The 1,153,433-nt window shown below is 36.6% G+C and overlaps 1 protein-coding gene and 1 pseudogene across 3 annotated transcripts; one reads left to right on the plus strand and one right to left on the minus strand.

Annotated features, from left to right (window-relative positions):
* Positions 1-83,378: 83,378 nt before the first annotated feature.
* FSTL5 (follistatin like 5) lies at positions 83,379-948,763 on the minus strand. Of its 3 annotated transcripts, none has more exons than XM_010598135.3 (15): positions 948,638-948,763; positions 852,534-852,564; positions 699,088-699,336; positions 552,204-552,400; positions 528,828-528,948; positions 433,678-433,844; positions 357,261-357,381; positions 294,480-294,641; positions 289,923-290,057; positions 243,381-243,407; positions 232,308-232,426; positions 208,814-208,963; positions 179,602-179,709; positions 170,493-170,617; positions 83,379-84,168 (listed from the first exon to the last, which is right to left on the minus strand). In XM_010598135.3, the coding sequence occupies exons 1-15, from the start codon at positions 948,761-948,763 to the stop codon at positions 83,466-83,468; spliced, it is 2,541 nt and encodes an 846-aa protein (XP_010596437.2). In that variant the 3' UTR covers positions 83,379-83,465. The 3 variants fall into 3 exon arrangements, with proteins under 3 accessions (XP_010596437.2, XP_003418537.2, XP_003418538.2); XM_003418489.3 differs by having other exon boundaries at positions 852,534-852,567; XM_003418490.3 differs by lacking the exon at positions 243,381-243,407.
* LOC111752952 (non-structural maintenance of chromosomes element 4 homolog A-like) lies at positions 108,755-109,797 on the plus strand (annotated as a pseudogene).
* Positions 948,764-1,153,433: the final 204,670 nt, after the last annotated feature.

Genomic DNA, 1,153,433 nt, shown 5'->3' on the forward strand with positions numbered 1-1,153,433 from the left:
CAATGAACATGAGATGTCTTTGAATTTCCAATCAATGAACATGAGATGTCTTCAAATTTTTTTAGATATCCTTTCATTTTTTTCAACACCGTTGTGTAGTTTTTAGTGTAAAAGCCTTTCATCTCCTTTAGAAATTTATTCATAGATTTTTTTTAGATGATATTGTAAAAGAAATGCTTCCTTAGTTTCTTTTTCAGATTGTTCATTACTGGTGTTCACAACTGATTTCTGTGTGTTGAGATTGTACCCTGCATCTTTGCTGAGTTCATTTGTTAACTGTTGTAGATTTTTCGTGGATCTTTGGGATTTCCTATAGACATTATGATGCCATCTGAGAATATAGTATGTCACTTTCTTTTCTACTTTGGATGCCATTTATTTATTTTTCTTGCCTAATTGCTCTGGCTAGGACTTTCAGTACAATGTTGAGTAGTAGTGGTAAAACCAGGCATCCTTGTCTTGTTCCTTATCCTAGTTGGAAAACTTTTTGTCTTTCACCAATGAGAATGATGCTCATAGTGGGTATTTCACACTCTTTATCATGTTAAGTTATTTCTATTCTATTCCTAGTATGCTGAGTACTTTCACAATTAAAGGGTGTTGGATTTTGTCAATGCCTTAAATGCCTTCTCTGCGTCAACTGAGATTTTTTTCCCCCATCATTCTATTAATGGGTTTATTACATTGATTGATTTTCTCATGTTGAATCATCCTTTCATTCCTGGGATTAATGTTATTTGGTCACTGTGTGTAGTCCATTAAAATGTGCTGTTGAATGTGGTTTGCCAGTATTTTGTTGAGGATGTTTACAGGTATATCAATATGGGATATTGGTCTGTGCTTTTCTGGTGGTGTCTCTATCTGACTTTGGTATCAGGGTAATGTTGGCCTCATAGAATAAGTTAGGAAGCATTCTCACCTCTACTTTTGAAGGAATTTGAGAAGAATTTGTGCTAATTATTTTTTAAATATTTGGTAGAAGTCACCAGTAAAGACATCTGGTCTGGGATGCTTTCGTGTTGAGAGGTTTTTGATTAATGATTCAATCTCTTTCTTTGTTATAGGTTCATTGAGATTTTCCATTTCTTCTTAAGCCAATTTAGATGCAGTTCATTTGTTCCTAGAATTTATCAATTCCATCTAGGTTATTTTAGTTTGTTGGCATATAATTGTTCATAGTATTTGCTATAATGTTTTTTTTTTAATTTCTCTAAGTTTGGCAGTAACACTGCTGTATTCATTACTGATTTAGTTACTGGCATCTTTTTTTCTTTTTTTAATCTAGTTAGTGATTCGTCAGTTTTGTTTCTATTTTCAAGGAACTAACTTTTGGATCCCTCGATTCTCCATGTATATATATATATATTTTATTTTCTATTTCACTTATTTCTGCTTAAATTTTTTATTAGTTCATCTCTTCCTGTTTCTTTGGGCTTCATTAGTTCTTCCTTTTCTAGCTTCTCAAGGTGAAAATTAGGTTATCGATTTGGAACCTTTCTTATTTTTTTAATGTAGCCATTTACAGCTATAAATGCCTCTGTGCGTACTGCCTTTGGGGCATCCCATAGGTTTTGGTATGTTGTGTTTTCATTTTCATTTGTCTCTGGGAATTCTATAATTTCTCTTGTGATTTCTTTTTGATTCATTGGTAGCTTAATAATATGTTGTTTAAATCCAGCATTTTTGTGAGATCATTTACTTATTTCAAATTTCATTCTACTGTTCTCGGAGAAAGGGCATTATATGATTTCAATATTTTTAAACTTATTGAGGTATTTTGATGACCTAAGATATGATCTATTCTGGGGAATGATCCATGTGCACTGAAGGAGAATATATATCCTGCCTTAATTGGATGGAAGATTCTATAAATGTCTGTTAGGTCGGTTTGCTTTATAGTGTTGTATAGGTCCTCTATTTTCTTGATCATTCTTAAAAGTGGTGTGTTGAAATCTCCACCTATTATTGTAGAACTGTCTGTTGTTCCCTTCAGTAGTTACGTTGGTGTTTGTTTCACATATCTGGGTACTCTGCTCGTAGGTGGATATATATTTATAATTATTATTCCTTCTTGATGAATTGACCCTTTTATCATTAAAAGTATCCTTTGTTGAGTCTTATAAGAATTTTTGACTTAGGGTCTGTTTGGTGTGATATTAGCATAGCCAACCAGCTCTGTTTTAGATTCTATTTACATGGGAAATATGCATATGTATAAGTATTTCTCATCGTTTCACTTTCAGCCTATTTGTATCTTTATGTTTAAAGTGTGTTTCTTTAGACGACCTATATTTGAGCCATGTTTATTAGCCACTTTTCTAATATGTGCCTTTTGGTTGGAGAGTTCAATCCATTCTCATTTAAAATAACTACTGATAAGAACTTGCTGCTCTCATTTTGTTTTTGTTTTCTGTGTTTCTTATACTGTTCCTGTCCCTCATTTCATTGTTTACTGCCCTTTTTTGTGTTTTTATTTTATTTTGTGTATGCATATGTGCCATCAATCATTTTAGTTCTTTTCTCACTTACTTTTCTGTATATATCTTTTCATATAGGGTCACTATTATTCAGAATCAACTCAACAGCACACAACGACAAATTTTTTTTTTTTAGAAATTTTCTTTTTGGCCCATGGGGATTATGTTTATCGTTCTAAATACGTGCAACCTAGTGTGAATTGATACCAACTTAATTTAAATATAATACAAAAATTCTGTCCCTATACCACTCTTTCCTCCCCTTTTATGTTGTTGATGTCACAAATTACATCTTTATTCATTATGTGCCCAGTATCATATAGCTATAATACTATGATTATATAGTTATCAAATAGTAATATAAGCACAGAGACAGGAGTCCATTCCCTCATCTAGAGTCCAAGAAACCCAGATCTAGAGAGATCAAGGGACAGGCACATGACAACATGGGGAGAAAAGGACTTCCCCACCTTCCCCAAAATTCTGAAGTTGGGGAGAGAACAGAGGTGACCTCCAACCTCTGCCACAGAACCAGGGCTGTTGCCCTGCCCCAACTCCCCTAATCCAGACCTTTCCAAGGAAGATGGCACCAACTCTCTGCATGCCTTTACTAAGAACAGGGAAGTCCTTCCTGTAGTCTAGCCTACAAACCACTCAGGGTTCTCTGGAGCCAATAGTGGTGTGCAACAGGGGCTGTTGGGCCTCAACCCGCGAGCCCCAGAGGGATCCCTCTCCCTGTGATCTGTCCTACTGAACAATTCATTCCTCAACATTGACTGAGCACCTACTCTCTGCCAGGCACTGTGCTGGAAGCACTCAGCCAGATGGGAAATGAAAGGATGTATTGTTCCCTCCACACTGCCCTCCTACCATGTACCAGGTCTGCACCAGGTCAGGAGGTCCAGTGGTGTACAGGGACGACCCTGTCCCTGGGTTCCACAGAGCTTACAGGTCACTACTCCACAACCTTGCTGAGTGTTGTGTGGGGAAAGTCTGTTCGGGTATGGTGAGGCATACAGACCGCTCTGGGTCTGGAGAAACCTGTCCTCCTGCAGAGCTGGGGACTCTTCAGTCCACTCCTAAATGGGAGGAAGCCAGCCGGCCCTAGTGCTGATCAGGAGTCACCCCCGTAGTCTAATTTATAGTTATCATATAGTTATAATATTATTTATACTTTTGTCATTTATATCATGTAGAATATAACAAATATAGTTACAAACCAAAATTACAGCAAAACTGGCATTTATATTTGCCCTTAAAATTACCTTTACTGAAGGTCTTTATTTCTTCGTATAGCTTCAAGTTACTGTCTAGTGTCCTCAGTCTTCAAACTGGAGCAATCTGTTTAGTGTTTATTTTAGGATATTTCTGATACTAACAAACTCCCTCAGCTTTTATTTATCCAGGAATATCAATTTCACCCTCATTTTTTAAAGACACTTTTAAGGATTCTTGGTACAGGACTCTTGCATAACAATGTTTTTGTTTTATTTTCTTTCAGCACTTTGATTATATCTTCCTACTGAAGAGAAATTCACTTAGTATTTTTTTTTATTCTTCTTGTGCTTTAAGTGAAAGTTTAAAATCAAGTTGGACTCTCATATAAAAATTTATAAACATCTTGCTATATAATCCTAATTGCTCTCCCCCTAATATGACAGCACATTCCTTCCCTCCACTCTCTCTTTTCGTCTCCATTCAGCCAGCTCTGACCCCCTCTAACTTCTCATCTCCTGTTCAGACAGGAGATGCCAACATAGTCTTATGTGTCTGCTTGATCCAAAAAGCTCATTCTTCCCCAGTATCATTTTCTAACCCATAGTCCAGTCCAATCCCTGTCTGAAGAGTTGGCTTTGGGAATAGTTCCTGCCTTGGGCTAACAGAAGGTCTGAAGACCATGAGCTCTGGGGTCCTTCTAGTCTCAGTCAGACCATTAAGTCTGGTCTTTTTACGAGAATTTGGGTTCTGCATCCCACTGCTCTCCTGCTCCCTTAGAGGTTCTCTGTTGTGTTCCCTGTCAGGGCAGTCATCAGTTGTAGCCGAGCACCATCTAGTTCTTCTGGTCTCAGGCTGATGTAGTCTTTGGCTTATGTGGCCCTTTCTGTATCTTGGGATCATAATTACTTTGTGTCTTTGGTGTTCTTCCTTCTCCTTTACTTGAGGTGGAGTGGTACGAATTGATGCATCTTAGATGGCTGCTTGCTAGCACTTAAGACCCCAGATGCCACTCTCCGAAGTGGGTGCAGAATGTTTTCTTAACAGATTTTATTATACCAATTGACTTAGGTGTCCCCTGAAACCATGGTCCCCAAACCCCTGCCCCTGGTATGCAGGCCTTTGAAGTGTTCAGTTTATTCAGTAAACTTCTTAGCTTTTGGTTTAGTCCACTTGTGCTGACCTCTCCTGTATTGCGTATTGTCTTTCCCTTCACCTAAAATAGTTCTTATCTACTCTCCAATTACTGAAAACCCTCTCCCTCCCTGCCTCCCTCCCTCCCCTCTCTGGTACCCATCAAAGAATATTCTCATCTCTGTTTAAACTATTTTTGAGTTCTTATAATAGTGGTCTTATGAAATATTTGTCCTTTTGCAACTGACTAATTTCACTCAGCATAATGCCTTCTAGATTCCTCCATGCTATGAAATGTTTCACGGATTCATCATTGTTCTTTACCGATGCATAGTATTCCATTGTGTAAATATACCATTATTTATTTATCCATTCATTCGTTGATAGGCACCTTGGTTTCTTCCATCTTTTTGCTATTGTGGACAGTGGTGCAGTGAACAAGAGCGTGCATATATCTGTTCATGTGAAGTCTCTTATTTCTCTAGGATATATTCCAAGGAGTGGGATTACTGGATCTTATGGTAGTTCTGTTTCCAGCTTTTTAAGAAAGAGCCAAATCGATTTCCAAAGTGGTTGTAACATTTTACATCCCCAACAGCAGGGTATAAGTGTTGCAGTCTTTCCACAACCTCTCCAACATTTATTACTTGGTGTTTTTTGGATTAATGCCAGCCTTGTTGGAGTGAGATGGTATCTCATTGTAGTTTTGAGTTGCATTTCTCTAATGGCTAATAATCGTGAGCATTTCCTCATGTATCTGTTAGCTATTGAATGTCTTCTTTGGTGAATTGTCTGTTCATATCCTTTGCCCATTTTTTAATTGGGTTATATGTCTTTTTGTGATTGAGTTTTTTGCAGTACCATGTAGATTTTAGAGATCAGACACTGATCAGAAATGTCATAGCTAAAGACTTTTTCCCAGTCTGTAGGTCATGTTTTTACTCTTTTGATGAAGTCTTTGGATGAGCATAGGTGTTTAATTTTTAGGAGCTCCCAGTTATCTGGTTTCTCTTCTGCATTGTTAATAATGTTTTGTATACTGTTTATGCCATGTATTAGGGCTCCTAACATTGTCCCTATTTTTTCTTCCATGATCTTTAACATTTTAGATTTTATATTTAGGTCTTTGATCCATTTTGAGTTCAGTTTTGTGCATGGTGTGAGGTATGGGTCTTGTTTCATTTTTTTGCAGGTGGATATCCAGTTATGCCAGCACCATTTGTTCCGAAGACTGTCTTTTCTCCATTTAACTGACTTTGGGCCTTTGTCAAATATCAGCTGTTCATATGTGGATGGATTTATGCCTGGATTCTCAATTCTGTTCCATTGGTATGTATCTGTTGTTGTACCAGTACTAGGCTGTTTTGACTACTGTGGTGGTATAATAGGTTCTAAAATCAGGTAGTGTGAGGTCTCCACTTTGTTCTTCTTTTTCAGTAATGCTTTACTTATTTGGGGCCTCTTTCCCTTCCATATGAAATTGGTGATGTGTTTCTCCATTTCATTAAAAAACGTCGTTGAAATTTGGATCACAATTGCATTGTATCTATAGATCGCTTTTGGTAGAATAGTCAGTTTTGCAATGTTGAGTCTTCCTATCCATGTGCAAGGTATGTTTTTCCACTTATGTAGGTCTCTTGTTTTCTTGTAGTAGTGTCTTGTAGTTTTCTATGTATAGGTCTTTTACATTTCTGATAAGATTTATTCCTAACTATTAACTTCTTGGGGGCTACTGTAAATGGGATTGACTAGGTGATTTCCTCTTCGATGTTCTTTTTGTTGATGTAGAGGAATCCAACTGAATTTTGTATGTTTATCTTATATCCGGATACTCTGTTGAACTCTTCTATTAGTTTCAGTACTTTTGTTGAGGACTCTTTAAGGTTTTCTGTGTATAAGATCATTTTATCTGCAAATAGAAATACTTTTACTTCTTCCTTGCCAATCTGGATGCCCTTTATTTCTTTATTTAGCCTAATAGTTCTGGCTAGGACCTCCAGCACAATGTTAAATAAGAGTAGTAATAAAGGGCATCCTTGTCTAGTTCCTGATCTCAAGGGGAAAGTTTTTAGACTCTCACCATTTAGGATGATGTTGCCTGTCAGCTTTGGATAAATGCCCTTTATTATATTGAGGAATTTCCCTCCTGTTCCTATTTTGCTGAGAGTTTTTCTCATAAATGGGTGTTAAACATTGTAAAATGCCTTTGCTTCATCAACTGATAAAAATCATGTGGTTCTTGCCTTTTATTTGTATGATTAATTGTTTTTCTAATGATGAATCATTCCTACATAGCTGGTATGAATCCCACTGGGTCATGGTGAATTATTTTTTTGATATGTTGTTGAATTCTATTGGCTGGAATTTGTTGAGGATTTTTATGTCTAAAGTTCATAAGGAATATAGATCTTTAATTTTATTTTTTGTGTGCCTTTACCTGGTTTTGGTATCAAGGTTATGCTGGCTTCATAGAATGTATTTGGGAGTATTCTGTCCTTTTCTATGCTCTGAAATACCTTTAGTAGTAGTGGTGTTAACTCTTAAAGTTTGGCAGAACTGTGCAATGAAGGCTTCCGGGCCAGGGCTTTTTTTCTTGGGAGTTTTATGATTAACTTTTCAATCAATTCTTTTGTTATGGGTCTATTTAGTTGTTCTACCTTTGTTTGTGTTAGTTTAGGTAGGTAGTGTGTTTCTAGGAATTCATCCATTTCTTCTAGATTTTCAAACTTGTTAGAGTAGAATTTTTCCTAGTACTCTGATATGATTCTTTTAATTTAGATGGGTCTGTTGTAATATCACCTATCTCATTTCTTATTCGGGTTATTTCCTTTCTCTCCTGTTTTCCTTTTGTCAGTTTGGCCAATGGCTTATTAATTTTGTTCCTTTTTTCAAAGAATCAGCTTTTGGTCTTGTTAACTCAATTTTTTTTCTGTTTTCTGTTTCATTTAGTTCTGCTCTAATTTTTATTATTTCCTTTCTTCTAGTGCCTGAGGGTTTCTTTTGTTGCTTTCTTTCTGTTCAAGTTGCAAAGATAATTCTTGGATTTTGGCCCTTTCTTCTTTTTGTATGTGTACATTTATTGGTATAAATTGACCTCTCAGCACTGCTTTTGCTGTGTCCCAAAGATTCCAACAGGAAGTGTTTTTCAATCTCAATGGAGTCTATGAATTTCTTTATTCCATCCTTAATGTCTTCTATAACCGAGTCTTTTTTGAGCAGGGTATTGTTCAGTTTCCAAGTGTATAATTTCTTTTCCCCGATTTTTCTTTTATTTATTTCTACTTTTATGTCCTTCTGGTCAGAGAAGATGCTTTGTAATATTTCAATGTCTTGGATTCTGCTAAGGCTTGCTTTATGACCTAATATGTGGTCTATTCTAGAGAATGTTCCATGTGCACTAGAAAAGAAAGTATACTTGACTTCTGTTGGTTAGAGTGTTCTGTATATGTCTATAACATCAAGTTGGTTGATTGTGGCATTTAGATCATCCGTGTCTTTATTGAGCTTCTTTCTGAATGTCCTGTCCTTCACCGAAAGTGTTGTGTTGAAGACTCCTAGTATAATTGTGGAGCTGTCTATCTCACTTTTCAGTGCTGTTAGAGTTTGTTTTATATATCTTGCAGCCCTGTCTTTGGGTGCATATATATTTAATATGGTTATATCCTCCTGGCATATTTAATCATTATGTAGTGTCCTTCTTTATCCTTTGTGGTGGATTTAACTTTAAATTCTATTTTGTCAGAAATTAATATTGCCACTCCTGCTCTTTTTCGATTGTTGTTTGCTCCTATGTTTTTTTCCATCCTTTAAGTTTTAGTTTGTTTGTGTCTCTAAGTCTAGGGTGTGTCTCTAAGTCTAATGCAGCACAGAGATGGATTAGTTTTTTTTTTTTTTTTAATCCATTCTGCCGCTTTCTGTATCTTTATCATTTCATTTAGTCCATTTACATTCAGCATAATTATGGACAGGGATGAGTTTAGTGCTGTAGTTTTGATGCTTTTTTTGTATGTGTTGTTGACAGTTTCTTTTTCCCACTTAACTTTTTGTGCTGAGTACTTTATCTTTTTATATTGTCTTTTCCTCTTATTCGTTCATGTTGATTTTGTTTCTACTGAGTCTCTATTTTTTTCTTGTATTTTGATGAGTAGGATAGTTATTCTCCTTTGTGGTTACCTTGAAATTTACCCCTACATTTCTAAGTTTAAACTTAAGTTTTCTTTCTTCATATCGCCTTGCATTCCTCTCCATATGGAAGATCTATGACTGCATTTCTTAGTCCCTCTTTATTATTTTAATGTTTTCTTCTTTTATGTAATGACATTGCTGTTTCCCTGTTTTGAGCATTTTTTTTTTATCTTGATTTATTTTTGTGGTTAAATATCTGATTGCTCTGTCCAGTGTTCTAGTTTTCGGTTGATACCTGATATTAGTGATGTTCTTACCGAAGAACTCCCTTTAGTGTTTCTTGTAGTTTTGGTTTGGTTTTCATGAATTCCCTAAACTTCTGTTTACCTGGAAATATCCTAATTTCACCTTCATATTTGAGAGACAGTTTTGTTGGATATATAATTCATGGCTGGCAATTTTTTTTCCTTCAATGCTTGATAAAGGTCATCCCATTGCGTTCTTGCCTGTATGGTTTCTACCGAGTTGTCCGAGCTTATTCTTATTGACTTTCCTTTGTAGGTGACTTTTTGTTTAACCCTCACAGCTCTTAAAATTCCTCTTTATCTTTGGTTTTGGCAAGTTTGATTATAATACGTCTTGGTGACTTTCTTTTGAGGTCTACCTTATGTGGATAGATATCTTCTCATCTTTCACTATATCAGGGATGTTTTCTGCCAACAAATCTTCAACAATTATCTCTGTGTTGTCTGTTATCCCTCCCTGTTCTAGTACTCCAATCACTCGTAGGTTATTTCTATTGATATAATCCCCCTTGATTCTTCAGGTTTCTTCATTTTTTTTAATTCTTTTTTTCTGATTTTTCTTCAAATATATTGCTGCCAAGTGCTTTATCTTCAAGGTCACTAATTCTGCCTTCCACTTGCTCAATTCTGCTCCTCTGACTCTGTTGAGTTGTCTACTTCTGTAATTTTATTGTTAATCTTCTGAATTTCTGATTGCTGTCTCCCTATGGATTCTTGCAGCTTATTAAATTTTTCCTTATGGTTTTGAATAACCTTTTTAATTTCTTCAACTGTTTTATCTGTGTTTCTTGGCTTGTTCTGCATACTGCCTTATCTCCTTTCTGATGTCTTGAAGAGTTCTGTATATTAATCTTTTGTATTCTGCATCTGGTAGTTCAAGGAAGACACCTTCATCCAGAAGATCCTTTGATTCTCTGTGTTGAGAGCTTTTTGAAATGATCATTGTCAGTTTCTTTATGTGGTTTGATATTGACAGTTTTCTCCAAGCCATTTTTAAAGTTTATTTTATGTTTGCTTACTGAATCCTAGTTTCTTGCTTTGTTTTGTTTTGATTACCCAAACGTGTTTCTTGAGTGAGCTAGCTTGATTATTTTCACCTTTGGAGCTCTGACACCTGTCACCAGATGCCTAGAGCTCTTATCAGGTGTATGAGCTTATGAGTTCATTCACTTTTCTTGTGTGGTTTCAGCTCCAGTGTCCAGGAAGCTGGTCATTAAGTGTGTGATACAGTCTCTGTCATACAGTCTTAGTGGGGCAGGGACATTTGGTATAGGTACCAGTAACTAATTGCTGCAGGGTTCATGCTCTGAACAGGGCAGGGAGCTGAGAACCATCCTCTGAGTGTCTCTGAGGAAAGCATGTCCCTGTCCCCTAGAGTGTACAGATGGGTGGGTCCTGCAGACCAACTGTGGGAACCGAATGTTTTGGCTGTAACGACTGGGAGGTACCACTTATCCTTGGACCCCTGTCATGGGTGCCTGGGTTACCTGAATGGAGCCACCAGTCTTTAGGCCCCTGATGTGAGGTGAGAACCCTGTTTAATAGGCAAAGCAGTGTCAAATATCAAATGCCCACCTCTCCACCATACAGCTTAAACAATTGCAGTCTGCCAGCAAGGGCCTATTCTTCTGAAATAGGCCCACACAGTTCCATGCAGAGGGGAAAGGTATTCAAAGTCCATGGACCATTCATGCCCGGACAGGAGCCGCTTCTGTCATGAGCTCCCCTGGTTTTGGAGCTGGCAAATTATCTTTTCCTCCTGATGTGAATTTACTCCTTCTCCAAGCCTTGGGGCATGACTCAGGGCACTCAAATTGGCCTATCTCAGGCCCAGGGAAATCAATAGCCACTGAAGCCAGCTGGGAGTGGGGGGCACGGTAAAATATACGCAAGTACTTTAGCTTTTGCCAAAAGCTCTGTTCTTCTCTGGTTCCAGAGGTGTGAGTAGGCTGTGCAATTGGCTACTTCTCCCAGCGGAAACTGCAGCTAAATGCTACTACTGGCCTGCTGCAGCCACTTCTGGAAATGGTGCCTGAGGGATTCCAGTGATTCAGGTCTGGCAACTACTCTCTTTTTCTGAACCACCTCTCTCTCCCCCTGCCACTCAGTGTGTTTTCTAACTTTGCCTTTGGTGTTCAGGGCTCCTAGCTTGTAATAAATATAATCGTAATTGTTTCACTTGATTTTTCACGTCTTTGTTGTAAGAGGGATGGCTGGAAGGATCTGGCTATTCCTCCATCTTGGCCCTGCCCTCGACACTTAGTCTTAATGGGGCTCCTTTGCACATGACCGCCATGGATTATGAGGAGAAATCAACACTTAATCCTATTGGGGCTTTCTTGCACATGACCTTTCACTTTTCTTTCGGTGCTTTAAAGATTATCTCTCTACCTTTGGTTTTTAAAAGTTTGATTATAATGTGGCTCAGCATGGATCTCCTTGAGATTATCCTATCTGAAGTTTTTTGACCTTCTTGCATGTGCAAATTCAGGTATTTTTCAAATTTGGAATATTTTGAGGCATTATTATTTCAAATATTTTCTCTACCCTTTTCTACTTCTCCTCTTCTGGGACTCCCATAATGTGTATGTTGGTCCACTTTCTAGGGGTTTTCTGAGTGTGTTCACCATGGGAGTGTACTGAGGACTTTGGCTCCAGACCAAGATTCTATATGCGAACTTTCAGTCTAGACTATAGACAATTACAGTGCTTGAGAGACTGGCTTCATGGGGGAGCTGGACTCTCCACATCAAATTTAACATACAACCAGTGTGTTGCAATTCTCTGGAAGAAGTTGCAATCTAGGACTCAGACCCTCATTCCCTTGATAGCCATGGCCATATGCATGTCTGCATTTTTAGTACAGACAACTCCAGTCAGAGGTTACCATATCAGGGGCCTCAGCTGCAGCACTTTCAGGTAACGTCTCCAAGATTTCCTTGTTGGGAACCTTGATTGATGTACTTTTCTCCTCTGTGACTCAGCACCTTTCCACTCTTTACTTTTCCCTCTGTCTCCCACTGGATCACAGGTCCAAAAAGTTGTTGTTGTTAGGTGCCATTAAGTTGGTTTTGACTCATAGTGGCCCTGTGTACCACAGAATGAAATACTGCCCAGTCCTGTGCCATGCTCACAATTGTTGTTATGCTTGAGCCCATTGTTGCAGCCACTGTGTCAATCCACCTCGTTAAGGGTCCTCCTCTTTTCTGCTGACCCTGTACTTTGCCGAGCATGATGTCCTCCAGAGACTGATCCTTCCTGACAACATGTTCAAAGTATGTAAGAAGCAGTCTCGGCATCCTTGCTTCTAAGGAGCATTCTGGTTGTACTTCCTCCAAGACAAATTCATTCGTCCTTTTGGCAGTCCATGGTATATTCAGTATTCTTCTCCAGCACCACAATTCAAAGGTGTCAATTCTTCTTTGGTCTTCCTTATTCACTGTCTAGCTTTCACATGCATATGAAGTGACTGAAAATACCGTGGAGTAATTTGGTAAGGGCTCCTTGTCAGTGAGATAATCCCCCTCTCCTGTGCAATTCTACCTGACACTTGCCCATTGCTGTTCATGGAGAAAACTGAAACACTGGGGAGCTAACACCACATTTTGTCTCTTACTTATACTGTTGCAGTAAATGAATATAGATTTGATTGTTACTCTTTGTCTTAATTGACCACTGTCACCTAATTGTTGAACATATTTGAAGCTCTTTGCATGCACATGGCTTTCTAGATTCTTAGGAATATATAACAGATGTTTAAAGCTCACTGTGGACATCTGGGTTTTCATCTCTATATTTTAAATATTTTGTTTAATCTCTTGTCCACTACTTTAGACAGCTGTAATATTCAACAGTTGTCTCTGATTGTTTTCAGGAAAGATCCCTGGGAAAGAAGCTCTAAACAGTAGGCAAGCTCTTAGTCATGTTGCCTAAAGACAGCTGTGGGAATGGGGTCTTTATGGAAAAGTTAGACAATTCTATATGAATAGGTTTTGTTGGGGGCTCTCACCCTTGTTTTCTACCTTTACTGGATGCCAGGCTGCTGGTTTCCACTGGGGTTGTGAATCAGCGAGTTTCACAGCAACTGCAGAACTGGGGAAGAGAAGAGGGAAATGGGAATAGGGAAAGTTAACATTGTGTTTTCCAAAGTTCCACTGTTTTTCCTGAATGAAAGCTTCCCAGATTGTCGAAAGCTTGTGGTTAATTTGAGATATCTGAAAAAGTTCATTCTGACCATGGTTTTGCAAGTGATCTTGTTGCTATTATGGAGAAGACAATGTTTGGAAGTCCTTACTTTTCTATTTTCACTGATGTCAGTCCTCTGCTTTAATTTTTACAAGAGTGGTCACTACCCGACCAGAAGAAAGCCTGTGGCGGTCAACAATTCTGTAAATAAGTGAATAAATACATCTACTGCAGATTTAGAATTTCATAGTCCCTTTTTTTTTTAACAACTCTGTTGGTACACAAACTGTATTATCTCTACATGCATATTTCTTATTTCCCACCTCTCAGTTGGTTCAGAAGTTATGCAAGGAACATATGAGTCATATATTAGCCCCCCATGCCTCAGAAGAATTTATGAAAAACCTTATGATAATGTGCCAGACTAAGGGAAAGAATCCCTGATCATACCTCACTAGATTTTGTTATAAATAAATTAACAAGAACTCATTGGGAGCTCATTTCTTTAATGTATCCCAAATGCTATGCATACTTCATAGTTTAATTCAAGTTTTACTTTGTATGCACGTTACTTACAAAGAGATTTTAGTACACACAAATCTCTAGATAATTTGATAATATACTATATTTTAGATCTACATGAATACATCAGATGGTACATCATTGTCAAAAGAGAAAAGCGTCTTCCAGAGAAAGGATAATGCTTTTTTTAGTACATTAATTCAGAATCGACTTGATTGCAACAGTTTTTTTTTTTTTTTTAAGTTAATATTTATTGTTCAGGAATGTATAAGATATACTGAAGTTTGATCTAACTGAAACAAGTTGGTAAATTAGAAAAATAATTGATTTTGGTTAGAATGTTTTTGCCACTTAAGAATAATTGCCTTGAGAAAGTTTCACAAATTATTTTCTGATCTATAATATGAAATAACACTTATTTTATAAAATTGTTGTGTTAATTAAGTTCAGTAATTTATATAAGTGTAAGGCTTACTGGATATCAGTTACCTGCCTGCTTGTTCTAGGTTCACTAAATAAGTACTTTAAAATAAATATGAGGTAATACCAAAATACAAGAACCCACTGCCGTTGAGTCAATTCCGACTCATAGCCACAGCGTAGAACTGCCCCATACAGTTTCCAAGGAGTGCTTTGCAGATTCGAACTGCTGGCTTCTTGGTTAGCAGCCGTAGTACTTAACACTACACCACGAGGGTTTCCAATGGCATAATGCATTTAATAAAACCACTTGAATAATTTGCTTATAAGTTGTGGCTTATCAAATTTATAGCCCACATGTTTATTCCAAAAATATGTGACAGTAAAGCAGATACCATTGTTTTGTTTTGTTTTTCTCCATTACCTTAGTGTAGGCCATCAAAGATAAATATTATAAAATACTATTTTTCTAATGAGAATCTAGGAGGCATTTGAAATCAGTGTTGAGACTAACTTTAGACAACAGGAATATTCAGTGGGACAGGACAGATTGGTGAATTGTCTGTTGGATAGGAATGCTAGATAAGCAGTCTTCTGTAGTTTAGCAGAATCTTCAGGAATGAATAATGCCTTAGATGTCTACTCAACACATTTCATATATTTTATTTGTCTGCTGGATTGGCTTACTACTCACATATAAGGAAGAAGGCTTTTTACCACACTATAGGCATTGTCAGTTTGCAGTTACTTTTTGAGTTTCTTAGACTGTTAATGTTGATTTATTAATTCTCCTACAGTATACCTTTCTAAAAAATGTTTCCTTCATTTTTCTTAATTGTCGTGCTTTCACATATTTTAAAGAAGTTCATGAATAATATTTGTTTTCATAACTAAAATTTATTGAGTACCAGTTATTATCCTAAGGTATATATATTTATGCACAGAGACATATTTGTTTCCTTGTTTATGTATGTATGTATGTAAACCCAGACCCATATGTATGTATGCATGTATTATTCACAAAAGCACTTTGAGTTGGATACTACTATATATAAAGTACAAAAATGAGAAAACTGACTCATGAAGAGGATAAATATCTACTAGTCCATTTTCCAAGTTGTTAAGCCATTGTCTTTGCTATTAAGTCATGTCTTGACACCAAGTCTAACCTCATAATATTTATGATGCTGAGTTTGAAAGTCTACAAACTAAATTTGTCATTGCTACCTGCCTTCTCATTATGTTGTGACAATAAGAGCATCACAAGAAGGAAATTTTAAAGCAAACAAAAGGAAGAAGTAACTTTATTCTCTTTGTGTGCTTGCTGTCTTCATCAGCATCACCTCAACAACCACATTTCACCACAGCGGCAGCAGTTGGTTCCATCCTCCAGATTCTGCTTGCTCTCTGATCACTAAAACAAACAAACGAACAAAAAACCTGTTGCCCTTAAGTCACTTCCAACTCATCAACTCATAACCACCCTATAGAACAGAGTACAGCTGTCCCTTAGGGTTTTCAAGGAGCTGCTGGTGGATTGGAACTGCCAACCTTTTGGTTAGCAGCCATAGTACACCATAGCTCTTAAGCACTGTGCCACCAAGGAAACTCCTGCTAGCATGAGCAGCAGCATGCTCACACCCTCTTCTTAGACCTCTAAATTCTACTCCCCAGAATCATTCTTTCAATGTGTAGTTTGTGATAACCCCATCGTCTTCCTTGAAGTCCCTCAGATTTAAGATGATCAATTCCTTTTGCAGTTATTATCTCTGGTTTACCTCAGTGTTCCCTTTTTCACTCATTCAGCTCCCCACTAGCTGTAAAACTACTCATCTCCCAAATTTCCTCAGTTCAAAGACCTAGGATGGTTTTTTTTTTGAGTTCTTCCAACTATTATTATTATTTTTTATTAACTTTTATTGAGCTTCAAGTGAACGTTTACAAATCAAGTCAGACTGTCACATATAAGTTTATATACACCTTACTCCGTACTCCCACTTGCTCTCCTCCTAATGAGTCAGCCCTTCCAGTCTCTCCTTTCGTGACAATTTTGCCAGCTTCCAACTCTCTCTATCCTCCCATCCCCCCTCCAGACAGGAGATGCCAACACAGTCTCAAGTGTCCACCTGATATAATTAGCTCACTGTTCATCAGCATCTCTCACCTACCCACTGTCCAGTCCCTTTCATGTCTGATGAGTTGTCTTCGGGAATGGTTCCTGTCCAGGGCCAACAGAAGGTTTGGGGACCATGACCGCCGGGATTCCTCTAGTCTCAGTCAGACCATTAAGTATGGTCTTTTTGTGAGAATTTGGGGTCTGCATCCCACTGATCTCCTGCTCCCTCAGGGGTTCTCTGTTGTGCTCCCTGTCAGGGCAGTCATCGGTTGTGGCCGGGCACCAACTAGTTCTTCTGGTCTCAGGATGATGTAGGTCTCTGGTTCATGTGGCCCTTTCTGTCTCTTGGGCTCTTAGTTGTCATGTGACCTTGGTGTTCTTCATTCTCCTTTGCTCCAGGTGGGTTGAGACCAATTGATGCATCTTAGATGGCCGCTCGTTAGCATTTAAGACCTCAGATGCCACATTTCAAAGTGGGATGCAGAATGTTTTCATAATAGAATTATTTTGCCAATTGACTTAGAAGTCCCCTTAAATCATGGTCCCCGAACCCCCGCCCTTGCTCCACTGACCTTTGAAGCATTCATTTTATCCTGGAAACTTCTTTGCTTTTGGTCCAGTCCAATTGAGCTGACCTTCCATGTATTGAGTATTGTCCTTCCCTTCACCTAAAGTAGTTCTTATCTACTAATTAATCAGTAAAAAACCCTCTCCCACCATCCTTCCCTCCCCCCTCGTAACCACAAAAGTATGTGTTCTTCTCAGTTTATACTATTTCTCAAGACCTTATAATAGTGGTCTTATACAATATTTGTCCTTTTGCCTCTGACTAATTTCGCTCAACATAATGCCTTCCAGGTTCCTCCATGTTATGAAATGTTTCATAGATTCGTCACTGTTCTTTATCGATGCGTAGTATTCCATTGTGTGAATATACCACAATTTATTTACCCATTCATCCATTGATGGACACCTTGGTTGCTTCCAGCTTTTTGCTATCGTAAACAGAGCTACAATAAACATGGGTGTGCATATATCTGTTTGTGTGAAGGCTCTTATTTCTCTAGGGTATATTCCGAGGAGTGGGATTTCTGGGTTGCATGGTAGTTCTATTTCTAACTGTTTAAGATAACGCCAGATAGATTTCCAAAGTGGTTGTACCATTTTACATTCCCACCAGCAGTGTATAAGAGTTCCAATCTCTCCGCAGCCTCTCCAACATTTATTATTTTGTGTTTTTTGGATTAATGCCAGCCTTGTTGGTGTGAGATGGAATCTCATCGTAGTTTTAATTTGCATTTCTCTAATGGCTAATGGTCGAGAGCATTTTCTCATGTATCCATTAGCTGCCGGAATATCTTCTTTAGTGAAATGTGTGTTCATATCCTTTGCTCACTTCTTGATTGGGTTGTTTGTCTTTTTGTGGTTGAGTTTTGACAGAATCATATAGATTTTAGAGATCAGGTGCTGGTCAGAGATGTCATAGCTGAAAATTCTTTCCCCGTCTGTAGGTGGTCTTTTTACTCTTTTGGTGAAGTCTTTAGATGAGCATAGGTGTTTGATTTTTAGGAGCTCCCAGTTATCTGGTTTCTCTTCGTCATTTTTGGTAATGTTTTGTATTCTGTTTATGCCTTGTATTAGGGCTCCTAACATCGTCCCTATTTTTTCTTCCATGATCTTTATTGTTTTAGTTTTTATGTTTAGGTCTTTGATCCACTTGGAGTTAGTTTTTGTGCTTGGTGTGAGGTATGGGTCCTGTTTCATTTTTTTGCAAATGGATATCCAGTTATGCCAGCATCATTTGTTAAAAAGACTGTCTTTTTCTCAATTAAATGACACACTGGGCCTTTGTCAAATATCAGCTGCTCATATGTGGATGGATTTATATCTGGGTTCTCAATTCTGTTCCACTGGTCTATGTGCCTGTTGTTGTACCAGTACCAGGCTGTTTTGACTACTGTGGCTGTATAATAGGTTCTGAAATCAGGTAGAGTGAGGCCTCCCACTTTCTTCTTCTTTTTCAGTAATGCTTTGCTTATCCGAGGCTTCTTTCCCTTCCATCTGAAGTTGGTGATTTGTTTCTCTATCACCTTAAAAAATGACATTGGAAATTGGATCGGAAGTGCATTGTATGTATAGATGGCTTTTGGTAGAATAGACATTTTTACTATGTTAAGTCTTCCTATCCATGAGCAAGGTATGTTTTTCCACCTAAGTATGTCCTTTTGAATTTCTTGTAGTAGAGCTTTGTAGTTTTCTTTGCATAGGTGTTTTACATCCTTGTTCAGATTTATTCCTAAGTATTTTATCTTCTTGGGGGCTACTGTGAATGGTATTGATTTGGTTATTTCCTCTTCGATGTTCTTTTTGTTGATGTAGAGGAATCCAAGTGATTTTTGTATGTTTATCTTATAACCTGAGACTCTGCCAAAGTCTTCTATTAGTTTCAGTAGTTTTCTGGTGGATTCGTTGGGATCTTCTGTGTATAAGATCATGTCATCTGCAAATAGAGATAATTTTACTTCCTCTTTGCCAGTCCGGATGCCCTTTATTTCTTTGTCTAGCCTAATTGCTCTGGCTAGCACTTCGAGCACAATGTTGAATAAGAGCGGTGATAAAGGGCATCCTTGTCTGGTTCCCGTTCTCAAGGGAAATGCTTTCAGGTTCTCTCCATTTAGAGTGAGGTTGGCTTTTGCTTTGCATAGATACCCTTTATTATGTTGAGGAATTTTCCTTCAATTCCTATTTTGGTGAGAGTTTTTATCATAAATGGGTATTGGACTTTGTCAAATGCCTTTTCTGCATCAATTGATAAGATCATGTGGTTTTTGTCTTTTGTTTTATTTATGTGGTGGATTACATTAATGGTTTTTCTAATATTAAACCAGTCTTGCATACCTGGTATAAATCCCACTTGGTCGTGGTGAATTATTTTTTTGATATGTTGTTGAATTCTATTGGCTAGAATTTTGTTGAGGATTTTTGCATCTATGTTCATGAGGGATATAGGTCTATAATTTTCTTTTTCTGTAATGTCTTTACCTGGTTTTGGTATCAGGGAGATGGTGGCTTCATAGAATGAGTTGGGTAATATACCGTCATTTTCTATGCTTTGAGTACCTTTAGTAGTAGTGGTGTTAACTCTTCTCTGAAAGTCTGATAGAACTCTGCAGTGAAGCCATCCGGGCCAGGGCTTTTTTTTGTTGGGAGTTTTTGATTACCGTTTCAATCTCTTTTTTTGTTATGGGTCTATTTAGTTGTTCTACTTCTGAATGTGTTAGTTTAGGTAGGTAGTGTTTTTCCAGGAATTCATCCATTTCTTCTAGGTTTGCAAATTTGTTAGAGTACAATTTTTCATAATAATCTGATATGATTCTTTTAATTTCAGTTGGATCTGTTGTGATGTGGCCCATCTCGTTTCTTATTCGGGTTATGTGTTTCCTTTCCTGTATTTCTTTAGTCAGTCTAGCCAATGGTTTATCAATTTTGTTAATTTTTTCAAAGAACCAGCTTTCAGTTTTGTTAATTCTTTCAATTGTTTTTCTGTTCTCTAATTCATTTAGTTCAGCTCTAATTTTTATTTTTTGTTTTCTTCTGGTGCCTGATGGATTCTTTTGTTGCTCACTTTTTATTTGTTCAAGTTGTAGGGACAGTTCTCTGATTTGGGCTCTTTCTTCTTTTTGTATGTGTGCATTTATCGATATAAATTGGCCTCTGAGCACTGCTTTTGCTGTGTCCCAGAGGTTTTGATTAGAAGTATTTTCATTCTCGTTGCATTCTATGAATTTCCTTATTCCCTCCTTGATGTCTTCTATAACCCAGTCTTTTTTCAGGAAGGTATTGTTCATTTTCCAAGTATTTGATTTCTTTGCCCTAGTTTTTCTGTTATTGATTTCCACTTTTATGGCCTTGTGGTCTGAGAAGATGCTTTGTAATATTTCGATGTTTTGGACCCTGCAAAGGTTTGTTTTATGACCTAATATGTGGTCTATTCTAGAGAATGTTCCATGTGCACTAGAAAAAAAAGTATATTTTGCAGCAGTTGGGTGGAGAGCTCTGTAGAAGTCAATGAGGTCAAGTTGGTTGATTGTTGTAATTAGGGCTTCTGTGTCTCTATTGAGCTTCTTACTGGATGTCCTGTCCTTCTCCGAAAGTGGTGTGTTGAAGTCTCCTACTATAATTGTGGAGGTGTCTATCTCACTTTTCAATTCTGTTAAAGAGCCCAAATCAGAGAACTGTCCCTACAACTTGAACAAATAAAAAGTGAGCAACAAAAGAATCCATCAGGCACCAGAAGAAAACAAAAAATAAAAATTAGAGCTGAACTAAATGAATTAGAGAACAAATTTGATTTATTTATCTTGCAGCCCTGTCATTGGGTACATAAATATTTAATGTGGTTATGTCTTCCTGATCAATTGTCCCTTTTATCATTATGTAGTGTCCTTCTTTATCGTGGTGGATTTAAGTCTAAAGTCTATTTTGTCAGAAATTAATACTGCTACTCTTCTTCTTTTTTGCTTATTGTTTGTTTGATATATTTTTTTCCATGCTTTGAGTTTTAGTTTGTTTGTGTCTCTAAGTCTAAGGTGTGTCTCTTGTAGGCAGCATATAGTTGGATCGTGTTTCTTTATTCAGTCCGAGACTCTCTGTCTCTTTATTGGTGCATTTAGTCCATTTACATTCAGCGTAATTATAGATAAATAAGTGTTTAGTGTTGTCATTTTGATGCCTTTTTATGTGTGTTGTTGACAATTTCATTTTTTCACTTTCTTTTTTGTGCTGAGACGTTTTTCTTAGTAAATTGTGAGATCCTTATTTTCATAGTGTTTGACCTTATGTTTGTTGAGTCATTAACTTTTTTCTTCGCTTTTATCTTGAGTTATGGAGTTGTTATACCTCTTTGTGGTTACCTTAATATTTACCCCTATTTTTCTAAGTAAAAACCTAACTTGTATTATCCTATATCGCCTTGTATCAGTCTCCATATGGCAGTTCTATGCCACCTGTATTTAGTCCCTCTTTTTGATTATTGCGATCTTTTACGTATTGACTTCAATGATTCCCTATTATGAGCATTTTTTTTTTAATTAATCTTTATTTGTTTTTGTTATTTCCCTATTTGAGTTGATATCAGGATGTTCTGTTTTGTGACCTTGTGTTGTGCTGGTATCTGATATTTTTGGTTTTCTCACCAATTTCCTTTAGTGTTACTTATAGCTTTGTTTTGGTTTTTGCAAATTCTCTAAGCTTGTGTTTATCTGTAAAGATCTTAATTTCGCCTTCATTTTTCAGAGAGAGTTTTGCTGGATATATGATCCTTGGCTGGCAGTTTTTCTCCTTCAGTGATCTGTATATGTCATCCCATTCCCTTCTTGCCTGCATGGTTTCTGCTGAGTAGTCTGAACTTATTCTTATTGATTCTCCCTTGAAGGAGACCTTTCTTTTCTCCCTGGCTGCTTTTAAAATTTTCTCTTTCTCTTTGGTTTTGGCAAGTTTGATGATAATATGTCTTGGTGTTTTTCTTTTTGGATCAATCTTAAATGGGGTTCGATGAGCATCTTGGAGAGATATCCTTTCGTCTTTCATGATGTCAGGGAAGTTTTCTGTCAGCAGATCTTCAACTATTTTCTTTGTGTTTTCTGTCCTCCCTCCCTGTTCTGGGACTCCAATCACATGCAAGTTATCTTTCTTGATAGAGTCTCACATGATTCTTAGTGTTTCTTCATTTTTTTTTAATTCTTTTATCTGATTTTTTTTCAGCTATGTTGGTGTTGATTCCCTGGTCCTCCAGATTTCCCAGTCTGCATTCTAATTGCTCGAGTCTGCTCCTCTGATTTCCCATTGCGTTGTCTAATTCTGTAATTTTATTGTTAATCTTTTTGATTTCTACATGCTGTCTCTCTATGGATTCTTGCAACTTATTAATTTTTCCACTATGTTCTTGAATAATCTTTTTGAGTTCTTTAACTGTTTTATCAGTGTGTTCCTTGGCTTTTTCTGCAGTTTCCCTTATTTCGTTTCTGAGGTCATCCCTGATGTCTTAAAGCATTCTGTAAATTAGTTTTTTATATTCTGTATCTGATAATTCCAGGATTGTATCTTCATTAGGGAAAGATTTTGATTCTTTTGTTCGGGGGGTTGTAGAAGCTGTCATGGTCTGCTTCTTTATGTGGTTTGATATCGACTGCTGTCTCCGAGCCATCACTAAGATATAAAAAAATATGTAGTAGTGGTTTATTCTGTAATTGCTCACTGAGTCTTATCTTGTTTTGTTTTCTTTCAATATACGTGGATGGGCTACGAGATTGTGCTGTCTTGTTTGTTGTAGCCCTTGACTTACTTATGACCTATTACCAGCTGGTTTGGGCTGTTGCCAGATATATGCCTGAGTCTATTCACTATTCTTGAGTAGAATCTGATTTTGGGTCATCAAGTGTGCTGCACCCTAACACCTATCCACCTCGAGAAGTAGTGGTGATAATTGTGTGCACCAGATTCTATTAGCAGCTGGGGTTCACCCTCCAGGGGGGCAGGATGCTGACAGGCTTCCCCCAAGTGTCAGTGAGGTAGGTGTGTCTCTATTCCTAAAGCACCTTGGTGGGAGGGCACTGCAGCTGTGCCTTAGGCCCCCAATGCAAGTACCTCTACTGATTGGTAGGTGTCACCCTCCTTAGACCCCTAAGGCAAGAGGCTAGGTGGTTTGGGGGGGAGCTTCAGCCCTCAGTTCCTTGTTGTGGGTCAGTTAGGGCTCTGTTGAATAAGCAGAGATATCAGACCTGGGAAACTTGTTTTTCCAGAAAATCCGCTAAAAAAAAATGCAGTCAGATCCCTATCAGAACTGCCTTTGGATTATAACTGCCACCTTGTTCCCTGTGAGGATGAAAGTCCGAGATTTGGATCATATATGCTTGGCTGTAGCTGTTTCTGTGTTTTTAGTCCAATTAGGGATGGATTTTTGGTCCCTGGGTTTTTTGTGGTTCCTTCTCTCAGGCCAGAAGAATGGGTTAGGAAAAGACCAAAAAATTTTAAAAAAAGGGAAAAGCAAAGCCACCACAGAGCCGGAGCCGTTCTCCCTCTGGCTCAGGAAATTCCAATGTTAATGAAGCTGCCTGGGAAGGGTGGGGGAGGGTTCAGAGAAACAGGAGAGTAGCACCCCAGAATATAGCCAAAGTTGCTTATCTAGCTTGGAGTGACTATTTTATCTGAGATTCCCGAGGGGCGTGTCGCCTACGTGTGCTGGCTGTGTGGAGATTGCCCCCGAGGGTCTGGCCCTCTGAAGCTGCGGTCCAATCCTCCGCTGCCAGTCCAAAGCCCAGCGTCAAGGTTCCCCTGCTGGGACGCTGCACTCATGGCTCCAAAATCAGTCGCTGCCTCCCGGGGACTTCTCGTCCCGCCAGCTGTGTCGCTGTGCCACCTCTGCTGACTGGCTGGGCCCCCTCCCGGGGTTAGTTCAGGGGAGTAGAGCTGCGCCCCGTGCTTGTGCCGTGACAGCGCCTAGTCAAAAGCCCAGCGCCAAGGTTCCCCGGCTGGGACGCTGCACTCCTGGCTCCAAAACCAGTCACTGCCTCCTGGGGACTTCTCCCAGCAGCCGCGTTGCCACGCCGCCTGTGCAGACGGGCTGGGCCCCTTCCCGGGGTCAGTTCAGGGGGTAGGGCTGCACCCCTTGTTTGTGCCCTTACAAGATTTTGAGTTCAGCTCTCCTGGGCCCAGACCTAAGCCCAGCCCCAAGGTTACCTGACTGGGACATTGGCTCCAGGCTCTGAAACCAGTCGCTGCTTCCCCGTATTTGCTCGTTCTCTGTCTCTAAATCTGTGTTTGTTTTTCAGGGTTCGTAGATTGTTATGTATGTGATCGATTCACTTGTTTTTCCGAGTCTTTGTTGCAAGAGGGATCCGAGGTAGCGTCTACCTAGTCCGCCGTCTTGGCCCCCAACCCCCCAGGATGGTTTTTGATATTCCTGTCGAGTCCATGACTCATAAACTTTCTTGGTTCATTTCTTTGCAATGTTGGATCTGTTAGTTTAGGTGCCTTGTTTGATGAAAATGAAATTTTATGGATTATAATGTATTTAATTAAATGTTCAACTGAGTAAAACTTTCATTTGCTTGGGGTTCTTCTGAGAAGTCAGAGCACCAAGGCAATGCTAGCTAGAACTGCTAGTCAGAGTGCACCTATCCTCGTATCTGTATGGTCCTTGGTCTCCTAGGCTCTGAATCAACACTGCTTGTGCCCATAACCTTCCATTATATTTCAAAAGTACAGTTCTCCATTAGGTCAAATCCATGTCAAATCTCCGTTTCTCTCATCAACTACTTGCCATTTTACCCCATTCCATTTTTTAAATATCTGAAGCCATGTCAAAGATTTAAAAAAAAAAAAAAAGGCATTATGACACATATTAACTTATGTGAATAAATACAGAGAGAGAGAGGCAGTTGTGTGTGTGAGCATTGTGCATGTGTGTATATGGTAAAGAGTGTGATAGGGTTTCACATGCCTGGTAATCTTTCAATTTTAACTCCAGTCCAGGTGAATCTTCTGACTTAACAACATTGGACAGGAGAGCGATTAACAGAGTACGAGCTGGATTTCAAATCTTGGCTTTGGGATTTTAGATAAGTTATTCTACTTCTTTGTGACTCAGCTTCCTCACTCAACTCTAAAATAAGGATTCTAAAAGTATCCAACTCAAGGGTTATTGTGAAGTTAAGTGAGTTAGTAAATATAAGATGCTTAGAATAACACCATCTAATGGCAATTGCAAAAGCAGTGTTAACTAGTTTTATTGCTATTATTCCTACTATATCCCAGAGCAATGCAGCCTGGGGAAATACTTAGTAGGGGAAAAAAAATGTGTTCTAAATCCTGTATATACAAAATTTATACAAGCTAGAAATAGTTTGCTTAGGTATGTAAAAAATACTAATTCATTATACAATTTCTCCCCTATACTTGGTTTATTAACACAGTGGAACTGGCCAATGCATTACTGTTTCTCACCTCTGGAGAAGAGAACATCTCAGGTAAAAGGAAGCGTGAAAACAGTTCTCTCACCTTACCCATATGTTCTTGGAACAGATGTGAAGGCAGTTGCCAATGGCATGGATAGTTTTGGTATTACTTATAGAGAACAACTACAGATTAAATAAAGTTGCTACATCTTTTGTTTCATTTAGACAAATTGCCTCGATCCTGTAAAGTGTGTTTTTCTAGAACTTTAGTAAGAAAATGAGCACTGGCCCCTACTTTCAGCTTCTGTTCCAACACAGTTACCATTGGCCAGCTCTTTCTTGTCTTAGATTTCTCTGACACTGTGGTTTGATACATATAAATTTCTTTTATTTTGAAATAGTTTTTATGTATTTTATTCAAAGTTATCTTGATTATCCTTCCCCTTTATGAGAAATAGAGTTGAATCCCTGAAACAAAATGCCTAAGGCTATGGGATCCTTTTTCCTAGTCTGTCTTAGTCTGGAAGCTAAACTGAAAACTGTCCTCCATGGGTGACCCTATTGGTACTTGAATACCGGTAGCATAGCTTCCAGTATCACAGCAACACACAATCCCCCACAGTACAACAAACTGACAGACATGTATTCAAGTACCAGCAGGGTCACCCATGGAGGACAGGTTTCAGCTGAGCTTCTAGACTAAGACAGACTAGGAAGGAGGACCTGGCAGCCTACTTCTGGAAGAAGTAGCCAGTAAAAACCTTACAAATACCAGTGGAACATTGTCTCCTATAGTGCCAGAAGATGAGACCCTCGGGTTGGAAGATACTCAAAATATGCCTGGGGAAGAGTTGCCTCCTCAAAGTAAAGTTGACCTTAATAATGTGAATGGAGTCAAGCTTTTGGGACCTTCATTTGCTGCTATGGCACAATTTAAAATGAGAAGAAACAGCTGCAAACATCCATTAATAATTGGAAAGTGGACTGTAGGAAGCATGAATCTAGGAAAATTGGGAATCATCAAAAGTGAAATGGTACACATAAACATTGATATACTAGGCACTAGTGTGCTGAAATGGACTGGTATTGGCCATTTTGAATCCAACAATCATATGATCTACTATGTTGGGAATAATAACTTGAAAAGGAATGGCGCTGCAGTCATTGTCAAAAAGAACATTTCAAGGTCTATCTGAAGAACAACACTGTCAGGGATAGGATAATATCCATATGCCTACAAGGAAGACCAGTTAATAAGACTACTATTCAAATTTATGCACCAACCACTAAGGACAAAGAGGAAGAAATTAAAGATTTTTATCAACTTCTGCAGTCTGAAATTGATTGAACATGAAACAGGAAGCATTGATAATTACTGGTAATTGGAATGTGAAAGGTGGAAGCAAAGAAGGACTGGTAGTTGGAAAATATAGTCATGGTGATAGAAACGACACCAGAGATGGAATGACAGGATTTTGCAAGACCAATGACTTCTTCATAGCAAATACCTTTTTGCACCAACAGAACTGGTGATTATATGATAGACCTTGCCAGATGGAATACACAGGAAACAAATTGATTACATCTGTGGAAAGAGACGATGGATAATCTCAATATCATCAGTCAGAACAAAGCAAACTGAAGATTGTGGAACAGACCACCAATTGCTCATATACAAGTTCAAGGTGAAACTGAAGAAAATTAGAATAAGTCCACCAGAGCCAAAGTATGACCTTGAGTATGTCCCACCTGAATTTAAAGACCATCTCAAGAAGAGATTTGATGCATTGAACACTCATGACCAAAGACCAGATGAGTTGTAGAATGACATCATACATGAAGAAAAAGGAAGAGGTCATTAAAAGGACAGGAAAGAAGGAAAAGACCAAATGGATGTCAGAATAGACTCTGAAACTTGCACTTGAACTTCGAGTAGCTAAAGCAAAAGGAAGAAATGATCAAGTAAAAGAGCTAAACATAAGATTTCAAAGGGCAACTGGAGGAGACAAAGTATTGTAATGACATGTGCAAAGACCTGGAATTAGGAAACCAAAAAGGAAGAACATGCTTGACATTTCTCCAGCTGGAAGAACTGAAGAAAAAATTCAAGCCTCGATTTGCAATATTGTAGGATTCTGGGGGAGAAATATTAAACGATGCAGGAAGCATCAAAGGAAGTTGGAAGGAACACACAGAGACACTGTACCAAAAAAATTGGTTGACGTTCTACCATTTCAGGAGGTACCATATGATCAGGAACTGATGGTACTAAAGGAAGAAGCCCAAGCTGCACTGAAGCAATTGATGAAGAACAAGGCTTCAGGAATTGATGGAATACTAACTGAGATGTTTTAACAAACTGATGCAGCACTGGAAGTGCTCACTTGTCTGTGCCAAGAAATTTGGAAGACAGCTACCTGGCCAACTGACAGAAAAAGATCCATATTTATGCCTATTCCCAAGAAGGGTGAGCCAACTGAATGCAGAAACTATCAAACAATATCATTAATATCACACATTAATAAAATTTTGCTGAAGATCATTCAAAAGCAGCTGAAGCAGTATATTGAGAGGGAACTACCAGAAATTCAAGCCAGATTTAGAAGAGGATGTGAAACCAGGGATGTAATTGCTGATGTCAGATAGATCCTGGCTGAAAGCAGAGAATACCAGAAGGATGTTTACCTGTGTTTTATTGACTATGCAAAAGCATTTGACTGTGTGGATCATAACAAATTATGGATAACACTGCGAAGAATGGGAATTTCAGAACACTTAATTGTGCTCATGAGGAACCTGTACATAGATCAAGAGGCAGTCTTTCGAACGGAACAATGGGATACTATGTGGTTTAAAGTCAGGAAAGGTGTGCCTCAGGGTCGTATCCTTTTACCATACCTAATCAATCTGTATGCTGAGCAAATAATGAGAGAAGCTGGACTATATGAAGAAGAACTAGCCTCAGGACTGGACAAAGACTCATTAACAACCTGCGATATGCAGATGACACAACCTTGCTTGCTGAAAGTGAAGAGGACTTGAAGCATCTACTGGCGAAGATCAGAGACCACAGCCTTAAGTATGGATTACACCTCAACATAAAGAAAACAAAAATCCTCGCAAACTGGATCAGTAAGCAACATCATGATAAACGGAGAAAAGATTGAAGTTGTCAAGGATTTCATTATACTTGGAACCACAATCAGCCATGGGAGCAGCAGTCAGGAAATCAAAAGACGCGTTGCATTGGGAAAATCTTCTGCAAAACACGTATTTAAAGTATTGAAAAGCAAGGCTGTAACCTTGAAGACTAAGGTGCGCCTGACTCAAGACATGGTGTTTTCAATTGCCTTATATGCACGTGAAACTGGACAATGAATAAGGAAGACCAAAGAAGAATCGATGCCTTTTAATTGTAGTGTTGGCAAAGAATATTGAATATACTATGGACTGCCAAAAGAATGAATAAATCTATCTTGGAAGAAGTACAACCAGAATGCTCCTTGGAAGCAAAGATGGTAAGATTATGCTTCACATACTTTGGACATTATCAGGAGGGATCGGTCCCTGGAAAAGGACATCATGCTTGGCAAAGTAGAGGGCCATAAAAAGGAGGAAGACCCTTGAGGAGATGGATTGGCACAGTGGCTGCAACAATGGGTTTAAGCATATCGAGAATTGTGAGGATGGCACAGGACTAGGCAGTGTTTCGTTCTGTTGTACATAGGGTTATTATGAGTCAGAACCGACTCAATGGCACCTAACAAGAACACCAAGGTTAGGGGTAGACCAAAGTCTAACTGTTGGCCTATCATCTGTCCATTAATGTCTAACAAAAACAACAACAGCAAAATTGCTGTTGAGTTGATTCTGACTCATAGGGTCACTATAGGACAGAATAGAACTGCCCCATAGGGTTTCCAAGGAGCAGCTGGTGGATTCAAATTGCAGACATTTAGGTTAGCAGCAGAGCTCTTAACCACCACACACAGTTTGTTGTTTCCTAGGGCAGGGATTCACAGCTTTATCAGATTCATATAAGGGTCTATGACCAAAGATTGAAGATAATCAGATGTTTACATATTGACGAGAAGCAGAGTGCAGGTCTGTGAAAATTGTTGGGTCCTTTATCTTTCACTATAATCCTATAGGTGTGTCGAACATATTCCAGTCCTGCTACAACAATATCATTGTTTACCGGTAGGTGGGAAGGATCCAAATAAGTCAAATTAAAGAGAGCTTTGTTCATTTTTCCCCATCTTCTGTGCTGATCCTGTTTAGCTGAATCTTCTCTGAGAATGAAAGAACTTAATATTTAGTTGAGGCGGTGAGAAAAGGCTGGAGAGAAGTCGTAACACCTCAGTGGTTTTGAATCTGGTTCTAATCATATGATGCAGTGATTTTGTTTTAATTAAAACATTTTTTTTGGTGAAAAAGTATGAAAGCTAGTTATCTGAATGTGCTACATTTTCCTCTCACACTAACATATAACAGATGGATATAAAACATTAAAGCATTAGGTCCGCCAATATCTGGCCTTGTAGCCCTGCTATTTCAGAAGAAAGGTTCTCCCTGGAGTAGTACATGAAGGGGAAACAACCAAACTGATTTGTCTGACTACTCCCTTATTTCCCAAGAAAACATAAGTGCAAAAGAGGTGTGGAGTCCACTTACATAGTCTCACAATGTGAGACATTCATAACTGCGATTCCCGCATTTTTCATCTAGTGTGAAACGTAATCATCACTGGAGTTACTATGCCTTCCCATCTGCTTGTTGAAATCAGTTACTGTGGTCCTTTCCTTTATCTCTTCTCTCTCTTTCACTTAATCCTCCTGTCCCAGTGTCTACATGTCTAAAATTTTCCCTATAATTTAAGAGCATTTCTGCACTTTAATTGATAAAACAGCATGCTCTCTCAAGTCACAAAAATTTTATTTGCTATGTGTTCCTTAAGAACAGGAATCAATATCCTCAAAAGAAAAACAAACAAACAAAAAACATAGTGAGAAGCGGAAGTTAGAGGGAAGCTACTATCCTAAAAGATACTGGAACGAATGTTTGTTCCTAATCCCTGAATGTGCCCCGAACCATTCCTATTGAATTCCTACTTCTAGCAATGTAAGATGAAAACTTCTGCTCCTGTAAAGGCTTACATACATTAAAACCAAAGAAACTCAAAAATCCAGGTTAATAAAAACAGAAGAAATTTCCCTGCTTCATTCTGTTGCATTTTCTTGTATTTTTTAAACAAAGCCTAATTTATCAATTCAAGACGGGGTAGAACATAAAAGTAAAGGATGTTGCCATAAAAGTTGGAAATATATTCTCTATAGCAGCTTCTGGGGCCTATCTGCATAGCAGGCTCTGGGTTATTTATTCAGTGTGAAAGCCAATAAGTCTATTTGTGAAAACTCCTAAAAGGCAATCATTTTCAGAAAGAGCGAATTCTGGCAAAAGACATTGTTTCAGCTAATCCAAATGACAAGTGCTTTAATATGACAACATTTGCAGTTCTGGGGGCACAGTACATTTTGGAATCATAAAAGTAGCAACACAGTCTGTGTGGTGAGACATACTGTGTTTAAATCTCTCCTACTGAAATGTGCAGCTAATGGTTATGAACAATGAATTAAGAAGAGCGGGAATGACAAATTCTAATTCAACACAGATCTAGTCATTTTGAAATAAAATCTTTATTTTTCTTGTTTAGCTTTTCAACCATCTGTTTTAGTTACACATATTTTCCAAATTCAGTGTGGAAAATCTGTGTCTGGAGCACTTTGTCATTCTAGGCTTATACTTTTCTGTAGAAGGTATGCACTGTTGTGTTGCTGTTGTTAGGAGCCATAGAGTCATTTCCATCTCATACCGATCCTATGTAAAAATGTACAACAGAACAAAACATTGCCGGGGCTTGGCTGACCTACACAAGCGTTGCTATGTTTGAACTCAGTCTTGCAGCCACTGTGTCAATTCATCTCCTTGAGGGTCTTCCTCTTTTCCACTGACTCTCTACTTTATGAAGCATGATGTCTTTCTCCAGGGACTGGTCCCTCATGAAAATATGTCCAAAGTGCATGAAACAAACTCTCACCATTGATACCTACATTTTAGCCAGTGTAATATTAATCTTGTTTCAATTTAAAATAGTGAGTAGTGAAATACACTAAATTTTGTAACATTCAAACTTACAAATAACAGAAAATGATCCAAGGCAACCATTCAGTCCAGGGAGAGTCAGGGAGCCCCAGATGCATGGCATCCTACAAACTGCTCAGTGAAATTTTACAGAAAAGAAAATCTGAACATAGAGTCTCCAGAAGGACGATTAGAAAATGATCTATGCTGTATACTTTCAACATTTGCCTGCCTGAAGGTAAGGAGCTAGAACAGGGGATCCCCTCAGCTCCTTTCTAGCTTGTCCTATTATTCCTTTTCCCCTGGTACCTGGATCAAGCCTTAGAAGTTTATTCAGCATCAAGAAAAGTGATTTATTTTGAGCCACTTGGGGCCTGTTTAGGGCATTATATGCACTGCAGGTGCTAATGTTCTTCTCTAAGTGCCTAATTCACTCTCAGGCAGGGACTCGAGTCCAGGCAAGAACCAACTTACTAAGTGTAACTAAAACCTTTTAGATTCATTCTTACTAATGGAGTGACTGTGTATATGTTTTATATGAAAAACCAAAAGCTAAAAGGGATCTGTGCAAATTAATAGAAGTGGACAGAGTGAAATGTATTAACAAAAAGTTTACAATTTTCACTATAATAAAGAACTTTTTAAAAGTGGTGATGAAACAGTAAAGGTACATCATGTTCAGAGTAAAAAGGGAAAATGAATGTGGGAAACTCGCATGCACTCTCAGAGTTCTTTTACATGTGTAAGCTTCCTGGAGAGAACAGTAGTTACAAACCACTAAGAAAACAAAGGAAAAGCTTTAAGAAGAAAACATAAGGAAGTTTTAGAGAAACATTTTAACATAAAGGGTAAAAAATTAAGATGAAAATTCATAAATTTTAGGGAGTATTTGAGTAGCATTTGAATGGTTTAAGCAAAGTTATTGAGAAAAAAAGTTTTAATTCAAATTGTGGTATGGCCCAGATTTTTGAATTGGAACTGGGCTGTTTAAGGGCACTTTAAACTGAGGCCACTGACATGACTAAGTGACTGACACGGGTCTGAATCAAACTCTCTCTTTTGCCCTACATCCCTGTTTCTGTTCTTAGAATATGTGTACATCCCCTTGAATAAACAACTATGTATTCACGTTTACTTAAAACATGATTAAAATATTCTGTTCTCAGAAAGAATACTTATAGACAAAATTATAGCTTGTGGGTTAAACAAATGATAAAAGTGTCCCCCAAAAAAGAGTGGTGAGAATATCCCCCAAAAGATGTTCATGTAAGATTGTTTAAAAAAAAATGGCCTACGGAGTTTCCCCCGGAAAGTCTCTGATTAATTGACATAATGAAAGGTTTACTTGTGTCTTCTTTAAACTCCATCCGTCCTGTATAAAAATCTCTTTCCTTTCAGACTTCAGAGAGCCTGGTATTTTACCAAGTGTTACCCCAGCTTCGCTGTAATGAAAACCAACAATAAAACCCCATTTCTCTTCTTATAGAGTTCTTGTTATTTTCCACTCTTTGACATATTTGGTGTCAGAAGTAGAATTTTAAAGGTGCGTTATCTTTCATGACCCCCAGATTTCAAGGACCCAGGCCCTAGTCTCTGCTTTTGTGATTTATCAGAGTTGTGTTAAGGTAATTAAGCCTCGATTTCGGGAACTGCTTTCTTAGGTCAAAGTTTTTTAGTTTTATTGTTAGTTTTAATCTGTGAGTTTTCTTTTGCACTTTCATCTTCAGTTCACTCTCTGAACCTTTTGATGAGATTGTTCCCAAATTTAGTTTGGTGTGGCTGTTACCACGGTTCTCTCAAGTCTTATGAGCACTTTTTGACGGTGGGAGGATCTAGGTTCCAGCACTTTAAAATTAATCGCACACTTTCTTCTTCTTCTTGAGTACATTTTACGTTTCATTGCACATTAAAGTTATAATACACATTGACATTTAGTATATATTCAAGTTTTTTATAGCACATGCAGGTTAATAATTCTACAAGTATGCTTATTTTAATTAGTTTCCCTGTTTGTAAACAATTTAATACTGTTTAAATAAAAATATCAGATATGATTAAAAATTTAAAATCTTTGTTAAAGCTTGCTAGGCTAGACTTCCTAAATTATACCAATCATTCTATATGATAATCAGGCAAAGGGACATCCCTCTAATTTAAAAAAAATAAAAGATCTGATTCAAGGCATAAAGTATAAATAAATAAAGGGCTCGTGATACTAAAAAAATTAGGCTCCCAGATAACAACTCTCTAAAGAACCCAAAACAAAAAACACCCAAAGTAAAACAAAAGGAAAAAACAAACAAACAAAAAATAAATAAAAAGCCTTCGAGATAGCTTATGTTGAGCAGTCTTAAAGACTATGCTGATAACGGCACTTTTAAAACATTCCTTATAAATAAGCCTAGTTTTCCACCCCCCCACTAGTGAGCTAATTTAAGGTTCATGTTCAAAAATCACTATAAGTTGAATATACCAAAAGTAATTTAGAATTTTAACGATCACTTTGAGAAAATAAATTTCCATCTTCTTTTTTTCTTTCTGCTTTGGGAAAATGAGTTCTCATTTACTTTGTCCTTCTTAGAGAATTTTGTTTAGTGCTCTGCATTAGTCAAAAAGTCTAAATAAAATGTCTTTATTCGAGACTATAGTAATTTAACAAGCTTATCTAGGATCTCTTTTTCTGTTAAATTAAACATTTTTCTTTTGTTGTTATTTTTTACTGTTAACAGGTTCAAAAGAAAAAAATAGTACTTAGAACTCAAAAGAGCTGTATTCAGATCCACAGGATATATGAAATATGATCACTATATTATAAGATCTAGGACAGGGATTTTTTGTTTGTTTGTTTTTATCACCGATACATACCAAATGTCTTGAACTGGGATATATTACGAAGTGATTTAGGATAAGAATTCCAAATCTTTAAAGTAAATATTTTGTTATATAGGTAAGTTAAGTTTGCACATTAAGAAAAAGCAAATTCAGTATTCCAAATAGAAGGAAGAAAGGAAAAAAAAAATGAAAACAGCTAATTTATTAAATTCATTAATACAAGGAAAGTTAAGAAAAGATAAGGTAATTATATACAAAGCTTTTAATGTTAAAATGAGGATTAAAAGTAAATAAATGCAGTATCACAACTATTTCAGGAAAGGAAATTCCAACTCATAGTGACCCTACGTACAACAGAATGAAACCCTGCCTATTCCTGTACCATCCTCACAATCATTGCTGTCCTTGACCCCATTGTTGAAGCCACTTTGTCATCATTTTATTTAGGGTCTTCCTCTTTTTCGCTGACTCTGCACTTTACTAAGTGTGATGTGCTTTTCTAGGGACTGGTCCCTTCTAATAGCATGTCCAACTATGTGAGACTGAGTCTCGCCGTCTTTACTCCTACAGAGCATGCTGGTTGTACTTCTTCCAAGACAGATTTGTTCCGTCTTCTGGCAGTTCATGTTATATTTAATATTCTTTGCCAACACCATAATTCAAAGGCATCAATTATTCTTTGGTCTTCCTTATTCATTGTCCAGCTTTCACATGCATATGAGGCTATTGAAAACACTGTGGCTTGGGTCAGGGACCCCTTAGCCCTAAAAGTGACATTTGCTTTTTAACACTTTAAAAAGGTCTTTTACAGCAGATTTGCTAATTCAGTAGTTCATTTAATTGCTTGACCGCTGCTTCCATGGGTGCTGATTGTGGACCCAAGTAAAATGAAATACTTTACAACTTCAATCTTTTTTCTATTTAACATGATGTTGCTCATTGGTTCAGTTGTGAGGTTTTTTTTTTTTTATGTTGAAGTGTAATCCACACTGAAGGCTACAGCCTTTGATCTTCATTAGTAAATGATTCAAATCTTCTTCACTTTCAGCAAGCAAAGTTGTGTCATCTTCATATTGCAGGTTTTAATGAGTCTAACTCCAATCCTGATGCCATGTTCTTCTTCATGTTGAACAGCTTCTTGAACTATTTACTCAGTAAACACATAATTTATTTTATAATGATCAGCACAAAGCTGGTTTCTATGAGGCAGAAGTTAACAACGTCCTAAATGTCCAACTTTTCCAAGCTGCCATACTACTCCATCATCTCTAAAAACTACTCCTTCTCCACTCAGCACTCTTCCTCCTGTCTTTGGGTTCCTTAATTTGGTGCAAGGTCTCACAGAACTCACGAATCCTATGAAGAAAATGGCTCACGTGGTTGTGGAGGCGGGCAAGTGCAAATCAGGCGTAGGCTTCTCTTGACCCGTGTTGCTGCAGGAGCTGCTGAACCCAAACGAGCAGTTCAGACCACAGGCTGCTGTCTCACAAGGCTGCAGAAACTGGCAAATCAAGTCACACAATAGGCCGCCGGCCCAAGAGGGTGTGGAGGCCAGTGAATTCCCAGAATTGGCAGGTCAGGTAGCGGCACCCTGGGGAAGTCAATTGATGATGAACTGGACACAGGATCCAGATGCAGAGAGAGAGCGCCTCCCCAAGACACACATATATATCCTAGATGCAGGCCACACCACAGGGAAGGGAGGAACTTTAGTAAGGGTGGGGCTTGAATCACACCCTCCTGCGAGGCTGTGACCCAAGACGCACCTTACACTGATCAACATGAGAGGTTAGGAACCACAACACACAAAATGGAGGACAACCACACAATACTGGGAACCATGACCTGGCCAAGTCGATACAAAACCCCAATGATCACAGGTTCCATATTCATTATTTGTGTAGTGCCACTCAGTCATTGTGTGTGTGTCACAAAGACCATGTCTAAAAGGGCCATATTAAGTAATTCATTGCACTGCACTCAGCATACACATTGAGTAAGTATGATGAAAGAATACAACCCTGATGCACACCTTTCCTACTTTTGAAACATGCAGCATCCCCTTGTCCTGTTTGAATAACTGCCTCTTGGTCTGTGTGCAGGCTCTGCATGAGCGTAATTAAGTGTTCTGGGACTCCCATTCTTCCCAAAGTTATACATAATTTGTTACGATCCACACAGTCAAATGCCTTTGCAGTGTCAGTAAAACACAGGTAAACATCCTTCTGGTGTTTTCTGCCTTCAGCTAAGATCCATCTGACATCAGCAATGATATCGTCCTCTTCTGAATCCAGGTTGAATTTCTGGCAGTTCCCTGTTGATGTACTGTTGAAATCATTTTTTGACTTACACATGATATTAATGATATTGTTCGATAATTTCTGCATTCTGTTGGATCATTTTCTTTGGAATGAGTATGTATATGGATCTCTTCCAGGCATTTGGCCAGGTAGCTGCCTTCCAAATGTTGTGACATAGACAAGTAAGCACTTCTAGCATTGCACCCATTTGTTGAAACATCTCAGTTGGTATTCTGTCAATTTCTCCATCTTTGTCTATCACCAATGCCTTCAGTGCAGCTTAGACTTCTTCCTTCAATATCTTTAGTTCTTGATCATATGCTACCTCCTGAAATGGTTGAACATCAACAGTGTTTTTTTGGTACAGTGACTCTGTGTATTCCTTCCATCTTTTTTTGATGCTTCCTGTGTCATTCGGTATTGCGCCCATAAAATACAACAACTCAAGTCTTGAATGTATTCTTCAATTCTTTCATCTTGAGAAATGTTGTGTCTGTTCTTCTCTTTAGGTTTTCTATCTCCAGGTCTTTGCACATTTGATTATAATACTTTATAAATAATTACAATGCCACCACTCATGTCAACTTTTTGTACTGTGGCTGCAAATTGCTGTAATAGTGGAAGCTATGCCACTTGTATTTCAAATACCAGCAAGGTTTCTCATTGTGGACAGGCTTCAGTGGAACTCCAGACCAAGACAGATTAGGAAGAAGGACCTGGCTATGAACTTCTAAAAAAAAAAAAAAGAAAATTGACCAATGAAACCTTACAAATAGCAGCAGAACACTATCTGACGTAGTGCCAGAAGATGAACCTTTCAGATTGGAAGGGACTCAAAATAAGACTGGGAAAGTGTTGCCTCCTCAAAGTAGAGTCAACCTTAATGACATGGATGGAGTAAAGCTTTCAGGACCTTCATTTGTTGATATGGCACAGCTCAAAATGAAAAGAAACAGACGAAAACATCCATTAACAGTCAAAAGGTGGAATGCACAAAGTGTGAATCTTGGAAAATTAGACCAAGGGGGAAAAACAAAACAAACAAATAACCATTGCCATCAAGTGTATTCCAACCTATAGCAGTGCTATAGTACAGAGTACAACTGCCCCAGAGGGTTTCAGAGGAGAAGTTAGTGGATTCCAACTGCCAACCTGTTGGTTAATAGCCGAAATTGTCAAAAATGAAATGTAATGGTAGTGAACTGAAATGAATTGGATTGGCCAGTGGTCTACTGTATTGGGAAGACAAATTGAAGAGGAACAGTGTGGCATTCATTGTCAAAAAGGACATTTCAAGATCTATCCTGAAGTACAATGCTGTCAGCGGTAGGGAAATATCTATACATCTACAAGGAAAACCAGTTAATATGACCAGGTATGCATTAGATTGCCCAGTTATAACTCTCTACTTTATTGGTAATAGCAAATAAAAACAAAAATCACTGTTATCAAGTCAATTTCAACTCACAGAGACCGTACAGGACAGAATAGAACTTCCGCATAGGGTGCCCATGGCTGAACATATTTAAGGAAGCAAACTGCCACATCTTTCTTCCACAGAGTGGCTGTTGGGTTCGAATCACTGGACTTTAGGTTAGCAGCCCATGTTAAATTAGTGAATTAAAATAAATAAATATTTTTGATATGTGTGGAAAGTAATCGTTTGTGATGTTTTGGAAGGCAGTATTCAGTTGTCATTTAATTTACTCCCTGGTTTCTATTTTCTGTTTGTCATTGGCATACAGTGCACTCAATGTCATGGAAGATAAAATGTTGATAGTCTTTGCCTTGAAGCTTACAATCTGAGAATGAAAACTTAAGACAGAATCAAAATAGGAAATCTGTAGCAAAGCAAATTAAACATTTTTAGAAGTAAGGCAATAAGAAGAGAAATGCTAAACTGTAAACTTGGAAGTGGAGACAAACATTGTGTATATGAATTCACCAGCCTCTTGAGGTACATGCTTCGAGATGACTACTAAAAAATAATAATGGGCTAAAATTTTTTTCTGATACATTTTTAGAGGTATGTTCTTGTCCGGACTCTCTGATTCCTGCCTCAATCCATACTATGTAGCATTGCCAGGAGAAAACACACAAAAGCTTTGCTAAGTCATTTCTTCAAACATTTTAATCTGACACCTTCTTTTCTGTCACATTTCACCAAACCTATCAACTAACCTTTTGAAGTTCCTTACTATCTGGATCCATTGTTCCTCGTGGGTCTACCCTTCCCAGTCAATATTCAGGCTGTACTCTCTGTGTCCCACTTTCTTGACCCAAAGTGCTGAGCTTTCTCCACCCAAATCCTTACTATCACTGAAGTCCCAGGTTAACACTCACTTTTTTCACCATCCTGATACTTTGAACTCTTTTGCAAATCTTCATTACTAAGGTACACAATGATTTGTCTTGTAGATTGTCAGCGCCTGTTTTTGTTTCTTGCTCAATTAGAGAATGTGCAATTTGAAGGAACATATGATGACTTACATGCCCATCTCTCCCGTAATGCCCAGAGTAGAATGCCTATGCTAGACTCTCAAAACCACTCCTGTATAATTAAATGAGAAATGAAAATAACCATGTTTCCTATTCAAGTTCTTCATTACTAAATGTATTATTAACATACTTATTGTATTACCATCACCACCCACCACGCTGTAACCAACTGAGCTGTATGGGCCATAGGTTTTGGAAACCATGGTGGCATAGCGGTTAACAGTGTGGCTGCAAACCCAAAGGTCGGCAGTTCCAGTCCACCAGGCACTCCTTGGAAACCCTATGGGGCAGTTCTTTGTCCAAGAGGGTTGTTGTGAGTTGGAATCAACTGGACGGCAACGGATTTGTTTTTTGTTTTTTGTTTTTTTTTGGTTTATTATATTATGTATGGAAACCTGGGTGGTGTAGTGGTTAAGAGCTACATCTGTTAACCAAAAAAATTGGCAGTTTGAATCCATCGGGTGCTCCGTGGAAACTCTATGGGGCAGTTCTACTTTGTCTTATAGGCTCACTATGAGTTGGAATCAACTTGATGGTAATGGGTTTTGTTTTTTGTTTTTTTTTTTTTATATTAAGTATAAGTGTTAAGTTAACAAAAGAAATGATGACTTTTTTAAAACTTTAAAATTTTATTCTTAGGAAAAGTGTTTGAAATATAACATTTGACTCTTAGATTTCCATCATAACGTTCTTCCTAATTTTTATCCATTCCAATTCATACTAATTACTCTCAGTGAAAGCTGGGAGGGATTCTTCTTTTATAATTTTCAGTAGAAATAATGCAGTTGAGAATAATGTTCATTCTTTTGAATACACACTCAACAACACACATGAATCTATTGAATTCAGTTAAAATGTTTTATTTTTTGACCGTTATTGCATTATAATTAGTACTGTAACAAGATCATCACACCATTTTTCTTCATAAGTGACTATCATGAAAGTAATCGTATTTGTGTTTTATCAACTTAAAATATTGCAAGAAATCTTTGCCTTGATTTTGGCTTAAATTCAATAATTAAAAAAAAAAAAAGTTGCCCTAGAGATGATTCCTACTCATAATGGCCCCTTGTGTGTCGCAGTAGAACTGTGCTCTATGGAGTTTTCAATGGTTGGTTGCACCCAAACTTCTAACCCACCCAGGGACTCCAATTTAGTAATATCACTTGGTAAATAAAGACACCATAGCTTAATGAAATATATTGTGAAGTAATTATACTAGTATAACCTGTGTTCATGCAAACACTTTTTTTGCAATATCAAAGGAAATATTTGAAATTTCCCTAGCTATGTCTAGAACAGGAGCTATTGTGAGATGGGCTGTGATTCAAGCCCTCCACTCTTTTTCCAATGCCTATCATTTGCTCACTTGGCAATTTACCTTTCTGTTCTTATGCTGAAAAATGGCAACATGAAAGTAAGGGCTATCTCATGGATACAGAGGAAATCCTTATGTGCAAATCAAACATGCATTAGGTTAGAATTTTTTTTTTTTCTTGCAGTGGATCGACATTAGGTAATGAATAACATTGTTTAGCTGTCTCTAGATCATAGGAATTTAAAACATATACATTAAACAGACTCATTTTTTAAGTATATTCTTATAATTCCTCACGTCACTTAAAATTCAGACTCATCAGCACAATCCAAAAAGCTGTTCATGATTTAGTTTTGCCTTTTATCCAATTTACCTATTGGTGTTCTTCTAGGAACCTTGTAAGGGATCCAGCTCAAATTTTTTGCACTTTTCCAAATATGACCCAGTCTTTCTCAGCAATCTCTTCATGTGAACTCCTCTATCTGCCTGGAATTCTTTTTATTATCCTCCTATTTGTAACTCCAGCGCTCTCCTCAAGAGTTATTTTCTACTTGGCACTGTCTTGATATCCTCCTCAGCCTGATTTTCATTTCCTGCTCTGAGAGTCCTGGAATCCCTGAGCCTTTCTCTAACACTGCACTTCACAGCTTATGCTGTGGGCTATTTGAGCATGATTGTAATTATTTGTGTGACTCAAATATTAAAGGCAGTGCTTGAGCAACAATGGGTCTTAGTAAAATATTGCTTCTGTTGTTGAATATAAGCCATGTAAGTTTTTGAAGAGAAGCTTAGTTAATAAGTTTCAGATGCTTCAATTCTGAGAAGAAAAAAAAAATGGTATCAAGGTGATTATAACTCCTAGGGATCCTGTAGGACAGAGTAGGGTTTCCATAGGGTTTCCAAGGCTGTAATCTTTACCAAAGCAAACTGCCACATCTTTCTTCCGCAAAACTTTTTGGTTAGCAACTGAGTGCTTAAACACTCCACCACCAGGGTTCCTTTGAAAAATATAGAACTCAGAAAACATCCATTGAAATAATTATAATAGGGTTTTTGGGAATGATGACAGATCATTTCCCTGGACTGATAGTCTCCAAAGGAAGCTTTAGAGAATATTATAGAAGAAACCCAGGAGCCAAATCACAGACTTTATGTTTAGCTCTAAAAACACATAAGGGAGCCTCAGTGTGGCTGCTAGCCAAAACGTTGGCAATTTGAACCCATCATCCACTCCATGGGAGAAAGATATGACTGTCAGCTTCCATAAAGATTTACAGCCTTGGAAACCTTATGGGACAGTTCTACTCTGTCCTCAAGGGTCACTATGAGTTGAAATTGACTCGAGGGCAATGGGTAAAAACATGGAGTTTTGTGTGTGTTCATGTTGTTGATGTGTGTCGTGGAGTTGATTACAATACATACTGACCCCAACTGACAGAGTAGAACTACTCCATAGCATTTTCTAGGCTGTAATCTGCAGTAGATCACCATGTCTTTTATTCTGCAGAGAGGCTGGTGGATACGAACTGCTGATCTTTAGGTTAGCAGCTTAGCACTTAACCATTGCTCCACCAGGGCTCTTTTATTGGTGGCTAAAAAAACCTGTTGCCCTCATGTCAATCTGACTTATAGTGACTCTAAAGGACAAAGACAAATACATCATAGGATTTCAAAGGAGTGGCTGGTGGACTCAAACTACCACCTTTTGGTTATCAGCCAAGTTTTTAACCTCTGCCACCAAGGCTCTTTATTGGTGGCTAAGAGATTATAATTAGGATGAGATTTATCAACTGGAAACCCTGGTGGTGTTAGTGGTTAAGTGCTACAGCTGCTAACCAAAAGGTTAGCAGTTTAAATCTACCAAGCGCACCTTCGAAACTATGGGGGTAGTTCTACACTGTCCTATATGAAAAACCAAATCCATTGCTGTTGAGTCGATTCTGACACATAGCAACCCTACAGGACACAGTAGAATTGCCCCATAGGGTTTCCGAGGAGCACCTGGTAGATTTGAACTGCCGACCTTTTGGTTAGCAGCCATAGCTCTTGAACACTATGCCACCAGGCTTTCCCTGTCCTATGTACTCCCCCTTTAATACCTACTACCCTGCCTCTTTATCCAACAGTGGGCTTAGTATAATAATAATATATGTTGCTGTTGTTGTTAGATGCCATCAAGTCAGTTCTGACTCATGGCAATCCTGTGTACAGCAGAATGAAACACTGCCCAGTCCCGTGCCATCCTCACATTTCTTGTTATGCTTACGCTGACTGTTACAGCCACTGCATCAATCTACTTCGCTGAGGACCTTCCTCTTTTTCAATGATCCTACACCTTACCAAGCATGATTTCCTTCTCCAGGGACTGATCCTTCCTGAAAACGTGTCCAAAATTAGTGACACTTTGTCTTGCTATCCTTACTTCTAAGGAGCCTTTTGGTTGTACTTCTTCCAAGACAGATTCGTTCATTCTTTTTGCAGTCCTTGGCTTATTCAATATTCTTCACCAACGCCACAATTCAAAGGCATCAATTCTCCTTTTTTCTTCCTTATTCACTGTCCAGCTTTCACATGCAAATGACGCAATTGAAAACATTATGGCTTGGGTCAGGTTCATCTTAGTCTTTGCTTTTCAACACTTTTAAGAAAACTTTTGCAGCAGATTCGCTCAATCCAATGCATCCTTTGATTTCCTGACTGCTGCTTCCATGGTTGTTGATTGTAGATCCAAGTAAAATGAAATCCTTGACAACTTCAAACTTTTCTCCATTTATCGTGATGTTGCTTATTGGTCCAGTTGTGAGGATTTTGTTTTCTTTACATTGAGGTGTAATCCATCCTGAAGGCTGTGGTCCTTGATCTTCATCAGTAAATGCTTCAAGTCCTCTTCTCTTTCAGCAAACAAGATTGTCTCATCTGAATATTTCTGGTTGTTAATGAGTTTCCCTTCAATCCTTATATCCCATGCTTCTTTATATAGTCAAGCTTCTTGGATTATTTGCTTAGCTTACAGGTTGAATAGATATAGTGAAAAGTAAAACGCTGACGGACACCTTTCCGACTTTAAACTACGCACTACCCCTTGTTCTGCTCAAATGACTGCCTCTTGATCTATGTACAAGTTCTTCACAAGCACAATTAAGTGTTCTGTAGACAATGCTAGGGCCTTAATACATGGCATAAACAGAATACAAGCCATAACTAACAATACACAAACACCAAGAGAAAAACTAGGTAACTGGGAGCTCCTAAAAATCAAGCACCTATGCTAATCAAAAGGCTTTACCAAAAGAGTAAAAAGACAACCTACAGAATAGTAAAAAAATTTGGATATTACATATCCAATCAGAGTCTAATCTCTAAAATCTATAAGATACTACAAACCTCAACAACAAAAAGACAACCCAATTAAAATGGGCAAAGTATATGAACAGACACTCCACCAAAAAAGACATTCACAGGCTAACAGATACATGAGGAAATGCTCACGATCATTAGCCATTAAAGAAATGCAAATCAAAACTACAATGAGATACCATCCCACCCCAACAAGGCTGACACTAATCCAAAAAAACACAAAATAATAAATTTGGAGAGGTTGTGGAGAGATTGGAACACTTATACACTGCTGGTGGGAATGTAAAATGGTACAACTACCTTGAAGGTCAATTTGATGCTTCCTTAAAAAGGTAATATTGAAGTACTATAAGATCCAGCAATCCCACTCCTTGGAATACATCCTAGAGATATAAGAGCTGTCACACGAATGGATATATGCCCACTCATGTTCATTGCAGCACTGTTCACAATAGCAAAAAGACGGAAACAACCTAGGTGCCTATCAATGGATAAATGGATAAACAAATTATGGTATATACACACAATGGTATACTACACAACAATAAAGAATAGTGGTGAATCCACAAAACATCTCACAACATGGATGAATCTGAAGGGCATTATGCTGAGTGAAATTAATTAGTCACAAAAAAATATTGTATGAGACCACTATTATAAGAACTCAAGAAAAGGTTTAAACACAGAAAAAAACATTCTTTGGTGGTTACAAGGGTAGGGAGGAAGGAGGAGGGGAATTCATTAACTAGGTAGTAAACAAGGATAAACTTGGTGAAGGGAAGGAAAACACAGAATCCAGGGGAAGTCAGCACAATTGTACTAAACCAAAAGGAACAAGTTTTCTGAACACAACCAAATACTTTGAGGGACAGAGTAGCAGGGGCTGGGGTCTGGGGACCATGGTTTCACGGGACATATAGGTCAATTTGCATAATGACGTATATTAAGAAAACGTTCTGAATCCCACTTTGGTGAGTGGTGTCTGAAGTCTTAAAAGCTTGCTAGTGGCCATTTAAGGTGCATCAATTGTTCCTAACCCACCTGGGGCAAAAGAGAATGAAGAAAACCAAAGACACAAGGAAAATATTAGACCAAGAGACAAAAGAGCCACACAAACCAGAGACTCCATCAGCCTGAGACCAGAAGAAGTAGATGGTGCTCAACTACCACCAAAGACTGCCCTGAAATGAAACAAAACAGCTAGTCCTTGATGGAGCAGGAGAAAAGTGTGGTGCAAAACTCAAATTCAGGTAAAAAGACCAGACTTAATGATCTGACTGAGACTAAAGGAAGCCCTGAAGGCATAGCTCTTGGACTCTGTTAACCCAGAACTAAAACCATTCCAGAAGCTAACTCTTAAGATGATGATTAGACTGGACTGTAAAACATAAAATAATACTTGTGAAAAGTATGAGTCTTAGTATAAGCAGATACAGGAGACTAAATGGGCAGCTCCTGCCCTATGGCAGGATGAGAAGGCAGAAAGGGACAGGAGCTAGTTGAATAGACATGGGAAACATGAGGTGGAAAGGAAGACTGTGCTGTCACATTATAGGGATTGGGACTAGTGTCACATAAGAATATGTTTATAAATTTTTGTATGAGAAATTAACTTGAGCTATAAACTTTCACCTAAAGCACAAAAAAAAAGAAGAAAAAAAGTGTTCTAGAATTCCCATTCTTTGCAATGTTATACATGATTTTTGTGATCCACACAGTGGGAAGACTTTGCATAGTCAATAAAACACAGGTAAACATCTTTCTGATATTCTCTTCTTTCAGCCAAAATCCACCTGACATCAGCAATGATATCCCTTGTTCCACATCCTCTTCTGAATCCAACTTGAATTTCTGGCAGTTCCATGTCTACATATTTCTGCAGCCACTTTTGAATGATCTTCAGCAAAATTTTGCTAGCTTGTCATATTAATGATATTGTTTGATAATTTCTACATTTGGTTGGATCACCTTTCTTGGGAATAGGCATAAATATGGATCTCAGTTGGCCAGGTAGCTGTCTTCCAAATTTCTTGGCATAGACAAGCAAGCACTTCCAGTGCTGTATCTGTTTGCTGAAACATCTCAATTGGTATTCCCTCAATTCCTGGGGCCTCGTTTTTTTTCCAGCACCTTCAGTGCAGCTTGGGCTTCTTCTTTCAGTGCCATCGGTTCCTAATCATATGCTACCTCCTGAAATGGTTGAACGTTGAGCAATTCTTTTTGGTTCAGTGGCTATGTATATTCCTTTTATCTTCTTTTGATGCTTTCTGCATCATTTAATATTTTCCCTGTAGAATCCTTCAGTATTGCAACTCAGGCTTTAATTTTTTCTTCAGTTCTTTCGGCTTGAGAAATGCCAAGCATATTCTTGCTTTTTCGTTTTCTATCTCCAGGTCTTTGCACGTGTCATTATAATACTTTGTCTTCTAACCTGCCCTTTGAAATCTTCTGTTTAGCTGTTTTACTTAATCAATTCTTCCTTTTGCTTTAGCTACTCGGCGTTCAAGAGCGAGTTTCAGGCTTTTCTGACAACCATTATGGTCCTTTTCTTTCTTTCCTGTCCTTTTAATGACCTCTTGCTTTCTTCACGTATGATTCCCTTGATGTCATTCCACAACTCATCTGATCTTCAGTCATTAGTGTTAAGTGCATCAATTCTCTTCTTGAGATGGTCTCTAAATTCAGGTGGAATATCTCAAGGTTGTTCTTTGTCTCTCATGGACTGGTTCTAATTTTCTTCACTTTCAACTTGAACTTACATATGAGTAATTGATGGTATGTTCTGTGGTCAGCCCCTGGCCTTTTTTCTGACTGATAATATTGAGCTTCTCCATTATCTCTTTCCACAGATGTAGTCAGTTGGATTCCTGTGCGTTCCATCTGGCGAGGTCCATGTGTATGTAGTTGTGGTTTATATTGGTGACAAAAGGAATTTGCATTGAAGAAGTCATTGGTCTTGCAAAAATCTATCATGGGATCTCCAGAATTGTTTCTGTCACCAAGGCCATGTTTTCCAACTATGAGTTCTTCTTGGTTTCCAAATTTTGCATTCCAATTATAGGTAATTATCAATACATCTTGATTGCATGCTTGATCAATATCAGAGTCCAGAACTTCATAAAAACCTTCAATTTCTTCATCTTTGGCCTTATTAGTTGGTGTGTAAATTTGAATAATAGTCATATGAACTTGTCTCCTTTGCAGGCATATGGATACTATCCTATCACTAACAGTGTTGTACTTCAAGATAGGTCTTAAAATGTTCTTTTTGAGGTCAGGCCAACAGGAGCCAGCTGCAGGATCTAGAACAAGCAATAGCCCTGGCAAGGCAAGCAGGAATAAACTAGGCAGAGAAAGGCAGAAGATGAAAGCTGAGGGGGTGATGAGCTGCAAGAGGCCCCACCCCACCGTTACCACTCAGCAGATTCCATCATGCGGTTGATCATGTATCAAATTTCAACAGGGAAGTGATCACATTATACAACTGCCAAAAAACTGAGACTCATGATCCGGCGAAGTTGACACACAATCTTAATCATCACAGTGACAAGTCAGAAATTGATATCTCCAGCTTAGGCATACTTGTAGAACAATTAACATGCACGTGCTAGCAAAAACTTGAATATGTACTAAAAGTCAATGTGTATTAAAATCTTAATGTGTGCTGAAACCTAAAAGTGTATTAACAAGAAAGTGTAAATTTGATTTCAATGTGCTGGAACCTAGATCCTTCCAGAATCAGCAAGTGTTCATAAGACTTGGGAGAACTGTGGTAACAGTCACACCAAACTAAATTTGGCAAAAAAAAAAAATTTGGCAACAAGCTCATCAAAAAACAGAGTGAACTGAAAATGAAAGTGCAAAAAGAAAACAAATGAAAACCAACATTAAAACTGAAAAAACTTTGACTGGAGTTCAAATTTGAGAGGTTATTTACCTTAAAAACCACTCAAGAAATTGCAAAAAGGGGAGAATAGGGCTTGGGTCCTGAAAATTCCAGAGTCATGAAAGATAATGCTCCTTCAAAATCCCACTTCTGACACCAAATGTGTACAAGAGTGAAAAATAATAAGAGCTCTGTAAGGAGAAAAATAATAGAGTTTTCTTTACAACCAAAGTTGTGAGAACACTTAGTAAAATATCAGGTGCTCCGAAGACCAAAAGAAAAGAGAAATTTTTATATAGGAGGGTTGGAGTTTATATATGAGACACAAGTAAACCTTCCATTATGTCAATTAATCATAGACTTTCTGAGGGCAAACTGTGTAAGCTATTTTTTGAAAACAATCTTACATAATCATCTTTCGGGGGACATTCTCTTCATTCTTTTCTTTTGGAATATTTTTGTCATTTGTTAAAACACACAGTATAATTTTGTTTATAAGCATCATTTCTGAGAACAGAACATTTTTATCAAAGTTTAAGTAAACATGAATACATAGTTGTTTATTCAAGGGGATGTACACATATTCTAAGAACAGAAACAGGGATGTAGGGCAAAAGAGAGAGTTTGATTCAGACCCGTGTCAGTCACTTAGTCATGTCAGTGGCTTCAGTTTTAAAATGCCCTTAAACAGCCCAGTTCCAATTCAAAAATCTGGGCCATACCACAATTTGAATTAAAACTTTTTTTCTCAATAACTTTGCTTAAACCATTCAAATGCTACTCAAATACTCCCTAAAATTTATGAATTTTCATCTTAATTTTTTACCCTTTATGTTAAAATGTTTCTCTAAAACTTCCTTATGTTTTCTTCTTAAAGCTTTTCCTTTGTTTTCTTAGTGGTTTGTAACTACTGTTCTCTCCAGGAAGCTTACACATGTAAAAGAACTCTGAAAGTGCATGGGAGTTTTCCATATTCATTTTCCCTTTTTACTCTGAACATGATGTACCTTTACTGTTTCATCACCACTTTTAAAAAGTTCTTTATTATAGTGAAAATTGTAAACTTTTTGTTAATCCATTTCACTCTGTCCACTTCTATTAATTTGCACAGATCCCTTTTAGCTTTTGGTTTTTCATATAAAACATATACACAGTCACTCCATTAGTAAGAATGAATCTAAAAGGTTTTAGTTACACTTAGTAAGTTGGTTCTTGCCTGGACTCGAGTCCCTGCCTGAGAGTGAATTAGGCACTTAGAGAAGAACATTAGCACCTGCAGTGCATATAATGCCCTAAACAGGCCCCAAGTGGCTCAAAATAAATCACTCTTCCTGATGCCGAATAAACTTCCAAGGCTTGATCTAGGTACCAGGGGAAAAGGAATAATAGGACAAGCTAGAAAGGAGCTGAGGGGATCATCTGTTCTAGCTTCTTACCTTCAGGCAGGCAAATGTTGAAAGTATACAGCATAGATCATTTTCTAATCGTCCTTCTGGAGACTCTATGTTCAGATTTTCTTTTCTGTAAAATTTCACTGAGCAGTTTGTAGGATGCCATGCATCTGGTGCTCCCTGACTCTCCCTGGACTGAATGGTTTCCTTGAATCATTTTCTGTTATTTGTAAGTTCGAATGTAACAAAATTTAGTATATATCACTACTCATTACTTTAAATTGAAACAAGATTAATATTACACTGGCTAAAGTGTAGGTATCAATCATAAACTAATACAGGTAATATAAAAGTAGAAACTAATCCTTTATTAGGAATCAGAAACTATTTCTCAATATGGGTCTGCCATTGGAGGCATGTTACCTTGGGAACAACTTTTGTATCACTTGTAAATTGTTACAAATAATATCTGCATTAACTGCCTCATAAGGTTGTTGTAAGGATTAAATTAAGTGATGCATGTGACAGTTCCATGAAATATACAGGATGCTATTCAATAATTAAGCCTTTAATTCAGTTCCTCTTCTATGCCCTTCACGGAATTTTGTTTACATAGCTTTTATAGTACCCAGGACTTTCTTACTTTGTATTAAATATCTCTCTTCTGTTTCCCACCACCAAGACTGTCAACTACTAGAAAGCAGAAACCCTAATTTATTGTTATATTCCCTGAAGGTAACGAAATGAAGTGTCATGGCATAATAGGCACTAGAAAATTTTGAAATACATCAATGAATGAAATTCACAGGTTTCATTACTGATGATTTGGAAAATTAATACGAGTAGCTACTTTAAGTCAGAACTGGAAAATAAAAGCACAGCAAAGACATTTTAAGTTGTACATTGCCAGTTTTCAAGGGTAAAAAAGAACAATCTGGTAATGTAATTCTGTACCTCAAATATTACCGGTAGAAATTTTGACACAAAATATTCATGCTTTAAAAACTAGTGGATAATGATAATTCATTTCAAAGAAATATAAATATAAATCAATATCACCATTTGTGATTATGTGCACTTCTATGATAAAAGTTCAAAGTACTATACTCTAAGTAAAAGCAGCGATGCTGGCACAGTGGTTAAAGTGTTTGACTCTTAACCGAAAGTTCAGTGGTACAAAACCACCAGTGGCTCCATGGGAGAATGATGTGGCAGTCTGCTTCTCTAAAGATTTGCAGCCTCGGAAAACCTATGGGGTCACTATGAATAGGAATCAACTCAACCGTAATGTGTTCATTTTTTTAGTTTTGGATACTATAAGCGATGGACACCCATACTCAAAGACTAAACTGTTTATATGGTTATATTTTAACCAGTTTTTCTTATGCAAGTTGAACAAAAAGAAGTGTCTACAGTTGGAAAATATGGTCTTGTCGATAATAAGGATGCCAGAGGTCATATGATAGAATTTTGCAAGACCTGTGACCTCTTTATTACAAATACCATTTTACAACAACATAAATGACTACTACATACACAGACCTCTCTGTATGGCATACCCAGGAATCAAATTGACTATATCTGTGGAAAGAGACAATGGAAAAGCTCAACATCATCAGTCAGAATAAGGTCGGGGGCCAACTACAGATTGGACCATCAATTCCTCATTTGCAAGTTCAAGTTGAAGCTTAAGAAAATTAGAACAAGTCAAGTACAGTCAAAGTATGACCTGGAGTACACCCCATATGAATTTAGAGACCCTCTCAGAATAGATTTTACGCATTAAGTGCTAAAGTCTGAAGATCAGAAGAGTTGTAGAATGACATCAAGGACATCATATATGGAGAAGTCAAGAGGTCATTAAAAAGACAGAAAAGGAAAAGACCAAAATAGATGTCAGAAAAGACTCTGAAACTTGTCTGGAATGTAGAACTGCTATAGTGAATAGAAGAAACGATGCAGTAAAAGATCTGAACAGGAGATTTCAAAGGGCAGCTCAAGAAGACAAAGTAAAATATCATAATGAAATGTGCAAAGACCTGGAATTAGAAAACCGAAAGGGAAGAACACACTCAGCATTTCTTAAGCTGAAAGATCTGAAGAGAAAATTCAAGCCTCAAGTTGCAATAATGAAGGATTCTATGGGCAAAATACAGGACACATCAAAAGAAAATGGAAGGAATACACACAGAGCCACTATACAAAAAAAAAAAAAAGAATCGGTCAATGATCAAACACATGATCAAGAACCCATGGTATTGACTGAAGAAGTACATGCTGCACTGAAGGCACTGGCGAAAAACAAGTCTCCAGGAATTGACAGAATACCATTTAAGATGTTTCAACAAATGGATGTGATACTGAAATTCCTCACTTATCTATGCCAAGATATTTGGAAGAGAGCTACTTGGTGAACCAATAGGAAAAGATCCATATTTGTGCCCATTCCATAGAAAGTGACCCACTAGAATGCAGAAATTATCAAACGATAGCATTAATATCATGTGCAAGTAAAATTTTGCTGAAGATTATTCAAAAACTAGTGCAGCAGTACATCAACAGGGAATTGCCAGAAATTCAAGCTGGATGCTGATGAGGACTTGGAACAAGTGGTATCATTGTTGATGCCAGTTGAATCTTACCTGAAAGCAGAGATTACCAGAAAGATGTTTACCTGTGTTTTATAGACTATGCAAAATCATTTGACTGTGTAAGTCATGACAAATTACGTAGTACATTGGGAAGAATGGGAATTCCAGAACACTTATTTGTACTCATGCAGAACCTGGATATAGGCCAAGATGCAATCGTTCAAACAGGACAAGGGGATATTAGGTGGTTGAAATTCAGGAAAGGCGTGTGTCAGGGTTGTTTTGTTTTACCATACATTTTCAGTGTGCATGCTCAGCAAATAATCTGAGAAGCTGGATTGTGTAAAGAAGAACACAGCATAAGGACTGGAGGAAGACTTACTAAAATCTGTGATATGCAGATGACACAGCCTTGCTTGTTGAAAGAGAAGAGGACTTGAAGCAATTACTGATGAAGATCAAAGACCAGTAATAGATTACACCTCAACATAAAACAAACATCCTCACAACTAGGAAAATAAGCAGCATCACGATACACACACAAAAAAATATTGAAGTTGTCAAGGATTTCATTTTACTTGGGTCCACAGTCAATGCCCATGAAAGCAGCAGTCAAGGAATCCAATGACATACTTCATTAGCAAATCTGTTGCAAAAGACTTCTTTAAAATGTTAAAAAACAAAGATGTCACCTTGAGTGCTAAGGTGTGCCTGGCCCAAGTTGTGATATTTTTGATCGCCTCATATGCATGAGTAAGCTGGACAACGAATAAGGAAGACAGAAGAAGAATTGATGTCTTTGAATTATGGTATTAGCAAAGAATATTGCATATACCATGACTGCAGAAAGAACGAACAAATCTGTTTTGGAAGAAGTACAGCCAGAATGCTCCTTAGAAGCAAGTATGGTGAGACTTCCTCTCATATACTTTGGACATGTTATCAGGAGGGACCGATTCCTGGAGAAAAACACCAAAAAACCAGGTTTGGTAAATTAGAAGGTCAGCAAAAAAGAGGAAGATGCTCCAGGAGATAGATGTCACAGTGGCTGCAGCAATGGGCTCAAACATAGCAATGATTTTTTGAATGGAGCAACGTTTAGTTCTGTTGTGCATAGGGTTGCTATGAGTCAGGACCAAATCAATAGTACCTAACAACAACAACAACAAAGACCAGTGTGTCTACTATTTAATGTAATATTGTGAAGTGTTTTTATGCTTAGCAATCATCACAACCCATTGTGTTAAAACTTTAGTCAACTCGGTGTTGGGGAACATCTAGCTCAATTGGCATAATATAGTTGATAAAGAAAACGTTCTACATTCTACTTTGGTGAGTAGCATCTGGGGTCTTTAAAGCCTGTGAGCAGCCATCTAGGATACTCCACTGGTCTCACCCCTTAGGGAGCAAGTAAAAATAAAGAAAACTAAAGATACAAGGGAAACATTAGTCCAATGGACTAATGTACCACATCTACCACGGCCTCCACCAGACTGAGTCCAGTACAATGACATGACGCCTGGCCACCACCACTGACTGCTCTGAAAAGGATCACAATAGGGGTTCCTGGACAGAGCTGGAGAAAAAGATAGAACAAAGTTTTAACTCAAAAAGAAAGACCAGACTTGCTGGCCTGACAGAGACTGGAGAAACACTGAGAGTATGGCCCCCGGACACCCTCTCAGCTCAGCAATAAAATCACTCCTGAGGTTCACCCTTCAGCCAAAGATTGGGCAGGCCCATAAAACAAAACAAGACTAACGGGGCACACAAGCCCCAGGGCAAGGACTAGAAGGCAGGAGAGAACAGGAAAGATGGTAATAGGGAGCCTATGGTTGAGAAGGGAGAGTGTTAACATGTCATGGGGTTGTTAACCAATGTCATAAAACAATATGCATACTAACTGTTTAATGAGAAACTAGTTTGTTCTGTAAACCTTCATGAAAAGTACAATTAAAAAAAAAAACTTTAGTCAAGCATGCTCAATCATTGCTTGAACCAATGGTAATTTAGGAAATTAGAAGTAGAGAATTCAGCAAAAGCAACTATATATAGTCTGGTGTTAGTAAAAAAAAAAAACATAAAAACCCCAAGGATGACCTAATATGTTGGCATCCTGAGTTTTTTCACCTTACAGAAGGAATATTTACACGAATATTACTTTAATCTTAATAAAGGGGAAAAAAGGCTATGTTTAGAAGGCTTGAGGTATTGAGAAGGGGAGATATTCAGATGCTGACATCACTGTCATATGTAAAAGAGAACTAATCAGAACATGACTGACTTACAAAGAAACGACCTTTTTTTTTTTTTTTTTAACTTGATAAAGCTTTTCACCGTGATAAAGATAAAAGGCTTGAGTTTTTCTGGAAATATTTATTGGGCTCCAAAATCCATAATTCACAAGTGTTTACCTCTCATTTGGTGAACCTGTATTAAAATTAGGAGTCAGGATTCTGAATTTAATGATAACCGCATTGCTGTCAAGTTGATTCTGACTCATTGTGACCCCACAGGACAGAGTGGAACTGCCCCATAGGGTTTCCAAGGAGTGTCTGGTAGCCTGTAACTGACCACCTTTAGGTTAGCGGCCAAGCTCTTAACCCTGTTCCACCATGGCTCTTCATTTAATGATATCATTATAAAAACAGAACCAGAAATGTATGCACTGAGAAAATTATTCCCTTTTTTTCCTTTTGTAATATGCCCTTTGTCTACCATTCACCAAAGGAAACAGTATAAGGTAAGAGATAAGACACTGAAGAGCCTCTTAATTCTTAATCAAGTAATAGTCTGAATCAGTTAAAATCTTGAGAAATAGTTTAAACTAAGAAGAAAACGTTCTTTTGTGGTTATGAGAGGGGGGAAGGCGGGAGGGAGGGTGGGAAAGAGGTTTTCTCTAATTAGTAGATACAAACTACTTTAGGTGGAGGGAAAGACAGCACACAATACAGGGGAGGTCAGCACAATTGGACTAAACCAAAAGCAAAGAAGTTTCCTGAATAAACTGAATGCTTCGAAGGCCAGCGTAGCAGGGGCAGGGGCCTGGGGACCATAGTTTCAGGGGACATCTAAGTCAATTGGCATAAAAAAATCTAGTAACAAAACATTCTGCATCCCACTTTGAAGAGTTGCGTCTGGGGTCTTAAATGCTAGCAAGCAGCCATCTAAGATGCATCGATGGGTCTCAGCCCATCTGGATCAAAGGAGAATGAAGAACACCAAGGACACAAGACAATTATGAGCCCAAGAGACAGAAATGGCCACATGAACCAGAGACTACATCATCCTGAGACCAGAAGAACTAGATGGTGCCCGGCTACAACCGAAGACTGCCCTGACAGGGAATACAACAGAGAGCCCCTGAGGGAGCAGGAGAACAGTGGGATGCAGACCACAAATTCTTATAATACAGACTTAATGGTCCGACTGAGACTAGAAGGACCCCAGTGATCATGGCCCCCAGACCTTCTGTTGGCCCAGGACAGGAACCATTCCCGAAGCCAACTCTTCAGACATGGATTGGACTGGACAATGGGTTGGAGAGGGATGCTGGTGAGGAGTGAGCTTCTTGGATCAGGTGGACACTTGAGACTATGTTGGCAACTCCTGCCTGGAGGAGAGATGAGAGGGTGGAGGGGGTTAGAAGCTGATGAAATGGACAAGAAAAGAGAGAGTGGAGGGAGAGAGCGGGCTGTCTCATTAAAAAAAAAAAAAAAATTTTTTTTTTTTTTATTAGGGGGAGAGTAATTGGGAGTGTGTAGCAAGGTGTATATGGGTTTTTGTGTGAGAGACTGACATGATTGTAAACTTTCACTTAAAGCACAATAAAAATTATATAAAAAAATATCTGGGAGTTTTTTATACCAATGGACTAGAAGAATGCTAGTGTTGAAAAGAAACGGAAGTTAGAGGAAAATAAGGCTCAGGTCTGTAGGGACCACTGACTTACTGTCTGACTACTCACAGCTTCTTTTACCCAATGTGACGTTATATCACTGCTGATAAAGTTAACAAAAAATTGTACAATTTTCTTTTCTCCTTAGGTTTTAATAAATAGCTAACTTTATGACATTTTCATTAACACATTTACACTTCTCAGTCAAATATTTGCAAGAATTTATTAACATTGTTTTCGAGAAAAAGTAACTGAAAGTTTCGTATCATTATCAGGATGACTTTTGTTATTCTAAAATTCAGATTCTTCAGTGAGGGAGAAAAATGAAACACCAAACCTGTTGCCGTCGAGTTGATTCCATATCATAGCGACCCTATAGGACAGAGTACAACTGCCCCATAGGGTTTCCAAGGAGCGCCTGGTGGTTTTTAACTGCTGACCTTTTGGTTAGTAGCCATAACTTTTAACCACTACACCACCAGGGTTTCCCAGTGAGGGAGAGAGAAGAGAAAAATGCCATTTACAGGAAAAGTTTTGGCTGAAGTGAGCAACAACATATATACATAATTCTAAGTCAGTAAATAGCCAAAAGATTAAACAATTACAAATATGTAGGCGACGTAGTGATATGTGCAATCCCCCACATATATAAAGAAGAAAATATATGTGAGAAGATGGAAGACCCTTCAAGCTAAAATAAACCGTGCTGCCGACTTCCTCATTTTATACTCTAAAATGATGCAACTTGCACAAGGTCACAAACCTAAATTTCCTGATACTCAAGATGGACTGGCACCACTGTTAGACCTGGATGATCAGAAAGGCTGAGCTTGTTTCTACCGCCTTTGTCATTAGACACAGTATAATGCAGGGGTTAAGATTGTGAGAGCTCTGAGACTAAGCTGCCTGAGTTCGAATCTCATTTCTATGACTTACCAGCTGTGTAACATTTTTATTTAACGTTTCTATGTCTTTTTCCCCCTTATTTGTAAAATGAGTACTAGCAATAGCACATACCTCATAGAGCTGTTGTACCTGGGTTAATGCAAAAACAGTGTAGAAAGCAGTAATTAACACATAATAAGGACTTTAAAAATGTTGGTGTTCATAGAATTTCTAGGCTTTTGGATGCTTCTATTGTATGACTCAGTTTATCAATCATTTACCAAAATAGTCTCATTATGTATTTAAGCACTAGATATACCCAAAAAATCAAACCTGTTGCTGTTGAATCAATTCTGTCTCATAGCGACTGGCTCAAGGAGGCAGTCTCAGGGCTACCACCCATTCCGGATGAATAAGGGAGAAATGAAGAAAAGGTTTTTAAAAAATGGTAAACTCTAAGAAAGAAAAGAAATTCCCGTACAATAAAACAAAATTATTAAATGGACTTATTAGAATCATGATTCTCAAACTGGTACACAATGATTTTAGTAATAAAGCTGAAGTATGAAACACCATGAAATATATATTATTTATCTTCTTGAGGTAACTATTTGGTAATTTGAGTAAAAGAAACTTGTTGACAATAAAACCAACTAATGTTTTGTGGAGTACCCAGTACATACAAGAATTCCATTAGTTCCATTAAGATGAGGGAAACCAAGCCTAGAATTTCATTTTGAGTTTCTATTTCCTCTGGACAGTTCTATTTCCAATTGCTGTATTAATCAGCACTCTGGCAGGAAACAGAGATTCTTTGTGTAGTTTGAAGAAAGTCTGAACCATTATTAAAAGTTTCTTCCTGTAAATAGCAGGAAGGGATGCTGCAATATTCAAGGTTGGCAACATCAGAGAGCAACCATCCCTGGGCCTGAAGCATCCAGGCTCGGGGAGCATATCGTGGAACCTGAGAGAGCTGAAGGAGAAGGCTTTCTGACTCAAGCTGTGTTCTTGGACAAAGTAATACAGTTATCTCATTGTGATGTAGTAAATAGGGAGGCAGGGAAATAATCATTCAGGTACCTCACTGTGGGCACCAGAGAACAAGGGAGCTCACTGATCTGGTCCACGCAGGCCATCATCCCAGGACACAGGGAACAAGGAGAGTGGGGTGATGAGCTCAGATGGAATCATCCCATTTATTTTAGAAACTTTGGGTCCCTCCTGTGCTCTCTTTGTCATATTACTAAATGTTCTCTTTCAATGTAAACAATAGCTTCATTGAACAACAATCATCTTGTTTAAATGGATTTACATTACCGGATATTACTGAGACCTCTGTTCATAAAGGTATTTGATAATCTTCAGTACTGGGAACAGAATTAACCATGGGTTTTTTTTTTTTTTTTTTAAGGAGCAAACTAGTAACTATCTTTGAAAAATGAAGCAAAGTAAACTGGTTCAAGAGTCATTATGCCCATAAAAGTATGGACAATGTAGAGTGCCTTGTGATATTTTTTCCAGAGGCTCCAATTTTTGTATGAGTCTCTATTGTTGAAACTTTAAATATCATAGGGCAAATAGGTGTAGTTTTATTAACCTTAGTGGTGTGGAAATTATGACTAAATGGTAGACCTTGCTGATGTAGGTGGTGCCTGCCCTTTAAGGAGCGTGTCCATTACACATTCCCTTTTGGAATAACCTGATTTTAAACCTCATTTTTGTTCCATGCCATTGCTTAATGGTCCTTTTGCACAAAAGTTCCTCAGAAGGATGGAGGAAAAAAAAAAAACTTTTTGAAAAGAGAACAAGACATTTCATAAAAGGGCAACATAAAGTTAAAATGGAACAGACTCAAGAGACCTAGATTACACCTTCCTAAATTTCAGTTTCCTCTTCTGTAAAATAGTAGTGCAGTGGCTAAAATGCTCAACGGCTAACCAAAAGGTCAGTGGTTCGAAACCACCAGTGGCTCACAGGAGAAAGATGTGGCAGTAGGCTTGAATTGGAATCGACTAGATGGCACTGGATTTAGTTTTTTGGTTTATATTATAATAACCACCATGTCTCTCAGCATGGATCTCATGCTAAATGTTTTTTACTTTTACTTCGTTTTTGACATTTCACCACCACAGCCCCATATCTGCCCAAGATTACAGAAAGCCCCTTGTCTCAGTGTTTAGAAATTACTACTTAAGACTCAGGATCCAGAAGTCTCCTCTATGGTATTTCTGGAAACTCTGTTCCTTCAACTTTCTCCAGAGAACTTGACAGTAACCATGGCAATGCAATAATTCTTTGTTTTTTAAAATTCTTCTGCAATATAATGGTCCACACCTTTAAGGGTATGGTCTCCATACCCTACTGGGAACTCTATCTGCCAACATCTACCTTAGTGTCTGAGTCACAAGAGATGATCTGTTCACTCAAGCATTACATTATTCCTTTTACCTGCTCCCACACCATTTATCACCCTGGTATTTTTTCACTGAGATTTGCCCTATATGGTCTATAGTTTTCATAGCAATTTTTCTAAAGGATATACAAGTCAGCATGGCTTAGTCTGTATGATGAAGACTTTATAAGAGACAGTAGTACAAGGTTCTAAAACTTAGAAATCTTCATCTTCTACAGGAAGTAATAAGATGACAGAGTGTCATATCAGATCTCCAGGATGCTGAAGTAAACCACTTCAAATTCAGCCTTATACCCACGAGGATAGAGCAGATGCAGATCAGGTGAAGTGTGCTTGTGCACCTCCTCGTCTCAGGGTAGTTCTATATCCAGTATGGGTGAGGGAAGGGCACCCAGGCATGAATACATTCCTTGTTTTCATCTGTAGTCTCTCCAGGCTAATAAAGCATAGCACAAGTGTGTTCTTTTAACTTACAGCTGTGTAACCAGAACAAGGATCACAAACCAACATGTCTCTGAGTGTCTTGCTAACAGACTCTTAAACAACATATATGGACTATTTTTAACACTCAACAACTTTTTAAAAATTAACTTATTAAATATCAAAATTTGAACCCATCAAAAGAGAATGATTAGTCCAAAGGGCTAATAGACCACAACTACCACGGCCTCCACCAGACCAAGTCCAGTACAACTAGGTGGTACCCGGCTACCAACACTGATTGCTCTGAAAGGGATCACAATAGAGGGTCCTGAACAGAGCTGGAGAAAAATGTAGAACAAAATTCTAGCTCACAAAAAAAGATCAGACTTACTGGCCTGACAGAGACTGAAGAAACCTTGAGAGTATGGCCCCGAACACACTTGTAGCTCAGTAATGAAGTTCGCCCTTCATACAAAGATTAGAAAGGCCCTTAAAGCAAAATGAAACTAAAGGAGCACACCAGCTGAGGGACAAGGACTGGAAAGCAGGAGGGGGCGGGAAAGCTAGTAATAGGAAACCCAAGGTCAAGAAGGGAGAGTATTGACATGTCATGAGGTTGTTAACCAATGTCATAAAACATTATGTGTACTAAGTGCTTAATGAGAAGCTAGTTTGTTCTGTAAACCTTCATCTACAGTACAATAAAAAAAATTGAACTTATCATCAAATTTTTGTAGTGATTCATTTGTGCTGTGACTTCTAAAAATTAAGTGTGTTGTGGAGATTCATAGTGTTGTTTAGTAATGATTTTAAAAACTAGAAGAAAATGGTATTTGTGCTTAGAAGATGCTCAGTGACGCTAAGTTGCATCTTGGTAACAAGGGCATTGGTAACTGGATAAAATTGCTCAGGCTAGCTTTTTTAAACTTGATACCTCCTCTTACTGTATTTTAACTTTACATCAGTATGTTTGTGTACTGGTGCCTCTCTCTATTGCTATCCCTCTCCCCAGAGAGTCTTGTATCTGTGCCTAAAATAGAGGAAGGATGATAGAATCACCTGGAAAAGGGTCAACAACAAAGCACAAAATATAAAAGCTGGAACTGACTGAAGCATAACTATTGACCATCAAAAATAGCAGCAATGGAGGGGAGCAGAGTCAAAGTGAAAAGGTTAGAAGAGAAGAGTAAGAGAAAGTTGGTCTACATTTTCTCCCATTCCTCTCCATGCTAGAAAAGTAAGCCCGGTGTGAGCAGGGTCTTAGCCTGATTTGCTCCTCGCTATTTTTTTTATTATATATAACCAGCACCTAGAGCACAGAGTGGCAATAGTTGGTATTTAGTAAATATTTCAAGAATGAATGGAGTAGAGAACAAAATTAACGCAAAGAAAGCAAAATTTGAAGGTTAGGGGACCAAAGTACCTCGGAAAACAGCTCTTCTGCTAAAAAAGTTAGGTTGCTAATATAGGCAAATCCTAGTTGTTGTTATTTATTTGGGGAAAACTATGTTACTAGCATTCCCTGGGTGGAGGAAACAGTTAAGCTCTTAACTACTAACCAAAAGGTTGGTGTTTCAAATCCACCCAGAAAGTACCTAGGGAGAAGGAAAGGCCTGGTGATCTGAAAAATCACAGCATTGAGAGCCCTAGGGAGTACAATTCTACTATGACATCTGTTGTGTCACCATTGGTAGGAATCGACTCAATGGCAACTAGTTTCGATTTTTCTTCTTCTTCTCCTTTCATCACTATTAAAACACGTTAACAACATACTCATAAAATGTCTTATTAACAAGAGTCCAAACTAGCAGTGCTGCAAAACACAAATGAAAATGTTTACACTGGTAGTTAAAAAGCCATCTAACAACAATATAAAAATACTTATTTTATTTTGTTTATTCCTCATTGGATTGAAAAATTCTTAAGGAGAGCTATAGTATTTCATTCATTTTTGTTCCCAGGTAGTAACAACATCTGATTTAGAGCAGGCATGCATTTATTTATTTTGTTGAACTCAGTCTCAGGAAGCTTTCTCAAAAAAGCAGACATCCTGCCACATCAAATAAATCTGGTCCTAATCTCTGAAAGCAAAGAATGCCAGTGATGTTGTTCAATCTTCTGTAAAATAAGTAACTTTAGGAAATTCCTCCTCTAGTTTTAAAGAACCATAGCATTTGCACTAATTTGATTTGTTAAAATGCTTTACTTTATATAATCCTATCATTTGGTGTATGAACAACAAAACTGTCTCGTCAGGTAGCTTATTGCCACCCACTGCCTGTCAGCCTCTTCACTGATGATGGAGGCTCAGAAAGAATCAGCATTTAAACCTCTGATAATTCAAGCAACTGCTTTAGAAAGGCACCTGTCTATGAGAACACAGTTTCCACACAATGAGAGAGCTTTGTTCTGCAGTCCCTTGAAATAAAATTTGATTTGTGTTGAAAAGTATTATCTGTATGAACCAACTGAGCCTGGAAGAAATGGTGCACTAGGCAATACAGTCAGATATAAATAATTTAGATGAAACAGTAAGACTGGGATGTAAGATAATATATAAGAACAAGAAACTTTAAAGTGTTCTAATTCTTTCATCTCAAAGATAAACAATTCTGAAAAGATTATGACATAATCAAGATTACATAGAGAAGTGGTAAAAATGAGATGCTAAGTAGAAGTCATATCTCCTATGTGCTAGGATAAAAGCATTCTGTCCACTAAATTAATGATTTTCTGACTAGACGTTTTAGTGATCTAATGCTATTCAGAAGGCTGTGCAGTGGTTAAGCATTTGGTTGCTAACCAAAAAGTCAGCAGTTCAAACCCACCAGCTGCTTCATAGGAGAAAGATGTGAACATGTGACAGTCTGCTTCCATAAAAATTACAGCCTTGGAACCAACGTTATGGGACAATAATAACTTTATATAAAGAGAAAAAGTGGCTTTAAAAAGTAATATAAACGCTAATTAGATAATAGACAAGAATTATTTTAGGTGAAGGAAAAGTCAACACACAATACAGGGGAAGTCAGCACAACTGGACTAAACCAAAAGCTAAGAAGTTTCTTGAACACAACCAAACACTTCGAGGGATAAAGTAGCGGGGGCAGGGGTCTGGGGACCATGGTTTCAGGGGACATCTGGGTCAACTGGTATAACAAAATGTATTAAGAAAACATTCCACATCCCACTTTGGTGAGTCTGGGGTCTTAAAAGCTGGCAAGCAGCCATCTAAGATGCATCAATTGGTCTCAACCCACCTGGGGCAAAGGAGAATGAAGAACACCAAAGACACAAGGAAAATAAGAGCCCATGAAACAGAAAGGATCACATAAACCAGAAACTTGATCAGCCTGAGGCCTGAAGTACTAGATGGTACTTGGCTACCACCAGTGACCACCTGACAGGGAACACAACAGAGAATGTGCAGGATAAAAGTGGGGTGCAGAACTCAAATTCTAGTAAAAAGACCAGACTTAAATGTTCTGACTGAGACTGGAGGGATGCCAGAGGACATGGCCCCCGGACTCTCTGTTAGCCCAAAACTAAAACCATTCCCGAAGCCAACTCTTCAGACAAAGATTAGACTGGACTATAAGACATAAAGTGATACTGGTGAGGAGTGTACTTCTTAACTCAAGTAGACACATGAGACTATGTGGGTAGCTCTTGTCTGGAGGGAAGATGAAAAGGCAGAGGGGGACAGGAGCTGGTTGGATGGACATGGGAAATACAGGGTGGAGAGAGAGAGTGTGCTGTCACATTGTAGGGAGAGCAACTAGGGTCACATAAGAATGTGTGTACAAGTTTTTGTGTGAGAGACTGACTTGAATTGTAAGCTTTCACTTAAAGTACAATAAAAAAAAAAAAAGAGGGAAAAAAAGTGGTGTAAATGTCACAGCCACTTCTTGATTTCCTTTCTGTGCTACTCAAGTTAATCCTATAGTCCTGCTTTTAAATTATCTACCCTGTATTGCTTGGTACATTAGGATATGTTGCTTTCAAAATCTCCTCTACTCTTTATCTATCTGTCTGTCTGTCTATCTATCTGTCGTCTATCTACGTATCTACAGTCATATGCCACGTAATGTCTATTCAAACAACTTCCGACCACATATACGTCCATTTTCCCAAGCTGGTAAAGCCTGCTATATTAAAACTTTGAGGTAAATTCAATGGCCTGTAACAACAAATGACATTAATATAAATATACTGATATATATTAACAGAAGTTCGATTTTCTAAAGCTTTTTATTTGCAGAAAGTTACAGGACTATACTCAGGTAGGCTCCATGCACCCTTCATCCATTCTCCACTTATGCTAACATTTCCCATAACTATAGTACAATATCAAAACCAATAAATTGCCCTTGATAGAAAACATATCATAGAGCTTATTCAGATTTCACTGGTTGTACATCCAGTCTTGTGTATGTGTGCGTGTAGTTCTATGCAATTTTATCACCATGTATAACTGTGTTCTGCTGCTATCCATGAGGTTTTCACTGAACAATTTTTTTCAGGAGTAGATTGCTAGATGGTTTCCAGTCCAGAAGATCCACTGAAATCTGTCCACCATAGGTGACCCTGCTGCTATTTGAAATACTGGTGGGATAGCTTCCAGCATTGCAGCAACAAAGAAGGACCACAATGCGACAACTGACAGAAAAGTGATGGCACTTACTGATGAAGATCAAAGGCTACAGTCTCCAGTATGGATTGAATCTTAACATAAAGAAACAAAAACCCTCAGAACTAGACCAATAAGCAACATCATAACAAATGGAGAAAATACTGAAGTTGTCAAGGATTTCATTTTACTGGGATCCACAATCAACGCCCACGGAAGCTGCGGTCAAGAAATCAAACATATTGCATTGGGCAAATCTTCCACAAGATACCCCTTTAAAGTGTTAAAAAGCAAAGATGTCACCTTGAGGACTAAAGTGTGACTGACCCAAGCCATGATATTTTCAATCACATCATATGCATGTGAATGCTGGACAATGAATAAGGAAGACTGGAGAAGAATTGATGCATTTGAATTACGGTGTTGGAGAAGAATATTGAATATTCTGCCAAAAGAATGGACAAATCTGTCTTGGAAGAAGTACAGCCAGTATGTGTCCTAGAAGCGAGGATAGTGGGGCTTTGTCTTGCTTACTTTGGACATGCTATCAGGTGGGACCAGTCCCTGAAAAAAAAGAAGGGGATAATGCTGGTAAAGTGCAGGGTCAGTGAAATGAGGAAGACCTTCAATGAGATGGATTGACACAGTGGCTGCAACAATGGGCTCAAACAGAACAACGACTGTGAGTTCGTAGCAGGATCAGGCAGCATTTTCATCTGTTTCTCACGGGGTTTCTATGAGTCGGATTCAACTCGAGGGTACCAAACAACACCATAACTTGTACTTAACTGTACCATCTCCGTAAAACTCCTTTGTGTTAACCCTTAATCGACACATCCACTCTACCCTTCTCCCTCTGGCGACTACTAATCTGTTCTCCATCCCTATAATTATGTTATTTCACAAATGCTAGACTAAAGAACAACCATATGATCATATTAATTGACGAAGAAAGAGCATTAGATAAAACGTAGCATGCGAAATCTATCCTTTCCTGATTGGCTTTTTTTTTTTTTCCTCAGCATAATTTTCTTGAAGTTCATCTAAGTTGTGTGTGGTTCTTTTTTATTGCTAAGGAATGTTCAATAATATTGATGTATCAGAGTTTAACTATTCACCCATTGAAGGACACAAAAATTTTCCAGTTTTGGCAATTATGAATTAAGCTGCCATGAAAACTCATGTACAGGTTTATTCAAGTGAATAAATTTTACATTCTCTGGGATATATTTACTCAAAAATACAATTTCTGGGTCATATGGTAAGTCCATTTTTAGGTTTAAAATAAGTACCATTTTATATCCCCACCAGCAATGTATGAGTCATCCAGTCTTTACACATCCTAGCCAGCGTTTGGTGTTACGACTAGTTTTTAATTTAGCATTCTGATAGTCATGGAGTGTTATCACATTGTGACTTTAAGTGTATTTCTAAAGATGGCACTGGGGACTGGGGTTCTAAAGACATGATTTTGGACATCTTTTCATGTGCTTAGTTATCATCTGCACAGCCTTCTTGGTGAAATGCTGTTCATATCTTGCCTATCTTTTAATTGCATTTGTTTGGTTTGGTTTTGTGTTTGTTTTTCTTAATATTGAGTTTTGAGAGTTCTTTATATATTCAACATATAAGTCATTTGTCAGATATGAGATTTACAAATATTTTTTTTCCATAGCATAATCTGCATTTTTATTTTAACAGGGTCTTTCCCAGACCAGATTTTATATTTTGATGACATTCAACTTATCAACTTATCCTTTTATGGACCATGTTTCTCCAAGTACTTAAAAATTCTTTCATTTCTTCCTTATTTTGTGCTTTTCATGATTTAAATCCTCTACATGTTTTGTTAGATTTATGCCTAATATCTCGTTTTCTTTGGAGCAATTATATGTAGTGTTGCATTTTTTTTTTTTTTTTAATTTCGGTGTCCACTTGTTTATTTTCAGTTTATAGAAATCTATTTGAAATGTGTATTGATTTTGTATCCTAAGACCATACTGAACTCACTTATTAATTCTAGGATTTTTTTTTTTTAATTTCTTTGAAATTTTCTACATAGGACATTATGTCATCTGCAAGTAAGTTTTTATTTATTTATTTTTTATTTTGTAAGTCTTTTATTTATTGTTATTGCCTAATTGCCCTGGCTAAAACTTCTAATACTATGTTGACTAAGAAGGTAAGAGCAAACATTTTCTGCTACTTCCCAATTTTAAAAAGTATTCAGTCTTTCACCATCGGCAAGATATTAGCTGCAAATTTTTGAAGATGTTCTTTCTGAGGTTGAGGAGGTTCCCCTCAATCCCTAGTGTGCTGAGAGCTTTTATTGTGAATGGAAGTTAAGCTTTATCTAATGTTCTTTCTTCATCAATATGATCATATGGATGCTCTTCTTTAGCCTATTAATGTCATAGAATATGTTGATTGATTTTCAAACGTAAACCAGCCTTGACTACCTGAAATAAATCCCACTTAGTCATAGTGTATTTTTTTATACATTCTTGAGTTGATTTGCAAAAAAAAAAAAAAAATTCTCAAGGTTGAAGTTCATGTGATATATTGGTCTGTAATTTTTTTTTTTCCTGCCTTTGTTTCATTGTTGTCAAGGTAATTCTGGCCCCATAAAATTAGTTGGAAAGTGTCCTTTCCTCTTCTATTTTTTGGAAGAGATTTTCTAAAATCGATGTCAATTATTTTTGAATGTTGCCTTTCCTGGCAATCTGTGAGTAACTTGAGGAAAAGCTGATCAAAGGCCAAGTATTCTCTGCCTCTCAACCCTAGGTTAGAATGTCCTATCAGTGAGATGTTATGGATATCCATTTTTTATGGTTTAACAAATCAGATAATACTCATTTCATGATGTATAGTTCAAGTCAGACAGTAACTTGTTTGATACCAGTATCCAGTAGCAAACAAGAAACAACTTTTTAATTAAAGAGTTCCTGCTGACAGAAGAAGACACAGCTATACTTCTGTAACCTGACCCTGCAAATGCCGGTAAATTTCCATTAGTCCTTAAACTAGCCAATGCCAAATTTGGCCCACCCCACATGTACAGAAGGGCCAGCTGTGACTGCTAATTGACCTCAACAGAGGACGCACCAACAGGTGGAATGAATCAGAAGGGAAATCATCACCCAAATCCCATTCTGAAAGGAGAGGTCTGAAAAGAACCACTTACCTCCTGTTTCCTGGCCACAATAATTGCTGCAACTCCTTCTTCTAGAATTTTCCCTTTTTTTTAGTATGCCTGCGCGCCCACCATCTTGCTACCCAAATCACATATAAGCCCTGCTTCCCCATAGCTCGGGAAGTTGGATCTGAGGAACTTCCACCTGGCTTCATGCTCTGTGAATTGCAATAAAGTTATTTCCTCTTTTTCAAAGGCCTGTGTCCAGATTATTGGCAGATCTGAGCATGCTGAACAGAAACCATACTTCAGAACTCAGTGGGGCTTGCTAGAGGCTCCATTGACTATCTGCCAGAGATTCTTTCAGTATCACCGGGCTTTAATAAGGGCCATGTGGCAGGGTCCCTCATATGTCATTCTAGACCTTTTATTAATCAAATTGGTACCTTATAATTTGATTAAGAGCTATGGTTGCTAAGCAAAAGGTCAGCAGTTCAAACCCACCAGGTGCTCTTTAGAAATCCTATGGGGCAGATTTACTCTGTCTTTTAGTGTAGCTATGAGTTGGAATCGACTCGACCACAGCGGGTTTGTTTTTTTTTGTTTGTTTGTTTTTTAACCATTACCAACAATACTTATTTTAAAACTTATATAATATCAGCTCTGAACTTTAAAATTTCTTCCCTTAGAGTCTGTAGGTCCATATTCTCTCATACCTTAATAAGTAGGTGAATTATACCCATTTCCCTTTGTGTCTCTCCTCCACATTTTTCTGTGTTATGTATGTTTTTCCTAGACTTGTACTATTAACCATTCTGGACTTGAATTTTATGTGTGTGTGTGTATACATATATATATGCTGCCTGCACTCTGTCCAAATCATTATAGTTAATCATAATAACAAAAATAGAACCTGAACTAATAAAGGAATGAGAGCTTGGATATATTTGAATAATCCAACCTGTTGCCATCGAGTTTATTCCAACTCTTAGAGACCCTATAGGATAGAGTAGAGCTGCTCCACAGGGTTTCCAAGGAGAGGCTGGTGAATTTGAACTACAAACCTTTTGTTAACAGCTGAGCTCTTAACCGCTGCACCACCAGGGCTCCTTTTGAATAATAGCAGTGTAAAATATATGCTCAGAAAATCCTGGTTGAAGCAAATGATTAAGCTCTGGGCTACTAACCAAAAGGTAGGCAGTTCAAACCCACCAAGGTATCCCTTGGACTAGAGATCTGATCTGCTTCTGAAAGGCCATAGCCATGAAAATCTATGGACTGCGGTTCTACTCTGAAGTACATAGGGTCACCGTGAGACAGAATTTACTCAAAAACATTTGGTAAAATGTATGCACAATACATTAGAGTTTTAAAAAAAAAAAAGGACTTCTAGTCGACTTGGGCTCATAGTAACCCTATAGGACAGAGTAGAACTGTCCCAGATGGTTTCCAAATATTTATGGAAGAAGACTGCAACATCTTTTGAATAGGAGTGACTGGGTTCAAAATGCTGACCTTTCGGTTAGCAGCTGAATGCTTTAAATGGTTCGCCATCAGGGCTCCTACATTACAGTTAAGGATTTCAAATGTAAACTTCAGCACATTAGATGTTGTGAGAAGCAGAAATTGATAAAATAATTCAAAGCAATTTAAATGATATTGTAGAGATTTACTACATGGAATGGCCTAGTTTTGATTTGGTAAATTAAATTCAAGAAAGAAATGTAAAGCATGTCCCAAAATCTACTGATACTTTTACAGGATAGTATATGCAACATTGTTTACCTATTTCATATAAGCATGTCTCTCGTGGTAAGGCTAATATATAAAGGACAATCTGCCTCTATAAATAACTGAAAATATAATTTATATTAGAAAAGGAATGATCTTTAATATAGCAAACATCATGTTAACATAACCAATTACATTTAAACTGAAATGGTAAATGTTTTTAAAAAAATCACATATCTAAATGGTCATTATGTCTATTAAAGCTAACACCTCATAGAATTAGATAATATTAATTAGAAAACTACTGTCTGAATCTTTTTGCTTTTAATTATCACAGTTTAATAGCATAAAAAGCATACCTGCTTACTATAATTATTTGAGATTCTCAAAAAATTAAACATAATTCTATAGAGACCAAGAAATAGAGAGTAAAACTCTAATCAACACAGTAACTCAATCATCCTACATTTTTTTTTTTTATTATGTACCTACAACTATGGTTGCCCTGGTGGTTAGCGCTTGGCTGCTAACTGAAAGGTGGGTGGTTTGAACTCACCAGCTACTCCATGGGAGAAAGATGTGGCAGTCTGCTTGTGTAAAGATTACAGCCTTGGAAACCCAGTTGGGCAGTTCTACTATGAGTTCACTATGAGTCCAAATCGACTTGTTGGCCGTGGGTTTGGTTTTGGTTTTTATGGTCTCCATGAGTCAGAATCGACTCAACAGCAACTAGCAACAACAATTACAATTACCAAATCCTATTCTGAATGTGGCATAAATCAAACACAAAAATCCCTGCCCTCATGTAGGTTGCCTTATGTGTATGTATTGGGGTGGGTAATACAGGTGATGAACAAACAAAAAAAATAAGAAATGTGAGAGCATGTTAGTTGCCTACAAGATTACTAAAATGAATAAAGCATGAGAGGTGGATAGGCAAATTCAGGAGGATTATTTCTAATTTGATAAGGGTAATCAGGATGATCTCACTAGTAAGCAGACACCTGAAGAAGGTGAAGGAACCATCTGGAGAATATGTGCTCCAGGTGGAATAAACAACAAGTGCAAAAGCCCAAGTCAGAAGTATGTCTGCTCTTTCCAAGAGACAGGGAGGCGATAGTATGACTGAAGAGGAATGAGTGTGGAGGAGGGTGCTGGGGGAGGTGATCAGGTGACGAGATAGTGCGGTGCTGCATTGTGTAGACAATTTTTTTTGAGGTCTCACAGTGGGACAGTCCAGCCTAGGACAGCACAGGCTACCATTCCTCACCCAGTGCCCTACTGATAAAGCTGGAGAGTCTCTCCAAAAATAGAAGGCAACTGTTCCAAACCCCAGCTACAGAGCAGTGGTGCAGATATTTTGCCTACAGGGAGAGGTAAGCCATAAAGACTGATAACAGAAAAGCTGCTCTTAATGTAACTTCCTTTATTTGAAACTGAGCGTGATGAAATTTAAACCTAAGGTTGATCTTTAAAACAGGAGATTTTGGTCATGATCAGTTAAGAGGAGGCTGGTAGCTCCATGAGATAGACAAGCTAAATCACAGATCAACTAGTTTACTGCAGATAATCAGGAGAGAGATAGCTAAAAAGATCCTTCCTCCGGTCAGCACAAACCTCAAAGATAGACCTCCAAATCAAACCTACAGAGGGGTCCAATTTAATGGGAGCAGATTGTGGATCAATTGGTGCCCTAGAACATTATTAAAAACAATAATCAGCCAACAATTATGAGATGGGAAAATACTGCTGGAACATCCAGATGGCAGGATAGTTAATGTTCACGGGAGCTGATGAAGCCCCGTGAGCTATAGCATGCCTTGCGGTTCTTTTCTCTCTGATTGTTCTCTCGTAACATTGTAAAGGTTTAAGATTAACCTATGTTTTCTCTCTAAAGATGAAAAACAAGTGATAGGATCTGGGAACTGTGGAGTCAGGAGATGGTGATAGCAGAAGACCAAACTTCGATGACTCCAGAAAGGACCCTAAGAATACCTTGAAAAGATCATCACGTCTGGGTGGTTTGCAAGACCACCTCAAAGGGGAATTAAAAATTCTCCAGATTCCTCAGACTTAGCTTTTCTTTCCCTATAAAACCCTCTAGCTGGCCCTTTTGGGGCAGACAGAATTTGGGAGGAATTTATCCCCTCTGTCTCTTGGATACCGGTATTCAATAAAGCCCGCTTGTTGCTTACTTCCCTCCTGTCTCAGTATTGGCTTTGCGACGGGCGGCTCGAATCTGCGATTTGTGATAACAATTATGGGCCTTACCACTTGGGTGAGATACAAATAAGGACAGACACTTTATAGAGATATCAGAGAAAGAAACAGTCAGAGAGTATTCTGCAAATATCACTGTCATCTAGGGTAAAAGTACACATGCCAAAAGCTGCACTCTCTGAGGACTGGCAACAAAGGCTTAACAGGACAATTGTATGTTATTACAATCTTCCAGATAAGTCACTAAATAAACAACTACCAAGTAAATAAACAAGTAAACAACAGTAAGACCAGAGAGGGAGGAAGATAATACTAAAAACAACAACAACAAAAAAGACCAAATCCATTGCCATTGGGTCAACTCCAACTCATAGTGCCCTGTAGGACAGAGTAGAACTGCCCCATAGGGTTTCTAAGGAGTGGCTGAACTCTTAGCTCTAAAATATTCTGTTTTCAATAAAAAATATGGTAAATGCAAAAACAAAAAATGAAATCAAACAGAAAACTATGACTCATACAAAGAAAATTAAAAAAAGCAGTCAACAGAAACTTCTTTTGAGAGTGTCCAGGTCATGCATTTAAAAGACAAAAATTCAAAGCAGCTTTTACAAATATGTTCAAAGAAGTAAAGGGAATTAAACCTAAAAAGGAAGGGAAGACACGATGACAATGTCTTATTAAATTAAGATTATTAATAAAAAGATAGAATGATAAAAAGAAATACATAAACATACTGGAGTTGAAAAATAAAATAACTGAAAAGAAAAATTAACTAAAGGGGCTTAATAGTACATTTGAACTGGAAGAAGAAACAATCAAGAATTGAAGATCGATGGATAAAGATTATACAATGTTAAGAAAGAGAAAAGAGTAATAAAAGCAACGTGCAGTATACTTCGAAAAATGCAGGACACCATTAAATGCACCAGTATGCACATAATGGGTATGGCAGAAAGAGAAAGCAGCAGAAAAATTATGAAAAATTATAATGGCTAAATAGTTCCACAAACTAGATGAAAAACAGTAACCTACACATCCAAAATGCTCAGTGATCTCCAAGATGTATGAATACAAAGAGATCTACTCTCAAACATATCCAAGAATTAACAAAACCCAAAGTGTTGTGCCTCTTTGAAAAGATCAATGAAACTGACAAACTTTATCTAGACTGGTCAAGAGAAAGATAAGACTCAAATAGCAAAAATTAAGACTTAAAGAAGGGAGATTACTACTGAAATTTCAGAAATAAAGATAATTTATAAGTGAAAACTATGAACAACTGTATGCCAACAAACTAGATGAATTAGACAAACTGGGGAAAGTCCTAGTAAGACACAAAAACTATTAAAACTGACTCAATAAGAAATAGAAAATGCTGAATACATTATAACATGAAAATAAATTGAATTTATAATTAAATTCCCACAAAGAAAAGTAAAAACTCAGATGACTTCTCTGGCAAATTCTATTTAACATTTAAAGAATTAATACAAATTCCTCAAACTCTTCCCAGAAATAAGAGTAGGAAACACTTCCAACTCATTCTAAGAGACAAATGTTAATCCAATGCCAAAATCAGGCAAAGATATAGCATAAAAAATAAACTATAGACCACAAATCCTTGTAAATGTAGATGTAAAATCATCAAAAAAACATACATCTAGTTATAAATTAACAAAGGTAGAAGAAATCAATGATATTTAAAACAGAAAAATTATAGAGAAAACAATTGATAAAAGTGCCAGCTTTTTGAAAAAATCAATAAAGTTGACAAATCTCTAGCAAAATTGACAAAATTAAATAAAGACACAAATCATCAATATGAGGAATGAAACAAGTGATATCACAGAAGATCCTGCAGCCATTAAAAGTATATTAAAGGAGTAACACAAAATGTTTTATGTGCATAAATTTGACAGCTGAGAAGAAATTGATCTTTTTTTTTTTAAACTGCAAAAACTCATACGAAATGAAATGTATAATCTAAATAATCTTATATCTACTTAAAAATATATATATTTTTAAAAAAGCTCCTCAGAAAGTGGTGTCCACACATAGATGGTTTTACTGGGGAATTCCACTAATCATTCAAAGAAATAATTCAAATTTTATACAATTTCTTTCAGAAAGTGTAAGAGGAAGGACCCTTCACAAGTCATTTTGAGACCAGAATTACCTTGATATGAAAGCCAGACAAAGGTGGCCAAAAGAAAAGAAATATCCAGACCAATATCACTCATGAAATTAAACACGAAATTCCTCAACAAAATCAATCTAACAATACATTAAAAGAATAACCTCTACTGATATTTATTCCAGGTATCCAAATCTGGCTCAATACTTTAATACAACCCACCATATTAATACTGTAAGGAAGAAAAATCGCATAATCGTGTTAATTAATACAGAAAAAGCATTTCATAAGAAGGATTTATACACATTAAGTGGGCAAATCGTGTGGCAAGTAAATCAGCAAAACTAAACAGGGTGCAATAAATAAGCTCTTGAGAATTTATCAGTAACGTGAAATGGTGACGAAAACATGGAACTCCATAGAATCTATTATTCTTTTGTTTTTCCAATTATATCTTGAAGTTAGAAGAAATGAGTAATAATAATAGGGATTTTACAGTTTGGGGCATTTCATTAGGTCTTCTGCCCACTTTATTCTTGCACATTCAAGCACATTCCTCAAAACCAGCAACTTAGCATCACTCCAACCCTTCTTCTACTGTCACATCTTTCTCCGACCACAGCCTAGAAGGCTTCCTTACTTTCCACAGCTCATGTAATTAGACTGGGTCAGTCCAGATGATCTAGGAAAACCTACCTATTTTAAAAAAAAACCTACCTATTTTAAGATCCTCAAATTTAGTCACATCGGCAAAGTCCCTTTTGACTTGTAACATATGCACATGTTCTGGTAATTAGAAAGTTTGGTTAGCAGCCCAGCTCTTAACTGCTGTGCCACCAGGGCTCCCGAGCGGCAAAGGAAGAAGTGGGGAGGGCCTGTCTCCCTGCAGCAACTAATTACCTCTGTAACACCATGCCACTAAGGGAGCTGTCTCTGGTCTCCTGCCCCGTTCTAAATTTTTTTGTGTGCACTAATTTTTTGTGTGGAAAACATGTTAAGAGTGAGTATGAACTTCTCGTGTTTCCGGGGCATCCAATTATTCCAAGCTGAAGGTTTAGCCTATGCTTAGGGTCGCTATGAATCCACTCGACGACACTGGGCACTGGGTTAGCCTTTAAGAGTTTGTTAAAATTTTAACTGATTTCTTCTTATGTGAATTTATGTGAATTTATTTCTCCTGTGCTCTGGAAATCAGTTTTCATGGTGAACTTGCAACCCTAGCTTTCTGATAGGCTAACGTAAAGTTATGATTTTTATAGATTTTTCAGCTTTTTCTGTTAGGGTGGTGATGACTTTCTTTGCTGCTTTCTAAACAAAGTCACAATCTGCACAATATTTTTTAAGTCTGTTGTTTTCATTTTCACTATTATATAGAGAATCTGCAAATTGTATATATCTCAATTGATTTGCTCTCTGAAGTGCTGTTTGTGAATACTTTTTTTTTTAAATGTATGCATTTCTTTATTCATGTGTAGGTACATGTCACCTCTAAGTGACTAATATTTTCTTAGTTTATTCCAGTGGATTGAACATTTTTCTATACAATTTCTTCTTTAGTAATTTTTTTAAATTTATTTAAAATCTTCATTAGTATCTGTGAAAAATTATCAGGGAGTTGATTTTAATGTAGTGTGTGTGTGTAAATATTTATTAGATCTTAGTATTAAATTATCCATATTCTATACATGTTACCGGAATAAGGTTCTTGCCTCTCACTGGTCAAGAATGAGCAGGTAAGTCACGTAGGTTTCCACACAAGCAAAGCTTTATTGAAGAGGCTTGCAAGCAGAGACGAGGAGGGCCTAGAGCAACGCTTACCCTTATCTCACAGAACAGAAGACAGGCCTGAGTTTTTAAAAGTTCTTAGGCAGGAAAAGATTCACGTTTATTCGTAGACACAGGCAGGGGTATGTTAACTAAAGTGCACACGCAGAAGCTTTCCGAGGTGGCTCCTGTCCTGGAGGCCTCTGGGATTCGTAACAGGACTTATTATGGGGTGTTGCGCTTGTGCACTCTTCCGCCCCCAGTTCAATTCCCCAGCTGGTGCTGTAGCCCTTCACTGCCCCTGATGGAAGGTCACACAGTGGTCACAGGTGGATGTTCTGTGCATGTTCCTGGGCCTGGCCTTCTCCAACTGCTTCTGAAAGGCAACTTTAAAGAAGTTTGCAGGCTATTTTTAGAGACCCTGCCCCATTGTTCTGAGGAATGACTTTGTTTCTGTGCCCTGGCCCATTTCTTGTTATTTTGTTCACAGATATGGGGTGCCCTCTGTTCCTTATCTTACTGTCTCTAGGTCCACACTCAACCCCCTATTACCTCCCTGATAGTATAGTCTATTTCTCTTTTACTTGTTTCTCCTCTAACCACAGCAGTCTCTTTGCTATTTCTCAAACAGGCACCCTCTGTTCTCAGGGCCTTTGCTCCCTGTCTTATACATACTCACGTATCTTTGGAAACCCTGGTGGCGTAGTGGTTAAGTGCTATGGCTGCTAATCCAAAGGTTGGCAGTTCGAACCCGCCAGGCGTTCCTTGGAATTCTACGGGACTTACTTGATATAATACAGCCTCAAAGAGTCAAGCCCCATTACTATTTTGTTTCTTTGGTTTTCCTTACCTCTCTTTGATTTATATTTTTATATATCTGAATTATATAATACGTGTTACATAAATATTTTTTACAATTATGTCCTCACTGTAAATTCTGCTCAGTATCATTATAAGGCACACACACACAAAGGTGTGTACAGGACAGAGTTTCTGTGATCCAGAATCACTCTTGTAAACTTACATCAGGATCTTATGTACCAATGTATTTTTAAAAACCAATTGTATCCTTCTAGAATTAACAGGCATTGGAAAATACTTACTGAATGTGTTTTAATATTAAAATTTAATTATCTAATACTAGCAAATATGTTTCCATTTTTTTGTACATGCCCAAATTAGAAAAAAGCAAGGTCAGTGAGGTGTTTAATTGTGAAAATACCTAAATCTCAGTGGCATATCTGCACAAAAATAGACAAAATAAAATGATGTTTTATCTCTGTCAACAATCTCACTGAAAAAGCTATATAAGGTTAACATACTGTGATATATCCTTAATCTAATAGGTTCACTTTTGTTCAACTTATAATACAGTTTTTTAAAGGATGATTAAAGTATCAAAATGATGTATATTGATCTTGAGAAAGAGAATAATTATAATTTTTTACAAGATAAAATGTTAATTGCTTTGATATTCTTTAACAAGCTAATAGCTCCTAACAAAGAACAGAAAACTGAATTAGGATCGAAACTGGTTTGAAAATAGGTGAGTAAGAACATGCAAAGTAGTTTGATTTAATGCTTATCTTTTTTTAATTGTACTTCAGATGAAGATTTACAGAGCAAATTAGTTTCTCATTAACAATTAATATACATATAGTTTTGTGACATTGATTGCCAGCCCCATGAAATGTCAACACTCCCCCTTCTCGACCTTGAGCTCCACATTAGCATCTTTCCTGTCTCCTCCTGGTTTCTAGTCCTTGCCCCTGAGCTGGTGTGCCCATTTAGTCTTGTTTTGTTTTATGGGCCTGCCTAATCTTTGGTTGAAGAGTGAACCTCAGGAGTGACTTCATTACTCAGTTCAAAGGGTGTCCAGGGGCCACGCTCTCAGGGTTTCTCAAGTTTCTGTCAGACCGGTAAGCCTGGTCTTTTTCTGTGAGTTCGATTTTTGTTCTATATTTTTCTCTCATTCTATTGTGACCCCTGTCAGAGCAGTCGTTGGTGGTAGCTGGGCACCACCTAGTTGTGCAGGACTCAGTCTGGTGGGGTCTGTGGTAGTTGTGGTTCATTAGTCCTTTAGACTAATCTTTCCCATGTGTCTTTGGTTTTCTTCATTCTCCCTTGCTTCAGACAGGGTTGCTTATCCATTTTTAACTGTCACATATTTTTTTTGTAGAGTTCCTGTCTTAACTCTCATGAGAGCTTCCACTTAGATGTTGTAACTTGAAACACATTTGTAGATATATATAGTAAAAAATTATATTTTTCTTAAAAATAGAAACATAATTTTTACACATGAATGAAATGGACATTTCTTCAACTAAAGTACCAATATATTCTTTTGACAATGAGGTAATTTTGATTCTCCTTCAAAGAGTGGAAAAATTTATTCTTAGAGATAATCTTCCTAAACATCTGTCAAACATTAAACAGAATATGTTTGTTATTTTAATGTGCACTTTCTCAATTTCAGGAAAATTATAATACTTAAAAATTAATTAGAGTCTTGAACACAGGTTCCAAAACATTGGGAATTTTATCATTGATTAAGCCCTAGCAGACAAAGAACAGCTATTAAAACTTTCCCCATCCACAAACTGTAGCTGTAAATCGCTGTAAAATGGCTGTGCAGAGCCCATTAAACACCATAGAGATAGATGCACCTTGCTGCTGATTGTTACTATATAGCTAAGTCCTCTTCCATTTACTAATACAACTATGTAATTTATTAAAAGCAAACAGATGAACAATAGCAACAACAATCTGCTCATATGCGCTGGTTAAGACTTATTCTTCTAGAAAGTTGAGAAAAGTTATCATTACTTAATACAGCAGATGACAATTTCTATGGCATGACTTTCAGAACATATTTCTGCCTATAACGTTTCCCAGAGGAGGTGAATAATATTAATGAGTGTGGTTGGAAGAAAACGGAAAGTAGACTCTTGATAGATGCTGCTTTTGTTCTCTTTTTCCACTCATAAAAAAAAAAAGGATCAGACTAAATGGTAGACAAGTGGACAAGTGACATTAGGAGGGGTCGGTCCCTTATGAATTCACATGGCTGTGACACTGGGTTGAACATTTTCATTTTATTTTAGAGCTGTACTTATAGCAATATTGTTCTTAAAATTTTTCTCACTTGAAAATTTACATAATGTGATAAGTTGTCAGATATGATTAAACATTGTTTCAGCCTGTAAAATCTTAACTAGTGAATGTTAAATCCGGTGAAATTAATTTATTTTGTAAAAGAAAACTCTCTGTGAATAGCTTTTGAGTGGGAGTCTGAAAGGTGATAAAGTTATAATCTGGAAAATTAAAAAAGAAAAAAGCTTCAACTTTAAGCAGAGGATGGAATGACTCCTAAAAATTCTGTTGATACAGGAAGACATGGCTCTGGGAGTATGCCTCATTGCCCTATATTTTCACTTGGTTTGCCTTTTATCTAAATTCCCTTTCAGCCAAACCTGGTTCTCCTTCATGGATTTCTTATTTCTATAAATGATGTCATCTTTGAGATCCGGCATTTTTGTCTCTTTTTATGATCCATATTTATTTAGTTTCCATTTCATTTTACCATTTCCTAGTTTTTCACATTGACTTTAAATGTAATTATCCTTCACAGCATAACATTTACCTGTGTGTTAAGGACCATAAACTTCCATTTTTACAATAACCTCCTAAATGACACCTCTTCTCCAAATTTCCCTTTCCTCAGTCAAACTCCATATATTTTTATATATAAAAAAATATATATTAAAATTGTTTTTGCTATCATTCTTCCTAAAAAAAACAAAATCTAGGTTAAGTCCAAACTCTTTAAATTGGTTTCAATCCCCACCTCCCTCACTCACTCCCAAATCTGATCATGACCTACTTTTCCTGCCTTATCTATATTACCTTCTTTAAATATTTACTTCTTTCAATCTATTTTGGTCAATGAACCCTCCTATCATACTCCCTTTTTTTCTTTCTGACCTTTACTCATTTTCTAACCTCCATTGCTATCTTTTTAATTGATAAGATTATTATTTGACATACATTGTTATCAGGATGTGCATAGAATAATGTTGGTTTATGTACCAGTTATTCAAAATGTTCTACACGCTTATACTTGCTCTATGTTTTTCTCTATTGTACAAGAGAAGATTATCTACTTCAAAAAAAAAAAATTAGTAATCTTATACCTCCTCTTCTAAAGAACCAGAAATGTCAATATTTTAACTATTCCAAGGTTCAAAAAGGTGTTTCACTATTTGTTAGGTTAAGAGCATGTGGATGAAACTTAACAACAAAAAGTCAAAAAACCCAATCAAAAAGTGGGTGAGGGGTCTGAACAGACATTTCATCAAAAAAGATATTCACATCACCATGAAAAGATGTTCAACATCCTTAGCCATTGTTGTCGTGTGTGGTACAGTCCATTCCAACTTGTAGTGACCTTACAGGACAGGGTAGAATTATCCTATAGGGTTTCCTAGGCTGTAATCTTTACAGGATCAGATAGCCAGGTCTTTTCTCCTGTGGAAACACTAGGTTTGAACTGCAGACATTTTGGTTAGCAGCCAAGTGCTTAACCATTGCATCACAAAGGCTCCTTATAGAGATGCAAATCAAAACCACAATAAATACTACCTCATGGTGTAGTATGAGGCACTACTGGAGCCCTGGTGGTGTAGCAGTTAAGAGCTCAGCTGCTAACCAAAACGTTGGCAGTTCATACACCAGCCACTTCTTGGAAAGTGGGGCAGTTCTACTCTGTCCTATAGGGTCGCTATGAGTTGGAATCAACTGGATGGCAACAGATTTGTTTTTTTGTTTGTTTGTTTGTTTTGTTTGTTACATTAAGTATGGAAACCCTGGTGGTGTAGTGGTTAAGAGCTACACCTGCTAACCAAAAAGTTGGCAGGTCAAATCCACCAGGTGGTTCTTGGAAACTCTACTTTGTCTTATAGGGTCACTATGAGTTGGAATCAACTCAACAGCAATGGGTTTGTTTGTTTGTTTGCTTGTTTTTGGTTTTATATGATATTAAATGTGAGTGTTAACAAAAGTGGCTATGAGTTGGAACGGACTTGAAGGCAAGGTTTTTTTTTTGTTTGTTTTCACCCTCCATTACAATGACAATGCTAAGAAATAGAACAAAGCAAAACAAAACAGAAAACTACAGGTGTTGGTGAGTTTGTGGAGAAACTGGAACCTTCATCCATTGCTAGGGGGCATGTAAAATGGTATAGCTGCTGTGGAAAACTGTTTGGTGGTTCCTCAAAAAATTGAACATAGAACTACCATGTCCCAGCAATCGCAATTATAGGTCTATTCCCAGAAATGAAAGAAGAAATACAAACAGAAACCTGTACACTGGTGTTCATTGCAGTTCTTTTCACAGTAGCCAAAATATGGAATCAACTGAAATATCCATCAATGGCAGGACAGATAAATAAAATGTGTTATATCCATACAATAGAATGGAGCCATAAAGAGAAATGAAGTCCTAATTCATGCCAGAACTGGATGAAACTTGAAACCACGCTGAGTGAAATAGGTTAGTCGCAAAAAGACGATTGCTGTATGATCTCACTGTCTTACATCATCTAGTGCTGTTATAACAGAAATACCACGAGTGGATGGTTTTAAGAAAGTGAATTTTATTTTCTCATAGTAAAGTAGGCTAAATTCCGGGTGTCAGCTCCAGGGGAAGGCTTTCTTTCTCTGTTGGCTCTGGAGGAAGTTCGTTCTCATCAATTTTGCCCTGGACTAGGAGTTTCTCTGCGCAGGAACTCTGTGTCTAAAACGCGCTCTGTTCCTGGTGCTTCTTTCTTGGTAGCATGAGGTCCTCAACTCTCAGCTTGCTTCCCTTTCCTTATAACTCTTCAGAGATAAAAGCTTCGCCAACCCAGGGAAGCTCAGGAACAGGGAGGTGGCCTGAGTAAAGGAGGTGTTACAATCCCACCCTAATCCTCTTAACATAAAATTACAATCACAAAATGGAAGACAACCACACAATACTGGGAATCTGGCCTAACCAAGTTGACACATATTTTTTGTGGGACACAATTCAATGCATGACACTCACTTATATGAAATAAGATTATTAGGGGTTACCAGGGGTGGGAATGATGGGGAAAGAGGGAATTTTTGCTTAGGAGGCATTGAGTTTATGTTAATGATGGTGGGATCATTTGGAAAAGGATAGCGATAGATAATCATTGCAGAATGTGAAAATTGTAATCAATGTCACTGAATTATACATGTGGAAGTTGTAGAGCTGGCTAATTTTTTTGTGTATATTTTCACAATAATTAAAAAAAAGAGTGACTGGATGTGGAAAGAAAAGCACTTTTCTTTTGCCTTCAGTATATTTATTACATTCCATTCTGTTATCTATTCCTTTAAAAATTGCTTTAAACTCTTGCTTTAAACATTGAATAATGACGTGATATACCAACTTAAATTTAGTACAAAAAGACAAACCAAATTCTTTCCTCAACTGATGTTCTCTGACTTGCCCTCAAACTCTACCCTGTCCCATCACTTCCAAATTAGTGCAGAGCCCCAGACTGTTTGAAGCATTAGCAGAAAAGAAAACTAATGTGGTATGCACATTAAAACATTAACTGAACTCTCAAAGGTTAAAATGTTTAAGAGGTTTATTCTTTTGTCAAGCAATTTCTACAGACAGAACATCCACATGGTGTAAGCTACCAAAGAAGAATGGATGAGACAGATGTATATTAAATCATTAAGTCACAGACACTTTATAATGGTTCACGTTCACAAGGGAGAAAATGCTAAAAAGGAAAGCTGATTCAGTAACTAGAAACATAAGCTGGTTTTTGTTGTTTATTAAATTTACCACCCATAATGTTCCCTCAAGGTAAGAAGAAATCTACTGTATCACATAGCTCAGGATGCTATATACACATAAGATATTACACGCTATAAAATTTTAGGTTTCTAAGTAGTTTTACACAATTTAAACTTGAATAAAATTTGTATTTAAAAAAGACCTTAGTGGATTGCCTTCAGTACATGGAGCTCATTTCAACAGTCCATTAGCATTTTTTAGCAATATACAGACAAAAAAAAAGGTAAAAAGATTCTCAAAACATGTAAGTTATTACTTTAAGCCTGGATAATTATCTGCTTATTGCAATCAACCAACTCTCCAGTTGTAACCTACTTATACTGTTTTTTTTTTTTTGCCCATAAAATAAAGCAGTAAGTTTTACTTCTATGTAGTGTCTCAAATAAGAGGATTGGTTAGGTCTCAAACTACAGCACACAGTTAGTAAGAAGATAATTTAAGGATTATATAGGAGTGGAATGGAAGAAGTCACTTAAGAAAATTATCAAGGAATGAAGTTCTTTGATAGGTCATATTTAAATAGCAAAGGCAATGGAGAGAGACATCTTTACTCACTGCTGTGGGGCTATCCCCTCATTCCCTGTTTCTATTACTAATTCTCCTAACTAACCAATATCTCCTGCCAGTTTTTTTTCTCCCTGGAGTCAATTTCCCTATATGTGATACATCTAAGCAGATACAAGTACTGTTTCATTTCCTTTTAGAACCGAAATTTCCCGCTGATGCCACACTGGGTTATGAGAAAAGAAAGAACCTATTCTGCTAATAAGAAAGCAAACATTTTGTAAGCACCTGACACTCAGACAAATCTGCATTAGAAATATTACATACTCCAGACAAGGAAAGCAAACTAAATAGAGGAACCATTGGAAACGTTTTTACTATATTTTCCTCCCTTCCTCCTCAGATTCCATAGCATGCTGCAGATTACACAGCAAACGTCAAGTAGAGTTTGTCACTTTTACACAACCTAAGGCCAACGTATGCCTTCAAATAGCATTTCACTGAGAGTAAAACAAATGACTGAAGGCAGGATTTGATGCCAGAGATGTCTATGTCTCCTCTTTTAATGACAAGCAGCTTGTAGCTGTGAGGGTGTTTGGGCTGGGCTTTTAGCCTTCTTTTTCCTCATGTGACACTCCCTTCAAGGCACAAAATATTATAAACAATAGAGAGGACATAATATTTTGAATTAAGAATTTTAAGGTTCCACATCTTTTATGTCCAGTTTAAACATACCAAAAGGACAAAGAAAAAAATGGACACATTACCCTCAAAATGAAGTAGTTTTTATGTTACCTGAAATTCCCTGCAGTTTACTTATTTGTTGGTTTTAAGATAATTATAGATTTGATTCCTTTTATTGATGTAGTTTCTCATTAAATATTATACTAAATATTTCTAATCAATCCATATTACTAGGAAGGTATTTTTTTTTTTTTTTCAAAAAAGAAAAATCTATTTTATTTGGGCCAACCAACTAACTTATGTTTCACTAGTATATAAACTTTAAAAGTTAAGCTGCAAATTTAAACAATGGATTAAGTGCAATGTACTGTAAAACTCTTTTTCAGTAATTATCTAATAGGGCCCTAGGCATCTCCAACCCAAATAATTGTATTTCCTTTCTCAACTTCAGTGATCTCACAGTTTAGCTTATTGAGTCGCCCATCTAGGATAAAGAGAGAGTTCTTGGAAGGTGTCATCAGGTACTGACCAAACAAGCCACTGTCCTGGATTTGCCTGTTCTTCCGGTTCCAAAGCCAGTCTTCTGCCTTGAGTGGTTCCTTAAGGCTCTTTATCATCTTAACCTTTCCAGAGGCGAGCTCCACAAAGAGCACATCAGTTTGCATGCTAGAACTACCATAGATGTTGTACTGATTGGCTTCAGTAAAGGATGGCTGAAATGCCACATCGGATATGTGCAGATTGGTGTGAATATCAAATGCCTCCTGTATTTCTCCTCTGATGGTGATGTACTGGACTCTCACAATACCTTTCATGTCATTAATGCTGACAAGATAGTGCCCGTCTGGGGAGACATAGGGAGTGCCTGTGACATCGCTGTTGAATCCAATGACTGAGTCAGTGACACCATCCACCACCAGCTGTGGCGGAATTGCTCCAGTGCTGTCAGGTTTGCAGCCAATGAAGTAGTATCCTCCCAAGTGTGTATAGGCCAGCGACTGAGGAATGCACTGATAGTCCTTCAAGTTAATTGTCTTCATGTACGACATGGTTTCAAGATCAATTTTTTGTAGTGCAGCTTCATCTTTATGAAGAATAAATCCAAACCTGCAAAGATGAACACCAAAGTTAGACAGGAAACTAGAGTGCTTACTACAGAAAATGTATGTAGACAGGTGGAAAGGGCCCTCAAAGTCCAGGGAATCATTGTCAGACTGGGCAGCAATATGTGTCGCAAGCGTGTTAGAATTAAACTCTAAATTGCACTGCCCTCCTCCTTTCTCTAGGTCATTCTTTCATTACTTCCAAACAATTATAGCTCATGCTGTAGAAAGCAGAATAATTAAAAGCAATGTATCTAGTTAATTGGAACAACAAATTTTGCTTTTAAAACAGAAGAGGAAAAAGAAAACATTATTTTGTATATCTATAAATCTTCTGAGACTGAAAAATCTTAGTTAACTGATACTAAACCCAGCAAGGATAAAAGGCTTGAATCTATTTCACTCACTTTATTTACTTTTTATATTGTTTCAAGACCATCAAATTAATCTGACATGCATTGCTATTTACATAATCATCCAAATGTTCTCATTTTAATTTGATCAAAGCACTACCTTAATAGATAGAGTTTTTTTTAATACATATAACTACTATGTTTCTCTTTATTACCTTTTAGATCACCTTAAGTAATTATTTTTATGATTTAAACTTTTATTTAATTATACATTTTAAGCACAAGTTACATTTTTCAACCTTGCCATATTATTATCATTTTTAACCATATAGCTATATTGCACTGATTATCTTACACTGAGTAATGAAGAATGACCATTTATAGTATTATTCTATTAAAGCCAAATTAAAAATAAATATTATCTTTTTTTTTTTTTTAATGTTTGTCATTGTTGTAGGTCTCTATAATTACTTCAGTGCTTTTCAAAGCATTGTCTCTAAATGCTGGCCACAAATTAAAAGCTCCTGGAGAAAGTATAAATATATTTTACAACTTTGGCCCATAATATCAGTGATTTCTTAGCAATAATAAGTCAAATAAGAGAAAGCAAGAGCAGAAGTTCTGAGTGAAATTGTGTCAGAATTGGATGTTGATTAATAGCACTTGAAGGACTTTTTAGATTTAGTGATTAAAAAGCCTTCTAATATTTCTAAAAGTTCCATAAAAATATCTGATTCCATTGACTGTGCTCATAAAAGAATAAATAAAATTACCTTATTTTTTTTTGTTTCAATAAAGCAAAAGGAACAAACAAAAACCTTAAAGATAGCCAATTATGTTACCATTTGAGGTCAGTTTTAGTTTCTAGGAGCTGGAAACCCTGGTGGAGTAGTGGTTAAGTGCTAGGGCTGCTAACCAAAGGGTCAGCAATTTGAATCCATCAGGTGCTCCTTGGAAACTCTATGGGGCAGTTCTACTCTGTCCTACAGGGTCACTATGAGTCGGAATCAACTCGATGGCACTGGGTTTGGTCTGGTTTTTTCTGGCAGCGCAGGGGTTAAGAGTTCAGGCTGCTAACCAGAAGGTCAGCAGTTCAATTCACCATCAGCTCTTTGGAAACCTTATGGAGGAGTTCTACTCTGTCCTGTAGGGTAGCTGTGACTTGGAATCTACTTGCAGCAAAACAGTTTAGTTTTTGTTTTTGGAATTCCTACACAAAGAATTATTTATGCAAATAAATTACCATTTCTGTACATAATTCAAAGATATGCTGCATTCAGGTTAATATCTGTTTAAAACACAAAATATATTGTATGTGAAACTCAAAAACAAAGATAAACTCATGTCTTTAATATTAAAGAAAATAGAATTAAATAAATGTTCTAAAAAATTAGCCTTGTGTTTTAATTGGTAATTGTGGAAGGCAGGGAGTGCATAAGCACATATATTTTATTAAAATAAATAGATAAAAATTCCTTTAAGACATATATTGTCAAACATAATGCATAGGTGATTTATAATATGTATATAAAAATTGTCACTGCTTCCATTTATCACTTTACATATATATGAGAAATTGCATTAGAATTTTAGCTATATTTAAACATTTTTAAGAGCTTGTTTGTTATCATTGAAGACAGTACAAATTCTTTCATTTAAAAATCTTTCACAAATGTTTGTTGAACAGCTACTAAATGCAGGGCACTGGGAATACAGTAGAGAACATACATTCCTCTGTCTTTAATAAGCTTAGAAATTTTTAGTGATAATAAACTGAAAGAATGTTACTCATGAATGCTTACTTACCATACCTGTGGGCTATATATTAACATGTGTGTTCTGCTGTACTTGTCCTTAATTTAGTAACTATAATTTTTTCCATAGATTTACTTGAGATGTCATAATATAATAACTTTGGAAATAATATTTCTGGTGTATCTTAAAAATGACACCCACAGTTTCTAGCTTATTTCCTTTTCCTATGTCCTAACACATGTGTTTGTATCCTTCCAGAAAACAAAGCACCTATCACACCTACTCAGGATAAAAATGTAGTGCTCATTACAATGGTAGGAAGAAGCATTCATATTCTTAGAAATCACTTCTAAATATTCCCAGTTAAAATATTAATGCCTGGAGCAGGAAGGTACTGCAAGTTTTAAATACTATCTGAACACTAAAGAATTAAAAAACCAAGCTGTCAATTGTGTCCTATGCTACTGTGTGTCAGCATCAAAAGTATCAAACAAATCTTAGGCATTCCTGTCAGACTTGTCCTAATAACTAATTGACTCCATCGGTTGTAAAGGCCTGCTTTTTCACTAGTACAGAATCAATAAGATACATAGGTAATGCAGATATAAATGTCTACTAGTGTCTAATATACTTTTGAAATTGTAAATTACCATGGCAGATATTGTCCTTTTTTCTGCTATACATTTTACATGTGCTCAGAGGCAAAGCAGCAACAGGAACATTTAATAAAGGCAATAAGCCAATCAGCATTTGGCATTTCAGCTCTCCTCTCAACCTTGAGCCTTCGGGTCCCTTGGGCAATGGTTATTGAATGTTAATGAGGAAGAATGAGACAAGCTGTCTCTAACTACTCATGAACTATTTTAACTCTGATACTAAAGAAAGTACTCAAGTTTTTTTGTGATAAAATCCAGCCCCTTTCAAAAGTAATTAAAATAAAAAAAAAATGGTCTAGTTAAAAATGCAGCAACTCTGGGTGTGGTGATAAAATTACAACTATTTTGGCATCCATGCTGTACGCTCCTTTAGGACTAGAGATCTAGCTACATAAGCAGACGCCTGAGAACGCCTTCAATTTTTCACCACTGATTTATTGAGTAGGCAGCAGTGTCTCTAATTCGAAATTTCCCTCTAGTACAGATTGATATCCAGAAGTCTCACTGTTCATTAGTCTCTGATTAATATTTACGAGGCTCTCAACTTTCATGCTTGCTTAGTATAATAAAATCCCGCACAGTACTAGGCCTAAATTAGTTTCCCTAATATTTGTCAGAATGTGTATAGGAAGATGCAAACTATGAGAAATGAGAAAGTTAAAACTTACTATCAGAATAAATTTCAGTAAGAAATTAAATCAACAAGGAAAATGTGGTCTCTAGGCATGTGTTGTGTGAATTTTTCAGATTTCGTTAGTGGAATAAGCATTTTTTTTTTCCAAATTACTTTTTTCTTTTGAATACATCATCGTTCTAGGTCATTATAAAGTTTCTCAAGAGGTCCAACTTTAATTGTTGTTCTTATGCTATAACGTGAGGTCATGAAATGACTTATACCTAGAAAACTTGTTGTTTTGGATGAAGTAAGGGCTTTTAATCCAGGCAAATTTAATTTCATAATCCAGTTTTTCAAGGTAGTAGATATGTGACTTTATGTAAAGTCTTCAACTTCCATAAATTTCAATTTCCTCATCAGCAAAGAGGACAAAACTATCATCTTGCTTCGAGGGTGACAGCTAATGTTTGTATATTACCAGGCACGCAGTAGATTCTTAATAAATAGAAATCGTTAGTTCTTTACACCTGAAGTAGCATCATTTTCCCACTGTGGATCACTTAAAATATTTCCTATAGGACCACAGATTATTATTATACTCCATGAACCAAATAAATCCACGTATGGTCAGCTGGTCATTGACATAGGGTCAAACTCCATTAAATGGGGAAAAGACAGTTTTTTTTTTCTTTTTAACAAAAGGAACTGGCAAAACTAGATATCCATCTGTAAAAAAAAAAAAAAAAATAGGATCCATGCCTCATAAAACATATACAAAAACTAACTCAAAATGGATCAAAGACCTAAATATAAAACCTAAAATGATAAAAATCACGGAAGAAAAAAATAGGGACAAGGCTTAGAGCCATAATACATCGCATAAATAGAATCGAACCATAATTAACAATGCACAAATGCCAGAAGATAAACTAGATAACTGGGATTTCCTAAAAATTAAACACTTATGCTTGTCAAAAGATTTTGAAAGAATAAAAAGAGAACCTACAGGACTGGGGAAAAAAAAAATTTGTTAGGACATATCCAACAAGGGTCTAATCTCTAAAATCTGTAGAAAACTTCAACACCTCCACAACAGAAAGACAAATAATCCAATTAAAAAATGAGCAAAGTATATGACCAGACACTTCATCAAAGAAGACATTCGGGCAGCTAACAGACACATGAGGAAATGCCTGCAATCATTAGGCACCAGAGAAATGCAAATCAAAACTACAACAAGATACCATCTCATTACTGGCACTAAAAAAAAAAAAAAAGAAAAGAAAATAACAAATGTTGGAGAGGCTGCAGGGAGATTGGAACACTTATGCACTGCTGATAGAAATGTAAAATGGTACAACCACTATGGAAAACAATATGGCGCCTCCTTAAAAATCTAGAAATACCATATGATCCAGCAATCCCACTCCTAGGTATATATCCTGGAGAAATAAAAGCCATCACACAAATAGATGTATGCACACCCATGTTCATCGCAACATTATTTACAATAGCAAAAACATGGAAAAAACCTAAGTGTCTCTCAACAGATGAGTGGATAAACAAATTATGGTAAATACACACAATGAAATACTAATCAATGATAAAGAATAATGATGACTCTTTGAAACATCTCACAACATGGATGAATCTGGAGGGCATTATGCTGAGTGAAGTAAGTCAATCACAAAAGGACAAATATTGAATGAGACCACTATTATAAAAGCAAAAACAAGAAAAGACTTACACACAGAAAAAAACTATCTTTGATAGTCACGAGGGAGGAGAGGGCTGGGGAGGAGAAATCACTAACTAGACAGTAGACAAGTGGTAACTTTGGTGACAACACATAATATAGGGGAATTCAGCACAACATGACCAAGGGAAAGCCATAGAAGCTTCCTTATCACATCCTAACAGCTTGAGGGGCCGAGTTACTGGGGCTGAGGGTTGCGGACCATTGTCTCGGGGGACATCTAGGTCAATAGGCATCACATAGTTTATAAAGAAAATGTTCTACAACCTACTTTAGTGAGTAGCATCTGGGCTCTCAAAAGCTTTCAAGTGGCCATCTAAGCTATATCTACTGGTCCCATCTTGTCCAGAGCAAAGAAGAATGAAGAAAATGAAAGACACGAGGAAAATATTAGTCCAAAGGCCTAATGGACTACATGAACCACAGTCTCCACCAGCCTGAACATAGAAGAACTAGATGGTACCCAGCTACCACCACCAACTACTCTGACCAACCAACAAACCAACCCATTGCCATCAAGTCCATTCTGAGTAGAACTACCCCATAGGGTTTCCAAGGAGCTGCTGGTGGAATCGAACTGCCGACATTTTGGTTAGCAGCCATTGCGCTTAACGACCAAGCCACCAAGGCCCCCTAACTGGTGTAATAGGAATCACCATAAAGGGCCCCAGACACAGCGAGAGAAAAATGTAGGACAAAATTCAAATTCACAAAAAAGAAAAAAAGACCAGACTTACTGGTCTAACAGAGACTGGAGGAACCCCTGAGTCTATGGCTCCCAGACATGCTGCTAATTTCAAACTGAAGTCACTCCCTAAGTCAACCTCCCAGCCAAAGATTAGACAGTCCTATAAAGCAAACAATAACACAAGTGAGGAACGTGCTTCCTAGTTTGAGCAAGTATATGAGAACAAATGGGCAACACTTGTCAAAAAGCAAAGGTGGGAAGGCAGGAAGCTACAGGAAACCTGGACAAATGGACATGGGGAACTCATGGTGGAGAGAGAAATGCGTAGAGTGCTGACATAATGCAGGGATTGCAGCCAATGTCACAAAACAATTTGTGTATAAATTTTTGAATGAGAAACTAATTTACACTGTAAACTTTCATCTAATGCACAATAAAATAAAAAATTATCAATTTTTCTGTGGCACTAATATCTCCACACTGTTAGAAATAACCATGTGTTATAGTGTTACAAGTGTTTTTAGACTTTCCCACCTGTGAACCACCTGTGAATACAAGACAAATCACATTAACAACAGAAATTCACGTTGTGTTTACTCTTACTCTCACCTGTACCCGTAGGATCTATGTCCATCCACACATCATCCAGTCACCCAGCCTTTCACATTGTTAAGAATAAAAACAGTCTAGCTTACTTTATTCCTTGAGAGATGCTGCTTCAGTCCATAATGTAGGCATGGATCAGGTGGCAGTTGTGTACTGGAGGAACCTATACTCTGCACAGATCGTATAGCTTGAAATAGATACCTGGTTTACTCAATAATTTTCACTAAAAGTCAAAGAAAATTTCACAGGTGACTTCAGGACCTGGACATGTTGAGAGCTACAGACAAAGTTTATGCCAGCACAATTTAAAAGCCTTGCAAAGAAAAATATCTGGCAAAGAGAAGACGAAAACAGATACGTACAAAGAAGCATGGCTGTGACACCATGAAGCCTGATGAAGGGTAACTGCCTGAAGAGCTCTGAGTCCTCTGAGGCCAGTTTGCATTTCCTGCATTAAGGGATGAATGACTTCCCCATATACCTTGCTCAGACAATCTCTAAATGTCACACAGAGTCCCACAAAGCAGTTTCCCGGACACTGTCATCTCTTAGCATCTGCTATCATTCACCTCCTGTTCTAGTTTCAAATTCATTACCTTAGACATAACTGAAGGATTTTCATGATTGAAATCAGTTCTCCCTATAAATTTGTCATGGTCGGTACCAAGAGCAATGTCCTCATATGATACCAGATATCCCAAATTTTGGAGTGAATGAACCCTGTTGAATTTGGAAAATAACAATTGTTTATCATCTTTTCTTAAGGCATCACTGCCTGTCCCCAGGGTCCTCAGCTTCTCAGCTCGGCAGTTTTCCTTATTGCTGACCTTTGATGTTTACCACTGAAGTTCAATTTCCATACTATGAGCTGAGAAGGGGGCAGATGCTTCCTCTCCATTCTGAATGATCATCTCCCTCAACCCCTATCATCTAAAAACCTGTTGCCTTTGAGTTGATTCCAACTCATAGTGACCACACGAGACAGAGTAGAACTGCACCAAGGGGTTTTCAAGGCTGTAATCTTTAATCTTTATGGAAGCAGACTGCCACATCTTTCTCCTGTGGAGCAGTTTGAGGGTTTGAACCGCTGACCTTTCAGTTAGCAGCTGAGCACTTAACCACTGTGCCACCAGGGCTCCTTCTATCATCTACACCTCCCAAAGTTTAAAAATAAGTTTCTCCATACCCACCAATGGATGCAAATAGAGAGTAGTAAGTGGAGATTTGATGTATACAAGCATTTGATTAGCCAGACACTATGCCTTGTTATAAAAACCAAGCCTGCTACAACCCACTTCTAAAACTGCAATTCACTTCTAAAACAAGAAACATTTCCCAAAGCTTTTCTGGTGTCCCATTTTTTGAAACTGTATTGAAATAAAATCTCAAAACACAAGAATTTGAACAGCCCTCAGAATTAGTAATGGGATTTTACTTGTGAAAATCTATGCCTAAAATATATGGCAAAGTAGCACTTCATAAATAATTACACACAAGATTATTAGTATCTTGTTTTTCAAATCAGATTATAAATTTCTTGGATTTCTTTTTTTTTTCTAATAAATAGACCCATACAAACAATATGTTATTGCAATAACATCTTCCACCGTATTACAGCTGTCACAGAGTTTTCATGGAGAAAAGCTATATATCTGACAGAGCCATCATTCACTAGTTTATGAATTCCTTTATATTTAACTATCATCCCAGACTGAGTCTTATAAGAACGGATTGAATGTTCTTTCTATTCAAGTACCTGAGGTTTTGGTTTCTAACTGAACTCCACATAAACAGCTTGGTGAAGCATGCCTGTTCATAAACAGTGATCACACTCATATTTGGAGAGGGCAGCACTGAGGGACAGAATTGCCACATTTAGTAAAGATTTATAACTAGAACAAGGACACATTTTGAAGAGTTTTAATGCTCAGAGTTGTTTGAGAAATGATAGTACTTTGAAGAGTCTGTTTTCAAAACATAGGCTTAAAAAGCTAAGGTAAACCAAGGGATGTCCTTCTGACTTTTATATGTGAATTAAAGAAATTCTAATTAAACATTTTAGGTACATTAATTTTTCCCTACTTACAATTTTAGAATTATTATTTTTCTTAAAAAGATAGGATCTGTTTCTGAATACTAAACTGTCTGTTTTCTTCCTTCTCTGGCATCCTATTTTTCTGACAAGTAGGAAGTTGGATTCTTCTAGGGAAAATCAAGAAATTCATGCATAATCAAATTACAGTAGATTCAGGATATCTACTTGTTTGATAGCACTAGGACAGTAATCTAAAGTCTATCACTTCTGTTGAGTAACCAGGACAAAAGAAATCAGATTGTTTTGTGCATACCACATATACTAGAGGCTAACTATATTTCAAATATTGAAGTCCGCCAACGTTTTCTGAAGAGAATAAGAGCTTGAGACACAAAACTCACAACTATGCTTTAAACTATGCTACACACGTATGCCTCCCTGATCTTATGGATATTTTTTATTAAACCTAGAATTAATAAAAAATATGGGTAAGATCAGGGAGGATATATTTTATGCAGGAGTACAAATACAGATCAGAAGTGACATAGCAGAAATGGAGCAAGCAATTAGAAGACTAAGAAATAGTTTTTGAGTAAAGATGTGGAGGTAAGACAGGAATGTAAAACAAAACAAGTTAAAATTCACTAATTAATAAAAAAAAATTACCAAAACGTCTTTTTATGCCTGTAAGATAAAAATACTAGAAGAAAAAGTTCTTTGAGGAACCAAGTTTGACATGAGTTAAGTTCTACAAACTGTGTGACCAAATGTAATAATTATTCATAACTTGTTATGTGCTGTAAAAAAACTACCACATAAAACATTATGAATAAAATGCTGAGGAAATAAATGGCCCCATCCTCATTTTTTTTTTTTTATCCTCATAACTGAAATCTAATGGCACAGAGCTTAAAAGCTATGACTGTTAACTAAAAGGTCAGCAGTTTGAATCCACCAAGTAGCTCCATGAAAACTCTACAGAGCAGTTCTCCTCTGTCCTTTAGGGTCACTATGAGTCAGAATGACTCCAGGGCAATGGGACCCTTATAACTAATTATGGATAACATTGCTAAGAATGGGAATTTCAGAGCACTTAATTGTGCTCACGAGGTACTTAGACTAAGCAGCAGTGGTTCAAACAGAACAAGAAGGTTCTGGGTGGCTTAAAGTTAAGAAAGGTGTGTACCTCAGGGTTGAATCTTTTCACCATATTTATTTAACTGGTATTCTGAGCAAATAATCTGAGATGCTGGACTATATAAAGAAGAACGCAGCATCAGGATTGGAGGAGAATCATCGCAATCTGTGATATGCAGATGACACAACCCTGCTTACTGAAAGTGAAGACGAGTTGAAGCACTTACTGATGAAGATCAAAGACCACAGCCTTCAGTCTGGATCACACCTCAACATCAAGAAAACAAAAATCCTCACCAACTGGACCAATGAGCAACATCATGATAAATGGAGAAAAGACTGAGGTTGTCAAGGATTTCATTCTACTTGGATCTACAAGGAAACCCTGGTGGCGTAGTGGCTAAGTGCTATGGCTGTGAACCACAGGGTCGGCAGTTCGAATCTGCCTGGTGCTCCTTGGAAACTATGGGGCAGTTCTACTCTGTCCTATAGGGTCACTATGAGTTGGAATAAACTCGATGGCACGGGGTTTGGTTTTGGTTTTGGATCTACAATCAACACCCATAGAAGCAGCAGTCAATAGATCAAGTGACACACTGCATTAGGCAAATCTGCAGCAAAAGACCTCTTTAAAGTGTTAAAAAGCAAAGATTTCACTAAGGGCTAATGCGCGCCTGACCCAAGCCATGTCGTTTTCAGTTGCCGCATATGCATGTGAAAACTAGACAATGAATAAGGAGGACCTAAGAAGAATTGATGCCTTTGAAATATGGTGTTGGCAAAGAATATTGAATATACCATAGACGGCCAGAAGAATGAACAAATCTGTCTTGGAAGAAGTACAGCCAGAATGCTCCTTAGAAACGAGGATATTGAGACTTTTTCTCACATACGTCTGACATGATATCAGGAGGGACCAGTCCCTGGAGAAGGGCATCATGCTTGGTAAAATAAAAGGTCAGTGAAAAAGAGGAAGACCCTAAATGAGATGGATTGACATAAGGGCTGCAACAATGGGCTGAAGCATAATGATTGTGAGGATGGCACAGGACCAGGCAGTGTTTAGTTCTGTTGTACATGGGCTCACTATGAGTCGGAACCAACTTGAGGGCACCTAAAAACAACAACAGTCCTCAAAATAGGAAGCTATGTGTTAGAATCAACTTGAGGGCACACATAACAACATCCTTAAAGTAACTGCAGTCAAAATAATTGCAGCCATGACTTTCAAACAGTGTAAAGGGAACCTCTTGAAATGTGGGTAAACTAATGGGTGTAGCTACACTCTTGTTTCTATAAATGGCAGCTACTAATTTACATTTTCTCCATGTTAGGCCATTCGAATAGTTTATATCAGCCTGGATCCCTTAAGGGAAAGGGCAAATGCTAATTAGGATAAATCAAGGAGGATGCAGAGGAATATAAATTTACTACAAGAGATAGAGCAAAAACATGAGGAAAGAAACAAAACTGTTACCAGTTTTAGGCCCTGGGAGGAGGAACTTATAGGGAGAGATGTGTCTGGTGAGGCGTTTGATCCGAAAAACAAAACAAAATAAAATAGGAAATGAGATAGCACACTCCTCTCCACCCGGTGTTTCCCTGTCCATTCAGCCAGCTTCTGTCGCTCTCGGCCTTCACATCTCCCCTCTAGACAGGAGCTGCCCAGAGAGTCTCCTGTGTCTACTTGATCCAAGAAGCCTGCTCCTCACCAGTATCATTTTCTGTCTTGTAGTCCAGTCTAGTCCCTTTCTGAATAGTTGGCTTCAAGAATGGTTCCTGTCTTGGACTAACAGAAGGTCTGGGGACCATGACCTCCGGGACCCCTCTGGTCTCAGTCAGACCATTAAGGCTGGTCTTTTTACGAGAATTTGGGGTCTGCATCCCACTGCTCTCTGGCTCCCTCAGGGATTCTCTGTTGTGCTCCCTGTCATGGCAGTCATGGGTTGTAGCTGGGCACCATCTAGTTCTTCTGGTCTCAGGCTAATGCAGTCTTTGATTTATGTGGCCCATTCTGCCTCTTGGGCTCATACTTACCTTGTGTCTTTGGTGTTCTTCATTCTCCTTTGCTCCAGGTGGGTTGAGACCAATTGTTGCATGTTAGATGGCCACTTGCTAGCATTTAAGACTCCAGACACCACTCTCCAAAATGGGATGCAGAATGTTTTCTTAGGAGTTTTTATTATGCCAATTGACCTAGATATCCCCTGAAACCATGGTCACCAAACCCCCACCCCTGCTACTCTGGTCTTCAAAGAGTTCCGTTTATTCAGGAAACTTTTTTTGTTTTTGGTATAGCCCAATTGTGCTGACCTCTCCTGTATTGTGTGTTGTCCATCCCTTCACCTAAATTAGTTCTTGTCTACTATCTAATTAGTGAATCCTCCTCTCTTTCCCTCTCCTCTCCTCCTCTCGTAACCATCAAAGAGTATTTTCTTCTGTTTAGACTGTTCCTTGAGTTCTTATAATAGTGGTCTCGTACAATTTTTGTCCTTTTGCAACTGACTAATTTCACTCAGCATAATACCTTCCAGGTTCCTCCATGTTATGAAATGCTTCACAGATCCACCATTGTTCTTTATTGATGCACAATATTCCATTGTGTGAATATACCATAATTCATTTATCCATTCATCCTTTGATGGGCACCTTGGTTGCTTTCATCTTTTTGCTATTGTAAACAGTGCTGCAATGAACATGGGTATGCATATATCTATTTGTGTAAAGGCTCTTACTTCTCTAGGATACGTTCCAAGGACTGGGATTGCGGGATCATATGGCAGTTCTATTTCTAGCTTTTTGAGGAAATGCCAAACCGATTTCCAAAGTGGTTGTGCCATTTTACATTCCCACCAGCAGTGAATAAGTTTTCCAATCTCTCCACAACCTATTCAACATTTATTATTTTGTGTTTTTTGGATTAATGCCAGCATTGTTGAAGTCAGATGAAATCTCATTGTAGTTTTGATTTGCATTTCTCTAACACTATGAGTCGGAATCGACTCGATGGCAGTGGGTTTGGGTTTTTAATGGCTAATGAATGTGAGCATTTCCTTATGTATCTGTTAGCTACCTGAATGTCTTCTTTAGTGAAGTGCCTGTTCATATCCTTTACTCATTTTTTAATTGGGTTATATGTCTTTTTGTTGTTGAGTTTTTGCAGTAACATGTAGATTTTAGAGATCAGCCACTGATAGAAGATGTCATAGCTAAAAACTTTTCCCAGTCTATTGGTAATCTTTTTACTCTTTTGGTGAAGTCTTTGGGAGAGCATAGGTGTTTGACTTTTAGGAACTCCCAGTTATCTAATTTCTCTTTTGCTGTTTTTGCAGTTCTAGTGACGTTTTGTATACTGTTTATGCCATGTATTAGGGCTCCTAGCATTGTTCCTATTTTTTCTTCCATGATCTTTAACGTTTTAGATTTTATATTTAGGCTTTTGATCCATTCTTTTGTGTGCATGGTGTGAGGTATGGGTCTTGTTTCATTTTTTTTGCAGATGGATATCCAGTTATGCCAGCACCATTTGTTAAAAAGACTGTCTTTTCCCCATTTAACAGACTTTGGGCCTTTGCCAAATATCAGTTGCTCATATGTGGATTGATTTATGTCTGGATTCTCAATTCTGTTCCATTGGTTTATGTATCTGTTGTTGTACCAGCACCAGGCTGTTTTGACTACCATGGCGATATAATATGTTCTAAAGTCCAGTAGTGTGAGGCCTCCCACCTTGTTCTTCTTTATCAGTAATGCTTTACTTATCTGGCACCTCTTTCCCTTCTATATGAAGTTGGTGATTTGTTTCTCCATCTCATTAAAAAATGTCACTGGTATTTGGATCAGGATTGCATGGTATCTACAGATTGCTTTGGGGTGAATAGACATTTTTACAATGTTGAGTCTTCCTATCCACAAACAAGGTAAAATACAGAAATTTTTAATCACCAGTGATACAAGTTACATGTGATTAATATTAGTTGCTGTATTACTATATTTCCACTACTTTTTATATTTTTTCAGATTAGACTGAAGCTGCATAAGTAATTATTATTTAACAGGTTAAGGGTTTGTAATACATGTATAAATTTATCTGAACTTGATACATTTATTTTATTTTGCTTTATTTTGTTTCCAGTTTGTGTGTTTTCATGTTCTTGGGTATGTGAGGGTGAGGGAAAGGGAAGGCAAGGTTATGTTTTGCTTTTAGATTCTTTATAATTATTCTAAATAACCATTTGGAAGCTCTTTAGCCTTTGCATCCTCATGATTTACTTGGACTATTAGTGTTTATATTTACTTGACTATTATTGATATAAAAATAGATAGCCTGTTTATAAATGTTAAATTTAAATCAGGGGAAGAGGGGAATCCTGAGGGAATTTAAATAGGTAAAATGATGATTCTTGAAGCAGATATTCTGAAAGCTTCACAGTGAACAAACTCTTCAGATCAAAGTCATTATTAAAATATATTTTAATAATAAAAACGAAGTGGTAGCCAATAAGATTATAGAAGAAAAATTTAACAGGTTAGAAACTGCAAAGGGGAAGAAAAACTATCCATCTTTAAAGCTGACGTGATTGAATATAAGGCAACAAAAAAAACTTACTATAAAATAGAATTCAGAATATTGGAGGGCACAAAAGTAATATCCAGAATTTTGAATATATTTTATACAAAATAACGAAATCGATTAGAATATATACCAAAAGAAAATGATGCATTAACAGCAGCAGGAAAAAAGGTAAAATATCTATGAATACACTTAGGGGACAAAGAAAATAACTAAAATGAAAAGTTGGCAAACCAAACAAATGGGTATTCCTCAAAGGGTGGGGAAAAGCATCAATGGTTTATAAACATCAAAAGATGTATAACCTTAGAATAATTAGGTGAATGTAAATTAAACCAAACATTAGATAGATATTTATTTTCACCAACCCGATTGACAGCAATAATAAAGTTTGTTACTATCCAACACTGGTAATGATGTGAATAAATAAGTTCTCTCGTGCACTGTTGGTAGAAACATAATTACTTTAGGCTTTTTGGAGATAATTCAGCATTCTCTAAAAAAATTAAAATAGGACCCTGCTTTCAGTATTTTCCTTCAATAAATACTTATAAATGACCACAAAGCACCATATACAGCGACATTCATTGCAGAACTGGTTGCAATAAGGAAGTTTAGAAATAATCTAAATATCAAACAATAGAGGAACAGTTAAAGAAATTGAACCATCAACCAAATGCTGCAGTTATAAAATTGGAATTGTATTAGTTTTGACATAGAGAAAAATGTTCATTTTTTAAACAAGTACATACCAGATTAAGGAGAATGCTATCATTTAAATGCATATAAAATAATTGCTTCTATGAATGATCTGAAAGATTACTCGGTGATCTATTCTTCTAAAGAGAAAAGTGCTACGGGATTTATAAAAGGAGACTTATTTATTTACATATATTTCTGCATGGCTTCAATATTGTAAATATGCATGAAAATACATAATTGGAATAATAATCAACCTCATTATTTTCAACTAAATAAAATTAGAGCAGTAAGATATTAGCTTCATCTCACAAATAAGGAAAAAAATACTATGAAGAATGTTCAGTGCAAGTTGCGCTTTCTTATATCGCTAACGGCAGTGTAACCTGCATGTAGAAAACGATTGTAAAAAGACCAGACGTAAGTGAACATTTACGTAAATGATGACATAGCTACTTGATGCAATCGAATACACACGTTATAAACATTTTTTATAAAACACTAAATTAGGGTTAATGCTTATGCGATAAAAATTATATGAAAATAACATGATAAAAATTATATGAATGGTACTATTTAACCATTAAAAATAAAAGAAGTGAAGCACATGCATGGGTGGGAGATATCTGCTCAAAAGCTAACTGTCATCATGTTGGAGACTGGATTAAGCTTTGTCTGTTTCTTTTTCTTTTTTTAAGTTTAAAATGTTCATTCAATTAGCGCTGTTTATTTTTTTAATAAGAAAAAATATATTAAAAGCTAATTAATATCAAGATAAAATCTAAGATAGCTCTCATGATAACGGTTGACTATATTTATTCTTGCATATGTGCGTGCTAAGAGTTCAGTTGTATGTACAGACTGTACTTGGTTCTTCAATAGAAGAGTCCATCACATAAGGACTGGTCTTCAGAGAACTACGGGTTCGAGATGGACATGCTGAAAAGATTACTAAAATGCTAGCATATGTTTCCATATCAAATCCAATATAAAAGATTTGTAAACCCAAAGATAATTTGTATATAAATGAAACAACCAAGGAGATGATGGGACAATAAATAGTACATGTAAAAAAGGATATAGTAACTGAATATTAGACAAAGGGCCAGTGAGAAATGCTATTATCTGTAACATCAACAAAGACATTTTTGCACCAGAATAAAACTAAGAATCTGCAGCTGTGATTTCGGTAGGTACAAGGGTGCATCAGGAAACAATTCAGTGAAAAATTTGGACGCAGGAATGCTTTCTTCTTTCAAGACATCATTCCCTCACATTAATCAGAGATTATTTCTGATATTTCTCTAAATTAGTCTCTTTTGAAATCTGCTTTGAAATCCAAACTACCATTAACTATTTTTTTCAAAACTTCCATACTCAAAATAAAGACTTTTGACTCTCATTTTCAAAAATATTGAAGATTTTCCATTTTTAAGTCTGTAATGTTTTAATTTGGTGACTGAACATCAGAATTTGAAACTAAACGTGATTCTTTTAGATAGATAAAAAAAGGCTTATTTATTTCAGATATTAAACTAAATATACATAGTACTGATCTGAAGAAGAATAACGCTGAAGTAGGGGAATTTGTATAAGCAATTCATCAATTCTGCTTCAAAACTTAATCTTATTAAATTTAGTAGACTTTCCCAAGTGACTTCTTTTTCATTGTCTTTAAAATGATGCAACTGAAGAAATATGCTGTGAAATTTTGTGAGAAAGAAAATAGAAATAGAAAAACTAAAGTGAGACTAATGCTACCCAAATATTGCAATTTCATCAGTTTTATTTCTGCTCGTGTAACGGTGATTATGCTGGTGAATTCCCAAAATACTATGAGAATAAATTAGTTATAAGAAGTTCAGTGTTTTAAATTGTGAAAATCCTGTGAAGGGCAAAGTAGTTATAACTGGGACATTAATAATCACACACTGACATTTGGTCGTATTTCATTGAGACGGAGAGTATTTTGTAGCACCATTTTTAAAATATACAAAAATGCTAATTAATTTAGACCTTAATACTGATTTTTTAAATTTTCTACATTGATTTTAAGTATCTTATAATTTCTTCATTTATTCTTACTTTGCACTCAGTCCTTACAAGATTTTTAAAAGATATTTTCATACCTCCACTAGATTATCAGTAAATTAAGAGGAGATAAAAAACTCAAAGGAAGAGTTACTTGAAATTGACAGCCTGATAAAATAGGAAACAAAACACACATACCCATACATACACAACACTCACACACAATTCACAAATAATAACATATTTGCAATATAAAGGAACAATTTTGCAAATTATGTGAAAAATAATCAACATATTTTAAGAGTTTTTTAACAAAATTATTGTTTTATATGGTAATCTGATCATCAATAATTATCCGAACAGTTAAAAATCTAAATTATTTGACTCATTACCCTGATCCCTTCCTTGAAGGATCTAGATGGCTGTGATTTACTGTGTAACACCCTAAAATATGAAACTAAGCAATGTATTTTGGAAAGAGGGCCACATTGTGTTTCGTTCCATTCTGAAGGTGTTCCTAATTTGTGTGTGTTATATAACTTCTTCTGCTTTGGGTAATAGTGGGATCCAGTTACAGTTTGTTTCTGTGAGGAAAGGACTTCCATCATGTTAGCTTTACATACACTGCACACTTACACCCCTTTGTAGCAGCTGGTACCTACTTTTAGGGAAATTTGAAGATATAAATTAAATCTCACTTATGCCATCTACTGTGAAATCTTAGGCAAGTTATGTAGTCCTTCTTAGAATCCCCTTTCTTCTTCTGAAAAATCAAAGTCACTACTACTTCCCAGAGCTAGTAATAATTAATGATTATAAGTGAAAATCAAAATATAGGGTTGATGCAACAAAAGTTTTAAAGACTCTTCAATACCGTAAAATAATAATGTTGTTCTTAATTTTACGCATAGAATTTTCTTAAATTCAGTGTTTTGGGCAGTAGGTTTTCTTCCTGTTTTCAATAAACTCACAAGAATTCTCTCTTTTATGAAAAAAAGAAAATAATAAATAAAAATAATAAATCTGATGTGGTTTCAAAAATTTAAAGAATTGTTAGTTATTCTAGTAGATCTCTTAGTAGACCTAGTAGATCACTCAGTCTATCAGTATTAAAATGTATCAGAAGGAGGCCTGTTTCTTGCACTTCCTTCCCTGGATATTCCCAGTAAGTTTTTCTACTTTTATTCTATTACTGATCTGTATTCAAAAGTAGAATTTAATCAACATTTCTCTTTTTGAGAAAAAAAAAAAAAAATTACACAACAGGAAATTACGTATACTTTTTCAGCAATAGAATTATATATACTTTATATTTGAAATAAACATTTTTATTGTTCTGTTGTTTTCTTTGGAAACCCTGGTGGTGTAGTGGTTAAGAGCTATGGTTGATAACCAAAAGGTCGGCAGTTCGAATCCACCAGGTGCTCCTTGGAAACTCTATGAAGCAGTTCTACTCTGTCCTACAGGGTCGCTATAGTCAGAATTGACTCCACGGCAGTGGGTTTTTTGTTGTTGTTGTTGTTAGGTGCTTTCCATTTGGTTCTGACTCATAGCGACCCTATGAACAACAGAACGAAACACTGTCCGGTCCTGCACCATCCTCATAATTGTTATTCTTGAGCCCATTGCTGCAGCCACTGTGTCAGTCCATCTTGTTGAGGGTCTTCCTCCTTTTTGCTGACACTCTACTACTAAGTATGATGTCCTTCTCCAGGGACTGATCCCTCCTGATAACACGTCCCAAGTGTGAGACGAAGTCTCGCCATCCTTGATTCTAAGGAGCATTCTGGCTGTACTTCTTCCAAGACAGATTTGTTCCTTCTGGTACCAGTTATCCGTTGCCATTGAGTGGATTCCGACTCATAGTGACCCTTCTTCTGGTAGGCCATGGTGTATTCGATATTCTTCACCAGCACCATAATTCAAAGGTATCAATTCTTCTTTGGTCTTCCTTATTCATTGTCCAGCTTTCACACACATATGAGGCGACTGAAAACACAGTGGCTTGGCTCAGGCTCACTTTAGTCCTTAAAGACACCTTTGTTTTTTAACGCATTAAAGAGGTCTTTTTCTGCAGATTTGTTCAATGCAGTATGTTGTTTGATTTCTTGACTGCTGCTTCCATGGGCATTGACTGTGGATCCAAGTAAAATGAAATCTTTGACAACTTTAAGGCAGAACCTCAAGCAGCTTTGCATTAAAAATTCTGCTTTCTTTGCTGGGCTTCCCCACCCCCGCCCCACAACTTTCATTAAAATCCTGCTTTCTTTGATTGGAAGTTATATGTAAACCCTGTTGCACCTGTGTGGTATGATTAACAATGTTGCTGACATAACTTGTAAAGTCCCTACTTGTAAACCCCTTAAAGGTAACTTTACCTCTGGCCTTTGGGGAGCAGTCTTGGCAGCAGCAGCTCTGACTCCTTTTCCTTGCACTACAATATTAGGGTGCTCTTCTGCCATCCCACCTCAGTCTCACATTTATTGGCCAATATGAGTCATGCCAAGCAAAAACCTGGGGTTTCCACCCAGTAGCAACTTCAAAATTTTCTCCATTTATCATGACGTTGCTTCTTGGTCCAGTTGTGAGGATTTTTGTTTCCTTTATTGGTCTAGGTATTGGAAAATCATACACCAAAAACATGATTAAAGAAAAGGACATCACCCCATATTCCACTTTAAAAATTAAATCTATAGGATGCTGGCAAAAATGGGGTGCAAGTAACTCCAAGGTCCTCCACAAGACGGAACATGTGAGAATGAACTTAATCAGATCTCTGGAAAATAGGCTAAATTTTTAGCAACCAAGCAAATGCTGAATCCATGAAAAAGATGACAACACAGTAGGAAAACTTTGTGGTGTTTTAATTTAACCTCACCCCAAGCACCTCCCCAAAGCAGTGGCCATCTAGAAGATAGTAGTCTGTGTTCCTGGTGTGAGTACATGATTCCAGAAGGAGCAGAGTGGACCTTGCTCCCATGTAATCTTGTTTGTTTGTTTGATTAGTCTGGGCTGTTTTGCCTAACTCAAAACTCTCATTTCAGAGAGTCAGCTAAGCAAAGATTGTTCTTTAAAATCATTGACAGGCAAATGAAAAAGCTCTGACACCATGGGACAAAAGATTACAATTGGGCCAAAAAATAGATACAACAAAAGTCTGGGGAGAAAAACTGGGGAAAGAATTACCTTGAGGATTAAGGGTTTTGAAAAGTGCCCAGTGTATACTGGTGACTCTAGAAAGCCATATGTGTACCCAGGGCAAGACACCTGCTCAAAGACACCTGAGAACGCCCTATTCGTTCATCTCTGACTGATCTTCAGGATCAACACAAACAGAAAGTAAAGGCTAAGCCAGAGATGTAAATACCTTGACTAAGCATTGAAGGAGTGTGCCTACCACAGCCAAACTGCAAAGACAGACAGGCATTTTTTTTTTTTTTTCCTTTAATTTTCTGGATCCAAGCATTTAAGGACACCTCTGTCAAACCATTAGCTGACCACAAGCTAAAAGAAGTGACTTCAGAGAAAACACACAAAAAGAATACAGGCTGTCAAGGATTGAATTGTGTCCCCCCAAAAATATGTGTCAACTTTGCTAGGCCATGATTCCCAGTATTGTGTGATTGTCTACCGTTTTGTTACCTGATATGATTTTCCTATGTGTTGTAAATCCTACCTCTATGATGTTAATGAGGTGGGATTAGAGGCAGTTATGTTAATGAGGCAGGACTCACTCCATAAGATTAGGTTGTGTTTTAAGTCAATCTCTTTTGAGATGTAAAAGACAGAAGCCAGCTGAGAAACAGGGGTACCTCATTCAACCAAGAAAGCACCACCAGGGGCAGAGTGAGCCCTTTGCACCTGGGGTTCCTGCCTGGAGAAGCTCCTAGAAGAAGGGGAGATTGATGACAAAGTCCTTCCCCCAGGGCCAACAGAGAAAGAAAGGCTTCTCCTAGAGCTGGCACCCTGAATTTGGACTTCTAGCCTCCTAAACTGTGAGAGAATAAACTTCTGTTTGTTAAAGCCATCCATTTTTGACATGTCTGTTACAGCAGCACTAAAAAACTAAGACACAGGCTTTACCAAATTAGTTTAGAAAGATCAGTGAACAAACAAATATAACCCACCACAAGCAAATACAACAAACCCTGAGGTGCAGAGTCTGATTATCAGAGTTACCACATTATAATATTCAAAATGCCCAGTTGACAACAAAAAATTACGCTAGCAATGAAATTTTTTTTTTAAAGTATGCACATTTGCAGATCTTCTCAGTTTATGACAGGTCCAAGATCATGCTTTTACAATTGCTGATGCAATTGTAGAATTTAGTTCATAGGGACCATGTGTTAATCATGAGAATATTTTTCAGGTGTCTTAAATCTTTATATCCCTCAGATTTCATACAGAAATGTCAACATGGATTCAATCAAGATATTTGTCTAATGTTCATTAGTTAAAATCAACAAAAAAGTAAGGAAAAATGCTAAAGACAACAAAAGCAAGAAATAACTTAGAAAAGCAGATGACAGAGAAGAATTAACAACAAACCAATCTAGCAATCCCAGAAACATATTGCCAACAGAAATTTTATTTATTTCTTTTCTTTATCTGGAAAAAAAATTGATAGTGCTTTAAATATTTTCTTTAAGTTTTGATAAGAATTCCAATATAAAGAAAAAAATATATACTCTGATTCATGTTCCTAACGATTGTATAGTGAAAAGGTATGTTTTGGGGTCAGGTCTGGCTTTGAGTCTTGGTTCTCTCATGTACTAGTGTTGGCATTTTGAGTAAGTTACTTTAGTTTGGAAACCCTCGTCACATAGTGGTTAAGTGTTATGGCTGCTATCCAAAAGGCTGGCAGTTCGAATCCACCAGGCACTCCTTGGAAACTCTATGGGGCAGTTCTACTCTGTCCTATAGGGTTACTATGAGTCACAATCAACTTGATGGCAATGGGTTTGGTTCCTCTGAGATTTGTTCTTCTCTTTGTTATATGTGCTAATAACGTATAACCAATGAAGATTAACGAAAAGTACATTTGAATTCTGATGTACTGTAAGTCCTTAGTAAATTATAGCTATTATCATGAATAGTAATTTTAAGTTACCAAGAAAGTATATTCAAATTAAAAAGAATAAAAATATCTGACACGAATTTATTCTTATAAATATATTTAAGAGTTACATAATGATTTTTTTTTTTTTCTGCTTCAGTAGGTTTTCTTGTCAGTTAACTTATTTTGAGTTAAAAAAATCACTTAACTATTTTGGCTTTAAAATAATTTCTCATCTTTAAGCTACTCAAAAAGATACATGCTCATTACGGGGGTTACGTATCTAGCTTTTCAGGATATCAACTGTTAATTTGTTTTAATGTTGTTCTTTAATCTATGTCTACAATGGGTGGGTTTGTGATAGATGGCCTACAGAAACCATTTCTTTATTTGGCAAACTAAGCACTCATCTACTTTAAAATTCCATATGGAGAAATATTTCTGCTTAGCACAATGAAGTGTATGAAATGATATTTACTTTAGTTTTGACTCTACGTTTTTATTTATTGATGAGCTTTTATATGTCGCTCTGTCAGCATTAAAGTATGGACTAGCAAATTATTATTCCTAAAGTACGATGACCTAGTGCAATATGCAATTTTATTATTCTTTTTTGAAGAAAAAAACTAAAAATTTTTATTAGATGATGAGAGTAAATATTGTTCTTTTATTCTGGTGACTTCAAAAGGATTGCCATGGCTCATCAGCAATTTAATTTACAGAATTGATAGAACCAGTGAACTTTCATTTAAATCCCGTAATATTTTTATGCCATTGACAATTTTTATTTTGTCATATTTCTCAGAAGCTTTTCCTGTTTGTTTTGTTTGTTTCTACTGAATATTTTATTTTCCTATTATGTGGCCATTTTATTTTAAAATATGACTGAAATTGTTACCTGTTCTCTCTCCACATCATAGCTTTGGTTATGTACAAAATGTTAATTCACAGTACTTTTTTTCTGAATTAATTTCTGCAATTTTTAAAAATTTTCTGCATGAAAACATGAACCAATATTGGAGCCTCTTTAAGTCTGTGTCAGTTGCCCATTTTCCTATAGTCTCATGCCTACTTTTAACATTCAGGACATTGTACTAAAATTTGTGTATTCAACATCATCTCTTTTTAAATTATTTAACAAACATACATAAAACTGACTATTTTAAATTTCAATAGAAGCCTAATTGAACTGGGTTTATTTGTTAAATCCACTAATTTTTTTTTCCATAATTTTGCTTGACAACCAATAACTTTTTTTTTCCCTACATTTTACCCAAGGCCATTCATAAAATGATTCCTGTGCCAAAATTTTTACAAATTTTCAATAACACCATCCTACTTTCTAACAAATATATATTTACTGTTTTCTCTAATATGTTCCTTCCCTTCTTTTTTCATAATTTTCTCCACTAATGGTGTTCTGTTCAACAGCTAGCTTACCAAGAAAAAAAAAACCGTCTCTGTCTAGTCAGTTCTGACTCATAGTAACCCGATTTGACAGAGTAGAACTGCCACAGAGTTTCTGAGGAGTGCCTGGTGGATTCGAACTGCCAACCTTTTGGTTAGCAGCTGTAGCACTTAAGCACTGTGCCACCAGGGTTTCCACAACTATTTAGAAATTCATCATTGCATGTAGAACAGCTTTTGTATTTGAGGAGTTTATAGAGTTAAGAACAGCCAGCTATCTGAGTCCAGATATCACCACATATTATCTGTGTGGCTCTTGGTGATATAGTTTCCTCATTTGTGAAATGGGGATCGTAACAGCATCTACTCATAGGCTTTTTGTAAGGATTAAATAAATTAATTCATGTAATGCCAATGAAACAGTGTCTAGCACACATTCACTGTCTTACATGCTTGTTAAATAAATATTAAAAGAGACATTGATGGATACACAAATTACTACACAGTGATAGTCATAATTAGTTGTAAAATCTTTTTGGAAAATGGATAATGAACATAATCTGATGGAAATTATAAAAGTTTTTTTTTTGGAGGAAATAACGTAAGTGTTGGAAAGTGGTCAGATGAAGAAGTGGAAAAACACATTTCAAATGTAGGCACAAAACAAGCAGCCATGATCTGTAAGGTCCGGGGTCCCTAGGTGGTGAAAATGATTAATGTGTTGGGGTACTAAACAAAAAGCTGTTTGCTTGAGTATATTCAGAGGTGCTTCATAAGAAAGGCCTGGTGATCTATTTCTGAAAAATCAGGCACTGGAAACCTTGTGCAGCACAGTTCTATTCTGACACGCATGGGGTCACTATGAACTGGAATCAAATCAAAGGTGACTGTTGGTAGTTCCTGTAATGGCAAGTACAAGCAGCCTGGCATTACACAAGCAAAATATGTAAAGCAGGGATACTTATGTCACCCGTGTATCTAAGCTCCTTGAGAGGTGAGACGTGGGCTAGCATCTCTGTGGTTCTTGTAGTCTCCAACACAGAACTTTACACATAAGAGTCACTCATCATCTCATGCAGTATTCTTGTAATAGCTTCCTAAGCTTTTTCTCAACCACTTTTCTCAACTACATTTCCATCTATTTCATAGTGAGTTTTCAAAATAACTTTCAGTACACACATAATACCTCAAAGGAAGAGAGGACTGAAGAACTGACAAATTAATGGAGGTCCTTGAAGAGGCTGACACTGTGTTTAATGGAATGTCCCAAGCAAGAGAAACAGTCCTAGGTGCTCAGTTGTTTTGGCTTTCAGTATGGGAAAAGAGAAAGCAAAGCAGCTGTGCTCTGATCTGAACTCCTTTGATATGTTAAGGTATGTTGAGACTCTACTGACACATATGGGTGTAAATTCGCTAGAAGCTGCAGAGCTCATCCACGATGAAGATAGCTCTGGTTCTGATAGCCTATGACTCCTGAAAAAATATCACACAAAACAGCAGAAAACATCTTTAATAAAACCCATACATTCCACTTTCTGTTGGGTTCAGTACACGGAGAGCTCCCTGTGCCAAAGCTAGGAGCTGATCATCCAAGAAACGTTTGTATGATAGAAGAGCAGAGGGCAATTCCTGCCTGTTTAAAAACAATGGAAGAATCTTACCAAGAAATAACAGAAAAAGAGGTAGAAAGAATCTTGGGATTGTTTCAAACATATTTTCAAGAAGATCCTGATACACCTATGTCCTTCTTTGACTTTGTGGTTGATCTACATTCTTTTTCCCATGAGAGAGAAATCATCTTTCATGTTTCCTTCATTATAAGGGATGGTTTTGTAAGAATAAGACTTGATGAAGATTGACTACAAATAATGAAGCCTATTAATATCAACCAGGAAAATGAGGGAGTTGACCCTAACACCCAAATTAGGCATCAAGGATTTATAGTTTTGAGTTACTGGGACTGGGAAGAGATTGGAAGACCTTCAAGATTTCAGTGCCTGTGATTGCTTCAGGTCAGGGCCAGCAGAGGCTGAGTGCTGGATGCCAACACAGGGACTCAAATGGACAGTGAAAGGCAAACAGAGAAGCAATATATATTGTATATACTGTACGATTAAACATTTCCTTTTTTGTTTGTTTTTGGTCTTAGCTCTCCAAATTCATCTCCTACCTCTTGAGCCACAGCTCCAAGCCACTCCTTAAACATGCTAGGATCATTTCTGTTTAGTAACACTGCACTTGCTAGTGCCTCTACCTAAAATATTATTTTCTTAGATCTTGGCTTGATTGGTCTCTTGCTTTTATTTCTAATAAATTTCATCTTTTTTTGGAGGTGCAGCCAACATGGCAGTATAGACAGAAGCACCATGCTATCTCTCTGCAGCAAAGACTTGAAAAACTAAGTAAAACAAATAAAAAGATCAATCTTAAAACCTTTGGCATCAAATGAAGGGATAAAGAACTAGACCAAACACTGAATGGAAGAAGAAACTGACAGAGAACAGAGAATGGAGAGAGATACAGAGTAGAAGTAAACTGCCAGCTAACATGGCACGGCTTTGCCATCTTGGAGAACAGACAGCAACGACCTTGGATAGGGAATATAGGAAGGCAATTTCATGGAGCTTCCAACAGGAGATAGAACAGGTAACCAGAGAAACACACTTTCCTACCCCTTGCCCTTCTGCCCTGTACACTACCTTCACAACTTCTTGACAGGCCATGGTTGCTTGGCCAGAGAGACACTGGCTCACTGCAACCCCAGGTCTGCCCCACTCCCACCAACCAGCTCCCTCAGCACCATTTTATTTTCTTTCCCTTACCTCCTTTTCCTTCTCCCTCCCACCTAGTCCTCTGCAGTGCTTCCTGATGGACCATGCTGTACTGCATGGTGAGAAAGACACCAGCTCACTGCCACACTGGTTCTACCCTGCTCCCAGTGGCCAGCTCCCTCAGAGCCATTTTTTTCTCTCTCTTTCCCTTCCTTCCTTTCCTTTTTCCCACCTACCTAGCCCTGTGCACTACCTCCACCCCTTCTCAACAGACTGTGCCACACCACTCAGCTAGAGAGCCACCAGCACCTGGGCTCCCTGGGTCTGCCGAGCAGCCAACCACCAGCTTCTGCTGTGATACCATTTTTTTTTTTTAATTTCTTTTTACGTTTATTTGTCCCTCTTCTTCCTTTTCTTTCTCACTCCCACCTAGCTATGCACAGCACATCCCTTCCCTTCCAACTGCCCTCGGGTCTGCCCTGCCCCCACTGGCTGGCTCTGGCTGAGCCATTTCTTTTCTTTTTTTTTTTTTTTCTGTTTCCCTTTTCTTTCTCTCACTCATCTAGCCCAGTATACCACCTTTTCCCATTCTTGATGGGCTGTGCCATGTGGTTTGGCGAGAGAGACACCAGCTAGCCACCACTCCCAACCCACCCCACCCCTACGTGCTGGCTCCTTCAGTGCCATTTTTTTCTTTTGTTTTTGTTTCTCTGTCTTCTTTCTTCTTCCCACCTAGCTCTGCACAACACATTCCCCTGCCTTCCAAGCAGCCCTTATTTCTACCCTATCCCCACTCACCAGTACCCATGGCACTGTCAGGTTTTTTTTTTTTTTTCATTTTTTTTTTTATTGTATTGCATTTTTTCTTTTCTCTCTCTTCCTTTTCTTTTTCCCTAGGGCCTAGCCCCATATGACATCTTCCCTCTGCCTCTGGACCCTTCTGCACCACTGCAGCTGGATAGCCAAGGGACTACCACTGTCCTGGGTCCACACCAAGACCACTGCACCATCATTTATTTTATTTTTACTTTATTCTTTTCTTTCTTCCTCCCATCTATCCTTGTACACCACCTCCCTGATCATCTTTCCCCCGAGGCCACAAGTCCACCCAGACCCCACCTGCCAGCTAATTAAAAAAAAAAAAAAAAAAAAAAAAAAAAAAACCTTTATCTCTTTTCTTCTCTTTTACTTCCTGACCTAGCCCTGTATCCCACTCCACCTTCCAAACATCCCCAACGTGCCACCAAGTCAAAGGCACACCTGATGCTCAGGGCAGCTGCCACACCAGGCCCACACTGCCCCCTCCCCCAGTGCATGACTAGCTGCTGAATGGTGGAAAGTGAACCCATCCTATATGGCTAGGGGCTGTGAAAACTTCATACCACTGAACCAACATCAGGAGATAGACAGCACTTGCCCTGTACACCCTCAGCCAGCTTGCCAAACCAGTATAAAATGAAGCAGGCTCACCTCCAGGCTTACCTGTTGGTGCTCTGTTCACCCTGAGAAGTTGGTGACAGCTATTATGCCCATAGATGAGCAAGCAGAAAAACATGCCTGGCCTGCCTGCACTGACAAATCAAAACGAAACAAGAAAGAAGGACAAAACAAATGAAAATACAATCAACAAATAAAGAAAATAATATCTTAATGTCTCAGAAACAGCAGACAGTATCAAAACATAAAAAAAGGTAAGTTGGCTCCAACAAATGACAAAAATAAAGAATCAGATGACCTTCTTGTGGTAGAAAAGGCAGTGGAACTACCTGATATGGAATTCGAACATTAATATTTAAGACTTTCCAAGAGATAAGGAAAACACAGATAAAAACAATGAAAACATAGCCATAAAAAAAAAAAAAGCATTCAGGAAAATAATACAAGAACAAAATGTCAAAATAAATACACAATTAGAAGTCATACAAAACAGCAACTAGAAATCCAGGAGATAAACAACAAAATTTCAGAAATGGACAACTCAATAGAAAGTTTTTGGAGCAAATTTGAAGCAATGGAAGACAGAATCAGTGAGATTGAAGAAAATCCATGGTTACCACTTTGTTTAAAGAAAAATCAGTGAAAAGAATGAATAAAAATGAACAAAATCTAAGAATTACATAAAACACATTAAGAACAAAAATTAGCATGTGACTGGAGTTTCAAAACAGGAGGAGAAAATGGAAGACAGAGAAAACTGTTGCAAATTTCCTGGCAAAAAACATCCCAAATATCAAGAGAGATGAAAAGCTGACCATCCAAGAATCTCAACATACCCCATATAAGATAGACCGCAGAGAAAGTCACCAAGACACATCATAATCACACTGTCAAAACCAAAGACAAAGGAAGAATCCTGAGAGTAGACTGACAAAAATGAAACATCACTTTAAATGAGAAAACAATAAGACAAAACTCTGATTACTCAGCAGAAACTATGCAAACAAGAAGGCAATGGGATGACATATAGAACGTTGAAAGAAAAGAACTGCTGCTACTCGACGGCACTGGGTTTGTTTTTGGTTACCCAAGAATAATATATCCTGAAAAACTCTTTCTCAAATATATTGACAAATATAGGACATTTCCAGATAAACATAAATTAAGGAAATTTGCAAAAATTAAACCACATTTACAAGAAATGTTAAAGGAGTCCTCTGTTTAGAGAACCAACAGCATCAGACAACAACCTAAGTCTAAGACACAGAATGGCATCAGCCAAATGCCAATCTAGATTTAAAAATCTCAATAATAAAACAAAGGTAAAAGACTTAAAACAGGGAACAAAGACATCAATCTATAAAGAATGACACCATCAAAACAATAAAAGGGTAAAGGAGTAGGTATAGAACTTTCAAATGGAGAGGAAGTTAAGGCAATATCAGGTAATAAAAGACTGGTTCAAACTTAGGAAGCTAAGTGTAAATTTCAAGAACACTGCAAAGAAAGTTAAACTCATCAGATTAAAAAAGAAGAAAAACAAAGATTCAGTAAATAGAAAATTTACAATAAGGAAAGAAAAGAAAATTCACAAGTAAAAGGAACTCAGCACAGAGAGTTAGAGAAACAAAGAAAACGTCAGCACCACACAAAAAAAGCCCAACAATATGACAGCAATAAACGCATACCTATTGATAATCACACTGAATGCAAATGGTTTAAATGTGCCTGTAAAGAGACACAAAGTGGCAGAATGGATTAAAAAAACAAAAAACACAAGCCACCAATATGCTGTCTATAAGAGACATGTCTTAGATACAAGGCATAAACTTATGACAAATTAAATGGCGAAAAAATACATCAAGCAAATGGTAACCATAAAATGGCAGGGGTAGAAATACTAATCTCAGATAAAACAGATTTTAATGCAAAATGTACAATAAAAGGCAAGAAAGGACTTTATATAATGATTAAATGAACAATCCACCAAGAAGACAAAACCTTAATAAATATATACAAACCCAATGACAGTGCCCCAAAATACATAAAACAAACTCTTACAGCATTGAAAAGAGAAAAAGAGAGTTCTACCGTAATAATAAGCGACTTCAACACACCACTCTTGGTAGAGGATTGAGAAAATGTAGAAAGAAAGTCAACAAAGATACAGAAGATCTGAAGGCCAAAATTGAACCACTGGACCTCATAGTCATATACAGAACACTCCACTCAACAGCAGCAAAGTATACATTCTTTTCCAATGCACACAGAACATTCTCCAGAACAGACCACATTTTAGGTCACAAAGCAACCCTCGATAAAATCCAAAAATAATACAAAGCATTCTCTCTGATCACAATGCCATAAAAGGAGAAATTGATAACAGGACGAGCAAGGAAAAAAACCAAATACATGAAAACTAAATAATACCATACTTAAAAACAACTGAGTAATAGAAGAAATCAAAAAGGAAAAAAAAAAAAAAAAACCCTAGAGTCAAAATGAAAACACATCATACTAAAACCTTCGGGATACAGCAAAGGCAGTGCTTAGAGTCCAATTTACAGCATTAAACACACACATCAAAAAAGAATTGGTCAAAACCACAAAGTTACCCCATAACTATACAAATAGAAAGAGAACAGCAAAAAGAAGCTTCAGCCACAAGAAGAAAGGAAATTATATAGATCAGACCAGAAACAAATGAAATAGAGGACAGAAAAACAATAGAAAGAACAAGACCAAAAGTTCTTCTTTGAAAAGATCAACAAAATCAACAAACCACTGGCCAAAATGACAAAAGGAAAACAAGACAGAATGCAAATAACTCAAGTAAGAATGATATGGAGGACATTACAAGAGACCCAACTGAAACAAAAAGGATGATTACAAAATAGTATGAAAAACTATACTACGACAAATCTGAAAACCTAGATGAAATGAACGAATTTCTAGATTAACGCTACAAACGTAAACTAACACAAACTGAATTAGAAAATCTGAATAGACCCATAATAAGAGAAGAGATTGACAAGGTAATTTAAAAAAAAAAAAGTTTCCAACAACGACAAAAAAGCCCTGGCTTTTTTCACTGGAGAATTCTACCAAATTTTCACACCAGTACTCTACAAAATATTTCAGAACATAGAAAAGAAAGGAATACTCCCAAATTCATTCTATGAAGCCAGCATAACCCTGATATCAAAGCCACACAAAGACACCACAAAAAAAGAAAATTACAAACCAATATCTCTGATGAATATAGATGCAAAAATTCTTAACAAAATTCTAGCCAATAGAATTCAGCATCATATTAAAAAAATAATACACAGGACCAAGTGGGATTAACACCAGGTATACATAACAAGAAAAAAAAAATTTATGTAAGAATAATTCAACATTAGAAAATCAATCAACACAATCCACCAAAGAAAAGACATTTGAAAATGTCCTATGCCTGTTCTTGATAAAAACTCTCAGTGAAATAGAAACAGTGGGAAATTCCTCAACGAAATAAAGCATGTCTATACAAAACCCTGGTGGTGGTAGTTAAGAGCTATGGCTGCTAACCAAGAGGTCAGTAGTTCGAATCTGCCAGGCACTCCTTGAAAACTCTATTGGGCAGTTCTACTCTGTCCTATAGGGTCACAATGAGTTGGAATCCACTAGATGGCAATGGGTTTGGTTTGGTTTTGGTGTACAAAGCTAGGAAACCCTGGTAGTGTAGTGGTTAAGTGATATGGCTGCTAACCAAAAGGTCGGCAGTTCAAATTCACCAGGCGTTCCTTGGAAACTCTATGGGCACTTCTATTCTCTTCTATAGGGTCACTATGAGTTGGAATTGAAACGACGGCAATGTTTTTTTAATACAAAACTAACAGCAAACATCATTGTCAATGGCGAGAAGCTGAAAGCATTCCCCCTGCAAACAGCAACAATACAAGGATACACATTACTACCACTCCTGTTTAACACTGTGCTGGAAGTCCTAGCTAGAGCAATGAGGCAAGAAAAAGAAATAAAGGTCAACCAGGTAATGAAGAAGTGCAACTATCTCTATCTGCTGATGATATTATATTATGCAAAGAGAACTCTAAAGATTTCACAAGAAAACTACTGGAACTAACAGAAAGATTTAGCAGAGTGCCAGGATACAAGACACACATACAAAAATCAGTTGGATACCTATACACCAAGAGTATTTTAAAAAGGAAATCAAGAAAATAATACCATTTATGATTGCCGCTAAAAAAATAAAATACTTAGGAATAAATCTGATCTGGGATGTAAAAGATGTATACAAAGAAAACTAAAAAACACTACTGCAAGAAACCAAAAGAGATGTACATAAATGGGAAAACATATCATGCTCATGGATAAAAAGACTCAACATTGTAAAAATGTCAATTCTACGCAAAGCGATCTACAGATAAAATGCAATCCCGATCCAAATACAAACAGAATTCTTTAACGAGGTAGAAAAACTATTCACTAACTTCATATGGGAAGGAAAGAGGGCCCGGATAAGTAAAGCATTATTGAAGAAGAACAAAGTAGGAGGCCTTACACTACCTAATCTGAGAACCTACTCTATAGTCACAAAAGTCAAATAGGCTGGTACTGTCACAATGACAGACACATGGACCAATGGAGCAGAATTAAGAACCCAGAGGTAAATCCATTCACCTATGGTCAGCTGTTAAATAGGGAAAAGATAGTTTCTTTAATAAAAGGTGCTGGCAAAACTGGATGTCCACCTGTAAAAAAATGAAACAGGAGGGATACCTCACAAATTTTTTTTTTTTTACATGATACGTAAAAGTTAATTCAAAATGGATCAAAAGCCTAAATATAAAACCTAAAATGATAAAGATCATTGAAGAAAAAATAAGGACAAGTTTGGGGTCCCTAATATACCACAAAAGTAGGATACGAACCATAACTAACAATGCACAAGTACCAGAAGATAAACTAGATAACTAGGAGCTTCTAAAAATTAAACACTTATGCTCATCAAAAATGTCACTAAAGGAGTAAAAAGAGAGCCTATGGAAAGGAAAAATTTTTTGGATACAACGTATCTGACAAGGGCCTAATCTCTAAAATCTATAAGATACTGCAACACCTCAACAACAAAAAGACAAATAATCCAATTAAAAAATGGGCAAAGCATATGAACAGACACTTCACCAATGAAGACTTTCAGGAGGCTAACAGACACATGAGGAAATGCTCATGATCATTAGCCATTAGAGAAATGCAAACGAAACTACATTGAAATACCATCTTGCCTGACATTACTGACACTAATTGAAAAAAAAAGAAAATAACGAGTGTTAGAGAGGTTGTGGGGAGATTAGAACTCCTATGCAATGCTGATGTAAATGCAAAATGGTACAACAATTTTGGAAAACAATATGGTGCTTCCTTAAAAAGCTAGAAATATAGAGGTGGAGACAAGATGGCAGAATAGTCGACGCTTCCAGTGAGCCCTCTTTACAACAAAGACCTGAAAAAGCAAGTGAAATGAGTATATTTGTGACAAACTGGGAGCCCTGAGTTTCAAAGGCAAGCTTAGAAAATGAACTGAGGGGCAGGGGGAGGGAGAGATCGTTCAAAAGCGGAGAGGAGTTACCGGACCTGAATCATGGGGAGCCCTCAGGCACCATTCCTGGAGCAGCGGCAGCAGGCTGGTTCTAGCATTCGGCTGCAGTTTCCTTGGGGGGAAGCAACCAGCCACAGAGCATACTCGCACCTCCAGAACCTGAGGAGAAAGGCGCTCTCGGCAAAAGCTAAGTACTCGTGTATATTTTAACGTCTGCCCCCCCACCCGCAAACTGGCTTCAGCAGCTGAATTCCCTGGGCCTGAGATAGGCATTGTTGAGCACCTAGAGCCATCCTCCCAGCCTTGGGGAAGGAAAAAAAATTCCATCTGGGTGAAAAGATAATTTGCTAGCTCCACTAACCAGGGGAACTCAGGACAAAAGCAGCTTGTGTCCAGACATAAACCATCCGTGGACCCTGAGCACCTTTCCCTTCTGCATGGACCTGTGTGGGGCTATTTCTGTAGAATAGGCCCTTGTTGGCAGAATCCAACCATTTCACCTGTGTGGTGGAGAGGTGGGTGTTTGATGTTTGCCATTGCTTTGCCTATTAAACAAGGTCCTCACCTACCCACATCAGAGACCTAAGGACTGGTAGCTCCACTCAGGTCACCCAGCCACCAGTGACAGGGGCCCAAAGATAACTGGTACCTCCCAGTCCTTACAACCAAAAACTTTGGGTGCCCATGGTCTATCTGCAGAACCCACCCACCTGCATGCTTTAGGAAACAGGGACGTGCTTTCCTCAGAGACACTCAGGGGTTCGTTCTCAGCCCCCTGCTTTGTTCAGAGTGTGACACCCTGCTGCAATCGGATACTGGTATATACGCCAATCACCCCTGCCCCTCTAAGACTGTAGGACAGAGCCCTTACCACACACTTGATGATTAGCTACCTAGAAACCTGAGCTGAATTCATACAAGAAAACTGCATGGACTCCTAGACTGATACACCTGATAACAGCTCTAACCACCTGGGGACAGGACGTCAGAGCTCCAAAGGTGAAAATAATCAAGCTAGCTCACTAAAACAACCCATAGGGGTACACCAAAACAAACAAACAAAAAAAAGCAAGCAGCTACTACACAGTAACCAAGCATAAAATAATACAATACCTTATTGATGGCTCGGAGAGAACAGTCAATATCAAGTAACACAAAGAAACAGACCACGATCACCTCAACAGGCTTTCAAAGAATCCAGGAATCTTCTAGATGAAAGCGCATTCCTGGAATTACCAGATGCAGAATACAAAAGTTTAATATACAGAACCCTTCAAGACATCAGGAAGGAAATGAGGCGATATGCAGAATAAGCCAAGGAACACACAGATAAAGCAACTGAAGAATTTAGAAATATTATTCAAGAACATAATGGGAAGTTTAATAAGCTGGAAAAATCCATAGACAGGCAGCAATCAGAAATTCAGAAGATTAACAATAAAATTACAGAAGTAGACAACTCAATAGAAAGTCAGAGGAGGAGAATTGAGCAAGTAGAAGCTAGACTTTCTGAACTCAAAGCTAAATCACTTGGCACTAATATACTTGAAGAAAACTCAGGTAAAAGAAATAAAAATTGAAGAAACCTTAAGAACCATGTGGGCCTCTATCAAGAGAAATAACCTATGAGTGAATGGAGTACCAGAACAGGGAGGGATAACAGAAAATCAGAGAGAATTGTTGAAGATTTGTTGGCAGAAAACTTTCCTGATATCGTGAAAGATGAGAAGATATCTATCCAAGATGCTCATGGAACTCCACATGAGGTAGATCTTAAAAGAAAGTCACCAAGACATATTATAATCTAGCTTTCCAAAACCAAAGATAAAGAGACAATTACAAGCTCAGCGAGGGATAAAAGAAAAGTCACCTACACAAGAGAGTCAATAAGAATAAGCTCAGACTACTCGGCAGAAACCATGCAGGCAAGAAGGCAATGGGATGACATATTTAAAAAACTGAAGGAAAAAAATTGCCTGCCAAGAATTGTATATCCAGCAAAACTGTCTCTTAAATACGAGGTGAAATTAAGACATTTCCAGAAAAACACCGTTTTAGGGAATTCGTAAAAACCAAACCAAAACTACAAGAAATACTAAAGGGAGTTCTTTCATTAGAAAATCAATAATATCAGGTATCAACCAAAGATTAGAACACTGGGTGGAGCAAACAGAAGTCAACCCAGACAGGGAAATCCAAAAAAGCAAAGCAAGGTTGTACATATAAAAAAAAAAAGCTCAAAACAGCATAACAGTGATGTTATTATATAAAAGAAGACAACATTAGAATAATAAAGAGGGACTAAGAAATGTAATCATACACCTTCCATATGGAGAGGAAGATACGGCGATACAAAGAAATAAAAGTTAAGTTTAAATTTAGAAAATTAGGGGTAAATAATAAGGTAACAACAAAGAAGACAAACTATCCTACTCATCAAAATAAAATACAAGAAAAAAATAGAGACTCAGCAGAAACAAAATCAACAACAACAAATATGACGAAAGCACGATATATAAAGATAATCTACTCAGCACATAAAATCAAGTGGGAAAAAGAAAATGTCAACAACACACAAAAAAAGACATCAAAATGATAGCACTAAATTCATACCTATCCATAACTACCCTGAATGTAAATGGACTAAATGCACCAATAAAGAGACAGAGAGTGGCAGAATGGATTGAAAAACAAGATCCGTCTATATGCTGCCTACAAGAGACACACCTTAGACTTAGAGACACAAACAAACTAAAACTCAAAGGATGGAAAAAAATATATCAAGCAAACAACAATCAAATAAAAAGCAGGAGTGGCAATATTAATTTCTGACAAAATAGAGTTTAAAGTTAAATCCATCATAAAGGATAAGGAAGGACACTATATAATGATTAAAGGGACAATACACCAAGAAAACATAACAATATTAAATATTTATGCACCCAATAACAGGGCTTCAAGATACATAAAACAAACACTATCTGCATTGAAAAGTGAGATAGACAGCTCCACAATAATAGTAGGAGACTTCAGCTCACCACTTTCAGTGAAGGGCAGGACATCCAGAAAGAAGCTCAATAAAGACATGGAAGATCTAAATGCCACAGTCAATCAACTTGACCTCATAGACATATACAGAACACTCCACCCAACAGCAACCAAGTGTACTTTCTTTTCTAGCTCACATGGAACATTCTCTAGAATAGACCACATATTAGGTCATAAATCAAGCCTTAGCAGAATCCAAAGCATTGAAATATTACAAAGCATCTTCTCTGACCATAAGGCCATAAAAGTGGAAATCAATAACAGAAAAATTAGGGAAAAAAAATCAAACACTTGGAAACTGAAAAATACCCTGCTGAAAATAGACCGGCTTATAGAAGACATTAAGGATGGAATAAAGAAATTCAGCTAGGCTACACAGAGAAATAAAGGGCATCCGGATTGGCAAGGAAGAAGTAAAATTATCTCTATTTACAGATGACATGATCTCATACGTAGAAAATCCTAAGGAATCCTCAAGAAAACTACTGAAACTAATAGAAGAGTTCAGCAGAGTATCGGGATATGAGATAAACATACAAAAATCAGTTGGATTCCTCTACATCAACAAAAAGAACATTGAAGAAGAAATCACCAAATCAATGCCATTTACAGTAGCCCCCAAGAAGATAAAATACTTAGGAATAAACCTTACCAGAGATGTAAAAGACTTATACAAAGAAAATTACAGTACACTTCTGCAAGAAACCAAAACAGACTTACATAAGTAGAAAAACATACCTCGCTCACGGATAGGAAGGCTTAACATCATAAAAATGTCTGTTCTACCAAAAGCAATCTATACATTTAATGCAATTCTGATCCAAATCCCAACGACATTCTTTAACGAGATGGAGAAACAAATCTGCAACTTCATATGGATGGGAAAGAGGCCCCAGATAAATAAGGCATTACTGAAAACGAAGAACAAAGTGGGAGGCCTTACTTTACCTGATTTTAGAACCTATTATACCGCCACAGTACTCAAAACAGCCTGGTACTGGTACAACAACAGATGCATAGTACAATGGAACAGAATTGAGAATCCAGACATAAAGCCATCCACATATGAGCAGTTGATATTTGACAAAGGCCCCAAAACAGCTAATGGGGAAAAGACAGTTTTTTAATGAATGGTGCTGGCATAACTGCATATCCATCTGCAAAAAAATGAAACAAGACCCATACCTCACTCCATGCATAAAAATGAGCTTAAAATGGATCAAAGACCTAAATATAAAATCTAAAACAATAAAGATCGTGGAAGAAAAAATAGGGACAACGTTAGGAGCCCTAACACATGGCATAAACAGTATACGAAACATTATTAAGAATGCAGAAGAAAAACTAGATAACTGGGAGCTCCTAAAAATCAAACACCTATGCTCATCCAAAGACTTCACCAAAAGAGTAAAAAGACTACCTACAGACTGGGAAAAAGTTTTCAGATATGACATTTCCAATCAGCGTCTCATCTCCAAAATCTACATGATACTGCAAAAACTCAACAACAAAAAACAATAACCCTATCAAAAAACAGGCAAAAGATATGAATAGACACTTCACTAAAGAAGGCATTCAGGTAGCTAACAGATACATAAGGAAATGTTCACGATCATTAGCCATTAGAGAAATGGCAGATCAAAACTAAAATGAGGTTTAATCTCACTCCAACAAGGCTGGCATTAATCCCAAAAACACAAAATAATAAATGTTGGAGAGGCTGTGGAGAGATTGAAACACTTGTACACTGCTGGAGGGAATGTACAACTACTTTGGAAATCAATTTGGCACTTCCTTAAAAAGCTAGAAATAGACCTAACATACGATGCAGCAATCCCGCTCCTCAGAATATATCCTAGAGAAATAAAGAAATAAGAGCCTTTACATGAACAGATATATGCACACCCATATTTATTGCAGCATTGTTTACAATAGCAAGAAGATGGAAGCAACCAAGGTGCCCATCAATGGACGAATGGTTAAATAAATTATAGTATATTCACACAATGGAATACTACACATCGATAAAGAACAGTGAGGAATCGGTGAAACATTTCATAACATGGAGGAACCTGGAAGGCATTATGCTGAGTGAAATTAGTCAGTTGCAAAAGGACAAATATTGTATAAGACCACTATTATAAGAACTTGAGAAACAGTTTAAACTGAGAAGAAAACATTCTTTTGTGGTTATGAAAGGAGGGAGGGAGGGAAGGTGGGAGGGTGGTATTCACTAATTAGATGGTAGATAAGAACTACTTTAGGTGAAGGGAAAGACAAAACACAATACAGGGGAGGTCAGCACAACTGGACTAAACCAAAAGCAAAGAAGTTTTCTGAATAAACTGAATGCTTCCAAGGCCAGTGTAGCAGGGGCAGGGGTTTGGGGACCATGATTTCAGGGACATCTAAGTCAACTGAAATAATAAAATCTATTAAGAAAACATTCTGCATCCCATTTTGGAGAGTGGCATCTGGGGTCTTAAACACTAGCAAGCAGCCATCTAAGATGCATCGATTGGTCTCAACCCACCTGAATCAAAGGAGAATGAAGAATGCTAAGGACACAAGGTAATTATGAGCCCGAGAGACAGAAAGGGCCACATGAACCAGAGAGTACATCATCCTGAGACCAGAAGAACTGGATTGTGCCCGGCTACAACTGATGACTGCCCTGACAGGGAACACAACAGAGAACCCCTGAGGGATCAGGAAAGCAGTGGTATGCAGACCCCAAATTCTCATAAAAAGACCAGACTTATGGTCTGACTGAGACTGGAAGGACCCTGGTGGTCATGGCCCTCAGACCTTCTGTTGGCCCAGGACAGGAACCATTCCCAAAGTCAACTCTTCAGAAATGGATGGGATTGGACACTGGATGGAGAGAGATGCTGGTGAGGAGTGAGCTTCTTGGATCAGGTGGACACTGGAGACTATGTTGGCCTCACCTGCCTGGAGGATAGACGAGAGGGTAGAGGGGATTAGAAGGTGGTAAAATGGACATGAAAAGAGAGAGTGGAGGGAGAGAGCGGGCTGTCTCATTAGGGGGAGTGTAATTGGGAGTACGTAGCAAGGTGTATATAATGTTTTTATGTGAAAGACTTGATTTTTTTTTTCAGGAATTTTCTTTTTTTAATTTTATTAACTTTTATTGAGCTTCAAGTGAACGTTTAAAAATCAAGTCAGACTGTCACATATAAGTTTATATACACCTTACTCCGTACTCCCACTTGCTCTCCCCCTAATGAGTCAGCCCTTCCAGTCTCCCCTTTCGTGACAATTTTGCCAGCTTCCAACTCTTTCTATCCTCCCATCCCCCCTCCAGACAGGAGATGACAACACAGTCTCAAGTGTCCACCTGATATAATTAGCTCACTGTTCATCAGCATCTCTCTCCTACCCACTGTCCAGTCCGTTTCATGTCTGATGAGTTGTCTTCGGGAATGGTTCCTGTCCAGGGCCAACAGAAGGTTTGGGGACCATGACCGCCGGGATTCCTCTAGTCTCAGTCAGACCATTAAGTATGGTCTTTTTGTGAGAATTTGGGGTCTGCATCCCACTGATCTCCCGCTCCCTCAGGGGTTCTCTGTTGTGCTCCCTGTCAGGGCAGTCATCGATTGTGGCCGGGCACCAACTAGTTCTTCTGGTCTCAGGATGATGTAGGTCTCTGGTTCATGTGGCCCTTTCTGTCTCTTGGGCTCTTAGTTATCATGTGACCTTGGTGTTCTTCATTCTTCTCTGCTCCAGGTGGGTTGAGACCAGATGATGCATCTTAGATGGCCGCTTGTTAGCATTTAAGACCCCAGACGCCACATTTCAAAGTGGGATGCAGAATGTTTTCATAATAGAATTATTTTGCCAATTGACTTAGAAGTCCCCTTAAACCATGGTCCCCAAACCCCCTGCCTTGCTCCGCTGACCTTTGAAGCATTCAGTTTATCCCAGAAACTTCTTTGCTTTTGGTCCAGTCCAGTTGAGCTGACCTTCCATGTATTGAGTACTGTCCCTCCCTTCACCTAAAGCAGTTCTTATCTACTAATTAACCACTAAAAAACCCTCTCCCACCCTCCCTCCCTCTCCCCCTCGTAACCACAAAAGTATGTGTTCTTCTCAGTTTATACTATTTCTCAAGATCTTATAATAGTGGACTTATACAATATTTGTCCTTTTGCCTCTGACTAATTTCACTCAGCATAATGCCTTCCAGGTTCCTCCATGTTATGAAATGTTTCACAGATTCGTCACTGTTCTTTAACGAAGCGTAGTATCCCATTGTATGGATATACCACAATTTATTTAACCATTCATCCGTTGATGGACACCCTGGTTGCTTCCAGCTTTTTGCTATTGTAAACAGAGCTGCAATAAACATGGGTGTGCATATATCTGTTTGTGTGAAGGCTCTTATTTCTCTAGGGTATATTCTGAGGAGTGGGATTTCTGGGTTGTATGGTAGTTCTATTTCTAACTGTTTAAGATAACGCCAGATAGATTTCCAAAGTGGTTGTACCATTTTACATTCCCACCAGCAACGTATAAGAGTTCCAATCTTTCCACAGCCTCTCCAACATTTATTATTTTGTGTTTTTTGGATTAATGCCAGCCTTGCTGGTGTGAGATGGAATCTCATCGTAGTTTTAATTTGCATTTCTCTAATGGCTAATGATCGAGAGCATTTTCTCATATATCTGTTAGCTGCCTGAATATCTTCTTTAGTGAAGTACCTGTTCATATCCTTTGCCCACTTCTTGATTGGGTTGTTTGTCTTTTTGTGGTTGAGTTTTGACAGAATCATATAGATTTTAGAGATCAGGAGCTGGTCGGAGATGTCATAGTCGAAAATTCTTTCCCAATCTGTAGGTGGTCTTTTTACTCTTTTGGTGAAGTCTTTGGATGAGCATAGGTGTTTGATTTTTAGGAGCTCCCAGTTATCTGGTTTCTCTTTGTCATTTTTGGTAATGTTTTGTATTCTGTTTATGCCTTGTATTAGGGCTCCTAAGGTTGTCCCTATTTTTTCTTCCATGATCTTTATCGTTTTAGTCTTTATGTTTAGGTCTTTGATCCACTTGGAGTTAGTTTTTGTGCTTGGTGTGAGGTATGGGTCTTGTTTCATTTTTTTGCAAATGAATATCCAGTTATGCCAGCACCATTTGTTAAAAAGACTATCTTTTCCCCAATTAACTGACACTCGGCCTTTGTCAAATATCAGCTGCTCATATGTGGATGGATTTATATCTGGGTTCTCAATTCTGTTCCACTGGTCTATGTGTCTGTTGTTGTACCAGTACCAGGCTGTTTTGACTACTGTGGCTGTATAATAGGTTCTCAAATCAGGTAGAGTGAGGCCTCCCACTTTCTTCTTCTTTTTCAGTAGTGCTTTGCTTATCCGAGGCTTCTTTCCCTTCCATATGAAGTTGGTGATTCGTTTCTCTATCACATTAAAAAATGTCATTGAAAGTTGGATTGGAAGTGCATTGTATGTATAGATAGCTTTTGGTAGAACAGACATTTTTACTATGTTAAGTCTTCCTATCCATGAGCAAGGTATGTTTTTCCACTTAAGTATGTCCTTTTTAATTTCGTGTAGTAGAGCTTTGTAGTTTTCTTTGTATAGGTCTTTTACATCCATGGTAAGATTTATTCCTAAGTATTTTATCTTCTTGGGGGCTACTGTGAATGGTATTGATTTGGCGATTTCCTCTTCGATGTTCTTTTTGTTGATGTAGAGGAATCCAAGTGATTTTTGTATGTTTATCTTATAACCTGAGACTCTGCCAAAGTCTTCTATTAGTTTCAGTAGTTTTCTGGAGGATTCCTTAGGGTTTTCTGTGTATAAGATCATGTCATCTGCAAATAGAGATAATTTGACTTCCTCTTTGCCAATCCAGATGCCCTTTATTTCTTTGTCTAGCCTAATTGCTCTGGCTAGGACTTGTAGCACAATTTTGAATAAGAGCGGTGATAAAGGCATCCTTGTCTGGTTCCCATTCTCAAGGGAAATGCTTTCAGGCTCTCTCCATTTAGAGTGATGTTGGCTGTTGGCTTTGCATAGATGCCCTTTATTATGTTGAGGAATTTTCCTTCAATTCCTATTTTGGTGAGAGTTTTTATCATAAATGGGTGTTGAACTTTGTCAAATGCCTTTTCTGCATCAATTGATAAGATCATGTGGTTTTTGTCTTTTGTTTTATTTATGTGGTGGATTACATTAATGGTTTTTCTAATATTAAACCAGCCTTGCATAAAAAAAAAATTTTGCATACCTGGTATAAATCCCACTTGGTCGTGGTGAATTATTTTTTTGATATGTTGTTGAATTGTATTGGCTAGAATTTTGTTGAGGATTTTTGCATCTATGTTCATGAGGGATATAGGTCTGTAATTTTCTTTTTTTGTGATGTCTTTACCTGGTTTTGGTATCAGGGAGATGTTGGCTTGATAGAATGAGTTAGGTAGTATTCCATCATTTTCTATGCTTTGAAATACCTTTAGGAGCAGTGGTGTTATCTCTTCTCTGAAAGTTTGGTAGAACTCTGCAGTATAGCCATCTGGGCCAGGGCTTTTTTTGTTGGGATTTTTTGATTACTGTTTCAATCCCTTTTTTTGTTATAGGTCTATTTAGTTGTTCTACTTCTGATTGTGTTAGTTTAGGTAGGTAGTGTTTTTCCAGGAATTCATCCATTTCTTCTAGGTTTGCAAATTTGTTAGAGTACAATTTTTCGCAATAATCTGATATAATTTCTGTTGGGTCTGTTGTGATGTGGCCCTTCTCGTTTCTTATTCGGGTTATTTGTTTCCTTTCCTGTATTTCTTTAGTCAGTCTAGCCAATGGTTTATCAATTTTGTTAATTTTTTCAAAGAACCAGCTTTTGGCTTTGTTAATTCTTTCAATTGTTTTTCTGTTCTCTAATTCATTTAGTTCAGCTCTAATTTTTATTATTTGGTTTCTTCTGGTGCCTGATGGATTCTTTTGTTGCTCACTTTCTATTTGTTCAAGTTGTCGGGACAGTTCTCTGATTTTGGCTCTTTCTTCTTTTTGTATGTGTGCATTTATCGATATAAATTGGCCTCTGAGCACTGCTTTTGCTGTGTCCCAGAGGTTTTGATAGGAATTATTTTCATTCTCGTTGCATTCTATGAATTTCCTTATTCCCTTCTTAATGTCTTCTATAACCAAGTCTTTTTTCAGCAGGGTATTGTTCAGTTTCCAAGTATTTGATTTCTTTTCCCTAGTTTTTCTGTTATTGATTTCTACTTTTATGGCCTTGTGGTCTGAGAAGATGCTTTGTAATATTTTGATGTTTTGGATTCTGCAAAGGTTTGTTTTATGACCTAGTATGTGGTCTATTGTAGAGAATGTTCCATGTGCACTAGAAAAAAAAGTATACTTTGCAGCAGTTGGGTGGAGAGTTCTGTATAAGTCAATGAGGTCAAGTTGGTTGATTGTTGTAGTTAGGTCTTCCGTGTCTCTGTTGAGCTTCTTACTGGATGTCCTGTCCTTCTCCGAAAGTGGTGTGTTGAAGTCTCCTACTATAATTGTGGAGGTGTCTATCTCACTTTTCATTTCTGTTAAAATTTGATTTATGTATCTTGCAGCCCTGTCATTGGGTGCATAAATATTTAATATGGTTATATCTTCCTGATCAATTGTCCCTTTTATCATTATGTACTGTCCTTCGTAGTGTCCTTCTTTATCCTTTGTGGTGGATTTAAGTTTAAAGTCTATTTTGTCAGAAATTAATATTGCTACTCCTCTTCTTTTTTGCTTATTGTTTGCTTGATATATTTTTTTTCCATCCTTTGAGTTTTAGTTTGTTTGTGTCTCTAAGTCTAAGGTGTGTCTCTTGTAGGCAGCATATAGACGGATCGTGTTTCTTTATCCAGTCTGAGACTCTCTGTCTCTTTATTGGTGCATTTAGTCCATTTACACTGAGTGTAATTATAGATAAATAGGTGCTCAGTGTTGCCATTTTGATGCCTTTTTATGTGTGTTGTTGACACTTTCATTTTTCCACTTACTTTTTTGTGCTGAGATGTTTTTCTTTGTAAATTGTGAGATCCTCATTTTCATAGTATTTGACCTTATGTGTGCTGAGTCATTATGTTTTTCTTGGTTTTTATTTTGAGTTATGGAGTTGTTATACCTCTTTGTGGTTACCTTAATATTTACCCCTATTTTTCTAAGTAAAAACCTAACTTGAATTGTCCTATATCGCCTTGTGTCACTCTCCATATGGCAGTTCTGTGCCACCTATTTAGTCCCTTTTTTTGATTATTGTGATCTTTTACATATTGACTTCAATCATTCCCTGTTTTGAGCTTTTTTTTTTTTTTTTAAGTAATCTTAATTTGTTTTTGTGATTTCCCTATTTGAATTGATATCAGGATGTTCTGTTTTGTGACCTTGTGTTGTGCTGGTATCTGATATTTTTGGTTTTCTCACCAAACAATTTCCTTTAGTATTTCTTGTAGCTTTTGTTTGATTTTTGCAAATTCTCTAAGCTTGTGTTTATCTGTAAATATCTTAATTTCGCTTTCATATTTCAGAGAGAGTTTTGCTGGATATATGATCCTTGGCTGGCAGTTTTTCTCCTTCAGTGCTGTGTATATGTCATCCCATTGCCTTCTTGACTGCATGGTTTCTGCTGAGTAGTCTGAATTTATTGATTCTCCCTTGAAGGAGACCTTTCTTTTCTCCCTGGTTGCTTTTAAAATTTTCTCTTTATTTTTGGTTTTGGCAAGTTTGATGATAATATGTCTTGGTGTTTTTCTTTTTGGATCAATCTTAAATGGGGTTCGATGAGCATGTTGGATAGATATCCTTTCATCTTTCATGATATGAGGGAAGTTTTCTGTCAGCAGATCTTCCACTCCTGTTCTGGGACTCCAATCACATGCAAGTATCCTTCTTGACAGAGTCCCACATGATTCTTAGGGTTTCTTCATTTTTTTTAATTCTTTTATCTGATTTTTTTTTCAGCTATGTTGGTGTTAATTCCCTGGTCCTCCAGATTTCCCAGTCTGCATTCTAATTGCTTGAGTCTGCTCCTCTGACTTCCTATTGTGTTGTCTAATGCTGTAATTTTATTGTTAATCTTTTGGATTTCTGCATGCTCTCTCTTTATGGATTCTTGCAACTTATTAATTTTTCCACTATGTTCTTGAATAATCTTTTTGAGTTCTTCAACTGTTTTATCAGTGTGTTCCTTGGCTTTTTCTGCGGTTTGCCTTATTTCATTTCTGAGGTCATCCCTGATGTCTTGAAGCATTCTGTAAATTAGTTTTTTATATTCTGTATCTGATAATTCCAGGATTGTATCTTCATGTGGGATAGATTTTGATTCTTTTGTTTGGGGGTTTGTAGAAGCTGTCATGGTCTGCTTCTTTATGTGGTTTGATATCGACTGCTGTCTCCAAGCCATTACTAAGATATTGTAGTGATTTATTCTATATTTGCTCACTGAGTCTTATCTTGTTTTGTTTTCTTTCAATATACGTGGATGGGCTACTAGATTGTGCTGTTTGGATTGTTGTAGCCCTTGACTTACTTATGACCTATTACCAGCTGGTTTGGGCTGTTGCCAGATGTATATGCCTGAGTCTATTCACTATTCTTGAGTAGAATCTGATTTTGGGTCATCAAGTGTGTGCTGCACCCTAACACCTATCCATCTTGAGAAGTAGTGGTGATAGGTGTGTGCATCAGATTCTATTCGCAGCTGGGGGGGCAGGATGCTGACAGGCTTCCCCCAAGTGTCAGTGAGATAGGTGTGTCTCTATTCCTAAAGCACCTTGGTGGGAGGGCTCTGCAGCTGTACCTTAGGCCCCCAATGTAAGTACCTCTACAGATTGGTAGGTGTCACCCTCCTTGGACCCCTAAGGCAAGAGGCTAGGTGGTCTGGGTGGAGCTTCAGCCCTCAGTTCCCTGTTGTGGGTCAGTTAGGGCTCTGTTGAATAAGCAGAGATATTGGACCTGGGAAACTTGTTTTTCCAGTAAATCCACTAAAAAAAAAATGCAGTCACATCCCTATCTGAAATGCTTTTGCATTATAATAGCCACCTTGTTCCCTGTAGGGATGAAAGCCCGAGATATGGATCATACATGCTTGGCTGGAGCTGGTTCTGTGTTTTTAGTCCAATTAGGCAAGGATTTTTGGTCCCTGGGTTTTCGTGGTTGCTTCTCTCAGGCCGGAAGAATGGGTTAGGAAAAGACCAAAAAAAAAAAAAAAAAAAGGGAAAAGAAAAGCCGCGGAGCTTGAGCCATTCTCCCTCTGGCTCAGGAAATTCCAATGTTAATGAAGCCGCCTGGGAAGGGGAGGGGAGGGTTCAGAAAAACAGGAGAGAGTAGCACCCCGGAATATAGCCAAAGTTGCTTATCTTGCTTGGGATCACTATTTTATCTGAGATTCCTGAGGGGCGTGTCACCTATGTGTGCTGGCTGTGTAGAGATTGCCCCCGAGGGTCAGGCCCGCAGAAGCTGTGGTCAGTTCCTCCGCTGCCAATCCAAAGCCCAGCGTCAAGTTTCCCCAGCTGGGACGCTGCACTCCCGGCTCCAGAACCAGTCGCTGCCTCCCGGGGACTTCTCCTCCCACCAGCTGCATGGCCGTGCCACCTGCGCGGACCAGCTGGGCCCCTCCTGTGGTCAGTTCAGGGGTGTAGGGCTGCGCCCTGTGTTTGCGCCATCCCAGGATGTTGTGTTCAGCTCCCCTGCGCCAGTCCTAAGCCCAGCGCCAAGGTTACCTGACTGGGACGCTGGCTCCAGGCTCCGAAAACAGTCGCTGTTTCCCTGTAGTTGTTTGTTCTCTGTCTCTGTCACTCAGGTCAACTCTTTAAATCTGTGTTTGATGGTCAGGGTTCGTAGATTGTCATGTATGTGATCGATTCACTTGTTTTTCTGAGTCTTTGTTGCAAGAGGGATCCGAGGTAGTGTCTACCTAGTCAGCCATCTTGGCCCCCTCGCCCTGACTTGATTTTTAAACTTCCACTTAAAGCACAATGAAAAGTATAAAAAAAAAAAAAGCTAGAAATATAAATACCATATGATCCAGCAATCCCACTCCTAGGAACATATCCTAGAGAAATAAGATCCATCGTATGAATAGACATATGCACACCCATATTCACTGCAACATTATTCACAATAGCAAAAAGGTGGAAACAACACAAATGTCCATCAACAGATGAATGGATAAAAAAATTATGGTACATATACACAATGGAATCTGGAGAGCATTATACTGAGTGAAATATGTCAATCACAAAACGAAAAATATTTTATGAGATCACTATTATAAAAACTCGAGAAAAGGTTTGCACACAGAAAGAAATAATCTTTGATTGGGAAGGTTGGGAAGGAGAAATCGTTAACTAGGTAGTCCACAATATAATGGAAGTCAGCACAACTTGACCAAGGCAAAGCCATAGAAGTGTCATAGACCAAACATCCTGAGGGATTGAGTTACTGGGTCTGAGGGCTGGGGACTATGGCCTTGGGGATCATCTACATCAACTGGAATTACAATGTTCGTAAAGAAAATATTCTACATTCAACTTTGGTGAGTAGCGTCAGGGGTCATAAAAGCTTGACAGTAGCCCTCTAAGATACTTCTACTGGTTCCACCCTGTCTATAGCAAGGGAGAATGAAGAAAACCAAAGAAATAAGGGAAATAATAGTCCAAAGGACTAATAGCTTACAAGGACCACAGCCTCCACCAGCCTGAGCCCAGAACTAGATAGTACCCCGCTACCACCACCAACTGCTTTGACAGGGACCACAATAGAGTGTTTTGGGCAGAGTGGGAGAAAAATGTAGAACAAAACTCAAATTCACACCAAATAGACCAGACTTAGTGGTCTGACAGATTCTGGAAGAACCCCCAATACTATGGCCCCTGGACACCCTTTGAACTGAGAACGGGATCCACTCCTGAAGTTTCCCTTCAGCCAAAGGTTAGATGGGGCTCTAAACAAGCACTAACACACAAGAACACTTTTCTTAGTTTGATCGTATAGATGAGACCAAAAGAGCCACACCTACACAAAAGAAATGACAAGAAGGCAGGAAGGGACAGGAAAAATGGACAGATGGGAATGGGGAATTAGGATCATGAAAGGGGAGAGTGTTGACACATTGAAGGAATTACAACCAATGTCACAAAACACTTTGTGTATAAATTATTGAATGAGAAACTAGTTTGCTCTGTAAAGTTTCACCTAAAGCACAATGAAAAAAAAAAAAAAGGTCATCTTTTCACAAAACAAAACCAGACCAAATCCATTGCTCTTGAGTTGATTCCGAATCATAATGACCCTATGAGACAGAGCAATATTGCCATATAGGGTTTCCAAGGCTGTAAACTTTATGGAAGCAAACTGCCACATCTTTTTCCTGTGGATCAGCTGGTGGGTTTGAACCACCAAACTTTCTGTTAGCAGTGGAGCTCTTAACCACTTCACCACCATGGCTCCTTTTTGTTCCACAAACACTCTAATTCTCATTGTCAATAAATTTGCATTCTCGTATCTCCTAAGGCATTTACTCTTTCATACATTTCCATTGATTGTATTTTGTTCATGGCTGGGTACTTCTATTTGTACATATTGGTGTTTAGGCCTTGCAATTAGAGACATCCTGAACTCTGATCTAAACCAAGAACTACTTGGTCAGGTATTGTTCAGCTCCAGGAGGACATCCTTTGGCTGATATTATATAATTTCCATTTCTAGTCAAGTCTATAAATTCCTGTTCTGAAGGATTATTGAGAACATTGTAAATGTTATATATAAAGTACCTAGCTATTTGGCACAAAGCTACTATTAATACTGTTGTTCTTCTAATGAGATTCATGAGATTTCTGAACAGGAAACCTGAGTGTTTCCTCCTGAGCTAATGAGAATGTTGTTAAAAGCCTGGAGTAAATTCCCTTATTGAATCTCCTTTGGATATCCTAGAATCCAGACAGGTTTGCAACTACCCCAGAAAAAGTGAAGGTTGAGGTAGAAGGGGTAAAAGAAAATTCTGAAGGAACTAGCGTAGCGCAGAGAACCTGCGCACCTAGGCTGGATCTTACCCACATCGCCAGTGATCTGACTCGTTGTGACCCCATGTGTGTAGAATAGAACTGTGCTCACTGAGGTTTCAATGGCTATTTTTTTGGAAATAGATTACCAGGCCTTTTTTTGAGGCACCTTTGGGTAGACCTGAACCTCCAAACTTTTGGTTAGCAGCCTAGTATGCTAATTGTTTGCACCAAGGCTGGGCCTCAGGCCTGCCTGTATTTCTTGTCCTTGCTTTCCTCTAGCTGACTGTGCAATGGAAAGAAAAAAAAAAAAAAAGGCAAGTGATTTGAGCATTCCCTGCAGGATGCCTAAATGCTGCTCTTCAAAATGCCCCAGGGAGTGTGTTTTATTTTTCTGAGATAAATCATACCACGATGCAACACATTTCTTCCTTAGAAATAAGGCTATGAAGGAAGCCTAGTGTCGCCTTGGAATAGGCATATAGACTGAATACATTACAGCATATTGCAGTCCCATCAGAGCTTCACTCATCTATTTGCAAAGGCATTTACATTATACATCTTACCTGGTACCTTTTTTAAAGCAGTTTATGGAGATCACAAGGAATAAATAACTTTTATGCTCCTTTTAGTTTCCTATAAATTTAGAAATAATTTTGCTTGAACAGCTGATCTGTGAATTAATAATGAGAGGCTATAACTTTTTTTCACTACAGTACGTCAAGTACTTCCTTTGTATTTAAAAATTGATGAGGCTCAAAACTCTATTTCTTTACATGAAACAGGTTTCAAAGGCATATGGGGCAATCACTACTTTCTTCATAAGGAAAGTTGTTACCAAGTTCTTATCCTGGCTAATAAAAAATAAGTAAATAAACAAATAAATAAAATAGCTTAGCTTAGCATTGAATTCAGTATGACATGAAATATTAATTTTTATTAAATAAATATTATTAGATATCTCTGTAAGTACTTCCAGAAAAACATTCTCCTGAAAAATTATGTGAAGAATAATTTCTAGTAAAATACACCACATTTTATCTCAGAAACTTCAGTTACCTAAAAATCCACTTACAAGAGCCTTTTCATAAAGTGCATAATTCTCTAGATTGCTTCTATGTGTTTGGATTTTTATATTGACTGTTTTTAAAGTGGGGTAATTAAGTTTTCATTCACTGGTAGCTTGAATCTATCAAGACAATGACATTAGGGAGATGAACATTCCCTCATAGGAATAATTGAACAAATACAGGCCACGATGAAAATATCCTTTACATGAGGTGTGTTGCATTGGCCCTGCCCATGAACATACAAGCAGCTGAACCAAAGTCAGTCTGAAGATGGCCTGAGGCAACAGACAAGCTTGATGTTTTTTAGTATTTTATATTTCTTACTCTTAGATTAAAAAAAAAAAAAGTCGACTCCAACTTCTGGCAACCCAACGTTTGAGAGTAGAACTGTGCTCATAGGGTTTTCAGTGGCTGTGCTCCTTCATAAGTAGATCATTAGACCTTTGTTCTAAGGTGCTTCTGGGTGAACTGGAACCACTAACCTTTCAGTTAGTAGCACGGGCTTAACAGTTTATACCACTCAGGGACTCCAAAAACCCACAGTCATTGAGTTGATTCCAACTCATGGTGACCTCATGTGTTTCAGAGTAGAATTGCTCCTGAGGATTGTGTTGGCCATAATCTTTACTGAAGCAGATGGCCAGACCTTTCTACTGTGGTGCCACTGGGTGGGTTTGAACCCTAACCTTTAGGTCAGCAGCCAATCACAAACCACTTGTACCACTCAAGGACTCTAGTTATCGTATCACAAACCTAAACCCTTTGCTATCCAGTCAATTCTGAGTCATAGCAGCCTTATAGGACAGAATAAAACTATTGGACAGGATTTCCAAGGCCGTAATCTTTCTCCATTGAGTGGTTGGTGGGTTCGAGCAGGCAAATTTTCAGTAATTTACAGCCAAGTGCATTAACTACTCTGCCACCAGGGCTCCTATACTATTACATACTCATTGCCATCGAGTCGATTCTGACTCATAATAACCCTATAGGACAGAGTAGAGCAGCCCCATAGAGTTTCCAAGGAGTGCCTGGTGGATTCAAACTGCCAACATTTTGGATAGCAGCGTGGCTCTTAACCACTACTCCATCAGGTTTTATAGTAAGAGTAAAATGCTTATACTGAACTTGAAAGATTTTCTAGATTTTTTTTTTTTTAAGAGTAGTTCTGGAGTATCTGGGTGGTGCAAATGATTAACATACTCGGCTGCTAACGTAAAGGCTGGTAGTTCAAGTCCACCCAGAGGCACATCATAAGAAAGGCCGGGCAATCTACTTCTGAAGAACCAGCCACTGAGAACCCTAGGAAGCACAGTTGTAATCTGACAGACATTGGGTTGCCATGGGTCAGAATTGTGTCAACAGCAACTGGAACTGGTTTTAAAAGTAATTCTGAAAGTAGTTTCAGTGAAATTATTTTGTCTTTGGAAGTAGATTTTTTTTTTATTTATTTAAAGAATAAATTTACAGTTGAATGGAAAAAAAAATAAGGCATAGTGGTGAATTATATGAAGTCCTGAAGGCAACTAGTCTCCTCTTTTTAAGGTTTTATATTTTGAGGGGTAAGTTAAAAGCTTCCCATAGTTTTGGTATAAAGTTTGCGATTCGCTTTATTTAAAGAAAAGTTTATACTTCCCATTCCTGAGTCTCCATTTTTTAACATTTTTGTCACTCTTTTTCTTGTATAATTTTCCCATTCTATTCCTTTCTTCATTTTTTTTTTCTTTATAAAGGAAATATTACTTCTCGCCTATTTTTCTCCAGGGCTCAGTATGTAGGTAGATACGGCTCTGAAAGCAATCCCACCTCTGGTTGCAGAGACTGGAAGTAAGTCAGAAAGCGGCGGAACATTTTTTGGATTTTTTAAGATACTCTAAAAACCAGTTTCAATTTTAAGAAATTTAAAAACACAATAAAACAATAAAAATTTGTTGGGACCTTTTTAGAGGCAGACACCGAAGTTGGAAACTGGGAAGCCAGGAAAGTATAACTTTTATATAAGAAAATATCACTATTTTGTTTTAAAATTCAAGTTTCCTGTATTTAGGTATTAGATATCTCAGTGTGTGTCAAATACCAGATGCAAAGAGTCGCGGGTGTGTCTGAGGCTGCCAGAATAGCAATAGGACAGGTTGAGCCCAGGATTTATTCGTAATTAAGTGGACAGTTGGCAGTATGGTGAACTGAGCTGCATTATAGGTATTGTATTATAGATCTGTGAGTGGTTATGCATTGTGATTTAATACCTATTCATTACCTATGAAGTTTCTATTCCAAAGAATGTTTATCTCCCATAAGAGAAATATTAGCACTTGATAGTTGTTATATAACACCCCAAGGCATTTCAGAAAAGAAGAGCACAGAGAGCCAGATGTTCTGGTCTGAGACAATCTTAAGACCTTAGAGTTTTCTTTAGAGCTGGAGGGACTTTGGAGATGATCTGGTTCAATCCCTTCATTTTACAGAAGAAGATCATAAAACCCAGCAAGATTAAGGGATATACCTGAAGTCACTAAGCTAACTGATTGAAGAGCTTGTATGCTTGGATTCTTAGCTTCTTTCTATCTCTCGCAGGAGTGAGGCGGTCAATACTAGAGTTTAAAACTCTGTGGGAAATGATATTTTAATTTTAAATTTTGTACATAGAGAAAAACAAAGGTGTACCGTTTAGGAGTTGATTGAAAATTCCAATACCTACAAAAATGCTAGAGAAAAAATCATACATAAAGAAAAAAATATACCATTTCTTAGCTAATATCTCAATCCATACTGTTTACTTAATCCTGTTTGTGTTCTGTAACTTGTATTTATGTTTGTAGCTGTATATTCTCCACTATGTCCAGTGATTAGATTCACTGTATTTAACTATATGTATTAATTCTATTCAAGTAACATTTATTAAACACCCATTTTCTGTTCGGTTCTGCACAGACAAGCAGTGTAACGAACTCTAATTGCTTACCTCCAGAATCTCAATATATAGACAACTGAAAAGATAAACAACATCCTCTGTAATAAAGCATAACATGATAAATGTTTCAATAGGTGTAATCACAATAAGCTTTGAGAACACACTAAATGGAAAGAATAATATAGATGCAACTAAGGGATGGTATATGAAAAATCTGGAAAGACACCTTACAAGTAATAGACACAATTTGGGATGGGCTTTAAATGAAGCGCAGAACCCTGAAGGCAAATATGAGGATGAGTATTTTCAGCACAGAAATTATTCTGAGTCTATTCTCACCACATGAACACCGCCTTCCAAGGTCCAGGACACAAATTTTCTAATAGGAAAAAACCTAGTGCCGTCGAGTGATTCTGACTCATAGTGATCCTATGGGACAGAGTAGAACTGCCCCATAGAGTTTCCAAGGAGTGCCTGGCAGATTCGAACTGCCGACCCTTTGGTTGGCAGCCGTAGCACCTAACCACTGCGCCACCAGGGTTTCCTTTCTAATAGGAGAAAGTAAAATTTTATTTCAATTATGAAGAAGAGTAAAACAACCCTATTTTTCTTCTGATTCTTAGCTATGAGTGGTTTAAAATATTTTTTATAATACTAGTGGTTTTTAGTTTATTTATTCAAAATGAATGTATGCCAACTATCTAAGAGAATTGATCAAAAAATTGTTTTGAATGGGCTTATTATATGCTTTACCAAAAAAAAAAAGTTTTTTTTTTTTTTTTTAAATATGTTGTTGTTGTTAGGTGCCATCAAGTTGGTTCTGACTCATAGTGACCCATGTACAATAAAACAAAACATTGCCCGGTATTACACCATCTTCACAATTGTTGCTACCTTTGAGCCCATTATAGCAGCCACTAAGTCAGTACATCTCATTGAGGATCTTCCTCTCCTTTGCTGAGCCTCTACTTTACCAAGACTGATGTCCTTCTCCAGGCATGGGTCCCTCTTGATAACATGTCCAAAGTATGTGAGACAAAGTTTTGCCATCCTAGCTTCCAAGAAGCACTCTAGCTGTACTTCCTCCAAAACAGATTTGTTGGCTCTTCTGGCAGTCTATGGTATAGTCAATATCCTTTGCCAAAACCATATTTCAAAGGCACCAATTCTTCTTCTGTCTTCCTTATTCATAGCCAAACTTTTCCATGCGTATGAGATGATTGAAGCCATCAAGGGTTGGGTCAGAAGCACCTTAGTCCTCAAAGTGACGCCTTTGCTTTTTAACATTTTAAAGGGGTCTTTTGCATCAGATTTACCCAATGTGATACATCTTTTGATTTCCTGACTGCTGTTCTATGGGTGTTTTTTGTGAATTGAAGTAAAATGAAAACCTTGACAACTTCGATATTTTCTCCATTTATCATGATGCTGCTTATTGGTCCATTTGTGAGGATTCTTTTTTCTATTCTGTTCTCTGATTCAGTGTTTCAGCAACATCTTTCTGACCTCCAAAATGTTTGCATCATTTACTTCTGCATTAGATATCTTAACACTACTTCTATTAAAACACTTCTTTTAGTACATTAAAATGTATTTATATTAACCTAGTTTACCAGGTTATGAAGTTCATCAGGGACACTCTTCATTCAGATATACATGTTAATAGTTTCTCTGTCAAAACAGTCCATTTATTTATATGTATGTTTACATGCAGATGGTAAATTTGAGTCTGCAAGGATTGAGAACTTTCAGATCCTTCAAAATAATTACAGCTGTTAGCTCTTATTTGAGATGTTGTTGTTGTTGTTAGGTGCCGTCGAGTCGGCTCCGACTCATAGTGACCCTATGCACAACAGAACGAAACACTGCCCGGTCCAGCACCATCCTCAAAATCGTTGTTATGCTTGAGCTCATTGTTGCAGCCACTGTGTCAATCCACCTTGTTGAGGGTCTTCCTCTTTTCCACTGACCCTGTACTCTGCCAAGCATGATGTCCTTCTCCAGAGACTGATCCCTCCTGACAACATGTCCAAAGTATGTAAGACACAGTCTTGCCATCCTTGCTTCTAAGGAACATTCTGGCCACACTTCTTCCAAGACAGACTTGTTCATTCTTTTGGCAGTCCATGGTATATTCAATATTCTTCGCCAACACCACAATTTAAAGGTGTCAACTCTTCTTTGGTCTTCCTTATTCATTGTCCAACTTTCACATGCATATGATGCAGTTGAAAATACCATGGCTTGGGTCAGGTGCACCTCAGTCTTCAGGGTGACATCTTTGCTCTTCAACACTTTGAAGAGGTCCTTTGCAGCAGATTTACCCAATGCAATGTATCTTTTGATTTCTTGACTGCTGCTTCCATGGCTGTTGATTGTGGATCCAAGTAAAATGAAATCCTTGACAACTTCAATCTTTTCTCTGTTTACCATGATGCTGCTCATTGGTCCAGTTGTGAGGATTTTTGTTTTATGTTGAGGTGCAATCCATACTGAAGGCTGTGGTCTTTGATCTTCATTAGTAAGTGCTTCAAGTCCTCTACACTTTCAGCAAGCAAGGTTGTGTCATCTGCATAACACAGGTTGTTAATGGGTCTTCCTCCAATCCTGATGCCCCATTCTTCTTCATAAAGTCCAGCTTCTCGTATTATGTGTGCAACATACAGATTAAACAGGTATGGTAAAAGAATACAACCCTGCTGCACACAGGGTTGTATTTAAAGTCAGGAAACTGACTTTAAACCCATCAGTATCCCCTTGTTCTGTCTGTACAACTGCCTCTTGATCAATGTAAAGGTTCCTCATGAGCACAAATAAGTGGTCTGGAATTCTGTTATGCAATGTTACCCATAGTTTGTTATGGTCCACACAGTCGAATGCCTTTGCATGGTCAATAAAACACAGGTAAACATCCTTCTGGTATTCTCTGCTTTCAACCAGGATCCATCTGACATCAGCAACGATATCCCTGGTTCCACGTCCTCCTCTGAAACTGGCCTGAATTTCTGGCAGTTCCCTGTCGATACACTGCTGCAGCCGTTTTTGAATGATCTTCAGTAAAATTTTGCTTGCATGTGATATTAGTGATATTGTTCTATAATTTCCACATTCGGTTGGATCACCTTTCTTGGGAATAGGCATAAATACAGATCTCTTCCAGTCAGTTGGCTGGGAAGTTGGCTTCCATATTTCTTGGCATAGACGAGGGAGCACCTCCAGTGCTGCATCTGTCTGTTGAAACACCTCAATTGATATTCCATCAATTCCTGGAGCCTTGTTTTTCACCAATGCGTTCAGAGCGGTTTGGACTTCTTCCTTCAGTACCATCAGTTCCTGATCATATGCCACCTCTTGAAATGGTTGAATATCGACTAATTATTTTTGGTATAATGACTCTGTGTATTCCTTCCATCTTCTTTTGATGCTTCCTGTGTCGTTTAATATTTTCCCCATGGAATTCTTCACGGTTGCAACTTGAAGCTTGAATTTTTTCTTCAGTTCTCGCAGCTTGAGGAATGCCGAGCTCGTTCTTCCCTTTTGGTTTTCCATCTCCAGCTCTTTGCACATGTCATTATAATACTTTACTTTGTCTTCTTGAGAGGCCCTCCAAAAGCTTCTGTTCAGTTCTTTTACTTCATCAATTCTTCCTTTTGCTTTAGCTGCTCGACACTCAAGAGCAAGTTTCAGAGTCTCCTCTGACATCCATCTTGGTCTTTTCTTTCTTTCCTGTCTTTTCAATGACCTCTTGCTTTCTTCATGGATGATGTCCTTGATGTCATTCCACAACTCATCTGGTCTTGGGTCGCTAGTATTCAATGTGTCAAATCTATTCTTCAGATGTTTCCTAAATTCAGGTGGGATATATTCAAGGTCATATTTTGGCTCTCGTGAACTTGCTTGGATTTTCTTCAGTTTCAGCTTGAACTTGCATATGAGCAATTGATGGTCTGTTCTACAGTCGGCCCCTGGCCTTGTTCTGACAGATGATATTGAACTTTTCCGTCTTCTCTTTCCACAGACGTAGTCAATTTGATTTCTGTGTGTTCCATCTGGCGAGGTCCATGTGTATAGTCACTGTTTATGTTGGTGAAAGAAGGTATTTGCAATGAAGTCATTGGTCTTACAAAACTCTATCATTCGATCTCCGGCATTGTTTCTATCACCAAGGCCATATTTTCCAACTACTGATCCTTCTTCTTTGTTTCCAACTTTCGCATTCCAATTGCCAGTAATTATCAATGCATCTTGATTGCATGTTCGATCAATTTCAGACTGCAGCAGCTGATAAAAATCTTCTATTTCTTCATCTTTGGCCCTAGTGGTTGGTGCATAAATTTGAATAATATTCGTCTTAACTGGTCTTCCTTGTAGCCGTATGGATATTATCCTATCACTGACAGCGTTGTAATTCAGGATAGATTTTGAAATGTTCTTTTTGACGATGAATGCAAAACCATTCCTCTTCAAGTTGTCATTCCCAGCATAGTAGACTATATGATTGTCTGATTCAAAATGGCCAATACCAGTCCATTTCAGGTCACTAATGCCTAGGATATTGATGTTTGTGCATTCCATTTCATTTTTGATGATTTCCAATTTTCCTAGATTCATACTTCATACATTCCAGGTTCCAATTATTAATGGATATTTGCAGCTGTTTTCTTCTCATTTTGTCATGCCACCTCAGCAAATGAAGGTCCCAAAACCTTTACTCCATCCACGTCATTAAGGTCGACTCTATTTTGAGAAGGCAGCTCTTCCCCAGTCATCTTTTGAGTGTCTTCCAATCTGGGGGGGCTCATCTTCCAGCAGTGTCAGACAATGTTCCACTGCTATTCCTAAGGTATTCACTGGCTAACGCTTTTCAGAAGTAGACTGCTGGGTCCTTCTTCCTAGTCTGTCTTAGTCTGGAAGCTGAGCTGAAACCTGTCCTCCATGGGTGACCCTGCTGGTATCTGAATACCAGTGGCATAGCTTCCAGCATCACAGCAACATGCAAGCCCCCACAGTATGACAAACTGACAGACACGTGGGGGTTATTTGAGATAGAGAACAGTAAAATATTTTCCTAAGTAGTTTTAAGACTTTGGAAGGTTTTGAAATATTTGCAATTAAGTTCTACGGCATATATTTAGTAATTTTCTTATTCAAAATTATGATTTCTACCATGTGGTGGGCAATGACCTATGTGTTGGGGATAATGACTCAAGGATTATGGTTCTGTTAATAAGGCCTTATTTTTTATGATGAAGACAAATATGTGAACAAATACAGTAAAACTTGCCAAAGCTGAAAACTATGTAAAGCGGAAATCAATCAGAGAAGGAAAACTCAAATATTTTCCACTAATAGAGAATGACAGAAAAATGGTAAGACTGTACCCTGTCAAAGGCAGAAAACTTGTGAGACCCAGAAAAACAAGGTTGTCCCATCCAGCTCTCACAGGTTTCACTGAACTTTTATTTATTTATTTTTAATGAGTTCTGCTATCATAGAGGCTGACATAGAAGTCAATGAACCTACAGGTTGGTTGTGCTGGAAGAGATTCAAGGGAGGAAGCCACAATAAGAACAGAGACGTTGGTGCTTGAGGAAGCATGGCATGGTAGGAGCACTATGAGTAATTTGGCTGAAGCACAGAGTGAATATTAGGAAGCAGCAGCTTATGAAGATTGAAAAATAGAAAAAGACTAGGGCACAAATGATGTTAAATTCCATGAAAATTATTCTGCTCTTTCTTCTAAAGATGATGAATACTATTGGCATATTTGAGGTAATGACTTGATCCTAAATGCAATATAAGCAATAGAAACAATTAGGCAGATTCAAAATATATTCTGGTGATAGAATCAACAGCATTTGGTGATCTCTTGGGGGTAGGGAGTGAGGTGTTGGATGAGTTGTCCATATGGGAGCAAAGTCACTTGGCAAGACTTGGCATGGAAAGGAAGGTAGTAACAGAGATTGTCAACACATATTTGTTGACAAAAGTGGCTTAGATAATTACTAGATGACAATAAATAAGAAGTGGAAGTAATATAGTTGAAATGGAGGATTATATATTTCTAAAGAAGATATATATATATATGTATGCACACGTATATACATATATACACACATATATTTATTTCACGTTGGGGAAGGACCAATGGTCTGTAAATGAGCATGTGGAATGAGGACAAAAGCAGGGAGGTGCAACAATTTCCTCCCCCACCGTCACACTTACTTAAAGGATGTTTATAAGGAGAAAACTAGGTCCACGTACAAAAGACACCTTCAGGAGGGATAATGGAGTTTCATTAAATGCAAGGAGGACAAATAAAAATGCTGGAAAAAGTCTGTGGATACCGGGGAATTTCAGTTAAATAGCTTTTCCACAAAAGTGAGATAATGTTGAGCTATCTGAAACGATTCTCTGCCTATGAGCCCATCTAGCCATTTGTGGTTTTACACATTTATCTACAAATGTGCCAAAGCATTTTTTTCTTTTATGTACATAACATACCAGAGAAAAAACTGTTACTTAGAAATAAGTGAGAAGTTCTTTGTACTAGATACATGGATAGTGTAAATTAATATCGCACTCAACAAAAGAATTTTATCTAAAACATTTTATATGTTGCTTTTTAATTCCCCCTTTAATCTCTTGCAGATGATTAAAAAAAAAAGATGCTAGATTAGCTTCTACTATGGCTACAGAATGGTGTCTTTTACAATGCCCATGAAAACATATTTATAAAAGCCTAAAGAACACCAGGGTTTATTTTTCAGTCATACAGTTCATAACATCTAAATGAACAAATGATAACTGGGTTAAAGTATATCATTACTATATAAGTTTGCAAAGTAAAATTAAATCTAAGAATCCAATGTATTGAATTAACTACTATACTCCGGAAGCTTGGATTTTTTCAAAGAATATTTAAGTCTGAAGCAACATTTTGAAATAGACAAGCAATCTACTTTGGTGAAATAGATTACAAATGAATATCTACTTTATAGTTATTCTTTCCTCTGATATAAGCTGAAATAGAAGTACAAGATGTTTCCTTTCTATATCCTATGCTGGTATTATTTGATGCTGAGTAAAGATGTTATTGATCACAAAAGGTTTTAACACACCAAAAGCTGTAAAGGAGATGCTTAGGTGAAGATGGAAATAATGAACCTGCATTTTTATTTTCTACTGGGAGTAATTTGAACATTGAAAATACCAGAACATAGTTAATTACCTAATAATTTTAAAACATATAGTATAATCAATTACTGATTTCGTTGATTCATTGTTTTGTAACATGATATTTATTGCACATTAACAATGACCATCTCTCTAAAGACTGCCCATAAAACAAGTTCCAGAACTATTACTAAATCAGTTTCAACATCCTTCCACAAAACAAACAAAGGCAGGTAAATTAACTGTTAGCGCATAAACCCAGAAAATGCAAACTTGAAATGGAGGTAAGTGTGTAAGTGTACATGTGTGTGCAAGTGGTGTGGGGTGTATCAGGGCATGGAGGCTGACAGTAAAGCAGAGTAATTAAGGGACCATAACACTCTAACCACACGGGGAGTTAAAACCCAGATTCACAAATTAGAAACTATACGACCTTGAACAAGCCTTTTAATCTCTCTGTGGTTCTATTTTCTAATTCATAAAATGAGACCAGTATGATTGTTATGATTAATAATAGGCAAAACATGTAAAGGCTAAAACAGCCTTCCCAGATTAAGCATTTGATAAAGATCAGTTATTTGTGAAGTGACATTAAAAATATTCACCAGCCTATGGGCAACAACCAAACAGAATGCCTTTCACCCTGCTGTATATCTGCAGAATACCCCGAAACGAATCAGTTCCCATCCAGTCTATTCCAACTAATGGTGATACCATGTGTGTCAGAGAAAAGCTGTGCTCCATAGAGTTTCAATCGCAGTGATTTTCAGAAAAGATGGCCAGGCCATTCTTCTCTGGTACCTCTGAGTAGATTCCAACTGCCAAACTTTTAGTTAGTAGTTGAGTAATTGTTTGCTCACAAGCCCTGATTATTTGATACACTCATACCTGTGAATATGTATAAATATATATGTATATACAGGGCAATTTAAAACAAATGGATACTTCCAAATTTTAGTTACTCAAAAGTCATATTATATATGCACCAAGGAGTCGAGGTACCATTTTGTGCATCTAAGGATGAAGTCAGTACTCAGTGAATGGCTAAAGTGAGCTGGCTGTGAGATAAGCATTTCCTCATCCCATAGTCTGGCACATTTTCTGTAAGTGATTGAAGACGGATTATTACCACTTTCAGGAGCTTCATATCCTGACAGAGGCAGATAATACCAAACAATACAATTTCTAAAGTTATTGAGGAGAATATCTCAACTTTATAGTCACAACACAACGGCAAGGCTGATGTTTGTTTGTTTTAGGCAGAAAAGAGTACAGCCATAATGTTTACAAGAGGCGCTGAAAATGAACACAAGCATGCAAGAGATTCTGCAGCATACTTGTCTTTGTTTCATCGTTTCTCCCGCCTACACAAGGGGAGGAATCGAATATCTGGAGTCACTGATGAAGTGTTTGCTTTTTCTTCCCTAACTACAGAGTGTCTCTGACAACCTCATTTTCCATGAGAAACTGATGCTGTCTTGTTTTCCTCATTCTATTCTGAGTTTCCAAAGGAGTATCTGCCATGCTGCTGATTTGGTCGTTCTGTTCGAAACACTGACCTGTTTCAAGACATGCCAGGTATTACATCTTTTTATTTTAGGGTTTTCTGTTTCTACCAACTTTTCCTTTCAGCCTTCAGGAAACAAAGGCCTCCACCATGATTGTGATTTCAATCACTAATGGAGCTATATACTTCAAAGTGACTGATGAATTGCACTACATGATTGATGTTTCCAGTAGTAGATCAGGGATATATATTGAGGGTAACTGATATAATTGTGAGAGGTTATTTACTAAAATGTTTTTGAATATATATTTACATGTCACCTACTTAACTGAATAATATATTTTGAGGCTGTTCAAACATTTGCCTGCCTGGCTAACAGAAACATGAGGAAATATTCATGATCACTAGCCCATTAGAGAAATGTGAATCAAAACTACAATGAGATACCATCTCGCCCTAACATTATGGGCACGAATCAAAACAAAAACAAAAACAAAAGATGAAAAATGTTGGAGCAGCTGCAGGGAGATTGGAATTCTTGTACACTCCTGGTGTTACTGTTGTTGTTAGGTGCCATCGAGTCAGTTCTGACTCAAAGAGACCTTATGTACAACAGAACGAAACACTGCCCAGTTCTGTGCCATACCCACAATCATTGTTACACTTGAGCCCATTGTTGAAGCCACTGTGTCAATCCATCTTGTTGAGGATCTTCCTCTTTTTCGTTGACCCTGTATTTTACCAATCACGATGTATTTCTCCAGGGGCTGATCTCTCCTTACTGTCCAAAGTTTGTAAGACATAGTCTTGCTCTCCTAGCTTCTAAGGAGCATTCTGGTTGTACTTATTCCAAGACAGATTTGTTCGTTCTTTTGGCAATCCATGGTAGATTCAATATTCTTTGCCAACACCACAATTCAAAGGTATCAATTCCTCTGCCTTCCTCATTTTCCAGATTTCACATGCATATAATGTGATTGAAAATACCATGGCTTGGTCAAGCTCACCTTAGTCTTCAAGGTGACATCTTTGCTTTTCAACACTTTAAAGAGGCTTTTGCAGCAGATTTGCCCAACACAATGCATGTCTTTTGATTATTTGACTGCTGCTTCCATGGTTGTTGACTGTGGATCCAAGTAAAACGAAATCATTGACAACTTCAATCTTTTTTCTCCATTTATCATGATGTTGCTTATTGGTCCAACTGCGAGGATTTTTGTTTTATGTTAAGGTGTAATTCATAATGAAGGCTGTGGTCTTCTTTCTTCATCAGTAAGTGCTTTAAGTCCTCTTCACTTTCAGCAAGCAAGGTTGTGTCATCTGTATAACAAGCTGTTAATGAGTCTTTCACCAAACCTGATGCCCCATTCTTCTTCACGTAGTCCAGCTTCTTGGATTATTTGCTCAGCGTACAGACTTAATAGCTATGGTGAAAGGATACAACCCTGATGCACACCTTTCCTGACCCTAAACCACTCACTATCCCCTTGTTCTGTCCGAATAACTGCCTCTTGATCTATGTACAGGTTCCTCATGAGCACAATTAAGTGTTCTGGAATTCGTATTCTTTGCAATATTATCCATAATTTGTTATGATCCACACACTTGAATGCCTTTGCATTGTCAATAAAACACAGGTAAACGTCCTTCTGGTATTCTCTGGTTTCAGCCAGGATCCATCTGACATCAGCAGTAATATCCCTGGTTCCACATCCTTTTCTGAATCCAGCCTGGCAGTTCTCTGTTGATACAGTGCTGCAGCTGCTTTTGAATGATCTTCAGAAAAATTTTACTAGCAAGTGATATTAATGATATTGCTCGATAATTTCTGCATTTGGTTGGATCACTTTTCTTGGGAATAGGCATAAATATGGATCTCTCCCAGTCAGTTGGCTAGGTAACCGTCCTCCAATTTTCTTGGCATCAACGAGTGAGCACTTCCAGTGCTGCATCCATTTGATGAAACATCTCAGTTGGTATCCTGTCAATTCGTGGAGCAGTGTTTTTCGCCAATGCCTTCGGTGCAGCTTGAATTTCTTCTTTCAGTGCCATCCGTTCCTGACCATACGCTACTTCCTGAAATGGCTGAACATTGACCAATTCTTTTTGGTATAATGGCTCTGTCTATTCCTTCCATCTTCTTTCAATGCTTCTTGCCTCGTTTGATATTTTCTCCATAGAATCCTTCAATATTGCAACTCAAGGCTTGAATTTTTTCTTCAGATCTTTCAGCTTGAGAAATGCTAAGCATGTTCTTCCCTTTTGGTTTTCTATCTCCAGTTCTTTGCACATGTCATCATAATGCTTTACTTTGTCTTCTTGAGCCACCCTTTGAAATCCATTCAGTTCTTTTACGTCATCATTTTTTCCTTTTGCTTTAACTACTCAATGTTCAAGAGCAAGTTTCACAGTCTCTTCTGACATCCATTTTGGTCTTTTCTTCCTTTCTTGTCTTTCTAATGATGTCTTGCCTTCTTCATGTATGATGTCCTTGATGTCATTCCACAACTCATCTTGTCTTTGGTCATTAGTGTTTAACACATCAAATCTATTCTTGAGAAGGTCTCTAAATTCAGGTGGGACATACTCAAGGCCATACTTTGGCTCTGGTGGACTTGTTCTAATTTTCTTCAGTTTTAACTTGAACTTGCAGGTGAGCAATTGATCGTCTGCTCTGCGGTCAGCCCCTGGCCTTGTTCTGATTGATGAATGTGAGTTTTTCCCTTGTCTGTTTCTTTATGAATAGCAGCACTTCTGGTGGGAATGCAAAATTGTACAGCCATTTTGGAAAATGATATGGCGCTTCCTGAAAAAGCTAGAAATAGACATACCATAAAATCCAGCAATCCCACTCCTAGGAATATATCCTAGAAAAATAAGAGCCATCACACGAATAGACATATGCATACCCATGTTCACTGCAGCATTATTCACAACGGCAAAAAATGGAAACAACCTAAGTGCCCATCAAAAGTTGAATGAATAAACAATGGCTCTTATATGGAATACTATGCAATTAATAATAAAGAACAAGGATGAATCTGGGAAACAGCTCACAATATGGGTGAATTTGGAGGGCATTATGCTGAGTGAAATAAATCAATCACAAAGAGACAAATACTGTATGAGACCACTATCATAAAAACTCATGAAAAGATTTGCACACTGAGAAATACAATCTTTGATGGTTATTACGGAGCAGAGGGGTAAGGAGGGAAAAAGCACTAACTAGACAATGGATAAGTGGTAATTTTGGTGAAGAGTAAGACAGTACAAAATACTAGGGAAGTCAGCAGAATTTGACCAATGCAGAGTGATAGAAGCTTCATAGACATCTCCAGACTCCTGTAGGGACTGAATTACTGAAATGAGGGATGGGGTCATGGTCGGGGCAACATCTAGCTCAAATGCTGTGGAAGAGATCACAATAGAGGGTCCTGAACAGAGCTGGAGAAAAATGCAGAACAAAATTGAAACTGACACACACACAGAAAGACCAGGCTTACAATTCTGACAGAGGCTGGAGAAACCCCAAGAGTGTGGTCTCTGAACACCCTTTTAACTCAGTACTGAAATCACTCCTGAGGTTCATCCTTCATCCAAAGATTAGACAGGCCTATGAAACAAACAATAATACACATAGCTCAACCATGTATACAAGGCTAAATAGACACACCAGCCCAGGGACAAGGAAGAGGAGGCAGGAAGGGACAGGAAAGCTTGATGAATGGAAATGGGGAACCCAAGGTTGAGAAGGGGAGAGTGTTGACATGTTGTAGGGTTGGCAGCCAACGTCCCAAAACAATATGTGTATTAGCTGTTTAATGAGAAACTAATTTGCTCTATAAATCTTCATCTAACTCACAATAATAAAAAAAAATGAGGAAAAGTAAAAAAAGAAATGGAGGGAAAAAAAATTCGCCTGCCTGATACTACTGTTGTTGTTAGTTGCTGTCCAGTCAATTTCAACCCATAGGGACCCCCTGTGGATAATAATAATACAAGTTTACTATTTGAATTTTTTGATACTGATATTTAAAAACAAAGACAAAGTCCTACAATATTCCATTTGATAGGATTTACTTGGAATTCTTCCATGTCATCTGTGGTGTACAAAATTATTGCTCTTTTTAGTTATAAAACACTCAATAGTGCTAATTTCAGGAATTTGTGACCAACGAGTGTTTGTGTTTGACAAAGATTTTGACCTCTTCCCATATTTTGTTAAAGTAAGAGCATGATTTGTTTTTTCCACAGCACCAATACTGCAATTTCAATTTAAAATGAATAAATAAGCAAGAATTCTTTTTTTTATGCTTTAGGTAAAAGTTTAGAAAGCAAATTAGGTCTCATTAAACCATTTATACACAAATTATTAGTGTTCCTACCCCTTCCTGGCTTCTTGTCTTTGTTTTTGGACATATGTGCACATTTGTCTCACACATATGAGTAAACTATAAAGCACGGTCCTCACATGTGTTATTGTTCACTCTATAGACCTGTCTAATCTTTGGCTAAAGGGTGAACCTTGTGAGTGATTTCAGAACTGATTTAAACGGGTAGCCAGGGACCAACTCTTGGAGTTTCTCCAATCTCTGTCGGACCAGCAAGTCTGGTCTTTGTGTGTGTGTGTGTGTGTATGCACATGCACGTGTGTGTGTGTGTGAATTTGATTTTTGTTCTACGCTTTTCTCCTGCTTTGTCTGGGAACCTCTATTGTGATCCCTGTCAAGGCAGTTGGTGGTGGGAGCCAGGGACCATCTCATTGTCCAGTGCTCAATCTGCCAGAGGGTGTGGTAGCTGTGGTCCATTAGTCCTTTGGACTAATCTTTCCCTTGTGCCTTTGGTTTTCTTCATTGCTTTTTGCTCCAGCCAGGATGGGAACAGTAGATGTATTTTACAAAGCTGCTGACAGGCTTTTAAGACTTCAGTCACCACAGGCAGATTTAGAACATTTTCCTTATAAACTATGCTATGTCAACTGAGCTAAATGTCCCTCAAGACCATGGTCCCCAGCCCTCAGCCCAGTAACTTGTTCCCTCAGGGAGTTTGGAAGTATCTGTGAAGCTTCTATGACTTTGCCTTGGTTAGGTTGGGGTGACTTCCCTAGTATTGTGTATTGTCTTACCCTTCACCAAAGTTACTACTTATCTACTGTCTAGTTAGTATTTTGCCTTCCCCAACCCCTGCTGTAATCATCAAAGATTGTTTCTTTATGTGTGTAAACCTGTTCTTGAGTTTATAGAACAGCGGTGCACACAGTACTCAAAACATTAGCTGTCCAACTCCAACAAATAGAAAGAGAACAACAAAAGAAGCTTACAGCCATAAGAAGAAAGGAAATGACAAAGATCAGAGCAGAAATAAATGAAATAGAGAATAGAAAACCAATAGAAGGAATCAATAAAACCAAAACTTGGTTCTTTGAAATGATCAACAAAATTGACAAGCCATTGGCAAGTTGACAAAAGAATAACAGGAGAGGAAGTAAATAACCCATATAAGAAATGTAATGGGGGACGTTACAACAGATCCAACTGAAATAAAAAGGATAGCAAGAGAGTACTATGAAAAAAGATGCTACAACAAATTTGAAAACCTAGAGGAAATGGAAAAATTTCTAGGAACACATTACCTACCCAAACTAACACAAAATGATGTTGAAAATCTGAACAGACACATAACAAGAGAAGAGATTAAAAAGGTAATAAAAAAAACTCCCAACAAAAAAGCTGTGGCCTAGATGACTTCACTGGAGAATTCTACCAAACATTCAGAGAAGAGTTCACACCAGTACTACTCAAACTATTTCAGAACATGGAAAAGGAAGGGATATTTCCAAATTCAGTCTATGAAACCAGCATAACCCTAATATGAAAACAATTCAAAGATAAAAGAAAATTACAGACCAATATCTCTCATGAATATAGATGCAAAAATACTCAAGAAAATTCCACCTAATATAATTCAGCATCATATCAAAAAAATAATACACAACAACCAAGTAGCATTCGTGCCAGGTATGCAATGATGGTTCAGCATCAGAAAATCAACCAATGTAATTCACCACATGAATAAAACAAAAGAAACACATAATCATCTCAATAGATGCAGAAAAGGCATCTGATAAAGTCCAACACCTAATCTTGATAAAAACACTCAATAAAATAGGAATCCAAAGAAACCAAAAAAAGAGAAATTTTTCAGTGTGAGTCAGAATTGACTTGATAGAAAAGGGTTTTATACAAAACCAACAGCCAACACAATTCTTAATGGAGAGAGGCTGAAAACATTCCCCCTGAGAATGGGAACAAGACAAGGATTCCCTTTATTGCTACTTCTATTTAACATTATGTTGGAAGTCCTAGCTAGAGCAATAAGGCAAGGAAAAGAAATAAAGGGTATCCAAACTGGTAAGGAAGAAGTAAAACTATCCCTATTCACAGATGATATGATACTATAAATAGAGAACCCTATCAAGACGCCACAAGAAAACTACTGGAACTAATAGAAAGATTAAGCAGATTAGCAGGATACAAGATAAACATATATAAATCAGTTGGACTCCTATACACCAATAAAGAGAAATATGAAAAGGAAATAAGAAAAACAATATCATTTATAACAGCCCTGAATGATATAAAACACTTAGGAATAAAGCTAACGGGATACACAAAAGACCTGTACAAAGAAAACTACAAAACACTACTGCAAGAAACCAAAACGGACCTACATAAATGGAAAAACATACTACGCTCATGGATAGGTAGGTCCAACATTGTGAAAATGTCAATTCTACCCAAAGTAATCTCCAAATGCAATGTAATCCTGATTAAATACCAATAATATTTCTTAAAGAGAAAGAAAAACTAATCTTTAACTTTATATGGAAAGGAAAGAGGCCTCAGATAAATAAAGCATTATTGAAGAAGAACAAAGTAGGAGGCCTTGCACTATCTGACCTGACAACCTACTACTATACAGCTATGGTAGTCAAAACAGCCTGGTACTGGTACAGTGACAGACACATTGAACAATGGAACAGAACTGAGAACCCAGATGTAAATCCATCTACACTGGCCACCTGATCTTTGTCAAAGGCCCAAAGTCTATGAAATGGAGAAAAGACAGTCTTTTTAACAAATGGTGCTGGCAAAACTGGATGTCCATCTGTTAAAAAATGAAACAGGACCCACACCTCACATCATACATAAAAACTAATTCAAAATGGATTAAAGACCTAAATATAAAACCCAAAATTTCAAATATCATGGCAGAAAAAATAAAGTCAACACCAGAGGCCCTAACACATGGCATTAACAGGATACAAACTATAAGTAACAACACACAAACTCCAGAAGATAAGCTAGATAACTGAGATCTTCTAAAACTTAAACAATTCATTCATCAAAAAGCTTCAACAAATGGATAAAAAGACAACCTACAGACTGGGAAAAAAAAAAAATTGGCTATGACATATCTGACAAAGGTTTAATTTCTAAAATCTATAGGAAAATCTAACACCTCTTCATCAAAAAGACAAATAATCCAATTAAAAAATGGGCAAAGAATATGAACAGACACTTCACCAAAGAAGACATTCAGGCAGCTAAAAGACACATGAGGAAATGCTTGAGATCACTAGTCATCAGAGAAATGCAAATCAAAACTACAATATCATATCACCTGACATTACTGGTACCAAGAGTAATAAAAATAAATGAATAAGTAAATAAAACAGAAAAAAAAAAAGTTGGAGAGTTTGCAGGAAGATTGGAACTCTTATGCGCTGCTGGTGGGAATGCAAACTGCTATAAGCATTTTGGAAAATTACGTTGTGCTAACTTAAAAATCTAGAAAGAGAAATTCCATATTATCCACTTGTCCCACTCCCGGGAATATATCCTAGAGCCATCACACAAACAGACATACGCACATCCATGTTCCTTGTATTATTCACAATAGTAAAAAGTGGAAATGACATTAGGGCCCTTCAAAGGTTGAATGGATAAACAAATTCTAGTACATACACTCAATGGAATCCTACGCAATGATAAAGAACAATGATGAATCTGCAAAACACCTCACAACATGGATGAATCTGGAGGGCTTTATGCTGATGTAAATAAGTCAACCACAAAAGGACAAATCTTTATAAATCACTTAATAAATACACCCAATGTCAACTTCATAAGGTATTGTTCTTCCCTGTATTTAAATTTAATAAATTCCATTAAAAATATTACCCTGTTTGCACAAATAATAGCCATGTGTTGAGGCTTTCGACTTGCTTATAAACCCAATTACCCAATACTGTTGTAAACTTGGCTGATGTTAAATTAAAACTGAGAACTCAGACAAGGCAGCCACTCAAATATACACTGCGAAATTTTCACTGAGTAAGTGTCTCCGGGGCATTTTCAGGATTTCACGAAAGACATAAACATCAAACAAGCAATCTCGGGGATTCATGATGAAATTTACCTGATAGAAAAAAAAAAAAAAGATTTTCTAAACCTTAGAAAAATTATAATAGTCCCAAGGCTCAAGGCTTTATTCAGTCATGTTTCAATCAAATCCTAAATGAAATAAAAAAAGTTTTCTTTTGAGAAGACATGCCCTTTTGAGTTTTCTCTACTTCTTGGGACTTAGAGAAAATGTGGACTTACGCAAACCACAGGGCTAGATGGCCCCAGTGAACCCTCAGTTATTCACCCCTCTGAAAACTACTGTGATTTAAAGGACTCTAAGAAAACTTGGGAAACCCTGGTGGTGTAGTGGTTCAGAGCTACAGCTGCGACGCAAAAGGTGAGCAGTTCAAATCCACCAGGCGCTCCTTGGAAACCCTATGGGGCAGTTCTACTCTGTCCTATGGGGTCGCTATGAGTTGGAATCGACTCGATGGCAACGAGTTTTCTTTAAGGAAACTTGTACTGGTGACAATTCTATAAAGAATTGGTGTTACCCTCGAGCTAACTCAAGTGGCCCAAATTTCTTCAAATTGAACTGTCTCCATATGGTGGTATGCAGGTGGCTGATAACTGGCAACAACCTGTTTCTTCAGCTCCTTAAGGCTGTAGAGAAGGTTTCAGTGAGCTACAAACTGGAACTAAGCTCCCTGCACTTATTTTTCTTTAGAAATATCCATGCCAGCCAGATACTCAGAGAACTACTCCTAAGTGCATTATTTCTCAAAAATTTTTACTAAATGCTAATTACAACCACCGTCCCCAAACCCACTGCCATCAAGTCGATTCTGACTCATAGCGACCCTATAGGACAGAGTAGAACTGCCCCACAGAGTTTCCAAGGAGCGCCTGGTGGATTTGAACTGCCAGCCTTTTGGTTAGCAGCTGTAGCTCTTAACCACTAGGCCACCAGGGTTTCTATAACCACCATAGGCAATATTACAAACAATTCAACATCCCAAGGGAAAAGAACAGCACCGGGTAATCACTATATTGTCCCAGGAACTGTGCAAGATGCTGAAATCAACTCAAAATACTAAGTGGATAATAAGAATGTTTTACATATAAGGAAATTTAATCTTAGATCCTTTAACTTGTAAATAACAGGAAATTCAAACCAAACTTGTTTTTAAACCACAAGGAATACCAATGAGAATTCCGGGGTTAGGACTAGCTCAATCATAGCTGGATTTTAGTATACAATAATGCCATCAAAACTCATTTTTCTTCATCTATGACGTCTGATTTCCTGAAAATCTCAGCAAAGTTTCCTTGCAACATATGGGCTCTGGCTGAGCTACAGAAAGAATCTGGGGACCTATCTACCTAAAGCCTTTGTGTTCAACTCTCATCAGAATGTAGTCATTTTTAAGGACATTCAACCTTATATCAATTAAATCATTGTTATTTATTTATTTAGCTCCCAACTGAGAGTTGATCCTCGTAGCTAAACTAAGAAAGAAGAATTTAGGAGTTCTTTGTTTGGAGAATTTTAAGTGTGGACAAAATGGAAAGTATGAAACAACAGTAAGGCATTAATTGCATTAGCACGGTGAGAGGTTAAGGAAGCTCAATTTAGGGTGGTCTGTGAGACTGAAGAGGAGCAGCTTAACCAATAGGCTTTGTGAAGTTAGACAGCAAAAAATTTGCAGAGACTGCAGATACCTCACCATGTACATATATATTTTTTCCTTTGTCCTTTCTGAAATTACTTACCTTTGGAAGAGAAAAATCAAACTGATCTAATAGATATTAAATACTGTGTTCGAGGTGCCAGTAGAGCTAAAGAACTGGTTTCTAACACAGGTATGTGTCAGTCCCAGCTCCTCACTTCTGCCTGTGTGTCATAAAAATGAAAAATAGTGAATATTCGAAATGTCAAGAGTATGTCAATCAGGGAAATTATAACAACTTTTTAGAAAATGAAGCTTTGAAATTAGTAAGCCTTGAAGGCTACAGTGCAGTTGTGTGTCATTGAGTCAATTCTGACTCAGCAATTCTAGCCACGGTAGCACTTCGGAGCCCTGGTTAAGAGTGATTAAGAGCTCAGTCTGCTAACCAAAAGTCGGCAGTTCAAATCCACCAACTGCTCCTCGGAAACCCTATGGGGCAGTTCTACTCTGTCTTACAGAGTCCCTATGAGTCGGAATGAACTTGAGGTCACTGGGTTTGGTTTTCTTTTTTTTGAGGATACAGTAGAACTGCCCCATAGGGTTTCCTAGGCTATAATCTTTACAGTGCAGATTATCAGGTCTTTTTTTTTTTTCTGGTGGAGCCCCTGGGTGAGTTTAAACCACAGACCTTTTGGTTAGCAGCCTAGTCTTTAACTGTGCCACCAGGGGTACTTGAAGGATAAAAACCCAGTGCTGTCTAGTCGATTCTGACTCATAGCGACCCTATAGGACAGAGTAGAACTGCCCCATAGAGTTTCAAAGGAGCGCCTGGAGGATCTGAACTTCCGACCCTTTGCTTAGCAGCCTTAGCACTTAACCACTAAGCCACCAACCAGGGTTTCCGAAGGATATATTAGGCAGTCAATAAAGAAACATGGAATTCTGAACATAAATTCAGCTAGGCAAGAATGTATGGCATAGGTCTGGAGCAAGGAGATTAACTTGTTGTTGCATTGGCAGAACGCTAATGTGAGATCCTGGCTGAAAGCAGAGAATACCAGAAAAATATTTACCTGTGTTTTATTAACTGTGCAAAGGCATTTGACTGCGTGGGTCATAACAAATTGTGGATAACATTTTTTTGTTTGTTTTTTGGTTTTTTATTGCAAAGAATGGGAATTCCAGAACATTTAATTGTGCTCATGAGGAATCTATATGTAGATCAAGAGGCAGCCATTCGGACAGAACAAGGGGATACTGATTGGTTTAAAGTCAGGACAGGTGTGTGTCAAGGTTTTATCCTTTCATCACACCTATCCAATCTGTATGCTGAACAGATAATCCAAGAAACTGGACTACATGAAGAAGAATGGGGCATGAGGATTGCAGGGAGACTTATTAACAACCTGTGTTATACAGATGCAACAATCCTGCTTGCTGAAAGTGAAGAGTACTTGAAGCACTTACTGATGAAGATCAAAGACCACAGCCTTCAGTATGAATTAAATAAACCTCAACATAAAGAAAACAAAAATCCTTACAACTGGACCAATAAGCAACTTATGATAAATGGAGAAAACATTGAAGTTGTCAAGAATTTCATTTTACTTGGACCCACAATCAACACCCACAGAAGCACCAGTCAAGAAATCAAAAGATGCATTGCATTGGGAAAATCTGCTGCAAAAAGACCCCTCTAAAGTGTTGAAAACCAAAGATGTCACCTTGAAAACTAAGGTGTGCCTGATCCAAGCCTGGCATTTTCAATCACCTCCTATGCCTAGGAAAGCTGGACAATGAATGACAAAGACCAAAGAATTGATGCTTTGAATTGTGGTGTTGGAGAAGAATATTAAACATACCGTGGAGTGCCGAAAGAATGAACAAATCTGTCTTAGAAGAAGTACAACAAGAATGCTCCTTTGAAGCAAGAATGGTAAGACTACGTCTCACATAGTTCAGACATATTATCAAGAGAGCTCAGTCCCTGGAAAAAGACATGATGCTTGGCAAAGTAGAGGGTCAGCAAAAAAGAGGAAGATCCTCAATGAGATGGATTGACACAATGGCTGCAACAATGGGATTAAGTAAAATAACTATGATTGTGAGCATGGCGTAGGACCAGGCAGTGTATCCTCGGCACCTAACAACAACATAGGTACGTAACAGGCAGGGAAGGGAAGATCTCTAATTTTTAGATGGTATCAGTTTTTCTCTGAAAGTGAAAAAGGGACTTGAAAAATGTTTTAAGTGTTAAGACTCTGAATTTAGACAAAACTGAGTTTGTAGCTGGCTACGACACTTGTTAAGTGATTCACTATACATTAAATAGGAATAAGAATCTATGTAGCTAATAGTTTTAAATGAGACAACACATCAAAATGATTTAGCTCCATCTTTGATGTTGAGTAAATACTCAGTATTTGTTAATTATTATTACTATCTTATATAATAAACATAAATCTACAACTAAGCAATACAACCTGAAGGAATAAATAATATGGTAAACTCAGACTTGACCTTAAAAACTCAGACTTTAGCCTCTACATTAATATAAAAAAAAAATTATAGGGAATCATTTTAGATTACTATTGCAAGTACAAAAAGAGCAAAGTTAGAAACTACTGATGAAACTATATTAGAAAATAAAAATAAATGGTAGTATATTACCTATATTTCTACCAAATTTCTTGTATACCCAGTACAATTTTCTTTAATATTTTTATTCATTTATTTCGTGCTAAAATTCAAACTCTTAATTTATTTTTATACATAACTTAGGGAATAACTCTAAGTTTATTATGATAAAAAATGAATCTGTTTAAATTATTTCCATCATAAACAGTTCGAATTTCAGGTTAGTGTTTATTCATCACTTGCATAAAAATACAGTGTGGAAGAATTCCACTAATGAAGTTACATACTTATATGTTTTGTTTGTTTTATGAAACAAGCAAAATTAGTATAATGTATCTCCCATATGTAAACCCAAATCTTGTGGTAGCCCAAAATGATCGCACCTATTTTAAAATATTTAGGAAATTAATTTAAAATATTAAGCAAAACAGACCAATTTAAAATTCTATTAGTGTAGAAGTATAAAAAAATATTATCAGCACATCTTAGTTTTAAGTTGGCAGGGCACTGGTCAGTGTCAGGAAAAAATGACTGTAGTAAGTAGTTTCATGTAACCTCTATTTCTTAAGTCTTCTGATAGTAATTATGCCCACACAATACCATCTTTTGAAAATTTAAAAAATATCAAATATTAAACTATCAAAATAATGTGCATTTCAAATGACCATTGGGAAATGGTTTCTATTCTACTTAGTTTTAAAAAGTCGTTTATGTCCAACAAATTCTCCTTGAATTAGATTCCATGATTTCTCACTGTTGAACAATAATTTGGATAGAGGTAGATGTTGGACGTAAAGAGTACCAAGCGAATTAAGGCTGTGTGCGAGAAACGGAGAAGGCGTGTTTAGTCAACGTAAAGATACACCTGAGATTTATAAAATATATTTACACCACCAAGTTTTATACAAAAAATTAACCAATATATATTTTACCTAATTTAAAATATAATTCGGTTTCCCATGTCTCAACATCGATGAATACATTTGAAATGTTATGCACTTACATGAATAAAAAACAATTTGTTATTTTTGGATTTTCTTGAGTTCAGTTGCTTAAATTAGCCACTACTCGACGGCAGGGGGTTTTTTCATAGCATATGGAAACTCTGATTATTTTTTGTTTTAAAATTGCCATATCAAAGAAAGAGAATCTGAAAGCTACATTTATGAGTTGAAAATCACATAAGCCATAAGAATAAGCTTCCACACCACGACGTGAAAATGAATTACTGCAATTTCTCTACTGTTATTTTTCTGAACATAAATTTTCAATATATATACATACATAAAAAAAAATCTATAGTTTCTCATCTCCTATACCCCTCTTCTCCAAAAAAATGTTTGGTAAGGAAGGAAAAGACATTTTTTTTATTATGGGGATGGGGGAAAGGCAAGTAACCTCAGTCTAAACAAATACAGAGGAACACGTAACTAACCCAACTGATAGTTCTAAGAATCGCTTAAGGCAACTGTCATTTTTATTTCCCCTGAAGCTATCTGCTTCTATTCATTTTGTGAAACATACTCCATGCTTGTGTATACATCAAAAGTTAATTCCCTGGAAGTATTACATTTCCTGTCTAATGTTCTTAATATATTTGTGTGGTTATGTTGAGTATTTTTATTTATGCATTTTATTCATGACAGATGACAGACTAGACTTAATAGACAGCTTCTCCATACATATACTAATTAGATGGCTTTCCTTGTTGCAGTTCCTTTTAAAGGCTCCTTAACATTCTTACCAGGTACTTTATTTTTAGTCGAACCAAATCTTAAAGAACTTTACAACCTAATATCTTGAAGCATGATTTCTTTTTTAAGAAGAAAAGCAAGCCATAAGAAGTAATATAACAAGTGAATGTTAAATAACATAATAAGTAAAAAAGGAATGTGTTTGCCTAAATATTCTTTGATTAACATAATAACCAATGATTTATTTTCCTACACGGATAGCTATAATGAGACTACATCTACAGATTTACAAGTCAATTAAAATGGTACAAAATATTAACTAATTGGGCTCACAATAAATTCATTTTACAGCATTAGATCATTGTAAGGTGGGGAAACACAATGTCGCCAATGTTGACCATCCAACGAGCTTCCCTCACTCTACTCATTTTACGTCTAAATTAACTTTGCTTTTGTGATCAAACAAAATTGAAACAAGATGTATATATAAATTAAGCATTTAGCCACAGTCACAAAAATTTCCAAAATGTTGCATTGAATGATGCCATTGATTTATACATGTGTCCACGAAGATTAAATTATTTATTTAACACCATCGTTCTGCTGAGCCACAGTATTAGACCTTCCTTCTAAAGAAAGTTTTTCTTATGCTATTCTGTTTCTTTATTTAAAGTTTTAACATTTTAGTAAAAAATTACATTCAGGAAAATGTCATGAATTTATGAAATAACACTATGGTAAAATACACCATGTACCCTCCTTCTTCAATAGAAAAGAATATATTCAGTTTAAAATTGGAAAGATTATATCTCAATAGACAATTCTTTTTGTGACACAAATTTTATAAGAACTAGTCAGTGGTTTATACGCTTTATTAAAAATATACTCTATGTGCAGTAAAATTCAGTACTTATTCTGCAATGCATACATTAAATTCATATAAGAAATTGCTTAAATGGTCATAAGGAATCAATTGTGCCCCTCTGTTGTGGTGTGTTAGATTGTATCCTAACTTCTGGTATATTTCTTTATAAAACCGAGTGCTGTCGAGTCGATTCCAACTCATAGCGACCCTATAGGACAGAGTAGAACTGCCCTATGGAGTTTCCTTACACATTATCTGAGTACATTGTTAATACTGAGTAAATGGAGAAAAGGCATCTGTGCAACCATATCATTTACTTGTTTAGGGTAAAATAAGCTGGATTTACCATTTCCAGAAAAACTCAAAAGTATATGTGACAAGGTTAAAAAAAAAAAAAAACCTTAAAAATTTGCTAAGTGTATATACCACAGCCGTCTTGTAAGAAAAATAACAGTTCCTGTTAAATGGGAGGCTCTGTGCTTTACGGAACATCTTGAATTAGCGTGAGGACCTCTGAGAGAAGAACAAGAGCCCTTTTACTTTGCATAATAAAACTCAAGAGTCATATTTGCAATGTAGAGTGTTTCTAAATTATGTGTTATTAGTGCTCCATTGATTTCTTCCCTAAGAAATGGTGTAGAATGGAGCTATTTAGAGGCTTTATTATTGCATCTATTTAGAGCTTTATTACATTCTTGAGCTTAGAGTGTACTAATAATAACACCTGTACAAAATGTTCCTGTTTTTAAATGAAATTCTCATATTTTAAATATAGCTTGCTCTTTAAATCCAACCTTGTTGCCCCATACGACAAAGATGTTACTTAAATGCAGGCCACAGTCCAACTGGGTAAACATTCTGCAGAGAGAGGGGCTTGCTTATTTGGGTCATGAACTTTGGACACAAGACTCTTTCTTAAAAGGCTCCGGTAGTGCAGAGTCCTGCAATCCACATCAGATGAAGTGTGGGAGAGGACTCATATCTCAAGAATTAATGGAGATAACAATATGAGTTCACATTTTTTTATATTACGTATGCTATTTGGCCACAAGTAGTGATTTTCTGCCTAAGCATTTTACACTCGTTGTGTGGACTGCACTAATAGGCTAAGGAAGGTTAAAAGTATTATTTTAAATAAAAACAAATTGAGCAACCACAACAAAAGAAGAGGGAGAAGGCATTGATCAAAGCTTGAAGGGTATATACTGTGTTTAGTTTTTCAGAAATAAGATGATAAAAATAATTGAGCGCTTATCTAGAAGAAGTCTTGACCCCATACAACATTGGTGGCAGGTTTGCCAATCATTATTTTTGTGTGGAAACTTTGTTTAATAAAATAATTTTAAATATCTCCTGTGTTCCAGTGCACTAGGATTTGAGCCTATTAGGTGCCCATGATAACAACAGTCCTGACATTTTAGGGTTTATGTTTGTGTGTCTGTGTGTGTGTCCATGTGGAGAGGGCAGTTATTAAGAGGAACTAGGGAAAGGGAAGGTAATAGTTTCAGATGTTTCAGTGTTCAGATATTCACATTTTGAGAGCATATAGACAGAGAGCTCTGATTTCTGAGATATTAGGAAGTTTTTATTTGTTTATATTTCTTCGGTGGGGGGAATTAACCATAGGGATTGCTGTGGTTGTTATTGTGACCCTACAGAACAGAACAGGAACTGCCCCATAGGGTTTCCTATGCTGTAAACTTTATGAAAGCAGACAGCCTCATCTTTCTTCCATGGAACAGTTGGTGGGTTTGGACCTCAGGGTTAGCAGTTGAATGCCAACCAAGGCTCCTTATAAGGAATGGTGGTGGTAAAATTAAAAAAAACTAAAAACATTGAATTATGACCTTTAGTGAGATCTGTATCTAAGAACCATGTCTTGAAAACAATTTTAATTATTGTTTGCCATTCTGAGATTATATGTTTCCTAAAATGCCCTTGAACGATGGATATTTTCCATTTCTGATGTGCTAGGATTGCAGTGTAACTAGAAAAACTTTGTGCTAAAATTGTATCTCCATGCACGTGGCCTGTGCATGAATCAAGTCACAAGTGTAGAATTTTCTTGATATACGGCCAGCCATATATGTAACTTCACTTTAACAGATTTGATAAAATACAGGGGCGAATGATATACTTTCACTTTCACAGAATGTTTATTTTTCCCTTGGAGGAACTTTTAGGATGCATACATCAAAACCAGTCCCTTCTTAATCATTTCTTCGCTGTAATTTGTAACAGAATGGGAGCGCTACAGACCTCTCTCCAGGCCGCAGGGGCGGTGCTCGCTACGTGTTATTTCAGTTTACCTAGTTGCTTTCGTTAGAGCCATGGCCATTGTCCGTACAGGGGTTACGGCCAGGCTGAATCAGAAGCACCCCTTAGCGCCTTACTGTCCCGTTTGGCAGCAAGCATTCTTAGGCTCCTAGCTTTTGAGAGCTGTCTGAAGGAGCGCCTTCCCGCTGGCCTTTCAGCGCTCACAAACTGAAGAGTACCACCGAGGTCCACTCTGCACGGAACACCCCGCTTATGCCATCTGAGTTATTAAGTCAAGGCCAAGGTCTTCTTCAGCGTTTGTGGTGTGAAAGGGAGGAGCGTAACAAGGAGCCTTTTGGGACACTGTCAATTTTTTTGTTTGTTGTTTTTGTTTAGCTGGTGAAGTTCAGAGGAGGAAAAAGTGTGGGAACTCACATTTTCAAGTTTTTATACAAATACTCGCTGCTTTCAACGTCTCACTGTAACTGTGATTTACAGACTTAACTCTATTCACCTTACTGCTTAGCAGATAATCATTGATTGAAGTAAACGTACGTGCACACACGCACACACACACAACCCGCTCAAGTACGAACATTAATTTTCAGAGACAGGATAATCAACTAATCAATCTGTAAAGAAAAAAATGACAATAATAAAGATAACAATTTTCTAAATGATCCAGTTCCTGTTCAAGAAATAGGAGGATGGTAAAGGTAGATTTCTAGATAAGTGTTGTCTAGATAAATAGAAAAAATTTATTTAAGTGGCTTATAATTCTAGGCCATATGAGCAAATTGGGGGGATTTTTACAGGTAGGCAATTTCTCAATTCATCTCAAATAGTATCACCTATTTGCTCACCTAGTTGCTACTTTCCTTGTTTGCTTACAGGACTAGTCCTGGAGGAGACGTAAACCAGGAAGATCCCTCTTCCTCCAGTTACTGGTAGTGCCCTCTGTGCTAACGGGCAGTTATATGCTTGTGCTAGATGGGGTGAGCCTTGTCTCTACTTGGAGAGGAAGGAGAAGATACGAAAAGGTTTGCTTTGCAGGTGCTACAAGGGAGAGGATGTAAATATATCTATAATAGACCAAAGGAATTTCTATTTTGTTTCTCTTTCCGGAAAGTAAAATATTCTTTTCATCAAGTGACACCTGTTTTCAATTATATCAAAGGCACTTATTCAGTCAGTGAAAATCCATAAGAATTTCCACTTATAACTACAAATAGCCCAATTTGTAGCTGTGCTTTCGTAATCTAGGTGTAATTACCTTGCTTTTATCCTACTCTTTACCTTCACACATATTCTCATTCATGAGAAGTCAAAAGCTCCAAGGAAGATTTTTGCTAACTCTTGGCTTTTGCATAGATTATACTCTGACATTCTTGGTGCCTGGACTAAGCTTTATCAAATCATTATGTTCTATACCTATTGGTGCCCATGTAATTCTCACTTAAAAAAAAAAAATCATTTTTGAGAATTATTAATGATTTTTTTCAGGAAGTCCTGTGTAAAAGTTTCATCATTCACTGTCTGAATTTCTGTTACTTATTGACATTTGTATGTCTTCAGATTGGTAAAAAAAGTAAAATAAAATTACGTAAATGCCTGTTCTCTATGAGGTTTAGTTGTTTTGAAGTTTGATGTAATCATTGAAAGTACTGACTGCTACAAATAATATAGCGTATTTTTTAACTGCTTTCTAATTTATTGACTAATTTCAATAAAAAAAATCAATAAAAGATAGATAATAACCAAATAATCATTTAATCTTCCACAGATAAGCCATGTCATGAAAAATTAAGAGTAGTATAAAGACAATATTATTCAAATATATTTATTAACATGTAATGATATCATCATTTCAACTTAACTTGACAATGTAGTTGTATTATATCTTACTTATCTGGATAAAAACTATGAGTAGACTACTGAACCATTTTGCTTTATATTTGTGGAGTACTTCTTATTAAAAAATATAATGAGTTAACCTTTGAATTTTTATAACATTAAATAGAAACTTGATTCTCCTTGGGATTATATGCATCTTCATTTTTAAAAGTAGATAAAAATCCACATTGAAATTCTTCCTGTAGCAAATTTATATCTCTCATGTCATTTTGAAAATATACTCATTTTTCACTCTTCAATTTTATAACTTGATTCATGATTTATTAACTTTTTGCTGAAATTTAAGGATGTTAGAGAAAATTCTGTATTAATTGCAAGTCTGAAAAATCACTGTTTACTATGCACACATTGCTGGTTAACCGAAATGTAAAACAAATTGCTAATGTAAAAATACATCTGTATTAAATAGTCAATGAAGTTATTTTTATAGAAATGTAAGAACAAAATTTTTTTAAAGCAATACAGTATAAAATGATGCAGTGATTTAATTCAATACACTTTCAATAAACATGCAGATAAGTATCCCTGTGTTATTAACTAAATTTCAAGTTACTAAAATTTTTCCTAAACAATTGGGTAAGGGAATTAACCAATTCACACTCATGTGTATTGAAAATTGTTTATTAATGTATTTTATTGACCTTTTACAAATTGGTTAAAAAAGAATATTATCAACATCTAAAGAATTTAAAAGGTATAAAAAACTTTGTAAAACTCATTTATGAAGAGAATATTCTTAAAGAACAATTAGAAAATACAACATTCCCTTATAATCAGATAACGTTAAGAAATATATTCAATAAATTATAGGTATAAGTATCTTTACATTGACTGAACATGCCTTCTCCATTTCTTGAATACAGCTTTAATTTGCTTGACAAATTTTTACATCAAATACCTCTACTTCCATCCAAATCATTGCACTGTCAGTCCCTTTTGGAAACTCATAATGGAAAAGAAACTATTTGGAAGACACCAGTAAAAGAAACGCTTCTCATCTTCCAGCAACTCTGGTTTAGATTAAACAGTATTCACACTTGGGCTGACATGCCCATGTGTTAAAAGAATGGTTATATGCCGATTTGGAATTTTTTGGCCTTATCTCCTGGACAAGCACTCATATGCAAGAAACAAAAGGGCAGAGGACTCACGGTTGAACCAATAACCAGAACTGAACAATTCTGGGAAAGTTTTGGTTTAGATCTACTGTATCATGTGGCATTGATGTATCTGGCTTAACCCTAGCATAGAGCTCAAATGGTCTTCAGAATTCTCACACACAAAGAGATTATTTCACTAATAAGCACTTCTTCTTTAGAAAAAAATGCCAAAATTTGTGCATGACATTGGCTGTATTGCTCAGGGAATGCAATAAGATTCAGGTGAGAAAAAACTAGGTTGTGCCAGGTCCTCATATATTTCAAAAATGATAATTAGTTCCCTGAAATTCAAATCGCTAAGGCAATTAAAAAGGGGACCCTAATTAATCTCTCAATAAATTTTAAAGTGCTGAGGATTTCAAACCATTTGAGCAAGTGAACAACTTAATTTTGTGAAGATTGATTAGATTTTTTTTAATCTACAAGTTTTATCTCTTAATAAGGTTTCTATAAAGTTATTTTGGTATTCTTAAATTCCTCAGTCCTGATTTACCTTACAAAATTGATTAACAAAAATAAATAAAGGCACAGAGATAGAAATTTTTACTAAATTGTGACTAATCACTGCATTGCAGGTGTATCGATGCTGATTATACATAGTCTGGACAATATCTATTATTAGGAAAATTACTCCTCAAACACTGTCTTATTCCAGTCCTTAGGAAGAAATAAAGTAAATTGGCTAAGGTCACAAAAGCCGATGGTGAAAGGCAATGCTGGGCATTCAGACTTAGTCTGTTTGTTAGACAGGAGCTGGAAGTTCCTACTACTGCTGCTTACTATTTCCACACAAGTCACCTGTCTGTAACATGGCACTTGCTACTTGACTGGCACTGTAGTAGATGCTGAGAAACCCAGTGCACAGGAAATACGCTGTGTCCCTCAATACTATGTAATCTGGTTTAGGATATAATGGAGCACTTTCTTCTTTCTGTACTTCCATTCCTATGAGAAATTAATTATTTAAGCGCCTACCACTTTATAGGCTCTGAGGATACAAAATCCTGAAACTTGTCCGAGGACTTTTCAGACATGAGAGATATAACTGACTGGAAATAAAGGGTAGCAATCTGGAAGAGAGGCAGATTCATGTGATGTGGGCAGAGGAAGGAAGCTAATATTAAGTAAGCACATGCAATGTGTCTTTCAGACCCTCTGCCCGCGTAGAAATATCTACTGCGCGTGACAGTCAGAAAGTCGTCACAAATTCTGAAAATCACATAAAAAGATTCAGTGTCAGCAACATATGTTTCAACACATACCAAATATAGTTAGAACTATGTTATAGGACACTACTAAGAGAAAAAAAAACACATTCATCCCTCAAGTTCTCCCTGATGTGAATAAACTCTCATTAATTTTGAATACATACTTAATGTATTTTTGGAAATGCATGTTAATTCTTATCCTTACCTTTAACTGTAGCAATAGGAATAGTTATTCTAAGACACAATTTAGGGAATTTGAAGATCGTTCATGTTCATTAAAATGAAAATTTGCACGTGAGTGGTATTGGTATAATTTACTTTAGTACTTTTAGAAGTTTTGTCAAAATATCCTTCATTCATTTCACTATAAATGCCTACCAAAAAACCCAAACCCATTACCATACTATCTATTCAGACTCATAGTGACCATATAAGACAGTAGAATTGCCCCATAGGGTTTCTGAAGCCGTAAACCTTTACAGAGGCAGACTGTCACATCTTTCTCCAGTGGAGCAGTTGGTGAGTTCAAACTGCCAGACTTTCCGTTAGCAGTTGAGCACTTAACCACTGTGCCACCATGGCTCCCAGGGGATAAAAATGTCTAAAAATTTCCTCAAGTATATTTTTAGTCTTTCTCATAATATATATAACAAATTATAAATATTTGTTGTTCACAATATTTGGATGTTGTTATTACTAGCTCCAAGTCCATCTACATAGCCTAAAAAAGATGCTATTTCATAAAAGTATACAAATTATGTAGGAACACAGAATTATACACAGAACTTATGGCATCAGTATATAGTTTTCCTCTGGTAGCTATTTTAACATAATGATAATGTACACGGCATGGGAAAAATAAACAATTATACACTATTAACACTGGTAGTGTCATATTGTTGTTGGTAGTGATTGTCATCGAATTGATTCAGACTTTTTTTTTCATGGCAACCCCGAGTGTGCAGAGTAGGACTGCGCCATGGGGTTTTCAAGGCTGTGACCATTCAGAAGCAGATCACAAGATCTTACTTCTGAGGTGCCCGTGGATCATTTTGAACTGCCAACCTTTCGGTTAGTAGTCCAGTGCCTAACCATTAGCGCCACCCAGGGACTAACAGTGTCAGAGAAACTGGAATTAAGAAAATATATACAATAATATCATATTTTCATAAAACAATAAACAAACATAATAAATAATACAGTAAACAGTAATAGGCAATAAAAGAATGTGAAAAAATAAAACCTAGTATCGCATATACAATCATTGATTAGTAATAATTTGTCAACAACTTTAAAATAATCCTTGAAAATTACAAAAGAATATTCATTAATTATAAACCCAATGACAATTATGTGAAAGTCTATCCTCATGAGACAAGCACACACGTTTTATCTAATTTCCACCTCAAGTGGTACCATCTCCAGCTCCCGCAGTGGTGTCTTCAGTCTTTGAGCTATCAGGGCACTTGCAGTCAGGACCTCAGAATCATTACTTTGATGTAAACAGTTTTCAAACATTCTGCAGTTTCAAGTGCTACTCATTTACTATAAGAACATGTAATGATTTTGAAAGTATGTTCTATTTTTAATCATTTTATCGCTGAGCATATTATAGACATTCCTAAAATAATAGTCAAATACGTGAAAATCTTGACTGAACAAGGAATATTTTATGGCATCCTTGACTGTGAATTACAATTCTGGTTTATCAATCTCTATTTTTATTTTTGTAAATCACATTGCTCAATTCAGAATTCTGTTGAAGTCAACAGAATTCCAAATTCTCAACTCCCTTTTTTTTAGATGATATAATTTTGATTTTAGTATAAGAAAAATACAGACAAGAATCAAATAATTGCTCCTGTCACATATCCAGAGAGTACTGTCTCCTCAGGATTCACTTGAGGAACAGGATAAAATATTAGTTTGTTTCAAATTGCTTTTTATCATTGCAAAGAAAACATTTTAAAATCATTTCAATAAATTAAAATATATATATAGTAGTAGACATTGTGTTATATCAATGTTGTTCTCCCTTTCATCATGTTTAAAAAGCTTCTAAGAAACTTTAGATTGCCATTACTAGAAGGTATTATTACCTGTCACTTTTCACATGTATGGAGATATTGAAAACATTAACAAAATGCACACAAAATGCAAACCCAAAACACTTCTTTTGTATGTATGATACTTCTTAATAAAATTTCATATTAGTTTCGATATGGGCAAAGTGGATTTAGGATTTTATAATAATACATAGGTGAAATTTATATGCCATAATCATGTGAACATCCTCCCATTTTAAGCAGTCATTCAGGAAACACCAGTATTTTAAAGAGCCTAGGATGAAGAACTCCAGTGGGAATTCACGCCAATATTAACTATTAAATTGATATCAAACACAACTGCATCTTTAGAAATTCCCTTCTGTTTTTGGCATATGAAGAAATATGTGATGGGAAACTCATCAGTAAGAAAGCTAGTCATATACACCAGTATGTCTGCACTTGTTTTATAACTGAAATAATAATTTTATGATTTCATGTACTTATTAAAATTAGAGGCAAATTGAAACTCTGATCAATCATCTTAGCACTTACCTCATGTGTGTAATGAGGAGCGTTGTGGTGGGAATGAAGAAATCATCCACTCTGTCAAATTGCTTTCCCACTGGCTGTGTGTGGATGGTGTGGTGAGCCACGTTCCCGCCGGCCAGAGTGATCACCTAAACAGAATGGCTGTGTTAGAGACCGCTACAGTCATTGCCTTAGCTAAATAGTGTGAGCTTAATTTATTTACAGATAAAATTAATTTATTTCTGGCATTTTTTTCCCCAAAAACTCTCTACTACCATCCTCAAAATTTGTATGTTATTAACCACGTTGAAATTCTGTATTTTGCTTATTTTCAACATAGAAACTTGTTTCCATAAAGAAATTTAAAAAATTTAAATATTTTTCTGATTAAAATATAAAACCTATATACAACTTCTGTACTATAAAAATGTAAACTTTGCTGTAATAATAATTTTACAAAAGTTAAGGTGATGTCGTGAGAAAAAACTTCTAATAAAACAGATCTGTTTTTTTTTTTTTTTTGTCAACATAGGGGTGAAAACTCCAAAACAAATCGTAGGAAATATTTTAGCATTTAAGAATCTTAGAATAGATAAAACCATACTTTTAAATGTTTTCCTTCTATAAGATTTAACATAACTCATTTATAGGTTTTGATTAAAAAAAAATTTATCATCCAATTTTCCAACATTAGTTGCTTTTTACAGTTTTATAGTCAACTGAAGAAAAGATCACTACATTTAAACTTTTTTTCCTCTATCCCATTGTTGACCAAATCCATCAGTTATTCTTTCAAATTTCTCCTACCTGCCTGTTCCTTTCTAGTCTCCCTGAAGCACACAACCATTATTCTGCTTTAACCTTAAAAAGGCCTTCCCATCTTTTTTTTCCCTTTTTAATACTTTCTATATTTGCCACCAAACTGTACTTCCTAAACTATTCTTCAAGTTAAACAGCTTTGTTATTTACAGCTATATTCTTTTCCTTTGGTTTTTATGACAGAAGTAGATAAATCAAGTTTACTTTCATTTTTTTTTTTCCTGAAAAGGGATTTTTTTCTTCACTGAAACAAGTTTACTTCTATTGAGTTCCATTGAAAATTGCCACATTATTTCAAAATAGATTAATTATTGCAGAAGGGAGGATAGGCTATATTTTGTCCCAGTTAAAATAAAACAGGACAACAATGAAACAAATCTTAAAGTCTTAGTGGCTTAAAATAGAATTTTTCTGCTTTGCACATGTTACCTTCCCAAAGTGATTTGGTCGGACCTCTACTTCTTATTTGCAGGTGTCTGAAAGAGTAGCTATCCATTTACATGTTTTAATTTGCATCACAATCTTTGACCAGAACTGATCACGTGGCCCCACATAATGAATATGGGCCCACATCAAGTGCCAGAAAAAAAAAAAAAAAATTCATAAAAAGCTTTAACAACACCATACTAATTTTATTAATTAAGAATATAACTTGAAATTGGTCACTAGATTTTAACCATTCTACAAGATGCTATTCTACAGTAATGACTACAAGAATTTAATAAAGAACAAGTCACAAGGTGGAAACTTTTCAGATTTTCTTTTCTTTTTATTGTATGTTGTTGTAGTTGTGAGCTGCTGTCCAGTGGGTTCTGACCCATGGAAACCCCATGTATTAAAGAGTACAGTTGTGCTCCATAGGATTTTCTTGGCTATAATCTTTACGGATTTTAAAAATCAAAGATGTCACTTTAAGGACTAAGGTGTGCCTGACACAAGCCATGGTGTTTTCAATACTCTCAAATAAATGTGAAAGCTGAACAATAATTAAGGAAGACTGAAGAACTGATGCATTTAAATTATGATGTTGGCAAAGAATATTGAATATACCATGAACTGCCAGAAAAAATGAACAAATCTGTCTTGGAAGAGGTACAGCCAAAATGCTCCTTAGAAGTGAGGATGGCAAGACTTCATCTCACTACTTAGGACGTAGTATCAGAAGGGACCAGTCCCTGGATAAGGATATTATCCTTGGTAAAGTAAAGGGTCAGAGAAAAAAAGGAAGCCCCTCAACAAGATGGACTGACACAGTGGCTATGTCTTGGTCACCTAGTGCCACTATAACAAAAATATCACAAGTGGATGTCGTCAACAAAGAGAATTTTATTCTCTCACAGTCCACTAGGCTAGAAGGCTGAATTCAGGTCACTGGCTCCAGGGGAAGGGTTTCTCTCTCTGTCAGCTCTGGAGGAAGGTCTTTGTCATCAGTCTTCCCTTGGTCTGGGAACATCTCAGTGCAGGAACCTCAGGTCCAAAGGACGCCCTGTGCTCCCAGTGCTGCTTTCTTGGTGGTATGAGGTCCTCCTGTCTTTCTGCTCACTTCTCTATTTTATATCTCGGAAGAGACTGACTGAAGACACTATCTAATCTTATAGACCTCATCAATGTAGCTGCCACTAATCCGTCTTATTACATCATAGTGATAGTATTTATAACACATAGGGAAATCACATCAGAAGATAAAGCAGTAGACAATCATACAATCATACAAGGGAATCATGATCTAGCCAAGTTGACAGATATTTTGGGGGGACAAAATTCAATCCATGACAGGCTGCAACAATGGGCTCAAACATAGCAAGGTCTGTGCGGATAACCCAGGACCAGGCAGTGTTTCATTCTGTTGTACATAAGGTTGCTATGAGTCAGAATTGAACGACAGCACCTAGCAACAACAACAATCTTTATGGAAGCAGATTGCCAGGGCTTTCTTTCAATATGTTTCTGGGTGGGTTCAAAATGCCAACCTTTCTGTAACCAACAGGGCTAAACTGTTTCCCCTCCTGAAATGTAACCAACAGTGTTAAAGTATCCCCTTTCATTCTCCCATCACACCCAGACTCCTATTCCACTGCTTGGACTCAATTTGCTATTAGAACTAAATGCTCAGAACAGCTTTTCAGAAGGAAGACTGAGCCAGCAGGTCCCACCTGAACATAGATGGAAGCTCCAGGCCTCCCCGTTAGCTTTATCCCCTAGCCTAGTGGATTCCTCCCCCGAAATACTGGAAGAAATTACAAATGATTTTTACCCACTAGTCTGAGCTAAAGGGGAGCCAGGCTCGGCTTGAAATGCAGATCCAGTCCAAGTAAAGCTTAAACCTGGAACCATATCCCCTAACCTTAAACAAAACCCTTTAAAGTTAGAAGCTAGGCTCGGTCTACAATGACAAATTAAGAGACTTCTAAAAGCAGGGCTCATCTGCCATTGTAAATCTGCTTTCAATACCCCAGTTCTCCCAGTAAATAAGCCCAAAACAGGAAATATTGGGTGGTAGTGAGTGCAAACCATTTGTCCACTTTATTGTACAAAAATGTATAGCTCTTAAAATATACTTCCATGTATTTTAAATTAGTAATAACAACTACTAAAATTATTATTAGTAATAATAATAACTAATATCAGTAACAATAATATTTACTAAAAGCTTGCTATGAGCCATTAAGTGTTCTATGTAATTTACAGGTATTCTTGTATTTAACATTGAAATAATGCTATAATGGAGGTATTATAATCTCCACTTTACTGACAGAGAGACCACCATTATAAAAAGTGAAGTAAACTAGCAGTGAAGGTTATCCAAAAATATTTCATTTAACTAAAGGAATATTTATTTATTTATTTTTATTTTTTATTGTACTTTAGATGAAGGTATACAGAACTAGTTTCTCATTAAACAGTCAACCCATATTGTTTTATGACATTGGTTAACCACACCACGACATGTCAGCCCTTTTGTTTCTCAACCATAGGTTCCCTATTACAGTTTTCCTGTCCCCTCCTGCCTTCTAGTCCTTGCCCCAGGGCTGGTGTGCCCCTTTAGTCTTGTTTTGTTTTATGGGCCTGTCCAATCTTTGGGTGAAGGATGAACCTCAGGAACGACTTCATTACTGAGCTGATAAGGTGTACCATGGTCAGGCTCTCTGTTTCTCCAGTTTCTGTCAGGCCAGCAGGTCTGGTCTTTCTTTTGGAGTTAGAATTTTGTTCTATATTTTTCTCCAGCTCTGTCCAGGATCTCTGTGAAAGCAGTCAGTGGTGGTAGTTGGGCATCATCTAGTTCTACTGGACTCAATCTGGTGGAGGCAGTGGTAGATGTGGTCCATTAGTCCTTAGGACTAATCTTTCCCTTGTATCTTTAGTTTTCTTCATTCTTCCTTGCTCCCAAAGGGGTAAGACTGGTGGAGGATCTTAGATGGCCGCTTACAGGCTTTTAAGATCCCAGGCACTACTCACCACAGTAGAATGTAAAACATTTTCTTTATAAACCATGTTATACCAATTGAGCTAGATGTTCCTTGAGACCATGGTCCCCACACCCCTCAGCCCAGCAATTCAGTCCCTCAGGGAGTTTGGATGTATCTATGGAGCTTCCATGACCTTGCTTAGTACAAGTTGTGCTGGCTTTCCCAGTATCATGTACTGTCTTACCCTTCACCAAAGTTACCACTTATTTATTGTCTATTTAGTTTTTTTTTTTTTTTTTTTTTCATCACTAACCTTCCCCTTCTTTGTAACCACCAAAGATTGTTTCTTTTTGTGTGTAAACCTTTTTATGAGTTTTTGCAGTAGTGGTCTCATATGATATTTGTCCTTTTGTGATTGACTTATTTCACTCAGCATAATGCCCTCCAGATTCATCCATGTTATGAGAAGCTTCACAGATTCATAGTCATTCTTTATCTTCGTATAATACTCCACTGAGTGTACGTACCACAGTTTGTTTATCAGTTCACCTGTTGATGGGCAACTAGGCTGTTTCCATCTTTTTGCTATTGTGAACAATGCTGCAATGAACATGGGTGTGCATATGTGTATTCATGTGACGACACTTTTTTCTCTAGGATATATTGGTAGGAGTGGGATTGATGGATCATATGGTATTTCAAGCTTTTTTGAAATACCATATCATTTTCCAAAATGGTTGTATCATTTTGGATTCCCACAAGCAGTGCATAAAAGTTCCAATCTCCCCAGAGCCTCTCCAACATTTGTTATTTCCTGTTTTCTTTTGATTCGTGCCAATAATGCTGGGGCGAGATGGTATATCATTGTGGTTTTGATTTGCGGTTCTATAATGGCTAGTAATCTTGAGCATTTCCTCATGTGTCTATTAGCTGCTTGAATGTCTTCTCTGGTGACGTGTCTGTTCATTTCCTTTACCCATTTTTTAAGTGGATTATTTGTCTTTTTGTTGTAGAGGTGTTGGATTTTCTTGTAGATTTTAGAAATAAGACCTTTGTCTGATTTGTAATAGCCAAAAAATTTTTTCCTAGTCTGTAGTTTCTCTTTTTCACTCTTTTGGTGAAGTCTTTTGATCAGCATAAATGTTTAATTTTTAGAAGGTCCCAGTTATCTAGCTTATCCTCTGGAGCTTGTATGTTGTTGATTGTGGTTCGTACCTTGCTAATGCCATGTATTAGGGCCTCTGGTGTTGATCCTTTTTTTTCTTCTATGAACTTCATAGTTTTTGGCTTTATATTTAGGTCTTTGATCCATTTTGAATTAGTTTTTATATATGGTGTGATGTATAGGCCCTGCTTCTTCTTTTTTTTTTTTTTTGCATATGGACATCCAGTTTTACCAGTACCATTTGTTAGAAAGATGCTTGTTTCTAAAGGGATATTTATTGAATATCTCTTTTGTGCTTGGCACAATCTTAGGTTAGAAAAAATATAATACCACTTCCGTAGCTCTCCTCAATCTGGACCTTGTTCCTGGATGATTCCAGGTTTTTCTCTGCCTCTGGAGTTGAGCAGATCATGTCAGATAGCCAGGGTCAGGTTAAAGTTCACTGACTGCAAGGACACACAGATTGATCTGACTGATCTAATAGTCCATAATTCTGATCTCACAACAACCTTTGGTTCATTCCTAGTGGCACCCTGGTGGTGGTCTCTCCATGTCTTATGGCTTCCAACAACCCACAGCACCTGCCTCATACTGCCCCCCCATCAGTCCAGAGCCATTTTCAAAGACATCTTAAATCCCATTTCTTTTTTGAGATATTTTCTGATAATCCTTCTGTGAGATAATAATCCATGAGTATTTTCACATTTCTGCACAGTCTGGATTTTCTGAGCAATAGCACTGACAAACTTTGTTAAATGATAGTGTATAGCCAACAGTCCTTGGAAGTTAGAGATGGTGTGTTGCTTCTGAGAGACTGAGAAATTCATCTCTACCTGTGCTATTTGCTTACATTTCAGAGTAATTCCTGAGAGAATTACTGAATTTCAGAGTAACTCCCTGGAGATAACTGCAAAAACTTTAGAGTAAAAATCTCTCTCCCTCTTTCTCTCCAGAAAGGAAGATCAGCCTATATGCCAGCAAACTATATAAATTTGTTGTTGATAGGTTCTGTTAAGTTGGTTCCTACTCAGCAACCCTATGTACAACAGAAGGAAACATGGCCTGGCCCTGTGCCATCCTCACAATCGTTGATATGTTTGGGCCCATTATTGCAGCCACTGTGTCAATCCATCTCGTTTGAGGTCCTCCTCTTTTTTACCAATCTTCTACTTCACCAAGCTTGATGTCCCTATCCAGGGACCAGTCCCTCTTGATAACATGTAAACTACATGAGACAAAGTCTCACCATTCTTGCTTCTAAGGAGCATCCTGGCTGTACTTTTTCCAAGACAGATTTGTTTGTTCTTCTGGGAGTCCATGGAATAGTCAATATTCTTCACCAATACCATAATTCAAATATATCAACTCTTTGTTGGTCTCCCTTATCCACTGTCCAACTTTCACAAGAATATAAGGTGATTGAAAATACCATGGTTTAGGAGCATCTTAGTCCTCAAAGAGACATCTTTGCTTTTTACACTTTAAAGAGGTCTTTTGCAGCATATTTGCCCAATGCATTTTTTGACTGCTGCTTCCATGGGTTTTGATTATGGATCCAAGTAAAATTAAATCCTTTACAATGCCAATATTTTCTAAATATCCAAATTCAGAGATTATAATATCAAGGTCTCTCACCACATCACTCCATGGAGGCTTTGGCTGGGGATGTGTACACTAACATGTTCCTTGAATATTAATGTATTTTACTGTATTTTTCCTGTCAAGATCAATCTTCTCTCTTTCTTTCCTTTCTCTCTTTCTGTTATAAAAACCATACATGAACAATTCTTCTTTCATGTACCATTTTAAGGGTACTTCTCAATTCTTGCATTGTATTTTATATTTTCAGGTGCACGACTTACCAGTCAGTCCCACCTATCAAATATTTTTAAAAGTTCACCAAATTTTATTTTTTTTTTCTTATTAGACATTCAGAAAAAAAAATATAAAGAAAGAACCCATTTTTGGAGGGCTGGATAATGTGTGGGAAGTCACTCTCCATCACTAGATTTTTTTTTTTTTTAATTCTATATTATACCAAGAGTTTGTCTAAACTACTTTCTGGAAATAATGAAAAACTAGAAAAGTTATTAATCTATCCAGATAGCATGTACCACAGGAAGTTGAGGGTTGGAGGATAGAATCTATAAGGAAGAATTTGTTAAAATGAAAATATATATAACTTAAAAAATTCATTTTCTAAACTTTGTAAACATTTTATTTTAAAGTTAATAGTATTAAAATAATTCCTGGGAATCAAATGTTTTAAAAATTTGTAATGTTCGACTATTTTATCTTGCCAAGATTATGCTTTGTACACAAAATGTCAGATAACTAGACCCAGTTACAATATTGTGTAGATCATTATATTACCCAAGATGTGGAGATTTTGCTTCTACCATTAAGACACTGAGTCTGTTACTCTACCCTCTTGAATCTCCTTTGCAGGTGTGGTTTGCTTTGATAATAGGTAGTGGCAGAACTGACCTCGTGTGAGTTCTGTAGCAGAAGCTTAATTGGTCTTGCAGCTTCCACTCTCAATTCCTTGAAACCTGAAACCACCATGCTGTGAAGATGCCAATCTAGATTATGAGCAGTCACATGCAGGAAACCCAGGGCACCAAAGTGACCACCACTACTATGTGTCGAACATGAGAGGAAGGGCCTTTTTGGACCTTCTGGCTCCAGCTGAGTTATGACTACAGTCACATGAGTGATCCTAGATGAGACTAACAGAAGAACCCGATTGCCAAGCCACAGACAGGTGAGTAATAATAAGTTATTATTATTATTATTTTTTATTCTTAGGACATCAAGTTTTGGGGTGATTAGGTTTGCAGCAATAAATAACTTACATACCATATTATATTTTAGATGTTTCAAATAACACACATTTCTAGTGAAATATAAAATGTGCCATCATTTGGATAGCTCTCTTAAAATATTTCATTAAAATAGACTTGTCACTTATGAGCTAAATATCTCAGTGCTGAAATTACCTCACAAATATTAAAAGTATTGATACTGAAAACTTATTTAAACAAAACAAAAACATTGCATTCAACAGACTTTATTGAAAAATGGCCAGGGGTTAATGATTTAGGACTTGATAAGCAGAATCATAGCCAAAACAGTAAAAAAAAAAAAAATCACCAGGTGATTATAACAACAGTATAAACTACATTTATAGGGGCAACATTTTCTTCCTATTCCCTCTCTGATTTCTGACTTGTAACTCCAAAAATCTCCATTGTGCCAAAGAGTCCTTGTTAAAATCCATGTATTCTTTTCTTTGCCTACCAAATTCTCACTTAACCAACTTCAAAACCAAACCAAAGCAAACTCATTGATTTGATGATTCAATTCCGGGTAAAACAGTGACCCTATAGAACAGAGTAGAACTGCCCATTGCATTTCCCAGGAGTGGCTGGTGAATTGGAACTGCTGCCTTTTTGTTAGCAGTCAAGCTCTTAACCACTCTGCCACCAGGTCAAAGGAGAAGCAAATTCCACAAAACTGACACCACAGATGACCCTATTAGAAACGAGGATGTGATCAGATAATGAAATGCTATCTGTTTGTGAAAACACGATACCTGCTTTGAAGCTAGATTCTAACTCTTACGGTTGTATGCTACTTGCTCCACCCCACATTCCTCACTGTTAAATAGTCATAAATAGGCAACAAGATATGCAATGGTTTAAAGACCGTTGTTTTCTCACATGTGCTCAGATGTACGTACCTGTAGTGTCGGTGAGGTCTTGTCCATAGTACCCCAGCTGAGCACCCAGACCTGGTCGTGTGATTTATCATAGTGCAATTTCACTGGGACAGGGTCTGTGCTTACTGCCTGTAATAAGTAACAATAAAGGAAATATTTTCAGAATAATATATTAGTTTAAAGATTGTCCAAAAAATGTGGATGAATCAGAGTTTAGTTGTCAGATTTAAAATTTATGTTGCCAATTATCTGATTTTCTAAAGTGCCATTTGAACTGCCATCATTGGAAATACCCCCTTTCCTCACACACTCTTGTTGTTCATCCTATGCACACTTCTATATCATCTTATGTTCACTCAGCACCTGCGCAAACTGCGAGCCATGTCGCTATTTAGAAACTCAAGATAGATGTTATTAATAGGTGCGTTTTAAACAATTATTGAATACAAGTGAGAACCACGTTTACGGCACTAGGTTTTTTTCCCATTTGAATGCTGATTATGGAATTTGATCATCTGTAATGCTAAGAAGCCGAAAATCTGATATACGTTTGCAGTTCTACTAACGGATTACGTAATTTACTTTCCTTAACGAGAAACTCACAATAACACACAGAAGGAAAAGCAGGTTTTTTTGTTTGTTTGCTTTTGTACCATGCTGGATATGTTAAATGTGTTTTTTTCTGCTAAAATTTATAATATTTAGCCTTAACTTAAAAATCCCAGAAAATAAATAGTTGCCAGGAAAGGATTTTTTTTAATTTCAAGCTATTTATATATTGTAGGTTCCCACTTTTTTAAAGTAATTTCCTATCATAGTAACTTTAATCTCTTTTCTAATTTTATAACTAAAAAAAAAAAATTGTATCCAATTCAACGACCTTTATCTAATTATAAAAGCATTTCTTTCCAAAGCACTGGTGAATATACTTAAAGAATTTTCCAAGACCTGATTCATAATATAATGCTTTCCTCAGTGGGTTAGTAAAAAGTAAACTGCAGGGAGCCAAGATGGCTGACTAGGTAGAAGCTACCTCGGATCCCTCTTGCAACAAAGACTCGGAAAAACAAGTGAATAGATCACATACATGACAATCTAGGAACCCTGACCATCAAACACAGATCTAAAGAGTTGACCTGAGTGACAGAGACTGAAAACGAACAACCACGGGGAAGCGGTGACTATTTTCAGAGCCTGGAGCCAGTGTCCCAGTCAGAAAACCTTGGCGCCGGGCTTTGGACTGGGCGCAGGGGAGCTGAGCATGGCATCCTGAGATGGTGCAAATACGGGGTGCAGCCCTAGCCCCTGAGGTGACCTCGGGGGAAGCCCAGCCAGTGCACGCAGGCAGTGCAGTGATGCGGCTGACAGGAACAGAAGTCACCGGGAGGCAGACTGGTTTTGGAGCCAGGAGCGCGGCGTCCCAGCCAGGTCACCTTGGCGCTGGGCTTTGGACTGGGAGCAGAGGAACTGACCACGGCTTCTGAGACAGTGCAAGCACGGGACGCAGGCCTGACCCTCGGGGGCAATCTCTACCCAGCCAGCGCACACAGTCGATGCGCCCCTCGGGAATCTCAGATAAAACAGTCATCCCAAGCAAGATAAGTAACTTTGTCTATATTCTGGGGTGCTACTCTCTCCTATTTATCTGAACCCTCCCCTCCCCTTCCCAGGCGGCTTCATTAACATTGGAATTTCCTGAGCCAGAGAGTGAACCGCATTGCGGTTTTTCTTTCTTTTCTTTTCTTTTTTTTTTGGTCTTTTCCTAACTCATTCTCCTGACCTGAGAGAAGCAGCTACAAAAAAACCCAGGTACCAAAAATCCTTCCCTAATTGGACTAAAAACACAGAACCAGCTCCAGCCAAGCATATGTGATCCACAGTCTTGGGCTTTCATCCCTACAGGGAACAAGGTGGCTATTATAATGCAAAGGCATTTCTGATAGGGATCTGACTGTAATTGTTTTAGCAGATTACTGGAAACACAAGTTTCCCAGGTCTGATGTCTCTGCTTTTTCAACAGAGTCCTCGCTGACCCACAACAGGGAACTGAGGGCTGAAGCTCCCCCCAGACCACCTAGCCTCTGGCCTTAGGGGTCTAAGGAGGGTAAGACCTACCAATCTGTAGAGGTACTTGCATTAGAGGCCTAAGGTACAGCTGCAGAGCCCACCCACCAAAGTGCTTTAGGAATAGAGACACACCTACCTCCCTGGCACTTGGGGGAAGCCTGTCAGCATCCTGCCCCCCCTGGAGTGTGAACCCCTGCTGCTACTAGAATCTGGTGCACACAACTATCACCACTACTTCTCTAGGTGGATAGGTGACAGTCTGCACCACACGCTTGGTGACCCAAAATCAGATTCTACTCAAGAATAGTGAATGGACTCTTAGGCTTATATTTCTGGTAACAGCCCAAACCAGCTGGTACTATGAAGGTGAAATTAAAACATTTACAAATAAACACAAGCTTAGAGAATTTGCAAAAACCAAACCAAAAAAAAAAAAAAACAACAACAAATACTAAAGGAAATTGTTTGGTCAGAAAACCAATAATATCAGATACCAGCACAACACAAGGTCACAGAACAGAACATCCTGATATCAACTCAAATAGGGAAATCACAAAAACAAATTAAGATTAATTTTAAAAACAGAAAAATGCTCAAAACAGGGCATCATTGAAGTCAATATGTAAAAGATCACAATAATCAAAAAGAGGGACTAAATACAGGTGGCATAGAACTGCCATATGGAGAGTGATACAAGGCGATATAGGACAACACAAGTTAGGTTTTTACTTAGAAAAATAGGGGTAAATATTAAGGTAACCACAAAGAGGTATAACAACTCCATAACTCAAAATAAAAACCAAGAAAAACATAACGACTCAGCAAACATAAAGTCAAATACTATGAAAATGAGGAATACACAATTTACAAAGAAAAACGTCTCAGCACAAAAAAATAAGTGGAAAAATGAAAGTGTCAACAACACACATAAAAAGGCATCAAAATGACAGCACTAAACACATACTTATCTATAATTACGCTGAATGTAAATGGACTAAATGCACCAGTAAAGAGACAGAGAGTCTCAGACTGGATAAAGAAACACGATGCGCCTATATGCTGCCTACAAGAGACACACCTTAGACTTAGAGACACAAACAAACTAAAACTCAAAGCATGGAAAAAAAATATATCAAGCAAACAATAAGCAAAAAAGAAGAGGAGTAGCAATATTAATTTCTGACAAAATAGACTTTAAACTTAAATCCACCACAAAGGATAAAGAAGGACACTACATGATGATAAAAGGGACAATTGATCAGGAAGATATAACCATATTAAATATTTATGCACCCAGTGACAGGGCTGCAAGATACATAAATCAAATTTTAACAGAAATGAAAAGTGAGATAGACACCTCCATAATTGCAGCAGAAAACTTCAACACACCACTTTCGGAGGACAGGATATCCAGAAGGAAGCTCAATAGAGACACGGAAGTCCTAATTACAACCATCAACCAACTTGACCTCATTGACTTATACAGAACACTCCACCCAACTGCTGCAAAGTATACTTTTTTTCTAGTGCACATGGAACATTCTCTAGAATAGACCACATATTAGGTCATAAAACAAAGCTTTGCAGAATCCAGACGTCAAAATATTACAAAGCATCTTCTCAGACTATAAGGCCATAAAAGTAGAAATCAATAACAGAAAAATGAGGGAAAAGAAATCAAATACTTGGAAACTGAACAACACTCTGCTCAAAAAAGACTGGGTTATAGAAGACATTAAGGAGGGAATAAAGAAATTCATAGAATGCAATAAGAATGAAAACACTTCCTATCAAAACCTCTGGGACACAGCAAAAGCAGTGCTCAGAGGTCAATTTCTATCGATAAATGCACACATACAAAAAGAAGAAAGAGCCAAAATCAGAGAGCTGTCTCTACAACTTGAGCAAATAGAAAATGAGCAACAAAAGAATCCATCAGGCACCAGAAGAAAACAAATAATAAAAATTAGAGCTGAACTAAATGAATTAGAGAACAGAAAAACAATTGAAAGAATTAACAAGGCCAAAAGCTGGTTCTTTGAAAAAATTAGCAAAATTGATAAACCATTGGCTAGACTGACTAAAGAAATACAGGAAAGGAAACAAATAACCCAAATAAGAAAAGAGATGGGCCACATCACAACAGACCCAACTGAAATTAAAAGAATCATATCAGATTATTATGAAAAATTGTACTCTAACAAATTTGCAAACCTAGAAGAAATGGATGAATTCCTAGAAAAACACTACCTACCTAAACTAACACAATCAGAAGCAGAACAACTAAATAGACCCATAACAAAAAAAGAGATTGAACCGGTAATCAAAAAACTCCCAACAGAAAAAAAGCCATGGCCTGGATGGCTTTCCTGCAGAGTTCTACCAAACTTTCAGAGAAGAGTTAACACTACTACTACTAAAGGTATTTCAAAGCTTAGAAAATGATTGAATACTACCTAACTCATTCTATGAATCCACCATATCCCTGACTACTACTACTAAAGGTATTTCAAAGCTTAGAAAATGATTGAATACTACCTAACTCATTCTATGAATCCACCATATCCCTGATACCAAAACTAGGTAAAGACATCAGAAAAAAAGAAAATTACAGACCTATATCCCTCATGAACATAGATGCAAAAATCCTCAACAAAATTCTAGCCAATACAATTCAACAACATATCAAAAAAATAATTCACCACGACCAAGTGGGATTTATACCAGCTATGCAAAATTTTTTTTTTATGCAAGGCTGGTTTAATATTAGAAAAACCATTAATGTAATCCACCACATAAATAAAACAAAAGACAAAAACCACATGATCTTATCAATTGATGCAGAAAAGGCATTTGACAAAGTCCAACACCCATTTATGATAAAAACTCTCACCAAAATAGGAATTGAAGGAAAATTCCTCAACATAATAAAGGGCATCTATGCAAAGCCAACAGCCAACATCACTCTAAATGGAGAGAGCCTGAAAGCATTTCCCTTGAGAATGGGAACCAGACAAGGATGCCTTTATCACCGCTCTTATTCAACATCGTGCTACAAGTCCTAGCCAGAGCAATTAGGCTAGACAAAGAAATAAAGGGCATCTGGATTGGCAAAGAGGAAGTCAAATTATCTCTATTTGCAGATGACATGATCTTATACACAGAAAACCCTAAGGAATCCTCCAGAAAACTACTGAAACTAATAGAAGACTTTGGCAGAGTCTCAGGTTATAAGATAAACATACAAAAATCACTTGGATTCCTCTACATCAACAAAAAGAACATCGAAGAGGAAATCACCAAATCAATACCATTCACAGTAGCCCCCAAGAAGATAAAATACTTAGGAATAAATCTTACCAAAGGTGTAAAAGACCTATACAAAGAAAACTACAAAGTACTACTGCAAGAAACTAAAAAGGACCTACTTAAGTGGAAAAACATACCTTGCTCATGGATAGGAAGACTTAACATAGTAAAAATGTCTATTCTACCAAAAGCCATCTATACATACAATGCACTTCTGATCCAAATTCCAATGACATTTTTTAATGTGATGGAGAAACAAATCACCAACTTCATATGGAAGGGAAAGAAGCCTTGGATAAGTAAAGCATTACTGAAAAAGAATAAGAAAGTGGGAGGCCTCACTCCACCTTATTTTAGAACCTATTATACAGCCACAGTAGTCAAAACAGCCTGGTACTGGTACAACAACAGACACATAGACCAGTGGAACAGAATTGAGAACCCAGATATAAATCCATCCACATATGAGCAGCTGATATTTGACAAAGGCCCAGTGTGTCATTTAATTGGGAAAAAGACAGTCTTTTTAACAAATGGTGCTGGCATAACTAGATATCCATTTGCAAAAAAATGAAACAGGCCCCATACCTCACACCATGCACAAAAACTAACTCCAAGTGGATCAAAGACCTAAACATAAAGACTAAAATGATAAACATCATGGAAGAAAAAATAGGGACAATGTTAGAAGCCCTAATACAAGGCATAAACAGAATACAAAACATTACCAAAAATGACAAAGAGAAACCAGATAACTGGAAGCTCCTAAAAATCAAATACCTATGCTCACCTAAAGACTTCACCAAAAGAGTAAAAAGACCACCTACAGACTGGGAAAGAATTTTCAGCTATGACATCTCCGACCAGCGCCTGATCTCTAAAACCTATGTGATTCTGTTAAAACTCAACCACAAAAAGACAAACAACCCAATCAAGAAGTGGGCAAAGGATATGAACAGGTACTTCACTAAAGAAGATATTCAGGCAGCTAACAGATATATGAGAAAATGCTCTCGATCATTAGCCATTAGAGAAATGCAAATTAAAACTACGATGAGATTCCATCTCACTCCAACAAGGCTGGCATTAATCCAAAAAACACAAAATAATAAATGTTGGAGAGGCTGCGGAGAGATTGGAACTCTTATACACTGCTGGTGGGAATGTAAAATGGTACAACCACTTTGGAAATCTATCTGGCATTTTCTTAAAAAGTTAGAAATAGAACTACCATACAACCCAGAAATCCCACTCCTCAGAATATACCCTAGAGAAATAAGAGCCTTCACACAAACAGATATATGCACTCCCATGTTTATTGCAGCTCTGTTTACAACAGCAAAAAGCTGGAAGCAAACAAGGCGTCCATCAACGGATGAATGGATAAATAAATTGTGGTATATTCACACAATGGAATACTACGCATCGATAAAGAACAGTGACGAATCTGTGAAACATTTCATAACATGGAGGAACCTGGAAGGCATTATGCTGAGTGAAATTAGTCAGAGGCAAAAGGACAAATATTGTATAAGACCACTATTATAAGATCTTGAGAAATAGTATAAACTGAGAAGAACACATACTTTTGTGGTTACGAGGGGGGGAGGGAGGGATGGTGGGAGAGGGCTATTTACTGATTAGTTAGTAGATAAGAACTACTTTAGGTGAAGGGAAGGGCAATAGTCAATACACGGAAGGTCAGCTCAACCGGACTGGACCAAAAGCAAAGAAGTTTCCGGGATAAACTGAATGCTTCAAACGTCAGCGGAGCAAGGGCGGGGGTTTGGGAACTATGGCTTAAGGGGACTTGTAGGTCAATTGGCAAAATAATACTATTATGAAAACATTCTGCATCCCCCTTTGAAATGTGGCGTCTGGGGTCTTAAATGCTAACAAGCGGCCATCTAAGATGCATCAATTGTTCTCAAACCACCTGGATCAAAGGAGAATGAAGAACACCAAGGTCACAGGATAACTAAGAGCCCAAGAGACAGAAAGGGCCACATGAACCAGAGGCTTACATCATCCTGAGACCAGAAGAACTAGATGGTGCCGGGCCACAACCGATGACTGCCCTGACAGGGAGCACAACAGAGAACCCCCGAAGGAGCAGGAGAATAGTGGGATGCAGACCCCAAATTCTCATAAAAAGACCAGACTTAATGGTCTGACTGAGACTAGAGGAATCCCAGCGTTCATGGTCCCCAAACCTTCTGTTGGCCCAGGACAGGAACCATTCCCGAAGACAACTCATCAGACATTGAAGGGACTGGACAATGGGTTGGAGAGAGATGCTGATGAAGAGTGAGCTACTTGTATGAGGTGGACACTTGAGACTGTGTTGGCATCTCCTGTCTGGAGGGGAGACAGGAGGGTAGAGAGGGTTAGAAACTGGCAAAATTGTCACGATAGGAGAGACTGGAAGGGCTGACTCATTAGGGGGAGAGTAAGTGGGAGTATGGAGTAAGGTCTATATAAGCTTATATGTGACAGACTGACTTGATTTGTAAACGTTCACTTAAAGCTCAATAAAAATTATTAAAAAAAAAAAGTAAACTGCAGTTGTGGCTTGATAAAAAGAAATACATATTTTGACTTAAATGTTGGCCAATTCAGCCTTACTAATGCATCGGTCTTTTAACGTTTTGCCCTGTATTCCACCTACTTAAATTTTAAATATTCTTGGATTACTGAAATCATTCTTTGATCTCTGAAAATGCACAATTTAAAAGTTTTCTGTATCAGGGTCCTGACCTTTTCTTCCTGGCTAACAGAACCATGATACTGGTCTAGGATCAGGAGATCAGTAGTGTCCTCAGGGAAGGTAGACCCCTTGGCCAGCACTGGGGATCTAATCAATGAGTAATTCCATCCCTTTTGGCAAATACTAAGTTTCCGAACTTCTCTAACAGCTTGGAGTAGTTATGTAGCATATTCCAGCAAATGTGTTGTAAAGACTAATTTGAAGGATGATTTCTGAGACATGTTGCATTCTGTCAACAGACAAGCACAGGAGGAGCCTTCCTTGACCCACGTTTTTCTTTCCTCTTGCTTTAATGCTGTCATGTGAGAATGTCAAGCCTGGAGTTTCCAAAGCCAAAGCCATTTTGAGGCCATGAAGGGGTAAGCTTAAAGAGTAAAGCCAGCATTATGAAGATGTAGGAGGAGAAAAATAAAAAGAAACTGAATTCTTGATAATAACCTTGAGCAACTACACAAACTTAGAACACGTGTTCCTCAACTTTGTGTTATTTGGGATAAATGAATGGTTTTGATGCTTAAGAAATAGGCTAGTATTCTGTTAATTGTAATCAAATGATTGCCAGCTGTTTCATTTAAATTTCTTTATGTACTGATCAATGATTTCAATACCTATATGGAAAAGGGCCATTATTAATCACTAAACTAATAACAAAGCAATAAGCTTTCCTTGGTTTTTCATATTCCCCCCTTTGTACACTAACCTTGATCTATCATGCAGCTTAAGATGCAATAACTTTAGGTTTTAAAAAGTGTTAAAGATAAAATAGCTCAATAGAAACAACATAAACAACAATAACAAAACCTGATTGTTATTCAATTCTTAAAATAAATTACAAAGGAGCGAAGGTCTTTAGATAACCTCAAATACAGAGAAGGAACAATTCGGATGAAAATTTCCAAGTTGCTGGCTCTCATAAGGTGCTTTTGTTTTCTTTAGCAGCTCTTATACATATTTTTGTAATATGAGCATACCACATCCCATGTTGTTGTGTACTGTCAAGTCCATTCATACTCATAACGACCCTACGGGACAGAGTAGAACTACTAATAGGGTTCCTGAAGCTGTGATCTTTATGGGAGCAGATCTAAGAGTCTTTCTCCCTTGGAGCATATGGTGGGTTCTAACCACAGACCTTTTGGTTAGCAGCTGAGCACTTAACCATTGAGCCACCAGAACTCCTTACTACAATCCACAGTTTATGCTAGTATGAGTCAGAATCACCTGGACAGCAATGGGTTTGGATTAAAAAAAAAAAACACTGTCAAGTTGATTCCAACTCACAGGACATAGGTTGTATTATTTATCCAGATAAGGAAGCTAGGTCAGACTTGCCAGTGGTCATTCAGCCAGCAAACAGCAGGGCTGGAATTTGATAAACCAGTTGCTGCAGAGTTGATTCCAACTCAGGGTGACCCCACGTTTTCAATGGCTGGAAGTAGATCAGCAGGCCTTTCTTCTAACACATCACTGCATGGACTCAAACCTCCAGACTTTCCATTAGTAGCTGACTAAGTTAACTGTTGACAACATCCAAAGACTCCTGGAATTGGACAGTCTTTGCTTTTCCAACGTGAGAAGCTCTCTGCTCATGAAAGGACCTCTTGCCTTCCAGTTGATTGACAGTTAATTCCTGAGAATGTGTGGCTATGTTGTTTTCTTATTTCTAGCTCAGATATAAGTAATTGTTTTTTTTGTTTTTTTCTATCTCTCTTTTATAAGAACCCACAGGGTCCAAATGTATGTAGTATCATCTCTAAAAACTGTACTACCCTAGTGCATTATCACTGAGAGGCAGTGTATGTCATGCTAAGGAGCATGGGTTCTGAAGCCAAACTTCAAATCTTAGCTTCTTCACTTAAAAATAAGATGGAGATACTAACAACACTTGAAAGAATTATTGTAAATATTAGATGAGGTAGTAAACATAAAGAGCTTAGGGTGTCCCTGGAAAATACTAAAGCAGTTGTCATCAAGTCATTTCTGACTCATGATGACTCGTGTGTCAGAGTAGAACTGTGCTCCACACGCTTTCAAATGACTTCATTTTTCGGAAGCAGATTGCCAGGCCTTTTTTGGAGGCACCCTGGAGCAAATCCTAAGCACTAAATAAACACCACTACTGCTACCCCTACTAGAACTAACACTAACATCACTGCAATGAGAAAGGCTGCTTGAATTGGAAGCAGCTTCATGACTGCTGATATCATCTTGCTTTAAGGTTAGAGATGCTCTTCATTTAGCAAATGGAGAAACTGATATCTAGCAGAGAGAAAAAAATAAACACAGCCTGTCTATGCCCAGGAAGTATTTACAGACTAGAGGCTGGGAGAAGCCTTTAAAACTATTTGATATGTGTTAGGAAATAAAACTAAAGACCAACTGCTATGAAAGCTTAGTGGAAAAAGTGTAATGCAGGACGAGGGAGAAGGGGAGGAGGTGGAACTTCAAGTAAGACTTAAAGTGTGAATATTTTTTGATATGGGAAGACAGGGACTATTTCTTTTTTAAATTAACTCATGAGAATATATTACAGGAGGCATAAGAAAGCAGTCCATGATTAATTGCCTGAAAATGAACTCAGATTTATGTATTTAAACCAAAAAACCAAACGAGTTGCTGTTCAGTTGTTTCCGGCTCATTGTGACCCCATGGGTTTCAGAGTAGACTTGTGCACCACGGGGTGCTCAATGGGCAGGATCTTTCAGAAGTAGATCAGCAGGCCTTTCTTCTGAGGAATCACTGGGTGGATTAGAACCACCAATCTCTTGGTTAGCAGCTAAGTGCTTAACTGTTTGCACCACCCAGGGACTCCTTATATGTATTTAAAGGAGAAAAATACAAATTTTCAGAAGAACCCTAGAATTTTACAAATATCTCATCAATGGTCTCCAAAATTTTTGATAGCACATGCATTGGTAGTATTAACGATACCACCAAATATGTATATTTATGCACTTAAATATTATACATTGTACTATTGTACCAACACATTACATATACAATATAAAATTGTAATAGAATGAGATAAAAATTAAATTATATGAGATTAAAATTGCCTTTTAGCCTTATTTATTACTAGTGCAAAATGCTTCATTCCCTAATTTTAATATTTATCATTATACTCAATAATTACAAAAATTATTGCCAATTTAAAAAATATTCATTCTTCAAAAGAAATTCACCTAGCACTTTGCCTTTAAGCATTTCAAAATTTGTTCCTAAACTCAGGTTTTCTTTTGGTGTTTTGTTCTAAAAGTTCAACCAAACTGAAAAAAGGCATGCAGATAAAAATGTGGATAAAAACACATCTGAGACACTTGATTTGGAAAAATTTTAACTCATTAGGGAAATTTGTTTACAACTTTTGCAAGTGTGCATATATAACAGATTTCACAGGGGGGATAATTTACGTAGTTTTCAGCAACAAAATCACTTAGCAATGACAGAAATATTTTCAAACATCCATTTTCAGAATAACCTCTTTATAATCCAACTTTCAATCAAAAAGCAGTTATTTCCCTACCCATTTTTGCACCATCAATTTTTGTGAAGGGATAAATTACATGTGTTTGCTTTTCTAAAACATCAGTTAGTATAATCTTGAAATCTCCACATCTTCCTTCAGCACATTTAGATCATTGGTGTTTCGTAAAATAAAACAACACTAGTTCTCACAACTTTTTATAGTTATCTGCCACAGGAAAACCTGGGAATCTTTGTTTCATAAAAAATCGTTTAAGTATTTCTCTAAAATAAGGATTGTAAGTATTCTATCTATCTTATCCTTGGCTTCTCTTTTTCCTCGATGCCACACATCCTCAGGAAATACTGTTGGCTCTACCTTCCAGATACAACCTCAGGGCAACACCTTCTCTGTGAGCATCATGAACAGCCTCTGTCATCTATAACTTAAATTGCTGTAATAGCTTCTTCAACGATTTCTGAATTCTGAACTTACACTCCTCGGTCTTTCTCTATAGGATATTCAGGGTGATTTTTTTAAGGCATTAGATTGATAACACCCTAATATGTTCAAAACAGTACAGTATATTCCCATTTTCCCCAGAGTAAAAGCCAAAGTCCTTACAATAACTACAAGACCATGTATGATCTGATACTGCTAGCTTTCTCTCTTTGATCTCTTCACTTTTTACTCTCCCCTGGATGTCTCCAATCCAGACACTCCCTTTCGGCCTTCTACAGTTCATCTACTAGTCCAGGCATACTTCTGTTTTTTGGTCTCAGGGCCTTTGCCTAGGGAATTCTTCCCCAGAATTCCAAATGGCTGCCTTCTTCAACTGTTCCTTGCTTAGATCACCTTCTCAGCAAGGCATAGTCAGGTTACCTGTTTAATACCACAACTGGCCCTCCCTTACTGTACTCTCTTAATCCTCAGCTCTCCCCATCCCACCTGGTCTTGCTCTACTGTTTTACTCTATGCCACAACATTGTTGATTTACATAATGTATACTTTTCATATTTAGCATTTTTATTTTTTATTGTCTATTTCCATCCAATTGATTCTAGGCTCCAAGAAAAGCAGGATATTTCTTTTTGTTGTTAAGATCACTTGACACAACTTGACACTTGATACAACTCATATGTTTAGAATAATTCCTAGTAAATCGTGGTTGTTGTTGTGAACTGTGGCGTCAATTCCAACTCATAGCGACCCTATATGACAGAGTAGCACTTCCCCATAAGGTTTTCTAGGCTGTAATCTTTATGAAGGAGCCCTGGTGGAGAAATGGTTAAGAGTTACAGGTGCTAAACAAAAGGTCAGCAGTTCGAATCCACCAGCTGCTTCTTGGAAACCCTGTGGCATGATTCTACTCTGTTGTATAGGGTCTCTATGAGTTGGAATCAACTCGATGGCAATTGGTTGGTTGGTTGGAATTGCTATGCAAGCAGATAGCCAGATCTTTTCTCCTGTGGAGCAGCTGGTGAGTTTGAAGTAAATAGTAATAATACATATTGCTTAATGAATTAATTTGTTATGAACCTCTAAATCTACCTATTTGGGACAGGTAAACTTCAAAATTATTCAAGATGCCAAAACATTATTACCATTATTATTATTTTATTTAACAAAAATAATTATATTATGAATGAGGCTTGTTATGTACCAGGCTTTGTTCTAAGAATTTTACTATTACTGATAATTTTAATTTAATCTTCATGTCAATCTTTTTGTTCAGATATGTACTATTATTTTCCCCTCTGTCATAGTGGTTAAGTGCTACAGCTGCTAGCCAAAAGTTTGGTAGTACGAATCCACCAGGCACTTCTTGGAAGCTCCGTGGGGCAGTTCTACTCTGTCATATAGAGTCGCTATGAGTAGGTATCAACCCAACGGCAAAGGATTCTTTTTTGTAAATACAAAGGTGATTGAAAGATAAGAGAATACCAACGTTAATCTCTCCAGATTGTGAAACTTTCATTTTCCCCACAGGACAGCTCATGTCCACTATGTGATATGTGCTCATCCCACATATTGGTCCATGTATTAAACATATATAACACGTAAAAAGATAGTTTTTGAAGGTAAATATACAAACAGATGTCTTGATATTCTGTCACTCCCCTTGAGTTACACTCACTCCATTTTGGAGATATTTTTTGCATCTGCAGCCACCATCCATTTAATTCAAGAAAAATGGATAAATTATAACCCATTAGTCCTGAGAAAGAGCCTTTCCAAGAGGTTTCTTGGGATGACTGGAATTTCTGGCTAAGGTCCGAGCCCAGTCCTCTCTTGACCTAAGCACTCCATCTTACAGTTCTACTCTGTCGTATAACGCAGCTTGTCATCTCTGCCAGGCCTTCCACTTTACCTTGACCTAGATAAATGCAGTTTTGCTGCTACAGAAAGAGCCTGTGGTGAGAAACGGCCAACGTAAAGAGAAGATTATTACAGGTGTTAAACATGTGACTTTAACAGTCCACCAATTCTCAGAAAATGCACTCTTCGTTTCCCCTAAAAAAATGTTTTTTAGCCTGTGACTTTTCCATAACCTTGTTCTAACATCCCCTCTAAGCCCTGTAAATGTCAACCAATCACAAACGTTTTAGCTGTATCCTTCTGCTTGTCTTTATAAAGTCTCTGCATCACTGCAGCCCCTTGAAGCATGACATTCAGATTATTCTGACACTGTGTTCTCCTTTTGCAAAATGCTTTTATTGCAGTAATAAAATTCATTGTTTTTAAACCGAAACAGACGTGTGGTTTGATCCATTACAACGATCTTAAAGGAGTACATTAAAAGACAATGTTCAGGCATATATTAATGGGGAAATGTGTTAGGAATGTGGTCATTCTTCACCTTAAATCAACCTACATACAATGCTCATTTGATATTTAATATTAATTTACATTTGACTACCAATATTATTTTGTTAGAAAAATTGTTTTCAATCTCTGCCTTGAGAAGCCTATGGAAATGAAGCTCCCTTTTAGCTGGTGATTTTGACTCCCACCCTAATATAAAAACTGGATCAGTTTTGATTTATTGGATGCCTCTGAGATTTTTTTTTTTTCTGAGATTTTAATAAGAGATTCTGATACTGTAGGCTGAAAATTTCTCTCTCAGACAATGGACACTACCCGTTTCATCAAATATTACATTGTGCTTTGTTCTTGTGTTATTCAAATGGTTGAGGCATGCTCCTTTCTTCTCACCATTCATTAAATTATTCAAATAGCATTTTCAGAAATGATGCCTTTCAAATGACTTATTATTATAATGATTTAATAATAATTATCTACATATTCAGGTCCTATAATTAATATCTCTTGATTGCCCATGTATATGCTGTTTTTAGAGTGCTATTATATCATAGTTGGAAACCCTGGTGGCATAGTGGTTAAGTCCTACAGCTGCTAATCTAAAGGTCGGCAGTTCGAATCCACCAGGTGCTCCTTGGAAACACTATGGGGCAGTTCTACTCTGTCCTATAGGGTCTTTCTGAGTCAGAATTGACTAGATGGCAACGTTTTTTTTTTTTTTTTAAGTATCACAGTTAATTAACTTTTTATTGTATCCTTTTTTAATATATGTTTAAAATATACTGTATTGTATAATACAATTAATTTTCTATTTGCTATAGCTTTATAAAGACATTTATATAAGCCATTTTTCTTTATTTTTAAACATCTTTTAAGGATATAATTTACTTATGCTATAAGTGTTTTCCCTTTGTTGATGTGTAAACTTTAACTCATGATCACTAAGTATCTAGTGTTACACAAATTCGTCAATACTCCTTGAGGGGAAAACAACAACAACAACAAATTTAAAATGCATGTCACATTGGGCATGGACCAGTTGTATCAAAAACTTCTATAAAGACGGCTTATTTTGTAAAGGTTAAATACTGAGAATGTCAACAGTGATACACAGAACTTGGGGCTTAGTCTTGACATGAAGGAGCAGGGAAGCACAGCTTGTTTATCAGTCTGACAAGGAGAGTGCCAGCTGGCTAATTAAGTGAACCTAATTTAAACTAATGATGTAGATTCTCGAGATAATGCGCTAATGGCTGGAGGAGACTGCTGATGACACTTAAGAATACTCCCGAGATGTTACTAGAAGCCACTTCTGCATCCAGGCAGAAACTGATCTGGCTCTGCAGAAGACAAAATGAGGTCAGCTGTTTACGAGTTAATCTTCCACACAGCAAAACGGCACCTCTATGTCATTTTTACAAAATTTTTAATAGTAAGAAAAGCAATAAGTGAAACCGTTTGATGTTTGGGGCCACAGTAAGGTTATTTATTCCATTAAAAAATTGTGACCTTTTACTTTTTTTCTGATTTCAACATATCTTGAAAACAAATATACCAGTATTCTCCTAATATTAATAATTTGTCACAAATTTGCAAAATCTTACAGACGAGAAAATAATTTGTTATTTTAATAATAAAAATGTAACAAGTTCAGCTCAAATTTTAAAACGGTGCAGTCCCAAAATGCACATTAACTACCAGTCCATACAAACACATGAAAAAGAAAAGGTCAGAATTATTTTTTTCTTAGTTGAAGCAGTATAAAATACGAAGAACTCACTTTTATGAGACTAAAAAGAGCAAGCGTAAGAGATTAAATTTAAATAAGTGCAATGTTTTTTCTTTCCTTTTTTTTTTCCAGGAAAAAAGCACTTTGATTTTGGACTGCACCTAAACTCTCTTTCATATTTTGTGTAATGTTTAGGGGATGAACAGCTCAGTTTAGACTGTAAGTAGCATTCTCAGCTGTCTCTGCATCACATTCCCAGGTTGGAAAGCAACAAGTAGACAGATGACACAGAACACAGGAAGCGTGGCTTCATTTGGATACAGAGAAGGCTATCTTTGATTCTGGCGTTAGCTGAGTAAAGACAACAAACTGAGAAAGGATTCCTTACTTCTGACAAAACAAACTTTGCACTTCACATTTTACGATGAATACAGTGTGTTCTCTTCTTGAGTATCAACAAAGGTTTAAAGTACAAGTAAAAAAAAAAATTTATTTTGGTTAGTTTTGAAGTAGGTTGAAATACTCTACTATTTTTCCACTGTTTTCTAACTCAAGTTACTAGGATTATTAATTTATTATAATACAAAGTTCTGTAAATTCTATCATTTACATGATGTTTTAAAATTAAGAAAAATCTTAGGGGAATTTGAAGTTGTAAGATCTGAAGTATTTTTGAGTATAAAAATAGAGTCATTAGGATATTCATAATTCACCTTCAAGCATGTAATTCTGTGGACTAAAATTCACATAATACCAGGGTAATATTAAGACACGTTAGGATGTGTTATTTCACCCAGCAGGTACTAGACTTCAAAAAACCAAACCAAATCCAGTGCCGTCAAGTTGATTCCGACTTACAGCGACCCTGTAGGACAGAGTAGGACCACCCCATAGAGTTTCCAAGAAGTGCCTGGCAGATTCGAACTGCCAACCCTTTGGTTAGCAGCCATAGCACTTAATCACTACGCCACCAGGGTTGCTTATTAAATTCATTATACAAAGAAGTACACAGGCTGAATTGCACACAGATGCAAGGAAAGAGTTTAGATGTATTCAAAAATAGCAAATTTTATTTTATTTTATTCATTTTAGTGAATATATCTGACATTTGATGTTGCTGTTTACAGTCAACCATAGACCTCAAGACTGAATGTACCAAGTCAATTTTTATAGAATAGACTATCACAAAATAGGCCAAATCCTTGCAGCTGCTCTTCCACTCTCCTTCATTTCATCAAGGGGTTCAGCAGCCTCCATAATTCAAAGCCCTTTCTTTTCATTGACCTTTCCAGTTACAGGAGGAGCCCCTATAGAACATCGCTGTCTCTCCCTTTTTGTTCCCAGGATTAAGTCCCTAAGAATCTATCTGATCTTTTTTTTTTTTTTTTTTGTGGGGGGCGCTTCCTGTTCTTCAAATAGAGGGCATCAACAGACAGTTGGGCAGTAAGACTGATAAATGGTGGCATGGAGCAGGGTGTATCAAGAGAGGGTTAGGACTTGTCTTTACAGTAGAATGTCTGGGAATATACAGAGACTATGAGAAAAACCTGAATCATTATTGCAGGTCTACACTGGCTTCTTAGGTTGCTGTCAGTGAGCCTTACCCCTCAGGACACTGGGGAATACAGCCTCACCTCCAGAGCAGGTAATCCACTGACCTGTTGCCATCAAGTCTACTCTAATAGTGACCCTATAGAACAAGGGTCCTTGGTGGCACAGTGTTTAAGTGCTAGGCTTCTAACGGAAAGGTCAGTGATTCAAATTCTGCAGGAGAAAGATGTAAAGATGTGGTATTCTGCTTCAGTAGATTCCAAAACCCTTTGCCGTCGAGTCAGTTTTGACTCACAGCAACCCTAGAGGACAGAGCACAGCTGCCACACAGGGTTTTCAAGGCTGTGTTTTTATCTTTACTGAAGCAGACTGCTACACCTTCCTCCCCGGAGCAGTGAGTGGGTGTCAACGGCGGACTGTTTAGTTAGCAGCCGAGCACTTTAACCACTGAAACAAGGGCTCCTTCCCAAACCAAAACTAAACCAGTTGTCATGGAGTCAGTTCCTACTCACAGTGACCCTTAGTGGGAGCAGAACAAGACATCAATTACCAAGTCAATGAAAATACAGATGTTTAGTTTACTATGTCTTGTCAAATTGTTAAAATGTTGCTTTAATGTTTGATAGAACTTTTACCTCTAAAACCAACTGGGACAGAATATCTTGTTTCTGTCTTCGTAAACCAGTTTATTTAATTAGCATGAAGCTACTTCTTTTTAATTTCTTCTTGGCATGTTGTTAACTTATACTATCCTGTTAATTTATCCTTTTCAACTATGTTTTCAAATTTATTACCATGACTATTTCCTTAATATTTTCTTGGTCACTTTTTATTTTCTGATAAAAAAGTGAACCAAACCCATTGCTGATGAGTTGATTCTAACTCATAGCGACCCTATAGGACAGAGCAGAACTGCCCCATAGGGTTTTCAAAGAGTGGTTGGTGGATTCAAACTGCCAACCTTTTGGTCAGCAGCCGAGCTCTTAACCACTGTGCCACCAGGGCTCCTACTTCCTGGTAGACTGTATTTATATGTTCTTTTTTAAAATTCTAATAGTACTAATTGTGACCTTTGCCAAAATTCCTAGAGCTTCATTTATTTTATTAGCCTATTTAATAAATCAATTTTTAGTTTCTGTAGATGATTCCACTGTATATTTATATTATTTCTTTTTGATCATCCTGATTTTTTTCAACTAAATTCTAAAGTTGGCTGGTTAAATATTTTTAGTATTTTATTGTTCAACTTAAGCTAAGAAAATTCCATCAAAACACAGTCTTGCCTGGGTCCAATATATTTAATCATGATTTTCAATGACATTTAAACTCTCTTTGGTGTTCCCCATAGCTTATTAATGTTATGATATGAGGATCAGAACCATTAATATTTCTTGCTCATTTTTATTAAATGTCATATTTTTTTGCTTATGTATTTTGCAGTATGTATTTACTAGTTAGTGGATGCAAGATTTTCTGTATCTAATCTCGACGGCACTGGGGTTTTTGAATCCATTTGTTCAGGCACATTAATGGTGTTGTTCAAACTGTATACATTATTAATTTTGTCTGTTGATTTATCAAGTACAGAGTAGCAAATAAATCCCAGTATGATCATATGTCAACTTCTTCTAATAGTCCTAGCAATAATCACTTTATAATGTTGTAAGCAATATTATTAGATGCATATATGATTTTATTCATAGATATTCCTAATAACATAAACCGCTTATTGTTGTTAGTAACCGTGGTGTCAGTGCCGACTCACGGCAACTTCATCATTATCACATAACTTGCTTTAAACTTAATGCTTTTTAAAAGTCTTCAAGTCCCTTTTAAAGTCTGATGTTAACAGCTGTATCAGCTTGTTTTGTTTTCAACATTTGCTTGCATTATCTGTTACTGGACTTTAATTTCACATTTTGTGTTTAATTTCTTATCTTTTTAGGTGTATCTCATAATTTGTGTATATGTAGATTTTCACTTATCCAGTCTGACCTTTTTTTCTTTTTGTCTTTCAGTTAGTTATTTCACTCCATTCTCATTTACTGTAATTATGGGCATATTTGGTTCTAGTCTACAGTTTTGTTCTAATTTTTTGTATTTGTCATGAATTTTCCACTCTTATTTTGTCTTTTTTATATCTTCTTTTCCCACTGTACTTGTTTGTAAATTGTTCATTTGATTTTTATTCTTGCCCTGGACACCCTTGAAATGTTAACGAACATAATTAACATATGTATGGGTCATCAGTGTGTCCTTCCCACTCCCAAAACATACAGGAAACCTTAACACGTGACAAAGCAAATCATATCTTTTCCTGCTTACATGCTATGACTGTACAATTTTTAGACAGATTTGCTATTTTTGTCCTTTGTTTTCCCTTTTCAAAAAATTTCAACCTTATAGTGTAGGCATTACCTTCATTATTATTGACAATCTTTTATTAGATCATATTTTTACCAATTTCATTGTCCACTAGTAGACCAAAATCACTGCTCAGTTAATTTTCCTTATTCCTGAAGTAAACAATTTTCCATTTGCTTTCTGTTTCCACTTGTGTTGGAGTAATGTCTATGTTTCTGTGTCTCTGCAACAAGAAATTATGCTCTGGTTTTAGAATCATTTTTTTCACTGGCCATTCAATTTTAGAATGTCTTATTTCTACTTGCCATTTGATATTATTTCACTCTGTCCTGACGGCCATTTTGTCTATTGAGAAATTTGTTGCCACCTTCTCATTACTTTAAAATCTTCCTTTTGATACTTGGTCGTGTCACTTCAGCGCATTTAGGTATGACCTGTTTCTTTCTCTTTTTAGTTTTCATTGTCTTTCCTAAATCTAAGGTGTGAAAATTCAAGTGATTATATGAAATTTTCACTTATTGTAACCGAAATATTAACTTTCCCATTTATTTCTATCATCTCCTTCTAGATTGATTATTATGAACATGTTAGTCATGCCTTATCTCTTAAGTTCTCGTTTGTATATTCGTTTGTACTCTGCATGCTGAGTATTTACTTCAGATCTATCCTTCATTTCACTTAATCTTCCTTCATCTTTGTTTAAATTGTTGTTTAGTACATCTAATGACATTTTAATTTCAATAATAAACTTTTAATTTTTAGAAGATATATCTACTCTATGGCACTGGGATATTTGAGCTTTTTTTTTTTTTTTTTAATACACATGTTTATTCCAGGAATACAAGGGTAGTGTAATATTTGAAAGTAAAATCATAAATGACAAGATGATCAATGAAGAAATATAGAAAAAAGACTCAAAATTGTAAACATGTCACATCTCCCTAATCTAATCAGTAGATTAAGTGAAATCCTATTAAAAATTTCAGCAGCTTATTTATAGAAGTTGGTAACTCATATACACTCTTTTCAGATGTATAAAATAATGCAACCAGTTTAAAAAATTATTTATCTAGAAAAGCTAAACACACACACATTTGCAAACAATATTATGTCCCTTGTTTCCACTCCTACATACGTAACCAATAAAAGTGCGTAAGTATGCACACCAGAAGTAAGTGTATAAAAATGTTCATAGTAACAATATTTATAATAGTCCCAGTTTGGAGCCATCGTAAAAGTCTATCTACAATAGAAAGGATAAAAACTCTAGTATATTCAAATAATCTATTTCTCTATATTAATGAAGAAAAACACTACCAATAGCTACATGTAAATAAAATGACATCATGATCATAATTCATAGCAAAAGAAGCCAGATACCAATATATATTTTCACTTATGGAATGTTGAGGAACAGAAGTTCTTGCTTATGGAAGTAGAAATGTACATAATGATTACCTTTGGGTATGTAATGACTAGGAAGAGTAATAAAAATTATTATTTTAAAACAAGGTCATAAGGAGAGTCGTTTGGACCAAGGATCCGTGTCCTAGCCTATGAAATGTAAGTATTGGATTCTAGCCTCCACAATTGTGATTATACAATGACATGATTTTTAACATTTTAAAATTATATAAGTTCTTTTACATTCTCCTCGTATTTTATAGTAATAATTGCACTTTGAAAATAGTATCTTATGTCATTATTACCATAGGATTTGCAAATTTCACTATTGATATTCTCTATTAATTTCAGGTTTGACATCATTGTCTGAAGATGGAAGTCATATGAATAATAAGTGATGTTAGATTCCCTCACTTTTGAATATTTAATAGGAAATATATATTCACTGAGTGTAGGTCTCCATTTTGAAAACTGAATTTAAAAACTAGCATGATTATCCCTAAAATATGCTTCTAACTCTCGCCTTCTGGCAAAAGAGTCTTGGATAATCCTAAACTGAAGGCCTGAAATTTTTTGACCTATGTTGCATCTGAAATAAAAATAAAACAACCTGGTCAAAATCCAGAATTCTCAAATATAGAAGATGTGAGGTAAAGAATTTAACTTTCCTCAAAGTAATTTGGTATTTGCCCTTATTTGCTGAAAGATGCTCTAAATTCTTGGAATTTTCTGGGTAATTGAGTCATCTTTGTTATCTATACCATACATAAGGGTTTGTGCTAATGAGTAGGGGGCTGGCAAGCTAGAAAGACCACCATGTACCTGCTATCAGCTGACCTCAGGAGGAGTATGATTCAATCAACCAGGTCTATACAATAAGGCCACAGTCATGCCTAGGCAATGAACCGCCAATATGGAATCTGGACACAGAAGTTACTTGGGCTTTCTAGTTGGTGAAAGCCATTCATGCATATGGATGGATAATGCGTCCCTTTTTTGTGGTATGGAAGCTCCTCTTTGGGAACCATTGCAGACCTCATCCTATGGGTCCCTACATTTATATCCTTTTTTTTTTTTTTTTCTACAATAGAACTGTAATTGCAAGTATAAACTTTTCCATGAATTCTATGAGCCATTCCAGTGAATTATTAAACCCAAAAGTGTAGTGGGAGCCAGCAGATCAGAAGTGAGGGAGTGCCGGAGGGACTCCCAAGATTGTGGCTGGCATCCTGACACTCAAATTTGTAGCCAGCTGGTCAGAAGTGAGGGTGTTGTGGACAACTGAACTTGAAGCTGATAACTGCCTATTTGGCAGCCTGAGGGACAATTTCCTTTTAGCTTTGGAGGTCTGACATATCTCTGGGTGGCTAGGAGCAGAGAAAGAAGTGGTGCATGGTGTTACGGATTGAATAGTGTCCCCTCAAAATATGTGTTGTAAATCCTAGCCTATATGCGTGTGTAGTTATAATCCCACTTGGGATGGGTCGTCTTTCTTGTGTTAATGAGGCGGGATTAGTGTAGTATGTGTCTTGAGTCAATCTCTTTGGAGATGTGATAGAGATTTAAAAACCAAGCAACAGAACCAGAGATGGGAGAACAGAAATGCTAAGTCACATGAAGATCACCCAGGAACAGAAGCTCAAGGAGGTAAGGACATTTCTCTAGAGCCGACAGAGAGAGAAAGCCTTCCCCTAGAGAGGGTGCCCTGAGTTCAGACTCCTCGCCTCCTAAACTGTGAGAAAATAAATTCCTGTTTTTTAAAGCCAACAACTTGTGGTATTTCTGTTATAGCAGCACTAGATCACTAAGGCAGAATTTGGTACCAAGAAGTGGGAGTGCTGCTCTAACAAATACCTAAAATGTGGAAGTGTTTTGGAATTGAGTAATTAGAAGAGGCTGGATGAATTTTAAGGTGCCTAAAATTTTTTTTTTTTTTTTTTTAATAGTAAAAGCCAAGATTGCCTTAAAGAGACTGTTGATAGAATTATGGACATTAAAGTGATTCCGGTGAGTGCTCAGATGGAAGTGCAGAGGGCTACAGGGAAAGTTTCTGTTATCTCAGAGGAGACGTGTGGCGCCATCAACAGGATGCTGCCAGAAACATGGATGTTAAATGTGCTTCCAGTGAGGCTTTAAAAGAAAACGGTGAACATGTGATTGGACAGTGGAGGAAGTAAAATGCTTTTTATGCAAAGAACTTGTCTGTTCCAATGCTCGGTGGAGGGTAGAACTTGTAAATGATGAACTCGGGTATCTGGCTGAGGAGATTTCTAAGCAAGATCTTAAAGAGGCCATAGTTTCTTCTCGCCACTTATAAAATCCAAGAGGGAAAAGATGGACTTAAAAATGAAGAGTACAAAATGGAAACAGAAATTAAAGATTTAGAAAATTCTGTCGTACGAACTAAGGACACATGTCCTAGAATTTTTACCAAGAATGTGGCTAAAGAGATTAAGCCTGTGACTGATGGCTCTAACTCACCATCACAGCAGAAAATCCAACAGCTTAGACTGAAGGTGTCAGTCACAAGAGGAAAGGAGAGAATACTGTCTGCCTCTTGGAATTCTACAGGCAAGAAATAGACCAAAGGGGCTACATCCATTGTCCTCAAAGAAAAGAAAAGGATCATTCCTGGCACAGTTTGGAGATTAACAGAACTGTTGAAGGGGGTGCAGGAAGCAGGACCTTCTTGATTTCAAGGTGTGAGGCCATAGTCCCCTGGATCTCAAAGGGTGAGGTCAAAACCTCCTAGGTTTCAAAGGTTGAATCTTCACCAATTCACTTCTGGAGTGTGAGACTGACATTAAGATGAGCCGGGGGATGGGGCCACTGCACAAAGCTCAGGAGGTGGGGCTGCCATGCCCAAGGGACAGAAGAATAGGGCATATTGGGGCTGAAGGGGCGGGGTTACTATTTAGATGGACTAGGAGAAGGAGGCCACCCAAAGCCAAGAGAGCATGTTTGCTGTGTCTGTAGATCTGGAAGGCAAAGCTGGAACTCTGGGTCAAAGGGCCTCTACTCAGAATCCAGAGAGAATGGCCGACACCCAGAGTCTGGAGTTCGGGGCCACTACCCAGATTGTCCTAAAGAACAGAGGGTTATGTTCAAGCCTTGAGAGCTAATGTAAATTTTTCTGCTGAGTTTTAGACTTTGCTTCGTGCCCATTATCCTTTCTCTTGTCCCAATTTATCCCATTTGTAATGAAATGTATACCTTGTGCCTCTTTTACCATTGTATCTTGGAAGCAGATAACCTGTATTCTAGATTTCACAGTTTCTCAGATGAAGAGGAATTTTGTCCCAGAATGGAATATACCTAACATATCGCCCATATTTGATTTAGATGATTCAAAGGATGAGATTTTGAAGTTGGAGCTGATTTACGACTTCTGAGATGATGTGATGGGGTGAGTGTGTTTTACATGTGGCAAAGACGGGGTTTTTGGGGGTCAGATGGTACGATGTTATAGATTGAATAGTGTCACCCAAAAATAGGTGTTGTAAATCCTAGCCTCTATGCCTGTGGTTTGGAGCCATGGTGGCACAGTGGTTAAGTGGTCTACTGCCAACCAGAAGGTCAGCAGTTTGAATCCACCATTCGCTCCTTGGAAACCCTATGGGGCAGTTCTACTCTGTCCAATAGGGTCACTATGAGTTAGCATTGACTCAATACCAGAGAGTTTTTGATTTTTTATGGCTGTGGTTATAATCCCACTTGGGAATGTATTGCTTTTGTTATGTTAATGAGGCAGGATTAGTGTAAGGTGTGTCTCCAGTCAATCTCTTTTGAAATATAAAAGAGATTAAACAAGTAAGCAAGAGAAGCAGAGATCAGGAAGAGATGTGAAGCCACATGAATATTGTCCAGCAGCAGAAGGTCAAACAGACAAAGACCTTGCTCCAGAGCTGGCAGAGAGAGAAAGCCTTCCACTAGAGCTGGCAACCTGAATTTAGACTACTAGTCTCCTAACCTATGAAAAAATACATTTCTGTTTATTAAATCCACCCATTTGTGGTATTTCTGTTATAGCAGCACTAGATAACTAAGACACATGGGCAGTGTTGTCACTAGGGTTGGTGTCTCCCATTGGGGTAATTAACGGTGTCATTGCCCCTATGGACCATCTCCAGTGCCAGACCATACAGAATCCTTAGTAGTGTTTTTTGTACTAATGTTACTTGTAAGTCGTAATTCCTGCATATTACTCTTTCTTTTCCTTTAATTACTACTCATTCTCAAAAATGTTATTGATATAGGTTCACAAATACTAATTACCACAATATTGTAACCAAAACACTAGAAAACTTGACAAAATCAGCAACTATATAAACACTCACAGCAACAGTGCATGATGTTTGTATCAAGGACAGACAAAAACCACGTGACCTGAAGCATCATTGTAACTGGGTAACAATGATAGCTCTAACCAGAGTGCATTGGAAGGTTCATTAAGTAAATTAGCATAAAGTTTTAGCATTGTTTTGTTGTTAAAACTAACTACAGGGATATTTTTACAAAAAATAATAAATTTCTACCTAAGTGCCCACAGATAGATGAATGGATAGGCAAATTATGGTACATACACAGAGTGGAATACTACACAATGAAAAAGAACTATGATGAATCTGCAAAACATCTAACAACATGGATTAATGTCATGATGGCATTCTACTAAGTGAAATAAGTCAATCACAAAAGGACAATTATTGTATGAGACCACTATTATAAAAACTCAAGAAAAGTTTACACACAGAAAAAAAAATCTTTGATGGCTACAAGGGAGAGGAGGGGTGAATAGGGGAAATCACCAACTAGGTAGAAGGCAAATGTTAACTTTGGCAACAGGAAATACAACACACACTATAGGGAAAGTCAGCACAACTTGACCAAGGCAAAGCCACAGAAGCTTCCTAGACGTATCCAAACACCTTAAGGGACCAAGTTACTGGGGCTTAGGGGTAGGGACTATGGTCTCGGGGGACATCCAGGTCAATTGGGATAACATAGTTCATAAAGAAAATGTTCTACATCCTATTTTGGTGAACAGCGTCTTGGGTCTTAAAAGCTTGCTTGGAATCAGTCATCTAAAACACATCTATTGGTCTCATCATGTTCCAAAGAGAGAATGAAGAAAACCAAAGACTCAGAGAAAATATCAGTCCAATGGACTAATGGACCACAGGAACCACAGCCTGCACCAGCCTGGACCGAGAAGAAATAGATGATCCCCACTGACTGTTATGACAGGGATCACAACAGAAGGTTCCAGACAGAGCAGGAGAAAAATGTAGAACAAAATTCAAATGCACACACACAAAAAAGACCAGGCTTACTGGTCTGACAGAGGCTGTAGGGACACCTGAACTATGGCCCCTGGACACCCTGCTAACTTAGAATTTAAGTCATTCTTGAAGTCTACCTTTCAACCAAAAGTTAGACAGTCCTATAAGACAAACAATAACGCATGTGAGGAGTGTGCTTCTTAGTTCAATCAAGCATATAGGACCTAATGGGCAATGCTTGCCCAAAAGCAAAGACAAGCAGGCAGGAAGGGGCAGGAAACCTAGAGGAATGGACACAGGGAATCCCGGGTGTAAAGGGAGAGAGGGAGAGTACTGACACATTGTGGAAATTGCAACAAAAGTTGCAAAACAGTTTGTGTATCAATTTTTGAAGGAGAATCTATTTGTGCTATAAATTTTTACCTAAAACACATTAAAAAAAATAACTTTCTGCTGAAATACTGCACAAAAATTTTATACACAGTCATTTTGGTGTCACCCCCTCTGATAGTGTCACCCAGTATTGGTCTATATCCCCTGTACCCCTCTAGTGATACCACTGCATATGGGCTACAGGTATCAAACCTGAACAGAGAAGTAGAAGTGGTGATTTGTTATATCCTCATTTTTTCATAGTTAGTGTCTGAGAAAGGTGGGTATCTGATTTATCCACACAGAAGCATATGAAATGAAACATATAGTACAACTGAGTCTTTTGTTACACACGGGACCATCAGACTGGGTATCTACAGTAATGTGTAACCCTGGAGGCACTGGAGTTCTCTAGTAGAAAGGCCATTCATCCTCATATTCATGATCGTACTATTCATTCTCATATTAGAAATTGAACCATTAGACGGATCATCCACTGTGAATTTGTAACCCTGCAGGTTCCAGTGCTTTCTAGTAGAAAGACTTTTCATTCTTTGATTTGTGATGCCAAACACATCTCATAACAGGCACTCAACAATTTATACAGGATAGATAGATGGATGGATGGGTGGATGAATTCACATGAAGCTGTTAAGGGCTATTGGGATGGGGAGCTCTTACTTTAAACTACTTGGTAAAACTTTGTGTTTCTTTTCAGTAATCAAAATTAGAAGGACTAACAATGGCTTCAAGAGTCTATTTCAAACCTATATTGACAAAAAACACATTGCATGTGTAAATATAAGCAATAGTTAGATTCCAGTGTCCCTCAGAAATTGTATAGCAAACAAGTATATAGCACTTCTATATATGAAGCTCTGTTATAAATGCTTTATTTCCTTTAAATCATATAATCCTTAACTTCATAACCAACCACCGCCATTGAGTCCATTCCAACTGATAGCAACCTCAGAGGGTTTCCAAGGCTGTAAATCTTTACAGAAGCAGGTTGCCACATCATTCTTTCTTGGACTGGCTAGTGGTAGAATCACTGACCTTTTGGTTAGCAGCTGATTGCTTTTAACCACTGCACAACTAAGGGCTCCTTTAACTTTGTAAGATCATTTAATTATTGCCCCCATTTAACAGATCATACATATCTCATGAAACCATGTTGAATGTATTTACTCTGAGATGAGAAGGAATATACCACAGTAGCCTAGGGCTCAGACGCTGAAGCCAGACTGCGTAGGCACACCTTCTGCTCTGACAGTTGGTAATTGTGCAGCTGGGTTTGAGTGAATCACACAGGCTGCAGACTTGAATTTGGCAGGAACTGAAAGAGGTAGTGGCTCAGATCATAAGTATTAAGTCAGGGGATCATGAAAATATGACCATGGCAATGTTTCCTAGAGATATTTTCTTATTGACCTGTGTAAATATGACTTGTTTTAATACTTTCTAGTGAAGGCTGGAGCCGTGGTGGGGCAGTGGTTAAGAGCTAGGCTGCTAACCAAAAGGTTGGCAGTTTAAATCCACAAGCTGTCCTTGGAAAACCTACGAGGCAGCTCTACTCCATCCTGCAGGGTTGCTATGCGTCGGATTCGACTGTAACAGGTTTGGTCTTTTTTTTTTTTTTTTTTAGTAAAGGCTACTGAGCTGAAAATATTTAGTGAAGCCTTTTATTGTTTTCTACATTGTTAGGAACTAGATGGGAAAGATTTAACCCTTACTTTTACATGATAGCTTAAAATATCTTCACTTACCTCTAACTGAGCTTCTCGCTCTAGACAGAGCAAGCAACCATGGTGGTGAATTGTGTGGAGCTACTCAATTTAATATTGCCATGTGCTGATAAATTTAATTTTTGAAAGCAAAATTACTTAAATTACTTCTTTAATTCTTAAAGCTCAGGGAACAAAATGAGAGTAGAGCGAGCAAAAAAAGTACAAATTTTCTAGTTCTCCAAGTAATAAAATTAGTTATCAATGATATTCAAAGGACAGACCATATAGTAGCTACCAGGTAAGAACTATTGCATTAACCTAATTTTTTTTTTTTTCTTTTTAAGATTTATTTTTAAAAGTAAAAATCATTAGTACCTGAACAACTTTTTGGGACTGCACATCAACAATAAGAACTCTGTCCAAAGTTGGCTGTGCAACGTAAATGAACTTGTCTTTGACGTTGACAGCCGAGGCCCACACACACCTCTGAACTTCATCTCCCTCAGCTTTGGGACAGACTTCCTCCTGTAATTTAAGAAACCAAAGATGAATGAAAATTTTTAATTAAAACACAGATATCACTATTATGGATAAAATCAATGATTGATGCTTCACTCCTTTGAGCACTAAAAATAAAAGTAAAATATAAAGGGTTTAATTAAATAAACTGATATATGGAGTATATTTTGAGCCATTAAATGTGATTAGAACTCAATTTGATTGAGATCAGTTTAAATTCCATTTCATCAAGCTTTCATTTATTTTTCTTGTGGAATACAGGCCTTCATTACTGTTTATATATCATTAATTGTTTACAATTCAGTAACTTCAGAAATAAATAAGAAATCCAGTGTTATTGCTAAAATCTCTCAGACCGCTTAGCTTCTTTTACAGAAAATGAATTTCACACTGAAGTAGACGCAGAGCTTCCCAAAACATTGATGACTGCCCTCCTGGCGTATCCACTCGACGGCTACGGGTTTGGTTTGGTTTTATGGACATCTTAATATTTTGTCAAAGCCTACCAAATCCACAGTAAGACTATTAAATGAAACTGCTATTTTGTGCTGAATCAGAAGTTTAGAGAAATTATAACTAGGTAGTTATTCACAATGGATATTTTTTCTTCCAGGTTGATACCCATTCTCAATTTCTTATCATATGCAAAATTAACAAAATCCTTTAATCTGCCCAAGACTTGTTACCAGGCTCTTTTACCTGAGAATTGCCTTCTAGCTGAAGATTGTATAGTTTGTGCCAGATGATCATAAATTGGGCAAAAATACCCCCTATTTCCTCTTTTTCTTGCAATCACAAGGCCAGAATCGTGAGGATGGCGCAGGACCGGGCAGTGTATCGTTCTGTTGTAGTAGAGTCACTAGGAGTGGGAACCAACTGGAAGGCACCTAACAACAACGTTTTCCTCCTTTGTTGCACTTTATGAATAAATCAACGTTGACAGGACACGTAAGCCTTTGGGATTTATGCTGGGAGACATATCACATGTGGAAGTAAATGAGAAATGTCACTTAGCTCAATATTATTTTTTTTCAGATTTATCTCCCCCCCACAACATACTGGTTTCTTAATTCACTCAATTTGCTCACAGTTAGAAAATCCTCTACAAATTGGGAGGTTTGTTAAATTTCACATAAAGTATATGTATAATGATAAATATTTAAATAATGATAATGATACAATGGTAAAAAAAGTATTTCAATTTTTCACTGTCTGATAATTGATAGCTGATGTCTAATTTCATGGATTTGTATATGCCAGTCACTACCTGCTAAGGTAAATTAGAATACTCTCTTTGTTCTCTACCCATAGCTGTCAAGTGATTCCAACTCATAGGTACCCTATAGGACAGAGTAGAACTGTCCCGTAAGGTTTCCAAGGAGGGGCTGGTGGATTGGAACTGCTGACGTTTTGGTTATTAGCCTGAGCTCTTAACCACTGTGCCACCAGGGTTTCTCTAGTTATGTAAGAACATACTTTCTTCAGCATAGATCCCATTCTCCATTTTAGTTAATAAACATGAAACAAAATCAACAACACATATGTTATCAACACTACTGTGAGTTTATTTTTATTTGAAGATAATATTTGACAGTAAATAAAATACATTTGGCATTTAGTCACTAAACTGAATACCTAAATAATGTAATTCTTTTTATGTGTGACAGTACAGATACAATAGATGCTATTTCTGTTTATATCAAATATGGAAAATGATGTAAAAATCAGAGCACTTTGGAATGAGATGCTTAGTGAATAGCCAGGTGCTCATGTTCTCCAAGCCTTCGGTATAATTAAGGGAGGGCCTGGAGTGCCCATTAATGTTTAAGGTTCAGTCCAAGAGCTGCCAGGTTCAACCAAAGACAGAGACGTGTAATGAGAGTGTCATCTTCTGAACAGAACAAGTTATTACAGGAAAACCAAACACCCAATATATGGATGTCTCAGGTACTTTGAGAGTTATGAAATTAACTTTATTTCATAGAATGTATAAAAAAAATTATATATGATAACTACCAATGGAGTCAACCTGTGTATTATCCATAGCACCTGAAGGCAGAAATCTCTCCTCAGCACAGCCCCAGAATACAGTGTTGTGATTTCGTTCACCAGTTCCTAGTAAACACTATATTCTATGTCCAAATTCTTTCTTCAGTAGTATGGTATATATCTTTGACAAGAACCTGTTTTGTGAGAAACAAACAGTACCATGTTTTTACATAAATAACACAGGCCATCTGTGTGTTTGCCAACCATGCCCTCCCCTCATGAGGTATTTTTGTAAGCGCTGCTATGGCAACTTCTTAATATGTTGCTGTAAAAAAATTTGTATAGTACACTTATATAAATATGTCCTGGAGGGAGGGCATGGTTGGCAAACAAACGTAGAAGGCTTGTGTTTTTTGAGTAAAAGTACGGTATACGAAATACATACTTAAGAGGCATAAAGAGGTGGGACTTGAGCTTGATGAAAGTCTCTGAGTACAGGAAAACTGTTTATGAAATCTTTGCAATTGTGTAAAAGCTACCAACAAAATCTGCCAAAATAATGGAAAGTGTGAGTGACCTGACACAGAACTGTCAGCCAAACAACTGCTGAACCAGGAGCCATTTCCACCCTTTTGTTTGTTGCAAAACTATTCAACAGGAAAAGAAACAGCTCTGTTGGGAATTATTTCCTATTTCTATGCTGTCCCCATAAGACACCTCTGTCCAGATTTACAATCATTTTTACAAAGCCATTAAAAGTTTCCTGACAGTCGCCCTGAGGTTTCTTCACTTCACTTTATGTCATTATTTCTGATTATAGTCTATTAGGTCACATTTTGTTATGGTACTCTTATTTTTTTAGATTACATAAATTAATATTTATTTCTGTGCATGGGAGTCATGGACGGATGTTTTATACATGCATTAGGCATTTAATGGGATAAAAGAGAAGGTAAAATATGTCAGAGATGCAAAATAAGATTAAGATAATACATTCTGATGAGGAAAATTTCCAGAGATGTATCAAAGAGTTTCATTAAATCAATTTTTATAGAAATGTATACTAGCATTTAGAGTGAGTGGAATTAATAACATATTAGAACTAATGAGGATAAGAGTCAATAGGAAAAAGACAATTCTAGTTCGTAATTAGAATTTATCTAATTTCCTTTGGGTAATTTACATACTTAATCACATATTTTATGAGCTCTCTTTCAAATTTTTAAAGTAGTGCAAGATATTACTATGATGGTGCAAGTTTTGAGCTAGTGTTGATGGTACCTGATTTACTAAACATAATTAAGTCTAACAGATGACTTTATTCATTTGTCTTCTAATAGAACTTTTTGAATTTTATATATTTTAATACTTACCTATCAGAACTACTTAGCCCTCAAAGCTCAAAATTCCCATCTTTCCTTCATCTTTCTCTTCATACCCCATTCTCAGTATACCCTGTGTCATTCACAGAGACTCCTAATGGTACTTGGCATAAGCATGTCCATCTTCTTTGCATCCAATTCAACAAATTTCTGTCCCTACCCTACCTTCTCATCCTTATCTCTGACCCTCGAAGATTCATCTTCTCTCCTTTGCCTTCAGAAAACCCTGCCCTATATTTCATTTATAACTTTAATTATTCTCCAAGAATTCAAACACACATATTCTCACCCAAATTTAAAAGTAATCCAAAAAATGAACAAAAAAAGTCAAAGACAAAATACACACGGATACATAGATAAATATATATAGTTTTTTATATAGCGTCGCTATGAATCGGAATTGACTCGACGGCAGTGGGTTATATACATATACAGTAAGGCTCCATTTATATTAAATTAGTGGAGTTAAAAAAAATGAGTTCTCTAAAATAACAGAATGACAAGATAGCATGATAATAAAGAGTGGAAGTGAAAAATAAAACATAATTTATAAACCTCTGTGTTGAACAAGAGGAGTTGATATGTAAAATATTGTTATTATTATTATTGTTATTTAAAGTAGACTTCGTTATCTAAGGCACTCCAGAACAAAAACATTAAAAATACAAGCTGATTAAATGCCAGTGGGGCAGGGTTCTCTAAGATTTACAGAAAAGTAAATATCTGATTCTTTGCATAATTTGTGTTACAAAAGCATTATGTAATTTATACAGCTTTAGATGAAAACAAAGTGGCATTAGTATTGTCAAGGACTCAGAATTGCTAAGGCAGCAGAAGAGGTGATCTGTTATTGTTGTTAGGTGCCCTCGAGTTGATTCCCATACACAGCAGCCCTATGTACAACAGAAGGAAACACTGCACGGTCCTGTGCATTCCTCACAGCTGTTGCTAAGGTGAGCCCTTTGTTGCAGCCCCCGTGTCAGTCTATTTCCTCAAAGGCCTTCCTCTCTTTTGCTGACCTTCTACTTTACCAAGCATGATGTCCTTCTCCAGGGACTGATCCCTCCTGATAACATGTCCAAGGTGACATAGAGCACTAAATTAGGAGGTGTGTGGATTTACCTGAGCCCCTGGGTGGAGCAATAGGTTAAGCACTCAGTCCCTGAACTGAATGCCAGCAGTTTAAACCCACCCAGAGGTGCCTCAGAAGAAAGGCCTGATGATCAAAAGGTGCCAGCCTTGAAAACCCTATGGAGCGCAGTTTTAATCTAACAGACATGGGGTCAGCACGAGTCAGGATCGATTGGACGGCAGCTGGTCTGGCTTGGTTGGTGGCTCTGCCCTCGGGCTGCTGTATAGATGCTTCTAAAGAGGCACTGAGTGAGAACTTGGGTTGAGTCAAAAAACGGAAGACAGGCTTCAGTGTTTTGATAAATATGTAAATTATATACCTTGGAGAGCTTTAGAGATATTACAGAACTTATTCTCTCACTAATCTGGTCACTTGTTATTAAAAATAAATTGGCTTTAGTAGTTTTGCATTGTTTAGCCTTCTGCTTCTCTGCCAATCAAAAAACAACCAAACCAGACCCACTGCTGTCAAGTCGATTCCAACTCATAGCGACCCGATAGAACAGAGTAGAACTGCCCCACAGAGTTTCCAAGGAGCATCTGGTGGATTCAAACTGCCGACCTCTTGGTTAGCAGCCATAGTACTTAACCACTATACCATGGTTCCTAAAATTGTCAAGAGTTGTCTGTTTTTACAGTGTTTGTGAGCTAAATTGGGATAGTTGTGTTCTTTACTAGCAACTGTGCCTTTGGAGTGCCTCATAGGAAAGAGGTAGGTTACCAACACAATCCTTTTATTGTCTACATACTTCATTTGATTTTTCCTAATGCCTCTCTTAGGAAACCCTGATGGTGTAGTGGTTAAGAGCTTTGTCTGCCAACCGAAAGGTCAGCAGTTCAAATCCACCTAGGTGCTCCTTGGAAACTCTACTGTGTACTAGAGGGTTGCTATGAGTTGGAATCCACTCAATGGCATCAGTTTTTTATTTTTTAGTGACTTGTAAATATAAATATTAACAAAAATAAAACATCTTACTCAAAATGCATAACCATAATCTCTATCGTTCTCCAATAAGAGTCTTCCTTCTAGCTAGAACATTTTCCTCAATATTTTATTAAAAAAGAAAAACAACACTTGTATAAATAAAAAAAGAGTGAAGAAATGTATATTCTGCAATCATGAAGCTAAATATCAGGCCAAGTCATCCAGAGTCACTGAGAAACTGAATTTTAGAGCAGCGGTACTCAAAATGTGATCTTTGGACTGTTGCCTGTCTGCATACTGTTTCCTACCAAGCTGTGGTAAGTACAGAAATTGAGAATAATAATTTAGAAACTTTTATAGCAACTTGGCATTGCTACAATATCCACGTGCATGATCAGCGGATCTATCCTTTTGAACAGGATTTAGGCCGATTTTGGATGTTGTCAAACTTGCCTAGGGCTTGGTGTACAGTGAACATTACCTACAAGTTAAACAAAAAACAGATTGAGAAAAAAACAGATACTTTTCCACTGATAGTTTAAGAACACTGATTTTGAGCATTCCTTTCTGTTATAGGTGTAGTTCTCTGTCTCTTTTTTCTTTTCTTTTTCATAGTTTTTGTATCTAATGCTGTCATTAGAGTCTATTGCGTCTATTGAGGGCCATAGAAAAGTGAATACTGTAAGACCTGAAAAAATAGTGTTCACTTTATCAAATCCAATAAAATGTGAATAATTGCTCTCAATAAGGATTTGTACAATTTGTCATAAATCAAGGCTAATAACGCAAGGTCAGGATATTTAGGGTGGGATTCCTAAGATACTTTTTATAACCACGTAGAAATATAAACAACCAAGGCCAACCTGTTTTTGAACACACTAGATATGATGTGGAAACCCTGGTGGAGCAGTGGTTAAGAGCTATGACTGCTAACCAAAAGGTCAGCAGTTCAAATCTACCAGGTGCTCCTTGGAAACCCTATGGGGCAGTTGTACTCTTTCCTTTGGGGTTGCTATGAGTCGGAACTGACTCAACAGCAATGGATTTGGTTTCTTACAGGTTTAGATATTATGTATCCTCTTAACTTGCTTTAGATTATTAATAAAAAATAGATAAATCTTACAGGAATGCTTTAAACACTTTAATATCAATGAGTGTCTCCCTTATTTGGCAATTAACAACAAAAACAAAAAAATACCTGAAGTTAGAATATTTTTATCAATTTTTAATTGAAATTACTGCTTATAAAAATCAATACTTTTTTTTCTAAAATTGAGCATATTAGCTTTGTCATACTCAATTTACCAATTTATCTAGTAATATGTTCATAAACAACCTGCCTCAGATGAGTCAAATCATAGGTAGCTATGGCAATATAGAGTCTACTTTTACTTTAATTTGGGTTATATTGGATCAGTTTCTTATAACATGATTTTGATTCTAGGACTTCGAGGTGGAAAGACCGCATAAGGAAATTCCACCCTTCCCTTTCTCTGACTGTAATACAATTGTAATCATGTCTTTCAGTAATAGAATGGAAATGTGGCTAATGGCACTACAATAAAAGCTGGAGACTGGTTTCTCTATAGAGACAACGTATCGTAGAGGTCATCGAAATAGACTTTGGAGTCAAACAGACCTAGATGTAAAGCCCAAATTGACACTTACATTAACTGTACAAATATGCTTTCTAAGCCTTGTTCATCTTATCAATAAAATGGGTATAATAATTACCTATCTCATGGGATTATTGTGAGGCTTAAATAAAATAACATTTGAAAAGGGCACATGATCAGTAAATGGTACCCATTATTTTCACATAGACACTACTCCATGAGTTACAGCCCATGAAAATTCAATAGTCTGCATATTGTTGATACCATAGGTTTTTCCAATTTTCCAAAACACTTTAGGGAGAATCTCTCTGAGGAGATTTGAAAGTTTTAGAAATTTACTGTAGGTGTGGCATAATTTTTGCATATTTGACCAAAAGAAATTATTTTACTGTTATTAATATTTTTCTCTTCTATCATTTGCCGATTCAGTGATGCTGTGATATAGAGCAAAAAACTGAAGTATTCTGGTTTGGGGTTTTTAAATTGGGGGTTAAATTAGAATTTTGTCAATAGCTTTCATAAAAAGATAAAAAAATAAACACATAAAGCTATCTGAATTATGTCTACCCTCCTTAAATGGAAATAGTAGGCATTTAAAAAAATGTATTGAATTACATGGGAATAGCCAATTTAAAAAGTAAATTTTGGAAATGTTAAATTTTAAATGCCTACAGAACATAAGAGAAGAAAACACCTGGTATTTTGTAAATGCAAGATAGAACAGTTGGTATCTTGGTTGTCCTATCTTTTGGAAACAAGCCCAGTTCCTGACTAGAGGTTGGTCCGGGGCCAGTGGGCACTAAGAATCCAAGACGGGTGCTTGAAGTCTCTCGGGAAAGTATAAAGTTGAGGAGTGAGGCAGCCACATTAAACGTCAAGATAAAAGGTCTCAAGTAGGGTTTTTTAAGGCTGGAGAATCAGTAAATAGAGCATGGTTTTGGCATTGAAAGCAGACAATGAAGTACTAAGAACAATCAAAAAATATCCCATTGCCGTCGAGTCAATTCTGACTCACAGCAACCCTACAGTGCAGAGTAGAATTGCCCCACGGGATTACAAAGGAGTGGCTGGTGGATTCGAGCTGCTCACCTTTTGGCTAGCAGCGAAACTCTTAACCACTGTGCCACCAGAACTCCGAAGTACTAAAGGCATTGGACAATCATAGTCAATATCAGGAAATGTAACATGTATGGAGGAAACCCTGGAATCACAAAGTTCATGGTGTATCAACCTGACTAAAAGCTGGTGTGGATAGTTGAAAGTTAATACTGCAGAATTAAGTGTGCTTAAATTTGTTCCCCAAAGTAATGATGATCTGACTTTTATAACACTAGTGTGTTTTCCAAAGCCCGATTAGTAAGTAGGTTAGTTAAGAAAAAAATAAAAAAAGTATTTGATTACCTCATAACTGATGAAGTTAGTTGACCACAAAAAACTGCCACTGTCATGTGTAAAGGTTTCTTCAAAATGTTGAGAAATTCATTGTAATTATGGTATCACAATAAATACTGAGTATTGTGATCATCCTGGGAATATGGAGCTTATACCTTTCAAATACATTCTATTCTCTATCTTAAGCTGAAGTAGGGAACGCCTGCTCAAACAATCCATTCCAACTACTGATTAATATAGCGACCTTTAGGGTCGCTGAGTCGGAATGGACTCGATGGCAGTGGGTATCATTAAAAAGAGAAGTGCATTTATTTTAAGGAACACCAAGTATATATGCCCTTTCTACAATTTGTCTGACAGCTGGTCATCCAACCTTTTCTTAAACTTTGAAAACAGGGAGCCTTCTGCTTTACAAGGCAGTCCATTTCACATTTGGACTTGAATCTGCCTCCTGACAGTTTCCACTCATTGGTTCTGTCTCTGTCTTCTAAAACAACATGTTCTCTCCAGCTTTCACTTTGGAAATAGTTAAGGGTAGTTTCTTAGTGCAGCTTTTAAAATAAGGCCCTAAGAACAGAACTTTAGGTTTTTTACTTCCTCAATTCAAAGGAATTTTCCTTTGCCTGACTGATTCACTTCATAGGTATTATTTATTTCAAAAATCTATATTTACTATATTAATATGGTCAGAAAACATGAAGTTGAGTCTGTAGAAATAAAATTGCTAGTTTGCAAAAGACAATTTACCTTAATGCTTTGAATTCCCCAAACTATAATGGAGCAAATTAAATAGTTTTTCATTTTTACAAAACCATAGGATAAAGTGGAGACAAAACTAAACTTTCAAGGGCAAAAAAAGTCAAACCATGTGATGGACCATTAGACAAGATATAACATCCCTCTCACAGCTTTCAAGGTTTGTCTCTCCTTTCGTAGTGATACGTGAGCTCTGATGATGCACATTTGTCTTTTGGGGGCATGAATTGAGAAGTCAGACAGGTTTTGACAATAACCTTTATAGATATACAGAGTCCTTCCCTATGAACTTCTTAGTAGGTCTTGTAGCTATGAAAAAATATTGACATAAGCCTATAAGTTAATATTCTGATTTGAGGATTTTATAAATTTGGTTCAATACAGTATAACATCATTTAGGCAGTGGAACTTTTTTGGTTGCACGTAAATCTCACAGTGCAAACGGTGCCGTGTCATTGTGACTGAGTCCTTCTACCTCCTCACATTGTACAGCACAGACGTGCCTCATATGGGAGACGGGCTTAAGAGTTGTTGTCAGATGACTAGTGACTCAAAAAAAAAAAAATACAGTTTAACATATTTATTTCCTAAAAAATATACATATGTGTATATATATATGTGTGTGTTTACAGAGTTAATTACATGCATTTCTATTTCTAAACTTTTTTTATAATTTACACATAAATTTGTTACATATAAGAATGATTAAAATGCATAACATTGTACTTAACCTTAAACGTTCCATTCTTTAAAAATAATTTTAATGCACTTTAAATTATTTAGTGTAAATTATTATTGTAAATGACCTTACACTGGATATTTTATAGTTATATTATGAAAGGATACTCAGCAATTAATTTATATGTATACATATTTTGCTATTTTTTATTCAATTATATAAAAACCAAGAAAAGAAACATTTATTTTTTAATTATCTTCTATAAATCTTTGTAAATAAGCATTATTTTAAAAGAATAATTTTGCTCCCACCTGCTTTCTTTTTAGTTAGGAAGATAGAGATAAAAGGCACATTTCTTTGTCCATTACATTTAAACCTATATCCTTATCAATAGATCATTCTTTATGCCTCTTTCTTACTAACAAATTAGAAAGGTGTCCTGCTACACAATCAAATTCCCCAGAGTAAAAATGTGAAAACAATATCAGGTGAGAATTTACAAACTGTCTCTGTGATTTAGTTCAACGTAAGTCCTTAAAACGTATACTGATTACATAATCAGATATTTTATTTCATCTTTAAGCTTTCACATAAGTTCAAGAGTGTGCTAGAAGATATAATTTTTGTGAAATTAAGTTAGTAAATAATGGTATGTTCAGTGTTATAAAGATTTGCTTTTTAATGAAAATGAAACTAGGCATATAGACTTTTAAATATGCTTATCTCTTTGTCCTCTGCTCATATCATCGGTAACACATTAGTCATCTAAAAATAGAAGTGAGATAGGACAGCTTGTTGCTGTCTTTTCCAGGATGGAAGGAAGAGCGTGTAAGAGAGAACCAGCAAACAGATTTAGTCTCTGGGATGAGAAATACCCCGGTGGTGTTCTTAAGCAGCTTAGCTTTGCTGCCAGTAGTGGTGTCACACATTACATTGTCTTTAAAGCCGTACAGAGGAGGTTTGGAACGAGATGGTGCACGTGCAAGACATTCATCTGTAGCTCATGCATATCTCTAAGACACCCTGGTATCCTGATCTTTAGAAAGATAGATTTTTAAGTTAGAAGAGATTCAGTAGTAGTATTTCTCATCTGCGCCCTCATTGCGCACACACACACATACACATGAGCAAACATTACACTTGAGTATGCTTACAATTTACAGATTTCTTACGCTCATCTTATATTTGTCTCCCCAGTGACTGCCCAGCTACCAAAATGCCTGATATAAAGTGGAGGCCCAAGGAAGAATTCTGGGCCAATAAATAAACAGACCTCATTTAAAGAGGGCTTATTAGTTTTTATGGGATAATATGGAATTCATTATTAAGTCGGTCAAATTTAGAGCCCATCCATAAACTACTATAGAGACATCATTAGGAGATTAAAATACAGCCAAGAAACATAAATTTCATGTATCCTATGATTATTAAATTTTAGTAAAACTTCATGTTGTGTATATATATGCACTCATATATATCATGTATTTATATGAAAACAGTAGCTGCTACAGTTCTATTGCTTTTAAAGATTTAGCAATGATTATTCAGTATTGTTCATGGGTAAACTTCTTCATTTCGTAAGTCCTAGAAAAACTTTATTTTGCCATTAATTAGCTGAATAATCCATAATATGTCCTCTAAAAATGCTTCAACAAAATATTGGGGAAAATTACTGAAATAGAAACAAATACAATTACTAACAGGCAATGCATTGAGAATTAAGTGTATTAAGAGATAAACAATAATTTGAGATGAATTTTGCGGTCATTGTAATTTTTATTATATGGTTGTATTTTAAATTTTCATGAAAATGTATAGAGAAAGGTAAACGTCTTTTTAAACATTAAACAGTATTTTTTTTAATATTTAGCAATTCAAGCATCTAATAAAATGAACTGCCATTTTATTAAACTATGTTTTTCTTCTCCTGCCACCTTTCTTGACAACAAAACCCTGGTGGCGCAGTGGTTAAGTGCTACGGCTGCTAACCAAAGCGTCAGTAGTTCAAATCCACCAGGCACTCGTTGGAAGTTCTAAGGGGCAGTTCTACTCTGTCCTATAGGGTTGCTATGAGTTGGAATCGACTCGGTGGTAACGAGTGTATGAGTTTCCAGCCACCTCTCAAATTATTCAAACTAATGTTTGTGTTCTATATTTAACATTAAAAAGAAATCAAAGGAATAAATAGGCATTGGTGTTAAATAGAAACTTTGCCAAACATTTTGATCAAGGATTCTCCAGAAGAATCCTGATCAAAAGGAGGAAAATGCGGAAGAGAATTTCAAATTCTCATAGAATCTAGACTTTTTGGAACCACGTAGGCTGCCTGAACCCCTGAAACTTTGCCTTGAGATATTCTTTAAACTTTAAAGCAAACATATCCTTGAAGTCTTCTTAAAACCAAAAAATAGTTTAGCTTAATTAGAAAAGAATGTCTGCCTTAAGCATTGCCTTCTTTTAAGATCTATTGATATGGAATCAAATTGACAACAGCAACTCAAAAGATTAGATAGGAAACATAGAGGGCAGTGAGTTTATGTTAATGGGGAAGGAACAACTAGGAAAAGGAGGGTGAGAATGGTTACACAACTCAAAGGATGTAATCATCACTGAATGTGTGTGTACAAATTATAGAATTGGTCTATGTTCTGTTGTGTATATTCTTGACAACAAAACACAAATAGAATAAATTATAACAAAAAAGAAACTCTTGGTGAGATATAAAAAGGAAACAATGGTAAATCAAATGAGAGTTCAGAAAATTAATGTTAATTGGAACTTTTGAGAAAAAAATAAGGAGTAAACGTTTATGTAACTCACTAAAATTATAAATCTAACCCTTAAAACTATAAAAATAATTATATAATTTTCAATATATATAGAAAGAAGCAAAGTTAGGAATTGTGTAAGTGAAGTCCTTATCTTCCAAAGAGGAACAATAATAGAAAATATCTAAGATTGAAAATTCAGTAATTACCAGTAATGGGCATGTTATTTAAAATGGTTAATTTTATTTTATGAAGTTAGACTGGAGGGAGGGAGGCATGAAATAAGGAATGATTTCTTTTTTGTCATAAGCTCTTTTCTGCTATTTATGCCATGCAAATCTATTGATTTGAAAAATGAAATAAACCAAAAAACCAAACCCATTGCCCTCGAGTTGATTCCAACGCACGGCAACCCTGTAGGACAGAGTAGAACTGTCCCATAGTGTTTCCAAAGAGCAGCTGGTAGATTCAAATTGCCGACCTTTCAGTTGGCAGCCGAGCTCTTAACCATTGCATCACCAGGGCTCCAATTTGAAAAAAGAAATAAGTACATTTTTTTTCACAAATACAACTTAATCTTATACCAGAATACTGTATTTTAAGACCTGTATTCTGTGTGTGCTTTTGTAAATATCATGTAAAATTTTTTTCGTGTTTAAAGACAACAATTTTTCTATCATTCTCCACAATGCTACCCATCAAAAATTTCTACTGAAAAATCGACATTACCCTAAACACAATTCTTTCAAAGTGCATGGAAAATACATGTATTCCACAGACCAGCTGCCATCAAGTTGATACTGACTCGCGGCAAGCCGGAGTCCCATGGGTGTCAGCGTAGAACTGTTCCAACAGGGTTTTTGATGGCTGAAGTAGGTTACCAGGCCATTCTTCCAAGATGCCTCTGGGTAGACTCTACCCACCAACATTTTGGTTAGCAGCTGAGCAGATTTACCATTTGCACCTCCAGGGACTTCCAAATCCTGATTACTCATAATAAAATACTTTTAAAATGATGCTGATAGATTGTCTGAGACACAAATATCAATCCAGTCACATTCATCCAAATAACCTGACTTTTTCTTATAAATAATCTCTTTAAGAGGATTTGATACGATAATTATAAAGTGACTTGATCTAATTAACCATGATGTACAATTCCATTACAATGCAATCGCACAATGTAGAAACTCCCCACTGCTGCTCCCCGTCATGTTAAGATTACACACTTAAAGTCTAACAGAGACACAGTGTGAGCGTTGGGAAACAGTATGATTTTTAATGAAAGATTAGAAGACCTATTTAAGTCTGGGCTTCAGAGACCAATTTCATAAATTTATTTCTTTTATAATCTATAGAGGGAACTTCTGAGAATAATTAGAGCTAGTTCACATTACTCTCTTTGGGAAGCTCTTTGTAAAATATCACTGTAACCACAAAGGGACAAAAGTTTACATTTTTATCATTCTATAACTTTTTGTAAGCTAAGCCATGTTTGACTAAAGACCTATTGAGAATAAGAAAAGTGAGGAAACATTTTGATTATCTCTTTGAAATATAATCATATCTGAATTCAAAATATTGCTCAACAGCTTCATGGGGAAAGTATATCCTGTAGAGAGGCTGGTGTTCTATCAGGTATTTTGGGGGACAGGGTTTGGAGACATAGTGGTAGATGAGAAGTAGAATAAAATACTGAGAAGGGAACTGATGAACACTTTGAAATCTGTACTGCTTGACATGAAGGTGAACACTGGAAAAGAAAGAACTGTGGGCTACTTTGTTTCTCCATTTTTAATTTTAATTTTAAGAAAACATTTTTGCATACTATGGAAAACCATGCCCTATTTACTCATTGGCACAGGACTGGGCAGTGTTTTATTCTGTGGTACACAGGGTCACTAGGAGTCAGAACCAATTCAGTGGCACCTGACAACAATACAACATTTACTCATAGTTTTCTCATACAGTACTAAGAACATTTATTCATAAAGGCAGAGTAACTGACATATAGAAAATCTGAACCTAGAAAACATACATTTTGGAGGAGATTCACATTAGGTTCCTGTAGAAAGTATGTTCCTGTACTGTCCCATATCATTTAAGCTGCTGCAAAACCACAAATAGAACCTTCCTTTTTCATGATATAGGACCCACGCATATCCAACAAATAATTTTCTCCTAAGTTCTCCTTACCGTTGCCCTCAAGTCTATTTGGACTCACAGAGACCTCTAGGACTGAGCAGAACTGCCCCAAAGGGTTTCCAAGGTTGTAATCTTGATGGAAGCAGACTGCTACGTCTTTCACCAGTGAGCAGATAGTGGGTTGGAATTGCCAGCCTTTCAGTTAGCAGCTGAGAGCTTAACCATTGCACCACTTGGGCTCCTTAAGCTCTTCTTAAGTACCCATTAAAGAGTAAGAGCAGAGTGTGTGTAAAGGACTTCAGCTTGGTCTAAAATAATCAAGGTGATTGAATTAAAAAGTATTAAAGAGTAAAAGAATGGCAGATAAGAATGATACAATAGATAAACCTCAGAAGAGTGAAAAAGTCCTTAATTTTGTATAGTCTTTCATCTTTGAGGCAGTAGATTTAAACATCTTTTCCAAACTCATTTCAGTTTGAGCTTTGAATTCATATGCTGAAAATGGAATTCTATTTACTTGAGGTTCATACCCTAGGTGACAGGATGAAATCATGTTTACAACTAGAATAAATAGAGCAAAAATCCTACCAGTAAGGCTACAAAATAAAGGGAAAAAAAAGGAGATGAAAGAATAACTTAAAGCTTGCCATATGAATTCTCACCAACTCACTATCAAGTGCTGAATCCTGATGTAATTTGATATTGCACCAAAACTGGGTTTTTATTTACAGCAAGACAACAACATCTTCTGAGAGGTTTGAAGGAGATTCTATATTCTAAAATTTTATCTAAAATTTACTGGTCAATGAATTATATGAAGAATTATGCTGCTACTCTATTTCAACAGTGATTCTGAAAAATATCGTATCCACGTTTAATTCTTTTTCAAGAGGAAAAAAAATGATTCCAAAAGACTCATATCCACTCCAGCGATTTCTTTTCTAAAAACCAGATGAAGCAGCTTTTTTTCGCTAATAGAGCGGGAAACTACCTTATGCAGTGTATTCACAAAGGACATTTTGACTACCTGAACCAGGATCAATAGATCCATGAGGTTATATTTACCCTGAAGGAATTCTTCACTAGCACATTAAAAGAACACTGTATAGATCTTTTAATTTAGATAATGCTTAAAGGGATGAATGGTCTAAGGTTGTAAACAATGGGATTTAGATTAAATCCATTTAACAAATGTTTCACTGCACCCTCATTGTGTGAGACAATGCACTAAGCACATTGGGAATACAAAAATTAGTTAAACATGTTTCTTAACTCCTAGTGTAGGACATCTGGCAGGAAGATTGTAAAGTTAAGCTATTATCTTCTATGCACTGTGACAGTAGTGAAGAGTTATAAGGTTTCTGAGAATGAAGAGTTATAATACCTACCTAAAATAAACAGAAAAAATTCACTGCAATTGAGTGGATTCCTACTCATAGCCACCCTATAGGACAGAACTGTATCAGATGGTTTCCAAGGCTGTAATCTTTATTGAATCAGACTGCCACAACTTTCTCTCAGGAAGCCCCTGGTGAGTTCGAAACTCCGAACATTCACTTAGCAGCCAAGTGCTTAACCACTGTGACACCAGGGCTCCTTTATCCTACCTAAAAAATGCTACAAAATATGTAATGGTTCTACTAGGATTACTTTTCGTTCCTTATTTTTTAGGGTGGAAATTTTTTCCTTTCATATTAATCTACAACTTTCTCATGAAATTATTTTATAATTACAAATTCAATCCAGTAGAACCTAGCATCAAATAGCATACGCACCCTTGCAGGACTTCTCGCCTGCGTCTAACCATTGAAAATAATGTATCTTCATGGAAGAAACATTAAGTTCAATACATATCCTCACAGCACAATTTGGCCAATTTCCTTCTTATTCTGTTGCCGTTTTTATGTACCACTGAGTCGGTTCCCTCTCATAGTGACCTTGTGTAAACTGGGAAAAAAAAAAAAAAAAAAAGAACACTGCCGGGTCCTGTGCCATCCTCACAATCATTGCTATGTTTGAGCCCATTGTTGCAGCCACTGTGTCAATCCATTTCCTTGAGCATCTTCCCCTTTTTTTGATGACTTCCTCCTTTACCAAGCATGATGTCCTTCTCCAGGGAGCGGTCCCTTCTTTTTTTTATTTTTATAATTTTTATTGTGCTTTAAGTGAAAGTTTACAAATCAATTCAGTCTCTCAAACAAAAACCCATATACACCTTGCTACATACTCCCAATTATTCTCCCCCTAATGAGACAGCCCACTTCCTCCCTCCACTCTCTCTTTTTGTGTCCATTATGCCAGCTTCTAACCCCCTCTACCCTCTCATTTCGCCTCCAGGCAGGAGATGCCAACATAGTCTCAAGTGTCCACCTGATCCAAGAAGCTCACTCCTCACCAGCATCCCTCTCCAACCCATTGTCCAGTCCAATCCATGTCTGAAGAGTTGGCTTTGGGAATGGTTCCTGTCCTAGGCCAACAGAAGGTCTGGGGGCCATGGAATGGTCCCTTCTGATAACGTGTCCAAACTATATGAGACAAAATATCACCATCATTGCTTCTAAGAAGCATTCTGGCTGTACTTCTTCCCAGACAGGTATGTTCATTATTCTGGCAGCCCAATATTCTTCATCAACATCATAATTTAAAGACATCAATTCTTCTTCTGTCTTCCTTATTCACTGTCCAGGTTTCAAATGCATATGAGGTGATTAAAAACACCATGGCTTGAGTCAGGCACACCCTAGTACGTAAAGTGAAAATTTTGTTTTTTTAACACTTTAAAGCACCCTTTTGCAGGAGATTTGCCCAATGTAATGCATCATTTGATTTCTTGACTGCTGCTTCCAAGGGCATTGGTTGTGGATGCAAGTAAGATGAAGTCCTTGACAACTTCAATATTTTCACCTTTTATTATGATGTTGCTTATTGGTCCAGTGGTGAGGATTTTTATTTTCTTATTTTCAGGCGTAATCCATACTAAAGGCTGTGGTCTTTGATCTTCATCAGCAAGTGCTTCAAGTCCTCTTTGTTTTCAGCAGAAGGTTGTATCATTTGCATATTGCAGGTCCTTAATGAGTCTTCTTCCAATCTTGATGCAGTGTTGTCCTTCCTATAATCCAACTTCTCAGATTATTTGCTCAGCATACAGATTGAAAAAGTATGGTGAAAGGATACAACACCGGAGGTACACTTTTTCTGATTTCAAACCACACAGTATCCCCTTGTTCAGTTTGAACTGCTGCCTCTTGGTCTATGTACAGTTTTCTCATGAGTACAATGAACTGCTCTGAAATTCCCATTTGTCACCATGTTATCCATAATTTGTTATCATCCACACAGTCAAATGCTTTTGCATAGTCGTTAAAACATAGGTAAATATCTTTCAGTTATTCTCTGTCTTCAGCCACGTTTCACCTGATATCAGCAATGATATCTCTCCTTCCATGTCCTCTGTTGAATCAGGCTTGAATTTTTGGAAGTTCCTTGTCAATGTACTGCTGCAACCATTTTTTAATTATCTTTAGCAAAATCTTACGTGTATGTAATATTAATGATATTGTTTTATGATTTCCACATTCTATTGGATCACCTTTCTTTGCGGCAAAAATACGAATCTCCTCCAGTGATTTGACTAAATAGCTATATTCCAAATTTCTTGGCATAGATGAGTGAGCACTTCCAGTGTTGCATCCCTTTGTTGAAACATCTCAGTTGGTATTCTGTCAATTCCTGGAGCCTCGTTTTACACATTTAGTACAGCCTGGCCTTCTTCCTTCAATACCATTGGCTCTTGATCATGTGCTACCACCTGAAATGGTTGAATGTCAATCAATACTTTTTGGTAGAGTGACTCTGTGTATTCCTTCCATCTTCTTTTGATGCTTCCTATGTCGTTCAATATTTTGCACATAGAAACCTTTCATATTGCAACTCGAGGCTTGGATTTTTCTTCAGTTCTTTCAGTTTGAGAAATTCTGATTATGTTTGTCCCTCTTTGGTTTTCTAACTCCAGGTTTGTGCATATTTCATCGTTATACTTTATTTTTTCTTCTTGAGCTGCCCTTTGAAGTCTTCTGTTCTGCTCTTTTACTTCATCTTTTCTTCCATTTGCTTTAGCTATTCTATATTCAAGAACAAGTTTCAGAGTCTCTTCTGACATCCATTTTGATTTTTTCTTTCCATCCTGTCTGTTTAATGACCTGTTGTTTTCTTCATGTATGATGTCCTTGATGCCATCTACACTTCTTCTGGTCTTCAGTCATTAGCGTTCAATGCATCCAATCTATTCCTGAGATGGTCTTTAAATCCAGTTGTGAGATACTCGAGGGTGTGCTTTGGCTTGTGGAATTGTTTGAACTTTCTTCAGTTCAGCTTGCATATGCGTAATTGACGATCTGTTCCATACAAGCCTCTGTCATTGTTTTGACTGATGATATTGAGCTTCTCCATCATCTCTTTAAAAGGATGTAGTCGAATTGATTCCTATGAATTCCATCTGGCAAGGTTCACATGTATAGCTGCCACTGATGTTGTTGAAAGAAAGATATTTCCAGTGAATAGGTTGTTAGTTTTGCAAAATTCTATCATGTGATCTGCAACAGCTTTTCTGTCACTAAGGCCATATATTCCAACTACTGATCCTTCTTTGTTCCCAACTTTCACATTTCAATCACCAGTAATTATCAGTGCATCTTGATTGTATGTTTGATCAGTTTCAGACTGCAGAAATTGGTAAAAATCTTTAATTTCTTCTTTGGAATTAGTAGTGGGTGAGTAAATCTGAATAATAGTCATATTAACTGGTCTTACTTGTAGGCATATGGATATTATCTTATCACTGACAACACTGTACTTCCAGATAGATCTTGACGTGTTCTTCTTGACAAGTAATGTGATGCCTTTCTTTTTCAATTCATCATTCCTGGCATAGGAGACCATAAGATTGTTCAATTCCAAATGGCCAACACTAGTCCATTTCAGCTCACTAATGCCTATGACATTAACCTTCAAGTGTTCCCTTTCATTTTTGATAATTTCCAAATTTCCTAGATTAATACTTCATACATCCCAAGTTCCAATTATTAAATGGCTGTTTTTAGGAAAATGATTCCCTCAGGTTGGAAGACACCTAAAATATGACTGGGGAAGAGTCATCTCCTCAAAGTAGAGTCTACCTTAATGATGTGGATAGAGTAAAGCTTCGGGGATTTTTATTCACTGATGTGGCAGGACTCAAATGAAAAGAAAGAGCTGAAAGCATTCATCTTCTTATTCTACTACTGTATATTTATATATATTTGAGTGTGTGTATACATACTTAACCATATCAATGATCATGAAGGTGATATAGTACTGTGCAAAGTTTTGTTCTGTTATATAAAAGATTGTCATGAGTTGAACCTGACTCTAAAACAACTAATCACCCAACCACCCAAAAACTCATACCCATTGCTGTGGAGTCAATTCTGACTCATAGCAACCCTATAGGACAGAGTAGAACTGCCAGGTAGTTTCCAAGGCTGTAATTTCTATGGAAGAAGACTGTCACATCTTTCTCCCACAAAGCAGCTGGTGGGTTCCATTCACTGACCTTCCAGTTAGCATCTGAGCTCTTAACCACGACTATACATTCCAGTTATTTAACCTGATCTCATGAAATGAAAATGACAGAAATGAAAAATGACAGAGCAATATCAAGTAAATGTTTATGTATTCCAGTATTGCTTCACATATTTTGGACAATATATCTAAAATGTCTTTTAATTTTGTTACACGTGAAAAACCACGGCCCTATATATTTTCCATCTAGAACAATTATAAAGAGAAGTTACCCAACAGCCCGAAGTTAGTCTCAGCCCATTCATCATTTTCTGTCATTCTTCATGGTTTAAAATTGTATTTGTCAGCTAAAATGCACTTTCCTTTTAATTTTAGAATCCAAAGCAGTAAAATGTCATAAACATGAAAAGAAAAAAATATTTGACAGTTGCACCCTTAAAACCTGTTTTTCTTACTACCCCCACCCTTTTTTTTTCTTCCTCTTCCATAAGAGAATGGGGGCTCTTGTAAATTTTGTTTTCTATAATGCAAGAATGCAAACTTCTTGTCCTTGTTTTTCTTTCCATTTTGAAAATTTCTAGCACAGTCCCATACATAAAACGTCCTTAGGACTTCCAGGGGCTAAGACCTGGGAAATCTGATGTTGTAAGTTAATTCTTCATAACTAGTTACTGCTGCTTGTGGATAAGGGGAGGGAAATGAGTTCAGACTGCCATCACAGCCTTTGGTTTCCACCTCTTCTTCAATTTTTAATTTTTTTTTTTTTATGAAAGTATGCTCATATGTATAGTTTTCACTTTAGTAAATTTAGAAGGAAATTTAATTAAGAATTTTAATAGAGAAACTGAGGCAAATAAACTTCTGATACTTGTTGCCAGCACTTGGCACAAAACTGCCATTTCGTATTTTTTGTCTTTTTAAATTTAGATTCCAAAAGGTTAAATTAACTCATCCAAAAGCGTCATAAACGTGCTGGAAAAGCATGTTCTTTGAGGCTTGAGCCACATTACATTTAACCATTTACCGAAACCCTGAAATAGCACTCATGTAGTACAAGAAGAACATTCCTTGGCTTTACATTTGAAAATTAAATTAATGACGAGACAGTTTTGTGATGAAAAGCATGGATTTCACAGGTTATATTAGGATTAGCAACTGATGGGTCAACTTCTGTGATATAACCAGTACATCTGTGTCAAAAAAAGAAAAAAAAAAAAAAGGTGCCAGTAAATCGAGTCTAACTCAGGGCCACCCAGTATGTTTCAGAAAAGTACTGTGCTTTACGTGGTTTCCAACGGCTGTGAACTTTTACAAGCAGATTGACAGGCCTTTCTTCCAAGGTGCCTCTGGATGGATTTGAACAGCCAGCCTTTTGGCTGAAAGAGCCATCCTTGTTAACTAGGTATAAAATTGCTGGTCCTATAGGTCTCACACTCTTGTAAAATTATTTTCTCTCTGATTTAAGTAATAACTGTGATGTCACACTTTCTATCGCTGTGTGTTAGCCTCACTTTCTTATCCAAAACTTTTTTGTAAAAATATGAATGTGGACCCCTGGTGGCACAGTGGTTAAGAGCTATGGCTGCTAAGCAAAAGGCCGGCTGTTTGAATCCACCAGCCACTCCCTGGAAACTTTATGGGGCAGTTCTACTCTGTCCTGTTGGAATAAACTTGATGGCAATGAGTTTGACTGGGTTTATTTTCTCTTAAATTTAAATGATTTGCTCTATCAAAAACAAGTATTCATGTTTATATTTACTGTTTATTTTTTACACATATCACCTGCATACACACACAAGCACCTTATCAAAAAATAGATTTAGTATAGATAATATAAAATAAAATTTCATGTGAAATTTAAAATGATTTTTGTATCTTCTTGTTAAGTTGTAGCTTATCTAAAATGATCACACTTCTATTTAGTAATTTAGCTTGTAACTGACATATTTTTAAACTCATAATGGTTTCATTATTTTTTTAAAAATCATAAATAATTTTTAAACAATCATTTTCTTATTTAAATAAGTTAAGTAAATAAATAAAGGAAAAAATCCTTTCCTTTATCTGAATAAGTGTGAATTTGATTGTTTTTTCCTATAGATTATCTGGTAGGAAGCTAGTCTATCTTATGTTACTCTCATAATTTTTTTTTCTACCCATTCTAGGGTGTGGCTTTAAGGTATAAATTTTTACTCCTATATATCAATATATAACAGCAGTTCTGGCTACTGGTAGGCTGGAAGGAGGAATTGGAAGTAAGGAATCTGAACTATGGCATTATGCATCTGTTTTGTAACACACTGCAGCCATGTCAGCCTTAACAATGAGCATCAGGAAAGACTCCCTCCATGAGGTCTTCCTTTGTAACTTGCCTTACTTTGTACGTTCTTTCACAGACATAGTTACCTTTAGTAGTACATATATTGCAGTATACATATTTATGTGGGACTTCATATAAAAATATAGATGTGACTATATAAAAATAATTATAAATTCGTATCAGCCTGTAAAATAAGAGAGACTCCCTAATACATATAATCAGTGCCCATTTTTTGCAAGAGATTTTTTGATTTGTTGCATGTGGCAACTGAATTTTACAGATTAAAATCTTACAAGTAAATAAATAATTTAATATTTCCCATATACATATAAATCATTTATTCCATTAAGACCTCCAAAAAGATGAGGTTATATTTCATTGCCTACAAAGAGGGAGGTATTCTAAGTTAAGGAGCTGATGAGGTTACTGTGTATTGTGTTCATCCTGGTATTTCACTTCTATAACCTGCATTTAAACTACAAATATATAATTAAGAATATATAGTACCTTATTTTATTTTTCTCCCCAGATATAAAACCTGCATACAGTAACAAACAATATTAGAGGTTTAGCATTTTCTTCCTTATACAAGTCTCATCTGTGTATAGATTTCATTATGATTCCAAAATACAATTCTACTTAACAAAATGACTGCTTGAAACTGTAAAGGAATTACTTCAATACTTGCCTGAAATCCAAGGAGCTTTTCGCTAGGCTTAATATGTCTCTGAAATTCACATTCGATGGGTTGTATCACTTTGATTCCATCTTCATAAAAAACATAGAACATGTTCCCAATTCCCAGACCTTAAGGATAAAAACACATTTCAAAAGTTCAAAATAAAATTATCAGAAACCTTTACAACCAAAACTCAGTGCCCCGCATACCACAGGCAGGGGAAAAATCTGTGAAGTCGTGTAATGTTAATACAGCAAACCATATGGGATCCTTTAGTGTACATTCAAGGCACTCCGTGATACTCTGTAGGCAGTCTACTTTTTTCTCCCTTTTCTGCAATCCTGTGGTTTCTTCAATGTAAATCAGTAGATATTTTACATATTTTAAAATAACTAGAAATGATAGTATAAATATATTGGTAGATAGGTTATATAGAATACCTACTCCACTTAATTTAAATGCTCATTAAGGAATGAAATTACTTATTTACTTTTTTTGATGGAAAATGGGATTTTGTTTTGTTTATATAAACATTTTAAGGAACAAAACGACCATTTCCCCCAAATTCTGATGAATATATAATCTTCCAGACTAATTCTGGCATATATATTCTTGCTTACAAACCAAACAAAACCCGTTGCCACTGAGTCGTTTCTGATTCATAGTGTCATAGCGACCCTATAGGACAGAGTAGAACTGCCCCACAGAGTTTCCATAAAGAGCACCTGGTGGATTTGAACTGCCAACCTTTTGGTTAGCAGCCATAGCTCTTAACCACTGTGCCATCAGGGTTTCCATATTCTTGCTTAGAGGTTCTACATATTAGTTTTTATACTGACCATGTTAGGAAACTACTTTTTTATTTTAAAACTTGAATTAATTTAACGTCTTTGAAAACTCTCAATGTAATTTTTTAATTTACACCAAGACTTTTTCTCAGACATGAGATCTGGATATGAGGCATCTGTCGTGGATTGAATTATGTCCCCCCAGACATGTGTGTATCCATTTGGCTGGCCCATGATTCCCAGTATTGTATGATTGTCCTCCACTTTGTGATTGTAATTTTACGTTAAAGAGGATTATGGTGGGATTTTAACACCTTACTAAGGTCATATCCCTGATCCAGCGTAAAGGAGTTTCCCTGGGGTGTGCCCTGCACCACCTTTTATCCTACAAAAGATAAAAGCAAAGGGAAAGAAGCAGAGAATTAGGGACTGCATACCACCAAGAAAGCATTGCTGTAAACAGGGGTACATCCTTTGGACCTGCGGTCCCTGCAGGTAGAAGCTCCTAGTCCCAGGAGATTGATAAACAGGCCGACAGAGAAAGAAAGCCCTCCCCTGGAGCTGATGCCCTAAATTTGGACTTTTAGCCTACTTTACTGTGAAGAAATAAATTTCTCTTTGTTAAAGCCATCTACTTGTGGTATTTCTGTTATAGCAGCACTAGATAACTAAGATAGCTCCTCAGAAGTTCATCTCACTACTCAATAAATCCACACATCCAGGAGGCAAGAGATTAGAGATCTGACATGCATTTGGGGTAAAAGAAGCCTGTGCCTAAGGAGCTTCCACATGTTCGTGCCCACCCTGTCTCTGCTCTATCTCTGCTCTATCCCAAAGCGCCAAGTCCTGAGCCCCACGTGGTTCTTCCTTTTATCCTTTTCTGTGCAGCTGCTTTGCCCACTTGTGTGGTTTACATAATTAAATTTATTCAATCTAATTATACCAAAGATAATTCTGTGATAACGTGCTTTTTGAAAGGTAAGGAATTGCATTGAAATCTTGATAGTTTGGGAAGCCAAATCATTATTGCTAAAATGTTTAAAGAATATATATATATATACATATATATGTATACATTTTTATACATATATATAAGAAAAATAATTAGTTAAATACAAAAAATTCCCAAGCACTATTTTTTTTTTTTTTCAATTGAGATTACCTATAAAGACTATGAGGCAAGCCTAGGACTTGTATCAAGTGAGGCTCACAATAAAATCTTATTAACTTACAAAAATATGTATTTATTGAACTTAAATCATATTTATTCTTATTAAATATGTTCCCAGTGAATAAAAAGTTACCCATATTGGCCATTTAGACATATGCCTACTTATTCTTATGATTTAGAGAATAATATATTCAGCCATAAGTGTGACTTTTTTTGTGCTTATAGAGATTATTTTTTTCTACTAGAACATGAAATTATTTCTAGCTAATAATACATCTTAAATTACTCGAAGTTGTTTTCACCTTATATTATTTTACTTTGTAAATATTTTACAGGACTAACATTTTTATAGATATAACCTTTATCAGTTAATTATGCATTATTATTCCAGAGAGCACTACATTGAAATGTGAAATTCCTGAATAGTAGCCCAAGTAGCAAGAACTAAATTCAAGTCACATTTTTCCTAAGTAAAATTTATTAATTATTAGGCGTTATTTATAACTATAGTTGTGCATAAAGAAATATACATTCCATGCACAAAGATTAAAGCTTAAAAAACACATTGGTTTTTATGCAAAATAAATTGATTTGCATCAGCAAAACCTCCATATACTCATTAAGGTAAGATCGATGTATGCCTATATCAGTAACTATCAATTTAACATCGTTAGTCCTTGCATACTGCTGTTGAAACTTATGAACATAACCATAATATTACCGGTTGTATCAGCTGCACACTACGTTTGAAGTTCATCACAAAGCTCTTAACATTTGTAAATGAACACGTCTCTGCTCTTCCACAGTCATGGATTAGAATGTGTTTGGATCTGACAATGGCTCTGAGTCAAGATTATCTGAAAAGTTTCTTGAAATATTTCCTGCTCTCACCCCAATGGATACTGATATTGTATTATTTTACCACATTCTGTGCACAATTCAAAAAGTCAGTGTGATTCCACTGTCATTTGCTGCACTGATGAAATTTCTGAGCCTTATTTTCCTCTAAAAACCACTTAATCTATCCATTTCATTCTTTCAAATCTAACAGTCTATTTTCTTGTTTTTTTAAATAGGAATTACATATCAGCATTTTCTATTTTTATTTATTTAATTTTGTGTGCTATTAGGTAAAAGTTCACAGCTCAAGTGAGTTTCTCATTCAGAAATGTATACACAAATTGTTTTGTGACATTGGTTGCAATCCTCACGAGGTGACAGCACGCTCCCCCTTTCTACCTCAGGTTCCCTGTGTCCATTCATTCAGTTCCTGTCCCTCTCTGCCTTCTCGTCTTGCTTTTGGGCAGAAGTTGCCCATCTGGTCTCGCATATTCGATTGAACTGAGAAGCATGTTTCTCACATGTGTTATTGTTTGTTTTATAGTCCTGTCTAATCTTTGTCTGAAAAGTGGGTCTTGGGAGTGGTTTCAGTTCTGGGTTAGTAGAGTGTCTGGGGGCCACAGTCTTGGGGTTTCCCCCAGTCTCTGTCAGACCAGTAAATCTGGTCTTTTTTCATGAACTTGAATTCTGTTCTACATTTTTCTCCCACTCTGTCCAGGCATATTAGCATTTTTTAAAAAGCATAAAATACTTTCTAAGTTACAAGTTATGCATTATGCAAGGTTTAAGGAGCCCTGGTGGTGCAATGGTTAAATGCTGAGCTACTCACTGATAAGTTGGCAGTTTGATCACACCTAAGACTGGCAGTCTGCTCCAGTAAAGGTTGTTAGGTGCTGTAGAGTCACTTCCAACTCATAGCGACCCTACGTACAACAGAACAAAACACTGCCTGTCCCTGCACCATCCTCACAATCCTTGCTGTGCTTGATCCCATTGCTGCAGCCACTGTGTCAATCCATCTTGCTGAGGTCTTCCCATAAAGATTATAGCCTAGGAAACCCTATGGAGCAATTCTACTCTGTCACATGGGGTCGCTATGAGTCAGAATCAACTTGAGGGCACCCAACAACAACAATGCAAGATTTAGTTGTTTTGTGCTTGATTCTCTTTTCAGTGTCAGTAGCTCCTCAGTGTTTATGAAACAGTAATACCAATAAACATTGTACATAAAAACACAGGAGGTAAAATAAAAATTATAAAATGAACACCAATGTTATCTATCAGTCTGCTTATAAAATTAAGCTTTACCTATGGCTTTTGAGCTGTGATTTCCTCCCCTCCCGCCAATAAAAATAAATATCTTGGCATTTCTTTCTTATCAAAGACATATTTTGCTCCTTAATAGTTTTATTTAGATTTTAACAGCAGAATTTATTAACTGAATATATGGGGTGAATTTTTTCTTTTTCAATTTGCTGCTATAATATTGCGTGTGTATATATATATATAAATAGTGTACATGTATATATAAATTTACTAGGACTATACTAAGCACAAAGTAGTATCAATTACCTGTTTATGGAGATTATGGAAATTGAAGATAACTGCAAATTTTCATTTGAGATATTAATTAACTTTATGTGTAAAGAGAGCAGTAACATATTCACATATGCTAATTATAAATAGTAAATGTTTCTGTCATAGCTTTTTTGTTTTTTTTTTAGGATGAAGGAATAAGACAGAGCCCCCAAAGAGTTGTATGTACAACCCTGTTTCCTTTGCTGGACTGCCTTCCTGCTCCTCCAGCTTTGCATTTGAATCCTGCTTTTGCTTGGAGGTTATACGTAACCCCCATTGTGCCTGGTTAGTATGATTAAAAATGTTGCTGATGTAACTTGTTAGGAACTACCTATATTTGTAAACCTCTTTAAAAATAACTTGCCTGCCCGCCCTTGGCGAGCAGTCTTGGCAGCAGCATCTCCGACTGACTCTTTTCCTTGCACAAGGAAATAAAGGTACGTTTCCTGTTCTCCCACCTTGGTCTCTCATTTATTGGCCAATAGGAGGAGTCATGCTGAACAAGAACTTGGAGTTTTCACCCGGTAACAGGAATATGGCAAATAAGGGTAAGCTCCATTCTCAGGAATCAGCTCAGAGCAAAGCGTGGCTATAGCACTTGCTGTTTTACTATGGGAAACTTAATGAAAGTCTCTCCGTCTTAATTTCCTCATCTCAAACTAGGAGATGATAAGTAAACTTCTGTCGTACAGTTGTTTTAAGTCTTAAATGATATAGAGGAGGCGAGACATTAATCAAGATGACTGCCAAATAGTAAGATTTCAATAAATTGTAACTTGTTCTTACGGGTGACATCTCTTCTGTGAAATGCTACTGTAGAAGGAAAGAGTAAAATGATACATAGCGAGAATTTAACAAGTGTACTCATTTTGTCTCACATCTACACTCTGAGATCTGAGGGAAAGCTTCAGTTTTCTATATCAAATTTTAAGTCCTGTGTTCTCAGACTCCATGAGCCTTTTAGAAGAGCGACCTGATTTTCTAGTGAAACAGTTCACAGTACACAGTACGGCCTTTCAGGGGTCTGCAAGGTCAAAACCATTTTCATTATAATACTAACATGTCTGCCGTTTTTTTCCTCCAATTATCTCACAAAAGTGGACTGCAGTTTTCCACAGGCTGTGTTATGTGCGGTACCCAAACAAGTGAATGAAGGAGCGGATAGAAGGACACAGCAGTTTCTATGAAGCCACACATTGTAAAATGTAAAACCATGTGACTTTTCCTAATTTATTTGGAAATACAGATTTTTTAAAATAAATGATGTGTTATTTATGGCTACATGTAACGGGATTGTGATTATTTTCAGTGAATTCATAAATACATATTTAAAAACACTCTCAGTTTTAATTTCTATTTGGTAAGCATTGGCAGATAGAAATAACAAAAGCTTTGAGTTCTCAATAATATTTAAGAATTTAGGGGTCTTACGTCCCAAAAGTTTGATACTTGCTTTTTTGGTATAGGTTTCAGTTATAATCTTTACTACTGATTTGTATGACCAGTTGAAACAGTTGCTGACTCCATGTGCCTCAGAATAGAACTGTGCTCCGAGGTTTTCAACGGCTTTTTTTTTTAAGTGCTATACTTTGCCAGGCTTCTCCTCTGGTTCACCTCTGGGCAGACTCAAACTGCTGAGTGAATTAACCATTTAAATCACCCAGGGACAAATTCTCTTGAGTTCAGTGAAATCCCTCATCTTTCCAGTCAGAGTAAAGATTAGGAAAGTGTTTCTCTGTCTTCTGTTGAAGACAGACTTATAAACTTTGTCTTCTTCAGGTCCATTGCTAATCTCATGGAGTATAGCGGCTCTGGAAAATACTCCATAATTTGTTTGTTTCTTATGAGCTTTCTCTTTGCTTTGTTTTTTCTGTCTATACAGAAAAGACATAAGCAAGAAGTATTTGCAGTTTTATAAGAGAGAAATATTTCCCAGAGGATTTTATAATCAATACTCTATCTTTACCTACATTCTACAGACTGAGGAAAACAGACGGAACGCACGTTCCTGTCTCGAAGCTTTGTGGGCTAGAAGCTGTATAATTAAACATGACGAACTTTACAATGACACCAAAATGTGGTTGATTTTTTTATTATTGGTTGCATATTTAAGTCAATCATAAAAGGGATTTTGTGGTAATATGCTTTTCTTCCTCTGGTTTAAATTTTCATTAACTTTAGCACTTTTATGACGGTGAATGGCAAGTTGTGCTTCTAGGACGTAGTGATTTGTTACCCAGTCAAAGGTGATGCAGTACCTTCTGGAGTTTAAACAAACTATCTCATCGGATAATATTGTACTTTTAATTTTCAAGTGATCTTAATATTTTTCTTCTTTTTTTGAAATACAGAAATAATCACCTCTCTCTTTTATTTTTTGCTAAAGGAAGCACAGACAAGAATAGATGGCCCATGTTCCTTTTTCACCTTGAATAACTCAACAGGGATAGGTTTTTATCTTTCATTCCTTTATCTCTATCATTGAGGCTAAAAACCTCTTCACACACAAAGCAACATTGAACAATTGCAGCTCAATGAAGTCTTTATATTATGTTCAATTAAAGTAAGACATACGTATTCTTCCCTTCTTACCAAAAAGTTTTATAGGAGTTATGTGTTCAATTCTGTATTCAAAAACAAACATTGCCATCGAGTCGATTCCAACTCATAGCAAACATAAAGGGCAGAGTAGAACTGCCCCATAAAGTTTCCAAGGAGCACCTGGTGGATTCGAACTGCCAAACCTTTGGTTTGCAGCTGTAACACTTAACCACTATAACAACAGGGTTTCCAACTCTGTATTAGTCTTTATCAATCCAGGAAGTTGGTAATATGTGTGTGTGTGTGTGTATCTACACACATATAGATACATCTACAAACAGATAACACTATTCAGATTACTCTTGTGATTTTAAAAAAGTATTTTTTTGTGAGATAATTTCAAAAGATGAAGTAGCAGTTAGAGAGAATGAATCAGCCAACACAAACACTGACAGGTGGATCATGTTTTCCTTGGCATCCAGTATTAGCCATTAGTGGGCAGAGTCTCCCCCTTCTTCCAATTTCATGCTTTTAACAGCCTTATACTCTGAAAATTCTCCTTTTCTATTTTAATTTTTTCTTCAGTATTATTGTGAGGCAGTAATCTCATCCCAAAAACATCAGCATTTTTTTTTCTCTAAAAATGATTGCACAGAGGCCCCTGGTGCTCACGAAATATTCATGTAATCTCCTATGTGGCTCAGCTCCCTTACAGTGGGTGTCCTGGTCAATGAAACGTGCATATGCGTCGGCTAAAGCAGATGAGAGCTGGCTTGCTCCTTGCAGCTGCTTTCTCTCCTACTTCACTGGCATCGGAAGCCACATATTACAGATAATAAAGCTAATCAGATTATGAAGGTAAACTTTGTTGTATGATTTCACTGCCATTTCTATTTGTTCCTGTGGCATTTGATACTAATTAGCTCAACTAATATAATAATTTCCTTTAATGTTTCTATAATGTTTTTGTATGAATATATTCATTAAATATTTAGAAATAATAAAAGTGGCAGTTTCTACAGAAGTTTTTTTTTGGTTTCAATCATTCAATGTCATATCAATCCAGTATTTCCCAAAGCATGTTTTAGTCAATATTGATCTGACAGAGAGACACCTAGATAATCTCATGTTCTAGTAAATTTAGGAAGTACCATGTCGTGTACTGACCTATACCACTGCTCTCCTGAGAGAATGGAATTAGCATATTTAAAGTCCAGAGTATTTCTAAAGTCAACATAATTGTTTAAATTCCTTTAATTGAGTGTTTCTGTGATCCAAAAACTTTATTATTAAAATTACATGCTCCTGAACTCATTCATCATTAAATAAACATTACGAAATTATTCATTAGATTATATTTAATTAAAAAATAATAATAATACAGCAGAAAACCAATCATACTGAATATCTTAATGCGTATTTTTAAATCGTATTGGTGGTACAGTGGCTTGAGAGCTTGGCTGCTAACCAAAAGGTCGGCAGTTCGAATCCACCAGCAGCTCTTTGGAAACCCTTTCGGGCAATTCTATCCTGTCCTTTAGGGCCACTATGAGTCAAAATTGACTTGATAACAATGGGTTTTATTGTAAAATTAGTTGTCAGTAAGCATTATTTAGCCTGTAACCTACCAGATCAAAAGCATCTTTAAAGCAGATAGTAGATCTTATTACAGCTTGTATTTTCAATACGTCCAAATTACTTTACATTTAATAGGCTCTTCAAAATATTTGTCAAGAGATGATTGAGACTTTTTTCTCTTAAAGTATTTTCTACACTGTTTTACACTATAAGGTTGACTAGAAAAGAAAAACCCAGAGAATTAAAGGATACTCTATTGCAATTTTAATGTTGAAGTGATTGGTGAAACAATATATATTGAATTTAGTGAAACTGATTTAGATAATAAACCTTCAGCTAAGCTAAATTCTAAGTTAATGTTTAAAAAAATCATTTTCTGTTAAGCACAATTTTATAATTTTACCACTTGCACATAAGTAAGATGGCATTATAAGAAGTGTTATCATTTTCAATTATCTTTCTATTATTGACTATAAAAACCAAAATAACAACAACAAGAAAAAACCCTGTTGCCATTGAGTCAATTCCAAAATATAGTGACCCCATAGGACAGATTAGAATTACCCCATAGGACTTCCAACATGGAAGTGAACTGGTGCATTTGAACTACCGACCATTCTGGTTAGCAGCCAAACTTTTAACCACTGCTGACACCAGGGCTTCACTGATCATAAAGTGCCTAAAATTCTGAAGTCAATTATCTCTAGGAAACATTTCTCTTGGCCATGGTAAACAGGCAAGCAAGCAAACAAACAAAAAAGCACTGCTATAGTGGAAATAAAAATGGATTTAGAAATTGATAGATTGAGAAACTGATAAATTGAGGTAGAAATGTGTTTGGCAATTTTGGTTAGATAATATTTTAATCATTTTAATTACCTAATTGTATATATGTTGGGGTTCAGTGACTCCTCAAGCTGGTTTATTATCTCTGGTCACCATTACTGCAATCAATTCTAACTGCAAAACCTTGTCAAAACTTCAATGTTATGAAAATAATTTACAGATCTATGAATCGAAATGAAATATGTCATTTTCTTAAGTTTATTACTTAAAACTTTTTATTATTATTTTAAGAACCTTCAACGGACTGTGATGAAAAGCATGCATTAAGAAAAAGCTTAAAACTTTTACCCAAAAAGCCTTCTTATATTTATCTTGAAAGGACCCACACAATTTCTTAAATAGCTACTATTTCTCAAGCACGTGTTCTGTGTCAAACAAAATCACAAAAAGCATGATCATTATTGATCAACAGAGAATAATTATGGAGAGTATACATTACCAAAAATTAACAGAAGTGAATTTTATGCAGACAAATGGTGGTTTCATAGAATGAATCTCAAAGCATGTTCTCAACTAATTCTGAAGACTATTATACTTTTAAGGGTGGTAAAGAATATTATTTTTTTTTTAGAAATAAATAATTATTCTAAATTAATGCTCATAGTGGTTGTCAACAAAGTAAAAATACAAGGAAGATATGATTCACATACTATAAGATTTATATATCACAGATTTGCAAGGAGTGCCAACTGTATTTCAGTATTGGGACTGGAGTCCAGCATTCAAGACTTGATTTGTAAGGCCCCATTCATGCAGTTTTATGCTTATCTGGCTCAGAGAGGTAAAATAACTTACCAAGTTTCTCAGCAGTTAAACAACAAAGCCACATTTACGGTACCTGATCTCTGACTCCTTAGAGTTTGCCCCTTTTGTAAGGCAACAGAGTGAACAACCAGGGCTGTGGGATGCACGTTTTGCAGTATCAAGAGGATGGGGTAACCCCTGGTTCCAGTGAGAGAAAGTGACTGGCCAGTTGGAACAATTCTGTGGGCTCACAGGGAAACAAAACCTGCTACTTTGGGGCAAGCAGAAACTGCACCTAGTCCCCTTTACAAGGCTAGACATCCCTATTTACAGGAGTGGCATGGGTAGTCTGTCCAAGCCTCTCTCCACTTTACCAGATATCAAAGGAGCACATATATTGAGCTTTAATTTTAGGCCATATACCTCAGTGACAGTGGATAACGCTTATTGATTGCTGAATAACTTTAAAAAACCAATAATTACCACACTGGGTATTAACAACTACCCTTCTATTTGAGATAAGAAAATTGTAATGTAAGAAGGCTATGTTGCTTGCCCTAGGTTGCATAGTGATAGGGGCTGGATTTGAATTCAGATCCTTTAAGCTTGTAGCCCATTTTATTAAATAAGTTATTATATTCTTTGATAAGGCAATGGTATGTATATTTGTTCTTATTTGAACCAATTTAGGTAAATTATGCTTAAGTAAGGTTGTTTTTATTTATTTGACTTAATTTTATACTCCTAAAAGAATTTCAATAAATTGTAATGTATCTTCCTGGTTATTTATCGCTAATAAATAAAGCTGTTCATGAATGATAAATACTTTTAATCATAGCAGGATTATACAAGAATATTGATATATAGTCAAATAAAAAACATTGAATCAAACTAAAGAGAAGCAAGGCAATTATTAATAGTAACAGTCAACAAATCTACTAAAAATTAAAAATTAAAGCAATCACAATAATATAGAAAAATAAATGAATTAAATACCTTCTTCTCTCCATAATATGTTAGCTACTGTGGCATGTTAAAAAGAAAAGGAAGAGAAAGAAAAGTGAGAAAACAGAGTTTCAGGTGTAAAGCAATATAAATAATTATTAAAGAAGTCACAGTCTCTGTTTAGAATAGAACAGATGTATAAAAGCCTTGACACTGAATTTAACAATCTACTATAACAAAACAATAAAATATTAGGACTAGCTGATAACGCTCTTTGCATTTCTTGAAATAGGCAATTCTTTGGAATAAAGGTTAATAAACAAGGAACATTTTATGCATCATCGAAAAGAATAGAGTATTTAATTTTATTGAAATACATTTTTGGAATAAACATTAGTAGTTAAAACTATTTATTTAGTTGACAGCATATTTAAAATTCCTAATAGAAAAAGTTAAACATTTTTAAATCCTAAATAATCACTGTATGTAATATTCTTGAACAAGAAGGGATCTTGTAAATATAGGATTTTGAAGACTATTTGGTTATAGAAGTAAAAGTAATGCATTTTATTTTATGATGAAGTGACTTATTTTTAAATGGTGTTTCCATTGTTTAAAACCTGGACGGAACGGGAATGTATCTTGTTTACGTCTGTGCACACACTTAATGGCACATACTAAACTGTTTCTGCACAATAAGTCTGTTAAATATTACATACGGATGAAACCAATAGAGAATTGAAATATTAAGACAGAAAGAAAGAAATGATGCAAATTTCAAATATTCTTAAAGCAACGGTTGCCTCTAATAATTCAAAGTTATCTAAACTCTGTATAACATCAAAAGAAGAAAAATAAGTGAAAACAAAGGGTAACTAATGAAAAATATTACGCACATTTAATCACCCCTGGAGTAATTTGACTAAACGAAAGCAAATTCCTTTGAAAAAAAGAAAAGAAAAACCCTGACCCTGTGTAACGTAGGTAGGGGAGTTAAGACTGGAGACCAGCACTCATGACTTGAGCATAAGGCCCAACTTACGTGTTTTTCAGTACCTGTTACAATTCTTTAATAATAATAAATAATGTCACGTAAGCATTTCTGAGCGTGATTTCCTTAGTGTTTTTAACACATTTATTTAAAAATGCCTGCATGATTCATGCATTCCTTCAGCACATTATCTGTTTTTCTAGTTGCCTGCAGTGTGCTTGGAATAAATATGAAAAGGGCAGTTTCTATCCTCATGGGAAGACTATAGACCTGGGAGGGGAAAGAACCATGTAAACAAATAATTACAACCATGTGTTAAGAGCTATAAAATAAATAAATATTAGGTTCAGTGGCTGTGCATAGGACAGAATGATCATTTCTGAGGAGAGAGAGTTTGAGCAGTTGGGAAGGCTTACTGGTGTGGTTATGCTAAAGCTAGGTCATGTTACCCTGTCATATAAGAGGACTGTGGGCCATCAGGACTCATGAAGTTATTCCACAGGTATGCCAAAAGAAAATGTCATAACATAATCTGAGAATTTCAAATAACTTGGTATTATTGGAAAGCAAAACTTATGGAAGATGAGTCTGGAAATTTGTTCATGGTAAGATCAAGATGGTCTTTGAACAGAATTGAATTGTCTTTGGTGTGTACAGGAAAGGTCCCACGATTTAACTTATCATTATTTTTCTGGCTTATGAAAAAAGAGTAACAAGGCATATATTTCCTTACATACTGGTCTATTCACTTAATATTGAGTGCGTAGCACATGCCAAACATTGTACTCCATGCTACAAGATGCTTGGTAAAATAAAGACAGTATCTATGCTAACAGAGCCCATATTCTTCTCAGGAGATGAACAATACCCAAATCATGACAGAAAAAAAAATAGCAATTTTAATATGTTATGAAGGAAAGAAGCACAGCAAAGTGAATGGATTCGACATAGTGAAACCAGGGAAGCTTCCCTGACGATGTAATGTTTAAGGTGAAATCTGACAGATGAATAAGAGTGAAATACTTGGGGATTGTAAGATTGAGATTTCCAGATATAAGGAAAAAACATGCACAAAATCCTAGTGGTAGACCACAACATTGTAATTTTAAAGAACTAAGGACATTAACCATAGGAGAAAGACATGATGATCTGCTTCCATGAAGATTACAGCCTAGGAAACCCTATGGGGCAGTTCTGCTCTGTCGCATGTGGTAACTATGAGTGGGAATTGACTCTACAGCATCTAATAACAACAACAACAAGGGCATTAAAGGACTGAGGACAGAGACAATTTTAAGATAGGCAATCATTTATAATTAAATACCAAAAAAAAAAAAAATAGAGGGTTTGAAAATTAAATTTAGATAAGGCAAAATTTAAGGCACTAGATAGCAAACTTACAATGATATTGGTTAAACACACAGTAATAAGACGAAAAACTTTTGGGATTGGAAAAAAAATGATAAATCCACAATCATATTATGCTTCTTTAACATATCACTCTCAAATACATTAAAAGTGAAGGAGAAAGTGAGCACATCTTGACCAAGGTAAAAGATGGCATGAAGAAGTACACAAGGATAAGAGATGATTTTGGTGAAAGTCACAACATATACAATTTTGCAAACAACAGAAATAACAACCCAAAATTGTGTGTGGTTATATATGTAGATAAGCATGCTTATGTATGTATATGGAGCCCTGGAGACACACTGGTTAAGAGCTTGGCTGATAACCAAAAGGTTGGCAATTCAAATCCACAACCACTCCTTGGAAACCTGATGGGACAGTTCTACTCTATTCTATAGGGTTGCTGTGAGTCACAATCATCTCAACAGCAACGGATTTTATACATGTACAGGAAAAGCTTCTGTCCTAAAGTAGAGTTGAACTAAAAGGTGTGGATGGAGTAAAGCCTTTGGGGCCTTCAATTTCTGATGTAACAAGAACAAAAACGAGAAGAAACAGCTGTAAACATCCATTAATAATTGGAAAGTGGAATGCAAGAAGTATGAATCTTGCAAAATTGGGAGTTGTCAAAAACAAAATGGAATGCTTAAAGATAGAAATCCAAGGCATTCATGAGCTGAAATGGACTGGTATTGGTCATTTTGAATCAGAAAATAATATGGTCACCTGTGCTAGGAATGACAAACTGAAGGGGAATCATGTTGCACTCATTGTCAAAAAAGAACATTTCAAGATCGATCCCGAAGTCAATGTTGTCAGTGATAGGATAATATCCATACCCATACAAAGTAGGCCAGTTAATACAACCCATTATTCAATTTTAGGCACCAACCACTAATTCCAAAGATGAAGAATTGGAAGATTTTTACAAACTTCTGCAGGTTGAAGTTGATCAAACATGTAATTAAGATGCACTGATAATTCATGGAGATTGGAGTGTGAAAGATGGAAACAAAAAAAAAGATCAGTAGTTGGAAAATATACCTTTGATGATAGAAAAAATGCCAGAGATCATGTGATAGAATTTTGCAAGATCAACAGTCTATTCACTGTAAATATCTTATTTCGACAACATAAATGACAACTGTACACATGAATTTGCCAGATGGAATAAACAAGAATTAAACTAACTACCTCTGTGGAAAGAGATGATGGAGAAGCTCAATATCATCAGTCAGAACTAGGCCAGGGGACAACTGCAGAATAGCTCATATGCATCAATAGCTCATATGCAAGTTCAAGTTGAAGCTGAAAATAATTGGAACAAGTTCATGAGAAACAAAGTATGTCCTTGAGTATATAAGGCCTGAATTTAAAGATTATCTCAAGAATTGACTTGATGCATTGAACATGATTTGCATTCAGACAACTCATGGGATGGCATCAAGGATGTCATACTTAAAGAAAGCAAAAGGTCATTAAATAGACAGGGAAGAAAGAAAAGACAAAAATGGATATCAGAAGAGCCTCTGAAGCTTGGTTTTGAAAGCAGAGTAGCTAAAGCAAAAGGAAGAAATTATGAAGTAAAAGAGCTGAACAGAAGACTTCAAAGGGTGGCTCGAGAAGACAAAATCGAGTATCATAATGCAAGGTGCAAAGACCTGAAAAAGGAAGAGCTCATTTGGCATTTTGCAAGCTGAAATAACTGAAGAAAAAAAATCAAGCCTTGAGCTGCAATATTGGGCAAAAGATTGAACCACATAGGAAGCATCGAAAGCAGATGGAAGGAATACACAGAGTCACTGCACTGATAATTGGTTGACGTGCAACCATTTCAGGAGGTAGAATATGATCAAGAACCAATGACATTAAAAGAAGACATCCAAGCTGTACTAAAAGCTTTGGTGAAAAACAAGGCTCCAGAAATTGATAGGATACAAATTGAGATGTTTCAACAAAGGAATACAACACTGGGAGCACTCACTCATCTATGCCAAGAAATTTGGAATACAGCTATCTTGTCAACAGACTGGGAGAGAACCATATTTGTGCCAATTCCAAAGAAAGGTGATCCAACAGAATGTAGAAACTATCAAATAATATCACTAATGTCATATATAAGTAAAGCTTTGCTGAAGATCATTCAAAAGCGGCTGGAGCAGTACATCAACATGGAACTGCCAGAAATTCAAGCCGGATTCTGAAGACGATGTGGAATTAAGAATATTAGTGCTGATGTCAGATGGATAGTGACTGAAAGGAGAGAATACCAGAAAGATATTTACCTGTGTTTTATTGACTATGCAAAGGCATTTGACAGTGTGAATCATAACAAATTACATAAACATTGCAAAGAATGGAAATTCCAGAGCACTTAACTGCACTCATGAGTAAACTACAAAGACCAAGTTGCAGTCATTTGAACAGAACAAGAGGATACTGCATGGTTTAAAATAAGGAAAAGTGGGCATCCAGGGTTGTAGCCTTTCACCATACTTTTTCAGTCTGCATGAGGAGCAAATAACCTGAGAGCTGGATTATATGAAGAAGACCACGGCATCAGGATTGGAGGAAGACTCATTACCAACCTGTGATACACAGATGACATAACCTTGCAGAGAGGACTTAACACACTTACTGATGAATATCAAAGACTACAGCCTTCGTTATGGATTACACCTCAACATAAATACACCAAAACTTCTCACAACTTGGACCACTTAAGCAACCGCATGATAAAAGATGAAAATAATGAAGTTGTCAAGGATTTCATTTTATTTGGATCCACAATTAACACCCATGGAAGCAGCAGTCAATAAGTCAGACCACATATTGCATTGGTCAAATCTGCTGTAAAACACTTCTTTTTTAAAGTATTAAAAAGCAAAGATGTCCCTTTGGGACTAAGGTGTGCCTGTCCCAAGCTATGTATTTTCAATGACCTTATATACATGCAAAAGCTGGGTAATGAGTAAGAAAAACAAATGAAGAATTGATATGTATGAATTATGGTCTCGGCAAAAAAAAAAATATTGAATATACCATGGACCACCAGAAGAATGAACAAATGAACATTACACCCAGAATGCTTCTTAGAAACAGGGATGGCAAAATTTTGACTCATGTACTTTGCACATATTATCAGGAGGCACCAGTCCCTGTGGAAGGATATCATGCTTGGTAAAGTAGAGGGTCAGTGAAAAAGAGGAAGACTCAATGAGATGGGCTGACAGAGCAGCTACAACAATGGGCTCAAACATAGTATTGATTGTGAGGCTGTCACAGGACAGGACAGTATTTTGTTCTGTTGTATATATATATGGTCGGTATGAGTTGGAACTGACTCAATGTCACCTAACAACAACAAAGGACATATAAATGTACAGATGCATATGTATAGGTATTTATGTAGGAAAATGTATATTCACGTTTGTGTGTGCTGCATATATGTTTGTATATAAAATAAAGCACATCGGTTGCACAGTTATGGATACTTCCTAGATATAACTGAACACCTCGCTGGATTGGTTTATTTAGTTTGAAGGCTTAGGACTATAGTCTCTGGGTACAATTTGGTCAATTGGCATAATGTAGTTCATAAAGACAGTGTTCTTCTACATTCTCGTTTGGTGAGTAGTGTTGGGGTCTTAAAAGCTTGCAGGTGGCCATCTAAGATATAACTATTGGTCTCTATGCATATGACACAAAAAATGAAGAAGAAAACCAAAGACTCAAAGAAGAAACTAGTCTACAGGACTATAGTCCACATGAACCAAGTCCCCTCCTACCTTGAGACCAGAACTAGATGGTGCACAGCTACAGCCACCACTGTTCTGACCAGGGAGACAATAGATAGGCCTGGATAGAATGGGAATGAATGTAGACAAAACTCAAATTCTTAAAAAAGGCCAGACTTACTAGAACAGTAGAGACGAGAGGAACCCCCAAGACTATCGCCCTGGATTAAACTTGGAGCTCAAATCACTCCTGGAGGTCATCTATCAGCCAAAAGACCGAGTGGCTTACAAAATAAATAATATTACCGATCAGTATTGTGTTCCTCTAAACAATCATCTACATGAGACCTAACAGCCAACATTTACCTTAGTCCAAAGATGAGAAGATAAGAGGGAACAAGGAAGTTAGATTAATGGAAACAGAATAACCAGAATGGAAATCATGAGAATGCTGACATATTGTGAAAAGTGTAACCAATATCACTGAATAATATGTATAGAAATTGTTAAATGAGAACCTTATTTGTTCTGTAAATTTTTCTCCAAAATCACAATAACATATTTTTAAAAAATGAAAGGGAAAAAGATAAAGCTTAAAGACAAATTAAAATTATTATGATTAATTACTATGTTTTTAATTAATGTTGCAACTATACAAGCAGAAAGTACTCCTTTTCAAGTATTCTTGGAAGAATCTTGAGTGATCGCAAAGTAAGCTGCAAAAGAAAAAGTCTCTCCATAAACTGTTGGTATATTCCAATAAGCATAATTTGTTTAGGCAACTTCACACAATAATGATATAATTATCCAAATGTATAACAAGCATTTAAAACATGAAATTCTTTGATAAATATTTTGAAAAAAATTAAACTATAATTAAAATTTATATAAAACAGAAAAATGAGAATTCGACATGTGGAACCAAAATGCTCTGGTCAAAGGATAATGTATAGAGTTAACTGATGAATAAATGTACAAAACAGATAGGTTAAAAAAAAAACAAGAAATAAAGGAAGGAAGGAAGGAAAGCAAGAAAGGAGAAAGAAAATAAGGAAGGAAGGGGGTAAGAAAAAGAGAGAAGAGGAAGAAATGGGTACTGTAGCTATGATGGCTTTCTATTAATGCAGGTTTTTTCATAATAAGTTTGATCATCAGAATATCATAAAAAAAAATCCTAGGCAATCAAAGTTTCCGAACTGAACAGCAACAAAGAAAACCGAATAAAAAAGCGTAGTACTGATGGAAGCATTTTTCAAATAATTTCCTACAATAATACTCTTAGGGTTTGATGCTTTTATAATGAATTTTGGCTAATTTTTAAGAATCATGTAATTCCTATTATACTCAATATTGTCAGAATATAGATCAGGATGAAAGCTTTCCTATTCATTTTTTAAAGTCATCAAAACTGATGTCATTACCTGATATAGTAGCAGAGTAAAAGGGATTATAAAATAGTCTCACTAATTAAAAACTGTAATAAAATCCAATCAGAATTTATCAGGATATTAAAAGTTTAATCGATTAACAAACAGGAATCTTCATGGATGAAATAAAATGATTTGATTAGAATTTAATTAAGGAATCAATTAATATAACACATAGTGTCTTTATTTCAGTAGATAAATATAATTTAAATAAGAAAAAATGTAATCTGATAAAATGCATCATGTATTACATATTGTGATATAAATACTCTTAGTGAACTGAAAAAATGAAAGTAGAGGCGTATTTTAATTCAATAAAAAAAACAAGCACCAAAAAATAAATTGAAGGTCAAAACAGTGGGTTTCCATTGTTATGTGGAGTTATTTTTTGATGAACTGGCCAATTCATTACACCAAGAAACAAATATAAAAGGCATATATGTACAATGATCAAGACTAGATGATAAAATCAGTCACAAAAGAATAAATTAGGAAAAAAAAAAAAAACTAAGAGTTCAGTAAGGTGGTGAATATAAGGTAACCATACAAAAAAACCTACATTATTATGTAAAAATTAGATACAACATAAGATTTTATTTATAATAACCCAACAGCATAATAAATCAATGCTCTACTGATACATAAAAAGTATAATAGGTCAGGTATAAAATTCACAAAAAGTATGCTAGATGGGAAATTATTTTTTTCTAAATCAATAAATTAATTTAAAAATGTATGTATTGTTAATTTCTGATTAAAACAAATTCAACTTTATTGTAGAATGTTCCAATTATATTCAATTAAAAAATAATTACTCAAAATTGAATTATTTAGTTTTAATGAGGACTGTTTTTCCCATATATGATTTTTCATTATTTTCCTGATTTTTATATAAGTATACATATATGTGTTTCTGACACAGTATATAAATGTATAATATACAAAAATACTTTTCATCCTGCTTATTTACTTATAGTATGTCCAATCTAGTCTTCAAATACATGGTTTTAATCACTGTACACTATTCTAACACCATACATTATATTCTTTAGTGTATATCACCATACACTATACACTATCATATGGATTTCTGCTTTTTAAAAGTATTATTTTCACTATATTGTTCATTAATACAAACCTAGTAATTACCACAGGGGCTAATATATATGTAATAAGGTCTCAATACATATTACTGATTTTAATAGGTTATAAAGACGTTAATGGAAACCCTGGTGGCATAGTGGTTAAGTGCTACAGCTGCTAACCAAAGGATTGGCAGTTCGAATCTGCCAGGCACTCCTTGGAAAGGCTATCAAAAAAAAAAACTATGGAGCAGTTTTACTCTGTCCTATAGCTGACTCTATGAGTCGGAATCAACTCTATGGCACTGGGTTTGGTTTTTTGGTTTAAAAATGTTAATGTACATATGTATGGATGTATATGGATGTATATATGTATATGGATGTTTGCAGCTGGTTCTTCTCATTTTGAGTCACGCTACATCAGCAAATGATGGCCCTGAAAGCTTTACTCCAACCATGTTGTTCAAGGTTGAATCCACTTTGAGGAGACAGCTCTTCCCCAGTCGTATTTTGAGTACCTTCCAACCTGAGGGGCTCATATTCAAGCACTACAACAGACAATGTTCCACTGCTATTCGTAAGGTATTCACCGGACCAATTTTTTTTTTTTCAAAAGTAGACCGACAGGTCCCTCTTCCTAGTCTGGCTGAGTCAGGAAGCTCCCTGCTTGCATTTGAAATCCTGGTGGCATAGCATCCAGCATCACAGCAATACGCAAACCACTACAGCACAAGAAACTGACAGAAGACAGTTTGACAAACTGACAGACAAACTGACAGTAGAGAGATCCATATTCATGCACATTCCAAAGAAATTATCAAACAATATCATTAATGTCACATTAAATAAAATTTGCACTGAAATATAACAATACACTGAAGGCAAAAAACAAGGCTCCAGGACTTGATAAAATACCATTTGAGATATTTCAACCAAGAGATGCAACTTTAGAAGTACTCATTCATCTATGCCAAGAAATTTGGAATACAGCTACCTGACCAACTGACTGGAAGAGATGCATATTTGTGCCCGTTCCAGAGAAAGGTAATACAACAGAATGTGGAGATAATAGAACAATATCATTAATATTACATGCAAGGAAAATTTTGCTGAAGGTTATTAAAAAATGGTTGCAGCAGTACATTGACAGGGAACTGCCAGAAACTCAAGCCTGATTCAGAAGGGCACGTGGAACGGGGGATATCATTGCTGACGTCAGGTAGATCTTGGCTGAAAGCAGAGAACACCAGAAAGATGTTTACCTGTGTTTTATTGACTATGCAAAGGCATGTGACAGTGTGGATCATAACAAATTATGAATAATATTGCAAAGAATGGGAATTCCAGAACACTTAATGGTGCTCATGAGGAAACTGTACATAGACGAAGAGGAAATTGTTCGAACAGAGCAAGTGGGATACTGTGTGGTTTAAAGTCAGGAAAGTTGTGTGTCAGGATTGTATCCTTTCATACCTATTCAATCTGAAAGTTGGCCAAATAATCCCAGAAGCTGAACTGTATGAAGCAGTACATGGCATCGGGATTGGATGAAAGACATTAACATCCTGCAACATGCAGATGCCACAACCTTGTTTGTTGAAAGTAAAGAGGACTTGAAGCACTTATTGATGAAGATCGAAGACTACAGCCTTCAGTATAGATTACACCTCAACATAAAGAAAACAAAAAATCCTCACAACTGGACCAATAAGCAGCATCATGATAAATGGAGAAAATATTGAAGTTGTCAAGGATTTCATTTTGCTTGGATCCACAATCAACACCAACCAGAGCAGCAGTCAAGATATCGAACAATGCATTGCACTTGGCAAATCTGCTGCAAAAGACCTCTTCACGGTATTAAAAAGCAAAGGTGTCACTTTGAGGACTAAGGTGTGCCTGACCCAAGCCTTTGTATTTTCAATCACCTCATGTATATGCGAAAACTGGACAATGAATAAGGAAGACCAAACAAGAATTGATGCATTTGAGTTATGGTGTTCGCAAAGAATACTGAATATACCGTGGACTACTAGAAGAAAGAACCTATCTGTCTTTGAAGAATTACAGCCAGAATGTTCCTTAGAGGCAAGGATGGCGAGACTTTGTCTCAGGTACTTTGGACATGTTATCAGGAGACACCAGTCCCTGGAGAAGGACAGCATGCTAGGTAGAGAGTCAGCGAAAGAAAGACCCTCAGTGAGATGGGCTGACACAGTGGCTGCAACTACGGGCTCAAGCATAACAATGATTGTGAGGATGGCGCAGGACTATACAGTTTTGTTCTGTTGTACACAGGGGAACTATGACTCAGAACCAACTCGAAGACACTTAAAAATAACAACAATATATGTATACACATAGGCACACATATATATACACATATATGTGAGTAGTTTTTTTTTTTTTTAAATGACATGACCACTTTTTCTGTAATCATTTCCATTAGTCAACATTTCTGTACGGGACATGGGCCCCTTTAAAGCCCTGGACAGATTTTCCCACGCTGATTTCCAAAAGGTTGTTATCAGCATTGCCAGGAGACCATGAAAGTATTCATCTCCTCACATTCAAGGCAGATTGGTACTGTGTATGTGCACATGTATGCTAGACTACGTTAATGCGAATTAAAAAAGCATTTATAAATACATATATATACTTTTAATTTGATTATTAGATTGAATATGTTTGCAAATAATTAAAACTTTCTTCTATTTATGCCATCAATACATTATTTTACTGAGTTGTTGCTATTTGTATTTTTTTACTTATTTAGCGGCTGTTTGTATGGTAGAATGGCTTTGTTTCATATTAATTTACCCTTATTGAATAGAAACAGTTACACATTATAAAACAGATTCTGTCTACTCATACATAAAAAACCTGTCGCTGTCTACTAGATTTTGACTCATAGCAACCTGATAGGACAGAGTAAACTGTCCCATAGGGTTTCCAAGGAGCTGCTGGTAGATTTGAACTGCTGACCTTTTGGTTAGTAACTAAACACTTAACTGTGGCACCTGGGCACCCACATATAAAAAAGGAGCTCAAAATCCTTAGTCTGGCACATATGGTCTTCTGTGATATACCTTGTATTGTAAGTCATTCCAAACATCAAGTCATTCCCAATCTCTTCATCTTTGTTTTAAATTAAATCTGACATGAACATTCTTATCAGAATTCTCTTTCTAGCTAACTCCTAATCATCCTTTAAGACCCAGATAAGATCTTTATCTATAGATAGTCTGTCTGGCACCAAGAGTTTAGTTAAATAACCTTCCTTCTTTATTTATGGATCCCTGTGAAACAATTACAGTATTCTTTGATATACCATAAGGTAATTACCTGTTCTTATATCTTGTACTCAGATTGGACAGAAAGAATCTCAGAGTTATAGACCCCCAGTAACTCAATGCTTATTTATTATATAACTGAAATGTAAAAAAAAAAAAGAAACTTAAGATAATGTATGCCTATAATGAACATGTGGATCCATGGAACAGGTGCCTGACTTTTGGAATTAAATCCTTCATTAATTCTGTTTTTATAAATTGAGCTATTTTATATAGTAGGGCTTTATAATTCTCTTCATTATGATGGATTTCATATTGAATATGCTACCTCTATCAGGAAATTGGAAACCCTGGTGGCATAGCGGTTAAGAGCTACGGCTGCTAACCAAAAGGTTTGGCAGTTCAAATCCACTCGGCGCTCCTTGGAAACTCTATGGGGCAGTTCTACTCTGTCTTATAGGGTTGCTATGAGTCGGATTCGACTCGATGGCAGTGGGTTTGGTTTGGTATCAGGAAATAAGTTTGGAGAGCTGAATGATATAATAACTGCTATAAGATAATTACCTAACAGCACACTACAGTACTCAACAACTTTGTTCCTTGGCTACTTATGTGTAAGTTGCCTGGTTTTCAGCTAAATAACACTTTTGCTTGTCCTCGTCTAACATTCTTTTTTTTTTTTTTAGCAGTCCAAAACCTTCTTTGATAAACCACATTTTTGTTAGGATAGCATTTTAGCTGGATGCCTTACTGTCTGCTTCCTTTTTGGATTTAAGAAATTGGCTTAAGAAGGCAAACGAAAAAGGGCAACCTTTAAAGAAAATGTAGAAAAAATTTAATGTATCTGAAAAAAAAAAAGATATGTTTAGTGTGATGGTAGTTGAAATTCCTTTGAATGTACATATGGAGAATGAAATGAGACATTTAAACATACTATTTTTAGGATAGAACACTATATTAGATATGTCAAGTACATTGCCTGCAATATGCCACATTCAAAGCCACTTTTAAGTTAAAGTGTCATTCTTTTAGTACTGATTAAGGATTATCCACTCTCACTGCCCAGATTCCCAACCCCAATGCCTAAGATCAGCTGATTAGGCTATGGTGCCCAGCTTACATTAGAACACATACTACAGGCTGGGCAACTGTGGTCTTGCTTTCTAACGTTATGAGCTGTGATAATCAGATTCTTTTTGGAGATTATTTGAATAAGAAAAAGGATAGGAAACAGAGCAGAGAGAACAAAATTGAAACTACACAAAGCAAAAGGCACACTGAGGCAGAGCCAGGGCTATGATAAGTCATGATAGTGCAGCACAAGACTCAAAGAGAGGTCAAAGGGAGGAGGAGACTGTACAAACCCAGGAGAGGCAAGAGAGTCAGTAGTTTTATGACTATGTAATGCAGGCTTCTGGGTTCTTAATATGAACACACTGTTCACTGTTTCACACTGCCAGTTCAAAGTTCACATGGATTTTTTTTTAATTTTTGTTGTACTTTAGATGAATGTTTACAGAACTAGTTTCTCATTAAACAATTAGTACCCATACTGTTCTATAACATTGGTTAACAAACCCACGACGTGTCAACACTCTCCCTTCTCAACCATGGGTTCCCTATTACCAGCTTTCCTGTTCCCTCCTGACTTCTAGTCCTTGCCCCTGGTCTGGGGTGCCCCTTTAGTTTTGTTTTGTTTTATGGGCCTGTCCATTCTTTGGCTGAAGGGTGAACCTCAGGATTAACTTCATTACTGAGCTGAAAGGGTGTCCGGGGGGCATACTCTCAGGGTTTCTCCAGTCTCTGTCAGGCTACCAAGTCTGGCTTTTCTTTTTGAGTTAGAATTTTGTTCTACATTTCTCTCCAGTTCTGTCTAGGACCCTCTATTGTGATCCCTGTCAAAGCAGGCAGTGGTGATAGCCTGGCACCCTCTAGTTGTATTGCACTCAGTCTGGTAAAGGCCATGGTAGATGTGGTCCATTAGTCCTTTGAACTAATCTTTCCCTTGGTATTTTTAGTTTTCTTCATTATTCCTTGTTCCCAAAGGAGCGAGACCAGTGGAGTATACCAGATGGCTGCTCAAAGGCTTTAAGACCTCAGATGCTACTCACCGAAGTAGAATGTAGAACATTTTCTTCATAAACTATGTTATCACGTGGATCTTAAAATACCCCGTTGCTTTAACTAAATAGAGGAATTCAACTTCTGGCAAACAGGGACAGTAGTGGTTCAGTAGCTCAATGGTAGAATTCTCATCTTTCATGCTGGAGACCAAGGTTCAATTCTTGGCCAGTATACCTCATGCACAGCCACCACTGGTCTGTCAGTGGAGATTTGTGTGTTTTTATCATGCTGAACAGGTTTCAGAGGAGCTTCCAGACTACGATGGACCAGGAAGGGAGACCTAGGGATCTACCTCCAAAAATCAGCCAATAAAAACCCTACAGATCACAGTGGTCTGATTCAAAATGGTTTGATTTGAATTGTGGCAGAAGAGAATGGACAGCATTTCCTTCTGTTTTGCATATGATGGCCATGAGTCAGGAGCTGACTCAATGGCAACTAACAACAACAACAACAACAAAAAACTGGCAAATGAAAGAGCCTGAATAATACCAAGACAATGTACAAACTTTTGCTATGTCAAAAGATTAGAGGCACCACACAAAACAAATAAAAACTATGTTGGTGTTTCCCACCAGTGCCAACCTAAGTAAACACACAATCTATAGTAGTTACCTCATGGGTATGTAACAAATTACCCCGAAATAATTGGCTTAAAAATACACATTTATTATATTTGTGGATCAGGAATTCAGGAGTGGCTTGGCTAGGAGAAGGCTGGCTTGGAGTCTCTCATGAGGCTACAGTCATCTAAAGCCTTGATTTTGTTAATTCTTCACACAAATGATTGATTATGGTTTTGACATACAAACAATAAACAATGCTATTATTACACAATATAAGGAGTGGCAGATAAATGGGGAGAAAATGTTGCCTCCTAACTTCCATCACATATTCTGTCATTATATGTAGGTGGCAAAGTTACTTCCTCTTTACTGTTATTTCCTCTTCTAGAAAATTTACACAGGGTTGATTTGAGAATTTAAAAAATATATCTATTATAAAATACTTTAATCAGTGCCTGGCAAATAATCAATTGTTCAACAGATGCTGACTATGTGGTTACGTGTATTCAAATTAACAGCAACATAGCCAAAACAAAACTTTACATAAAAAATATATCCTAACCTATCATTAGGGCTATCATAAAATTATCCTCATTTACGTATGAGAGATAAAAACCATTATACAAAGAGAAGATTACTTGGATATTAATCAGAATATTTGCAAAGAAGAAATTAAAGATGGTAGATATTAAAGCTATTGCAAAGCATCATATAATTTTTATAAAAGGACATTGTTTCTACAGCTTTTTTTATTACCTCTCACATATACTGAGTTCCTCCTAACTGACATATAAAATAAAAAAAATCTAACTGTTGAAGAAAACTAACTATATAAAAATATTATTTATCAGTTGCCAAAGAAAAACTAAACCAACTCTGACTCATAGTGACCCTACAGCAACCCGAAAGGACAGAGTAGAACTGGCACATAATTTCCAAGGAGCGGCTGGTGAATTTGAACTGCTGACCTTTTGGTTAGCAGCCAATAACCTCTTAATCACTGTGCCACCAGGGCTCAATTGCTAGATAAACATTTAATGAGGAAAATTACAAAACTCAAATGCATTAAATATCTTGCTTTACAACTCATTTAAATTTGCTTAACTTTAAAGACAAATTTTACTATAAAGGAGATTCTAATTGCAGGGCAATTAGAATAAATAAAGACATCAAATACCTAAACAGTATTTTTGCTGAAGGAGGGCACAAACTTAACATCTGAACTTTCTGTCCTCTATGAGACACCAAAAAAAAAAAAAAAAAAAAATCATGATAAATGGAGAAAAGATTGACGTTGTCAAGGATTTCATTTTACTTGGTTCCACAATCAACACCCATGGAAGAAGCAGTCGAGAAATCAAAAGATGCATTGCACTGAGCAAATCTGCTACAAAGGACATCTTTAAAGTGTCGAAAAGCGAAGATGTCACCTTGAAGACTAAGGTGCGCCTGACCCAATCCATGGTCTTTTTGATAGCATCATATGCATGCGAAAGCTGGACAATGAATAAGGAAGACCAAAGAAGAATTGATGCCTTTGAATTGTAGCGTTGGCAAAGAATATTGAATATACGATGGACTGCCAAAAGAAGGAACAAATCAGTCTTGGGAGAAGTACAACCAGAATGCTCCTTAGAAGCAAGGATGGCAAGACTGCGTCTTACATACTTTGGGCGTGTTGTCAGGAGGGATCAGTCCATAGAGAAGGACATCATGCTTGGTAAAGTACAGGGTCTGCGGAAAAGAAGAAAACCCTCGACAAGATGGATTGACAGAATGGCTGCAACAATGGGCTCAAGCATAACAACAACTGTAATGGTGACGCAGGACCAGGCAGTGTTTCGTTCTGTGGTACCTAGGGTCACTATGAGTCAAAAGTGACTCAACGGCACCTAACAACAACAACACGACATACCAAGAAAAAATAATGGCAATTACATTGTCTAAGAAAGTGTTCACCTAGAAAATGATGTAATGTCTCTTAGAAAGCTGGTTATAAGTTAACAGAGGTTAACTTATTTCTAGCACAATTTCCTAAGAAAAATTTACCATAAGAACAGTACCCAGTAACAGATAAATTAAACAGCATGAGGAATTTATAAGCATTTAATGAATTAAAAATTTTAAAGCACTTAAAACAGTGACTGTCACACATTCATACACACATGTATACACACACACACGTATACATACATATACAGATAACGTAATTTAATTAAAAAACACATTTTGCTAAACATACAGAGAAACATATTTTCAAAGATAATAACTTTAACCTTGGCTCAGATATGAAGAAATTTGAAGTAATAACATGATCTTATTTTTTGATGAAGAGGAGCAGTATAATGTTTGGGTGCATCTGACATAGAGGGATAGGTCACAAAACATGAGCCTTCAGATATTCTTTCTCAAAAAGTAGATACCTTAAGCAGACAAATAAATAGTAAGTGCTATAATAAATTCTAACTTCATACTCTTGTGATTGCCTCAAGTTTTTACATTGTGTTGGTTAAAGAAAATTGCATATGCTTCTGATGTGCTTTTAGACACAATAAGCACCAAAATTGACACCTAGTTGTGAAAATGCAAAACGACATTCTCCATCTGATGAATAACCAACCGTTAGTAGTAAGACCACATATAGTAGTCAAAGAGATGACTAAACCTGTTTTTGTTAGATGCTGTCCAGTTGGTTCTGACTCATAGCGACCCTATGTGCAACAGAACGAAACACTGCCCGGCCCCGCCCCTTCCTTACAATCTCTGCTATGTTTGAGCTTATTGATGCAGCCACTGTGTCAATCCATATCATTTGAAGAACTTCCCCTTCTTCGATGGCCTCTACTTTACCAAACATAATGCCCTTCTCCAGGGACTGGTCCCCCCTGATAACATGTCTAAAGTATGTAAGATGATGCTTTGCCATCCTCCGTTCCAAGGAACATTCTGGCTGTACTTCTCTCAAGACAGATGGTTCATTCTTCTGGTAGCCCATGGTATATTCAATATTCTTCCCCAACACCATAATTCAAATGCATCATTTGTTCTTTGGTTGTCCTTATTCAATGTCCAGTTTTTGCATGCATATGAGGCTATTGAAAACACCGTGACTTGAGTCAGGTGCACCTTAGTCCTCAAAGTTACATCTTTGCTTGTTAATACTGTGAAGTCACCTTTAGCAGCAGATTTGCCCAATGCAATACATGGTTTGATTTACTGACTGCTGCTTCCATGGGTGCTGGTTGTGGATACAAGTAAAATTAAACCCTTGATGACTTCCATCTTTCTCTAATTATCATGATGTAACTTATTGGTCCAACTGTGAGGATTTTTGTTTTCATTATGTTGAAGTGTAATCCATACTGAAGGCTTTTGTCTTTGATCTTCATCAATCTGTGCTTCAAGTCCTTTTCACTTTCAGCAAGCAAGGCTGTGTCATCTGAACATCATAGGTTTTTAATTAGTCTTCCTCCAGTCCTGATGCCTTTGTTCTTCCTCACGTAGTCCAGCTTCTCAGATTATTTGCTCAGCGTACAGACTAATAGGCATGGTGAAAGGACACAACCCTGATACACACCCTTCCTGATTTTAAACCACACATTATCCCCTTGTTCTGTTCAAACCACTGCCTCTTGGTCTAAGTACAGGTATGTCATGAGCACAATTAAGTGTTCTGGAATTCATATTCTTAAAAATGTTGTACATTATTTGTTATGATCTACACAGTCAAATGCTTTAATAAAACACAGGTAAAAATGTTTCCGGTATTCTCTCTTTTCAGCCAAGATTCAACTGACATTAACAATGATATCCCTAGTTCCAAGTCCTCATCTGAATCTGGTTTGAATTTCTGGCAGCTCCCTGTCGATGTACTGCTGCAATGATTTTGGAATTATCATTAGCATAATTTTATTGTTTGTGATATTAATGATATTGTTTGATAATTTCCAAATTCCATTGGATCGCCTTTGTTTGTAACAGGCAAAAATATGGATATACATGTACTTTTAAAATATTTCTTCAGGAAAAAAAACCTTGCTAGCCTGAGAGTAGCATTGAATAAGACTATTTTCTGACAGTCTATAGTTTAGTGCATATAGAAACAAACAAATAAACAAAATAAAACCCGATTCCGACTCACAGCAACCCTGTAGGGGAGAATAGACCTGCGCCTTAGGGTTTTCAAGGCTGTAATCTTTACAGAAGCAGACCACCACATCTTTCTCCAGTAGAGTTACTGATGAATTCAAACCATTGGCCTTTCAGTTAGCAGCCAATTGCTTTAGCCACTGAACTACCTGGGCTCCTTGTATATAGAGAAATAAAGGAAAAATATAGTACCTAGTAGAATAAAGTAATTGCTCTAATAAACATACAAGCCATGTGTAATAGTATTGCAGACACAGAAACAACAAATTCCAACTCAGTTGAATAGAGTAGCTTCCACTGAGCTGATCTTTGATGGCTGTTAGATAGTTCCACAGCTGGAGGCTCAGGAGCATGTGAAATCCAAGGAAGAGACATGAAATGCATGGCGGTTTTGTCTAACTTTATATAATACGTGATCACCAAAATGATTGCTTAGGATTTCCAGTATGAGATGAGAACAGGATAGAATTAGATTAACGGAGGCCTTGAACTACATGAAAGAAAAAGACTTAGATGTTATACTTCTGCAAAGGTAAAAGTTCCTTCCTATTTACTCATTATTTACTTCTTATCCTAGAGGTATCAGAACAAGCATTTTCTTTTTCCTGGATTTATATTATGTTAACATATAGTAGACATTTGATTTTTTTTTTCTCTCACCTAGGTAGTTAAGTCAAATCCCTATTCCCAAAAGAGTTTATAAGAGAAACTGTCTTGTATGCTTATTTTTTGATCTCACATTGGGATACATATTGTGGAAACTGTTTAAAGCATGGTGCTCGAACTCAGTGTGAGCTTTCAATGTAAGAGTGAATTATCTCCCTTGAACTATCTTTTGAAGTGGATTTGTCATGAAGTTTTTTTTTTAATTTCCCAAAAGATGGTGGTATTTGGTTTATCAGCCTACTTGCGCTTCTAAAAAAAGGATGAGTGTATTCATATTTTTCATAATAAATAATCACATTAAAGTAGTCCAGAACTAAAATTGTGCCTTAGGCTGCTTGCACTGTAACCAGAAAATCGGAGCAAAACCCATGGTTTCAGGGAACATCTAGGTCAAATGACATAACAAACTTTATTAAGAAATCATACGACATCCCACTTTGGTGAGTGGCATCTGGGGTCTTAAAAGCTTTCCAGCAGCCATTTAAGATCCATCAAGTGGTCTCAACCCACTTGAAGCAAAGGAGAATGAAAAACACCAAAGATAACAAGGAAAATATTAGCCCAAGAGACAAAATGGCCACATAGGCCAAAGACTACATCAGCCTGAGACCAAAAGAACTAGATGGTGCCTGGCTACCACCAATGACTGCCCTGACAGGAAACACAACAGAGAGTCCCTGATGGAACAGAAGAAAAGTGTGGAGCAGAACTCAAATTCTACTAAAAAGATCAGGCTTAATAGTCTGACTGAGACTGGAGGAACACTTGAAGCCTTGGCCCTTGGACACTCTGTTAACCCACAACTAAAACCATTCCCAAGGCCTACTCTTCAGACATAGATTAAACTAGACTATAAAATATAAAATAACACTCTTGAAGAGTGTGCTTCTTAGTTCAAGCAGATACATGAGACCAAATGGGTAGCTCCTGCCCAGAGGTAGGATGAGAAGTCAGGAAAGGACAGGAACTGGCTGTATGGACACGAGAAACTTGGGTGGAAAGGGGGAGTGTGTTATCACATTATAGCGAGAGCGACTAGGGTCACATAACAATATGTGTATAAATTTTTGTGAGAGAAATTAACTTGAGCTGTAAACTTTCACAGAAAGCACAATAAAAAAAAATCAGAGCAAAACTGGGTTGACAATATTTTACTATTATAATAGAAGATTATATTGACAGTTCTGTCAATTTTTCACACCTTTGTGGCTTCCCTGAACATCTTCTCCTTCCTATCTATCTATCTGTCTGTCTGTCTGTCTGTCTATCTATCTATCATCTATCTATCTATCATCTATCTATTTACCTACCTATCTACCTAATCTATCTGTCTGTCTGTCTATCTGTCTATCTATCTATCTATGATTGGTATAATATTAGCCAGAAAAACATTTTTTGATAAAAAACCAAATGTGAAAACATTTTACATCATACTTAAAGAAGTGGATATTCTGCTCATTAGTATTTTTTAAAACATTATTATCTTACTCTAGACTATTTGATTATTATTTTGCTAAGGATCCAAATGTGAAAACATTTTGTATCGTACTTAAAAAAGTGGATATTCTGCTCATTAGTATTTTTTAGAACATTATTATCTTACCCTAGACTATTTGATTTGCCTCTTACATTTTAACACATGCTTGCTTCATTTTGCTATTTTAGATTGAACTATTATAGAAATTAACTCAATTACAGACATTTGCAGAAATGAAGCTTCTAATGGATCCCATGCTGTAAGGTTTCTTGGCACAATAGCTGGTACACAACGAGGACTCAATAAATATTTGCTCTGATTATCATTACTGTTATTATTCAAGGTCAATGATTATTAGCTTTAAATTTTTCTCAAGTCTATCAAACAGTGGGTAAAAATGATGTACTTAAAAATGCAGGCTATTCAAGAAAGATTAACAACTCTTATATTTATAGCTAATTTCAAAATATTTTGAGATTTCAGTTCTGAGTCAGCAGAGTGTCCAGGGGCCATAGTCTCAGGGGTTTCTCCAGTCTCTTTCAGACCAGTAAGTCTGGTCTTCTTTGTGTAAATTTTATTTTTTTTCTATATTTTTTGGCTTCTCTGTCCAGGACCCCCTATTGTGATCCCTGTTAGAGCAGTCAATGGTGGTAGCCAGGCACCATCTAGTTCTTCTGAGCTCAGGCTGGTTGAGTTTCTGGTTCATGTGGTCCATTAGTCCTTTGCACTAATATTTTCCTTGTGTATTTGGTTTTCTTCACTCTCATTTCAAGCAAGTATACAAGACCAAATGGGCAACACCTGCCCAAAGGCAAAGATAAGAAGGCAGGAAGGGACAGGAAAACTGGAGGAGTGGACACAGGGAACCTGGGGTAGAAAGGGAAAGGGGGAGAGTGCTGACAGCATGAGGATTGCAATCAATGTCAGAAAACAGTTTGTGTATAAATTTTTGAATGAGAAATTAATTTATGCTGTTATCTTTTACCTAAAGAACAGCAAAATTAAAAGAAAAAAATAGCAGATGTGAAGATTGTAGCCATGTGGAAAAATGCACCATGTACTGCTGAGCAAAAAAAAAAAAAGAATCAAATCAAAAATATTTTGAGGTTAAAATAGATTTAGAAATTGCTAGGGTTTTTATTAGCAGGTAGTGCAATTGACCTTTGACTTTTTACTCTTGTATGTTAGGTTTTATATTATTCTTCAGTGAAGCTAAATTCCATTTTTTTGATCCATTATGTTTAATTCACCTACAATATTTTATCCTCAAGTTTGAAAATTACACTTATAAGATTTGAGTTTTATTTAAATTTTATCACTTTCCTATGCTATCCCTTCTTACAAATTGAGTGTTTGAAAGATAAGTTGCATAAGAATATTAATCAATAAAAATACATGGAAAGGAGGGTGACTTTAAAATCATACTTTCAGTCATGTCTGACTATATTTTATTTTGAAGAGTGAACAGTAATTAAAGATTACACACGAGAGGAGTCACTGGGCTATCACAAGACTTCTGCTGAAAATGCTTCCGCATGTCAGTGCCAAGGCTCATTCTTCCCACAGCCAGGGGTGGCTGCACTGCTGCTACGTGGCCTACTTCCTTTGCTCTCTCTGCCACATCTTTGCTGAGCACCTTTGACCCTATTCTCTTCTTCTGTGTCCCAGTAACTGCAGCTACAGTATCCCTGCTGCCTAGGGTTTGTTCCTTCCTTCTTTCAACGTTGACAATGAAGGAGTAAGAGCAGCTAGCACTGTTCCTCTTATTAACACAGAAACCCTATTGTGTGAAGGTGGGGATGGGAGGAAGGGGGAGGAAGGGAGAGGAAGGGAAGATGGGACTAGAGCTAGGGAACCGAGCAGCTTATTTCTTTTCTCATTGTCCTGCATTTGTTTCTCCATTGTAACAATGTGCATTAGTGATCCAACTCCTGGGAGTAATAATAACGTTTTAAGTAAAGAAGACAGTAAAAGGGAAAATAATTTGGTCGGTATCTCTAGATTCGTAGTCTTAGTTTGTGATGTTAGGCACCTTTTTTTCTTTACCCCAGCTTAGACTTAATATAACTTCTCGATGCTTTAATTTTTCCCTTTAAAGTGATGAGAAAGAAGAACGGTTTTCAAATTAATTTATAGGCATTTATAAGGATGAATGACAATGCCTCAAGAGAGAAGCCCTTAGGTGCAGGGAAGAGAGATTTAAAATCAGGTAGCAATAAGACCAAGAGATGTAAAGGAGCAATGTAAGAAGTACATTAGTTAATTTAAAAAACAAAACAAACAAAAAACACTGTGGATGACTTCAGACGTTTTTCTATTTTTGTTGTGCTTTTATTTTCCTTGTTTTAAGCATGCAGTTGAACTGATTCTTAACTTTTCATGTTAAATATATCATAGATTTCACTTAGTTTAGCGAACTGATACATTGAAAAAAATGTTAAGTAAATTCTAATTTGAAGTATGTCCATCAGTAATTTTAAACTCATAACAACCCATCAATAATTTTAGGAGAACTTATTTTTATAAGTGGTACCAACATGGAAAGTTGGGGTCAAAATATCTAGAACTTATTATGTCCTCTTAGGCAAAACCTGGCATTCCGTATTACTAATTCAAGCAAAGCAAAAGGACCGTTTCTTGAGCAATCACTATTTTCAGAATTAAGGTGGAGAGAAGGAAAAAACAACCTCAGGGAACAAATGCAGTAAGGGAGATCTCAGGATAAAGGTTGAATAAGCAGAGCAAAATGACCCCATTAAGGAGCCAAAGAGAGAAAACAAAAATGTTATGGAGCATACCATTTTCTCTGATGCTTTATTTTGTCTTATTAAACATAACATTGAAATCACATTCTAATATCAATATTAGTATAATGATAATTTTATATATAGAGAGGGAGAGAGAGAGAGAGAGAGTCTGGAGCCCTAGTGGCTCAGTGGTTACGAGCTCGGCTGCTAACCAAAGGGTCAGCAGTTTGAATCCACCAGCTGCTCCTTGGAAATTCTATGGGGCAGTTCTACTCTGTCGTATAGGGTCGCTATGAGTCAGAATCAACTCGAGGGCCTTTTTATTTTTAATCGTTCAACTATTATTATATGTATATGTACAATATATATGTATACATGTAAATATGTATAACATATATACACACATATAGACTTTACCCCAACATTATAAAATTTAAATTTAAAAAAAATAGCACATCTTTATCCTTTAAATCATCTCAGTCTTTTGAAATAAATAAAAAGATCCAAATTATACCTAAAAGCAATATATAGTTTTCTATCGACATGTTTGAGATAAAAACTAAAATATTTTATTAATTAATAATTCAGTTTCTAATAAATTTTCACCACTAAGTATTACTTCTACCAGTGTTGACTATAAAGAAGTATATTTTACTAGATAGAATATCAATTTAGGGGAAATATATAAAATGGCACACATTTTTTCTGCATAAGACAGAAATGTTTTTTTAAGAATTTCACATGTAAATACATTTCATATATAATGCATGTATATAAATACACACAAAGTTGGAAAATAAAGTAAATAAAAATTAACAGCAATAATAATAAAACTTGCTGATGCACTCTGTCTGACATATTCACCTATCAATCCTTATTGGAATTCAGATATCTGGGCAAACAGAGGACAATGGGACACACAGATGTGTAATCTAGGTTCTGGACACAATTGATCAGAAATGTGTGGCAAGTTTAGGCTTCACAAAAAGTTGAGAAGGCACCTCACTTCAGCCCCTCATCTCAGAGATTGGGTATTTGAAGTCACATCTTTTTATTAATACTTCACACACGTATTTTATTATCCTAAAGAAAAAAAAAAATTTTTTTATGCCTAAGGGCACTAAGAAAATCATGAAGTGATGATAACTCTACCTTCTTTTTTAACATAAGTACACAGCAATTTTGCAAAGGATTCAACATCAAGAAAATATATTACTGAACATTTTGATCAAAGATTCTATACAAGAATCCTGATCAAAAGGGAGAAAATGCAGATTAGAATTTCAAATTCTCATGGATACCAGACTTTCTGGAGCCAGGTAGGCTAGATGAACCCCTAAAACTATCACCCTGAGATGATCTTTATACTTTAAACCAAAAATATCCCCTGAAGTCTTCTTTAAACCAAATGATAGATTAGCTTACCAAGTAAAAAATGTCAGCCTTGAGCACTGAGCTCTTTTAAGAACTATCTGTTGTTGTTGTTAGGTGCCATCGAGTCAGTTCCAACTCACAGCGACCCTATGCACAACAGAACGAAACACTGCCCGGTCCTGTGCCATCCTCACAATCATTGTTATGCTTGAGCTCATTGTTGCAGCCACTGTGTCAATCCACCTCATTGAGGGTCTTCCTCTTTTCTGCTGATCCTGTACTCTGCCAAGCATGATATCCTTCTCCAAGGACTCATCCCTCCTGACAACATGTCCAAAGTATGTAAGACGCAGTCGTGCCATCCTGGCCTCTACGGAGCATTCTGGCTGCACTTCTTCCAAGACAGATTTGTTCGTTCTTTTGGCGGTCCATGGTATATTCAATATTCTTCACCAACACCACAACTCAAAGGCGTCAATTCTTCTTCCGTCTTCCTTATTCACTGTCCAGCTTTCATATGCATATGATGCAATTGAAAATACCATGGCTTGGGTCAGGTGCACCTTAGTCTTCAGGGTGACCTCTTTGCTCTTCAACACTTTGAAGAGGTCCTTTGCAGCAGATTTGCCCGATGCAATGTGTCTTTTGATTTCTTGACTGCTGCTTCCGTGGCTGTTGATTGTGGATCCAAGTAAAATGAAATCCTTGAGAACTTCAGTCTTTTCTCCGTTTATCATGATGTTGCTCATTGGTCCAGTTGGGAGGATTTTTGTTTTCTTTATGTTGAGGTGTAATCCATACTGAAGGCTGTGGTCTTTGATCTTCATTAGTAAGTGCTTGAAGTCCTCTTCACTTTCAGCAAGCAAGGTTGTGTCATCTGCATAATGCAGGTTGTTAATGAGTCTTCCTCCAATCCTGAGGAAGACTCATATAATCATATAGTCGAGCTTCTCGGATTATTTGTTCAGCATACAGATTAAATATGTATGGTGAAAGAATACAAGCCTTACACACACCTTTCCTGACTTTAAACCAATCAGTATCCCCTTGTTCTGTCCGAACAACTGCCTCTTGATCCATGTAAAGGTTCCTCACGAGCACAATTAAGTGTTCTGGAATTCCCATTCTTCGCAGTGTTATCCATAGTTTGTTATGATCCACACAGTCGAATGCCTTTGCATAGTCAACAAAACACAGGTAAACATCCTTCTGGTACGTGCTGCTTTCAGCCAGGATCCATCTGACATCAGCAATGATATCCCTGGTTCCATGTCCTCTTCTGAAATCAGCCTGAATTTCTGGCAGTTCCCTGTCAATATTCTGCTGTAGCTGTTTTTTGAATGATCTTCAGCAAAATTTTGCTTGTGTGTGATATTAACGATATTGTTCTATAATTTCCGCATTCGGTTGGATCACCTTTCTTGGGAATAGGCATAATTATGGATCTCTTCCAGTCAGTTGGCTAGGAAGCTGTCTTCCATATTTCTTGGCATAGACGAGTGAGCACCTCCAGTGCTGCATCTGTTTGTTGAAACATCACAATTGTTATTCCATCAATTCCTGGAGCCTTGTTTTTCACCAGTGCCTTCAGAGCAGCTTGGACTTCTTCCTTCAGTACCATCGGTTCCTGATCATATGCTACCTCTTGAAATGGTTGAATATCGACTAATTCTTTTTGGTATAATGACTCTGTGTATTCCTTCCATCTTCTTTTGAGGCTTCCTGCATCATTGAATATTTTCCCCATGGAATCCTTCACTATTGCAACTCGAGGCTTGCATTTTTTCTTAGTTCTTTCAGCTTGAGAAATGCTGAGCATGTTCTTTCCTTTTGGTTTTCCATTTACAGCTCTTTGGACATGTCATTATAATACTTTACTTTGTCTTCTCGAGAGGCCCTTTGAAATCTTCTGTTCAGTTCTTTTACTTCATCAATTCTTCCTTTCACTTTAGCTGCTTGATGCTCAAGAGCAAGTTTCAGAGTCTCCTCTGACATCCATCTTGGTCTTTCTTTCTTTCTTTCCTGTCTTTTCAGTGACCTCTTGCTTTCTTCATGGATGATGTCCTTGATGTCATTCCACAACTCGTCTGGTCTCCGGTCACTAGTGTTCAATGTGTCATATCTATTCTTGAGATGGTCTCTAAATTCAGGTGGGATATACTCAGGGTCATATTTTGGCTCTCGTGGACTTGCTCTGATTTTCTTCAGTTTCAGCTTGAACTTGCATATGAGCAATTGATGGTCTGTTCCACAGTCAGCCCCTGGCCTTGTTCTGACTGATGATATTGAGCTTTTCCATTGTCTTTTTCCACAGATGTAGTCAATTTGATTCCTGTGTATTCCATCTGGCGAGGTCTGTGTATAGTCGCCATTTATGTTGGTGAAAGAAGGTATTTGCAATGAAGAATTCGTTGGTCTTGCAAAATTCTATCATTCGATCTCGAGCATTGTTTCTATCACCAAGGCCATATTTTCCAACTACTGATCCTTCTTCTTTGTTTCTAACTTTTGCATTCCAATCACCAGTAATTATCAATCCATCTTGACTGCATGTTCAATCAATTTCAGACTGCAGCAGCTGATAAAAATCTTCTAGTTCTTCATATTTGGCCCTAGTGGTTGGTGCGTAATTTTTAATAATAGTCGTATTAACTGGTCTTCCTTGTAGGCATATGGATATTATCCTATCACTGACAGCATTGTACTTCAGGATAGATTTTGAAATGTTCTTTTTGACGATGAATGCAACACCATTCCTCTTCAAGTTGTCATTCCCAGTATAGTAGACTATACGATTGTCTGATTCAAAATGGTCAACACCAGTCCATTTCAGCACACTAATGCCTAGGATATTGATGTTTATGTGTTCCATTTCATTTTTGATGATTTCCAATTTCCCTAGATTCATACATTTCAGGTTCTGATTATTAATGGATGTTTGCAGCTGTTTCTTCTCATTTTGAGGCACGCCACATCAGCAAATGAAGGCCCCAGAAGCTTTACTCCATCTACGTCATTAAGGTGGACTCTACTTTGAGGAGGCAGCTCTTCCCCAGTCATCTTTTGAGTGCCTCCAACTGGGGGGCTCATCTTCCAGCACTATATCAGACAATGTTCTGCTGCTATTCATAAGGTTTTCACTGGCTAATGCTTTTCAGAAGTGGACTGCCGGGTCCGTCTTCCTAGTCTGTCTTAGTCTGGAAGCTCAGCTGAAACCTGTCCTCCGTGGGTGACCCTGCTGGTATCTGAATACCAGTGGCATATCTTCCAGCATGTCAGCAACACACAAGTCTCCACAATACGACAAACTGATAGCCATGTGAGGGTAAGAACTATCTAAACTGTCTATATGGGAACAAATTGACAAAAGCAACTGGAACAGTTAGGAAACTTAGGGTGCACTCAGTTCATGTTAATGAGGGAGGAACAACTCAGAAAAGGAGGGTGAGAATGGTTACACAACTGGAAGAATATAGTAAATGTCACCGTATTGTACATGTAGAAATTGTTGAATTGCCATATGTTCTGCTGTGTATATTAACAACAATAAAATAAAATATATATATATATTAATATGTAGACTTTAAAAATGTTTTGTAGTGATACTATACTCAACGCTGTTATTACATATAAGCTTATTTAGTCTGCATAGATAATATATCATAAATAAAATGTCATCATCACTTACCTGAAAATAAATTAGGCAAATTGGTATTGTGGAATATGAGATGAGATAGGAATATTTCATTAAAGACATACAATTCCTTACAAATAAAATTTCGGTAATAAATCAAAATAAGAAAGCATTAAGTCTTATTTTATGTTGTAAGCAATAGGGATGCTTGATTTTTTATGACAGCTGTCAGCTGTCGATTCTGAGACATCCAGATCACACGGCATCTTGTTAGGTAACAAAGCTCCGATATTGTGCAAAAGCCCCACTAGAAACAGATCGCTTGAATGACACTGAAAAGGATAGCATTTCTTAAAATATAGCCTTAAGATGTGTGAATCATAAGAAGGAAAATTTCACTATGCTCTGAATCAACAGATGACAGAATTTATGGAACAAGGCACTTCAGAGGATGAGAAAATGTCATTGGCCAAATTGAGGAGCATGAGTGTTAGGATTTATGGTACGTAATGAAAGCTCATAAAATAGTAAATGCTCATCAGGCATGGCTAACCTTGGCATGAATCTGATTATCCGAAGTGATTTTATTTCATAAAAAGCTTATTAATACATACACGTCTGTGACAAATATTAAATAGGTAGTCTTTTGGGACTTTTCAAAAAAGACTATGAATTGTTCACTCTGCTTTAAACATATTTATTATAATCCCTCTATGAAATTACATTCAATGAATGTGAAATATAAATTATTTTTTATTATATTTTTTTCATTTTCCCCATATGTATACATATGTATATGTTGTTGTTAGGTGCAGTCAACTCATAACGACCCTATGCACAACAGAATGAAACACTACCGAGTCCTGCTCCATCCTCACAATTGTTGATATACTTGAATCCATTGTTGCAGCCACTACGTCAATTCATCTTTTTGAGGTCTTCCTCTTTTTCACTGGCTCTCTACTTTACCAAACGTGATGTCCTTCGCCAGGGATTGATCCCTCCTGACAACATGTCCAAAATATGTGAGACATAATCTCGCCATCTTGCGTCTAAGGAGCATTCTGGCTGTACTTCTTCCAAGACAAATTTGTTCCTTCTTTTGGCAGACAGTGGTATATTCAATATTCTTCTCCAACACCACAATTCGAAAGAGTCAATTCTTCTTCAGTCTTCCTTATTCACTGTCCAGCTTACCATGCATATGAGGTGACTGAAAACACCATAGCTTCAGTCAGATGCACCTTAGTCCTCAAGGTGACATCCTTGCTTTTCAACACTTCAAAGAGATTTTTTGCAGCCAATTTGCCCAACGCAATGCATTCTTTGATTTTTTTGACTGCTGCTTCCATGAGTGTTGATTGTGGATCTAAGTAAAATGAAATCTTTGACAACGTCTATTCCTTCACCATTCATCATGATGTTGCTTATTTATCCAGTTGTGAGGATTTTTGTTTTCTTTATGTTGAGGTGTAATCCATCCTGAAGGCTGTGGTCTTTGATGTTCATCAGTAAGTGCTTCTAGTCATCTTCACTTTCAGCAAGCAAAGTTGTGTCATCTGCATAACGCAGGTTGTTAATGAGTCTTCCTCCAATCCTGATGCCTTGTTCTTCTTCAGATAGTCCAGCTTCTCGGATTATTTGTTCAGCATACAGATTGAATAGGCGCAGTGAAAGAATACAACCCTGAAGTACACCTTTCCTGACTTTAAACCATGCAGTACGCCTTTGTTCTGTTTGAACAACTGCCTCTTGATCCATGTACAGATTCCTCATGAGCACAATTGTGTTCCAGAATTTCCATTCTCCACAATGTTATCCATAATCTGTTATGATCCACACAGTCAAATGCCTTAGCATAGTCAATAAAACACAGGTAAACATCTTTCTCTTATTCTGTGCTTTCAGCCAGGATACATCTGGCATCAGCATGACATCCCTGATTCCATGTCCTTTTCTAAATCCAGCTTGAATTTCTGGCAGTTCTGTGTTGATATATTGCTGCAGACGCTTTTGAATGATCTTCAGCAAAATTTTGCTTGCATGTGATATTAATGATACTGTTCCGTAACTTCTGCATTCAGTTGGATAATCTTTCTTGGGAATAGGCATAAATGTGGATCTCTACCAGTTGGTTGGCCAGGCAGCTGTCTTCCAAATTTCTTGGCACGGACAAATGAGCACTTTCCGTGCTGCATCCGTTTGTTGAAACACCTCAATTGGTATTCTGTCAATTCCCGGAGACTTATGTTTTGCCAATGCCTTCAGTCCAGTTTGGACTTCTTCCTTCAGCACCATCGGTTCCTGATCATATGCTACCTCCTGAAATGGTTGAACTTCGACCGATTAGTTTTGGTATAGTGGCTCTGTGTATTCCCTTCATCTTCTTTTGATGCTTTGTCTGTCATTTAATATTTTCCGCATAGAATCTTTCGATGTTGCAACTCGAGGCTTGAATTTTTTCTTCAGTTCTTTCAGCTTGAGAAATGCTGAGTGTGTTCTTACCTTTTGGTTTTCTATCTCCAGGTCTTTGCACATGTCATTATAATACTTTGTCTTCTAGAGCTGCCCTTTGAAATCTTCTGTTCAGCTCTTTTATTTCATCATTTTTTCTTTATGCTTTAGCTACTCAACGTTTAAGAGCAAGTTTCAGAGTCTCTTCTGACATCCTTTTCTTTCTCTCCTGTCTTTTTAATAACCTCTTGCTTTCTTCATGCATTATGTCCTTGATGCCATTCCATAACTCGTCTAGCCTTTGGTCATCAGTGTTCAATGTGTCAAATTTATTCTTGAGATAGCGTCTATATTCAGGTGGGATAGATTCAAGGTTGTATTTTGGCTCTCGTGAACTTGTTCTAATTCTCTTCAGTTTCAGTTTGAACTTGCATATGAATAATTGATGGTTTGATCTGCAGTGGGCCCCTGGCCTTTTTCTGACTGATGATATTGAGCTTTTCCATTGTCTCTTTCCACAGATGTAGTTGATTTGATTCCTGTGTATTCCATCTGGCGAGGTCCACGTGTATAGTTGCTGTTTATATTGTTGAAAAAAGGTATTTGCAACGAAGAAGTCATTGGTCTTGCAAAATTCTACCACACAATGCCAGCATTGTTTCTACCACTAAATCCATATTTTCCAACTGCCGATTCTTCTTTTTGTTTCCAGCTTTCACATTCCAATCACCAGTAATTATCAGTGAATCCTGATCGCATGTTCGATCAATTTCAGACTGCAGAAGTTTGTAAAAATCTTCAGTTTCTTCATCTTTGGCCTTAGTGGCTGGTGCATAAATTTGAAAAATAGTCGTATTAATTGGTCTTCCTTGTAGGTATATGGATATTATCCTATCACTGACAGCATTGTACTTCAGGATAAATCTTGAAATGTTCTCTTTGAGGATGAATGCAACACCATTCCTCTTCAAGTTGTCATTCCCGGCATAGTAGATCATATGATTGTCTGATTCAAAATGACCAGTACCAGTCCATTTCAGCTTATTAATGCCTAGGATATCAATGTTTTTGAGTTCTATTTCATTTTTACAATTTCCAATTTTCCTAGATTCATGCTTAGCACATTCTAGGTTCTGATTATTAATGGATGTTTGCAGTTATTTTTTCTCATTTTGAGTTGTGCCACATCAGCAAATGAAGGTCCCAAAAGTTTGACTCTGTTCCCCTCATTAAGGTTGACCTTACTTTGAAGAGGCAACTCTTCCCCAGTCGCATTTTGAGTTCCTTCAACCTGAGGGGCTCATCCTCTGGCACCATATCAGACAATGTTCTGCTGCTATTCATAAGGTTTCCACTGGCTAAATCTTTTCAGAAGTAGACTGCCAGGTCCTTCTTCCTAGTCTGTCTTAGTCTGGAAGCTCTGCTGAAACCTGTCCGCCATGGGTGACCCTGCTGGTATTTGAAAACTGATGTCATAGCTTCCAGCATCACGCAAGCCCCACCGTATGTACTCTTTTTGATTGTAGTACTTCAGTAAAAACCATCAGGATTAAAATTCCACCTTGACTGTGATATATGTTGCCTTATCTTTAATTGTGGATTTATCCCTATTCCTAATTATTCTACCTATCTTAAATTTGTTGAATATAAAAAAATATATTAATTTGATGACTGCTGCATTGATTTCATCCATACCTGTTTAGAGGCTGCACTATTTACACTATCTGCCCAGACTCTGTCAACATAAGATCCTACACAAGTAATCTAATTACATCTATACAACAGCCCTTGTGAAGTAGGCATTTTCTCCTTTCTTTAAAAATAGGAAGCAAATTAGAACTAAATCTAAAAAAAAAAAAAAACAGTTGCAGTTGAGTTGACTCTGACTCGTGGCAACCCATGTGTGTCAGAGCAGAACTGTTCTCCATAAGGTTTTCAATAGCTGATGTTTAGGAAATACATCACCGGGCCTTTCATTCAAGGCACCTCTGGGTACATTGAACCTCCAGCCTTTCAGACAGCAGCCAAGCACATTAACCATTTGTACCACTCAGGGATTCCAAACGAGGACCCGAGAAGTTAATTAATTTGCCTGTATTACTAGAATCTGTTTCCAAAGTTTGTGATGTCATTCGAACTATCTTATATATAAAAAGACCACAGTTTAACCTATTTTAAGACCCCTTCTACTTCTAAAACAGTCATATATTTCTTAAGTATTTATATATCTTTTTAAAATATTTTGGTACATGTAGCTACATTTTACAATATTTCCAAATCTCTGTATTGTGAATTACACTAACTGTATTTTTATAATAATTATTAACTTATATGTGGACATTATATGTTTATAGAATTCATTTATTCAAGCAATCCTGTTTTAGAGTTTAACACATTTAAAATACCGATGTCAAGGAATTATATGTATATAGCTCATAATATTCAATCAGTGTTAATTTATTGGCATTGATTCTCAAGTAAAGATTGTTGCCCTGGCCCACTATTTCCAACTGTAGCATTGTTTGTGACAATGCTAAAAAGAAAGTATAAAAGTATAATAATGCTAAAAAGAAAGTATAAAAGTATAAAGAAAAAAAAAATAGCTGTATATTTAGAAGTATATTCCAATATTTGCCAGAAGCTGGATAAATCATATTTACTAAAATCCTAGAAAGGTGTGATAGAATCTGTACTCAGTGTTGAATGCAGCCAATAGTTTAAAAGCTTTCAATAGCTGTTTACTTTCATATTGTTTTATTTACCTTAATCTTAAAGATGAATCATTATCATCTCGATGGAAATTGACTCCTCTTGATAATGGAAATATGTTAAATGCTTATGCTATGTGCAAAAAATTCAAATAAATCACATACTGCCTCTTCCAACCTTCCCCTCCTCCATATATTTCATACCATCTTCTACTCTCTGTTACAACTAACACATAGTTCCCTGTGAGCCATTTCTACTGTTCTTTGTATTTAAATCCTCCCTATATAACTCTGGTGGCATAGTAGTTAAGTGCCACAGGTGCTAACCAAAAGTTTGGCAGTTCGAATCCACCAGGCGCTCCTTGGAAACTCTATGGGGCAATTCTACTATGTCCTATAGAGTCGCTATGAGTTGGAATCGAGTCGACGGCCGAGGGTTATTGTTGTTGTTGTTTTTATATATCACTCCATAAAATCTTAGCTATCAAACTCAGTCCCTAATATAATAGTGGAGTATATTATTTTGGAGTTTTTGGGTTTTTGTTGTTGTTTTTTGTAGTGCAATTCGCTACATGTGGAAACTGTCAGTGCAGCGTGTTGGCATAGTTGTTCACTGTAAAGGTTCTTCTACTCAAAGAGTGGAGTACAAGCAAAAGCAAACTCCTTCATGGTATGATGTTTTACATGAATCATTGTGCTCAACAGAATCTTATCTTGAAAACATAGAGTAAGAAAAAAATGTGATTGAGACTGCTGTGAGTCCTCTATTATGTGGAGGAATAGCTGGATGTTTACTCCAAAGCTGAAGCTAAACAAAGCAAGTCTGTGTTGTGTCATTTAGCCCCAAAGCTGTAAATCTTCCCCCATTTTTATTGCTGTCTGCATGGGATTTAAAACCTCTCTTCCCTGCATCTTTCAAAAAGAAAACAGAAGAAAAAGGCATTAAATAAGAATGTTAAAAATAAAATAGAAGTATGAGCTGACTCAGTGTATAGAAAAACTAAAGTGTACCTTCTGCTTTGACTCTGTGATAAAAAACTAGAATTGGGCAAAAGATTTTGATCTTTATTAAAATTCCCAATATCTACAATTAGGCAAATGTTCGTTTGAATCAACTTAGTCAGTTATTATTTTTGTTAATTTTAATAGCAATATTGACATTTTATATTTGTGTACATAATAATATAGATGCTCATACACCCCATATTTAGTTATACCTTTTTTTTTTTTTTTTTTTTATATCTGTGTTTCTATCTATGAATCCCCTGGGTTGTGCAAACAGTTAAAAAGTTTGGCTACTAACTGAAAGGCTATAGGATGAAGTCCACCAAGAGGTGCCTTGGAAAAAAGGTCTGGCATTCTACTGTTGAAAACTCAACTATTGAAATTCCTACGGAGCATAATTCTTCTTCTCTGACACACGTGGGGTCAGAATCAACTCAACGGCAGGTGGCTTATCTGTGCCTATGTTCTTCATTCATTTGGAAACTCTCTGAGTTCTATCAATTGCTGGGTACTGCAGGAGCTTTTTAATCTATGATTTTTGTCCATGCTTCTAGCAAGAAATAAGAAAATTATTTATAGTAAATAAATATGGGTCAGAAGAAGAACTACTTTCTGTCTAGTACCATAATAACTGCTTTATTTATAATGTGCAGAGAAAACTCATATTCACTACAGAGTAAGGTATTGTTTACTCCTGCGGTACAGTTATTTACTTTTTGGTGTGGCCTTCTAGCCATGGTCTTGTAACTCCCACCCAGGTGACTGTGTGAGAGGGTAATTGTGGTCTATGAAGGGGATTGGTCAGTTTTGCCTTAAAAAGAGCCAATTCCAGAGCAGAGAGGAGGAGGCCATCACCACGAAAGAAGGAGAGACCCAGCAGCAGAGGTCTGGCAGCAGGAGACAGCACGATGGGCTTCCCGGCCTATGGAGAGAGAAAGCTGAATGCTTGCAGGCAGAGACTGCAGAGCAGGGAGAGGCATGCCTGTGAGCACAGCTGGGCAGAGGCTATCCTGGTGGAAGAACCGTATCCTGAGTGTTCTTGAGCCTGAATTGTAACTGGTACTTTCTTAATAAATCCCATAATTGCGAGTATGGTCTGTGAGTTCTGTATGGCCATTACAACGAATATCAAACCCAGTAGAGTAGTAGAGAGTGCTGTGTCAGGGATGCTTGGTGTCAGAATTAGTAAGGGTGGCAGAGAGAGGACGTTTGTCTGTCTTCCACCTCATGGGAGTCAGCCATGGGCTGTTGATCTTGGTTCGCCTTCCCCCTTGTCAGTTGGAGGGGGTCAGACAGTGACCCCAAGCCATTTTTACAACTCCGTATTACAGATCAGGAAAGTAAAGCTCAGAGTGCTTATGTAACAGCTCCGAATCACAGAGCTGTCAACCTGGTAGAGCAATGACTGCAAAAATCCCCCACTCCTAAATTCATGCTCTTCTATTATACCAACCTGTTTTTGAATGTATATCATGTCCCACTAGTACTAAAAGGAAAATAGTCTTCTAATACTATTTTTGATGAATGTGAACAAGTTGATAATGCTTAATATGTATAAACAAGGAGAGTAAAACCTTCCCTGGGTCTGTGACTGGCTATTATTTTTATTTTATATTACCTATCAGTCAAAATAAAAATTTGCCTTCTATATAAAAAAAAAAAAAAATTTATAGTTAATGTTAATTTGTGTCCATGGTGTAATTAAAAGAAAACCAGAGTAATTCTTAAGATACAGATTTACAAAAGTCCTTGTTTTTCAATAATCTACTCAGTTTAGCTTACTTATTTAGTATTGTCTTAGGAATAATTATGTATACAAGTTTTTTAAAAAATGGGCACTTTAATCAATGACAGTGTATATGTTATTTTCTCAATTACCAGGGTAGCAAATGTATAGAATAAGAAAGTAGGAAAAACAAAGGAGCATTAATAATAAAAGGTAAAATCTGTTATTCCAAAGAAGTAATATATGTAAGACTATAGGGTCACTATGAGTCGGAATTGACTCAACGGCACTGGGTTATGAGAGAGTAGAATACAAAAATGAAAAATAAATGCTTAAGACTTTTGGGCTACCACTAAAATTAGTTCAATTTTCAATTTTGATCCTTAAAGAAGTCACATAAATTAAATATATAAGTAACATCTGTAAACACTTGCTTCCAGACTTAGAAGAAAACTCTCCAAACATTTTATTTGCATTATTCCTCCCTAATGAGATATTGTGTAAGATTCATAAACATAGACGTAGTATGACATACACTGCCGTATGTCATAAAAAGCTACTTTTGATTTTAATAGCATACTTCTAACATACAATCTCTCTATATATGTATTTGAAATATATTACTTTGATCTGTGAGAGTTTAAAATAAATAAGTTACAGTGATAACATGATTTCAGACTTTTCATAATTAAACAACTTATATATGTAAGACTAAACATATGATTAAAATTACATTGTCTTGTTCTAAATATTTGCTGAAATTTACATGCTGGTAGGTAGTGATTGATTAAAGAAACTGTCTAGGTCCTTCAATGTAATTATGAAAATATACAACAAAATTAAAGGAAAATCAGACTTCAGGTTTGCAATTTAAATCTGCTTCACAAATGGAATCATAAAGGACAAACAAAACTATTTTTTTAATTATTTATCAACCAAAATTAATTTTAAACAAGGCAAACTGAAAATTGGTATTTAGTAGAAACAGATAAAAGGAATCGAATAAAGAAATTTTAATGGACATTACCCAGTTTTCTAAATCCAACTTTTGTTTTTCTTTGTCTACCGTAAGAATTTTCTTATTAAGTATATGTTTATAATGATGGTTATTACCCTAACAAGATCAAACACAGATGCAGATACACGAGGAGTTGGGGCCTGGGTGAGATTCCCCTTTCCCGTAGGGTCCAATTATATCTATATGTACCCACTGATTTAAAGGGGAATAAGAAAAAAAAAAAAACTTTTTTTCTTTTTAAGAAGACTTCTAGGACAATGCTTCAACATTCAAAACTTGGGTTCAGAGGCAGGACGAAGATGGCTGACTAGGTAGAAGCTTCTGCTTATTCCTTTTGCAACAAAGACTCGAAAAAAAACAAGTGAATTGATTACATACAGGACAATCTACAAACCCCGACCATTAAACACAGAACTAAGGGGTTGACCTGAGTGACAGGGGAGCAAAAAGCCACATGCTGAAGCAGCGACCACTTCTGGAGCCAGTGTGCCACGCCGCAGCCTTGAGCCCTCATGGTTCCATGGTGCCAGAGTGGTGGGGCTGATTGTGGCTTACTGAGACAGGGCAAGCATGGACGCAGGCCTAACCCTCGGGAACAACCTCAGAGGGGATGCAGCCAGTGCATGCAGGCTGCACACCGATGTGGCTGACAGGCAAATGAAAAACCACAGGGAAGCAGCGAGTGGTTTTGGAGCCTGGAGCGCAGCATCCCAGATAGGAAACCTTGGCGCTGGGCTTTGGACTAAGCATGGAGGAGCTGATTGCAGCTTTCTGAGACAGTGGGAGCACGGGACGCAGCCCTAAAACTCTGGGGCAGTCTCAGTGGGGAACCAGCCAGCACATACAAGCTACACACCCCTCCAGAATCTCAGAAAAAATAGTCCATACCAAACAATATAAGTAACTTTGTCTATCTTGCTGTGCTACTCTCTACTAACTATCTGATCCTTCCCCTCCCTGCCACAGCATGCTTCATTAACATTGGAATTCCCTGGGCCAGAGAGTGAAGTGAATTGCCCCTTTTTTTTTCTTCTTTCTTTTTGAACCCATTCTCCTAGCCTGAGAAAAGCAGCACTTAACAATCAAAGGAAAAATCCTCCCCTGACTTCCCTAAACTGGAACAAAAAACAGAACCAGCTCCATCCAGGCATAAGAGACCCACAGTTTGGCTTTCATCCCTGCAGGTAACCAGGTGGCTATTATAATGCAAAGGCGATTCTGATAGAGATCCGACTGTAATTGCTTTAGCTGAGAAGTGGAAAGGCAAGTTTTGGAGGTGAGCTAACTCTATAAAAAAATTAAAAAGAGCCCTCGCTGATCCACACCAGTGAACTGAGGCCTGAGGCTCTACCCATACCACCTAGCCACCTGCTAAAGGGGACTGAGAATAGTGACGCCTACCAATCTATAGAGGTACAAGCATTGGATGCCTAAGGTACAGCTGCAGAGCCCACCCACCAGAGTGCTCTAGAGAATAGAGCCACTCCTACCTCACTGACACTTGGGGGAAGGCTGTCAGCATCCTGCCCTCCTCAAAGTGTGACCCCTGCCACTAATAGAAACTGCTGTGTACAACCATCACCACTACTCCTCTAAGATAATAGGTGAGAGCCTCCACCACACACTAGGTGGCCAGCTATCAGGACACCTGAGCTGATTCCATTCAAGAATAGTGAATGGACTCATATGCTTATATACCTGGTAACAGCTCAGACCAGCTGGTAAGAGGACATAAGCAATTTAAAAACTACAGCAATCAAGATAGCACAATCTAGTAGCTCATCCGGGTGTATTGTAACAAAACAAAAAAAGAAGATAAGACTCAGCGAGCAAATATAAAAGAAAACATCACAATATCTTAGAGATGGCTTGGAGACAGCAGTAGATATCAAATCACATAAAGAAGCAGACCATGATTGCTTCTACAAACCCCCAAATCAAAGTATCAAAATCTTTCCTGAATGTAGATACATTCCTGGAATTTTCAGATGTAGAATATAAAAAGCTAATATACGGAATGCTTCAGGACATCAGGGATGACCTCAAAAATGAAATAAGGCAATCTACAGAAAAAGCCAAGGAACATATTGATAAAGCAGTTGAAGAAATCAAAAAGATTATTCAAGAACATAGTGAAAAAATTAATAAGCTGCAAGAATCCATAGAGAGACAGCATTCAGAAATCCAAAAGATTAACAATAAAATTACAAAATTAGACAACACAATAGAAAGTCAGAGGAGCAGAATCGAGGAATTGGAATGCAGAGTGGTGGAACTGGAGGATAAGGCAATTGACACCAATATAGTTGAAGAAGAATCAGACAGAAGAATTTAAAAAAATGAAGAAACCCTAAGAATCATGTGGGACTCTATCAAGAATAACTTGCGTGTGATTGGAGCTCCATAACAGGGAGGGATAACAGAAAATACAGAGAGGATAGTTGAAGATCTGTTGGCAGAAAACTTCTCTGGCATTGTGAAAGATGAAAGGATATCTATCCAAGATGCTCATCTAACCCCATACAAGATAGATCCAAAAAGAAAATCACCAAGACATATTATCATCAAACTTGCCAAAACCAAAGATAAAGAGAAAATTCTAAAAGCAGCCAAGGATAAATGAAAAGTCACCTACAAAGGAGAATCAATAAGAATAAATTCAAACTATTCAGCAGAAACCATGCAGGCAAGAAGACAATGGGATAACATATACAGAGCACTGAAAGAGAAAAACTGTCAGCCAAGAATCATACATCCAGCAAAACTCTCTCTCAAATATGAAGGTGAAATTAAGACATTTATGGAGAAACACAAGCTTAAAGAATTTGCAAAAACCAAACCAAAACTGCAAGAATTACTAAAGGAAATTCTTTGGTCAGAAAATCAACAGTATCAGATACCAACACAACTCAAGCTCACAAAACAAAACATCCTGATTTCAAGTCAGATAGGGAAATCACAAAAACAATAAAAGATTAATAAAAAAAATGCTGAAAACAGGGAATCATTGATGTCATTATGTAAAAGATTACACTAGTCAGAAAAGAGGGACTAAATATAGGATGCATAGAACTTCCATATGGAGAGGAAACCAAGGCGATACAAGTTAGGTTTTCACTTAGTCGAATAGGGGTAAATATTAAGGTAACCACAAAGAGGTCTAACAATTCCATACTTCAAAATAAAAACCAAGCTAAACATAACGACTCAGCAAAAATAAAATCAACTACTATGAAAAGAAGGAACACATATTCTACAAAGAAAAACTCAGCACAAAAAAGTAAGTGGCAAAACGAAATTGTCAACAACACACACAAAAAGGCATCAAAATGACAGCATTAAACGCATACTTATCTATAATTACGCTCAATGTAAATGGACTAAATGCACCAATAAATAGACAGAGAGTTGCAGATTGGATAAAAAAACACGAATCATCTATATGCTGCCTGCAAGAGACACATCTTAGACTTAGAGACACAAATAAACTAAAACTCAAAGGATGGAAAAAATATATCAAGCAAACAACAATCAAAAAAGAACAGGAATGGCAATATTAATTTCTGACAAAATAGACTTTAAAGTTCAATCTACCACAAAGGATAAAGAAGGACACTACATAATGATTAAAGGGACAATTTACCAGGAAGATATAACCATATTAAATATTTATGCACCCAGTGGCAGGGCTGCAAGATACATAAAACAAACTCTAACAGAATTTAAAAGTGAGATAAACACCTCCAAGATTATAGTAGGAGACCTCAACACACCACTTTTGGTGAAGGATAGGACATCCAGTAAGAAACTCAATAGAGACATGGAAGATCTAATTGCTACAATCAACCAACTTGACCTCATAGACTTATACAGAACACTCCACCCAACAGCTACAAAGTATACTTTTTTTTTCTAGTGCACATGGAACATTCTCTAGAATAGATCACATATCAGGTCATAAAATAAGCCTTTGCAGAATCTAAAACATCAAAATATTACAAAGCATCTTCTCAGACCATAAGGCCGTAAAAGTAGAAATCAATAACAGAAAAATCAGGGAAAAGAAATCAAATACTTGGAAACTGAACAATACCCTGCTCAAAAAAGACTGGGTTATAGAAGACATTAGAGATGAAATACAGAAATTCATAGAATTCAATGAGACTAAAAACACTTCCTATCAAAACTTTTGGGACACAGTGAAAGCAATGCTCAGAGGTCAATTTATATCAATAAACACACACATATGTAAAGAAGAAAGAGCCAAAATCAGAGAACTGTCCCTACAACATGAACAAATGGAAAGAGAGCAAAAAAGAAACCATCAGGCACCAGAAGAAAGCAATAATAAAAATTAGAGCAGAATTAAATGAATTAGAGAACAGAAAAACAATTGAAAGAGTTAACAAGGACAAAAGCTGGTTCTTTGAAAAAATTAACAACATTGATAAACAATTGGGCAGACTAACTAAAGAAATACAGGAAAAGAAGCAAATAACCCAAATAAGAAATGTGATGGGCCATATCACAACAGACCCAACTGAAATTAAAAGAATCATCACATTACTACTAAAAATTGTACTCTAAGAAATTTGAAAACTTAGAAGAAATGGGTGAATTCCTAGAAACACACTACCTACCTAAACTAACACAAACAGAAGTAGAATAACTAAATAGACCCATAACAAAAGAAGAGATTGAAAAGGTAATAATAAAAAAAAAGCCCTGACCCTGACAGCTTCACTGCAGAGTTCTACCAAACTTTCAGAGAAGAGTTTACACCACTACTACTGAAGGTATTCCAAAGCATAGGAAAGGAAGGAATACTACCTAACTCATTCTATGAAGCCAGCATAACGCTGATACCAAAACCAGCTAAAGACAACACAAAAAAAGAAAATTACAGACCTATATCCCTCATAAACATAAATGCAAAAATCCTCAACAAAATTCTAGCCAATAGAATTTAACAACATATCAAAAAAATAATCCACGATGACCAAGTGGGATTTATACCAGGTATTCAAGGATGGTTCAACATTAGAAAAACAATTAATGTAATCCACCGCATAAACAAAACAAAAGACAAGAATGCATAATTTTATCAATTGACACAGAAAATGCATTTGACAAAGTCCAACACCCATTCATGATAAAAACTCCTAGTGAAATAGGACTAGAAGGAAAATTCCTCAGCATAATAAAGGGCATTGATACAGTGCCAACAGCCACCATCACCCTAAATGGAGACAGCCTGAAAGCATTTCCCTTGAGAATGGGAACCAGACAAGGATGCCCTTTATCAACATCGTGCTGGAGGTCCTGGCCAGAGCATAGTCTAGACAAAGAAATAAAGGGCATCCAGATTGGCAAAGAAGAAGTCACAGTATCTCTATTTGCAGATGACATGATCTTATACGCAGAAAACCCTAAGGAATCCTCCAGAAAACTACTGAAACTAATAGAAGAGTTCAACAGAGTATCAGGATACAAGATAAACATATAAAAATCAGTTGGATTTCTCTACATCAACAAAAAGAACATCGAAGAGGAAATCACCACATCAATACCATTCACAGTAGTGCCCAAGAAGATAAAATACTTAGGAATAAACCTTACCAAAGATATAAAAGACCTATACAAAGAAAACAGTAAGGTAAAAAAAAACCCAAAAGGGACCTACATAAGTGGAAAAACATACCTTGCTTGTGGATAGGAAGAATTAATATTGTAAAAATGTCTATTTTACCAAAACCCATCTAAATATGCAATGCACTTCCAATCCAAATTCCAATGACGTTTTTTAAAGAGATGGAGAAACAAATCACCAACTTCATATTGAAGAGAAAGAAGCCCCGGATAAGTAAAAGCATTACTAAAAAAGAAGAAGAAAGTGGGAGGTCTCACTCTACCTGATTTTAGAACATTTTATACCACCACAGTAGTCAAAATAGCCTGGTACTGGTACAACAACAGACACATAGACCAATGGAACAGAATTGAGAATCCAGATATAAAACCACCCACATATGAGCAGTTGATATTTGACAAAGGCCCAGTGTCAGTTAATTGGGGAAAAGATAGTCTTTTCAACAAATGGTGCTAGTATACCTGGATATCCATCTGAAAAAAAATGAAACAGGACCCATACCTCACACCATGCACAAAAACTAACTCCAGGTGGATCAAAGACTTAAACATAAAATCTAAAATGATAAAGATCATGGAAGGAAAAATAGGGAAAACGTTAGGAGCCCTAATACATGGCATAAACAGAATACAAAACATTACTAAAAATGCTGAAGAGAAAGCAGATAACTGGGAGCTCCTAAAAATCAAACACCTACATTCATCTAAAGACTTCACCAAAAGAGTAAAAAGACCACTTACAGATTGGGAAAAAATTTTCAGCTACGACATCTCCGACCAATGCCTGATCTCTAAAATCTACATGACTCTGCTAAAATTCAACCACAAAAAGACAAACAACCCAATTAAAAAATGGGCAAAGGATATGAACAGGCACTGCACTAAAGAAGACATTCAAGCAGCTAACAGATACACGAGGAAATGCTCTTGATCACTAGTCATTAGAGAAATGCAAATCAAAACTACAGTGAGATTCCATCTCACTCCAACAAGGCTGGCATTAATCCAGAAAACACAAAATAATAAATGTTGGAGAGGCCGTGCAGAGATTGGAACACTTATACACTGCTGGTGGGAATGTCAAATGGTACAACCACTTTGGAAATAGATTTGGTGCTTCCTTAAAAAGCTAGAAATAGAACTACCCTATGACTCAGTAATCCCACTCCTCAGAATATATCCTAGAGAAATAAGAGCCTTTACAAGAACAAATATATGCACTCCCATGTTTATTGCAGCACTGTTTACAATAGCAAAAAGATGGAAGCGACCAACGTACCCATCAATGGATGAATGGATAAACAAATTATGGTATATTCACACAATGGAATACTACGCATACTATACATTTCATAACATGGAGAAACCTGGAAGGCATTACGCTGAGTGAAATTAGTCAGTTGCAAAGGCCAAATATTGTATAAGACCACTATTATAAGATCTTGAGAAATGGTTTAAACTGAGAAGAACACACTCTTTTGTGGTTATGAGAGTGGGGAGGGAGGGAGAGTGGGATAGGGGTATTTACTAAATAGAGAGTAGACAAGAACTACTTTGGGTGAAGGGAAGGACAACACTCAACACAGTGGAGGTCAGCACAACTGAAGTAAACCAAAGCAGTTTCCTGAATAAACTGAATACTCCGAAGGTCAGCGAAGCAGGGGAAGGGGCTTGGGGACCATGGTTTCAGGGGGCCTCTAAGTAAATTTGCATTATAAAATCTATTAAGAAAACATTCTGCATCCTAATTTGAAGAGTGGCGTCTGAGGTCTTAAATGTTAACAAGCGGCCATCTAAGATGCATCAGTGAATCTCAACCCACCTGGATCAAAGGAGAATGATGAACACCAAGATCACAAAATAATAAGGAGCCCAAGAGACAGAAAGGGCTACAAGAACCAGAGACTACATCATCCTGAGACCAGAAGAACTAGATGGTGCCTGGCCACAACCAATGACTCCTGACAGGGAAAAGAACAGAGAACCCTTGAGGGAGCAGAAGAACAGTGGGATGCAGACCCCAAATTCTCATAAAAAGACCAGACTTAATGGTCTGACTGAGACTGGAAGGACCCTGGTGATCATGGCCCCCAGACCTTCTGTTGGCCTGCTACAGGAAACATCCCTGAAGCCAGTTCGTCAGACATGGATTGCACTGGTTGGAGAGGGATGCTGGTGAGGCATGAGGTATTTGGTTCTGGTGGACACTTGAGACAATTTTGGCATCTCCTGCCTGGATGGGAGATGCGAGGGTAGAGGAGCTTAGAAGCTGGCAAAATGGTCACAAAAAGAGAGAATGAGAGGAGGCAGCGGGCTGTCTCATGGGGGGAAAGCAATTGGGAGTATGTAGCAAGTTGTGTATGGGTTTTTGTGTGAAAGACTGAGTTGATTTGTAAACTTTCACTTAAAACACAATAAAAATTATTAAAAAAAAAAAAAACTTGGATTCAGAGAAACAGGATGCCAAACTAATTAGAGCACCTTCAGAATAAGAGAGCCCCTAAAGATATGTGGATTAATGGGAGAGGGGAATGGGCATGACAACTAAGACTCAGGAGCATGGTGCAAGGGGAAGAGTAGCTCCAGATATGGACAGATCAATCCTAAACAAGCCATAGTGTGGGCTGGGTGGACCACAGGAAGAGGAGGCCTGTGTGTTTGCCCCTTCAGAAAATTCACTTGATAAACACTCTAGCAGTGCTTTGAGTTCTCAGAAATTCAGCTGTCACCAAAAATCGACCCTTAGCATCTCTACCACATCTGTATCCCTTCTCCTAAGAGGTCAAGTAGTAAGTAAAAAAGAAGCATGGGTTTTTGTTATCCCTTCAGGAGACAAATGAAGTGATGACAGTGGATTGTAGCACTAAACTCAGAGTTGCCCGTTGAGTGGTGTTGGTACCAGGGGCAGTGAATATCTCATGGTGGCAGGAACCTTAGGGCCTGATGCAGAGAAGCACTGCTATACAGCTGGCTCAGTGACACCAACAGAAAAAGAAATATATTAATTTACTAACACCCAAAGGATACTCCTGGGGTATATTTTGGGAGCATATGCCTTGGAGTCCCAAAAAATAGATTGGAAGGAGGATCTGCAAACAACATTCTTGCGTGAGCAGATGAAAAAAAGAAATGACCTAAAACATCCTATATGACACTCGAAAAAGAAATTCTAGTATCATGTTTGTCTTTTAATCCAAATCTACTTTAAATATTTCAAAAGTCCTCTCTTTCCTACATATGAAAACTGTTGTCTTACATGTATTTTGGATTTCATGGAGTTTTTTGGTGTCTTTGCTTTTTGCAAGAGTTTCATTGTGAAGTTGAGCCTGGTGTGTGTGTCTGTGTTTAATACATACGGGTCTTTCTAGCAGAATCTTCCACAAACAGAGAAGAGATGTCTTCATCCACTCCTGCTTCATTCTTTGCTATACAGGTGTATGCTCCTGTATCTTCATAACGCACGTTGCTTATGTGAACCTCACTGCCATTTGCTGGAAACAGAAAGCAAATGCAACTTGTAAACTACAATTTCAGCTTTGGTACAGTGCTTTCTGATTATACAATCATACAGTTTTCTTGGCTTGTCCTAATTAAAGTGTTCTTCTTCCTGCTTCCATGCTTTGCAGGCATGCCAAGTTATTCCAGAAGCATCCATGTGTTTCATAAATGGTGCTGCTGTCATTCTTTTACAGACAGCCCCAACATTATATATCAAATGCACACACTTTATATTTTATATCTATTTTCTGTCTTGTATATGAAGTATTTCATATTGACAACTATAATTTCATTTTAAATGTTTATAATATTCAGAATCCATTTTGTCCTAATCTTTTATAGCTGATTTACGTAATACCAATATGGTTCATTTACAGCAGAATACATATGAAAAGGTATTTTCACAAAGAACTTAAGTGAGCTACCTAATGCAAGGATAATACTATGGTCTTCCAACAAGCTTATTACTGCGGTCCTATTATGTGTCTGGAATTATTAGGAGAGGAAATGAATGGGATGAGCCTATGTAGCTATCTAGTTGGAAGTTCTGGACATCTGGGAGCCAGGACCAGGCACATGAAATCCTAGGTAGCGTTATCACAAGGTGTATAATCATAGAGTTTTGTTGCACCGGAAAAGGACCAAGGTGAACTGTGCAGCTCTCTAGTTGGGAGTTCTGGGCAACCCACCAAAAAAGCACCATGTGTAACAAAATAGAACGTGACTATCTGTGACAGATAGGAGCTAAAATACTTGTGGCTGATATTGGAGAGACAAGGGTGAGAAATAGACTTAATCAAAGTGGGGAGTGAATTATTAACGGGTGTGAATGCCATTCTGAAGAAATGGTGGTGCTCAGGGGGACGTGGGCGAGACATGCAGAGGTAGAAGGTGTGTGGGGAGGAGGGATAGTCATTCAGAGGACTTGAACTTCTTTCTCAATTTCCCAGGGCTTACTGCCCACCCCTATCTATCCCTCAGTCTTTTGTTGAGAATCACTACTATAAAATGGGGATCGGCAAGCTTTTTTTCTGTAAAATGTTAAATAGTAACAATTCCATGCTTTGTAAAACAGTGTCTGGGGTAACTACTCAACTCGGTTGAAGTAGCATGAAAACAGGCATAGACAGTAAATAAATGGGTGTGTCTGTTTTTTGAAATACATTATTTAGACAAACAGGCAGCAAGTCATATTTGGTCTGTGGCCCCCAGTCTACAGACCCCTGCTTTAAAAGATACAGAGTGAACAATGTATTTAACCCTGCATCAGCCCCCTGTTTAAATGAAATATGGCTCTCTCCAAAACAGAGCTTTTCTTTCAAGATCCATGCACTTAACACCCTGCATTGTCTAGATTATCTTGAAACTTCAAATAGATTTATTCCTTCTTCACATCCTCTCTTCCCAAGATTTGTATATATTCTCCTAACCCGTGTGATTCATTGTCTTTCCCTCCTTCCTCACACAATCTAGCATGCTTAAATGATTTCCACTCTCTTGCCAGAAGCACCAATTTCAGTGTCCATTTATCACACCGCCATTCCTGCCTTCCTAGCTTCCAAAGAGGAATAATCTAATGCACCTCTGTGCTTGGTGTCCCTGCATCTAGTTCTTAGAGTGCTTTACGAGACCGTACCATAGTACATTTCCAACAGGCAAATCCACTTTTAACTTGCAGAATTTTTAATTCCTTGATATTTCTTCCACTTGACTTTGACAGTCAGATATCTTTCCTATCTTACTTCATTTTTATTTAAAACCTTTACTCCCTGTTTCATGTTTCCCACAACAAAATTAACTTCCTTACTCTATGTCACCTTGCTCTTTAAGTCATGAAATATATAGAAGTGATCAGAAAGTAATCCCAAAACTTCCTCTTACCGTCTACGCCTTTCCCTACATTCACTGCTCAAAGGAGGCTTTCTCTCTGTTTCTTTTCCAGGCAAACTGTCCGTCCTCTCTTGTTGATTTCTACCACTCTCACATCCTTCACCCCCCCGCCCCGGTACCTCCAACACTCTCTTTCCACTAACACTTCCCACAACCCCTAAGTTTTCCAAGAAGAAAAAGAGTATCTCCATTATTCCTAACCCTCCCAACCAGCAGCTACTACTTTCTCTTTTATCTTCCTTTAAGAACCTTTTTTTTTTTTAAGAACGTGGAAAGAGATCTTTGTACTTCTTTCCTTCTTTTCATCTCTCAACCCACAGAACCCCGATTGCTATGAATACTGTTCTCCAAATGTCACAGTGACAAATTGATGACCTGATCTGTGACACATCTCAATGTCTTCCTTGGCCTCTCTATGCATCTGAAATTGTTGAACATTTTTCCCATCTTTAAAATCTCTATTCTTTTGCTACTGTTTTATTATATTCTTCACTTTCCAGTTTGCTGGCTTTTAGTCACTTTGCATTAATGATCTTCATTTTCCTGTTAATAAATTATGTGTGCTTGTCCAGGTTCTTACTCCTGCTCATCCATACAGTATGCCTAGTTCTTCTCATCCATTGCCATAGTTACTCTGTCAGGGTCTAGGCTTGGGCCTCACACATGAACGGAGCTTCTGATAAATGAATAAATACTTAAACAACGACACACCAAAACAAACAAACATAAAAAACACTGCCATCAAGTCAATTCTGACTCCTGGCAATCCCATGTGTTACAGAGTAGAATTGAGCTCCACAGGGTTTTCTTGGCCTTTCTTCGCTAAGTCTTTCTTCCACAGGCTGCTGGGTGGGTTCAAACTATCCACCTTTCGGTTAGTTGCCAAGCACAAACTCTTTACACCAGCCAAGGAAAACAACCATAAAAAATAAATAAATAATAAACCATTACTGTTGAGTCCATTCCAACTCAGAGTGACCCTATACGACAGAGTAGAACTGCTCTGTAAGGTTCCTGAAGAGTGGCCATAGCTCTTAGCCACTGTGCCACCAGGGTAATGTACGATTATACACAAGTTCACACAGAATTCCCTGCTCATATGCATCCAGATTTATCTCTTGGGTTGTGCTCTGCACTCCCTTTCATTATTTCATACTGCCCCCACATTTACCTGTTTTGTCCTGTCTTTAAAAATGGCAATACACATTTTGCAAGGGTTCCCACTCTTTGAATGTACAGTGTGGAAACAATCCACCAAATGTGCTTTCCTATATATTTCAAAAACAAAAATATTATATGCTTACATAATAAGGTTTACTGCTATTAAATGGACAAGAAATGGCAGAACCAGAAGTTACTTAAATTTTCTTCACTGTAACTTCTGTTAACCAGACCAATCCTCTTCTCAGATTATAGACCCGAAGATGTGAGCAGTGGATGTAAATTTGTTGGGCTTACTTATATTAATATAGTGACTTACCGGATTAAAGTTTTAAGGTTCAAGACTATTTTCACAGAGGTGTCTCCTTTGACTTATAAAAATAGATAAAAATATTGAAAAGTTTTTTTTGTAAGTGTATATTGATTAGACATAGTCATCATTAAAATGGAATAATAGAAGAAATCTATGCTTATAGAAATAACAAAAAATGAAAATATATTCTTTTACAGTAGTATGAGTTGAAAAATTTTAAAGGCAAAGAAGGGAATATAATACCTATTCAACAGATATTTCAGGCAGGATGACTTGATGTGGGCTACTTCTAAAATTGGAAATGAGGCTTGTGTTTTTGTTTGTTTTTTTACTAACTGTATCAACATATTATCTGCAACTGCTTTTGCACTATGTATATTATTGGGCCTTAAAAAACAGTTTTTTGGTTTGTCATTTCCCATGCAATTATCATTACTCTAATCTGTAGAAAAATTGAATGATGCCTACACATTAGAATAATAGAATATATAGTATATTTTATATATTATGGGTCACTGGGCTTTTACAATGCAATAATTTCATAACTTTAAAAAAGAATGTAAACAAACTTAACTGATTTTTTTCATTTTATCCTCTCTTTAGTTACAAAGTATGCTGCAAATCATTCACAAAAAGGTTTTTATACTATTGAGACCCTCTGTAATACATATTTTATTGTATCATTTAAACACTAAAGGTTTAAACATTCAGATATATATTTTTATGACGAGATCCAATTTTCCTGTTCAGTATACGGGCTATAATTCATGGACATATATTTAACAGTCACATAATTTAATATTTTGCCTCTCATCAAAATAATGACATAACTAAGCATTATGACAAGACTATTATTTAAAACAGCAAAGGTATGAAAGGATTCTATTTCAAATACACTGTCTTAAGTACAAAATACATATTTTTTCATATTCATGCCATTCTGTTGCCATCAAAACTCATTTTTTCTTTTTACCAAATAATGCAAAAATAGGTTATAAATTTTAGTAAAACAATTTTATATGGTCACTTAAAAAATGCAAGGACAAGGCACCTTGAAGTGTGAGTTGCTTGGATAGCTTTGGTGTAATGTCAATTCCATTCTTCAGCCAGCTAAGCTGAGGGTTTGGGATGCCCTCTGCATGGCACCTAAGACTTGCAGTCACCCCAGGTTCTCTAGCTTGACTCTCTGGATACACACGGATGACTGGAGGAACTGCAGAAAGGAACGGAAAAGAAAGTAAATTGATGAAAATATTTATCATTTGCTTTTCCAAAACTAAACCAATAAATACTGCATTATGAGAAAATTGTGAATAATATATACATAAAATATGTATGTATATACACCAACCAACCAACCCCATTGCTGTCAAGTTGATTCCGATTCATAGCGACCCTGTAGGACACAGTGGAATTGCACCATAGGATCTCCAAGGAGTGGCTGTTAAATTTGAACTGCCAACCTTCTCATTAGCAGCTGAGCTTTTGAGCACCATGCCACCAGGGCTCTCTCTCTATATATGTATTTGTGGGTGTGTTTATATATATATATATATATAAATATATATATATACATGCATACATATATAGCAGTAAATACATATGTAACAAATATTTGACATTTTAACAATCTTCATATATACAGTTAAGGGACATTAATTACATTCATCATGTTGTTCAACCATCACCCTTATCTATTTCCAAATTATACCACCATTTTTAACAGAAACTCAGTTTTCTCTAAGAATGTATTTTTAATGATGTTACATATTTCTGCAGTTCTGAGTTTCCAAATATCATCGTTCATTAAAATGCACCTGTGTTCCTTCCAGAACTGTATCAGGGAATGGACAATATGAGCCTAAATTATTTTGTTGTCCCAGAAATTAAGGAAGTTCTCAAAGAACCGAGGCATATCAAAAGGACGCACACTCACACACACACATATACACACAAATATAGGAAGGGCTCTCACTAGCCAAATGCATGGCAATTTGAGCATTAAAAAAGGTAAAGGAGTATAAGGAATTAAATAAAATAAGGCTCTATTCACCCACAGTCATATAAACAAATAAATAGCAAGGGGAAATTTCTCCTTACTGTAGCATGTAAAGTAATATATAAAGAATGGTAAAGTTAAAAAAGGATTAATTAGTATAATTAGCAATCCTGATATGATGCAATGAGGATATAATATCACTTTTGTGTAATCCTGACAGTAATGAATATAAAATCTTAATAATAAGAAAACAACAGATAAACTAAAATGCTGGGATACTGTACAGAATTATTACCTTCTACAATTAAAAATACGCCAAGATTAAGAAAGACAAAGAGTGACAATTGTAAAAATTGTGTAGTAAAACAGCGAATAAACTGAACTGGAGAAACTGTCAGAATCAACTTAATTGGACGTTTGGAAACTAATCCAAAGTTTACAAAAAATTGTTGAATGCTTAATCAAGGAGGGGGGGAAAAACAGCTAAAACTAGGTAAGAAAACTTTGTGCCATTTTAACTCACCCTGGTCCCATCCCTGACTCCCCAGCTCAGTAGCATCTTTGAAGAAAACAGCCTGCACTTCTATCACAGGTTCCTCGTAGCAGAGCAGAAGGGCCTTAATCTCAAAGAATGTGGTTTTTGTTGTGAACGGTTTAATGGCTCCCAGAAACAACAACTCAGTGCTTGCCTCTACTTTGCCTATCTTGGAAATCTCTCAGGGCTGAGACAGCGATCCAGAAGGCATTTGCTAAAACATTTAAAGTAAAATGCATTAGCAACTTTCACCTTTGGCAAGGAATTAACAGGTGGGGCAAATAATAGACTAGCTGAAAAGCTTGTGAGGAAAGACTGGAGAATGAGAAACATTGGGGAATAAGAGCCTTGAAAAGCTCCCACATATTTCTTGGAATCTAGTAGGCCACAGGCATGCCAACAGTGGGCGCATCACAGAAGGGACTTGGGAAGGCTCTTGAGATCTCATCTCTCTATCTGACCTTCAGACTCTTCACAGGCATTAAGTGAAGAGTAAGTCAGAGCTTTAAGCTGCCTGGCTGAGTGTCGACGGCATTCCCAACAACAAAGACCTGAAGTTTCTTTTGCTGTTTGTTTCTTGTTTTTGTTTTTTCAGACATTTAAGGAAATTGATATTGAATCACTAGCTGACCACCATGACAATGACAAATAGTATGGTCCTTACAGAATACGTGCAGAAATGTTAGTAGACAAAAAATAAATAAATAAACAAGCCAGCCACAAGAGATCCTGGAGAGTGAGGAAAATCTGATTTCCAGAGTTGCCACGTTGTAATATTCAAAATATCCACTTTTAAGCAAAAATTACTAAAAGGTATACAAAGAAACAAGAATCTGTACCACCATACAGGAAAAAAATACATATATATATATATATAAATTAAAACTGTCTCTGGGAAGCACAGACGTTGGACTTATACTGCCTATAATAGGTCACATTAGATCCAACCATGCAAATAAGATGAAAATGCAAAGATGGAAAGAGATCCCATGTAAACTGGTAATCAGAAAACTGCTGGAGTAGCTGTACTAATGTTAGAAAAAAATAAACTTTAAGTCAAAAATTGTTATATGTAACAAAGAAGGATATCACATGGTGATTATAGGGTCAGTCCTTCAAATAGATATAACAGTTATTGATGCACACACATAATAATAACCCAAAATCAAAAGCCACAGCTGTTGAGTGGATTCCAACACATAACGACCCTAAATGACTGAGTAGAACTGTCCCATAGGGTCTCCAAGGCTGTAAATATTTATGGAAGCAGATTGCCACATCTTTCTGCCACGGTGTGGCTGTTAGCTTTGAACTGCCAACCTTTTGGTGAGCAGTTGAGTGCTTAATCGCTATGCCACCAGAGCTCCTCACCTAACAATGAAAAAATCAAACCCATTGCTGTCCAGTCCCTCTCAACCCATAGTGACCCTCCAGGGCAGGGAAGAACTGCCCCATAGCATATTCAAAGAATGGTTGGTGGACTCAAACTGCTGAACTTTTGGTTAGCAGCCATAGCTCTTAACCACTGTGCCACCCGTGTTCCCACTTAACAATAGAACCCCAAAGTATGTGAAGTAAAAACTGATAGAATTAAAGGGAGAAATAGTTACAATAACAGTTGAAGACTTCAATACTCCACTTTTAATAATGGATAGAGCAACCAGCAGAGGCGAGTAAAGAAGCAGAGGACTTGAGCAGCACTATAAACCAAAGCAGAAAACGCTTTTTTTCTGAAGAACACATGAACATTCTTCAGAACATAACTTATGATAGGTCACAAATGAATCAAAATAAATAAAAAAAAATTGAGTCATACAAAGTATCTTCTACCACAATGAAGTGAAACTAGAAATCAATTACAGAATTAAAACTGAAAAATTCAAAAGTATATGGAAATTAAGCAAACCATGCTGTTAAGCAAGCAATGTGTCAAAGAAGAAATAACAAAGAAAACTGGAAACTACCTTAGAACAGATGAAATAAAAAACACTACATAACAAAACTTAGGGCATGCAGCCAGAGCAGTACTCAGAAAGAAATATATAGCTGTAAAAATGCCTGCATAAAAAAGAAGAAAGATCTCAAATCAATAACTTAACATTACATCTTAAAAGACCAGAAAAGTAAAGAAACTAAACCGAAACTAGTAGAGTGAAAGATACAAACAAAAACAAAAAACAAACCAATAATAATAATAACAATAGAGCACAGATAAATGAAATAGAGAATAGTAAAACAAAAGTTGGTTCTATGAAAATATCCACAAAATTTACAAACCCTTAGCTAGAGTGATTAATAATAGACAGAAAACCCAAATTACCAAAATCAGAAATAGAAATGAGGGCATTTCTGCCCTTACAGAAATAGAGGGGATTAGAAAACAATACCATAAACAAATTTACACCAACAAATTAGACAATGAACACATTCCTAAAAACACACATACCCCAAAACTAACTCAAGAAGAAATAGAAAATCTGAATACATCTATAACAATTAAAGAGATTGAATTAGTAATGAAAAATCTCTCAAAAAAAGAAAAGTCCAGGAGCAGATGGCTTCACTGGGGAATTCTACAAAATATTTAAAGACAAATTAACACCAGTCTTTCTCACACACTTCCAAAACACAAAAGAGGAGGGACACTCACAAACTTATTTATTACTATTCATATTTATCACTATATAATCAACATAACAAAAATAATATATTAAAATATTGATAAATCATTATTTAACATTATTCCGGTACATAAGCCAAAAAAATACATCACAAAAAAATGCAAAAATCCTTACCAACAAGCTACCAAACAAAATCCAGATCATATTAGGGAATTATACATCATGAATCCAAACCAAACCCGTTGCAGTCGAGTCGATTCCAACTCATAGAGACCCTATAGCAAAGGGCAGATTTGTTTCCAACAGTGTTTCCAAGGAGAGCCTGGTGGATTCGAACTGCCAACCTTTTGGTTAGCAGCCGGAGCTCTAACCCACTATGCCACCAGGGTTTACACATCATGAACAAGGGAAACTTATTCCAGGAAAAAGCGTCATTCCACATACTACAATTAATCAGTATAATAAATTATATTAATAGAATGAAGGGGGTAAAAAGGAAATATATAATTCTCTCAGTATATTGAAAGAAAAAGCTTTGATAAAACCTGCGCCCTTTCATGACTAAAAACACTTAATATAATAAATTATATTAATAGAATGAAGGGGTAAAAAAGAAATATATAATTATCTCAGTATATTGAAAAAAAGCATTTGGCAAAACTCACACCCTTTCATGACTAAAAACACTACACAAAATAGAAATAGAAGGGAACTTGCTTACTCTGACACAGGACATCTATGAAAATCCCACAGCTAACATCATATTTAATAGTGAAAGTCTGAAAGCTTTCCACCTAAAATCTGAGACAAGATAAGGATGTCCACTCTCACCGCTTCTAGTCAACATTGTACTAGAAGTCCCGACCATAACAATTAAGAAAGAAAAAACAAAGTTATCCAAATTGAAAAGAAAGAGTGGAAGAAGAAAATTATTTCTGTATCTCTATTCACAGATTAAAGATGTAAATATTTATATTTATATCCCAAAGAATCTACAGAAAGAAACTATTAGAGGAGCTAATAAATGAATTCAGTAAAGTTGCAGGATATAAGATCAACATGCAAAAGTCATTAGTATCTCTATACACTAGCAATGAACAATCTGAAAGGAAATTAATAATTCCATTTACAAAATAATAAAATACTTAGTGGTAAATTTAAAAATAAAGATGCAAGACTTGTACAAAGAAAACTTTAAAAAGATTGCTCAAAGAAATTAAAGAATACCTAAAAAAATGACAAAGCACCTGTGATCATCAATTGGAAGAAAACATTGTTTAGAGGGCAATATTGCTAAGTTTAAGCTACAGATTGAATGCCCTCTCACAATTCTAACCAACTTTTTTTTCCAGAAACCAGCAACGTGCTTATAAAAGTCAAATGAAGACAATCTTGAAAAAGAAGATCAAAGTTGTAGTACCCGCACTCCCCTAATTCAAAACTTCCTATCAAGTCACTATAACAAAAAACAATGTGGTACCATTAAAAGGATAGACATACAGGCCAAAGGAATAGAATTGGGAGTCAAGGAATAAACCCACACATCTATGATCATTTGATTTTGGACAAGGATGTCAAGATTTTAAATTGAGAAAGAATTAATTTCCAAATATGATGTTCAGACAACAGGATATCCATATTGAAAAGAATGAAGATAGACCTTATCGTGGCCTGTATATAAAAATTAATTCAAAATGACTCAAATATGTATATGTAACATGTAAATTTGTAAAACTCTTGGAAGAAAACAGAGATGTATTGTCAGGAGCTTATATTTGACAGTGGTTTGTCAGATACGACAATAAACACATAAGCATCAAAATGAAAAATAGATAAATTGCACTTCAAAAAAACTAAAAATATTTGTGTATTAAAGGACGCTATTAAGGAAGGGTGAAGATAATTCACAGAATAGGACAACACAGTTCCAAATTATTTACCTGATGAAGGCCTAAAATCCAGAATATATAAATAACTATTATAACTCAACAACTAAAAGTCAAACAAACCAATTTTAAAATGGGCAAAAGACTTCAAAAGACATTTCTCTGATGAAGATATACAAATGGCCAATAGGCACATAAAAAGATGTTTAACATGATTATTCATTATAGAAATGCAAATTATAACCATAATGATCTATTAATTCACACCCACTAAGATAGTTATAATCAATGATGTGGAAAATAACAAGTGTTGGCAGGGATTGAAGAAATTGGAATCCTAGTACATTGGCTAAGACATTACATTGGTGAGAATGTAAAGTGGCGCACCTGCTGTGGAAAACAGTTTAGCAATTTCTCAACAGAGTTACCATATGCCCCAGCAATTCAACTCCTAAGTATAAACCAAAAACCAAACCCACTGCTGTCGATTCGATTCCGACTCATAGTGACCCTATAGGACAGAGTAGAACTGCCCCACAGAGTTTCCAAGGTGCGCCTGGCAGATTTGAACTGCTGACCTCTTGGTAGCACTTAACCACTGTGCCACCAGGGTTTCCCTCCTAAGTATACACCCCCCAAAACTAAAAACAGGTATTCAAACAAAAACTTATATATAAATGTTCATAGCAGCACTATTCACAATAGCCAAAAGATGGGAAAAACAAAACAAATGTCAATCAACTGATGAATGGATAAATAAAAATATAATATATTCATAGTGGAATATTATTGAGCCATAAAAAATATACTGTTACATGCTACAGCATAAGTAAACCTAAAGAACATTATGCTAAGCGAAATAAGCCAGACACAAAAGGCCACCATACAGTGTATGAATCCACTACTATTGAATGTCCAGAAAAGGAAAGTCCATAGAGAGAGCCAAATGATTGCCAGGGACTGGGGGTGTGTGGAAAGCGGAGTTGGGAGTGATGACTTAATGGATATGGGTTTTAACATTTAAGGTTATAAAAATATTTTAATCAGCCACAGATTTGGAGAAAAGTATTTGCAAAACACATATAAAGAGCTTGTATCCACAATATACAAAGAATTTTAAAACTCAACAATGAGAAAACAATCAATGCAAAATGATAATAATAGGAGAAACAATGTCCAGAGAGGGTGTATGGGAGCTGTGTACTTCCTGCATTATTTTTCCATAAACCTAAAATTTCTCTAAAAAATAAAGTCTACTAAAAATCCTAATATACATATCTATATAAAAACCTAAAATTTCTCTAAAAAATAAAGTCTACTAAAAATCCTAATATACATATCTATATAGATATCTATATATCCTGGAACTAGACAGTGGTAATAGTTGAACAACATAGAGAATGTACTAAAAACCTCTAAGTTGTACACTTTCAAATGAGTAAAGTGGTGAATTTTATATTATGTGAATTTTATATCCATGGAAGAAAATAAAAGCTTATGCTCTTTTAAGAATTATTTATTTGAAATCAAACTGACAGCAGCAACTCGAAAGATCAGACAGGAACCTTGAGGTAGTGAATTTATGTTAACGGTGGAGGAACAACTCAGAAAGGGAGGGTGAGAATGGTTGCAAAACTCAAAGATTGTAATCAATGCCTCTGAATTGTATATGTAGAAACAGTTGAATTGTTGTGTTTTGCTGCACATATTCTCAACAACAACAACATCAACAAAATAAAAAAAAAACTAACACATTATAAGAAAAAAGGGAATGAAGAAAAGGGTAACTAAATGCATTCTGTGAATCTGTATTAGATCCTGGAACAAGAAAAAGTAGCTATGAGGTATATTATTATAACAATTGACAAAATGTGAATATGGATTGGGATTAGTTAATAGAATTGTATCAATGTCACATTTCCTCATTTTAATAATTGTAATGAGGTTATGTAAAAGAATATTCCTTTTAAGAAATACATGCTAACTTATAAAATTATCTCAAACTCATTTCCCAATTACTCAGAAAAATTATGCACATATAGAGATGGAGATGATCGAGATGATAAAGATAGAGGTAGAGCCTGAATAGAGAGAGGGAGACAAAGAGGTGGGGAGAGAGAGGGAGAGGGAGAGAGCCAACAGAGCAAAAAGTAAATAATCAACGAATCTGAGTGAAGGTATTTGGGAGTTCCTTGTACTATTTTTGCAACTTTTCTGTAAGATTGGAACTGAGGTTTCAAGCTGACAGGGACCTAGAGCTGTTAATGCTGCAAGAATATTTACCAAGCCAGGTGAGGACTCTAAGGGTCAATTTGATAATCAAGCAAAAGACTGAGACAAGGGTTTGGCCACGTGGTTGTACAGGATCAGATGTACAGGATCTCCTGCCCCTATCCAAACCAAAACTTCTGGGGGACCTGAATTTTTGTTTGGTTTGGTTTGCAACAACACACCAATACCTGGGACTCCTCTAAGAGGCAAAATGTTCTGGTAGCCAACTTGAACTGAAGGGGATGGGAATCGAGTCCCCACAAGTTTTTGGCTACAGACCATAGCATAACAACTCCACTCTGCACTGGGCCTGTGGATACATCCCTTTGCAGTCTCCACAAAAAATTCAGAAGGCTCCATGCTGGGCACCTGGCACCTTCAAGTGTCTGGCAGAAGTAAATGAAATGCCTCTCTGGAAGAACCTATTATCTTTTGATTTCAAATAATTTCTAAAATGATTTATCAACTAAAGCTGTCCGCATACAACAAAATATTTAAAGGCACACCTCGAGAAAATGCAAACTTAAATCAAAAGAGGCAATAGCTAGCAAAAACAATTCCATAAGATTCCAGATACTGCAATTATTACACACAGACATCAATGCTCACAATGTGTCATGGATTGAATTGTGTCCCTCAAAAATAAGTGTATTAATTTGGCTAGGCAATGATTCCCAGTATTGTGTGATTGTTCACCATTTTGTCATCTGATGTGCTTTTCCTATGTGCTGTAAATCTTACCTCTATGATGTTAATGAGCTGGGATAGGCAGCAGTTATGTTAATGAGGCAGGACTCAATCTACAAGATTGAATTGTATCTTGAGCCAAACTCTTTTGAGATAGAGAAGCAAGCAGAGAGACAAAGGGACCTCATACCACCAAGAAAGCAACACTGTGATCAGAGTATGCCCTTTGGACCTGGGGTTCCTGTGTGGAGAAGCTCTTAGACAAGGGGGAGACTGATGTCAAGGACCTTCCTCCAGAGGTGACAGGGACAGAAAGCCTTCTCCTGGATCTGACGCCCTGAATTTAGACTTCTAGCCTACTAGACTGTAAGAGAATAAACTTGTTTGTTGAAGCAATCCAGTTGTGGTATTTCTGTTATAGCAGCACTAGATAACTAAGACACTATGTTTAAGGAGTTGAAGTTTGGAGATAAAAACATCAACAAAGTTGAGAAGTTATAAAATCTGATGTTGCAGCTGAAAGGACCCATATAAAATATTGGAACTTAAAAAAAAAAAAAAAACTGTAACAGAAATTACAGACTCAATTTTTTAGATTAAACTCTAAACTAGACACAACTGAAGAAAAAAATAATGACAAAGTAGGTCAGAAAGAAGCTATATACAATAAGGTTCTAAAACAGTGAAACCAAACCCATTGCTGTCAAGTTGACTGCAACTCATAGCGACCATATAGGGCAGAATAAAATTGCCCCATAAGGTTTCCAAGGCTGTAATCTTTTTTTTTTTTAATAACTTTTATTAAGCTTCAAGTGAACGTTTACAAATCCAATCAGTCTGTCACATATAAGTTTACATACATCTCACTCCCTACTCCCACTTGCTCTCCCCCTCTTGAGTCAGCCCTTTCAGTCTCTCCTTTCTTGACAATTTTGCCGGCTTCCCTCTCTCTATATCCTCCCATTCCCCCTCCAGACAAGAGTTGCCAACCCAATCTCAAGTGTCCACCTGATATAATTAGCTCACTCTTCATCAGCGTCTCTCTCCCACCCGCTGACCAGTCCCTTTCATGTCTGATGAGTTGTCTTCGGGGACGGTTCCTGTCCTGTGCCAACAGAAGGTCTGGGGACCATGGCCACCGGGATTCCTCCAGTCTCAGTCAGACCATTAAGTTTGGTCTTTTTATGAGAATTTGGGGTCTGTATCCCACTGATCTCCTGCTCCCTCAGGGGTCCTCTGCTGTGCTCCCTGTCAGGGCAGTCATTGATTGTGGCCGGGCACCAACTAGTTCTTCTGGTCTCAGGATGATGTAGGTCTCTGGTTCATGTGGCCCTTTCTGTCTCTTGGGCTCTTAGTTGTCGTGTGACCTTGGTGTTCTTCATCTTCCTTTGCTCCAGGTGGGTTGAGACCAATTGATGCATCTGAGATGGCCGCTTGTTAGCATTTAAGACCCCAGACGCCACATTTCAAAGTGGGATGCAGAATGTTTTCATAATAGAATTATTTTGCCAATTGACTTAGAAGTCCCCGCAAACCATGTTCCCCAGACCCCCGCACTTGCTCCCCTGACCTTTGAAGCATTCAGTTTATCCCGGAAACTTCTTTGCTTTTGGTCCAGTCCAATTGAGCTGACCTTCCATGTATTGAGTGTTGTCTTTCCCTTCACCTAAAGCAGTTCTTATCTACTGATTAATCAATAAAAAACCCTCTCCCATCCTCCCTCCCTCCCCCCCTCGTAACCACAAAAGTATGTGTTCTCAGGTTTACTATTGCTCAAGATCTTATAATAGTGGTCTTATACAATATTTGTCCTTTTGCCTCTGACTAATGTCGCTCAGCATAATGCCTTCCAGGTTCCTCCATGTTATGAAATGTTTCAGAGATCCGTCACTGTTCTTTATCGATGCGTAGTATTCCATTGTGTGAATATACCACAATTTATTTACCCATTTATCCGTTGATGGATACCTTGGTTGCTTCCAGCTTTTTGCTATTGTAAACAGAGCTGCAATAAACATGGGTGTGCATATATCTGTTTGTATGAAGGCTCTTGTATCTCTAGGGCATATTCCTAGGAGTGGGATTTCTGGGTTGTATGGTAGTTCTATTTCTAACTGTTTAAGATAACGCCAGATAGATTTCCAAAGTGGTTGTACCATTTTACATTCCCACCAGCAGTGTATGAGAGTTCCAATCTCTCCGCAGCCTCTCCAACATTTATTATTTGGTGTTTTTTGGATTAATGCCAGCCTTGCTGGTGTGAGATGGAATCTCATCGTAGTTTTAATTTGCATTTCTCTAATGGCTAATGATCGAGAGCATTTTCTCATGTATCTGTTGGCTGCCTGAATATCTTCTTTAGTGAAATGTGTGTTCATATCCTTTGCCCACTTCTTGATTGGGTTGTTTGTCTTTTTGTGGTTGAGTTTTGACAGAATCATGTAGATTTTAGAGATCAGGCGCTGGTCGGAGATGTCATAGCTGAAAATTCTTTCCCAGTCTGTAGGTGGTCTTTTTACTCTTTTGGTGAAGTCTCTAGACGAGCATAGGTATTTGATTTTTAGGAGCTCCCAGTTATCGAGTTTCTCTTCATCATTTTTGGTAATGTTTTGTATTCTGTTTATACCTTGTATTAGGGCTCCTAGGGTTGTCCCAATTTTTTCTTCCATGATCTTTATCGTTTTAGTCTTTATGTTTAGGTCTTTGATCCACTTGGAGTTAGATTTTGTGCATGGTGTGAGGTATGGGTCCTGTTTCATTTTTTTGCAAGTGGATATCCAGTTACGCCAGCACCATTTGTTAAAAAGGCTATCTTTTCCCCAGTTAATTGACACTGGTCCTTTGTCAAATATCAGCTGCTCATACGTGGATGGATCTATGTCTGGGTTCTCAATTCTGTTCCATTGGTCTATGTGTCTGTTGTTGTACCAATACCAGGCTGTTTTGACTAATGTGGCTGTATAATAGGTTCTGAAGTCAGGTAAGGTGAGGCCTCCCACTTTCTTCTTCTTTTTCAGTAGTGCTTTGCTTATCCGGGGCTTCTTTCCCTTCCATATGAAATTGGTGATTTGTTTCTCTATCGCCTTAAAATATGACATTGGAATTTGGATCGGAAGTGCGTTAAATGTATAGATGGCTTTTGGTAGAATAGACATTTTTACTATGTTAAGTCTTCCTATCCATGAGCAGGGTATGTTTTTCCACTTAAGTATGTCCTTTTGAATTTCTTGTAGTAGAGCTTTGTAGTTTTCTTTCTATAGGTCTTTTACATCCTTGGTAAGATTTATTCCTAAGTATCTTATCTTCTTGGGGGCTACTGTGAATGGTATTGATTTGGTTATTTCCTCTTCGGTGTTCTTTTTGTTGATCTAGAGGAATCCAAGTGATTTTTGTATGTTTATTTTATAACCTGAGACTCTGCCAAACTCTTCTATTAGTTTCAGTAGTTTTCTGCAGGATTCCTTAGGGTTTTCTGTGTATATAATCATGTCATCTGCAAATAGTGATAACTTTACTTCTTCCTTGCCAATCCGGATACCTTTTATTTCTTTGTCTAGCCTAATTGCCCTGGCTAGGACTTCCAACACGATGTTGAAGAAGAGCGGTGATAAAGGGCATCCTTGTCTGGTTCCCGTTCTCAAGGGAAATGCTTTCAGGTTCTCTCCATTTAGAGTGATATTGGCTGTTGGCTTTGCATAGATGCCCTTTATTATGTTGAGGAATTTTCCTTCAATTCCTATTTTGGTAAGAGTTTTTATCATGAATGGGTGTTGGACTTTGTCAAATGCCTTTTCTGCATCAATTGATAAGATCATGTGGTTTTTGTCTTTTGTTTTATTTATGTGATGGATTACATTAATGGTTTTTCTGATATTAAACCAGCCTTGCATACCTGGTATAAATCCCACTTGATCAGGGTGAATTATTTTTTTGATGTGTTGTTGGATTCTATTGGCTAGAATTTTGTTGAGGATTTTTGCATCAATGTTCATGAGGGATATAGGTCTATAATTTTCTTTTTTTGTAATGTCTTTACCTGGTTTTGGTATCAGGGAGGTGGTGGCTTCATAGAATGAGTTGGGTAGTATTCCGTCATTTTCTATGCTTTGAAATACCTTTAGTAGTAGTGGTGTTAACTCTTTTCTGAAAGTTTGGTAGAACTCTGCAGTGAAGCCATCTGGGCCAGGGCTTTTTTTTGTTGGGAGTTTTTTGATTACCGTTTCAATCTCTTTTTTTGTTATGGGTCTATTTAGTTGTTCTACTTCTGAATGTGTTAGTTTAGGTAGGTAGTGTTTTTCCAGGAATTCATCCATTTCTTCTAGGTTTTCAAATTTGTTAGAGTACAATTTTTCATAATAATCTGAAATGATTCTTTTAATTTCATTTGGTTCTGTTGTGATGTGGTCCTTCTCATTTCTTATTCGGGTTATTTGTTTCCTTTCCTGTATTTCTTCAGTCAGTCTAGCCAATGGTTTATCAATTTTGTTAATTTTTTCAAAGAACCAGCTTTTGGCTTTGTTAATTCTTTCAATTGTTTTTCTGTTGTCTAATTCATTTAGTTCAGCTCTCATTTTTATTATTTGTTTTCTTCTGGTGCCTGATGGATTCTTTTGTTGCTCAGTTTCTATTTGTTCAAGTTGTCGGGACAGTTCTCTGATTTTGGCTCTTTCTTCTTTTTGTATGTGTGCATTTATTGATATAAATTGGCCTCTGAGCACTGCTTTTGCTGTGTCCCAGAGGTTTTGATAGGAAGTATTTTCATTCTCGTTGCTTCCTATGAATTTCCTTATTCCCTCCTTGATGTCTTCTATAACCCAGTCTTTTCTCAGGAGGGTATTGTTCATTTTCCAAGTATTTGATTTCTTTTCCCTAGTTTTTCTGTTATTGATCTCTAGTTTTATTGCCTTGTGGTCTGAGAAAATGCTTTGTAATATTTCGATGTTTTGGACTCTGCAAAGGTTTGTTTTATGACCTAATATGTGGTCTATTCTAGAGAATGTTCCATGTGCACTAGAAAAAAAAGTATATTTTGCAGCAGTTGGGTGGAGAGTTCTGTATAAGTCAATGAGGTCAAGTTGGTTGATTGTTGTAATTAGATCTTCCGTGTCTCTGTTGAGCTTCTTACTGGATGTCCTGTCCTTCTCCGAAAGTGGTGTGTTGAAGTCTCCTACTATAATTGTGGAGGTATCTATCTCGCTTTTCAATTCTGTTAAAATTTGATTTATGTATCTTGCAGCCCTGTCATTGGGTGCATAAATATTTAATATGGTTATGTCTTCCTGATCAATTGTCCCTTTTATCATTATATAGTGTCCTTCTTTATCCTTTGTGGTGGATTTAAGTCTAAAGTCTATTTTGTCAGAAATTAATATTGCTACTCCTCTCCTTTTTTGCTTATTGTTTGCTTGATATACTTTTTTCCATCCTTTGAGTTTTAGTTTGTTTATGTCTCTAAGTCTAAGGTGTCTCTCTTGTAGGCAGCATATAGATGGATCGTGTTTCTTTATCCAGTCCGTGACTTTCTGTCTCTTTATTGGTGCATTTAGTCCATTTACATTCAGGGTAATTATAGATAAATAAGTTTTTAGTGCTGTCATTTTGATGCCTTTTTATGTGTGTTGTTGACAATTTCATTTTTCCACATACTTTTTTGTGCTGAGGCATTTTTCTTAGTAAATTGTGAGATCCTCATTTTCATAGTGCTTGACTTTATGTTAGTTGAGTCGTTACGTTTTTCTTGGTTTTTATCTTGAGTTATAGAGTTGTTATACCTTTTTGTGGTTACCTTATCATTTACCCCTATTTTTCTAAGTAAAAACCTAACTTGTATCGTTCTATATTGCCTTGTATCACTCTCCATCTGGCAGTTCAATGCCTCCTGTATTTAGTCCCTCTTTTTGATTATTGTGATCTTTTACCTATTGACTTCTATGATTCCCTGTTATGTGTATTTTTTTTTTTAATTAATCTTAATTTGTTTGTTTTTGTGATTTCCCTATTTGAATTGATATCAGGACGTTCTGTTTTGTGACCTTGTGTTGTACTGATATCTGATATTATTGGTTCTCTGACCAAACAATATCCTTTAGTATTTCTTGTAGCTTTGGCTTGGTTTTTGCAAATTCTCTAAACTTGTGTTTGTCTGTAAATATCTTAATTTCGCCTTCATATTTCAGAGAGAGTTTTGCTGGATATATGATCCTTGGCTGGCAGTTTTTCTCCTTCAGTGTTCTGTATATGTCGTCCCATTCCCTTCTTGCCTGCATGGTTTCTGCTGAGTAGTCAGAACATATTCTTATTGATTCTCCCTTGAAGGAAACCTTTCTTTTCTCCCTGGCTGCTTTTAAAATTTTCTGTTTATCTTTGGTTTTGGTGAGTTTGACGATAATATGTCTTGGTGTTTTTCTTTTTGGATCAATCTTAAATGGGGTTCGATGAGCATCTTGGATAGATATCCTTTCGTGTTTCATGATGTCAGGGAAGTTTTCTGTCAGGAGTTCTTCAACTATTTTCTCTGTGTTTTCTGTCCCCGTTCCCTGTTCTGGGACTCCAATCACCCGCAGGTTATCCTTCTTGATAGAGTCCCACATAATTCTTAGGGTTTCTTCATTTTTTTTAATTCTTTTATCTGATTTTTTTTCAGCTATGTTGGTGTTGATTCCCTGGTCCTCCAGATGTCCCAGTCTACATTCTAATTGCTCGACTCTGCTCCTCTGACTTCCTAGTGCGTTGTCTAATTCTGTTATTTTATTGTTAATCTTTTCGATTTCTACATGTTGTCTCTCTATGGATTCTTGCAACTTATTAATTTTTCCACTATGTTCTTGAATAATCTTTTTGAGTTCTTCAACAGTTTTATCAGTGTGTTCCTTGGCTTTTTCTGCAGTTATCCTAATTTCATTTGTGATATCTTTAAGCATTCTGTAAATTAGTTTTTTATATTCTGTATTTGATAATTCCAAGATTGTATCTTCATTTGGGAAAGATTTTGATTCTTTTGTTTGGGGGGTTGGAGAAGCTGTCATGGTCTGCTTCTTTAAGTGGTTTGATATGGATTGTTGTCTCTGCGCCATCACTGGGAAACTAGTTTTTCCAGAAAATCCGCTAAAAAAAATGCAGTTAGATCCCTATCAGAGTTCTCCCTCCGGCTCAGGCTATTCAGATGTTAATGAAGCCGCCTGGGGAGGGTGGGGGAGGGAACAGAGAGATAGGAGAGTAGCACCTCAGAATATAGCCAGAGTTGCTTGTCTTGCTTGGAATGACTATTATATCTGAGATTCCCGCGGGGCACGTCGCCTATGTGTGCTGGCTGTGTGGAGATTGCCCCCGGGGGGTCTGGCCCACTGGAGTCACGGTCAGATCCTCCGCTTCCAGCCCCACGCCCAGCGTCAAGGCTCCCCTACTGGGACGGTGCACTCTCGACTCCAAAATCAGTTGCTGCCTCCTGGGGACTTCTCGTCCCTCCAGCCGCGTGGCCGTGCTGCACCCGAGAGTCAGTTGGGCCTCCTCCCGGGGTTAGTTCAGATGGGTGGAGCAGCTACCCGTGCTTGTGCCGTGACCGAGTGTCCCGGCTGGGACGCTGTTCTCCCCGCTCCAATACCAGCCGCTGCCTCCCGGGGACTTCTCCTATCGGCTGCATCCCACACCACCCGCGCAACCCGCCTGGTCCCCTTCCCGGGGTTAGTTCAGGGGGGTGGAGCAACTCTCCGTGTTTATGCCGTACCTGCGTCCAGTCCAAATCCCTGCGGGATGGTTCCCGGGCTCGGACGCTGCTCTTTCTGCTCCAAGACCAGTCACTGCTTCCCGGGGACTTCTCCTACCGCCTGTGTCCCATGCCGCCCGTGGAACCGGCTGGTCCCCCTCCCGGGGTTAGTTTAGGGGGGTGGGGCAGCTCTCTGTGCTTGTGCCGTACCTGACTGGTACGCTGGCTTCAGGCTCTGGAAACAATCGCTGCTTCCCCGTATTAGTTCGTTCTCCGTCTCTAAATCTGTGTTTGTTGTTCAGGGTTCGTAGATTGTTATGTATGTGATGGATTCACTTGTTTTTCCGTGTCTTTGTTGTAAGAGGGATCCGAGGTAGCGTCTGCCTAGTCCGCCATCTTGGCTCTGCCTCCTGAGACCTCATTTTTTTCATGCGTCATGCTTTCGTAATGTGATTTTTCTTCTGCACTATTTCCAGAAAGTATATAAACAGCATAATCTGAATACTTTTGAAGCCTGATTTTAGAATCAGAAGGCAGAGATCACTGACCTGATAGAGTGACTTTATTCCAGCTGAATGAAAAAATGAATTTAAGGTGATTCACCAGATGACTGGTTAGTAAACAGCTAAGTACTGGCATCCTTCCCTCTTCTTCATGCTATTATCTTGTATTCTTTTGAAGAATTCTATCACTGCTTTTCCACAAATTATTCACACAGCTGTAACTGTTAGAAAAAGTTCTAAGAAAGCTTGAGGGTAAGAATATCAATGTCTCTGAAGTAGTGCTGACTCACAGCGGCATCTGGATTGTTCTGTTTGCATTATGACTTCTTTTGTCATTACAACAACTTTCTGATGAAAAATTACAGGCTGGGTTTAATAAATATTTCAAATGTTACTGAGCTTGCCCAATGCCTTTTGTCTCTGACATTATTAAAGTCATCAATTTCTCTTTAACTTTGTCCCAAAGCGGTCTTTTATATTCATGACTTTCACACTGCCTCTTGTCAATATTACAAGCTCTCTGATCACATTACTGCAGCCTTCATGAACGCAAAGAAGATGCAACATTTGTTAGCAGTAAAATATAAATTTAAGAGTGACATACTTAGGGCCATAAGCTTTTGTGATTTTTTTCATTAGAACTTCCTATTTATTCTAAGGTATTTTAACAAATCAAAAAAAAATTTTTTTTTTTTTTTTTTTAATTCTGAAAGGGGCTGTAGTTCATCCCGGTTTAATTAACCTAAATCTATCCTATTAATCCTCAAAGTTAGGAGCCCTTTATACCCCAACTTCAAGTCTCAAAAAGCACCGTTTTCAGAACTGCTCTCTGAAACACAAAAGGAACCTAACAAAAACATTCAAGATAACACGTAGCTTCTCTAAACCTATAAAATAAAATAAAAATTAATGAAATGATAAGATAAATTGAGGCCTGACCCCATGAAGCCTGCAGCTTCTCTTTTTCAGGATAGACCTTAGTTAACTTGACTTAATATAAACATACTTTAAATAATTGGTCAGGAGGTCTGAAATGAATCATGTCAGGCAGACTGTGCAGTAGAACTATTCCAATACCCCCAACCTGAACATGTGAATCCATTTCTAAAACTTACTTGCTGTGCTGTAAAGGATAAAATAGCCAACCTCCCTGAGTCTCAGTCTGAAACTACTCCCTAAACGAGAGGGGTTAAAGACACACTGCATGGCAAATCCCCAGTCTGTTGCTAAACACAAAGCAATAAGAAAATGGTCGATACCCTACTCACATACTTTGCTTTGCAGAAATTTTTTTTTGCAGATTACATGCAGAATGTTTAAGAATTAATAGGAGGAATAAAATATTTAATTTTACTTTTGATACCAACTGATTAGTGGGACAGAACTTCTTGGAAATTTGAATAGAATTCAATAGGAAAGACAACTATAATCAATCAGCAATATCTGCCTGCCATGACTCAAGAAAGGAAAATAGAAGACATGCATTTTCCAAACTTGTTTAATCTTCAAAATGCAAATGTAAACCTTATCTAAATATGATACATGAATAGATCAATTCAAAGTTCTCTTTTAAAAATTTCTAAGTTCTTCTTCACTCACATTGTACCCCATTGGTCATGTGACTAGTAAGTATATTTTGTAAATAGTGCATTTTTGTAACTGACTAGTAATAAAACCAGCTGCATTGATTAGGGCTGAAAGGTAAGAAAAAACATGTATATGTGATTCAATATTATATTAAAATGTGTATTAAAAAATATGTGATTCTGGAAGGCCTTCTCCATACCTTTATTACAGCTAATTCTCTAGCTTGCTTTACCTTCTTCCACCATTTGTGTAAGTAATTGAAGAACTTTAAAAACGTATAAGACTACAAAATATAAACCACTTTGCATCACACTGGACTATCCAAAAGACAGATTTAAACCACAAATTGGCAATCACTAGCTATATGTTTTTGGGAAACTCACTCAAACCCTTTCACCATTTGTTTCATTTTCTCAGTTACAAGAGAACATTGCGATTCAATAATCAGTGACAACGCTTTAAAATATAAATACTATGCAGATAGATATTAATTCATGGTAATGTCAACAGTGAGGATGTCGGTGAAGATTATTTCAATAGAGCTGATGATGAAAATTACTAAGATTTAATAATGCTGTCCAGGAATATTTATTGCAAACTAATTTATGTATCAAGCAAGAAAAAATTGACAGATTTAGAGGGTTAAGTTCATCTATCCTCGTACACACTTAGCTAGTCTATAACTTCTTGTAAAAGATATTTTTTTAATTACACAGTTGAATTCTAGTTTTCTCATATGAAGTAATTCTTTAGAAACTACCTAATTCACCTTAGAACAATTTACACATGAGCTAACATAGTGAAGCGTGTATAATTTCCCAAATTCAGGATGAGTTTCTTAATAGAAATTGTCAATGTAGTTTTAGTTGGAAATAGCCATGCAATACTAAGCCATAATATTAATTTATTAAATATATGTGAATGGTTAATTTGAAAGATACTCTTTTTTTTATAATTTTTATTGTGCTTTAAGTGAAAGGTTACAAATCAAGTCAGTCTCTCACACAAAAACTTATATATACCTTGCTAAAAGCTACATACTCCCAATTACTCTCCCCCAATGAGACAGCCCACTCTCTCCCTCCACTCTCTCTTTTCGTATCCATTTTGCCAGCTTCTAACCCCCTCCACCCTCTCATCTCCCCTCCGTATAGGAGATGCCAACATAGTCTCAAGTGTCCCCCTGATCCAAGAAGATCACTCCTCACCAGCATCCCTCTCCAACCCATTGTCTGGTCCAATCCATGTCTGAAGAGTTGGCTTTGGGAATGGTTCCTGTCCTGGGCCAACAGAAGATCTGGGGGCCATGACCACGGGGGTCCTTCCAGTCTCAGTCAGACCATTAAGTCTGGTCTTTTTATGAGAATTTGGGGTCTGCATCCCACTGCTCTCCTGCTCACTCAGGGGTTCTCTGTCGTGTTCCCTGTCAGGGCAGTCATACTTTGTAGCCAGGCACCATCTAGTTTTTATGGTCTCAGGATAATGTAGTCTCTGGTTCATGTGGTCCTTTCTGTCTCTTGGGCTTATAATTGCCTTGTGTCCTTGGTGTTCTTCATTCTCCTTTGCTCTAGGTGGGTTGAGACCAACTGATGCATCTTAGATGGCTGCTTGCTAGCATGTAAGACCCCAGATGCCACTCTTCAAAGTGGGATGCAGAATGTTTTCTTAATAGATTTTATTATGCCAATTGACTTAGATGGCCCCTGAAACCATGGTCCCCAAACCCCACCCCTGCTACACTGGCCTTTGAAGCATTCAGTTTATTCAGGAAACTGCTTTTGGTTTTGTCCGGTTGTGCTGACCTCCCCTATATTGTGTGTTGTCTTCCCCTTCACCTAAAGTAGTTCTTATCTACTATCTAATTGGTGAATACCTCTCTCCCACCCTCCCTCCCTCCCCCTTCTCGTAACCACAAAAGAATGTGTTCTTCTCAGTTTAAACTATGTCTCAGATCTTATGATAGTGGCCTTATACAATATTTTTCCTTTTGCAACTGACTAATTTCACTCAGCATAATGCCTTCCAAATTCCTCCATGTTATGAAATGTTTCACAGATTCCTCACTGTACTTTATTGATGCGTAGTATTCTGTTGTTTGAATATACCATAACTTATTTATCCATTCATCTGTTGATGGGCATCTTGGTTGCTTCCATCTTTTTGCTATTGTAAACAGTGCTGCAATAAACATGGGTGTGCATATATCTGTTCATGTAAAGGCTCTTATTTCTCTAGGATATATTCCAAGGACTGGGATTGCTGGATCATTACGGTAGTTCTATTTCTAGCTTTTTAAAGAAGCACCAAATTGTTTTCCAAAGTGGTTGTACCATTTGACATTCCCACCAGCAGTGTATAAGTGTTCCAATCTCTCCACAGCCTCTCCAACATTTATTATTTTGTGTTTTTTGGATTAATGTCAGCCTTGTTGGAGCGAGATGAAATCTCATTGTAGTTTTATTTGCATTTCTTTAATGGCTAATGATCGTGAACATTTCCTTATGTATCTGATGTATCTGTTAGCTGCCTGAATGTCTTCTTTAGTGAAGTATCTACTCATATCTTTTGCCCATTTTTTAATTGGGTTTTTTGTCTTTTTTCAAAGATACTCTTGAATAAAGCAGCAGTTGTCTTTGTCTTGAGCAAACATTATGTATACCTTAACCAATAATATCTATCACAAGAAGTACTTAACTTACAAAACTACAAATAAAAAACGGTGGTGTTTAAAGTTATGTATGAATCATACTAAGCCTAATGCTTGATAAAGAAAAAAATATGTGACGAACCCTTACTGTAATAATTTATTTTTTTAATTCCTCATATTTTTTGTTACACAAAGTGTCATTTAATTTTTTTTTAATTTCTTATCTTAAAAATTTTATGGCATACCTACTAAATTTTCTTTTGATTTCTAAATACTGCTGTAACAGAAATACCACAAATGGGTAGCTTTAATAAACAGAAATTTATTTTCTCAGAATTCAGGAGGCTAGAAGTCCTAATCCAGGGTACTGGTTCTAGGGGGAGGCTTTTTCTGTCAGTTCTGGAGGAAGGCCCTTGTCTCTTTTTTGCTTCTGTTCTTCAGTTCTTCATATGGAGATCTTCATATGACCTGTACATCCCCCTCCATTTGTGCTTGCCTCACTCTGCCTAATCTGTTCTTTTTATATCTCACAGGCAATTTGCTTAAGACACACTCTACACTGATATTGTCTCATTAACATAAGGAAGAAAGTCCTTTTCCCAAATGAGGTTACACCCATAGGTATAGGGGTTTACGATTTATAACACGTATTTTGGGGAGGACACAATTTAATCCATAACACTAATCAAAGAAGAGGCATACTCTTGATGGATTCAGTACTTGATGAAGTTACATTTGATGCATTTGACAGTTTTCAGAACGCCTCCTAACTTCATAAGCAATATCACAGGTACTTGTTTTTCTAATTAAAACTTATTATTCTATCTTACAAAGAAATGAGGCAAAGATCAATATCTATTGCTGCTTCACCTAAATAATAAACCACCTAAAATCAGATGAATCAGAGCTGGAGGTCCATGTCCAACAGATACAGCCTTGTATACTGGGAAACGTGCTAAACTTTCTGAGTCCTGATTTCCAAAATACTAATAATTATCTCAAAGTATTTTGGAAAAAAAAGATAAAATGTATGTGAAGAAGTGTGATGGTTAATTTTGTGTCAGTTTGGCTTGACTCTGATTCTCAGTGGTTTGGCAGACACTGGACAGGTTGCAGCTCCAATACGTAATGAAACATAATGCAGTCAGCCTCCAAGATGTGATCAACTAATTATTTGAAAGGAGAATTTTCTTGGGGTTGTGGCCTGCCTACAGAATACAAATGGGTATTCTGCCAAAGTTTCCTCTCTCTCTTGACCTGGCACTCTTCAGTGATCTGACAGAAGTCTCCAGCTTGCCTTGGGACCTGCAGATTTTGGGTTTCCCATCCCTCCACAGTACCTTGAGCCAGCAGAGTTCTCCAGTCTGCCATTTTACTTACAAATCTGAGACTTGCTAGTCCCTACAACTGCATGAGCCATTTCCTTGAAGTAAATTTCTCTCTCTCATATATATATATATATATATATATATATATATGTCATTGGGTATCATGGATTGAATTGTGTCCCCCCAAAATGTGTGCCAACTTGGCTAGGCAATGAATCCCAGTATTGTGTGGTTGTTCTCCATTTTGGAATCTGATGTGATTATCCTATGTGTTGTAAATCCTAATCTCTATGATGTTAATGAGGCAGGATTAGAGGAAGTTATGTTAATGAGGCAGGAAAAGATCTACGGAATTAGTTTGTATCTTGAGTCAATCTATTTTGAGTTATAAAAGAGAGAAGCACATACAAGGAAGAAATACTCATAACAATTACAGTCCTCATTTCTGCAATTGGTCACATGATAAGGGCTGGTATTTAGGACTACCTTCTTCCACCATCCATTCTGTATTCCCTTTGCCTTCAGCAAGCACCTCAGCTCGTCATGGTTCTTTGCCTGGTGGGGTGACCCAAACCTTCCTGAACAGTGTAGGCTATTAGCAGTTATGTTACAATTGGGTACAGGCATGATGGTATTAATAAATGCCCTGAGGGATCTCCTGCATTGCAAACATACTCTTTTTTTACCTGCATTATGTAATATCAATCTGGTATTCTTTGGTAATCAGAATCAATCACACCAGCCAGTGTGATAACTCCCTTTTTTGCCTGTTGATCCAGAGGCATAAGGAGCCCAAAGTGACCAGGTGACATTCTTAGCTTCCATTTCAATGGAATCAGTGACGTCTCTCCAGGTGAGCATTTCTCCACTTGTAACTAAGACCACTAGACCTGCAGAACTTAGGGTCACATAGACAGGAAACAAAAATTTTACATATGGGTCACAAGGAGTAATAGTAGCTGGTGCCACTAACATCTCCACTCCTTGATTCCTGGACCCATGAATTCTGGCTACAGGAGAAACAGCACCTTATATTGGTCTCTGGTTTAGAGCATATACAGCCTCCTGGAAAACATTGCTCCCAGGCTCCAAGATATTGTCACCTAGATAGCACCATAATTGTGTCTGTAGAAGGCCATTACATTGTTCTACCAAGTCAGCGGCTTCAGGATGATGGGGAGCAAGGTAAGACCAGTGAATTCCATGAGCAGGTCTATCCACGTATCTCTTCCCTATACCTCCTTGTCACCAATTTTCCAATCATGTTCTTTGCAAGTCCCTGACCATCCAGCAAAACCATTGGCCACAGCCCATGAATAAGTATACTATCATACATCTGGCCATTTGCCCTTCCAAGCAAAGTGAACAACCAGGTGCACTGCTTAAAGTTCTGCCCATTGGGAGAATTTCCTTTCACCACTGTCCTTTCGGGGGGGTTCCAGGAAGAGACTATAGTGTTAACACCATCCACTCAAAAGTGCCTGCGTATAGTGCAAAACAATCTGCAAACGTGTTCTTTCTTCCTCAGTAAACTGATCATAAGGAACTCCCCCTGAGGCCATAAGTGCAGACTGGGAGATGGAAGGTAATGTGACAGGAGTGGAGACCATGGGCACTTGGGCCACTTCCTTATGCAACTTACTTGTGCCTTCAGGTCCTGCTCAGGCCAGATCTCGTATATTTCACTTCCATTTAATGATACAGTGTTGTTTGTACGTCAACTTTATGACCCTGTGGGTCAGACAACACCCAGTTTGCAATGGGAAGCTCAGGTCGCATGGCGACTTGGTGGACCATGGTTATGTTTTCAGTCACTGCTAAGGTCCAATAAAGCTGTTTACAAAAAGAGAGTACTTATCCACAGAGGATGGCAGAGCTTTGCTCCAAAATTCTTAGAGTCCACACTGTGATTCACCAAGATAGCAGCCTGCCAAAGACTTCAAACAGAATTTCTATCTTCCAGTGACACTTCAAGTAACATTACGTCAGCTGAATCATATAGCCCAAGGGGCAGAGCCACTTGCACAGCAGCCTGAACCTGTTGTGGAGCCTTCTCTTATTCTGGGCCCAACTGAAGACTAGCAGTTTGTGATTGTTGAGGCTGTGTGTCAACTGGGCTGGGTCATGATTCTCAGTAGTTTGGCAGCTATGTAGTAATGTAGTTATGTAGTAATGATGTAATCAGTTCCATGATCAGATCTGATATACTGTGATCACCTCCATGATGGGATCTGCTGTCAGTTGCCAATCAGTTTAAAGGGATTTTCCTTGGGTTGTGGACTGCATCTGATATATGTGGACTTTCTGGCAAAGCTCACTAGCTTTTGCTCTGCATTTGGCTCATCAGAATCTGACCTCCACTTCTTGGGACTTGGATCAGCAGCCTGCCGTCTTACCTGCCAATCTTGGATTTATCACCACTTTTGTAGCTACATGAGTCAAGAGAACCTTCCAGCCTAACACCTGATGCCTGACCCATATACTTGGGACTTGCCAACTTCTACAATCCCTTGAGCCATATCCTTGATATAAATCTCTCTCTATATATATTTATATATGTTTATATGATTCACTAATTTTGCTTCTCTAAAGAACCCAGCGTAAGACATTTGGCACCAGGAGTGATTCTAGAGAAACAAAATTGTAAGGATGAGTTTTCTAAATTGGTTTTCAAGACTGGTTAATCTTAAAGATGTTGATGACTATGCTTCCAGTAGTAAAGAAGGTGCTGCTAATCCATGGCATGAGGTGGCAATAGAAATATGTAAAATATCACCACTAATAGATCAGGTATTGGTGAGAGACAAGGTTCTAGGTGATCGCATGTTTGATATTTTTCTTAAAATTCTGTCATAATGAGAAGTATGAGGAACCTGGTTTTCTGGCCCTACATTTGCTAGACAAAGTGGTGAAAGAAAGAGATGGGCTCAGGACCTCAGAGTCAAAACTCAAGTGTCACATAAATTCCTTCAAAGTTACCACTTCTGCCCTGAAATAAAGCATTATTTCTTGTAGTAGCAGAGCTGATATTGCAAAATACCAAACCCAAAGTCTTATTGTAGGAGTGGCTGAGTTACAATGCCGGCTAAATTCCCAACCTTGAGAGGTGTCTGAAGTTCATGTGAGGGCATTGATTGGGAAGAAATGGAATTCTGAAACATGAAATGGTGAAATATGGTCAGATAATCAGGACATATGAACACTGAGTCCCTAAATTCAATTGAATCACTCCCGCCAACAGAACCAGCCCTCTCACTCCCATCTGAAGACATAACTCCATCTATCTCTGCTAAGCCACTCTCCCCAGTAAAACCACTGGACCCTCCAACTCCATCTGATGAGATTAACCAAGTTGTGTCTGAAGAGCCTTTGTCAAAGCCATTGCCAGGGCATCGCCTTATAAGAAATTGCTGAATGTTCTCAAGACATATCCCCATGATCCATTTTGGCTTCTAAACCGATAACTAGACCTAAGTCCCAGTGAACCCCAAAAGGTGAAGTACAAAGTGTCATCCAGGAAGAGGTGTGCTACACTTCAAAAGAGCTGCTTGACTTTTCTAATATGTACAAATGGAAACCTCGGGATATGTGTGAGAATGGCTATTAAGGGTATGGGATAATGGTGCAAGGAACAAATCAGTATGAGTTTATTGATATGAGCCCACTAAGCAGAGATTCTTCATTCAATGTTTCAGCTCAAGAGGTTAGGAGAGGATCTAATAGTTCATTTAGTTGGGACACTGAAGCATGAATTACATGGTGACCTACACTGAATCAAGTTGAGGTGTCAGGCCTGCCTCCATATACTGTAGAAGAAGGTATCCAAACCTCAGAGAAATTGGTAGTTAGAGTGGATTTATCAGGTTAGACCCACAGAGCCACACATGGAATGTCCAGAGGACATAACTTTTATCACACGGTGAAGAACAAATTTTTGAAGGGAGCCCCAGTATCCTCAAAGACTGCTGTGATTGCTATTTTGTGTAAGTCAGATTTGACACTGGGAACTGCCCTGAATGAATTAGGCACTTAACTACAATGGGGCTGATTGGATCGCATGTCAGTAGGAGCCAAGTTGTGGTGCTCAATTGACAAAGACAAGGTAGGTGTGGTTACCAAAATGGACAGCAGAGTCAAAGCAGTAATCAGAATAGTTTGACTCATATAGTCTGACTGATCAGAATAGTCTGACTTGAATGAAGGAGTGGTTGGATCCCCTTGAGGAAGGACTCCAATATATTGTCAAAAACATAAATGATTAATCTTCCTCCCAGCCTTCCCCAAAGGTATCTATGGTCTTTTACAAGATTGACTATTCATTGAGGAAAAGGAAATAATCAGACTTTTGGGGAATTACTGAATACTGGCTCTAAACTGTCACTAATTCCAGTAGACCTAAAACATCACTGTGGCCCACCAGTCAGAGTGGAGGTATATGGAGGTTCAGGTTACTAACAGAGTTTTAGCTCATATCACAATAGGTCCAGCGGGTCCCTGAACTCATTCTGTAGTGATTTTCCCAGTTCCACAATGCACAGTTGGAATAGATATAATCAGCAACTGGCAGAACCCCCAATGCTGGATCACTAACAAGTGGAATAAGGGCTATTATGGCCAGAAAAGCCAAAGGGAAGCCATTTGAACTGACCTTACCTAGGAAATCAGCAACCAAAAGCAATACTGCATTCCTGGAGGGATTGAAGAGGTTACTGCTACCATGATGGACTTGAAGGATGCAGGGGCAGTGATTTCCACCATATCCCCATTCAACCCACTTATTTGGCCTTTGCAAAAAACAGATGGATCTTGGAGACCAACAGTGGATTATCAAAAATATCACCAGGTTTTGACTCCAAGTGCAGCCATTTTTCCAGATGTAATTTCATTGCTTGCGCAAACTAATACATCTCCTAGTATCCGGTATTCAGCTATTGGACCCACTAATGTCTTTTTGTCCATACCTGTTTTGAAAGACCACCAGAAGCAATTTCTCTTCACCTGGCAAGGCCAGCAATATACTTTCAGTGTCCTACCTCAAGGTATAGCAACTCTCCAACCCTATGTCATAATTTAGTCTGCAGGGACCTTAATCACCTTTCCCTACCACAAGACTTCACACTGGTCCATTATACTGATGATATTATGGTGATTGAACCTAATAAGAAAGATGTGTCAATGACTGTGGACTTATTGGTAAAACATTTGTATGCTAGTGAGTGGGAAATTAATCCCACAAAAGTTCAGGCACCTTCCACCTGTGGGGAAATCCAGCGCGTGGATCATGTTGAGTTAGTCCTTCTAAAGAAAATGGTAAGTTATTGCATTTGGCCCCTCCCACAACTAAAAAGGAGATACAATGCTTAGTAGGTCTCCTTGGATTTCAGAGACAATATATCCATCGTTTGGGTGTGTTTCTCCCATTTATTTATCAAGTGACTTGAAAAGCTGCTAGTTTTGAGTGTGGCCCAGAATAAGAGAAGGCTCTGCAACAAGTTCAGGCTGCTATGCAAATGGATCTGTCACTTGGGCCATATGATTCCACTGATTCAACAGTGGTTGAAGTGTAAGTGGCAGATAGAGATGCTGTTTGGAGTCTTTGGCAGGCCCCTATTGGTGAATCACAGAGTAGATCCTCAGGAATTTGGAGCAAAGCCCTGCCATCTGCTGCAGATAACTCCTCTCCTTTTGAGAAGCAGCTTTTGGCTTGTTACTGGACCTTAGTAGAGACTGAACACAACCGTGGGACACCAAGTTACTATGCAGCCTGAGCTGCCCTTCATGAACTGGGTGTTGTCTGACCCACAGAGTCATAAAGTCGGACGTGCACAGCAGCACTCCATCATTAAATAGAAGTGGTATATACAAGATAGGGCCCGAGCAGGACCTGAAGGCACAAATAAGTTGCATGAGGAAGTGGTCCAAATGCCCATGGCCTGCACTCCTGTCACACTGCAGTCTGCACCTACGGCCTCATGGAGAGTTCCTTATGATCTATGGACTTAGGAAGAGAAAACTCATGCCTGGTTTACAGATGGTTCTCAGCAATATGCAGGCACCACTCAAAAGTGCAGAGTGGCAGCACTACAGCCCCTTTATGGAACCTATTTGAAGGACAGGGGTGGAGGGAAATCATCCCAATGAGCAGAACTCTGAATAGTGACCTGGTTGTTCACTTTGTTTGAAAAAAGAAATGGCCTGATGCATGGTTGTGTACTGATTCATGGGCTGTGGCCAGTGGTTAGGCTGGATGGTCAAGGACGTGGAAGGAACATGATTGGGAAACTGGGGACAAAAGGCATGGGGTAAAGGTATGTGGACAGACCTCTCTGAATAGGCACAAGATGTGAATATGTTTATTTCACATGTGAATGCTCACCAAAGGAGATCTCAGGAGAGGAGCATTTTATTAATAGCTGATTTTTGGGTTTTTTTTTTTTTTTATTATTAAATATATTTGGAGATGGACTAGCTGTTGAAATGACAGTAACCTCTCAAAGTACATAACTCTGATTTTTTCAGCATTGGATCCTCAGCATCTAGCACAGTATTTCTCAACCTACAGGTATAAAATAAATTGCAGTAAATGCACGAGTAAGTAAGCGAACGAGAGCTTGGTATCAGCTTGGTACTGCCTGGCCAAATCGTCAGGGTGATGTTGAATACTTTAGAAGAGTTAGGCATTGTGCCTTCTTCTTAGTTGCAGGATGGGCCAGATACAAAAACTTATCCTTCACTTGACAAGTCTTATAGTCAGCACTATAGCATGTCAACATTGGCCCTGATTTCACCTCAGTCTCCAGTTTAGTTCTCCTATTAGAGCTGTGCTTGTTTATATTATTTTTGCACTTGCCAATTACATTATTTCTTCTGCTGTTCCCATTAATGCTCTGTCAAGTGTCACCTGCAATATATAATCTAATCAGACCCTAGGACTCTATGGATATTACCTTAGCTATTGGTTCCTATATTTCTCCCCTAGTATTTGTCTCATAATTAGTATTTTTTTTAAAATTTAACTTTCCTAAACTATTCAATATCACTGACCATTTGGCCAGACAGTACACAAGTTGCTCTAACCAGTGCACCATAGCAAATCTGGAAAAATTAAAGGCATGTTTTAGAATTGTTGGGAAGCACTTTTACTATAATCTAAATTGGTTAGAAGGGTCAACCTAATTTAAAAGAGTTTTTCAGTTAGCAGTCTACTATTACATACAAACAAACCAAATCTTTAAAAAGAAAAATCAAAATCATCATAACAGGGTGCTAAAAAGAAAATATGCGAACTTTCTCATTTTAAAATATTATCTGCTTACTAAAATTGAATAAATGAAAAATAAACAATGATTCATAATTCAGCATAATGGTATTTATTTCTTAGGGTTGCTTTAGAAAAAAATTTTAATATTAAATTTACTTTTTCATCAGAGTAATTATATTTACTAATCATTCAAATGAATCACAGCCAGCCTAACAAAACATCAAGTCATATGTATTATCAGAAGCATCACAGTATTAATCAAACATACATACTTAATTTTAACACAGTTCCAGTATTTGACCCAACAAACTAATACATTACAACAACAATTTAAAATAATGATTGCGACAATAAGGTGTCGTTAGTTTTGGAAATGTATTCCTCAATATTCAAAATTATTACTCAAGAAGAAAATGCAGTTTTCAGTTTTATCAACAGGTGGCACTACTCTTTGCCATATTTTTTTTTTTGCTAAAATATAACAAAATACTCGCTGAAATATATCAATTGATGAATAATATCATTTGCTTTCTTCCTTCAAAAATGTAATCACTTTCAGTAAACAATTTATTATTTCCTCGACATTATGGTGCATTACATCAAAATATCCACTTCCAAAAATGATACTTCATTACCACAACTTGATAAATGTTGTAAAATGCTTTTTTACAATTTGTAAAAATTTCCCAGATGCTTTCTAAAACATCATTTTTATTTTATTCAATGCATTCTAACTCAGACAAGGAGAAGGAAATTGTTATTTGTCAGTAGTAGTACGATCGGGCAATTTGCTTGTTTGTTATTTTGTTTTCCTTGTAAAAAAAAACACTGACCTTAAATCAAAACTTAACTGAGAGGAAACATTCACAATTTATTAGCATAAATGACCTGTTAATAGTGACAAAGCATGACTGACAGTCACCAAAAATATATTTTCTATTGTTAATGCCTCATGCAACTAAATGACAAAGTTATCTATATTTTGTCAAGAAGCACACTACTAAGTCATTATTATAAGACAGTGTGTAGGGAATCTTCCATCCCTCCTCTGTCAAAACTTATTTAAACTAATTTGTGTTAGCTGGAAATGTGGAGCCTGAAGCAAAGAATTTATAAGAGTTGCTCAAGCTTCCTTATTAACAGTAAGATACTCAGAGCATTCCAACCCATAGTGGGATTTGTCGTATTCTATTTTATTGGCATACCTTTTCTGTCATCATCCCCACCATATTATGATAATTAGAAATAAGAACATCTTCTGAACTTATAAACATGGTGCCTTTGATCTACATTAAGCTTTTGGAGTTGTTTGCCAAATAATCTCAATTAAACTAAAATCTCCTTAGCACTTAATATAATCTCAATAAATGTATTGAAATGGATGCATGTTTATGTTTTTGTGGAATAAATGCTGTTTCCATGACCACGCCTTGACCCTGATTCTCATCCACAAGTACTTATCAATTTGAGTAGCAATTCTGCTTATTAAGACAAAATTGTATCAAACCAGGATTATACCCTTGGTCCATTCTGAGACAGTTTTCCTTCTGCATTTTACATATAACTTTCTGGATTTTTTTAACACCTCAAATTTCAGTAAGCCTATATGAGGGGAAGCTATGTCCTTGCACATGCCACCAGGACATTTACTAAATGGCCTAATCTGCTATGAGATTACATCTGAGGGCTGATTCCGTCTCTGTGAAGGTGACAACATGTACTATGACACACAAATACCTGGTTAGAGTGGCCACCTCCACCGGTCTCCATATCATACAGTTGTTATTTTATTATAATTAAGTAGCCTCCAGCTCAACAACAACACCAAAAATAGATCATGAAAATTTGCTTACTTTTCACTATTTTTTTAAAAAAATTTTTATTGTGCTTTAAGCAAAAGTTTACAAATCAAGTCAGTCTGTCACATATAAGCTTATATACACCTTACTCCAAACTCCCATTTACTCTCCCACTAATGAGTCAGCCCTCTCCCTTCTTCCAGTCTCTCCTTTCATGATGGTTTTGCCAGTTTCTAACCCTCTCTGCCCTCCCATCTCCCCTCCAGACAGGAGACGCCAACACAATCTCAAGTGTCCACCTGACACAAGTAGATCACTCTTCCTCAGCATCTCTCTCCAACCCATTGTCCAGTCCCTTCCATGTCTGATGAGTTGTCTTCAGGAATGGTTCCAGTCCTGGGCCAACAGAAGGTTTGGGGACCATGACCGCCAGGATTCTTCTAGTCTCAGTCAGACCATTAAGTCTGGTCTTTTTATGAGAATTTAGGGTCTGCATCCCACTGTTCTCCTGCTCCCTCAGGGGTTCTCTGTTGTGCTCCCTGTCAGGGCAGTCATCGGTTGTGGCCGGGCACCATCTAGTTCTTCTGGTCTCAGGATGATGTAAGTCTCTGGTTCATGTGGCCCTTTCTGTCTCTTGGGCTCATAGGTATCGTGTGACCTTGGTGTTCTTCATTCTCCTTTGATCCAGGTGGGTTGAGACCAATTGATGCATCTTAGATGGCCGCTTGTTAGCATTTAAGACCCCAGATGCCACACTTCAAAGTGGGATGCAGAATGTTTTCATAATAGAATTATTTTCCCAATTGACTTAGAAGTCCCCTTAAGCCATAGTCCCCAAACCCCCGCCCTTGCTCCGCTGACCTTCTAAGCATTCAGTTTATCCCAGAAACTTCTTTGCTTTTGGTCCAGTCCAGTCCAGTTGAGCTGACCTTCCGTGTATTGGGTATTGTCCTTCCCTTCACCTAAAGTAGTTCTTATCTACTAACTAATCAGTAAATAACCCTCTCCCACCCTCCCTCCCTTCCCCCCTCGTAACCACAAAATATGTGTTCTTCTCAGTTTATACTATTTCTCAAGATCTTATAATAGTGGTCTTATACAATATTTGTCCTTTTGCATCTGACTAATTTCACTCAGCATAATGCCTTCCAGGTTCCTCCATGTTATGAAACATTTCACAGATTCGTCACTGTTCTTTATCGATGCATAGTATTCCATTGTGTGAATATTCCATAATTTATTTAACCATTCATCTGTTGACGGACACCTTGGTTGCTTCCAGCTTTTTGCTATTGTAAACAGTGCTGCAATAAACATGGGTGTGCATATATCTGTTCCTGTAAAGGCTCTTATTTCTCTAGGGTATATTCCGAGGAGTGGGATTTCTGGGTTCTATGGTAGTTCTATTTCTAACTTTTTAAGAAAACGCCAGATAGGTTTCCAAAGTGGTTGTACCATTTTACATTCCCACCAGCAGTGTATAAGAGTTCCAATCTCTCCGCAGCCTCTCCAACATTTATTATTTTGTGTTTTTTGGATTAATGCCAGCCTTGTTGGAGTGAGATGGAATCTCATCGTAGTTTTAACTTGCATATTTCTCTAATGGCTAATGATCGAGAGCATTTTCTCATGTATCTTTTAGCTGCCTGAATATCTTCTTTAGTGAAGTGCGTGTTCATATCCTTTGCCCACTTCTTGATTGGGCTGTTTGTCTTTTTGTGGTTGAGTTTTAACAGAATCATATAGATTTTAGAGATCAGGCGCTGGTCGGAGATGTCATAGCTGAAAATTCTTTCCCAATCTGTAGGTGGTCTTTTTACTCTTTTGGTGAAGTCTTTGGATGAGCATAGGTGTTTGATATTTAGGAGCTCCCAGTTATCTGGTTTCTCTTCGTCATTTTTGGTAATGTTTTGTATTCTGTTTATGCCTTGTATTACGGCTCCTAACGTCCCTATTTTTTCTTCCATGATCTTTATCGTTTTAGTCTTTATGTTTAGGTCTTTGACCCACTTGGAGTTAGTTTTTGTGCATTGGTGTGAGGTATGGGTCCTGTTTCATTTTTTTGCAAATGGATATCCAGTTATGCCAGCACCATTTGTTAAAAAGACTATCTTTTCCCCAATTAACTGACACTGGGCCTTTGTCAAATATCAGCTGCTCATATGACTTTTCACTATTTTTGAAGTACAAAATTAATTTTTACAGAGAAAACAAAAATTTTATGAGAGATAGCCCTTGTTCTTTTTGTAGGAAACCACACACACACACACACACACACACACACACACACAAACTGAAGGAAAAGTGGTATGAATATCAAGTTAATTATTTCTAATGAAAAAATTTACTACTGAAGCATTTCTGGAGTGGAAGTGATTGCTGTGAGCTGCAGTGTTCGTTAGTATCTTCATGTAAAACATGGAATGTGAGTAGGATATTAAAAAATAAATTCAATATAGCCAGGCCAGAGAAAAGGACAGAACCATCCACATCATTTTACTTTTGCCTCGATGATTTTAAGAATTAATGTGCTACGAGAATAATCTTCATGGGAAAATTCTTTGATTTTGTCACATTTGTATACAAGGAATGAGTAGTAAAGATAATTTAAATGAATGTTAATAAAGATTATCAAAAAGGGAGCAGAAAAGAAAATATTAATCTGGAGTACTGACTTAAAAGCTGTACACAGAATGTGAAAATATAATTCGGTATTTTCCAAGGACACTGGGAAAATGGTTGACTGAATCGGTGCTACAAATGACATTCCATTTTATTGTTAAATTAATTTCTAAAAAGTGCCTATCATTTGGTCTAGTTTAAAAATGGCATAAGTATCAAATAATGAAATAAAATTTATTGCATATTATATTGCAATAAAAATGTATGCTAAATGTTATAAAGATTAGTTAAATGAGTCCAGCAACTCACCGTGACTCCCTAAAACTGAAAACAGTGGTTGTTTTGCACTATAAAATCCATTGCACTATTTTGAATTGTACTACAATTTAAGCATAATATGGAAGAAATGGAAACCCTGGTGGCGAAGTGGTTAAATGCTATGGCTGCTAACCAAAAGGTCAGCAGTTCAAATCCACCAGGAGCTCCTTGGAAACTCTACGGGGCAGCTCTATTCTGTCCTATAGGGTCACTATGAGTCAGAATCCACTCGACGGTAGCGGGTTTTGGTTTGGTTTTTGGTTTACGGAAGAAACAATCCTGAATTGTACACATCAAGTGAAAAATTTGAGAAACCACCCTCACCAGTAACAGTTAAACAACATAGGAAAAGAGATTAGGTAAATTAATTATTTAAAACAAAGCAAAATTTATTTTTAGAACATATGGATTAACAAGTACACAGGCAAATTGCAAAAGGTGCTTAAAATCTAATTAAGCTATCTTGAGAGTTCCCTCATGTTAAATCTTTAAGATCAAATAAGCCTTATTAGCACATTAACCTTCTTCCCACTCTCTTGTTATACAAGTGTCATTACATTAATTAGTCATTATGCCGTTCTATAAGCACTGGCCACCTCTTGAGTGTTTTGTAACATGACCCCAGTACTTGTATACACAATCTATGAAATATCAGCCCTACCTACTTGTGTATTTAACTAGCCCAGAAAACCATGCCATGCTAATTTAAATAAACGTGTCCAGTAATAATACAATTATAATTTTATGAAAAAAGAATTTTGTAATATTAAAAAACAAAACGTAATAATTCACTTAACTCATGTAAATGAATTCTGACAATAATTTTGTAAGTTCAAGTCTACCGTAGGTGGACACAACATAATAGTATCTGAGAATAAGTTAACTACCCAGGATATTTGCTCTTATTAGTAAACAAAATCTTCTATGTCCCTCTTTGTTTCAGAAGTGTTCCTTCTCCCCAGACCTTTGTGAATTCTCACCGTGGGAGGAGAAACCAGGCATCTAGGTGGTATGTTTTGAGGACTGCTCAGCTCATCCTTCTCATTTTTTGGATCTGCCCATAGAGAAGGCGTATTTGCCCTCCTCTTGGCAACATGAGGTTAGGGGTACTGGCTCTGCCCCTGTGTGGAGGGGCCTATGGTTGTCCAGTAAGGTCTGTGACCTGGTGCACAAACTAAACTTTGGAGTCCTTAAGGGTCATATATCTCAACCACCTTCTTCAAGCAGCTTTATTTGTAATGGAGGTAGTATTTTGTTCTTTATCTACCTCGCTACTGTATCTTTCTCTCAGTTGGCTCTAAAAAGAGGATCAGGAGGGAAAGAGAGTGGTGTGATACACTGGTCTCCTAAATGTCCAGCATCTGAGGTTTCTTCAGGAAACTCTGAAAAACTGACAGAGTAAAGCATGGTAACACAATAACACCAGGAGGAATTAAAGCTTTTGAAATGGCTCCAGTGAGTAATTTAGCCCTGATGGCATATGCCTCAGGGCTGATTTTTTATAGCAGAGGAGTTGGCCTCTATATGCACGCAGCTTTAGGCATTAAGCTTTAATAAATGTGGGCTAATAATATTTGATCCCATTGGGTGACATTTTCCATACGTGAATTGCTGTGATTATGCAGGCAGAGATACGGAACTTCAGAAGCAGAGCATCCTGTGTACGGACTGCCATGTAAACTACGTAGCCACAGTTTGTCCTGGGTTTTCAGTGAAGGCTGAAGTAGGGAAAGGCGCTTTTCAGAAAAAAGCTGTTTCCTCAGCCATGTCTGTAGAATGGGTCATTCATTTATTCATTCATTTTTAAAGCAATGGCAGCTAATTTTCACTAGTGGTTCAGAGGCCTAGGTATAGGTTATTGTTTTAAATTATTAGTGCCAGTGTTAGGTAGACAGTGCTTAACTGACATCCCTAAATACCATTAATTATCTTTAGTTGTAAAGAAGTGATTTTGTGGGGCTAGCTTCCTGTGAAAAGTGGCTTATTCAAAGGTTCTTAAACATCAACCCGTTGCTCTGTGGTGAAAAGATACTCTGGTTTCTTTAGTTACATAAATTCTGATTGTGGCTTTAGATTTCAGGGACCTACAGTGTGCCTTTGCCCAAAGAAAGGTTATATATTTTATTAATAAACAAATATAAAATAAAATCTTTCATTTTAGAGAAGATGAATATCATGTGCTGGATAGTGAAATAACTCCATGGAAGTTTTGCAAACCTGACACCTAAGAGAGAAATTAAAGTTAAGTGCTTCCACTGTCTCTAAAAATTAGGTTTGCTCAGGTTATTTAACAGCATCTGAAGTGGTTTGAAAAACATATACTTTAACCATTAGAACACGATAGTAGAAAACAAAAAGAAAGAAAGAAAGATTAATTAAGCTGGAGGAAATGAGAGAGATCTTTAGGAAAACTGTTATCATTTTAGAGGATAGAGCAGTCAGACATAAGGAAAATTAGGTTTTTAAATCCAGTATGCATGGGTCCACGTGCACATTCACACATACGCACATACACACCCCCCACAACGTGCAGGCTAACTATGCCTAAGTTAGTTCTCATTAGAAAAACAGAAAATGTTTGAGATGCTCATTTAATAAAGCAATCTGACAGCAGAAGGAGAGGAAAATCTGAGAGGAAGCGGGGATGACTCTTCAAAGGGATCCAGAATGAGGAAAAGATGAGAAACGTTTACTTAATAATGTATATTTGCTCAGCAAGTATTCATTGAGTCATAACTATGTGCCAGGTATTGTTCTAGGTACTTGAAGGCTTTTGGGAAAAGAGAGAGATAAAGAGAGAGACAGCTCCCCCAATGACAAAAAAAATAGAGGACCAAAAATAATCTAGAAACATAAGAAGTAAGCAAATGACCCTATTTAATTAAATCGAAGATGCTATTATTTTACGTATCACTGGTAAAGCAAAAATGCTGCCAGTTTGATTGACACATTACTACTTTTTCCCTGATAACTTTCCAAGATGGTAAAATGTGTGGGAAAAAATTTAAAAAAGAAAAGTTAATAGAATGTTAACATGTATGTAGCTTGTTAAAAGGTGAAGTGCTGTGGATAAAAGAAGAAGGTTGAGAGGGACCCAAAATGCCAGAAGGCACTTGTTTGTGTAGTGAGGATGCTTCAATGAGAAAACTATGTTTAAGCAAACAGTTGAGGGAGGCTGGGACTGAGGTTGTGGAGGTCTTCTGAAGGAGCTTTTCATGCAGAGGGAATAACCAAGTGCAAAGTGCTTGGTGTGTTTAAGGACAAAATGGAAGTAAGCATGAGTGCAGCTGGAGGGGACTTTCCAAGGGGACAGCAGTAGGGGAGAAAGATACAAAGGGATATGGGTAAATAGAACATGCATGGCTTTGTAGGACATCCTAAAGACTTTGGCCTTTAATCTGAGAGTAATCGGGAGCCACTGTAGAAATTAGCGCAGAGGAGGGACATGACCTGACCTCATAAAAGTGAAGTTAGAGATGTAGCATAATAAGAATAATAAAGGAAATACCGTAATATTTCAGGGACCTATATCAAGAGTTTATAAAAATTGTGGATAAAATTTAGAGGAAAGGCACAAAAGGGCGGCATACAATTCTCATGATCTCCCTGGATGTGTCTCAAGGTGACAATTACTGAAGGTGGGAATGAAATGTTCATTTGCACCTAAAAGCACATAACCATGAAATCTATAATCAGGTTTCTGAGGAAAGACACCATCAAGATTAAATGTACCAAAAGGAATCCAGGCAAGAAAATGATGGATCAGGTCTGGACACATGTCGTTGTAATGGGGGAATAGCTCCTGGGTGAGAGTACCCAAATCTCTAAGGAAAAGATGGAAAATGCTTCTTTAAACTATAAAGGCTTCAGCAGACCTAGACTGTAATATTTTCATATCTCTCACTATTCATATCACACAGGAAAAAAATACAGAGAAATACATGAAAACAAGTGTCTAGGCCAGAAATCAGAAAGTAACAGTAATGATAAAAAAGGACATTTTTCTAGCATATTGCCCTATCCAAAAAGGAAAGAGTCTTAACCAAGAACATGATTAAACTGAGGAAGCAGATGAACCCTCCTGGAAGAAGAAATGAAAAAACTAAGAGAAATAGAGCATGAGAAGCAAGCTGGCAAATGTAGCAGAAATAAGTACAGCACAAGGCCTGGGACCTCTATAGCCTGAGGAAATGGCATGTTGTAGAGCCCACTGTGAGCTACTGGTCTTCAACAGTCCTGTGAGAGCACAGTATTCAGAAACTTTAATCTCAATATCGTTTCAGAATCAGCTGAAGGCTATGTGCCAGCTGAAACAAAGTGGGACCTTGGTGCAATCCAGGTAATTCTCTTGTGGCACTGGGACCAAAAATGCCTATTCCTAGACAATACAGTTATTTTAAATAATGTTTTCTGAGAGGGCAGACACTATGTATGGTTTGATCTTTCTTCCAGAAATCTTATGAACATTGTGTTCTTCTAGCATAAATAGACTAGATTATCACCATCTTAGCTTTCTTGTGCTGCTATAACAGAAATACCACAAGTAGGTGACTTCAACAAACAGTATTTATTTTCTCACAGTTTAGGAGGCTAGAAGTCCAAGTTCTGGGCACTAACTCTATGGGAAGGCTCTCTCTTTGTCAACTCTCTGGAAAAAATTAATGTCTCAGTTCTTCTAGTGAGCCATCCTTGGAGTGCCTGGGCTTGTAGACTGGTTTGTGTTTGTCCCCTTCAGATAGTAGTGTCTTCTCCCTGTGTCTGCTTTTTTTCTGTGGCTGATCTATTTTTTTCTCTGTGAAAAGTGTTTGGCTTGAGACACACTCTACATGGATATAACCTCATTAACATAACAAAAAAAACTTATTCACAAATGGAATTACATCCAGAGATAAAAGGGTTAGAAATTACAGTGTGCATTTTGGAGGCACACAATTCAATTCATAGCAAGTTCTGAAAGTTTTTCCTTCTTCTTTCTGAGGGAATACGTACTTAACCTTTCTCAGGCTTCCTTGCAATAGAATGCATTAATTGTGAACCTTGGTAAGTAAACAAAACTGGTATCTGGCTCCACGAGACCTGCGCTATAAAACCTCCCATATAATCCTTCACGCTTTGTCTCTCGTCTGCAAACAGACCCAGAAGATCCAATGGAGGACTCCAAAGTTATAGGAAAGTGATTCCCAAACTGTCTGTGGAATAAGAATCTTCATTTTATTTTTTCAATTTCTAGTGTTACCAGGAAAAAATGAGATCCTATACTTGGGAGTCCTGGTGCAATGGTAAGCACCCCGGTCCTAACCAAAAGGTCAATGGTTCAAACTCACCTGGAGATTCTGAGGGAGAAGGACCTGGTGATCTGCTTCCCTAGAAATCACAGCCAAGAAAACCCTACTGGGCAGTTCTACTCTATCACATGGAATTGCTATGAGTTGGAATTAACATGAGGACACACAACAACAACATATTTAGATGATGTGGCAATGGGAAATTACTTAAAAATTTCTAAAAACTTACTCGTAACATCTATACTTTATCGCATGGACAAGTAACAAACAGTTCACAGACTATAAGAAGAACATGGAGAACATACTGCTCATGTGACACTGAGGTGATTGCACCGCCAGGCTCGTTACCACAAATTTAGTGGCTTAAAACAACACAAATTCATTCTCGTACATTCAAGAGGCCCAAAACTCAAAATCAAAATGAATTTCCGTGGACTAAAGTAAAGGTTTCACAGGTCTAGTTCCCTCCATAGGCTCTAGGGAAAAAACTGCTCCCTAGCCAATTTTAGTGCCTGGGAGTCGCCTCCATTACTTGACTTGTAACCCCTTCATCACATCACTCCAACCTCTATTGTCATAGCTCCTTCTTCCTCTTTTCACTTTCATGCCTGCTTCTTATAAAGGCCTTCGTAATTATGATTAGGGCAGAGTTAGATAATCCTGAATAATTTCCTCATCTCAATATCCTTAGTTTTGTAATATAAAGTAACATTCATAGGTTCTCAGGGATTAAGGTGTGGCTATCTTTTGGGGAGATATTGTTTAGACTACCACACCCAGGAAACTTGTCTTTTTCTTCTACTAACTTCAACAAGTAACTTTCTTTCTCTAGTTTAAAATGAATCCTCCAGCTGCCACCATCATAGCCATATTACAAAAAGTACAAAGAGGAAAAAAGGCAGGGAAAACACTTAACTTCCTTTTTATGATCATAACCAAGATGTTGAATGTATTACTTCCCTTGACACTCCATTGGCCAAAATTTGGTCCAAGGGCAGCACCTAGCTTCAAGGTAGTCAGGAAAATGTTTTTAGGTGGGTGGTTCTGAGCTTGACTAAAGTTGAAATTCTATTACAAAAGAAAAATAAGAATAACTAATGTGGAAAAACAGTCTATTATCCATACATAGTGAAAAACTCATCTATATGGGAGTTACAATAAATCAAACATAGGTCCTTAAATTATGAGTAATTGGTACAGACAGATTCATATCTTGGCACAACCAAAACCTATTTTGTTTTGTTTATACCCACTCCTAAATTATCGACTGTCTCATTATCTGACATTTTGCATTTATGAAAAAACCATAGTAAAAAATCTACTACCCAGCTATTCTGTGCATTAACTATGTACATCTGGCATTAATGAATGCTAAAGTACAAGGTGACAGTAACATTGGCTGTGATGGTTAAGGTTATGTCAACTTAGCTGGGTCATGATTCTCAGTGGTTTGGCAGTTATGTAGTAATGTAGTCCTCCTCTATTTTGTGATCTAATGTGGTTATCCTCCCTTTTGTGATATGATGTGAACAGCCAATCAGTTGAAAAGGGACATTATTTGTCTTGCATCCAATACAAATGATTGTTGTAGTAAGGCTCATTCTCACTCCAGATTCTGCATCCAACTCACATCATCTGACCCCTGATTTTTGGGACATGAGCCACCAGTCTGCTGCCTGACCTGCAGACTTTGGGATTTTCCAGCTTATGCATTATGTTGCTTTTCACATAATGACCTGTTTTTTTAACCTAACCACGCCCATACATAAGGAGTAGGTATATTTGTTTTTGTTGTTGGTTTGTTTTGTTACTCTCCTCCCCTCATATAATTCTGAGTATCTGCTATGGGTTTTGAAATAATTAAGTGCTGGACTCTGGGATAAAAATGAGTATTATTTGAAATTTTTAAACGTATTGCATATGGAGCTGATGCTGTCAACATTAGCCATGTCTATTAAGTTTCAGAATTTTTTACAAATGAGGTTCATGAGAAAACTTGTCTTTATGGAATGCAACTTTTAAGTCCCTTAAAAATGATACCTAGTTTCTGGACAGATAAGGTCATGGTGGAAATTTTGCAAGAGGCAAACCCACTTTTTTGAATAAATAGTGAAATTAAGAAATAAAACAAATGTTTTTTCACACATTAGAAAATCAGTTCCTGGAGGTGGGGCCAATGTGGCACTATAGACAGAAGCACCATGCTGTGTCTTTGTAGCAAAGACCCATGAAGCTAAGTAAAACAGATACAAGTGTCAATCCTGGAACCCTAAGTGTCAAATGAAGGGATAAAGAAGTTAATCAAATACCAAATGGAATAAGACTGTGCAATAGAAGATTTTAGGAGCAAATATTAAGCAGTGGAAGATGGAGTCAGTGAAATTGAAGACAAACCCTTGGGTACCACTTTGAGGGAAAAACATAGAAAAAATGAAGAAATCCCGAGGACGATGGGGGATACAATCAAAAGCAAAAATTTGCATGTAATGGAAGTTCCAGAACAGGGGGAGAAAATGGAAAACACATTGAAGATCAGTGAACATTTGCTGACAGAAAACTTCCCTAATACGAAACATGAAAAGCTGACCATCCAAGAAGCTCAAAGAACACTATATAGCAGAGACCCCAAAAGAAAATCACAAAGACATATCATAATCACACTCACTAAAACCAAAGACAAAAAAAGAATCCTGAGAGTAGCTTGAAAAAAACAAAAAGTCACATACAAAGGGAAAACAATAAGACTAAGCTCTGATTACTCAGTAGTCATTCAGTTATAGAAGCAACAACATGAGACAGCAACCTGAATCTAGGACACAGGACAGCATCAGCCAGACACCAACCTAGGTAACAAACTCTCAAGGATAAAACAAAACTAAAAGATTAACAACAGGGAACCAAAGCGGTCAATCTGTAAATGACTATAATGTCAGGATAATAAAAGAGGCAATAAATGGTGTAGGGACAGAACTTTTAAATGGAGAAGAAAACAAGATGATATCAAGTAATTAAAGACTAGTTTAAACTTAGGAAGACAGGAGTAAATTTCAAGGTGACCACAAAGAAAGTTATCAAACCTGGTATTCATTAAAATAAAGAAGAAAAACATAAAACTCAGTAAACACAAAATCTACAGAAACAAAAGAAGCAAACAACAACAAAAATCCACAAATGAAAGAAATTCAGCGCAAAAGTGTAAAAGGTACAAAAAAGAAGCCAGCACCACACCAAAAAAACCCTATAAAATGACAGCTATAAACGCGTACCTATCAAAAATTAAACTGAACGTAACTGGTCTAAATGCACCCATAAAGAGACAAAGAATGACAGAAAGGTTAAAAAAAAAAAAAAAAAAAAAGCAGGATCCATCAATATGCTGTCTATAAGAGACACAGCTTAGAAACTAAGACATAAATTTATTAAAAATCAAAGGATAGAAAAAAAAATCAAGCAAATAATTACCAAAAAAAGGAGCAGGAGAGGCAATACTAATCTCAGATAAAATAGACTGTAAAACAAAACCCACTATAAAAAACAAAGAAGGGCAATATATAATGATTAAAGGGACAATGCATCATGAAGGCTTAGCCATAATAAGCATCTACACATCCGATGACAGTGCTCCAAAATACATAAAAACAAACTCTAACAGCACTGAAAAGAGACATTGACGGTTCCACAATAATAGTAGTTAATACAGTTCCACAAGAATAGTATAATGATAACATGCCACTCTCAGTTAAGGACAGGACATCTAGAAAAAACTCAACAAAGATACAGAAGATCTAAAGGTCACAACTAACCAACTTGACCTCACAGACATACACAGAACATTCCATCCAACAGAAGAAAAGCATATATTCTTTTCCAGTGCACATGGAACATTCTCTACATTTTAGGCCACAAAGCAACCATCAACAAAATCAAAAACTTTGAATAATGCAAAACATCTTTTCTGATCACAGGGCCATAAAAGTAGAAATTAATAACTGTAAGAGCAAGGAAAATAAATAAATAAATACATGGAAACTGAACCTCACCTTGCTTAAAAACCACTGGGTAATAGAAGAAGTCAAGGAGAGAATAAAATAATTTCCCAGTAACAAATGAGAATGAAAACACATCACACCAAAACCTTTGGGACACAGGAAAGGCAGTGCTCAGAGGTCAATTTATAGCAATAGATGCACAGATTGAAAAAAAAAAAGTGACAAAATCAAAACATTACCTACACAACTCAAACAAATAGAGAACAGCAAAAGAAGTGCACAGCCAGCAGAAGAAAGGAAATAATAATAACAGTCAGAGCAGAAATAAATGAAACTTCAAACGGATCAACAAATTGACAAAAGAAAAACAGGAGAGGAAACAAATGACCCAAATAGGAAATGAATTGGGGGACATCACAACAGACTTGATTGAAATAAAAGATCATAACAGAGTACTGTGAAAAACTACACTGCAACAAATTTGAAAACCTAGAGGAAATGGACAAACTTCTAGAAACACACTACCTACCTAAGCTAACACAAACTGAGGCAGAAAAACTGAACAGATGCATAACAAGAGATTGAAAAGTTAATAAAAAACACTCCCAACAACAACAAAAAAAGCCCTTGCCCAGATGCCTTCAGTGGAGAATTTTAACAAACATTCAGGAATGAGATCATATCAATACTACTCAAAACTATTTCTGAACATAGAAAAGGAGGGGATATGTCCAAATTCATTCTATGAAGCTAGCATAACTGATACCAAAACCAGGTAATGATGCCATAAAAAAAGAAAATTACGGACAGACATCTCTCATGAATATAAATACAAAAATTCTCTACAAAATGAGTCAATAGAATTCAGCATCATATAAAATAATAATAATACACTCCAACCAATTGAGACTCATACCAGGTATGTAAGGATGGTTCAACATTAAAAATCAATCAATGTAATCCACCGTGTAAATAAAATAACAAAAAAAGAATTACATGATCATCTCAATAGACACCGAAAGACATTCAATAAAAACTCACAATAAAATAGGAATAGAGGGGAAATTCCTTAATATAATAAAAGGCAACTATTTTTTTTTTTTTATGCAAAACCAACAGCCAACATCATTCTCAACAGAGAGATGTTAAAAACATTTCACCTGAGAACAGGAACAAGACAAGAATGCCTTTTATCACCATTCCTATTTAACACTGTGCTGGAAGTCCTAGTTAGAGCAATAAGGCAAGAAAAAGAAATAAAGAGCATCCAAATTGGTAAAAAGTAACTCTCCTTATTTGCATATGATATGATACTGTATATAAAGAACCCAAATGACTCCACAAGAAAACTACTGAAACTAGTAGAAATATTCAGCAGAGTCCAGGATACAAGATCAATGTACCAAAATCATTGGAATCCCATACACCAATAAAGACAAGCAGGGAAAGGAAATCAGGAAAACAACACCATTTATAAAAAAAAAAAAAAAAAAAATAGCCCCTAAGAAAAAAAAAAAAAAAAAGAATAAACTTAACCAGGGACGTAAAACATGTACACAAAGAAAACTACAAAACACTACTGCAAAAAACCAAGAGACCTACATAAACGGAAAAACATGCCATGCTCATGGACAGATAGACTCAACATTATGAAAATGTCATTTTTACCCAATGCAATCTGCAAATACAATCCAATCCCAATTCAAATACCAACAGCATTCTTTAACAAGATGGAAAAACCAATCATTAAATTTATATGGAAAGGAAATAGGACCCTGATATTGAAGAAGAAGAGCAAATTAGGAGGCTTCACACTACATGACCTCAGAACCTAATATACAGCTAGAGTAGTCAAGACAACCTGGTACTGGTACAATGACAGACACATTGACCAATTGGAACAGAATCGAGAACCCAGATGTAAATCCACCCACCTACAGTCACCTACGGTCACCTGATCTTTGACAAAGGCCTGAAGTCCATTAAATGGGGAAAAGACAGTCTTTTTAACAAATGATGATGGCAAAACTGGATGTCTATCTGCAAAAAAATGAAACAGGACCCATACTTCATACCACACACAAAAACTAAATCAAAATGGTTCAAAGGCCTACATATAAAACCCAAAACTATAAAAATCAAAGAAGAAAAACCAGAGTCAACACTAGAGGCCCTAATACAAGGTATTAATAGGATACAAATCATAACTAACAATACACAAACATCAGAAAATAAACTAGACAACTGGGATCTTCTAAAAATTAAACACGCTCATCAAAAGTCTTCACCAAAAGAGTAAAAAGAGAACCTACAGACTGAGAAAAAAAAAAAATTGACTATGACATATCTGAAAAATGTCTAATCTCTAAACTCTGTAGGAATATCCAACACCTCTACAACCAAAAGACAAAAAATCCAAATAAAAAATGAGCAAAGGATACTGTCATGGATTGAATTGTGTCCCCTCAAAACATGTGTCAACCTGGCTAGGCCATGATTTCCAGTAGGGTGTGATTACCATCATTTTGACATCAGATGTGATTTTTCTGTGTCGTAAATCCTATGTCTATGATATTAATGAGGCAAGATTAGGGGTAGTTATGTTAATGAGGCAGGGCTCAATTTATAAGATTAGGTTGTGTCTAAAGTCAATATTTTTTGAGATATAAAAGAGAGAAGCTAAGAGAGAGACGGATGGACCTCTGACCACTGAGAAAGCAGAGCTGGGAGCAGTGCGCGTCCTTTGGCCTTGGGTCCCTCTGCTGAGACATTCCTAGACCAGGGGAAGACTGATGACAAGTACCTTCCCCCAGAGCCAAGAAGAGAAGGAAAGCCTTCCCCTGGAGCTTGCACTCTGAATTCAGACTTCTAACCTCCTAAACTGTGAGAGAATAAATTTCTCTTTGTTAAAACCATCCACTTGTGTTATTTCTATTATAGCAGCACTAGTTAACTAAGACAGAATTTGGTACTGGGAGTGGGGTACGGCTCTAACTGATACCTAAAATGTGGAAGCAGTTTTGAAACTGTGAGTGGATAGAGGCTGGAAGAGTTTTAAACTGTATAATAATGAAAGCCTAAATTATCTTGAAGAGACAGTTGGTGAAATTATGGACATCAAATACAATTCTGGTGAGGATTCAGAAAGAAGTGAAGAGAGCTGACACTGGAGATGGCATAGATGGTAAGAAGCAGAAGCAGAAAAACAGCAGCAGCAGAACCAGGCGTGCACCGTGAGGCAGCGCTGGAGACGATCCATGGAGCTGGAGAGCTGGAAAGCTGAATGCCTTTGGCAAGGGGCTTCCTGGGGGAGTAGAGTGTCTCTGGGCACTTGTCAGTGAAGCTAAAGAGCTTTGGGACATTTGCCCCAGCAGGGCAGATGTGACGGTGAAGTCCAAAGGGCCAAGAGGCCAAGGAACCAGAAGCAGAAGCTGAAGAGACAAGGAACATAGGAAGAAGAGCTGCCTCAGTCTCAAACGGTAGATTATAACCTCTGGGGTCTCAAAGAGTGTTGTCGCCAGTCAGATGGACTAAAGAATGGGGTCACCCAAATCCAAGGAAGCATAGTTGCTGTCTCAATACACCTGGAAGCCAGAGCTGAAGCCAAGGGCCAAGTGGCCTCCATTCAGGATCCAGAGAGTATAGCCAACACTCAGAGTCTGAAGGGGAGGGCCATTGCCTACATGGTCTCAGAGACCAGAGGATCATTTCAAGGCTTGAGAGCTAATGTAATGTGTTCTGCTGAGTTGCTTGGTGCTTGTTATTCTTTCTTTTCTTACAATTTCTCCCATTTGCACTGGAACTGTCTACCTTATGCCTGTCCCACCATTGTGTTGTGAAAGCAGATAAGTTGTATTCTAGATTTCACAGACAAAGTGGAATTTTTAGATTTTGGACTTGGAGTTGAATTAAAACTTTTGCTATGATATGATGGGGTGAATATGTTTTACATGTGGCAAGGACATAAATTTTGGGGGGCAAAAATGTTGAATGTCATGGATTGAATTGTGTCCTCTGAAAATAAGTGTCAACTTGGCTAAGCCATGAGGCCCAATATTGTGTGATTGTCCACCATTTTCCCATCTTATGTGATTTTCCTTTGTGTTGCAAATTCTATCTATATGATGTGAACGAGCCAGGATTAAAGGCATTTATGTTAATGAGGCAGTACTCAATCTACAAGAGCACATTGTATCTAGAGTCAATTTTTTTGAGATATAAAAGAGAGAAATAGGTGGAAAGACAGGGGACCTCCTACCAACAAGAAAGCTGAGCTGGGAGTGGTGCACGTTCTTTGGTGCAGGGTCCCTATGCTAAGACATTCCTAGACTAGGGGAAGACTGATGACAAGTACCTTCCCTCAGAGCCAACAAGAGAGAGAAAGCCTTCCCCTGGAGCTGGCACCCTGAATTCAGACTTCTAGCCTCCTAAACTTTGAGAGAATAAATTTTTCTTCATTAAAGCCATCCACTTGTGTTATTTCTGTTATAGCAGCACTAGTTAACTAAGACAGATATGAACAGATACTTCAACAATGAAGGCATTCAGGCAGCTAACAGACACATGAGGAAAAGGCCAGGATCACTAGGCATTAGAGAAATGCAAATCAAAGCTAAAATAAGATGCCACCTCACCCTGACATTACTCCACTAATAAAAAACAAAACAAAATAAAATAAAACAAAACAAAAAAGCCTAGAATATAACAAATGCTGCAAAGGCCATGGGGAGATTGGAACTCTTATGCATTCCTGGTGGGAATGCAAAATGATTAAATCATTTTGGAAAATGATATGGTGCTTCCTTAAAAAGCTAGAAATAGAAATATTGTATGATTCAGCTATTCCACTCCTTGGAATATATCCAAGAGAAATGAGACCTGTCACACAAATAGGCATATGCACACACACGTTCATTGCAGCATTATTCACAATAGCAAAAACATAGAAACTACCTAAGTGCCCATCAACAAATCAGTGGATAAATAAACTACGGTAGATACACACACAATGAGACACTACACACCAATAAAGAACAATGATAAATCTGCAAAACATCTCACAACATGGATGAATCTGCAAGGGGATTAAAAAAAAAAAATGAGTGAAATAAGTCAATCACAAAAGGACAAATATTGTATGAGGACAGTATTATAAAAACTCATGAAAAGGTTTATGCAAAAAAGGTAAAATCTTTGATGGTTATGAGGGAGGGGAGGGAAAAAAACTAAATAGACAATAGATAAGTGGTAACTTTGGTGAAGTGTAAGACAGGACATAATACTGGGGAAGTCAGTACCACTTTACCAAGATGAAGTCATAGAAGCTTCATAAAACCAAAAACCTGTTGCCATTGAGTTGATTCTGACTCATAGCAATCCTATAGGACAGAGTAGAACTGCCCCATAGAGTTTCCAAGGAGCACCTGGTGGATTCAAACTGCCAGCCTTTTGGTTAGCAGCCATAGCTCTTTACCACTACGCCACCAAGTTTTCCAGAACCTTCATAGACACGCCAAAACTCCCTGAGGGACCCAATTACTGGGCTGAGGGCTGGGGACCATGTTCTCAGGGGACATCTAGCTCAATTGGCATAACATAGTTTATGAAGAAAAGATTCTACATCCTACTTTGTTGAGTAGAATCTAGGGTCTTAAAAGCTTGTGAGCATCCATCTAGGATACTACACTGGTCCACCCTGTCTGGAGCAAGGGAGAGTGAAGAAAACCAAAGACACAAGGGAAAGATTAGTCCAGAGGGCTAATGGACCACAACTCTCACAGCCTCCAACAGGCTGAGTCTAGCACAATTAGATGGTGTCCAGCTACTACCACCAACTGCTCTGACAGGGATCACAGTAGAGGGTCCCAGACAGAGTGGAGGTAAATATAGAGCCAAATTTAAATTCATTGGCCTGACAGAGACTGGAGAAACCCAGAAACTATGGACTCAGAAATCCTTTTAACTCAGTACTAAAGTCACTCCTGAGGTTCACTCTTCAGCCAAAGATTAGACAGGCCAAAAAACAAACAATAATACATGTAGCTCAACCAGGTATACAAGACTAAATGGGCACAGTAGCCCAGAGGCAAGGTTTAGAAGGCAGGAGGGGACAGGAAACCTGGTCAAATGGAAATGGGGAACCCAAGGTTGAGAAGGAGAGAGTGTTGACATGTCGTGGGTTTGGAAATCAATGCAACAATAAGTGAAATAATTGTTTGATGTGAACTAATTTGTTCTGTAAACCTTCACCTAAATCATGATTAAAAAAAAAAAAGATAGTGAAAAAAAAGGAAAACTAGCTGCTCAGGACTCTGATCCCTGAAAGAAAACAAATAAAAACAAAACAAAATGGTGCGAACTGTACAATTGCCTCAGCTTTTTGCCTGGTGGCATTTAGTTGACATTGATACAGAGAGAGAATTGAAAGGTTTTACTTAACTGAGGATAAAAGAGACTAATATTCAGGAAAGATAGCCAGATGAAATTTTTGAGCAGGGTAGCAGAAAGTGGAAAACTATTCAAGGAGAGAGCTACAGTGATTTGAATAAGGAACTCTAGAGGTCTTGGCTAAATGAAAAGGGTGAAACTACTTGAACCCAGGTAAATATCAATGACTAGGAAAAGAATAACAGAGACATATAAATTGAAAAGTTCTGAGAGGGTTAGGTGACATGTAAGTTCTGGTGAAACAAAGTGGAGACATCTTGTTGACAAACCAAATGGGGGAGACCTCATTGAACACCTCATAAAGACCTGAGGAAGACTATTCTTTAGAAGGAGATTGAAACTAACCCTAGCATAAAGGCTGCTGTAGACATACCCAAGTAGAGTTTTGAAAAGAGCTCCAAAAATACAAAACTAATCTTCAAATAAATTAATGCCAAAATAAAACTCAACACTTCTCAAAGGGAATCAGTAATCTATATTCTCAACAATGTCCAGCAACCAGTAATTAAAAAAAAAAAATGTGAAAATAAGCATAAAAATGTAAATTACATGCAAGAAAAATAGCATACAATACAGAGGCACAAAATATCAGAGTGACAGAATTAGCAAAGCAAACTTTAAAATAGCTATTAAAATAGGTTCAAGAGTTTAAAGGAAAACGTGAACGCAAGGAAGAAACGAAAAGTGTAAAAAAGAAAAAAGGAATCCAGTGGAATTTCTAGAGATAAAAAATCTAAAATATATATTTTTTAAATATTGTGGATGAGTTTAACAGAGAATTAGACATTAAAAATAAACTGTGACAATCAAGTCAGAGCAATGGGAACTTTCAAAACTGAAGTAGAGCAAGAAACAAACAAAAATAGACAGAGCTAGGTAGCCTGTGGATAATAATGAGCAGTCACAAATATCTGTAATTGGATACCCTGTGGAGGGAGAGAGCAAAAATCTTTTTAGAAAAAAAAAAAAAAAATGGCCAAAAGTTTTCCAATTTGTGAAAAATATATACACAAAAGTTCAAAGAATTTTTTTTCAGTTAACCAAGGTAGGATAAATCTAAAGACAGAAAAACAAAACCACACAAACTGCCAGGCATATCGCAATTAAATTGAAACAATGTTAGAGAGAAAAATCTTGAACACAGCAAGAGAAATTAAAAAAAAAAAAAAAATCAAGAAGTACAACAGATTTCTCATTGAAAACCATGCAAATCACAAGACAACAGAACATCATCTATAACATAGTGAAGGAAAAAGAAACAAAAATAGCTATCCAGAATTCAACACACAAAAGAATTATTCTTCAAAAATGAAGGCAAAATAAAAACATAATTAGACAAAGAGAAACTGAAAAGATGTGTCACAAGTAGACTTGTACAAGAAATGTTTTAAAGGATGTTTATTAGACTAAAAGGAAATTCAGACATTTTAATCTACAGAAAAAAATGAAGGGCACCAGAAATGGTAAATATGAGTTTTGTGTTTTTGATTTTTCATCTCTTGGAAAGATACTTAACTATTGAAAACAAAAATATAACAATTATTGTGGATTTCATAATCTGCGTAGAAGTACAATGTTAATTATATAACACCGAATATGGAACAGGGAGAGATCAAACTGTGCTGTTTTAAGATTCTTACACTATATGTGAATTGGTAAATATTATTTAATGATTGACTGTGATAATTGAAGTTGAACATAGTAAGCCTTAGTGTTATGCCTAAAAAAATTAAAGAATTATAGCTAACCTACCAATAGTGAAATAAAATGGCATATTAAAAGTATACAATTTAACAGAAGGCAGGAGAAGAGGAAAGAAGGACCAAATGTGACAACTACAAAACAAATAGCAAGACAGGTACACTTAAACTCAATGAGAATTAGCCCAGAATACAGTTTTCAAAAACTTCTTTCACTGAAAAGGAATGAAGTAAAAAAAAAAAAAAGGAAGTTTGTTCTTTGGGCTTCATTTATGCTTAAAATTTTAGACTTTAAGTCATAGGGCAGGAGAATTTAATTTTAGATATTAATTATTTTGGACTAATCTTTTTAAAACTTTAAACTTTTTTTTTTTTTTTTCTCTTTGGGTATTTAACAATTATTGAATTTATATATGACATTTTGAGGATCTCTGTGTTCTTTCCACTGTATAACTGGAGCATCTTGATGTCATAATTTCATCTAATTTTAGAAGCTCTGATGAGCTCAACTGAACAATGTAACTGGACATAATTTAGTATGGGAAATAATATAGAAAGAGAACTTGCAGTCCTTAGAGTTAGTGACTTAATGTACTATTTTAATATATTACAGAGTTTTCTGGAAATAAATATATAGTGCCTACCAGTTAACTCTTACAGGGAGGCACAAAAAAGCAGCAATAGTCATTAAGATGAGGACTTGGCTAAATTTGAGTGTCCCTAAAAACAGCTCTGAGAAAAGAACTTAGGTGCAAATAGTTAATTTTGGAGGTGATTCCAGGAAGCATATATATATGTGTGTGTATATATACATATATATGTATATATACACACACACAAAACCCATTGCTGTCAATTCTAACTCATAGTGACCCTATAGGACAGGGTAGAACTGCCCCATGTATACATGCCACACTATTTTATATATATATATAAACCTAGTGGCATAGTGGTTAAGAGCTACAGCTAACCAAAGGTTGGCAGCTGGAATCCACCAGGTACTCCTTGAAAACTCTACGGGGCAGCTCTACTCTGTCCTATAGGGTTGCTATAAGTCAGAATCAACTTGACAGTAACAGGTTTGTTTTGTTTTATTTATATATATATATATAAAATATTATAACAGTATAATATATTACATATATTATAATAAAATAGGATATTATATATATAAGCTCTTAACTACTGTCAACTCCAGCTCTTGGAGATCTTACATACAACAAAATGAAACATTACCCGGTCCTACCTACATCATTGTCCTCTTCACAATCTCCGGCATGTTCATCTGTTGTATCTATATACTATATCTATATCTATATCTATATCTATATCTATATCTATATCTATATCTATATCTATATCTATATCTATATCTATATCTATATCTATATCTATATCTATATCTATATCTATATCTATATCTATATCTATATCTATATCTATATCTATATCTATATCTATATCTATATCTATATCTATATCTATATCTATCATCTATCTCTCTATCTGTATCTCTCTATCTATCTATCTACCTACCTACCTACCTACCTACCTACCTACCTACCTACCTACCTACCTACCTACCTACCTACCTATCTATCTATCTATCTATCTATCTATCTATCTATCTATCTATCTATCTATCTATCTATCTATCTATCTATCACCTCCAGGAGGGTCACTGGGAGACACAAGTGGTAGGTTGGTAATTTGAATCTACCCAGAAGTACCACAAAAGAAATGCCCAGCAATTCACTTCTGTAAAAATTACAGCCAAGAAAAAAAAAAAAAACCCTACGGAACAGTTCTACTCTGTAACCCACAAGGTCTCCATAAGTAGGGATCAACTACACATATCAGTGGGTTTGGTTTTATATATATATATAATATACATTTTTTTAACACACCAGTTACTGTTGCTGTTGAGTCAATTTTAACTCATAGTGGCCCAATAGGACATGGTAGAACTCCCCCACAGCATTTCCAAGGCTGTAATCTCTGTAACCTGTATGGAAGCAGACTGCCACATCTTTGTCCAGCAGAGCAGTTCAAGGGTTCAAACCCCCAACCTTTCGGTTAACAGCTGAGCATTTAACCACTGAGGCACCAGGGCACCTTCAGAACTATAGCCGGAATATTCCTTAGAAGCGAGGATGGCAAGATTTTGTCTCACTTACTTTGGACATGTTATCAGGATGGACCAGTCTTTAGAGTAGATATACTTGGTAAAGTAGGGGGTCAGTGAAAATGAGCAAGAAACTTAACAAGATGAATTGACACCGTGGCTGCAATAATGGGCTTAAACATAACAACTATTGTGAGGATGGCGCAGGACCAGGCAGTGTTTTGTTTTGTTATACATAGTACTGCTATGAGTCAGAACCAACCTGACAACACCTATTTAAATACTTTGTTGTTGTTGTTAGGTGCCGTCAAGTTGGTTCCGACTCATAGCAACACCGTGTACAACAGAACAAAACACTGCCTGGTCCTGCACCATGCCAACAGTCATTGTTATGCTTGAGCCCATTGTTGTAGCCATTGTGTCAATCCATCTTCTTGAGGGTCTTCCTCTTTTGGGTTGACCCTATATTTTACCAAGTAAGACGCCCGTCTCCAGGGACTGATCTTTCCTGACAACATGTCCAAAGTATGTAAGACACAGTCTCACCATCCTTGCTTCTAAGGACCATTCTGGTTGTACTTCTTCTAAGACAGATTTGCTCATTCTTTTGGCAGTCCATGGGAAACATATATATATATATATATATATATATATATATATACATAAAACCAAAGCAACCGGCTGCTGTCAGGTTGACTCTGACTCATGGCAACCCTATATGTGTCAGAGTAGAACTATGATCCATAGGGTTTTCCATGGCTGATTTTTCAGAAGTAGATCTCCAGGCCGCTCTTTCAAGTCACCTCTGGGTAAACTCAAACCTCCAATCATTCAATTAGAAGCAAAAGGTGTTAAATGTTTGTACCACTATAAAATAGTAGTTAAGTGCTATGGGTTTATAATACATATATATATTATATATAATATAATGTAATGTAATGTAATATAATATATGTTGTTTTGTGTTAGGTGCCTGTCATGGATTGAATTGTGTCCCCCAAAAATGTGTGCCAACCTGGCTAGGCCATGATTCCCAGTATTGTACGGTTGTCCTCCATTTTGTGATCTGATGTGATTATCCTATGTATTGTAAATCCTAACGTCCATGAAGTTAATGAGGTGGAATTAGAGGCAGTTATGAAAACGAGTAGGGCTCAGTCTACAGGATTAGGTTGTATTTTGAGTCAATTTCTTCAGAGACGTAAGAGAGAGACCTCATTACCACCAAGCAAGAAGAGCCAGGAGTGGAGCTAGTGCTTGGGACTCAGGATTCTTGCACTGAGAAGCTCCTAGGGCAGGGGAAGATTGATGATAAGGACTTTTCCCTAGAGCCGACAGAGAAAGAAATCCTTGCTCTGTATCTGGCGTACTGAATTCGGACTCCTAGCCTCCTAAATTGTGAGAGAATAAATTTCTGTTTGCCAAAACTGTCCACTTGTGGTATTTTTATTACAGCAGCACTAGATAACTATGAGTGCTCTTGAGTTGATTTTGACTCATGATGACCACATGTGACAGAGTAGAACTGCCCCCAAAGGGTTTCTTGGCTGTAATCCTTTCAGGAGAAGGTCGCTACGTCTTTCTCCTTTGAATTCACTGGGTAGGTTAGAATCACCAGCCTTTCAGTCAGCAGTCAAGCACTCAGCTGTTGTGCCTGGTGGCACAAGGATGCCTATAAGGGTGCATTCAGGAGCTTGTTAAAATTATGGGTAAAAAAAAAACAACAAAATTATGGGTAAAATGGTTTAATTCCTCTGTGGGTTGCACTTCATGTGGAATCATATAGAACACACCTCAGAATTTTCCCACTATGTGAATAGGACGCCGTGTTTATTTTCCACTGACTTGGTCCCTCGTTTACTGAGGACTGTTTCTGGGATCATTAATCCCTAACATGTTGGACTGCCTTTAGTATGGCTGATAAAACTTCCCATGCTAGATCATATCTTTAAGAAGAAGGGCTCTTTTTGAGTAGGAAGCAGTCAGGGGACGTCCACCACAGCCCAGGTGGGTATGGAGCAAGAAATCAACATCGTCTGCTTCAGGAGACAGCAGACCTATCTGAAACATGGCTATTCTCACATCCTAAAGGACAGGCACCTCTTAGATTGCTATAAGCCTGAACTTCCAAGTCAAAATTAAGAGAATAAAAAGCTGAGAATATGAGAAAGGGACATTTATTTCCATACGTCATTTTTTTCTATGACACAAAATTGCTAGAACAGCGGTTTCTGAATATTTATGTCCACTGGAATAACCAAGAGGTGCATTTAAACACAGATTATTGAACTCCTCACCCACAGTTTCTGAGTCAGTAGGTGTGTCCAGAGGTTTACTTTTCTAAATTGTTGATAATGCTCGTATAGCGGACACAGTATGAGAATCACAGAGCTGGAATAATCCTCATAATTTCTCTCTATTCCTTTATTTGCACACAATGGGAGAGGGAGAGTGAAGGCCTGGGCCACTTTATTCTCTCTTCCCGGATCTTCCTGCTTACATAAAGGTTTATTCTCATTTGTATTTTGTCCATACAGAAGTTTTGTCAGGAAAGGCTCCATGGATGAAGAAATTCAATTTTACAATGCCAAGGATAAGAAGCCCATCATTGCCCAGGACTAAAGTCACTTCCTCTAAATAGTTTCATCAGAAATGAGGGTCATGCTTTAATCTCCGTATTTCTGTCTTTCTTTTAGATGTTTCCAAACTTTGAAAGAGAAAAATAGGCGTGTTTGATATACAGGCAGAATAAATCAATAATTGTATGCAGAAATTTCTGACAGGAGTAGGAAAACAAAAAGAAAAACACGACATCCACTAAGCATTATGTGTGAAATCTTAAATAGTATGAAAAAATGAAGCAACAGCTTACATACGGTTCTATTGTGAATATGGACAAGCTTTCTGCCTAGAGGGTAGTGTAAACACTGAATGACTTTAAACGTTTCAAACATTCTGTATCATAAGCTCAAGATCTAAAGACAATTTGCTTTATGAAAAAATGAAAAAAACATGAAATGAATTCCGCTGGTAAAGTCAACCTGCTTTGATTTATACATGTTTCTTCTGACAAGGACTCAGAGGCACGCTCATGTTTCAATAATCTATTTTTGCATTGTCTGAAAACAAACAAGGGCTATTGATGGACTTTTATTTGACTTGCACCCTGAGATATTTAAATAGACTTTGCACTTGAAAAGTATTCTTCTACAAATCCCTACAACTTGTGGTATTTTCAGAGCTTTTTATGGTAATTAGTAATAAATTTTATTTTTATCACTAATTGACAAACTGTTAAGATAAATATTTTAAACTCCATGCAAAATTCTTATTTTCTAAAAGATCTTTTAGTGTTTCCTGAAAAGTTGTTGGAAAATGAGTTAAACTTGTTTTGAAGGTTTATTGGGACCGTAAAAAGACAGTACAGCAGTTCAGTTGTAGGACTGCTGTTTTAAAACTAATCTTACCATTTCTAGATATTTTATTATAAAGTGCCATGGTCCTACACTTGTTTTGCAAAATATTTTGACATACTAGACATTTTTTGACAAAGACAGTTAGTTACTCCCCCTATATGTATTTTCCCTTTCCTTCTAATTAATTGAACCTCTGTACTGCTATGGGTAGAACTACAGCAAAATAAAATAAACATAATTTGCAATTTATTTGCACGTAGGGCTTGTCAGAGGATGTTATTATTGGTGTTGCCAACATTTTTCCTTCCTCCTGTTCTCTTTTTCCTTCCTAAAATATGTCCATGATGACTGGAATTGCATCAGCCATTTTGAAATCTTAGATGATATTGACAAATGAAAGCCACATGCTCACCAGGACAGAGGAAGTGTAGGATATTGATGACGGTATGAAATTGCTACCCTTGAACAGCCTCATCTGGGTTTCTTTTATGTGCAAGGAAAAAAAAAAAAAAAACTATTTTCTATGAATCCTTGTTATTCTGAGTCTCTGTTACTAGCCAGTGAAGTGAATCCCTTACAGTATACCTATAATACATTTTCTACCCTGCTTTTGAAATCCTCAAATAATTTAAACACTAAAAATAATTTCTGAAATGGATTTATTATCTTCCCTTGCAGATAAAAATGCAGTAGAACAATTTTTTGATCAATGGTCAATTTTGATGACTCAATCTTACTCTTTATCTCATTTCTCCTTTTTGGTAAGGCCAGAACTGGTAACTTAGATTTAGAAGAACATCTGGACTGAGCAAACAACAAGCAAACCTTAAAAAAAAAAAAAAAAAAAAAAACTTAAGGGTCCATAAATTCCTTTGTATAGACTTGACCAAATTAAAAACAGTTCTTATAAACAAAAATTATCAAAAGCCTTGAGAAATGCTTTGAGTGAAATTATTGCAAAGCTTTCCCTCTTGTCCTCCGTTCTAGCAATAATTGACCTAACTGGAATCTCCAGGCAATTTTTCACTGCATATCGCATTTCTCATGGCCTCACTTTGCTCCTCACCTAGGACTTACTGGTACTTCATTATAATCACTCCCTTGCAAACTTGCTCAACTTTGCCACCTCTGTCTCTATCCCACTTACTCATCTAACAAACCAGAACTCTGGTCAAATTCAGATCTCTTCATTTCTGTGAAACTGCAACTTCACAATCATCACTACTGAAAAAGAAAGAAAGGAAAAAAAAACTAATAGGCTGACTATTACTCATTTCTCTTTAAATTGAAAATCAGCTCAATATTGCCCAAAGCCCTGTGCAATATCCCAACTATATTTTTGCTATTTCCATTACCCTCTGGCCCTGCAAGATGATTATTTTACGTCCCCTTGCCTCAAACCACTTAAAAACCACTTAAGCTCCCACAAATTTCTCACTTTCAAGGGTTGTCATTCCTCATTTCACTGAAAAAATCCAAGCAATGCAAACAGGGTTACCTCTTGTTCCAACCCCCGGCATCTGTCCTCAAACCATCTGTCTTCCTTTCTTTTAGGACAGATGAATTCTGCATCTTCCAAAGACCAAATCCTCCATCTGTTGCTATATCACATCAGATTTTTAAGGATTTGGCTCCTATATTGATCCCCTTTTTTATCTGAGATGATCTCTTTTCTTCTTTACCCAGTAAAGCATAAAATATTGCTGTCAGATTTTCAGCTTTTTAAAATTCCTTCCCTTGAACCCACATTACTCTCCACAGTATTCTATTCAACTTTCAGCCTACGTTCTCCTCGATAGTCTCCCTGTATTCTTTATTTCTTCTCTCTTATTCTCTTTTGTGGCATCTTGGCAGCACAGTGGTGAAGAGGTCAAGCTGGTAACAAAAAGGTCAACAGTTCAAATCTACCAACTGATCCCTGGAAACATTATGGGGCAGCTCTAGTCTATTCTATATGGTCACTATGAGTCAGAATCAACTTCAAGGCGACAGGTTTGTCCTGTCTTGTACTGACTTCAGTCATAGTTTTATCCCCAATATTGGACAAAAGCTAGTCTTGTCCTAATCGTCGACAACATTCAAGGATTCCATTTCAGTGCTCAAATCACATTCCTCCTCTGGTTTGCCCTCTCTTTTCTCCAAATCTGCATCCCTTCATGAAAACCTTTAAAACAGTTTAGATACTGGAGAGGGTGTTAGAAAGAGACTGGCTTTACACCCTTTAAAATATTGGTTCAGGGATCTGTGTTCCTAAAAACGGGGAAAGCATTAGCGCTGTGCACAGGCAGGCATTGCTAACGTGGAAATTCCCTTCATTAATGCATACTGTGAAGTCTGGTGTGTGTGTGAAGTGGGGGGCATATTCCTGAGGCTTTATTATTTTTTTATTCCCATACTCCATCTTCTGAAAAACCTGAGATCACAGAGTGTAAGGAGTCCATTCACAGAGGGGACAATAATGAGGAGAAGCTGCATTTTCCTGACGCTGCCCAAGGCGCATCCTGTAACACAAAAACCTACATTTGGCTTAACGTTTTCTTCCTGGGTATCCCAGCTGGAATTGTGGTAAATGCGTGAGTTATGCAAGAAACCTGGATTAGACAGGGTAGAGGAGTAGAGAGTGAGTAGAGGAAACTCCTGAAGAACAGCTATTTAGAATGATTCTTACACTTTATCATGCATCATGATTACCTAGGAAGCTTGTCAAAATGCAGATTTCAAATCCAACTTCCGAAAAGTATGAGTGACTACCAGTGTTTAGTATTTTTGATTATTTTTTCATGGGATTCTGACCCAGGAAGAACAAAAACAATACACTACCCTAAAAATCACCAAGAGCACTATGAGTACAGCTGGTACTTAGACTAGAAGTATCAGTAATCAGGACTAAGAGATAGAAGAAAGAACTAATTCATCTTACTTGAGTCACTAAGATTATATAAAAGAAGAATGAAATAAATAATAATTCTAAAGGTAAATTTGAGAAAAATACACTGGGTAAAAGTTAGCAAGCATACATACCAAAAAAAAAAAGGTAACAAATAGAGCTACCTGCCTTAAGTTTCCAATGAGAATGTAGCACATTGCCAATCCAAACACCAACTTTCTCCACATCCTGTTAGTGTGTGTTTTTGAGAAGCTTTTAAAAACTTTAAGCTAGCCAAACACTAAATTGGAGAATTCCTCTCCCTAAAAAAAAAGCTATCAACAACAAAAGGAACTGTAGCGCATTAGGCTTAGCCTTGTCACATACGCCAGCAGTCAGTAAAGAATCGCTGCAAAAGATGGGGTGAGAACCAGTCTTGGAACAATCCTTTCCCCACGGACGCAGCGGATATGCCATTATGTCTCACCTAAGTAACTAAGAAAATACCACCGACAGACTTGTCCAATCCTCCCAAATCATTGCGTCGGCAGGTACAATTGCTCTGTCTGAAAGTCCAGCTTCAAACACCTTAGGACACAGGGAACAGCAAGCATCAACTCCACATCTCATCTGCCTTCTTCACTGGTTTTCTCGGAAGTTAGGTTCAAAACCTTGACCCAGGTCGGGATGACAACTGGGTTTGCTCCAGTGCTGAAGGTCTAGTAGATCTGCTTCTGTGGAGGGCCCACACACAGAATTCCCCTGTCTTTTCTAAATTTTCTCAGTTGGTTTTCAGGACATACAATCCCCATCACAGGATATTCGTTCTGAGCCTTCTTTTCTCCTCCTCCATGTGTTAATCTCAGCCCCAAGGCTCAGGCCTGTGACTTCATATCCATTTGTATTCATTTCCAAGGTTATGCATTTCTATCTAGCTGCTGCATCCATGGGGAAATGATTGTTTCAAGACTAGTCCTCACCCCATCTTTTGCAGAGATTCTTTACTGACTGCTGGCATATGTGACCAAGCTAAGACTAATGCCCTACAGTTCCTTTTGTTGTTGGTTGTTTTTTTTCCTATGATTTTTTAATCTCACTCAATCTCCAAACTTGCAGTTAATGACACCATTTTACCCTCAACTTCTTCTTTGCAAATCTTACGCTTATTTTTTTTTTAAATCTTTCTCTCACACTCACATATCATTCATCAGTGGTATCATCAGATCTACTTTTAAAATATATTCCAAATATGACCACTTCTTTATACCTCCATCATCAATATCATAGTTTAAACTGCCATTATGTCTCACCTAAGTAACTATACAGCCTTTTAACATAGCACAGTGCTTCAACTCATTAAAAAAAAAAAAAAAAGCATCAGGGTGCACCACTCCATAAACAAAACTCTTTGATGGACTTGCATTACACTTAGACTGAGAATCCAAATATTTCCCTAGGCCCACAATGCTCCAAATGATCTGACCCCATGCTACCTCTCCAAAGTAATTTTCTGCCAGTTTCTTCTCAATTCATGCCAACCACACTATCCAACTTGCATTTCCCACTTAAAGTCAGTAAAGTCCTGCCTTCTTTTATAAATCATAGAGTATATTAATATATATCAGTATAAATTACAGAAATGAATCAGTGTTTACTAACAGATCATATCTGCAATCCTATATCAATTCAAGCACATAAACGAAATCTGAAATAAACCAGGAATAAAGCAATGCTCTGATGTAGGGATTATATCAGGTTACCTGGCCATGTCCACAGCCATTAAATTTATAATCAAGAGTATAATATTTGCTGTACATAAATAACAAGTTTCTGTGTCATTAATAAATAACTAAACAGATGATTCAATTAAAAATTATAAGATGGTTGATTTTTCAGTTTCCAAAAATTATATGTTACTTAAGTGTTGATATTCTTAAGCTGAACGAGGAATTTAAATTTCTTATGCTTGAATTTTCCAATTAAAAACAGTTACTCTGTAATAATTCATGATGAAAAAGTAGCACTAATTTATAGTATATATTCATTTGGGCACTTTTTTTTTTAATTGAAAAGCTTTCATATAAACATTAAGATCCAAAAGGCAAAAAATTGAAAGCTTGACTGAACTAAAAAAAAAAGGAAGCCTTGCTTTCGTAGTCAACTGTGATGTTCTTTGAACATCTGGTGAAGCAAAAAAAAACAAAAAGTATATATATACCTCAACACCACACTTCTTACCATTCACTTGGAAGATGTGAGTCTGATAGACGTATTCATAGCCCTCGGCGTAGCAGGTATAATTGCCCATGTGAGTTGTGGTAACCTTAGTTATATACAGGGAACCGTCATCTCCAAAGTCCTACAGAAAAAAGCAAAATAAAATAAAATGAAACAAGATGTTTGTACTTAAAATGTATTGTCAAAATACACTTTTAAGGTGCATTTTGGAGTCAAGTAAATCAACTAAAATATTGTATTAAAATTATCAAAATGATAATTGTTAGGCCCATAAAGTGGAGGACCTATAATTACCACTTTCTCAAGACATATTTTGTTTAAAAATTGTACTCTCAGTCATGAACATTGCTTTTAGATATTTATTATACGTGCATGAATTTATATATAATGTCCAAATATTTATTTTATTTTTGAATTACATGTTTAAGATTAATAAAGCTATAACATACATTATCTGATTTGTAGCTGAAGTGAACAAAACAGCTCTTAATCATCTTCCTCACACTTGTAATTATTAATTTTTAGGACAAAGTAGAACTGCTCCATAGGGTTTCCAAAGAGCAGCTGGCGGATTTGAACTGCTGATCTTTTGGTTAATATCCATAGCTCTTAATCACTGAGCCACCAGGGCTCCTTAATAATACATATACACAGATAAAATCACTAAAGCAATGTGTTCTTAGAGAAATTTACACCCATATCAACAGAATTTTTTTAAGTCCAGAAATAAACAATACATTAGAATAAAATAGCCATACCATTTTAAACTACTGGGGACAAACATACAACTGTTTTGGAGGGCTAAAAAAAACATCGATCTAAGACTAAGCTGCAAAAATATTTTCAAAGAACTGAAGAAATTTATGGCTAAAAAATTAAAGAAAAGTATGAAAATAATGTCTTGCCAAATAGAAAATATCAATATAAAGGGATAGAAATTATATATAAAAACCACTAAATAGAAATTATTGAATTCAAAGTACAAATAATTGAAATGAAAAATTAACTAGAGGGGCTCAACAACATTTTGAAGCAGCAGAGAAAGAATGAGGTAACTTGAGGACAGGTCAATTGAGATTTTCCAGTCTTAGGAGCAGAAAGAAAAAAAAAGAAAAATATGAACAGAGACTCAGAGATTTGTGGCCCCTTTTAAATGTGCCAATATATCCATAAACATGCTTCAGAAGAGTAAGAGAGAGAGAGAAAAGGAGAGAGAGTATTTGAAAAAAAATGGTCAAAAATGTAACAAATTTGATGACAAACATTAATCTGGCCATATATAATCAACAAGCTCCAAGTGGGATAAACACAAAAGAGTTCCACATCTAGATTCATCATAGTGAAATTGTCAAAAGCTAAATCCCAAGAGAGAATCTTGAAATTAGCAAGGGAAAACTCATTACATGCAAAGTATTGCCAATAAGAACTATAAAATTCTAAGAAGAAAACAAGGTATAAATCTTCATAACCTTGGATTAGGCAAAGGTTTCTTAGATATGACGCCAACATACAAGAAACCAAAGAAAAATAGATAAATTGGGTTTCATCAAACTTAAAAGAAAAACATAAAACTTTGTACCTCAAAAAAAATTCCCAAGAAGTAAAAAGACAGCCCACAAAATAGGAGAAAATATTTGCAAATCACATGTTATATTCAGAACATATAAACAACTATTATAATTCAACATTAAAAAGATGGATACAAAATTAAATGGATAAAATATCTGAATACTCATTTTTCAAAAGATGATTTGTAAATGTCCAATAATCACATAAAAAGATGCTCAGTATTATTAGTCAATAGGTAAATGCAAATCAAAATCATAATGTGGTACTACTTCACGCCCACTAGGATGGTTAAAATAAAAAAAGACAGATGATATTAAGGGTTGACAAGTAAGCAGAGAAACTGGAAACCTCAGATATTTCTGGTGGGAATTCAAAACAGTGTATCTGCTTTAGAAACAGTTTAGCAGTTGTTAAAAATTTCAACAGAGAGTAACCATTGTATGCTGTGGAGTAGATTGTGACCAACAGTGAACACATACAACAGAGTAGAACTGCCCCATAAGGTTTTCTAGGCTGAAATCTTTATGGAAATAGATCATCATGCCTTTTCTCAACAGGGCCAATAGCGGGTTAGAACCACCAACCTTTCAGTTAGTACTGAATGGTTAGTGTTTAACCATTGTACCATGAGGGCTCCTTAGAGTTACCATGTGATCCAGCAATGCCACTCCTAGGTATATACCCAAGATAATTCAAAACGTATGTCTACACACAAACTGTACATAGCAGAATTACCCATGATAGCTCAAAGGAGAAAACAACCCAAATGTCTATCAACTGACGAATGATAAATACAATGTGGCATATCTATACAATGGAATATTATTCAACAACAAAAATAAATGAATTACTGACATATACTACAACATAAATCACCTTTAAAAACATTATGCTAAATGAAAGAAGCCAGACACAAAAGACCATATATTGTTTTAGTTCATTAATATGAAACGTTCAGAAGGGCCAAATCCATAGAAGCAGAAAATAGATTAGTGGTTGCCAGGGGCTTGGCGGATTGCGGAAGGGGGAAGTGACTGCTAATAGGTACAAGGTCCTTTCTGGAGTGATGAAAACATTCTAAATTAGACATTCAGGGTTTTGCACAATTTGGGGATTAGAAAACGCCACTAAATGATATACTTTAAATGGTATACTTTAAAGTGGTTAATTTTATGGGATATGGGTTATATGTCAACGTACACCCACTGCCACCAAGTTGATTCTGACTTATAGCGACCCCGTAGGGTTTCTAAGGCTGTAAATCTCTAAGGAAGCAGACTGCAACATCTTTCTCCTGCAGAGCCTCTAGTGGTTTCAAACCACAGACATTTCAGTGAGCAGTCAAGAATTTTAACCACTATGCCACCAGGGTTCCTTACATGTCAATATAGTTGTTATTAAAAATCAATTCTATATGAAATATTTCAATATAAAAATTAAATATGCCATAAAAAACTATATATTATTTTGGGTAATGGAATCTTTGTTAATTATGATAAAATTCAGATATCAAAAAAGAGTGATTGATATGTTTATATACAGAAACACTTCTGCATTTTGAAAAACCATCAGCATTAAGATAGATAACAAACTTCAATCTAAGCAAAAAACAAAAATGAAATACAATTCATAGCAGTTATTGTAGGCCAGACACTGCTCTAAGCATTTCATAAATATTAACACATTCCATCTTATATCAAATCTCTGAGTCAAATTCTATTAAAATCCTCTTCTTTTATAGCAAGAGATAAAAAAAAAAAAAAAGAAAAGAAATCCTCTTGTTTTATAGCAAGAGATAGTAAGAGTAAATTCCTTAGTTCACTTGGATGAACTACCAACCAGCAGAGGTAGGACATGAAACCAGGTAGGCTGACTCCAGAATCTGTGCTTTACGCCCTGACACTGCGCTGCTTCACTGACCCATCAGAGGTTCAGCCAGCAATCAGGGCAGGAAAGGGAACAAAGAAGATAGTTGAGATAAAATGCCAAACACAAAAAAGTCAAATACACTGTTTTTTTTTTTAGGTCCTTAGAAAATGGGCTGCAAACGTAGTGAGAGGGTATATGGAAAAGTAAGAAGGAAAGATGGATAGATGCCTGGACATTTAAATCAAAAGACAAAGGCTTTTTAAAATATGTCATTGAAATCTCTTTCTCAGCAGCAGAAAATACAGGTGGACATGAGGACACTGTTGCACTGCACAGATGTAAAGACGGGATTTGCAAATGGCGATCTCATTTACTACAACTGGTATTAAGGTTTTATTTGTAATGTATCGGCTAACTGTTAGGATTTGCCCTCTGGTAATTGTTTATTGCCTCTTCCCATTTTAAAATTTTGAGTTTAGTACTTTTCATGTTGATTCCAATAATATTTTGATTATTTTGTGGCACATCTTTTAATTTTGTGCAGAATATTTTTGTTGCGGAGATTAGTTTCATCCCTTATATCACTTTGAAGATTAGAAAGCTTCTTTTTATTGATTTAATATGAATATTTCCCAATGCTTTCTTCTCATGTCCTTATTGTTGAAACACATGAATTCGATTATTTAATTTCTCGTTTAAAAAAAAGTGATGAAGGTAGGCTCTATCTTTATTGCTTTTTCTATAATGTAACTAATGGCTTCAACATCATTTGGTCAAGTTATCCCTCCCCCTCCAGTTGTGATTCTTCATCCTTGTATCTTTTAAAACACGATAGTATGCAGCTACTTTCCAATATTTACAGTGCAGATTTTATAAGGTACCCCTGTGTGCTTCTGACTTTACCTATACATGCCATGTGCATCGCTATTAAAAATAGCTTCCCACTAACTGATACGCACTACAGATTGATTGCAATCAAGAAAACTACTATGGGGCCATTGAACCTGGGCCTGAAATGATGAAAACATTCTTGCAAAGAAATAAGCTCAACTGAAAGAAAGAGAGGGAGGGAGAGAGAACAAGAAAACGAAGAGGAAGGAGAAGGACAAGGAGGGAGGAATAAAAATACTGTATACTCTGCTCATCATATTCTTTAGCTTCAGAATAATATTGCCTTAATAACTATGAGACAAAATGTAAGTTTCTCACCACCACTTTATAAGACAGGCTAACCATACCACATTTTCACAGCTCCCAAAGGAGGCTTCCACGGTGTACAGGGAAAGCCTCTTGACTGAACATAGGGGAGAATCTGTAGCTTGAACCCCAGCAAGGAAGTAGCTGTGTGATACAAATGCCAGGATGAAACTTCCGGCCTCACCACAGGCTACCAATGAAAACACGGCCCATGGGACAGAAGACTGAAATGCCAAAGAAGAGGACCAAAGCTGTGCCTCAGGTTAACATGAAAGCAGAGAGGGGACAAAGGGCAGAGTGTACTGGGGGAAATCCAAGCCCTCCATAGAAATCAACTGAGAAAGGTTAGTGCTAAAATGATTTTGAGAAAGAATATAAGCAAAAGGTAAGTACTGATGAACTAAAATATAATAGTTTTAGATCTCCGGTGTTGCATAAGGCAGACAAGCACGCCAGCCATGCAGGAAACAGAGTAAAGCCAGAACAAATCATGGGGACGAAATCCGAGTAAAAATGAATCCCTTCATTGGATGGGAGTAATTGGAAATATGAGTAACAATCCAAAGTATAGCTGATATTTATATTTGTATTCATATATGCCAAAATGTATATAGCCCTCCTTTAAAGGATATTTTCAATTAGTCCATTATAAATCTCCATAAAACCTGCAATAAAAAAACATTCTGATGTGTCATTCTATACAGTTACCTAGAAGGCACGGCCTCTCTCTCTTCACTATAATCAAGATTCCTTTACCAATGATATGAAAATTATACAAAAATATACCTTTTATATGAGAAGGTTTAATTAAAGTGGCTTATTACTACCTGTGTTATTCAATAACATGAAGGCTCTCTAGAGTTAGAATACTCTCCTTTCTAAATTAGTATCTGTGTTGTTGTTAGCTGCCCTTGAGTTGGTGTTGACTCATGGTGACATTATGTACAGCAGAATAAAACATTGCCCAGTCCTGTGTCATCTTCATATACAACTGCCAGCATGTTGAAGTCTATTGTTGCAGTTATTGTGCTAATCCATCTCACACGGAGACTCCCATGCCCTTGTTGGACCTCTAGTTTAACATACATTATGCGCTCCTCTAGTGATTGATCCCTCCTGACAATGTGTCTAAGCAAGTGAGTCAGACAACATTCTGTTTTGATCTCTAGAACTTTCATAGGCTAATTTTTGGTAGTAGATTGCGAGATCTTTTTTCCTAGTCTGTGTTAGTATGGAAGCGCCACTGACACCTGTCCACCATGGATAACCCTGCTGGAGTTTCAGAAAGCTTCCAGCACCATAACAGCATGCAAGCCACCACAGTACAACAAACTGATAGGCTGTGGAGCATAGGTGTTACTTCCTCTAGTAGATAGATGATTGACAGAGAGTATAGATAGATAATATAAAGAGATAAGATAGATAGTATACATGATATAGATAGATAGATAGATGATAGATTGATAGACAGATAGATGGTAGATAGACAGACAGACAGATAGATGGACAGATAGATGATAGCTTGACAGACAGATAGACAGCTAGATAATCGGTAGATAGATATAAACAGACAGTTGCCATCGAGTCACTTCTGACCATTGGTGACCCCATATGTGTCAGAGTATAACTGTGCTCCATAAGATTTTCAATGGCTGATATTTTGGAAGTAGATTACGAGGTCTTTCTTCTGACCTGGGTCTGGATGGACTTGAACTTCCAACCTTTAGTTAGCAGCCAAGCACGTTAACTGTGTGTACCACCCAGGGATATACATACATTAAGTGAAAAACAAAACAAAACAAAACAAAACACTTTCTCCAATTTTTCCTGAGAAAAAGCAAAACTTCCCAGCCTAAATTTCCTTCCATGTACAATTTTATACACACATTTTCAGGCAGTTTTTCTGAATAAGCAAGCCTTACCTAATATTCCCTACTTCTCTGAATAAACCAATAATCTTTCAGTATGCTTAAATCCAATATTTATTGAACACTTAATTGTATTTGGCACTCTGGTAAATAATTCACATGAATTATTGAATTTCATTCTTTAAACAACCTTTAAAAACACATTATTAATTATTAAGACCCATTTTATAGATAAAAACCTGAAATATAACTTGGTTAAGGTTACCAACCAAGGTGATGTAGCTCAAATTTGCATCCAAACAGACTGCAGAATTGAGCCGCTCTTGTTTGTATGTGTATTCTCAGTGCACCTTCCTTTTTCCAGATTCTCTGTCAATTTTATCCAGGTCTCAAAATTACCTATAGAGTTTGTTTTGTTTGATTCTTTTTTATTTAATGAACATATATGAAAACTACTCTCTATTTCCATCTTGATTCAGCATTTCTGGTCTTTTAGTTTTTTTCAGCATTCTCTAATATTAAGTAGATTAAACCAAATACTCGATTGTGATGCTAAAGTTTAGAGCTATGGTCTTATATGTATACATAAGGGACAAAATTTTGCACTTATCCTGAACTGCCATTACACCTTTTAATCTTGCTGTCAATATACACTACATAAATATTTTGTCAGTGATTAAATCTTTATGAACCTCAACACCATTAGACAGTTTCCTCAAGACACGGATGTCTGGGAATAGTTGATAGAAAAAAAGTTATTTTGTCAAGTTGATTGATTTTATCCTTTTTCAAGGCAGGGCAAAGGGTGACTCTGGAAAAAAGACATCTATAGCTAATTTCTAAAATTTCAAATTATTTATGGTTTGAAAACCATTAATTAATTATAATCAATTATGTAAGAGTGATAATCAAAATATTTAATAACCTATAGCTGACAAGCACCGATCAATCAGAATGTACAAGGCAGTAAACATTAGACCAAAACACAACAGCAGAATTCCAGGCCTGTGTTTAACTGCACTTATTTGCTTCAGTCTGACAGATAAATCTTACCAATTAGGAAATGGTAAATTTTAAATTTAAGCCCACTTTCCTATTTCATATTTTGTTACACCTCATAGCTCTAAACTGCATAGCACCAGCTGTTTTCAATGTAGAATATTTTGCTTCATTATACACTGACATTATTTCCTTTGTACTTCTGATTATGCTGGTATGTTTTTACTTTGCAATATCATAAAAACTGTTTTCCTAGCTTTTATGTGTATAGAATATATTTTCATAAAATAGAAATAAATGTAATTTAAGCAAACAGCTACATTCTGAAATTGACTGAAATAATATTATCTTATGCTTTATGTGGTTTTCTGAAACTACGAAAGTTTTTCAATAGCCTGTTTACTTAGGTATATAATCTAGCATCAATAACTAACACCATGAAATGTAAATTTAAATAATAGAGGCTCAGTTTTGTAAATACATTATTTTTAAAACTCCATTTTCCTAAAGTAAACAATTTCATAAGTCAATTTAAAGAGGCACAATAGATAAAGGATGTAAACTAATATGCATTTAAATGATTGTTTCAAATAAATAAGCAAACAAAAAGTCAAGCAACTGAGCTGTTTGGTAGGAAAATCAAAAACAAAATGTTGAGAGTCTAATATTCCTTCATGTTTCATGTAAAATAATTAGATAATCATATTTTATTTCACTTAAAATAATTCTGCAATAGCAGTTTAATAGCTTTAAATTAATTGATATATTCTCCTCTTGCCTAAACCTCTCAGAATTCTCTGTTGTTGGGGTCAGAATAATCACAGAAAAAGGGAAAACTTATGAAAAATTCTACAAGTGCTGAATGAGTGGTGAGTTTCAGCAGGTTTTGTAATTGTAGGCTGGAATGTTAAGCAGTTCATACAAAGGGAAAAGAACTTAGAAACATGGAAATTCCCAAAGTCATTCTTGAAAAGGTTTTGAGAGAGTAAAAGAAGTAGCAAGTGTTCTTCTGGTCATGCTACAAAGCAGGACATCAAAAACTGACTGTAGTTGTCATTAAGTAAGTAATTAAGCAGCGTGTACACCCAATGGGGTGGGCTACAGACAGCCTAGCAGAGGGGAGGAGGTTACTCGACTTGTGGTGGGGGGGAAGATGGGTGAATTAGATTTGGCACAACAAGGAAAGATAACATTGATAATAATAAAATAAAAAGAATAATATTAGTGAATATAACATACAATGCAAGTGTGCAAGGTCTTCATGCAGAAAATGATAAAATTATTGAAATATATTAAGCAATTATTGATTAAGTGGAAAAGCATAGATCTGAGGGCTCGGTATTTAAAAGACACAAATTTTTACTAAATTGATCCAAAATCTCAATGCAATTTCAATAAAAACATTAACAAATCTTTGTGAAATTCAGCAAGATAATTTAAGGCTTATATGAACAGCCAAGAGAGACCTGAAATAGAAAAAGCAAGGAAAGATGACTTTACAGTATATCAAAACTTATGTATAAAGCTATATTGATTAAGATAAAGTAGCACTGGTTCCAATATTATGGGCTCTCTTTCAAGATTAGATAGATGATAGATAGATAGATGATAGATAGATAGATGATAGATAGACAGATGATAGATGATAGATAGATAGATAGATTATAGACAGATAGATAGATGATAGACAGATAGATGATAGACAGATAGATGATAGACAGATAGATGATAGACAGACAGATAGATAGATGATAGATAGATAGATGATAGACGATAGATGATAGATGATGATAGATGATAGACAGATAGATAGATAGGCAGACAGGCAGACAGATAGATATAGAATGAAAGTAAGGAAGGGAAGAAGGAGGAGAGAGGAAGAAAGGAAAGAAAGAAGGAAGGAGGGAGGGAAGAAGGAAAGAAGGAATGAATGAATGTCAAAATTCTCCCCCTTTCCCTTTCTACTCTGAGTTCCTCATGTCCATTCGTCCAGTTTTCTTATCCCTTCCTGTCTTCAGGTCTTTGCTTTTGGGCAGGTGTTACCCATTTGGTCTCATATACTTGATTGAACTAAGAAGCACATTCCGCACATGTGTTATTATTTGTTTTACAGGCCAGTCTAATTTTTGGCTGAAAGGCGGATTCGGGAGTGGCTTCAGTTCTGAGTTAGCAGGGTGTCCAGGAATTTCTCCAGTTTCGGCCAGACCAGTAATCCTGATCTGTTTGTGTACGTGTGAATTTGAATTTTATTCTACTTTTTTTCTCCCACTCTGTCCAGGGCCCTGCATTATGATCTCTGTCTGAGTGGTCTCTGGTGGTAACCAAGCACTATCTAGTTCATCTGGGCTCAAGCTGGTGGAGGCTGTGGTTCACACAACCCATTAGTCCTTTGGGCTAATACCTTCCTTGTATCTTCGTTTTTCTTCATTCTCCTTTGCTCTGAATGGGATTAGAGCAATAGATGCATCTCAGATGGTCGTTCACAAGCTTCTAAGACCCTAGATGCCACTCACCAAAGTAGGATGTAGAACATTTTCTTTATGAACTATGTTATGCCAATTGACATAGATGTCCCTTGAGACTATGTTCCCAGCCCTCAGCATCAGTAACTCAGTCCCTCAAGGTGTTTGGAGGTATCTAGGAAAGTTCTATGACTTTGCCTTGGTCAAGTTGTGCTAACCTCCCCTATATTGTGTGTTGTCTTTCCCTTCACCAAGTTACCACTTATCTACTATCTAGTTAGTGATTTCCTCTCCCCACACTTCCCCTCCTTAGTAACCATCAAAGATTTTTTTTTTTCTGTGCATAAACCTTTTCCTGGGTTTCAAAAATAGTGGTCTCATACAAAATTGTCCTTTTGTGATTGACTTATTTCAGTCAGCATAATGCCCTCCAGTTTCATCCATGTAGTGAGGTGTTTTGCCGATTCATCACTGTTCTTAATTGTTGTGTAGTATCCCATTTTCTGTATGTACTATAATTCATTTATCCATTAATCTGTTGAAAGACACTTATGTCGTTTCCATCTTTATGTTACTGTGAATAAGGCTGCAATGAACATGGGTATGCATATCTCTATTTGTGTAATGGCTCTTATTTCTCTAGGATACATTCCTAGGAATGGGATTGTTGGATCATATGGTATTCTATTTCTAGCTTTTTAAGGAGGTGCCATATCGTTTTCCATAATGAACATACCATTTAACATTCCCACCAGTAGTGTAAAAGAGTACCAATCTTCTTGCAACCTCTCCAACATTTGTTATTTTCTGGGGTGTATGTGTGTGTGTGTGTGTGACACTAATGTCAGGTGAGATGGTATTTCATTGTACTTTTGATTTACATTTCTCACTCTGGGTTTTTTTTAATGGCTAATGATCACGAGCATTTCCTCATGTGTTTGTTACCTGTCTGAATGTCTCTTTGGTGAAGTGTCTGTTAATACACTTTGGCCATTTTTAAATTGGGTTATTTTTCTTTTTGTTGTTGAGGTATTGAAGTATTCTACAGATTTTAGAGATTAGACCATTGTTGGATATTTCATAGCCAACATTTTCTCCCAGTCTCTAAGTATTCTTTTTTCCACTTTCGATGAGCATTAAACATTTAATTTTTAGGAGCTCCCAGTTATCTAATTTTAGTGTTGTTATGTTTAGCATTGTTATGCTTTGTACTCTGTTTATGCCATATATTAGGGCCTGTAGCGTTGACTCTATTTTTTCCTTCCATGATGTTTATTGTTTTAGGCTTTATATTTAGGTCTTTGGTCTATTTCAAATTAGATTTTGTGTATGGTGTGAGATATGGATCCTGTTCCATTTTTATTTACAAAGGGACACCCAGTTTTGCCAGCACAATGTGTTTAAAAGACTGCATTTTCCTCATTTAATGGATTTTGGTCCTTTTTCAAAGATCAGCTGACCATATGTGGATGGATTTATGTCTAGGATCTCGATTTGGTTCCATTGGTCTATGTGTATATCCTTGTAACAGTACCAGGCTACTTTGATTACTATGGCTGTATAGTAGGTTCTGAGTTCAGCTAGTGCGAAGCCTCCTATTTTGGTCTTTTTTCTTCAAAAAAGCTAAAAGCTAAAGCAAGGATGCAGCTAACATCAGCAATGATATCCCTGGTTCCACATCCTCTTCTGAAACTGGCTTGAATTTCTGACAGTTCCCTGTCAATATACTGCTGCAGCACTTTTGAATGATGTTCAGCAAAATTTTGCTTGCATGTGATAATAATGATATTGTTCAATAGTTTCCACATTTGATTGGATCACCTTTCTTGGGAATAGGCATAAATATGGATTTCTTCCAGTCTACTGGCCAGGTAGCTGTCTTCCAAATTTCTTGGCATACATGAATGAGCATTTCCGATGCTGCAACCATTTGTTGGAACATCTCAATTGATATTCAGTCAATTCCCAGAGCCTTGTTTTTTGCCAATGCCTTCAGAGCAGCTTGAATTTCTTCCTTCAGTACCATTGGTTCCTGATCATATGTTACCTCTTCGAATGTTTGAATGTTGGCCAATTCTTTTTGGTATAATGACTCTGTGTATTCCTTCCATCTTCTTTTGATGCTTCCTGCATCATTTAATATTTTCCCCATAGAAACTTTCACTATTTCAACTTGAGGCTTGAATTTTTTCTTCAGTTCTTTCAGCTCGAGAAATGCCGAGCGTGTTCTTCCCATCTGATTTTCTATCTCCAGCTCTTTGCACATGTCATTATAATACTTTACTTTGTCTTGTTGAGCAGCCCTCTGAAATCTTCTACTCAGTTCTTTTCCTTCATTATTTCTTCCTTTTGCTTTAGCTATTTGAGGTTCAAAAACAAGTTTCCAAGTCTCTTCTGACATCGATTTAGATCTTTTCTTTCTCTCCTGTCTTTTTAATGACCTCTTGCTTTCTTTGACTTCATTTGCCAATTCATCTAGTCTTCAGTCAGTAGTGCTCAATGTGTTAAATCTATTCTTGAGATGGTCTCTAATTTCAGGTGGGATATACTCAAGGCTGTACTTTGGCTCTCGTGGACTTGTTCTAATTTTCTTCAATTTCAACTTGAACTTGCATTGAGCAATTTATGGTCTGTTCCACAATCGGCCTATGACCTTGTTCTGACTAATGATATTGAGCTTTGCTATTATCTCTTTCCCAGATGTATTTGATTTGATTCCTGTGTATTCCATCTGGTGAGGTCCATGTGTGTACTCATTGTTTATGTTGGTGAAAAATGGTATTTGCAATGAAGAAGTCGTTGGTCTTGCAATGACTCTCATTCAATCTCTGGCATCGTTTCTATCACCAAGGCCATATTTTTCAATTACCAATCTTTCTTCTTTGTTTCCAACTTTCACATTCTAATCACCAGTAATTATCAATGCATCCTTATTGCATGTTCGATCAATTTCAGACTGCAGAAGCTGGTGAAAATCTTCAATTTCTTAATCTTTGGCCTTGGTGGTTGGTGTGTAAATTTGAATAACAGTCCTATTAAGTGGTCTTCCTGGTAGGCATATATGTATTATTCTATTACTGACAGCATTGTACTTCAGGATAGATCCTGAAATATTCTTTTTGATGATGAATACGGTGCCATTCCTCTTCAAGTTATCATTCCCAGCATAGTAGACCATCCCAGAACCCAAAAACCAATGGATGTCCAATTCAAAATGGCCAATGCCGGTTCATTTCAGCTTACTAATGTCTAGGATATCAATGTTTATGCATTCCATTTCATTTTTGATGATTTCCAATTTTCCTAGATTCTTACTTCGTACATTTCACATTCGTTCCAATTATTAATGGATGTTTGTAACTGTTTCTTCTCATTTTGAGTCACGCCACGTCAGCAAATGAAGGTCCTGAAAGCTTGACTTCGTCCAAGTCATTAAGGTCGACTCTGCTTTGAGGAGGCAGTTCTTTCCCAGTTGTCTTTTGAGTGCCTTCCAACCTGGGGGCTCATCTTCCGGCACTATATCAGACGTTTTGCTTCTATTCATAAGGTTTTCACTGACTAATTCTTTCCAGAAGTAGACTGCCAGCTCCTTCTTCCTAGTCTGTCTTAGTCTGGAAGCTCAGCTGAAACCTGTCTGCCATGGGTGACCCTGCTGGTATTTGAATACCGGTGGCATAGCCTCCAGCATCACAGCAACATGCAAGCCCCCACAATATAACAAACTGAGAAACACATGGGGGATTTTATCTTCTTAGGAGCTATTATAAATGATATTGTTTTAATAATTTCCTTTTCAAAGTTCTCTTTGTTATAGGAATCTAACTGATTTTTGTATGTTTATCTTGTATCCTGCAAGTCTGCTGAATCTTTCTATTAGTTCCATTAGTTGTGAAATCTTTGGGGTTCCCTATGTATAGTATACTAACATCTGTGAATAGTAGTTTTATTTCTTCTTCTGTAATTTGGATGTCCTTTATTTCCTTTTCTTGCCTTATTGCTCTAATTAGGACTTCCAGCACAATGTTAAATAGGAGTGGTGATAATAGGCATCCTTGTCTTGTTCCCGTTCTCAGGGGGAATGCTTTCAGTCTCTGCTGAGAATGATACTGGCTATTGGTTTTGTGTAAATGCCTTTTATTATGTTGAGGAATTTCTCTTCTATTCTTATTTATTGAGAGTTTTCACAGAAATGTATGTTGGACTTTATCAATGCCTTTTCTATGCCAATTGAAATGATCATATGATTCTTTTCTTTTATTCTATTTATGTGGTGGATCGTTATCTAATGTTGAACCATCTTTGCATAACTGGTATGGTTCCCACTTGGTCGCGGTGTATTATGTTTTGATATTATGCTGAATTCCATAGGCGAGAATTTTGTCGAGAATTTTTGCCTCTGTACTCATGAGAGATACTGGTCTGTAATTTTCTTTTTTTGTGGTTTCTTTGTCTGGCTTTTTTATCAGGGATATGGTAGCTTCATAGAATGAATTCAGGAATATTCCTTCCTTTTCTATGCTCTAAAATAATTTGAATAGTAATGATATTAGCTCTTCTCTGAATGTTTGGTAGAAATCTCCAGTTAAGTCGCATAAGTCAGGGTTTTTTTTTTTTTTTTGCGGGGGTAGGGGGAGGAAGTTTTTTTTTTTTTTTAATTATCTCTTTGATCTCCTTTCTTGTTATGAGTCTGTTCAGATTTTCTATCTCATTTTGTGTTAGTTTAGATAGATGCTGTGTTTCTAGAAATTTGTCCATTTCCTCTAGGTTCTCATATTTGTTGGAGTACAATTTTTCATAATTTTCTGTTATGATCCCTTTTATTTCAGTTAGGACTATTGTAACGTCTCCCATTTCATTTCTTATTTGGGTTATTTGCTTCCTCTCCTGTTTTCTTTTTGTCAGTTTGGCCAGTGGTTAGTCAATTTTGTTGATCTTTTCAAAGAACCAACTTTTGGTTTTGTGGAGTCTTTCTATTGTTTTCCTGTTCTCTATTTCATTTATTTCTACTCCAATCTTTATTATTCCCTTTCTTCTGGTGACTTTGAGCTACTTTTGCTCTTCTCTTTCTATTTGTTCAGGTTTTAGGACTAACATTTTGATTCTGGCCCATTCTTCTATTTTGATGTGTACGTGTTTAATGATGTAAATTGACCTCTGAGTATTGCCTTTGCTGTATCCCAGTGGTTTGGGCAGGATGTGCTTTCACTCTCATTTGATTCTAGGAATTTTTTTTTCTTCCCTCTTTTTTTTTTCTTCTGTTAACCAGTTGTTTTTAAGCATGGTATTATTCAGTCCATGCATTTGATTTTTTTTCCTTGCTCCTCCTGTTATTGATTTCTACGTTTATGGCATTGTGATCAGAAAGGATGCTTTGTATTATTTCAATGTTTTGGATTTTATTGGTGGCTGCTTTGTGTACTAAAATGTGGTTTATTCTGGAGAATGTTCCATGTGCTTTGGAAAAGAATATATACTTGGCTGCTATTGGGTGGAGTATTCTACACATGTCTATGAGGTCAAGTTAGTTGACTGTAGCCTTTACGTCTTCTGTAACTGTTTAATTTCTTTCTGGATGTTCTGTCCTTTACTGAGAGTGGTAGGTTGAAATCTCCTACTGTCATTGCAGAAATGTTTCTCTTTTCAACACTGTTAGAGTTTGTTTTATGTATTTTGGAGTCCTGTCATTGCGTACACGGGTATTTACTATGGTTATATCTCCTTGGTGATTTGTCTCTTTAATCGCTATATAATGTCCTTCATTATCTTTTATGTTTGATTTTTTTCTTAAAGTCTTTTTTTGTTTTAGATTAGTTATGTCACTCCTGCTTTCTTTTGGTTACTGTTTGCTTGATACATTTTTTCCCATTCTTTTGTTTTTAAAATGTTTACCTCTTTGTGTCTTAGATGTGCCTCTTGCAGACAGCATACTGATGGGTGGTGGGTTCTTTTCATCCATTCTGCCACTCTAGTTTTTTTTTACGGGTGCATTTAAGCCAGTTATGTTCAGTGTGAATATTGATAGGAATGAGTTTATATCTGTCATATTGTTATGCTTTTTTGTGTGTGTGCTGACATTTTCTTTCTCCCTCTAACTTTCTTGTGCTGAGTTCCTTTTCTTTTTGGATTATCTTTTCTTTCATTGTTATAGATATTATGTTTACTGAGTCTATATGTTTTCTTGTTTTTTATTTTGATATGTAGGTTTATTAACTTCCTTTGTGGATACCTTGAAATTTACCCTTATCTTCCTAACTTTGAACAATTCCTTTATTACTTGATATCTCCTTGACTTCCTCTCTATTTGGAGGTCCTATACTTACCCTGTGGAGCCCTGGTGGTGCAGTGGTTAAAAGCCCAACTGCTAACCAAAAGATCAGCAGTTCGAATCTACCAGCTGCTCCTTGGAAAACCTATGGGGCAGTTCTACCCTGTCCTGTATGGTCACTGTGAATCGGAATTGACATTACAGCAATATGCATACTTACACTCTTTATTCCTCCTTTTATTGTTTTGACATTGTTTTCTTTTACAGGTTGACATCTCTGTTCCTCTTTTTGAGTCTTTTAGCTTTCTTTCATTATTAAGAATTCTTAATTAGGTTGGTATCTGGCTGGTGCTCTCCTGTGTCCTAGATTCCAGTTGTTGTCTGATGTTGTTCTACAACTGAAGGACTCCCTTTAATATTTCTTGTAATTTTGGTTTGGTTTTTACAAGTTCCTTTAATTTCAGTTGATCTGGAAATGCCCTAGTTTCTTCATTGTATTTGAGAGAGAGTTTTGCAGGATATATTATTCTTGTTGGACCTTTTTTTCTTTCAAGGTTTTATATATGTCATCCCACTGCCTTCTTGCAGGTATAATTTCTGCCAAGTAATCAGAGTTTAATCTCATTGTTTCCCCATTGTAAAGACTTTTGTTTTTTCTTGAGCTTATGTCAAGGTACTTTCATTGTCTTTGGTTTTGGCAAGTGTGATTATATGTCTTGGTAAGTGTCTTTTAGTGTCTATCGTATATGGGTTCATTAAGCTTCTTTGATGGTCAGCTTTTCATCTTTTATGATATTTGGAATTTTCCTGACAGCAAATCTTCAACAATCTTCTCTGTGTTTTCCATTTTTCCACTGCTACAGAACTCTAATCATGCACAGATTTTTGTTCTCGGTACTTGCTGGAGACATCTTGTCCTACTTTTTTTTTAACCTATTTTGATATTGTCTTCTATCTCTGAGAAATTAAGGTACTATGTTCTTTATTTATTGATTTCTTTTTTGTCCTGGCTTTTGTTTTGTTTTGATTTGTCAGGGTGGGCAAGTTGAGTGTGCTTTGTTTTTTCCTCAACTGCCAGCACGATAGCTCTCACCACCTTGTCTGGGCGGGCAAGGCAGCAGCATGTATTGTTATCCTGCTTCACTGTACACTGGTTTGGCAAGGTGGCTGAGGATGAACTGGGCAGGCACTATCTACCTCCTGATGTTGGCCCAGCAGTGTGGAATCATTCGTAGCCCCTTTCCAGATGGGTGGGGGTGTCAGACAGGGGGCATTATGGGCTTGCTTTCCACTGTTCAGGAGCTGGTAGAGTGGTGGGAGGGAAGGGGCAATGTGGGCCTGATGAAGTGGTGGGTCTAAGTGCCGGAATGCTCTATCCACGGCAGCGTGACAGGGGCTGGCAGGAAGGTGTGGGAAGTGGCATACAGGGCCAAGTAAGAGGGAGCGTCTATTTGTTTCCCTGGGCTTCAGATAGGCCCTGTTGAGCATCTAGAGCCATCCTCCTGGACTTAGAGAAGGAATAAATTTGCAACTGGGGAAAAAGATAATTTGCCAGCTCCACTATCCAGGGGAGCTCAGGACAGAAGTGGTTCCTGTCCCAGCATAAATGGTCCATGGACTTTGAGTACCTTTCCCCTCTGCATGGACCTGTGTGAGCCTATATCATAAGAATTGGCTATTGTTGGCAGATTACAACTGTCTCAACTGTGCAGTGGAGAGGTGGGTATTTGATATTTGACACTGCTTTGCCTATTAAACAAGGTCCTCACCTACCCACATCAGGGGCATAAGGACTGGTGGCTCCAGTCAGGTCACCCAGCCACCCGCAGGAGGGGTCCAAGGATAACTGGCACCTCCCAGTCCTTACAAGCAAAAACATTGGGTGCCCATGGTCTGTCTGCAGAACCCACCCACCTGTACACTCTAGAGAACAGGGACAGGCTTTCCTCAGAGACACTTGGGGGATGATTCTCAGCCCCTGCCTTGCTCAGAGCATGACCCCTGCTGCAACCAGATACTGGCACCTACACCAATCACCCCTGCCCCTCAAAGACTGTAGGACAGAGCCTGTACCACGTACTTGGTGACCAGCTACCTGGACAAATGAGCTGAAGTCATACAAGAAAAGTGAATAGACTCCTAGACTGATATACCTGATAAAAGCTCGAGCCATCTGGGGAAGGACGTCAGAGCTCCAAAGGTGAAAATAATCAAGCTAGCTCACTCAAGCAACCCACCTGGGCATATTAAAACAAAACAAAGCAAAAAGTAATGATACAGTAAGCAAACATAAAATACACTAATACAATACCTTATAGATGGCTGGGAGACAACAGTCAATATCAAGTCACATAAAGACACAGACTGTGATCACCTCGACAAGCTCTCAAAACAAATAATCAAGGTATCTCCTAGATGAAAGTGTCTTCCTGACATTACCAGAGGCAGAATACAAAAGATTAATATACGGAACCCTTCAAGACACCAGGAAGGAAATCAGGCAACACACAGAACAAGCCAAGGAACACACAGATACAGCAGTGGAAGAAATTAAAAAGGTTACTCAGGAACATAATGAAAAATTTAATAAGCTGGAAAAACCCATAGACAGACAGCAATCAGAAATTCAGAAGATTAACAATAAAATTAAAGAAGTAGACAACTCAATAGCAAGTCACAGGAGCAGAATTGAGCATGTGGAAGGCAGAATTAGTGAACTTGAAGATAGAGTGATTGGCACCAATATATTTTAAGAAAAATCAGGTAAAAGAATTAAAAAATATGAAGAAACCTTAAAAATCATGTGGGACTCATATGATCATTTCAAGAGAAACAAAATATGAGTGATTGTAGTACCAGAACAGGGAGGGAGAACAGAAAATATAGAGAGAATTGTTGAAGATTTGTTGGCAGAAAACTTCCCTGATATTGTGAAAGATCAGACGATATCTACCCAAGATGCTCATCAATCTCCACATAAGGTAGATTTTAAAAGAAAGTCACCAAAACATATTATAATCAAACTTCCCAAACCCAAAGATAAAGAATTTTAAAAGCAGCTAGGAATAAACAAAAAGTCACCTACAAGGAGACTCAATAAGAATAAACTTGGACTACTTGGCAGAAACCATGCAGGCAAGAAGGCAATGGGATGACTTTTATAAAACATTGTTGGAAAAAAATTGCCAGCCAAGAATCATATACCTAGCAAAACTGTCTCTCAAATATGAAGACGAAATTAGGACATTTCCAGATAAACACAAGTTTAGGGAATTCATAAAAACCAAATCAAAACTACAAAAATACTAAAGGGAATTCTTTGGTTGGAAAATCAATAATATCAGGTATTAACCCAAGACTAGAACATCAGGCAGAGCTATCAGAAGTCAACCCAGACAGGCAAATCACATAAATAAATCAAGATTAAAAAAAAAAGTTCAGAACAGGGAAACAGGGATGTTATTATGTACAAGAAAGACAACAACAACAACAACAAAAAAAAACAATAAAGAGGGACTAAGAAATGTAGTCATAGATCTTCCATATAGAGAGGAAGATAAGGCAATACAAAGAAATAAAAGTTAGGTTTAAATTTAGAAAAATAGGGGTAAATAATAAGGTAACCACAAAGGAGACAAATTATCCTACACATCAAAACAAAATATAAGAAAAACAGAAACAAAATCAACAACAATGAAGAAGAGGAAAGACAATACATAAAGGTAATCTGCTCAGCACAAAAAATTAAGTGGGAAAAGAAACTGTCAACAACACACAGAAAAAGACATCAACATGATAGCACTAAATTCATACCAATCCATAATTACGCTTAATGTAAACAGACTAAATGCACCAATAAAAAGACAGAGAGTGGCAGCATGGATTGAAAAACACGATCCTTCTATATGATGCCTACAAGAGACACACCTTAGACTTAGAGACACAAACAAACTAAAACTCAAAGGATGGAAAAAAATATATCAAGCAAACAGCAATCAAAAAAGAGGAGGAGGGCAGTATTAATTTCTGACAAAATGGACTTTAAACTTAAATCTATCGTAAAGGATAAGGAAGTACACTATATAACGATTAAAGGAACAATATACCAGAAGGATATAACCACATTAAATATTTATTCACTCAATGACAGAGCTGTAAGATACATAAAACAAACTCTATCAGCACTGAAAACTGAGATAGACAGTTCCACAATAATAGTAGAAGACTGCAACACACCACTTTTGGTGAAGGACAGGACATCCAGAAAGAAGCTCAATAAAGACATGGAAGCTCTAACTGCTACAATCAACCAACTTGACCTCATAGACATACACAGAACACTCCACCCAACAGCAGCCAAGTACACTTTCATTTCCAAAGCACGTGGAACATTCTCTAGAATAGACCACATATTAGTCATAATGCAAGCCTTAGCAGAATCCAAAACATTGCAATATTACAAAGCATCTTCTCTGGCCATAAGGCCATAGAAGTAGAAATAAATAACAGGAAAAGTGGGGAAAAGAAATCAAACACTTGGAAACTGAACAATACCCTGCTCAAAAAAAGACTGGGGCATAGAAGACATTGAGGACAGAAAGAAGAAATTCATAGAATCCGTGAGATTGAAAACACTTCCTAACAGAATCTTTGGGACAGAGTGAAAGCAGTGCCCAGAGGTCAATTTATATCAATCAATGCACACATCCAAAAAGAAGAAAGGGCCAAAATCAAAGAATTATCCTTACAACTTGAACAAATAGAAAGAGAGCAACAAAAGAAACCCACAGGCACCAGAAAAAAGCAAATAATAAAAAAAAGAGCAGAACTAAATGAAATAGAAAACAGAAAATATTAACAAGAATAAAAGCTGGTTCTTTGAAAAAAGAAACAAAATTGATAAACCATTGGCCAAACTGACAAAAGAAAAACAGGAGAGGAAACAAATAACCCGAACTGAAATTAAAAGAATCATGTCAGATTACTACGAAAAATCTAGAAGAAATGGATGAATACATAGAAACACACTACCTAACTAAACTAACACAAACACAGGTAGAACAACTAAATAGACCCCTAAAAAAGAAGAGATCGAAAAGGTAATCAAAAAACTCCCAACAACAACAAAAAAAGCCCTGGTCCAGATGGCTTCATGAACTGCAGAGTTCCACCACACTTTCAAAGAAGAGTTAACACCACTACTACTAAAGGTATTTCAGAGCATAGAAAAAGACAAAATACTCCCAAACTCATTTTATGAAGCCAGCATATTCCTGATACCAAAACCAGGTAAAGACACCACAAAAAAAGAAATTGACAGACCTATATCCCTCATGAACTTATATGCAAAAATCCTCAACAAAATTCTAGCCAATAGAATTCAACAGCATATCAAAAAAATAATTCACCATGACCAAGTGAGATTCATACCAGGTATGCAGGGATGCTTCAACATTAGAAAAACTATTAATGTAATCCATCATACAAATAAAACAAAAGACAAGAATCACATGATTTTATCAACTGATGGATAAAATGCATTGGACAATGTTCAACACTCATTCATGATAAAAACTCCCAGGAAAATATGAATAGAAGGTAAAATTCCTCAACAAAATAAAGGGCATTTATACAAAGCCAATAGCCTAAATGGAGAGAGCCTGAAAGCATTCCCTTTGAGATCAGGAACCAGACAAGGGTGCCCTTTATCACCACTCTTATTCAACATTGTGCTGAGGTCTCAGCCACGGCAATTTCACTAGATAAAGAAATAAAGGGCATCCAGATTGGCAAGGAAGAAGTCACAGTATCTCTATTGGCAGATGACATGATCTTATACACAGAAAACCCTAAGGAATCCTCAAGAAAACTACTGAAACTAATAGAAGAGTTCAGCAGAATATCAAGATACAAGATAAACACACAAAAATCAGTTGGATTCCTCTACACCAAAAAAAAAAAAAAGAACACCAAGGAGGAAATCACCAAATCAATACCATTTACAGTAGCCCCTAAGAAGACAAAATACTTGGGAATAAATCTTACCAGAGATACGAAAGACTTATACAAAGAAAACTACAAAACACTTCTGCAAGAGTCCAAAACAGACCTATATAAGTGGAAAAATATACCTTGCTCATGGATAGGAAGATTTAACATTGTAAAAATGTCTATTCTACCGAAAATGATCTGTAGATTTAATGCAATTCCTATCCAAATTCCAATGACAGTTTTTAATGAGATGGAGAAAGAAATCACCTACTTCATATGGAAAGGAAAGAGGCCCCAGATAAGTAAAGCATTACTGAAAAAGAAGAACAAAGTGGGAGGCCTCACTCTACCTGATTTTAGAACCTACTATACCACCACAGTAGTCAAAGCAGCCTGGTACTGGTACAACAGATACATGGACCAATGGAACAGAATTGAGAACCCAGACATAAATCCATCCACATATGAGCAGTTGATATTTGGCAAAGGGGCCAAATCAGTTAAATGGGTAAAAGATAGTCTTTTTTAACAAACGGTGCTGGCATAACTGGATATCCATCTGCAAAAAAATGAAACAAGACCCATACCTCACACCATGCACAAAAACAAACTCAAAATGGATTAAAGACCTAAATATAAAATCTAAAACGATAAAGACCATGGAAGAAAAAATGGGGACATTGGGAGCCCTAATACCTGGCATAAACAGTATACAGAACATTACTAACAATGCAGAAGAGAAACTAGATAACTGGGAGCTCCTAGAAATCAAACACCTATGCTTGTCCAAAGATTTCACCAAAAAGTAAAAAGATTACCTACAGACTGGGAAAAAGTTTTTAGCTATGACATTTCTGATCAGCACCTGATCTTTAAAATCTACATGATACTGCAAAAACTCAACTACAAAAAGACAAAAAAACCAATTTGAACATGGGCAAAATATATGAACAGACACTTCACTGAAGAAGACATTCAGGTAGCTAACAGATACGTGAGGAAATGCTCACGATCATTAGCCATTAAAGAAATACAAATCAAAACTACAATGAGATTCCATCTCACACGCAGGAGGCTGGCATTAACCCAAAAAACACAAAACAATAAATGTTGGAGAGGTTGTGGAGAGACTGGAACACTTATACACTGCTGGTGGGAAAGTAAAATGCTACACCACTTTGGAAATTGATTTGATGCTTCCTTAAAAAGCTAGAAAGAGAACTACCATATGATCCAGCAATCCCACTCCTTGGAATACACCCAAGAGAAAAAAGAGCCTTTACACGAACAGATATATGCACACCCATGTTTATTGCAGCACTGTTTACAATAGCAAAAAGATGGAAGCAACCAACGTGCTCATCAATGGTTAAATAAATTATGGTATATTTACACAATGGAAAACTACACATCGATAAAGAACACTGATGAATCTGTGAAACGTTTCATAACATGGAGGAATTTGAAGGCAGTATGCTGAGTAAAAGTAGTCAGTTGCAAAAGGACAAATATTGTATAAGACCACTATTATAAGATCCTGAGAAATAGTTTAAACAGAGAAAAAAAATACTCTTTGACGGTTACGAGAGGGTGGATGGAGTGAGGGAAAGAGAGTGGTATTCACTAATTAGATAGTAGATAAGAACTACTTTAGGTGAAGGGAAAGACAACACACAATACAGTTGAGGTCAGCACAACTGGACTAAATCAATAGCAAAGAAGTTTCCTGAATAAACTGAATGCTTCAAAGGGTGGTGTAGCAGAGGTGGGGGTTTGGGGACCACGGTTTCAGGGGACATCTAAGCCAATTGGCATAAAAAAATCTATTAAGAAAATATTCTGTGTCCCACTTTGGAGAGCCGTGTCTGGGGTCTTAAACACTAGCAAGTGGCCATCTAAGATGCATCAATTGGTCTCAAACCACCTGGAGCAAAGGAGAATGAAGGACACCAAGGACACAAGGTAATTATGAGCCCAAGAGACAGAAAGGGCCACATGAACCAGAGACAACATTAGCTTGAGACCAGAAGAACTAGGTGGTGCCCAGCTACAACCAATGACTGCCCTGACAGGCAACACAACAGAAAACCCCTGAGGGAGCAGGAGAGCAGTGGGATACAGACTCCAAATTCCCATAAAAAGACCAGACTTAATGGTCTGACTGAGACTAGAAGGACCCCAGTGATCATGGTCCCCAGACCTTCTGTTAGCCTAGGATGGGAACCATTCCCAAAGCCAACTCTACAGACAGGTACTGGACTGGACAATGGAATAGAAAAAGATGCTCATGAAGAATGAGCATTTTGGATCAAGTAGACACTTGAGACTATGTTGGCATCTCCTATCTGGACGGGAGATGAGAGGGCAGAGGGTGTCAGAAGCTGGTCAAATGGACACGAAAGTAGAGCATGGAGGGGAGGAGTGGACTGTCTCATTAGGGGGAGAGCAATTAGGAGTATATAGTAAGGCATATATAAATTTTTGTATGAGAGGCTGACTTGATTTGTAAACTTTCACTTAAAGCACAATAAAAATTTCAAAAAAATAATAAAATTAGAACACCAAATTAAAAAAATAAATAAGTAAAAGAAAAAATTGAAAAGTGGAGACAACTTGAATACATATTTTCTGAAAAAAGGAAACATGAATGGTTCTTGAACATGTGAAAAAATGCTCATCCTCATTACTAATCATGGATAATCAATTATTACAACAATGGGGTTACCTTTAAAAGACCTATTTGATTTGGAAAAAAAAATCTAAAAATTGTGTAATCACAAGTATTTACTGGTATATAGAGCAACTGAACCTACCATAACTTGGTAGTAGAAGTGGAAATTGGTATAACTAATTTGTAAAAAAAAAAGTTAAAAAATTAAGCTGAATATGAACATATCCTACAACTCATTCATTCCACTACTAAATATATACATTTACTGTTACACATGAGAACCAAGAACTTTGATGGATCAATGTTTTTTAGAAGCTTCATTTTTAATATTGAAAAATAATTCTTTGTAGTATAATCATACAATGAAATAGAACTACTATCGACGGCACTGGGTTTTGTTTTTTTATTGTGTTTTACACGCAGAGACAGGTGTACCATAAAGCTTATAAAGTTTCAGAGTCCCTCTTTACACAGCTCTTTCCAAGGATCTAAGAAGGCCTGGCGATGTGTTCAGTAGGGCCTATATTTCTGTTGAAATTGCAAATACATTTATAATTTGATATGATTTATTTTCTCATTGTAAATAAATATCCACATTTACAGTTAATTTTTATTTATAATTTATTTTTTCTTAGAGTAATTCTAAATAACGTAGGTGCTCTAAAACTTCAAGACCCATATCTAGTATTGTCTGTATTAATTCTTTCCATTTTTACAATATAATATGTGATGATTAAAGGTGTGTGTCAACTTGGCTGGGCCATGACTCTCAGTGGTTTGGCAGTTATGATGTAGTTTGGCAGCTACACAGTGATGTAATCACCTCCATAATGAGATCTGACATAATATAATAACCTCCGTGATAAGATCTGCTATAAGCAGTCAATCAGGTAAAATATACATGGACTTCCTGGGAAACAAAGCTCATGGGCTTTTGCTTTCTCTGGTTCATCATCTGGCTCATCATCTGAACTCCAGTTCTTGGGGCTTGAGCTAGCAGCTCATCTGCCAGTCTTGGGATTCATCAGCCTCCCGCAGACTGTGAGCCAGAAGCCTACCATCTGACCTGACGATCTTGGGTTTGTCAGCCCCTGCAGCTATGTGAGTCAGGAGAAGCCTCTAGCCTGAGCCACAGACTTGGGACTTTTCAACCTTTATAACCACGTGTGCCACTTCCTTGATATAAGTCTTTTCTCATTCTCTCTCTCTATATGTATATGTATACACATATATATGCTTCACTGGTTTTGCTTCTCTAGATAACCCAGCCTAACACCATATTTTACATACAAGGAAACAGAAGGTCAGATAAGTTAAGTAACAGTCCTGTGAAGACTAGTAGGTGAATGATACAATATATAAAACTAGCCTGCCTGGCTCTAAAGTCCATGAACTGAAAGCTCACACTCTATACCAACAGGCATCAAATGAATGAATCTTCAATTGCAATGTCAAATATCAAAATAGAATGTATACATACAATATGACTCAGTTTATATAAGTTTCAGAAACAGAAAAAAATTAGCTATGTTTTAGGGATATATTCAATTATGGCAAAAAAAAAAAAAGAAATGGTTAATATAATCCATGCTAAGAGTTATTTCAATATACTCCTAGTTGCTCTCCCCCTAACGAGAGAGCACACTCGTCTCCATCCTGTATTGCATGTCAAGTGAGAAAAAAAATAAAAAGAAAAGAAAAAGAGTTATATTAAAAGAAGCAGCAGCAGAATATTATGGGAAGGAGTTTGCAAGGGTCTTCAAATTTTCTAGGGATGACTCATTTTTTTAAGTGGGTTTTATAGGTATTAATTACAGGTATCAATGAATAATTTTTCTCTAAATTGCACATATCTAATATACACTCCTTGGTATGTATGAGATTGAAATACACACAGACAAAAAATTAATACAATAAAAATTCAAGTAGATGTTAGATAATGTACCTTAATAATTAAAGTACATAAATTTCCCTATGTATACGTAGAAAAATCTCAAGTTTCTTTATTGTTACTCTAAATAGACTTGAATTTCACTTTCTAAAAATTTAATGATTCCTCTGAATCAAATAGTAGTAGTATATTGTGTGTTTATAGCATATGCAAAAGTAACAGTATTGAAAGCAATAGTGCAAAGATCGAGAGAGGTGCTCACACTACACATTAAGTGGTATAGTCTCATTTTAAGGTAAACTATAATTATGTATAAATATATATACAGCTACAGGATGCGTTACTTCAAAAAATTTGGTGGCTTAAAATCATAGTCATATATATACACATGTATTTAAAAAACCTGTGTGTATATGTATGGACACATGTATTTATAATAATGTGTCCTGTAGCAGTATCAGATGCACTTTTTCACTCCTGAGTATTACTCTCTCATTTGGTGATTTTTAATTTAAAATTTTTTGTTTTGTTTTCTTAAGAAATAATGTTCCTAGCACTTCACTGGAGCTATTACATAGGCAAACTGAAATTGTAAACCAAAAAGCTGCATTGAGATCCTTATATGAATTGGGCAACTGGATTTCTCACTAAAACTATCTTTTTTTGTGCCAGCAATAGAGATTGTGAAGTTAAACTGTACCACACACAAATATAGAACCTTGTACCATGTACCATGAATTTTCAGTTACTTGGAAGGAGTTAAAAGTTTAATTTCAATTCTAAGAAACTTGAGTTCACCAAATGATATCAATGAACAATAATAATAATAAAGAATTAAACAAACAATATTAGTGATATGATTTCCTCATTGAGAAATGGCCAAGGTTAAATGAAATGATTTAAATATCATTAGGAAATGTTTTATGGCAAAAAGGCAGTAATCTGATAACATAGTAGAAACCCTGGTGTCATAGTGGTTATGTGCTACAGCTGCTAACCAAAAGGTCAGCAGTTCAATTCTGCCAGGCGCTCCTTGGAAACTCTATGGGGCAGTTCTACTTTGTCCTATAGGGTCACTATGAGTTGGAACCGACTCGACGTCAATGGGTTTAGACATACTGAACAGTTTGTTTCACAAAGTGTGTGCTAACCCCGAGTTTGTCACTACATAACGTAAGGAGTTTGAGGGCTCTGTCAGTTAGGTAATAACAATGAAGAGTTGTACAAAACTGAACAGTTGCACATATTCTGTTTCATTCCTGATTTTGGGGAAAGAGCCTTGTGACTTAATGATTAGTCAGGAAATATGTCATTTGAGAAATGTGTTTTTAAATGTATAATTTGTGTGTATGCCTGGAGCACTGCTGTTGTTGGCTAAGCTATCTTTTATGGCTCAAGAGAGAATTGGGAGGAGGTGGAGCCAAGATGGCAGAATAAACAGACACTTCCCTCGAGCCCTCTTTAACGAGTATGAGTATATTTGTGACAAGCTGGGAGCCCTGAGCATCAAAGGCAAGCTTAGATAATGAACAGAGGGGCAGGAGGAGAAAGAGGCCATTCAGAAGTGGAGAGGAGTTATCGGACCTGAATTGCGGGGAGCCCTCAGGCACCATTCCTAGAGCAGCGGTGGCGGTGGTGGTGGTGGCGGTGGTGGTGGTGGCGGTGGCGGCGGTGGCGGCGGGCTGGTACTAGCATTCGGCCGCAGTATCATCAGGGGGAAGCAGCCAGCCACACAGCCCACTCACACCTCTGGAACCTGAGGGGAACGGCGCTCTTGGCAAAAGCTAAGTACTTGCATATAATTTACTGCAACCCCCCCCAAGCCAGCTTCAGCGGCTGAATCCCTGGGCCTGAGATAGACCCTGATGAGCACCTAGACCATCCTCCCTGTCTTGGGGAAGGAAAAAATTTGCAACTGGGGGGAAAAGATAATTTGCTAGTTCCACTAACTGGGGGAGCTCAGACAGAAGCGGCTCCTGTCCATGCATAAACCGTCCATGGACCTTAAGAACATTTCCCTTCTGCATGGACCAGTGTGGGCCTATTTCAGGAGAATAGGCCCTTGTTGGCAAACTCCAACCATTTCAGCTGTGCAGAGGAGAGGTGGGTGTTTGACATTTGACATTGCTTTGCCTATTAAACAAGGTCCTCACCTACCCACATCAGAGACCTAAGGACTGCTAGCTCCGCTCAGGTCACCCAGCCACTCATGACAGGGGTCCAAAGATAACTGGTACCTCCCAGTCCTTACAACCACAACCTTTGGGTGCCCATGGTCCATCTGCAGAACCCACCCACCAGCATGCTCTAGGGAACAGAGTCACTTTTTCCTCAGAGACACTTGGGGGTCGGTTCTCAGACCCCTGCCTTGTTCAGAGCATGACCCCCTGCTGCAATCAGATACTGGTATATATGCCAATCACCCCTGCCCTTCTAAGACTATAGGACAGAGCCTATACCACACACTTGATATCAGCTACCTGGAAATCTGAGCTGAAATTGTACAAGAAAAATGAATGGACTCCTAGACTGATATACCTGATAATAGCTCTAGCCAACTGGGGACAGGACACCAGAGCTCCAAAGGAAAAAAATAATCAAGCTAGCTCACTCAAGCAACCCATAGGGGTATACCAAAACAAAACAAAGCAAGCAGCTATGACACAGTAGGCAAGCATAATCTAATACAATAACATAGATGGCTCAGTCAATATCAAGTCACATAAAGAATGAGACCACGATCAACTCAACAGGTTCTCGAAACAAGGAATCCAGGGATCTTCTAGATGAAAGTGCATTCCTGGAATTACCAGATGCAGAATACATAAAGTTTAATATACAGAACCCTTCAAGACATCAGGAAGGAAAAGAGGCAATACACAGAACAAGCCAAGGATCACACAGATAAAGCAACTGAAGAAATTAGGAAGATTATTCAGGAACATAATGAAAAGTTTAATAAGCTGGAAATATCCATAGAGAGAGAGCAATCAGAAATTCAGAAGATTAATGATAAAATTACAGAATTAGATAACTAAATAGAAAGTCAGAGGAGCAGAATTGAGCAAGTAGAAGCTGAAATTTCTGAACTCGAAGATAAATCACTTGCACTAATATATCTGAAGAAAAATCAGATAAAATAATTGAAAAAAATGAAGAAACCTTAAGAATCATGTGGGACTGTATCCAAAGAAATAACCTACGAGTGATTGGAGCACCAGAACAGGGAGGGATAACAGAGATTTTCTCTGTAGAAAATTGTTGAAGATTTGTTGGCAGAAAACTTCCCTGATATTGTGAAAGATGAGAAGATATCTATCCAAGATGCTCATCGAACTCCACATAAGGTAGATTTTAAAAGAAAGTCACCAAGACATATTATAATCAAGCTTGCCAAAACCAAAGATAAAGAGAAAATTATAAGCTCAGCGAGGGATAAAAGAAAAGTCACCTACGAAGGAGAACCAATAAGAATAAACTCGGACTACTCGGCAGAAACCATGAAGGCAAGAAAGCAATGGGATGACATATTAAAAAATTAAAGGAAAAAAATTTCCTGCCAAGAATCATATATCCATCAAAACTGTCTCTGAAATATGAAGGTGAAATTAAGACTTTTCCAGATAAACACAAGATGAGGGAATTCATAAAAACCAAACCAAAACTACAAGAAATACTAAAGGGAGTTCTTTGGTTAGAAAATCAATAATATCAGGTATCAACCCAAGACTACAACACTGAGCAGAGCAACCAGATGTCAAACCAGACAGGGAAATCCAAAAAAAAAAAAAGCAAGATAAAAAAAAAAAAGCCCAACACTGGGTAACAGTGATGTTATTGTATAAAAAAAGACAACATTAAAATAATAAAGAGGGACTAAGAAATGTAATCATACACCTTCCACATGGAGAGAAAGATACAGTGATACAAAGAAATAAAAGTTAGGTTCAAATTTGGAAAAATAGGGGTAAATAATAAGGTAACCACAAAGGAGACAAGCCCTCCTACTCATCAAAATAAAATACAAAGGAAAAATAGAGACATAGCAGAAACAAAATCAACAGCAACAAATATGAGGAAAGGACAATTTATAAAGAAAATCTACTCAGCACAGAAAATCAAGTGGGAAAAAGAAGGTGTCAACACACAAAAAAAGACATCAAAATGATAGCAGTAAATTCATACCTATCCATAATTACCCTAAATGTAAATGGACTAAATGCACCAATAAAGAGACAGAGAGTGGCAGAATGGATTAAAAAACAAGATCCATCTATACACTGCCTACAAGAGACACACCTTAGACTTAGAGACACAAACAAACTAAAACTCAAAGGATGGAAAAAAATATATCAAGCAAACAGCAATCAAAAAACAGCAGGAGTGGCAATATTAATTTCTGAAAAAATAGACTTTAAAGTTAAATCCATCAGAAAGGATAAGGAAAGACACTACATAATGATTAAAGGGACAATACACCAAGAAAATATAACCATATTAAATATTTATGCACCCAATGACATGGCTGCAACATACATAAAACAAACTCTATCAGCATTGAAAAGTGAGATAGACAGCTCCATGATAATAGTAGCAGACTTCAAAGCACCACTTTCAGTGAAGGACAGGACATCCAGAAAGAAGCTCAATAAAGACATGGAAGATCTAAATGCCACAATCAACCAACTTGACCTCATAGACACATACAGAACACTCCACCCAACAGCAACCAAGTATACTTTCTTTTCTAGTGCACATGGAACATTCTCTAAAATAGACCACTTATTAGGTCATAATGCAATCCTTAGCCGAATCCAAAACATTGAAATATTACAAAGCATCTTCTCTGACCATAAGGCCAAAAAAGTGGAAATCAATAACAGGAAAAGCAGGGAAAAGAAATCAAACACTTGGAAACTGAACAATAAAAAAATACCCTGCTCAAAAAAGACTGCATTATAGAAGACATTAAGGATGGAATAAAGAAATTCATAGAATCCAATGAGAATGAAAACACTTCCTATCAGAACCTTTGGGACACAGCAAAAGCGGTGCTTAGAGGCCAATTTATATCAATAAATGCACACATCCAAAAAGAAGAAAGGGCCAAAACCAAAGAATTATCCCTACAACTTGAACAAGTAGAAAGAGAGCAGCAGAAGAAACCCACAGGCACCAGAAGAAAACAATCAATAAAAATTAGAGCTGAACTAAATGAAATAGAACACAGAAAAACAATTGAAAGTATTAACAAGACCAAAAGTTGTTTTTTGAAAAAATCAACAAAACTGATAAACCACTGGCCAAACTGACAAAAGAAAAACAGGAGATGAAGCAAATAAACTGAATAAGAAATGAGATGAGCGGTATTACAACAGACCCAACTGAAATTAAAAGAATCATATCAGATTACTATGAAAAACTATACTCAAACAAATTTGAAAACCTAGAAGAAATAGATGAATTCCTAGAAACACACTACCTACCTAAACTAATACAAACAGAGGTAGAACAACTAAATAGACCCATAACAAAAGAAGACATTGAAAAGGTAATTAAAAAACTCCAAACAAAAAAAAAGCCCTGGTCCGGACAGCTTCACTGCAGAGTTCTACCAAACTTTCAGAGAAGAGTTAACATCACTACTACTAAAGGTATTTCAGAGCATAGAAAAAGAGAGAATACTACCAAACTCATTTTATGAGGCCACTAAATCCCTGATACCAAAACCAGGTAAAGACACCAGAAGAAAAGAAAATTATAGACCTATATCCCTCATGAATGTAGATGCAAAAATCCTCAACAAAATTCTAGCCAATAGAATTCAACAACATATCAAAAAAATAATTCACCACGACCAAGTGGGATTCATATCAGGTATGCAGGGATGGTTCAACATTAGAAAAACAATGTAATCCACTACATAAATAAAAGACAAGAATCACACGATTTTATCAATTGATGCAGAAAAAGCATTTGACAAAGCTCAACACTCATTCATGATAAAAACTCTCAGCAAAATATATGGAATAAAAGGAAAATTTCTCAACATAATTTTTTATACAAAGGTAACAGCCAACATCACCCTAAATGGAGAGAGCCTGAAAACATTCCAACTGAGATCAGGAACCAGACAAGGATCCCCTTTATCACTCTTATTCAATATTGTGCTGGAAATCCTAGCCAGAGCAATTAGGCTACATAACGAAATAAAGGGCATCCAGATTGGCAAGGAAGAAGTCACAGTATCTCTATTTGCAGATGACATGATTTTATACACAGAAAACCCTAAGGAATCCTCCAGAAAACTACTGAAACTAATCAAAGAGTTCAGCAGAGTATCGGGATACAAGATAAACATACAAAAATCAGTTGGATTCCTCTACACTAATAGAAAGAACATCAAAGAGGAAATTACCAAATCAATGCCATTTACAGTAGCCCCCAAGAAGATAAAATAAAAAAGATAAAATACTTAGGAATAAATCTTACCAGAGATGTAAAAGATTTATACAAAGAAAACTATAGTACACTTCTGCAAGAAACCAAAAGAGATTTACGTAAGTGGAAGAACATACCTTGCTGCTGGATAGGAAGACTTAACATTATAAAAATGTCTATCCTACCAAAAGCGATCTATACATTTAATGCAATTCCAATCCAAATCCCAAGGACATTCTTTAATGAGATGGAGAAACAAATCACCAATTTCATATGGAAGGGAAAGAGGCCCCGGATAAATAAGGCATTACTGAATAAAAAGAACAAAGTGGGAGGCCTTACTTTACCTGATTTTAGAACCTATTACACAGCCACAGAAGTCAAAACAGCTTGGTGCTGGTACAACAACAGATACACAGGCCAGTGGAACAGAATTGAGAATCCAGACATAAAGCTATCCACATATAAGCAGTTGATATTTGACAAAGGCCCCAAAACAGTTAAATGGGGGAAAGACAGTCTTTTTAACAAATGGTGCTGGCATAACCGGATATCCATCTGCAAAAAAATGAAACAAGACCCATACCTCACTCCATGCACAAAAACTTATAATGGATCAAAGACCTAAATATAAAATCTAAAATGATAAAGATCATGAAAGAAAAAATAGGGACAACATTAGGAGCCCTAATACAAGGCATAAACACTATACAAAACATTAGAAAGAATGTTGAAGAAAAACTAGATAACTGGGAGCTCCTAAAAATCAAACACCTATGCTCATCCAAACACTTCACCCAAAGAATAAAAAGATTACCTACAGACTGGGAAAAAGTTTTTAGCTATGACAGTTCTGATCAGCACCTGATCTCTAAAATCTACATGATACTTCAAAAACTCAACTGCAAAAAGACAAATAATCCAATTAAAAAATGGGCAGAAGATATGAATAGACACTTCACTAAAGAAGACATTCAGGTAGCTAACAGATATATGAGGAAATGTTCATGATCATTAGCCATTAGAGAAATGCAAATCAAAATTACAATGAGATTCCATCTCACTCCAACAAGGCTGGCATTAACCCAAAAAACACAAAATAATAAATGTTGGAGAGGTTGTGGAGAGACTGCAACGCTTATACACTGCTGGTGGGAATGTCAAATGGTACAACCACTTTGGAAATCGATTTGGTGCTTCCTTAAAAAGCGAGAAATAGAACTACCACAGAATCCAGGAATCCCACTCCTTGGAATACACCCAAGAGAAATAAGAGCCTTTACACCAACAGATATATGCACACCCACGTTTTCCAAGGAGCAGCTGGTAGATTCAAATTGCCGACCTTTTGGTAGGCAACCGAGCTCTTAACCACTGTAAGATAAATACATATATATACACATATATATGTGTATATATATTTATACCACTGAAAACAAGTGTATTTTTCTTATCTGTTATGATATATCATAAAAAGCTATTTAGGTTTATCAAACCTCCTTAGAAGTTTGCATGATCATTTGGAAACCATATGGGGCAGTTCTACTCTGTCTTATTGGGTTGTTATGAGTCAGAATTGACTCAATGGCAACAGGTTTTGTAGTCTACTGGAGCCCTGGAGGCAAAGTGGTTAAGAGCTCAGGCTGTTAACCAAAGGTAGGAGGTTCAAATTCACCAGCTGCTCCTTGGAAATCCTATAGGGTGTTTTACTCCGTCCTATAGGGTCACTAATGAATCAAAATCAACTCAATGGCACACAACAACAACATGTACTCTATTATAATAACTATGGCCTCTATTGCTAATTAGTAGGGAATAAGTAATGTATTATACATTTTTTTAATTTATTAATTTTTTTCATCCATTCACAGCTAGTTATAAGTTACCAAATAGGGGATAAGCAGTATTAAAGTTACTGAGCATACAGAAGCAATGAATTACCATCTGAGATCATAATGCCAGTGAGGATAATCAAGCAGCAGACAGACACGCAAAGATAATTTCATAATGTAAAGATTATGGTACTGAAAAATTATTGTGGGGAAGTTAATCTAGATGGAGTGGTCCCACCGCCCCCAGCCTGGCAATTCGGTCCCTCAGGGAGTTTGGTTGTGTCTATGGAGTTTCCATGACCTTGCCCCGTACAAGCTGTGCTGGCTTCCCCAGGATCGTGTACTGTCTTTCCCTTCACCAAAGTTACCACTTATCTATTATCTATTTGGTGTTTTCCCCTCCCTTGTAACCAGCAAAGATTGTTTCTTTTTGTGTGTAAGCCTTTTCATGAGTTTTTATAGTAGTGGTCTCATTCAGTATTTGTCCTTCTGTGATTGACTTATATCACTGTGCATAACCCCCTCCAGATTCATCCATGTTGTGAGCTGCTTCACAAATTCATCATTGTTTTTTATCATTGCGTAGTACTCCATCATGTGTATGCAGCATAATTTGTTTATCCATTCATCTGTTGATGGGCATCTAGGTTGTTTCCATCTTTTTGCTACTGTGAACAATGCTGCAGTGAACATGGGTGTGCATATGTCTATTTGTGTGACGGTTCTTATTTCTCTAGGATATATCCTAGCAGTGGGATTGCTGGATCATACAGGTAATGGTATTTCTATTTCTAGCTTTTTAAGGAAGTGCCATATCGTTTTCCAAAGTGATTGTACCATATTACATTCCCAGCCGGGAGGTAATTTTCTAACAGAAATATAAAGATTGACAAGAAGTCAGCCACAGAAGGAGCCAGGGAAAGAAAAGGCCAGGGAAGGGGCCTGCAGACTCAAAGTCCCCAAGGGAGTAAATAGAAAGGCCTGAACTGTTGCAGTTAGAATTGTAGATATTGTCAACACTTAATTCAGGCCTTAATGAGTTCATGGTGGGTGGGTGGAGCGGGGAGGGCTAAGGATAAAGTCCCTTATATCCAGAGGTTTTTAGTGAAGGAGTTGACAAAGGAGAAGTATAAGAAGCAACCAAAGTGCAAGAATAAAACTAGGAATGTGTGGGGAAGTCAGAAGAGAAAACAGTTTTTTCTTCATGTTGTGTACCTTATACTAAGTAGCAACTTATATTGCAGCGCTTCAGTTAATTGCCTAGCATGTGAAGATTACGGATAGGAATTAAAGAGCAAAATTCAACTGTAAAGTTATATTAGAGTGAAGAAAAAGCAATAAAATAAAATGAAGAGAAAACGAATACTGAGCTAATGAGTATAAATATTGCCTTCACACTAACTAATACTATTACCTAGTGCACAGAAATGTAATAGTCCTAGTAATTCACAAGGTAACAGAAGGTAGGCCAATAACAAAGTAAAAAAGAACACAGATTTATTTTAAGGATTTTGTATCCATTAATGCGTTGTTCACTCAAGGAAAAAAAGAGTTAGTGGTATTTTAGAGGGCCAGAAAAGTTAGATTTCTCTACTTTGCCCTTCGCCAAAACTATTCTATGATCAGGATAAATTAATTGAGTGCTTGAAATCTAAATCTACTCAATTGCTGTCAATCGTTGTGCTATGACGTTCATTAGTCCACGTTACCACATTCACAAAGACCTGTGATATAATTTTCTACATTATCTTAACAAAGACAAAAGGTAAGAGTGTACTTGACAATTATAAGTAAGGAGGGCAAAGTAATTTTATTATGGCATCATTTTGATAGGGGCATAGAAGTCGGTAAAACTTCACTGAGAATCCTTGCTTATGAACTGAAAGGCTAATTAAGATGGTGTTTAGGAATTGCAAGTTGGAGGTCAAGGTATTGAAGTAGGACATGTAATAGAAACAAGAATCGTATAACTAAGGTAAGTCACATGACCTCATCTTCTCAGAATTATCATCTATAAAACGGCAATGTGCTACCTGTCATGTTAAAAAACTAAATGATTTAATTTGTATATTGTACTTACAAATGCGTCTGGCACACTGTGTGTAATACAAAGGGTTATTCAAGTGTTTGAAGTTAAACAAGCCTGGAGCTAGATAAAGCAATAACAAGTCTGTTAACTAAGCCTGACGGTGATTTATATTTATATATTTATAGTGTGTATCTATCTACATGTATAAAGACAATCACAGAATTTCTTGTAAACCAGGGCGAATAAGTTAAGCATGATTCAGTAAAGCAGCACCTAATATCTAATGCAGTGTTCCCATCCCCGTAGCAGTTGGGTTGGGGATAAGGGAGAAGAAGACAGAGAATATGGAGGAAGATAAGAATCCCAGATAACTTCTTTAAATATTACCTACTTTAAGATTTACGTAAATATGAGCAGAAAAAAAATGTATTTACCTTTGAAAAATATCACCTGAGTTTTCCTTTAAAGAGTGAATCTCTCAAGATCTATTATATTACAAATTAAAACTTTTATTTCATATGTAACTTTTCTGGAATATATTCGTTCTCTGATTTGACTGGCAATACAAGTATATAGAGTGAAGAAAATACAATTAAGCCTGAAGGTCAAATTTAAAGCATTTTTTCTCTGCTACAGACTTTGAAACAAGCATTATAAAGTACACAACACATGAATCTCTTATGTATCTTAATTATATTCAATATGGATTCCCTGTATGGTGCAAATGGCTAACATGCTCATTTGCTAACCGAAAGGTTGCAGGTTCGAGTCCACCCAGAGGCGGTGCCTCAGAAAAAAGGCTTGGTGATCTAATTCCCAAAAATCAGCCACTGATAATTCTAGGAAGCACAGTCCTAGCTGAACGCATGGGGTCACCAGGAATCAGAAACCACAGCAACTGGTTTAAGCTCTTCTATAATCTTTTGATGCTCTTCTTTAGTAACTATTGTATCTCAAGAGAATAAGAAATCAAATTAACTTAATCGATAGGAACATAAGCATATGTATTCTGCATGAATTCTGATAAACTCATTCTTTTCCTAATATGAATCGAAGTATTTTATTTTCTTAAAAGCTATGTGATTCTGAGAAAGTAAATTTAACACATCGAATCTCCACTTTTCATCTTTAAAATAAGGTGAATAAAACATACATTATTTGATTAAATTAGTTTAGGTCAGTAAATCTTCTAGTGTACGGCCTGGCCCAAAATTGGCATTCATTAAATCAGACGAACAAAAAGTAATCCGTCAGAGAAGCAAAAGTAGAACAGCCTTGCAAGGAATGTGTATTCCATAGCGTATTAGCTGTATATGTTTTGCAAGTTAATCAACCTCATTGATTAAAAGAATAAAATTGCATACATGGGGTGAAACATGCACGTGAAGCCTCTATACACAGCGGGCAGTCACCCTCATTGTCATCTGTACTTGTATCCCAACTGTTTCCATTAAAACATTGTCTGTTTACACTCTGGTACAAGGAGCCCAGGGGTCGCAGCGGGGTCGCAGCGGGGTCACAGTGGGTAAGCACTGGGCTGCTACCTGAAAGGTCAGCGGTTAAAACCCACCAACTCCTCCACGGGAGAAAGACGCGGCAGTTCGCTTCTGTAAAGATTTACAGCATTGGAAACCCTATGGGGGCATTTCTGCTCTGTCCTATAGGGTCGCTGTAAGTTGAAATCGACTCCACAGCAAGAAGCTTGGAATTTAGTATACTCTGATAGCAAATCATTTCTATATTCCATCCGTTGTGTAATGCTACTTTGTGTACAAAGTACTTTTTTCTCAGGAATTTAGACTTCATATTCATTAAACATTTATCAATAACTCTTTTTCATTTGATGGTTGATAATTAAAAAAAATTTTTTTGAAGTAAAGAATAACTTCAATTTAGTGCAAAGTATAGGATCACTCCCCGTTGCCCTTAGGTCCCTGGGTGGTGCAAATGGCTTGCAGTGGACTAACAGCCTAGTCGTTGGCGGCTTGAACTAACCCAGAGGTGCCACGAAGGAAAGGCCTGGTAATTTGCTTCCATAAAGAACGTAGCCAAGACAATTCCATGGAACTTGGCTCTACTCTGTAACAAATAGGATCGCCAGAAGTTAGAACTGACTCGATGACCACAGGTTTGTTTTATTTATTTATTTTTATCAATTGTCTATTACTAACACATGTGGAATTTCAAACAGGGAGAGATTTATTAAGATGAAAAAAACTGTAATTAACAAGAAAGATTAAATGATCAGGCAAAATACAAAAAGAAAATCCTGCTAAATAATTTGGAATTTATTTACCTTATTTCTTCTGATTCATATACAAAAAATATGTATAAGAAAAAAGTTGCAATTATCAAATAATATAAACATATCCAGTAAGAAAATAATTTGGACTGTTCATTTTCATTTTCAAATATCAAAATCTTTATAAAAATTCTTAAAGAGTTATAATTCCCTTTGTGGTCATATTACGGGGATTGCAACTAATGTCACACTAAGTGTACTATCTCTGTAGAAAAGAAAGAAATGTTAAAGTAAGTGACAAAGGAATTGAACTATTCTCATTAGATCAAATAAATACTAAAAACAAACGGTACAATATTCTTAATTTCTTACAAAACCAAAAACCAAACCAATTGCCATGGAGTTGATGCCAATTCCTAATAGCCCAGCTCCCAGGGTTATACTATCATCACACTTTTGGTATCATACGCTGTCATTATACAACTACCACCATCAACATTTTCAATAAGTATGTGATACAAACTTTTTTTTAAATAGTCTCTCATAACAATATATTTTTTAAAAAGTTAACATATTTAATTTTCCTTCTGTCAAATTTATTTTGCCACAACTTTCTATTTTTTAAGAAGTGAACTTTCTTAAATGTCATTTATAATCTTAACAGTTTTATTTAAATTATAAATACTTTTACTTTTTTTTATTAGTAAACTGGAATAGCACCATTAATTCAAAGTTCCTTATATTTAGGTACACGTGGTAATTTTTTTATTTTTTTTGTGCTTTAGGTGACAGTTTACAGCTCAAGTTAATTTCTCACAAAAAATTTATATACATATTGTTATGTGACATTAGTTGTAGTCCCCACAATATGACAGCACACTCCCCGTTTCCACCCCAGATTTCTTGTGTCCATTCAACCAGTTCCTGTCCCTTCCTGCCTTCTCATCTTGCCTCTGGACAGGAGCTGCCCATTTGTTTTCGTATAACTGCTTGAACTAAGAAGCACGCTCTTCACAAGTATTATTTTATGTTTTATAGTCCAGTCTAATCTTTGTCTGGAGAGTGGTCTTTGAGAACAGTTTTAGTTCTGGGTTAACAGAGCGTCTAGGGGCCACGGCCTCGGGGGTTCCTCCAGTCTCAGTCAGACCATTAAGTCTGGTCTTTTTACTAGGATTTGAGTTCTGCTGCACATTTTCCTCCTGCTCCGTCAGGGACTCTGTGCTGTGCTCCCTGTCGGGGCAGTCGTTGATGGTAACTGGGCACCCTCCTGCTCCATCAGGGACTCTGTGCTGTGCTCCCTGTCGGGGCAGTCGTTGATGGTAACTGGGCACCCTCCTGCTCCGTCAGGGACTCTGTGCTGTGCTCCCTGTCGGGGCAGTCATTGATGTGTGTTCCCTGTCGGGGCAGTCATTGACGTGTGCTCCCTGTCGGGGCAGTCGTTGATGGTAACTGGGCACCATCCGGTTCTTCTGGTCTCAAGCTGACGAAGCCTCTGGTTTATGTGGACCTTATGTGTCTTGGGCTAATATTTTCCTTGTGTCTTTGGTGTTCTTCATTCTCCTTTGCTTCAAGTTATGCTGCAACTTTTTAAAATTGTCTGTGTTCTACCTGCTACTCTGCAATTACATTCTCTCATTTCTCCTTGTAATCTGATATTCGAAACAGCCACAGGTTCTCTCTTTTCTGTGTGTATTTCAGTCTGTATAAAAGTGTGGAAGGAGCTACACCAGGCACTTTACAATCCTAATCTCATGTCACATTGTGAAAGTTTTACCATTCACATTTTAAGATGAAGAGCCTCCAAATCTGCCAGTTAAAACCTAACACCTAGTAAATGGTATAGAGAGATTTTCTAGCAGCGAAGGTGAAAGTCTTCGGACTGCATTATTCTGCCTCCTTAATGCCTCTTCTGTATTGCTGTAGGTCAGTACTTCAATCACGATCAAGAACAGTTACTTTAACAAAAACACTTGCTCCCTTAATCTCTCATTGTTTTATAAATATGCATTTATTTGCCCCCTGTACTTCCTAAAATTTACTTTTTCAATTTTTATTCAATCTTCAGTAGATAAAAACCATGGTTATATTTGTGAAGTCCATGTTAGAGATCAATACATATTCATTACCACTTATATTTTATACAGTTTGAGGGGCAAAGTATACATTAGGAATGTACATACATAATTTATAAATTATCTTATTTGTCTTACTTTTTTAATGCAATGGGTAATTTTATGTGTCAACCTGTCTAGGCTATGATTCTCAGTGGTTTTCCAAACACTTGCTTCTAAGGAGCATTCTGGTTATACTTCTTCCAAGGCAGATTTGTTCATTTCATTCTTCTGGCAGGCCATGGTATATTTAATATTCCTTGCCAACACAGTAATTCAAATTCATCAATTCTTCTTTGGTCTTCCTTATTCATTGTCCAGCTTCCACATGTGCACATGGCAACTGAAAATACCGTGGCTTGGGTGAAGTGCATCTTGGTCCTTCAGGTGACATCTTTGCTTTTGAACACCTTAAAGAGCTCTTTTAGGGGAGATTTATCCAATCCATTTCTTTTCTTTATTTTTTTTTTAATTTGTTTACTGTACTTTAGATTAAGGTTTACAGAGCAAACTAGTTTCTCCTTAAAAAGTCAGTACACACATTGTTCTATGACATTAGTTAACAAATCCACAACATGTCAACACTCTCCCTTTTCAACCTTGGGCTCCCTATTACGTTTTCTAGTTACCTCCTGCCTCCTAGCCCTTGCCCCTGAGCTGTGTGCCCCTTTACTCTCATTTTGTTTTATGGGCCTGTCCAATCTTTGGCTGAAGGGTGAACCTCAGGAATGACTTCATTACTGAGCTGAAAGGGCTTCCAGGCACCAAACTGTTAAAGAGTTTCACCAGTCTCTGTCAGACCAGTAAGTCTGGCCTTTCTTTTCCAGTAAGAATTTTGTTCTACTTTTTTTCTCCAGCTCTGTCCAGGACCCTCTATTGTGATCCTCGTCAGAGCCCTCAGTGGTGGTAGCTGGACACCATCTAGTTGTACCAGACTCAGTTTGGTGGAGGCTGTGGTAGATGTAATCCATTAGTCCTTTGGACTAATCTTTCCCTTGTATCTTTAGTTTTCCCTTGTATCTTTAGTTTTCCTCATTCTTCCTTGCTCCCAAAGGGGTGAGGCCAGTGGAGTATCCTAGATGTCTGCTCACAGGCTTTTAAGATCCCAGATTCTACTCACCAAAGTAGAATGTAGAACATTTTCTTTATAAACTATGTTATGCCAATTAAGCTAGATGTTCCTCAAAACCATGTTCCCCACAGCCCTCAGCTCAGCAATTCATTCCCTCAGGGAGTTTGGAATTACCATGGGTTTGCCTTGTACAGGTTGGGCTGGCTTCCCCAGTATTGTGTACTGCCTTACCCTTCACCAAAGTAACCACTTATCTATTGTCTATTTAGTGTTTTTTTTTATCCCCACCCTCCCCTCCCTTGTAACTATCAAAGATTGATTCTTTTTGTATGTAAACCTTTTCATGAATATTTACAGTAGTGGTCTCATACAATATTTGTCCTTTTGTGATTGACTAATTTTACTTAGCATAATGCCCTCCAGATTCATCCATGAGATGCTTCACAGATTCATCATTGTTCTTTATCATTGCATAATACTCCATTGTGTGTATGTACCATAGTTTGATTATCCATTCATATGTTGATGGGCATCTAGGTTGTTTCCATCTTTTTGCTATTGTGAACAATGCTGCAGTGAACATGGGTGTGTACATGTCTATTCGTGTGACAACTCATTTCTCTAGGATATATTCCTAGGAGTGGGATATTGGGATCATATGGTATTTCTATATCTAGCTTTCTAAGTAAGCACCATAATGTTTTCCAAAATTGTTGTATCATTTTGCATTACCAACAGCAGTGTATAAGAGTTCTGATCTCCCCGCAGCCTCTCCAACATTTGTTTTTTCCTATCTTTTTGATTTGTGCCGGTAATGCTGGAGTGAGTTGGTACCTCATGATTTTGACAGGCATTTCTCCAAAGGCTAGTAATCACAAGCATTTCCTCATGTGTTTGTTGGCCATTTGAATGTCTTAAAAATTCTTTGGTAAAGTGTCTATTAAATTCCTTTGCCCATTTTTTAATTGGATCATTTGTTTTTTTTTGTTGTAGACGTATTGGATTTTCCTCCAGATTTTAGAGGTTAGACCTTAGTCTGATTCGTAATAGCCAAAATTTTTTTCCCAGTCTGTAGATTCTTTTTTTACTTTTTTGGTGAAAGCTTTTGATGAGCATATGTGTTTAATTTTTAGAAGATCCCAGTTATCTAGCTTATCTTCTGGAGTTTGTGTGTTGTTGGTTGTGGTTTGTTGTATCTTAATGCTGTGTATTAGGGCCTCTAGCCCAATTCATTTCTTGACTGCTGCTTCCATGGAAGTTGATTACAGATTCAAGTAAAATGAAATCTTTGACAACTTGAATGTTTTCTGTTTATCATGATGTTGCATATTGGTCCAGTTGTGAGGATTTTTGTTTTCTTTATATTGAGGTGTAATCCATACTGAAATCTATGTCTTCATCAGTAAGCACTTCAAATCTCCTTCATTTTTAGGAAGCAAGTTTGTATCATCTGCATATCACAGGTTGTTAATGAGTTTTCTCACAATCCTGATGCCTCATTCTTCTTCATATAGTCCAGCTTCTTGGATATTTTATTAAAAAATGTGTTTGCACATTTCATTTATAATACTTTACTTTTTCTTCTTGCTCCACCCTTTGAAAACGTCTGTTCAGCTCTTGTATTTCATTTCTTCCTTTTGCTTTAGCTAATGTAATATAATGTAACCACCTTCTATGTTCAATTTAATGTAATCAACAAATCAGTTGAAAGAGTATAATCTGGGGATGTGGTCTGCCTACAGACTACAAATAGATATTTGGGGAGAATGTGTGATTTTTCTTGATCCTGCACTCTTTCTGTTGACTGAACTACAGATCTTGAAACACAAGCATACAGATGTTCCCAGCCTGCTGCCTGACCTATGGATTTTGGACTTGGCAGTCCCCACAATCAAATGAGCCATAAAAAGTATTAAGCCTGTAACCTGACTTGCAAATTTTGGCCTTTCCAGCCCCCATAATTGCACGAGCCAATAAATCTCTCTCTCTCTCTTTCTGGTTCTGTTTCTCTGAAGAATCCTGAGTAAGACATTCAAGATAGGTCAGTGGATATTTAAGAAACTAGCTTTGCATTATTATAGTCTAACAACACTCTTTAGACAAAATTATTTTGCTTTTGTTGTTGTTGACACTAAAATACTGCATACTGCTAGAGAAACATGTTAATCAATGGATATAGAGAAATTCTGTACAAATAGAATTCAACACGCACACATACAACTCTGTCATCCTTGCCGTTGCCTTGGTTCTGACATTTTATCTTTGCCTGGAATATTACAATGACAATTTTTTTCTTAAATCATCTATTTCCAATATCTCATTAATATGTTTTCATCAAACTCATTGCTGTCGAGTTGATACTGACTCATAACAATCCTGCAGGACTTGTCATCAAGCGTTGTCTAAACTGTAGTTTTGAATCAAATATTGTCTCTTTCTTTAAGTTCCTTTATTATATTCCATTTTATTCTATGCCTGCATAAAGGAAACCCTAGGACTCGATGGCAATGGGTTGGTTTCTTGGCTATATAAGGCAGCTGATGGATGATCAATTAGCTGAACAGTTATTCAATATTGCCCAAGGCAGGATAGATTTGAAGCCAGTCAAGTTATCTGCCTAGTTAGAACATAATTGAACCAATAGATCAAGAAAAGAGAATCTAGAGTATCTACAGCACACCATTCTAATTTTCCAGTATGTAATTAAAAATCAATCAGATCTTCAAATGGAAAAATGTGTCCAAACTCAGGGGGGGATAGAAGCTTTCAATATCAACTGACCCTTAGATAGATGACCTGGATGTTGTAATATGTAAATAGGACTTTAAATCAGGTATTATAAAAAGCTTCATTGACTTAAAGATATAGGCATAAAGAAAGAAGTAGAATTTCAGTGGAAAATGAGATATACGTGTATATATACATATATAAACACACGCTCATATACTGTATTACCAAATATTAATTCTACAGATGAAAAGTCAATAAAATTAAACGTTACTGAATTAACTTAGCATTATGTTGAAGACAGCATAAGAAACTGCCAGAGACCTGTGAAAGAATATCAAGCAATCAAACACCTGTGTAGGCATACTTTCAAGGGAAAGAAACAAAAATAAATAGGTAGAAGTACATATATATATATACACATACAGATATGGAAACTCTGGTGGCATAGTGGTTAAGTGCTACAGCTGCTACCCAAGAGGTCGGCAGTTTGAATCCACCAGGTGCTCTTCGGAAACTCTATGGGGCAGTTCTACTCTGTCCTATAGGGTGGCTATGAGTTGGAATTGACTCAATGGCAGTGGGTTTGGTTTTTTGGTTTTTATATATAGATATATTAGTCCTAACTTTCCCAAATGTGAAGAAAGACAGCAACATGTGAATACTTGAAGCTCAACAAAACTGAACTGGATACATACAAAGAAAATCACACATAGACACATGATAGTCAAAATGATGAAATTAAAAGAGAAAATCCTTTTTCCAGGCAGAGAAAAAATGATATATTACACACAGGTGAACAATAATAGGATTGGCCACTAGTATCAGTACATAAAAAAAATAATAATTAAAAATACGTTAAGAACCTAAAAGGAAAGCTTTTTATATATGAACCAAAAAAGAAAAAATGGGGACAGAACCTCAGGGTGAAAAGAGAACTTCACAATAATAGAGAACAGTCTTATCACTATCTCTACATAGTACTAGGAAAAAAAATAATAGAAATATAGGAGATCTGAACTACACTCTCAACCAAGTTGACCTAATTTTCATTCATAGCACACTATACCCAGTAATTGGAGAATACACATCCTTTGAGTACAGACCATAGCAAGGCCATAAAATAAATCTTAATAAATTGCAAAATCTGAAGTCTTAAAAATTGTTATTCTCTGGCTACTATTGAAGGGTCAAATGAGAAATCTATACCAAAATCCTTGAGGAAAATTCCCAAATATTAGGAAGTTAAAAATATGTCAGGTTAATTAATCTAGTGATCAAACAAGCAAACACAACAGAAATTAGAAATATACTTAAACCAAATGATAATAAAAATATATGGTCTCAAAATATGTGAACTGCAGGTAATGTGGTGATTATTAGTTTTAAATGGTTTATAGGAAAGCAAGAAAACTTAAACTAAATTACCTAAGTGTTCACCTTAAGAAAGGTAGAATAAATAAATAAAATTAAATTTATAGTAAGTAGAAGGAAAAATAAAAAAGTAAGAGCAGAAATCAGTAAAAGAGAACAGAAACAAAAAAGTAACAATGAAAGATTTGGTTATTTGAAAAGATCAATAAAGTTGATAAACTTTTTGAAAAACTTGTCAAGGAAAAGAAAAAAGAATACACAAATTATTAATGCTCAGATTGTAAGAAGTGCTACTACTACATATTCTAAAGGCATTAAAAGTGATAATAAATTAATGCTAAAAATATTATTAATACATTTGAAAATGGGAATTTAGCATAATGGACACATTTCTTGAAAAATAGAAGTTAACCCAATCAACATGAGATGAAATAGAAAACCTGAATAGCCCTATATCTCTCCAAGGGATAGCATTTGTTATCAAAAAATTCTATACAAAGAAAATACAGAGTTTAGATGGCTACACTGGTAAATTTTAGAAACATTAAGGAAAAAAATAATATAATTTTTATATAAACCTTTCTGTAAATTAGAGGAAGAGGAATTGCCTCTCAACACAATTTAAGAGGTCGGGAACATAATTTAAGAGGTCAGGAAAACCCTGAAACTAAATGTATAACAAAATCATTACTAGAATTAAAAAATATATATATAAATCTCATGAAGATAGACATTAAGATATTTAATAAAAACTTAACATTTAAAAGCAATATATGTAGTGTATATCATGCCCAAATGGGTTTTTTCACAGTTATGAAGAATTACTTGAACTTTTGAAAATTAAACAACGGAATCTACCGTATTAAAGAGTCATCTCAATAGTTGAAGAAAAAGTATTTGACAATATTCAACTCTCACTAATGATTAAAATTCTCTCCCTCTAGGAATAAAATATAACTATCTCAAGTCTATAAAAGGTGTCTTGGCAATGACAATAAATGATGGCCAAATTTGTTTATTCCAGCAAATTAAGGTCATTTTATATTATAAAAATCAACTAACCACCTCAAAAGATTAAAAGAGAAAATTCGTAAGCTACTAAAAAAATCCCCCACATTTCTCAAAAAAACATTCTCAAAGAACCATTGAGAAATAAAAATCTTTTAACACACTAGATAAAATAAACTTCCTTTATCTCACAACAGGTATATTCAACACATACAGAGCAAACATCATGCTTAAGGGTCACACCCTAAAACATTTCCTTTTGAGATCTGTAACAACTGAAAATTTTCCACTATCACCACTTTTATTCACCATTGTATTAGAGATTCTAGAAGGTGCACTAAGTCAAAGAAAAGAAATAAAAGCACAGGAATAGAAAAGAAAAAAAAAATCATGTCAGTATTCACAGATATTAAACAAAATAAGGAAGAAGTTTCAAGAAAGTGTCACCTAAGAATACATCTAAACAATATACACCCACTACTCCTTGGTTACATGATCACGTTGTTATGTGAAAATCGACGTTAGGCAAAGACGGATGATTACCACATCAGATCACAAAATACAGGATGACTACATCATTACATAACTGCCAAATGCATCACTACATAACTGCCAAACCACTTAGAATCATGGCTCAGGCAAGTTGACACATAAACTTAACCATCACGGCTAGCTATACTTTTACCTCAAACCTTGGCGTTCGTTATTGACAGATGTACATCGTTAATGCTCAAAATGGTCACATAGTAGATTTTTTACTATTGCTGTAAATATGAAATGTCAGATAATGAGATAGTCGATAAGTGAGGAGTTGGCATACTTGACTGCTCAATATCAAATACTTCAGAATTTACTTTTTATTCATGAATACATTTTTTATTTATGACTATGTATTGAGAAAAAAATCCTTAGGCCTAGTCCTAGCTTTCATTTCTTGATATTCTCCACACATATATCAACTATCAAAAAGGTGTGGGGGGGCAGATTATATTTAAATGCACCCACAGAGTTGTAATTTGATTTTGTCTGTATTTTTATAGATATGTATTTTCATAAACACGTCTCTTCAGACTGGCTCCATACAGTTTCCTATACACAAATTTATGTCACGTCGTTCTCAAGCAATATATTTCAATCCACAGTTCTTCCTATACCTAATTTTGAGGCACACTTTAATACTCTATGTTGCAATAATTTCAACATATTTGGAGTTGATTCCTGACTGAAGGAATTTTCTAGACTTTTTGATCAGCTTTTTATTTTTATAATACATTGAATCTAATTAGGCATTATGATTTTAACGAAGGACCATGGTCATCTCATTCTCAAGTGTACTGAAAAGATGACAAAATTATAACAATCAGGTAAACTTTTTTTGTTTTTAGTAATTTTAAAAATTATCACTACTGGTAAACATGCATTTATTCTAATTTTTATTTCAATGTTTGGTATTAGATTAAATAAAGGGTCACCAAGTGATCATGCATTTATAATTTTAAATCTGAAAATATTTGGACTGTATAAAATATATTATGACTTCTTTGTCCAGATTCTTTACAATTTTCATATTAGTAAAATGGAGTCTCGATTTTCAGAGTTTTACAGCGAAGTGCTCAATGTAACCATTCTCAATGAAACCATTCCCTATGGGATTTTTTTAAATAATATTTCACTCTAATTTAGCTTTAGCTTCAGCTTTTGCAAGTCTATTTTTTCCCTGTTATGTATTGTTTATAAAGGCAAAAACAAATAAAATAGTTTTATTTTATAAATAAAATGACTGATTTCTGGCATGATGTGATACTTAAATTCAATAACAAATCTCTATTATCTATGCATTTCTATCAAAGGATGCTACTATTTTCCATTAACTAGCATCAATAATTTTAAGTGCATAGCTGCACAGAATAGCTTGAACATTTTGTTCAAAGTGCTTTTATTTAAAGTATTTGACGTAGTAAAATTTCCAGACCTTACTTATTTGAGAGCATATGATTTCTATTTAATTAAATTCACATAGTTTTAAGCAATTACACTATTAAGAGAAAGTTTTAAGTGATGAAAAAGATCAGAGGAATGGATAAACCAAAAACCCAGTGCCGTAGAGTCGATTCCGACTCATAGTGACCCTACAGGACAGAGTAGAACTGCCCCATAGAGTTTCCAAGGAGTGCCTGGCAGATATGAACTGGCCACCCTTTGGTTAGCAGCTGTAGCACTTAACCACTACGTCACCAGGGTTTCCAAGGAATGGATACATAGAAGCAAAATCTTCCAATACAGTTTATGTACTAAGACCAAAGCAACAGTGAAAATAAATGCTTCCCAATGAGAGATAAGATAGCTATTAACAATTAAGAAATTGCATTTGAAGCAATCACTAAAGAAAAAAAAAGTCACTTCATTTGTGTTCTGAGTTTCCCTTGCCTGCCAGATTGAAGTGTTAACCTCTACTCCATAATGTATTACTACAGATTTGCTCCTTTTCTCTATTTTTTTTATATGAATAGAACCACATGATAATTTTTGTATACATGAATGTCAATCCTGAAATCTAAAGATAAACACATACACACACACACACACACACATATGTGTGTGTGTATATACATATGTACATTTTTTTCTCTGCTATGTGTATGCATAGGAGCCCTGGGAGGCATAAATGGTTAAGTGCTAGACTACTAGTTGAAAGGCTAGCAGTTCAAAACTCTCCAGAGGTGCCTTGGAAGTAAGGCCTGGTGATGTGTTTCCAAAATGTCAGCACCATGAAAACCCTATAGAGCAGTTCTACTTTGCACACATGAGGTCGCCATGAGTTGGAATCGACTGGACAGCTACTACTAACAACATATGTACGCACAGATGTAGCAATATAATTTACTTTAAAGACTGAAATTTAGGATATCTTTGGATTTATTAATTTAAGGAATATAAAAAATTATTAGCACTTAATCATATTTAAAGGTAATTTTAGTTTTCACTTATACATAGACACTAATTAAATTTTATGTTATAGATACAGATATTGATTTACAATGATAAATAGCTTTTTTTAGTCATAAAACAAATGTTAAAAACCTTTATTCTTCAGTGTACCTTAATTTTAAAGCACCTTGCACTGTTTCAGGGGAAAAAAATAAAAGTCATCTACTTCTCTGCAATATAAGCATCTGGAACATGAAAAAAAAGTGATGCAAGATTAAAATTAGTATTCTTTCTTCTAATCTGCTTTTCATCTTCAGTGCATAGTTTTCATCTTTATCAATCCATTTCTGTTGCATAAATATTGTTGAGTTTGGGTATGGTTGATACACAAAACATTAGTTCCAAATCTTTTGTAAGAGTAGGATGAGTCTAGGTTAGAACAAGCGCCACATGCAGCTGGAGCTGGAGCCACGCTTGGAGACATCGGGTTACCACTGTAGCCTTTCTATGACAGTCAGTCACATGCAGTACTTTTCAGTAACTGAATAGCCCAATAAAATGCCATCAGATGGAAATAACAGCCTTTGTAAAGCTCCCTTCCATTGCATGCAAATTTAAAGTCTATGAAATGAACATTTACCTGTATTTATCAGTTTTTAATACAAATATTTCACAACAGCCATAAGAGATGTGTTTATATTTGATAAATCATGCAAACTACAGATGCTCAATAACCTAAGTGTTAAATACATGGAATCAATTTTGATAATTCACTGTTTTATATTCATTATTATAGTGCATAAGGCATGAGTTGTATACAACCAGATAACTTTCCACATCCTAATTCTGGATATTATGAAATATTTTCTGGAGTGCTAGTGTGGAGAAAGAACTAAAATAAAAACATTTCTATTGCATATATAAAAAATCATGTTTTCATATCTGAAATATATAAACTATTATTAAGGAAAGCTTCATATTAGTACTAACATACAAACATGGAATTGTCTCCCTATACGTGTGGTTATAATACCATTTGGGAATAGGTTTTCTTCATTATGTTAATCAGGCAACATTAGTGTAGGACGTGTCTGAACTTAGTATCTTTTAAGACATAAAAAGTAGGTGGAACAAGCAACCAAGCAAGCAAGTGCAGATGGGGGGAAGATAGATGCCACGCCACATGATATCTCCAAGGAACCAAGAAACAAATGCTAAAAAGAAACAAGGACCTTTTCCAGAATGGATAGAGAGAGATAACAGATAGAAAAAATGGGTAGAGAGAAAGAATGGATAGAGATAGATAATGGATAAAGAGAGAAAGAGACAGACAGCCTTGCTCTAGAGATGATGCCCTGAATTCAGACTTCTAACTTCCAAACCCATAAGAAAAAAGAATTTCTGTTCCTTAAAGCCATCCACTTGTGTTATTTCAGCACTGTTAGAGCAGCATTGAGATATCTAAGACAAAATTTGGTATCAGAGAGTGGGGTGCTACTCTAATAAATACATAAAATGTTGAAGTGGCTTTGGAATTGGGTAATGAGTGGAGGTTGGAAGAATTTTAAGTTGCCTAATAATAGACGCCTAGATTACCTTAAAGAAACTTGGTTGAATTCTGGTGAGAGCTGATAAGTAAGTGAGGAGATCCGTGGAGAAGGTATCTATCATCTTAGATAATACATTTGGCACAAGCACTAGAATATTGCTAGACATGTGCATGTTAAATGTGCTTCTGGTGAGACTTTAAAAGAAAATGATGAACATGAAATTGTACAATGAAGGAAGGGTGACGTCTTTATGCAGTGGCAAAGAACTTGCCTAAACTATGGTCAAATGTTTGGGGGCACAGTAGGACTTGTAAGTGATAACCTTGGATATTTGGCTGAGGAGATTTCTAAGCAAGATCTTAAAGGGGCCACATGGTTTCTCCTTGCTGTGTATAGTAAAATGCTAGAGAAAAGAGATGGACTTGAAAATGAACTGTGCAAAAACAAAATTTAAAAATTTGAAAAATTCTGTTGTACAAACACAGGTGTTCTAGAGTTTTCACCAAGAACGTGGCTACACAAGCTTTTGTTAAAAAGATTAAGCCTGTGACTGATAGATCTAACCAACTACCACAGCAAAAAAAAAAAAAAAAATAATTAACAACTTAGACTGAAAGGGACAGAGACAGGACAAAATGAAAGAAAGCTCTCTGCCTCCTGAAATTCTACAGGCAGAGAATAGACCAAAGCAGCTACATCTATTGTGCTCCAAGAAAAGGAAAGTACAATCCCCGGATCAGCTCGAAGATTAGCAGAACTGTTGGAAGGAGCAAGGGAAGCATGGGTGCCTTGGTTTCAAAGGGTGGAGCCACAGTCTCCTAGGTCTCAAAGGGTAGAGCCATGGACCCCTGAGTTTCAAAGGGTGGAGCTACGGACTCCTGGGTTTCAAATGGTAGAACCATGGCTTCTTAGGTTTTAAAGAGTCAGTTCCACCAACTCAGTTGTGGAGTGTGGGGCTGCCATGCTCAAAGTTCAAGAGAATGGGGTTGCCACCCAAAGCTGTGCCCGAAAGGCAGAAGGGAGACTGCTGGGTCTGACGGGTTGGGGGCACCACTCAGATGGACTAGGAGAATGGGGCCACCCAAGTCCAAGGGAGCAGAGTTGCTGTCCCAGTGCACCTAGAAGGCAGGGCTTGAAGCCCAGGGCCTAGGAGCCTACGCCCAGAATCCAGAGAATGGCCAACACCGAGAATCTGGAGGTCAGGGCCATTGCCGAGATGGTCTCAAAGAACAGAGGATTATTTTCAAGACTTGAGAGTTAATGTAATTTGTTCTACTGGATTTCGGAATTGCTTGGTTCCCATTATCTCTTCTTTCCCTCCAATTTCTCCTATTCTTAATGGAAACGTCTACCTTGTGCCTGTTCCACCACCGAACTTTGGAAGCAGGTAATTTATATTCTAGATTTCACAGGTTCACAGATGAAGGGGAATTTTGTCCCGGGATGGGATATGTCTAAACTTTCACTCATATTTGATTTAGATGACTCAGAAGATAAGATTTTGGGCTTACAGTTGATTTAAGACTTTCTGGGTTATGTGTTCGGGTGAATGTGTTTTGCATCACAGAAGGATACAAATTTTGGGGGGCCAAAATGTGGAATTATATGGGTTGAATATTGTCTCCAAAAAATATGTGTTGTAAATTCTAACTCTTATCCCTGTGATTAAAGAACCCTGGTGGTGCAGTGGTTAGTCCCTCAGCTGCCAATCCAAAGTTCAGCAGTTTGAACCAATCAACTTCTCTGCAGAAGAAGTATATAAAAATCTGCTTTCATAAAGATTAAACCAGAATATTGCCATCAAGTCAACTCCAACTCACAGCTACCCTACAGGACAGAGTAGAACTACCCCATAGGGTTTCTAAGGAGCAACCGGTGGGTTCAAACTGCCAGCCTTTCGGTTAGCAGTCAAGCTCTTAACCACTGTGCCACCAGAAACCCCACAGAGCAGTCCTGTGCTGTCCTGTAGGGTCGCTTTGAGTCAGAATCCACTGAAAGCCAATGGGTGGGTATACCTGTGGCTATAAATCCATTTAAGAATGGGTTTTCTTTGTTACGTTAATGAGGAAATACTAGTGTAGGCGGTGTCTTAAGTCAACGCCTTTTGCTATATAAAAGAACAGATTGAGCAAGCGCGCGCACAAGCACGCAAAATGAGGGGGAAGATAGATGCCAGGCCACAAGAGGTCTCCAAGGAACCAAGAAACCGAAGCTGCAAAGTGGCAAGGACCTTCCCCCAGAATGCACAGAAAGAATTCCTCTGGAACTGGCATCCTAAAATCAGGTGTCTAGTCTTCTAAACTGTTAGAAAATAAAACTCTATTTGTTAAAGCCACTCCTTGTTTTATTTCTGTTATAGCAGCACCAGATTAAAAAGACAATGAGTAAGTTGGAGGAAATGGTAATGGTGTTTGTAGAAGACGCAAAGGGAGGAAAAGGACGACAAGGTGTATTTTGCAAATATAAAATATAACTATTTTTTTCCTGAACACAGAAGTTTATAATGTCCCCAAAGCACTCATTTTAAATAGCTTCCATTCTTCATAAAAGGTTGATCATCTGTATCTCTCTAGTTGTCACTCTGTACGTACTCTGTTCTACTTACTAAGTGTAAGCCATCCTTCTCCACAACAATAACAACTTCCATCTCGGTAATCTTTTACTTTTCTGTGAGATTAAGAGTAGAATTTACCCCACTCTTGAAGGTTTATGCTGTCTCCTATCAAATCAACTTTTCAAGTTGATAAAGTCTTTGTAACACTTTGAACTATTCTGTTATCACACTTGTTTCTCCTTGGTTTACAAAAAATATACATGTCTCTTGGTTATAATACAATCCTATTGTTTTTAGAACCATATTTCTGAAACTGTTAATGTTTATTTAAAAATTATATCCTCATTTAACACCTTTAACTGGCAGCAAAATAGTTTATGCTTTCTTCATTACACAACTGGCCTAGGGCACCACCACATACATCTTTATCTTCAGCTCTGTTTCCTATTCCAAGTTACAATGAGCATTTCAAAATGTACATTTATTGTAAGGGTTCATAGAAACAGAAGAGAATATATTAAAAAAAAACAACGTTATATTTAAATAACCTAGTACAAAAGTTTTTAATGAGTAAAATCATCATGAGTAGAGGAAAATGCTGTGATTTTTTTTCAAGCTACAGGTGCACGGTTTGGCTTGAAGCATACCATGCCAGAAGTTATGCAGTTCCAGCCCTTAAGTACAACTGGTACAGCTGTACCTTTCTCACTGTAAGTTTCAGAGTTGATACAGGAGGATTTCCTAGGACAAAGCTGGTACTCAGTAATCATAGCCCCACACCCAGAATTCTACCTGGAACCTTGAAGGATCTCCAAAACTGTCAGTAACACTAATTAGACGTACGAATACTTTTAAATACTAGTAAGGAATTTTTCTACAAAGATGAATATTCTTCTTTCCCTAAACTACACATATTTTCTACATGTTTTCATTTAATCATCACAAAGTCGATATATTTAAATATAAGCACATAATCTAATTTCAACAATAAATCAATTTACCATCCAAGTTTTTTTTCATTTTTACCACTTATATTCTCATTTTTTTTTTGACTGCTAAGAACCAAGGTTTTGAGTTGTATTTTATTTCTGTTTTTTCCACACCTGTTGACAGAGAGTTTCTTCTAACACACTTGTAAATCCTACTGAAACCTGTACTCTTCACAAGCATTAGAGACAAAGTGCACACGGCTTATTCCCAAAACTCCTATCCCAAATTTGCTTCAACAAACAAACAAATAAAACTTAAGCTAATGCATTCCTTACAGGCCAAGTTAATAGTTATCAGATGTGCCTAGGCAGTTTTTGGTGTTCATTTAGGTTCAAGAAAGCCTCATTCTCTGCAGGTACCTAACACTAAGTGCCACTACAGCAATTGAGTTGGTTGATTCTTTGCTTCCTGAACGGGATTTGCCCACTTCTGCTTTCATGTTAACATTTCCTCATATATCTCTGTTGTTGTTGTTAGGTGCCATCGAGTCAGTTCCGACTCATAGTGACCCTATGTACAACAGGATAAAATACTCCCCTGTCCCGCGTCATCCTCACCATCGTTGTTACGCTTCTGCCCATTGCTGTAGCCACTGTGTCAATCCATCTCCTTGAGACTTTTTCTCTTTTTTGCTGGCCCTCTGCTTTGCCAAGCATAATGTCCTTCTCCAGGGACTGATCCCTCCTCAGAACATGTCCAAAGTATGAGAGACGAAGCCTTGCCATTCTTGCTTCTAAGGAGCATTCTCTTTGCACTTCTACCAGGACAGATTTGTTTGTTCTTTTGGTAGTGCACGGTATATTCAGTCTTCTTTGCAGTGTCACAATTCAAAGGCATATACATTTAAAAATGCTTTATTTCTTCTAATCCTTCAAGGCCAAAATCTAAACGCTCCTTTTTTTTTTTTTTACTGTACTAATTCATAATGTTTTCTCCTATCAATAATATATATGGAATCTTTCTGGAAGATGGCCCTATGACCAGTTTTGTGCTCTCATCCTGCCACCGGATCACCAAGGCAAACAAGCAGAAATTGGTGTAATCAACTTAGTAAGAATGCTGAAAAGCAGTTGGAGGGTTGTGGGAACTAAGAGAATGCAGCTTCAAAAAAAACATGAATTTTAACTGGCCTTTTGTGTGGATCATAACAAATAATGGATAGTATTGCAAAGAATGGGAATACCAAAATACTTAATTGTGCTCATGTGAAAACTGTACATAGACCAAGAGGCAGTCATTCAAACAGAACAAGGGGATACTGAGTGATTTAAAATTAGGAAAGGTGTGTGTCAGGGTTATATCCTTTCTTATTCAATCTGTATGCTGAGCAAATAATCTGACAAGATGGACTGTATGAAGAAGAATGTGGCATCAGGATTGGAGGAAGACTCATTAACAAGCTGCATTATGCAGGTGACACAACCTTTCTTGCTGAAAATGAAGACCACTTGAAGCATTTATTGACAAAAATCAAAGAACATAGCCTTCAGTATGGATTGCACCTTAACATAAAGAAAACAAAAAATCCTCATAACTGGACCAATAAACAACATGATGATAAACAGAGAAAAGATTGAAGCTGTCAAGGATTTCATTTTACTTGGACCTACAATCAATACCCATGGAAGCAGCAATCAAGAAATCAAAAGATGCATTGCATTGGGCAAATCTGCTGCAAAAGACCTCTTTAAAGTGTTAAAAAGCAAAGATATCACCTTGAAGACTAAGGTGTGCCTGACACAAGCCATGGTATTCTCAATTGCTTCTTATGCGTCTTAAAGTTGGACAATGAAAAAGGAAGAACAAAGAAGAATTGATGCCTTTGAATTATAGTATTGGAGAAAAATATTGAATATACCACGGACTGTCAGAAGAACAAACACATCTGTCATGGAAGAGGTATAGCCAGAATGATAGCCAAGGAAGTCAGGAGCTCCTTGACCATTAGAAAACAAAGTCTTGGGTGATGGCGATGAGTGTGGCTCAATTGGGAGCTGCTCCGATCAAGTGGAACTTGCCACCTCCTGTCCATTGCCCTCAAAGTGCTGGGCGTGGCTCAAGCCAGTCAAACCAAGTTTACTAGCCCACATGTCAAAGAAAAATGCAATTTGCCTTACTGTGCCTGCATGCCATGATAACCTATGTAGTTGATAATGTTTATATGTACGTCCTTGCGAGAGATGGTATAAAAGGTTCTGCCTACTTCGTTTGAGGAGCTTGATTTGAAGTATACATCTCCTTGTACCTTGCCTGTGTATTTGTAATAAATGCTCTTCCCTCCTTACCTTGGTTGCCTTTTTTGACAAGAAGCCACACTGAGCAGAACCTGCTTTAGGTAACAAGAATGCTGCTTAGAAATGAGAGTGGCAAGACTTCATGTCAGGTAATTGGGACATGTTATCAGGAGGGATAAGTTGCTGAGGAAGGACATCATGCTTGTTAAAGTAGAAGGCAGGCAAAGAAGAGGAGAACCCTCAAGGAAATGGGTTGTCATGGCAACTATTGTAAGGGTGGCACAAGGCTGGGCAGTGTTTCATTTTGTTGTACATAGGGTCATTATCAGCTGGAACCGACTTGATGACACCTAATAACAACAACAAGAAGGAGAAGAGGGAGTGAGAAAGGGGCAGAAAGCATATTTGAAGACAGTGGCAGAAGACTTTTCTAATTTGATTAAAGACATGAACTATACATCTAAAATGCTCAACGGACTCCAAACAGGATAAAATCAAAAACCTCACTCTGAGATACATTATAATCAAACTCTCAAAAACCAAAGTTAAAGAGAAAATTTTGAAAGCAGCAGGAGAGAAGTGAGTCATCACATAAAAAGGATACTTAAATAATAATAATAGTGACCCTCAATAAGATTAAACACTGAGATTTTCTCAGAAATCATGCAGAACTGAAGGCAACAGAATAACATATTCAAAGTGCTAAAAGAAAAAAAAAAAAAAAAAAAAAAACCTCACTGTGGCCTTTGTCTCTGGTTCCTAAAAATATGCTTGGAATTTCTCGAACAATCAAGGTGTCTTTGTTTTTCCAAAATAAGGCAACACTTAAACACGTGCAAATGTTTTGGGAGTCCCAAAGTCCACACCTGGCAAACAACTCCAGGAGGGGAGAAGGGCATGATACAATCAAGCATTCATACTCATCGAATTGATCAATGATGCATATGCAACAAAGCACCAATCATGTCTATGCACTCAGGCTTCAATCATGCATATGCTTTGATATAAGAGGTCCTGAACAGGGAAGCAGCTGGGCTTCCTGGACTGGGGAGAATATCCATGCATTGGAGAGAGTGCCATGACCAAGAGGAGAGAAGAAGCCTTGTGCTGGGGCCCCTCCTCAACCCTAGCTGATGCATCTCTTTGGTTGTATCTTTTCTAGTAAGTATAAAAAAAAAAAAAAAAAATGGGTAACTGCAAATATAGGTAATAGTCTCTGAATTTTGTAAGCTGTTCTAGAGAATTAATGAATCTAGAACAGCCAGTAAGAACCAGAAGAGGCTAACATCTGTGTTTTTGGCAGTTGATCTGACGGAAAGAATCCTTCTAATCTTTTGACTTAGCCCTAGGTGGCTAGAAAGAAAGAGAGGGGCTGACTGGTCACAAGTGTGAGAAGTTGTGTGGACTCTGAGCCTACAATAGTACCCACCGACCTAGCACCAAGGTACTAGAAAGCAAGAGGAGCCAGGTGGTCTAAAAGGCATAGAGTGGGGTAGGCACCTGAGTGTACCACTGGGACCTGATGATCTAGCCCAGGGTGGCCAGGGGCAAGGTCTGACCTAACTCTGGGTGATTACGGTCAGAAAGGAAATGCCATGTGAGGTGGCTGTGACAAGGATCATAGAGGTATAGGAAGGTAAAGCCTGGATCCATTTCCATTTGAGAACTGGGTCATGCCAATTCTTGCCACGCCATTAGCAATGAAGTTGGGGTTTGCCAGCCTTGCCCCTTCAGCAGTTAATACAGTTAAAAGTCAATTTAAATATCTTCTTGTATATGAGCATAGACATACCAGTTTACATAGTTTCTTGTTTTGAGACATAAATTAGTTAAGGTATTAAAAAAAATGACAATGACTGACAAGTATTGAGTATTCATTAAATATTTTAATTCTATTACATATTATAAATGTTAAGGTACTACTATATAAAATAATCAAATACAAAAAAAAATTTTATGTTATATATTCAAGTCTTTTCATAACCCTCCCTCTTTGTCTACTCTTAGATATAACAGGGATTTGGCTTCAACGAACGCACCATACTCTCCCTAGTCTGCTGTGCCCTTTCCTGAGAACACCTATCTGCAACTCGTTTGTCCAGCTATCACTTACGCTGCAAGACCAGTGGGTTCTCAGAAGTATGCTATGACACAAAACACTTAAATTTGACTTTTGTTTTATTTCATGGTATATATATTTCTGTAACTTTCATATTTCCTTATTAAATGTAATACAGTTGTTTTCTTTTTTGACCCTTTCAGTATGTTATGTGAGATTACGAACTGGAATGATGTCTGTTCTAGGTATATTCTCAGCATTTATCCTAGTGCCTGGAAAAGTGTAGGTGTTAAATAATGTTTGTTGAATGCACGAAAATTTTAAAAATGAAAAAATATGCCTCCCCCATCTTATTCATGCCCACCTTATTGTATACTGTAGGAGATTAAGTTGAAGCTATAGTGAAAAAAAAAAAAATATGTTTAATGACAAATACTATTAAATAAATTAAGTCTAGAAACTGTTGAGCTGTGCTAGGCTTAAATGATCATCAATAAACATCGATTAATTGATAATCCTGCATGTTGCCATTTTTAACATAAAAAGTCCATTTGTAAATTTCACAATACAAAATTGTAGATAAAAGGAACAAAACTATGTCATTTATTTGCTCATTTAAAAAGCATTGATTATCTACTGTGTTTCAACACAGAGCTAACTTCATAATGCATAGCTGAAAAAGTCAAGGTCCTGGTCATTTCTAGTCCAGAGAAGAAAGGCAAGACTATTAGTAGTTTTATCATGCGACAAGTACTGTAGTTAATGGATGAAAAACAAAGAAACAAAACAAAATCATTTGTCTATTTTTAAAGAACATACCACATTAGGAAGATGAAAAGGACAAGGAATGGTTTTCCAAGTGAATAAAATAATGTATTCAAAACCTGTTAATATATCACAATTTAGCATAGTTAGAGAATAGTTAAAATTCAAAGTGAATTTGGCTAAACAGCAGGCCAAATTAATAGGGGAAAAGCTCTTCTATAAACCCTGGTGGCATAGCGGTTAGGTGCTACAGCTGCAAGCCAAAAGATCGGCATTTCAAATCCACCAGGCGCTCCTTGGAAGCTCCATGGGGCAGTTTTGCACTGTCTTATACGGCCACTATGAGTCGAAATGGACTCGATGGCAATGGGTTTTGGTTTTTGGTATAATAAACTAAACAATTTTCATCTATTTTTTTCCTCAAAAGCTACAAGAAGCCATTAAAGAGTTTTAAAGAGGAAAATGAAATGTCCAGATGCACACTTTATGAAGATCTGCCTGGTTGTAACATGAAGTGGAGATTGGAGACAAAGGAGAAGTCTCAGTAGGCAAGGGTAAAGAAGGTGAGAAATGATAGGTTTGAAGATGAGAAGATAAGAGCTTAAAATAAGCCAGAAACAGTGAAAATGAGAAAGCAGAATGGATTTAATACTGGTTTTAAAAAAAAGAACAAGTCTGTCTTGGAAGTACAGCCACAATGCTCTTTACAAGCGAGGCTCTTTACAACTTTGGACATGTTATCAGAAGGGTCCAGTCCCTGGAGGAGGACATCATGCTTGGTAAAGTAGAAGATTGACAAAAAAGAGAAAGACCCTCAACGAGATGGATTGACACAGTGGCTCCAAGGATGGACTCAAATATAGCAATTACATTGATGGCACAGGACCAATATGGTAGCTGTGAATCAGAACCGACTCAACGGCACCTAAAAACAGCCCTAAAGGTTTTATTACAGATTAGATTTGAGTGAAGAATGGAGAGAAAACCAACAGAACTCAGGTTTCTGGCCACGTCCACATTGAATAGGAAACACTGAAGATATAGTAGGTTGTGGGATAAAGATGTTGTTATGATTTTGCATATTCAGATGAGGAATTTGGGAGATAAGATAAAATTTCAAATAGATGACTTTGGAATTTACCAGTTTACAAACAGTATTGAATCCATGGGTTCAGAAAGATGACAGTGAACAAAACTGTAAAGAAGTGCTTCTTCAGTTTAAGAATCTGTATTAATAGTTACTTATTCAAGGATCTTATTATGAAAAAGAAAAAAGTACTCATAGTAAAGGCTTATTAATAGTCCAGGTAAAACCAAATCAAAAAACCCAAACTCCTCGCAGTTGAGTTTAGTGACCTTGCAGGACAGAGTAGAACTGTCCCATAGAGTTTCCAAGGAGTGGCTGGTGGATTTGAACTGCTGACCTTTTGGTTAGCAGCCATAGATCTTAACGACTTTGCCACTAGGGCTCCAAATATTCCACATAAATGTATTCAAGTAACATTTTTAACATGTTTTATATAATTTGGAAAGCTGAGCTTAAACTTACCAGTTACTCAACAAACTGAATATGTAACTATTTGTTCCACTCATCCACACATGGACATTTCATATTTACGTGTTGATATTTACAAGAATAGGAGCCCTGGTGGTGCAGTGGTTAAGCACTGACTGCTAATGGAAAGATTGGCATTGATACCCAGCAGGCACTCCTCTGGAGAAAGACGTGGCAGTCTGTTTCCCTGAAGGTTTACAGCTCTGGAAACCCTATGGGGCAGTTCGACTCTGTCCTATAGGGTCACTATAAGTCAGAATCAATCGACGAGAGGGCACACAGCAACAACAATGGCTCAAAGAGCTTGCACACGACTACTAACCTAAAGATTGGTTCGAACCCATCCTGTGATGCCATGGAAGAAAGGCCACTAGGTCTGTTCCCATAAAGATTAGAGTCCAAGAAAACCCTATGGAGTAGTTCTACTCTGTAACACACAGCTTTGCCTTGCGATGGAATCAACTCCATGACAACAGGTTTATTTACAAGAATATATTCCAAAAGAATATAGTCGGTATGAGTCGGAAAAGACTTGACGGCAACAGGTTTTTGTTTTTGTTTTTTTGTATTCCAAAAGAATAGTGCTGAAGGCATTAAAAAAGTAAACTTAAAATTACTGATTTTAGGATTTTTGTATTTGAGAAATGAATTGTAACATGCATTGCTCTAATAAATCTCAGAAAAGCTATTCTTTAAGAAGGCTTCATTTTAAATCAACACAGACTTTGGCAATATTGATAACCACATGGAATTTCTCCAGTTTAACAACTAGTATTGAACTTTCAGTAGACATGCTTAAGCAGAAAAAAACCAATGCATGTTGTGTGTGTGATATTTGTGGGAGATTTAACTTCCTCAACCATTCCAGTGTTCCCTGCTTTATTTGGTGAGGTTTGGAATCATAAATACTTGAATTTTAAGAGTCACAATGGCCTCAGGCTCTTACTGAAAATGAATTAGTGATAAAAATTACATGATGAATGAGGTATTATATTAGAAACATTAAATGTCTACATTTTTAGTTAAGAGGGGAAAAGGCAATGGATTATTTATAACTGCTGACCCTTTGGTTAGCAGCCGTAGCACTTAACCACTACGCCACAAGGGTTTCCCATTTATAATCTAGAGAAGAAAAAAGTCAATACCTTTTTTTTTTGGATAATTATTAATGGTAATTTTTACAGAATTTTATATGAAAAGTCCATGCTGTAGGTTTCTAAAAATTAAAATAAAATTTTACTAATTAAATTTTTTATTGGTGATAAAGTTTGGCCTCTGCTTCCAATGCATAGCCTAAAGAGTTTAAAAAAAAAAAGCCCCTTTCATATATATATAAAATGTAAAATTTATATACTTAAGGGGAAAGTTACTTTTTCATCTGCTTTGAATATTTTTTTGAATATTAAAATTGAGGAGCATAGTCAGAAGATTCTGCTATAAAAATCACTCTGGTTTCTGGAAGCTAGATATGACTTGGGAATTTTACTTCTAAATGTGAAGTACAATACATATTCATGGACTCGACAGCAACGAAACATATTCTGAAACCTTTCCTATCAGAATAAGGTATAATCTTCTATATTAACCATTAAATGCATTGAAAAACCCAGACATATAAAGAAAATTTTATATTTTATGCTTCCATATGTTACATCTTAGTGCTACTTTTGTCAGCTGACTACTAGAAAATCTAGTGTTTAAAGAAGCCTAATAATGTGGCAAGCACTCACATCTGCAATTGGATTCTGGTTTGAATTAAACGATAATTTCAATTATTTATTATTTGTGGTTGGTTTATTTTTTCCTTCAGAATGGCTGCTTTAAATGGATAGCAAGCAGATATCAAAGACTTGCTCCAAAGAACTACAGGATGGAACTGGCTTAAGAAGAATGATTGGAAGGAAAATTCATCAATCTGAATGTAAGAAAAAGTTTGTGGAATATTTAACTAAAGGCCTATAAAAGCAAAGCAAACTAACAAACAAGCTAAAAACAAATTGAAGGCTGGTATATATTTTTTTTTTTTTATATATATACCGAAGGAACAAAAATGGTTTGCAAAGTGTCCATATTTGGAGTAATAAGGGTCACATATTTAATTAATATGGAAAAACAAAACCAAAAGAAAAATATGAATTGTAAAATCCTAATTTGCTTAGATGACTTTTGATAGAGTGGTAGAAATTGCTTGTTGCCACCAAATATCCATTTTCCTTTGTGACAGAACCCTGAGCAGCATGCCTCCCTCCCTTATAATAGATGTGGTTATTTCACATCAGTGAGCTATAAACAGAGATGTGGACTTTCAGTGCTCCTCTTTATAAGAGCAGAAATGAGTCACCTTTGCCTTTCATTCACGTTTTCCCGCTCCTGGCCTGTCACAGTGAAACTATAGGACACAGTAGAACTGCCCCATAGGCTTTCCAAGGCTGTAAATCTTTTCGGAAGCAGACTACTGCATCCTTCCGCCACGGAGCAGCTGGTGGAGCCGAGCCACCAACGTTTTGGTTAGGAGTTGAACACTTTAACCATGGCATCACCAGGGATCCTTGGCCTGGATATAAATGTGACGATCAGAGCTTCAACAACCCTAATGAAACCTGAGATAACCTTGGGAATGAATGCTGTGCTCTGGAAATGCCAGAGAAGAGATAGGAGTTTGATTTCTAGATGCTTCATGGAGTTTCCATGTCAGCTGTAGAGAGCCTATTTGTACAGAGATTTCACGTAAAAATAAACTCCTATGTGTGTAAGTCACTATTTTTTTCAGTCTCTTCTACTCAGAGCTGGAAATAATTAGTAACTGAAACGGGTTAGATTGATGTAGAAAACAAAATCAGAGAACAAATTCTAAAAAATAGAATGAGACAAAAATAGAAATCTACAAAGTAAATTCATTAAATTCAAAAGATTCAAACCCCGGAGTTGTAAGCAGACTGTAATGGCGGATCATTTGTGGGAAAGTGGCTGAATACAGTATGCAGCCCAGTCTGGGTTTCATGCAAACAGAGTGCCAGAATTCTCAAATTGAATGTAGGGCATCCACTTAAAGTTGAATTTCAGATAAACAAGAATATTTTTAGTACGTGTATGTCCAATGCAAACTTTGGGACATACTTATAATAATCGTGATAAATTGTTGTGAATCTTAAATTCAAATGCATATGGAAATTCTGTACTTTATCTGGCAACCCTAATTATAAAGTCACTGAAAATCATAGTAACAAAAATTATACCCGGACTTTCTGATTTGATGGCACTTTTTGTTGTGTAAATGAAACTTGCAAAAGAGGGTCCAGCTGGAGAGAATGAGGTCCAACTGGAGAAGTCATGCTCTGTATCTCAAACCTTGTCATCTGCACCCTGTGGTCACTGAAGGGCAGACAAGGATCAGGACTCAAGACAGACACAGCCAGACCATCATTATAGCTAGAGTGTGAAGCTCCACCCAAAACAGTAATGTCCAAAAAAGCTAATTAGATCTTTTTCAGAACATTAGACAAAAAAAGAATAGAGGTAACATGTACAGACAAAGGAAAATGAGTAGATTCTGACTCATAGCCATCCTATAGGACAGAGTAGAACTGCCCCATAGGGTTTCTAAGGAGCGCCTGGTGGATTCAAACTGCTGACCTTTTGGTTAGCAGCCACTACATCACTGGGGTTTCCATAAAGATATAGTAGTTGAGCCAAATTAATGCCACGTTATCTGAGTAGAGATCAATGGAAGATAAAAGGTAAAATCAGGAGGTAAGATAGCAAGATTCCTAAAGCTGCAGTAAATAGAGAAAAATCTTCCATTTCCAATGACTATTATATGTGGCTAAAATTTGTTTCAGCTTTTCTTGTGAGGTCTCAGACTCCCTTCCTAATTACTATTTCTTTCCTAATGGTAAATTCCTGTTGTTTTAGGCACAGGTGAGGGGGCCTGTGCTCTGTGACACATAGAAGAGAAGGAAGAAGATGAGAAACTAGAAGAAACAAGGACCTAGATTAATCGAATATTTACAACGTACTGGGCACAGTGTTAACAACTTTAAAAACTTTATCATATTCTCACAAAACAGAATAAACAATGAGTTAACTCTATTGTTTTTCTAATTTTACAGATAAGGGGGCTGGGACACAAAGAGGTCCCATCATTCCTACTGGCTGAGGAATCACTGATATCAAGGCAGAACCCACATTTCCAAGCCACGGTATCAATAAGGTATACTTAACCTCAGAATCTAGACTCAGACAAAAAAAATTGCCATGTACTTTTTTTTTTTATATATACGTTGTTGTTGTTAGGTGCCGTCGAGTCGGTTCTGACTCATAGCGACCCTACGCACAACAGAACAAAACACCACCCGGTGCTGCGCCATCCTTACAATCGTTGTTATGCTTGAGCTCATTGTTGCAGCCACTGTGTCAATCCAACTTGTTGAGGGTCTTCCTCTTTTCCCCTGACCCTGTACTCTGCCAAGCATGATGTCCTTCTCCAGGGACTCATCCCTCCTGACAACATGTCCAAAGTATGTAAGATGCAATCTCGCCATCCTTGCCTCTAAGGAACATTCTGGCCGCACTTCTTCCAAGACAGATTTGTTCGTTCTTTTGGCAGTCCATGGTATATTCAATATTTTTCGCCAACACCACAATTCAAAGGTGTCAGCTCTTCTTTGGTCTTCCTTATTCGTTGTCCATATATATATATTTTATATATATACATCTATATTATTTGTTTTTAATTTTATTGTGCTTTAAGTGAAAGTTTACAATTCAAGTCGGTCTCTCACACAAAAACTTACATACACCTTACTATATACTCCCACCTGCTCTCCCCCTAATGAGACAGCCCACTCCCTCCCTCTGCTTTCTTTTCGTGTCCATTTTGTCAGCTTCTAATCCCCTCTACCCTCTCATCTCCCCTCCAGGGAGGAGATGCCAACACATGCTCAAGTGTTCACTTGATCCAAGAAGCTCACTCCTCACCAGCATCCCTCTCCAACCCATTGTCCAGTCCAATACCTATCTGAAGAGTTGGCTTTGGGAATGGTTTCTGTCCTGGGCCAACAGAAGGTCTGGGGGCCATGACAACAGGTGTCCTTCTAGTCTCAGTCAGACCATTAAATCTGGTCTTTTTAATGAGAATTTGGGGTCTGCATCCTACTGCTCTTCTGCTCCCTCAGGGCTTCTCTGTTGTGTTCCCTGTCAGGACAGTCATCGGTTTTAGCCGGGCACCATCTAGTTCTTCTGGTCTCAGCTGATGTAGTCTCTGGTTTATGTGGCCCTTTCTGTCTCTTGGGCTTGTAATTACCTTGTGCCCTTGGTGTTCTTCATTCTCCTTTGCTCCATGTGGGTTGAGACCCATTGATGCATCTAGATGGCTGCTCGCTAGTGTTTAAGACCCCAGGTGCCTCTCTCCAAGGTAGGATGCAGAATATTTTCTTAATAGATTTTATTATGCCAATTGACTTAGATGTCCCCTGAAACCATGGTCCCCAAACCCCCGCCCCTGCTATGTTGGCCTTCAAAGCATTCAGTTTATTCTGGAAACTTCTTTGCTTTTGGCTTTGTCCAGCTGTGCTGACCTGGCCTGTATTGTGTGTTGTCTTTCGCATCACATGAAGTATTTTTTATCTATTATCTAATTAGGGAATACCTCTCTCCTACCCTCCCCTTCCTCCTCCCTCTCGTAACCATCAAAAAATATTTTCTTCTCTGTTTAAACTATTTCTTGAGTTCTTATAATAGTGGTCTTATACAGTATTTGTCCTTTTGCAACTGACTAATTTCACTCAGCATAATGCCTTCCAGATTCCTCCATGTTATAAAATGTTTCACAGATTCCTCATTGTTCTTTTATCAATGTGTAGTATTTCATTGTGTGAATATACCATAATTTGTCCATTCATCCATTGATAGGCACCTTGGTTGCTTCCATCTTTTTGCTATTGTAAACAATGCTGCAATGAACATGGGTGTGCATATATCTGTTCATGTAAAGGCTCTTATTTCTCTAGGATATATCCCAAGGAGTAGGAGTGCTGAATCATATGGTAGTTCTCTTTCTAGCTTTTTAAGGAAGTGCCAAATCAATTTCCAAAGTGGTTGTACCATTTTACATTCCCACCGACAGTGTATAAGTGTTCCAGTCTCTCCACAGCCTCTCCAACATTTATTGTTTTGTGTTTTCGATTAATGCCAACCTTGTTGGAGTGAGAAGAAATCTCATTGTAGTTTTGATTTGCATTTCTCTAATGGCTAATGATCCTGAGCATTTCCTCATGTATCTGTTAGCTACCAGAATGTCTTGTTTAGTGAGGTGTCTGTTCATATCTTTTGCCCATTTTTCAATTGGGTTTTTTGTCTTTTTGTAGTTGAGTTTTTGCAGTATCATGTAGATTTTAGAGATCAGGCGCTGATCGGAAATGTCATAGCTAAAAACTTCTTCCCAGTCTGTAGGTAATCTTTTTACTCTTTTGGTGAAGTCTTTGGATGAGCATAGGCGTTTGATTTTTAGGAGCTCCCAACTATCTGTTTTTTCTTCTGCATTGTCAGTAATGTTTTGTATACTGTTTATGCCATGTATTAGGGCTCCTAACGTTGTCCCAGTTTTTTATTCCATGATCTTTATCTTTTTAGAATTCATATTTAGGTCTTTCATCCATTTTGAACTAGTTTTTGTGCAGGGAGTGAGATACAGGTCTTGTTTCATTTTTTTTTTGCAGGTGAATATCCACTTATGCCAGCACCATTTGTTAAGAAGACTGACTTTTCCCCATTTAACTGTTTTGGGACCTTTGTCAAATATCAACTGCTCATATGTGGATGGATTTATCTATGGACTCTCAATTCTGTTCAATTGGCCTATGTTTCTGTTGCTGTACCAGTCCCAGGCTGTTTTGACTACTGTGGCAGTATAATAGGTTCTAAAATCAGGTAGAGTAAGGCCTCCCACTTTGTTCTTCTTTTTCAGTAATGCTTTACTTATCCGGGACCCCTTTCCCTTCCATATGAAGTTGGTTATTTATTTCTCTATCTCATTAAAAGGACCCTAATTGGTGGCATAGTGAAAAGGTCAGCAGTTCAAATCCACCAGGCGCTCCTTGGAAACCCTATGGGGGCAGTTCTACTCTGTCCTATCGGGTTGCTATGAGTTGGAATTGACTCCACGGCAACAGGTTTTTTTTTTTTTTTTCTCATTAAAGAATGTCATTGGAATTTGGATCAGAATTGCATTAAATGTATAGATCACTTTTGGTAGAATAGACATTTTTATGATGTTAAATCTTCCTGTCCATGAGCAAGGTATGTTTTTCCACTTATGTAGGTCTCTTTTGGTTTATTGCAGAAGTGTATTGTAGTTTTCTTTGTAAAAGTCTTTTACATCTCTGATAAGATTTATTCCTAAGTATTTTATCTTCTTAGGGGCTACTGTAAATGGTATTGATTTGGTGATTTCCTCTTCGATGTTCTTTTTTTTGGTGTAGAGGAATCCAACTGATTTTTGTATGTTTATCATGTATCCCAATACTCTGCTGAACTCTTCTATTAGTTTCAGTAGTTTTCTTGAGGATTCTTTAGGGTTTTCTGTGTAAAAGATCATGTCATCTGCAAACAGAGATAATTTTACTTTCTCCTTGCCAATCTGGGTGCCATTTATTTCTTTATCTAGCCTAATTACTCTGGCTAGGACCTCCAGCACAATGGTGAATAAAATTGGTGATAAAGGGCATCTTTGTCTGGTTCCCAATCTCCTGGGGAATGCATTCAGGGTCTCTCCTTTTAGAGTGATGTTGGCTGTTGGCTTTGTATAAATGCCCTTTATTATGTTGAGGAATTTTCCTTCTATTCCTATTTTGCTGACAGTTTTTATTATGAATGAGCATTGAACTTTGGCAAATGCCTTTTCTGCATCAATTGATAAAATCATGTAGTTCTTGTCTTTTGTTTTATTTATTTGATGGATTATATTAATTGTTTTTCTAATGTTGAACCATCCCTGCATACCTGGTATGAATCCCACTTGGTCACGGTGAATTATTTTTTTTTGATATTTTGTTTGCTAGAATTTTGTTGAGGATTTTTGCATCTAGGTTCATAAGAGATATAGGTCTGTAGTTTTCTTTTTTTGTGTTTTCTTTACCTGGTTTTGGTATCAGGGATATGGTGGCTTCAAAGAATGAGTTTGGTAGTATTCCGTCCTTGTCTATGCTCTGAAATACCTTTAGTAGTAGTGGTGTTAACTCTTCTCTGAATGTTTGGTAGAATTCTGCAGTGAAGCCAGCCGGGCCAGAGCTTTTATTTTGTTGGGAGTTTTTTGATTACCTTTTCAATCTCTTCTTTTGTTATGGGTCTATTTAGTTGTTCTACCTCTGTTTGTGTTAGTTTAGGTAGGTAGTGTGTTTCTAGGAATTCATCCATTTCTTTAGAGTTTTCAAATTTGTTAGAGTACAATTTTCTATAGTAATGTGATATAATTCTTTTAATTTCATTTGGGTCTGTTGTAATATTGCCCATCTCATTTCTCATTCCTGATTTTTCTTGAAATATATTAGTGCTAAGTGATTTATCTTCAAGTTCAGAAATTCTGGCTTCTGCTTGCTCAGTTCTACTCCTCTGACTTTCTATTGCGTTGTCTACTTCTGTAATTTTATTGTTAATCTTCTGAATTTCTGATTGCTGCTTGTCTATGGATTTTTCCAGCTTATTAAATTTTTCATTATGTTCCTGAATAATCTTTCTAATTTCTTCAATTACTTTATTCGTGTGTTCCTTGGCTTGTTCTGCATATTGCCTCATTTCCTTCCTGATGTCTTTAAGGGTTCTGTATATTAAAGTTTTGTATTCTGGTTTGTTTTGAGAGCTTTTTGAGGTGATCATGTTCTGTTTCTTTATGTGACTTGATATTGACTGTTGTCTCCGAGACATCTATAAGTTATTGTATTAGTTTATGCTTGCTTACTGTGTCATAGCTTCTTGCTTTGTTTTGTTTTGATATGCCCAAATGGGTCGCTTGAGTGAGCTAGCTTGATTATTTTCTCCTTTGGAGTTCTGACATCCTGTCCCCAGATGGCTAGAGCTGTTATCAGGTATATTAGTCTAGGAGTCCATTCACTTTTCTTGTATGAATTCTGCTTAGGTGTACAGGTAGCTGATCATCAAGTGTGTGGAACAGGCTCCGTCCTACATTCTTAGAGGGATGGAGTGATTGATGTATGTACTGGTATCTGATTGCAGCAGGGGGTCACGCTCTGAACAAGACAGGAGGCTGAGAACCGACCCCCGAGTGTCTCTGAGGAAAGTGCATCCCTGTTCCCTAAAGCATGCAGGTGGGTGGGTTCTGCAGATGGACCGTGGGCACCCAAAGTTTTTGGTTGTAAGGACTGGGAGGTACCAGTTATTCTTGGACCCGTGTCGTGGGTGGCACTGTGACCTGAGTGGAGCTACTAGTCCTTAGGCCCCTGATGTGGGTAGGTGAGCACACGGTTTAACAGGAACAGCAATGTCAAACATCAAACACCCACCTCTCTGCCGCACAGCTGAAACAGTTGGAGTCTGCCAACAAGGGCATATTCTCCTGAAATAGGCTCACACTGGTCCATGCAGAAAGGAAAGGTGCTCAAAGGCCACGGACCATTTATGTCTGGACAGAAGTTGCTTCCATCCTGAGCTCCCCCGGTTAGTAGAGCTGACAAATTATCTTTTCCCCCAATTGCAAAGTTTTTCCTTTTCCAAGGCTAGGACGATGGCTATAGGTGCTGAACAGGGCCTATCTCAGGCCTAGAGAATTCAGCCGCTGAAGCTGGCTTGGGCGTGGGGGGGGGCATTATAAAATATATGCAAGTACTTAGCTTTGCTGAGAGCGCCGTTCTCTGGTTCCGGAGGTGTGAGTAGGCTGTGTGGCTGGCTGCTTCTCCCTGAGGAAACTGTTGCCGAACGTTAGCACCAGCCTGCCACTGCCGCTCTGGGAATGGTGCCTGAGGGCTCCCTGCGATTCAGGTTCAGTAATTCCTCTCCACTTCTGAACAGTCTCTCCTTCCCCCTGCCCCTCGGTTTGTTTTCTAAGCTTGCCTTTGATGCTCAGGGTTCCTAGCTTGTCATAAATATACTCGTTTCACTTGTTTTTTCGGGTCTTTGTTGTAAAGAGGGCTCACCCGAAGTGTCTGTCTATTCCACCACCTTGGCTCTGCCTCTGTATTATTTTAGTCTTTTGTAATGAGAATATATTCATGTATTGACTGGGAAAATATATACTCCAAAGCCAAACTCCTTGCCGTGGAGTCAATTCTGATTCACAGCAACCTGATAGAACAGAATAGAACTGTCCCATAAGGCTTCCAAGAAGCTACTGGTGGATTCCAACTGCTGACCATTTGTTTAGTAGCTGAGCTCTTAACTACTGTGCCACCAGGGCTACAAAGACTTAGAAAGGAGTTTGTAAATTTTCACTGATTTCCTCTGATGTGAAAAGCATTTATAATATAATTTTAACTCTACATAATGTAATGGTAATTAAACTCACTTTTGTGTAAATTAAAAATTTACTAATAAGGTATAAAAACTGATTCACGTCTGAAATTTTAAAAAATTTCTCTTGCTTGTGAGCAAAGTGAGAATGCAGTTTAATAAAATCATATTGCTCTTTCAACATATCAGAAATCCTTATCTAAGAAAACCATTTTTGATAAACATAATTCGTAACATACATAACATAATTAAAGCCTCCAAAAATTAATTAAACAGTATTCTTAGTGGTAAGGAGCAGAACCTATTCTAGCTAGTTTTAAGCAGGATAGAATTTAATAAAGAATCTTAGGAAGATCATAGAATATCTAGGAAAGCATAATTTCTGCCTTGGGGTCTGAGATACTATCCAGGATGCCCAAGCTGCATATGGAGACCCCACTGAACCTGAAGGCTGAACACTCCCAGAGCTCCAATCACTGCCATCCTTGAAAACAGGTTTCTGCTGCCATAGCACTGGCCCAGAATGACAACTGGCGTGAAAAAAAAAATTCTCTAAAGCTCCTGCCTTCTCATGTTCTTGCTTATGAAATAGGGCCATTCTCATCAGGTCTGTTCGTTAGAGTCTGTTCAAATTTCTCCATCCTAACTGCAAGGAAGACTAAGCAAGCAAGTTTTTTGGTTTCCATCTTCGGGAAGCAAAATTCATAGAGCAGGAATTGTCAGAACACTGATGGAGTATTCAAAAGGTTACAGATAACCAGAAAATACATGTGCACTAGAGATGAGCTGACAATATATATCTAAATTGTTTATCTACATGATAAAGTCCTTATTTTGGCAGACTTGTAAGCAGAGCCAAGTATAATCTTCTATTTAACATTAAGTCATATTGTTAAATACTTTAAAAATATGTTTTTATAATTTCACTGTTGATACGTTGTAATTAAATGAAAACACCAAGAGTATATTAAGAAATTTAATAAATATGCTTTCTTTCTCAGGTATCTTTGGATATTCTCTGCAGTTTTAATTTTGAAAGGCTGGTAGTTCTGTGTACATGATAGATTATGAATGTTTGTTCAATTTAACTAAATGTGGTTCAAAATTAAGCTGAAACTTTCTAAATATTGGGAATCTTTTTAAAATTCACTTAAAATTTATCTGCTCTTTGAAGTATATCAAAAATGATAAATATCAATTTAATTACCTCAGTACTTATTTAATAATCTCAGAGACCTAACTCTTTCAGAAATCATTTTTCTAGAAATTTCAAATCTCTAGAAGCAAAAGAATTTATAAGATCATGCAAAGAATGTGTCCACTTTAGCTAGTTATCCACAGAATATCACTCATAACATATTCTCTCTCATTCTTGAAACAATTCAAAAAAGCTTCCATAAGGTTTTCAAACCACAACACATTAGAATAAATGGCCTTATTGTAAATAATAGTTGGCAGGTTGACAGTAAGGATGATGACAGAAACAGAAAAGGCAAAATGTAGACATAGAAACTCATAAAGCAAACTCAGGATGATTTTTCTAGGACCATGTCTCAAACTCAGATGCCTCTGAGACTATATCTGCTATGACACACTATTCTTGATAAACATTATTCTTCATACACTATTGAGGAAAGTGCCTAGATGTGAGGACATTTAGAAAAAAAATTTTATCAAACTTTTAAAAATGGGTTAAATTTCCTGTTTTTGACACATCCTATTACATTACACAAGAACCTTAGGACTATATAACAAATAAGAATGGCCTTCTTTGTGCTTTAGAGGGCCTTAAAAAGCAGCAAAGAATAAGTGGAGGGACGATGGCTTTCTTGAGAGATATAATATAATAATAATAAAATAATAACTAAAACTTACGTGCAAGTAGATCAAAAAACCCTGAAATCACAAAACAAAAGTTGAATTGCATCTCCTCGTGTCCATAGATACCCTATAACCGCAGGAGTTTTTACTCTTTTCTTCTTCTAGGATGATGTTCACTTCTGACAGTCAAGAAGGATGGAAGGAACAGATGAATGCTCTGGAGTTTGTTCCCGTTTTTATTTCACTTTTGGAGCTACACCCTACTGAAGTGGGTTTAGATACTGAATTGCTAAGAATGAATCTGAGTGGAGAAACGTGCTGCCTGATTCTAGAAAACGAATCATTTATTGCTTTGATTAATATTACTAGTTTCTAATACTTCATGAAGTATTTGAAGCAAAAACTGCCTTTACCCTGTTTTAACACTCCATGAGCTATAGGCTGGTGCTCAACTATAAAAGCAATTACTTAGAGACAAGCTGTTGGTTATTCTGGTAATCACAAACACTGGGCACACAAGCATGAAATCCAGAGATTATTAACCAGTAGTAGTACAATATAAAGGTTTGGGGGGACTTTTTTTTCCTGTCAAACCTGTCTATTGGGAAACTACCCAGCCACCATTCATTAATAATCTAGATCAACTCCATTGAGTTGGGCAGTCCCCTCTTGGCCCAGGGAACACATGACCCTACCTTGACCAATCAGTGTACTGCATTGTTGGACAATTGAGTAGTTCAGTAAAAGTCATGCAACTCTAGCTGTATAAATCTGACTCCTTCCTGGGATGTCTTCTGTAGGTATCAGGACATGTGGCTTCTTCTGGGATCAACGGTTCTAATCAATATACATTTGGATTTGCTTGCGGCCACATTCCCTATAACATGGAGTCTACTTGTCTAAAAATAAATCCAAAGGATGGAGAGGAAACAGACATTTAACAATATGTTCAGAAAACCTGAAATCCAGGCATTCCTGAAGGCAACCGAATCCAGGAAATTTCCAATACAGTCTTCTTTTTCCTTGGGATTTTTGAACTGTGTTTGTGAGACTTCAAGAAAAAGAACCCCAACTAAATCATGCCAATAAATAACCACAGCACAATATTATTTCTTGAAAACTATTTTCTTAGTAAAAATTAATATATGTACATGTTAGAAATGCAAAAAGTCCAAATGGGTACCACTTGGAGGGAAGTCTACATTTCCTCCCTCTTTCCTCTCCTGAGAGCAACCACATGGGCTTGCTTCTAGAAATTTCTATAAACACAAAATATACATTCAGACAAATGAGAACATTCTATATAATAATATAAGCACATATGAATATCACATTTTTATGTCAGCACATATAAATTCCCCTCTTTGAGTAATTGTCATTTTTGGTTTTTTTTTTTTTTAGGTTTTTAATGACAATTTAGAATCATGTTACACACTCATATACTATCACGTGTCCTACTGAAGTTATTTCTAATATATATATCTATATATTTTACATACATTGCAAAGGCAAACAATTTTATACATATATATTTAAATTCACGTATAAATACATCTGTAGGGATAGTTCCTAGTTGTGGATTTGCTATGGTAAAACTATTTGCACTTTAAAATTTAATAGACACCACTTCTAAGATTTTGCACAAATTTGTTCTCCCACCAGCACATTGCTACACGACCTGCTGAATAAATCATTACAGATGGTTTAAGTAATTTTAAATCATCTTTAGGGCTTCTTTCAGTTATCAGTATGGATATGCCGTTGTCACAGTAATTATCTTCTACTCTACAGCCAATATTCATTAAGCTTCCCATATTTCACAAAATCTAGAGTACATTATGTGAAATATACAGAATAAAAAAGCAAGGTATATTCATGTACTCACATTGATGTCTTCCAAATCTAAATTATTAAGAATAATATTGTTCCTTTTCCAGATGACGGGGGGTCTCAGGGCTCCCTGAATGGCACAGCTCAGAACAGCACTTTGTCCTACAGTTGCTGCAGTAACACTGACTTTCTGATCCTCAGGAAGACTCAACTGGATAACCTCTGTAAAGAGAAAGTGTCAGTAATGTTGATGAGCATAGAGTTTTTTAAGATTAATTAGTATAAAGTTTCTAAATGCCACTAATTAAGGCTTTTAATTTGAATCAAAGGGAAAAAAGCGTATGATGAAATGAAGAAAGAACAAATTGTTTCCAATGAAAGGTCAGAATGACATTTCAATTTAATTGATTGACAGGCATCCTGATGAAGCACAGAACTATTAAAGATGAAATGAGTCTCAGAAGTAGAGTTATAATAAGACTGGCAGATTGTGCCCAAAAGAGAAATAAATTATTTAACTGCCAAATCGACATGCAGTGTGTCGTCGACATTGAAATAAAAACGATGTTGTTTATTCACTGATAGATTTATTTTGTAGGTTAGGTGAGATCATTGCTGGCTGGCTTCAGAGAACACCAGTGGAGTGGAATGGGTAAAACGCATCATTATGCTGGGAAACATAAATCGGCTCTAAAGGAATACGATTTATTTGGGAAGTTGAAGGAGAAGAGACTGAAGTTCACCGACCAAACAGCAATTAAGTGAAATTCTATCAACTGCTTTTATAAGATAGTGTTGGTACAGTACAGTTATTCTCAGATCCTTAAATATTTAAGTTAAATATTGTATTTTTAATCAACCAATGAACACCGTGGTCCTAATAAAAAAAATAATATGTTGAAATATGAAAATACTATTTGAAATCTGGTTCTGGCTTTCCTTCTCTATTTTCAGTCCTTAAAAATAGAGCATGAGAATTGACCATGAGATTAACAACTGTGTCCTTGTCAATTACGATGAGAGCTGGCTGGGGTAATAGCTACAGTGCGGTACACATGCGCAGACTGCCCCTCCTTTCGGCTGACATTCACGCTCTCCACATTATGACTTAAGTCTTGCATTTTGACTTTATCCTGTCTTAACAGAGTTAAAAATAACACAGACGAGTATTCTAGTTTAAATTTTGACATGAAAAGATGGAATTATTGTCCTCGTTCCTTTGTTGTGGTTGATGAAATTTTACTTGGAGGGTAAGTGAAGAAAGTGAAGTCTTCAGATTTGTACTAAACATGGTCAGACAGGATATCGGCAGGCGCTTCCACAAACTTTCTTTCTTCCCGTTCACCATCTCTTTCCTTCCTTCTTAATCCCATCTTCCTCTTGAGGAGGAAGAGAAATGCTAAACAAGTGATATTTTCTAGAGTAGAGCTACTCAATCTCTATCAACTTTTTTTTTTTTGTATCATCACAAATTGCATTGCCAAAAAGGGCACAGGTTTTTTCGCATCTGAAGGCCGGGATGAAACTCACAGCCCCCACCCCACCCCACCCCACCCCCACACATCAAGTGTAAATGTTAAGTAATATCTCTTGTTAGGGCACATTGGCTGTCACACCAGTATCAGATGAATGCAAACAGAAACAGACTGACCAGTATATTCTGTTATAAAAAATCTAGTTTCTAAATATAAAAGCCATAGTTACTTAATTCATCGTTGTTTTGTGTTTTCAGAGAAGGAGCAACCATCCTTTTGAAACTGAAAAACCCTTGTAGAGAGCTGCCCAGTCCAAGTTTATTCTTTGGTCATTAATTGCTAATGGAAATGGGTAGCAGCATCTTGCACGCACAGTTTAATGTTCTGTTAATATTTATTCATATTTTATTTCAGTTCTTCCTGAGTTAATAAGATCCTAGGGAATAGTTTACTCTCCTTTTTTTTAATATCCACCGATATATATGTATATGTATATATACATATATAATTATATTTATAAGTACAAAATATACATAATATATAGTAAATATATATGGTAAATGTACATATTAAATACATACATATATATTTAAAGGACATATATTTGACCAATTAAGCATAGGAACAGCATGAAATTTGTAGATACAGTGTTTCTTTAAAACTTTTTTTTTTTTTTAAGAGCACAAACTTACGGGAAGAAAGAGCATGATGAAAGTAATAACACCATGTACAGTACCATACAAGAATTATTAACAATTTCCCATTAGCTATTCTGAATTCTAGCTTTCAGTTTTCTCACAAAATCATGTAAGAGATAATGAGACATCTGATCCTAAAACCACCACATTAACGCTGGCTCTTCGGACATTAGAGATAAAATTGCCACTAAGTTACCCCGGAATTTCTTTACTAATGTTTTGCATCTGGAATTAAGTCCCAGCCCATTCAAATTAGTGGTGCTTTTACTAGTTATACATTACAATGTTAATTAGCTAATATGAACATCTTAGAATAAATGCTGAGAATTAGCATAACATTATGGTGCGCCTCTTTTTAAAATGGAATTTTTTTTTCCTGAGAGAATGCATAATTAGAAATAAGAATTACTATCCACCCAGAGAATATTAATATACATAGAAAAGCTTTTTTTTTTTTTTTATGTGAGGACTACATTTTAAAAAAGGTTTTTAAAACTATTTTGGTAATACGTGTTATAAAACAATGCTATGTATTTTAAAAGCTCATTAACATTTTTCTGCATGTTTCATATTGCATATTTCCCCTCTTCCCTGACATACAAACCAAATATGTTCACTGGCTACTTCCCAAAGTCAGGTGGTCCTTCTCGTAAATAAATTTAGCAGCAAGATTTACACACATCTTTACTAGGCTTTCTGAAAGTTATTACCAAGCAAAGATTTAATCTCCCAAAATCACAAAGATTAAACATTTTTCTTCTCAGATTTCATGAAGAATATTTTAATATTAAATAATACAATTTATGAAATATGTCTAACTTGAATTAATTTTCATAGTCAAATGGTGCTTGTGTCTAGAAATGAATAAACAACCTAAAAGAATAACCATGAGGGTGATACTAATGGTTATAGTTATATAATAACCAATAACTATAATTCAGGAGCTCTGGTGGCACAGTGGTTAAGAGCTCAAGCTGCTAACCAAAAGGCTGGCAATTTGAATCCACCAGCCACTCCTTAGAAACCCTACGGGGCAGCTTTATTCTGTTTTGTAGGGTCTCTATAAGTTGAAATTGACACTGCAGCAATGGGTTTTATCTATAACGCACCTAAAACTGAAGAAGTAAAGGTTGTTTGTGTACATTTGAGTGATCAAAGTTGTTCCTTTAGAAATAAGAGTTTCAAAGAAAAAATTAAAAACTTAATGCTCAATTAGCTAAGATTAACCTATATTTGCTTGGATATATATTAATGTTGGCATATTTTATCACAAAACATCTGATCATCGTTATGCAAAGAAGCCCCTTGCAGCAAATAGCACAGATCATTTTTAGTACGCATCTTCCATTTGTCTCTAAAGATAATCCATATTTGAAAGGTCTTCTTCATGTGAACGTACATATCACACAATATCTGGAGTCATCTGGTGCTGTGACGGAAGGTAAGATAGGACTGCGCGTTCAGCGCTCCTTTTCACGTGCAAACTTTGCGTTGGAGAAATTCTTAAGTATTCAAAGTATGAAGTCTGAGCTCCAGCGGTGGCATTGATCTCATGTTATAAAGACTAATATGCTATTTCTATTCCAGCTTTTTCATTTTGATTATTTAGGACAACTAAGAAACTTGTAAGGTAGTTTTTCCCGGTGGAAATCTTACTGCACTTTTTCATTTTACTACTTGACCTAGAGAAATGTTAAGGGCTTGCTTTCAAAGGAATGGAAAGTCAAAAGTCTCCTGTAGGAGAATCTGAACGTAAAGAGACAAGGGTGGTTTGTTGCCGTTGTTTGCCACTGAGTCAATTCCAACTTATAGTGACACAATGTGACAGAGTAGAACTGCCGTATAGGGTTTCCTAGGCTGTCATCTTTACAGAACCAGATTAGCAGGTCTTTTCCCCCCGAAGAGCCACCAGGTGAGTCCAAACCATTGGCCTTTGGGTTAGCAGCCAAGTGCTTAACCATGGCTCCACAAGTGTATTTTACTACAATTTAAACCACAACAGATGAGTGTTTATGAAACATTCATTCAACTGGGTGATAGTAATATTAATAGGAACTTAGGTAAAAATACTATGTAATACTATTAGTAATAGGAACTTAGGTGAAAGCATTAGTACAAAAAAAGGGAAAAATATTGTGAATATTTGTGAAACACTAGTTAAAACAGAAGATAATTTTTATAACTTTGATGGAAAAATCCGTTTAAAATCACAAAAAGAGCAGAAGTTGTCATAACTGAGATTCTGCTCTTCTAAACACCTATGTCTTCTGAAGTTTGTAAATGAGTACTTACATTGAATATTTCATTCAGTTCTTAACATACTAGTCTCATAATTTTATTCCTCTGCTCATGTTTATAATTTCTATTTCTGTGTTAACAAAATCTAGATTCCTGGGAACAAAATACCCATGTTTAGAATAATTATTTGTATAACCTGTTAAACCTACTACTCCTTTAAATGGAATGGATCCTAGAGGAAATTTTATCAGTAATATTTCCAAATAGCCTTTTTTTTTTTTTTTCCTTCTCTACTGCCGTAAAAGAAATTTATAATTAAAGAGCTTAGAGGCTAACTAAAAGGTCAGCACTTTGAATCCATTAGCCACTCCTTGGAAACCTATGGGGCAGTTCTAGAAAATCCTATAGGGTCACTATGAGTTGGAATCGACTGGACAGCAGAGTTTGTTGGTCTTTTTTTTGGGGGGGAGGGGTTAATAGTAAAATATTTCAGCCAGAAATAGATCACAAAGAAAGACATTCAGGGAACCTAAGTGAAATAAATTAATTATTCTCATAATGAGAGAACCATGGTTACTCAATGACAAACTCCTTAACTTACTAGGAAAGTCTAGTGGCACCCTTGCCAAGAAACCTGTGGTTTCAAAATACATGTTAATACTTACCTAATTTAGACATGCCAGGATATATGCTAATATGTTGTGATACAAATCTCAAAGCTTTAAGACTAATTGCTTATCCGCAAAATATTGTACATGCATATTATATTCTCATTGTAAAACTGAAATAAAATAAATTAAAGGAGAGGTCTAGTAACTTCATTCTTCCAGTACCAATGGGCTAAATAATTTTTACTAACCCTTCCACTGAAGAAGTAAAACAATAAACAATAACAACAACAAATAACCTTAGATTAAATAGAAAAGTATGTTCTTAATGATATAACAATCTGTGCCCAGTCTATGCCCTGAAGAGGCTCAGAGAGGGAGAGAGAAATGAGGAGGTGACCGACAGGTCCAAATGCCCATATGTGGCTTTGTGGTCCAGGAGACAGATGGGAGAGGGGCAGTAACTGACCATCTCCCTCTGTGTGCTAAAACTCTGAGGTGCCACACTATAAAAGCGATTGTATAAACTGCAACACTCCTTTATCAAGGAATCTCATAAAACATAAAACCTCTTTTTCTGGAAGAGGATGATATCATCCGAGTCATCTAATTATTGTTACAAACAGGTTTTTAGATTCACTCTCCAGCAAGCAATCAAGGATAACATGGCACACAGAAAAGACAACATGATGTGAGTGAGCTGAAAAAAATACAGCAGTGACATATCCACAGGGATTGTACAATGGCCATGGTTATACAAAATCCCAGGTTAGAAATTTTGATGAAAAACTAAAAACTGTAAAAATGCACATTATAAGTTTATAAAAGAATCAAGGAAAATTATAGAACTGGAAAATGTACCAACTGAAATGAAATACAATGATGTATTTAATGGAAAATTAGACACTGCAGAATAGAGTGTTAGTAAACAGGAAAAGAGATTAAAAGAATCATCACCAAACGAAAAGCAGAAGGACAAAGATTTAAAAATAAAAAGAGATTAACTAAACTATATTTGCGTGGTATTCTACAAGGAAAAAAGAGAGAAAATGGGCTAGAGGAAATATTTGAAGATATAACTGAGAATTTTTCAATATTCAAAAACATCAATTAATAGATTGAAGAAGCCCATCAAATTCCAAGCAAAGTAAATGAAAATAATCTACACCACCAAGCCATAAAACAGTGAAGTTGAAGAAAATCAAAGACAAAGAGAAAAGCCTTAAGATTATGCAAATGAAAAAATACAGACTGTCTTTACAATAAGAGGAGTTAAGCAGGTAATTCATCTTCATCAGAAAAATAGGAAGAAGACAGTGAAAAATATATTAAAAGTGATGAAACAAAATTAAAATCCATTTATAATTTTATATACATATTTAAAATTCAAATAAAATAAATATATTCTTAAAATGCACTAGGAAATTTCACCTTCAGTAAATTTGCCTTAAAAAAATTCTGCAGGATGTTCTTCAGGCTGAAGGAAAACGATTCTAGATAAAAGCTCAAAGATGCAAGAAGGAAAGGAGAGCAAGGAAACTCTTTAAATATTAGCATTAAGTCCTTGGAAAATAAAATTTTATATTTAACTTTGATACTTCAAGAACGTATGATAGCATAAGAAGATGTCTTCATATTTAGGGGCAAGGAATAATTTCCTAAAACACAAAAGCACTGACAATAAGAGAAATGGTTTATAAGCTTGACTACATTGTCATTATAATATCTATTATTCTAAATCTTATTGAAGATACTCATACTATTAAGAGGCCACAAACACAAGGCACCAGCAGGAAAAGATATTTCCAACCCTCATAACCAACAAAAGTCTAATATGCAATATAAATACAGACCTCCTAAATATCAATAAGGGAAAAAAAAAAGACTTGACAGAAAAAAAAAAAAAAAAAACCTCTATGGTATTAGTAATCAGAGAGATGCTAATTTAAGGCAAAATCCTGAAGGTTGGCTTCAAAAGTCTAGATATATCAAGTATTGAGAAGAAAGTGCAGCAACCTAAATTTTTATATACCTGGGACAAGAATATAAATTCACAGATATAATTTTCCTTCTCCATTTGTAAGTACGGAGAGGGCTAAATAGGAGAGAGAAATCTAGTAAGGAATAGAATCAAAGAAACTTAAGTGTATATGAATTAAAAAAAAAAAAGGCCAATAGAGGGGAAAATAACTGAGGATGCAACTGAGAAGGAAATTAGTTCTAAAACAAATAAAACAAATGCGAAAGACTTATAATCACAAGCACAAATAAAACTAGTGGATAAAAAAGGTAATTTCTTTTGTCATTTATGGGATTGAGAAGTTATGCAAAGATACAAAATAAGGCCTTTTCAATAAAAGATTCTGTAAAATAATGAAGCAAGGATACTTGTGGAAGAGTTGAAATTTTATTATTTTCTTTATGACTCTGTAGTAAGGACAATATAGGGCTACAGATAGGGCTGTATTTTGATATTACTTCAAGCAGTTTCACATATTAACAATAATGAGTTTCACTTTTGCTTTTTTTTTTTTATTCATGATTTTGATATTCGTTCCACGGTCTTACAGTACAATAATCATTTCACATTTTCTGTTCAATGCCATGTAATTTCCTTCTTTCAAATGAATTATATACAGTTAAATTTTAAACTGAAATATGTGAAAAATAAGTCTATTAATTCCATGCAATTTATGACATTAACAACTTGGAAAATAATGTTTTATGCAGAATAAAAATCTGACCTAACAAAAATGGTAACAGAGAGAACTGGGTGGTACATTAGTCAAGTTAATTTAACTATATAATTGGGAAAAGTTCAAGGGTGCATAAAACTGAATAATTTAACATTATAGTTATATAGGGCTAAAAGGATGAAGTATGAATGCTGCGAGGTATACTGTGCCAAATTCCAAATCCCGTTACAAGTGAGTTGTTCTTTGTATGCGTAGGGTAAAAGGAAACAATTGTTGACTTTCACTCAGCACCTACTATTTGTCAGACGCTGTTTACAGTGTATGAGCCATGTAATCTTCATTTCCCTCTGAGGTAACTGCAGTAACGATCCCAGTTTTATTTTATTTTTTCTCTTTGAGATGCTGTCATGTAAGGAAGTGAAAATTGAAGCTTCCTTAGCCATCTCGTGATCATGATGGGAACTCTCTCCAACAAGCTAAGTGTAAGGATAGGCAATGGAAAGACAAAGGAGTCCTTAATGACAATCAATGAGAAGAAAGAAAACATCCTACCTCTGGATATCTGGTAAAACAATCATTTTTAGAAAGATACGTGATTAAGACAACGACCACTGAACAGTGTTGGAGGTTAACAGTGTGAACTACATTATCAAAATGACCTGGATTTAATATATGATTCTGACGCCTGCCTCAGTTTGATGTGCAATGCCCACATGTGACTAAACCTCTATGAGTCTCAATTCTCCCATCTTTAAAATAAAAGTTGTACTTAACTTTTTAAAAACTATTTTGAAGATTGTTATTGTTGTTAGTTGCTGTCCCGTTGGCCTGAACTCATCACAGTCTCATGCACAATGGAACAAAATTCTGTCCAGTGCTGCTGCACCCTGTGACTGGGGGCAGGTCGGGCCATTTGATCCACAGGGTTTTTATTAGCTGAGCCTTCTGAAGTAGATCTCCCAGCCTTTCTTGCTAGGCGGACTTAGTCTAGAAGCTCCGCTGAAACCTGTTCAGCATCACATCAACACACAACCCACCACTGACAGACAGGTGGTGGCTGCGCACGAGGTGCCTTAGACAGGAATCGAACCTGTTTCTCCCCGCGTGGAAATCGAGAATTCTACCACTGGCCTACCATGGCCCCCACTGTAAATATGAGATATGATATTTTTAAATTCTTAATACTAAGCCTGGCCTTTAGTAAATCCTGAGTATTGTGCAATTGTGCTCATGAATGAAGACTTACTGAAATATTTGCAGGTGATGATAATTACTATTTGACCAATGTTTAGACATATAACATTATTTCGAGTTTGAGAAAGGCATTGTTTTGTAAAATTATATTTATTCTATGAAAGAAAAAATTCAGGCCCACCACAAGATTGTACATACTCTGCTTATATACAAATCAAGTGCCCTTAAAGTGATACTTAAATATGTGAATGTTTAAATTAAAAGGAGGAGGGGCTAGCGAACATGGCAATCCCTCTTCTGCTTACAAACATTCATGAAAGATAGCAGTGAAATGCTGAAGTGATCAAGTATGCTTTTCCTGTGTGATGTGTTGGTATAAACACCATGCATGACTTGGGGAAATATGATATTATATTGTAAAAGCCTGAAATACTGAATTTCCTTGTTATCCCTAATACATACATGAATGTATTGTAGTCGAGTTGATTCCAACTCATAGAGACCCTATAGGACAGAATAGAACTGCCCTCATAGAGTTTCCAAGGAGCGCCTGGTGAATTCAAACTGCCGACCTTTTGCTTAGCAGCCATGGCCCTTAACCACTACGCCACCAGGGTTTTATATATATATATATATATATATGCCGTCGAGTCGATTCCGACTCATAGCGACCCTATAGGACAGGGTAGAACTGTCCCATAGAGTTTCTGAGGAGCGCCTGGCGGATTTGAACTGCCGACCCTTTGGTTAGCAGCCGTAGCACTTAACCACTGTGCCACCAGGGTTTCCCCATATGTATATATATATATAAATATACACACACACACACACACACACACCCTATTTTTACATAAATAATAGCATGCCTTCTAAATTTGTTTTCCAGCTGCTCCTTTCCCTTGTGAGGTATCTTCATAAGTGTCTCTATGCTAATTTTTTTACATGTAGCCATAAAAAATTAGCATAGCACACTTACAAAAATATCTCGTGGGGGGAGGGAGTGGTTGGCAAACAAACATAGAAGATGTGCGTTATTTGTGTCAAATTTAATGGTATGACACATACACCCTGTTTTATATATATATATATACATATATATATACAATTTCGACTCATAGTGACCCCATAGGACAGAGTAGAACTGCCCTGTCATAGGGTTTCCAAGGAGCAGCTGGTGGATTCCAACAGCCAGCCTTTTGGTTAGCAGCTGAGCTCTTAACCACTGCACCACCAGGTCTCCATGTACATATATACATGTATACATATATACATATATATTAAGTTTCAGGAGGATCATGTATAAATGAAACTCCATGTAGCCCATTGGGAGAAGAAATTACATAGATTTATGAAGGAGAAAAGCTAACGTGAAGAGATTGCTGTGAATCTTCATCTGTCACTCAGAGTAAAGCCATCAGTTAATCAATACCCGTTCCCTGCGTGTTAACAATGTGGTCACTGCCGTATTAAAAAGCTATTACAGACGTAGGGAAAGAATGTTCATACCTTTGACTTATCTCGAGGAAATCCCAGGACGTCAATGTCGGAGTCAATCAAATGACACATTATCTGTTCTGCCTTTAATAAATTGGAATTTTTCACTATTTTCTAAATTACTCTTAGTCAGATAGAGCTAAATGAAGGAGCTATTCCCTCCATACAATGTAATAGAATCTTAGTATTTTCAGGCTGAAAAAAAAAAAGACTTTATTATTCTCTATCTAATTAAAACAATTCAGCAAAAAGACATTGATATTTGCCTCACAACACAATGCTATTACTGATAAAGCCGGGACTGGGATCCAGCCAATTTGCCTTCACTATTTTTTTTTTTTTATGAAGTTTTACAGAGTTAGAATCTCTCTAATATGTTGCAGCAAATAAATGTTGAAGATGGGGAATTGTGCAATGGCTGTTCATTTTGGCAGCTCTTCACAGGGTCCAAAGACTGGGCCTCAGCTGTGCAAATCAAGAAACAAATTTAACAATTCAACCAGAATTAATTAGACTATTAGGGATTACTGAGTTAATCAAAATCACAGGATATCTTTGTTGATATGGGAATGTCAATGTATTCATTTACAAAGGGGAGGTCATCAGCTTTGGTAACTAGTGTCAGCCGTGAGCCTGGGAACCTCTAAAACACAGGTCAAAAGCTTCTCAAAATTGATGAACAGAAAATGACAAAAAAAAGGAGTTGGCTCTTGTTGAGACAGTCAATCTGTAATCAACTAATGAATTGCGCTTCTCAATTCTAAACGCATTTCTATGTAGAGAGCCTTTCTTTTTCTTGTCACTCTCAAGTTTATTGACAAATTCTTAGTTGTTATTCTCCTTTTTTTTTCCACACCATGTATATCACCATATATTTGCAACTAGAGCATTAACTCAGGTAGGCCACAAGCAGTTGAGTGTATTAGAGCCTCCTTTCCAGTAGAGACCCTCAGGGGTGCAAACAACACACTTGGATGCTAATGGAAAGGTCGGAGGTCAGAGTCCAACCAAAGGGGCCTCAGAAGAAAAGCCTGGTGATTGACTTCTGAAATATCCGCCATTGAAAACCCTGTGGAGCAGAGCTCTGCTCTGACGCACATGAGATGCCATGAGTTGGAATCAGCTGGGCAGCAGCTGTTTTCTTTCTTTCCTTCTTTCACATCAGTAAATGTTTCCATGAAATGAGCCCTGCTGTGCAATGGTTAAGCGCTTGGCTGCTAACTGAAAGATCAGCAGTTCAAACAAACCAGTTGCTTGAACACATCAGCGGGTCAAACCCACCAGTGGCTCTGTAGAAGACAAGATATTGTGATCTACCTCCATAAAGGTTATAGCCTAGGAAACCCTATGGGGGCAGTTCTACTGTCCTACAGGGTCTAGGGTTGATAGGAATTGGAACATACTCCATGGCACACAACAACAAAAACAAATATTCCCATAGTACTGGATTGGCAAATTATACCCATAGGCCAAATATGGCCCACAACTTGTTTTTGTAAATAGAGTTTTCTGGAACACAGTTGTATCTACTCATTAGTGTACTATGTATCGCCTGTGGCTGCTTTCACGCTATATAGTCAGAGCTGCTACAGAGACCTTATGGTAGGCAAAGCCTAAAATATTTACTCTCTGGCCCTTCACAGAAAGTTGCCTCATCGTTGAAATACTACTTTGCTGGTTTTTCGCATTGATTGGACATGCTTAAGTTATTTAAATATGATGTATTGGATTCCACTTATATTCTAGGTTCAGAACAGTAAACATAAGACAATTACATAAAGAATGCATTAAAATTATTTCCAGTTATGTATGGATGGGTTTCTAAACTACTGCTGTGTTTTTTATCTTCTTTGCAGCCTCTGTAATGAATAGCTGATGGTGGTTTTTAGGAGAGCTAGGGCAGTTGCTACTTCCAGAGTCCAATACAAAATACTACAATGAGTCTTAGTCTCTGGTCTAATGTCTATCTTCTCCAAGTTGATCATGCAGAACAATTATCATTTCTTCTCTCTTCTTGACATCCAATCAAAATACTAATTCCCAGAGTACATTTCCCAACCAGAAGGAAAGCAATCTGATTATCTCAGGTAAGTCATTCACAGCACTAATCTGGGAACAAGCTTGATCCTCTAAGAAAGTATTCCCATTTTAATAGGGAACATTTTAATTCAAACGTGTCTTTGAGCACAAAAATGCATAGCAGAAATGCTTTTGAGGAGGAAAACCTTCCAAGTAACCCTTGTCAACTCTATGCCACCCCTTCTTTCTAAGAAATCAGAGGACCTGGATCTGAAGTCAGATTTCCATTTCTGAACGTTTTGCTTGACAGTGCCACTCATTTCTCTCATTCATGCTTCAGATATAGGAAGTTTACAAAGTCTTAATGAGAGAGCGGGTATCATTTACTTACAGCCTATATTTCAGGGAGACCTAGAACTGAAGAAAAGCCTAGGGTGTCCTAGCTTATTTTCACTGCTTCCACAGTAAAAAGCTACAAATTTAAGGGTTTTTAGAAGCCTAGAATCGTTGGCACGCAATGATGGTTTGATGTTACTTATAAAGTGAAGACGGCATCTTGTCTGCATATGAAGGTAGCTTTAATTACCTTAAGTGTTTACTTCTCTTAGTGTAAATTCAGGCGCCATTGCTACCTTGAAACTGCATGTCTAGAAATCCTATCTGAATCGAATAGTACAACTGGGAACTCTCTAGCGAATTAAACGGTACCTGAACGCCTAAGGGGCATCCTTGGTTGTGCAAATGCAGTTGTGTACTAACCAAAGGTTAGCAGCTCGAAACTACCCCAAGGTGCCTTGGAAGAAAGGCCTGGAAAAAGGTCACAGCCATTGAAAACCCTACAGAGGACAGTCCTCTGAAACACTTGGCGCTGCCATGAGTTGGAATCAATTCCATGGCAACTAGTTTGTTTTCTCCTAAATGCCCTGGCACTCATGTTTAGGATCCTATATCTTCATCATTAAAACAAGCAAAACATTTGAACAATTACGCAATTAACTCAGTAAGTGTGAATAATCTGTACACCTATTTTTTTGATAATGTATTGGATTTATATTATTCATATTGAAAATGTGTTTTCATAAGTTAGACTTCCACGGTCCGCCTGCAGAGATCTCAGATCTGCTGTAGGGCATCTGATTACCTGAGGGAAAGTACATGTCAGATTTTACATTTGTGGCTTTTTCTTTAATGCAAAAATGTAAAACAGACTTTTTTGTCAGTCCAATATTTACAGTAACTTTCTCAACTTCGTGGATATTTTAGGAAGTACTATATATTTGTCATGCTCAATTGAGCAGAATTTTTGAATAGTATTAACTAGAAAAATTAAATGCATTCCTTTTTACAAAAAGCTGCTGAAGCAAATCCGGAAGGGTTTTTAGTAATCCTTAAATAATGAAAGCCCACGCTATTTGTAGCATCCCGCAAAACATCAGTGAAATGATTATTTTTGGTTACGTAGATAAAACAATGGGTCAAATTCATATGCAGATGAATTCTAGTCTCTGATGCTTTTTTGTAATAAATGTGTATACAAGAATATAGTTCAAATGTCGAATGTCACTCTTTTTATATTAAGTCTGAGTTTTGTTATTCATTTTGTAATGTGAAATGCATTATTAATTTTTTGAATCAGATTGTTTTTGTTAGTTGCCATCAAGCTGACTATAAGTCATGGTGACTCCACGTGTGGAGAGTAGAACTGCGTTCCATAGGGTTTTCAATGGGTGTGGCCTTTCGAAAGTAGATTGCCAGGCCTGTCTTTTGAGGCGCCTTTGGGTGGCTTTGAACAGCCAACCTTCCAGCTAGTAGTCAAGTGCTTAACCTAGCATTTGCTTACATTTATGAATAATTATTTTTGAAAACATATTTTTATTTTCATTTTCGCTTCATGAAAAAGTGTTATCATTTATTTTAAAATTACACAGCATCAATAGGATATTTTGGTGTACATTTATGTGTAAAAAAACAACTTATTACACTTTGTAATATATTTCATTTAGAATTAAGGTCATTTTAAGATACTGATGAATACTGTACTACATTTAAAATTATCAATGAAAGTGATTTTATTTTGGCTAGTGTCTTAGTTTCTTAATGCTGCTATAACAGAAATGCCACAAGTGGGTTATTTTAATAAAAATAAATTTATTTTCTTACAGCTCAGGAGGGCAGAATTCTGAATTCAGGGCACTAGCTCTAGGGGAAGATTTTCTCTCTGTTCAAGGGGAAAGACCTTATCTCAGCTTCTCTAGCTCCTCTTTGTGTCTAATCTGCTATTTCTATATCTCAAAAGTCAATCACAGTAAGTCAATCACAAAAAGACCAATACTATATGGTCCCGCTAGTATGAAAAGAGAAGAATAGATATACTAACAGAAAGCAAAGTTCTTTGATGGTTACCGGGAATGGGAGTGAAAAGGAGGGGGAATCACTTTTTAGATAGTAAAAAAAGCCCATAGATAGTAGACACTTGTTAGTTTTGGTGATCGAAAGGCAAGATGAAATATGAGTGAAGTCAGCACAACTTGGCCAAGGTAAATAGAGATACCAGGAAGTGTACAGGAAGAAGGAACAATTTTGGTAAATGCTATAACATATACAATTCTGTAACAACAGTGAAAACAACCAAAAATATATGTGTGGTTACATAGATATGGATGTATATATGTGTATAGGAAGGCATATGTCAGTAAATACACATGCATGTATAGGTGTATCTGTAGGCATATGTGCTACAGATTTATCCTCATATCTAACAAACCACATACAGGGCACAGTTACTGAGGCTTCCAAGACATCTCCAAACAACTTCTGGGATCGGTTTACTGGGTTAAAAGGCTTGAGACCATAGTCTTGGGAGACAGCTTAGTCCATTGGCATAACATAGTTCACAAAGATAATGTTCTACGTCCTAGTGTTGGGTGAGTAGCATTTGAGGTCTCAAAGGAGTGTGATAGACCATCTAAGATACAACTATTGGTCTATACTCATATGGGACAAAAAAAGAATGAAAGAAATCAAAGGCTTAAAGAAGAAATTAGTCCATGGGACTAACAGCCCAAACAAACCATAGCTTTTTCTAACCTGAAACCGAGAGAGCTAGATGGTACCCAACTACCACTGCCAATCCTTCTGCCCAGGGGCACAACAGAAGGTCTCAGATAAATGGCAGAAAAATGTAGAACAAAACTCAAATTGTGAAAAATGTCAGACCTACTGGGTCAATACAGACTAGAGGAATCCCTGATGCTATCACCCTAAGATACTCTCTGAGCTTGGAATTGAAGTAATTTCTGTAGAACATCTTTCAGCCAAATAATAGACTGGCTTATAAAATAAACAACATCACCCAAGATTAATGTGCTACCTTAAACAATTAATTATATGAGAGCAAATAGTCAACATTTACCCAAAAGCAAAGATAAGAAGGCAAGGAAGGGGAAGGGAAGCTAGATTAACAGAAACAGAATAACCAGAACGGAAATAATGAAAATGCTGACTGTCATGGATTGAATTATGTCCTCCCAAAATTGTGTGTATCAATTTGGCTGGCCCATGATTCCTGGTATTGTGTGATCTTCCTATATGTTGTAAATCCTGCCTCTATGATGTTAATGAGGGAGGATGGGCAGCTGTTGTGTTCCTGAAGCAGGACTCAATCTACAAGACTGGATTGTGTCTTGAGGCAATCTCTTGAGACATAAAAGAAAGAAGCAAGCAGAGAGACAGTGGGACTTCATATCACCAAGAAAGCAGTGCCAGGAGCAAAGCGCATCCTTTGTACCCGGGTTCCTATGCAGAGAAGCTCCTAGTCCAGGGGAGAACTGATGAGAAGGCCTACAGAGACAGAAAGCCTTCCCCTGGAGCTGAAGCCCTGAATTTGGACTTTTAGGCTACTTTACTGTGAGGAAATAAATTTCTCTTTGTTAAAGCCATCCATTGTACTTCTGTTACAGCAGCACTAGATAACTAAAACACTGACACATTGGAAACAATTGCCTGGAACAATTTTTATACAAATTTTTAAGGGGGAACATAATTTGCTGTGTAAACTGTCACCTAAAATACATTAAAATATTATTTTAAACAAAGTCATTAGATTTAAGATAAACTGTACACTGATAAGGCCTCATTAACATAACAAAGAAAACCCTATTTCCAAATGGGATTATATCCACAAGTTAGGAGTTAGGATTCCAACATATAATACGGGGGAGGGGGTCATAACTCAACCCACAACAGTTGGGCACTATTTAGTGTATGATTAAAGGAAACAAAATAATTAGTGAGAAAGAAAACCACTCTATAAGGTTTTTCTATTAATAGAAATATCTTTTAAAAGCACAGAAATACCCTTTAAAAGTGAAACATATTTTGACAAGAAATTTTAAAATGTAAAGTTTTACAGCACTGGCTATCTAGCAAAAGAAATTTATTTGGCAAGAAAGCCTACATGTGAAAGAGCAGAAATGATGGAAAAAAAAAAAAATGAAGACAGAAGATTCAATGGAAGCTGATTTGGCACAAGAAATTTACAGACAAAAAGACAAAGAAAATACTTGGAGATAACTATATCATCCTTTTCTCCACTGATACCCTAGCCTTTGATGAAAATAATAATACTAAGGATAAGAAATGATCCATATTCCTTTTATATTTGCATCCTTTATTTAAAGAAAGAGAAAACAATTAGCTCTGAAATCAACAGACAGAACTGCATAGTCTAGCCATATATTTTGGACGGTGTTAAGACCCATTGGGACATGACACTGATGTCGTATAGGAATGTCACCTTTCCATGGGTATGTTCCTCTGATAGGTTTGTTTGATTGTGGTACAGTGAACAAGTTATTGTCTAAGATCTCAGCTTGACACTTTATCAGTGAACTATAACAACGATGGCAAACATGCAAAGGCACAAAGGGAGGCTATTACCTTTGATAAAGAAACTTTTCAGTCAAGACATATGATATTATGTTCAATGTAGAGATACATAGAAATCTGGCCCCTGGGAGAACTCTTTTGGGCACTGACACCCACTGATATTGCTGTATCTCTGGAGATTCATAGGTATTAAGCCTTTCTCACTCATGCTGACGTCTTAAGTCTCAGTATCTGAGATCAGGTTTATGACCTTAAATGTACCAAATCATGGTATGCAAGACAAAACCTCTAAACACATAATACTATAATACAAGTTCATTCAGACCTACTTGTGATAGGATAAGAATGATGGCAACTCTTGACCATCCCAGCAACTTTCCCAGTTTACAATTCTTACCAGCACATGTCTAGACCATCCTTACTAAATTCCACAGTAAAGCACCACCAAAAAAGTCTCATCCTGAATGAAACTCGCTTTTCTTAACTTCTGTTTTGGGACACTCCAAGTTAATGCTTTCCCTTGCCTAGCAAATTTAATAAACCAGCATTATTTGACCAACAGGTTTCCCTGGTGGTTTTCATAGGAGCTTTGCTTAGTCAGAGTTTAGAGCCAGTTCGAAAGACAAAAAAAAAAAAAAAACCCTTTACCCTCGAGTCAATTCCAACTCATAGCGAGCCTATAAGACAGTGGATAGTTATCCTCCATATTTTTTGTCTATGACCCAAACATCATAAAATGTCAAAAAGTCAAGTTTTTTTGTTTTGTTTTAAAAATGAATGTGTATCAAGTTATCCATTATCAGGTTACCATCTGATAACAGATTTACAGTATATAAGAAAAAATAAAAATACACAAAAATCCTCATAGCATATATCAGAAAACATAATGCAATGCATATAACATTAAGTAATATAATTGAAAACATTATTCTATTGTTTAAGAAAACCATCTTTAATTTCTGCAGATGAGGCAAAAGTAACTATTGGAATCAAATTCACTGAGAATTTTTTAAAAATTAAAAAAAAAAATCAAGGGACATATTCACAAAGCACTAATAAGTCAAAACTATATAAAAATAACACACATATATCATCACACTTAGGTTTATAAAATAAGTCTTATGAAAATCAAACATGAAGATAAAATCTTAAAAGTAGCAAAAAGGAAAAAAAAGACATTCAAAGGACTAACAAAAAAGTTTAACAAGGTACTTTGCAACAGAAATAAAAGGATAAAATTCTGCAAACACTAACCAAAGGAATCATGGTCTAGCCAAATTGATACGTATATTTTTTGGGGGTACAATTCATGACAGTCACTATGAGTCAGAACTGACTCGATGGCACCTAACAACAAGAAATTCCCAGAGGATGTTGATGCTGCTTGTCTGGGATGGCTCTTTGAGAATCACTGTTATATAAGTAGGAGTAACCAATTTCACTCCTGGAGTCCGAAGGTGGTGAAGTGGTTAATGTGCTTGGTTGCTAATAGAAAGTTTGAAGGTTTGATTCCACCTGAAGACACCTGGAAAAAAGTCCTGGCAACCAACTTCCAAATAACCTGGCATTTTAAACTCTATGGAGCACAGTTCTATTTTGACATACATAGGGTCATCATGAGTTAGAATTAACTAGAAGACAACTGATTTTAGTTTTTACATACTCAACAGAGATATAACAGAAATTTCATAATAGCTCCGACTAGAAAAAAACCCCAATGTACAGCATAGAATTGAAAAAATAAAATATTATATATACATTAAATATAATATCACACATTAATGAAAGCAAACTTGAACTGTGAACTAAAACATGGATAAATCTGCACACTTACTACTTAGTGCAAGAAACCAGAGTGTATAATTTCATTGTATATAAAGGTTAAATAAATCCAAACTATATGTTGTTAAAAGTCAGCATAGGGCTTGTCATGGGGAAGGAAAGAAAAGCTATTGATCAAGGAGTACAAGGAAAGCCTCTAAGGTACTGTAAATATCTTATTCTTTTATCTGGGTAGTGGTAATATACATATGTATAATTTCTGTGTGATCATTTTTCAAGTTTGTGCACTTTTATGTGTACTTTTCAGATTGTATATTTCAATAATTATACGTAAAAATATTAACTACCATTCATCAAAATACATCACTTAGGGATTGAAAAGGTAACTACCAGTTGAGAATAGATATCTGCATACATATAATTGGAAAAAGGTTTGAAACCAGACTACACACACGTGTGTATGTGTGTGCAATTCCTATAACCATTAAGAAGAGAAAACTAGACCAGTCGTTAAAAAGTAACCAAGACTCTTGAATTATCCACTGGACACAAAAGAGGAAATTAAATAATCAAAAGCTATGAAAAAGTACTCAGTTGCATTAGTCACCAAGAAATTAACCTCAACAACAAGTGAAGTAGTATTGCACACCCACTAGGATGGCTTGTATTAACCAAAAAGTGGAATGCAACACAAGGTTGGTGATGATGTGGAACAACTAGGTTCTCTTGCACTGATGAAGGATGTAGACTGGCCAGCTATTTTGGAAAACAGCTTGTTCTTAGCTGCTAAAGTTGAACATACTCAGATTCTCTGATCCAGTAATTACACTCTTAGGTACATACCCAATAACTTTGTGTAGCCGTGCACACTAAATGAAATGTTCATGGAAGTTCTTCACAGAATTATCTGTCATAGCTCACAATTAGAAACCACCCCTTCTGTTTATCAACATAGATGTATGAATCTTTAAGATACAATATGGAACAAAAGAAGACAAGACAAATTAAAATATTCTGGTTAATTCTGTTCATGTAAATCCAAAATAGATAAAACAAATCTATGGCGTTTGCTAAGGAGCATTATGCCCCCCAAAAACAGAAGCTGAAGTCCTAAGCCCTGGTACATGTGACTCTGCCCTTGTTTGGGTCTTTGAAAACGTCATCAAGTAAGTTAACGTGACATTGCACGGGAGTAGGTGTGTACTAATCCTATATGAATAGTGTCCTAGAAAATAGAAGAGACACAGAAGGACAGAGAGAATGGGCATGTGATAACTGAGTCATGCTGCTGTTGCAAGTCAAGGAATGCTATCAGAAATCAGGAGAGACGAGAAAGGATCTTCCCCTAGAGCTTTTGGGAACAGCATGACCCTGCTGACACCCTAAATTCAGACTTCTAGTCTCCAGAACTCTGAGACAACGAATTTCTGTTCTTATATGCCACCCAATTTGTTGTACATTTTATAGCAGGCCTAGGAAATTAATACAGTATTAGATGTGAGGATAACGGTTCCTTTAGTGATATGGGAAGGGTTACTGACCAGGAAGACAAAGAGGAGAGGTTCTGAGGTGGCCATAGTCTGGGTGCCAATCAGAGTGTTCACATTATAGAAATGTATTCAGATATACACTTATTTTGTGCTATTTTCTGTATGCTTGTTATACTTCAATAAAAAGTTAAGTAAAATTCTCTTTGAATAAAAGATATATAGTTCAATATATAGTTAGAAGAAGCCCTGGTGCCACAGTGGTTAAGTGCTCAGAGGTTGGAAACCACCAGCCGCTGAGGTGGGAGGCGGCGAAGAGAAAGACATGGCAGTCTGCCTCCTTAAGAATTACAGCCTTAGACACCCTGTGAGGTCCTACAGGGCTGCTAGGGGTCAGGATTGACTTGATGGCAATGGTTTTAATTTTGGTTTTATGTATAGCTAAGATTATGTCAGAATATATTTCATTATTACTTCCTCTATTGTATTTTTTTATTACAATGTGATAAATCAAGACAGACTTTATTTTATTTCTGAATTTGGGCTCTGAATGTGCTGCATCATAATCTCTAAATCCATATTAACTAGTATTTATTCATTTTGAAAACAGTAATAAAAATCAATGCAAAAAAAAAACACTTACCCAGTATTGCTTAATTATCAATTTAATATTAGACAATTCAGACATTAAGCTCATCATTATGTTAATAGCAACTCAGTAACACACTGAGATCCTTAACTAACCCGTTTTAGACAAAGCTATGAAATTAGCACAATTAAATAGAATGTAATTTTATATAATCCATATTTTTTTTATTTATCAAATTCCTAAATTGATAGCTTTAAGAAACAGGGATTTACTTCATTTTTGTGAAAGTATAAACTCTGATGTGTTAATTTTCCCAGAAGTATACATACATACGGTCATCATGAGTTAGAATTAACTAGAAGACAACTGATCTTAGTTTTTACATACTCAACAGACATATAACAGAAATTTCTATATAACTAGTAAAATTCTAGTTAGACAAAAAAAAAGTCTTTTTTTTTCCTGAAAGCATGATATATAATGAGATATTAATGCATAGCTTAGAAACACTCATGCAAATGCATTTTTAAAGAAAATAAACAACCCCAAACCTGGAACCATGTTATTTATTCTAATGAGATGATTTCTGATAGAAAAATCTTTAAAAAATTATTAATATACATGTTACATGAATGATAAGATTCATATTTTCTGGGAGAAGAAAAAAATTTAGATGTACTAGATTTCATCAGCATGCAATATAGCATATATGAGATATTACAATATATTATTATATGAGATATCTGCGTGTGTGAAACATTACCCAGTATAAACAAACTTGTGTGATATAATTTTAGAGAGAACATTGGGTAAGTGTAGCCTGACCCCTGGTCTAATTCTGAACTTCAATTTGGATTCTAGAAACTGTTTATAGAATCTTATTTTCCCCTATCTGGGAAGGGGGTTGACGATAATAGATAATTACAGACACTTTGCCAGAATGAAGTCATATAAAATGCATAAATTGCCCATTTTAGGTATTATTCACTCTTTATTGATTAATGTAAGCTATTAAATGTACAACTTTATTTGTTTAAAACAAACTTGTAATTATTCATAACTATATTATAGGACAGAGTAGAACTGTCTCATAGGCTTTCCAAGGCTGTAATCTTTATGGGAGCAGATCTCCAAGGTCTTCTCTCCCATGGAGCAGCTCGTCAGTTCAAACCACCACCTTCTGGTTAGCAGCTGAGCGCTTAAGCATTGTGCCACCGGGACTCCTATATATATCACACACACACAGCATTAACAAGGAAAGCATTTGCTTTACTTGGAATCAGTGTAGTTTCTAAGATTACTTTCAGGGTCGTCAGAATATCAGTAACTATACATCATTTCATTTGCCTTTTATTCCATACCTAAACTAACTTGAACATTCATTAAGCAATTTGTATTTAACGTTTTAAAATATATTAATGAAATAGCAATATTTTTCTTCCTCAAGGGGTCTACAAGTAAAAATTTTGTTATCTGAATGTAAAACGAGATTTGATAAACAATGCCAAAAAAGCATTTTTTTTTAATTACAATAAAGAATTGACCTCAATTTCAGGAGTTTATGTGTACCTGACACCCATGTTTGATTATAAGATGTCAAAAGGTTTTTTGGAAACTACATAATATATTTATTTTAGGGATGTTTAACCATTGTTAAGCACTGTTTAGTGTACATACATGGCCAAGGAAATAAAGAAAGAAGGAAGGAAGAGAGGAAGGGAGGGAAGGGGAGGGAAGGAGGAAGGGAAGAGTCAAGCAAAGCAAGGAAGAAAAAAATTGCATCAAATAGAAAAATTATATAATCTCAGATTGAAATCAATAGTTAGCACTTTATTATATATTGTTTTTTCTCTATTTATAAATATCATTCAATAACTTAACAAATATTTATTGAGCGTCTGTTGTGTATCCTACCTTTGAACATTTCTTAAATCCCTCACGGATTCATTAGCATTATTAGCACTATTGGGGAGTCATTGGACATACAGACTTAGCTACACAGTTCCAAGTGTTTCTAGACTGAACTCTGTCCCACGTTGCTCCCACGTGAGAACTGAAAGAAGAGTGCATACCTCCACTGATGAGCTAGTGTTACAGTTTATCAACATGAAGAGGATTACATTTGAATGACAAGCAAAAAAGCAAAATTTTAATTTTTATGAACAAATAGGCCAGTAGAAATGTCTTGGATGGATGCAAAAGTAAAAACTATATACAGCCTTCAACCCTGGATGAGTATCTCACACAATCTATGCTGGTAGAAGTCAATTCAATTAATTAAAGCTATTTTCAGCATGCTCTGCTCTCATTTTTCAGATTATTGGACTCAGAAAAATCCAACAAAAGGATGTGAGCCAGTCTTTGTAATTTCTAAGGCCCACAATCTACTGGTTTTGTTTTCATCAAAATTACTATCACTGCTGATAATATGAACTACACAAATAAATCATTGAAATACAGAAAGAGAATGTTACAACTAAATGAGTCCAGTTGGATTTCAGCGAGAGCTCTATCATCACTATGATCTACAGAGAGAAGAGCATGCATTTATCAGGCTAGAGATACATTTTCAAAATAAACTGCAAACCCAGGTGAAGTGGGGAAAAGTTTCAGAGTGACGAAAAGTGAGAAATGGAAAAAGAGCAACTCAGGATAAGATTTAATTTAGATAAATGTAAGGCAGTATGCAGAAGGCATGCCATACTAAGAAGCAAACAGAAGAGTACTGGTGAGGGGACACCACTTTGAGACTGGTCACGGAATAAGTACCACGGGAGAGAAGCTTGCTGCCTGAGGTGAAAAACCGAAGAAAATATGTGTTGGGGTATATGAAGGGTAACATTACATTTTTATCCATATACCTGGGATCCATTTGTAACAAACAGTAGTAATAATAAAAATAATGAATAATAACGTAGATAATAATAATAATGGAAACAAATACGAGAATAATCATAATAGCTAAACACTAAGTAGGTGCTAAATATTGCATTGAATTCTTTATCTTAATACAAAATACTCAAGCAAATAATTATGCCAACATTGTCATTATACCGGAAACCCTGGTGGTGTAGTGGTTAAGTGCTATGATTGCGAACCAAAGAGTCCACAGTTTGAATGCGCCAGGCACTCCTTGGAAACTCTATGAGGCAGTTTTACTCTGTCCTATGCAGTCGCTATGAGTCAGAGTCGACTCGACGGCGCTGGGTTTGGTTTTGGTTTGGTCATTATACCTGTTTTGCTGAGGGGAAATTACATAATAGAGAGTTTAAGTAACTGTTCAAGGTTGTACAATTAATAAGTAGAAGATAATATAAATGTGAAAACTACAGAATAAAATATAGGTAAGAGAAATTAAATGAAAATCTCTCCAGATAAATATATAGGAATAAAAGGTTAAAACAAAACAATTTTCATAATTGACAAAAATAGTTAACACGCATTGAGTACTAACTATGTACTAGGCATTGTTTTTCATGCTTCTTGTTGTTATGTGCCATCTAGTCGTTTCCAACTCATAGTGACCCTGTGTACGACAGAAGAAAACATTGCCCAGTTCTGCACCTCCTCACAATCTCTGCCATGTTTGAGCCCAATGTTGCAGCCACTTTGACTATATTTTGAATGCCTTCCAACCTGAGGGGTTCACCTTCCAGCACTTTATCACACAACGTTCAATTGCTATTTATAAGGTTTTCACTGGCCGGTTTTTTTCAGAAGTAGGCTGCCAGGTCCTTCTTCCTGGTCTGTATTACTCTGAAGCTCTGCTGAAACTTGTCAACCATGGGTGGCCCTGCTGCTATTTGAAATACCAGTGGCAAAGCTCCCAGCATCACAGCAACATGCAAGCCACCACCGTACAACAAACTGACAGATGCATGGTGGTTTCCCTGGCCTTACTAGTTTAAATTTATTTAATTGTCAAGAATCTCATGCGTTGGAATTATTATCTAAATTTTAAAGTTAGAGGCACTGGAGCAAAGAATAATTATGTAACTTGCCTAAGGTCATTAACTATTAAATGGCAGAGCTGGGACGTCAATCTCCCTCCCCTCCCCACCCCCAATGAATCTGTGCTCATTATTATTATTCTTATGATGATGATGTGCTGACTCTGGGTGGTGCAAACGGTTAAGTGCTGGGCTACTATCCAAAATGTTGGCAGTTAAAACCCACCCAGCGGCACCTCAGAAGTGAAGCCTGGCAATCTGCTTCTGAAAGGTTAAAACCAAAAACCAGCAAGATTACAGCCTTGGAAACTCTGGGAAACAGTTCTGCTCTGTACACGTGGGGTAGCTATGAGCCAGAACCCACTCGGCCGCAACCAACAAGAAGTTGGGTCTAGCACTGAGAAATGGAGGCAAAAATACAGTAGAATAAAAGTGTAGAAACACTTAAATGAGAAAAGGGGGATTACTGAAAGAGCACTGTGCTTGGTACCTAGTGTAATTATTGGTATTTATTGAATGCATGGAAAAATAACCTAAGCGAATTAGGGAAAGTTTGAGATAAACATCTTGTTGAGTAAATAAAAATAGTTAAACCAAGTATTTTCTTGTCCTTCATTTGGCAATGTTTATGGAGGATTTACTAAGTGCTGCATATTCTTCTAGGGTGGGGCATACACTTTTGAACGAGACAGAGAACATAAACAGAGTTTAGATCCCAGAACATATAAAACAATTTTATACCAAGGCTCAAACATTTACAATTTTTTCTTGTATTCTTTTAGTTAGTTTTAATTCAAAACATAATTTCATGATATAAAGTTAAATCCACCCTTATTTTAAGAAAACTTAAAAGACTCAATTTTAATTAAAATTTTTTCTTTATGTAACCCAGTGCCGTTGAGTCGATTCTGACTCATAGCGACCCTATGTAGAGATCTGTTTATGAAAGAAAATAATAGCTAAAATAATAAATATAGATTTCAGCTTATGTACTTTGAGAATAAGTTAAATAAACTAGAACATGGCGTTAGGTGTAGCTAATGTCCTAAAACTCTCTCATTTTTTTTATATATTTCAGGGGATGGACACAGTTGGGGGTGTAATTTATACATTTTGCTTTTCACATAACATTCTGAGCTCTGAGTCCAGTAATTAGCCCAGAATTTGGGTTACCCAGCCATCGTGTGCACATTGTTCCAAATACAAGCTATTTTTTGTTCTTTCCAGAATACATTTTCTTACTCTTTCAACCCTTCCATCAGTTATTATGTTCATGCCTAAGGCTTATTATGTAGTTTACTTCTTGATTAACTAGCCCAAAGCCCGTAATGGAATGGAGAGTCAGCAACTTTCGCCTTTCTGATTCTTTGGTTTTTTCTCTCTGCCATATTCATTTGGGAGGGCAATGATGTGGTATAGACATATCCAAGTATTATGAATTATGTCACCTCTTTCAGAGATGAGAACTTGTTTTTAAGTTATTTTCTTTCCATCACACAAGAAAAAATTTAGAAGAGGAAGCATAACAAAAATATATATTTTATATATTTTTGAAAAATATCTAAATTTCTCCTGGGATGAAAGGAAATGTCTGGGAAAGCAAGAATTTTGTCAAACAAGACCTCTATAAAAGAATAAGCAAAAATGAAGTTTGCATTAGCAGTGGCATTATGAATAATTGAAAAAAATGAGACATAGAAAGACTAAAAATAATACAATTCAAAGGACCTCCATGTTTCCTCTTCATGACTGTCTGTGAGTCCCTCTCTGACACTGGAGATCCCACTGAGTCAGTCGGTTCAGTGAAGTGTAACACCGCAGACAGCAGTGATGTGGAGACACAGTCCAGGAATCAAACTGAATTACACAGTCAGAGCAAAAGTTACACTACATGACAGAGAAACTATGGAAATCAACTAACAAAGAAGCTAAATCCAGTCTTGCAGCATGTGAAGCAAGTAAAAATAGCTTTGTGTGTGTGTATGTGTTAGATTTGAAAATGATGTTCATAAAATTGAAAATGATTCCACTAAAAATGTTTAAATATTGGGATTGCAAACACAAACTTTAGGGCACCGTTGTTTTTTGTTTTCTTCAACATCAACAACAGAAACTACATCATAGAAAATTTGAGATATATAAAAACTAATCTGAAAATAAACTATCATATCCATTAACATTTTGAATCTGAAAATAAACTATCATATCCATTAACATTTTGGCATATTCATTTTGAGCTTTGTCTATTAGTGTTATATATCTATTATTGTACTTTCTAAATGTTTATTGCTAGAATCAAGAGTACTACTGTTTGTGTATTTGTCTTGAACTCAAATGCCTTCTCAATTTTAATGCTTTTTAATCAAGATCTTTAGGTTTTCTATTTATGCAATTACATCATTTGCAAATAATAACTGAATTTTTATAAGCTTTTTGATTTTATTAGCCTAATTATGGTTAGTTAATTTCAAAATAAACAAATTACTTGGAGTCATGAATTACTTCATTTCACACAGCACTGGAGTTCATTGGGAAGTATTTATACCATCTCACACAGCTATATGTACTTTGTGCATGTTACACCCATTTTAGTATTTTATAAGGTAAACCTATGGTAAAAAAATGGTACTAATATTTATTTGCTAAAATCCTCTTAACTTTCCTGGAATATAACAACTGACTTTTCCCATTTATAATAAACTCTACGGTGAATAAATTCTTTATTTTTCATTGGAAAGAGTTTGAGTGAGTACATCTTATTAAAACATGGATTTTTATAGCTGGAAGGAAATTTGGAAATATTTTAACTCCTTCATGAAATCAAAGGCATAGAAGATACCCAGTGCCCTATGTTATGTCCAAAGGCTAAGGAAAGACTGTAAACCTTGCCTTTCTTAAACCATCTCTGAATCATTCTTCAGTATCTCATTTTTTTTAGTCTTGTCCTTTGAATAGATGCAGAAAAAAAAAAATTGACATAATCCAGCACCCTTCATGATTAAAAAAATAAAAACAAAAAACTCAACAAACTATTTTAAAATACACTTTTTAAAAAGTTATCATCATGTTTAATTCTGAAAGACTGAATGCTTTTGTCCTAAGATCAGGAACAAGAAAACACTGTTTTTTCCACCTTGATATTGTACTAAAATTTCTGATCAGGACAATCATGCAATAAAATTAAAAAAAAAAAAAAAAGCATACAGCTCCGAAGGATGAAGTAAATCTATTTCTATTTGCAGATGGCATGATCTTATTTAGAAAATCCTTAGGAGTCCACTTAGAACTATAAGGCCTCATAAATGAACTCAGCAAAGCTGCAAGATACAAGATCAATATAAAAAATCAGTTATATCTCAAAATATCAGCATTAAACAATATGAAAATAAAATTTAAAAAGTAATTCCAGAGGTGGAACCAAAATGGTGGAGTAGTTAGATGCTTCCTGTGGTCCCTCTTACAACAAAGACTAGAAAAAACAAGTATATCCATTATATATGACAGTGTAGGAGCCCTGAACAACAAAGTTGAGGAGTTGGGTTAAGTGGCAGGGGGAGGGAAAGACAGTTCCAAAGCAGTGAGGATTTGCTAGACCTGATCTGGCTGACACCCTGCAAGCTGGATGGCCCAGATTCAGCGATTGCCGTACCCCCTGGGCCGGAAGTGGGACCTGTCACATGTCCCAAGCCATCCTCCTGGCTTTGGAAAGGGAACAAATAAACAAATAACAAACAGGAAAAAATAACCTGCCAGATCCCCTAAGCCAGGACCTCAGGGTAGGCACAGCCCCTTTGCCTAGAAACAGGCATAAACAGTCTACAGACTTTGAATGCCTTTTACCCCGCCTAGACCTTGTTGAAATGTGTGGGCCCATTTCAACAGCATAGGCCCTCATTAGCATAGTACAACAGGGTTTATACCTGAAGCCTGCTTTCAACTGCAGCAGCTAAGGGGGAGTGGCAGATTCATGACATTTGACAACACTATGCCCATTAACTAGGGTCCTCACCTACCCATATCAGGAGCCTGAGGACTGGTGGCTCCACCCACTTCACCTAGCCACCCACAACAGAGGTTTGAGAATAAGTGATACTTCCCAGTCCTTATAGCCAACAGCATTGTGTGCCCAGAGTCCAGCTGCAAAGTCCACCTGTCTATGTGCTCTAGCAAACAGGGACACACCTTCCACCCAGGCACTTACGGGTAGCCGTCAGCCTCCTACCTGTTCACGACATAACCTGCTGCTACAGCCTGATACTTGTGCCTTCTCCAATCACCCCACACAGCCCTGCTCATCTAGGACTGTAGGTGAAAGCCTGCACCACATACTTGGTGACTGACGACCTGGACACCTGAGCTGAATCCACACAAGAAAGTAAATGGACTCCTGGGCACACATACTCAATAACAGCTCTAGCCACGTGGTAACAGCATGTGAGATACAAAGATGACAATAATCAAAGCAGCTAACACGACCAGGCTACTTGGGCATATCAAAACAAACCGAAAAACTAGGACACAGTAAGCAAACATAAAATAAATAAATATAATAACTTATTGATGTCTCTGAGACAACAGTCAATATCAAATCACATAAAGTGGAAGACCATGATGGTTTCAGCAAGCAACCAAAACATAGAACCAGGAAAGCTCCCAGAGGAAGACAATGTCTTAGAATTACCACAGGTAGAATTAAAAAGATTAATATACAGAGGTCTTCAAAACATCAGAAAGGAGATCAGGCAAAACACAGAACAAGCCAAAGAACACACAGACAAAGCAACAGAGTAATTTAAGAAGGTTATACAAGAGCACGATGTCAAATTTAACAGGCTGCAGAGAGACAGCAAATAGAAATCCAAAAGATTAACAATAAAACTTCAGAATTAGACAACTCAATAGAAAGTCATAGGAGCAGAATTGAGGCAACAGAAGTCAGAATTAGGGAGATTGAAGATAAAGCATTTGACACCAATTCATTTGATGAAAAATCAGATAAAAGAATTAAAAAAAAATGGAAACCCTAAGAATTATGTGGAACTCTATCAAGAGGAATAACCTACAAGTGACTGCAGTACCAGAACGGGGAAATAAAAGAAAATACAGAGAGAATTGTTGAAGATTTGCTGGCAGGAAACTTCCTTGATATCGTGAAAGACAGGAAGATATCTATCCAAGAAGCTCATTGAACCCCACACAGGGTAGATCCCGAAAGAAACTCACCAAGACATATTATAATCAAACTTGCCAAAACCAAAGATAAAGACAGAATTTTAAGAGCATCTAGGAATAAACAAAAAGTCATCTACAAAGGAGAGTCAATGAGACTAAACTCTGACTACTTAGCAGAAACCGTGCAGGTGAGAAAGTAATGGATGGCATATATAAAGCCTTGAAGGAAAAAAAAATTGCCAGCCAAGAATTCTATGTCTAGCAAAACTGTCTGTCGTATATAAAAAAAAAAAAATATGAGGGTGAAATTAGGGCATTTCTGGATAAACAGAAGATAAGGGAACTTGTCAAAACCAAACCAAATTTACTAGAAATACCAAGTTAGTCCTCCGGTAAGAGAATCAATGATATCAGAGAACAAACCAAGACCAGAACACAGGACAAAACAACCTGATATCAACCCAAATTTTGACAAAAATAAGTCAAAGCTAAAACACTGAAAATAGTGAAACAGATGTCAATATATAAAAGATAACAACACTAAAACAAACAAACAAAAAAAGGGACAAAATAGTGTAGTTATAGAACTTTGATATGGAGAGGAAATTAAGGTGATATCAAGAAATAAAAGATTGGTTTAAACGTAAAAAAAAAAAAGGAAAATTTTAAAGTCTCCACAAAGGAAACTAACAAACCTACTCGCCAAAAGACAAAAGGAAAAAAAAAAAAAACAAAGACTTAGCAAAAACAAAATCAACAATAATGAGACAGATGAGAAGAAAACACAGAAAGAAAATGACTCAGCACAAAAAATTGAGTGAGACAAAGACATTGTCAAAAACACACAAACACACAAATCAAAATCACATTAAACTCATACGTATAAATAAAACCAAAAAAAAAAATCGAACTTGTTTCTGAAGAGCCTATTTTAATTCTTAGTGACCCTAACGGACAGAGTAGAACTGCCCCATAGAGTTTCCAAGGAACATCTGGTAGATTCAAACTGCTGAACTTTTGGTTAGCAGCCATAGCTTTGACCCCTATGCTACCAGTGTTTCTATACCTATCAATAATTACACTGAATGTCAACAGACTAAATGCACCAACAAAGAGACAGATGGAGGCAGAATGGATAAAAAAAAAAGATACATCTATATGCTGCCTACAAGGGACACACCTTAGACTCAAAGACACAAACAAACTAAAACTCAAAGAATGGAAAAAAATATATCAAGCAAACAACAATCAAAAAAGAGCAGGAGTGGCAATATTAATCTCTGACAATATTAATCTCTAACTTTAAAGCAAAATACACCAAAAAGGATAAGGAAAGACACTGTGTAATACACCAGGAGGACATAACAATAATAAATATTTATGTACCCAATAACAGGGATCCAAAATACCTAAAACAAACTATAACAGCACTGAAAAGAGAAATAGACAGTTCTACAATAATAGTGGGCAATTTCAACACACCACTTTCAATGAAGAACAAAACACCCAGAAAGAAGCTCAATAAAGACACAGATCTAAACGACACTATCAACCAACCTGACTTCATAAATATATACAGAACACTCCACCAAATAAGCAGCCAAGTATACTTTCTTTTGTAACGCACATGGAACATTCTGCAGAATATGTGACATATTAGGCCACAAAGCAAGCCTTAACAGAATCCAAAACATTGAAATATTACAAAGCAATTTTTTCTGACCATAAAGTCATAAAGTAGAAATCAGTAAGAGAAAAACCAAGGAAAAAAATCAAACATATGGAAACTGAACAACACCTTGCTCAAAAACTACTGGGTTATAGAAGAAATGAAGGAAAGAATAAAGAATTCACAGAATCAAGTGAGAATGGAAACAACTTCTACCAGAACCTTTGGGATACAGCAAAAGCAGTGCACAGAGGTCAGTTTATAGCAACAAATCCACAAAAAAAAAAAAGGAAAGGGCCAAAACCAAAACATTAACCCTACAACTCGAACAAATAGAGAGCTGCAAAAGAATCCCTCAAGCAACAGAAGAAAGGAAATAATAAAGATTAGAGCAGAAATAAATTAAATACAGAATAGAAAAACAATTGAAAGAGTTAATAAGACCGAAAGCTAGTTCTTTGAAAAGATCAACGAAATCGATTATCCACTGGCCAAACTGAAAAACAAAGCACAAAAGATAAAGTAAATAATGCAAATAAGAAATGAGGTGGGTGATATCACAACAAACCCAACTGAAATTAAAAGAATCATAACAGAATACTATGAGAAACTGTACCCCAACAAATTTGAAAGCCTAGAGGAAACAGACAAATTTCTAGAAACACACGACCTCCCTAAACTAACACAAACAGAGACAGAACAACTAAATATATCTGTAACGAAAGAAGAGATTGAAAGGGTAATTAAAAACCTCCCAACAAAAAATAGTCCTGGCCATGGTGACTTGACCAGAGAATTCTACCAAACTTTCAGAGAAGAGTTAACACCACTACTACTAAACGTGTTTCAGAGCATAGAAAGGATGGAATACTCCCAAACTCATTCTATGAAGCCAGCATAACCCTGATACCAAAACCAGGGAAGACACAACAAAAAAAAAAAGGAAAATTACACACCAATATACCTCAGGAACATAGATGCAAAAATCCTCAATAAAATTCTAGCCAATAGAATTCAACAACATATCAAAAAAAATAATTCATCATGACCAAGTGGAATTCAAACCAGGTATGCAGAGATGGTTCAACATTAGAAAAACAATCAATGCAATCTAAAACATAAACAAAAGACAAGAACCAGGTGATCTTATCAATTGATGCAAAAAACCCTTTTGAGAAACTCCAACACCCATTCATGATAAAAACTTTCAGCAAAATAGGAAAGGAACCCCTGGTGGTATAATGGTTAAGACTTAAAGCTGGTAACCAAAAGGTTGGCAGTTCAAATCTACCAGGTGCTCCTTAGAAACTATATCCCAAATGGAAAGAGTTCGAAAGCATTCCTATGGAGAACAGGAACAAGACAAAGATCCTTGTTATAAACAGTCTTATTCAACATTGTGCTAGAGGTCCCAACAAGAGCAATAAGGCAAGAAAAATAAATAAAGAGCATCCAAATTGGTAAGGAAGAAGTAAAAGCTTTCCTATTTGCAGATCATTTGATATTATACACAGGAAACCCCAAAGAATCTACAAGAAAACTGCAGGAACTAATAGAAGATTTCAACAAAGTATCACGATACAAGATAAACACACAAAAATCAGTTGGATTCCTCTACACCAACAAAGAGAACTTCAATGAGGAAGATACCATTTACAATAGCCCCCAAGAATATAAAATATTTGGGAATAAATGTAACCATAGATGTAAAAACCTATATAAATAAAACTACGAGACACTACTGCAAGAAACGAAAAGAGACCTACGTAAGTGGAAAAACATACCTTCCTCATGGATAGGAAACTGTCATTGTGAAACTGTCAATTCTACCCAAAGCGATCTACAGATAAAATGCAATCCTGATCCAAATTCTGACATTTTTTAACAAGACGGAGGAACAGATCACCATTTTCGTGTGGAAAGGGAGGATGCCCAGATAAGCAAAGCATTACTGAAGAACAAAGTGGGAGGCTTCACACTACCTGATTTTAGAAACTATTATACTACCAAGGTAGTCAAAACAGCCTGATACTGGTACAACAATAGATACATAGGACAAAGGAACAGAATTGAAAATCCAGACGTAAATTTATCCACCTATGAGCAGCTGATATTTGACAAAGGCCCAAAGTCTGTTAAATGGGGAAAAAAGAGTCTCTTTAAAAAAATATATATATATATATATTTTTTTAAACAAGTGGTGCTGGCATAAAAGGATACCAATCTGCAAAAAAAAAGAAACAGGACCCATACCTCACATCTTGTACAAAAAGTAACTCAAAATGTATCAGAGACCTAAATATAAAATCTAAAATGATAAAGATCATGGAAAAAAAATGGGACATCCCTAGGAGCACTAATATGTGGCAAAAACAGAATACAAACCATATCTAACAGTACGAAAACACCAGGAGAGAAACTAGATAACTGGGAGCTCCTAAAAATCAAACACTTATGCTCATCAAAATACTTCACCACAAGAGTGAAAAGACAACCTACAGACTGAGAAAAAAATTTTGGCTATGACTATCCAATCAGGGTCTTATCTCTAAAATCTACAAGATACTGCAAAATCTCAACAAAAAAGACAAATAATCCAATTAAAAAATGGGCAAAGGTTATGAACAGGCACTTCACCAAAGAAGACATTCAAGGGGCTAAGAGATACATAAGGAAATGCTCACAATCACTAGCCATTAGAGAAATGCAAATCAAAACTACAATGAGATACCATCTCACCTCAACAATGCTAGCACTAATCCAAAATAGACAAAATAGTAAATGCTGGAGAGGTTGTGGAGAGACTGGAACACTTATACACTGCTGGTGGGAATGTAAAATGGTACAATCACTTTAGAAATCAATTTGGCACTTGCCTAAAAAGCTGGAAATAGAAGTACCATATGATCCAGCAATCTCACTTCTTGGAATATATCCTAGAGAAATAAAAGCCTTTACATGAACAGATATATGCACACCCATGTTTATTGCAGCATTGTTCAGAATAGCAAAAAGATGGACACAACCTAAGTGCCCATCAACGGACAAATTGATAAATTATGGTATATTCACACAATGGAATACTATCAATGATAAAGTACAATGATGAATCTGCAAAACATCTCACAACATGGATAAATCTGGAAGGCATTACGCTGAGTAAAATTTGTCAGTTGCAAAAGGACAAATATTGTATGAGATCACAATTGTAAGAACTCAAGAAAAGGTTTAAAGACAGAAGAAAACATTCTTTGATGGTTAGGAGGGTGGGGAGGGAGGGAGAGGGGTACTCACTAACTAGATAGTAAACAAGAATTATCTTAGGTGAAGGGAAGGACAACACACAGTACAGGGGAATTCAGCACAACTGCACTAATCCAAAAGTGAAGAAGTTTCCTGAACATAACCAAACATGTCGAGGGACAGAGTAGCAGGGGCTGGGGTCTGGGGACCATGGTTTTGAGGGACATCTAGGTCAACTGGCATACCAAAGTTTATTAAGAAAATGTTCTGTGTCCCTCTTTGGTGAGTGGCTTTTGGGGTCTTAAAAGCTTGCAAGTGGCCATCTAAGACGCATCAATTTGTTCCAGTCCACCTGGAACAAAGGAGAAAGAAGAACACCAAAGACACAAGGGAAATATTAGCCAAAGAGACAAAAGGGGCCACATAAACCAGAGACTCCACCAGCCTGAGACCAGAAGAACTAGATGATACCTGGCTACCATCAATTATGGCCCTCACAGGGAACACAACAGAGAGTCCATGATGGGGCAGGAGAAAAGTGGGGTGCAGAACACATGTTACTGAGACTAGGGGAGCCCTCAAAGACACGGACCCCCGAACTCTCAGTTATCCCAGAACTAAAAGCATTCCCAAATCCAACCCTTCAGTCAATGGTTAGAATGGACTATAAAACATAAAATAATGCTCATGGAGAGGGTGCTTCTTAGTTCAAGTAGATACACGAGACTAATGCACAGCTCCTGTCTGGAGGCAGGATGAGAAGGCAGAAAGGGACAGGAGCTAGCTGAACGGACACGAGAAACCTGGGGTGGAAAGAGGGAGTGTGCTGTCACATTATAGGATTGCAACTAATGGTATATAACAATATGTACATAAATTTTTGTACGAGAAATTAACTTGAGCTGTAAACTTTCACGTAAAGCGTAATAAATAAATAAAAAAAGAAATAAAGCAATTCCACTACAATAGCATCAAAAAATAATGTACTAAGGAATAAATTTATCGAAAGAATTAGAAGAGCTTGTTCACTGAAAACTAAAAAAAAAAGAAAAAATCAAGAAATTAAAGAAGATCTAAATAAATGGAATATATGTTATGCTCATAGATTGGAAGGCTTAAGGTTTCTAAGACTGCAATATTCTCAAATAGACTTAAATATTCAATGGAATCTCTATCAAACTCAGTTAGATTTTTGCAAAAATTGACAAACTGGTCATATATATATATACACACAAATTCAAGGGACCGAAATTGCCCAAACGATCTGGAAATAAGACAAATTTGGAAGACTTACACTTCTTGATTTGAAAACTTACTACAAAGTTACATTAATCAAGACAGTTTGTTACTGGGATAGGGTAAAATCTGGATTAACGGAACAGAATTGAGAATCCAAAAATAAATCCTTACATTTACTATCAATTCGTTTTCAACTAGATGCCAAGGTGATAACGTGAGAAAAAAATAGTCTATTCATAAATGGTGCTGGGACAACTGGATAGTCACATGCAAAAGGAAGAAGCGGAACCCCTTGCTTACATCATTCACAACAGCTAATTTAATGTTGATCTTATTCCTAAATATAACAGTTAAAGCTATGGAACCCTTAGTAGAAAACTAGGAGTAAATTGCCATGAACTCCAGTTAGGCAAAGCCTTTTTACTACCAAAATCACAAAGGCAACTGAAAAATACAGAGAAATTGGACTTCATTAAAATTAAATTCTCTAGTGCTGCTTTTTAGTGCTGCAAGCAATGACATCCAGAAAGCTAAAAGACCACCCACGGAATGGGAGAACATATTTGGAAATCTTACATAAATAATGGTCTTGTAGTCCAAATTTATAAAGAGCCGTTACAACTTGATAATAAAAAAGATAAATAACACAATTTAAAAATGAGCCAAGGATCTAAATAACCATTTTCTCAAAGGAAATACACAGATGGCCAATAAACACATGCAAAAATACTCAAGGCAATTACCTGAGGGAAATGCTAATCCAAACCACCTACTAAGGTGCCTACAATGGAAACGGCAGATTAATAGCAAGTGTTGATGATCACGGAGAGCAGCTTGAGTCTTCGTACAGGACTAGTGGAAATGTAAAACACTGAAGCTGCTTTGAAGCATTTGAGAGCTTTTTATAATGTTAACTATAGAGTTACCCTGTGTTATGGATTGAATTATGTTCCCCCAAAATATGCTCTATGAATCCTAACCTTTTTGCCTGTGGTTTTAATCCCATTTGGGAATGGACTTCGTTATCTTATTGAGGTAGGGTCAATGGAGGATGTATCTTGAGTCAATCTCTTCTGAGCTATAAAGAGATTAACCAAGGGAGCAGAAAGAGACATAGGTTAAGATGGAGGCCAAGACCTTGGAGACCTCCAAGGAACCAGCAAGTAGAAGCTGAAGAGGCAAGGATCTTCCTCCAGAGCTGATAGAGAGTGAAAGCTTTCTCCCAGAACTGGCACCCTGAGTTTGGACTGCCAGCCTCCTAAACTGTGAGTAAATGAATTTCCATTTGTTAAAACCATCCACTTGTGGTATTTCTGTTATAGACAAGACACCATGTAACCCAGCAATTCCGCTCCTCAGCATACACCCAAGAATTATGAAAACATAGATCTACCTATAAATATGTACACAGATGTCAGCAAAAAAATAGTCAAAAAGTAGAAATCTCTCAAATTTCTCTTAAATGATGAACAGATAAATAACTTTATAAATAAATAATGGAATATTATTTTCCAATAAAAATGAATTGAATACTGATATATACTACAACCTGGATGAACCTTGAAAACAGCATTCTAAGAATCTGATCACAAAAGGCCAAAAGATTTTTAGTCCATTTATATCAACAGGCATGTCCAAAAAGACAGCTGTACATTAGTAATTGCCAAGCTGGCTGTGTGTGTGACTACGAATTGCTAAGGGTTCTTTTTTGGAGTGATAGAAATATTCTAAATATGATAGTGGTGTTGTATGCAAAACTGTGGGAATACAGTATAAATCATGGAATTATATACTTTAAATGTGTGAATTGTATAGTGTGATGGTTAATGTTATGCATCAACTTGGCTAGGCTGTGATATTCAGTGATTTGGCAGACGCTATGTAATCGCCTTTCATTTTGTGATCTGACATGGGCAGCCAATCAGTTGAAAGGACAGTTTCTTCGGGGGCGTGGCCTGCCTCCAGTATTTAAACGGATTTCCTGGCAAAGCTTCTTCTCTCTCTCTTTCTCTCTCTTGACCCTGCACTATTCTTGCCACCTGGTTCTTGGGACATAATCCTGCAAAAGTCTTCAGCCTACCACCTCACCTGCAGATTTTGGATTCGCCAAACACCAGCTCTATGAGTCAGCAGAGTCCTCCTGCCAACCTGTGAGCCAGTGAAAACCCTGCGGATCACCACGGTCTGATCCACAACCAGTCATAGGTATGGTGCAGGGCCAGCAATTTTTTTTTTTTTTTTTTTTTTCCGATGTGCTTGGGGTCACCAGGATTCTGGCAGATTTCTAGGCAGCTTTTTTAACTATACCACACTACAATGCATAGCAAAGTGATTCTGGAAATAAGCTGAGAATCCCCTAAAAGACTTTGTTATTTAAACGAGTGCCTCTGTTCTGGATAGCTTGCTTTAATTAATAAATAATTGTATAGTAAATTATAAAGAATAGTAGTTATTAATATGAGGGGAATACAGAAACTTATTTTACACATATACATGCTGTGAACATTTGTGGCTGATAATGTGCTTGGCACTGCACAAGCAACTGAGGTGTGGAAATCTCAAAAGAAAGCATTTCCTAGTACATGGACAGTAGAAGCAGGTATAAATGAGATGGAGTTGTCTACTTAGATAAATTTAGAAAAGGCTGGGTAATACAAGGCCAGCTGTGTTTATTATGTAACTTTATTTTGAAAAGCTCGTATTCACCATGACTTTCAAAGAAGGTGGTTTATGATACATGTCCCAAGACTTTTTAACCATGAAATCTTCTTCCGCAGAACACATTTATATTATAAAAATGATGCATGACTTGGAAACCCTGGTGGCGTGTGGTTAAGTGCTACGGCTGCTAACCAAAGGGTCAACAGTTTGAATCTGCCAGGAGCTCCTTGGAAACTCTGCCGGGCAGTTCTACTCTGTCCTATAGGGTAACTATGAGTTGGAATCGACTCGATGGCACTGGGTTTTTTTTTTTTTTTTTTGGTTTTAATGCATGACTTAGAGAAAGAATTTTTTAAAAATTGAATTTTATATGAAACCCCACAAGACTAGCAATACCATATTGGTTATCTTTCCAAAATCACATATCCCCATATACACCTGTACATATCACTTCACATGTATTTTTTCATTAAATATAATTCTCTATGTTTCTTATTTTACTTTTTCTCCTAACATCATAAAATAGGCATATTTTCATCTAAATACCTCTTCATTTTTGGTTGACTAAAAAAAAAAAAAAAATTTTTAATTATCATATAATTAGCCCCCTATTGATAGGATTTTGATTATTTTACTTGAAATTATTTATCAAAGAGCATGCATTTTAGCTTTTGACATTTAATTCCAGATTGCTCTCCAGAAATATACCCATTTATACTCAGTGAATTCTAACTTCCTCCCCCCTGAATTTTGTTGCCACTTATTTTTATCCAATTATATTTGTAAGTATTTAAAACAACCTCATAATTTTTACTTGTCTTTCTGAGTTTACTAGTAAGGCTAAGCATCTTTTCCTGTTCCTTGGTCACTTACACTCCTACTTTACAGAATTGCCTCCTTTCCCAAAATGTTCTTTGGGAAAAGCTGTTTCAGGAGCTTCCCAGCCAAATGTACAGCACAGAGGGCCTGCAGAAGCTCATTAAAGAATGTGAAACGGTGTGAGGTCAGCTCACGACACACTTTCTCACACAAACAGAATGCAAATCAAAGCCTGGAATCCTTATTCAGTTTACCCAGAACCAGGCTGCACAGAAGAACGTTGTGTTCTGAGTCCTGATTTTTTTGCTTTTTATTGAAAAGTAAACTCCGCTGCATGCATTTTCTCCTTATTGTTTTTATGTAAAGCATTTTATAAACTGTATACACAATGTAGGCTATTGTGAGTAATAAAAAAGGAAAAGAAAAAAATGGGTTCAGATCCCTAATCCTTTAACAAATCTTCTAATCCCGTCGCCTGTCTCCGGTAATGAATGTTCACTCTGTGAGCCGGATTTGCTGTGCTGTCGTTTGGATCCTTCCTCCCCGTTTTCAGTTTGCCGCTGTTATCCGCTTAGTTTTGTGAATATCCCAATGTCACCTTTACATACTAGCCAGAAACAAGGTAGCATAGAACAAATATCAGCTCTATTTTCAAATGTTTGTATCAGATATAACCCATACTTTCTGCACAGAGAAAAGTAAAGTCCACTTTGTGCTGTGTTAACTATGGAAGCAAAGAGATGCAGCTTGTTTTCAGTAGATGAATTGAGATTTTTTTTTTTAATTTTTTTTTGCAAAAAAGCCAGAGGTTATTTGTTCTTCCCAATATGGATTAGGTATAAAGACCAGTAATTTCAAAGTTAGTCTTAATAGATTTTTTTTTTTCTGTTTAAGTTTGGAGCCAATTTAATAAAAAGAATAAATTTAAAACTTTCACTAACTTTAAAGCAACACTATTTTATTGCTAGCTAGTGTTCAAACGACTAATTTTTCATTATTTAAAATAATGAAAGTTGTGAATATTATGAATACAGCCAAAATTACTACACTGAGAAAAAAAAATTTTTTTTTTTAAAGGAGGGTGATGAAGGAAAAGGGAAAAGAACAAAAATGCAAAAGAATACTACTTGTCAACATTTAACACATATTTAAGTTTTTTACCTCCATTTTAAAATGGAAACCAAAGTGCAGAAAGGGTGATGTCATTGTTGCTAGGTGCTGTTCACTCAATTCTGACTTTCAGCAACCCCAAGTGATATAGTACAACTGTTTTTTGTTTTTTTTTTTGGCTGTGATCTTTATGGGAGCTGTCACAGATTGAATTGTGTCCCCCATAATATCTGTCAACTTGGCTAGGTCTTGATTGCCAGTATTGTATGATTGGCTACCATTTTGCCACATGATGTGATTTCCCTATGTGTTGTAAATCCTTTTTTTTTTTAATGATGTTAATGAGATGGATCAGCAGCAATTATATTGATGAGATCTACAGGATTAGATAGTGCCTTTAGACAATCTCCTTTAAGATATAAAAGAGAGAAGCAAGCAGAGACGGGGGAACTCATATTACCAAGAAAGAGACGCTGGGAGCAGAGCACGTCTTTTGGACCCGGGGTTCCTGTGTGGAGAAACTCCTCAATCAGGGGAATATTGATTAAAAGGACCTTCCAGAGCCAGCAGAGAGAAAAAGCCTTCCCCTGGTGCTAGCACCCTGAATTTAGACTTCTAGGCTACTAGACTGTGAGAGAATAAACTTCTCATTGTTAAAGCCATCCACTTGTGGTATTTCTGTTATAGCAGCACTAGATGACTAAGACAGGAGCAGATTGCTGGTCTTCCTCCCACCAAACTTTTGATTAACAGCCGAGCACTTACCCATTTGTACCACTGAATCACATGAAACTGATTATTTCATATACAAACTGAAATATGACATTACAAAAAGAGCAGTGTCACATATTTCAGAAATCAAAATGGTCTTGTATAGTGCACAGTATTTGATAATGGTTGATTATTCTCAATGAAATACTCTCTTACTTGGCTTCCTAAATGCCACGCCCCCTAGTTTGTTTCCAACCTCGCTGGACACTTGTTCTCAATGTCTTTGCTGAATATTTTTTATCTTCCTGACTATTGGCAACAGATTGCCCCAGTGTTCACCCCTCAAAATATTCATGTGAGCTCTATACTCTCTTCACTAACTTCTACTCCATGTTAAAATACCACTTTAAGTTCATGATTTCCAATTTACCACATTTTACACAAATAACATGAGCTTTCTACATTTGTCTGCCAACCTCGCCCTCCCCCTGTGAGGTATTTTCGTAAGCACACTATGCTTTTTTTTTTTTTTTTTTTGACAGCATCTTGTGAAAAAATGGGCATAGAAGCACTTAGAAAAATACCTTGCACGAGGAAGGTAAGGTTGGAAAATAAATGCAGAAAATGTGTATTTTTCATGTAAAAATATGGTATACTTCCAATGCCAGTCTCTCTTCTAGACACACTCATATATCTAGGTGCCCTCTCAACATCTCCACTTGGATGTCTACAGGATCTAAAATGTAGCTTGTACCAAACCTGCTCCTCCCTCCATATCCCTTAATCTAAGGAGCAACAAGGGCCCTGGTAGAACAGTGGCTAAGAGCTACAGCTGATAACCAAAAGGTCAGCAGTTTGAACCCACCAGCCGGTCCTTGGAAATCCTATGGAGCAGTTCTATTCTGTCCTTCCTATAGGGTCACTATGATTTGGAATCAATTGGATAGCAATGTTTTGTTTTTTGTTTTTTTAAGGAGCAACAATTCCATTTCAGCCTGGTCTTCAGATCAAAATCCTTATAGTTATCCTTGATTTTTCCTTCTCACTTCTTCTACCTCCAACAAAATATATGTTCTAACACTGAAATACATACCTCAATTACCTCTAGTCTGGGCTATTGTCCAAACCATTATTCTAGTCTATCACTTCTAACCTTGATCTACCCCTATTCACACAGCAGTCAGAGAAATCCCCCCCGCCCCCCCAAAAATTGGCTTTTTATCACTGTCAGAATAAAATCTAAAATCCTTCGATGGCTCTTAAATTCCTCAATGGCTCTACATAATTGGACTCACTGACCACCTCTCTGACTTGATCGCCTATCACTGATATCCACTGCTGCACTGGTCTCCAGGTAGTTTCTTGAATACAGGTAAACCACTCTTGCCTTAGTTAGGGCTTTTTCATTTGCTATGTACTTTATCTGATAATGCTGCCTCTCCTTGCTACACTCCAGGTGCGTTCAAGACTTCTTCCTTCACTGCATTTAGGCCTGTCTTTTTTTTTTTTTCTCCATGCCCAACAGGTCCTTCTCAAACTACCCTATATGAAATGGCACCCCTATATCACTCTCCAATCCTTTACTTTAGTTTTCTTCATATAATATCCACATGATTTTTTTTATACTTCTCTCTTTCTCACACACACTCCTTTTGAATAGAATGTAAGCTTTATGAAATAATATGCATTTTATTCATGTTTTTATTCTCAGTGACTAGAACATGTCTGGTGATTGTTGTACAATGTTTGTTTACTTAATGAATCATTGAGATTACTGCTGAAGTCTAGATAAGAGACTACTATTGTGGCTAGCGGCCATTCACTGGGCTCCAACCCATGGTGACTTTATTTATAACAGAAAGAAATTTTGCCTGGTTCTGTACCATCTTCATGACTATTGGTAGCTTTGAGTCCATTATTGTGGCTATTACATAAGAGATTATTCTGATTTTATTCATATTTGCACACTGGGGTAGACAGAAACGGTTATATTAAAATATCCAAATAGTAGGTTCAATACATTGTTGTTAGGTACTCTCAAGTTGGTTTTGACTCATAGCAACCCTATGTACAACAGAGAACTAAACACTGCCCAGTCCTGCACCATTCTCACAATATTTGCTATGCTTGAGTCCATTAGGAAACCTTGGTGGCATAGTGGTTAAGTGCTATGGCTGCTAACCAAAGCGTCAGCAGTTTGAATCTGTCAGGCGCTCCTTGGAAACTCTATGGGGGCAGTTCTACCCTGTCCTATAGGGTCGCTATGAGTCAGAATTGACTCGACGGCACTGGGTTTGGTTTTTTTGGTTCGGTTTTGAGTCCATTATTGTAGCTACCTTGTCAACCCATCTCACTGAAGGTCTTCCTCTTTTTTGCTGGCAAGTCTACTTTGCCAAGCATGATGTTCTTCTCCAGGGATTGGTCCTTCCTGATAACAAGTCCAAAGTAAGTGAGACAAAGTCTTGCCATCCTTGCTTCTAAGGAACATTCTGGTGTGCTTCTTACAAGACAGATTTGTTCATTCTTCTGGCAGTCCATGGTATGTTCAATATTCTTTGTTAACACCATAATTTAAATGCATTAATTCTTCTTCAGTCTTCCTTATTAATTGTCCAGCTTTCACATGCATATGAGGTGATCAGAATGATCATGGCTTGGGTCAGGCATACCTTAGTCCTCAAAGTGACTTCAAAATGGTTTGAAATTTTTGTAGTTATAATAGAGAAAAACTGCTATATATTAAAACTGCAAATATTGCTTTTATTTATCTGAAAGTGAAGATTTTAATTCACTATTTGGGGACAAACTTTGTTTTGGGAAATTGCTTTTAACAGATGTTTTGATTCTTGGTTAAGATATGCATGTGGCTACAAGACCTAATGATCATGAGTCTCATTGAGAAGTTAATTTTTTTAAATTATTAATGCAAATTTACAAATTTATGTGTATACAGTTTATATTTTCTAAAGGTATTTCATTTTGATATTTTGGAACTTATCCAAGCCCTGAGATCTTGGAAACAGCAATAGGTAAAGATATCACCCCATCTTTTGTGTTGGGAAATGGCTACTGCAAAGAACCACCTTTCACTATATGACTTAGACAAGAGTCATGGATGCACCCTTGCTTAGCTATGACAAGGTCTCACACAAGTTTTTTCCAGTTGTTGTAGAGTCAACTTTGGCTCTTTGTGGCCCTAGTTTGTCAGAGTAGAACTGTGCTCCACAGGGTTTTCAATGGCTGATTTTTCGGAAGTAGATCACCAAACCTTTTCTTCCCAGCCACCTCTTGGTGGACTCGAACCTCCAATATTTTGGTTAGTAGCTGAGTGCATTAACTGTTTGCACCACCTAGTGATTCCAGGAAACCAGAATACCAAACCTGTTGCCACTAAGTCAATTATGACTCATAACGACCCTATACAACAGAGTAGAACTGCCCCATAGAGTTTCCAAGGAGCATCTGGTGGATTTGACCTTCCAAATTCCCCTTTTTTGCCTCAAAAAAGATTAGATGAACAGCTTATTCCCACTGATAAGTCAGAACAAAATGCTTGTCACCCTACCTTTAGTTAAGTTTCTTTCTTTGCCCCAGGCCCCTGAACATGGGCCCACTCTCAACCTGAGCCAGCTTACAGACCCTCTTTAACACCACCCCATCTCCCAAGAATGGGCTAACCTCAGTTTAAAACCTTCTCTGGTCTACGGTCCTGTACATTCCTTCCACTTCTTCACATGTGGTTCTCTCCAGCTTTGCTTATTTTTCCCTATAAAAGGACAATTATTATGCTTCGCCTTTGAGAAGCTTGCTAATCTATGATGACAGCCTTCTCACTGTTGTAGTAGTCCCCCTCCAGCTGTGAAAATAGTTTCTTTCCTGCCTTGCAATCATCGTTTAGAATAAACTCTCTCCTTACTAAGTCAGGATTTGTTAATTATTTGATAATTTCTTAAAAAATATTTAGACTCTGTTAGAGTACTCGGATTGCAGAGCTCCTTCTATGGGCAAAGGTCATCTCCTTCATTCAGTGAAGCTGTAATTAGCTTTAGAGGCAGAAGTCTGCAAATGTTCGAACAGAGCGTCCTGTGGCTGGCGGGCCTTATGTACTCTGGTATGGCCCAGTAGATATGGTCTTAAATTAGACACCCCAAAACATAAAAATATCATAATGCTTTTGTAAATGAAAATACTTTGTACTCCCAAGCTTAAGCCCCAGGAGTCTCAGGTAAACAGGGTTGATCACTTGAGAGGATTAAACCCTTGGTAGCATTGAAAAGGAGCCCTTGTGGTACAGTGCTTAAAGCACTCAGCTGCTAACCAAAAGGCCAGTGGTTTGAACCCACCAGCTGCTCTCCATGGGAAAAATATGTGACAGTCTGCTTCCGTAAAGATCACAGCCTTGGAAACCCTATAGGGAAGTTCTACTCTGTCCTTTAGGGTCACTAGGAGTTGGAATCCACTCAATGACAATGTGTTTGGTTGGGGCTTATCCTTGGAAGAAGATCCTAGACTACTAAACTAAAAGTTGATGGTTCAAACATACGCAGCAAGTACCATGAAAAAAAAGGCCTGGCAATCTGCTTATGTAAGGATTACAGCCAAGAAAACCCTATGCAGCAGTTCTACTCTGTAACACTGGGGTGGCTATGAGTGAAAACCAACTCAACAGCAATTTTTTAATCCTTGAATAGGAAGGGGATTTTAATCCTTAAGTAGTAAGGAGAAGAGTGGATTTTCTGTGATTAGCTAAATGGGACTTGTCAAAAATGATGTTTATGCAGAAAGAAATGTGATCTTTTGATCTTTTGTTTATCTTAATTTAACATGAAGTTAAAAAATCTGTTTTATCATAAACCAAAAAATTTCAATTTTATATTTTGTTAAAACATTTCATTATTTGAAAAATAACTAATTATTAAAAAATCAGGTTATTTTATACCCCTAAAAAGCTTTAGGTTTTTTATTAGAGTTCATATACCAAACAAAAAAAAAAAATACCAAGTCCACTGCCGTCCAGTCGATTCCTACTCATAATGACCCCATGGCACAGAGTAGAACTGCCCCATAGGATTTCCAACCAGGGGCTGATGAATTTGAACTGCTGACCTTTTGGTTAGCAGCTGTAGCTCTTAAACACGGGGCCACTAGGGCTCCCAAAGCTCATACAGTGTTATTCTAAATAGTATTTGTCATATTTATATGTATAAAGACATGCTTATTTTTCTCATTCAATTGGTTATTTAAATTATTTTGAAAATCACGTTTGACTAATACTATGTAATTTGTGTATTGTATAATTTTTGGACCAATAAATACAAATTATGTATTACATTATTTTGGATCAAGGGAAATTAATTCTAAGATGCATATGAATTTTTATTGTGTAAAATCTGTGTTTTTTACACAATATTTGGAATTATTTCATCTTATGCCTATAAAAACCAACTGGCAAACTTTTATAATTACTGTTATGTCTTATTTCTAAATGATGATATAATTTTTTTTTTTTAATGCTGGCTGCCGTTTTAAAACACATTTCTTTAGGTTGAATGGATATGACTTGTCCATAATTCAATAAATTAAAAGAGAAATTGGAAGTGATTTTCATCATACTCTCAGTTTATTAGCAATGATTTTTAAAGTCTTAGAGATATCTTTATATATTGTGTAAGGAATTCATTAGATTAATGTCTCTTACTGATGTATGAGCAGCATCTTGGGGCAATTTTGCAGAACCATTATCATTTTTGTTTCTCATTAAATTGTTTTATCTCAAAAGCAGTATTTCTTATATTCCCCGTCTCTAAATTATGGTATATTAAGGTATAAATTATACGGTGTATATTTACAAATAAAAAAAAACACTTTAAAGCATGAACACCGCAGCAGCTATAAATCTGAAGGAAGACCTGAATCGCGCTGTGCTTAGCTCATTTCCACTAGGTCAGTGTCAGTGGAGGCTTGCATGTTGTTACGATGCTGAGCATATTTCAGAGGAGCTTTCAAACTAGGAAGCACGTGGAAGAAAGGCTTGGTGATTTACATCTGAAAATCAGCAGTGAAGACCCCATGGATCTCCATGGCTGGATCCTACACCTATCGTGGGGATGGCGCAGGACTTGGTGTCATTTCATTTCCTTGCACCTGGAATTCACAGGACTAACAACAAACCTCATGCTTACTTAAAATACTATATGTATTCAACTTTTTGCTTTTTCAAGGGAAGAATGATTAAGTCAAAACTCTTTAAAATTCCTTTGTAAACCAGTGAAAGTCCAGCGGTCAATGTTAGAAAATGTTACATAAATAATTCATGGACAAACTTCCATCAATAGTGGCATCAAACAAAAACCTCACACTTTAAATTTTTAAAGGCTGAGCAGCTCAGATTGAGGTAGGAAGAGGGCATCCAGCCTCGTAAGTCAGGCTTTCCTCAACTACCTAGAAGAACCTCTCAGTCATTTCCTTGTAATGCAAGGTCTTCAGGGATCGTATTTGAAAGCCATGACTTCATATCTAAAAAAAAATAAACCAAACCTATTGCCGTTGAGTTGATTCCGGTTCATAGCGACCCTACAGGAGAGAGTAGAACTGCCCCACAGTGTTTCAAAGGAGTGGCTGGTGGATTCGAACTGCCGACCTCATGGTTAGCATCTGAGCTCTTAACCACTGCACCACCAGGGCTCCAACCTTATACTACGACATAAAAAATATTATCATAGAAAAATAAAGTGAGAGGAAAAAAATAAAAATTATTATCCTTTGTAGATAAGACTTTTTTTTTAATAAAGCTACTAAACTTAATAGAAATTCTTCAAAGCTATTCTTTAGTAAAGATTATACAAAAATAACTAGTGCATGTTAAAATGCCTTATAAAAGGATAGCATAAAGGAGCATAACCATGTATCATTTTAGTGATGAGCCAGAGGTCAAATAATCCAGTTTGTGAAGACAGAACAAGGATAGCTGATGAATTAAAGTATAATTAGAGAGTGATACGATGCAAATACAGATGAAAAATTTAAAAAGGGCTTTTTAAGAAGTCTTTTTCTTTTATTCTCTCTGGAATAACATGTCTAGCTTCTGCTTCCTTGCCTTAAGGATTATGTGGGTGTCTGAGATTTGTTCCTAGAAATGTTAATATTACTTTGTTTTCATCCTCTCAGTGATGTGAAAACACAGCTGGGGAATTAAATGCAAATGCAAACATTGTCCCTAGCAAAATTCTTTTTACTCTTGTAAAAACCACTTGCATCTATTTGTTTTAATGATGACTCCTATTCAACATTTGTCATTAAGTTTTAATTAATTCACAACTTGTATTTGATTCAGAATGAATAGTCAGGTCATTTAAGTCTTTTCATAAAAATGTTGCTCTCCAGCCTCTTCTTGCCTATAAATTTACTAAGTTTCAAATACTTTTCTCTCTACTCTGCACGTGAATTGCATTCGATGTTCAGCTCACATACATTCTACACCTTTTTTTAGCTGTCTTATTTTATGTGGTTTTTCCTACCTGCATTTCCAGTACCTTTAAATATTCTGATATATGCAAATTGCCATGAAGCATTTCCTTATAATGGCATTGCTGATCTATCTATATGCAGAACTAATGCCAGTGGCACTTAACTAGCTACTTACTCATCTGTATGATTTCCATTTTAATTATTCTCACAGTCTTTAGTCACTTAAATATATTGAATTATATTCTTAGCCAAACTATTTTTTAAATGGCATATCTCATAAGGCATGATTGATTGGCTTTCAAACTAAGCACTAAATGTTACTAGAAGGGAATCACGGAGCCATGTTGACTCTTTAGGGCCACTACGATGCTGCTGAGACTCTCGGCCCTGAATAGCTATAGTTAGAAACTGTCTTTTATTAGCTATTCAGTGAGAGCTGTGTGTCTCTGTGTCTAAGTATTACCATTACATTTACAGGCAACAAGCTACACTGCTTTCTAGACAACATATAAATTTACAAGAACAGAAATCTGCAAATCCAAGTCAACCAAGGGGCCACCAGAAAGTACATTTTTGAAATCAGAATACATCCTTATAATCAATATTAATATTTGATCCATAATTTTACCTGCTGGCATGCTATTTGTAAAGAAATAAGGGAATGTATATAAATACAAATTTAGCTAAAATTCAGATTTATAATAAAATTTTTTCAACAGCACCCCTTCCCAACCACTAAAATATCTGTAAAGATAAAAATATCAAAACCAAAACTTAGACTAATAAACAGTTTATTGACAGAGTTTGGAGAGGTTATTTGCTAGCTATGAAACCGATTGAGCTTGAATGAAACTCATACCAATATATAATTCATGCTTTTTATAAAATAGACAATTGGTTCCTCTCCCATTCTCTATCCTCCAAATAGAAGATCTGTGTCAAGCAGAAAATTAGGCAGGCTGCAACATCATTGGGGCATCCTGAATATGGAACCTTTGTTTTCCTTTATTCCTCATTCATCTTTCTATATATCCATTTTTTTAATTAATATTTAAAAGACAACAACTGGAACGTTGGAAAAGGGATCGTGATGGTACCTTTCATCCTGGGAGATGAGCAGCCTTGAACAAGCTAGATTAACACCTGGAAAAGTTAGAATTGGGATTAGGGCTGTGCACATCAACGTACACACCTGTCTTAGCCGTCTAGTACTGCCATAACAGAATACCACAAATGGATGGCCTAACAAAGAAACATTTATTCTCTCAGAGTCTAGTAGGTTACAAGTCCAAATTCAGGGTGTCAGCCCTAGGGAAGGCTTTCTTTCCTTTTCAGCTCTGGAGGAAGGTCCTTGTCCTCAATCTTCCCCTGGTCAAGGAGCTTCTCAGGCGCAGGAACCCCAGGTCCAAAGGATAGGCTCTGTTCCCTCCCAGCACTGCTTTCTTGGTGGTATGAGGTCCCCAACTCTCTACTTGCTTCCCTTTCCTTTTATCTCTTGTAAGATAAAAGGTGGTACAGGCCACACCCCAAGGAAACACCCTTTACCTTGGATCAGGGAGGTGACCTGAGTGAGGGTGGTGTTACAGTCCCACCCTAACCCTCTCAACATAAAATTACAATCACAAAATGGAGGACAATAATACAATACTGGGAATCGTGGTCTAACCAACCTGATGCACACATTTTTGGGGTGGCATAATTCAACCTATGACATTCCACCCTTTGGCTCCCCAAAAATCACATCCTTGTAACATGCAAAACATATTCACCCTGCCATATCATAGCAAAAGTCTTAACTCCAAGTCCAAAATCCAAAAATTCCTCTTCATCTGTGAAATCTAGAATACAAGTTATCTGCTTCCAGTGGTACAGTGGCAGAACAGGCACAAGCTAGACATTTCCATTACAAATGGGAGAAACTGAAGGAAAGGAAGGCATGTAACAGGCACTGAGCAAGTCAGCAGAACACATTACATTAGCCCTCAAGGCTTTAAAAATAATCCTCTGTTCTCTGAGACCATTTACACAATAACCCTGCCCTCCAGCCTCTAGGTATTGGCCACACTCTCTGGATTCTAAGTGGAGGCCCCTCAGCCCTGCACTTCAGCTCCACCTCCCAGGCCCACTGGGACAGCAATTCTGCTCCCTTGGCTTTAGACTCACCATTCTCCTCATCCATCTGAATGGCAACTCCACCCTTAGAAACACCAGAGGCCATAGCTTCACACTTTGAGAACCCCGAGGTCATGGCCATACCATTTGAGAATGAGGCAGCTCAGCTTCTTGTGTTCTTGTCTCTTGAGCTTCTGCTTCCTAGTTTCATGGCCTCTCCGCTCCTCAGGCCTCATGCCCATATCTTCCCTGCTGGTGCAAGTATTCCAAAGCTCAGTGGCGCCACTGATAAGGAGGCACCCTGCTCCGGCAGGAAGCCGCCTGTACACAAGCACTCAGCTCTCCCTCCATGGCTTGGCTCCAGGGCCATTTCACGCTGGTCTCCTGGTTCTGCTGCTGCTGCTTCTCTGTCGCTGCTGCTTCTCTGCCACTGCAGGTTCTCTGCTGCACTGGTCCTCTGCCGCTGTCACAACTGTATCTATTCACAGTTTCAAAACCGCTTCCACATTTCAGGTATTTGTCAGAGCAGCGCCCCACTCTCTCGGTACCAAATTCTGTCTTAGTCATCTAGTGCTGCCATAACAGAACACCACAAGTGGACACCTTTAACAAAGAGACATTTATTCACTCACAGTCTAGTAGGTTACAAGTCCAAATTCAGGGTGTCAGCTCCAGGGGAAGGCTTTTTCTCTTTGTGGGCTCTGGAGGGAAGACCTTTGTCCTTAATCTTCCCCTGGTTGAGGAGCTTCTCAGGTGCAGGGACCCAAGGTCCAAAGGACAGGCTTTGCTCCCAGCACTGCTTTCTTGGTAGTATGAGGTCCCCAACTCTCTGCTTGCTTCCCTTTCCTTTTATCTCTTGAGAGATAAAAGATGGTGCAGACCACACCCCAGGGAAACTCTCTTTACCTTGGATCAGGGAGGTGACCTGAGTAAGGGTGGCATTACTATCCCACCCTAATCCTCTTTAGCATAAAATTACAATCACAAAATGGAGGACAACCTGACAACACTGGGAATCATGGCCTAATCAAGTTGACAAACATTTTTTTGGAAACACAATTCAATCCATGACAACACCTATAAATCTGAACATAGAAATTAACCATTACCCTGTGCCCACTGCACAGGACCAATTTTTAGAATAATTGAAGAACAAAAACAACACAATAAACCAAAACCAATTTTCTCAAAAAGATACTTAAAAGGGGGAAAAAGGTACTCAAGTGGGGTTAGGGGAGGCATATACATTTGAAAATGGTTCTACAGAAAGGAAAAAAAAAGATTCCAAACATACTTGGAATCCTCAAAGAAATTCAAGATAATATTAAATCTGTGAAGAAGTAAATGCTATAGAGAGAGTAATGTCTTATTGAAATAATAAGGGAAAATGACAGTAAAAACTGGATGACAGTCAAGGAAAAGAGTCTTAGGAAGAAAAAATAACAAGAAAAGTGTAATAGTATTAGTGTAACTGAAAACTACTTTCAAGACAGTAAGACCAGACTTGATAATACAAAAATCAAATGAGTGATATCAAGCAAAAATTTAAGAAAATCTTCCTGTGTACTTAGGAAAAATAAAAGAAAATGTACATTTAAAGAGAGAATAGATAAGGAGGACAGGGAACTGTCCACACTTGTTAAGTATCATTCATGTTCCTGAGCAGACACCAGAACAAGAAAATAAGCATTGCCTGTCAATGATGTCATTATTAATAGCAAAAATACATTTTTAGAACTAAAAAAAAAAGTGAACATAGATCAAAAAATTCATCACATTACAAAAAAATTAATTAAAATTAGAGAAAGGATATTTGGATATTTGCAAAACACACATATGAGTGTGTGTATGTGTCTGTATGTGTTTACGTGTAAGTGTAGGCATACAAAAACCAAACCAAATCTGTTACCATCGAGTCGATTCCAGCTCATAGCGACCCTATGGGACAGAGTAGAACTGCCCCATAGGGTTTCCAAGGAATGCCTGGTGGATTTGAACTGCTGACTTTTGGTTAGCAGTTGTAGCTCTTAACCACTATGCCACCAGGGTTAGGTATATGTGTATGTATATCTGCATATATACACACATGTACATACAAGGGTATATATATGAAGTTATAAAAGTCATGAATTATTTTAAAGTCTTCCTCTGGAATATAATTAGATAGGAAACTTAGGTGGCAGTGAGTTTGTATTAATGGGAGGCACAATTTGGAAAAGTAGAGTGAGAATTGTTGCACAACTTGAATAATGTAATCTACGTCACTGAATTGTACATACAGAAATTGTTGAATTGGTGTATGTTCAGCTGTGTATGTTTTCAACAACAACAACAAAAAACAAGCATTAAAAGATGTGTAGGCTACTGTGATTCTAATAAAGTCCTTGGGTGTTACAAACATTTAACACGCTTGGCTGCTAACCAAAAGTTGGGAGGTTCAATCTACCCAGAAACACCTTAGAAGAAAGGCCCGGATATCAATTTCAAAAACATCAGCCATCAAAAACCCTGTGGAGCATATTTCTACTCTGACATACATGTGGTTTCCATGAGTCAGAATCTAAATGAAGGCAACTAGTTTGCTGATTCAATTGGGAGAAAACATTAACAGAGATTTTAATTATATTGGCATTATTGATGATTGTTATTTAAAACATCATATTTTATAAAGGATAAAATGTAAAGTCATTTCTTTACTTATAATAAATGCTAAATACATATTATTTGAACATAAGTAATTAAACAGTTTACTAACTAATTATACAGATAAATATTTTATTCGGGAGTTGACATTCTCATAGCGTAACAGATAAAGGACAAGTTGCTGCCAATCAAGGGACTCTAACCCACCAAGTGCCAATGTCTGGCAAAGTAATCAAGAGACAGGTAAACAACATGTTTACCTTATTTTATCTTACCTACATCTGAAGAAAAGCATTAAAGTACGAGTTTTGTGTTTTTGCTTTTTATTTTCATTATATATATGCTTTAGTTCAAAAGTTTTAAGAAAAATGAGCTAATTTGATTGTCAAAGGGATTGCCAGTCAATTATAAAGTTGATCTAAGTGACAAATATGATACTTGTGTACTGTATCAAATGTGAACATGGCAGAGGCTAAATAACGATTTACTCAGGCGGGGATCCTACTGTTGCTTGACCTTATAAATATATTTGACAACTGATTTCTTATTTATATCATAAGACTATTTTTTGAGAGAACTGTTGCCTTATGTTATTCTTCAGGTTACACTCTAAACTGATTCAAGTTGTTGCTAGACCTTTGAGTCCTAATTTATATTCATCGAGAATCAGATATATTTCTATGTCCAGTGAGACACAGATGGTTGTTCTTCAGTAGTTTTGGAAGGGAAATAAATTATTGAATGGACGAAAGCTAGCCAATTTTTCCAATACCAATACTCCTTAGCCATTTTACTGAAAGAGAAACATGCCAAATTGCTGAAGAAGTTTTCATCTCCTTCCTGCCCAGTCTTGGGCCTGACCTGACTGCACCTTTACACGGAAATGGATGGGATATTTCCTAAAATAACATATTTTCTATTCTGCATTTGGAACATATGACCTTACCTGCTTATACCCTATATTATTGCCTACCTCAGCACTGGCGTCTCTGAGCTGCTAAAGAGAGGGTAGGAAAATGATAAATAAAAACTGAATGTATCAAGAAGGCTTTCTGGAAAAGGTGACTTCTTAGTGTTGCAAAATTTGAACTAGGGCGAAGTGTACTCAAGAAAAAGGAAGTAACTTTTTTTATACCATGGATGAAGTTCCAAACATGTTGAGTTAAAACCTGTGAGGATGGAAAGCACTACAAGTAGGAAAAAGGGACAAAAATAAAATAATGCTAAAAAGGTAAATGGATTCCAGGTTATAAGAAGTCTGAGCTTTTTTCTCAAAGTCATAGTCATTGAGACCTTTATAGCTAGATAATAATGATTTTGAAATTCAGAAATAATACCTTGTTGGTAACCTAGAGAACAGAAAATAAGTTGAGAATTTTTTTAAAAAACAAAAACATTAATTAGGAAACTGCAATAATCTAGGCAATAAATGCTGAAGACCTAACTGATTAGCAAAAATGAGAATGGAAAGCGGGACAGTTTTGAGAGACATTTAGGATGCAGTAACCTCTAGAAGCCAAGACAGACTCATGACTGGCAGCCAGGCAGGAAAGGGAGACCTCAGCCCTACAACTGCAAGGAACTGAATTTGGCCAACAACCTGCATGAGCTTGGATGCAGACCCACCCCAGGGCCCCTAGGGTGGTATGCAGCCTTCCCAACACCTTTATTTCACCCTTGTGAGAGCACAAGCAGGATCCCAGCTGAGCCACCCTGTACCAAAAGTCTGACCATAGATCTGTGAGGTAATAAAGAGGGATTGTTTTAAACTGACAAATGTGTGGTAATTTGTTTTGAAAACTAGAATATATGTACTAAATTGTGATATTGCTCATAACTTAGATTTTATTAATAAAATTATGATGCAAAGAAAAAAAACAATAGGAAGTTCTTAAGTACTCTCAAAGAACAACTCAAGTGTTATGAACTGTATTTCATCTTGAGCATCCCACTCTAAAAAGTCATTGAATAAAATGATGTACACACTTTCAGATGACTAAGAAGGCAATCGAATTTCATCCCCCTTATATACACAGTTCAGTAATGTATATCAGGTAAGCTATTTTTTTATAAGAGTTATATAATAAAATAAAACGTTAGGAATAGTTAAAGATGTGAAATATGATAAAGATCTGGAGAACTGTCAGGGAAGAGAACAGGATAAGTATGTGATAGTACATGATACCTCTCAGATCTACTAATAACATTTTAAATTAATAGGTATTATTTTTAAAAGTCTTCTCTAATGTTGTATAATTAAATACACTGCTACCTTCAGTCAGTATTGTCACAGCTTCATGGCTGTCCTAGGCAGTTACTCATTTATCAGTCTGAGAATAGGCTCCACATTCCCAGTAAAACAGTCACAAAAACATGGTATACCCACAAGCACCCTTTAAAATCATGACCAAAGAAGCCACTTGTTAGGGGCCAGCAGAGCCTGGCTCTACCTTGCAGCTCTCAATTCAGAGAATGGCATACACAGTCCACTTGTGCTTTCCTGTCACTTTACTCTAGAGGAGTCCGAACCTTTGCCTCCTTCCAGGTCAGGCTATCCTGGCAGGGAGTCTGGTGAGAATACCAAAATGTTATTATGAAATTTAGGTTTAAGAAAGTTTCAGTGCCCCATATAGCCCACCCTGACTATCTTTATAGCCCTCTAATAACTCCCATAGAAGAAAGCCTTTCCTGTCCTCTACCCATCAGCTTTCTGTGAAGGAAAGTTCAGCAGTGTGCGGGGCTAAGAGGCATGGGCAGTTGAGAACATTTTATGATGCTGAGCATGTCAGATTTTAAGCTTCATGGGTTTTAAGCACATACTTCTGAATAACTCTGCCCTCACACCTGATCTTTCTAGCCCAGCAGTCTTCAAAAAGATGGCAATTACCACTTCATCATGTTTAGTGATATGTGATTTCTGTCCTTTTTATTCTTTTCAGTGATTTAAAGATTTGATAGAACAAAAATAGATATTTTAACCAAAGACAATTCTGAATTTTGAAAATCTATGGAGAAATATCAAAGAAACTGGTTTCCTCAGCTTTGAAATGAAAGCAAGCACAACCTTACTCTTCTGTTTACAACCACCAATCTATTTCCATAGGCATTTATGATGAAGCTGGGCTGCAGCAGTTCGTCAATGATTAAATGTGAACTCCAAGGAATTTCAGGAACCGGAAGATGGCAAAGCTGGAGGGAGCAGCGTATGCTGTCTCTACTACACAGAGGATTCGGAGTGATTAACCGAGGACGGGTTCCCTGAGTACACTATACCCCAAGCAGCCCTGAGCATTACTTCAACCTAGGTATAGATGTGAAGCCGTGGGTTTGTTTATGGGATTTTCTATATATGTTTATTTTTCATGAGGTCTTAGGAGGACTCTCAGCTCAGAATTTTCTCAGTCAGTTTTTAATGGAATAGTGCTTGTTTGTTTTGCTTTGCTTTTTTAAATTCTGCTGTTTCCCAGATGGATGCTTTTCGTTATTTCCTGTCATTCCTATTCATGTCCCAGGTTCTGTGCTCCATGACTCCAATCCTTCTTCATTTCACTTTTGAGTTTGCACACACTGAATTATACGGCAAAAGGGTTTTGTATGAAATAAATATTCCTTTGAGAGTCATATAAATTCAATACTATAGTGGAAACTTTAGTTATAAAATACAATCTTGAAGTAATTATAAATTTTAGTTGTTTTAAGACATTTTTATGTTATATAGTGCTTTTCAGAACCCTATAAAAACAAATGTGAAATAGGAAGTGTTATTAAGTATCATAATTCAAATCAAACTCTTAAAGAAATAGGTATTTCTCATTTCCTCTAATTTAAAATTAAGTTACTAACTTTTTACATAATGATTGCATTATACAAACCAAGATATTCCTATGAGATATACTAAATTAATGGCCTCTTTCCACTCTTCAAGGGAGAAGACAGTAGAAGAAGTTTGCTGCTGTCAGAATCTATCTCCAGTTGCTGACCTTTCACTTCCTCTTTCAGCCAGGTTCTCACAATCTAAACCTTCCTCTAAAATGATACACTGCCTCATTAGCCAGAATGCTGGATCTTAAGTGCCCATAAATCTTGATCCAATTCTAATTTACATTTTCTGCTTATATTTGAAGGTAGAACCCACAAAGCTTTGACAGGATTTATATTGAATTACTAGGAATCGTATTCTACATACATTAAAATTGTTAATGAAAACATGAATATTACTATATCAAAATAGAAGGAAATCAGAAATTGGGGGCTATAACTCTCCATACCACCAGGTGTCTGTTGGTTTGTCATACTGTGGTGTATTTGTGATGTTTTTTGTGATGCTGGAAGCTCTGCCACCCAAATTGCAAATACCACCAAGGTCACCCATGTTAGATAGATTTCATTAGAGCTTCTAGACTAAAACAGACTAGGAAGAAAGGCTTGGGGAAGAATCTACTTCCAAATGTTAGCAAATGAAAACTTTATGGATAACAATGGAATATGGTCTGATATAGTGCTGGAAGATGAACCTCCCAGGTTGGACCTAAAACCAAACTAAACCCACTGCTGTTGAGTTGATTCTGATTCATAGCGATCCCACAGGGTTCCCAAGGCTATAAATCTTTACAGAAGCAGACTGTCACATCTTTTTCTCATGGAGCCAGTGGTGGTTTCGAACAGCTGACCTTTTGGTTATCAGTCGAGCACTTTAACTACTGTACCACCAGGATGGAAAGTGCTCAAAATATGACTGAGAAGGAGCTACCTCCTAAAGTAAATCAACCTTAATGATGTGGATGGAATAATGCCTTCAGGACTTTTATTTGCTGATAAGGCACTGTTTAAAATGAGAAGTAATAATTGCAAACATCCATTAGTAATAAGAATGGGGAATGTACAAAGTATGAGCAAAGAAAATTGGAAGTTTTCAAAAAAATGAAATGGAACGCTTGAAGATTAATATCCTGAGTGTTGATGAGCCAAAGTGGACTGGTATTGGTCATTTTGAATCTGACAGTCACATGGTTGCTATGCCTGAAACACCTTTAAACAGGGTACCTCATCAGGAAAGACCAATTGCTAGAAAAAGACATCACAGTTTATAAATTAGAGATTCACTGAAAATGAGGGGAACCTGCAATGAGATGGATTTACAAATCACTCAAAACAATGGAACTCAAACATACCAATGATCACAAAGATGACTCAGGACTGGTTACCATGAGCTGGAGCTGACTCAACAGCAACTAACGATAGCATAAATAATAAAGCTTTGGATTAGTTTGAAAAGACAATTATTGCCATTTATTTTAAAAGAAGCTTTCCATATTTCTGGTTATATCACTGGCAACTAAAATTTACTTCTTCTATTGTTAAATAGAAACCCTGATGGTGTGGCGGTTAAGTGCTATGGCTGCTAACCAAAGGGTCGGCAGTTTGAATCCACCAGGCGCTCCTTGGAAACTCTATGGAGCAATTCTACTCTGTCCTATAGGGTCACTATGAGTTGGAATTGACTGACAGCACTGGGTTTTATTGTTAAATACAAATATAAATAACCATGCTCATACAATATTAATTAATGAAAGTGTTCATACATAGTACAATGTTTAAAGAAAAAAAAGACTTCTCACGCATTAAATTCATACGTATCAGCTTTATTTCATTTTCATAGATTTGGTCATGTTTCCTCATTGAATTTATAACCTAGATTATGAAGCAGGTTGAAAATGTAATTCATAATATTACTCATGTATTTTAAAGAAGAGAGGAAGAGAAGAGAGAAGGAAAATCTATAATACATTTACTTTTCACTGCTAAGTGAGCTTGAAATGTAATTTTAAAAAATAGAAATAATAATCCCAATTTTTTAAAGGATTTTGACTAAAGACCCCTAAGTGCCCACGAATTTCTAAAAATTATTACATTTTCATATATATGTTTTAAAATTTTTAATTAACAATTAAACACATTAAACAAAACATGGAAAATTTAGAAAAGTATAAGTCATAAAAGTAATAGTAATATTCCAACATCCATACCTGATAAAACACTCAGCAAACTATAAAAAAAGAAACTTCCTCTCCTAATGAATTGTTTAAGAAAAATAATAGAAAAGGTGGACCAATTTTCAATTTTTCCTGAATCAAACACATTGTAATAAGATTAACATCCTTCAGAATGTCAGTGCTTTTGCTTTTCTTTTGAGCATATGATGATTAGATAATTGTATAAAACAAGACTGTGAATAAAAAAATCAGAAAACTCCAAAATCGAAACAGGACCCATTCCTAACACCATACATAAAAACTAATTCAAAATGGAACAAAGACCTAAATATAAAACCAAAAACTATAAAGATCATAGAAGAAAAAAATAGGATCAACTCTAGAGGCCTTAATACCTGGCATTAACAGGATACAAACCATAACTAACAGCATACAAACTCCAGAAGGTAAGCTAGATAACTGAGATTTTCTAAAAAGTAAACGTGCTGATCAAAAGAGTAAAAAGAGAACCTACACGTTGGGAAAAAAAAAATGTTGGCTATTACAAATCTGACAAAGATCTAATCTCTAAAATCCACAGGAAAATCCAACACCTGTACAACAAAAAGACAAATAATCCAATTAAAAAATGGGCAAAAGAAATGAACAGACACTTCATCAGAGAAGACATTCGAGCAGCAACAGACACATGAGAAAATGCTTGCGATCACTAGCCTTCAGAGAAATGCAAATCAAAACCACAATGAGATACCATCTCACCCTGACATGAATGACAAAAATCAAAAAACTGAAAATAACAAACATTGGAGAGTCTGCAGGGAGATTGCACTGCTGGTGGGAATGCAAAATGGTGTAAACATTTTGGAAAACGATATGGTGCTTCCTTAGAAAGTTAGAAACAGAAATACCGTATAATCCACAATCTCACTCCCAGAGATATATCCAAGAGAAAGAAGAGCCATCACACAAATAGACACATGCACATCCATGTTCACTGCAGCACTGTTCACAACAGCAAAAAGATGGAAACAGCCTAGATGGCCATCAGCAGAGGAGTGAATAACAAACCATGGTACGTACACACAAAGGAGTACTATGCAACAGTAAAGGACAATGATGAATCTGTGAAGCATCTCACATGGATGGATCTGGAGGGCATTACGCTGAGTGAAATAAGTCAATCATAAAAGGACAAATGTTGTATGAGACCATTACTACAAACTCATGAAAAGTTTTACCCACAAAAAGAAACAATTTTTGCTGGTTACAAGGGAGGGAAGGGGTGGGCATGCAAGAACACTAAATAGACAATAGATAAGTGGTAACTTTGGTGGAGGCTAAGACAGTAACGATATAGGGGAAGCCAGCACAACTTGTACAGGGCGGGGTTACGGAGGCTCCATGGACACATCCAAACTCCCTTAGGGACCGAAATGCTGAGCTGAAGGCTGAGGGAATCATGGTCTCAGGGAACATTTAGCTCAACTGGCATAACATAGTTCATAAAGAAAATGGTTTACATTCTACTTTGATGAGTAGCTGCTGGGTCTTGAAAGCCTGTGAGTGGCCATCTAAGATATTCCACTGGTCTCACCCCTTGGGGAGCAAGAGAGAATGAAGAAAGCTAAAGATATAAGGAAAAAATTAGTCAAAAGTACTAATGAATACAACTACCGTGGCCTTCACCAGACTGAGTCCAGTGCAACTAGATGGTGCCCGACTACCACCACTGACAGGGATCACAGTAGAGCATCCTGGACAGAGTTGTAGAAAAATGTAGAAAATTCTAACTCACAAAAAAAGACCAGATTTACTGGCCTGACAGACAAGAGAAACCCCAAGAGTATGAACCCTGGGCACTCTTTTTGCTCAGTGATGAAGTCATTCCTGAGGTTCATCCTTCATCCCAAGATTGGACAAGCCCATAAAACAAGGGGCATGCCAGTCAAGTGGCAAGGACTAGAAGGCAGAAGGGGACAGGAAAGCTGGTAATAGGGAACCCATGGTTAAGAAGGGAGAGTGTTGACATATTGTGGGGTTGTTAACCAATGTCATAAAAATATATGTGTACTAACTGTTTAATGAGAAGCTAGTTTGTTCTGTAAACCTTCATCTAAAGTACAATTTAAAAAAAAGAAAAAAATGGGCAAAAAATATTTTAAAACATTAGAAAATACATTTTTATTGATTTCCTAAATGATTGAGGATATACTGTTTCAAAGAGATGGCCAGAATGTATATAAGAATGATCATGTTATACAATTACTTTGCTTGTTGTTCTGGAGAGGACTAATGCGTATCTTTTATAATTTATAAACTACAATTTCTAAACAAAGCAATTTTCTTCCTAGTGTCAGTTTTACCCAGGAGTAGCCATTAGCCTATAAATAAAACTAACAATGTATGATCTTAAATGCTGGCTTTTGAAAGCCTAGAAAACCTTTATAATACTTGTGATTCTGTTCAATAATTGAGAAATAGTAGTTCATAATATTCCCAGTAATGATTTTTCTCAGTGACAAAATAAAAGGGAGGGATGTTCATTTACTCTGTCACGTATCACAAAAAAAAGAGGCAAAAAATATTATATGAATAAGGATAAAATAAAAATCAGAAAAGCTAACCCAGAAGGCATGCCATGGACAAGGATAATTATATATCATAAACTGTGACCAAAGTGTGGCTTGTTATTATGCCAAAGCATATCAAAATGAATAAAGAATAGTAGGGACACCTAGCTGAAAGGTAGCCAGATTAATTGATGTTGATCAAACTCAAATAAGAATGCTTTCCTTAGAAAATTACATGCTAAATCAAGACTGTTTGGTTGAACAAAATATTAAACTGCAAAATAAACCTTCATTTGCATATTTTGGTAATACTTAAAACACTTGTCTTTTCTGACTATTCTCATTTATTTGCAGACTTTGGTTAAATCATTTGCAGAATTTTCCTAATGATATAAGTTGTAATCAAGCTCTTTTATAAGTGCTCTATTTTTTCTATGATTTATAGAGAAAAACAGTCTTGACCAAATTTCATATAAAGCAGGATTTGTACAAGAAAACTCCAACAGTGTTTCATCTTATTTTTATATGCAGTATTATGCTTCAGTTATTTAAAAAAATGTATTTGATTTGACTATCTACTTCAATCACTTTATCCCTACATGTTCATTACTCATTTAACTGCAAAATTTCAACACTCAGTCAAATATTATAACAAAGCTAACTTAAATGGGGACCAGTTGTATTTAGAAGGGTGCAGGGACAAGAGTCTCTTTGGGTCTAACCCAATATTGGTGCACACCAAGACAAGGAAAGAGTCAGAGAATTCGGTCCTGGATCTGGGAAATAAAGGGTGTTCAATACCTGGTAAAGGGAGGGTCAGGATGGGTATAGTTTGACACAAGTGAAAGACATTTCCATCCTTTGATATCGCAGGTTTTAGAAAGTGCGTTGCTGTTGTTAGGTGCCATTGAGTAGGTTCCGACTCACAGCGACCTTATATACAACAGAACAAAACACTATCCGATCCTGCACCATCCTCACAATTACTATGTTTGAACACATTGTTATAGCCACTGTGTCGATCCATCTCTTTGAGGGCCCACCTCTTTTTGCTGACCCTTTACTTAACCAAGCATGATTAGCCAGGCTAATATGTTTGTTTGTTTTAAACAGGTATAATTGGTCTCCATACACACAACAATATGGTTAATCTAATGATTTCTGTCTTCGGTAGACTATCCTAACTTAAATTTAGAAAGATAAATAATTTTTCTCGGATCAAGATTACAAAAAGGCAGGGTTGAGACAAAAATTCCAGTCTCTTGCCTTTGTTTCCCGTGCTTGAATCATATCATCTTGGACTGACTTTCACAGTAGAGCTGTGTATTTGCTGAGATTTTCATAAAAATTAACTGTTATATCAAAATTATCACAACTGCTTGGATATCTTCTGGAATTTATTGATTCAATTCAGAAAATATTATGTACTCCGATAGCATGGTAGGCAGAATAATACACCTCACTCCCCAAATATGTTCGTGTCCTAATCCCCAGAACCTGCCACTATGGTAGGTTACATGGCAAAGGGGAATTAAGATTGCTTAAGAAATTAAGGTTGCTACTCAAGTGACTTGAGATAGAGACTATACATGATTATTCAATTATTCAGGTAGGCCCCATGTAATAACAAAAGTCCTCTTAAGAAGAGGGTGCAGAAGACAGAGAACCAGAAAAGGCAGCTGGAGAAAGACTTGGCCCAATTTTGCTCACTTTGAAGATGGTGAAAAGCAGCCATGAGCAAAGTAAGGCAAGGAAGCAGATCTTCCTCTAGAACCTGTAGAAGTAATGCAGCCCCGTTGATACTGATTTTAGCTCACTGAGGCCTGTACCAGACTTCTACTGAACTGTGTTGTAATACATTTAGTTGTTTTGGGGCCAATAAGTGTGTGATAATTTGTATTGGCAACAATAACAAAAAATTTTCCCTGATTTTAGGGTTTTATAAGACAGTATAAAATAGAGCCCTGGTGGCACAATCATTAAGAACTTGTGTGCTAACCAAAAGAGTGACAGTTCAAATCCACCAGCCACTCCTTGGAAACCCTATGGGGAAGTTCTACTCTGTCCTATAGGGTAGCTATGAGTTGAAATCTACTCAATGGCAACGGATTTGATTTATGTATTTGTTTATTTATTTTGATAATACAATAGGGAATAGAGAAAAAATAAGGAGGTGATTACAACAGACTGAGATAATTATATGGTGGAAAGTATGAGTTACAATAAAAAATACTTTGACAAGTCCACTAAACACAGCCTAGAGGGTTGGGAAGGAAGTGAGACCTGAAGAAAGAACAGGTGTTAGTTAAGAGTGGGTTAGTGTTGTGACTAAAGAAACAAGTTGTTGTTTGTTGTTAGGTGCCATCGAGTCAGTTCCAACTCATAGCGACTCTATGTACTATAGAATGAAATACCACCTGGTCCTTTGCCATGCTCACAATCATTGTTACGTTTAAGCTCATTGCTGCAGCCACTGTGTCAGTCCATCTCATTGAGGGTCTTCCTCTTTTTCACTGACCCTGTACTCTACCAGGCATGATCCCTCCTGATAACATGTCCAAAGTATGAAAGATGCAGTCTTGCCACCCTTGCTTCTAAGAAGCGTTCTTGTGGTACTCCTTCCAAGATAGATTTGTTCATTCTTTTGGCAGTCCATGGTATATTTAATATTCCTCACAATTCAAAGGTGTCAATTCTTCTTCAGTCTTCCTTATTCATTGTCCAGATTTTGCATGCATATGATGAGATTGAAAATACCATGGCTTGGCTCAGGTGCACCTTAGTCTTCAAGGTGACATTTTTGTCTTTCAACACTTTAAAGAGGTCTTTCACAGCAGATTTGCCCAATACAATGAATGCATCTCTTGATTTCTTGACTGCTGCTTTCATGGGTGTTGATTGTGGATCCAAGTAAAATGAAATCCTTGACAACTTCAATCAACCATGTCAATCCATCTCATCAAGGATCTTCCTTTTTTTCATTGACCCTCATTTTACAAAGCATGATGTCCTTTTCCAGGGCCTGGTCCTTCCTGGCAACATGTCCAAAGTATGAAAAACAAAGTCTTGCCATCCTCATTTCTGAGGAGCATTCTGGCTGTACTTCCTCCAAGACAGATATCAAGCAGGCCATGATATATTAAATATTCTTTGCCAATAGCATAATTTAAGGCATCAGTTCTTCTTTAGTCTTTCGTATTCATTGGATACAGATAAAGGGAGGGATTTTTCTGTCACATATGGCCTGTCTTTATCCATTCAGTAGAGAGTTCTATCAGTGTACTAGTTGATTTTGATCAAGTAAAAACAACAAAATTGACTCATAATGAATACCTAACCAGTTCTTGAGCAGTAAGGACAAAGAAAGTTCTCTTTCAACTCGATAAACAGAAAATGTTAGTAATAACAATAAATCAGTCCTTTGATTACTGTAATATTTTTTGCAAAGAATCTGCAAATATATTTGAAAACTGCCACATTTGCAACTTCTTTGCTATAACCTTGGAAATGCTTATATATAAAAAATTAGTATAAATATCCATTACTTATAATATTGTAAATTCACAAATCAGTTTTTAAATTGCTTTGTAAGTATAATAAATCCAAAATTTTTTCAACATGGAAGAATTACGCAGTTGTATCTGAGATAGTATTTTAGCTGGAAACTAAATAAACTAGCAGAAGGTTAAGTGTCAACCCTGCTTTAGGTACCCCTTGTGATAGAATCTGATATGTAAATTCATTTGCTGACATTGTGGGCAAATTCTGAACTATTTAATCTTTTCTGCTTGACCAAGTGCAAATTCTCCCACTATAACAAGTGCACGAGAAATACGTATTTTTGGTTATTTGTTTTTTTTTTTTTTTTTTCCCAGTCATCCTGTTCTTTCATTAACAGATACTTTGCACATGTTACAGACAAGGATATTAAAAGTGTATGGTTAGGGATGAACAAAGAATGAAAACATCACTGTGAAGACTTTTTTGGACACTGATACTTTCTGAGAATCCACTCCAATAAACTTAAGAAATCCTTTTCTACCACTCATTTCTGATTATGATTTAAGCATGCAATCAACTCTTACAGATGCTGGGGGCCAGTGAACTGGAAGAGTCAAGGCTGAGACAATTTGTATCCTCCTACAGTCATTATAATGTAGTGCTATGTTTTCTATAACTGATATTTAAATGGTTTAACAAAAATAGTGATATATGTCTCTCTCTGATTATATCTCTATCAGTTTATGAAAGTATTTGTTAGTATACTATTGTTCAAAAACCAAGCCAAATTCCTTGCTGTCAAGTCTATTCCAACTCATAGCGACCCTATAGGACAGAGTAGAACTGCCCCATAAGGTTTCAAGACTGTAAATCTTTACAGAAGCAGAATGCCACATCTTTCTCCTTCAGAGCAGCTGGTGGGTTCAAACCACCAACCTTTTGGTTAACGCCGAGTGCTTTAACCAGTGCATCACCAGTGCTCCTTTGTTGTTGTATACATGGCAGCAGAATAAGCAGCTTCTGTTAAAAACAGGATGTAGGGCCCTCATCTACCTCAAACTATCAGAGGTCTCTGACAGTCAACAACAACAACGAAACCCTAATAGCTCTTAATGACTAAAAAGATCAGTTCTCAACATCCTGGCCTGAAATCATGTCTCAGGCAAAATCAAAAGCCTGATAAAATTCTTCAAAACTCTTTTCGTTCCACCCCACTAACCCTTTCAGAACTATGTATCTTTCAAATGTAAAGACACTTGCTTAACTGGCAGCTTGTTTCTGTGGTGAGAGCTGCCTGGTATTAGGATCAAGTTTTCCTGCTTTTGGCTGTTACTATTTTTTTGGATAACTTCCTATGTATGGAAAAATAGTAAAAGACCAAATAAGACAAATTATAAAATGAGTTTAGGGATGGGAAATTTCAGAAATTCAATTTATTCTGGTGTATTGTTTCCTGGATATAGCAGAAAGACTATGTAGTTTCTGGCCAAAAAGAAGAAAAAAAAAAAAGCAATACTTTGCTAAAAAGAAAAAAGAAAAAAAATAATGTAGCCTTACTGTTGGGGAAAAATCTTGATTGAAATTCATGTATATCACTATCTCCATAAACTACTAAAATTTCTCCAAAATCCTAATATTTTATCAAATAATAACTTCATGAGTCAAGTCCAAAAGTAATATAGAAAATATTTGTAAATCAAAAAATATTGTAAAACACAGAATAAAGAACCAGTATTATCTCACATGGGAAACCCTGTTGGTGCAGTGGTTAAGAGCTACAGCTGCTAATCAAAAGGTCAGCAGTTCAAGTCTACCAGGCACTCCTTGGGATCCCTATGAGAGAGTTCTACTCCATCCTATAGGGTCACTATGAATTGGACTCAACTCGACAGCAATGGATTTTAATATCACACATGGAAGCTTTTTTTCTGGATCTCTTTATTTTATACATGTAAAGTTATCTATGGATATGTCTACTTTTCTAGTTATAAAGATTAGGAACACTGTGCTAATATAAAATCTTTTTTAAGTGTAGTGTCAAGACAAAGTTGTTTAATTACAATATGGGGTGATTAAAAAAGTGAATACTTAGTTGCTGGTATATATAGCATTTTGCCTGTTAATTAAACATAGTTGAAAGCAGTTAAAATATTTAATTACACATTTTTTTTGAGTGTCAAAACGTTTACAAAGGGCAGAAAAATAATCTGCACTTTTGATGAGGCTTCACAAAAATGAAACCGATTGTATAAGAAATGTGTCAACCCATAAGTAAAAAATCTCATTCAATGGAGCAGAGGGTAAACTCCTGATTGCAGAAGGAAATCTGTTACCCCTTCATGTATGTGGCAAAGATGCAAGTCATTTAAAAAATGTTGAGGGATCACCTATGTAGTTTTAGGAATGTTTAACGTAGACAGTTCTTATAAAAAATGATTCTAATAAAATAAACTGTGGCATTGGGAATACAAATACATAAAACATTACCACACATTCAGAACTTCCATTTGCTCAACTTAGTTTGATAAAACTTCAGTTTACATTTTTCATTATCAGAAAAAATATTCTTACTTGTGTAGCTCAAAAATTTTGCAACAGATTGGTCATACATAACTTCTTTTTATTATCAAAAATCCATCTCATCAACAGACATAAATTACTCCTAGTGTAATAAAATATTACATTAAATTTTGTGGAGATAATGAGAACATTTTTGAATGTGAAGCTTGGCAAAGTAAAGGATGTCATCAATTAATTTATTTAGTTACCTCCTATATAAATCACAGCAAAGGTGTGATAAGAATATTACTAATGCTAACTTTCTATTTCAAAATGTTTATATTCTAAAATTATTGCTAAGAATTGTCAGCCTTATTCTTCGTCAGTCTTGAGTCGTCTAAATTTTCCTTGAATCTATACTCTCTTATCTATCCATTCACCCTAGTTCAGGCTCTCAAAATATCTCACCTAGGCAGAATTGCAACCAGTGACCTCAAGGTAAATATTTAACAACCAGCTCTCCCACCAAGTGGGAAAAAGCTGTGATTTGTAGCATTTGCCAATATCTGTGGTATAAAAGCCCCTACTATGGGCCAATATCAAGTCATCAAGGCGACGTTAACTTGATTGAAAAATTCCTGAAAATCTCATCATCGGATCCAGTAACAACTGCAAAAATCTACTGTTCTTTCCGCTTCCAGTCTTACTTTTTTCACTTGCATCTTCTACTCAGTTTCATGAACAATCTTCCCAAATTTAAATCTGACAGTTCAGTATTACTGCCAGTGTCTTGCCCATCACTACTTGAATGATCTCAAGAATCACCACACGATCATCTCATTGCATACGTGAAGTTTAAAGATCTGGCCTCTGCCTCCTTTCTAAGCCTTTTCTTTCACCAATTCCTGTTTTGGGTTTAAACTTTAACCCTAAAACTGCTTGTAATTTTCTGTACCTGAGTCTTTTCCCATATATTCTCCTTGGCAAAAATACACCGGTTCTCTCTGACTTTCTCCTCGAGGACTCTTACTCAGAGGTATGCTTTAATTCAGAAGTTATCTCTTTTCAGGTCTGTCTCTGAGAATGGTCCTTTTTTGGTTGCCCCATGGTATTTTATGCATGTTTTTTTGATCCCATGCCACATTATTTTATATTTGCCTTCTACTTTTCCATTCCCTAGACTGTGACCCAATTAAGAAGAGAAAATGTTTCTTATCTATCTTTACATTGTAGTGATAAGACTTGATAATGTCACATAATAAAAATAGAGCAAATGTTGGTTGTTCAGAATGGAATTCGTAATTCTGACTTGACATATAAATTTAAATGCAGAAAAATGGATAATTAGGTCATTTTCCAGGTGATAAATTATAAAATATTTAGGTTAAAGTAAAAAGCTTATTTAACTTTTTTTTTTTTTTTTTTTTTTTCTGGCTTTCTCTCTCTCTGTCACTCATCCCCAATTGTACCCTCTTTTTCTAATTTTATTATTTTATTTTTGGTTGAACACATCTATTCTTTTGGAAGAGACAGGTAAAATATGCTATATACTAAGAAGTTTAATTTATTTGTTTAATACAGTGCTATTATCATTAATAATTAATTAAAACACCACTGAGAAGAAAGAGGAGAACCTTTTGATGCTATCTAGGCAGTATATAAATGGGCATATTCTCTCAACTTGATTGATAACGTGTACCTTCTGTAACTATTTAAATAGCATAGTTATTTTTTCTTGACCCTTTCTGGTCAGCAGCAACAAAGGTCTATTTACATTACCTGACTGCTTGGTAACACATGTACTACAATTTCCTCTCTTTTTATAGGAAGCATTTGCATTAGGATAAATACATTTTACAGTGAGTACACTGCAGATAATATAACCTCAGTGCCTAAAAATTCCTTAGTCAGGCAGCTAAACACCACTTGGTGTAGATGCCTTATTTCCATTTTCATTTAGATTTTTCTTTAACAACAAACTGTTTTGAAATTACCACCTAAGACTATAACAAATATTCATCAGAAACTTAAAATAAATATATGAGTTTTATCATATATTATACAAAATTATAATTCCACAATTTACCATAGCAGTGATTATTTATGGTATATAAGATACAGAGACATTATAAACTAAGGGGGATAGTGAGTAGTGAAATTTTCCTTAAAGGATTAAATGTTATTGAATAAAACAATAAAAAGATTGAGTATTGCTAAATAAGGCTTGCATAGCTAATAATTATTTGAATAGCTAAAAAATCATTACAGTATTATGTATAAAAATGTATAGATGGTTATTAACAACTTATTCTGTTACTACTTCAAAAGTTTGTTAAAACCTCACATGTTCCTGGTTTTGGAATTTCTGTAAAAAAAGGAATTGTCAAGAAAATGACATACCGTAAGGGATGTTAATGAGGTATTTACACATATTTTGTTGAACATAACCACACATATGTACATATATTTCTGTTCATTGTGATGATCCTGAAGCACTACAAAGTCTTTGAATACTAAACATTAAATAATTATTACCTTATATTCAGTGTAGTCCATTAAGTGCCCTAGTATTCTCAGAGGTGATAATAATCTTGAGCTATCTTTATCTTTAATATTCAAAACAACCCATTGCCGATTCCACCTCGTAGTGACCCTATAAGACAGAGTAGAACTGCCTCATAAAGTTTCCAAGGAGTGGCTGGTAGATTTGAATTGCTGATCTTTTGGTTAGCAGTCAACGCTTAACAACTGAGCCAAATATAAACCATTAATTCACATAGTACTTAAGGTGGTAAAACAGGTTCTCTAAACGTTGTTTCACTGCTAATGGTTGAGATGAAATAATTCAGAGAGGTAACACAGTCTCAGAATGAACAGGTTTTCACTCTAGAAGACCCATATAATTTGTGTGCTTTTTACTTATTTATTTTTTTAAGCAAGGAAAACAAATTATTCATTGGTTAATACAATAAGATTATTAAAAATCAGAAAAAAAGAGACTTTTAACTACTATGCCATCAGGGTTTCCTTAAAAGTGGTAGTGATGGGCAAAGGATATATAATTCCAATGATCGTTGATATAACAACATTTGGGAGCCACTGGTATAAGATGACATTAAGTACATTTTATTGAGCTCTGTTTTAAAAATAAACACCCCATTTATGTTGAGAATGTATATTTTTTGTTACTTGATGAAATTACATTCAATTTGTAAGTCTATATTTTTCTGGTGCCCTGAAAAAGAAATATCAACACAAAATTCAACAACATTATTTATTTACAATTGGAATCTGCATGTAGCCTCATATTCAAAATTAGTGAAATAAAAATTTAGATAGATTCCTTTAATCACTCTAAGGCAATGACACCATCAAGGTAGCTGGTGGCTATTAGCATTTGAAATGTGGCTAGTTCAAATTTGGATGTGCTGTAAACTAAAAATACTCATCAGATTTCAAAGACTTGGGAAAAGAAAAAGAATATAAAGTATTTTAAAAATTTTTATGTAGAATGCAAGACGTGATGATTGTATCTTGGGTATACTGGAATAAATAAAATGTCATTGAAATTAGTTTTACCTGTTTCTTTTTTCCTTTTTTAATGTGACAACAAGAAAATTAAAAGTTATATAGGAGGCCACATCGATGCTTGCCTTGTAGTTCAGTTGGACAGCACTGCTCTGTACTTGTTTCCTAGGACTGCCGTGACAAACTATCACAAAGCAGGTGCTTACAGCACAAATGGATCCTCCCACACTTCTGGAGGCCGGAGGTCTAAAACCAAGGTGTCAACAGAGCTGTAGAACAGAAGCCTTCCTTGCTATGCCTCTTGTAGCTTCTGGTGACTCCATATGGTCCTTGGATTGTGACTGTGTGACTCTAATCTCAGATTCTGTCACATGTCCTTCTCCTTTTCTCCATATGGGTCTCCTCTGCATGCCTCTTCAAAGTACACTTGTCATTGAATTTAGGACCACCTGGATAATTCAGGATGATCTCATCTCCAGAACCTTAACTTAATTACATCTGCAAAGAACCTTTTTCTAAATAAGATCAAGTTCCCAGATTCCTGGGTTAGGATGTATATATATCTTTAAGTGGGCTGCCATTAAACACATTACATGCTCTAAGGAGAGCAACGATAGCTTGGGAATGGTAAGAAATTGAGCATTATCATTACAATTTTTAAAATTAGGGTATCTTCAGACAATAGCAGCCGTTAGAAAAGATGATAATGAATTGTATTCATTGATGCTGAGATATATTCTTGGAATCTAATTAACAGAAAGTAAAATGAAAAGAAATATTGAGACTATAAGAAAACCACATTTTCATAAAATGTGTATAGATATAGATACGCATATATCAAAATGATTATAACTGAGTGGTAGAGTTAAAATTGAACTCTATTTTCTCTTTTATACTTTTCTGATTTCTACTTCTGCAATTAACTTCAACTGGATTAAAAATACAAATATATTTTAAAAGGATATGGATTTATAGTAGTTAATAAAAACTTTTGACAGAAGTTTTATGGATGTATGATTTGCCTTTAAATTTACTAAAATCATAAACCCATCTTTCTTGTTTTGACTCATTTCTTTTGTAAAAAAATAAAATAGAATGATTTTGAACTATTCCCATATTAGACAGCTGACTGAAATCTGATGATTTCTATATGCTATTGTTAAGGTCAAGGAGCCCTGGTGGCACAGGGGTTAAAGCACTTGACTGCTAGCCAAAAAGTCAATGGTTTGAACCCACCAGCTGCTCCATGGAAGGAAGATGCAGCAGTCTGCTTCTGTAAAGGTTTACAGCATTTGAAACTCTATGGGGCAGCTCTACTATGTTCTACAGGATCGCTACGAGTCAGAATCAACTTGACATCAGTTGATTTGGTTTTGGGATAGTTAAGGTCTATTTAAAGATTCATGTTTTATTGACTTCTGCCCATGTAACTCTATAAATGTGGTAGAGCTCTTGAATAGAGAAAAAGAAAACTTTTAAGTGTTAAAAAAAATAATAAATGTATTTAAAAATAAATGTAACAAAACTATATTTGGTTAGTACTATCTTATAAATTCCTTATATTTTTAAACATTTTTTAAAGCATTACTTGTTTTAAAATGGTTATTCGATGTTTTGTATGGTTGTATGGTTATCTGATGTTATATGTTTAAAAAGTACCTAATTTTAAAACACACTAAAGAGCTACAGTGATCAAAACAGCCTGGTACTGGTATAACAGACACATGGAATAGATTTGAGTGTTGAGAAAAAAACCTATGCATCTATGGTTAACTGAAATTTGACAAGGATACTAAGTCCATTCAATGGAGAAAGAAGAGTCTTTTCAATAAATGGTGCTAGGAAAATTGGACTTCCACATGCATAAAAATGAAAAAAGGTCCATGCCTCACACTAATCACAAAAACAAATTCAGAAGGATCTAAATGTGTAAACTAAAACCATAAAATTCTTAGAAGAAAAAGCAGGGGCAAAACTGTCAGGTCTAGCTTTTATAATAGATTATCTAATATACAGTTGTGTGTCGCTTAACATATTTTCTGCAAAACAGGACATTATGTGATTTGGACATTGTGTGAATACCATATTATTTGCTGGGCAATAACCTCCCTCTACAAATTACTGTACATTATACACCTAGCAGCGCAATCACTTTGTATACAAAAGAATTAAGATACACGTCATGTGCAGGAAGCTGTCGTGCTCCCTACATTGGTTACATCCAATCTGGATCTCTGAGCTCTGTTATAACCTTAGGGGATCACAGACACATATGTGGCCAGACATTGTCTGAAGGAACATTATGTGGCTCATGACCGTAATAACAAAAACACAAACAGTAAAAGACAAAATTTAAAAAATCGGACCTCATGAAAATTTAAAACTTTGGTTCATCAAAAGACTACCAAAAAAGTGAAAAGACAAGCTATCAAATGGGAAAACATCTTTGGAAACTATATGTGCGACAAGAATCTAATAACAAATATATATATATAAAACTCCAATAACTTGGCAACAAAAAGATAAATACCGCAATCACAGGGCGAATGACTTGAACAGACGTTTCACCAAAGAAGACATTCAAATAAATGGCCACCAAACACAGGAACAGATGCTCAGCATCGTTAGCCATTCAAGCCAAAACAATAAACCCGCTGCTTTATCAAGTCAATTTGGACCCATAGCGACCCATAGGACAAAGCAGAACTGCTCCATAGGGTTTCCAAGGAGTGGCTGGTGGATTCAAACAGCCACCTTTTGGTTACCAGCCAAGCTCTTAACCACTGAGCCACCACAGTTCCCGTTAGCCATCAGAAAGTGAAAATTAAAATCACAATGAGATACCATTTCACTTCCACTAGGATGGCTAAGATGAAAAACAAACCAAAATATCAAATGCTGGCAAGAGTGTGGGGAAATTGCAACCCTTACCCATGGCTTGTGGAAATACAAAATGGTACAGTCATTGTGGAAGACACTGACGGTTCCTTAAAAAAACCTAAAAATAGAACTACCATATATCCAGCAATTTCACTCCTAGGTATATACTCCAAAGACTTGGAAGCACAGACTCAAACAGAGACTTGTACACCCATGTTCACTGCAGCATTATTCATAATAGCCAAAAGGTGGAAACAACCTAAATGCCCATCAACAGATGAATGGATAAACAAAATGTGGTACATACACACAATGGAATTTTACTCAGCCAGTAGGAGAAATGAAGTCTTGATACATGCTACAATATGGATGGAACTGGAAGACATTATGCTGAATGAAATAAGTCAATCACAAAAGGACAAATATTGTATGACCTCACTTATATCAGCCAATAATTGCAATTGCTGTAAATAAGGTGTACACCTGCAAAAAGTTGAATTGGCAAAAGTTGTGTGATAGATATATTTACAAAAATGACAAAAAAAGAAAAAAAAGAGTAGCTGCCGTGCCTGATTATGTACAACCAAAAACCTTAAAGGATTTAGTCTCCTGATTTGAAGGTTTAGTGTAATGGCTTCATGGGACATCCAAGTTAATTGGCCAAATTACATGTTTAGTGCTTCTCTTCTACTCCCTAGTTTGTTTCATATTGCTTAGGGTCTTAAAATCTTACAAGTGGCCATCCAAGGCACAACAGTTGATCTCTATTTGCCTGGAACAGCAGAGGAAGATTGAAAGACAGGAATAGGACGAGGATATGGAATGTGTAGCTAATTGCCTCCATGAACAACTGCCTCCTTTGCTTTGAGACCAGAAGAACTGGATGATGCCCGTCTACCATTACTATACATTTTGATCAAAGGTTCTATAGGAGAATTCTGATCAAGGGTAGGGGAAAATACAGAGCAAAATTTCAAATTCTCATAGACTCCAGACTTCCTGGAGCCATGAAGGTTGGATGAATCTTTAAACCTTAAACCAAAACTCTTCTAAAAACCAAACAATAGTATAGCTTAACTCGTAAAAAATATCTGCCTTAAGCATTATACTCTTTTAAGAACTATCTGTGTGGGATCAAAGTTACAACAGCAACTTGAAAGATTAGATAGGAACCTTAAGAGACAGTGACTTTGTGTTAATGGTGGAGGAGCCACTCAGAAAATGAAGGTGAGAATGGTCACACAACTAGAAGAATGTCACCAAATGGTACTTGTAGAAATCGTTGTATTGATGTATGTCTAGCTATGTACATTCTCAACAATGACAAAATAATTTTTTTAAAAGTCCTTGATTTTACATTTCATAATAACATTCATTTGCTAGATAAATGCCTCCATTGAGCCTCATTTGAGAGGGGAGAATTCCATAAATTCTTGACAGCAAAATGTAAATGCATTCCTTCTGTTTAACCTAGAGAAGAGAATTCGGAAAACAGCTAACCTGATTAAAAGGTGGAATATTATATCCAACTTTTTAAAATTGTTAAATGATGTTTGGTCAGTTTAAAAAAAATCTCATTGGTAGAAATTAGAGATACTTTCAAATGATTTTGGTACATTCATGCAGCAACTCTGTAGAGCATCAGATGGGTGTTAGACTAGGGCAGCAATGTAGCTGGTGCCCTCTACAGTAAGGCAAATAACCAAATGCTGCTGAAGAATGTAAAACCAAATAACCAAACCAAACCTAACTGACAGTGACCCTACAGGACAGGGTAGAGCTGCCCCATAGGTTTCCAAGGAGCAGCTGGTGGATTCGAACTGCCAAGTTTCTGATTAGCAGCCTGAGCTCTTGACAGCTGTACCACCAGGGTTCCAATTCACCTATACCTTCCTGTTTATCCTTGAAGGAGATTAATATAAACTCAGGTGGCCCAGCACTATCTCAGCCATAGAAGGATTAGAAAAATTAGCAATTATCTTTAAATATGAATGTAATGATTGCAACCCCTTACCTGCGTAATGGCTCAGATTTCTTTACATCTTTGCACTCTCCCTATCGGATTGCCTGTAATACACCACATTCGGGCAATGCTTATTCACTAATAAGACTTTTCTGTCTTTTCTATTTTTCTTGGGATGAGGATTTCTGGGTTGGGAGTATATTTTGCTACTAAAAACTTTTCTCCAGTTACAACTCCAGAGATGGTTACAAGGACAACTGACTTAAGAGGCTGGAAATTTTTGGCTGTACCTAGAGGATGTCATGCAGTTAGGGTTTCAAAACTATAGATCGGAGAATGTAGGGCTTTATTCAAGAGGTTCCTGAGAAATTGGTATACAGGGCAGCAAGATAACAAAGCCAAGGAGCAAATGAGTGACAGACATGATTTGAAAGCTTGAAAATGTAAGCCTCAGGCAAGCCCTTTCAGGGTTTTATGGATATTATGCCGAAATCAGGGTAATATAGCTTTAACTCAGAGGGCAGTGAGTTATGACTGACAAGGTATGGTGCAGTGAGGAAAATAAGAATGACTGGTCAGTTCCTGCTTTTTTTGTTTGTTTGTTTTCCAATTCTACTTTGAATCAGAAAAGGGCTTACTCCATCAATATCTGTATGCAAACAGGCCCAATACTTAAGTATATAAATCTAAGTGTTTCACTTGAGATAAAACAGAAACTGTAATACTTAATCTTGTCTGGTTTTAGTTCTGTAGTTACAAACAAGTAGGTCAGCAAGCAAAATTTACCAGGGAGAGATTAGAGTGTGAAGACTGCCAGAGGCTACAGATAAAAACAGAAAAATAAAGAAACAGCAGCCACAATAAATTAAAGGTGATTTTAACAATGGAAACTAGAGGACAAAGAGGAGGAAGCGCCATCTAAAATGGCTAGAACCTAAGACTTCTACTAATTTTTTAAAATTATGGTTTAAATTGCTACTGCCTTTCCTGCTCTCTTGCTATTAACAGTTGATCTTATAAAAATAACCTATTTTCTTTAGGAGTAAACTCCTTTTGGAATGCATTTCTATAGATTGAATCTCAGGAATCATTTCAGAGAACAATTTAATTATAAGATCAAAGAACCCAGGTCTAGATGACAATAGCAACATAAGGTGGAAACTACCTGCCGAAGAATGTTGCTAAGCGGTGTTCACCAAAACTGTTAGGAGATATCTGTGACCTCTAACATAAAAAAGTTACAATCATGTTAATAGCAGTACTGACTTTATAATCAGAATGTGTAGTAGAAAAATTATTCTCCAAATGTCCCAGACAACACAAGTTGCTGTACAATTACATATTGCAAGAGTCTAAGTGTGAGGTTACTTTGCAGTAGCCATATTCATGTCTATTGCAGTTTTCCCCAAGTGAAGGTGAGCTTAGAAAGTTCAAAGACATTTGGTATTAGTTTGGTCTTTAAGAAAAAGATTCCTGTTTCCCATTCCCACAGATTATTTTAATTGTCCTGATAAACTTGTTTATAATTTTAGTATAGCACAGATTAAGAAAAAAGAATAAATCATAAAATATAAATTAATACAAAGTAAAGACACCTATGAAATAACCATGCAAGTCAAAAGAATAAAACGTTACTAGCATTTTTTTTTTTTTTAGCATTAGAGAAGTCTTCCCAACCCCCATTGAGTTCTTCCCCACCTCCCTCCTCCCCAACAAAGACAATCACCATCCTAACTTCTAAAATCATAAATGAATTTTATATGTTTGGGATGCTACCTAAATCCATACATACTTTACGTATGCAGATGTGTTAGACTTCTTTACTCATAGTATTGTTTTCCAGTTTTCTTACATTCAACCTTTTAACCACCAGCATCTTTTCTTCTACCCCTACAATTTCCCCTGAAAAAAGTCACAGACTTCCTTATTGCCAATCCAATGGCAATTTATCTGTTGTATACCTTCTTTACTTGAACTCAACCTTTCAAAATGTTGGTCTAACCTTCTTTATTAAAATGTTCTTTCTTAATTTCATTATGGTGCATTCCTTTGGTTTTCCTTCACATTATCACTCATCTCCTGCCAGAGCTCCAAATTCTAGCTATATATCCCACAGCTCCATTTCGGCCCAGATCGCCCACTTGAGCTCTGAGTCACAGTATTTTCCTACTGATGTCTCTACCTGAATATACCGACATATTCAAGTTGAAGTCAATACCATTCTCCAACCCTACCTTCTCTTCCTGTGTTCCCTACTTCAATAAATAGCATCAGTGTTCCCCTTGGTACACAAGCTGAAACACTTGGCATTATCCTTGAGCCTCCCTTCTCCCTCATCATGCATACTGAATCCCACACCAAACCCAGATGACTACTTGTGAGATATTTTCCAAATATGGCCACCTTCCTGCATTATTACTACTGCCCCTGTGGTCCAGTTTATCAACACTTTTAACCTATATTTTTATTTTATATTTTAACCTATATTACTGCAACAGCCTAAATACTGTTCACTAAATCTGGCTTTTCTCAAAGAAAAGCATTTCATACACTAATGATCTAATATCTATGAATGTTAATATAACATGCTTATTTTATTGTTCCAGTTATTAGTTCCAATAAGTAATATTTTAGTGTAGTGATTGTAATTTCCTAGAAAAATGAATTTTCTTTTCTTTATAATGTCATTATCAAATCTACATTTCATGAAGAAGTATTTCATATAAAGGTGACATTTTTAATATAATCATGAATATTAAGATGATTTAAAATAACTTCTATTTCTTTTTAATATTGACAATTTTAAAAATCCTAGTCATCTATTTAAGAAAGGCAGAAATAAAGCTATTATACAATTAATTTCAATATAAATGTCCATAGCTGATGCATTATGCTTGAAATAAGCTAATTATTTTTATGCCTACTAGAAACACATCTTCCTTTGGATTTTTCCACAAGTAAAGAACATTTTGAATTAATAGAGATCTATTTAAAAGTGGCATTAGAGCTTGTGCTACCTTGAAGTACATGTATGTGGTTTGGGAACTGCAGCACATAACAGTTTAAAAGGACTTCGGGAATCTATCAGAATTATACAATTTCCTCATTTCATACAACCTTAAGGTTTAGTATTATAGTCAAAGCAATTTATAATTTACACAGGAAATAAGGTATATATAAAGCATTTTCAAAACAAATATTCTTTCTCTGGACAGTCAATTTTATCATCCTTGTGAGAATCTAGAAAACCTGATGAAAAAATTAATTGCTAATATCTATAAATCATGTAATACCACTTTATCATCTCAATCGATTTTAATTGCCAACATAGGTAAATAGAAACATTAACCTGAAATCCATTTCTGAAATTAAGCTATACTACATCTCTCATACTTTGGACATATTATCAGGAGGGATTAATTCCTAGAGAAAGGCATCATGCTTGGTAAAGTAGAGCGTCAGCAAAAAGGAGGAAGACCTTCAATGAGACGGATTGACACAGTGGCTACAACAGTGGGCTCAAGCATAACAACCATCATGAGGCCAGAGCAGGACTGGGCAGTGTTGCCTTCTGTAGTACCTAGGGTTGCTATGAGTCAGAACCAACTTGACGGCACCTAACAACAACAACAATATTCAGTGTATAATCATCTTATTTGATGACAAATGACTTGCATTTACCTACAGATTTGAATCAGAAATACAGTATGCTATGCAAATCAAATGTAATCAAACATTTTGATTTAACTTCGAATTAGAAGAAAAAATAAAACCTTTTTTAAAAAATAACATCACTTATTAACTCATGTTTAATTTTGTAAGATAAATTTTTCCCATAAAATGAAAATTTTGACTGGAAAATCTTCATGCTTTACTTCAAACTCAGCAAAACAAATGAAATAAGCCAGAGTAAGGGGTCTACACCATTTGAACAGAAGATTCAGTATTTCTTCTAAATATTTAAAACTAAATCATTGACTTCACTTAATATTTATTGAACTCCATGAAACAGATTTCCAAGTTTGTTAATCAAATCAAGCATCAGCTGTAATACTTGGTGCTCACACTGAAGATTGTTTTAAATATCTTGTGGTTGAGAGCCCTGTTGGCACAGTGGTTAGGATCTCAGCTGCTAACAAACGTTTGGTGATTTGAGTCCACCAGCCGCTCCGTGGAAACTCTATGGGGCAGTTCTACTCTGTGCTATAGGGTCTCTCTGAGTGGGAATCACCTTGATAGCAATGGGCTTTTGTTATTAGGTCCTCTTGAGTCAGTTCCAGCTCTTAGGGACCCTATGTACAATAGGAGGAAACACTTTCTGGTCCTGTGCCATCGTCACAATTGTTAATATGTTTTTTAACTTTTTGTAGCTACTGTGTCAATCCATCTCTTTAAGGGCCTTCCTCTTTCTCAATAACCTTCTAAATACCTTAGTAAAAACAAACAAACAAAAAAAGATAATAATGGCAATTGAACTATGGTGAAAAATTGAAAATAACCAAGCAGTCAATGTCTACTGAAAAATATTAAAATAATTAATTTTATCTCTAAAGGAAAAAAAGCTAATTTATAGATAATCTTATAACTACTACTGATTGATGTACTGTTTCTTAACTACCAATTTTTTCTTGTTTGGAAACTACACTTTATTTTCTTCCATTTTATATAATGGCAGAAAAAATAACAAATTGGAATTCAAGAATCTACTCTGTGCATACCAGCAAAACATTAGTGGCTTAGCCCAATCTTTAACTTCTTGGCCTTTGTTTATTCTTCTGAATATTCACCTCGGTCCTTATTAGTTTTCTGATTTTTCCTTTTAGAAACTACACAAAAGAATGTATCCTGGTTGTGATAAATGTTTACTTATTCAACCTTAAATACCTGTCATTTTTCTCATTGTCTGTCTATGATTCTATATCCCTAGGGGGAAGAACACCTATCTTGAAAAGTATTTTTGACTATCACAGCACTCTATACACACAGGTACTTAATACATGATTTTTGAATAGATTACCTTTCCACTATTGCTATACATTCTTTATTCATACTTCCTTAATATTTTATAACAGAGTGACTTCCTAAAATCAAGTCAATATACCTGCTACTAAATATCACAAAACCCAGATGGGTTTATTTACATAAGTATTATCTTAGATGGCAAAAGACATAGATATGTGTTTATAATTCATATTTAAGTATGAACTTTTTTTGCAAATGCAGGTCAAATCCATTTAAGTTAGTTTTTCAATCTGAAGGGTCATTACACAGTTTGGTGCCCAGTTTAAGTGAGGGTTTGTTGTTAGTTGTCGTCAATTTGGCTCTGTCTCATGGTGACCTTATGTATAACAACAACAGCAAAAAAATTGCCTGGTCCTAAGCCATCATCATGATCTTTGGGATATTTGAGTTCATTGCTTTATCTGTTGTCAATCCATCTTATTCAAGATTTTCCTGCCCCTCTATTTTACCAACCATGATGTTTTTTTCTGGCAACTGGTCTTTCCCCATGACATGTCCAAAGTGTGTTGTCGTCTGGTTGTATTTCTTCTAAGAGTGGTTTGTTCTTTCTTCTGACAGTCTATAGTACATTTAATTCAGTTCTCTCTTCTTTCTTCTATCTTCTTTTTTCATTGCCCAGCTTTCACATGCATATGAAGTGATTGAAAACACCATGGCTTGGATCAGGTGCACCTTATTCATCAAAGTGACATCTTTATTTTTTAAAACTTTGAAGAGGTCTTTTCAGCAGATTTGTTCAATGTCATACATCATTTGAATTCTTGACTGAAGCTTCCAAGGACACTGATTATTGATCCAAGTAGAATGAAATTCTTGACAACTTCAATTTCTTCTTCATTTATCATGATATATGTTATCAGTCCAGTTGTGAGGATGTTTGTTTTCTTCACCTTCAGGAGTAAGCCATACTGAAGGCTACAACTTTAAACCCTCATCAGTAAATGCTTCAAGTTGTGTTCATTTTTGGCAAGTAAGGTTGTATCATCTGCATACCACAGGTTGTTAATACTGATGCCACATTCTTCTTCATATAGTCCAGCTTCTCAGAATATTTATTCAGTGTACAGATTGAATAAGGAAGGTAAAACGATACAACCCTGCTGTACATCTTCTCTAATTCTGGGCCACACAATATCCCACTTTATTCCATTCCAACAACTGCACTTCACATAAGCACAATTAAAGATTCTCAAATTCCCAATCTTTGTAGTATCAACCATGATTTATTATGATCACCCAGTCAAATGCCTTTCTGTACTCAGTAAAAACACAGTTTAACCTCTTTCTGGTATTATCTGCTTTCAGTCAAGATTCATCTGACATGAGCAATGATATCCCTCATTCCATATCCTCTTGAACTTCTGGCGCTTTCCTTTTGATCTATGACTGCAGTTGCCTTTTAATTATTTTCAGCAAAACTTTGCTAGCATGTGACTCTAATATATTGTTAAACAATTTCCTCTTTCCATTTGATTGTCTTTCTTTGGAATGAGCACAAATATGGATCTCTTTAAGTTGGTTGGCTCGGTTGGCCAACTTTCTTAACACAAATGAGTAGCACTTCCAGCTTTACATTAGCTTGCTGAAGCATCTCAAGTGGTATTCTGTCAATTCCTGTTTTCTTGCTATACCTTTACACCTTTTAAAGGGTGGCTTGATGAGCCCTTGAGGCATACTAAAAGTATTTCTTAGAAAGCTTTGTCTTCTCTAAATTATTATGTGAGCATCATTTTATCACTGTTATGGGATAGTTGTGTTTATTCAAAAGACGAATCATAAAATGATTGCTGATTGCCAAGTGGTGTAATTATCTAACATCTCTTTATGCCTTGGAATTTTTAAAATGTAAAACTTTCATCTTGTATATAATTTGACTAATGGCAGAATTATTATAATATTCATTAAATCTACTTCATTTACTATAAAAATCATAAAATTGACTTGTTACCATATTAACCCCTAAAAGATAATGAAATTACGCTGATTTTCTTTATTTCAAGTTTAATAGTTTCCAGTACTGCCTAGCTCCATTTTAGACCCTTCTCTATCGAACCCTTGTGTAGATAATTCAGATTTCAAAATTAGAAAATATGTTTTTAACACATAATGTACTGATCTACTGACTTCCAGCCAAAATGGCACCATAGAGAGAAGAACCACAACGACTTTATGGCAAAGACCCAAAAAATTAAATAAAAGAGAGATGAATGTCATTCCTAGAACTGAAGTGTCAAGTGAAGAGATAAAGAACTCAGTCATGCACCGAATGGGATAAGAAACCAAGAGAAGACAGAGAGGGAGGAGAGATATGTGTGATGAGCCCCATCAGCTAACGCAGCACAGATTTGCCATCTTGGACTCCTGTTTGGGATTGGCAGACAGGAAGCACAGGAAAGCAGCTTCACGGAACTTCCAGCAGTAGACAGAGCACCTGGTAATCAGCAATACACATTTTCCCACCCCCCATTCTCTCCCCGCTGCTCTACCGCCAAGCTTCCTGGCTAGCTGTGGTGGCTTCGCAGGCCAGGAAGTGCAACGTCTGTGCTGCTTGGATTCACACCACCCGCATCAGTGATGGGCAGACAGAGAGTATGGGAAAGCAGCTTCACAAAGTTCCCAGCAAGAGACAGAGAACCTGATGGACTTGCCCTGCTGCACCATAGCTGATTGACTGACCCTGAATGGACAATAAGGTGAAAAGTGTCATGGCTACAGATGACCAAACAACAAAGAACACACAGCCCACCTGCTCAGACATAACCAAATAAAACAAAAAAGCAGGAAGAAGCAAAAAAATCTACAATCAAGAAATGAAGAAAATAACTACTGAATGTCCTAAAGACAGGAGACAATATGAAAACATTAAAAGAAAAAAAAAAAAAAAAAGCACAGGATAGTTCCAGTATATGCCCAAAATAAAACACCAGGTGACTTCTCAGTAGGAGAAAAGGCACTAGAAATACCTGACAGGGAATTCAAAATTCACATATTCACAGCAATTCAAGAGTTGAAGCAAAAAACAGACAAAAATGAGGAAAAAAATAGACAAATTTATGGAAAAGGCAGACAAATTCATGGCAAATACAGACAAAAAAATACAACAATTCAGGAGAGTAAAACAGGGACAAAATGCCAAAATAAATTCACAACTAGAAATCACACAAAAACAACAATTAGAAATCCAAAAGATAAACAACAAGATTTCAGAAATGGACAGTGTTGTAGAAGGGCTGAGGACCTTGTTTGAAATGATGGAAGACAAAACCAGTGAAACTGAAGACAAACACTTGGAAAAAAACTCTGAGGAAAAATCAGAAAAAAGAACAAAAAAGAAGAAATCCTGCAAATGATATGGGATACAATCAAAAGCAAAAATTTGTGAGTAATTGTGAGTTCCAGAACAGGGGGAGAAAATGGAAAACACAGAGAAGATCACTGAAAAATTGCTGACAGAAAGCTTCCCTAATATCATCAATGATGAAAAGCTGACCATCCAAGTAGCTCAAGAAACCCATATAGGATAGACCCCAAAAGAAAATCACCAAGGCATATCATAATCACACTCGCTAAAACCAAAGCAAAAATCCTGTGACCAGCTCAAGAAAAACAAAAAGTCACACACAGAGGAGAAACAACAAGACTAAGCTCTGATTATTTGGCAGAAACCATGCAGGCAAGAAGGTAATGGGATGACATATATAAAACCTTGAAAGAAAACAATTGACAACCAAGAATAATACATCCTGCAAAACTTCTCTTCAGCTATGATGGTGAAATTCAGACATTTCCAGATAAACAAAAATTAAGGGATTATGTAAAAAGCGAACCAACAAACAACATCAGACCAAAGCCTGAATATAGGATGCAAGATTGTACTAGCCAGATACCAACCTAGGAAATGAACCCTCAAGGATTATACAAAACCAAAACAATTGCAACAGGGAACCAGAGAAGTTAATCTGTAAATGACAACAATGTCAAAACAATAAAAGAGGGAATAAATGGTATAGGTATACAACTTTCTAAAGGAGAGGAAGGCAAGGTGATACCAAGTAATAATAGACTGGTTCAAATTTAGGAAGATAAGAGTAAATTTCAAAGTAACCACAAAGAAAGTTAACAAACCTATTCATCAAAATAAAGAAGAAAACCATAAAGCATCAATACAAACAAACTATACAAAAACAAAAGAAATCCACAAAGGAACTCAGCGGAGGAGAGTAAGAGGAACAAAGAAAATGTTAGCACCACAAAAAAAGCACTACAAAATGACAGCGATAAACTCATACCTATCAATAATTACACTGAATGTAAATGGCCTAAATGCACCCATAAAGAGACACAGAGTGACAATATAGGTTAAAAAAAAAAAAAAAGGTTCCATCAATATGGTGTCTACGAAAGACACCTTAGAAACAAAGATGTAAATTTATTAAAAATTAAGGGATGGAAAGAAATATATCAAGCAAATAACTACCCAAAAAGAGTAGGAGTGGCAATATTAATCTCAGAATATACTTTAAAACAAAATCCACCATAAAAGACAAAGAAGGGCACTATATAATGATTAAAGGATCAATCCATCATGAAGCTTTAACCATAATAAACACCTTTGGGCCCACTGACAGGCTCCAAAATACGTAAAACAAACTCTAACAGCACTGAAAACAGAAATCGACAGTTCCACAGTATAACAGTAGGAGACTTCAACACATGACTCTCAGTAAAGGATAGAACATCTAGAAAAAAAAACTCAAAAAAGATACAGAAGAGCTAAAGAGTGCAATCAGCTAACTTGATCTCACAGACATATATAGAACACTCCACCCAACTGCTGCAAAGTACACATTCTTTTATGACACACATGGAACACTCTCCAGAATAGACCACATCTTAGGCCACAGAGCAACCCCCAACAAAATCCAGAACACTGAGATAATACAAAGTATCTTCTCTGACTACAATGCCATCAAAGTAGAAGTTAACAACAGGAAGAATAAGGGAAAAAAATCAATTACATGGAAACTGAATAACACCCTGGTTAAAAACCACTGGGTAATAGAAAAAATCAAAGATGGAATCAAAAGTGCCTAGAAGCAAACAAGAATGAAAACACATCATACCAAAACCTTTGGGACACAGCAAAAGGCAGTCCTCAGAGGTCATTTAGAGCACTAGATGCACACATGAAAAAAGAAGGGACAAAATCAAAAGATTAGTTACGCAGCTTGAACAAATAGAAAGAGAACAGCAAAAGAAGCCTGCAGCCACCAGAAGAAAAGGAAATAATAAAGATCAGAGCAGAAGTAAATGCCATAGAGAATAGAAAAACAATAGAAAGAATCAACAAAACCAAAAGTCGGTTCTTTGAAAGGATCAACGAAATCAACAAACCATTGGCCAAACTGACAAAAGAAAAATAGGAGAGGATGTAAACAACCCAGATAAGAAATAAAATGGGGGACATTACAACAGACCCAACTGGAATAAAAAGGCCCATAACAGAGTATTATGAAAAACTACACTCCAAGAAATTTGAAAATCAAGAGGAAATAGGCAAATTTCTAGAGACACACTACCTACCCAAACTAACACAAAATGATGTTGAAAATGTGAACAGACCCATAACAAGAGAAGAAATGGAAATGGTAATAAAAAGCTCCCAACCAAAAAAACCCCTGGCCCAGATGGCTTCGCTGGAGAATTATACCAAACATTTAGAGAAAAGCTTACACCTGTACTACTATTTCAGAACATAAAAAAGGAAGCGATACTTCCGAATTCATTCTACGAATTCTGATACCAAAACTAGGCAAAGACACTACAAAGAAAATTATAGACCAATATCTTTCAAGAATAGAGATATAAAAATTCTCAAACAAAATTCTAGCCAATAGAATTCAGCATCATATCAAAAAAATAATACACCACTAACAAGTAGGATTCATGCAAAGATGGTTCAACATTAGAAAATCAATCAATGTAATCCCTCACGTAAATAAAAGGAAATAATCATATGATCATCTCAATTTTGAAGAAAAGTCATTTGACGAAATCCAACACACATTCCTGAAAAAAACTCTCAATAAAATAGGTATAGAAGGGAAATTTCTCAACATAATAAAGGGCATCTATGCAAAACCAACAATCAGAATGTTCTCAATGGAGAGAGGCTGAAAACATTCCTCTTGAGAACAAGAACAAGACAAGGATGCCTTTTATCACCACTCCTATTTAACATTGTGTTGGAAGTCTTACCAAGAGCAATAAGGCAAGAAACAGAAATAAAGGGTATTCAAATTGGTAATGAAGAAGTTAAACTGTCCTTATTTGTGGATGATATGATTCTACACTTAAAAAATCCAAAAGACTCCACCAGAAAACTACTGGAACTAACAGAAAGATTCAGTAGATTAGCAGGATACAAGATAAACATACAAAAATCAGTTGAATTCCTATACACCAGTAAAGATAATGATGAAAAGGAAATCAGGAAAACAATACCATTTATAATAGCCCCTAAAAAAATTAAATACTTGGGAATAAATATAACTAGGGATGTAAAAGACCTAAAAAACACTACTGCAAGAAACCATAAGAGATCTACTACATAAATGGAAAAACATACCATGCTCATGGATAGGTAGACTGAACATTGTGACAATTCTACCCAAAGTGATTTACAAATACAATGAAATATTGATCCAAATACCAACAACATTCTTTAAAAAGATGGAAAAACTTACCGACTTTATACAGAAAGGGAAGAAGCCCCGTATAAGTAAAGCCTACTGAAGAAGAAGAATAAAGTAGGAGGACTTGCACCACCTGACCTCAGGATCTACTGTACAGCTACAGTAGTCAAAACAGCCTGATACTGGTACAACAACAGATACATTGACCAATGGAACAGAATTGAGAACCCAGGTGTAAATCCACCCAACTATGGTCACCTGATCTTTGACAAGGGCCCAAAGTCCATCAAATAGGGAAAAGACAGTCTTTTTAACAAATGGTGTTGACAAAACTGGATGTCCAAATGCAAAAAAAAAAAGAAAGGAACAGGAAACATACTTCACTGCATATACAAAAACTAACTCAAAATGGATCAAAGACCTAAATACAAACCCAAAAACTATGAAGTTCACAGAAAAAAAAATAAGATCAATGCTAGAGGCCCTAATACATGGCATTAACAGGATACAAATCACAAAAAAACAACATACAAGCTCCACAGGATAAGCTGGATAACTGGGATCTTCTAAAAATTAAACACTTATGCTCATCAAAGACTTCACCAAAAGAGTAAAAAGAGAACATACAGGCTGGGAAAAGAAAAAAAAAAAAAAAATGGCCACTACAAATCAGACAAATGTCTAATCTCTAAAATCTATAAGAAAATCCAATACCTTTACAACAAAAAGATAAATGATCCAGTTCAAAAATGTGCAAAGGAAATGAACAGACACTTCCCCAAGGAAGACATTCAAGTGGACAACAGAGACATGAAGAAATGTTCACACTCTCTAGCCATCAGAGAAATGCAAATCAAAACCACAATGAGATACCATCTCACCCTGGCATTACTGGCACAAATCAATAAAACAGGAAACAAATAATGTTGGAGAGGCTGCAGGGATATTGGAACTCTTAGGTACCGCTGGTGGGAATGCAAAATGGTACAACAGTTTTGGAATATGATACAGCGCTTCCTTAGAAAGCTGAAAATAGAAATACCATATGATCGAGCAATCCCACTCCTAGGAATGTATCCTAAAGAAGAAAGAGTCGTCATGGGAATATATACATGTACACCCATGTTCATTGCAGCAATTGTTTACCATAGCAAAAAAATGGAAACAACCTAGATTCCCATCAACAGATGAATGGATAAACAAACTGTGGTACACACACACAATGGAGTATTACGCAACGTTAAAGAACAACGATGAATCTGTGAAGCATCACATAACATGGATGCATCTGGAGGACATTGTGCTGAGTGAAATAAGACAATCATAAAAGGGCAAATAATGTCTGAGAACACTGTTGTAAAAACTCATGTAAAGGTTTACATACAAAAGAAACAATCTTTAATGGTTACGTGGGAGTGGAGGGATGGGGATGGAAAAGCACTTAATAGACAATGGATAAGCTGTCACTTTGGTGAAGGGTGACACAGTACACAATACAGGGGAGGCCAGCACAGCCTGTACAAGGCAGAGTCATGGTAGCTCCATAGACACATCCAAACTCCCTGAGGGACTAAATTGCTGGGCTGAGGGCTGTGAGGACCATGGTCTCAGGGACCATCTAGCTCAATTGGCACTGCAGAATTTACATATATATATATATATATATATATATATATAAAATGTTCTACATTCTCCTTTGGTTAGTGGCTTTTGGGGTTTCATAAACCAGTGAGCAGCCATCTAGGATATTCCACTGGTCTCACCCCTTCAGGAGCAAGGAATAATGAAGAAAATTAAAGACACAAGGGAAAGATTAACCCAAAGGACTAATGGACCACATCTACCATGACCTCCACCAGACTGAGTCTAGTACAACTAGATCGTACCCGGCTACCACCACTGACTGCTCTGACAAGGCTCACAATAGAGGGCCCAGACAGAGCTGCAGAAAAATGAAGAATAAAATTCTAACTCAACAAGAAAGACCAGACTTGCTGGCCTGCAGAGCCTGGAGAAACCCTGAGAGTATTGCCCCCAGACACCCTTTCAGCTCAGTAATGAGGCCACTCCTGAGGATCACCATTTAGCGAAAGATTGTACTGTTTGATAAGAAACTAGTTTGTTCTGTAAACCTTCATCAAAAGGTCAATAAAGAAAAAAAAAAAATACTGATCAACCTTGCCTTCTTTCACAATATCAAATCATATTCTAAAATACAGCATCATTTTTTCCTCATGTAAGCAGCAGTATTCTAGGCAAGATTTTTATTTATTGATATCATCAGAGATTATTCTTCAGAGTCTTTGCTGTGCTGTCATAAAAATAACACGTTACACTTTGTTTTATTGTTTTCATAGTTTCTAACTTCACCATTGTGCCACTAAAAAGTAAAATCCTTTGAATACTGTACATAAACATATGTATTTAATATGTTTATTGATGCTTGATAAGCCATACAACTTTAAAATATTTCCTGCCAATACTACTGATTTCATCAATCTTTATTTACTCAAAATCATGTATTTTTCGGGGGTGGGGGTGTTGGAAGATTAGACTTCTTGATTAATAGGAGCGGTAGTAAAATAATAATAGTTACTGATATGTTTTCTTAGAATTTCAGACCTGGAACAGATCTTGTAGATAGATTGGTTCCTCCTAATGCCCTAGAATATCAGGCACTGGAATCATTATTTATGCGATTCTTGCTGCTCCATTCCTTCTACTCATCTCCCAAAGTCCAGAGCCACTCGCCCTGAAGAATATTTCAGTTGCTACCACCTTCATACAGCCTCCTTGATTCCCAAAGAGAAAGGTGATACTCTCAACTCCATAAATATTTTATATAGGCCTTTTTGCCTTCTCTCTTGTATAATAGCATTGCATTTAGGTTAGGTTAGGTTAGGTGTCATCGAGTTGGTTCGACTCATAGCGACCCTATGCACAACGGGACGAAACACTGCCCAGTTCTGAGCCATCCTTACAATCGTTGTTATGCTTGAGCTCATTGTTGCAGCCACTGTATCAGTCCACCTCGTTAAGGGTCTTCCTCTTTTCCACTGACCCTGTACTCTGCCAAGTATGATGTCCTTCAGTGGGGACTGATCCCTCCTAACAACATGTCCAAAGTATGTAAGATGCAGTCTTGCCATCCTTGCTTCTAAGGAGCATTCTGGTTGTGCTTCTTCTAAGACAGATTTGTTCGTTCTTTTGGCAGGCCATGATATATTCAATATTCTTCGCCAACACCACAATTCAAAGCCGTCAACTTTTCTTTGATCTTCCTCATTCATTGTCCAGCTTTCACATGCATATGATGTGATTGAAAATACCATGTCTTGGGTCAGGCACACCTTAGTCTTCAAGGTGACCTCTTTACTCTTCAACACTTTAAAAAAGTCCTTTGCAGCAGATTTATCTAATGCAATGAGTCTTTTGATTTCTCGTCTGCTGCTTCCATGGCTGTTGATTGTGGATCCAAGTAAAATGAAATCCTTGACAACTTCAATCTTTTCTCCGGTTATCATGATGTTGCTCACTGGTCCAGTTGTAAGGATTTTTGTTTTCTTTATGTTGAGGTGCAATCCATACTGAAGGCTGCGGTCTTTGATCTTCATTAGTAAGTGCTTCAAGTCCTCTTCATTTTCAGCAAGCAAGGTTGTGTCATCTGCATAATGCAGGCTGTTAATGAGCTTCCTTCTATCCTGATGCCCTGTTCTTCTTCATATAGTCCAGCTTCTGGGATTATTTGCTCAGCATACAAATTGAATAGGTATGGTGAAAGGATACAACCCTGACACACACCTTTTTTGACTTTAAACCAATCAGTATCCCTTTGTTCTGTCCAAACAACTGCCTCTTGATCTATGTACAGGTTCCTCATGAGCACAAGTAAGTGTTCTGGAATTCCCATTCTTTGCAATGTTATGCATAATTTGTTATGATCCACACAGTTGAATGCCTTTGCATAGTCGATAAAACACAGGTAAACATCCTTCTGGTATTCTCTGCTTTTCACATAATGTATTATATACATGTGTGTAATGACATATTGCATAGGACAAATTTTCTACAAAAACACCTCTTTAAAGTGCTAAAAAGCAAAGATGTCACTTTGAGGACTAAGGTGTGCCTGACCCAAGCCTTGGTATTTTCAATTACCTCATATGCGTGCAAAAACTGGACAATGAATAATGAAAACCAAACTACTGATGGCTTTGAATTACGGTGTTAGCAAAAATTATCGAATATACCATGGACTGCTAGAAGAACGAACAAATCTGTCTTGGAAGAATGACATCCAGAATGCTCCTTAGAAGTGAGGATGGCAAGACTTCATCCTGTATACTTTAGACATGTTATCAGCAGGGAAGAATGCCTGGAGAAGGACATCACACTTGGTAAACCAAAGGATCAGCAAAAATGAGGAAGATCCTCAAAGAGATGGATTGACAGAGTGGCTGCAACGATGGGCCAGATCTAGCAACTGTTGTGAGGATTGCTCAAGACTGGGTAGTGTTTCATTCTGTTGTGCACAGGGTCGCTATGAATTAGGACAGATTCTATGGCACCTAACAAAAACAACAACATACGTGTATGTAAAAATCACATGTATGTGTATATGCATGTGTACATACACATTTAGGAGCCATGGTGGCATGGTGGTTAAGCATTTCGTGCTAACCAAAAGATCGGCAGTTCAAATCCACTTGCCACTCCTTGGAAACCCTATGAGAAAGTTCTACTCTGTCTTACAGAGTCACTATGAATCGGAATCAACTCAACGGCAATGAGTTTTATATATACACATTTAAGTAAACTCTTTCCTAATAAATCAAAATATCTTCTCCCCGCTCTTTGTCACTACAAGCATATGAAAAAATGTCTACTATGGAGTAAAGTGTCTCAGGGAGACCCTCTAGGACAGTGTAGAACTGCCCCACAGGGTGTCCAAGGCTGTCATCTTTATGGAAGTGGACTACCACATCTTTTTCCAACAGAGTGGCTGGTGGGTTCAACCACCAACCTTTCAGCTTGCTCTGAGTGCTTAACCACTGCACCACCTCTGTCCTACAGGGCTGCTATGAGTTGGAATAAACTCCATGGCAATAGGAATGAGATGGAGTGAGTGAAGTGGAAAACATATAGACTTCAGAATCAGGTTGATGTAGGTTAGATTGTAAACTCAGCCACTTATTTCTTAACTTCTCTGCACTTTGGTTTTTTCATAGAAAAGTAGTTTAACACTGCTGTTTTCTTATTGTTAATCTTTAAAAAATAGTCCAACTTTACAACTAGACTATTTTAAAGTATTAACTGTCTGCAAAGAAATCCTGCCTTATAATCTATCTTACAATTTAAAGGGAAAATAAAATGTAATTAAATCTGTAGTGTTTCCTAACACCTTACCTTAAAGCTTTGTAACATTCAACTATTTTACATATATTATTTTATCTGTATAAAATATTACATAAAATACAATTTAAAGTTTCAGTATAAAATTATCATGAATGATATTAGTACTATTCTCATTTACATGGGTTTAAAAAAGAATAAGAGATTTAAGTAACTTCCCCATTATCAGAGATAATACATGGCAGAGACATAATTTTAAATAAAAGATGTTTTTCCACCAAGTGCCTATTCATTCTATCTTTTGGGAAGGTAAAACCAAAACATGTATATATATATACATATATAAACACATACACAGATAGACACGTATGTTCTATATACATGTTAATATCTATATATCTGTGCCTATATAAATAGGCATATATAGGTATGTACATATATACATACGTGGTAGAATATCACAAACTTCAAAGTTTAACACTACGCATGTTGGTTTTAGGTGCTGAATTAAATGCTGTTTAACTTTGCTTTCGCAGTGATTTTCAAATACTGATTAATTTGATTTTTTTTGTTTCACCTGCTCACAGCTCCTAAGTCTTTGCTTTCTGGTGTTTCCTTCCTAGGCTTTCTCTTTGAATTACTTTTAACGAATAACCTGGTAGGTAATTTTGTTTTTTAACCACCAAGTCATCTTGATAATTCTGCTTTATTAGTCAATTTTAAGACGTCTTTAAGCAAATAAAAAAATACATGAATTATTCCAAAATAGCTTAGCATAAATAACAATTTTCCATTTGTAGGCTAAGTATTGATCTTCAAATACATATAAATGCTATCTTTCCATACGCTTTGGTTTTTCAATGATGTTAAGAAAAAAATAATTGTATTTAAATTATGTTTGCTAGGTCATGACAGCGGGTCAATCATTGTTTCCGGCTCTAAAATAGCTTTGGATGCAGTGTTGTAAAATTTATGTCTTAAACTGGAATCAACAAGAAAAGAAACAATGTCTTCTAGAGCTGTCAAATATTTCAAACTGTGCATTTTATAACTACTAATTTTTTTTTTTAAAACCATTAGCATCACATGTGTTTCAGTAAGCAAAAAACTTCAATTCCCTCAACTACATCACTTCTCTTAAAATACAGCTTGTGCTCTGAGACCAAGCAAACATACCATATTGTGTAAAGAAGCAAGGAAAAGAACAAAGAGAAATTGGAGAACGAATCTTTTACTTACGGAATGCTCTATAAAATTCTTCAAGTGCCAGGTGCTTGTCAGAGTTAAAATCCTCATATTTCAGTAGATCATACAAAGTACAATCAGATAGATCCTTGCTAAATTCTTCCTGTTTTATCACCTGGTGGAAGAATTATAAATATACAATTACATCTGTGTCTTAATATTTTCATTCAATCTGTTACTGCAGGGTTGATACTGGCTCATGTAATATCATGAATTTCCAGTTAATTGACAATTATTTGTAACCACTTCAATGTTATAAAGTTAAGATTGTTGTTGTTGTTAGCTGCCATCCAGTCAATTCAGACTCATGGCGACCTCATGTGTTGCAGAGTAGAAATGGACTCTGTAGGGTTTTCAAGGCTCTGGTAATTCAGAAGCAGGTCATTGGGCTTGTCTGCCAAAGTGCCTCTGGGTGGGTTTGAACCACCAACCCTTCTGCTGGTAGTCACTGCTTAACCATTTGCACCACGCATTAAAAACCCATTGTCATCGACTTGATTCTGAATCAAAGTCACCTATAGGACAGAGCAGGACTGCCCCAAAGGGTTTCCAAGGAGTAGCTGGTGGATTCGAACTGCCTACCTTTGGTTGGCAGCCTAGCTCTTAACCACTGTACCAAGAGGGTTGCTTGCACCACCAAAGGACTTCTAAAATTAAGATAAAAACAAACAAACAAAAAAGTTGCCATGGAGTCAATTCCAGCTCATAGCGACCACAATTTAGTCCAAACTCTCTAATACAAAAATCTCAAAGTAGGATCCAGAAAATCTGAATAGTAAAAGAACATCCTGTATTTCACTCGTTTATTTCCTCCATTTACACTGGATCAAGAGACTATCGCCACAAGAAAATAGGCTCACGTGCCTCAGTGCCCCCACGTGTCTGTCAGTTTGTCATACTGTGGGGGCTTGTGTGTTGCTGAGATGCTGGAAGCTATGCCACCGGTATTCAGATAACAGCAGGGACACCCACGGAGGACAGGTTTCAGCTGAGCTTCCAGACTAAGACAGACTAGGAAGAAGGACCCAGCAGTCTACTTCTGAAAAGCATTAGCCAGTGAAAACCTTATGAATAGCAGCAGAACATTGTCTGATACAGTGCTAGAAGATGAGCCCCCCAGGTTGGAAGGCACTCAAAACATGACTGGGGAAGAGCTGCCTCCTCAAAGTAGAGTCGACCTTAATGACGTGGATGGAGTAAAGCTTTTGGGACCTTCAACTGCTGATGTGCCACTACTCAAAATGAGAAGAAACAGCTGCAAACATCCATTAATAATCGGAACCTGGAATGTACGAAGTATGAATCTAGGAAAATTGGAAATCGTCAAAAATGAAATGGAACGCATAAACATCAATATCCTAGGCATTAGTGAGCTGAAATGGACTGGTATTGGCCATTTTATATCAGACAATCACATGGTCTACTATGCTGGGAATGACAACTCGAAGAGGAATGGTGTTGCATTCATTGTCAAAAAGAACATTTCAAGATCTATCCTGAAGTACAACGCTGTCAGTGATAGGATACTATCCACATGCCTACAAGGAAGACCAGTTAATACGACTATTATTCAAATATACACACCAACCACTAGGGCCAAAGATGAAGAAATAGAAGATTTTTATCAGCTGCTGCAGTCTGAAACTGATCAAACATGCAATCAAGATGCATTGATAATTACTGGCAATTGGAATGCAAAAGTTAGAAACAAAGAAGAACGATCAGTAGTTGGAAAATATGGCCTTGGTGATAGAAACAATGCCGGAGATCCAATGATAGAATTTTGCAAGACCAATGACCTCTTCATCGCAAATACCTTCTTTCACCAACATAAGCGGCAACTATACACATGGACCTCGCCAGAGGAAACACAAAGAAATCAAATTGACTACATCTGTGGAAAGAGACGATGGAAAAGCTCAATATCATCAGTCAGAACAAGGCCAGGGGCCGACTGTGGAACAAACCATCAATTGTTCATATGCAAGTTCAAGCTGAAACTGAAGAAAATCAGAGCAAATTCACGAGAGCCAAAATATGACCTTGAGTATATCCCACCTGAATTTAGAGACCATTTGAAGAATGGATTTGACAAATTGAACACTAGTGACTGAAGACCAGATGAGTTGTGGAATGACGTCAAGGACGTCATCCATGAAGAAAGCAAGAGGTCACTGGAAAGACAGAAAAGAAAAGACAAAGACAGATGTCAGAGGAGACTCTGAAGCTTGCTCTTGAGCGTTGAGCTGCTAAAGCGAAAGGAAGAATTGATGAAGTAAAAGAACTGACCAGAAAATTTCAAAGGGCCTCTCGAGAAGACAAAGTAAAGTGTTATAATGACATGTGCAAAGAGCTGGAGATGGAAAACCAAAAGGGAAGAATACGCTCGGCATTTCTCAAGCTGAAAGAACAGAAGAAAAAATTCAAGCCTTGAGTTGCAATAGTGAAGGATTCCATGGGGAAAATATTAAACGACGCAGAAAGCCTCAAAAGAAGATGGAAGGGATACACAGAGTCATTATACCAAAAAGAATTAGTCGATATTCAACCATTTGAAGAGGTGGCATATGATCAGGAACCAATGGTACCGAAGGAAGAAGTCCAAGCTGCTCTGAAGGCATTGGTGAAAAACAAGGCTCCAGAAATTGATGGAATATCAATTGCGATTGTTCAACAAACAGATGCAGTGCTGGAGGTGCTCACACACATCTATGCCAAGAAATATGGGAAGACAGCTTCCTAGCCAACTGTCTGGAAGAGATCCATATTTATGCCTATTCCCAAGAAAGGTGATCCAACTGAATGTGGAAATTATAGAATAATATCTTTAATATCACACACAAGCAAAATTTTGCTGAAGATCATTCAAAAACGGCTGTGGCAGTGTATTGACAGGGAACTGTCAGAAGTTCAGGCTGGTTTCAGAAGAGGATGTGGAACCAGGGATATCATTGCTGATGTCAGATGGATCCTGGATGAAAGCAGAGTACCAGAAGGATGTTTACCTGTGTTTTATTGACTATGCAAAGGCATTTGACTGTGTGGATCATAAAAAAACTATGGATAACACTGCGAAGAATGGGAATTCCAGAACACTTAATTGTGCTCATGAGGAACCTTTACATAGATCAAGAGGCGGTTGTTCAGGCAGAACAAGGGGATACTGTTTTAAAGCCAGGAATGGTGTGCGTCAGTGTTGTATTCTTTCACCTTACCTATTTAATCTTTATGCTGAACAAATAATCCGAAAAGCTGGACTATAGGAAGAACGGGGTGTCAGGATTGGAGGAAAACTCATTAACAACCTGCGTTATGCAGATGACACAACCTTGCTTGCTGAAAATGAAGAGGACTTGAAGGACTCACTAGTGAAGATCAAAGACCACAGCCTTCAATATGGATTGCACCTCGACACAAAGAAAACAAAAATTCTCACAAGTGGACCAATAAGCAACATCATGATAAACGGAGAAAAGATTGAAGTTCTCAAGGATTTCATTTTACTTGGATCTACAATCAACAGTCGTGGAGGCAACAGTCAAGAAATCAAAAGACGCATTGCATTGGGCAAATCTGCTGCAAAGGGCCTCTTCAAAGTGTTGAAGAGCAAAGATGTCACCCTGAAGACTAAGGTGTGCCTGACCCAAGCCATGGTATTTTCTATTTCATCATATGCATGTGAAAGCTGGACAATGAATAAGGAAGACAGAAGAAGAGTTGACGCCTTTGAATTGCGGTGTTGGTGAAGAATATTGAATATACCACAGGCTGCCAAAAGAACGAACAATCTGTCTTGGAAGAAGTGCGGCCAGAATGCTCCTTTGAAGCAAGGATGGCGAGACTGCGTCTTACATTCTTTGGATATGTTGTCAGGAGGGATCAGTCCCTGGAGAAGGACATCATGCTTGGCAGAGTACAGGGTCATTGGAAAAGAGGAAGACCCTCAAAGAGGTGGATTGACACAGTGGCTGCAACAATGAGTTCAAGCATAACAATGATTGTAAGGATGGCGCAGGACCGGGCAGTGTTTCGTTCTGTTGTACATAGGGTTGCTATGAGTCGGAAGCGACTCGACGGCACCTAACAACAACAACAACATGCCTCAGTGACCTGTGACAAAATAGAAAATTTCTGCTTCCCAACAAAAACAGTGAGGTGGCCGTTGCCACATTTCTTCCTCATATTGTGTGTGAAAACTGAAGTTTGATTCTTTTTTTCTCCTTTCCCTAAACTCCTCCCCAGCTGGAACTTAAGCATTTGGGATTAGGCATCAACTCCCTTGGTCACAAAGGAGCTATTAAGCAAATGACTGTTTTCAGAGCCAGAGAGAATTAATTCTCCAGTGGATGATGAAAACCTATCCAGCGTGGGCGAAGAAAATTGTCAAACTGCTTTTTGATCTTTGCTTTGTCCCATGGACTGAGGCTGTCGCTTTTTATACTCTACTGCTTTTGACTATTGGCTGTCATAGAATATTGTTCCCAAAGACTTTTCAGACGGTCCTGTGCATTGTGGGTAGCTGCATCCGAGGGTCCACTGTTTTTCATGTCCTTCCACATACAGAAGCTGTAATTCATACAGCATAGTATAATTGTTAAAAAGTAGGTGCAGATGGGGGCCAAGATGGCTGACTAGGTAGATGCTACCCCGGATCCCTCTTGCAACAAAGACTCGGAAAAACAAGTGAATCAATCACATACATGACAATCTACGAACCCTGACCAACAAACACAGATTTAAAGAGTTGACCTGAGTGACAGAGACCCAGATCGAACAACTACGGGGAAGCAGTGACTGTTTTTGGAGCCTGGAGCCAGCGTCCCAGTCAGGTAACCTTGGCGCCGGACTTTGGACTGGGCGCAGGGGAGCTGAGCACAGCATTCTGTGATGGCGCAAACACGGGGGCAGCCCTACCCCCCTGAACTGACCCCGGGAGGGGGCCCAGCCGGTCCGTGCGGGCGGCACTGGTGACGCGGCTGGCGGGAGGAGAAGTCGCCAGGAGGCAGCGACTGGTTTTGGAGCCGGGAGTGCAGAGTCCCAGGCGGGGAACCTTGGCGCCGGGCTTTGGACTGGGAACAGGGGGGCTGAGCATCGCATCCTGTGACGGTGCAAACACGGGGCGCAGCCCTACCCCCCTGAACTGACCTCGGTAGAGGGCCTAGCTGGTCCGCAGGGGTGGCGCAGTGATGCGGCTGGCGAGAGGAGAAGTCCCCGGGAGGCAGCTACTGGTTTTGGAGCTGGGAGTGCAGCGTCCCAGCTGGGGAACCTTGACGCTGGGCTTTGGACTGGCAGCGGAGGAACTGAGTGCGGCTTCTGAGACAGCTCAAGCACGGGATGCGGGCCTGACCCTCGGGGGCAATCTCTATCCAGCCAGCGCACACAGGCGAGGTGCCCCTCGGGAATCTCAGATTAAACAGTCATCCCAAGCAAGATAAGTAACTTTGTCTATATCCCGGGGTGCTACTCTCTCCTCTCTATCTGATCCCTCCCCTCCCCTTCCCAGGCGGCTTCATTAACATTGGAATTTCCTGAGCCAGAGGGAGAACTGCTCCGCGGTTTTTCTTTTCCTTTTTTTTTGGTCTTTTCCTAACCCATTCTTCTGGCCTGAGAGAAGCAACCACAAAAAACCCAGGGATCAAAAATCCTTCCCTAATTGGACTAAAAACACAGAACCAGCTCCAGCCAAGCATATGGGATCCACAGTCTCGGGCTTTCATCCCTACAGGGAACAAGGTGGCTATTATAATGCAAAGGCATTTGTGATAGGGATCTGACTGCATTTGTTTTAGCAGATTTACTGGAAAGGCAATTTCCCAGGTCTGATATCTCTGTGTATTCAACAGAGCCCTGACTGACCCACAACAGGGAACTGAGGGCTGAAGCTCCCCGCAGACCACCTAGCCTCCTGTCTCAGGGGTCTAAGGAGGGTGACACCTACCAATCTGTAGAGGTACTTGCATTGGGGGCCTAAGGTACAGCTGCAGAGCCCACCCACCAAGGTGCTTTAAGAATAGAGATACACCTACTTCAATGACACTTGGGAGAAGCCTGTCAGCATCCTGCCCTCCCTGGAGTGTGAACCCCAGCTGCTACTACAATCTGGTGCACACAACTATCACCACTACTTCACAAGGTGGCTAGGTGACAGGGCGCATCATACACTTGATGACCCAAAATCAGATTCTACTCAAGAATAGTGAATGGACTCAGGCATATATATCTGGTTACAGCCCAAACCAGCTGGTAATAGGTCATAAGTAAGTCAAGGGCTACAACAATCAAGACAGCACAATCTAGTAGCCAATCTATGTATATTGAAAGAAAACAAAACAAGATAAGACTCAGTGAGCAAATATAGAATAAATCACTACAATATCTTAGTGATGGCTCAGAGACAGCAGTCGATATCAAACCACATAAAGAAGCAGACCATGACTGCTTCTACAACCCCCCTAACTAAAGAATCAAAATCTTTCCCAAATGAAGATACAATCCTGGAATTGCCAGATACAGAATATAAAAAACTAATTTACAGAATGCTTCAAGACATCAGGGATGACCTCAGAAATGAAATAAGGCAATCTGCAGAAAAAGCCAAGGAACACACTGATAAAACAGTTGAAGAACTCAAAAAGATTATTCAAGAACATAGTGGAAAAATTAATAAGTTGCAAGAATCCATAGAGAGGCAGCATTCAGAAATCCAAAAGATTAACAATAAAATTACAGAATTAGACAACACAATAGGAAGTCAGAGGAGCAGACTCGAGCAATTAGAAGGCAGAGTGGGAAATCTGGAGGACCAGGGAATTAACACCAACATAGCTGAAAAAAAATCAGATAAAAGAATTAAAAAAAATGAAGAAACCCTAAGAATCACGTGGGACTCTATCAAGAAGGATAACTTGCGTGTGATTGGAGTCCCAGAACAGGGAGGGAGGACAGAAAACACAGAGAGACTAGTTGAAGATCTGGTGACAGAAAACATCCCTGACATCATGAAAGGATATCTATCTAAGATGCTCATCGAACCCCATTTAAGATTGACCCAAAAAGAAAAACACCGAGACATATTATCATCAAACTTGCCAAAACCAAAGATAAAGAGAAAATTTTAAAAGCAGCCAGGGAGAAAAGAAAGGTCTCCTACAAGGGAGAATCAATAAGAATAAGTTCAGACTACTCAGCAGAAACCATGCAGGCAAGAACGCAATGGGATGACTTATACAGAGCACTGAAGGAGAAAAACTGCCAGCCAAGGATCATATATCCAGCAAAACTCTCTCTGAAATATGAAGGTGAAATTAAGATATTTACAGATAAACACAAGCTTAGAGAATTTGCAAAAACCAAACCAAAGCTACAAGAAATACTAAAGGAAATTGTCTGGTCAGAAAACCAATAATATCAGATACCAGCACAACACAAGGTCACAAAACAGAACATCCTGATATCAACTCAAATAGGGAAATCACAAAAACAAATTAAGATTAATTAAAAAAAATGCTCAAAACAGAGAATCATTGAAGTCAATATGTAAAAGATCACGATAATCAAAAAGAAGGACTAAATACAGGTGGCATAGAACTGCCATACGGAGAGGGATACAAGACAATATAGGACAATACAAGTTAGGTTTTTACTTAGAAAAATAGGGGTAAATATTAAGGTAACCACAAAGAGGTATAACAACTTCATAACTCAAAATAAAAACCAAGAAAAACGTAACGACTCAGCAAACATAAAGTCAAATACTATGAAAATGAGAATCACACAATTTACAAAGAAAAATGTCTCAGGACAAAAAAGTAAGTGGAAAAATGATATTGTCAACAACACACATAAAAAGGCATCAAGATGACAACACTAAACACTTACTTATCTATAATTACGCTGAATGTAAATGGACTAAATGCACCAATAAAGAGACAGAGAGTCTCAGACTGGATAAAGAAACACGATCCGTCTATATGCTGCCTACAAGAGACACACCTTAGACTTAGAGACACAAACAAACTAAAACTCAAAGGATGGAAAAAAATAAGCAAACAATAAGCAAAAAAGAGCAGGAGTAGCAATATTAATTTCTGACAAAATAGACTTTAAACTTAAATCCACCACAAAGGATAAAGAAGGACACTACATAATGATAAAAGGGACAATTGACCAGGAAGATATAACCATAGTAAATATTTATGCACCCAATGACAGGGCTGCAAGATACATAAATCAAATTTTAACAGAACTGAAAAGTGAGATAGACACCTCCACCATTATAGTAGGAGACTTCAACACATCACTTTCGGAGAAGGACAGAACACCCAGTAAGAAGCTCAATAGAGACACGGAAGACCTAACTACAACAATCAACCAACTTGACCTCATTGACTTATACAGAACTCTCCACCCAACTGCTGCAAAATATACTTTTTTTTCTAGCGCACATGGAACATTCTCTAGAATAGACCACATATTAGGTCATAAAACAAACCTTTGCAGAATCCAAAACATCGAAATATTACAAAGCATCTTCTCAGACCACAAGGCCATAAAAGTGGAAATCAATAACAGAAAAACTAGGGAAAAGAAATTAAATACTTGGAAACTGAACAATACCCTCCTGAAAAAAGACTGGCTTATAGAAGACATCAAGGAGGGAATAAGGAAATTCATAGAATGCAACGAGAATGAAAATACTTCCAATCTAAACCTCTGGGACACAGCAAAAGCAGTGCTCAGAGGCCAATTTATATTGATAAATGCACACATACAAAAAGAAGAAAGAGCCAAAATCAGAGAACTGTCCCGACAACTTGAACAAATAGAAACTGAGCAACAAAAGAATCCATCAGGCTCCAGAAGAAAACAAATAATAAAAATTAGAGCTGAACTAAATGAATTAGAGACCAGAAAAACAATTGAAAGAATTAACAAAGCCAAAAGCTGGTTCTTTGAAAAAATTAACAAAATTGATAAAGCCTTGGCCAGACTGACTAAAGAAATACAGGAAAGGAAACAAATAACCCGAATAAGAAACAAGATGGGCCACATCACAACAGACCCAACTGAAATTAAAAGAATCATATCAGATTATTATGAGAAATTGTACTCTAACAAATTTGCAAACCTAGAAGAAATGGATGAATTCCTAGAAAAACACTACCTACGTAAACTAACACAATCAGAAGTAGAACAACTAAATAGACCCATAACAAAAAAAGAGATTGAAACGGTAATCAAAAAACTCCCAACAAAAAAAAGCCCTGGCCCGGATGGCTATACTGCAGAGTTCTACCAAACTTTCAGAGAAGAGTTAACACCACTACTACTAAAGGTATTTCAAAGCATAGAAAATGACGGAATACTACCGAACTCATTCTATGAAGCCACCATATCCCTGATATCAAAACCAGGTAAAGACATCACAAAAAAAGAAAATTACAGACCTATATCTCTCATGAACATAGATGCAAAAATCCTCAACAAAATTCTAGCCAATAGAATTCAACAACATATCAAAAAAAAAATCTACCATGACCAAGTGGGATTTATACCAGGTATGCAAGGCTGGTTTAATATTAGAAAAACCATTAATGTAATCCACCATATAAATAAAACAAAAGACAAAAACCACATGATCTTATCAATTGATGCAGAAAAGGCATTTGACAAAGTCCAACACCCATTCATGATAAAAACTCTCAGCAAAATAGGAATTGAAGGAAAATTTCTCAACATAATAAAGGGCATCTATACAAAGCCAACTTATACAAAGCCAACAGCCAATATCACTCTAAATGGAGAGAGCCTGAAAGCATTTCCGTTAAGAATGGGAACCAGACAAGGATGCCCTTTATCACCGCTCTTATTCAACATTGGGCTAGAGTTCCTAGCCAGAGCAATTAGGCTAGAGAAAGAAATAAAGGGCATCCAGATTGGCAAGTAGGAAGTCAAATTATCTCTATTTGCAGATGACAGAAAACCCTAAGGAATCCTCCAGAAAACTATTGAAACTAATAGAAGAGTTTGGCAGAGTCTCAGGTTATAAGATAAACATACAAAAATCACTTGGATTCCTTTATATCAACAAAAAGAACATCGAAGATGAAATAGCCAAATCAATACCACTCACAGTAGCTACCAAGAAGATAAAATACTTAGGAATAAATCTTAGCAAAGATTTAAAAGACCTATACAAAGAAAACTACAAAGTACTACTACAAGAAACCAAAAAGGACCTACTTAAGTGGAAAAACATACCTTGCTCATGGATAGGAAGACTTAACATAGTAAAAATGTCTATTCTACCAAAAGCCATCTATACGTACAACGCACTTCCGATCCAAATTCCAATGTCATATTTTAAGGGGATAGAGAAACAAATCACCAATTTCATATGGAAGGGAAAGAAGCCCCGGATAAGCAAAGCATTACTGAAAAAGAAGAAGAAAGTGGGAGGCCTCACTCTACCTGATTTCAGAAGCTATTATACAGCCACAGTAGTCAAAACAGCCTGGTACTGGTACAATAACAGGCACATAGACCAATGGAACAGAATTGAGAACCCAGATATAAATCCATCCACAGATGAGCAGCTGATATTTGACAAAGGACCAGTGTCAGTTAATTGGGGAAAAGATAGTCTTTTTAACAAATGGTGCTGGCATAACTGGATATCCATCTGCAAAAAAATTTAACAGGACCCATACCTCACACCATGCACAAAAACTAACTCCAAGTGGATCAAAGACCTAAACATAAAGACTAAAACGATAAAGATCATGGAAGAAAAAATAGGCACAACGTTAGGAGCCCTAATACAAGGCATAAACAGAATACAAAACATTACCAAAAATGACAAAGAGAATCCAGATAACTGGGAGCTCCTGAAAATCAAACACCTATGCTCATCTAAAGACTTCACCAAAAGAGTAAAAAGACCACCCACAGACTGGGAAAGAATTTTCAGCTATGACATCTCCGACCAGCACCTGATCTCTAAAATCTATATGATTCTGTCAAAACTCAACCCCAAAAGGACAAACAACGAAATCAAGAAGTGGGCAAAGGATATGAATATGCACTTCACTAAAGAAGATATTCAGGCAGCCAACAGATACATGAGAAAATGCTCTCGATCATTAGCCATTAGAGAAATGCAAATTAAAACTACGATGAGATTTCATCTCACACCAACAAGGCTGGCATTAATCCAAAAAACACAAAATAATAAATGTTGGAGAGGCTGTGTAGAGATTGGAACTCTTATCCACTTCTGGTGGGAATGTAAAGTTGTACAACCACTTTGGAAATCTATCTGGCATTATCTTAAACAGTTAGAAATAGAACTACCATACAACCCAGAAATCCCACTCCTCGGAATATACCCTAGAGAAATAAGAGCCTTCACACAAACAGATATATGCACACCCATGTTTATTGCAGCTCTGTTTACAATAGCAAAAAGCTGGAAGCAACCAAGGTGTCCGTCAACGGATGAATGGATAAATAAATTGTGGTATATTCACACAATGGAGTACTACGCATCGATAAAGAACAGTGAAGAATCTGTGAAACATTTCATAACATGGAGGAACCTGGAAGGCATTATGCTGAGTGAAATTAGTCAGAGGCAAAAGGACAAATATTGTATAAGTCCACTATTATAAGATCTTGAGAAATAGTATAAACTGAGAAGAACACATACTTTTGTGGTTACGAGGGGGAGAGGGAGGGAGGGTGGGAGAGGGTTTTTTACTGATTAATTAGTAGATAAGAACTGCTTTAGGTGAAGGGAGGGAGAGTACTCAATACATGGAAGGTCAGCTCAACTGGACTGGACCAAAAGCAAAGAAGTTTCCAGGATAAACTGAATGCTTCAAAGGTCAGCGGAGCAAGGCAGGGGGTTTGGGGACCATGGTTTAAGGGGACTTCTAAGTCAATTGGCAAAATAATTCTATTATGAAAACGTTCTGCATCCCACTTTGAAATGTGGCATCTGGGGTCTTAAATGCTAACAAGCGGCCATCTAAGATGCATCAATTGGTCTCAACCCACCTGGAGCAAAGGAGTATGCAGAACACCAAGGTCATACGATAACTAAGAGCCCAAGAGACAGAAAGGGCCACATGAACCAGAGACCTACATCATCCTGAGACCAGAAGAACTAGTTGGTGCCCGGCCACAATCGATGACTGACCTCACAGGGAGCACAACAGAGAACTCCTGAGGGAGCAGGAAATCAGTGGGATGCAGACCCCAAATTCTCACAAAAAGACCATACTTAATGGTCTGACTGAGACTAGAAGAATCCCGGTGGTCATGGTCCCCAGACCTTCTGTTTACCCAGGACAGGAACCATCCCCGAAGACAACTCATCAGACATGGAAGGGACTGGACAGTGGGTGGGAGAGAGATGCTGATGAAGAGTGGGCTAATTATATCAGGTGGACACTTGAGACTGTGTTGGCATCTCCTGTCTGGAGGGGGGATGGGAGGATAGAGAGAGTTGGAAGCTGGCAAAATTGTCATGAAAGGAGAGACTGGAGGGGCTGACTCATTAGGGGGAGAGCAAGTGGGAATATGGAGTAAGGTGCATATAAACTTATATGTGACAGTCTGACTTGATTTGTAAACGTTCACTTGAAGCTCAGTAAAAGTTAAAAAAAAAACAATCTCCAGGAAAAAAAAAAAAGTAGGTGCAGAGTGATAAAAAGAAAGAAAGAAAGAAAAACAGGCTCCAAAATCCACCAGCTTTGTGTTCAGGTCATGTTAATGACAACCTGTTAATATTTATAATTTTGGACAAATCACTTAACCTTTTCTCAATCAGAAAATAATGATAATGACATCTATTCTCATGGTGTGAAGATTATATTTACAATGTATACAAAAGTCAGGTGCAACACCTGACATACACTACACACTCAGAAATGGTGATTTGAAGTTGAGATTAATGATTCTTTATGTAATGCGCGTTTTATTCAAATGATTCATGCTAGCTTTCCAGAGACGAGCCTGTGTATGATATGGTTGTACATTCACCAAGGGTTATGGTTTCTTTTAGTATAGAACGCTGTGTTTTGGGCTTTCTTTGTTATATCGTCGGTAGATTGGTGATGCTGGTTTCTGAAGATCTCAGGATGCTGGTGGGCTACTCGTTTAACCCACTTTTTGAACTCTGCTTCCTATTGGGATGCTGACAGTACAGTTATGCCTGAGTGCGGATCAGCTGTAGAGACAGGGCTGGAAATGAAGCTTAGCCTATGGGATGCTAGAGCCTCCAGCCTCCCTCTCCAGCTGCCTAAGTGGTGACATGCGATGAGAGCCCATGCGCTGCTGAGAAGTCTTTCTACGACGTAATGAGCCCTCTGATCCTGTGTATGATCTTGATAGTTCTTTGGTTAAACTGACATTTGTTGCCTTAGAGGAGAAAAAAGGGTAAACAGCTTATCTTCTTTAACTGATCCATGTAAATAGATACTGTAGATAGTGGGTATTAAGCCCTGTACTTTCACACAGTCCAGCTGGAGGGATTAATAAAACTAATGATTGAAGCCATCTCTCCCATAAGCCCAGTGAGGAAACAAAATACTGCTTTTCTCTTTAGAAAGCAGCAGAGCCCTCAGTCATTCTCCATCTGTTATGTGTTAGATCATGGAAAACGACTTTTCCCAGAGGGTGGTTGGGGGGCAGTATATTTGATCTCACCTCACCTCACAACACACTCCCGAAAGACCTGCAATGCCAGTATTGTGATAATTTTTAGAATGCAGTGACATCAGGATGTGGACAGGAATTGTAACAACAATTTTAGTGATTTTTAATCTGATACTTATTTTTAAATATAAGGAGATGGAACAGAAAGTGGGAGAAAAAAAAACTTTCAAAATATCCTATCTTACATTTATTGTTTCAGTATTCAATTTTACTCAAATTAATATCATACATTAGACCCAAAGAAGGAGTGAGAGAATCCCTTCTACTTCTTTCCTGAGTGTTCTTGCATAAGACTAGATAATGGACAAATCTGGTTGATCTTGATTTGCTCACAATCACACAGCTAAGCTAGGCATGCTGATTTGCTGAGTGTGAACCAAAGAAGATCAAGTTCCTGGCGAGTAAACTTTCTAAGAAAAATCCCTGCTTACCTATATGGAGCAGTGGTCATGCATAGGAGAGAGGCAATTCATTCCTTATTCATCAATATTTCAAATACATGTTTGGTGTATTTATTCCTTTCTATTTTTTTTTTATTTCCCTGGGAGTAAGTTTTGGTACAGTCTGGAGTGTCTCTAACAAGGGAGGCACTTCCCCGTGACTTTTCATCCAGCATGGAGAAATGTCTTGAGATCGCCCGGGTTTGGAGGCAATTCTACCATATGAAAAATTTTCCCATCTTATGAGGCCAGGGTGAATAACAGAGAGGAGAGGTAGGTGCCCAGGTCTTAGTAGGCAAAGCTTGACACAATGATACACAGGGATTAGTTGTGTGTAGTGCAGGATCTTCAGAATCGGGAGGACGAACTCTTGTATTCTAAGTGGCGCTGGTTAATAGCCTTAAAATAACGAGTTTGACTGTCAGGAAGAATGCATGGTAGAATATATAAGTAGATTTCCTTCCCTAGTACACAACATGGAGCCCTGGTGGCACTGTGGTTAAGGGCTTGGCTGCTAACCAAAAAGTCTGCAGTTCGAATTCATGAAGTCATTCCTCGGAAACCCTATGAGGACAGTTCTACTGTGTCCTGTAGGGTCACTATGAGTCGGAATTGACTCGACAGCAATTTTTTTTTTTTTTTAAGTACGCAATATATATTGTTATGGTTAATGTTATGTGTCACTGTGGCTAGGCTACGGTTCTCAGTGGTGTTGAAGACACTGGACTGGTGGCTTTTCCATAATGTAATGTAATAACCTTCCAAGATGTGATCAGCCAATCAGCTGAAAAGGGAGCTTCCTTAGGGGTGTGGCTCCCCCCAAAATATAAAGGAATGTTCTGGCAAAGCTTGTTCTCTCTCTCCGCCCTGCACTATTCTCATCCCCTGATCTTTGTTTCCTGGGACCTAAACCTGAGAAAGCCTCCAGCCTGCTGCCTGACCTGCAGATTTTGGATTTGCCAGCACCCTGCCCAATCCCATGAGCACCTGAAGTCTCCAGCCTGCCCCTGACCTATGGATTTGGGACTTGCCAGCCCCCACAATTGTGTAAGCCATTTCCTTGAAGTAAATCTTTACATATCTATATATGTTGCTGGTTTTGCTCCTCTGGAGAACTCAGACTAAGACAACATTAACTACTCTTTGGCACAAGAAAGTCGAACTTGTTGGGCTTTGGTCATTTCCTGAACTTCTTCTTACTGTATGGAACTGTTCCAAAATTTTTTCAGTGCGGCCTCCTCAACACATACATGTTACTTCAGGACAAGGATTCGTGACAGAGCCAGACTTGTGGACTATATTACCATTTTAGTATCCTGGGCGGCACAAGGTTGAGTGCTGGCCTACTAACCAAAAGGTTTGCAGTTTGGACCCACAGAAAGGTCCTTTGGAAGAAAGGTCTGCCAATCTGCTTCTGAGAGGCCACAGCCATGAAAACTCAAAGGAGCAGTTCTACTCTGAAACACATGGGCTCCTCATGAGCCGGAACTGACTCAACATCAGTTGGCTGATGCCTCGGTGAAGGAGGACACTCTTAACTTCATTTGCTGTCTATTGTAAAGAGGTAAGAACATTTTCCAAACGTACTAGTGTTTTGGTGAACTCCTAAGTGAACTACCTAAAGTGACATAAAATTCTTCACATTTGTTTTTCTTGATCCAAGATCCAGTTACATGAATCTCAGCCTCCACAAAGGTTAGAGTCAGTGTAGTAAGGTAGAAGTATTAGCTGAATGTATGCCATGGGGACGGTTCTGACATACAGCTGTATTTTCAGGGATTCTTAGTATGACATTAATAAATGTATGAGAGACATGATGTTGATTTTGATAGTCTCAGGGCAGACCATGCTGATGGAACTATGTTTATTGGGGGATTGAAGGACAAAGGAATGGGATCTTCAATTTCAGTGATTTTTTTCTTTACTGTTGTGGATAGAAAGAAGATAGAGACAGCAACTGTGTACTCATAAAGAGGTATACCAATAGTATAGTATGCTCAATTTCTCTGAGTTCTTCTCTCTCTCTTTACAAACTGTTTTCCCATAGTAATAATGGTCATATTAGAGTCACAGTGTCTTGGTAGAATTAGAGCTCAGTGCTTCTCCATTTTAAATAAAGTTCATTAGAATAATTTGTGAAATTGAGGAAAGTCAGATGTATTCATATCAATAAATATACCACTTTGGTAGGAATACATGCCTGCAGGCTCAATATTTAATCTCCTACATACTCAATATGGGTTTAGGTCCTCTACTATTTAGTCAGGGCACTTTGTGTCCTTCCTTCCTTCCTTCCTTCCTTCCTTCCTTCCTTCCTTCCTTCCTTCCTCCCTCCCTCCCTCCCTCCCTCCCTCCTTTCCTTCTTTCCTCCTTCCTTCCCTTCTTTCCTTCCTTCTGTCCTCCTTCCCTCCCTTCCTTCCATCCTCCCTCCCTACCTCCCTTCCCTTCCTTCCTTCTTTCTTTCCTTCCTTCCTTCTGTATTTCTTCATCTCTTTTTTGCTCCCTTCTTTTCAAGCAACTTGGGCCAAGAACTGTGCCAGGTGCTGAAGATAAATTAGTAAATGAGAAATGAACAGACCTTGTTTTCATGGAGTTTATTTCAACATACATTTGGCAGGAAGAGTGGAAACATGTAATCATAATTAAATAAATGAGATAATTGCAGATTGTCAGAAGTGCTCTTAAAGAAATACACAAGATGAAAGGACAGACAGTAAATAATTAATACTACCAATTGTAACTTTTAAATCATATATAATGATGTTATCCTGCCACAAGGTTTTAAAATAAAGAAAAAAAAAAACTGTTCTAAATTTTCTTTCAGATTTTCTAATGTGCCTAAAATAACATTGAAAGCAAAATCAAAAGAACAATGTTAATTGTTTTGGAAGACCAGCTGAAGTGATAGCATTATGAGGCCACTTGTGGGAAGAAGAATATTTTATTTTTAAGGCATCCTATTCTGCTTGCAAAAACTTTCTGAACATTAATGCAAATTTTGAAACGTACCTTGACATTCTAAAGCATCAGTTCTACAAATAATATGCTTAAAATCTTAACAAGCTAAATGTTAATATTCTAGTTGTCCTGTAAAAATTATGAACAGCACTTAAAAAAAGAGTATCTGAAACTAGTTGCTAATGCTTCCAGATACAATTAAATTCATTATTCTTTTTAATTGTAGTCCAGAGCTACACCTAAACCAACAGAGCTACTAGCCTTCTGATTTCTCTAAGTGCTAATTGTTCCTGCTATTACTATTCTGAAATCTTTATCACTTGCAAAGAAATTCCCAGTGCAACTAGGATTAACCTATTGGCCTTGGCAATGCCATTCTAAATCAGCACCTGGTTTCTACTGCCTTATTTTGTGTACTTGACAGGCTTATCGCCTGTAAATTGTTAACGGGATTAGTCACTATGGCACCCTCGGGAAGTCCCACTTATCTCACTTCTCTATTTATAAAAGTATTTATTTATTTGTGGTTAGCTTTATCCCACTAAAGCAGTGTTTTTTTTTGTTTTTTTTTTTTTTGATCTATGGCAAAATAAGTTTCACTAATCCCATAGTAAATAAATATGTTAACTCTAGGACATTTTTAAAATCCTTTAAATTGTAATTTGCTTTATCAACTCAAAATAAGGAGTGACTTATGTAGCAGTTCAAATAATTTGTAAAGAAAAACATTTGGTATATATTAATGTCACAAAAATATTGCTATGCCCATCTTGTTAGCTTAAAAATGCCTACTTTTATTTATCCTTACTTTTTATTTAATTTTGTAAATGTATTCACATATGGTAGTCATTGAGCAAATGCCATTTTAAGTAAACTATGTATAACATAATAATCTAAATCATGTGAACAAGTCATTCTTGTTATTATTTTAATAAAGAGTTAGCATGTATACATATTAGGGAAATATTTTATTCTAATATGCATTCCTAATGTGAATCAGCTTATTAAAATAACAGAATGTAAATGGAGAAAACCTAAATCAATTTATTCAATACAGCTGTTGCTTAAACTCAGCATCACAAGGGAATGGCAATGCTTACTTAAGTTCTAGGACTGGTGATTTTATCAAATGGGGAGAGGCTTAAGAAGCAAATTTTCCAAGACTTCAGCTCCATTACGCCACATGAACCTGAGGTTTTCAGCTAACAAATTCAAGGCAGCCATTCCTTTCGGGGAAGCCCATTGTGTACTCCCTCAGCCCACCCCTAAGCACCAAGTACAATGCTAGAAACAGTTGTCCAACCTCTTCTAATAGGCTATTTGGACAAATTCCATTGTGCCTGAAACCTACGTTCACCTTTGTAACTCTGAAACGCAGTCTCTCCATGTTGCTGAGTCTGACCCAACCCTCACTCCTGTCCTCCCCAAACAAACCATCATGCTCTCTGCTCAGCAAGCTCTCTTCTGTCCTCAATCCCTTATGAAAACATGTTCTTCACCATCTCCCCTTTATAAAATCTGGCTGCTCCTTAAAAGAACTGCTTGAGAAGTAGCCTTGACAATTGTAGCGTATATATGTATTTGTTAATATATATATATACACACACACACATACATATATGTGTGTGTGTTACATATATATATTCCCCCCCATCACACTCATTCTACCTCAGTGCAGGAAGGATGGTAAACAAATGAAAGATTCCCTATTAGCACTTTCAGATTATTTCTTTTCCCATAATCAGCCTTTTCCACATAGATAAATGGAAAAAAGAAAAGGAAGAAAGGAAGGAAGAAAAGGAGGGAGGGAGGGAAGGAAGGAGAATAAACCTTTTTCAAGGCTTAGATCATTCAGTTGATAATTTTCTGTTATTCTCTCCCAATGATTTCTCTAATGTGTTTAGGTTATGGTTCACATATTCTGTCCACTGCTACTCTTTCAAAAACAAACTCATGGTAACTCCCCGTGTTGCAGGATAGAACTACACTCCAGTTTTTTCAAGGCTGTGACCTTATGGAAGCAGATTCCCAGGCCTTTCTCCCAAGGTTCCTCTGGGTAGGTCTGAACCACCAACCTTCTGATTGGTAGTCAAGTACTTAGCCATTTGCACCACCAAGGAACACACTCTTTCAACACTCCCAGTGAGTTTAATATCCATGTAAGTAATCCACCAAAACAGCTCTATGCTCCTTTTCGTCACAATCATTAACTTTCTCTCCTCCAATTACCCTTTCCTTCATGTTACCCTGTCAAGAGGAACATGTTTATACCTTAAGCCATTTCATCCTGAAATCCTAATTTCAGACATCCCACTTTTAGGTTAGTTTTAGGAATAATTCTTGTTCTCAAGGCCACTAATATGGTATTATGCAGCTGAATGCCTTGCTGAGCAAGAAATACTCAGCACTTAGGAGAGACACCAGAATGCCTTGCTCAAATTTATGACCATGATTTTAAAAACTACGAAACTTTTCTACACGTGAGTTGAGGCTTTTGCAATGAGTTATTATACATATTAGAAAATTAAACCAATTTGTAGCATATTGAAGCATTCTGGAAGCTAAGATTTCACAACATACCAAAAGAGACCACTGAATTTTTACTGTCGGAGGAGACAATGTAAGAGAAGGAAGGGTGATCCAGATACCAGAAATGAAGCTCAGAACATGTGAAGATCTGGGGACTGGAGCTAAATTGGAGCACTAAACAAGTGAGGTTCCACACCTTATCAGAAGAGTCTTCAGGAATACCAGAATTTTTTTTCTCTCACTGAGATAAAGAGTTACTAGCAGAGTGAGAAGAACTATACATAATATAATCTCCTAATTCTGAATATGGTTGAGGAAATACAGAACAGATTCAGAAAAAGATATAGGGCAACCCAGCACTAAATAAAACAAAAATATTCATTTGCTTATTTTCAATAGAAAGGATGGACATTTAAAATCACAAGCAAAAAATATTCAAATGTTATTGAAATTATAACCATAAAAAAAAAAAAAAACATGTCATGCAATAATTAAGGGACTTATCTAAGGGGTAATCTGTTCTATTCCTATAATTTTTTTTTAAATTGATATCCCACTCTACTATCCAACTCTAAATCCTTTTGAGAGTCAGAAATCCTTTAGTAAAGCATGAAAAAGTATGTCATACACACTTGAGAGAAGTGAGGGATATAGGAACATCACTTGGCCCCAAGGGTATAAAAGTATGGTAGAAGGCAGAGGTGAGGAATGACCCTAGCCTCCAGGGCTGTAGATATATTTCCCTGGCAGGAAAGAGTGTAACAGATATTGATTGTTGATTTTTATGTTATTATATTCTATGTTGTTGTTAGTTGCCCTTGAGTTGGCCCTGACTCATTGTAATCCCATGGACAATGGAAGGAAATACTGCAGTCTTGTGCCCTTCCCATGATTGGTTGCAGATCAGAACTGTTGTAATCCATAGGGTTTTCATTGGTTGATTTCTGGAAATAGAACACCAGCTCTTTCATCCTAGTCTGCCTTAGTCTGAAAGTTCCACTGAAATCATTCAGCATCAAACAACACACAAGCCTCCAATGACTGATGGATAATGGTTGTGAATGAGGTGCATTGGCCAGGAAACAAACCCAGGCCACCTGGGCGGAAGGCAAGAATTCTACAAATCACTTCCCATCAGTTTTTTTAAGGAAAGTAGATGTTAGTAACAATGAAATGTGATGTATTTTGTTATACAAATTTAACTAAAAAAAAAAAAAAAAAGCCATCTAGTAGATTTTTCCAAGACCTTCTGGAAGCTGATTGCTAGGCCTTTCTGGTTCAAATCACCAAATTTTCAGTTAGTAGTCCAGTGCTTAACAATTTGCACCACTGCGGGACTCCACAAATTTAGAAGAAGGATCTAAAATAAAACAATTTTGTATTGCATTATAAGAAATGTGGAGCCCTAGGGAAAATTCAGGAATTGAAGTTGAGAAATAGATTAGGGCACTGAACCAAGGATGTGGGAAATGCAATGCAGTCCCTGGACAGAGCACAAGAAGAGGGTACTTAGGAAGTACTCAGTCTCAATCAGATTTTAATTTGTGATTTGTGTAATATGGAACATAAACCTATCGTCTTACTTCCTTTACAAATCTTCAATCAGGTCCTCATTGCTTTTTGCAAGTGTGTATCTGTTTTGCAAAGCTCAAAAAGGAGCATAAAGGGGGAAAAAGTTATTTGGATTACAGTAATATGCAATCAAGGAACTATATATTTTAAATATTTAAATTGTAAAAATAGAGTTAATCAGAATGTTTGTTCTTTCATAACTTATTTATATGCCCCTGTGTTTAAAATGGAAACCCTGGCAGTGTAGTGGTTAAAAGCTATGGCTGCTAACCAAAAGGCTGGCAGTTCGAATCTACCAGGTGTTCCCTGGACACCGTGTGAGGCAGTTCTACTCTGTCCTTTAGAGTTGCTGTGAGTCAGAATTGACTTCAGGGCAATGGGTTTTGGGTTTTTTTGTTTTTTTTTTGGTGTTTAAAATAATGCTTTTGTCATTTCACATAAGAAAACTTGCATAAACTTAGGTATTTAGTATGTCAACATATGCAGGGATGTATTATCATAATATACTACCAAAATCTCAAAGTAAAATATAACTGATCTTTATTTTATGGTCAGTTTAATTTACTACTATATCGGTAAACACATGGGCACTATATGAATACTCTGGGGACAAGCATTTTCAACACCATAACGATTGAAGAATGACAATATTTGCTTGTCTCTAGAACAGAAATCTTAGGAATTAACAAAGCTCATGCTAGCTATATGTGAATCTCAATTGAGGTGAACAATTAACATACTATCTTTTTCTAATTTAATGGACTAAAAAACTATTTTTCTTTTTCTACTTGACCATTTTTTCATTATAAAAATTATTTTTTTTACATGTTTCAAAATGTGCGTATGGATTTCTGGGTTATATGGCTGCCGATCAATGTTATCTCTTTGTTTTCTCCCACCATCCAACCGTAAGCAATAAACAGATGCAAAGGCTGAGCATGATGCAAACACAGATCAAGAGATCATCCACTTTACGTCGGGTGAGCTATTCCACTAATTCGGCAAATGTTCCTGCTGTCTCCATTACCATACACCGCAAACTTAGAACAGCTAGATTTGAGAAAAATAATTATAGCTAAAAATCACATAGTGTGCTCCGTGTGCTGGTCATATTGCTAAGCATGTTATGCTATCCCAAAGCTTACAAGTACTTGCATAATGTGATCATTATTTTATAATGTCAAATTTTTGAAATTAACCATAAAATATGAATGGCATGATGTGGAAATAAGTTTTCTGATTTTCTTTTCAAATCTATATGTACTGGTAAGCACCTCAGCAGAATCTACTTCAAGATACATGACAGGGTCATCAAGAGGCCAGTGGAAGTTCGTCACTGCTACCCATCACTTTCCCAGTCACCCGTGATGGAGTTCTTTTCTCCATTATTCTGTAATCATTGGGTATATTTTTGGAGAAATCTTGTCTCCCTTATTTTATATACTGGGCATAAACAGTACATATTCTAGATCTGGGTATTACAGTTTTCTTCAAATAAGTGTGTCTTTCAAAATTAACACACACGCATATTTCTGTTTTCCCAGAATGCATCTGGGAAAAGGCCTAGTGTTTAGTTAAAATAGTCTATATAATGACAAGGCGTTTTTTAACACATATCATTGGGATACCAATTTTCAATGAAATGAAATACAATAGCATTGACTTAATATTAAGACGAGATTGAACATACTGCGTTTGATCCTTGACTATTGGAAAAGCAGTTGTCCATAATTCGGGGCCATTTTAAATCGTTTGTTTACATCGTACTGTAGATGTGTTTGATTGCTCATCAGCGCAGTATTCTTCAATATTGGATAAAGCAGCTTTTACCGACCAGTAGAAAACTAAACATTGCATGGGCTCTGTATTACACCTGCAGAGGTCGTGGACATTCTATTAAACAGGGAAAATGTTATTCTTTTAGGCATTTGGGGAATAAAAGTCTGTCGAAAATAGATGTCTCTTTTAAAACTGAAATATACCATATAAATGTTACCTGAAATTAACAGAATTTGATAGAGTGCTCAAACTCTCCTCTTAAAAAAGTCTCTATTCCTACACTTTTAAATCATATTGATGAAGCATATATTTTATGAATACAGCATAAATTCACACATTTAAGTAACCTTGTTAATTTAATAATTAATCATACCTGAGTTAGCTCGTTAATATCTACAAGTCCATTGTTGTCAGCATCAAAGTATTTAAACATTTGATCCACCAAAATCTTCTTCCGAGCGATAGCATCACTGTTAGGATTTTCATTTTCTTGTGTAATATATTTCTGATTTTGTAAATCTAAAAGCATGTTTTTCATCTTGCTGTATTCAGCTGTCTCGCAACGGTCTCCTGTAACAAAGAAACAAAGCCATTCTTAAAGCTAAATTATTAAAGAGAAATCATGTATTTTAATAATATTTAGAAACTGGTGTTTTATGCATAATATACTTTGTACATAATTTGTGAGTCTGCATTTATTCATACTTTAGAACTTTTAAAGGAAAAAGGAATGGGCTATTTCCAGGATAAGATAGAAAATTTTGATTTGTATCAAGTTCAATAACAACATATTTACTGTGTGTTTTCTATATAAGCCAATGGCATTGCTACTATGATGGACATAGAAAAAAAGTGATAGCTCCAGTTGTCTCCAGTGTTTAAAAACTTTACCCTAGTTCTAATCTTCACTGTACATCCCTGTATTGATAATTTTAGAGATGCGGAAAATGAGGTGCAGTGAGATGAAATGAATTGCCCAAGGCGAAGTGTCAGATTGTGATAGATTTTGTACTTAAATTCATATACATCTGAGTCCAAAATTCTACTGCACACTTTTAAGCTCATGGATGTTTTAGTCAGTTGGATTTGTTTTGAAGAAATTCACATCTTTTAAAAAAAAAAGTCCAAAGATTAAATTTTCTTCTCTTAATTCTTTATTAATTCTGACTATTTTTTTATACTTATGCTCATATTTATATTCTTCCAGAAGTCTTCTCTCATTGCTCTAATGTTCATTTATCTCCTCACTTAGAGCACTCCAGTATATGACATAATATGTATTTTCATTCTCTATCTTGAAGTTTTAATCTTGCCACTTTGATCTCCAAACTAAGTACCTCATTGAAGGAACAAGGGCTTATAGATTATCAGTATCTCCCAATATAGTTAATAAAAATAATTACTTCACTAAATGTCTCAAAAATAGCTACAATTATTCTAATAATTTCAGAAAACTTTTTTACAAAGGATTTTACTTATAATGGTGGCATGATGCTGCCTTTATGAATAGTGCATTGAAATGAAATGTACACTGCTGATGGCTAATATGACATAAAAATGCATTGCAAAAACATAGTGAAAAATGTAACTTGCACATCAAACACCAGGTGTTATATTTACTGTTAATTGGTTACAACATAGTTAAAAAAAAAAAAAAAACCTAACTTTATAATTGTGTTCAATTTTGACAATTAGGCTTTGGCAACATCTACAATTTTAAAGGAAGATTTCTAAAGATTTTTCAATGTATGCCTGAGAAGCATGGAGTTGAAAAACAGTGTTTGAAGTTTCCTTCTCTTTCAAGGCAAGATGGAAGATAATCGTTTCATAAGAGATGAGAGTATCTTACTGTTCAGAGACAGTACAGAGACTCCTGTTGTTCAGCAATACTAGTGTTTAGCAATCCTGTCAAGAAGTTCTTCTTTATACCAAAACGTAAGCTTTCTGCTGCAGTTTAAGACAATTTTGCATTATCCTGTTCTCAGTAAAGAATAATAGTAAGAATGTGTTTCCATAATAACGAAGAGCTCACTGACAGAAGAAAAGTAATCAAACTGAGAGCCAGAGCTGGCAATTTTGGTGTCTGGGAAACCAGCACAAAGGATCCTTCAAGTGTGTGCACGCTGTGTGAACATCAGGAAGAGAGAAATGCATGATGAAAGAATGGGAGAATAATAGACAACTCTGAGAGCCTTCCTTGTGGCTTTGCTGCACCACCTGCATCTCTGTCTCCATTCATTTCTGTCGACAGCCTGGGGGCTGACCTGGGACTACCCACAGTGGAGGTGATGAGAATGTGGGTGAGAGGCCGATGGGAAATAAGACTTCAAGGATGCCAACCTGTTAACTCATATTTAAAATTTATGGGCTAGGATCCTGGCTATCACACGATAATTTTGATCTGATCAGATCAGCATGATTATCATAATGCTCTCTTAATGCTTTCATTCCACAAATAGTTTTAAATTTCTTCTTCAAGTGCAGACATTTGGCTAGTTTCTGACAATACGAAGAGAATAACAAAAAGAACAATATAATGATTGCAGCTAAGGCATTCACGTGCTAGGTGTAGGAAACTAAACAATTACCAAATTATGTGAAGCTTTATTTTTTTTATAAAATTTATAAAATTAGTAAAATATCTGTCACAGATGTTTTTAGTAATAAGTTGGTACATGTGCTATTAATAATAATAGATTACATGAAATAAAGGCTTCTTATGTGCCAGGAGTGTTACACATGTGTTATGGACTGAATTATGTCACCCTGAAAATGCATATTGGAATCTTATCCCTAATATTTGCAGGTGCAATGAAACATACTGTGACTAATGTAATCATCTTGCACAGTGCAATTAACATGATGCAATCTACTGATCATTTGAGATCATGCCAGCTAAGGTGCCTGCTAAGCCTAATCGCTCTGAGTTACGTGAAGAACAGCTTAGACATACAGAAACACACAGATAAGGAGGAGACAGAAACCATGTGAAGGTTTTCTACTTTTTTTTTTTTTAAGGAACTGAGGAATGCCCGGGACTACCTAAAAGGAGGGAATCAACACAGCCAAAACCTTGATTTGGACTTCTAGCCTCCGTTCTTGTTAGATGCTGTCAAGTCAGTTCTGACTCATAGCGAATCTATGCACAACAGAATGAAACACTCCCCGGTCCTGCACCATCCTAACAATCCTTGTTATGCCTGAGCCCATTGTTGCAGCCACTGTGTCAGTCCATCTCATTGAGGGTCTTCTTCTTTTCTGCTGACCCTATACTTTGCCAAGCATGATGTTCTTCTCCAGAGTCTGATCCTTCCTGACAACATGTCCAAAGTATGTAAGACGCAGTCTCGCCATCCTTGCTTCTAAGGAGGATTCTGGTTGTACTTCTTCCAAGACAGATTTTTTTTCTTTTTGGCAGTCCGTGGTATATTCAATATTCTTCGCCAACACCACAATCCAAAGGTGTCAGTTCTTCTTTGGTCTTCCTTATTCATTATCCAGATTTCACATACATATAATGTGATTGAAAATACCATGGCTTGGGTCAGGTGCACCTTAGCCTTCAAGGTGACATCTTTGCTCTTTAACACTTTGAAGAGGTCCTTTGCAGCAGATTTGCCCAATGCAATGCATCTTTTGATTTCTTGACTGCTGCTTCCATTTGTGTTGATTGTGGATCCAAGTAAAATGAAATTTTGATAACTTCAATCTTTTCTCCATTTATCATGATGTTGCTCATAGGTCCAGTTGTGAGGATTTTTGTTTTCTTTATGTTGAGGTGCAATACATACTGAAGGCTGTGGTCTTTGATTTTCATTAGTGAGTCCTTCAAGTCCTCTTCATTTTCAGCAAGAAAGGTTGTGTCATCTGCATAATGCAGGTTGTTAATGAGTCTTCCTCCAATCCTGACGCCCCGTTCTTCTTCATATAGTCCAGCTTCTCGGATTATTTGTTCAGCATAAAGATTAAATAGGTAGGGTGAAAGAATACAACCCTGATGCACACCTTTCCTGACTTTAAAGCAGTCAGTATCCCCTTGTTCTGTCTGAACAACTGCCTCTTGGTCTATGTAAAGGTTCCTCATGAGCACAATTAAGTGGTCTGGAATTCCCGTTCTTCCCAATGTTATCCATAATTTGTTATGATTCACACAGTTGAATGTCTTTGCATAGTCAATAAAACACAGGTAAACATCCTTCTGGTATTCTCTGCTTTCAGCCAGGTTCCATCTGATATCAGCAACAATATACCCGGTTCTATGTCCCCTTCTGAAACCAGCCTGAATTTCTGGTAGCTCCTTCGATACACTGCTGCAGCCCCTTTAGAATGACCTTCAGCAAAATTTTGCTTGTGTGTGATATTAATGATATTGTTCCATAATTTCTGCATTTGGTTCCAGCCTCTAGAACTGTGAGAAAATAAAGTTCTGCTCTTTCAAGCCACCCATTTGTGGTGCTTTTGTTACAGCAGCACTAGGTAACTAAGACTACACATTAAATAATTTATTCCTCAAAACAATGCCAAAAGAAAGACAATATAATTTTCAGCATTTTACGGATAAGGAACTAAGGCACAGAGAGAAAATAATTTATCTGAGGTCACAGAGCTAAAAGGGGAAGAATGATCTCCATACACAGGCAATGTCTCTATCTACCACACTGAACTTCTGAAAGTGTTAAATGTTTGTTACCCTTCAAATAAGAATCTGTGTGAAGGGACTGGAACTAGCATGGTTACTAAAGAAGAGTATGTATTTAGAAATTAACCATAGCTAACTAAATATTTGTGGATTTGTCCAAGAATAGCATCAGGCTGGAAAATGAGAGGTTTTTGTTTGTTTATTCGGTTGCTTTTGATAGGTTCCCTTTCTGACAACTTGATTAACAAGCAGAGCTTGCTTCATGCACTGAGGGGAAAGAGATGCTGCCCTGGATACACTTCTTGTTTTGGGAGATGGCCACGTGACCATCACTACTGTCTCTGATGGAGACAATGAGAATATACTGATGAACAAGACAAATGAAGATCCTATTTGGTGGCGTCTAGGCCAACTGCCTTCCTGCTGATGGAGTACCATGGAGCCTTGTTGATTGTTGGCTCTGAGTCATTCTGAGGGCAGTTAAAATGCATTTGGCCAGGTGAGGCCTGGAAGACTGAACAATGTCTTACACGCAGATGGCTGCACCTGTGTAGCTGGCAGTGCGTCTCTAAGTCTTCACACACAGAGGATTATTACGCTTTCTAAATCTGAGAGCTCAACCATTGGTTTTGGACATATGATTAAGTGCTGAAAACTATAGCTTAGAGCAATGATGCTTAGTATCACATGGTTTTGCACAGGTTGTAATTTGTTCTTATCTAGTTGAAATTATACTTTTGTCCTTCCCTTGCATCTACCAGAAAAAAAAAAGGTATTGTTTTTATTAACACAAAGGTATTCAAATAAAATTATATAAATGTTGTTAACCTTTTTTTCATCTACATTAAACTTTGGTTAATATGATCTTAGTTTATAAGCTTAAATCCTAGACTTTCAAACAATAAAAATTGAATGTTTTAATTTTTAGTTCAATGCTAGTCATAACTTAGAATGCAATACTGGAATTATCTTTACCTCAAACTATTCAATAATTGCTAATAGATTATTTTTACATATTTAAAAATACTTTATATTTTACAGCACAAGGGATATGCCAAATTTTAATTTATTTATTGCAAATATATTAAATAAGTGTAACGTGGGAAGCTACTATAGCTATCTATATTAATTTTAAATTGTTAAACTGTGCATAAGAAAGAATTTAAATTATCTTCCTTAAAAGTACTCAGAACAGAATTGTTTTTTAAAAGTTATCCTTTATACAAATGGAAACCCTGATGGCATAGTGATTAAGAGCTATGACTGTTAACCAAAAAGTTGGCAGTTCAACTCCACCAGGTGCTCCTTGGAAACTCTATGGAGGCAGTTCTACTCTGTCCTATAGGGTCACATTGAGTCGTAATCAACTCGACAGCAATGGGTTTGGTTTTGGTTTTTATGTGGATTATCTATTTAAATATCAAAAGTACAAGATGTAAATTGCATTCTTACATGGACTTTAAATTGTCTTATTATGAACTATATTGCAGTTATGTGTAAAATTTATGCAAACCTACTATGTCATTCACTATTCTAGGTCTTGCAATTGCCCAGCACACACACACACACACACACACACACACACACACACACCAAAATCCAGTATGAGTTAAAGAGTCATGATTTTTTCCTAGGCACAGGAAATTTTTTAAATTAATGATTAACTAAGTTTTACAAAAGGCATTGGTTCTTTTCACCTTCCTTTACCCTACACACACAAGTTAAATACACTTAATATCTTATTCCTTGAACATTGCTGGATAGTTATTAAAGATAATGACTAAAAGAAAATTCATTTGGCCTGCTTAATAATGAATTTTCGGAATGAATCTTACTAGAAAAAAATTCAGGGGCAAGGGTTAAAAATTCTGCAATCACTTTGCTATGTATGACGTAAATTATGTGCCACATTGCCATTGTCAACTGCCAACACATCATTCAAGCAGTAGTAAAAATAAAAATAAAAATTTTGATTTTCTAGTTTGGAAAATATGATTATTAGAATTTCAATAAGGTTGCTCTAATAACTGAATTACTTTGATCTCATAACCCTGATAAAACATTAATTTTTATTTTAGGGGCAAGATTAGGCACCCCATCCTTTGTTCCCAGCTCTTTTCTTCAAATGTAACATACACTGTGAAGAAAGTGTTCCTTTTAGCTGTAACTTACTTCCTTTTTCTATACCCTGCCCCCACTTCCAGACACAAATTTATATAAACACATACATATTATAAAGATGCAGAGAATGCTGGTCAAAAACACAACACAATAAAACACAATACAAAGGTGAAATTGGTAAACTTATCATGCTTGGAGACCGAAATAAAAAAAAAAATCCAAAAAACCAAACCCTTTGCCAGCAAGTGGATTCCGACTCATAGCAACCCTACAGGACAGAGTAGAACTGCCCCATAGAGATTCTGAGGAACACCAGGTGGAGTCAAATGACCAGGCTTCATGATCAGCAGCTGTAGCTCTTAACCACTACGCCACCAGGAAATCAAAAAAAGTGTATGTTTATTCCACCCTAAATAACTACAACTTATAACATTAGTTAGTAAAACTGACCAAATGTATTATTTTAATGCTCAGTGAATTTACTAGTTAAGTACTTATCATTGCAGTAAAACCAAGGAAAATATAGTATGTTTCATATGAAAAGACATACATTCTACAGAATATGTGAGCAGTAATATTGTGAAGCAATTTGGGAATTACTGTTTTTCTAACTAATCTTTGTCTCTGACAACCCATCTACCAATAATTTACAGATGATATGTAAGATCCTCCATCTTTTCATAATCCTACAATTGCTGTTACAATGTTAAGTGCACCATGACTTTATATTACACCACATAGGTCTTATAGTTATTGTGTCAACTTCTGTTTTATAAAGGTTGTTAATTTATATATATATATATATTTCATGAATTTATATTTCTCTGGGAGTAAAGAGTTATAAAGAATTTTCTATTTTTTTTAAGAATCTGACCAAAATTATTAATATTTAACCAGGTTATGAAAAGTAAATCAATCACTGCATCAAATATATGCAGAACTAAGACTCTCATAATTCCATTAGGAATAGCAACCTTAAACACTAAATAACCTTTTCTAATAATTTTGTTACATCACTCAAATATGTAGCTGAAAATGAATATTTCATTTTTGTTTTGATATTTTAGATGACAAACTATCCATACCTATAAAACCATAGGCATATAACCTTTTTAAATAAAAGATTTACATACCACTTACTGTGGGCTGGCACTAAGCATTTTACTAACGTTAACTCATTTAATCTTTACAATGACCTATGAAGCAATTGGAGCCCCCATGGCACAGTGGTTAAACATTCAGCTGCTAACAAAAAGGTCAGCAGTTGGAATCCACCAGCCCCTCCTTGGAAACCTTATGGAGAAGTGCTACTCTGTCCTATAGGGTCACTATGAGCCAGAATCCACTCAAGGGCAATGAGTTTTATGAAGCCGTTACCATTATCATCCCCACTTTATATATGAACTGTGGACTAGAGACATTAAGTCACTAGCCCAAGGTAATACAGCTACTAAGTGGCAGAGTCAAGATTTAAACTCAAGCAGTTTGTCACTAGTGTCTGTAATTAGTAACCACTGTGCGATACTGCTTCCATATGTGATCTATACAATTATAAATCAATAAGTATTCTGTTTCAAGATAAATTTTTTGAAGAAGTACTGAGACAGATAGGGTTAACTGTGCTGGCGGAATGGAAGAATTGTTAAAAGATTACCATCTGGAAGTTGGGTGAACAAGAACCACATACTGAGATAAGTTAAAACAACCCATGAATTACATCTTCCTTCTTAGTGTTTTTCTAGTCCCTTCCCCCTTTACAGGCTCTGCATGCATAAAAGAACAAAATGTGACCACAGTTTGACCTTCCTTGGCCCACAGTAGGGGGCGATGTAGTGCAGATCAGTGCGCCTGCATATATCCCATAATAAGTGATGCCAAGGGCTGCTGAGAGGACTCCATCTTGAATATCAGTGGGTTCCATCTTGAATTCCAGATGCTCGTGTAGCCTACTTAGTATGCACCGCCATTCAAAGAGGGACCTGGCCCTTCAAAAAACCCACTGAAAATTCATTGCTCCACTGTCCCCACCAAACCCATATAAGCGCTCACCTTGCTTCCCTTTTTGAGTCAGTCTTTTGGAGCTGCATGAGCATCCACTGACTCCTTTTTCTTGTCACAAGTAAAATAAGCCTGTTAAAGCTGAACCCAATGTTGTCTTCTCTGTGTATTCTTACAAAAGAAAGACAAGGACCTATTGAGTCTGGAGGGCCTCCGTGCCCTTGGCAGGAACAGTAGGGCTTTCTAAATTGATTTAAAAGTTTTCGTTCCTCTTTGTTAACTATATTACAATAGAGCCACAAGCCTAATATGGTAACTACTGTGAAAATTCCCAAGCGACTGAACCTCAGGAGAGGAAATATGGCATGATTAAGGCAAGCACATACCTCAAAGAAGCTGGGAAATACCGGACCTAGAGAGAGGAAAACTAACTATAGATGCCCATCCTTGCCCTCCCTTGATGACCAGTTCTGACCTAGAAGACTATTACATTGATGTCTAAGGAAATTTTGTTTGGTTTCTGCTGAAGGATGTCACAAGCGTTTAAAGAGTAAATTGTTTATCACCTGAGAGAAAGAATAAAGTGCTTCTGAAATTTCTTCTAGGGTGTTGGAGGGATGATAAGTTCATGGATATAATAAAATATATAGTTGAAAGGGGAAACCCTGGTGGCGTAGTGGTTAAATGCTACAGCTCCTAACCAAAAGGCCGGCAGTTCAAATCCGCCAGGCATTCCTTGGAAACTCTATGGGGCAGTTCTACTCTGTCCTCAAAGGCTGCTATGAGTCAGAATCGACTCGGTAGCACTGGGTTTAGTTTTTGGTATAGCTGAAAGGAAGCCATAAAGTACACAATTCTTAGGAGTTGAGGGGGAAGAAATATTACTTACAGGAAATGATCAGATTAGAAACAAAATATGAACTTGTATTACAAAAATTTCACAAACAGAAAAAAAATGTGCAAATGGAAAGTCAATCTCAGCTTCCTACACAATCAATAGAACTATATCTTCCAAAAGAAACAAAATCAAATAAATCAATGAGGAATGTAAAAAAAAAAAAAAAAAAAGTGAATTATGGTTACTGACTACTTAAGAGATATCTTTCTCTCTATATACTGTTGTTGTTAAATGTCATGGAGTTGTTCTGACTCATAATGTCCCTATGTATGAACAGAAGGGAACAATGCCCAGTCTTGTGCCATTCTCACAATCCTTGTTAGGCTTGAGCCCATTGTTCCAGCTACTGTGTCAACTCATCTTATTGAAGGCCTTGTTCTCTTTCACTGACTCTCTACTTTACCAAGCATAATGGCTGTCTTTGAAAAGCAAAAATTTTCTATCAAATCCAGATAATATTTTGATCTTTACCATACGCAAGGTGCTGTGTGTGTGTCTGTATACAGAATAAAATCTGTGGTATATTAAAAAAAAAAAAAAAAAACCTGTTGCCATCAAGTAGATTCTGACTCTTAGCGACCCTACAGGGCAGAGTAGAACTGCCTCTTAGAGTCTGCAAGGAGCGCCTGGTAGATTTTAACTGCTGACCTTTTGGTTAGCAGCCATAGGTCTTAACCACTACGTCACCAGGGTAATATTAACAAGAGTTAATAACAGAGCATGTAGAGATGGATGAGTTCAAGATAACTTTCTACCATGAAAAGTTGCTTTTCATCAATTGGTGTTTCTGAAGCCAATTTTGCTACAACCTAAAAGCATGTGAGTTGTTAAATATCAGCAACATAGGAAGGATAGCAAGAAATAGGAGGAGGATATAGAATGTGTGGCTAATTGCCTCCATGAACAGCTGCTTCATTTATCCCGAGATCAGAAAAACTGTGTGATGCTCACTATCGTTAATGAACGTTTTTATCAAAGATTATGTAGAAGAATTCTGATCAAAATGGGGAAATTATTAACAGAATTTCAAATTCCCATGGACTTTCTGGAGCCAAGGGTACTGGTTGAACCCCTGAAACTATTGCCCTGAGATAATAATTAAAACTTAAGCCAAAAATATCCCCTGAAGTCTTCTTAAAACCAAACAACACTTCAGCTTAACTAGCAAAAAATTTCTGCCTTGAGCATTATGCTATTTTAAGAGCTACCTATATAGGGTCAAAGTGAAAACAGCAACTTGAACGATTAGCTAGGAACCTTAGGGGGCATTAAGCTTATGTTAATGGGGTAGAAACAACTCAGAAAACGAGGGTGAGAGTGGTTGCACAATTCAAAGAATGTAATCGATGTTACTGAATTGTACATGTACAAATGATTGAATTACTGTAAGTTTTGCTGTGTGTAGTCTCAATAACAAAATGAAATTTTTGAAAAATTCATTGAAAATGTTTGAAATTTCTAAAGTTAATAGACAGATGCAAAATTCCTAATTTTCAACTTTTAATAACAGAAAAGAATTACTCCTTAAATAGCTGTCCCTTTTATATTAGTTCTCAAATGAAAACCAATTACAAATACAAAGTTTCTTGTTTTTAAAAGTCATTCATTTTCACAAGTGAGTTGCAAAATTATTTAATAAATACACCTTAAAACAAAGGCCGGATTTCTAGATCTGATACTATTTTCTTTCTTAGAAAAGTGGAAAACCAAGGTTTTGCCTTTATAGTAACTGTTTTTTTCTTTCTTTCTTTAATTTAGTCGCCTTTAATTTAGTTTAAAAGCAATGAAAACAAAAAATACGTTCTGTTTGAAGATGACATGTATTTATATTACTATTCCTATGTCTATGTTTATAGACGTGCATCTATATTACTGTCGTCAGGTGCCTTCGATTTGTTTCCAACTCAGTGCAACCTCCTGTACCACAGAACTTGAAACACTGCCTGGTCCTGCACCATCCTCACAATTGTCGTTATGCTTGAGCTCATTGTTGCAACCACTGTGTCAATCCACCTCCTTGAGGGTCTTCCTCTTTTTTGCTGACCCTCTACTTTACCAAGCACGATGTCCTTTTCCAGGGACTGATCCCTCCTGATAACATGTCCAAAGTATGTGAGATGAAGTCTTGCCATCCTTGCTTCGAAGGAGCATTCTGGCTCTACTTCTTCCAATACAGGCTTGTTTGTTCTTCTAGCAGTCCATGGTACATTCAGTATTCTTGCCAACACCATTATTCAAAGGCATCAATTCTTCTGTGATCATCTTTATTCGTTGTCCAGCTTTTGCATGCATCTGAGGCAAATGAAAACACCATGGCTTGGGTCAGGCACACCGTAGTCCTTAAGGTGACATCTTTGCTTTTTAACACTTTAAAGAGGTCTTTTGCAGTAGATTGGCCCAATGCAATGTGTCTTTTGATTTTTTGACTGCTGCTTCCATGGGTGTTGATTGTGGATCCAAGTAAAATGAAAACCTTGATGACTTCAATCTTTTCTCTTTTTACCATTATGTTGCTTATTGGTCTAGTTGTGAGGAGTTTTGTTTTCTTCATATTAAGGTGCAATCCATACTGAAGACTGTAGTCTTTGATCTTCATCAGTAAGTACTTCAAGTTCTCCTAATTTTCAGCAAGCAAGGTTGTGACATCTGCATAACACACGTTGTGAATGAGTCTTTGTCTAATCCTGAGGCTGAGTTTCTTCTTCCTTTAATCCAGCTTCTGAGATTATTTGCTCAGTATACAGATTGAATAAATTTTGTAAAAGGACACAATTCTGATGCATACCTTTCTTGATTTTAAACTACATATCCCTTGTTCTGTTTGAAAGACTGCTCCTTTTTCTATGCGCAATTTCTACACAAGCCCAATTAAGTGTTCTGGAATTTCCATTCTTTGTAATGTTATCCATAATTTGTTATGGTCTGCATTGTCAAATACCTTTGCATAGTCAATAAAACACAGGTAAACATTTTTCTGGTATTCCCTGATTTCAGCCAAAATCCACCTGACATCAGTAATGATACCCTTGGTTCCATGTTCTCTTCTGAATCCATCTTGAATTTCTTGCAGTTCCCTGTCAGTGTACAGCTATAACTGCCTTTGAACAATCTTCAGTAAAATTTTACTTGTGTTTGATATTAATGATATTGTTTGATAATTTCCACACTCTGTTGGATCAACTTTCTTTGGAATGGGCACAAACATGGATCTCTTCTAATTGGTTGGCTAGGTAGCTGTCTTCCAAATTTCTTGGCATAGACAAGGGAACACTTCCAGCGCTGCATCCTTTTGTTGAGACATCTCAGTTGGTATTCCGTCAAATCCTGGAGCCTTGTTTTTCCCCAGTGCCTTCAGTGCAGCTTGGACTTCTTCCTTCAGTACCATTGGATCTAAATCATATGCTACCTCCTGATATGGTTGAACGTCAGCCAATTCATTTTGGTACAGGGACTGTGTATTCTTTCATCTTCTTTTGACGCTTCCTGTGTTGTTTAATATTTTCCCTATAGGATTCTTCACTACTGCAACTCGTGAGGCTTGAATTTTCTCTTTAGTTCTTTCAGCTTGAGAAGTGCCAAGCATGTTCTTCTGTATTGGCTTTCTAACTCTAGGGTACATCTACATATTGAGGCAAAAATATATAATGGTTCAATAATACTTAATTTTTTTCCATTACATTTGTTTTATCTCAGGTACTGTAATTAACATAAATAATCATAGTGTAGCATATATAATTTTTTTCTTATTATGGTCACTTTGAATTTTATTTAGACTATATGCTGACTTGTAATATAGTTCTTAAATAAGTTTGGAATAGCAAAAATAAATAACTAGGTGCCTTCAAAAGAAAATTATTAATTGTTTATAAAATATTTTTCTGGGTTTTCTGATTCTATGCTTTCATTGCCTTTGAGGTATTTTACTACTTGACAATTGTAAATAAGTAATAGCAATGCAAAATAATTTTTGCTTATGGACACGCAAAACATTATGGCTGGAAAGAAATTCAATTGACTTCTCTCCCACACTATAATGCCAATTTAATGTCTATTTGTAAGTTTCTATCCACCTTCCTTACTCTACATGGAGTCCCTGGATGGAGTAAAGAGTTAACACACTAGGCTTCTAACTGAAAGGATAACATTTTAAGATGGTTAGAGATGCTTCGGAAGAAAGGCCTGGCTATGTAATTCTAAAAAAATCAACTATTGAAAATCCTAGGCACCACAGTTCTACTCTGATACACATGGGGTCATCAAGAGTCAGAATTTACTGGATGGTAACTGGGCACTCCACATAAATTTGTGATTCTTTGACCAATTACTCAGTGTCATGTCCCCTTAAGAAAGTGTGATTTTCTCATGCTTCACATCATTCCCATTCATTCCATGTACTTCGTGCTAACATTCTGGAGACATCTGTACCCGATTCTACTGATTGATTCTTGCTGTTTACCCGTTCATGACATCCTGAAGAACAGACAGGATTTTGGCTGGTACCGAATATCTGATTCAGAACTAAGTCCACAGCATGAGTTCATCCCTTTGAAATTATGTTAGGGTAAGAGACTAAATACTAGGATATAAGAGGCATGATCTGCCTTTCTCTTTTATTTAAATGACCCTTTAAATTATCCTTAAATGATCTGTCCTGAGACTTGGTCCAGAGAAGCTTAGTGTTGAAAGCAAAAGACAATTTGGCACTTAATTTGTGGAAAGATGGCAAGCATTTTAGAGTCCAGAAAAGTAGAAGGATAGAAAAATTGTACCATAGAAGGAAAATATGAGAGGAGGCAGAAAGGAAAAGATGGATGGAGAAAGAGAGAGAGGTCATTTTGACACTAAGGGATAGACTTTTTTCACAAGTAATATGTTTCTCTTCCCTTGTTTATTAGATGAAGCGCTCAAAAAGTAATATCAAATTATTCTATGTAACATATTTTAAAACTTCAATCTATAGTGGGGTTTCACAAATTTTTCTTCAAAGGGTCATATTGTAAATATCTTAGGTTTTCAGGTACGTATTTTTTTTTTTTTTTTTTTTTATAGTCTCTGTCACAATTACTCAACTTTGCCCTTGTAGGGTGAAACCAGCCATAGGCAATATTCAAATGAATGGAAATATCTGTGTTGCAACAAAAATGTTATTTACAGAATCAGACTGTAGGCCACAATTTGGTGATTCCTGATCTATAGAATAATAATATAACATAGATATCAGTGTAACACTACTAACATTATTCCTAGTTTTTGTCTGTTTTCCTGAAAGTTAAGTATAGATATTTGGGGAAGAAGATGGACATAGGTATAATATAGGTATAGATACAGATATAGATATGTTGTTGTTGTTGGCTGCCACAGAGCTGGCCCCCAGCTTATGGCAGCCCCATGCACAATGGAAGGAAACGCTGCCTGGTCCTATGCCAGTCTCATGATCTGTTGTGGATCAGACTTACATTCAAGGCTGAATTTCAAAAAGTAGCTTTGTTTTTTGTTATTATCTTGATTTGGAAAGTCCTTTTATATTGTTCATATACATGCATTTCCAATAAGGAATAAGTTTATATTTTGTGTAATTTCAGAAGATATTAATATCAGAATAAAGGAGGACAGATGTACCAGATATCTTGGGAAAGTCACTGATTTTTCTCTACTGTCATAAAAGGGAGTAGTAGACTAACCCAGCACCAGACTAGACCTTTTTATTTGGTTAAAGTAACCTTTTGGTCAAAAGAGGTTATTTTAGGTGAAAACATTTTGTTAAATATAAAGCAGGGTAGACATGAGATTCTATTGCTCGGTGTAGGTAAGAAAGATCTACCAGTCAGAAATTAGTTCAGCTGCTGAACTACCCCAGGGTCCTTTAGCTGCTTCTTCACTCACATTGACCCAGTAGATTATGCGTGAGAAAATGCCTTGAGCACTGAAGGCTTGTTACAGTTTGTGTGCATAATACTAATTATAATCTGAGTTAAGTTAGGGGAGCTGAAGAAAAATGGAATTTGTTCAAGTCCTATCTACTTTTAATGCCCTGCATAAGGAGACCCGGGCAGAATGTCAGCACTTGCTCGGGCTTAGGAGCATATGGGCCCTAGCTGGGAAACAACTTCTTTTCTTCCTTTGAACTTCTATAGTGCTTTATCTGAATCACATATATTCATTCTCTCTCTTTCTTATTTTATCATTTATTTTTTTAACATGCCCTGCCCCTTGGGACTATGAAATCTTAATGTAAGGACTATTTATCATCCATTTTGATGTCATCCACAGCCTCTTGCACTGAGTTTTGTACATAATAAGCTTTCAATAAATACTCATAAAATAAATCAAATAACAAGATAAAAATACTACATCTTCTGTTATTCTCCCATCATATACCTACTTCTCCATCTTTTTAATTATAATCAGGTAAACCTAATAACCAGCTTTTGAAAGGAAGATATATATATATATGTATAAAAGAGTAGTGAATTAGCATTTCAGTTATTAGTAGAATTGCCAGACTTAGGAAACAAAAATAAAGAACAATCAGCTAAATTAGAATTTTAGATAAATAATAATTGATTGCTTTAGTATAAGTATGTCCCATATATTACTTTGACTTTTATCTTTCGATCTTAGTTACTAAACATTACCACTGCCCTCAAGTTAATTCCAACTCATGGCAACCACGTATGTGTCAGAGTAGAACTGTGCTTTATTGGGTTTTCAACAGTTGATGTTCAAAAGTAAACCTCCAGAGACGTCTCTGGGTAGACTTGACCTTCCAAGTTTTTGATTAGCACCTAAGCATATTAACTGTTTGTACAACCCAGGGACTCCTTAGTTACTAAACTTCCTCTAAATTATCTAATTGTCTTCAAGGTGATATCAACTTTTTTTTTTTTTTTTTTTTTTTTGGTATAAGAAAGAGGCAAGCAATTTGAAGTCAAGAAAGAAAAGCCAAGAGAATGGAGAGACACCATCAGGCTCACCACTGCCTGAGGGAAGGACCAATTCCCCCAATGACAGCTGAGAGAATGGATACGTAAACTACCTCTAAAATGACTAGTTTGGAGCCCTGGAGTTGCAGTTGTTAAGAACTATGGCTGCTAACCAAAATGTTGGTGGTTTGAATCCACCAACAGCTCCTTGGAAACCATATGGGTCAGTTCTACTCTGTACTATAGGGTCGCTATGAGTTGGGATCAACTTCACAGCAACAGGTTTGGTTTTTTGGTTTAATAGATTAGTTTCTTCTTTGTGACATAGTCCTTCCTTGAAAACTTACACATATGAAGCAAAAAATAAAAAAAAAGTCAGTGTGTGTGTGTGTGTGTGTGTGTGTTAATCAAAGAATAAATGTTGTCTTGTAGGTAATTTTTGCAGGATTTATCTAAAAATGTGAAGACTTTTGTCTTATTTTAGCACTTACGACAAGGCCATGGTTTCTTAATATTTATTTACTTAATTTTTCTTTTTTTAATTTTGCAAAACCATGTCTTAATGTCTTAATCATGGCAGATGCAAAACACTGATTAAAACTATAATATTTAGGACCAAAAGTTTTCATGATTTCCAATGAAAAATCTTTAGTCGTCTCATTTCTTGAACTTTATTTCACATTAGGAGTTTCACAGGAACAGCAACATAATGTATTCAGTTTCTTCACAGTGTATTCTCACCCCACACTGTATCCCCCAAAGCACACATGCCTTCATTACCATCGAGACCTTAAATCACAGTCAAGGAGTCTTGAGGGTTAATTCCATGTTTCAATAAAATAATCTGAGATTGCTGCCTGAAACAAGAAAATCTGTGCTGACCAGACAGTGCATGTGGAAGAACTTCGAACTATCTTCAAAGGGATCTAGAAAGTATATGCTTTCTCATTTTAATGGGAGTATATATTAAAAATATAGTTGAAATTATAGTTAAATGCAAAGTGTTTCCTTTTTCTACTTTTTGAATTTCAAAAGTAGATGCTTGCTGGGATATCTGGCCTTTCCTTTGGAAGGCAGACGTAAGCAGAAGAGGCTTTGAGTACCGAGTCCCTGCAAAGCCGTGTGGAGTCCTGCATGGAACACTGAATGGCTTTTGGGGATGAACTCTAAATCAGCCTTTAAGAGAATACATGGGAACCTGGAATCGAAATCCCAAATAAGTTATTTACTAAATATATAATTTTGGAATTTCTAAAGTTTCTCATACAAACACTTTAAAGATGAATCCTGTGTACTGAAGTCATAAATAATCTGAAATTATGATATTCTTATTTAAATAAAAATAAGGCATTGCTATATAAGTTCTCATTCCTACCATCTCAGAGAAAGTAATCTTTAATATAAATGTAATATTCTCATAAATTATTCATTTCATCTATGAGATAATATTTTCGTTAAGATAAACCATATCAAAGATTGAATTAAGTTAGCATTAAAATGGAGAGATACTACTTTTTCAGAACCATCAGATCTCTTCAAGATTAACAATAACTTGCACTACTTGGTAAAACAATTTTAATCCTTAAAGCATTCAGAAGAATTCAAACTTTCCCAACACATTTCTATTGGTATCATTCAAATTAGTGTAAGGAGATTGAGAACCGAGATAGTGAAAACAGGTATCTCCCATTATATTATGAATATACATATATACTATGGAATTCCTGTATTTTATAAATAATAAAAAAATCAAATTAAGTTAAATCTTACAAACTATAATATTAATTTATAATTATTTTATAAATTTGAGCTTTGAAAAAGCTTTGACTAAACTATATATATTTGTATGATAAAACAGAGATAAGATGAACATGTGAAACCCACCACGACTCATAAACTCGAGAACCTACAATATTAACAGCATTATTTGATCTAGCATTGCACTATCCCTACAACCTGTATCAACACCTCACCACCAGAGATGACGATCAACCTGAATGTTATGCTTTTCATTCTCTTTCTTTACTAAAAATACATTTTCTATATATGCATTTATTTCTAAACAATGTATTTTTTTTTGAGCTTAATAAAACAAAAAAATTGTACTGCATATATTCCTCAGTGACATGTGTTTTTCATCATACTGTGTTACAAGTTAAATGCATGGTGATCAATATAGTTTTGTTTCACTCACTGTCACTTTTGAGAATAGAACTCTAAAATTTTCCTATAAAAAAATCATGAATATTCTTTTGCATGATTCCAGGTAAATATGTACGAAAGTTTCTTAGTATCTACAACTAGAAGTGAAATTACTGTGGTAGAGCCTCTACTCTTGCTCAGTGACATAAAAAAAAAATGCCAAACTGCTTCTCAAAATAACTCTATGCGTTTACACAGCCATCATAAGAATTTGAAGTTCAATTTTCTCTACCACCTTACCAAAACTTGGAATTGTCACACTCAGTAACTTCTTCCCAACAATCTAGAGGGTGGCTTTAACCTTGGAAATCCCTGATTGCTGTTGAGAAAGTTTTAATCTGTCAAGAGTTTGAGCATCTTTCATAAATTTATTCATCAGTTTTAATTGCTTTGGCATAACATATCTCTTGCATAGTTGCCCATGTTTTTAATATTTTTCTTTTTATGTGTAAGAACTATTTACATATTCTAGATAAGATTTCTTTGCTTCTCATAAGTGTGGCAAACGTTTTCTCGTACTTTGTGTCTTTGTTTTTTTTTAAAAATGTCTTAGGATGAACAAAACTTAGTTTAACGTTGTCAAATATATCAATCAACAAGTAGTGGTATAGCTTTTGTATTTTGTTTAATAAGTACTTTGCTACTTTAAGATTCTAAAAACATTCAGCATATTTTCTATTTAAAGTTCAACCTTTATTTTTCATATTCGTTATCTGTTATATATTATTTCTACAGAGTATCTCAATGTCTTTTAGTCAACATGTATACTTCAGTTTTCACAACTATTAATTGAAAAAAAAATTCATTCTGACTCATCCTCAGTGCTACTTTTGCCATCCACCAAGCTCCATATTTTAAATGGTGTGTTACATTACACCTGCCCTTCTTTTTAGCAATTTTCTTGTACGCCATGCTCTCTTATTATAACTCGATGTGTTATTTCATGTCATTTTATATGTATTTTACATATCAATTGGTAGAACAAGTCTCTATTTTTATAAATGGGTTTTTAAAAAGCTGACATTATCTTTTACATGATAAGATTAGTCCATTTATATTTATTATGATTGATAGTTTTAGATTTGTTTGTATTACCTTACTTTCTGTTTGTGATTGCCTTAGTTTTGTATCTTTCATTTTTAACAGATTTATATATTTGTTTATCTTATCTTGTCTTTTTCAGGTTACAGGTTTGGATGTTATATGTTCTTTTGCTCTTATTTTAGTGTCTGCTGTTGGGTATCACACATATTTATTATAGGAATATTTTAGTTCTTTTTTTGTCTTTGAAAATGTATTTAAAATTTCATTCATTAATTCACTCTGTTATGGGGCTATTATTTTATCCTCATTGTTTCAAAGTCTTGGGATGCTGAGGACATAAATACTTAATCTTACACAACTCTCTTTCATCTTGCCTTCTTAATATCTATTTTATTCCTTCTCTATTCCTTTTGTCACTAGGTAAGTTAATTCAGGGCTTCTGTATCCCTAATCTGATTCTATTATTAATTTCTTAACTGCCTAAATTTTAATTCTTTGCTTTCAATCTTGCCAACTTCAGTCAAACTTTCTTATTATTGTTAAAGTTATCTTTCTATAATGTACTCAAGATTATTTCTAGCCTAAAATCTTTAAATGATTTACCATCTCTTTCCATACTAAGTCCAACAGAAACATATAAGACACCATCAGTCCACTAATTCTTCATTCTAAAGTACTTACTTCACAGACTGAAATTTCTGAAAGGTGACTCAGCTTATTGGCTGCTATTTTTGCAAAGATTTCAAACTGTCTACTCAGCAGTGTCACAGCACAAAAAGCTTATTGAAGATGCACAGTAAGCTTTGTATCTCACTCAAAGTTTTTTTTTTTTTAATGTCCATACACATAGTAAAATTATTACAAATTAGGTACTGTAAGATTCTGGGAACTACTTAATGGAATTCAGTACAGCACTTAATTTTCCTAGAATAGTTTATGTTAATCTAGTTTTGATCAATTCAAGCACTACTCTTTAGCACACTGGCACTATTAGCTATTCTTGCATTCCTACTCCAAAAATAGGAATTGAAATATTTGGCCAAAGAAGTCATCTACTTTGAAGGCTGTATTTCAATTTTAAAGTACACAGAACACTAGTAAAAAAAAAATGGATTTTAAAACAAAAAAGGTGAGCTCTGTATACTGTTTCATAAGTAGTGTTTATTAAAAGATTTCAAATAGATTTTCTATGAATGCAATATTGTCATGAATAAGAAATTACTTTTCTCATAAGTAGAAAAGCCCATCTGATGCTTCATTATTATAGTATCTTTTCAAGGTTTTTCTGTTGGAAAAGCTTCAATTATAAAGCTTGAGGAATATTATAGGTGAATTTAAAAAATACAAAAGCAATGCAAGAAACATATTTAGCTGAGATTTGAATTTCACTTTCACCTTTGATGGTTATGTCCATTATATCTAATCAGTTAGTAAACTCTTAAAGCAAAATATTTTATATCTTGTAACTCATAATGCTGATCATCAAAGCAAAAGCTAAAATTCACATATTTCTCACTATGTGCTAAATATGTTTATAAATGCCTGACATATATTAACCTCCGTAATTCCAAAATTACCTAATGGGATAGATACTATTGTTTCCATATCTTAGATGAGGAAACTAGGGCACAGAAAGGTTAAGGAATTTAATCACCATGATGGGTTTAAGAAATGGTGGACCTGGAATTGTTACTTTATGGTCTGTCAAGAGATAGCGGTCAGTATTAGGTAGCTATAACAAACACATTCTGTCACAGCCCTCTGTTCTGGAAGAACTTCCTTACTAGCCTATGAAATATGGAAACATATCTGGAAAATGGATAAAGGAAAATAATGGCAGCCCCAACGTCAAAAGTTTATTAACCCTTATATTATTTACAGAGCTTTTGTTCTTAGGATTTTGATGAATTAAAAAATGACAGTGTTCATTTAAAAGAAAAGAAAAAAAGGTTTTAGTGTTCATGGGAACATAATGATTAAAAGTATTTTAATCTGTACTGTATTCGTCTATACTAGGGATTTTCACAGCGTACACTCAAATGCAAATTCTCAGCCCCAACCAAGGCTTACTGTATCAGAAACTTTAGGATGGGCCAACAGTCTAGAGTTTCAAAGGAACACTCAAGTTTGACAAACACTGGATTTTACTAACCATAATATAGTCCTGTCGTACAGATATACACCCACGCCTCACTTATTGACTATCTCACTATCTGGCATCTCAAATTTACCACACTAGTGACAAATCTAGTATTGACTATCTTGAACATTAACAATGTATGTCTGGCATTAATTAATGTAATCCAAGTCAAAAATCTCTTTGTTTTGCTATCAAAATAATTCAGCAATATTTTTTTTAAATGTATTTTGCCCTTATCAGTAGGGCCATCATGAGAACATCATAAAGGAATAGCATCAAACTGAGTTAATATCACTAATATCTAACTCAAAGCATTTGCATCAATGTATTTATTAGATCACTTATATATCACTCATAACTATGTTGATGCATTCATTTCATATTGAAAGGAGAATCCAACATTTATTTTGGGTCAGCTCTGTGGCATGCTCTTCACATATATTATGTTATTCATTTCAAAAAATTCATGACCTATGTTTTGATATCACAGTATTAATATCTCACCCTATTATCAACACACCTTGTTCACACAGTCTATATCTTTAGTTCAAAGCATAAGTTTTCTGACTCCTAAAAGGAAATGAGAATGCAAGACTTAAAGCATTCATTAACAACAAGAACCCATAATAACTGAGTGTTTATTATATTCCAGGCTCCAAGTCTAGCTAAGTATTAACACAGCAATCCTTGCTAAACTATGAGATGACTATTCGTTTTCACTGATGGAATGAGTAAATCGTGGCAATGATGTTGTTTTCAAAACTGATGTAGTTAGCTAACACTGGAGCTGGGTCATGAAGTCAGGCAACTGAGCCCCAGAGCCTGTGTATTTAACCAGTATACTATGATTCAAGCCTCTTAAAATAATGATGTTTACAAAGTAATGTCCATTCATAGCCATAATAGCAACTGCAATATTGACATAACATCCAGGACATCTGTTCAAATTTAGATTGCCATATCACACAGCTGTAGTACAGCATATCACAGACGTTAAGACTGGATTTGGCTGACGGATTATTCAAATAGTGATGTTTTAAATAGTCTTAAAGCACTAGTTATGCATTTTCTCCTATCACTGAGATAAAATCTCCTCCCCATCTTCACCCTGACTGGCTCTAAGGTTCATTTCCATATGAAATCTCTTTGGATCTGCAAACAAAATTGACTGGGTATTTTTAACCAAATGGTTCAAGAGAAAATAATTTATTGTTATAAATCTTTTTTCTATTGATAAATTTCATTTGTAAATAATACACAAAAATAGCTAAAACCAGACAGCAGAGCTTTATAAAGGCAAGGCTGAGAGGAACATTTCAATATGACATTTACTTCTTCCATGAGAGTGTAAAAACTAAAACAACTGCCTCTGTGGGCAGCTTTCCCCACACGGCCTGGACAATTTTCATCTTTCAATATTTATGTCAAAGGGCATGTTAGAGCCTTCATGTAGACTACATTTAAATTTTAAAAGAATCTTTAAAAAGAGAAAATCTTTCTCAGGCTGGCAGATGGGAATGAATACACAAAGACCATCTTTTTTTTTTTCTCAGTTGAGGCAGAATTGCCCTGATTTCTCTACCTCGTGAGTAATGCTAACTTTTATTTCAGATTTTTGTTGGACTGCAACCTTGAAGAATTAACATGTCTAAGTGACTGGAACAGTAATTGGGAATCTAAGAAGTTCATTTCTATGAAGGCTCCCCTGACGTCTTAATTCAGAAGCTGCCATGAGAAATTATTAGTTTTAAAAATGTGAACAATAAACTGCATAACCACTAACTATAATAGGTTGTTCCATAGGTATCACAAATATCTTTAAAATAAACAAATATTATTTGTTTTTCCTTGGAGCCCACATAATCATTGAAAATACAGCAGAATCAGTGAATATTATGAAATATATTTTGGTTGTGTTTTCAGTAGCTGACAAGTTTATATAATCTATGTGAATATATTAATTTCAGTCTCTTTAGATAGGAGTTTGACAAACATTAGAAAATAATGATCAGTGACAGTGGATCTGTTTCTTTAAGTGGCTGCAGGAACTGGTATTAGGTAGTGAAGAGTGCTACACGTTGGAAGGTATCAAGATGAAAAATAATAAACAGCATTTTTGCAGTCTCAGTCTGCAGGTTTTTGATGTTCATGCGTATTTTTGGGAGGATGTTCTGGAAATGATGTACAAACTAAATTACATATTTCCTATAAGAGCTATATTATTCATTCTTCTTAATCTTTTTATCTATAGCATTCACCACAGTGCTTGGTAAATAGTAGGGGCTCCACTGGGTTTATTTATTCACTCTATGCACACTTATTTTGGGGCCTGACAATGTCTTTCTCAGTGTTATGTTTTCCTGAGGTCTAGGATTTTCTTTTGAGGATTTTCTCCTCAGAGAAATATAAGAATTGTTTTTGCAATACCAGAGATCCTTCTGTTTTACCACTATACGTTTCCAAAGGGAAATCAAAACCCTTTCCTGTCTCCTGACATTCGAGGTCCCAGACTTAAATCTCTTACCCAGCAGCGGAGCAGTCAGCATTAAACATACTGTAATCAGAATTTTCAATATGACCGGTACATTCTTGGAAACTCAAGTTGAATATCTCGTTTTATTACTGTGATGTATAAATATTTATAAGTATCTTAGCTAGCTAATACAGTGTGTATAATATAATAAGAATAATAAAGCTTTTTGAGAAAGATGTCTACATAGCAGGCATTCCATGGAGTCTGAGATTCTCGAACACCTGATGGGCTCTGATTGAAATGTATAAAAGGCAGGCTGAAAAGAGATGCCTGTTGTGCCCCCAGTACTAATGTGCTTCCTTTTCCTCAGCAAATAGACTGCTGGATACGGCCTTCTTTGAAGTTGCCTCCTTGTTTGCACTGTATCCAAGGATAAAATCGTACTTTAGGATGATACTCAGTGCAAGGCAGGAGAGTAAAAGTCATGCAATCATCAAAAAGTCTCGTGTCTGTATATACTTATAAAAGCGTTTGAGTGATGGGATTTTTTAAGAGTATTTAATTTTTTTTTTTTTTTTTATTAGAAAGCTACTGAATTTCTTCTTCACATGTGCTTAAAGATGCAACCACCTAATGCCTGTAACACAGTTCAACTAGGTGCAGCCTTGGTCACGAAATTAAAGAAGGTTAACGGCCGCCCACAGGACTCAGCTTAAGGACTTTGAGCTTAAGGGTTTTGATTACAATTACTCTAGTGTAAGCATTTCTCCACCCAGTCAATTTAAAAGTTGTGTTTGTGTGTGTGTTATTATCAAAATACTGATATTTGTCTGAATCCAACACAATGAGCCCACAAATAATTTTCCAGTTCAGGGGGAATTGACAAAATAATAAGCAACACTCTCTATTCATCTAATTAGATAAAAAGATAATAAACTTTATTATATGAGTGCCTCACTGAGGTTGTATGATCCATCTTTCCAAACTCCATGTCATGGATTGTTTTTATTGTTAGGTCAATACCCAGGGTGCTCTTTTGATTTTAAGTAAAATTTAAAGATTGGCAAGTGCTATGGCTCAAATATCTGTCAGAGTGTCTTCAATTCATGTATCATTGCTCCTACAACATAGACAATTAATTAAAAAAAAAAAAAAAACTACTTCATTCATAAAAAATCATTCTCTTCCATCAGTAATAATGTTTATGGCATTACGGGATAGAAGTACGTCTTTTGAAGTTTCACACTTGACCATAGCTAAATTGAATATATTTTGTAGCAATAGCTTGGAAATACTTTCTAAAACTTCATAATTCACTATCTTTGAAAGGAAAAATATTTTCCTTCTGTTGTTTTTGTATGAATCTACATAACTAAGGAGAACATTAATGTATAAGACACATACACTGAGCTGTGAACATTCTTGGTGTCCTACCACCTCGCGTATTTTATACTTCTTGACATGTAAATGCAAAAGTGAGTTAATTCAATGCTGTGTTCCAAAGAGAACTACATGACTTCTTATAAGAAATCCCCAAAATTACTCAAACTTCTATTTCTATGCATGCTAATGTTCAGCTTTTATCACTGGCTTCTTAATTAATTGGGGAAAATTAATCTTCCAGCGTAATAAGTTGCAGTCTTGCTTGAAATCTATTTTAAAAGACTCCATATAGATAACACCTTGGTTTTAATAGGCTGTAACTTCTTTTAGGAGGTCCTTGTGTGGGGAAAATGACTTGGGCTCATCTATTAACCCTAAAGCTTGGTGGTTTGAGCCCTCCCAGCAGCACTATGGGAGAAAGACTTGGTGATCTGCTTCTGTAAAGAGTACAGCCAAGAAAACCCTATGGAATAGTTCTACTCTGTAATGCATTGGATTGTCATAACTTGAAATCAACTCAATAACTTTTTTTTTTTTTTGGCTTAACTTCTTGTAGGCAAAAAACATATAATCTGTATGATCTTTTGATATCAATATATCAATGAGTCTCCAAAATATTGATAATCAAATGTTTTGTTATTAACTAATCATAATAGTCAAATTTCAAGGAATAAGCACTCATGATAGTGAAGATCCCTTTTTTTATTAAATCAGGTAAGTATGCATAAACTGATGTTTTTTCCATATGTAAATAAATTAATCAATAATTTATACAAAATTATTGTGATAAAGTGTTTATTATTTTCCAATTGCTTCTCTAAGAAATTATCACTGACAATGTTTTAAAACAACTAAAATTTATTATCTCGCAATTTCTTTAAGTCAAAAGTGTGAGTACAGTATGGCTCAGCTGCGTCCTTTGGCCTAATACCAAGGTGTTGGCAGGGCTGAATTCCTTTTAGAGGCTCTGAAGATCAACCCACTTCTAAGTTCATACAGCTTGTTGACAAAACTTAGTACTTTGTGATTATAAAACCGAGGTGCCCATTTCCTTGCTGGCTGTCAACAGGTGGCCACTCTTACTTCCTAGAGGCCCCTCTTTGGTCCTTGCATGTGGCTTCTGCATCTCGGAACCAGTGCTGAGAAGTCACATCTTTCTCACACTTCACTATGCCTGTGACTTTCCCTTTCTTCCCTCTCTGACTTCAGCTGGAATGAGTTCTCTGCATTTAATGGCTAGATTGACCTCACAGAGATAATGCAAAAAAATGTCCTTATATTAATGGCCCTAACCTTAACCTTAAGTATATTTTTAAAGTTCCTTTTGCCATATGATAACATATTTACAGATTTCAAAAACTGGGGTGTGGACATCTTGTGGGGGGACATTTTTCTGAATTACATTATATATTCTTGCTCCTTATACTCTTGATCTATTTAAATTGCATTGTACTTTCAAATTCAAATGACCTACTGATGTTCCTTGAAAAATTATATGTCAAATATTTCTTGAGCAGTTCCCTGTATGATTAAATCTTTTCTGTATAATGGCCATTTCTCTTTAAAGGGAGAAACAACTGCCATACTTTTCCTGTTTATGAAATACTTCTAAGACTCCATGGATGGTCTTTTAAATAAAAAATAAGTGAAATTTTAATAAAGATTTATTGTTCATCACAAATGGCTGAAGGATTCTGAGGAGACAGGTCTAAGGGAAATTTCGAAAATTGAATTAGATTTCTTAATAGAGCAAATGGTTAATTGAGCATTTAGTTAAGTACAAGTTGAGACTGGCCCTAAGACACCCCTCTAACTTGAACTGCAGCCATTCACAGAGATCACTTTTCTCCCAGACCATAGAGAGATGTACAAGATAAACAACACCTGAGGGGAAGGTTCTCCTTAGAACAATCAGTTATGTTTGATTGAAAGGGCAACATTTGCTGAAAAGCAAAGATGGGAAGACAGGAAGGGATAGAAAATCAGGACTAAATGAAACAGGGACCTTAGGATGAAGTGGGGAGAACGCTGACACATCGTGGGGGAATGAAATCAATGTCATGTACCACTTTATGTCCAAACTAATGGGAAACCAATTGCTCTGTAAACTTTCACCTGATGCACAATAAAAAAATTAAACAGTAAAGAGCAGAAATTACAAGCCTAAGAAAGAAAAGAAGCCCTGGTGGCACTGTGGTTAAGAGTTTGCATGCTAACCAAAAATGTGAACACTCAAATCCACCAGCCTCTCCTTGGAAACTCTATGGGGGCAGTTGTACTCTGTCCTGTAGAGTTGCTATGAGTCCAAATCAACTCAACAGCAGTGAGTTTGTTTGTTTTTTGGTAAGTAAGAAAATAGTTGTCAGATGTAGCAACAAGCAAATCATCAATGGCATTAGAAATATCTTACAACGATGGAAGTAGAGACCAAATTATACTTGGTTAACACATGAGTTGGACAAAAGTGATGAGTAGAGTAAATGAAAAACTGGAAAAGGGTGTAAGGCCTCAGCCTGAACATAGGTAGAGAATTTGTGCTTGGATTAGAGGAATGTCTTCTATTATAATAGGAAATGATCAAAAACAATGGGGTTAGATGTAGACTAATAGGTTGGTTTGAAGGCATAAAGTTGATATCAACAATTATTGCTTTGAATAATGAATATAGGCTATTTTATAATAATGTCTGAGGAACAAGAAGTAATCAATTTGGAGGGTAAAGATGACAGAGAGATATAGAATCCTTGTTGAGAATATTTGAAATTCAAGCAGTGATTTAAATTATAATGGTGTCGCTTTTGAAGATTTGTAATACTCTACGTGCAGAAATTAAAAATATTTTCTATAAAAGTCAGATAGTAAATATTTCAGGCTTTGTGGGTCAAGGTCTGTGTAGCAACTACCCTATTCTACCGTTTTGGCATGAAAGCAGCCATAAATGATACATATATGAATGGGAGTGGCTATGCTACAATAAAAAAAAAAAAAAACATTAAAAAATGCAAGTGGTGAGCCAAATTTGGCCCACTCCCTATAGTTTCCAAACCTCTGCTCTGCATGGTTGGATATCCATTTGGCTGTAGACAGAGAAGGAAGAAACTTGTATTGCCCTGGGCTGATTTTGCCAATCAGTAGACAGGAGTTGAGAATATAGGCAAAAGAGTGCCTTAAGTGCTTAACCATGTTGTATAAACCCATTGCCATCGAGTCATTTCTGTACTCATAATGACACTATAGGAGAGAGTAGAACTGCTCCTTAGGGTTTCCAAGGAGCAGCAGGTAGATTTCAACTGCAAACGAGTTTAAACCAGTAAGAGGTAGAATGCTAACGTACAGGAAGAGCCCTGGTGGCACAAGGTTGGTGGTTGAAACCAAAAGGCTGGTGGTTGAAACCCAAAGGTTGGTGGTTCAAACCCATCCAGTAGCTCCACAGAAGAAAGACTTTGTGATCTGCTTCTATAAAGATTACAACCTACACGTTGACTCGACAACACCCAACAACAATATATGAAGCTATTTTTTGATCAAAGAGATCAAAAGGCAAAGAGGACAAAGGACATGTGCATTGGGGTTACTGGGCTGAAAAAATGTGACAGAAAGAGCTAGATGTGAATGAAACAGAATACACAGATACACCAAGCTATAATGAATTTTTTATGACTATACATGGAAAATGAACTATATTTTTTGGTAGTGTAGAGGAGAAGAAAAGAATCCAAGTGATATAGCTTTTAAAGAAATGACTGAGAGAAAATTTAAGTGATTGAATATGGGCAGGAAATAATGGTTAGATTGATTGATAGAGATTTATATACAGAAACCAGTTCATGACTGCAAAGTAAAGGCATTAGAGTTAAACATTTTGGTCTCTGATTAACAGGCATTCTTAGAAAATTAATCTTTCTAAGTCTTAGTTACCCTTTTGTAAATGAGAATAATATTAAAATGTAAGTCATATTGTGAGATAGGATGAGATTATATATATATATATATATGAAGTGCTTGGCACAACATGTAGCACATAGAGAGCAACTAATAAAATTATTATTGCTTTGTTATATGATTATGATTATCATTTTATGTTCTTAGGTCTAAGATGCATAAAATTTAAAAATGTTATTAACACAATTAAAAATCACAAAAGTAAAGCAAAGAATGCAGAGGTAGAAAATGGCCACAATTATGGACGCACTGGAAACCCTCATGGAGTAGTGGTTAAGTGCTAAGGTTCCTAACCAAAAGGGCAGCAGTTTGAATCCACCAGGCATTCCTTGGAAATTCTATGGGGGCAGTTCTACTCTGTCCTATAGGGTCTCTGTGAGTCAGAACCAACTCAATCGCAAAGGGTTTGGTTGGATGGAGGCATTGATTTTGAGTTGCTGAGAACGAAAACCATAAAGATAACCAAAAGGAAATTAAAAGTCCCTGGTTGGTGCAAGAGGTTAAGCACTTGACTACTAGCGAAAAGGCTAGCTGTTCAAACCCACCCACGGATGCCTCAGAAGACAGGACTGACAATCTGCTTGTGAAAGTTCACAGCCTTGAAAACTCTACGGAGCAGTTCTACTCTGCACAAAAGGAAGTGCCATGAGTCGAAACCAACTCAATGGCAACTGGTAACAATCACAATAAGAAGAAATTGGAAATTCTGAACTAGGATATGACAAAAATTCTTGACAAGAGGCTTAAATTTGGAAGTTGGTGTAGTAAATCATTTCCATTCCTTATAAAGCTGTGCTTTTCATTGCTAGACAGAAATATATTATGACTTCCAAATTTGCAGCTTGCTACCAACATGACCTTGTTTTTTTTTACCAACATGACCTTGGGTATTTTAATAAGACCACAAGGAGAAAGACAGTATTTATGTTTTAGCTCTCCTTTAAAAACTAATTTATATAATTAATTATAGTGATACACAATGAATATACCAAAAAACCAAGCCCGTTGCCATTGAGTCAATTCCAACTCATAGAGACCCTATAGGACAGAGTAGAACTGCCTCATATAGTTTCCAAGGAGCATCTGGTGGATTTGAACTGCTGACCTTTCAGTTAGCAGCTGTAGCACTTAACCACTACACCACCAGGGTTTCCTCACAACTAATATACAATTTCTGTAACATAATAAATAATTATATAAACTCCTTGATATATAGAATGCACTTAAGACACTGTAGTTATAAAAATACGTATAATTATTGAGATCAAGCTCCATAAAAATGATACCTCAGCACCCAAAGTAATAATAAAAACAACTGCATCAACCAAAAAAAAAATTCCATGACTAATAATAGCTAGCATTTTTAAGGCATGGAGCACTTACTATGTGCAGCCTTTGTCCTGAACAATTTACATAAATTTTCTTTATTAATCCTCAAAAACCTCAAAGGAATATTATTGCCCCCCACCTTCCCATTGTTACTGATAGATAGTAGATAAGACAATAGAATAAGGGATGAGAAATGAGGCCTGTATCTTAGGAAACACTTTTGTTCATGAAAAGGAAAAGGAACAAGAGGATTCGGAGAATGAACAACCACAGTGCCCACTGTAGGACTGAAAAGCACAATTTCACTCAAGTCAAAGAAGGAAAGAGTTAAAAATACACAAACCATATGAAGCTATTTTTTTTGCAGGATAATCAAATTATCATATTATTTTATAATGAGGTTTTCAAAATGTTCTTTCATGTAGATGTTAAGCATTTGAATTATTGAATGACTTGCACATGGTGACAGGATTTTAATGGACTTTCTGCATACACCACTATTGAATCTATATTTCTCTCACTCAGCTTTTGTTGAAAAAAGCTACAGAGTTAATCTTAAAATGACTCTACTGAGAAAGGAGTGAATTTTGCATAGTTCACAATATGTCTGAAAGCATAGAAATGAAATCAAAAGCGAAACATTTACTCAAAATCCTACTTGCTGTTCAAATCAACACAAGACTTGCACAAAATAAAAAATATGTCATTAACCATGGCTGAATCAATCAAACCATTGAAAACACATTTCTATACTGAGATGCTACAGTTCTGTGGTAAAGCAGCAAATTTCAAAAACAATTCATCCAAACATTTAATGTTATTCCAAGAATTAAATATAAACTTAGAATTTATATAAAATAAATAAATAGGTTCAAGTGGCTCTCAGGTCTGCATCAACGAATACATGTTAAATATTCCAAGAACCACTACTCCTGAAACTACTTCTACTACTTTAAGAATATTTCTAATTAATGGGTTAAGTATTGAAGTAATATGTAACAATGATTCCACAGATACATTTGAATATAATATAAATACCAGTAAGAAATATTTCTCTCCCAGCATCCTAGACCACTTATTTTATGTTATAATACATTTTATATTATACTACAAATGGCTTTGTAGCTAAAAATTCAAAAGATGTTGTAGATATTTGCTCCCAAATTGTGTTGTAGGCAACATTAATTCTATAAAATATTAATAGATGTTTCATGAAAAAAAAATTGAGAGACACACATATTTGGGAAATATTGAAATAAAGATCCTTAAAGATATTCTTTAGGACTTATTTAAAAAACATCACGAATGTTCAAGAGAGGATGAGAAAGATGTATCTTCCCTAATTTATTTGATCACAGAGCCTGTGTACAAGCGGCTGAAACTGAACACTGGAGACACACTGATTGGGGGCAAAATAGAGCTCTGCCATTGTTTAAATGTGTAACTTTGTGCAAATTGTTTAGCCTCTCTGTATCTCAATTTTTCCATTTATACTTAGAAGAAAAAAAAAACATTAAAACAAACAAGCAAATAAAACTATCTCAGAGGGTTATAATGAAACTCAAAAATACGTTAGTTTGTTGAGGATGTAAAATTGTGTCTAACACATAGTAAAACCTCCATTAATAGTTGGCTGTTGTCACTATGCTTCGTCAGAGCATCTCTCAAGAGCCGTGTTCTAAAGATAGTCTCCAGAAATGATGTATCTTATTCTATAACATTCCGTTTCTGATTATTAATGGACATTTACAGACGTTCTCATTTTGAGTTCTGCCACATCAGCCAATGAAGGCCCCAAAAGTTTTACTCCCTCCACATCATTAAGGTCAGCTCTACTTTGAGGGGGCAGCTCTTCCTCAGCTGTATTTTGAGTACCTTTCAACTCCGGTGGTGCATTTTCCAGAATTATATCAGACAATGTTCTGCTGCTATTCATAAGGTTTTCATTGGCCAATTTATTTTAGAAGTCGATTGCCAGGTTCTTCTTTCTAGTCTGTCTTAGACTGGAAGCTCCACTGAAACTTATTCATCATGGGTTACCCTGCTGGTATTTGAAATACCAGTGGCATAGTTCCATCATCACAGCAACATGCAAGGCACCACTGTATGATAAACTGACAGAGGAGTTGTGGCCAGCCGACTAGAAGAGATCCATATTTGTGTCAAATCCAAAGAAAGGTGATCAAAGAATGCGGAAATTATCAAACAATATCATTAATACCACATGCAAGGAAAATTTTGGCGAAGCTAATTCAAAAATGATTGCAGCAATGTATTGACAGGGAACTGCCAGAAATTCAAGAGAGATTCAGAAGAGGATGTGGAACAAAGGATATCATTGCTGATGTCAGATATATCTTGGTTGAAAGCAGCGAATACCAGAAAAAGGCTACCTGTGTTTTACTAAATATGAAAAGGCATTTAATTACGTGGATTGTAACAAATTACGGATGACGTTGTGAAGAATGGGAATTCCAGAACACTTAACTGTGCTCACGCAGAACCTGTACATAGACCAACAGGCAGCGTTTGAACAGAACGAGAGGATACTGCGTGGTTTAGAACCAGGAAATGTATGCATCAAGGTTGTATCCTTTAACCATACTTATTCAGTCTGTATGCTGAGCAAATAATCCAAGAAACTGTACTATATGAAGAAGAGCGCTGCATCAGGATTGGACGAATACTCGTTAATAACCTGTGATATGTAGGTGACACAACCTTGCTTGCTGAAAGAACAGAGGACTTGAAGCACTACTGATGAAGATCAAAGACTACAGACTTCAGTACTGATTACACCTCAACATAAAAAAAGGAATTCTTACAACCAGACCAATAAGCAACATCATGATAAACGGAGAAAAGATTGAAGTTGTCAAGTTATTTCATTTTACTTGAATCCACAATCAACGCTCGTGGAAGTAGTAGTCAAGAAATCAAACAACACACCACATTGAGCAAATCTGCTGCTGCAAAAGACATCTTTAAAACGTTAAAAAAGCAAAGATGTCACTTTGAGGACTAAAGTGGAGCTGATCCAGGTCATGGTATTTTCAATTACCTCATTTCCATGTGAAAGCTGGACAATGAATAAGGAAGACCGAAGAAGAATTGATGCCTTTGAATTACGGTGTTCGTGAAGAATATTGAATATACCATGGACTGCCAGAAGTATAGACAAATCTGTTTTGGAAGAAATACAGTTGGAATGCCCCTTAGACGGAAGAATGGAGAGACTTCCTGTTACTTACTTTGGACATGTTATCAGGAGGAATCACCCCTTGGAAAAGAACATCATGCTTACTAAATAGAGGGTCAGGGAAAAAGAGTAAAACCCTTAATGAGATGGACGGACACAGTGGCTGCAACATTGGGCTCAGACATAGCAACGATTATGAGGATGGTGCAGAACTTGGCAGTCTTTCATTCTGTTGTACATAGGGTCACTATGAGTCTGATTCAACTAACAACAATGACTAATGCATTTAGCATCCTCTCATGTGCTTGTCAGCCATCTGTATTTCTTCTTTGGGTAAATGTCTGTTCAAGTCCTGTGGCCATTTTTTGACTGAGTTGTTTGTCTTTTTTGCTGTATGTTTAATTCATGTTTATTTTGTTATTCCAGGTCAATGATCAGGAATTAAGGAAAAAACAAATGAACAAACAAACAACAAAAAAATGTTTTTTGGCAAGATTCTCTGACCCTTACATAACTGGAAAGTGGAAGAAACATCATATTTCAGTACTGACTCTTTTTTAAATTATAAACGAGAAATGTAAATTTTATCTTATAAATGTAATCAAAAAGTAATTTGCTTTATACACAGAAGAACTATGAAGAATTAATGAAGGTGTATAAAGGAAGAAAACAAACCAGAAAATAAATAAATAGGGGAAAAAGGGAGAGAGGAATTGAAAAAGTGAATGGCATTTAAACAAAATGTGAAAGAAATAAAAAGTCTAGGAAAGAAAATTACATATGGGTAAGAACACAAATTTGTGTAAAGGTGAATACAAGGAAGATAATAATGAAAAAGAGAGAAGATAGAGAAGGGCAAGAAAAAGTAAGAGAGAATGAACGTGTGCATAAAGCTTCAGTACACTTGCTGCCCTATGAAAGTCTGGTTACATGATTAACCCTAAAACCTTGAATCTCAGGTCAAGTTATTTGTATATAATGTTGTTACGTGTGTGTGTGTGTGTGTGTGTGTGTGTGTGTATATATATATATCAAACCAAACCCATTGCTGTCCAGTTGATTCCAACTCATAGCAACCCTACAGGACAGAGCAGAACTGCCCCATAGGGTTTCTTTCCAAGGAGAGGCTGTTGGGTTTGAGCTGCCGACCTTTCGGTTAGCAGCTGAGCTCTTAACCACTGTGCCACCAGGGCTCCATATTATCTCTCCGTGTGTGTTTTATATTATGTAAATATACTGTAAGTTGCTAACCAAAAGGCTGGCAGTTCAAATCCACCAGCTGCTCTGCTCCTTGGAAACCACATGGGGTAGTTCTACTCTCTTTCTATATATTCATGGCTTGTCGAGTCGATTCCCACTCATGGTGGGTGTAAAATCGTGCTTCATAGAGTTTTCAATCACTGTGATCTTACACGGTAGATAACAAGGCCTTTCTTCGGAGGCATCAGTGTGTAGATTCAAACCACCAACTTTTGGATGAGGATCCAGGCACAAACCATTTGTGTCACCTGTTGTGTATATGTATATATTCTCTTGGTGATCCAAATGGTGAATACACTTGGCTGCTAACCAAAATGTTGAAGGTTCCAGTCCACTCAGAGACTCCTTGGTAGAAAGGCCTTGCAATATACTTTAAAAAATCAGCCATTGAAAACTGTCTGTTAAATATGAAGTGAAATTAAGACATTTCCAGATAAGCACAAGTTGAGGGAATTCGTAAAAACCAAACCAAAACTACCAGAAATACTAAAGGGAGTTCTTTGGTTAGAAAATCAATAATATCAGGTATCAACCCAAGACTAGAGCACTGGGCAGAGCAACCAGAAGTCAACACAGACAGGGAAATCCAAAAAACAAAGCAAGATTATTAAAAAAAAAAAAAAGAAAAGCCCAAAACAGGGTAACAGCCATGTTATTATATAAAGGAAGACAACATTAAAATAATAAAGAGGGACTAAAGACTAAGAAATGTAATCATACACCTTCCATATGGAGAGGAAGATACGGCGATACAAAGAAATAAAACACAATAAAAATTACAAAAAAATTAAAAAATCAGCCATTGAAAACCACAAGTTGACTGGTAGCTCAGGTATACATAAAAATATATCTATATCATCTATATCTCTATCTACCTATCTGCCTATCTATCTACATATCTATCTACCTACCTATCTACCTACCTACCTATCTACTTACCTACCTGTCTACCTGTCTGTCTGTCTATCTAATCTATGTATCTATCTATCTGTCTGTCTGTCTATCTATCATCTATCTACCTAATCTATCACATAATTTTACTAGATACCTACCAAGATTATGCTCCTACAATTTGTGGACCAAATCAAAGGAAAGGTTCAAACTGGTCTAAAAAGAGTTTCCTTAGTTTAAATTTTGATACATTATTATCTTGACTGATATTTTAAATATTTTGACTGGTTGTTCTAGCATCAAGAAAATATTCTAAATGTGTATAAGGTGCCAGTTAACCAGATAACACCTTAGCTCCAGATGCCATTTCTACAAGACAACTTGGAAATAGAAGAAAATTTCTCACCATTCACTTTAGGTTGTAATGGGCTTATGCAAGTGCGATAGAATCATTTATGTTTTATAACGACATTTCCTGGTGCATATGGAATTGGTTTCTTAAAGTTAAAATCTTTCCAGCCTCTGGCTTAAGATGTGTTGAAATGTTTCCTACCTCAAAAGCATTTCTGTAACTTATATTTAGTGCAATCCCTCATGCTCTATCGACAACAACAACAATGCCGAAGCTTTGAGCCAGTTACATATTTTATATTTTATCTACTTTCATAAAAGAAAACTTTATTTGGCAAGTCTCAAGGAAAAAAAAATAATACATATCTCTGCATTCTGTGTGTCTATAATTTTCGTCTTGCATATGACTAGTATTCATTCTGGGATTGCCAAATATATGTTCATGCAATAATGTAGGTATTATTTGTCTTTTATTCTGTAAATTTAAGAACTACTGTTGCATATAAGCATGGAAATTATACAGTAAATATATTAAAACACAAATAAATAATTATTTGAAACAATTATAGATTATATCTGATAAATTTATCTTTTAAAAATCTTCCACTTTAACTTTCAAGATTAACAAGTTTATATCTATTTTCTCAACTTTTAAAGTGTATTTTTTAATTTTGCTTTAGGTGAAAGTTTACAGCTCGAGTTAATTTCTCATAAAAAAATTTATACACATATTGTTATGTGACCCTAGTTGCAATCCCTGTAATGTGACAGACAGCACACTCCTCCTTTCCACCCCAGGTTTCTTGTGTCCATTCAACCAGTTCCTGTCCCTCCTGCCTTCTCATCCTACCTCTGGACAGGAGCGCCCCATTTGGTCTCATGTATCTGCTTGAACTAAGAAGTACACTCCTCATGGGTATTATTTTTTGTCTTAGAGTCCAGTGTACTCTTTGTCTGAAGAGTGGGCTTCAGAATGGTTTTAGTCCTTGGTTAATAGAGCATCTGGGGGCCATAGTTTTGGGGGTTCCTCCAGCCTTAGTCAGACCATTAAGTCTGGTCTTTTTATGTGAATTTTAGTTTTGCTCCACACTTTTCTCCCGCTCTGTCAAGAACTCTCCTGTGTTCCCTGTCAGGGTGGTCACTGTTGGTAACCGGGTACCATCCAGTTCTTTTAGTCTCAGGCTGATGGAGTTTCTGATTTATGTGGACCTTTTGTCTCTTGGGCTAATATTTTCTTCGTGCCTTTGGTGTTCTTCATTCTCTTTTGCTCCAAGTGGATTGGGACCAATTGATGCTCTTAGATGGCCACTTGCAAGCTTTTAAGACCCCAGGCACCATTCACCAAAGTGGGATGCAGAACAATTTCTTAATAAACTTTGTTATGCCAATTGGCCTAGATGTTTCCCAAAACTATGGTCCCCAGGCCCCAGCTCCAGTTACTCTATCCCTCAAAGTGTTTGGATGTGTTCAGGAAACTTCTTAGCTGTTGTTTTGGTCCAGTTGTGCTGACTTCCCTGTATGGTGTGTTGTCCTTCCCTTCACTGAAAATGATCCTTGTCTATTATCTAGTTATTGAATTTCCCTCCCCCTCCTTCCCCACCCTCGTAACCATCAAAGGGTGCTTTCTTCTGTGTTTAATAAAATGTATTTTTTAATTGAATTTCAAAATACATGATTATATATGTTTTTCTTAATCAGATAAATGATAATCATATCAATATTGAATAATATAAATAGATCATATAAATAGGACTGTTTATGACTTTTAAAAATATCATGTTACAGATATGAATAACTTAAATTAATATTTATTTTTAAATGTCTTGAAAATAGTGTGTTTCCTGTATTCATTGCTGGCATATAAACTTGGAGATAAAGATAATATTTAATTATGTAAATATTTATACCCTAAGGATGAAAATAATCTCATTATATATCATAAAACATGCAGCAAAATATTTGTATAAATTTTTTTAACCCTGTTAATACAGATGACCTCAATTTTTTTGTTACATTTTTATTTCATAACTTTGGTAATTTTATTGTGTTAAAACAAGACATATTCATTATGTTTTATTACCTTTTTAAAATATTTTATTGTGTTTTTGGTGAAAGTTTACACAGGAAATTAGGTTCTCAATTTGTATACATATTATTCAGTGACATTGATTACATTCTTTTCAATATATCAGTATTCTCATTATTTCCATTTTGGTTGTTCTGTTTCCATTAACCTAGCTTCCCTGACACCCTAACCTTCTCATCTTTAGCCTAGGCTAAATGTTAACCATGTAGATTCATTTAGGCAATTATTTTGAGGAGCACAGTACTCACGGATGATATTTCTTTTATGGGCCAATCTTGTTATTTGGCTGAAAGGTACATCTGGATGTGGTTTGAGTCTCAAATTAAAAGAGTATCTCAGGGAGATAGTCTTGGGGATTCATCTAGTCTCTACTGGTCCAGTAAGTCTAGCCTTCTATTAGGAATTTGAGTTTTGTTCTACCTATTTCACCCATTCTACCCAGGGCCATCTATTGAGTCCTGGGTCGGAACAGTTGGTAGTGGAAGCCAGGCAACATCTACTTCTTCTGGTCTCAAGGTAGGTGATGCTGTTTGTGTAGACTATTGGTTCTGTAGACTAGTTTCTTTGAGTCTTTCGTTTCTTTCTTTCTCTTTAGCTCTGGATGCGTAGATATCAACGGTTGTATCTTAGTTAGCTGTTAGAACACTTTTAAAACCCCAGATGCTACTCACCAAACTTGGATGTAGAACATTGTCTTTATAGACTATATTATGCCAATTGACTGGGTTGCCCCATGAGACTGTGGTCCTAAGCCCTCAAATCCAGTACACCAACCCCATGAGTTGTTTGGTTGTGTCTAGGAAGTATGTATACCTGTGCCTCCTATGTGCTGTATTTTCTGCTTGAAAATACATGCAGCACACATAAACATGTATATACATATGCCTACAGTTATTCATATATGCCTTGCTGTACATATTTGTGCATACTTATATACCTACGTAACCTAAAACATTTTTTAAATTGGTATTACGGTTGTTGCAAAATTGCATATTCCCCAATAGATTTTTTTTTTTTTTTTTACAAATTTCCAGATAAATTGCTCATCCACATATGGTTACGTTTATCACAATCTGAAAGCGTTCTCTTTAGTTGGGTCTATACCCTTTTATTTGTGCTCAAACACTCATCTTTACTATGGTTGTGCTGTGCTCACTACTTCCACACTTGGAGCCCCATCTCCCATCACCAAAAGTAGCACGTATCTAAGTTCTAAAGCGTACTTACCGTCCCATCTCTTCTCCCTGGAAACCACTGATAAATATCATTGTTGTTGTAGTTAGGTGCTGTCCAGTTGATTCCAACTTATAGCAGTCCTATGTATATAACAGAACAAAACACTGCCTGATCCTGTGCCATCCTCACAATCCTTGTTATACTTAAGCTCATTGTTGCAGCCACTGTGTTAATCCATCTCATTGAGGATCTTTCTCTCTTTCACTGACCCTCTGCTTTATTAGCCATGAGGTTCTTCTTCAGGGACTGATCCCTCCTGATAACATATCCAAAGAATGTGAGACATAATTTTGCCACCCTCGTTTCCAAGGAGCATTCTGGTTGTACTTCTTTCAAGAGAGATTTGTTCATTTTTCCTGGCAGCCCATGGCGTATTCAATATTCTTTGCCAAGTCCACAATTCAAAGGCATCAATTCTTCTTCAGTCTTCCTTATTCATCGTCCAGCTTTCACATGTATATGAGGTGACTGAAAACACCATGGCTTGGGTCAGTCTCACCTTAGTCTTCAAAGTGACATCTTTGCTTTTCAACACATTTAAGGAGGTCTTTTCCAGCAGATTAGCCCAATGAAATTAGTCTTTTGGTTTCTTGACTGCTGTTTCCATGGGTGTTGACTGTAGATCCAAGTAAAATGAAATCCTTAACAACTTCGATCTTTTCTCCATTTATCATGATGTTGCTCGTTGGCCCAGTTGTGAGGATTTTTGTTTTCTTTATGTTGAGGCGTAATTCATACTGAGGGCTGTGGTCTTTTATCTTCATCAGTAAGTGCTTCAAGTCCTCTTCACTGTCAGCAAGCAAGGTTGTGTCACCTGCATAAAGCAGGTTGCTAATGAGTCTTCCTCCAATCCTGATGCCATGTTCTTCTTCATATAGTCCAGCTTCTCAGATTATTTGCTCAGTATAAGGATTGAATAATTACGGTGAAAGAATACAATCCTGATGTACACCATTCCTGACTTTAAACCACACAGTAAAACCCTGTTCTGTTCAAACGATTGCCTCTTAGTCTAAGTACAAGTTGTGCATGTGCACAATGAAGTGGTCTGGAATTCTCACCCTTTTCAATATTATCCAAAATTTGTCATGATCCCCACAGTTGAATGCCTTTGCACAGTCGATAAAACACAGGTAAACATCTTTCTGGTATTCTCCGCTTTCTGCCAGAATCTGTCTCACATCAGCAGTGATATCTTTCGTTGCATGTCCTCTTCTGAATCTGGCTGGAGTTCCTGGCAGTTGTTTGGTGCTGTACTGCTGCAGATGCTTTTGAATGATCTTCAGCAAAATTTTACTTGTGTGTGCTATTCATGATATCGTTTGATAATTTCCACATTCAGTTGGATCGTCTCTCTTGGGAATAGATATAAATATGAATCTCTTCCAGTCAGTTGGCCAAATATGAATCTCTTCCAGTCAGTTGGCCAGATAGCTGTCTTCCAAATTTCTTTGCGCAGACAAGGGGGCACTTCCAGCCCTGCATCCTATTGTTCAAACATCTCAATTGGTATTCCGTCAATTCCTGGAGCCTTGTTTTTTCCCAACATCTTCAGTGCTGCTTGTATGTCTTCCTTTAGTACCATCGGTTCCTAATCATATGCTACCTCCTGAAATTGTTGAACATCGACCAGTTCTTTTTGGTATAGTGTCTCTGTGTATTCCTTCCATCTTCTTTTGATGCTTCCTGCTTCATTTAATATTTTCTCCATAGAATCCTTCAGTGTAGCAACTCGAGACTTGAATTTTTTCTTCAGTTCTTTCAGCTTAAGAAATACTAAGCATGTTCTTCCCTTTTGGTTTTCTATCTCCAGGTCTTTGCACATGTTGTTATAATACTTTACTTTGTGTTCTTGAGCCACTATTTGAAATCTTCTGCTCAGCTCTTTGACTTCATCATTTTTTTCTTTCACTTTAGCTACTTGACGTTCAAGAGCAATTGTCAGAGTCTCTTCTGACATCTATCTTGGTCTTTTCTTTCCCGTTTTTTTAATGATCTCTTATTCATGTATGATATGCTTGATGTCATTCCACAACCGGCCTGGTCTTCAGTCATCACTGTCCAATGCATTAAATCTATTCTTGAGATGGTCTCTAAATTCAGGTGGGATATACTCAAGGCCTTGCTTTGGCTCTTGTGGACTTGATCTAATACTCCTCAGCTTCGACTTGAACTTGCATATGAGAAGATGATGGTCTGTTCCACAGTTGGCCGTTGGCCTTGTTCTAACTGATAATGTTGAGATTTTCCATCATCTATTTTCACAGATGTAGTCAATTTGATTCCTGTGCATCCCATCTGGGGAGGTCTAGGTAAGCAGTTACTATTTTGCTGGTGAAAGATGGTATTTGCAATGCAGAAGCCATTGGTCTTGCAAAATTCTATCATGTGATCTCCAGCATCATTTTTATCACCAAGGCCATATTTTCCAACTACCTATCCTTCTTCTTTGTTTCTAACTTTTGCATTCCAATTACCAGTAATTATCAATGCATCCTGATTGCATGTTCAATCAATTTCAGACTACAGAAGATGCTAAAAGTCCTCAATTTCTTCCTCTTTGGCCTTAGTGGTTGGTGCATAAATTTGAATAATAGTCATATTAACTGGTCTCCCTTGTAGGCACATGTATATTATCCTACCACTCACAGCATTGTACTTTAAGATAGATCTTGAAATATTCTTTTTGACAATGTATGCAATGCCATCCTCTTCAAGTTATCATTCCTGGCAGAGTAGACCATATAATTGTCAGATTCAAAAAGGCCAATACCAGTCCATTTCAGCTTACTAAGTGCCTAGGATATCGATGTTTATTCATTGCATTTCATTTTTGATGATTTCCAATTTTCCTAGTTTCATACTTGGTACATTCCATATTCAAATTATTAATGCATGTTTGTAGCTGTTTCTTTCCATTTTATGTCATGCCACAGCAGCAAATGAAGATCCTGGAAGCTTCATTTGAGAAAAAATAAATATTAGTCTTGTTATATTTATCTGTCCTTGTCTTCTTATAGAAGAGGAATTATACAATATTTGTCCTTATAAGCTTGACTTATTTCACTTAGCATCATGCCTTCTAGGTCCACTCATGTTATGGTATGTTTCAAAGACTCATCATTCTTCTTTATGGTTATGTATTATCCTATTGCATGTATGTACCACAATTTCCCTTTCCATTCATCTGTTGATGGGTACTTCAGTTGTTTCCATTGTTTTTCTATTGTGAACGCAGGTGGAATGAACATAGGAATGCATGTATCTGGTAGTTTTAGGTCTCTAGGGTATATTCCTAGGAGCAGAATTGCTGGATGGTGAGATATCTCTATTTCTGGTTTTTTGAGGAAGCACCAAACTGGTTTCCATAGTGGTTGTACCATTTTACCAGCAATGAGCAAGCATTCCAGTTGCCCCACATCCTAGCCAACATTTGTTGTATGTTTTAATACCAGAGAGTGTGAGCCCTCCTACTTTGTTCTTTTTCTTCAATATTGATTTGGCTATGCTGAGCTTCTTTCCTTTCCATATGAGGTTGGTCATTATTTTTTTCCATTCCAGTAAAGAATGTTGTTGGGGTTTATATCAGGATTGCACTGAATCTGTAGAGCACTTTAGGTAGTATCAACATTTTCACTATTTTAAGTCTCACCACCCATGAGCAGAAAACCCTGGTGGAGTAGTGATTAAGAGCTATGGCTACTAACCAAAAGGTAGGCAGTTTGAATCCACCAGGCACTCTTTGGAAACTCTATGGGGCAGTTCTACTCTGTCCTATAGGGTCGCTATGAGTTGGAATCAACTTGACAGCAATGGGTTTTTTGCGTATCCATGAGCACAGGATCCTTCCATTTTTGTAGATCTCTTCTAGTCTCTTACAGCAGTATTTTATAATTCTCATCATATAAACCTTTTATGTTCCTGGTTAGGTCAATCCCTAGGTATTTTATTGATTTAGGGGCTATTGTAAATGTTATTGTTTTCTTGATTTCTTTTTTGGAGTATTCTTTGTTAGTGCAGGGGCACCCAGCTGATTTTTGTGTGTTGATCTTGTATCCTGTAACATTTCTAAATTCTTCCATTAGTTCCAGCAGTTTTCTTGTGGAATCATTAGAGTCTTTTATATATAGGATCACACCATCTGCAAATAATGATAATTTTACTTCTTTTCCAACTTGATGCCTTTTATTACTCTTTCTTGTCTTATTGCTCTGGCTAGGACTTCCCTTATGGTGTTAAATAAAGAGTGGTGATAATGGGCATCCTTGTCTCATTTCTATTCTTAGAGGGAAAGTTCTCAGCCATTCTTCATTGAGGATGATGTTGGCTGTTGGTTTTTCATACTTGCCCTTAATTTTGTTGAGGGATTCCCCTTCTATTCCTATTTTGCTGAGAGTTTTTTCAGGAAATTGCGTTGAATTTTATTGAATGCTTTTCTGCATTGATTGATATGATCATGTGGTTCTTTTTCTTTATTTATGTGGTGGATTACATTGACTGATTTTTCTGAAGTTGAACTGCCCTTGTAATCCTGGTTTGAATTCCACTTGATCATGGTGTATCATTTTTTTTATATGTTGCCATAGTTTGTTGGCTAGAATTTTGTTGAAAGGTTTTGCATCTGTGTTCATAAGAGATATTAGTCTGTATTTTTTTCTTGATGCCTTTGCTTGGTTTCAGAATCAGGATTATACTGGTTTCACAGAAGCAGTTCAGTAAAGTTCCTTCCCCTTCTACATTTTTTGAAGAAATTGAGTAGGATTGGTGTCAACTCTTCCATAAATATTTGGTAGAACTCCCCAGTGTAGACATCTCACTTTGAGTGTTTTTTTTTTTTGTAGTTTTTTGACGACATCTTCAATCTCTTCTTTTGTGATGGGTCTGTTTAAATTTTCTACCTCTCTTTGTGATTATTTGAGTAGGTAATGTGTTTCTAGGAATTTTTCCATTTCTTCTAGGTTTTTAAATTTGTTGGAGTATAATTTTTCATAGTAATCAATTATTGTATTCTTTATCTCTGATGGATCAATTGTAATGTCACCAATTTTATTCTTTAATTTGGTTATTTGCCTCTTTTAGTCACCCTAGCTAGTGGTTTATCTATTTTGTTGATCCTTTCAAAGAACCAACTCCTGGTTTTATTAAATCTTTCAGTTGTTTTACTATTTTTTTATTTATTTGTTTCTGCCTTTTTATTATCTTTCTTTCTAGTTGCATGAGCTTCTTATGCTCTTTTCCATATATTTAAGTTAATGATTATGGGTCCCCTTTTTTTTTTTAATGTAGGCATTTATTGCTATGAATTTCCCTCAGAGTACTGCTTTTACTGTATCTCAAAATTTTTGATAGGTTGTGTATTCACTTTGATTGTAGGAATTTTTTAATTTCACTTTTGATTTCTTGTATGACACAATAATTTTTATTTTTGTATTATTTAGTTTCCATGTAATTATTTTTCCCTTATTTATACTGTTTTTTTATACTGTTGTTGATTTCTAGTTTCATACTGTTATGATCCAAGAAGATATTTTGTATGATTTCAATCTTTTAAAATTTTTTCAGACTTTTTTTTGTCCTAACATATGGTTGATGCTGGAAAATGATCCATGTGCACTATAGAAGAATGTGCATTTTTCTGATGTTTGGTGTGGTGGTCTATATAGGGCTTTTAGGTCCAATTGGCTTATGGTTTTATTTAATTTCTCAATGTCTTTCATGATTTTCTTTTTAGATGTACTGTCTGTAATTGAAAGTGTTGTGTTGAAGTCCCTTACTGTTATTGTGGAGTTGTCAATTTCTCCTTTATTAGTCAGAATTTGTTTCATGAATTTTGGTGCATTGCTATTAGGCGCATGTATTTATAATTGCTATGTCCTTTTTTTGAATTGATTCCTTTATTATTGTGTAATGTCCTTCTTTATCACTCATAATAGATTTTAAATCCAAATCTATTTTATCTGATACCAGTATGGCTATCCCTGTTCATTTTTTGTTTACTGATTATATGGAATATTTTTTTTTCCATCCTTTTATTTTTAGTCTGTTTGTGTTTTTGCGTCTAAGGTGGGTTTCTTGGAGACAAGAAAAAAAATGGGCCTTTTTTTTTTTTTTTAATCCATTCTCCCACTTTCTGCCTTTTCCATGTGGTGGTTAGACTATTTACATTTAAGGTTATTATTGAAAATGCATTGTCTACCTCACTCATTTTGTTGTTTTTTCAGTATTATACTGATACTTTTGTTTGTGTTTGGGTGCTTTCTTGTGATGAGCCTTTTTGTTAACTTGCTTCTTTTCTCCTGAGTGTTTTTTCCTTAGTGATTTCTTATTAGTTACCACATATGTTACCTTATATGACTTACAATTTCTACAGTTTTTAGCATAAGAATAAATGTTAACACACAGCATTAACATAATAAATCTATCCTCATGTGCTCCTTCTTCCCTCATTTCTGTTGGTGTGTCTCTAGTAACATTGATACACAGCCTATATTCAATAGGTTTAGATTGTACTTAATGTTCTTGCTTTTCCATTTGGAGTACTCCCTTGAGTAATACTTGCAAAGCTGGTCTGGACATGGCCAGTTCCAAGAGCTTCTGTTTGTTTGGGAGTGTCTTGATTACCCTCTTGTTTTCAAATGACAACTTTGTTGGGTAAAGTATTCTTGGTTGAAAATTGTTTTAGTTCAGTATTTTACATATGTTATATATGTTGTTCCATTGTCTTCTGGCCTCTTGTGTTTCTGGGGAGAAATCCACAACGATTCTTATGAAAGACACTTGGTGTATTAAATTGCATTTTTCTCTTGCTGCTTCCAAAATTCTCTCCTTGTTTTTGATTTTAAAGAATTTTATCAGTATATGCCACGGAGTTGATCTTTTTGTATCTCTTCTGATTGCGGTTTGTGTAGCTTCCTGTATTTGCAGGCTTAGTTGCCTTCTCAGGTCTGGGAAATTTTCTCTGATTATCTCTCAGAAAATTGTTTTTATGCCTTTATTGTTGTCATGGTGCTCTGGGATTCTAATAATTTTAACGTTAGGTTTCTTAATTAAATCCCACATTTCTTTTTGGGTTTGTTCACTTTTCTTTGTTTTTTTCTCTTGTTTCTCTTTAGATTTGATACATTCAGATATATATTTTCTAATTCAGATATTCTATCTTCTGCTTGTTTGGCTCTATTTTGGAGTGTTTATTTTGCTTTTTCTAATTCGGAAGTTTTATTCTTCAATTCCAAATTCATTGTTGGATCTCTCATTTTGTTTCTCTGTTTCCTGAACCCCACTAGTTTGTTTTCTGTGTTTTTTTGCTTTCTTTAAATATTTAGCAGTACAGTCTGAAAATTTTCAATTAGTCTGGCCTTCATAGGAGAAATTTCCTCTTCTTCGTGTTTTGCTTCAGAGTGTTCCTTCTTCTCTTGTGTTTTGTAGTAGTTTCTGTTGAACTTGAGCTATTTTGTTATCTTTTCTTTAAATTTTTTATTGTGGGAAAATTCAAGAGATCTGTATACTTGGTCTCTGGGATTCAATTTGCATGCGTGGAAGAGGGGGAGTTTCACGGGACACCTTTGCGGTTGTGTGCTGTGGGGATTGACTTTCCTGGGGTTTTTTTTCCTCACCAGCACCCCTGCACTGGCATACCCATTACCCACAGAGTCTCGCTGGGGGCCACCTTCTGCTTGCCTGTCTGTCCGGACTGTTCCCTTTGTCCTGTTGTCCTTGAAGCTCTTCCTGGTCTTAGCACCCTGTTAGTTTTGAGCCAACAGTACTTTCACATAGCATTAAGGTCTTCATCTACCCCCTCCCTCTAGCTTAGCTCATGAACTCCCACGGCCAATTTTCACCACCTTAAAAAAAATCCAGGTAGAGCTTCCTCAGATAAACTCTCTGTGTTCCCTAATTGAGATGTTACCCAGTCCAGTCCTAAAATGGCTGTGATGAGCTTGCACACCCAATGTTAGTGGGTAGGATCTCTCAGTTTCTGTGCTGGCCCTGTTCTTCCTCTGCCCGTCTTCTGGACTCACCCTGATTCTCCATTTTCTCAGCTCCTGTCTGGAGTTCCAAGATCTCTGTCTGTGCTTGCTTTTATTCATTATTCAGTATGTTAGTTAATGGAGGGTGGGATAGATGGGAGAGTCTACTTACTTTGCCATTTTGCTCTGCCCCCCAAGATATTTATTTCATCCCAATTCAAATGTAGTTTTATGTAGGTGCTCAAATAAATTGTCAGTTTTCTAACTGACTTTTTTTTATATTACATTATTGCTTTGAAATCTTAATGGTTTTAACATTGCTAAAATGTTGATATACGCAAGTGATGTAGTTTATACTTCAGTAATCTATTTTCTATATATAATTTTATTGATTTCCATTTTGTCATTTTTGCTACAATTACTTCATGTACTGTTGACAAATGTATTAACTTAACAGAAAATAACTCAAACGAGACTCCTCTACAACCACTCCAAGAACTTGGAAATAAGGGAAAAGTCGTGTTTTCCAGAGTTTGGTCATGGCAAACAGATGCTCTGCTTGAGCCAGCAGCTTATATGAACACACAGTTAACCACATGGAACATTAGAACACTGGCATAAGGTCAATGGGGCAGATTAATGTAGATCATTTTCTTATGATAAATCCAATAGTTGCAGTGTTAAATCAGACAAAATAACTTTCAGGGTGAGTTCAGACTCTGGCCCCTGGAAAATGCATTGAAGTGGTTGCATATGAGAATATTATTGTCTGTATACTGCTGGAAGATGACCCCTTAGGTTGAAAGGCACTGTACAATAGCCACAACAATGGACTTAAACATACCAAAGATCATGAAGATGGCGCAGGATTGGGCAATGTTTTGTTCTGTTAGACATGAGGTTACCATGAGTCAGCGCTAACGTGACAACAACTGATGACAGTGGCACACTGAGTGAAGCAGTCGCTCGCCTATCCACAACATATTTTAACACGCAGGTTGAAGTGGATGCAACTTGAAATGTTTCATATTTATAACTCTAAAATGACTCCATTTAACATAACACCGTACTTTTTAAGTATATATTTATTCCTTCATTGGTTGAGAACACAAATATAAATGAAGCTATTGACATTAATGCTTCAAACTTAATTTCCATAGTTTTATGTTTTTATGTCATGTGTTGAAAACTACATTGACAATCTGCACTACACAGATGACTCAACCTTGCTTGCTGAAAGGGAAGAGGACTTGAACGCTTATTGATGAAGATCAAAGCCTTCAGTATGGATTACACATCAAAATCCAGAACAAAAAAAATCCTCAGAACTGGACCAATAAGCAACATCATGATAAATGGAGAAAATATTGAATTGGTCAAGGATTTCTTCTTACTTGGATATACAATCAATGCCTATGGAAGCAGTAGTCAAGGAATCAAATGACATATTGCATTGGGCAAATCTGCTGCAAAAAAAAAAAAAAAAACCTCTTTAAAGTGTTAAAAACAAAGGTGTAAGTTTGAAGACTAAGGTGCGCCAGACCCAAGCCATGGTGTTTTCAATTGCCTCATGTGCATGTGAAAACTGGACAATGAATAAGGAAGACTGAAGAGGAATTGATGCCTTTGAAGTATGGTGTTGGTGAAGAATATTGAACACACCATGGACTGCCAAAAAAAAAAAAGAAAAAATCTGTCTTGGAAGAAGTACATCAATATATTTGATAGATTTAGTTTGCTCCTTAAAAGCAAGGATGGTGAGACTTCATCTCACGTATTTTGGACATGTTATCAGGAAGGACTAGAACCTGGAGAAGGACATCAAGCTTGATAAAGTAAAGGGTCCGTGGAAAAGAAGAAGCCCCTTAACAAGACGGATTGACAGTGGCTGCAATAACAGACGCAAGCGTAACAACAACTAAGAGGATGGTGTAGAACCAACCACTGTTTCATTCTGTTGTACACGGGGTCACTATGAGTCAAAACTGACTTGACGGCAGCTAACGATAACAACATGTTATAAGAGTTCAAGTAGTTATTGAAATAGGTATTCTTTATCTCCTGCCATTCAAAATAGCAGTTACTCACAGTCACATAACATCTTCTTGACATTTATTGTTTGGTCTAAAGTTTTCCTTGTACAATCTAAAGATGGTATTTATTCAGACCCCCTGGTGCCTCTTTACACGCAGACAGAAGCTATAAGTGATATCTGAGCAATCAGTCCAGTGAGACTGAGACATAGAAAAACTTCAGGCCAGAGTCAAAGCCAGTCTTAGAAATTAAAGAGACTAAACTAAAGACACCTGGGTGGCACAATGGCTAAGCACTCAGTGTGAACCCACTGAGCTGCTCCGAGGGAGAAAGACCTGCTGATCTGCTCCAGACTAGAAAACCCTACGGGGCAGCTCTAATCTGTCACACAGTTATTGTTAGCAACAATGAAAATGTTATGATCTTTTATTTTATATAATTAAACTATGTCTATCCTCACTCGCCTACTGCCACCTTATGGTGACTATTTCAGTTCTGAGGACTGTAAATACATGTTTTTTGATGGACTTTAAACAGAAATCAACAATATCATGATAAGCAAGCTTATATATCAAATGTGTTACAATATCAAAATAAGTAATTTGACATAGCCCATATATTGGAAATCCGTAATTTTAAAGGTTTTAAATAGGGTCTCTATGAGTTTTTATGAGTCGGAATCGACTCAACAGCACTGGGTTTTGGGTAAATATTCAAGATGATGCTCTAACTTCTTGGATACCAAAATTTGAACAGTTACGTAAGAAGGAAGGCCAACACTAGAGCAGTATTTCATTAGTGGTATGATCAGTGCTAAAATACGGGTGATCATCGTTTATAACCAAGAGTTCAAACACCAGACACATGGAAAAGGTCGAATTTGAATTTGATCAAAGGTCGAGGTCGTAACAAGGAAGACAGGATAAGTTCAGGGTCAAAGTTGAAGATGGAAAAAAAATATGGAAGGTAAAGTTGAAATCCAGGAACAAATTTGCGATCTGTAATTTATTGAGAGAAACCATTTCTTGATCTTTTTGTTTCTGTCTCTCTTAATAACACCAGTGTGGAGGATTGTGCCCGACAAATGTTACAATGTGTTGAAAACTACAGGAAAAGAAATAAATAGCTCATCAAAGTCAATGAAAAGGCCAGACCAATAATTAAACTTCAGATAAAAAAAACAAAAAATTAAAAAAAAAACTTATGCAGATTGTTTTTCACTTGAAAAAAAATATGTATGAAAAAATGCTTTTCAGAAAGGCATCATTGGGGAAGAAAATGCTGCTTAACATACAACTTGGCAGCAAGAAGAAGGCAGCAGAGAAAGATAGCTAAGGAACTGCAGCCCATTAACAGTGTCCTCCATTGAGCCCCCACGTGATGAGGCCAGGCATTTGATTTAGATTTACATACAGGAAGATTATTTGCATTCTCACTTTTACGAAACTACCCTCAAAACTTCTTAGCAGTCTTCATTTCTTTCCTTGAATGTTCAATGCTATTTGTTTGACATAGTTTCCTAGTTTTATAGAGATTTAAATGTTGATGGCCACACAGTATATCTGAGGATTGATCATGAAGTCCTCTGTATATGTGTGGAGTCCTGATAGTACCGTGTTTAAGAGCTTATCTGCTAACCAAAAGGCCAGCAGTTTGAATCTACCAGCTGCTCCTTGAAAACCCCGTGGGGGCAGTTCTACTCTGTCCCATAAGGACACTATGAGTCAGAATCACTCAACAGCAATGGGTTTTGTATGTGTATGTATGTGTGGGTGTGTGTGTCTTTATTCTTAGATGAAAGGGACTGGAATCACAAATGTTTTTAAATCATTCAGGTCCCTCAAAAATGTGGATCTGAATTTACGTCATAAATCTTAGTAATGTATTTGATTATTGTCAAGGAACAATCCCTTTTCTTTTGAGGGTCTTTTAAAATTTCAGTGTATTTTGAGCTAATGGGAAATAATCCCGTACTAAAGAACCTCTGCTCAGTCATTTCAACACAAACCTTCGCTGTATGATTCTTGTATCTCTTGATAGGTACCTTTTGTAACTGTTTGTACATTATTTTGCTGAATATGTTTGGGTTTCCCAGAAAAAAAAAACCTGTAACTTCCTTAAATGCTGGAATTTCATTTTGCTTTTGGAAACTTCTTGAGTAATTACTTTGTTCTTCACACTTGGGAATCTTAATAAATGCTTAATTTAGTGACGAAAAATAAAAAGAAATGTCCATGCTGAAATAAAGGAAAAAAAAAAACGAAGCATACAACTTAAGCACTCAATATTAACGCTGATGTTATACTCAGTTGCCTAATATACTAAAATATATTATTAGCTTTACATTTCTACCATCTTAACACATGGATTTATATTTTTTTCTAGTAATCATTATAAAATTGGTAATGTTTTCAAAGAAATACATTTCTTTGCATCTCATTACAAGAACTTGAAAACTAATTTTTTTTTTCCGCATTCTTGTCTTGAAAAGCTAAAACTGTCTACTGGAAATAAGCAATAGCTTTATTTGTTTCTTGGTTATTTGTCAAATAACTTACTCAGCAAAAAACGGGCAATTTGTTCACTGAGTTGGTTCCTCCTATTTTACTCAGCAATCTTCTTCCCTGAAAGTTTGTTCCATATGACTAACGTAAATAAAGAGGGCATACGTTTTCTTAAAGTTCATCTTCAGCTTCCAGTTTTCATCATCTACCTGCCTCTGTATGTAGATTTCAAACATTCCCAAAGAGCACTATGCATTTTGATGCAGACATAGCATGTGATCCTTTTTGGCAAAAGCACTTTTATTAGATATACTGCAATTTGTGTGTGTTCAAGCCATTGCATCAGATGGTTCTTTCAGTTCAATAAAGAAAATTTTGGACTAGAAGGGAAAATCAAATTCTAAATTCATGAGTGAGATGTAAAATCAGCTTTGATCATTTTAAAACGCATTTTAACTAGGACAATCTCCTTTGAAATTGAAGCATAAACAGCATATTTTAATAAAGTTTTCACGAAGAAATCTACGATTAGCTCATACTCTTCAGAGATAGTATTTCAGAGGAAAATTTAGTTCACACGTTCTGAGTCAACTTTTTTTTTTCCCCCCAAAGGGTTATGCTTAGTTTTAAAAAACTAACAATACTTAGTTTTTATGCTATGGTATAATTTTTTTAAAAATGTAGAGGAGTCACTTCAGTACTTTTTTAACTTGTAAGAATTTTTTTCTAAAGGACGTTAAAGGCTTTGTTTAGTTCCATCAAAATACTGGGATTTTTTCTTACTTATATCAATGGAATGTTTTTAATATAGAAAATATTCACCTCATAATGATTTCCTAAACTGTTCTCAATAAATAAAGGAGAAATGTATTTATAAAAATTTACCAGACTTTCTCTTGCATTGCTTCAGTTTCAAGTAATATTAATTGATAAACATATTTTCTAATCTAAAAATAAGATGAGAAAGCATTATTGGAAGATAGTAATTATGGAAAGTGATTTATTACACATTTTCCCTTTATATTCAAGGTGGAAAACTAATGCAAACAATGAAAGGAGAAAAAACGTAAGAATTCAAAATCACCATTAAGTCGTTCTGGTGATTTTCTAGGCTCAAAGATATGTACTTTAAGGGTCAATTCCAATATATATACATTTTAATACTAAGTATACCTGTACACATATACACACACTCATTTTAATTTTAAAATGGTCATTGAGGTATAAAATGAATAGCCTGAAAATCCTGTCCTTGTTTTTCCTGGGTTCACAGATAATATGCATTTCTTAGTGTTTCTTGTGATGTGGTGTGATTGAGTACAGAGATTTAGTCAATGGCAAATGAGCAGAAGGGATGTGTGTTACTTCTAGGCCTGGCCCATGAGAGCCTCTGTAGGAGATCCTGAATGCTCATTTCCTTCCTGAACTTGATGCAGACAAGCATGGGAGACTTTGAAGTCATGTGTTTGTAGTCAAGAATTTAACTGTTTGTAGCACCCAGGGTTTCTCTCTCTCTCTCCATATATATATATATATAAATATAAATATATTTACATATGCATATGTATTTTATATATGTTCTAGTATTTAATACCAAAAGCTTTTTAAAATATTCATTTTAATTAGACTCAAGTCATAGGAAAAAACTAATTTTGTGTGTGTGTGTGGGTAAGAACTAAAGGAAAAAAAAAGAATCAAGTAATTTTTTTTCAAGTGAATAGAAGAAATTCTGCCCAAACAATAGCAAATCAAAAGATAAACCAAGGAAGAACTAGGTTTTAAAGCTGAAAATCAACATAAATCACATTATGATGAATGTATACAATTAACTATGATAGTATGCAATTCAGATTTATACAGATTTTTCTTAAAATTATCTCATTTTAAGCAATTCTTATGAATAGAAAACAATTTCTAGCTTTGTTTTCAGCCTTCAAATAACAAACATCTTGTAAAAGCGAAGGAAACAAAAATCCATTTGGCCACTGCACCAGGACAGGCCCTAACAGCAGGTGATTACAATAAAAAACACCTTGTTTTTATATAGTTAACATCTGTGCTTTCTAAATGGTAAAGCAAATGAACATAATGGATATAGTTTTGGATTCCCATTTTGCCACCTGCCTTTACACAATAGTTTACAGAGTGTCTTCAAACCACAGAGCCAAAATCTCCCATATGTCCTGCCAATTTCCCTTAAATGATTGTATGCACCAATGACACAGAACAAATACATTTTGTCATTTTGTTCACAAGAAAAGACAATGCTTAAGGTTTTAACAGTAAGAGGGTAGGACCAGAAGCATCTTTTTTTCTTTTTTTTTTTGAGATGTGTCAAAACTAGAACGGAAAGATCTAGTAGAATTCCAGGATTATTTCATTGTTTTGAAAGTTTTTACAAAAACACACAATACAAACATAACTGATTAAAAACAAAAGGATGCCTCCGGACCTTATGTGCAGATTTAATTCCATTGATAGTGATTCAACTATCTAGGTAAAATATTAGGTATTCTATGGGCAGATTTTATTCTCTAGCTGCACAAGTTCTTTGGTTAGAGTATAGCGAAAAAAATTTTTTTTTTTTTTTTTTCCGAACAACTGGCCAATTCCTTTCAGACATATAGCTTTGCCTTCTGGGGCACCTAGTGTATTTCAAATAGGATATATTCAGAAAATAAACAAACATGTTGCCAGCCAATTCAAAAAATGCGGTTTTCTATTATGATGTACTTCCCATGTTCTCTTATGTGGATAATAAGAGTTACCAATAGAGACATTTATAATTGGAGAAATCTTAATTTTAAAGTTTTAAAGTATTTTTTGAATTATTTATTGTTTGTTTTTTAATATTTAATTAGATGAAATATATTTACTTTGTTTAAAGATTTTAATTACAAATTAAATTTTTTTTTTTTTTTTTTGCAGGTAGAATTTTTTAGTTGACGGGGGACTTTTTATTGTTAGTGAGGGGAAATGGGTTCATTTCTAGCTTTTCTATTCACTTGTTTTGTGTCCCAGAAAGGTACTTAGAGCAACTGAGCCTAATATCTCCTATCTACAAAATGAAGAAATTATATCTGAGCTTTGCAAACTAAAGATGCTTCTCTGTGTTTCACAAAACATAAGATTAAATGAAAGGTATCCTTGGATGAAATAATGGGAAATAGTCATTCTATGGCCTTTCAGTGTCTGTCAGTTTGTCATACTGTGGGAGCTTGCATGTTGCTGTTATCCTAGAAGCTATGCCACCAGTGTTCAGATACAAGCAGGGTCACCCATGGAGGACAGGTTTCAGCTGAGCTTCCAAACTAAGACAGACTAGGAAGAAGGACCTGGCAGTCTACTTCTGAAAAGCATTAGCCAGTGAAAACGTTATGAATAGCCATGGAACATTGTCTGATATAGTGCTGGAAGATGAGCCCCCCAGGTTGGAAGGCACTCAAAACATGACTGGGGAAGAGCTGCCTCCTCAAAGTAGAGTCGACCTTAATGACCTGGATGGAGTAAAGCTTTTGGGTCCTTCATTTGCTGATGTGGCATGACTCAAAATGAGAAGAAACAGCTGCAAACATCCATTAATAATCAGAATCTGAATGTGGGCAGTATGAATCTATGAAAGTTGGAAATCGTCAAAAAATGAAATGGAACACATAAACATCAATATCCTAGGCATTAGTGAGCTGAAATGGACTGGTACCAGCCATTTTGAATCAGACAATCATATAGTCTACTATGCCGGGAATGACAACTTGAAGAGGAATGGTGTTGCATTCATCACCGAAAAGAACATTTCAAGATCTATCCTGAAGTACAATGCTGTCAGTGATAGGATAATATCCATATACCTACAAGGAAGGCCAGTTAATAAGACTACTGTTCAAATTTACACACCAGCCACTAGGGCCAAAGATGAAGAAATAGATTTTTATCAGCTGCTGCACTCTGAATTTGATCTAACATGCAAGATGCATTGATAATTACTGACAATTGGAATGCAAAAGTTGGAAACAAAGAAGAAGGAACAGTAGTTGGAAAAATACAGCCTTGGTGATAGAAACAATGCCAGATATCAAATGATAGAATTTTGCAAGACAAATGACTTCTTCATTGCAAATACCTTCTTTCACCAACATAAACGGCGACTATACACATGGACCTCACCAGATGAAACACACAGAAATTAAATTGACTACATCTGTGGAAAGAGATGATAGAAAAGCTCAATATCATCAGTCAGAAAAAGGCCAGGAGCCGACTGTGGAACAGACCATCAATTGCTCATATGCAAGTTCAAGCTGAAACTGAAGAAAATCAGAGCAAGTCCACAAGAGCCAAAATATGACCTTGAGTATATCCCACCTGAATTTTGAGACCAACTGAAGAACAGATTTGACACATTGAACACTAGTGACCAATGACCAGATGAGTTGTGGAATGACATCAAAGACATCATTCATGAAGAAAGCAAGAGGTTACTGAAAAGACAGGAAAGAAAGAAAAGTCCAAGGTGGTTGTCAGAGGAGACTTTGAAACTTGCTCTTGAGCGTCGAGCAGCTAAAGCAAAAGGAAGAATTGATGAAGTAAAAGAACTGAACAGAAGATTTCAAAGGGCAGCTCGAGAAGACAAAGTAAAATATTATAATGACACGTGCAAAGAGCTGGAGATGGAAACCTAAAAGGGAAGAACACGGTCGACATTTCTCAAGCTGAAAGAACTGAAGAAAAAATTCAAGACTCGAGTTGCAATAGTGAAGGATTCCATGGGGAAAATATTAAATGACTCAGAAAGCATCAAAAGAAGATGGGAGGAATACACAGAATCATTATGCCAAAAAGAATTAGTCAATGTTCAAACATTTCAAGAGGTAGCATATGATCAGGAACCAATGGTACTGAAGGGAGAAGTCCAAGCTGCTCTGAAGGCATTGGTGAAAAACAAGGCTCCAGGAACTGACAGAATATCAATTGAGATGCTTCAACAAACAGATGCATCGCTGGAGGTGCTCACTTTTCTATGCCAAGAAATATGGAAGACAAGTTTCTGGCCAACTGACTGGAAGAGATGCACATTTATGCCTATTCCCAAGAAAGGTGATCCAACTGAATGTGGAAATTATAGAACAATATCATTAATATCACATGCAAGCAAAATTTTGCTGAAGATATTTAAAAATGTGTGCAGCAGTATATCGACAGAGAACTGCTAGAAATTCAGGCCGGTTTCAAAAGAGGATGTGGAACCAGGGATATCATGGCTGAAAGCAGAGAATACCAGAAGGATGTTTACCTGTGTTTTATTGATTATGCAAAGGCATTCAACTGTGTGGATCATAACAAATTATGGATAACGTTGTGAAGAATGGGAATTCCAGAACACTTAATTGGGCTTATGAGGAACGTTTACAGAGATCAAGAGGCAGTTGTTCAAAAAGAACAAGGGGATACTGATTGGTTTAAAGTCAGGAAAGGTGTGCATCAGGGTTGTATTCTTTCACCATACTTATTCAATCTGTATGCTGAGCAAATAATACAATAAGCAGGACTATATGAAGCAGAATGGGGCATCAGGATTGGAGGAAGACTCATCAACAACCTGCCTTATGCAGATGACACAAACTTGCTTGCTTAAAGTGAAAAGGACTTGAGCACTTACTAATGAAGATCAAAGACCAGAGCGTTCAGTATGGATTTCACCTCAACATAAAGAAAACAAAAATCCTCACACCCAGACCAATGAGCAACATCATGATAAACAGAGAAAAGATTGAAGTTGTCAAGGGTTTCATCTTACTTGGATACACAATCAACAGCCATGGAAGCAGCAGACAAGAAATCAAAAGATGCATTGCATTGGGCAAATCTGCTGCAAAGGACCTCTTCAAAGTGTCACTCTGAAGACTAAGGTGAGCCTGACCCATCCATGGTATTTCCAATTGCATCACATGCATGTGAAAGTTGGACAATGAATAAGGAAGACCAAAGAAGAAATGATGCCTTTGAATTGTGGTGTTAGCGAAGAATATTGAATACACCATGGACTGCCAAAAGAACGAACAAATCTGTCTTAGAAGAAGTACAACCAGAATCCTTCTTAGAAGCAAGGATGGCAAAACCGCGTCTTACATACTTTGGACATGTTGTCAGGAGGGATTAGTCCCTGGAGAAGGACATCATGGCTGGCAAAGTGCAGGGTCAGCGGAAAAGAGGAAGACCCTAAACGAGGTGGGTGAACACAGTGGCTGCAACAATGAGCTCGAGCATGACAACAATTGTGAGGATGGCACAGAACAAGGCACTGTTTCACTCTGTTGTGCACAGGGTCACTATGGGTCAGAACTGACTCAACAGCACGTAACAACAACAACATAGCCTCTCAATAAAGAAGCACCACAGAATACTAAGGGATGTATGTGTATATTTTTTGAGCAAAGTACTTTACAAAAATGCCAAAGGGGTAGAAAACACATGAACATCTATCTCTGTGATCCCCTAACATTGTCTTCAGGTCCTGGTGGTAGCAGAAGGCATCTGGGTCCCTTTCAGCTCTAAATTGCTATAGTAATTATTTCCCCATGTCAACAGGTGAATTATACCGTGTATTAAAAATATAGGAATCATGTAGGCTCTTGTTCCTGTAGCTAGACAATTCTTAGGTCTTATTTATCAGCCTGCTGAACTGTTTCTCTTTTAGAGACATAATTACCATTCAATAATTTTCTCATCCTTGTTTTTAACTGTCCTGGCTTGCTGAATTAAAGCAGTTGAATTTGATACAAGTTCAATGTCATTTCCTTCAAGCACTAACTCATCTTTCTGAGCTCAAGATACTAAACAAGTAACACCTGGCCTTATCTGAACCATATGGATATATTTTCATTGCTGAATTTAGATTCAGCAAGAGCCCACTCTCCTGAATAACGACAGGTGAATGGCAAGCAAGCACACAGGAACCTTATCTTGCAAGGGAAGCCCAGTGTAACACCCTTGATCATTTTCTATACGTGACTGCAGATAATGTGAACTGAGCGAATTCCTTTCTATTTCCCCATGACTTGTCAAGCAGAAGCTTCTTTTTCTTCCCAGAGAGGCTGAGTTCTACACTGATGTGACTGAAGTCCCTCCACAGGGCTTTTCTGGAGCCTTTCATAGTAACTGTGTGTCCCTTCAGAGCAATGCCAATGTTTTCTGACATCCAGTTAAAGAGCCACTTGGCATGTTTAAAAACAATAATTACATATTTTCATAGAGTCCAACTGAGACTTTCATGTCTCAGCATTGAAAAACATTATTGGGTCTTTTTATTTAGTCTCAAAAATTTAAGCAATGGACTTATTATAAATTTTTATTTGGATATTTAAATAAATAAATAAAATCCCCTTTGCAATATAACTCATGTCATTCCTCTGACAGGACAAACTAGCACCATCTGCCTGGCTTTGAAATTCACATTTATACTGTGAAGGCTTTTTTTTGTGGCATTAGGAGAAGGTAACACAAATTTGAAAATGAACTAAAAGGTTTAAGTTTCCAAGGTTAACCTATATTTTGTTAGGAAATACATGTGTTTTATATAAAAACTTATAAAACATGCTATACATTCTATGTTGATTTTAGTTCCTAATAAAAAAATTACATTATAATATTTGAGATTAAATAATCAAATAATAAAGTTCAGTTTCTCATATATTCAACTTCAATGAAGCTTTTTATCCTAATGTATATTGCCACAAGACTTTAGTTTTGAAATGTTTAAGAAAACCTCTTAAAAGTAACATAGCTCATTAGACGACTTCTATTATATATCTAATATACTATACTTACAAGTAACACAATAATACCTAATATAATGGCACATACAATAATACCTGGGAAAGTCAGAGCCTGTGCACAGCAGAAACCTCTCAGAGGAGGAAAACTCAAATATATTCCTCTTCTAGAGAAAAATAGAAAAGTGGTAAGTCTGCACCCTGACAAAGGTAGAAAACTTGTAAGACCCAGAACAAGGCAGTCCTGTCTAGTCCCAGCTCTCACAGGTTTCACTGTAGCCAAGTGTGTAATGTATGTCATGCTGAAAAAGCAAATAGAAAATCACTCTCAGAGTTTTAGAGTAACTTGCTGTAAAATATATTTTAAAAAGACTGGAAACTAACAACAACAATAAGAATGAAAGAGGGCACTACATGGATCCTACAGATACTATATGGATCCTACAGTACATAATAAGGTACTATTATAAGCAAGTTTTACCAAAAATCTATTATATTTATAATAGTCCTAAATGGGAAAAAACCAAATACAGTTATCCCTTGTTTTTTTTTGAAACTTCGCTTTATGCTACTTAGCTTTTACAAAAGGCCTACTGTCATGGATTGAATTGTGTCCCCCCAAAATATGCATAAATTTCGTTAGGCCATGATTCCCAGTATTGTGCAGTTGTCCACCATTTTGTCATTTGATGAGACCTTCCTATGTGATGTAAATCCTATCACTATGATGTCAATAAAATGGATTAGCAGCAGTTATATTGATGAGGTCTACAAGATCAGGTAGCATCTTAAGGCAATTTCTTTCGAGATATAAAAGAGAGAAGCAAGCAGAGAGATGGAAGCCTCATACCACCAAGAAAGCAGTGCCAGGAGCAGAGTGCATCCTTTGGAGCCAGTGTTCCTACGTGGAGAAGCTCCTAGTCCAGAGAAAGATTGATGACAAGGACCTTCCTCCAGAGCCACAAAGAAATCCTTCCCCTAGAGCTGACGCCCTCTATTTGGACTTGTAACCTACTAGAATGTGAGAAAATAAGTTCCTCTTTGTTAAAGCCATCCACTTGTATTTCTGTTATAGCAGCACTAGACAACTAAGACGACTACCTTAGTACCTGTTTTCGCTAATTGAAAGAAATTCGAAGAGGATTTTCACTTTTACGAAAAAAAGGTGAAAACCAAAATAGTGTTCAGTTTTGCAAGGAGCTGTCAAAGAGGCAGCACACCCCCAGCAGCAACAGTGTTGTCACCGAGCTTCTTCCTCAGGAACTACCCTCAGCATCTCAGTATCGAGCTGCCAAAGCTCTGGACAGTGTCTGTAAGCATGTGTGCTTTATCGAGCTTTATTTTGTGTCTTCCTTCTCACTCCCTCCCAGCAAGGAAGACGCTTGGTAAAGTGTCTAAATCAATGCATTCACCACCAGCTTCACACAGTGGCTTGACCAAGCTCTTTCTTTCAAACTTCCCCGCCCTTATGGAATGACCCAGCCACGTACAGCCAAATGCCTGGTGACATATAAGCACACCATGCATTGCGAGATCCCATCCTTGACTTGTTCCGTGTGCATTTCTCTGTCTGTAGGACTCATCCCTCGGCACACACGGTTAATATAAGTCTCGCTCTTCTGTGGAATTCAAACTCCTGCCCTTCAACCCAGCCCTATGTGCCAGTTAGGCTACCGGGGCTACTATCATACTGTCACCTCTCAGCCTTTCACTGCGCTGACTGACTTCTCCATTCTGATAAGTGATATACACTACATATATTATTTCTACTTTATATAGGCTATGTATTTATCACATCATTCCTGCTTTTACTATATGTTAGTGTTATTTTAGGTTTTATGTGTTATTTCCCGATTTGATAAGTTAGTTTTTGGGTCTGAGAGCACTCAAAATTGCTTCCCATATAAAATAATGGTAATTGCTTGTTCATTTAATGCCAATTAGGCTTATGAAAGGTTTCATAGGAACTCTACTCTTGGACAGTGGGGCAAACTTGTATCTATCAATAGGTGAATAGAGAAGCAAAGTGTGCTTATATCAATACTCGACAATAAAAAGGGAGGAGGGAAATTACTGATACATTCAACAATGTGGGTGATCTCACATAGGCTATGTTAAATAAAATAAGCCAGACGCATAACTATATTTATTGCCAGACGCATAATTATATTTATTGTTTGTTTCCATTTAAGTTGTTTAAGTACAGGGATAACTAACCTATCACATGCGGATGACCGAGAAAGGCAGATTAACTAGAAACAGAAATGAGGGAATTTTCCAGAGTGATGGGCATATTCTCTATCTTGCTTGTATTGATCATTATATAGTGTACACATTTATCAAAACTCAAGGGACTAAACACTTAAGGTCACTACATTTCATCACATTTAAATTTAAATGTAGAGAGAAAAGCATTGGGCAAAGACTGGAGTTTTGAGAAATAAGTAGACTGCTCAGAAACGTTCAGAGTTCAGAATATAATTACAAGAAGTGTATGATATTACAAAAGTTAAGGGACTATAATGTTTTAATATTGTGATTACAATGGTATGTTTGATTTTTCTACAGTGTCAAATGTTGAAGAGAAGTCTCTTTACGTAATGACTAGAAAGTGTCCATTGTATTTGGCAAGTTTTGGCTGAGCTAAGAAAAAGCAATGTCCGAGCAGTCTTTGGAGCACAAACCAAGTAACAGAGCATTAAGCTCTGACTGGGGAGTGAGTCAGCGAGGATAATAAGTGGAGACATATTTTTAATATAGCTTGACTGAAATGTAAAAAAGGGAGATGTTCAAAAAACAAGGCAAACTAAAAAACCTGGAATTTAGAAAATAGATATCACCTACCTATTCAAGATGCCAGTTATTCATATTTAGAATTTATATTTTAGTGTTTATTTTTCAATGTGTAATAAACTTATCTTTTAGTTGGATTAAAAAATGGAACAACAAAAATAGAAAAATTTCTTCTCAAGACTCAGCCTTAGTTAGCAACCCCAAACACTGCTGGTATCAGCAGAATTGGAAAAAAAAAAAAAAAAAAATTGAATAGTAGCATATAATGACTGTTGTTGTGAGGTGCCCTCAACCCGCAGCGACCATATGTACGACAGAATGAAAACATTGCTTGGCCTGCATTATCATCACAATCTTTGCTATGCTCGAGCCCATTGTTGCAGCTACTGTGTAAATCCATCTCCTTGAGAGTCTTTGTCTTTTTTGCTGACCCTCCACTTTACGAAACATGTTGTCCTCCAGGGACTGGTCCCTCGTGATAACAAGCCCAAAGTATGTGAAACAGAGTCTTGCCATCCTTGCATCCAAGGGACATTCTGGCTATACTTCTTCCAACACAGATTTTTATTTTTTTCTGGTAGTCCATGGTATTCAATATTCTTCACCAACACCATACGTAATTCAAAGGTGTCCATTCATTTTCGGTCTTCCTTATTCATTGTCCAGTTTTCACATGCAGATGATGGGGTGATAGAAAATACCATGCATTGGGTCATTTGCACCTTAGTCCTCCAAGTGACTTCCTTACTTTTCAACACTTTAAAGAGGCCTTTTACAGTAGATTTGACCAAAGCAATACATCCTCTGATTTCTTAACTGTTGTTTTCCTTGGGTGTTGATTGTGGATCCAAGTAAAATTAAACCCCTGACAACTTCAGTCTTTTCTCCATTTATCATGCTATTGCTTATTGGTCCAGTGGTGAGGATTTTTGCTTTCCTGATGTTGAGGTGTAATGCATACTGAAGGCTGTAGTCTCTGATCTTCATCAGTAAGGGATTCAAGTTCTCTTCACTTTCAGCAAGCAAGGTTGTGTCATTTGCATATCACAGGTTGTTAACGAGTCTTCTTGCAATCCTGATGCCCTGTTCTTTTTCATATAGTCCAGCTTCTTGGATTATTTGTTCAACATACGGATTGAATAAGTATGGTGAAAAGATACAACCCTGATGCACACCTTTCTTAACTTTAAATCACTCAGTATCCCCTTGCTCTTTTTGAACAACTGCCTCTTGATCTATGTACAGATTCCTCATGAGTATGATTTAATGTTCTGGAATTCCCATTCTTCTCAATGTTGTCCATAATTTGTCATGATCCACACAATCAAATGCCTTCGCATGTTCGATAAAACACTGGTAAACTTCTTTCTAGTATTCTCTGATTTCAGCCAGGATCCATCTGACATCAGCAATAATATCCTTTGTTCTCTGTCCTCTTCTGAATCCAGTCGAACTTCTGGCAGTGCTCTGTGAATGTACTGCTACAAGCAGGTTTGAACAACCTTCAGGAAAATTTTACTTGCGTGTGATATTAGTGATATTGTTCAATAATTTGTGCATTCTGTTATAACCTTTCTTTGCAATGGGCATAAATATGAATCTCTTCCAGTCAGCTGGCCAGGAAGCTGTTTTTCAAATTTCTTGACATAGATGAGTGAGCATCTATAGTGCTGCACTGGTTTGTTGAAACATTTCAATTGGTTTTCTATCAATTCCTAGAGCCTCGTTTTCTGACAATCCTTTCAGTGCAGCTTGGACTTCTTCCTTCAGTATCACTGGTTCTTGATCACATGCTATCTCCTGAAATGACTGATCATCGAACAATTCTTTTTGGTACAGTGACTCTGTGTATTCTTTCCGTCTTCTTTTGATGCTATGTCATTCAATATTTTCCCTGTAGAATCCTTCAGTATTGCAACTTGAGGCTTGAGTTTTTACTTAGTTCTTTCAGCTTGAGTAATGCTGAGTATGTTCTTCATTTTTGGTTTTCTGACTCCAGGTCTTTGCACATTTCATTGTAATACTTTGCTTTGTCTTCTCAAGCTGCCCTTTGAAATTTTGTGTTGAATCCCTAAACAACTTCAATCTTTCCTCCATTTATCATGATGTTGTTTACCGGTCTAGCTGTGAGGACTTTTGTTTTCTTGATTTTGAGGTGTAATCAATACTTAAGGCTGTAGTCTTTGATTTTCATCAGTAAGTGCTCCAAGTCCTCTTCCCTTTCCAGAAGAAAGATTGCTCATCTGCATATCATAGGTTTTTAATGAGTCTTAGCTATGTCTTACAAAGTAAAATATTATTATATATCTATATATGTATGTGTGTGTGTTGTTGGGTGCTATCAAGTCATTTTTGAAATACTGTATATATTTAGTCATATATATATCCCAAATATTTGAAATAGGCACTAATGGATTCTCACATTGGCCATAAGAAATTGAGAAGGCAGGAAATGTTATAAAAATCCATTATTGTGTTCCGTAAATTAAAAATGTCTAGGTCTCATTTTACAGATCATGCCCAAATTACCCTAAAATAAAATAAGAAATGTTTCACTGCTATTCATAAGGTTTGCACTGGTTGATTCTTTTCAGAAGTGGACTGCTGTGTCCTTCTTCCTAGTCTGCCTTAGTCTGGGGGCTCAGCTGAAACCTGTCCTCCGTGGGTGACCCTGCTGGTTTCTGAATACTGGTGGTATAGCTTCCAGCATCACAGCAACACTTAAGCCCCCACAGTATGACAAACTGACAGATAAGTGTGGATCATAACAAAATTATGGATAACATTGAGAAGAATGGGAATTCCAGGACACTTAATTGTGCTTATGAGGAACGTTTACATAGATCAAGAGGCAGTTGTTCAGACAGAACAAGGGAATATTGAGTGGTTTAAAGCCAGGAAAGGTGTGTGTCAAGGTTTTATCCTTTCACCATACCTATTCAATCTGTATGCGGAGCAAATAATCCGAGAAGCTGGACTATTTGAAGAAGAACGAAACATCAGGATTGGAAGAAGACTCATTAAGAACCAGTGTTACGCAGATGACACAACCTTGCTTGCTGAAAGTGAAGAGGACTTGAAGCACTTACCAATGAAGATCAAAGACCACAGCCTTCAGTATGGATTACACCTCAACATAAAGCATACAAAAATCCTCACAACTGGACCAATAAGCAACATCATGATAAATGGAGGAAAGATTGAAGTTGTCAAGGTTTTCATTTTACTTGGATCCATAATCAACAGCCATGGAAGTAGCAGGCAAGAAATCAAAAGATGCATTGCATTGAGCAAATCTGCTGCAAAGGACCTCTTTAAAGTGTTGTAAAGCAAAGATGTTCACCTTGAAGACCAAGGTGCACCTGAGCCAAGCCATGGTATTTTCAATCACATTATATGCATGTAAAAGCTGGGCAATGAATAAGGAAGATCGAAGAGTAATTGACATTGATGCCTTTGAATCACGGACTTGGCAAAGAATATTGAATATACCATGGACTGCCAAAAGAATAAACAAATCTGTCTTGGAAGAAGTACAACCAGAATGCTCCTTAGAAGCAAGGGTGGCAAGACTGCGTCTTATATACTTTGGACATGTCGTCAGGAGAAATCAATCCCTGGAGAGGAAGATCATGCTTGGCAGAGTACAGGGTCAGCACAGAGGCTGCAACAGTGGACTCAAGCATAGCAATGATTCTAAGGATGGCTCCGGACTGGGCAGTGTTTCGTTCTGTTGTACATAGGATCATTATGAGTTGGAACCAACTTGATGGCACCTAACGACAACATCAGAATAAGAAATACAGTAGGGTATATGGATATTCATATGATAATATTAACATCAGTTTTTAAATTAGTTCCATTTTGTATGTATATGTCCCAAAATATTCTTATATAATATTTGTGACCGAAATTCCATACATCAACACATGGGATGTTTTTTATTTATTCAACAATATTTATTGAGCAGCATTCTGGGAGATAGAAATATATTGTTATGCAGAATAAAAAAATCACCATTTTAAGAGAAGTTTTGTTTAGATGAAGAGAGACAGGCAATGAATAAATAAATATCTAAAAATCTTAAAAAAAAAAAAATCTTATGTAGTGTTAAATGTCTAGTCAGGTAGTATAAACGACTACTCCTAATTTAAAGGAATTGTTTTAAGAGTAGAAAAGAGACTAGTGTCAAGTGTAGTGAATAAGAGCAGATTTCAATTTTTTTATTAAATATATTCTGCGATTTGGCTATTCAGTAACTGATGAGGCTTTGGCACTCGCTCCATAAGCCTGAAGATCGGCTCTAGCTGCGTGTCTGCACAGAATGGCTTGTATTTTGGCACTGAAAGATCTGAGGGGCCTTCACAGTGGGCTTGGGGGAACGCACGCAGAGGCTTTCGCAGTGTCAACTCAAGGACTCCTGCTGAGCTGGGAACCTTGTCATGTCAGTGTAAATGCTGCAAATTGACAGCCGGTGCCAAGGAATCCGAAGCCGGTGGCTAAATCTGAGCAGAAATGAAATGGTGATTATTTTATTTAGAAGATACAGTCTGTGACCCTTCTTTGTGTAATCAGGAAATCTGTTCACGTTATAAATGCTACAGGCTTATTCCAGCTAGAATCTGATTCTACCAAGCCGGTTTTTATGTTTGCTTATATAATTTCAAGCATCTGTTCATTTACAAATTTCACTCATACAGTTACAGAGAGCCAACTATGAACCCCAAAGTAGCCTACTAACAATGAACACTGGTATATTCTTTCTATTAGGTTATTTCTCAAATTACAAATGACCCAAAACAAAACACAAATATCCTGACCGAAAATAAATGTTGCATCTCTTTGTGTTTGATCAATGAGCTACCATATGATATAAAAAAAAAAAAAAATTTATACTACTGAATAATTATCATTTGTTTATTTCAAGCCCATGAAGTCTGTTTAAAGTGTAACTTTGAGCTTACCCCAATTGTCACTAAAAAATTATGCATTCCTTTAACAAAGTCCTATGTTCCCAAAATCATAAAATAATCTGTTCCTCTTCTTTAGCAACATATTTTCCTATCAAAGAGAAACAATCAGCCAGCTGTTATTACTGATTTTTGACAAATACTAGTAAATTCTTGATATTATTTTTTCTTTCTCTAAGCAATTGCAGATAGTGATTTTATTAATTCTTCCAATATCTTGTCCTGTTCTGAAGTTAAATCTATTCAAATATGGTTATTATAAGACAAGGACACATATAATACATGGCAACCTTTTGAGACCTGTGTCACTTTGATCTGTCATGCATTCTCCAACAGAATCACCAGCACTCTCAAAAATTCTTTCTCAAATGCTATGGGGACCTCACAGTTATCTGCATACATATTTGATAACTTGATTTTGTTTCCTCTAAGATTTGTTGACCATCTTGTGTGATTAAATTTTTTTTCTTAAATTATGAAGATATTGCAATGTATTCTTTTTTATTAGCTGAAGGCACCTTTACACATTTTGGGGATATCTACTACTAACAGAACTTTTTTTTTTTTTTTTGGTATTTATAGGACTAAATAATCTTTTACTCAGGTAAACTCCTTGTTATATTACTGTTTCACCTTGCCATGGGTTAGTAAGAATTAATGGTAATACTGTTATCAGAAAGTTCTTGCTTGGTTTTATATTATGAAATAGAATTAAAAAGAAAAGAAGAGATAACAAGAACAAACACTGTTCTTATGAATTAAACCATGCCAAAAAATCTATTCCTTTCCTAAGTTTATATGTTCAGATCTCCAAATTGTTGGTGAGAGAGCTCTAGTTAACAGACTTTACTATTATTTGCTTCAAAATGAATGCACCCTTTTAAATTATACTGAATTATTTGTAAATATTTTAAAGGAGTCACTGGGTGCTATAAATGGTTAAACCTTTGACCACTGTGCAAAAGGTTGGAGGTTTGAAGCCACCAGAGGCAACTCAGAAGGCAGAATGGTGATCTGCACCTGAAAGTTCACTGTCTTAAGAATCCTATAGGGCACAGCTCTGCTGTGCACACACAGGGTCGCCACAGGATAGGGTGGCTTGATGGTAACTAAAAACAGCAAATATTTTAAAACTTTAGTAAAAGTATTTTTTCTTTTGAATTGTTTTGTTTTAACTAGGGCTATTGATTTTCTCCTGCTATGGGCAGGTAATGCACTCTTAAAACAAACCAACTATTTCACATTTTTTCGGGCTCAAGAGTTCTCAGGAGTTGCCTCGTGAAGGAGTTTACAAGCTACACTGGAAAATCAATCTCATTCTTTAACTGGAATGTCCCATGAAACAATGACCCTAAACCTCCAAACCAAGAAACCAAATCCCAGGAGGTTTCTGGTTGTGTATAAGCAGCCTTAGCCTGTGTATTGCTGCCCTAGTGATACCTGTGGGCACTACAGAGTTGTCGCATCAATGTCACAAAAGTGTAGCTTCATCAGAAGCATCTCAAATTTCTACCAATGAGACTTTTTTTAACTGACCAAATATTGTTTAACAAAAAAAATTGAATACAATACTCATCCTTTTAATTACTTTAGGTATTTTCTGAATTCCCTTCTCTAGGTTAAACTGAAGGAATGCATTTACATTTTGCTGTTAAGAGATTCTTTATAGAGTTCTGCTCTCTCCAGTGAGGATTTAGAGAGGCATTTAGTTAACAAATCAATGTTATCATAAAATGTAAATCGAACTACTTTCAAGAAATGTATTTATTTTGTTGTTGAGAATATATACAGCAAAACACAGACCAGTTCAACAGTTTCTACAAGTACCATTTAGCGACATTCTTCAAGTTGTGCAACCATCCTCACCTTCCTTTTCTGAGTTGCTCCTCCATCGTCACAACAAATTCACTGCCCCATAAGGTTTCTATCTTTCAAGTTGCTCTTGTCACTTTGATCCCATGTAGATAGTTCTTAAAAGAGCATAATGCTAAAGGCGGACATTTATTTATTAGTTAAGCTATACTATTGTTTGGTTTTTAGAAGACTTTTAGTTTCCGGTTAAGGATTATCTCACGGAAATAGTTCCAGGAGTTCATCCAACTTTCATGGCTCCAGGAAGTCTGGATTACACCTTAACATTAAAATTAAAAAAAAAAAAAAAATCCTCACAACTGGGCAAATAAACACATTATGATGAGGGGAGAAAAGATTGAAGTTGTCAAGGATTTCATTTCACTTGGGTCCACAATCAATGCCCATGGAAGCAGCAGTCAAGAAATCAAAAGACACATTACATTGGGCAAATCTGCTGCAGAAGACCACTTTGGGGAGTTAAAATCAAAGATGTCACTTTAAGGACTAAGGTGCACCGTACCCAAGCCATGGTGTTTTCAGTTGCTTCATATGCATGGGAAAGCTGGACAATGAATAAGGAAGACCAAAGAAGAATTGATGCCTTTGAATTATGGTGTTGGTGAAGAATATTGAATGTACCATGGACTGTCTGAAGAACGGGAGACCTGGTGGCACAGTGGTTAAACATTTGTATACTAACCAAAGGGTTGGCCATTTGAATTCACCAGCTCCTACTTCAAAGCCCAATGGGGCAGTTCCACTTAGTCCTATAGGGTCACTATGTGTCAGAATCAACTTGACGGTAACCTGTTTGGTTTTGGTTTTTGGTCAGAAGAACAAATAAGTCTTTCTTGGGAGAAGTACAACCAGAATGCTCTTCAGAAGCAAGAATGGTGAGACTTGTCTCACATACTTTGGACATGTTGTCAAGAGGTATCAGTTCCTGGAGAAAGACATGTTTTCACTGACATTATGGTCAGTGAAAAGGAGGAAGACCTTCAATGAAATGGACTGACACTGGCTGCAACAATCAGCACAAGTGTAACAATGATTGTAAGGATGGCACAGGACTGGGCAGTGTTTCCCTCTCTTGTACATAGGGTCTCCACGGGTCAGAACCAACTCAAAGGCACCTAACAACAATAATAACACCCACAATAACAGACCTGAAGCTTTTAAGCTGATTACAATCGAAGAAAAAAATAATGTTTAAAGCTGTGGTAGGCCTTCTGAGTTACCAGTATCCACAGTTGATAGATGCTAAGCAAGACTATGAACGGCTCTTCCAAGTTTTCTCACTCTCATCAAACGTATAAAATACTCACGCATCTACCATACACACACAGAATCCTCAACTCTTATCGGATATTTTCCCTCTATTGTCTTTCCTCTTTTTCTCATTTGCTTCACAAGAATGGCACTATTTAATATTGAAAATACTGACACAAACTAGTAGGCTCTTGTATTTAAATTATAGGCACAAACTAGGTAGGCTTTTTTATTTAAATTTTAGGCATAAAATATATTACAAGTGGAAAATTGAATATAAGAAATGCAAAACCAACTTTAACACTGTAAAAAACTCATAATCTTACCATATTTAGTAACAGTCAGCCTATTTACGTGTGAACTATAATTATCTAGGACTTTTTCTCTTTTTGTTATCACAAACTTGTGATCTCTGTTCTTTGGTACTACCACTGCTGTCATAGATGACCCCTACCTAGGCAAAGGTAGGTTCTCCCAGTCTTCACATACCAAAATCAAAGAAATTTATTTCTGTGTCAAAACAAAATTTACTTTTTTCTATTAAAATTGATATGTTCAATGTAACCCAGATCACAAGTGAAAAAAAAAAAATTTGTAGAAAAGGTATCGCAGTATTTAAACCCAGTGGTGGCTGGTGTCAAATGTGCTGAAAAAATTAAGACAGTGATAATCAGCATCTGTCAGCATGTAAATTCTCAACTGAAACAATGCCATGCATACTTAACCATCCTTTTACAAATGCAGAGTTACAAAGTTGCCTGTAACTTAGGGATAGGAATGATATGGTTTCAGGAGATTTGTAGCCAGAAAATGGTAAAAGTTGCTATTTACATAGGATTAATAGTGTGTTTTCGAATCAGCTCCAACGAATGAACATAGCCGTGTTTGAAAGGAAGACAAAGTAAAATGAATTTTTTGTGTGTTACTGCATACAGTGATGGATTTTTAAAACATTAGCCCGTTTAATTATCAGAATACCCATTCAAGGTGATATAAGAAGGTGGAGAAAATTGTTTTCTCACACAGTTGTATTGTTTCTTGCAAAGGATGTGTGTGCCCGCGTACGTGCGTGCCCGTGTGTGTTTTATGCACTCACACGTGCTTGGTGGGGGCAGAGACGAGGCAACCGCAATGCTGTTCACAGTGGAGGAGAGTCACGTGATTGAGCTAAAGATTTTGGAGGCAAGAAAAACCAGATTTAAAAAGGAAGCGGTGTCTAAGAGAGGCCGACTGTGCATTCCATAAAGCACTTTTACCTCCATTACCCTGCAAAGCTTCAAGGGTTAATCTGCTAAAATGAAGCCATATGCCCTGTGTATAAATACGAGAGGAGACAGCCATATCTCCAAAGGCCAGTACGATTCAAACAAAATCTGGTCTGCTGTAGAAATTACTATTCTCATTAATTATATATGAGGGAATTGGGCTCAGAAAATTTATCTTGCTCAAGATAATGTAGCTAATAACTCAGTGAGTCAGGATTTGCGAGTTGATCATCCTGACTCCATAATTCTTTTTCATGAGAAATATATAGAAATATGTATGTATGTATGTGTACATATATACACACATATATATAATGATACACTCACACATAACCACAAACACAACCATAAAAGAATACATGATTTTCAATGCATGTATTTTGATTTCATTAGTATTTTTTCTTCATGACAGTTTGATCACTTTGCTAAAGGCATAACATTATCAGAAAATGCATTGGAAATGGGTAATTTATGCCATCTTCTAGACTTATCTGTAAAGAGTGTTTATTCGGTATAGTTTCTCATTTTGTGAAATGAGCTTAATCACATTGACCCTCAACCTTTCAAAGTGTTCATTGAATACACTTCTTTAACACAGGCAGATATAAAATATATACTCAGGTTTAAAATTTGCATGTTCAAATTCTGAAGTAAAAGGAATTCCAGATATTAAAGTGCCTAAAATAATAAAGAAAACAGAATTTACTTTGTAAACCTAAGAACAATGGTATGCACACTGTCAATCCCAAATAAACAAAAACAAAAACAAAGAAAAATAAGAATTTGTCTTGTTCTTTTCTTATGTTTTTGTCATATGTATTATTTTGGTGATTTAATTGAGAAAAAAATGTTTTCTTGCTAGCTTCCCTGAATAATTCTTACTATCAAATTCCTTGTTTACTTATTTTTTTTCTGGCTCATTAATTTTCTAACTTCAAAATTAATACAATAACATAATTCACCTTTAGAGAAATTGTCATGAAAATCATGATCATATAAATGAATCAGTGTTAAATGACTTAATTTTTTATGTGCATTTCCTTTTAAAAATAAAAGTCAACTTTTTTAGACAGTATATTTTTAGTACCTTCTATTTGGTGAAATGTATATTTAAAAAATTAAAAAAAAAATCCACTAGTCAAACTGAAAAAAAGGATAAAATATAAAGGTTAATCACTTATTTTTTGCTCTTTTGGGGATGGGACATATGCCATCTTCGATAACATTTTTACATTTTGAATAGTTTGATATTATTGATGCAGTCAAGGGGACAGAGTTCTTCTTGAGTAGATATTGGTATTTATTCTTCTTAAGACTGTCCAGACCATGCAATAAAACAGACTTCAAATAGTCCTGTGGATTTATATGGCTTATCTAGATTCCTACAGAAAACAGAGAAAGGAGTGTTAGGATTCTGGAGTCAGGTAAGAACATCCACACTGGACCTCTCCCTGGCCATGTAACATTAGGTAAGTTACCATCTTGAGGTTTACTGTCCCCACTAATCAAATGAGTGTGGTAATCTCTATTTTACAGGCTCAAGATGAGGGTTAGATAAAATAATTTGCCTAACAAGATAGTAAATAATAAAACTAGTTACCATGAGAAGACATATTTATAAATGTGAGTATAACCTCTATGTATTCCTTTAGAGTAATAACTTTGAAATTAAAAGTAAGCTTACTCTGGAACTGGGGCCGGGGGAAGTACTGACTCGTAGAAGAGAGGGAAGCCTTTTAATGGAATCCTATGAAGAATTGGTGGTGATGGCATTAACTCAGGGTGAGTTGGTCAGTTATGCTTTGCATAATGGAGGGAGAAAGACAACTAAAATTAATTTCCAATAGAGAGGAGCCATGGCTTAAAGATACATTCAGTCCCTAGAAGGGCTTTTGGGATAAGTCTTCCAGTAGACAATCTTAGCACCTGGCATAGAGGCTACCTGCAAAGGGAAGAGCAATGTCTGTTCTCTGGATGAACACTGTGGACTACTGAAGAGTCCATACGTGTAATTCTTCTGAACAAGGATGTTGACTATAAGCGTTCACAGTAACTGGGGCGGTTATATGCTTCTTCAGTGGCCTAAGAAAGCAAATGACATGTGAGTGCATGCAGACTGACGAAGATTTGTAATTCTTCTTGGGGATAACTGTTGATATTAAAAAAAAAAAAAAAAAAAAAGATTTTAAGACAAGCATGCACTTCCTGAGTCAGGAACTGTGACTCAAATGAGAAATACTAGGAATGAATGAGTTAAGTTGCTGTGTAAAATAGTAGTTATCTTTTCTTTTCATAAGAATGGAGAAGTCCAGAGAAATATGATAAATACACATAGTAAATAATGAATTAGATAAACTATAAGACTAAAAATGCAGTATGTGCTACGAAATATAATGGGTATTTAAAATTAATATGTAGACATGTTTGCATCTAGATATACATGTTAACATATTACTCAAATCCAAAAAGTTATTTATATACTGTTCAAAAATTTTAAAAAGTATGGCAAATTATTTTCCTAAATCTAAACCAATAATAATTAATATGTAAATAACAGTGTAGGCTAAGCTAATCTTCATATTTCATTTGAGGAATACAGTTGTGAGTTTTTTCATTTTGTGGTTGTATGTGTGTGTTTTTCCTTCGAGTCTTATTAGTACTAAGTTCTACAGCTGGGAAGCAAAGATTGAGAGTGTTCTCGGAAATCTGACTCAAGGCAATAATATTGAGGAGAAGGGAGTTCGATTAAACTCCAAATGTGCTATTTGGGGTAAATTTATTACCTTGAAATAAACATAAAGATTAGCAAAATTTTATGCTCTGGGCTATGTAAACCTAGGGTAACAATGCCATAAGGTAATCTTTGGAGAGCTTTCTAACTGGTATTTTCAGAGCTACTCTGTATTCCCTTGAAATTTTACAACTGAAGAAAATTATATATTCAGGTCCTTAAGGAATATATGGAAACAAAATAAACATCTCCTTTGGACATAAAACAGTCTTGTTTATTTTAATATAATGTCATTTGCTTGTTTGCAATCAGAGTATGGAATCACATTTGTTATATAATTTATAGTTAGATTGAAAATTTACAGAAACTTACAGAAATCTACTAATTATTCATTATATCAATATCAAAAAATATAAAAAGTGCAGGAAAATATAAAGAGGTACAATGTTCGCACCTAGAACTATATTTGAAATTTGTGGAATAGCTAAAAAAACAAACAAACAAAAAAAACCCACTTATTCTGAATAGTTGATTTTCTTCTGGTAATACAGCAACCAGTCATTTAATGGGGAATTTTTTCTTGCGCCATTATAGACATTAATCACACTGCACTGAAGTTAATTTAATAACATATTTAATTTCTCACTTACATTTTCAAAATAGACACTTCCAAGTTAAATGTAATCCCAGTTAAATGAATATTTCTTCCAACTGGGAAATATAAACTGTATAATTTTAGCTGGGTTGGGGAGGCTGGGTCATCACCGTGAAGGTGAATACACTAAAGAAGTAGCGTCTATATTTGAATAAAAAACAAGACTCAAGAGAGAAATAAAGACGTCATCATGTCAGAGCCCTGGCAGTGAAGTGATTTTGAGCTCAGGCTGGTAAATAAAAGGTCGGCAGTACGAATCCACAGTCGCTTCTTGGAAACACTATGGGGCAGTGCTGCTCTGTCCTATAGGGTCTCTATGAGTCAGAATCAACTCCATGGCACACAACAACAACAACAACATGCTTCATGTCTTCCAGGTATTTATAGTCTATTAGGGGCACAATATGAACCAATATAAGAAACATGCATAATACAGAATATTAATTATTAACAAAAGCATAGGTGAAGCATTTTGAAGCTGAGGAAACAGCTTAATTCTATCTAGAGAATAGGACAACTCTTTGTCAATCAAATGGAATATGTATCAATCTTCATAAAATGATAATGCAGTCCTAACTTGTTGAAATGGGAAGTAGAAGGAATGGTATGAAGAAAGGCACGAATGTGGGCAAGAATGTGACTAGGAAGATGGAGTCTCACAATCCAATTACTTATTAGACATATTTCGAAAAATAGTGATAACATATTTAATTATAAAATTAACAAAATAATAACTTTAGGAAGGTCTACATAGCATCCAAAGTATAGTCATTTTGAAACAGATCATTTGAAATACCAAAAAACTACTCCTATCTTCAGGTCAAGAGTCAAGAGTAGTAACTAGCCCAAGATATACTCAGTAAACGTTTCAAAATTCCGAGTTGGAATTTTGAAATAGGTTTATTTATATGCCATCATCAAACATTTACTGAGTATATCTTGGGCTAGATACTGCTCTTGACTCTTGACCTGAAGATAAGAGTAAATAAGTCAGCCAAATAATTTTTCCTCTTTATGGAATTTATATTCTAATTGGGAAGAAATATAATTTATGTTTATATTTGTACATGTATTATTTATTTGTATGTTTGTATATATATGCAAATATAGAAAAAAAAAGAGGATACGCGAAAAAGAGGAAGACCCTCAATGAAATGGCCTTGACACAGTGGCTGCGAAAACTGCTCAAACATAGCAAAGATTGTGAGGATGGTGCAAGACTGGGCAGCATTTCCTTCTGCTGTGCATGGGGTCACTAGAAGTTGGAACCGACTGGATGGCAACAACAGCAACATATGCATGCGTGCGTATAATGTAAGCAAGTAAATAAATAATATAAATTCAAGTAGTAGTAAGTGTCGGGAAGAAACAGAACTAAGAAGTGGAACTGCACTTTGGGTAGGGCATCATCAGGGAACTTCTTAATAGTTCAGAAACCTGAATGAAGAAAATGAGTGAGCAATGCAAGATCTGGGTGAAGAAGAAGGTTTAGGCAGGATACTCAAAGCCATGAATGGAGTGCGAATGACAGGCTCAATGAAAGAAAAAAATTGCCCAGCTTGACAAACACAGTGTAAATTTAAGAAGAGAGTGAAAGCTAATGGCCAAGATGGACATGTGGGCTATATTATACAGCCTTGACACTGTGTGAAGTTTGGATTTTATAGAAGCACAAGTGAGAAGCCACTAACCGGGATGTTGGAACGTGATAGTGACATGACTTGACTTGCCTTTTTACAAGAACATTTTGATCGTAAAGTGGTAAAGGATTCTTGCTCTAGCACAGGTGAACAATGAAAGTGATTTGGGTTAGGTGGTAGTGGAAGAAGAAATCAGAATTGATCAGATTCTCAAATTGGAGATGTATTTTAAAGAAGTTGGCTACAGAACCTGTGTATGAACTGAAGATAAGATGGGAAGACAAGAGTAGATTAAATAATATTTCCTACCTTTTGATATGAGCACCACAGATTTCAAATTATTTAGATTTATTTTTTAACATCTTCAAAAGGATAAACAATTATTTGTAATATTGTTATCTGCTACATTATACTTATCTACCTGGAATGTTAACCCTCAGTTCATGGCCACCCATTCTTATAGCTAAATGCTATTCATTGTTCTTTACTCAGTGTAAACATTTTCCCTTAGAATATGTCTCTGCAAGTCTGCATATGTACCTTTGATCACAATTATTTCAATTTTAATTAAATATTTAATTTTTAAATTAATAATTTAATGTTTACATTCCCATTATGAAAGTTCCAGAAAGGCTGTGACTGTGCCTGCTATACTTGCATATTTTTTCAGTACCCAGGATCTCGCAGACACTGCAGATTCAAGAAATGCTTACTGAGTGAGCAATACATTCTTTCCTGTATCCTCTCTAATTTTGTTTCTAAGCCTTATATGGGGGCCTCAAGCCATCTTCTTCTATCACCTCGTTCCTTGTTCTATTGCCTCAACTACAAATTAGTTAAGCTTTGGGGCGTGGGGACTTTTAGACTAACTTTTAGCCGACTGTAGAATTCAAACTCCTGGGAAACCAGTTATATACCCTACTCTGAAAGCCCTTGATTTACTTTCGTAATTCACTTTCAGAAATTGTATGTTCATGGAGCCCTGTTTATTTCTGGGCACTCCGATAAGCACTGAATATAACACTGTGAGCCCTGCTCTCACCATGTCACGTTCTAGTGGAGGAGACGGATGTTATTCAGTCCCATGAAATGCCTTTACTTCCAGTCCAAGCCAGCTACCTCTTTCCAAAGACATTACTTCGAACAGATTTTCCTCTGAAATTGCCATTTCCATTCTCGTTCTTAGACCACACGTCTTATCCCTCTACCATTTTCAATCTCTTGAGTCTGCACTGTGACTCTGTAGACATACATCCAGCACGTAGCCATGCCATTTTACTCCTACTTGAGTACCTAGCATCTGAGTTTACTCTCTACTCTATCTTCCCTAGACATCCCACTCAGCCTCCTCCTCCTGATTAGAGCTTTGTCTTTCCAGCTTTGCCTTCAGTCACAAATTCTTGGTAACCCCCTAGTCTGTAATGCTTTTACTTATCTTCTTATAAGAGCAGTTGAGCATTGCTGGAGGAAACTACATGAAAGTCCTAATCAGTGCCTTTGCAAATTTGTGGTTTTCCACCTCCATTGGGACCAGTGTTGTTCAGCAGACTTTGTGTGTGTTACTGGACAGGACTTCTCATTTAAGCTACCCCCAGACAGTGATCTTACCTGCCTCCTAGGCTCTTAATAGCTGGCACTGCTTCCATTATCTGAAGTTTCCCAGTCTCTTAGCAGATGACATTGCTTTCACTTTTTGAAACATTTGGTATATCTGAAGTAAAACCCTTAATGACTACTCTGGTTCCTGCAGACTTGTCTACATTCAAACTTCGTCACCACCTTTATTTATATCTCAGAGAAATAGATGGGATTTTCCCCTTTCCTTTCATCATTGTATGCTTCTTCTGGCTTACACAAATACTAATTTACAAATCTCTTATGTGATCTCTTAGCTCTTGACCTTTTTCTTTGATTCATCACAGACTTCTTCAGATAACTCTGAGTAAGACATATTTCACTCGGTGACATCCATGTCCAAAAAATTCTAAAAGTCCTATAAGCCTTTAGCATATTTTTCAGTTTATTTGTTGAGTCATTTAAAACTCTCTGTAATATAACTAAACGCTAACTATCCAAATCTGTATTTTACAATTTTTATCATAATAAACTTATACTACGTAAAGCCTTTGTTTTTCCTCAACATTCTGTAATTTTATTATTTTGAAAATTATACTTGTTCGTTTTTAAAAAATGATTAATAAATGAATGAAAATCAAGAAGTTAGCTACATAAGAGGCTTGATAGGATTAACTTCTGGGAATAAAACAATGCACAAGACAGGCCTGCTCCTTGCTCTCATTAGACGTACAGCCCTTTTGAAGAACTAGACACTTACTTAGCGTAGATTAAAGCCTTTGCGTTCAGGTGCAGAGGACAGTTTGACCATGCTAGAATGCCCTAGGGTCCAAAGTAAGGGGGTAGAATGGGTGTCGAGGAGGACTGTATGTTGGATGTCAGTTACCTTAAAGCTATAGGCTGAGAAAAATTTAACTAAATGGAGTGAGAGATAGCAGTGAGGACAGAACAATGTGTTCAGTGCTTTACTGAGAGGTCAAGGAGAGCCTGAGATTTAAACCAAGTCTGTCTTGCTGCAATACAGAGCTAAAGATGAAGATGGCAGAAGAGGAAGCTGAAGAGATCATAATGCTGTTGTATAGCACGTTAAGGAGCTTGGATGGTATAATAAAAGCATGGAAACACTTTGAAGAATTCAGCGCAATAGACAGTCAGATTTGTAAAATTTTGCATCAGTCAATCTGGTTTCAGGGTCGAGAAACTTTTCCAAGGACTTAAAAATGGAGGCAATGAGCTGAATTAGGGGGGATTCACATAAAAGGTAATGATAGCATAAATCAGGATAGAGGTACTGTGGCTCTATGACATTCTATCCAAAGGCTGTATCAAAACAAATTTAGCCATTCTTCTAGTTTTGTGCATTTATACTCTGGAAATCTTCAGGAAAAATAAAATATCTAACATTTCTCACATGTATTTACCTTTTTTTTATTCCATAGATCATCTCATAACATTGCGTTTATTTGGTCCACAACACAGGAAATGCTGATTTAGAGTACTGTGGGTCAGCAGTTCAAATCCGCCAGGCGCTCCTTGGAAACTCTATGGGGCAGTTCTACTCTGTCCTATAGGGTCGCTATGAGTCAGAGTTGACTCGACAGCACTGGGTTTCTGGGTATAGCAATGCATAAACACCAAGGTACATCCATAGCTATGGAAGTACTGGCATCTTAACCTAAGAGATTTTGCACAGATATACCACCTACAAAAAGGTACTGCATATGGTATGTCACAAAAATGTAATACTAAGTCGATATTATTCAAACATTGGCTTGATTATCATTTCTACGTTTTTGTTCAGTGCATTGCATGTTATATTTTATGCATATCACCATTGATATTATCCCTTTGACTAATTCTTCTAGAATGGGTTATATTCTGTTTTCTTGTCTCAAAACCTAAGCAATATTTAGGAGGCATCACTTTAAATTTTAAAATTAGAAGGATTATTATGATCCTCATACAAACACAGCACAAGAAAGTCCAGCAGTCAAATTTTTGGAAATAAATTCAGATAGCATTATATTTTTGAATTGTAGAGGCTGATTTTTCACTTTGGACTATACTATAGAAGCAGCTGAAGTGCTGAGTGGGCAAACTTCAAATCATTTGAAGCAGAGTGTTTGGAAGTTGCTTTCTCACTTTAACTGTCTGATGACAAATTTGGGATTGACGGCAAAAAGGAAAGAAAATATATAAATACCTAGAATAAACTACTCACAATCTGGTCAATTCATGTGCCTGTGGATAAGAAAACACTTTTCCCTTGATGCAAATTTAGTTCATTCCATTCCACTGAAAAGTAATCTAACATCGTTAGTCTTTCTTCACTTGGTAAAACAGACACAGCATACTCAAGAGAATTCAACTTCCTTCTTTAGGACTATAATACTGAGATTAAATTAACTCTCAATGGGAATGATTTCTTTAAGCAAATACATCCAAGTCGTTAAATAAATTATAGAAACACGTGTTAAATAGCTCCTTTCAGTTATCTTATGTGTAGATAACATGAGTGGCTTTGATAATCCTATAAATTATCTTCTTTTTTATACTAGTGATATATTTCCCCTTTTGTGTAAGTACTTACAATATAATAACCAAAAAAAAAAAAAACTATTTCTTTTATGAATAAATACGAAATAAGTAGTAATCACCTAAACATTTTGGATAACTTTTGGTAGTATATAAAGGAACTCAACATTTATTACTAAAATTTTAATTTTCAAGTGGCAGTATCATTACTACCAGAATCAGGCACCTAATGTCTTAATATTGGAGATTATGCCATATTCAGTGTGTAAAGGAATGATCTAGAAGAATCAATGTAAGAAGAAAAATTGTAAAGAACCTGATAATCCTGAGAGATTGTTCCTTCTCTTTTTTCTGCAAGAAGGTAGAGAATTTACAAATTCATCTTTATGGTCATTCAAACTATCTACAAGGCTATAAATGATAGTGTTATGGATGAGTGAAGAAAGTGTGTGTCAACAATTCTCCACTAAGTGCAAAATAATCTACATACAAAATTCCAGCAAGAACACCAAGATTTGATTTGATTAATTTGGTATCTGTCATATTTAATAATTTTTAAATACACATAAAGCCCTTTTCCACAGAAATACCTAGTCATTGTTTTTAACAAGGCAGTCTCTTGTTTTCCTATCAGTCATGGCATTTAAGCATCCACATTTCAGTGGAAATATAAATTCTGCATATTGTTATATTTGTTACAGGCATAAACCTATTAAAAAAAAACCTACTGCTGTCCAGTCGATTCTGACCCACAGCGACCCTATAGGACAGGGTAGAACTGCCCGTAGCGTTTCCAAAGAGCGCCTGGCAGATTCGAACTGCAGACCTTTTGGTTAGCTGCCATAGCACTTAACCACTATGCCACTAGGGTTTCCACAGGCATAAAGGAAGAGTAATAATAGGGCACCATAGTAGAAAGTGAAAGTTGTGCTTAAAAAAAATATATTACTGTTAGATATAAGTAATGGATAATAATGATGTAAAAGATTTAGGCAAAAAGATAGAAGGCCTTGGGTTGTAGACTGCTTTTGCTATGTATAATAACAGATTAGTGTTTTGTTTTATTTTATTTTAAGCAAGGGTATTCAAATTAACACTTCATATTTCTATTCAGGTCATGTGGAAGTCAACAAACAAAAAACAAAGAAGCAGGAGAACCAGTTAGAGGTAGTGATAGAATAACAGAAATAGAGAGCACAGAGACACTGAATGAGATATGAAAGCATGCTGGCAACAGAACTGAGAGACTGGATATGATGCCGGCTAAGAAAAGAAGGAACAAATCTGTCTTGGAAGTACAGCCAGAATGCTCCTTAGAAGTGAGGATGGTGAGACTTCATCTCACATATTTTGGGCAGGTTGTCAGGAGGGATCAGTCCCTGGAGAAGGACATCATGCTTGCTAAAGTAGAGGGTCCGCAAAAAAGAGAAAGACCCTCAACGAGATGGAATGACACAGTGGCTGCAACAATGGGCTCAAGTATAACAATGATCATGAGGTTGGCACAGGACCAGGCAGTATTTCCTTTGTTTGTACATAGGGTCACTACGAGTCGGGACTGTTTTGACAGCACCTAAACAATAACAAGAAAAGAGAATGTCTGAGAAATTTAGTCTGCATGAGTGTAGTAAGGTTGCTTGCTTTTTCCAGTTCCTAGTTTCCACGAGAAGCAATTTTTCTAGCCTTCTCTCACTTTTGATCGTCCCACTCTTCGGAAGTAGACTTATTATCTTGTTTATTTAAAAAAAAAAAAAAAAGCAACAAGCAAACAACAACAACAAAAAGAATAATTCACAAACTTTCCAAAGATCCACCCATTTTTCCCTTGAGATTTGCCTGCCTGCCAGCAGGGAATCCATTCAGTAGTCCTTCCAAGGGCTGAGGAAGGCCTGGCTGCAATGGGTGGCTTTGTTGTTGTTGTTAGTTGCCCAGAGTTTGCTCCAACTCATGGCAATGGCTAAATATGGCTAAGTTTGGGATCAGAAGTTTTAAGACCACTGGACTAACAAATCTAACCTAAAGTAATGTCTTCCAAACTTGATTTTATCAGTGAGAAAAAGTGCTTTTTTGGCCTCTGCTCATCTGTTATTGTTCTTGTTGTTTTGTTTTATTTATTTTATTTTTCTGAAATTTGCTATAACCCAAATGAAGAACAAGAGTGCTATTTAGTTGGGGCCCCTTGAAGAGTCCAAGTATAGTATCCATTTTCATTTTTCCTGTGGGTTAGTTTGGTCTTGAACGAAGACTTTCATGATTCTCTCTTAGAGGCAGAATCTTCCAAAAGAAATCCTGAAAAATGTTTTAATCCGAGTAACTAACAGCTGTTCAGTTCATGCCAACTCGCTATGACTCCACGTGCGCCGGAACGGAGCTGTGCCCCACTGAGCTTCCACGTGCGCCAGAGCAGAGCTGTGCCCCACTGAGCTTCCAATAGCTGATTTTTTGGAAGTAGATAACCAGAACTTCCTTCCCAGGTACTTTCGGAGGGACTCAAATTTCCAGTCTTTTGGTTAGCAGTCAAGTATGTTAACCATTTGCACCACTCAAGGACTCTTTCAAACAAAACAATTATTTAGAATCCTGAGGGCACTAGACTGAGCCACAAAAGGATGCTATGAAGGAAGTAACACGATGCACTTCGGATTTACTCTGACAGCAGTACCTGGTGGCCACCATCCCTCGGAATTATTTACCAGGTTTAGTGTCCAAGCAGGCCTCAAATCCCATCCTGACTCTTACAAGCTTTGTGGCTATGGGCAAGTCATCTAAATCTGTTGAAGCTCATTTTTTCACCTGCTTGATGGGGGATATTGTGCCCTACCTCATGAGTTGTTGTGAGGATTAAATGAGACAGCACAAGTGTGGCACTTAGTGCAGAGCCAGGCACATGGATGAAACTGAATACGGTTATTATTAATGTATGGAAGGAGTTCAGGCTGAATATAGTAGGGAAAGTTTGGAGGCTACTGCTATAAATGTAAGTAGGATGATTTAAAAATATTAAAGAGGATGAATATTGACTTCAAATTTGTTTATATAAAGGTTGTGATGTTGACTAAATATCTCAGAATAGATGTCAAGCAATGAAACAGGGCAGAGGGTGGGGTGATAAAGGAACCATAGATACACTGAAATGCATAGTATAGAGAATAAAATCTATGGATTTATACAAATGGATCAAATTAAACAGCATAACATGAGAAGAAAAGAGGGCTGAGTCTATTTCCCTGGAGAGGACCTATACAAGCGGGAAGAGAAAGAGAGAACAACAAAGGGATACACAGAGCTCAGAAGAGAACCAGAGTGTGGCACACGCATGGAAACCAAGGTCAAAGAGTTTCAAGAGCAAAGGGTGATCAAGATGTTTAAATCTTTAAGCAAGAGCAAGCATGGTGAGCAATGCCAGAGAAATTTAGATATCCTTCAAAAGGTTTAAAATTAAGCATTACTCTAAAAATTATTGGGCAATTTATAAAAAGCTGCAAAAAAAAGTAACAATTAAAATTATTTGAACCAATCAAAGGTTAAAAAAACAACACTAAGAATTGCAGCTAAAAGTAAACGGAAACATGAAATCAATGATGTACATGTAAGCACATGCAAACTTTTTTCTCCCTTATGAATCATATTGTAACCTCGATAAATAATTCTGAAACCATATTTTTATCCTAATTCATCAGAATGTTAGAAGCCATAAGATTCAGCCAATGAAATACTGCTTTGTTGTTAAAATGTTACAATATCCAGATTTGTTTTCTTTACGATATATTTTCCTACCTTTTAAAAATTGTGAGCATACTCTGCTCTAACTTAAAAAAATAGTGTAGTTTGACCTAAGTGGCTACACTTTTCCTTCTGATTGCTATACTGAATTGAAGTATATCATCTTCAAAGCAACAATAAAGAATCTCGTCTGGTAGACAAGAATTATCTTAGGTGAAGGGAAGGACAACACACAATACAGTGGAAGTCAGTACAACTGGACTAAACCAAAAGCTAACAAGTTTCCTTGCTGGGAGCCAGGCTGCAAGGGCGGCCCCTCTGCACCCACTGCCCCCAGCATAAACATCAAAGAATCCCTGAAAAGTCAGGAGGAGCCAGGCTGCAAGGGCGGCCCCTCTGCACCCACTGCCCCCAGCATAAACATCAAAGAATCCCTGAAAAGTCAGGAGGAGCCAGGCTGCAAGGGCAGCCTCTCTGCACCCACTGCCCCTAGCATAGACATTGAAGAATTCCTGAAAAGTCAGGAATATCTCTGTCATCTGTGTTATGTTTCTGTTTCATTTTCAGCCTGTGTATAGCAGAATGTATAAGCATAAAATTCCATTATAGATTTAGGGACCTTTGGACGGGGGGCGTCCTACTCATAATCCCCTGGTGAAATCCCGGGTAGGGACAGCCCGTGTATTACTTGGGGATCAACATGAAGTTGTCTTAGGGGAAAAACAAATAGCTCGACTATGGAAAAAAAAACAGGATGGTGGAATCCTGGTATTTACCGAGGCCCTTTTGTGATTAAACCACCACCCACACATGATCCCATAAAAGTGGAAAAACAAAAGGCAGTGAGTTCTCTCAGCCAATTTCTCAGCCAATTACAGGTCAACCTTCTCGTCTACCCCGCTCACTGCTGCGCTTGACTGGTCTTTGGGTATAGAGATTGGGCTAAATTGTCCTTGGCATAATCGTGGACAATATGACGTAACCCAAAGTGGCTGGACTTCAAAAATTTGGCCACCCTGGACAAAATGGACAAAGCCTATGTGGCAATAGTTTTTGCAAAAAGATTAATTATTATAAAAACTGTGGAAGGAATTGCAAGATTAAGCATAAAGTGTAAAGCAGTATGAAGTCAATTGTTACTTTGTGTAAAAATATATCAACAAAATATTCTCTGCAATTAAACAAAAACTCATTGTACTTGTGTGTGTATGCGGAACTGTACTATGTGTCACTTGGAAAATTATGTCTCTGGGAAATGATGTTTATGATTATATCTTGTACTGCCCCTTTATTGATCATGCGATGTTATGCTTTTGTAAGCTTATGATATAAAAGACCATGTAAAAAATAAAGAGCAGAGGCTTCTTTTTCTGCAAAATGAAAATATAAGACATACTACCTCTCATTCTTTTTCGCCGAACTCTACCCCTCCTCTGGTAACCCTGTTCATTGCTGAGGCTGGCCCCCGGCATTTCCTGAACACAATCAAACACTTGGAGAAACAGAGTAGCAGGGGCAGGGGTTTGGGGACCATGGTTTTGGGGGACATCCAGGTCAATTGGCATAATAAAGTTTTTTGAGAAAATGTTCTGCATCCTGCTTTGGTGAGTGGCTTCTGGGGTCTTAAAAGCTTGTGAGAAGCCATCTAAGATGTATCAATTTTCCCAACCTACCTGGAGCAAGGGAGATTGAAGAACACTGAAGACACAAGGAAAACATTAGCCCAAGAGACAAAAGAACCACATAAATCAGACACTCCATCAATCTGAGACCAGAAGAACTAGATGGTGCCCAGCTACCACCAATGACCACCCTGACAGGGAACACAGCAGAGGGTCTCTGACGGAGCAGGAGAAAAGTGGTGTGCAGAACTCAAATTCACATAAAAAAACAGACTTATGGTCTGACTGAGACTAGAGGAACCCCAGAAGACATGGCTGCCAGACTCTCTGTTAACCCAGAACTAAAACCATTCCAGAAGCCAACTCTTCAGATAAAGATTAGACTGAACCATAAAACATAAAATAATACTTGTGAAGAGAGTGCTTCTTAGTTCAAGTAGATACATGTGACTCAATGGGTAGCTCCTGTCCAGAGGCAGGATGAGAAAGCAAAAGGTGACAGGAGCTCGTTGAATGGGTACGGGAAACTCAGGATGGAAAGGGGGAGTGTGCTCTCACATTACAGGGATTGCAACTAGGGTCACATAACAATATGTGTATAAATTTTTGTATGAGAAATTAACTTGAGCTGTAAACATTCACCTAAGGCAAAATTAAAAAAAAAAAAAAACCCTTCAACTTCCCTTGATGCTGCTTTATATCTAAAAGACGTTGAATGTATAACAAAACCAAAAACCAAACCCACTGCCATCGAATCAATTCTGACTCATAGCGACTCTATAGGATGGAGTAGATCTGCCCCATAGAGTTTCCATGGAGCGTCTGGTGGATTCAAACTGCTGACCTTTTGGTTTGCAGCCGTAGCTCTTAATCACTACACTACCAGAGTTTCCTGATGTATACACAGGGATTCTTTTACAGGAATAGTTAGTCAACCTTTATTTTTAACTATTACATGTCTCTTTATATTATTTTATCCCACAAAGTGAAGTGTGTTTTCCCCACAACGCATGATTCAGAGAAAATATTTGAGTGAGAGTAGGAGATAGGTACTCTTAACTGATCTAAAATCTCTAAGTATACTAAATGCATCCATGATCTCTTCTGGCTACCTAAGTAAGGATTTATTTCTATCTCATCTGGTATATAGAAGAGACTATAGGAGTCAAGATTAGTTTATCCCCAGAATGATGGTTTGTTTTTAAAATTACATCCAGAGCTTTTCAAGGCCTTGCCTACGTAACACAGCCCCAATACTTCCAACACTTTTTTTCTCCATGATGTCAGGCAACTTTTTTGTAAAAATTCTTTCTGGAACTTTAGCAGGATTATTAAATTTTAAATTAAGTCTTAGAAGCATTAGATACACAAATACCCTGACTCCTCAATAAAACACATTCTTTTTGCCTTCTGTGACATACACCTTTACTGAATTTCCTCTTTTCTCTCTCCAGAACTAGATATTTAAGTGACTAGTATACCCATTTAGATGTCTCGTAGGCATTCCAAAACCTTAATATGTTCAAAACTGAACACTTAAGATTTGTCTATTTTGGTAAAAGGCATCTATTGTTTTCATTTGCACATAACAGAAATCCAGGAGTTTTATACCAGCCCAGGGGCAATGACTAGAAGGCAGAAGGGGACAGTAAAGCTGGTAATAGGGTACCCAAGGTAGAGAATGGCAAGTGTTGACATGTCATGGGGTTGTTAACCAATGTCATAAAACAATATGTGTACTGTTTAATGAAAAATTAGTTTTTTCTGTAAATCTTCATTTAAAGTACAGAAAAAAAGAAATTCGAGAGTTTTTGCTCTTTTTATTCCTCCCTCCTCCTTGTCCTCCTCCTTCTTATCCTTCTCTTCCTTCTTCCTTTTCACCTCCTTCTTCTTCCTATAATCATTTAAGTTGCTGATTGTATTAGTTCCCTACAACTGTTGTAAAAAATTACCATGAACTTGATGGTTTAAGACAATATACACATATTCTCTTATAGTTCTGGAGGTCAGAAGTCCAAAATCAGTTTCACTTGGCCAAACCAAGGCTTTGGCATGGCCACAGTCCCTCCAGGCTTAGGGAGAGTTCATCTCTTGCCTCTTCAGCTTATAATGACTGCCAGCATTTATTGGTTTCTGACAGGATAACTCCAATCTCTTCTTTTATTTTTTATTATTAATTTTTTATTGTACTTTAGATGAAGATTTACAGAGAAAATTAGTTTCTCATTAAACAATTAATACATATTTTATTTTGACATTGGCTGCCAACCCCATGACATGTCAACACTCTCCCCTTCTCTATCTTGGGATCCCCTTTACCAGCTTTTCTGCCCCCCTTCTACCTTCGCCTTGTTTACATATTTTATGCAAAATCTCTTTCTACCACAAGGATTATTGTGAATACATTTACAGCCCGCCCAGATAATCCAGTATAATCTCCTTGTTTTAAGATCTGTATTCATGTCTGCAGAGAGTCTTTTTCCATATAAGGGACATTCAAGATTCCATGAGTTAGGTGCTGGGTATCTTTTGAAGGGGCCTTTATTCAGTCTGTCACACTGATTAAACTCAACAATGAATATGAAACATTATAGACTCTTGACATTTATTTAATATTTGTCCTTTTAAAATATTAAATCCCATATATTAGAAATGCAAAATAGTACAGTCACTCTGGAAAACAGTTTGGGATTTTCTTACTAAGTTATGCATACACTTACCATATGATCCAATAATCCCACTCCAAGGTATTTGACTTGGAGAAATAAAAACTGATTCTCACACAAAAACTGGTACAATAAATGTTTATCATTGCTCTATTGCTAATAGTTAAAACTGGGAAAACCTAACTGTCCTTCAATAGATGAATGGACAAAAAACTGCACAATATCCATATGGAAGAATACTACTGGATATGCAGCATGAATGAATCAAAAAGGATTTATACTAAGTGGAAGAACCTGGCCTTGAATTATCACATACTGCATCATTCTATTAACATGACATTCTATTAAAAGAAAAGACATAGGAACAGTGGTTTGATCACTGGTGGCAGCAGGGAGGGGTAGGGTACCAGACAGAAGGGGCAGCAAGAGAGAATTGTCTGAGGGGTAAAGTACTGCTCTGTAACCTGATGACTGATTATGATGGTGGTTTCACAGAACTATATGTGTGCTAAAACTCAGAATTTTACAGAAAGAGGAAAAAAAGTCACTCCCAATCTATGTAAATGTACAAAAATATGAACTCAAAGGTGTCACATGATATAGTAATTGTGTATTGCTGAGGAATAAAACTGAATTTTCTGCACTTTGGGCTGAGTGTAAAAGAAAATGACCTGACTAATAATTCTAACAGATAGTTGGATAATGTTATTTCAACTCAATATTTGTGCTTTATTCATTATACACACAGGCACAGACATTACACACATACACACACATGCACACACATTACACACATACACACATATTACACACAGGCACACATATACACATAATGTTGTGGTTTCCTAGGGCTGTCATAAAAATAAATACCACAGAGGTGGGGCAAAGATGGTAGAATAGCCAGACACATCCTGTGACCCCTCTTACAACAAGTACCCCCCAAAACAAGTGAAATGATTATATTTACGACAAACTAGGAGCCCTGAACACCAAAGGCAAATTAGAAAATGGACTGAGTGGCACGGGGAGGAAGAGACAGTTCAGAAGCAGAGAGGAGTTGCCTGACCTGAATCACCACGATCCCTCAGGCACCATTCCCAGGAGTGGCTATGGCGAGCTGGTGGTAGCATTCGGCTGCAGTTTCCTCAGGGAAAAGCAGCCAGCCACACAGCCTACTCACACCTCCGGAATGAGGCAAGAACAGCACTATGAGCAAAAGCTAAGTACTTGCATATATGTTACCATGCCCCAAGAACCTAAGCTGGCTTTGGTGGCTGTTGATTTCCCTCAGCCTGAGATAGGGGTTGTTGAGTACCCGGAGCCATCCTTCCGGCCATGGAGTAGGAATAAATTCACAATTGGGGGAAAAGATAACTTGCAAGCTCCACTAATCAGGGGAGCTCAAGACAGAAGTGGCTCCTGTCCAGGCATAAATGGTCCGTGGACTTTGAACACCTTTCCCCCTGAATGGATCTGTGTGGACCTATTTCAGGAGAATAGGCCCTTGTTGGCAGGCCTCAACTGATTCGGCTGTGTACTGAAGAGGTAGGTGTTTGATATTTGACACTGCTTTGCCTATTAAATAGGATCCTCACCTACCCACGTCAGGGGAATAAGGACAGGTGGCTCCACTCAAGTCACCCAGACACCCATGACAGTGGTCCAAGGATAACTGGAGCCACTCAGTCCTTAAAAACAAAAGCATTGGATGCCCATGGTTTACCTCCAGAACCTACCCACCTGTATGCTCTAGGGAAGAGGGATGTGCTTTCCACAAAAACACTTGGGAGATGGTTCTCAGCCCCTTGACTTGTTCAGAGTGTGATGCCCTGCTGTAACCAGATACTGGTACCTAGACCAATAACCCCTGCCCCTGCAAAACTGTAGGACAGAGCCTGTACAACAACACACTTGATGATCAGCTACCTGGACACCTGAGCTGAATTCATACAGGAAAAGTGAATGGACTGATATACCTGATAACAGATCTAGCCATCTGGGGACAGGATATCAGAGCTTCAAAGGAGAAAATAAGCTAGCTCACTCAAGCAACCCATTTGGGCATATCAAAACAAAACAAAGGAAGAAGCTATGATACAGTAAGCAACCATAAAATAAACTAATACAATAAGTTATAGATGGCATGGAGACAACACTCAATATCAAGTCACATAAACAAAGAGATCATGATTGCCTCAACAAGCTCTCAAGACAAAGAATCAATGGATCTTCTGGATGAAGGTACCTTCTGGAATTACCAGATGCAGAGTACAAAAGATTAATATACAGAACTCTTCAAGACATCAGGTACAAAATTAGGAAGGACATCAGGCAATAAGCAGAACAAGCCAAGGAACACACAGAAAAATTAGCTGAAGAAATTAAAAAGGTTATTCAAGAACATAATGAAAAATTTAATAAACTGGAAGAATCCATAGACAGACATGAATTAGAAATTCAGCAGATTAACAATAAAATTACAGAATTACACCACTCAATAGGAAGTCAGCAGAGCAGAATTGAGCAAGAGAAAGGCAGAATTGGTGAGCTTGAAGATAAAGCACTTGGCACCAATACATTTGAAGAAAAATCAGATGAAAGAATTTTTAAAAATTAAGAAAACTTAAGAATCATGTGGGACTCTATCAAGAGAAATAACATATGAGTGATTGGAGTACCAGAACAGGGAGGGACAACAGAAAATACAGAGAGAATTGTTGAAGATTTGTTGGCAGAATACTTCCCTGATATCATGAAAGGTGAGAAGATACCTATCCAAGATGCTCAATGAATCAACATAAGATAGATTTTAAAAGAAAGTGAACAAGACGTATTATAACCAAACTTGCCAAAACCAAAGATAAACAGAGAATTTTAAGAGCAGCCAGGGATAAACGAAAAGTCACGTACAAAGGAGAGCCAATAAGAATAAGCTCGACTACTCAGCAGAAACCATGCAGCAAGAAGGCAACTGGATGGCTCATTTAAAAAATTGAAGGAAAAAAAATTGCCAGCCAAGAATCACATATCCAGCAAAACTATCTCTCAAATATGAAGGTGAAAGTAGGGCATTTCTAGATAAACAAAAGTTTAGGGAATTCATAAAAACCAAACCAAAACTACAAGAAATATTAAAGGGAATTCTTTGGTTAGACTAGAACACTGAACAGAATAATCAATGTTAAGCCACACAGGGAAATCACAAAAATAAATCAAGATAAAAAATGCCCACAAAAGGGAAACAGCAATATTAATATGTAAAAGAAGACAACATTAAAACAATAAAGAGTGACTTTTTTTTTTTTTAAGATGTAGTCATAGATCTTTCACATGGAGAGGAAGACAAGGCAATACAAAGAAATAAAAGTTAGGTTTAAACTTAGAAAAATAGGGGTAAATATTATGGTAACCAAAAAGGACACTAACTATCCTACTCATAAAAATGAAATACAAGAAAAAAATACTCAGCAGAAAAAAATCAACAACAACAAATAAGAGGAAAAGACAGCATATAAAGATAAACAATTCAGCACAAAAAATTAAGTGTGAAAAAGAAACTGCCAACACACCAAAAAAGACATCAAAATGACAGCACTAAACTCATTATAATTATGCTAAATGTAAATGGCCTAAATGCACCAATAAAGAGAAAAAGAGTGGCAGAATGGATAAAAAAACATGATCCGTCTATGCGCTGCCTACAAGAGACATGCCTTAGACTTAGACACACAAACAAACTAAAACTCAAAGGATGGAAAAAAATATATATCAAGCAAACAACAATATAAAAACAGCAGGAGCGGTAGTATTAATTTCCAACAAAACCAACCACAAAGGACAAGGAAGGACACTATATAATGATTAAAAGGAAAATATACCAGGAGGATATAACCATATTAAATATTTATGCATCCAATGACAGGGTTGCAAGATACATAAAAGAAACTCTAACAGCACTGAAAGTGACATAGATAACTCCACAATTATAGTACAAAACCAACACACCACTTTCAGTGAAGGACAGGACATCCAGAAAGAAGCTCAATAAAGACACAGAAGATCTAAATGCCACAATCAACCAACTTGACTTCATAGACATACACAGAACACTCCACCCAACAACAACCAAGCATACTTTCTTTTCCAACGCGCATGGAACATCCTCTAGAATAGGTCATAAAGCAAGCCTTAGCAGAATCCAAAACATCAAAATATTGCAAAGCATCTTCTCTGACCAGAAGGCCATAAATGTAGAAATCTACAACAGAAAAGAAATCAAACACTTGGAAACTGAACAATACCCTGCTCAAAAACAACTGCATCATAGAAGACATTGACTATGGAATAAAGAAGTTCATAGAATCTAGTGAGAATGAAAACACTTCCTTTCAGAACCTTTGGGACGCAGTTAAAGCAGCGCTCAGAGGTCAATTTATATCAATAAACACACATACAAAAAGAAGAAAGGGTTAAAATCAAAGAATTATCTGTACAACTTGAACAAATAGAAAAAGAGCAGCAAAAGAAACCCTCAGGCACCAGAAGAAACCAAATAAAAAAAAAAATTAAAGCAGAATTAAAATAAATAGAAAACAGAAAAACAATTGAAAGAGTTAATAAGACCAAAAGGTGGTTCTTTGAAAAAAAAGAAAAAAATGACAAAATAGATAAACCATTGGCCAAACTGAGAAAAGAAAAACAGGTGAGGAAGCAAATAACCTGAATAAGAAATGAGGTGGGCGACACTACAACAGACCCAACTGAAATTAAAAGAATCATATCGGATTACCATGAAAAACTGTACTCTAACAAATTTGAAAACCTAGAAGAAATGGGTGAATTCCTAGAAACACACTACCTACCTAAAGTAACACAAACAGAGGTAGAGCAACTAAATAGACCCATAACAACAACAAAAAAATAACAATAAATTGAAAAGGTAATCATAAACTCTCAACAAAAAAAAGCCTGGGTCCTGACGGCTTCGCTGAAGAGTTCTACCAAACTTTCAGAGAGGAGTTAACATCACTACTACTAAAGCTATTTCAGAGCATAGAAAAGGACAGATTACTCCCAAACTCATTCTATGAAGCCAGGATATCCCTGATACCAAAACCAGGTAAAGACTCCAGAAAAAAAAAGAAAATTACAGACTTATATCCCTCAGGAACTTAGACGCAAAAATCCTCAACAAAATTCTAGTGAACAGAATTCAACAACATATCAAAAAAACAATTCACCATGACCAAGTAGCATTCATACCAGGTATGCAGGGATGGTTCAACATTAGAAAAACAATTAACGTAATCCATCATATAAATAAGACAAAAGACAAGAACCACATGATTTTATCAATTGATGCAGAAAAGAAGTTTGACAAAGTTCAACACCCATTCATGATAAAAGCTCTCAGCAAAATAGGAATAGAACAAAACTCCTTAACGTAATAAAGGGCCTTTATACAAAGCCAACAGCCAACATCACCTTAAATGGAGAGAGTCTGAAAGCACACCCCTTGAGTTTGGGAACCAGACAAGGATACCCTTTATCACCACTCTTATTCAAAATTGTGCTGGAGTTACTAGCCAGAGCAATTAGGCTAGATAAAGAAATAAAGCGCATCCCGATTGGCAAGGAAGAAGTAAAAGTATCTCTATTTGCAGATGACATGATCTTATACACAGAAAACAGTAAAGAATCACCGGAGAAAGCTATTGGAACTAATAGGAGAGTTCAGCAGAGTATAAGGATACAAGATAAACATACAAAAATCAGTTGCATTTCTCTATACCTACAAAAAGAACATCGAGGAGTAAATCACCAAATCAATACCAATTACAGTAGCCCCCCAAAAGATAAAATACATAGGAATAAATCTTACCAGAGACATAAAAGACCTACACAAAGAAAACTACAAGATACTACTTCCAGGAACCAAAAAACATACCTTGCTCATGGATAGGAAGAATTAAAATTGTAAAAATATCTACTCTGCCTACAGCAATCTATAAATACAATGCAATTCCGATTCAAATTCCAATGACGTTTTTTAATGAGATGGAGAAACAAATCACCAAATTTACATGGAAGGGAAAGAGGCTCCAGATAAGTAAAGCATTACTGAAAAAGAACAAAGTGGGAGGCCTCACTCTACCTGATTTTAGAACCTATTATACCACCATAGTAGTAAAAACAGCCTGGTTCTGGTACGACAACAGATACATAGACCAATGGAACAGAATTGAAAATCCAGACATAAATCCATCCACATATGAAAAAAAAAAAAAAAAATGAGCAGCTGATATTTGACAAAGCCCCAAAGTCAGTTAAATGGGGAAAAGAAAATCTGTTTAACAAATGGTGCTGGCATAACTGGATATCCATCCACAAAAAAAATGAAACAAGACCCATACCTCACGCTATGCACAAAAACTAACTCACAATGGATCAGAGACCTAAAGATAAAATCTAAAATGATAAAGATCATGGAAGAGAAAAAGGGACAACGTTAGGAGCCCTAATACATGGGGAAAAAAAGTATACAAAACATTACTAGCAATGCAAAGAGAAACTAGATAACTGGTAGCTCCCAAAAATCAAACGCCTATGCTCATCCAAAGATTTCACCAAAAGAGTAAAAAGATTACTTAGAGACTGTGAAAAAGTTTTTAGCTATGACATTTCTGATCAGCGTCTGATCTCTAAAATCTACATGATACTGCAAAAACTCAACTACAAAAAGACAAATAACCCAATTAAAAAATGGGCAAAAGATATGAACAGCCACTTCACTAAAGAAGACTTTCAGGTAGTTAATAGATACATGAGGAAATGCTCACGATCATTAGCCATTAGAGAAATGCAAATCAAAACTACAATGAGATTCCATCTCACTCCAACAAGGCTGGCATTAATCAAATAAACACAAAATAAATGTTGGAGAGGTTGCAGAGAGACTGGAACACTTATACACTGCTGGTGGGAATGTAAAATGGTACAACCACTTTGGATATCGATTTGGCACCTCCTTAAAAAGCTAGAAATAGAATTACCATAGGATCCAGCAATTTCACTCCTTGGAATATATCCTAGAGAATTAAGAGCCTTTACATGAACAGATATATGCACACCCATGTTCATTGCAGCACTGTTTACAATAGCAAAAAGATGGAAGCAACCAATGTTCCCATCAACAGATGAATGGATAAATAAATTATGGTATATTCACACAGTGGAATACTATGTATCAATAAAGAGCAATGATGAATCTGTGAAACATTTTATAACATGGAGGAATCTGGAAGGCATTATGCAACTGACTAGTTGTAAAGGACAAATACTTTATAAGACCACTAGTATAAGAACTCAAGAAATAGTTTAAACAGAGAAGAAAACATTCTGTGATGGTTATGAGGGCGGGAGGGAGGGAGAGAGGGGGAGGTATTTTTATATAGTAGATAAGAATTATTTTATGTGAAGGGAAAGACAACAGGATACGGGTGAGGTTAGCACAACTGGAATAAACTAAAAGCAAAGAAGATTCCTGAATAAACTGAACTCTTTGAAGGCCAGAGTAGCAGTGGTGTGTGTTTGGGGATCATGGTTTCAGAGGACATCTAAGTCAATTGACATAATAAAATCTATTAAGAAAACATTCTGCATCCCAATTTGTAGAGTGGTTTCTGGGGTCTTACACACTAGTAAGTGGCCATCTAAGATGCATTAATGGGTCTCAACTCACTTGGAGCAAAGGAGAATGAAGAACACCAAAGACACAGGTATCTACGAGCCCAAGAGACAGAAAGGACCTCATAAATCAGAGACTACATCAGCCTGAGACCAGAAGAACTAGATGGTGTCTGGCTACAACTGATGACTGCCCTGACAGGGAACACGACAGAGAACCCCTGAGGGAGCAGGAGAGCAGTGGGATGCAGACCCCAAGTTCTCGTAAAAAGACCAGGCTTAATGGCCTGACTAAGACTAGAAGGACCCTGGAGGTCATGGTCCCTAGACCTTCTGGTAGCCCAAGACAGGAACCGTTCCCAAAGCAAACTCTTCAGACAGGGATTGATTGTGAAGAGTGAGCTTCTTGAATCAAGTAGACACATGATACTATGTTGGCATCTCCTTTCTGAAGGTAGATGAGAGGGCAAAGGGGGTCAGAAGCTGGTCGAATGAACACAAAAATAGACAGTGGAGGGAAGGAGTGTGCTATCTTCTCATTAGTGGGAGAGAAATTAGGAGTATATAGCAAGGTGTATATACATTTTTGTATGAGAGACTGACTCAATTTGTAAACTTTCACTTAAAGCACAATTTAAAAACACACACAGACACACAAAGTATGTAGCTTTAATGACCAGAATTTTATTTTCTTTCAGTTCTATAGGCTAGAAATCTGAATTCAGGAAATCAGTTTTAGGGGAAGCGCTTCTTTGTCTCTTTTAGCTTCTGGTAACTGCCAGCAAAACTTGACATTCCTGGGCTTGTACATGGGTGTGTATATGTCTTCCCATGTTGTCCACCCCCTGTGTGGCTCTGTGTCTATTTTGTTCTCTTCATGTCACTCAGAAAGGAATGGTTTAAGACTCATCCTACTCTGGTATGACCTCATTAACATTATAAAAGGCCCTATTTCCAAATAGAGTTGCATTCACAGGTATAGGGGTTAGGATGACATAGGAAGTAATATACTATGCAGTGAAAGTGGGACTTGGAGAATCGAGAGTATTTGGGGAATATTCCTTATATTGTTAAGAACATGCTATGATAATTACCTCAGAGACACCATGTAAAACAATGTTTAATGAAAACAAACACATACAAACAATTATCTCTCTCATTCACATTTAAAATTTAGAAATCACTACTTATACAAATACTGCTTTTTTTGATTTTGACATTTGTAAAGTGTTTAGTTTTTGCTTCTTTATTGTGCTTCAGTGTGAAAGTGACCTAGGGACTCAGCATATTTCTTCCTGATCACAATTTTTCTTCCTAGCAAAAAAATTGCATAAGTCTTGGCACTCTACTAATGGCAGGATAGGACTTAGGTCCCTGCACTCTATTTTCTTTTAATTCTATTTTATTTTTATCACAGAAAACTACCTTCTCACACACGCGGTTATCTTCTGCCTACTTACCCTATTACAGTCACAGGAAGGTTGTGTATGCAACGTGACACCCTGTGATTACTTATAGTTAGGGTCAGAAGATAATTTTCTCTCTATTTCAGTTGCTCTTCCTGTCTCTTTCAGAATAAAGCAATTTCTTAAATGTTAATCTGCATCAGCACTCAAAGATTCAAAGATTATCTATTAACTATGTCAGCAGGCACTCAGTGGATTTTATAGAATGGCTTCAAACTAATATTTTATGTTAGCTCTTAAATAAGCCAGACCTTTATTCTTCTGATCATTTGAAAGTCCTATTTGATAAAGCAGTTTTAAAATAGGATGTACATTAACCTTGTAGTGAGCAAAAGATTGTCTCAATACTTATCATATTTGATTAAATAGTATTTGATCACATTTAAGTCATTCTTTTCCCATTTCCCTTTCTCCTGAGGCCCTGGTCAAGCCTTTTTGGACTCTGTGAGCACCAGTAATTTTTTCTTTTTTCCTCCAATAAACCCTAAGCTGGCTGTAATGGACCTTAAGCTGATTGTCTGTCTTATCTAAATTGTTCCTTTCTAATTCAGGGCTTTTTCAAATCACTACTGACCTGCTACTTGAAAAACCACAAATCCTCACCTAATTCCTGACACAGAAGAGTATTTGGAAACTTCATCTGTTGTGTCAAAGCAAAATTGGCATACCTGGAAAATTGAAAGTATTTATATAACACCTGGCATTTCTCTTAACTAAAAGATTTTCTTTTCTTATCTGTTGGCTATTTTACATGTGATTATTTCTATGGTATTATTTAAAAAATCCAGAGTAATTATTTATGATATTTTCCATGAATGCAAAATAACTTTATTAAATAAAAATAAGAACTTTAAATGACAGTGAATAAGAATCATACACTGAGGATATCTACTGTTTAGGTAGGTAGAAAAAAAAACAATAAAGACATTTTAGAACTTGTTTGGCCTTCCTTGTCCTCTTCTACGCTACGTTTCTATTTATGGTAGAAGGATCATTTCACCAAACTCGAGTTATCTTTCCAGCTGACGGAAGAGGCACTGTCTCCTCACACACTAGAGCAGGCAGTAGAATGTGGTCTTGTCAGTGGGATTCTCTGGTCGCCATGTGTAAGACTTATGGTTAAATGTTTCATTGAAATGTATAAACAGTTTGGATTTATTTTGCTTTCAAAAGATATCCCTGCAACACATCCGTGTATTATTTGGGTCAATAGGGGATTATTGCTTTCCAGTGAGATCATTGCTGAAGAAGGCACATCTTACCTAATTATGTGCAAAGTCAGTTAAAGATATGTTTAGTATACTTGGAAAACATATCATATTCAAGATAGTGTGATTCTTTTTCTATACTAAGCCACAAAATTATGATTTGAAAACAAGTGGTAAAAAAATAAACTTCAAATCAGCATAAGTGTACACACCGGTAGGATCTTACTCTCTAATCCATTCAACTAACCCTCTGTCTAATCCTTTAACTCCCTGGTGAGACTGTCAGCAAACCTTTTTTGCCATCTGAACAGAATAAACCCCATTCACCTGACAACAGTTGCTAACAAAATATCCTTTAAGTGCCTAACTTATCAATAATTGTTATGATAAGGATGTATACATTATGTCCTCTATCCATTTCATGTCTCAGTGTCACGTTAGCTCTCTCATTATGATTGGTCCTATTATTATTCATCTCATGTGATTGTTTGCTAATTTAAAACAACAATAAAAATAAAGACTCTCCTGATATTTATTGTCATGTGAGGGAGAAGGAATGCCAATTCCTGGATCATAAAAACATTATTTTATGGTTAACCTCAGATTTAATAATCATTGTCTGTGCTATCATTTTATTTAAATCATATTTTATCAGGAACCTATTACTTACCAAATCAAGTAAGATGACATGAAATTCATGATTTATAGGATGAAAACAAGCACCTGCAAAGTGACGCATTAAGCTCCCTGAGGCCAGAGACTAGAGCTTCACAGATCCGAGATACTCCCTGATGTTATCTAATGGTGCTGCCAGGAGAGCAGATGCCTTCCAAAACTGTTAAAGTCTACTAACGGGCCAAAACACATTCTTCTATATTCTCAATAAGGAGCCCTGTCAGTTCAAAGTGTAAGCGATGGGCTGCTAATCGAAAGGCTGACAGTTTGAACCCACCCATAGGCTACTCAGCACAAAGACCTGGTGATTTCCTCCCATAAAGATTACAGCCTGGAAAACCCTATGAGTCAGTTCTACTCCATCACACGGAGTCACTATGAGTTGAAAATTGACTGGATGGCACCTAATAACAACATATTCTTAATATTTTTTTGTGTGTGTCATTTCTCATAACATTTTCTGTGGTATTTTTTCAACAATTTATAAGAATTTTTTTTCATGTTTAAAATGTTTTCAATAATATTTTTCTGTAAAACTATGGGTTTTAGAATGTTACAAACTAATTTCAATTTCTGATTGATTAAACCTGTTCTAGTAGCTCTTGTGAGGAATACTTAGATGTCCATTAGAAATAGTATGACATGAGCTACAAGGGAACAATGGAAGGTAAGAACACTGAATGAATGGCTACAGGCAAGTACTTTATCTCATATTTGCGCTTTGGACAAGATTTGATATCTAGGATTCTCAGCACCTCCATCCGTCCCAGCTACACTCTAGAGACTTATGAAGACTAGGCAAGGAGCCCTGGTGGCACAGTGGTTAAGCGCTGTGGCAAGCTACAACCGCTAACCAAAAGGTCAACACTTCAAATTCACCGGCTACTCCTTGGAAACTCTACGGGGCAGTTCTACTACGTCCTATAGGATCACTGTGAGTCGGAATCAACTCAATGGCAACAGATTTAGGTTTGTTTCTATTTTAGATGAGGAAACAGTTGGAAAGACTGAGGCATGAGACCTGCACTATGGACCCACTATTGTCTTAAGAACTGAGCCTCCATTTCTTCTCTCCTCCTCTGTCCTATTTCCTAAGAAACTACTTGAAATGAACAGTGGAGTGGGATGCACAATAAAAATGGTGTGCACCTTCTAATGAAAGCAAAACAGCCTCGCCATTTAATTTAAGCAAGATAATTCAAACAATTGCTTTGCTTGAACTCGTAAAGTTCCATTTAATTAAATGGGGTTTGTATGTGAGATATCTCTTGTGTAAAAACTGTTTAATGTTTTAGATGAGACAACTTAATAAGGAAAATACATTTTAAATAAAATTATACTTGTTTGGTATTTAGTAATGCTGCATTTCTCCAAATTTTGTTCCGGTTTGAGTTACAAGTCACTAAAGTGCGCTTTCAAGCACACTGGCCTGAGTCCTTATCAGCTTCATCCCCAAACTACACACGTAAGAGAATTGTATATCTATGACAAGAGCTATCTGGAAGTATTAAAATGGCAACAAACATCTTTCTCCCCATATCCCTTCAGGTTACTAAGCATTTTTTTTGAGTAAGATATGGCATGTTATGCAATTACACAATAAATAATAATTCCACAGAACAATAACAATGGAAAGATACAGGCCCTGCCTTTCTATATTTAGCGATTTACAGATTGGTAAAACTTTAAACTAAAATTTGGGTTTACATCCACTCTCATATTTAAATTACCTTTGCTCTTGAGAGATGCTGTTATGAAGCAAAAGCACACTGTTGATGAAAAACTGTAGAATTTTTATCTACAACTAACAGACAAAAAAGAAAAAGGCCCTCAACAAGATGGATTGACACAGTGGCTGCCACATGGGGCTCAAGCATAACAACAGGACCTGGCAATGTTTCCTTCTGTTGTGCATGGTGCGGCTATGAGTCGGAACCAACTCCACGGCACCTAACAACAACTACAACAGACAAATTTAAGAATAAGATGCTCATGGCTCTCAAGAACAGCAATAAAGAAAGAGATGTCTTTACGTGCTAAATGAGTAGGAGATTACCCATTTTTTTTTTTTTTAATCTGCATGTCATGCATTGAGATCTCAATAACAAGCCAGAATTTAATTTCTGCAATTGCCATTTGAGAAAATTTAGGAGAAAGCTTTAGATGAATTATTCTGATGACAGTCTTTGTCCCTCATCTCAATTTTAAATATTTGAATAACTTCTATGATTGAAGAAGGGCTATCTGTGAGAATGATTCAAATCACCGTTAGCAGGACACGTCTTGATTTACAGTTAGTGCCCAAAGTACTCAAAGTAAAAAGACAGCTATTATTAAAAAGTTATTGAATATTAAGCTTTGGAGGGTGAAGAGTAATCTAAAACAATACACTTAAACAAACACATAAATGATTTTAATTTGCCATTAAATTGTCATGAGCTTGGAATAAAAATTTAAGTGGGCATACAATCATATAAGTAGGACATTTGTTTCATATTTACCTATAAATTGGAGAATAAGTAAAAATAGAGCTTACTTTAGCCATTTTTTTTCCTTAATAATTATTGATTGTGTGGCTGTGTTTTTGAAATCTAACTGTGCATTTTGAACTCTAAGAAGGAATTAATCCTCCACAGAAGTGCATATAAAAGAGCCCTGGCGGTGCAGTGGTTAAGTGCTTGGCTGCTAATCAAAAGGTCAGTGGTTTAAATCCACCAGCCGCTCACGCGAGAAAGATGTGGCCGCTGGCTTGTATAAAGATTACAGCCTCAGAAACCCTATAGGGCAGCTCTACCCTGTCCTATAAAATAGGGTTGCTATAAGTCAGAATCAACTCCACGGCGGTGGGTTTGGTTTTTGGTTTAGAAGTGTACATACAATGGCTTAAAAATCACTGCATTGTTTTTATTTTTGCTTGCTTTTTTCTTTCTCTCCCTCTCTCTCTGAGTGTGTGTATTCTCCTGGCAGGAACTCAGGTTTGGGTTGGTTAGGCAGCTGTAGCTGTTGTAATATGATTCCACCTCCATGCCGAATAAAGAGTATTGGATAAATTATATGGAAACTAATTGAAAGGAATTAAGAATAATATAACTGACTACAAGGCTTAAATTTTCCTATTCTTTTTATTTAATCAACAATTGTTTCTAAAGTACATGTTATATATCAACCCTTGGGCTGGACGCTGTTGAAGTAACTGGAAAAACTCTAAAATTCCTTGCTTTAATGAGATCACTGTCTAATTTGGGGAGACAGACAAGAAAATAAACTCTTACAATATAATTTGAAAACGTCCTAGAGAGCTGCACCCGGTATCATTGCAGCCCACTGAATGATCAGCTAATTCAAGCATGTGAGTCTGTGAAGCCTTCCCGGAACAGCTGACATTTCAAATAAAATGAATGGGGATTGCACAGGAAAAGGTGCTAGCAGGCTGAGGGGTTAAGACTTAAGGTGCAGTAAGTACTTGTGAGTTTAGAATAAAGGTCTACACGTCATAACTCTCTGAAAGGTGAGAAAAACTAGATGCTTCTTCTGCAAACTACTGAGATTTTCAGCAAAGAACTCCCCAGACTAATTTATTTGGGTATGCAGCTGATAGAAATAGCTCTGTATTAGAAAACATTTAAGATAAGAAGAGATACTAAGAAAAAAATCTTTAATATTCTTCAATCATATTTGGACACAAAAGGGGCCAGTTTTTTTTTTTAAGTGATATGAATAGATGACAAAGTAGACAATACCAACGAAGTACGTCACCGTGCCGTCATCATCCTCCTTAACTGTGTCAGAATGTTAGGTCAGCCCTAAAAATTCACTCATTGTAGGCCTCGTTATGTTTTGAAGACCCCATTACCTCTGTGGTATATTTTAGTGTTAAATTACTAATACAGAAGAAAAAAGAGCACAGTCTTTGTTTTTAGACATGCGTGCACTAAATCTGATACTGAAACAGCTCACAAGTATTTGTACAGCAGTTCAAGGATCCCTGCGCTGGTGGGATAACCAACCTGACACAAGCTGTCCCCTTCAAAACGTTGTAAGCCGTGATTAAAAACTTCAGTATTTAAATGTATTTTTAAGGCTTGGTCAACTTAAGCTTTAAAATATCTAAATTCATTGCTGTTAACATTTTATTGGTTTGGTAATTCACAGGTAATGCAATATTTAATGGCTCTGGAGAATATCTGTGAGGCAAGTTCTCCAATCCCAACTCCCATAACAACATTAAAAGGTAAGACTGATGAGCATTTAACCTAAATTCATGTTACGTCTTTTCAAAGGTATCAGACAGTTATTTAAGCACAAATAAATTAAATTAAGCATTCAGACCTCTGACTAAAAAAGAAATAAAACAACAACATAAATAACACCAACAGGGAAAAATAAGTAAATAATTCCATGCTTGCCTCATCAACATTGAGGAACATCTTTTGAACTTTGTTTTGAGTTAAATTATATACCCTAAAAACGTATGTTGAAGTTCTAACCCCTGTTCCATATGAATATGACCATGTAGGACAGAGTAGAACTGCCTCAGAGAGTTTCCAAGGCTTAATCTTTACACAAGCAAACTGCCACATCTTTCTCCCATGGAGCAGCTGGTGTGTTCAAACCGTTAACATTTTGATTAGCACCCAAGTGCTTTTGCTACTGAATCACCAGGGCTCTGTATGTTTGGAAATAAGGACTTAGAAAATGTTATCAGTTAGGATAACAGGAGGTCAAGCTGTAGTAGGATGGGTCCTAATTTTATGTGACCACTAGCCTTATAAAAGAGAAGAAAGTACACAGTGACAGAAGACACAGGAAGGGCACCATGTGTTTCTGCAGCTGCAAGTCAAAGAATACCCGGAAATATCAGAAACTACAAGAGAGGCATGGAACAGACTGTCCTTCAAAACTTCAAAAGGAATCAACATGGCCAATACCATAATATCAGACTCTCAGGCTCCAGAACTGTGAGTCAATAAGTTACTGTTGGTTAAAGCAACCCACTTTGAAGTAAAGCCCTAGTAAACTAACACCAACCAAAAAAACTCGACGTTGAGTTGATTCCACATCATAGTGACCCTACAGGTCAGAGTAAAACTGCCCCATAGTGTTCCCAAGGAGCCCCTGGCAGACTTGAAATAAAAAAAAAAATAAAAAGATGTTAAAAGCACCATTTGATATATTGTAGAAAAAGATGAAATAGGCTGAGGAATATTTAAAATGTGTAAGCCAAAGAGATCCAATAGCTAGAGAGAACATGGATAGATGGATAGACAGATGACAGATACAACATAAAGACTCAAATATAGAAGAAAAACTAATTAAGTGGTATGTATTAGCAAACTAATACAATGCCTCAAATGGTACCTTTAACAACTCTTTATTTTTTTTTTTCAGGATTCATCTCTCTTCATATTTCTGAAGTTTTTGTGCTGTATTTTCCCCTTAAATACATAGACGAGTTAAAGTCATAGATGATTAGTCTTACTTATTGATCAAATATTCACTCTCCATTTGATAGTCAATCTTCTAATTTAATTCACTTTGTCTTTAAGTTTTTCTTCTATATTTGAGTCTCTGTGTTGTTTGTGTCAACCTTCTGATTTAATTCACTTTCTCTTTAAGACTAGTCTTTATAAGACTAATTACCTATAGTTAATCTTCCACATGATAATGTTCAGTAGGGACTCAACCTAATATAATTCATTAATTTTACAACAGAAAACAGTAAGTCCAGAGAGAATAACACTTTGTCAAAGAATCAAGGGTTGTCTAGTCCTTATGTACTAATATCCACTCATGTTTATTTTTTTATTCTTCTCCTCTTCTTCCTCTTCCTTTTTCTTTCTTTTTTTTTTTTTTATTAACCCTCTGCCTTCACAGAAGTCCAACTGAAAGGTGTCAAGATAGCTCTCTAGAACAACAGATAAAAGCGTATGGCTGCTAAGATAGAAACTAATATTCACCAAACACATTCATTGTCCTGGTAGGTACACAATTAAACCACATTTCCCAGCCTCCTTGAAGTTAATTACAACCATATAACTGACTCCTGGACAATGCAAGGTGATAAGAATGATGTGTGCCACTTCCAGGTTGGCCCATAAAAAGTACTAGGTCTACTGGAACTAATAGAAAGATTCAACAGAGTAGCAGGATATAAGATCAACTTAAAAAATTAGTTGGATTCATATACACCAACAAAGAGAACTAAAAAAGAAAATCAGGAAAGCAATAGCATTTTAATAGACCCTAAAAATATAAAATACTTAGGCATAAATCTAACCAAGGACATAAAAGACCTATACAAGGAAAACTAAAAAAACACAACTGCAAGAAACCAAAAGAGATCTGCATATATGGAAAAAACATACCATGCTCATGGACAGGAAGACTCAACATTATGAAAATTTCAATTCTACCCAAAGCAATCCTGATCCAAATACCAACAGCATTCTTTAATGGGAGAGAAAAAACAATCACCAACTTTATATGGAAAGGAAAGAGGCCTTGGATAAACAAAGCATTACTGAAGAAGAAGAACAAAATGGGAGGCCTCATACTACCTGATCTCAGAACCTACTACATAGCCATGATAGTTAAAACAGTTTTACTGGTAAATTGACAGACACATAGACCAATGGAACAGAATTGAGAACCCAGGCTTAAACACAGCTGATCTTTGACAAAGGACCAAAGTCCATTAAATGGGTAAAAGACAGTCTTTTTCACAAATGGTGCTGGCAAAACTGGATGTCCACCTGTAAAAAAAATGAAACAGGACCCGTGTCTCACACCATACACAAAACTAACTTAAAATAGATCAAAGACCTAAATATAAAGCTTAAAATGATAAAGATCATGGAAGAAAAAATAGAAACAATGCTAGGGACCTTAATACATGGCATAAATACAGTACCAACCGTAACTATCAGTGCACAAGCACCAGAAGATAAACTAGATAACTGCAAGCTCCTAAAAATTAAACACATTTTCATCAAAAAAATTCACCAAAAGAGTAAGAAGATCACCTACAGATTGGGAAAAAAAAATATGTGGCTATGACTTACCTGACATGGGTCTAATCTCTAAAATTTACAGAATATTTCAACACCTCAACAACAAAACAAAAAATAATTCAATTAAAAAATGGGCAAAGGATATGAACAGACATTTAACCAATGAAGACATTCAGAAACAGACATACGAGGAAATGCTCATGATTGTTAGTCATTAGAGAAATGCAAATCAAAACTACAATGTGGTACTACCATCTCACCCCTGCAAAAATGGCACTAATCAGAAAAAGAAAATAGTAAATGTTGGAGAAGTTGGGAGAGGTTGGAGCTCTTATGCACCGCTGGTAGGAATGTAAGATGGTAGGTACTACCACTGTGAAAATAATATGGTGCTTCCTTAAAAAGCTAGAAATAAACACACATTATGATCCAGCAATCCTACTCCTAGGAATATATTCTAGAGAAATAAGAGCTGTCATGTGAATAGACATATATACACCCGTGTTCATTGCAGCATTATTCACAATAGCAAAAAGATGGAAACAATCTAAGTGCCCCACAACAGAAGAATGAACAAATTATGGTACATGTGCACAATGGAATAGTACACAACCATAAAGAACAATGATGAACCTGTGAAACATTTCATGGTATGGATGAATCTGGAGGGTAATAAGCTGAGTGAAATAAATGGACACAAAAGGACAAATATTGTATGGGACCACTATTTTTAAAATCCAAGAAAATATTTACACCCAGAAAAAAACAATCTTTGATGGTTATGAGGGAGGGAGGGGTGAAGAGATGAAATCACTAGCTAGATAGTAAACAAGTGACTACTTTGTTGAAGAGAAAGCACACTATACAGGGGAAGTCAGTACAACTTGACTGTCTTAGTTATCTGGTGCTGCTATAACAGAAATACCAGAAGTGGATGGGTTTAACAAAGAGAAATTTATTCTCTCAGTCTAGGAAGCTATAAGTCCAAATTCAGAGCTTCAGCTCTAAGGAAAGTCTTTCCCTCTCTGTCAGCTCTAGGCGAAGGTCCTTGTCACCAATCCTTCCCTGATCTAAGAGCTTCTCAGCACAGGGATCCCAGGTCCAAAGGGCATGCTCTGCTCATGGCCCTGCTTTCCTGGTGGTGGGAGGGCCCTTGTGTGTCTGCTCACTTCTCTCTTTTATATCTAAAAAGAGATTAACTCAAGATACAACCTAATCTTGCATATCGAGTCCTGCCTCATTCACATAACTGCCTCTAACCCTGCCCCATTAACTTCATAGAAGTAGCATTTACAATACAAAGGAAAATTACATCAGATGACAAAATGGTGGACAATCACACAATACTAGGATTCATGGCCTAGCCAAGTTGACACACATTTGTGGGGGACACAATTCAATCCATAACATTGATGGAAGCAAAGTCATAGAAGCTTCCTAGACATATGCAAACAACTTAAGGGATGGAGTCACTGGGGTTGAGGGCTGGGGACCATAGTCTCTAGGGCCATCTAGGTCAATTGGCATAACATAGGTTATAAAGAAAATGTTCTACATCCTACTTTGGTGAATAGTATCTGAGGTCTTAAAAGCTTGTGAGAGGCCACCTAAGATACCTCTACTGGTCCCATCAAATCCAGAGCAAAGGAGAATGAAGAAAATCAAAGACAAAAGGAAAATATAAGTCCAAAGGACTAATAGACCACATGAACAGCCTAGACTAAGGACTAAGCCTAGAAGAACAAGATGGTGCCTGGCTACCACCAACAACCACTTAGGGATCATAATAGAGGGCCTTGTACAGAATGGGAGGAAAAAATGTAGAACAAAATACAAATTCACACACACACAAAAAAGACAAGACTTACTGGTCTGACAGAGACTGGAGAAACCCTAGAGACTACGGCCACTGGACCCCCTGCTAACACAGAACCAAAGCCACTCCTGAAATCCACCTTTCAGCCAAGATTAGACAGGCCTATAAAACAAATGGAAATCTGGTGGCTTACAGCCTATGAGCTACATCTGCTAACCAAAAGTTCAGCAGTTCAAATCCACCAAGAGCTCCTTGGAAACTTTATGGGACAGTTCTACTCTGTTCTATAGGGTTGTTATAAGTTGGAATCTACTCTACAGTGATTTTTTTTAACAAAACTTTTTATAAAAAAATAATAACACATGTGAGGAATGTGCTTCTTAGCTCAGCCAGATACGTTAGACCAAATGGACAACACCTACGCAAAAGCAAAGACGTGAATGCAGGAAGGGAGAGGAAAATTGGACAAATGGACATGGTGAACCCAGTGTGGAAACAGAGTGAGTGCTGACACGTTGTAGCTATTGCAACAAATGTCACAAAAAATTTGTGTATACATTTTTGAATGAGAAACAAATTTGAGCTGTAAACTTTCACCTAAAGCACAATAAAATAAATATTAAAAAAATAAAAATACTAGGGATGATGCTCAATCTGTCTCCATTAACTGCTGAATGAAGAAGACTCATAAACCTGGTGAAGGACAGAGCGCCAAAATGGGAAGAGCTGGAATTCTGAATTACAACATGGAACAGAGCCCACATACACATTGGACTGTACTAGTAGAATTAAATAACATTTTTATTATGTTAAACCACAACGGATTTAGGAATTGTTACAGCATGTAGCCTACTTTATTAATGTATTTGTTTTGCATATTATAAACTTTATTTTAAATTTTTACCCCCAGTGATTTTCAGCAGAAAGCATTGTTAGAAATCTCCCTGAAGTCTTCATTAATGCAAATGCTATCATTATTCAAATATAATGAATATTTTAATAGCTAATAGTTAACAAGGATAATCATATTTAACATATAGTTAAGTGTAAATAATTTTTATTTTTTAGGCAGATAAAACAAGAACTAATCATGTCCTGGTTCTGTCTATGCCCCACTTTATGACTCCAGCCAAACAATAATGCTCAAAATATCAGAACAGTGTTACCAAATATATTTGGCTTGACATGTCCAGTCACTTGTCCAATTATCTCTTTTTTTTTTTTTTTTGTGACAACAGAATGATTTAAAAAGAGGATTGGATACATATTTCTTAGCAGATGTTCCATTTTGCTTCCTATGTATTTCCAATTATTGCATTATTTTAAGGGTCACAATTAGACAAAAAGATGTAATGCTGCTTTAGATGACATAGGCCTATAAAATATGCAGTGGTTAAAACATATTCTAAAATAATTTTTCATTTCATAACTATAAATTAATTCGTTTATAGATATCTACTTTATGAAATAATTAATTCTTGGTATCTTTATGAGTCATCTATGTATACACTATATTATCTTTTTTTTTTTAACCTTTTTACAAAACATTATTTCATGAAGAAAATTGGGCCTGTATTACAATTGCAATTATTACTTGGCTTTTTGATATTAGTTGTAATAGTAATTGGGAATTAATTTATAGCTATACATACAAACAGCATAGGTAACATTTAATGTTTTAACTGAAAATAATGCAAAACTATTTTAAAATGTTTTTCTTTAACCACAATTTCAGTAGTAATCGAAGTACTAAGATTTAGCAAACTCTTAAAAGGTATGTTAGGATCATTCATTCATCTGATGGGGGACATCTGAATACTTATTTTAAACATATTTTGTTTTTTCAAAAGACAGAATGTTCTAGTTTATTCTAATGCTAATGGGATAATTTGTATATTGGTTTTAGAGAAATCCAGGACAAGTGTATTCTGTTTATCATGGAAACTGGGAAAGCTTGAGGTAATTAAGTTCTAAGAGGATGAAGGTAACTTTATTGGGAATGCATGTGAACTCACTTTCATGTAAATAAATGGTTTCTGGTCCTGTTTCTGTTAAGTGTGGTTTTAGTCCAGACAGTTGGAAAATATGAGAGAAACTTGCAACTTAAATGTTGTTTTAAGATCACTTTTGCTATCTTCTCACAGAGATTTCCTCTAGTCCTTTATGTTTTTTACTGCTTTGCTCCTATAACTGTACATTTTTTTATGAGAGGAAATTAAACACTTGATTCTTTAATTCCCATTATAATGTATATACCATGTTTTATAACCTGAACTCATAAGTTTTAAAAAATCTTTTATAAATACCCATTGTCTTCAAGTTGATTCCAACTCATAGCAACCCTATAGGACAGAGTAGAACTGCCCCATAGGGTTCCCAAGGAGCGGCTGGTGGATCTGAACTGCCAGCCTTTTGGTTAGCAGTGAAACACTTAACCACTGTGCCACTAAAGGGCTCCAAATATATTAAAAAATAATATAAAAAATATTAGCAGTTCATAAATTCAGTGCCAAAAACACAGATGTTGAAGACTTCAGGTGTATGATATGATTCTAAATCGTGTAAGATTTTCTAAATTAGTACATCTCCATGTTCTTTCCTCTTTGCTCTCCATGTGGGTGAATGGAAATGAATCAATCTACACAACATATCTACCACCAGTTTTGACGTACTACGTAAGGCAGAAACCATGGAAGTTCACTTGTCACGTTTGCCTAGTGGTATATGATGAGCGTACTTTATTACACTCTCAGTTGATGACACACTGCATTTCATATACAAGATAATGTAAAATTAGCCATGTAAATTGTTGCAAATTCAAACAGTATACACTTGAATCAACTTTTGTGTAAATCTTTTTTCTCTTAACTAGAGATGTAAAGATCAAAATCCCTTTAAATAATAATTCTCTTATCTCCATTCTTATTTGGCCTGAAATTAGGAAAAAAAAAATGTAGGAATACTTTGGAACCAGTAAAATATTCTACATAATTCCATTATCAAAAACCATAACAGAGACTCATGTTAGATGACAATCTGAATTCTTATGTCCTCTGTCTTTTTCTATTTGAATCTCTCCTTTGGTTGAAACTTGAAATTACCTGTTTTCTCTTTACCAGCAAAGCAACCAGTATCAAGTATGGTCCCTGATAACGCCAAATTTACAAATAAATTAGTTGGTGTTGCCTGACCCTCCTCTCCCAGAAGGCTATGTCCTCGTCAGACTGAAACATTTAGCTTCCTAATTACTTTAGTCAATGTGATTTTTCATCTCCATTAACTGTGATTATATCAGTAATTGTATTTTCAGTTGTCAATTATGTTTCTCACTTGTTATTTCTATTCTTTTTGACCTCATTTGTTTTCTTAGGAGACAAATTTCCCTTTTGTGAATCACTAATATTTTCTTCATGCCATCCCTGAGGAATTTGCTCCTTATGTTGGAATTTGATTTCCCTGGATTTGCTATTGTTCTTTTACATACCCAGAATAGGCTTAAAAAGAGTGATACAGCACTCTTCACTACTTAAAGACAGAATTTCATTTTATTTGAAGAAAATCTGGATAGATCAGAAAAGACAATTAAAAATGATTAGAGAAATATGGTGGAATAGTAAAAAAAAAAGTTTCACACATCTATCTTTAATCTCCATGTCCCTGCATACTAGCTGGTGATTCTTATTTTCTCTGCCTCCTCAAATCTGAGAACTTTTACTTACACCACGCATTAGCTATCCATATTCAGGAATATATCCAGGATTTAGTTATCCTGCTGTTTGCTCTCAAACGTCTTACACACCAATGCCCTCTGATTAAAAATCTGTTTCATTTCAGTCCTGCTGACATTCCAACAACTATCATCTAAGACTTTAATTTGACTACCAGTAACTTTCTTGTTCTCTACGAAATTTTCAGTTCAAACTTACATTTGCTTCCCTTTCTAATGACATTTTATGTTCATTTTTTTAATGCAGAGATAAAAATCACCAGGCATGTTATTTTGGTTCTTAAAATAATTAAAACTGCAGTTTTTTTTTTTTTTTTTTTTTTTTTTTGCTTAACTTACTATAATTCTATTAGCCCTGACTTTTTGACCCATAGGACAAAACTTTCAGCTTTAATGCTTTGTAATTATTAGTTTACATTCATTATTATGGGACCACCGCCAAAGTTTCTTTACCAATGAAATTTTAATTCTGACTGCCTCCAAATGCATAGACCTTACAGAATTTTATTAATTCAAATACACATTGAATACATGTATCCAAGTATTTCCTCGGCTTTCCAAATTTGAAGACTTAGGCCCCAAGTTATCTCAAAGTATTTTATAAAAACTCTTAATAACTATCATTAAGTATCAATAAATATCATTACTATAAGCTAAGTTATTATATTAACTTTTACACATGTGTAATAATCATTAATTACATATATAAAATTAAAATACCTCTGAATGTAATGTGTTCTAGATCTATGATTTCAAGAATTTAAATTAATAGTGGAGGAGAATATAGTAAGTAGAAATTTTCCAGGTTTTCTTTTGGAAAAAAAATGTCAAGAATTGTATAAAATTTATACCAATAATTTATGCTTTACTTTTTATTTCAATTAAAATTATTATTAAAATATTTGAGCAATCTATACAAAAATGTTTGCCATAATGTCATATTTTCTTGGTGCATACTTTCATTTTTTTTTTGCAATAAACGAACAAAAATACTATTTTTAGGATTGTGCAAGTCTATGTATGCCTACCATAGTCAAAAGTTCTGTTTTAACACTTAGTCATACAGTAAAAAAGATGGATGTATTCCCTGTACAGCCATTTACCATCTGGTTAGGCAAATACACTTAAAGACACTTCTGCAGTTGTCATCAAGTGACAGTAGATCTGAGAACATACAGAGCCTGGACTTCACAATGATGATTGTACAGCTGTAGTTGGCATCACTAAGGACCAATAAAATCTTTATGTTCCATTTGGACGGCAAGGACCTTTATCAAAGAGAAACTCAAGTGGCTAAATAACAAAGAAATGATCCATTTAGCAGTTGTTTTAAATTTAAGACAGATAATAAAACTTGGAAGTCATAATTAGCTTTTAACATGGAAAGATTGCTTTCAACTTCTATATTGTTTCTTAATATGTTAAATTTGTCATCTTGCCATCATTTTTTGATTATGGTTTTGCTTCATTTTTCAAATGTTGTCATCATTGTAAGCTAAAGTTGTCATATAATTCTTAACCCTAAGCCACTGGAATTATCAGGATGCTTTCGTACTGTTTCCAATCAAATAGAACAAAAAGAAAAAAAAAACAAAACACTAAATGTATTTTGCCAAGAAAAAAATGAGGATATGTACACTTTTGTTTTCTTATTAAGTAAATAAAAACTGTTGATAAACATTGGGTATTTATTGTAGCCTCTGCTAACATGGTAATTCCTGAGTAGTTACATATGTTACATGAAAACAGAACCAATGAGCACAACAGACTGCAGTATCAGCGGTAATCCTTCAGAATTTGCCTTTAAGAATTCTCACTGCTCTAAATTAACATAAGTAATTTTTATTTATCTGTGTATTTTTTTTTGAAAGATCTAATAATCTTTGCGCCTGAATATATAAACCATGTTCCGTACTAGAGGATCTGTCTGGGGGATAAAATGAACTTTTTTATTTCCCCAAACTTACCATTAGTAGGGTTTTCACAGGGAATGCCAGCAGTGTATAAATTCTATTCTTTGTAGAAAAAAAAAAGTATGCTTTTATCTTATTGCTATAGGCTGTATTATAAAAATATTATAGTTGAGGGCTGGTACACAGTTCTCAGTTTTAGAGTTCCACATGTGAGATTGTTATGAATTGAATTATGTCCCTCCAAAAAACATGTTTACACTCTAACCACCAGCACCTGTAAGCGTGACCTTGTTTGAAAATAGGGTCTTTGAAGATGTTATTAGTTACCATGAGGTCACAGGAGTAGGGTGGGTCCCAATCCTCTTTGAGTGGTGTCTATGTAAAATAGAAGAGAGAGAGTAAAGAACCCCGTGTAAAGATGCATGCACAAGGCAAGGAACGTCTGTGGTTAAAGGAAGCTGAGAAAAGCGAGAAAGGATCTTCTTCTAAAAGCTTCAGAGAAGACGTGGCCCTGAGGACACCCTGAATTTGGATGGCTAGCCTCCGGGACTGTGATGCAATACATTTTTGTTCTTATAGGCCATTTATTTGTGGTATGTGGACCAGCAGCCCTAGGAATCTAAGACAGGGATGCCACCATTCATCTGATTCAACACTAGGTCTGTGAAAAAAAAAAAAAAAAGGAAAATTGAAGCCAAAGTTGAATGTTTGGATAAAATTACATAGTAAGAACTGAAACATAGCTTTATGTCAGGTTGCTCTGATTCCAGAGCCCCATTCTCTCTCCATTGCACTATAATGTCATTAGTCCCGACTTCAAAAAGCGAGAGATGAAAGTTCGCAAGTTCTTCTTAGTTCACCCTCACGTTAACAATAGGCCCAAAACTAATAGCTGTTATTGTGTCATATCTGAATGACTCAAAAAACTCTCTAGGTTATTTCTGTGTATCTTCTTGTGGACAAAGATACAGATGATTCTTTCAGAAGGTATTATGTAGACACACACGCACACAAACGCTGATTTGGTTTCTTGTTGTGTGCTGTCGAGTTGATTCCTATTCATAGCGACCCTAAAAAAAAAACCCTATAGAACAGAATAGAACTGCCTAATAGGGTTTCCAAGGAGCAGCTGGTGGATTCGAACTGCCAACCTTTTGGTTGGCAGCTGAGCTCTTAACCACTACGCCACCAGGGCTCTCTAATTTGGGTGGTGCATATTTATAGTATTCCCCAGGTTGTGCATGAAGTGGAAAATCATTTTCTTCAAGAAAGTGCACGTTATGTAGTAAATCTCTCTCAGGTACATCAGTGCTTGTCTAAAGTAAGCCAATGCTTAGAGAAATCCACTGTGATAACAAAATACCAAAAAAACCAAACCCAGTGCCATCGAGTCAATTCCGACTCATAGCGACCCTTTAAGACAGTCTAGAACTGTCCCATACAGTTTCCAAGGAGCACCTGGCAGATTCGAACTGCTGACCCTTTGGTTAGCAGCCATAGCACTTAACCACTATGCCACCAGGATTTCCATTGTGATAATAGCTAAGGTATATTGGGTACTGACTATGTGACAGGCACTGTATTTTGGGCATTTTTTCCCCTAGAGTGTGTCATCATCACAAAGACCCTGTGGGTCAGGTATTATTATTATCTCCATTTTGAAGATAAGAAAGTTTGGGTAACTTTCCCCAGGTCTCACAACTAATAAGTAGCAAGAACACAACAACCTCAAGTAACCCAAGTCTAGATCCTGCTCTCTTAGCCACTTAGCTAGACTGCTTCACATTATTATATTCCAAAATTGTATTTGAAACATTCTTTCTTCTGCACCAAATAAGAAAAGTAATATAGTGTTCCAGTTCCTTCGACTTTTCAAAGTAACATTAACTAGAAAAAAAACACTGCACAAGTAAGAAAACAATGTATTGTTTCAATTCCTTCAACTTTTCAAAGAAACAATACTTTTTGAAAAACCTACTATGTATACTGTTCTTTTTTATTGGTGCCATCTTTAAATCAGATTTATCATTCACACTTAACTGGTGATGAACCCGAAGCTCAAAGAAGTTGCAGGATGGGACACACTGATAGTAAGAGAAAGGAACAGAAATTAAGCCCAATCTTTTGATTTTAAGTCTAGAACTGTTTTAACTAGGCAACGATGAAGTTGAATTTATACTCAGATTTCTTAGAGGTGGCTAAAAATTAATAAACAACAGCTGTAACTATGATGCTATGTATGATATATCAGGGCAGCCATATCATGGCAAAACACAGAAAATATTAACATCAATGCTAATAATTTACTTTAGAGTGCCCTTAACTGTGTGCCAGGTACTGTGCTGAAGAATTTTTCTTTTATGGTGGTATTTAATCTTCACAAAAAGGCTGTTAGAATGATTTGTGACATTCCACAATAGTTTTTCCATGTTGCAGTCATTAAGCAGAAGACCCTTGGATCCTAAGTGACAGTAGTATGATTCAGATTCATTACCCTGAACTCCAAAGACCTCAATTTCTGATGCCCTACAACCAAAACAAGAGGGCTACATAACTGCTGCTTTTTCCCTACATAGACTTCTTCATTTGTCCTCCTTAGACTTCTGACCATACTGAGCTCCATCAATGGCACGAGACAGCCATCTGAAATCACAGGAGAGTAGTAGTCTCCTTCTCCACCTACGTGGTTGTGGGAATATGCAGTTGATACGTAGGGTCAGGATACATCTCAATAGTTAGTCTATCAAATGTCAGCTTAGCCTGAGTTTGATATGCTCTCTCATAAGCTCCGAATTTCATAAAGATCCTCAACTCTCAAAATTCCTGCCAAGAATCTACTTAGGGAAAAACGGATAGACTACATGTTAGTTTGAAATATATAACATTGCTATTTAGTAGGTAAAAATTGTTGAATAATGGTAATTCCCTATGCTTCAAATTAATAGCATTTTCTTGTTTCTTAAATGTCCATGCCATGCTTGGTTGCTTGGTTATCAGGCAATACTATCCTTAACTGCACCTCCAGCAGTGTATCAGTGCTTTAAAGTTTTAAATTCAATGCTGAAGAGATGTTTCCCAGCCCACCCTATCCAAATCAGACTATTAAAACAGCTTAATGAAACGCGTAAAATTCGTATTTTAAATATTGTTTGATATGAGATTAATTTTCACTTCGCACTAAAAATTAATATAATATAGAAAATGGAGTTTGCATCAAATAAGGATACAGCTGCTTAAGCTGATAACACAAGAAATGTTTAATATCTCAAACCTGAAATAATTATTACATTTTCTTAATCAGGTCACCAGGCATTTACATAATTATTTTTAGAAATCTAAAATATTGTGTTTCTAAACTATTAAAATTCTTTGAAAATTTGAGAATCTTATTTTTAGTATTTACATTCTACATTTTTAATCCCAGTTTGAAAGCAAAAAATAATGAATAGATAGCTTTTTACCACCTTCAAAGAACCCTGGTGGCACAGTGATTAAGGCACTTGGCTGCTAACCAAAAGGTCAGCAGTTCAAACCCAACAGCTGCTCCAAAGGAGATAGATGTAGAAGTCTGCTTCCATAGAGAATACAGCCTTGGAAACCCTACGGGGCAGTTCTACTCTGTTCTACGATGTCTCTAGGTATATAATACACAAAAACTATCTAAAATCATAATTATCTCAATATTACATGTCTTTAAAATGAGGAAGAAACCTAATATTTAGATTTGCACTGGAAAATACTGTTTGTGATAAAAATAATATTTTTGACAGAATTAATTATACGTTTCATTCAATTTAATTTTATTTATAATATGTGATAGGATAAAACTCAGTAATTTATATATTCTAGTGGTAAATATGGAGTCCCTGGGTGGCACAAGTGTTTATTCAATTGACTAGTAACTGAAAGATTGAGGGTTTAAACCCACCAGAGCCACCTCAAAAGACAAGCTTGGCGATCTGCTTCTGAAAGGCCACAGCCTTGAAAATCCCACGGGGCATGAGTTGGAGCCAACCTGACAGCAGCTAACAACAAAAATGCTATCTATAATTCTGAAAACAATTTATTGCATCTTTTTGTATCTATCTTTCAGGTCACTACATTCCTAAGTTCTTTTTTCCTGGCCAGATTCCTATAGCTTGCTTTATTGAACAACAATTTATTATTGTTATTAGTAATAGACTATTTCTTAAACAGTTTAATAATTACAGAAAAATTAAACACACATAGTCCTGGTATACATAGCTGTACCACAGAGTTTCTCTAATTATTAATATCTTGCATTAACCCAAATATTTTGCATTAGTCTGGTACATTTCTTATAATTAATGAACAAATACATATATATATAAATACATTAGCATTAAATAAAGTTCATAGTTTACATACGGTTCACCGTTTGTACTATACAGTTCTATGGGTTTTGACAAACACATTGTTTACCATTATAGTTTCAACACCCTAAAAATCCCCTGTGTTTACCTACTCTTCCCCGGGTTTCCTGAAAACCTTAGCCTCCGCTGATCTTTTCACATAGCCTCCGCTGATCTTTTCACAGTCCCTGTAGTTTTGCCTTCTTCAGAACGGTATATAGTGGGGATCATGCACTATGCAGCCTTTTCACTCTAACTTCCTTCACTTTGCAAAATGCATTTAGGGTCCTCTATGTCCTTTCACGGCTCGATAGCCATTTCTTATCCTCAGATAGTACTGCATCATGTGAGCGTGCTGCAGTCGGTTTGTCCATTCACCTACTGAAGGGCATCTTGGTTGCTTCCACTTTTTGGCAATTATGAATAGAGTTGCTATAAACTTTCATATGCAGGTTTTTGTGTGGACATAGGTTTTCAGCTTATTTTGGTAAATAACTAGGAGTACGATTGCTGGTTTCTATGACAAGGCTACATACACCTTTGTAAGAAATTGCAAAACTGTCATCCCAAGTGGCTGTACCATTTTGCATTTCCGCCATCAATGAATGAGATTTCTTGTTCCTACACATTCTTTCCAGCACTTGGTATTGCCAGTGTTTTGGATTTTATCAATTCTAATAGGTGTGTAGTGATATCTTATTGTTTTAATTTGGAATCCCCTAATTCGATGGCACTAGAAAAAAAAAAATGACAAACAATGTTGAGCATCTTCTCATATGCTTACTTTCCATCTGTGTGCCTTCTGGGTGAGGTGTCTGTAACTGCTCAGCCTCTGTCCTTCTTCTAGTAACAGCACTGCAGATGTTCTTCAGGAGGCTCTCTTCTCCCACATTCTATTCATTGGACACAATAACTTAACCTTTAATACTTCACGCAGATGTCAAGTAGCAGAGGATTGGAGATGGGCATGTGACCCAGCTGAGTCAACTCTTGGTTCTCATCTTAATTTGTGGGAAGGAGAAGCTGTCTTTCCTCCTATAGGAAGCTGGGAAGAGGTCATCCACAAGTGCTGTGGCCACATGAGCAAAAGTCTTCCTAAGGGCAGAGCTGACACTAGGGCACATACCTAGGACATGAGTTGAGCTCCTATATCCAGCTGTACTCTTTTTAACTAACATTATTTTTAAGGAATCCTGGTTGTGCTGTGGTTAGGTTCAGGGCTAGCCAAAATCTCAGTGGTTCAAGAAAGATGTGGCAGTCTGCTTGTGTGAAGAGTATAGCCTTGGAAACCCTCCGGAGCAATTCTACTCTATTCTTTAATGACTCTGAATCTAATTGACAACAGTGGGTTTGGGTTTTTTATTATTATTTCACTATAATTGTACTTTAAATTACACCCATTGCTGTCGAGTTAACTTCAATTTACAGTAACCCCATGTGACAGAGTCAAAGTGCCCCGTAGGGTTTCCTAGGCTGTAATCTTTATGGAAGCAGACTGCCACATCTTTGTTCCGCAAAGCAGCTGGTGGGTTTGAACTACCAACATTTTGGTTAGCAGTCCAGAGCTTAACAATGGTGCCATCAGGGAATTTCCTTGCTTTTGCTTAACTGAAGTCCTTTTTTTTTTTTAAATTTATAATCTCAATCTAATGACAGATACACTGAGATACAGATGTCAGCAGAAAGCCTAACATTCTCCTGTCAATCATACTGGAACTTATAGAAAGCTGTTCTTTTTATAACAATTCAGTCATTTATTAAGCTAGTGCTTATATACTGAATATCTACTATGTGACAGATACTGTCTTAGGGTTTGAAGATGCAGCAATAAAAATAAAATAATACTTCTGATCTCACAGAATGTTATTCCTGGGTGATGAAAAAGAGAAAAACAGACAATATAGTTGGCAAGTAAGTAGACCAGGGGAAGTAAGCATATTTTCCCCCAGGGTAGCCAGACATCCGTGATAAAAACACCAAAGCAATCATCACCCAACAGGTCATGTATTCACGGAATGTTACCAGCAGCATCACTGAAGTGCTGGGCCCAGGGATGGAAGAAGTGGGGCAGTAGGCAATGCTTAGAAGGCCTTAGCTTTAAACAGGAGCTGAACTTGCATGTGAGGTAGAAGGCCAGAGAAACGTTTGGGGGTTATAACAGAAAGTCTCACAATAAATGAAGCGCTAAGAACAGCAGGGATGACAATGGGAATGGTTAATAATCAGTATTCACAGGAAGAATAACAAAATCTTTAAGAAAGGTTGCAGTGTGTGGGCACTAAATCATTTCAGAAAGTGTCTATGTACACCTTAAAACCTTCCCAACTCTAAATTGTAAGGCGTTATTCCAATCGTTTAATGTAATTGAGGAACGGGTTTCTTGTTATGTGTAGTACTTAACTCTAGTAAGCTTAGTCATTTATTCATGATCTAATTGTTTTTTCTAAACCACTTATATTATAGTACTTTAAAAGATTTAAAGGAATATTTGAGAACATCCATTCATTCACTAATTCATTCATTTATCACCTATTTCCTAAGCTGCTGCCTCAGTTCTATTATCTGAGTATAGATGGTCTATAAGAAAGACAATGTCCCTGCACCCCTGGAGTTATATTTTGATAGGAAAGTCTGCCAAAAGTACAGCCGAAATTCTGGAAATATTCAGTAGTCTGAAGAAAAATCTAAAAAGGTGTTTCATATAGGCAGGCCTGTGAGGAGGAGACATATGATACCGGAGTAAAGTTGGGAAATGAGCCATATGAAGATCTGGGGTAGAACATTCCAAATTGAAAAAAGGGGCTGTCATGAGCTTGCTGTGGTTGAGTGCAATGAAAACACCATGATGGCTGAAAAGAGTGAGCAGGTAGGCAGAGTGAAAAGAGAAATCCCAGGCGTAGATATTGCCCAGATCACATGAAGCCTTCCAGATGGTGACTAAGAGACTGGATTTTGTTTTGAGTATTAAAATACATTTTTGTTGTTTTGAGAAAAGGAATAACATCATCTTATCCATCCTTAAAAAATTCAACATAATCCTTGAATTAGATGTGTAAATCAGAAAGAATAGGGGTAGGACTGAGTTTACATAAATTGTACCCCAAATAACCCCAATTACTTATCTTTATTTACCCCAAATAAAGATAAGTAATGTTCAATAATATTTTCTATTTTTTAAACTTATTTTCTCTACCAGATATACTGTTATATGTATTCTGATATATTTCATTATTCTCAGTCTTTATAATACCTACCAACTTCATATCATATCATATTATAAATTACATATAACAATTTTCCCCAGTTTCAATACATTTAGTAAAGATTGCACCTGCTCAAAAGGCTCTTTGTAAGACTATACTCGTAATTGGAGGGAATATTTCTAATATAAGGAGTCCCGCTGGCACAACGGTGAAGCACTCAGTTGCTAAGCAAAAGATCCGGGCTTGGAACCCACCAGCCACTCTGCATCAGAAAAGACATGGTCACCTGTTCCCATAAAGATTACAGCCTAGGAAACCCTATGAGGGAGTTCTACTCTGTCGTATGGGGTCACGATGAGTCGGAATTGACTCAATGGCACATAACAACAACAGCATGTCTAATATAAACCAAACCAGCTGCTGTTTAGTCAGTTCTGACTCATGGAGACCCCATGTATTTCAGAGCAGAATTGAGCTTCATAGTGTTTTCAGTGGCTGTGATCTTTAGAAAGTAGATTGCTGGAGCCCTTGTAGTACAATGGTTAACACTTGGCAATATTGGCTTATATTAGATATGTAATTTTTGCTAAGTGCCACTGAATGGATTTCGACTTATAAAACAAAACAAACAAAAAAATTGCTGTTTAGTTCATTCCAACTAATAATGACCCTATATGACAGAGTAGAACTGCCCAATGGGGTTTCCTAGCCTGGAATTTTAACAGAAGCAGATCATCAGATTATAATTGACTCAACAGCACACAACAACAAACATCTAATATAAAACAGCCCTGGTGGTGCAATGGTTAAGTACCTGGCTGCCAGCACAAAGGTTGGTTGTTCGAACCCACCCAGTGGCTCTTTGAGAGAAACACCTGGCGATCTGCTTCCATGAGGATTAACTCATTGCTGCTTAGTGAATTCTGATCCATAGCGACCCTATAGGGCAGAATAAAATTGTCCCAAAGGGTTCCCAAGGCTCTAATCTTTACAGAAGCAGGCTGCCACATCTTTCTACCAAGTAGCGGCTGGTAGGCTCGAACCACTGACCTTTTGGTTAGCAGCCAGTTGCTTAACCACTGCACCACCAGGACTCCTTCTATGAATATTACAGTGTAGGAAATCCTACGGGGAAGTTCTACTCAGTCATACAGGATTGTTGTGAGTCGTAATTGACTCTATGGCACCTGAGAACAATAGCCTAATATAATAAATAAACATTTATTTATTAAAGTTCACTAAATAAAGATATTATGATTTTATATACAATAAACTCTAGTCTAACTATCTCTATTTTTGCTAAAGTCATGGAGAGAAAGAGGCTTTTGTTTGTTTCTAACAGTGTTTTAAGTCGTCAGGCAAGGGAAGACATCCAAATTTAAATTGTAAAGACTATAAATGTAAACTTAAAAATGCCAGTGATTTTTTTATCTTTATCAAATTTATATTTTTTTAGTTAAAATGAGAATTAAGGGATTAAAGTATAAACATTTCTTTTTCTGTTCAGTAATTTCCAAAATAATAAGTTTTGTGAATGTACTTGTTACCCTACCTGCTATTTTATGGTTGTCCTCATTGCCAGCCAGTATTAAGGTCTGATAGTTCCTTCAGGAGTTTGAAGGACAAGGTCTAACTCATCAGTAACATCAGGACCCTCATGCTGGCGGGAGAGTTGATGGTAGGCTGTATTAAACACATTTCCAGGTTTTTTGCCTCTTCTATTTCATTAATATTATTATAATATTATTTCATTAATAGGTGGTATGCCTACAGAATATTCAATTTCAAGCTTTGAATTCTTGTCTCTCTTTTTTTTCATGTAGTTCATTCCTTTTTTTTTTTTTTTTCCTTTTATGGTCAGGTTATTAAGTCTTTTACAAATTACTCTCCTCATTTTATGTGCTACCACTTTTAACAAATTTTAAAAGACATTATTGATGTGACTGGCCCCCAAAGTTCTATTCAGATTTTCATTTCCTTCTGATATAAAGAGATTAAAAAAAAAAAACTTCCTTCTCTAGACTCCATCAAAAACTACTACTCTTTATTCTGTTAAAAAAGAAAAATGAGAACACTGTTTTCATTCTTTTCTTCACGTACTGTTACATGAAACCACACTTTCATTTTTTCCTCTGCCCTTGACCCATTTTAAGTAAAGCTTATTAAACTAACCTTATTTTAATTAAATTAGAATTTTAGTTAAATGTTTTTTAAAAGTTACTTTGATCCAGAACTGATTTTTTGCATGCCCCTATTTATTTATTATTTATTGAACTTCTCTCCAAACCCAGAATGGCTTAAATGCAAAAGTCCCCTTGTATCTCCCCAAGTTAAATGGCAGTCTTTTGCTGAGGCCCACAAGACATTTGGTTGGTATTCAATTGTAGGCAAAAAGCATATGGATTTTTCGAAAGTAGGTTTACTCCTTTATACTCCAAAACACAAAACGCAAATCAAAGCTAATTAACTGAAAGTCAAAAACTTCTTGTTGTCACCCACCCGGACCCTTACTGTGTTTTTCTAGGCTTTTTATTTATCTGCTACTCTTCAGTCTTTGCTTCAACCATGTAAAGACAGCAGAAGGCAAAGTTCAAAATTATGATGGTGACACAAATGTTATTGTTACTTTAAAGCCAAACTAGTGGGCAGAAAGAAAAGGTATTCATAATAGCAAACATTTGTCTCCCATGAACATCCTAAAATCCATTAGAATAACCTTACATGGGAAAAAGGAAAAAAAAAAAAAGAAACCCTCATAGTTCTACAAACTCAAATTCTATAACTTTAAAGAATAAGTTTTTCTCAACTTTCTTTGGGATTTCTAGATTTAATAATTTAGAGATTCACAAGCACACATATTACAATGAATTCTGGCAGTTACTGCCAAACTCATGGATCTTGGCATTTAAATATCAGTCATAACATGAAATTGCAGGTGCAAAAAATGAATGTGATGATTTTATGTCTTAAAACACAGTTAATGAATCAAGAAGATCTTTTCTTTAAATGTTTCACAATTTAATTTATTCAAGTGTTTTAGGCTTTGATGATTAGGAATGTGAAGTTTATTTTTCCCAAACTCCTGTCCTACTGACTAGTGCTGATAGATACTATGTAAAATGTCCCTTTCTTCTTTCTGAGAATAAGAAAATTGATTATTGAAGCTTTACTATATTACAAATAATGTATGCAAAGCAATGATGATAGTTTTCCATTTGTATAAATTCCTTTAATTATTTATTTTTTAAAGGAGTAAGGGTATGTTTCATAGACAGCAGAAACCCAGGCAATAATGGGAGCTTCTCTGTTGTTCTTAGCAAATACACACACTAAAACACACACATTTACTCTGTAAAGAAAAATGTTAAAAGTAATAATGATTTGAGTATCAATACCAATATACATGTACCTGTTATTTTAATTTGCTATTTAACTTAAAGTAATGGATCATCGGCCAGTCAACTATGAGGCATATCAGTATACTAACATGAACGCCATTTATAAAAAGCCATTATTCCATTGTTATATTTGCAAAAATAAAAATTAGTAACATGGTTGTAAATGTTTCAGTTTCATATGGAAACCCTGGTGGCATAGTGGTTAAGAGCTACAGCTGCTAACCAAAAGGTCAGCAGTTCGAGTTCACCAGCCACTTCTTCGAAACCCTATGGGGCAGTTCTACTCTGTCCTATAGGGTCACTATGAGTCGGAATTGACTCAGCAGCAACGGGTTTGTTTGTTTTAAGTTTCAAAGGTATACGCAGTCAGGCGTCGCTTAACACCCCTGTTACGTCCTGTGAACTAGCACGCTATATGATTTGGAAGTTGCGTGAATGTGCCTAAATCAGGAGCAATATCCTTCACTGATTTTCCACTTGCGTGTCATTTAATAAGCTTTTGTTTCACCTCCGGAGCAATCTCTCTCCTTTGCCTCTTACTGCTGTGATCGCTAGCACTGGTTTTGGGGCATTTGGGAGCCATAGTGCACTTCACAGGAATTTTTTTGAGAGAAAATTAAGCAGAAAGAAAAATCTATAACTCTCAAAAGATGTGTGATACACGAGATTGGATGCTGCTGCCTAGGAGTGGAAGCATACACTGTTATACAGTAAACTTTACGCATAAGTAGAAAAATACACACTAAAATCATGGTAGGAAGTACAGTACGTACATAAGCCAGTAACATAGGCATTTATTATGACTATCAAGACATGGAAACCCTGGTGGCGTAGTGGTTAAGTGCTCTAAACTCTGTGGGGCAGTTCTCTGTCCTATAGGGTCGCTATGAGTCAGAATTGACTGGACAGCAGTGGGTATTATAGGTTAGCAATCAGAAATTACCATTTCACCAAATAATTTTAATTTTATAGGAGATTTGATGTCAATGTTATTTCACATTATGTCCTTTCTAAAATTGAAAAAAATGATTTAATGTCATGAACAGGGACTCAGTGACAAAATATATCTGCAATGCAACTTCATATGTAATAGGTGGTTCTTGGTCAAAAATAACTGAACATTTATGCTTAGCTAGAGACACTTCTATCACTTTGTAAACTTTCTATGTGCAAGAAGAATCTCTTGAATGGCCTCTTGGAATTATATAAATATAAAGCAAATAAGCCACCTTATTTTGAAAATATGTTATGTTATGATTTTTATACCAAGACCAAACCAACAAACAAATCTGTTTCTCAGTTGATGTGGAAACTCTTAGGACTTGCAGGTACAAAGGAATGAAGATTAGAAGCAATCAATTGGCAGTAAAAGTGAGGGAAACATGATGGATGAGACCAGAGAATCCTGGCTGACATCTGTTCAGAGTAGAGGACACTGAACGCTCTTAAGGGGAAAAAGCAGAAATGAGGCATCAGTATACAGATTAGAGTGAAATGGTTTCTTTGACCCAGTATGTGGCCGAGCCCGGATGCCTCTTGGGAACTGCCTTTGGACACTAATGTTTTAACCTATTGTTTTGACACATGAACTCTGAATTTAGAGTTCAACCTGGGGAAACCTGTGATGTGCACATATATGTCTAAGTCAAAAGGGCATCACCCAGAGCAAGTGGGCAAGATTCATCAAGCTAGTTAAGATGGGTATCCAATAATGAAACTATGCACTCGTGAGAAGTAACATCAACAGTAGACTGATCAGATGAAATTCCTTTAAACTAAGCTCCTGTGCTTACTGGACATTTCCAGAATACAGGTAAATATGGGAGAGGTATGTTCCAGCTCATAAAGGCAGAGGTTAATGTATTGTGATTCCCCTCACCATCAAAAAAGGTCTATTTTTAAACCTCTTGAAGACCTAATTCATAATGGCTGTGCATAAAAAATAGCATAGCCACACCTTAAATGGTCTTACAGGCATCTCAGAAATAATTGTCCTATGTCACTTTACAAAACAAATGAACATAAGTGACCACTGCATGCTAATTATGCAGAACTGAGCTTCTCTTTAGACTCTAAGACTCAAAATTACCAAACTCCCAAGTCAGTATAAAAGAGATTTTGTGACAGAAGAATGAAAAAGGAACTTGAGAGTCCCAAGGAAAAGAAATGCCTTCAAGAAAATCCCCCAAGAAAACTACAAGTAATTTTAAAATTCTGTGAATGCTCCCTGACGTTAATAATGATAACTATCCTTCCTTCTTCACTGCTAGTTACCAGTGATTAATTCAAGCAAAGAAACTTCACCAATACTCCAAAATAGAAAAACAGCAGCAGGAGAATGGCAAGGACAGGGAATTCGGGTGAAGTGTTTGGTGAAAAGAGGATAAGGGGAGTCAAATACTGAGAGGCTTAAACACAAATTGTTCATTCACCCTAACTTGATTGGAACTACATTTGAATACAGGCCGATTTTACACACTTACCAGTTTGACTCTCCTGAGCTTTTCACAGAAACAGAGTCTGGCAACGGGCTTGTGAATGGCGTCTATACCTACGCTTCTTCTCCAAGCCAAAGAGTAGTGACCTGTGTCCGTCAGGGCCATGGCTTTACAGGCCAGCAAGCAATGGGATGGGGTGTGTGTGTGTGTGTGTGTGTGTGTGTGTGTGATGAAGGGATGAAGGTAGTGTGAAAAAGTGGCTTTTCCTCTGAGTAACAAACCATTTTCTATATCTGCAAATACATTTTCAAAATATTTAAGATGGCACAGAGTCAAACACAACAGCTAACTGCTTACTATTCCTTATAATGTCCAGATGACTAGATACAATACCTATCTATCTATCTGTCTATCTATCTGTCTGTCTATCTGTCTGTCTATCTGTCTGTCTGTCTGTCTGTCTGTCTATCTATCTATCTGTCTATCCGTCTATCCATCCATCCATCCATCCATCCATCCATCCATCCATCCATCCATCCATCCATCCATCCATCCACCCACCCACCCACCCATCCATCCATCCATCCATCCATCCATCCATCCATCCACCTATCTGTCTATGTATTGTAGCATTCTCATGTTGACCTAACTAGAATTACATGGAAAGGGAATTGCACAATCTTTCTTTACTATTTTTATAGATAAATTCAAATACAAGTTGTTTCCCTGCCTGCTGCTTCCAGTGGATGTAGACGCAGCGATGACACATTTATACAGAGTCACTGTGCATGTTTACTGTGGAATTAATGAAAAAGCTGTTTCTGTGTCATCTACTAGCTATTTCCAAGCTGTGGAGATCGTGCCAGTGTGTCATGTAAATGTTTCCACTTCTTAAAATCTTTAAAGGCCAAAACATGTGCTGCATTATTCAGGCATATTTTCCCCAGGATTTGGAAAATAATTTTGACATAAATTTAATTAAACCCTCAGATACAATTCTGATGTTTTGTAGACTGTCATCATAGCTAAATGCCATAGTTATTATTCTGAAAACTGAAAAACACACCCTCTCCTCACCCACATGTTCTTTTACATTTCATTAAAAGTGCAACTGTAGTGGGCCTATGTAGTATTTTCAGATAAACATTAAACAATATGCAGTTCCATTGCCTTAGATATTTAATTCACAAGCATGCATCTGTTTTAAAGGTAAGTAGATATGGGGATAACCCAAAAACCCAGTGCCGTCGACTCGATTCCGATTCATAGCGACCCTATAGGACAGAGTAGAACTCCCCCACAGAGTTTCCAAGGAGCGCCTGGCGGATTTGAACTGCCAACCTTTTGGTTAGCAGCCGTAGCACTTAACCACTACAACACCAGGGTTTCCAGATGTGGGGATAAACAGGGTTTCCAGATGTGGGTAAGTGAAATTAGGAGTGTTGATAGTTCGTAAAACTGTCTGTGTCCATCTCTAAGCTTGAGCTCTATTGCTAATATCCTATGCTTGTTTGGGAATAGAAGAACAAGCAATGGCCAGATAGATACAATAAAAATAAGAACTTCCAAAATTCTGTTTACTCCTGATAATATTCACTTTAACCAAAATCCACCTAAAACCATGCTGTGTCCTCTAGGCTTTTGTATGCATGCATGAGCCCCAGCGCACACTACGTGGTTACTGCTGCCATCACTTATCTGAAAGGCAAGATGAGTGACCAGTGTCTGTCCTGGGAGTCACAGTGAACTTAGAAAGGTTGAAGATGTGAATCTTCATAAAGGAAGACCACCAGTTTGTTAAAACTATATGCAATACCCTCCAAAGCCCCGAGAGGGTAACACACGTGATGAGGAGGTATAGCTAGGAAATTGATTGTCTACACGCTCCTTATGATTTTTCACCTTTCTGTTGTTGTTTTCTCAATTTGATTGTCTTATTTCTTGCTATATTTAGCTCTCACAGATACTCTGCCCCCCCCCCCCTTTTTAAATTTGGGCTTAATACCTGGTAATAATGAATTTCCAAAGGGGAGAAGAAAAAAAAAAAAACAGTCTATAAATAATAATTCCATGTACCCACTGCTTCTGGGTAGATTTGACTCCTAACGACCCTATAGGACAGAGCAGAACTGCCCCATGGGGTTTCCAAGGCTGTAAATCTTTACAGAAGCAGACTGCCACATGTCTCTCCTTGGAGCTACTGGCGGTTTTGAATCGCTGATCTTTTGGTTAGCAGTTGAATGCTTTAACCATTGTGCCAGCAGGGCTCCTTAATGATTACATACATTGGCACATACAAGCTACTGGAAAAATGTTTTGCTTAAACAAAGTATAGATACGTTGTATTGGCGTAGAATGATTTCAATATCCCTAAAAGCATCAGGCACACATGCTAACCTAATCTATTATCATGTGATTTTCCTGCAGTAGGAAAAAACCGTTGGTCTTTAATTGATTAGCCTAGCCATTTGTCCTCATCCAGTTAGCAAAAATAAGAAATGTCTTCTCTGCATCCAGATCCAGCCTACAGCCCAGTTTGCCACGTGATTAGTGTCAACCAGTGATCATCAGTGGACTGCAACTGATACATACACACACACACACACAAACATGTATTTGAACATGCATACATATATTTATTTCTGTAGATACTTTACATGAATTATTGCCTGAAGGCCTCCTCTCAAGCACGTAACGTTCTGAGCATTTATAAGATTAATCAGGCATATGTAATATTGCTACTTTCAATTAATTACACTAATAGTCAATTAGATTCATCAAAATGCTCATGCATCTTTCTCATTTTTTAAAGTATTTTCTTCTTTTTTCAAGAAAAAAATGTTTTAAAAAAGGAAATAAGTGCCAACGTCCCTGGAAACGTCCACCTTGCCTAAGTCAATCTATATCCCAATGATTGATAGCCAGGCTGATCAAAACATACAACAAGAAAATTAAGGATTTTTGAATGTATAAATATTAAGTAGGAAGTATTTGAGGTCTTTCAAGTTATCCAATAACTTGCTTCACCAAGTAAAGTAGTTCCTTTGATTAAAATGACAATTTCAGCATGATGATTATTCTCAATATTAGTGACTTACAGCCACACGTTGTTATTGTTGTTAGTTGCAGTCAAGTCAGTTCCAACTCATAGAAAATGGCATATGTGCAGAGTAGAATTACTGCACAGGGTTTTCAAGGGTGTGACCTTTTGGAATTAGATCACCAGGCCTGTCTTATAAGGCACCTTTGGGTGACTTCGAACAGCACTTAACCATTTGTGCCAGCCAGGGATTCTTTTCGTTGTTAATTTCCATCAAGTTTGTTCTGACTCATAACAATACATGCGTACAGAGTAGTACTGCTCCATAGGATTTTCAAGGCTGTGAACTTTTGGAAGTAGATTGCCAGGCCTGTCTCCCGAGGAACCTCTGGGTGAGTTTGAACCACCAACCTTTCAGCTAATAATCCAGCACATAAGCACTTGTGCCACTCAGAGACCTAGGCCTACAGAATTAATAATAAAAGAGTATTGTGTATAATACCCCCTTATTATTAAAGGGGTGGATTACTCAATAAGCATGGTACGCATGGGCTTAATTATGCTTACTTACAAATCTGTAACAACAACTGTGAGGATGGCGCAGGACTGGGCAGTGTTTCCTTCTGTGGTACATAGGGTCACTATGAGTTGTACCCAGTAGCCCATCTAACAACAACAACACTAATCTGTAGTGCCCAATTTCACTTGTTTTTCACCATGTCAATAATATGACAAAGCTATGTGAAATTGTGTACTACAGATTAGTAAGTAAACACAGTTAAGTCCCTGTGTACCTTGCTTACTGTAAACCAGTGGGTACCTTGCTTACTGGTTAATCTGCCCCTGTTACAAATTGTGAATACAGTTTGTATTAGATATGTTTCAAGATCATTCCCAACCACAACCTATTTTGGAGAGTTATCTACTAATAGCTCTTTTTGCCCTATTCATTTATTTAACAAATTTGTATAATTTGTCTCCATCCACTACTTACTGATTGCTAGTTAACCAGTAAAGTGGAGAGCCATTAAAATAACACAGCTATTGTAAACCCAGATGCACAGTGAATAAGGAAGACCAAAAAAGAATTGATGCCTTTGAATTATGGTGCTAGAGAAGAATATTGAAAAAAAACTAATAAATCTGTCTCGGAAAAAGTAGAGCCCAAATGCTCCTTAGAAGCGAGGATGGCAAAACATCGTCTCACATATCTTGGACATGTTATCAGGAGGGACCACTCCCTGGAGAAGGACGACATGCTTGGTAAAGTGTAGGGTCAGTGAAAAAGGAAGACCTTCAATGATATGGATTGACACAGTGGCTGCAACAACAGGCTTAAACATAGCAAGGATTGTGAGGATGGCACAGGACCGGGAATGTTTCGTTCTGTTGTATATGAGGTTATTATGAGTTGATGGTACCTAAAAACAATAGCAACATTGTAAACCTATAAGCTTTCCAAACAACTATGGAAGATGGAACCTGGCTAGCTAGTCTAAATAGATTCCTTTACCAGGAATTTTAAGTAAGAGGCATAGATACATATACAATGTTCACTTACAAAGCGTGGCCAAAATATGTACTACAATGACCAGGATTTAGAAATTGTTGGAGAGCCCATTTTTGGCTACGTGCAAGCTGAGACTGAGTCTGCCTCCTAGCAAGTCTCTGGATAATGAAGTAAATATATACAATAAAGCAGAGATAACAAGATCATACTGCCCCAGAGAGAAACAGAAAACATGACTTTCGAACCTTTCTCCATCTATAATTCTTTCCTGGGGAAAACAAGTATGACAACCACCACCCACCCATGCCTTAATTTGTACATCTGACTCTATGTGGAGAAAAGTACACAGGCATTATAGACTAGTCTCCCTCTAAGTTTACCGAGAGAGATCACCTTAAGTTACTTCAGCGTTGCTAGAAATTCTACTGCATTCCCCTAGTTCTCTCTCTCTCTTTTCTGTCTTTTCTCTCTCTCCTCTAGTTTATTGTTTCACACCTTATTTTTTCTTCCCTCAAATATCCAAAACTGTCACCTGTCACGTTTAACTGATGCTTACTTTCTTATTCATTGAGAAAATATAAGCAATCAGATGAGAAAAACCCACTGTTACACTATGAAATAGACATAGCTCCCTGCACCTGAAAGCATTTATTTTTCCTTCCTCCTGTTTAACGGATGAAGAATCTTTGCTCCCATTTAAAGCAAATACATCGGAGGCACAGTGGATCCCATCCTCTCTAACCCGTCCAAAGACTGTACTCTTGCGATTGACCCTTTTTCCTCTTGCCTTATAAATTTTCCCTTCTGTTTCCTCCTTCCCATCCTCATATCATCCTCCTGATAACTACACATATATCCACGTATCTCTGCCCCTCCTTATAGCAAATTCCTTCTAATGAGATTTTTGTGTTTGATATCTTACTTCCTCAACTTTCACTTTCTCTTTATCCACGTCTTACCAAAGTCTTCAGTGGCCTTCATCTTTCCAAATCGATGTTCAACACTGAATTCAGTTCATCAACCTTTCTTCATAAAAAACTTTCTTAATTCTGTGAATCTACATTTTATTAGTTTTCCTCCTGCATCACTGGCGAATCCTCAATTGTCTCCTTTTCTTGTTCCTTCTCCTCTTCCGGACCTCTGAAGGTTGAAGTACCCCAGAATTTGTTCCACGGCTCTCTGCTCTCCCCAATTTGCGCTGACTTTTTAGTTAATCTCAATTACTGTCCCTTGGCCTTGTCCCTTTTTTAATATAACTCCCAAACAAAGGAATCCATGTCTCCCATTCCAAACTCTCCAGTCATATCCAGATAACACACACATGTGCAGACACACACACACATACATATTTTATGGCTGTTAGTTACTACAGAGTTAGCTACAAATCATGGCAACCTTATGAATAACAGAACAAAGCATTATCCAGTCCCTTGACATCTTCACGATCACTGGTATGTTTGAGTCCATTGTTGTGGGTATTGTGTTAATTCATCTGTTTGAACATTTTCCTAGAGTTCACTGACCCCCTACCAACCACGATGTTGTTTTCTAGAGATTGATCTTTCATTTGTCCAAAGTAAGTGAGTCGAAGTCTTGCCATTCTCATTCTAAGGAGCACTCTGGTTGTATTTCTTCTAAGGCAGATTTGTTTATTTTTCTGGCAGTCCGTATATAGATTTAGAGATCTATATCTAAATCTATATATCTATATATCTATGGACACTCTGGTGGTATACTGGTTAAGTGCTACAGCTGCTACCCAAGAGGTCAGCAGTTCAAATCCACCAGACCCTCCTTCGAAACCATATGGAGCAGTTCTACTCTGTCCTATAGGGTCACTATGAGTCAGAATCAACTTGACAGCAAGGGTTTTTTTTTATTATTATTATTTTATATATCTGTATATATTTACATCTGTTTTTGTTGTTGTTAGGTGCTGTCAAGTCCGTTCTGACTCATAGTGACCCTATGCATAACAGAACAAATACTGCCCCGTCCTATGCCATCCTTACAATCATTGTTATGCTTGAGCTAGCTCATTGTTGCAGCCACTGTGTCAGTCCATGATTTGAGGATCTTCCTCTTTTCTGCTGACCCTGTGCTTTGCCAAGCATGATGTCCTTCTCCAGGGACTGATCCCTCCTGACAACATGTTCAAAGTATGTAAGACACCATCTCACTATCCTTGCTTCTAAGGAGCATTCTGGTTGTACTTCTTCCAAGACAGATTTGTTCATTCTTTGGCAGTCCAGGGTATATTCAATATTCTTCACCAACACCACAGTTCAAAGGCGTCAATTTTTCTTCTGACTTCCTTTCACATACATATGCTGCGATTGAAAATACCATGGCTTTCGTCAGGAACACCTTAGTCTTCAAGGTGATATCCCTCCTTTTCAACACTTTAAAAAGGTCCTTCACAGTAGATTTACCCAATGCAATGCCTCATCTGATTTCTTGACTGCTGTTTCTGTGGCGGTTGATTGCGGATCCAAGTAAAATGAAATCCTTTACAACTTCAATCTTTTCTCTGATTATCATAATGTTGCTCATTGGTGCAGTTGTGAGAATTCTTGTTTTCTTTATGTTGAGGTGCAATCCATACTGAAGGCTGTGGTCTTTGATATTCATTAGCAAGTGTTTCAAGTCCTTATCACTTTCAGCAAGCAAGGTTGTGCCAACTGCATAACACAGGTCGTTAATGAGTCTTCCTCCAATCCTGATGCCCCGTTTTCCTTCATTTAGTCCAGCTTCTCGGATTATTTGCTCAGCATACAGATTGAATAGGTATGGTGAAAGAATACAACCCTGATGCACACCTCTCCTGACTTTAAACCAATCATTATCCCTTGTTCTGTATGAACAACTGACTCTTGATCTATGTACTGGCTCCCCATAAGCACAATGAAGTGTTCTGGAATTCCCATTATTCACAATGTTATCCATAATTTGTTATGGTCCACACTGTCAAATGCATTTGCATAGTCAATAAAACACAGATAAACATCCTTCTGGTATTCTCTGCTTTCAGCCAGGATCCACCTGACATCAGCAATGATATCCCTGGTTCTACGTCCCCTTCTGAAACCAGCCTGAATTTCTGGCAGTTGCCTGTCAATATACTGCTGCAGCTGTTTTTGAATGATCTTCAGCAAAATTGCTTGCATGTGATATCAATGATATTGTTCTATAATTTCCACATTCGGTTGGATCACCTTTCTTGGGAATAGGCATAAATATGGATCTCTTCCAGTCAGTTGGCCAGGAAGCTGTCTTCCATATTTCTTGGCATAGATGAGTGAGCGCCTCCAGCGCTGCATCTGTCTGTTGAAATATCTCAACTGATACTTCGTCAATTCCTGGAGCCTTGTTTTTCACCAATGCCTTCAGAGCAGCTTGGACTTCTTTCTTCCGTACCATCTGTTCCTGATCATATGCTACCTTTTAAAATGGTTGAACATCAACTAATTCTTTTTGGTATAATGACTGTGTATATTCCTTCCATCTTCTTTCGATGCTTCCTGCGTTGTTTAATATTTTCCCCGTAGAATCCTTCACTATTGCAACTCAAGGCTTGAATTTTTTCTTCAGTTCTTTCAGTTTGAGAAATTCCAAGTGTGTTCTTCCCTTTGGTTTTCTATCTCCAGCTCTTTGCACATGTCATTATAATACTTTATCTTCTCAAGACACCCTTTGAAATCTTCTGTTCAGTTCTTTTACTTCATCACTTCTTCCTTTTGTTTTAGCTGCTCGACGTTTGTAAGCAAGTTTCAGAGTCTCCTCTGACATCCACCTTGGTCTTTACTTTCTTTCCTGTCTTTTCAATGACCTCTTGCTTTCTTCATGTATGAGTCCTTAATGTCATTCTACAACTTGCCTGGTCTTTGGTCACTAGTGTTCAATGCATGAAATCTATTCTTGAGATGGTCTCTAAATTCAGTTGCGATATACCTGAAGTCATATTTTGGCTCTCGTGGATTTGCTCCGATTTTCTTCAGTTTCAGCGTGAACTTACATATAAGCAATTGATGGTCTGTTCCATGGTTGGTCCCTGGCCTTATTCTGATGGATGATATTGAGCTTTTCCATCATCTCTTTCCACAGATGTAGTCAATTCAATTCTTATCTGTTCCATCTGGAGATGTCCATGTGTATTAAAAAAAAAATGTATAGTCACCATTTATTTTAGTGACAGAAGGTATTTGCAATGAAGAAGTCATTGGTCTTGCAAAACTCTATCATTTGATCTCTGGCATTGTTTCTATCACCAAGGCCATATTTTCCAACTATGGATCCTTCTTCTTTGTTTACAAATTTCAGACTCCAATCACCAGTAATTATCAATGCATCTTGATTGCATGTTTGATCAATTTCAGACTGGAGCAGCTGATAAAATTCTTCTGTTTCTTCATCTTTGGCCTTAGTGGTTGGTGCGTAAATTTGAATAATAGTAGTATTAACTGGTCTTCCTTGTAGGCATATGGATATTATCCAATCACTGACAGCCTTGTACTTCAGGATATATCTTAAAAGATTTGTTTTGATGAGGAATGCAATACCTTTCCTTTTCAAGTTATCATTCCTAGCATAGTAGACTATTTGATTATCTTATTCAGAATGCTGAATACCAGCCCATTTGAGCTAATGCGAGCATATCAATGTTTATGCATTCCATTTCATTTTTGATGAAATAAAAACAAAACTTAGTGCCACTCAATACCAGCTCAAGGCAACCCTATAAGACAGAGTAGAAGTGCCACATAAGGTTTCCAAGGCTGTAAACTTTTTTTTTTCTTTTTTTTAAGTGAAAGTTTACAATTCAAGTCAGTTTCTCATACAAAAACTTATACACACATTGTTATATGACCCTAATTGTTCTCCCTACAATGTGACAGCACACTCCTCTCCACCTTGTGTTTCCCATGTCCATTCAATCAGCTCCTGTCTTCTTCTGCCTTTTCATCTCTCCAGACAGGAGCTAACCACATAGTCTCATGTGTCTACTTGAGCTAAGAAGCACACTCCTCACCAGTGTCATTTTATGTCTTATGTAGTCCAGTCTATGTCTGATGAACTGGCTTCAGAAATGGTTTTAGTTTTGGACTAACAGAGAGTCCAGGGACCATGACCTTTGGGGTCCCTCCAGCCTCAGTCAGACCATTAAGTCTAGTCTTTTTACTAGAATTTGAGGTCTGCATTCTACTTTTCTCCTGCTCCCTCAGGGATTCTCTGTTGAGTTCCCGTCAGGGCCATCATTGGTGGTATCCAGGCATCATCTAGTTCTTCTAGTCTCAGGCTGATGGAGTCTCTGGCTTATGTGGCCCTTTCTCTCTCTTGGGCTCATATTTTCCTTACAGCTTTGGTGTTCTTCATTCTTCTTTGCTTCGGGTGGGTTGAGACCAATTGATGCATCTTAGATGGCCACTTGCTAGCTTTTAAGACCCCAGATGCCACTCAACAAAGTGGAATGCAGAACATTTTCTTAATACACTTTATTATGCCAATTGACCTAGATGTCCCCTGAAACCATGATTTCTGTTCAAAAATCCCCAAAAGACTATCTGATCATCCGCCTACCTTACTACCTCCCTACCCCTTTTCCATGGTAATTTTTATATCATTTATTACTATTAAAATATCTAATTTAGTTATTTGTTTACTTGCTTATTGTTTCTCTGCTCCATCATGATGGGATCTCTATACAGGCAATGATCAAGTCTTGTCCATTTACCTGTCTCCAAATCAAGTGTTCAGAATGTTGCTTGGCACAAAGAATGGTTCAGTCTCTATATAAAAAAATAGCTGAGGGAAAAAATAAGTGATGATGGCTTTTCAGTCATGTTCTTACAAGGCCAGTACATTACCGGTTCTACCCACTGATCCCCTTGAACCTTACTTGGTTGAGCTGCATTAAATTTTTATGGGCTACTAAATAGTACTAAGTCTTAACAGTCCTAATTTAGTATTAAGATCAAAATCAGAAGATGAGGGCACTGATGTCAGGCCGTTTAAGGCTCTACATTTTCTCTTCAAGGAAACGTTATCAGCTAAGAGGGCTTACTGATAAGTAATCGGACAGAAGTTTTACTAGTTTTCTCCAAATATTTTTTTTCTGTACAACTGATATTAACCTAATATTGCCCACTGTGAATAAGTAACAACAATTACACTTGGAAAAAAAAAAAAGACCATTCATGTAATTAATGCAAAGTAAAAAAATGTACTATGTTGTACTATTTTTAACTAAAAATTATTTTATGGACGAAATAACACATGTAATCTACAACTTCCTGGCCTATTAATTCGGGCATCTATACATGACAAAAGGAGTTTTGGGGGGACAGGCTATTAGCCAAAAGAAAGTTCAGCAGTTTGAACCCAATGGCTGCTCTGTGGAAGAGAAATGTGGCAGTCTGCTTCCATGAAGATTTACAGCCCTGGAAACCCTATATAGGGTTGCTATGAGTCAGAATCAACTCAATAGCAATGGGTTTGATTTTGGGTTTTATACATCAGAAACATTTTATTTCCTGCCTAGGAAAATCTTTTTTTTTTTTTAATATTCCATTGGCCTACAAGTAAAAACATTTCATTTACTTTTCTATGAATCTGGCAATGTTCTTAATTTATTAGCCTGATCTCAATTTTAAATTATGGTTTGGCTATCTGCCACATTTTAACCTTCCTCTGGGTTCTGTCACTTAGCAGTAACCAAGTTATTATGGCCATACCTTAAGTGTATCAGAGGTGCAGGTTCCACCCTTTTTGCCTAGGGACAGCTGCTTAAGAACATCAGCATGATGAAAAGGAATGACCGTCATCAAGGGATTCCTATCTGAGACCTAACTTATTCTGGTCCATTGGGAAGGAGTCTTTGGAATCAGTATTGATTGCTTGAATTTACCAGTTTACCACTTTTTAAATTAGAATTTCTCTATATAAAATTTTCATGATTTTTGAAAGTCATTATTGATTTGTGGTAGAAAGAAACAGAATGAAAGTTTCCATTGAGAAATCTCTACCATTATCACAAAATTTTATGCTAGGCCAATCTGTAAATGCCATTTTTTAAAATATATTTATGTGATTTTGGAAGTTATAATCGTGAAGAAATTTAGAGACAAATGCCATGTCCAGGGCATATGTTGAGACTATAATCAAATTATGATTCAATATAATTTCTACAAATATGAACTACACTCCACCCTGCTTTGGAGGGAAAGCCCAGTCATGAACTACAGCAGTGATTTTATGGCCGAAAGAAAAAATACTGAAAAATATAGTCACAACTTATGTCTGGATTTCAGGGGGATTTTTTTTTTTTTTTTTTTGAGAAAGGCATTATACTAATAACTGGAAAATCATACACTGGTTAGAGAAACCAGCTCTTACAGTGTCTTCGCATGCTGGAAAGCCAGAAATGTGGAGCACATGACTGAGCACAGGACAGCAATAGATGAAACTCCCTTGTACACAGAAGGCTGATAAGCAATTCAAGCTTAGAGGATATGGTGTCGACTTTAAAACACACTGATTGCATGTTACTGCATTAAAGTAAGTTACTGTTAATTGACTTGAAGAGGTTCTTCATATTTGCTTGCTTAACAAGTATCAAATGATCAATATTGCATTTTTCATTGTGTTGGAAAGAGCCAAATCTCTTGTATTTGTTGTGAATTCCTCCAAAAAAAAATTTTTTTTTTTTTACATAAGTATCTAAATGTGAACACTTTTTAGATACTTTTCACTTTTCCCATTTGGTTTTACATGTCTATCATTAATACATTTTCAAACGCTCCAATACCTGTGGGTGCTTTTCAGAAAGAGTTTTAAAAGTAAATCAGAGAAACATTTTCTCTTGCATTTTCTAGACCATATTATCACCAGTTACATATGCTGAGGGTAATTAATGGAAAGTTTCTCCAGAGATATGGAAAAGAAAAAATTAACTAGGTTAAAAAGTGATATTTGTAAAAAATGTTCTGCATTTTTCTGCAATTTGTAACTTACAGAAATATCACATTCAGTATTTGAAAAAAATTATTTGTACTAATTGTTCTCTTTTTTATCTATTATTAATGAATATTTTGTTCAGAATGAATCGTTAATGGAATGTGTGTATATCCATTGCAAACATTAAATAAAAAATGACCGAACACAATTACTTTAAACTTGAAACTGAAAAAAAAAAAGATACAGCCGAAAAAACACCAAAACAAGGTAAGACTATCCAAGTACTAAAAAGTAAAATTTAGTTTCTCTATTTCACAAACAGGCGGCAGTTCAACAGAAGATACTGAATGCAATAAGAAGCCTACTTTATCCTCTCTGCAGCTCCCCTCCCTTATCCCCAGGGAAAATGGCGTTAAGTTTTAGCTCTTGCAGATGTTCTATTTATAGTATAAGAAGATAAGCAAAAATGACCTATAATGTATGTTTCCAAACTCAAGCTAATGATTTTTTCTTAAGACTTACCTAAAATTAGAAAATTTACTATCATTAATTAGATTATTATAATCTGGAAAATTAAGTTCTGTAATAATGTGAGCAGGCTCTTTTGATATAAGACTACAACCTGTTAGATGACATATGTGACCTCACACATTCAGGTCCAGAAAATTATTACAATCAAATATGTATACAAGTTCCAACGTAAACCCTATAATTATCTCCTTTTCTGTTCTATTGGCCAAGAACTGTGCTAAATACATTATTTATTCTTCGCAAAGGCTATAGAGAGCAAGATTGTTTTTAAACGTTGTGAGATATTCACATGGAAATGACTATTAAAAGTAAAGCAAAACAAGCAAACACACACAAGAAGCCGTAGGCAAGTCAGATGTGACAGCCCTCCAGGCTGAAGTAGAGACATTCGAAGCACACACGCAGCCCGTGAGAATCCAGGAGCCCTGGGTTTCCGTTCCAGCTGGGTATTAACTTGTTACGTGAATGCTGGCAGGCCTTTTTAAACCGTAGGATGGTTGCTTTCTCTATAGTTCGTTGGTTTTTTATTATACAAATAAATAATATTTGTGCAAATGATCTGAAATAAATACCATCCAAGATACTTCTATCATTGCTGTCCTCTGAGCCTCAGCATGCTGGGCTTGAAAGAGTTAACGTACGTTTCTACATGACCAAGGTGCTCCTTTCACTGCCATTTCAATGGGCTGATACTAAAACAAAACAATAAAACCTGTAGTTTTATTTTTCCAAGATTGTATATTTACCCAAACTGCTTTTTCTGAAATGTTACAAAAGGCTGTTTAAATATAACATGGAAGCTTTACAAAGACACCCTTTAAAAAAATCAACTTTCAGCTACATCTTAGCCATGGCATTTACTGATATTATAATATTATTGGCAGCCCAATTTTCTATGTTTTTTTTTTAGGGTCTACAAGTACTTTCTTTAAAAAAAAAAAAAATCAGTTAAAAGTACTGATTTTAAAAAAAAAAAGGAACTTGAATTTGAGTATCTCTCCAGATTATACAAAAAAAGAGAAAGGAAACAATGTCAGATCTCAATCAAATAGCACACATATAGCTGTAATGACCATATTTCCTAAGTTGTTATTGTTTCTTGTAGACATTTAAATGCACAGAACATTTTGCCTTTATGGCAGTTTTATTCTCAGCACAGTAAATGGCAAAAGGGTTTCTGTTCAATTGACTTTCTCATGAAAGTTTTAATTGTCGGTTCATTTTGGTTTAGGTTGTATCTTGAGTTTCTTCCTCTGGCTTACATCTACATTCTGAGTAAGTAAACTCTTTTCTACTACAGACTCACCTACTGCCAGGGTGAGAAGAAACTGTACTTATTGTAACCGATGATATGAATTACTGTAGTCAGAAAACACTTTGTGGGGGGGAGTGATGTAAAGCAAAACTGTCTTATCACAAAACTATGTAATTAGGTGTTAAATAGAAATAGAATGTTTTATGTTACCTTAAGCACTATCATCAAGTATTCATTGCTGATAAACAAATGCTACAGCTTTCTATATTTTTTATAACTAGTTATTTCATAATCAAAAATTTGAATAGAATAATGAGAAAATATGTTCATGGGTATTTTGTGTGTCTTATTTTTTTTATCTATAGTATCACAAATCATACTGGTTTTTATTTAAGAGTCACTAACAGTAATTGCAGAAACCCTGGTGGTGTAGTGGTTAAGAGCTATAGCTGCAAACCAAAATGTCACAGTTCGAATCCACCAGGTGCTCCTTGGAAACCTTACGGGGCAGTTCTACTGTGTCCTATAGGGTTGCTATGAGCTGAAATCCACTTCACGGCAATAGGTTTTTTTGGGGGGGGATAATAATTGCTGAGCATACTACAGAAACATTTAAATATTTTAAAACACAAATAATAGAATGAAGATATATGTATAGATATCATTATTAATGTACGTATTATATTCTGAAGTCCCTGGGTGGTGCAAATGCCTAAAATACTGGGTTGCTAGCCTAAATTTTGGAGGTTTGGGTCCACCCAATGGCACCTTGGAAGAAGAGTCTGGCAATCTAACTGAAAAATTACCCATCAGAAACCCCATGGAGCACCACAGTTCTACTCTGACACAAATGGGATCACCAGGGGTTGGAGCTGACTCAAAAGCAAATTTTTTTAAATATGTTTTAGGTGTGGCTTCTCATCTTAATTTAAAAATGAATCAATACACATGACTGTATATATATATATATAATCTATTTTTAATAAGGTTAAATATAATTGCTAAGCATGTATTTGATAAGTTCAATATATAAAGCAAATAGGGCTTATATCATAGTCCAAATAAGTAATGAGTAAAGCAAAATCTACTTACTTTAAACTTATTTTTAAGGATTTGCTAATATTTTTCCAGTAACTTTTTAATTAAACTTTAATTTTGATATAAGATAATTTGAATAATAGAGATTACTGAGCTCTTGTAAGAAATAACACAGAAGGCCCACATACCCTTTATCCCGTTTATCCCCATGGTAACACCTGGCAAGCCTGTAGTACGGTACCACTGACATGCATAGAATCACCAATCTTGTTCAGATTTCCCCAGTTTTACTTGTACTGATGTGTGCGTACATGTGTGTGAGCATGTTTGTAAGGATCGGAAAATATTTTTTAAACTACATTTTAAGGCATCAGTAATAGTCTAAGCAAGGGCTCAGCAAACTTTTCCTATAAAGGACAAGATAAAAATATTTTAGGTGTTATGGGCTGTAAGACCTCTGCTTCAACCACTCAATTCTACCTTTGTAGTGAAAAGCATCCCACCACAGTACCTGACCAAATGGGTGTGACTGTGTTCCAATAAAATTTCATTTCTAAAAGTAGTCTGTGGGTTGGATTTTGCATATGAGTTTTAGTTTGCCGACCCTGTTCTAAGATTTTCATCATCACTTTTGTTAGATCTAAAAGTAGCATATGTGTTTTCTGAGGAGGAAACACATTACCTTGATACTGTTTTTTGTTTATTTGTTCTGATTTTTCTTTTTAAAAATATCTAATTAAACATAAGTTCTTTTGGAGTTCATGAATTTAATATTTTGATTTGTTTCTTTCTTTGGGCTATTTCTGGAAACAAATAACTTGCTGAAGTTCCACAGAAAAGATAATTCACAGTCATAAGAATGGATTTTAGCCATCACAACAACTTTAGGCTTCAGCTTTACAGAATCTTTTATTATACCCAAACCTTGGCAAAATGCACACTAATAAGACAGGCAATTTATTGTTTTGTTCTGTTCTGTTTGCTTACCTCTGCTGAAATGAAAGCATTTTGTGAGTTACATGTATGTTAGGCAAAACACCAAAATGATCAAACACCAGATTCACAAATTCTGTTGCTGTTGTTGTTAGGTGCCATCGAGTCAGTTACGACTCATAGTGACCCTATGTACAACAGAAAGAAACACTGCCGGGTCCTGCACCATGCCCACAATCGTTGTTATGCTTGGGCCCATTGTTGCAGCCACTGTGTCAATCCACCTCACTGAGTGTCTTCCTCTTTTTCATTGACCCTCAAATTCTGAGACCTGGGAAACTCACTAACCCTGGGTAAATAACCCACAAAGAGAAACGACATTTTAATAGTATGTATGATGATAATGTATTTTTAAAAGAATCATACTTATAATAAATATTGTAAGTATGGAGGACAGAAATGTTTCAAACTATTTTTTATGAGGTAAACTTAAAGGGAAGACAAGATTCCTGGCTATGTTCTATCCATCTATTTCTAGGCTGATTTACATATTTAGTTCACATTATGCCTAGGCATCTGGCTATTAAGTGGAACATAAAATATGCCATATTTTTTCTACATAATATTTAACAATATATGTTTCTATTGATAAATTGCTGGGTGTTGGGTATACAAAGCCTCAGATGCAAAATATGATTCAAAATTAACTTAAAGGCATATTATTTACCTAAGCAAAAAACTGAAACCAAACCTGTTGCCGTCAAGCTAATTCCGACTCATTAAAAAAAAAAAAATTCCGACTCATAGCAACCCTAAATATAGCTTATTCTATCACGTATCAGTGGAATACAGTAAAGTATTTCCACTGTACTATCTCACATCAGAATGGGAGAAGAAATGCCCTTCAGTGAGCTTCAAAGTACCATGTTAATAGAGCCAATTTTACCTACTTTTAAGATAGATATGATAGAAGGGAAGAAAAAACTGAACATTAAAGTAAAACAACTGCTGTCCTTTCTCGTGCATTTCTCTGCACAGATATTTAAGGTCACATAGCGCATTACGGTAAGGAAACTGTTCTAATTTTATGTCACTATGTAAAAAGCCTCCTAACAGCCACATGAATACAAAGCATTGCATCTTCTTCATTTGAAAAGCTCTGCGTATCATTTTTTTTTTCTTGTTACCTTGGAAATACTTCAATTTTATCAAGTTTTAAAAATAATTTTTATTAAACTTTTAATTTACATTAATAGGTAGAGAAGTGACATGTAATAACATTATATTTCAGCCATAACTTTAAGCTAAGAACAAAAATGTAAAACATATTTTTAAGTCTAAACATACTTTAGGAGCATTCTGAGAAATTATGACATAGAACCAAGTGTTAGAAATCAGGTTGGTCTTGACCCACTAGATAGATAAAAGTTACATATATTTACCTCCTTGGAATTCCACGGTTAGTCAAGACTATTAAAAGGCAAATATTCTCTTTAGCAAAAACAAAGAAGAAATAAATCTATAAACATGTAAATATTGTTAAAGCTACTCAATGATTCATTTGTATTGCATGTTAAAGTAATTTATCAAATTAAAGTTATAATATCAAATGCAGCAATATCCCTGGTGGCACAATGATTAAGAGCTTGGCTGCTTACCAATGGGTTGGCAGTTCAAATCCACCAGCTGCTCTTTGGAAACCCTATGGGGCAGTTCTACTCTGTCCTACAGGGTCACTATGAGTCAGAATCAACTTCAACTCAAAGGGTATTTTTGTTTGTTTGTTTTCCATATAAGCAATGACCCATGATTTCAAGTACTGTATTTACAAAAGTAAATATCAGTACTTTAAATTTTTAAACTACTTTTGTCTTGGTTCACTAATTGAATTTAGCATGAGTTCTTCATAGGTTAGTTATTCTAATGGATATTTAGTGGTTACATATAATTTGAATTATGTGGTACAAACTGAAATCACCATTTTTAATCAAGAAGAAAGGAATGCTATCACAGCAGGGCCTGGCATTCATTCCTCCCTCAGTTCTTCCACTCCAGGTGCTTTTCACTGGGCAGATTGGGCCCATTGATGGAATTGGCCACTCTGAACCCCTAAAATAACTGCCAAGATCTGTAAGCCATATGGTACAATGCTCCAAGCTATAGTAAATATTGAGTCATATTTTGGCGAGCTTTATTCTCAAAACTGAACATCAGAATTGTAGCCATGTAAATTGCTATATTCTTACTATTTATTGGTATAATTATGCTCACATTTTTTTCTTTACCTTCTAGATACTTGCTGATATCAAATCATGCTAGAGTGTAAACTGAAAGGCACTAGTTGAGAAGAGGAAGGAAGTGGAGCAGAAGGGCACTTTAGGCTCACTCTGCACTTACCTCTAAAGAAGCAGTCTTCATTGTGAACAATGGTGATCTTCTGTTTTTTCAGGCAGGCAGCTCTGTGCACTTCACAGTGGTTTTCATAAAATTGTCCGTCAGACCCACACACAGGCTTGTAGTGCCGTTTGCAAAGCTCCATGCAGGCACATTCTGCTCGCCCCAGCTCTCTGCTGATAACACAGTGCCTCCCCAAACCACAGTATTTATTTTCACAAGATCCAAACGGGCCGTCCTGAATCAGGAACCCTGAAGATAAAAAACAGAGAATCATTCAGATTCATATGTGCATTTCAAAGTATCAAATAAGAAGAAAAGAAGTTCTAAGAGAATTATAGTATGATTGGGGTTCCATTGCTGTTTTCAGTGGCTGGGGGGCTTGTTCCAGAACCTCAGGTGAACTTTTTCAAAATGCACTCACCCAGCATGTCCCCTCTTTTCCTTCCTCACCTGAGTCCTCTTCTCCCACTCTAGCCCCAAGGAGCAGTGTGGTACTTACAAGCAATATCTCTAGAGGTAAGCAGCCTGAGTTCAAGTCCTTACTCTACTTCTTGCTAGCTTTATGTCTTTGGAAATTACGTCTCTGTGCCAGATTGCCCCATATATAACATGGGGATCATTGTATTAACTGTCTCCCAGAATTGTACTAAATATTACATGTAAAAATCTACAGAGAGCCTTTAGAGTTATCCCTGGTCATATTAAGTGCTTAATAAAAGTCAGATCTTACGTTAGCAGATTTCTGGATGAATATAGGTTATGTATAAACATAAGGTGCAAATGAGGGGAAGAAGAAACAGAAAATAATTGTGTCCTGAAAACTCCTTAGTAGGTTCTGAATGATGACTCATTCTTGTTTCGACCTTTGCCACTTGACAATCACTGATGCATTTCATGACAAAAAGAACAACCCATGGCAATTTGGCTTTTCTGGTTACCTATTCATTCTAACAGTGTCCACTGGCATAAGAAAAGCATAGGTGGGTCCAGGGGTCTTGCGCTGAGAGAGAGCTAAGCAATATCATTCCCTTTTGATTTTCTAATAGGTTTGACATTCCTCCTTTGAGAACTTACTTGACTGGAAATGGAAATATGGTGGCAAAATGAACACTAACGTGAGTGTGTTTCCTTTGGAAATAAGTCTAAAAAAGGGTTAACCTTTATTTTCAGGTAGCATTAGCTGCATACACTTTTCTGATCCAAAAAAAGGCTTTCAGCACATAGAGAGGGTATTTCCTTCTGCAAAATACACAAATACTGTCGATGACACCTATATGGTATTATCGGAGCCCTGGCGACACAGTGGTTAAGAGTCTGGCTGTTAACAGAAAGGTCACCAGTTTGAATCCTCCAGTCGCCCCTTGGAAGCCCTATGGGGCTGCCCTACTCTCTCCTGTAGGGCCACCACGAGTTAGAATCAATTCAACAGCAATGGATTTTTTCGGTTTTATATAGGATAAAAGAGAAAATTAAAGGAAAGATTCAAGAAATCATAAACTTAAATTATAGTAACGTTCTTATATAGTGTTTGTTTTCATCATGTCAGTTTTAAGCCATCTTTGTATATAATAGTATCATAATGATTAAAAATATGGATTCTGATAGTTTAAATCACAGCATCACCAACTGCAAGCTGAGGAACTTGGGCAAATACCTAACACATCTGTTCTTCAGTTTTGTCAAAAGTAAAATAGGGACAAAAGTAATGTTAGTCATTATTACTACTTTCTCTTTGGAAACTGATTTTTACAAGGACAGAAATACATAAAAGAAAAAACATTTAAAGAACATATTTTCTTAGTTTTCTTAAAGTGAAATCCATGCAGTAATTTTATTTTGATATTATGCTTTATTTTCAAGTGAAATTTAAATTATCAAGGTAATTAGCAAAAAAATCAACAATACCAATGTTTTGCTAAAAAAACTAATTTATATTTTTGATAGCAAGCTAAATTGGAATATTCTCGAAAACATTTTTAAAATATTTGTATTTTTGATACCTTATTCTAATTATTGAGAAAGTTTCTATAAAAGTTAAAACAAAAAAGAAGAAAAAGAATATACAATTTTTGAATAAGAATTCCCAGTGTAAGTGTTATTTAAAGCAATCAATAATAACTCATGTAAATGCTTTAGTAAATTTTGGGAAAATATATTTAATGCAGTAGTTCTCCAATTTTAACATGCATTATGTTGACCTAAAGGATTTATTAAAACACAGACCTGGCCCCATCTTTGGAGTTTCTGGACAGTAGGTCTGTGATACACCAAAAATTGATATTTCCAATAAGTTAACAGAAGATGCTACTGCTTCAGGGACCACACTGTGAAGATCACTGACTTAATAAGATACTAGTTTATAATTATAATTAAAAATAATTACAATGCTATGAAATAGACTAGATTAATAGTTATGAAATTCTGTTAAATGGAAAAGATGAAAAGTTTATGTTATGATTAAAACCATGTAAAATTATGAAAGCATTTGGAAGAGACTAGAAAAAAGATATAAAAAAGGGATACAGTTAATTACCTAGGGTTATATGATACTGTGCAAATTGTTGTTACTGCTTTTTTAATGTCTAATACATTAAAAAAGAAAGACCAAAAATCATATCAATTATGACTATAAAATAATAAGACTGATTTCAATGTGGAAAATCTATTGTTGCCCCCCCTTCTTTATACCAAGATTTATACAAACTCTAGATAAAATATTTCATCACCCATGGGTCAGGTCAGTTCTACTCTGTCCCTTAGGGCCTCTATGAGTCGGAATTGACTCAAAGGCAAAGGGTTTTTGTTTTTGTTTTTTTAAATGGGGCTCCTATTACACTACAGTACTTTGATTTACATAGTCATTCGTATACTTTTGCATCTTGTATTTTTTTATTATCAAAAAATGAAACAAAGTTTTATCAAGAGAATCCGCTCACTCTACATTTTAGTAAATGGTTGAGGCAGTAATTAACGCAGCGCCATTTCCCCTTTTGGGAGGGGGTCTTTGTAAGACGTGGTTGTATCTGGTATATCTAAGCCACTAAGTGTCTTTCCCAGATTTTCTCCTTGTAAGCCCTTGCTGTAAAGCCTATGCTCCAAATCAGGTATTGGCATTAGAATATTGGCCATTTTCTAGAAGTTAATGAACTTTTTACAGTAGCTAGAAGCTGAGTATTGCATGTAGCTGCTACAATTAAAGAAAGTATAATTAACTCATATGCAATCTCAAAGAAAGCCCGTATTATGTAAATGAATAGCTAGAACATATCCTTTCTGACAGTAATTATCCATGACTAATGCTGAATTTAACTTTCAGCTGAGATTAAATCAATTTAATCTGATCAACACGTCAAAGATTTCTTTTAAGTACATTCAGTCAGATAACACACTAAGTGAATTTTAATCAAGATCTTACATCCTGCTATGGTATGACTTGCTAAAATATTTGTTTACAAAATGACCTATATATTTAAAATATATATATATATATATTTTATCATTTCTGCGACTTCATGCCATTGTTGTTAAGTTTGTCAAGTTGGTTCCAACGTACCATGATGATATCTATAATAGAATGAAACATTGCCCAGTCCTACACCATCCTCACGATCTTTGGTGCGTGGGAGCCCATTGTTGCAGTGACTGTCAATCGACCTCTTGAGGGTTTTTTTCTTTTTTCTGACCCTCTGCTTTATCAAACATGACATCTTTCTCCAACATCCCTCCTGATGACATGTCCAAAGTAGGGAATCTTTGCTTTTAAGATGTATTCCGGTTGTACATTCTCCAAGACAGATTTGTTTCTTCTTCTGGCAGTCAGTCCGTGGTATAGTCAATATTTTTTGCCAACAGCACTATTCAAAATGCATCAGTTCTTCCTAGGTACTCCTATTTCATCACTCAGCTTGCAAACGCATATGAGGTGACTGAAAATACCATAGCTTGGGTTAGGTGCACCTTAGACATTAAATTGATTTATTTTTTCTTTTTAACACTTGAAAAAAAAAATATTTCCAGCAGATTTTCTCAGTGCAAAATGTCATTTTGTTTCTTGATTGCTGTCTTCATGGTCATTGATTGTTGATCCAAGAAAAATAAAATTCTTGGCAACTTCAATTTCTTTACCGTTTATCATGACGTTGTTGAATGCTTTATATAGCCAATACAACACAGGTAAACATCTTTCCTGTATTCTTTGCTTTCAGCCAAGATCCACCTGACATTAGCAATGGTATTCCTTGTTCTACATCCTCTTCTGAATCTGGCTTGAACTTCTGGCTGTTAATGTACGGCTAAAGCTGTTTTTGAATTATCTTAAGCCAAATTTTTGCAAGCGTGTGATATTAATGATATTGTTTGATAATTTATGAATTCTGTTTGATTCCCTTACTTAGGAATGGGCACAAGCGTGGATCTCTTCCAGTCAGTTGGCCACGTAGTTGTCTTCCAAATTTCTTGATATAGAGCACTAAGTGCTTCCAGCATTGCATCTGTTTGTTGAAGCATCTCAATTGGTATTCAATCAATTCCTGGAGCTTTGTTTTTTGCCAACGCCTTCAACAAGGCCTGTACTTCTTCCTTCAGTACCAGTGGTTCTGCTACCTCCTGAGATTGTTGAACACTGAACAATTCTTCTTAGTACAGTGGCTCTGTGTATTCTTCCCATCTTTTTTGGATGCTTTCTGGATCATTTAATTATTAGTCCACAGAATCCATCAATATTGTAACTTATAGCTTGAATTTTCTCTTCAATTCTTTCAGCTTGAAAAATGCTGATCATGTTTGACCCTTTTGGTTTTCTGACACCAGATCTTTGCACATTTTATTATAATACTTTACTTTGTCATCTGAAGCTGCTCTTTGAAATCTTCTGTTCAGGTCTTTTGCTTCATTAGTTCTTCCATTATTCAAATTTATGCAGCAACCACAAATGCCAAAGATGAAGAAATTGAAGGTTTTTATAAACTACAGCAATCTGAAAATGATCAAATGTGCAATCAAGATGTATTAATAATTACTGGTAGTTTCTGACTTATAACAGTGTTCTGTTCCAACGACTCCATCATAAGTCAGTTCTGACATAAGTTGAATACTTCATTTTTTTTTTTTAGTTTTCATTATTATTGCATTTTATAATCAATATCTTTATAAATCCAATCTTTATTTGTCTTTGGGAACTGGAAACATTACATCTGAGAATGACAATATCAGCATATTATGCACTGCAACATTGTATGTAGGACATATTACTAATGATAAGATGTACACAAAAACAAAACACACAGTTGTAAGTTTGGCTCCTTGTAACTCAGATATATCATAAGTTGAGGACTACCTGTACTAGTGATTGAGATTGGTAAATGGGAAACAAACAAACAAAAAAGGATCAGCAGTTGGAAAATATGGCCTTGATGATAGGACCAATACTAGAGATTACAAGACAGAATTCTACAAGACCCATGACTTAGTCATCAGACTTCTTTTCTTTTTTTTTTTAATAACACAAAAGATGACTATACACATGTGGAAAAGTACATAGATCTCACCAAATGCTTTACACAAGAATCAAATATACTATAGCTGGCGAAAGAAATAATGGAGAAACTCGATACTATTAGTCAAGAAAAATCCAGGGGTTAACTGCAGAACAGACCTCGAATTGCTCATGGCAAGTTCAAATTGAGTTGAAGAAAATCAAGGCAAATCCAAGAGAGCCAAGGAACAATCTGGAATACATCCTGCCTAAATTTAGAGACCATATGAAAAATAGATTTAATACACTGAGCGCTAATGACAACACCAGAAGGGTTGTAGAGTGACTTCAATGACATTATACTTGAAGAAAATAAAGACAATGAAAAAAACAAGAAAGAAAAAAAGACCAAAATAGACGTCAGAAGAGATTATGAAACTTGCCCTTGAGTGCAGAATGACTTCACAGCATTACAAAAATTCCTCAAACAGATTTAAAAAATAGATAAGACATTAAAAGATTAAAGACGTGGTCTTTTATGATTCCCAATCATGATGCAATTTTCTTCAGAATTATTTATATAAGATACTCTTTATCAGGCAGATATTTAACTTAGAGTGGATCTAAAATGAAATAACCTTTAATAAAATTAGTTGTTACGGGATATAGAAAAAGAACAGTCATTAATAATTTCCTTACACTGTGGGATTCAAAGTGAATAAGGTAGAATATAAGGCAGAAAATCAACTCAATAGCAATTTTTTTTTTCCTTTGAATATGCCTGAGCAGAGATGTGAAGATTTAGGAGCATAAAGGAAAGTGAGATGGATAGTAACAGACCTCATAGACAACTTACGATATCATAGTTTGAGGAAAAGACTGAAGAATGGATGGAGTTCAGAAGGTTGATATGGGCATACACAAGGTATTGGATAGAAACTAATGCTAGGCTTAAAACAATAATAGTAGAGGAAGATGAGCTAACTGCATCTAATCGTTGTAGAGGAACATAAACATAGCAATTGCTTTGGAGTGGCAATTTACTGGAATTGTTAATTGCCTTACAATTAAAAGTATAAAATGCAAATGTTAAGCAAATTTGGTAAAAAGAGAAACACATTTTTGGCCATAGAACAGGATTTAAGTCTTTGCTTTTTCATTAAAGATTTGTCTGACATTAGCCAGGCTGCAGTATCTTTAGGCCTGATTTTGTAATGGTAAAAAAAACAGGGAATTAATAAATCATCTCTAGATTTGCTCTCATCCAAAACAATTATTTTTATAATAATGCTTGGCCTCAGCTATGTAAAATTAAAAATAACATTGACTTAGGTTTTTATAAATAGCTGTTTTTTTCTAAGACTTTTGTCATCATTTAGTTTTTAATGTCATGCTAATAGATACTGATGAAGATCAAAGACCACAGCCTTCAGTATGGATTACACCTTAACATAAAGAAAACGAAAATTCTCACAACTGGACCATGGTAAATGAAGAAAAGATTGAGGTTGTCAAGGATTTTGTTTTACTTGGATCCACAATCAACACCTATGGAAGCAGCAGTCAAGAAATCAAATGACACTTTGCATTGGGCAAATCTGCTGCAAAAGACCTCTTTAAAGTGTTGAAAAGCAAAGATGCCACCTTGAAGACTAAGGTGTGTCTGACCCAAGCCATGGTGACTCCAATTGCCTCATATGCACCTGAAAGCTGGATGGTGAATAAGAAAGACCAGAGAAGAATTGATGTCTTTGAATTGTGATGCTGGCGAAGAATACTGAATGTACCATGGACTGACAAAAAAAAGAACAAATCTGCCTAGAAAGACGCACAACCAGAAAGCTCCTTAGAAACAAGGATGGCAAGACTACATCTCACATATTTTGGACGTGTTATCAGCCCCTGGAGAAAGACATCATGCTTGGCAAAGTAGAGGGCCTGCAAAAAAGAGGAAAACCCTCAACAAGATGGATTGACACAATGGCTGCAACAATGGGCTCAAGCATAACAAAGATTCTGAGGATGGCACAAAACCGAGCAGTGTTTCGTTCTGTTGTACATGGAGTCGTTATGAGACAGAACTGACTTGACAGCACCTAATGACAGCAGTGGTTACAAATATGGGCTTTAAAAATACAGACTCATTTATTTTCACTCTCACTGTCACTACAATTATGATTTTAGGCAATTTAGTTACGATTGTTGAGCCTCAATTTCATCATCTAAGTAGAACATAGTGGGACTCAAAAAATATTATTTGAATAAATAAAGTGCTGATAATAAGGACAATCATCACAATAATGCCATATGATTGTTGAGCAAAATGATGCACAGAAAGTACACAATATGGAGAATATGGTTAACAAAAGTGGCAATTATTAAGAATCATCAATTACTACAGATTTAGCACATAGAATATATTGATGTAAAATCATTGAAATTAATAAAGAACTGCCTTTGATAATTCCACTTTCCTTTTTTTTTTACAGATATTAGAAATATATTAAGAGGAGTGTTAAAATATGTGTTACCAAATAATATTCTTAAAATTTTCAAGTATATTCACTATGTAATTATATCCCTTAACTGCAAAACAAAACTAAACAAACAATAAAAACAAATTTCCCACATTAATATAATTAAACATTTTGGTTTAAAAGTCAGTAAAATATTTTGGTGACACCTTGCTACCCATATCTGGAAAATATATGAATCTCTCAGCATACAATTCCCTTTTGCAAACTGTAGAGTCTAACAAAGCACATTCAGTCTTCACAAACTTTAGGACAAGCGCTAGTTCAAAAAAATATTCCAACGTCTGCAGAAGACTGAGCACAGCATGATCTTTTCAGAAGCTTTAATGATTGGATATCTGCTACTTGGTGAAGCTGGTCACAGTAAAGTTGCCCGACTGAAGGTGTGCCCAGTGTGTGTTACTGAAAGACAGTTTGAACGGTCATACATCTGCATTTCAGTGAATATGGAAACTTTTTTCCTACCTTATTTTAGACAATCCTTTGGAATTCTGTAAGCAACTTCATATAATTCTGCAATGGGATTTTTTTTTTAACAAGCTAAAACGATAAGGCCAGCAATTCAGTTAAATTACATCCATCCAAACTATAGTTTCTGTTAAACACAAAAAAATTTTGGCCACTGTCGCCGAATGAAAGTATAGGTGATTTTTTTTTTTTTTATGTCGTATCAAGATGTTAGATGGCTTGAGATGAGTAACCAACATAAAAACAGAATTATTTTATTATTTGATGTTCTCAACTGAAGTACGATGAAGGAGCCAAAGACATGTATTTGAACTCTTTCTAATCCCAACCTAGATAACAAAGTTTGAAAGGTTTTCGCTAATCATTCTGTTTATCCTTTCCAAGTCTCATGCAAGAGTCCTGGTTTCTCTTACTGACTTAGTATTTCTACTCCACCAAAACCTAGATTAGTATATATGGTTATGCACTTTCCCAGTAAAAATAATTTCATCATCTATTTTATTTACTTAGATGATGAAAATGGATTAGAAACAAAAGAAGTCTCACTCCATAATAGTTTTCCTTAGTAGCTTGAAATCTCTTGGCATGATAGGTAGATGGATGGATTAGATAGATGGATGGATGGGTGGATGGATTAGATAAATGGATGGATGGGTAGATGGACAGATGGATGGATGGATGGACGGATGGACGGACAGATGGACGGACAGATAGATGATGGGCAGATGGATGGACAGATACATAGGAGAGAGAAAGAGAAACCATAGGTGACCTTGTATTATTTAAGGCTTTCTTCTTTCATATGACTAAAACACTAAGACTTGTAATTAATAAAAGTAAAATATTTGTCCGTGAGCATTTTAATCCAGTAAGGATTTTGAATGAGATTAAGAAAAAAAAATGTATTTTATTGGGTTTGGTAGTTATATGCCACGATCCCTATTAACCATAAGATTTCATTAGGGGAAATCCATATAAACTATATGTATCCATATGTCCCTATTCTAAATGAGAAATTAAATCAACGAGCAGCAATAAAGGGACGATATTTTATTTTACAAAATCTATGCAATGAGAGAAAAGGCATATGGTAAGTCATCTGTGAGACTTAAAATATTTCAGGCATTGAAATAAACCCAACACTTTAAAAACATCTTATTACTTATTAAAATTTAAACTAGTAGATAGCATTGACTCAAATAATGTCAACGTGTTTGTGAACTGATTAAAAAAATTCCATAGCCAATTAAAAATGTTTAAATGTGAAGGTGAAGCATTTAATAGAAGGATAGGTTTGGCTAGCTTTGTTTCAGATTTATAACGATGCTGTTAGAATCAGACCAGCCATATGGTAATAGAAATTCAGGGTGAAATGAAGACAGCACTTTTTGTTAAAACTAAAGGAATAAATCACATAGAAGATGTCTATTGCTTCTTCTTCTGCTTTAAAAATTTTGATTTAAAAACATACCTGGGTACAATAAGTTATTTTTAAATTATACTTAATTGGTTTATTTTCTAAAATATTTTTCATCAAAAAGTGTTTTTAATTCTTTTGTATTTACTTTTTATGAAATTTCATATAGAATGTGGGTAACTCACTGGTACTCGAAAAACTGCCAAATGTACTTCGTTAATAGAAAAATACATTCAATGCAAATCCTAATTACCATTTTAGACAATGTAGGTAGGGGTATCTGTGCATGTGTGTGTGCGCGCATATGCATATATCTCTGCTCCTCACTTATTGACATGGTTAGGTTCCAAACACCAGGCCTTTATGCAAAAATCAGTGTTATGAGAAAATGGAGGATGACCACAACAGGTCACAAAATAGAGGATGACTACATCATTAAATAACTTCCCACTTACATCATTGCATAACTGCCAAACCGCTGAGAATAATGGCCCAGCCAAGTTGACACATAACCTTAACCATCACAACCAATGTTACTCCCACCTTGCAACCTGGAGTTCATTACTGTCAGGCTGTTAATGCGAAAAAAAAGATAGTAGATTTTTTACTATTGTAAATGAGAAATGTCAGATAATGAGACGGTGGATAAGCGAGGAGTAGGTGTGATAATAGCCATTTTAGGGGTTACATTCTGTAAAAGTGATTCATTTGGCAATTACTCTATTTTCCACACATGAAATAGGTTCTGAAAAATCTCAAACCAATGATATTGAATATCTTATAGGAAAGGTGCTATACAATGTTAATGGTTCATGACAAGTTTGTAAGACAGACAGACATAAAACCAGTTCATATCTCCTTTGAGGAGTTATGCCAATGTTCCAAAAACCCATTGCCATGGAGTCAATTCTTACTCATAGCGACCCTATAGGACAGAGCAGAACTACCGCATAGGGTTTCCAAGGAGCAACTGATGGATTTTAACTGCTGACATTTTGATTAGCAGCTGAGCTCTTTAACCACTGCCCCATCAGGGCTGTGCCAATGTTAGTTTTTTCTTTTCTTTTCAAATAACATAGCAGGTAAATAAATACCTGTCCTCAAGTTCATAACATGCAGGTCATTACTGATATGATACTGGGTCCTATCCATATGACCACATGAGGTCTTATACCTCTTTGTTGCAGAAATCCTGTATTTGGAAATTTTTCTGCTGCTTGGAGCATTAAAAAAGTTTATTTTTTTAAGAAACAAAATACTGTCGCTACTATCAATTTGTCTCCTTCAAGGTCCACCCCCACCAGCTCTGGTTTAAATCTATGACATGTCTAATTTCTCCCAAAACTTTGTTTATCCCCTGAATCCTCTCAATTCCCTAGCTTAGTTGTTTGGAAAAAACTTTCATGCTTTTATATCCCTTTCCTAAAGTAGCAGGCACAGAGCAAATCCACTATTTGAATGGGACAAAGGAAAAGGGGGGAATAATACAATACTATCTCAAAAGTATTTCTCACCACCATAATGGAAGGCATTCTAGGGCAAACACGGCCTTAGCTGTATATGAATTAGCCAGGTGGAAGAGAGATGCATGAAAGGATATTTTAAGCAAGGCACAGTTACATGAGCAGGGAAATAAAAAAAATTCAATGTTTCTAGAATGAAGAGATTGTGGTTGAGATGGTTAACAGATGTGATTTAGAGAAGTGAGGAGAGCCTCTCCCACCACATTAAGGATGTGTGTATGTGGCAGTGAGAGTGAGTGTATAATAGTGATAAAAAGGAGTAAATATGGAGGATAGAAAATAATCAACATGAATTGGGTAGCCACTACCCTGGCCTAGGTAAAAATAGCTACAGTCAGAACAAGGGAAGACATACAAAAGCAATTAATGGAGCAATATAATATTAGTTGAAAAGAGGAAAGTAAAGGAAATAGCTGTGAGCAGAGAGAAAAGAGTTGAAAATGGTTATAAAGCTAATTTAGGAAATAGCATTGTGAGAAGCTGAGGGGGTTCTTGACAGGTTGCTGTTGTTAGGTGCCGTCGAGTCAGTTCTGACTCATAGCCATCCTCTGTACACGAGGGCAGCCCTGCCCGGCCCTGCGCCATCCTCACAATCATTGTTATGCTTAAGCCTATTGTTGCAGACACTGTGTCAATCCATCTCGTTGAGGGTCTTCCCTTTTTCACTAACCAAAAGGTTGGAGGTTTGAGTTCACCCGAAGGTGCCTCAGAAGAAAGGTCTGGCAATTTACTTTTGAAAAATCAGATGTTGAAAACCCTAGGGAGCACAATTCTACTCTGACACACAGACTTGGAATTCACTGTAAGGGAACTGATTTTCATCCTCTGTGCAGGTTGTTCTGGGCTGTTGGGTCCCCTCTATTTAAGGTCTCAGCTCATATCAGGTGGCCTTCTCCATACAGCCCACTCTGCCTCTGGCATCCAGTAACCACTTCGGAGTTGTTAAAATAGCTATTTTGAGACCATGGGTGATAGATAATTGGCTTTGGATTAAGACAACTCACTGAAAGTAAAGTCCATACATGTTTAATTGTAACAATCTGTACAACTGTGTTATTCCACCAACGCTTAGTCATCTACAAGAGAAGAGCGAAGAAGGAAGATTATAGGACTATCAGTGTGGCGATTCTGTTTGTCAGATGTGGTGGAAGTACGTGAATGCAAAATTCAGTACTTCAGACAGGACAATAAGGAACAAGGTATAAGGTGGATACAAAAGCTAAAGTGTCCTGAATTTCTCCTGGTAAACAGTTTTATTGCTTTATATCACCTGTAGTCAAGAAATGGTAAAGTGTTACATGTTATTTTTAGCTGCAATGACAGTCTACTCTGGTGGTTCCCTAGTACACAAAAATAACTTTCCTTCCATTCAACCTAGAAATAGAAAACTTTTTTTTTTTAATCTAAAATTGCCAAGCTCTTTAGTCATTTTTTTTTTAGGTTTTATTATTTCCTATTAATTCATAAGTTCTACCTTTCTCATATGTCTGAAAATTAAGCTCGATATGGCAGAAATACAGTTTATGTATCTTAAAATACACACACATATGGAAACCCTGGTGGTTAAGAGCTACTGCTGCTGACCAAAATGTTGCCAGTTTGAATCCACTAAGCACTCCTTGGAAACTGTATGGGGCAGTTCTCCTCTGTCCTGTAAGGTCACTATGAGTAGAATTGACTTGAGGGCAGCAGGTTTGGTTTTTTTTTTATATATGTACATACATTTTTTTTTTTGCTTTATCCAGTGGCTCACTGTGCTTTCTAGATCTTTGAGTTGTATTGATTTATTGCCTTTCTATAGCACTGTAACTATTTTGTTTTTGCCCTGTATCAGTATATCTATTATTTTTCCCTTTTCTGATGAATCAATTTGTTCTCTTAAGTTATTCCATGTTTATAATTTTTTCATATTGAAACTTTTACTATTCAATAAAACGAAACCAGTATTTTTTCAACTCATTGCTTAACTAAAACTGAAACTTATTTTCAATGATTTTTAAAGATTATTTCATGAATTTTATTGGTTAATTGAATTGTTTTCTTAGTGTTCTGGTTATTTTGATATTGGTGTTCTTTCTCTATCCAGCTTTTGGTCACATTCAATGTATCCCTCTGCTACTAGTTAGAAAATAAAACAACCCTATACAATACATCAACGTATACTTTCTCTTTTTATAAAAGTTTTAATTTGTATTTGATAATCTTCTCCATACACACCTTCAGATTATGTATAATTTGTTTAGATAAATTTGTTTTTTTTTTCTGTTTTATATTGTTGGCAGACAGATATGACAGGTTAAGTATAAATTTAAAACTAGGTATCACGTGTCCTGGCACCTTGTTCTCTATACTCTGCCAACATATCTGGCATTGCTCTTCACCAGGGGATTTTCTGATTGTGTCTTTCACGCTCAGGATCACAGGATCATACTAGGCTGCTCTTTCCTGGTATGTACACCTTGATAACTACTCTTGTTTCTTTCCTCTACCTGGCTTCTTCTTCTTGGAACATGTAGATATTATGCAATAGGCCTATCTAATAAAAAAAAAAAAAAAAAAAACACTCCTAAGCACTGAAATATACCATGAATATACCAGGAACTACCAAAAGAATGAACGAATCTGTCTTGGAAGAAGTACAACCAGAATGCTCCTTAGAAGCAAGGATAGGGAGACTACATCTCACATACTTTGGATATGTTATCCAGAGGGATCAGTCCCTGGAGAAGGACATCACGCTAGGTAAAATAGAGGGTCAGTGAAAAAGAGGAAGACATTCAACGAGATGGATTGACACAGTGGCTGCAACACTGGGCTCCAGCATAGCAACCATTGTGATGATGGCACAGGACCGGACAGTGTTTAGTTCTCTTGTACATAGGGCTACAATGAGTCAGATCCAACTCGACGGCACCTAACAACAACAAGAAACCACTGAAAAGGATACTAAAACACATGTCACGTGCTTAGGCCAAGAAGGGCCTTAAGTTTTAGTAGAGATATACATAAAATACAAATAGCTTATGAGGTAAAAAAAAGTCATGTGAGATGGTATGTGAAATTTTGAAGGAAGGACACCTTTATTTTGAGGAAATGTGAAAAAGCAAACAAACTTCTTAATAGAAGTCAGATTTGATCAGAAATTAAAAAAAAAATAGGATTCTGACAGACGGAAAGCAGTTGCATATGAAGAGAGAAGGTGGACAGGAAAACAGTACTCTTTGTCCCCTGTGATGATAACAAAGGGACAAGCTGGGCAAACCCCAGACTTATCACTAACTGCATAGAAAAGATCAGTGTGAATCCAATTCCCAGCTGAAAGTGGATCTCAGCTTCATCCTTCCGCAGTTCCTCTCCTCATTGCCAGTCACTTCCCTGGTAATTCCCCTCTCTGACCCTAAGCACCCAGAGGTACCTCAGACTCAACCCCAGGCTATCCTGATCCTAGTCAAAACTTGGCTGGCCATGTGAAGCCAGGTTATTGGGGAACAGCTATAGGCTCAGGGGTCTGCACTCCTCCATGTATCTCAGACTAGCTGGCATGTCTGTCTCTAGTCCCCTGAGACTAGATCACAAGCTAGAAGGATTCTATCCTTCTTCATTGACTTTTCATGTAGCCTTTCTCTGTCACCCAACCACCAAGAGCTGGGTCTACACAAATTGGCTCTCTACTGTCAGCTCCTGCTGGCTCATTGCTCCTTTGGGTTCATTAACTCTCTAGAACAGCTCACAGAGTTCATGGAGACTGTTACCTACACATATAGTTACCCGTTTATTATGAACAGAGAGGTTTTAAGCCTAAGGAAATATCAGATAACGTCTGAGAGACTCCCAGTATGGGGCCTTCACTGCCCCCAGGGACATGCCTCTCCCTGTCCTTTGCATAGATGTTCTCATCATCCAGGAGTCCCCAGAGAGAGCACTCCAGGGTCCCAAGTGCCCTCATCATTGGAACCTCAATGAATATGCATGATTGAGATTTAATGCATAGTTACTATCAATCCGATCAATGAATATGCATGACTGCATTAGGTCCCCTTCCCTTCCTGAAGTTAGTTTGCCAGGTGTGAGGACTATGTAGACCCTGCTTGCCTGTCTGTATTGGAAAACAAAGGCAAGTTGATTGCTCGGGCTGTTTTCAGAAGCCAGAGTCAAAGGATCAAACCAAGTTCTTTGTCCCACAGCCCCTAAAATCCAACCCTTCTATCATTTACGTATTACCTTTATAAGTAGTTCCAAGCTATAATTCCTTAAGGCAATGAGCCAATCCTTACAAATTTCCTAATAAAGGAAAGCTAGCTGACCTACTATATCTCTGCCTAATTTATTTTTAAAAACTATGTATCATTTATTCTTAAAAAGTACATTAAAAGCACCACCAATATATCTTTTTCTTTGAGACTTTTGAATTAGAGAGGAATAATAACACATAACTCCAAACCAAGTCTCCCTCCAGTAATAGTTAATAGTCTCGGGTACTGACTAAAACATTTTCTTAAGCATTTTACCTTTATGGCAATCCTATAAATAAGTGCTATTGGTTTATACTATTTTACAAATCAAGAAACTAGCTCTGAACAGTTACATATGTTTCCCCAGGTCACACAATTCGTAAGTGATGGTGCCATGATTCAAAATGATGTCTGTGAGCTATTAACGATTATATATTCAGCTTAGTTTTGTTCCTGTTAATTTTCATGGTTCTGGTGGAATATATAGGGACAATATATGGTAGGCAATTGGAAATGTAACATCTGGACTTAGTAGAAAAAGTTTAGCAATCTGAAATTGAAAACCAACTATATATAAGACAGGTGAAAATGTGAGTGAATATGTTTAAGAACTAAAAAAAAAATAGCTGTACATAGAAGGAAGAGTGGGGAATACAGCAACTTCAGACTTTGCAAAAGTTTATCAAGGGGAAACATAGTATCTTTTTCCATAGTCATTAAAAAAAAAAAAAAAAAACTGGTAACTTCATTGCCTCACTAGTGTTGAGGAGGGTTGGACCTGCAGTCCTACTTCCTGGGTCTGAAACCTGAAACCTGGCTCCATCATTCCCTGGCTGTACCTACTTGGAAAATTTCCTTGGTTTCTTTTTGCTTTAGTTTTCTCATCTGTAACAAGCAGATGATAATGGAACAGATGTCATAGTTATTATACATTAATATATGTAAGGCCTTTAAAACATCATCAGATAATAAGCACCTCATTAATATTGCTATTATTATGGAAGAAGCCAAAACCTACAGTCCCTTATACCATGCCAGAAGGTATGGCTACCACCTGGTTTCTAACTTTTAGGAAGAGTAATAAGCTTGTTTCTGTAGACTTACAGATAATCAACCGTTCCTGCCCTTTACCTCCTGCGTTCCAGACAGGCAGATGCCTGGTTATCTGCCTTCCCTCGACAGGCGTGGAAACACCTCTCCACACTCCCTCAGCCCCCCCCCAAAAAAAAGAACTACAACATTTGTATTCTTAAACAAACTAACATTACAGAGAAGACAGGATTTCGAAGGGCATTTTAATGAACGTCTGAGAAACCGGCTAAAACTGCCCTGGCTTCTCGGACTCTTCGTTTACCTCTCACTATATTTGTGGTTTTGATATTAACCCTGATGCTGCCACATTTCTTTGGAACATGTGGGTTAGGCTCTGTGCTCCCCGCTCTGCAAATCACTGATCAAAAAATAAATCTCTGGTATTGTTTTTAACTTTGTTTCTACTCTCAGCAATTATTTTATATTGTTAACATCAATATCAATGCTATTGTTAATATTATTGTTTTTATTTTACTTCATTCTAATAAACAACCAGAAATGTAGGTAATTTTCAAAGCTGTTAAAAATCTAAAGTTAATATGATATATAATACTCATCAAAAAAATAGTTAACATGATGGATAGGTTCCCAGATTATATCACAAATTCTACTTAAGCCTTGATCTATCAAAGGTATGCTGTCATACTGATATTACAAAAAGTAATCATTATGTACTAAATGTTTTAAAGTAAGATGTGATCAGCAATTTAACATTTCATGATCATGTTTATTCTACTGAAGAATTTTCCTATCCACAGTGTCAACTTGATGACTAATAGAAGTTAGAACTCTTCCAGTTCCAACTTGTTGTTAGCTGCCATCAAGTCAATTTCAACTCATGGCTACCCTGTGTAGTAATAATGATTCTATTTGACACAAGAGAACCAGTTTGACAAGGTGTTTGTAAGGGGCTAGTAAAGGGAAGGATGAGAACTCCAAGGCAGAGGAGAGAGGAAATTTTGGAGACCAGTTATTCTCCAAGGAAGCTTTGTTCCCAACTTATTCTCTGTTCTTGGGCACACGACATCAATAGTGCATAGTTCCACACTTTTCTTCAACAATGGATGTCCAACAAAGTCAAGACTTCATTTTTTTTTTTCATCAAAAGGCAATCCTACACTGACTGAAATCCATCTGCCTGCCAATAACTGTCTTCATTTATCTAAGAAACTGGTCACTAAATGCATCTCTGTTGTGAAAATTTTGACTGACATCTAGAGCTATAAAAAAAAGAGCTATATGACCCCCTTAAACCATCTCTTAAAATATCAGGAAAACTGAGTCAAATTTGGAAATCTTAGCTAGACTCTTCATGGAATCCTACAAAAGACAAGGACATCCTCCAAGCTGCTGGGCCTCATGTTCTGCCTCCCACTTTGTGCACTTCTCAGTGGCTTCTTCCTCTTAATACATTTGCCCAATATCACTTTCTCCTAATTTAACTTTCATTTGATAAGGCCTAGTTAAGAGATTTCCTTCCTAGCTGTCTCAATGGCCCTAGTGTCAACCAACAGGATGAACCTTCATATCCTTTGTGGATGGTTTTATGAGAAATTCATAGACTTTCAGACCTTCCCCTGAAATTTTATTTTAATAAAAGGAACTCCCCCAACACACAGCTTTCTTTAATGAAATAGAGTTTAAATTTTTTAGTAGTCGTTATTTTTGAGAACTGTGATAATTAAGAGAATAAAAGTTACTTTACATATATTCATGCATGTATGTGAAATAGATGTAATTTAAGTATGTGTATATGTGTGTATATACATTCACCTACATACTATGTTTTTGCTTTTAGATATACTTCTGTTTTATGATGGCATACTGAAACCATGAACATTATTTTGCTCCTTTTTAAAACCTTCAAAAACAAGTAAAAAGTTACAATTTTAAAAGACAGTTTAAAAAATTGGGAAAATGCAGAAGAGACAACAACAGCAAAATTTTGGAAGCTAGAAAGTAGATGGAAAATTGGGAACTGATTGAGTGATTCTAAGAAAATTGAATCCCAAGTTCGTGATAGGTAAAGCTGAAAATCTAATGTATTTCCCAGATTTCTCAAAAAATATATGAACTAGCAATACCACCTACCTCTGGAAATGAAAGTCAAAGTCACGTCTAAAATACGGAGACCAAAAAACCAAACCCACTGCTGTCAAGTCGATTCCGACTCATAGCGACCCTATAAGACAGAGTAGAGCTGCCTCATAGAGTTTCCAAGGAGCGCCCGGTGTATTTGAACCGCTGGCTTTTTGGTTAGCAGTCATAGCTCTCAACCACTACGCCACCAGGGTTTTCAAAATACGAGAACTTGTGAAAACTGAAAGTCATTAATCACTAAAACCCCTCCTCTACAAACTCTGATGGAAGTGTGGAGTTTTATTCACTTGGGACTTAAACCATAGAGTATCTGGGGTATAGTGAATGCTGGATACAGTCAACAGCAGCCGTCTGCCCCAAGGCCTTCCGTCCCAGCACCTTTCCAGAGTGTTGACACTCATGGGCTTATCCTTCAGATTGGTGATTCAGAGACTTTCCCTGTGGAATCTTAAACCTGATATTGGGAGTTTCAGCTACTCAGATTACTCTCAGTGAACCTTAGAATTGACAAACCTTATTCAGTGCTCAGGATTTTCAAGTCTAATTTTTAGTATCCATCTCTTTATCACGGGCAGAAATCCAAAAATAACTGGATGTCTGAGTAAATTCCCTAACATAGGATAAAGACCAAAAGAAACAAATTTTTCACAGTTTAGAGATAAAAACAACGTGAAACTGCACTACTCAGAGAGACAAATACTTGAAAAATGAAACAAAACATGTAATGGATATCATCAGAGAAATAATAGAAAATACTCCATGAAATAAGGAAAAGAAGAAACTCTACAAAAACCAAAAAGAGCTTTTGCAATTTAAATCTTGACAGTTCAATGATAATCTCAGTGGGAAGTCTAGATTACAAAATTGTGAAATCTTACAGAAAGTAGTAAAAAGGCAAAATTATAACATATAGAAGAGAAAATATAAAACAGCACCGGGATCACTTCCAGAATTCCAAGATTAAAATAACAGAAAGACCAGATGGAGAGGGGAGAAAAACAGATGGTAGGAAAAGAAAATACGATTATTAAAATATTTCCCATAATTAAAGGACGTGTATTGCCAAATGAGACAGTTCACTAAGTGCCCAGTAAAATGAATTAAAATAGATCCATACCAAGACACTTAGTGATATTTAAAACTATTGCAAACGAAAAGAATTTTCTATAAGCTACATAAAGAAAAAGAAAATGTTCATTCACACAAAATGGTTTAAAAACCAGAATTTCTTCAGACTTCTCAACAGCAACAGGTAAAACAAGAAGTTCATTTTAAAAAAACAAAAAACAAAAAAAACCTGTTGCTGTCAAGTCCATTGGCAGTAAAAAAATTCTGAGGAAAAGGACTTTGTGCTGGAGATGCTCCTGCCCCTGCTCTCCTCTCCGTGTCCTGCTCCTCAGTCAGCTAAGAACACTTCTTCCTATCCCTGGAGGTATTTCTGTTTTGACTTACTGAGACCTGGAGGTAGGCAATGGTAAACACAGAAGGAAAACACTCAAAGACCCATCCCTTTGACCTCACAGTAAGCATTTGGTTCTTTACTGAGCCCTGGAAGTTGCCACACCTATGGTGAGCTGATTTGACTTTGTTGTTGCTGTTGTTAGGGGCTCTCTAGTAGGTTCTGACTCATAGCAACACTATGTACAACAGGACTAGACACTGCACTGTCCTGCACCATCCTCACAATTGTCGTTATGCTGGAGTCCATTGTTGCAGCCACTGTGACAGCCCATCTCGTTGAGTGTCTTCCTCTTCCTCACTAACTCTCTAATTTACCAAGCATGAGGTCATTCTCCAGGACTGGTCCCTCCGAATAACATGTCCAAAGTATGTGAGATGGAGTCTTGCTATCCTTGCTGCAAAGCAGCATTCTGGCTGTAGTTCTTCCAAGACAGATTTGTTCATTCTTCTGGCAGTCCACGGTATATTCAATGTTCTCTGCCAACACCATAATTCAAAGGCATGAATTGTTGTTTGGTCTTCTTTATTCATTGTCCAGCTTTCACATCATGGGTTGGGTCAGGTACACCTTAGTCTTCAAGGTGACATCTTTGCTTAGTAACACTTTAAAGGGGTCTTTTGCAGCAGATTTGCCCAATGCAATGCATTGTTTGATTTCTTGGCTGCTACTTTCATGGGTGTTGATTGTGCATACAAGTAAAATGAAATCCTTGACAGCTTCAATCAATTCTCCATTTATCATGATGTTGCATATTGGTCCAGTTGTGAGGATTTTTGTTTTCTTTATGTTAAGGTATAATTTATACTGACTGGACTTTAGAATTTTCTAACATGATGATATCACTGAAATCATCTCACCTCCCCAACAACACACCAAGTTTTTTCATCTAACTCCCACTCGTCTTACAAGTCTCGCCTTAAATAGCTCCTTGTCTTTGTTCCCAACCTAAAGTAGACCCACATTCCCCTTCAGGGTCAAAGCATGTTGTAGAATGCTGTGTCCTGCATAGTGCTGAACAAAATTGTGCTCAGAGAGCTCACTGTCTGAATATTTGTTCAATATCTCTGCCTCAATACATCTGTGTTCTAAGAGAGCAAATCACTGTTTTGCCAATGACTGTCAATGACAAACTTAGCAAAGCGTGTTGACTTTTAATAAGTGAATGATTGGATATGAATACTTGATACACTAGTTGATATTTTATGTAAAAAAGATCTAAACAAATTATCATATTCCAGTACAATGTGTAAAATTTAAAAAGATGAATTAATTCTTTTAAAATTCCATAAATTGAGTAAAAAATATGTTCCTATGAGAAATATTATGTGAGAAATTTATAATAAGGAACACAGGTGCAAGTCTTTTTTTTTTAAGTGAATAATGGCTTATTAAACTGTTGGGAGGTTGGAGCAAAAAAAAAAAAAAGAAAAAAAAACTGCCCAATACTGAAAAATATAAATTGGTTAAATAAAATATTTATAAAAATGTGATATACCAAGGAAATATTGCAATGCATATTACATAGCAAAATCATTGTCCTCGATTTTCATTTTGGCTGAGTACTTTGGTTATAAGATTATTTTTATAATTTAATAGCTGCATCCTATAAATGGAAAAGTTTCACACTGGAGGCACTCATGTCAGATATAAGAATGACAAGACCAACATGTATTTCCAGGAAGCACAAGGTCAGGATGTAAACCATTTTTTCATGGGAAGAATGTGTCAAGATGTAAGCAATCTGTTCCTGGGGAAAATGTGTTCATGATTACATTCGTGTATAACCGAACCAGCTGGTACCACTCACTTAGGTGGTAACTCATTTCCTCTTGGCCAGGTGGCCGATATTTACATTTCAAAGGACTTCAAGCTGAACAGAAACCCTGGTGGCATAGTGGGTAAGTGCTAAGGCTGCTAACCAAAATTTAGCAGTTCAAATCCACCAGGCGCTCCCTGGAATCTCTATGGGCAGTTCTACTCTGTCCTATAGAGTCTCTATGAATCCAAATCAACTCAAAGGCAACAAGTATTTTTTGGTTCAAGCTGAAGTTGAGCTTATCTATAATCAGTCATAACCTTCTACCTTTCCTTTGTTCTTTATTTACATAGACCCTTCTCTCTTCCCAGCTTGAGCTGTATTACTCTTCAATGAAACCCTTCACTCCTGAGTATGAGATTTTTTTCTTTGACATTTTCGGTGTCAGAAGTGGGACTTTGAAGGTGCATTATCTTTGACGATCCCCAGGGCATCCAGACATACGCACAGTACCTGATGAGCCACTTTGAGTTCTCTGCTCCCTGGCTTTTCAAAATATTTTTAAGGTTAAAAAAAAGAACTCATATCTGAGTGCCACTTCTTTGCATTAATAGTTCTGGGAATTTTACTGTGAATTTGTTTTGGTTCGTGTAAGTAAAATTTCTTCATTGTTACTGTCATGATAAAATGAGGAATGCCATGTCTAAAGGAGTTCTGAAGTCACCTCTGGGAATCCTGCTCACTACATGAGCAAAAGTTATAGTCTCTCTTTGCGCATGTTCTTGTCTGTCTGGCATAACGTCGCTCAAGACAATTCGGAAAATCAGTGACCCCTTTGTAGTTCTTTTGATCTCTGTTAACATTTCTGTGCAGTAAGTTACAAAACTGAAGGTCCCAGAATAAACAGTCCCAAAGGGTTGCCTGCTTTGATTGGTATATCAAGGTCTCTGAAAGAGACCAAAACTTAAAAAAAAAAAAAAAAATAATTACCATCAAGTCGATTCTGACTCATAGCAAACCTACAGGACAGAGTAGAACTGCCCCATTTCCAAGGAGCAAATGGTGAATTCAAACAACCGACCTTTTTGGTTAGCAGCTGAGCCCTTAACCACTGTTCCACCAGGGCTCCAAAAGGCATCAAGACCGTAAAATTGCCTCCCAACAAGACATGGTCTCTAAATTAACTAAGCAGAATAAAGTACTACAATGTGAAATTTCAGTTCCCACCCCTACTGCTTCCCTGCTGACTGTTACCTCTTTATATAGTTCTTTGTCTTTTAACTCCTCTGATGAAACTTTATCTGAAGTTCTTTTTTTCCCTAAAAAAAAAAAGAGCAAATAAGCCCTTGCTTATATTGCCCTTTAAAATTTGCCCCAACAGTGATGCTGAAGATTCCGGTTGTATCACTTCTCTTCAAAGACTTTTCATCCACTAATTGATAGGACTAAAATTCACTATTGTAAACAAAGTAAAGATGAAAGTGTTTATGATTATCAGGTCTGGCTGCTCCAGAAGTTGTCTCTGAACACTCTAGCCTCACACTGACCACACTTGGTACTTCTGGCACTTTCAATGCTGTTTTAGTATCATGTCTCAAACCTGAGAGTCTCAGCCTTAGTAAAGTGGTATCAATTAGGCTGGGAGATGGCTCCAGTTGTTGAACTAACCAACTTAGCTTACAAACTTTTCCAGAGTTTTGATGCCAAAAAATTTCTAAGGTTAATAAATTAATAGTCCCTCAGTTGCAACAATCACAATCTCCCAGTCAAATGAAAAATGCTAAACCTTCCAATGGCACAAAGGTGGGTATTTGTCATTACCGGAAAAAAAAAAAAAAACTGGCCATTCAGAAAATGAATGCTATAAGTTAAAAACTAAACAAAAGACTGGCACAGCCCCTCTTAAAAAAAGTCCTACAATCTGATTCAGAATGTAGGGCCTTTGGGGACAAAACAGGGACGATCATTGTGGTGGCTCTTAATCTGCAAGGAGAGCCTACTTTATTTATTAACAGAGAACCTTGTCAATTTTTAATTGATGCTAGAGCCACCATGTCTTCTATTAACCCCAACTGTTTACAAAATCCCTGGTGCCTTTTAAATGCATAGAAATGTAAAATATATACCATATGCTAAGATAAACATTTGACTAACTGACGCTAAGTAACAACCACATGTATCTGTTTCAACTTACCTACAAATTTGAATTCAAAATAGACTTCACAATGGATCTCATTCATAACCAGAGGACTGCCTGTACTTCAAACAACATGACTCTTCTCATAAAATCACGCTGGTTTCACAGCCTTTCTCCAATGATTGTGTTGTTTAATCACTTCCCTTTCATCTCCTGGGTATGTTTCATCTGGACCTCTATCATTCTGCCTGACTGAGAAATATTCCTCAAATGTGGCCTTGGCCATTAAGAACCCCAACCCAACAGATGTTCCTCATAAAATCTACTCACCCTGAGGAGGAGGCCTTTTAGCTTGGCAATTGAAGAGAATGATTTTTATTAACCAAAGCTCCTCAAGAAAACAAAGCTCTCACAGAAAAAATGTGTCAAGGTGTAAACAATTTGTCTCCAGGAAAAATGTGTTCGTGACTACACTCAAGTAAAACCGAACCAGCTGGTGCCACTCACGTAGGTAGTAACTCACTCCTTCCTAGCCATTTGGCCTACCTTTACACTTCAAAAGACTTCAAGCTGAAACAGACCTTATCTATAATCAATTATTAAGCCCTACGTTTCCTTCATTCTCTGTGTATAGACCCTTTTCTTTGCTTGAATGGCAGAGTGCTTTGTATTTTTACTTGCTGCTGCCCAGCTCAAGCTGTATAATTTCTCAATAAAACTCTTCTTTCACTCCTGAGTACAAGATTTTCTTCTTTGACAATTTTTATGAATAAGCATTATCTTTACTTAAAACTCTACTCTGTAAGGAATAATTTATCTTAAAATTAAGGTTCCTATTATTGGTGATGTAAGTTGTAGAAAAGTTTTCTCCAGTGTTTTTTAATTAACTTATTAGCTCATAATGTTAAAATTTATATTTGTTCCTTCAATCTTTTTCTTACTCACAGCAGTTGTCTCAGAGACAGTCCTAAGATCTCAAGCAGCTACAAGACAACTAGGATGAGGACCCCAACCAGTGGCATCAACCCCTCTATGGGCATTAAGATCATCTAGCCTGACCAAGCCACACACATGAGATACTCATAAAGTGTTTGCAAATGAAAGCCATTTAATTACACAAAGAAAGTAGAGGGCAAACAACAAGAACAATACCATGGTGAGCAGTGACCCCAGGTTCAGAAAACCATCCAAGAGAAGATGGAAACTCTTCAACTTACAGCACTACTTTATTTTGTAGGAGAGGGACAAGGAAATGCTTTCCCCAGCCAGTTTTATACTCCAGGAGTTATATGACTCACTAAATGGAGAAAAATCATTGATTTTTTTGGCCTGACCAGCCAAGGAGGGAGTAAAATTAGACATATGGGTCAGAGCTTGTTTTGTATCTCTTTAGTGTATCTAGTTATCTTGACAAAATATCAGGCTTTGGGGCAATGAGGTGGTTTGTTCCCAAAACCTAGAGATGCTAGCAGGGAAGAGGAATGGGAAAAACCATAATCACTGCTTACTCCCAGTACTCAATTAAGGGAGCCCTTTTTTTAGTAACATAAAAAATATATTTAGAAGACATGGTCACAGGAAAAAATAAATAACCATGAGCATACTGGATCACTTTCCTAGTTTTAACAGATACCATCTGATTAGTTATATTCATCTAAGAAATACAAAAGATATTGATGGTATAATGTACTAATATCATACAAAGTGCTACCATTTTCTATATTTTGGTAGAAAAGTGTTAAAACATTCAATGATAAGGATGATGCATTTGAAAAGTTTATCAAATAAGTAAATAAACTTAAAATAACTATTGGCAATTATATTTTCATGTGCTAAATTGGAACAGGATCTCTGATATAAAAAATGTTAAAATAATTTTCTCAAAATATTTTTCTTATATGTAATAGGATGTGAAATTATAATGGAACGATTTGTGAATATGAGAATTTCTCTTTTTACTGTAGATACATGCATATATATATATACATATATATGTTACATAATATGTATTACTTATTACTTTCTATAGGATATTTTCTCTCTATTAAAATCCTAAATAAAATGAGACTCAATTTTGTTTCTAGGATTATTCAGTCAATAGTTTCACTAAGCTCTTCTTTATAAATTTTAGCTGACACTCATCTAGTTTGTACAGAGGCTCAATAAGCTAGCTGACAAAATACATAACTTGGGCATGAAAATAATCATTTTAAGAGAAGGATGGTGTAAAAGGAGTTTATTTTTGTTACTTATGAAAATACAGTCAAAGTATATCAATTCTTATTGCCAGTTTTGAGTATTTGGCTCCATTAAACAGAAATAAGGTGTCATGCTGAATTACAGAATAGGGAGTAACATAATGAAAATAGTGAATCAGAAAGCTTAATTTAAAAACTCAGTGTAAGATGACATCAGCAAAAAGAGCAAAGTAGGTAACACCAAGAGTCCATACCTCCACAGAAACACCAAAAACACTAAGTAACATTTTTCACAATCAATTATGCTAAAGCTCTGGAAAATAAACATTTCCAGCAACCAACTGAATGCTGACTCAAGAAAAAAGCAAAGTAAAAATAGTAGGAAAGATTTGCCGTGTTTTTATTTGTCCTTGACCCACTTTCTTCCCCAGTTTGACAGCAGCCTTGAAAATGGTAGCCCAATTTCCAGTGTGTGCCCCAAGGCCCTGGGTCCAGAGGATCAGAAAAGCTCTTTTCTCAAAGAACTTTGTTTGTCTGCTTTGATCTATATGGGGGCTACAGGAAGGACTGTCCCAAGGTACTTGGTTTTGTTTCACCCAACTCTCTCAGACACAAAAGTGGCCATGCAGTGGGCATTCCTCAAAAACATTATAAGGCAAATTGACAACCACTGTGACCTGAAGCAAGAGATTATCACTGAGGCAAACAATAAACTCATCAAAAGCCTGAGAAGAAAATCTAGAAAGGAGTTTGTTTGGATAACTTGTGCATTAAAAAACACCAATATACATAGGGGAGTTATAAAGCCACATGCCTGCCCAAGGCAGAACATGCTCTGAAAAAAATTTGAGAAAATCCTAAGCTTTCAACACTAGCTGATCTCTCACCTCAGTGCAAACAGGAAGTAAAGGCTGATGAAATGCTGTAATTGGCCTGGCTAAGCATTGAAAGAATTTTCCAAAAAAGAGTCTATATGCAAAGACTGGGAAAGTTTTTATTTTTCTTTTCTTTTTTTTTTTTTATTTTTCATTTTGTGTCTTTATTTATTCACTTTTTTATTGTTTTGGCTGTATGCATTCAAGGAATTCTCTGTCAAAATCTGCATGCAAGCTAAAGAAACAGAAATTCAGATGCCCCACATGACAAAGAATAGAGATTCTACAAAAAGAGTTTAGAAGAATCACTAAATAAGTAAACTAGAACCCATATCAAACTACACGAACAAATCCTGAGCAGTGGGAAAATCAGATTTTCCATTCAAAATGTCCAATACTTAACAATAAGATATAAAGCATGTAAAGAAACAAGAAAGTATGGCCCACTTACAGGAGAAAATAATAGAAACTATTCCTGAGAAGCATAGAATTTGCATTTACTAGACAAAGACTTTACATCTACTGGCTTAAATATGTTCAAAGAGTTAAAGGAAACCATAGACAAAAGGCTAAAAGGAATCAGGAGAATGATGTCTCAACAAATAGAGAATGTCAACAAAACAATAGAAATTATAAAAAAACAAAACAGAAGCCCAACCTGAAAAGTATAACTGATATAAAAAATTTTACTTAAGGTATTTAATATCAGACTGGAGCATACAAAAGAAAGAGTCAGTAAACTTGAGATAGGTCAGTTGAAATTATCCAATCTGAGGATCAGAAAGAAAATAAACGAAGAATAACGAACAAATTCCAAAGGACTTGGGTAACACTGTGAAATACTAACATACAAATAAAGGAAGTTCCAGAAGGAGAGGAGAGGGAAAAAGGCAGAAAAAAATGTTTGAAGAAATAATTACCAAACACTTCCAAATTTGATAAAAGGCAAGAACCTATACATACAAAAATCTCAACTAACTCCAAGAAAAATAGAAAGAGATCCACTCTTAGACACATCATAAACTGCCAAAACACAAAGAATATTGAAAGCAGCAAGAGTGAGGTGACACATCACCTAGCTGGTATCACAAATAACAACAAATTTGTCACCAGAAACTCACCAATGATTTTGATCACTAGGATGGCATATTTAAAGTGCTGAGATTAATAAACAAACAATGGCAAAAAACATCTGCCAACTCAGAATTCTATATTGGCATTGGATCTCTCTGGAGCCTCATTCACAAATAATTAACATGAATTACAATGCAAATTAACTTAAAATTTTGCTTTACAATGACATTTTTCTGCCTGACCAATTCTATCAATATCATATATTCATTTTGATAAAATAATTTTTAGTATATATTTTCACAAAAAAGATATAATATGGCTTGTTTATAGACTTACCATATAATTTTTCTGTCTGTACACTATAAAGTAAACCATATTTTAACTGCCTTTGCCAGAAATGGTTATAAGCCAGTCTCATTTGTTCATTTATTAGCTTTTTTATAAAAATAATGTGCAAATTTTATGGTTTTTAATTTTATCTGGTGACTTCTGAACTTTGAGTTAGAAGTGATTTATTTTGTGTCTATTAATCACTATCTTTCTCTCATCTATTAATATAGCTTCAGAAGACAAAGTTTTAACAAAATTTTTAAATAATGGAGAAATCAAGTGAGCAAATTTACATCAGAAATGTTTTCTATTTGCTTCAAATCATTAAGATTTTATGTTATTTTCTTAAACGTTCCCGAGTATTTTAAAACTAAGAAAGTTTTCCAAACTTTGAATGTTTTCATAAAATTGCAACCTGAGTTCATTATTAGTCAGCTGTGTATCTTTTATAAGTATCGTATTATAACTGAATGGTGCCTTTTAATAAATTTGGTGATTTGAAAAGCACCTGAGAAGGCAGAGTAATTTAAATGACTAGGATATATTCTTAAACCTATGATTCTGTTTTCACCTTAACTTAAAATACTATTAATTTCAGATAAACAATGAATAACACTAAATCTTTACAGCTTATTATTAACCATGAGGAAACCTGGTGGTGCAGTGGTTAAAGCGCTCAGCTGCTCACTGAAAGGTCTGCGGTTCAAACCCACCAGTTGATCTGCAAGAGAAAGATGTTGCAGTCTGCTTCTGTGAAGATCACAGCCTTTGAGACCTTATGGGGCATGTCTACTCCGTCCAGTAGAGTTGCTATGGGTTGGAATCCACTTGATGGCAGTTGGTTATTAATTATGTTAGCATAAATTCTGTGGGATCTCCAAACAAATGTTTAAAATATCACCCAGTAGAAAGTAATTAGAATCATTTCATTTTATTGCCTGTTGTTAGTGTTTTGTGTGCACATTTGGAAAGAAGAGGCAAGTGTTTGGATGGCACTACTTATATACAGCTGTAAGTAATCTTCGAATTTTTATATTTGATGGAACAGTTAGAATGGAACCAGTATTCAGAACCTTTTACAGAAAGCAATTGGTTTTATTTTTTCTGTTTTTAATCTGATATGATCTGGTCTGCAGAATATAATTAAGAACAGTGGATGTGAGCAGTTCTACAAAGGCCTTCAAACAAGCATGAACCCACCTTGTCTACACTTAATTTAAAGAAGGATGTGGACACCCAGTTCTAATTCTGTTAATGAGATTTTTTTCTCTTTAATCTGGAGTTGGCTGCAAGTGACGACTTGATGGTCCGAGCATGCTCTTGAGTAACTCTAACATGCAGAATCAGAGGATGGGAAGCAGTCACTGCTTCCAGGCAAAGCACAGGGCAGTTTTCTGCTAGGGGAGAGACAGTGGGAAATAAAATACTATCCTGATATCCAAGGACTTTATGGATCCTGGTTGTAGGATCCATATCTGAGGATCAGGTACACCATGGCTTTGGTTGGTTTCATGAGACAAACTTGATTACAAATTCTCTTGCTCTTGTTACTTTTTAAAACAACTTGGGTTGATTTCTGTGCTTGCAAACAAAATTATATATAAACAAAAATGATACTAACACCATCGTGGAGAAAAGAGCTCTTCAGGTTTTACCTCAGATTTGTGCAACATTCCTGAGTTCAGTATTGCAAAGGAGATACAGAATATAAGTGAAGAGAAATGGTCCCTGACCTATTAATTAATATATGTAATCGATATGGAATTATAGAACACACACAGGATAGCTCAACAATTCTTGGATTACTTTTAGTCCTCCATGTCTGAGCTAGTTTGTCATAGAGCCACAAATGTTCATTTCTGTTGAGATACCTGGATCATTACTCATTTAACCCTGCTTTATATTGAAGAATTTATCTAGAAAAATTCATAAAATGCATCACACTATTTTAAGTTCTACTGAAAAATTAAAATGCAAATTTTTCTATCCAGAGAAGGGCTGACTTTATTTTATAAATAATATGTCATTGACAAATATGTTATGGCATAGATAATATGTTTATACCCACATGAATGTACATAAATATATAGAAATATGTATGTACATATATGTATACATAGAGAGGAGAAATGATTGTTCATACCAATATTTTTGCACTTCTTTTATTCACAATTAAATTTTTAATATGCTGTGCGTTTTTTATTTCAACATGGAATTTAACATAACTTAGTGAGCATATGGTTAAGAGCTACGGCTGTTAACCAAATGATGGGCAGTTCGAATCTACCAGGTGCTCCTTGGAAACACTATGGGGCAGTTTTCCTCTGTCCTATAGGGTCGCTATGAGTCAGAATTGACGTGACAGCAATAGGTTTGGTTTGGTAGTGATAATTATGACTGCAAACAAAATTATACTTCTAACAATTCTTGAAAGAAAAGACAGAAAAATTATTAATATGAAAATGTTCACAACTTTTCCTTGCCATTTTTACTACTTTTTCTTCCTTATGAACTTCTTTGTCTTCCTTATGAACAGGATTTGTACTTGACGGTGTGTGTGTGTCTTTGCGTATGTGTCTGTGTGTGTGTGTATAGGGATGTTCAATTTCTCTAATAATTAAAGGATAGAAAGCAGTGGGACAGAAGAGGAGAGAAAAACTACATGGACAAGGTGTTTATGAGACACTGGCATACAAAAGATTCCAGGGATACAGGTTGTCTTAGTTAGCTAATGCTGCTATAACAGATATACCACAAGTGAACGGCTTTAACAGAGAGAAAATTTATTCACTCACGGTTTAGGAGGCTAGAAATTAGAAGTCAGCACACCAACTCCAGGGGAAGCCCTTCTCTCTCTGTTTGCTCTGGGGAAAGGTCTTTATCAACAGTCTTCTGGTCTAGGAGCTTCTCACCACAGGAATCCCAGGTCCAAAAGGACACACTCCACTCTCAGTTCTTCTTTCTTGGTGGTATGAGGTCTCTCTGCTTGATTCTTTTATATCTCAAAAGAGGTTGACTCAAGGTACAACCTGGTCTTGCAGATTGAGTATTGACTCATTAACATAAGACCCTCTAATCTTGCCTCACTAACATCATAGAGGTTAGGATTTACAACACATGGGATAAAGCATCAGATCACAAAATAGACGATAACCACACAATACCAGGCATCATGGCCTAGCCAAGTCGACACATATTTTTTGGGGGGCACAATTCACCCCATGACACAGGTGTTTGCTGGAAAAATGGGGATTGCACAGAGGGCTTTTGAGAAATGTTAGCATAGGTTATGAATATAGCCAAATGAAATTAGCTGTACACAAAAGTCAATGTCTGCGTTTTTAACTCAAAGCGCATGGGTTTATTCTGGTCGCAGGCATGAATGATCTCAGGTGCTCATCAATGTCATCATGTATCTGCTTCTGAAAACTGACATTATTCTCTAGACATACGTTTAGATTTGGATATTTGATTCAATATTTGTAGTTCGTTTTAAGATATGATATACATAATGATTAAACGCACAGATCTTAAATTGCTGGTTTATTAACTTTTGACAGTCATATACAGGCAACCGCTGGGCTATGAATGAGATCCGTTCCTAACTGTGTATTTAATCTTTAGGTCAAATTTCCAGGTGAAGTCAATACAGGTGCATATGGTCCTCGTCCAGCCTCGCTTTAGTGCAAAAAAAGGCTGGAAGCCTCTTCAATGATTTCAAAGCTGCATGTGCAGCAAGTGAAAGTGACTGTGACGAAGAACTTGTGTGGAGTAGGGATTGGTTCAATCATTTCAAAGTGAGGGAAAATGTACATAAATTAAAAGGCAAGTACAGATTTTAAATCCAGGGACTTCCTGTAGACCCAAAGTAACCACTGCCCACAGCGAGACACGGAATATATCCATCAGGCAGTTTCTTACCAATTTCCATGTTCCACCTCACCCAGAGGAAAGCAGGACACAGTGCCTAGTGCCCACAGTATTTTTATGGAAATTCTTTAATTTCTTTTAAAATAAAAAAAAAAAATCTTAGGTAGAAAGAAAGGTTTAAAATGTGATATAAATACATTTGTCTTTGTACTAAGACAGCCATTAAATATAATTAATTTTTCTTCCAGGAAGACACCTATAAAAGCAAAAGTGCTTAGGGGCGACTAAGGTCCAAATGCACCCCTGACTTCTATCATCATAGAAAAGTTTTGTCTCTTCTCAGACTTCATATAAATATCATCAATCAAACAGTATAGACTCTTTTGTGCCTGGAATTTTTCACTCAGTATGTGCTTTCAAGATTCATCCCTGCTGTAATAATGTATAATACCATTCTTTCATTTTTATTGCTGAGGGGAATTCCCTTATGTGCATATATCAATGTTTGCTTACCTATTCTCCTGTTAACTGTTACTTGAATTGTTTCCTGTTCAGGGCTATTATGAATAAGTCCTCTATAGCCATTACTGGGGAGCCCTGGTGGCGTAGCGGTTAAGAGCTCAGCTGCTAACCAAAAAGTCAGCAGTTCAAATTCACCAGCCGCTCCTTGGAAGCCCCATGGGGCAGTTCTACTCTGTCCTGTGGGGCCACTATGAGTCAAAATCGACTTGACAGCAATGGGTTTTTTAACCATTATTGGACGAATAATTTTGTGGGTATATATTCTCATATCTGTTTGGAAAATAATTAGGAGTTGCTGGCACATATTTTCCATCTATGCTTAACTTTATAGAGTACTGCCAAACTAATATTTTAATGGCTGTAGTACTATATTACAATCCCACCAGCGATATATGAGAGCTCTACATTTGCAAGCCAACACTACATCTTGTTGCTGTCATTCTTTTTATAGTGGATATAGAAGTGGATATAGAATGATATATCATGATTGTTTTAACTTCGTCCTCCTTGTCATAATGATGTTGAGAAACTTTGAATGTGTTTATTGGACATTTATGTCTCATTTTGCTAAATATCTGTTCAAGTCTTTTGTCTTTTATTGGGTCATATATCTTTTTATACTGCTTTGCTAAAGTTATTTAAATGCTCCTTTGCAGATACGTGGAAACCCTGGTGGTGTAGTGGTTAAGTGCTATGGCTGTTAACCAAGAGGTCAGCAGTTCAAATCCGCCAGGTTCTCCTTGGAAACTCTACGGGGCAGTTCTACTCTGTCCTATAGGGTAACTATGAGTGGGAATCAACTCAGTGGCAGTTTTTTTTTTTTTTTTTTTTTGCAGATATGTATGTTGTGTGGGTATATATACATGTACCCTGTGTGTATCTATCTATCCATATATATCTTTCATCTATCATCTGTTGTCTTTCAACTCATCTATTAAGGCCTTTAGAAAGATTTTTGGTGAGGCTAAGTTTTTAATTTTGATGAAATTCTATTTACTTATTACTATATTTTCCTTTTGTGATCTAAGATACCTCTGCCTATGCTAAAACTGTGAAGCTATTTTCATATGCATTTCCTAGAAGCGTTTTGATTTAGGCATTACGTTTAGGAATATGGAGACAGATGTATTCCATCACCATTTTCTTCTCCAGAATCATTTGTTTGAAACACCTTTCATTTCCCATTAAAGTGAATTGGTGCATTGGGCAAAACCCATTGATCAGATATGTGGTTTTATTTTCAGAATCTTTTATTCTCTTTCAGTGGTCTTTCACATATACTGTCTTTATACTAACAACTACTTTCTGGATCACTGTAGCTTTAAGCTAAGCTTTGAAATCAGGATGTGTAAAAACTACAATATTTTCATTTTTTTCAAAATAGTCTACATTTTTAGATTTTTCAGATACATTTGAATAACTATCTGAAATTACTACAGAAGATGTCTTCTGGAATGTTGACTGGAATTTCTTTCCATCTATAATCAATTTGGGAGAATGGGAATCGTAACAATGCTGAGTCCTCCAGTCCACGGATGTGATAGGCCTCTCCATTAGTTTATGTTTCCATAGACAAGTCTACCACATTTCATAGCTTTTATCAGAATTATGCTTATTTGATTTTTAAATCTATTTAATACCATTGTAGATTATTTTATTTTCTAATAATTAAAAAAATAAAGGGAGAGAGAAATCCTTCCTAGTAGTTTTCACTTTTTTTCTTGAAAATCTGTTTTTCTTGAACACAATTAGATTTATACACTTTTTAATTATTTTTAGTGTATGTCTTCTTAATGTAAATTTTCTCACCTTTTGCCCTTCTGATTTTTTTTTCACTTTTAATATAAAGGATATGTTCCCAGTCATTAAATTCCAAGTGGATACTGTAATTAATTAATTAATTGCCTTTTATCTAATTTTTTCAGCACTTTAAAGATGTTATTCATCATCTGCATCTTTGGACTTGCATTATTTCTGATGAGAAGTCACCCATTTGTCTTTGTCTTCCTATTTTTCAGAATGTAATGTGGCTTTTTCCTCTGACAGCTTATATTAGTTTTCTATTGCTCTTACCACACATTTAGTGACTTAAAATAACACAAATTATTCTCTTACAATTCTGGAGGTCAGAAGTCTGAAATGGTTTTACTGGACTAAAGTCAAGGTTTTGGCAGTACAGTGATTTTTCTGAAGACTCTAGGGAAGAGTCCTTCCTTGCCTTTTCCAGGTTTTACAGAATTCCTGCATTCCTCCACTTACGGCCACTACTTCCATCTTTAAAGCCAGCAGCATAAAATCAAAATCAAACCTGTTGTTGTCGAGTCCATTCCAACTCACGGCAACCCCATGTGTCACAGACTACAACTTCTCTACAGGGTCTTCTTGGCTGCGACCTTAAGGAAACAGACTGCTGTGTCTTTCTTCCAAAGCACCACTGGGTGGGCTCAAATCATCAAACTTTAGGTTAGTAAAGTTGAGTGTAAACCACTTACACCACCCAGGGCACCTTAAAACATCTCCCTTGTAAGTACCCATTTAAGGCACAAAAATTGGTCTCTGCCTGGAGCAACAGAAGAAGGAGAATAAGGAGTAGATGGATATGAAATGTGCGGCTAATTGCCTCCATGAACAACTACTTCCTTTGCCATGAGAGCAGAAGAACTGAGTGGTGCCCAGCTACCATTACTTAATATTTTGGTCAAGGATTCTGTAGAAGAATCCTGATCAAAAGGGAGAAAATGCAGAGCAGAATTTCAGATGCACATGGACACCAGACTTCCTAGAGCCATGGAGGCTGAATGAACCACTGAAACTATTGCTCTGAGACAAACTTGAAACCTTAAACCAAAAATAGTCCCTGAAGTCTCCTTAAAATGAAACAATAATTTTGCTTAACTAGTAAAAAAATCTCTGTCTTGGACATTATGTTCTTTTAAGGTCTATTCATATGGTATCAAATTTAAAACAGCCACTTGAAAGATCAGATAGGAGTCTTACGGGGCAGTGCGTTTATGTTAATAGTGGAGGAACAACTCAGAAAAGGAGAGTGAGAACTCGAATACAACTCAAAGAATGTATTCAATGTCACTGATTTTTACATGTCAAAACTGTTGAATTTGTGTCTGCTTTGTTGTGTATATTCTCAACAGAAACAACAAAGTAAAAAAAAAAAAAAAAAAAAAACTCTCCCTCTGACCTCTGCTTCCATTTTCTCCTTCCTAGACTATCACTCTTCTGTTTCTCTGTTTCCCTTAAAGGACCTTTGTGATTACATTGAGCCTACCAAGATAATCTACGGTAATTTTCTAATCTTATAACCAGGGCTTCGAACTGGTTTTGCCCAGTTCTGTCAGGGCTAATGAAATGAACCCTGAGCACACCCAAATCTGTAAAATGTAAATGTACTGATGTGGTAACAGGAAGAGGAAAAATTACAGATAGATGCACTGCTAGAAACTTAATCTCCCTCTTAGAAAAAAAGGTCAACGTGTGTTGACCGGCAGAGTTGGCAGCATCACTACCCCATTCAAAGATGGCAGCTGGCAATAATCCAGTCTCCTGAATCAGACTCCTGCCTGGAGCCTACTGAAAGGTCTCACTATTCCTCTTCTGAGTCTCCCATTCCAGGGCTTCAACTGTAACTTTCCTGTTCTGGTTATCATTCTGGTATACCAAAATTTTACAAATTAAGTTCTGTTCTGATTTTTCTGCTTCAACCATGAATGAACCAGTTTGAAGCCCTGCTTATAACTTCTATTTAATCACATTTGCAAAGTCGTCTTGCCATGTAGGATAATACACTCAGAAGTTGTGTGAATTAGGATGTGGACCTTTTGGGGAGTCATTATTTGATCTACCAAAAAATTTTTTTTTCACATTTTCTCTTTACTTTTTATTTTCTTTAATTTAATTCTGCTAACCTATGGGGCAGTTTCACTCTGTCATATAGGGTCTCTATGAGTTGGAATCTATTGGATGGTATACAACAAAAACAATATACTTGGTTGTGGCTTTTCTTTTTCAATTCTGTTTTACTATTCTCTCCAGCATAGGGTTTGCTGAGTCTCTTGATTCTCTCAGTTAATATATTCTACCAGTTTGGGAAATCTCTAGGTTATTATCTCTTCAATATTTTTTTTCCTTAGTCCAATCTCTCTCTTCTCTCCTTCGCAGGCTTTATATATATATTAGAGCAGTTTAGAATGGCCCACAGATTTGAAATTCTGTATTTATAGTTATTAACGTTTATTTTCTCTGCATTTCAGTTTAGATCATTCTTATTTGTCTGTATTTAAGTTCTCTGATACATTTCTGTCCTGTGTTCATTCTTCTGATAGGCCAAGCTGAAGTGCTGTTTCTGATATTACCTTCCCATTTGGCTTTTATTTTTTTTTTAGTTGTTGCCACTTTCTGCTTGATTCATAGTCTGGTCACTTCCCTTATTTTCTTTCCTGCTATACCCTTTAACATGTTTATATAGATATTTTAAATTCTCTGTGAGATCAGGCAAACATATATGTCATCTCTGAGTTTTCTTCTATTTATGGCGTCATCTCTTTATGATGGGTGATGTTTCATGAACTCTTTTCATGTCTCAAAAATTTGTAATTAAATATAATAAATACAGCATGAGATAAATAATATTGCCCTCAGAAAATGACCCCCTCATTCTTCTGTCAGGACATAACAAGTCACAGAGTCAGTACAGTCAATCTAGCTGTTGTCGCACTAGATCTAGGCTAGGCTATTCCTTTGGTCAGATTGAGTTCAACACTGATAAACTACGTTGTTTTCACCAGGGCTTGAGATCTTAGCACCATCGATAATCTGAAGGTCTCTTTTGCTTAACAGCACTGTTGCCAACGCTCTAAGTCATGGGAGATCAGACTGCCAGCTGTTTCGGTCACTGAAAAATTCTCTGCTGTCCACTCCTGCCCCTGGCTTTTTTCCATTCAGGTACTTTTTCTCTGTCCTGCTCTCCTGAGCCCACCCTTTGAAGAACTGCAGTCTAGCATTTAGTGAAGGCCTGCAAAGCCCTGGGAACCTTCCTTCCACTCTCCTATCCTGGCTCTATCCTTAGGCTAGAGTGCCTTCCACTCTGAGACCAATACAGTGTGCCTCTGGGGTGTCTTTCTCAGTTCATGTGCTCTGGACATAGCTTATAGCAGCCATGTCTGATATTTCCCAGGGATCAGAATACCTGTAATGGGGACTATGTAAGTTATCTGACTTTAACTCATCATTAGGGCGAAAGAAATGTTCTCTTTCAACTTCATACATTATTCAGAATCAAAAGTCCACAATGTCTGATGTTCAGTATGTATTAACTCATCCCAGGTTGAAGGCCTATCATCAAAATTAATCTAGTTAATAATATTTAAACTATTTTATCTATCAGATATGTTGAAAAGAATTGTATAAATACATTTTAAAAGTCAAATCACAAAATGTCTTAGGATCCATAACTTTTGACTAAGGAATTTTGTAGCACTTTATTTTTATAAAATATTGAGCCAATTTTTGATATTTTGTATTTGTCTATTTTGTGTATGTAAATTTTACTACATTATTATATCCTTATATGGGGATGCAGTATTATGCTCAAGCATTGCAATGATTGTGAAGATGGCACAGGACCAGGCAGTGTTTCATTCTGTTGTACATAGGATCACTATCAGTAGGAATCAACTGGAAAGCACCTAACAACAGCAACAACAGTGTTATTTTAAAATCAGAATTATTTTCTTTAGAATAAGGGCAGTGAGTATATAATGAATTTTCATTAGGGATATATTTATTAACACTTATTAACACAATTGTCAACTCAATTACATGGGTAGAAGAGTTGCACATTTTATAAAAAAAATGTTTAGATGTATCTACAATAAAATTTATTGATTCCTCATTCACTTGAAATATGTAGCCTTCAAGGTATTATGTATTTACTCATGTAAAATAGTGAAAACACACACTCATTTGGAGAATATTAAATTAAAAATAATCTAAGAAAAAAATCTTTACAAAAATATAACTTGACAAATAACTAAGGGTGTTTAAGAGTTGTAAGTGGTGAAATAGTTGATCTTCCTTTTAAAGTGACATTATTCATCTCACCAGCTTTGATTAGACTTTTGGGTATTCTTTCTCTTTTTGACAGAAAAGATTTTTGACTCTGGTTAGACACAATCAATAGTGCCATTTTTTACTTTATTGAAAAATACGCCTTAAGGGAGCTAGAAATGGAAAATGAGAGAGAAGATAAAAATCTAAAGAGGAGAAGAAAGACAGGACAAGATACAGTGGTTTTCAAGTGATCATTACAGACTAATCTGAGGTTGGTGAAAAATATTTCAACTCATTATAAGCGTAATACGTAACAACTTTATCCAAAAGCTTCAAGAGTTATCTGAAACTTCCTGTTAAACTTGTTTTAGGTAATTCATAGCTACTTAGAAAGCATACAAATTATCTCTTCTCTGGGTTTACAGTATTACTATGCAGTCAAGGGTTGCTACCTGGCTTTGAAAATAAACAAGATGGTTTTTCTACTCGAGGAGTCCTGGTGATGCAGTGGTTAAAGCGCTAGGCTGCTATCCAAAAGGTCAGTGGTTCAAACCCACCATCCCCTTCATGGCAGAAAAATGTGGCAGCTGCTTTCATAAAGATTTAGAGCCTTGAAAACCCGATAGGGCAGTTCTACTCTGTCCTATACAATCACTATGATTCATAACTGACTCGACAGCAGTGGGTTTTTTGGTACATGGCCCTTTTCTTATTTTTAAAATTAATCCATTAAGTTTATTTAACAAATATGTTAAGAATGTCAAGTTACAGTGCTAGGCTCAGGAATAAAGTGATGAACGAGATAGTCACTAGCACCTTTTATTTTTATCAGGCCAGGCTAGTGAAATGTTACTGTTAACTGCATCTGAAAATATCATTATGTTACTCAAATTTAGCCATCACAGTCATTACTTTAAGAGCTATCGTTTTATTACTAAAAACATATCCACGTACAAAAATATGATGGGTTTGTAGAGAATGAAGCATACATAAAATTATATGACTGTTTACAGTTGGCTCAAGGCAGGGTTCCTTATCTTTATGAATACAAGACACAATTCTTAGAAATGTCTTAGACATTTATCTGCCTGAAGGGCCTGAAGATAGATTGCTGGATCAAAGGATTATTTGGGTTCTATTCCTCCCCTTAAGAGTGTATTATCACAAACAATCTAAGTAAGTCCTTTAGAGCATACTTTTAAAATATGGCTGTTTAGAAGATTTGCACTCGAATCCACAATATAACAGGTGAGTCTGTGGATTCAACTCAAGTACACATTTCATGAACAGTACTGTAAGTTTTTCCGTTCATTTTACAATTAGCTTCTCTAAATCATAGTAAGGCCCCTAAGTGGCACAAATGGTTCACACTCAACTGCTAACCTAAATGTTGGCAGTTCCAACTCACCCAGCAGCACCTTGGAAGAAACCACCCGGTCATCTGCTTCCACTAACATTACAAACAAGAAAACCCCATGCAGTCATTCTACTCTATAACACTTGGGGTTGCCATGAGTCAGCATTGACACAAAGATAAATAATAGCAACAACAAATCTTAGTAAGATTAGATAACTGTCAAATATTAAAAGTATTCTGAAACTATTGTATCTTTAAATATTAGTTCTACATTTCATTAAGTTATGAAAAGTTATGCTTAAATGCTTTGAAGAATATTATCAAATTTAAGAAAGTGCACCTTGTAGACAATACATTCATTTTAAACCTATCGAAGATATATAAAAGAATTTGGTATGTTGTAAGTGCTATGTGTCCAAATGTGAATTTTGTGAATTTGAATTAAATGGTTATTTAACTCACAGAAGTTAGAGATTTCTTTTTAGTAGATAGGTTATCTTTGCCTTAATAGAGCCAAATGGTAATTGTTTTATTTTCTTTTAATAAAATATCATGATTTTAGATCACCACATTCTTAGAAAGTACATCTTCTTTAAAAAATTGGAAGAAATTTTTTAAGTCCAGAGAGTATAGCAACAACAGAATTGCTTTACTTTGTGTATCTTAAACCCTATAATTTCTCTGCAGTGAATTTTTATTTACCACTAACTTTTGATTATTTTCTTTGTAACTACAGGATACTGAGAAAGAACTTGGTAGATTCTGGTAACAGTTTCAAAAAATGCTTTAAAATTTGGGGTTGGCTTTGACAAAGAGTAAGTAATTTGTTTTTAATTATTAAAAACAAAACGAACTTTGATTGGATATGAAACATAATTTACAGAGATATTATATACTAGGTGGCCCACTGAATACTCAAATAATGGAAATAACCTACTATGTGTAGGACAATGATAGTCTAAAATAAACATATTACAGAACTCAGCTATGGTCCCAGATAAACGTTAAGATAATAGTTAAACATGAAAAAGGAAAACATATCAAATGAACTTATTTTTGATAGAAACTGAATCTCTACCATACAAAACCATATTACATATTGAAAGTTAAATACATGTAACCTCAGAAACTGAAGAGAGTAAAAGAATGGTATTATTCATAATTGTATTAATTTTAGTAAATAATTCAAATTACATTAAGGACATTTATACACTAATAAAACAAAATGCATATAAAACTATCAAAACAGTGTTTGAGAGGCTATTTCAAATTTATAAAAATTTCACACTAAGTAACTCCAGTATTTTTCTACATATAATTAACAAAATAATTTTAAAAACTAGTAGGAATTTAGTGCATCCAGATTTTACTCCTCTCTATTCATCCCTTTAGATACCATACATCATATATTAAAATGTACACTTAAGGAGGCAGGGCCACGATGGCAGAATAGCCAGATGCTTCCGGCGATCCCTCCTACAACAAAGACCCGAAAAATTAAATGAAAAAATAATATTTATGACAAGCTAGGAGCCATGAACATCAAAGGCAAAGTTAGAAAATGGACTAAGTAGCAGGGGAAAAGTGAGACCATTCAGAAGTGGAGAGGAGTTGCCAGACCTGAATCACTGAGTTCCCTCAGGCACCATTCCTGGAAGTGGCTGCAGCGGGCTGCTGGTAGCTTTTGGCCACAGTTTTCTCAGGGAGAAGCAACCAGCTGCACAACCTACTCACACCTCTGGAACCAGAGAAGAACAGTGCTCTCGACAAATCTAAGTACTTACATATATTTTACCATGCCCTGAGCCCCCAAGCTGGCTTCAGCAGCTGTTGATTTCCCTGGGCCTGAGATAGGCCCATTTGAGTGTCCTGAGTGATGCTCCCAGACTTGGAGAAGGAATAAACTCACAACAGAGGGAAAAGTTAATTTGCCAGCTCCTCTACCTGGGACAGCTCAGGACAGAATCACCTCCTGTTCAGGCATAAATGGTCCATGGACTTTGAATAATTCCCCCCTGCATGGACATGTGGGGGCTTATTCCAGGAGAATAGCCCCTGGTTGGCAGACTGCAACTGTTTAAGCTGTGTAGTGGAGAGGTGGGTTTTTGATATTTGACATAGCTTTGCCTATTAAACAGGGTTCTCACCTACCCACATTGGGACCTAATACTCTCAGGTCACCCAGCCCCCATGACAGAGGTCCAAGGATAACAGATACCTCCCAGTCCTTACAAGCAAAAGCATTGGGTGCCCATGGTCCATCTGCAGAGACCACCCACCTGCATGCTCTAGGGAAGAGGGGTGTGCTTTCCTCAGAGACACATGGGGGGATGGTTCTCAGCCTCCCCACCTTGTTCAGGGCGTGCCCCCTGCTACAACCAGATACCTAGACCAAACACACTTGCCCCTCTAAGACTGTAGGATAGAGTCTGTGCCACACACTTGATGACCAGTTACCTGGACACCTGCACCAAATCCACACAAGAAAAGTGAAAGGGCTCATAAGCTCATATACCTGACAACAGCTCTAGCCATCTGGTGACAAAAGGCAAAAATAATCAAGCTAGCTCACTCAAGCAACACATTTTGGCATATCAAAACAAAGCTAGGACACAGTAAATAAACATAAAATAAACTAATGCAATAACTTATAGATCGCTCAAGATAATAGTCAATATCAAACCACATAAAGAAACAGACCATGATCGCTTCAACAAGCTCTCAAAAAAGAGAATCAAAGGATCTTCAGGATGAAGGTGCCTTCCTGGAATTACAAGATGCACAATTCAAAAGACTAATATACAGAACCTTTCAAGACATAAGGAGGGAGATCAGGCAATATGCAGAACAAGCCAAAGAACACAAAGATAAAACAGTTGAAGAAAATAAAAAGGCTCTTCAAGAATATAATGAAAAATTTAATAAGCTGCAAGAGTCCATAGAGAAACACCAATAAGAAATTCAGGATATTAACAAAAAAATTACAGAATTAGACAACTCAATAGAAAGTCAGAGGAGCAGAAATGAGCAAGTGGAAGGCAGAGTTCCTGAACTTGAAGATAAAACACTTGGCACCATTATATTTGAAAAAAAATCAGGTAAAAGAACTTTAAAAAAATGAAGAAAACTTAAGAATCATGTGGGACTCTATCAAGCAAAATACCTTACAAGTGATTGGAGTACCAAGACAGGGTGTGATAACAGAAAATACAGAGAGAATTGTTGAAGATTTGTGGGCAGAAACCTCCCTGATATTGTGAAAGATGAGAAGATATCAATCCAAGAAAATCACTGAATTCCACATATGGTAGATTTTTTTTTTAATTCACCAAGACATACTATAATCGAACTTGCCAAAACCGAAGATAAAGAGAGAATTTTAAAAGCAGATAGGGATAAATGAAAACTCACCTACAAAGGACAGCACTAAGAATAAGCTTGGACTACTCAGCAGAAACAATGCAGGCAGGAAAGCAATGGGATGACTTATATAATTGCCAAACAAGAATCATATATCCAGCAAAACTGTCTCTCAAATATGAAGGTGAAATTAGGACATTTCCAGATAAACAGAAGTTTAGTGATTTTATAAAATCCAAACCAAAACTACAAGAACTACTAAGGAAGATCTTTGGTTAGAAAATCAATAATTATCAAGTATCAACCCGAGATTAGAACACTGGACAGAGCAATTAGATGTTAATGCAGACAGGGAAATCACAAAAATAAATCAAGGTTAAAAAAAACACTCAAAACAGGGAAACAGTGATGTCATTATGTAAAAGAAGGCTACATTAAAATAATAAACAGAGACTAAGATATATAGTCACAGATCTTTCATATGGAGAGGAAAACAAGGCAATATAAAGAAATAATTTTTAGGTTTAAACTTAGAAAAATAGGTGTAAATATTAAGGTAACCAAAAAGGAGACTAAATATCCTATTCATCAAAATAAAATACAAGAAAAAAACAGACTCAGCAGAAACAAAATCAACAACAATGAATAAGAGGAAAAGACAGCACATAAAGATAAACTACTCAGCACAAAAATTAAGTGGGAAAAAGATACTGTCAACAACACACAAAAAAGACATTACAATGACAGCACTAAAGTCATATCTTTCCATAATTATGCTGAATGTTAAAGGACTAAATGCACTGATAAAGACACAGGGAGTGGCAGAATGGATAAAAAAACATAATCTGTCTATATGCTGCCTACAAGAGACACACCTTAGAGACACAAATAATCTAAAACACGAAGGATGGAAAAAAATATATCAAGCAAGCAGCAATCAAAAAAGAGCAGGAGTGGCAACATTAATTTCTGAAAAAATAGATTTTAAGTTAAATTCAGCACAAAGGATAAAGAAGGACACTACATAATGATTAAACGGACAATTTACCAGGAAGATATAACCATATTAAATATTTATACATCCAATGACAGGGCTGCAAGATACATAAAACAAACTCTATCAGCATTGAAAAGTGAGATAGACAGCTCCACAATAATAGTAGACTTCAACACACCACTTTTAGTGAAGAACAGGACATCCAGAAAGACGCTCAATAAAGACTCGGAAGATCTAAATGCCACAATCAACCAACTTGACCTCGTAGACTTATACAGAACACTCCACCCAACAGCAACCAATTATACTTTCTTTTCTAGTGCACATGGAACATTCTCTAGAATAGACCACATATTAGGTCATAAAGCAAGCCTTAGCAGAATCCAAAACATTGAAATATTACAAAGCATCTTCTCTGACCATAAGACCATAAAAGTGGAAATCAATAACAGAAAAAGCAGGGAAAAGAAATCCAACACTTGGAAACTGAACAATACCCTGCTCAAAATAGACTGGGTTATAGAAGACATTAAGGATGGAACAAAGAAATTCATAGGATCCAATGAGAATGAAAACACTCCATATGAGAACCTTTGGGACATAATGAAAGCAGTGTTCAGAGGTCTGTTTATACCAATTAATGAACACATCCAAAATGAAGGGCCAAAATCAAAGAATTATCTGTACAACTTGAACAAACAGAGAGAAACAAAAGAAACCTTCAGGCACTAGAAGAAAGGAAATAATAAAAATTAGAGCAGAACTAAAGGAAATAGAAAAAAAAAATTGAAAGAGTTAACAAGACCAAAAGCAGTTTATTTGAAAAAATCAACAAAATGGATAAACCTTTGGCCAAAGTGACAAAAGAAAAACAGGAGAGGAAACAGATAACCCAAATAAGAAATGAGATGGGTGACATTACAACAGACCCAACTGAAATTCAAAGAATCATATCAGATTACATGAAAAATTGTATTCTAAAAATTTGAAAACCTAGGAGAAATGGATGAATTCCTAGAAACACACTACCTACCTAAACTAACACAAATAGAGGTAGAAAAACTAAGTAGACCCATAACAAAAGAAGAGGTTGAAAAGGTAATCAAAAAACTCCCCCCAAAAAAAGCCCTGGCCCAGACTGCTTCACTGCAGAGTTCTACCAAGCTTTCAGAGAAGAATAAACACCACTACTATTAAATGTACTTCAGAGCATAAAAAAGGACGGAATACCCCCAAATTCATTTTATGAAGCCAGCATATCCCTGACACCAAAGTAGGTAAAGACACTACAAAAAAAGAAAATTACAGACCCATATTCCTTATGAACTTAGATAGATGCAAAAATCCTCAACAAAATTCCAGCCGATAGAATTCAACAACATATCAAAAAAAATATTTCATCATGACCAAGTGGATTTCACACCAGGTATGCAGGGATGGTTCAACAATAGAAAAAATATCAATATAATCCATTATATAAATAAAACAAAAGAACCACATGATTTTATCAATCAATGCAGAAAAAGCATTTGACAAAATTCAACACTCATTCATGATAAAAATTCTCAGCAAAATAGGAATAGAAGGAAAATTCCTCAACATAATAAAGGGCATTTACACAAAGACAAGAGCCAATATCATTCTAAATGGAGAGAGCCTGAAAGCATTCCCCTTAAGATCGAGAACCAGACAAGGATGCCCTTTATGACCACTTTCATTCAACATTGTGCTAGACGTCCTAGCCAGAGCAGTTGGGCTAGATAAAGAAATAAAGAGCATCCAGGTTGGTAAGGAAGAAGTAAAAGTATCTTTATTTGAAGATGACATAATTTTACACAGAAAATCCTAAGGAATCCTCAAGAAAACTACTGAAAGTAATAGAAGAGCTCAGCAGAGTATCAGGATACAAGATAAACCCACAAAAATCACCTGGATTCCTCTAGACCAACAAAAGAACATCAAAGAGGAAACCTCCAAATCAATACCATTTACAGTAGCCCCCAAGAAGATAAAATACTTAGGAAATAATCTTACCAGAGACATAAAAGACCTATACAAATAAAACTACAAGACACTACTGCAAGAAACCAAAAGATACCTACATAAGTGGAAAAACATACTTTGCTCATGGATAGGAAGGCTTAACATTGTAAAAATATTTATTCTACCAAAAGCCATCTATAGATACAACGCAATTCCGATCCAAATTTCAACAATAGTTTTTAATGAGATGGAGGAACAAATCATAACTACATATGGAAGGGAAAGAGGCCCCGGATAAGGAAAGCATTACTGAAAAAGAAGAACAAAGTGGGAGGCCTCACTCTACCTAATTTTAGAACTTATTATACTGCCACAGTAGCCAAAACAGCCCGGTACTGGTACAACAACAGATACCTAGACCAATGGAACAGAATTGAGAATCCAGGCATAAATCCATCCACATATGAGCAGCTGATATTTGACAAAGTCCCAAAGTCAGTGAAATGGGGAAAAGACAGTCTGTTTAGCAAATGGTGCTGGCATAACTGGATATTCATCTGCAAAAAAATGAAACAAGACCCATACCTCACACCAAGCCAAAAATGAACTCAAAATGGATCAAAGACCTAAATATAAAATCTAAAATGATAAAGATCATGGAAGAAAAAATAGGGACAATGCTAGGAGCCCTAATACATGGCATAAACATTATACAAAACATTACTAACAATGCAGAAGAAAAAGTAGATAACTGAGAGCTCCTAAAAATCAAACACTGATGCTCATCCAAAGACTTCACTAAAAGAGTGAAAAGATTACCTACAGACTGGGAAAAAGTTTTTAGCTATGACACTTCCGATCAGCACCTGATCTCTAAAATCTACATGATACTGCAAAAACTCAACTACAAAAAGACAAATAACCCTATGAAAAAATGGGCAAAAGAAAAAAACAGGCACTTCACTAAAGAAGACATTCAGGTATCTAACAGATACATGAGGAAATGCTCATGATCATTAGCCATTAGAGAAACGCAAATCAAAACTACAATGAGATTCCATCTCACTCCAACACTCCAACAAGGCTGGCATTAATCCAAAAAACACAAAATAATAAATGTTGGAGGGTTGTGGAGAGACTGGAACGCTAATACACTGCTGGTGGGAATGTAAAATGGTACAACCACTTTGGAAATCGATTTGATGCTTCCTTAAAAAACTAGAAATAGAACTACCATAAGATCCAGTAATCCCATTCCTTGGAGTATATTCTAAAGAAATAAGAGCCTTTATACAAACAGATATATGCACACCCATGGTCATTGTAGCACTGTCTATAATAGCAAAAAGATGGAAGCAACCAAAGTGCCCATCAACAGATGAATGGATAAATTATAGTATATTCACACAATGGAATACTACGCCTCAATAAAGAACAATGATGAACCTGTGAAACAGTTCATAACATGGAGGAATCTGGAAGGCATTATGTTGAGTGAAATTAGTCAGTTGCAAAAGGACAAATATTGTATAAGACCACTATTATAAGAACTCAAGAAATAGTTTAAACAGAGAAGAAAGTACTCTGATGGTTACAAGACAGGGGAGGCAAGGAAGGTGGGAGAGAGGTATTCACTAATTAGATGGTAGATAAGAACTACATTAGGTGAAGGGAAAGACAATACAAAATACAAACGAGGTCAGCACACCTGGACTAAACCAGTAGCAAAGAAGTTTCCTGAATAAACTGAATGTTTCGAAGGCTGGTGTAGCAACGGTGGGGGTTCGGGGACCATAGTTTCAGGGGACATTTAAGTCAATTGGCATAATAAAATCTATTAAGAAAACATCCTGCCTCCCACTCTAGAGAGCAGCATATGGGGTTTTAAACACTAGGGAGTGGCCATTTAAGATGTATCATTTGGTCTCAACCCACCTGGACCAAAGGAGAATGAAGAACACCAAGGACACAAGGTAATTATGAGCCCAAGAGACAGAAAGGGCCACATAAACCAGAGACTACATCATCCTGAGACCAGAAGAACTAGATGGTGCCTGGCTACAACTGATGACTGACCTGACAGGGAACACAATAGAGAACCCCTGAAGGAGCAGGAGAGCAGTGGGATGCAGACCCCAAATTCTCCTAAAAAAGGCCAGGCTTAATGTTCTGACTGAGACTAGAATGACCTCTGTGGTCATGGCCCCCAGACCTTCTGTTGGCCCAGGAGTGGAACCATTCCCAAAGCCAACACATCAGGCAGGGATTGGACTGGACATTGGGATGCAGAAGTATGCTGGTGAGGAGTGAGCTTCTGGGATAAGGTGGACACTTGAGACTACGTTGGCATCTCCTCCCTGGAGGGAAGATGAAAGGGTACAGGGGGTTAGAAACTGGCAGAATGGACAGGAAGGAAGAGAGTGGAGGGAGCAAGCCAGCTGTCTCATTAGGGCGAGAGCAATTGGGAGTATGTAGCAAGGTGTAAGTTTTTGTGTGAAAGACTGACTTGATTTGTAAACTTTCACTTAAAGTACAATAAAAATTTTTTAAAATCAATAAAAAATAACTATGTGTAAACAAAATGAAGGATGAAAACATTAAGTGTGGAATGTAAAACCAGATATTAAATAGAAGAGGCAAAATTTCATGATTATGGAAATTTTAATATTATGTAAAGAGGATATAATTGTTAAACATGCTACTGCACTTAAAAAAAATGAGAGTAAACTACATGGAGCAAATTTACTGAGAAATACAAACATTTAATAAAAACAAATTTATACTCCAACATTTTAACATTCCCTCCTCACAATTTTAGTCCATGTTGATATAAAAGAAAATAATGTCATAAATTATTTTAGTAATAGAATTTATAATTTAAATTACAAATATGCAATTTTCTCTACAGTTTTAATATTTTTATCTAGAGAGACAAAGCCAAATAAGTGGAAAAGGGAGAGACCATGTTTCATATAGAGAAGGCAAAGTTTACCTTTATGACCAAGTAACAGTAACAGGAATTCATATGTACCTAAATACATATGAATTAAAGGAAACCATAATAAATTCCAAAGTGTACAATTCGTACAGAACACATTCTCTGGCCTCAATGTGATATTAAGGCAAACATAAAATAAGATGATAACCCCAAGTAAATAATGTAAATAAGCAAATAAAAAGTCTACTCTAAATAATCTTGTGTTCAATAAAAGTAAAAGACAAACTTAGAATTTCCAAGATATCAGCTTGAAACACCAGATACTGTACCAAACCTTATAGAATGCATAAGTGACACCTAAAGGAAAATGAATATCCTTACATGTTTTAATATTAGAAAATATTTTGAAATAAATTTGACTAACCATTTAATGTACCAAATTAGAAGCTCAGCAACACAGCACATAAAAATATACTAGCCTTAAGGTACCTAACTTGCTGTCTGCCCAAGATTGATTGACCTACTCATTGCAAACAGAACTTGCATTCTGAGTGTGCAAGCGAGTCCAACATAGGTATATTCAGCATCCATAACCCTTGTAGCTAGGCTCGCTATGTGACATAGTTTTGACATAATAAGCAAGAGAAATATAAAAGAAATATAACTTTTCATTAGTAAAATAGAGGAGTCCCCCCGCCCCTGCCCAGGAAGCAGCTTTTTCGTCTGTAGTGTTTGTTCTAACCTTGTCTTTTACCCTTTCCATTCCTAGAACAGAGAGAAATCCCGGAAGTGTAGGAACTTCAAGATGGTAAGAATAAGAGGCACATGGTAAAGGTGGCAGAGGAAGAAAAAGAAGGCACTTGGAAAATTTATGTTATAGAAAATCTGTTTTACCAGTAACCTGCATTGCTTGTTACGAGGAAAAACTCAAAATAAAAACCTCCTATTTATTTAAGTCTGTATAGAGTTTCTGTTACGTATGAACAATTGAACAAAGTAAAACTAGGGAGGGAATATAAACTAAAACAGAAATAAATGAATTTCAAAACCAAACCAAACCCTTTTTTGTGGAGTCCATTCTGACTCCTAGCAACCTTATAAGACACAGTAGAACTGCCCTATAGGGTTTCCAAGGCTGTTAATCTTTAAGGAAACAGACTGCCACATCTTTCTCCCATGGAGCCTCTGGTGGGTTTGAATAGCGGCTGAGAACTTTACCACTGCACTTCCAGGGCTCCTAGAATTTCAAAAAGTAAGTAAAAAAAAAAAAAAGATAAGTAGAATTAATAAAACTCATGTTCTTAAAAAAAGTAAGTAAATAAATAGCTTAATTTAAAAGTAAGAAAAAAAGAATACATATATAAACATAATGTAAGGAAAAGATTCATAAAAATGAATTTTAAATTATCAAAAAATACTAAGAAGTAAATTTTTTCAACATGTGAGAACCTAACTAAACCACCAAAATTATAAAGGTGGAGATTCAGGGATGTGAACTCAGGGAGACTGCTGGGCTCTGTCTGAGATCTCTTTCACCCTGCCATGGTCTTGAAATTCTTCCCAGACATTGAGCTAGGGATAAGCACTGTTCTCATATTATTGGTTTCCCCTCTCTCAAAGATAATTGCTACGTGTTCCCTGATGCCCAATATCATAAAGCATTTCATATATTTTGTCCTGATTTTTTAGTTGTTTCCGGTAGAAATATAAATCTTTTCCCTGTCCTTCCATTTTGGATGGGAACACTAGTCTTCTAAGTAGTTTGAAATTTCATTTTTTTAATTATCACTTCATCCAAGCTGACAAATAATTGCTCATGATATGGTAAGCAAAGCTTTGTAACATTCAAACAAATTGATTCTAAGATTCATACTACCCTCAAGCTTTAACACAGAAGTAGTATTTTAATTTACAAAGTTTTAGATATTGAGATTTTTGTAGTGCTAAAATGAGGTCTCTGACATGTGCAAAGAGCTGAAGATAGAAACCCAAAAGGGAAGAACACGCTGAAGGAACTGAAGAACAATTTCAAGCCTCGAGTTGCAATAGCAAAGGATTCTATAGGGAAAATATTAAACGACGCAGGAAGCATCACAAGAAGATGGAAGGAATACACACCGTCATTATACAAAAAAGAATTAGTCAATGTTCAACCATTTCAAGAGGTAGCATATGATCAGGAACCAATGGTGCTGAAGGAAGAAGTCCAAGCTGCTCTGAAGGCACTGGTGAAAAACAAGACTCCAGGAACTGATGGAATATCAATTAAGATGTTTCAACAAACAGATGTAGCATTGGAGGTGCTCATTCATTTATACCAAGAAATATGGAAGACTGCTTCTTGGCTAACTGACTGGAAGAGATCCATATTTATGCCTATTCTCAAGAAAGGTGATCCAACCTCATGTGAAAATTATAGAACAATATCATTAACATCACATGCAAGCCAAAATTTGCTGAAGATGATTCCAAAATGGCTGCAGCAGTATATCGACAGGGAACTGCCAGAAATTCAGGGTGCTTTCAGAAGAGGACGTGGAACCAGGGATATCAATGCTGATGCCAAATGGATCCTGGCTGAATGCAGAGAATACCAGAAGGATGTTTACCTGTGTTTTATTGACTATGCAAAGGCATTCAATTGTGTGGATCATAACAAATTATGGATAACATTGTGAAGAATGGGAATTCCAGACCACTTAATTGTGCTCATGAGGAACATTTACATAGATCAAGAGGCAGTTGTTTAGACAGAAAAAGGGGATACTGATTGGTTTAAATTCAGGAAAGGTGTGTGTCAGGATTATATCCTTTCACCATACCTATTCAATTTGTATGCTGAGCAAACAATCTGAGCAACTGGACTATACGAAGAAGAATGTGGCATCAGGATTGGAAGAAAACTCATTAACAACCTGTGTTATGCAGATGATAAAACCTTGATTGCTGAAAGTGAAAAAGACTTGAAACACTTACTAATGAAGATCAAAGACCACAGCCTTCAGTATGGATTGCACTTCAACATAAAGAAAACAATAATTCTCACAACTAGACCAACGAGCAACATCATGATAAATGAAGAAAAGATTGAAGTTGTCAAGGATTTCATTTTACTTGGATCTGCAATCAACAGCCATGGAAGCAACAGTCAAGAAATCAAATTACGCATTGCATTGGGCAAATCTGCTGCAAAGGACCTCTTTAAAGTGTTGACAACAAAGATGTCACCTTAAAGACTAAGGCGCACCTGACCCAAGCCATGGTACTTTCAATTGCATCATATGCATGTGAAAGCTGTACAGTGAATAAGGAAGACTGAAGAAGAATTGATACCTTTGAATTGTGGTGTTGGTGAAGAATATTGAATATACCACGGACTGCCAAAAGGACAAATAAATCTGTCTTGGAGAAGTACAACCAGAATGCTCCTTAGAAGCAAGGACGGCGATACTGAGTCTTACATATTTTGGACATGTTGTCGGGGGGATCAGTCCCTGGAGTGGGACAGCATGCTTGGCAAATACAGGGGCAGCGGAAAAGAGGAAGACCCTCAATGAGGTAGATTGACACAGTCGCTGCAACGATGAGCTCAAGGATAGCAACGATTGTAAGGATGGTGCAGGACTGAGCAGTGTTTTGGAACCGACTCAATGGCACCTAACAATGACAACAAAATAAGGTCTCACAACCAATGACATCTTACGATCAGTTAAATATGATAGCTCAGATAGCTATTTACATGTCAGTTAAATAGTTACTAACTACTTCATGTATGATGACTTTGTTTTAATGTTAAAAAATGTGTAGAGAATCAACGTAATAAAGGGCATCTATACAAAACCAACAATCAACATCATTCTTAATGGAGAGAGACTAGAAACACTCCCCTTGAGAATAAGAGCAAGAAAGGGATGCCCTTAATCAGCACTCCTATTTAACATTGTGCTAGAAGTCCTGACTAAAGCAATAAGGCAAGAAAAAGAAATAAAGGGCATCCCAGTTGGTAATGAAGAAGTAAAAGTGTTCCTATTTGCAGATGATACACTATATATAGAAAACCACTGGAACTAATCAAAAGATTCAGCAGAGCAGCAGGATATAACTTAAACACACAAAAATCAGCTGGATTCATATACACCAATAAAGAGCACGATGAAAAGGAAATCAGGAAAACAACACCACCTATAAAAAATAAAATAATTAAAAATAAACCCAACAAAGAATGTAAAAGACCTATACAAAGGAAACTACAAAACTCTACTGTAAGAAACCAAAAGAGATCTACAAAAATGAAAAAAAAAAAAAAAAAATACCATGCTCATGGATAGGTAGACTCAACATTATGAAATGAAAATTACACCCAAAGCAATCTACGAATACAGTGCAATCCTGATCCAAATACCAATAAATTCTTTAAAGAGATGGAAAAACTGGTCATTAACTTTATATGGTAAGGGAAGAGGCTCCAGATAAATGAAGCACTATTGAAGAAGAAGAAGAAAGTTGGAGGCCTTGCACTACATGACCTCAAAACCTAATATACAGCTACGGTAGTTAAAACAGCTTGGCACTGGTACAACAATGGATACATTGGCCAATGGAACAGAATTGAGAACCCAGGTGTAAATTCATCCACGTATGGTCACTTGATTTTCAACAAGGGCCCAAAGTCCATCAGATGGGGAAAGACAGTCTTTTCAGCGAATGGTGCCGGCACAACTGATGTCCATCTGCAAAAAAATGAAGCAGGACTCATACCTCACACCCTACACAAAAATTAATTCAATATGGTTCAAAGACCTAAATATAAAACCAAAAACTATAAAGATTATAGAAGAAAAAAATAAGATCTACACTAGAGGCCCTAATACACAGCATTAACAGGACACAAACCATAACTAAAAACACACAAACTTCAGAAAATAAGCTAGATAAAGGGAATTTTCTAAAAACTAAACACTTATGCTCATCAAAAGACTTCACAAAAAGAGTAAACAGATCCCTCAGGCTGGGAAAAAAAATTGTGGCTACTGCAAATCGGACAAAGGTGTAATCCCTAAAGTCTACAGGAAAATCCAACATTTCTACAACAAAAAGAAAAATCAGCCAATTACAAAGTGGGCAAAGGAAATGAACAGACACTTCAAAGAAGACATTCAAGCAGCTAGCAGACGCATGAGGAAATGCTTGCAATCACTAATCATTAAGTCATTAGAGAAATGCAAATCAAAACCACAATTAGATACCATCTTGCCCCAGCATTAATGGCAAGAATAAAAAAAACACAAAATAACAAATGTTGGAGAGGCTATGGGGAGACTGGAACTCTTATGCACTGCTGGTGGGAATGCAAAATGGTACAACCATTTTGGAAAACAATATGGCGATATGGCTGTTCTTTAGAAAGCTAGAAATAGAACTACCATATGATCCAGCAATCCCACTTCTAGGAATACATCCTAGAGAAATAAAAGCCATCACACAAATAGACATATGCGCAGCCATGTTCATTGCAGCATTGTTCACAAAAGCAAGAAGATGGAAACAACCTTGATGCCCATCAACAGAAGAATGGATAAACAAATTATGGTACATATACACAATGGAGTACTATGCAATGGTAACGAACAATGATGAATCTGCGAAGTATCTCACAACATGGATGAATCTGGAGGCCATTATGCTGAGTGAAATAAGTCAATAGCAAAACAACAAATATTGTAGGAGACCACTACTATAAAAACTCATGAAAAGGTTTATACAGAAAAATAAACAATATTTGATGTTGATGAGGGAAGGGAGGGGAGAGGTAGGGTGGGAAAAACACTAAATAGACAATAGGTAAGTGGTAATTTTTGTGAAGGTAAGACAGTACACAATACTACTTGTACAAGGCAAGGTCAGGTAAGCTCCATAGACACATCCAAACTCCCTGAGGGACCAAAGCGCTGGGCTGAGGGTTGTGGAGACCATGGTCTTGGGGAACAAACCAAAAAAAAAAAAAAAAAAAATGTATAGACCTTTCACATAACAGAAGTTCTAACACCAGTTAATGAAGAGAATGGTAACAGCTTACAAGAAATTCAGCAATGTTTCTAAACTAGCATATTTTAAAAAAACATCAATGATTTCTAACTCTATCAAGAAAAAGTAACACATGTGTGTGAAATACCATAGGTTTAGGGTAGAGATGGTGCTTGGAATACAACTGGTCTGCAGATTTTTTTCAATAAAGTTTCTGCCTTCCAGAGGTCTGTGCTTTACAATTTATTGGGTGAGAATTGGCTGTACGAGAAAGCGAACTCAGAGGTGTGCTATTGAATTAGCCTTTAACACAAGCAGTAATCCACTAAGTGGTGTCCTGGTTGCTTAGAAGAATGAAGTATGCTTTAATTTACATCCAGGGAGCATTTTACACAGAAGACCAATTCTTGCTTATCGTATGTTCAGCAGAACAAATCAGTGTTTCAAAGCATTCCCAGACCTCAAACTAAAACCATGTTGGAACACCATATCAAGTAAAGTAAGGCAGACATATGCTTACTACCTATCTACAATGTAATTAAATAAAAATAAGTTTATACAATTAAATGTTCAGTTTGCTTATTTGGCTTTTTCAGTATTAATTTTTAAGCTAAAACAGTTAAATAGATTGAGAAATACAGAGTTTTGAGATAATTTTATCAATGAAATTATCTATATTCATGTGTAAGTTTACCACAGATTTGATTAATGTAATGTACCTTAAAAAAAAAAAAAAATTTTTTTTTTTTTACCTTAGACGTGTCTGGCTAATACGTTTGGGCTGTGTGTAGAAACATTCGTTACTATATAACTGACTAAAAATGGCTTATTATAACCTGTTAAATCTAATGTGTTATTGTTTTAAAATGTTCTCTTTCAAATTATTTAACTATAATGCAGTACTTATATATCCCCATATTTTTTAATTGATCTCAGGGCAAAAGTGAATCTCCTTTGAAACCACCTGGCTTCCCGGAAACACAAGCCTATTACTGTTAAAACAATAACGCACCCAGAGAAGCCATGTTAAGGTAAAAATACTTTCAGAATTTAAGATCTGGAACAGCCTTGAGTCTCAGTGAGAAAAAAAATTAGGGAATGCAGTAAGTTCATTGTAAAATGACTATTAAATCTGTTTTATTAAATTATTGCTCTAAATTTATTTCATTAAGTATAACCATTTGGCAAAGGTTTTTAATTTATACTATTTTACTATATATGTTTTTAGTTTATTCTATTTTGATCTTTACTTTCAAAAAGAGAGCAAATATGAATAGAAAAATTTGGTTCAAAGGTACCTTAAATTAAATGAAATCATTGCCTAGTAAGTAACTTCACTGGTATACTTGGCCAAAAAAACTTATTCATAATCAAATATTTTATTATACACTTAAAATTGTCTTAATTGCCATTCCCTTAACCTTAGAAACTGTCTTTTCATTCCTAAAACCAACTGTTAGCCGTACTTTTCAACAAAGGCCGTGTCCAAAGTTGAAAACTTACTGTTAATTAGCTTTCCTTTGCAAATTGTAAAACCTACTAAGCACTTGAATATTCATAAAAGGCTTCCCTTCCAACCAACTTGAGTTAGCAATCACACTGTTGACTTCATCTTTACTACGTAACATAATCCCACCATAAGAATTAAGACAAAAAATCATAAAGCATATTATAATACTGAAATCTGTTTTATTGCCTCCAAAATGTAAAACTATACACTTTTGAGAAAAATCACTAATTCTATACCAACTAATTTGACATATTTTAATGATGCTGTGTATATTTACTAATGTACATTTACAATATTGTTATAAAATATATTGTTGTGGTGGTTAGTAGCCATAGAGTTGATTCTGACCTATATGTGCAAAGTAGAACTGCTTCATAGGGTTTTCCAGGCTCTGATCTTTCAGAAGCAGGTACTCATAAAATATATTAATATCACACATTTTTTTTTATATTTAGCAGCATTGAATTCATTTTGTGAAAATTAAATCCCAAAATTCGCAGGAAAAGTAAATATATGAAAAAATCTGCGAAGCTAAATACTGAAATATTTTTGTATACTACTCTCAAATTTAAACCCTTTTCACAGTATTATACAAAATGTTAATATAAAGAACAGTACAGAAGACAATTTCATCATTTATATGAGAATTCTTAAGCAGACTGTAAGTGCCAGGAGAGCAGAGTCCAGGCTGTCTTGTTAAATACACCCATTCCTCACTACTGGAGGTTAGGCTCCAGACCAGGCTGTTCCTGTGATAATCCCCGGGAAGTGAAAATGCAGGCTGGTCACATTGCCTCACCCTTCACCTGTACTGTGAATGCCCCACCGAGCCCCTGCTGAGTTCACCTGCCACTGCCACCTCCCTCTCCCCCAGGTTGCCTGAGGAGATCCTGGGAAGGGGAAGGCAGTCCAGTCTTCCAGATTCCGGGTATCCCAAACACCACCTCCCTCTCCAACCCCAGGGTCTCATCCCACTCCTGCCCTCACCATATTTTCAGAATGAATGGGCTTGGCTCATCCCCTCAACGACCCCCAGAAAACCCTTGGTGGCTATGTCGGGGGTAGGAGGCTGCCTGTTTGCAGACAGGAGGGCCTGGGTGCAGGGGGGTGGGTGCACACTATCTGCTGGGTACCACCTTCGGCCCCCCTCACAAGCATCCCCAGGTTCTTGCTGTTTGGCCCTGCCCCCTTCTGCCCCATATCCCCATGAGCCTCTACAATTCAGAGCTTCCTCCACGATGGCAATGGCCAGGCGCGGCCTCTGCCCTGGACCTTAAACTGCAGCTGCCTCTAGCCACTCACCTTCTGACCCCGCCCCTGCCAGGTAGCCTGCCCTGCCCTCACCTGTGTCCCCCGGGAGAGGGCTTCAAGGAACCATAAGGAGCTACACAGGTGCAGGTCAGCTGCTCTGGGGTCCTGCAGGCCCTGGGCACCCGAGCGCCCTGTCTCAGTGCTCCTTCTGACTGTGCCCCTGCCTGGCTCTGCAGCTCCTCGGGGCTGGAAGGTGGGGCCAGACTTGGGGTCCCAGCTTCCTCCCGGCCGAGGGTGGCCCATCTTCAGGACACCGCTGCAGCTGTACTGGCCTCAGCCTCCTGTGGGCACCTGGGACCCGCCAGGCAGCGTCTGGTGCCTCCGGCCCTGCTCCAGCCTCCTCCGCTCCACCCGCACCCGCACCCGGGCTTGGGGAGACCCTGCCACCTCTCCCTCTGGGTGGTGAAATGCTAAATGCAATGTGGGCTTCCTTTCTGCGTGCACAGGGGGCTTCAGGGACCCTGTCAGGGACCTCAGCGTTCATTGCTGCCATATCTGTGTTCTCAATGTGCAAAGTAGTCCTAGAGATTTTTACTATTGTAGTAAATATAAATGCAAACTGTAAGACAATGAGATCGTCAGTGAGGAATAGGTGTATTTCTTCTCAGAATCCAACATACTGCTCAAATTATAACTGGTTTGTTGTAAACTAGGGAATCTCCACTGGATCCTCTAGCCAAGCATATATATTCCCTTTTTGAGACCTTATGTGTGTCTCTTCTATGACAGCCCTTCAGAGCAGTCCGATCTGTACCCTTCTTTGAACACGCAGGAATAATTGCCCATACTGCTCGTTTCACAAAGGAATTAAGAGGTCCTATGCATTTTTTTTTTTTTTATGCCAGCGCCTTTTCGTTTTTTTTTTTTTTTTTTTAATGCCAGCGCCTTATACTACTACCTTTAGTGTTGGTTATCCATCATGTACTGTTGATATTTTGGTGCACCTTTTTTTTTTTAAGTTCCTCTAGGGCAAGGTCAGCAAAAATGAGGGAAAACCTTAATGAGATGGATTGACACTACAGTGACAATGGGCTGAAACACACCAGCGTCATGAAGATGGCACCAAACAACAAACGTTGCTTTTGAGTGAATTCTGACTTGCACAGCCACGCTGTATGACAGAGTAGAGCTGCTCCGCTAGGTTTCCAAGCCTGTAATCTTCACGGCTTTCTCCCAGGAGAAAGGACAGCTGGGTTTGAACCGCTGACCTTTTGGTTAGCAGCAGAGCACTTACCCGCTGTGCCCCCAGGGCTCCCTGAACATGGTGCTGGACCAAGCAGTGTCTGGGGCCTTTGTATACACGGCCACCATGAGTCAAAGCCAGCTCAGGAGCACCTAACAGCAACAGGTCAGGGACCGAGAATCAGGCTTAATTTTGTCACTGAGACAGTTTAACTTACCTCTTAATCTTTAATTCACTACATAGATAATCACTAATCGCAGTTTCAATAAAATAATAATAATAACTTAGTTCTTAAGGCACTTGGAGGACTGTAATTTAGCACATTCATTTTCCCTATGAGAAAAATAAGATGTGAAAAATTTAAATGACAAGATTTGTGATGGTGCGACCAAGTCTACCTTTTTTTTTCTTTCTCCCAATCAACCCTCCTTATTAAAACTTGCTCTGTTTTTGGCATTTGTTGTTAGCTGTCTTAAACTTGGCCCCAAAGCATGGGGGCCTAGAAACAACTGAACAAAATGTGGTCCCATCTTGCACCACCCACATGATCAGCTGCGGATCAGACCTTTGTGATCCACAGGGTTTTCACTAAAGTTTGGAAGTAGATCACCAGGCCATTGTTCCTAGTCCGTCTCAGTCTGGAAGATTTGCCACAACTTGTTCAGCATCATAGCAGCCTCCGCTGACAGACGGTCGTGGCTGCTCATGAGGTGCCTTGGCAAGGGTTTGAACCTGGTCTGCTTCATGGGAGGTGAGAATTCCACCACCAAAAAAGCAAAACAAAACTCATTGCCCCTGAGTCGACCCTGACTCGCAGTGACCCTGTAGGACGGAGTAGAACTGCACCACAGGGTTTCCAGGGAGCGGTGGACACGAAATGCCGACCTTTTGGTTAGCAGCTGTAGCTCACCACAGCTGCTTAACCCCTGCACCACTGTGCCACTAGTGCCCCCTTACTTAAATACTACTGATACCTTTTATTTAATTTTCTGAAGCACCTTTTTTTAAGAAGCAACTTATTTGATATCTTAGTGAAATTTATTTTCTTCATTTGACAAACTTTTATCGGGAACAGTGAATCTCTGAAACTTAATAATAATAATGATAATAACATATTTCACAAGCCTATGCACATAACTGATGTTTTACCATTATTGTATACAGATAATTATTTGAATTGCTGTGTATGTATGGGTAAATTTTGCTATCAAAAAAGTTTAGAACTCAGTGAAGGAAGTTTTTAATTTACAAGGATATGTCAAGAAACAAAATAAGGGTGTGCGTGTGCCTGTGTGCATGTTGGTATACAGTGTTTGTGTGGGGAGTTCTTATTACAAAACAGAGAGCATGGACTTTGGAATTAGAGCTATGTTTGGATTTTATACTTTTTAGCTGTATTTTTGTTGAGCTGCAATTTCCTGATAATAAGGATGAAGTACAATAGCTATCTCACAGGTTTGCGGTGAATCGCAGTGAAAGAATTTGACTAAAATATGAAGCAAAATGCCTGGTGCAATGAGAATGCAACACATGATAGTTATTTCTCTTGTTATTTTTTCCTTGTATTTTCTTTTAACTGGCTTCAAAGTATCTAGAAATAGAATGCCTCTCTTTGTTCTAGCAAGTTCTTATAGAATCACTGTCATCACACACAAAAAAGTTCTTTATTGAAATGATGCATTATTGAAACCCCTCACATATTATGTAGGGTTATAGGAGATGGTTTTTAAGAAATTAATTTTGAATTTTTTGAAAAATATAAATCAAACAATTGCAGCATGCTCAGCTAGCGTCCTCATTTGCAGGGTTATTTATTGTGCATAACGCTGCTGCAACTGAGACACGTAACCTTGGCTTTCTCTTAGATCATTTAATTCCCCTCAAATACATTTTGACCCAAATATTATGTAAAAGTAAGCTAATTCAGAACATAAGCTAATTTGAGCATTCATATACAGAAAATCATAACATAAAATATGGAATTTCTTTAAACAGTGCTTCCATGAATTTCATTTCTAATAAGTCTGACCTTTTTTTTGTGAGAGATTGACAAAATTCAATGGAAAGGTTTCCTATGATTAACTTTTCACAGGTTTGCCCAACTACTGTCTGTTTTCAACACTGATGTGCATACTTACTACCGTTATGCCTTAACGGCACTAAGCATTTATATGGTACTATGCTATGCTGTCCTACAGGGTCGCTACGAATGGGAATCAACTGGACGGCAATGCAAAAAAAAAAAAAATTTTTTTTTTTTTTTTTTTTTTATGTTGATGGAGCACTGGTGGTGCAGTGTTTGAGAGCTTAGCTGCTAACCAAAAAGTCAGCAGTTCAAACCCACCAGCCTCTCTGGAGGAGAAAGATGTGGCACTCTGCTTTGTAAACATTATAGCCTTGGAAGCCCTATGGGGCAGATCTACTCTGTCCTATAGGGTCGCTATAAGTAGGAAACAGCTCAACTGCAAACAACAAAACTTGCTATGTGGAACAAATTTAAAAGGCATTTTTCTTGCTCATGCTTGACATATGTCTAATTAGAAAATATGCTATGCAGTGATTTAAGTAATTTTCGATGCTATTGAAACACTTTAGAAATTGGTTGTACTAGTAATCTTGTGAAAATACTTGCATTAACTAATTTATCTCCATGAGTTCTGAAGTATATACAGATTTGTTTTACTGGGGGAAATAATTTTGGAAATTTAATAATGAATAATTGTAAGTAATATCTTTTTTCTCCTCTACTTTTATTTAAACATAATTGCCAATACTAATTACTCACACTAATGACTTGGGAGCCCTAGTGGCAAAGTGGTTAAGAGCTTGGCTCCTAACCAAAAGGTCAGCAGTTCAAACCCACCACTTGCTCCTTGGAAAACCTATGGGGCAGTTGTACTCTGTCCTATAGGGTCACTCTGAGTCAGAATTAACTTGACAGCAATGAGTTTGGTTTGGATTGGTTTGGGTTTAGTGACTTGGGACTCTGTCGAATTCTAATGTGACCCTGAAAAATGTTTCATATTAAATAAATACACTGAATTGATGTTGTTGTTATTGCAATCTGAAGAACATCTCTGACAGTATGTTCTAGGTTGTCAGTCATGTGACCAAAAAAAAAAAATTTTTTTTTTTTTTTGACTGAGGTGGACAATTTCAAGTCAGAGTTTACCAAAAAATGACATCTTCACACTAATGCTAGTTTTTGAATATTTAATTAATAGCCAGTTTACCAAATTCTCTATTGGATTCTACAAAACTTTGCAGCAGTTCCTTAAATTTGGATTACAAATAATATTTAATTATTTGTGGTTTCCTTTTCAAAACTGCATAGTACGATAAAGCTGCATTATATTGATTGAAAGGATAAAAATTAGAGCTAAAATTCTAGGGAATGGTTGTTTGTTATTTACCTCAGTAAATCTCAGTTTCTTGCTTGTAGTAAAGTGAGAGATTTAATAAAACCAAAGATTAACTGTTGAAGTCTCCCTGTGGTTTTCTTTCTCTGTTACTATTGGAAATCATCTGCTGGAATTTTGGTCAGTTTACTGTGCTTCTTAATGAAAACAGGTAATATTTAATTTATAATGTTTGCTTCATTCTTAGTCTATAAATATTAATAGCTTCCTATGTTTGCCTTCTGCAACACAGCATGATAGTAATAGAAATTTGTGAAACATGATTTTTGGCTTCTGTTGGTAAGAGTTATACTTTGGAATAAAATGCTTGCAAATTTTAAGACACATATGGTCACAATTTCTTACAATATTTTTATTTAAATTCATAGAAGAGTATAATAATTTTGTGTAACAAAGTCTCCTTAATGGTTGGTTCATCGTTATATTGTGCTATTTTATTCTAGAGCAAGATAATAATTATCTAATTAACAAGAAGCATTCAGAGTTGATATAATGCTAATAAGATTTCCTTTAAAGCAGCATTCACCAAAAAGAGAACTGATTATTATCCAGCTCAGACTAAGTGTTTTCAGTGTTTGTATAATACACGCATTGATGGGCAGGGAATGCTCTGCTCCTTAGTATACCTGAATTCTGCTTGTCTCTAACTGGCTCACTTCTCCATCGTTCTTACTTGACTATAACTTCTATTCAACATCTCTGATTCTTTTAAAATTATGTTCAGAACTTTGGGCAGCTGACCACCCTCTAGATACACCTTTAAGTGCTCCCTAACTCATGTTGTTGTTGTTATTAGGTGCCATTGATCGAGTCAGTTCCGACTCATAGCTACCCTATGCACGAACAGAACAAAGCACTCCCCGGTCCTGGCCATCCTCACAATCATTGTTATGTTTGAGCTCATTGTTGCAGCCACTGTATCAATCCACCTCGTTAACCCTGTACTTTGCCAAGCGTGATGTCCTTCTCCAGGAACTTATCCCTCCTGACAACATGTCCAAAGTATGTAAGACGTAGTCTCACCACCCTTGCTTCTAAGGAGCATTTTGGTTGTACTTCTTCCAAGATAGATTTGTTCATTCTTTTGGCATTCTATTCAATATTCTTCACCAACACCACAATTCAAAGGCGTCAGTTCTTCTTCAGTCTTCCCTATTCATTGTCCAGCTTTCACATGCATAGCATGCAATTGAAAATACCACGGCTTGGGTCAGGTGCACCTTAGTCTTCAAGGTGACATCTTTGCTCTTCAACACTTTAAAGAGGTCCTTTGCAGAAGATTTGCACAACGCAATGTGTCTTTTGATTTCTTGACTGCTGCTTCTGTGGCTGTTGATTGTGGATCCAAGTAAAATGAAATCCTTGACAACTCCAATCTTTTTTCTGTTTATCATGGTGTTGCTCATTGGTCCAGTTGTGGGGATTTTTGTTTTCTTTTTGTTGAGGTGCAATCCATACTGAAGGCTGTGGTCTTTGATCTTCATCAGTAAGTATTTCAAGTCCTTTTCATTTTCAGCACTCAAGGTTGGGTCATCTGCATAACACAGGTTATTAATGAGTCTTTGTCCAATCCTGATGCCTGGTTCTTCTTCATATATAGTCCAGCTTTTCAGATTATTTGCTCAGCATACAGATTGAATAAGTATGCTGAAAGGATACAACCCTGACACACACCTTTCCTGACTTTAAACCATGCAGTATCCCCTTGTTCTGTTTCTTAATCTACGTAAAGGTTCCTCATGAGCACAATTAAGTATTCTGGAATTCCCATTCTTCATGATGTTATCCATGATTTGTTAGCATTCACACAGACGAATACCTTTGCATAGTCAATAAAACACAGGTAAACGTCCTTCTGGTATTCTCTGCTTTCAGCCAGGATCCATCTGACATCAGCAATGGTATCCTTGTTTCCACTCCTCTTCTGATCCCGCCTGAATTTCTGGCAGTTCCCTGTCGATGTACTGCTGCAGCAGTTTTTGAATGATCTTCAGCAAAATTTTGCTTGCTTGTGATATTAATGATATTGTTCTTTAATTTCCATATTTAGTTGGACCACCTTTCTTGGGAATAGACAAAAATATGGATCTCTTCCAGTCAATTGGCCAGGAAGCTGTCTTCCATATTTCTTGGCATAGACAAGTGAGCACCTCCAGGGCTGCATCCCTTTGTTGAAACATCTCAGTTGATATCTATCAATTCCTGGAGCCTTGTTTTTTGCCAATGCCTTCAATGTCAAGTTTTTTTTTTTTTCAATGTATCTTGGACCTCTTCCTTCAGCAACATTAGTTCTTGATGATATGCTACCTCTTGAAATGGTTGAAGGTCAACTAATTCTTTTCGGTATACTGACTGTATTCCTTCCATCTTCTTTTGATGCTTCTTGTGTTGTTTAATATTTTCCCCACAGAATCCCTCACTATTGCAACTCAAGGCTTGAAATTTTTCTTCAGTTCTTTCAGCTTGAGAAACGCCAAGCATGTTCTTCCCTTTTGGTTTTTTATCTCTAGCTCTTTGCACATGTCGTTATAATACTTTGTCTTCTCAAGCTGCCCTTTGAAATCTTCTGTTCAGTTCTTTTACTTCATCATTTCTTCCCTTTCCTTTAGCTGCTCAGCTTTTGTGAGCAAGTTTCAGAGTCTTCTCTGACATCCATCTTGGTGTTTTCTTTCTTTCCTGTCTTTTCAATGACCTCTTACTTTCTTCATGTACAATATCCTTGATGTCATTCCACAACTCGTCTGGTCTTTGGTTACTAGTATTCAATGCATCAAAGCTATTCTTCAGTTGGTCTCTAAATTCACGTTGGATATGCTCAAGGTCATATTTTGGCTCTCATGGACTTCCTCTGATTTTTTCAATTTCAGCTTGAACTTGCATATGAGCAACTGATGGTCTGTTCCACAGTCAGCCCCTGACCTTCTTCTGGCTGATGATATTCAGCTTTTCCATCGTCTCTTTCTACAGATGTAGTCAATTTGATTCCTGTGTGTTCCATCTGACAAGGTCCATGTGTATAGTTGCCGTTTATGTTGGTGAACGAGGTATTTGCAATGAAGAAGTCGTTGGTCTTGCAAAATTCTATCATTTGATCTCCAGCATTGTTTCTATCACCAAGGCCATATTTTCCAACTACTGATTGTTCTTTGTTTCCAACTTTCGCATTCCAATCACCAGCCATTATCAACGCATCCTGATTGCATGTTCAATCAATTTCAGACTGCAGCAGCTGATAAAAATCTATTTCTTCATCTTTGGCCTTAGTGGTTGGTGTGTAAATTTGAATAACAGCCATATTAACTGGTCTTCCTTGTAGGCATATGGATATTATCCTATCACTGACAGCATTGTACTTACTTCAGGATAGATCTTAAAATGTTCTTTTTGACAATGAATGCAATACCGTTCCTCTTCAAGTTGTCATTCCTGGCATGGTAGACTATATGATTGTCTGATTTAAAATGGCCACTACCAGTCCATTTTAGCTCACTAATGCCTAGGATATGGATCTTTATGCATTCCATTTTATTTTTGACGATTTCCAATTTCCCTAGATTCATACTTCATACATTCCAGGTTCAGATTATTAATAGATGTTTGTAGCTGTTTCTTCTCATTTTGAGTCGTGCCACATTAGCAAATGAAGGTCCCGAAAGCTTTCCTCCATCCACGTCATTAAGGTCGACTCAACTTTGAGGAGGAAGCTCTTTCTCAGTCATCTTTTGAGTGCCTTCCAACCTGGGGGGTTCAACTTCTAGCACTATATCAGACAATGTTCCAATGCTATTCATAAGATTTTCACTGGCTGATTCTTTTCAGAAGTAGACTTCTGGGTCCTTCTTCTTAGTCTGTCTTAGTCTGGAAGCTCAGCTGAAACCTGTCCTCCATGGGTGACCCTGCTGGTATATGAATACCAATGGCATAGCTTCCAGCATCATAGCAACACACAAGCCCCCACAGTATGACAAACTGACAGACACGTGGGGGTCCCTTGTATATCTAAGGGACTTTGATCATCTAACACCATTTTAGAAAAAGACAAAGAAGGACTTAAAGAGCTTTGGTAATTCACCTTAGAGTTGTAAATGCAATTCGTGTCTAGATTACTGTAAAGGTGGCTATTAATTTATACCTCTTTTCTTTTACTTTATAATTATTGACTCAGTTAAAATTTTTATTGTCAGCATACTGTGTGGTGGTGCAGAATCTCTAGGGAGACTGGCTGGGATTTGCCTTGACATGTAGATATGCCTGGCCCAGTGAAATAAAACTTGTAGGAGCATGACCTCCATCTCTCCTGTGGAGACCATCATTTGGATTCCTTTCCTACCTAGAAAAGACATTTAAACCTAACAGAAAGTCATATCCATAATTTGAATAATGGGGAACATTATAATTATGGAGTCCTTGTTTATGCTGTATTAAGCTGAATTATTCAAGGGGTGAAGGAGTGATAAGGGTTGTCATAACCCACTCATGTCCCTTTATGAGTATTTTTAGAAATTCATCTTGGATGCATTGGAAATATTTTTGTCTATGCCAGTTTTCAGTAGATTGTGGATAATCTGTCACCATTAATAACGTTCCTACATATTTAGTTTTTTTTTTTTTTTAAACTTATGAACTGTCCAATAGTCAGGTTAGGTGGATTATACCTAAAACAACTGGAACTAACATTAGTATACAGGTGTGCATATGTAATTTTTTCATTATGTGTATGGGATTTTCTTACTGCTACAAATAAACTGAAATGTAATGAAATCTTCTTGCAGGAAATACGAAACTATCATAAAAATGTCAATGAATTTTCTTTTATTCACAGTAAGATATCATGATATCATGCACAGGTATGAGCAAGTACATGAGATCATGGAAGTCTAAATTCCGGTTGATAGCGGTTTGGCTTATCATTTTATGATTCGAGATCATCCATCATAGTTTTCTTGATCCTTAGCTGCCCATTCTAGATTTCACTAAATCCCTCACTTTGTGCAGCTAAGTATAAAACAAATACTAAAGAAAGTACTCAGGGAACTTTCTTTAAAATTTTTCATAGGCACTTAGGGAAATTTCTAAAAGAAGTCTCTTCTTTAATCTTTATTATTATCATTCTATCTGGGTACATCTAGCCCTTATTTCTAAAATAATGCTTTTGTTAACTCAAATTAAAGACTAACCAATTGCTTGATATGCAGTAAGTCTAAATATTTCAGGGGAAATATTTACATAGACAGAATTAGTCATAACTATTTCAACACACAAAACTGCTAAACATTTTACCACCTTTTTTACAAATAATATAAGATTAACTGACTTGCTTCCTATTCCTCCTTCAGCCTGTTACAATGAATGCAAAATCAATTACCAGCTAAGCCTCGTGAGTTCAAATGCTATTGATAAACAGAAACTGCTCTCTAAGAATCATTAAGAATGATGTCATTCAAATGTAATAAAACATAATATTTTCTAAACTCCCTCCTCTGACTTATTTCTGAATGATCTTATAACCATATGTTTAATGAATAAAATACTGTTTTTATACAAACACTCTTGTCTTTTATTCAAATTTTCAAGATTCTAAACATACTGCTGACTCTGTACCAGAGTCATAGGTAAAGTATTTTAAAACTGAAGTCATTTCTTTTGGAAATATTTCCACAATTTTTAATTTTCATAAATAACATTTCATAAAAAGTTGACTAATGTAATGGCTTGGGGTCTATATTTCATAAGAAGTTTTTCTTATAGGCTATACAACATTAAATTATCACTCAGATACAAAAATTTATGAAAGCTTTTTGGATGTTTGGTTGAGCTGAGATAGTTATCTACTTACACTCATTTTAAAATTTTCCAGGTTAGAATTAAAGCTACTGATGTAAGTTTGACACATCAATGACATGCACTTTTCAAAACTCCCCTTTATGGAATGCTCTCTTGATCCAACCAGAAGGTTTAGTGGGCCAGAGATGAGACGAGTAGCCACTTCCACACACCCTCAAAGAAGTCACTACTTTTCTCAACAAAAAGCAAAATAAAAACAAAAGAAAGAAAGGGAGGGAGGAAAGGACAGAGTAAGGAAGACAGAAAGTGAGGAAAAAAGAAAAGGAAAGAAAAGAAATTAAAAACTTAAAAAGAGGAAAGCTAAGAATAGGATGATGCCTAGATCTAAGGAAAGTAATAAACATTCAGTTATACAAAGTCATTTTGTAAGTTGTTTGTTTGCCTAGTAGTGTAAATATATAAGTGAACTAATCATAACATAATAGGCTTTTTGTATTAAACTAAAAACTGCTTTAAAAATAAAACCAGACAAAAAAAATCCTCTGAAAATATTAACTGAGAGGCAGAGTTTTTCATTGTATATGCTGATATTTCTTTTTATAAAATTTTAACCATTGGGATGGGAGCAGGTTGTTTAAAGCCTTTTGATTTAGGTGTCTAACCTGAATATATATATTTTTTTATTTTCTCAAGATAGTTAATATACAAGATTGAAAGTGTTGATAAGGCAATATTGGGCCTCCGTATTTAAAAAAAATTACTTAATATTCCTTCCTGACAAATATTAGTAAAAATAATTATTTTATATTTAAAACAAACTAGGGAATTTTATATAGGAATTTTTCTTTTAACATCTTCTGTGCTTCTGAACATCTTAAGAAAATAAATCCTTGTTTCTATGTTGTTTATTTGTTTTAAATATACTGTGGTTGACAAAAGTAAGGGTCTTTGTGTAATTCTGATTATGTTATCTCCCCTCATCCTTCTCTTATTAATAGTGTGACTATGGGTAGTTATTACCCTGCACATCAGTTTCCTAATCTGTAAAAAGGACAATTCTGAAAATTAAATGAGAAGTTATAAGCAAAATTCAGTGTCAGTTAAAAATGTTAGAAATAAATCACTTGAGAAAGATTCTCTTCATTATTAGTTAAGTACTTGATTATTTAAATACAAGTGTAAATTTTAAATACAATAACTTTGTAAAAAATTGTGATCCTTAGCATCAAAATATGTTAGGTAAGTGTATAAAAGTGATAAAAAACATATAGTTGAAAAGCTGTTCATTTATAAACCCAGTAAGTATACTGACACGTGTACACAGTTCTGTACATTACTTATATGGGGAAATATAAAAGAAAGCATAGCAGATATTTAGGGCAGGAAAAAAGCCTCACTTGATATTTAAAACTAGCCTTCCAGGAAGAGGATATTAAGATAATTAGAGAATCTGGGGGTTAGAAGGGACCTCAGAGACTTTCTGAAACAACCATTCATTTGATATTTTAATCTCCTCAATAGCATCCTAGCCAAGCAATCATTCCATCGATGTTTGAACACCTGTTGTGACAAGCAACACCACACTGCCTGCCCAGACAGTCTCTAACATCTCAATTGCTCAAAGCTAATATGGTTTATATTGAGCCAAATGTATTCACTTCAGCCTCTACTTATTAATCCTTTTGAGTATTGAAAAAGGAAAAATTCCCTCTTGTCTTAGTAGACTTTAAAGTAATCAAGGCAATTATTATGCTTCCAATTCCTACTTACAACATGCAATGCACATGCACACACACACATATACACATGTGTCTTCTCTTCTTTAAGAGAAATGTCCACGAGCCATGCATTTATGACCTGGTTGTTTACCATTTTATCATATTAACTGGCCTTCTCTATATAAATTCCAAGTGGAAGAAAAAAATGCCATCCAGTAGGTCCCTGTCTGTGGCGACCCCATATGTTAGAGTTGAACTGTCCCATGTAATCTTTATGGAAGCAAATCTGTAGGCCTTTTTTCCCCATTGCTGCTAGGTGGGTTTGAACTGCCAACGTTTAGGTTAGTAGTCAAGGGCAAGCTGTGCCACATGGGGACGTTTTGCACATGTCCCAGTGGTACCTTTATTTTTTGGAAGTATCCCAGTACCCAGTGCCGTCAAGTCAATAGGAGCCATATATATCTGAGAACAACAAATAAACAAAACAATTTCAGATTTGATATTGATAGAGGGTGTAGCTACGGGCCCATTTATTCCATCACATGATCTATTAACTATGGGCATGTTTATTTCACACTTTCTTGTTTTACTTTACTGTTTCCTTTTCCTATGTTAAGTTATTCTGTCCACTCAAGTGTTGTACCTAACATATTGTATCCAGTTATATTTTAAGTTGCCAAGGATTTTTTTATTTTACTTGGATACACAATGAATACTCAAGGAAGCAGTAGTCAAGAAAAAAAAAGATACTCTGTGTTGGGCAAATTTGCTGCAAAAGATCTCTTTCAAGTGTTGCAAAGTGAAGATGTCACTTTGAAGACCAAAGTGTATCTGACCCAAACCATGGTATTTTCAATCATCTCATATGCATGTGAGAGTTAGGCAGTGAATAAGGAAGATCAAAGAAGAACTGATGCCTTTGAATTGTGGTTTTGGCAAAGAATATTGAATATACCATGGACTGCCAAAAGAACGAACAAATCTGTCTTGGAAGAAGTACAACCAGAATGCTCCTTAGAAGCAAAGATGGTGAGACTGTGTCACATACTTTGGACATGTCGTCAGGAGGGATCAGTCCCTGGAGAAGGACATCACGCTTGGTAAATTAAAGGGTCAGTGAAAAAGAGGAAGACCCTCAATGAGGTGGATTGACACAATGGCTGCAACAATGGGCTCAAGCATGCAACAATGGGCTCAAGCATAACAGCAACTGTGAGGATGTCCCAAGTATGGGCAGTGTTTCATTCTGTTGTACATAGAGTTGCTATGAGCTGGAACTGACTTCACAACACCTGACAACAACAAACACGACAAAATTTTCCCATCTAATATTAAAGGTTACAATAACACAGAATCAAAAAATGTCTAAATACCTTTAATTTTGCTTTTATTTTCGAAGGGACAGTTTTGAACAATACAATATTTTCATGTGTTTGGGCAGTATTTATCACTGGGGAACGTAGGTGTAACCATGGATCAAGAAGATATGTAATTGAGATCACAGCCAGTTCTCTGAACAAGAGAATAGCAAATACACAGAGAATTTATTTCAAATTAACAGCAGCAGCAACGGTCAAACAGGTAAATGAGGAACACTCTGCCACAAAGCCATTGTTGAGAGGAATATTGGTATGATGGAACAAGAAGTGAAAGTTTGAGAAAGTGATCAACAGATGCTCATGAATATCTTCTCTCTCATAGCAATGTTTGCCTCTAAGCAGTGGTGAATCAGCCAACTGGAACTTAGAGTGAAAAACAAAAATTTCATGTTTTTTCATAGTTTGTAGGAGAGGGCATTCAAAGCAAAGGGGGTAGAGGATAGGATCAAAAAAATAGATGCCCTAACCAAAGGAACCAAATAGGCAAACATTAATGAGTAACTGAAAATACTAGGCTCAGGTTTTCAGTGTTTTTCATGAAGTTAAATGTGAAAATTAAAACTGGAGAGATGGGGTAGGCAGTATGTCTATATAGATTGTTAGATGCCATGGCGTCAGCTCTAATTCGTGACTTTATGTACAACAAAGTGAAAAACTGCCCAGTCCTGGATCATTGTCACAATCACCAGCATGTTCAAGTCCTTCGTTTTGGCTATTGTGCCGATCCATCTCACTGAGGCTGTTTCTCGCACTTGCTGGTCCTCCGCTTCACCAAACATGATGATCTCCTCCAGGAATTGATCCTTCTTTATGACATGTTCAAAGCAGGAGAGACAACAATGTACTGATATAAACCATAAGCTAATTTTCGGAAGTAGATCTCCAGGCTTTCCTTTCTAGTCTGTCTTAGTTTGGAATTTCCACTGAAACCTGTCCACCATGTGCAAGTTTGCTGGTATTTGAAATCTTGGTGGGACAGTTTCAGCATCATAGTTATGCACAAGCCTCCACAGTAACACAAACTTTCACGTAGGTGGTGGGATCTGTCTATAAGGTCATATAAAATAATCAGAATGAAGGAAAATGAACAACAGAATTTTTAGGGAACACATACAGATTAAAATATCAATTTAGGATATTTTGTTTTGGAGGAAATCAAGTTAGTATAGTTCACACTGTGAGTAGGAGGTTTTGTAAGAGAGAAGGAAAACACAATGCTCCAAGATTCCTTAAAATCTAAAACAACCACTCCCTGTATTTCACTGCATCTAAGATGTAACCTTTTGTACCAATTATATGGCACACCAGTATTTTCAGTGCAACTAAGAAAGATAACACCTCTTAGTATCGATGTATTTGCAAAGTTATCTAGGAAAACAGAAGACAGAACTTAGTCTTATGATACCAAGGGACACTTTCTTAGTAGGTTGATGAGCCCAATCTTAAAAAAATAAATAGGAAAAGAAAATAAATAACATGAGGTAAAGATAATACACAGGAAATGAAGGGAGGATCAGAGGAATAAAGGACACAGTGTGTGCTTAAAAGAATAGAATCAGCTTATTATTACTCTAGTGCAGAGTCAATGCAGAGAGTGAGACAAAATGAGCTGAAGAAATAGGTAGAGACCAGACTCCAGCGCACTGGACTAATACATACAAACTGGATTCGATGGGAATCCACTGAATTTCTCATTCAGGGAAATGGTGTGAAACTGTAGGTTCAAGAACAGTAACGATAATGTGGAAAATGTTTTTGAGAAGTAACCAAAGACAGGTTACAATAGTCCAGATGGAGATAATGAAGACAAAAACCAAGACAATAGTATTAGGAACAAATAGGTAGGAATACATTTTTAAAATGCTACAAACTTAAAATAACGAAATTTATCCTATGTTTATCACGTATAATGTAAACATCTATTCTTGAGATGGCCTCTAAATTCAGGTGGGAGATACTCAAGGTTGTATTTTGGCTCTTGTGGACTTCCTCTGATTTTCTTCAGTTTCAGCTTGAACTTGCATATGAGCAATTGATGGTCTCTCCCACAGTCGGCCCCTGGCCTTGTTCTGACTGATGATATTGAGCTTTTCATCATCTCTTGCCATAGATGTAGTCGATTTGATTCCTGTGTGTTCCATCTGGTGAGGTCCATGGATATAGTCACCATTTATGTTAATGAAAGAAGGTATTTGCAATGACGAAGTCATTGGTCTTGCAAAATTCTATCACTTGATCTCAGCAAGACCATATTTTCCAACTACCAATTGTTCTTTGTTTCCAACTTTTGCATTCCAAACACCAGTAATTATCAATGCAGCCTGAGTGCAAGTTTGAACAATTTCTGACTGCAGCAGCTGATAAAAATCTTCTATTTCTTCATCTTTGGCCTTAGTGGTTCATGCATAAATTTGAATAACAGTCTTATTAACTGGTCTTCCTTGAAGGTGTATGAATATTATCCGATCATTGACAGCACTGTACTTAAGGATAGATCTTGAAATGTTCTTTTTGATGATGAATGCTACACCATTCCTCTTCAAATTGTCACTCCCAGCATAGTAGGCTATATGATTGTCCAATTCAAAATGGCCAATACCAGAACATTTCAGCTCACTAACGCCTAGGATATTGATGTTTATGCATTCCTTTTTATTTTTGACAATTTCCAATTTTCCTAGATTTATACTTTGTACATTCCAGGTTCCGATTATTAATGGATGTTTGCAGCTGTTTCTTCTCATTTTGAATCATGCTACATCAGCAAATGAAGGTCCTGAAAGCTTTAATCCATCCACGTCATTAAGGTTGACTCTAATTTGAGGAGACAGCTCTTCCTGAGTTGTGTTTTGAGTGCCTTCCAAAATGGGGGACTCATCTTCCAGCACTGTATCAGAAAATGTTCTGCAGCCATTCATAAGGTTTTCACCGGCTAATTCTTTTCAGAAGTAGACTGACGGGTCCTTCTTCCTCATCTGTCTTAGTCTGGAAGCTCAGCTGAAACCTGTCCTCCATGCGTGACCCTGCTGGTATCTGAATACCAGCGGCATAGCTTCCAGCATCACAGCAACATGCAAGCCCCCACAGTATGACAAACTAGAGACCGAAGACCAGACGAGTTGTGGAGTGACATCAATGACATCATACATGAAGAAAGCAAGAGGTCACTGAAAAAACAGGAAAGAAAGAAAAGACCAAGATGGATGTCAGAGGAGACTCTGAAACTTGCTCACCAAAGTCGAGCAGCTAAAGCAAAAGGAAGAAATGATGAAGTAAAAGAACTGAACAGAAGATTTCAAAGGGTGGCTCGAAAAGACAAAGTAAAATATTATAATGACTTGTGCAAAGAGCTGGAGATAAAAAACCAAAAGGGAAGAACATGCTCGGCATTTCTCAAGCTGAAAGAACTGAAGAAAAATTTCAAGACTTGAGTTGCAATAGTGAAGGATTCTATGGGGAAAATATTAAACGAAGCAGAAAGCATCAAAAGAAGATGGAAAGAATACACAGAGTCATTATACCAAAAAGAATTAGTCGACGTTCAATGATTTCAAGAGGTAGCATATAATCAGCAACCAATAGTACTGAACGAAGAAGTCCAAGTTGCACTGAAAGTACTGGCAAAAAACAAGGCTCCAGGAATTGATGGAATATTGATTGAGGATGTTCCAACAAAGGGATACAGTCCTGGAGGTGCTCACTTCTCTGTGCCGAGAAATATGGAAGACAGCTTCCTGGCCAACTCACTGGAAGAGATCCATATTTATGCCTATTCCCAAGAAAGGTGATCCAACTGAATGGAGAAATTAGACAACAATATCATCAATACCACATGCAAGCAAAATTTTGCTGAAGATAATTCAAAAATGGTGTAGCAGTATATCAACAGGGAACTGCCAGAAATTAAGGCCAGATTCAGAAGAGGATGCGAAACCAGGGATATCATTGCTGATGTCAGATGGATCCTGGCTGAAAGCAGAGAATACCAGAAGGATGTTTACCTGTGTTTTGTTGACTACGCAAAGGCATTTGACTGTGTGGATCATAACAAACTATGGATAACATTGCGAAGAAAGGGAATTCCAGAACACTTAATTGTGCTCATGAGGAACCTTTACATAGACCAAGAGGCAGTTGTTCAGACAGAACAAGGGGATACTGATTAGTTTAAAGTCAGGAAAGGTTTGCATCAGGGTTGTATCCTTTCACCATACCTATTCAATCTGTATGATGAGCAAATAATACGAGAAGCTGGACTATATTAAGCAGAATGGGGCATCAGGATTGGAAGAAGACTCATTAACAACCTGCCATATGCAGATGACACAACTTTGATTGCTGAAAGTGAAAAAGACTTGAAGCACTTACTAATGAAGTTCAAAGACCACAGCCTTCAGTATGGATTGCACCTCAACATAAAGAAAACAAAAATCTTCACAACTGGACCAATAAGTAACATCATGATACATGGGGAAAGATTGAAGTTGTCCAGGATTTCATTTTTCTTGGATTCACAATCAACAGCCATAGAAGCAGCAGTCAAGAAATCAAAAGATGCATTGCATTGGGCAAATCTACTGCAAAGGACCTCTTTGAAGTGTTGAAAAGCAGAGATGTCACCTTGAAGACTAAGGTGGGATATACTCAAGGTCATACTTTGGCTCTCGTGGGCTTATTTTAATTTTCTTCTGCTTCAACTTGATCTTGCATGTGAGTAATTGATGTTCTGTTTCCCAGTCGGCTGCTGGCCTTGTTCTTACTGACGATACTGAGCTTCTCCATCATCTTTCCACAGATGTATTCGATTTGATTCCTGTGTATTCCTTTCAGCAAGGTCCATGTGTATAGTTGCTGTTTATGCTGTTGAAAAAAGGTATTTCCAATGAATAAGTGATGTAGGTCCTGCAAAATTCTATCATTCGATCTCCCACATCATTTCTATCACCAGGGCCATATTTTCCAACTACTGATCCTTTTCTTTGTTTCCAATTTTCACATTCCAATCACCAGTAATTATCAATGCATCTTGATAGTATGTTTGATCAATGTCAGACTGCAGAAGTTGGTAAAATCTTCAATTTCCTCATCTTTGATAATAGTGGTTGGAGCCTAAATTTGAATAATAGTCCTACTAACTGGTATTCTTTGTAGGCATATGCATATTATCTCTATCACTGACAGCATTGTATTTCAGTACAGATTTTGAAATGTTCATTTTGACTATGAAGGCAATGCCATTCGTCTTCAATTTGTCATTCCCTGCATAACAGACCATAAAATTGCCTGATTCAAAATGGCCAATATCAGTCCATTTCAGCTCACTAATGCCGAGGATATTGATCTTCAAGTGTTCCATTTCATTTTTGACAACTTCTAGTTTTCCTTGATTCATACTTTGTACAGTCCATGTTCCAATTATTAATGGATGTTTGCAGCTGTTTCTTCTCATTTTGAGTTGTGCCACATAAGTAAATGAGAGTCTTGAATGCCTCCATTCATGTCATTAAAATCGACTCTACTTTGAGGAGAAGGAGCGCTGCTGGAGAAGTGGTTAAGCGATATGGCTGCTAACCAACAGATCAGTAGTTCAAATCCAACAGCCGCTCCTTCAAAAACCTATGGAGCAGTTCTACTCTGTCCTATAGGGTCGCTATGAATCAGAATCGACTGGATGGCAATGGGTTTGGTTTGATGAGGCAGCTCTCCCCCAGTTGTATTTTGAGTGCTTCCAACTTGAGGGGCTCATCTTCCAGCACTGTATCAGACAATGTTCAGCTGCTATCCATAAGGTTTTTGATAGCCAATTTTTTCAGAAGAAGATCACCATATCCTTCCTCTCGGTCTGTCTAACTCTCGAATCTCAGTTGAAACCTGTCCACTATTGGTGACTCTGCTGGCATTTAAAATACTGGTGGCATAGCTTCCAACATCATCCAACATATAAGCCACCACCGTACGACAAGATGACAGAAGAATTGTGTGCAAAATACTTATCCTGTAATATTTCAGTGATGATTAGACGGTATTATCTGTGGAAAACAGTTTTATGGCTATTGCAGAGTAACTGTTCAACAATGTTATGTATAACTGTAATTTATTACTGTAATTGAGTCCAATAAAACTTTAATTTTTGGCACATGAGACAGGCAAATATTGAACAATGCAGGAAGGATCAAAAGAAGATAGAAGGAATACACAGAGTCATCGTACCAAAAAGAGTTTGTCTAAGTTCAACTGTTTCAGGAGGTAGCATCTGATCAAGAACTGATGGTATTCACTCTGACCAGGATCACAATAGAGGGTCCCAGATAGAGTGAGGATTAAAAAAAGAAAAAGAAACTGTAACAAAATTCGAATTAAAAAAAAGACCAAATTTACTAGCCCAAGAGACACCGGGGAAAACTCAGAGACTATGGCCCTTATAAACCCTTCTAACTTAGAACTGAAGCCATTCTCAGAGTTCACCTTTCAGCCAAATAATAAACAGGTCCATAAATAAACAGTAACACCCATTAGGAAGGCGCTCTTTAGAACAATCATCCACATGAGACCAAAAAGGGAAACATCTGCCCAAAAGCAAAGAGGAGCAGACAGGAAGGGGAAGAAAACTATACAAAAGGGTGGTGATGGAGAGAGTGCTGACACTTTCCAGGGATTGCAACCAATGTCACGGAATAGTGTGTTGTATAAATATTGAACTGGAAAATAATTTGCTCTGTAAACCGTCACCTAAAGCAAACACACTCAAAAAATAAAAAAAAAAAGAACCTATGGTACTAAAGGAACAAATTCAAGCTGCATTGAAGGCATCAGTGAGAAACAAGGCCCCAGGAACTGAAGAAATGCCAATTGAGATGTTTCAGCAAATGGATGCAACACTGAAAGCACTCACTTGTCCATGCCAAGGAGTTTGGAAGACAGTTGCTTGACCAACCAACTGGAATATCTGTGTGCATTCCAAAGAAAGATGTTCCAATAGAATGCAGAAATAATCAAACAATATCATTAATATCATGCTCAGGTAAAATTTCACAGAAGATAATTAAAAAACAATTGCAGCAGTGTATTAACAGAGAATTGCCCGAAATTCAAGCTGGAAGCAGAAGAAGACATAGAATGAGGGATGTTTTTGCTGATGTCAGATAGACCTTGGCCGAAAGCAGAGAATAATAGAAAGATGTTTGTCTATATTTTAATGACTATGCAAAGGCATTCCACTGCTTGGATCGTAACAAATTATAGATAACATTGTGAAGAATGGGAATTACAGAACACTTAATTTTTCTCATGTAGAACCTGTAGACCAAGAGGCAGTTGTTTGACCAGAACAAGCGGATACTGTGTGGTTTAAAACCAGGAAAAGAGTGCATCAGGGTTGTATTCCTTCACCATACTTATTTAGTCTGTATGTTGAGCAACTAATCCAAGAAGCTGGACTATATAAAGAAGAATATGGCATCAGAATTGGAGGAAAACTCATTAACAACCTGTGATACGAAAATGACACACCTTCCTTGCTGAAAGCAAAGAGGAATTGAAGCACTTACTGATGAAGATCAAAGACCACAGACTTCTGTATGGATTACACCTCTACATCAAGGAAACATAAATCCTCACAACTGGACCAATAAGCAACATTATGATAAATGGAGGAGAGATTGAAGTTGTCAAGGATTTCATTTAATTTGGATCCACAATCAATGCCTATGGAAACAGCAGTCAAGAAATCAATCAAGCAATGTTTATTGCATTGGGAAATCAGCTGCAAAATAACTTTTTAAAGTGTCAAAAATTAAAGGTGTTACTTTGATGACTAAGGTGTGCCTGAGCAAAGCCATGGAATTTTCAGTCACCTCACACACATGCAAAAGCTGGACAATGAATAAGGAAGACAGAAGAAGAATTGTTACATTTGTATTATGTTGTTGACAAAGAATATTGAATATAACACGGGCTGCTGCTAGAAGAATGAACAAATCTGTCTTGGAATAAGTACAGCCAGAATGTCCCTTAGCAGAGAGGATGGTGAGACTTTGTCTCATGTAATTCAGACACATTATCAGGAGTCACCAGTCCCTGGAGAAGGACATCATGCTTGGGCAAAGAGGGAGACCCTCAAAGGGATGGATGGACACAGTGCTGCAACAACATGATCAAACGTAGCAAAGATTGTAAGGATGGCGCAAGACCAGGCAATGTTTCGTTCTGTTGTACATGGGGTTGCTGTGTGTTGGAACTGAGTATATGGTACCTAATGTCAACCACAACTCTATATAACATTGGTATAATGCTATGTAAAATTAATAATATTATCTAATATAGTGTTGTTGTTTTTAGTTGCCATCAAATCAATTCTGACTCACGTTGACCCCTTGTTTGCAGAGTAGATCTGCTCCATAAAGTATTCAAGGCTGTGATCCTCAGAATCAGATCACCAGGCCTATCTTCAAAGACACCCCTGGGTGGGCTCGAACTGCCAGCCTCTCTGTGCATAGTCCAACCCTTCACCGTTTGTAGCCACCCAGGGACATTTAATTTATACTTCATACTTAACTTTTTAAATTTATTCGTGATTTGTTTTTGATTGATTTTTATGGCTTCTTTGTTTCTCTTCCTGTGAATAGTTTCTCTGTCTCTTTGTGTTTTGAAGAATGTAGGACACTTATCTTCTAGAATATTCTACATTTTGAATTTATCTTATTGTCTATTTGTAATTAAATTTAATTTAGTTAATTGCTTTTTTGGCAAGAGTACTGTATACAGATTGCATCATATCAGAAGATACATGATATCATTGTTTCATTATAAGTAATTCTAAGTTTTATCACTTAACTTACATAGTGACTACCAGATCTCTTCCACTGAAGGCACACTGTTTTTATCTCTGTAACAAATAAGTAATCCATAGAATAACAATTGAGGGTGACACTTTCACATTGTTAATTAGGTAGCGTAGATCTATCTATTCTAAAACTAAATCATGGGAGAATTATTAATTCCTGCATCTTGAATCTAGACTTGGGCTTGTGGCTTGCTTGGGCCAATAGTATGTCAGTGGATGTGATAGTAACAGAGACTTGAAAGGTCCTTGCTCAGTTATTTATTTATTTATTTATTTATTTATTTTAAGATATTTCTCTCTCTTTCTCTCTCGAGTTACTGTGGGTTCATGAACTTTTTTATTTAATATGTTATTACCATTTACATAACTATTCTTTTAGAAAGTTAAGTTCTGTCAAATTATACAGACAGATGCCCTTCACACTTGTTATTATGTTCTTTGACATGATTCCCTTGACCCTGTTGTCTCTGAGCATCTTTTTGCTGCCTGGTATAATACATCTATAGCTGCCAAGACATGGAATTACCTATTTCACCAAGCAGATCTGATCCATTTTTGTGGGGGATTAAAAAAAAAGTTGTTGTTGAGTTGATTCTGACTCGTGGCGACCCATGTGTTTCAGAGTAGAAGTACACTCCATAGCTCCCTGGCTGTGACTTTTTAGAGGCAGATAGCCAGGCCTTTCTTTCTAGATAGCTCTAGGTGGATTTGAACTGCCAACCTTCCAGTTATCAGCTTTATGCTTAACCTTTTCTGCCACACAGAACTTCTTTGTAGGAAGTAGTACTTAAAAATCAAGGTACGTGCTCTACATATGTTCAATCCCACTAAGGATTAATTACTAATATATGTATACTCTTCAGCTCTTGTCTCTATAGGATGCAAAAGCAATCATTCTTAGTGGAATATATATATTTAATTTCACAATTTCATATTGATGTTTCCAATTCAAATTCAACACTATATATATTTTCAATGTAAAGACCATAAAGTTTTCTAGAGATTTGTTTCTTGAATCATTTCACACATACCTACCCACCCTCCCATATATACACACACAAAAGTAAACAAAAAGAAAGAAACAAGAAAGTGTAAGGAATAGCTATCAAGAGACAGATGGCTTTGAGAAGAATCAGTGGGAATGACGCAGCAGCTGCTTAAGACCGAAGAACAAATGACAACTTCTGTCCAGAGCACCTGTTCCTGTGTTCCTCCATTACTGCTCAGGCCAGTTCTCATTTTTTTCCTCCAATTTGTCTCCTTTTGCTCATTGTAATTCCCTCTTTACATTTTCATCTGTTCTTTATTCCTATATTTTTCATAATCCTCAGTTTAGCCTTGTGTCTCTCATTTTTTTAATCTCGATTGTGGAAATTCTAGGGAAGCAAGTAGCATTTTTAGCTTTTAACTTGTTCTATAAATTTATCATTTGTGACACCAATGCTTTCTCTAAAAAGCAGAACCATAAAAGGAATTTAACAATATGCATGACTCCGTTCACTTTCTTCAAGTGGAGTCATTTTTGCAGAACTTTGCATGTATAAAATCTATGCTCTTTTTTCTGCCAAAAAGATAAGAACAGTTTAGAATTCTAAAATACATATTTTCTGAAAAGTCAGTATAGGACAAGATTTGACGAGACAACCAACTGAACCACATGTGCTACCTCCTCAATAAAACACAGATACAAAACCCTAGCTCGCTCAGTCGGCATTCACTGCCATGCACAGCAGACAGTCTACACCAGAAGCTAGAGCCATTAAACGATAGTGAAAAAGCCTTACTGTCAGAACGATGATCTTGCATTTTATAGTAACTTTCCAATAAGAAATCAGAGCAGTGAAAAGACTTCCAGAGATTATCCAGCAAAATTCCTGCCATTTGATGAACTGTAACTAAAATATAAAACTTCTACATTCTTGCAACGTTGTTTAGTTCAAGATTATTTATTTAATTTGGGAGGCATCGGTGACTTGTGTAAAACACCACTTTCCTGTGTACATTTTTACACAGATATATTGAACAGAATTTCTCCCATTTTTTCCTTTTTTAAGCCAGTGATAAACCATTATATTTGCTTTCTTTCCACAATACAGGATTACATTCTCACAACAGGACACATGATTAGTTATTTTGATAATACTTTGTAGCAAATGTAGGTCAGGCTATTCCTTCTCAGTTTCTTTAGATTTGTCTTGATCTTTTAGGACATTCTCTGGTGGTGCAGTGGTTAAATGATCGACCTCTAAGCAAAGTATCAGTGGTTCAAACCCACCAGCTGCTCATCAGTATAAAGGTGTGGCCGTCTGCTTCCCTAAGATTTCCAGCCTTGGAAATGCGGTGGGGCGGCTCTAGTCTGTCCTACAGAGCCACTATGATTCCGAATCCACTTAATGGCAATGGGCTGACCTTTTAGAGTTTAATATACAATTTTTGTATTTTTAATCCTTTGTTCCTGCACATACATTAGAAATATAAACGTTAGAATGAGCTCTTAAATTAATATGGCCTTTACACATTTACATGGTGAGCATAAATGATTTACATTAACTGTTGATATTCTAAAGTTGCTCCTAGTTTTTTTCAGTTAGAAATAGATATAAATAAGTTATGCTGAATATTATAAACTTTTCAAAAACAGAAATTCATTAATTCTGATATATATATTTTTTAATTTACAGAATTTTGGAGCTCTGTTTATGATGCTTATAACTCTACTGTGTGCTAAAGAGCTACAGCATTTAGTTCAGGGGTGAGCTGAACTTTTCAAGCATTGCCTATGGCCTTAAATAATAACAGAAATAACAACAACAAATTGAGATCTGGCCTGACTAAAGAACCGGGGTCAGGAGGTCACCTTGTGAGAATAAGCAGTGCAGAAAGGATCTGCTCAGTTTATTGTTTACTTCAGATTAAGACTTATATTAGGAACAGTTGCAGGACTTCCTCCTCCCAACCGTGTTCACAGGAAATTAAGGCTAAAATGGTAAAAATGTCTGCTATAAGAAAAAAACTTCTGCTATAAGAATCAAGGAAGCCCTGTGGCTAGTGGTTAAGAGCTCTGCTGCTAACCAAAAGGTCAGCAGTTGGAATTCACCAGCCACTCCTTGGAAACCCTATGGGGCAGTTCTACTATGCTGAATACAGTCATTATGAGCCGGAATTGACTCAATGGCAACAGGTTTATAAGAATAAAGAGGCACTTAGCAACAAGAAAAGCAAATGGTTCTCTACGCATAATTGCCCTTTTTCTGCAAAGCGCAGTTACAGACAGGGAAAAATGTTTGGCTGAGAGAAATGAATGCTCTCCTAGTCCTGCCTCTTTGCTGGATTCTACTAAGCTCTTCGGAGCCCTAGTGGTGCAGTGTTTAAGAGCTCAGCTGCTAACCAAAGGGTTGGCAGTTCATATCAACCAGCCACTCCTTGGAAACCCTAGGGGCAGTTCTACTCTGTCCTATAGGATCGATATGAGTCAGAATTAATGGCAACAGTTTTGGTTTTTGGTTTACTAACCTCTTCACACATTCACGGCCATATATGTATTATATATTCCCATGTTTAGAAAAAAATTCATATGCTTGTCCAAGACAATCTGGCTCATGCGCTCTTTGAATATATGAATATTTGAATAATATATGATCTTACCAAATGAAATACATAAAACCAAAAACCAAACCCATTGCTATTGAGTCAATCCCCACTCATAGCGACCCGATAGGACTGCGTAGAACTGCCCCCTAGGGTTGCCAAGGCTGTCATCTTTATAGTAGCAGACTGCCACATCCTTCTCCCGCAGAGCTGCTGGTGAGTTTGAGCCACTGACTTTTCAGGCGGCAGCTGAAGGCTTTGCCAGCGCACCACCAGAGCTCCTTATGAAATACATAGTGTTCATTTATACACACAACAATTATGTCCATAACCTACGGGGTCAACATGAGACAAAATTGACTGGATAGCCACTAACAACAACAGCAATGCTACATTTGATAATAAATTTTACAAAGAGCTTCAAAAACGGCAGTTTCTTCATTCTTTGATTTATTGAAAATACTTACGCACTGCTTGCTAGGTCTCTGTATTGTTCTTTTGAACTTCTTAAGAATTTGAAAATGCTAACAATACATTAACTGGTTATAAATCTGGATAACATATAATACAATGTACTTAAATACCATAAAAATATACAATGCAACTCTTAGATGATTTTACAGTGTCATTACATTCAAACCCAACTCAGAAACAATACTCTGGTATTTTAATCTTTAGGAAGAAGAAGAAGAAGGTATTAGAGCAAGTGATAAGTTAGTCAAAATGATTTTTAAATAGGTCCATTGTTTGCATCCATTACATCAATAAATTAGGACAAAACATGGAGAAAAACACTTTCAAAAGGTTTTTACTGTATGGGAGTGGATAACTTCCTAGGAAATGATGCCTTATCCATATCCAACATAAATGGTACAGCACAGAGCTATAGAACATAGTGCCAGGGAAGGGGAGAGAGAAATGTCTTTTCCACCTTTTACATCTTCCATCCTAGCACGTGGCAAGCCCAGCCTACTTATCCCAAAGGACTTTTGAAGTAAGTCAGGGAGCAGAGCTTGCGTGAAAAATAGTCCAATCCTGGCTTCTGTTTCCAAGGGCTTAAACCATATGAAATAGGTAGTTAGAGAATAAGGACCACTGAGGGAAACCAAGAATGACCCACATGAAAATTTCCTGATAATGTAATGGTGGTTTTGAGGTTAAAATAAGTTGAACTATAAATTCTAATGAGAAAATGTTTTCGAACACTTGTATCTGTGACTTGAGATTCATATCCGCTGTTTCAGCTTTGGAGCCCTGGCTGCCCAATGGTTAAGGCCTCAGCTGCCAACAGAAAGATTGACAGGCCTGCTATAATGGCCTTCAAAGTGTTCAGTTTAGTCAGGAAACTTTTTTGCTTTTGGTGTAGTCCAGTTGTGCCGACCTGTCCTGTATTGTGTGTTGTCCTTCCCTTCAACTAAACTAGTTCTTGTCTACTATTTAGTGAATGCCTCTCTCCCTCCCCCCACCTCGTAACCATCAAAGAATATTTTCTTCTCTGTTTAAACTATTTTTTGAGTTCTTATAATAGTGGTGTCATACAATATTTGTCCTTTTGCAACTGACTAATTTCACTCAGCATAATGCCTTCCAGATTCCTCCATGTTATGAAATGTTTCACAGGTTCATCACTGTTCTTTATCAATGCATAGCATCCCATTGTGTGAATTCACCATAATTTATTTACCCATTCATCCTTTGATGGGCACCTTGGTTGCTTCCATCTTTTTGCTATTGTAAACAGTGGGGCAATGAACATGGGTGTGCATATATCTGTTTGTGTAAAGGCTCTTACTTTTCTAGGATATATTCCAAGGAGTGGGATTGCTGCATGGTATGATACTTCTGTTTCTAGATTTTTAAGGAAGCGTCAAATTGATTCCCAAAGTGGTTGCACCATTTTTTTTTACATTCCTGTCAGCAGTGTGTAAGTGTTCCAGTCTCTCCACAACCTCTCCAACGTTTATTATTTTGTTTTTTGAATTAATGCCAGCCTTGTTGGAGTGAGGTGGAATCTCATTGTAGTTTTGACTTGCATTTCTCTAATGGCTAATGATCATGAGCATTTCCTCACGTATCTGTTAGCTACCTGAATGTCTTCTTTAGCGAAGTGGCTGTTCATATCCTTAGTCCATTTTTTAATTGGGTTACTTGTCTTTTTGTTGTTGAGTTTCTGCAGTATCATGTAGATTTTAGAGATCAGCAACTCATCAGAAATGTCATAGCTAAAAACTTTTTACTAATCTGTAGGTAATCTTTTGACTCTTTTGGTGAAGCCTTTGGATGAGCACAGGTGTTTGACTTTTAGGAGCTCCCAGTTATCTGGTTTCTGTTTTTCTGTTTTTGCAGTTCTGATAATATTTTGTATACTGTTTATGCCATGTACTAGGGCTTCTAGTGTTGTTCCTATTTTTTCTTCCATGAACTTTATCATTTTAGATTTTATATTTAGGTTTTTGAACAATTTTGAGTTAGTTTTTGTGCATGGTGTGAGGTATGGGTCTTGTTTCTTTTTTTCTTTTTTTTTTTTGCAGATGGATATCCAGTTATGCCAGCACCATTTGCCAAAGAAACTGTCTTTTCCCCATTTAACAGGCTTTGGGCCTTTGTCAAGTATCAGTTGCTCATATGTGGATGGATTTATGTTCTCAATTCTGTTCCATTGGTCTATGTATTTGTTGTTGTACAGTGCCAGGCTGTTTTGACTCCTTCGGTGGTATAATACGTTCTAAAATCAGGTAGTGTGAGACCTCACACTTTGTTCTTTTTCAGTAATGCTTTACTTATTCAGGACCTCTTTCCCTTCCAAAGTTGGTGATTTGTTTCTCCTTCTCATTAAAAAATGTCACTGGTATTTGGATCAGGATTGTATTGTATATATAGATCGCTTTGGGCAGAATAGACATTTTTACTATTTTGAGTCTTCCTATCCATGAGCAAGGTGTGTTTTGTAGTTCTCTTTGTATAGGTCTTTTATGTCTCTGGTTAAATTTATTCCTAAGTACTTTGTCTTCTTACGGGCTATTGTAAATGGTATTGACTTGGTGATTTCCTCTTTGTTGCTCTCTTTGTTGATGTAGAGGAGTCCAACTGATTTATGTATGTTGATCTTGTATCCTGATACTCTGCTGAACTCTTCTATTAGTTTGAGTAGTTTTCTTAAGGATTCTTTAAGTTTTTCTGTGTATAAGATCATGTCATCTACAAACAGAGATAACTTTTTTACTTCTTCTTTGCCAATTTGGATGCCCTTTATTTCTTTATCAAGCCTTATAGCTCCGGCTAGGACTTCCAGCACAATGTTGAATAAGAGTGGCGATAAAGGGCATGCTTGTCTGGTTCCTGTTCTCGATGGGAATGGTTGCAGTCTCTCTCTGTTTAGGATAATGTTGGCTGTTGGCTTTGTATAAATGCCCTTTATAATGTTCAGGAATTTTCCTTCTATTCCTGTTTTGCTGAGAGTTTTTTATCAGGAATGGTGTTGGTCTTTGTCAAATGCCTTTTCTGCATCAATTGATAAGATCATGTGGTTCTTGTCTTTTGTTTTATTTATGTGATGGATTACATTGATTGTTTTTCTAATGTTGAACCATCCCTCCATAAAAAAAAATTCCATACCTGGTATGAATCCCACTTGGTCGTGGTGAATTATTTTTTGATATGTTGTTGAATTCTATTGGCTAAAATTTCATTGAGGACTTTTGCATCTAAGTTTATGAGGGATATAGGTCTGTAATTTTCTTTTCTTGTGGAGTCTTTACCTGGTTTTTCTACTCATAGAATGAGTTTGGGAATATTCCATCCTTTTCTATGCTCTGAAATACCTTTAGTGGTAGTGGTGTTAACTCTTCTCTGGAAGTTTGGTAAAATTCTCCAGTGAAGCCTTCAGGGCCAGGGTTTTTCTTTGTTGGGAGTTTCTGTATTACTTTTTCAATCTCTTCTTTTGTTATAGGTTTATTTAGTAGTTCTGTCTCTGTTTGTGTTAGTTTAGGTAGGTAGTGTGTTTCTAGAAATTTGTCCATTTCCTCTAGATTTTCAAATTTGTTAGAGTACAACTTTTCATAGTGTTCTGTTATGATTCTTTTAATTTCAGTTGGCTCTGTTGTGATATCTCCCATCTCATTTGTTATTCAGGTTATTTGCTTCATCTCCTGTTTTTCTTTTGTCAGTCTGGCCAGTGGTTTATCGATTTTGCTAATCTTTTTAAAGAGTCAGCTTTTGGTCTTATTAACTCTTGCAATTGTTTTTCTCTTTTCTATTTCATTTAATTCTGCTCTAATTTTTATTATTTGCTTTCTTCTGGTGCCTGAGGGTTTCTTTTGTTGCTCTCTTTCTATTTGTTCATGTTGTAGGGATAAGTCTTCGATTTTGGCCCTTTCTTCTTCTTGGACGTGTGCGTTTATTGATATAAATTGACCTCTGAGCGCTGCTTTCGTTGTGTCCCAGAGGCTCTAAGAGGAAATGTTTTCATTCTTGTTGGATTCTATGAATTTCTTTATTCTGTCCTTAATTTGTTCTATAATCTGATCATTTTCGAGCAAGGTGTTGTTCAGTTTCCATGTGTTTGATTTCTTTTCCCTGATATTTCTGTTATTGACTTCTAGTTTTATGGCTTTATGGTCAGAGAAGATGCTTTGTCCTATTTTGATATTTTGGATTCTGCTACTGCTTGTTTTATGGCCTAATATGTGGTCTATTCTAGAGAATGTTCCATGTGCATTGGAAAAGAAAGTATACTTGGATGCAGTTGGGTGGAGTGTTTTGTATATGTCTATGAGGTCAAATAGGTTAATTGTGGCATTTAGCTCTTCCATGTCTTTATTGGGCTTCTTCTGGATGTTCTGTCCTTCACTGAAAATGGTGTGTTGAAGTCTCCTACTATTATTGTGGAGCTGTCTTTCTCACTTTTCAATGCTGTTAGAGGTTGTTTTATGTATCTTGAAGCCCTGTCATTGGGTACATAAATATTTAATATGGTAATATCCTACTGATATATTGTCCCTTTAATCATTATATAGTGACCTTCATTATTTTTTGTGGTAGATTTAAGTTTGAAGTCTGTTTTGTCAGAAATTAGTAGCCACTCCTGCTCTTTTTTTGATTGTTGTTTGCTTGGTATGTTTTTTCCATCCTTTGAATTTTAGTTTGTTTGTGTCTTTAAGTGTAAGATGTGTCTCTTGCAGGCAGCTTATAGCCGGATGGTGTTTTTTCATCCGTTCTGCAACTCTCTGTCTCTTTATTGGTGCATTTAGTCCATTTACATTCAGTGTAATTACAGATAGGTACAAGTTTAGTGCTGTCATTTTGATGCCTTTTGTGTGTGTGTTGTTCAGAGTTTCATATTTCCACTTACTTTTTTGTGCTGAGAAGTTTTTCTTTGTAAATTGTGTGTTCTCTTTTTCATTGTAGTTGAATTTGTTTTTGCTAAGTCTTTATGTTTATCTTGTTTTTTTTTTTTATTATTTTAAACTGTAGGATTGTTAGTCTTTTTTGTGGTTATCTTAATATTTACCCCTATTTTTCTAAGGTTAAACCTAACTTGTATCTCCCTATATCACCTTGATTTCCTCTCCATATGGAAGATCTATGCCTACTTTATTTAGTCCCTTTTTATTGATTTATTGTCATCTTTTATGTAATAACATCATTGCTTCCCTGTTTTGTGCCTTTTATTTATCTTGATTTATTTTTGTGATTTCCCTACCTGAGCTGATATCTGGTTGCGCTGTTCCATGTTCTAGTGTTGGGTTGATATCTGATGTTATTGATTTTCTAGCCAGAGAATTCCCTTTAGTATTTCTTGTTGTTTTGGTTCAGTTTTTGCAAATTCCTTAAGCTTCTGTTTATCTGTAAACGCCTTAGTTTCACTTCATATTTGAGAGACAGCTTTGCAGGATACATAATTCTTGGCTGGCAATTTTTCTCCTTCACTGCTTTATATATGTCATCCCATTGCCTTCTTGCCTGCATGGTTTCTGTCTGAACTTATTCTTTTTGATTCTCTTTTTTAGGTGACCTTTCTCTTATCCTTGGCTGCTCTTAAAATTTTCTCTTTATCTTTGGTTTTGTCAAGTTTGATGATAATATGTCATAGTGACTTTCTTTTGGGATCTACCTTGTACCATGAGCATCTTGGATAGATATCCTTTCATCTTTCACAATGTCAGGGGAGATTTTCGCCAGCAAATCTTCAGCAATTCTCTCTTTATTTTCTTTTATCCCTCCCTGTTCTGGTATTCCAATCACTCGCAAGTTATTCTTCTTGATAAAGTCCCACATGCTTCTTAGGGTTCCTTCATTTTCTAAAATTCTTTTACCTGATTTTTATTCAAATATATTGTTGGCAAGAGTTCTGTCTTCATTCTAATTCTGCATTCCAGTTCCTCAGTTCTGCTCCCCTGACTTTCTATTGAGTTGTCTAATTCTATAATATTATTGTTATCTTCTGAATTTATGATTGCTGTCTTTCTATGGATTCTTGCAGTTTATAAAATTTTTCATTATGTTCTTGAATAACCTTTTTAATTTTTCCAACTGCTGTATCTGTGTGTTCCTTGGCTTCTTCTATGTGTTGCCTGATCTCATTCCTGATGTCTTGAAGAATTCTGTATTTTAATCTTTTGTATTCTACATCTGGTAATTCCAGGAATACATCTTCATCCAGGACAGTCCTTGATTGTCTGTTTTGAGAGTTTGTTGAAGCAATTATGGGTCTGCTTCTTCATGTGATTTGATATCAACTATTGTCTCCGAGCCATCTATAAGTTATTGTATTAATTTGTTTTATGTTTCCTCACTATGTCCTAGTTTCTTGCTTTGTTTTGTTTCGATATACCCAAATAGGCTACTAGAGTGAGCTAACTTGATTATTGGAGCCTTTGAAGCACTAATGTCCTTTTACTAGATGGGTAGAGCTGTTACCAAGTATATGAGCCTAGAAGTCCATTCACTATTCTTGTATAGCTTCAGCTCAGGTGTCCTGATAGTTGGTCACTTAGTGAGTGGTGTAGGCTCTCACCTTCTACCTTAGAGGAGCAGTGGTGATGGGTGTATGCACTGGTTTCTAGTAACAGCAGGGGATCACACTCTGAGGATGGCAGGGAGCTGACCGCTTTCCCCCAAGTGTCAATGAGGAAGGAGAATCTCTGTTCTCTAGAGCACCCTGGTGGGTGGGCTCTGCAGCTGTACTTTAGGTGCCCAAAGCTTATACCTGTAAGGACTGCTAGGCACCACTATCCCTGGACCCCTTTTGTGGGTGGCCAGGTGGTGTGGATGGAGCCTCCAGTGCTCAGACCCCTGTTGTGGGTAGGTGAAAAAAGGCACTGTTTAATAGGCAGAGTGGCATCAGACCTCCAAAACCTGCCTCTCCACCTCACAGCTGAGACAGTTATAGTCAGACCTCAAACAGATTTGCCCTTGCAATATAATAGCCACCTGGATCCATGCAGGGGTGAAAGACAAAGTCTGTGGATCGCTTATGCCTGGAGTGGAGCTGCTTCTGCTCTGAGCTTCCAGATTAGGGGAGTCAGCAGAGTATTTTTCCCCTGTTTGTTAATTTGTTCCTTCTCTCAGGCCAGGAAAATGACTCAGGGAGCATAGCAGATTTCTTCTCAGGCCCGGGGAAATCAACTGTTGATGAAGCCAGCTGGGGCAGAGGGACGAGGGACCAGATAGATAGAAGAGAGTTCTTTCAAAAGAACTAGCTGTTAGATCCACATGCATGGTAAATTAGATAAAATCACTTGTGCCGCAAGAGCTGTTTTATCTCAGATTCCAGAGCCATGTGTAGCCTGTGTGTGCTGCCTGGGTCCCAGCCGAGATTGCCCCAGGTGGTTAGGGCAGCATACTACACTTGCCTTCTTTTGCTGAAGCAGCCGTGTCCTAATCTCCAAGCCAGTCCTGCAGCCATCACACTAGGGGGTCAGGGTGCTGGCACTTCGATTGCCTTCATTCATTGAAGGAGCTGCTTCTTAAATGTCGGGTGGTGAAAATAGTAAAGTGTGGTTACTAACTGAAAGGTTGTTAGTTCGAATCTACACAGAGGTGCCTCAGAAGAAAGGCCTGGTGATTTACTTCTGAAAGATCACAGCCTTTAAAAACTCATGGAGCACAGTTCTACAGTAAAATACATGGGGTCTCCCTGAGTCGGAATCAAGTTAAACCATTTTTTTTCCATATAAAATAAAATATTATACATGTTCCATTGAGCTGTAGTGCCCCGTGTTAAACTGCATTTCTGACCACCTAGTATAACCATGGCTAGCTGTCACAGTTTAAGTAAACTTCACTTCTTTATAAAGCTTTCATGTCTTCCCCAGGCAAATATGACTGTGCTCCCTTTATACCCCCATGGACCCTGGTACCTAATTACATTATGTTGCCATTTTTGCAAGCCTCTGTCTCATAGAAGGGAAGTGCTTGGAGGTAGGGGATGGCAACTTTGACATCTCTAGCCATGATGTTTACTGAAGAATATGATATATAGTAAACATTGAACACATATTTGTTTAAAGAATGGATAATGAAAGCAATTAGAAGAAAAAAATGTACTGATTATATGAGTTTTGAAAATTAATAATTGAAGGATTTTATAATTACTTTAAATACAGGAACATCTTTAAGTCTTAGTTTCAAGAGTGAGACAACTGTACGGAGAGTGGATACCAGTTGTTTTCATTCATGAATAAAAAGCTTTCTGGAAATTAGAGAACATGAGGTGCTGGAGACAGAGACGGCAGGAAGGAGCATGGCGGCCGGCTGCCATGTTTGACATTTGTGGCTCCAGTCTTTGTCTTTAGCAGTTCTTTCTCAGATAACTGCTAAGACAGTGATGAGATTCAATTAACACTTGGGGTTTGGAGAAAACTTCCACAGGTGGATCCTAAGTCTTAAAAGAAAAATCTTCAGAATATGATATTTAAAAATTTGTGAAATTGACTTTGAAATAATCTGGAAGGAAAAACCTATCTTGTGGACATCCATAATTTTCAGGATGTGCTCTGGAATAAAAATATGCTTTTCCCTAAGCCTGTAGTATTTCCAAAATAGAAACACATTCCTGAATGTCCCCATTGGTCCCCAGTCTATCTCCTTCCCTAACTTCAGTTTCACATTATCAAAGCTATTCCGTTTACCCTCAGGTAGAAGAAAGCTGATTTAAAAATAGTAATAATAATTACAGTTTTTTATTACCAATAAATCTTCATGTGTTATTGTTCACAGAGGTTTTTGTTGTGCAGTGGTTGTTTTTACTTGTTTTCAGCAAAAGCACTTCTTAACACAAAGAAATAAATCCCTTCTAGTGAGTTTTCAGAAACACTTTGCAAGGCAGTGACGAAGATATTTCAGCATGCTGGGGAAGGGGAAGAACTTTACCAAATACAAAGGTAGGCTCATATAGTTTAAGTAACAATTTATCTAGTATACGAAAAGAGAATCCAGTGAGCTTACTACGCCAAAGGACGTCAGAATCAGGAGAATGTCCCTAACTTCATGGGTCTAACAAATTCTAACTTGAAGGCTGACTGTTGTCAACAAAGGGCACCATACTGAACATTCCTTTAAGTATGCTAGAGACCTGCTGGATGTGGCAAGATTTTGAGAGCTCACCGAGGCTCAGACTATTAAATTCTCAGGACACACAGGGTTTTCCTAGTTCAACTTCCTCATTTTACATACACAGAAACTAGTCACAGAGAAGCTAAGAACCTTACTCTAGGTAATTTTAGTTTGAAATTTAAATTGAAGATGCAAAGAAAGTAATACAAATTTTATTGTAAGGGAATAAATGATTGGACTCGACCACGAAGACAGTGACAGAAAAATTGAGAGACTAAAAATGTCTCGTGCCAGGAAAGCTGTAGCATTTTTTATTGATATTACAAACTTGAAAAGGTAAATAGGGCCTGCAGGAAGTTGAAAAGTTTGGTCTCATGAGGTAATTAGTAAAATTTCTTTGTTTTCATAGCCTATAAACTTCAAAGCATAAGGATTAAAATGGGAAAGCCATAGGTAGCTAAGCAGACTAAGGTGTAGCCTCTATATTTAAGGTGTCAGAATCTATGAAAGCAAAAGAAGGATCATGAAAAAAAAAACAGTCGATACAGGGAAAAAAATAAAGAAAAAAAGCAGAAACCCATGAAAACAGAGTATGTGTAAATTAATTATAGCAACAGTAAATAATTCTCAAAGAGATACTAAAATTTCAAAGAGTATAAAATTCCATAGAAAAGAAAGACTAAAATTTTAGTTTAGCAGTTAAAAAATAGCCACATTACAGTTTTCAATGGTAGCTAGTTGGATCCCCACAGGAAATATGAAAAAGGTACCAGGAAAGACAAATTCCTTAAATACATACACTTCTGTGATTAAATAAATCAGAATATGATGCAATTTTTGATCAATTCTTTTATATATACATCCAATATTGTATGAAACAAGAACTTATTTTTTAGGTATTTTACTTTTTTTTTTTAACTCATCTTTCTGGTGATTTATATAAATTAAAAAACATAAAATGCTAAGTCAGTTTAAACTCACAGCAGAACTAATTCTAATAAATAAAATAACTCCTTACAGCAAGTCTTGAATCTTTAGAGTATTTTCAGATAATTTCTTGTGAAAGCAAATAAGACATAGAGCTGCATATATCAAGTAGCCCTTTCTTCAAACAGTAGTGGTCATGCATATTCAACAGAATGCAAATATTGACTTTTCCGACAGCAAGCACGTCAGATTGCTCAAGTGTTTGATGGGGAACTATAGTCATTTTGTGGGATGTGGCAATGACCTTCATGTCCCTACGCCCAGGGTGTAATCCACTGAAATCTCTGATTCTTCTAACCTTTAAACAGTTTCCACAACTTGAGGAATAAAATAGACATCTGGAAAGGGCAGTCCAGCCAGTACAATAAAGGCTTGCGAGAGGTAAACAGGTCTCATGTTTCCCAGGAGAGCGAGGCAAGAAAGCCTCAGGTTGCAATTGACTTCTCAAAAAGACAAAGTAGCACAGGAAAAGCCTTTTGAATAAGCTGAGAGGAGAGTAGAAAAGGTCACCCAATTGTATACCAAGAAATGAATATGCTCAGGAAATGCAACACAGATAATTAGATTTAATTATTTAACATTTTAAATAACTTTTCAATTGCAATACTGTTTAAAAAATTACAGCATGTTTTACATTTTATCAACTAAGATTTACCATGCTTTGAATACCAGCTACCTGTGGAATCAAAACCCAGTAAAAGATGGGTGACTATAAATTGATTTTATACATGTGCCCTAACAAGTTAAAGACAAACGTTGCTTTATTGAAATATTAAGTACATTAGGTAGAGCGAAAGAAGTCAGTCTCAGTTACATAACAGCATGATTCTATTTATACCATACTCTGGTAAAGGTTAAAACATAGGGACAAAGGAGATGTCAGTGGTTAACAGAGACTGGGAAGGTGCAGATGAGGGGAATTTAAGTTCAGGAGGTCAGCATTAGAGAGTATTTTTGGGTGATGGATCTGTTCAGTATCCTGATTATGGTGGTGAGTACAGGATGCTAAACAGGTCTTCCAAAGTGCATGTGGGTGATCGTTTCAAAAAGGCCACAGCCTTGAAGACCCTATGGAGCAGTTCTACTCTGCACACATGGGGTTGCCATGAATCAGAACCTACTCTCTGCTTGAGGGCAACTGCCGCCGCCACCACCAAAACAGGACTTAAAAATCACAAAACTACGTGTGTGTGTGTGATACAGAGGCCCCCAGGCTGCAGAAAATTCCACTGCAGCTTGCTTGGCTGGCCTTGCCGTTTCCAGTTCCATTGCTTGGCTGGCCTGGAAATTTGCATCAAAATTGTAGTTCCTTTGCTTGGCCTAAACCTTGAAAATCCTGGCACCTGCCTGGTGTTTGATTAAGAATGTTGCTGACGTAACTTGTATGAATTCCCTACGTGTAAACCTCTTAAAAGGAACTTTTTTCCCTCACCCTCTCGAAGCAGTCTTGGTAGCAACAACCCAAATTGCTTCCTTCCTTGTGCAAGGAAATACTCTCCCTCCTCAGTGTCTCGTTTATTGGCTTATACAAGTCACTCTGAGCAAAACCTGAGGCTTCCACCCGGGTAACGTGTGTGGGGGGGGCTACTAACTGCGTGCTTAACCCTTTGTGCCATATATATATATTCACATATATTTATATATCTTTATTATTGTTTGTATGTGTGAATACATTGTCAAAAGTCACAGAACATTTATAACTTAATTAAATGTACCTCAATAAACTTGTTTAAATACTATATTAAATTAATTTAGATATACAGGAAATAACTTTGAGGAATCTATCTCCAGCAGTTAAAATTAAAACTCAAAAGAAAGAAACAAGATGAAATTCAGAAGCTACATAATCTAGTGGCATTTATCCAAATTGGTGACGCCAGGTTCTTGTTTAGTCGACACTCTTTCAGGACATTAGACTATGTTGCCAGTATTAGTAGTTTCTATGTGATGTCCCTAATAGCACAATAGAATTGTAAGAGACCCTGGATTTTGTGTAAGAAGATATATTAAGAACTATATACAAAATACCTTCTGTGTCTATATACACCTTGAAACAAAAATCATATGAATTGTGGTTATTTTTTAAAGTTCTTTCGATGCCTCTTCAAAGAAAACGGTAAATGTTAAAATCTGATCAATAAAATTGAAGTTAGGTACTTTTAAGTATAAATGGACTACTAAATAACACTGCCTTTTAAAGAATATGGATATTGATAAAATAACTAAAATATTTTAAGATATATCAATTATTTCACTTCATTTAACATTAGCTTATATGCATTAAAATGCATAAAAAGTTTAACATGAGCTTATATGCATAAAATTATACTACCATTGTATAAATTTATTGTTACTAAAACACATTAAAATACAGTGAGAAATACAATTAGATATGAGAATTCTAGGATAAGAGCATAGACAGTACACTCAAAGGATATTCGACATTAATCTCAAGATACAAATCTAGTCCTTTTTCTGTGAAAACAGTCCAGCCTCGTTTCCTCTGAAGCATCAGAACCTTAGTTAAAAAACGGTTGAATTAGCAACTCATTCCTGAACTTTACCAGTAATGAAATGTGTGAAATGTAACTCACAAGGTGTTAAATAGAATTAAGGATACCTAAGGATTTTTTTTTTTTTTTTTTTTTTAAGGATTACTCTCTAGTTAGGGTTAGATACGCAGGCCTGAGCTTGCTCTCTCTACTCACCTAAAAAAGAAAAAAAAATACAGCAGCTTCTAGCAGAATGTTAACAATGGGGTACCAGAAGTGAATGAACGGAAATAGATTTTGTGATAAAACATTTTTCTAGATATGGACCAAACTCCCAACAAGAATTTTCTTAAAAAAGTTATGACACTAAAAACTTATTCAGATACTCAAACTGGAAATACCTTGTTTTGATTTCATATAATTTTGAATTTTATTTTAATGTAAATTAGTTCCTACAAAGAATTGGTTTGTCTAATATCTACTTAGCAATCCTTGTTATTTCATAATCTGCATCCAATTTCTACCAGGGAAAAACTGCACTTGGGGAAAGCAGAAAGAGCTGAGCTCCCGGAGAAGAAGGAAATGCCCAATCACAAGGCCACTTTGGACACCACAGCCCCAGCATCTCCTTTCTCTCCCGTCAGTAATTCAATATTTTCTGCTGAAAGCTAATGATTTGGAAGAGCCTCCTCATGCAGTCTAAACACATGTTAAGACAAAAATGTGTCTAGCCTCTACCTTATGATTTTGCTCAGAAAGAGGCATTAAACATTGATTACATGCCACAGAATAGTCTAGGGACCCAGTGTACAGCGTTGACCAAAACAGCCGGAATCCTTGTGCCTGGTAGCTGATGTTTTAGTGAGTGAGTCAGACAATAAACAAGGTAAATAAAGAAAATACATAGTTTGTTAGAAGACAACACTGCTATGACAAAGCACACTTGCAGCATAGGAAGTGCTAGAGGCGAGGAGGGTTTCCATTTTAAATGGAGGATGGGATAAACCATACGGAGAAGATGGGCTTTAAACATGAACCTGAAGGTGTAAAGGAGTGAAGCATGAAGATTACTAGGGAGTGAGGCTTTCAGGAGGAAGGACCATGCAAAGTTCCTAGGAAGAGGGTACCTGAGGTGCTCTTATTCAAGGAGCAGAAGGGAGGGTGGAGCGGCAGGAGCAACAGGAATGAGAAGAAAAGTAGCATTGGGTGAGGTCAAAGAGGTAACAGGCTGGTACATGCCTTGCAGGTAGGGCACTGGGAGGTCTTTGTCCTTTCACACAGGAGCCCTCATGGCCCAGCAATTCAGCCCTCCGATGTTAACAGAAAGGCTGGAGGTTCAAACTCCGTGGGAGCAAGATGTGGCAGTCTGCTTCAGTAAAGATTACAGCCTTGGGAACCCTATGGGGCAGTTCTACTCTGGCCTATAGGGTCACAATGAGTCGAAATTGAGGCAACAGCTATTTTGTCCTTCTAGCAGGATGATGTAAGACCCTTAAGAGTGGTTTGAGCAGAAGAGTGACTTTATCAAATTATTTTTAACAATATCGCTGTCTGCTGGAACAGGAAGACTGGTTAGTTTGGAGAATCTTGTCAGCAGACCTAATGGTGGCTTGTACAAAAGCTGTAGCAGTAAAGGTAATGGGACAACCTGCAGTCCTGCATTGATTTTGATGGTAGAGAGGAAGGTTTCCTGAGAGTGTGGAAAGAGAGGAATCAAAATGGATTGTAGGATTCGACTAAGACATGGAGGGAAGGAGAAGCCATTAATCAAGAAGGGAAGACATGAGGAGAGATTAGAGGAAGGACATAGTGTTCCGTTTCTCATAGGTCGAGTTGCCTTTTTGATATCCAAGCAGAGATCTATTTCAACAATTTTCACAAGTATGTGTGTACATGTATACATGATTTGTTTTATTAAAACACAATGTCTTATTTGATATTAAGTGAAGTTAACTCCATAACTTTAAATGTAAAATGTACTCAAATATTAAAAAGAGAAAAAAAGTCAGTAATTTTTCATTTTTCAATAATCAGTCACTTGTCACTAAGTCGGCACTATGGCTGATGCACAAATCTAAAACATAATTATACTGTGATAAAACTGAACTCATTTCCAAAGGTCCTTAATAGTGTATGCTTCAGTTAAAACATTAAAAGGCTCCTGAGTTAAGTTTATTACTGAATAGAAACCAGATAAACTAAAAAAAGCAATCCTTTGAAAGTTACATACAAGGTATAAAATATATTTTATATATAATATTTGAAAAAGTTTAGAATACAGTCTTTAACTGGAAACTCATGTCCTCAAAATGATGAACTGAATTTTACCTTTGCCATGAGTTTTAATCATAATGCAACACACTAAAAAGTAAACGGGAAAACAATATACTTTTGTGTTTTTTGGGTATACTGAAATCAAAGACTTTAAAGTCATCTTATTATAGGACTATTTTAGGTTCACCAAAGCAAGGTTCTCTTTTGGATTAATGATTCCTTCAGTGAAATGCTTTTTTGTGAAGATTTTTTGGGGGGGGAAATGCAATAATAACTAATACCGTTATTACTTCTGTCTGAATTTTTGAGCTCTTTGAATGTATGTAGTTGGGGTTCATGGGTGGGAATGTGTGCTTCTGTGTGCGCAGATAGTTGTTTAATTTGGAACATATGATTGAACCAAAATATAATTTGTTTAATTTATGGAATGAGATTATAGGTTATTAAAAAGGGTCTGTCTACTCTGATAGTAGGAAACTGGTCGCGCAGTGGTTAAGAGTTTTGCTGCTAACCAAAAGGTCTGTGGTTCAAATCTCACAGGCGCTCCTTGGAAACCCTATGGGGCAGTTCAACTCTGCTGACTCGGTGGCCACGGGTTTGGTTTTTTGGTTTTTATTCTGATAGAATGCAAGTTTAGGGAAGAAAACTCAATGTTCTTTTTGATGAAAGTAATGATGGTGATAAAATAATGACATGTTGCATGCTATATGCCAGGAAAATTGCACAAAGTTATGCATAATTTTGCATGCATAGGCTTATTTACTCCTAATTCTATTAGATAATCTGAGGTTATTCCCTTTTACAAATAAGGTAAGCAAGAAAAGAAGTGACTTGCCTGTGGTCACGTAGTGAACAGCAGTGATGTTGGGATCTAAACCAGATAGCCTAACATGAGCCCGTACTTGGCTTACTACTAACGTGTCAAATCTTTGTGCCTCACTTAAACCCTCTGGGTGACCTATCTGCTCTGAACAAATTGCCTCTTAATATGCAAAGGGAATATTGTTCTTATCAATTTTAAGCAAGTGGACCAGAGGTATTCATTTGTCAGCACCTAAGAATCAGTAAATTTTTTTTTTAGTAATTAGCACTCAACTCAGTGTCAGTATTTTTGCACAAAAAATATTAATTCACATCATATATATAAATATATATAAAGGATATAGACCATTAAGTTGTTAATAAAATATTAATTTCCATTCTCACAGTATTTTCTTAAATAAGAATTTTTCAAAGTGCCTCTTTAAACACAGTAAATTATTTTTGTGGTTTGATTAATATTCCCTTTAATATCTAGTGAAAATACACTGATACTCTGAGTTAGGCAAAAGAACTCTGTGATGAACCACACCTATTCCTATCACCTATTAGATCTCTTAAGACCTGACACTCCCCTCAAAAGACTGCCTGGTACTCTGAACCAACGGTCACATCACACGGATATGAAAGCGCTTTTCTAGCAAGTTATAAGTAGAGCGGAGTTAATGCAGTAGTGATTACAAAGAAAGAAAGAACTGTTTGCTCATATAAGCCTAAAGAAGCCAGAGAGGTAAAGGATAGTGCCTAGGAAAAGATGACTTTTGCTAACGGATTCAATCACGAAAACACTTGCATGAATTCGTTATTTCAATTCATTTTACGTCAGAGGTACTGAGACTCAAAGAAAGGTACCAGGTAAATTGCCTAAGGTAACACAGCCTATACGTGGCAAAGTCACATTTTAACGCCGATCCATCTGACTTTTGTGGGTGACCTACAGGCACCTTAAACACAGGTTGCTCATGAGTAAAAGCATTTTCTTCTCCAGAGCTTGCTTTTCTTTCAAAATTCACTTTCACAATGCATGGCAAATATCAAAGAACTTTTAAGTCATTTCTGACATTTCTCCTTTCCTGTGGCATCCAAGTGCTCTCTCTCAAACTCCATTGTTAGCGCCATAGTTCAGGCAGCCATCTTCCTCACTAGCTCCCTGAAGACTGGTGCTCCCTCCTCCAGTCCACGATCCACATGGCTGCTGGTGTATTCTTTCTCGACTATAAACTTAATTATGTTTGAAATCATTCAAACATAAAATGTTTTCTCCTGTATCCAAATGGGTTGTCTTGTGCACCACCTGGTGTGCCGGCTTCACGCTTTGGAAACACTGGCCCAGATTATTGTCTGATAAATCTGCCTACCTTATTTGCTTCCTAAAATTATTGCAGTATATGGCTACATTTTTGCATGCCTCGAGGGTTTGATTATAAATAAGAAATTTGTACTTTGAAAAGAGTATCTATTTTTTAAAGTTGCAAAAATCATTCTCATGAGGTAGATATTATGACAGGGGAATCTTATTTTTATAGTTAAAAATATGTACCACAATTTAGTTTGCAATTATATCTAAAGTGTGAAATCTCCATTCCAATAAAAATTATAAGACTACAGTCAAAACACATGCTAATTAAATCTTCTGTTGGATGAGTCTGACGGATGTGTGTTCTGTTTTATTTTATAGTTTTGCAGTGTTTAACTTTTTATTAGTAACTAGGAGAAGTAAATGAATTAGCTCAATTAAAAGTTTTAGAATCATTTTGAACTAAGAACACTTTCAGGTTGGAAAAAGAAATATATAGAGAAATTCAATTTTGATCATACCCCGACTTAATGAATTAAATATAATTTTTCATATGAAAGTTTTACACTTCAATAGTTTTTCCTTAATATTTTTTAGAAAATGTCTTAAGATTTGTAGCATAAATGAATACAATAGGCAAAACAATAATTTACATGAAGCATTGAAAAAAGAATATGGGATAAGCACATGATATCTATACCTAAAGAATCTATTTGCTATTACTATAAAATCCCTAAATATTTTCCACACATGTAGCTGTACTGCATGTTATAGATTTACTATGTACATGCTTCTTAAAAACAGGTATTTTTCAGTTGAAGACAAGTCAAATATAACTTACGACTAATGGCAAAACTTTTTACAGCCTCTTTACTTAACACAGTCGAGTAGGCGCATGTACGTGCGTGTGTGTGTGTTTGTGTGTGTGTGGATAAGACATTTCTGCATCATCTGAAACAGTTCAGACTGAAGCAACAAAGTCCTTGAAGGCCTTCAGTTAGGACCACCAGAAAGCAGTGCTGTTCACCGGCATCAGTCCTTCCCCCAAAGCTCCTTAAAGGAAGGATCTCTTCTGTCCTTCCCTTTAGAAGAATGTTCACACTGTTCTCTGTGTGGTAAGAGTTCAACATATGTAGCTGAGAGAGTTTTTGACTGCCTTAGTTTTGGATTAAAATCCAGTCAGGTTAGTAAATAATTTATGCAGATGGGGCTGTCACTAGGTAGGCCTTTGGCTTCTTCGACTATAAAAAAAATGACATGGAAAAATTCTATAAGTTTGCTTTTCCAGGCTGTAATACTTAAGTGATGCATATGTATCCTGAGGGGGAAAAAGAAACATATATTTCTGTGTTTATGTATTAAACAATGTTCCTTTTATTTCAAAGAAATATAGTTAAAAATAATTTGTCGAAAACTCAGTGAAAGTGCTATAAAGCAGTATTATCCATTGCTTTCAAGCTCAATAACTTACTTTTTACACTATTAACAAATCAGTCCTCATATCAAGAGGTAAATGATGATAAATAAGCCTGTACTACAAGTAGAGTGGAATACTGAAAAATAATTTTGTGAGTTCAAATTTTACCTATGTAAGAGAAATAATTACTTTTAGGTATATTATTAGATCAAATAACAAATTAAAAAAGTCTAATTGTTAAGGGGAAATATCCACAATAAAATATTAGATTCCAAATTTCATATTGCACCTGCTATGCAGACATATTTTGAAAAAAAAAAATTGTATTGCTTTTTTGTGGGAAATGTACATTTTAGGATATATATTTTAAAATATTCCCAACCCACATTTCAATTGTAGTATCTAAATTAATTATCTGGATAAGTTGGTGGAAGATCTATAGTGTTCTGAATGTTGACCCTGTCCCTACTCATCCTTTGTTTGTTTCTTGTCATTGCTGTTAGGAGTCATCAAGTCAATTCCAACTCAAAGCACAACAGAAGGAAACACTGCCTGGTCCAGAGCCATCCTCAAAATCACTGCTATGTTTGAGCCCACTGTTGCTGCCACTGTGTCAATCCATCTCATCAAGCACATTCCTCTTTTTTGCTGACCGTCTACCTTACCAAGCATGATGTCCTCCAGGGACTGGTCCTTCCTGATTACATGTCCAAAATACATGAAACAAAGTCTCCCCATCCTTGCTTCTAATGAGCATTCTGGCCGTTACTTCTCCCAAGATAGACTTGTTCTTTGGCATTCCATGGTATATTCAATATTCTTTACCAACACCATAATTCAAAGGCATCAATTCTTTGGTCTTCCTTATTCATCGTCCAGCTTGAACATGCAATACGAGGCAACTGAAAATACCATGGCTTGGGTCAGGCACATCTTAGTCCTCAATGTGACATATTTGTTTTTCAACACTTTACAGAAGCCTTTTGCAACAGATTTGCCCAATGCAATATGCCATTTGATTTCTCGACTGATGCTTCCATGGGCATTGATTATGGATCAAAGTAAAATGAAATCCTTTACAACATCAATCTTTTCTCCATTTATCATGATGTTGCTTATTGGTCCACTTTTGAGCATTTTTGTTTTCTTTATATTGAAGTGTAAACCATACTGAAGGCTGTAGACTTTCATCTTCATCAATAAGTGCCTCAAGTTGTCTTAGCTTTTAGCAAGCAACATTGTGTCATTTGCATATCACAGGTTGTTAATGAGCCTTCCATCAATCCTGATGCCACATTCTTCACATAGTCCAACTTCTCAAATTATTTGTTCGGCATACAGGTTGAATAAGTATGGTTAAAGGATACAACGCTGACACATACCTTTCCTGATTTTAATCATGCAGTATCCTCTTGTTCTGTTCAAACAACTGTCTCTTTCTTGGTGTATGTACATACAGGTTCTGCATGAACACAATTAAGTGTTCCGGAATTGCCATTAATCACAATGCTATCCATAATTTTTATAATCCACAGAGTCTAATGTCTTTCCATAGTCAAATATATTCAATTCACAGTTTTCTATGAATTATTTTTTAAATGTCCTGTGAGTGATAGGATTTGATGACCTTTAACAAAATGTTAGCTCAGCACCTAGCCAAAATATGGTAGTTCAAATCCTCCCAGAGGTGCTACGATAGGCCTGGCAATCTGCTTTCTGAAAATCATTGTTGAAAATTCTGTGGAGCACAGCTCTACTCTGACATACATGGAGTGAACATGAGTAGAAATTGACTCAATGGTAACTGTGGGTTTCTTTGTTTTGTTTTGTTTTTTTAATGTGGTGTTTACATTTATTATCTATGTCATATTCCAACAGGTTATTTGATACAGGATAGGAAATATAAAAAAATCAAATGTAAAAATAATTTTAAAATACTCTGTTTTTTCAAACCACCCTCATTTTAGGGAACTTTTTAAAAAAATTAAAATTATAGGGTATGGAATAAAATATTACCTGCCAACTCAGATGAAAAGTAAAATGAGATGTACTTGAGAAAAATCTTTTGAGAGCAACATAAGAAAATAAATGAAGCTATAGTTAGAGTGAAAATGTGGGCAAGGTCTCCTATTCTCATCTCCGTGTAACGCATTACCATTATGAGTATAACCCTGGCAGTTGCCACTACCCATCTGGAATGATAACACAACCTGTGTTGATTATGGCTCCATGTACTACCTTTAATTAAGGAACTAGGCTTCTGCCTGAGTAAAATATTCCAGATTTTGGAGTAGAAATGAAACATGGGCTGAAAACATTGCTTATATGAAAAACAATGATATTGTCAAAGATAACTGGAATAATGTTAAGAACAAAAAAGAGGCCAGATCCTTAAATTTATTATGGTACTAAAACAAAGTAAAACAAACATATAAACAAAAAAAGAATTAATATACAGTGTGCCAAAGGAAAGCTTCAATATTTCAATAAACATGTGCTTCACCAATATTATTAACACAAATAATAGATATACTATATATTGATCAAATTGTTTTGAGTGTTCTATTAAAATTATTAACAATAATTGTTAATAGAATAATTTACATTTCAAGTCCTTAGAACTATTCAGGTCTTAATAAAGATTATTATTTTTTTAATTTATTTCACTTCAACACTGAAATAAATGCCAAGTTAACTGTGTAAGAGAAAGACGATATGCTATAATAAAGAAGGTGTTAATCTGACTGTGTGGATAAATATTTTACATCATAACCAAAAGTTATAAAAATACCTGGCCTATTCAGACTACTAATAGAAAATAACCAACGGACAATCCCCCAAAGTAAGGTTAAACATTGAAAATAAAATATTAACTTTAAACTGGTAATACAAATTTATATTGATGAGAAAACAAATTCATGTTGAAATTATCTCCCTTGTATATAGTAAATCTGTTTCTAATTAACTATGTATAATAAACAGTTGATGGTGCCACTAAGATATTAGTATTCATCAGCAAACAGATTGTCTTAAAAAGTCTAACAAGTAGAGAATTACCACTTCTGGGAAAATTACAATAAACTATATGTACATAAATGATCATTTGAATAACACTTTAACGTGGCTGAATTACCCCCATAATAGCCAACAAATTTAAGGATCAATTAGCTCTAAATTTTAGAAATGAAATTCAAATACAATCCGTAAATTTTATACATATACTAGTCTAAATGAAATAATAAAAAAAAAAATGAAATAGTGGTGTAAAAAGCTTTCTTCTAGCCATGCTTCCTTGAGCAATTTACACGAAAATCCTCAAAGTCATCTTTAGTCAAAAGTTACAGTAGTTTCAGAGGTCAAATTTAGCTCTGATTTGCCAGAAAAAAACACAAGAAGACCTTAGAACACAAGTGACAGTTTTTGCTGAGTTCTGCAAACATCATAAGGTCAGCCTTTACCGAATGATTGAAGGTTGAAATTGATTCTGATGATCTGATCTGGTATGTTGGATCTGAAGTTCTTTGGCTTAGGGGCTATCAAGAGAACAGATGTCAAGAGGTTTGACTTCTAGCAGCAGGGGGCAAATCTCCTTGCTTACATTCATGCCTGCCAGGCACAAGGATGCAGGCTGCTTTGCAGGGTCGGGGCAGCTATAAGGTTGAATAGTTCATGTTTTAAAACTGAACATTCAGTATTTTATGTTTTATTGTACCACTTACAGTCTTGAAGAACTGAAAATGTTAGATTTCCTACTTACACGATTTTTTACTTAAGCCTCTGTGAAATGCAATAGCAAAGCCAAAGTAGTTATCTCGGATAATTATGGAAAATCACCTCTGTACAGTGACCTTTCTAATCTAAGGCAGATTGAAGATGTTGTATTACTTCAAGTAAGTGCTATTCTTTTCTACAGAGAAGCTCACAGTAGTAAGCTATCTGACAGGATTTGGGGAAGTAAAAGTAAAATGGAATCACAGCCCTTGGCACAAAATAAGGATGAACAGAATAAAAAGTAGAAAAAGAAATATGCCTGCCAACGCTTGTCGAGGTATTAAAACTATAAGTATTGGACATGGATACCTACATTTAGCACTTGATTACACATAAAAAATGAAATTTGATTTTCCATTGATTGAGGTGTATTAAAAGCTACGCATCTTAAACTAAGTAGACCAGTAAGCACACTTTTTAATTTGGTTTCAAAACACAAAGGCACACTACAGTAAACTGAGGTGTTTGTAATTTTAATACTATCTCGTTTACTTTTATAATCACAAAAAAATAAGAACTAGCAGCAACTGATTATTAACTGCAAAAAAAAATTTTTTTAAGGTGTGCCAGGCACTGAATTTTGCACTTTATATTTTTATCTCATTTAATTTTTATAATATGCTTATAAAGCAATTATTCCGTTTCCAGTTGAAGAACCTCATCTACATGGAGTGGCGCTGAGAAGATACTTAGTAACTAGCAAGGAGTGTGAAGGACACTGGCTGCTAACAAAAAGATTGGTGGTTCACATCCACCAAGCGCTCTTTGGAAACCCTATGGGGCAGCTCTACTCTGTTTTATAGGGTTGCTATGAGTCGGAATAGACTCGGGCAATGGGTGTTTTTTTAAGGAGCATGAAAAGGAGCCCTGGTGGCACACTGGTTAAGTGCTCAGTTGCTAACTCAAAGTTAGCTGTTTGAACCAACCAGCTGTTCCATGGGAGAAATATATGGCAGTCTGCTTCCCGAAAGATTTACAGCCTTGGAAAACTGTGGGGCAGTTCTATTCTGTCCTACAGGGTCACTATGAGTTGGAATTGACTTGAGGGCAATGAATTTGAGGAGTCTTTCAGGAGTGTGAAAAGCTTCCCTGGGTGGCACAAATGGTTAAGTTCTCGACTACTAACTAAAAGGTCGGCAGTTCAAACCCACACGGAGGTACCCGGGAGGACAGGTCAGGCTATCTTGGCAGTTCAAACCCACACAGAGGTACCTGGGAGGACGGGTCAGGCTATCTTGGCAGTTCAAACCCACACAGAGGTACCCGGGAGGACAGGTCAGGCTATCTGCCTCTGCAAACTCACAGCCTTGAAACCCCGTGGAGCCGTTCTGCTCTGCACATGTGGGGTTTCCATGAGTTGTAGTTGACTCTATGGCAACTAGCAACAAGTGTGAAAAGCACATATCATATAATGGTAAGAGTCACACAGTCATGAATCTGAATAACATCTAGGTCACTTTCTGGCCATTAGATCTTGGACTCATCATGTTTTTCCTCAGTCTTAGTTTAACTCACCGTAAAACATATTTATGTGCTTTAAAAAGTCAATGGATATCTTATATAAAACTCCTTTTGATAAGGATATGTATGTGTGCTTGTGTGTGAGTGTGTCTGTATGTGTAACATTCTCTGAGCGTGCATGCACGCGCTTCGTACTTCAGCACAGGGCAGTGCTGTTAGGGAAGGGGAGAGCCAGACTCAAACCCAAGCTGGTTGGAGACCAGGGCCGAGCTCTCACTGCATTAATCAGCGTCGGAGCCAGAACTATCATTCTCTAACTGCTTTGATGCAGAGTAAGACAGATAGTATCTTCTCATGTTTCTTTTATTTGTTTGCAACATTATACACCTGACCAGGGGTAACATTTCAGGCTCTGAGTGGGTTCAAAGAAATATAATGAGAAACTGCTTATTCACTGGGGCAATTTTTTTTCGATTACAAAGATATTTATTTTGTAAGGTTGCAAAATAGAGCTGAAACTGTCTGCTCTCTTTTTAAAAAGTATACCACTATTTTATCTGATTCACTCAGCTAGAAATTCAGCATTTTATATAGCAACATTGTACCTAAATTGATAATGTACAAAATTTCAAATATGGACCAACCCTACTATAAACTCAGAGATTTTTTTTTTATGTACAACCTTCATAACTAATGAGAATGCATTTAACACTCCATAGCTGTAATCAAAAATACTTTCAAAATAATTTCAGAGAAATGGATTTATTTTAAAATCAGTTAAATTCTTCCACAAAGCCCAGCTCATCATCTTCTAGTTAACTTCTGCTCATACTTTAGGTATCATATCAGTGGTTGCTTCTCCCTGAATCCAATCTCAGAATAGGGACTCCATAGGATAGGGGCTCCATAGGATAGAGGCTTCTGCTTGGTGTGTCCATAGCATCTTGCCTTGTCCTGTCATAATTTTCATGACACCATGGTAATTTCCTGTTTAATTGCAGTGGCTACTTTTAGTTTGTTAACTCTGCGATTAATATGCACCTGGTTGACAATCCAATTAACTGAACAATTGCCTATAAATGCAAAATTGAATGTACTTCTAATTTGTTTCAGGCTACGTTCCATAGTAGCCAGATAGGAGAATATTATTTTCCAGCACTGAGACTCTAGTAGAATCAGGTAAAATAATAGCTATAATCTGCTACATAGATTCAAATATATGGATTTTATGGAAACTACTCCCTATTCTGTCAGCCTCAGATTTGTGTTACTATAAACCAAAAAAAAAAAAATCAGTTGCCATAGGGTTGTTTCTGACTCATAGCAACTATACAGGATGGAGTAGAACTGCCCCAATAAGGTTTCCAAGGAGTGGTGGGTGCCGACCTTTTGGTTAGCAGCTGTAGCTCTTACTCACTGTGCCACCAGGGCTCCGTGTTACTACAGTGTTTTGCAATATTGGTCATCAAACAGCTATCACATTTACTATTAACGTACTTGTTTTCATGCCTGAATCCACTTGTGTCCCCATAGATCTTCGATTATTAGAAGGCATGGGTGGTTCATTATTTTATTAATCTCTGCTTTACTCATGCATCAGCATATCTGTCAAGGAATACTAACGTTATACTTCCATTGGGTTAACTGTGTGTCCCATGCTGTTCTATGTGCTTTACCCTTCCATTCCCCAACAACACTATGAAGTAAATATCATCATTCCACTTAAGAGAAAGGGAACTGAGGCACAGTGACCAGACTCACTCAGGATTATACTGTAAACATATGGCTTTGAAATTCAGACTGTCAATGATTATATGATGTTGCCTTTGAAGAGTGGTGCTAAATAAATGAGTACTTAAATGAAAAATAAAGGGAAGGTGGCAAGAAAGAAGGAAAGAAAGAAAAAAGATAAGAAGGCAGATAAGAAGCACACAGGAAGGGAAGGAGGGAGGGGGCATTAGTATTTTACTGACAATGAATGGCATGGTGTTATAAATGCTATCCAGAGAAATACCTATTTAATAATGTGGAATACATATTTACCTATATAATAGATGGCATATATGTCATGTTTTAAGCACCAAAAATTAAAAAAAAAAACTATTATTGAATGCAATAATGATTTTATTTAACAGTTTCATGTGAATAAGCATTTTTTCATATATTACTTAATTTGATCACCTCCTCTCCAAATACCCTAAAATCTAAGTATTTCATGTTTTGTTGTAATCATTTTTCAATTGAGAACACTCTTGAATAGACAAAGTGAGGTCTGTGAAACAGGTGAAAAGCAAAGTCAAGGCTAGTAGAAATGGACTATAGTCAAGTCAAAAAGAAATTCATTTTTATGCTTTCTCTATTGCTTAAAATATGCACATATTTGTTTTGAGCTATGAGTTGGAAAATTTAATAACCCCCCCAAATTACGTGTTGATCATCTTGTAGGACAATTTTTTTTTTCTCTCTCTGATCTCTAGCCCTCTATACCAAATTTCCCTAAATCTACTTTTTTTTTACACGTTTATTCAGTTAGAAAACAAACTGCACAACCTCAAAAATCCACACAGAGTTTGTGTTCTTCCCTTTAAGCCTAGTTTTCCTTCTGTGTTGGCACATAACAGTAATGGCCATTGCAGAATCCCTAGTCAGAAAGCCGAGTCGTTCTTGACTTCTTCTCCCTCTTGCACCACAACATTATTAAATTCCATTGACTCTGCTTCCACAATTCTCTCAATCTGACCTCTGCAAACTCTTGCCATCACCACTGCCACAACTCAAGCACAACCAATTGTGCCTACTTCTTGGACTTCCTAATAATCTCACTATGATGACCCACTCAGGATCATCCAAGCACGTGTGTCTCCTTCCATTTTGTAAACACTAAATTCATTCCTATCTCAGGATTTTTGCTCTTGTCATTCTGTTGGGCAGGATCTTCTACTTCTTTATTGTTTAGGTCTCATCTCAAATATTATCTTCTTAGGCAGGTATCCCCTAACCACCTTACTTAAAATATCACACCATCTCCCTTCTCCTTCACCATTACCTCTCAATAAATAACATTTCTTATTTTTAATGGGGTCTGTCACTATCTATAGTAAACTTGTTTATTTTGACATTTAGTGATTTCTGCTTGACTGCACTAAGAATAGCAATAATATCACCATATATCTTCAGTTCCTAAAACAGTGCCTGCCATATAATACCAGTTGCGGTCTAGTCAATTGTGACTCATGGCAACTCCACATGTGTCGGAGTAAAGCTGTTTTCTCTAGGGTTTTTAAAGGCTAATTTTTCAGAAGTAGATGGCCAGGCCATTCTTTCATTGTGCCTCTGGGTGGTCAGACTCTCCAAACTTTCTGTTAGTAGCAGAGCACGTTAACCATTTGTACCACTCAGGGTTTCCTGCAGAATATAATAGGCATCTGATAAATATTTACTGAGTGAATGAATGAATGAATGATCCTGTAGTTCTATCCTAGCTTCCAGAATGGACACCAAACTGGTCCCTATGATTCTACTCCTATCTACAAACCAAGGGTGGTGTTTTAAACCACATCCCAGTTCCATCTCAAAATCATTACATTTTTTTCTATTACTCTTACAATAATTTCCAGTTCCCTAACATGGCCTGCAGGACCCCATGCATATCTCTCTAAGAATAATATTATACCTCCACTAGAACTCTCTCCTGCAAGTTATCAGTCACTCATCATTTAGGACACACATGAGGTTAGGCCTCTCTGTTTAAAGTACACACATTTGTTTACTTTCTGTCTTTATTGCTAAACATTAACTTAACAAGTTATGTCCTATTCACTACTTTGTCCCTTGTGCCTGGCAAATAACTCTGTCTCCCACCGCCTCCCCCCGCCGCCACAACACACACATACACTTTGTTGCTGTTAATTGCTCTCAAGCAGATTCCAACTCCTGGTGATCCATGTGTGCAAAGTAGAACTGCTCTACAGTATTTTCAAGACTGTGACTTTCAAAAGCAGAACTCCAGACCTGTCTTTTGAGGTTCCTCTGTGTGGGTTCCAGCCGCCAATATTCTGGCAAGCAGTTGAGCATTTAACCATTTGTCCTACTTATGGACTCCTGTATATAGACATGGTGATGCTTAGAAAGGAAAAACAGATAAATTATATTGAAAAATACAGACATACACATTCATTGTGTTTCTCTGTTAAAAAAAACCAACCCAGTTAGTATATAAGTATGTAAGAAATACAAAGTTGTGATTAATGATTGTCTTGACTACATCGCTATTGTGGAATGAGTATTCAAGAATTAGAACTAGTATTGTTCTAATAACCAGAGAGAAATCATATTTCCTAAATTCCCTGTGCTATTCATCGCTGTAAGTGGCTCAATAATAATATGACACAGTTTCTTTATTTTGCCTTGCCCCTGTTGTTTTCCAAGTAGGATTTCCTGCTTTTGCACTCAATAATTTCTAAGGAATCTATTTAATGCCACAGTGAGAACGTAACACACTTCTGAACTATCTATTCTTGTGATAGATTTTTCATATAACACACAGGGGCAAAACCAATGAAACTTTCTTATAACTCTCAGCAGGGATTGCCAAAGTCCTTTAAATTATTGGGCCTTTGGGCCTTTTTTAAACATTATTAAAAAACAAAACAAAACAAAACAAAAAATGAATGTGTAAATTATGTGTTAACATCTCATAAAAGTCCTTGTATAAATTTGACTTTCTGATAATCAGAATCTTACTATCCGATAGTTAGGCAAAAAGGGATTGAATGAGGTAGCCCTGTTTATTTGTGACTTGATGTCAGACTCACAATTACTAACAGGAGTTCATCAATGGTTGATGGTTGGTAATATATAAGTTATTATAAAGAAAGTGAACAAAGTTAAAAAAATTATCCTACTCAACATCCTTAAGTTATCAACATAGATGAGCTATAAAGATCTATGTACAAACATTATATATATCAAAATATTTTAAACCCAAGAACATTTATTTTTCAAATAAAAACATAAAAGAAAAAACACAATAAAATGTGTTTGAATATCAGCTTTTCAAATACTTGAATTTTTTTGGAAGAAATACAAGGCCTAATAATTTTTTGAGTTTGGTAAATCTTGTATTTCTGCTTGCTAATATCTCCTTATGTTAACTTAGCAATGCAAGAGGGTCAATATTTTATCATTTCCAACTTCCTCAAAAAAAAAGTATAATAGAAAAAGTACAGGATCAGAAGTCACACAAATTTAGGTTTGAATACCTTCTCTGTACGAGCCAAATATTGGTTAACATTCGAAGGAGAAACTACATTGTGTACATTGTGGTGTATTAACACCTTGGAATACAACATAAGGATTAAAAACGAACTAGTACTTCAAGTAACATACACATAAATATCACAAATGTTGAGTACAAAATAATCCATACTATACGATTTTTTATATAAGCTCAAAAAACAAGTAAAACTAAAAGAGTTGCCAGAAGTTATGGTAGAGGTTAACTTTTAAGTTGCTTGTGAATATTCTTTAAAGCGAGGATGGTGAGACTTGGACTAGACTAGACTTTAGACATGTCAACAGTAAAGACCATTCTCTAAGGAAGGACAACATATTTGGAAAAGTGAAGAGTCAGTGAAAACAAGCTAAAGTCTTAATGAGATGGATTAGCATAATAGTCACAGCAGTGGACTCAAAATGCCAACAATCATGACAGGACCTGGCAATGATTCCTTCTGTTATACAAAAGGTTGCCATGAGTGGGAGCCAACTGGAAGGAAATTAACAATAAAAACAACAGCTACTGGGTGGTATGAAAGGAAATTCAGAGGACAGGTAATATTCTACTAATTGATCTAGTAATGGTATAAGTAAAATTTCAAACTTAAATTATTTTATTTTATTATGAATAGTATACTATCATGGAACATTCATTTAAAATACATAAAAATTACACATAAACAGGTATTTGCTATATTTTTAAACATTCTAAAATTTAACTCTGATTGCCTAGATTACTATAATGTCATGAATGAGATAACCACTCTTGTCAACTTGTTTTCATTTTGACTTTTTCAAATTAAAACATTTTATGAAACAATAAAGCAAGTACACTCATTCCACATAGTGGTAACAATAGTGAAGTGCGCGTCAAGAACCAAAACCAAAAAATTTATAGTGCCATAGCAAATCTTAGACACAAGTTAGGACCTAACATTAAGATTCATTACTTATTTTTCAACATTAGTTTTTAATGCTCTAGAACATTTACATTCCTCTAATTTTCGCAGTGGTTAAGAGCTACGGCTGCTAGCCAAAATGTCGGTAATTCAAATCCACCAGCCACTCCTTGGAAACCCTATGTAGCAGTTCTACTCTGCCCCATAGAGTCTTGATGAGTTAGAATCAACTGGACAGCAAAGGGAATGGGAAATTTTGGTAAAAAAAAGACTATTATCTGATAAAGGATGGTCATTTGATTAAGAATGCTTCAATGGGAAAGTGATCTTTATTTATTTATTTTTTTTTTCAATTTAAAGCTGTTCCATAACTCAGGCACCATTCTCCTGAGGTAACAGGCAGGAAAACCTGATCTGATGTTCCTGCTCTGCAGAAGCAATGACATAATCACTGTGATGTTTGCTCTTGTTTTGCAGGAGTAAACAAAGGGTTATTAGATGCAATTTTCATCTGTGCTCCAGGAGATAGACACCATTACCCAAAACAGGATGAACTAGATAGAAAAATGCTATGCTCTGATCTCCTTCAGCATGATGGACTTTAGGTCATTCTATTTTTAATATTTAATATGGAAGATGGATTGCCTAAACTTTGGCTTGATTTACACAGTCCTCTAGGATACTAACTTGCATTGCGGTATTTTAAATTAAATAGTTACTCAAGAAGCTTTTGAAATGCAAGACCCCCCCATCTATATAGCATCCAAAATGGGGTTTAATTTTGTAGAGCGAGTAAATTAGAAAAAAAAATGTAAATGGGCAAAATAAAAAATTGACCTTAGATTGACAGACGCTCCTAACAGAGTGCTTTCTACGAAAAATATCACAATAAGTACGTACATCTAAACTACCAATTAGCAGCAGGTTTGTTCACTTGTAGCAAAGCCTTCTTAGAAACACTATTGCTTTAACAATAATCAGAACTGACAGCTTGGCCCACCTTTTATGAAAATGTGGCGTGCGGCCTTGTTAATCTGACCCACTGAAATAAATGAAAAATGTACCAGGGTGCCACTGTGACTGTTGGTGGCAGCACTGTCGCAGACTTTAATTTGCACTTCACTGGAATATCTCCTCTCAACTCTGATGTACGCGTTAACCAGAGCCGGCACTACTGACAGCATGCTAGGATCTAGGGTAGGGGCAAAGGACTGTACTTGGAGTGAACCAGAACATGACCTTAGTGGTTAATGAAATGCACCAGCTCTATGAGAAGGCAAAAGCACAAATGAATACAGCAATTATTTCAGTAAGAACCTGCATAAAGCAAAGGCTACAATTATAAAATGTCACCCAAAAAGCACTCCTTGCATTCATATTTCAACGTTCTATGAGCTCTGATTGACCTTTAAATCACCAGTAGACGATATAAGAGAAATGATACATCTTAATATATAATTAATGGCATTTAAAAGCACTAACTCATAGACTTGAAGCAAATGGGTGGCATAAAGATAAAAATAAAACTCCTATACACAGAAAATAAAGACTTTATTTGTTGTATTTTTCTGGGTGTGTGCATAAAGATATCAACATTGTCTAGTGTTTTGTGTTCCTTCCAAAGTATACGATCTTTCAATGCAATATACTTATGGCAACATTTGTACAAATTAGTTATAATAGTGGCAGGCTTCAAAGAAAAGTAGCATACAATCATTGGTCTTCTGTTTTTGACATGAGACTATAAGCAAAATTTTTTGCTTATAATTTTGGATGATTTTGTTGTGTATTGTTATTAAGAAATAGAGCCTATTGCATCTTTCCACAATTTTTCTAACCATAAGAAGTGATTTGGAGCTATGTCTTGATGCTTTGTTCCTACTTGTATGTTAATTTGCTTTTTATAGAGTTCAACACACTGAATTCAGGATTACAGCAGATAACACTATTTCAAAATAACAAGACTGTATTATGAAATATTTCTTAAAAATTTTTTCCATTTTCTCATACTTTGGAATATGTATAAAACTATAAATTTGCCAACTATTCTTGAGGTGGGGAGATACAAAGAAGTATAGAGAGAAGGAAATAAAATGCATAATCACTTATGAAAAGAAAAAAATGATACAGCTAAAATAAAAAAATGTATTATTGCTAAAGATGATAAAAAAATAGGGAAGTTAAATAGGATGCATAGTCCTGCATAATAATATAATTATGCTAAAGAGGAAAATGATGGACAGATATAAATTGACTGAAGAGAAGTTAGTGCTAAGGCAGGTATGAGATAAGGGAATAACAATGAAATAAGGGAATAACAATGAAGGTTAGACATAATAATTATATATATATACGGAATTTATATATATATACATTCCATAGGGTTTATATATATATATATATGGAAACCCTGGTGGCATAGTGGTTTAGTACTATGGCTGCTAACCAAAGGGTCAGCAGTTCAAATCCACCAGACGCTCCTTGGAAACTCTATGGGACAGTTCTACTCTGTCCTATAGGGTCTCTATGAGTCAGGATCGGCTTGACGGCACTGGGTTTGGTTTTTTGGTTTTGGATATATATATAATACATGTATATATTTTTTTTAAGAAATGAACCTTTAGTAAAGCAAGCATAGGTGATCTGGCAACATATTCTGAAGCCAGGAGACGAGACCCCATTAGTACAGTCTGGTATGACCCTCAGAATTACAGAGAAAGCCGTGTAGAACTTCATGAGGGAGAGGAAGTGAAGAGAAAGCATTTTTGCTTCACTTCTTTCTCTTTTCTTGTCCATGTGTTTGCTTTTCTGTGAGGAGGCCATGAAGGGATGGTCTCTTGAGAAATCTGAACCTGTGTCTCCTATGGGCTTGGCCCTAACAACCCACACTCCTCTATCTTTTCAAGGCTTTTATTGAGCTATAATTCACATACCATACAACTCACTTATTTAAAATGTACAATTCAGTAGTTTTGAGTTTATTCACAGAGTTTTGCAACCTTCACCATGATCTAATTTTAGAACATTTTTCATCACCCCCCAAAAGAAACCCTTCCCTGGCCAATAGCATTCACTATCCATTAAATCACTCACCTCTTCAGTCCTAGATGTTGTTAGGTGCCATCAACTGGGTTCCAAATAATAATGACCCTATGTACAACAGAACAAAACACTGCCCAGTCCTGTGCCATCCTCACAATAATTGTTACGTTTGAGCGCATTGTTGCAGCCACTGTGTCAAGGCATCTCATTGAGGGTCTTCTTTTTTGCTGACCTTCTGCTTTACCAAGCATGTTGTTCTTCTCCAGAGACTGGTCCCTATTGATAACATGTTCAAAGTACAAGAGACAAAGTCTCGCCATCCTCCCTTCCAACGAGCTACTCTGGCTGTACTTCTTCCGAACAGACTTGTTCATTCTTCTGGCAGTTCACGGTATGTTCAATATTCTTCGCCTGCACTATAATTAAAAGGCATCAATTCTTCTTCAGTCTTCTTTATCCATTGTCCTGCTTCCACATGCATATGAGGTGATCAAAAATACCATGGTTGAGTCAGGCATAACTTAGTCCTTAAAGTGACAGCTTTATTTTTTAATGCTTTAAAAGGGTATTTTGCAGCGGATTTGCCTAATACAATAATTTGTTTGATTTCTTGACTGCTGCTCCCATGGGTGTTGATTGTGGATTCAAGTAAAATGAAATCCTTGACAACTTCAATCTTTTCTCCATTTATTATGATGTTGCTTACTGGTCCAGTTGTGAGGATTTTTTGTTTTCTTTACGTTGAAATGCCATCCATACTAAAAGGCTATAGTCTTTGATCTTCATTAGTAAGTATATCAAGTCCTCTTCACTTCCAGCAAGCAAGGTTGTGTCATCTGCTTATCCAGGTTGTTAATGAGTTTTCCATCAATTCTGTGCCACATTCTTCTTCATAATAGTCCAGCTTCTCAGATTATTTGCTCAGCATACAGGTTGAATAAGTATGGTGAAAAATACAACCCTGACACACACCTTTCCTGATTCTAAACCACACAGCATCCCCTTGATCTGTTCAAATGACTGCCTCTTCATCTATGTACAGATTCCTCCTCATGAGCACAATTAATTGCCATTCTTCAAAATGTTATCCCTAATTTTTTATGATCCATACAGTTGAATGCCTTTGCATAGTCAATAAAACATAAGTAATCATCTTTCTACTTTTCTCTGCTTTCAGCTAAGATTCATCTGACATCAGCATTGATATCCCTTGTTCCACATCTTCTTCTGAATCCACCTAGAATTGCTGACAGTTCCCTGTGGATGTACTGCTATAACCGCTTTTGATTGATCTTCAGCAAAATTTTACTTAGTATAATATTAATGATATTGTTCGATAATTTCTGCATTCTGGTGGATCACTTTCTTTGGAATGGGCACAAATATGGATCTCTTCCAGTCAATTGGAAACCCTAGTGGCATAGTGGTTAAGTGATACAGCTGCTAACCAAGAGACTGGCAGTTCAAATCTGCCAGGCTCTCCTTGGAAACTCTACGGGGCAGTTATACTCTGTCCTACAGGGTGGCTGTGAGTTGGAATCAACTGGATGGCAGTGGGTTTGGTTTTTTGGTTTTTTTAGTCAATTGGCCAGGTAGCTGTCATCCAAATTTCTTGGCATAGACAAGTGAGTATCTTCAGTTCTGCATCCTTTTGTTGAAACATCTCAATTGGTGTTCTGTCAATTCCTGGAGCCTTGTTTTTTGCCGATGCCTTCAGTACAGCTTGGACTTCCTCCTTCAATATCAACAGTTCTTGATCATATGATACCTACTGAAATGGCTGAATGGCGACTGATTATTTTTGGTACAGGGACTCTATATTCCTTCCAACTGCTTTTGATACTTCCTGTGTCATTCAGTGTTTTACCCACTGAATTCTCCAAAATTGCAACTCAAGGCTTGTATTTTTTCTTCAGTTCTTTCAGCTTGAGAAATGCCAAGTGTGTTCTTCCCTTTTGGCTTTCTAACTCCAGGTCTTTGCAAATGTCATTATAATATTTTACTTTGTCTTCTTGAGCTGCCCTTTGAAATCTTCTGTTTAGCTCTTTTTCTCCATCATTTCTTCAACTTGCTTCAGCTATTCTACATTTAAGAGGAAGTTTCAAAGTTCTGATATCCATTTTATTCTTTTCTTTCTTTCCTGTTTTTTTAATGACCTCTTGTTTTCTTCGTGTATGATGTCCTTGATGTTGTTCCACAACTTATCTGGTCATTAGTGGTCATTGCATCAAACATATTTTTGAGATGGTCTCTCAATTCTGGTGAGGTATACTTAAGGTCTTATTTTGGCTCTCATAGACTTATTTTAATATTCTTCAGTTTCAACTTGAACTTGCATAGGAGCAGCTGATGGTCTGTCCTGAAATCAGGTTCTGGTCTTATTCTGATTGATGATATTGAGCTTTTCCATAGTCTCTTTCCACAGGGTTAGTCGATTTGATTGCTACATTTTCCATCCAGTGAGGTCCACGTCTATAGTCGCAGATGGTCACCGTTGTTGAAAAAAGGTTTTTGCAATGAAGAAGTTGTTGGTCTAGCAAAATTCTATCATGCGATCGTTGGTGTCCTCTCTATCACCAAGGCCATATTTTCCAACTGCTGATACTTCTTCTTTGTTTCCAACTTTAGTACTCCAGTCACTAGTTATTATCAATGCATGTTCAATCATTTTTCAGACTGCAGAAGTTGGTAAAAATCTTCAATTTCCTCATCTTTGGCATTAGCGGTTGGTGTATAAATTTGAATAACAGTCACATTAACTGGTCTTCCTTGTAGGTATATGGATATTATCCTATCATTGACAGTGTTGTACTTCAGCATAGATCTTGAAATGTACTTTTCAATGATGAATGCGACATCATTCCTCTTCAAGTTGTCATTCCCAGCATAATAGACCATATGATTGTCCATTTCAAAATAGCCAAGACCAGTCCATTTCAGTTCATGAATACCTAGGATATCAATCTTTATGTGTTTCATTTCATTTTTGATGACTTCCAATTTTCCTTGATTCATATTTTGTGCATTCCACATTCTGATTAATAATGAATGTTTGCAGCTTTTCCATCTAATTTTGAGTTGTGCCACTCAGCAAATCAAGGTCAGAAAGCTTGACTCCATCCACGTCATTTAGGTTATCTCTACTTTGAGGAGACAGCTCTTTCCCAGTCATCTTTTGACTGCCTTACAACCTAGAGGACTCTTCTTCCGGCACTATATCAGACAATTTTTTCCTGCAACTCATAAGGTTTTCACTGGCCAATTTTTTAGAAGTAGACTGCCAGGTCCTTCTTCGTAGTTGGTTTTAGTCTGGAAGCCCCACTGAAATCTTTCCACCAAGGGTGATCCTGCTGATATTTGAAATACAGGTGGCAAAGTTTACAGTATCACAGCAACATCCAGCCACCACAGTAGAACAAACTGCTAAATGCATGGTGGTCAGTCCTAAATAATCACTAACATACTTTCTGTCTCTGCAGATGTACCTATTTTTGGACACCTCATGTGGACTTTTGTGTCTGACTGCTTTCACTTAGCATAATATATTCAAATTTTATCCAAGTTTTAGCATGTATTGGTACAACATTCCTTTTCATTGCCAAATAATTTTCTATTGTATGGATATACAAAAATTTGTTTAATCATTCATCAGTTTATAAACATTCGTATCATTGTCACTTTTTTGCTACTATGACTAACACTGCTATAAACAGTTGTGTTCAAGTTTTTGTCTTAGTGTATGTTTTCATTTATCTTGGGTATATATCTAGGAGTGGAATTGCTGTACCATACTGTAACTCTGTGTTTAAGCTAATTAGATTTTAAGAAATGCTATATAGCAAATTTTTTTTTATATATATATATATATATATATAGCAGTATAAAACCCAGGTACAGCAGATGCCTCTGGGAAGGAAGAACACATGTTCTTCACTGCCTACGTGACTATATATGTGACTATAGTGTTACAGGGAAATGTGCGTGCTAATGAAAACTAGGGCAGCGACACTTGGAAGATTGGGGGTTTGAGGTTAGGTGAACTGTCATGACATAAATCCACTGCCAGTCTTGTGCTAAACAGAAGCTTCGTCTATCATAGAACAGTTAAGATTTTCAACCCCCAGATTACATTGGGTTATATGACAATAGGCCTGACTTGAATTTCTGGAATAAAAAGCTCTCCATGAATTGGCTCCTAGCTCCAGGGACCAGATTTTCCCAAGTACAAAAAATCCACAGACTATGGGGTTTCACATATGGACTAGCAGCAGGACAGAATATTTTAAATTAAAAAAAAATCCTAAAAAATAAGCCATAATAACTCTTCTCCATTTCTAGTCTTATCTCTGCCCAACCTGCTCAACGAATCTTGGCTAGACTTTGTCCAAGTCGTGCCATTTACTTGGAGCATTTAACCCCTTTATAACCACTTTTCAAGCCTTCCCCATTCTTCAAGACACATATCAAATGTTATTCTTCCAAAAGCCTCCCTAAAATATGCGATTGATTCTTCTCTAGAGTTCTATTTATTCTGTTACTGTATTAATCTCCCCTGTGTATTTCAGCTTACCTAGCAGATTGCAAGCTTCTAAAAGACAGATGATACATTTTATCATTTTGCATCTTTGAATGCCTAGGTGAGTACTTTGTACTTACATCTCTAAATCTCTCTGTGATGCTGCCCTGTGTTCTAAGTGCAGAGCAAGGACTGCATTGTCTAATTCACATCTGATATTAAAACACATCTTTCATAGACCCTCTGTGGGGAGATCGGTAAAAAGCAGCAAACTGAGCTTTGCCATAAACTCAAATACCACCTTTCAGTTTGTTGCTGTTAGCTGCCGTCAAACTGGCTTACTACTGGTGACCTTAAGTACGACATAGGAAACACTGCCCGGTCCTGTGTCATCTTCATGATTTTTGGTATGCTCGAGTCCATTATTGTGCCACTTTTCCTTCTGAGTGTGTCCACTTTGGTGGGGCTCATCTTCCAGAACTATATTAGATAATATTCTGTTGTATATATAGGGTTTTTACAGGCTAATTTTCAGAAGCAGATTATTAGAATTTTCTTTCTGGTCTGTCTTAATCTGGAAGTTCTCTTGAAACCAGTCCATGATAGATGACCCTGTTGGTATGTGAAATACCATTGACAGAGCTTTCAGCTTAACAGTAATGTGCAAGTCACCATAGTATGACAAACAGATGAATGGTGGACATTTCAGGTTAGGGCCAGGAAAAAATATGAAATATTTTCATGAAAAAAATATTTCTGATTTTTCCAGCTGTTTCATAAGCATTATTCCAAATCTTCAGGTTATCAGTACTAATGCTGGATACAACCTTAGATATCTGAGCAGAATGTATAAATTCATTAAGTGAGCATGGCTTATTAGTAAAAACAGAAAATCACAGTTAAAAATAAGATACTGTGACCGAAATTTCAATTCAATCACAGCTCAGAACATGCCAATTATTTCTTTAATAAAATCCTTGGCAAAATTTTAATTACAACTAAATACTCTCGAAGACCAGAAATTTTAATTTTGTACTGTTTATGAATTTTGATAGAAAAAGTCCTTTTCCATACTTGAAAATCTCATAGAAAGTTCCATTTCATTTTATGTGTAAGAAAGAAATTTAGGAGTATTGAAAAGCATTTTAAGTGAAATTCAAATATTGAAGTGCTTAATGATATTAAATGGATGTCTTACTTCCCCCCCCCCCCCAGTATTCATTTTTCACCTCCTTTCACTACCATATTTCATTAGAATTTTTGGATTCTATAGCATGGAAAGAAGCCCTGGTGGCATAATGGTTAAGTGCTCAGCTGCTAACTGAAAGGTCAGTGGTTCCAATCCACCAGCTGGTCAGTGAGAGAAAGATGTGGCAGTCTGCTTCCATAAAGATTTACAGCCTTCAAAACTCTACAGCGCAGTTTTTACTGGCCTATAGGGTTGATATGTGTTGGAATCGACTTGACTGCAATGGGTGTTACGGGTTTACAGCATACGGATTTTTTTCTTCACTGAAATATAACCTCTCAGAATAGTTCCATAAGTATCTACTATAGTTCACACATCCACTGTGGCCCCTTTAATAGCCAGTCGGTTTACCTGAGCTTTTGGAAATGATGGTATTAAAGGCCAAGGGGTGGAGTGAGGTGGAGGAAACTTCTCCCTCCTCTAATGCGTCCTTCCACATGGAGGACTTCACTAGTGTAGCTCTCCTGGATCCTCTCTCTTCTCTTGTGTTCTTCCTGATGGGAAAAGTCAGGACTTATCCGAGAGCTGAATCTGAGAACTGAGTGTGTTCTGCTTAGCTTCCGTTTCTTTCTTTTTGAAAGGTTGTTCTAATCAATGTTCTCACTTGCTTCTTCCAAGACAGATTTGTTCCTTCTCGTGGCAGTCCATGGTATATTCAATATTCTTTGTCAGCACCTTAATTCAAAGGCATCAATTCTTCTTTGGTCATCTTTACTCACTGTCCAGCTTTCATATGCACGTGAGGCAATTGAAAAGACCATGGTTTGGTTCAGGCACATCTTAGTCCTCAAAGCAACCTACCTCTCTGCTTTGTAACACTTTAAAGAGATTTTTTTGCAGCAGTTTTGCCCAGTGCAATGTGTCATTTGATTTCTCGACTGCTGCTTCCATGGGTGTTGAATGTGGATCCAAGTAAACTAAAATCCTTCACAAATTCGCTCTTCTCTCCACTGACCATGACGTTGCTTACTAATCTCCCGGCTTACGTTTACAGGCTGAGGATCTGGGCGCAGGGATTAAATTTGGATTTTAGTGAACAAGAGACTGGCGTTTGTTTTCGTAGAGACGGCTTTAAACCATGTAAGTGATTTGTAGCTTTTAGGCAGCCTTAAGTCATTTGTGTGTGTGTGTGTGTGTGTGTGTATTATATATCACTATGAGCTGGAATCGACTCGACGGCAGTGGATTTTGTTTTTTGTATATATAATTGTGCTCCTGTGGAACCTGTACATAGACCAAGAGGCAGTCCTTTGAAAAGAATAGGGAGCTATTGCTTGGTTTAGAACAGGAAAGGCACGTGTCAAGGTTGTGTCCTTTCACCATACTTACTCAATCTGTATGCTGAACAAATAATCTGAAAACCTGGACTGTATGAAGGAAGATGAGGCGTAAGGATTGGAGAAGGACTCATTAACAACCTGTGATATGCAGATAACACAATTTGCTTGCTGAAAGTGAAGAGGACTTGAAGGACTTACTGATGAAGATCAAAGACCATAGCCTACAGTGTGGATTACACCTCAACATAAAAAAAAGAAAAAAAATCCTCAAAACTGTACCAATAAGCAACGTCATGATAAGTTGAGAAAAGATGGAAGTTGTCAAGGATTTTATTTTTCTTGGATCCACAGTCAACACCATGGAAGCAGCAGTCAAGAAATCAAACAACATATTGCATTGGGCAAATCTGCCGCAAAAAAAAAAAAAAAAAAAAAAAACTCTTTAAAGTGTTACAAACAAAGATGTCACTTTGAAGACTAAGGTACACCTGACCCAAACCATGGTCTTTTCAATTGCCTCATATGCATGTGAAAGCTGGACACTGAATAAAGAAGACCAAAGAAGAATTAATGCTTTTGAATTATGGTGTTGGCAAAGAATATTGTGTACACAATGGACTGCCAGAAGAACGAACAAATCTGTCTTAGAAGAAGTAAAGTCAGAATGCTCATTAGCATCAAGAATGGAGAAACATGTTATCAGGAGGAACCAGTCCCTGGAGAAGGGCATCATGTTTGGTAGAGGGTCAGTGAAAAAGAGGAAGACCCTCAACGAGATGGACTGACACAGTGGCTGCAACAATGGGCTCAAACTTAGCAACATTTGTGAGGATGGTACAGGATGGGGCAGTGTTTCTTTCTGTTGTACGCAGAGTCACTATGAGTTGGAACTGACTCGTCGGCACCTAAAAACGACTAACAACATATGTATCTTATATATATATATGTGTGTGTGTGTGTGTGTTTTAATTCTTCCTGGCCATTGCAGCTAATGGGGGACTTTTCCACAGGCACCCAGACCTAAACAAACGAGCACAGACCTCAACTATGATACCAGACTCCTTGGATTTAAGCAAAATAGGAGCTGCATGGATTTCAGAAACTAACAAGCACTGTATGCAGACTGAACACACCACAGCCTTCTCACCAATGCCTCAAAAAAAAAAAATTTTAAGGGACAGTTCTTGTGGCAACATGAGAAGTATTCCACTCAGTGCGTGGATGTCATTGGTGGGCTGCATCAGGTTTACCTGAGGCAAGAACTAAACTGTATAGAAAAGAGAATCTTGTATACATACCATTTAAACATTAAGAGCAGAACAGGTATTTACCATTGCATTGTGCTTTTCAGCCTTTTCTACAGGGAATGACTAACACTGCAAGCCAGTTGAATTCCAGACATTTTTTTTTTTTTTTTAACATACTAGTAATGAGGTTCAGGTTTTAAGTTATTACTATCAGGCTTATATTTGATGACTTCAAACATATTTTACTTTTAGAGATAATGAGAAAACTGTGGAAGAACTACACTTGAATTCGTGGAGTTAATTCACATGCTGAAGATTTGAAAAACAGTAAAGTATTTCTAGATGATGAAGTTGCATTTAGTTGACTATCCAGCGGTTTTCTGTGCCTTGAGAGAATACTTGTGATAAATTGGTGGAATTGGGACTATACAAGACAGTATAGCAAAAAGGGGGCATCTAACAGGGTGGTAGGTGGAATGCTGAGATTAAGTTTATGCTTTAGTTAGAAGGAAATATTTCCTGGATGGATTGCCAAGTCAAGGAAGTGAAGGTGCATAAGATTTGTTTGAAAAATATGATCAGTAGAATAGACTCATTGATTTTAAAATATTTTAGAAAAATGTATGGCTAGACAGAATGCAAAACCAAACCAAAACCAAAGCCTTTGCTGATGAGTCAACTCCAACTCACAGTCACACTGTTTAAGACAGAGTAGAACTGGCCCTTAGGGTTTCCAAAGCTTTAAATCTTTAAGGAAGTAGGCTGTCACATCTTTGTCCTGTGGAGTGGTTGGTGGTTTGAACTGCTGACCTTCTGACTGGCAGGCAAGCACTTTAAGCACTGCACCACCAGGGCTCTGGAGAGAAAGTTAAGGGATGGTAAAATGAGGAAGTTATTTAGATCTGGAAAAGAGCTATCTTTTACACGATAGAGAAGGAAAGAGACTACCTTTAGAGGCAAGTCACCAACGGCTTTTCTAAAAAGAAAAGAGAAAGGGTAGAAAATAAAATAATAGAAGCATCTCCCCACTATTGCATTTAAAAATTCAGCTAGAAATGCTACTCAAAGTCTAAAACATTCAATGTCTGAGGGAAGACAGTGGCTTGGAGAACTCATGGCAATCCTATTGTTTGCAGGGAGTTACTGGTGTAAACACTCTGAGTCATTAAAGAAAGGTTAAATTCAGGAATTTGCTGACAGTGATTCTACAACCAAAATAGGGCAAAACCTTCTTTGGGAGGTAGGTTTTTTAGGCTTTAAAAATTCCATAGCAACAAGCTAATATTATAGGCCTCTGTAGCATAAGATTGTAAATTCTTGGCCATAAGAAAGAAAGGAGTCTAGGTCACTAGAAAAAGTCCATGTCTATTGCAGCTGGGGCACTGGACACATGTTATCATTGTTGTTAGCTGCCATGAAGTCATCCCCAAACTCATGGAGGCCCCATGTGTAATGGGGTCCAAACCATTGTGATCCATAGAGTTTTCTTTCATCGGCTGATTTTTCAGAAGATAACCCCACATTTCTTTCTAGTCTGATGAATCCTTTTCAACATCATAGCAACACACAACCCTCCCCTGACAGTCAAGCGGTGGCTTTTTTTGAGTTACACTGGCCAGGAACCGAACCTAGGTCTCCCACACAAGGATCAAGAAAAAAGGAAGGATATTGGATTCAGTTTTGTCATCAGTCCTGATCTGCCTACTTGGCTCTTGATCATAATGACTTGACTATTCTCTAAGTTATGGTGCTAGATCTCAGTTGCCACTGCCCCCAATATACACCTTGGATGCTTTTTTATTCCACTCTGCTTATGGGCATGCCCCGATTACATGACATGCCCCATCACACACAGCCCATTGGTACTACTCAGCATCTATACACACATACAGCCTGTAAGTGTGGGAGAGTCAATGCCTGTGCACCAAGCTTTGACCTATGGGAGATCGGGTCTATGGATAAATTTGAATATATTTTTCTCTGTTTTTTCCATGGATGAACTATTTGAAGATGGTATATTTTCATAAGGTTTCACTGGAGATATCCTGTTTGATAAAATAAATGACTCATGACCAGTTTTGTTAAATACTGCATTTTTTTACTCTCCCACATTCTTATCCTCTCAAACTTTTCCTTCATCCTTCAGTCCTGGGATTGCACTTACCATAAAATGTTAAACACATAAGATTTTCTAAAGGCTTTGTTTTCTATGGAGGCTCAGATAAGATCAGAAATTAAAAGATGTTTAGTATGCTGGTTAAGTAGGAAAATTAGCTTAATTAAGGCTTAGCCATTAAAACTGTTTTTATTCTATAGCTCTGAACTTCAAAAGGTGGTCATGTCTCCAAAGCCATTATTTGAGAAAGGAGATAGTATTCATAAATGATTCCTTTTCTCCCAGACATGGTAAACATAATTACCTTATTGATGGTAGTCTTCTGTTTGAAATCCTATTCAGAGTTCATGGATTTGGACAACTGGCATAAACTAACTGGCATTTCAGAATGGCTGAACCAAAGCATCATTTCACCCTCTAATCGCATTTCCTCGGCTAAAATTGAGTTTCTTTCATGATCTTTCCCAAAACTGAAGCCTATTTCGATTAAAATAATTTCTTCTACTTGCTGGAGATAAGCTTCTTCTTGAAAATTTGGTGCATATGGAGCCACGCTGTGATAAACTTTGAACTCTCTAAAAGAAAGACACATCAGACTTCCTATTGATCTAATTCAAATTCTGAGGTTGTGAGGGATCCAAGCCAACCCTGCGGAAAGCAACAACCCAGGATGCAGCTGCTGAAAGAAGCCACACTGAAACCAGGCTCTAGGATCCCTTTGGCTCCCGCTGAGCAGGTGAGAAATGGAGAGTAGTTTAATTCCCTAGGACTTTTAACTCAAAAGGGCCAGCTAATTGATGTGGGAGGAGGGGAGGTTCATTCCTTTAGACTTTAGTGTCTTTGGAATTTAATTTATTTGGTAATTTACTCTTCTGATTAAATTTTTTAAATGACTTCAAAATAGAATGAGGTGTATAATTATCTTTTAGGTATCTCTATGTTCTTGGTATTTTGTTTTGGGGGTATCTTTGTACTGTTATATAATCTCAATACAGAACTTCGGACAAGATATTTAGATACGTTGTCTGGACATAATATGGGAAACGAAAGAGAATAGGAATGCATTTTCAGATTTGAAGAGCATATTTTTGGAATTAAAGCTATTTTTAAGACTCAGGTCAGCCATTTCTGAAGACAAAAGTCTATAATATCAATCGGTAGTCCCAGCTGAAATCCTGATTGTAATTTCATGAAGTACTACTATAGCTGACTTGATAAATTCAAGAAGGATGATTACACTGCAGACTGGACATAGACTTTTTACAAATTGTTTAAAAGTAAAGTTAAAACAAGAAAACCTGGAGGGGAGGATTAAATACCTCTCTACTACTATTTATAGTAATTTTCCCCTTTAGAGTCAGCCTATGCAAGGGTCTGTGTGGCTACTCCAGTGCAGGTTCCTCCTGCTGGAACTGAGATCATAGGGCCTGTGGCGCAGAGATTGCATAACAGATGGGCTGTATTCTGTCATCATGTAGGTCTTCTGCCAGGGTCTACTTTCCACAAAGACCAGAAAATAAGTTTACTCTTAATGACATCTTTATCTGCTCTTGTGTTTGCTTTTATTTTCAGTTAAATTCTCACACCCCTAAAATAAAAGTAAAATCACATTTTGCTCTGACAAAGTGACCCTTGATATTTCTGGATTCTATTACATCACACTGAAACTGTTATAAAAGTTGTTTAAGAGATGACTATTTAAAGGGGAAGTTGTGTTAAATATGCAAGGGCTATTTATGTCTCACTTCAGGGTTTGTCATTTGAAGAGAAATATAAAGCAGAATAATCTTAGAACATTCGATAATTTCCACATTCCATCAAATCACCTTTCTTTGTAATGGGCACATAGACCCAGAAGCAGTCATACAAACAGAACAAGGGGATGCTGCGTGGTTTAAAGTCAGGAAAAGTGTGCCTCAGGGGTGTATCCTTTCACCATATGTATTTGATCTGTATGCTGAGGAAATAACACAGTAAGTTGGACTATATGGAGGAAGATTCTAACCACCTGCAATATACAGATGACCAACCTCAGTTACTGAAAGCAAAGAGGGGTTGAAGCACTTACTGAGGAAGATCAAAGGATAAAGAATACAACCTTAATATGGACTACACCTCAATATAAAGAAAACAGAAATCGTATTATCTAGAACAATAAGCAACATTATGATAAATGGAGAAAATAGTGAAGTTGTCAAGAAATTCATTCTACTGGGATGCACAATCAACACCATGGAAGCAGCAGTCAAGAAATCAAATGATATACTGCACTGGAGAAATCTGCTGTAAAAAAAAAAAAAAAAGACCTCTTTAAATTGTTAAAAAGCAAATACGTCACTTTGAGGACTAAGGTGCACCTGACCCAAGCCATGGCATTTTCAATCACCTCATATGCATGCAAAAGCTGGATAATGAATAAGGAAGAACAAAGAGGAACTGACACCTTCGAATTATGATGTTGGCAAAGAACATTAAATTGGCCATGGATTTCCAGAAGAATGAACAAATCTGTCTTGGAAGAAGTACAGCCAGAATGCTCATTAGAAGCAAGGATAGTGAGACTTGTCTCATATACTTTGAACATGTTATCAGGAGGGACCAGTTCCTGGAGAAGACATCACACTGGGTAAAGCAGACGGTCATTAGAGAGAGGAAGATTCTCGATAAGATGGATTGACACAGTGGCTGCAATGATGGTCCCAAACGTAGCAACGACGGTGAGGAGGAATAGGGCCAGGTAGTGTTTTGTTCTGTTGTCCATGGAGTCTCTGTGAGTCAGAACCGACTCCACAGCACCTAACAACAACAAGAGTCCTAGAATGACATCCAGTATCTTTCAACTGGATGGAATCTTTCCAAGGGTCTCCCTCTTTTTGGCTCACCCTCTACTTTTCCGAGCATGATGTCCTTCTTCAGGAACTGGTCACTCCTGCTAATGTGTCCAAAGTAAACTACAAAACATCTAGAAAAAAATCAAGGTGACCTTGAGTTTTGTGATGGTTTTCTTAGAAACAACAGTAGCACCATGAACTATAAGAGAAAAAAATTGATTAGTTGGACTTTGTTAAATTTAAAAACATCTGCTCGGTAACAGATATTGTTATATGAATAAAAGAAAAGACACACCACAGGCTGGGAGATAACATTTGCAAAATATGTATTTGACAGAGGTCTTGCATCCAAAATATACAAAGAACTCTTAAAACTCAACAGTAAGAGAACCATTAACCCAATCATGCAATGGGTGAAATGTCTGAATAGACACCTCACCAAAGAAGATGTACATATGGCAAATTAAGCATAAGAAAAATTGCTCAAGATCATCTGTTATTTGGAAATTGCAAATTAAAACAAATCAAATTGAAATCCAAAGCAGTGATGATATCAAATGCTGGTGAGGATGAGGAGAAACAGGAACTCTCATTCATTTCTAGTGGGAATGCAAAATGGTACAGTAACCAAGCCTTACCATACAGTCAATCTTTGTGCTCCCAGGTATTTAACCAAATGGATGAAACATTTTTGTCCACACAAAAACCTACACACAAATGTTTATAGCAGCTTTATTTATAATTGTTAAAACTTGGAAGCAACCAAATGTCCATTAACAGGGGAATGGATAAACAAACTATTGCCCATGCATGCAATGGATACTTCCTCCACACATAAACTGTCATCCAAATAGCAAACGCAAATGCCCAGAGGTACTGTGCGCTCAGAGCTTACAAAACCTGAAATAGGAAACTGCTTGGAAGAATCTGAACCTGAAAATTGAAGATCACATGGTATGATTAATTTCTTCAACACCAGAAGAATTAAGGGGTTCCAATATTTACTTAGCTCAAGTCAAGTAAGGTAAAAGAAATAAAAGGGGGGAAAAAGGTACAGAAAAAAAAAAAAAATACTAGCAACCAGATATAGCAACAGGATCAAGACAAGAGAACGGAGATGGAATATTCAAGAGCTTAAGGGCTGTGACTTAGAGACTAGAGAAAGCAAAAAAAAATGCTTTTATCGTATATTGTTCTTCCAAACTTAGTCTTCCTTACACCTTTTTTAAGGTTTCCTTCAGGCAAATTTCTTTACTCACTTTCTACTTCCTAAGTAAAATTTCCCAATTCATTTTACCTTCTGAAGCAATATTGACTGAGAATGGGGCAGCTGGGTCAGTGCCTTGAGCCCCTTGCTTAGAGGAACAGTCTGACCCTCCTTCGGCTGAGTTTCTTCTCCCGAGGCAAGCAGGCCATAGGCTGAAGTCCACGTCTGGGCTCTGCCGTGCGTCTTCTAGGCCTTCCTCAGGGTATTCGGACTCCAGAGTCTCAAATAATGACCCTGAGTCTGCTTCTAGGACCTGCGCAGGTTTCTTTAGAGGGCAGCAATTTTTTTGTTTATCTCAAGTGGTAAAAGGGTAGAAAAAGCTTCTTATATTGAGGGGAAGAGAAGGAGGGCATGTCAAGGAGCGTCTGTTTGTGTGTGTGTGTTTTGTGAGGGTGGGCGCTGTATCTGTACTCTTAGTCTGGGCCTACAAAGTTTAGAGTTGGCCCTGTTTAAAATGCACATCAGGCCAAATTGTGCAAGTTTGTACAAATGAGTCAGACTTCGTAGGTTATTCCTTGTTAGACACTTGTTTTTCTTTTAATTTCCAAGAATCCAATAGACACTTAACATTGTGATTAACTGTTGATAGTAATTTGATAATTGTTTTGTTAATAATTGTTTTATTATTTTGCAGTATATTGAGCAAGAGTAATTCTTTAATAATTATAAATTGTTTTTGTTGATACTATTCAAGTAAATCATGGAAGCCATAAGTGCACTTAGGATTATTTCTCCCTTCACCATGGTTGACACTAAGGACTTCTTGCCATATTTTTTTTTTTTGTCTACCTACCCAATATTTCTCTGTGTTTTGTGTCCAGCAGTTTTACATTTCTTTAATCAAAAAGAGCTCAGTGCCATCTGCTAACTCAGTGTTCCTTCTTCCAGGAAACCTGAGAAACAATTGTACACTGAATCAGATCAGTTTAGCTCCTGTTCTTCTGGGAATCCGCAGCTGATTTCTCTACTGAGTCGTGTTCTCCTTTCTTTCATTTCAATCTAGCCATATGTGTCTTCTTCAGTAACTAGCTATTCTCTTTAATTCATAATAAATAACATTTTTAATTATTAAATGTGGAAATCAATATTTTCTTAAAATTCTGAATTTTCTACATAGTATTTATTGCACACTTATGTTACTGATAATTTATTGCTGTCAAAGATGTAAAGAACTTCTGATTGTTGGTTCTGCAGCCCTTTGATGATATCACTCAGAATATTTTTGGCTTGTAAATGTGACTTTGTCAGTCAGCTCTGCAGGAAAGTTTTCTCTCTGCATTTGAATTTTTTTTCAATATTTGACATATTTTTTTCTCAAATGAGGAAAATGGAATTTTTGTAATACATGTAAAGCTGCTTATAAAGTAAAAAGTTTGCATCGATCACAATTCATGTGCACTATTTTTTTATTCATTAACAATTTAGTTAAGCATAACATACAATCTAGTTATAAATTCATTTTTAATCATTAATGAAAATGTATACTTATGCATTTATAAAACCTCAATTCTGGAAGTTAAATTAAATTCATGTATAAAAACAAATGTAAAAGTTAACAGAGTATGCCATCTTTTTTTTTTCAACATTAACCAAAACCCAGTGCCACTGAATCGATTTTGACTCATAGTGACCCTATAGAACAGAGTAGAACTGTCCCATAGAATTTCCAAGGAGTACCTGGCGGATTTGAACTGCCGACCCTTTAGTTAGCAGCTGTAGCACTTAACCACTACACCACCAGGGTTTCCTTTTCAACATTAGACATCATAAAACATGATGAAAAGGTAATATGCTTGCTAGTATTTAAACATAGAGCACTGAGAAAAATACTTAATGTTGAGCAAGAAAAACCTCACATTTCTACTTAGAACTAGTCTAAATATCATGGTGAATTGCATTTTAATACTTTCATGTGAAATGATACTGACATTTTGTACCTGAATATGTCTTCCTGGCTCATTCATCATTTATTCACAAATATTTTCTGAATTTTTTTTATGAAAAAATATACTCATCAAGGTACTCAGAGGTATACAAAGATGGGTAACTCCTGATATTAACAACAAAGAAGCCGGTTGTCAGTGTGTGTGTACGAGATGACACATATAGCTTTTCAAAATTGCAAAGTGATTCATTTACATCCAAAAAAACCACAAACCAGTTGCCTGTGGGTCGATCCCACCTCATGTCAACCCCATTTGTTTCAGAGTAGAACTGTGCTCCATAATGTTTTCATGCCTGTGAGTTTTCAGAAGGATATTGCAAAGCCTTTCTTGTGAGGCACCTCTGGGTGGCTTTGAACATCCATTCTTTAGGTTAGTAGGCAAACATTTAACCGTAACGCCGGAGCCTCCTGGATAACCTCATGATGTAGATAAAACTAAACTAAGCTGTGGAACAAAATGCATTAAGGTCAATCTGTTTGGTCAAAATTAAATAGACTGTTTATATAATTTAGGTGACAGAACTTATTGTATGAATATTAATGTTGAATGATATCCTTCTCCTTACTATAGATATCATTCTGCTCCCACCCAAGGGAACTCCCCATATAATGATTGCTCAACTTAGTTCACATATCAAATCACTCATCAAATTATAATAATGATATCAAAGCTTAATAATTATTGAGTATTTTTTATTAAGCGTGTGATAAAAATTGTTTATAATAAATTATATTTACTATACATTATTTATAACCCTGGTGGCGTAGTGGTTAAGTGCTACGGCTGCTAACCAAAGGGACAGCAATTCGAATCCGCCAGGCGCTCCTTGGAAACTCTGCGGGGCGGTTCTACTCTGTCCTGTAGAGTCACTATGAGTCGGAATCGACTCTACGGCACTGGGTTATACATTATTTATATAGGGTTTTGTTCTGTTATACATAAGGTTGCCATGAGTCACAGTGAACTTGACAACAACTAATAAGAACAACTATTTATATTAAACCACTTATATTGCAGTGGTTAAAAACTCAGCTACTAACCAAAAGATGGGCAGTTGGAATCCACCAGCCACTCCTTGGAAACCCTACGGAACAGTTCTACTCTGACATATAGGGCTGCTGAGTCAGAGTTGACTTGACAGCAATTTTTTTTTTTTTTTTAATACATAATCACAGTACTCACAATAACCCTTTTAGTTGAAACTACTGGTTATCCCTCATTTAGAAAAGAAAAAATTGTGGTTCAAAGAAATTATATACCTTGCCTACAGTCACATAGATTCAAATCCAGCTAATTTTACCCTTCATCATGAATCCTATACCATTATTAATTGACTCTGTTTAAGCGGATAGAGAGAATGTAGTTTGTTCCCATTTAATAAAACAAATTAAAAAAAAAAAAAAAAGCAAACAAGAAGAAAAGCACTTCAAAGAAATTGTGCTTTTCATTAAATCTTTATCATGTGCTCTTTGCTGATTGATTCAAATATTTATTGTCTTATTAGGCTTTCCATAATAAGTCTTTTCATGTTATAATTTTATTTGCTTTATTTTATAATGGCATATGGAAATAAACAAAATTTAGTGTTTCATTTGTTTAAAATCTCAAAGCAATTGCACCCCATTCTTTATGATACAAGTTTAAGCCTCCCTCCCCTGGTTAAGATTGTGTGTCAACTTGGCTGGGCCATTGATTCTCCGTGTTTATATGTAATCACTCCCACGATGGGATCTGCTGTGAGAATCTAATCAGTGGAAGGGGAGTTTCCTTGGGCATGTGGCCTGCATCCAAATATAAGCAGACATTCTGGCTTTTTGCTCACTCTGGATCCTGTGGCTGCTTCCTGTTCATCTGACCTCTAGTTCTTGGGACTTTAGCTCTCAGCTTATCTGCCAATCTTGGGATTTATTGATCTACACAGCTTGTGAGTAAGAGTCCTACTCTCTGATCTTCCAATCTTGTGTTCACTAGCCCCTGCAGCTACGTGAATCAGGAGAAACCTTGCGGTCTTGCCTGCCCATCTTGGGATTTGTCAAAATCCACAGCCTATGAGCAAGAGCCCTGCTTTCCAACCAACTAATCTTAGCCCTCCAGTCCCTGTGGCTACTTGAATCAGAAGAAGCCTCTATCCTAATCCTTGGACTTGGAACTTTCCAGCCTCTACAATTGTGTAAGCAGTTTCGTTGATATAAATCTCTCTATATATTTATATTCTTTGCTGGTTTTGCTTCTCTTGAGAACCCATCCTAAGACACCCCTCTTTTGTATTTCTCAACCTGTTCACATATTTATTGGCTGTAAAGCATGAACTTTTCATTTGGATTCTGACATTTAAATTACTAACCTATTTATTCAATTTCTGAGGGGACAGGAATTTCCCTTATTGTAACGGACACAACGTGGTTTTTATTGGATACTATGCAGCTGCAAATAATGAAGACATTCTTATATGTAGACTTATCCAAAAATAGGAAGATTTGACTATTTGGTACATGCAATAGCCTGCACAAAGATAAATTTGAGAACCGTTCCAGAGTAAAACCAGTAAACTGATTTTGATTTAACTTCAAACAATAATTAGCTGTATGATCTTCAATAAGTTATACAGCTTTTTAGGTTCATTTTCCTTATACATAAAAATCATTCCTACTTCTCAGAGCTTTTGTAAAGATTTAATGGGCTAAAGAATAAAAGTAAATAAATAGGTAGGTGATACATGAAAAGGGCTTGATAAATGTTAGCTTTTTATGCACTTAAACACAGCAACAACAAAACAATTTACCAGAAAAGAATCACATCTGCTCTCGCTTACCATCTCCCACATACCTTGTGGTTGCATTTACTACACGTTATTTACATAACGTTCATTCTGTTACACACACGATTGCCGTAAGTCATAGCTGACTCCAGAGCAACTAGCAGCAACAACTTACATAAAATCCTCCATACCAGTATTTTTCAAGGATAAATTTAAAATATTAATAAAAAGTATGGGGGGTAATAATGTTCTACCCTGCCCAAGAGATTATAGTAATTTGTACAATAAAGCAAAAGGATTGCCACACAGAAAAACAAGAAAAATGCTAGTGCCTATGGAGGTAAAGCATAAGCAAGACCACTGTGTGTTCTAAGCCATCTGATTCGAGAACTGTTGCTTCATTTCCTGGAGAGAATAAACAGTTCCTGGAGCCAGAACAGGACCAGTAGGTGACCGATATTCTTCTCATCATGTGGATCCATGAGACTTACATCATAAAAACTACCGTCTCATTCTCACGATTCTGAACCACTGGGAAGACGTTTGGAGGCAAGATGGAGAGACACATGTCATACAAACTCAGAGACTATTTCTCACGGGAAGTTTCAGCCGTAGGGAGTAGTTCATTAGTATCAGCATTTTGGCCTCTCAGGAGTGCATGGAATGCATTCTTTCTCGCTTTGATTCTGACTTAGTACCTGTCCCCTCCCCCGACTCTGTAACTCTGTAGTACTGGTGTCTTAACTTAAGTTTGAGACAAGAGCTGAGGTGAAGTGGAGAAAGGCGATGGTTTGAGGACAGGCAGGGAAGACACATAGTCTGCTCTTCCTTTTGGGTGGAGGGGTGGAGGTGGAGATTACCAAATGATCCTTTATTGAAATAGCTTTCTTCATAGTTCTTAGCTAGCTGGGCATTCCACTGCACCACTGTTGATACCATCTATGATGACATGTGGGTGGCAGCCATCAGCATTACAGCCACAGACTGGGCAGTCCCCAGGATTTCTTGAATAGTTCCATAGTATTTTCTGGCTAAATTCAGTGCTACATCTGGTGGACAATGTTGTCAATCTCATCAAAAGTGATATTTCCACCATGTTTAATAATTTTTACTTCTTCCTGTCCATGTTGTTCCTTGATTTTTTGATGGAATCTTAGCTGCCTTGGGGGAAATAGCAACCGTCCTGTGATTATAGGCAAATTTCTCAAAACTCACAATCTAAGCTGCAGTGAGCAGAGCACTTTGGGTGTTTTGTTTACTACAATTTTAGTTATCTAGTGCTGCTGTAACAGAAATACCACAAGTGGATGCCTTCAACAAACTCTCAGTATAAGAGGGTAGAAGTTCAAACCCAGGGCATCAGCTCCAAGGGAAAACTTTCTCTCTTTGTTAGCTGTGGAGGAAGGTCCTTGTAATCAATCTTCCCCTAGTCTAGGAACTTCTCAGTGCAAGGACCCGGGATCCAAAGGACACGCTCTTCTCTTGGCTCTTGTTTCTTGGTGTTATGAGGTCTCCTTGTCTCACTGCATGCTTCTCCCTTTTATATATCAAAAGAGATGTGCTCAAGACACAATCCAATCTTGTAGATTAAGTCCGGCCTCATTAATATAACTGCAGTTAATCCCATCTCATCAACATCATAGAGACAGGATTCACAACACATAGGAAAATCACATCAGATGACAAAATGGTAGACAATCACACAAGATTGGGAATCATGGACTAGCCCAATTGATACAAATATATTTTGGCAACACAACTCAATCCAGTGCCCAGGACTGATTTTGGCGCATAGTTGGCTCTCAACACATAAGTTTAATAGGTGAATTTATGAACCTTCATCCTAACTGACTTAATAATTATCTCCTGTTATGTTTCCAAGCCTGATCGTTTCTATGTGTGCCTGAGCAATGCATGAGTTTGCTCTATTCTTCAGGATCAACATTTTGTATCTCCTGACTGTAATGGTCTGCACCAATCTTGAAGACAGTTTTGTTTCCTAGAGTCTTTCCCAAAAATCTCTGCTAATCCCTGGACTGCTTATTGTTTCCATACCAGATCCCTACATGTTGTAGTTCTAGAATGCACTGATGCATTTATCAAGGTTCTTTGTTACAGACAATGGAATTGCTCTACTTCAGTAAAAGGCAATTATTAAGGGATTTACAAAATAGCTTAGAAGATTCAAAAAAAAAAAAAGGAGGATATATACTGAGGTTTCAGAAACAGATTCTAAAACCCATCACAGAAGTGGTACATCAAAGGATTCACTTCCATTTGCCATTAGAACTGCATAAGTAGGGAAGATATCACCCCAGCTGCTGGCTTCAGAGTTGTATTAAAGAGCCTTGAAAGATAGGAATAGTGTCTCTCTTTGGACCAAAGGACAGGTACGTTTACTTTTTTTTCTCAGTTAGCTTTTATTTTATTAATTTTTAACACAAATTTTAAATTTTTATATACTCTATCAGTTTTTTTGTTTATAACTTTTGGATTTTGTGTCTAGCTCTGAAAAATCTTTTCATATTCTTTTTTTTAAATAATTTTTATTGTACTTTAAGTGAAAGTTTACAAATTAAGTCAGTCTGTCACACATAAGCCTATATACACCTTACTACATACTCCCATTTACTCTCCCCCTAATGAGTCAGCCCGCTCCATCCCTCTAGTCTCTCCTTTCCTGACCATTTTGCCAGTTTATAACCTTCTCTACTCTCCCATCTCCCTTGCAGACAGGAGACACCAACACAGTCTCAAGTGTCCACCCAATACAAGTAGCTCACTCTTCATCAGCATCTCTCCAACCCATTGTCCGGTCCCTTCCATGTCTGAGAGTTGTCTTCAGGAATGGTTCCTGTCCTGGGCCAACAGAAGGTTTGGGGACCATGACCGCCAGGATTCTTCTAGTCTCAGTCAGACCATTAAGTCTGGTCTTTTTATGAGAATTTGGGGTCTGCACATCACTGTTCTCCTGCTCCCTCAGGGGTTCTCTGTTGCGCTCCCTGTCAGGGGAGTCATCGACTGTGGCTGGGCACCATCTAGTTCTTCTGGTCTCAGGATGATGTAAGTTTCTAGTTCATGTGGCCCTTTCTATCTCTTGGGCTCATAGTTATCGTGTGACCTTGGTGTTCTTCATTATCCTTTGATCCAGGTGGGTTGAGACCAATTGATGCATCTTAGATGGCCAACTGTTAGCATTTAAGACCCCAGATGCCACATTTCAAAATGGGATACAGAATGTTTTCATACCAGAATTTATTTTACCAATTAACTTAGAAGTCTCCTTAAGCCATAGTCCCCAAACCTCCGCCCTTGCTCTGCTGACCTTCGAAGCATTCAGTTTATCCTGGAAACTTCTTTGTTTTTGGTCCAGTCCAGTTGAGCTGACCTTCCGTGTATTGAGTAAATTGACCTCTGAGCACTGCTTTTGCTGTGTCCCAGAGGTTTTGATAGGAAGTGTTTTCATTCTCATTGCATTCTATGAATTTCTTTATTCCCTCCTTAATGTCTTCTATAACCCAGTCTTTTTTGAGCAGGGTACTGTTCAGTTTCCAAGTACTTGATTTCTCTTCCCTGATTTTTCTGTTATTGATTTCTACTTTTATGGCCTTGTGGTCTGAGAAGATGCTTTGTAATATTTCGATGTTTTAGATTCTGCAAATGTTTGTTTTATGACCTAGTATGTGATCTATTCTAGAGAATGTTCCATGTGCACTAGAAAAAAAAAGTATAATTTGCAGCTGTTGGGTGGAGTGTTCTATATAAGCCTATGAAGTCAAGTTGGTTGATTGTAGGAATTAGGTCTTCCGTGTCTCTATTGAGCTTCTTACTGGAAGTCCTATCCTTCTCCGAAAGTGGTGTGTTGAAGTCTCCTATTATAATTGTGGAGGTGTCTATCTCACTTTTCAGTTCTGTTAAAGTTTGTTTTATGTATCTTGCAGCCCTGCCATTGGGTGCATAAATATTTAATATGGTTATATCTTCATGGCATATTGTCCCTTTAATCGTTATGTAGTGTCCTTCTTTATCCTTTGTGGTGGATTTAAGTTTAAAGTCTATTTTGTCAGAAATTAATATTGCTACTCCTGCTTTTTTTCCATCCTTTGAGTTTTAGTTTGTTTGTGTCTCTAAGTCTAAGGTGTGTCTCTTGGAGGCAGCATACAGACGGATCGTGTTTCTTTATCCAGTCTGAGGCTCTCTGTCTCTTTATTGGTGCATCTAGTCCATGTACATTCAGGGTAATTATAGATATGTATGTGTTTAGTGCTGTCATTTTGATGCCTTTTCGTGTGTGTTGTTGACAACTTCATTTTTCCACTTACTTTGTTGTGCTGAGACGTTTTTCTTTGAAAATTGTGTGTTCCTTATTTTCATAGTAGTCGAATTTATGTTTGCTGAGTCGTTATGTTTTTCTTGGTTTTTATTTTGAGTTATGAAATTGTTAGACCTCTTTGTGGTTACCTTAATATTTACCCCTATTTTTCTAAGTAAAACCCAACTTGTCTCATCCTATATCACCTTGTTTTCCTCTCCATATGGCAGTTCTATGCCTCCTGTATTTAGTCCCTCTTTTTGATTATTGTGATCTTTTACATAATGACTTCAATAATTCTCTGTTTTGAGCATTTTTTTTTCTTTTTAAAATTAATCTTAATTTGTCTTTGGGGTTTCCCTATTTGAGATGATATCAGGATGTTCTGTTCTGTGACCTTGTGTCGTGTTGGTATCTGATATTATTGATTTTCTGACCAATTTCCTTTAGTATTTCTTGTAGCTTTGGTTTGGTTTTTGCAAATTCTCTAAGCTTGTGTTTATCTGTAAATGTTTTAATTTCACCTTCATTTTTGAGAGAGAGTTTTGCTGGATATATGATCCTTCGCTGGCAGTTTTTCTCCTTCAGTGCTCTATATATGTCATCCCATTGCCTTCTTGACTGCATGGTTTCTGCTGAGTAGTCTGAACTTATTCTTATTGATTTTCCTTTGTAGGAGACCTTTCTTTATCCCTGGCTGCTTTTAAAATTTTCTCTTTATCTTTGGTTTTGCCAAGTTTGATGATAATATGTCTTGGTGATTTTCTTTTTGGAACAATCTTATATGGGGTTCGATAAGCATCTTCGATAGATATCCTTTCGTCTTTCATGATGTCAGGGAAGTTTTCTGCCAACAGATCTTCAACTATTCTCTTTGTATTTTCTGTTATCCCTCCCTGCTCTGGAACTCCAATCACACGCAAGTTATTCTTCTTGATAGAGTCCCACATGATTCTTAGGGTTTCTTCATTTTTTTAAGTTCTTTTATCTGATTTTTCTTCAACTATATTGGTGTCAATTGCCTTATCCTCCACCTACCCCACTCTGCATTCCAATTGCTCAATTCTGCTCCTCTGACTTCCTATTGAGTTGTCTAATTCTGTAATTTTACTGTTAATCTTTTGGATTTCTGAATGCTGTCTCTCTATGGATTCTTGCAGCTTATTAATTTTTCCACTATGTTCTTGAATAATCTTTTTGATTTCTTCAACTGCTTTATCAGTGTGTTCCTTGGCTTTTTCTGTACATTGCCTTATTTCATTTTTGAGGTCATCCCTGATGTCTTGAAGCATTCTGTAAATTAGTTTTATATTCTGCATCTGGCAATTCCAGGATTGTATCTTCATTTGGGAAAGATTTTGATTCTTTAATTTGGGAAGTTGTAGAAGCAATCATGGTCTGCTTCTTTATGTGGTTTGATACAGACTGCTATCTCTGGGCCATCTATAAGATATTGTAATGATTTATTTTATATTTGCTCACTGAGCCTTATCTTGTTTTGTTTTCTTTCAATATATGTAGATGGGCTACTAGATTGTGCTGTCTTGATTGTTGTAGCCTTTGAATCACTTATGTCCTATTACCAGCTAGTTTGGGCTGTTACCAGATACATAAGCCTAAGAGTCTATTCACTATTCGTGAGTAGAATCTGATTTCCAGTCACCAAGTGTGTGGTGTAGACTGTCACCTATTCACTTAGAGAAGTAGTGGTGCTAGATTCTAGTAGCAGCAGGGGGTCACACTCCAGGGGGGGCAGGATGCTGACAGGCTTCCCCGAAGTGCCAGTGAGGTAGGTGTTTCTCTATTCCTAAAGCACTTTGGTGGGTGGGCTCTGCAGCTGTACCTTAGGCACCCAATGCATGTACCTCTACAGATTGGTAGGTTCACTATCCTCAGACCCCTATGGCAGGAGGCTAGGTCGTTTGGGTGGAGCTTCAGCCCTCAGTTCCCCATTGTGGTTCAGTGAGGGCTCTGTTTAATAGGTAGAGATATCAGACCTGGGAAACTTGTCTTTCCAGTAATCTGCTAAAACAATTACAGTCAGAGCACTATCAGAATTGCCTTTGCATTATAATAGCCACCTTGTTGCCTGTAGTGATGAAAGCCCAAGACTGTGGATCTCATATGCTTGGCTGGAGCTGGTTCTGTATTTTTAGTCCAATTTTGAGAAGTCAGGGAAGGATTTTTGGTCCCTGGGTTTTTTGTAGCTGCTTCTCTCACGCCAGGAGAATGGATTAGGAAAAAACAACAACAAAAAAAAAAACACAGAGCACTTCACTCTCTGGCCCAGGAAATTCCAATGTTAATGAAGCCGCCTGGGAAGGGGAGGGGAGGGATCAGATAGATAGGAGAGAGTAGCACCCAGGAATATAGACAAAGTTACTTTTCTTGCTAGGTGATGACTCTTTTATCTGAGATTCCCAAGGGTCGTGTAGCCTGTGTGCATTGGCTGGGTCGAGACTGCACCCGAGGGTCAGGTCCGCGTCCTGTGCTTGTGCTGTCTCAGAAGCCTTGGTCAGTTTCTCCACTCCCAGTCCAAAGCCCAGTGCCAAGTTTCCCCGGCTGGGATGCCGCACTCCAGGCTCCAAAACCAGTTGCTGCCTCCCGGTGACTTCTCCTCCTGTCAGCCATGTGGCTGCGCTGCCTGCGTGCACTGTCTGGGCTTCGCCCGAGGTCACTTCTGGGGGCTAGGGCTGCGTCCTGTGCTTGCGCTGTCTCTGGATGCCGTGCTCAGCTCCCCTGCACCCAGTCCAAAGCCCGGCGCCAAGGTTTTCTGACTGGGACACTGGCTCCAGGCTCCAAAAACAGTCACTGCTTCCCCGTGGTTGCTCGTTTTCTCTTTAGCCCCATCAGTGTGCAGCCTGCTTATGCTGGCTGAGTCTCTATGGAGGTTACCCCAGGGGCCTAGGGATTAGGGCTGTGTCTTGTGCCTGCCCCACCTCAGCAAGTCGCAATCAGCCCCGCCACTCGACACCCGGGAACCACAAGGGCTCAAGGCTGTGGTGCGGGTCGCAGGTTCCAGAAGTGGTCATTGCTTCCGGGTGCAGTTTTTTGCTCCCCTGTCACTCAGGTCAACTCTTTATATCTGTGTTTGATGGTCAGGGTTCATAGATTGTCATGTATGTGATTGATTCACTTGTTTTTCCAAGTCTTTGTTGCAAGAGGGATCCGAGGTATCTTCTACCTAGTCAGCCATCTTGGCCCCGCTATGTTTACTTTTAAATTCAATAAAGATAATGTCTTCAACCACTACAAATATCAGGCATGCTTCCTGCACATTATAAAATATTTGGTTATCCTAAATTGGTAAGGCATGAGGAGCCCACTGCTGTAAAGCAAACCAGTGTAAGTGCAGTGGCTTTATCTGACTCTCTTCTCATAGATTTGTGGGAACTGATGCTAATAACAGTACGCTGATACTCTGGATGCTGATGTTGCTATGTCTAGTAACTGTCCCTTATCTTTGGCAGGGAAGCCTCACGTCTTCTGCCAACATCCGTGGAACTGTAGCAAATTACCTTGTCAGTTTGTGAACAGCATAAAATCTCAGATGCTTTATGCTTCTTGATAAGTGTCCTGCATTTGATAATGCATTTAATCATTAAAATAACTCTGTCAAAAAATGACTATTACTATCCTCATTTTAAAGATGAGGATATTATGTATACTGGGGTCAGGTTTTTTACCAATAATCACAGAGATATTTATAATAGACCCAAGATTGAAATATACCCTGACTCTAAATCCTGAGCTCTAAAATGCTAAGCACAACCAATGTCATGATCATTATGCTGTTCTTAATTTTTGCTGTTTGTTGTAAGTCAACAATGGAATAATTATTTCAGAGGATGGAAAAGAGCAAGAAGATATTTGGCAGCTTGGCAAATTGGAAGATTCTTTAGCTTGTTTCCAATACTTCTTAATGCTAAACCTATCAATGAGTGTCGATCCTCTATCCAGCCTAGGCAACCTTTTCACCCCAGAATCATTTCTGTCATCAAATTTGCTATTGATATTTTCCTAGCTATAATGCAATCCATGAATCTATTCTTCTGTATACTCTGATTCCTCCTTTAAGTCTCATCCACGTAACATCAACATTCAAACATTCCTAGTTCTTTTCATGTCCAAAAGCCTAGAGTACCCTCCATCTTTCCACACCTTGCCCATACTCCCCATCCTTTTAGACAATATCTTGACTCCGATGCATCAAGAAAAGATGAATCTTTTTCAAAATCCATTCCCAGATCCCCTCCCCATACCTCACCTTACCTCTGTGTTTGCCTGGCATTCCGTGACTGTATTAGTTTAACCTAGTTCCCAACTCACAAACACGCATCCAGTACTACTTGCCTGTTTGTGCAAGAAACTATGTCTTTAATCCTTAATTCCACGGCACCCAATTCAGTATCTAATATTTAAATGAATAAATGTCTCCTGAATTAAGACGTATGTAACTGACTCAGTTGAGTTTGCCATTATCTTCTCCTTTTCTCAATTCTCCTGGCAGGCCAACATTACCCCAAATTTTCTGGCATAAGAAGTTTCTTATTATTAGGTGCCGTTGAGTCAGTTCCAATTCACAGCAAACCTATGTACAACAAACAAAACGCTGCCTGTCCTGCACCAAGACATAAGAGTAGTACTTTCTAAATGTAACAGTGGTTAATTTACAACCAATATGTTAAATAAGGTTTGGTTTTTTTTTTTGTTACCTCATAAATTTCTTCAAATTTAAATATGAACTATTAAAGAATCTGTTATACGGCACTGTCAGATTATAACCCTTTATCCCCCAAAAAGCAATGAAAACCTCCTTGATACCTGTTTATGTTCAAAGCAGTGTTCATTGCATTGCAATACTAATTTTTTTTTTCCCCCACCAAGGACCAAAAACCAAACCCACTAGAGCTCCATATATTATGGCAAGGACTGGACAAGGAAACGTTAGTCTAAGAACAAGTAGGGTAAATCATTTAGAAGATATCTAATATCAGTAGGTCAGATGTCTTCAAGTTTGGAAAGTATATAAATTATAATTTACAATTAAGTAAAATAATGAGGCAAAGTAAAAACCAACATGTCTTTTCTCTAATTTTAACATTTCATGAAATTGTAGCTTATTTTCTTCATAACATGTTTCTACCATGAAAGTTTTTTTAAAAAATGATTCATTTCAAAACACATTGATATAAGAACTCACATAATTTAAGAATTTTATCTTTCAAAAGGTCACCTGCTTTATCTCATTTAATGCTTAAAACATTTTGTATTATGTTATGCCACTATAGGTGAGAAAAGGGACACTAAGAAGTCCTAAGAGGGGCAATACCTAACTGAATACAGTTTAGTGATATCAGTTACACTAATCATGTTGTACAGCTACCACCTAGAATGACTGCCAAATTTCCCATCACCATAAAAAGACACTCATGGCTTGCTAAAGAATGGAGCTTATGGAATTTTAAAAACTTTTGTAGGAAACCATTTAAGGCTCTGTTAAATGTCTAGAATTTAAAATATATTGGTGATGGAAGGGAAGATGAATGTCAAGATGTTAGTGGGCAGGTGAAAACGCTGGTGGTGTAGTGGTTAAGAGCTATGGCTGCTAACCAAATGGCTGGCAGTTCAAATCCACCAGGTGCTCCTTGGAAACTCTATGAGGCAGTTCTACTCTATCCTATGGGGTTGCTATGAGTCAGAATTGACTCCATGGCAACCAGTGTTTTTTTGGGGGGGGGTGGCAGGTGAAAAAGAAAATTGAATTATGCAAAGAGCCTGCTTAAATACCTGAACAAGTATTCAGCGGCCATTACATGCATCATTAAATCATTATTTGTTAGGAAAAAATTAAACACAGTTTCCCTGGGTTGTTTTTCCCACCATCGCTAAACCTCAGCTGTGATGACTTGTTTTAGAGAGCACTGTCCCCTGGTGGGCAAAATGAGCTGCAAAACAGATCACACTGAAACCAAAATAAATAACCCATTGGATGAGATGATTTATTGTCATCCATTGGAAAAGTAGATGATGCATGCAAAATACAAAAAGAGAGACGGAGAGAAAATAAGTGTGGCATAACATAAATTGAGCCCTCCTGCATCAGTGAGAAACAGGATCAGCTGCTGCTCGAAAGCTCCCCGCTCGCTGATAACAGGTGTCATTAGGTAGAGAAGACGTTTGTCTCCCGTGTGCTGTGGCAGGAGGACATGCATCGAGATCATCTAAAACTCTACCAAGTTATTTAAATGTACTTTTTAAAGATGGAGGATGAGTATTACCTTACTTGCCACAGAAAAGCTGTTACTTACTGAAATCTGTACTGTTTGAAAGTAACTTACTAAAGTATTTGAGGGTTTGAGGGCATTTACTATTTATAGTGAATATATTTGGCGCTCCTTGGAAACTCTATGAGGCAGTTCTACCCTGTCCTGTAGAGACACTATGAGTCGGAATCGAATCGACGGCACTGGGGTTTTGGGTATATTTCAATGATTTTTTTTTCTTTTCTGAGTTATGTATTAGAACTGAAATTGTTAATTTCTGAAAAAAGTTTGTCAAAGTAGCTACTATCTTATTTAGGCAACGGCCTCCAGAATTTGGATTTCATCTTCTTTTTTTCCCCAATTCACTGTCTTCCATACATCTTCTTTTCAAAAAAAATAGGGATCAAAACAATGGAACAAATGTCAGCTAATAAAATCACAATCAGTCTAGCAATGGGTTTAAAATAGTTGAGAATTACATTTTTAATTGACCTGTGGCTCAGCAATCAATTTATATTCATATTGTTAAGGTAAATATGAAGTGAAATGGATAGAAATGTTTGCAAAGTCCGTGATGTTAATGACAGAGTTACCAGTGATCAGGTGTGATTAAATAGTGTGCATGTGACAATGATCCTTTGCTGCAAGGTGATCAATAACACTCATGAGGATGTATTCCTCCAGCATTTAATTCCAAAACTGCTTTTTTAATAAAACAAATATAGGGAAAATAGAATTGCTCAAATAGAATGTAATTGCTATGGCATGAGAACTATACAAAAAATACTACCTCTCACGCTCTTTTGCAAGATTTAATTATTTAAAAAAAAATTTATTATCACAAGTCTGCCATAGGACATCTTTCTGGGGTTTATACAGCATCATTGTTTGTTAAAAACAAAGAAAGAAAACTATCAGTCCTTTGGTTGAAGTTTTCTAGGAGTAAGTTTTCTAGTTTTTTTGTGTACTTGAGTTTCCTGAGGGTGATAAGTATTGTACATGAAAGATTCAAAAACACAGCTTCATAAAACCTACACATGCTTATTTGTCTCAATAATAGCTTTCTAACTAAAAACCAAAGAACCTAATACTCATAATACACATTATTGCAATCCCTTAAAAACATAACAACTCTGTGTTTCATGTAATGGTAATGATCTCCATTTATCAGCTATTACTTATGGTACTGTGTATATGGCATTTCATAAACAGGAAGACATATAACTATTAGTTAAGGAGGCTTATAAAGGGCTCATATACATGAATTACCATCTCGCAGTTTTATATGATATTTTCATTTGTTCTTGTATTCAGTGACTTTTAGTATAAGAATCTAAGGGGCCATGGTTCCCAATCACTGCTCCTGACTAGTTAACTGCCCTAAAGAAAGTGAGCCAACCCCCGCAACTCTGTGAGGTTATGCTTGCAAAAAGAGCTCTGGATACTCAGGCAATCAGCATTCTACCTTCGGCATTCCAATCTTCCATAATTCATAGCAACCCTCCTCCTCACTACCTAAGTAACTCGTATATATGTGTGTATGTATAAGGGAGCCCTGGTGGCACACTGGTTAAAGTGCTTGGTTGCTAACCAAAAGGTCAGCTGTTGGAACTCACCAGCTACTCCATGACAGAAAGACGTGGCAGTCGGCTTCAGTAAAGATTACAGCCTTGGAAACCCTGTGGGGCAGTTTTCTGTTCTATAGGGTGGTTATGAGTCGAAGTCGACTCGACGGCAGTGAGTTTTGTTTTGTTTTTAAGTATATATGTATATATATATATAAACTGGTTGCCATCAAATCTGATTCCTACTTATAGTGACCTTGTAGGGCAGAGGAGAACTGCTCCATAGAGTTTCCAAGGAGCGCCTGGTGGATTCAAGCTGCTGACCTTTTGGTTAGCAGCCATAGCTCTTACCAACATTTCCATGTGTATATATATATACATATATATATATATATATATATATGTACATAGGCAAATAGGAAACTGTGTGTAAAGACTGCATCTTCCATAATTCTTTAATGACATTTCTTGCCGAAACACAAAATTTTATTTTGATTAACTATGATCTTAACATATTTTCCTTGATTGTTTGATATACGGTAGAATGTTGGCAGAACACAGGGTGAACACTTGTGCCTCTTACCTTTTTCATATAAACCATTTGGAACACATTGAGAATCAGCAATAGTAACATTGTCCAATGTTCTTATAAAATTATAATGCTTCAGAAGTTCAGATACATAAAGAACTTTTGATATCATGGTCTTTGTTTTTGATATCATGGTCTTTGTTACGGGAATATTTACCATAAAAAAAAAAGGAATTCAATCTAGAGTGCTTAAGTCACTCATTTAAGATCACAAGTATTTTGTGTACAAGCTAGCACAAGATTTAGATATGTTTCTTAGAAAATTCTTGTCTTATTTACCATTGTCTATTTTTTTCTTAAAGTTACGAATCGCTGACCAGTGTGTATGTGCATGTGTATTAGAGAAAATATCTGTAACAATCAAAGAAAAAAAAAACATAAAATCTGTATCTACCACATCTATGAAAAAAGCATAACAATATGATAATCTTACTTAAAGTATAATTGGTAATTGTTTAAATAAAAAATGACCCATTTTAAAATAGAACACTAATGACAATGCTGATTTGAATTACTCATTTTAGATGTGATTTCTCAAAATACAATGCTGGTGAATGCTCTTTCTTACCTGATAACATTTGTGTGAAAGCTAAAATGAGATAATATAATTAAAGATCCAAGAAGAGTGCTTGGCATTGTCAGACCTTTAACAGAACGCAGGTGTTAGTGGTAGCACGTGAATGGCCAGCAGGGGAACAGTTTTAATTTTCACTGTTCCCTTTTCATACAGATTTAAAAACAAACACAAAACTAAAATAAGAATAGAAATATAAGTCAAACATGTTTTATTTTAATCATTTTTAATGGGAAGAGCCAAGAGCATTCACTTGAAAACTGGGGAGGGTTGTGTCATAAAAGCAACTGGGTCTTTTAGTAAATAAGAGAGTCAAGCATCACTTAATTTCCAGAGTGAGGGCAAGCTGGTACTCAGAGGTGTGCTAGAGCTTAACCACTCCACAAATAACAACACCCTTATTACCGTGGTGAATGTATTAAGCTATTTTAGAAAATTACAAGCTCTAAGTTGACAGAATTTTTAAACTATTTGTAAACCAAGAATTATTTAAATTTTCCTCAAACGTGTTATTGTTTCATCACTGAAAGCTGTTGAAAGACCACCCTGAAGTATAAATAGGTAAACGACACCCTAAATTTAATGACTTCCCTGAGAAATATCAGCAGACGCTGACTTCTTGTGTTCCTTATTTTAGAAATATTCTTCAGAAGAAATTGCTTCCCAATCATATTTATAACATTCTCAATAGATTTTAATGCATAACATTTTTAAATGTTATATCTTTCATTTAACCAAAGAAAAATGTTAAAGATGACTGTCTTGATAGTTGATTCTTTTGTTCACACCATTAAGAGTGTCTTCATTCTCTTGCTATGATCTTCAACACAACTTTAAGGAAAAACATCTTAAACAATCGCAACCCCCAAATGAATGTACTAAATAGAGCCTCCATTCATTTAACAATAGGCAAGCTATACACTAAAATCAGTTGACAATCCAACAGCGTAATAATTGTTCAACCAAAACTTATTTTCTCTCTTGATCTTCATATAAATATACTTTTAGAGTATGTAAAAAATGGATTGTTTTATAGTATTTTTAAACTGTATTAGAATAAGAACATATGTGTGTCCGATAATTATTCAATTAGAGATGGAGTTATGAGCTTGAAAACAGATATCTATCTCTAAGTACATGGAGAAAAGGAGACTCAACTTTCATTGGAAAGCTTTGTTCATTAATGTAATTTCAAGTCACTGGTATCATTAATTTAGGATTGCTGTCATAAGCAGAAATAGGCACAGAACGCAGAAATTAGAAGATTAAAGACTTCCTCTTGAGACATTTCTGTTAATGTTATGAAACTATTCTGGTAAATGAGATTACCAATTATTCAGGAAGTCAAGAGAATTACCAGCTTAGAATTGGTTATTAATATCAAATGAGGACATAGCTCACATTTCCATAATTAGTTGCCAAGGCATGTAAAATATTTGAATTTCAGAATTTTTGTCAGCTATCCAAACCAATGGATAAGCTGTTGCTTTTATGTCCCCAAATGTATTCTTCCAAAATACTGACATTTAAAAACTTTTAAAAATGACCATTCATAATTTCCAGTGAGTCAAAATTTCAGGATGATTTCTAAAAATAGTCAAGAAAAATGTTGAGTTCTTCTACGTAGAGAAAGACAATAAGTTCTAAAGTAACTATATATAAAAACCCCAAACCCAGTGCCTTTGAGTGCAGACATACACACATATATACGATTTACTTACAACTCAGTAGTCTAGAAGCCATAATGCAAGTGAGAGATCTAAACAATGTGTCAATAACACTAAAATAAGTGACAAGCATCATCCCAATTTTTTATTAAATTATGAAAGAAAAAAAATGTTCCCAGACAGCAGCTGGAAAATATAATTTCTACTACTTCAGATAATATGATATATGTAGCCCAAGGCAATAAGCCATCAAGTAAGAAGCTACTCTAAATTTACTTCTACTATCACAGAATAACAAATTTAATTTAAGATTAAGCTGAACCACTGGGACCTTCATGAGGAAATAAGGTATACACACCATATGCTTGAAATGCATGTATCATTTAACTGTACATCCTACAGCATATCTCAGAACTGAAATCCCCTTTTGCAGCACAAAAGTGTAAAACTGAATTAATATGAGTGTTTTGAGAACAAATAAGTCTAATAATTTCATATATAAAATAACAAGTCATACTTCAATTGCTGAAAATGAACACAAATAGGGCAGGAATCCATGGAAAGGCAGTCTTACATAAATCATTTGAATAAAATATATCCAGCAAAAATTTTTTTAAATGCATGTCTTTTCCTATTCTTAATAATATAGACATAACAAATGATCAGACACAAAGATAGTACTGCAGAAGATAGTCAGTTGTGAGAAAATGTGCAGAGATGATTATATTTAGATTATTATAAGTAAGCGAAATTGGTATTGCCAAGACGCCTTCAGAAATAGGTAGGTGGGTGAGGAGGCCCAAAATGTAGGAAAGCCCACACCTGAATGGGGAGGCCAGGAGGCTGAGACCCAAGACAAATCCAGGAAGCTCTGTCATTAAGAGCAACAGCATCATAGGCTAATGGAAACCTTCTGTTGAAAGACTGCAATCTATCGGGAGTAATTTATTCTCTCAATGATTGAAACTTAAGCACGCCTCTGTAAGGAAAATAGCTCCCTGTGTCTGATTAGAGGTGACTCTTGCATGCTAAGAACTATTTCCAGCTTTTAGGATATGCATAAATATTTTCTGGTTTGTTCACAGAAAATACAATGAGATGACAGTCCAGGAAACATACCTTGAAAAGATTCATCTGCCAATTGTGGACATGCTTTAAAGACAATGCCTGATGCAGAAATTTTACCAAAACAATCTAGGAATTAAACAGAACATTCTCTTGAAGTTTTCAACAGTACCATATGAAGAAGGAACATCTGAACGGAGAATTGTCCATGGTCCCGGAGAATTCCCAAAGGGCTCTCAATGGCTTCAAAATCAGCTTGAATATTCTGAGTTATCATTTTCTCATTTTAACATTATTTACAAAACAGTGCAAAATCTTTTTTTTTTTTTTTTTTGCCTGTACTTCTATCAATTAAATTGACCATGATCTTAAAACATGCACTCCTTACCTTTGGTTCTTGAACTTTCTTGGCTTTTTTCCTGCTGGAAGTAAAACATAGAATTAGGTCAAAATCTGGAAGTAAATATTTGATCTAGAGTTTGATTTAGAGTATCTTTATAATTAATAACTAAACAAACTTATCCAAATGTTCAGTTGTACCCAGTAGACATTGTCATACAATTCTCATTTAAAAAAAAAAACTTATGTAAAATTGTTCCACAGGAGCAGTAATCATTCTTAGTGGACACACATTTCTCTAAGAAACCAGTACGTTATATAAAAATGGATAAATAAGTAAGTATGCCTCTCAAATGCCTTGGGCCATTTCATTTAATTTCAACAGATACTGAAAGATGCCTCTTGTTTTGTTTTCAATGGATCTGCATTAATCATAAGTTGTTGATGAAGGGGAAAGTTTAAGGACAAATAAAGTGGAAAATTCATTAAAAATATTTTTAAAAAGACTTTTCAACTTTGTTCCCTTCAATTTACCTCAGAATTGGGCCCTGTATCACTTTTCTAAAGTTGAAGTTGACAATAATTCTATTATTTATTCATAGACGGCTTCAATCAGAACTGCCCCTCAATTTGACATCGCTCCTTATTAATCATGCAATCCCAAAAGAATTTTGCCTGTTTTCTAGTTTTTAAGTAGGAATTGTACACTCTATAACTTCTCAATTAATATTCAAGCACAGTTTAAATGTTTCAAAGTCTCACACTTAAAATAATTTTGAAATATGTACCAAATAAAAAATGGCAATATACTGAGCTATAAATGTGTATGAATACCAGTAAATTTTGGTAACAAAGTAAAAATATGAAGACTTTATTTTGCTGCAAATATTAATCCCAGACTCCAATATTGACAAATGCATATTTATTGAACCAGCTAACTTAATTATATTATTCTGTTAGATTTTAAGTCTTTGAAAAATTTTCCACTTCTGATTGATTTTAATTTTAGAGTATCTGTGGTTCACTTAAAGCAATATTTAATATAACTTATTTGTTTTAAATCATTATTGTTTCAGAATTATAATACAAGCAAGATAAAATTTTCCAAAGGGGCAATTATTAGTAAGAACACAAAATGTCTCTTTCCCTTTCTCTGTCTCTCTTCTCCTTTGTTATTCATTCATTTTGTCATTCCGTATTTCATCAAATTTACTCTTTCAACATTCCAGACACTCTTCCAGGCCACAAGTCCATGTAAATGAACAAAAAAGACAAAAATTATGCCCTTATACAACATATTGCACGTGATCAAACACAAAGATATTACTGTAGAAGGCAGTCAGTTGTGAGAAAATGTGCAAAGATGATTATATTTAGATTGTTATAAGTAAGCAAAATTGGTATCTATTTAGAAAAAAGTTATACCATACAAGTAGGTGTTGTTAGGGTGGAGAAGTGCAGTTTTACATAGGGCCACAATTGTATTCAGAATACAATTCTGAATTATGGAAGAGAATAATACATGCAGACATCTGGTGTAACATATTCCAGAAGAAAACAATTGCAAATGTCATAATGTACAAGAGCTCTTAGGACTGTCAGGAATTATCAAGACCAATGTGACTAGAGAGGATTGAGTGAAGGGATTTTAGTAGGAAATGCAATCAGGGAGGTAATAGGGGGCGGTTGCTAACCAATGAGTCAGCAGTTCAGGTCTGCCAGGGACTCCTTGGAAACTATGGGGCAATAGGGTCTGTCCTATAGGGTCTCTATGGGTCGGAATCAATGCGACGGCACTGGGTTGGATTTTTTGGATTTGGACACTAGGGATTGGGATGTTTGTTCAGACTTGGGTCTTACTGTCTGACAACTGAGAAAATATTGAAAAGAGGAGTAACATTACATCTAAATAAATCATTCTGGTGGTCTATTGAGAATAGTTTGAAAAGGACAAGGATAAAACAAAAGGACAACAATAGCCCAGATAAGTGATGATCATGGCATAGATCAGTGTTGCAGCAGTGGAGTTTGAATACCCAGTTAGAGCTAGCAAGATCTGTTGCAAGATTGAATGTTGGGTATGAGAGGAAGAGCAGACAAGGATGAATCTAAGGTTTGGTTCCTCAACAACTGGAAGGATGGACATGCGATTCACTAAGATGAGGAAGATGGCTGAAGAAGAATGGGAAGATTAGAAGTTCAATTTTGGAAACATCAATCAGTCTATGTTATTAAATATCCAAGTAGAGGCACCATAGACAGTTGTATGTATGAACCTCAAGTTCAATGGTGAAGTTTTGGCTCAAGATTTGGGTGTCCTCAGGAAAAAAGTGCCCCTTAAAGCCAGAAGACTAGATAAGCTCACCAAAGAAGTGAGGTACATGAAAGAAAGATAAGTGCCACAAGTTTAGGAAAGTATATTGTATAAATATTGAAGAGTAAAGAGATTAAACAGTAGTGGGCTGAGAACTAGGAGAAAAACTGAGAGAGTGGGGCAGTACTGTCAAGTCAGTGAAGAAGCAGTAAAACTGTTTCAAGGAGAATTGATCGCCTCTTTCAAATGCTGCTGATAGGACAGGAAAGATGAAAACTGAGAATTGGCAATAGGCTTTAGCAACTGCCATTAATGCACATATGTATGTATGTATATCATCTATCTGTCTGTCTGTCCGTCCACCCACCCACCCACCCACCCACCCATCCATCCATCCATCCATCCATCCATCCATCCATCCATTCATCCACCCATCATCTATCTAACTAGGAGCCTGGGTGGTGTAAGCAGTTTCCAATCAGCTGCTAATTGAAACGTTGGCAGTTTGAACCAACCCAACTGTTCTATGGGAGAAAAGTCCTGGCAATCTGCTTCCAAGAAAACTCTATGAAGTAGTTCTACTCTGTAGTACACGGAATGACCACAAATCGGGGTCTGACTCTTTGGAAGTTAACAACAACATAACATTGTATCTTTTGGCCTCTCTCTCGCTGTCTGGTATTTAGAAAGAACTTTAATATTGATCATGTCTTATCTCATCCTTCTCTATTACACTCCATCTACTCCATGCCCCAACCACCAAACCCGTCATACAGGAATAGAATTCTCATCTATGGGGCTTGGCAGGTAAAATTCACAAAATTTAGAATTTAAGTAAAATAATTCCACATGTAGAATGAAATAACTAAAATATATCTTAAAATACCCAGGTCAAGTCAAAAATGTTTAAGACAGACACAGCCCCAAAATTTTTGGAGTTTTATTTTTGAACATGTCAATTCCAAAATTACTTCGAATATACACCTGGGTTGCAAAATAGGCAGAAGATTATAGTGTCTGGAACTCATGAGAGATTTTTGAACAGGATGTATAAATTTGGAAATTGCTAGCATATGTGTAAATCATTTTTTACTTATTATGGAAAATATAGTAGATTTGAATGATCTAGAACTAAGTATTGGGAAAAATATAAGAAAAATATAGTTGAATCATTCAACAAAATGGAAATCGAAGGACAAAAATTACAGGAGGAAAAACGGGGAGAGAATGGAATCATAGAGTCCTTGGAAATACATTATTTAAAAGGAAATTTTTCAAAAATGCAGAATTCTGCTGCAAGGTCAAGTGCAATTATGTCTATGAAAATGCCTTTTAGATATAATGATATCAATACAATCATTGACACCAGAGAAATCACTTTTTTTTGTGGTGTGATGGACTTGGAATTAAGATTGACATTATTGAAGGAAGAAGCAGTACTGACAAATGTAGAGAGTGGTAAAAACTGAACGTAAGATACACAACTAGAATGTCTAAATGATGGAAAATATTTAGTTGAGGAATCCCTGGGTCATGCAAATGGTCAACAAGTTCCGGTGCTAAATGAAAGGTTTGTGGTTCGAGCCCAAACAGGTACGTTGGAAGGAATGCCTGGTTATTTACTTACAAAAAATCAGCCTTTGAAAACCCTATGGAGTACAGTTCTACCCTGACACACATGGGGCCATAATGAGGGGGAATCAACTCGATGACAATTTGTTTTATTTAGTTGAAGTGGAAAAAGGGGGTATAATACAGAACACAAGTGTGGGTTAGATTTAGGTGGAAGGTGGGTCAATTCCCCTAACGTAATGGGTGGAAAAAGAAAGGATTGGTCACAGATGCAAGAGGCGTGTAGGTTTGATATGAGGAATTAAACATGTTTGCTCTCTGATGAATTATTTTCTTTATGTAATAGAAGATCATCTACTGAGTAGTGGGGGCAGCCAGATTTGTCATAAATTTGAGGAGATGGAGAAGAGTTGAAATGCAGTGCTTGTTTCAAGAGTAGGCAAGAAAACTGATCTGAGACACATGTAACCGTAGCACTAAGCCACTAAGCCACCAAGGCTCCATATAATAGTATGGCTTGGTATTATCAAAATCTCAGCTGAGATTCGTCATCATAAATTTACAGTGATACTAATGTTAGCCTTATTTCAACTAAAGTCAAATAAGCTTAACCATCTTTGATATTATATTTTATTATGTATGTTTTATTAAAACTCAATTCACTATTTATACAATTATAATATAATTATAAATTATCAAAATTTTTTCTTAAATATTCTACAAACTGGAAATCTTTAAGCAGCACAAACCCAAATAAGATAAGCTAGCAATTAATTTAGTACACTGTAGACTGAACAGGAAAAATTGTAAAGTGAGAAGGAACCTTAAGGATGAACTACTCCTTTGACTGCTGAACTCACATGAACATCTTGTCCATATACACTTTTACAGACTTAATTTAAGGGTTTCAAAGTAGTAACTGATCAAGCTTTTCTATGATTAAAATGTTGCATTATTCAATCAGGAAGTAAATATTTTCCACAGTTTTATTTTTCAAATTATTATTTCAGGTTTGAAATATCAATTTTGTTTTTTTTTTTTAACTATGGGAAGGGCAAAGGAGAAAATTGTGATTAATTATTTGAGAACTCATAAGTGGTCTCCAAGACTTTCTATCCTATCTGCATGATACATTTGGAAAACATTCTTACATTAGGAAATCTTAGATCTTGTTCCTAATGGCAGAATGCCAATAAATTTTGATATAACTCAATTTCAAAATTCTTTCAAAAGATTTCTGATAAAGTGTTTTTCTGTTAAAATGAGAAATACATTTTGGCCGTATATCAAACCTAAATAATAATAAAACCATGTTTCACTGCACATGACACCATTTCTTGGCAGAATTCCAAAGTGCGACATCAGTTACATAAGTAGATCCATGAATCGAGGTCAGGGGTGGAAGAAGGCTAATAGACCCTGCAGACAGCAGGATAAGGGTTAGCAAAGGCGATCTGTGGAGAAGGATGGATTCTGAAGAAAGCACAAGTCTACAATATGATCTCTGAAAAATCTAAAGAACATAGTAAACACAACTTAGTTTTAAAAAAAATTGTCATTGAGTTGATTTTGACTGATGGTGACCCCAAGTGTTACAAAGTAGAGCTTCTGTGTAGGGTTTTCTTGGTTATAATTTTACAGAAGTAAATCGCCTGGTCTTTCTTCCTCAGAGCCACTGGTGGAGTTCTAATCACCAAGAGCAAATCATTTGCACTACTCAGAGACCTAGCGGGTTCACAACAACAACAACAAAAATTTGCTGGTGGACTGCTAGTCCTTCAGCAAGGTAGAACGTTGTCAAACTAGACCATTAAGAATGGTTCTTATCTAGCATTTGCATTGATGGCATGACAATTAACATTTGATGATGGCTATAAGCTCGCTATGAGCTGGAATCAACCTGAGGGCAAGGGGTTTATGGTATAAAACATGGTATAAAAATTGATTTCTTATGATCATACACTAAACCAAAATGTCTGACCACCGTATCTGTAAACAGAATTTACCCAGTTATTTTCTTCTCATTGAGAAGCACACACTGTCTGGGAAGAGAAGGAATCATCTAAATGTTAAGTGCATTATCTCCTTGATCATGGCCTGGAGGTAATATATTTTAGACTATTTTTGTATTTTTTCTCTTTCTATACTATAAAGTTTAAATCACTTCAAGGAAAAACCATGGACCCCATAAACGTAATATCCATGGATACAGGTTTTAATAGATATATATTTAATGTTAATTAGTGAGGCTTATTATGCATTTTGTGAGCAATACCAGGACTCTCATAGGCTTCACATCATTGAGAAGGATGTGAGAATGATGTAGGTTCAGTCCTAATTGAATTGCTGTTAGGTTAGAGACTTATTTTTTCCTACATTCAAAGGGAAAAAATAAAAAAAACCTGTCTTTTTCTTATTTGTTTTTCTTTGCCCAAAGTCTATAATGAAGCACACTCAACCGTGTTTAGGTTAATCCTGTGCTGAATCAGAAAAAAAGAAAAAAACACTTCTCTCATGGGGTTTGAAAAAAAACGCACAGAGAATTTTACTGGAATATTGAATGAAGCCCATTAGGAATCAATAAATTGAAAATTAAGTGATTAACAAAAGATACAAATGAATCTGTAGTAACCAAAAGTGAAGTAATGCTTCTATTAATCCGTATGACCAGCGATTGTCTTTGAAGTAAATTTATGTCAGTCTTTACCAAAGGGGGCCTGAAATGCATATACATTAGTGCTTAGAAGCTCTGGTAAGAGTATCTAATTTTTGTGTTTTTTTTTTTTAATTTTTAATGTGCTTTAACTGAAAGTTCACAAATCAAGTCAGTCTCTCACACAAAAACTTACATACATCTTGCTACAAACTCCCAATTGCTCTCCCCCTAATGAGACAGCCCACTCCCTCCCTCCACTCTCTTTTCTCGTGTCCATTTCGCCAGCTTCTAACCCCCTCTACCCTCTCATCTCCCCTCCAGGCAGGAGATGCCAACATAGTCTCAAGTGTCCACCTGATCCAAGAAGCTCATTCCTCACCAGCATCCCTCTCCAACCCACTGTCCAGTCCAATCCCTGTCTGAAGTGTTGGCTTTCGGAATGGTTTCTGTCCTGGACCAACAGAAGGTCTGGGGGCTATGACCACTGGGGTCCTTCAAGTCTCAGTAAGACCATTAAGTCTGGTCTTTTTATGAGAATTTGGGGCCTGCATCCCACTGCTCTCCTGCTCCTTCAGGGGTTCTCTGTTATGTTCCCTGTCAGAGCACTCATCGGTTGTAGCCGGGCACCATCTAGTTCTTCTGGTCTCAGGCTGATGTACTCTCTGGTTTATGTGGCCCTTTCTGTTTCCTGGGCTCATAATTACCTTGTGTCCTCAGTGTTCTTCATTCTCTTTGATCCAGGTGGGTTGAGACTCATTGATGCATCTTAGATGGCCACTTGCCAGCATTTAAGACCCTAGACGCCTCTCTCCAAGGTGGGATGCAGAATATTTTCTTAATAGATTTTATTATGCCAATTGACTTAGATGTCCCCTGAAACCATGGTCCCCAAACCCCCACCCCTGCTATACTGGCCTTCAAAGCATTCACTTTATTCTGGAAACTTCTTAGCTTTTGGTTTAGTCCAGTTGTGCTGACCTCGCCTGTATTGTGTGTTGTCTTTCTCGTCACCTAAAGTAGTTCTTATCTACTATCTAATTAGTGAATACTCCTCTCTTACCCTTCCTCCCTCCCCCTCCCCTCGTAACCATCAAAGAATATTTTCTTCTCTGTTTAAACTGTTTCTCGAGTTCTTATAATAGTGGTCTTATACAATATTTGTCCTTTTGCAACTGACTAATTTCACTCAGCGTAATGCCTTCCAAATTCCTCCATGTTATGAAATGTTTCACAGATTCCTCAGTGTTCTTTATCGATGTGTAGTATTCCGTTGTGTGAATATACCATAATTTATTTATCCATTCATCCATTGATGGGCACCTTGGTTGCTTCCATCTTTTTGCTATTGTAAACAGTGCTGCAATGAACATGGGTATGCATGTATCTTTTCATGTAAAGGCTCTTATTTCTCTAGGATATATTCCAAGGAGTAGTGTTGCTGGACCATATGGTAGCTCTATTTCTAGCTTTTTAAGGAAACACCAAATCGATTTCCAAAGTGGTTGTACCATTTGACATCCCACCAGCAGTGTATAAGTGTCCCAATGTCTCCACAGCCTCTCCAACATTTATTGTTTTGTGTTTTTTGGATTAATGCCAGCCTTGTTTGAGTGAAATGAAATCTCATTGAAGTTTTGACTTGCATTTCTCTAACGGCTAATGATCGTGAGCATTTCCTCATCTACCTGTTAGCTACCTGAATGTCTTTAGTGAAGTGTCTGTTCATATCTTTTGCCCACTTTTTAATTGGGTTATTTGTCTTTTTGCAGTAATTTTTTGCAGTATCATGTACATTTTAGAGATCAGGTGCTTTTTGGAAATGTCATAACTAAAAACTTTTTCCCAGTCTGTAGGTAATCTTTTTACTCTTTTGGTGAAGTCTTTGGATGAGCATAGGCGTTTGATTTTTAGGAGCTCCCAATTATCTAGCTTTTCTTCTGCATTGTTAGTAATGTTTTGTATAATGTTTGTGCCAGGTATTAGGGCTCCTAATGTTGTCCCTATTTTTTCTTCCATGATCTTTATCCTTTCAGATTTTATATTTAGGTATTTGATCCATTTTGAACTGGTTTTTGTGCATGGAGTGAGGTATGGGTCTTGTTTCATTTTTTTGCAGATGGATATCCACTTATGCCAGCACCATTTGTTAAAAAGACTGTCTTTTCCCTATATAACTGTTTTGGGTGCTTTGTCAAATATCAACTGCTCATATGTGGATGGATTTATGTCTGGATTCTCAATTGTGTTCCATTTGTCTATGTATCTGTTGTTGCACCAGTCCCAGGCTGTTTTGACTACTGTGGCGGTATAATAGTTTCCAAAATCAGGTAGAGTAAAGCCTTCCGCTTTGTTCTTTTTCAGTAATACTTTAGTTATCTGGGGCCTCTTTCCCTTCCATATGAAGTTGGTGATTTGTTTCTTCATCTCATTAAAGAATGTCATTGGGATTTGGATCAGAATTGTATTAAATGTATAGATTGCTTTTGGTAGAATAGACGTTTTTATAATATTAAGTCTTCCTATCCATGAGCAAGGTATGTTTTTCCACTTACGTAGGTCTCTTTTGGTTTCTTGCAGAAGTGTTTTATAGTTTTCTTTGTATAAATCTTTTACAGAGTATCTAATTTTAAATTCATGAATAATGGCCAATAGATTCTAATGGTGAATACCAGCCAACAGATAGGAAGAAAGGAGCAACTGCACATAAACATAAATTTTAGTGGCAAACATAGAGGTAAATCTCATACATTTTAAAAGGTTGCCTAGTTTAGATTTCTTTTTAGACCTCATTCTTTTCTCCCTGATGTAATTTTTGTCTCCTAGACAAATGCATAACCCAAAAACCCAGTGCCCTCAAGTCAATTCTGACTCATAGCAACCCTATAGGATGGAGTAGAACTGCCCCATTGAGTTTCCAAGGAGTGGCTGGCGGATTCAAACTGCCGACCTTTTGGCTAGCAGACAAATGCATTGCAGACAAATGCATAGCACCAACTAAAAGTGATAAAGTAATTGCTCTTAGTCAACATATATTTATTCAATATTTCCATATGCTAAAAGGTGGAAAAATAAAATATTGAAGTGTTTTATACTTTATTTAAGCATTTTAGAGTGTAAGTTGTGGAAGGCGGAACTAGTGGACTGTTTTGGAGAGCCATACAATACCATAACAGACAGCTTTTGCCCCATCTTTTGCACTATCACCTGTGGATACCTGAGCTTCCCTCCTACAAGCCCTCTGTCCGCACACACATTTTCTCAGAAGCATTGACTTTGCTGGTGGCAATCTAATTATAAAACGTCAGAAATACACGAGGTGTTAGCATTCATAATGCAGTGTACCTAGCATCCTAAATCATGGAGAAAAATATATTTTCAGTAAGAAATAATGGTAAATTTTCAATCTTCCTTATTTTAATCATAATCTTCCCAAATTTTTTGAAAAAATACTTTCTCTTGGAATTTTAGTCAGGCCCCCCTGATTCAATATCACTGCCTCACAGGGACTTTCTTTGACCATTCTATCTAAAACAGCACTCTATCATCATCTAATTCCTTATAAATGCTTTACGCATTCTTCATAGCAATTATCACTTTCTGGAACACTTATAGCTGTCTGGGTATCCTTTGTCTCAATGAAATATAAGTCCCATGAGCAAACAGAATATGCTGTCTTCACTAGCACATTTGCAGTGATTAGAAGAATATCTATTAGAGAGTGGACACTAATTCCAAATAGAGTCTCTGAATTCTAGAATGTTGTATTCTGGCAGAGGGGCACACATACACACACAAACAGCTGTAACAAAATGTGAAATTCAATAGTGAGGTTATATAGGAAGCTCCAAAGAGCACAACCAAAGGAACAATGCGTTCTTTCTTAGCTTAGTCAGATGAAAGGAAAATCTACAGATAGAAAGTGGGATGGTAAGAATAAGAGTTTATTTGCACAGCAAAAGGAAGATGTAATCTACGCAGAGAACATAGCACGTAGAAAGCTATGGATCCATGAGAGTGCACGGTAAGCCTGAAAAACCACAGGAGTGTGCTGTGCTGGGGCAAAGTTAGGATGCCAAAATTATTAAATAGAGTTAGGCAACTGATATGCTTAAGAAATTCATAAAGAAGTTAAACTACTTTTCTTGTTTTCTTAATATATATCATGTGCATTAATATTCTAACATAGAGTACACATAATTTTTTTTTAAATTGCTACATGTTAAACATGTATATTTTTAATAGTATAATGGATAGATTAGGGTCAACAGTAGCAAAAACAACCAATATCAATCGATTTGGTTCAATCACATTTGAATGAAATTCATTTTATATGGTTCAAAGACATCTTTGGTAGAATCATAAGAGACACAAACTGTGTCTTAAAAGGTAAGTAGCAACTCACTATATGAAGGAAACATGGGCACCCAGGATAGAAAACTGCCTGTAGAGAAGAGACATTAGATAGCAAGATCTGTTAGGCCGGAAAGGAATAACACAGAGACAAAGAGAGCCTGGTGGATTTGAACTGCCAACCCTTAGGTTAGCAGCCGTAGCACTCAACCACTAGGCCACAATTAGGCACTAAAAAGTCCATACATGGTACACACCTTTTAGTTATTATTTAGTTCACTCTGGTTAAGGAGTTGAGGAATTAAAAAAAATGCTAGTACACATGTTCTTCTATCTAGCCTATAATTTTAAGATAAAAATGATAATCCTGTAGATACTTCTAAAAGCATTGTTTTGTGCTATGGATTTTGGATTGAAATATGAGAGAAATCTAAAATTAATGTATTTTGATAGTCACTTTTTTGAGACTTTTAGATGGAAATAAATCAGAAGAAATGATTTATTATTTTCAACAGTTTTAATCATATATCATAGACAACTTTCCATTGTGTAAGATGTCCAGCATAAATTAAGAAGTATATTTAAAAAAAGCCTATTCAATTTTGAAATATTCTTTATGCTACATTTTTGTAAGGATAAAATGTAAGATATATTTTTCTCTTGATAAACACATTGTTAATTGCTTTTAGGCCTGTTACCTGTTTATCTAATTTTGTCTAAAGAAATTTGGAATACAAGTGGAAGTTATTTAAGCTTCTTATGATCATGTCTCCACTTTAATAAGCTATTGACATGCTCAGTAACTACTACTCACTCCAGTACAAGTGTGTTTGGAATATACATGACCAGCACTGTGCTAGATGACAGGGATTCACAATGGATAAGATAGATGTCTGATATCAAACAATTCACATTCTATCTGGAGAGATTGATATCTGCTAACTACAAAACAATGATAAGGAATTTATTGGAAAATATGGGAACAAGAATGAAGGAGTAATTGCATTTGCTGAGGTAGGGGAAAAGAAAGCTTCATAGTGAAAGTGTTGCTTGAGCTAAGAATTAAAGAACGGCAAAATCATTTCCTAGGGAGAAAAGAGCACTAGGCTGTCCAAAGACTAAAAATTTTAAAATATTTAGTTCTTTGGAAGGAAATGTGAACAATTTGGCGTAACTCAAAATATATTCAAGAAAGTTTTTTCATTTTATTTCCAGAAGCAAATTTATGCCCTGCTAAATATTATAGTTGAAATTATTTGGTTAAAAAAAAAAAAAAAAAAGAGAGCTATATAAATTATATAATCATGCCAATTATCATAGCAGCTTTTGCAGTGTATTTTTGGAGAGTGAAAACTAATGATGATTTTTCTCACACAAATCACTAATTAAAGGGTTTGGTACAAGTGGAAATATAAATTGCAAATTAATGATTTTGATCACAGAAATTAGTCAAGTTGTATGATTTAAAAATGCAGAAATTGACATTAGCATTTATTTCATCATTTTATGTTTATTCATGAATGGAATTTAATTTGTAATTTATTGTCTGTAAATCCCCCATAAGTAATAATTGTTATAGAAACCTAATGATTTTTTAAATTTTCCATTGATTTGGAGTATAGTATGCCTTTCTTTTCTTTTTTTTAACTTTAGAGCTTTTATGATTTTTCCTCACAAAGCCTTGATGTTGCTGAGAAGAGAATGTAATTTTAGTACCAGCAGAAAAGTCCAGTTAGTCGTGGCTATATACTCTTTTAGAGAGAGTATGGCATATCTTGAGGAGCCCTGGTGGTAAAGTGGTTGAGCACTCAGTTGCTAATAGAAAGGTCAGAGGTTCCAGCCCACCGGTTTCCCCACAGAAGAAAGATGTGGCAGTCTGCTTCCATAAAGATTACAGTTGTACTCTGTCCTACAGGGTCACTATGAGCTGAAATCAACTCAACAGCAACAGGTTTGGTTTTACTGGATTTTATGCTTTATCTAGAAATATAATATAAATATAAATACCTTACGTTTTTACTGAAATTATACTTTGAACAAAACGCTATCCTCTGCAATGTAGAAAATGCAATGGATTGTAGCTAAGTATCCCAGATAAGGCCAGACTAATACAAGATACTTTGGGCATAGGAGCTTGAAGGGGAACATCAGAACAGCAGAGTCAATAGCATAATATTTAAGTACAAACACACCTAACTCCCATATGATAAATAGAGGGGCTGGTTATGAGCCTGTATAAACAGAAGGCAGAGATTTGGAAAATAATGATAATAATAATATTAATAATCAGTTTAAAAATAATACATACGTACATACTATCTGCCAGGACATCCAAGCTCTCTACACGCAATGACTAATTTTAAGTATGACTAACAATAAGTCATGGTCTACCTCCCCTACTTCCATCCTCACAACCTTGGGGTTCACGGAAGCACCAGGGGATGGTGACAATGGCAGGTCCAACAGTGGCTTCGTGAAAATGTCATCAGATGAGAGCACAACCAAATACAAGAGTAAAATTGTCTTTGAAAAAATATGTGCTCTGCACCAGGAATCTCTCCAAATTAAATGTAAGTCGTTTTGAAAGTGCCTTCATCTCTGCTTTGGCAGGTAGGTGTAACGGTCGTTTGACTTTTAACCAACAGGCAAGTGAAACCTACAGCATTGTTTACAATTGTTGCCATCAAACCTCGTCCCTCAGAAACTTACAATCTAGCTTTGGGACTAAAACATATGCAAGATTTAGAAAACAGAAAATTCTAGAAGAGTTTACATGGGTGACACTCTAGAGCAAATTACAGAAAAAGATACAATGTTCACGTCAGTGGCAGATGGGTGGTAGTTAAACACCAGGGTGAGAGAAAGTTTTGGAGTTTTGCTCTTGCTTCCATTTCTCCAACCAGGTGACTTGTAATTGACCTGTTCGTTGGCCGTGGAGCACATACGTCTGCAGAGATAACCCCGGAGTCCCCTGTCAGCAGGGTAATTTCAGTGCAGCTGAAATCCCCAGCTGGGGTGAGCTAACTCGGTACATGTCCTTACCATTTGTTTTTTCACCTACTTTTTTTTTTTATGCCCAAGTAACAAGGATTCATGGATTCCAACTGAAGGGCATTACATCTCTACAATGCTGCCTTTTTTTCGAACTGGTCAAAGATGAACTTCTCAGTACCTGAGCTTCTGAGTTGCAGCAAATGGAAGATCAAAGGAGGTTTTTTGGAAACCCTGGTGGCATAGTGCTTAAGAGCTACGGCTGCTAACTGAATTGTAGGCAGTTTGATTCCACCAGATGCTCCTTGGAAACCATGTGGAAAAGTTCTATTCTGCCCTATATGGTTGCTAAGAGTCGGAATGGACTCAATGGCAAAGGTTTTTTTTTTTTTTTTTTTTGGTGTTTTAAGGCTCTGAGCTCAGTGGCCGCCTCCTTTCCTCTCCCGTTTATACCAGGATTAACGGGAAGCAGTATCTGACTTTCTCTTCTTCCCAGCTTGAATAGTTGACCTTCCTATTGGGATGTGATCTCACAGAGTGAAGTAAATAGACACCTTTCTCTCATAGAAGAGAAAGCAAAATAAACAACAAACTATCTGAAACAGAATATTTTAAAATAAGCTTGATCAGTATACTTAAGACAATATTTTTAGCAATAAGACATAAGAATAAGAAATAATAAAAAAGAAGTGGAAGTATTTGGCCTGAAAAAACTAATAGTTAAAATAATGACTATGAGAAGTGAGTTAAACACCGAGATGGCTGAAGCTGAGTGATTAGCAAACCAAAGACTAAATTGGGACAAAGAACTATGGAAAGAAAGGAGCTAAAAAATGCACCAGAAAAGCTAAGTGTCACAGGGCTTCTAAGCAGCAGTGTCATCAGCCACTAACAGAAATACGAGAAAAACAGATGCTTAAATATGGATATGGTGAAAATAAGTAATTCATAAGTAAATAAATGATATTGAACTGAAAGGATTTATAAAATGTCAATTAAGATATAAGAATAATGCATAATTATTTGAATAGAGTGAAATTTAAAGAGATAAATTACAAAGATTTTTTAACTTCCAGAAAGAATAAATACCTATAAAAGAAAAAGAATTATATTGATCTCAAACTCCCTAATAGCATATGTTTATAATAAGACAATGGAATAATTCTTTCTAAATTAAAATGGAAAACTACTTTTAAGATTTAAATGTGAGTTCGTAATAAATATATGTGAAGGCATAGAAGGAATACAAAATGGTTTTGGTAACTTGAATGGTCAATAATTCAACAGAGTTCTCCACTATTGTTAAGCATGACTTTTTTTTTCCTCTTTCACATTGGAAATCACCTTTATTAGGAAGAGAAAAAATTCCAAAAGAGTTTGAGAAGGAAGATCAATCAAACAACTCCCTGCATTTTATTTTTGCTGTAAGAAAAAAGGACAAAAATAGATAAAGAAAAGAAATAAATCCATATCCAGGTAAATATATAGACAATATCAGCATGGGGTGCGATGTTAAAAAACAAAAGTATTTGAGTTTATTCTAAATATTTTGTCTTTTGATGGGAAGGTATGAATGTCAATGAAGTGAGTATATCAACAAAAACAATATAAACCTGGGCTTTAAGTCCCAGTTATTCCATTATGGTGATAAAAATAAATGGCCTAACTTTTAGAACAAAAATAAGAAATTAACTCCATACAATGAAAATGAGAAAGAAGAAAAACATACCATAAAACTACATTTGAAAATAAATTTGAAATAAATAGCAGAAATAAAACTTAATGTAATAATAATTACATCATTGTCAATTGTTCAAATTCACAATTAAAACTCTTTGATTTGTCAAAAAAATAAAATTCAGAAATAAGTTTCTGCAAGAGACATTTTTAAAAAAAGGATGCAAAGGGACATGTTTAAATCTGTAAATCATATTTTCACAAAAGTAATATGCACCTTCTACTTTGGTTGCCAACCATGCCCTCCCCCCATGCTGCTATGCCAATTTATTACATGTTGCAGTAAAAACAAATTAGCACATCACAGTTACAAAAATACCTGGGGGAGGGGGGAGGGCAGTTAGCAAACAAACATAGGTCTGTGTTGTTTTTGTAAAAATACAGTATATCAAAATGTTATTAAGAATGCAGAAGAAAAGCTAGATAACTGGGAGCTTCTAAAAATCAAACACCTATGCTCATCTAAAGACTTCACCAAAACAATAAAAAGACCACCTACAGACTGGGAAAAAGTTTTCAGCTATGACATCTCTGACCAGCACCTGATCTCCAAAATCTACATGATTCTGCTAAAACTCAACCACAAAAAGACAAACAACTCAATTAAAAAATGTGCAAAGGATATGAACAGGCACTTCACTAAAGAAGACATTCAGGTGGCTAACAGATACATGAGGAAATGCTCTGAGATCATTCCATCTCACTCCAAAAAGGCTGGCATTAATCAAAAAAACATGAAATAATAAATGTTGGAGAGGTTGTGGAGAGGCTGGAACACTTATACACCGCTGGTGGGGGTGTCAAATGGTACAACCACTTTGGAAATCGATTTGGCACTTCCTTAAAAAGCTAGAAATAGAACGACCATACGATCCAACAATCCCACTCCTTGGAATATATCCTAGAGAAATAAGAGCCTTTACACAAACAGATATATGCATATCCATGTTTATTGCAGCACTGTTTACAATAGCAAAAAGATGGAAGCAACCAAGGTGCCCATCAATGGATGAATGGATAAATAAATTATGGTATATTCACACAATGGAATACTACGCATCGATAAAGAACAATGATGAATCTGTGACACATTTCATCACATGGGAGAACCTGGAAGGCATCAGTTGCAAAAGGACAAATATTGTACAAAACCACTATTATAAGAACTTGAGACATAGTTTAAACTGAGAAGAAAACATTCTTTTGTGGTTACGAGAGGGGGGAGGGAGGGAGGGTAAGAGAGGAGTATTTACTAATTAGATAGTACATAAGAACTACTTTAGGTGAAGGGAAAGACAGCACACAATACAGGAGAGTTCAGCACAACTGGACTAAACCAAAAGTAAAGAAGTTTCCTGAATAAACTGAATGCTTCAAAGGCCAGCGTAGCAGGGGCAGGGGTTTGGGGACCATGGTTTCAGGGGACATCTAAGTCAATTGGCATAATAAAATCTATTAAGAAAACATTCTGCATTCCACTTTGAAGAGTGGGGTCTGGGGTCTTAAACGCTAGCAAGCAGTCATCTAAGATGCATCAATGAGTCTCAACCCACCTGGAGCAAAGGAGAGTGAAGAACACCAAGGACACAAGGCAATTACGAGCCCAAGAGACAGAAAGGGCCCCATGAACCAGAGACTACATCAGCCTGATACCAGAACTAGATGCCGCCCGGCTACAACCGATGACTGCCCTGACAGGGAACACAACAGAGAACCCCTGAGGGAGAAGGAGAGCAGACCCCAAATTCTCATAAGACCAGACTTAATGGTCTGACTGAGACTAGAAGAACCCCGGTGGTCATGGCCCCAAGATCTTCTGTTGGGCCAGGACAGGAACCATTCTGAAAGCCAACTCTTCAGACATGGATTGGACTGGACAGTGGGTTGGAGAGGGATGCTGGTGAGGAATGACCTTCTTGGATCAGGTGGACACTTGAGACTAAGTTGGCATCTCCTGCTTGGAGGGGAGATGAGAGGGTAGAGGGGGTTAGAAGCTGGGGAAATGGACTGAAAAGAGAGAGTGGAGGGAGGGAGCGGGCTGTCTCATTAGGAGGAGGGTATTTGGGAGTATGTAGCAAGGTGTATATAAGTTTTTTTGTGAGACACTGACTTGATTTGTAAACTTTCACTTCAAGCACAATAATAATTATTTTAAAAAATACAGCATATCTATACATTTTTTTATACATAATCCCCCAATATGAACCAAAATAAATTTGATGTGCAATATTAAAATCTAAGATAAAATTAAGGTAAATGATATGATAGGGGATTAGGGAGTTTTGGGAAAAATGTACCACTAAAAGGAGCCATTTAATAAACATATATAACTTTTATCAACATATATCCCCCCTAATAACAGGCTAAACACAGGCAAAAAGTAAAGGAATTAAAAGAAAAATAGGTAAATTGTGTTGGCATTTTTAACATCTCTCCCAGCAACTGAATATTCAAACATAAAAGAATATGAGATATAAAAGATCTGAAAAAGAATCAGCTGAAGCCTACAGCACAAACAAAAAATAGCATTCCTTTAACGCTCATGTGTAATGCTTACAAACCTTGACTTACAGCAGATTATACTGAAAGCTTCAAAAACACCAATGGGAAGATTACACATATTTCACTGGATTATATCCAGTAAAGTTAGAATCAGTAAAAAAACATTCTGAGAGCGGTACCCGATGACCAGAATCTAAATAAGAAATTATCAACTTACCCTTTCATTAAAAACAAAATCATAAAGTAATTATAAAATATTTAGATGGAACCAAAGGAAAGCACCACATGACAAAAGTCATTGCACTCTGAAAAAGCAACATTTGTAAGAAATTTATAGCCTTAATTATCAGAAAAAAAATAAGGATATAAAATAAAAGTAAGCAATCAACTAAAAAGTTGAAAAATAGTAGCAGCATTAATAAAAAGAAATAAGAAGGGTAGACATCAATGAAATAGAGAAGACAGGATGAAGAATGTAAATAAAATCTGAATTGGGATTTTTCTGTTAAGATTAATAAAATCACCTTGCCCAGCCTTTTGCAAGACTGAATTAAAAATATAAAGGTAGAATGACAAAAAAAAAAGTGCAATGAAATAAAATGGACGTACAGACACAGATTAAATGTAAAAGATACTAAGCATTGTATTCTAATAACTTTAATAACCTTAGATGTAAAGAATACATTTTTGAAAAAATATATGCCAAAGAGATACATGAGGAAAACAAAATTTTACATAGGTGATTAAAATAAAAAACAAATCAAACAGAAAGTTTAAATGGCAATCAGAGATCTTTTTGCAAAACCCCAGACTCAAATGCTTCGCAGGTGAACTTTATTAGATACTCAGGAAATGAATCATTTCTATATTATAAATTTTTTCAAGAAAATAAGAAAATAGCAAAAGATGCCCTGATGGCTGTGTGAGGCTAGAGCAATCAAAGAGCAGTACCCTTCTCCAAAGTATATTTTATAAACTTTTAAAAATTCTCATAAATATGCGCAGAGGTCTGGTGAGAGGATTCCCATCCCAGCATTGTCTGGTGTAACAGAGTATTGGTGACAATTGTGATTGTCACCTGCAGAGTTCATTTGTAAATATGGTAGATTCAACACTTAGAAGCAGCAACCCAACAACATGGAATGATCATAAGAAGAATGTGCTGGATAAAAAATTAAGCAATGGAATGAGAGCAAAAGTACTGCTGTTTATGTGAATTCAAATGCATAAGCACAAGAAAACAAAAGTTTTATAAAAATAAATGTGCATAAAAATTAGCAAGAAAATAAAAATGGTTGATTATGGCGAAAAAGGTAAGTAGAGAATGGTGATAAAAAGTAATAAAAAATAGAAAGATACATGGAATAGTATATATATAATAGACAAATTATACAGATAGATAAATAGATAAAAATAGATGTCATTTCACAAACTCATGATAGCAGGTACATAAAATAAAGAACATGATAAATCTCTGTTTGGAATTCAAAATGTAACTCTCTGTATCTAGGATTCAAATCAGAGAACTACATACACACATACATATAGAAATTAAAAAAAAATGCTTTTTAGCAAACGGAGGTAACACGAGAACATGTCATTTCCACCCTGAGCTATTTGTAGAGGGGCGGAGGAGGAGGAAGTACTTCCCTGAGTAACCGAAACCACAGGCAAGTCACCATGTGACTGTGGAGTCCAAACTAATACTAATAATATGACCATGAAAAGTCAAAAAAAAAAAAAAAAACTTAAAAGTGATCCTACTTTGGTAGTGTCTTTATGAGTCCAGATCAACTTGACGGCATCGGGTTTGGTTTAGTTTTTGGTTTTTAGATCCTTTATAGCAGAGAAGCACTTCAACTCTGGAAAATTGTACCCTAGTGTTAAGTCTCACATGATTCCCAAAGACAGAAATAAACAGAACACCATTTCAGAATTCAAACTGTTTATTTATCAATGCATTGCTATATAGTAAACTTGCTACGAATATAATGGGAATGCTTAACACGAAATTCAGAAAAAACATCTTCTTATGAACAGGCGGCCAAGTGAAGAGTATAATTAGGGAAAGACTGTTATTGTTTGGTGCTGATGAGTTGGTTCCAACTCATAGTGACTCTGTAGGACAGAGTAGACACTGCCCTTATGGTTTCCAAGGAGCAGCTAATGGATTTGAACTGCTGACCTTTTGGTTAGCAGCCAAGCTCTTAACCACTATGCCACCAGGGAAAAGTACACAGGTTTAAAGTCAGGAAACCTGTGTGTAAGGGTTGTATCCTTTCACCATACATATTCAATCTGTGTGCTGGGCATATAATCCGAGAAGCTGGACTATATGAAGAAGAAAGGTTATTAGGATTAGAGGAAGATTCAGTAACAACCTGCATTATGCAGATGATACAACCTTGCTTGCTGAAAGTGAAGAGGACTTGAAGCACTTACTAATGAAGATCAAAGATCACAGCCTTCACTATGGATTATTCCTCAACATAAAAAAAAAAAAACAAAAATCCTCACAACTGGACCAATAAGCAACATCATGATAAACTGAGAAGAGATTGAAGTTGTCAAGGATTTCATTTTACTTGAATCCACAATCAGTGTCCATGGAAGCAGCAGTCAGGAAACGAAACAACATATTGCATTGGGCAAATCTGCTGCAAAAGGCTTCTTTAAAGTCCTGTGGTGCAGTAGTTAAGAGCTTGGCTGTTAACCAAAAGGTTAGTAGTTTGAATCTACCAGCCACTCCTTGGAAAATCTTAATCTTGAAAAGCAAAGATGTCACTTTGAGGACTAAGGTGCGCCTGACCCAAACCATGGCATTTTTAATCGCTTCATATGCATGTGAATGCTGGACAATGAATAAGGAAGAGAGAAGAAGAATTGATGCCTTTGAGTTATTGGGTTGGCAAAGAATTTTGAACATACCATGAACTGACAGAAAAATGATCAAATCTGTCTTAGAAGGAGTACAGCCAGAATGTTCCTTAGAAGTGAGAATGATGAGACTTTGCTTCATATACTTTGGAGGTGTTATCAGGAGTGTGATCAATCCCTAGAAAAGGACACCAAGGTCAGCGAAAAAGAAGACCCTCAGCCAGATGGATCGACACAGCGGCTGCAACAACGGGCTCAAACATAGCAATGACTGTGAAAAGGCACAGGAGCAATCAGTGTTTCATTCTGTTGTCATAGTGACTCAACGGCACCTAATAGAAACAACACAGAGAAGCTTAAACAACATTGGCCACGCTTTATTTCTCAGACTGGTGTTGGATTTACGAGAGCTTATTAAATTATTATTATAAATTTGGAATATCCTAATAAAGTAAAGAAAAAGGAAATGTGAAATTCAAACTATTGAACCAATAAAGGGATTATCAATTCACTTAAAACCTGTTGTTAATTTTATTGTCATAGAGAAATAAATGTTGATACATGGAGACATTTGATTTTGTATGTATGCATATGAGGATGATTTAAGCTGCTGCTTAAAATATTAAAAAAAAAAAAAAAAAAAACCCTGCATGCACCAGTTTGCAAATAGGTCCTGAGGGGTTGGAGCACGCAGCTGGAGTGTGTGGCCCATCTATCCGATTAGCATCCTGGCTGAAAGGAACTGACAAACAGCTTCTATTTTTATCTATAAATTCCAGGAAACTACTTTCCTTAAATCATAGCTTTCTAGTAGGACTGTAAAAGCTTTCTGTTTGCTCAGAGGTGGTTGCTGTCCTGATAAGCTCTCCTATCACTTTCCATGACATCATTGGAAAAAAAATTCCCTGAGCTACAATCTTTAAAAATAAATAAAAATTTAAAAAACTATATGGGGATAATTGGACAATTATTAAAATTGTTATAAGCTAACATTTTTAGTGATTAAAACATTAATATGTATCTGTTATTTGCAATGTTTTTGCATATGTATAACATAAAACTGTATACAGAGTTAAATATATTTGTAACTACTTAAACTGCTTTGCTTAAAGAGATAATAAAAATGCACCCATGAATTTATTAAGCATTCCTACAATTGCCCTTTAAAAATTAGCTTTAATATCACTATCCATTCAATTTTTTATATTTGAATAATACAATATTTGGGTCTTGATCATTATTATGAGCAAATATTAAGCTATCAACACATTCTGAAGAATAGTGTGATATACTTTGGGAAAACTTTAGTACTGAATCAATTACCTCTGTGTGTGTGTGTGTGTGTGTGTGTGTGTTCCCATGCTTGCAGGCATAATTGCTTCCATTAGTAGTTATAGGACAGATAAATTACACACGATGGATGTGAGGAGGGGTGTGTAGATACAGAGGTACATAAAGATAGGGATAACAGTAGATGAGAATTTCATATGACCTTTTCTTTGATATCTGTGATAAGAGAGCAAGCTCATTTTCCAAGGGTAAAGGGGCCTGGCTAGATGGAGACACGGGGAATTCATGTGAAACACTGATCCTAAATGAAAGTAAGAATGTCAAATAACAGAGAGACAGCTCAGACCTTGATCTCAGTCTTCCAAAGTGACAATAAATCTAATCAACTTTAGAGATTTAACTTCTTTGTATGTATGATTAGAATTTTTTATATTCCCATTATATGATTAGATGACTAATACAGAAAGGATATGCAGTACTTGCTTCAGGTCAAAGAGCAAAGGCAAAAGGACGCTCAGTATATTCATACCATTTACTCAACTAAGAGAGAAAAAACATCACTGAGCCTACAGACTCAATGATACAATTCATTATTACATCAAAAACAATAACATAATTCTATTGGAAAATGTAAATTCAGTAATTCTTTGTTCTTTGAATGGGCTGAGTTAATCAATTTCAACTTTAAGAAAGAAGTAATATTTTAAAATAATGCAGGAAAACTTTTTTCAAATCTCATCATATTTAAAGCTACTTAATAGTTGGAGAACTATATGCATATCTTCTAAATAATAGCATTTCTTAAAGTCCATGAAAGACAATATAAAACTATTTGATATTTAAATCCCAACAGATGGTGAGTGGCTGATATTTTTGCACAACAGAAGTAAAAAGGAAAACAGAACAGTGTGGCAGTCATGTACTAACTGTAAGTACTATGGAACACTTAGTCAATTTTTTTTAATTTTCAAGAACTGAAAAAATAGTCATATATCATGCATAAAATCATGCTCTCTTATATGCTAATAATACATTCATGTTCAAGCATTCAAAATTAAATTTATTTTAAAGTCAAGGAAAAACTAAGTTGCAATAGAATAATCTTGTTAGGCTCAAAGTTGTAAGATATCAATCACATCATATTTGTAAGTGAGATGCAAATTGAAATAAAATCATTTCAGTTATGGTTTATTCACCAGGTCTATGTAATATCAACAGTATTTTCAAATACAGTGTGAAAACCATGTTCCGTTTCAGATCACTGCAGTATCAGATTGGTTTGCCAAGTCAGTGCACAAACAATCACAAAGGTCAGGAAAAGTCGAGAGTCACAGTGAAACGGAAATGCTAATAATAGTCTGTAAATAGCATAATCTGTAACTCAGACAAATGAGAAAAGGTTATGGCTGTAAGTATGAGCAAGACAGGACAGGAGTATTCTGAAATTTAAGTGGACTGTGGGGAAAGACTGGCTGCAAAGTACCAGAGAACAAGGTTAAGGGATCAGAAACTTAGAAACTGATGTTTGACTCCTGGATAAAGATCACAGACCTTGAAAAAAGTCTCAGCATTTCTCAAATTTCAATGTGCATAAGAATCACTGGGGAACTTGTTAAAAATGTAGAATCCTTGGACTCCACTCCAAATGAAGTGAATTGATTCAGTAAATCTTACCTAAAATATCTTTTATAAAAAATTCCTGGTATAAGCTCCCTTCTTATAATTTCTTTCAAAATTGTATTAGAAACATGGACTAAAAACACACATATTGAGGATACAGTTATGTCTGTGTCGGCTCGTGTGCATTTGGGACAAATTAATACCTTATTTTCAGCTATCCATATTTTTAATGCTTCCAAACTTTTTCTTTCCAGAACCTGGTGAAATAACATTTTTTTTTTTTTTTTTTTTTTTAGAAATTGCACTGGAAGCGTGCTTCAGAGTAAAATTTAGAAATAATAGTGATGTCATGTAAGACTTGTTACTCAGATCAGTGGATCAATGAATGAAACTAGAAACATCATAACACAGCAGAGCCCTTATAATTCAGTTTCTCCCTTGGACTGTGCAATGGTGACTGGAATTCTTTATTATAATTGCAGAATTTTCTGTTCAGTTTCTAATAAATGTTGTTGTTAGGTGCCGTCCAGTCATAGCGAATCATAGCCACCCTATGCACAACAGAACCAAACCCCGCCCGGTCCTGCACCATCTTTACAATTGTTGTTATGCTTGAGCTCATTGTTGCAGCCACTGTTTCAATCCGCCTCGTTGAGGGTCTTCCTCTTTTCCACTGACCCTGAACTCTGCCAAGCATGATGTCCTTCTCCAGGGACTCATCCCTCCTGACAACATGTCCAAAGTATGTAAGACGCAGTCTTGCTATCCTTGCTTGTAAGGAACATTCTGGTTGCACTTCTTCCAAGACAGATTTGTTCATTCTTTTGGCAGTCCGTGGTATATTCAATATTTTTCGCCAACACCACAATTCAAAGGCATCAATTCTTCCGTTTTCCTTATACATTGTCCAGCTTTCACATGCATATGATGCAATTGAAAATACCATGGCTTGGGTCAAGCACACCTTAGTCTTCAAGGTGATAGCTTTTCAACACTTTAAAGAGGTCCTTTGCAGAAGATTTACCCAATGCAATAAGTCTTTTGATTTCTTGAATGATACTTCCATGGCTCTTGATTGTGGATCCAAGTAAAATGAAATCCTTGACAACTTCAATCTTTTCTCCACTTATCGTGATGTTGCTCATTGGTCCAGTTGTGAGGATCTTTGTTTTCTTTATGTTGAGGTGTAATCCATACTGAAGGCTGTGGTCTTTGATCTTCATTAGTAAGTGCTTCAACTCTTTTTCACTTTCAGCAAGCAAGGTTATGTCATCTGCATAACACAGGTTGTTCATAAGTTTTCCTCTAATCCTGGTGTATCACTCTTCTTCATATAGCTGAGCTTCTCAGATTATTTGCTCAGCATACAGATTGAGTAGGTATGGTGAAAGGATACAACCCTGACACACACCTTTCCTACTACAAGCCAATCAGTGTCCCCTTGTTCTGTCCAAACAACTGCCTCTTAATCCATGTAAAGGCTCCTCATGAGCACAATTAAGTGTTCTGGAATTTCCATTCTTTGCAATGTTATCCATAATTTGTTATGATCCACACTGTCGAGTGCCTTTGCATAGTCAATAAAACACAGGAAAACATCCTTCTGGTATTCTCTGCTTTCAGCCAGGATCCATCTGACATCAGCAATGGCATCCCTGGTTCCACGTCCTCCTCTGAAACCAGCCTGAATTTCTGGCAGTTCTCTGTCGATATACTACTGCAGCCATTTTTGAACGATCTTCAGCAAAATTTTGCTTGTGTGTGATATTAATGATATTGTTCTATAATTTCCTCATTTGGTTGGATCACCTTTCTTGGGAATAGGCATCAGTATGGATCTCTTCCAGTCAGTTGGCCAGGAAGCTGTCTTCCATATTTCTTGGCAGCGATGAGTGAGCACCTCCAGCACTGCATCCATTTGTTGAAACATCTCAATTGATATTCCATCAGTTCCTGGAGCCTTGTTTTTTTTGCTGCCTTCAGTGCAGCTTAGACTTCTTTCTTCAGTACCATCAGTTCCTGATCTTATGCTACCTCTTGAGATGGTTGAACATCTACTAATTGTTTTTGGTATAATGACTCTGTGTATTCCTTCCATCTTCTTCTGATGCTTTCTGCGTCGTTTAATATTTTCCCCATAGAATCCTTCACTATTGAAACTCAAGGCTTGAATTTTTTCCTCGGTTCTTTCAGCTTGAGAAACTCTGAATATATTCTGCCCTTTTGGTTTTCTCTCTCCAGCTCTTTGCACATGTCGTTTCGTATAATGTTCTAATAAACAAAGAACTAGAATAATATGTATAGATCTACATAAACTTCTTAATACATTATTAACTTTTTATACTTTCATTTACTTCTGTGTCTATATACTTGTACTGGTCATTTTCAGGTGTGATTTATATTTATAATGTCACATTTCCACAAACACTGTTAAATTAACTGTCCTCTTATCTATATATACAGAGACATGGCATTATGAGCTGCTTAGCAGAGCCACGTAACACTAAAGCATTCTATGTAAGAAAAGGATTGTGATCACATGCTTTTGTAAAATAGATCCTATTGATATAATAATGGGTCTTCAACCATAAAACAAGTTTCAAAGTTGCTGGGTTTCTTTGTGTGGCGCCATCTAGACACTGAATTCTAAAAATTCCTACATTGCAGTGGAAATATCTATTATAGCATTTTTTTTCTAAAATATTTTGGATTGAAATCTTCCTTTTACTGTCTCAATATTGAAAATCATAAGTAGTTAAGATTTTTCTTCCTCAACGTTTTCCTGACTCTCAAAATATTAAAACATGTATAGTTAGCTATCTGTATTTGTGATAATCTTGTTCAACTTGTTCCTATAACATTTAGCTACATTATTTTCAGAGACCAAGGTATGTTCTACAGTTTTTGTTATTTTTTTTCTCTGTAAGCAAGACTAGTAATCTTACCATCCTGAAAATTTATATTAGTTTAAATCACCTGGTAAGTTTCAATTACTTAATTATAGAAAACTTTAATTGCATAAAACCTTAGTTATATAAACCATGGCAGTGTTTTACATCCTGTCCAAGATTTATAAAGTTAGGTAGAACTCCCACTTTTTAAGCCCACCAACATCTATCTTTAAGTGGAGATTACCAGTTATAATTATGCCTGTTCTTTTTTATTCTTTGCGCAGTTAAAAATAGTTGCCTATTCTGTATTTCCCCCCACGTGTTGGAAACAAAGAAGAAGGACCAGTAGTTGGAAATATGGCCTTGGTGATAGAAACAATGCCGGAGATCAAATGATAGAATTTTACAAGGCCAACAACTTCTTCATTGCAAATACCTTCTTTCACCAACACGAACGGCGACTATACACATGGACCTCACCAGATGGAACACACAGAAATCAAATTGATTACATATGTGGAAAAAGATGATGGAAAAGCTCAATATCATCAGTCAGAACAAGGCCAGGGGCCGACTGTGGAACAGACCATCAATTGCTCATACACAAGTTTAAGCTGAAACTGAAGAAAATCAGAGCAAGTCCACGAGAGCCAAAATATAACCTTGAGCATATCCCACCTGAATTTAGAGACCATCTCAAGAATAGATTTGACACATTGAACGCTAGTGACTGAAGTCCAGATGAGTTGTGGAATGACATCAAGGACATCATACATGAAGAAAGCAAGAGGTCAATGAAAAGACAGGAAAGAAAGAAAAGAACAAGATGGATGTCAGAGGAGACTCTGAAACTTGTTCTTAAGTGTCGAGCAGCTAAAGCAAAAGGAAGAATTGATGAAGTAAAAGAACGAACAGAAGATTTCAAAGGGCCTCTCGAGAAGACAAAGTATTATAGTGACACGTGCAAAGAGCTGGAAATGGAAAACCAGAAGGGAAGAACACACTCGGCGTTTCTCAAGCTGAAAGAACTGAAGAAAAAATTCAAGCCTCGAGTTGCAATAGTGAAGGATTCCATGGGGAAAATATTAAATGACACAGGAAGCATCAAAAGAAGATGGAAGGAATACACGGAGTCATTATACCAAAAAGAATTAGTCGATATTTAACCATTTCAAGAGGTGGCATATAATCAGGAACCAATGGTACTGAAGGAAGAAGTCCAAGCTGCTCTGAAGGCATTGGCGAAAAACAAGGCTCCAAGGAATTGATGGAATATCAATTGAGATGTTTCAACAAACGGATGCAGTGCTGGAGGTGCTCACTTCGTCTGTGCCAAGAAATATGGAAGACAGCTTCCTGGCCAACTGACTGGAAGAGATCCATATTTATGCCTATTCCCAAGACAGGTGATCCAACCGAATGTGGAAATTATAGAACATTATCATTAATATCACACACAAGCAAAATTTTGCTTAAGATCATTCAAAAACAGCTGCAGCAGTATATCGACAGGGAACTGTCAGAAATTCAGGCCGGTTTCTGAAGAGGATGTGGAACCAGGGATGCCATTGCTGATGTCAGATGGATCCTGGCTGAAAGCAGAGAATACCAGAAGGATGTTTACCTGTGTTTTATTTACTATGCAAAGGCGGTCAACTGTGTGGATCATAGCAAACTATGGACAACACTGTGAAGAATGGGAATTCCAGAACACTTAGTTGTGTTCATGAGGAACCTTTACATGGATCAAGAGGCAGTTGTTCAGACAGAACAATGGGATACGCATTGGTTTAAAGTCAGGAACGGTGTGCGTCAGGGTTGTACTCTTTCACCATACCTGTTTAATCTGTATGCTGAACAAATAATCCGAGAAGCTGGACTATATGAAGAACGGGGCATCAGAATTGGAGGAAGACTCATTAACGACCTGCATTATGCAGATGACACAACCTTGCTTGCTGAATGTGAAGAGGTCTTGAAGTACTTACTAACGAAGATCAAAGACAACAACGTTCAGTATGGATTACACCTCAACATGAAGAAAACCAAAATCCTCACAACTGGACCAATGAGCAACATCGTGATAAACAGAAAAGATTAAAGTTGTCGAGGATTTCATTTTACTTGGATCCACAATCAACAGCCATGGAAGCAGCAGTCAAGAAATCAAAAGACGCATTGCATCGGGCAAATCTGCTGCAAAGGACCTCTTCAAAGTGCTAAAAAGCAAAGATCTCACCTTGCAGACTAGGGTGCACCTGACCCAAGCCATGGTATTTTCAATCGCATCATATGCATGTGAAAGCTGGACAATGAATAAGGAAGACCGAAGAAGAGTTGATGCCTTTGCATTGTGGTGCTGGCGAAGAATATTGAATATACCGTCGACTGCCAAAAGAATGAACAAATCTGTCTTGGAAGAAGTGCAACCAGAATGTTCCTTACAAGCAAGGATGGCAAGACTGCGTAATTTGGACATTTTGTCAGGAGGGATGAGTCCCTGGAGAAGGACATCATGTTTGGCAGAGTACAGGGTCAGCGGAAAAGAGGATGACCCTCAACAAGATGGATTGACACAGTGGCTGCAACAATGAGCTCAAGCATAACAACGATTGTAAGGATGGCTCAGGACCAGACAGTGTTTTGTTCTCTTGTGTATAGGGCCGCTATGAGTCAGAACCGACTGGATGGCACCTAACAACAACAACAACAACATTCTGTATTTAAGAAATAATACAACTCATTGTACAACTTACCAATAAAACAAAGAGTCATAAATGCTATTCCCTCAAGTTTTCTCATGCTGATTACTCCTTGAGGAGGGAATGTATCAACCATCAAATCATTTTCTTTTTCCAAGGGATCCTAACATGGGCCGTTATTTCTTTAAACCAGAGGTAAAGATTGTGGCTTTAAAAAACCCAGGAAAATAATAAAATGGGATTAAAAAACATGTCACTGTTGAGTAGATTGCAACTCATAGCAACACTCTAGGACAGAGTAGAAGTACTCTCCAGGATTTCCAAGGCTGTAACTTTCATGGAAGCTGACTGCCACGAGCACAGCAGCTGGTGGGTTCAAAACACCAACCTTTGGGTTAGCAGCTGAGTGCTTAACCACTGCGTCACCAGGGGTCCTTATAAAGTGGGGCAGGTATAAAAAAAAAGTCTCTTGAAACATTGAGTCCTTTCAGTCTATCATTATTTTCCTGATTTTCAGAGAACAATGAGTATAAGAATGGAATAACTTCCCACTCAACTTCAGTAAAAATAAGGCAAATAAATGCAATAATAAATCGAAACAGCTATTTAACCTCACCATCTCAAAGATTAGAGTGCGTGACAGAAAATGGCCCCTACAGAAAATTAATGGCCTCAGCAAGGTGTTACTATATATTCCAATATTTTAAGAAAAGTTAAAGTTCTCGATTCTCACGTGAAATTATTTTTAAATCTTAACAACAAATACACTCTTTTAAAATATTGGTGTGTCAATGTGCAAGACAAAACAACAAACAAACAACAAACAAATGCAGCTGTGGCCAGAGGCTATACAATTTGCGACTTCTTTTATCCTGACTTGACAATTTTTGCCTTAGAAAGAATTTCTCCCTCAACTAGGGGGTTTGTCAGTTAACACTGATTCCAACAGTCCTATTTAATTCTTAAAACAATAAAGACTTTGACTATGAGATCTATAGCTAGGACTTGTGTTCCTGTCTGGTGTAGGCTTCTTCCTGTTACATCATTTAACCTCTCTAGGTTGTCAGTTAATTATGAACATCATTATTATTGTTTTTATTTTTACTTCCTTATTGTCTTTTTTGCAATTTATGAGAAACTTCATCAAGTGATAATACAATATATCCTGTTTAAAATACTTGACTTAATTTTAATTTTGGGGGGGAAATATTGATTTAAATACATTTCTAGCATATCCCTACCACAGTTTGACATCATAATAGAGAAGAGGTCTCTTGTAATGATAATAAAACTAAAAGATAAAAAAAAAATCTGAAAGAGATATTCTCGCATCATGTAACCAATTCCAACTTCTCACATTCTCATTAATTAAGCTATCACAACTGAGAATTGGAACCAGAGAGGACAAAATATTTTACTTCATATTTGTTAACCTCTACTTTTTCCTAGTAGTTATTTCTTTTAAAATAATGGCCAGTCCACATCATCATGTAAGATATTAGAAAGTCCTCCCTCTTTTTTTTCCTCTTCCAGAGTTCTTTTTCCTCTTCCCTATTTATGTTGGTATGCGAAATTTTTTTCTTCTTTTTATCAAATAGAGAACCACTTTACTTGAATAACATCTGTTGTTTTGTATCAATATATTGTCACATCAAAAACTAACACTGCTTCTAGCATAAATATTATTGAGACCTGACACACACACATCCTTTTTTAATGTTCATAATCTAATCATTGGTTTATTTTTTTCTAGGAAATTGCATAACATTCCTGTAAATACCTTCGTAAAAAGGGGATTTTCTGTGCCTAAACCGGGCCTTGAGTATTTTCGTGGATTGGAGATGAGCAATGTTCCTTAAATTCTAAGCATTTATTACACATGAGTTTATTTGCTTCTATGGTTTGGAGTTGTTATTTTGCTTTCTTTTTTCTTTATTTACTGAGAGTAAAATGAAGAATTCTGGCGTGTAATGAAAGACAAGAGGGTGCTAGATAACAAAAAAGGAAAAGAAAATTATAAAATACAAGAAGAGTGCAAAGAATGGATAAGGAAGAGGAATAAGAAATAGAGAAAAAAGAATAGTTGCGTAATACCGTGGAATGAATTGTGTCCCCCAAAATGGTATGTTAAAGTTTTAATCCTGGTACCTGTGATTGTGACCTTTCTTAAAAATAAGGTCTATGAGAAGAGCCCTGGTGGCTCAATGTCATTAGAAGTTAACACGAGGCCAGAAGGGACTACGGTTATCCTTACAAAGAGCAGCGAGGCAGAGAGGCACGCAGAGGGAAGACAGCCTGTGAGGACAGAGACAGAGATTGCAGGGGGCAGAGCTGTAAACCAAGGCACAGCAGGGAGGACTGGGAGCCAGCAGAAGTCAGTAAAGAGGCATGGAACAGATTTTCCTTCAGCGCCGTTGGAGTAAATCAACAGGAGCCGCACCTAACTTCTGGCTTCTAGCTTTCAGAACTGTGAGACAATAAATATCGGCTCTTATAAAGCCACTCAGTTTATAACAGGTTGCTACAGCAGGCCCAGGAAAAAAAAAAGCTAAGTTAAAAAAAAAAAAAAATTTCTCATCATGTGGTTCCTACTCAGGGGGACCCCATGTGTTACAGAGTAGTACTGCTCCATAGGATTTTCTTGGTCATGATCTTTATGAAAGCAGATTGCCAGGCCTTTCTTCCATGGCACTCCAGGGGGTTTGGACCACCAACCTTTCAGTTAGTCACTAAGCACAAACCATTTGTGCTGGCCAGAGCCCTAGGAAACTTATACACTGAAGTAACAGAGGACATGTGAACAGGGCAGCTTCATTGTTTGGCCACCCCAGTGGAGACATGGGGAATTTTAATTCCAAAGAAGCCACTTTAATGAGGAATTTTTAAGATGGATCCTATCTTGAATGCAGGTGGCACAAGCAATGAGTCATTCTCTCCATTCCAGCCCAGCAGACAACATGCCCCAGGCCTCCAGGGTATTGGATGTTAGAAGCAGCAAGAGCCCAGACCCTTTGTACTGCCATTGGTGCTTCCTGGAAGAGCATACAGCAGAGACAGGGAGGCACTGCTGCCCTGAGGACTCCCAGACATAACTGAAGAAAATAACTGCAGCCTGCAGATAGGAATTTTTTTAAAGTGGTAGTTAAAAAACAAACAGAAAACTAAATCTTGAAGCTTTCGTATAGCTATTGTACTTAAACTAAGGAAACACACTAAAGATTTAAGAGAAATTTCTTACATGTTTTTCCATAATCTTACTATATGAGTGATAACTACATCATGTTAGGGCCCAGGGCAGGTCCTCTTGTTCAAAAATTAGGAGTTTCAAGATGGTGACAGCAGAACTTCAAACCAAGCATGGGGCCCTTCTAAATGTGAGATCCCACATGTCTGGGTCCATGAAGGTGACCCTGCCTAGAGATGATGCATGCAAATGCAGATAAGGACTGGGAACTAACGTGATCTAGGTATCCCTAACACAAAAAGATTATGGAAAAACATGTAATAAATTCCCCTTAAATCTTTACTTCAGTATGTCGCCTTAGTTTAAGTACGATAAAGCCAAAAAAACCAAACCCACTGCCATAGAGTCAGTTCCGACTCATAAATCTTTACTTCAGTATGTTGCCTTAGTTTAAGTACGATAAAGCCAAAAAAACCAAACCCACTGCCATAGAGTCAGTTCCGACTCATAGCAACCCTAAATACAACAGCTGTGTGAAAGTTTAAAGATCTAATTTTGTTTGTTTTTTAAAAACTACCGCTTTTTAAAAAAAAAAAAAATCAAATGGTTAATAAGCTAAGTGTGTCCTTCTTAATAAATGTATTTTAAAGTACCAAATAATTGATTTACATTTTGAGAGGTCAATTTATACATTATTTACTAAAATGATCGCTTAATCGAGAAGTGCTTTCCAAATTTTATCTGAATGACATCCATGATGCCAAACTATTTTTTAAATTTATATATACCACATATTTCTGTTTAGCAACATTAATACAAAATTTGTAATATTTTTAGTATAAAACCAAAAAACCTAACCCACTGCCTTCAAGTCAATTCCAACTCATAGCGACGCTATAGTATAAAAAAAAAAAAAAAAAATAGTATAGATTATGCAAATATAGCCCAAGTTTTTATTTCATTACGTATGTACTCGTCCTCATGACAGGAATTTCTAAATAGCAGTTGAGTAGTTTTATTGCAAGTGTGAATGTATTACAGTCAGGCAGTCCGCATACAGAGGTAAATATTCCTAACATTGTGCACTTGTTTGTTTTTCCCTACTTCTACTTCTATTAGTAATTCCTGAAAATAAATTGAAATCCTCTAGCCTTTCCCATCCAACATAGGTTACTCACCTTGTTAAAAGTAGAAAACAAACACACACTACTTATTTTCTCTCTTACATTTCTTCTTGGAATAATTCACATTCACAAATCTGACATTCTCCATATTTATTTACATATTTCACTATAGTCATATCTCCGAGTAAGAAACCACATTGGAATTGATTATTATAATAGATTATCGAATAGTAATTTCGTTGCCCTCTTCATATCCCACTTCACAAGTAAAAAAAGTAGCAACAACAAATAATCCATTTTTTCTTGAGTACAATCCAACTCATAGCAACATTAGAGGACAGAACAGACCTGCCCCATAGCGTTTCCAAGCCTTTACAGAAGCCGGCTGCCACATCTGTCTCCCACTGAGTGGCTGATGGATTCAAAACACCAACTTTTTGGTTAGCAGTCGAGGGCAGGGTAAAATAATGTTTAGATAAATAATACTTTAAATATATGTTTTTACCTGCAAAGTAGTTAGATCTCTTGGCCATTGCAAGCAACATTTTCAAATTTCTGCATTTTGTTGCCTTAAAAAACAACAACAACAGTAACAAGTATCAAATAATTCTCTTCTTACAGATGTTACAAAGGGCCTCGAATTAAGTTCCTCCGTTGGGACAGTGTTTCAGCTGAATTACACGCACTTTGCTATCAACAATATTCAGTCTGTTCTCTGAGCCCACAGCCACTGAGTCGGTTCTGACTCAGCGACACTACAGGACAGATTAGAGCTGCTCCACAGAGTTTCCAGGGAGCAGCTGGCGGCTTCAAACTGCTGACCTTGTGGTTAGCAGCTAAGTTCTTAAAAAAAAAAAATTTTTTTTTCTTTTTTTAAGTTCTTAACCACACTTAATTCACCTATGCACTATTTGTATTATATGCTCCTGTTTAAAATTATGACTATTTTCCCTTCTGCCCTTCAAGCTCTGTTTTGAATTCCTTCTGTTTACTCCATTTCTATTGCTTCATCATAACATTAATCACTCCTGTTTTTTAGCTCTCCTGCAATTAATCTCCTAACTACTTTGTATTTATCAATACTGTTTACTGTTCTTCCACTTCATTACTTTCTCTCCAGTCTTCTCTCCTTTCTCCTATTTGTGAACTTTCTTCCAAGTTACTTTTCTAGCACTTGTTTTCCACCTATTTTAATTCTTAAATATACATGTTCGAATAAGGAAGCCTCTTTCCAATGGTGTTTTTTTCTTAGACAAGAGAATTTTCATATTCTTGTTTTCCACATATAAAACAATAATTGTATTTTAATTTCAAAAAGCCTATTTTAATAAATTCTTCAGTTTTATGGATAACCTATATTATTCAGTGAGCTCTATAAATTAAAATTCTTTGTACTGAAATGTAAAACCACAGTAAAAACCATTGTTTCAAATCTCATATTCCGTAGTTAAAATTTTTAATTTAGCTGCTAATTCAAGGAGAAGCGTATGAAAATTAAGCACCCTAACTCTGGCACGGAGATTTAAATCATTAAACCATGTCGTCCTGTTGTTGTTTGAACAAAACTAACTGTAGTCCCTTAAATTAAAATTTCCTGCATCTACAAAACTCACACCTAACCACTAACTCCAAGAAATTTGAATTAGTGGCGTTATGATCCTTCATTATTTCTCTCTACTTAATGAAGTTCCGCCTCTAAGAAACCCAACCTAAGACATATACTGTAGCAGACAGGAAACAGGTACCTTGTTTGGTATTTCAAGCACAAACATTTAAATATAGTTATGAGATGCTTGCAAAATCATTGGAAGGGCTGGAGGAGTAAAAGTCTGGGGCCACCAAGGGACAATTAAGTTCATGAACACACTGCTGTAGGTAAAATAGAAGTCATTATTCAAAGGTCTCCATTGTTCTCTAATGCTCATGCATGTATGTGAGCACAGCACTGCCTGCCTTCCCGTTCTGAACTATTTTTTCAAGGATGTTTTTACGGTGGACAGGTTTGGAAGACAGGGATAGTGTTTCAATCCATAAGAAAGGGCAGATTTATTTGCTTTCCAATATAATACATACAGTGTTTTCATCTGGAGCAAAGCTTCAGGAGGTTTGCTGCAGCCATATACAAAAGATTAGGTGTCTCTCAGCTTTGAGTTCCTCAGTTGTGAGGAAGATCAACACATACATACCGCAGACGGTTCACTTAAATTACTCCCTGAGATCCCACGGATACAGCGCCCACTGAAAGCACGTCTGTAGTGGATTAAGTCTCTACTGTGAAACAGCAGTGATAGAAAAGAGCAATACAAAGATCAAGTGAGTTGTTTGCTGCTTTTGGCTGCACTGGAAGAAACAGAGAAAATTATAAACTCACAGCTTGAATATGTTACCGTCCTAAAGTAACATTTTATCAACAGAGGGCTGATGTAACTAAAAATGTGCTGCAGAGTCTAATCTTGTAAGTTGCTGAATTACAACATAAATTGAATTTATAACCTCTCCATGTCCTTATGAAAATATTGGAGTACTAATTGAGAAGAAGCAGGTTCCCGAAAACTGGAATGGATCCCAGTAGATTCTTTCCTATGTACCCTACAGAACCTCTGCTGCCAGCAGAATTAGCTTTATCTCTATGTCCAAATAAACTACTTCGACTTGGCTTAAAGACACTGTAACAGCCTCAGCTGAAGTAGGTGTCTTCCAATGATATGCCATCATTTGTTCTGCCCCATACCTGGCCCCTTAGAATAGATGCAGCATGCCAAATGGGGCAAGCACAAAATCTGACATAGGTGGAGGTAACTAACACACTGAAAGAATTGCAAGGTGCTCCTAATGTCTATTTTTTTTGGAACCTGACAATATGTGTGGGAATGGATTTTAAGAGTGATGAACTAAAACGGAAGAAAAATAACTAGATCTGGTCATATCAGTATTCCAGTACCACAGCAACACACAAGCCACCACAGTAGGACAAACTGACAGACACATGGTGGTACGTAGGCAGTAGTTAACTTTCTAACATAACATTTAGGTTATTTGATATCAAGTTGAAATTGTGACTGAATTAGCATGACAATGAAGATCATCCAGAAGTACATTACATAACTAATAGAATTAGGGGCCTCTTTTTTTTTTTTTTTTCTTATGGATATATGGATTTGTGCTGTAGAAGAGGGAGTTGCTGAGATTAGCTTCTGGCTAAACAGTGTGAGGGGCTCCACTGACCTGCTCTCCAGTGAGACTGGAAAACGATACAAAACAAACAAGCACACACAAAGCCAAACCAAACAAAACAACAACAATAACAAAAAAGCAAACACTTGAAGGCTCTGGAAATGATTCTAACAGCAAACAGCAAATATATAATAATAATCAAGAAAATCTATGAAAATTTGTAAAGAGTTGTTTCTGTGTTATTTGGACAAAGACAGGTGCCTCCCCCCACAGTGAGGTACAGACTCTTTTCCAGACTGCTAAAGCCAAAAACAAGGTTCCATCTTCCCTCAGCTCCCAATCACCGGTTTTCTTCTCCAGAGGAGCAGAATGTCAGTGTTTTCCATTCTTGCCTGGCTACATGTTACTGAGGCTAAGTCCCAGATGGATACAGTTGAGAAGTGCACAGTCTTACTCAGCAGCACACAGCTTGTGCGTGGTATGCTGAGAAGACTGGGACCCTGATCATCTTTGCCACTTGCCCCAGCTTCTGAGGCAATGGTTCCATACTAAGAGAGGCAAGCAGAGAGGGTCTCCCTGCACTGAGCACGGGTGTCACTCAGGCAGCAGTTTGCCTTTGTCCCCACACCCGGCTCTATGGCCTTGGCACTGAGATCTTGCCTGTGTACAGAAGTAGGCAGTAAAACAGGTAGCTTCTAATTTCTTCCCAAAGAAACTGACTTCATTTTTAACACAGCATGGAGCAGTCTGAACCTCAAGGTGCAGTCAGGAACAGTGGGGATTGAGGTGAGAGGAAATCAAGACACAGGCTAAACTACAGAACATTTAGTTTGCAGGAGAAGTTAGGAAATAAGATAGTTGGAAGAGGCTCTCCTGAGGTCTGAACAAAGATCAAATACTGATCTCAGAAACTATTTTGTCAAAGAATCCATGATTTGATTGAATTAGTTTGTGAAGGCATTTGTGATTTAGGTCGTTGTTGAAAGCAATTTAGCAGGGAGCCTATAAGTAGTGGAGTTTAATAGCTGGGTGTAGTCATTGGCAGAAAAGAAGAGTCTTACCAAACCACAGTTATTTCAGGGTAACTGTAGGCATATTCAGGAAGCCCTGGTAGAACAGTGTTTAACCACTTGGCTATTAACCGAAAGGTCAGCAGGTCAAATCCCTCCAGCAGCTATGCGGGAAGATGTGGCAGTCTGCTCCTGCAAAGATTTGAGCCTTGGAAACTCTATGGGGCTGTTGTACCCTTCCCTGTAGGGTTGCCATGGGTCAGAATCAACTCGATGGCAATTTTTTTTTTTTTTAGGAGATTGACCAATATGCAAACCTACTGCCATATATAATCTAAAATGTGCAGTTAACAACAACAAAAAATTGGTCATGAAAAGAAACTAGATAGTGTAATCCATACAACAGACCAATAAAGAGACAACAGAAATTGTGAGAGCATCCGGATGTCAAGACTGATCAGAAAAAGGCTTCAATGAAACCATTATAAACATTTTCACAGTAATAATGGAAACCACACTAAATAAGTAAATGAAGGTATGAAGGCAAAGTCACGATGAACAGAGAATATCAATAAAGGGACAAATTACATAAAATTAAGCAAATGGAAAGTATGGAGTTGAAAAGTACGACAACTGAGAAAAGTTCACTAGAGAGGTTCAACAGTAAATTTGAACTGGTCGAAGAAGGGATAAGCCAACCTGAAGACATCCTGATAGAGATTATGCTGGACCAGCACAGGCTAGGCTAGAAGAGAAACTTCAATACACTTAAAAATATATATATATAAAAGGAAAACATGTTTTCCAATCACAATGGAATAAAACTAGAAATCAACAGCAGGAAAAAAACTTGGTAAACGCACACACATGTGCAAATTAAACAACACACTCTTCAAGAAGCAACAGATCAAAGGAAAAATCAAAAGAGAAATCAGAAGTAATTCTCGATGAGTGAAAATGCAGACACGATATGTCCAACCTTGTGAGACGGAATTAAAGCAAGGTCTGAGGAGAATCTGTCAGCTGTAAATGCCTTTGTTACGAAAGAATAAGATATCAAATCAGTAACCTAACCTTCCACTGCAAGACACTGGGAACAGAAATCTAATAATAAAGATTAGAACAGAAATTGATAAAACTAAAAAAGTATAGGAAATAAATGAATCCAAAAGCTGATTCTTTAAAAAGATCAACAAAATTGACCAAGAATAAATGATATAAGACTCAAGTTAGTATAATCAGAAGTGAAAGAGGAGACATTATTACTGACCTTCAAAAAAAAAAAAAATTCTCAAGAAATACTATGAATAATTGTACCTGTGCAAACTAGGTAACTTAAGTGCAATGGAAACATTCCTTGAAAGACAAACTACCAAAACCGACCCAAGAAGAAACAGGCAATCTGAACAGACGCATAAGAAGAGCTTGAATCAGTAATCAGAAGCTACCAACAAAGAAAAGCACAGGAGACTCAAACGGCTTCACCACTTGATTCTGACAAAGATTTACTGGCAGAAGTAATACTAATTCTTCAAAAATTCTTCCATGTAATAGAAAAGTAGGTATAGACAAAGATATCACAAGGAAATAAAACCACAGAACAATATCTCTAAGAATACAGATAGAAAAATCCTAAAAAAAAAAACCCACTAAAGCTAGCAAACTGATCTAGCAACATATAAAAAGAATTATACACCACCACCAAGTGGGATTTATACTATAAATCCAAGAATGGTTCCACATTCAAAAATCGATTAATGTAACACGTCATATCAGTAGAATAATACACTGCTGATGGGAGAGTGGGGAAAATGATACAAACACTTTAGAGAAGAGTCTGGCAGATTCTTAAGCAATTAAATGTAGAGTTACCATATGGCCCAAAAATTCCATTTCAAGGTATATACCCAAGAAAAATAAAAACCTATTTCCTCTCAAATATTTGTCTTCATGAAAGTTTTTAGCAGCATTATTCATAACATTATTCATAGTAGCCAAAAGGTAGAAACGACCCAAAAGGCCATTAACTGATGAATGGGTGGGTAAACAGAATGTGGTCTGTCCATACAATGGAATATTATTTGGCTATATAAAGGAATGAAGTACTCCTTTATTGGCTACAACATGGATGTGCCCTATAAAAAGTGTTTTGTAATGGGGAAGTCATCAAAAACTACTGCATATTATTTGTTTCCATTTAAATGAAATGTTCAGAACTGGGAAATCTATAGTGTATAAAAGTTAGGGCTAGAGGGGTGATAGCTACAGTGTATGCATTTTCCTTTTGAAGTGATGGAAACGTTATGAAATTAATGGTGGTGATGACTGCACACATATGTGAATACATACTAAAAATCATTGACTTGTACACTTTAAACAGGTGAATTATAAGGTATTAAAGCTGTTTAAAAAGAGAGAGAGACAGAGGTAGTTGCATTAAGTCACAGAAAAAATGACTTCTGGACATGGGCAAGATAAGGGATCATGTACATTTTTTTTCATTGTTTACAAAAAGAAAGCAATCTGAAACAACTTGCCAAAATGTTAACGCTGCTTTGCATGAATTTCTCCTAACATATGTATTATTCATATGTTAAAAATGTTTTCAAAATACAGTAAAAATTAAAATATAATATGGATTGCTTCATGTTTATTTTGTCACTAAACTTGGCATGTGTAAATATTTGGATAGGGAGATAATTACACTTTGATGAATTATTATTAAAGAATTATTATAATAAAAATGTAATTATTAGAATAAAATATAATATTTCCTTATTCTTCAAAATAAGAACATGACAATATTGAAGCACTTTAATTTTAAGAGAGAAATAATATGTAAATATTAATTCAAGGAAAATGAAAGAATAGAAAACGTATTTACAAAATAAGAACATACAGGTTAATCAAATTGAGAAGACCTTTGAGGACAATAAGGTAGCTTTATATTTGATGTAATGTTAAGGTGGTACATGAAAAGCAAGAAAAGACTGCTGGTTTTAGCAACACGTTAGTTTGGTAGTGAAGAGTATAGTATAGACTTTGTGAAAATAATAACTAAAGGATTTTAGCAGACCGAATTGGATATTAGTTCATGAAAAAGTTAAGGTGTACATGTCTGAAGGTATCACCACTTTTCCTAAAAATACAATTAAAGAAGCTGCAATCAGGAAAACTATATGCCACTCCTTAAAATTCTACTTTGTGTGGCTCCACAAGAACTTTTAAGTATTCTGCCTTGTTCATCACTCACTTAGCCACAACACTTTTTTTGTGTGTGTATGAAAGTATATTCATCAAACCATATATCCACTCAATAATTCTTACATGTGCAGTTCAGTGACATTGTGTCACCATTCTCTCTCTGCCCATATTGTTTCAACACCGTTAATTTACACTGTCTGCCCCTTAGGGCTCTCACTTGCGCTTTAGAGTTACTGCTGTAGTTTTAACCTCATATAGATAATTCTTTATAAGGGCACAATGCTTAAGGCAAACATTATTTATTGAGCTGCTATTTAGTTTAAAGATGACTTTGTAGGATTGTTTCTGTTAAAGGCTTAAAAATTGCTTCCAAGCGATAGATCTGAGGGTTCCTCCAGTCTCAAGGTATCCAGTAAGTTTGGTTTTCAATAATAATTTAGAGTTCTGTTCTACAGTTGTCCTTCTTTCTATCAAGAACCCTCTGTTGGGTCCCTGACCAAAATGTTCAATTATGGTAGGTAGGCACTCTCCATTTCTTCTTTTTTGTGGAAAGGAAGGTAGTAGTTCATGGAGGCAATTAGACTTGCTTTTCATTCTCTTATTCCTGGACTTTCCTCTGAGCAACAGTCCTTGAAAATACATTGTTAATCATGTTTGATGGGGTCCCGGAGCCCCTCCAAATTTCACTTTATTTCAATCACCTTTACTGATAATTTTACTTACATTTATATAATATTTGTTTTTGTATGGCAAGTTGTAAAAGGATTTAACTTAATATAATTAATGTGTATCCTAATACTAGCAACAATAATGAAAACTTATGTTGCAGGGCATAAACTGATTGCTACAGGCTTTTGAGAACATATTTCCTCTTTGTGTGCAAAACTGTAATGACAAATAAAAAAATAAAGACATTCTGCCATGTGTTGCTCTGCAGATACTTAAGTAAGGCACTACTGTGGAAAATTCTGTATTAGAGGTTCATTCTAGATATTTTTGTATTACACAGTAGACTCTTTATAAACATATCATAGATTGGGATTTTAAAATTGTCACAAAACCAATCCATGTTTTTCAATAGTCCACTATTTTCTAATGTGATATAGCTCATTTCATTATCGTGTCTCTAAAATAAAATAAAATACTACTTTCTTTTAAGCTGACACTTTTTAAAATTGCGGTAAATATATATGAAAACAAAACATTTGCAATTTCAACATTTTTAACATGTAAAATTCAGGGGCATTGATTATGCTCATGATGTTGTTTAACCTTCAATATTATCTGTTTCCATTTTTTTCCATCACCTTTAACAAAAACTCAGTGTTCCCCAAGCAATGGGTTTCCCCCATCCTCCTTGCATCCCACCTGCCCCTGGTAAGCACCAACAAACCTTGTTCTTAATACACCTTCCCATTCTAGATATTTCATATAAGTGGGTCATAAAACATCTGTCTTTTTGTAACTGACTTATGTCACTCAGCACAATATTTCAAGTTTCATCCATAGTAACATGTATCAAGACTTCATATATCTTTATGGCTGAGTATTATTCCATTGTATGTATATATCAAAAAACTAATTCAAAATGGATCAAAGACCTAAATGTAAGAACTAAAACCATTAACACATTTAGAAGAAAACAAGGGTAATTCTTTAGATTCTTAGATATGATAGCAAACACACAAGCAACAAAAGAAAAACGGAACTTCAAAGCTTAAAATTTTATTCATCAAAGAACTTTATCAACAAAGTAAAGAAACAACCTACAAAATAAAACAAAAATTTAGGGAACAATATATCTATAAACATTTAATGTCCAGCATATATAAAGAATGCATGTAACTTAACAAGAAAAAGACAAACAACCCAATAAAAAAAATGTCCAAAGTACTGGAATGGACATTTCATCAGAGCAGAAAAGATGCTTGAAGTCAATAATCATGAAGAAAATGCAAATCAAAACCCCAATAACATATCTCTTGAAAGCAACTAGGATGGCTATGATAATAAAATAAGTAAGTCATTTAAAAAACAATAGAAAACAACAAGTGTTGGCTAGGATGTGGAGAAACTGGAACCCTCATCCATTGCTGGTAGGATTGTAAAATGGCATAGCAGCTGTGGAAAACAACTTGGTGGTTCCTCAAAAAGTTAAACATAGCATTACTATGTTGTTGTTAGGTGCCCTTGAATTTATTTCCGGCTAACAGAGACCCCGTGTGACAGAGTGGGAACTGCCCCATAGGGTTTTCTTGGCTGTAACCTTTGTGGAAGCAGATTGACAAGTCCTCCTCCTACAAAACCACTGGGTGGGTTCGAACCTTCAACTTTTTGCTTAACTGTTCAGCCACCAGGGCTCCTTAGAATTGCTATATGATCTAGTAATCCCACTCCTAGGTATGTAACCAAAAGAACTGAGAGCAGGAACCCAAACAGATTCTTACTTGTACACCAATGTTCTTTGCACCACTGTTCACAATAGACAAGAAATAGAAACAACCTAAATGTCCATCAACAGATGAATGGGTAAATAAAATGCTACTTTTTAATTTGGGTATCAAGAATTTTAAACTGAATCTCCACAAAATCCCCCACGTCTTCAAATTTGCTCATGAGATCCATTTCTTATTTAAAATTTTTAATGAGTTTTTAACAGGTTTTGTGCAATAGATTAAGAATAGGGGCTTCAAAGGCACAATTTCTTTAACGGGCAAGATCGAAATAAACTGAGTCAAAGGACCTTAGTATTCAAATGACTATAATTTAAAAACTTTGTTGTGAACTAAGCATTAATGAACCTTATTGTTTTAGACATTATTTTCCTTTGAAAATTATGTTCATAGGATTTACTGTTTTCCAAAGTGAAAATTAGATTTTCCTAGATTGAAACATAACAGGTTGATAGAGCTGGAAAGTTAATTTTAGAGTTAGTTTTTATCTCTGTCATTTAGATAAATTTTATTTTAGGAAGCATCTTAATTTTTTAATGATGAATATTTAACTAATCCTCATGTAATACCAGCATTCCAAGAACCAGCTACATTGGGCTTTGTAGGCAATCAGAGTTTTCCTGGGTCAATGCTACCTAAGTACTCTTAACAAGCAAAGTCTCCATTACTCAGAACTGACACAATATAATGGATCACAGTGAAACTAGGAGTTTCAAAGGCCATTGGGGGGGACCCTCTGCTAATGAAGCAGACCAGAGGCAGATATGCAGTCAGTACACGTTAATTCTCATTTACTGTCGCCTGGCATCTGGTTAGTAAAAGGGCCGATTGGCAAAGCGATACTCTCCTTTAGTGAAAAGAACCCAGATAACTCAAAGAATATATAGAAAATGAAGCATAGTCAATTTTTCATCTTTTCCCTTCAAAAGGCAAAAGATACATAAGCTTTTTCCAGCGGAGTCAGGAATAGAAACGTGGTTAGACTCTTCCTTTACTTCTAAGGAAGCACCGAAAAAAGCACTCCCTCTATTATTTAACAACATCATATCTTAATAGCAATGATTTGGTAAACAAGAGCTCATGCAGAGTATAGCAACTTGTTGTCCATAGATACCATAGATGTAAATTAAAGGATATAGGTAATATGAAAATAGAGCCACAGATAAAATTACTTAAAACTATTCTGTCTGTCTACCCACACTCACACAGCCTTAGGTTCTTAGACAGGCAGACTTATGTTACAGTTCAATAATTTCAAACAGAGTCACTAAGCAATAATCTGAGGAACTCAAAATTTTATCCATAAACATCTCAGTTCAAATGACACTCAATATTTGATGCACACATTTTTGGGGGGACATTATTCAATCCATGACACATACCATCATGTAAATTTTTGGCTTCTTTTTTTAAAAAGGAATTATCTTAATACAGTTGGCATCATCTGCTTTTTAAAGCTTAGAGAGTTAACATTCAGCTGTGTAGCCCTCTGGTTCTGGTGCCTTTATCAATGCTGATCTCTAACCTCCTTTCCAATCTCTTCTGTAAGAGCTGGAGAATAAATTTTCCACTTTTGTTTCGGTTGATTTAAGGAATTTGCATTTTTCTAGGAAATCACTCCTTTTGTTTAAATTTTCAAATTACTGTAATTGAATTGCTATATTTTCTATTATTGTCACATATTTTATTGGTCAGGCTTACAATAAGATGATATATTTTACTGGTCATTTAAACTAACAGCTTTGGGATTTATTTATTTGTTCCACTATTTTTATTTTCTATTATATTAACTTCTGTTTTTACTGTATTAATGCCTTATTCCTAATTCCTTATTCACATTCCAATTTTTTGGGTTAATTAAGCCCTTTATTTTTCAACTTTAATAATGAAGGTATTCAAGGCTACAACTTTTCCTCTATATTATAGTTTCCCAGTTTCCCACAGTACTCACAAGGCCCGATTAGCTCACCTATGTTACTTAGGTGACTCCCATATTCAGAATGTTTCTCAATTGCTTTACAATTATATTACATAGCAATAAACTGATCGTTAGCCAGATGATGAAATACCAGGTTCATTGGCAGGAAATATAATTATCAGGGGAGGATGTGGAAAAGAGAGTTAACAGTACTTTTTGCAATATGGAATGGGGCACCCAGGATTCCTACCTTGCCATGCTGGCCTTGCCATTAGGGGTTGGTTCACTACACCTCAAGGACTCACTATTCTGAATTCTAAATATAGAACTTTAGATCTGATACCTCAGAGATCCTATCCAACTCTTACGCCATGTGATTTTGTTCTAGAAAATTTCAAATTTAATTTACGTCACAAACTATCATAGTTCCATTAGGTAGGAAAACCTACAGCAGGTTTAAAAAAAATAATTAAGTGTAATAATTATTTTAAAAAATTACAACTTGTAAAGCAGGTGGCCTCTGAAGCTGAATCTGTTATTCGCCACAGTGCATTGTCAATGTAGGAGCTTGATCCAATATGTGATATTCTTTCTCCTCTCCCTTAATATGCAATAAACTTAATGAGTTTGAACTCAATCATTACCAGAACGCATATCTTAAGTACTTAATTTTTCAAGGCACCAGGTTAAAGCATCTGTAATGGGGAATAGAAGAAATACACTGTTAGAATTCTTCTTTTATATTTATACAAAATTTCTAAGTCACATAATATTCTCATTACTTTTTATATGCTCCCAGTGGTCAGCATGATGGTTAATGTTCTGTTTCAACTTGGCTAGGCCATGATTCTCAATATTACGTAATTATCCTCCATTTTGTGACCTGATGTAAAAAGGCCGAACGTGTTCTTCCCTTTTGATTTTCTAACACCAGGTCTTTGTAAATTTCATTATAATACTTTATTTTGTCTTCTCGAGCCACCATTTGAAATCTTCTCTTCAGCTCTTTTATCATTTCTTCCAATCACTTTAGCTGCTCTACATTCAAGAGAAAGTTTCAGAGTCTCTTCTGACATCTATTTTCTATCTTTCCTCTCTTTTTAACAACCTCTTGCTTTCTTCGTGTATGACGTCCTTGATGTCTTCCCCCAACTCTTCTGGTCTTCAGTCATTAGTGTTCAACACATCAAGTCTGTTCTTGGGATGGTCTCTAAATTCAGGTGGAATAAACTTGTGGTTGTACCTTGCTTCTCATTGACTTGTTTTAATTTTTTTTCAGCTTCATCTTGAACTTGCATATGAACAGTTGATGGCTGTTCTGCAGGTGCTTCCTGGCCTTGTCTTGACTGATGATACTGAGCTTCTCCATTGTCTGTTTCCACAGATGTAGTCGATTTGATTCCTGTGTACTCTATCTGGTGAGGTCCACGTGTATAGTCTCCGTTTATGACGTTGAAAAAAAGGCATTTTCAATGATTAAATCATTGGTCTTGCAAAATTCTATCATGCAATCTCCAGTGTCAGTTCTATTACCAAGGCCATATTTTCCAACTGCTGATCCTTCTTTGTTTTCAATTTTCGCATTCCGATCACCAATAATTATCAATGTATCTTGATTGCATATTCAATCAATTTTAGGCTGCAGAAGTTGGTAAAAATCTTCAATTTCTTCGGCTTTGGCATTAATGCTTGTTGTGTAGATTTGAATAATAGTCGTATTAACTGGTCTTTCTTGTAGGTCACAGATAATCCCTATTACAGGGAATCTTATTGAACTCTAATTCAAACATCCATTTTTTCAAGAATTGTTAAAATAACTCAATAATTCACAAATATTCTTTCAAATGTCTTTTTAAATCAATTTCCCAAAACTTTTTCAAAAACATCTCTTGAATGATTACTACACATAATATGTAACTGCAACCTTTTGTTTTATTCTCCATAAGACAGATGGAATAACTAAGAATTTCTCAGCGATAAAGTGGTAATTATGACCAATAAGAATAAACTGTAATAGGTGAAACCTTGCAACAAAGCTAAAATGCAACATAATTTTTCAGGGTAGTGAGCTTTTTCAAATAAAGAAAACTGAGGGAAGAGCTGGATATTCTATAACATGTACTCTAGATTGTTAGTAACTCACATTTATTTTATAAATATAGCTAGATTGCTTGTGTTACTCCGTCACTTGATAAAATGACACCTTTAAAACGCATAAAAATGGTTTAGAAGAAAGTATAAAAGAAAGTTACAAGTGGGCTAGCAAATGCTCTTATTGGTGGAAAATCAACAGGGTGAGTGAGAAGATAACCTAGAGAAACTAGTGTGGTTACAAGTGAATAATAACTAAAAACAATTGTACAAGAGAAGAGTTAAAAAAAAATAGGTGCATAAAAATAATTTTACTTGTATTTGGGGAACATAAGCAAGTGACGGGTGTGTCATTTTGTTATATTAACGTGTAGAAAGCAAAAGCCTCAACTGGCTTTCGCTTTGTTTGAGTTCAATCAAGAGAATGAAAGGTTGAAATAAATTGGTAAAAGGTAATGTAAGCCTAGGAAAAATAGAGATTATAAATACTGAATATCCCTGCTTTGATCAAGTTGAAATCTTGTGTGTATATATGTATATATATTATATATATATATTATATAGAAAGATGTAAATGAATCCTAACACCCACCTCAAAAAATAAGATTTAAGAAATGAAATTTATGAATTACTTTTTTGTGTAGCTACTGCAAATACTAGTGACAGAAATGTTTCTGAAATACTAAACATTTATGAACATCATTCTATTTTAAAGAAAGAAAAGATAGATTTATCAAATCACAGAAGGAAGTGTTTCAATTTAATTCCAAACAAGTTTTCAAAGCTATTCTTAGAAGACAATTTAATGGACATCTAGAATTTAGGATTTAACTGATAGAAAACAGAATGGGTTCATTTGGTAAGGTCAACACATGCTGATTAGTTGCCCCCCCCCCCTTTTGAAGATTATCACAAATGAAGATAGAGTAGATCTTGACTTCAGGAAGCTACTGGATACATTTTATAACATAATTATGGGCTGCTGGACTACCTAGGTTGTTTCTGGATTAACCAAGTGTCCTAGCACCTATCTGAATAATCACACTGTCAATATCAGCTGCTACATCAACATTTTCTAAATTATTATCATTGTCTTAGAGAGATATATAAAGAATATGACATTGATTTAAGAGAAACATAAATCTATAAGGAAAAATATGAACAAACAGGAATATTGAACTTTAAGAGAGATAAAGGAAGATTACTGACTTAAAATCTCAAAACACTGATTTCACCAATCTCAAAATAAAAAAAAAAAACCTAGTGTAAAAACATCATGGGAAAGATACTTATCCCAAATCAAACAGACAAACGAAACAAAAATACAAAGAATAAAGAAAACAATAAAGTAAATTCTAGAGTACATAATGTGTGTCACCTTAAAAATATAAAGAAGAAAAGAAAAAGAAACAACTAATGCTTATTCAAGAACTTAAGTCCTTTAATACAAAGGTAATATCCAGAAGGAGGTTTGAGTTTAGCCCTGAAGAAGATCACCAGAGAAGGGAATTACATTGCAGGTACCACACTCTACAGGGACAAGATAAAATGGGACATATTTTATTCAGCAATGTAAGCAGGATAGCAGAGGAACTTGGAGGTGCCAAGTCATATAAATAATAGTTAATAGATGTGAAGTTTTCTTAACTTGAGGAATAAAGCATTTCAGAGTATATGCTATCTATATTCAGATATTTCCAGGTATGTCACTTGGAAATGATAATAAATTATTAATAATCTTAAAAGCCTACTTAAAACCACTAATTGAAAGCTACAAGAATATAAATTTTAGCTCAAAATGGCAGGTGTTTTCAAAGTTGGAATGAGAAGTTTCATCCTCATATAGGTTGTTCCAAGTTACTCAAAATAACCCAGTGTAAACTAAATGACTTTGTTCCGGGTATGCTTGAGAGTATTCAATCAAAGAGTAATTATCTGGTAGATTAGATGACTGACCTGATGGCAACAGGTTTGGTTTGTTTTAACAATGTAACTTACTACAAGTCACGTATCTTATGTTAAGACAGAAAAAACAATTACGATTTAGATAGTTAAAAGTGGTGACTAGATAGTTAGGTACATATTATTAGAAACTTTGATTTAATTTCAAAAGAGAGGAACTATTTTGTTATGCCAAAAACCTTCAAATAAAGAAAACTGAAACATTTTCAACATGTGGTTCTCCCTTAAGACAGTGGTTCTCAAAATTTAGCTTGAATTAGAATCACCAGGAGGGAAGGACAAATCAGACTGCTGTCCTCATCCATAAAGTTTTTGATTTAGTACGTCTGGATGGAGTGTGAAAATTTTCATTTCTAACAAGTACCAAGGTAAGCAGATGGACCTATCCAAGGGCCACACTTTGTGAACCACTACTTTAAGACTTGGGCTTGCAGTATCATAGCTACACTTTCAAATAAGCTAAACTCTCACCTTGGGAACCGTACAATTACAGCTCCTGATTATCGTTTAGAACTGCTAGCCTCCCCAAAGTAGAAGGAACTGAAGCATGACAAAACTTGCTTCTCTAGAAAATTATTTCATTAAAAATTGGCAAAGTATTTTATTAATCCTTAAGGTTTATAAAAATTACAAACTTTGTATCATTTCTTGTTCTTAAGCCCTTTCCACTGGTTTCTTGTCAATCTCAGATCAAAATCCAAAAGTTTTAACATTGTTTATAGTACCCTCTATTATCTTTCAGTTCTTCACCTCTTGAACTAAATCCTTGCCTCTCCCTACATTGACTACTTAAATTCTTTGAAGATTCTGAACTCTTCTTCACAGCTTTTAAATATATTTATCTTTCTTCCTGCTAAGAAGACTTTTACTCCTTTTTACAAAGTATTCCACCTTTTTTTTTTTTCTTTCAGGTTTCAGTTACACTGACCCCCTTAAAAAAATAAAAACTGAAAAAAAAAACAAACAGTTTAAATGACTCTCCTATGTTTTATCCCACTCTTTGGTTGCATGAACTTCTTTGTTTGATGAGTTGTCTGTCTGTCTGTACAACTGCTAACATATTTTTATGCAAATTACATGTACCTATTAGTTTGACAACTTCACTCTCCCCTCAAGAGGTATTTTCATATCGCTGTAGAAAAAAAAAAAAAGCGTAGCAGTGCTTATGAAAATACCTTACTGGGGGAGGGCGTGGTCGGCAAACAAATGCAGAAGGCATGCATTATTTGTGTAAAAATATGGTACATACTGTTGAAATACCTGCATCAGTACAAACTTAAATAAAATATTAATAATGGAAGACCTGGAGGGGGGCCAAGATGGCTGACTAGGTAGACGCTACCTCGGATCCCACTTGCAACAAAGACTCAGAAAAATAAGTGAATCGATCACATACGTGACAATCTACGAACCCTGACCAACAAACACAGATTTAAAGAGTTGACCTGAGTGACAGAAAGGAGAACGAACAACTATGGGGAAGCAGAGACTGTTTTCGGAGCCTGGAGCCAGCGTCCCAGTCAGGTAACCTTGGCGCCTGGCTCAGGACTGGGCACAGGGGAGCTGAACACAACATCCTGTGATGGCACAAACATGGGGCGCAGCCCTACTCCCCTGAACTGACCTCCGGAGGGGGCCCAGCCCGTCAGCGCAGGCTGCGGCAACGCGGCTGGTGGGAGGAGAAGTCCCCGGGAGGCAGCGACTGGTTTTGGAGCCGGGAGTGCAGTGTCCCAGCCAGGGAACCTTGACGCTGAGCTTTGGACTGGCAGCAGAGGAACTGACCGCGGCTTCTGCGGGCCTGACCCTCGGGGGCAATCTCTACCCAGCCAGCACACATAGGTGACACGCCCCTCGGGAATCTCAGATAAAATAGTCATCCCAAGCAAGATAAGTAACTTTGTCTATATTCCAGGGTGCTACTCTCTCCTGTTTTTCTGAACCCTCCTCTCCCCTTCCCAGGCGGCTTCATTAACATTGGAATTTCCTGAGCCAGAGGGAGAACGGCTCCGTGGTTTTTCTTTTCACTTTTTTTTTTTGGTCTTTTCCTAACCCATTCTTCCAGCCTGAGAGAAGCAACCACAAAAAAACCCAGGGACCAAAAACCCTTCCCTAATTGGACTAAAAACACAGAACCAGCTCCAGCCAAGCATATGTGATCCATAGTCTCCAGCTTTCATTCCTACAGGGAACAAGGTGGATATTACAATGCAAAGGCATTTCTGATAGGGATCTGACTGCATTTTTTTTTAGCAGATTTACTGGAAAGACAAGTTTCCCAGGTCTGATATCTCTGTGTATTTAACAGAGCCCTCACTAACCCACAACAGGGAACTGAGGGCTGAAGATCCCCCCAGACCACCTAGCCTCCTGCCTTAGGGGTCTAAGGAGGGTGACACCTACCAATCTGTAGAGGTACTTGCACTGGGGGCCTAAGGTACAGCTGCAGAGCCCACCCACCAAGGTGCTTTAGGAATAGAGACACACCTACCTCACTGACACTTGGGGGAAGCCTGTCAGCATCCTGCCCCCGCCGGAGTGTGAACCCCAGCTGCTACTAGAATCTGGTGCACACAACTATCACCACTACTTCTCAAGGTAGATAGGTGATAGGGTGCATCACACACTTGATGACCCAAAATCAGATTCTACTCAAGAATAGTGAGCGGACTCAGGCATATATATCTGGTTACAGCCCAAACCAGCTGGTAATAGGTCATAAGTAAGTCAAGGGCTACAACAATCAAGACAGCACAATCTAGTAGCCCATCCACGTATATTGAAAGAAAATAAAACAAGATAAGACTCAGTGAGCAAATATAGAATAAATCGCTACAATATCTTAGTGATGGCTCGGAGACAGCAGTCGATATCAAACCACATAAAGAAGCAGACCATGACTGCTTCTACAACCGCCCTAACAAAAGAATCAAAATCTTTCCCAAATGAAGATACAATCCTGGAATTATCAGATACAGAATATAAAAAACTAATTTACAGAATGCTTCAAGACATCAGGGATGACCTCAGAAATGAAATAAGGCAATCTGCAGAAAAAGCCAAGGAACACACTGATAAAACAGTTGAAGAACTCAAAAAGATTATTCAAGAACATAGTGGAAAAATTAATAAGTTGCAAGAATCCATAGAGAGACAGCATGCAGAAATCCAAAAGATTAACAATAAAATTACAGAATTAGACAACGCAATAGGAAGTCAGAGGAGCAGACTCGAGCAATTAGAATGCAGACTGGGAAATCTGGAGGACCAGGGAATTAACACCAACATAGCTGAAAAAAAATCAGATAAAAGAATTTAAGAAAATAAAGAAACCCTACGAATCATGTGGGACTCTATCAAGAAGGATAACTTGCGTGTGATTAGAGTCCCAGAACAGGGAGGGAGGACAGAAAACACAGAGAGAATAGTTGAAGATCTGGTGACAGAAAATTTCCCTGACATCATGAAAGATGAAAGCATATCTATCCAAGATGCTCATTGAACCCCATTTAAGATTGATCCAAAAAGAAAAATACCAAGATATATTATCATCAAACTTGCCAAAACCAAAGATAAAGAGAAAATTTTAAAAGCAGCCAGGGATAAAGAAAGGTCTCCTACAAGGGAGAATCAGTAAGAATAAGTTCAGACTACTCAGCAGAAACCATGCAGGCAAGAACGCAATGGGATGACTTATACAGAGCACTGAAGGAGATAAACTGCCAGCCAAGGATCATATATCCAGCAAAACTCTCTCTGAAATATGAAGGCGAAATTAAGATATTTACAGATAAACACAAGCTTAGAGAATTTGCAAAACCCAAACCAAAGCTACAAGAAATACCAAAGGAAATTGTTTGGTCAGAAAACCAATAATATCAGATACTAGCACAACACAAGGTCACAAAAAAGAACATCCTGATATCAACTCAAATAGAGAAATCACAAAAACAAATTAAGATTAATTTTAAAAAAAAATGCTCAAAACAGGGAATTGTTGAAGTCAATATGTAAAAGATCACAATAATCAAAAAGAGGGACTAAAAACAGGTGGCATAGAACTGCCATATGGAGAGGGATACAAGGCGATATAGGACAATACAAGTTAGGTTTTTACTTAGAAAAATAGGGGTAAATATTAAAGTAACCACAAAGAGGTATAACAACTCCATAACTCAAAATAAAAACCAAGAAAAATGTTAACGACTCAGCAAACAAAGTCAAATACTATGAAAATGAGGAACACACAATTTACAAAGAAAAATGTCTCAGCACAAAAAAGTAAGTGGAAAAATGAAATTGTCAACAACACATAAAAAGGCATCAAAATGACAACACTAAACACTTACTTATCTATAATTACGCTGAATGTAAATGGACTAAATGCACCAATAAAGAGACAGAGAGTCTCAGACTGGATAAAGAAACACGATCCGTCTATATGCTGCCTACGAGAGACACACCTTAGACTTAGAGACACAAACAAACTAAAACTCAAAGGATGGAAAAAAATATATCAAGCAAACAATCTGCAAAAAAGAGCAGGAGTAGCAATATTAATTTCTGACAAAATAGACTTTAAACTTAAATCCACCACAAAAGATAAAGAAGGATACTACATAGTGATAAAAGGGACAATTGACCAGGAAGATATAACCATAGTAAATATTTATGCACCCAGTGACAGGGCTGCAAGATACATAAATCAAATTTTAACAGAACTGAAAAGTGAGATAGACACCTCCACAATTATAGTAGAAGACTTCAACACACCGCTTTCGGAGAAGGACAGGCCATCCAGTAAGAAGCTCAATAGAGACACAGAAGACCTAATTACAACACTCAACCAACTTGACCTCACTGACTTATACAGAACTCTCCACCCAACTGCTGCAAAGTATACTCTTTTTTCTAGCGCACATGGAACATTCTCTAGAATAGACCACATATTAGGTCATAAAATAATGGAAGACTTTAAATATCTAAGCTTCAGATAATCATCCGGCTTCACAATCTTCAACTGTTATCAGTCATGGCTTAAATCAAAAATATTTTCTCTTAGATATGAGCAGAGCCAACCTAGCCTGAAACAGGGAGGTTGGACTTCTTTTGAGATCTCTTTCATGGAAAGTTGTCATTAAAAATATCCAAGTCTGTTTTCCCAGTTGCCCTCGCAGACAGTTATGCTGATTAAAGGAATGGTCCCATCTTTCTCTCTAGAGGTTCTGTTATTACTTCTTTGAGTTTCATTCTCCAAGGCCTTGTTTGTGGCTTGACAGGTTATATGTTTGATTGACCTTTGCTAAAATGATGTACCAATTACAGTCACTCCACTTCAACCACAGATTAACATTCTAAGTGGTCAATGTTGTTACACTGTTATATTCTTTGGTCTTTCAGCAACTGCGGCAGTAAGAAAATATTTGTAATCAGCCTTAAGTTTATAAAAATTAGCTTTAATGTGGGCCATTTTCTTAATTATATTCAAATACAAAGAACTTGTCATATTTCTAATTTTAAACAATACTTAAACGCTTATTTTTAAACACAAATCAACATTCTTACAGATTTTAAAATTCTACTTTTTAATACAGAATATTGCCATTAGTGCAATGGTTGTGTACCTTATCTGTAGTTTGTAGTCACCTAGGTTGCTTGTTGCTTGCTTGGACCCCAATCCGAGAAACTGATTTCTGAGGGAAGAAGCCAGACATCTGCATTGTCAAATGCTATAGGGTGATTCTAATGTGCTGTCAAGGCTGATAAAACCCACTATTTTTGAGGCCTGTGGAGTCAGGCTACGCCTGGAATTCTTTTCTTGAAATATTCTTAAATCATAAAAAGAAAAACAACAACAAAAAACAAATTCAACTGATACACAAAATCTTTTTCTGCAGGCTTACGTAGTGTTTCACCTAAGGATAGTTAAATACCGATTTTCCGATAAAAGATGATAGTCTTTATCATTTATAGCGCCTAAGAGATAAAATTCCAAACAGATGATCATTTTGCTGCTACAAAGTTTCATCTCGCCTGGCTTACATTCCTGGTATAGCAATAATACAACAATAGAGGCAAGAAATTTTGAGGACTTCCAGCCAACATGGCATCATAGACAGAAGCACCACGCCATCCCTCCAAACCAAAGACCTGACAAACTAAGTAAAATAGGGACAAGCATCATTCCTGGAACCTGAAGTGCCAAATGAAGAGGTAGAGAACTCAGCCAAGCACCAAACAGAATAAGAAACTGACAGAGGACAGAGAGTGAGGAGAGATACGCGTGGAGGGCCACATCGCTAACCCAGCACAGATCGCCATCTTGGACTTCAGATGGAGATTGGCAGACAGGGAACACGGGAAAGGAGCTTTGGTGAACTCCCAGCTGGAGACAGAGCACCTGGTAACCAGCCATAGATGCTTTCCCACCCCCCATTCTCTCCCTGCTACTCTACCTCTGAGCTTGCTGGCTGGCTGTGGTGGCTCGGCGGGCAGGGAAGTGCAGCATCCATGCTGCTTGGATTCATCCCGCCCATGCCGGAGATGGGCGGACACGCAGAACAGGAAAGCAGCTTTGCGAAGTTCCGAGCAGGAGACAGACCACCTGGTACTGAGGGATATACGCTTTCCTAGTCCCCTCCCCACCTTCTTCCCCTCTCCCTTCAGCCTCCTCTGCTTCCCGCCAGCCACAGTCTCTTGCCTGGGAGACAACTGCTTGGCCCCAGGTTTCTTGGATTCACCGTACTCACACTCGTCTGGCCCCTGAGCTGGTGTTGATTCTTTCCGTCTCTTTTGGTTTCTTCTGTGCCTCCTACCACCTTCCCCTCCTTTCTCTGGAACACCTGGCTCGGTGTGCTATCTTTGCTTCTTCTTGAAAGGCTGTGAAGCCACGCTTGACTGGGGAACAATTACCCCGGCTACAACACCACACTGGTGGGATCCCTGGGACTTTTTTTTTTCCCCCTTGTCTTGCTTTGTTTTGTTTGTTTGTTTTCGTTTTCTTTTCGCAGCTTGGGAGCCCCTTCTAGCCAGGCTGCACTGCAGGGCTTAGGAGCCACTTCCCTAATCTGCACCGAGGCGTTGGTGGGATCCCTGGGGGCATTTCTTTTTTCCTTTTTTTTTTTTTTTCCTTTGGTCTCTCTTTTTCCTGTTCTGTCTGTCTTTATTTCTCAGTTCTTGTCTCTCTACATTTATCTTCCTTTCCTGTCTCCTGCATACCTGGTGCTGTGTGACATCTATACCCCCTCTAGCCAGGCTATTGTGAGCAGCCTGGGAGCCACTTCCCCGGTCTTAGCAGCCCCACTGGTGGGACTCCAGGACTCCTGGGGGCTTTTCTTACCTTTTTTCTTTTCCAAATTTTTATCTAGTTTTTTTTTTCCGCCTTTATCTTTTTGCTTTTCTCCATTTCTTGGTTTCTCACCTCTCCACTCCAAAGGCAAGCTCTCTTAGCACTCTTTTTTCTTTTTTTTTTTCTTTGTTTGCTTTTTTGTTTTTGACTTCTGTTTTTCTCTCCTCTTTCCCTTCTTTCCCATACCCCTAATAGCTCCACAAATCAAGACCTCCCCCTCTCTTTCCTGCCTACCTTCACTATGCACTGAACATCACACCTCCAAGCAGCACAGACATGACCTACTGGAATCTGCCCAACAGCAATTCCTGGCCCACCGTGTTGGCCCTAGTACATACCACAAACAACCCATCCCAGACCCTCCCCTTCAGCTGGACCTGCCCTGCTGCACCATAGCTGAATGACTGGCCCTGCCTATTGGACGAAGACATGAAAAGTATCATGACTACAGATGAGCAAACAACAAAGGATACACAGCTCACCTGCTCAGACATAACCAAATAAAACAAAAAAGCGGACAAAACATATTAATCTACAATCAAGAAATGAAGAAAATAACTACTGAATGTCGCAAAGACAGTAGACAATATCAAAACATAAAAAAGCAGGACAGGATGGGTCCAGTAGGTGTCCAAAATAAAACACCAGATAACCTTCCAGTAGAAGAAAAGGCACTAGAACTACTTGACAGGGAATTGAAATCTCTAATATTCAGAGCAACCCAAGAGTTGAAGCAAAAAAGCAGACAAAAATGAGGGAAAATTAGAGAAATTATTGGAAAAGGCAGACAAATTCATGGAAAATACAAACAGAAAAATAGAACAATTCAGCAAAGTAATACAGGAATGAAATGCCAAAATAAATTCTCATCTAGAAATCATTCAAAAAAAAATTAGAAATCCAAAAGATAAACAACAAGATTTCAGAAATGGACTGTGACATAGAAGGGCTGAAGAGCAGGTTTGAAATGATTGAAGGCACAATCAGCAAAATTGAAGACAAACACTTGGATACAACTCTGAGGAAAAATCAGAAAAAAGAATGAAGAAAAATGAAGAAACCCTGAGAATTATGTGGGATACAATCAAAAGCAAAATTTTGTGAGTGATCAGAGTTCCAAAACAGGCAGAAAAACCAAAACCAAACCCAGTGCCATCGAGTCAATTCCGACTCATAGCGACCCCATAGGACAGAGTAGAGAAAACAGAAAACACAGAAAGTATCATTGAAGAATTACTGACATAATCTTCCTTAATATCATGAATAATGAAAAGCTAACCTCCAAGAAGCTCAATGAACCCCATGTAGGGTAGACTCCAGAAGAGAAACACCAAGGCATATTGTAATCACATTCGCTAAAACCAAAGACAAAGAAAAAATCCTGCTAGTAGCTCAAGAAAAACAAAAAGTCGCATACAGAGAAGAAACAATAAAACTAAACTCTGATTATTTGGCAGAAATCATGCAGGCAAGAAGGTTATGGGATGACATATATAAAAAGTTGAAATAAAAAAATTACCAAGCAAGAATAATATTTCCTGAAAAACTTTCATTCAGATATGATGGTGAAATTAGGACATTTCCAGATAAAAATTAAGGGAATATATAAAAACCAAACCAAACTTACAGGAATTACTAAAGGGAGTCCTTCAGTCTAAGAACAAACAATATCAGACCACAGCCTGAATCTAAGATGCAAGATTGTACCAGCCAGATACCAACCTAGGAAATGAACTCTCAAGGACTATCCAAAACCAAAACAATTGCAACAGGGAACTAGAGAGTTTAATCTGTAATGACAACAATGTCAGAACAATAAAAAAAGGCAATAAATGCTATAGAACTTTCTAATGGAGAGGAAAGCAAGATGACACCAAGCAATAATAGACTGGTTCAAACCTAGGAAGATAAGGGTAAATCTCAAGGTAACCACAAAGAAACTTAACAATCTACTCATCAAAATAAAGAAGAAAAACATAAAAAGTCTCAGTAAAAACCAAATTTACAAAAACAAAAGAAACGAAAAAGAAATCCACAAATGAAAGGAACTCAGCATAGGAGAGTAAGAGGAACAAAGAAAATGTTGACACCACACACACACAAAAAAAAAAGCACTAGAAAATGACAGCAATAAACTCAACGACAAAGAACAACGATGAACCTGTGAGGCATCTCATAACATGGCTGCCTCTGGAGGACATTATGCTGAGTGAAATAAGTCAATCACGAAAGGACAAATATTGCATAAGACCACTACTGTAATAACTCAAGAAAAGGTTTATATACAAAAAGAAACAATATTTGATGGTTAAGAAGGAGGGGAAGGTTGGGGATGGAAAACAATAGACAAGATATAAGCAGTAACTCTGATGCAGGGTAGACAGTACACAATACTGTACAGGACAAGGTCACAGTAGCTCCATAGACTCATCCAAACTCCCTGAGGGACCCAGTTGCTGGGCTGGGGGCTGTGGGGACCATGGTCTCAGGAAACATCTAACTCATTTGGCGTAACACAGTTTATAAAGAAAATATTCTGCTTTCCACTTTGGCGAGTAGCTTCTGGGGTCTTAAAAGCCTGTGAGCAGCCATCTAGGATAGTCCACTGACCTCACCCCTTCAGGAGCAAGGAAGAATGAAGAAAACTAAAGACATAAGGGAAAGATTAGTCCAAAGGACTAATGGGCCACATCTACCATGGGCTCCACCAGACGGAGTCCAGTACAACTAGATGGTGCCCGCATACCACCACTGACTGCTCTGACAGGGGTCACAATAGAGGGTCCCAGACAGAGCTGGATAAAAATGTAGAGCAAAATTCTAACTCAAAAAGAAAGACCAGACTTGGTGGCCTGACAGATACTGGAGAAACCCTGAGAGTATGGACCCTGGACACCCTTTCAGCTCAGTAATGAGGCCACTCCTGAGGCTTGCAGTTCAGCCAAAGATTGAACAGGCCCATGGAAAAAAATAAGACTAAAAGAGTGCACCAGCCCTGGGGCAGGGACTGGAAGGCAGGTGGGAACAGGAAAGCTGGTGATAGGGAACTCAGGGTTGAGAAGGGAGAGTGTTGACATGTTGTGGGATTGTTAACCAATGTCGTACAACAATGTGTGTACCAACTGTTTGATGAGAAACTGCTTTGTTCCGTAAACCTTCATCTAAAGTTCAATTAAAAAAGTTATAAAAAAAGGAAATTTTGAGATTATTTTACTTCAGTTTGATAAAGAAGAAACAAATAAACTTTATTAAAAAATAAAGCTTTACTTAAATATTTGGTAATTCTAAATATTGGCACATAATTCAAAGATAGCTGAGCCTATCTTTCCCAATGGTGTAGAGGCTTATATCTTATAAGCGGACGTAATTTCATTGAACTTCTAAGTTCAGCAAGTCTCCAAAACTAATAGTAATATAATTACGGTGAAAATAAGTGACAAAAATGAGTACTGGGGCAGTTAACTTTGGAATGAATCAGAAGAGCAGATGGCAGGACGTGACAATAATGTAAGACCTTGATGTTCCAAATAATACGAATGAAGACCATCAAACTGCAGCTCCATTTTTTGTTTTTCTTTGTTGTTTTTGCACTTGATATACCATTCTCAGATTCTTATTAATTTTCACTTCTGAAATATTTGGATTAATTTGTCAGTTAATAGGAAAATTGTGTTTTGAGAATTTCCAAAACTTTTCTTAGATAATGTGTCATGCTTTCCAGTGGCAAGTTGTCAATCAGAAGGTTAAAGTAAGCTAAGATTAACATAATCACCAAGAATTGTTTTAAAACATGTTACAAAAACGAATATGTTGGCACAAACACTTTGGAAACCTCTTTGAAATTATCTATTACAACTAAACATTTGCCTACCCTAAGACCTAGCGTGAGTTAGAGCCAACTCAATGGCACCTAACAAGAACAACATGCCCTAACAATTACACTCCAAGCAAAATGTATGTATTTCGTCCAGCAAAAGAAACACACATGAAAGTTCATAATCACCCCAAACTGGAAACAACCCAAATGTCCATCAGCAGTGTAATAGATAAAAAATTGTGAATTTTAATGTAATAGCACTCTACACTCCTGCTATATTAAACAGCATCTAATTTTAATAAATCTATATATTTTTTTATAAATGTCATAAATTTTAATAAATGTCAGAGACATAATGTTTAGCAAAAAAAAAAAAATCATACATGAAAGAATACCTACTTCGGGAGTTTGTTTATATGAAGTTCAAAGGCAAAGCTGATTATGGTGAAAAAGTACAAATAGTGGTTGCCTTCGCAGAATGGCACTGACTCGAAATGGCGAGGGGAAATTTCATGGAAATACCATGATGTGGAGAGTGGTATTGTCAGTGTGTGTACACATAAATGTACTGAATGAACAATGAGGATTTATGCACTTTACTATACATGTTATCAATTAAAAATGAACATATATATTTCAGTATTTTTCTTTAATCATCAAGGCTGATTACTGATAGCAATATTTTGAGGAACAGTGTTTCGTTCATGGTCAGCATATGATTTAAATCCTGTATTATTTCTTAAATATGGCATTCAAAATATTCTTTCTGGGAAAAAAATATTCCTAATTTAGAGATTGATCATAAAAGAGGCAAAATTGATTTGTTATACTTTAATACGTATTTATAATTATAAAATTATATTTAACCAGAGTTTCAATACTGTGAGTTTTCCAAAAAGCCCAAATCTGCTGATGTGTATAGAAGTAATTAATTCTGATGTGACTAGAGTGTGTTTTCCCAAATTTTGTTTCCAAGAACATCAGAAGGTGTTCAAATTTTTCTATAGTCCGTTTAGTTGAAAGATTCTAGGTTAAGCAAAGTTTAGACGGTTTTTCAGACATTAATATGCTCTTGTGCATTGTGGACGCCCACAGAACATAATATGCAGTTTTCTCCAAATGACTTGGCCATTAGTATCCTTTTTCAGCAGGACATTTCACAGAGATAATGTTCTCTGGCACAATGAATGTAGATTTCTGGGAGGTGAATAAAGGATTTATTATATCAATCAAAAAGAAAAATCATAAGATCTTGAGGAACAGATTTCCAAGGAGAGGGACTCTTGGTATAGCAGTAGTGTTTAAACCATAGGACATAGAATAATTCATGTTTTCAGAGGATGTGTATTTTTATTATAATGATGGACTCACAAGGAGCTGAAGTTTTACAAGGAGAAGATATTGCATTTATTTTGTTATTCCTAGTAACTACTAACAAGTAGTTACTAGGAATAACAGAATTTTCTATATAGGATCTTAAAATCTAGTAGAATTAGTGGAAATAGACATGTGGTAGAAACTTTGTACAGAAAATATGCACATATGTTAAACGTGTAAGAGTACTATGACGTAGTGTTTTAAAGAAATACACCACAGAAGATATACCTAATGTTTGGAGTCCCTACCTACTCTTTGTGAGGAGACAAGAGTTTTATTCCCAAATCTACTATTACTTAAAATTAACAGCATGGGCACATGACAATTAGAACCTAAATGTTTCATCAGTAAAAGGAAAACATTAGAATTGTAGGTAGAAAAGCTACATTTCAATTTTAACTTTTGGTGTTGATTTTATAATGGATTTATGAATAAAAATAATTATGCTTCAAAAATATTTAGCCTCATCTCCTAGGAAATGCTCAGCATTTATCTCAATTTTTAAAAATATATTTAGTTGTTGCAAGTCCTCATCCTTTTAGAATAATTTTGATTTTTGGAACTAGCTAAAAATAACTTTAAATAATAGTATGTAAAATTACCCTCCTATGGAGGTGGAATCTTAAGATTTAACTTTTTAACTTTTCTTAAGCAGTAGGAATATTTTCTTCAAACAAAACTTTTGAGCAATTGCTATATACATATAATGACAGAAGTTCCTATATAATGGGAATAGGGAATTAAGAGGGATTTTTACTCAAACTTCTGCTCGTCTTTCATTCTCATATAAAGCTTTCTTGGTTACATCCAAGTAACTTTAGAGCAAAGCATAAACGATGAAAACTAGTGATCTGATTCAGTCACTTATAGATGCCTGAATACTCTCCCTTAGTGTTTCTAAAACTCATTCTCTGTTCAAAGAAAAGACATAATTCTGGTGGACAATGTGGTCTTAATTTTTTTTTCATTATAAATTACTTAAGTATGAGCAAGTTTAACATAATATATATATATCTTATATATAAATCCAAAATAAACTTATAAATCCAAAAAATATATAAAGTCAACAGTATTCAATTGATGATATTAAATTAATACAATGACCAATATATTGCTGAAGCTATATCAACTTGCCATGTGCATATGGTACTGACAGGAATGTGAAACTCAGTAGGAACCTTTAACTTCTTTTTTCCTTAAGGATGAAATAGTAGTTCATCTTTCAGACTTGTTGAAACTCTGAGATGTAATTCAATAAAGAGAAACATCCTCATCACAATACTTACGTGTTGCTTTACTAAATCCTTTCCTAATCTGAGCTTTGTTTCCTTCTCTATAATGCTTTTCTGCCATTTATGATTTGTGTATCATTCATCTTTGCAGAGAACTGTTATAGAGATGACATAATAGGGAAATAGTGTTTTATATCATAAATTGGGTGTGACTGATTTTCTTTACTGGTTCATAAATTGACTCTAATAGAGGAATTTCTAATATTTTAAACAATGAAAACATCAGTAAATACTATATTTTAGAATATTTAAGATTCTTCAGGAACATTAAAATATATTGGCAGTTTAATCACTTTTTTTAAATATCTATAACTTTTAATTGTTGTTATTAGTCATTTTAAACTTCTGAACAAATGTAAACACTTTTTTCTAGTCTTCATTGTTTTCTGTGAAATCATATTAGAGACATTAACAGCATCTTCATCTAGTTGAAAAAATTACAATGATATAAACTCATTTCTAAAAAATAATTCTATATACTTTGAAATATCAGTCATATTTAAGGACATGTTTCATTGTTATCTCCTCCTTTTTAAAAAATAACATTGCTATACCCTTTCATTAAATTCGATTATCAGAAATAATCAAAACTTTCTTCCGTTTGAAGATAGGTAAATACATAAGAATTAGTTCTTTGAGAAATATGGTTATTGCTGGTTCATATTATCCAATATAGATCAGCATTTTGTGCTCAGAACTGAGCTAGACACATAAATGTTTAAGTACATTAGGACCAAATTAAAATTTATAAAACAGACAAAAATACTCAATATAATTTTAAGGATAATGTAGAAAGTTTTTCAAAACATACAAACTAAGCTAAAAGTAACTTTAAGCTAACATTATTCAATAAAAAATTAAACTGCAACAAATTCTCTAACCATTCATAAAACATAAATTTAAGTAGTAAAATAAAAGTGTCCAATTTTATTAACATAGATGAGCATTGGAATATTTGTTATTTAATAAAAATTTTAAAAAGAATAATTTGAAAATAATTTAGCAAGCAGCATGTTACTTGGTTAAAGCTATGGCTGCTAACCAAAAGCTCGGCAGTTCAGATCCACCAAGCACTCCTTGGAAACCCTGTGGGGCAGTTCTACTCTGTCCTATAGGGTGTCTATAAATTGGAATCGACTCAATGGCAACGGATTTGGTTTTGGTATGGCACTTAAGTTTTAAATAAATTTGTTTTTCAACATTTTAAATTATGGATTGTGAACTTCCATGGCTAATTTAAAAAGAAAATACTGTGGCCAACTTGAGTGTAATTTTTTTAATGAAGGGTAAAAAAAAAAAAAAAAAATTTTTTTTTTTTTTTTTTTTTGACCTTGCTTATTATAAAAACAGGTTTGGATAAGAAATTACTGATAAAAAGTTTTTGATAAAATGTTTTCATCTGTAAATTAGGCAATGCTAGTGATTGCAATATTAAAATAAAGATTTGAGGAAACTTAGGATTTTAAGCCAAGGAGCCCAGGTGACACAATTTTTAAGAGCTAGGTTGCTAACAAAAAGTTTGGTGGTTCAAATCCACCAACCACTCTGTGGGAGAAAGATGTGGCCGTCTGCTCCCATAAAGGTTTCCAAAAAAAAAACAAAAACATTGCCATCAAGTCAATTGCAACTCATAGCAACCTTATAGGGGAGAGTAGAAATGCACCATAGGGTTTTCAAGGCTGTAATCTTAACAGAAGCAGACTGCCACATCTTTCTCCCATAGAGCAGCTGAGTGCTTAACCAATGTGCTACCAAGGCTTCTTCCTATAAAGATTATATAGCCTTAGAAACCCTATGGGTCAGTTTTAGTTTCTTACAGAATCACTATGAGTAGGAATCAGCTCAACCGCAATGGATTTGTTTTTTTCTTGGAGGGTTGCAAGATGGGTATGATATATATGAAGTGCCATAAGATAAAACTTTCTGAGTAGACTGAAAAGCTAAAGATTTATATTATAATTGATATAAGAATGCAAACAGTAAGCTCAAATAACATTGGAGTGACTATGCTAACACAGGTAATATAGACTTCAAGATAAATTGCATTATCAGAGATAAAGTGAAATATTTCATAATGATAAAAGTCTCATAACAATCAAATTTGAAATCCACCTAATTACAGAGAATCAAAATATGTGAAAAAATTAAAAGAAAAAATAGAAAATACATAGTCATAGAGATTTCTAACACACTTCTTTTAAAAATTGTGAGAAAATCCAGAGAAAATCAGTATAGACATAAATAATTTGAACAACACTATCAAACACCTTGATCTAACATCTAGTTAGAGAACTGTATATACCAACAAGAGAACACACATTATATTCAAGTATACATGATACATTCACCAAGATATACTAAATAGGTAGAACCATATCATATTTCTCAATAAATTTAAAGCTATTGAAAATGCAATAAAATGGGGGAAAAATGGAATTAAATTACAAATCAATAGCAATAAGATATAAAGAAAAAGCCAAAATATTTTTAAATTAAACCACATTCTCTGACATAATCCATGGATCAGAAAAGAAAACTCAGGGAAAACTCTTATATATGTATTATATACTAATAATACATATATCTATACATATTTCAGACAAAATGATCATGAAAATATAACATATCAGCAAGTGCTGGATGCAGATACAGCAAGATTTAGAGGAAAAATCATAGGTTTCAATGATTGTATTAGAAAATAATAAATACCTAAAAGCAATAATCTAGATAGATGTCAACTAATTTTTCTGTAAAGGCCCAAATATTAAAAATTTTGCACTTTGCAGGCTACTGCAGTTTTTGTTGCATATTCTTCTTTGCTTTTTTAATGTCTTTAGAAATGTAAAAATCATTCTTATTCATGGGCTGCACAAAAATGGTTGAATTTGGCCTGTAGACTTTTCTTTACCAACCACTGATTTCAGCTAACAAATGAAGAAGCTTGAAAGACAGGAGCAAAATAAAATCAAAGTAGAAAGAAATAATTGAACAGAAAAGAAAAAAATAAATGAAATAGGCCACAAATTAGAAAAATAACTTAAAATTTATTTATTTGAAAAGATCAACGTAAGTGATAAAATTGTAGGTAGATTTCTCAACAGAAAAAGAGAGAGAGAGTGAGTAGAAGAATACACATATTACCAATACCATAGACAAGGAAGGATAATCACTGCAGGTATAGTTAGGGATGAAAAGAGAATATTATGAAAAACCCTATATCGATAATTTTGTTTTGAAACAATGAACAAAGTCTCTGAAAATTATAACATTAAAACTCTTACAATGTGAATAGCCTTATATCTGTTATGAAAGCTTAATTTCTATTTAAGAAGCTTCTGGTAAAGTGAAATTCAGGACAAGATGGTTTCACAAATCAGTTCTATAAAACATTTAAAAAAGAAATATCAATTTTAAACAAAATATATGAGACCATAGAGAAGGGAATAGTCCTCAAGATATTTTTTGAAGCTAATCTAACCTCAATACAAAAACTTAATAAAAGTATTATAACTTTACTTAACCAATATTCCTCATTAATATAAATAAAGAGCATTGAACAAAACGTTAACAAGTAGAAATCAGAAATATATAAAAGGGAGCAAATTAGTTTTAATAATGACAAATGAACGTTTAACCTCAAGCTTGCTTTAGCATTTAAAAATCCACAAATGTCATTTACCATATTAATAGAATGAAGGGAGAAACCATGTGATCATTTCTGTTATTTAGTAAACTATTTCACAAAACTTAACACTCATTACTGATTAAAAAACAAACAAAACCAAACAAATTCTCAGAACACTAGATATAGAAGAAAACATGCTCAGTCTAATAAAGGAGCATCTGTGAAAAATTCTAGAAGCATCATCATATATATGAATGCAATATTGAACATTTTACCCTGATATCTGAAAGAAGGATACCATGCCATGGTTATACTATTTGAAATCTCAAAATCTAAGCTATTAAAATAAGGCTAACAATAAGCATAAAGATTCCAATGGAACATGTAAAACTGTATTTGCAGATGTATGCTTGTATAGAAAATCCTAAGGAATCTAAAAAAACTACTAGAATTACTATATTTGGTAAGATCACAAGATTCAAGAGCAATATTAAAATAAATTGTATTTTTACATACTGGCAAATAATTAGAAAGTTAAATTTTAAAGAACCAAACTCGCTGCCATCAAGTCGATTCTCACTCATAGTGACCCTACAGGACAGAGTAGAACTTCTCCATAGAGTTTCTAATGTGCAGATGGTGGATTTGAACTGCCAACCTTTCAGTTAGCAGCAGAGCTCTTAATCACTGCCCAACCAGGGCTCCAATTACAAAAAAAAAAAAAAAAGCATTTAGAAATGATTTTTAAATTTCAAAGAAATTAAATTATAAAATATTCATTTTAAATAATATCAAAACCATAAAATACATAGGAACGAATTTAACAGAAGACACACAAGACCACTCTACTGAAAACTACTAATATTGCTGAAAAAAATTTAAACACACTAAGAAACCAAGGCTGTGGAACACGTTATGTACAAACTATCAAATGGGAAACTAATTTGCTCTGTAAACTTTCATCTAAGACACGTTTAAAAAAAAATTTAGTAAAAAAAAAATTAAATACATTGAAAGTTATACCAAAATTATACCGTGTTCATATATTGGAAGGTTTAATATTGTTAAGAAATCAGTATTCCTCAAATTTATCTAAGGTTCAACTCAATTCCAATCAAAGCCTCAGGCCTTTTCTTTATGTAGAAATTGACACGCTATCTAAAATTTGTATGGAAGTTTAAAGGGAATAGAATATTCAAAATGCTATTGATAAGGGACAACAAATTTAAATGACTCATGCCAGTTGATTTCAAGACTTTCTATTAAGCTACTGCAGAAGTCAGCAAATTATGGTCTGTAAATTATGGGCCAAGGGTGGCCCACAGACTATTTTTGTGTGAATGTAAAACAAGGTAACAATGTTTTTTACATTTTTACAGAATTGTAAAACAAACAAACAAAAAAAGCAACAACAACAAAGAATATGGGACACAGACAACCAAGGAGCATCGCCTTCTCCTCACCCACCCCCTCCCCACTACCACACCAGTCCAGGCAGTGGCAATCAACACTGCCGTGCCCCCTAAGCCAGGAATTCACAGCCCTGGCCAGAGGCACCCAGTCACTAGTGTAGTGGGTCCACAGACTTGCAACTCCCTTCATCCCTACTAATTACCCACCCCAGTGCCTCGTGGGTCAACTCATGACTGTACACCCTCATTAGGAAAAAACAGGCAGGGCATCCACCTGGAGCCTGTTTTTACCTGCAGCAGCAAAGTAGGAGCTGCAGATTTGTGATATTCAACGCTGTCCCACCCCTAAGAAGGGGCCTCATCTCCCCACTCTGAGTGCCTGAGGGCCAGTGACACCACCCACTCCACTGAGCAGTCCATGACAGGTGCCTGAGAATTAATGGTGCCTCCCAATCCATCCAGTCAGTGGAAGCAGGAACCCAAAGACTGGCTGCACTACCCCAAACTATGTGTTCTATCAGACAGAGGCATGCTCTCCATCCAGGCACCCAGGGCAGGTGACAGCCCCTGCCTTGCTCCCCAAATCTCCCCCAACTACAACCAGAGACTTGTGCCTGGTTGATAAATAAAAGAACTCAGCATAGAAATTTAAGTGGAACAAAGAAACTATCAACACTACACACACACACATACCCACATATACATCAAAGTGACAGCAGTAAACTCATACCTATCAATAATTATACTGAAAGTAAATGGCCTAAAGGCACTAGGAAAGAGAGTGGCAGGATGCATTAAAAAAAAAAAAAGATCCATATATATGCTGTCTGCAAGATAGATACAAAAACATAAACTAAAACTCAAAGGATGGAAAAAATATATACATCAAGCAAACCATCACCAAAAAAGAGCAGGAGTGGCAATATTAATCTCTGATAAAATAGACTTTAAGCAAAATCCACCTTAAAGGATAAAGAAAGATGCTGTATAATGAATAAAGGGCCAATACACCAAGAGTATATAACCAAAATAAATATACATGCACCCAACGGCAGACCTCCAAAATACATAAAACAAACTCTAACATCACTGAAAAGATACATAGACAGTTCCACAGTAATAGGAGGAGACTTCAACACACAGACCGTCCCCCCAGGACTGTGGGTGAGTCTGCACACCACACACTCAGTGACCAATGACCCAGGCACCTGTACCCCCAAAAACTTGTAAGTGGTAGAGCACCCACACAACACCCAACCTAACAACCAGGGAGAACATCCCGCATACCCACGGCCAGGTAACTAGCAGGACAGATTCATCACCTCACCAAAAACTTCACCAAATCTTCAGTACTCCTGCAAAAACAATGAGCAGATTCCCAGGCTCAGATGCCTAGTAGCTGCTCTGACAACCTAGAGATAGAAGGCTAGAGCTTCAACAATGCTAATGACATGCCTACCCTACTTGGGCATATCAAAACAAAATAAAAATACAAGACAGAGTAACAAAAATACAATAAATAAATAAATGTAATAACTTACTCCAATGTCTCAGAGACAACAGTCAATACCAAATCATATAAAGAAGAGGACAAGATGGATCCAGCAAGAAATCAAAATAAAGAACCAGGAAACCTTCTGCAGGAAGACAAGGCAACAGATATACCTGCTAAATAATTCAAAAGACTAATATACGGAGCTATCCATGCGATCAAGAAGGAGATCAGGCAAATCGAAGACAAAAAAAAAACACACACAGACAAAGCAATAGAATTCAATAAAACAATACTGTAAAAAAGGACAGAATAAAAAGGCTGCTAGAAACCATACAGAAACAGCAACTAGAAATCCAAAAAAAAAAAAAATGAAATTTCAGAATTAGATAAAAATTGAGACAATGGAAGTCAGAATTAGTGAGACTGAAGACAAATTCTTTGACATGAGTTTGTTTTAGGAAAAATCAGAAAAAAATGAAAAAAAATAAAGAAAGTCTAAAATTATGTTGGATAGTATCAAGAGAAAAAAACCAATGAGTGACTGGAGTACCACAAGGCCCCCCGCCTTCTGTTATCCCCCCGCCCCGATAACAGAAAAAACACAAAGAAATGGTGAATATTTGCTGACAGAAAACTTCCCTAACATCATGAAAGATGAGAAGGTATCTATTCAAGAAGCTCAAGAAGCCCCATATAGGATAGAACCCAAAAGAAAGTCACAAAGACATATTATAATCAAGCTTGCCAAAATCAAAGGCAAAGTAAGAATCTTGGGCACAGAAGGGATAAACAGAAAATCACCTACAAAGGACAACCAATAAGACTAAGCTCCGATTACTCAGCAGAAAACATGCAGGTAAGAAGGCAATGGGATGACATATTTAAAGCCTTGGAGGAAAAAAAAATTTCCAGCCAAGCATTATATAGCAGCAAAATTGCCTCTCAGATATGATGGCAAATTTAGATCATTTACAGATGAACAGAAATTAAAGGAATAGTAAAAAACAGACCAAAATTCCAAGAAATATTAAAGAGAGCCCTTTGGTTAGAGAAACAACATCAGACAACAATCCAAGACTAGGACACAAGACAGATCAACCAGATACCAACCCAGATAGGGAATTCAGAGAAACAAAACAAAGCTAAAAGACTGAAAATAAGAAACCAGATATGTCAGTATGTAAATAGCAGCAACTTCAAAACAAAAAAGAGGGAATAAATGGTTGTAGACACAGGACTTACATAAGGAGAGGAAGTCAAGGCGATATCAAGAATTAGAAGATTGGTTTAAACTTAGAAAATTAAAGGTAAGTTTCACAATATCCACAAAGGAAGCTAACAAACCTACTCATCAAATAAAAAAGATGAAAATCATGAAGACTCAAAAAACACAAAATCAACAATAATGAAAGAGATGAAAAGAAAATACATAAATAAAAAGAACTCAGCATAGAAATTTAAGTGGAACAAAGAAACCATCAATACCACACACACACAAATACATCAAAGTGACAGCAGTAAACTAATACCTATCAAGAATTACACTGAATGTAAATGGCCTAATTGCACTAGGAAAGAGAGTGGTAAGATGCATTAAAAAAAAAAAAAAGATCCATATATATGCTGTCTGCAAGATACTCACCTTAGACACAAAAACATAAACTAAAACTCAAAGGGTGGAAAAAAATATATACCAAGCAAACCATAACCAAAAAAGAGCAGGAGTGGCAATATTAACCTCTGATAAAATAGACTTTAAGCAAAATCCATCATAAAGGATAAGGAAAGATGCTATATACACCAAGAGGACATAACCATAATAAATGTACAAGCACCCAATGACAGGCCTCCAAAATACATAAAACGAACTCTAACAGCATCGAAAAGACACATAGACAGTTCCACAGTAATAGTAGGAGACTTCAGTACACCACTTTTGGTGAAGGACGGGCTATCTAGAAAGAAACTCAATAAAGATACAGAAGATCTAAATGACACAATCGACCAACTTGACTTCGTAAATATATGTACATATATACAGAACACTCCACCCAACAGCAGCAAAATATATATTCTTTCCAATACACATGAAACATTATCCAGAATAGACCACATTTTAGGCCACAAAGCAAGCCTTAACAAAATCTAAAACATCAAAATAATGCAAAGCATCTTCTCTAATCATAATGCCATAAAAAAAAGAGTAGAAATCAATAATAGAAAAAGCAAGGAAAAAAAAATCAAGTACATGGAAACTGAACAGGACCTTGCTTAAAAACAACTGGGTAATAAAAGAAATTAAGACTGGAATAAAAAAAAAATCATAGAATTAAGCGAGAATGAGAACACAGCTTACCAAAACCTTTGGGACCCAGCAAAAGCAGTGCTTAGAGGTCGATTTATGGCAACAAACATACACGTTAAAAAAAGAAGAAGGAGCCTAAATCAAATCTTGAACATAAAATTCAAACAGAAAGAGAGCAAAAAAAAAAAGCCCTTGGGCACCAGAAGAAAGAAAATATAAAGATTAGAGCAGAAATAAATGAAATAGAAAACAAAACAACTGAAAGGATCAGCAAGACCAAAAGTTGGTTCCTTGAAAACATCAACAAAATCAAAAAACCACAGTCCAAACTGACATAAAATGGGAGAAGAAGCAAATAACCCAAATATGAAATGAGATGGGTGACATCATAACAGGCCCAAATGAAATAAAAACAATCATAACAGAATACTATAAAAGATTTTGCTTCAACAAATTTAAAAACTGAGAGGAAATGGGCAAATTTTCTAGAAACATAATAAATTAACCTAAACTAACACAAACTGAGATAGAAAAACTAAACAGAACCATATCAAAAGAGATTGAAGTGATAGTAAAAAAAAAAAATCCCCCCAAAACCCCTGGACCAGACAGATTTACTGGAGAATTCTACCAAACTTTTAGAGAGGAGATAACACCAGTACTACTCAAGCTATTTCCAAACCCAAACCCAGTGCCGTTGAGTCAATTCCGTCTCATTGCAACCCTATAGGACAGAGTAGAACTGCCCCATAGAGTTTCCAAGGAGTGCCTGGTGGATTCAAACTGCCGACCCTTTGGTTAGCAGCCAAAGCACTTAACCACTGCGCCACCAGGGTTTCCCAAGCTATTTCAGAACATAGAAAAGGAAGAAGTACTCTGGAGCTCATTCTATGAATACAGTAAACCCTGACACCAAAGCCAGGCAAAGACACCACAAACAAGAAAACTACAGACCAAATTCCCTCATGAACACAGACACAAAAATCCTCAACGAAATTCTAGCCAATATAATCCAACAGCATATGAGAAAAAATAATACATCATGACTAAGTAGGATTCATATCAGGTATGCAGGGATGGTTCAATATTAGAAAATCGATCAATGTAATCCACCACATAAATGAACTAAAAACAAAGAACCAAATTACCTTTATCAATAAACATCAAAAAGGCCTTCGAAACTCATTCCTGATAAAAATTCTCAGCAAAATAGGAAAGAAAGGGAATTCCTCAACATAATAGGGGCATGTATTCAATACCAACAGCCAACATCATTCTAACAGAGAGAGACTAAAGGTACTCTCCTTGAGAACAGAAACCAGACAAGGATGCTCTTTATCACCGCTCTTATTCAAATATTGTGCTGGATGTCCTAGATAGAGCAATAATGCAAGAAAAAGAAATAAAGGGCATCCAAATTGGTAAGGAAGAGGTAAAACTATCCCTAATCACAGATAATATGATTTTATACACATAAAACTCAAAAGAATCCACAAGAAAGCTACTGGGCCTAATAGAAGATTTCAGCAAGGCAGCAGGATACAAAACTAACATACAAAAATCCATTGGATTCCTCTACGCCAACAAACAACTTCAAAAAGGAAATCACCAAATCAACAATGTTTGCAACAGTGCCCAAGAAGACAAAGTGCTTAGGAAAGAATCTAACCAGGGATGTGAAATACCTGTACAAGGAAAACTATAACACTACTGCAAGAAACCCAAAAAGACTTACAAAAATGGAAAAATACACCATGCTCATGTGGATAAGAAGACTCAACACTATGAAAATGTCAATTCTACCCAAAGAAATCTACAAATACAATGCAATTCTGATCCAAATTCCAATAGCATTCTTTAACAAGATGGAGAAAAAAATCATAAACTTTATATGGAAAAGGAAGAGACCTTGGATAAGTAAAGCATCACTGAAGAAGAATAAAGTGAGAGGCTTCACACTACCTGGCTTTAGAACCTATTATATAGCTACGGTAGTCAAAACAGTCTGGTACTGGTACAACAACAGACACATAGACCAAAGGAACAGAATTGAGAATTGAGATGTAAATCCGCCCATCGATGAGCAGTTGATATTAGGCAAAGGGCCAAAGTCTGTTAAATGGGGAAAAGAAAGTCTCTTTAACAAATGGTGCTGGCATAACTGGATATACATCTGCAAAAAAATGAAACAAGACCCATAGCTCAAACCATACAAAAAAAAATAACTCAATGTTGATCAAAGACCTAAATATAAAATCTAAAATGATAAATATCATGGATGAAACAATGGGGAAAACTAGGAGCCCTAATAAAAAAACATGGCATAAATAGTATAGAAACCGTAATTAACAATGCACAACCCCCAGAAGAGAAACTAGATAACTGAGAGCTCATAAAAATTAAACACTTATGCTCATCAAAAGACTTCACCGAAAGAGTAAAAAGAGAACCTACTGATTGGGGAAAAATATTTTGGCTATGACATATCCGCTGAGGGTCTAATCTCTGTTAGATGCCATTGAGTCAGCTCCGACTCATAGCTACCCCACGAACAACAAAAGGAAGTATCACCAGGTGCTGGGCCTTCCGCACAATCATTTCTGTGCTTAAGCGCATTGTGGCAGCCGCTGTGTCAATCCATCTCATTCAAAGTCTTTTTCTTTTTCTCTGACCATCTACTTTACCAAGAATGATGTCCTCCTCCAAGGATTGATCACTCCTGATAATACATCCAGAGTATATGAGATGTAGTCTTGCCATTCTTGCTTCTAAGGAGCATGCAGGTTGTACTTCTTCCAAGACAAATTTGTTTGTTCTTTTGGCAGGCCACAGTATCTTAGCTATCTAGTGCTACTATAACGGAAATACCACAAGTGAATGGCTTTAACAGAGAGAAATTTGTTCTCTCACCGTCTAGTAGGCTAGAAGTCCAAATTCTGGGTGTCAGCTCCAGGGGAAGGCTTTCTCTCTCTGTTGGCTCTGGAGGAAGGTCCTTATCATCAACCTTCCTCTGGACTAGAAGTTTCTCCTCATAGGAACCCAGGGTCCAAAGGGCATGCTCTGCTCCTGGTGCTGCTTTCTTGATGGTATGAGTTCCCCCTCTCTGCTTGCTTTCCTTTTCTTTTTTCTCTTTTTAGAAAAACGGTGGTGCGGGCCACACTCCAGGGAAACTCCCTTTACATTGGATCAAGGATGTGACCTTAGTAAGGGTGTTACAATCCCACCCTAATCCTCTTTAATGTAAAATTACAATCACAAAATGGAGAACCACCACACAATACTGGGAATCATGGCCTAACCAAGTTGACACATATTTTGGGGGGGCACAATTCAATCCATGACACACGGTATATTCAATATTCTCCTCCAACACCATGATTCAAAGGTGTCAACTCTTCTTTGGTCTTCCTTATTCATTGTCCAGCTTTCACATGCATATGAGGCTATTGAAAACACCATAGCTTGGGTCAGGCGCACCTTAGTTTTCAAGGTAACACCTTACTTTTCAACACCTTAAAGAGGTCTTTTACAGCAAATTTGCCCAATGCAATGCATCTTTTGATTTCTTGACTGCTGCTTCCATGGCTGTTGGTTGTGGATCCAAGTAAAATGAAATCCTTCACTACTTCAATATTTTCTGTTTATCACAATGTTGCTTACAAGTCCAGTTGTGAGGGTTTTTCTTTTCTTTGTGTTGAGGTGTAATCCTTACTGAAGTCTGTGGCCTTTGATCTTCATCAGTAAGGGCTTCAAGTCCTCTTTACTTTGAGCAAGCAAGGTTGTATAACATAGATTGTTAATGAGTCTCCCTCAAATCCTGATGCCCCATTCTTCTTCATGTAGTACAGCTTCTCGGATTATTTGCTCAGGATACAGATTGAATGGTAAAAGGATACAACTTTGACGCACACCTTTCCTGACTTTAACTCACGCCGTAGCCCCTTGTTCTGTTTGAATGACTGCCTCTTGATATATGTACAGGTTCCTCATGAGCACAATTAAGTGTTCTGGAATTCCCAATTCTTCCCAAAGTTATCCATAATTTGTTATGATTCACACAGTCAAATGGCTTTGCATAGTCAATAAAACACAGGTAAACATTTTTCTGGTGTTCTCTGCTTTCAGCCAGAATCTATCTGATGTTAGCGGTAATACTCTTGGTTCCATGTTCTCTTCTGAAACAAGCTTGAATTTCTGGCAGTTTCTTGTCAGTATACTGCTGCAGGCACTTTTGAATGATCTTCAGCAAAATTTTACTTTTGTGTGACATTGATGATATTGTTCTATAATTTCCACATTCGGTTAGATTTCCTTTCTTGGGAATACGTACAAATATGGATCTCTTTGAGTTCGCTGTTCAGGTAGCTGTCTTCCAAATTTCATGACAGAAATGAGTGAGAACTTCCAGCACTGCATCTGTTTCTTGAAATATCTCAATTGGTATTCCATTAATTCCTGGAACCTTTTTTTTTCGCCAATGCCTTCAGTGCACCTTGCACTTCTTCCTTCAGTACCATTGATTCCTGATCCTATGCTACCTCCTGAAATGGTTGAACATCGACCAATTGGTCTAATCTCTAAAATCTACAAAATACTTGAATACCTCAAAAGCAAAAAGACAAATAATCCAATTAAAAAATGGGCAAAGAATATGTACAGACACTTTACCAAATAAGACATTCAGGGGAGTGTAGATACCTGCAGAAATGCCTGTGATCATTAATCATCAGAGAAATGCAAATCAAAACTAATGAGATACCATTTTACCCCAGCAATACTGGCACTAATCCAAAAACAAACAAACAAACCAAAAAAAATAACAAATGCTGTAGAGGTTAAGGGGAGATTGGAACTCTTATGCACTACTGGTTCACCATGCGAAATTGAACAGCCACACTCGAAAACCTTATAGCATTTTCTTAAAAAGCTGTGAATATAAATAACATATGATCCAGAAATCCCACTCCTAGGAATATACCCTAGAGAAATAAGAACAATCACACAAATAGACATGTGCACACCCACGTTCATTGCAGCACTGTTCACAATAGAAAAAGATGGAAACATCCTAAATGCCCATCAACAGATGGATGGATAAACAAATTATGGTATATACACACAATGGAATATTATACAAAGATAAAGAAAAATGATGAATCCATGCAACATCTCACAACATGGATGAGTCTGGAGGGCATTATGCTGAGTGAAATAAGTCAGCCCCAAAAGGACAAATATTGTATTAGACCACTACTATAAGAATATCAAGAAAAGGTTTAAATACAGAAAAAAAAAAAATTGATGATTACAAGGGTTGGGAAATCACTAACTAGATAGTAGAAAAATGTCAACCTCAGTGAAGGGAAGGACAACACATAATATAGTGGAAGTCAGCGCAACTGGACCAAAGCAAAAGCATAGACATTTCCTAGACATCCGAACACTTGAAGGGACTGAGTAGCAGGGGCTGCGGGCTGGGAAACACAGTCTTGGGAAACATCTAGGTTAATTAGCATAACATAGTTCATAAAGAAAATGTTCTACATCCCTCTTTTGGTGAGTAGCTTCTGGGTCCTAAATGTTTTCGAGTGGCCATTTAGGATACATCTACTGGTCCCATCCTGTCTGGAGCAAGGGGGAATGAAGAACACTAAAGACACAAGGAAAATATTAGCCCAAAGGACTAAAGTATCACATAAGCCAGAGACACCTCCAGCCTGAAACCAGAAGAACTACATGGTGTCTGGCTACCACCAACAACTACTCTTACAGGGATCACAACAGAGAATCTTGGACAGAGTGAGAGAAAAATGTAGAAAATAATTGAAATTCACAAAAAAAGATCAGACTTACTGGTCTGACAGAGACTTGAATAATCCCCTACACTTTGGCCCCTGGACATTCTGCTAACCCAAAACTGAAACCATTCCTGAAGCCCACTTTTCAGACAATGATTAGACAGACCTATAAAACAAATGATAACACATTAGGAACATGATTCTTAGTTCATTCAATTATACTAGCTCCTGTCCAAAAGCAAGTTGAGAAAGCAGGAAGAGACAAGAACTGGACAAATGGACACAGGAAACCCGGGGTGGAAAGGGGAAGCAAGCTGTCACGTTGTGAGGATCACAACCAATGTCACAAAACAATGTGTGTATAAATTTTTGAATGAGAAATTAACTTGAGCTGTAAACTTTTATCTAAAGCACAATAACTTTAAATAAATAAGAATAGGTCACAGACTGTGTGAAAATATATGAACTACCTGACAAAAAAGTTTTAGATAATTCATATAAGTATGTCCACAGTGATTAACAGAAAGTGAAACAATATAACAAACAATGGGCAACAAATTCGAACAAACACTTCACAGAAAAATATTCGATGGACAGTAAGTAAATGAAAAGCTGTTCTAGGTCACTAAGCTTTGAGGAAATTCTAATTAAAAGTAAAATGTTACCATTACATGTTCTCAAGAATGGCTAAAATTAAAAAAGACTGAAAATATGACAAGAACAAACATTGCTGAGCGTTAAGGATTGAATTGTGTCCTCCAAAAATACGTGTCAACTTGACTAGGCCATGATTCCCAGTGTTGTGTGATTGTCCACCATTTTGTGATCTGATGTGACTATCCTATGTGTTGTAAATCCTAACCTTTTTGATATTAATGAGGCAAGATTAGAAGCAGCATGTTATCTGAACGAAACAAGAATCAGTCTACAAGATTAGGTTGCATCTTGAGTCAATATCTCTTGAGATATAAAAGAGAGAAGCTAGCAAAGAGGAGAGGGACCTCATGCCACCAAGAAAGAAGACCTGAGAGTGGAGTGTGTCTTTGTACCCAGGGTCCCTGTAGTGAGAAGCTCTTAGAGCAGCGGAAGATTGATGACAAAGACCTTTCCCCAGAGCAAACAGAGAGAGAAAACCTTCCCTGCAGATGGTACCCAAGATACCAAGAGTGAAATAATTGAAAATTCCATACACAGCTGTTGCAAATGTAAAATTGTGCAACCACTTAAGAAAAAGTTCTGGAAATTTTTTTATTAAAAAAATAAGCAAAGCTACCTCTGAACCAGCAATCTACCCCTAGGTATTGATCCAATGAAAATGAAAAGAAATTTTCACACAAATACGTGTACAACAATGTTCATAGCAGTTTTATTCATAATAGCCCCAATCAGGAAACAACCTAGGTTTCCATCAGTAGGAAAATTGTGGTATATTCATACGATGGGAAACTATTCAGCAATAAAATGGACTGTACTACTGATAGACAAAATTACCTGGACAGATCCCCACAACATTATTTTGAGTGAAGGATTATACAAATCTGCATATACAGTAAGATCACATTTACATGAAATTTTAGAGCAGACAAAGCTATACCGTGGTGAAAAAGAACACATCGGTGGTGGCCTCAGAGGGAGTCGGTGCAGAGATTGACAGGGAAGGGACATGAGGACGCTCTCCTGGGAAATGATAATATTGTGTATCTTGATACCTCTGTATTTTTTCAATTATTTTCATTCAGTGATTGGTTACACACATACACATTTGTCAAAATGCAGAGGATATGCACTTAAGATTCTGACACTCCATTGTACATAAAATTTATTTCAAAAGAAAACACAAAAATGTTTAACTCTAGCTGATGACATATATGATCAATATTGAGGGGAGAAGAGTTAATGTCTGCAATGTAATTTCAAAGGAATAAAAATAAGATGGATTAATACATAAAATGAGGAATGAATAAATGGACATATATGTGAAAAAACAAGTATACTAAAATGTTTATCTAGGTAACGGTTATTAGTATGTTCACTGTAAAATGCAATTAAATTTTCTATATGCTCTAAAATTTCATAATAAATGTGGGAAAAAATAAAACAAAAGGGATACATAATTCCCTTCAGGAATTTCCTAAACTTTCACAGGATTTTGAGGGTTTTTTTTTTTTTTTTTGATGGGTTAATGTTTATATTACTTCAAAACATATACTTTTTTAAATGTATGTCATTTTTTTTTGGTTTATTTATTTGTGTTTATATTGTAGGAACACATGCTTGTGTTAGGAATTTATAGAAGATTTGTATCGGTCTAATTGGCTAAATACCCTGGGAACTGTATAAACTGGGAAGTAATGTAACTATATTTTTTTGAGATATTATATTATGTGGACTTTCCATCTAATTACTCAGAAACAGGATTTTTTTTTTCAATAATAAAGGTCTTGAAGATATCTGTCATAAAAAGGAAAACTATTTTAAAAAATTGGGAAAGTGAAAAGAGACTCTTAAGAAAAAAACAAAACCATACTGCCAGCATTTTTGATAACATACGTGAACAAATATCTGACAGCCTGTTGAAAAATAGGACTTTATTGTTGAAAGTTTCTATGGATTGGTAGTATAATGATTGACAGCCTGATGTTTGAAGGGGCTATGTGTTTAATCCGCACAGCTGATAAGAGCACAATCACTTTTAGACAATCTGGTGGCTAGTTCAACATCTTAAACTACGTATGATTCTCTTGTACCTAGCTCAGCAAATATATTTAGTCACCCTCATTTATTTTCCTGCAGTCTCCCTCTTCTAAAGCCATATTTGCACTGGCTCTCCCTGAAGGACAGTCTCCTCGTTGCACATTTAAATAAGGTTTCAAATTGTGATTTGAATTCATTTGAGGAGTTTGCTTCACCAATAATTACAGTGCAAATCGAGTTGTGTATTTAAGAAGATGCCAATTAGAATGGATTTGTTTAGTGTCGTGTGTGTATTAGGCACTTAAGATAAATTTGTTGAAATAATGAGTGAATATATTTTTCTTGTTGGCAAAAACTGGACTTGAAGAAAAGTGTTAATTTAAGACAGACAGTGTTGAAAGGAAACAGACTGGTTCTGGAAGACAGGAAAGCTGGATTCTAATCTTAAACTGAACAGTGCCTAGCTACATCACCTTCAACAAAAAAATTTCCCTCTCTGATCCTGTTTTCTCATCTGTATTAGTAAAAACACGATTTGAAAATTTCTACTCTAAGTCTAAAAACCCTAACTCTCAGCTGATATGCATAGCATTTGAGGTAAGAGTGATAACAGTGACTAATATTAAAAGTCATGTCACACTTCGTAACTGTGGCTTATATGTCATAAGTATTTTTTTTTTAACTATTAAACATGCTGAATGTCAAGCTCATAAATTAGGGTAAAAAAAATTAGGATACTTCTTTTAATTTATAATGAAAGATTAAAAAATAACATAATTTACATATTGAAGTAGTGCAGGTAAACACTAGTTTTCTAGTACATTAATGTTAGTGACTAGATACATATCACATTTTTACTTTATTCACTTTTGTTAACTCATAAACTTTTTTCCTACTCCTACATATTTACAGTATCCACACTGAAACCTGTTGAAACAACATACATGTATGTTTATTATATATATAGCATGTATAAAGTTATATATACATATAATAATAATATATTTTATTGATTGAAGAGGAGGAAGCATAATATGTTTAATTAATATAAATTTAAGTATACTAATAGTTTGATTTCCTACACATATTATCTCAGCACTATCCACAAAAATAGTGAAAAAGGACTAGTTATAAAAATAAGAAAGATTTAAAAGTCAATCATAAGAAAATAAATAGTAATTATAAGTCTATTTAACTACACCTATTCTCATAATGGAAACCCTGGTGGCACAATGGTTAAGAGCTGTGGCTGCTAACCAAAAGGTTGGCATGGTGACTAAGATTATATGTCAGCTTCACCATTTTCAGTGTGTATATGTGGTCACTCTGATGCTTGAATCTGTTGCAAGTAGCCAATGAGTTGAAAGGAAGTTTCCTTGGGGGTGTGGCCTGCATCCAAATATAAGCAGATGTTCTGCCTTTTTTGAATCCCTTGCTGCATCCTGTTCACTTGATCTCTGACTCTTGGGACTTGAGATATCAGCTTATCTGTAAACCTTGGAATTCGTAGATATTCACAGCCTGAGAGCAGGGGTCCTGATCTCTGACCTGCCAATCTTGAGTTTGCCAGCCCCAGCAGCTTCGTGAATTGAGAGACGCCTCTATCCTGATACATGGACTTAGATTGTTTCAGCCTCTACAATCACATGAGTGTCTCCTTGATATAAATTTCTTTCTATATATTTATACACTTTACTGGTTTTGCTTCCCTAGAGAACCCAGCCTAAGACAATCAGCAGCTCGTTAGCAGAATCCAAAACATTGAAATGTTACAAAGCATCTTCTCTGACCATAAGGCAATAAAAGTGGAAATGTATAACAGGAAAAGCAGGGAAAAGAAATCAAACACTTGGAAACTGAACAATACCCTGCTCAGAAAAGACTGGATTATAGAAGACATTAAGAATGGAATAAAGAAATTCATACAATCCAATGAAAATGAAAGCGCTTCCTATCAGAACCTTTGGGGCACAGCAAAAGCGGTGCTCAAAGACCAAATTATATCAATAAATGAACACATACAAAAAGAAGAAAGGACCAAAATCAAAGAATTATCCCTAAAACTTGAACAAATAGCAAGAGAGCAACAAAAGAAACCCACAGGCACCAGAAGAAAAAGAATTATAAAAATTAGAGCTGAACTAAATGAAATAGAAAACAGAAAAACAATTGAAAGAATTAACAAGGCCAAAAGATGTTTTTTTGAAAAATCAACAAAATTGATAAACCACTGGTCAAAATGACAAAACAAAAACAGGCGAAGAAGCAAATAACCTGAATAAGAAATGAGGCGGACGATATTACAACAGACCCAACTGAAATTAAAAGAATCATATCAGATTACTATGACAAATTGTACTCTAACAAATGTGAAAACCTAGAAGAAATGGATGAGTTCCTAGAAAAACACTACCTACCTAAACTAACACAAACAGAGGTAGAACAACTAAATAGACCCGTAACGGAAGAAGAGATTGAAACGGTAATCGAAAAACTTCCAACAAAAAAAAGCCCTGGTCAGGACAGCTTCACTGCAGAGTGCTACCGAACTTTTGGAGAAGAGTTAACACCACTACTACTAAAGGTATTTCAGAGCATAGAAAAGGACTGAATACTACCAAATTCATTCTATGAAGCCACCGTATCCCTGATACCAAAACTAGGTAAAGACACCACAAGAAAAGAAAATTATAGACCTATATCCCTCATGAACATAGATGCAAAAATCCTCAACAAAATTCTAGCCAATAGAATTCAACAATATATCAAAAAAATAATTTGCCATGACCAAGTGGGATTCATACCAGGTATGCAGGAATGGTTCAACATTAGGAAAATAATTAATATAATCCACCACATAAATAAAACAAAAGACAAGAATCACATGATTTTATCAATTGATGCAGAAAAAGCATTTGACAAAGTTCAACACTCATTCAGGATAAAAACTCTCAGCAAAATAGGAATAGAAGAAAAATTCCTCAACATAATAAAGGGCATTTAACAAAGTCAACAGCCAACATCACCCTAAATGGAAAGAGCCTGAAAGCATTCCCACTGAGATCCAGAAACAGATAAGGCTGCCGTTTATCACCACTCTTATTCAACATTGTGCTAGAGGGCCTAGCCAGAGCAATTAGGCTAGATAAAGAAATAAAGGGCATCCAGATTGGCAAGGAAGAAGTAAAAGTATCTCTATTTGCAGGTGACATAATCTTATACACAGAAAACCCTAAGGAATCCTCCAGAAAACTACTGAAACTAATGGAAGAGTTCAGCAGAGTATCGGGGTACAACGTAAACATACAAAAATCAGTTGGATTCCTCTACACCAACAAAAAGAACATTGAAGAGGAAATCACCAAATCAATGCCATTTACAGTAGCTCCCAAGAAGATAAAATACTTAGGAATAAATCTTACCAGAGATGTGAAAGACTTATACAAAGAAAACTACAGTACACTTCTGCAAGAAACCAGAGACTTAAGTAAGTGGCAAAACGTACCTTGCTCATGGATAGGAAGACTTAACATTATAAAAATATCTATTCTACCAAAAGCGATCTATACGTTTAATGCAATTCTGATCCAAATCCCAACGAAATTCTTTAATGAGATGGAGAAACAAATCACCAACTTCATATAGAAGGGAAAGAGGCCCCAGATAAATAAGGCATTACTAAAATAGAAGAACAAAGTGGGAGGCCTTACTTTACCTGATTTAAGAACCTATTATGCCGCCACAGTCTTCAAAACAGCCTGGTACTGGTATAGCAGATACATAGACCAATGGAACAGAGTTGAGAACCCAGACATAAATCCATCCACATATGAGCAGTTGATATTTGACAAAGGCCCCAAAACAGTTAAATTGGGAAGACAGTCTTTTTAACACATGGTGCTGGCATAACTGGATATCCATCTGCAAAAAAATGTAACAAGACCCATACCTCACTCCATGCACAAAAATGAGCTCAAAATGGATCAAAGACCTAAATATAAAACCTGAAACGATAAAGATTATGGAAGAAAACATAGGGACAATATTAGGAGCCCTAATACGTGGCATAAACAGTATACAAAACATTGTTAAGAATGCAGAAGAAAAACTAGATAACTGGGAGTTCCTAAAAATCAAACACCTATGCTCATCCAAAGACTCTACCAAGAGAGTAAAGGACTACCTACAGGCTGGGAAAAAATTTTTAGCTATGCCATTTCTGATCAGCATCTGATCTCTAAAATCTACATGATATTGCAAAAACTCAACTACAAAGAGACAAATAACCCTATTAAAAAATGGGCAAAAGATATGAATAAACGCTTCACTAAAGAAGACATTCAGGTAGCTAACAGATACATGAGGAAATGTTCATGATCATTAGCCATTAGAGAAATGCAGATCAAAACTACAATGAGATTTCATCTCACTCCAACAATGCTGGCATTAATCCAAAAACACAAAATAATAAATGTTGGAAAGGCTGTGGAGAGATTGGAACACTTCTACACTGCTGGTGGGAAGGTCAAATGGTACAACCACTTTGGAAATCGATTTGGTGCTTCCTTAAAAAGCTAGAAATAGAACTACCATATGATCCAGGAATCCCACTCCTCAGAATATAACCTAGAGAAATAAGAGCCTTTATATGAACAGATATATGCATACACATGTTTATTGCAGCACTGTTTACAATAGCAAAAAGATGGAAGCAACCAAGGTGCCCATCAATGGATGAATGGATAAATAAATTATGGTATATTCACACAATGGAATACTGCGCATCGATAAAGAACAGTGACGAATCTGTGAAACATTTCATAACATGGAGGAACCTGGAAGGCATTATGCTGAGTGAAATTAGTTGCAAAGGACAAATATTGTATAAGACCAACATTATAAGAACTTTAGAAATAGTTTAAACTGAGAAGAAAACACTCTTTTGTGGAATGAGAGGAGGGAGGGAGGGTGGGAGAGGGGTATTCACTAATTAGATGGTAGATAAGAACTACTTTAGGTGAAAGGAAAGACAGCACACAATACAGGGAGGGCCAGCACAACTGGACTAAACCAAAAGCAAAGAAGTTTCCTAAATAAATTGAATGCTTCAAAGGTCAGCAGAGCAAGGGCGGGGGTTTGGGGACTATGGCTTCAGTGGACATCTAAGTCAATTGGCAAAATAAATTCTATTAAGAAAACATTCTGCATCCCACTTTGAAGAGTGGTATCTGAGGTCTTAAAGGCTCTCAAGCAGCCAACTAAGATGCATCAATTGGCCTCAACCCACCTGGATCAAAGGAGAATGAAGAACACCAAGGACACGAGGTAATTACAAGCCCAAGAAACAGAAAGGGCCATATGAAGCAGAGACTGCATCATCCTGAGACCAGAAGAACTAGATGGTACCCGATTATAACTGATGACTGCCCTGACAGGGAACACAGCAGAGAACCCCTGAGGGAGCAGGAGAGCAGTGGGATGCAGACCCCAAATTCTCATAAAAAGACCAGACTTAATGGTCTGACTGAGACTGGAAAGACCCCAGTGGTCATGGCCCCCAGACCTTCTGTTGGCTCAGGACAGGAACCATTCCCGAAGCCAACTCTTCAGACATGGATTGGACCAGACAATGGGTTGGAGAGGGTTGCTGGTGAGGAGTGAGCTTCTTGGATCAGGTGGACACTTGAGACTATGTTGGCATCTCCTTCCTGGAGGGTAGATGAGAGGGTAGAGGGATTTAGAAGCTGGCGAAATGGACAGGAAAAGAGAGAGTGGATGGAGAGAGCGGGCTGTCTCTTTATGGGGAGTGTAATTGGGAGTATGTAGCAAGGTGTATATAATGTTTTTATGTGAGAGACTGACTTGATTTGTAAACTTTCACTTAAAGCACAATAAAAATTACAAAAAAAAAAAAAAAGACAGTTGGCAGTTTGAATCCAGCAGGCAGTCCTTGGAAACCCTATGGGGCAGTTCTCCTCTGTCCTATTGGGTTGCTATGAGTTGGAATCAACTGGACAGCAACAGGTTTTTTTATTCACATAATTTGATTTTTTAACCAGTAAAAGGCTGAATGGCTGCTCCTGAAAAGAAGGGTAAAGCTATATGCATTTGTTTCTTTTCCAATTATCAAGATAATACTTACTAAAATATGCAAAGAGGTGGAGTTTACACCTGCATAAGGTATGTTATAGAAGAAGACACATGAGTTTAAGAAACTTGGATCTGTTACATAGACAAAGGGGGACATTGCCTTCCCTTTGGTCTGAACAGAGATACTGTGGGGGTAAAAGAGGGCACTTTATCTCTGGTCACTTGAAAATTCCTCTTCAGGTGGCAGACAACATAGTACATTCTTAAAGCTGCTTCATAAGTGGGATTCTCTAAAATTGTAGACAAGCATGGCTCCAAGATGCTATACAAATTTAACTTTATTTGATTACTTTGGCATATTTGCAGTGAATAGACATAAATATAATGCTAATGCATCTTTTTTATATATATTTAAAAACTTCAAATTTTAAAAAGGAAAACTGCTATTTTTTTTTTCAAGTTACAGCTACTCTTAAAGCTTTAAGCAATATATGTTAATGCTAGGTCACAGAGGTATAAAGGAGCATTTTTGTTTGTTTGTTTTTTGCATACCACCTTACATATCTGTTACTATTGCTTTGAGAGCTCTTTCTCAAAGAGATCAAAAGACAATTTTCTGTAGTAGGTTCTTATCTTGAGAATTTTTAAAAGATAGATGTTTTCCTTTATTTACTTGCATTTATAAAGCAAAGTGATTCAGTCCACTGCATACCAATTTTCCCCAGAATGTCAAATGTGTCCTAGTCTGAAGGAGTAAACATGCTAGCAACACACCCAAAAGTCATTTTTTTTTTTTTTTTATCACTTAGTTCTTGAAAGGACTCTTAACCAGGTAAAAAGCAGGATGAAGCTATAAGCAAGTAGTTGGCCTTATGCAGATTTATTTATTTAATGGCAATTCTGACATCTTGTGGTGCTCCCAGTATGTGTTGGAAGAAAATTCTCCATTGGTCACTAATGTTACTGAACATCTTCTAAAGCAAAGAGAGTGACTGCCCTTTGCTCTTGACTATCTGTTACACAACGACAAAAATCTGTTCAAGGATGTTTATAAAGCAAACCACCTTAAAACATAGAGATGATGTCTCCCACTGGAGCAAAGGGTAAATGACCTTACAGCCTCGGAAGATATAGACATTATCTCTTCACAGGAGAGACAAGCCATACTTACTGTCCGCAATAATGTCTCCCTCTAGAGCAAAGAGCAGGCATGCTTATGTCTTTAAAGTGTTAAAAGCAAATATGACACCTTGAAGACTAAAGTGCACCTGACCCAAGTCATGGTATTTCCAACTGCCTCACATGCATATGAAAGCTGGACAACGAATAAGGAAGATCAAAAAATAACTGATGCCTTTGAATTATGGTGTTGGTGAAGAATATTGAATATACCATGGACTGCCAGAAGAACAAACATATCTGTTTTGGAAGAAGTGCAGCCAGAATGCGCCTTAAAAACAAGGATGGTGAGACCTCATCTCACATACTTTGGACATGTTATCGGAAGAGACCAGTTTCTTGAAAAAGACTTTGTACTTGGTAGAGAATCAGCAAAAAAGAGGAGGACCCTCAATGTGATGGGTTGACACAGTGGCTACAACAATGTCCTCAAGCATAGCAATTATTGTGAGGATGGTACAGAACTGGGCAGTGTCTCCTGTTGTACATAGGGTCTCTATAAGTAAGAATTGACTCGACAGCACCTAAAACAACAATGGCAACAAATGTCTTCCTCCAGAACAAACAGCAAGCATGCTTACTATCCGTATACAGATCCAAGTTTCTTAAAGGCATGAGTCTTCTCATGTAACATAAGTATGACTTAGGCAGGTGTGAACTAGTCCCCTTTGCATTGCCCTGTAGAAATTTGGCTCAGAAAATGAACACAGATACTCAAATTCTAGCTATTGCTATTGCATGAGCTATAAATTGTCCTTTGTCTCTGACCCATGAGCCTCATGTCTTTTGTCAATATTCATAAAACTGTGAGAGACGAACTTATTAATTTGCAAGGAGGGTAAAAGCTCAGACCTTTCACAGTTCTTGACAGTATGCAGGGTTACTTACTGAGGCAAAGTTTACTCATAGATTTCATTGCCCCACCAGTGTTTGGAAGGTAAAAAGAGAGGGAGAAACTCAGAGTACCTCTTCTCAACAGAGTCATCGTTAAAATACAGATTCTCTTAAGACATGTAGGATAAGAAGTGCATAACATCAAGAAAGATAAATATCACACCAAGAAATACAGTATCAATTCAAGTGAAACCAACTTTAATTAAAAGCGTTTTCTAAACATTACTGCCTTTTGATTTCTGCCTAACCTATTGCTGTCCAGTCAATTCTGACTCATAGTGACCCTATAGGACAGAGTAGAACTGCCCCACAGGGTTTCCAAGGCTGTAATCTTTACAGAAGCAGACTGCCACATCTTTCTCCCACAGAGCAGCTGGTGAGTTTGAACTGCCAGCTTTTCCATTAGCAGCCCAAGCGCTTAATCTCCTAAAAGACTGAGAAAGCAGTTTTGCGAAAGCTCATCAGATTTCTTAGATGTGTTCCTTCTAGTTATAAAGAATAGGGAACTATTACATGCATGTTGATTTTGTTAACCTAAGACTTCATTTTTAAAACTATTCTGCAATAATTCTCACATAGGCAGCAAAGAAGGGGAGGATATCAGTAAATACTTGATTGATTGCATTGCTCAGAAAAAAATAATTCAAATATCATGTTTTGTATTTTTCAAACAATTCATTTCATTAGAAAAATTTTTATGTGTATTAATAGTATATAGACTTCAGGCTATGGAATATATGGAATAAATATATCAAGCTATATGTATTAATAATATATTCCTTAGCCCATAAGTCATTAATTTCTTAACCATAGCTCCTTTTGACTCCTCAGCCCCAGCATTTTTGCTCTCAGACAGTGGTCCAGATTGCTTCCTGTCCTTTGCAATATACATTAACATTTTAAAGGGTCTTCCCTTGAACTTACTGTAACCAGTCAAATATTTCAAATGGAATGGCACAATTCTTCCCCTGTCAGGAAATAAGGCTCCTGGATTTGCCTGAAGGCTCACAGCCTCTAAGCAGTCATGGGTTTGATGTTTTGTTTAATGTTTGGCTCATTCCCTAGGTTTCTTTTCTGCCACTCTTCACTGAGCCACATCTATCATTTTTTTAATACAAAAGCTAAGAAAAAAAAAAATCACCTTCCACAAATGCTTCCTTTCAATTATATCATATTACTACAGGGCAGTAGTGGAACAACTACTGTGGGGCAGTATAGAACTAGTCTTATAGGGTCTCTTTATAAGTCAGAATTGAATTAACTACAGAAAATGAGTTTGGTTTTGATTTTTACCACAGTGCATAGCAACACTCTCCAGAATTATTGTGTTATGTAAACTGTTTGGCCCATTTTCACAATAACTACCGGACCCACATATGGTAACATTTTGATTTAGGAATTAAACCTATTTAGATTTACAGGAGCAGTCTGTCCTAGTGAACTGCACTTGGTGTTCTCTGATAACATTGACATACAAGCATTTTAAGGACTCTAAGTTGGTCCCCCTAAATATATTCAGAGAATATCCTTGTTGTTGTTATGACTGCTGCACACCTACTGCCCTTATAACATCTTTCCTCAAGCCTGACTCTATCTTCATCAGCAAACAATGCACCAGTGTGACGAGGGCTGTAGGTAAGAAGACAGGTAAGGTAAGGTACTGACTCTCAGTGGGTTTATAATCAACCAATTAGGGTACTTCTTAAGATGACAAAATAGAATACATACACATTACAAGGTTATATGTAAAGTGGGTGGTTAGATTACAACCCAGCAAGAAGTAAAGAGAAGAAATAAATAATGGGAAAAGAGAGTAAGAAAAGGCCAAGAGTGGAAATAAAAAGACAAAGGAGAACAGTATTTGTGGTTAGATGATGTGGGTTTAAGTCCCAGTCTTAAGTCTTTATTGTGAGGGCAGGCTAGGGTTTTACTGTGAAAACAAACAACCCCCAAATCTCAGTGGTTCAGATCAACTCATTTTACATTCCAAGACAATTACTCATGGTCAGGTTATTTTACCCATTATAGTCATTTAGACAGTTGGGATGATTAAGCAGCCACCACCTTGAAGAGATGCTCTTTGCATGCAAGAGAAAGAAGAGCACTCTGAGAAATTTTACAGTTGTATTTAAATATTCAGCGCAGATGCATTTCATGACACATGTTCATAACTCGGCCCCATCTAGATGCATGACCCCATCTAACCACAAAGGTAGAAGTAATTCTACCTCACTGCCATGCAATCAGAATAGGAAAGAACAAAAATATGTGGCACACAGAACAAATTACTAAAAGCATTTGTTTTATAACTTGCACTAAATTATTTAATCTCTGCATATCCAGTCCTTAATTCCACTTCCTAATATCCTAGCTGGGGAAAAGTAAACATTCACTAAAATATTTGTGAACCTAATTTGTTAACTGTAAAATAGAGATAAAGCCACTTACCATATGAAAATGTTCATATAATTAAATGACCCTGTGGGGTAAAGAATTTAAATTTACCCAGAGTAATATTGTTCTATTTCCTTGGTTCCTGAGAGGTAACCCTTGGAATTTCATGAGTAGTTGAGCTGCCTCAGTTATCTATAGGTTTGTAGACCACACTTGAGAGTTTATGGTAATTAAGATGACTCTTGAGTGGAGACTGGCAAGGCCAGAAAGGTCATCATGTGGCCCACTAACCTCAGGGAAGAGGGTTTGATTCATGCCTATGGAATGAGGCCACAATGAAATATTTGGACATTGAAGCTACAAAGGACTTCCTGGTGGTAAAAAGTTTCTATGTGCTTGGAAGAGTAGTATGTCCCTATTGGAGACATGGAAGCTTCACACTGGGGACTCTTACAGGCCTCTCCTTATACATTTCTTCATTTATATCTTTTTTGCTGGCATAAAACTGAAATTTAAATTTAGCGCTTTCCATGAGTTCTGTGACTCATTCCAGCAAATTATCAAATCAGAGAGAGTAGTGGGTCAGAAGTAAATGGGGCCTGGGAACCTCGGGCTAAAGGGAACACCTGATTTTTAAGACACCATGTGAGAGGTGATGGAGCCTGGGGAGCTCGCTGAGCTTGTGCCTGACATCCTGAAGGGCAATGGGAAAACTACAAATTTGTAGCCAGCAGTTCAGAAGTGACAGCAGCCCTGGGGACTTTCGAACTTGCAGCTGACATCTGAAGTCTTGGGAAGTCTGGAGGACTGTGTCCTTTAACTTATGTGCTCTGACCTAGCACCAGGTGGTTAGGTTCAGAGGAAGAAGGAATGCATGAGCAGTGAGAACAGAAGTACAAAGTGAGGATTCTGATTTATGTTGATGATTATTACCCACACAGATCCGATGTATAGAATAAGGTTAAAAGAGTATTTGGTATATAGTAAACGCCTGGAGACACAGTTAATTCTATTTCTTTATGGGCTTCTCCAAGTACTCCAATTCTGGAAATGGCTCAGTACCTAGGAAACTTCAGGGAACCTTCTCACAAATACACAAAGCAATCAATAATGACTACATTATGATCAACGCCCAGATTCATGGCCACACACCAGCAAAGAGAAGGTGACTACTGCTTCTCTCCAAGTCTTCTTTGGCACTTTGGCCTAAACCAAAGCTACAGAAAACTTTAGAAAACCTTCATTTCAGTCCAGCCAAGACATGGATATAGAGAAATTCTGGTTGTGTGTATGGGGGACGGGAGGGTCAGTCTGAATGTACGTTAGATGCTTTTCCTTGAGATCAATGTCAAGTTACTGCCATTGACGTCTTTATTTTTTTCAGGGCCTTTTTCCCCCATCTCTCATCTACCTTTGCTTTTAGCTGTCCTTTACTGATAACTCTAATTATGCTTTTTGCTCTGGCTTCTTCTTGGAAAAATTGCTTTATATCTTTGGGTTTTAATTGTGCGTTTGGATAAACAAAATAATACTCCCTACATTCCTAGATAGGTTGAATTACAACAATTAAGGAAAATGAAAGCACAATATAAGTATGGAATGTTTAAATAAAAAATAAATGAAGCACTTTTGGAATTAAGATTTGATAATTATTTTTTGTTTTTTATCATTCCTAGAGTACTAATGAATTCCTACATCTGATGCTCCATAAATGCTTATTGAATAAACATATTGGGTGAAACCAGGATCAGTTCCCTCAGACATATCTCTGTAAATTATAATTAAAATTTCTAAGATTAGCATGATGTATTTATTTGTTACTCACTGTTATCCTGAAGTGTAGACAAATAAATATTCCATATCATTTATTCAAACATGTAGCTGCAAACTTGATATAAATATAGTATATATATTTCTATATTTATACATAAAACATTTTTCTGTAATCTGATAAAAGTCTCTAATTTATTTCTTTCTCCCTGAATAGGATTCATTATACAGTTGGCACTCTAATAATTGTTAAAAATGTGTTCTATACATATACTAGTTAATATTCAGTGTATGGATACTTTTTCTAAGGAAAAAAATGTGGAAATTGGCTAATCAAAACTCAAGTTCTATTGAACTTATTATTGGTTTTATAATTTCCTATTAGTCAATAACTAATATGGATATTAGTGAAATCTGATCTACAAGAAGTTCGCATTGTGTATTCTCTCAGTCTTATGAAAATATAGGCATTTCTACTCTTTGAAATCTAAGTAAAACTACATAAAAAGGTTAAAAACAACAACAGATGAGAGGAAATTATGCAATTCTATCAACATATATGTATATATACTCATTTAAAAATTTTTATTAAGTATTGCTATGTTGATTTTATTCTGATAACATCATTGGAAAGTATAAAATTTAGATATTCAATTTATCATAGAAATTTAAATAATTAAATATGTTTCATCTTGTTTTTATCTATATTCTAGACAGATGAATAAGGAATTCACATCCTAACGAAATGAAACGGCCAATAAACCAATAAGTAAGTGAAATAGATATCTTGTCATTGGTCATGGACTATGTAGATTAAAAAAGCAAGGGAAAAGTGGGGATACGGAGTGTCTGTGGGTGTTCCATATTCACTCATGGTTTGGGAAGGTATCCCCAATAAATGGAAATATGACCCTAATGAGAATAGAGGTCAGCAGAAAAAAGATGATCAAGGATCCCTGGGGTAGTGACTGACAAAAGGAAATATAAAGGCTATAATGAGATTGTCTTCAAGGTCTCAGAGCAGGTACCTGTAGGTTGATAGTGAGTGGAAAGTGTCTGATGGAATTCTTGACCAGGCTTGGATAATTCAGAGTACTTCTTACTTTCTGTCAAATACACACTTTCAAACACAAACACACACACACATGCACACACAACCCCTAAGTCTCACCAAATGTCTTTTATAGCTTCATCTTACTTCTGTATCAAGCAGTTTAAAAATTTAGTATTACCATAAAAATCTTTTGTCTCCTGGGTGTTTAAATACCAATGATTAGGTATTATTTATAGATGAAGACTTATAGAGGTGGAAAAAAGTAGGAGTGACTTGATTAGTTTAATGGTGACAGTGTTTCTAAAACTCCTTTGTTGTTTTTTTCTTTAAACATTTATTAAATCTCACAGCAACATATGACAAGTAGTTTATCTTTAACATTCAACTTTAATTCAAAATGAGTTATTTATAAATCTACACAAACACATATAAACCTATAGTACTATATTTATTTTGCAGGGGAACAATCAGAAAAGCACTGTCACGTATGCTAGCATCATTTTTCTGTGACCAATTCAATTAAACCATATGTGCTATGTTCGCAGCACTGGGGCTGAATGGATGAGAAGTGAAGTTCCTGACCTCAAGACAGTTACAACTTGGAGCAGAGAAACTGTACAAAATCAGCCTTCACAAGATATGTAACTTTATGGGCTGAAAGTTTATATTAAATATGTTTGATGAGAGCATTCATAAAGGAATTATTATTTCCATTCTTTGGGTGGGGATAAAACTGAACAACAGTTCATGAGATAGAGGTTAAAAGTACAGGCCTGTTCACCAACTGCCTTCACACAGATCTGAACGCTTAGTAACTTATTTAGTTCTACATGCCACTGAATCTTTACAATTATTTCTGATATTGAAGTTTTTTTTCACTTTTTATTTTTCTTTTTCCGCCTATCAAGTCTATCCCTCATGTTAGTTCTAGCTAATTATATTTAGTATACATGAGCATTAATATAATCCCTTAAATTTTCTGTACAATGAAAATAAGGATGTCTCTGTAGAATTGCTTTCAAGATTAAATAAAATAATACATTTGAAAGCTAGACTGTGTCCAAAACATAAAAGTTCTCAATAAATGTTATTTTATCAAAATATTATGATATTTATGAAAGAATCTTAGCAAAATATATGCAAGAAAAATGTCAATAAACACTTTCATTGCATATATTGCTTGTAAGAGAGAAAATCAGTTTACTGTATTTATGATTTCAGTATGTATCTTTTAAAGACAGTTATCAAAATAAATTTTACAAATATATACTATTTTTCTCCCATAATTAGCATGCCATTTTTTTGTTTTTTTACTTTCTCTGAGAGCCAAAATGTATCATAAATTTTTGATTTAGTAAAACAGTTCTTCAGTGTATTATTTGCAGTATAATAATGAACTACTACTAAATAAAAGCACTAGCTTAATTTATTATTATTTTTTCTCCCCAATTTACATGTATCTTATACTTGAACATCAATTAACTTTGAAATTGGGACTATTTAACATGAGGAAGTAAAGTATTTGCCCAGCATTAGACAACTCAAAGTTATTTATTTTTTTGATAAAAGTAAACTTACTAATGATAAAAAGAAAAATTAATCATTTTCTAACCTATGTCTACATACAGCATAGACTTTTTTTCTATATTTCATGGCAAATTCCAAAATAATGTTTTTTTGATCTAAAATTTTCTAAATTTAAGAGTAATATGGAAATAACACATGGTCAAATAGATTTTAACATTTTTACTTATTTTTATAAATACACTACTATTGCTCATGTAAATTTTAAAAATCTATTTAATAAATGGGCCATATCTATACTTTGTCAAGAAATTTCCAAAATTCCAACTATTTTGTGTTTTAAAATGTACATTTATTCTTAATATAGAATCCACTGAAAACTCTTAAGTGGATGATCAACCAGACAATGTGAAGCTTAGTTCATTTGTGCTACATATTTTGAGCAGATTCAGAATGTTGCCTGTACCTTGTGCCGCAATCTTACTAGAGGCTGATAGGATTTAAGAACATATCCTGCTTCTTTGGGTGGCCTTCCTTCCGATTCCAGAAAAATGAACCCAAGAACCAAGACTGCTGACCAGCACTTAAACATCCTTGTTGCTTTTAACCTGTCAAAATAAAAATTATAAATGATCAGGGAAAATGTGTTATATGTTGAAGAAAGTAATCAAGACATCTTCAATAGCACATAAAAACCTCCACAGATATAATCAAAACTTGATACCAATTGCCAACTTTATTATATTATTTAAGCATCTCCAAATACTGAATATTCCCTTGATCATATAAAATTTTTGCAGTTTCATTCAGATGAAGGAATAAAAGCACAGATAAAAAATGTATTGGAAGACAGAAAGGGCCACAGGAACCAGAGACCTACATCATCCTGAGACTAGAAGAACTAGTTGGTGCCTGGCCACAATCGATGACATCCCTGAGAGGGAGCACAACAGAGAACTCCTGAGGGAACAGGAGATCAGTGGGATGCAGACCCCAGATTCTCATAAAAAGATCATACTTAATGGTCTGACTGAGACTGGAGGAATCCAGGCGGCCATGCTCCCGAGACCTTCTGTCGGCACAGGACAGGAACCATCCCCGAAGACAACTCATCAGACATGAAAGGGAGAGAGATGCTGATGAAGAGTGAGCTAATTATATCAGATGGACACTTGAGAGTGTGTTGGCAGCTCTTGTCTGGAGGGGGGATGGGAGGATAGAAAGAGAGGGAAGCTGGCAAAATTGTCACGAAAGGAGAGACTGAAAGGGCTGACTCAATAGGGGGAGAGCAAGTGGGAGTACGGAGTAAGATGTATGTAAACTTATATGTGACAGACTGATTGGATTTGTAAACGTTCACTTGAAGCTTAATAAAAGTTAATAAAAAAATGTATTGAAGAAAAAATTATAAAGACATTTAATTATAAATGTTGAAAGAAAACAAAAAAATAATCTACTGATAAATTTCTAAGCATCCATAGTGAACACAGCTATCAGGGTATTTATACAGCTTGAACTCCTCTTACAATACAGTTGATAAATTATGTTGACCAAAATGATAGCTATAATACTAATCTGGTAAAGACTGATAAGAGATTAACAAGACAGTCTTCCAGGTGGAGACTTAGTAAATAAACAGACTGAAATAGAACATGAGTTGGAATCGACTCGACGGCAGTGGGTTTGGTTTTTTTGGATTGAAATACAACAGATTGTGTCTTTAATGTTTTTATCCCCCTAGTATTTGATAGGGCCTTTCCTAGAATAGGAGCCCTGGTGGTGCAGTGGTTAAGAGCTCAGTTGCTAACCAAAAGATTGGCAGTTCAAATCCACCAGCTGCTCCTTTGGAAACCCTATGGGGTAGTTCTACTCCGTTGTATAGGATCCCTATGAGTTAGAATCGAGGTGACAGCAAAAGGTTTGTTTTTGTTTCTTTTGCTTTGGTTTCCTAGAATACTAATGTACAAATAGTTTGTAGTAAAAGCCTATGACTTTTTCTGCTGCTTGATGTTTTGAGATATACCAGAGAATTTGTAAAATAGCATAGACTTATCATGTAAACATCGCCTTCTTCAAAGCAAACAAGTGTATGCTTTGATTTCAGCTACATTCCACTTCAGCAATTTCACCAAAAAATCGCCTTGCCTATTGTGAAAATAGAGGGGGTTGTGCTATTCTGTCAACTCCAACCTCTATGTCTAACTTCTTGAGAACCTTAATTAACTCACTAACCCTGCTCTTTGGTGTATTTTTAAAGTCCCTCTCTTAACTGTTTTCTTGTATCTTTAAGCAAACAAAACAAAAACAAAAACACCAAAACCCGTTGCTGTTGAGTTGATTCTGATTCATAGCGACCCTAAAGAGCAGAACGGCCCTTTAGGTTTTCCAAGGAGTGGCTGGTGGATTCAAACTGCTGACCTTTTTGTTAGTAGCCACATGCTTCACCACTACACAACCGGGGTTCCAAACATGCTCTACTCACACATATTTTAAGGTAATCTATCTTTCCTCTACTTTCTGAACTTTTTGAAAGAGTTGTATCATTGGATCTTAATACACTTCATTCATGCTTAATACACTTTATTCATCCTTCAGCTCCCATTAGTTCATAAAACTTTTAACACTCTTATGGATAACCAATGTCATGAAATTCAATGGACATTTCTAACCCCATTCTTATTAGATATCTATTGGCTCTTACTCTCTTTCAAGAAATTCTCATTTTACATCGCGCCTATGAAACATCTCTCTTCTGTTTCTACAAAATTTCTGGCTACTCCTTCTCTGTCCTTTTTCAAGTTTATCCTCCTCCATTACTTAATATGGTACATAAATATGGTAGTTTATCAAATCTCATTGCTAGCCACTTATGACTCCATGCACTCAGCCTACATTATCTCAACAAAGTCTATGGTTTTAATTATGAATATTTCTTTTCTTCCAATCTTCAAATCAGTATAACTAGCCTACTCAACAGCTACACCTTGATGATTCAAAATCAACCCCTCACTGTGTGAATACTTCCGAATAAAGCCATGATCTCCCAGATTTTCATCCATCCATTTACCCAAGCCAGAAACAAAGGTAACATTCTTGACATCTTTTTCTTCCATATCCTTCATATTAAGTACATCATTAAATTCTTTTAATTCTCCTGTCTGTGTACAGCATTAAAATATTAGTTTCTCTCAAGTCTATGGACATCGCCCTAGTTCAAGCTAAGAACACCATTTCTCACCTGAACCATCACATTCCCCTCCTTACTGGTCTTCACATTCACTGTGCACAATTGCCTTCAATCCATTCTCCACAAAACAGCCTGAGTGATCATTTCGAACCCAAACATAATGATGTTAATGTCTGTCTTATTTATCTTAGCAACTTCTCTTTCATCATTAAGCTAAAAATGAAAAGACCTGGCATGGCCTACAGCCTCCCACAAAGTCTAGGCTATACAATCTCTGTCATTGACATCTCTCTCAGTATCTTCAAGTGTACAGTGAGCTTTCTGGGTAAACTAGCCTTTGTTCAGCTCTTTGAGTTTATTTGGCTCATTCTTGATGGAAGACCTTTGTAAGTTTTTTCTTCTCTTTGAAATACCCTACTGTCTATTTCACTTCATTTATCACCAAAGACTTTCACATGTCAAAACTTTGTCTGAGAATCCCTTCCGATGACACTAAGCCTGAGTCACATTTTTAATTATTCACTCTTATACACCAATTTTCCTTCATTGCAAAGCACCTGTTTGTAATTACGATTATTTGAATAACATTGGTCTTCTGCACTACATTAAAATCTGCCTTCTCCTTCAGAATTCATGAATACAGGAATAGGGTTATTATTATTATTATTACAACTATATCACTTGGCCCTTGCAAATCACCTGGTACCTACTCAACAATAAATGAATGCATCAGTGAATGATATCTCACATTCAAGGCAAGAAGAAAGATTGTGTTTCCCTGCATTCTGCAAATATTGAATGCAATTTCTATTTCTACTACTGTTATACAACATGTGCAAACTAACCTGAGAAAATTAAATGTTTTCACTAGTATTCCACCTTTTTTCTATCATTTTGATGTATACTCTAATCCTTCTTTCAGAAGCTAATATTTGTTTATAAGACAACTGGATGGAATATTTTAGCTATGAGACAGAACCCAAGAATAAAGCAAACACAATCAGCTCAGGGTAAAAGATATTTCACAGGGTTCTAAAAAATTATGTTTTCTCTCTTTCCAACCAGGAGAGAGGAGAAAAAAGAGAGAGGCATGAAAAAGGTCCTGCCCATTGTGCCTCTGGGTAGAAATGGGGTCATAAATTCCTAAAAGTGCTCATTAAAAGACTTTCTCTCTCTCTTCTCTCTGTTTGAGAGAGTGTGTGTGTGTGTGTGTGTGTGTGTGTGTGTTCTGGATTCTGCATGACTACAAATGTTTCATCCACAATAAAATACAGGGCAAAGGAATTTTTAAAATAATTTTAATAGTGGATTTACTATCTCATAAATCTGGAATGAATAAGCTCCCACACACTGACTGTTAGATAGACATTTTCCTGAAGCATTTTCTGTCAAAAGGCAGTAAGCTAAAAATACCCGCCTTAAGAAAGTTCACTAAGGAAGTGGAGCCAAGATGGTAGAATAGCCAGATGCTTCCTGTGATCCCTCTTACAACAAAGACTCCCAAAAAATAAGTGAAACAATTATATTTATGACAAGCTAGGAGCCCTAAACATCAAAGGCAAAGTTAGAAAATGGACTGAGCAGCAGAGGGAGGGAGAGAAACTTCAGAAGTGGAGAGGGGTTGCCAGACCTGAATTGCCAGGATCCCTCAGGCACTATTCCCAGGAGCGGCTGTGGCAGGCTGGTGGTAGCATTCAGCCAGTTTCCTCAGGGAGAAGCACCCACACAGCCTACTCACACCTACAGAACCAGAGAAGAATGGCGTTCTCAGTAAAAGCTAAGTACTTGTGTATATTTTACTATGTCCCCAGCCCCCAAGCCAGCTTCAGTGGCTGTTGATTTCCCTGGGCCTGAGATAGGCCATCTTGAGTGCCCTGAGCCATTCTCCCAGTCTTGGAGTAAGAATAAATTCACAATTTGGGGAAAAGATAATTTGTCAGCTCCACTAACAGGGTGAGCTAAGGACAGAAGCAGCTTCTGTCCAGGCATAAATGGTCCGTGGACTTTGAATACCTTTCCCCACTTCATGGACCTGTGTGGGCCTATTTCAGGAGAATAGGCCCTTACTGGCAGACTACAACTCTTTCAGCTGTGTAGTGGAGAAGTGGGTATTTGATGTTTGACACTACTTTGCCTATTAGACAGAGTCCTTGCCTACCCACATCAGGGGCATAAGGACTGGTGGCTCCACTCAAGCCACTCAGCCACCCATGACAGGGGTCCAAGGATTACTGGTACCTCCAAGTCCTTACAAACAAAAGCTCTGTGTGCCCATGGTCTATCTGCAGAACTCACCCACCTGTATGCTCTAGGGAACAGGGATGTGCTTTCCTCACAGATATTTGGGGGACAGTTCTTAGACCCCTGCCTTGTTCAGAGTGTGACTCCCAGCTACAAACAGATACTGGTACCTACACCAATCACCTCTGCTCCTCTAAGACTGTAGGACAGAGCCTGCACCACATACTTGGTGATGAGCTACCTGGAAACCTGAGCTGAATTCATACAAGAAAAGTGAATGGACTTCTAGACTAATATACCTGATAACAGCTCTAGCCATCTGGTGAAAGGATGTCAGAGCTTCAAAGGTGAAAATAATCAAGCTAGTTCATTAAAGCAACCTATTTGGGAATATCAAAACAAAACAAACCAAGAAAGTAGGATACAGTAAGCAAACATAAAATAAACTAATACAATAACTTACGGATGGCTTGGAGACAACAGTCAATATCAACTCATATAAAGAAACAGACCATGATTGCCTCAACAAGCTCTCAAAACAAAGAATCAATAGACCTTCTGGAAGAAGGTGCCTTTCTGGACTTACCAGATGCAGAATTCAAAAGATTAAGATACAGAACTATTTAAGACATCGGGAACGAAATTAGAAAGGAGATCAGACAATACGCAGAACAAGCCAAGGAACACACAGAAAAAGTAGTTGAAGAAATTAAAAAGGTTATTCAAGAACATAAAGAAAAATTTAATAAGCTGCAAGAATCCATAGAGAGACAGCAATCAGAAATTCAGAAGATTAACAATAAAATTACAGAATTAGACAACCAGAATTGAGCAAGCGGAAGGCAGAATTGGTGAGCTTGAAGATAAAGCACTTTGTGCCAATATATTTGGTACTATTACAACAGATACGTAGACCAATGGAACAGAAATGAGAATGCAGGCATAAATCCATCCACATATGAGCAGCTGATATTTGACAAATGCCCAAAGTCAGTTAAATGGCGGAAAAGATAGTCTGATTAATAAATGGTGCTGGCATAACTGGATAACCATCTGCAAAAAAATGGAACAAGACCCATACCTCAAACCATGCACAAAAACAAACTCAAAATGGATCAAAGACCTAAACATAAAATCTAAAACTATAAAGACCATGGAAGGAAAAATAGGGAAAAAGCTATGAGCCCTAATACATGGCATAAATAGTAAACAAAACATTACTAACAATGCAGAAGAAAAACTAGATAACTGGGAGCTCCTAAAAATCAAACACCTATGCTCATCCAAAAACTTCGCCAAAAGAGTAAAAAGATTAACTACAGACTGGGAAAAAGTTTTTAGCTATGACATTTCTGATTAGCGACTAATATCTAAAATCTACATGATACTACAAAAAGTCAAATACAAAAAGACAAATAACCCAATTAAAAAATAGGCAAAGGATATGAACAGACACTTCACTAAAGAGACTTTCAGGTAGCTAACAGATATATGAGGAAATGCTCACGATCATTAGTCATTAGAGAAATGCAAATCAAAACTACAATGAGATTCCATCTCACTCCAACAAGGCTGGCATTAATCCAAAAAACACAAAATAATAAATGCTGGCGAGGTTTTAGAGAGACCGGAACACTCAAATGCTGCTGGTGGGAATGTAAAATGGTACAACCACTTTGGAAATTGATTTGGCGCCTCTTTAAAAAACTAGAAATAGAATTACCATATGATCCAGCAATCTCACTCCTTGGAATATATCCTAGAGACATAAGAGCCTTTACAGGAACAGATATATGCACACCCATGTTCATTGTAGCACTGTTTACAATAGCAAAAAGATGGAAGCAACCAAGATGCCCATCAATGGATGAATGGATAAATAAATTATGGTATATTCACACAACAGAATACTACACAACGATAAAGAACAATGATGAAGCCATGAAACATTTCACAACATGGAGGAATCTGGAAGGCCTTATGCTGAAATTAGTCAGTTGCAAAAGGACAAATATTGTATAAGACCAGTATTATAAGAACTGGAGAAGCAGTTTAAACAGAGAAGAAAATATTCTTTGATGGTTGGTGGGGAAGGGACAGAGGGAGAGAAGTTTTCTCTAATTAGATAGTAGGTAAGAATTATTTTAGGTGAAGGGAAAGACAACACAATACAAGCAAGGTCAGCACAACTGGACCAAACCAAAGGCAAAGAAGTTTCCTGAATAAACTGAACACTTCAAACGCTGGCGTAGCAGGGGCAGGGGTTTGGGGACAATGGTTTCAGGGAACATCTAAGTCAATTGGCATAATAAAATCTATTAAGAAAACATTCTTCATCCCACTTTGGAGAGCTGCATCTGGGTTCTTAAATGCTAGGAAGCAGCCATCCAAGATGCATCGACTGGTCTCAACCCACCTGGAGCAAAGGAGAATGAAGAATATCAAGGACACAAGCCCAAGAGACAGAAACAACCACATTAAACAGAGACTACATCAGTCTGAGACCAGAAAAACTATATGGTACCTGGCTACAAGCGATGACTGCCCTGACAGGAAACACAACAGAGAACCCCTGAGGGAGCAGGAAAGCAGTGGGATGCAGGCCCCAAATTCTTATAAAAAGACCAGACTTAATGGCCTGACTGAGACTAGAAGGACCCCGGAGGTCATGGTCCCCAGGCCTTCTGTTAGCCCAAGACTGGAATCATTCCCAAAGCCGACTCTTCAGATAAGGATTGGAATGGACTACGGGATAGAAAAAGACACTGGTGAAGTGTGAGCTTCTTGGATCAAATAGACACGTGAGACTATGTTGGCATCTCCTGTCTGGAGTGGAGATAAGAGGGCAGAGGGGGTCAGGAGCTGACAGAATGGACACGAAAATAGAGAGTGGAGGGAAGGAGTGTGCTGTCTCATTAGGCAGAGAGCAATTAGGAGTATATAGCAAGGTGCATATAAATTTTTGTATGAGGGACAGACTCAGTTTGTAAACTTTCACTTTAAGCACAATAAAAATTAAAAAAAAAAAGAAAGTTCATGAAAAGTTGATAAAAATCAGCCAACGTGTATAACTTCAGTGCAGTATATGCAACCTATTAGTATTATTTTAATCCAATTCTATTATTAACCATGAAAAAAATTTTTCGTTGATACTCATGGTTTTCAAATTTAAAATTTCTTCATAGTACCAGGTTATATTTGTTTCTATATATACTGTTTATCTATATCTATACATATATATGCTTCATCACAGCAAAAGCTACCATACAACTGGAGTGATTTAATTGGTATTACACATAAAGCTAAACAGAGCTAATGCTGAAAGTCAGATAACTTTTTTATTTTTTTTAGAGGAGCTCTGATTGCTATTACGGGTAAGCATTCGAGTTCAGTAGAGTCCTATTAACAGCTGAAAGACAAAAGACAAAATCTAATTTCTGTGTTTCTCTTTTTGTGAATGACTTCCATGTGAGATTTTCTTCATTGAAGTAACACTAGGAAAAATAATTTAATTCAATTACATATCTATAAAACAGCAATGCAACCAAGAAAATGGTTTTTCTCAATGGACTCAGAAGAGAAGGATCATCTTACTTTACTTCATCCATAAGGTCCGTATATGTCATTCTTTTATCTTTAAAACTTGCTCATCCACAGAGGGTGTCCTGGAAATTGCCTATAAATCAGCAGTAATTGAACCCATGATATTCCGATTCATGATCTCGCTTTCTCAGTACAGTGGCTCTGACAACCTGTTAGGTTTTCATAATTAATTGGCAGTTTGTTGGCAGCTCAGAAAGAATACTGAAAATCATGTGACTAAAACAAACCAGCTGGAACAGATGGCACAATAACGATCCTGTGACTTTTTCTTGTAATCTCCTCATTTAGATAGATGCATCAAAAAACAAACTCACTATTATCTCAGAGAAAACATAACACACACACATATATAAACTATCTGCCTAACATGAGTTTTAACAAAGTGATTCTTAAAAATTGTTGAGGGGCTGGACAGTAAGTTTCTCTTTTTCTAAAACATAATTTTCTATGAATCAAACTATTTTTTTCACCATATGGTATTTAACATACCATGCTACTTATGGTGGTAGGGTTTAAAAAAGGGTTTAGAGTAGTTAAATTATTTAGTAGATTCAAATATGAGGAATTTTGATTTGTTTACCCCTTCTCCAGACCCTCACTTCTAATCACTTAGGAAAACAAAGTAAAATGTTAAATTGTTGCCTTAGGAACAAAGTGCAGCATCTGAGATGGGGAAGAAACAGTAGTGGCATCATGTATTTGGAAAAGTTTCAAGATAAAGTAAACTTCCATTATTATCAAATGTTGCAGAGAACTCAAGAATCCTGAAGCGTACAGCTAGAGTGCCTTCACTGTCTCACTTGATCTTGGAAAACTTCTCCAGGTCTTCAAGATATAGTTCCAACTGCAATCCTTTGTGAAACTTTCCCTGACAACCTCACACAGGCTTTGCCGCTCTCTACTGCACCTTTTGCATATCTTCCTTACATAACTAGTCATCTTTCTCTGCAGTTGTTGGTTTTTGAAGGAATACCACCAGAGTAGTGTCTGTCAGTTTGTCGTACTGTGGGGGCTTGCATGTTGCTGTGATGCTGGAACCTAAGCCACTGGTATTCAGATACCAGCAGGGTCACCCATGCAGGACAGGTTTCAGCTGAGCTTCTAGACTTAGACAGACCAGGAAGAAGGACCCGGCAGTCTACTTCTGAAAACCATTAGCCAGTGAAAACCTAATAAATTGCATCATCTGATATAGTGCTGGAAGATGAGCCCCCAGGTTGGAAGGCACTCAAAAGGTGACTGGGGAAGAGCTGCCTCCTCAAAGTAGAGTCGATCTTTATGACCTGGATGGAGTAAAGCTTTTGGAACCTTCATTTGCTGATGTGGCATTACTCAAAATGAGGAGAAACAGCTGCAAACATCTATTAATAATCAGAACCTGGAATGTACAACTTATGAATCTAGGAAAATTGGAAATCGTCAAAAATGAAATGGGACCTGTAAACATCGATGTCCTAGGCATTAGTGTGCTGAAATAGACTGTATTGTTCATTTTGCATCAGACAAACATATAGTCTACTATGCTGAGAATGACAACTTGAAGAGGAATGGTGCTGCATTCATCATCAAAAAGAATGTTTCAAGATCTATCCTGAAGTACAACACTATCAGTGATAGGATAATATCCATATGCCTACAAGGAAGACCAGTTAATACGACTATTTTTCAAATTTATGCACTAGGGCCAAAGATGAAGAAATAGAAGATTTTTATCAGCTCCTGCAGTCTGAAACTGATCAAACATGCAATCAAGATGCATTGATAATTACCGGCGATTGGAATGCCGAAGTTAGAAACAGAAGAAGGATCAGTAGTTGGAAAATATGGCCTTAGTGATGGAAACAATGCTGGAGATCAAATGATAGAATTTTGCAAGACCAACGACTTCTTCATTGCAAATACCTCTTTCACCAACATAAACGGTGACTATACACATGGACCTCAACAGATGGAACATACAGAAATCAAATTGACTACATCTGTGGTAAAAGACGATGGAAAAACTCAATATCATCAGTCAGAACAAGGCCAGGGCCGACTGTGGAACAAACCATCAATTGCTCATATGCAAGTTCAAGCTGAAACTGAAGAAAATCAGAGCAAGTCCACGAGAGCCAAAATATGACCTAGAGCATATCCCACCTGAATTTAGAGACCATTTGAGGAACAGATTTCATGCACTGAACACTAGTGACTGAAGACCAGATGAGTTGTGGAATGACATCAAGGACATCATACGTGAAGAAAGCAAGAGGTCATTGAAAAAGACAGGAAAGAAAGAAAAGACCAAGATGGATGTCAGAGGAGACTCTGAAACTTGCTCTTGAGAATCAAGCAGCTAAAGCAAAAGGAAGAATTGATGAAGTAAAAGAACTGAAGATTTCAAAGGGCATCTCAAGAATACAAAGTAAAGTATTATAATGACATGTGCAAAGAGCTGGAGATGGAAAACCAAAAGAGAAGAACACGCTTGGTGTTTCTCAAACTGAAAGAACTGAAGAAAAAATCCAAGCCTGGAGTTGCAATAGTGAAGAATTCCATGGGGAAAATATCAAACCACGCAGGAAGCATCAAAAGAAGATGGAAGGAATACACAGAGTCATTACACCAAAAAGAATTAGTCGATATTCAACCATTTCAAGAGGTGGTATATGATCAGGAACCAATGGTACTGAAGGAAGAAGTCCAAGCTGCTCTGAAGGCATTGGTAAAAAATAAGGCTCCAGGAATAGATGGAGTGTCAATTGAAATGTTTCAACAAACAGATGCATTGCTGGAAGTGCTCACTTGTCTATGCCAAGAAATATAGAAGACAGCTTCCAGGCCAACTGACTGGAAGAAATCCATATTTATGCCTATTCCCATAAATGTGATCCAACCGAATGTGGAAATTATCGAACAATATCATTAATATCACACACAAGCAAAATTTTGCTGAAGATCTTTCAAAAACAGCTGCAGTAGTATATTGACAAGGAACTGCCCAAATTCCGGCTGGTTTCAGAAGAGGACGTGGAACCAGGGATATCTGAAAGCAGAGACTACCAGAAGGATGTTTACCTGTGTTTTGTTGACTACCAAAGGTATTCAACTGTATGGATCATAACAAACTATGGATAACACTGCGAAGAATGGGAATTCCAGAACACTTAATTGTGCTCATGAGGAACACTTACGTAGATCAAGAGGCAGTTGTTCAGACAGAACAAGGGGATACTGAAAGGTTTAAAGTCAGGAAAGGTGTGTGTCGGGGTTGTATTCTTTCACCATACCTATTTAATCTGTATGCTGAACAAATAATCCAAGAAGCTGAACTATATGAAGAAGAATGGGGCATCAGGATTGGAGGAAGACTCATTAACAGCCTGCATTATGCAGATGACACAACGTTGCCTGCTGAAGAGGACTTGAAACACTTGCTAATGAAGATCAAAGACCACAGCCTTCAGTATGGATTACACCTCAACATAAAGAAAACAAAAATCTTTACAACTGGACCAATGAGCAACATCATGATAAATGAAAAAAATATTGAAATTGTCAAGGATTTCATTTTACTTGGATCCACAATCAACAGCCACAGAAGCAGCAGTCAAGAAATCAAAAGACGCATTACATTAGGTAAATTGGCTGCAAAGGACCTCTTTAAAGTGTTGAAGAGCAAAGAGGTCACCTTAAAGACTAAGGTGTGCCTGACTGAAGACATGGTATCTTCAATCGCATCATATGCATGTGAAAGCTGGACAATGAATAAGGAAGACCAAAGAAGAGTTGATGCCTTTGCATTGTGGCATTGGGGAAGAATATTGACTATACCACGGACTGCCAAAAGAATGAACAAATCTGTCCTGGGAGAAGTGGAGCCAGAATGCTCCTTAGAGGCAAGTATGACGAGGCTGGGTCTTACATACTGTGGACATGCTGTCGGGAGGGATCAGTCCCTGGAGAAGGACATCATGCTTGGCAGAGTACAGGGTCAGTGGAAAAGAGGAAGACCCTCAACGAGGTGGATTGACACAGTGGCTGCAACAATGAGCTCAAGCAGAACAACGATTGTAAGGATGGCGCAGGACCAGGCAGTGTTTCGTTCTGTTGTGCATAGGGTCGCTGTGAGTCGGAGCCGACTTGACGGCGCCTAACAACAACAACCACAACAACCATCAGAGAAAAGATGATACAGAAGAAGCTGCACTAAACTGGTTCAACCACAATCTAGCAACTTTCTTCACATTTACCAAACTAAACCCATTGCCATCAAGGTGATTCCAACCCATAGCGACCCTACAGGACAGGGTAAAACTTCCCCATAGGGTTTCCAAGGTTGTAACTCTTTACAGAAGCAGACTGCCACCTCTGTCTCCCACAAAGCGGCTGTAAGTTGGAACCAGCCACCTTCCGGTTAGCCCCTGAGCACTTTTAACCACTGTGCTACCAGGGCTCCTTTTACATCCACAGACTCTTCTTTTCTCTATCTGTAACAAGACAGAGTCTAAATACTCATTAGTGCCCCTTTCCTTTCTAGTTAAAAAAAACCAAAACCAAACCCACTGCCGTCGAGTCGATTCCGACTCATAGTGACCCTATAGGACAGAGTAGAGCTGCCCCATAGAGTTTCCAAGGAGCGCCTGGTGGATTCGAACTGCTGACCCTTTGGTTAGCAGCCATAGCACTTAATCACTATGCCACCAATGTTCCTTTCCTTTCCTTTCTAGCGTCTTATAATTCTATGAGACAGGGAAACTGGCTTCTAGGCTACCTTGTGCCTTATTGGGTGACCTAAGCAAAACCTGTTAATACTTGGGCCCCTGCTACAAGAAGAAATTGACGGCCCTACGTACTCCAGCATCTCTACCAGATTATTCTTTCCATGAGGATTTATTGAGCTAGAGAAGACATGGGGAAGAATAGGCTTGAGAGAGAAAATTAACAGTTCTTTTTTGAAATGCCTTCTTGCAGTCCCAGCGGAGATGTTAAATAAGCACTGAGATATAGGAATCTAGAGATCAGCAGAGAAGTATGGGCCTGAGATATCTTTTTTGGGGGGAGGGGTCTTAGCATTTATGAGTCACCTAATCTAGGTGAAAAATGGGAAATAAGGTTTGGTTAGAGATATATATTTTTTTTTTAGAGAGAAGATAGCAGGTTTAGTTTAAAGAGAAGTTTTAATTTTGCTGGGAAGATGAAAACAGGGAAATGATAATTTTGGGGAAATGAGGGATGACAATTTCATTGGAATGGAAAGACTAATAGCCATAGGTCTTACCACCATCTGAAATACTATATATGTTTATGATTTGTTTGTTTATTGTCTGTTTCCAAGCAGGACATTCACTCCGTGAAGACAGGACCTTATACGCGTGTGTGTATTAAAGCAGCAACTGGCACACAGAAAGAACTCAATAAATTTTTGTTGGATTAATGAATGAATGAAAAAATTATTGGTGATAATAATTAATTTAAAGTAATAACTTAATTGATTCTTAAAAGTTTTCTGTAAATTGAAAATATCCATTCAAAACTGACTATGAAATCAGTCTGGAATTAAGTTGCAATCACAAAAAAATCTTTTCTTTTGCACTCTGGACCAAAACTGGGTTTCATTTGAAAGTTTCTTTAGAAAAGTCTCCCTCTTAATTCCTTTGCTCAGCTCAGATTGAGAGAACCACAGAAACTTATATCCATCAGGTAAGCTCTGTTGCAACAACTGTTTTCACCCGTAGACCCATAGTAACTTCACATCCACTGCTTTGAACTCTGAAGATGAGTTCTAATTTAATACATCTCTTTAGAAAAAAATATTCTCAAAGAATCCATGCTTATTAAGAACAGTGTATTCTCCCCAGAAGATAAGTAGGTTCTCTCTATCACAGCAGTGGGTTCTCTCCATCATTGTCATAGCTTCAAATATTCATTCCAATCAACATCATTAAAACAAACAAATCACTGCTTTCCGTGTTATGTAAACATAAAGGACAGCAGGGATCAGAAAAAGGAAAAAAAAAAAAAAGTGTATATAGCTGTCTTAGTCATCTAGTGCTACTATAACAGAAAAACAACAAGTGGATGGCTTTAACAAAGAGAAATTTATTTTCTCACAGTCTAGTAGGCTAGAAGTCCAAATTCAGGGCATCAGCTCCAGGGGAAGGCTTTCTATCTCTGTTGGCTCTGGGGGAAGGTCTTTCTCATCAATATCCCTCCGGACTAGGAGCTTCTCTATGCAGGAGGCCCGGGTCTGAAGCATGTACTCTGTTCCCGGTGCTTCTTTATTGGTGGTATGAGGTCCCCAACTCTCTGCTTACTTCCCTTTCCTTTTATCTCCTGAGAGATAAAAGGTGGTAGAGGCCACACCTCAGGGAAACTCCCTTTATATTGGATCAGGGATGTGATCTGGTAAGGGTATTAGAATCCCACCCTAAACCTCTTTAACATAAAATCACAATTACAAAATGAAGGACAACCACAGAATAGTGGGAATCATGGCCTAACCAAGTTAATACACACATTTTGGGGAGGACACAATTCAATCCATGACAGTAGCCTACAAGTCATACTGGGATGGCATATTATGGTATTTAACCCTCAAAATATTTTTGGTAGTTACTACTGCTTATATTGAACAAACACATAAATATAGAGAAGGCTATAGAGATTAACTGTCAGATTTAGAGAGCAGGTATAAAGAGATACCCTGTACAACAGGCAGCCAAAGAGAAAACAGAACAAATTATTAATAGTGAGTATTACTGAAAGAAAGAGCCTTTCAATTTTATTCACTATAGATCAAGGTAAGTGACGATAAAGGATAAATAAGTTCAGCTGTAATAATAGAGCAATGGCTATGTGACTTCTTTGTCCAGAATTTGCTGGTATATGTCTGTCGTAAATGTGCAAATATTAGCCAAGACTGTAGTTTCTTCAGTTATGAATTCAATGTCTCATTGATTCATATGGTGAACATGTCCAAAGCTTTTAAATGCATTCTCTATACTGCACGTTTGGAACATGTCAATTGTAATTTTTCTAGCATGTGGGATATTCTTGACTACAGAAAAGGATTTATTAGGGTTACCCATTGGAGTCGAGTCGATTCCAACTCATAGTGACCCTATAGGACAGTGTAGAACTGCCTCATAGTGTTTCCAAGGAGTGCCTGGTAGATTCGAACTGCTGACCTTTTGGTTAGCAGCCAAGCTCTTAACTATTGGGCCACTGGGCTCCTATTAGTAAGAATTATGAACACTAATTTTATTTCACTCGTTCAAGAAGGAGGAACTTGTATTTCAATGACATCTCAGCCATTAGTTTGATGAACAAAGCTTTCCGTATTCTAATTGTACAAATAACTTCAAATATAAGAATCAGCACAAATCCAATTCCCGTGAAGCAGAGGTCAAATTTATCCCAGGTTTCTACATTGTCTAAGCTGCTGTACAACTCCATCTCTGTCACTGGGGGCTGGGGGCACTCTCGCTCCCCTCAGCACTCCACCCTCCCCCGTCTGGATTCAGCAACTCACTGCAACATCTCCCAGAACTCATAGCCATACTCAGAGTTAAGTGTTTTATTAATGCAGTAACAGGGTACAACTCAGGATGAGGCTTATGAAGCATGTAACCAGTTTCCTGTCTTCAGCACAATTCAGCTCTCTCAACTCACTTAGGCCACCCAGGCCTCCTCTCAGCCCCCTCAGCTTCTCTTGGCCCCCTCAGAACAGGCTTCTCTTGACCCCCTAAGGACAGGTTTCTCTTGGCTTTGCTGTCCGTCTGTCACCACCAACTCTGCTGCAGGCCTTGTACTGGGCCCTTTCTGGGCCTCTCACCGTCTTCAGCGTTACAGCTCTTGACCTGCGTAACAGCCCTTTAAGGGGTTCCTTGTCTCCTCTCTTTCACTGATTCTTTTCTTCTTCTTTCTGCTTCTGTTCCTGCTTCTTTCTGTCTGAAAAACCTCTGTGGGATGGCTGCATATGTACACAGCTCCTTGTCAATTTCAAGGGATGACCCCACTCAGTGGAGCCATGAACTAATTCCCTTTTGGTAGAACACAGACATTTCATGTTCATGGTAGGCTATAGTCACTTCATTTGAATAGTCCATGTTCTTGTGGTTAGGTGCCTCTCAGTCAGTTCCAACTCATAGCAACCCTAAGTACAACAGAGCAAAATGCTGCCTGGTCCTGCACCATCCTCACAATCATTGCTATGTTTGCACCCATTGTAGCAGCCACTGTGTCAGTCCATGACCTTGAGAGTTTTCCTCTTTCTTGCTGATGCTGTACTTACCAAGCATGATGTCCTCCTCCAGGAAGGAAGACAAAGTATGTGAGAGGAAGTCTTGCCATCTTCACTTCAAAGGAGATTTCTGGCTGTACTTCCTCCAAGGCAGATGTGTTTGTTCTTCTGGCTGTCCATGGTATATCAATATTCTTCACCAACACCACAATTCAAATGAATCAATTCTTCTTCGATCGTCCTTATTGTACAGCTTCTGCATGCATATGAAGTGACAGAAAATATTATGGATTGGGTCAAGCACACCTTAGTCCTCAAAGTGACATCTTTGCTTTTTAACTCTTAGGAGAGGTCTTTTACAGTAGATTTGCCCAATGCAATACATCAGTTATTTTCCTGACAGTTGCTTCCATGGGCTTTGATTGTGAATCCAAGTAAATTAAGTCCTTAACAAATTAATACTTTCTCTGTTTATCATGACATGGCTTATTTGTCCATTTCTGAGGATTTTTGTTTATGTTGTGGCATAGTCCGTATTGAAGGCTATAGTCTTTGTTCTTCATCCGTAAGTGCTTCAAGTCCTCTTCACTTTCAGCAAGCAAGGTTGTGTCATCTGCATATCACAGGTTGTTAATAAGTCTTCCTTCAACCCTGACGCCACATTCTTCTTCATATAGTCCATCCTCTCTGATTATTTGCTCAGCATACAGATTGAATAAGTATGGTGAAAGGATACAACCCTGAGGCACAACTTTCCTGATTTTAAACGTTGCAGTGTCCCCTTGCTCTATTTGAAAGATTGCCTCTTAGTCTATGTATAGGTTCCTCATGAGCACAATTAAGTGTTCTGGAATTCCCATTCTGTGTATGTTACTCATAATTTCTCACGATTCACAAAGTTAAGTGCCTTTGCATAGTCAATAATACATAAGTTAACCCCTTTCTGGTATTCTCTGCTTTTAGCCAAGATCCATCTGACGTCAGCAATGATATCCTTCGTACCACGTCCTCTTCTAAGTCTGGCTTGAATTTCTGGCAGTCCCTGTCAGTATACTGCTGCACTCATTTTGAAATATCTTCTGCAAAAATTTTACTATATGTGATATTAACGATATTGTTGAATAACTTTTGCATTCTACTGAATGGCCTTTCTTTAGAATGCACAGGAATATGAATCTCTTGGCCAGGTAGTTGTCTTCCAAATTTCTTGGTATAGACAAGTGAACGCTTTCAACATACCATCTGTTTTTGAAACATCTCAATTGGTATTTTGTCGATTTCTATATCTTTGCTTTACAATAATGTCTTTGGTGCAGCTTGGACTTCTTCTTTCAGTATCATTAGTTTTTGATCTTATGCTATCTCCTGAAATGGTTTAATGTGGACCAATTCTTTTGGGTACAGTGACTGTGTATATTTTTTCCATCTTCTTTTGATGCTTCCTGTCATTCAATTTTTTTGCCTGTAGAATTCTTCAATATTGTTATTCGAGGTTTGAATTTTTTCTTTAGTTCCTTCACCTTGAGAAATGCTGAGCATGTACTTACCTTTTGGTTTTCTAACTCTAGGTCTTTGCACATTTCATTACAATACTTCAGTTTCCCTTCTTGAGCAATCGTTTGAAATCTTCTGTTTAGCTCTTTTACTTCATCATTTCTTCCTTTCACTTTAGCTACTCTACATTCAAAAGCGAGTTTCAGAGGCTCTTCTGACGTCCCTTTTGGTCTTTTCTTTCTTTCCTGTATTTTTAATGATCTTTTGAGTTTTGTTTTTTTGACAACGAATGTGATGCTGTTCCTTCTCAATTTTTCATTCTCAGCATAGCAACCATATGATTACCTGATTCAAAATGATCAATACCAGTCCACTTCAGCTTACTAATGCCTCGGATATCGATCTTCAAGTATCCATTTCATTTTTAACAACTTCCAATTTTCCTTGATTCAAACTTCATAAGTTTCACATTCCTATTATTAATGGAAGTTTGCAGCTGTTGTTCTCATTTTGAGTCATGCCACATCAGCAAGTGAAGGTCCTGAAAGCTTTACTTCATCCACATCATTAGGATCAAGCATACTTTGAGAATATAGCTTTTCCCCGGTAGGATTCTGAGTGCCTTCCAACCTGAGGGGCTCATTTTCCAGCACCATGTTAGGCATTTTCCACTGCTATCTGTAAGGTTTTCACTGGCTTTTTATTTTATTTTAATGGAAGTAAATCAGCAGATTCTTCTTCCTAGTCTGTCTTACTCTGGAAGCTCCGCTGAAACTTGGCCACCACGGTTGACACCGCTTTTAATTGAAATGCCAGTGGCATAGCTTCCAGCATCACAGCAACCTACAAGCACCACAGTAGACAAACTGGCAGACAAATGGTGGTGCACAGTCTATAGTCACTTCATTTGAATAGTCTGTTGACCAATCCCTGAAAGGTACATACCAATCACAGGACATCCTGTAGCCCAGGACCAGTCAAAAATATCAAACCATGAGTTGTTTATAGCTTATTCAGGAAATGTCAATCAACTGGACAAAAGTAACACACACTCTGAAGCAGAAAACTAGGGCAAAGGTAACTCCTCAGAGCTTAGGGGAAAAATCTATCAAGTGGTTTTTCCAAAGAACAAAGGGAAAAAGCCACAGAAATGAACTCATTTCACCACGATAATCAACTATTTCTTTCAATAGCCAGTTTAATTTGAAGCTGAAATAAGAAGCTAAACATAGATAAAATATATTCATTGCCATTTTAGAGTGCCTGCAAAGTAAAACGTATAATAATTGAAGCTTGCATTAGGAGAAAGTGTTCATGCTGAATTCCATTTAATTAAGAAAATAAAGAGATATATATATATAAATTATATACTCTGCTTTAAATAAACCCTACAAATGAAAATCACACATTATAAAAAACATGTAAGAACATGACTATTTTCTAAAAGCATTTTTGCTTAACAAAACTATTTACTTTTGGGGTTACATTAACTCCTCTGTTACATTAGAAACATTTTTTAAAGTAAAATACTTAAGCACAATGTAGAACATAAATTAACAGCACTAAAAATCATATTAGAGACCTAATATAATTCCTTCCCTCTATATATGAGAAAACTTAGAACCAGCAAGGTTAACAGGTATGCCCAAGGTACAATTATAAGTGGGTCTTACAATCTCTATTCCCAGTAAAGTTTTTTTTTACTACTACAACACATCTGACTATAATCCATTCACTATGGAAAGAAAGGATATGCATGCGTAGCTGGAGGCGTGAATAAGGGATTGTTCAGAAGCTACATTTACGTGAGTCCCAAAAACCTTCTTTTTGAAATTCACGAAAGTTTCAAAAGCCGACCAAGTACCTCACGGTCATCATATCTACAGAATCATATTATGTAAGTAGAATTTTTAGAATATGTTTAGTTTTGTACATTTGTTCTAGTACAATGATGTTCTCTGGTAAGGTGGTTAAATATATCACACGATTTTTTGATTGCTAACGTGTATTTGAAAACTATGAAACAGAAAAAATGAAATGTTGAGTCTAGCTAGTTTAATCAAAGAATTTCTTTGTTATATAATCATACAATAGGCTGGGATTTCCAACAGTACACACCAGCATCTCAAATTTAGGCAGAAAGAAAAAAATCTCCAAAAGGTTTCCAGAAATTTACATTGTAATACATTTATGATTTAATGACCAAATACATATTATGTGTAGCCCAAAATCAAATTAATTTTATATATTGATTTTTTATGATGACATGCATTGAAATTAAAAAAAAAATCTGTTGCTATTGAGTTCATTCCAACTCATAGTGACCCTATCAGGCAGAGTAGAGCTGCTCCATAGGGTTTCCAAGAGGCAACTGGTGGATTTGAACTGCCAACCATTTGGTTAGCAGCTGAACTCTCAACCAGTGTGCCAAGTTCATTCAATTCATTGTGTACAACATATTACTAAATCATATAATATCTGTTTCTCTTTATAATATTTTCAATCACATATATATACTGTTATGTACACAAGATGTTGTTGTTGTTAGGTGGCATCGAATTGGTTCAGACTCATAGCGACCCCCATGTACTACAGAATGAAACACTGCTTATTCCTGCACCACCCTCACAAATGTTACGCTTGAGCCCACTGTTGCAGCCACTGTGTCATTCCATCTCACTGAGGGCCCTCCTCTCTTCCGCTGACTCTGTACTTTACCCTCATAATGTCCTTCTCCATGAACTGATCCTTCCTAACAACATGTCCAAAGTTTGTGAGATGCAGTCTAGTCTTACCATCCTTGCTTCTAAGGAGCATTATGGTGGTACTTCTTCCAAGACAGATTTGTTCATTCTTTTCACAGTGCAGGGTATAGTCAATATTCTTCATCAACACCACAATTCAAAGGCATCAATTCTTCTTCAGTCTTCCTTATTCGTTGTCCAGCTTTCACATGTACGGGACATGATTGAAAACACCGTGGCTTGGGTCAGGTGCACCTTAGTCTTCAAGGTGACATCTTTGCTTTTCAACACTTTAAAGAGGTCCCCTGCAGCAGATTTGCCCAATGCAATGTGTCTTTTGTACACATGATAAATCATCAATTTACAACTTGCTAAAATCTGAAGCCTATAACATGGTCTGGTGGGAATTGACTCAAATGCAATAAGTTCTTTTTTTCTTTTTAAATGACATGGTATAAAGCTGACTGATTAGATGAAATGATTAAAACTCACACAAATATAGTCAGCTAGTCTTTGACAATGTAGCAAATTTAATTCCATGGAAGAAGGAAAGTATTTTCAACAAATGGTGCTGGAATGAAGGAGCTCTTGTGGCACGGTGGTTAAAGTACTTGGCTGCTAACTAAAAGGTTGGTGGTTTGAACCCACCTGCCACTTCATGGGAGAAGGACATGGCATTTTGCTTCCATAAAGATCACAGCCTTGGAAACCCTATGGAGCAGTCCTACTCTGTCCTACAGGGTCACTGTAAGTCTAAATCACCTGAATGGCAATGGGTTTGATTTGATTGGTTCTGGAACAACTGCACATCGACATGTAAAAAAGTGAATCTAACAGAGAGATTATATCTTTCAAAAAAAATATCTCAAAATGTATCATAGATCTTAAAGTAAGATACAAAACTGCACAATTCTCAGAAAGTAACATAGAAGAAAATATAGGTAACCTTGGGTTTGGCAATAACTTTTTAGATTCAACACCAAAAGCATGTTGCATAAAAGAAAAAAAATCAATAAATTGGACTTCGCTGAAGTTAAAACTTCTATTTTGAGAACACTATTAAGAGAATGCAAAGACAAGTTGCAGACCAGAAGAACATATTTGTAAACACATCTATGAAAAAGGACTTGTATCCAAAATAAACAAAGAGGGAGAGGAGCCAAGACAGAAGCTTATGCAAACATACCATACAGTCCCTCTACAGCAAAGACTCGAGAATCCAAGTGAAACAAATATAGAAGACAATCCTGGAATCCTGAACCTCAAAAGGAAGAATAAAGAATTGAATCAAACAGCAACTAGAAGAAGAATTCAAGTGAAGACAGTGAAAGAGGAGTGATACAGAGTGGAGCTGCCCTGCCAACTCTCCTGGCACAGAGTGGCTTTCTTGAGAAAAGCCAGTAGTGACCCCAGCTGAGGAGCACAGGAAGGCAACCTCACAGAATTCCCAGTAAAAGACATAGAAACTGTATAGACATACCCCGAGTCAAGTAAGGTAAGTGGAACATGACCTGGATCTAAGGAGGAAAAGTACAGGAAAGAGGGTAAGAGCTCTAGGTATCCTGGCACCCACAGAGTAGGGAGGGAGCCAGAATCCAGAGTCGGGTAGACTCACTGATGCTGGCGCTTGATCATTAGGGTGTGTGGCACACATGAAGAAACAGATCCATAGAGTGTCAGCAGGAGGTCTCCCACCCAGCTGGACCTCAGGCAGCTCTTCTTTCCTTTTACCTGGTCAGGGCCATGTCCTATCTGCTGACTAGAGACAACGGGAATTTCCCAGGCACCAACATCTGGTGACCAGAAGAGCATACCCCCTACCCTCACCCTCATCAGCATTGGAAACTCCATATCCCTGCCACCCCACCCACCCAGGATCCATAATACTACCCCCCAGCTCCAACTGCCACCCTTCCCTGCCCACCTGTTGAATGGTAGTAAGCATGTTCTCACACACCCAATTCATCATGGCCCAGCCTCCCTGCCCCATGGGTACACTCACTTGCCATCCAGGCTATTCCCAACCAGGCAGGCAGAAAAGAACAGACTCCCACCCTCCACTTGCCCACCTCATGCAACCCTTGGCAAGTGCCCTTGCCTGCTCCCACACTGCTGGATAAATGACAGGTGGCTTCCAGTGCCTACACAGCCTGCTCTCAGACAGCCCACACAACGAGCAAACAATGACCTATGCTCACACTGCCAGCCACTGCCCCACCAACAAGAGATGGGTGGAGAGTGCCCCCATACTGCCAAAATAATGACCAGTGGAGCAATCCTGAACCACTGGCTGGGGTATACCAAAACAAAAGAAAAAATCAGTGTGTAGCAAACAAACATGTATTCAATAAACACAAAAAATAACAACTTAATGCCTCGGAGACGATAGACAATACCAAATCATATAAAAAAAAGCAAGACAAGGTGGCTCAAGCAAGTGCCCAAAATAAAGGAGCAGAAAACCCTCCTGAGGAAAAAGTGATAATGGAACCACCTGACAAGGAATTCAAAAGCCTTATATAGAGGCTCATCCAAGAGATCAAGGAAAACACAGACAAAACAAAGGAAAACACAGACAAAACTCTAGAATAATTTAGGAAAACAATACAAGAACAAAAGGAGAAAATAAATAGACGATGAGAAACCATACAAAACAGCAACAAGAAATCTAAATGATTAACAAACAAAAAAGTCAGCAAGAAATAACTCAATGAAAAGACATAGAAATAGAATTGAATCAGTGGAGGAAAGAATCAGTGAATTGGAGGAAAAACCCCTCATACCAATTTGTTTGAAGGAAAATCAGAAAAAATAATGAAGAAAAATAAAGGAATCCTAAGTGTTATGTGGGACACTATCAATAGGAATAATCCAGATGTGATTGGAATTGCAGCATAGAGGGAGACAAAAAAATAAAAAGCACAGAGAGAATTTTTGAAGAATTGGTGGTAAAAACGTTCCCTAATATCTTTAAAGATGAGAGGATCTTGTCCCAGAAGCTCCCCTTAAAGCATAGAACCCAAAAGAAAGTCACCAAGACATATCATAATCAGATTTTCCAGAACCACAGACAAAGAAAGAATCCTGAGAGCAGCTTGGGAAAAATAAAATATCACTGTGATCATTAAGGCTGAGTGTCAACTTGGTTGGGCCATGATTCTCAGTGGTTTGGCAGTTATAATGTAGTTTGGCAGTCATATGATGATGTGATCACCTCTGTGATGAGATTTTATATAATGTGATCACCTACATGATAGAATACACTGTGAGTAGCCAATTAGTGGAAAGGGAGTTTCGCTGGGGTTTGGCCTGCATTGAATATAAATGGACTTTCTGGTAAGACTCACGGGGTTTGCTCACCCTGCATCCTACAGCTGGCTCCTGTCCATCTGGCCTCCAGTTCTTGGGTCTTGAGTGGGCAGCTTATGTGCTGTATTGTCTGCTGATCTTGGGGTTCATCAATCTTCACAGCCTGTGAGCAAGAGCCCTACTGTCTGACCTGCTGATCTTGGGTTTGCCAGCCACTGCAGCTGTAAAAATTAGAGGAAGCCTCTGTCCTGACTCATGGACTTGGGACATCCAGCCTCTCAAATTGTGTAAGTCATTCCTTGATATAAATCTCTCTCTGTATATGTTTGCATATTCTGGTTTTGCTTTTCTAGAGACCCCAGCCTATGACAGTCACCTACAATGGAGAACCAATAAGACTAAGTTGTGAGTTTTTGGCAGAAACCATGCAGGCAAGAATGCAATGGAATTACATATCTAAAACTCTGAAAGAAAGGGATTGCCAACCAAGAATCCTATATTCACCAAAATTGTCCCTCTAAAATGACGGCAAGACTAGGATATTTCCAGATAAACAGAAATTAAGGGAATTTGTAAACACCAGACCATTAAAAGAAATATTAAAGGAAGTCCTTTGAACAGAGAACTAAGGACATCAAACAATGGCCTGTGATTAAGACACACATCAGCATCACCCAGGTACCAGCCCAGATAAAGAATTCTCAAAAGTAAATTAAAGCTACAAAATTGAAAACAGGGAGCCAGAGACTTCAAATTGTAAATGACTACAATTTCAAAACAAAAAGGAGTTATAAATAGTATAGTTATAGAACTTCCATATGGAGAGTAAGTCAAGACAATACCAAGAAATAAGACTGTTTTAAACTTAGTAAGACAAAGGTAAATTTCAGAGTAACCACCAAAAAATAAATAATAAACCTACTCACCACAATAAAAAAGAAGAAAATCATAAAGACTCAGTAAACACAAAATCAACAACAAAGGAGAAACGAAAAGAAAATTCAAAATTAAAAAAAAAAAAAGTCAGCACAGAAAATTAAGTGGAATAAGGAAATTTTCAACACTGCAACAAAAAGCATAACAAAATGAAAGCAGTAAATTCATACCTATCAATGATCACACTGAATGTAAAAGGCTTAAATGCACCAGCCAAGAGACGGAGAGTGATAGAATGGATAAATGCAACAAAAAACAAAACAAACAAAAAAATAGAGTAAAAACAAAGTATGGATAAAATATATTACAGAAATAATAACCAAAAAAGAGCAGGCATGACAATATATCTCTGATAAAATAGGTTTCAAGGCAAAATCCGTAAGAAACAAGGAAATATGTTGTATAATGATTAAAGTATCAATCCACCAAAAGGACATAATCATATTAAATATTTACACACCTAATGACAGAGCTCCAAAATATATAAAACAAGCTCTAACACTACTGAAAAGAGAAATAGACAGTTTACAGAAACAGACACATCACTTTCTACAAAGGACAGAACAACTAGAAACAAGCTCAACAAAGATATAGAAAATCTGAATAGTACAATCAACCAATTCGTTCTCATAGACGTATACAAAATGCACCACCCAAAAGCAGCACAGTAAACATTCTTCTCCAACACCCGTGGATCATTATCCAGAATATACCATATTTTAGGCCCCCAAAAAACATCGAAATAATACAAAGCATCTTCTCTGACCACAATGCTGTAAAACCAGAAATCAGCAACAGGAAGAATAAGGAAAAAAAATCCAGTAACGTGAAAACTAAATAACTCCTTGCTTAAAAACCACTGGGTACCTAAAAAAAAAAAAAAAAAAAACTCATTGCCATTGAGTTGATTACAACTCATAGCAACCCTATAGGATAGAATAGAACTACCCCATAGTGTTTCCAAAGAGCAGCTGGTGGATTTGAACCACTGACTTTTTGTTTAGCAGCTGAGCTCTTAACCACTGCATCACCAGGGCTCCACTGGGTAATAGAAGAAATTAAAAATGAAATAAAAAAATTCCTAGAATCAAACAAGAATGAAAACACAACATACCAAAACCTTTGGGACCCAGCAAAAGCAGTGTTCAGAGGAGAATTTATAGCAATAAATGCACACATGAAAAAAGAAGAAAGGACCAAAATAAATAGCTTAACCCAGCAATGCAGATAAATAGAAAAAGAACTGCAAAAGAAGCCCACAGCCATCAATAGAAAGGAAATAATTAAGATTATAGCAGAAAAAAAAAAACAGAAAAACAATGGAAAATATAAACAAGACTGGAAGTTGGTTCTTTCAAACGATCAATAAAATTGACCAATCACTAGCTAAACTGACAAAAGAATGAGAAGATGCAAATAACCAAAATAAGAATTGAGATAGATGACCCTGCAAAAAAACCAATTGAGATAAAAAAGATCATAATAGAATGTTAAGAAAAATGGTACCCCAACAAATTGGAAAAACTGCATGAAATGGACAAATTTCCAGAAATACATTACCTATCTAAACTAAAACAAGTAGAGGTAGAAAATTTGAATGGACCCATAAGAAAAAGTTGAAGACATTATAAATAAACTTACAACAAAAACAAACAAACAAATGCCCTGGCCCAGAATTGCCAGAAATTCAAGCCACATTCAGAAGAGGATGTGGAACCAGGGATATCATTGCTGATGTCAGATGGATCCTGGCTGAAAGCAGAGAATACCAGAAGGATGTTTACTTGTGTTTTATTGACTATACTAAGGTATTCAACTGTGGATCATAAGAAATTATGGATGACATTTCTAAGAATGGGAATTCCAGAATACTTAATTGTGGTCGTGAGGAACCTGCACCTAGCCCTGGAGGCAGTTGTTCAAACAGAACAAGGGAATACTGCATGGTTTAAAGTCAGAAAAGCTGTGTGTCAGGGTTGTATCTCTCACCATACTTATTCAGTCTGTACACTGAACAAATAATCTGAGAAGCTGGACTATATGAAGAAGAATGGGGCATCAAAATTGGAGGAAGATTCATTAACAACCTGTGTTACGCAGATGACATAACCTTGCTTATAAGAGAAGAGGACTTGAAGCATTTATTGATGAAGATCAAAGACTACAGCCTTCAGTGTGGATTACACTTCAACTTAAAGAAAACAAAATCCTCACAACTGGACCAATAAGGAGCACCATCATGATAAATGGAGAAAAGATTGATGTTGTCAAGGATTTCATTTTACTTAGATCCACAATCAACACCCATGGAAGCAGCAGTCAAGAAATCAAATGACACATTGTATTGAGCAAATCTGCTGCAAAGGAGCTCTTTAAAGTGTTAAAAAGCAAAGATGTTACTTTAAGGACTAATGTGCACCTGACTCAAGCCATGGTGTTTTTGATTGCCTTATCTGCATGCAGAAGCTGGACAATGAATAAAGAAGAACAAAGAAGGATTGATGACTGAATTACGGTGTTGCCAATGAATATTGAATATACCATAGACTGCCAAAAAAATGAACAAATTCGTCTTGTAATAAGTACACACAGAATGCTCCTTAGAAGCAAAAATGGGGAGAATTCATCTCACAGTATTTTGGGCACCTTGTAAGGAGGGACCAGTCCCTGGAGAAGGAGCTCATGCTTGGTAAAGGATCAGTGAGAAAGAGAAAGACCCTCAATGAGATGGATTGACACAGTGGCTACAACAATGGGATCAAGCATAACAACAATTATGAGCATGGTGCAGGACCAGCAATGTCTCATTCTGTTGTACACAGGGGTCACTATGAGTCAGAACCGACCCCAGGGCACCTAACAACAACAACAACAACAGATGGCTTCACTGGAGAATTCTACCAAACATTCAGAGAAGAGTTGACACCAATTCTACCCAAACTATTCTAGAACAGAGAAAAGGAAGGAATATTCTCTACTTATTTCTATGAAGCCAGTATAACCCTGATACCAAAGCCAGGCAGAGACACCACTGAAGAAAGAAAAACAAATAAATTACAGATCAATATTCCTAATAAATGTAGAAGCAAAAATTCTCATCAAAATTCTAGCCAATAGAATTCAGCAGTATATATTAAAAAAAAAAAATCATGACTAAGTAAGATTCATGCCAAATGTGCAAGCATGTTTCAATATTAGAAAATCAATCAATGTAATTCACCACATAAATAAAACAAAGGAAAAAAATCACACGACCATCTCAACTGATGTAGAAAAGACTTTTGATAAAATCCAACATCATTTTCTGTTAAAAACTCTCAGCAAAATAGGAGTAGAAGGGAAATTTCTCAACATAATTAAGGGCATATATACAAAAGCAACAGTCAATATAATTCTCAATGGAAAGAGACTGAAAACGTTCCTCTTGAGAGTAGGAACCAGACAAGGAAGCCCTTTATCACCATTCTTACTCAAGTTAGTATTTAATAAGTTTTTAAACTAGAGCAGTAAGGCAAGAAAGGAAAGTAAAGCACATTCAAATTGATAAGGAAGAAGTATAATTATCCCTATTCACAGATACATGATCCTATACATAGAAAATAGAGATATGACAAAAAATGTTACTGGAACTAATAGAAAAATTCAGCAAAGTATCAGGGCAAAAGATCAACATACAAAAATCAGTTGGATTCCTCTACACCAACACAGAGAACTCTGAAAAGGAAATCAGGAAAACAATATAATTTACAATAGCCCCTCAAAAGATCAAATACTTAGGAATAAATCTAACTAGGGACATAAAAGAAAACTACAAAACACTATGCAAGAAACCAAAAGATACCTTCGCAAATGGAAAAACATGCCATGTTCACAGATAAGGCTTGACATTGCGAAAACATCAATACTACCCAAAGCCATCTATAGATATAATGCTTTCCTGATCATAATTCCTACAACATTCTTCGAAGAAATGGAAAAACTAATCTCCAACTTTATATGGAAAGGAAAGAGGTTGGATAAATAAAGCAATACTGAAGAAGAACAAAGTAGGAGGCCTCACACTTTCCGATCTCAGAGCCTCTTATACAGCCACAGTATTCAAAACAGCCGGGTACTGGTACAACAGTCACATGGACCAATGGAGCAGAATTGAGAACCCAGAAGAAAGTATGTCCACCTGTAGACACCTGATCTTTGATAAAGTCTAATAAATGGGGAAGAGATAGTCTCTTTAACAAATGGTGCTCGCAAAACTGGATATTCACCTACAGGAAAAAAAACAAAAACAGGATTCAAACCTCACACCATGCACAAAAGCTAACTCAAAATGGACTAAATGTAAAACCTAAAACTATAGAGTTCATGAAAGAAAACTTAAGGACAAAGCTAGGGGCCATAATTTATGGAATAAATAGACTATCAAACATAACTAAAAAGGCATAAACAGCAGAAGACAAACTAGATAACAGGGACCTCCTTAAAGTTAGATATTTTTGATCATCAAAAGACTTAACTGAAAGAGTAAAAAGAGAACCTATAGACTGGGGTAAAAATTTTTGGTAACAGCATATCTAACGAAGGCATGATCTCTAAAATTTATAGAAAACTCCAACACCTCAACAAAAAAAGACAAACAATCCAATTAAAAAATAGGCAAAGGACATGAACAGACACTTTACTGAAGACGACATTCTGGAGAACAACAAACTCATGAAGAAATGCTCATGATCATTAGGCATTAAAATAAACAGCAAAAAAAAAAAAAAAAAAACAGAACAGAGAAACAAACTCCTTGCTGTCGAGTTGATTCTGACCCATAGCAACCCTACAGGACAGAGTAAAACTGCCATATAGTATTTCAAAGGAGCGGCTGGTGGATTTGAACCACCAATCTTTTGGTTAGCAGCTGAACTCTTGATCACTGTGCCACCAGGGCTTCCATTAGCCATCAGAGAGATGCAAATCTAAACTACAGTGAGATAGCCCAGCAATAATGGCACTGATCAAAGAAACAGAAAACAACAAATGCTGGCAAGGTTGTGGCGAGATTGGAACTCTTATATACTGTAAAATGAACAACCAGTTTAGAAAATGCTTTGGTGCTTCCTTAAAAAGCTAGAAACAGAAATACCATATCATTCAGAAATCCTACTCCTAGGTATATATCCTAAAGAAATAAGAGCCGTGACATGAATAGACATATACACATCCATGTTCATTTCACCTTTATTCACAATAGCAAAAAGATGGAAACAACTTAAACATCCGTCAGTGGATAAACGGGTAAACAAACTAGTACATACACAACAACGGAATACTACTCAGTGATGAAGAATAATGATGAATCCGTGAAACTTCTGACAACACAGATGAATCTGGAGGACATTATGCTGAGTGAAACAAGTCAAATAGTGCATGAGGACAAACAGTGTATGAGACCACTATTATAAAAAGTCAAGAAAAGCCTTACACACAAAAAGAAACATTCTATGGTGGTCACCAGTGACGGGAAGTGGAGGGAAGGAAAGTCACTAATGAGATTGAAGACACGTGTTAATTCTGGCAAAGGGAAAGGCAATACACAATGTGGGGGAAGTCAGTACGGCCTGACCAGGGCAAAGGAAGACACTGAGTGTATGCAAGAATAAAGGGCAACTACGGTAAATACTATAACAAACCCAATCCTGCAACACTAATAACAATAATTTATGAGCAGATACATAGGTAGCTATGTATGCTAAATAAGTGTGGGAGGACACCCTATGGTTGTGGATATTTCTACAGACATATTTGGTACAATCATGTACGTAATACAGCACGTAGGGGCACAGTTACATAAAAAAACTGCTTTCTCATAAACAACCACCTTGAGGGACACAGTTACTGGGCTTAAAAGCTAAGGACCGTAGTCTCGGGGGACATCCAGGTCAACTGGCATAACATAGTTTATAAAGATAATGTCCTACATCCTAGTTTGGCGAATAATGTCTTGGTTCTTAAAAGCTTGTGAGTGGCCATCAAAGATACCGTTACCAGTCTCCCATCTGGAGTGAAGGAGAGTGAAGAAAACCAAAGACTCAAGGAAGCAATTAGTCCAAAGGACTAACATTCCACATGAACCACAGCCCCGTCTAGCCTGAGATCAGAAGAAATATATTAGTGCTCGACTATCTCTACTGACTGTATGTCCCAGTGGGAGAAAAATGTAGAACAAGGTTCAAGTTCATAAACACGACCAGACTTACTGGTCTGATAGAGATCTTTGCCCAAAAGCAAAGAAGTCAGGAAAGGGTAGGGAGACTGGACTAATGGAAACAGGGGACCCAGGGTGGAAATGGGGAGAGTGCTGACATTGTAGGCATTGCGACCATTGTCACAGAACAACTTGTTTATGAATGGTTAAATGGGAAACTAATTTGCTGTGTAAACTTTCATCTAAAGGACAGTAAAATGTTAAAAAAAAAAAAAAGTAAAGAACTTTTAAAACTTAACAAAAAGTTACAAAATAGGAAAAATGTTTGAACATGTACCTCACCAAAAAATGTTCAACATCATACGCCCTTAGGTAACTGCAAAGCAAAATGACAATAAGATACCGCTACACACCCATTGGAACATGTAAAATCCAGGATGCTGACAGCACCAAGCGCTGGTGAGGAAGTGCAGCAACAGGAGCCCTCCTTCCCTGCTGGGGGGAACGAGGAATAGTGCAGCTGCTACGGAAGACGGTCTGGCAGCTTCCTACAAAGCTAAACATAGGCTTACCGTAGGAGCCACAAGTTGCCCTGCTACGTATTTAGCCAAATGAGATGAAAACTTATGTTCACATAAAAACCTGAACATGAATGTTTAGAGCAGCTTTATTCATAATTGCCAAAAACTGGAAGCAATTACGGCTCAGTAGGTGAATGGGTAAGCAAACTGTGCTACATCCATACAATGAAGTATCATTCAATGATGAAGCGAACTATCAAGCATGGAAAAGACATGGAGTAACCTTAAATGCATATTTCTAAGTGAACGAAGTCTGTCTGGAAAAGCTACATACTATGATTTCATCTACATGACTCTGGAAAAGGCAAAACTTTAGAGATGGTGAAACGATGAGTGGTTGCCAGAGATTCGTGGAGAGGGGAGGGGATGAATCGGTGACCACAGGACATTTTAGGGCAGTGAAAATATTCTTTGTGACAGTGTGCTGGTAAGCGCATGATATTATACTTTTGTTCAAATTCATAGGACTATATCACATAAATTGTGAATCCTAATATGATCTATGGACTTTAATGAATAATAACATATCAATGTAGCTTCATCAATTGTAATCAATGTAGTCCAGGAATACAAGATGTTCATAACAGTAGAAACAGTGTGCAGGAGGAAGGGAGTTATATGGGAACTCTGTACTTTCCTCATAAGTTTTCCATAAACCTAAAACTGCTTTGAAAAATAAAGTCTGTTAAAAACAAACAAAAAAAGAGAGGGTTCTTAATAAGGCCAAGACAATGACACGTATCTCACCATGTTGCCCTGGTCTTTTCTCTACTGTCTGTTTACCTGGCCTAGGTGTGACAACGTTAAAAAGGGAAAAAGAAACTTCCATGTTGCTCTTATATTTTTATATACGATTAATTCCACATGTTGAATTTCTGAATTTTATTATATTCTCACAGAAATAAGGCATCAAACTGACACTTTTTTCTTGTGGTTGATAAATTGAAATATTTATTTCTGAAAACTTGTACCAAGATTATTATGCTGAGCAGCAGTGTGATATAAAAGCAAGAACAATACGTGAAAAGTCAAAAGTTACGATTCTCTTGTGGCTGTCTCCCAAACAGATTTTCTTAACACCTGCCTTGCAGTTCTCAGCCCACTGTAATCCAGCTTCTACCCCACTAGTCCCCGGAGACTGTTCCCACTGAAGTCAACACTTTACCTGACCTCTCCTCCCATTGGCTTCAATCGCACAATATGCTTATAATCTCATTTCTCTTTTCTACCTCTCCTCTCAGTCTCCGTTTCCGCTATTCTTTACTCACCTCAGCTCTTAAAGCTGACGCACTGCAGGTTTTCTATGTTAAATCCATTAAAAAAAAATTAATCAGGATAAAAATGGCTATAAAGAACCAAACCGGTTGCCATTGAAATCTGTTCTGATTTATGATGACCCCGTGTGTGTCAGAGTAGAACTGTGCTTCACATGGCTTTCAGTTTCTGAGTTTTCAGAAGTAGATCTCCAGGCCTTTCTTCCTGGGAGCCTCTGGGTGGATTCAACCTCCAACATTTCATTAGCAGCCCAGTGCAGCCAGGAGCTCCTGGAGAATAATTGTTTTGCTTTGTTTTTTTCAATAACCTATCAAATAAGTGGTTGAGAAAAAAAAATCTGCATTTCTTTTCATGGTAATATCAACTGAAAGTTGCGAAAAAGGAATTATGTTCAAAGAAAGTGCAAACTGGAAACCATCACACAAGCAAAGACTAACCAACCACACTGATCGTAGTTTTTTTTTTTTTTTCCTATTCTCCTCCCCCCCATGCCAAAAATGGAACCCTGGTGGCTCAGTGGTTGAGAGCTGGTTATTAATCAAAAGGTTAGCAGTTCAAATCCACCAGCCGCTCCTTGGAAGCTCTATGGGGCAGTTCTAATCTGTCCTACAGGGTTGCTATGAATCAGAATCAACTCAACAGCAAAGTGTTCGGTTTTAGGTTTTAATGCCAAAAGTGTATCATGTTAAATTGCAAACCAGAAAATGTTAGCTAATGATTAGCAATTTCATACATGCTTAGTATGAAATACCTATTATACTATTTTGTATCTAAACTGCACAAAAGTTTGAGCAATACTTTAAAAGTTTAAAGGCAATAATACACCATATGACCTTGAAGATCTTGCCCTGGACCAAGAGAAGTGAAGATCATTATAATCGTCATCTTCTGAATTCATTGCCTTCAACTTTGATGAGCACTTAAGATGTAAATTAAGGAAGAATGCAGCTCTTAGGACTGAGTTTGCCTGAACTCCCAAAGGTACAATGTTACAGATTTTATTCGCTATTAAAAAAAAAATAATAATAATTGCAATTTTGTCAATGTCAGACAGATTTAAATTGAACCTATTCCATACAGAGGCTTTTTAGTAGCCTCTATTGTTTAAATCTGGGACTACATTTATCGCACAAGGGAAAAAAAGAGTCTCACAGTTTAACAATGAAGTGCTGCGTGCGGAACAACTTCATTTCCTCTGTATTTAAAACTCAAACGCCAGGGGGAAGACTTGCCCATTTATTCAGGCCAGCGAGTCTCAGAGGTATTTTAGTTCATATTCAGAAAACTCTGGGGAGATCTGAGAACTTAGTCCACAGCACTAGGAATCATCTGGACCCAGGGTATTTTGCAGAGGCACCTGGGTTTGGTTTTGGTTTTGGTACCTAGTGCCTCGCCAGGAGAAGCACTGGTGTGCAGGAAAGCAGAGAAGATAGGTTAATACTTCAATGTGATGGCAACAGGTTTTTTTTTTATTTTTTAGGTCTACCATAAGGATTCTCACAAAGTTTTTCATAGTTAAAACCACCATGCCTGTTTTGAGAATATGGAAAGCAAAGATCAAATCATGCTTATAGATCTACGTCAGCTGAATCAGCTGAAGACATGAGCATATTTCCAGTGGTTTGAATCAAAGGAGACCCCGAGTTATGTGGCCCGGGGTCAAAACACAAGCCACGAACAACTAATGGCAAAGCTAAATTAGTTTTGAGCAAGTGACAGAAGAAAAATTGCGTTTTATTTTACACTGATGTCTCACATTTGAAAAACACACCATAGATAAAAGAAGATTTTGTTTGCTAGCCAAATTGTACTTGATTTTCAAAGAATGAAAACCGAAGAAAGACAAAAACTATCCGAAAAACACAAGCATAAGGCTCTATAATATAATCATAGGAAAGTATCAGATAGTTACCATGTTCCCAGCATGGATATAACAACTACTTTCACATTCTTGACAGGAGTCGATAAATACAAAACCCACAATTTAGGTAGACAAGACATGTGAGTCAGACATGTCCATGAGAACTTTCTAGACTATATTTTTTAGCAAATGCTTCTACAGGAAACTAAAGGCAAGGCACAGGTACCAGCTTGGTCTCTCAAAATCTCACATGTAAGAACTTCTGGGATGGCTCCATCTAACTAAATGTAGGGACCAAATACTACCCTGAACCTAATTACACAGACTTGGAGTTAACATCTTTTACCCCTTCAAGATTCCATCCCTAGACTGAAAGCCAGCTACACAAGTTTAGTCACATCATCCAACCGCCAGGTGGCCTGCTTCAAAAACCACAGCAATGGCAAAGGAAACCCATTGCTCCAATTGATTCTGACCTATAGGACAGAGTAGAGGGGTGGCTGGCGGGTTCAAACTGCAGTCCTTTTAGTCAGCAACTGAGCTTTTAACCATGTGCCACCAACCATAGCAATTTGGAAAAATTCACACTAACCCTGATACTTTGGTCCTTCAATCTCTCTCCTTCTCTGGTTAGTCAATATAAACCTCCCAAAGGGATCTGATTGGGGTTCAATATTGTGAGTAAAATCCATCAAAGCTCCCCTCAAGCACACTCAAATACATCTTTTTTTGGTTAGTATTCTTGAAAAAGCAAGCTGCACGTTTTTCTCAGCCCGATGATTGTCCTACAGTAAACACAAAAAGAGCTAAGGCAAATCCCAAAGGCTAGAGTTGCAAATTAAGCAGTTAGGGAAACTAGCTCAGGGGACATCAGTCGCTCCTCAGCTTTGGCTTCTGTACTGATGCAGAAATTTCTAATTAAAGTTTACATAATTTATTTCATTGTTTGTATTATAACAGTCACATTTAAAAAAAACCTCTTCCCCAGTTCACAAAAAGATATTCTAATATATTTTTATCTAGAGTGGTCCCTGGGTGGCACAAGTAGTTTGCAATTAGCTGCCATCCTAAAGCTGGCAGTGCAAACCCACCCGAAGGCACCGCAGAAGAAAGCCCTGGTGATCTGATAACAGCCATGAAAACTCTATGGAGCAGTTTTACTTTGTAACACTTGGAGTCACCATGAGCCAGGACTAACTCAATGGCGATGGATTTTTACTGCATGGTATGGCCATAGTATTTTATTTTATTTCTTACGGATAGTCAACTGTAGTTTCTGAAAAGTTTCCCTGATTTGTGATTCTACCTTGATCAAATGTTTGGTTCCCCTGTACCTGTGAGCCTGTGTTTGAGTTCTGTAATTGGGTCCATTAATCTATCTATTACTGTGTAAATACCACAGATTTTAATTATTGGAGTTTGATAATAATTATTGATATTCAGTAAGGAGAATGCTTGGTACTTTTTCCATCCATACACATTTGAGTTTTTCAGCAAAGCTTGTTGTTATTCATATTTGAGTTGAATTAAACATATACATTTTGAGAAAAATGTCATCTTTGTCATTCCTAAGATTTTACCCCCATTTAATTAGGGTTTTGCTTATGCCTTTCATTAAAGGTTTACAATATTTCCATAGACATTTTCCACAGCTCTGTTAAATTTATTTTCAGGTATTCAGTTTGCTGGTGATATTGTAATTATCATTTGATTGTTTGGGATTACTTGCAATAATTATCTTCCTTCTTGAATTGCAATGTTTTAACCACTTTATTTTTAATCTGTCTCATTTTTTTTAATAAATGAATTTCAGTAACTATATGCTAAATACCACTGAAGCTTTGTTACACTATTAATAGTCTTACTGTCGTTAATCTTTTTCCTTGAAATACACAATCTTTAGTGATTTCTTCTCTAATCTATGAGTTATTTAAATACTGCACTTTAATCTTTGAGCAGTATATTTTTATACATTTTTATTGTTTATAATTTAATTGTCTTGTGTATTAAGATTGTCTATAGGATATTAATTTATTTTTAAAAACTTGAGATTTCCTTTTAGACGTAAAACGTATTCAATTTTGTTGAGATCACAAAGTGCGTGTGTTTGTTTACTTCCTGGGTACAGATGTCTACATACCTGTTAGATCAGGCTCTCTGATTGCTTTAGTCATATCTTTTATCCCTTAATCAATTGTGGGTCTGCCTGACCTATCAGTTTATGATTATGCTATGTTGCAATCTCTTGCTAAAATTCTGGATTTGTCTATTTATCCTTGAGATTTTGTCAGGTCGTGTTTCATGTGGTTCAGGTCAACTTTATTATATGTAAGCAATATGACTGGTAAGTATTTCTGTTGGATTTTTCTTCTTATAATTATGTAATTTCTCTTTCTCCTTTTTCTGTTGGCCTTAAAATCTGCTTTCTCTGACATTAATAATTTTATATTTCAACTTCCTTTTTATTGTTAAAAAACAAACAACCAAACCTGTTGCCATTGAGTCAATTTGGGCTCATAGCGACCCTGTACGACAAATTAAACTGTCCCATGGGGTTTCCAAGGAGCAGCTGGTGGATTCGAACTGCTGACCCTTTGGGTTAGCAGCCAAGCTCTTTTGCCTGTTATTTTTCTGTAGTTTATTTTTTAATCTTTCAATGCAATTTACTTTAGGAGTTTATTATCTGAGCATTATATGAAAAATATTTTACCATTGTGAAAGCTGTCTTTAACAGGTGAATTTAATCTTTTTACGTGTATTATTATGGCTGAAATAATTGGACTTATTTCTACAGATTATTTACTTTTTTTTTACTATTATATCTTTTGTTATTTTGTCTTCTTTCATACTTTCTATCAGATGGATACATTTTTCAGTACATTACCATTATACTTAAAGTCAACTAGCCACTTAACATTTGTGCTTTCCAGTTTTCCTTCCACACCAGATGTTCTTAATGATTTACTTTTCTTCCCAAAGTACCTTATTCCATAGTTTTTCAGTGTAGATCAATGAGAAACAATTCTCTTTCTGTTTCTTAAAATGCTTTTATCTTGTCCTTAATATTGAATCATATTTTAGCTAGGTAAATAACTATAGGTTGCTAGTCCTTTGTATTCAACATTTTTGAATATTTACTGTCTGGCCCTTACTAATATGATGATAAGTCTCTTGTGAATCTGTCATTCTCTTATAGAAAATGTGTCTTTTTCCTTGATAACTTTTAACACCCTCCTTATTAAATTCATTTTTTTCCTCTTTGTTGTTTAGCAAGTCATTCTTGGTGAATTTCTCAGTAGGAATTTACATTTCATCATTTTTCTTTCTGTGTATAACCTAATGTTTAACAAGTTCATTTAATTTTTAACTTAATGTATATAGATTTTTTTCAAGATTTCAAATTGTTCTGCCTTTTAAAAATATTAACTTATTCCTATTTGTTCTCATTTCCTTTCATATGCTCTTGCTCTTTTTGAGCTTTATACCACCTTTTCCTATTGGGTAATCCTGAAAATATTTACTTTAATCATTTTCTGGACTTGTTCTTCATTTATTTTCTTAGGAAATATCATCTTCCAATTATATATTCACTTATTTATTTGGTGTCTGTGTGTGTCGGTGTGCTTGAGGACAAGTGGTGTTTGTCTGTGTTTCACCTTTACCTGTGTCTTAAATTGGTAGATTTGGACTTCTGCCATGTTGTGTTAAGAATATTGCAGATTCAGTCATCAAAATAGTGATTAGCTTGTCTGATCACAAGGATTTGTTTAAGTTTGTCCACCTTTCTCAACATAAAACTTCACCTAAACTGTAGAACTGGCCAATCTTTTTTTCTCCACTTTAAATCAGTATTATCCCAGGCCCTGGATTCAAACAATTTGCATGGAAAGTTTCTTTCCCATTATCCCACAAGAGATAAATTCCCAGCCAGCCTGCCTTACCTGTTCCCCTGTGTTCCCTGGCTTTTGCCACTCCCTACTCCTTCCTCCCCACAATTATGCCTCTTTGGCTTCTCCTTTTATATTTTATCTATTATTGTTACTTTTTATGCTTAGGAATACACTCAAAGCATAAGTAGGGTAACAAGTATGATTTTCTGTTTGTTTTGAGTGTTCCTGAGACACGCTCACACTGTAACCCATTTGTATCAACTGAACTTGCAAGGAAGGATCAAATATATATTATTTATTGGTTAGACCCAAAAATTAAATAAAAAGTTTTAAAAAATTAAAACCACAAATTAGTCTTACTAGAAATATCATTTTCAATTTATTTAACTAGAAAATATGTTTCGTAACTATGTATTCCTTTGCATTTATTTTAGATAGCTGTTTCCTATACTTAACAGAATTTACATTCACTTTGTTTTTTAACCATGAAAATTAAATAGACTTTTTTTTCTGTGCGTTAGGGAGCTTTCCTAAAGACAGTGCTAAGAATTGAAACTATAATACAAAATCCTGAACAGATATAGTGTAAGGATAGAACTGGGCCTAACCTGTAAAACCTGGGGGAAAGAACAAAAGTAAACACAAACATCAATGGAGTCTTTATAAATATGACATAGGCTGATGCATTATTGTTCAATTTATATACTAACAGAAATGCTTGTTTTGAGAAAATTGACTGTAATATTTAAATAGCATTACTTTATGACAGCTACAACCCTACAAACAATTTAAATGATGCACCAAGGGGATTCTTATAAAAGGAATTTTACTGTAAAACATATTCTTCTAGTTTTACTAATTTTCAGGAATTAAGGTATATGTGGAAACCCTGGTGGTGTAGTGGTTAAGAGCTATGGCTGCTAATCTAAAGATTGGCAGTTCGAATCCACCCAGCACTCCTTGGCAACCCTACGGGGCAGTTCTACTCTGTATTATAAGGTCACTGTGAGTTGGAATCAACTTGATGGCAATGGGTTTGGGTTTGATTTTTGGTATGGTATATGTAATTAATATGTTAAACTTAACTTGGAGTCAACATAAATTCAATCACATTAAACAAGCAAAACTAGAATTTTACATTTCAAAGATGTCTTAGAAATTGTATAGCCCACAGATTTTTCCATTTGTTTGTTTGTTTTTAACAGATAAGGAAGAAGAGTCTTAGCCTGGTGAACTGAGGTCTGATGGTACCTAACTAATTTCTTGTAATATATCTAGGAAAATGGCTAGACAATATTTCCTAAAACCCACAGTGCTTTCCACGTTTTTACCTGAAAGTTCTAAACGCAAAATTCTACACGATTACCATGATATACGTAGAAGAAAGCTGACTGGATTGAGAAAGTAGGAAAAAACTACTTGCATTGTCTCTGTCCAGGTCTACCTAACTTACATCTAGAGAGGATCATTAAGTCTGTTGAATACTTGTTATAAATAAGGATGTGTGTGGTTATTTAGAATGCATATTTCTATAACAGTGTTTGTAAATTACATCCTTTTCTTAAAATGACTCTCGTTTTAGCAATGACTTTATATACTAGTGGTTGGTCACATCACAATATTTTATCTCCTAGATAAATTTAGCTTTAATACATCATAGCTCAAGACTTTTACCTATTTTTAATGTTTAAATAATTCATCTGTTTTGTTCAAACCCATATTTTACTTAAAATGAAATGAAGATAATAGTGGTAACTGAGCAAATATCATTTGTATTTTAAGTTTGAAGAAAATGTCTCCCAGGTAGCTCAGCTGGAGTTTAATATTTTCAAATAAATCACTGCAAGTTTGTCATATCTTTTACAAACTAGGTGGAAAAAAACAAGACAGCTTTGATAGCACACTTGATGTTACAGAACAAATTCATAACTAAAGCACAGTAATCAACAAATACATAATAATCAAAAATAAGAAGGGAATATTAGTTACAGTCTGTCCCAGAAAAGAGACTTACACATCCCTGTGTAAATGTGAAAGCTTTAACATTGGCATTAAAATGTATCATGGCCATATTAAAGATGGCATCTCACAGCTCCCTGCTGAAAGCAAAATAAAATGAAAACAAACAAAAACACCCTGTTATATTTGTATCGTATAATAATGTAATGCAAATTAAACAATCCATTTGTTTTATAAATATCTTATACAAATACTATAATTAAATACATGATCAAACATAATTTCCCCAATTTTATAGCCCTAGAAATAACACTGAGAAATATGTGTGATGTGAAGGGAGAAGCCAAGCCAAGCCAGCCAGTTGCCATTGAGTTGATTAGGGTTTAATCAAACAAAGCCATCAACTCCTTTTAGATTCACTCATCAAAAGATTTAAAACGTGTCCTTTTTAAAGAGGCAAAATGTTAGCACTATAAATATCTTTGGGGAAGACAACACAGTGAGATTACAAATATAAAGCAATAGAATTCTAAAGAACCTAGAGGAATAAAGTCCACACAGGTATTGAACATTTTTCATTTTCTGAAATCACCCTGCCATACCAAGCAACAAACTGAAGGTCTTGTGAAATGATTGTATTCTGCTATCCCTGAGCACTTGAGGAAGCGTTAAGGAAAAACATAAACTGTGTGGGATCTTTGAAAAACTTTGTTTTGTTTCCACTTCCTATATGAGTTGATACTTAGGATGGAAGACTATTTCTAAATCAATAAATTTAACATTAACCCTTGACTATTGAGTTTATTCAGACTGGTAAGTGACCCTGTAGTACTACCCGTACAAAATGTTTCATCATAACTATAAATCTGCCTTTCATCATGTGCGTAATAAATAGGTGCATGAGTTTGAAAATTATAGCCTTCACAGGCTCAAACAAGACAGAGCGTTGTAGGCATTGTCTATGCAACTGGTTAGGAAAGGGCATGAACTAATTATATATGACCTATGTAACAGTAGCTTAGTATCCTTACAGCCATATTTTTTAAGTGACTGATTGTAGTGGTTAATGTTATGCGTCAACTTGGCTAGGCAGTGGTTTGGCAGACGCTGGACTGATTGTTCTCCCATAATGTAATGTAACTTGATCACCGCCATGATGTGATCTGATACGATCAGCAGTCATTTGAAAGGCGAGTTTTCTTGGGCATGTGGCTTGCCTCCAGTATATAAATGTCACACTCCAGCAAGTTTCTCTCTTTCTCTCCCTTTCTTATTCCCTCCCTTCCTCTCTTCCTCCTTTCCATTCTCGGTCTCTTCACTGCACTCTTTGCATCACTATTTAAAAGGAAGATAAGAGGTGTACGGTAAAGTTATAATTTTTCAAAATGTCAACAATATCAGACATTTCTGGTTTTCTAATTATCAGTCACTATGGAACACTCACTAGCTCTCTTTTTTTTAATTTTCATCTTAATATATTTATAACATTGATAGGGTAGTAAATATAAACTATGCCTACTGATTATGCTTTGAACATATTTATATGCTTATTTAAAATAATGTGTTCTCTTAGACATACATGCTCCCGCTTCCTAATGAACGCACCACAATCCTAATGGTGGTATCTTTAAGTTACATTGCTCACTAAATATATGAATAATATTAAATTGAAAAGACAATTACTGCTAACCATCTATTGTTTTTTATAATGATACATTTTCTAGCTCAAAGAATTACAGCGTATATAAGTATACCATTTGAATCTGAAAAAAATTACTTTCCGCTTACTGAGAAAGTGGGAATGTGGTGGTCCGTTGGGCTTGTATACCACTGTCTGCTGTGTTAACCATACCACAATGAAATTGCATTAGAAGACTTAAGAATGTGCTTAAGTGAACGCATTCCAAAACGATCACCCCTTAAATTGAATAGAATTAGAATCTCAGTGTCATCTGAGTGTAGGTAGTGATCATGGGATGTTATTTCTCATTGAAGAGATGGAGTAGGATGCCTTGCTATTTGTGGGCTACAAACACTGCCCACTAGGATGAAAGGCATTACAGGGAGTCCCTGACTTACGAGAGGTTCTGTTCCTGATGGCTCCATTGTAAATAGGCTCTAACGTAAGTTGGACACTTCATTATTTTTTAGTATTCATTATTATTGTCTGTTATTATCAGTATCTTTATCAACCTGATCTCTGTCTTTGGGGGTTGACAAGAAAATGACAACATAAGCAAATTACATGCTGCAACATTGTAGCACATGCTACTAACAATAAGATATAAAAAAAAAAAAAGTACAATCATAAGTGTAGTTAGCCATAACTCAAATATGTAGTAAGGGACTACCTGTACATGGAAGCCACAGAAATGGACTCAAACATACCGGTGGTCAGGAAGATGGCTCAGGACTAAACAACATTTTATTCTTCTATACAAAAGGCCTCCATGACTTGGAGCCAACTAGACTGCAACCAACAACAATAAAGCTCTATAGATATTATATTAAATAAATGAATTCATTACACTATTTATTTGCACTCACACAGTGAAAAAATATGGATTGTGGTTATAACAAGGTCACAATTTGTTCACTATGAAAAACAACCAGACATTAAAATATGGGGAGGCTTGGACCACTTAGGAACCAGTTCATTGATCATCTCTAAATTTGGCCATCTGGTGGTATCATTTCAAATTGCAGTCACGTTCTAACAAGTACACTGGCTCTCTGGAGGATGTGGCTAAGCAATTCAACTCTATTTATAGAAATTATAGTAATCAAATGTCCCAATGATATGAAATCATTCCGTGGAATTGGAGAGTACACACTATAACAGGGGCCTCTCACTGAGAGAAAATTCTCTGAGCTGGAAGGACACAAGCAGCACCAGAATGAAAGTCCAAAGCTTCAGACACAAGCAGAGGGCCTAAAGGAGCCTGTAGCAACCCTCCTCTAAGCCACTTCCTGCCTCATTGCCTTTCCGGGCCTTCCCCTAGGGGCGCTCATGGACCAGCAGAACTCACACCATGTCAGCACTTACCAGATCTTGTTGGGCAAAATCATTACAGGTGGTGGGTGCTTTGTAAAATTTCCTAAAGCCAACCAAAGAAATTCTGATTCAGGGGTTTTAGGTGATGTTCAGGAATATGCATTTTAAACAAGCATCACAAGTGATGCGCAAGCCCCATATTTGTGAAACATTGATTTATAGTATCTGCTATATTTGCTCAAAAATAGATTAGTCTCAAATTCTGAATTACGATGTGTACACTGAGGTCCCACAGAGTATTTGTGGGTGATTATGTTGTTTCCCTGATGAAATTAGGGGTGGGATTTTATTGTCTAAATATTGGTATTGTTCCTTACCTAAGCAGGGGCAGGCCAAATTGTACCTACGTACATACCCTCTCTACAGGTAGGAGCTAGAAAAAAAGGGTCGGAACTACAACGATCCACCAGGGCAAAATATTGCACATTTTAGAATTTTAAAACATCCAGTGTTTCCAACCTGAGATAAAATTGTTAGTGGCATTAAAAACAACTACCACGCAAATTGTTCCTCAGGGACTGTCAGTAGGGCATCTTTACTATTGGTAATATTTGAAATAATCTTTTCAGGCATGAAGTAACAGCTGCATTCAAGCAAATTGCAGGCATTCCTATTTCTCTTTGGGATTTTGCCATCCATTTTCAGGGAGGAGTAAACTCCATCTTACCTTCTAGGGGAGGAAATTGTTTGGCCCCCAAAGACTGATGAACTCTATACTCTTGCATGCTATAAACTGATCATAACTAAACTTTTAAAACATGATGCAATTATATGAAACCAAAAAAAAAAAAAAAAAAAAGGTTCAAGGTATAGCAGAGAAGTGGAAGTGACATAATTGAAATAATTGTTTTAGTGATTATAGTGTTTAACTTATCCAAGTATTTTCATATGCATTGGAGCTTTTCACAACCTCCGCACTTCTCAATCACACTGAAAGGAAGGTGGGAATGGAAGCCCCTTCTGCAGTAAGCAGTTGGACTACTGAGACTGAAGCAGGTCACACAGTAACCGTCTTCAAAGGCTACTACTCTAAAACTGAGCTCTTCCAGCTCCTGCTCGTGTATTCTACAGCACACCAAGCAGGGGAGGCAGACATATACCACTGTTAACTGATGGCTTTTTTTCAACTACCTGTAACTCTCTCCTTTCCTTCTCACCCTATCTTTTTTATTATTTTTTTTTAATACATTCTATGTTCCATCTTATCTTAATAGAAAAAGTAACATTCAGACACTTTGAAATGTATCTCTTAGATTGGGTCAGTGTCTCAGCTGACACCACTCCTATGGTAGGCATGGCAATTTTGACAATGAATAAAGCCCTACAATAGGAAGTGCCCTTGAAGTTATGAACCTTACTAAATTGGTGCTAATTTGATGCCATAAAGGGATGTTTTATTTCTTTTATTTTTTTCTGTTTAGGAACATCAAGTAAGCTACTCTAAAATGACAAAGGAGAGAGAGCCCGTCGTACATTTACTGAAATTCTACCTCCCTTCTTTTCTGCTGGGATTTACCTTTTGCATGTCTGGGGCCTCTCAGTGCTCTCTGGTTTCTCTGACTGCCTTGGTCCCTTCTACAGGAACCAGATTCATAGTGCTCACATTGGAAGGGAAACAAAGCACCAGTTCTGGGTAACTTGTAACCTTGCCCTGACTTTGTGTCACGTTGAATAAATCCCTGACATTATTTTGTTGTTTTTCTGTCAACAAAGCCTGGGATGGATGACTTGCATGGTTCCTTATAGTATAATATTCTGTTTTGTAAACCATAGCTCTTTCTCCTCCCTCTTTCCTGTGCATTTTTTCACTATCACAGCCTTCTACGCTACTGTATTATAAAATGTTGAGTAGTAAGAATAATTCTGGGCATTTTACACATGGTAGTAGCTCAGGCCATGGAGGTTTGATGGAAGTGTGTTAGGGGAGAATAATTTTGATCAGAAGGATGTAGAGGAGTACCAGTAATATAAAATAATCAATTTTAAATTATGTAATTTCACTGCCCTGAAATTTCACTTCTCAGAACGTGCAGTTTAATCATTAACTGGTTGATGGGCTTCAGGCTAGCACTTACACACTGTTTTCTGTTAAATGATGTGGGAGACCACCAGAAATATTTTTAAAATGTTTCATTTATGAAATATATTTAAAAAACAAAGAACATAACAGCTCATTGGTTCCGAAGGTGTATTTTTTTTTTTCTTACCAATGCAATAAAATTGGAAGAAAAGCTTAACCCCCTCTCATTAGCTCCTGGAGATTTTAATTCCATAGTCCCTTTCACATCTGGAGGGAACGGAGAACAACGAAGGTATTATTCCACAAGGCCTCAAAGGAGTTGTTTTAATAGACTGGAATCATGGCTGTTGATCGCATTTTCCCATAAATGTTTGCAGCTCGATCTCATGGAATGGCTGTGTTTACCACCACTGCTGTTTATAATCAGTGTTAACACAGGAAACTTGTACAGTCAGCCAGTCAGTCCTTTTCTTCTCTTGTTAACTAGGCTTGTTATTACTGTTTCCTCAATTTCCTAGAGGATTCATGTACATAATCATGTTAGCTGCTATAAACTGGTGGGAATTGAACCTATTCTACATTTTGAAAGCATTAGCATGTGCAATTTAGAAGCTACATAAATTAATGCTTCGCTTTCCAATTTTAAAAACTTCCAGCAGCTCCTAGCTCAGTGTATGTGTACCATCAGCATAGTTCAAGTAGAATTTTGAAAAAATTAACTTAATTAGATCATTAGAACCAATCAGAAAGTGGATTTACTTAGGTGTTGCTATTATTTGTTTGAATCATTATGTTATGTGTGTTATGTTTATCATATTATTAATCACATAAATACCATATGTCAAATTAATTTTAAAGTGCAATAAATAATTATTTAAAATTAGTTTTTTCTTTTTCACATAATTTGCTTATTATATAAATGTATGTTCATTGTAGGCATTAATAAAATGTACATATAAGAAAAAAACAAATTATAGACAAGAAAAAAGACAATAAAATCACTTGTAATCACATAGCACAGAGGCAGTAATCTTTCATATGTTGCTGTATTTCAATCTTTTCTTCATACATATAACCTAAAACAAATGCCTTATAGTTCAATCCGTTGCAATATGGTTTATTCCCTCACTGTTCCACTAAAGTTATCTCAACTAAGGTCATATAAGTCTTCATTGTCGTTAAATCTAGTGTTGTCGCTGTTGTTAGTTGCCCTTGGGTCAGTTCTGACTCAGAGACCCTATGTACAATAGAATGACATTCTTTCCTGGTCCTGGGCCAGCATCACAATCATAGCTAGGTTTGAGCCCGTCGTTGCAGCCTCTGTGTCAGTACATCTCCTTGAAGGTCTTCCTCTTTTCAGCTGACCCTTTACTTTATCAAGCATGATGTCCTTCTCCAGGAACTGATCCCTCCTGATAACATGTCCAAAGTATGTGAAACAAAGTCTTGCCGTCCTCACTTCTAAGGAGCGTTCTGGCTGTACTTATTCCAAGAGAGACATTCCTGTTCTTTTGTCAGTCCGTGTATAGTCAATGTTCTTCACCAGCACCATAGTTTAAACCAGTCAGTTCTTCTTAGGTCTTCCTTACTCATTGCCCAACTTTTGCATACATTTGTGGTGACTGCACCTTAGTCTTCAAAGTAACATCTTTGCTTTTTAACCTTTTAGAGAGTCTTTTGCAACAGATTTGCCCAGTGCAATGGGTCTTTTGATTTCTTGACTGCTGCTTCTATGGGTTTGATTATAGACCCAAGTTAAAAAAAGAAAAAAATCCTTAACAACTTCAATATTTACTCCATTTATCATGATGTTTCTTATTGGTCCAGTTATGAGAATTTTTATTTTCTTTAGGTTGAGGTGTAATCCATACTGAAGACTGTGGTCTTTGATCTTCACAATATGTGCTTCAAGTCTTCTTCACTTTCAGTAAGCAAGGTTGTGTCATCCGTATATTGCAGGTTGTTAATGAATCTTCCCTCCAATCCTGAACACTTGTAAATACGTTATCATCTGCCTTGACTTTTTCCAAATGTCTGGTATAGTGATATATGTATATACATGCATATGCATGTACATATATATATACATATATATGGGTATACATAGGGAGAGAGAGAGAAGACCCTGAGTGGCACAAATGGTTAAGTATTAGACTAGTAGCCAAAAGGCTGGCAGTTCAAATCCACCCAGAGCTGCCTCGGAAGACAGACCTAGTGGTGATCTGCTTCTGAAAGGTCACAACCTTGCAAACCTTATGAAGCAGTTCTACTCTGCACACATGGCGTTGCCATGAGTAGGAATCAACTTGATAGTGGCTGGTACAATGCCTGGCATATAATATAGCTCCATGTTCATATGGCCTCTGACATATAATATGAATATTGTATTGAATAAATGATCCATGTCCTGCATCTTGGACACTACTTCTGTTTTCTGTTATGACAGTATACCTTTTGGATTTTCTACTACCTGTCTGGAAAGGCCTGGTAAATCTCCTTCATTTTCATTTATTCTTCTGTACATCCTTTCGGTGCTAGTGATTTTCTGTTCTAGATCTTCATCTTTCCCACTCTAACTCTGCATGAACTCTTGTGACTTCGATTACTATTTAAGTGTTTATCATTCCCAAATTAAAATCCATCATACGTCTTTTCTTTGCAGATACATAAATGTGACTGCCTACTGTAGTTTCCTACTTGGATAAGCACAAGCATCGCAGAAATAAAATGTCCTAAACCACAAAATTCATTCTCTCATCCCCCAAAAAATAACTATGCCTTTTTGTGAGGTTTTTAGGAATACCTGTAACTGAAATGGGCTTGGCTACTTTGGATGACAGGACTCCAGTTATAAGAAGAAAAAGAGGAATTCAGGACCAGTCTGATGGAATAACAAGGCCATGATGTTAACTTTTGAGAAATATGCACTAGGAAACCAAATTTTCTCCTAAATAGTGTGGGAAATTTAGGTTTTAAATCTCTAGAGTTGGAGGAAATGTGAATATAGGAGTTATTGTCAAATGGGTTGGAATTGAGAAAGGGGCTTGGTTAGAGTACTAACCAAGGAACCTAGACAGGACTGCAGAGTGGTTGATTAGATCAACGAGCCAAACAAGTTAGAAAGAGGTGTAACTGCAAGTTTAGGATTACTTTGAATGAAGTAACCATTTGTGCTACATATGGAAAGAGGTAGGTCTGTAAGTCTGATTCTCTTAAATGTCTATAACCTATAGAGACTCAGGAACAATCTAATGAATATAGCTGAGCATAGCTAGATGAAAAGTACACTAAATTATTAGCACTTTGAGTCACTATGAGTCGAAATCAATTTGAAGGCAACAGATTTGCATTTTTTGTTTTGGTATTGGGGAGGGAAACAGTGTCTTATACACACTTTTATCCTGGTATCTGTACACAGTATCCAGAACACAGAGACAGTAAGTAATTTGAATGAGTAAATAAGTGAATAATTGAATGACAGAATTAAACAAATACTAAGTAAGAGCATTAAAGGATAATAAATTTTGACTGATAATATTAACAAAAAAAAATCTTTCACAGAACTGATGGAGTGTGAATAGGCATTGAAAAAAAAATTTTTTTTTTAAGAGACAAAGAATATAGTTGAAGAATAAAAACACCACATAGTAAGTAGCCAGCAAGAACACAAACGTGTATAATAAGGAAAGTTGACTGGTATGTCAGGAATATAGGGTAAGTAAGAATATCAATTTAATAAATCAGATTGATTAACTATAGTATCAAAGAAGATAGTGATGACAAAATGTATTTGTGATGTATTTAATCAATGCAAAAATTATTATAAGGCTGAGGAAAAGAGAAACACTACGTTACCTGCTTCAGCAGGAGTTCCTGTGTAGCACAATGGTTAAGTGTTTGACTACTGGCCTAAAGGTTGGCAGTTCAAACTCACCTTGAGTAACCTTGGAAGAGAGGTCTGGTAATCTGCTTCAGAAAGTTCACAGACTTGAAACACAATTATGCACATATGTTGTCACCATGAATTATAATCGACTCAATGACAAAGAAGAACAACAACCCAAGTCAGTGGTCCAGAATATTGAAATATCATTACAATCTGGATATGGCCTACTGTGTGAGAACTCTAAAAATCCAGGCACTTGACCTTTATACAATGTTCGACCTGCGTCTGGACTCCATTTTGATTATGAACTTAACTTTTCCCTTAAAAGCACAGCTTTTGACCTCTGTAATTTTCCACTGGATCCTGTAAAATAACTTGTAATTCAAGAAATATTTTTCTTTGTGATTAGGCTAAACAAGGATATCGACAGAGCATTCATGAGGGATCTTGACTGCAGACGGCTTATCAGAAATCCCCGGCACACGCAGCCCTTAGGAAATGTTTTGCCCAAGATATTATTTGAACAGAATGTTCTCAGAAAGAATGTCTTGTGATTACCTTATTGCCATCCTGCATAACCCCTACGTTTAGTTACATGCTTCTGCAATTTAGGAAAGTAACTAATTTAAATATCCTACATATACACTTCACACCAATCCCTGCTCATTCACCATTACCAACTGCCCCACCTCTCATTTCCCTAAAACTGTAAGCACCAATCAGAAATAATATACTATAAGTTCCTGATTTGCAATATAAATGTACCTATGCACCTTCAGTTCTCCAGAGTACTCAGTTTCACTTTGTGAACTGAGCGTGTCCCTTGTTTGAACTGCCTCTCAGCCTTGACTAAATCTCTCTGCTTTTACATTAACAGAGTACGTGCTCTTACTTGTTGATATGTAATGGTGTAAGAGGTGCGATTCATAGGTACATTATCTTTGTGGGGTCCCCAAGGAGTCACAAACCCTGAGCTTCAACACTAGCAGATGCTCTTTGAGCTTACATCTCTTCATGGGCCCTTGGGATTCATCATAAGGTAAATAACCTCTTGAATCAAGCTGTTATTTCTTCCACTGAGTTCTTCAAGACTTATTGTTGGCTTTCATTTTCACCTTGCTGTAAGTGTTTTGATGATTTATTTGCCAAATTAAATTTGGTGTAGGTGTTACCATGAGACTCCCAAGCGTAATAAGCACAGACTTTAGGAGGATCAAAGTCTCAGCCCATTAAGTTTTAACTCACCTAACTTTCTTGAGTGCACATTAAAGTTTCTCAATGCCTATTTTTTTTTTTTTTCAGGTTTTAGTACACGTTCAGGTTTTTAGCACATGTAATTCACTCTTTGAGTGGGGAATGCTAGCTTTAAGGACTCTGCAGGACTGCCTTCAGGCACCCCAGTGGGTTATATGAACAAACACTTCGGCCCTTATACAGGCCTTTTTTTTTGGACCACTGTCATGTCTTTACTACAGGGAGTTTAGTGAATCAGTGGCCATTATGGGACTCTTTTGAACTGGACAAACTAATTTTCCCGTGCAGCAAATTATGAAATAAATGTTCCCAAAGTCAGCAGCCACAGTGGAATATGCATTTCAACTGGTATCTGGAAGTCTCTAAAAGACATAAGGAAAGTAAATTGACTAATAAAATGGCTTTCATGAAAGATAGCATTTCAAAATTTACTCAACAACAGAAATAAATGCAATGTCAGGTGCCTGCCTGTATTCCTGCTGCCTTTGTCCCCTCTGCCCTCTGCTGACCAACTGTTCTTTGTGTTCATCCTTACGTTCTTATTTCCCTACTAACACTCTTTCTTAACTTCTTTTCTATCCTACAGAGACTGCTAAAGATCAATTAGAAAAACGAGTTTCAGATATACCTTTTAAAATAGTATATCCAGAGGAAGAAAATAAACTTCCTCAGGTTATCTTTTCTCCTTTGTCTAAAGTAGAACTTTGCTGTTGCTAAAGAATTCCCCCACCTTCATGAAGATGCCCAAAAGTTGACCCAGGGATTTAGAATTTTGGTAGACAATTAGGAACCATGTCCACCAGAGCTATACCAACTTATAAATATGCCGGTACCAAAAAAAAAAAAAGTTGCCATTGAGTCAATTAGAACCGGGGAAAAGCCTGAGATAGATGGAAGAGGCCAATTGGAAACACCCAGAAAAAAAATCCTTGACTATGAAAACAAATGCTCCTGGCACAAAACTATTAGACCAGATCAAAATTTCCACCTATTTTTAACATCTTTAATAAATGAGGCTGGACTTGCCTCTTCCAGAATGCTGGTTTAGGGGTTTTTTCAAAAACACTGTAAACTGCATGTACTAGAAGTAACTCACAATTTCACTGATTAAGAAAATTAGTTCCCATTTATGTTGTCTTTTCTTTCCTCTGGGGAAGTTTTGTTTGATGCTCAGGCTTTGTCAGAGAGTCTGATATTCCTGCATCTGAGACTCAAGTTAAGAAGTATTATCTAGAACTTGTTTTCTGTTAAGTTGGGTCAACCTTAAAAAAAATTTACTTCACACATTTTAAGAAACTGAATTCCCATATGTTTGCCTTGTATAATGTTGACTATAAACCAAAGTTTTAGTTAGCTTCACAGACAGGTAGATTTGTATGGTTTTTCTGTCTGATTTTGTGTTTGAGTTTTTGTCTTATCTCGGGAAGCTGTGACTAATGGTTATTAGAGTTTTTTTTTTTTTCCTCATGAAGCAGTCTTTAAGTCTTAGAATAAGTTCTTCTTTTGTCTGTCTTATAAGATGCGTTTTCAGTTACTCTATTGAGACAAATTTGATATAAATTGATCAATTTGAAAAGTGCACTGAAAAACATGGATTGTTTATTTTAGTATAACAAAGTCTTAAAAAGAGACAGCATTCTAAATTGATTCTCTAACGGTCCCTATAAAGCATGCAAAAGACACAGTTATGAAAATATGATAATGTCCTACCTCTGGTTGGTAATACATTCATTCCTCACTTATCAACAGGGTTAGGTTCTAAATGCCAGATCTTTTTGCAAAAATCAGCATTATGTGAAATATTCATGATTTCCTGCCTCAGTCTTCCTTCCTCTCTGGCCCCAGCCCTTCTAGCTGGGCATCCATGGCCCCTTTATATCTGGGGCAGTCACAAGCTCTGATCTACAGTATCTGAATCCATGCTGCAGGTTGCTAGCCTGGGATCCTCCACCTGGGCTCAGCAGTCCACTTGGTACAGGAAACAAGGCAGCGCAGGCCAGGTGATGCATGGTGGTCTTGGCCACAGGGCAGCTCTGCAGTAGTGAGTGCAACCTGCTGCCCACCACACATGCCTGGTGCCCTCCAGCCAGTGCTTGTGCATGAGGAGAGCACAGGATAGGGTATGCTGGGAGAGAGCCAGGAGGAGGGAGAGGTGGTGCAAGCAAGGAGAAGCCGGAGTGTTAGGCTCCCCATGGGTTCCAGACTGGGCTTAAATATCCCAGGGATGGTTCTGCTCCTCCCTCCACACTCCCAGGATGAGCTGCATGTGGTGAGGGTGTGTGGGTCAGCAGGATCATTAATGCACAAAATAATCAGTTAATAGTTTTATTTTTATTTTTTTTACTGTTGTAAATGCAAAATGTTGGTTAACCAGAGTTGGCAAATGAGGAGTAGGTGTATTATATTATAATATTCCTTTATTTTACTTTTTTATTGTACTTTGGATGAAGGTTTACAGAACAAACTACCTTCTCATTAAACAGTACACATATTGTTTTATGATATTGGTTAACAGCCCCATGACATATCAACACTCTCCCTTCTCGACCTTGGGTTCCCTATTTTTGGCTTTCCTGTCACCTCCTCCCTCCTAGTCCTTGCCCCTGGCCTAGTGCACCCCTTTAGTCTCATTTTGTTTTATGTGCCTGTCTAATCTTTGGCTGAAGGGTGAACCTCAAGAGCGACTTTATTACTGAGCTAAAAGGGTGTCTGGGAGCCATACTCTTGGAGCTTCTCCAGTCTCTGTCAGGCCAGTAAGTCTGGGCTTTTTTGTGTGAGTTAGACTTTTATTCTACATTTTTCTCCTGCTCTGTCTGGAACCCTTTATTGTCATCCCTGTCAGAGCAGTCAGTAATGTTAGCTGGGCACCATCTAGTTGTACTGGACTCAGTCTGGTGAAGGCCAAGGGATTTGTGGTCCATTAGTCCTTTGAACTAGTCTTTCCCTTTCATCTTTAGTTTTCTTCATTTTCCCTTGCCCCAGAAGAGATGAGACCAGTGGAGTATCTTAGACGGCTGCTCACAGGCTTTTATATCATATTCCTTTAAAGAGCTCATTCTACTCACCTTTATGGTAAATAAGTGTTTATATACATTCCTAATATTCCTAGGAATTAATAAGAATGAATTAATTCTGACAAAAGTTTTTGTTTTGTAGCATGTCAACTTAAAAGCAGTTTAAGGAATCTTTTTAAGTAACTTAGGCTAGGTTGCGTATATGGCATGCGTTTTATAAAGGGAAGATAGTAATTTTGTCCTAAAATGAAAATAACTGGTTGTTAAGGAATTTAGAAGGACATGGTAGGTTACAGAAGATTAGAAGAAAGCTTAATAGAAAGTTAAGAAGAGGAGGTTAAACTGCTTACTAAGGAAATAAAAAAAAATTAGAAAGAATTATTTCTTTCCTTTCTAAGGGAAACCCTGGTGGCATAATGGTTAAGAATTTGGCTGCTAACCAAAAGGCTGGCAGTTCAAATCCACCAAGTGCTCCTTGGGAACCCTATGGTGCAGTTCTACTCTGTCCTACAGGGTTCCTATGAGTCAGAATCAAATTGATGTCACTGGGTTTGGTTTCTGGTTTGGCCTTTGAAAGTACCTAGACCAACTTATACATATGTAAATGAATTGAGGTTAACTGATTCTTTCTTGATAATGAACATCTGAGAGCCACACTGCTCCAGGGAGGATTATGAAATGACCCCTCCCAACCAAATAAAACCTTTTTAAGACAAAAGAAAATTTAAAAAGTAGTCTATTTAGACACCCTTTACTTTAAAAATAATTATGTTTTGTAGTAGATAGGCTCTTATTTTTTACTCCACAGAAATATATTATGGATCTGGTAAAGAATGTGTTCATTTTTACCATTTAAAGAGTTATACTATAAGAGATATATTTTAAAAAAGGCATTTTAAAGGTTTATGAAAAGGAAATTTAATTGATATAGTCAAAGTTCTTATTTGCTACAGCTAAAGGTTTGATAGATGAATTTATGAGAATTTTTAAGAGCTTTAATGTCAAATACAAATAATTGGGTTTCTCGTTATTAACACAATTTTCTTTGATTTACTTGATTGAAAAGTTAATTTTATTCTCTGTGCAATCTGTCTCCCAGGCAAGGGCAGGATAAATTCCTGAGCCAAAAATGAAGTCTCATGGACTTAGAAAAGCTAAGGTTTTTAATCTTTAATTCTGTTGGTTAAATGATTCAAGTATTGTTCCTTGGTGGCCTATGACAAACTCCTGACAACTTTGAAATTCATGGAAAGTCGCAAAATGTTTGTATCTGTTTTATCAAGAGATAAATGTTTAAAAAGATTTATTTAATATGCTATGAATTACATTAAACACCTTAAATCAGGAGAAATGCCAAATTTTGTGGGTTTTAAATTTATATGTCCATGATGCTTATGAATTGGAATTGACTCAAGGGCAATAGTTTTTTTTTTTTTATGCATACCTGATATTAGACAACAAGTGCATAATATTATGTCATAATTTTACTTTTTCAATTGCTAACTTGATCACAACCTTGTTTCCCTTAAATCTATTATCATAAAACACAATGGTTTTAACTGGAAAATTCATCTTTTTCCCATGAAGATTTTATTACTAAGCACATGTTTAAAGATTTGATAATCTTGGTGTATCCTGACTATATGGTATTATGGCTCAAGATTATTAAGTATTATACCTGAAAACCTTTGAAAATAAGGTTACTCATTACGTTTAGAAATGTTTTGTTGTAAAGTTTTTTAAATTGACTTCAATTAAGTTTGCATCAGTTTTGTAATAAATTCCCATTGGGTCTTTCACTTTTAAGAATTATAATGTATACGTTAACCATGGACATATTTTTTTTTCCTTTTTTTATTGTACTTTAGATGAAGTTTACAGAACAAAATAGCTTTTCATTAAACAGTTAGTACACATATTGTTTTATGATATTGGTTAACAACCCCACAACATGTCAGCACTCTCCCTTCTCAACCTTGGGTTCCCTATTACCAGCTTTCCTGTACCTCCTGCCTTCTAGTCCTTGCCCCTGGGCTAGTGTGCCTCTTTAGTTCCATTTTGTTTTATGGGCTCATCTAATCTTTGGCAAAAAGGTGAACTTCAAGAGTGACTTCATTACTGAGCTAAAAGGGCATCTGGGGCCATACTCTTGGAGTTTCTCCAGTCTCTGTCAGACCAGTAAGTCTGGTCTTTTCTCGTCAATTAGAATTTTGTTCTACATTTTTCTCCAGCTCTGTCTGAGATCCTCTATTGTGATCCCTGTCAGAGCAATCAGTGGTGGTAGCCAGGCACCATCTAGTTGTATTGTATTCAGTCTGGTAGAAGCTGTGGTACATGTGATCCATTAGCCCTTTGAACTAATTTTTCCCTTGTATCTTTAGTTTTCTTCATTCTCCCTTGCTCCCAAAGGGGTGAGACCAGTGGAGGATCTTAGATGGCTGCTCACAGGTTTTTAAGACCTGAGATGCTACTCATCAAAGTACAATGTAGAACATTTTCTTTATAACTATGATATGCCGTTTGAACCCAAGACCATAACCATGGACATTTAGAGTTGTCACCTACAGGTAAGTTTTGCTTTGCTGGTTCACTAAAAATGCTTGATCAAAATTTTTCAACAAATGAGACTATATCAGCCTTATGAAGAAACTGTGATATTTTGAATGTTAATATTATTGGTCTAAATCAAGATTTCTAGAAGCTGATGAAGTTTTCAGACTGCATCTGACCCACAATCTCATGGAACCAAAGTTAGCTATATAGGACTGAATAGCTGTAGGAATTACTGTAAAGTTTATGTGAAAATATTTCTACTATTGATGTTCTAATATTTAGATATAAGAAACCATTTTTCTTTCCCTCATTAGTCTAGATTTGTATTTCAGTGATATAATCATTTAACTTCTATTTTTATACCTTAAATAGGATTAGAGGATGTTATGGCACATGTCATAATTCTGACTGAATATATCCAGAGTATTTTGAATAATTTCACCAGCGGACTATAAGAAATGAAGACAGAAATGACCATGAGACAGACAGTTCTTCAAAATCGAGTGGACTTCAACATCCTTAGTACTACACAAAGAGGCACCTATGCTGTTTTTAGAAACGATTGTTAATGTTCCATCTCAAAGATCCGGTTCCTTCCTTGAATACATTATACTTTATTTTTGAATCTTTCTCCTTGTTTCTATTTTTCTGAAATGCTGTATCTTCCATATTTAAGTCTGCTTTAAAAGAGTATTTGTCATGTCCAGAAGTTAGAATTTCAAAATCTACCTAACACTGCCCCAGGAGAATACGTACATCGAGAAAAACATAAATTGAAAGTCTCCCTTGAGCCTTTATGGAAAATACCATATTAATTTCTTCTTACTAACCCTCATGTGGTTAAATTACATGGGGTTAAAACCTGGGTTCATCTAACCCAATTGAACAAGACCACAGCCTTAACCGAAGAGTTCAACTCACAGAGGTACTTAAACTGAAGTTCAAATGTCCCGGTGGCCAGAAGCAGATGACTCCTGAAGTAGATTGCTCCCCCCAAGATCACAGATCAAGTGGTTGAAATTCTTTGGACTTTTCAAGTAGCTTAAATCCTTGAACTCTTCTTTTTACTTACTAGCTTTCTTGTAGTGACTCTGTTATTATACAAGCTGGACAACGTTACTTGGTAATGGAAATTATTGACATTGTTGTGCTTTGTTTGGTGCTCATCACTTTTGAGATTTTGCTATTACCAACTTGGGTTTATTGACTGGTAAGAATTTTCCGTGAAGCGTATTGACGTTTTTGCCATTTGCTTCGTAGGTATAGCTAGCTATTCTTTAGCTAGTTGCCGTATTGTACTATTCAGGCTTTAATATTCTCCCTTTTCCATGCAAATAAATGAAGGAGGAATTTATTTCATCATGTTGTTGTTGTCTACTCAGTTTCGACCCATAGCAACTCTATATACACCAGAATGAAACACTGCCTGGTCCTGTGCCATCCTCAAAATTGTTGCTGTGCTGGAGTCCATTGTTGCAGCCACTGTGTCAACCCATCTCATTGAGAGGTTTCCATTTTTTTGCTGATCCTCTATTTTACCAAGCATGACGTCCTTCTCCAGGGACTTATGTTCAAAGTACATGAAGCAAAGCCTAGCTATCCTCACTTCTAAGAAACATTCTGGCTGTACTTCTTCAAAGACAGATTTGGTCATTCTTCTTGCAGACCATGATGTACTCAATATTCTTCATCGACACCATAATTCAAAGGCATCACTTCCTCTTTGGTCTTCCTTATTCACTGCCTAGCTTTCACATGCATATGAAGTGATTGAAAGTTTCATGGCTTGGATCAGGGGCACCTTAGTCTTCATAGTGACACGTTTGCTTTTTAACACTTTAAAAAAAAACCAAACCCACTGCCATCGAGTCGATTCCTACCCATAGCGACCCTAATGCTTTAAAAAGGTCTTATATAGCAGATTTGCCTAATGCGATACATCATTTGATTTCTTGACTGCTGCTTCCATGTACGTTAATTGCGGTTCCAAGTAAATGAAATCCTTGACAATTTCAGCATTTCCTCTGTTTATCATGATGTTGTATACTGATCCACGTAAAAATGGTGTGGGGGTGGTGTCTGACTTCCTCTAACTTCACAAGGTGAAGGAGAATCAAGAGCAACAGCCCAAGGCTGATTCCATCAAGGTGGAGGTCAGACATGCCTCCTCTCTCCATCATCTTTACCAATTCTAATACTAACCATCCCTCCCATGGCATTCTACTTCTCTGTTGGATTTGATAAATGATTGCAACGGCCACACAGACCTCACAGACAATGCTCACTGTTATGGGGTTTATTAGGGAAGTAACAGGTTACAATTCAGCTTGAGAAATGCTCAGGATACAGTTCTTCCATCAGGACAGCCTATTCTCAGATATGCTCACAGGTCTCTTTCTGGCTCTCAGACTCTGCCCTGATCAGATGAGTGATACAAAGCTCTTTTAGCTTTGCCAATAAGTGTCCAAAGGCACCCTACTCCACCAGTAAGCCACAGCCCAAAGATGCTCAGTTCTAGCTCTGTGGGTTGGCAAACATAGCTCCACCAAGAGCCTGGAAGCATCCTACTCCTCCAGCCAGCCTCCTGCCCAGAGGCACTGAGGTTTCTTGTTCTGTGGATTGGGAAGCCCACCATATCCTCTCCTGCTGCCAGTCTCTGCTGTAAGTCTCTCCTGTTGCCATTTCTCTGCCACTGCTTCTCACCATCTTCATTGTCACAGTTCTCTCTTTTTCTCTCACTCTCTTTCTTGGTCTGCTGGTGGCAGAAGCTTCTTGGGTCACTGGTCCAAAGGACATGTTTCACTTTAGCTATTCTTTTCTGGTGGTGATGGGGTTCTCTCTCTCCCACCTCTGGGATGGCTTACCTCAAGCCCAGCAGGATGGCAAAATTGACCAGTCCCTTTGGTGAGCCGCAACTATCCTATCTGCATAATCCCGCCCAATCACTTGAGTGGGAATTACAAGACTATGGCTACAAAAAAGCGAACCAACACATCATAGTCCAGTTGTAAAAATATATAGACTTAATGTAATACATATCTTATTGCTCTTAATAAAATGGGTAATTCAACAGTCCAGCACTGAACTTAGAGCAGTTTTTTGAAAAAGCGTACTATGATGGGAGGAATATGTTATAGAAACTTCACTTAATAAACTGAATTAATTAATTCAATAACTTATTCAATTAGTATTTAATAGAGTTTATCACATTAACAGATTAACAATGATAGTGATGTGGCATTTCATACGCTCAGATGCAATTTACTTGATAAAATTCAAGATAATATATAATAAAACCATAGCAAACTAAGGATACAAGGGGTGTTCTTAACCTGAAAAAGGACTTCCTGTTAAAAATCAGAAAGAAAAAAAATCAAAGACATCATACTTATTGATGTATGAACGTATGTAATCATTATTAACACTGTGGCCAAAAAGAAAAAAATGCATGCTACTATTATTTCTATTTAGGATTGTTCTGAATTTTTGATCAGCACAGTTAAATAGAAAATTAAGTAAAATTTATGATATTTGGGAAGTTGAGAAAAACCTGGTTTGTTTTTAATGACATGTTTTTATCTATATAAAAAACCAAACCCATTGTTGTCGAGTTGACTCGGACTTATAGTGACCCTACGGTACAGCGTAGCACTACCCCATACAGTTTCCAGGGAATGGGGGACGGATTTGAACTGCTGACTTTCTGGTTAGCAGCCAAGCTCTTAACTACTGCGCCATCAGGCCTATATTTTTCTATATAGAAAGGCAAAATATATTTTGTTTTTACAATAAATAAATAGTGCCCTGACATAATCTTTAAAACAAACCAAGAATATCCCCTGAAGCTTTTTTAAAATCAAACAATAGTTTAGCTAAACTAGTAAAAAAAAAAAAAAAAAAGTCTGTTTGAGCATTACGCTCTTTTAAGAGGTATCTATATGGGACCAAAGTGAGAACAGAAACTGGAAAAATTAGATAGAAACCTTAGGGGTCAGTGAGTTTACGTTATGGTTGAGCAACAACCCAGAAAAGGAGAGTGAGAATGGCTGCATGACTCAAAGAATGCAATCAGTTACTCAATTGTGCTTGTAAAAATGGTTGAATTGGTGTATGTTCTGCTGTGTATGTTCTCAACAACAGCAACAAAATAAATTTTTAGGCTGAATAAAAAGAGAAAAGGCAAATTCAAGATTAAAAAATTCATTCGTAATTCTTAGGCCAAAATAGTTAGAATATTTATTTTTAAAAAGTTAACATTTAGAGTGGCAATGAAAAAAATTAAATCCTTTTATGGATAAAAATTAAAATATATTGTTAAAATATTAATGAATATTAATGAATGGAGAGCTGAACTACCTTTTTTCAGGAAAGCTCTTTATCATAAATATATTAAAATTCCTCAAATGAAGTATGGGATTAGTGCAATTCTAAGCAAAATCCCTATGAGGCTCTTCATAGAACTTGATAAACAGATTTTAAATTGCAAAAAATAAAATAAAATAAAATAAAGGCTAAGAACCTACAAGACATTTTTGAATGACTAAGGTCAAAACAAACCACACTCATTTCCATTCTGACTTATAGTCGTGGTTGTAATCTTTAGGGAAGCACATAGCCAGGGCTTTCTTCAGCAGTGCAGCTGGGTGGGATTGAACAATCAAACTTTAGGTTAGTAGGCAACTAGTTGACTACAAATCATTTGCACCACCAAGATTCAGGTAGAATTCATGACATATTATGATGATGGCATGGTATTGGCATAAAGACAGATATGTCAACCCTTGGACAGAAGATAAACATGGTATATATAAAATTGTATTTCTTTCAAGATGGACTTTGCACATAAGTGGTAAAAGATGAATAACTTAGTAAATTTTACTAGAAAAACTGAATAGCCATTTAAAAAAATTGTTTTCTGCCTCACACAATACACAAACATCTAATAAATCCCATTGACTGTGAAAATTAACTACAACGCTGTAAAAGATTATACAAGATAGTTTCTTTAAGAATTTTTGTAAGAGGAAATTCTAAACAAGATACAAAAAGCACACATAATAATGGAATGACTGATTACAAAATATATCATTACAAAATTAAGAATCACTACTTGGGGATCTATTCACTAAATCAAAGGGTGTCACTAAGAGAGAAAAAAGGAAGTTACAACTGGAAGATGATTTGTTTTATCTGTCATTAGCAAAGATTTGTACCTATAATAAACGAGGTCAAAAAGTCCAAGAGAAATGGGAAGAGAAATTAATAGGAATTTCATAGAAGAAAGTACATACATGCACCATTGATATTAAGCAATATATTCACCTTCATTAATGTGTAGGTAAATGCAAATACAACCTCCAGTTTTATATTATTACATACCCAGCAGTTGGCAATTCTTTAAAAATATCTAACAATACCAAATTTCATTGAGAAGGTGAAGTAACTGGCAACCAAACATTGTTGATGGGAATATAATTGGTCCAATCACTTTGGACAACTATTTAGCATGTTGGATAAACTTGAAAATGCTCTTATGTAGCAATTCCACTCCTCTGGCAATACCCTAGAACAATTTTCAAACATGTTCTTGAGAAAGCATGTGCAAGAATATTTATAGAAGCTTTATTTTTAATAGTAAAATGTCAGAAACAACATAGAGTCTATTACTAACTGTTACGGATTGAACTGTTACCCCAAAACATTTGTCAACTTGGCTAGGCCATTATTCCCAGTATTGTGTGGTTGTCCTGCATTTTGTGATCTGATGTAATTATCCTTTGTGTTGTAAATCCAAACCTCTATGATGTTAATGAGGCAGGATTAGAGGCAACTATGTTAACGAGGCAGGACACAATCTATAGGAGTAATTTGTATCTGAGTCAATCTCTTTTGACATATAAAGGAGAGAAATGAGCAGAAAGGAGAGGGACCTCATACCACCAAGAAAGAAGGGCCAGGAGAAGAGTACATCCTTTGGATCTGGGGTCCCTGCACTGACAAACTTGTAGACCCAGAGGAACATTGACAACCTGGACCTTCCACCAGAGCCCACAGAAAGAGAAAGCCTTCCCCTGGAGCTGGTGCCCTGAATTTGGACTTATAGCCTCCTAGACTGCGAGAGAATAAATTTCTGCTTTTTAAAGCCATCCACTTGTGATATTTCTATTATAGCAGCACTAGAAAACTAAGATGCTAATTTAGTGGTAAGTCAATTGTAATGTATTTTTGCTGTAGAATATTGCAACAGTAAAACAAAAAGTATGAGAACTACTAGCAACATTGTAAGGAAAGACACCAGTGAAGTCAGAGAGTTACGAGGGGTCAGGAGAAGCTGTATAAACGACTGCAGTGCATTTTAATGGTGTTGGCTCTTACTCTGAATAAAACAAGAAGTCATTGAGGAGCTTGAGCAGAGGAGTAGCATTGCCTGGCTTAAGTTTTAGTAAGATTGATCAGGCTGGCCTTTTAGTAGTAGACTGAATGGAAGGATAAGAACCCAGGAGTTAAAAAATGTTTGCAGTAGGGTAACAGAAGTGGAGGGAATTAAAAAAAAAGAAAAAGGTTCAGGTTCTACACATAGCTTGAAGTTAGCCAAAAAGGATTGATGATGAATCTGAGGTGAGGCATGAGAGAAAAGAGGCTAAGATGACCTCCAAGATTTTGACCTAATCATTTAGAAGAATAGAGAAATGTGTGCAGGATAAGCAGGTTTTTGGTGGCGGTAATACAAAAAGGGGTAGACAAGCAGCTCGGTTGGTGAGACATTAAGTTTGAACTGTTTAATAAATGTTCAAATGTAGAGGCTGAGAATTCAATTGGATATTCAATACTAGAGGTAAAGAGAGAGGTCCTTCCCCAAGTATAGAGCAGGTATTTAAAGCCAAGAGATTGGATGGGAGTACAAGAGAGTGTGAGTAAGTAGAAAGAGAAGAAGTTATAGATTAACTTGAGCATACCCCATCTCTTAGATAGTGGTTCTCAACTGGAAGTGATGTCCCTCAGAGGACATTTAACGATATCTGGAGACAAATTGGATTGTCACTACTGAGGGTGGTAAGCTACTGGCATCTGTTGGGTAGAGCGCAGAGATGTGGCTAAACACCCTACAAGGCATAGGGCAATCCCCACAATAAAATTTTATACACACACACACAAACACACACACGCACACACATATGCCTGAAATGTCAATAGTACTGATGTTGAGAAACCCTGATTTAGAGTATGTGGCAAAGTAGAAGATCATGCAAGGGAAATTGCAAAGATGTGGCTTGAGATTCAGGAGGGAAATAAGCATGTGATGTCCTGAAAAGCAAGTGATGAAAATGTTTGAACAGCAAAGAAGTGATTGACCACGGCAAGTCATCTCAAGCAAGTTGAGAATTAAAAACTGACTACTAATAAGTTGATAAAAAATATATTCTAGGGAGGGATTCCAGGGTAGATTCAAGAGTGAAAGCACAGAGAGAAAGTTAAGACATTGAGTACAGGCAGTTTTTCAAGGAATTTTTCTATAAAATAAAGGAGAGAAGATTGTAGTCAATAAAGCTTGGCTTAGTGGTTTGGTTTAAAGATACGGAAAAAGCAAGAAGCTTTTAGGATGATGGAAATAATCCAATAGGAAAGAGCAATTGACGAGTTAGAAAAGAAAGACGTCTTTGAGCAATATCCTTGAATACGTGAGAGAAGATGTGATATAGTAACTACAGATTCCACATTTTTTTTTAATTAAAGAAGAAAGAATAATCATCACAGGTTATATGCAGGCAAACATGCATAAACACAATGTTGACTCTGTCATTTGCTAACTATATAATGCTAGCCAAATTATTTCACCAGCTTTTAAATATTTTCACATGGAAGAGATCCTGTCACATCTACTTCCCATTCATTGGCCAAACAAGTCCCACATGACCACTCCTAATTTCAAGATGATGAGAAATTGTAATCTTCCTGAAAGCTCAGAAGATGAGAAGAATCACAATAGAGGGTCCCAGACAGAGCAGGAGAAAAATGTAGAACAAAAGTCAAATTAAACAAACAAAAAAAAAAACAGTCTTGCTGCTTGCTGGTCTGACAGAGACTGGAGAAACCCTGAGAGTATGCCCCCCAGACACCCTTTTACCTCTGTACTGAAGTCACTCCTGAGGTACACCCTTCAGCCAAAGATTAGACAGATCCATAGGGCCAATAGTAACACATGTGAGGAATGTGCTTCATAGTTCAATCATGCATATGAGAGTAATGGGCACACCAGCCCAAAGGCAAAGGTGAGAAGGCAGGAAAACTGGACGAATGGAAACTGGAAATATGAAGTGGAGAAGGGGAGAGTGCTGACACATTGCGGGGCTGGCAACTAATGTCACAAAACAATTGTTATGTTCACTTTTTAATAAAAAACTAATTTGCTCAGTAAACTTTCACTTAAGGCACACACACACACAAAAGGTCTATTATACCTCAAGACTTGTAATATTATAAAGTTTATAATATTTTAATGTGTATTGTGATTCTCCAAGCCAGTCATGAGAATACATTTTATTTCCTAAACATTTTGAACACTTAATTTTTTTGAAGTACAATATTTTTCACTAAATTTCTATGAACTTTCTTTGGAGAAATGACAGTTTATGGCATATATTTGGAGCAGATAAACAGACAAAAGCTATTTAGTTCACAGTTGAACTTCAGCCATTAAGATTTCGATGTTCTTAGACACTTCACCAAAGAAGACATTCAAGCAGCTAACAGACACACGAGGAAATGCTCAAGATCACTGGCCATTAGAGAAATGAAAATCAAAACCACAATGAGATATCATCTCACTCCAGCATTACTGGCTGAAATAAAAAAAAAAAAAAAACCAGAAAATAGCAATGTTGGAGAAGTTGCAGGGAGATTAGAACTCCTATGCACTGCTCGTGGGAATGCAATATTATTTAACCATTTTGGGACATGATATGGCACTTTCTTAGAAAGCTAGAAATAGAAATGCCATATAATCCAGCAATCCCATTCCTAGGAATATATTCTAGAGAAATGAGTTGTCACAGGAATAGACATATATACACCCATGTTCGTTGCAGCTTTGCTCACAATAGCAAAAAGATGTAATCAATCTAGATGCCCATCAACAGATGAATGGATAAACAAACTATGGTACATACACACAATGGATTACCACTCAAAGATAAATAACAATGATTAATCTGCAAAACATCTCACAACATGGATGAATCTGGAGGGCATCATGCTGAGTGAAATAGGTAAATCACAAAAGGACAAATATTGTATGAGACCACTCCTATAAAAATTCATGAAAAGGTTTACACACAAAAAGAAACAATCTTTGATGGCTTTGAGGGAGGGGAGGGGTGGGGATTAAAAAACACTAAATAGACAATAGATAAGTGGTAACTTTGGTGAAGGGTAAGACAGTACACAATATTGGGGAAGCCAGCCCAACGTATACAAGACAAGGTCATGGAAGCTCCGCAGACACATCCAAACTCCCTGAGGGACCGAATTACCGGACTGAGGGCTGTGGGGACCATGGTCTCAGGGAACATCTAGCTCAACTGGCATAACACAGTTTATAAAGAAAACGTTCTACATTCTACTTTGGTGAGCAGCACCTGGGGTCTTAAAAGCCTGTGAGCAGCCGTCTAAGATACTCCACTGGTCTCACCCCTTCGAGAGAAAGAGAGAATGAAGAAAACTAAAGATACAAGGGAAAGATTAGTTCAGAGGACTAATAGATCACATCTACCACAGCCTCTACCAGACTGAATCCAATACAACTAGATGGTGCCTGGCTACCACCACTGATTGCTCTGACAGGGATCACAATAGAGGGTCTGGGACAGAGCTGGAGAAAAATTTAGAACAAAATTCTAACTCACAAAAAAAGACCAGATTTACTAGCCTGACAGAAAGCGAAGAAACTCTAAGAATATAGCTCCCAGACACTCTTTTAGCTCAGTAATGAAGTCACTCCTGAGGTTCACCCTTCAGCCAAAGATTAGACAGGCCCATAAAACAAAATGAGACTAAAGGGGCACACCAGCCCAGGGGCAAGGACTAGAAGGCAGGAGGGACAGGAAAGCTGGTAATAGGGAACCCAAGGTTGAGAAGGTAGAGTGTTGACGTGTCGTGGGGCTGTTAACCAATGTCATAAAATGATACATGTACTGTTTAATGAGAAGCTAGTTTGTTCTGTAAACCTTCATCTAAAGTACAAATAATAAATAAATAAAAAGATTTGATGTTCATTTAGTACTAAAGTGTATCTAATCATAATAGTTTCTCATTTATATTGCATTCTATATAAAAAAAAAAAAAACCCACTGCCATCAAGTCGATGCCAACTCATAGTGACCCTACAGGACAGAGTAGAACTGCCCCATAGAGTTTACATTCTATAGCAAAAAGAAATAGTAATGATGTTTCTGTAGCCTGACCATTAACCCATTAACTATTCCATGTTATTTTCTTTCTAACACTTGATGGGGATGTCTATACTTTAGATCTGGACCTAGATCTAGACCTCTCTCTCTCTCTGTCTATCTCTATCAACTATCTCTGTCTCTATCTATATATCATGTATAGGTGAATCTATTCCAATGGAAAAATGGAATATAGATTTTTCTTTCTTGAGTAAATTTCTAATATTAGCTTGCTGTCTTATAATCTCTATGATTCTTATAGATAGAAGAAAAAATATATTCAACTCTATAGTTTTCTATATTGCATAACATGATTGATTATTCACAAAATAAATCACTATGTTTGGAGCTAGTGTAGTCTTTTTCTCAGCTGGTTTCTTTCTCACTAATGTTTAAATCCTTTTTTTATTATAGAGTACTTTTAGATTTATAGAAAATTTGCTAAAATAATACAGCAGATTACAAACTACTCTGAACCTAATTTTCCCTATTAACAGTTTCAATCAGTAAGATTATTTGTCACAACTAATAAACCAATGTTGGCAAATATTAACTAAAGTCCACAGTTAATTCAGATTTCCTTAGTTTTACCTAACACTCCTTTTCGGTTCTAAGATCCCATCCAGGATGCCACATAACACTTATTGTGGTAAATATTCACTTAAATTATTCTTATAGGATGTCATTTAAAAAGTGAGAATCATTATGTTTTTGGCTCCTCTTGACTGTAATTGTATTTGTTTTCTAATTATTTTTCCAAAATTTTATAAACATATGGAAATTAGTTTACAAATTTAACTCTTATTTCTCTTTAGATCATTCTCCCGCACTTTTATGTAGAAATATTTCTTTTCAAATAAAAAAAATAGTTGCCATCAAATTCAACATCACAAAGCATTTCATAAGAAGCTGTTTTCAAAAAAATAGGCAAAAATTGGACTTTACATCTATAATAGTCCTTGGATGTTTGGTTTATCCAAGAGTGTCTTATAAACAAGAGCATAAGATTTCTTTGTAGTATAGTGCTATATGTTCACTGTAAGGAAATACAAAGTAGACTGGTAAGTTCAACTTGGATTCACATGTTTTGCATACCTTTCAAGGTAAAGTTCTACTTGATATCAATTTTCTATATCGTCTTTGTTTTCTGGAAGCATGTTAATTATTTATATAATATTTCATTAGTTTGTCAATTTTTTATTTATTTTTATCCACAAAATTAATGATCCAAATGGGTGGACCACATAGGTGAATGAAAGGCATTTCTGCCTGACGGAAGGAACCACCTTCGCTACCTCAAACACAATCTGAGATACCTACAGTCTGCTCTATTGCTGATCAATATTTAGCCAAGTTTGTACCTAAAATGTACAGGTAAACACTTTAACATTACATCTATCATAACCTTCCCATATTGGGTTCGTTTGTGAACGAATTAGATTATTCCACACCATTGACCAATTCTTCCCTCTGATACTACCATTAGTCTATCATATTAAAAAAAAAAAACTTCAAATACAGCTTGAAATAAACTGAGATAAAATGCACCATTTGTATTGCCTACTGTTGTAATTATTATACCACTATAAAATCCTTTTTATGTCTTGGATTTGTGTACAATTATATACATAGTTCTTTTGGATCCTAAACTGTTAATATATCAACCTAATGCTCTATTGAAAAGGTACTTATCTGCAGGTTAATAAGTATGAAAACACTAACTGATTTAAAAGTGTTAGAGGTAATACACCAGTTAAAAAAACATTGCCATTGAGTCAATTCTGACTCATAGGGACCCTCTAGGACAGAGTAAAATTGCCCTATAGGGTTTCCAAGGAGAGGTTAGTAGATTCCAACAGCCGACCTTTTGGTTAGAAGCTGAGCTCTTAAGCACTGTGCCACCAGGGTAAGAAAGATATATATTAAAACCCATTGCCTTCGAGTCGATTTCGATTTACGGCTACCCGATAGGACAGCGTAGAACTGCCCCACAGGGTTTCCAAGGCTGTAATCCTTACAGAAGCAGACTGCCACATTTTTCTACCTTGGAGCAGCTAGTGAGTTCAAACCACAAATCTTTCAGTTAGCAGCCCAGCACTTTCAACACTGGGTCACCAGGGCTCAAAAAAGCATACATTCTACATTTAAAATAGGATATTACATATTTCAAGGTAATCATGACTTAAAGTATTTGCTACTTTTAATACATGTTTATCTATATAAACCCCCCAAAAAAACCCAGGGCCGTAGAGTCAATTCCGACTCATAGCGACCCTATAGGACAGATTAGAACTGCCCCACAGAGTTTCCAAGGAGAGCCTGGTGGATTCGAACTGCTGACCCTTTGGTTAGCAGCCATAGCACTTAACCACTACACCACCAGGGTTTCATTTATCTATATAGTTGATCCAAAAAATACAATTGTAATGATCTTAAAGAAACACATAGTGTGTTCTACAACGTAACCCGCAACATGAAATGAAACTTCTTGGTGTGCAAGTGATTTATTAACACACTTTCATGTTGTGAGTCAGGCATTATTAACTTGCATTTCAAACAGGAGTGATCTGCCCAAGCATTTAACAGATGAATACAGCTTAAATTATTTGAAATGAATTTTAAGTGCTATAATGATTACAAGGAGTATCACATTTAAAGAGACAGCCTAGAAAGCATATACTTAAACAAACTAACATACAAGCACTAAACAATGTTTGCCTTTACTCTGACCAACCCTGTGTGTGAGGAAATACTGCAAAGTCAGAACCAAAACCTATGAGTTGAGTTATTCACCATGTGATCATAGTTCTGTGGCTCAAAAATAAGATTTCTAAGATTTAAAAGCTATTACACAAACTCCCCACCCCTCAAAATGAAGTGGTAGGATATATCTGTTCTACATTATCCACATAATGTTGGAGTTACTGAAATGAGAACCATGCTTGGTTGAGTCTAATCCCAGCAACAATGAAATGGTTTAAGTGCAGTTTCCTCTTTGCTGAATTGGATGACAACAAAAATTCCCCCCACTTATAAACTGATGTAGATTCAGTCAACTGGCTTATATATTTATATCTATATTAGTATACTGTTGTTGTTATTAGGTGCTGTCAAATTGGCTCCACTTCACAGCGACCCTATGTACAACAGAACGAAACACTGCCTGGTCCTGCACCATCCTCGCAAGCGTTGTTCTGCTTGAGTCCATTGTTACAGCCACTGTGTCAATCCATCTCGTTGAGGGCCTTCATATTTTTTGCTATCCCTCTCCATGGCCTTATAAACCCAAACCCTTATACATTGGTATAAATATATCCAAAGTTTATGAGAAAACAATCTATATATTAAACCAATATATATATTAGTATAAAATATATATAAAGGTTTATTAGAAAAACAAGATGATTTTTAAGTTTTTGTTCCTAGTGAAAATACTTGCTCTACGGTTGTACTTAAGTTTCAATATTATGTTCAATTTAACATTTGTTTCTAAAATAAAATACTTGGAATGTGTTAGAGATCGAGGTCTTCCAAACTGATATTCCACCTTTTAATGGCGAGGCTTGAATGAAAAATAATGAAATGTAATTTCATTAATAAAATTAGTTATATTTTCCCTCTATACTAGATAATGTCTTAACTGATGGCACTTTGGATTTTTGATTAAAAAAACAAGGGCTTATTAAAGAATAATCAGTGATCTAGACTGCACGAAAATGATCTATCGTTGTATACAATCTTAGGCATTCCACAGATGAATCACTTTGAAGACACACTCACTTAGAGGCATAAGTGCTGACTGGAAAAACATAATGGGTCTAATGTGTTTTCAGAAATTGAAAAGATTTTAGACATTGAAAAAAAAGTCAGCTTCCATGGAAAATATGATATTAAAACTGCAGGACTCTTAAGACACAGTTAGATTCAGGCAGGGTCTTTTGAGTCTAAGAAGCCTGTGTGTGATTCATGCCCCAGGCTGTGTGGTCTTGAATCTCCCAGTAACCTTGGTCTCAGCCTTAGTTCTCCCTACACGGTACCTAGAATCATACCAAAGACTCAATAATTGGTCAATAAACCATGACTGTCTTTTTTTTGTTGTTGTTGTTATTATTATTTCATAGGAGCCCCGGTAGTTCAGTGGTTAAAGCTCTTGGCTGCTAACTAAAATGTCAGCAGTTCAAAATCACCAGCCATTCCAGGAGAGAAATATGTGGCAGTCAGCTTCCATAGAAATTATAGCCTTGGAAACCCTATGGGATCGCCATGAGTTAGAACTGAGTCCCTGGCAGTGGGTTTATTATTACTATTTCACAGAGTTTATATCTCAATGGTTCTGTAAAACCAAGTTAATGTTCTCTTAGATACATGATCAAGGGCATAGAGAGAAAATTTGAAACATAAAAAATTACTTCTAAGAAAAAAATATTAAACAGTCACATTCACTAGTAAGGAAATATAAATAAAAATCTGGAAATCTCAATTTTCAGAATTAAATTAATGAAATCACAACACACAACACTTTAGTGAAATAATATCTCAAACTTAGCAGCATAAATATATAGATTTAATCATTAAAGAATAATACCTGAAAATTGATTGTATATTTTTAACCTGTAATTCAACTACGGGGGATATTTTATAAAAACAATAAAAATAAAAATGAATTTCTAACGTATATTTCAAAGCTTGTAAATCACTAGGTATTTGTATAAAAACTTCATGCAAACAAGAGCAAGTAATACACAAATTTTACTAAAATTCTGAATTTCAACATGATCTCAATAAATTACATGTGTTGCAATTAAATTTAAATATCAGATAAAGGCAAATAAATTTTTAAAAATCCATTATGTGAAGAAATAATCTATTAATTTACTGCTAAACCATGAGTAAATAATACCATCACAGTGAAACAAGGTTAAACATTCACATAAAAGTTCCCCTCTTTTTCAGGAATGCTGCTATACAGTAGATCATTCATCCGGGATGGCAGTTTTCAATTGAACATCTAGGGCAATTCTTAATACATTCTGATATATAGAAAAGAAATGTAAAAATTTTAATTGGAAAACATTTTTTAAATTAACTAGTTCTATGTTTTGATCAGGACTTGTGAAGTTCATCTAGCAAAGTCACAATCAAAAATAAGCTGAGATAATTGCCAATTTCCAGTTTCTGAGTTGTATCAGTATGGGACATGGCCTTTGTGTAGGAAGTAGCTGAACGGAACGGTCTGTGTGGTAGTGTCTGAAGACTAATGCCCTTCCATGTTCTGCCCTAGTTCTCAAAGCCTGGAAGGCCCTGCTACAGGTGCTGCGATAGAAAAAAGACCTATGTTTAAAAAAAATGTTTAGGCCCAGTGTATTTACGTCAAGAAGAAAAATTTTAGAAAGTGGGCCTGCACATTCTTGCAGCCATCACAGATCTCATTTAAATTTGTTGGTGTTTTCTAGAAGCTTCTTGAATACTAGATATCTTGTTTTCATGTTCTATTTCGTGGATCAAGAACCATGTAAGATCTAAAGACAGAGTAACAGGGAAGAGATGAGTACAATGAAAATCTGGGTACAGCACAGTAGGTCTCCATGGTGTTCCAACAATTTATAAATAATAGCCAATCACCTTCCATAATAAAGGAAACAGACATTTAGAGAGAAATGATGAAGCTCCTTCAACTATTTAAATAACTGTGAATCTCACATCTTCAAAAAGGCTATTTTGCACTTAGAAATATCTTTATTTCCTATGCTCAAAGACTATTTTTGAGGAAAAACATAATGGTATTGGAAAGCTACTGTCAAGATATCTTTAATGCCTTTTTGAGCTCCCCCTACAGATTTGTGGACAGTTCTTAACCTAACCGAGATGTTCAAAACATATGTAATTAAGGAGATGCCCACTCGAGTGCTAGCACTGAGAGCCATTTTCACAGCTGAGCACGGAGTCCTACTCCAGACATCGCCAATTAAGATGCACTATTTGTGCACACACACGGAAACAAACCCAAGGAAAGCCCTTCACCTACTTCAGGCCTCAGAAAGCACAGGGAAATTGGACACTTGCAAAGGAAAATAAATAGGTGCAGAGGATTTAATTGAAATTTTTGTTCTCATGAATTGGAAATACATAGGTTTAAAATCTGATGCATTTTCTTGGAATATTTCTCTTCCATTTTTAATTTTTTTACCTTAGTTACGGCATTATAAAAAATCTTACCAAAAAGAATAGTTCAGACAAAGCATTGATACAGTTTGTTCTTTGAAGGCTTTCCGTTTTCTAAACGCACCAAGTTTTGAGGTTCTGCCAAAAGACTGAAATTTTGTGCTTCCGTTGTTATGTTTATTATTCAAAATAGTAGATGTATTTTTATTGCCATTATTTTCTTTTGCTTTGCCTCACATGGTCCATGATGTCACACTTTTCAGAAATGGAACACAACTGCATAATAACTAATAAAGATCGTGTTTTCTCAAGCGTGTGCCTAAATCTACAAAGCAGGTTAATCATTTTCCTTTCCTTAATAATGCCGCAGTGCCTGGGATAATGGGTTATTTGATATAAATATCAGCTCACTGAATCACTGCCTGGAAGAAACCTAGATCTGAGAGCTTTAAGCTGTTTTTTTTTTTAAATGTAAGAATGTAAATTTCGAAAAAATAAACTGCACAATTCACAAAGTGTAAAAGCTTGCTCTCAGAAATCAGTTTTTGAAGTCCAAGAATTTAGCTCCAAAATGTTCTTTACAGTGCGTTTAAAAGTGGAAAGAAAATGGAATATAATTTATGTATTTTACATATGTTGTATGTCAAAAATAAAGAGGGAAGCTAGTTTTCATTAATGAGAAAATCACAGATAATAGAGCTTATTCTTTCATGATGTGAGCCTTCTAGTCACAAATGAGTGAATTTACAAATATAAGAGCACTCTAGAAGGTTTTAAGATATCACACCAGATTTAGATAGGATAATCATAAAGTTCTCTCCCATGAGCAGATGTTCAATGTTGAATCTCCTTCATCCTAAAACTGTTGAGTTCCTATTGGATGATAAAGTCTTTATTAAAGGCCCTAGCAGTTACTATTATAATCTTACTCAAAGTTGTAATTATAAATAAAAGCATTGTCACTCGGTATCATTTTGGAATAACATAAGTAATGTCAACTTTTAATACACAGAAGCCACTTAATGCGTACCTCAGAAGGGACATAGCTGCTCTTTACAATAACCCCTATATTAGCAATTTTTCCCTTAGTAATCCTTTATCCTGTTTTACTTTTTACCTTAACTCTTACCTATACAAGATATGACATTTTCTTTATTAGCTTGTTTATTGTCTGTCTCTGTGCAGAGAGCACAGAGCAGATACAATGCTTCTCTCAGCCCTGCAACTGCCAGCACCAAGAAAAGCACCTGAAACATAGGAAGGACTCAAAAAATATTTACTGTATAAATTACGTTTAATATAATATAATCTGAATCATCTTAAATAACTGTATATTGTTAAAATTGAATTTATGGACTAGTTTATCTTCTTCAGTGTTTATTTTCTGCATACTAATGTTAGCATCTTATCCAAGTACTTATCTAAATTCTTTCTAATCTTTAGTAACATTCTTACTAATCTTTAGATACTACAACAGAATTAGTAGTATCATATACGCACCATATATGTGTTTTTCTTTCAAAGTAAACATAAAATATATTCTCTGAAATTTTTGTAAAGAGAAAATATCATTTTCTTCTTTAAATCATAATATTAAATATGAATTTCTAATTTCCAGGAAGAAGTTCATGTTGTATGGAATAAGATAATAATAAAATACCGTTTGTACCATTCTATGGTTTTCAGTTGATCAGAGACCAAAGATAGGAAAAAGGGAAGAGGATAGATAAATTCAAATCTAAGAATATGAGCAAATCCATCAGCATAAATATGTTATAGTCTCAAATATGCTAAATATTAGACTATGGTCATTAAAAATGGTCATTAAAAATATATACTGTAGTGAAAATTAAATAAAAATATCCATATAAAGTAAATTTTAACTGCAAAGATTTTTGTTTTTTACGAATGGAAGAAATTGCTAGGCTTCTTCTCATCGAAGGAATTTAAAATTAATTAGAAAGAATGGCCCAAACATATTAAAAAGTCCAAAAGCAATGCAGGCGGTCCACTGCATGGTTCAGATCACAAATACTGGGAATGACAGACAAGAGCAAAGCCTTCTAGGTTCAAGCGGAACTTTGACCAGGGAACAGTAGGTGACCCACACTCTTCTATAATCCCCTCCTCCTGACTGTAGGGAGGGCCTCTAACTTGCTTCTGACCAATAGAATGTGGCACATGTGTTTGGCTGTTGCCTCCATGATTGTGTTACCTTATATGGCAAAGACCAGAAAATTTGAAAGATATAATAAAGATCCCAAATCATTTGACTTTAAGTACATCAAAAGGGAGATTACCATAGCTGGGCCTGGTCTACTAGGGTGGGCCTTTTAAAACTGGGTCTAGAAGTCGGCAGGTCCAAGGGAGAAAGACCTGGCAATCTGTTGCCATAAAGATTACATCATAGAAAACCCTATGGGGGCAGTTCTACTTTGTCACAAGGGGTTACTAGGAGTAGAAAATCTACCCCACTGCAAACCACCAAAGAGTTCAGAAACTGAAGAAGTCAGTTATTTGCAGTCAAGTTGATTTTTGACCCATAGCTTTGAAGAAGCAAGCCATCATGGGTTCTGCGACCGCCATGGGTTCTGCAATGAATGCTTTCAACAACCGTATGAGCTTGACAGAGGACCCAGAGCCTCAGATAAGACCCAAGTCCTGGCCACAATTTAGACTGTGCAACTCCAAGAGGAGGACCTAGCTAACCTGTATCCAGACACGTGACCAACGAAGAATGTGAGATTATAAATGTTTAAGCCACTAAATTTTTGGTAACTTTTATGCAACAACAGAAAACAACAGCAGATTTTAAAAGATGGATATCCAGGGTGACTCCAGCATGTCATTAGTTACAACAGACGCTCCAGGGACTGTGAAAAGCACAGGTTAGCACAACCTGGTCTTCACGTGTCAGAGAGCTGGAACTGGGACAGAGGAGTGAGGTTTAGGCTGGAATTCTTGAGAATACAACAATCCAGACATGGCACTGAGTTTATACAGAGTTAGGGAGCCTTGCTTATAAATATTTTTTTATATGAGGATTACACATAAGAGAATATTGGAAATAGATTGACTACATGTAGGGCGTAGAGCAAACAAAGAATTTCCACTTGATAGAGTAAAAAATACAAATCCACTGGCAATTTCTGAACGCAGTGATATTTGAAAGTGTACTTTAATCAAGATAAATGAAGGAAAGGTATGAAGTCTGAATAAAAACAGCATAGTGATTGTGATCATGCAGTTAGTCAGCTAGAACTTGGTTGAGTCCTGAGCAACGTATCTCTCATAGTTCCGGTTAATATATCTACTGCACATAATCTTGTGTGTATTTAATAAAATAATGTTTATAAACGCTCAACGCAGTGCAATGTATATGATGAAGCATCAAAATTTTATCAAATGTAATTATCATTAGTCATTATCATAGCAGGAAAAACAAGAATTAGGGAGGCCATTGAGGAGAATGTGAAAATAGCCCTGCTTGCAAGTGGAGGGTCTTCACAAAGCACAAATGATGACAACAGAGAATGGAGTGTAAAGAGTTAGATGAAGCTACATTATAAAGGGAAGGACTATCAAAGCTTGGGGAGTCACTGCATGTAGTATACAAGAACATAAAAAAAATAGTATATATTATATCTATAACATAATATAGATACATAGTTCAGAAGAATCGTTTAAGCTTAAAATGTCTGATTTTTTAGTTCGAGGTGAATGGAAAAACAGTATATATCATTAACAGGCAGACAAATTAGAATGAGGAGCCATGTTAGGGATGAGATGATGTGTTCACGGAGTTTGTGCTGTCACCTTGAAATTAAAGTTAAAATGTCCAGCAGACCTTTGTCAATACATTAATGGAGTTCAAACCAGGGTCAGGGCTATATAGACGTGGATGGCGTCTGTGAAGAGAAGATGATGTTAGCTGTTGGAGTGAATGGACTTCATGCAGTGTTCCGCAAAGAATGAAGAACAGTGGGGCAAAGCAATAAGATAAACAATGATGCAGAGATTTCATTAAACAATTTTACATTAGACTTCATGTAGCCAAAATGTAAAATATTTAATATGCAACTTTAAACACAACTTTCTCCACAAATCAAACTTTTCTATCCCCTTTGGGTTCAATTTAATAAGGACAACCCAACACTCGGAAAATAGGGGTTCCCTAGGGAATCTGACGCAACTCTGAGGCTCAGCTGGGAACGTGTGGTAATCACCGCCACCGGTGTCCACTTCTCCTCTGTCTCGGTTACCTAAATGCTATGTGAAAACAAAGAGCGCCGACGAGTAACCAGTATTTCCCTCTGTACCTCAAGTAGAATAAGAACCAATAGAATACAATATTTAATGTTTCCTAAAAGTTCAAGAGCCCACGACAGACCATTTTCTGCTTCCCCAAAGTGATACATGTAGAGAATGAGGAAAAAGACAAAAGCCAGCAGGAACATAGAGGAAATAAAGGCTGGGTCAGTGTCGATCCCAGTTTCTGCCGCAGGCATTGAGGAGCTTTGTTTTCAGAAGAAAACATATATCCATGGAACAGACACGCTTTGTTGTCGTAGGACTAGTACAACAAGTGCTTCTGGGAGAGTTTAAAGATGAAAACTTTTTGTCTAAAGTTTTTTGTTGCAATTCTGAGTAAATATTTTGAATCCAGATATAATAGCTTTTGCCTTTTGACAGAACATTTAGTGGCGAGGTTTCCCATTTTCAAATAAAGGTTATCAGTAGAAAACCAAAGAATGAAGCTTAGACAAGGGTAAAGTGGAAATACAGTATGTCCTTCAACTTTAGCTGAATTGCCAAAACTAGACTACCTGCAATGAGCACATTGGTCGTGGAACGCGATGCTTTTTTTTCTGACAATCCCGGGAGCGTGCATGGAATCTAGAGCCCTCAGTGCCTGAACAAGAGCGCTAGTTGCCATTGTGTCAATTCCAACTCACGGCAACCGCATGTGTGTCGGACTAGAGCTGTGCTACCTAGGGTTTGCAATGGCTGATTTTTCAGAAGTACATCACCAGCCCTTTCTTCCCAGATGTCTCTAGGTGGATTCAAAATTCCAACCTTTCAGTTAGCAGCTGATCACGTTAACCATTCGCACAACCCAGGGACACCTAATGCCTAAAAAAAAACATTGGTGTTGAGTTAGTTCTGAGTGACCCTACAGGACAGTGTAGAACTGCACCTGGCTGATTTGAACTGCTGTTTGCAAATTCGGAATGTCCTTATCCCTGTTACCAAAATGTAGAGAGCCTATGTATCCTTCCTACTTCACCTCAAATTTCTTTTTACTCTGAAGTTTTCTCTCTTGCTCCTTGTCAAAACAGGTCACTACTCTTTTTCACAATATTTCAGGAGATGGTTTGTGAACTTATTCATTATGGCTTGTTCCGTAGTCTATTGCTTACACCCTAAACTCACCCTGAAACTTTCAACTTCTTACTTCTTAATTTTATAAGTGATTATTTCAGTAATGGTATACAGAATGCATTTAAATATGATTGTTGAACAAATGAATGACCAATTATTGGGAGCATTTTTTTTTTTAATGAAGACTTAACATTGTTTTCTTAGGTGATTCATGTAAATAATAACAAGGCTTATATTAACATTCACTATGCACCAAACAAAAAAAAAATCCATTGCTATCAATTTGATTCCAACTCATGGTGATCCCCCATGTTAGAGTAGAACTGAGCTCCGGACCTCTTTCTTGGCTGCAATCTTTATGAAAACTGATCACCAGGCCCTTCTTCTATAGCGCTGCTGGGAGGATTCGAACCACCAACCTGTCCATGAGTAGCAGGGCAAAAACCATTGGGCCACCCAGGGACCTTTCACTATGCTCTAAGCCATGTTAAAGCATTTCCATTTGATCATCATAACATCACTAATTAGGTAACTACAATTATCATCCCATTTTACACTTGATGAAACCAAAGCAAAGAAGGTAATAAGTGGCTGAGCTGGCTACTTGCACCCAGGAGGGCAGCAGAAGCCACGATTTTACCCACTGTGCTATGATGCCTCTCAGTCCGAGAGAGGACCTGGAGATCCAAGGAAGATGTGGAAGTGGTTAGGGTCTTGATTTTCAGAGATGTTGTTTTCAGTTGCAAAATATGTTAGTGGCTTTCTAATTTTGGAAAACACAGAAAATGTTTAAAGCTGAGGCTTTTCCCTCTCCCATTTCTCCATATGCAATTATCTGATTGTGATAATACAATGATTACATAAAGAAGATTCAAAATCTAAATTATCTGATTGTGATAATACAATGATTAGAAAAAGAAGATTCAAAGTCTAAATCTCTCTCTTCACTATAAAATGCATATGGTTGATATTATGGACAAATGCATTCTGATTTATTTTTCTTTCAGAGTAGATTCTCTGTACAAATATTTAATTTAGTTCTTAACAGACAAGAAAATTTAATATAAGTTTAGGAAGTAAGTTGTATATATTGCTCAATAAAACATCTTCTATACTAAAAGCATCAATTGATGCCTTTGAATTATGGTGTTGGCAAGGAAAATTGAATATATCTTGGACTGCTGAAGAACGATCAAATCTGTCTTGGAAGAAGTACAGCCAGGATGCTCCTTAGAAGCAAGGATGGCGAGACTTTGTCTCACTTCCTTTGGACAAGTCATTAGAAGGGGCAGTCCCTGGAGAAGAACATCATGCTTGGGAAAGTAGAGGGTCAACAAAAAAGAGGACGACACTTAAAGGAGATGGATTGACACAGTGGCTGCAACAATGGGCTCAAACATAACAAGGATTGTGAGGATGGTGCAGGACCCGGCAGTGTTTCATTCTATTGTTCACGGGGTCGCTGTGAGTAGCAACTGACTCGATGGCACCTAACAACAACATGCTAAAAGCCCTGTGGGAGGGGGGAAAAATAACAGTAAAATATTTTGATATAGCACTTCAAGGTTACTTCCTTATGTATCCAATTCAGTGTAACTATTTAATATAACTGCAATATTCTTTTCCAGGTTTTATTCTTCTCTAAAACTTTCTACTAGGTGCCAAATTCAAATGCAAATATGTGATGAAATTCAGCCCACCTTCAAGCAATTCAACTGCTACTTGCATTTAATACTTCACACTAGTTAACTGCTAATAAGCATTTTGAATAGTCTATAAGATCAAATGGAGTCCCTGGGTGATGCAAACAGGGAAGTCTGGACATTTGGAACCACCCAGAGGCAACTTGGAAGAAAGTTTGGCAATCTACTGCCAAAAAATCAACCACTGAAAATCCAATGGTGCCCTGTTCTACTCTGACACTCAATGGTCACCATGAGTTGGAGAGATTTGATGGCAGCTTTTTTTTTTTTTTAATGAAATCGAATAATATAACTTGCTCTTTCTAACAATAACTGTAGAGAAAAATATCTTATGACTTTTGGAAAAGTACATTCTAAAATATGTGAATTAAAGAGCATATGCTGTAAAATCATTTCGATATGACTTATTAAGAAAATGACTCCGGAAATAATAAGTAACATCTTGGGTATATGGGTATCCACATTTAAAAAAAGAGTTTCATAGAAAATTAGTTTTGGATAAGACACACCAGTTGAATATTTGAACCACACACAGATGCTACTCATGCTCCGTGAACCAAGAGGGCTGAACTTGGTTTGATTGCTGAGACTGCATATTCCTAATTGTGTGATATGGGGTGGAGGGATGGAGTCATTCTTAAATCAGATTTTCTGTTTTTTTTATACCAAAGTGAAGGTATCTTCTTTCACATGATTATGTCAATATTAAATGACTTAATATGGATATAATGACCTATTAAAACCCAGTACCCAATGACCTATTACAATAAAATAAATATTTACAATTATAAATACTTTGAATGGTATCTATTTCTGTCTTGTTCCTCTTTCCAGATTAACAAGTGAATCTTGGCTCAAAGACTTAATGCTGAAATATCAATAGCGACTCTCTTATGAGGCAGCAAATGTTTTTACTATCAGCAACTCCCTGGCTGGCTTTCTTTAGAGAAATGAATAGACCCAACTCCGTAATACCAATTGTGGCATTTCCGAGTCTGAGTGACACCAGGGTTGCAGCAATTGCTGTGGCTTTGAGAAGAAGAGACACATAGCATCAGTGGGCATGCAGGCACTTGTCTCAGGTGAGTAAGAACCTTTACTTTTAGGGTTTTAGGAATTAGAAGAAATAAGGCCTTGGTGGTCATTAAAACACTACCTAATGTGTTTCATGGAAGTCATCCAACCATGAAAGGTAAATTATTTCCATTTCATCATCATCTTTGGGGAATACAGCTCAAGCTTGTATGTTTTAATTGCTACTCAGTATATGTTTTAATTTTTACCTTGGTGCTACTGGCACAGAGAAAATATGTCATTAAAGTAAGTTCTCTTAACTGTCAAATTACAATAAATATATTTAAATAAAACTCAGAGAATAAAAGCATTTTCAAATCTTTTGGATTGCACTTTAGAATTGATAGCAGCTCTATTTTTTTTTTCTATGAACTAGTTATGAATGGAATAATATTCTCCGTATTGACATGCAAATGAACTTACGAAGCAACCACTTTGCTTTAGAGATCTACATAATGCAATACCAAAAGCCACTTTAAATTAATAGTAATTACTTGGTTTTAAAGCAAGAAAGTTCAGTGCTAAACTGCTCTTCTTCCCATAGTTCAGTTCATCACATCTGTGCCTGGGAAGACTGATACACAAGGAATGAAAATATTTGCTTGGTGATCTGCAGCCTGCACGCCTCAGAGGTGCACAGCTTATTACTGAGATGGTAGCATGTGAAGTGGCCTGTCTCTTTCACAGGCAGTAGCATTCAAACCCTTTACCAGAATTCATATTTTCTTAGAACCAGTGTAGTACTGAAAACTCTGGATTATGTACACATCCATTTTGTTACTTATTCTCGGCAAATTTCCCTTTTCAGCTGCCCCTTCCCTTGCCAATCAGCATGAGAGCTTCTGAATTACATTTTCACACCAAAAAAATGGTGTGTGTTTAAGCACAGTAGACTAAATAAAACATAATGATAACTAGAAGGCATATTTTCTACTAAAAATTATGTATATTGTACCCCAGCTCATGTAAATTATTTTTGTATTAAGTAATATTACTAGAACTTGCATGTTCCAGATCATTGCCATTGAGTTTTTATTGTAAAGAAGAATTTACCGAAAATATCATATATGTGTGTGTGTGTGTATATATATATATATATATATGCAGTCATGTACTGCTTAATGTCCAGTAGATGTTCTGTGAAATATGATGTTATGTGATTTGGGCATTGTCTGAACACCTGGGTCCAAGGGAGCTGCAGTGTGGCCTGTGGCCCAGGCAGCTCCCACAACAGGCCCCTTCAGGTTAGTGCTCTGCTGGGACCCACTTGGCAGGAGGCCCTGAAGCCCAGGGAATGTCAAGGCAGGCTGGGAGGCTCAGGGCCTGGTCCAGGGCGGCGAGCGAGCTGTTTCAGTGACTGGCGCCCCCACTCTGGCCGGACCCCATGATTCTGCATGTAGGGGTTAGTGGCAGGGTCACTGCCGAGTGCAGCTGTGGGCATCCCTCCGGCATGGCTCTCGGGACCACAGCCATAAATGCGGCCGGACGTTGCCCAAATGGACGTTACGCGGCACATGACCGTATATATATATGTGCGCTTGTGTGTATGTATATATGTATTTATACGTGTGTATTTTTTTTATATATAAATACATGTGTGTATATATGGGTGCATAAATATATTTATACATACACACATATATATCACCAAAAAAAAATATATCACCAACACATGCACAAAAACACAACTATCATTATGTCAAGCACCTATTGGTTAATTCTTCCTCTTAGAAAACTGATATTATGATTCATTGGAACTCTGAGTTTCTCAAAATGCTGTCTAATCCACTCCACTAATATTAACTTCCTTAATACCAAGGTGATTTAAAGCACAAAGAGACCAATTGTGCGTTGTGTGGTAGCCTACTTAATTGGAAAATTAGGATTTTCCACAAGGGCTCCTTCAGAACACCCTAAGTAGAATATGCCTAAGGGACACTGCAGGTGTTGAAGCAGAACATGATTAAGTCTGTTTTGGAAGGGATAATTGGTCACATGGCCGCTACAATGATGCTAACAACAGGAAGTTTGTTCCCCGCCCCCCCCAGCCTCTTAGCTCACAAGCATCTTTAGAACTTTATCTCAAGGAACAAAAAACACTAGAGTTAGTATGCCAATTTTGGGTAATGTGAGAGACTAATAAGAACATGTTATTCAGGTCTTTTGATTTCAATAAGTGAACATTGAACGTTATGAAAAATGGCCATTATGCAAAGAGAATTCTCAATAAACTTTAAGTGCACATAAGCTCTTAAATCTCACTTTTTTAATTCAAGATTTGCTCAACTTGTTTAGCATATTTCAGATTTATTATTATCTGTCCTATCTATTTCACATATTAGTAAGTAGACAAAAGAAAAATAAAAACAAAACAATATATAACCTTGATAACAGAAAATCCAAATAATTTCACCTTATCTTAAATCTCATAAAACACAAATGGAAATTTATCATATTTGTAAAGAAAACAAAAAGAGAGCTACCTAGGTAGCTTGATTTAAAAAATTATATTTTATCAATGTGCCTTAAGAAATTGATATTAACAAATACAACAACTTGAGCATGACATATAAAATAATTACAGTAATTTTCTGTACATTTTGTCAAAGTACATTATGTTGTAGCTAACAGTGCTATATAAAATTGCATTTTCTCTGTAATGAAATGAATGAATTCTTTAGCAAGGTGCCCAGCGTTGGGCATTGAATATTCCTTTGCAGTTCACATGAACAAGATATAACTTCAAAGTTTGGTTATCTTTTTGTAGAACTAAGTGGAGAAAAGAACGAATGAAATCAAGGGCCACTACATTTGAATATCTTAGTTGCTTTCAAAGTTGGCGAGTTTATTAGTTTACAATGGGAATCTCATTCTGCGTCCAAACAGTGTTTCTTAAATGCTAAGTTTAGGCTTTTAATGGAAGCCTTATTTTACTTTAGTTTAGAACAAAGTTTTTAAAAGCTAAATGTGTACATAAAGGAGAGGAAATGCTTCTATATTTCAAATTTGCAATCTCATTGAATCTACCTTTGACTTGTTTCATTATCATCAGTAGCATATTTTGATTGTAGTGTTTATTCATCCAACTGTGACAATATAAAACTTCAGCTGAAAAAATTCCAGACAATGGTAGTTCAAGGTAACTGTTTATACCAGAACAAGGACATATATTTTGAAAAACAGTGCAAAAAGAAGCCTGTAAGATTCTCAAATGTATTTGGGAGAACGTAGTGTTTATATAAGTTACTACCGTTTGAGTAACTTGTAAAATTTAAAATATTCATTAATGTTTTAAGTAACACAAATAAAAACTAAATAAAATTGAAATTGAGAGAAGCCATAAGTGTTTGAAATTTCACAGTCTGAATGTGTATAACAATATAATTAGTTTAAAGAGAAAATTTCAAATTGTATAAAAACCAAAACCAAACCCAGTGCTGTCGAGTCGATTCCGACTCATAGCGACCCTATAGGACAGAGTAGAACTGCCCCATAGAGTTTCCAAAGGGTGCCTGGTGGATTTGAACTGCTGATCTCTTGGTTAGCAGATGTAGCACTTAACCACTACACCACCAGGGTTTCCTTCAAATTGTATAGAGTTGACAAACGATTCTACATACATGTGAAGGGGGTGGTTCAGTATGAACTTACTGACCCAATGTTTCTTATACCCTTCTTTGCCCCTTTAAAAATTTATATGAATATTTAACAGAAGATCACATGACTGACAGGAATCCTAAAGGGGACATCTACTTAACGTAAAACTTGGGAACAACTTAGATTTACATTTGACCTCTATGTTTATAAAAATACCCATTTCTTTTAACAATCAAGTTCATGTATTAGGGCTGTTTCATAAATGGAAAATCTCCACCCAGGTGGATATTATTTTAAATCATATAATCTAAAGCTGAAGTTTATCCTAGTAACTCTAGTGCAACTACAATATAATAGTTTATAAGACAAAATATATAAATATTTAACCTTAATTTAGTGTAGTAATTAGTTGCTGAAAGCATAGCCCAAGTCTGTTGAACAATACTTATTCCGTATGAAACAGCTTTACATTTTACCCATTATACAGTTAGTACACTTTTTAGACAGATGACTAGTTGCAATCTGAGCTCTCTCCCTGGAAATATGAAGGAAAGTTTTGGTCTCCATCCTATGTTTTTCAAGCCATTATTTATACTTACTATATATACTTAATCTAATGTCACTGAATAATAAGTAGGCTAAATGAAAGATCACAATTCTATTTAACAGACAGCCATCATGCCTGTCAAAAAGAAAAAAGTCATGAATAAGTAAAGAGAAATACTAAGAGCCCCAGCTAACTTCTATCATTTAATAACTGCTCACTATAAGAAGTGCTGTTCAGTGTTTTTTTTTTCTGCACTGAATTCTTTCTCCATACACACTCAGAGCACACTGTCAATTGATAAAAGGAACATAGCTTCAAAAGAAAATCCTCCAAGTAGAGAAAAGCTCTCTGTAAAGCATGCAAGAGGTTAAACATTGGTGAAATAGCAAGACATTTTCTCAGCCCACGCTTCCCAGTTCCATTCAATTACCGACAGCAGCAGCGACTATCATACAAGCTAATACTGTATTATTAAATCAGAGCTTCCCATTTACATGCACCTCTAACCTGAGGGGCTGGGGAGGGGGACCACATTAACTAGGTAATAGCAGAACAGGCAGCCCCCAACTTGGAAATGCACATGACCTTGTGGTGTGGAATTCTCAGAGACTGAGTTTCACAAGTTTTATTTGAATCTACTGCATGTCAGCACACCTAAATGAAGCCGGTAGGGTACAAATGCCTCTGCCCCTATCACCCCACCACAGGTCTGAAAAGAGCTCTGCACTTCGCAGTCTATGCCTTAGATGCCGGAGGTTATAGTAACCAGAGGTTAAACCGTTCCGATTTTTTTTTTTCAGATTGCATTATTTTTAAGCAACTTGTTGGTTGATTTATCTCATACCAAATGCGAACATATTTGGGGGTGGGCATTGAATGATTCCTGTCCGTCGAGCCATGCTGACAGTGTCACTTTACAAATATTTATAAAGCATGATATGGCATGGTGGCATTCATTCACAACAACAAAAAAGCCCTCAACTTCTCCTTAAAAATTCAACGCAAAATCACCAAAAGATACTCTTGTAATAATCATAATAGCACTTAGTAAAATAATTATTGCAAGCACTGCCAAAAGTCTTGTTTCAAATTATAAAAATAAGCACAACTTGTTCTGAAATTTTTGTATGTCAGTTGGCACTGCTTCCACACTTAAAATCATTTATAACGATATTCTTTTTCTTACCTTATTTTAACAGTCAAAAAAGTCCCCCAGAAAGACTCCTAAAGGGTGTGGATAGATAAATTCACAATTTAAAAAACAAAACAAAACACACAACTAAAAAGATCTTCCTTGCTGAGAAAAGACCAAAACAGTTTGGTCTAAAACTATAGAAATTTCCAAAGTCACGCCTGAATGGGCGCCCAGGTGGCAAAGAGAAGACTCTCCCACGTCCGAAACCACACTCCTTTGTTAAGTTGATGCGAGTGAAGCGGGTCCCGCAGGACACAGAGGGTGACGAGGGCGTTGCCTGGAGGTGCTGGAGCCGCGGTGCGAGGCCGCCCCAGGTCAGCACCGACGGCTCGCGGACAGCACCAGCTCCTCTCGCCTCCAGTCGGACTCAGTCACTGAACCCGGCTGATTCTCGCGCCTCCTCCCGGAGCCAGAGCGGCTGCCACTCAAGCCAGGAGCGCCCCGCCCCCGCAGTCTGACGTAACTGTTTTGCATATCAACTCCCTGGGAAGTCGGGGCTGCGCCCTGGCCTGGGCATCTGCCGGGGTCAGCTGCGGAAGCTGAGGCCACAGGGTCCCGGCTTCTGGTCTGCGTGGGCATCGTCGGACTTCAGGCTCCACCCGCGGCCGGTCCTGCAGGAACTAAGTGCCTTGGCCTGGCTGGGGGCCCGTTTCTGTGCGCCCTAAGGATCTCTGCCTGCGCCGCTCCGGGGGGAAGCCCGGGTGCGGAGAGGGGGACAGAGCAGATCAGGGAGACCGTGGGGAGGCGGGTGCGAAGGGCTGGGCAGCGGAATGAATCCCTTCAACCAGTTTGGTAAATATGCGATCCTTTTGTCTTTCTAGCCAAACTTTCCACTTTGCCCCTGCCGTATGTTTGCAGGAAAGAATGTGTGTTTGGTGTCACCGTTCGCTTCTCTCGGTCCACGGAGCTGCTGGAGGGAGCTGCTGCAGCAGAAACTTGCTCTGGAGGAAAAAAAAAAAAAAAAAGCTTCAAGCACCCGGAGAAAATGTGAAAGGGTGCACTGCTTATCATCATTTGTAATCAGAATCTTGTTTTGTTAGTGAACGCTGCACAGTATGTATCAGTTTTCATATGCGTTCCCATACAAATATGCACCCACCCCTCGTCATTTTCTTGATGTAAGGACAAAAACGCTGTATGGCGTTGGAGATTTCAGGGTTAACAAAATCATTTAATGATAAAATAAGGGAAAGTTCTCAGTGTCAACTTCCACTGCCAAAATCCTGAAGGGCATGCAATATTTATTATGTCTAATGTATCAATTTATCTATGGAAGATGGTATATGCTGGAAGATTTCATAATGTTTTGCAATTCTCTCAGTACATGTGATGTTTCTTGTCCCCATGAAGCTCTAAGGCCTTGACAGCAAGAGAGGGGGCAGCCATGCCAAATTCCAGCCTGCTTAAACTTGTAAACAAAATCTTCTTATGAACCGAAGTCATCAAGCATCCAGAAGGCTCACTTATTCACATCCTAAATGCATTTCCCTCCTACCGCCACCACTGCTACTTCTTTGTAAAAAGAGACGGGCATGTAAAACTAAGCCTAAATTTTCTTCATGTGGTATAACAGTTATCATAAAAAGTTGCTTATTCAAGAAATTTCCTGTCATTTAATGCATTGTTTTCCTTCAGAATGCCTACATATCGATACGTGCTATTGTATCCCAAGAGTCTAATATAATTTTGTAATGAATTTTCTCTCAGATTCTGAGCAAATGAATAAGCTTTTTTATGTGCCTATCAAAGAAAATGATTAATGAATGTGATTTTCTGCCGTGTTTCAGGAATTATTTCAGGAGGCATATTCACTTTTGAGGGCACGTACACCAAAATTCCTTCTTTATAGTTACTTACGCAATAGAAAACTGTGAAAAACATGCTATTTTCTTCCAAAGGAACTTTTTTTTTTTTTTGCTGTGTATCTATATAAATCATTCTTTGCAGCTTTATTCTAGATTTACCTGGTTCTTTCCCAAATACTCAATTCGCCGGGAATTTTCCTCCAGCACACCTATATCCTAATTCTTGTGTTCCAGACATTCTGCAATGATTTTTCTCCAATGACTGCTGATTTTATATTAATATATAAATGACTAGTGCTATGTCTTCTTGCACTGCTCATTACACATACATGGTCACTCAAATATATGCACATATTTATTAGAGTGCCTCAAAAAAAGATTTTAATAATATTTTTCAGACACCATGATAAAATAGGAAAGGTGGTATTAGTGGGCAGATGGATATTGTACAATTACAGTTGAGCTCACTGCATACCCTGTCTGTAGTCTGGCTGTGGTGCCCATGTTATGTTTCTTTTGGAAATATCACATGACGTACTTTGGTCTTCTTCATACCAGCATGCCAAAATGTCAGAGAAGACTCAAAAGCTTACTTTGGAAAATATATAGAACAAGTTACAGATTCCTATAAAATTTCACCAAAACCTGTGTCGTGGTGTCATTTACCAGATACTATTTTTCGCTTCACTTCAGTGATTGTGTCATTTGGGGTTATAAATTTATTTAAGACATGCATAGTAGTATTTGAAAACCTAAATGGAAAAAGCTAGGAAACAAATCTAGGTTTTAATTGAAAACCAGACTATTTACTTGCAATTTCTTAAAAAGGAAGAAAAGTGCTAGAGAGCTGCTATTACAGAGCGATGTCACCAGAGCACTGAGGGTACTGGGTTCTCTTAGGGAATTCTCGGTCTTGTCCTTCCTAATTGGCTTTGTGTGAGGACAGATGGCAGAAGCTCTTTCATCATCAGATTCATCATTTGTAAAACACCAGGTTGTAATAATTATTTCTCAAGTCTCCTGTGTATCTGTTTTTCCAGGGTCCTGTGTTAGAATTCAAAAACATCAGAACTTTCTGCATTACAATCCAAGATTCTACGTTAGAATTTACATCCTTAAGAACTTCCTTCTTAAGTGAGATAAACTAGCATCTGGCTGCTAAGGCTGTGAAAATGGTAAAAAAAAAAAAAAAAAAAAATGGTACCTCGGGCTAATTAGGTTGGGAGGTATGAAGAGGAGAGAAGTGAGTAGGGCCAAAGGTGAGAGTAGAAGAGGGCAAAAGATAAGTCTCAGCTGTCCAGGATGACGCTAAGAGAAGCCTGTTAAAGCATGTACATTGTATATATATGTGTGTGTGTATATGTGTGTATATATATATTCATACTCATATATGTATGTGTATATATACACACACACATATATAAATATATATAGATAAGCAGCATTATAACATTCTCACATGTAGTCACACATATAATTACTGATCAGGATTTTAAAAATATGAACATGTAATAAAATGGAAGCCATCTGAAAAGTGATTATATGGATTTTAGCAGTAAATTATCACTGAAAAGATAACTAATATTAGTAAGAAAATAAGCTCAAGGAAAATATCTCTAAAGCTGAATGACCAATATCTACTTAAGACTTCTACTTTAGATAATTTCCATGAAAATATTTGTGTGTAATACACAGAATTACAAAGCTAATTGTGTTGTTCTCCTGTGTGTATTTATATTTGAATGAAAGTTTTACCTTTTCATCATATTGTTTTTGTGCTATTTTTGGATTCCTGTAGTGCCATTAAATTTTACAAGCTTTTTTTCTGATGATAATTATTCTAATGCATTTTTAGTACATTGGAATTATAAATACTTTAAACATAATAACCACGTAATTTTTCATTTTGAATCAATTATAAAAAGGTTTACTGTGAAGTGTTTATTTTGAAGAGCTAAAATTCAGTATTTTTTTCTAGGTAATTTTTATTCTTAATTTTTTGGGTTTGAAATAAAGCAGGGCCATGAAAATAATCATGGCTTAAATGACCAAATCTTCCTTTATTAAACTGAGCAATAAGATTGCAATATTAGCACAACGTATGGCTAAATGAAAGATCCAAAATCCTTGCACTGTGAGCTTCTATATAGTCATTTGTGCTTTCTCCGATATATGTAAAACCAAAACCCATTGCCATCAAGTCGATTCTGACTCACAGTGACCCTATAGGACAGAGTCGAACTGCCCCATAGGGTTTCCAAGGAGCAGCTGATGATTTCAAACTGCTGACTTTTTGGTTAGCATCCACAGCTCCCCGTAGCTCTTAACCACTGTGCCATCATGGCTGCAAACAGTGGATGTTGAATTTAACAATAGTTCTTATGAAGAATGAATTGCCGAAATTTAATTTTAAGTCTTTTAATAGATATTCCAAATACCTCATTAAACATACAAAGCATCATAACATTCTTTGTACATTTGACACCTGGAAACATATTTTCCTCTTTTTTTTTTATCCTTTCTTCCCCTACTTCCTCCTCTTCTTCCTTTCTATCTCTTTTCCCACTCTAGGTCCTCTTTTTCTCCCTGTCTTTTATTTTCATGTTCTACTTAAGCTGTTTATTCTATGCCTGCTGTGCTATAGGATGTTTGACTAAAAATTTGTATTATCTAATGGAGTGTTGATACAATGCACTGACAACTAAATTTCTTAGATAATTCAGAATTGCAACTTTTAACATATATTTGTTTTTAAATGTGAAACATGTGTTAAAGAGAATTTTCAAGTATCTTTTCTTAAAGATGGACGTAAGGTGTAGGGCATAATTAGCATCAGTAATACTATTTTTTTTTAATACTAATTGAAGCATTCCATTGAAGAATAGAAGCCTGAAGACTTAACACAGACTGAAGAACACCTTTATTCTTGCTAGATGACATAGTGAATTCGAACTCATGGCAAAACCATGTGTGTAGAGTACAAATATTCTAGTGATTAAGCACTGAGCTGTTAACTGAAAGGGTGCTTGTTCGAACCCACCAGCCACACCACAAGGGAAAGATGTGGCAGCCGGCTCCCATAAAGATTACAGTCTGGAAAATGCTATGGGGCAGTTCTACTCTATCCTATAGGGTCACTCTGAGTCCTAATCCACTTGATAGCAAGGGGTTTGGGTTATAGGGTTTTCAAGGCAGTAAACTTTCAAAAGCAGATCACCAGGCCCATCTTCTAAGGCACCTCTCAGTGGGTTCCAACAGCCAATATTTTGGCTAGTAGTTGAGCACTTACATCCAGGGAGCCTTGAAGAAATTATATATATATATATATATATATATATACACACATACACCCAGTGCCTTTGAGTCAATTCCGACTCATAGCAACCCTATAGGACAGAGTAGAACTGCCCCATAGAGTTCCCAAGGAGCGCCTAGTGGATTTGAACTGCCAACCCTTTGGTTAGCAGCCGTAGCACTTAACCATTATGCCACCAGGGTTTCCATACATATATATGTATATGGTACTCTCAATCATCTACATACCTATCATAAGATTACATTAATTTAATTTTTAATACTGTCAATATATGTTGAAAATGAAGATTATATTTATTTTTTAAATATTTTTGCCTCTATTAGCTATCATACTGCAGGCATAGTGTTGGTCTTTGATGATAATTTGTTATCTTTAAGCATAAAAACGATGAAAGTTCTTTTCTTACTAGTACTTTAACACACAGGACTGTACAGTAAGAGTGATGCTTTTATTATATGTAATCATGTATTCCCCATCAAAATAACATATTTCCTAAAGGTTTAGAGATGTTTTTCAGAGATACCGTGCAAAAAGTTGGATATAACCTTTTATTCTATCCCTGAAATTCTTAGCTTAATGCACACATAAACTCTGCAATTCCCATTTTATAAATAGACTTTAAAATTCCACAAGAACCTGGGAAGATGCATAGTATGAATAAAAAATATAAAATCAAGAAGCTGGTTGACATGAATTTTTATTGAGGTAATATTCTATGGATAAATGTTGCCTAACTGGAAACCTAAAACCTAACGCATTCAGAGCAAACTAGGTTGGTGTCTTAGTCATCTAGTGCTGCTGTAACAGAAATACCACAAGTGGATGGCTTTAACACAGAGAAATTTATTCTCTCACAGTCTTGGAGGCTAGAAGTCTGAATTCAGGATACCAGCTCCAGGGAAAAGCTTTCTCTCTCTGTGGGCAATCTTCCTCTGGTCTAGGAACCGCTCAGTGCAGGGACCCCAAGTCCAAAGGACACGTTCTGCACCTGGATCTGCTTTCTTGGAGGTAGGAGGTCCCCAGCTCTTCTCCCTTCTCTCTTTTATATTTCAAAAGAGATTGACTTGAGACACAACCTAATCTTGTAGGTTGAGTTCTGCCTCATTAACATAACTTCTTATAATCCTCCCTCATTAACATCATAGAGGTAGGATTTACATACAACACTTAAGAAAATCATACCAGATGACAGAATGGTGGACAATCACACAATACTGGGGATCATGACCTAGCCAAACTGATACACATTTTTTGGGGCATACAATTCAGTCCACAACTCTCAGGACTGGGAAGTGTTTTGTTCTGCTGTGCCTAGGATCGCTGTAAGTCAGAATGGACTCGACAGCACCTAACAACAAGAACAAAGGGGAAAGAACAGAACATAGTTCCTTTTTGCTGGATTTATATAGCAAACATATTTGTATACTTTTTTTTTTATAAGTAAACTTCAATGTTAGAAAATAAAATCTAGGAGTATAGAATTATAATTAACATAACTTCCATTGTATAGGACTCTATGCACACTCTGCTGATAGCTATGTTATAGAAAATTATATAAATTTTAGTAAAACCAAGAAAAATCCAAATATATCAGCTAATTCAGGCAAATGTTTTACAACTAAACTTGATCTGCTGCTATGATTAAATTAATCCTAGAGTTATACTTACATGGCATAGTAACGATTCATAGTGTTGGTTCTATTTATTGTGATTAGAAATAATTACTTAAAGTGAATCAGAGACAATGCTGCTGTAAGGGTAATTTTTAAAAACAATTCTGTAAAATGTTTCTTTTCTATCTTCTATTATTTTAATATTCAGTGTTTGGGGAGGTAATTTGGAGTTTGGTAATTTTAAGGGTTTGTGGAATCTAAAAATATTGTGCCTTCTACAAGTGTAATTGAACTATGAAAATGGAGCATAAGAACTTACTGATGCTCAAATAGATGATTTTAATACTTAGAGTTCTTCTGTTTCAGAGATCTCTTAGGGCATCTATTGGCCAACGTTAGTACTGCATATGAGAATCTGAGTACAGAAGGAACTAAAAAAAATAAAAAACTATCCGGTGTAAATTCTAGAGTTCTGTTTTCACCACAATGATTAACATGCATACTGATGAGGAGATCTATGGTAAGAATCTCTTATGTTTATTTTTGGAATTAAAGTATTAAGCAAATACATGAAAACAAATACGGTTTCAGAGTGGATCTTGTAAAGTGTTTGTAACATAGCATTTGCCTTTTCAACATTTTTAAAGTTTATGTTAATTGTCTTTTATAATCTGGTGCGTCCCTGTTCAGATTAGCTGCCATCAGCGTTTTATTTAAATGCTGAAATTTTTATGAGTGATATAAAACAATTATTCTTTCAGATTTCAAAAGAAACACACAATAACATAATTTACACTATAATCTTGGAGACCAGAATATGAAATGGCATTGAGAATATGGATGTAAGACTTGAATTCATAAAGACTATAATGCAGAAGAAAATAAAATGTTAGAAGTGGAAAGAATCTGTGTATTTAGCCAGATAGAGAGGTGATTTTACTCAAAGTATCACTGCCACTTGCAAGAAATTAGGGACAACAATGCAAAAGTTTGGGAAGGATGCCTAAGGTCTAACATTTCTGTGTGTTTGTAATGTTGTTATTGTTGTTAGGTGCCCTTGAGTCCATTCTGACTCGTAGTGACCTTATGTACAACAAAACAAAACACTGCCTGGTCCTGAACCATCATCACAATCATTGTTATGCTTGAGCACGTTGTTGCAGCCACTGTGCCAATCCATCTTTTTTTTAATAATTAATTTTTTATTGTGCTTTAAGTGAAAGTTTACAGTTCAAGTTAGTTTCTCATACAAAAATTTATGCACACATTGTTATGTGACCCTAGTTGCTCTCCCTATAACGTGACAGCACACTCATCTTCCTACCCCAGATTTCCCATGTCCATTCAACCAGCTCCTCTCCCTTTTTGCCTTCTCATCTTGTCTCTGGACAGGAGCTGTGCATTTAGTCTCATGTGTCTACTAGAGCTAAGAAGCACTCTCTTCACGAGTATCATTTTATGGCTATAGGTCAGTCTAATCTTTGTCTGAAGAGTCGGCTTTGGGAATGGTTTCAGTTCTGGGCTAACAGAGAGTCTAAGGGCCATGTTTTCTGGGGTTCCTCCAGCCTCGGTCAAGTGATTAAGTCTGGTCTTTTTACTAGAATTTCAGTTCTGCACCCCACTTTTCTCTTATTCCTTCAGGGGCTGTTTTGTTCCCTGTCAGGGCAGTCACTGGTGGTAGCCAGGCACTGCCTAGTTCTTCTGATCTCAGGCTGATGGAGTCTCTGATTTATGTGGTTCTTTCTGTCTCTTGGGCTAATATTTTCTTAATTCTTTGGTGTTCTTCATTCTCCTTTACTCCAGGTGGATTGGGACCAATTGATGCATTTTAGATGGCCACTTGCTTTTAAGACCCCAGACACCACTCACCAAAGTGAAATGAAGAACATCTTCTTAATAAACTTTGTTATATCGATTGACCTAAAAGTCCCCTGAAACCACAGTCCCCAGACCTCCAGCCATGCTACTCTGTCCCTCAAAGTGTTTGGTTGTATCCAGGAAACTTCTTAGCTTTTGGCTTATTGCAGTTGTGCTGACTTCCCCTGTATTGTGTGTTGTCCTTCCTTGACCTACGATAATTCTTGTCTACTATGTAGTTAGTGAATACCCCAATTCCTCCCTCCCTCCTCACCCTCAGAAACATCAAAGACTGTTTTCTTCTGTGTTTAACCCTTTTTTTGAGTGCTTATAATAGTGGTCTCATACAATACTTCTCCTTTTGTGACTGACTAATTTCACTCAGCATAATGCCTTCCAGTATCATCCATATTATGAAATGTTTCTTGGATTCATCTTTGTTCTCTGTTGTTGCATGGTATTACATTGTGTGAACATACCTGATTTGTTTATCCATTCGTCTGTTGATGGACACCTAGGTTGTTTCCAACTTTTTGTTATTGTGAACAGTGTTGCAATGAACATGGGTGTGCATATATCTGTTTGTGTGAAGGCTCTTATTTCTCTAGGATATGTTCCAAGGATTGCGATTGCTGGATCATATGGTACTTTTATTTATAGGTTTTTAAGAAAACACCAAATTGATTTCCGAAGTGGTTGTGCCATTTTTCATTGCCACCAACAGCATCTCCTCAACCTCTCCAATGTTCAGTGTTTTTTTTTTTTTTATTAATGCTAGCCTTGCTGGGGTGAGATGGTATCTCATTGTAGTTTTTATTTGCATTTCTCTAATGGCTAATGATTGTGAACATTTCCTCATATATATGCAAGAACACCACAAGAGAAACGACAACTGGGAGGTCCTAAAAATCAAACACTTATGCTCATCAAAAGACTTCATTAAAAGAGTAAAAAGACAACCTACAGACTGGGAAAAAAATTTGGCTACAACAAATCTGATTGGCACCTAATTTCTAAAATCTACAAGATACTGCAAAACCTCAGCAACAAAAAGACAAATCAATTAAAAATGGGCAAACGATATGAACAGGGACCTCACCAAAATAAAAAAAAAGAAAAACATAAAGATTCAGCAAATATAAAATCAGCAACAATGAAAAAGATGAAAAGAAAATACGTAAAGAAAAACAGCTCAGCACAGAAAATTAAGTTGAGCAAAGAAACTGTCAACAACACACACAAAAAGACATCAAAATGACAGCACTAAATGCATACTTATCAATAATTACCTTGATTGTAACCAACCAGAAATACCCAGGCCCTATGGTTTCACTGGAGAACTTTACCAAACTTTCAGAGAAGAGTTAATACCACTGCTACTAAAGGTATTTCAGAGCACTGACAAAGATAGACTATTTCCAAACTCATTCTATGAAGTCAGCGTAACCCTGATATAAAAACCAAGTAAAGACACCACAAAAAAAAAAAAAGAAAGAAATACAGACCAGTATCTGTCATGAACTTGGATGCAAAAATCCTCAACAAAATTCTAGCCAATAGAACTCAACAACATATCAAAAAATAACTCACCATGGCCCACTGGGATTCGTACCAAGTATATGGTTCAATATTAGAAAAAAAAATCAATGTAAGCCACCACAAAAATAAAACCAAAGACAAGAACCACATGATCCTATCAATTGATGCAGAAAAAGCATTTGACAAAGTCCAACACCCATTCATGATAAAAGCTTACAGCAAAATAGGAATAGAAGAGAAATTCCTCAACATAGCATAGGACATTTATACAAAGCCAACAGGCCTAAATGGAGAGAGTCTGAAAGCATTCTGCTTGAGAACGGGAACCAGACAAGGTTTATCACTGCTCTTATTCGATATTGTGTTGGAGGTCCTAACAAGAGCAATTAGGCTAGAAAAAGAAATAAAGGGAATCCAAATTGGTAAGGAAGAATTGAAAATATCTCTGTTTGCAGATAACATGATTTTTTACACAGAAAACCCTCAAAAAAACTACTGAAACTAATAGAAGAGTTCAGCAGAGTATCGGGATACAAGAAACATAGAAAAATCAGTTGGATTCCTCTACACCAACAAAAAGAGCATCAAAGAGGAAATCACCAAATCAATACCATTTACAGTAGCCTCCAAGAAGATAAAATACTTAGGAATAAATCTTACCAGAGAAGTAAAAGACCTATATAAAGAAAACCACAAGACATTACTGCAGGAAACCAAAAGAGGCATGTATTAGTGGAAAAACATACCTTGCTCATGAATAGGAAGACTCAACGTTGTAAAAATGTCTATTCTATCAAAAGTGATTTATAGATAGAATGCAATTACGATCCAAATTCCAATGACATTTTTTAATATGATGGAGAAACAAATCACCAACTTCATATGGAAGGGAAAGAGGCCCCAGATAAGTAAAGCATAACTGAAAAAGAACAAAGTGGGAGGCCTCACACTACCTGATTTTAGAACCTACTATACCATCACAGTAGTCAAAATAGCCTGGTACTGGTTCAACAACAGATACATAAACCAATGGAACAGAATTGAGAATACAGACATAAATTCGTCCTCCTATGAGCAGCTGATATTTTGCAAAGGCCCAAAGTCTATTAAATGTGGAAAAGATAGTCCTTTTAACAAATGGTGTTGGCGTAACTGGATATCCATCTGCAAAAAAATGAAACAAGACTCATACCTCACACCATGCACAAAAACTAATTCAAAACTGATCAAAGACCTAAATATAAAATCTAAAACACAGTATACAAAACATTACTAATAATACACAAACACCGGAAGAGGAACTAGATAACTGGGACCTCCTAAAAATCAAACACTTACGTTCATCCAAAGACTTTGTCAAAAGAGTAAAAAGACAACCTACGGTCTGGAAAAAATTTTTTTGGCTGTGACAAATCTGATCAGTGTCTAAACTCTAAAATCTACAAGATACTGCAAAACCTCAACAACAAAAAGACAAATAACCCAGTTTTAAAAAAATGGGCAAAGGATATGAACAGGCACTTCACTAAAGAAGACATTCAGGCAGCTAACAGATACATGAAATAATGCTCACGGTCATTAGCCATTAGAAAAATGCAAATCAAAACTACAGGAGATACAACCTCACCCCAACAAGACTGGCATTAATCCAAAAAAAGCAAAATAATAAATGTTGGAGAGGTTGTGGATAGACAGGAACAATTATGATACAAACACTTTGGAAATTGATTTGGCATTTCCTTAAGAAGCTAGAAATAGAAGTACCATATGATCTAGCAATCCCACTCCTTGGAATATATCTTAGAGAAATAAGAGTCCTCCCATGAACAGATATGCACACCCATGTTCATTGCAACACTGTTTACAATAGCAAAAAGAAGGAATCAACCAAGGTGCCCATCAGTGGATGAATGTATATAGAAATTATGGTATATTCACACAATGGAATACTACACAACGTTAGGGAACAATGATGAACCCTTGAAACATCTCATAACATGGAGGAACCTGGAAGGCATTATGGTGAGTGAAATTAGTCAGTCACGAAAGGACAAATACTGTATGAGACCACCTTTATAAGAGCTGAAGAAAAGGTGTAAACAGAGACCAAAACTTTCCTTGATGGTTCTGAGGGTGGGGAGGAAAAGAGGGAGGGAGAGGGATATTCACTAATTAGATAACAAACAAGAATTATTTTAGATGAAAGAAAGGACAACACACAGTACAGGGGAAGTCAGCACAACTGGACCAATCAAAAAGCTAAGAAGTTTCCTGAATAAAACCAAACACTTTGAGGGACAAAGTAGCAGGGTTGTGGGTGTAGGGGCCATGATTTCTGCGGATATCTAAGTCAATTGGTAAAACAAATTGTATTAAGAAAACATTCTGCATCCTATTATGGTGAGCGGTATCTGGGGTCTTAAAAGCTAGCAAGCAGCTATCTTGTTGTTGTTGTTAGGTGCTGTTGAGTCGGTTCCAACTTGTAGTGATGCTGTGCACAACAGAATGAAACACTGCCCCATCCTGAACCATAGTCAAAATCCTTGTTATGCTTGAGCCCATTGTTGCAGCCACTGTGTGAATCCGCGAGGTGGATTGACAAAGGGTCTTCCTCTTTTCCGCTGACCCTGTACTCTGCCAAGCGTGAAGTCCTTCTCCAGGGGCTGATCCCTCCTGACAACATGTCCAAAGTATGTAAGACCAAGTCTCAACATCCTTGCCTCTAAGGAGCATTCTGGCCACACTTCTTCCAAGACAGACTTGTTTGTTCTTTTGGCAGTCCATGGTATGTTCAATATTCTTCCCCAACACCACAATGCAAAGGTGTCAACTCTTCTTTGGTCTTCCTTATTCATTGTCCAGCTTTCACATGCATACGATGTGATTGAAAATACCATGGCTTGGGTCAGGAGCACCTTAGTCTACAGGATGACATCTTTGCTCTTCAACACTTTGAAGAGGTCCTTTGCAGCAGATTTGCCCAATGCAATGTGTCTTTTGATTTCTTGACTGCTGCTTCCATGGCTCTTGATTGTGGATCCAAGTAAAATGAAATCCTTGACAACTTCAATCTTTTCTCCATTTATCATGATGTTGCTCATTGGTCCAGTTGTGAGGATTTTTGGTTTATGTTGAGGTGTAATCCATACTGAAGGCTGTGGTCTTTGATCTTCATTAGTAAGTGCTTCAAGTCCTCTTCACTTTCAGCAAGCAAGGTGGTGTTATCTGCATAATTCAGGATGTTAATGTGTCTTCCTTCAACCCTGATGCCCCGTTCTTCTTCATATAGTCCAGCTTCTCATATTATTTGCTCAGCCTACGGATTAAATAGGTATGGTGAAAGAATACAACCCTGACGCACACCTTTCCTGATTTTAAACCACTCTGTATCCCCTGTTCTGTCCGAACAACTGCCTCTTGATCTATGTAAAAGTTCCTCATGAGCACAATTAAGTGTTCTGGAATTCCCATTCTTAGCAATGCTAACCATTGTTTGTTATGATCCACACAGTCAAATGCCTTTGCATAGTCAATAAAACACAGGTAAACATCCTTCTGGTATTCTTTGCTTTCAGCCAGGGCCTCTCGAGAAGACAAAGTAAAGTATTATAACGACATGTGCAAAGAGCTGGAGATAGAAAACCAAAAGGGAAGAACATGCTGGCATTTCTCAAGCTGAAAGCACTGAAGAAAAAATTCAAGCCTCAATTTCCAACAGCGAAGGATTCCATGGGGAAAATATTAAATGGTGCAGGAAGCATCAAAAGAAGATGGAAGGAGTACACAGAGTCATCATACCAAAAAGAATTAGTCAATATTCAACCATTTCAGGAGGTGGCATATGATCAAGAACTGATGGTACTGAAGGAAGAAGTCCAAGCTGCTCTGAAAGCATTGGCATAAAACAAGGCTCCAGGAATTGATGGAATATCAGTTGAGATGTTTCAACAAATAGATGCATCGATGGAGGTGCTCACTCGTCTATGCCAAGAAATATGGAAGACAGCTTCCTGGCTAACTGACTGGAAGAGACCCATATTTATGCCTATTCCCAAGAAAGGTGACCCAACCGAATGTGGAAGTTATAGAACAATATCATTAATATCATACACAAGCAAAATTTTGCTAAAGATCATTCAAAAACAGCTGCACCAGTATATCGACAGGGAACTGCCAGAAATTCAGGCTGGTTTCAGAAGAGGATGTGGAACCAAGGATAAGCAGCCATCTAAGATGCCTCAGTTGGTCCTAACTCACCTGGAGCAAAGGAGAATGAAGAACACCAAAGACACAAGGACGATATGAGCCCGAGAGAAAGAAAGGGCTACATAAACCAAGGTACTCCATCAGCCTGAGAGCAGGAGAACTAGATGGTACCTGGCTACCACCAATGACTGCCTTGACAGGGAACACAACAGAGAATCTCTGATGGACCAGGAGAAAAGTGGGATGCAGAACTCAGATTCTAGCAAGAAGTCCAGACTTAATGGTCTGACTGAGATTGGAAGGACTCCAGGTGTCATGGCCCCAGAACTCCCTGTTAGCCCAAAACTAAAACCATTCTTGAAGCTAATTCTTCAGACAAAGATTAGACTGGACTATAAGGCATAAAATGATACTGGTGAGGTGTGTGTTCCTTAGTTCAAGTAGACACATGAGAATATGTGGGCAGCTCCTTTCTGGAGGTGAGATGAGAAGGCAGAGGTAGACAGGAGCTGGTTGAACGGACACGGGAAAAACAGGGTGGAAAGGAGTGTGCTGTCGCATTTTAGGGGGAGCAACTAGGGTCACATGACAATATGTGTATAAGTTTTTGTACGAGAAACTATGTTTAATAGTAAACTTTTACTTAAAGCACAATTTAAAAAAAAAAGACCCAATAAATAAATAAATCCAAAATTCTCAAAAAAAACCCCAAAAACTGAAAGTAAAAGTTATAGTGACTAAACAAATGAATAGTACTAGAAGTATAGACAAGATATGACAGGTGATAATTAGTAAAACGTCATGAATACTAAGTGGTAAGCCTTTAAAGAAAAGTAAATTGGTTGGAGAAGGAGAACTGAGCAATTATTACTCTTTTTCCCTGCCCTGGTAAAAAAGTCTGCCAGAGAATATGGCCCCAAAGCAGCTTTCCTAGTTTTTAAACCCAAGAACGATAGCATGACTCTCTGGGAAGAAATATGTTAGGGATCAAAAATCCACGTATATGTTACTTAACTTAAAGTGTCACTCCATTAAAATCTGTTTATATTGTTCTTTGATCTTAGAAAAAAATATTTTAATTTAGAAAAGTGAACACTGCCAACAGAAACACTCTAACAAACTATTTTAAGTGTGGTAGATTATGATTTCTCAATAAAATTTCTTGGAATCATTAATGCTGCTCACCACAGAATCCCAATTCTCCTCCTTTGTGCACATGTCAGAAGTGCACTTTATGGTTTGCAATGGTTGAGTGGAACCATGTAGTCACTGCCGAACAAATAAATTTTTAACAGAAGTGACACACATCACTTCCAAGCTGAGAATTTAGTTATCACTCATGTTTCTGCAGCGCTCCTCTGCCTCTGTCCACAACGAAAGTGCAGACATTTGAGATACAGGATGCTCACTGAGCCTTGGTTCCGAAGGCTAAACCATGCTCACCATTACGGGCACGGAGCACGAACAAGGAATAAGCCTTGATTGTTCCAGGCCACTATGATTTTAGGTTTGTTTATGCTACTGATGTTTGAGATTTTTTTCAGGTCACTGAAGTTTGAACTTGAGTGGTTTGTTACCACAATATAAATTAGCTTAATCAAGTTTTTTCAGTTGATAAAACTTAGTAACTGAACTGATTTTTAAATAGTTATACATGCATCAATGCCTCACAAACACCTTACGTACAGATTTGCTGCCATCTCTAGGAATATGTGACAGATATAATGGATTTTCTTAGATACAGACTTATTCCTAATGTGGATTTTATATTTCTCTAGAATAGAAAATATAAGCCTCATCTTCTTACTACCCATCTCAATATAATCTTGTTAGGCTGACCAAACAAGGTCCTCCTGTACAGATCTGCACCAGGTCACTTTTCTGTAATTTTGATCTACATGTTTTACTCTAGGGGTACTTATCTGGCTTCCATTCTAAACTTTTAGTAGTGGTTCACCATACTCTAGTATTTCGAATGTCATTTCAATCTACCTTCATTTATCCAGAAAAAGAACCAAGCTTCTTCCTTGTTTTTCTTTTTTTTCCCAAATATCCCCGCAGCTACCCATTCAACAATTAGAAAACAAGTGCCTGCCTTAAACAAAAAATGCTAGGAATTAGAGATACAAGAATAAGTAATATATTGTTGTTGTTAGGTGCCATTGAGTAGGTTCCGACTCATAGCAACCCTACGCACAACAGAATGAAACACTGTCTGGGCCTGTGCCATCCTTACAATCGTTGTTATGGTTGAGCTCGTTGTTGCGGCCACTGTGTCGATCCACCCCCTTGAGGGTCTTCCTCTTTTCCGCAGACCCTGTACTCTGCCAAGCATGATGTCCTTCTCCAGGGACTCATCCCTCCTGACAACATGTCCAAAGTATGTAAGATGCAGTCTCGCCATCCTTGCTTCTAAGGAGCATTCTGGCCACACTTCTTCCAAGACAGACTCTTTTGTTCTTTTGACAGTCCACGGTGTATTCAATATTCTTCGCCAACACCGCAATTCAAAGGTGTCAACTCTTATTCGGTCTTCCTTATTCATTGTCCAGCTTTCACATGCATATGATGTGATTGAAAATACCATGGATTGGGTCAGGTGCACCTTAGTCTTTAGGGTGACATCTTTGCCCTTCAACACTTTGAAGAGGTCCTTTGCAGCAGATTTGCCCAATGCAATGTGTCTTTTGATTTCTAGAGTGCTGCTTCCATGGCTGTTGATTGTTGATCCAAGTAAAATGAAATCCTTGACAACTTCAATCTTTTCTCCATTTATCATAATGTTGCTCCTTGGTCCAGTTGTGAGGATTTTTGGTTTATGTTGAGGTGTAATCCATACTGAAGGCTGTGGTCTTTGATCTTCATTAGTAAGTGCTTCAAGTCCTCTTCACCTTCAGCAAGCAAAGTGGTGTCATCTGCATAATGCAGGTTGTTAGTGAGTCTTCCTCCAATCCTGATGCCCCATTCTTCTCCATATAGTCCAGCTTCTTGGATTATTTGTTCAGCATACAGATTAAATAAGTATGTTGAAAGAACACAGCGCTGATGCACAACTTTCCTGGCTTTAAACCACTCAATGTCCGCTTGTTCTGTCCGAACAACTGCGTCTTGACCTATGTAAAGGTTCCTCATGAGCACAATTAAGTGTTCTGGAATTCCCATTCTTCGCAATGCTATCTATAATTTGTTATGATCCACACAGTCGTATGCCTTTGCATAGTCACTAAAACACAGGTAAACATCCTTCTGGTATTCTCTGCTTTCATCCAGGATCCATCTGACATCAGCAATGATATCCCTGGTTCCACATCCTCCACTTAAAATGAGAAGAAACAGCTGCAAACATCCATTAATAATCGTAACCTGGAATTACAAAGTATGAATCTAGGAATATTGGAAATAGTCAAAATCAAATGGAATGCATAAATATCATAAGTAATATATAATACCATAAATAAGAGCCAAACAAGTTGATACAATACAATAAGTACTAAAATAGTACCCAGAATCATCCTATTCTGGTAAGAGAATCAAGGTTGCTTCTACTAGAGGCTAACTTTTTACCTTTAATGCCCATTCTGAAAATTTACAGTAGGGAAATCTTCAGTTCAATAAAAGGAAAAAAATTCAAATCCTAAAAGTTGCCCTAACATAGAACAGGTAAAATAGATAACATGGACTGTGAGAAAAACATCAAGTCTATTTTGGAAGAAATATAGCCAGAGTGCTCCTTGGAAGCAAGGATGGCAAGACTTCATCTCACATACTTTGGACATGTTCTCAGGAGGGATCAGTCCCTGGAGAAGGACAGCGTGCTTGGTAAAACAGAGGGCCAGCGAAAAAGAGGAGGACCCTCAACAAGATGGATTGACATAGTGGCTACAATGGGCTCAAACTTAACATCAATTGTGAGGATGGCACAGGAATGGGCAGTGTTTCGTTCTATTGTACATAGGGTTGCTATGAGTTGGAACTGACTTGAAGGCACCTAACAACAACAACAACAACAACAAAAGTAGATAGGAAATATATCAAATAACACATTCAAGAAAATTTAGGACTATCTATCACTAGTCTTTACCATACCATGTGTCTTGGTTTCTTAGTGCTGCTGTAAGTGGGAGCCTTAAAGAACAGAAATTCATTTTCTCACAGTTCAGGGTTCTAGAAGTCCACATTCAGTGTGCCAGCTCTAGAGAAAGACTGTCTCTGTCTTCTTTGGGGAAAACTCCTTGTCTCTTTCAGCTTATTTTCCTTGCTTCCTTAGTTATCTCCAGATGGCATCATTTTTTCTCCATTTGTGCTTCCTTGCTTCTGTGCCTAATCTGTTCTTTTTATATTACAAAAGTGATTGGCTTAAAACACACTCTATGCTCTTATAGCCTCATTAATACAACAAAGAAAACCCTATTCCTAAATGGGATTCCATCCACAAGTATAGGGATTAGGGTTTACAGTGCATAGTTTTGGGGGTCACAGATTTTTAACGCCATGCAACTGTCAGATTGGTTTTTTTAAGGAATGTTACCAATGCCTAGTCAGGGTTTGTGTGAAGCCCTGGTGGCAAAGTGGTTAAATGTTTGGCTGCTAACCAAAAAGTCAGCAGTTCGAATCCACCAGCAGCTCCTTGGAACCCCTATGGGGCAATTCTACTCTGTTCTATAAGGTCGCTATGAGTCAGAATCAATTTGATGACAATAGGAGTCAGGGTTAAAAGAAGGAACAGAAGGAAAAGGAGAGGGCGAAGGAGAAGGAGATGGTGCAGGATAAGGGGAAGGAAAAGAAAAAGAAGGGGTGGAGAAGAAGGAGAAGGAGAAGAAGATGGAGATAGAGAAGGACTCAAACCAACAATAAGAACAAAAGAAACCATCAAGGAGATACTGTTGTCCTCTAAGTGAAAACTCCTGGTTTTGCTTTAATTTCTTGCTAAACACCCAAACATTTCAAATTGGACAGACAGCACAGTTTTTGTTAAAAAACGTAACTATTTTGTCACTGCTACTCTTTTTTTTTTTTTTTTTCACTCATCGTAGACATCTAAGCCCTACCATTATCTAAGGTTTGTTCACTATAGTAGTTGGTTAACTAATCTTATTTCCCCTCTCATCTCCACTAAAGTGCACTTCCCACACAGCAGCTATAATCAAAAAGCAAAACCAAACCCATTGCCATCAAGTCGATTCCAACTCATGGAGACCCTATATAAAAAAAAAATATATAGTTATTTTTAAAGAATGCAAATCAAATTATGTCCCCTTTTTGCTTAAAACTCTCCATTGCATTTGATATTTAAAAAAAAAAATCCAATTTCTTGTCATTGTTCACAAGTCCTTCTACCATCAGACTCTCAGTTGTTTGGTCTTATAGTCTATGTCTTCTCTTCTTTTTACCAAGTTCAAGTTTCAATCACTGTAGCTCATACTCATGTCAGTGCCTACATACTTGGTGTTCCTTCTCCCAAATGCTTTTCATCAGCTGTTCCTATGGACGACTCCTTAGTGTTAGCTCACTCTACCACCCACTCTTAACCATTCCACTGCTTCTTTACACGTAAGTGTCTGAAATAATGGTATTTTCTTAGTCATCGATATTATGTCTTCTTCTATTACAATCTTACCTCCTTTGGAGTAGGAACCTAACTTGTTCACATTTCTATTCTGGGGGTTAGAAAACAGCCTAGATATAAGTGCTTAATATATATTTACTGAATGTATGCACTGATGTAGTTGGCAGTGTATTAATTTCCTCCAGATTTTAACTTTATAAAATTCTACCCGTTCTCCAAGACTATATCAAATGTTATTTATTTCATGAAGCTTCTAATTTACAAACTGATGGTGCCACCTCCTTCCTTTGAACCGTGCATAATTCTTTTATGACACCAATCTGATGTTATTAAAGTTTTTTAAAATTAATTTCTCTAATCCTAATCACTACATTGTTACCAACTTCAAGAAATACACCGTGATTTATATGGTCGATATTCATAATGTGATGTACATTTTTGCCTTGCAGTAAATACTCATTCTAGAAACATGTATATTTATTTATTAATATGTTTATTGTCCATCCCTGAGTCTGTTTTTTGCTCTGAATGAGTCTGTTTTTTGCTCTTTGCTATTGACAAGAACTGGCAAATAGTTGCTGAAAGCATGAATGATTGAATATTTGTTGCACTGAATTCAATATTCTCTGAAATATTCTTTTATCTTGTCAGTGAGAGCATTAGTATCAGCAAATGTTAAATTTATTTCAAGACTATTACATTTTGACTCATCATTAAAAATGCTTATTTTATCAAGCTCAAAGGGTCGGCAGTTCAAATCCGCCAGGCGATCCTTGGAAACTTTACGGGGGGCAGTTCTACTCTGCCCTAAAGGTCGCTATGAGTCGGAATCGATTTGACGGCACTGGGTTGCATTATTTTATCAAGCAGTGTCTTAAGATTACTAGAAATTAATTATGGCTAATTATTTATCTGACAAATGGTTAATTAAATATTGTGAATGGTTTATGGATCAAAAATGATAGATTATGTTCTAGAAATAGTGTAGATAGAAAACTTATTATTTGAGAGAGCAATATGCCTTTTGATTCATAAGCTTCAGCTTTCTGACGTTGACTTCTTAGGTGTTTCAACTTACTCTGAAAAACATTTTGTTACTTCTTAGTCTATACGCACACTTGGTAAATGTAGATGAGTGGGATGTAAACCAAGGTAACTTAGGGTTTATATCACAAACTCAGACTGAAGTGTAGACATTTTAAACTAAATTTATATTTAATATATTGACAAAAACAATACTTGTTAGTCTTACCTGGGCACACATCAGTTTCCCTTTAGTACTCCTACCCAAAAAACACCCAGTGCTGTCGAACTAGTGATGCAAAAGTATACCCACTTATGTGACTATCCATGCAGAAGATATCTACAAATTGAAAAAAGTTCTCCTCAAGTTTCAGACTGATGAACAAAATATAATTATTAGGAACAGGTGGTTTTTATGTTAGTTTTTAACATACTTAAATAATACTGTTGAGGTTTCCTGATTTTCTCAACATGCAGTCACTAGCAATTATTAATAGAAAAGAATATATATTTATCAAATGGTTTTGCTTAATAGCTGTGGAGAGATTGGAAAATTGTAGTTGCTACCAATACAATAGTCCCTCTTGTCAGCTAAATAAACAAAAAAAAGAACTATATCTTGCCTTTAAGACAGCAATAATCAACACACAGAATTTTACATATTCAAAGCGTCTATGATCTAGCCATAGGAGAAACCTGCAGCAAATAAAATAAATATCTCTGTACTAAATGACTTATATGTTAAATACAGATTTCAGTGATTTTAATTAAAAATATAGATTAAACTAAAGTAGTTATTATAGAAACTGAAATCTGGAAAATATATGACATAGGTGTTAAACATAAAAACAATTATGTTAAAATTATCCTCAGTGGTGAATTGCAATTATGAATAACAATACAACGTTACTAAACTGTTTCACAGAACCTAAGTTCAAAGTGTTTTACAACACTACTTATTTTACAGAATGCTGCACAGATTACTGAAAATACTTCTATGAGGGCATTTAATACTGAACAACTTAGGGAGCTCAGTTAGCCAGTGAAATATAAGAAAGAAATTAAAAGGTATAAACAAGGAGAAATAACACATTTTAAAATGACTCTTGCAGAAAGATTAATAAGTTCCATTTGCTGTGTTTACTATTTGAGCATAAAATATCTAGACAAAATAGTAAAGACAATTTATGAAAACATTATTCAGTTGCCTATAGACTTCAGAAACAATTCCGTGCACACATAACACAACGTGTTGCTTTGTTTTGTTTTCTACTTCAAATCAGCCCATTACTACTTGCATACCATTTTATACACTGACTTGGCAAGCAATAAGTTTCACTTAGCTGTACAATATATATCCCAGAATAATCTTAGGCTACTTCACAGAGCTGGCTTCCTCAGTTTCAGTTCACAGACAGGCTGCCTTATTACCTACCTTTGTGCTCAATTAATGGTTCCAGTTCCCTTGTTTTATGATCATTTGAACATTTGATCAATTCTAATTAAACCAGAGCTGAGGATTCTCAACACTCTCCACCTCATCCATTACAGGAGTTCATATTTTTTCCTACAGATGTTCAAAGCATTTGCTACAACTTAACACTTTCATAAAATTTTGACAAAGATGAATTGCTGTTTAGTGATTCAACTTTAACCTTGCTTCGGGTCTCTTTTCCCAATACTAGAGATTATATCTTGCAAATTACAGGATCTGATTTCAAGCTACATTTACAGATATGTCTTTCTGAAATACACACATGGATTAGAGTAACAGATATAGTCACATTAGTAAGTTAAACTATGCAAACTGTAGATTTTTGAGGACACAGTTGTTATGAAATATAAAGGAGGGGTGGTATTATTTAATGAGTTTTAGTTAATTTATTACAGAGGTACTAGTTTTGCATCTCTTTTAGTCTGGTATTATAACAGACACTGGGGATACAATATTGACAAAAAAGGAAAAAAGTGGTATTTGTTTTAGGAAAGTAATTTTATACTAGGAAATTAATTTAAAATGCATGTTGTTATAAAATTACAATATAATATATATTTCTATAGTCTTCAAGAAACACTTAATTGTGCTCATGATGAACATGTACTTAGACCAAGAGGCGGTAATTTGAACAAAACAAGAGGGTATAATGTGGGTTAAAGTCAGGAAAGGTGTGTATCAGGGCTGTATCCTTTCATCATATTTATTCAATTTGTATGCTGGGCAAATAATCCGAGAAGATGGACTACATGAAGAAGAATGAAGCATCAGGATTGGAGAAAGACTCATTAACAACTTGCAGTATGCAGATGACACAACCTTGCTTGCTAAAAGCTAAGAGGACTTGAAGCACTTAATGATGAAGGTCAAAAATTACAGCCTTCAGTGCAGATTACACCTCAACATAAAGGATATAAAAATCCTCACAAATGGACCAATAAGCAACATCATGATAAACGGAGAAAAGATTAAAGTTGTCAAGGATTTCATTTTACTTGGATCCACAATCAAAGCCTATAGAACCAGCAGTCGTATTGCATTGGGCAAATCTGCTGCAAAAGGCGTCTTTAAGGTGTTGAAAAGCAGGAGGCCCAAGTCATAGTATTTTCAATTGGCCTCATATGCATGTGAAAGCTGGACAGTGAATAAGGAAAGCTGAAGAAGAACTGATGTCTTTGAATTATGGAGTTGCCAAAGAATATTGAATATACCATGGATCACCAGAAGAATGAACAAATCTGTCTTGGAAAAAGTACAGCAAGCATGCTCCTTAAAAGCAAGGATGGTAAGACTTCATCTCACGTACTTTGGATATGTATCAGGAGGGAACAGTCCTTGGAGAAGGACATCATGGTTGGTAAAATAGAAGGTCAGCCAAAGAGAGGAAGACCCTCTATGAGATGGATTGACACCAATAGGAACAACAAGCTCAAGCATAGCAACGATTGTGAAAATGGTGCAGGACTGGGCAGTGTTCTGTTCTGTTGTGCATAAGGTTGCTATGAGTTAGATCTGATTTGAAGGATCTGATAACAGTGGTGACAACAACATAGTCATCAGAAATATTAAAAAGAAAGTTGATAAAAGCATGAAGAGTAGTAGATGACCAATTTTAGCTACAGTGTCCAAAGAAAGCTCACGGAGGAGAAAATATTTAAATGTGAATGAAGAAGGAAAAAGAAAAAAAGTCATGGAAGTATCTGTAGCAAGAGTTTTCCAAGTACAAGGAATAGGAAGCACAAAGGATCTACTATAAGAATCAGCTTGGAATGGCTAAGGGACAGCAAAAATAATAGTGTGCCTGGATTCTAATGATCTTGGAGAGATAGGTGGGGGGGGCAGTCATTCAAGAGCCTTGTAACCACCACGATGTCGTAATGTTTTGTACTGATTTTGATGGGAGGCCACTAAAGAGTTTTGAGCATGGAAATTATTTAATTAATATTTAAAAATAATGACTCTTCTGGTTCAGTGGAGATTTGTCCTTAAGAGAGCAAGACTGTATGCGGAAATACTGTTTGAAGGCTACTGTAGAATTTCAGGCAAAGAGTGGCTGAAGTTCATAATGGATGTTAGTAATTGAGCCTGTGAGGATTTGCTTATGTATTCATGCTTGATTATGAGAGAATGAGATAAAGAATGACTCTAAGTTTTCTGGGAAGACATCTAGGACATTTACCACAATAAGGGCCACTGGATAGGGACAGGTGTGACCGAGGATGGGATGTGGAAAGATCAGGCGCTCATTATTGGTCATGGTAAGTGTTGGAAACCTGTGGTTGTTGTTGTTGTCATCATCGAGTCAATTCCAACTCATGGTGACCCCATTTGTGCAAAGTATTGGTCATGCTAAGGGCCAGTTTCAGAAGAGGATGTGGAACCAGAGATATCATTACTGATATCAGATGGATCCAGTTTGAAAGCAGAGAACACCAGAAGGATGCTTACCTGTGTTTTATTGACTATGCAAAGGCATTCCACTGTGTGGATCATAACAAATTATGGATAACATTGCAACAAATGGGAATTACAGAACACTTAATTGTGCTCATGAGGAACCTTTACATAGGTCAAGAGGCAGTTGTTCAGACAGAACAAGGGCATACTGAGTGGTTTGAGGTCAGGAAAAGTGTGCATCAGGGTTGTATTCTTTCACCATACCTATTCAATCTGTATGCTGAGCAAATAATATGAGAAGCTGGACTCTATGAAGAATGGGGCATCAGGATTGGAGGAAGACTCATTAACAAACTGTGTTATGCAGATGATACCACCTTGCTTGCTGAAAGTGAGGAGGACTTGAAGCACTTACTAATGAAGATCAAAGACCACAGCCTTCAGTATGGATTGCACCTCAACATAAACAAAACAAAAATCCTCACAACTGGACCAATGAGCAACATCATGATAAACGGAGAAAAGACTGAAGTTGTCAGGGATTTCATTTTACTTGGATCCACAATCAACAGCCATGGAAGCAGCAGTCAAGAAATCAAAAGACACATTGCATTGGGCAAATCTGCTGCAAAGGACCTCTTCAAAGTGTTGAAGAGCAAAGATGTCACCTTGAAGACTAAGCTGCGCCTGACCCAACCCATGGTATTTTCAATTGCATCATATGCATGTGAAAGCTGGACAATGAGTAAGGAAGACCAAAGGAGAATTGACCCCTTTGCATTGTGGTGTTGGGGAAGAATATTGAATATACCATGGACTGCCAAAAGAACACACAAATCTGTTTTAGAAGTACAACCAGAATGCTCCTTAGAAGCAAGAATGGAGAGACTGAGTCTTACATACTTTGGACATGTTGTCAGAAGGGCTCAGTCTCTGGAGAAGAACATTCCTGCTTGGCAGAGTACAGGGTCAGTGGAAAAGAGGAATACCCTCAAGGGGGTGGATTGAAACAGTGGCTGCAACAATGAGCTTAAGCATAACAATGATTGTGAGGATGGCTCAGGATCGGGCAGTGTTTTGTTCTGTTGTGCATAGGGCTGCTATGAGATGGAACTGACTCGATGGCACCTAACAACAACAACAAGTGTTAGAAACCTGTGGTTGTTGTTGTTGTTGTCATCAAGTCAATTCCAACTCATGGTGACCCCATTTTTGCAGAATAGAACTGCTTCATTGTGTTTTCAAGGCTGTGATATTTCAGAAGCAGATCTCCAGACCTGTCTTCTGAGGTGCCTTTGAATGGGTTCTAACCTCCAACTTTCCAGCTAGTGGTTGAATTCTTAACCATTTCCACTACCCAGGGACTCCTTTGAGAAGACTATTGAAGGGGAAATGCCAACTAATCTGTTGACTACTGTGATGGTTAAGGTTGTGTGTCACCTTGTCTGGGCTGTGATTCTCAGTGGTTTGGCAGTTATGGAATGATGTAGTTTGGCAGTTATGTTATGATGTAGTTATCCTCCATTTTGTGATATAATGTAATCACTTCCAGGAGGTCATCTGATGTTATCAGTCAATCAGTTATAAGGGGAATTTCCTTGAGGGTATGGCCTGCATCAATATATGTGGATGTTTTGGCAAATCTCAATGGCTTTTCTTGCTCGGGATCCTACATCCAACTCATCATCATCTGACCTCTGACTCTTGGGACTTGAGCCAGCAGCCTGCCATATTGCCCGCTGATATTGGATTCATCCATCTACAAGGCCTGTGAGCCAGCAGCCTGCTGTCTGACCTTCTGATCTTGAGTTTTCCAGCCCCTGCAGTTATGTGAGTCAAGAGAAGTCTCTAGCCTGACACCTGATCCACAAACTTGGGACTTACCTGTCTCTACAACTATGTGAGCTATTTTCTTCAGATAAATCTCTCTCTCTCTCTTTCTATATATAATTTTTATATTGATGTGATGTTTACATGTATGTATGTAAATATATACCTCCCTGGGTAGAGCAAATGGTTAACAAATCCACTACTAAAAAAAAAAGTTTGGGATCTCAAACCCACCTAGAGATACTTCAGAATACAGGCCTGGCAAACCGTTTCCAAAAGGTCATGCAGCCTTGAAAACTCTATGTAGCAGTCTCTTTTCTGCACATATGGGGTTGCCATGAGTTGGAGTTGAATCAATGGCAACTAACAACAACTATGGTAGTTATGGAAAAAGAAATGAAATTGATTAATTGAAAAGATGATCTCTTCACATCTTATACTTACCCTTCTCGGAGTTTTTTATTGATTATATTGGAAACCCTGGTGATGTAATGGTTAAGAGCTATGGATGCTAACTAAAAGTCTGGCAGTTGGAATCCACCAGGTGCTCCTTTGAAACCATATGGGGCAGTTCTACTCTGTCCTATGGGGTTGTTATGAGTCAAAATTAACTCAACAGCAATGGGTTATAGTTAAGACATTATGGAATGGAATATAATTTATGTATTGATTATTAAATACATTGATAAATATACCACATATGCATTTCATTTCTCATTCAAAAGACCCCTCATATTCATGGAAAATTGCATCTAAAACTGATATGTTTCTTTAGCTGCAAATGTTCTCAGGTTAACAGATTTTGAGTTAGTGTGGGGAGACCAAAGGTGGGAGAACACACTATATATGTCAAACACTACTTTATGTTTTATACATATTGCACCATTGTTTATGCAAAAGAACCTTAAGATAGTAGATAACACTCCACTTTTTTTTACACATAAAAGTCAGAGAATTTAAATTGCCTGAGGCAAAACAACTATTTGGCAACATACCTAGAATTTGAATACAGATTGATCTGATCCAGGCCTCATTCTTCTGAACTGCTTTTTTTTTGTATTGGTGAGTTTTCAGTGTTTTTGTTTAAAATGTTTGTATACTCTCAGAAGGGCTCCATGAGTGAAATGGAGTAGCATACAGAAATGAATATTAAAAAAAAAATATTCTTGGTATTAGCATTTTATAAAATAAAATGCTGCTATATTATTTTCCATTAACTATCATTTCATCAACAGTGTCAAACTCATACCCATTTACCATTTAGGGCATCAACCCATCATATTTACTGAATTCTTTATTCATACATTCACAAATACCCAGAAATTCTCAATTTAGCTTTTTATGGCATTTGATTATAGCACTTCAGAGATCAGGAATGTTCAAAACTTTTCCATCAAATACCATTGCACCTTCTAGTTACCAGAATGGGCTCTATTTATATAGAATAATATGTATACATAGAAGAATTTATTACAATTTTTCTTATTGAGTAAACTATATGCATTACTACAACTCAGTTTTAATTGAGGGTCAAGGAGTACACAGAGCCTATTTACTTTCACTGCCCAAGTTAGAATTAGAATATGACTAGCTGCATAAATCAATAAGGTGAATGGATTACCAATACGGTCAACTGTTCCTAAGGATGCAGGCATCAAGGTACTTTTCCACTAAATTATTTGAAGAATGGAAATAAGAATGAGAGAAAGAGCCCTAAACAGGTGAATGATATTTTGAGGCAGCTACCCTTCTCACCCATAAAAATGGCATAATGTGTTATAATATTATCAGTTAAGCTGGCAATTACTAACTAGCTCCAGGGGTGAATACAGAAAAGTAAGCTTTACCTCCAACCTACACTGCAACACATCACTGTGTTAAGCATACGTGTCAAACATATAGAAGAGCATACGGTTTACAAGGAGCATCTGGTGGATTCAAATTACCTATCTTATTTGGTTAGCAGCTGAGCTCTTAACCACTACTCCATTAAATTAGGGCTCCATAAAACATAGCTACCATTTGTTGTATCTTTTTTGTGCTAGAAATTGTATTAGATTCTTTACATGAAGAATATTATAATTCATCTTCAAATTTATCCTAGTTTGTTGTTGTTGCTGTCGTTAGGTGCCATCGAGTCAGTTCTGATTTATAGTGACCCCTTGCACAACAGAACTAAACACTGCCTGGTCCTGAGCCATCCTCACAATCGTTGTTATGCTTGAGCTCATTGTTGCAGCCACTGTGTCTATCCACCTCATTTAGAGTCTTCCTCTTTTCCGCTGACCCTGTACTCTGCCAAGCATGATGTCCTTCTCCAGGGGCTGATCCCTCCTGACAACATGTCCAAAGCATGTAAGACGCAGTCTCACCATCCTTGCTTCCAAGAAGCATTCTGGTTGTACTTCTTCTAAATCAGATTTGTTCGTTCTTTTGGCAGTCCATGGTATATACAATATTCTTTGCCAACACCACAATTCAAAGGGATCAGTTCTCCTTCGGTCTTCCTTATTCATTGTCCAGCTTTCACATGCATATGATGCGACCAAAAATACCATGGCTTGGGTCAGGTGCACCTTAGCCTTCAAGGTGACATCTTTGCTCTTCAACACTTCAACACTTGTTTAGAGAGGGAAAAAACTGTCAACTTTTAAGGTCAAAACTCGACCCCACACAACAAAACTACATCTAGGAGGAGGTACAACTGGGAGTCACAACAAGTCTTCCTTGATGTAACGGCCATTATTTTTCCACTTTTAATACTGATACTTACAAGTTGCCTCCCTAAGGCAAAAGTCTAGGTTTATAGACTAGACCAAAGCAATATTTTGGGAGTTTTTGTTTGTTTGTTTGTTTTGGAGGGGGGAATGAAAATGGTGACAGGATGGCTTAGTAGTGACTGAACCCCATAGCTTTGTAGGCACCTCTGCTGTATCAGAGATTTTCCATAGCCTATTTCTAGATGTTATACATGTGCTTACTAGAAATGGATCACTGGAGTATAGATTTCAGGTACATAGGTAAGGTTCAACCTTTTTAAATGGAAGAGGGTGATGCAGCTGGTATATTTTCTGCCCTGATAAACACTGACTCTTGAATACAAGCAGACCTAATCCTGGAGACAAAATACCAATGGGGCCAAGTGTGAGGACTTAAGTACAACTGAAGCAACTAGGAAAAGGGCATGGGTGACCACAGCCTGAAGTCCACCAGGTCTAATGCCTAGTTTATAGCAACCTCAATGATTATTGCCTAAGTGAATAAATGTTTCCCTCAGCTATCACAATTTCCATATCTGCTCATGTAAAGATTACAGCCTAGAAAAGTTTGTCACACTGTGGTGGCTTGCCTGTTGCTATGATTCCAGAAGCTATGTCACTCATGTTTCAAATACTATCGGGATCATCCATGGTGGACAGATTTTAGCTGAGCTTCCAGACAAAGACAGACCAGGAATAAAGGTGGTCTACTTCTGAAAAAACTGGCCAGTGAAAATCTTATGAATAACAGGAGAACATATTCTGATATAGTGCTGGAAGATGAGATCCTTGGATTGGAAGGCTTTCAAAATATGACTGGGGAAGAGCTGCCTTTTCAAAGTAGAGTTGACCTCAATGATGTCAATGGAGTAAAGCTTTCTGGACCTTCACCTGCTGAAGTGGCATGATTCAAAAAATAAGAAACAACTGCAAACATCCATTAATAATTCAAATGTGTAATGCACGAAGTATGAATCTAGGAAAATTGACAATCTTCAAAAACAAAATGGAATGCAAAGAGTTCATTATCCTAGGCATTAGCGAGCTGAAATGGACTGGTGTTTGCCATTTTAAGTCACACAATCATATGGTTTACTATGCAGGGAATGACAAAAGGAGGAGAAATGGCATCGCATTCACAGTCAAAAAGAACAGTTCAAGATCTATTCTGAAGTACAGCACTGTCACTGATAGGTTAATATCCATATATCTACAAGGAAGACGTTAAGATTATTATTCAAGTTTACACACAAACCACTAATGCCAAAGATAAGAAAATTTTTACCAACTTCTGAAGTCTGAAATTGATCAAACATGCAACTACAAAGCATTGATAACTACTGGTGATTAGAATAGGAATAGGAAAGTTGGAAAAAAAGAAGAAGAATCAGTAGTTGGAAAATGTGGGGTTGGTGATAGAAATGACGCTGGATATCACATGATAGAATTTTGCAAGACCAATGACGACTTCATTGCAAACACATTTTTCCATCAACATAAATGGCAACTGTACACATGGACCCTTGCAAGATGGAGTGCACAGGAATTAAATTGAACTGCATCTGTGGAAAGACAATGGAGAAGCTCAATAGCATCAGTCAGAACAAGGTCAGGGGCCTTCTGCGGAACAGACCATCAGTTGCTCATATGCAAATTTAAGTTGAAGCTGAAGAAAATTAAAACAAGTCCACGAGAGACAAAACACAACCTTGAGTATATCCCACCTGAATTTGGAGACCATCTCAAGAATAGATTTGATGCATTAAATGTTAATGACTGAGACCAGAGGAACTATGGAATGACATCGAGGACATCATACATGAAGAGAGCAAAAGGTCATTAAAAAGACAGGAAAGAAAGAATAGACCAAAATAGATGTCAGAAGAGACTCTGAAACTTGTTCTTGAATGTAAAATAACTAAAGCTAACAGGAGAAATGATGAAATAAAAGAGCAGAACAGAAGATTTCAAAAGCTGGTTCTAGAAAATGATGTAAAATATTATAATGAAACGCACAAACACTTGGAGATAGAAAACCAAAAGGAAAGAAGCCAGCATTTCTCAAGCAGAAAGAACTAAAGAATAAGTTCAAGCCTCAAGTTACAATTTTGAAGGATTCTTTGGGCAAAATATTGAACAAATCAGGAAGTATCAAAAGAAGATGGAAGAAATACAGAGTCACACTACCAAAAAGAACTGGTCGATGTTCAAACATTTCAGGAGGTAGCATACAATCAAGAACCGATGATACTGTAGGAAGAAGTCGAAGCTGCACTAAAGGTATTGGCATAAAACAAGCCTCCAGGAATTGAAGGAATACCAATTAAGATGTTTCAACAAACCGGTGTAACACTGAAGGTGCTCACTCATGCATGCCAAGAAATTTTGAAGACAACTACCTGGCCAACTGATTAGAAGAGATCCATACTTGTGCCCATTCCAAAGAAAGGTCATCTAACAGAATGTGGAAATCATCAAACAATACCATTAATATCAAATACAAGTAAAATTTTGCTAAAGATAATTAAAAAATGATTGTAGCAGTACATTGACAGAGAACTGCCAGAAATTCAAGATGAATTTAGAAGAGGACATGGAACAAGGAATATCATTGCTGATGTTAGATGTTTCCTGGCTGAAATCAGAGTATACCTGAAAGATGTTTACCTGTGTTTTATTGACTATGCAAAGACATTCGATTGTGTGGATCATAACAAATAATGGATAATATTTTGAAGAATGGGATTTTCGGAATACTGAATTGTGCTCATGAGGAGCCCGTACATAGAAAAATAGGCAGTTGTTCCAACATAACAAGGGGATACTGAGAGGTTTAAGATAAGGAAAAATGTGCACCAAAGTTGTATCCTTTCACCATATTTATTCAATATGTATGCTGAGCAAATAGTCTGAGAATCTGAACTATATGAAGAACACAGCATCAGGATTGGAGGAAGGCTCATGGACCTTGCTTGCTGAAAGGAAAGAGGACTTGAAAGACTTACTGATGCAGATCGAAGAATGCAGCCTTCAGTATGGATCATACTTCAACATAAAGAAAACAAAAATCCTCACAACTGAAGCAATAAGAAACATCATGATTAATGGGTTGAAGGTGTCAAGGATTTCATTTTCCTTGGGTCCACTATCAACGCCCACGGAAGCAGCAGTCAAGAAATCAAACAACACACGGAATTGTGCAGATCTGATGCAAAAGACCACATTAAACCGTTAAAAAGCAAAGATGTTACTTTGAAGACTAAGCCATGATATTTTCAATCACCTCATATGCATGCAAAATGTGGACAATCAATAAGGAGGACTGAAGAAGAATTGATACATTTGAATAAGCGTGTTGGTGAAGAATATTGAATATGCCATGGACTGAGAGAAGAAGGAACAAGTCTGTCTTGGAATAAGTACAGCCAAAATGCTCCTTGGAAGTGAGGATTGTGAGACCTTGCCTCATGTGCTTTGCACAAGTTATCAGGAGGGACCAGTCTATGGAGAAGGACATCATGTTTGGTGTGGTGGAGGATCGGTGAAAAAGAGGAAGACCTTCAAGGAGATGGATTGACACAATGGCTTAAACAATGGGCTAAAGAAAAGCTAAGATTTTGAGGATGGCGTAGGATCAGGCAGCGTTTCTGTCTGTGGTACATAGGGTCGTGATGAGCTTGCTCCTATGAGTCAAAGCACCTAACAACAACAACAAAGATTACAACCTGGAAAACCCTATGGGGCAGTTCTACTCTGTCACATGGGGAGGCTACCAGTCAAAATCAGCTAGATTGCACCTAACAACAACCACATACGGCATGAGAACTGGCCAACCTGAATTATAGAGTCAGAGTATTTCTGTTTTAAATAAAGCAACACAAATGTCTTGTATCCTAGGTTTAGGCTCATTTTATTCACTTCCGCTTTCCTCTGCTGAAATTCATTCTTTTCATTGAATTTTTTTCAATCTAAATGTAAAAATTATCTTACTCTCCAATTTTCCACTCAATTTTTCTCTCCCCCTTTTACCGCATAATTTCATATTTAGATTTTTTCTTTTTCTCCAGGATTGCATATTTCTGTGCCTCTTATGATGCATACGTGACATACATGAACTCCTGACCTTTGTTTCTTCATTGATCTCTCTTTTTCCAATCTTGTTTTCTGGAACACTTCCCCCTCTGTTTTCACACATGATTCTCTTCCTGGTTCCCAGAAGCATGGCATTTAAAGAAGCATGAAGAGGAAATGACAGAATAATCACTGGCATCCCTGAAGAATTAAAACAATTAGGCCACCCTTATTTTCTCTGCAAATACTTAAGCTGCGTATGTCCTTCATTTCCCATGATTCCAGAAGCAGAACAAAAGTTAACTCCTCTTTCCACCTTCTTCTTTATTATTCCAAAATTTAAACTTAAAATGCAATTTAGAATTTATTTTTAAGATATAGGATGTTTTGAAAAATAATTTTGAAACAAATCTCTAAGATGTCTCATATAGGAAAGAAAGGAAAGGGTATAGAAGCAATTGGTAGGTCAGTATATTTACTTTTATTTGTTTTTTAGATTATAATGGTTCCCATTTCCACTTCTAGGCCTCATTTCCATCAGCACCATTGTCACCTCCAGAATCCCTGGTGGTATAGTGGTTAAGAGCTATGGCTGCTAACAAAGGTCGGCAGTTTGAATACACCAGGGGCTTCTTGGAAACTCTTTAGGACGGTTCTACCCTGTCCTATAGGGTCAGTATGAGTTAGAATTGACTTAACGGTGATAGGTTTGGTTTGATTTTATTATCACTTGTACTCTGTACTAAATTTTTCCTGTTTTTAACTCAACCTTTATAATTTTTTACCATTTAACTCATATTATATTCAATCTTAAGTCTTGGCATTGCCACCTTTCTCATGTTTGACTTCTTTAGCGCTAAAACCAAACACCCATTGCTGTCAATTCTGACTCATAGTGATCCTATAGGACAGAGTAGAACTGTCCCATAGGGTTTCCAAGGCTGCAATCTTTATGGAAACAGACTGCCACATCTTTCTACCTCTGACTGGCTGGTGGGTTTGATCCACTGACCTTTCAATTAGCTAGCAAGTGCTTAACCACTGCACCAAAGCTGGGCTCTTTCTTTAGTGCAATAGCGTGTTATGCATGTCGTCAGCACTTGTTTAACATTTGCTAATTAATTGTTCCTCTGTTTTTTTTTAATGTGTTTTGCAATAAATATCTCATTGATGCAAATATATTCAAACTTGTAACACTGATGTTACAGGAATGGCTCACATTAACTACAGTATATTGTTATGCAAAAATAACCGAGAAACAGAGTATATTTAATGTCAATAATTTTAAGACATAAGAGTTTCTAGTATGGTTAAAACTACACTTATATATCTGTTTCAAAAATTTATAACTTTTGTTAGGGAATTTTGTAATATTTGCTAGAGGAATCTAGACTTCAAACCCAGTGGAATTGGAGTTGATTTTTACACTTGGTTTTCTGTAACCCAAACATTATGATCTATGCTCTAAACACAAATTTGCATGTAGGAAACACTTAATGTAGCCTTATTCCTGGATCTTAAAACAGGCATTGCTTATTTTTTAAATTGTTTGTGACATTATACACTTGAAAACAGCTGTTAATTTTCTTTTATTAAGAACTCTGCATCGGTCAGGGAATCAGGCAGCACACTCAAATAGAATGGTATGAAGAAAGTTTAATAAAGGAACTGTTTATAAATTGAGAACATGGCATAGAAAAAGAATGAGAGATAGTGACATTTGCCACCTGAGCCACCATTAGCACTCCTGGGCCTGAAGAGGTTGGTTTGGGGAGAAGGGAACAGTTACTGGGTCCTGTAAAAGAGGCTATAGGGAGAGGCCTGCATTGTAGAAGGAGATCCAGTTTAGGGGGATACAGCTAACCAAAATCCCTCAAGCAGGGAAGTAGGGAAATAAATACCTTGAACTCTCTTTTCTTGCCTGTTCCCATCTCCAGATATCCTTTCAGGACCACCTCCCCACCCCCACTGGCTGAACTCAACTGGAAATAGCCATTGACACAACCTGTGCATATCTCAGCCTCCAGAGGCACAGAGCGGTATGGAGGTGATAGCAATATAGCTGGAGGGGCAAAGGGAAGATATCCAGCACATACTCGGTAGCTTTTAGAATATATTTTACTTATTAACTTATCACTAAATTTCTAAAATAGAATATTATACAGTGGTAAAGTGATTTTTTATGCCTATTCCCAAGAAAAATGATCCAACTGAATTCAGAAATTATCAAACAATACCACACGCAAGCAAAATTTTGCTAAAGATCATTCAAAAGCAGCTGCAGCAGTATATCACAGGGAACTTCCAGAAATTCAAACTGGATTAAAAGAGGACGTGTCACCAGGGATACCATTGCTGATGTCAAATGTATCCTGACTAAAAGCAGAGAATACCAGAAAGATATTTACCTGTGTTTTATTGACTATACTAAGGCATTCGACTGTGTGGATCATAACAAATTAAGGATTGCATTGTGGAAAATGGGAATTCCAGAACACTTAATTATGCTCATGAGGAATCTGTACATGAATCAAGAGGCAGTCATTTGAACAGAACAAGGGGATACCGGCATGGTTTAAAGTCAGGAAAGGTGTGCATCTGGGTTATATCTTTTCACCTTACTTATTCGATCTGTATGCTGAACAAATAATTCGAGAAGCTGGACTATATGAAGAAAAATGGGGCATCAGGATTGGAGAAAGACTAATTAAACACCTGGTTTATGCAGATGAAAGTAAAGAGGACTTGAAGCACTTACTGATGAAGATCTAAGACTACAGCCTTCAGTATGAATTACACCTCAACATAAAGAAAACAAAAATCTTCACAACTGGACCAATAAGCAATATCATGATAAATGTAGAAAAGATTAAGGTTGTCAGGGATTTCATTTTACTTGAATCCACAATCAACACTCATGGAAGCCAAAACCAAAAACAAACCCAGTGCAGTGGAGTCAATTCTAACTCATAGGGACCCTATAGAACAGAGTAGAACTGCCCCATAGAGTTTCTAAGGAGCACCTGGCAGATTCGAACTGCTGACCCTTTGGTTAGCAGCCGTAGCACTTAACCACTACGCCACCAGGGTAGCAGTGAAGAAATCAGAAGATGCATTGCATTGGGCAAATAGGCAGCAAAAATCCTCTTTAAAGTGTTGAAAAGCAAAGACCTCACCTTGAGGACTAAGATTTGCCTGACCCTAGCCATGTGTTTTCAATTGTCTCATATGCATGTGAAAGCTGGACAATGAATAACGAAGAATGAAGAAGAGTTGATGCCTTTGAATTGTGATATTGGCAAAGAATATTGAATATACTATGGACTGCCAAAAGAATGAACCAATCTGTCTTGGAAGAAGTACAATCAGAACACTCCTTAGAAGCAAGGATGGCGAGACTACGTCCCACATAATTTGGATGTGTTTTCAGGAGGGATCACTTCCTGGAGAAGGATATCATGCTTGCAAAGTAGAGGGTCAGCAAAAAAAGAGGAAGGCCCTCGGCGGGATGGATTGGCATAGTGGCTGCAAGAATGTGCTCAAGCATAGCAACGTTCTTGAGGATGCAGCAGGACCGGGCAGTGGTTCATTCTGTTGTGCATAGGGTCACTATGAATAGGAACTGACTCGAAGGCGCTTAAAAACTTAACAATAACAAAGTGATTTTCATTAAAAGTACTGCTTATAAAAACCTTTTTAGGTATAGGCAAATTCTATTTCTCCATGAGAAATTTCTACAGAAAATTTTAATCTGAGAGCATAGTAAGCATAGAAGAGAGAGAAGACAAAAATGTTGGCGAGCAATATTCACTGTTAAGATTTTACAAAGAAATGTGTCATTCATTTAACTACTTTTACACAAATATAGTGAGAAAAAATCTGTTATTTGAAAGGTTAAAATTAAACCAAAGTAAAAGAACATTACATTTTACAATCAAAAGGCAGATACTGTTTTATAATTAATTTTATTTACACATAAAGCTCCAATGGAAGGCTAGGAAAAAATTAGTTTTAAATATTCAGAAACGTCTTGAGATAAAAGACTGGATGTTGGTTTACAAGTACAGATCTTTCAAAGTGTAGTAAATCTATATATGATAAAATATCTATAAAAGGTTATGAAATATTCAACTGATATTATTTTACAAATGCCCTGTAATCCAGGGTCCAAGTTATTGACTTGGCTTAAAAATATGTGGGTTCTCAGTATAGTGCAGATTATTGGTTTGAGTTTGACCGAAGACATGAAATAGTCTCAACACTTCCACCAATAGAAGAGACTTTAACAAGGTATACAATATTTCCAAGCCTGTATTTCCTCACCTGAAAATGAAAAATGTAATGCCTATCTGGCTGTATCACTGTGATAAAGTTTATATAAATCACCTAGCACATTACCTGGTACATTGTAACAATGGTAGCAATCGTTCTAATAGCGGTGGTAATGAAATTATTTTTAGCCACTGAACAGACTAGACATATAAACATTAGCTTACAAACACTTGTTCTGTAAATATCCTTTGGATCCTACCTCCAACTCGTTATATATAATAACAGGCCATTCCATTTATAGCCAAGCTGCTCTAAAATAAAGACACCACCTGGTACCTTGAATGACAGCACTTCTTCCTCTTAGATTGCCTTCTTTTCAAGGCTTCCTTATAATTCTTTATAAAATTTTTCTTATTCACACCTCATTGGAATACATAGCAGATATTTTCTTTTTCACAGGAACTGACATTTTCTTTAAAATCCACATATCCGACTTTGCCTTCTAACTCCTGTTCAGTGACTTTGAGAAAATATTCACCTCTCTTTTGTTTTCTATCAGTTTTATCCCATTTATGTTAAAATTAAAGGCCCTAATTACAATTCTGTGGTTCATAGGGTCGCTATGAGTTGGAACCCACTTGATGGCACCTGACAACAGCAACAGTTACAGTTGATAAGCATAAATAGAGCTAGTAATGAACCAAAAAAACAAATCAATTGCCTTGAAATTGATTCCAACTCATGGCGAACCCATGTATGTCAGAGCAGAACTGTGGTTTTCAGTGGTTGATTTTTCAGAAGTAAATCATCAGGCTTAAATCATCAGGCTTTTCTTCCAAGGCACCACTGGCTGGATGCAAACTGCCAATCTTTCAGTTAACAGCAGAGCACTTAATCATTTCCACCATCGAGGGACTCTAAGAGCTAGTAATAAACCTGTACAAACACAAAGGAAACATACATTGAGAAACTGAAAGTAAGAGAACAGTGTGACAATTCTTCATTGCCTTGGAAATGCCTCATTCCATTCCACAATCCCGTGTAACTGAGCTTGTAACTGCATTCTAATTGAGCATGATTTTCTTCATTGACCTTGTAACTGCATTCTAATTAAGCATGATTTTCTTCAAGTATCAGCCTTCCAGATAATTTTTTTTTAAAGTATCTCATTCTAAGGAATATTGTTGTTATTTTTAGGTGCCATTGAGTTCTTTCTGACTCATAGCAATCCTGTACACAACAGAACACAACACTGCCTGCTCCTGCTCCAAGTCTGAGCCCATTGCCACTGTGTCATTCCATCTCATTAAGGATCTTCCTCTTTTTGCTGACCCAAGCGTGATGTCCTTCTCCAGGGACTGGTTCCTCCTGATAACATGTCCAAAGTATGTGAGACGAAGTCTCTCCATCCTCCCTTCTAAGGAGTAATCTGGCTCTACTTTTTCCCACACAAATTTGTTCTTCTAACAGTCCATAGTACATTCATATTCTTCACCAACACCATAATTCAAAGGTGTCAATTCTTCAGTCATCAGTTGTCCAGCTTTCCTATGCATATGAGGCAATTGAAAATACCATAGCTTGGGTCAGGCACTCCTTAGCCTTAGAAGTGACATTTTTGCTTTACACTTTAAAGAGATCTTTTGCAGTAGATTTGCCCAACTGAATATTTCTTTTGATTTTTTTTTTAATTGTATTTTAGATGAAGGTTTACAGAACAAACCAGTTTCTCGTTAAACAGTATACATATTGTTTTATGAGATGGTTAACAACCGCATGACATGTCAACACTCTCCCTTCTTGACCTTGGGTTCGCTTTTACCAGGTGTTCTGTTCTCTCCTGCCTTCTAGTCCTTGCCCCTGGGCTTTTGTGCCCTTTTAGTCTTGCTTTGTTTTATGGACCTGTCTAATCTTTCTTTGTCTGAAGGGTGAGCCTCAGGAGTGACTTCATTACTGAGCTAAAAGGGTGTCTAGGGACCATACTCTCAGGGTTTCTCCAGTTTCTGTCAGACCAGTGAGTCTGGTCTTTTCTTGTGAGTTAGGATTTTGCTCTACACTTTCCTCCAGCTCTGTCTGGGACCCTCCACTGTGATCCCTGTAAGAGGAGTTGGTGAGTGGTAGCCAGGCACCATCTAGATGTACTGGACTCAGTCTGGTGGAGGCTGTGGTAGATGTGGTCCATTAGTCCTTCAGACTAATCTTTCTCTTGTATCTTTAGCTTTCTTCATTCTCCCTTGCTCCCGAAGGGGTGAGACCAGTGTTGTATCTTAGATGGCCACTCAAAGGCTTTTAATAACCCAGATGCTACTCACCAAAATAGAATGTTGAACATTTTCTTTATAAACTGTTAGGACAATTGAGCCAGGTGTTCCCCAAGACGCTGGTCCCCTCAGTCCTCAGCCCAGCAATTCCATCACTCAGGGGGTTTCGATGTATCTATGGAGCTTCCATGACCTTGCTTTGTACAAGTTGTGTTGGTTTCTCCAGTATTGTGTACTGTCTTACCCTTCACCAAAGTTACCCCTTATCTATTGTCTATTTAGTGTTTTTCCATCACCATCCCTCCCCTCCCTTGTAACCATCAAAGATTGTTTCTTTTGCTGTGTAAACCTTTTCACGAATTTTTACAGTAGTGGTCTCATGCAACATTTGTCATTTTATGATTGACTTATTTCACTCAGCATAATGCTCTCCAGATTCATCCATGTTATCATATGCTTCCCAGGTTCATCATAGTCCTTTATCATTGCTTAGTACTCCATTGTGTTTATGTACCATAGTTTGTTTATCATTTTATCTGTCGATGGGCATCTTGGTTGTTTCCATCTTTTGGCTATTGTAAACAATGCTGCAAGGAACATGGGTGTGCATATGTCTATTCATGTGACGGCTCTTATTTCTCTAGGATATGTATTCCTAGGTGTAGTATTGCTGGATCATATGGTATTTCTCAAAAAAAAAAATTTTTTTTAAGGAAGCAACATAACTGTTTTCCAAAATGGTTGTATCATTTTGCATTCCCAACAGCAGTGCATAAGAGTTCCAGTCTCCCCACAGCCTCCCTAGCATTTGTTATTTCCTTTTTTTTTTTTTTTTGATTCATGCCAGTAATGCCGGGGTAAATTGTATCTCATTGTGGTTTTAATTCGCATGTCTTTAATAGCTAGTGATTGCGAGCATTTCCTCATGTGTCTATTGACCACTTGAATGTCTTCTTTGGTGAAGCTTCTGTTTACTTCCTTTGCCCATTTTTTTAAATGAATTATTTGTCTTTTTGGTGTAGAGACATTGGATTTTCTTCTAGATTTTAGAAATCAGAACTTTTGTCTGAATTTTCCCCCAGTTTGTAGGTTCTCTTTTTACTCTTTTGGTGAAATCTTTTGATGAGCTTAAGTGTTCAATTTTTAGAAGACCCCAGTTATCTAGGTTATCTTCTTGAGTTTGTGCGTTGTTTGTTATGGCTTGTATCCTGTTAATGCCATGTATTAGGGTCTGTAGTGTTGATCCTATTTTTTCTTCTATTACCTTTAGAGTTTTTGGCTTTATATTTAGGTCATTGATCCATTTTGAATTAGTTTTTGTTTATGGTTTGAGGTATGGGTCCCATTTCCTTTTTTGCAGATGGACATTGGGTTTTGCCATTTGTTAAAAAGACTGTCTTTTTCCCATTTAATAGACTCTGGGCCCTTGTTGAAGATCAGGTGACTGTAGGTGAATAGATTTACATCCGGGTTCTCAGTTCTGTTCCATTGGTCAATGTACCTCTTGTACCAGTACCAGGCTGTTTTGACTACTCTAGCTGGGTAGTCAAAGTTCAGTGGGTGTTGGACTTTGTTGAATACTTTTTCTACATCGATTGAGATGATCATGTGATTCTTTCTTTCCTTTTATTTGGCCAGTGATTCTGAGGCCAGGTAATGTGTAAATCCTCCTACTTTATTCTTCTCCAGTAGTGCTTTACTTATTCGAGCATTGGTCCCTTTCCCTATAAAGCTGATGACTAGTTTTTCCATCTCTTTAAAGAATGTTTTTGTTATTTGTATTGGGATTACATTGTATTTATAAATCACTTTAGGGAGAATTTTCACAATGATGAGTCTACCTATCATGAGTAAGGTATATTTATCCATTTATGTAGATCTCTTTTGGTTTCTTGTAGTAGTGTTTTGTAGTTTTCTTTATATAGGTCTTTTATATCCCTGGGGAAACCCTGACGGTGTAGTGGTTAAGTGCTATGGCTGCTAACCAAAAGGTCAGCAGTTCGAATCTGCCAGGGGCTCCTTGGAAACTCTATGGGGCAATTCTACTCTGTCCTATAGGGTTGCTACGAGTCAGATCGACTCGATGGCACTGGGTTTGGTTTTGGTTTTATATCCCTGGTTAGATTTATTCCTAAATATTTTATTTTTTTAAGGGGCTATTATAAATGGTATTGTTTTCATGATTTTCTCTTCATTGTTCTCTTTACTGGTGTATAGGAATCCAGCTGATTTTTGTATGTTTATCTTGTATCCTGTTATTCATAAGGTTTTCACTGGGTCCTTTCACCGGGTCCTTCTTCCTAGTCTGTCTTAGTCTGGAAGCTCAGCTGAAACCTGTCCTCCATGGGTGACCCTGCTGGTATCTGAATACCAGTACAATAGCTTCCAGCATCACAGCAACACACAAGCCCCCACAGTACAACAAACTGACAGACATATGGTGCCAGTGAAAAATCTTAGGAATAGCAGTGGAACATTGTCTGATATAGTGCTGGAAGATGAGCCCCCCAGGTTGGAAGGCACTCAAAAGATGACTGGGGAAAAGCTGCCTCCTCAAAGTAGAGTTGACCTTAATGACATGGGTGGAGTAAACCTTCGAGACCTTCATATGCTGATGTGGCATGACTCAAAATGAGAAGAAATGGCTACAAATATCCATTAAAAATAGGAACTTGGAATGTACAAAGTATGAATCTAGGAAAATTGGAAATCATCAAAAATGAAATGGAACACATAAACATCAATATCCTAGGCATTAGAGAGCTGAAATGGACTGGCTTTGGCCATTTTGAATCTACCTACCTACAAGGAAGACCAGTTAATACGACTAATATTCAAATTTACTCACCAATGGCTAAGGCCAAAGATGAAATTGAACAATTTTTATCAGCTGCTGCAGTCTGAAATTGATCGAACATACAATCAGAATACATCAATAATTACTGGTGATTGGAATTTGAGAGTTGGAAACAAAGAAGAAGGATCGGTAGTTGGAAAATATGGCCTTGGTGATAGAAACAATGCCGGAGATCAAATGACAGAATTTTGCAAAACCAATGACTTCTTCATTGCAAATACCTTTTTTCACCAACAGCAATGGTGACTATACACATGGACATCACCAGATGGAACTCACAGGAATCAAATTGACTACATCTGTGGAAAAAGACAATGGAAAAGCTCAATATCATCAGTCAGAACAAGGCCAGGGGTCGACTGTGGAACAGACCGTCAGTTGCCCATATGCAAGTTCAAGCTGAAACTGAAGAAAAGCAGAGCAAGTTCACAAGAGCCAAAATATGACCTTGAGTATATCCCACCTGAATTTAGAGACCATCTCAAGAATAGATTTGATGCACTGAACACTAGTGACCAAAGACCAGACAAGTTGTGGAATGACATCAAGGACATCATCCATGAAGAAAGCAAGAGATCATTGAAAAGACAGGAAAGAAAAAAAAAGACGAAGATGCATGTCAGAGGAGACTCTGAAACTTACTCTTGAATGTCGAGTAGCTAAAGCAAAAGGAAGAATTGATGAAGTGAAAGAATTGAACAGAAGATTTCAAAGGGCAGCTCGAGAAGACAAAGTAAAGCATTATAATGACATGTGCAAACAGCTGGAGATAGAAAACCAAAAGGGAAGAGCACACTAGGTGTTTCTCAAGTTGAAAGAACTGAAGAAACAATTCAAGCCTCAAGCTGCATTAGCGAAGGGTTCTATGGGGAAAATATTAAATGACGCAGGAAGCACCAAAAGAAGATGGAAGGAATACAGAGTCATTATACCAAAAAGAATTAGTGGATGTTCAACCATTTCAAGAGGTAGTATATGATCAGGAACTGATAGTACTGAAGGAAGAAGTCCAAGCTGCTCTGAAGCCATTGGCAAAAAACAAGGCTCCAGGAATTGACGGGATATCAATTAAGATGTTTCAACAAACGGATGCAGCGCTAGAGGTACTCACTCGTCTGTGCCAAGAAATATGGAAGACAGCTTCCTGACCAACTGACTGGAAGAGATCCATATTTCTGCCTATTCCCAAGAAAGATGGTCCAACCAAATGTGGAAATTATAGAATAATATCATTAATATCACACTCAAGCAAAATTCTGCTGAAGATCATTCAAAAACGCCTACAGCAGTACATCGACAGGGAACTGCCAGAAATTCAGGCTGGTTTCAGAAGAGGTTGTGGAATCAGGGATATCATTGCTGATGTCAGATGGATCCTAGCTGAAAACAGAGAATACCAGAAGGATGTTTACCTGTGTTTTGACTATGCAAAGGCATTTGACTATGTGAATCATAACAATTTACGGATAATATTGCAAAGAACGGGAATTGCAAAACACTTAATTGTGCTCATGAGGAACCTGTATGCAGATCAAGAGGCAGTTGTTCAGTCAGAACAAGGGCATATTGATTGATTTAAAGTCAGGGTTGTATCCTTTCACCACACCTATTCAATCTCTGTGCTGAGCAAATAATCTGAGAAGCTGGACTATACGAAGAAGAATGGGGCGTCAGGATTGGAGGAAGACTCATTAATAACGTGAGTTATGCAGATGATACAACCTTGCTTTTTGAAGGCAAAAAGGACTTGAAGCACTTACTAATGCAGATCAAAGACCACGGCCTTCAGAACGGATTGCATCTCAATATAAAAAAAAATAGAGAGAGGTGGGGGCCAAGATGGCCGACTAGGTAGACGCTACCTCGGATCCCTCCTGCAACAAAGACTTGGAAAAACAAGTTAATTGATCAAGTACATAACAATCTATGAACCCTGAACAACAAACACAGATTTAGAGACGGAAAAAGAACAAATACGGGGAAGCAGCGATTGTTTTCGGAGCCTGGAGCCAGAGTCCCAGTCAGGTAACCTTTGAAGCCCGATTTAGGGCAGAGCCCAGGGGAGCTGACGGCGCAAACAAGGGGCCCAGACCTACCCCTGAACTCACCCCAGGAGGGGGCCCAGCCAGTTCGCGCAGGCGGCGTGGCGACGCAGCCGGTGGGAGAAGTCCCCGGGAGGCAGTGACTGGTCTTGGAGGGGGGAGAGCAGCGTCCCAGCCGGGGAACCGTCCCGCCAGGATTTTGACTGGGTGCAGGCAGGGCACAAGCACGGAGAGCTGCTCCACTCCCCTGAACTAACCCCAGGAGGGGGCCCAGCAGGTCCACAGGGGTGGCGCGGCGACTCGGCTGGCGGGACGAGAAGTCCCCGGGAGGCAGCGACTGATTTTGGAGCCGGGAGTAAAGCGTCCCAGCAGGGGAACCTTGATGCTGGCAGCGGGTGGCTTCAGAGGACCAGACCCCCGGGGGCAATCTCCACACAGCCAGCACACATAGGCGACATGCCCCACGGGAATCTCAGATATAATAGTCATTCCAAGCAGGACAAGCAACTCTGGCTATATTCTGAGGTGCTACTCTCCTATCTCTCTGATCCCTCCCCCACCCTTCCCAGGCGGCTTGATTAACATTGGAATTGCCTGAGCCAGAGGGAGAACGGCTCTGCGGTGGCTTTGCTTCCCCCCCCTTTTTTTCTTTTGGTCTTTTTCTAACCCACTCTTTTGACCTGAGAGAAGGAACAACAACAACAAAAAAACCCAGGGACCAAAAATCCACCCCAAATTGGACTAAAAACACAGAACCAGTTACAGCCAAGCATATATGATCCAAATCTCAGACTTTCATCCTTACAGGGGACAAGGTGGCGGTTATAATCCAAAGGCAATTCTGATAGGGATCTGAATGAATTTGTTTTTAGCAGATTTTCTGGAAAAACTAGCTTCCCAGTGACGGCTCAGAGACAGCAGTCCATATCAAACCACATAAAGAAGCAGACCATGACAGCTTCTACAACCCCCAAACAAAAGAATCAAAATCTTTCCCAAGTGAAGATACAATCCTGGAATTATCAGATACAGAATATAAAAAGCTAATTTACAGAATGCTTCAAGACAACACAAACGAAAGAAGGCAAACTGCAGAAAAAGCCAAGGAACACACTGATAAAACTGTTGAAGAACTCAAAAAGATTATTCAAGAACATAGTGGAAAAATTAATAAGTGGCAAGAATCCATAGAGAGACAGCATGCAGAAATCCAAAAGATTAACAATAAAATTACAGAATTAGACAATGCAATAGGAAGTCAGAGGAGCAGACTCGAGCAATTAGAATGCAGACTGGGACATCTAGAGGACCAGGGAATTAACACCACCATAGCTGAAAAAAAATCAGATAAAAGAATTTAAAAAAATGAAGAAACCCTAAGAATCATGTGGGACTCTATCAAGAAGGATAACTTGCTGGTGATTGGAGTTCCAGAATAGGGAGGGAAGACAGAAAACACAGAGAAAATAGTTGAAGAACTCCTGACACAAAACTTCCCTGACATTATGAAAGACAAAAGGATATCTATCCAAGATGCTCATCGAACCCCATTTAAGATTGATCCAAAAAGAAAAACACCAAGACATATTATCATCAAACTCACCAAAACCAAAGATAAACAGAAAATTTTAAAAGCAGCCAGGGAGAAAAGAAAGGTTTCCTTCATGGGAGAATCAATAAGGATAAGTTCAGACTACTCAGCAGAAACCATGCAGGCAAGAAGGGAATGGTATGACATATACAGAGCACTGAAGGAGAAAAACTGCCAGCCAAGGATCATATATCCAGCAAAACTCTCTCTGAAATACGAAGGCCAAGTTAAGATATTTACAGATAAACACAAGTTTAGAGAATTTGCAAAAACCAAAGCTACAAGAAATACTAAAGGATATTGTTTGGGCAGAAAACCAATAATATCAGATATCAGCACAACACAAGGTCACAAAACAGAACATCCTTATATCAACTCAAATAGGGAAATCACAAAAACAAATTAAGAATAATTAAAAAAAAATACTCATAACGGAATCACGGAAGTCAATAGGTAAAAGATCACAATAATCAAAAAGAGGCACTAAATACAGGAGGCATAGAACTGCCATATGGAGAGTGATACAAGGCAATATAGAACAATACAAGTTAGGTTTTTACTTAGAAAAATAGGGGTAAATAAGAAGGTAACCACAAAGAGGTATAACAACTCCATAACTCAAGATAAAAGCCAAGAAAAACGTAACGACTCAACAAATATAAAGTCAAACACTACGAAAATGAGGATCTCACAATTTAATAAGAAAAACATCTCAGCACAAAAAAGTATGTGGAAAAATGAAATTGTCAACAACACACATGAAAAGGCATCAAAATGACAACACTAAACACTTATTTATCTATAATTACGCTGAATGTAAATGGACTAAATGCACCAATAAAGAGACAGAGAGTCACGGACTAGATAAAGAAACACGATCCGTCTATATGCTGCCTACAAGAGACACACCTTAGACTTAGAGACACAAACAAACTAAAACTCAAAGGATGGAAAAAAATATATCAAGCAAACAATAAGCAAAAAAGAAGAGGAGTAGCAATATTAATTTCTGACAAAATAGACTTTAGACTTAAATCCACCACAAAGGATAAAGAAGGACATTATATAATGATAAAAGGGACAATTGATCAGGAAGACATAACCATATTAAATATTTATGCACCCAATGACAGGGCTGCAAGATACATAAATCAAATTTTAACAGAATTGAAAAGTGAGATAGACACCTCCACAATTAGAGTAGGAGACTTCAACACACCACTTTCAGAGAAGGACAGGCCATCCAGTAAGAAGCTCAATAGAGACACAGAAGACCTACTTACAACAATCAACCAACTTGACCTCATTGACTTATACAGAACTCTCCACCCAACTGCTGCAAAGTATACTTTTTTTCCTAGCGCACATGAAACATTCTCTAGAATAGACCACATATTAGGTCATAAAACAAACCTTTGCAGAGTCCAAAACATCAAAATATTACAAAGCATCTTCTCAGACCACAAGGCAATAAAACTAGAAATCAGTAACAGAAAAACTAGGGAAAAGAAATCACATACTTGGAAACTGAACAGTACCCTCCTGAAAAAAGACTGGGTTATAGAAGATATCAAGGAGGGAATAAGGAAATTCATAGAATGCAAAGAGAATAAAAATAGTTCCTATCAAAACCTCTGGGACACAGCAAAAGCAGTGCTCAGACGCCAATTTATATCGATAAATGCACACATACAAAAAGAAGAGCGAGCCAAAATCAGAGCACTGTCCCTACAACTTGAACAAATAGAAAGTGAGCAACAAAAGAATCCATCAGGCACCAGAAGAAAAAAATTAGAGCTGAACTAAATGAATTAGAGAACAGAAAAACAATTGAAAGAATTAACAAAGCCAAAAGCTGGTTCTTTGAAAAAATTAACAAACTTGATAAACCATTGGCCAGACTGACTAAAGAAATACAGGAAAGGAAACGAATAACCCGAATAAGAAACGAGAAGGGCCACATCACAACAGACCCAACTGAAATTAAAGAATCATATCAGATTATTAAGAAAAATTGTACTCTAACAAATTTGCAAACCTAGAAGAAATGGATGAATTCCTGGAAAAACACTACCTACCTAAACTAACACATTCAGAAGTAGAACAACTAAATAGACCCATAACAAAAAGAGAGATTGAAATGGTAATCAAAAAACTCCCAACAAAAAAAAGCCCTGGCCCGGATGGCTTCACTACAGAGTTCTACCAAACATTCAGAGAAGAGTTAACCCCACTACTACTGAAGGTATTTCAAAGCATAGAAAATGACGGAATACTACCCAACTCATTCTATGAAGCCACCATTTCCCTGATACCAAAACCAGGTAAAGACATTACAAAAAAAGAAAATTATAGACCTATATCCCTCATTAACATAGATGCAAAAATCCTCAACAAAATTCTAGCCAATAGAATTCAACAACATATCAAAAAAATAATTCACCACAATCAAATGGAATTTATACCAGGTATGCAAGGCTGGTTTAATATCAGAAAAACCATTAATGTAATCCATCACATAAATAAAACAAAAGACAAAAACCACATGATCTTACCCATTTATGATAAAAACTCTCACCAAAATAGGAATTGAAGGAAAATTCCTCAACATAATAAAGGACATCTATGCAAAGCCAACAAAAACCAATATCACTCTAAATGGAGAGAACCTGAAAGCATTTCCCTTGAGAACGGGAACCAGACAAGGATGCCCTTTATCACCGCTCTTATTCAACATCGTGCTAGAATCCTAGCCAGGGCAATTAGGCTAGACAAAGAAATAAAAGGCATCCGGATTGGCAAGGAGGAAGTAAAATTATCCCTATTTGCAGATGACATGATCTTATACACAGAAAACCCTAAGGAATCCTCCAGAAAACTACTGAAACTATTAGAAGAGTTTGGAAGAGTCTCAGGCTATAAAATAAACATACAAAAATCACTTGGATTCCTCTACATCAACAAAAAGAACACCGAAGAGGAAATCACCAAATCAATACCATTCACAGTAGCCACCAAGAAGATAAAATACTTAGGAATAAATCTTACCAAAGATGTAAAAGACCTATACAAAGAAAACTACAAAGCTCTACTACAAGAAATTAAAAAGGACATACTTAAGTGGAAAAACATACCTTGCTCATGGATAGGAAGACTTAACATAGTAAAAATGGCTATTCTACCAAAAGCCATCTATACATATAATGCACTTCCGATCCAAATTCCAATGTCATATTTTAAGGTGATAGAGAAACAAATCACCAATTTCATATGGAAGGGAAAGAAGCCTCGGACAAGCAAAGCATTACTGAAAAAGAAGAAGAAAGTGGGAGGCCTCACTCTACCTGATTTCAGAACCTATTATACAGCCACAGTAGTCAAAACAGCCTGGTACTGGTACAACAACAGGCACATAGACCAATGGAACAGAATTGAGAACCCAGATATAAATCCATCCATATATGAGCAGCTGATATTTGACAAAGTCCCAGTGTCAGTTAATTGGGGAAAAGATAGTCTTTTTAAGAAATGGTGCTGGCATAACTGGATATCCATTTGCAAAAAAATGAAACAGGACCCATACCTCACACCATGCACAAAAAATAACTCCAAGTGCATCAAAGACCTAAACATAAAGACTAAAACGATAAAGATCATGGAAGAAAAAATAGGGACAACATTAGGAGCCCTAATACAAGGCATAAACAGAATACAAAACATTACCAAAAATGACGACGAGAAACCAGATAACTGGGAGCTCCTAAAAATCAAACACCTATGCTCATCTAAAGACTTCACCAAAAGAGTAAAAAGACCACCTACAGACTGGGAAAGAATTTTCAGCTATGACATCTCCGACCAGCGCCTGATCTCTAAAATCTACATGATTCTGTCAAAACTCAACCACAAAAAGACAAACAACCCAATCAAGAAGTGGGCAAAGGATATGAACACACACTTCACTAAAGAAGATATTCAGGCAGCTAACAAATACATGAGAAAATGCTCTCGATCATTAGCCATTAGAGAAATGCAAATTAAAACTACAATGAGATTTCATCTCACTCCAAGAAGGCTTGCATTAATCCAAAAAACACAAAATAATAAATGTTGGAGAGGCTGTGGAGATTGGAACTCTTATACACTGCTGGTGGGAATGTAAAATGGTACAACCACTTTGGAAATCTGTCTGGTGTTATCTTAAACAGTTAGAAATAGAACTACCATACAACCCAGAAATCCCACTCCTCGGAATATACCCTAGAGAAACAAGACCCTTCACACAAACAGATATATGCACACCCATGTTTATTGCAGCTCTGTTTACAATAGCAAAAAGCTGGAAGCAACCAAGGTGTCCATCAACGGATGAATGGGTAAATAAATTGTGGTACGTTCACACAATGGAATACTACGCATCGATAAAGAACAGTGATGAATCTGTGAAACATTTCATAACATGGAGGAACCTGGAAGGCATTATGCTGGGTGAAATTAGTCAGAGGCAAAAGGACAAATATTGTATAAGACCCCTATTATAAGATCTTGAGAAATAGTAAAAACTGAGAAGAAGACATACTTTTGTGGTTACGAGGTAGGGGAGGAAGGGAGGGAGGGAGAGGGTTTTTTAGTGATTAATTAGTAGATAAAAACTGCTTTAGGTGAAGGGAAAGACAACACTCAATACATGGAAGGTCAGTTCAATTGGACTGGACCAAAAGCAAAGAAGTTTCTGGGATAAAATGAATGCTTCAAAGGTCAGCGGAGCAATGGCGGGGGTTTGGGGACCATGGTTTAAGGGGACTTCTAAGTCAATTGGCAAAATAATTCTATTATGAAAACATTCTGCATCCCACTTTGAAATGTGGCGTCTGGGGTCTTAAATGCTAACAAGCGGCCATCTAAGATGCATCAATTGGTCTCAACTTACCTGGATCAAAGGAGAATGAAGAACACCAAGGTCACACAACAACTAAGAGCCCAAGAGACAGAAAGGGACACATGAACCAGAGACTTACATCATCCTGAGACCAGAAGAACTAGTTGGTGCCCGGCCACAATCGATGACTGCCCTGACAGAGAGCACAACAGAGAACCCCTGAGGGAGCAGGAGATCAGTGGGATGCAGACCCCAAATTCTCATAAAAAGACCATACTTAATGGTCTGACTGAGACTAGAGGAATCCCGGCGGCCATGGTCCCCAGACCTTCTGTTGGCACAGGACGGGAACCATCCCCGAAGACAACTCATCAGACATGAAAGGACTGGACAGTGGGTGGGAGAGAGATGCTGATGAAGAGTGAGCTAATTATATCAGGTGGACACTTGAGATTGTGTTGGCATCTCCTGTCTGGAGAGGGGATGGGAGGATAGAGAGAGTGGGAAGCTGGCAAAATTGTCATGAAAGGAGAGACTGGAAGGGCTGACTCATTAGGGGGAGAGCAAGTGGGAGTAGGGAGTAAGATGTATGTAAACTGATATGTGACAGACTGACTTGATTTGTAAACGTTCACTTGAAGCTCAATAAAAGTTAATATAAAAATATATATATAAATATATTAAAAAATATATAAAATAAAAAATACATATATAAATATAAATTAAAAATATATAAAAAATAAAAATATTAAAAAATGTAAAGAAAAGAAAAATCCTCACAACTGGACCAATAAGCAACATCATGATAAATAGAGAAAAGACTGAGGTTGTAAGGGGTTTCGTTTTACTTGGTTCTACAATCAACAGCTGTGGAAGCAACAGTCAAGAAATGAAATTATATATTGCACTGGGCAAATCTGCTGTAAAAGATGTAAAAGACCACCTTAAAGTGTTGAAAAGCAAAGATGTCACCTTGAGGACTAAGGTGCACCTGACCCAATCCATGGTATTTTCAATCACATCATATGCAGGTGAAAGCTAGACAATGACTAGAAGACTGAAGAAGAGTTGATGCATTTGAATTGTGGTGTTGGAGAAGATTATTGAGTATACCATGAACTGCTAAAAGAAGGAACAAATCTGTCTTAGAAGAAGTACAACCAGAATGCTTTTAGAAGCAAGAATGGGGAGACCGCATCTTACATACTTTGGACATGTTGTCAGGGGGGATCAGTCCCTGGAGAAGGACATCATGCTTGGCAGAGCATAGGGTCAGCGGAAAAAAGGAAGACCCTCAATGAGGTGGATTGACACAGTGGCTGCAACAATGAGCTCAAGCATAACAACAATTGCATGGATGGTGCAGGACTGGGCAGTGTTTCATTCTGTTGTGCATAGGGTCGTTATGAGTCAGAACCAGCTTGACGGCACCTAATAGCAACAACAATCTTGTGTCCTGCTGGTCTGCTGAATCTTTCTATTAGTACCAGTAGTTTTCTCGTGGAGTCTTTTGGGTTTAAAACACTGGTTGCCTAGTGGTTAAGTGCTACGGCTGCTAACCAAAGGGTCGGCAGTTCGAATCCGCCAGGTGCTCCTTGGAAACTCTGTGGGGCAGTTCTACTCTGGCCTATAGGGTAGCTATGAGTCAGAATCGACTCAATCACACTGGGTTTGGTTTCTCGTTTATGTATAGTATCTTATTATCCACAAATTGGGACAGTTTAACTTCTTCATTACGTATTCATTACCTATTGGGAAGCCCTTTGTTTCTTTTTCTGCCTTATTGCTCTAGCTAGGGCTTCCAGCACAATGTTAAATAGGAGTGGTGATAAAGGGCATCCTTGTCTTGTTTCTTTTCTGAAGGGGAATATTTTCAGCCTCTTTCTGTTAAGAATAATGTTGGCCATTTTTTTTGCATAACCCAACCCAGTGCCTTCGAGTCGATTCTGACTCATAGCGACCCTATAGGACAGAGTAGAACTGCCCCCATAGCATAGCATATATACCCTTTATTATGTTGAGAAATTTCCATTCTATTTTATTGGGAGTTTTTATCAGGAATGGGTGTTGGACTTTGTGGAATGGTTTTTCCGTGTCAATTGAGATGATCACATGATTCTTTTCTTTCCTTTTATTTATGTGGTGGATTAAGTTGATTGATTTTCTAGTGTTGAACCATCCTTGCATAACTAGTATGAGTCCTGCTTGTCTTGGTATGTTACTTTTTTGATATGTTGCTGAATTCTATTGGCTAGAATTTTGTTGAGAATTTTTTAATCTATATTCATGAGAGATATTGGTTTGTAATTTTTTTTTGTGATGTCTTTGCCTGATTTTTATATCAGGGTTATCCTGGCTTCATAGAATGAATTTGGAAATAATGCTTCCTTTTCTATGTTCTGAAATAGTTTTGAGTAGTACTGGTGTAATCTCTTCTCCGAATATTTGGTTGGATTCTACAGTGAAGCCATCTGGTCCAGGGTTTTTTTGTTGTTGTTGTTGGAAGGTTTTTTTTTTATTTTACTTTTTTTAAATTACCTTTTCAATCTCTTCTGTTGTCATGGGTCTGTTCAGATTTTCAACATCATTTTGCATTAGTTTGGGTAGGTAGTGTGTTTCTTCAAATTTGTCCATTTCCTCTAGGTTTTCAAATTTGATGGAGTATAGTTTTTCATAATACTCTATTATGATCCTTTTTATGTCAGTTGGGTCTGTTGTAATGCCCCTCATTTCATTTCTTTTTTGGGTTATTTGCATCCTCTCGTGTTTCTCTTTTGTCAGTTCCGCCACTGGTTTGTCGATTTTGTTGATCCTTTCAAAGAATCAGCTTTTGGTTTTGTTCATTCTTTCTACTGTTCTTCTATTCTCTATTTCATTTATTTCTCCTCTAATCTTTATTATTTCCTTTTTTCTTGTTGCTGTGGGCTTTTGTTGTTGTTGTTATCTATTTTTTTGAGTTGTGTAGCTAATGTTTTGATTTTTTTCCCTTCCTTCTTTTTGATGTGTGCACCTGTCACTATAAATTGACCCCTGAGGACTGCCATTTTGGTGTCCCAAAGGTTTTGGCATGACGTGTTTTTATTCTCATTTGATTCTAGGAATTTTTTTATTCCATCTCTGGTTTATTTTATTACCCAGTGGTTTTTAAAATTAATAATATATATTAATTTTAAAGCACAGTGTTATTCATGTAATTGATTTTTTTTTTTTCCCCTGCTCTTCCTGTTGTTAATTTCTACCTCGATGGCATTGTGGTCAGCAAAGATATTTTGTATTATCTCAATGTTTTGGGTATTGTCAAGGGTTGCTCTGTGGCCTAAGATGTGGTCCGTTCTGGAGAACTTTCCATGTGTGTTGGCAAAGAATGTGTACTTTGTAGCTGTTGGGTGGAGTGTTCTATATATGTCTGTGAGGTCAAGTTAGCTGACTGTACCTTTTAGCTTTTCTGTATCTTTGTTGAGTTTCTTTCTAGTTGTTTGTCCTTTACCGAGAGTGGTGTGTTGAAGTCTCCTACTATTATTGTGGAACTGTCAATTTCTCTTTTCAGTGGTGTTAGAGTTTATTTTACGCATTTTGAAGACCTGTCATTGGGTGTGTAGATGTTTATTATGGTTATGTCTTCATGACAGATCATCCCTTTGATCAAGTGACCACAGCCAGCTATGAAGTGGGGGAGGCTGAGCAGGGGAGAGAAAAGGATGGGGGTTAGGAAAGTATATGCTGCTGGTTACCAGTTGTTCTATCTCCTGCTGGGAGCTCCGTAAGCCACTTTCCCGTACTCTGTGTACGCTGATTTCTAACAGGAGTCCAAGATGGTGAATCCGTGCTGCGTTAGCTGACAGGGGACCTCTGCACGTATCTTTCCTCACTCTCTTTTCTCTGCCAGTTTCTTATTCCATTCAGTGCTTGGCTGAGTTGACTATCTCTTCATTTGATGCTTAGGATTCCAGGATTGATGTTTTCTTCTGTTCTACTTAGTTTTTTGAGTCTTTGCTGTGGAGGGCAGGTGTGGTTCTTTGTCTATAGCGCCATTTGGCTGGAAACCCTCATTTGATTTTTTGACTGCTGCTTCCATAGTCATTGTTTGTGGATCCAAGTAAAATGAAATCCTGGACAACTTCGTTTTTTTCTACATTTATCACGAAGTTGTGTATTGGTGCTGTTGTGAGAATTTTTGTTTTCTTTGTGTTGAGGTGTAATCCATACTGAATGCTGTAGTCTCATTCATAAGTGCTTCAAGTCCTCCTCATTTTCAGCAAAAAAGTTTGTGTCATCTGCATATCTCTGGTTATTAATGGATCTTCTTCATATAGTCCAGCTTCTTGAATTATTTGCTCATCATACAGATTGAATAAGTATGGTGAAAGGATGCAACCCTGACTCACAGCTTTCCTGACTTTAAACCACTCAGTATCCCCTTGTTATGTTCGACTGACTGCCTCTTTGTCTATGTATAAAAGCATAATTAAATGTTCTGGAATTCCTAGTCTTTGCAATGTTGTCCATAATTTGTTATGATCCACACAGTCAAATGTCTTTGCATACTCAGTGAAACACAGGTAAACATTTCTCTGGTATTCTCTGCTTTTAGCCAATATCCATCTGACATCAGCGACAATATCCCTCTTTCCAAGTCCTCTTCTGAATTCGGCTTGAACTTATGGCAGTTCCCTTTGGATGTACTGCTAAAGCTACTCTTGAATGATCTTCAGCAAAGTTTTGATTATGGGTGATATTAATGATATTGTTTGATAATTTCCACCTTCTGTTGGATCACCTTCCTTTCGAATGGCCACAAATATGGATCTCTTCCAGTTGGTTGGCCAGGAAACTGTCTTACAAATTTCTTGACATAGATGAATGGGCACCTCCAGGGCTTCATCCCTTTGTTGAAACATTTCAGTTAGCACTCAGTCAATCCCTGGAGCTTTGTTTTTTGCCATTCTCTTCAATGAAGCTTAGACTTCTTTCATACCATCAGTTCTTGATCATATGCTACCTTTTGAAATGGTTGAACTTCAAACAATTATTTTTGGTACAGTGACTGTATGTATTCCTTCCATCTTCTTTTGATGCTTCCTGGATCATTCGGTATTTTCCCTGTGGAACCTTCAGTATTGCAACTTGAGGCTTTAATTTTTTCTTCAGTTCTTTCAGCTTGAAAAATGCTGAATGTGTTCTTCCCCTTTGGTTTTCTAACTCCAGGTCTTTGCACATTTCATTATAATACTTTACTTTGTCTTCTCGATCCACCCTTTGAAATCTTCTGTTCAGCCTTTTACTTCATCATTTATTCTCTTTGCTTTTGCTTCTGGATGTTTTAGAGCAAGTTTATTAGTCTCTTGTGACATCCATTTTGGTCTATTCTTTCTTTCTATCTTTTTAATGACTTATTGCTTTCTTTATGTATGATATCCTTGATGTCATCCCACAACTCGTCTGGTCTGGATCATTAGTGTTCAATGTGTCAAATCTATTCTTGAGATGGTCTCTAAATTCAGGTGGTATATAACCAGGGTTGTATTTGGCTCTCATGAACTCTAATTTTAGTCAGCTTCAACTTGAATTTGCATATGAGCAATTGGTGGCTTGTCTGCACTTGGTCCCTGGTCTTGTTCTGACTGATTATATTGAGCTTCTTCATTGTCTCTTTCCACAGATGTAGTTGATTTGATTCTTGTGTTTTCCATTTGGTGAGGTCCATGTATATAGTCACCAATTATGTTGTTGAAAAAAGGTATTTGCATGAAAACCAACGAAGAAGTCATTGGTCTTACAAAATTCTATCACGCAATTTCTGGTCTCCTTTCTATCACCACGGCTGTTTTTCCACTTACAGATTCTTCTTCTTTGTTTACAACATTTGAATTCCAATAACTGGTAATTATGTCAATGGATCTTGATTGCATGTTTGATCAGTTTTGAACTACAGAAATTGGTAAAAATTTTCAATTTCCTTCATTTTTGGCCTCATTGGTTGGTGTGCAAATTTGAGTAATGGTCGTATTAACTGGTCTTCTTTGTACCCTTATGATTATTATCCTATCACTGACAGTCCTGTACTTCAGGGTAGACCTTGAAATTTTCTTCCTGATGATAAATGTGACACCATTCCTCTTCAATTTGTTATTCCCAGCACAGTGGGCCATATGATTGTCTGATTCAAAATGGCCAATATCAGTCCACTGCAGCTCACTAATCCTTAGGATATTGATCTTTAGGTAGTCCGCTTCATTTTTTACTGCAATTTTCCTAAATTCCTACTGCATGTATTCCATGCTGTCATTGTTGATGGATATCTGCAGGTGTTTCTTCTCATTTTAAGTCATTCCACTTTAGTAAATGAAGGTCCAGAAAGCTTTACTCCATCCACACAATTAAGGTAGAGTCTACTTTAAGGAGGCAGCTCTTCCCTAGTCATATTTTGAGTGCCTTTCAACCTGAGGGGCTCATCTTCCAGCACTACATCATAGAATGTTCTGCTTCTATTCACTGGTTAAATTTTTCAGAAGTAGACCACCATGTCCTTCTTCCTGGTATGTCTTAGTCTAGAAGATCTGCTGAAACCTGTCCACCATGAATATTCTTGCTGATGTTTGATATACTGGTGGCATAGTTTCCAGCCTTACAGCAACACGAAAGCCATCACAGTAGGACAAATTGACAGGCATGTGGTGATTCAGAGGAATATACTGCTTTGTTTTTAGAATAAGATCACAAATAATTTATCGATAATCTTAGCATTTTAGTAAGCAACTCTCGGTTGCTAACTAGAACATTGGTGGTCTGAGCAGATCCAGCAGCTGTATAGGAGAGAGACCTGGAGATCTGCTTACATAAGATTACAGCCTTGAAAACCCTAGGAGGCAGCTCTAGTCTGTCACATGAGTTTACTCTGAGTCAATGGCACCCAATAGCAACAACAGTATTTTAGTAGCATTTAACCGTTAGTATTATCTTCCTCATTTTTCACTGAAATGTAAAATATATCAGCACAGGTTAAGCTAAATAGGTTTGATTTTATTAACTTAGACCTTCTAACCTCCACTACACATAATTTTGATTATTTAGGAAAATATGATAGAAACCATAATAATCAATTAAAAAAAAAAAGTATAAAATACTGTTTATCCTGAATTGGGGAGGAGACATGAGAGATAATATACACAAAGAGGAGTGAAGGAATAAATTGTGAAAATATTGAAGAGTATGGTTTTCATGTTAGTGAAGTTTTAAAATCAACTGTGTGTGCATACAGGAGTGAACAACATAGCTAGACATTTTGCAGACAACTGTAAATTGGCATCTTAACAATTGAAGTGGAATAATTTACAGGAAAGCATTAAGCTAAGCCAGAGAATCTATAATAATTGAAGCTGAGTTGTTGAAAAAAATCCATGCTTTTAGCATAGTACCTCAATTGCAATGGCTTACACATGTTGGTGGAACTATTCTATTCTCAGTTTCTCAGAATCCAACCTTGAAATCACTGTTAATTTCCCACTCCCTGTTGTAATAATTACTTAGCATCCACGTATAATTTTCTTTCTTCCATATCTGTAACATTTCCCTAATCAGCCTGTAATATCTAGTCTGCTTTCCTTTCCACTGTCCCTGTCCTCGTTCAGATTTTAGTACATTTGCTGGATGATTAAAATCTTTATTATCTGCGTTCCTTCCTACAAATGCCTTCCGGATTAATATTTCTAAATCACTGTTCACATCATGCCATTGTCTCACTAAAAACCCTGTCATGGGCCCACCTTGTTTAGGTGACAAGATAATTTATCATCCAAACTAGGAGACATTGGAGCGTGAATGAAGCGCTATTCACAATTACCCTCAGGCAACAAGTGTAAGCCAGAATTGTCCTGAGCAGGTGGGGAAGTATGGTAATTCTACTCATTGCCCACAAATCTTTCATGATTTCACTCAACCTATTTTTCTATTCAAATTTTCTATTAACCTTACTCAGGAAAACTGAATTACTTTATATGCTGACTACTCATATCAGTAGATCAGTTTCCACATAAGTAAAATCTGGAATGTTAGCTTTCAGTTTTGTGAGGATAAAATGGAAGAGTAAATATAAATACATGGAACCTATGGCTCACATGCATAGTTTTACTATGTATCTGATCCAATAAATGTCATCAAAATATATACAGAATACTATTTTTCAACACAGAAAAACAGCAATCAATAGCATTTTAAGTAGCTTTGCTCCTGCTGACACTGTTGAACAATAATTAAATAACATTTTGTTTAAAATAATTTGAATAAGCCTCTGTGGGCTTTTTTATTATCTACTTATACTCTTTAACAATGATAAATAAAAATGTGAATCAATAAAACAGTAATTTTTGGGGTGGATACACACATAATTCTAATTCATTGGGACTATTTTTTGGTTACAATTTTGGAATGTACACTCACATACACACACACACAATATTTAACAGTGTTATACGCACAAGGTAAAAATGTACTCTTTCATTTAAATTGAGTATGTCATAACGTTTGTCTTAAGAATTTGGAATAAAGGGCTGTTGAAGGTATACCTTGAAATTAGGTATGACATTTGATGTTCCCTTTTTTTTTATGTTAAATTATATTTTGATTAAGGAGTTAAAAAAAAAGAACCTTTGTCCATTGGACTATCTCTGGGATATGTCAGAAAGCTAGTCTGCTATTTTTCCTATAATCAGTTCATTGTTTCATAAATAGATTTATTGAAAAGAGTCTCCAATTAAATAAGTTTGTTCTAATTGGAATTATATTATCAGTGTGTTATGAACTTGGCCTATAATCAGACATCATTCTCTGCAGGTTAAAATCTAATTATCAGGAGTCTGTTTCCTGTATTTAAATTTATCAAATTAAATTTGGAGGGAGTAATGGTGATATTTTTCATGTTTATTTCCTTCCTAAGACTTTTGCTATAGCTGAATAAAATTTACTTCTGACCTTTTATTTTTTCCTTTTTATTTTCATGTCACTATATTTTTTTTTATATATACATATAAGAAGAGCAGTAATTCAAGATATTACAATTCTTTATCCTTTTTGCATAGTGAAGGGTTTTTTTTTTTTGGTATTCTCTTTGTTCAATTTTTTTGGTTATCTTTTATTGTATAGTTACATAATTGTAAGACAATAGTTTTAATTTAGTTGGGATTTATCATTATTTGTCTCATGGTAGACATTCTTCTTCAAATATTCATTCAAAATGTAAATAAGTTATATTTTACACGTATTTTCTAAACTTTTTCAACCTTTAGAGCCCATTCAAGAAAATGTGGTTTGCTGTCTAAGGAAAAGTATAATTTATTATAATTCCATATGAAATCTTCTCTGTTACATATATAAAGTTGTTTGTTTTTTTTTTTTTGATTACCATCCTTGTGGCTAATATTTTAAAATACTGGAAGGGTCTTAACAGTGTAGAGTTGAGCTTTAAATGCTGTATCCGGTCATTTTTAAATACTGTTTGTTTAAAACCTTATCTTACAAGCAAAGTAGTTTCAACCCATGCCTTTCAGCATTATCAAAAGTTCCAAATTAATGATGCTTGTAATATTGATGTGTTCCTTATCGGAAGTCTAAAAATCTTACAGGAAGTCTAAAAATCTCTTGGGCCAAACTATATTCTTGAAACCGTACATTTATTTAATAAAGGAAAATTTACCACAAAACCCTGAATCAGTATAATAAAAATATCCACCAACAGAAAAATCTAATAGTCAAAATTCTATACCTTCATGTTTACATCCTTTTATAATAAGAATGATTGATTTTTATAACGTATGTTCTGAACTAAAGTTTATAATTGTAATAAACATGTACAGAAAATATATTTTGTTGACAAAATATAAGTTTGAGGTTTTATTCTTAGAATTTTTTTTTCATGAAACTACAGATATTATTTCTGGAAGAAATTTCTTTACTACATCCTTGATATATAGCCATTCACCAACTACCTAAACAATAGCCAAGGAGCAAGGTCACATGAGAATGTTTCATTTTGGATAATTCTAGAAGTAATTATCAAAGTAATTATGAAAAGTAATTAAAATGACTGGTGGCTCAAAAATAATACCTGGATTGTCTGCTTAGCATTTCAGAGGATATAGGCATGCTTCCTTAGTGAAGATATTCTGGTCTCTGTCTCATTCTGTTGACTCAGATAAACCAAATCCTTATCCCCAGCCCAATCAAGCATTTCATAAGACTATAATAACAGTCTCAAGGTGTCAGTGGTTATCTATTAAATGTGTAGAAACCTGGTCTTCTGTGAATTAGTTTTCTTTTAGTCCGTCAATCAATTTTGGTTCTATGCAGGTTTTGTTCTATGCCCTCTTTCTCTTTGCCCTCTCCACAACAGCTCTGATGACATGTTGGATAGATTATGTCGCTAGACCACAAAAATTCCACTATAGGCAATTTTAATATTTGAGCCTGGTACTTGATAAGAAAAAAACCTAGTATTCTGAAAAGAACTGAGCTAGTCAAGATAAACTAACCTGGCCTTCTCAGGTAAGGGCATCAAAAAGCCTCTTTGGAATTCTTTAATATAATACTTGATTTGTTAGTAACTTTCTGAATTAGAGAAAGTAATACTTTCTAGGAAAATATTTCCTAGAAACTTTATATATTAAAAAAAAGGCAATGTTAATAGTTTTCAGTATTTTATGTTCAGAAAATAAATGTAATAGTACTTTACACAGAAAGTGAAAAAGCAAACCCAAAACAGGCATTATGTAGGCAATACTGTATGCAGACCCAGGGGGGTTGTTTGTAGGTATTACTTACTACTTGGTTTATGAAACTGATATTGACATCCCTAACAAGAACACTATTACATTTTTGGCATTAGTAGACAATTAGAAAGGTGTTCATTAAGAATATTATGTTGGTGTTGGATTTTTCCTATATTGGTACATTATTCAAAAGCAACCAATAGTTAGCAGCAGTTCAAAACCTTTCATTTTGAACAGAACAGAAGCAATATACAACCCATTGTCATGTAAAAAAACTAACACGTATGTATTGGACTAATTTATGAAATTAAGAAAAAATCATATTTAACTTTTCATTTTTGTTTTATTTTATGCATTAAACAGCACCCATCATGCTAGCATATGTACACTACCAAATCATAATTCAGGGTGTCAGGGGTTTTATAGAATCATACATTGATTACCTGAAAAGAAACAAAAGATTAATAAAATTTTAGGGGCAATTAATGAATATTTTGCTGTCAGCATACACCTAGGGCCACCATGAATCTGAATCAACTGGATGTCAACTGCATTTGGTCACTGATTTTACTATTATAGATTGCTTTTTTCTCTCAAATGTCAGAATTCATTAATCTTTTGACTCATTTCTATGTCTACTTGATGATCTTTTTGCTCATTTTAGAGTTCTTCTGACATATTACTGAAATGTTTACAAAGTCTTTGTGAGTTATTTAGACTTTTGAATTGTGAATACAAGTGTCCCTGGATTGCATTCTGCTCCTGCTAGTATCTTCCTATTTTGACTCGATATTTACCTAGAGCAGAAGTATGTCCATGTAGGTGTATATCAGCTCGCTCACACAGTGACACAGACATGCTTGATGCTTTGGAGGTGCTCTGAGTAGGAAGGTCAAACTGTGGCTTATGTCAATTCAAAAATTTCTGATGTCTGGGTGTGATCTTTTTTTTGCTATCTAATATTCAGAACCCAACTCTTGACATTTTCTGTGTGGTGAGAACAAATATACCCAGAAAAACTGATAAATGATTTATTGAACAAACCTTTTTTGAATGCATTTTCTTTTCTAAGCAGGAGTTGCAAAAATAAAGAAGATATTTTTTCCATCGGTCTAATGAAAAAAAACTGGCAAAGAACAATAATGTAATGTTTGTGAAATAATAGAGTCCTGCATTTTAAAATGAAAAAGAACTAACACCTATTTGATGTTTTCTTTGTGGGCACTAATTTCCCCCATTATCCAGATGAGGAGGCTGAGCTCAGAGCAGCTATTTAACTTGTCGAAGGTCACACACATATATGTATAAGGTCACACAGTGAGGAGGTGGAATTTGATCCCAAAGACCACATGCTGTAATATTTACATTTAAAACAAATTGGCATAGACAAATATGAATTTAAAAATTGTATTCTTATGACTGACAGGATACAAATCTATGGATTAAAAAAGAATTCCATTTATCTAAGATGGTAAATTTAACCGAAATTAATTTAAACACAAATAAATACTAATTCTACAATATCTCTTGACATATACAGTGGGAAAATATAATTTTTATTAGTTCAAATTTAAGCATTAATATAGTTCTATGCAAACTAGAAGTGAGAAGCATCTGGACTATATCCTTTCAGAAATTGAAGGAATTAAAATCTGAATTGCTAAAAGTGATATTCCCCTTAGATATGTAGCTATTTTGAATTTAATCATTCATCATCCTGTGCTTAATGGCCACTGTTCAGTCTTTCATTCACTGCTCCCTCTCTCACTCCCTCCATCCCTCACCCCTCTCTTCTTTCTTTCCTTCCTTCCTTCACTCCCTATCTCTCTCTCTTCCCTCCCTCCCTTCCTCCATCTTTCTTTCAAATTAGTTTGCAATGTACTGGCAACACTTTATCAAGCAATACAAGTGCTTTTAATAAGCGTTCCTTTTTCTATACCTTTTGCGATGGAGTTATGTATATTGTTAACTTTTATTCAAATTTTCTACAAGTGAAGTTGCAAAACTCTAACAACATGATGTAAATACTACAAATATTTCTATCCTCATGAAGAATGATAATATATTAACACTGTGTGACATATAGGCAAGTTCAAGGCAATTTTTTTAAAGGAAGAAAAGGTATTTTAAATGATGGTAAGTTATAGCTTGTTAGCCCTTTACATCTTTTAATTCATAAATACATCTTTAATAAAATTATCAGTGAGTGTCTTAAATCAATGGAAACTGGCAGACTCATTGTTCAGAAGTAGTAGGTATGCTCTTGCTTGTTCTTGCTTTTGATTTGAAAGAAAAATTATTTTTTTCCCTTTTAGTTTGGAACTTCAAATGAACTTCTTTTAAGTATCCTTTTAATGAATTTCAATTATTCTTAGTTATTGTGTTAGATGTTGTGTGTGCTCTGAGTAATTTTTTTTTAATGTGCTCAGTCATGTAACTATTTCAAAAAGGTGCTATCTTTTGGAAAAACAAAACAAAACATAAAATTATTTGTTCTATTTTCATGTGATCCATGTGGGTTCAAAACAAACATTACAACATATGGGGTTATAAACGCTGACTACTTCAACAGGTGAATGAATATAAAACGTAAAAATATTCCTTCTGATTATCCAGAAGGTAAGAAAAACTGCTGTTATTCACTTATTCATTCAATCAAATAATTCCTGGGAACCTATTTTGTGACAGAGAAAAACACCTCCAAAAAGCCTAAACATACTAGGGGTACAGGGAGAGGGGAAAGAGGGCGTGATGCACACTTTTCAGCAGGGATTTAAATTGTGAGGGAGACAGCCCTGTCATCTCTCGAGGGCCAAGGTCCCAGGCAGAGAAAACAGTTAAGCGCGGAGACTCTGAGGCAGAGTTTGCTTAACGAGTTTCATAAATCTACGAGGCCACTGTGGCTGGAGCAGGCGGAGCGAACGTAGGGAAGCAGCAGACAAAATAGGAGACAGCAGAAAGTCTGAGAGCGGAGGCTAAGAGACCAAGTGGAAGAGGCCAAGAAAGAGAAAAATTTTTTCATCACGAGTTCCCTCAAACCGGCTCTCTAAGTTTCATATCAAGGGGATCATAAAGTATTTAATTTTTTCATCGCATTTATTTTCCTCACCATAATGTTTTCAAAATTAAGTCATGTTGGTTTATGTATCTGTCATCCCTTGTTTCTTATTGGTGAGCAGGATTCCGCTGCAGTATTATATCATAATTCATTTATCCATTTTTCTAATTATACCATTAGTTTTCTTTTGAGGGGCTACCGTGAGGGAAGTTGATACCAACTTTCTTATACAAGTCTGCTGGAGGATAAATACCTGTATATATATGTATGTATGTGTAGTCATACAGCAGGGTGTGAGGGCGTATGTGTTTGTGCATTTGTGAGTTTAACTTTATCTGAAGAGCCAAGGTGTTGAACCGTTTGATACTTCCACTACAAATGAATGAGAGTTCCAGTTTCACACAACTGTTCTAGCAAGTGTGAAGTGATATCTAATTTTGATTACCTCTCCATTTACTGGTGTATTCTTTAATTTCTTACAGCAAAGTTTTACACTATTCAGTATAGATATCATTCACATAGTATATTAAATTTTAGTTGAGTCGAGGGTAAATTTTAGCTATAGAAATTGATGGTATTGTAAATAGAATATATTTTTTATATTTTATTTTTAAGTTTTTTGCTATTATATGGAAATACAACTGATTTTTTTTTTTTATTATATTAACCTTGATTGAATCCTGAGAATTTGATAAATTCGCTTATTGGTTGTACCAGGTTCGTGTTCATATTTTAGGATTTCCTATATAAATAACCATATCATTTTAATCTCTAAGCTTTCTATGCATTTTACTTATTTTTCATGAGTTATTGCTGGTAAGTAACTGAATAGAAATTGTGAGAATAAATGTCATGGCCTTGCTTTCCTGACTACAAGGGGAAAGCACTCAATGTTGCACTATTCAATTATCTTAGGATTTTTTGTGCCCTTTGGAACATTGAGGAGGTTTTCTTCTATTGCTACTTGGCTGAAAGTTTTGGGGGGTGAGTATGAGATTTGGTCAAATGATTTTCCTGCTTCTACTGAGAAATTATGTTGCTCTTCTTCTTTATTCTGTTCATATGATTTAATACTTTAATTGAATTTCAGATGTTGAAATAACACTCAATTCCTGGATAAACTCCATTTTGCCATGTTGTGTCATACTTTTGTATATAGCTAAATTTTATTTGTTATTGTTTGGGGAAAATTTTTGCAACAATGTTCATGAAAGATATCTGTCTATACTCTTTTATTCTTGTAATGGCCTTCCCTGCTTAAAAAGAGGATGATCCTGGCCTCATATATATGAATTTGCTACTGATATTTTCCCCTCAGTTTTAGGACTCTGTGCCAGGATAGTGTTATGTCGTTCTTAATTATTAGAAATAAATTAACAATGGAACTACATCAGTCTGGAGTTTTCTTTATCAGGAATATTTTGAATACAAATTCAGTTATTAAATATATCTCTGCACATATTTTCTATGTCTTTTCAAAATTACATCTAGCTACCCTTAGTTTTCAGCCTCCCCCAAACTTTTTTCCACTCATGATAAAATCTTTGGAGATGGTCTTATTCTTCTGAGAATTAAAATAAAATAGGGCAATAAAGTCACAATGAATCAATGCTTTTTGTGACCCACGCTGATGATCATGATTTCTTTAGCATCTTCAAGATTGGTAGCAAAGTTTCTAGGATTTTATCAGCATCTTCTATTTGACTAAAGGATAATTTCATTTTTTTCCTCATTTGAATTGTATGTTAATTTTTGTTCAAAATGGCATGAAGTTTCCAGCAAGATAATGTTTGTTGCCTTGATGATACTGAAATACAACTCATGAATTGGTGAAGTCAGTCTCTCATTGTTTTGACAATTTTTTTTTTAATTAATTTCAAGAGATTGTCAATTATCTCTGTCTTTTGGGGTACCACCTGGCTTGTAATAGAAAAAATTTTGTTCATAAATAAATGACAAAATATAACATGACTTCACATATTGGTGTGTTTCTTCTTTCCTCAGTTCCCATAGATCATTATGTTTTCTCCTTGCAAGAAGGCGTAAAGCTGTAGATATTCCTCAAACAAGAAATCATTGCTTCACTATATGAAATTCATATCTCCACTGTTTCCAAGTCTTTTTGTATACAAAATTACTTTTTGTTTCAATGCCAAATCTTAGTGTATTTTTTCTCAACATATATTAAGAGACAAACTCAACATGCATACTTCTAAAATTAAATATGACTCAATAGAAGTAAAGGCGACATTAACAGCTTTGGCAAAGATTTGTGTGCACAAGCATTTGCAATTTTATCCTTACTGCTGCCTGGTTGACCAGGATTATAAGCGTCCATAGATTGTAATATACAACCTGATTTTTACCTTCCTTTTCATAATACACTATTTTTTAAATTTTCTTGTCATAATATACTAGCTAAATTCTTCGAAATTGTGCTGAAAACATTAGTAAAGAGCTGCTGTCAATGTCTCATTCTTGAGTTTAATAAGATATGTATCTTGAGTTCTAATATTTAATATAATATTTCTTGTTGTTCTAGTTAATTAGGCTTTATAGTGTGGAATTAGTTTCCTGAAAGTAATATTTTAGTTTAATTTTTATCAATGTGTAATATGAATTTACTTTAAAGGGTCAAATAATTCAACAAAGATTGTTTTAAAAATCATCTGTCCACTGTCCCCCTTCCATTTATAATTTTCCAAAGCAATTCATTTCAACTCTTCATCTGATGATTTTGAATTGATTTCTACATATCTCAATATGCACATATTGCTATTAATTTTTTCTCCATTTTTTTACTTTTTTATTATGAAGATTAAACTTGCCTTTAACCAACCCCCAATGCACACACACACAAACACAGAAAAACACACAATACCTGTTCTTCGATACAATTATAGTTTTGATTACATTAAAATTTAGTGATTAAAAAAAATTCCAGTAAGTCAAGATTTCATAAAAGCTCCTTGAAACTTGGGTCCAGGCATTTGAGGGGGGAGCACTAATCTTCTGCTCTTGTTACCTTTGAAAATTTATAAGGAGATTAGTTCTTACCATCCCTAATGGCGAACTGGTGAGGCTGGGTGTCACTAACAAGAATAAGGGGCGGGGAATAGAAAGAAAGTGGATTTCTCATTTCTCCTGTCTCCCAACACCCTGCATGCCTCCATTTTAAAAACAGCTGAAACCCCCTGCACCATCTACTTTCTGCCAGAGAGAGCTTCGACCAACTCATCCCAAAGGACCAGTAGCTTCCTCTCATAGGTTATAGACGTTGCAATTTCTCTCAGGCACCAAAGGTACTGGGAAATTTTCTTTCCTATAAAAATTCTCTAAAGACATGGCATCAAAACATTGACTTTCTCTTTCTCAGTATTCTGTGTATAACCTTCTAAAAAAGCTCCTCTCCTTTCAGAAGTTGGAGCAAGAGGGGTAACTTCCTGCCACTGTAAATCCAACTGGAGTGAACAGCATATCCAACTGCAGTTCTTGACTGAGAAACATGGCTCTGTGGTGTAATGGGAAGGTCAATGATCTTTGCATTCCCTTCTTGACTTTTGACTTGTTTGTCTAATAAACATCAATAAATGTGTTTTGAATTTAACCCAGGCTCCTCCCCATGTCTTTCATATGCATGATCCTACTGTATTTAAAATGGTATTATAGTCTTCGTTGAACAATATTTCTTTTTTGTTTTATAACTGAAATATTAAAAAATACTTTTTAGTACTAAAATATATATTACATGAAGAATTATCAATTATTTTGCCACTGTTCTTCATGGCTAAGTAGAATTTTGAAAAGGGAAAACAAAAAGTTGAATAGGAATACATACCACCTGTTGTATACTTAAAGAAAAAAAGCATATATGGCAAATGTCATAAATTGAATTTTTGAGTATAAGCAAGATTTTTTTTCATAGGGTATATCAAATTGAAAGAGGAGTTAATATTTCAGTACCAATGATGTCTTACTCATGGCATTAGAATGTAATAACACTGTCATCAGTATTATCAACATTTTCCATTTAATTCATCAGTAGTTGGCAGTTACCCTCTTTTTCTTGACTCTTTTACACACAGAGATTGTTTTATTTTTTATGAGTTGAATACATGGTCTGCTTAATAAGATTTGACTGAAATTAACCAGGTTATTAGTTTTGTTACATAAAAGTCAGGTAATAAAAAATTCTAATATTATATTTTATCACTGAAATTGCTATTCAGAGCTGTGAAGGCACACTAGACCATATATCATGTAGCTATCTGTGGAAATTTTATTAACCCATATTGAAAAATGCTCATAAAAATGACCTTCTACTGTATCTCACATACTCTTACATTGTAGAAAATGGAGGCGGTTTGTGATTTAAGGGTTCTGGTACACATACTTCCAAAAGGTCGCAGCCTTGAAAACACTGTGGAGTAATTCTACTCTGCACACATGGGGTCGCCATGAGTTGGAATTGACAGCAACTAACAACAACAGTCCTCCAACAACACAGGTCAATTTTCAGCTGTTTTCGTTAGTTGTTTGATGCCATCTAGTTGGCTCCTACTCCTGTTGACCCCATGTGTGCAGATTAGAACTACTCCATAGGGCTTTCACAGCTGTGACCTTTTGGAAGCAGACTGCCAGGTCTTTTTTCCTAGAGTCCTCTGAGTGGGATTATATTGCCAACTTTCAGTTGGTAGTAGAGTGCTTAACTGTTTGCACCACTCACCACAGTCTACTAATTGTGCATAATTACTTGGCACACAACATTAGCTTTAATCCACAGGTTATTAAGTAAGAGTCAATGCCTACTCATTGCAACCCTGTATGACAAAGTAGAACTGGCCCGTGAGTTTTCCAAGGAGCGGCTGGTGAATTCGAACCGCCTAAGTTCGGTTAGCACTTGAGCTCTTTGCCACTGCCCCACTAGGGTTCCAAATAAATAATAGAAGACCATAATGATCTGTAACCAATCACAGATTGCTTTTTTCAAAGTCTAATGGTGACTGACTACTGTCTATCTTTCATTCGGTTCATGCACACAGCAAAGTATGTAGCTGTGTTGCCTATTTGTCTTTTAATAATAAATCTACGAAACACTTTACTGAAGTGGATACTTGAAAGGGAGAATTAAAGTGCAGCCAAGAAACAAAAAGCGACACTGTTGAGAGTGAAATTTGAATAGAAAAAAATGGAGTTTCGGTATAGGAATGCTGACAGTCATCATTCAATAGACTCTAGATATGAAGCTAGAGAACTCGTGAAGGTGAACTATCGACATAAACGAGGATAGTGGGTGTGATGGAAAGAAGGAACTTTTCCCAGAGGAAGCAACATTGGCAAAAAGGATCTCTAGAAGGTATTTCACCACACTGAAAGCACAGTGGATAAAATGTAGGAAGCCGATCCAAACTTAGGTATATGGCAATTGACCAAAGCATATAAAGGATGCTTGCTTCGTATTATGCTACAAAATGAAAAGAAAAAGCAAGCAGTGTTGATGTTACTCTTAAGATTTTTTTAGAAATAATTAACACATTTTAGTTCTCAGTGTTTTAAATCACAGGATACTACCAAATAGATGCTCATTTACTACATTATTCATTTTCCTATACCTTCATAAATGACAAAAGAATATTTTTAAAAATTTTTCAGCAAACATTTTTAAAGGTCACAAAACAGCCACCACTTTTCCAATTGCCTATTAAGAGTGCTGTGTATAGTTTCAGCTCATATTGTTATTTTCACACGCCCTCACTACTGTGCAAAGAGAACATTGCCTATAATGAATATATCATGCTTATTCATTATTTAACTTTTTCAAATACTTATTTGAAGAAAAAATATATTTTTAAAACATCCCTAATTAAAAATGTGGCTAACCTCTAAAGTGTGTCTCTATTCTCCAGGATCATCAGTGTTAGTGTTTTTTATGATATTCATATAAAATCTGGTTCCCCACTATAGTGTGTGAAAGTAGCAACAAGTGAGCTTCGAGATGTTTAAAATAGTAATGCCTATTCCAAATATTGTTTATTAAGATGAAAAGAATTCCAAATTTTAGAGGTTTGTACTAGGACGTATCAAAATGATTCTATATAAAAATTACTGTCGAATATCTGGATAAAAATGGCTTTGTTCGAAATATCTTCTCAAGGGCTTCGAGGTTCAAATGTTAAGTGTCTTTTCCAAAATAAAATAATTGGCAGTGGAAATGTCACAACTCAATCCAAGTTTTCTGGAATCTCATTATTGGAAGTTGTCAATAATATTAATTATCTACAGCAAGTGTGAAACCAGAATGTCCACCAACAGAAAAATAAATGATTGATGGAATATCCATGCAAGGGAAAATACAAAGCAATGAAAACAAAAATACTACAACTATCAGAATCGACAAGGCTAAATTTTGCAGGTATAATCAGAAATAAGAAAAGAAAATGACAGAAGAATATGAACATAGCATTTGCATAAGCTTAAAATATGCAAAACAATATCATGCATTATTTACTACATTCATACATAGTAAACAAATCCACCGAGAATCAGTAACAGATTCATAATGGTGGTGACTTGTTGTAGGGGTTAATGGTTGGTACAGTGCTAATTGTATTTGTAATATTTATTACCAAGTTGATTGATTTCAAAAAAATATTCGTTAGATATATATATTTATTGTTTTAGCATGCTTAAACTATTTGTTAATGAATTTTAAAACTGAAGTTTTCTTTCTTGCAAAGAAAGCTTAAAGGTCATTCATTTCTTGATTGAATATGATTGAAGAACCTATATCCAAACCCATGAAAACTCTAGGTCGGTAATGTGATCAGAGCTGAACATTTACTCTAATTGTTATTGTTAGTCACCCTCCAGTCAACTCCAACTTATGGTGACCTTATGTACAACAGAGCAAAATATTGCCCGATCAATAAGGGATTTATGTCAAAACATATTTCAGATTTATTCTTCTTCCAATACTATCCGTTATCATGTTTTATTGTTTTAACTTTCTATCTGTGCTCTTTTTCTATTTAATTCTCTAGGTTCTCTAAGGATGAGAATTTATATCATCCATATTTTGATTCCATGTGTCTAAGCCAGGGATCAACCTTTAGTTACCATGCTATATACATAATGAGTAATAATAGAAGTATTTAATAAGTATTTTTGAAATAAGGAAAAAAGGTAAATCCAGGATGCTTGACTTAATAGTGAATAAACAATATTTGAAAGATAAAAAGAACTGCATTAAGTAAAGTGCCTTTCGATCTTAGTGATCATAATCGTATATGAGAACTTCATATGAATCTACTGTGTGATGTATGCAAGGGTTAGTGACCCTGAATAAGGCAAAACAAACAAAAACCAAGCTTGGGACCAGATTACACATGCTGAGGATGTTATATATTAATTCATTAACAAAGGGTAACCATTTAGTGCTTTTTCTTAAATAGAGAAATGTTAGAAGATTTGTTATTACGAAGCTATAAGATTTTCCTAATATGTTTTAAACTCGAGATTAAATTATTCTGGACATTTCAAGCCTATCAGAACATAATGAGAATAAATATAATATGTATATTTATTTGTAAGCATATATTCACAATAACTTGTTCTACGAGGATGCAGAATTCCTAGAGAGGCAATATCATGTACAGAAAAGAGTATAGACTTTTGCTCTCTTAACAAATTCTAAACTCCAGTGTTGCCGCTTTCTACCTGCGTGCTCCTTGAAAAGATATTTAATGACCACAAGCCAGACTTTGTTGAAGGTGTCTTCCAATTATTACACCACATGCTGGTTGACCCATTCATTGAGTTTCTAATTTCAATTTTTTTTTTCCATTTCTGTTAAGGTTTAATACAGTTCTATTTGGTTGATTTTCAAATTTGCCTCGTCATTTTTTTTTTTTATATCATTGAGGGAAAAAAGTTATGTTAAAATTTGTCATTTTACCCATTTTAAGTGTATATTCAGTGCATTAAGGATAAAACTTAAGAACAGTATGCTAAGCAAAATCAATGTCATAAAAGAGCAAATATTATATGATTTACTTATATAATACGTGCAGAATGAGAAAATCCATAGAGCCGGAAGGTAGATTAGTGGTTGCCAGGGGCGGGGGTAGGGAAAAATGTAGACAGGCTACTCATGTCTACACGATTTCTTACTGAAGAGGTGAGATCTTCTCAGCTTAGATGGTGATCCTGGTTGCACAAGTCTATGAATACACTCAAAGCACTGAATTGAGCACTTTAAAAGAATGAATTGCATGGTTTATGAACTACATATAAACAAAATTGTTAGAAAAAAATAAACTAGTCAAAGAATTGTTGACTCTGGGGAATGAAGTGGATTTGAATAATGAGGCAGTTTTTAATTGCTTTTGTGGATAAATTTCTGAAAAAGTAGAGAAAAAGGTAAGACTATTTTCTTCATCTTGACCTGGGGAAATATGAGTCATAGTCATCTATGTAAGACAGAGATAAAAAAAAGTTTTTTCTTGCTTTTTGATGTTCTTTTCTGTTTTACTTAAAGATATTTACACTAGGATTTTGTGTCTGCTAATGAGTGTTTTGCCCATAATGATTTTTCTGAGATGGTATTTTATTTGACATACTGAAGGCTTTATTTCAGGTCCTTAGTCTCCCAGTATTGTGGTAATGGAAGCTTAGAAGCCCAAGGCATCTTTTATGAATCTATTTCAAAAAAATTTCTGTTATAATATGACTTATACTTATTAGTGAATAGTGTATTCTTCTTATGCTACAAATTTTAGCATTAGTAGGAACTTATTAAAGAAAAAAATCAGGTTGTTCAGTTTAAAAACAGACATTCATTCAATCATTCTGAAGGAATAAAATCACTAATTCAGAAGTTCATGAAACAATCTTTTAAGTTTTGTGATTAAAAAGCTTTTTCTTTCTAGATATTTAAAAAATTTAATACATTGTAAAGGATGGTGCAGTAGAAAAGTTAATTATAACTTTTATATCACACAATTATAATTATAACTTTTATAAATAATCTGAAAAGGAGGACAATATGAAGAATTTAGCATGAGGAATGGAGGAAGACTCATTAACAACCTGCGATATACAGATGACACCACCTTGCTTGCTGAAAGTGAAGAGGACTTGAAGCACTTACTGATGAAACAAAGACTTACAGCATTTAGTATAGATTGCACCTCAACATAAAGAAAAAAAATTCTCACAACTGGACCAATTAGCAACATCACGATGAATGGAGAAAAGATTGAAGTTATCAAGGATTTCATTTTACATGGATCCTCAATCAGTGCCAATGGAAGCAGCAGTCAAGAAATCAAGGGACATATTGCATTGGTGAATCTGTAGCAAAAGAGCTCTCAGACATAGATGTCCCATATATGTCCTTGTTACATTTTCTGCCCTGGAGTTGTATTGGCAACATTGGAGCTACTTTATTAGTTTTGTCATCATGGTGGACAATGGTGCAACTTCCTGAAAAACAAGGAAGTTGGTCTGCACCATATGAATGTTGAGAGTGATTCCTATGAGGGGATGCTTCCCAGAGAAGTGATTATACGAAGCTTTTGTGTCTTTTAGCGTCTGTACAGCAAGATAAGTCTTGCAGGTATATTTAGTATGTCCTTTGTGTTATTGGGAAGCTACGGTTACTGGCATTCAGAAATATTCAAGTAAATGAGTTATTTGGAGACTGAAAACAGTTTGTGATGTGCTTCCTGGGCAGTGGGACTGAAGTGGCCCACTTGCACAAATCACCTCACTGATGACATCATTTATATGGTGCTCACCTCCCTGATGACATCTTTATACACTTCCTGGGCCATGGCACTGATATGTACTGTTTGGGGTACTTCTTAAACGTGGGACCAATATAGCCTGCTTGCAATTGGCACCCCATTTTTTCAAATAACAAAAACTACCAACAAACAATGACTCAGCATCTACTCTATTAGTGAAAAAACATGGCATTACCAAAAAATTAAATAATAATAATAGTTCACCCATGAAAAGATCCACAGTCAACACCCATGGAAGCAGAAGTCAAGAAATCAAAGGACTTATTACATTGGGCAAATCTGTTGCAAAAGATCCTTTAAAGTGTTAAAAAGCAAAAATGTCACCTTGAAGACTAAGGTTTGCCTTATCCAAACCATGGTGTTTTCAATGGCCTCATATGTTTGCAAAAGCTGGACAATGAATAAGGGAGGCGGAAGAAGAATTGATGCATTGAATTATGGTGTTGGCAAAGGATACTGAATATAGCATGGACTGCCAGAAAAATGAACAAGTCTGTCTTGGAAGAAGTAGAGTCAGAATGCCCCTTGGAAGTGAGGATGGCAACACTTTGTGTCACATACTTTGGATATGTTATTAGGAGGGATCAGTCTCTGGAGAAAGACATCATGCTTGGTAAAGTAGAGGGTCAACAAAAAAGAAGACCTCAAGGAGATGGATTGGCATAGTGGCTGCAACAATGGGTTCAAACATAGCAACGATTGTGAGGATGGTGCAGGACTGGGCAGTGTTTTGTTCTGTTGGGCATAGGGTTGCTATGAGTTGGAACTGACTTGAGGGCACCTAACAATAGCAACAACTTTATGATTAATATACATAATACAATGACTATTCATAAAATGCAATACCCTACAGGAGAAAAATAACAATGTCAAGTAAAACAATCATTATTAAATTTACATATATTATTATTTACTTCAGGTGATTAACACCACCTCACCCATTGCTGTTGAGTCAGTTCTGACTCATAGAAACCCTACAGGACAGAATAGAACTGCTCCATAGGGTTTCCAAGGAATAGCTTGGTGGATTTGAACTGCTGACCTATTCGTTAGCAGCCAAAAGCGTAAGTACTGCACTGCTAAATGCTATCTTTTGGCTAGCATATAGGGCTCCCAGGATATTTGTCTTACTGGAAACTCAAACACTTAGCCACCAGCAATGATAATCTCTGTCTACCTGTTCCATCACCCCTCATATCACAAAGGAGATCTATCTATCATCTATCTACCTACCTATCTACCTGTCTATCTACCTACCTACCTGTCTATCTACCTACCTACCTGTCTGTCTATCTATCATCTATTATCTATCTATCTATCATCTATCTATCTATCTATCATCTATCTATCTATCTATCTATCTATCTATCTATCTATCTATCTATCTATCTATCTATCTATCTATCATCTATCTATCTCTCTCTCTCTCTCTCTCTCTCTATCTATCTATCTATCTATCTATCTATCTATCTATCTATCTCTATCTATCTATCTATCTATCTATCTATCTATCTATCTATCTATCTATCTATCTATCTATCTATCCATCTATCTATCTATCTATCATCTATCTATCTATCTATCTATCTATCTATCTATCTATCTATCTATCTATCTATCCAATCTATCTCTCTCTCTCAATATCTATCTATCTGTCTGTCTGTCTGTCTATCTGTCTATTATCATCTACTTAACTATCTATATATTTAATACATACCACACACACACACACACATATCCCTAAGCCCATATCCAGCATCAGAGTTCCTCTATATGACCCTTTAGACCTAGGTTAAGAATTCTTCTTCATTCTTATTTACTTATATCCAGTTTTCTTTTACCAAATCCTATATCAATTTTGCTTCCTAAATGTATCATATCCCCTCATTTCACTGCTGTTTTATATCATGACTACTTTACATCTTAACTTTTTATTCTCTTGACTTATTATAATAACCACCTAACTGATTTTTCTGTCTGCTATCTCATTCCCTTCTGATTCATTTTCCATATTGCTGCCAATTTCTATTTGTGATGTGCATATCAGACAATGTCACTGCCCTTAAGACCTCCAATGACTTCCCTTGGCTATGTCTACTGGATAATGGTCAAAAGCCAATCAAGATATTCTTCAGTCTCCATATGCACTGTCATCTCCTACCATTCTTTTTCTCAAATTTCATATTGAAATCTTTAAGTGTCTGCATATAAAATTATCCCTGTCTAAAATGTTTTCCCCAATTTCAGATTTTAAAAAATGTATGGCCTTTCAAAAAACATTCAATTATCAGCTGTCTTTAAAAACTTCATTTTCCACTGCCTGCTCTTCTCCCACCACCCGCTTTTACTCCAAGTAGAAGAGAATCACTTCTCCCTTTGTATTTACAAAGGACATGAGACATCTGTACCTGATACTATAATTATTTGTCTATATTATTGCTGTTTTTATATTTTCCATTATTGGATGATGAGCTCTTTAAGAACAATGATCATGTCTAGTTTTATTTTTATATCCCCATCTAAAACCAAAAAAAACCAAATCTGTTGCCTTTGAGTTGATTTCTACTCATAGTGACCTTATAGGACAAAGTAGATTACTCCATAGGGTTTCCAAGGAGCTGCAGGTAGATTTGAACTGCTGACTTTTTGTTAGCAGCTAAGCTCTCAACTACTGCACCACCAGGACTCCGTATTCCCCTCTGTTGTTGTTAGGTGCTGTTGAGTTGTTTCTGACTCAAAGGGACCCTATAGGACAGAGTAGAACTGCCCTATAGTGTTCCCAAGGAGTGCCCGGTGGATTTGAACTGCCGACCCTTTGGTTAGCAGCCATAGCACTTAACCACTACGCCACCAGGGTTTCCAGTACTACCTCTAAAATAATTTTACAAAACAGTAAGAAACAGAATGGTGGAATAATCCATAACAACTTTTTGTTTTAAATTCTGTAATTACCTTGTCTGTTTAGTTATAGCTTTTTTTGTTTTCGTTTTTTTCTTCTCATTCTAAATTCAGGTTTAGTACGAGGCTGAAAAAGTCTGCCTTTGTTTAAATGATCACTGAAAAAACATTTAAGTAGAAAAATTATTTAACTTAATTTGCATAAATTTACTTTTGTTCTTAAGTATCAAAAAATGATATGCTAGTCACTGCCTTCTCTCAACACATCTTTACTGAACACCTACTTTGTACTGTTATAGGCACCAGGTTCATCAGTAAACAAAACTTCTGCTCTCCTGAAACTTCAATTCCAGTATGATTAAGGAGGCAGTAAACAAAACCCACTGTCTTGAGTGGATTCCGACTCTTAGACACCCCGTAGGGTTTCCAAACCTGTAAATCTCTATGGAAGCAGACTGCCACATCTTTCTCCCATGGTGTTGCTGGTGGTTTCCAATCCCCGACCTTCAGGTTAGCAGTTGATCACTTTAACCACTTCACTAACAGGGCTAAAAGAAGGAGGTGATAAACAAAAGAAATATGCAAGGTATATAACACGCCAGATTGTAAGACATGTTATTGAAAAAAAAAATATGGTAAGAAAAGAGGTTAATAAATAAGCATGGGGTGGAATTTGCAGGGAAAATAATGTAGCCAAAAAAAACTGAAAATGACATTTGAGTGAAGACCAAAGAAGGAGAGTAAGTGAGCTATACAGGTATCTTGAGAAGTGTTTCAAGCAGAAGAGTGTCAAGAATAAAGGTCCTGTCATGGAGCATGCCTGGATCGTGCATAAAAACAAAACAACAAATGTGTGTAGCAAAGAAGGAGTGAAGAAGTAGTAGGAAAAGATAAAGTCAAAGAGGTGTGGTGGAATTTAATGAGACCTGTCATTCACTGTGATAACATTAGTTTTTGTCTATAGTCAGTGGATGATATCGAAGGGTTTGGAGAAGGTGAAAATTAGCCCTACTGGTAATCAAGTTGTCCTCCTGTCAACATCAACAAAGTTTCTAAAAGAACATGGTCAAGGCCATGTTGCAGGTGGCAAATAACTAACTTTTTTTTATGTATGATTGCTGCCTCTGGACTACCCCATGTCATTCTTCTTGTCTTCTGAACAAAGATTACCAAGATACGCAATTGCAGAACTATTCTGCTTATTAATAGCATCTAATCCAAAGCAGATACTTGGTTTCCTTATTTATTCTTAGAATATTCCAGCACAAGGCCAGCTCCTATAATAAAGCCCTCCCTGTAAGTCCTGTCTTACTGAGACTTCTCAGTCTTCCTCTGATATGTACTTTCTCTTGCTGTAGAATGCTAAATTAGTTCTGACCACAAGTATATTACTGGTAGGTTAGACTGTATTGAGCAGAGAAGTTATAAGATTATAAGTTAAGTTTTGTGGAATCATGCAGGGGCTTGTACTGAGAGTAAACTTCAGTCACTGAAGGCAGAAGAAGGAAAATTGATTAGAAAGCTATTGCAATGATTCAGAGAAGAAATAACATGGCTTTAAGCATGGTGTTAGATCTAAAGGCTTGGGAAGTTACTTGTTGGATAGTGAATGTATTTGAAAGCAGAACTGATGGCATTTCCTAACGGATTGGGTATGAACTTGTAGAGGGAAGAGTCAAAGAGGATGTCAAAGATTGGGCCGAAACACCTGGAAGGGCTATATTGCCATTTACTGAAATCAAGAAGACCACAGCATGAGACAAGTTGAGGGGGAAGCTATGCTTTGGGCATGCTAAATTTAAGATACCATCCAGGTGAGGACACTGATTAATAAGTTGGGTATGAGCCTAGAGTTCAGAAGTTTGTGCTAAAGATATAAATTTTTGAGTCTCCCAGATGGAATCTCAAGCCATGAAACTGGAGAGACCCATGAGAGAGTGGCTGTATTTTACTGTTATTAAAATATTTTATAACTTTATTTGCTACCTTTGTGTGCTAAGGATGTAGTGGTTATTGTAAGATATCCTAGGTTTTCAGAATATCTAGTGCTTACTAATGTCATGATATTGCTTTTAAATGCCCAGGTTATTAGGTTATAATTTTAAAAAGTCAAAATCATGAAGCTTAATTCCAGAATATTTATGTTACTTATTCTTATCTTCATATTTAGCTGCGCACATTATCTAACTTGAACAGTTCAACCAAATATTGCTAGAGCTACCACCGAAAAAGTTTGGAATAGGAGACAAATTCATTCAGTATCAAGATATAATATTTAATAGGGACCTTTATAATGCCTCAGCTAACAAGGTAGGCAACTGCTTTGTTATGATATGATACATTTTAATCAATCAAAATGCACATAATCTATCACAATATATGGTACTTTCTGTGATAGAAATCATCTTCTCGTTGTTTACTTTTTGATAGAATCAAGTTTCATTTTGATCCATGTCTGGTATATAATTCTACTCAAAGTGAATTGGAACATAATGTTGTTCAATAAAAATCAGCTACCCTGGACAATCAGTAATGATTATTGTTACTGTCTTCTGGGCAGCCAAATGTGCCTCTTTCTCCTGTTGTTATTGTCCAATTGTTTATTCTCATAGCTGTATAGTAATTTGAGACCAAAGGAAGTCTCTTTAAAATAATATTTTTAGATTTATAAAAATATTGATATATCCATTTTTAAGATAACATAAAGCAAATTAATATTTAATAATTTGATTGCTTGATAGTTTTGCATGATTATGGAATTTCTTCACAAATCTCATATAATCCATTTAGAAAATAATCCAAGCTTTAAATCGAGCATATGAGGAATATAATTAGTACACTGTGTGTGATGGTTAACTTTATGTGCCAACTTGACTCAGCTATGGTGTCCAGTTGTTTAGTCAAACACTAGTCTAGTTACTGTTATAAAGAAGTTATATTTGATTAACTCAGTTGTCCTTATTTATGTAAAACAGATTACCTTCCATAATGTCATGATGTAGGAGGGCTTCAACCAATCAGTTGAAGGCCTTAAGAGCAAAAGAGGAATTTTCTCTAAGGTATATTCTGCTTAAGGAGTTCTGATGTTACATCTTTTAAGCGATCAACTGCTAAAAAAAAAAGGTTGTTTTGAACCCCCCCCGCTGCTCCACAGGAGAAAGATGTAGCAACCTGCTTCCATAAAGCCTTGGAAACCCTAAGGGGCAATTCTACTCTGTCCTATAGGATGGCTATAAGTCGGAATTGAATTGATGATGAAGAGTTTAGTTGTATGGGTTTATATTCTGCTTCTGGATTATGAATAGACTTGTTGCTAGAACTCTTTACTCTTTCTGTCCCTTCATTTTGGAACACAAGACTGCAGCAATCTGTAGTCTGTCACCTGACCTACAGATTTTGGCTTTCCCAGCCCCCTACACTCAACATGAGCCAATTTCTTAAAAGAAGAAATCTATCTGTAGATAGAGAGATAGATAAATAGAAAGACAGATGGCTAGATAAATAGACAGACAGATGGATAGATAGAGATATTCTTCTTACTGGTTCTGTTTCTCTAGAGAACCCTAAGACACTGTGTGTCTGGCATATATGGGGTTGTCATATTTTCAATTTCACACAACCCCCTTAACAATATGAATATATAGCTATTTCCACTCAGTTATTTAAAGTAAGAAAACTGAGTCTCAGAAAATGTAAGAAATGTGTTCAATGTCAACCAACTAATAAAAGCCATAAACAGAATTTCAAAGTCAGCCAGTCTAATCAAAATATATTTTACTTTACCTCTCAGGAAGAGGCTTGTTTCATCATAAAGATTAGGTGTATTATGAACGGCTGTATATTTAAACTTAGGTTGGAGTACTTTGGTTTTTTGTACATAACCTTCTAGATGCTAGTGTTTCACTGATTCAATCAGGACACATTTACTGAATGATTACCACATTTTTTTTAGATGCTTGCAATATCAAATGAAATAAAAAATAGTCCCTGGTCTTAAAGAAAGCACAGTGTGGAGGCAGAAATCTAGTAACTCAATAATACATAATGCAATTCATAGAGGTATGCATACAATACTACTCTGGACTCAGAAGAGAGGCAGCTAATTTAAACTCTAAAGCAGTGGGGAAATTCAGAGAATGAGTGTGTCCATTAAATATATAGGAATAATGCAAACAAAGAAACAGGAAATAGAGTCATGCCATTTAGGACAAACAGACTTGTGAACGTACATATGGGAACGCTTGAGGGAAAGTCCCATTTGGACAGCTTTGAGTAGTCTGAAGAGGCTGCAGCAAATGATGACTATGAGGAAGAGAGGGTTATGAGGCTTGAGACAGAGACATGGACCAGATCATTAAAGGTTTGGGGGCTAAGCACCAGGCTATAAATATGTACTTAAATTTTTTTTAATGTAATTGAGCTTTGAAGAATAAGAATAATATTATGAACCTAGATATAGAAGATTCTGAAAAGCTGACTCAAGAAAATTGTGCCTGGCAGGAGTAGAGTCATCAAAGATATACTGAGATGTCACTCACTAAATTGTTCTGCAACTTCTGCTTCTTATTTCCTAATACTGATATGGAGTGGTATTTGTACTAGGGAAAGAAAAGTAATTCCAGTAAGAATTACTTATTGGGTTTCCTCAAATATGGATGGGGTTTTGATTAATGATCCCATATTTTTTTTTTTTATTCAGAATTCCAGTAATTGTTTAACAGTGTCATCAAGTCCATTTGTAGATTTTGATATGATTTGAGGGCAAATAATTTTAAAACTAAGGAAATTGCTAAGTAGCTTTTCTTCCTTTGCATTCTATATCATTTGATAGTGAGGAGATATGTGTCATATGCATTTAAAGATATGATTAGAGGGACAGGGACTGTCATAAGTGACTGTTACAGAAAAGTAAATTATACAAAAATCAGAGGATACATTACAGTATATTTAAAACAAATACCTTTTAAAAGAAGAAATGGAGACACAAAGAAATTAAGGAAGAACCGATGGTCACAGGAAAATTAGAGAAAAATCTAGGTCTGGGGCACAGAGTTTCTCAACCCTAGATAACAGTTTTATTTTTCCCCTGATACTTTGATTTGATTCCTAAATATCTTTCCCTAGGATTTCATCTTCAGAGCATGAGTATTATTTCAATAGAGTTATATTTCAGAAATAGACATTGATGATAAGAATTTTATGCTACTGAAAGCAACAAATCTCCCAATGTGCTCAAATGCCTAGATGTGTATTATTCTTAGATTTTAAGTATTCTCGTTCAGATACTTGAGGAGGTGGGGCCAGATGGCAGAATAGACAGATGCCTCCGGTGAGCCCTGTTACAACAAAGACCCAAAAACACAAGTGAAATGAGTATATTTATGACCAGCTACAGCCCTGAACATCAAAAGCAAAGTTAGAAAACAAACTGAGGGCAGGAGGAGGAAGAGATGGTTCAGAAGCAGAGAGGAGTTACCAGACCTGAGTCTCCGGAAGCCCTCAGGCACCATTCCCGGGAGCAGCTGTGGCAGGCTGGCAGTTGTATTTGGCCACAGTTATCTCAGGGAGAAGCAGCCAGCCACACAGCCTACTCACACCTCTGGAACTAGAGAAGAACGGAGCTCTCGGCAAAAGCTAAGTACTTGCATAAATTTTACCACACCCCACCCCCCAAGCTGGCCTCAGTGGCTGTTCATTTCTCTGGGCCTGAGACAGGCCCTGTCGAGTGCCTAGAACCATCCTCCCAGCCTTAGAGAAGCAATAAATTTGCAATTGGCTGAAAAGATAATTTGCCAGATCCACTAAGCAGGGGAGCTCAGGACAGAAGTGACTCCGGTACAGGCATAAATGGTCCATGGACTTTGAGTACCTTTCCCCCTTCTATGGACTTGTGTGGGCCTATTTCCGGAGAATAGGACCTTGCTGGGAGACTACAACAGTTTCAGCTGTGCGGTGGAGAGGTGGATGTTTGATGTTTGATACCGCTTTGCCTATTAAACAGGGTCATCACCCACCCACATCAAGGGCCTAAGGACTGGTGGCTCCACTCAGGTCACCCAGACACCGTAACAGGGACCCAAGGATAATTGGTATCTCCCAGCCGTTACAACCAAAAGTGTTGGGTGCCCATGGTCTGTCTGCAGAACCCACTCAATGTACGCTTAGGGAAGAGGAACATGCTTTCCTCAGAGACACATGGGGGATGATTCTCAGCCCCGAGAGCATGACCCCCTGCTGCAACCAGACACCGGTACCTACACCAATCATCCTTGCCTCTCTAAGACTGTAGAACATAGCCTGTACCACACATTTGATGATCAGCTATCTTGACACATGAGCTGAATTCATACAAGAAAAGGGAATGGACTCCTAGACTGATATACCTAATAAAATCTCTAACCATCTGGGGACAGGCCATCAGAGCTCCAAAGGTGAAAATAATCAAGATTGCTCACTCAAGCAACCCGTTTGGGCATATCAAAACAAAACAAAGCAAAAAGCTATGACACAGTAAGCAAATATAAAATAAACTAATACAATAACTTATAGATGGCTTGGAGACAACAGTCAATATCAAGTCACATAAAGAAACTGATCATGATCACCTCAATAAGCTCTCAAAACAAAGAATGCAGGGATCTTCTAGATGAAAGTGCCTTCCTGGAATTACTGGATGCAGAATACAAAAGATTAATATACAGAACCCTCTAAGACATCAGGAAGGAAATCGGGCAATATGCAGAATAAGCCAAGGAACACACAGATAAAGCAGTTGAATAAATTAAAAAGGTTATTCAGGAATACAGTGAAAAATTTAATAAACTGGAAAAATCTATAGACAGACAGCAATCAGGAATTCAGAAGATTAACAATAAAATTACAGAATTAGACAACTCAATAGAAACTCAGAGGAGCAGAATTGAGCAAGTGGAATGCAGAAATTGTGAACATGAAGATAAACCACTTGGCACTAATACATTTGAAGAAAAATCTAATAAAAGAATTTTTAAAAATGAAGAAAACTTAAGAATCATGTGGTACTCTATCAAGAGAAATAACCTGTGAGTGATTGGAGTATCAGAACAGGGAGGGGTAACAGAAAATACAGAGAGAATTGTTGAAGATTTGTTGACAGAAAACTTCCCTGATATCATGAAAGATGAGAAGATATCTTTCCAAGATGCTCATCAAACTCCACATGAGTTAGCTTTTAAAAGAAAGTCACCAACACATATTATAATCAAATTTGCCAAAACCAAAGATAAAGAGAGAATTTTAAGAGCAACTAGGGATAAATGAAAAGACACCTACAAAGCAGAGTCAATAAAGAATAAGCTCAGACTACTCAGCAGAAACCATGCAGGCAAGAAGGCAATGGGATGATTTATATAAAGCACTGATGGAAAAAAATTGCCAGCCAAGAAATATATATCCAGCAAAACTGTCTCTCAAATGTGAAGGTGAAATTAGGACATTTCCAAATAAACAGAAGTTTAGGGAATTCTTAAAAACCAAACCAAAACTACAAGAAATGCTAAAGGGAGTTCTTTGGTTAGAAAATCAATAATATCAGGTATCAACCCAAGACTAGAACACTGGGCAGAGCAATCAGAAGTCAACCCAGACAGGGAAATAAAAAAAATAAATCAAGATAAAAAAATACTTAAAAGAGGGGAACAGTGATGTAATTATATAAAAGAAGACAACATTAAAATGATAAAGAGCAACTGAGAAATGTAGTCATAGATATTTCATATGGAGTGGAAAACAAGGCGAAACAAAGAAATAAAAGTTAGGTTTAAATTTAGAAAAATGGGGTAAATATTGAGGTAATCACAAAGGAGACAAACTACCCTACGCATCAAAATAAAATATGACAAAAAAATTGAGTCTCAGCAGAAACAAAATCAACAACAGCAAATATGAGAGAAAGACAATATATAAAGATAAACTACTTGGCACAAAAAATTAAGTGGGAAAAAGAAACTGTCAACAACACACAAAAAAAGATATCAAAATGATAGCACTAAATTCATACCTATCCATAATTATGCTGAATGTAAGTGGACTAAATGCACCAATAAAGAGACAGAGTGACAAAATGGATTAAAAAACACAATCTGTCTATATGTTGCCTACAAGAGACACACCTTAGACTTAGAGACAAAGGCAAACTAAAACTCAAAGGACGGAAAAAATATATCAGGCAAACAACAATCAAAAAAGAGCAGGAGTGGCAATATTAAATTCTGACAAAATAGACTTGAAAGTGAAATCCATCATAAAAGAAAAGGAAGGACACCATCTAATGATTAAAGAAACAATATAGCAGGAGGATATAACCGTATAAAATATTTATGCACCCAAAGACAGGGCTGCAAGATACCTAAAACAAACTCAATTAGCATTGAAAAGTGAGATAGTTCCACAAAAATAGTAGGCTTCAACATACCACTTTCAGTGAAGGACAGGACATCAAGAAAGAAGCTCAATAAAGACATGGAAGATCTAAATGCCACAATCAACCAACTTGACCTCATAGACATATACAGAACACTCCACCCAACAACAGCCAATTATACTTTCTTTTCTAGTGCACATGGAACATTCCCTAGAATAGACCACATATTAGGTCATAAAGCAAGCCTTAGCAGAATCCAAAATATTAAAATATTACAAAGCATCTTCTCTGACCATAAGGCCATAAAAGTAGAAACCAATAACAGAATAATCAGGGAGAAGAAATCAAACACTTGGAAACTGAACAATACCCTGCTCAAAAAAACACTGGATTATAGAAGACATCGAGGATGGAATAAAGTAATTCATAGAATCTAATGAAAATGAAAACACTTCTTTTCAGAAACTTTGGGATACAACAACAGCAGTGTGCTCAGAGGTCAATTTATATCAATAAATGCACACACCCAAAAAGAAGAAAAGGCCAAAATCAAAGAATTATCCCTACTAATTCAACAAATAGAAACAGAGCAACAAAAGAAAACCTCAGGCACGAGAAGAAAATAAAAATTAGAGCAGAATTAAATGAAATAGAAAATGGAAAAACAATCGAAAGAATTAACAAGACCAAAAGCTGGTTCTTTGAAAAAATTAACGAAATTGATAAACCATTGACCGAAATGACAAAACAAATACAGGAGAGGAAGAAAATGGCCCTAATAAGAAATGAGATGGGTGAAATTACAACAGACCCAACAGAAATTAAAAGAATCGTATCAGATTACTATGAAAAATTGTACTCTAACAAATTTAAAAAACCTAGAAGAAAAAGATGAATTCCTAGAAACATACTACCTACCTAAACTAACACAAACAGAGGTAGAACTAAATAGACCCATAACAAAAGAAGAGATTTTAGAACCTATTATACTGCCACAGTAGTTAAAACAGCCTGGTACTGGCACAACAACAGATACATTGACCAATGGAACAGAATTGAGAATCCAGACATTTATCAGTCCACATATGAGCAGTTGTTATTTGACAAAGACCCCAAAACAGTTAAATGGGGAAAAGACAGTCTTTTTAACAAATGGTGCTGGCATAACTTGATACCTATCTGCCAAAAAAACGAAACAAGACCCAAACCTCACACCATGCACAAAAATGAACTCAAAATGGATCAAAGACCTAAATATAAAATCTAAAATGATAAAGATCATGGAAGAAAAAATAGGGACAACATCAGGAGCCCTAATACATGGCATAAGCAGTATATAAAATATTTCTAACAATGCAAAAGAAAAACTAGATAACTGGGAGCTCCTAAAAATCAAACACCTATGCTCATCCAAAGACTTCACCAAAAGAGTAAAAAGATTACCTACACACTGGGAAAAAGTTTTTAGCAATGACATTTCTGATGAGCACCCGATCTCTAAAATCTACATGATAATGCAAACATTCAACTGCAAAAAGACAAATAACCCAATTAAAAAATGTGCAAAAGGTATGAAAAAGACTTCACTAAAGAAGACATTCAGGTAGCTAACAGATACATGAGGAAGTGCTCACAATCATTAGCCATTAAAAAAACAAAAAACAGATACATGAGGAAGGGCTCACAATCATTAGCTATTAGAGAAATGCAAATCAAAACTGCAGTGAGATTCTATCTCACTCTAACAAGGCTGCCATTAAACAAAAAACAAAATAATAAATGTTGGAGAGGTTGTGGAGACATTGGAACACTTCTACACTGTTGGTTGGGATGTAAAGTGGTACAACCACTTTGGAAATCAATTTGACGTTTCCTTAAAAAGCTAGTAATAGAACTACCATATTATCCAGCAATCCCACTCCTCGGAATATATCCTAGAGAAATAAGAACCTTTACATGAACGGATATATGCACACCCATGTTTATTGCAAAACTGTTTACAATAGCAAAAAGATGGACGCAATCAAGGTGCCCACCAACGGATGAATGGATAAATTATGATATATTCCCACAATGGAATACTACACATCGATAAAGAACAGTGATGAATCTGTGAAATATTTCATAACATGGAGGAATCTGGAAGGCATTATCCTGAGTCAAATTAGTCAGTTGCAAAAGGACAAATATTGTATAAGACCACTATTATAAGAACTCGAGAAATAGTTTAAACAGAGAAGAAAATATTCTTTGATGGCTACTAGAGAGGGGAGGGAGGGAGGGAGGAGAAGGGGTATTCACTAATTAGGTAGTAGATAAGAACTACTTTAGGCGAAGGAAAAGGCAACACACAATTCAGGAGACCTCAGCACCACTGGACTAAACCAAAAGCAAAGAAGTTTCCTGAATAAACTGAATGCTTTGAAGGCGAGCTTAGCAGGGATGGGTGTTTGGGGACCATGGTTTTAGAGGACATCTAAGTCAATTGGCATAACAAAATCTATTAAGAAAACATTGTGCATCCCACTTTGGAGAGTGGTGTCTGGGGTCTTAAACTCTAGCAATGAGCATATAAGATGCATCAATGGGTCTCAACCCACCTGGATCAAAGGAGAATGAAGAACACCAAAGACACAAGGTAACTATGAGCCCAAGAGATAGAAAAAAAAAAGGACCACATAAACCAGAGACTACATCAGCCTGAGACCAGAAGAACTAGATGGTGCCTGGTCAAATCCGATGACTGCCCTGACAAGGAGCACAGCAGAGAATGCCCGAGGGAGCAGGAGAGCAGTGGGATTGCAGACCCGAAATTTTCGTAATAAGACCAGACTTAATGGTCAGACTGAGACTAGAATGACTCCAAACGTCGTGGTCCTCAGACCTCCTGTTAGCCCAAGACAGGAATTATTCCCAAAGCCAACTCTTCAGATGGGGATTGGACTAGACAATGGGATAGAAAAAGATGCTGGTGAAGAATGAGCTTCTTGGATCAAGTAGACACTTGAGAGTATGTTGGCATCTCCTATCAGGAGGGGCGATGAGAGGGAAGAGGGAGTCAGAAGCTGGTAGAATCGACACGAAGAGAGAGTGGAGGGAAGGAGCAGACTGTCTCATTAGGGGGAGAGCAATTAGGAGTATATAGCAAGGCGTAAATAAATTTTTGTATGAGAGACTGACTTGATTTGTAAACTTTCACTTAAAGCACAATAAAAATTTAAAACAAAAATGAGGAATACATGATTACTACTTAGAGTCTCCCTGAGAGTATATCATTTGTCACTGTTTGTACTCTGTATTTGATGACATTTTTGCACAGTTAGGGTTTGCAGAGCCCAGAGAAAATAAATCTGTAGACAAAAAAAAAAAAAAAAAGGTTAAGAAAAACTGCAATCATCAATGTGTTGCAGTTATTCAAGTGAAGTGCAAAATGTTTTCAGCAGTTTGTTTTGTTTGAATCAGTTTTCATTTCTAGGACCCATTTGTTCTCAACTGTTACCCACTCACTTCTTTTGGTATTGACATTGTGTTCTCTGAAGTTTGAGGATGTCATACTTGTGACTTGTTCTCTGGTAAAGCATTTCTTGAAATACCGGGGTGTTGTCATCTTAGATGAGATTTTGGAGTCTTCCTCCACTGTTATTTTAATTTACAGGCTTTTAATGTTATGTGTTATTTCTTTTATGTTTCTGCTTAGTTTGGCACAAAATTTTGCAAATAGATTCAAATTTATTTTAAATATAAAAAGTGAGGGAACAAAGAAATTCTTGCAGTAAAATTAAGCACTTTTTCAAATTAAAAAAAAAGATACTCGAAAGGTATGATGAAATGGTAAAGCGTTTCATTTTTTCTCAGTTCTATCTTTAGAACATGTTAACAATTCACATGCATAGATCTTTTCTACACAATAAGGATGTTATTTAATGAATTTTGATAGCACAATTTCAGAAAGTTTAGTTCGTTTAGTTTGTTCAAAATGTTGACTGGTAACCTAAACAGATGGGATATATAAAATTTGTCTGGAGACCTCACAAATTGGTTTGTTTTTCTCAAGGTAGTTGGTATTTCATTTTTATTGTAGAAGCCCTTAGAAAGATAGCTGTATGGGAATTTTAACATAAATACTAAATAAGAAGTATTGCCTTCTTTAAATTTTTGAAAAATAATTTGAATAAATTATATGTAAATAAAATAATTACAAAATTATTTTTACCATGCCAGTGACAATTTCCAAATAATGAACATCTTATAGGAAGAGTTAAAAAGTGTATTTTTTCTTTTGGAATCAGCATCATTTTATACTTGCAGTTATTGAAACTGATTGATGATTAGTAAAGGCTATTCTTTTTGTGAAAATATAAATAATTTTTCTTGTATTTAAGAGTATTTTAAATCATTTTTGACAAAATAATATAATTCGTATAAATATATGAATTGACCTCACAGAAGGAGGTGTAAGAAAAAAGTGTTAACCTAAGTGTCTTTGAACATGAGTGTGCTCTAACCAAAGGCAAAAGGAACAGTACTGTAGTTGATACAGTTCTATTCCACAAGGATATGTGCTAACAATGCTGATACCACTGACATGTGTACCGGAATCAAACAATGAGGTAACTGGAGATAGATGGTGGAAGACAGATTTCTCACAGCTGGCTTGGTAAGCTACAGAAAAGCCAGGTGAAAGGGCTAAAGTAATTCATGGGTAATGGACTAGATTTGGAGACCTCAGTGTGAAGTGTGAATTCATGTTTAGGTTAATATCAATATGGATGATTACATATAGAAATGTATATACCTATATTGGCTAGTATACACACATATATTTCCTTGTCCCATCATCTGAGGGGCCTAGAAGCAATGACACTCAGTAGCAACAAGCACATCTAGCACCAAGATAAAGAAAAAGAACCAAAGCTTGGAAAATGCCTGATTTTTACACAAGATGGGTCTGAAGCTTATTTTACTACCAGAAAGCAATAACGTTCTTTAAAAAATAAAACACAATTATGAGTTTGCACTTACAGAAACAATGATTGAATAAATCAGTAAACGGGGGATAAAAGACAAATCTCCCATGAAGATTTTCGAGTAATTTATAGAGACAATCTGTCCTCAAGAGGCAGAGCATAACTGCCCATTCCTTCCATGCACAGTGAAGTCTTCCAAAGTGTACAGTTTGCAACGAGGGGAAAAGATTAACTTTACAGTGAGAAACTTTGCAAACATTATCAGTCAGCTTATCAAAGTCAAGATCAACAACGATAAATCATGTTGACAGTATATATCCTTGATATGATGTGATGAAAATGACACTAGCTCTGTAGCTTTCCTCCCCAAAACCTATAACCCTAGTCTAATCATGAGCAATACCACAGACAAATCCAAATTGAGGGGCATTCTACAAAACACCCAACCAATAGTCCTCAAAACATTTGAAGTCATCAAAGACAAGGCAAGCCTGAGAAGCTGTCATAAACAAGAGGAGCCTAAGGAGACATGACAACTAAATATAATGTTTCCAAGATGGGATCCTAGAACAGAAGAAATATGGAAAAACTAAGGACATCCGAATGTATAATATTTTATTAATAAAAATGTATAAATATTGGCTCATTAATTATAACTTATGTACCACACTGATTTTAAGATTTTAATGAAAGGGAAAACTGGATATGAAACGTGAGAACGCTTTGCATTGTCTTTATAATTTTTTCCATAAGTCTAAATTTTGTTAAGATTTTATTAAAAAATATTATGGTCTAATGACTTGAAATCCTGTGGAAGACTTATAGAAAGTAAACATATTACCCCTGATCAACAATGATCATGATTATAATAATAATAGCAAGCATTTAAAGAACCATGTTTATGTGATAGTCACAGTTCTAAGTGATTTAAATTATTTATTTTTTTAATTCTGTAAAATAGCTTATAGTTTTATGTTGATATTCATAACAGCACCTTACATCAATATACAGTGTTGAGTTTTCCCCTAAGGCGTTTATCATTGACTATTTCTTTCTTCTCCCTCTCCCTCCTGGTAAAACTATCATTTGCATTCAGTGACACCAGTCCGGCATCTAATTCTTTCCCATAACAAACGTTAGTACTTCCAGCTGCCCATGGAGCATTTTGTTATTAGTATCTTCCCTAAATCTCAATGTTTACTTACAGAAAACTAAATCCAAGCCAGTTTTCTTCAGCCTTATTTCCTGTCCCAAACCTACTCTTCTTTATTTTTCTCCTTCTTGTGTAGGAACAATGCCTTCCACCTAGTCACCCAAGCCACAAATTTTTGCATTAAGTTTTCTTCCTCTCCTGTCCTTCCTCCACATAACCCATTTGTCACTAAGGTCCATCCTTCTTTTGTTTTTCTCCTCTTGAGGTTTCTGCAAGTCCTTCCTTAGCTCAAGATTATGTAACCCCGTCTTTCATACCTTTCATTTCCCACAGCACCAACAGAGAACTGTCCCATACATTTCCCAAGAGTGCCTGGTGGATTTGAACTGCCAACCTCTTGGTTAGCAGCTGTAGCTCTTCACCACTATGCCACCAGGTTTTCCAAATATAAATAAATAAATAATAGCACCTTACAAGAGACCTGGTTTAAAATCTTTGATATATCCCAAATGCTACAAATCCAAACTTCTTAGGGTGTCACAGCAACCACATGTTATCTGTTCCCAAAAAATGTTTGGTGGAATCCTTCCTATTCTCAAGGCGTACCAGGCACCTTTCATGTCTGTGATACTGGTTCCCTGCTAGAAGTGTTACCCTTCACAATCTCCATATCATAACTCAGCTATTGACCCTGGACACAGTTCCATGACCCTCTTTGTTATTGTTGTTGTTAGGTGCCATTGAGTCAGTTCCGACTCTTAGCAACCCTATGCACGACAGAACGAAACACTGCCCAGTCCTGTGCTATCCTCACAGTTGTTGCTATGCTTGCGCCACTGTGTCAATCCATCTCATTGAGGGTCCTCCTCTTTTTTATGACCAAGCATGATATCTTTCTCCAGGAACTGATCCCAGTATGTGGGATGGAGTTTCACCATCCTTGCTTCTAAGGAGCATTCTGGTTTTACTTCTTCCAAGACGATTGGTTTGTTCTTTTGGCAGTCTGTGATATATTCAATATTCTTTGCCAACGCCACAATTCAAAGGCATCAACTCTTCTTCGATCTTCCTTATTCACTGTCCAGCTTTCACATGCGTATGTGGTGATTGAAAACACCATGGCTTGAGTCAGGCGCACCTTAATCCTCAAAGTGACACCTTTGCTTTTCAACACTTTAAAGAGGTGTTTTGCAGCTGATTTGCCAATACAATGTGTCTTTTGATTTCTTCACTGCTGCTTCCATGGCTGTTGATTGTGGATTCAAGTAAAATGAAATCCTTGACAACCTCAAACTTTTCTCCATTTATCATGATGTTGTTTATTGGTACATTTGTGAGGATTTTTGTTTTCTTTATGTTAAGATATAATCCATACTGAAGGCTGTGGTCTTTGAATGACTCTCTTAGGTGGAATTATTTCCTCATATCTGTGTTTCTTTGGAAACATTTACAATCATTTATTAAAACAGTAGAACAATATTTAAGTTTTCTTTTTGTTTTTCTTTACATTTCACTGCTAAACTTTCAACTTCTTGGAGAAATATATTATTCCTAGCACTTAGCTAAGTATCTGGCATAAAATAACTATTCAATAAATTTTATTAAATGACTGAATTAATGGCATTTCCCAATTCTCCATGTGTTTTCATATACATTGTAATAAGTATTTATTCAGACACTGAGATAGGATTTTGAAATACTAGTTTTTTTTTTTAGCAAACACTAATTTGGCATATGTTGTTGAATTTATATGCTAATTTTATGAAACGTTATAATTTTGTGTAATTTAATATAAGTTAATACTAACAATATTCTGTTCAATATTTAGAGCATTAGCTATCGCCATCTCATTAAAATTAATTAATCTTGTATAGTAAAGTACTGAACATTTTTCTTAGTAAACATGGAATGACATATATTTGTATGAATAATATAGAATGTCTTATTGGAATTGTCAAGAGAAGTAAAAAAATTTACAGTCTTAATAAGGCCCATTAACATGTAACTATACACAGATGTTAAGAGAAACCACAGAAAGAAAATTGCTCTTTGTTGCCAATTTAACAACCTTTCTTTTTCAATTCGAGGAGGAAATATACAAACCCTTGAGGGAATTACTAAAAGTCTTAATAGTCAATTGCCACCCAGTCAATTCTAACTCATAGTGACCCCATAGAGAACTGCCCTATATAGGTACCAAGGTTGTAAATATTTATGGGGACAGACCACCACATCTTTCTCCGACAGAGCAATTGGTCGGTTCAAACTACTTTTGGTTCGCAGCCAAGTGCTTTAACCTCTGTGACACCAGCGCTCCCTAAAGGTATTAATAGTTGGTGCAAATGCCTAATTTAAATAATTTAGATACATGCTTTATTCCATCACACTAAACAATCATCACAAGTTTGGACAGCATCTAAATAGATTTAGGAAAAAACACACACACACAAAAGGAAAATATTGTTTACTATTGATATTAAGGGAAAAAAAGAGAAAGGAGCAAAGCATATAAAAAATGAAAGTTGTCTCCTCTTTCTAATCTAAATAAGTATGAGAAAAAAAGAATGAAACAAAAAGAAGAGGGAGACAATTTGTCAAATGTTTCATCAACAAAAACAGAGAGATACAAGGACATTCTGGAGACAATCAACTGAAGGTCAGCCTCCTGCTGCCATATACAAAGGACTGCTCAGCACTGGGGGAATGCAGCTTAGATCTCCCCATAAGTCAGGCATGACCAATGCCCTCTCTCATATGAATGAAGGATTCATGAATTTGAAAATATCTACGTTTGTTACTTCATTCTACGCCCAAGCAAAAGAGGGGGAAAAATTCCCAGCAGATAAAAAAAATTTTTTAGAGTAGATAAAATAAATTGTAACAGTGGGGGGTTAGTTAAAGGATAAATTAGAATGGTGAGAGAGATGCTGGTAAACAGTGCATAATAGGGATACGAATCACCAGGATTTGGGGAATATAAACAGTAATTGGGAGAAAATGCAGAAATCTAATGTGGGTTGGATGTTCACAAATCCAGTTGTTTCCCTCTAGTCTAGAAGTTGGATGCATGAAGAAAAGACCAATAAAAAATAATTGGCACTCTCCTGTGTGGTTGTTCCTTCATTCCAGTAAAATACAGAAAAAAAAACATTCGGGAAAGTATGCTATGAGGTGATTCTACTGGTATATCAGGAGGCAGTAGGGTCCCATCAATGCTGTGGCAAACTCATAAAAAAAATGATTGGGACTGTTGAAAACGCACTGGTGATCTGGTGCGGCAGCCTGAGTCCATGAACACTGCCAGTGGCATCCTGCACACACTTGGGGAAAGTTTCTTTATCTCAAAGTTGTTCAGAATATTAGAGAAATTGAGGGAAGTTTTTTTTTGTTTGTTTTGCTTTGTTTTTTAATTTTAATCTGCAAAATGTTTTGATTCCATCTGTATACAAAACCACGCCTCCCCCCCAAAAAAAAAGAAAGAAACTGTTGCACTCCACTGGACTCTGACTCATGGCTACCTCGTGTGTTGGAGTAGAACTGTGCTCCAAAGGGTTTTTCAATGGCTGATTTTTCAGAAATAAACCACCAGGTATAAAAAAGGCATGGGGGTAGTGTCTGGCCTCCTCTCTCTTCACAAGGGGGAAGGAAAATCAAGATCAGCAGCCCAAGGCTGATTCCACTGAGGCAGAGTTCAGACATGCCTCCTCTTTCCACTGTCTTTACTAATTCTAACACCAACCCTCCCTCCCATGGCACTCTCTATTTCTCTGCTGGGTTTGATAATTCATTGCAATGGCCACACAGAATTCATAGACAATACTTATGATTATGGGGTTTATTCAGGTTCGGGATACAGTTCTTCCATCAAGACAGGCTGGCTCACAAGGCATGCCCTTTCTGGCCCTCAGCCTCTGCACTGTGCTGGCAAGTGTTTAAAAAAAAAAAGAAAAAACTCATTGCCCTGGAGTGCATTCAGACTCATAGTTAGTTACAAAGTTCTTTTAGCCCCTGCCAATAAGTGCCCAGAAGTGCTCCACTCCACAGTAAGTCTCTTGCCCAAGGGGTCTTTCTCCTTAAGCAATGGGGACGTTGTCTAACAGGACTGGAGGCACTGTAATCAGTTGCATTTACCCATAAAGTCATTTGGGCCCTGAGGGTTTTTTTTGTAAGAAATTATGAAGTGTGTATTTGTGTATTCAGTCTTTATTTCTCTTTGTGTCAGTTTATTGCTAACAACAACAACGTTCCATAAAATTGTTTACCAAATTATTTTATTAGCACTGTAATAACTTGAAGTTCTGTAATGGTGTTAACTTTTGCAATCTTAATACTGTTTATTTATGCATCTCTATTTCTTGATTTGTCCCTTGACTTATCAATTTCATTCATCTCAAAAAAAGATTTTTGATTTAATAACTCTCCATGGTATAATTTTTATTAAATTAATCTGTTGTTTTCTTTATTATATCCTTCTTTCTACGCTTTTACCTAATTTGCTATTTTGTTTCGATAGATTCTAAAGAAGAAAGTATAGTTCATAAATTTTCAGTCTAGTTTTTTATTGTATCCATTTAAAGAGATTATCTTTCCTTTTTTTTTAAGCACTGATAATTATCACCCAGTTTTGACATTAAATATTTTTGTTAACATTCACTTCAAAGTAGTATTTAATACCCATTGCGATTTCTTCTTTTACCAATTATGTAGGAGTATATTGCTTAATTTCCAAATATTGAATATTTTCTAGCTATCTTTTTGTTACTGTCTTCTAGTTGCAATTTTGCAACAAAGAAACTCTCTATATGCTTTCCACCCTTTGAAATTTGTTAGATAATTAACTTGGGGAAATAAAAGTCAATGGATATAATCTGCCCGAATGTGATTTCAGAAGGAGAGAACAAAAAACTAACATTGCAAAATGCTGAAAGAAAATAAAGCTATCATCCCAGAATTCTAGATTCCTTAAAAATATCCTTCATCAAAAAAGGAGAATAAAGGCATTTTCAGACAAATCAAAACTGAGAAAATGCATCAGCTGTAGACCCACCCTACTGTAAATTCTAGAGAGTACCTCACGCAGAAGGAAATCTCCATGCCTAGAGGAGTGTCTGATGTATTATACTATTATATAATAAATATAAATAAATAAATATAATTATAATGATATTAAAATATAACATAGTGAAAATTATACTATGTGCTCCTCTCAAGTCTGGGACCAGTGATTCATTTTATGCTTTGATCTGGACACAGCACTGTCACAGTCCCCAGGCAAACATTAAGTATTCTTATGGAGCCAATGACTGAGAGTCTAAATACAGCTGAGAGAATTCAATCTTGTTCCTATTTTGGCTTCTTACAGTATAACTGGTGTTTATTTGTTTTCCTGAAAATCCAATGGGTGGGTATTTTTTATGTGATTTGTTCTCTTTCTTTAATCTTTTCCTTAAAATCAGCATGATTGGTTTTACAGCAATTCTTAAAGTGACTGTATAGATTAAACAGCTAAAGATACGGGAAGACGGAGTACTTATTTTGGAGAGTACACTGGTCCATCCTGCCTGATGATTATGCAGAACACTCCAAAGACCCTACACAGTTAAGTGGGATATTTCTAGATGTTCATAAAATCCTTCTTCATACTGTCCTTTCAAGGACTAGTTTCGATCCATGTAGAAAGCCTTATTAAGTAAAGGTAGTAGCTCTTGGGATAATGGGACTGCCAGTGGATAGTGACATCAGGTCAGGATCAAATCCCCAAAAATATAACCTCACCAAAGCCTTTAGCCATGGTTCAGTGCTATTTGCCATCTCCATGAATCCTGAAAAGGGGACTGGGTTGAGGGAATAACTTTTCATTTATATCAGCAATTTATAAAACGCTGCATGAGTATATATTGTTTAATAACATGTCATTAATATATTTGTCATACGGTCATGTTACAATAACATTACAAAGGGAAAAAATGAAAAATAATATTAATCCTTCAAATTATACAAGAACATGCAAGGGACACTCTTTGCAACTCTTCATTTTATTAGTTGTATTTCTTTTATGTATTCCTTATCACATTGCATTTCTTCTTTGCTTTCTATCCTGTAATAATAGTAAATGACAGGGAAGGTAGTAATGGAAGCCTGACAATGACTGTAAATGTGCAAATCAACCTGAGTAAAAAGTAATGTGAATGACAGACTTAGGACTGTAATGGGGATGGTATAATTTAATACCATTTTCTGCCTTGTTAAAAGAGATCAATTTTGTGGCATACTTTGCTTATTATAATTTTCGTCAAAAAAAGATTCACCAAATAGTAGTTCCTAAAAACAGACTTTATTTGAATTATATTTCTGGTGCATCCTGTCCAATCTTCAAACTTAAAATAAACTGTATGGTTGAACTGTAAATGATTCTATATCATTCAGATAATTGAAATTAAAAATTTTCTGGGCACATAATTTAAAATTAAATATTGGCCTTAAGAAAATTTCAAGCCTTTTAAAAGTTAAATTTCATTGTGATGACTTTAAGTGTAGCTTCCTACCAAATTTTCCAAATCTATTTTAAAATGTATATTGCAAGATAACTATAGTTTCTCAGAGGTTGTATATATGTTAGATTATTCCATTGTTTAAATTTTGCCATTTTTATATTTGACAGAAGATGTCTTATAATCCTTAATGTTTGGGAAAAAAGGTGTGTTTTATTCATTTAATCATTCAAGATTTAGCAGTGAAGTATTCTTCATGCAAGGCTTTGAAGTAGGTTGTTAGTGAGACTACAGAGATGATTATGACACATATCCTTCGTAAAAAAAATTTTCAGTTCAGGAAAGAATTTACAGCTGAATAACACAGTTTAAATAAGCTTAGGATGTACCATACCTTACTGTACCCATTGCCGTCGAGTCGATTCCGACTCCTAGCGACCCTAAAGGACAGAGTAGAATTACCCCATAGAGTTTTCAAGCAGGGCCTGGTAGATTTGAACTGCCGACCTTTTGGTTAGCAACCATAGCACTTAACCACTATGCCACCAGGGTTTCCGAGCTTAGTATGTATGGACCGAATTTAAAAAAAAAAAAAAATTGCAAGTAGTGTAGATAAAAAAAAAACCTATTATAAAAATCTTCTCATAGCCTATGCAGTTTTCAATATTTTGTCACATTCTTTAATTGTATTTTAAAATTATTATAAACTGAATTCAGATGTGTTATAAGCTTGAAAATATAAAAATTATAATTTCATAAAATACTTATGATTTTCCCATTTAACATGCTGTCTTAGTCATCTAGTGCTGCTATAACAGAAATACCACAAGTGGATGGCTTTAACAAAGAGAATTTATTTCTTCACAGTAACATAGACTAAAAGTCCAAATTCAGGGCATCAGCTCCAGGGGAAGGCTTTCTCTCTCTTTGTAGGCTCTGGAGGAAGGCCCTTGTCCTCAATCTTCCCCTGGTCGAGGAGCTTATCAAGTTCAGGGACCCCAGGTACAAAGGATGTGCTCTGCTCTGGGTCCTGCTTTCTTGGTGGTATGAATGAGGTCTCCAACACTCTGCTTGCTCCACTTTCCTTCCATATCTTGAGAGACAAAAGGTGGTGTGGGCTACACCCCAGGGAAACTCCCTTTACATTGGATCAGGGATGTGACCTGGTAAGGATGTTACAATCCGACCCTAATCCTCTTTAACAAAAAGTTACAATCACAAAATGGAGGACAGCCACAGAATACTGGAAATCATGGACTAACCAAGTTGATGCACACATTTTTTTGAGGACATAACTCAATCCATGACTCATGCCATACTTTTTCTTAAGCAAATGAATTTGCTTTCTACTCATTTTCACACAATCTCAGGCCCAGACATGATTTTCTTTTAGGCTTTCAAACAAATTATTAGGATTATTCCTACTTTTAGGATGAATTGCAGTTTATTATAATAATGTTTTTCCTCCTGAAAATGACAAATGTTTTACTGACTGTAAAGAATTATGAATAGTAATATTTTCCTTTATATCTAAGTTTCATTTTCCTCAAATCTATTCCTTCCATGTCTCTTAGTGTAGGGGTGTTTTAGTGTAACACCCATGTACCCCTTAAGTACCAATATTTTTCTTATTCTTTGAGCTGTTGAGAATGTTGACTCTTGATGGATCACATTCTAGTCCATTTCTGGGAATTTCTCTTTGTGAAAGGAAGCTGCCTCATCAAAGGTTATACTTCTTCTCACCGGGGAAGGCCAAATTAATGATGGATACAAAGGCTAAAAGGCTTGTTTTGGTTCAGAAAAATCTCGGGAAGGCCAGTCCAGCTCCAGAGCCCCCTGTGGGTTTGGCTGAGATTTCTGTTGTGACTAGCTTCCAGATACAATTTTCTCATTCTCTTGTGGGTGTTATTCCTAATAAAACTCTCCTGGCACAAATTTTTGCTTCGTATAAAAAAATTTTTTTTTTTTTAATAACCAAAGACATTTGATATCAAAACAGATCATAAGAAGTGTTCTACAATAGAATTTATAACAGCAGGATTTGTCCACTGGTCATACAGCAGTGGAAAGAAACTCCACCATTGGTGCCACTGAGAGCATACCAAACTTGGATGGGGACATATTAGTCAATGTACTTAAAAGTTTGAATCTTTAGATTCCCCTGAACATTATGCATCTAGAGAAATAGTTTATTCATCCCTAAAAAAAGACTAGTGCATCCACTTCTATGGGAAGATGAAATGTAAGAAAATATGTCACCCCTCAGTTCTGCCCCATCTTCCTGCCTAAATGCTAGACCAATAACTAGAAATACTTCACAGTACAAACTGGTCATGAAGTGCTGACTTTTCTAAGGGAAGAAAGGGGCTATATGATGAAAGAGCAGTAAAATCTAACCAACATGGATGAACAGGAGCCAGGAGAACTATATGAGACTGGATTCTGAAGATGCAGGATTGAAGGAAATGTGACATAATATTGAATAAATAAAAGGATATCCATATGGAAGAATATACTACATCCATGATACAAAATTCAACACCATAGCAACTATCTTGGAATAAGATGTCAATATGCTTCTGGATGGCTTTTAGAAGGTTGAAGAAGCAGAGGTCCATGCTAAGAGACATAGAGACATTAGAGTGTTATAACCAATGATAGAAGAAAGGATCAGAAGGCTCAAATAAGAGAAAAAAATACTATATATTTATATATTAATACTTAAATACATAAGGTCCAGAAAATCCACCAACTGAATATGTTCCATGAGGTGTCCAGGATGACACCTGGATTTACAGTAAACAGGAAATGTATCAGTGAGAGGGACAGCAGCATTGTCAAGAAAGCCATGGCCATCCAATGTAAGTGATAAGAGATGTCATTACAGAACTGGGTTTTATGACAATGATAGAGATGATAAGACTCTGAAACACAGATGGCCAGGCTTAAATATCAAAAGCAAAATGGGCCCAATTTTCAAAAAGCATTGCAAGGTCAGACTACCAGTCAAGCAGGTCCAATTCACAGAAGGATATGGAGATGGTGTTCCTAAGTTCAAGATAGATAAGCAGTCTACAGGATATTGCTTAATTATATGGCAAAACCTCCTCAAAGACAGATGAGCAGGAGGCTGAAGGTAATTGTCCAAAGAAAAAATCTGTGACCCATTTCCCAGATTTTAAACCAGAACCACTTTGTACCAGAACCATGCAAAGTTCCTTATTGAAGAAAAGACTGAGTCTCCATGAGAAAGAACCTTGAAATTCCATGGCAATTGGGTATAGTAAAGAGACTCCCAGTTCTATCACAGAGATTCTTAAGGGTATTTGCTTGAACTGGGGAACAGCAGTACACAGGGTTCAAGTTGACGTTGATACCCAACGACCATAATCATTATTATGTTCCCCCCTACCAGGTAGAACGGAGACACATGATGAGCAGATAATAACTCTAGTTTGGCCTTGATATGGATCACGTGTCTGCTGGGTCCAGAGATCACTTGGAGGCCATTTCCTAATGTCCAAGAACGGAGACACATGATGAGCAGATAATAACTCTAGTTTGGCCTTGATATGGATCACGTGTCTGCTGGGTCCAGAGATCACTTGGAGGCCATTTCCTAATGTCCAAGTGTGTATAATTGGGATAGGCATACTTGACATTTGGAAAAACAACCACACTGGTTTCTTGGCCCATGAAGTAAGAGTATGAGAATGAGGAAAACCAGGTGGAAGCCTCTGAAAGTCATTCTCCTCCTTTCCCTGTCACAGCCAAGAAAATATTTTTAAAAATAATATTGCATTCTCAGGTTAGTGGTGAAAACTATCATCACTCTTTTAAAAACCTAAAGGATTCTGGGAATGATGAATCCCAACATTTCCTCATTTAATTCACCAGTTTGACCTTAAACTTCTATATGTTGTTGTAGTTGTTGTTAGGTGCCGTCGAGTCAGTTCCGACTCATAGTGGCCCTATGCACAACAGAACAAAACATTGCCCGGTCCTGCGCCATCCTTACAATCATTGTTATGCTTGAGCTCGTTGTTGCAGCCACTGTGTCAATCCACCTCGTTGAGGGTCTTCCTCTTTTTCGCTGACCCTGTACTCTGCCAAGCATGATGTCCTTCTCCAGAGACTGATCCCATCTGACAACATGTCCAAAGTATGTTAGGCACAGTCTCACCATCCTTGCTTCTAAGGAGCATTCTGGTTGTACTTCTTCTAAGACAGATTTGTTTGTTCTTTTGGCAGTCCACGGTATACTCAATATTCTTCGCCAACACCACAATTCCATATGGATACAAGTAAAAGAAAGTATACTGCCACAAACTTAACAATAACAGCTTCGGTATCAGGTGTGCTATCTCTACCAAAATTGATTAGCATAGACCATTTTGGTTTTCAGAAAGGGTAGAATCCACTACACTAAAGAATTAATTATTTTCCCTAACAGGAAAGAGAATTATAAGCAATTTACATTCTCATGGGATGGACAATAGACATTCAAGGCTTTGCTCCAAGATTATGCAAACTCCCTCACTTCCTGTCATAATATAGTCCAAAGAGACTTGGATCATGTTGAAATTTTGCAAAACACTGAATTTTTGAACTCTATCAATTAAAATAATTCATACTAGGTTAGCAAGACATAACAAGTACTTTGGAGACCTTGGTATGACGCAAATACTCCAGAGGGTAGGAGATAAACCCTAAGAAGTTTTAGAGGCACAAATCATATCACAACAATTGAGGTCTCCAAGGTTCAGTAATGAGGGCCATTTCAAGATACCATCTCCAAAGTAAAGGACTGATTGCTGCATCTTTCTCATCCCCAAAATAAGAAAGAAGCACAATGTTTAGAAGACCTTTTTTTCAGCTTTTGGGGGCAGAATATCCCACATGTGTGAATATACCACATCTCATTTTCAGCTGACTCAGAAGCCTTCCACGTTTGAGTCAGTACCAGAGTAAGAAAGGATTCTACTGCAGGAAAGGGCTACAGTGAAAAAGGCCCCCTGTGAGCACCCACAAGAGACTAGAAAAGTTTGTTGACAGACATTTGATCCATCTCTGGCATGACATATAGCACTGCAGACATCTGTATTGGAAAAAGAAGCTGTGTGGATTTTACAAAAAGCCACAAAAGGAGACTGAAAATATTAAATCCTAGGGTTCTGGGGGAGCCCTGGTAGCACAGTGGTTACGAGCACAGCTGCCAACCAAAAGGTTGGCAGTTTGAAAGCACCAGCAGCTCCTTGGAAACCCTATAGGAACGGGGCCATACCATTTGCAATAAAAAACAAAAACAAGTGTTATATTACTGGTCCTTGGTAGACCTATGAGACACTAACTGACATTAGAGCCAGAGATCTCTATCATAAGCTGGATTCTATCAGGCCTATCAACTTATAAGGTCCAGTGGACCTGGAAAAAATTATCATGAAATAAATGTAGAGTAGGCAGGATGCTGAAATAGCACAAGAGCACACAAGCATGTTGCATGAGTAGGTTGCTCAGACTGCTATGTCATCCACCACAGTAGTTTCAGAGCTTCTTTAACTCACATTCCTGGCTGCACTGGAAGATTCCCATTAAAACAAGCTATTGGGGGAGGAAAAATACCTAAACTGATTTATAGATGGGTAAGTCCTTAAAGAAAACAGTGAAGAATCTCTTCTCAATGGCCAGAACTTTGGGCCACGGACTTGATCATTCACTTTCAATGGAAAAGACAAGATGAGAATAAACGTTTACTCATGGGAAGTGGGAAATAATATGGTAGGTCAAACGCTCATGGGTGGAGAAAGTTTGAAAGATCAAGGACAATAAAATCTATATAAAGGGATATAGGTATATTTATGAGAGTGAACATGAAATATTAATATTGTTGTAACACTTTTTAGTATACCACTGACACCATCCACCACAGAAGAACACTAGAAAACTATGTAGTCAGTTGATGTCAGCCAGCCTTTGATATCAGCTACCACTGTGTTGGCACAATGGGCTCATGAATGGAGTAGTCATGATGGCTTAGACATACTACATGAGCCTAAGCACATGACTCCTGACCAAAACTACTCTAACTACTGCCATTTAGATGTCCCAACTACCAGCAATAGAAATCAACACTGAATTCACTCTAGAGCACCATGCCTCAAGGAAATCCTATATTCGTTGATGACAAGTAGATTACATTGAACCTTTACACCCTGGATGGGCAGCATTTCCCTTGGTCTCAAATCAATATACATTCCAGATAAGGGTTCACCTTTCTTGCCTGAATTCTTGGACATCATTACTGAGTATTTATAATGTTTAATTCACTATAAAGCTAAAATTCATAACCTACACCTGAAGCAAACACCCATCTGATAGCCAAGGAAGTGGGGGGAGGAGCAGGGGACATTTGACTATAATGTCTGCTGGTACTATCACGTTCTGCACCTCCCATGGGTTACCAGCTTGATAGAGAATGAGTGTTAATGTAAGGAACCAGTTTGAGATGATATCATCCTGTAATGATGGGGTTCTATTCTTTAAGGTGTGGTATATATCCCACATCAATATTAACCGAGTTACAACAATTAATTAAACCTCTGAGTTTTACAGCAATTATACTATTGATTTGGATATATACTGTGTGTCTCAAAGGTACTCTATGCACATCTGGAAGTTGAAGTAACAGCAATTACCACCACTCCAGTTACCCTCTGAGTAACTTGTGCTTTCTACCTCTGCAAACTTAGGCTTTCTATGTCTAAAAAGCATGGTTTCCAGAGGGGGATCTCTTCGTTACACTTGGAGGCACAGAAAATAATCCTGTTGGACTTTAAGCTATAGCTTCCACCTGTTGATTTGACTCAGGATTTGTGTGCCAAGAGACCAGCAGGCATGGAAAGGAGTCACGAAACTGGCAGGAGTAATTAACTCTGATCTTCATAAAGTGGAAGGGCTTTTACCCAATGAGGACAGGGAAGAATACACTTGGCAGCCAGGTGATCTCCTAGATCATCTTTTGCTACGTCCTTGCACAATTTTTATTGTAAATAGGTTAGTGCAGCGGTCGCAACCTGAGAAGCCATGGTAACCAGGAGTTCAGTAGCGTTAAGGATGAGTGTGGGTCACTTTGCCAGACAGATATCCTATACCATCAAAAGTACAAGCCCAGAGTAAGGGAGAATCTAAATTGGTTACAAGGGGGCAGGGAAATGACAAATATCAATTGTGGCCTTTGAAACCACCTCCAGTGACATGGGCTGTAATTTTGTCACAACTACCTTTTGTAAAGTATCTCTGTGGAAAGAAATAAATGAGAAAACTGGAAAAACTGTCTTAGGATAGAGTGAACTTACTGCATGAAGTAAATGGATCCAAGCAGTGCAAGGGATAAACTATACTGAATGTTTTGGTGAGCTGCCCAGGTACCTCATTCATGAATGGAGAACTCTCTTCTTTTAATTTTTCCCCTACTAAGAACTTCGGATGCTAATTGTTCATAGCTGAATCCTTTTCCAGGAATTACCTTTGACAAAAAGGAGATACCTTCCTGAATATTATGATTTTTTCTTGAGGGAGCTCATATTCAATGATTGATAGATGTGAGGGTTTAAATCCTAGCCCCCGTGCCTACACTTCGATCACTTCTGTAGGGCAATTCTCACTCCAGAATTCACCTGAGGTATTTGTTCCAGTGCATTTTAACTTATCTTCTTCCTTCAAACAACTTGTTTAAAAAAAAAAATTGGCATAGCAGCAGTTAGGAAACACCTTGGGGCAATGGGGTGGGGGGACAGGCATTTGGCAAACAAAGGTAGAAGGCGTGCATTATTTGCAATAAATATATATATATATGTGTGTAGACATATATACACACACATATAACATTTTAGTCATAAACTGGGAACAACGGTAGTATTTTTTTTTTTTTAAAAAAACTTTTTTTTTTATTTTTCAAAGATTTTAGATATTTTGTCTTTTCAAAGTTTTCAACAAACTTATACCGTACCCTTACCCGCTGCGGTCGAGTTTATTCCGACTCATAGCGACCCTACAGGATGGAGTAGAACTGCCCCATAGAGTTTTCCAAGGAGCGCCTCGTGGATTTGAACCTCCGACCTTTAGGTTAGCAGCCGCAGCACTTAACCACTATGCCACCAGGGTTTCCAACAAACTTATATTGTGTGCAAATCATATTGAAGAATATCTTCTGCAAGATATTTTTTTATCTGCTCATTATTTAATCCCTCATTTATTTATTGACTATGCAATGAACTGTGCTAGGTGTGGGAGTAAAAAATCTTAAGATATTTTGATAATTAAGGGTTTTGTTAATTTTATTTCTTACAGGATGATGCACCTTAGTTTGATATATAAGACTTGAAAGAACTAGGCTTGCTAAATGCATCTTATCCCTTCTAATTTTTAAGCACACCCAAGTCACACCTAGTGTTTGTATTCCCCACACATGCCTTTGGGCTTTACAGAAACTGTTTTATTTTAACTGGAATGCCTCCTTATTTTCCTCCACTCCCAAGCCTTTCTTCATCTTGGACTAGTTAACTATTTATTGTGATTACAGATGCAGTCAAAGTAATAACTTCTACAGGAAGCCTTCCCTGATTACTCATTTGCTTCCTCCTGGACCAATTGCCTAATCGTGTTTCCTATCTTTATTTTGGCATGTGTCATGTTACACTGGAATGATCTGTCAGGTCTCCTCTTTATAACACAAGAGATTATGGCTTATTCATCTGTGCTGACTCTTCCTCAAATTTAGCCCTATAGTAGGCATACAATCGATGCTATTGTAGCTGAGATTGGAATGGACCAAAACTGGCTTAAGTGACATAAAGCTAACATCAACTGGGGTTGCTAGATGCTCTGATAAATGCCTCTTCCCCACTGTTTTCTTAGATTACTTCTCAGTTAATTTGGATTTTTTTATACTAATAAACACTTATTTCCTGAAATTATCTTAGAATAGTTTTCACTTTTTTTTCAGGTGATAAAAATTTTTGTTTTTGTGAGAATTTGTCTGAGCTATTGATCTGGAACCCAAGGGAAAGAAAATCAGTACTAAGTTGTTGAGTTGAATTTATGAGATGCTCACAAAAAGAAAAACACACACAACAAAAAATGGGAGAATACCATCTAGAACAAGTATCTCAAATTACAGAAGTTATACAGATGATTAACCTTCTTTCTGATTTGGATCTTGGTTGTTATGGTATTGAGAAAGTGCTGAATCTTTTCAGCTTTATAATGTATTATGACAGGATGGGGTTTTAAAAATTATAAAAATGTATAAGTGAAGCCAGCGACACTAAAGAACTACTACTAGTTAATGAGGAAGAGATCACAATATAAAAATATATATTACACAACTAATAAAAGGGTGCTATTAAAGTTCCACCAGGTGCTCCTTGGAAACCCTATAGGGCAGTTCTACTCTGTCCTATAGGGTCACTATGAGTCGGAATCGACTGAATGGCACTGGGTTGGTTTTTTATTAAAGTGTATATCACAGCCTTCAGTATGCATTACACCTCAACATAAAGAAAACAAAAATCCTCACAACTGGACCAATGAGCAACATCATGATAAACGGAGAAAAAATTGAAGTTGTCAAGGATTTCATTTTACTTGGGTCCACAATCAACAGACATGGAAGCAGCAGTCAAGAAATCAAAAGACGCATTGCATTGGGCAAATCTGCTGCAAAGGACCTCTTCAAAATGTTGAAGAGCAAAGATGTCACCCTGTAGACTAAGGTGAGCCTGACCCAAGCCATGCTATTTTCAATCACATCATATGCATGTGAAAGCTGGACAATGAATAAGGAAGACTGAAGAAGAGTTGAAGGCTTTGAATTGTGGTGTTGGTGCAGAATATTGAATATACCATGGACTGCCAAAAGAACAAACAAATCTGTCTTGGAGGAAGTGCGGCCAGAACGCTCCTTAGAAGCAAGGATGGTGAGACTGTGTCTTACATACTTTGGACATGTTGTCAGGAGGGATGAGTCCCTAGAGAAGGACATCATGCTTGGCACAGTACAGGGTCATTGGAAAAGAGGAAGACCCTCAACAAGGTGGATTCACACAGTGGCTGCAACAGTGAGCTCAAGCATAACAACGATTATAAGGATGGCGCAGGACCAGGCAGTGTTTCGTTCTGTTGTGCATAGGGTCGCTGTGAGTCAGAACCGACTCGATGGCACCTAACAACAGCAACAACATCACAGCAACAAGTAAGCCACCACAGTAAGGTAAACTGACAGGCATGTGGTGTTGGTATGATGCTGGAAATAAATATCAGCAGGGTCACCCAGAGTGAACAGGTTTCAGCTGAGCTTTCAGACTAAGACAGACTAGGAAGAAGGACCTGACAGTCTAATTCTTACGAAACTGGCCAGTGAAAACCATATGAATAACAGCAGAACTGTATCTGGTATTATGTCAGAAGATGAGCTCCTCAGGTTGGAAGGCCCTCAAAATACAACTGGGGAAGAGCTGCCTCCTCAAATTAGAGTCACCCTTAAGGTCTTGGATAGAGTCAGGACCTTCATTTGCTGATGTGGCACGACTCAAGATGAGAAGAAACAACAACAAACATCCATTAATAATTGGATTGTGGCATGTACAAAGCTAGGAAAATTGGAAGTCCTCAAAAATGAAATCAAATGCATAAACATTGATATCCTAGGCATTAGTGGACTAAAATGGACTGGTATTGGCCATTTTGAATCAGACAATCATGTGGTCTACTATGCCTGGAATGACAAATTGAAAAGAAATAGCATCACATGCATAGTCAAAAAGAACATGTCAAGATCTATGCTGTAGTACAACACTGTCATTGATAGGGTAATATCCATAAGTCTTCAAGGAAGACCACTTAATAGGACTATTATTCAAATTTATGCACCAACCACTAAAGACAAAGGTGAAAAAATTGAAGATTTTTACCAACATCTGCAGTCTGAAATTGATCATACATGCAATCAACATGCATTGATAATTACTGTTGATTGGAATGTAAAAGCTGGAAACAAAGAAGATGAAACAGTGGTTGAAAAATACGGCCTTCGTGATAGAAATGACACTGGAAATCGTATTACAGAGTTTTGCAAGGCCAATAACTTCTTCATTGAAAATATCTTTTTGAACAACATAACTGGCAACTACACGTGTGGATCTCGCCAAGTGGAATACACAGGAATCAAATGGATTACATCTGTGGAAATAGACAAAGGAAAAGCTCAATATAATCAGTCAAAACAACCTCAGGGGCCAACTGTGGAACAGACCATCAATTGCTCATATGCAAGCTCATGCTAAAACTGAAGAAAATTAGAGCAAGTCCATGAGAGCCAAAATAGGACCTTGAATATATTCCACCTGAGTTTAGAGACCATCTTACGAACAGATTTGATGCATTGAACACTAATGACTGAAGACCATATGAGTTGTGAAATGACATCAAGGACAGCACACAGAAAGAAAGCAAGTGGTCATTAAAAAGGAAGAAAAGACCAAAAGAGATGTAAGAAGAGACTCTGAAAGGTGCTCTTGAATGTAGAACAGCTAAAGAAAAAGGAGAAAATGTTGAAGTATAAGAGCCGAATAGAAGATTTCAAAGGGTGGCTCAAGTAGAAAAAGTAAATTATTTAATGAAATGTGCAAATATCTGGAGATAGAAAACCAAAAGGAAAGAACATGCTCAGCATTTCTCAAGCTGAAAGAACTGAAGAAAAAATTCAAGCCTCAACTTGCAATAATGAAGGGTTCTACAAGGAAAATATTACAGGATGCAGGAAGCATCAAAAGAAGATGGAAGGAATACATAGAGTCACTGTGCCAAAAAGAATTGTTCTATATTTAACTGTTTCAAGAGGTAGCATATGATCAGGAATTGACAGTAGTGAAGGAAGAGATCCAAACGACACTGAAGGCAATGGTGAAAAGCAAGGCACCAGATATTGACAGAATACCAATTGAGATGTTTCAACATACAGAGCAGATTTGGAAGCACTGATTCATCTATGTGAAGAAATTTGGAAAAGAGCTCCCTGGCCAGTAGACTGGAAGAGAGCCATACCTTTACCTATTCCAAATAAAGGAGGTGCAACAGAATGTGGAAATTATCTAACAACATCATTAATATCAGACACAAGTGAAATTTCACTGAAGATCATTCAAAAGCAGTTACAGCAGTACATCCACAGGGAACTTCCAGAAATTCCAGCTAGATTCAGAAGAGGGCATGGAATGGGGGATATCATTGCTGATGTCAGATGGATCATGGAAGAAAGGTGAAAACACCAGTAGTATGTTTACCTGTGTCTTATTGGCTATGCAAAGGCATGTGACTGTGTGGGTCACAACAAATTATGACTAACATTGCAAAGAATGGGAATTTCAGAACACTCAGTTGTGCTCATGAGGAACATGTAAGTAGACCAAGAGGTAGTTTTTCAAACTAAACAAGGGTTTAAAGTCAGGAAAGGTGTGCTTCAGGGTTATATCTTTTCACCACACTTATTCAATCTGTATGCTGAGCAAATAACCCAAGAAACTGGACTATATGGAGAAGAATGTGGGAGCAGAATTAGAGGAAGACTCATTAATAGCCTGTGATATGCAGATGAAACAACCTTGCTTACTGAAAATGATAAGGACTTGAAGCACTTATTGATGAAGATCAAAGACCACAGCCTTCAGTATGGGTTATACCTCAACATAAAGAAAACAAAAATCCTCATAACTGGACCAATAGGCAACATTATGATAAACAGAGAAAAGATTGAAGTGGTCAGGGATTTCATTTTACTTGGATCCACAATCAACAACCATGGAAGCAGAAGTCAAGAAATTAAATGACCCTTTACACAAAAGACCTCTTTAAAGTGTTAAAAAGAAAATATGTCAATTTGAAGACTAAGGTGCATCTGACCCAAGCCATGGTGTTTTCAGTTGCCTCATGTGCATGAGAAAGCTGGACAATGAATAAGGAATACTGAAGAAGAATTGATGGCTTTGAATTATGGTGTTGGTGAAGAGTATAAAATATACCATGAACTGTCAAAAGAATGAACAAATCCGTCTTGGAAGACGTATAGTCAGAATGCTCATTAGAAGCAAGGATGGTGAGAGTTCTCATCTCATATACTTTGGACATTTTATCAGGAGGGACCAGTCCCTGAAGAAGGACATCATGCTTGGTAAAGAAGAGGGTCAGTGAAAAATAGGAAGACCCTCTATGAGATGGATTGACACAGTGGCTGCAAAAATGGGCTCAAACATAGCAATGATTGTGAGAATGGCACATGACTGGGCAATGTTTTGTTTTGTTGTACATGGGTTAGTATGAGTCAGAATTGACTTCAGGGTACTAACAACATTAATGTATGATGCTAACATGTTATAAAGATTGGGCCAGAATACCCAGAAATGCCTAAACCTACCGTGGTCCCAACCACCTCCCCACTCGATGTAGTCCTAAAAAAATGGAACAGTGGAAAAGCAAATAAATATTTTGAATTCTTAGCAGAAGCTTCAGTACCAAACTTTAATTTCAAAATTCCAAAATAATCAAGTCAGTTCTCCTCACACCTGTAACACAACACATTACCAATATATAAATTCAAAATAGAGAAATTAACATTTGAGTGGCATTAAAACAAACCTGACCCAAAAAAATCAATCATCGAAAACATTTTTTTCCCTGATGCCTTCTTCAAAATAGATTAAAACTGCTTACTCCAGGCCTTCTGATATCATAATAGAAATCATGTGTCTTAATGCTAAGAATGAGAATAAATTATTTCTTCTTGGAGAAATCACCCTGGTCTGCTAAGTAAGTAGTTTCATTTTTTATCATTTTTCTCATAAAGAAACAAGAGAGTGAAAAGAGACCAATCTTATGAGCACTGACACCCTTTGTGGTTACCTTAATATTTACCCCTACTTTTTTAAGTTTAAACCTAACTTTTTTTTTTTATCTCTTTATAGTGCCTTGACTTCTTTGCCGTATGAAAGATCTATGACTACATTTTTTAGTCCCTCTTTTTTATTGATTTAATGTTGTCATCCTTTACGTAATGACATCCATGATTCCCTGTTTTGAACATTTTTTTTTCCTTGATTTAGTTTTGTGGTTTCCCTGTCTGGGTTGATATCTGGTTGCTCTGTCCTGTGTTGTAGTCTTGGGTTTTTATCAGATGTTACTGATTTCCTAACCAGAGAACTGCCTTTAATATTCTTGTAGTTTTGGTTTGGTTTTTGCAAATTTCCTAAACTTCTGTTTATCTGGAAATGTCCTAATTTTGCCTTCACATTTGAGACACAGTTTTGCTGGCTATATAATTCTTGGCTCACACTTTTTTTTTTCTTCAAGGCTTTATATATGTCATCCCGTTGCCTTATTACATGCATGGTTTCTGCTGAGTAGTCCAAACTTATTTTTATTGACTCTTCTTTGTAGGTGACTTTTTGTTTATCCCTAGCCACTCTTAAAATTCTGTATCTTTGGCTTTGGTAAGTTTATAATATGTCATAGTGACTTCCTTTTGGGATCTGCCTTGTGTGGAGTTCAATGAGCATCTTGGAGAGATATCTTCTCATCTTTCACAATATCAGGGAAGTTTTCTGCTAACAAATCTTTAACAATTCTGTCAGTATTTTCTGTTCTCCCTCCCTATTCTGGTACTCCACTCACTTACAGGTTATTTATTTTGATAGAGACCCACATGATTATTAGAATTTCTTCATTTTTTAAATTTTTTTATCTGATCTTTCTTTGAATATTTTGGTGCCAAGTGTTTATCTTCAGTCTCACTAATTCTGACTTCCATTTCAATTCTGCTCCTCTCTGACTTTCTACTGAGTTGTCTAATTCTGAAACTTTATTGTTAATCTTCTGAATTTCTGATTGCTCTCTTTCTATGGATTTTTGCAGCCTATTAATTTTTTCATTATGCTCTTGAATAACCTTAATTTCCTCCACTGCTTTATCTGTGTGTTCTTTGGCTTGTTCTGTGTTTTGCCTGATCTCCTTTCTGATTTCTTGAGGAGTTCTGTATATTAATCTTTTGTATTCTACCTCTGTTAATTCCAGTAATATATCTTCATTGGGAAGATTCCTTGATTCTTTGTTTCAGGAAATTGTTGAAACCATCATAGTATACTTCTTTATGTGATTTGGAATTGACTGTTGTCTCTGAGCCATCTATAAGTTATTGTATTAATTTATTTTATGTTTGCTTGCTGTGTCCTAGCTTCTTGCTTTGTTTTGCTTTGATATGCCCAAACAGGCTGCCTGAGTGATGTAGCTTGACTATTGGAGTCTTCGAAGCTCTAACATCCTGTCACCAGATGGCTAGAGCTGTTACCAGGTATATGAGCCTAGGGGTCCATTCACTTTTCTTGTATGGACTCAGCTCAGGTGTCCAGGTAGTCTGTCACTAAGTGTGTGGTACAGGCTCTCACCTACAGTCTTAGAGGAACAGGGGTGAGTGGTGTAGGCACAGGTACCTGGTTGCAGCAGGGGTTCACACTCTGAGCAAGACAGGGGGCTGACAACTGTCCCCCAAGTGTCTGTGAGGAAAGCACATCCTTGTTCCCTACAGCACGCAGGTAGGTGGATTCTGTAGGTGGACCATGGGTACCCAATGCTTTTGCCTGTAAGGACTGAGAGGCACCACTTATCCTTGGACCCCTGTCATGGGTGGCTATGTGGTATAGGTGGAGCCACCAGTCTTCAGACCACTGATGTGGGTAGGTGAGGACTCTGCTTAATAGGCAGAACAGTGTCAAACTTCCAAACCCTGCCTCTCTACCGCACAGCTGAAACAGTTGAAGTCAGACCTCAGGCACATACACTGTTGCAATGTGCAAACAAGGGCCTAAGCTGCTGAAATGGGCCCACATAGGTCCACGCAGAGGTGAAAGGCATTCAAAGTCTGTGGACCACTTGTGCCTGGACAGGAGCTGCTTTTGCCCTGAGTTCCCAGCTTCAGGGACCAGCAGATTATTTTTTCCCCATTTGTTAATTTGTTTCTTCTCCAAGGCCAGGAGAATGGCTCAGGGTACACAGGAGAATCCATCTCAGGCCCAGGGAAATTCACTGCCACTGCAGCCAGCTCCCGGGCTGGGGCAGAGGGAGGAGGGATCAAATAAATGGGAGAGGGTTATTTTGAAAGGGGTGCTTTTTGATCCATGCAGTAAATTAGATGCAAGTACTTATCTTTTTCTACGAGCTCTGTTCTTCGCTGATTCTGGAGGCGCGAGTAGACTCTGCTGCTCGCTCTCTCTCACTGTGGAAAACGTGTCCTGAATGCTACCACCAGCCCTGCCTCAGTTGTGCCAGGGGATTGGGGCTGAGGGGAGCTGGTTCCTGCCGAGTCAGGTCTGGCAACTCCTTGGTGCTTCTGAACCGTCTCTCCCTACCCCTGACACTCAGTCCCATTTCTTAACTTTGCCTGTGATGTGCAGGGCTCCTAGCTTATCTATATGTAATGGATTCACTGGCTTTTTCAGGTCTTTGATGTAAAGATGGACCACTGGAAGCATTTGACTACTCCACCATCTTGGTTCCACCTTGCCTTTGTTTGTTTTTTCATTGCCATCAAGTCTATTCTGAGATATAATATACAGTATTAGAATAGAGGCCCCATAGGACAGATTAGAACTGCCCCATAGGGTTTCCAAAGGATGGTTTCCAAATTGCTGACCTTTTGGTTAACAGTTGAGCTCCTAACCACTGCACCACCAGGAAACTACTGATAGCCCAACTCAGTTAAAACTTTATAGTAATAAAACTGATAACCCAGCCTGGTTAAAATTTTAATACTTAAAAGTGTGGCCCAGTAGGATGTCCTTCAATCTGATCAACCCAGAGTACCTCATTTTCTTTGAGAGTGGAGGAATGATAGTATCACAGATAGGATCTCTTTTTCTTGAGTGGAAATATTCAGAGCCACATATTTTTAGGTAAATGGAATAAATGTACTAAGTTCTTTAAAACTTGAGAAAAACAGACATGTTTTTCATTGTACAAGAAGGCACATTACAGTAAGTGCTATAGTAGAAATGTTGTGAAAACAATGTTGTGTTTTCCATTCCAGTTCAATATTGTTTTGCTCTTTGTGATGTGGATGAATACTAATACTTCAAAAGTTGTGTATACTGAAGGTGATAATAATGACCTTAAGATCAAAATTAAATTTTCAGTTGATGAAACTCTTCCAGCAGTTTACCGCTCGGAGAGTTTTATTTTCACAGGGGTCACTTGTCAGAATTCTGAGATACCTTATTTGTCTGCTGTTGAAATCTGATTGCCCACCCCAACACTCATCTCCAAAAAACATCTATTTCATGACTTTGGTCAATTTTAAGCTTGGTAAGTACAATATAAAAAAAAAAAGTACATTACATATTGACATTAAAAGTGAAAATCAGGAAGATGAATGGTAGGTAGGAACTCACTGAGGCTGATAGGAATCATTTATCTTAACAGCATGATAGAATAATCACACCTTGAGAGGGTGTATGAGATTCTAGACATTGATTTTAAGAACTGTCGAAGTTCAGGAAGGTCTACAATTTTCAAATGCAGAGACTCTTTCAAGCTTATTAACCCCCAAATAGTTGGAATTCCATACTTGGAAATAGATAAACACTGTCTGCCCAACATTGTCAAGGTGTGAAGTATCACACAGAAGATAGCTAAGTCTAACATAAAGCTATCGAGTACGTGTTATTACACGTTAATGTTCTTCCAAGATACCTAATATGGAGTTTAAAAATAATGTGGGCAAATTTGCTGCAAAAGACCTCTTTAAAGTATTGAAAAGTAAAGGTGTCACCTTCAAGACTAGGGTATGCCTGACCCAAGCCATGATGTTTTCAATTTCCTCGTATGCATGCAAAAGCTGGACAATGAATAAGAAAGACAGAAGAAGAATTGAGAATTGATGCCTTTGAAATGTGGTGTTGGCAAGGAATATCAAAGATACGGACTGCCAAAAGAATGAACAAATCTGTCTTGGAAGAAGTACAACCAAAATGCTCCTTAGAAGCGAGGATGGTGAGACTACATCTCACATACTTTGGACATGTTATCAGGAGGAATCAGTCCCTGGAGAAGGACATCATGCTTAGTAAAGTAGAGGGTCAGCAAAAAGGAGGAAGACCCTTAAGGAGATGGATTGACACAGTGGCTGCAACAATGGGCTCAAGCATAACAACCATTGTGAGGACGGTGCAGGACAAAGTAGTATTTGTACACAGGGTCTCTATAAGTCAGAACTGACTCAATGGCACCTAATAACAGTAAAAACCCTTTTTTCAAAATACCTCTGAAACATACATAAGTATATACATGTGCTTGTGTCCACACTATTTTTTTCATATTTTGTCTATTGTTATTTTTGTTAGTAGCCATTGAGTTGCCTCCAACTCATAGAAACCTTATATATAACCACTTATTTGGGGGGGGGGGAGGGTCTTTAAAAAAAAAAAAAAAACCCATTGCTGTTGAGTTGATTCCAACTCATAGCGACCCTATAAGAGGGAGTAGAACTGCCCCATAGAGTTTTCAAGGAGTATCTGGTGGATTCAAACTGACAACCTTTTGGCTAGCAGATGCAGCGCTCTTAACCACTACACCACCACGGTTTCCTTTGAGTACTATAATTTGTTAAGAAATGTGCATTGTTGTAAGAACAAGCATATCTGTCAACTCTAAGGTTTAATTTACATTGTTATTTCCAATATAAATTTCTTCTGTAACATTTTTACATTCAAACTACTGGTTATATTTATTTAAGGGCACAGAAGGATATTGACTATTCCATTTTAAATTACCAAATTGTGCTTTTATTGTAAGTATTGATGAAATTACGAATTTCTTAATTTTAGAAGATTCGGGTCTATTGGGTATTACTTGTGAACTGAAGG

The sequence above is a fragment of the Loxodonta africana genome, chromosome 13 (assembly GCF_030014295.1).
Source record: "Loxodonta africana isolate mLoxAfr1 chromosome 13, mLoxAfr1.hap2, whole genome shotgun sequence".
Classification (NCBI taxonomy): Eukaryota; Metazoa; Chordata; class Mammalia; order Proboscidea; family Elephantidae; genus Loxodonta; species Loxodonta africana.

What these genes read in the sequence shown, in the direction of transcription:
- FSTL5 (XM_003418489.3), bottom strand. Translation starts at nt 948,763, where the DNA reads ATGTTTAAGTGCTGGTCAGCAGTCTTGGTTCTTGGGTTCATTTTTCTG. An exon ending in ATATTAACGAGCTAACTCAG is followed by an intron (nt 528,949 to 552,203) that starts GTATGATTAATT and finishes TTCTTCCACCAG; the next exon opens with GTGATAAAACAGGAAGAATT. An exon ending in AGTCCCAAAAAGTTGTTCAG is followed by an intron (nt 179,710 to 208,813) that starts GTACTAATGATT and finishes TACTTATTACAG; the next exon opens with GCAGTAAGCACAGACCCTGT.